Source organism: Serinus canaria, chromosome 1, assembly GCF_022539315.1.
Source record: "Serinus canaria isolate serCan28SL12 chromosome 1, serCan2020, whole genome shotgun sequence".
In the NCBI taxonomy this organism is placed as follows: Eukaryota; Metazoa; Chordata; class Aves; order Passeriformes; family Fringillidae; genus Serinus; species Serinus canaria.
The window spans coordinates 32,478,643-33,540,406 of NC_066313.1; the positions used below are offsets into that span (position 1 = coordinate 32,478,643).

At 39.5% G+C, this 1,061,764-nt stretch overlaps 8 protein-coding genes and 2 long non-coding RNA genes across 27 annotated transcripts; 6 read left to right on the top strand and 4 right to left on the bottom strand.

Moving 5' to 3' along the window:
• The first annotated feature begins 305,310 nt into the window (after positions 1-305,310).
• On the top strand, positions 305,311-791,994 carry DLG2 (discs large MAGUK scaffold protein 2). Of its 4 annotated transcripts, XM_030234136.2 has the most exons (22): positions 305,311-305,443; positions 403,897-403,950; positions 427,004-427,054; positions 470,308-470,432; positions 489,882-490,051; positions 516,278-516,414; positions 525,195-525,339; positions 528,566-528,707; positions 543,340-543,495; positions 566,733-566,801; positions 577,141-577,297; positions 595,482-595,584; positions 703,138-703,252; positions 741,210-741,386; positions 750,580-750,655; positions 765,846-765,945; positions 778,193-778,243; positions 779,024-779,125; positions 779,989-780,161; positions 780,853-780,962; positions 785,964-786,055; positions 786,797-791,992. In XM_030234136.2, the coding sequence occupies exons 1-22, from the start codon at positions 305,381-305,383 to the stop codon at positions 786,901-786,903; spliced, it is 2,475 nt and encodes an 824-aa protein (XP_030089996.1). In that variant the 5' UTR covers positions 305,311-305,380; the 3' UTR covers positions 786,904-791,992. The 4 variants fall into 4 exon arrangements, with proteins under 4 accessions (XP_030089996.1, XP_030090000.1, XP_030089998.1 ...); XM_030234138.2 differs by lacking the exon at positions 543,340-543,495 and having other exon boundaries at positions 305,314-305,443; positions 786,797-791,991; XM_030234140.2 differs by lacking the exons at positions 543,340-543,495; positions 566,733-566,801 and having other exon boundaries at positions 305,312-305,443; positions 786,797-791,991.
• ANKRD42 (ankyrin repeat domain 42) lies at positions 617,491-886,152 on the bottom strand. 9 transcript variants are annotated; one of them, XM_050978656.1, is made up of 15 exons: positions 886,081-886,152; positions 885,346-885,464; positions 884,464-884,606; positions 883,938-884,101; positions 882,296-882,403; positions 881,857-881,976; positions 881,116-881,251; positions 878,044-878,244; positions 877,589-877,714; positions 875,802-875,907; positions 875,002-875,177; positions 874,472-874,598; positions 871,738-871,882; positions 870,462-870,581; positions 617,495-617,902 (listed from the first exon to the last, which is right to left on the bottom strand). In XM_050978656.1, exons 3-15 carry the CDS (start codon positions 884,480-884,482, stop codon positions 617,729-617,731), a joined length of 1,722 nt encoding a protein of 573 aa, XP_050834613.1. In that variant the 5' UTR covers positions 884,483-884,606; positions 885,346-885,464; positions 886,081-886,152; the 3' UTR covers positions 617,495-617,728. The 9 variants fall into 9 exon arrangements, 8 of the variants coding, with proteins under 8 accessions (XP_050834620.1, XP_050834613.1, XP_050834609.1 ...); XM_050978652.1 differs by lacking the exon at positions 886,081-886,152 and having other exon boundaries at positions 885,346-885,786; XM_009085571.4 differs by lacking the exons at positions 617,495-617,902; positions 886,081-886,152 and adding an exon at positions 867,759-868,231 and having other exon boundaries at positions 885,346-885,771.
• CCDC90B (coiled-coil domain containing 90B) lies at positions 859,078-869,641 on the top strand. Of its 2 annotated transcripts, none has more exons than XM_009102729.4 (9): positions 859,078-859,205; positions 860,943-861,062; positions 863,676-863,779; positions 865,079-865,180; positions 865,793-865,834; positions 865,914-865,985; positions 866,067-866,120; positions 867,058-867,172; positions 868,307-869,641. In XM_009102729.4, exons 1-9 carry the CDS (start codon positions 859,112-859,114, stop codon positions 868,360-868,362), a joined length of 759 nt encoding a protein of 252 aa, XP_009100977.3. In that variant the 5' UTR covers positions 859,078-859,111; the 3' UTR covers positions 868,363-869,641. The 2 variants fall into 2 exon arrangements, with proteins under 2 accessions (XP_009100977.3, XP_030090208.1); XM_030234348.2 differs by lacking the exon at positions 859,078-859,205 and adding an exon at positions 859,224-859,388.
• A 1,324-nt stretch (positions 886,153-887,476) lies between the features above and the next one.
• Positions 887,477-908,659, bottom strand: PCF11 (PCF11 cleavage and polyadenylation factor subunit). 2 transcript variants are annotated; one of them, XM_050978606.1, is made up of 16 exons: positions 908,212-908,659; positions 903,361-903,486; positions 900,930-901,118; positions 900,349-900,540; positions 898,438-899,546; positions 897,993-898,182; positions 897,266-897,899; positions 895,702-897,179; positions 894,254-894,341; positions 893,408-893,527; positions 892,765-892,870; positions 891,430-891,613; positions 890,862-891,017; positions 889,745-889,837; positions 889,186-889,221; positions 887,477-888,617 (listed from the first exon to the last, which is right to left on the bottom strand). In XM_050978606.1, the coding sequence occupies exons 1-16, from the start codon at positions 908,398-908,400 to the stop codon at positions 888,408-888,410; spliced, it is 5,100 nt and encodes a 1,699-aa protein (XP_050834563.1). In that variant the 5' UTR covers positions 908,401-908,659; the 3' UTR covers positions 887,477-888,407. The 2 variants fall into 2 exon arrangements, with proteins under 2 accessions (XP_050834563.1, XP_018763939.2); XM_018908394.3 differs by having other exon boundaries at positions 892,765-892,873.
• Positions 908,660-917,476: 8,817 nt separating this feature from the next.
• Positions 917,477-932,279, top strand: LOC127060015 (uncharacterized). The gene is made up of 2 exons (XR_007778534.1): positions 917,477-923,217; positions 923,325-932,279. It is a non-coding gene; the product is annotated as an uncharacterized LOC127060015 (long non-coding RNA).
• Positions 928,335-936,370, bottom strand: LOC127060016 (uncharacterized). Its single transcript, XR_007778535.1, has 2 exons — positions 934,140-936,370; positions 928,335-932,238 (listed from the first exon to the last, which is right to left on the bottom strand). It is a non-coding gene; the product is annotated as an uncharacterized LOC127060016 (long non-coding RNA).
• A 586-nt stretch (positions 936,371-936,956) lies between these two features.
• RAB30 (RAB30, member RAS oncogene family) lies at positions 936,957-985,057 on the top strand. Of its 2 annotated transcripts, XM_018908396.3 has the most exons (5): positions 936,957-937,096; positions 968,148-968,248; positions 969,594-969,677; positions 974,441-974,624; positions 976,506-985,057. In XM_018908396.3, the coding sequence occupies exons 2-5, from the start codon at positions 968,156-968,158 to the stop codon at positions 976,754-976,756; spliced, it is 612 nt and encodes a 203-aa protein (XP_018763941.1). In that variant the 5' UTR covers positions 936,957-937,096; positions 968,148-968,155; the 3' UTR covers positions 976,757-985,057. The 2 variants fall into 2 exon arrangements, with proteins under 2 accessions (XP_018763941.1, XP_009100978.1); XM_009102730.4 differs by lacking the exon at positions 936,957-937,096 and having other exon boundaries at positions 968,105-968,248.
• A 4,124-nt stretch (positions 985,058-989,181) lies between these two features.
• Positions 989,182-998,063, bottom strand: DDIAS (DNA damage induced apoptosis suppressor). Of its 4 annotated transcripts, none has more exons than XM_050978619.1 (7): positions 997,988-998,063; positions 997,783-997,884; positions 997,049-997,133; positions 995,830-995,958; positions 994,921-995,082; positions 993,712-993,829; positions 989,182-991,916 (listed from the first exon to the last, which is right to left on the bottom strand). In XM_050978619.1, the coding sequence occupies exons 4-7, from the start codon at positions 995,940-995,942 to the stop codon at positions 989,424-989,426; spliced, it is 2,886 nt and encodes a 961-aa protein (XP_050834576.1). In that variant the 5' UTR covers positions 995,943-995,958; positions 997,049-997,133; positions 997,783-997,884; positions 997,988-998,063; the 3' UTR covers positions 989,182-989,423. The 4 variants fall into 4 exon arrangements, with proteins under 4 accessions (XP_050834576.1, XP_018763943.2, XP_009100979.2 ...); XM_018908398.3 differs by having other exon boundaries at positions 997,049-997,163; XM_009102731.4 differs by lacking the exon at positions 997,049-997,133.
• A 361-nt stretch (positions 998,064-998,424) lies between these two features.
• On the top strand, positions 998,425-1,028,182 carry PRCP (prolylcarboxypeptidase). The gene is made up of 9 exons (XM_009102733.4): positions 998,425-998,674; positions 1,014,288-1,014,428; positions 1,015,542-1,015,643; positions 1,015,976-1,016,157; positions 1,016,823-1,016,980; positions 1,017,583-1,017,755; positions 1,019,257-1,019,421; positions 1,020,549-1,020,736; positions 1,025,067-1,028,182. The coding sequence occupies exons 1-9, from the start codon at positions 998,549-998,551 to the stop codon at positions 1,025,269-1,025,271; spliced, it is 1,440 nt and encodes a 479-aa protein (XP_009100981.2). The 5' UTR covers positions 998,425-998,548; the 3' UTR covers positions 1,025,272-1,028,182.
• A 23,916-nt stretch (positions 1,028,183-1,052,098) lies between these two features.
• FAM181B (family with sequence similarity 181 member B) lies at positions 1,052,099-1,053,557 on the top strand. Its single transcript, XM_050978686.1, has one exon. It carries the CDS (start codon positions 1,052,106-1,052,108, stop codon positions 1,053,555-1,053,557), a length of 1,452 nt encoding a protein of 483 aa, XP_050834643.1. The 5' UTR covers positions 1,052,099-1,052,105.
• Positions 1,053,558-1,061,764: the final 8,207 nt, after the last annotated feature.

The following is a 1,061,764-nucleotide window of genomic DNA, read 5'->3' on the forward strand; positions in this document are numbered from 1 at the left end:
CATGGGGCAGTGTGCCCTGATTTATTTAGCACAGGAGAAGAAACTGTACAGGTAGAAAATTATTCTAAGGGGATGTGATACTTTTGCACAATAAGCTGTATTTTCCTTATGGAAAGTCAGGCTTACATGACTTTTCACAAGTTGAATGTTTCATTTTTAAAAATCTGTTGTGGGTAAAATAGGCTTGCTAGAGGTAGAAAAGTCTTCTTCCTTCTATCTTCAGGCTCAATGTTTCAAGAGAAAGAAAATACATCTGCAATTTCTTTTTATCTTCACAGTAGAAGATCACAGTGTTTTTATTATTTTTGTATATATGTATATAAGTAGAAAAGTGTTTATTAGGCAAAGCAATGGTGAAGGGATCTAGTAAGTGGGTTTGAATCCACTTGAATCACTGAAACCTTCAAAGGTCTATTTTTACTTCTGAAATGAAAATTTAAGGCAGGTTTGTATCTAGTACATTCAGCTAATTGAGGGAATATACTTTGTTCTTGAAATTCTACTATTTAGACCTGTTTTAAACCACTTGGTAACATATTTCATTGAAGCACCCCCTTAAAACACAATTAAAAAGATGATTGTTGTAAATGATGTCATATAAAACTGTCACAGGTTGGTTCAGGACAAAGAGTGAAGGGGATGAGTCATTCCTGCTCTAGGCTATGATGGAAATATGAAAAAATTAAATATGGAGATTGGGAGCAAAAAGACAGGACATTATAAAAAGCCTGACAAAATAGGTGAAGAAAGGGAATGGAAAGAGCAGGAAAAAGACTGGATAATAGAAAAGAAATGGTAGAATCAGGCTAGGGGGCAGGGAACAAGGCATTACTATAAATAGCTGATATCTCTTGGGAAGAAGTATCTGTCATCTTGTTATATCTCTACAAATTGACACTTCTATCGCAGTTGCTGTCACTGATGTTCTGCAAATGCTCCACTGCAAAAAATGTTGAAGACATACGGATGAAAATGTCGTTTTCTAAGTGCAAGTAAGGATACCAAGGTTCTACACCTAGCTGCTTACAGATCCCAAGTCTTAGCAATGCCCTGAACATTATAGCACAATATTTATTACTCTGGAGTTAATTTTGAAGCCTTGAAATATGAAAGTATTGTTTAGAATGAATCTTAACCTTAAGCACTCTCAAGGTCTCCCCCTTGTAAGACAGGGGATTTGGTTGTTTTATACTCCAATAATTCCCATGCTGAATTCCTCAAATAAAGTTTCAGTGTTATCCAGTGTACTGGAGAAGAAGGTATTGTTCTTCCTGAGAGAAATGTTGCAAGTGAGTACATGTCCTGGATGGAAAAAGTTGCTTGAATGGAAGCATGGATTTGGTAGTGATGTAATATCTGAGTATTTTACTGTGCAGCCTTGCTGTATTCTTCAGCCTTTTCAATGAAATGAAAAGGGTGAAGAATATCTTTATTAATAACTCTTCTATGGAATTCAGGTGGCAATGGGTTCTTTTTACATCACATTAGTAGATTAAATATGAAAAAATAAGGCAGTTCCAAAAGGAGTTTTGCTCCCCAGTGCAGCCTTACTTAAATGTAGTTAATATCTACTGCCAGAATTGGGGAGAAGCTGTATGTGCAGTTAGGTCAGAACTCTCATCAAAAAATTTCCATTTGTTACACAATTGCATATTAAAATGGTCTGAAAATTGTCTCCATATTAGGTTTATTAAAGTACTTCTGAATACAGAATGTTTTGGATCTGACCATTTGATCATGGAGCTTCATATTTCCAGTAAGGAAAGCAAATGAGACAATGAATTTCAGTGTGGGTATTTTGTGATTCAGATCATCAGCTCATTTCCGCAGACTGTTCTCAAGTCAAATATAGCCTTAAATTTTATTGCTCGGATTTTCAAGTGAGAGGTTTTTTGGTGTTTTTTTTTTTTTCTGGATCTGTATTTCTGTCATGTGTACACCTAAAAATATGCCAACCATCCCTTCCTCAATTATTTGCATGATTTCATGTAGTTCTGTTTCAAAATGAAATAGATGTATAAGCAATTGTTTTTTAATGCTGCTGCTTTCTGCAGGCTTTCAGAAACATAGGATTCTTATTAATTGTTATAAATGTGCTTAAGGTAAATAAAATCAATGGAGTAATATTGTATAGATAGTGCATATACATAACTTGTATCAGTTGCCATTATATTTTCTTAACTAGACATCTTTGAAGATATAAAACAAGAATTGACAGAATAACAACTATGAAGAGTGTTTTGAGGGACAAAATGGAAGAAAATGAACACTGTCATTTATTATCAGTGAGTTCAAAATGTCTATAAAATTAGAGAAAATAAACACTGTTGCAGGGTTATGCTGATCATTCTTTTGTTTACTTGAAGTGAGCCTAAATTTCATTAAATTTAAATTATCCTTTTGGATATCTTGAACTCTGTCTACAGTGTATTTCTGTAGTGCAGCACATTAGAGGGAGAACAGTTTGGACCATTTACATTAAGAAAAGATTGCCAGAGGGAATGAATCCAAATGGCACTAAAATAGTAAAGCTCGTAGGAAACTTAGTGTTACAGAAGACAAGTTATTTTGTATTCCAGGCTATGTACTGATCCTAAATGCTATCAAGAAGCTGGAAGTGAGAGGCTTTAAAAATGCAGCAAAAATACAGATTTAGTACTTAAATTAATTGGAAAAACATGGACATTGTGCTGTAACTTAATCTTTCCTTAACCTTCTGCATGACTTTTAACTCAAGAAGTAGACTGAATGCTGAAGTAGGTTGAAAATATGTTAGGAGCTTTAATTTTAACTGCTACTGAAATAGAATGTGCAGCTGCCCAGATATTTGCCACACCTCTCATTGTTGTCTGAGCACATGCCAGCACTACCTGGTCACACTGAGGAGGAAAGTGATGGCCAGTCTCAGAATCTAAAGCCACTTTCTTGCATATACCAATGCCTTGCCTTCCAAGCCACCACTGGCCAGTGCTCAACATGACATTTCCAGTGTGTCCCACATAGTGGTAAGCATCATTCTGGCCTTAGGTACTGAAGAACTAGCACTTTAAAAAGAGGATTGGATTTAGGATCCAACCTTGACCTCCAGCAGCAGTTCCTTGCTATAGGACCTCTCATTTTAGCTTGTGAAGACCAAGCTAATGTATTTCTGAAATACTCAGTCTGGTCTCTCCTGTAAGCCCCACACTTGAAAATCAAGCAAATCAAAAGGCTGTAGAGGAGACATAAAAATTATTTATCTGTTAATATTATAGGGAGCTGTATGGCAAGGAAGCACCTTGGTCCATTAATACAGTTCTTTGTGATGGCCCTCCTGCTTCCACATCAAAGTGCTCTAGTGGTTCTTTGATTACTTCTCTTCTTGCTATAGGCAGTTTTAATGTTAAACTTCAGTCTTAATGTGGATGAAGATAGGGGCATAGGAGCACAAAGGTTTAACCAGTTTTCCTATAGCAGTGTGTGTCTCAGATCACTGTGAGTCTGAAAATTTGTCCAAACCTCGTTTCTCTGAGAGCTGTTCAAGTAGCCTCATGTGCCCCTACTGAAACTTTTTGTGCCTAAATTAGTTCTGTTCTACTGGCACAATTAGGTCTGCCTCAGCTTGCTCATGTAGAAACTGGAGGAGATCTGCAAAAGCAGTATTGGGTACCTGGCAGCAATTTTTACTTTCAAAAGCTCTCAGTACTAACTTTAAATACATTTTATTGAATAAAGTCACAGCAACAAAAATCTGAGGCACTTTAAGGCAAATATATTCAGGCAAGTGCTGTTTCATAATAGCCTGTTGTGCGTCACTGAGGATTTTCGCCCAAACATTCCTTCTAAATGGACTGCAGGCATTATAGGATGGCACTCTGATACCGACCATTAATTCTAAAGATACTTTATTGTTACCTGGGCTAGTTACGCATCCTTGGCCTTAATATCTCTTCTTTTTTTCTGAGTCCAAAACCTTTTTATCATTTTTCAGGCATATTGACCTTCAATCATGCAGTAAGCATGCCAAATTTGTTCTTCTTGAGCTAACACAATGTGTCAGTCATGCAGATCTCTTTTCCTCATTCTTATTAGATCAGCTTGTTCTCTGAGATGAGATTTGATGTCCTACTGTTATTTTCAATGTTCTCACCTCTGTCCCAAAGTCTTTACCTGCAGTCACCCTTCCTGACTTTCAAAATAGACAGCAACCCTTCAGTTTGACATTTTAAAATCTCATCAGCCAAATCATGTCTGGAGAAAAGGAAACTAAGTACTTAGAAGGATATACTGGCATGATTGTTCTGTGATAAATGAAACAGCCATTCTCCATGCATTTTACATGGCATTATAACATATTCCAGAAAGGCAGTAGTTAGCCACATATTAAAACATTTAAAGATATCTTGGTGGAGTTGTAGTCAATATATGCTTTTTGCATGTAATTTAATTATTATAGACAGGGTGAAAGTTGTGTTCACCTGCAAAAATTAGGAAAGGATGTTGAAAGTTTGATGTATTTTCCACTGTTGTAAAGTATGATAAATTTTTGGTCTTTATGATATTGAAAATTCCCATTATTCTGGTATTGCTTAATCATTGTAATGTTAAGGAGGCTGTTGAGACCAAAGGTTTTATGCAGGTATTTTTGCTTCACTACCATAGTCTATCAATGTGTAACAGCATGTTAAAGTCTTCTACAAACCTAGAACAAATGCACTAAAAACATCATTTTGTTAAATCACCAAATCAGAGTGCTATTAAGTTTTCATAGCTGAAGTTTTTATAAAAGAGCAACACTCCAGTTTGGCTCTGTACAACAAATCCACTCAGGTCTGTATTCAGGCAGGGATGGGTGGCAGTCTGGGATATAACCCTTATATTTAATAGAGTGCTTGAGGGCATTGGCTAAGCAGGTCACTGGAGTCAGTGGCGGCTTGTAATTGCCTCTGAGAGCTTCTCCTTTAGAAACTGATCTCGAATGTCATCCCTGCCTCCTGGCTTCTGCTTACCAAGTGTGCAAGAAGCCACATTTCAGGGCCTTGAAAACAGGTCTCTTGGTCTTTGATGCCCCAACTGCATCTAAGTGAGCAACTTGAATGTGGCCATCAAAGATCACATCCCAGCCAGTCCAGCCCATCTTGCTCTTACACAGAAGTAAGAGAGTTACAGTCCTTCCCATGGGAAAATGTAACCCTCCCATGCCAAGTGAGGTGTGTTTTGTGGCACAGTGCAGGGAGGAGAGCTGAGCCATCCCTCTGGCTGAGGTACCTGTTGCTCAGTAGTAACTGGGAGCTGCTGAGACACTGCACAGGAATAGGATTTATTTAGAACCTGATTTCTAGGTTTACTTTGTGTACAATAACATTACAGCAACATAACAAGAGCCTTTAAAGTGGGTACTTATCAGCAGGGCAAATAGTGCTGCAAGGAAGGGTTAAGAGTGTAAATGCTGCATTTCCTTCCAGTGCCAGGAGTGTGAGAACAGTTTTATGATCCTTGTCACTAAACATGTAAGGATTGTGTACTCATTCCTCTATTTCCTTCTAATTTTGGAGCTGCTTTGGCTGTGCAAGTTAAATCTAAAATTTAAATTAAAATTGTCTGCTCTTGTATCCTAAAGAATCCCACATTATTTTGGATTCTTCCTAAAATAATTAAACTCAGAATATTTTTCAAAATACTGGAGTTTAGGCAAAACAAATTAGACTGCTAGACAATAAATATCTTAAGTACTCATTACTTTGGTTGCCAGCTTCAGCAGTTATTCTTGGGGCTTCACTGGGCTAAAGTTAGATATCTTTCACTGTGTCTGCAGCTCCTCAGGCCTTTACTTTCCCCATAGAACCATTACATGTTTGAAAACCCGTGGCAATAGGGGGAAAGAGCTGAAAAGAGGGGACAGAATACGACTTGTTCAATAACTGTGTAAGTGGCCTCAGCCAGCTGGTCTGAAAGAGCATTTTCATTTGTCCCTGTGAGGGTTCAAGTGGCCAATTCACTTTGTGCAAACTGGATGGTGTTAGAGGAAGTCAAAGAAAAAAGCATGGCTTTAAAAGTTTGTTCTCTGGTTCATGTTAAAAGGCTATTTTTGAATAAATAAATATTGAATTTTTTGTGTGAAATATAACTGAAAGTATTTTGTGCATTCTGCTTGCTTACTGCATTATGCTGTGTTACATAGGAAAACATGACATTTTGCTTCATACTTCATTGATTTGCATGATGCAGGAAGAAAATAGAATGAAAACATGGCCAAACTTGTCAGAGTCTAAATTTTGATAATTTTCAGATTTTCTGTAAGAAAAATACTTTCTTCTTAATTCAGATGAGGGACTATGATCTGATCCCCCTAAAATATATTTTTTTTTTTTGTTGTTGTTGTAATGTCATGTCACACAGTACAGAGGCAAGCTGAAATGTGCACTGTGGTTCACAGATCCTTTTCTGACTGATTCTTTTCTGTGCATTTGCATGGCTTGGTTTTGCATTGGTCTCTTTCTTTTTTTTTCCCCAAGCAAACACACTTTACTTGCTAACAGGATACCAGCTGCTGTTCTAATTTAGCACTCAGCCTGTGTCCCAGTTTCACATTTGTGATATGCTAATATAAACTTCACTGAGCTTCTCCAATGCACATACAGTGCAAAGAAATCTTGTTCCTTTTTACTGGGTTTCTTCTTGTTAGAGTCTTGCAACCTCATACTGCCATGAACAAATATCAGTGCTGGAGAGGGATTTCTACTGCATTTGAAAGCTAATTGACAGTGTTAATCTCTTGTTGTATATATTTCTCTTACAAATAACTATTTTGTTCTATTTTGAAGTGCTTCCTAGAGATGGGGAAAGCAACCTGTCATATTGATCTCTAATGTATGTGATTATATGAATATACTTCACTTTCCCTAATTAGCATCTTGGAGATCTGTTAGATTTCATGTGTAGTATTCAAAATGAATTATCCCTTATAGCTTGCAGACACAACAAAATCATTAAATTCAGTAGAAAGAATCACCAGTATCAATGATTTATCTTTTGCCCATCTTGTCAAATCATTCTTTTGTGATGCAAGTATATGTAGGCAGGTGGGAAAATATGCAACACACTTTCACTTAATGCCCTTTTGATATGCCTCCTACATCTATTCCCAACTTAAAAGCTGTGGCAAAGGATGAAAAAGCTTAAGAGCTCTGAAGTCTGGATGTAAATCTGGCTACAGATTCAGGTTCCCTCCCTTTATAAAAATAAATGCTGTGAATTGCCCTTGAAAAGAAATTTTATTTATAGATTTAAAAAACTGATTGCTAATGGCAGGAGTCAGGCAAGAATTCAGTAGTTAAGGAAGAAATAGATGAGGAAGGGACAAGCTGGGCTCCCAGAGGTCCATGTTCTGCAGTAGGAGGGCTGCAAAATGTCACAACTAGTGGTTGCATGATGGAAATGGGAGTAAGACAGGGGGAAAGGAGGACTGTGAAGTTCTACAGTGTGCACTTTAGTGTGACATTTGAGAATGGCCTTCACCTTGGGAACAAATGAGCAGATGTGTGATGGGTTGGCCCTGTGTCATCCTACTCCATCTTTCCTACCATGCCTGCAAAAAATGGTGCCAAGTGGCGCTTGTTCGTCTCTGACTGGCGTGCGTATGGAACAAGCTGGTGTGGTTTGCCTGCAACATCCCAACCTGCTTTAGTGGGTGGCTTAATACCAAACACAGGCATAAGGGATGTGGGAGGGCCTTTTGAAGAGCAGTTGTGAGCTGTGAACAGTGATTAAATAGAGGAGAACACTCGGCTTAGCTTCTGCTCTATTTTTTAAATTTTGTTTGTTAAACCATTGTAAGAAAACTGTGGTGGCAAAACTGGTAAAAAGTGGGAGTTGAGGAGAGGAGTCCAGGAAAAGCTTCCTAAAGGCCAAATCTGTCAATTATATTATTAACATGTCTTATGTACCCTTCATGAAAAATTGTCAGTTGTTTGGAACTAACAGATGCAATGAAAGGGATGTACAGTTGATGCTTCAGTGAGCCACCATTTTGAAGTATTGCAGCAGTCATGAAAATGTCATAACTTTGAAAGAAGTCTCTGAGACCAGAAGGAAAGTGTTAATTATGGGCTAAGATTATGAATGAAAGTTCAAAGAAATCTCTGAGTTCAGCTACTTGTACTTCACACCTTGATGCCCAGGGTGCAGAGAGGGGGATGATGCTAAGGTAACACATGCATGCCTAGATTAAATGCTGATCCTGAAATCAAATGGGACAAATGATTAAAGGCAAAGGAAGATTACAAAGATCTCCAGGACCAGCTGAGGTGTGGTCAAACTGAATAGACAGCAGAGCATCTGAGGAGGAGCAAAAGTTGAAGACCTCTGTATTTAATGCACATGTTTAAGTATGCTCCAGGATTTTATCTCCCTTTGTTTTGCTTTTTTTTAGTAGCATGGACATTTGTCTTTGAATTAGTGATCTAGAATCTTTTACTGTAAGTAGTGTAGGGAAGCAGACACTTTTTATGCCTACACATCATATTAAATATGTTCTAGAAATGCTCATTTCTTTTACCAACCATGAATGGAGCTGACAATGATCCACTCTCCCACTTAGGTGAGAGAAATCCAAACCCATGATCGTAGTACTACAATCAAGAAGTTAATTATTTGTTTTTTAAAGAAATGCTGCATTATTTTGTGCTGTTTTAATGTTTTAAGCAGTCATTAAGCAGAATTAAATCTGGCAGGCAGAGGGCACCCTGTCTTCTTGATGGCAACACTCAAATACATGTAGTCTGCATACAAACCTTTGGGGGGCCTAAACACAAGAAAGCAACATTATTTGTTCTAAAGATCAAGTTCTCACAATTATATTGCACCTTGTGACTGAGACATTAATTATCTCATCAACCACATTTGGAGTGGTAAGCCCAGGGAAATAGAGAGGACTTCTGACACCTGCCTCCTGTGAACATCAAGGACTGTTATTGTCAACAGTGAGAGAAAGAAAAGACACCCACTGTGCCAAATACTGTTACCTGTCCCTCTACCAAAGGGCAGCCTGCAAGGAGCAGGACCCATCTTGTCTTAGAAGTACAGGGTCAATTTATAATATGTGGCTTTTATTAAGAATAGTTTTGTCTAAATGCTACAGACATTGTAGGTCTGGCACCTACTGATTCACAGTTTGGTTTCTAATCCATGCCTGTTTGGCCTTTTCTGGAAATTTGTTCATAAATGTAAGAATGAATCCTGCATTACTGCATATACAAAGACATCACTTGGTGGGTTCAGCCACGGCTGTAAGTGGTCAGACTGGGTAGTTTGAATTTTCATAAGCTTTTGTAATGATCACTTCAGTGGACATCTCTCACAAGTTTGCTTTGTCAAGTTGTTGTCACTGAACAAAGTAACAAGCCATGACAAAGTTCTCTGAGCCTGAGATCTGATTGATGCTCAGTACACATGGGACTCTGCTTAGTTTCTCTTCAGCAAAGAGAATTTCACAATTATACTACAATATCTTAGACAGACAGACAGTGGATTAGAATACATTGCATACAAAAAGAACTTAAAGAAACCTCCACCTGGTGAAAAGACAGTCAAAATGACAAGAAAACAGCTGCAAGAAAATAGGAATTTCTTACACGGAGTAATTGAGTCATTCACAGGATGGAAATGTAATCACACTTTTAACATTTAACAAGAAGCTTAGAGATTGCAGAATTGACTTGTTTTCTAAGATTAAGAAAGTTAGTGATTTCTACTGTGTGACTTTAAAAGGAGTATTTTCACAAAACTTTTCTTTTTAATGGAAACTTCAGCAGATCCTTCAGCGAGAAGCACATGAGATTCTTAGAAACTGCTATTCAGCCAGGCCCATTCCCTTTGGAGTAGCATGATGGAATTTCTACACTTCAGACAGAGGAGAAATAAATGGGTTTGGGAAAGGCACACTAGAGATCATACAGTGCTTTATCTGTAGCTGCTGAAAACTTGCAGGGAAATGAAAAGGGTCTGGCTGAAATCTGACTCTGCAGACGCAGAAGTCTTGGTAAATAGGATGAAGTGGATCAAGCTGAAATAGAGTGCAGGGTTTCCAGTTCTTCTTCCTGCCAAGGGAGAGAGAGACTCTGGATCAGTGATTTGGCATTTGTTCATGTGCTTGGTTGAATCAAACTGCTTTGGGATTGATTTGCTTACAGTTTTAAACTTGGGTAGAACAAGTTGTTGGTGGCTTTGTGTGCCCATGTGTGTGTAGTTTTTGTGTATTTGGTTTTAAAATTTTTTTGGCTGCATTTGGAAAACAAAAGTATGTTACTTTCTATGGTTTCTTTCAAAGTCTTGACCAGACAAGACTCTGCAGCCAGGCCTTCCAGGGACATACCAGAGGTCATCTCTGGAAATGTAGGCCAGGACATTTCAACAGAAGGTTTAAAATATTTCTTTGCTTGTGCATTCCCTCTTCTTAAGACAAGTAACCTGATCTGGCATGTGACTCAACTCTCTGTAATACCTATCTGATCTTTACACCATCCACTTGATTTCACCTCAGACACATCATCTTGTTACTGTGGCAGAAAATACGACTTGTCATGATTTTTCACTGACCATTATGAGAACAAGAGCAGGGAGCTGGTCCTCATATGACAGCAGCCCCCTGTTATCTGTAGATAAACATGTGGTGAAAGGTTCTGTAGCCAATTTAATGGTGCTTAGTTTTTCCAGGTTTTCTGCTGAAATCAGGCTCTGAGTAGAGCCGTGACAAACTTTCTTTGGAAGAACCTCTTTAGAACCTAGACTGCAGCTGAGCATGAAAGATGCATACAACTAATTTTTTTTAGGGTCCACATACTCATTTAGAACCTAAATAGTTTGCATCTGGAGAACATTAATGAGTTGAGTCAAGACCAAGTGGTTTCAGAACTTAAATTCAAGCTCATTTTTTCCCAGGGAATCTGCTGATCTTGGAGACATTTATACCACTTGCTTTCTTAGGAACTTCATGCTGCCACCAACAATTATAGTATTTAATCCCACATTTATCTTGAAGTTACAGCCTGGTTTTTTTTTTTTTTTATGTTAAGGGGAGCAAAATAAACTGCACTATATCAAAGACATCTGTCAAGTTTAATGGAAATGCCCAGCCACTGCTTATTTACAGGTCCTCAGGTTATTGATTATTGTAAACAGGAAACATTTTAAAAAGTAAATGTGGGTGCACATTTTTCCATCATGGCAAAAAAAGAGAGTTGTGGCTGTCTGACATCCCTTTTCTGGCAGAAAACAGAGCAAGGTGGCTTGATGATTGTACTGTGACCAAATCCCTTGTACTGACCACTTTCAAACCTATATTTACACATGTTCCTGTAAAGGGAAGGGCTGTCTGACCCAATTGTGCTGAAGGCAAAACACAAGAGCAAGGAATTTATTTTTGTTTTGAAACATTTTCCACTATATATAATGCCTTCCTTATTTTGAAACATTTTCCACTATATATAGTGTCTTCTTTCTTTCATCAATATCAACTCAGTATGCTTCCCACCCCTCCCCTCACAGAAATGTTTTTTTTTTCCTTGGAAACTAGTTTTTATCTATAAAAGGTGGAAGACAGCACAGAAAAGTTTGTTATTTATAGACATTTTTCATTCATACTTAAATAGGTATTTCAGCTGTTTAACCTTGACATCCTGTAATTTCTGTTTTCACTTTAGCAGTTGAGTGCCTTCTAAGTGTCATGTGTTTTGTGCTGCTCTGTTGCATTCATCCCAATAACGGCCAGGATTGAATGGCTCCAGCATGTTTCTGAGAACGAGAAGATGTGAATGGAACCAGGGGCAGGGCTGGGGCAGGATAGATCGTAACACATTTTTTCTCCCCATCCCAGTAATCCCTGATGACTGATTAAGATGGGACTTTCAGGGCTTTAGCCGCTTCATTCACTGTGCATAGTCCAGAACACTTTTATTGCAGCTGGAAACAAGTACCTTTCAAATGGTATATGTTTCTAGGTTTTGGCAAAGAAAGATGAAATTACAAATGAATCATGAAAACATTTTACTGGATCAGTCATTCGCCTTTTCCGTAATTTTACTTCGCTTTTTGTTTTAAATAGCTTTTGTTCAAAGTACTAGGGCTGCTTGCTTAGTTATTCAGCACATTTGTGCTCTGAGTGGCTCTAATGATTTCTTGGCTTCAGACTGTCCTCAGGAAGCTATTCATAGCAAGTCACACATTAAGGGCAGTCCTCATCTTCAGTTAATTTGAATGTGAAAACAGATTCCAGATACTTTACCTCGAGTTTATTTATTTTAGTAGACGTTTAATGGTCTTCATTTGTATTTTATTATTATATTTCTCTTCATCAATTCACCCACTTTCTCATCAAGTTCAACCCTCTTAACACACACACATGCACACACCAACACATGCTCCCAAATGCAGTGTATTGCTAACACAAAATTCCTTTCTGAAGCATAGATCCTATGCTTCAGAAAGGAATTTTGAAAGAGTCTCTGATGTGATGTCAGAGACTGTTTCTCACATCAGACCTTCCCACTGCAGAAAACCAGATTCAATGAAGTAGGAGTTCAATGTCTCTTTTAAGCAGACATTATCAGTAATATTCCTGGCATAAGAAGATTGAGACTTCAAGACTCTGTGTCCTTATCTGAATAATTACCTAATGATAATCATAAATCTCCCTTGTTTCCCTGTTACCCATGTGTGTCTTAGAATTAGTCAACACAGATAGCAATTTATTATTCCCTTCTTCCCTCTGGCAGCCTCTGACATTCTAACACTTGATCCAGGAGCTGGTGGTGACTGCTTTGTCACTGCATTAGATCCCCAGTTAGGTCAATGGAGTTCCCAGTGTGCTGACACGTGGCAGACAACAGTCAGTTGGTGAGTAGGTGTGGGAAGAGTCACTAATTAAATGTAATGTGATCAGTCTGGAAGTTGGTATTAGAAATATAATCTTAAACTGAGTAATTTGGTGTTTGCCAAAATGTCTTCCATTGTTCAGAAGCTTTCTGCATCCCACTCCTCATGCCTAATTACTACATAAATTTCTATTTTTATGAAACATTGGAGAAATCACTTATTTGGAAAGAATTTTACCAATTATGTTGTTTCTCTGTGAGAGATACAGAAAAAAGACAGCTGTGATTCCTGAGACTTCTCAAGGGGTAATAGTCTTGAATTGTTGTTTTACATGAGCATTTTGTTATAAATTGTAGAACTAGGATGCAAAACAAGCCTTTATGTAAAAACATAGGAAAGATAAAGTCTACTAGAATGATGACAAAATGTTTTCTCCTATTTTTGCCAAGGAGTTTAATTATATTGTTCTCACTCCGTGGGAAATGTCATAATTTGTTAAGTGAGATGTCTGATGTGCAGTTTGCCTCGCCCTTTTATACACACAGTCCTTCCACAGCATCCTGAAGCTACAAAATCGAGGTTGAAAGACCTTCCACTTTCTGGTTGATCTCTCCATGGTTCATGGCTCCCTGTCATGTCTTAGTCTAACTTGGAGTCACAGATAAAAGTTTTCTTTAATTTCCAGGTGATTTAAAGACAATGGATATTAGGCTCTTTGGTTGCAAGGGCACTGTTAAAAATACATGGAAATATTTTCATTAAGAAAGAAATCCTTCTACAAGCCACTGGATTTCTTGAAAGACTCTGTGGTGAGGCTTGTTAATTTTATGTAGAGGATAAACTAAACAGGAAACTAATATTATAAAAACATATATTAAATAAAATTCTAGGTATTTAGTGTGTTTCTGTCCCGATTTTTTTTTCCCTCTAAATGTGCCTTTTGGCTTCATGCCTCATGCTGCACCCAAGGTGTACTATTATGGCATGATGCTGAACATCCTGTTGTGCCGTATGTTCCAGCAGATGTTCTTGGGACTTATTTTTGCACCATTTCAAATTAATTTTGGTAGACTCTTCAATTGCATACTTTTTAAATTCTTCTGCAATTGAAAATGCAAGACTCCTGTGATTTGACTGTATGTATATTTTATACACACATACTCATGATTACATATTAATACCCAATGTCTGTTTGATATTAATCCACAGTCATGTGATAAACAGCAGGACTGTAATTAGCGGTTAAGCCAAGATCTTGAAAGCAGCAGATAGAAAATATCCAGTATGGCACACTTTAGGCTTCAGGGGAAATTTGTTATAAGTGATCTTATTTAATCTGAACCCTTATCATCCCTTTTCATGGGTAATGCTAAAGTGAAATTCTTGGATAAATAGAGATAAATAACTATTTTTACAGGAATTTATCTTTTAAAAATTAAATCTCAAAGAAATTCTAGCCAAACTTAATTATCCCAGTATATGGATCCATATGGTGTTTTGATACAGATTTGGTTGATTTATTTACAGAAGTTTTAGGCATATATTTAATTTATTACTGCTCATTCTTTATTTATTTATTTTGTTTTTCTTGAAATAGAATGGAACTATTTCTTTATCATATCTCTCTTTGGAAAGATTTAAACATTTTTGGTTTATTAACCAAAATAAGAATTAATTATAAAAACCCTTTTGGTATAAATGAAAGATTTTCTATTTTAATAGACATATTTATGAATGTGATTCTTTAAATGGTCTTATTCAAAATTCATGGAAGAAGATCTGGAACTTTGGTAGGCTTGGAGCAGAGCTGAGAAAATAATGAACAAATCTAGGTGTGCTTAGTACTTACCTCTCCTGTAAATATTTTACTGGTTTATTACAAAGGAAACCTTAGTGAAATAAAATTAATCAAGGTCTTTTCTGAGTCTTTGTCCACAGTCACAATCTATGTGGAACAACAACTATTTCCTTGATGAAAAAAGGGCTCATTCAAATGGAGAATTCAGTTGGGCCAGCAAATGCCAGAGACTTTAAGCTGCAGAGAGGACTGGGAAGAGCAGGCAGAGAGATTAATCTGAATAGGATTTTGATTTTACACAGACAGTTTTGCTAGAGGCAGTTCCTCAGAAACAAAGTGTTAGGTTCCAGGAATAATGCAATGACTTAATATTCCTTATGCCCTTTATGATTCGATACATTCCTTGTTTGTCTTCTGGTTTTGAAGCCTTCCGGGCTGCCACATTTGTGTTTTCCAAATATTTGTGTATAACCTGGAAAGCTGGAAAATTGTTTTTATTTATTCAATAAGAGGGAAGATGAAATTCACATATAATCTGTCTCAGAGGTCTGGGGTTCTGGGAGAAAACACCTGATACCATGAGGAAATTACAAGACTTGTCAATATTGCTCAGGTGAATCATAAAGTTCAAGACTCAACAACTTTTGCTCTCAGTAAAACATGTGCCACTTCCACCTGAATGTACAGAAAGCTGGCAAAAGTCTTCACATTATTTATTTAAGAAAAGCAGCTACAGAGGCTAAATTTGGTCATCTCAAGTAAATTTTTACACTGGACCAAAAACCTTCCCAATTTGTTCTCTTAGCAAATATGGGAGGCCTGAGGCTGAAAAAGAAGCTCCCAGAAGTAATTCCTCTCTGGAAAGCTTCATTTGTCTCAGTCAGGGCTTGCTTTGGGTGCCAGTGTAGCTCAGTGATGAGTTTTGAAGGTTATTTCAGTGATCGCTTGCAAACACGATAAAACCATCACCATGTCTGGTGTGCTGTGTATTTCACTTTTTTTGGAGAGTGGAGGATAAAATTTCCCAGTCTTGTTTTTTTTTTTTTTTTTATTTGTCACAGACATTGAAAATCTTAAAAATTACTAAAAGTGATTAAAATAGCTTTCATACATGCTAATGATCCATCCAGTTTGTTGTGTAGTGTCTCAGGTCCTTTACTGGCAATGAAGCAAAGTCTCAATGTCCCACTGGGAAGCCAAGTTTCCCCCTCTGCCAGCTGTATTTTTGGTCTCCTTTCTGTAGGTGTTTGGTTAATGAAAACAAAACCATTGCAGATTGCAAACTACAAAATTAAGTTCTCAAATTGCTGACAACTTAAATGCTGTCACATGTTAATGTTATTGCATCACTGAAAGTCAGAGTTGTCCATACCCAAAAGACACATTAGATTGTTTGTGCTTTGCTACCCATCTGGTGAGCAGCTAATTATTTGGACCCCTTCCAACAGGGTCCAACAAGCACCTGGCAGAGGATGTGCATCTGTTTCGTTTTGCCATTGCAAAGGAGTGTTACAGACCCTTTTTGGTTATCGTTGTTTCATTATGGAATTACATCTGAATGGCAAGAGTGAACCAGGGCCAAAATCTTGAATGGCACAGTGGAGGTTGGTTATCTATTAAATCTAATATCCCCAGGCTCCCTCCATCAGCAGCAGAAAAATGCATGTTTCTGTAGGCAGCACTCCAATGTCTTGTTTCCCTGGGCTCAAGTTAATGTTTGTGAATATCTCCTCTATCAGTAGAATTATCTGAAGCACTATCTGTAAATATGTAGAGCCAAAAGTCTTACTAAATTTCAAGAAGACTTTGTTTTCTGGGTTTCATGCTAAGAGATGATCAGAGTATTTACAGTTTCAAGTCAATTATACATCTATCTTGTTCCAAATTTTGTGCTGAAAGAATAATTTTGCAGCCGTTAGTCCCCAAGTATTATTTTGAGTCTTAATAAGTTACACAAAATGACACATATTCCCCTGGCAGCCAAAACCAGCCCATGTGACGATTCTCTGCATCTTTTGAAATATTTTTCTGCATGTAGGAAGATGCAGACATATGTTGAATGCCTTCCATTTCATCCATGCAACTTCACATGCTTAGGTCCATCATCTGCAACTATATTGGCACAGAAGATGTACATTGTTTGGGCTGTATTTGGATGGTCCAGTTTTTTACAACTGACTATTTATGGCCTGATGAATTTAGCATCTGGGAACAGAGCATTGAAAAGGATAAACTATCCTGTCTAAGAGAGAACAGCTTGAATAATGCATGTCTCAGACACTGCTCATTCAGACTATGAACAGCTTCCTGATGCAATTTTATTTGTTTCATTGATATTTGTAAGGCAAGAGGGGTTTTGGTATTCATATGAATACTCATGTTTGCGTGTGGACGTTCTGTCAGCTACGGACAGTAGTATGCATAAGGTCAAGCTAAATAAAGACAGTCTTCTAGTCAAAGAAAAATCTACAAAATCTGTCCAAAATGCTCCAGAAATCTTGCAAGGCAATGGGGAAGAACACCCTGTGCCTTGTGCAAGCAGCTACATGCTGTGAATAGCAAGTGCCCAACGAGCAGTTAAATTGAGTATTGTGTGCACAGCCCAGAAGGTGAAATTTCTCTTTGTAAACTGAATGCAAAATGATTAACAAATGATTTAGTAAATAGCTTGTTCTATCACCATCACATGTAATAAAACTTCTTTCCTTTTTTTCTGAAGGGATGCAGCAGAAAAAGACATGTTTTAATTTTATTGCAAGGCACTAAAGCCTTTCTGCTGCAATTAATCCAGGAGGTATTCACAGGCTGATGGCCGGCTTGTGTCCATGCACTGGTGGAGAGGTCAGGAGCTGCCACCAAAGATGGACAGTTTGAACTCTATTTTCTATTGACCAGGGCAATAACAGCATCTGTCCCCTCTACCTAGACATTTATCTTACTAGATTCTGAGCTGAGTGACAGAGAATACAGTATTTTACAGAGTGGGGGGAATGTATGCCATCAGCATGGCATACAGCACATCTGTACTGCAGCTGTGCCAGGCTGGCTGGTGACACATCAAAGCTGAAAAGAAAACACAGGGCAGGTCTCATATGTGCCTGCTGTATGCCACTAATATTGCAACAGCTTCTCACATTTGGGTTCACCATTTCTGTTTGCATTAGTGGCATTTTCTGAGTGTCAAGTCTGCTCTCCCTGTCTCAGATGGTGCTGGTTTGCTGAACCCTCAAAACTGAGAACAGAATGAGGGCACAAATGTGTGAAGTGAATGTGCCCCTGTATGCATTATTTTTTTTCTTAAATTACATGAAGCTTGTCTTGCCTTTCTTACAAATGCTCTGTGCTGTGTGTACATCTGCACTGTGTATGCAGAGATCATCCAACTGTCCAGTCCACTAAAGTCCTGATGCCCTTTACCCAAAATATCTGCTGACACAGGGTGATCCAGATTTTCAAAAGCACATTTTCATCGTAGACATTGCATGGGCTTTTTTGCTATTCTGTCAGTCATAAACCTTAGTATAAACTTGGGTGACCAGTCTCCTGCTCTCTGATCTGTTCTGTTTTTATCCAAAAATCAATTAGTGTCTTTCACTTCTATAGTTAAAGCCAGGTTTATGTGAGTCCAGGTATTGGGGTCTTGAAGTCATTTGGAGCTGAAGTCAAAAGAATATCTAATCCTCTTGGATCAACCTAAGTTTCTTCCCATATGCTGCTGAGGGGGTGGAATTATAGTGAGTCATAAGGAAACGGAGGCTGATGGGAACTGAGGAGCAATTTGTTAAATCATCTCTCGGTTTCTCCTGATTATTTCTCTACATTCCCACTTCTTCCCATTGCAAAGCCAAGCAGGCAGCTTGCCCTGCTGGTGGGAAAAGGCTCACACATTGATGCATACTCTGAGCTCTGTGGGTGCCAGTGCCCCTGTGTAGGGCTGATGCCGGCTCCTGCTCTCTATTTCCATGCAAAGTCAAAAGAGTTTCTTTTTAACATTTGTTAAATTATTTTTCAGAGGTGTTGAAGAACTTGAAACCACTTCGAAATCTGAATTTTTAAGAAAAGGTCACAGCTCAATTTAAACATATTCATGACTATCCTTAGGAAGTTGCAGTCAATATCTAAACGTGATCTATCTCCAAGTACTTCTTGGGGAAGCTCTGTGTTTTTTTTTTTTTTTTCTTTAGGAAAAAACTGTAGAAATCTGGTTATTATTTCCCTTATCTCCTTTACTGCAAGATACTCTTTTACTCCTTTCTCCTCTTAGCCTCTTTTCACCTTCTTTGGGATAAAAGTGATAGTTCTCAGATATGGTTCAGAGTATTATCTAGTCCAATCTCCCCTTCACAGCAGCTGAGTATGAAAAGACAGCAGCACTTCAGTCCTTGGAAATGGTATCATTAGTACTGTCAGCAGGAGGAATCCTTTCAGATACGTTCACCATGAATTCAGTTTTATTCTTTCTCCCACATCTCTTTCTGTACCTCTCTGAGGGAGTGCAACCCATGTTATCTTTGTCTAAAATCATGATTTCTTTTTAAGCACACCAGCACACTGTTAGCAACATTGGAAGGAAATGACCCTAAAACTAAGGTTTTATTTCTAATTTATATTGCTGGTTTAGCTAGCAAAAGTCTGAACAGTTGTTTCCTTTTGGTACAATAGCCTGCTTCACAAGAGGGGACAAGTGTTCTGAGATGAACCAACTATCATTTTTATACAAGGTGTTAGATACAACAACAATACTTACAAATTAAAATGAGTAAATAACAAAGTTTTTCTAGTCCCTTTATACACATACTTTTGTGAACATCATGCAGCTACTTATTTTGTTGTCAGCAGGGCAACATTTTTAAAGTCCAGGGCAACATTTTTAAAGTCCAAACTTCTCATTCTCTAGGCGGAATATTTTTAACATCAATTCTATGTTAAAAAAATACAGCCAGTGAATTCAATGAAATGCTTTCAGTTTGATAACACATCTTTCTAGCTTCTTCTTTCTTGTGTGACTCATTATCATATCTAAAACTGGAGAATATAAGAAAGAAGACTAGAATATGGGGTAAATAATAAAAAATTCTCCCTGCCTATGTGAATGCAGGAATATCTGTGGCACTTGGCTAGAGTTGTGAGGACAGGTATACGCCTGAGGCATTTCTACTATAAAATACTAAAACCGAATATCAAACATATTTGCTGACAAATTGAGACTGACTTGATTTTCATTATGATTAAAAGGCCTTCCTGAAGCAATAAATATTTATCCAAATATAGCTAGTTCCTGGAAGACAGATCTGTATTTCTCCTTGTTGACTTTGGTCACTGAACTGAAGTCAAGTTAGGAGCGCAGATCCCTCAGATACGTGAGAGACACAACCTGTGGAAGTTCTTCCTCTTTCCACAGATTACCAGGACAGTAGAGCAGTCTCCCAGTTAAGGTGCTAAATAAAGGTGTGTTGAGTCCCAGCACTTACACTCGGAGACATTACAGTATGCCTTATGTAGGGATAAATACTCTTTTAAATAGGAGAAGCATGCTGGAAGAACAATTTGCCAACCAGGACTTATAAATTAAGTACTCAGAGCTGAAATAATGATGTAAGTCCTTATTAAGTGCCTGCTTTGCATGCTTCATGGGCCCTTTTAGCAACCATGTGAAAAAATTAGATGTTCTACTGGGAAACATGCTACTTAGACTCAGCCTTGAGACTCCAAATGCAATTTTCCATATATGTCTGTGCCTAATAAATTACGTACATAGATAGCAACTTGCTAATTTACATATTAATAAAAATTAGTTCTCTTCAGATTATGTACAATCTACTGTGTCTAGCTGTTCCTTTTCTTGTTTAGGGGTTATAAAGAATGTGTGTGAATGTATGTTCGAGAATGAGCTTCAACAGCTTCAGAATTACAGCAGCAGCAGAATTTGCACATCCTCACAGGGTGCTGCATAGGACAGAGTTCTATTTTTATGTAAGTAGCTTCCCACTTCTAAGGCACTGATGTTCATTCAAACCTCTGCCTTTTTCCATCTGCTGGAGCTTCCCAGATGATTTGTGGGTGGGATAAAGGCTTCCTGCATGAAGGATGCATTTTACAAGTTTTGTGGCCTTTTTTCTTGCCCCATGACTTTGTGTTGGTGAGACCCTTTGATTCCACTTGGATACAGGAAGATTGCAAGGCTAAGAGTCAAGGCCTAGCTATTCATAATTCTTCAGAATTCTGCACTGGACTTGTAAACATTTTTTAATATACTGTAGGAAATCCTAAATTTTCTACCTCCAAAAGACTTTTAGATCTGTTATTGTTTTACCTGCTCGATATACAAGAATTGCCTTTCAGTAGTTTAATTCCAGAGTTAATATCCTCAATTTGTTTGTGCAGACTGTATTTTAAAATGAGGAGGACATCATACAAAAACCTTCAGGTTTGTTTTCTCAGAGTTAGGTAAGCCAAGTGTCTAGTTTCAACAGCACTGCTGAAACAGTGTGGAAATGTTACTGATACCAGTGACCATGAATCAGTGCCTGGGAGCTGCTTGTTAGGCAGTAAGGTTGCTTGGATAGATGATTCCTGGCTGGAATGACCCACTCTGTGTTATGAAAGAGTTACCATGCCTGGACCTAGAAATTCAGTCTGGGAAACACTGTAATCATGTGGCTCTAGGCTGTTGAGATTTTTTCTTGGCCCGCAGCAGTTAAAATGCATCACAGTGGGTTTCAGTTCCAAAGGAACGCCTGGATTAATCTATTGTGTCCACAAGCATTGAGGACATTTACTAATTATAGGATTTCATGCACTGTATGTGCCTAAACTCCTCTTGTTGATGGAGACCTTGTCAGTCATGACCATGCTTTCCACCTCTGAAGAGGAAACCTAAGGCTTGACTCAGGTGCATAGCCATGACTGCTTGGTATAATCCAAAGTGCTCTACCCTTCTTGTGACCTGCACAGGGCTGGAATATCTCTTGTAAATCTTATCAGAGATCTGTGTGGCCCCTAAAAATTAAGTGACTTTAGGGCATCTCAAATGGCAGTAGACATCTGCTTGGGGGACAGTCAGAAACCCCATGGCTGGTCTTTTGAATTGCTCTTTGGTCTGTGACTGACCAGAACAGGGGCTTAAACGCTGAACTCACAGTTCCACAGGATGGCACATCACAATACCAATCCATGGAAAGCATGTTTTCGGGGATGGGGCATCTAACACTCTGGGCAACTTCTTTCACAAGCCTCATCATAAGAAATGTATTCTTTATAACTTTTCTAAAACTACTCTCTTTTAGTTTAAAATTATTACCTCTTGTCCTCTTGCAATAGGCCCCGTTAAAATGTTTGTCCCCATCTTTATTATAAGCCCCCATTAAGTATTAAAATGCCACTATTAAGTCTCACTTGAGCCATCTCTTCTCCAGACTGAACAATCCCAATTCTCTCACCATGTCTTCATAGGAGAGGTGCTCCAGCCCTCTTTCCATCTTCATGGCCTCCTCCCAATCCTAACAGGTCCATGTCTTTGCTGGATGCTGGATGCTGTAATCTAGGTGGGGTACCATGAGAGGGGAGTAGAGAGGGAGAATCCCCTCCCTTGACTTGCTGGTCACACTCTTTTTGATGCAGCCCAAAGTATAATTGGAGTTCTCCCATTTCTCTCTTTGTTTGCATTTCTTTTGTTCATTATCCAGCATTTGATAGGGAAACCATACCACCCAAAATTCAGGATTTTATTCACTTGGTCACAGCCTCAGGAGCCATGTCCTTTTGCCCTTCTAAAAGAAGGCTATTTTCTTCCATCTCTGATAACCCAGTTGCCAAGTGCAACTGTCTTATATTCCTATAAATAAGGGAAGTATTTGAAGGATTTTTCATTAATAAGTAAGATCTTCAGGAAGAGAAAAGCAGGGGTTGAATCTCCTCAGGTTAGCAAAGGAAGATGGGTACCCAGATCCTTTGAAAGATAAAAATAGAGATTTTCAATCTGTATCTTGCTTCAGGCATTACAAGTGCAGAGAAATGTCAAGACCATGTCAGAGAGGCCTTTCAAATAGACAGTCCTTTCAGGAAGAAAAGACCATTCTTCACTGTCATTAACTGGATACATTTTCCACCCTCAACTGGTTGCTTATCTCATTCACTCTATCACCAGATTGCAGGGAAGGGATGTCAATGTGGGTGTTAGGGCATGGCTGTATGCTTATGTGTATGCTGCTGTACATTTGTAAGCTGCTGGTGAATCAGTGTTTGGCTGTATTAGGACAGTGGCATGCCCAGAAGCTTTGTAAGTGGTTTCTAAAAAAGATTTGAAATGCTATTAAGCCCTCAGCCAGGAGTAAATTCCATATAATTTGTCTCATACCACAGCATGGGCTCCCCCTACCAGGAACTACTTCTGTATTGTCTCTCTTCCTGGTGCACTCCAGGTGCCACCCCAGAAGAAATATTACTCAGTGAATTTCACAGGGAGACTGTATCCCAATTACAACCTAATTTAAGATTAATGAAAGTAAGAAGTGCCCAGTGCCCAAATGGGAGAATAGAATCGCTTGGAAGAAAGCAAAATCATAGCTCATGCAGAACATTGACAGAACAGATTATCAGAGCCAGCCAGGAGGAGGTAAGGGAGAGAAGAAAGGTCTGGTGATCTGGCTGGGCACAGAGGGCTCTGAGCTAGCACTGACCTGAGCAGACAGTCCAGATGGTGCCAAGGTGCAGGTCAGTGCTGCACAGAGATAACCAGCTTGGCTCTGGAAGCTATTTCACATTTTTTTTGTGGCATCCTACCTGAGCCGCCTGTACGGGTCAAGGACTGAGCTCACTTCCTTGGATAATACCTTAGGTATGTTCACATTGCATTTCACAGGTCATAAAGGCAGAAGATTGAAATTGTACTGGATACATCTCCACTCACTCCTAATACATGAATTAGATGTAGCTGTGACCAAGAGCTGATTGCATTAAGTACCTCTCTGCCAGAGGAGGCTGTGGAGTGTCCCTCACTGGAAATACTCAAAATCCCATGCCATGTGCTCTAGGATGGCTCTACTTAAGCAGGAAGGTTGAACCAGATGACCCATTGTCATCCCTTCCAACCTGACCCATCCTGTGATTTCAAATGACAAGATTGTTTTGTTGTTGTTGCTGTTGTTGTTTTTTGGTTTGTTTTGGGTTTTTTTTTTGTATTTTGAGTAAAAAACTACTTCAGAATTTGGGATTTCACTTTAATGATCAATTTTGTTTCATGTAGATTTTGCAGAGTTCAGCTCTTGAATATCACTCTGATGGTAAAAAAATCATATGACATTGTCCATTCTTTTTAAGGGCCATATGGTAGTTTGTAGGAAGAGGGGAATGAATGTTAGGGGAAGTTAACTGAATAGTGGAGTTGTAATCACAGGAATCCTGTCAGCTGTAGTGTTATGACCTTTGATTAATCTTTGTAGGAGAAAAAAAATTTGTCCTAATGAGTTTGTTTATTAGCATTTGTAAAATTTTGTCGTTGCACCTAATTCTTAGAATGTTAATTGCTATCTGTGATTAATCCCTCTCATGCAGAAAAGTTTTCACCAGCAGCTATGTCTTTAGGATATTGTCTTGATTCACTTGTAATTTGAGTTGACAAGGACTCCAGCAGTATAAAAGGGAACAAAGAGCTTAGTTTCAGTGTCTAATTGAGTTGTGGCTTCTGTATGGCTGATGCAGGACTGACTAGATGTACTTTGATAGTAATATTAAATCTCACCACTCCCTGAGTGAGGATTGAAGTAATTAGCAGGGCTTAGTGCCAGAAGGCAATGCAATTCACCATGATCGAACCTAATTCAAGATTTATGGAGTGACAATTTCAGTTATTTCTGGATTTTCAGGCTAGTGATTTTTCTGCTTTGAGGGTATTCTGACAACCTTTTTATTTTTGTATATCTCTTCTTTTCAACATATGCAGTTTCTAGTGGGATTCCTAACTGAGACCTTTGAAAGTTTTTATATTGCAATGTGAGGAGGAACTCCAAAGTTCTAGGTATCTGTTCATTGAAATGGATGCTGTGATTTTCAGTTCTCTTCCATGATGGCAAGGAAAAGCAGACACAGCAACACCCATTCTTGGAAAGATATTTTTACTCCCTCATTATTCTCTATTATAGTGTATGATGTGTAATTTTTAACAGCAATTTAAAAGTACATCCCATGGCTGCCAGAGCAAGTAGGAGTGACTGGGCAGAGCCCCTTGGCTAAACTGCAGGTCAAAAAGATTTATGTGTACTGAGTTCTATCCTGGAGCTCATAGAGTGCTGACTCTGCCCTAACAGGAGGGTGGCACTGCTCAGTTCTTCTTACTGGCATCCACAACTCCTGCTCCAGGGGAACTCTGACACTTGTGTGTCAATCAAATGAAGATGTGAAATTTTGCAGTTTCCCACTAAAATATTTTTGCAAAGCATGCAATTCTGGAAATAACAAGAAAATTTGATCCAGGTACTTTGTTTTGTCATTTGTAATATAATTATAAAGATTAATATAAGGAAGGATTTGATATTTTTCCAAAGGTCAAAAGAAATTGAAATTATGCCTTTACACTTTTAAAAATCATACTGCTTGTTCATTTTCTTTGTTGAAAGCATGAAGGAGGTCAATACATTTGATAAAACATTTTTATTTTGCTGAAGCACCAAAAGAATAAGGATTTCATCCTGAAAAAGATAGAAAGCTTTGCTTAAATGTCTCTGTGGTCAGAGAAGGAAAATAAAGGCAGCATTTTACCCATTTATTTGGGAGGCTACTTTCCTAGCAGCCACAAATGATTTTCCTTCCACATACTCATACAGGTAACTACTCAGACATACAACTAAAAGTGACTGTTTGAAAATCAATGTGCATATCTTTCATGGATATTAAAGGAATTTCCATCACCCATGGATTTGGGATTGTTTGTATGATAATCTTCCCACCAGTCAAATGTGCACGTGCATTGCTGGGCAATTTTCAGATGTGAGACTGCAGCAGGTTTAGGCTTTGTACTAGTCCATGGAAAATATTCCTTTGGCTCACCTTTGAGAGCATGTCTTGAAGTAGAGTTATTTACTTAGAGTCCAATGTCTAAACTGTGAAAGATGCTTCAGGAAATCCTTTATGTGTAAAGTGCAAAAGCTTTTATTTATTTAACATGAGACAGTGTTAATAGCATTTAGCTCAGAGCAAGAAGGAAGTGGAAAAGCCTGCAGGGAATCCATTGAGTTGTGTACTGCTCTGCAAAGGAACGTCCCTGTCATCCCTCCTTAAAGAGTTTAAGTGTACATCCCATTGTTTGGTTGGCCAGCTAGGATTTTTGGTTAGGAACAGCTCATAGATAAGTGTGAGGCTCTGGCTTGGATTAGCTCACATAGAGCAGGTATAGTAGTATCTTCATGATAACTTGTCAGGACTATAGCAATTTGGATTAATTTTTTTTTGAAATGAAATGCATCTATTCTAAAAGGAAAAAATGATGCAAGTCCAAGATGAAGAGAAAAACCTATGGCATTAAGGTAGAAATTTCTTTTTAGTTGGTTCAAATCATACAGAGCAAGCTGTAAACACCAGTCTGCAGCACTCAGACTGATAATCCTCTTCACCAGTTATTTTGGGCATCTTCCCTCTTTCTGTTTCTCTTTCTTTGAATAGAAATTTCAGTTTTTCAAAATTCATACTACTAGAGAGCATGCCCTGCCTTCTCTTCCGCCTAAAGGCCTTTGATCTTCTCTCCCACCCAGCTGGCTGTAAATCTTGGTCCTAATGGTTCTATTTCTGAAAGGTGGTAAGTAATTACAGGGAGTTTGTACTTGATTATGGAGCCAGTGACCCAGATTCAGTTGACCTGACTTTTGCCTTCAATCTTAGGAACACTTATTCCACAATTATGAATCCTTCAAAAGCTAGTGCAAAGGGAAAACTGTTTCCAGAGAATGGTTAAGCCTATACCAACAGAACCAGTTGCCACCAAAGGAGCCTGTCTTTCTATTACCATAGAGAAAACCTGGACCTTGAATTTAAATGAGAGTGCTAACTTTTAGATATCAAAATGTAAATGAGTTCTCTACCAAACCAAGCTTTCCCGAGAGGGTTAAAACCTTTTAAAGCAGCAGAGAAAGGCATTGCAAGTAAATAGCATGTTAATTTAAGTTATGGCTGGAGATCAAGTTAGCTGATTTAATCATCATTCTGAGTGGTTGGTATGTATACTGAGCATAGTAATCTCTTAAATACCATTGTTACATGACTAGAGATGGGAATTTGGGAGCTGATTTATAGATGCCTCTAAATTGTCGAATTGCAAATTGTTGAAATTCACATAAGGAGTTAATAAGAGCTTGTAGAAGATTTGCCAACTAACATTTCCAACATATTGTACAGAACACTGCAGCATTTAAATCTTAGCTCTATGAGTCAAGAGCCTTCTGAGTGAGATGCAGCCCTCCTCAGCTGTTGCCTTCCCTGAGGCTAGGGGGGGAAGTAAAATTGAAGAATAATATGGCTGTATATAGGATCCACTACTAACTTTTCTCCAAATATTTCTTTAAAAGTATTTTTAAATTATTTTGTCTTCATTCTGTCATTTCCAGCCTGTGGCTTGCACAGACAATTGAAATCAATTTAAATACTACTCTTAAAAAATCTTACATTGAATTGTAGAATGCTAAATTATGAAGAAATATTTGATAATATATCTAATGAAAAAAATGATGTATTGTAGAATAGTTTTTTCATTAAATGGTTTTTACTTTTTTTTGGAAATGAAATCAGCTTTTTTTTTTAAAGAAGTCCAGACCTTAAATATTGTCTTGATTCTCTTTATTGTTAGTCAGAAAAAGAGACCACCTGCATATATGTCAGATGATTTTAGCAGTGTTGGCCCACTGCTAAGTCTTAAGAACATTCTTGGCTTACAATATGAGGCAGTTCTTCAATTCTTCTGTGCTCAAAGATGAAAAGAACAGAAGATCCTTAGTTATATGTATCTCATTCCTGCAGGTTTACATCCTTATGTAGAATTTCAGCATTTAGCTGGAATGTGCTTTTGTGCCTCTGTGTGTAAAATAAGATGGACAAACCCCACACTGTCTCAGCTCTGCTTCCTGCATTTCCCTGGCTCCAGCATCCCTATGACCAACCCCATGTATGAGAGGCATCATCTTGTGTTTGTGTTGGGTGGATGTAATTAGTGCACTGAACTGTGAAAGGCTGGGAGCTCATTTAAAATTAATTCTATCAAAACAGCATTTCACTGGAGTGAGGAGATGGATCATTGTATCTTGAAAAATCTTTAGCTGAAGAGAAAAAAACCATTTCTAGCTACATTCTTTACCTACACTCCAAAATGCTGCACCCTTCATTGACACAGACTGTTAACTTAAACAGAAAAACAAACTTTAAGGTTTTGTTCTTCGTTTCATAGAGACATTGGGCTGCATCATGAACACATTGAAATTAGTGCTAGAAGTCTCACTGTGAAGTATGCTTTGAAGAAGTAATAAATAGTCATGCTCATGGTAGATAAAAACATACCTATGTAATGAACCATCCCAAGAACTAATGGGATTTTAATAGTATTGATTTGATATACCAACTTTCTACTGTCCTCTTCATGGGATGTGTAATTTATTTTACAATATGTATATATCGGGCCCGGTGTTCAAATGAAATCAGGACCTGTAAAATCAGCATCAGCTTCCTCTTCAACCATATATCATACAGCAAGAGTTTCTGGGTTCTGCAGACTCTTGAAAACCTGGTCTTACTTGTGGGAGAATTTGGAAAAAAATCTGCTTGTAGAGGAGAAATACAAAAGGCTGAGTAATCTCCATTGAAGTCCATGAGATCTGCTCCTCTCCAGAGCAAGACACCCAGACCAGGGGTGGCAGAGCTCTAAGTGCACACTCATTCCATTCATGTGAACACTATAGCAGCAGCCCATTTCTGTATGTCTCAGTGTGGCAGCTGGGTGAACTACCTGAAATGTTTCAATATTCCTGGTGTCTCAGTGTTTTTACAGACAAGGGCGAAAGAGCCTTTATTTTTCTACTTTATCTGCAGGCAAAACCAGCAGGTGTATTTCAAAGGTGATCGATCTTTTTATCATGTTTTTTCCTGGTGTCTGTTTCTTCGACACCTCCTATCTCCTAAACGGATATGTGCTATCCATCACAGCCTTGCAGACATGGGTGAGCAGTTCCATTATTCATTTGCCTCAATTTTATATACTACTATGGAAATGAGTAAGGCTTTTGTTTTCAACCTGCCTAGTTCTTTAACAAAATGGAAACTGGGAAGAAAAGGAGAAATAAGAGAGATTACTTGTTGCTCTGGAAGTGTATGCACCCTGGGGGCAATGCCAACAGTCTGATCTTGCCAGATATTGGCTCCCTTCATCATGAGAAACACTGTTTCTCAACACTTTGATAGGGTCTGAAGGTATTAAGCAGTTTGCAGTATCAAACCTACAACTTCTACTTAGGTGCCTTTTTTTTTTTTTTTTTTTTTTTTTTTTTTTTTTTTTTCATTTCTCAAGTTTAATTTAAAAGCCTGGAAACTTATTTTGTAAGAGGAAAAACACAAGTTGAATGTAGGGCTAGATGTTTATTCTTTCCCTCTGCACCAACTTCTTTTTCTTGCTTCTGTCACATATTTCTGGCTGAGCTAAGGCTTTGTGCAAAGCTTTGCGCTCTTTCTATGCCTGCTGCTGGCATTTTCTGACCTTAGGTTCATGTGATTTTTCAGTGCAATAAGCAGTTCTCAGAAATATAATTTTGAAGGTATCAAATGGGCTCATCTGAAAGGGAGCCAGTGCAGCAGCCTGGGTACACTGTTTGACCTCAGTCAGGGACCAAAATCCAAATATGTAACAGGGAACAAACCAACCTTTTGGGTAGGTGCGCTTGATATTGATCACGTTTTGGGACCGTCTTCACTTTGCAGTCACTCTTTGCTTGGAACTTCTGAAATTCAATAGTGAAGTATTAAGTAAAAACTTGAATAGTGTAGAACAGAGTCTAATGTGCTTCAGCTCTTTCTCCTGCACCAGCTTTCTGACTAAAATTTGGGCTGTACTGTAGATTTTCTCTTCTTACTGAAGTCTCATAAGTTATATGAGGACTTGGCACTGTTAGCACTTAGCTTCTTCCTAAGGTTACTCCTAGAATCATGCATTTACTGCAAAGAGATTAAGACTAAATTATAATAGTGTTAAAGTAATAAGAGAAGCATTTTGCCCAGATGCTTTTGTTCACTCTGAGCTCTCCATCTGCAGATGTAATAAGGCCCCTTTGGAACTATCTTTCTGAAAAGTCAGTCAGATCCACTTTTAAGAGTGTTTTGTGATTCTTTGCAACTTTGGTTACTGACAAGAAGGAGTAGGAATTCTTCTCATTGCATTTGTAGTCACCAGTTTCATAAGTATTTTATTACATATCTATACGTTTTTCATATGCATTATTTTAGTTTGTACTATAGTAATTTATTTTGTATTTTGTGTTTAAGAGATTAATTTAAATTCTTTGAAGTCTCAGGCTTTTCAGGAAAGGTATCTTTGCATTTCTGCTGGTTTGCCATCATGCCAGCAGTACAATAAGATGATCTTTATTTACTTTCAGCCTTCAAAACAATCACCATTACTTTATAGTGTTGCCTTCCTTTTCTCAATTATTTCGAAAGTTTGGGTAGTGACATACAGTAACATGAGTGGGTTTCTTGCTTTGGTTTCTAAGAGAGATAAAATCTCTTTGAGAAACAAATTATAGTTGTTCATGTTCTCTAAGTCTATGATACCGTAGCATTCCTGGAGAGTGAGTATAACATTAACTGCTTTAGATTTTGCCAATAAACCTAATTTTGACTAAATCACCCATGTCATTCTGCATCTCTCTGGCATGCTTACAGTTTCATGTTCTGTACCAAGATGAAACTTATTTTTCTTAGAACTACAGTAAGCTACCGTACTGCCCTGCCAGTCACAGATAACTGATGGCCTCTCCTGCATTCTTTTAAAGAAAGTCCTTTGAATAAAACCTCACAGAACCAGATTCAACCACATCCCCTCTTAGCTTGCATTCCAGCTCTTCAAGTAGGTTCAGCACATTATTTAGAACATTTTATTTGTAACTGTACTTTACTTGTAACTGTATTAGTAACACTAAGAAATAGTTTACCTTCTAAACTTTATGCAGTGTTAAAAGAACTTTTATGAGTAACTACATTTTCATGATCCCTAGAATGACAGTTTTTAAATGTTAAGATCAAAGACATTTCTTCTGTGGGCAAAAGGCCAATGGCATTAGAAAATCTAGCTATTATCCAAGAGGAATAACACACTTCTAACTTTAAATTCATTTTGATCTGTATTTAATTGAGATTAACCCTATGTTTAGATCACTCTCAATGGCTGCCAAATTTTAACAGGGGCAAGAGTTACAGGACACACTGAATGGTCTGGAAGGAAGAAGAGGGTGGGAATGAGAGAAGATTACAGAACCCATCTGCCCTGTCATTTGACTGCTCAAATGAGCTGGGTTAGGTATGCAGTTATTTTTAGGGGCATGCCTTGCTTCCTTTGCTGCTGGGGTCTGCTCTACCTGCACAGCTGTCCTCACCACAGCCAGCATGGTGGGAACTGGTGACCATCAGCTGCTCCTCAACTGCTTCAGTGCAACTACTTGGTGCTTGTAGGTTGAACCTTGGTGTTGATACCATGCAGTGAGATGTATTTTTCCCAGCTTCAATAAAGCAGCTATCCTTGATCTGTTCACAGCCTTAGAGGGAATTCCCATCACATCCTGGGTCAGCAGTACTGATAATAGTCATTACAGGCTGGATTAAAGGCCAGTGTGTGCCCCCCTCTGTCCCTCTCACCTACCGTCACCCAAACCATAGATAAAATTCTAGGTTAGGGAGGGCCTCACATTGCCTCCACTCAGAAAGAGAGATTACAGAGAATCACACTTTCAGCCAAAAATATACTCTATTACAGTCAGCCCAGCCTGCCTGTGAAGATGCAGGGAAGGTGTGGTGGGGGAAACACACAGAAGCAGCTGAGATTGTCGGCTGTGTCTGAAAAGTAGTAATCAGAAAAGTCTGTAATCAGAGAGAGGCAGCACCCTCTGCTTGATTTGCTGCCAGAAATGACTGAAAACAGTCAAGCAACTCAGAATCACCAGTAGAACTTGCCCATGCACTCAGATCAAATAATCCTAGAAGGTGTCATTCCCAATCCCCTAAATCATCTTAAGCCATGGTAGAAAAGAACTGCTGCTTGGTGGCTGTTGTGCCAGAGGACTGACTCCCCCTTCATCCCTCTTACACCAGCCCTTGACTTGGCCCTGCTGTTGTGCAGCTGCACAGGCAATCAGCCTTGTGAACTGGGAGGAGAATTTGCTTTTTGGTTTTAGTTTTCCTTTCCAAACAGATCCATGCCCAGTCTCCCTGGCTGCTCAGGTTTGTGAAAGCACAGCAGGGTAGGTGGGTGCACCGGAAAGCTTAATTTGGTGTTGCTGAATGCAAACCCTTTTCTGAGTGAACCTGACCCATTAGCTAGAAAATAAATGATTCTGTGGCAGATTCTTTTGGGATCAGAGAGAATACTTAGTTTTTTTAAGTCAGAAGCCTTCTCTGAATATGCCAAGCTGTCCCACTCTTATGCATTATTGAAAAAACCTCTATGCTGCTTTTTAACACTAGTTTCTGTTTTATCCTTTCTCTGAGCTTCACATACATTTTTGAAATAACCCACAATCTGGTTGCCATTCACAGTTTGGTCTTCACTGTTGAGAAGTGATTTTCAATAATCACCCAGCATCAATGGATAACAGTGTGCTACAGATAGAGCAGATCAAATCTTTCCCTTCTCCTTCTGTGATTTTAAAAATAATTGGCATTCCTAGAGCAGCATTATAATCTGCAAAATGTATAATTTCTTGAAATAAACAGCCTCCTAGATAATGTCCAGCTTCCTGAATGATCTCACAAGAAAGTACAGTACTGTGGGAGAAAAGCTATATAAAAAAATAATCAAATGAGAGGTAAAACTGTTTATTTTATCATGGAAAACACTGGTAAAAGTCTGGGATGTTTACTTAGTTTAACGTTATCTGAGGTGTCTGTATTCAGGATGCCTGGTAACATGTCCTGTGAAGACAGGCTGAGAGAGTTGAATTTTATTCAGCCTGGAGAAGAAAAGGCTCCAGGGGGCACCTTCCAGCACCTAAAGAGACTACAAGAGGGCAGGAGATGAGCTTTTGGTAAGTAGTAGTAATGGGACGATGGGTAATGGTTTTGAATGACAGAGAACAGGTTTAGATTGGATATTGGGAAGAAATATTTTCTTGGGATGGTAAGACAATGGCACAGATTTCCTAGAGAAGCTGTAGGTGGCCCATTTCTGAAAGTGTTCAACACCAGGTTGAATTGGACTTTGAGCAACCTACTCTACTGGAAGGTGTCCCTACCTAAGGAAGGAGAGTGAAACTAGATGGTCTTTAAGGTCCCATCCAACCCCAGTCATTCTGTGATTCTGTGTTGTGCCTGTTTTCTCCAGCTGTATAAGCTAATGCAGACAAAAAGTATCTCAGTTGGAATGTAACCAGCTCAGAAATTCTTATCAATCAGCCATAGTATTTGTTAACTTGATTCTTCATTAGGTACAAACTCAAGTCTGGCTCTGGGGATCAGTTTCAGAAGCTCTGTGGAGATGGAGCATCTCACATTTAAGGAGGCAAGTAAAGAACTGCAGATGAAGCTCAGTTGACTCCCTGGAGTCCTTCCCTCACCATCCCCCAGAACTGGGTCAGCTGTCAGTCTCACAGACTCATCTGGTTTTAAATACTCCTTTTCTTCAACTGATTTGTAGTGCCTTTTCCCAGTATGGTGGTGTTTTGTCTGGTCAGGAGTCTTGATTAGTCTATGTAATTTATTGATGTAATTATGTCTTTTGACATCAGCTATAAGAAGTGCCACACATCCCATTTACATGCACTGCACACACAGACACACATGCACACATCACTGTAACTTCAGAATGCATTGAGGGAATGAGCAGTGCATAGTGGAATGAGGTACGGAGTACAGAGATTTTTGAGCTTTCTAGTGCAAACTGGCCATGCAGACAAGAGAGGTTTGACTCCCAGATCTAAGTAGCTGGGTGAAAAGTTCGTTAGAGGAGGCAGCACTGGCCCAGCCAGCACAGCTCTGTTCTGGAGATCTCTGCACTGACATAATTATATTACTTCTCATTCTGATTTATCTCAATGTTTGCTAGCTCAGCATCTCTGTACTGTCTGTTACAGATCTGCCCTCCCCATAATCTCCTGGAATTGTGGTTTTTTTTTTTTTGCAGTATCACTTGGGATTTTTTTTTTTTTAAAAGTGTCTGTGTTGCTGATAGTGCAGCACTTAACATAATGCCTTCCTTGGCTGGGAATCTCAAGTAAGCAGAATCTGAAAGTGGAGGGAGGCAGTAGAAAGATGCAGAAATCCTTCATCTCTTTTCCAAACTCAAAAAACAAAGGACAAAAAGACCACTGCATTACCATTCTGTAAGAGTGGTAGCAAAATGTTCTTCCTTCCATCCCCTGAAAAAGTCTGGAAATAAAGCATAATGTAGAAAGGAATTGAGCAGGACCGAGGGAAGAGGTGGAAATTCCCAGATTAGTGCATAATTACCCTCTGGGCTCTCCTGGCATATAGGGCATCTATGGCTTTCCCAGGTGAGCTTATCTGCAGCTTCCCCAGCTCCCTGCAGTAACCCAGTGAAGCAGAAAAATTCTTCCATAAGACTTTTATAGGTCACCTGGTGCTTGGACTGCTGCATCTGAGCAGCTGATGGAGAGAAGTAAACACAGGAAGATTCTGCAGGAAATAATGAAAGGAAATGGCCTGCACTTGAGACCTCATCACAATACATTTGCAGGAGGGATGGCTATTTGGGGGCAGGTATACCCTAAAATGATAGCATGTTAACCTCAAGCAGGAAACAGGGATAAATTTACATAAAATCCAAGGATGTGAAAAAGGACACAGACAAACAAAAATTATATCTGTTCCTAAAGGAGATGTAAAAATTAAAGGAAAAACTGTGCTGTGGAAGACAGCCCTAAGAGGCATAACACAGACTTTGTCATTAAAAGCACTGGAAAGCCAGTAATAATAATCATGTTAGATAAATAAGGTTTGTTACGATGTAACATAACAATCATCTGCTTTGGACTGAAATGGATTGAGTTCCATAGCTAAACTGAAAATTTTAATGTTGTTTCGGTACCCCCACTCACCTGCTGCTTGTATTTTCTGCCTTGGATATCTGCTGTAGGCCTGATGCTCATGAGTTTGCAGGATTGGAGCTGGATGGACCTTCCGGTAAAGGCAGCCCAGCTCTCTTCTGATTATGACTTAGTGGGATTTCAGAAATGACTAATGAGACAAAATACTGATCATGGACTAAATTCCAAAAGAAGCTATGTATCACTGGTTCTTCATAAAATGTACTCAGGCTGCAGAAGTACAAAACCTATCAATAATGAATGAATAGATTACAGTTCCATTATTTACTATAAAAATGTGCTCTGTAAGTATGCATAAAATTGCAATAAATAAAGGAAGCCTGGGGAAAGGCAATCCCCAAGCTAAAAGAAAAATAAAGGAGCTGGCAATAGAGAAGGAACTTCCCTGAATAGTTTTAACAAGAGACTGGACATCCCATTTTGTTGCACCCTGAGGAGATTGACCAAGTCACTTCTGTGAGACAGGGTAAGTAATTTGGTAGTCATTTTCCACTTCAGATCTGCAAAATTCTATTAAACCAGGGTAGAAATGGTTACCTTTAGGGCATATGATGATGGATGAAGTGCCTCCTGTGATGTATGCTCCTCCTTGATAAGACTTCTGGCAGGTGATTTCCTGGGGAGTTCACAATTGGCACATTAAAACAGATTAGTTATAAAGAATATACAAACAGTGTGGACAACTGCTTTTAGGAATAAGGTTACAGTTAAGCATTTATGTCGCTATTAGGTGGACATTACCCACAGGCAGCACAGCAGAAATGAGCATTCAAGGAGGTGGCGCAAAACTTGTGACTGAATTTGTAGTTAAAATAGCGAGATTTTAACCAAAAAAGCCTATATTCTCTGCTGGCAAACTGGCTGGTCAAGACTGGCATGGAAAGAAGAGAAAGACAGCTGGGGGGAGATAAATAAGAACAGAATTCCACAGGGCTTTGAAGGAGATGAATGTCATGAGTTAAGGAAGAAACTCGAGGGAACGAGTGGCATAATTAAAGCAATAAGAAAACCAAGTGATACTAGCAGATGCATTTCTCAGACCCAGAGGATAAAACATTGGGTCAGAGAAGAGGATGCTGCAGCAGTCAGGAGTTCATATAGAAATTTAACTAAAAATAGGTAAAGACAGTGAATTGCAGTAAGTGTAGAAAGTCAGTTAAAATTGAAAAGATCAATTACAAGATTTCTTTAAAATGATGGAATAATGTGTCCCAGAATTTTCACATTAAAATTATTTTTATGATTTTGTATTGCAGCACTATTCAGAAAAAAATAGTAATTCTGATTACCATTATTACACCTATCTACAGAGATTAAATAAGTTTAGGTGGACATGGAAGAAGAAATGCACTTAATGATATTTTCAGAGGCTAATGAAAATTGAGATATATTCAGGAGTAATTTCAGCAAATAAGGAGATTCAAATGGAGCTCTGATTAAATAATCTGAACTGAAACGATATACGGCTATTTTATTCCAAAGATGTGGAAAGATAGGGCTATTTGTTTTCCCATAAGAACTATGAGACTATTTTCCTAGTATTTAGCTTTAGAATTATAATAACACAAAAATGTGACTTCTAATGTACCAGCATAGCTTTTCCTTATGATCCTCAGAATTCTATTAGTTTGGTTCCAGCACAAGAGTAAGAGAAAAGCTGATGAGTTGATGGCATAATGCTCTATCTCTACCAGATTGGCATAGCTGTATTGCAGTGAGAAAATCACAGTCAGTGATTTATGAGGTTACAAGTCTTTTCAATTTTCACTGATTGCAAAAAAAAAGTAATAAAACATAAACCCCCCCCGAGAATGGCTTTAATTGTACAGTGTATTCCACACAGAGATGACAACATATGTCTACTCAGCAAGCAGCATCACTGTAAGTGTTCAGTTACCAACTTTGTTTCTTGTAGTGTTTTCCTTAGTCCCTTTTCATCAGTTACCATTATGCTTTTGGCATTTCTCTAACTATGGAACTAGTTTTATGGTAGTTACAGCTTCTGATTTCTTTGCCAGAAAGAAAATGCTGCATATCACTTAGGCTAAGGTGGATGAAGGAAAAAATGCATCTAGTATGAATTATATAAAGGCAATACTCATCTCAGTTACTTTGACTTCATCTTGTGTTCTTTCTAGCAGTATAAGTTACTTTGTTATTTACATCATAAATGAAGCATATTTGGTAATTTTTAACAAGGAGTACTTTGTTTTGTGACTTATTGTAACTTATTGGAAGGGTAATCTCTGGACAGAGCAGGAAGTGCAGAGTTCCAAATAACTTTAAGTTGTTATGTAAAAAATTATTAGCTGTGGAGTAAAGAAATTATGTTAAACTCAGAGGACAGTATTTTTGATTAGGTTGTGTAAATGAATTATAGAAGGGACAATGTAGGTGGGAAGAGAACAGCAGGAGTAGTAAATTAACAGGAGCAGAGAAAGGAGCAAGTGAGTGACAGATGGGTTGCTAGTCACCTGGAGCACTTTTCCAGATGATGTACTGTAGGGCTTGTCTGAGCTATAACTAAGCTAATAGCTTGTGCCTAATCACCAAGAGATGCAAGCAGGGGTCATCTGAGTTTTCTAGAATGGTGAACTTCTGTTTACTTCATACTCTAGGAAGGACTTGTTCTGTTTTGATGGATATGAAATAGAACAGGTTTGCTGCCGTTGGATCAAAAGAAAAGGGAAGAGGTCACTAACACAAAACATTCCCATTGCTACTTCATTATCTTTCTGTAGACTGTTATTAAGCCTCTGAATTTTATTTAGGAAAAAATGAATCAAAAATATTATTTAATGTGTTGACTGCTTTCTCTGATTCTCTGAGTTCATCCCTTCTTGTAGTTCCCATCTACATTTTCCCTACATTTGAAAAACTCATTAAATATAGTTATTCAGTCTCTTAACATTATACAGGAAGTAAAGATAAAAGGAAACTTGCCCCATTTGGAAGGGCTGTGCTCTTGGAAAGGAAGAAAATCAAGGTAACTTCTACTTGAAAATTCTTCTGTAAGAGCTTTAACTAATGTTTCTCCTGCACTTTCACCAAGACTGATTTTAAACTTGTGTTTGTATTTGGATTTGATTTAACTTACAAAGAGCTATGGAAGCATCATTACAATGAGATATTCCTTCACTCCTTACCTCTTTTCTTCTTTTTCCCTTCCATAAAGAAAAGAGGAGAATTAGGGTAGATATTGTTGCTTCACTTAGATTTGTTGATCTTTTGCTTAGAAAAGAAGAGGGGATTGAAGGATTTTATTCCCTCCTTACAGAAGAAGCTTAGACAAACATAAAAGAGCAAGGAACAATGGAAAATACATTTTTATTTTTCATCTTTTTGTATTTACATGGTTCAATAGCTGCTGAGATATCACAGAGATTATAACTGCATAGTTAGATCTTTTTTATGAACAGATAGGTAATTTTACAGTGTATTTCCTGCTAAGGGATGACCTTTTAAATTAAATACTCAGAAAGCTTATACCCCTAATTAATCCTCTTCTTTTTCGTAGCTTCTACAGCCCAGAAGATTTTTTGGGGGGTAGAAATACATGTAAGCACTGAAATTTTTCCACATTATTACTGGGAAATTTTTATTTTATTATTTTTTTTTTTTAAGTATGAGGTAAAATTTTCTGTAGCTAGGATCTTCTGGTGAATTTCTTACAGTCAAGCTGTCATTTTTATCTTGCTTTAATAAATTGTCAGGAAAGATTTGAAGAAGTTTTTTGAAAGTCTAGAAGTTTGGACTGTGCTTTACAAGAATAACACACTTTCATCAGCTTTTTTTTTTTTTTTTCCCATCATCCATCCCCTGGAAAACTACAAAAGATTAGCTAGAAAGCATTTGTGGTGCACAGAACTGTCATAACACCTCCCATGCTGGCTTTTGGATATGTCGCTTGCATTGTGTCACATCAGTTCTCTTTTTTTGTGTTCCTGGTATCATACCAAGTGCTGAAGTTAGATAAATGCCCAAAGCAATATTTCTGCAAAATGATCTGTACTTTGAGCTCTGTGTTTTGGATTGTTTGTAGCTCCCTCCAGTGTCGTTCATAAATGTGGAGGTCATCATCGTAGGTCTGAGCTGAAAGCAAACCTTTTCATTCCATTTATAGGAATCCCATCTGTACTCAGAACAGGAAAAATGTTTTCAGTTTGCAGCTCTAGCCATGGGTATAATTAGCCATCATGTGCTATGGACTGGAAATCTGGTACATTGCATTCAAGAGCTCTAATTATTTACTCGTATCTTCTCTACTTTATTAGTACTGGAAAAAGTGATTCTTCCAGATGCTCATGGTGGAATGTCCGTGTACAGTAAACAATAATATTAAGCCTAGCCTTGGCCTGGTCAATATCTTTAAATACTATGATCCTCACCTAATAATCTGAGAAGGTAGTAATGCCTTAGGATAATGACTGACCTAACTTATAAAGCAATTAGGAAATTTACTTTTTGATTACTTGACAAAGGAGACAGCCAGTTGGATTTCCTTATTACTTACAGAGAAATTGCTTATCTCTTTGAAACCACCCCTGCTGTGTAAGTAGCTGTCTTCTGAATACAGGTTAGACAAAATGACACGGAACAAAAGAATAATAAATCAGAACAATAAAATAACAACAGCTCATTTCTTAAACCCGAGTCAAAGAGTTCAGCTGTCATGGAAGGAGGTGAATGTGGAACATGAAGGACTGTTAAGGTCAAAGGGCTGAAGAATACATAAAAGAAACAGTTTATTTTTTAATGCTAAATAAACAATTTTAGCTGTTACGGAGAAAAAGCTTCTAATCTGCTCAGAATATCTTCTAATAAGGGGAACAAATCTGATGATAAAGAAAAAAATAGAAGCAAAGAAGATAGTTATGGCAGTAAAGGACAATTGGGAAAGACTAAAGAGCTGCTATAATTGCAGAGAAAGGAAAACATACCTCCTTTTTAGTCTAAGTTGAGAATATTGTGCAATAATTGTTTTTTCTTACTCACCTAAAGCTGTGTTAATGTTAGAAAACATGGTCACTTAGTGGAGCAGTTCTGATTGAAATCAGAATCCCACAACAGCATGTAACAGCCTTTCCCTGGATGTCATGGCAGCATTTGAAGGTTGTGTTCTGAGTTCCCCAGAACACAGGTTAAAGTAAGAGCATTATTGTGACGGACATTATTGTAGAAGGCCAGTCAGAGAAGACTGATTGAAGCTTAATTCAGAAAGAGTATGGAAAGTAGTACTTTATTTTACCTTAGGAAAAACAGATGAACTCTCCACTTGCCTGTTAGTGCTGGTTTTATTGGAGGAGGACTAGTGTCCTTGTGGTGGCTTTGTTATGTGGCACTGCTGCACAGGTCACCTTTCAGAAGGTCTCCTGGGGTATTTGGGGCTCAGGATTGGGTTCAGCTCAGAGCATATGCAAGCCCAACGGAGAATGAAGCTGTCTCCCTCTTCCAGACAGTTTTAAAACCATAAAATTGGTTCATCTTGCCCCCACCCTTCCAGGTAGAACTGCCAGCATAACTGCACCCACGTGACCTTGTCTATACTTCCAGTGGTGAATTTGTAGAACAAGTTTTGCCAATCGCTTTGGCTACCAGAATCTTTGCTGAGCACATTGGTCACAGCAGTGTTTTGAAGATACACTTTTTGAGACGTTTATTGTCCCAACAATTTGACTTTTTACCTGTCAGTGTGATTCTCTGTATCAAGGAACCTAGAGAAAAATAACTACTGTGGTGATGGGATTTGTGGGAGCATACAGCTGATGATTTTATACTCTTCCTCTGTTGTTTTTTATTCATTAGGGAGTACTTCCCAGAATAGCTCTAACTTTTGTCTCAAAGGATGAATTTCATGCAAATGCCTAGTCAGTATCCAAACCCTCACAGTAAATCAGAATATTTTCTTCAGTCTTTGAATCTTCATTGAGTCCACATGATTTATTTATCTGGGACTGCAAGGTTTCAGCTTCCTAAAGGATTTTCTGTTTTGTCTGTGGTCCATAAAAAGCTTCCACAGGTTCATTTAACACTGAGTAAAAGCATGTCTTTCAGGGGTTGGCAAGGCTTCAAAGAAAAGAACTTTTTGTTAATTGACAGCTTTGTTTCATCATTAAGCCATGCTTCAATGTCTATGTCAAAAACTTGCTGATGAGAAGGAGGGTCAATGGCGCAGAAGCAAGTAAGAAAAGCCTGTGGAAGCTCTGTATATTAAGCAATGAGTTCAGTAACCAAAGACAAACAGTAGGGAGTGTTGGCTAAATCAGATAGGATAAACTCTTTTGTCACCACTTCTGTAATGAACTAGTAGTTGTTGGTCTTTTTTTCTCTGACAAAAATCAGAATGGGATGAATTACCTGACATTGTTCTCCAGGTAAAGCAGCTCCTTCCCAGATGCTACTGGGAGCTGCTTTTTTTTCTGGTCTCTTTAGGAGGCTATGTAAGAAGTTTTCTGCTGCTTTTGTTGTCTGAATATCACATGCTCAAAGCCTTTTATGACTCCATGCATCAGAAATCTCTCAGATTACTACTAGCTAATTTCTACCTCCATCACAAGTCTCTGGGCATTCAGATGAGACCCATTCAGAATAAACTCCTCTGCAGAGTCCTGATTAATTTTTGATACAGCAAGTAGCCATAAACACTTGTAGAAAAGTATTTGCTTTCATCACTCTCACAGCTGATACACATCATCCAAGTTTCAGGGCATACTGGGAGGCCTTTACCAGCTCTAGCTCTGGTGCTGAACCGGGGAGGAAGTTCAGTGTGCTACATTGTGGGGTCATTCTTCCATGTAAAAATTTCTGAGTTTTTTAGAAGCTGATTCTGTGAAAAGATAGAGCAGAACTGTACCAGAGAGACTGGTATCGTGCATTTAGATAGAAGTGCCAAAATTATGCTGAGCAAACAAACTTGAGTTTGATAATTTATCATCTGACTCCTTAAACTTTGGAACTTGCAGCAACTGAAACAGGGCTACTTGCCTCTGCTAAATTTCTCTGTACAACTTGGCATTGCTGCAGAGGCTTGGCGCTGAGGCACTTCAGATCTGGTCTCAGTGGTAGATTGATGTGGAGAAGAATCTTAGAACTTTGTATCTGTTTAGTGTCAAAATCTAATACTTCTGAGTGGTTGTTTTTCATACACTTACTCCTGGGGATTTTTGGTTTTTAATGATTAAAGTTGCTCTGGTCAGGGTCAGAATCTTAATCTTGAACTTTCCACCTGTTTTTAAGTAAAATCCAAAGGCTCTAAACTGTGTCCTCTGTCTCTGACTTGTTACAGAAGAGACAGAAAATGCTGTAGTCCATCCAAGTGTCTGGAGTTGGTTTGTTTGGCCTGCATCCTTGTGTGACCCAGAATCTTCTCTAAATTTTCTCTTGCTGTTGCCGCACTGCTTTCTCTCTTTCTTTACATTTCTCTCTGTCTGCAGCACAAGTTCATAATATCCAATGTGATTCCTTTATGCATCTAGTAATCTTTTCTGCCTTTTTGTTCCTGTCAGAATGGCACTTTCCTGGATCCTTGTAGGTCACTAATTATACCCCAGATCGTCTTAATGCCAACACTATAGAAAGCAATGGTTTGCAGGGATTTTTCTAGAGAGGTGAGGATAAGTGGCTCTCAAGGGTCCCTAACAGCATGGAGAATAAGATGAGTTTCAAGACTTTGTTGTCATGGGGATGTGATTTAAAACTTAGTGTTCTTCACAAATAAATCCAGGAATTTCCTTACTCTTTCAAAGAAAGAGAGGGCTCGGTTTAATCACTGGTGTGAAGCTCTGTGATTCAAGCTGGGATCTTTGTGTGCTTTACCATACAACTGGGGACCAAGAGAAAATTCTGAGGGTGAATGTTTCCATGTGTGCTGGAGTATACATTCCTTTTTCACTGTGCACATGATTATAGCAGATGCTCAGAGGTTAGTATGGTAACAACAAATAATTTTCTGGCCCTGACCAAGCCTGCTGCAACATGGGTTGCATCCATGCAGCAAAGATCTCTCACCAGCCTGACACACAGAGACACCTGCAGTTATGTCCAGACAGCCAAAGCTGGAAGTAGTCTGCAATCCATACTAGCACCCAGATAATGCCCAGTCTGTGTCTGGGAGAATTCTGGCAGAACCAAGTGGGTCATTTAATATTTGATCAATAGACATGTACTACTATGGATATGAGCCCCATTTTAATTCCTGATACCAACATAGCCTGATTTAAATAGTTTAGATCTGGAAATTGTGAGCCATTTCCTATACAGACGTTCCCTGCACAAGTGTTCTTCCTATTTTCACAAATTTTACGTAACCCTATCTATCCCCCCAAGAGGAGATGTTACCATGTACCCATGCTGCAGAAACCACAGGTCTCATATCTGTGTGTACAGGTACTATCTGTGATCTACCAGTAGGGGTGTAAGTGGTTTGAAATCACTTTTTAAAAAAATTATTTTAGTACAAGTCAATTGTTGAATCTTTCAAACTTACCAAAGGAATATTGACCACTAATTCTCTGGAGTCCAATCTTTGTTGTTTTGTATATGTTTTTCCTTTCTGTGTAGCTATTTCCACCAGACTGATGGAGAATGAAGGATGGGAACAAGGTTTAAATGGGAAGGAGAGTCTCAAAGAGACATCCAAACTTGCATGTGGATTTATTCTCAGATCCAGACAAAGTTGTACTTCTCTGGATCATTTTTAACACATCATGGTTTAATCCCAGTGGACAGCTGAGCCCCACAGTGGCTTGGTCTTCTCTCCCAGTTGGATGAGGGAAAGAATCAGAAGGTAAAAGTGAGCAAACTCTTGGGTGGCAGTAGAGACAATTTAATAGGGAAAGCAAAAGGTGCTTTTCAAGCAAAACAGAACAAGGAATTTATTCACCACTTACTATAGGCAAGCAGGTGTTCAGCCACCTCCAGGAGAGAAGGGCCCCATCAGATGTGATGGTGACTGGGGAAGACAAACACTATCACTTTGAATATCTCCCACTTCCTTCTTCCTGGAGCTTCCATTGCTGAGCATGGTGCCATATGGTCTGAAATACCCCTGTGGTCAGTTGGGGTCAGGTGTCCCAACTGTGTCCCCTCCCAACTCCTTGTGCACCACCAGGCCCCTTGCTAGTAGGATGAGGGGAGGAGCAGAAAAGCCCTCAGCTCTGTGTGAGCCCTGCTCAACAGTAACAAACACATCCCTGTGTTATCAATGCTATTTCCAGCACAAATCCAAAACACAGCCCCATACAAACTTAGAAATTTATCTCTATGGCATCCAAAACCAGTTCAAGTATGTTGAATTTTTTTACCAGAGTAGCAAAACCCTAATAGAATGTAATAGCCTATGTCAATTTACCTTCAATTTGAATTTTTATTTTTCTTTAAAAAGTGAAATTAGGATCACATTTAATTTTTAAATGGATTACCTAAGATATTGAAAGAATCTTTTGTGCATTACAATAGTAACCATCTCAGAGTAATTTCCTAAACATGGAATCTAAGTGTTTTTCAAGCTGGAATCAATAAAGGTTTAAAAAGAAAATCCTTTCCTTCTCAGCAGAAGGGATTGTAATTTTCCCTGAAGAGCTCTTTCAGTCAGTTCTTTCAGAGATGAGCCCTGTTTGTTAGAGCACAGTGCTTATGACACCCAGGCTGTATATTCAATTCCCTCTATGGGCCATTCACTGAAGATTGTATTTGATGATCCTTCTGGGTCCCTTCCAACTCAGAACATGCTGTGATTCTGTGGAAATACAAAGTGGGTGTCCTGCTACCACCTTTAGTGGTTGTGTGGACTTCGCCTTACCGTACTTGGAGCTGTGTTGGGAGTCAAGGGGAGAGTCAGTGTTCAGAGTGACAGGTTTTCAATTTCTGGTAAGAAAATCAATGTTAGAGACTTTGTCAACCAGCCACTGATGTGGATGCAGAAGATAGTTTGCCTTTCATGTTCGGAATGTGAAGTGTGGCAGAAAGCTGGTTTTACTCAATAAGCAGTGGCTGGCATAAAAAACGGGATCTTCCTCCCAGAGGATAACTGTGACTTGTGCAGTGAAGGCTGTCTTGGCCAAATTTCCTGCTTCTGTAAAAGGCAGAAGTGTCACTGAAATTGATGGAACAGCTTCATTTCACATGAGTAAGCAGGTTCTCTCCTACACAGTATCTTCCTTCTTCTGGTTGCTGGGAATAGTCATTCTCCCTGTTTTGTAAAGGGACATAGCCTGGCTGACTGAGCTGGTTATTGTGTTGGCAGTGGAAAAGGGTAAAGGTCTTACATGGAATGTGTGCTTTTCAGGGAGTTGTCACCTACCGAAAGTAATGTGATGGCCATTAAATGCTTGATTTTGCAAATCTTTTGGGGCAGATGAATTCCTGTTTAAATGAGTGGATTGTGACAAACAATAATGAAATTTTTTATGTGCAGGCTTTCCTATCTAAAATCCTCTGGCACCTTCTGAAGCTGTCTTATACAAAATGCTATACAATATTATGCTCAACAAACACACTAAAAAATAACATCAGTAACATTTAAGTTTGGAAGACGGTAATGGAGAACTGAAACCTTAAATACTGAAATTAATGGAACTGCTGGTGGGTGGGACAGATATTTGGGTGTGAGATTGCTTTTCTTTCTGTGTTGGAAGTAGGCAGTCAGAATCAGTATATGTTGAAATCTGGAGGCTGAACAGTCAAGGATGGTGAATGAGAATTTTTCTGGGGGTGGCAGTGATGCAGTGGCATTCAGAGGAAATGTTACCATGGTATTCACAGACTGATGTGAACATATAGGAGATATAGAAGAAGAAAAGCTCTGAAACCAGTGCCAGGATATGGACAGGAAAAGCAGGAGGATGCTGAAATCTCTCATTATCTGAAAGTGGCATTCTGCCTTTGTATGTTAGCAGGTTTCTTTTCCTTCATGGCAGTTTTTGTGTAACCCAGTCTTTGACAGTGATGCTCAACCATTTGCGATCCATTTTAGTTATGTCTTCAATTAAAAATGTTGCTCAAAATTATGTCCTTTAATGTGAACTGCAATAGCAAACTTCTAGTCGTTACTATGAACTATTTAGTTCATTTCTCTAGGTCAGGAGACTCAGGTGCTGGATTGCATCAAGATTTAGTTGTAAGTTCACCCCAATGCAGTTCTGGATGATGAAGATGCAGTAGGATACTGCATCTTGCAGGATGATAATGACACTGTAGGATACACATCAGGATGTTGTAGGATACAACAAAGGGAATGCTGCAACCAGGATGGGCAAACAGTCACAGCACACAGGTTTGCATAGGAGGATGTGCAGAATGAGACATCCTACAGGCCAAATGGGGACACTTGAAGTCCACATAATGCAGCAACTGGGCACCATTCTGTGACCATTTGCACAGGTGAAGGCCACTTATCCCACCTGTCTCTCCGTGCAGAAGGATGGACTTTCCTCTGAGAGCAAAGGCTGCAGCTCCATCTGAGGGCTCTGCACCCTCCACCCCCTTGGTGGCTGATGCCTCCACCCAGATGGAGCTGCTGAAGAGACAGGATGCAGCAGAGGCCTTGACTGCAGGAAGCACCTGGATCTTTCTCCTGTGGCACAAACAGGCAGCAGACCTGATCAGGTGGAGGAGCTACTCCTGGACCACCCTTGAAAAGGTCAGGAACCATCTAAGAGTATTAAGAAAGATTACAGAGCACTGGGAGTGGTGGTAAAGGTCTCAAAAACACAACATAAAGCTCAGTATGCTTCATCAATGTGTGCTCACAGCCCATAAAGCCAGCTGTGCCCTGGGCTACATCAGAAGAAGTGTGACCAGCAGGTTGAGGGAGGTGATTCTCCCCCTCTTCTCAGATCTCATGAGTCCCCACCCGGAGTTTTCCACCCTGGAGCCCTGACATAAGGAAGATGTGGACCTGTTGGAGCAGGTCTTGAGGAGGCCATGAAGATGATCAGAGGGCCGGACTATGGCTTCTATGAAGACAGGCTGAGAAAGTTGGGTTTGTTCAGCCTGGAGAAGGAGAAACTCCAGGGAGATCTTAGAGCACCTCCATTGCCCAAAGGTGCCACAACAGAGGTGGAGAGGAACTTTTCAAAAGAGTGTATAGTGATAATCCTATACTGGATTAATGGATTTAAACTGAAAGACAGTAAGTTTAGATTAGATATAAGGAAGAAATTCTTTACTGTGAGAGTGGTGAGAAGAAACTGTGGATGCCCTATCCCTGGAAGTGCTCAAGGCCAGGCTGGATGGGGCTTTGAGCATCCTGGTCTAGTGGACGGAGTCCCTGTCCATGGTGGGGGATTTGAACTGCATGATCTTTAAAGTCCTTTCCCAACTAGTCCATTCTACAATTCTATTTTTTCTGTGAAATACCCAGCTGAAACCTTCTGTTCAAACTGCTTCTGTAGCAGTTGTAGGTGAAAAGGTGCTACATGCCTTGGTTGAATTTGTCTCCTATTAATTACTTACAACATCCCATGACAAGTACAGTATTTATTGCATATTGGTACCTGTTTATACAACACCTGATTCAAAGGGTTGTGTTCTGTTGTTGGGAGCTGTAGTTGCTGCAGGCATAAAAATACCCAGCACTATTGATTATAATGATCATATTAATGTTTCTGGAGTTCTTGGGGAAGAATAGGGAATATATTTTTCATCCCACTTGATATTCCCTTCTTAATTAAAACATTTATTAATGTCTAGGTTTGGGTGCTAACTTTTAATGAGCACACTGTAACTAAAAATCCCTCATAAATATGTAAAGCACGTTGGGTTACTCCAAATGTGTCTAGAAGTATAAAAATCATATTTTTTTAATGGCAGTACTAAAATATAATGTGCTTAAAAATCTGTTTATATGAAAAATATGCAGAAACTAATAAACCATCCAAAGCATTATGATTTCTGAAATTTAGGCCTGTCATCTATGAAGACACCAATTCCATGAAATTGTGATATGATGTCTACGTTATCACAAACTACAGGTGTATCACTCATTCTAATAAAATTATTGAAAATACATTAAAAATAAGAATAAAATATCCTGAAAAATATGCCAGTGCATGTATTTCCCATATATCAAACTTCTGTATTTCAATGTGAAAGTGTATTTTACCATAGTTGTAAGTAGGTCACTCTTTTTTTTTTTTTTTCCCCAGAATTCATAGAATTTGCATTTCATGTAGTGTCAGTAAGAGAATCATTCCTATCTGGAGGTTGTAATCAAGAGAAATCATTCCTGAGAGGTGTAAAAACATTTGAGATTTCATATTTATTAAACTGATGCATCTTTACATCTCTCGTTTTATTAACAACTTTACACAGGGATGGAGCATGTGAATTTCTGTGGTATTTTTAGTGACTGTAATGATCTTGGATAAAACCTGCCCTACAGTGCCATCATTGTTATATATAATTCATCTGATAATCCTTTATCTGGCAGTGAAAAAGAAAAAGCCTTTAAAAGATTGCATAAGCATTTCAACAACTTTCTAGCCTAAATATATGTAAAACTGCTGAATTACATAAAGTATTTAACTGATATATGAATTATAAGCTCTTTCCTCAAGACTGAGAAAAGCATGAATTTAGCTGGTAAATGCTGTATTCCCTTAGGGATTCAGGCATAGCCCCGTAAGAGTTGTATTTCAAGGCTGGACCATATATGAAAAAGAGGCAAAAGTGATTGCATGTTGAGTTAAAATATCTCAGTGATGATCTCTAGAAGAGTAATGTTATTTTGCTTAGTTAGAGCCATACAGGATATTTGTCCAACAGCCAAAATGACTTAGATGAATTAGGAAATCCCTCTCATTAGACAAACAAGCAAGAAATCCCCACCAATCCCCCTCTGCCAAAAAGCCCTAACAAGCCAAATAATACCCCAAACCTTAAAACCCTGGAGAGGTCACAGGGCAAAGAAGATGTCTGTGCCTTAGATAGCATAAAAATAGTACAAGCAGGTTAAATTTGGTCTTATGTGCTGGAACAACCTTGGAGAGAGTTTGTTGTAATGAGAGTGTCCTCTGCTGATCATTTGGGTTGGGTGGGAGATCCTTTGAAGATAAAAAACATTCATTAGGAGGAAGAAGCAGCTTGTGCATAAATTAAACCAATTTTCTGCTCTTGCCTTGTTAGTACTGAAGTCTCTAAGCACCTAATGGCCTTTCCCTTCTTGGACCCCAATACTGCATATACACGTACACACACACACACACACACATATATTTATAAAAAAAAATATATATATATAAATATGTAGAATTACAATGAAAAGGATTAGGCAATTTAATTAATTAATGTTATAAGTCTCTTTCAAGATGAAAAGAGCTCTGTAAGTGGCATGTATTATTAATTGATAATAATATTTGTTCAGAGATTGAAGTTGATATTGGTGACATCATTAGTGTGCATAAATGAACTTTTTTCTTAGTTTAAGATATATGTGAATTGGCTTTGCAAAATTTTTTGCAGTTTTGGTCTGCAAGTTCTTTAAAAGATTCAACTTTGACAGCTGGCAATGAGTAAATGAATATGTTATTAATGTAGCATAGGTGGTCAGAAGATACTAGGTATGAATATCATCATGGTTCTGGTTTAACTTAGGGGAACTGCATAATATTTCCAATATGTCAATATGGAAAGAAAATCATAGAAATTTAGGTGGAACAGCAGCACATCTCTAGCCATACTCAATTCAGGAACTTGGAGGGGGAAGGAAGTGGAATAGAAAATCCACTCCTCGGAGTGGTTAAAAGATGTCTCCGTTGTTTCCAGAGCTAAATGAAGAAACTTAGATGAAGTTTGTGGTCATCTTTATGAAAGAGTTCAGATTTGTTCCCAGGAAGGACTTTCATCTGGCATAAATACATGTTGCCTTGAATAATGAGCTTTGTGATTGCATCTTTTTTTCTTATCCATCATATAATTGAGTTTATGCATTGTAGTTTCTCCTGTGATCCACCTCCTTGGCATCAATTTGGAAAATTGCCAGGACTTTACAAATGCTAAGTGATATGTGATGCATTGACCAGCTCCATCTGGAGTATTTACTTTTTTTTTTTTTTTTTTTTCATTTACACATTTAAGATTGGTACACACGGATGTCTTCCATGTGTTCACATCCATTTCTGGAACTGTGATTTATGACTGTTGTGCACGCTTTATGGCCCTTGGATATTTTCAGGACATCAGTTGTTAATGGGCAGCCTGGGGATTTGGCAGCAACATAATATAGGAATTTCTCTTTCTATTTGAAAGCATGAAGTAATTTCCAAGAGGAAATGTAGCTATCCCTATCAACCACTGCCCACTAGTAAACCTAGGTAATGCAAATATGTAGGCTGTTTGGGTGGAACTGGAGGCATGATTAATTTTTTGCTGTGTTTGCATGTTACCAGTTTTGTTGACCTTTCAAAGGCTAAATGACCCATAAATGGGTTTACTGCTAGAAAATAACCACTTACCACCAAGGTGCAGTGGTGAGACAATTGCTTGTATGAAGGACAGGTGGGGAGGTGAGTATCCATGTCTTTAGAAGAAGGTAGATGTCATTGAGCAGTACCTGCTTTGACCTATAAGCATTTGACATATGCACTTACATACTGACACAAGTTCAGGTTTAATGGAGCTCTGAGCCATTGAGTTGAAGATGTTCCCATTTATTGCAGGGACAAGGCAGCCTTTAAAAATCCCTTCCACTACTCTGGAGTGACTGCATCAGTGAACAAAGGAAGGGTAGTCATTTATCTGGACTTTGGCACGGTCCCCCACAACATCCTTCTCTTAAACTGGAGAAAGATGGGTTTGATGAATGGACTGGCATATTGATAAGAAAGTGGTTGGGTGGTCACCTCCAGAGGTTAGTGGTTAATGGGTCAGAGTCCTGATGGACATCAGTGATAATGTCTCTCAGGGGTTCTTACTGACCAGTGTAATTTAATGCTTTTAATCTTGTTTCATGTTTCTTTCATTAATGACCTACATGAAAGAATTGAGAGCAGTCTCAGCAAATTTGCAGATGACACCAAGCTGAAGGGTGCTGTTGACACACCTGGTGGAGGAGATGCCATCCAGAAGGACCTGGACAAGCTTGTGAAGTGGGTCCATGGGAATTTCATGAGATGCAAGTTTCTGTATCTGGGCTGGGGCAACCCCTGGTATCAGTCCAGGGGATGAACAGATCAGACCAGGAAAGGAAGGACAGGAAAGGCTAAGAGAGTTGGGTTTATTCAGCCTGGAAAACACAAGGCTTTGCAGCCTTCTAGGAGCTGAAGGAAGCCTACAAGAAAGCTGGCAGAGGGACTTTTTACAAGAGCATGTATTGACCAGACAAGGGGCAATGGCTTCAAATTGAAAGCAGGTAAATTTAGACTACATGTTAGGAAAAAGTTCTTTACTGTGAGGGTGGTGAGGCACTGGAACAAGTTGCTGAGAAATGTTGTCAATCCTCTCAAGTACTTACGGCCAGATTAGAGAGAGCTCTGAGAAACCTGGTCTCGTAGAAGGTATCCCTGTCTCTGGAAGGGGGTTTGGAACTAGGTGACATTTAAGGGCCCTTCCAGCCCAAGCCATTCTGTGATTCTATGGTTCTGTGACATGCAGTAGCTGAGAGAGCCTTGCTGCAGCCTGGGATACAAGGGAACATGGATTTTAACATTCTGTCAACCAGTGAGACATCACTGTTTGATGTCCCACGTGATAGTCATGAGGGACATGATCAAAGATGTCTTCTACTCCCTCCTGGAGGTCTCAGGACTCTTTTCTTGTTTTTAAAAGTTGCTGGGTTTTTTCCTAATATATATACATAACACTCAAGTGTCAAAGGATCTGATTTTTCTCCTATGTGTATTAGCAGAGATTAATTTATGAATATTTTAGGTTGGAGAATTGTGTTCCCACCCATGGGTATGTGTTGCTTATGTTGAGGATAACTTAGTGATGTATTTTCAGGATAAAGATTTCAGTTTTGCTGTATGAGGTTTGGTTTTGTTCTTGCTGCTCTTTTGTTCCAGAAACTGGAAACAAAACTGGTACTGGTCTGGAATTTTTAAAAACATATTACAAATATTGTAGGTGAAAACGAGTGTAATTTATAAAACAGTGACCAGCAGGACTAAAGGAGGCCCCTTTGAACTCAGGATAAGAGCAAGAGGCACTACTGCCTCCCATTCCCACCCTCCCGTTCTGCTTCCTATGCGAACTCAATAGATATAGTTCATTACCACAGGTAGTTTAATCCACATTTATTTGCCTTATTCATCTCTAATTGCTTCCTGTCCCATCTTCTCTGCTCCTGTTCTCATTGAATATATTTGGTATTTTTCCTCTTCTTTACAGACTTACTCCTACCTTCTCTCCTGTGCTGTCTCACCCACCTTTCTTAAGAGATAAAAGGTTTTTTGAATTAATATAGCTTAACAGGCAGGAAAAGAAGTTAAAATGTGTAGATTGTAATGACACATTTTTATTCAGTGTTTTATTGTATATTCCAAAGAGCTAAAGTATCTTGGAAGGTCTGCAATGCCTATGAATATTCACTGGGCAAATAACCCCATGGATTCTGCCTATTTGCTTTTAACTTTCATGTTTGTTTTCCAGTTATACTAGCAAACATATTTGCTAGCAGGAATCCCTAAGAAATCCAGCAGGTTTTTGAAGGTTGTTAGGTTCCCCACTAGGGAGCTGATCTTAGGAGTTAGGCCTACTCTGCCTATAAAGAGAAAGTGATAGTCAGAATTAATCACTGTAGCTGAAAGGTGAAATTGTAGGGATCCAAAATAAATTGCTGCTGACTCTTCACAGGTTAAACAAATATTAGCAGAAAATAATTACTGCGTGACTGGTGTAGAACAAATAATTTGTAGAAGCAAGTAAGCAAAACTTGCCCAGTTTCAGTAAAAGAGATAATTAATCAAAGGTTATTTGCTACCAAATTGCTACCTATGCATGACAGATTTGAATTCACTGCTACCCTTTTGGTAAGAAACTCATGAAGACATGGCACTGCTTCAAAGAGGTTGTGTGTGCAATTGTAAGCCTTGGAAAAGTTGTAGAAGGACTTGAGATTCGTCAGAGATTCAAATCTAGTGTTCTTATCACTGATCTCTTCTTCCATCTACCATGTCAGACCAAGGAGCTGAGATGAATAATGATGTTAAAGTATTTGTCATATGTGACCTATTCTGTGCTTTTCTTCTGTCTCACTACAAAAACAATGGGAAAAACCTAGTTGTAGCAATGGTATTCTTTTGTGGACTAAATGGTGCCTAATCAATTTACAGGTATATTAATATTTATGGGATTGTGCACATGTGCACTGTAGCCTATTTAAACACTTGATTACACAGCAGAAACAGTTTGTCCAGTCTAATGCCCTTCTGTGCTGCATGTTGCCTTGGCTGGTTGGAGACCCCCAGGGAGAATGTCATCTCAGGAAGGAGGAAGCTCAGCCAATACTGAATTTACTTATTGCCACTTTCTGCCTCTGGTATGGGACATGTTAGGGCTGAAATGAGCTGCAGAGATCAGAACTATTCCATTTCAGTTTCTGAGAGAATCTTTTCTGACAGTGTGCTGGACAGCAGGGAGGCACAGTTCTGCATGTAGATTGCAGTCAAGGATATGTTTGCTGTAGGCTGATCTATCCTCTTGGGAAGTAAAAAGTTAACCTGTGGGCAGCACCATGCTGTTCTAACTAATTCCAGTATCTCAGCTATTTATTTAGAGCTGGAACAGATACCAATGCACTACTCTGCAGGCTGCAATATCAATGTATGCTGGAGTGTGAAGTCTGAGGATCATTTTGGCAGAAGCATAATTCACTTTCTAATATTTCTGTGAAATCAGGCTGCTGGGTCACAGCAAATGTGAAGGGATGTGTGAGACTGGGAGTAAGGCTGGATACTTCAAATGAGAAAATAGGGTTGCTGCTGTTTGCTCTGGGTCCTGCTCAGACCCTGAGTGTAATGAGGTGACTGGGAATCTGCTCCTCAGACCTGTGAGCCTCTGTCACATGAAGGAGTGGGAAACAGGGCAGCTGGGTCCTATGGAGCACGATGGCTGAAGAAGTGCTGCTTTTCTGGGAGCTGATTGTGGATCCATTTGCACATCTCCATACCATCAAGTGGTGAAGGGGCTTAACATGGGTGCTGCATGGTGGGTGTCTCACTGTGTTCTCTCTGGGCTTGTGGGAAGAGAATGGCAGTCCCATCAAACTGAAGTGTAAGCAAGTGTTAATTTCCCTTGATTCAGGGAATAAATACCTAGCTAAAAGAAGAGAGAAGAATGAATAGAGGAAGGTATGTTAAGGGTAGGGAAAAAACCAAAACACTGTGATATTTGTATCACTGCAGTGATTATGACATTGAACCACAGAAACTGATTTCTTTATATCTTCACCGTCTGAGGCAAGACTTGCCTTGCAGTTTTATTGTGGATAAATTCATATGTGGATTACCTTTCCCAAGCAGTTTTAGAACCACAGTAATCTTACAGCAGACTGGTGGATATTGCTTCCAAAAAGCATGTTATATTGGACACCTGGGTCAAACCTGTTCTTTTTATTGCTTAAGATCCCAAAACATAATTAGTACATATCTAGCTTAACGCTTGAGAGAAGTCAGTTGATTCTGTACACTGATCTGGTATTTAAATCAAAGCTACAATAATTGGAATTACTATCATATTAGCTTTTGAAATTGAAGTGATCACTTTTAATCTCCCTATTGCCATTTGCTGCCTCTTCCTAGCATGATGATTTTCTTTTCATATTTTATTTATTTATATTTCTTATGTTTTAATTAATTTATACAGCATTTATTCCACCTATACCTAGAAACTGTTGCTAGGTGTTTGGCTTCTTTTTTCTGTGAATGATCCAGCCTGGCGTCTGGGCACTGTCAGGAGAAGGTTTATGGCAAAAACCATCCAGGATGGAGTTTCTTTTGCATTGCAAGGTGCAGCCATTGTAGCTATATGTTCCCTTGCCTCACAGAGAACTGACAGAGTAGTTACACTGAACAGGACCCCAAGGCTGCTTGACAGAGGGATTGAAGTGCCTGGAATGATGCTGTACCCTGACCTCCTTTTTTTGAGCCGAGCCTTGTAAATCCTGACATATTGAGACACCATTGGCCATCTTATCATGGTAACCAATATGTTCTTGTAATATCCAGGACAATTCTACCTAGAGGCATAGATAAATTCAGCAAGTTGCAAAGATGGTGAAAAGGCAATTTTTTCCTTTCCTCCAACATTACAGTGAGCAGAATCTCAGAAAACTGGAGGTTTTTCAAGTTTCTTGAAAACAGTGAAGTTTACTGAGGGGCTCATTGAAGCCATGCACTTAGAGGTAACTGGAGTTCTTCGCACATGTAATATCACTAGTAACTAGCTCTCAGGCAATTCTATTGAGTACTTTGAAATAAGGATTGAAAATTTAAAATTCAGGGGTAGGTGTGCCACCCAATCAAATTCTTTTATGCCTTGCATTTATTCAATTTATTCAAATTTATTATTAGAGTGCATTCTCTAAGATACTCTGATTGATCATATTTCAAATCTACTGAAGTTTCCAAGTGTTTGTCACAAGCAATATGGAAGAGATTGCATTGCAGAAATCTGGTCTGAAATATACTGAAACATCTTTAGTTGGCATGAGCCTGACTAATACTGTTAAATGGCATTGAAAAACTACTGTGCATACATTAATTCCTGACAATGTGCACATTATCTTAAAAAGCTACCAGTTCCAGAAAAGAAGATTACATGAAAGATTATTCAGCACCAAGATGAACAATGATTCTTTTCCTGCTTTTGCCATGCAATAAAAAGATGGAAAAAGTCAACTAACATTGGGAAGATATGTATGTGTCCTGAATTAGTATAGGCCCCAGGTGGATGGTAGCATCTACATAATGAACAGATCCTAGATATTTAGTGGAATGTCTGGGGTGTTATTTTAATGAAGGGATTTGAGCATTTCTGGTTTCCAGGAGATAAGAGATGCCTATATCTGTTGAAGAAGACAAGCTTGAATTATCTTTTTGAAGGTTATTTTTTTAACCTAGCAGTTAATGGGGTTCCTGACCTGATGCCATGACTGTTTCAGCCTTTTCTGGTTCATGGAGAGCCTTTATTGTTGAGACTTTTGAAAAGAGAATGATAGGCCTAAAGTTCTCCCAAATAGCTTTCTTTGCATATGGTTAATTGTTGTGGTTAATGCTTAGGGTTTAATTTAGTGTTTAACATCCTTCTAGTCAAGCCTGGTGCAGTAGTGCCCATGACATTCCTCATGGCTTTCCACTCTTCTGTCAGGCAGCTGCTGAGCTCTGCCCTCGGACAGTTCATCACAGGGTTGGCTCTCAGGCTTTCCCACACAGAGATTCATTTATTTTCTGGTCTTTCCACTTGCTTTATCTATAAATCATGGCTATTTCTTCTCAAGGTTAGGCTGTTTTGGCCTCTGCACTGAATGTTGAGAGGTGACTGTGCTCTTGCATTACTGATGGAAAGGAGTTCCTTCATTCCTGCGCCCATTTTTGCAGCTATCTGGGAAGAAAGCAAGGGGATTGATCACATATTCAGGGAGTGTGTGCAGAGATGGGATGCAGTTTTGATTAACCTTTCCTGCACACATAAAGAGCCTTTTCCCTTCAGATTCATACACCAAGCAGATGGTTTGATATGTGAAGTCAATTGGTTTATTTTCTATAGAAGGGTTTTAATTTATTCAAATCTTGTTTAATTAAACAAGAAAACATTTTTTGGATTGCAATTTTTGGACTTAATAATACGGTTGTGTGTGACTTGTATCATAGCAGTAAATACTTCTTATCATGGTTCCCTCAGTTGCATTCATCCTCATTCCAGTGCTGAACTTGGACTCTCTCTTGGTTACATTTTTGATATCTGCTTGAGAGGAGAGACAATGATAAGTTCTGCCTACCATAACTAAATTTATTTTCTCTTGTGAGTAATGGGGAACCATTATAAAAAGTCTATCCACTCTGCATCATGCCATATAGCCCTTCTCTGGAAATCACAGTGAGTTATCCAAGTGGTCCCAAGTGAATGGTCCGAACACAAGGATCTCAGGTGAAAAATGGCATAATTTTTGGTGCTGCACCAGTAACTGTCATGCTAACAGTAGTGTACACTTCATCTAGATTTAATGCTTCTTAGAGATAATTAGAGGTCAAAGAAGGATTTAGTTTGGGTCTAAGTTGCTGTATCCCTGTAGATGAGCTTCAAGATGGTTGCAGCTTAGACATCATTACTAATTTATTAGAATACATGCTTTGAGTATGTGTCAAAGATGAAGATAATGTCTGGACTAAATTAGGAGAAATAATTTAATTTAGACATCCAAAGGCATTCACACTTCAGGAGAACCTGCAAAGCTGTTAGACTGGGTGATTCTGAGGCTTTAGATTTTAAGTGTAAGGTGATTTCCCAAATTAGTTGAGATTAGGTTGGCTTGATTTAACATTGCTTTTATTGTGGTTGTTTTCATAGCATCTGATAATCCTATAGTGTTAAAAAACTGAATCATGCTCATGAGCTAATCTTCATTTTTATGACACTGAGATGTTGTAGGTTAAACATCTTTATGTTTAACTGGTGTGTACCTATGGCAAAGCAGGGAGTTTAACCAAGACTTAAGAGCCGAGAGTTGTTGCCCAAACCAGTCACCTACTGGCCTGCAAAGAGCAGTAAGAAACTACTGCTCTACTACGTTTTTTCATATGCAGCTCTTCTTTTTCTTAGAATTAAAGTGTATTCCTTTACCAGTTTCTTTCTGTGTCCTATTTCTGCAGCTGGACCTTTTTGCATGTTACCTACATATCTCTGAATTATGTACCAGGCATAGAACTGTCAGAGGCTTCTTCAGAAAATTTGGCTGGAGGGGATAAACTCCCTTCTTCTCTCATGCCTTTCACTGGTTTTCTGTGGGGATTGTAGAGTAGCTGAAAATAATGTGGTAAAATGCTATATGTAAGATAATATAGTATAACAAGAAGTATGGCAATGAAAGGTTCTTCTTATAGGAAAGCTGAATACTCTGGAGGCTGTTCTGGTGCTGCATAGCTACCTTTAATGACTATGGCTCAGTGGAATGTAAAACCACATACCAGGAAAACATTAGCACAATAATTTACAGGTTATTTGGGCAGAGACATGAGTATGTTGATGATGTAATCTACTGGGAAGTCCAAAAAATATTCATAAATGGCATTTCATTGATTTTGGTATTTTACTAACAATATAGCAGTGCTGGAAGCTAGATTTTTTTTTTCCTAGAAATATGGGGTGCCAACCCAGAGATGTTTTCAATATGTTCTGAGAGGGTTGTGAAAAATATCAAGTTTCATTCTTAAAATCAAGCGTGCTGCTTGTGATAGTGGAAGGTACAAATATATGCATTCTCATAGGGCAAAATACTTTGGGAAATGCTCTGAGTGCTGGAGCACAAAGCTGCACACTGTGGGTGGTAGAACTCAAAGATTCAGTGAGCATGGAGGTGTGTTTGCTCAGATTAAGGAAATCAAATATTCCAAATCAATGTCTAGAAATTACTTGAAAATATTGCCCTCTCTTAGTTATCCTTGTCATTCAAAGTTTTGCAGACCAAAGTGTGTCCTTACTAAAAGGTAATATGCAGTTGCAAATCAGCAAAGATTGAGAATTCTAAAAAAAACCACTGACATTTTGAGAGTTATTACTGGGAATGATACTATAAATACAAGTTTGCAGATGGAAATTGAGGGGCAGGCCTATTTACCACCCCTAGTAAACTGAAAGAGAGATCCTGAGAGTCCAGGCTTTCAGTCTTGGCTCTGAGTGCTAGCAGTTTGCCTTCGACTGTAGAAGAATAACATTCTAATTTGCACTCTTTGCTGTGCAATAATGTAATAGTCAATAAACAGATCATTCTTGTAGCAGCAGAAGCCAGGAAATGGAAAGGAAATGGTGATCTCTTTTGGAATCCAATGTTTCCCAGGTCTATTTAAGCAAAAAAAAAAAAAGGTTTAATCTGTTCAAGATGTGTAGAGCAATATGTAGCAGAAGCTGCTTTATGCATGAAATTCTATTTTCATTCTTATATTACCAATTAGCATTGAGTTCTGTGTTAATTACCTAAAAAATTTTCAGAGATGATGGTAGATATAGGAGATCTGTGATAATAGGAACATGTTGCCATAGACACAACTGTTCAATATGACACTGGGACGCTGCTGCGTGAAGAAACCCACTGAAGCTGGATTTCACAATGCACTGAAATTATGCAGTTGTGAAAAAATAATTATAATCCTTCCACTGAAATACCATGATGTTGATTCTAAAATATTCAACAAGCTATTTCAGTGCAGAGGGCTGTCAAATGACAGAGAAAGCCAATGCATCAGAAGTACTGAGATATGTTTAAAAGGTTTTGTTCTTTCAGGTGGCCAACATTTTTGAGCATTGCACAGCTTCATTGTGGGTTTTAACAGCTTCACTTCTACCTTGGGAATTTCTGAATCTCTCAAAACCCACCTCATCAATTGGCATTCAATGCCACTGTTTATAGAACACATAGGGGAAGAAGCAGAGAACAATGCAAAGCAGAAGTATAAAATGACAGTTTTCTGTTTCAAGGGAGTAACAACTGTGGAGTTAAGAGTGTTTCCAGATTGTTCCAGTCTTGTGCTTTTATTGTGAATTAGAAGATACATCTGCATGTGGTCCAGAAGAACTTGGCTATCATCTAGCCCAACTTCCTGGCCAGGAATTCACTGAAATCAGCAGACTGCAATTGACTGCCCGTTTAGCATACTTTGTGGTTTGGTTTGTTTTTCCAGAGCATCATATACAGCAGCAGCAGCCATTAATTAGAACATTTCTGATGAGTATTTTAAGTGATATATTCTTGTTACAAAGGTAAACTTATGAATGCACATACACTCTGTGTCAACCATTATTATATAATTCTCATTACCTTATTGCATCACAGGTTTTGTGAAGGACCAGTCATCATCAAAGGTGGGGAGATGAGCTACATTCCTGTGCTGGTTTGGTGGAGGATGGAAAAAAGCCCTTCCTGTGGTGTATGTTTATTTTATTGGCTACACTTATTTCTTTCTCTTCAGACTTAGATTTTTCAAGAAACCGAGCTGCATCTCTCCACCTCACAAAGACTAACCCAATTACATTCTTCTCTTTTGTAGACATGAATCACCTCTCACAACAGATTATTCTCTCCTCCTTTCTTGGGAATATCTTCTTAAAGTCCAGTTTGACTTGTCTTACTGAGTCAGTAACAACTCTCAGTAGCCTTACTTTGGTTCTGATTGACAAGCACAAGCTGAAAGGTCTCTTGCCCATCTGCCCTTCCACTGAAGACCCACACAATATTTCTACCATCTGTATCATGACTCCCTGACTTTCTCAGCAATCCTTCACTCTTTTTATACTTTCCATCATTTTTGCAGTGTTTATAGGAGTAAACTTTATGTAGGGCTTTCCCAAATCAGGACATTTGTGTTAAAGTTACCCAATAACTGCAAATGTATATGAAGTTGTTCAGATGACAGTATTCTTGTGTTCAGGATGCTCTTTGACAATTGCATGAGTCTTTTACACTGCATTCAATGTTCCAGTCAGTGTGACTGAACAAGTATCGACAAATACTTCCTAAAGCATATTCCAATATGTGTGTGAACTCCAATTTGAGTGTGGTGATGAAAAGGGGACAGAAAAAGATACTTTCAGTCTGTAGAACAGCTATAATAGAACTGATAATCTGCCAAAAGAGCAGGGATCATTACCTCTTTATAACTGAGGTTTACACACAAACTTAGTTTTGTGGCATGTGCATTAAATGTATTTTAAACCTTAAAGAACATCAGTGAAATTCCTTGACGTTAATAAGAAAGTTGGTTTTAGTGTTGGCTTTAGTAGATGCAGATTTTCATTCAGCATATATAATACTTTTTATTTATTTTACAGATTTTATTTATTCTTTGTGTCAGATTCTCATATTTTATAGGACTGTAGATATTTATGACCCTATTGAAATGAAAAAGATTAATTTACAGGAGACTCTGGCTTTGTTTTCCTAAGAGATTTGATGATATTTTTAGTTAATGTGTGAAATGGGACATGCTTCTTTGGGTCAAGAGGGCTGCAATTTCTAAAACTATTTAAATGAAGTATTAAGAGAACAGAAAATGTTCCTCTTGGATAAATATGGCTCTAGTCAATTGTTATTCTGCTGTCAGCATGCATGTCTCATTCAGTCTTGTCCTCCATGCAAAAGAGATACTGACCCTATGTACTACACTGAGACTAATTTTGCATATAGAAGTATTAACAAAATGTTTATAGACAGCCCCATAGCCAGAAAGATTGGAAGAGATTTTTAGCTTTTATAAATAGTTACAGAGGAAGCAGTGCTAAAGTCAGCTTCCTTGTAAAATATCATCAGATTAGAGCAGTAATTTACATTTTAGAAGATATTTCACTGCAGACATTCTCTGAGTTTATCTAATCTCCACTGCATGTGACTCAAGGGAGTATTGAAGTGAGAAGAGGACATGCTTGGAAGAAATGTGCAAAGCATGGTATTTTAAAAGGAGACTTCTAACTACTTGGAAATAATAGAACTCCTTAAATAATATTGGGAAAAAAGAGTTCTTTAACTGCTGTGAAATAATAGAAGTACTTAGATACTAGCAGTGTAAAAAGTTTCTATTCAGATGTAAATTTGTTGAAAATATTTTGTGTCTCTTAAGGACAGTTAAAAATTTTGTCTTTGTGTGCCAAATTCTCCACAGCTGTAGCAACGAAAAAGAATAATTTCCAGAAAGAAATTACCACGCTTTGACCACAAAATTTGAAGGATTCCCTTGTACCTAGAAAAGCAAAACATGACAATAATTGTTCAGTCTATACTAGTGGAGCATCCTTACACCATCAAAATAAAAAAACCCACAAAACTTCTTTATCATGATGCCATTAATTACAGCCCCAAAAGAAATGGGGTCTAACTGCTGAGATTTCTCTTCTCAACAGCAGTTTTCAGGAGCACCATGTGGAATTCTCAATTCCCTCTGCAGCTTTCTTATAGGCCCTTTTTATGTACTGGATGACTTCAGTAAGGTCTTCCTAGGACTTTTTCTTCTCCTTGCTGAAGAACCATAATTCTCTCAGCTGTTATTTATAGGGGAGGTGCTCCAGCCCTCCAAATATCTTCATGGCCTCCTTTGGAAGCACTTCATCAGGTCCTCATCCTTCTAATGTTGGGCCCCAGAGCTGGATGCAGCACTCTGGATAGGGTCTCAGAAGAGCAGTGTAGATGGGGACAAAATCACATCCCTCAATCTGCTTGCTGGTCGTGCTTCTTCGGATGCAGCCCAGGATAAGGGTTGGTTTTCTGGGCTGTAAGTGCACATTGTGGCTCATGTTAATTTCTTTATCCACCAGTGTTCCCAAGTCCTTGTCTGCAGGGCTTCTCTCAATCCATTAATCCCTAATAGTGGTGATTGCCCTGACCTAGGTGTAGCATCTTGCACTTGGCCTTGTTGAGCTTCATGAGATTTCCATTGGACAATTCCTCAAACCTGTCAATGTTCCATTTTATGGCATCCCTTCCCTCTAGCATATCCATTGTACCAGTCAGGTTGATGTCATGTGCAGATTTTCATTGTCACACTGGTTAGGTCATTAATAAAGATACTGAGCTCTGCTGGTCCCAGCATGGGCTCCTGCAGAATACCACTTGGTAATGGTCTTGATTTAGACATTGGGCCATTGACTGCAACTGGACATCCAGCGGATTCCTTATCCATCAAATCATATCTCTCTAATTTAGAGACAAAGAAGTGTGTGGGACCCCGTCAAATACCTTGTTGAGGCCAAGATAAATTATATCAATTTCTCTTCCCTTGTCCAGCACGACAATCACTCCATCACTTCATTGTAGAAGGCCAACAGATAATTTAGGAGTTATTAATGCATTCTGAAGCTGTGTTGGCTGTCTGGAATCACCCTCCTGCCATTCATATGCCTTGACATAGCTCCCAAGAGAATCTCTTCCATCATCTTACCAAACACGGAGGTAAGGCTGACTGGCTGGTAGTTCCTATGGTCCTCCTTTTTATTCATTGTGAAAATTTGTGTGAAATTTCTCTTTTTCCAAGTCACTGGGTACTTTCACTGCTGTGACTTTTCAAATATGATGCAGAGTGGCCAATCAACTACACCTGCCAGATTTCTCAGGACCATGGGATTCATCTCGCTGACTCCCATGAACGTCTGTATGTCCAGCTGAAAATAATACAGCTGAAAATATTTTGACTTGATGGGTTAAAGAGGAGCTGAAGTAAGGAATTAAATAATTGGTAAAACTCTACAGGAAAAGTCCCAATCAGTCATGGGAAGGGTTTGTGCTGAGTTTATTTTTGCTGCTAATATGTTTTTAATGTATTTACAGTTTGGATAGTACCCGAAGAAAAAGTATCTAAGTTGCCCAGGTGTCTTTATATATTGGGAGTTACAGGTTCCAGAGGACAAACAGATGTAACATTCATCACCAGTTTACTGGTTTTCACAGAGATAGGTTGCTCAAAAAGGTTTTTTACTCCTTTGTGTTTATAATATATTGATTTTTAAAGAAAAAGTAGATTGTTAGATTTAGCACTTTATTAGAGTAATTAGATCTGTTCTAACCTATCTGTTCCTTAATGAGGCTAATAGTTTGCTTTTAACTCATAAGGCTTCTAGAAACATCTTGATTCATTATTTGAAATCAGTAAAATGTAGAAAATTACACTAATTGCCTTGTAAATAGTTTCCCTTATTAATTATCCTTTGCTTTCAAATGCTATGCAGGCTTGAAATTATTTTTCAAGAACCAGCTAAACGGAAACACATTTTTAAAACAAGGTGTTTAGCTCACTGATAGGATTTCTTGTTGAAGTTTGTTAATATATTAAGCTAAAAACTGTTATCAATGGAATGAATAGGAATAGTTTGATTATGGCAAATGAATATCCATCCATGTACTCTGTATTTTAAATTCCAACACTTGACTTGTTCAATAAAAATACTGTCTACATTTAAAAAGCCACTAAAAAAACCAAATAAAAAACCCCTACACATGTATTTTCATGAAAACTTGGCTTGTTGCCAGTGCTACAAAATTTTTTATCATATTTCCTAAAGTAACAATAGGTTCCCAATAAATAGTTTCCTCAACTAAAATCACAGTACAAAGAATAAAATACTAAGTGCATTGACACACACAGGTCTTTATCAAATACAGTTCAAAATCCAGTTGTTGCTATACAAGTTTACAGTGAGAGATTTCATTTTAATTATTTTTTTTCTTACAAAAAAGTCCACAGCAATTTCCTCAGTGAAATTGCTGGAGGTTTATTTTTAAGTACTGTAATAAATGCAATTGAACTTTGGAAGTTCATTCCTTCTTCATTCATGCTGTTACCATGGAAATGTGGATTTTATGCTTAAATGAATAAGCTAAGTTCATAAATTATAGTTCAAAAATTATAAAAGTAAAATGTTAATTCATAATTGGGGAGTGATGGCAATCGTGACAAGACAGGTATCATTTTCCCCAAGTTTCATTTTCCCCCAAGTTTTTTAAACAATCGTGGTAAATTATTTTTTTGTGCACAAAACAAGCATAGGCTTCTAATCGATTAAAGGCTTCTAATATTTTAAGCTTTCTGTCTTGTGTTGAGTTGGTGGTGTTTAGTCTGGAGAAAAGGAGGCTGAGAAGGGACTTTCTCTCTCTCTCCAACTAGATGAAATGCTGTTGTATGCTGGTGGGGTCTGTCTATTCATCCTGGTAACAAGTGACAGGACCTCAAGAAAAGGCCTCAAGCGATAGCATGGGAGTTTTAGCTTGGATAATAAGGAGAATTTCTTCACTGAAAGCAATTTCAAGCATTGGAACAGGTTGCCCAGGAAAGTGGTGGAATCGCCATCCCTCGAAGTGTACAAAATATGGTGGATGTGGCAGTCTAAGAACATGGGTTACTGGTGGACAAGGTGGTGGTGCTATATTGATGGTTGGACTTGATTATTTTAGAGGTCTTTTCCAACCTTAGCAATTCTATGATTCTGTGATTTCCAGGTTAAGAATAAAGGACCAACTGAAGCAAAGGTTGCATTCTGTTCATGAGAGACTTTGAGACTCTGAACCGTTTTCCAAGAACACTGTGTGTGGTTAATCTTCCTGCAGGAAGTAAAACAGCCTAGATAATCTCCTAAGGTTCCAAATTGCCATGGCCTTTAATATGACTGTGAATGGAAATGCCTTTTTGGAGGAGTTATCATGGGAACTCTGGTCAAGGAGAAAGGCAGGTTTTCTCTCACAGTCACAAAATGAAACACATCTTGTGGAGACACGTTAGTAATCAATTTAAATGAAATCCAGGAAACCCAACTGGGGATCTTCTGAGTCAAAAAGTCTTTGCAGCTTGGGTGTCTCAATTGAGGCCTTAAAGGGGTTATGTCTTCACAATCAGTTGTACAGGATGAGGTGTAAAATAAACTTGATCCATGGATTACAGGTACAGGATTGGAAAAATGAGGCTTTGAGAAACTCAAGATGAAGCTTAATCCAATTCTTTCTTTCTGAACCTCTGTTCCTTGTTTCTCATTATTTTGTTTTAGGGTCATCAGGAACAATGAGGAAACCTGTCCTGAAAAATTTACAGTCATAGAAAAGACTCACAGGATGAGGCCATTCTTCACTAATTTTTTATTTATCATTTGAAATTTATTTATTTATTCTTTAAATTTGCTTACTATAAATGGCTTTATGACTGAAATTGTGAAATCTAACTACAATGCCTGGTTTATGAAATATGTATAAATTTTAATATTGAGAAGGAATTATTTTATAAGTAAATTATATGTTTTTGTTCTATCTGTGATCAAAACCTTCCTCAATGCAACCACATAAGACAGAAAGAAATTATCTGGGACTTTCAGAGGAAAAGAATTAAATGCTCAAAAATCAGGCATATGTATTAAGAAGATTGTGCAGGAAAAAGGGAACAGAAAGTTTTCAGGGAAAACTGTGGCTTAAGTTAAATCAGCCCAGGGCAAGGTCTTTGGTGTGTACTGGTCTGGAAGTGAGGAAGAATTTCTGACACAGCAACTTATGCTTCAGAATGCCAGGATATCAGAGAGCTGTTTATAGTACTGGAGATGAGAGTTTGTAAATAATCTGTTCAGCCTTTTTCTTTCTCTTTGTGAAAACTTTAAGATATTCTGAGTTCAATCAGCTGCTGTAGTTCCTCTGTCTATTATGTTTTACTAGGCTTTGCTGCAGTGGACAGCCTAACAAAGACTTCTTTCCAGCTGGGGCTTTGTTCCACATTCTTCTTTCTGCAGTTGTTTCCAGACTGCCCCACAGGTTCAATCTACTGTTTCTAGTCAGTAATTTCCATCTGGAAACTCTAGGCCCTACAGCACCCTTGACCTGCAGTCCATATCAACAATTCCTTCAATATCCCACCCCTCAGTGTGGGTATCAGTGTAAGGAACTTGCAGATGTGGAAAATAACATTTTTATATGACAGTTTAAAGTCTTAGAAATGGGGGAAAGCGTAAAATAGTTTCAATTTAGAGCTCCTGTGTTGAAATCAGAATTGTTTAGGCAATGCAGGACTAGGGTGCTATATAGATTGTATCACTGGAGTGTGCAAGGACAGGAAGTGATGGAGCATGACTGTAGCCAGAGTGCCACAAGCCAGTTCCTCCTGTGAAAAGAGGGAGAATTACACCCCTGGCTACTCAGAGTCAGTGACGCAGATTGTCAGTGTTGATACTAATAAGCATTGCATGGCCTACAAATAGCCTTGCAAACCTCCACCATTATGCCCAATTTCCTGCAGCCATCCACTCTTCCCTCTTGTGGAGGACAGGAGTGTCATTTTTCCCCTCTGTCCACTCAGAAAACAATGCACCCTCTTTTTTAGACCTTTCCCCTTCTAATTTTCTCTTTATTTCATAGCTAATCTTTGCTTTCTTTGTGGTCATCACAAGGTGATCAAAAAATCTGTCTCATTGCATTTTTTAAGACTGATTTATAATATTTACCCACAAATGTGCTGCTCAAGTCAAGTGGGGCACACTTAAGTGGCATTGCACTGTCATAAAACAAATCCTTGAGAATGTTGGTTTCTTTACTGCAATTTTAGTCTATTTTTTTGTTGGTACACTCTTCTAAAGTACCACCCTTTCCATCATGCCTGGAAAAAACAAACAACCCCAACTTGAAAATGCTTAGGTGTCCGAGGATGAAAAATGTAATTCCACAATATAGTTCCAGTGTTACCCAAGAGAAATGGTGGATGCTCCATCCCTGGCACTGTTCATGGCTAGGTGAGATAGAGTTCTGGGCAACTTGGTCTAGTGGGTGGCATCCCTGCCCTGGCAGGGTGTTGGATCTAGATGATCTTTAAGATCATTGCAACTCAAGCCATTCTGTGATTCTGTGGTTCTCTCAGCTCTGTGCTAGTATAGTGCCATGGCACTGTGATGGTTCTGGAGCACAACTTCAGGACACAACAGCCACAGAGGATTCCTACTACTGGTACTACTACTATTACTGCTACTAGCTCCTGAGCCTTTCTTCTGGGCAGTGATGGATGCTGCAAAGGACTGTGCCCTCCTCGCTGCTCTGAAGCAGACTGGCCTCAGGCCCACCTGAGATCAAAGTCTTCCAAGGCAGCATGTTCCCTCTGCTCTCTTTGAACCTCTGCAGATAACCAGGGTTTCCTTCCAAGTGCTCCCTTCTGCCCTTCTGAAGGCACAGGAGCAAAGAGTAACAATGGAATTTCACAGCTGAAGATAGTGGCTCCAGTTTCTGTTATTTAAGAATATTCAGGTCACCAGTTGTGTGTCTTTTTAAAGAGGGTCTGTGGTATGGCTCCTTTGGACTACTGCCTCTCTACTGGTTTTGTTCTTAACCATCTTCTTTTTTTTTTTTTTTTAATGGAATAACTTCTTTCATCTCTAGGGTTTTTCCCTATTGTCACCTGTTTAAAAAGGCCCTGAGTGCTTCAAATATGCTGGTGGTTTTTGGCATGTCTGGATGACTCAGCCAGAGGTTTTTCCCTGCTCATTTTTAATGACTCTGTATCTTTAACTGTAAATATCACGGACATGTGATGCTTTTGAGCTGTTAAGTCATCATAAAATACTCTATGTCCGTGATGACAATGCTTTCTTTAGCAATTAGGCTGCTGTGATAAGAGATGTCTTGGAAGAGGTGAAAAAGCCCTGCAGGGATCTGCTTGTGTAGATTACCTGAAGTAGCCCCTGATAAATGTTTTGGGTTGGTCTGCTAGCAAAATAAAACTTTCATGGCTGCTGCACGGGTCTCAATTGTCTGGCAAATTGTCACGTGCCCCATAGTTACTACAGGAGGCAACTACCTTATGCATGAAGGTCTCTCTTTCCCCCAACAGTATTACAAGGGTCAGTCTATAATTTTCTGGGTAATTTTTCCTCCTAGATGCTCAGGAGTCACAGGAGAGTTTTCTGAGTGAAGACTTTGGGACTGCATTACTTCTTGTTTTCTAAAAAGAGTCTGACTTTTATGTCCCAGTAATCACTCAGAAATTGTGTCATTATGCAGCCTTGCTTTCTTTAGTGAGATGCTTCCCATGCTGGGTTTGTTTGCCTAAACCTCAAAACCATTAACTTCTTTAGGATTGAGAAGAAGAAAGTTTTTTTCAAAGACTTTGCTGACTGAAACCTTGTGCAATTCATTTGGCAGAAAGATATCTTGAATTTGATTTTCATGTGCAGCTACATGCTTGCCTGAGCCGTGTCTCACTTCTCAGGACTGTGCATCTTTTGATCTCTGCATTATAAATTGCATTTCTCTGTGGATCAGAATTCCCCAAGATCAATGATATTTTTTTTCAATTCCTGAGATACTTAATTTGTAGTGTACTGTACTGCAAAAATAAACCATGATTTCTTTAACTTTTTATTCATTAAGAATGACAAAAAACGTGTCAATTAATTCTCCTCTGCTTTTGCTGAGCACCACATTACTATGTTTTAGCTTATTTGATGGATATTGCTGTAGCCAATGTAAGTTTAGGGTACTCCAGCTTTTTGAACTATGACATCTAGACCTCAGTTCATTGCTAACAAAAATCTCAGAATTAGATTTAAAATCAGGGTTCATCTCTTTTGTTGTAGAAGTCATTGTTTGTGCCAAAGAAGGCTGTGATAACTAATTACTTAATTTGTATGACAGATGGAGCTGGGGATCAAATTAAGTAGCTGTCTTGGGCTACGTTACAGAGCAATATCTAGCTTTAAACACGACTGCCTTTTTTGTTCCTAAAAAAAGGCACAAACAATGACAAGCTAAAAATAGCTGTTCTCTTGGAGTTGACGACAGTTTCTGAGAGCTTGTCTTTAGGAAGATGTTGGAAAAAAACCTTGCTGTCTTTTCCCCTCCCCCTTATTCTTCTTTAAATGCACACCCTTCTGTTTAAGCTTGTTCACCCCATTGCACACAGAAAGATACCCACTGATTTGGTTAAGACTTCAGTGTTTCTGAAGATTTCCAAGGGGGTTTACATAAAACATTTAAAGAAATCTAAAAGTCACTGCAGATATTTCTATTAAGTTATGCTTATCCTACGCAAATTGCTCTGTGCTGATAGAGAAGGAGGTAGTAAAGCCTCTTTCACTCTTTGCCTCCCACAGTATCTGCTGCAGTGGGGAAAAAAAAAAAAGCCTCTCTTCTGGTTTTATTCCCGGAGATTACTTCATAATTCAGTACTGATAGCAGTGGTTTCCGGTGCTGTAAACAGAGTTGAGTTTTTGACTTTGTGCCTCTGTAGCCCAGTAAACAATCAGTTAATTCGCAGCATCCCAGCGGTTGACAGGAGTGAGAGAAGTGGTTTGATTTTATTTTTGTGCTTGTGAATTAAAGCTTTGCCTTCTGGCTAGGTTCTGAGCTCCCTCGTTCTGGAAGACATTGGAGCATTTTGAATTCAGAATATGTAGTTACAAATGTGAGGGCACAGACTTCTTCCAGGATTTCTCTGCTTTCATTTTAATTTTTCTTTGTGTTTCTAATCCGAAGCAAGCAAGAGAACAGTTCGAAAGCAATGTCCAGTGCCTGAGCTGGGAGCACAATGCAGTTCAGGATATTTAGAGCTAGTCCGCTGCATTTTTATTAAATGAGAGGGAAGGAGTAGGTGGGACTTTTTATTTAAAAATAGATTAGCACAGGGAGCTGAACTTGCATTTGAGGAAACGTTAATAAGCCAACCAGCCATTGTCCTTAATCAGAGACTGTATTTGTAAGTAGAACATGTTGAATCTGTCATGATTGATGACGTTGTCTTTGTTAAAAGGGATGCTGCATCTTTAACAAGAGCAGACAGAAGCAGTGCAGAATCTACAGTAAATTTGAGACTTGGGAGAGAAACCTTTCTTCATTTTTCTGTGTATAACATTTGTAAAATATTGAATAGGAGAACATCAAAGCCAGGGGGAAATATAAGTAACTCACTGCGTACGTTTTATTTCCTCACCTTTCCCCCCTGGCTGAGTTCCCCCTCCTTTTTCCCCCCTGAATTTAAAATGCTGGAAGGAAAAGCAACTGAGGTCCAAGTTTCAGATGCTGAATTCTCTGCTAATTGAAATTACTGGGCATATTTCTATATATAGTTGCTGAAGAGATATGTAGCTTTCACTCAGTGCCTTCAAGACATGTCTTTTTGTAGTCAGAAAAACAGAGATCAATGCATTTTCAAACTGACAGAGGGAACGGATGCTCCTTAGTAGCACATGCTCGGGATCGTGTGTGTACCGTTTGTGCAGAGCAGAGACGCTGAATACTGGTCCATATGCTCCTTGTTTACTGCAATGTTTTTTGCATGTTACTGTGCACTCCGGACTAATGTGAAGGTAAGAGGGGACGAGACAACAATTTGGCAGGAATGTACATGTAAAACCAGCTGCAGAAAATGTCTACCTTGTGTTGCTGAGTACTTTGGAATTGCTGGCTGAACAGGCATATTATTACAGGTGGTTGTGGAGGCTTTGTTTTATCGTTGTCTGTGTGGCTAAAGCATAGAAGCATGTTTGAATTTTGCAGTTTAGCGACCTTCAGTTTTTAACTGCTTGCAGCTCAGGGTCTGGGCTTTTATGGTCTGATAAACATGTTTTGCTACTGTCCAGGTAGGCCAGAGACAAGATGCCAAAGGCTGTTTGTACAAGGCTACATAGCTTTATACAGGATAAGAATTCCTATAGTCGGGTCCCCCAGACATCCTCCCAGGGATGCTGCTTGCATGCTTTCTTGTTGATTACTTGTCTGAAAGCCGGGAGTGTTGCTGCTGCTATCCGGGTTGGTTTTTGTGCCGATTTGTTTCTAACTTGAATCAAAATGCATAAAAACAAATTACAAGCAATGTCCTAAAAAATAAAGAAAGGATTATTACTGCAAAATGCTACAGGAAAATGCCAGTTGGCTGCATCGGTCTCACAGTAACTATTAAGCAGGATTTGTCACTAATGTCAACATTTGCTTGCTCTGTTAATTAGAGTCAGAACTTCAATATAAGTTGCTGGATATATTACCTTCTCTGCAAGTAGGACAATATTAGCAGACAGGTTCACTGGCAGTGAATCGAGCTCTCAGCCAAGCTGTGGGCCAGCTGTGGGAATCCAGTTGCATAATTTAAATGAATTACAGTCCTTAGCCAACATATTGGGGAGTCACTTCTGACATTCTGGCTTTTTCAAGTTTGAATAAGTGTATCTGTCTGGGAAGGATAGCACTGGCAAATGACAGATAATAATAGCTAGAACAGTTTTACCTGCAGAAGTACTTGCCAAGGATTTTTTGCTTTAAAACTGCTTTAAGCATGCCTCTGAATTAAAGTGAGTTTTCTGTATTTGCACTTGGTTTGATAATATTGAACTTCATATTTATTTGTTAGGTCAAAGTATTTGTTGTCATTTGATTAAAAAAGTATTTTGCATTAAAAGTTCACATTCTAAGAGCCTGCTCCTATGTTTTTGCTCAAAGTCTGTACTGTTGTTTTCTGTAATAAATTGCTAAGCTTTGACATTTTATTACTTTTTAATTAACTTTTGCAATTATGATCCACTTCTAAGGAGGAATTCTTTAAATCTGTGGATAACTAGCCAAAAAATACAAGCTGAAGCCTTTAATGCCATTCTGTCTTCCTAAATACATACATTATCCTCTCCTTATGCTTTCCTATAACGTTTTTGCAGCTTAGTAAATTTTATATGTTTTATGTTCCCTGTGATCTATGTAGTAAATTGTCAATATAGAAATGTTTTGAGACTAACCATTCTTTGTTGCTCATTTTTTTCCCTCAGCCTGCAGTACTGTACTGAAGATCTTCTGTAAAAGTGGGGTTGTTGCTGAGATATGATTTCTCAGTTTAAATAAGAATAGGTACAGGGGAAATTTCAATGACTATTTTTACTGTAACTTCCATGAGATAACCTTGTCAATAAGTGCCTCAGGAACTGTTAGAAGTCTCATGGGTTTAACTTCTGAAATGACTTTATTTCCATTCACAGACAGAAGAAAAAAGTGAGAGGTTTGTACCAGGACAAGTCTGACAATTGTTTGGACAAGATATTTTAATTTGTTGGAACTTCTTCAACTGTTGAGTATTTCTGAAACAATTGTTTACTATACAGGATCTGCTATTTACATGATGTTATTCTGAGGATGTTACCTCCAGATGTTTTACTTTCAGTAAACTCATCCACTTTCAATGTATACTTTGATCATCTACATTCCAAGCTCTCTGTTAGGCTGCAATACTGTAATAAAGCAGTACAAACTTTGCCAATCCCCCAGGAACCGCTCAAGTACTTATGCCTTCAGTTTTTTCCTGTTTTCTTTTTCTGACATTGAAGTTTGCTTAATAAATAGGAGTTCATTGAAAGGAGCCTGGTCATTGTACAGTATCTTATATAGTGTTTATGAAGAACTCTGTTGCTTTTAACTTGGTTGGCACTAACATAGCCCACAGCTCTATGGGTGGCCAAGATAAATAAAAAACATTATAAAACATCTGTTTTGCGTTTTACATTTTCCCCCTTTATGGGTGGAAAAATCCTAGTGGTGCTCAAATATTTTAGTCTTTAAGTCATAAGATAGAATAAAACTATAAGTACAGGCTGTAACAGGAAATAGATTTGCTTGGCCTGGAAAATGAAAAAGGAAAGCAATTGGGTCTGTTTCTGATGGCAGCTGTACATTATTGCTTTAGAGAAAGCAGATTTTTCAAGTTCAAGGTAGGACTCTCACTTCTTGATTGCCAGTCTGTAGGAGACTGCCCATGTGAACTAGGGTTACATGTGCAGACCTATCAAAAGAGAGGTCTACTCCATGCATTCTTAATCAAAGTCTATTTTTACAGCTGACTAAAGAACAGTACTGACTTTGAACATGTACCTGCCTATGAGGATGCTTATTTCTTCCTGCCTGAGCTCTGGGTAAAATAGGCAAAAAGATGTCTGAGAAGTTATGAGCAAAATATCTTTGTCTATCAGAGTTTCTCTGGACCTACATTTTGAATTATTAAAAAAAAAAAAGGAAAAATAACTATTGCTTACTGTTGTCTGTTTACCACATGCAGTGTTATTAGAATTCTACATTTTGGACCAATCCCTTCCTTGCTCTCTCATGTATGCACAATTTTGTACCTCAGTGGAAGAAACCAAAAATGAGCAGAGAAGTCAGGGAATTAAAATCTAAAAGTGGTTCCTCCCAAATCAGAAGTGTTCTTGTGGAAATGTGCAGTGTGCCTGAAAAAGTGAACTCTTGCTATACACAGTAGTTAAATATATTGTTGTATTTTCAGCATCAGTAAATCCTGGGCTAACTATGGCAGGGGGCTGCCTGGTGTCAAGTGTTTGTTGTTTTAATTGTGTCCGCTGTGTATTGAAAATACTTAATTCATATGCAAGAGATTTTTAGAGGTTGCCATTAAAATCTTTCTGTTCTTGGTTCAGGCAAGCATTTTAAATTCCCTCAGTATTAGCAATATTTCTTGTAAAACTATGGCTAACACTGCAAATATTTAGGCTCCATAGTCTTACCTAAGCTTTAAAAACTTTTATGGATTGTTTCTGGCTTTTCTTAAAAGTTTTGCCTTCCCCTGGCCTTGATGAACTCTCTGTGTAGTTCTGACAGATTTTTCTGTGAATCTGGGCTGTTATTTCTGGCTGCCAGTTTGAGGGTCTTACTGGAGGCACAGCTGGTGCTTCTGGGAATTTGGGTAGCAGAGCTGAAGTCTTCCATTTGTACTTTAGCACAGAACTGGATGTGAGTGTTGGGCTCTCTCACCTTGAAGCATCTTCTCAGCAGCAGTCAGCACTGGCTCTGGGGTCGTCAGAGCTTCATGTAAAGAATGTTGTGAATTCAGATCCAGGCTCTTTGAAGAGCCAAAGGCTTCCCAGGAGGTTCAGAGTTACTTCAGCAGGAGTTTAAGGCTGTCTTCATGTTAATGGGTATGCTTGGCACCTCACAAAACTGAGCTCCTGCCTGAGCACTGGGTTAACTAAGAGCTTTTTTTGGTTATGGCTGCTAACTTGGGCTACCTATGTTATCTAAAAGCATCTAGCTAAAAGATTTTGCCTGTGTCAAACAGTTATTGTGATGTGACTGAAATGTTGACCTATGCTTTGTCACTTTTTGAGGATCTCAGATGATGGAGAGGACCCATTGGGGTAGGAATGGAGCATGGGCCCATGGAGGGTGTTGGGAGCTGGAATCTTTTAATCACTTTACCTTTCTGTGTTCATCCTCTTTTTCCATCTTCATTGCAAAAATAGAAATAATTATTTTAACCTAGAAGCTTCTAATTGCAACCTAAGTTAAGAATTAACAGTAAAGGCAGAGGAATCATAATAGCAAGTAGCAAAATGTTTCACTGCCCAAAGCTATTAGACATCACAAATGACAACTGAACTTCTGACTTCTGTCTGCATTTTTACACACAACTGTAATTCCTCCTCTCTGCCCATCTGTATGAATGATATAATAACATAATTAAGTTGTACATATCCCATATATTACCACCTGTACCAAGAGTTGTTTTGGTCTTCCAAAGGAAAAGAGCTTATGGATCTTTCAGACTTGGGCCTGTATTGCCAAAATATGTCTTGAGGTGCTCTTAGGGTGTGCTTTGCAAAGGGTGGATGAAGTGAGAAAGAACTTCAAGCTCTCACAGACTTCCAAACATGATCCTTGGTTTCTTATGCATATATTCCTCCTTTAAGTGTTCAATCATGCACCATCATCTAGCACTTCTCGATGAAGTGAGGAACAGTTCAAAAGCCACAGGAATGGCTTTGATGTAGTGTTTTTAAAAGGAGCAAGCAGGAAAGATTGGTTTCTCACTTTTCCTAATGTAATTAAGAATTGACTCATGAGCAACTTTTATTTGAGTTTACTCCTTTTTGTCGTTCTCATTATGTCTGACAGTCTGACTTGCTTTCCTTGAAACTTCAGAGACAGAGCTACAAGTGGCAGGTCAAAGAACAGTTCCTCTGCTACCTTAGGACACCAAGGCAAAGTGGGTTATTACTAGAAATCAAACAAAACTGGTGTGGAATTTCCACCCTGAGAGGTTTGAGGATAAGGAGAAAGGTAATACTATATAGGCTGTGAATATCTAGTTGCATTTCTGTAATACATCTTTTCATCTGCTTATAAAATATTTGCCCAGGCTTTAAAATAAGCAAGACCTTGAACTTTCTAAGGGATTTGTGCAACACCTGTGGGATCTAGCCTCAAGAGCTGCAGCCAGCTGAGGTGTTTGTGCTGTTGTCATCCTTTTGCTTTATAAGGATGGAATTTTAGGGAAGTCATAACTCATTGCAAAAAAAGAATGCTTTAGTGATTTCTTGGACCAGCTTCTACAAAGGTATCTCAAAACTGACATTAACAACACAACATTTCTTTATTTTGGTATCTTGCAGTACTACTTGTGCTTATGATTCATAGAAAGGTAAATTTCTCATTTATGGCCCAGTTTTTGCAGTCACACCAGTGTCATTATTAGGAATTCCTCAGGAAATCTGTATCCAGTCTCATCCTGTTAGAACAAGAGTTCTGTCTTGAGTAAGAAGTACATTGTTTAAATCTTTCCACTTTTAAAATCAAACTTGGGAAGATTTGTAAGCATTTGTAATACCTAAGTATATACTTTACCACTCCTCTCAGCTTCAAGTACTGATTTACAGTACTTGACCATAACAAGTTATGAATGTAAGAGGTAATTAGACTAGATTAATAATGCAGCAGCACCTCTGGTTTTCTGGATACAATAAGACTGGGACTATATTTAACCCATAGACTAAAATAATATTCCCTTAGAGACAGTCAAAATGTGTGAATAGGTGCAGAGATGCTAAAATGACAAGCACAGTGTAAGGATTTAAATCCACTACTAAGAATTCTTTATGAACTCTAAGCAAATATGAATATTTTGCCATGGGGATAAGGGGCACTCATCTAAAGTTAGAAGAGTTAGTCACAAAAATAGTGGTTGGAAGGTATAAAGAAGCTAGGCACTGATTTCTTCATTCAGAAATTTCTGGATAGATAATAATACAGAGAAAAATATTTCAGTTCAATTTTGTGTCTCCCATTTTAAATGTGGACTCATTAGAGATTATCTAATGAGCTGTTCCTATCAGAGATATATAATTGGGCTTTTTGTTAGAGGAGAATTAGAAAAGATCTAGGACTGCAAAGGCATTTAAATTTACTGGGTTTTAAATATGTGCAAGGAGCTAGAATATAGTATCATGTCTATATGTGACAATTTTATGTTTACATAAAAATGATGAAGAGTTAAATCCTCTACTATTAAATCAGAGCTGATAGGCTTGCCCTATGTGCTTAAGATGCCAGTGTTTGTGTGATTTTTATGAGATTGCATAGAAATTAGAAGAGCAGTCCTGAATGCAGTGCTGCCTAAAAAATGCAGTGATTCCAGGCAAAAGCAAGGGCTTTTTTATTTCTTTGGGAAATGCTGTAGCTCCTACTACATAGGTGGGGAGAAGTGCAGGAGACCATTAATCAGTGGTGGATGGAGTTGACAAAAGCTTTTCACAATTAAAAGCTGCCCAGAGATCTATCCTGGTTTTCTTCTACCTACATTCACTTCCAACTTCACCTGTTTTCCCTGTCCCCTTTGTTGGTGCTAAGTTGGAATGAAGAAAGTGTCTGGTTGAGTGGCAGGTTCTTTTCTCCAGGATGGACTTCTCAGGTGTGTCCTCTCTTTGTGCTACTGCTACATTTTGGACATGCTGAGATGTTTTGGTGCCATGTTTTTGGTATGGGATGAATGCATGAAATGCTTGTATCCGTTCTCAGAAGGGGAAGCCTCTGTTCCTTTCCTTCTGTCATATCCTTACAGAGAGTTGGAAACACAGAAATTGTCTTTTGCAAGTTAAGATGCAAAAGAAGATTTTAAAAGGTGAACTGATTTTTTTTTTTCTCCTATGGACTCACACAAAAGAAATGAACTCTGGAACACATTCAGTGTAGACAGCCTGCATTGCACCTGTGGTCACATGTCAAAATAATGTGATAGCTACAGCTTAATGGCTAATACAAGAAGTTACAGAATGAAAAGATCCTATTATTAAAGGCATGGCCATCACTCTTTTCTCAGATGAGGAAGAAGTATCTAATTTTTGCCTTTGCTACTCCAGACACATCTAAGTGTTTGAAATAGTATAAATGCTCCTAATAACTGAGTAGCTTCCAGACTTTTTCTGGAAAGACAAGTAAACCAAAATCTAAATCCCATAAAGCAAAATTTTTCTTTTAGTCTCATGCTCACCAAAGAATCAAATTTCTCAAATTTCAAACAGGAATCTCTGCAGAGAAGTAGTTAGAAAGGCTTTCCTGCATTTGATAGCATAGAGGTTCATGGAAACTTTTGAAAAGGAAGATTAACTGGAGAAGAAATATTCAGAAAATCATTTTTATCTGAGTTGCAGGACAGATGAAGAGAAATATTGTGGACGTATCACACATATTTGCAGATATTTTTGACAGGATTTTCCGTCTGCTCAGATTTGTTTTCAAAACTTCAGTTTTCATTTGCAAACAAAATCAAGTGGCTGAGTTTTCAGGTTGGGCAGAACAATCACAGTTACTCTAGTTTGTCAGAGCAGACTGTGTAGCTAAATAGAAATAATTATTTCAGCTGTTGGAGGAAAGATCCTTCTCTTGACACTGGCCCTACCTATTGGAAAAACATTCTGTTTCTGTTGAATAATTTCTGATGATCAGAAACTCTCACACATTTACTAATGTACTATTACAGGGGTTAATTAGTCTTTTGGAGGCATGTGCCATATTTCTAATCTGAATTTATCTAGTCTCAGCTTCCAGCTTTTGGTGCCTTTCAGTTTTTTGCCTCTTAATCCTCTGGACTGAGGAGCCCACTGCAAAGGGGCTGTCAGTAGCTCTGGGCTACAGTAAAGACATCATCTAATCATCTCTTTGATTAAGTAAATACACTGAGCTCCTGGCATCTCTTACTGCAAGGCATGATTGTCAGGGCTCTCATCTGTCTCATGACCAGTCTTTGAGCTCTCCCTGGTTTCACAGAAGGAGTGCTGAGCTGTGCCTGCCACAGCTGCATGGAGCCTTGGAGCAGTTGCAGCCCTGTGCAGAAGTAATAAATGTCCCGGCTCCCACAGGAGTGACCGTGTTCATGTCCAGGGTTACACCAGCTCCTTTGGTGTAACACTGTGCAGCTGCAGTGTTCATGTCCTGCCCCACAGCCAGCAGGATTGTCATCTGCTTCCCACCACACCTCTCTGGAAAGTGCCCCTAAGGAAGAGTTGCTTTATTCCCAGAGTTAGGACTTTATTGCTGTCTTTGTTAAAAATTACATTGACATATATCAGTGACCTGTCTTCAGTACCATTTACCACAATGCCTCCTTTCTGTCATTGCTAAAATTGGGCAGTAGTAAGTGCCTGAATTTTCTCCCAGACTAGTCAGCGTTTGAAAAATATAGGGCCAGGATCAGTCCCTGAGGATCCCACCAAACACAGGTGATCAACTCTCCCATTTCTAGTTGCATGCTAAATTCTGTCAATTAGATACTTTTTAATCAATATATTAGGTTCCTTTTTAAAAAATAACAATAATAATAAAATCCCATTAATTGCTGGGATGATTTACAGAATCTAAGCCAGTAAAAATACCAGTATTTTTACCAGTGCCAGTCAAATTTATAATCCCATCTAAAATAGGTGTGATGATATTTACTTTGACAGTATCTGTTTTCCATTGATTTAGCATGGTGTGTATTTTTGTTCTTCAGAAATTAGTATCTGTTTTACCAGATGTTAAGTGCTTGCTAATTAGCCATGACTAGCACAGTAGAAATTCCTAGGAATGAATCTCCTAAAACCTTGTCCTTGCTAAAATTCCTTTTTAGAAACCTATCTTTAGTTAAATACTAAGAAAAAGTCAGAAAGTCTTGAAGGGTCAAACTTCTCACGAAACAGGGACAGCTCAGTTTAAATATAAGGGGAATACATTGTGAACAGAACAAAACTGGTATGGAAGAGATGGTTTCTTGTATTGCACCATCTCCAGTGACTGAAAAGCAGCAAATGTACTTCTGGCTCTTCAATGTCCTTTGGTCTCCCTTGTATCCTTAGATTATGATGGTATCAGCTAGCAACTGACTGACTGGACATTATATGAAACATTATTTTATTAAAAAGTAAATCATACTGCATAATTCTGGGAAGGGGAAATGTTGAGACTTTGAAAGATGATTTCATTTTTACTAGATGATCTGTGAAGTCAAGAACCTGAATTCTTGCTGAGAAGGTGTTGGGAGTGCTGATTAGCTCTTTCATACACTCTGTGCTATGTGCTCTGGAAATGTTATTAATTTCTTATGAAAACCTGCTTTTGTAGTGAATCACACTATACATTCATATATCTCTTGTAGTGCTTGGGCTGTTAAAAACAGTGACACAAAGGCCACATGCTTGTTTCTAGCCACATATGTAACCAAAAGATGAATATTAGGCATTTTGCCTCTAAAACAAGAAATCTATCTGAAGAGCTCAGGTGGCATCCAGCTCACTTAACTTCAGACATAACCGATGTAAACATCTATATCTAGTGATTTCAGGCTCCCTTTAGTGTCAGTAGAGAGGAATTGTCTCTTCTAAGGCATGATTCATATGACCTAGTTTAAATATCTACATGGGGATGAGATTAATTGCGTCCTGAAAGTGCCAGTTTCTCTCCATTTGCCAGAAAAAGCTTAGGTGACTAGCTGAGATGTAGGTCTCTCTCTTACAGACATTTCCATCTGTTAAAATTTATCCTGTCCTTCCAAGCAGGAAAGATGGGATTTTTAATGCTGGTCAGGCATCTTTTTCTCTCCTTTTCTTTTGCATGTAACAGAAGGAATACATAAAAATGTGGGGAGGAGGAACAAGCTGTTGCAAAGGGTCAGCCAAGATGCCCTGGAGACGAGGCAAGAGCAAGAGCTTGTGGGACTGTGAGATCATCCAATTTGTTTTCCATTGTTTTTGTCTTGGTTCTTGCTTCTAAATTACTTAATTAATATACAAAAAATAAGCAGTGAGCAATTGTATGGAGCTGTTTGCAGCATGTTTCTCTCTTGCCCAGCTGGTAGATTGGCCCATTACTTAAATGGTGCTCAATTGTATTTTATTTTAATTGCTTTAAAATTATGATACAACAAATTAAGGGCCTCATACTTAGGTCTGGTTCTTTTCTGAGCTCTGTGCAGCTTTCAGAGTGTAGGCAGGTGCTGCAAGGGCATAAAAAAAGAGAGAGCGAAAAAGAGAGAGAGAGAAAGAACTCACATTAAATTTTTTAGATTGAGGCACAGGGTCTTCATTTGAGCTTGGTCCCTATCAGACAATAAATCTGGATAAAAAAGAACAAGGAAGAATGGTTTTAAATTAAAACAGGAGAGATTTAGATCAGATGTTAGGAAGAAATTCCTCACTCTGAGGGTAGTGAGGCACTGGCAGAGGTTGTTCAGAGAAGCTGTGGATGCCCCATTATGGGAAGCATTCAAGAAAGTTTGGACAGGGCTTTGAGCAACCTGGTCTAGTGGAAGGTGTCCCTGTTCATGGCAGGGGTTTTGGAACCAGAAGCTCTGTAAGGATGTCTTCCAATCCAAGCTATTCTATGATTCTATGAGAAGCCAGTATGATTCTATGAGAATAGACCCACACAGTTGTCCAGCTGAACTGTTGACTGAATCATAAACCTCACAAAAGACTCAAAAGTATGGGGTCATCTCAGGGGTACACTTGGGTAGGGAGAAGACTGAACGAGAGACTAGAAGTGTAGGTGTGGCTCTGAAAAACATGCACTGCTGCCAAGGATTCACCAAAAACGTCAATAATAGTAACAGAGTCCCTAATGCTTCTTAGGGGGATATTTATTGAGTAACAAATAACAAATATTTATATAGTACATCCACAATAATTTTGCTATATCTCCATATAGTGCATGGTAAATTAGCAAGGAATTTAAGTTTCAGAGACTGTTTGAGGTAATCACCAATTTTTAAAAGTTAGAAGCTGGTTACCAGGGAATCTGTGAAGATCTAATTACTCTTAGCTGTCTGACCAAAACAGGTGACTTGATCCTGAGAATTTCCCAGGCGGATTTAAATCTTGATGTGATTTTCTAAAGAGGTCAAATTCCACAAAAGTTTGAATGGTTAAGTGGATATTTATTTCATTCTTTTTCACACCAAAAATGTAGTTCTTCTCAACCTAAAGACAAGCTTGGTTTAATTGTAACCTGTGACTTGTTGCTATGTAAGTGATTTTAACAGAATTAAGGTAAGGGAGAATATTTGCTGTCTTCTGTTTTCAAAGGCAGTTATATATTTGATATAGAAAAATGTTTTAAAGACTTCTTAACAGGCTAATAAATAATGAATGTACGGATTGTGTCACATCAGGATATAGTTTCACACAGGATAATGAAAAAAGGTTAAAAAAAAAAGCTTTTTTTTTTTTTTTTGCTTTTTTTTTTTTTATCCATAGTGTTTGGAATACATTGGCCCTAATGGAAAAGGAAAAAAAAATGAAATAAAAAAGAAAAGCTTTCTCCAATAATCAGTCAGGAAGAGAAGTCGTGGGGCTATCCCCAGGTGATCATTCACTTCTGAGTGTCTTCTCCAATGCGTAAGGTGCTCCTGAATACCTCTTCCAAAGTAATCTAATAGTGTTTTCAGGATCTTCTTAGTCTCCACCATTGGTTTTTCTTGCTGTTTTGCCAACAGAGCTTGCAGGAACAATCACAGCTGATAAGCTTGGCACATACATCTCACGAGGAAACAATCAATGGCTGTCTAAAAGATGAGTTTTACTCTTATCACCTGCTAAATTTAGTTGAATCCCTAGCACAGGATTTAAGTACTAACCAAAATTTAGGGACTAAGGAGGGGGACTAAGGGTGAGTGAAAGGAAGAGCAATTCAAATGGTGGAAAACGAGGGCTGGAGGTACTGCCACAGCAGCTGGGTAGGTGAGATGTGTCAATGGGAGCAGCTCTCTCCCAACAAGATTGCACACAAAGGACTTCAGAAGGAAAGCCCAGATTGTTACACAGATTAAGGCAATGTGCAACCAATAAAGAATGTGTTGGAGGAGAAGAAAAGAGAAAGTAATGTTTTTTCCAACTGAATGACCACACAGGCTGTTTAACCCTCAGTGGACCTTCGTCAGTGATCCTGCAACTGACTGAATAGAGTACCCTCTCAACCCCTCCCATTACCCCCAAGTGCCCAACAAAAGTATCTCTTCTCTCTCCTTACTAACTGCCAAGAGGAATGAATCACTACTGGGTTTTCCTAGTTTATTCTGGTCTTACTCATTTCAGTTTTATTATGCCTAAATTGCATCTGCCATGGTTCTGTCTCTTCACACACTTAGAATCTCTCCACTGCTGACATTTGATGCTGGTTTCTGGCTTTGCATCAAACTTTTCTCTGTATCACTTCTTTTCAACAGGGTTCTTGTGTCTCTGCAGTGGTATTTTCTCATTGAAATGCTGTCTGTTTCTCTTGCAGTGCACATCTTTTAGTGGATACCTTGAGACACAACTCAAAAAAATTGCTAGCCTCACTGTTTCAAATCTTCCAGAACTTTTTCCAGTTTTTACTTCCATTTCCTTTCTGTGCCTCTCAGAAGTTGGCTACTAGGCCCTCTGAGAATTTGCCTTTGCATAGTGATTTAAAGGCAATGCAATATCAGAATAATGCTATGTCAGTGATACATAAGCACATTTTGTTTAGAAGCAAAGGATAGCAGAAAGGCACAGAAAATTATTGACTCTGATTTTGGTCCTACATAAATTGCAGGGTGATTTCCCATGACTGTAGTAGTGTCCTCACTGTATCTGTCTCCATCCTTCCCTTCCAGTCTGGCTTAGGGATCACTATTCTCCTTGCTTATCATTCCAGAGAAATGTGTCACTGTCTTCTCTTTCTCTTTGCCTTTTGCAACTCAGTGCCAGCCCAAGTCTCTTTTACTGAAATACCTCATCATCTGGAAACCACTGCCCTGTGTTTTCATAGAATCTTCCCTATGTTCAGCATTTTTCTCCCCTCAAATAGCTGATCTACTTTGCTGTTCAACTCTTCTTGTTCATCAGGGAAGATATTATTTTGCCCTGTTTAATTCCTTCTTCCACAGAGAAAAAAAAAACCCAACTTTTTTCTCCTCCTTTCTTTACCAGATTATACCAATTCCTGTTTAGATTAAAAACAAATTAAAAGAAGTATTTTCCTCCCTTCTGTAATTACTTGTTAGATCTAAAATGTTATCAGCCTAGAGCAACAACAAACCTATTGCACCTCTCTCAAAATTATCAGCTTTTTGTTTATGTGAAGGTCACTAGTGAGCAGAGGCAAAAAGGCTTTCAGGATGAGAGATTTTAAAGATTGAGGATGTTTCCTTTAGGAAATGCATGATTTAAGAGGCTGTGGCATTAAACATTGTGAAGAAGATACATTTTCTGCCTGTCTCAAGATTTTCTTACACATTCCACCAAAGGGACATTTAGGGAAGGTGAAAGGCACCCTCCTAAGTCTGATAAAAGGACTGAAAGTATCACTGGAATCCAATTTCAAAACACCATGGATGCTGAGAGTTTGGAAGGGCTATAAAAAGAGAAAAAAAATTGAAAGGTGACAAATATGAAGTTTCAAAAGTATAAATTAGATAAGTTATTCTTTTGCTACAATTTCACACTCTGTTTTACTTTTCTCTGCCAGACTTAAGTCAGTGAGTGAGATGATTCCTGGTAGTTTTGTATTTCATGTATTAATAATAATTAGGAAGAAAAAAAACCCAACATTGTAAACACAGTGCTGAAATTTTATCCCTCAATAAAAGCCTTATGAATTGAAGGTTTGGACTCAAGGAACAGAATCTCTCTCATCTTCATTTCTTTGAGGGAATTTATAATCTCTGATATATTTGGGTGAAGTTTAACTTTCTGTTTCTCTTATTTAAATATCTGGCAGAGAGCTTCTAAGATTTATTTACCTACCATAACCAGAACTTGATGAAAACATGTTCCCAACCATTAGATTGGATATTGAGAAGAATTTCTTCACTGAATGCATGGTCAGGCATTTCAACAGGCTGCCCAGGGAACTGGTGGAGTCACTGTTCCTGGAAATGTTCAAGAAACATGTGGACATGATGCTTAGAGATATGATTTATTGGTGGACCTGGCTGTGCTGGGATGATGCTTGGACTTGACTATACTTGACATCTCTTCCAACCTTAATGATTCTATGATTCCAAGAAAAATATACTAACAGTAGGGGTACAAAAAAAAAAGTGAATTACCTAGAAGTGGTGGGGATAAATTACTTCAGAGCACAGGCAGGTCAAAGGTGCATCGAATATTCATTGGATGCCTCTGAAGAGCTAACTGCAAGTGCATTAAAATAAAGACATTAAAAGAAAGGCTTGTTTCTACCTGCAAAAGCAGAATTTGCCTTAGGAAAAAACAGTTCTTCTTGTGATTATTGGAACAGTTACAATCTGAGTGATGTTGAGAAATCATTTTATGTTTCCTTGTTGCTGACAGTCAGGTTTGGCTCAGGCTATTGTGCAGTACTTGTTCCTTTAGATGTTTTGAAGTGTTGTTAAATTGTGAGATAGCAGCAAGTATGGTCTGAAGGCAGTACATTGCACATGGCTTCAGTACACGTTTTCAGGCTTGGTCTTCTATTGGGAATTATTCTGGAAACATAAATGTAAGGCAGACAGAGAATCCTGCACTAGTCTCCTTTTCTCCATGTGGAATCTTTTTTTGCTGGGGTTTTAGGGAGCCATGCCTCTCTCACACACTCTGTGAGGAAGTAATAAATTAGGTTCAGAATTAATAGCTCAGTTTCAGTTACTTGAGTAGTTTTTTCATGCATTCTTCAAGGCTAGGGGACAGAGGTCTGGTTACTTTGTCCAGTACTGGTTTGACCACTGATTACAGTGGTCACACAGCATTTTAGAGTACAATAAGATAAATAAATTATGTGGAAAACATTAAAAGTCAACATCAAAACCTTCAAAATGTGGAGGAGAAATAAAGCCCCAAACCAGACAAACCTACTTTCTTTCATCATACAGTTCCATGTAATGACTTAAAATAAAAAACATGTACTTATAGTGCCTTCAAAACTTTCATGGTGGAAATAGTAAATTGAAAGCATTTAAACCATGAAAGTGCAAAAAAATAGCAGCAGGTTTGGGGATTAAATAGTTTGACATTCCCTGTAAAAAATAATACAAGTAAAAATTATCTTCTCACACTCCCCCAAATCTTCCAAAGGTTTGCCAAAATGTTGCATGTCAGTAGAAACTTCTAAAACTCTGTGACTGTGACACTGGTCATGCACACACTTCCATGCATTCTTCAGAAGGGGCTGAAATGTTGAACTGGGAGCCATAACACCACTGCTGATATTTCAACTCACTTGCTAATCTCTCACTAAGTCACTAAGGTTACTTTGACTTAATCTTCTATATTCAGAAAATGTCTCTCCAAAGAAGGAGAAGGAGGACTATTATGATCCTTGCAGTCGTCAAATTAATTGCCTTTGATGTTAACTAACATAAAGGGTGGTAGCTGTAATTCATATAACATTTCTATCAGCAGAGAAGAATGTTAGGACTAGTCAGGCAGTTTTGAGAATTAGAGAAAACAGAAATCCTTCACAGGGGACTTACATGTTTTTGTAGGTCTTACATTACCTTTCCTGGACTTTGTTCTGTCAGCAAGGTCTGTGTCCTTACATAGCCCAGCATCATTTATTACTTTTTTTCTTGTAGTGATCTACTCCCAGGACACTTTCTATCACCTTTTATCATCAAAAACACTGTTGAAATGGTAGCTAAACAAAAAAAATATGTTGTGTCAAAATGAAACCCAAGTGGTGAATACTGACAACAGCTGTGAGCCTTTTCAGTTGGAGACTTATTTGGAGGCAGAATCCACACAGATGGTTGAGATGGGCTATGAAAATGGATAATGTACTTGCTGCAAGAAATGGCAGCAGTGGAAAATGCTGAATGTTTGTCTGGAAGAAGAAGAAGAAACAACCTGGATGGAGTGCAAGGCCTCAAACTCTTATCATGAATGAACTATAAAAGATCAGCTCTAGAAAATGTTGATAGCTATTGTCTGTGGAGAGAGATAAAGATCTTTGTAACCCATTTGGTAGATTAACACCAGTAGAAATAGTGTTGGGTACCCCTAACAATAAGAGCTTAGTTTTTACTCAATGGGAAGAATGCCAATTGTTCCTCAAGTCTGAATCCTAGGTCATTATAATTTTATGAAGAAGTCTTCATGAAATTAAAATAAGCTCTTCACAGAGAATTCAAGATGCACTGTTCCTGTAGGTAAGGAAAGAAATGCTCTAAAAACATTAACAATAATTTGCAGTAGGATTAGATCATCTTTCCATGATTTCTTGGGGGAAATCTTTACCCTCTCTCTCTTTCATACCACATAAAAATGCTACAGATGCTACAGAGCCCTCAAGGCTATTTTTTCCCCCTTTAAGAAGTTGCTCTTGCAAAAAGCCTTTCTAGAAAAGTACTGTGTGGCCACTTCATCCCATCAAGTCTGTGGCCATTAATTACACCAGGCTCGTTCCAGCACTTGAGTAGCCTAGGACCAAGAAGACAGAAATGTGAATGTAATCTACTCTATTGCCTTGCTCCACTTGGATTTCAGTTTCTAGTCTATACTGCTATAAAATTGGCACAAGTTTTTATAATATGTAATTTGCAGTACTTTTCATTAATTCTGTTTCATACTATTTTGCTTGCTCTATTAGATAGAACAAATTACTGATTTAAGCCATAAGTATTACTGTAACATGCTTTCTTTTTTTTTTTCTAAAATTTGCATTGTAATTATTATATCATCGTCTATATACATATAGTGCTTCACATACTTATTTTACATGTGACGGTAATACAAACAGGACAAATGAACACAGCTACACGCTGTATTCAGAACTGCTGTCTTCTCAGCAGAGGGGATTTGTTAAAGTTCTTTCTCTTCCAAATGTGACTGATTTCATGGTTTATTCATGATAGTTATCCATGCAAACATGCCTAATTGTTATGGAGAGTGTGTGTAATTCCGCATTCCTAATCCAGAAAACAGGAGCAGTGAGGGTTTATAAACAAAGTTGACTCAGCGGGAATGATGACTTCTAACCCAAGCAAGCTGTTGCTTTGATACGTTCTGAATCACAGCTGCTCACTTCAGTGGTGCAAATCCATTTCCCACTGCTCCTTGCTCCCGTTAACCCGCTGAACCAACAGCGCTAAACGAGAGCACGGAGACATCTCTGCCCCGTTTTGCACATCATCAACAGAATTGTTTCCTGTGTTAAATTCCCACTGAAAATAAGGGTGGGACCTGGGTATTGCTGAGGCATAAATGGAAGGTTGTGGGATTTGCTCTGGTGTTGCACTGAAGACCTGAGGCAGCCAGCAGAGCATTTATTGATGAGGTTGAATCTCAGAGGCCTGAGCTAGGGACAGAAAGTGATTTTCTCCTCTGCAAATGAAGCACATCTGCTCTGGAGTCACTGAATAAATAATATGGTGATGCCACATGACAGCCTTTTTGCAGTCACTTCTCAGAATACTATTTTTGACCTTTTCAAGACCACAGCTTCTTCTCTCTTAAAAATAAAAATATCTCAATTATTCCTCCCTGTGTAAGTTTGTATTACATTTTGAAGCTTACTTTTAAAGGTTTACATCGTAATTCATACAAGATGTTTTAGCTAGATAAGTAAATTGATGGTGATAACCATCTATTACATGTAACAGGATTAGGAATGATTAATAATATTAGTAGCACAATTCACACACGATTTTTCTTGTGTACCTAGTATTTATGCCAGATTGAATCTTCCTTAGAATGAGTAATTATACTACACTTGTAAGGTAAGCAACATTTTAGTCTATTGTTTAAATTGGTAGCTGTAGGGTAGGCTGAAAGGCAACTCCATTCCACAAATTGCTGCTATGACCCAGACCTTGCAAAAGATATTAGGTTTGGTTTCCTTTCACAGTCCTTTCAAGCTCTGATTTTCTTTTTGAGAGACTGTAAGGAGGGAGGAAGAATATTTTTTGTCTGAACAGTGTCATCCAAAGAATACACAGAAGGGAATCTTTTACATGCAGTAGGGGTGTTTTAAGTAAGAGGTTTCCACCTGCATTGAAGTCCCTGTCTTAATGAATTTAGGACTACCAACTATAGCACGTAGAGTTGTCTGTATTTCTGTATTAAAGCCAGTTGAATCTGTAGCTTATTATCTTAACTCTCCAATGATCTTTTTCACCAAATTTCTTCCAGAATTGTTTTAAACATTAAACCTTCAGCAGTGCTAGAAATGGCAGCATTTTTTTCACTCAGCAGCTCAGTCTGACACTGGGAGTAAACGGATTGAAGAAAAAATATTCTTTTCACCCTATTCCTACCCTTGTATTTCATGCAGTCCTTGTATTTCACACAACCATGTCCTGGGCTGCATCCAAAGCAGCGTGGCCAGCAGGTCTGTGTTTCTTTGAGGCACCACCTGTAGTGCTGCCTCCAGCTCTGGAGCCCTGAGTATAAGAAGGATGTGAACATGTTAGAGTATGTCCAGAGGAGTCCACAAAGGTGGTCAGAGGGCTGGAGCTGCTCTCCTATGAAGACAGGCTGAGAAAGCTGGAGTTCTTCAGCTGGGAGAAGACAGTGGGGAGTTTTGAGTACCTTAAGGGGCTATGAGAGAGCTGGAAAGGGACTTCTGACAGGGACATGTAGTAAAAAGACAAAGGGGAAAGGCTTGAAACTGAAAGAGGGTAGGTTTGGATTAGACATTGGAAGAAATTCTTCAGTTTAAGAGCACAGGGGCACTGCAACAGGTTGCCCAGAGAAGTCGTGGCTGTCCCATCTCTGTAAGTGTTCAAGGCCAGGTTGGATGGAGCTCTGGGCAGCTTGGTCTGATGAGTGGCATCCCTACCCATGGAAGAGAGATTGGAACTAGAAAATCTTCAAGGTCCCTTCCAGACCAGAGAATAGATAACACTGGGTTTCTTTTTTAATTTGTACTTCTTTAAGGGGAGATTGAACTAATTATGTTTGTTATAAAGTCTCAGAGTAAAGAGATCTTTAAACCAAGACCTGCCACAAAAAGGTTCTCCCACTCTGCCTATGAGCATGAGAAGTTTGTGAACTCCCACAATTAAGGGAGTGAATGGGATTTTTTTAATGGGATTCAGGCATCACACTTCAGTGAAATGGTGTATGGGTGCCTGCAGCTGCTGTTTACTCCTTTTGTATTTGTTTGTGTATGTTCTTGTGAAAAGATGGAGCATCAGTTTACACTATGCACCATGTGGCAAAAAGGAAGCTCCTAAATGGTGTCTGAGAAAGAATTTTGTAAAACAGTATCCATGGGGAAGAAAAATTACAATGTATATTTTTTCTTCTGACTGTAATATTTTGCTGATACTACGGATAAAGTCCGAAATGTGCTTTGTTTATTAGGATCTGCTGATGAAAAAATATCCAGGTTCAGGTTTGTGCAAATGAATCTCTGGGTCTTTTGTAAGAAATAGATGTTTATCCCTGTGTTGTTTTGTTTTGCAAGTGATTAAACATATTAAATCCTGCGAAAGGGAACAGGAGATGCTACCTTTGTACAAAGATAACTTCTGTAAGGATAGCTAATGCTTCTTTGGGCACTTTGTCCTCCAAAATGAGATTGGAAACAGAGTAACTGGCAATTGAATTCACAGCTAAGGGTTAGTCTTTCCCCCTCATTTGTGTTGTCTCTGGATGTGAGATTTTAACACTCTGTAAATAGCTTTAGTTCCTGTTCTACTGCAAGTGTTGCTATTATTGCTAATATTCTAATCACTGTGTTACTAATATTGCTTTAATATTACACTTCAGTAGTTTTAAATACCCAAATTTCTGGAAAGAAAACCTAAACATATGCTCTAATAACCTTGATCTTTCAGCTAAGGTCATCCTAGCTTTAATGAAAATCAGCATTTTAGGTATCTTAAGTAATGTAGCTCCTAATAACGTGTCATTAATAAGATTTTAAGATTCCTCCTGTGTTAGGATACATGTGAATGCAAATAATGTACTTCAGCATCTTTAATTTGGTTTCAGAACCAGTTTTACAGAAATACACTAAAATGCAACCCTCAGAACACATGATTTATCGAGGAATACTTATCAAAGGAGTTCTTGTGAGTGGACCATGAATGGACACCAGGTGCCCACCAAGCCACTCTATCCTCCTCTTGTCAGCTGGCCAGGGGAGAGTGCATATGGTGGACAACTCTTCAGCTGGGATAAGGGCAGAGAGAGATCTCTCACCAATTACTGTCATGGGCAGTTTAATTTATTATTAAATTAGTTTAATTTATTACCAAAGGAAGCAGAGTAGGATAGTGGGAAATAAAATCAAAACCTAAAACACCTCCTTTCCACCTCTCCCTCCTTCCTGGGCTCAACTTCACTCCTGATTTCTCTGCCTCCTCTCACCCAGCAGGGCAAGGGGATGTGGTCAGTATATCACACATTGTCTCTGCTGCTCCTTCCTCCTCAGGGGAAAGACTCTTCACACTCTTTCCCACGTCCAGGGTCCCTCCCACAGGAGACAGTCCTCAACAAACTTCTCCAGTGTGGCTTCCCATGGGCTGCACTCCTTCATGTACTGCTCTAGTGTGGATCTCTGCCACAGGGTGCAGTCCTTCAGGAACAGACTGCTCCAGCTTGGGCTCATCTCTCCACAGGGACACAGGTCCTGCCAGGAGCCTTCTCCAGTGTGGGCTTCTCCAAAGTCACAGCCTCCTTTGGGCATCCACCTGCTTTGGCATGGGATCCTCCAGAGGCTACAGGTGGATCTCTGCACCCCCATGGTCCCCCATGAGCGGCAAGGGCACAGCTGCATAACTGTGGAGCTGCAGGGAATCTCAGCTCTGGTACCTGGAGCACCTCCTGCCCCTCCTTCTGCACTGACCTTTGGGTCTGCAGAGTGTTTGTCTTACATGTCCTCACTATTATTTCTGGCTGCAATTGTTTTTCCCTTTCTTAAAAGCATTATGCCAGAGGCTCTGGCACCATCGCTAATGGGTCCACCTTGGAGCTGGTTAGCACTGGCTCTGGTGGATGTGGGAGAAGCTTCTGACAGCTTCTCATAGAAGCCACCCCTGCAGTCTTCCACTGCAAAACTTTTGTCACACAAAGCCAATACAGCTCTTCAGTAGAAAAAGGTGTAAGATATTTGGACTCCATTGTGACTGATTTTTTTGTAGTGTGTGTGTAGGAGCTGCATGGGAGCTAAGCTGCTACCATAATTTCTTCTTGAGTGCAAGTATTACTTACATTCAGGACCTGTCATGGCTTTGGAGATGAGTCTCTTGATGTACTGAGAAAAAAAAAGAAATAAGCAACAAGCTACTAGATGAAAAGTGAAGGTGTAACCCTCTGAGGGTGTATATCATGGAGGGACAGTCCATTTGGTACCACTACCTGAGTGCCCAGCTGCACATAGAGTTGCACTGTTCTTGAAGCAGTTCTTATAAGGCTGCAGTTTTAATCCAAGTGTTTAAGGAAAATTAGTTTTGGTTTGCCTTCTTTGGGTCTGAGTAAAGCAGCCTGTGTAGTGGAGTTGGGAGAGACAGCATCCTACTTGTAAATTGAAGCTAGTGAATTTGTTTGATCTGGTTTTCATGTGTTGGTTTCTTTGGGTTGTTGATTTCTTTTTTCCAGAGAAAGTTATTCCAGAAATTAAATACAGTTTTTTCTATGTGATTTTCACATAACATTTGTGGGTCACAAGACTTGTTTTAGGGTGGTGTGCCTTCACCCCAGCTGGGAACCAAGCCCCAGACAGGTGCTTGCTCACTCCCCCACCAGCAGGATCAGAGAGAGAATTAAGGGAAAGTTAAAGGCAGGAAAGCTTATGGATTGGGATAACGAAATTATTAGGGAAAAGAAAAGAAGCTGCACACAGAAGCAAAGCCAAACAAGGAATTAATTCACCTTCCAATTGGCAGACAGGCGTTCTGCCACCTCCAGGAGAGCAGGGCCCCATCATGCATAACATTGACTTGGGAAGACAAAACATCCATTCCAAATGTCCCCCCTTCCTTCTTCTTCTTCCCACTTTATGTACTGAACATGATGTCTTATGGTTCCTTTGGTCACTTGGGGTCACCTGTCCTGGCTGTGTCTCCTCTCAGCCTCCCGTGAACACCCAATTTCCTCCCCAGTGTAGCAGCACAAAAAGCAGAAAAGGCCATGGCTCTGTGCAAGCCCTGCTAAGCAATAACAAAAACATCTCTGTATAATTAGCTCTGTGTTCAGCACAAATCCAAAACACAGCTCCATTCTAGCCACTACAAAAACAATTAATTTTACTCCAGCCTAAAACTAGCACAGAAGGAAAGGTAGACACTGGACTTTTGCCATCAGGTCTGCCCTCACACAAATAAATGAAAAAAACCATCATTATCAGAGATCATCTCCATGGTAAAAATAGCTGTTTGGTTTTCTTCTACAGACACAAGATCTGTTGAATGAAATGAAACAAAGCAAGTGAAATGATATCAGCCTTATTAATGACACCACCTAGATATGCTGGTCTTGTATACAGTTTTTTTAAGAAGTCTTTTGCTTTGCAAGTTTCTTTTGCATTATGAAAGTTGAATTCTGCTGCTGGGTTCACAGCAAGGATTTCAGAAAGCAGACAAGCCCAAAGGGTATTTCTTCCTCCTTGAAGTCACCAAGTGGGGATCCACAGCATGCTCCCACTCTTTAAACTGCATACAGACTGAAATTCTCCTTTCTTCCACTTACAGAGAAGCTGGTGCCACAGGATTAAACCTTCCCAGGGATTTTTCTCCAGAAATTCAAACAACTGCAGCCAAAACCTGGGGACAGCTTTTCTGCTGGTGTCTTGTTTCCCTTTGTACCTATCCCTGCAAGCAGTAGTCACAAAATGAGGAATAGTGCTCATGCAGGGAAAGTCTCCTTCCTTCCTTCCTTCCCCAGTAATGAGGGCTTGAGTCAAACCATTATTATTTTTTTTTAATCTTCAGAAGTGTGATTGTGGGTATTTTATTATTACCACTGCTGTCACAGTCAAAGGTCACAGATTAGACAATTGAACTATGTTTGTCCTGTCCTTGCTCATCTTGTCTAATCTTGGGCACACATGTTGCACAGAGCTCACAGTAAGGGCATCTGCAGTGACTCTGGATGTGGGATTTAACTTCAGAGAAGTCATTGATCTCTCTGCTTTGCAAGCAAATTTTCTGCAGCCTTGGGACACTGTCTCCCAGCAGATAACAAAGTAGTCATGGTCAGGAGAAAATGCAAGCTCTGATGTTACTGAGAACAGCAGGAATGTCTTCAACTGGCAGCACTGGGGTAAAAGGGTATATGAGCAGCCTACAGGAGATTAAAAAATTGTGGAAGATATTGGTGATTTTTCTGGAAGGCAGACATTACCTTCAATAAAAAGGTAAGGGGTGGGAGGTGAGAGAATTGCTCTGAACCTTAGATAGAGTAACTAGTGTGCATTCCCTCTCCAAACATGAAGCCACGAGCAAGGTGTCAGGAATATGTGCCTTTTCCCAGGAATATCTCTACTCCATGTCTTTAAGGAAAGCTGAAAAACTCACTAGAGAATTATTTTCCTTTTAAAAATGCAGAGGGTGGGAGAGGTGTACAACACACAAGTATCTCAATTTTTTCCCCTCATAATTTCTACAAAATAATCTGCTGTGTATCCTTCTGTGTCAGCACATGAACCATTATCTTTCAGCTAAAGAGGTTTTCTCTGCTTGACAGACAGAACAAAACATCTTGAACCAAGTGTCTGCTTACCTCAGGGGAAGGATTTGGGGGTTGTTGTTGTATGAACTGTGAATGTGTTACTGAGCAGCAGTATCTGGAAAGCCTTCAGCTGACTTACAGGGCATGTCTAAGCCTTGGAGAAGACAGAGGGGGATTTAGGTTGCTTTTCACACTAGGCTAGCCAGTTGGTCAAGCTTGTGTACCCACACCTATCAAACAGCAAAATTGAATTCCATTAATGGATTTGATTATTTAATTGATTTTTTTATTTAGAAAAGGTTAAGCAATCCTTTTGGTTAAGTAAACTGTGAAGAAGGTTTTGAAGTTTATGGAATTGCAATACAAAAGTTTGTATGGCAAATTACGACTGTGCATTGTCTAGTATGATAATATGTTAATAATGAGAGTCACAAGGCCTTGCACATTGAGTTAGAAATCAGCCTGTTGACAAAGTCACAATTTCATAGGACAGTTCTCTATTTGCAAATACATATTGTTTCCCTCTTCTGCTTTCCTGATCTTTTGTGCTGTCTCTTTTTCTCCTGGGCTCTAATCTTTTGCTGAGATTGTACTGCTTTTTATAAAAAAAGGCTGAAATTAATGGTTTTCATAAACATGGGACACAGACAGGTTGGAGTAATGTGAATTTACTTTTAGAGATAGGTTTCTTGACAGTCTGGAGATGACATAAGAGATGGTGGAATGCAATGTCTGTACCATAATATTGCTTAAGAGTACTGTTTAATGTGTTGGGAGCTTGGATGAGCAGCACAGAAACTACAGCATTACTGGAGGAGAAGCTGGGGAAGGGCATCACTGTTTAAGCCTTGTGCCCAACTTGTGTGAATGCCAGCAGAGACAATTTACTCAGAGGATTTGCTGTCCATCTGTCTCATTCCATAATGAGGAGATGCTGAAAATGAAACTCAGACGCAGAGATGGATTTTTTCTAAGTGGAATTTTGCCAGTTTGTTATCTTTTAGCTTTAAAATTATGGTGAAAAAGGCCCAGCTACCTTGCAAATCATTTGCACGTGTTCCTCAGTTTCCTGTCTCATCCAAAGACCAGGACAAGCGTGTCCATGCAGTTTTTCTGCCTGCACAGGTTTCATATTCCTCTTTTTCCCCTCCTCAGGGCTCTGCTAATCCTGGCTGCACAAGCACTTGCAGGAGTTGGCTCCTTTCAGTCTTAAGTGCTGGCCATTGATTGCAGACTGGACAACTTTTCAGTCCTGTCCCTGCAGTTTCTTAATTTAGTGTCAGGCCACCAAGGGGCTGCTGGTGAGTGAGAACATTAAACAGAACGCTGCTCATGAGACTCTGTGACAGCTTTGCCTGGAGAGATAAATAGCTTATCCCCAGGCCAATGAAACAGTCCCACCAGGGGCATTTGGGAGCTGGATTTCAGACTTCCAGCTCACGTTAGGTCTGGGGATGTGGTTAAATGGCCTTGTTATGATGTCAGGACTTCCCAAGGAAGGTCAGGCCCTGGATGTGTGTACATGTATTAAGTGTTGAGAAGTGCAAGGATGGAATTGGAGGAAACAGCTGTCAGTATTGCACCTGTGCCCTTAGACTCACTCTCAGCTATAAGCAAACAGAAAGACATTAATATTTTTATTTGGGCTTAAATTTATAGATGTGTGCCATTCTCTCTTTTTCCACTGGGAACAGACAGACAGTGAAAAAGATATACATGAAGATCTGGTTGCTTCCTCAACAATTGAGTACTAGTGCAGTGTGCTAGTTAGGTGAAATATGTGCTTTTTCTGACTAGAGTCAAATCACTTTGGCAAATATGAAGCTGCAGGAGCTAATTTTCTGCTGCACTTTACATTTCATAGGCGTTTCCCCAGCATTGAGTGGATGTTAAACCTTAATGCTGAAAGTAAAGCCTCTTGGTCTTCCCTCTCTTTTGGTATAAATAATTACACCTGATGTAAGGCAACAAAGAAGTAAAAGACTGCTGATTATGTTTTTAATCTAAGAATAATAGCCTGTTCAAGGCATGCTATGACTCATGTTCAATGAAAGTGATGCTGGTTACGTAGTAATTTGGAGCTAAATTTTATTTTATACCTGCACTTTAGAAAATGTGATAAAATTGCCAGTGATGAAGTGGAATCAAAAGGTACAATGAAAACCATATCAAAAGCTTTCATAATCTTCTGTTTCCCTTGGTTTTAGCTTGCTTCTTTAAAAAGAATAAGATGACAGACTGGGCTTGGTTTAGTGTTAAAGAACTTGCACACTCTCCCAGACCAGAGTACTGATGTCAGTCTTTCATTTGTTTCTCTAGCAGGACATAGATAATGTCTTCACAACAACCAATATAGATGCCACCTTCATAGGTTCTGTTTTGCTTTCCTATATATTTGCTTTCTTATATATATTTTCCTTGAGAGCATTTGTTCAAAAATTCTGTTTAAGGTTCTCACCTTTGTGTAAGGAAACTGCTGTCTTTGTTAAATGCAGTTGAGCCTGAAGTTCAGGGACACCCCAGGTATGGCTGTTGACTGTTTTCATTAAACCTGCCTTGTTTGTATCAGATTGTATCAGTCCTACATAGCAGAGCTTTCTGAGGGAGTGCTTAATAGCTGTTTTAATGACATATCAATCAATGTCGCACACTGCAGCTCTGAAGTTTATAACAGAGAAGTAGGTTATTCTTGTAGTCCATGATTTTAACCCTTAGGACTTCAGTTCAGATTGGTGTAATGTAGCTCTTTTCCACATTGCTACCTACTCATGTAACAGCTGGGTATCCCTTACTGCCAGTTCCAGCTGTATTTCCATAACCTGCATCTACACCTGCATCACATTTTAGCAGAACTGCTGGAAGAAAACCTATTGCAAGAGAGAGCAATGCTTCTCTATTCCATTTCCAGCCTAAACAGCTCTAGAATTTCATTTGCAGTTCAGATTCCTGAATGTTGACTGATATTTGGTGAGCTGATGTTTTTTGGGGTAAGTTTTTGTAAATACTCAGAGTGAAAAAAAACCCTCTTTGCATTCTCTCTTGCAGCGATCCTCTAATTCTGCCCTCTATTGACATATTCCTGCTTATTGTCTCCCAGTATAATCTCTTGATCAGGATACTGGTGTTCCTCTTGTTCAGTGTCTTTGTGATGTCTTCTTGATGTAAGTATTTGTACTCCAGTTGGCTGCTTCTTCATTCATCCTCATTTGCTGCTGTCTATAGGTTATCACTTTGTTCCAAACCATCCATACCTGCAATGTTTCACTGGGGAGGAGAGACATGACAGTGTTTTCATCTTGTATTCTACTTCTGTGGTCATAGCTTTGGAACTACTTGGTCGTTTCTGTGTTGTGTTCATACCTGACATTTGAGACTGTACGACCTTAAAAAAAAATATTGTTTATATCTGATGTTTTCTTCACTAGGAAGCAAACTACAAGTCTTGGCAGGGTTTGGGAATCTTTGAATCCAGAAGAGTGGTAGCTGTGAAAGTCAAAGGCCCAGCCTGTCTATCCAGTTGGGTCTTTGTTCTTTTGGTGTCAGAGAAGTCTAGTAGTAACAGTTTTGCTGCTTTCCTTAATTAATTACTTTAGATTTGTCATTTGAGACTAATTCTCTCTGAGATCTTTTGCATGAGTAGCCTTAAAGCCAAAGGACTGAAAATCTGGTTGTTTTAAGCTGCTGCTGATTTTTTGTTTTAGGCCAGACTCCTGTCTTTTAAAGCATACTTAGATGAAAGTCTTCTTACACTTACCTCTTTCTTATGCTTTTTACCTTTCACTACCTTTTTGCAGGAGTGGTAGCTATCAAGATTTCAGATTGCAACACCTGGTTCTGAGACCATTTCCAGTAGTTCTTTTCGGTCTCAATAACATTCATCATTAGCCAAATATTCATTTATATGTCAAACATTAAATGTATATATATTTATACACATTTATAAAAATACAAATATTAGAAATAAGTGTCAAATATTTAATTCATATTACAGCAATGAATACATCTTCTTAGAAATCCTAATTTTACATTTGAGATGTAGGATGTAGTGAAGATTAAAGGTCCATATTAATTTTCTGTGAACTTACTGATGCTGAAAATCAGTGCAATTTGTTGCTGATATTCACATACAACTGTGCACTACTCACATAATAGTACAGAAAATAGGGATGTAAGGAGACAATTAGAAGAGGTGTTCTGGATTCACTTTTTCTCTTGGTAAAGCCCTTGGAAGCTCATAAAAATTGCCTTGAGTTTAAATGTACCCAAAGGTTGACCCACTGGGGTGAATTACTCTCATTTCTTTGATAGATTAGTTCTTCACAGGTGAATTCAGTGGTGATATACCAGAGAAAGATGAGGAATGGCTGCTCAGCCACAAGGCCACTTGAGACCTAACAGTGTGTAGGGCAGGCTGCTTGCTTCTTGTCCTCTTCCTCCTAGTAAATGTGCTTTGAATTTGTCTAGACTGATTTCAGCATGCTCAAATGAACATGCCCGAGGTTTTGAAGGCATTTGTATTTGTGCATAGAAGTCCTACAGATTCAGTAAGATCCCAGTGTTGCCTGTGACTCTCTCATCTCATATAGAGAGGGGTTCACCCTTTCATTTATATCTTTCTCAGCCTACCCAGGTCTGCTTAGATCTCCCTTTGTATCTGAATTCATAAAGAGCGAGAGAACAGGCATAACTTCATGTCCCCTGTGCTGCTTGCAAATTTATGCCTCTCTGATAAGTTGCAGTTGTTAGGGAGAATGATCAGGGGATGGAGCAGAGACACTCCCTCCCACACCGAGAGAGGGACAAAGAAATCCTTTCTGCTATCTGATAAGAGAAAATAGAGGCACTACCGAATGAAATTAATTTAGTGAAATGATGAGGCTGCAGTAACGATATCCTGGCACTACTTTGCAGTTTATCCATCACAGTGCAACATCTCTGCATGATAACTGAGCAGCAGTGACATAAAATCAACAAATGCTGTTAGGTAGTAAAAGGATGTTTTAATGTAATTATGTAGAGATACCATCTCTGTCCATACAAATGGTTCATCTTCCAGCAGCTATGGCAAGCTTAAAAAATCAGGCAGTACATTTGAATTAGGAGAGATAAACAAAATCAATCAATGTATGTATTAGAGCTGTACATTTACTACAGATGGTAACTAGTTTTACTTCTAAACAGAAAACTGCACATGTAATAGTCTCAACATACTCAGCACCTATTGGCATCAGCTACAGTAAGTTGATTGCAGGAATTTGCAATGGATCTCAGTGGAGCAATGTAAATGAGTAATGTTGCCATTACAATATACATTCCTTTATAGATTTTAATTTCTACGTGAGTTCTCTTTGTTTCTGAGTGGAACTGTATTGACACAGTATTTTGTCCATGTAAAATCCACAGTATCTGCAATAACAATAGCCCAGTGGATTGCACTTCAAGTATGATTACAGACAACTCATTTCTCCAGACCAGTAGAACGTAAAAATTTACAAGTCAGAACTGTTGTGCCTTTTTCCCTTGAATTTGCTGTGCACTTTGTTACCATTTCTTGAAATATATCAGCAAATGTAAAACCGTTTCTATGACACCAAAAGAGTATTCTAGTGAAAATTTATGTGAAGAATAAAATTCAAGCACTGAACAGTGAAATGTAAAAAGTAACCAAGATGATGAATGTTCGTTCCAGCCTATACAATTCAAGTCTATTCAAGAAATGCTTAGGATGAACTCAGTCACTCTACCTCCACTTTCTTGTCCTGCTCTGAAGTCTGTGCTAAGCATCTACTTAGACCAGCACACAACTGTGCCTGTTAAACAAGTGTGGGTCCACGGTCACATCCATACATCTCCTGTAGCCCTGAGCTCATGTCCAGTTCCCCTCCCAGTTCTGGAGCTAAACCAGCTCTCCTCGCTGCTAGTTTGTTGACTGCTTTGGGAGTCAAAGTAGAGCATGAATAATTCTTACAAAGTTTGATGCTGAATGGTGAGTCCTTTCAAACCTCCAGGGATAAATAAAAGGATAAAGGAAATATCTGTTTCAAAGAGAGAGAATAGTAGCTTTAGCTTCCCTGAAGTCAGAACAAGCAACTACTTGAACCAAGAATAGAAGCCTGGGGTTCACGACTCCAATGCTGAGTCTAAATTATGCCTAAGTAATACGAGCTTGTGGGAGTCATTATTCACTTGCTTTTCTTTCTCTCCACTTTAGAACCCTAGAATATCTGAAAATAAAATAAAAATTATATTCAGAAGGATTATATATTAAATTGGAGTCGCATGACAATTAAAGAACCGCAAATAAGATTTTGTGTTGCAACAGTGTTTAATGAACTGTGAAAAATCAGGGAAGTATGGAGAGATAGCTGAAAGGCGATATAGTATTTTTGGGGGCGTAGTAGTAAAGAAAGTGCATAGGAAAGTGAATTTTATAAACCAATTAAGTGAAAACTATTGTTGAAGAAGTAATTTTTAGGAATAAAGACCTTGTGTTGGTCATCGTTGTCATGGTTGGTTCTATTTTGAAAACTTGGTCATGCCCAGCAGATCTGCCAGGATTGCCATGTGTGTTCCACCTTTATCTTGCAGGTGTTTCCTGCATTTTTTCCTAAATTTTCTTTGCTCTTGCTCATTTTGAATTTCAGTTATGTAAAGATGGTTGATTTTCTGTCTCAAGAAAAAGTAGACAGTCACTGGCTAGCTGCCTTTTCTTTATAATTTATGTGAATCTGAGTTTACATTGGGTGTAATCACTGATGAATATTCATGCAATCTAGTATCTTTGAGGAATTGTTATCCTGTTTAATCATGCTTTAAAGCTTGTGATCCTCTTTCCTGTTGATAATGCTTCTTACCATATTTCCTGTTGTGAAGAGACTGAGCCACTCAAAGATGCTGAGCTTAGGTGGTGATTTGGGACGTCGTGCAGAAGTGGGATGGGTTTTCATCTTTTTTGAGAGCTGAGGCCAGTAAGATGCTTGGCGTTGTCTCTGGGAAGCTGATAAGATAGTTATCAAATCAAATACTCCCTGATGTTGGGAAAGCAAAATAAGCAGTATATCATGTTTTTTCTCTGCTATTAGAGGACAAGTCTCATTTACTTTCAAGGTCACCTTCAGCAGCCACTTTGCTTGTCACTCAGGTCACTCCCTAAAGCAAGAGACCGGCCCTACTCCAGTTTCAAGAATGAATCTCTTGTGTAGGGGGAATTTAGCAAGCAGTACTGAAAGAGCTTGCACCAAATTGTGTCTGGCTTAGCTTCCTTGTGCTGAATACACAAAAGGACCTCTGTGCCCCTTCCCTCCAATTGCTAATGAAGCTGACTTCAGTCTCTGGTTGCACCTTCTGGGGGTTTCTATATCTCTGTATGCGTACAGTGGCACTAAGGCAGGCAAACCAGAGATGGAGTTTTCATTTTACAGACCTGAACATGATGTTGAAATACTTGTACTTTGGTATAGACTATCGATACTATGGTGACACTGCGCCTGTTGCACTTGTTAGGACAAAATATAGTATGTACTAATAAAGTAAATGTATTTTCTATTCTATTCTATTATTATATTCTATAATATTTTAGATAACCAGAAGCAAGCACATCACTCTAAGAATTTTCAGGATTTTTTTCATGTCTTCTGAATTAATATTTTTTTCTTGTTCTTATGGGGGTTCTGTAGCAATTGTGTTCTATGGGATTTTTTCTGTTAGCTTCCTAGAGGGCTCAGACCTGGAAAATGCTCTTATATGGACAATTAAAGATTGCTTGAAGACACTTGTTTTTTGTCTCCCCGGGAATATTGCAAACATAGGTACAGAAACACAGTTCTAACTTCACCTTAGCTGTTCTCTACAATTCAGTATCTTGAGGAAAAAATTCCTGATGCCACCTTGGTTGTATAGTGATGGTTGCCTTGTGCAGTCTTCATTCCTGCAGACTCACTGGTTACATGTCAGCACTTTTTCTGCAGATATATCATAACACTTGTTTTTTCTGCTATGAAATACACCATTCATGTGTACAGACATAACAATTCTCCTTCAATTTGTCCTTCCAAGAACAGCTGTGCACAGCTGTGTATTGCAGGAATATTTCTTAAAACTTAAAACTGCAGATCACTTTTAAATCAGTCAGTCTTTTTGTGTAGATGTTTAATCAATGACTGTTTGGAGAAAGATTAGTGCAGGCTCTCTACAGTGCCCAGACATGGTATTTTTCATGTCACAGGAATGCTATGAGGGTGGTGTGGGATTGCATGGCAGTGCTGCAGGGAGTGGAACAGGAGGGGGCAAGTACATCCAGCTCCAGCCTTCCTTCGGGTACATTACATTCTGTTGGTAAACGAAATAAGTTCTTCCACTTGTGCTTCTGTTATTTTGAGTTTTGATTAAAACTGGAGTTTCTAGTGTGCCATAAATACACTTTATATAATGATTCCCTTTCAGACTCCTTAAAGGAACTAGAGTAGTTTTTTCTCAGAAAAAATTTCCAACCCTCATGCTTTCCTAAATTAGTAAAAATAAGAAAATTTTAACATACTTTTTAAGCAGCAATACTTTTGAAGGTTAAGAAAATGTTATTTCCATCACAATTAACACTTACATGTATTCATCTGTTATCTCTATTTTTTTGGGGGATTATTTTTGCTTCATAGCTATCTGTTAAAGGAGTCTGGAAAGGTTGATGACAGTGATATATACAGCATGTTTAGAAGACTAATTTTTTTACCCCTATCCTTTACAAGCTTCTTTGACACTTCTGAACATATTAAGGCTAGATCCTAGCTCTTTGCCCAGGTTTTTCTATTCAGCCATTAAGCTCTTGACCAGATGCCTGAGTCCATCTGTCTTACAGTAATTTACGAGTCACAAAGACACCTCAGTTTTCAAATGAACTAGAGAAGTAGTAGTTTTAAATGTAAGAACATGCTTCTCTGGAGTAAAAGACTGGCATTCACCTCTACTGAAAGATGTTCTGGCTGTCTTTATGTAGTATGGGATGCTCATTACATAATTACTTATGTGTCCAAAGAATTGAGACTTGGGTACTGACCAGACAAGAAAAAAAGTTGCTGTCAGTTCTATTTCAAAATAATTTTGCTTGATAAAAAATCTATAGAATTGAAGATGCCAAATATTGATCTCTTCTCCTCCTGTATTTCCATCTGTGCCTTCTCCTATTGCATTTAATATTTTTTTAAGCAGATAAAGAATTTGGAACAAAATTTAGCTGAATGATTAGAGATTTTATTCTTTTTCCCCTCTGCAATAATTGCCTGAGAAAGCGAATAATTAGTTCAACTGATCACAAGACACAGAGCCTGCAGTTCCTGAGTCCCTGCTCTATTGTCAGACACTTGCCTTGGGAAGTCATTTAATTTCTCTGCTTACAGTACTTGCTAATTTCTCAGGAGTCTAACACAGCTAATGTTAGAAGAGGATGGGGAAGATCTATCCTGTTCTGCTTAAGAACCTACCCTGTGGCCAGATTCATTAGGTCCTTTTCAAGATCCTGGGTTTTATAGCCATTTCTTAGCCTCTCCATTTCTGGCTGCGATCTCCATTGATCAGACATTGGGGTTTTTCCTCTCTCAAGCTTAGGAAGCCCTATTTCTGCTTTTTGTTGTTGTGCTTTGACAGAGTTGTTCCATCTCAGTATCTAGGGAGACTGCACATAAGTTCTCTTTCTAACCTAGGATTTTCTTTTCCTTCCCCCTTACCCTGCTTTCCCCAGGAGTTTCTTCCTCCAATTCCCTCAAAGGCCTGGGATGCCTGGTCTCCACAGCTACCACTTATCTAGTCATTCCTGAGATGTCCTTCTTTCTTCCAGCTATTTCTCGTGTCTTTTTCCTCATTCCCATGAAATCAAGCATGTTCTTTCCTCCATTTCAATGACCCAGCATCCCTTCACACATGCTCATTGGTGTTATCGAAGGACTCATTTAACTTTACATTAACAGCTTTGGCCCAGTGACTGACAGGCAACATGACCATTGTTCTTCAATGCACTTGTGAAGCAATAGATGCATCAAAACATCACTGTGCTAAACATTATGCACCTAATTCCTTAACTAGGGCATCACAATTCACAGCATGTGCTGCTTTTCTAGTCCCAGGATATGGACTGGAGCCAGCTTCTTTTATTATTAATAACATCAATAGCTACAAACATTTTGAGTTTCCTCTGACTAAATATGTGCATAACTGAGTCTCATTTTTACAAAATCAAAGTAAGTTCCCTTCTCTTTTTGTTAAAAATGTATCTGTAGTCCTTTAAGTAGTAGGCTTCCTTTATCCTGTCATACAATGTCTTTCAAGCTAGTCTACCTTAGCTTTCATAATGTCCCATGAAATAAGGCAAAACCTGCAGTAACAGATCACAAAATACTGGTTTGTTCAACTCCCCTCTTTGCCTACACTTCTCACTTGCATTTTTCTTAGTTTTCTTTCTACATAGAAACTTATCCATTTTGTTGTCATGGATTTCCTGTCATGTCCTGTCCAGGTACTAAAGTTGTGATCTTCACTTTCTGTCCTTCTTATACATGCCAACTTGGGGGTGATGGATGCCTTCTTACCAGTGCAATCCTTTTCCTTCTTGTCCCCATGATGGGAGAGGTCTCCAGATTCTGTAGCTATGAGGGATGCAGTGGTTCTTCATGTGGAAGGGATCTACAGAGAAAGTTATGATTTAAGAGGAAAGGTGTCCTTGTCCATCCTTCCCAGTGCCACACCTTTCTTCACTTCACAAAGCCACATCTTTGTACCTGAGATTTCTCTGCATGCTGAGTCACCACGTCTCTTATTCAGTCATTCAGTCTCAAGCAAGTATAAAGTCCCAGCACCTTTGAGTCAGGCACATTGTAGGAACACTTTGCCACATCTGAACAAAGCTCTTGATAGAGGGTCTTTTACAGTTTCTGATGACTTTCTCACTAAAAACTGCCCCCTTGAGTAACTTTCTTTTCTTTGAAGAACTTTAATTTCCTTCCCTTCCCCTTCCCCTTCTTCTTCCCCTTCCCCTTCCCCTTTCCCGTTCCCTTTCTCACTTCAGCACATGCAAGGAATAAGCGGACATACAAAAAATAAGTGGCTTTGAAGAGCCACTGTGAAGCAAACTTTGCAAGAAAATGAGTGCCTTAGAGTAAATTAAGTCTGGAAGACAAATTTCTGACTCCTTTGTTCAGAGCTACAGAGAATACTTTGAATACAGGCCTTTTCCTGGCATGCTTAGTTCTTTTACCATTTTAACTTTTACAGAGAAGTAATAGTACTCAGACTAGCTGATTTTAAAATAAAGTTTTTGATTTTTCTCTCTTACAGAAGCTGTGATATCTTATGGATAAGATTGCCCCCATGTTATTAAAAATCTGCAGGGTAAAGTAATTCTCATGGTAAAACAAATAACCTTTGACTGCACTCTTGACTTCCCTGGCCTCTCACAAGTATAACAGAGCAAAAAGTAAATCTGCACAACATTAGATGTGTTTCATTTGCTGAAACATGCCTTTTTAGAGACTCTGTTAATGGCTGATTCTATGTTACAGAGAAATATGCATTCATTAATTGTTATCTAAAAGAAAAATCTGGACAATTAAATATATGCAGCCACTCATAAAAATCCTAGAAAGGCAAAATATTTGAAACACACATTTCTCTATCTTCTGTCAACATGGGCTCACAGACATAAAGATGGTCTACAGTAGGTCTGATCCTTCCTAGAAGCATCAGAATCTCTGTGTACACTTTAATGCCCAGTACATCCTTATCTGCTTCTGTCCAGAGACTCCCAAACACACTACTCTGATGGATGCAGCTGTTCAGCAGCAGTTGCCCACGATGTACCTGAAGGGTACTTATTTATTAGGATTTTTTACATCTGGTGGCAATTTTGTTTTGCAATAGACTTTGCAAGTAGGTGCCCAGTTGTGCATTTGCACGTGCAACTTCTGGTTTCTACCAGTGTGGTGTGGCCATGGGGGAAGAGTAAAAAGGAAGTAAATATTTAGTGTGGGTAAAAAGAATGGAATTCTCAGTAACTTCTTTCCAGAAAGGTTTCTCTGAATATTATCCCTTTTGTAAGTATTCCAGTAGCAGTTGAGTTTGAAAATAAATGAATTACTCCTTCAGAGAACAGAGGGGGCTTTTTAGGAGTATTCCAAGAGCCAGGGTAGATAATGTCCAGCAGAATGGCATGGCATGGCATGGCATGGCATGGCATGGCATGGCATGGCATGGCATGGCATGGCATGGCATGGCATAGAATAGAATAGAATAGAATAGAATAGAATAGAATAGAATAGAATAGAATAGAATAGAATAGAATAGAATAGAATAGAATAGAATAGAATAGAATATTTCTGTTGGAAGGGACCTACAATGACTATCTTGTCCAACTGCCTGACCAGTTCAGCACTGACCACATTGAGGGCATTGTTCAAGTTCCTTTCTTATACTTTCTAATGAGGCTTAGGGCATCGATCTTCTCTCTAGAAAGCCTGTTCCAGTGTATAATAATTCTCTCAGTAAAGAAATGCTTCCTTATGACTAGTCTGAAATTCCCCTGGTGCAGCTCTAAATTATTTCCACATTTTCTATCACTGGATCCCAGGGAGAAGAGGTCAGCACCTCTCTCTCCTCTTCCTCAGGGAACTGTAGGGAGCAATGAGACTTGTTCATATGCACTGGGGCAAGACTGGATGGAAAGGAAAATGTGTTCCAGTAAGTACGGTCTGACTTTGCTCTTCAAATGACTGACTTCTTTGTACGGTTTAGTTTTCTTTTACATTAGAAAACACAGCCTTTAAAAATGACATGTTCATTTATGCCAATTTTTAGGCAGAAGAGTACTGTCAGGAAGAGATTTTCACCTCTCAAACTAAATTCCGACATCTTTAACACTTCAAACCTCCTAGGTTTTTTCCTAGTTGAAGGAAGGATGAAGAAAACTCTGCATTGCTGCTATCACCCTGGCAATAATACAAGGCTTTTCTTAAATTGTCTGTGCAGATGGCTGTCAGATTTATTGGGTCACTTACTTGCTACCATATCATCAGTTCATGTGTCAGAACTCTTTGGGAAAGGAAAGGCATGCACTGTTAAAAGCTGTCATGGAAGTTGTTCAGCAATGACAGTTTATCTCATGCTCAGCTGCCTGCTGCTGCTGCAGACCCCTTTTTACCACACAGATCCTGGTACCCCTCGGGGGGCACAGCATGGCAGCCTGACTCGATGAGAGAGGTTTGGAAGTCATCGCTTCCATGGAATGACCCTCTGTCAGGAAGCAGGATCTGGAGCATTGCAGGTTTTCTGGAAAATCCCTGCATCTGCTGCCTGGTCACCCTGGAGGGGAAGGAGAGGAATAGAAAACAGATTAGCCTGTGTTATGAGACTCAATCCTTTTATTGATTGCCTTTAAGGGATGCTTTTCATGGCACAATTAGCCAGAACTTTGAACGTAAATCCTATTTTAGACATTTTTAAGCCTGAGTTAGCAGTAAAGCACACACTTACTGTCAGCATTCAGGCCAGATTACTGAAGCAGTCTCCAGCCCATCCTCTTCTGCTGATGCACCAAGTCCTCCTGTGACTGATGTGCTTCTCTAGAAATGCCTTCCCTCACAGTACAGAAAAGGATCTTGAACATACATAAGCCAGTGAAATGCTTTGGGTTTGCTGTGAAAATGCTACTTTTGGACTAATTAAGTGGTCAAGATACATGTTGTGTGTAACCCACTAAGTGCTTTGAACATGAAACTGGATTGTTGACCCTTAAGAATCCTCAGTGAGTGCCAAGACACAGCTCTGTAAGGAGAAGTAAAATGTTTCCATGAAGGGGAATGAGTAGGCTTGGAACCTCCCTCTGTGAGTAATGTGCCAAGAGTGGGAGAGGCTCCCAGGCACTCAGGCAGCTGGCACACAGGATCTGTGCTGCGTCCCCTGCTGCTGTATTCCAAGCTGTGACGGGAATTGGGGAGAAAGGCCACCTTAGGCTGGTTTGGGATGGACACAGAGTCCTACTTCGTGCCAAGTTTCTGGACAAAGCACTTAAATAGTTGCTATATAGTCACTTCTGATTGAAGCTCACAAAACATTAACTTATTAATATTTAATATTCATATGCAAATCACAGTTAGCCAATTAGTTTTCCCTGCAGCTTCAGCAGTTTCACCAGAGGCTTATGCTTAAGTACCTTAATTTGTCTTTCTGAGGAAGGTGAAAGTGTTAAAAGGAGCTTTAATTTGTAGTTTAGTTGTCTTTCCAGGTTTTGTAGCAATCTGTTAAAAGATGATTAGAATAAATGAGTTTATATTCCATTTATTTCCTGCAAAAAGCAGTTAAAATGTTGATATTGAAGCAAAGACAAAGCTTGCTAGTCTAAGTAGGTGGTCTCACTTTATTGACCTATTTACACACCTTCACCCCAAAAGACATTTTGCTCTTTCTGTGACTTTGAATTAGCTGCAGTCTATAATAACACATTGGATTATTGTATGTTTTTGCATCTCTAGAGGTAGAAGTTAGCCTCTTACTAGTAACTGCTGTTATTTTTTGCTTTAAATCTGAACTCAGGCTTTTCCTCATTTGTTGTTCAAGGTTATGATGACAATTTTCTCTCTCAGCTCTGGAGCAGATACAGTATATGATAGCACAGGATAAAGTGGATAGCAGAATGTTGCTGTATCAGACAAGGCAAAAAGTGTGATAATTTGAACCAGAAATTGGATAGATGATGTAAAATCTAACAACCCAAGAAAGTTGTGTGGTTTAATGTACTTCTCTCTGGTTGAAAGAGTTATTTGACTCACAGGACACTTAGCTCCTCTCAATTTGCTGATGATTTCTCAAATGTGTGACACAGAGGGAAAATTGGCAGCACTTGTTTTTCAATACTTCATTGCCATTAGTACCTCAGAGCTGGTCAGAGTGTGTGTGTAATATGGTTAAAGCACTGCTGAGAGCAGGGGAAGACCACTTATCTGTGCCAGCCAGACGCGTGGAGCTTACAGCTCTAATCGTCTTCCTGAGCTCGAACACTGCTTGGAGCACTTGGTGTTAAAGCTGCACCAGCACTTCCCACCTTTCTAATGACCCTCATCCACAGTAAGGTACCTCTGCTCTTACCATCATTTTCTTGCCACCTGAACTTCACTTTGCCTCTGCTGAGCACGTGTTGACTGATAACAGAACAGACTCATTTCAGAGTTACTATATCCACCTTCATTCATTTTTTAGTGCAGTAAATGCATTGGTTAAGCAGGGGGTGCTTTTATTTGTTGGGCTGTTTGTCTTTTAACCTCTTCAAAAACACAAGCAAAGCACTGCCAGGTAAGGTGCAGAGATTTCTCTGCAGATGCAGATGTATTGTCCTCATGTATCACTTCCAGCTGCTCAAAAAAGTGTAGTAAAATGTCTCACTGTGGACTGGATGTGTGTCCTCTCTTGTGAATAAAGGCAGCACAGCTTCTATGTATTGAGAATTCATACAGGGGACAGTACAGGGGAAAGTACTGTCACTGAAGTACTTGTTTCATAGGAGCTAAGTAAATTAATGTCACGACTGGAATAAAAATAATTCATTTTTACATGCTAACCCATTTCTTAGCAATTTTTGATACTTCAAGACATTATCAAGTTTCTAGTTTATGCTCTGTTATCAGCTATAACTTTCCCTCATCTTTAAGGCATGATGTTATTTTTCAGGATTATACTTGAACTCGCTCGACGTATTGTCTGTCCCAGTTCAATTCAACCTGACATCCCAAATGCAATGAGGTTAGTGGTTTCATTGTAGCCTCAAGTGCTCAGTAGTATGCTGCTGCACATATAATTCTGCTAAATTTGGACTGTAAGGGGGCCCTGGCACTGAGTTACTATGGAAACAGAATTCTTCTTTTCTTTAGAAAGAAATTCCCCCTAGGTTTAGTAGTGTGAAAAAATTCCCAATATTAGTGCCCTGCAATGGTTCCTTTCATTATCCTTTTGTGTCTACACTTTCTTAATGAGAGTTTAAAGATGACTTTTTTTTCATTTGTCCACTCAATATTTAATTTGGTCACTGAGTTTCCATGGTATTTTATCTGAAGGAAAAAACCAGTTTTCTTCTTCCCCCAAAGCTGTTTGGATAGCTCTGTGTATGAGTGCTAAGGATTCATGAAGGACTTGGCACAGTCGCAGTGCTGAGCAGAGCACAGGCAATGCTTCCTTCTCAGTACAATATGCAGGCATAGGAAGAATCTCTTTCTAGAATGTGATCTCATAAGGGCTGGAATGCCTCTGCTCATGACATCCATCATCTCACCCAGGTCTTAGAAGGAAAGATTTTAAAACAGAACCCTTGCAAGACAGGAAACTAGTGTTTCCATTCCTGGAAGTCTTCAAGGCCAGGTTGTATGGGGCCCTGAATAACCTGATCAAGTGAGTGACATCCCTGCCCATGGTAGGCAGTCTTTAAGTTGCCTTCCAACTCAAACCATTCTATGATTCTGGGATTCTGTGACTCGATAAATAGAGAACCGTGTCTTCTGTGAATTGGACGTACTTGGACAGGACTGTGCTTTTTCCTGAGACTATATTCACTAGAAATATTTTTGGGAGCAGGTTTATGAGAGACTGTGGGAAAGTCCCATAGCAAGAAAGCTGAGCTAAGCATCAGTGGAAGGCGCCATGGTACAGAGAGGTACAAGGAGGCAAAATGGTCTGTGTGTAGAGGAAGAATGCTAATGTCAAGAGCATGTAGCATGAGGGAGCAGCAGTGGGAAGGGAAGGCACCACGGGAGCAGGACTTGAGAAGAGAGGGGAATCAGTAGTCTTTTGAAGGAGAAGCTCTAAAACTTGATTTAATGTGAGGAATAGCAGTACTTGGAACTGTGATTATACTTGTAAAAGTGCAGTTCTTCATGGATAGACTCAACAGCTGAGAATTGCTCTTTCTTTGCTCTTTTAAAATTGTTACTCCTTTGAACATAACTTTATATTCTCATGGTCCTTATAAAGCTCACTAAATATGAAAATGGTTTTCAAAAGCTGTTTTGTTTAAGTCGTGAAAAAATGCTGAAGAGAAGTATTGAAACTCTTTTTATATACTCCAGCTAGTCTTCAACCACACCTTGTTACTCTTGTGTTGAACAGCCAGGTTTGTAACACTATACAAAGAAAAAGAAAGTGAGATAGTTTACACACTTACACCCTGTGAAGAATTTCTGCTCCTTCCAGTAAATATAATAGAAGTTTAGCATTCTTGTATAATACTCATGTAAGGGATATGTGGCACAGAACAACAGTACATCCTTGGAAGAATATCCGCATACACATTTTAAGGTTAATTTATTTAGATGATCTTCCTTTTACATATAATATGGGGCTGTAGATCTTATGGCTGGATGCTGTGTGCTGCTGAGGAGATTTGCATTGCCCAGAGGTGTCTGGAAGAGTGTTATCATTGCAGAACATCCTGGGGACAGACAGACAGTAAAGGCAGCTCTACTTGCAGCCAAGGAAGCTGTCTTGTTTGTAGCAGGTCTGTTACAAGGCACGAGAGAAGCACTGTATGTTAGAGTAAGGTCCCCTTCTTATGTTCCTACCCTAATGTAAAATACCAGTAATGAGAACCACAGTAAGTACTCCAGTCTTCTAATGCTTGTCCAAGGCTGAATTCCTGGGCACTACTGCACACACATGTTGTGTGTGTCATGGGAAAACAGCAGAGGATTGCAGCCTCATGCAGAGGATTTCAATTACTTAACCAAATCCCATGTCCAGCTGAGGCATCAGTCCTAACTTTTTTTGAGGACTCTGTTACTAGTTTCCCCAAGCAGAAATTGAGTGTCATTGCCTCTTCCAGATTTGGCAAAGAAATGTGTTGTGAAACTCAGCTATTCCATCCTGCCCCAGGACTTGTTGCACAGTTGAATGCAGGGAGAGACATTTGGAGAAGTTTTCAAAGGTGTAATTGGTACATAGGTTTTTAATTTTTCATTTACCAGTGCTAGTGAAAGACACCTTCTTGTGCTGTTGGGTTGCATAGGTTTGAACTGGTTTGAATAGCAGCAACAATGTCTAGGACTTTGCTGTCTTTCTGATTCCACCTGGAAAATAGTTTTAAACAATAGTTTAGAAGTTTAGAAGAATAGTTTAATAGTTTAGAAGAGAATAAACCTATCAAGTGATATGAAGGCAGCTACTGTTCCCTGGCAGTATTGCTGTCATTCCTTTTCTCTTAATGATCAAAGGCAGAGAACTCTGAATTAGGAAGGCTGCACAGTAACCCTGGAGAAAATGATAGATTTAAGAAATTTAATTGCTGTAAAAAATGAAGGTGGATGGTACACTACAGATAACAGTCTCTCTCTGTGGAAGGTCTTAGTTTCATTCTGAAAAAAGGTCAGAAGTATGTTACAGGTTCCTGTGTTACCAGTTTATCAAAAAATTGCAAAGCAATAAAAGCTTTTATAAACTGATATAATGTCTTGTGAATTTGCCATTCTAGACATGCTGTCTGAATCCTCCTAATCAAATTTTTATTAACCAGAAGTTAAAAAAACTACTGCAGACATAGATTTGGGGCGGGGGATGGGGTTTTGTTTTAGGCAATGACACTGCTATGGCTGTTTGAAATATCGTGTATACTAAATTGACTTTTGAAATGAATTTCAGGGATATTAACTTCCAATAAGTGCATAATTTAATTTTGATTCAAAAGAATATTGATGTCACCAGAAAGTACCTACCAGAAGTGTTATAGCACAATTCTTTTAAGCTGCATGAAGCTTAGCAAAGTGGTTAGAGGGAATCAGTTGGGTGCTCACACATTTCAACACTTTGTAATTTGCAAAACTTACAGAGACACTAGCATTAGTAGGAATCCAAGTACTTTTTCCACTATGACTGCTTTCTAATACATTTTTTGACAGTCCTTGATGTGTTGAAGAATTAGAACTTAGCCCTAATAGGTTTTGTGAAACAGAAATCCTTACCAAAGGGTGTAGATACATCATGAGCAAGAGCAGTGCATGATTAAGGTATATTGCCAGGCAGAATTCACTCAAAACCAGACTAAAATCTTCATTCAGGATCCATTTCTATTTCTCTCACTGAGAGACACAGAACTCTCTACTAAATGCTAGAAGACCATTGGTACTTCAGCAATATGCACTTCTATGTATGGCCAGTTGTTGAGCTGAGCAGATAAGCAAAAGTGATTGTCCCTATAAAAACAGTGTGAGTCACAGCACATGGAGCAGACAGTGACAACTAGAACAATTAGCCAGACTCCCTGGAAATCTCTAAGAACTTTTCTGACTGTCTTGAAGCCAAATAATTAGTAATTTGGTCACGGTTGCAGGAGGTCTGTGTGAAAAGAAAATGCTTTGGAACCCAATGCGCAATGATTGTTTGAATTAAATACAAAGCCCAGTCCAGTGCCTTCACCATATAATCAGTCTTCTTGTCTCTACTAAGTAGAGTTTACACATGTTTTCCATTTAACTGGCAGCAGTTCTTGTCACTTTGTAAATATCAAGATTTGGACTAGGCATCCTGAAATCAAGTGTTGTGTGCCTGCCTTCAGCATAGTGAAGAGATTGGTCATATGTCACATTATGGGCTTAATTCCCCACTGTATTGAGCCAGCTGTGCAAGCACATGTGGAAAAACTGGAAAGTGTTAGACTTTGTCAGAAACTGCCATGAGGAGATGTCAGAGTTCAGAGAAAGGTTCAAGCTCTTACTCTAAACCCTCATGACTTGCTGCTGCTTTATTCTTTAGCTAATTCAGTTCCGCACTGGAGTGGGCTGAGAAAAAGAAAACACACCTGTAGATTTCTTGGCTCTCACGCTCTTCCTCTCCCGTGATGCTTAAACCAAGTTGTCATCCAGGGCTTTGCTGCTCATATTGCCATAGCACCCAGGGAGCCTTACACAGGCATCAGAAGAGCACAGTACAAGCACGGATCAGAAGGCTGTCACAGTGCCAAAGACCTTACAATTGAGGTGAAAAGCCTGGGAAAACAAAGAGAGGCAAGTGGGTAGCGGGTAACAAAAGGAAGCAAGAAGCTGATGCTGGCTAGGCAGAGGAATCAGCACACAAGGAGATACTGGGAGGTTTGGTTGTTTTTTTTAAGATGTAGTGTGGAAAGAAATTTTTTTTTTTTGAGCATTTAGGAGGGAAAAAAAGATCTAGTTTGCAGATGTCAGGGAAACCTTCTCCCTAGCATTACATAGAGAATGAGAAAAGGTACAAAAGGATTATCTGGATGTTTAGCACTGGCTGTAGGGAGGGAGACACTCCCTCTGCTACTGAATTAGAGATAACGGCTGAGGACAGCATGTGGAGGGTGTTGACAGTGTTGACATGCCTCTCTTAGAAGTGGAAGCCCATGCTGGGAGTGTGCTGAGAAGGATAATAAAGTCCAGTTGATGAACTGGAAAAAGGATCTTATGACAGCATTTAGAATGGATTCAAACAGGCCAGGTTAGGATCTGTCATGGTCAAAGAGAAGATAGTATTTACAGAGATGGTGAAAAATCATCAGTATTGATAGCTAGCACAGACTTCACCTTGGAGACATTGCACAGGCAGAGTTTAGCAAGACAAAGGCAGGGAAGGAAAAGAGATTTAAGACAGAATGAAGTTTTTCTAAAGCACTCAAAAACCAGTAGCATATTCAAGAGCAGGATTTAGGAGTGCTGAATTCCAGCACAGAGCTCGGCTTGCTGGATCATCCATTGCTCAGGCAACAGCTTATTTTTGTAGCTTTGTGAACTTAGTGTGAACTTTGCATGTTTTTACAATACCATAATTTGCAGGGCTCCAGACTGAGAGCAGATGAGTCACATTGTTTAGGCAGAGAGGAATGTGCCACAGAGCCACTTCTGTAGCACAGAAAATCTCCTTTCCCTGAGGACGAAATCCTCTCTCCTCCTACAAAGCAGCTAGCACGTTTCAGAGCTCCACATCGACTGGCAAGTACATGGCTTATTTTGGCATTTAATTTCGGCATGACTGCTTAAAGATAATAAAAAACATTAAAGCTGTCAATATTTTTGAATGACAAAGACAGAACTGAAACCGTTACTCTCTTTTTCTCTTTCAAGTGACAAACATAATTAGTATTATGTGTCGGGTGTAACTTACTGCGCTGCAAGGAGAAACCTTTCCAGTTTGCTTTAGCCATATGCCCATGCAGACACAGTCTGTGTCTCTAAATGTGTCTTTGCAGCACCAGGAGGCCCTAATCCTCAAACAGGATTCTTACACACTCATTATTTTGAAGTGATATTTTGAAAAGTAATAGAAGAGGATGACAATTTCAAGAGCTGCTCTAAGCCTCAGTACAGCACAGGAATTCAAGCTGGTGCATTCCTTTCATCTTTTCACATTGCTTCTCTACAGTATTCTGCTTTTAAAGAGAAGCTGGAATTTTCCAAGGAATTCAGCTTTGAAAAATAGGTTTATCTTTGTGTGAGCAGGGGCAGGTTAGTCTCAAAAGCAGAGTTGGTGGTTCTGTGTGCAATTTCACTCCATTCTTTTCTGTCTGGTCAGCTTTTACCCTCCACATCACACACTGCCCACGCCTTCCCATCTTCCAACCATGCACAGTTTGAAGCACCAAGCAGAACAGATCTGTCATCGTCAGAAACCCAGTTGCTATGCTCAGCATCTTTCCAAAAGTTCTCATGCTGTTGTAAAGCATGTGAAACAGCTTCAGTGCTGCAAATTCCATTTCAGAAGGTGAAAAAAAGAAGCAGAATTTCCCATGTGGGGTAGAGGGGTATACTTTAAGTAGGGACACAGGTCAACGAGGAGCACTAAAAAATGGACTCAAATTAAATGCATCTACTAAAAGGCTTTCCACCCACCTCTGCACCATTTCAACAATTTCCATCATGAAACTCCAGGAAGAGATCAAGCCAAAGTATGATCAGTAGCCAGTATGCAGTTTGTACCACTTGGTTTTCAGGAGCAGTCCCTGTCTTGCTTTAACTTTTCACTATGGCCATTAACACAGCATCTGTATAATTATTAAGATAACTTCATCTTTTATGTTTGATTTCTTGCTCACAGTCCTCCAGTGAGATGAAGTATTCATTCTACTATTACAGTTAGAAATCTAATTTCCAAACTGAACGATTTATTGTCAGATAATGCCTTTTCCCCCCCAACTTTTACTTTCACTGCAAGTTTCCAATTTGAAACTCTTGTTTGAAGAGAGAATAAAACCATTGTATTCAGACTCTTTTATGAGGTCTTGCCAGCAGCATTAGTATTGCTCTATTCTCTAGAACTGTCTTACTGAGTGTTTTATAGGACTAGGATTGCTTTCTCAAGACTTTTTGTTGGAGGTTCATAGTCAGTCTATAATTGACTAATACCCCATTTCCCCTCCTCCTTCATTTTAATCAGTTCCTCAGGGACTTATAGAAGACATGCTTTTATTACTCCCCAAAGTCTTGTTTTCCTTTCAGAAAGATGATTCTTAAATTGTATTTTACAGTGAAAATTCAATCAAAAATCTGATTGCTATTTTCAAGTATAATATGAATGTTGAAAGCAGTATGTAGATCAGGTAGCATTGCTTTAACAACAATGTGATCTGTGAAGGACCAAAAAAGCCCTGGAAGGTTCACTGATTTATTAAGAAAAAAAAAATGTATAGAAAAAACTGCAAATCCCAATTAATTTTCTTGCTAGCATTGCTAGTTTATACTTTGCTGAACTATTATTAAGAAAGGAGGAACTTGTTGCCAAAGCCCTGGAATAAAGTAATTTAAACATCTTTTAGATATCTGCTGGGAATCACAATTGCGCTTTGCCTTCTCAGGAGTAGCACAAGCGCTGACTATCAGTGTGTTCCACAGATGGCTGGAATCACTTCTCAGGACATGTTTGCATTGCAGTGATCTCTCACTGTGACTTGTTGCTGTGCTGTTAGCAGTTCTATCCTCCTGCCAGCAAGGGTTCTGCTGATGAGGGTTTATGTAGGTTTGCATCTTTTGTGCGACACATCCCAGGGATGTAAAGAGCATCTGGATAACTCAGGAACAGGTTGAATGTTATTAATTCCCATGGGGAAATCTTAGAGGATTAAGTGCTGAGTAAACCTGGGAGGGCAGAAGTTCAGTGGAGTGATAGAACAGGAAAAATGGTTCTTCCTGCAGATAATAGCATTTGTGGACACAAATATGTAGGAAAAACACACACTTGACAAAATGTCTGTTTGCAATGAAAGCCAATTTTTGTCTATTTGCAATGTTCTTCTAGTTTCTCAAAAGCAATTTAATTTTTGGAGATTCATGAAAAGCAAGGGAGTGCACTCTGTATATCTATATATCTGCTTAGCAGCAAAGAATAAGGAGCAGCATGTAAGACTAAGAAGCAGGGGTCTATATGGGTGATGGGGTGGCCTCAAAGAGTTACAGTAAACGGATTTACCTCAGGCTGGCAACCAGTCACCAGTGGGGTTCCCAGGACTCAATTCTAAGGCCAGCACTCTTTAATGTTTCCATAAATTACCTAAATGTGGGAGTTGAATGTGCATTAATAAATTAGCCAGTGGCATGAAATTGGGAGAAGCTCTGGGCTACCTTGAAGGTAGAAAGGTCTTACAAAGAGACCTGGATACACCAGGGAACTGGGCAATTCCCAGCCATTTGAATTCAAGAGCAGCCCTGTAGAAAGACATCTGGGGGCTTGGGTTGGTGGCAAGTTGAACATGAATCAAGTATACCCCGGCAGCCAAAAGGACCAACTCTGGTCCTTTATACCCTGGGGGAATAAGGCACAGCATGGCCAGCTGGGCAAGGGAGGGGATTGTCCTGCTCTGCCCTGCACTGGGGCAGCCTCACTTCAAGTAATAGGATGTGAGGAAAAGGAATAAATCTGCATCAGGGTCCAGACTGGATAAGAGGAAAAGTTTCTTTACTCGGTGGTTGTTCAGTCAGTGGAACAGGCTTCCCAGTGATACCATACCTGGTCATACCATACCTGGCTCATGCTCTTAGTCACAGATTTACTTTTAGGTACTCCTGCAAGGGGCAGGACTTGATCCTGATCGGTCCCTTCCAAGTTGAGATATTTGATGAATTTCCATAAGGTAGGAGAGTGAATAAGCAAAATTACAGGTGCTAAATGTTTTGCTTTTCATCAGAAATGCTGTCAGTAAGAAACTCAGGATCACTTGGCAGTTGTGTTTGCCTGATGCTAATCATGATGTTCTCAAAAGATGAATGTATATACTATGGTTCCTTCTCTGTGCTATCATGTTGTCATGAAAACCCCACACATCAATGCGGAGATGGCCCTGACCTTGGTTTATAGCAGTAACCACCATCACCTTGTTCATGTTCCTGTAGTTCCTGATTTTATCCAGTTCTATAGGACAGAGAGGACCATGGGCTCTCCAGTGCGTGGGATATGGGGTTAGCTCAAGAATGCAGGATTTAGCAGGTGCTACCTGCTTGTTGTTTTGTCTTGACCAAGTTACCTGGCTTCTTGGTACTTGTCTTCCCCACCTAGGAAATGGAAATATCAGTAGCTCCCAATCTCACAAAGCATGGTGAGGATCAATATTTTCACACATTATGCTAGTGAGATCAAAATGGTTCTGTTTCATAGGTGTGAGCCCAGAGACAGCTTGGATTTGCTGTTACCACTGCAGAGCCAACAAGTCTGCCAAAGTTTTCTTCATAATTTACCATTTGGTAGTTAACCAGTACAGTTATGGTCTTCTATTGCTGAGTTGAAGTGATTTTCTAGCTTTAAGCTCAAGGAATTTGTGGTGAATTTTTTATATCCTGGTTTTGTTTTCAAAACAGATAGTAGGAGGAAAACAGTACTCTTTTCTTTGCCTTTAAACTGTTAAAGTCTAAGATGAAAATTGCTAAGAGATGTGGAAATTGGGATCCTCCAAAACCAGCCCCTGATTCAGATTACAGCTACATTTCAATATTACATTGCAACACTGTTCTAAAGTGCAGTACAAGATAGTGCCAAATACTAATTTACCAGTAGAACTAAAATGTAAAAAAAGGAATTTGCTGTTAATAATTTTATCTTTTTGAGGTAAAAGATTGTAGGTGGAAGAGAAGTCAGAGAATAAATGCCAGATTAACTGTAAACTAATATTTATTACAGTTCACTGACTATTTAGAATTATTTTGATTTTTCAGTGTTTCTCAAATCCAGTTGTTTCTTTAGATGAGAGAAAGCATTTAACCAAGGATATTGAACAAACTCTTTGCTTGATAAGATCAGGACACGTCTATATTTGAATTTTGAACATGGTTATGTGTGTTATAATTTGATTTTGTAAGCTGGATCTTATCTATTAAAATAAACACATTAATAAAATGTGGCAAGAAGGATATGAATATATGAATATAAAACCTTGACAGACATTTTTCTATTGCAAGCAGTTTATTTTTGGAGATCAAGTCTTCAAGAAGATTAAACAATGCTGAAGTGATAATTAAGCTAAAAACTAATAGGCACAGTCTTAAGAAGATGCTGATGCGATAGAGGAATAATAGCAATTCTGAAAAGTATCAACCAGACAGATTGCCCTTGGGCCTTGAGTGGATGTGCAGCATCACAGGGAGGCTGCTCTCCTCTTGGTGCTGATTTCCAGGTCTGAAGCATCCACTCCACACAGGTAATTCAAGGTGACCCCACCACACCTCTGTATGGGAAGGGGCAAGCAGAGGGCTCCTGGCTCCCTAGGATATTGACCTTCTCAGGTCGTGCTGCTGCAGGTCTGTGCAACCAGCACAGGCTTGTGAAGAAATTCTTGGTCTGGTCCCTGGAAAAGGTGGCTACAGGAAATGGAGGCCATGCCAAGGCGTTCTTCAGAGCCTATGCTTGTGCTGCAGGTACGCCTGGTCTTTGCACAACAGTTTTCTGCTCTTACTTGGAAGCACAATATTTTGTTGTGTTACTTGTGAAGCTTTACAGCAGCCTGTCCTCATGACTATCAGACAGTGCATAAGGAGCCCTTGGCAGTGACTTTGCTCTGTGGGAGACATCAGTGAATTTCTTTCCTCATTCGATCAGGGTCAGAGCAAGAGCTAGCCCTTGTCAGTTTTTTTTTTTCTTCCCTCAAGAAGTTCTTTATAAAAAACATCCAAAACAGCCTGAAAAATTCAGTGTAAATTCAAATATGTACCTACTGCTATTTTTCTCCTGCGGTTATTAAAAGCTAGTTGGGAAAACAGCAAAATGTCTTTTTTTCTATGATTGTGTTTACTTTGCCCATTAGGAGTTCTTATGTATTGTTGCTTTCACTGTACTTCATTTACAGTCCAGATCACAAGCAATCAAAATCATACATTTACCCTCAGAATCAAAAAAAGAGCCTTTTGAAACATTAGACTTTTAGATTATCCCATTTGCATGCTAGTTAAGGGTTGTTAGGATACTTTCATGTCACATTTTCAAGCTTTTCCCTTTAATCAGAAGCTCTAGAAAATATGTCTTTTGTTGGCTGAAAGACTAAATGCCTCCAAAAATCAGGCATTTCCAGGAGCTAGTTTTAATAAAAGCATCACATGTTACTAAAGCCATGTAACATTACAGGTATCAGAAACTGCTATGCAGAATTAGCTTGTTAGAGAGCTTGGGGTCATCACTGCAAAACTGAGCCAGTCCTGGCTCTGTGTTAGCAATTCAGAGCATGACAAACAGATCAGAAGAGCAGAGCAGCTAGTATGGAATTCCTTAAATTCACACAGTAAGTGTCTCAATGATTTTGCTCAGGAATAGGCTTTGGACCAAGTATCTCTACTATCTACATCATTTAAAGGCTGTGAGCCTAAGTGGATATGGGTGGATAAGGAGCAGAAAGGAAGGGAAGTGGGTAGTGACACATGCTAAAAAGGTCTGGGAAGTATGCACAGTCATGCAATTTTGAAAGAGATTTCAATCTGTGTGCTCAATGAATAAGTCAAAACACCTTCTCTGTGAGAATTCAGTAACTCAGGAGACAGTTGCCTTTCCCTGGAACTTGCTCACTGACTGCATGTGACAGATATAGGACTTTCCTGCAATAATTTATGAGTACCATATGTTGCCCTGGTTATTTTGGCAATTGCTTTTACAGTATAAATATATTGTATTGTCCAGGTACAAATGGGAAAACAAAAAGTTGAAATGGCTCACTCATACCCCTCCCGAGCAAGTAGGGGTCCTCAGGGGGCTTTTGGTTGGGTTTGGTGGGACTCTAGAGGTCCTCTAAAACCAAGATGTTTAGAAATAGTTGGTTCAGCAGACAAAGAGTAAGAAAGAAGTGATGTGGGATTTTAAGAGATTGTTTTCTGATGAAGGAAACTCCACCAGGCAAACAAAAGGAGTAGGCTTGGTAGCTGCCTGAGGAAGACAGCCTTGTCTAGGTCACCACTGTCAGAATGCATAACTGCTCAATGTACATATAATAAATCAAATCAGGATTGAAGTGGTGTATTGGTCTATTAATTGTTTTTAATTAACTGGCAAGTAGTAATTAATATATTTTTAAGGTCTCTCTCAGCAGAAAGCATTACTATACACTTAGAAACTCCTACAAATTTCTATACACCTTCCTACAGCAGTTTCTTTAAACATATACACACACACACCCCTGCTCACACTCACTCATAGTCACAGAAATGCACCCACACCAAGCAGCCACCTTCCTTCTCCCGGATCTCTGCCTTTTACACAGGCTGTTTATTGTCACCCACACACACCCCACTGTGGGTGATACATGGTGGTCTTACAGACAGCCAGGAAACTCAGTAAGAGAAATGTTTGTGTCAGCTCACAGAAAAATCTTTTTTTTGGTCTTTTTAAAGGCTTTTCATCCAGCTAAAAATGTATGTACATATATAAACTAGTATTATGAATTATTTTGTCATCATTTGCGATTATACATATTTATGTATATATATGTATGTATACACACACATACAAAGGAGTCTGGCAACTGTAAATTCCATTTGCTTCAAACTTCCGAAGGGAAAAACGTGACGTGAGATAAACCAGTTGGATCAGGAGAGGGAAATAAGCTGATATAGAAGTTACAGTTACAGTTTAAGAGGCCAAGACCTGAAGTGGGCATACTCGGAGATATGAAAAGGAGGACAGAGATATAAATAATCCTGCAACCACAGCATAATGAATCTTCCTAACATATAGCAGGATATAAAAGCCTCCTGCCATGAAGCTTGATGTATATGCACATACAGAATAGAATCATAGATTTGTTAAGGTTGGAAAGGACCTTTAAGATCATTGAGTCCAACCATTAATCCAGCTCTGCCAGGTCCACCACTAAGCCACGTTTCTAAGCACCATGTCTGCACATTTTATACCTTTTTTTTTGTGGAAACAGTGATCCCACAAAAGTCCGTTCAGCCCACAAAAGTCAAGGGAGGAGCAAAAGGCACAAACCTGGAATGTCAATAAGTTGTTGAATGCCATTTCATGGAGTCAAAAGTGGTGATAAGGCCACTCATCCCACACGCATCAGGTGTGTTGTGTGGATCTCCATAGCTCTTGAGACAGCATGATTTGTGAGGATTGGTAAAGTGGACACCGGTTGGCAAGGAAGATAATGTTACCAACTCTGCTGTCACTTGGCTACTACAGTACCTACAGAAAGGGGGAATGTTGTGTTCCAGTGGAAAATTCTGCAGTGCAAGTGTGTGAGTGCTCATTCCAGCTGTACTTCATTATAAAGTTTGCCTGATTATTGCAATCACTCTGAAGATCTCTTAAATGGCCGAGGTGACTCTATGATTTGCGATTTGTGGCTAAGAGGCAATTTTGAAGTTTCTAGAACAAACAGGAAGGAAATGATTCTTATTTTAGGAGTATGACTCAGCAGCAATGGATCAGCAAAACCAAAAGGCATTGATTTTTCTAGTCATCAGTGAAGGAAGAGGTGAAAGTTGTAATTTAGGCCCTTGTCTTTTTTCTCTTTCACAGATGTTTTTTCTTATGTTCATATGTTAGCATTGGTCAAAATAGCATCTAATATCAGTGTAAGTTATGCAGCAGGGAAGGAAGTGTCTAAATTTCAAAATGTGCAATAATTTGGTTGTACAACATTCTTTTCTTGTAAAAAGCTCTCACTTATTTTTCTAAATTTTTGATGACCTCATTGTCTTCAGCATCCCATGCTTTGTGGCCTTAATAATGTCAGGGTGATATAATGCCCAATTCTTTAGAATCAGCTTTCATTTTTGTTCTGTCTTGTGCCACCATTATATAGATAGTTTTCTTTTTGAAAGACTGCTTTCTCTGAACAATACCTAAGTATCTTTCATCCCAAAACTCAGAAAATAGACATCAGAAGATTGGAAAGGGATGCAAACCTGCATATCTCTGAGTATCAGCTGATCTCTGTCTTTTACATAGAGAAGATGAGAAAAAAAGCTTTCTCGTGGGCATCATTACCCATAAGCTGTCTCCAGCACCTTTTTTTCTTTTTTTAACTATCATAGAATCATAGAAAATCTTTGGCTGGAAGGAACCTTAATGATCATCTAAGTCCAACCCCTCTGCCACTGGCTGGGGACCTTCCACTAGACCAGGTTGCTCAGAGCCCCATCCATTTTGGCCATGAATGCTTCCAGGTATAAGACATCCACAATTTCTCTCCTCCTGTTCATTGCTGAAGACACACAGCAGAGAAATTAATAAAGATTAAAACAGTCTAGTAGTTTTCAAACAAAAATTATTTTCATAATATGGAATTTTTTTATTCCTAAGTTACTAATTAGTAAATCTAGGGAGAGTGTATATTAGTTAAAAGATCATTTTCAGTTATGGAACGTATATAGTATGACTGAACACATGTTCACTAATTGTACTAAACTGGGATTTTATTGAAGCCATGCTCAATGTTTAGGGCATGGTGATAAAACATTATGTTATTAAACTGGCAATAACTTATAGAGACAGTTTCCATAGCTGCAGTTTAGTTCCCAAATATTTTTTAAAGTTTTAAATTTTCTGTGGGTAATAGATCCTTAATTCTTGCCAGGATCTTGTGAAAGCCATCTTTGCAGTGCTGGCGTGTCTCAAATGTTTTCTTTCCTGAAGCTATTATTAGGTGGTTTGCATTTGTACATTGGATATTTAGGGAATGCGAGTACTGAGCTGGTCTTTAGTTTTTTTAATCATCCAGACTCTTCTTTAGTGATCAGTCTGAAAGCTATTGCATTATGTCATCCTGCAGCAAATGTTTAATGCTCTTTGTTGAAAACATGGGCCTGGTTTGAGAGACCACAATTATTAATTTATCTTTACTTCTAAAGGTAGCACTCGTGACTCTGTTTTACAACATGACCCATGATTTCTTCACTTTGGTCTTCCCTGATAAATAATCACTCTGCTGTTTTAACACTTAGTACACTGTGTTGTGGGAGGAGACATCTGTATTGCTCACAGCTGGGCTGGAAGCATGATCTGAAAGCATGCAACAAGGCTATCCCCAGATTTTCATTAGAGGAAAAATTAGTCAGGCAAGATCAGCAGAGTTCTATTTGTTGCTTTGTTTGGGCATTGCAAATATGTGAAATCTGTATTTGTACATGACACCGGTCCTATCATTTTCTGGAGAATTTAGGAAACATTTTTTTCCCAAGAGACAAAAAAGAAATTATTTTGAAGGCAATCACCTTGCAGCAGCCTTCCAGATCAGTTTCTGATGGCATTTGGATTTTCATCTAGTGAGAAGCCCAATGTCCCTTTTCCCAAGACTCACCTAGTTTGATTGCTTTGGAATCCGCATTCAGCAGTCACAGCCTGACTGGTTTAGCACTCAGAATGAGACTTGGCAACTCTTGCGCATTACCTCTTTCTGTCTGAAATCCATGCTAAGCTCATGATTAGCATGGCAAAGGCCATCTATGAAATTTTAAGTGCTAGTTGGCAGCAGGGTGACCAAAGCTTGGCTCGTGTTTCTTATCTTTGACACACAGAATAACCAAGTGATTACAGAAAAACAGTGTTATATTTAGGGAAGGATGGAGGGCTTATTTCTGTGTCTGAAGCTTCAAAATCATAACAGCAGGTCTTATCCCTGTGGAAGAGCAGTCTCAGAACAGATGGACTGTAGCAGTGGTCTGATCTATGTTGGACAGTAAAGGAAAATTATTTCAAAGATGCAAAGACAAGACTGACTAAAAAAGTGTTGGAGCTGTAAAGAAAAAATTACCACATCATTCACAAGAAAAATTTCAATTATTTAGATACTCTAACCAAGAAACTGTACTGATTCTATTCTGCCTACCTCCTTTTTGCACAGAAGTCCTAAAGAGAAAAAAGAATGATAAGAACAGCAGTTACAGTTCTACAGGAAAAGCTGGTTTTCCTCCAATGGGAATGTGAAAGAATCTAAGTTTCAGAGTAACTTAAAAATGCTTGAGTGCTTTATTATTCTCATCAGCATCAAAGCAATTCCTGTCCGGGGCGTCATTGTGGATGACAAGAAAATTATGTATATGATAAAATGTCCCCAAAAAGTCAGTGTTATGTGATGAACTTGTATTAAACCTGTCCTTGTTAGACACAGTCTTTCTAATAGATTTATTTCTTCCTTGCCTTTAATGTTTAAAAAAAAACCCAAAAACATCAAACCCAAACAGAGCAGTGTTAATGCACTTCAATGTTTTATATCTTACTGAAAGATGTAAGAAAGGGTGTGGGATTTGTATTATAGATTTCCTTGTGTATTCTCTATACTATGCCCAGCAGAAAGGTACAAATGGAAATATCTGCTCTTCATTAATGACACTAAGGGTATGACTGACATTTGAGGAATACTCCAAGCAGCAGCATGCAATTCACTCTCAGCCCTGACATCTATAGAGAGCTTTATTGATAACAAATCCCAATAGCTTTCACGTGGTATCCTTTTGGTTCCTGGGCCATTTCTTCTGAATATCCAGAAGAATGACACATTCTAGAGTCAGTATCATAACAAATCTGCAGGGAATGCTCTTAGTTTTACAGCTGCTGGAGTGGTTTGTCCACCTGCATCTCCAACTGATTAGTGTGAATTTGCACAAAAATGAACATGTTTATGAGAAGAATTCTTATGGACTCGAAGAAAGAGCTTTAAGAAGTGATCTTAAAAACATTAATACCTTCACTTTACTGGTTGTGAGTAACACAGGTTTCCTTTTAGCTACATTCCAGTGTTGAGTTTTGTCTATGCCTTAATTTGCAAGAGTTGTAAAATTTTCTACAACTATGAATAAGTTTATATTGTGTGGGATCTTAAGCTTCATCTCATTAAATCATTTTTCAATTTGACAAGTACTCAAGTCTTTTCTAATCCAATGGTCCAATTTGAGAAGAATTAGAGAAACCTATTTATTCAGAGAGTAGGTGATGCAATGCAACTTATTAAAAAATATTTTAGCAAATATTAGGCCTGAATGTAGCAGGCTAAATTTCACCAGGTCTTATGCTTTGATTTTCATGAATATACAACTACTACTGGGTACTTTCTGACATGGCTTAGATTTCCAAAATCCACCTTACTCAATGAATAGTTTTTACTTGAAGCACAAGGTAGTAATTTCACCTGGGTCATCAGTTATGAGAAACAATTTGACAGGACCTGTAATATTAGGTGATGTAACACAGAGTGTGATCATATCTCTGAATGTCTCAGACAATTGGATTTTCTGTCTTTTCTGCAAGCTTCTTGGCTCATGTGCCTTCGTGTCACCTCCAAAATTTAGGGAACAATAAATGTTTGCCTTCACTTCTCTAGTTTGGAAGTTAGTTAGTGGCTGCTACCAGTTGAGGGTAGCTTGTGCACCCCTGCCTAGGGGAAATATTTTAGAAGTTTCTTCATGAACTCATGAACATACCCCAGCCTGGAGGAATTGGGCTCCTGTTGACTTTTCACTCCACTGAGCCCTAGGAAGTTTTCTGTGGTGAATGCAAGCCTGTAACTCATAAACTAAGGAATCCTTCTTCCCACCACATTTTGGCCCAGTTTACTCCAAAGGATGCCTCTTATAGTTAAACTGAGTTGAGGCTGCTATGTCTCACATAAAACAACAAAATTTTGACTCAGTAGCTCAGAGGAGTGATCCATCCAATCCATGTCAGTTGCAGGCTGAGTCAGTCAGAAATAAAAACGTAATGGAGAAAATGCCACTTTATAGAGTTAGGATCAGCTTCCTGTACTCCTTCTCTACCTGCCCACCAGCTGATGGAACTGAAGCATCAAATGACAGAGGAATTGAACTGCAGCTTCTCCTTGTGAAGGACTCCATACCAGTCTTTTTACTGCTAACTGACCCCTGTATTCTTTCCTATCACCCCATATGGCTGTTTTTTCCACTATTAATCATTTTAATACTCAGCTATTGAAATTATCTGAAATTCAAGCTTATGTATCCCATGGATTTCTAAGTGCTGAAACCCCAATTTCCTGCTTAATTGTTGGTGCCTCTGGCATCCCCCAGAAAAGTTCCATAATTATCTTATGCATTTTTAATTAAAAAAAATCTGCACCATCTAGAAATATAAAATTTTTAAGACTAGTCACCTAAAACAAACTTAATTTAAATAAGACAGAGGTACTTTACTGCCTGTATTGTTTATATTTAATGAAAGAGAACACATTTCCTTAATATATCTGAAGCCAGCATGTTCTTCTGTCTCTTGCACTGGAGTGTTGCAGAATTTAGGTCAAGTATATCAAGCTGTAAACAGGGATTTGCAAATAATCACATGGAATAGCTTGCAAGAAATAGCCCATAGTAGTCACATTAATCAAATTAGCTATTCTTTGGCTCCCACTGCTGCAGTAGGTCCCAAGGTTCTCACATGCTGCGTGAAGGTGTAAGTAAAATGAGGCTCCTGATCCAAAAGTTTTAATGTTAACAATATGGCCAAAAACAGTGGATACATTGAGCAAGAGGTGAGAAATGGAAAGTTTTCCAAGGAAAATAAGCTGACTAGCAGAATTTTACTAGCTCGAATTATATATTCCCTGATATTAAAAGTCAGACCCATGCAGTGGGATTTATGTCCCAGTTGCAGGGGTGATGGGAATTGCATGCTGCTGGGGAGGTGGTCATTGATCAGCTCCCTCCTGCTGCTGGGTGTCTGTGTTTGACAAGAAGTGGGATGCCACAGTTGCCTGCAGCTGCAGAGCTCCTGGGCCAGAGCTGGCTTAAATCAGACATAGCAGAGGGAGGTCAGATCTGCCTGCCCTTGTCTGTGTAAACATATCCTCTGACAGAATAAAAATGCAAACCAGCCCATCTCTCGTGTCTGATCGCTGTAAGTGCCACTAAAAGCCTCTCAACATCATAGGCAAAACTAAACATTATCTCCTCCTGGCTTAAGGGTTGGAAGCTGGAATCTTGTCCTTCTGCCCTGGGGGAGTCCAGCAGGACTGAGATATGAGAGAAAAGAGCTACAAGTACTGGAGTTCCACGTTCCTGTTAGATAGACTAAGCAGCAGCCATAGATGATCCAAATACTCCACATCTTTGATTTCACAGCAGCAGTATTTGCCAGCCTAGCCATCTAGATCTTTGGCATGGTTAAAAGAAAAAAGCAGACTCATGGCTATTTTCCTGTCTCTTACCTCTCTGTTGTCCTTCACAGCTGCTTAGATGGTCTGTGGCTGGACCTGGTCAGGGTATATGAACAAGCCCACTTGGAAGAGTGTTTTTTCAAGGAAAAAAGAAACAAACAAACAAACAAACAAACAAACAAAACCAAAAAAACAAAAAGAAAAAAAGAAACTAGGCAGTTCAATAGCTGTATTTACAAACTTGCAACTATTTCCAACAAAGCCTATGGCATTTCTTAGGTTTAGAAAACAGATTGATTGTCTTTTGTTGTACAGTGGCTTCGACACTCCAGTAACTGGGAAAAAAAAACATCCATCTAAAAAAGCATCCATCTAAGGGGTAAACTGGATGCCATGCTAAAAGAATCTTCCATGTCAGATAGTGTAGTATGAGGAGATTTATTCCAGCAGAAAAGGTTATTCATTTAATCTGTGAGAACTAATAGGAAGGTCTCCTGTAATCCCCAACCCCCCTTAAAGGAAGGTGTTCTGATACAATCAGATTTTACAACTACTTTCTTTAACCTCTAGGTAAATAAAAAACGCAAAGTACTCCTCTTGGTTGGCTTCTGATGCCAGATTCTGTCCTGATTTTACAAATAATTGATGAAGTAGTTTTCAAGTGTATCAAAGAGAAAATGCTGACAGATGAACCACTGTGACAGGCACACTTTGAACAATGCAGATTGCAAATAGCAGAACCACAGTGCATGTGAGCTATACACAGAAGGTACTTGGTTATGTGATCTAATCATGAACAATGTAACAGAGATTTGCAGGAAAACTAAGGGTTTGATCAATAACAGCCTTTCTTTTTGCAAGAAATCCACCTCTAGAAGGGTGTCATGACTTTGTGTCTCCTTTTTAGCCAACAGGAGAAAGTAGGAAAATAATAAATTGGAAAATATCCAAATGTGAAGATATGCCCTAAGCAGATTTCTTATCACTGAAATAGAGATGTGCCAGTCATTTCTTAAAATCCATCATGAATATTAAAGCTACTATCAGTGTGATGTGACAGGAGCTCTGATAGGACTTGATGGGTAGCAATATAAAACATAAGATAGGTCATTATGGTTAAGGCGAGTGGTGGTGATCTTTAATGGAAGTGCAGAAATCACTGCTAGGGTTATAAAGCCAAACTAAATCCTCAGAAAGGACAGAAAGGACCCATCTCTCCTTTTGCTACTTTTGACCCTGTTTACCTCTCTTTTAGTTCTGCACTGTGTTTGGATTCACTGAAAATCTTTTTTCCAAACTCCAGCTCTTTTAGAAAATTATATCTGAGTCTAAAGAGACTCTGATTTAACATCTGTGTTAACACATGATGGCCTGCTGAAGTGTCTGGCAGGTCTTGCCGGTGGTCACACTTTATTATCTCCATGTACTTTCTAGGGCAACAGAGATTGTTTCAAAGCCAACCCAGCCTCACTTCATTTCCTAAGCAGTGGAGCGTGGACTCCCTCTAGCCTCTCTAATGTTTTTTGCAGTAGAAATGCATTGATTCAGCTGCTCTGAATTTTTATATCTTGCTTGGTTAATTTTCCAGCCTGCACCACGCTAACCCCTTTCTAGCTTTAGGCAGCCTCCTGTGAGAAGTGGGTTTCCAGGTCAAAACACAGCTCTTACTGGCAATCAAAATTGGAGGACTTTCTAGAAAAATGCCATCTTTTACAGCATTGTGCTTTTTTCGAGTTCCTCCCTCCAGGCCTGGATCTGGCCAACTAGAGAGCGCTCACTAACAGGATGGGCAGCCCAGCGATTCAGCCTTTGTGACTGCTGAAGGCATTACTCACAGCTGAGTATCTCTAAACAGCTGAGCCTTTTGGTTAGGAGAGATGTGCCACACTAGCTCAATTCTAAGCTCAATTAGCAGATAAAAATACCAGAATGGCTCCCACGGCTTCCTGGAGGGCAAAGGCTTTTGGCTTGGACAAAGTGCTGAGCAGAGTAAGACAGGAATTTTGTGTCTCTTGTCTCCCTGCCTAGGAATTCATTATCAGAAGGGGAAAAGCCATGCAGAGATGAATTCCATTCCAGCTCTTTCAGGGAGGAATTGTCCCCTAGGGGAAACAATGACACAGTTTGCCTCCCCAACACCCCCAAGACAATCCCGGTGCACTGGTGAGCACTGGGATAAGCTGTCACCTCTGCTTACCCAAGGATGGTGCTGGAGACAAGTGAAGCAGTGAGCTGTGAGCGGAGCACCAGGAGCATCTCTTAGTTACACCAGAACCTTGGCAACTCCCAGTGCCAGATTCAATCTAAAGCTCTTCAGCATTCACACTGCTGAGGTGCCGTGGGACGCCTCAAGAGGTACCCTGGGACAATGAGGAATCCTCCTGGCTTTGCTGTCATTTATGGACACTGCCTATTCACATTCAGTCTTGTATCAGATACACTCTGAGATAAATCAAAATTCAGTTTTTAAAGATGCTCTATGTCTGGGTGCTTCAGGATGAGCTGTCAGGGTATCCTGTTTCCATCCTCATGGATGTGTAGAGCGCCTCAACCCTTGGAGTAAACTGGAGAGAGTCACTCAGTGCTCAACACTTGTAACTAGGCCACTTATTTGGTTATTTAAATTTGAATTGAAGCATTTAATTCTTGGAACTCAGGCTCAAACATTTTGTCCAAAATGTCCAAACCCAGATGCTAACTGTGGGTTTAAAATACTTATTCAATTTTATTTTTTTTCCCAGAGCTTCAAATATGCAGGAGTTTGGCTTTTAAATTGTGGTGTGTACAAATTTAAAAATTCAGCCCTTGTCAGGTTGCTTATGCAACATCTGATGCCCATGTTGCCATGGTTTGTGGATGCTTTAGGTGAAGGCTGTGGCAACTAGTCACAAATGGTATTTGCATAGAGCTGTGCACAAGAATTGCATATTAAATTACATATCCAAGTGAACATAGCCTGGGTCTACCAGGAACTGAATATGCAAATTCTTGGACTGAATTGCCTTTATCCCAGGGTAAATTCCCAATTAGTTCATTAAAAATTTAACCATGCAGCACACTGGCTCCTGGTCCTACTGTTGGTAGTGGAGAGCAAATCTGAATGACAAATGCTCTGTGCAAAAACAAACAGAACTGTCAGGGTGATGTGGAGATGTTATAAACCAGCCTATATACATTACAAGGTGACACAAAAGAAAGTCACTGTTGGCATCTTTATTTTTGGCATTGTGCAGAAATCAGTGGTGTGGCAAAGAAACTACATGGTTCAGAAAGAGAAACAAGATATTCAATGAACATTGTATGGTGTTTCTAGGGCATCACTTCAGTTTCTTCTTTGTTTTCTTTGTTCTGTGCAAAACTCTGATGGGCGTAAACTGAATTAAGATATTCCAGTTCTGATTCTTCCTAAAGAATGGGTGCTTAAACATTGTCTCACTTGAATACCCTTGAATACCCTTTCCTGTATGTGCACATCAACTTTTTAAAAAGAATGTATCTCTTCCAGATTTAAACAATAGTGAAATAAATATACAGACTTTTAAAAAACCAAATTATGAATCAGTTGTGAAAAATGTCTTTTAAGTGGAAGTTAATAAATCATTGTCATTCTGAATTAGTAACTGCAGCTGAGAGGGGAAATTCTGGAAAACCTGCCCAAGGGCAAGTATTGAATGACTATACCATAGATAATTAGAACTCTAGCTTAAGATTCAAAGGACTCCATGGCAGCAATGCTTGAAAAATTCTGCTCTGTGTGTTTAGTACTGTTAAAATCACATAAGTTATTTCAAATATCATTGGTAGTCATTCTGCACAGTTATTTCCAAAACAGTGTAAAACATGGTGTAAAAGTTCACAATAGAAATGTTTTCCATTCTGTGAGTATGAGACGTGTGGCTCATTCCTGTGTTAGAAATTTGCCAGAAACACAATAATCTCTCAGAAACCTTTCTGTCTTTTCTAATAAAACCAGAATTAGCTCTCCAAGGCCCAAAAGCACGACATCACATATGGTGCTTTAAAGAATGGAAAGACATCTCCACGTGTCCTGTAGCTCTGATTGTGATACTGCAACACATCTCAAAGACACTGACTTATGGTGATTGTGTTCATCTTTGACCCAGGGGTGTGCAAACAGGGCTGCCTCTGTGTTGCCCTGTGTTTGCACAGAATTAACTGCTAACTAATGGGCTAATTGGGAGGAGAGAGTCCAGCTCAAGCTTTGGCATTGGGCATTGGTGAAAGTCCTTACCAGGAGCCCTGTGACCTGTTCTGGGCCCCACAATTCAAGAAGGATGTGAGTGTGTCCAGAGAAGGGCAACAAAGCTGGTGACAAGGCTAGAAGGCATGTCCTGTGAGAAGTGGCTGAGGAATTTGGAGAAAAGGGGCCTCAGGGATGACCTCACTACTCTCTACCAATTCCTGAGGAGGAGAAGAGGAGGGGGAGGTGCTGATCTCTCTTCCCTGTGGTATTCAGTGATAGAACATGTGGGAGTGAGTCAAGGCTGCAGTGGGAATGATTCAAGGCTGCAGTGGGGGGCTCACACTGGACTTAAGAAGCATTTCTTTACTGAGAAGGTGTTCAAGCACCAGAACAGTCTCCCTTGGGAGGTGGTGATTGCCCTAAGCCTTGTCAGTGCTTAAGAGGCATTTGGACATTGCCCTTAAGAGCTCACTTTAACTGATGGTCAGGCCTGAACTGGTCATGCAGTTGGACTGGATGATCCATGTATGTCCCTTCCAACAGAAATACCCTATTCTATTCTGACTATAGCAGAGTGAAAAGATGGAGATTCTTGCCCTGATGAGAGTAGAGGGGAGGTTCAAGCAAGCAGCTTAGGGTGTGTGTCTAGGTGGTTGTAGCCCTGACCTAGGATAAGCTGCAGCCAATAAGCCAGGTTCTTCAAGAGCAGCTGAGGCTCTCTCACCTCTCAGGTCAGGATCTGTGGCTGAGGGATAGAGCAAGCATTTCAGTAGCTTGAGGCAGCCACTACTGCAGCACTCTTTTCCTGAGTGCCAATAAAGACATCAGTTTTGATAAAAGAGGTATGGCTGGAAAGGTCTTCAATCCATTGCTGAAGGTTTTATGTAAAACAGCCTTCTCTGCTATTGATTCTCCATGCTAATAAATTGCGTATGCTGAAACAGCAAGCGTAAAAGAAAGTTGTGGTAGGACTGAATTAGGAAGAAATGAATGTTCAGAATTCACAGAGAATCAGCAGAAAAAATTTAGCCAACATTGAGTTATCTTTTAATTTCCTCCCTGTGTGATTGATAAAAAGAGCACATGGAAATTAATTTGCAAAATTTTATATTGCCATGTCATGTTTCTTACACTGTGTTGAAGACATTGACCTGTATTTTAAATCTATAGCAGACCTGGAATTGAAACAGAAACTAGAAATACTCTCTGAGAATGGGATTTTAGCACAAAGGTGGAATTTTAACTTGCAAAAATATTCCATGCAGAATTTTGCCAAACTTTGCTGGCAGGTTTTGGCTGAGAAGTCTCTTTGCAGTCTCTGCACTAAGTGGGGCGTTCACATGACTTCATAGTCCTAGTCCTATCAGTGCTCCTTGATATGTGGGAAGAGGGGCTTTGATATATGTGAGACCAAGCTTTAGACATTTATTTGAGCACTGTAGAATTTTGAAGTTAATTTAGTGATGAACATGCAAAATTTATGCATCTGGGCTCACATATAGACTATTTACTTTGATGGCTACTAGCTAAAAAAATGATAGCAGATGGACCTAAATCTGTGAAAGGAGATATTCTTTTGTTCCTCTTAAAATATTGGGAGATATTTTTGTAATAGATATGTATAAATTAACTGCATATAGGTTACTCCACTGACTTGTGATCTAGGTTGTCTGTTTCCAAGTACAGTTGAAGAATCTACATACAAAAGGATATTTCCTTATGCAAATTTAAATATTGTGACAGGTATTTTTCCTTTTCTATAAGTGAGGAAGTCTACGAGTGAGACAATGGGGTTACTTCTATTTCAGTCCAGTGTCTCTCCCTCTGCTTCATTTTACACCATCAGCTCTGGACAGATGCCATGGTCTGTGGGAAGAGCTGAATGCTTTATACACAGCAAAGAGCAGTGCACATGCTGAGAAACAATATTTACCAGCCTAGGTGGGGTGCAGCATTAATCTCTGTACAGTGCTGTGCTGAGCTTTGTAGAAATATTGTGTGTGTGTGTAACGGTAGGAGATCTGAATTGCACGTGGGGGTGTGCAGCAGAGGTGGGGATCAGCCTGCCATTGCAGTGATGCTGCTGCCAAAGGTGCAGAGCAAGAGCTGCTCTGCAGGAGTGAGTGGGAGGAGCAGGTGGGTGCAGCAGGCTGGCAACTATCAGACCACAGCTGCAACACTTGGTAATTACCAAACAGGTTGCAGACTGAAAAAAAAGCTGGTTTTCCTTTCATCTCCTTTTTGATTTTTTAATCACATTGAACTGAAAGTGAGCTTTAGCAAAGGCTTCTTAAAGGATTGTCTGCAAATAGCTGGAAGAACTTCCAGTTGCCCTTTAGGGCTTCTGATTGTTGCATAGACTAAAATATGCAAAATTAGTAAGTTAGAACTGTCATTGTTGCACAGAAAATACTCTGATCTAGTTTATTTCATTATCACAAGCTTATTAAAATGCCTATTAAAAATTAAGCCAAGGCTTCAGAGTTTTTCCTCTGTTGCATTAATTTCTTCCTTTTTCCAATCAGACTATAATTTTATTTCTAGTGTCTTCAGGCCTCTTTGTATTATATCTCTGACTATGAATATTTATAGCTGCTCCCAAAGATTAGTTTTATTTATGTGCCTTAAATGCCGCTTCCAGGTGTAATTAACAAAGGACTAAACTCAATACCCAGGCAGGTTTACTTCAACACCCTCCTCCCAAGGCCTGGCACACTGCCCCTCATCTTTCCATTATATATGAGCAGAAATTACTTATTTAGATTATCCACTGTAATTCTCACGTTGCAAGGTAAGTTGACATAAAAATCATGTGGGTTTACTAAGATCAGATGTTAGAGACACCTTCAGCCTAACTCTGAAATGACAGGGATACATGAAAACGTGGGTTTAGTCCCCTGGCAAAAAATAAATCTGTTCCATTATGGAAGTACTGAAACTGGACAACAGAAATACGCTGGAGAGAGCAAAACTGCAGGAGATCCTGTCCATACACCATGGCAGGTAAAGTGCTGGAAGCACAAAGAAATTGATAAGGGAGGATTGGAAGACGGAAAGTGAGAGAAGAGGACAGAAGTGAATGTAAACAATACTGGAAAAGTGCACAGCAGTGGTAATAAATTTGGAAAGGAGCAAAACAGCTCATAAAATCTCTCTGTCAACATCTTGCATCTACACTAAACTAGAATTTTCCACCCTTTAAAAAGGCCAATTGCTCTTGGCAGAGGCTGTACAGAAAAGCCCCAGACAGCTTATTCCAGCAGTGTGTCCCAGAAGTTTATTGAAGAGCAGCAATGGAGATCCTGTGACATGAGCCGGGGTGAGGCTCCTGTGTATACAGTGTCACACTGTGCATTTATGAAATGACAATCATGTCAGAGAGTTGGGTGTCTAAATCTGGTTTCCTACTTCCCTTAAGGCAGCACAAGTTATTATTTAACATTTTCTGTTCACTTTTTTTTTTTTTTTTTTCATTTTGAGTAATTTCCTCCCTGTCTTCTTCTGTTCTTCTTTGGACTTTTTTCACTGCATGGGAGCAAATGGGAAGTTCAGTGAAGAAAGGGAAACCTCTCACCTCTCATTTGTGTCTCTTCTGTAAGACCATAAAGTTTATGGCCTGACACCTACCCTGTGTTCTCTTTGAATCTTCCAGTGTCAGAGCTCTGCTCAGAGGAGATTCTCACAATTTTTAAGCTCACCTCTGAGGAGGATATTGAACATTAGCCCAACCTCTGCAGCTTGAATTCGATCTTAGAGGTCTTTTCAACCCTAACAATTCTATTATTGTAGCATTCTATTCTAATTTAGTATGATATTCTACAGGAGACCAGAGTCTGGAGCTCATCATTAGGGCAATGAGTTCATTGCCTGTGAAGATGTTAAACCCAAAACTCTTTCAGATGACAGAATTTTTTCTAGGTAAAAAACACAAAACCCTCTCAACCATTGGGAGTGGGAAATGAAGGAAAAAAACAGCACTAATATACCTAGCTGAAGTAGTTGGCCTAACTAGTAGCTGAAGGGTTGGACTAGATGATCTTTAAAAATATCCCTTCCAACCCAGGCCAATGTATGATTCTATGAGTAAGATTTCAAGTCTTTGGGTTTCATTTTTTTGCAAAATTAGTGCATGATGAATACTTACTAAATCTGCTCTGCATTTTTCTTTTCATACCAAAGTTAAGTGTCAAAAGCTTGAAGACTGTTCCAAATGCAGAAGGGAGGTGCCTTAGCAACTGCAGGTGGTCTTGAAGAAATCAGTGTCCTGCTGCTGACACATTTCTAGGAATATGATTATGTGGCAATAGCAGACCACTGTGGAATTATTCCTTCTTTATAAACCTTTGCAGTTTATTTTACCTGGTCCTTCATTCCATAGATTTTAATTGCTGTCCTTTCAATATTTGCTCTATTTTCCTAGAAGTAAAACTTGTTTGATCCTTACTACAGAAGTACAAAATATTGTGTTTCCCTCCCCTTTAATCTTCATTCATTTTGGAAACATCAGCAAATAAAAGAGAAATATTTCATATATTCAAATACCATTAGATAAGATTGGTGTATTGAAAAGAAACACAAGGAATATTTCAGTGATTGAAATGAAAACTTGGGTAATGACTTATTTAATACATTTTTCCAAGGCATTTAAATGGTCTTATTTCAATGTATTGAATGATTATTACCCACCCTGTTTCTTTTGTTCTAATTGAGAACACAATTTTTCATGCAGAACATTGTGAATAATTGACTTTTCAATTTTGCTGGCCAATGAAAACTAAGTAAATTAATAGCAGAATAAAATTGTTTATGTGAAGTGAAACATATCAAACCTATTTAGTGTTTTAGATTTTAGTTTGACAACTGAAATATATTATTTTCATCACAAAACCCAATAACCTTTATTATGCAGTCTCTTAAAAACAAATCTTTCCATTTTTCTGGATATCTTTATATTTTATTGGGGCAAAGCTTGACCTATAATTTAAACTCTCATCTATCTCTGTGTACAAGTGTGAGACACTAAAACCCAGCTGCAGGGTTTCTGGGAGTGACAGTCATGTTATCCACTGGGGTGTGCCACTGAGGTGTAACATTCCTTGGTAGCCATCCAAAGAAGTGTGACCAGCAGGTTGGGGGAGGTGAGACTTCCTCCACAGGACTGGAGCACCTCTGCTATGAAGACAGGCTGAGAGAGTTGAAATTGTTCAGCCTGGAGAAGGCAAGGCTCTGGGAGACCTTAGAGCACCTTTCAGTGCCTAAACAGGCTACACAAGAGCTGGAGAGGAACTTTTGTCAGGGACAGGGAGTGATTTGATATGGGGTAATGTCTTTAGGATGAAGAATAGCAGCTTTAGATTAGATAGTAGAAAGAAATTCTTACCTATGAGGGTGGTGAGGCACTGGGACAGGTTCCCCAGAGAAGTTGCTGCCCCATCCCTGCAAGTTCTCAAGGCAAGGCTGAATGGGATTTTGAGTGACCTGGTCTAGTGGAAGGTGCCCCTGCTGATGGCAGAGGGGTTTGGAATTAGATGATCTTTAAGGTCCCTTCCAACCCAAACCATTCTGTGATTCACTTCTTCAATAGTATATGGGGTGCACTGCTGTATTCAAGCTTTCCTACTCTTTTTCCATTTGGCAGAGTTACTGATGTTTTCCATAATTTTTTTGTTTGTTTGTTGTTTTTTTTTTTTTTTTTTTTTTTTGTGATGTTTTCTTGGTACAGCTAGGGGAGATGGAGATGAAAGGCAAAAGTAAAAAATAACCAACAATCCTAGAAATTGACAAGTCAGTGGGATTCGACCCTCTCATGCCTCTCTGCTGGCAAGGGAAATTAACTCACTCTGTTTCATGCTGTCAGCTTCCTTTCAGTTTCCAGGCTGCTGTGTCTAAAGTTCAATCTGCCATTTAGGCATGACCCTAGTGTTTTAAAATTGGTCTTGAGTTCCTAAGCTACTTCAGTGTATTTCAAAATTTTTCTAGAAGTCTAAAGACAACCTGGGGAGAAAAAGTGGATTGTGGTTATAACTAGTTGGGTTATACTCCACTGGGTAGTCACTGGATAATAGATGGAGCCAGTGTAAACAAATACATATAGTTTTTTGTTTGGTTATTTTTTAAATATTACTTAAAATTGTACATCCATTTGGTTAAAGAAGCTTATGTTTCCAGAGCTGTCTCAATTTGGCTGTTTATCTTCCCTTTTCAACTATATTCATTTCATGATTCACAGGCAGAAAATTTGTCGCTTCGGCCAAGTTATTAGTCATGTAAATGCTATTGGAGAGGCAAGAAATGTCAGCCCAAATTAGGAAACCTTTGAAAAACCATCCAAGAGTGTAACAGCTCACAGTCCAAAATTATTTAAATGAAGTTGCATTGGCAGTTACCTCAGTCACCAGTGCCTTTTTATTCACTAAACCTCCAGAATTCCTGTTTTGATGATGCTGTAAGGCTTCATTGCTCTTTTCATGTTTTGCACTCTCTATTGCTCGAGGCAGGTTGTTAGTGTCTGCTATGAGCTGCTTGTGGTGTTTGTATGGCTTTGGGAAATTCTGGTTGCTTTTGAAAATATTCTGAGGTTTGGTCCAGTCCTATTATTTTGGATTTGTCTCACTTCTGACTGTTTTGTTTGCGTGATGTTTTCTGGTTGAGTAGGTGTTTTTGGGTTTGATTTCTTTCCATGGAGATGGTCTATGGCACTTCTAAGTGTAAAAACTTTGTAAAACATCCTGTGTGATCATTACAAAATCCCCATGCACTTCCTTTCCTAAAGCAGTCTAGAGGTGTCTTTTGGCTGCTTGTACTTCATGGTACATCCAGTGTGGAAATGCAGGCCAGATGAAACTCCATTCCACCACATCTAATTGACCTTCTTTCCAAGGGTCACAACTTCCCTGGCAGTACCTCAAGGAAGCATACAAGAAAGATGGAGAGAGACTTTTTACAAGAGCATGTAGTGGCAGGACCAGGGGAAACAGATTCAAACTGAAGGAGAATAGATTTAGATTAGATATAAGGTAAAAATTCTTTACTGTGAGTGTGGTGAGGCACTGGAACAGATTGCCCGAGAAATTGTGGGCGCTTCATCTCTGGAAGTGTTCAAGGCCAGGTTGGAAGGGGCTCTGAGCAACCTGGTCTGGTGGATGGTGACAGTCCAGTGATTTCAAAGCTCTGCTGTCACAGACAACCATTTTGTGTAATCCATCAATTTCCATAAGCTTCTTGTCCTGGGAATTAGAACACCATCATTGCCAGCAGCTGCCGCTTTGATGATGTGTTTTTAATTCCATTATAAGAAAAATAGTTCTTAAGAATTCAGTTTAACTACAGTTCAAGGAAGAACAGTTAGACTCCTAAAACGGGTGTTGCAAACATTAGCCTTTTTTTTTGTTGTTGTTGTTTTTGCAAACTAAAAATATTTAAGGGCACATGATGAAGAGTTCCACAGCATAACTCAGGCTTTAAAACCTGCAAAATTGCACCAATGCCATCAATCTCAATAACACTGAATGGCTAAGTCATCATATGACACAAGAAAACTTCAGCTAATCCCTAAGAGATCAGTAATTAAAAATATAAAGTAAAAAATTTCTTTTTACATATGGCAGGGTGGACTCTCCCCCACTGTAGCTTTCTCAGTGCTCTTGAAGGGGTTCATGAGAGTCATCCACCCAGAGTCCCTAAGGAGACATGGATAAAAGACTGGAGTGATGACAAGGTTGAAGGCTGAGATGGAAATGGATGGAAAGCAGTTGTGGGTGGCCCAGCTGACTGACAGAGACTCTGAGACAGGAACAGGCAGGCAGGTAAAACTGCCATGGGGGAAGAGATGAGACTTAACAATTTTTGCTATCCCATGAAAAAAGTGTATGTGAAGATGAAATATTTTTTCCTCATTCAATGAGGGGATGAGCATCAAGAAAGAAATCTCAAAGAGCTGCAAAAGCAGCTGCTTCTTGCCCTACCAGACCTTTTGAGGACAGATTGCCAGAGAATAACTGACCATTAACTGATAAGGCCATTACCATATCTAGTATGGAGTTTACATCTTTTAGCATCTTTTAGAAAAATATCACCAAGTTTGGTTGCAAATCTAATCCTGAGAAAGCTTTTCAGCATACAATCTGTAACAGTAAGACCAGTTCTAGATAATATATTCAATAATATAAAGAATAACGGGGAAAAATCTGCTAAACCCTGTCAATTAAATCTCAGTTTAAATCTCTTTCTGTGCTTGCTTGTGAGTTAAAACTCCACAGGAAAAGGAAAGATTATAGACTATAAGAAGTGTTATTATTTGTCTGAAAATACTGTACTTGATTACAATACAATTTGTATTAGTGTGAGTCAAATCTTTCCAGCAGAGTTATTTCAGATAATGCTCATGTAACAAAAAGTAGTAGCAGGTTCCCTTGTCTGGCAAATATCTTTCAGAGAGAGATCAAGCATGTGGGAGGAGGTCTCAGTCAGGATGTATTTTCCATGTAGGTTTTTTATGACTATTGCATGGACTCTATGGTTGTACTTATTTTTGTTAATTATAAATTTCAGAAAAGCTTTGAATATGACCAACTCACAAATCCTACTTGAATTCAGTGAACAATTTTGAGCAAGAAATGCTTTATTAAGAATCAAGACTTTTTGTTTAAAGGCTGTCAATTTTATTGTGAGATGCTGGTTTTTATATTGAGAGAAAATGAATAACTGCTCCATATTTATTACCTCTACAAAATAAACCAAAGGAAATGAAATAAGAGACTTCTGGTAATTATTGTTTATAGTCCCTAGCCTAGCTATGATTCAAAGCTGAAAAGCTTAGAATCACAGAATCAAAAAATTGTTTGGGTTGGAAGGGACCTTTCAATATTTAAAGGGGGCTTACAAAAAAAGGTGATGGCAGGCTTTTGAACAGGAGATGTAGCAATAGGACAGGGGTGATGGTTTTAAACTAAAACAGGGTGATCAAGCATTGGAAACAGTTGTCCAGAGAGGAGGTGGTGGTTATCCAATCCCTGGAAACATTCCAGATCAGGCTGGACAGGGCTCTGAGCAACCTGATCTAGTTGAAGATGCCCTGCTTATGGCAGGAGAGTTGACCTGTAAGGAAGCCATGGCCTCACTTACCTGATGAGCAAATTCTTGCTTTTCTACCTTTGAACTGCATATTGCATTTTAATATATGTGTCTTGTGCAAATAGTGTCACGAGCTGAGCTGTTTAGCAGCTAATCTTTAGGTAGCTGCAAATAGAGAATGTCACAAAGGTGCACTCGAGCAGTCTGCCTGGAGAGGATTATTCGGTTGCTGCTGTCCACGTCTCTGCTGTGCTGTGGGAAAGCTCAGCAGTTGCCATCTAGTGGAGGATGAATTCAAAACACTGAACTTCCCAGCAGCTGCTGCTCCTTCTTGGCAACGGGAAAACTGGTGGTGTGGAGCAGCAAAAACCAAAATAGTGCTATTTTCAGTGAGCATATGGATTAGAAAATGAAACATGAACTGATCAGACTTCATCCATGAGTGGCATGGAGACCTAAGACATACTCCATTTTATCTTTTTTTATTTTCCCACTTTGACATTTCTATTATCTTCATACGTTGCAAGAGTTCAGCATTAAAAAAAAAAAAAAAAAAAACAAACAAAAAAACAGCTTTATTTAAGATCTGGTTTGGAAGCACTATAGCACAGTGGAAGTTAAGTCTGTTTAAATGCCAAAGTTTTATACTGCATTTTTCAATCGGTTCCTTTTCCCTGCTGTCCTGTCCCACTTCATCTCAGCAGGACAGCACCTGATCTGACACATCACTAGTAGTGCCAGCACTCACTCTAAGAACACAATTTCCAGTGAGCAAATGCCTGGTTCTCCCCTTTCAAGGACTTTGGCTTAATTTACAAAGAAAACAAACCCTGAGCTAATAGAGGACAAGATCCCCTCTGGGCTTGGCTGTTCCTCGATTTTCTCTCTGTGGACCACTGCCAGACAACCCTGTCTACACACTCCCTTCTGTCCAAAGTGGCCATGGATCTTTGGGAATTAGTGAACTTGCCTGGTACAGCAAGGGAATGGCACAGATCAGTTTCACTGACACATCCTGTTGTCTCTTGGGCTGCTTTCTGCCCTGGTGAACTTGTCCTCTGACTGTCCCCTCCTGTTCTTACTGAATGGAGAAGGAGAAAAGAAAATGGAAAAAAAATATAGTGGTAAAGGCAGAAATCAGCTGTGTTTTTCCCTGCCTGCAAGGACCAGTTTAATTAACTTCATTGCAGAGTTTTTTCCTGGTCTGGAGTGGCAGGTGAGTACCAGTTTGCAGGGAGCATTTCAGTGAGCATCAAACATCCTGAAGTCTGAAAAAGCCACCTGCTCCTGGCTGTTCCTTATTTTTGAGTATCTAGCTCAAAGCCCATGCTGGCTAACGTGTATCCTGAGACTGAGGCTTCACTTTCCTATCTGTAGTGCTGTTTAGACCTAGTCCTGTGCTCTCTTGGAGCCTCAACTTCATCCGGAGTCAGGAGGTGATGTGGAAGAAATAAGAAATAATAGTTATATGATCTCCTGCACCTGCTCCAGTTGCTTTTAGATCACAGATCTACTGAGAAGAAAGCCCAAATGACATTCCCTGTGGGGCTTTTCTATCACTAGGGTTTAAGGTGGGATTTGCCTTCATATTAGCTGTCTGTGTGGTAAGTGTCTAAATCTGTCCATAGTTAGTGGAGATACAGACAGAGAAGAAAAGGACATCTTAGAAGTTTACTTACACTTCTAACAGGTGCCCAAGTAATGGGGAGAAATTGCCCTCCAGAGGTGCCTCTGTCTCTGTTTTGGTTTTAGAGGAGCTGAGAGGAGCTGTAAGTAAAGCAGCAGCCCAAAGTTGTTCTTTGACTCAGAGCCCTAAGCTGTAGAAAAGCTGACAGCCATGCTGTGAGTCTCTGTTGATGTCCAAAGTGGTGAGGATGAGTATAAACTGCCTGCTGGGAATGGGACTTGGTCTGTACTATCTACTGAACCATGCCAAGGGACTCTCCAGGCCAGTTCATTGACATGGGGTGAAACCTTACTAGAAATGGTCATGGTGTAACTGTAAAGTATTCTATTACCCAGCAAAATTTGGCAGTACTGTTGAATTTGCTTATGTAGGTGTATCCAACATGACTTGCAGTAAAAGAAATTAAAATTTTGAAGAGCTCAATTCGAGGTTAATTGTATTATCAGTGATTGTCATATGTAGTATTGTCTGTCGGTAAGTAGGAATGTGACTCTGTTCATATAGATATAAAAATATTCAGCATACATCTGTGGAATCAAACTGGGATTGTTTTCTTGTATAATCATCAGCTGCAGAAGCTGTCCAGTGCAAAGATTTCTTTCAAGGACATACCTGTTTTCTCATTTCTTCCAGCAAGGTTTTACAAAAGAATTTTTTTTTCAGATTTTGCTGCTGCTGTACAAGGAGGAATATGATATAGTAGAGATGGTAGGGATCATGTCAGTAATCCCACAAAATAATGAATAATCCTCTGTCTCTGGTAGAAACAAACCTATCTCCAGCTGTCTCTCAGTAATTGTGGAAATTTATTAATTTGTTTCACACTTTTTCTAGGAGTGAATGTTACCTCATCACCATTCTAGGAAGAAATCCCTAACATTATTTTTTTTTCCTTTGTGTAAATGAAAAGTCCAGGCAAATATTCCTATGTCATTCCTAGATGCACAGAGTAGCTCAGAAGGTGGAATTGCCCTGTCCTTCAGTACTTCCAGTCTTGTGTCTTGTCTAAATAAAGCTTTGAAACCTCTTGATTCCTCTTCAGGAGTAATATCTTATAAAAGTGTCTAGTGGAATTGAATATCAGCTCAATTCTGCCTGATGTAAAGCATGATCATGGAACAAATGGATTGACAGATACATTGCAGATGGACCAACAAGAAGGGAAAGGGAATACTCAAGACTCACAAAGATCTAAGAGATAGAGCTCCTCTTGCAATAACTCTTTAGCCAAACTTCTACCATACTAAAGAAAGTTCAGTCTAAAAGGTTTGGGTTTTTTTAGAAGGACTACACCAAATCTGTGCAAATGTATTTCCCAGTGGGTGAGTTGGTTTGCTGTGCCATGTAATGGCACACAAATGGAATGGGCTCTTTTTCCATGTTGTTCATGTTCCCAGCATGCAGGGGCAGTTTCTGGCTCTGGAAAATATGGATGAGTTTCCTTGTTATAAGAAAAAATCGGGTTAAGACTGTTTACACATATTCTCCATTTGGCCTTAAGGAAAGCAGTCAAGTCAGTAAGTTTCTAGATTGCAGTTTAGAGACTGAAAATTTGTTAATGCTGCATTATGCTGTTTTTACCTTCACACTCCCAACTTGAGAGTACATTTTCTCATTTTCATTCTTTCTGTGAATACATGTGTATTACTGAAAAAACAGCTTTCAGTGAACAAAACTGAAATAAGATAAGCTTTTGGGTTTTTAACTGCATCTTCTGAGTACAGTACCACAAAAATTCAGCAAAAAATAGCAGATGCTATTTACTTCAAAAAAAACCATAAGGTTAATCCATAGTTAATCTTAAAAAAAAAAAAACAAAAACAGAGCACACTTTAAACATATCTGTGCATTTATGTTTCTCCCACTGGGCCAATTAGCATCTGCATCTGCCAAGCACTGATCACATCCTACAGAAAGAGAAAGATCTTCGCCTACAGAAAGAGAAAGATCTTCACCTTTTTCTGACTCTAGTGGAAGTTGAGGGCATGAGAACCCACTGTCAGCATCTGGCCCTCAGAGATTAATGGCTCTATGCAAAGAGTATTACTAAACAATATACAGCACAGAAGGCATTTTTGGAGCACTGCAAAAATAGAGTCCCTTTTTAAAACTCTCATTACTGTCATATAAAACAGATGGGAAAGATTTGAAAGTTTAAAATTTTAGTAAAAAAAAAGTCTTGTGCCAAATGCAACTTCTCAGAAAGTTTGTAATAAATTGACAGGAACTAGATTAAAAAAAAATAATGGCAAGCGCTGCAAAAGAGAAGATTGGGAATGGAAGGAGAACAAGAATAATGATCTAAGAAACAGCACACTCTGAAAGTGTCAGAAAAATGGAAAAAAAATGTTTTACTGCTGCTTTCATAGAAAATCAAAGGGAAAGATTATAACTTAAATGCAAATGCAAAATCAGGATCGGAAATGGGTAGACAAACATTTGCTATTTTACAGTTTTTCCACTAAAACACTGGAGTCACTGAGGTCTTACATGAAAAATTCCTGTCATTGTGTATTGACTTTATACACTGTTGTGGTCCAGGAAGTGAGAAAGTATTGAAAAGGTCATCCCTACATAAATTGTGTCATATGGAAATGTGGTTGTATGGTATTAAACTTTCAGTCTCCATCCGTTGTCTGTGCCCAGGGATAGTGATAAACAGGGACTCATTTTCAAATCTCTGTGCCCAGTAATGTGTGATACCGTATTAGTCCTTTAACATGAATACCTTAGGTACATATATTTTGTCAGTCACGTCAGCAGATAAACTAATGTTAATTACCTCGGCTCAGATAGCCTGGTTTTAAATTTTGAGTCTTTATTTCCCGTTTTAATTAATGGACTCTAGTTCTGAATTGAAAGAATTTTTTCTTCTTGACAGATCTTTTAAAAATGACAAGTCTATTTCTGTATTTAAGTACCAGTGCCTGGTACAGTGTCTGCTAATGCATCTTTCATTTTCCCAAGGACAGGTAATTTGGGCTTCAAAACTCATTTGTAATTAAAGCTTCTGATAACTTTTACCTGCGCAAGAAAACTGATAACACAGAAAAATTCACCCAAACTGTGTGAAAGGTTGAGTCCAGTCTTTCAGCTTGAGTGGCAGAGGAAAGAAAAGCCTTTGAACATTTTAAAGCCATTATAGCAAAGCAGCTGCTGTAGATGGTGGAAGATGCCAACCTGCTTCCCTGGAGCTGCTGCCCCTCTGGGGCCACACTTACTCTTTCCTTTGACCTTTTGAGCTGACAGGAACGGAAGCAAATGACAGCAGATGATACCAGAGTCAGCAGCAGTCAAGCCTGTTTGTCAAACATTCTTCTTTCCACAGCTCTTAACGCAGATTTAACGGGTTTACCAGAGCAGATGGAAAGAGGAGTGGAAGAGGAATAGATGAGAGAGCAGGGTAAGGGTCATCCCTCTCTGAGAAGAAAGGTTTGCGAGGGAGGAATGTAATGGTTATAAGTAGTACATTACTCAAGGAAGGTGAAAGCATAGCTTAAAAACATTCATCTTCTCAGTAAGTCTGTCCTGATTTTTTTTTTTTTCTGTCTACTCTCACTTATTACACATTTGGAATGTCTGGATGGGTTCTTAAACTTCCTATACAAAATTTAATGAGCAAAAATATTTCTAAAATGATTAAATTACCAAGACATATGAATGGAAGGGATATTGTACACTTTGGAAAAGCTTGTTGGTAAATATTGAGAAAGCAATTAAAGCTGCAAAAGCAAAGAACTCTCTCTAAAATCACATTTCTAAATACACAGATAGCTTTTGTTCAGGAAAACTCTCCTGCAAGAACCAGGGCAAGTGTTGGGGTTTCAACACATGTGTTAGAATGGAAGGAAATTCAGAGAGAATACTTCATGAATTCCCAGGTTATAAGCTGTACAACTTTTTTATTTCAGAGCTTGACAGATAGTTTTATAATTCTTTCAAACTTATTGATGGTTTGGCATTGTAATTATAGCAATCAGTGTTAGTAAGGACTTTATAAGGTCTAAATTATGTTAAGAATTTAGGAATTCTTAACATAATTAAGTCATGTTAAGAATTTATGAATTTCACGTTGCTTGTAGGCTATATTGGGACATTGCTGTATCTCAGGAAGGCCTCAGCAATCCTTGCAGTCATCTTTCAAGATTTGCCTTTCCAGCAGTGAGATCTGTGCTCCCTTTGGCTCCCTTTGTCTCATGTGTTTCAGCAGTGCTCTGGTTAAGGTTCCATTTAACATGGTAACACAGATGAGTGTGAGCTGCTACTGCCATGATATTAAATAAAGTTAGTGAGTTCACATTGTCTCTTAGAAGGCAAATTTACCCTTTGGGCTTTCCTTCTGAGGTGAAATCCAGCTCCGTCTGTATCTCCATTGGAACGCTGGCAAGGATTTAGCGTGTAACTAAAAGAGAGCAAGTGGGAATGAGAGGTTGAGTGCCTTTTATACAGGCATATAGTGACAGGACAAGGGGGATTAACTCAAGGTCCCTTCCAACCCAAACCATTCCATCATTCTATGAAAAAAGATCCATCTTTATGCAGTTATTTAATGTCAACGCACAGGATTGAGTGGAATATTAACAATTTCCATCCCTACAAAGGTATATGTTCTTTGAAAGCTGGTAAGAAGAGAATGCATAGAAATTAAGGTGTCCTTGGGCTGGGAATACCTATTGGAGCTGAGTGGCATTTTCAGCTGTGACACAGCAAGTGTCACCTCAGCAAGTGCCATGGAAACTGTGAAGGACTATGACCCCCAGTATTTAGCATCTTTCTGATACTGAGGAATTGACTTCTGAATTTGACTTGAAAACCTCATGTTCCTCATTTTTGTTCAAAATTCCAGATTTGAAACATAACCATGGACTCTTTGCTTGCCATTTACCCTTTTCATCAAGTATTGTCAATATTTCAGTGAAGGAGCTTAGGCACTGGAGTATTGGCACTTACTTCCCTGTAAGTGCAACTGGCAGTGGGGAGCCAGATTTATAGACTTCAAATTATCAATTTTTGCTATTCTTCTGTCAAATGCCTTTGTTATTCTGGTGTCAGAGGTGTCCTTGCCTCCTTTTTCATGTTTAGATTATATTTATTGAGAGGTTTCCAGTAACTTCTGTCTGCAAGATTGCTTTTATAACTTCTTTTGTCCAATTTCTCTGTTTTAATTTAGATGTTAACCTTTCTGATTCTCAAGTATCATTTTCCTCATGGCAATCTGTTTCTTTTCTCTTCCTTCTTTTTTTGGGGCATGCTGGCTTCTCCCATTATCTATTGCCTGTCCTTACACCAATGAATAGGCAGTGAAAATGCTGTCAGTGACACCTCCTGCTGCAGCAGTGAGCAGACAAGGCAGCCTCTGTGCTTCTGACACCTTGATTACCAGGGGACAACAGAAGCTCTCTGCCCACACCTGCACAGCAGGCACTGCTTCACTGTGACTCCCATGCAGCAAGTCCTGAACCAGTAACAGAATAGAAACTGATGGCATTGCTTTTTGCACAATCACCAACATTGTCTGGGAAAATATATTGTATTGTCTACCATAGCTAGTGGAGTTAGATTTCATTTTTTTCCCCTTCTTGATTTTCCTATATTTTGGGATGACTTGGCAATCAGATAGCAATTCCCCAGAAATTAGAATGGGCTGCAGAATTTGGCATTAGTGTTTTGTGGAAATTAGAAGGCATTGTTACATGCCTGTGTATAAATTCTAGCTGCACTATTTCTGTCTATACTACAGGAAATGATGGCCCCCACGGCTTTCAAATGTATTCAGTTTGCTTCCCAGGAACTCAAGTTACTGTCTTGTGAGGAGCAGCAAGTCTTATGAGGAGGACTGAGGTTCCTGGGGTTGTTATGCCTGGAGAAAAGGAGGCTCAGGAGACCTTCTCACTCTCTAAAACTCTCTGAAAGGAGGGTATAGCCAGGTGGGGATCACTCACTTCTCCAGACAGCAAGTGACAGGATAGGAGGAAATTACCTCAAGGTACACCAGGGGAGGTTTAGACTGGATATTAAGAAAAATTTCTCCCCTGAAAGAATGATCAGGCATTGGAACAGGCTCCCAGAGAGGTGGTAAAATCACCATGCCCAAAAGTCTTCAAAAGGAATGTGAATGTGACACTTGAGGACGTGGTTTAGCGGTGATCATGGTGGTGCTGGGTTAGTGGATGGATTTGATGATCTTAGAGGTCTTTTCCAACCTTAAGGATTCCATGATTCAACAAGGGATTTTTAATTGCCTTTGTGACTCAGAAATGGTTAATTACTCAGCCCAGTTTCCTTGGTAGCAATAGTAATGATCTGGCTTTATTTATACAAGCAGAATGTAATATCAGTGAATAATTATTTTTATTGCATTGTTTGTCAAAGATTAAAATAACTCCTGGCACATCTGGGAAAAGTGTTGAGTGTCCTCTAAGTCATACCTCAGAAAACATGGTAAAAAACATTTGCTTTCTGAAAACAAAGCAAGCCAAGGAGCCAATCCAAACTGACTGAATGGGAATGGGAATGGGAAGCAGTAAACCAGAAATGGTACAGACAGTATGGAATACAGGACAAGAAATAGGCAGAAGATATAAAACTATTTTTGTTAAGGGATGCTAAAGGCAGCTACACAATATCTATGGCTGCAATGAGAGGAAAAATGTGATTTGATGGAAGTGCTTTTTACATCCTGGGATCTGCAGCTACAAGGGAATATGCTAGTTTGGGTACACAGATGCATGCCTCAGAGATGGATTCAAATAACACTAGAAGCAGTTTTTCCTAAATGCTTTTCTGAGTGCAATACTGTAACTAGCCAATGTGATGTCACCCTTGGGTAAATACAAAGAATAAAATGGAAAGAAATGGAAATATGGTCCAAGATGTTATGGCACTAATAAGATACTTGCTAGAATTTTATCTAAGTCTCTATTTTAAGACAGATGTGGAAGCAGTGGGGAGCATGAAAAAGATGAAAAATTAATCCTTCCCAAAACAGGCTAAAGGATCTCAATCTATTTCATTTGCTGAATGGGTGGATTTGATTACAGGAGCTGTGTTCCTTCTTTAAGAGGAAATATGAAGGTTTTCTTCCAATTCACTGGAAAAGGTTTAAAATTACTCAGTGAGATGAAAGCACAAATCAGATAAGTTAGCACCACTTCACAGTGAGAGTAAACAGTAGAGAACCTTACCAATTCTTAAAATGAAATTAGATAACCTTCTTTAAGGATCTTCCTTAAATGATTTCTGGGAGACATCCTGAGCCCTGTGCTTGCAGGGGCCTGACTACCTCATTCTTTCTGACCTTGCTGTCAATGAAAAAATGAAAATGAAAATGTCTCATTTACTCTTTTAATGGGTTGTAGCCAGAACAGAGTAAGATCAGCATTGCTTTCAACAGGCTTTTAATGCTTCCTGGTCAATATGAAGGTAATAGTTCTCATGAATGTCTTAATAACTTGTCATCTATAGCTATAGATGTATAATAGCTAATATCTATTGCTATTATAGCATCAATTAAATGCTCATATATGTACATATGTGCATATACTTATAAAATATGCATGGATATATATATATGGATAGATATATGGGTATATATATGGATATATATAATACTGAAAGTGTCCCTGCCCAAGGCAGGGGCTTTGGAACTAGATGATCTTTCGGGTCCTTTCCAACCCAAACCATTCTATGATTCTGTGATTCTATGAATGGGATCAAGTCTCTTTTTGGTCTTTTTGCACATTGCAAAATTTATTGTGTGCCTCATGAAAATATGAAGTATTAGATTTAAAACTAAGAATCTGTGCTCCTGACATGGTGTGTAATTATGCTGCAGAAATGTATAATTATACATGTTATGCACTCCTGGAGAATAAATCTATCAATGGATAGTAAATAAAGGGATGTAAATATTGTATCTAATTCAAGAAAATATTAATTTGTGAGAACTGGGACATTGGTCCAAAACCAAAGATTATATATGTATTTTCTTTATTTTTTTTCCCTAAAATCCTTACTAAATATTCATTTGAATGAGAAGACTAGATGAGGTGTTTCTGTGATCCAGGTCAGTAGCCATTCTGTCTTTAAACTTCATATTTTAGGAGTATCTAGTTGATCACAAGGTTCAGGAAGGACTATTTTCCATCGTAACACAAGCTGAGTATGTATGCTCAGAAATTATTTCCCCCCCTTCCTTTAAAACACCAGTGTTGAATGCAGCTGGGGACAGCATGTCATATTGAGTAGGCCAATGCTTTGAGGGGGTATTGAGAATCCTCTGCTTTAAATTCTTGGCTGGTACATCTTAGTTTGCTAGTGAGGATTAAATATATCATGAGACTTAGGGACAGGGCTGAATTTTCCACAAGTCAGATTAGAAGGAACCTTGGGGGTTTTTTTTAGGCTTTATTATAGCTTGGACTATGGATAATTTCTTGCCTAATCAATTCCTTGTTATTGTTGAAGCCCAAGGTAACACCTTGTGCTTTTCTATCCCCTTCCTATGGCACTTAATAATTTAGTTTTCCATGGCCTGAAATTATGTAGTTTAGCTCAAATTACTGGGCTCAGTACAAGGTAAATGGAAGAAAATTAATGTCTTGTGCTACAGAGCTCAGTCTGAGGTGTCTAGTCATTCCTTCTGGTATTAAACATAAGACATTGCCTTAGCAAATTAATTTGGTCTGAAAAGTCAAAAGTGGAAGAAATTTCAGAAGGGTTGTGGAGAGTTTTCCTACAAAATTTAAAACTGAGTGTTAATTTTTGCTTTGTTTCTGTTTGTGACCAACTCAGTTTGAAATCAAGAGCTGTCTCTAATGTTTTCTGTATATTTTTCTTTAAATTCTTCCCTTTAGTTAAATGTATCTGAACCTGGAGATTCGGAATGTATAATTCAATATTAACAAAAATGTCTTTTGAATGTGTAGTTAATTTTAGGGATAATTTGGGGCCAACCCTGCTATCAATAATTGAATGAGAATTACCCATCTACACCTTGGACAGATAACTACTCTGTAGCGGGACCAGGATGAGTTTTCTCATTGCTGTCTTTCTTTGACATGACAGTATATATTTATGATTATTTAAGTTGTGAGGTCCTTGTATACCATAATATTAACTGTGCTGACTCTGCCTACCCAATAAAGACAACCTTGCCAGAGGGAATCCTTTGTTCCCAGGCTTGGCAATACATAGTGCCTGACTCCCCTAGAGCAGATATCTTCTGGAACTTGTCTATCTGCCCTGAGGACCTAGAACAATGGCACCTTTTAAAAATATTTTTTCAATACAAAATACCAGTGCTCATAGTCCTGCAGTCCCAGTTCCTTTTACAAGTGAGCCACAGAATCAGCAGAAAATGGGGTCTGTGTGAGATGTGCTCAGCATATGGAGATGTGCTCAGCTGGAGGACATGTCCTTCTGGCACAGTGCTGGGGACCTGGTTTAAGATTTCCCCAGCTGGAATTCCAAATTCAGCCCAAGTAGAACAAATGGGGTTTCTTCTCTTTTTTTCCAAAAAATACTGTGAGATATTTAGAACCTTGTAATATTCCAACCTGGGATCAGCAAGTGAGCAGAGGAATTAAGCCATAGGGAAGCAGCCAGTGTTGATTGTTTCCCTACTTGGGTGAAGGAGACAAGTAGCTGGGAAAGAAGCAGCATTCAAAGATAGTCAGGTCATGTTCTGGGGTTTGGTTTTTTTGGGTTTTTTTTTCCACGTAAGAAGCTAAATATAACATGAAAACTCAGTGATGGGCAGAAATTCTTGGGCCTCATAAGGAGGAGCAGCCATCTCATAGTTTGTGGATGTTGTCTTGATCCTGTGTCACAGTGGACCACAGTAAAATGCCTTCATCCCCCTTTGTTCCCACTCTCCATCAAGGAGGCAAGCACAGTTTGGGAAGTCAGCTCATTCTATATCCATTGCTTGGTTGTCAATTTGTATTAAAGTTCTTTGTATTAAAGAACTAGCTCCGAAATAAAGGGTAACTTGTTTTGGAAGGAGAAGGCTGGAGTTCAAGCACAAGTGTATTTTTTATTAGAAAATAACCATGGTTTTGCCTAACATTTAGCAAAAACAGTTCATTTCAGTCAATTTTAGAATTCATTAAAGCAAGATACACAGCACAATTTTAGTATAACAAATGAAAATCACAGTATCTGGTTTTGACATATATTATTTAAGGTAAAGGATAATAAGATTAGTTTTTTTAGTGTTGCCAAGATTTTAAGTTCAATCCCCAGTGTGCACACATAAGAGATATTCAATGGCTATAATAAAAATTAATTAAATTTAAGCATGGTATGATAGCTTGTTTTGTCCCAGTAAGGACACGTGGCCTGAAATGTATCTGAGGAAGGAACTCATACCTTTCTCAAGGGATTGGGAAACCAATATGGGATGTACGAGAATGCATGGCCTCCTATGGCAGTTGTATAAGAAAAAAACTCACACAGAGTAAATGTTTGGTGAATGAACTACTTATTCTGCGTCATTTTGGAAATGTTTGTTTGGACCCGGTAAATCACATCCTGAGGAAATGGCTTAAAAGACAATTGGGCAAGATTAAACTTGCAGTAGAATTTAATCAAATTGTGTGTAAAGATGAATTGTTTAAACCCCCTACATGGCTCTCTAATCTTGGCCATAGTGAAAGAGCTGTAAAAGCCCTGGTTTTGCCCATGTTCTATGTGTATGTGTGTGTCTGTTTCTGACAGGACCTTCATATAGCTTTGCCATCTCTTCCACTCCAGTGTCATCTTCACTCCTGGAATAATTGTTGGAGCTGGCTGGCTTTTTTTAAGTGGGAAGAATTAGATTGCACAAAGTCACAACTACTCTTCTGCTGTTTGAACCCAGCAGTAGAAAAATCTGGGGAGAGAAACAAATGTAAAATTTCTTATTCTTGCAGAGCATAAGCACTTACTTTTAAAAGTAAGCCACAGCATCAGCTGCCCTGCTGGTTCTGGGCTTCACCCCAGCAGTCCTGAGCCCCAGAAGCAGACAGCAAAGTCTGCAACTACTCTTTGTTTCACATCTATGCTACAGAACCCAGAAGATGCTGTGTTCCCTCTTTAAAGAGGGGTACAAAATTGGAGAAAGGGACTTAAAGCCTCTTTCAGTATGTCAGAGTGAACATTTATGAGTGTATAGGTGTGTAGAACAGCTCATAACCACTAACCTGTGTCAGTGGTTACTTTGGCAAGTAACCACTCTGTCTGAAACCAAAGATGAAACCAAGATGAGCTATTGGATGGAAGCACCTTGTCTCAGTAAGCTCATGCACCTCATGTCTAGCCAAGGTAACTTGGCTACCTGAAGGAATTAGTCTGAGAAGTTCAGGTTCTGTCCACAGCAGGATTGGAGGTATGAAATAAGTAGGTGGGCTTAGTGCAGCATCTAGTGGACAAGTGTCCACATCACAAAAAAACATCGTGTTTCTGGCTGATTACTGAAGGAAAAATCAGCAAAGGACCAAGGAACCACAGAGTAGAGCAAAATCTAATTTAGCTGAAAGAAGCATTGCTCTTCCTAATGAGGCACACTGGTTAATGAAAAGAACTCATCCTAATATCATCCATTTTATAAATGTGAAATACACAGATAGGGAACCTGAGGCAATGTAGATTGACTTAAGTCAAAGTGAATTAAATCACTGGTCAGAAACATGAATTTATTCAAAAGCATGAAATCTTAAGTTAAACTGTCTTTTTTTTTTTTTTTTTAATTTTGTATGCATTTCATTTCCTAAGGAATCTTTCACAATTACTGATCCAGTGACTTAATGTAATGCTGTGCAGACAGACACAGTTTTAAAAGAAAATTTGGTTTTCCTTATTCCTTCAGGGAAGGATGTACTGATACTCACACATCCATTGAATAAATTTGATCACTTATAAAACATTTTCTCTGTCTTAATTTTTTGATTTTAAAATTAGATTTGAATATCACTGGTGGCTAATTCAGTAGAAAGATGGTGAAATGAAAATCTGATGTGTTGGTGTGTAACAGAACAAAAAGGTAATCCATGGGATTTTTAAAACCACTAAACAGCCAAGCACTTCTCTTTAAATACTACCAGTGTAGCTGAACTGAAACAGACCTGAGAGCTAGTCTTGCTAGATATTTTTCAAAGTCTCATGTTTTTAGGCACTTTCAAAATTGGGTCATTTGTTCTTTAAATTTTCGTTACTGTAGCTCTCATATTCTCCTATCTGACTTCAGTTTGTAAGTTGCAAAAGGAGAACAGCATGTTGGCTAATTAATTTCTGATTCATTTTCTCAGATTTCAGTGGATTAATTCACAAGACAAAAATAGTCCTGTTGAATCTGATAATAAATAGAAAATCAAAGAAATGAAGGCAAATCTTATTTACACAACAAAAGCAGAAAGTACTGGCCTTTGGAAAACATATAAATATTGCATACAGTCTTTTGTAAAAAGTACAATACAGAGTAATTTGACATATTTATGAAGATCAAGCTGTTGTAAAAAAAAAGCAGCATTTGCTCAGTTTCAACTGTGCCATTATGCAGGAAGGTAGCACTCCTTAACTCGTTCAAATCTAGGAATTAATAACTGTTGCAATACACTTTCTTATATCTTTAATTGTTTGTAAAAATTGTAATAAGCCCAAGTTTAGCGTAAACTGTTGTGTGTCTGAATTTTAAATGTAATCATTTATTACATTTTAAATCTTAACAGATCTACGTTTAAAAAGTTATAGGGTTTACATTTTTAGTTTGAAAACATTGAACAGCCCTGCTGAGCACTGGGCTGTTATGGATCAGTGCCTCCTCTTCCTCATATCTTGTCCCTGGATGCAAAGTCTCTCCTCACCAAGGCCCCAAGCACACACCAAACATCATCACCAGCTTACATCAGGCATGGGCAAACCCACTTGCTGCAAGAAGGAATTTTATGGTGGAGGCTCTATAGATGTTGATTCCTGTTTTATTTCCCTCCTCCTCTCAGCTATGAGCACCAGTGAGTGGTGTTCACTGGTTCATTTGGCACCTCCGGGGAATAGGCTGCCCTCATGGGTGCTCAGCTCAGGTTGCCCCTCTTGTTCCCTGCCAACATGCTTTTGATTGTGTGGCATTTGTACCATTTCTCTTTTCTCATTTGTGCCTTTGTTGGTTTTGTCTTTTCATCCTTTCTCTCCCAGGAAGTTTTTCTGGTGCAGTAACAGTAGGACAGTTCGTTTATGGAAAGAGCATATGACTGTGGTTGCTTTCTATGATCCTCCTGATGTCTACAAATCTCATCCTGAATTACATTCTGTTTGTAATCCAGCTTCTTCTAGGTCATCCAAGATGTTGTTAAAATGCAGTGGTGTCCATACATCGGCATTTTATTACCTCAGGCAAGGCCTTGGTTGCCATAAACCTACAAGAAAATGAATAGTCATGTAAATGAGAAGTACCCATGGATATAATTTATTTCTACTAGAATAAGACTTTTGACATGCCTCCTCTTGTATCCAGGTTTCTGGACAGCTAGGTAAATAACAAACTAGCTGAATGACCAGACTTGGAGGGCACTGGTTGGTGAATCACTCTCTACCTTGAGGACAAGCATATCACAGAAATCTATTCTAGGATCTTTGCTCTTTATCAACTGGTCTTTAGCAGAGTCTGGGGATGAGGAGCACGTTCTCATCAGGTCAGCAAACACCACAACACAGGGAGAAGTTTAAATGCTTAAAGGCAGGGCTGCCTTCCACAGACCTGGATGGTCTGGAGAATAAGGCCAACTCAAACTTCATTAAATTCAACGTGTATAAACAGGAGCAGAGCCAGGCTATCCAGTGAAGTGATTACTTTCCTCTTCTCAAAGCCTGTTAAACCCCATGCACCTTCCAGTACAAAGCAGATGTTTATTAAATTCAAGCCAGTTTTGGAGATGCCCACTGAGATCAGAACTGGAGCACTTTCCCTTTGAGAAGGAACAAAGACCAAGCCTCATTCAGCCTTTAAAGGAATGGCTTCAAGAGCAAATAATCACTGACCTCAATGGCACATGGTGGAAGGATGAGGGGTAATTGTCCTAGATTGAAATGAGAGAGGTTCAGAATGGACATAAGGGGACATGGTTCATTCTGCAACAGCCCAACAGTGGGCCAGGTTTCCCAGAGGCACAGTGCAGTCTCCATTCTTGGAATCTTTCTGGACTTAACTGAAAACAATCCTGAGCAACCTCTTCTGCCTTCACAACTGATCCTGCTTTGAGGAGAAGTTTGGACCAAGGGCTGCCTGAGTTCCCTTCCAACATGAATTATCCTGAGATTCTGTGATCTACATTTTTCCTCATTAAATAATGCATGGCATAGAACATTCCTTGCTCCAAGTAAAAACATCCTAGTCTTCTGTCTTCCTTTCTGTACAAAAAAAGAAACATTCTTAGAACTGTCAGTTGAGAAATGTGTCTGCACTGAAAAATGGCAATATATTACTTTGTGCAAGATAGCTGAAAGAAATCTCTACAGAAATATCTAGGATCAGGAACGGTCAGTTCATAACTATGTTCCTCTGTCTCAAGATATTTTTTAGGTTTTTCATTAGAAGAGAGTAGTGGAAGTTAAAATCAACCCTCCTTTAGATGTTTATAATATAGCCTTCCTTAGAGGATGTTTCTAACCCACCTAATTGCAGAGAAATGCTTTAAAATATGATCCATGTGCATCCTGAGATCTCCATTAAGAGGGACTGATTATGGATGGAGTTTCCACTTCTGCTTAAACTCCTCTCTAGAGTCAAGTTTCAACTTGTTGATACCACTGCATCAAAACCTGCCCAAGAGCAGTTGGTGGGAGACTCCAGATGGGAGTTTCTGGCTGTGATACTCATAACGGATCAGCAGCCACAGTAATAGATATAATTCTCCCACAGCTCCTGAATCCTGTTCAGCTTCTCCTCTTTATGTTCCAGTGCCAAGATCTGACACAAGCTTCATGATATTCTGGCAGAGATGGGATGTGCCAGCAGAGAGGGAAGGGAAGACTGACTGGGACATGGAGGGGATAGGTACAGGTGGCAGGAAGGAATGGCTGACAGAGCCTCAGGATGTCAACCTACACTCACGTGACTGCACCGTAACCTTTAGTTACAGAAGTTTTGTAAATAGCTCTCTTAATTTAAAGACAGCTCAGGTTTACAGATAGAAAGACCTCCCAGATGGTCGTTATCCAAATATAGGACATGAAGTGGTGAGGAATCCTAGGGGCAACCAGTTTATCCTAGAAAAGTAATTTTTACCAGTAGCCAGAAATCTCACATGGATGTTAGAAGGAGGTTCAGCTGTGGTTTGCCATTCTGCCTTGGTGGTGAGGCATTTTTTCACCTTCTAACTCTTGTTAGTTATCCAGCATGAGCCCAGCTCAGCCTGACAACTCCAATTTATAGAATAGCACCCTTTAAAGTTAGACAGCACTTAATTTCAATCTGTATAGATACATGGAATTTTAACTCAAATATTACCCATTAAAACCAAGTGTATTCTGTGTTTGTCCCTGGTACATAGATGGAGAATTTGACTGTACAAGCATCGTTAAACTCTGAGGGGCTGCATAAATGCCTCTTCTTTTGATATTTATTCTCATGTGCTAAATTGTTTAAATCTGTTGTTGCACATAAAGATGCAGCGAGGCAAGAAAAACTGAAGCCATATATTGGTGTTATCAGTAGCAATATTTTTCAAAAAATACAAAAGCATATTTTTGTAAGGTACACAGGCAAGCATAAATTGCGTACTAATAGTTCAACAATTTCTTTATTACTTCTCTGCCACAATTATAAAATAACTTGAATATCAGACTGATGCCAGAAACAAGCACAATTGCAGGTAAACAGCTGTCCAAGTACTCTTCCAGGAAATTTATGTAACTTTAGCTCCTTCCTATGGCTGAAAATGCAATAGTCTGAAACAGACACCACTATTGCATATCCTTAAGAAAAAAGGTATAATTATTGGTTGTGGCTGTCAGTTTATCTTATTCAGAAAAGTCGTTTCCTATTAAAATAATAGAATTTTAGCAATTCTCGAATTCTGTTAATCATCCAGAGTAAAACAAGAATTTATATTCATGGCTGAATGAATTGCTTTCTTTAAACACTGTAATTTTTAATAATACCTGAAGATGAGTTACCTATATTTTAATTTATATATAGATAAATATATGTTTTTCACCTCTCCAGAACAATTTTCAATGGTCTGACTTTGATTACTAAGCCTTTGGGGGTGGCATTTTCATCTCATGCAGTATAGTACAAATTTAATTTGCAGCAATCACTAAATAAAGGACAGAAAATTGTGATTGAGGTTCTAACATTGGCTGGATGTACATGGACATTAACCTTTGAGAAATATAGGAAAATTCATATGTTAGGAAGTGGCAGAAATAAACTGAGGGAGGTATTTATGAGAGGATAAAGATCTTTAAAATTATAATACTGAAACAGAGGTAATAATAACAAAAGCTAAAGACCACAGACCTGCACATTCCTCTACATATTTAGGCTCATGGTCAAGTGACATCACATGTCTGCTGAGCATGTGATTGACTGTGTCTGTGCTTTCTTCCTGTGAAAAATGTGAGGCAATTTAATTTCGTTTCCAGTAAAAGAGGGGTTTGTCATAGATTAAGAGTAAACATATGGGAGCAATTTATTTGAGGAGAAATCAATTGCTAAATTAAGGTAGTTTGTCAATCAACCTGACCCTTGAGTGTTTTCAGGCTAAAACCAGTCACAACAGGGTACTCTGGCAAACTACCTTTGCTGAAGAGGGCACTTGGTGTTTGAATGTCCCAGAACAAGACAAGAGTAGTGTCAGAAAATCACAGAATCATAGAACAGGATAGAGTGGAAGGAACCTTTAAATTCCATCTAGTCCAACCCTTCTGCAATGTTCAGGGACATCTCTGACTACACCCACTTGTTCAGAGCCCTCTCCATCTTGATCTTTAATGTTCCCAGGGATGGGGCATCTACCATCTCTCTGAACAAACTGTGCCAGTTCTGCAACTCTCCTTGTAAAAATCTTAACATCTAACCTAAACTAGGCTCCTTCAGTTTAAAACCATTACTCTTAGTCCTATGGCATTTTGAGCAAAGGATTAGTGATAAACATCATTCTCTAATCCTGGAGATTCTGTTTGCCACCTCTCAGCTGCCTGGAAGGACTTGATTGCAATTCTTTCTTATGCATGAGGACCCATTGTGATAAAAATCCAGTGTCAGTGTCTCCATGTATATCTTTAGCTTCCCAGCTAATCCAAAGGGCCCCGTCCTCTGTACATGTTGCATAATGTAAATTCACTCTTTGACTGGCTTTTGGAGCCAAACAAACATTCTGGGGCATGTCCCCTGACATAAAAATTGCTAGAGAAGAAAGAGCACAGTGCACAGAGGAAACTACAGAGTTGTCCAGCACAGTCCCAGGATGTTTAGTATCCTCAGACACCCACAGAAGAAACACGGATTTCCAGTGTCATGGAAACCTGCGGAAGATCAGACAGCTACAGAAGCTGAACTGGATAGAGCCCCTGACCTCTTGGCCCTGGTAGAGTGGAAGCTGTGGGAGAGGTAAACTCGAGGCAAGAACAGAAGTGAAGACATCATGTCTGGTCACTCTAACTGCTCTGGAGAGAGAGAATGTAACAAGGACATTGCTAACGCAAAAGAATATAACAAGGACCATAAAACCAAAAAGATTGCGTTCCTAAGGGAAGAGGGGCAAAGGGGTCCTAGGGGAAAATTTTGCATGGAACTTAGAGAACCATAATATGAGTGAGTTGTGTAATAAACTGACTTTGCTAGTACAGCATGGTCCATGTCTCTCAATCCCTGCAGAAACCCAGGATCAAGTGCTATGGATGTGGCCTCTGTGAGTTGCAGAGGAAGAGCCCTGAAGAGGTTTCCTTATGAAGTGTGCTGAATTTCTTGGCCTGTGTTGGATGCAGTTGGACATGAATTTTGTGTAAGCATCTAGAGCATGTCTAGAAATCATAAACTTCATCACAATCTTTTTTCATTGTCCAGACACTGAGTCTCGCCTTGATTTTTAAGAATTTATCAGGATTCTTTAATTTCTTAAGAATTTATCAGGATTCTTTAATTTCTACCTAGACCCATTGTCTAGGCCAATACCTGGTAGCAAAAAATGATGACAATCATATCCATAATTCAGAAATATCTTAACAACCTTCTGGGTGACCACAAGTCCATCAGTTCTTTAGGTGATTTTTTTTTTCTCAATTTTAGAGTGTTTGATTTCCATCATTCCTTAAATGACTTTCATGGTTACCTATTCCATAACAATACATTAAATACAGGAAAAGAGGACATAAAATTTTCTCATTATTTCCATAAAGGAATAATTTACTTAACTGAAAAAAATGTAGTTGACACTCTAAGTAATGCTGTTCTTGAGAATCAACCCTAATCTCCACTATGAAGCGATAAATGAGTGCTAAAGGCTAAGCAGATTATGCTAGGAAAGTCTCCTTGAAAGTAATTTAACAGCTAATCATATGTTAAGGTCAAACATTTCCAGTTTCTCATGGCGGAAAAGCAGGCATCCTGCCTGATTTTCATATTCTGAAACAATTTTAAGAGTATATCCAGACTGGAAGGATTCTGCAAATGTCCCCTCAGAAATTACCCTTCTCTGACATTTTTCCTGATTTTGATTTTATCTCAATTTGATTTGGCCAGTATCTGCCCCAAGGACAACCGAGACCTCACATATTTGGGAAAAATAGGGTACATTGTTTTCTTTTTGCTTGGCTCACATAAAAGCCTGACTATGGTGCCTGTTCTGCCCCAAAACAGTTTTTGCAACATGGTTGAGGGGGAAAGAGCACGGAGCTCTGGAACACCTGTGGGCTATGTTCAGTCTCCAGTTCATCTTCATTTCTTCAGTCTCTTTAAGCTCTGTACTAAAGATCATCCTAACAACGCTTACTGCATTTTAATGTGAAGACAATCTAGGATAACTGTCCTGAAAATTTTAAGCAGCTCCATGAGGGAAGTCTACAGCCAGAGGAAGTGATTTGGGCAGTCATAGAGGCGTGGCTGGCACAACCTGTTTTCCATTTTAACTCACTTTTCCACAGTCTATAGTCATGCCTCAGGGGAATCATATTTCATAATGAGAAGCTGAACACTATAAAAGAGTGTGATTGCATCATGATCTGTCTTGAAACCTATATTTTTTCTTCTGGTGAATGAAAGTTCTTTCCTTCCAGAGTGGAAAGGAGCACATGATTGTAGGCAAAGATGATGACTCACAGCTGTAAAATCTCTCACATGCGTAACATTCATGAGCGTGAAGACCTGACTGCAGTCAGCATGTGGCTTCAGTTGTTGTAGGTGTGTAGAAGCCATCTGGGGCACTGATAGTGCTTTTTCCAAGGCAGCCCAGCGATGAGCACAGGCTGTAAAACCTGCTCAAGCATCAGTGCAAGGCTTTGGGTGCCAGCCCTTACTGGGTAATGGTTCCCATGTCTATATTGCTTGCTGTACTTTCTCTTAAGCCAGTTTATCTCCCCATTTTATTTTTATTTGTACTGTAATCCTGATTCTGACTGGTACAGATATATTTTCTAAGGTTTTTGTTAAAATATATATTTGAGAAGTACTTTGGTCTAAACATTACATAGGAATGAAAAGAGAAGAATGAATTACACAAGAATGAAAAGAGATCGTGACTTTGCAGAGCTGTGAAGTGGGGCAGGTCAACAACAGGGGAAAGGGAAAGAATGGGAGAAGGATAATACTTCGTTCCTTTTAACAGCAAATGATGAAATTATTCACCCATTTTCCAGATGAAGGAAGGAAATTGGCAGTTTTCACATTACAGGAAGCTTTTAAAATGACATATTTAATCAGTAAAGTGACCTTAGAAATCTGAAAAGTAAGAGAGGCATCCTCTGTCTTTGCTGAGGTGGAGGAAGGAGCTGGAAGAGCCTGCCAGGGTTAGTGAGGATCAAACAAGCCATTCCAGACAGCTGGGTTGTTGTGTAAAACCACATTAAACCACATGGACTTTCCTGTCACACCATGAGCTGGTCAAGGCAGCGATGCTTGCTTATGTATTAGTTTATTTATTCAATTTACAAGGCACTTTGGTCAGCACACTCCCTTAGGGCACATATAATAAAAACAGTACATCAATTAAATAGCAATGCTTGCAGCATTGACAGAGTGCCTAACGAAGGACTTTGAATTCCTTCAGGCCTGTCCCTTTGGGGAATACTCAGCTTGTAGTTCTCACACATCTGGAAGGTTTGGAGGAAAAAAACAGGCTGCCTGAATACATGGATGTACCTTGAAGTACAATTTGAAGGACAACAGGAGCTTCAGCTGTTGTCTTACTGCTGTAAGGGAAGAGAATTCTCCATTTTGGAGCCCTGCATGAGAGAAACCTGAGATTTTTAAAGCTATTTATGTACTACAATCACAAGTAGGCCCTAGTGGGTGTTCTTACTTGCCCTGTTTTTTAATTTTAATTTCAAACTTGTTCAGCCTACAAGGGAAAATCCCACGAGGTACCTGAATGCATCTATCTAACTAAAAATCTGGGCCTGGGTTGAGTACTGCTACAGCATCCAGAGCCTGGCAGAGGGGCAGCCCCTGAGGTATCTCTTATAGCTATTTGGTCAAGCACATTAAGACCTAAAGGTGTGATGTTTATTAAGGGTCTACAATAGAATAAAAATATGGCCTGAAGAGAATAAAGAGCAAACCTAACAAACCTCTTGTACATCTCAGTTAGTACCAGCTCCCAGCCATGTGGCATGTCCCACATGTCCCAGCTTCCTACCTGCTTTCCTCATTGTTTTCATTTTATAGAGTTAGAGTGGCCAGTGGCCATGGAAGGATAAACTCAGGACAGCTGTTCTGTTTTCCTAATGTCAGTTTTTGTAGGGTGGTGATGCATCCAGACAGGAGGTCCCATCTTGTCCTTCAGGTCATACAGACTAAGTGGTCCTGGACAAGGAAAGTTTTATTTTCCTTTTCAGACCCTGACTCTCTGCCAGCAGGTCCACAGGAATCCATGGGGAAGCCACAGCCTGTCTAGATGCATGAAAATAAGCAGACAGACAAAATCTGATTAAACCTGACTCTAGACTTTTCTTCTCAGATATCTTTAGTAATAAAACCCACCATTATCCTAAGGATTGGTGATTTGTTGTGCCTGCTTTGTAGCATTTCCAACTTGAAATACCCCTGGGGTTGGTTTTTAAAAGCAGATGTTCACTCTTATTTACAAGCAGAATACAGATGTTCCACACTGTCAGAGTCAGATGAACCTATAGATGCACCAACAAAATCAGGCCAAGACACTGTTGGTCCAGGCCCCCTAAAATCATGGGCTACTTCTGCAGCAGGTGACATTGGCTCAGCTTATTTTCTGCACCTGTAAATCTTGACAGGTGATGTTTATTTGCTGAAAGGTTGTTTGCAAGGATCAATTAGCTAATGCCTATATAGTGCTCTGCAGAGAGCCAGTGCAACCACTGCTGGGGCATAGCACTCCCCTTCCTTGCCAGGCTCAGTGGGAGCACTGTTGCTTTAAAAAGGGAGCTTGTCCAAGCTCTCCTCCTCCACTGGATCTAAGATGGATGCTCCTGCTGCAGCAGAGCCTGTGAGCAGACTTTGCCCAGCCTGCTTTTTTTGTTTTTCCTGGAAGCTTGCTCCAGACAAGTCAGCTGCACTGCAGACTGAGCAGAAGCAGGAGGGCAGCTCTCCCCAGGTAAGCTACCACTGCCCCAAAGCTGCTCATTCCCACACCTGGATGGGGCAGCACCAAGGATGCTGCCATCCTGAGAATTATGGTCTTCTCCGTCCGTCTGTCTGGCTGACTCACAACAGCTCTGAGCCAGGCAAGAGTCAAACAGCTCTGGTCCAGGGCTCTCTTGCACTCCTTTCCTGGGTGACTGGCAAGAATTTAGTTACGAGGAGGACAGGGAGGTTCCTGATCCGAAACCAAAACTGAGCTTGTGCCTGTTCCTTTGTGTTAGCATCACCTCCATGGAGGCGCTTCTGAATGTGCCTGCAGCAGCACCATGGTCTTGGGGCCATGCTGTGCCTGGCAGCAGCCCCTTCAACCTGTGCTGGATGAGGAGATGGTCTTGAGTCACCACACAGAGCTGGGGCTGGCTCAGGAGGGTTCTGCAGGCTCTCGTAGGCCTGCAGTCACTGGGAGCAGTTCGAGCTCTGTTGGCTCCTTTCCCTCAGAAACGCATTGATTTTCCACTAAGCTCCTCATCTCTGAGGCATTAAAAATGTCATCTCTAGAGGGCTGCGTACTGGGCCCTCCAATAACTTTCTTAAGTTTGCCTTTATTTCACCTTATTATTCCCATGGAGTCTTTGGAGGACACATTTCCTTTGTATAACATTATTTTAAGAAGATCTTTCCTTTCCCCTTCCCCAGGGTGGTAGAGCATTGGAGGTAGGAGGCATTCCCAACCAACACCAAGTTGGAGGTGTGCTTTTCCTTAATGTCTCCTATTTACAGAACTGTTCCCTTTGGCCAGCAGTGACAGACCTTGCTTGTACCCTCTAGCCGCAGGGACAGAGAGTGTTTGGGCAGTGCTGTCAGGTTGAAAAGTCCCTGCCCTCTCTTTAAAAGGCATTCTAGAAAGAGAAAGGCGCTGTAAAGGGACAGCGGTCAGTGTTGACTGGGAAGGATTGTTTTCACTAGCCTTGTGCTTCTCCCTGGATGTGCCCCAGCAAATAGGGTCAAGCCAGAACTGTGAGCATCCAGGGAGCTCTGTGACTGAGAGTGCCTGGTCCAGAAGCTGCCATGAATGAGATAATTGATAGGATTCCCAAGCAACCCAGAATTAGACTTGTTTCTCCTCCATCTGGTATTTTGTGAGCCATGTGGTTTACAGCTTGTATTCAAGGCCATGGCAATGGGCATCAGCCCATGAAGGTAGAGAGAAACTGCTCTTTGTACCACACACAATAAAAACACCCTTCCAGGTTTCTCTGGGTAACCTTTTCTTTTCTACTGAGAAGAACTGGTTAGGTTACAGAGAGACGCACAGGAACTGTTGAGAGAAGAAATTGTCTTTCAGAAATATTTTTCTTCAGCCAGGTGGCGCCTCTGTTTGGGTTGGAATCAAGGTCAGCTCTCTCTACACAAAGGCAATTGTGGGCATTGATGATTTGTCCTTGTTGACAGTGGTTGTTTCCCAAATGTGGGGTGGATATATTTAATAGAGGGATTTGCAGCCTCTGTTCCCCTAAATACACCTAAGAGAATCCTATGTGTCCACTGTGTCCAGAGGCAAGATCCATGGTCTGATCTTAGCATGATGAGGTTAGAAATGCTAGCAAACAGAGAGCCAAAGTAGATGATGTCATATAGATGTTTTTTCTACAATTTTGGTGGAAAACTTGATATGCAATTGTGGTCACAGCTAAATTCTATTTCTTATTTGTGAGTTTTTCTTGGGTTTGGGTTGTGGCTTTTTTTTTTTTTTTTTTTTTTTTAAGGAATGAGAATTTCATAGCTGAAAAACCATTAAATGCCAAAAGCTGTGAGGATAGTGGCATTTGCCAGAAATGAGAACAGAATTTCCTGTTACAAGAATCTGAAGGAAATCACTGACAATCTTCCTGACTGCTGAAAAAAATGCTTACTTTTGATGGCAACCGGCAAGTTGGATACATTTATATGTAGGAAAAAAAATTGTAAAAAACAAAATTTCGAAGTTCAAACACCTGGTAATCAGAACCTCCTCCTCTATGTGTCAAGAAGAATTTCTGAGTAAAATTTCAGAGAGGAACCCAAAGGGGCACATGTGGTGGCAGCCTGGGTTCAACTCTAGCACGAAATGTGTATCTGCTTCTCTCAGCCAGAGTGCCTGCACCCTTAGCCAGAGCAAATCGTGAACGCTATAATGAGGAGTAAATAATGTAAGGCTTTAAATGATAGGACTTAAATTTAGGCCTGGTCCACTTATTTTGTATTTATTTATTTATTTCTGACTGCAATTGTAGCTCAGTTGAATGATATTTTACCATCAGGATTACAGATATTCTTTCAAAATGCTAGTAATGTGGAAAATTCTCTTCTCCAAAGTGTCAAATAGCCTGACCCTCTCACGAATTCTGATGTATCATCGGTTTTATTTTTACTTCTGCTTTCATCAAGCACTTTTCCATTATGCTTATTATTTCTCTCTAAATAGTAGTACCATATGACACAAGAAATAGAGGCTGGGTTCCGGTGGTTCCTCTCTGAGGCTGCCAGCAGCAGTCTGAAAGTCTCACTCAGTACAAGAGATGGTCATAGAGGCACTGGTTTTCCACCAAAAGCCAGTTATGGGAACCACATTTGAAAATTAATCCAGGGCCTTACAAAATACTTCCAGGAAACAGTCAAGGTAATAGTAATGGGTTTTTACTTGTGGGTTTTTTTGGGGGTTATTAATTTGGTTTCAATTTTGTGGGGTTTTTTTGGTGATTTTTAAATTTAGATCATTAAAGGATTTCACACATGACTCTTAGAAGATAGATTCTTTATTTGCCATCAGCTGGGTATTGTCCCTTTCAACTTCCCATCTATGTGAGCCATTGATGATTGCCAACATTTTAATTCTGTGTGATCCAAAGGCAGTGAGGTCTAAGTAGTGCATGTGTCTCCTCAGAAATCAGTGAATACATTTCTTGAAAGTAGATTTCCCCTTTGAAACTTTTTGGTGATGCAACACTGTGCCCCAGCTAGTCTAAATCCCAGGAAGAATTTCTTCCAAGTGCTTTTTTATTGAAGTCCATACCCTGAGCATACCAGAAATTATCAGAAGACTGTCATATATAAAGCTTAACATAAATAAATGGCCTGAAAGCAATAACATGAAGTACAAATATTAAGTGTTGCATGTACTAAGTGAAATCCAATTGCATGAATACCAAATGTCAATTGATTAGCCAGGAATCAGGGAAAGGTGTAATGGTGTAGAAATGTATCCTAGAGTGAGTCTCAGGGAAAAATTAAAGGCTATTGCAAAGCTAATGTAAAAAACTTGACCATATTTAGAGAAATACTGTAAGCGAGAGGTGGGATGAATTATTCTGCAAGGCAGTGTCCCCATTTGGGTGCACACTTTGAGAAGGACAGGGAGATTTTAGAGGAAAACATCAAGGGCATTAGGGGTTTTATAGTGTCTGAGCTATGGTGAAGTTTGAAAGAATTAAGTAGAACAAGTTGGGATAATCAATGGTCATCTTCAAATATATAGAAGCTGTTTTTTTAAGAATGGCTGAGATCTATTAAGCTACAACTTTTCATAATGGAAAAGAGACCAGTTAGAGAGGATGCACAACTCGTTTATAAAGTCATGAGTGATGTGGAGAGGACGAATAGAAGTTAACTGTTCCTTGTTCCTTCCATTGCAACATTTTGAGAAAGCTTGTCAACATGTCAGGGCCAAGTTTCAGAATAAACAAAAAAGATAGAATTGGAAGGCCAGAAAAAACTTCTCATCAATGGATGTTATGTAAGTGGAATGAACTCAGGGGAGGCAGGGAAACAAATGGAGAATTCCTACCAGTTTCTATTCTTTCTTACTGAGGGAGTCCTTCTTGCACACAGGATGTGAGTGCAGAGCTGCTGACCACAAGGAGAGGTCTGTGGCCAAGCTGACACCTCCACTCAATGCATAAAGCAAAGATGTGTGCGGTGCAGTAACTTCAGTGCACATTGACAAGCAGAGCTAGCCAGTTTAGTGATAGCAATACAACACAAAATTCCCTAAACTAACCCTGATTTTGTCCCAGCAGACTGGGTAAATAGTGCAGCTCTTAGTCCTTGGTGAGTTCGAGCACATGGTTGCTAAACTGATCATTTCAAGCTCTTTTAGGTGCATGTGTATTACACTATTAAAATCTTGAAGGAATCAGTAGGCCTACATAGTGACATTAAAGTAAGGCATATATTTTCTAAATATTCTGTGTTCATGTTTCCACTCAGTGCCAGCAGGATCAGGCCTTTATTTCTCTTTAATTTGTCACAGAAAACCTTAAAAATGGTAATACAAGATATAAATAGGAATCTTCAGATAAGTGGAGCTGTTTTGTATCTGTTGAGGACTGTCAGCAATATGCTTGCTTTTTTCTTTCAAGCTGAAATTTAACTAGAGAGTTTTTTCTCCCCTATGTCATATTTTTGTTTAAAATTTATACCTGGCTGGAAAAGTTACTTAAAATTATATGCAGTTGCTGACTTTGTAAATGATTTAACAGATCAAAATTATTTTCATAAATAATTCAGACAGTTTTTCACTAGTTACAAATGTAGAACTATGCAAGGAATGTGGCTCTTTATAATGTATAAACACTTATGAACATGAGTACTTTCTGTAAGAGCATTCCCATTAACTTAAAAATCACTGTTATAGGATGGTGTACTTAGAGATATGGGTATTTAATTGGAAGGCATTAATTCCATCTTCAGGTAGGAGATGGAGTCATGTTTTCCAAGCTGCCTACCACATGTGAATTCTTGATGCATAGGTTTTTTCCAGAGCATCCAATCTATCCTCTACCTTTCTCTCTGCCTTCATGCTCTGATTGCAAGGTGCTTGAGGACAACTTTCTATCCCCATGTCCCTGTCATCTCTAGGTGAAGTGAACTAGCAGGGTCTGCTGTTGGCAGGAACCAACTCAAAACTCATCCTTGTCTCCATACAGTGATTTGTAAAAATGAGATCAGTGTCACAAGCCACTGTATGAGATGGGGCAGATGCTGCTTGTGGTAGTGGAATAGGTGGGTCCCTGCAGTCCCAATGACATCTTGCAAAAGTGGCAAATCTGTTTCTACACTGCTGTCCCTGGAGCTCTCTGTTCCATCTCCTCCTCATGGCAGGACCAGCCTAGACCTTATCAGCTCCTTGAGCCTTTGAACACACCAAAAAAAAAGTTGCCTTATCCCTGTTTCTAAAAGTGTGCCTTTCAGAAGTATTATCCCTTGGAATGAGTTCAAACACAGTTTTGCATGAGGTGTAGGCAAATCACAAATTAGCAGCTCTTGAGCAGATATTTGGTGACTGTGGGGTCTTTCCTGGGCAGACTTCAACGTGCTCACAGCCCAGAAGGCGGGACCATATCCTGGGCTGGAGCAAGGGAAATGTGGCCAGCAGGTTGAGGAAGGTGATTTTCCCCAGCTACTTCACTGTGTGAGACTCCCCCTGGAGTGCTACATCCAGCTCTGGGATTCCTAGTGAAGGAAAGGCATGGACCCGTTGGAGTAAGTGGAAAAGTGATCAGAGGGTTGGGATGTCTCTCCTATGAGGAAAGGCGGAGAGTCTGGATTGTTCAGTCTGGATGGGAGAAGGCTCTGTGCTGCTGCTTTTTGGTACTTAAAGAGGCCTGTATGAAATATGGGAACAGAAATCTTCTCAGGGTCTGTTGTGATAGAAGAAGGCTAATGGTTTGAGACTGAAGGACACTTTATTTAGACTAGATAAAAGGAATTTTTGTTTTCCAGTGAGGGTGGTGAAACACAGGCAAAGGTTGCCCAGAAAAGTGGTGGATGTCCCATCCTTGGAAACATCCTGAGCTAGGCTGGACAGGGCTTGGAGCAACTTGACCTAGTTGAAAACATCCCTGCTTGGTTGAAAGAGAGTTGAACTACATGTCCTTTAAAAGTTGCTTCCAACCCAAACCATTCTATGATTACTGTTCCAGAGGGAGATGGATTTTCAGGCAAACTAAGCCCAGGCTTCTGATACTCACCAATAGACAAAAATCAGCAAAATGAAGTGGATGTATATTTTTGTATACATCCCCAAAATGACCAGCTCACAGAAAGTGTAGACATAGCTGAGGTCCTTGAAGTGGAGCCTCTCCAAAGACAGAACAGTTGTAAAGGCTTTGGTTTAGACTGAAGTGTGAGACTGTTTTGTTTTTAAGGAACATGTGAGACAGTTGTGTGCAATCATTTCTATTTTAATGGGGGATCTTTCAAGTTTGTTTTATATTTACTTTCTCTGTTTCCCTTTGTATGTGCTGCCTGTGGTGCAACAAGCCTTTTTGCTTTTTCTTTTATCTGATTCATTGAGAAGACAACTTCTCTTTAATCACTGTCAGACACAGGTTTTGTTTTTAAGAGGCTTGATTAGTATTCAGGGACTTCAGAGAACAGCAAAGAAGATGGTTTTGAATTCTAACATAAGATTAGAAGCAAGTTAATAATCACATATCTTGGCCAAGGGTTTATAGATCATCATGAATTTTTCATATCTAATGGATGTTTTAAGGGTTAATGGAATTTTTAATGGTATAACAATGGAACAAAAAGTTGAGTAGTGAAATCAAGGAAGGGGAAATGCATAAATCTATACCATAGTAACCAAAACTTAAGCAGTCTTCTCAACAGGAACAGCAGAGAATTAAGACATCCTAGAATCAAGCATCATAAGATAGCCAAAGGTGAATATTTAAAAATTATTTGTAACTCTCCATGTTTCTCATATGATATGCCAGGTCCAAAGCTAAACATTACTATTTGAAATAGCTCCAGTACAGGAGGAAATATATACACATTAACCGGGGAAATACCATGCAAACATGATCATAATACTTCCTGAAATGCAACTCAGTTGCAAGTTAATTCATCCATTTTCACAAAACTGTGCACTATGAAAGGCAGACAGACATCTTTGGAAAACCTAGAGCTGAAATGTTGGCAGCGTCCAGAGGGCCTGGTAGAGCAGGAGAGGTCTTATCAGACTGGCTGTGAGCAAGTGGCTGGATCAATGCACTCAAGCCCAAAGAAGGCTGGAGGGCTCAAAAAAACTGATCTGTGGACGTTTCATAGAGTAACACCCACAATTTGTATTCTTCTGCATATTCTTTAGTACAAAAAGGTGGACACAGATTTTCCAAGAATCCTTGCTCCTGCAGTATGACTGTGATTTAAATGCCTTTCCTGGCAAGTGGCAATATACTTGTGTGTGTGATGAGTGCTGTTGGAAAAAAAAGAAAAGACCGAGAAGGATCTCTGAGCAAATGTTTTCTTATGGCATTTTTCTGTATGTGATTTTCACTTAATGGAAATGAATGTCTTGGCCAATTGTGACATGAGTTATTATTCAAATCTGTCATTGGAATAAATCTTCCTTTTCTGAGGTTTTCCCAAATGACTGTGTGTCAGGTAACTGTTTTTCACTTGAAAGCAACGATTAGCTCAAGTGTGAAGGGATGAATTTCGTGCCTTGCAAAATACTTGGGTGCTTGCTGTTTGGTGCATCTTAACACTGAAATGAAATCACAGGTGAAACCTGTTCTGGTTGAAAACCTGCAATAGTGGCAGGGGCTGGGGAAAAGAAATGGGAATTTTAATGAGCAGATATGTCCTCCCTTTTGAAAACATGAGCCAGCTGAATGCAGTAAGATCCAAATGGTCCAAGAGGCTAACTGGCTGATTCTTTCCATTCTTTGAAATTGGAATTTGGAATTAAATGCAGGTGATTTTAATTAGGCCATATGCATATTAATCAGAAATCACATTTGTGTGCTTGAGTTTGGTTTTCAATCAGGACATTGTGTTTAAAACATTGAGAAGTATAGATGTGATGCATCCTTCTCTTCGAAATGCTAATGATTGGTACAGATTAGGAATTACTGATCACTGAAATTGCTAAGATGGGTGGCTATTGGAAGGGCCAAAATAGTTTAATAGCACAGATTTCAGACATTTCATAGTAGTGTCTCCTAAGAATATTGCCATGCCACCCCCATCCCAAATTAATGCTTCAAAGGCCAGTGATGTAGAGTGCTCACACCTTAAGGTAGCACTGTGATTCATGTTTTAATGATAGTGGCTGCTGGCTGTAACTATGGAATGTATTGTCATGGAAACTACGCTTTTCTATATTTACACCAGTGCTGGTTATGCGAGAGACAGTGCTTGAAAGAAAAATCTGTATAATATATAGCTTAATAACCAGACAGGCAAGCTAGGAATAAACAGATCAAAGCTTCAGCAATGTTACAGCTGCTGTTTGTCACCACAGTGCTTTTCTAAACAGGCTCAGTCACTGTTGAGAGAAGTGATGCTGCTATGTCACTTTGGGCTCATGGGTCACACAAACTCAGGTTATTGAACAGCTGACTGAAGGGCATCCATGCAGCGAGCTCCCATGGCACATGGGCTCATGTCCAGGCTGGTCAGGAGAGAAGTGTGAGCTGAGTGAATTGAGGACAATGGTTTGTAAGAGCTTGTTATTTGAAAAAAAGAAATGGAACTGGGTTGTTGCTCTGACTGTGGAGCAGCTCTATCTGCCACTTCCATCTAGAAACTGCTGTAATTTTACTGAGCTGGGCTCTTGTGAGTGCTAAGTTCAAAAATAGAGAGTAAGAAACAATATTCAGAAAACATTGTTCCAAGCTGGAATTAAACTGCACACGAAAATTGGATGAAAATAAATTTATTGTATGGTGCAGCAGTAGGAGCAAAGACGAAGAAATTGGTTGTTTTATGGCCTTGAACTTTGCAAAGCAAGGGTAAATTATCCTCATGAAATTCTACTTAAAGTATGGATATATGCATACATGCAACACACACATGCATGTATCTATACTTATATAAGCACACTCTATAAAATCTTAGTTGAACAGGGTGCCAATGTTAGGGTCTGCAGTGTTAGGCAGCTTTATTTAAAAAATCCTGTGCTATTCATCCTCTTGTACTGCTTGATCTGGCTTCACACCGGGACCTCCATTTGCCATTTTCTCTGTTCTGTTGTATAACAAATTTCTGCTTCGGGTTTGTTACAGAAAACTGTTTCAGTTGTGACTTAAGAACTCACTTGCAATTTCCAGGGAGACAAGCTGCTCTCATTTCTTTAGAAAGAGTTTCTAATTTGATGGGCAGAGCTTAGTGAGTCACAGAAAAGCAGGGTCAGGGCACTGTGGAACAACTGCTTGGTTTACTCTGCTATCAGCTGTGAAATCATTAAGGACATCACTTTACTTCCCATATCATGGCCTTTTGTATTTGTGTCTGCCAGGACCAAACCTAAACCTGGAGGATATATTAATCCAACTTTTGATATAAATAATCCTCTTAAAAAGCACAGCTCGTGATTTGTTCATCCAAGTGCTTTATTATGTATTTTCAGCGGGTGTTGCTTTAACTGAAGGAGCAGTGACAGCTGTAACAGAATCCCAAACTTCTTGTTTAATTATTGCCTTTCTGGTTTATGGCAAGATGTTTGCAGGTTGCAGGATAGCAGTACTAGCTGGAGACAGTTACATTGCCTCCAAAGCAGAGTTTAAAGAGGCTTGACTTTTTAGCTTCATGCTGGTGCATTTTCCGTGTAACTTCATATCTTTATTCAGTGTCTCCTGCAATCCTTCAACCTGTCTATTTGTAAATTTGTGCCTGGAGAAAGCTCCCATGTGGCAAGCCAGGATTGGATAAATGTTGCTTGTATTTCTCTTATTACAAACTCCCAGCATCTGTGATTTTCAGCTCTGAGTACAGTTTGTTTCCTGCTGAGATTCATCTATTTGAGGAAAGCAAAGGTCATCGCTTCTCTGGAGTTGTGACTGATTTGATTCTTTTTCACGGGGAGTCGCTGGGAAGGGAATCCTTACTGGAATGCATATTGATAAAGACTGAGGATCCTGGCTTCTTAGATAAGTCATTTTTTTTCCTCTTCTCTCCACACTATGACTATGTATTGCAGCAACTCACTGGCTTTTTACCAAATCAGGAGCTGCAGTATTTTTCTTCCGATGGAATAATTTCAGCCCACTTCAGCTAGCATGACAATCTTATGTGATTGTTATGAGTAGGCGTTTACATCCTTTTACATGCTAATACTGCCACACCTGCTAGTCCCCCTCATTTCCATTTCTCTCTCTTTTTTTCCTTTTTTTCTTTTTTTTTTTTTCCCCGATGTAAAAACTAATTTCCCAGAGGAAGGGAAATCCTGAGATCCGTGATCGTTGTTGCATCGTTGATTCACCAACAAAGAAGGGGATGGCTGAATGGGACCCAGGTAGAGATTCAAGCAGGCTGCTTCTGACCAGCAAGAGGAAAGCTAGCTGTTGAGCAGCATATGTTGCAACTCCATGTGCTGTGTTAGCTACTTGTTTTCAGCCTTCAGTAGGCTGCCACTACTGCAGCACTAAAGGAATGTGCCCTATTGTTAAAAATCCTGACTGCTTTACACCAATGATTTGCCACTGCAAAGTTGCATGCACCAACAACACTTTATCGTTGATGTTTGGATGCAAGGTAGGATGTGGTTAATGTATTTAAATGCATGCTGTAACTCCTTTGAATATCTGTGCTGTTTAATTTCGTGTCTGACTAGAGATTTCAGTGCAAATTGCGATCCGTTGGCTATAAATTAGGGCTTACAGCCGGCATGCTTTAAACGTTAGAGAAAAAAAAAAATCAGAAGTGAAGCTTTCTTATTTCCCAGGGTTATACTAGCAGAGATTTACACGGGAGAATTACGGATTATGAAGCATTTGTTTTAGAGTTGATTGTATACTTAGCTAACAGTGCAAAGATTGCTAAAGCACTACTGTGCTATTTGCCTGGCTTTATTGATTTGGATGTGTGTACTGTTATTACAAAAACACAATCCAGCAAGACTGGATGTATTTTTTCCATTTATATTGCTGACATGGTTTTTAACCAGAAGAGCAATACTGAAGTATACAACCCTGCGCTTCTCTGTGCAGAAAGAAAGAATAAAGTAAGCTCCCGATCCCATTTTTAGGTCTAGAGGAATATCTTTAAGTAAATGTTTTCTTCTAGGGACTGGACAATCATTTAGTTTTCCATTTAAATTTAAATCATAAGGTGGCGCAGTTAGCCAGAGAAGTTTTTTCCTGGCTGTGTAATGCAACCCCATCCCAATTTTTTTAACAATAATGTTGGATTGGACTATATTTTTCCCCCCATGCATCCTGGCTTGTTGTTTGAGTATAACCAATGTTTGTTATTTTACTGAAATAATACAGAACTCATGGCATGTTTTTAAAACTTATTGTCTTTGGGGAAAAAGTTTGGTTCTTGGATCACTGGGTCAATCATAATGATTTTACGGGGGGGGGGGGGGGGGGGTTTGCCTATTTTGTCCCATTCCTTTTCCCGCTCTCCTTAAATACGGGATGATATTAAAACTGTTCCTCTGTGTCTAAATAGAGTAGGAAATGAACAATTATATTAAAAAAAATAGTGTCAGTAATTACTTAAAATCATTAACTTCAGACTTGAACTTTGCTAATCCTCAAAAATAGCTAAGCTGCAAAAATAAAATTTTAGTTATACAGTCCACAAACTAGGGAACAGAGTATGCTTTGTGAGTTCCTATGTGACAGAGTAGCCTAAATAAAATGGAAAGACTTTATGGACTAGGTTTTAGATGACTCAATGCTGCCTAAATGTATATCAGCTAGAAGTTAATGACAGCACATGTATTACTTTGTGAGATACCATAACTCAAACTTGGTTATAGTCAAATGCAAATTATTAATGTACATTCTGCTTTTCCTCTAACTATGGCCTACCTATATGTCTGGTTACTTGAGGTTTTCTTAAACTAAAGTTTCTTGTTTCTTCCCTTCTGTTTAAAATAGGTAAAAAATAAATATGTTTTATTAGTGAAAGGGTTATAATTTAATTGCTGTGTCATGATGCCACTAGTGATATAAATAGCATTGAGTTTGTCAGATCAGAAGCTTTTTTAAAATTGTTTTTTATAAGATTTTTTTTTTATTTTAACTTTCAAACCTTAAGTCCTCTTATTATCAAATGTTAAATTCTAATTCATAAAGGTGAATTTAGTCAGGTGAAATTAAATAGAAGCCACCCTTCTACAAAGGTAGGCCAGTGGCCTAGGGACTAGTATCCAATTTGTATTCCTGCCTGTAAGCATGATTTTCAAAGAATATTCTTTGATGCACTTAAGTTCTTTTAAGATTTTCAGATCGTGTTAGGAGGAAGCAAGAGAACAAAAATCATAAATTCCAAACTTTTTTTCCCTCCTCATCTTTCTTTAGTGCTTCAGGCTCATTACATTAGTCACAGTCAACGTTTTATCTTCTTGTGGTGGTGTATGAACTGCTTCTCAAATGAAATGTGGATGTGTGGGATAGTGATCTTTTTCAGTGAGGTGAGAAGGAGCACCAGTGAACTTATTTATCTTGGGCTGGTTCAACACATGTCCACCTAGTTCCCTTTGATACTGCCATCAAGCCTTCATGAGTTACACTGGTAAATGTACAGATATCACCTCATTCCAAAGAGCTTTTTCTCATTTTTGTTTGTTCTGCAGCCTGTGTATGAATTCATGACTTTTCGCTCTGGACACTTATATTTCCAGATTTATGGGTGCAGATCCATTGTTAACAGCCAAAAAAGTGTGAATAAGAAGTAAGACTGTTTCTTTTTAGATGGTTTAGTCATATGGCATGAAGTCATGGATCTAAGCATGCTCATAATATTATGACTTCTATTATCACGTGGTTCTTGAACTCAGGAAAGAGTGTAAAATCCTGAAATGACACTTTATATTCTGGGTGACAGAGAGGGAAATAGGTCCTCAGAATATAATATCTAGATAGTGGAATAGACAACAGAGGAATTCAAAGTACAGGCAAATATTTCCTAGTGCCAAAAAATAGACTCCTTTCAAAAGGACAGGGCAAGTTACAGTGTTGCTTACACTTTTGATTTGCAGTTTTTAATTTTGTTTCATACGGACTTTTTCCTATGGTCAGAGAAGTGAGTGAGAGAAATGCACCACCTCAGAACCATCACACCCATTTTATCTGTTCCCCATGCAATAGTTTTACTGTCTTCTCATTCCTAGCAGGTGGTGCCAGGGAGTTAGTGTGGTGGGGTAGGAAGAGGGTGCACATCTTACCACACCATGTGTTGCAAAGGTCAGTGGAGGAGCTCTCACTGTGCCTGTGGGAAACTTTTCTTGTCAGCTTGATCTCCTGGGTTTTGATAGTTGTCCTGGACCTTTTCTTTCAGTCATGTCCAGTTTTGTGATCCTTAACTTTGAAACTGCAAAGAATTCAGAAGAGTTTAATTTGAAAGACAGGTCAGTGTCTACCTGAATTGTCACAATAGCACTTTAACACATTTGAATACTTGTTCAGTTTCTAGTAGAGAAGTGCCCATGTTCCCATCTTCCCAGAGCTGAAGCAGAAACAGGATAAGCAGGTTGTACAACACAGCCCTCAGGTGCCAGGAGATGCTGTGTAGAATTGTCTTGTTCACAATCCTGCAGGGCTGGCACATGACTGCCTCTCCCCTGAGTCCATGAGAAGCTCCACAGCTACTGGACAGATTCATGTCCACAGATTGAAGGAAGGCTTGTGTGTGAGACAGGCCCATGTTTATTGATCTCCATTGAGAGGAGTGCACAGGCAGATAGCAGATTCACACTGAAGATGCTGAAACTTAAATGCATGCTAAAATGTCAGTATATGCTTACTCACTTTGCTGAGTTGTTTGTTCAGTATTGCAGAAGAGTTATCTCCTGCCTCTCAATATCCTGTTCATTTTGCTCTTATTAAGATTGCTGGGAAGGGATTTCAGGTTGACTGACATGTTTCTTAAATTATATTTTGATCACAGTTCTGATTCTCAGATGGAATTGTTATTCTGCTTTGCCTCTTTTACTTCTATATTTTGAAAATAGATATTGAGAAGATTCCATTGACTTTTCTGTTTGTTGACCTTGACCAGCTATTTTGATTAATCCTACTTTCCTTTTGATTTAGGTTTATTTTTATATCTGTCCTAGCATAATTTAATTTCTTCTTCAAGGGATAAGATATGCTTACCTCTCTTCCCTGTCTCCTTTCTTTCCTCCTAGCACATTTATTACAACTAGTCCTCCAGCAAAACAGCTGGTTTTCATGGGGCTTTTTGCTACTATTTCTCAGTTTTAGCTGAAATAGCCAAATAGTGACATATTCCACTAACCAAGGTGAGGATGCAAGTAAACCCACTTGTTTCTTCAACTGCCTAAACTTTTATGTTTTGAAAAATTTTTGTAATGCAGAAGATTTTATTAACAAGACAAACATTAAGTATTATTACTGAATATCTTGACATTCCTATTTATTGTTTTTATAATTATCAGACAGTTAGAAAACTAGTAGTTTTCTGTACTGGTATTATTAGTCTTTTTAAGGAACTCTTGTGTGCCACTTAGTTCCTAATTGAAAATATTCTCTGTTATCATAATTTAGATCTGGCTAGTATAAGGACCAGGAGTTTGAGATGACAGGATAGTACTTCTCCAACTAGGTATGATCCATAGTAGACCTGTTTCAGGCCTTGCATGCTTTAGTTTCTTGATGTACTCACAGAACTGGAGTGCAATGGATGCAACTAGATAGAACACTCACTCAAATTCCAAATGATTTTTTTGATAATCTCCCAGCCCTGCTCATGTAGCCTGATTTTTTTGCATTACAGAGTAGGTTTGGGGTGTGGAAACAGTATACCTTTTTGATGAAACTAAGCAGAAACACCCCCAATATTCTGCAAAATCTTACATGTATTCAGCTTATAAAAGAAGATTAACACTGTTTCAAAGGAAAACTTAAAACACAGGTGTGATGCTGTGATTGAGCCCTTCTTGTCAGCTCTTCATTCTGTGGATCCATTCATGCTGCTTGCTGATGTGTACCTAACCTCTGACTCCACTGACGTGTTTAATTTCTGGTTTTTTTGGGGGCCAGAACTGGAGAGATGTAAAAATACAATATATCCATGGTCATGCTGACTTCAGTGATCCATCTGTAGAGACTGGTATATTGTATAGGGTTCCAGAACGCTCTGCAAGAGTTTGCTGCCTATTCATGGGCAATCAGCAGAGTAAGTCAGCTGGAACATTGCTGCCACTTGCTATGCATAACACTGACAGTGGTGCTGAGAAGCCTTCTTCCACGAATAATTCTTGTGAGGCTACTGTGGTGTTTAAATAAAAGTGCTCAGCAATTGAAGGAGCTGCAGAAGAGATGCAGCATTGCCATTGGCAAGAGGCTCTGGGCATGATCACTTGAGTCACAGAGGATTTGTGCATTAGTGCACAATGCTCAAGGCAGGGAGAGTTTTCTTCTCTGGCACTGCATTTATGCAAGCTGGACACAGGGTGTAAGCCCAAGCAAATTTACCTGGCTGTATATTTTTCTGTCAGGCATTCACTAACCCCTTGCCCTTTACCACTTCTGGCTGAAGAAGTGATAGCTCTCCAGCATTCCCACCCATCATCAATGACTGTGGGGAAATAACAACTACACATTTTACTCAAAGACCACCAGTCCAAGATCTTCTGAGTAGCAAGTAGCAGTTTGAGACTGTCAGGAACTCCTCCCAGTATTAAAAATGTATAAAATGGATCCTACTCTTCAGGACTTTTTTGTTCTCCACCACTGAAGTGCACTGAGAGGAACACTGGTACCAGAGAAGACTGTGACTTTGTACATGATCCTGAGTTTCTGAACTTGAACTCAGCACGGGTGCTGCAGAAATCTGTGTTACAGGAAACACAGGATGGCAGAAGCCTAAGGAGAGGTAGGAGGCAGCAGCCAGAAAGTTCAGGCGGGGCAGGTGGAAAAAATGACGTGAGGCAAGATGATGCAGAGGTAGCAGCTTAGGGTTAGGATGAGAAGGCAGTGGTCTGGGCAAGGGTCCTGAGGAGGCAAGATGAAAGGGAAGCTGGTGAGGTCTGGCTAGATTGTAAATGGTAAAAAAATTGTTAATCTTCTGTGTGACTGAGGGCATGAGCCCAGAATTTCAGGAGTTACTGGATCACTGGTCAGGAATGCAAACAAGTGTTACCGTTTTCTCTTATTGGAGTGAGTTCACTTGCCAGCTGTTACCCACTGGCACTCGCCAACATCTTGGAGGGAAATGCTGAGGCATTTCTCAAAAAGTATCAAGATCAGCTGTTAAAAGTATTTGTGTTTGTATGAGAGTACTGTGTTTCTCTTTCTGCCACTCTCATGGCCACAAGCTCCCTGTACACTGTGACAGAAATGGGTGGCTGGTGGGAGATACCCTGATACCATGTAAATTAAGAAAACAATGAGGAAAGTGGCTTTTTAAAATTCAGGTGTCTTGTTTTGGTTTTTAAAAAGTTTTGTACACTGAAAGAGAGTTCTACTGAAGGTGAGATTCCCAATCCTGACATTGTTTTGAATCAGTGATTGTTTTTTTCACCACATTTTGCCAGAATGTCTTTTTAGCTGCCACCAGCAGCTGGATGCTGGGCTGGATGGCTCACAGTCATTGCTGTCATAGAAACATAGGATGGTTTCTGCTGGAGGGGATCTTAAAGTATCACCTAGTTCCAGCCCCATCTTGTTGTCATGCTTCTGTCATCACAAGAACATTCTCTGGTAGTGCAGCAGTGGAGTCTGATATTCACCTCTCCAAATTACTTATAATTCACCTGGAGCTAAAGGACACCACAAATGCCCTCTGGACTGTACCTTTGACCATTTAGTCATAGTGGGAAAAGGGTTTCTTTTTTCAGCTAGCAATAAAGAGGAGCTGATTGTTGTGGTTCTTAAGTATGGCAATAAAATTTACCTATGGAAAAAGGAGGGCAGAAGGAACATAGCTAAGGGTTACTGAACACATAGAAGAAGTTCAGAGTTTTCTCAGGCATTTAAATTTTTTAATGTATTTTTGCTTCAAATTATACATAATAATTACATAAAATGAGGTACTTTCAAATATAAATGACTTGGTGCTCTGCTACATGAGCTGCTTGATTTTGCAAACTAATTATTGACTAAGAGAGGGATATATATAGACATTCATCTTAGCTGTAAGAGATGTCATAGAAGAGAATGGTGATAAAGAAGTGTTATATAAATATATTTAAGTGATAATAGCAATAGAACTGAAAACTGTCACTGAACAGTTCTCCTGATCTTTGAAAAGTAGCTTTTATGTTTCCAGTGTAGGTGTCAGAAATATTCTCAATATTAAAATATATATATTTATTGCTTTTACTTTTCTGATTGTGCTTCCTTCAGCTTTAAGCATTTGCCATAGTATTAAAGAACATGAAGGACAGAATTTTTCAAGAAAGCCTAGCTGGGGGTTGTGCTGAATGTAATGGAAACCTCAATGAGAAGAAAGATTACTGATGGGAATTCCTCTGACTCCCTGTAGAAGTTAATGATCTGTAATCCCAGGAGAGATGGCACAGAATGATCTGATGAAGTATTGAGGCAGCTTGAGCTATTCTTTTGAGGCATTTGGCTCTTGAGTGTTCCGAGAAGCAAAAGGGAAGTAAAAATTGCGAAGTAAAAATCTTCACCCAACTTAAATGAGGAATGTCACCCATTAGCTACTCAAATCCCCACCAAGCCAGAAATGCAGGTTTTCTGGGAGACTGAATCTCAGTAAATAGGACAATTTTTCATTTATTCCTTAAACTGATATTTCACAAACCTTGATTCTGAGAATCCTGACAGATTGTTTTGGGGAGATTTCCTTTAGGACATGCTGACAGCTGTTCAGTGTAATTAAGATGAAATATGCTAAATATGAATGTTCAGAAAGTCGTAAGGTGCTGTCAGCACCAAAGTCCACACAGTGAATCACCTGGAGGCTCTGTAGATGTGTCTGATGTGGTAAAGAGCCTGTGCCAACACATAGTTACCTGAGAAGGAATGTAGGCACATCACTTACTTGCAGGATGCGAGCTCATCCCCTATGGAAACAGGCTTGTAACTTCAGGCCTTGGACCAGCTGCAAATATTTAGAATATACCTATATTTCTAAGTAAAGGAGGACTAATGATTATACTCAAATACTCAATCCCTGACTTTCCATATTGAAAAATTGTTATATATTTCCCTGGGCTGAATTTTGTGATGATCTCAAGCTCTTTCAAGACAATTTGTATATGTGGCTTGAAGGATTGTTCACTCCAGGAACTTCTTCCAAGATGGAGTATGGATGAGACTGCATCAGGGGAGATTAGTTGCAGCCTATAGGCAAACCTGTTTCCTCTATCTTCAAACACCTCCCACTCCTGCCCTCTGCCTTTTGGTGATATTTGAGAGCGTGAAGCACATCTTGTGTTCATTTATTAAAGATGCTACTTTAGTACAACATGGATGTGGGCCTCTCCCAACCACTTGGCCTGAGAACCAAGGGTCATGCTGAGAAACATTTAGCATAGTTCATCATGTAGCACAAGGGCTCAATCATGGTTCTACCACTCTGATCCTGAAAAATGTAACCACTTGGTCAGATTTAATGTAGCCATAACAGCTTGGTCAGGCTGGGTTCATCTGGACCTGCAACCACCACGCATGCGACAGTCCACCTGAAATGTCCCCAGGTGTGCTGGGCTAGAGGTCTGAGCCCAAAACTGTGAGAAACTTGTGCTGAATTCAGAGATCCTGTGGCCAGCACAGAAAGGTGCTCCACCCTCTAATCCTTCCCATCCTAGCTACTTAACCACTTAACCTTTACCAGCCACAAGTACTTCAAGTAGGAAGAGGAGTTTAAATTCAGAGAATTAAAAGGTTTCATAGATAAAAAAGGCATTTAAATGAGTAATGCACTCTTGCCTACCACATCATAAGGCTTATAACAATGCCCTGTGAACAGTATATTGTTAAACTGTGTTAGTCCTGGCCCTTACCCTGATTATCAGAGGTACTGTCAGCTGGCAGTGAGATGATTTGAACTTTGTACATGTCCCAGGGAAATCCCAGTCTGTGTAAAACATAGTTCCATAACAGGATAGTCACCTCCATAAAACATTGAGAAAATAGCCTGAGCCAGAGACGGTTCTGTGACCTTGATTTAGGACAGGGAATGGGAACTCCTTCTTTCTATTCCTGGCTCTCACATGGAATTCCTGTTGTGTCCTGGGGAAAATTGTGCCTTGCATCTCCTTCTAGAAAATCAAGTTGGTAATACCTGCCTCAGAGAAATATTGAGAACTAATAGTTATTGTGTGTAAATAGCACTGAAATGAAATGAACCATGTAAATACAATTGGTTTAAGGACCAACATAAAGCCATGGTTAGGTGAAGATGGGGAGGATATAAGTGAAAATGGAGTGATATTAGTGAAAATCAAAGTATCTCCCTTTTTTTTTTTTTTTGAGTCCCTCTTTCCACACTATTTCTTTCAGGTACACCTTGAAATATTTTTATTCATCCTTTACTTTAGGTTCTTCCTCCAGGTCTGAGGTTTCACATCCCCTCTTTTTCCCCATATCAGATTGTTGTAGATGATTTGCAAGTCCCTGCAGAGATGGATTTGAAAAGAAAGTGCTGACAGGCTCTTATCTCCACCCATCCAAGATAGTACTACAATAGTCTAATTTATTATGTAAAATTGCTAAAGGGAAGAAGTGTTTTCCAGAGTTCTGGCTGAGTTTTTATTTTGCAAAGATTATTTAAAAATAGTTGTAGGGTGATGATGCACGAGGAAGGAAGCTGAAAAGCAGATGAACGAACACCTGTTGCAAGGAGGCAAAATCAGTAACTGCATCATGCAACTCTTGTGAGTGTTTAGGAGTTGTGGTCAGGCTGATCGCTGGGAGGGACATTCAGCCCAGTTCAGAGGGCCATGCGGCTCTCAAACTGCACATTATATCCCAGGTTCTGCGGTCTACAATAAATTAAGCAAAATGCTGTAGAGCAAAATGCATGAAATTCAGGACACAACAATCTGCAGAGCTGTGAGGGAGGGTCTTTTTAGTGTTGCAGCAATGTTTTGTGCTGTACCTATAAAATATATTTTTCCTACTTGTTTCTTTCCCTTGTCTGTGTCAGTCTTTCTGCTCAGGTTCCTGGTCCTTAGCTTAAGATAATAAATTAGCTGTGTAGGAGCTAAGCACTTGATAGCATAAGAAAGCACAGGCCATTTTTGCACTGGCAAAATTAAGTGAGGATGAATATTCCATACACAGTAGTTTGGGATATAAAATAACCAGGACAATATGTTTTTGTAAGATAAAGTTTGGTGATACATTTTGAAACATGTATTCCTTCCCAGAACAATTAAGAAAACTCAAGGGAGGAGGTGAGAGCAGAGGAGGGAGAAGAAGTTGACCTAGAAAATGCACTTGCGGGTCTAATTTTGTGTGTATGTACGTATTACAGAGGAGACTGTTGCACCACCTCCTCAAAGCCCTGGTGTTTTGAACTCTTTACTATATGCATCAACCCCCACGTGAGTTCCAGACACGCAGGCCTTTAATTTTTCATCATTAAGGGTATGTCTTTTCAGTGTTTGAAGATCACAGCCCTGTAAAGGTGTTGGAAGTGAGGAGACAGAGAAAGGGAATAGAAACTATGAGAGAAACTTTCAGAGGATTGCAAGATCTGGTTATGAAGTGAGAGGTTTTGTATTGAAAGTGTTTTTGTTGCAGAGCCTTCAGGCTTGCTTCCTCGTGTCAGGTGCATCTGCAGGGACAAGGGAACAGCATCTTTGTCACAGAGCTGGGACTTGAACCTCAGGCTATTGCTCCTTGTGTTGGGGGCAGCTTCGTAAAACAGAGGTTTAATTTGCTGTCTATGATTGCCTAATCTGAGTGGATCTGACGTATAAATCTCTTACTGATACTAGATTGCACCACTTTTTGCATTAGCAACTACTACTTTCCTGTGCAATTGGAATAAAAACTTTGTGTGCTGAGCCAGAGAAATGAAGATGCCTCAAACTAATCCACGTTCTGCGTGCAAACACCAGCTGTTATGGACTGTTTTTATTCACTGGGAGGGACAGCATAGGGCTCCATGAGTTAATAAAGTTTCTGTTATTAGATGAGAATTAGTTGTCCTGTAGTCTGATGAGTTTTCTTCTACTGTCTTCAGTTATTCATAAAAGAAAGGAGTGCAGATAGGAATGGGTCATCTCACATCATAGGAACGCATCAAAGTAATCACAGAATCTTAGAAATGTTGATTGGAAAGAACCTCTATAAATGACCTCATCCCAGCTTCACTGAAAGCAGGAGAAATGAGATGTGATTTAGCATGCAGCCAGACACCTCTCTTTGCAGAAGAAATGGTTTGGGTTTTAAGTAATGCCAGGTGAAATATCACTGCAGCTAAAATATAAGGAAATATGGGAAGCATAAACCAGAGTTTAAAACTAGGGAAGGGAAGTTGACAGTTCTGAATGTTGCTCCCTGTTCTTCCATTGATCTAATAAACATGAGTAGGAAGTTGATTTGCCCTTTGCTGATTAAAGCTGGGAGTGTTGCCAGGGACCAGAATGGTAGGGGCTTCTGTGTCCTTTTATGCCTCCATTTATGAGTTCAGAAAGAGTTTGTGAGACTCTAAGGTCAAGATCCTTGTGATAATTAGGTACCAGCCCCCTTGGCTTTCGACAGGAATTGAGTACCTCCTAAGGATCTGCCCATGCAGAATTTAATTTTCTCCAGTGCTTCCTTTATTCAGCCTATCCCTTATTTCCTCCTTTGCTTTACTTCTCCAATATGCATATGTGCCTTCTCTGCTGTTCCTGGCTCTTACTTAAAATTCTCTGTTAAACCCCAGGTCAGTTTTTGTGGTTGGTTCGGGTAAGGAAGTTAGAAGGGCACTCCTGGAGAGACTCATAGACAGGAATAGGGATATGTGTCCATAACCTGTCATATATACTGACATACAAACAAGCAGGTCACTAAACTCTGCCCTTACCTAGTAGGTTAGTAATACTCCCACTCTTAATTCTGAAACTTTGGTGACTATAGGTGCCTTGGATGATGGTGGGTGGAGGGAAGAAGCAGAATGTCTGTTTAAGGCTGTAAACTGCATTTGAAAGTGTCAAAAATGTTTGTGATGCAGAGGCTATTTGCCTTATATAGAAAATTCATGTTGTCACGTCCCTGAAAGTTCTTATGCAAGATTAAGAAGTCAAACAGGTCTTTCACTGCTGCAGTAAATAATAACATGACTTGTCAAAACTCTAATAACTTAAATCTAGCTAATGTATTTTAAGCATTTCTTTATTAAGAAGGCTTTAACTCCTTGAATTAATTGCAACTAAATTTGAAATAAGGCAAGAAAAGGGACCAGATTCTGCTTTTATTTGCCTGCATAATTTATTCCTCAAGTTAGATGATGAGAAGCTGATGCAGAGACACAGACTGATATTGTGTTGTAGTGAAATACCTCCATGTTAGTAATTCCAGATTTGGCTAAACCATGTAAATGACTGATTTAAATACCAAGGCACAGCACTTAATAAGACTCTATTCCTTTGTGGAGTTAAGCTGTAGAAATTATGGTTAGGACATTTTATTGAGTTGCTTTTCTCAGACCTCAATCAGACTTGGTATCTAAAAAAATGTGGTAATTTTGTCTGAACATATTGTCTTTTGGAGTGGCACAAAGCCCTGTCTTCTCTTGCTTTTCCTATAATAAAATGACTCCACAAAGCATCAAATGAGTATTAAGTATAACACTACATGTGGCCCCCTGGTATCTGTTGGATTTTAGTTGGGTTTAGGGCACAAAATTTACCAAACAGATCTACTGCAGTCATGAATTAGGTAGCTCTTTTGAGTACAAGTCACAGCTTGCAAAACTGATAAATTAGAGTAAACACAGCATTTCATCAGTGTTCCTTAGCTATTACATTGTTATCTTCCGCATGTGAATGAAAGTTCTGATAATCTTCATTCATCAGCTGCAAAGCAAAATTCGTTTTCCTGTTGTGACTAATGTGGAAGGGTTTCTTTTCACTCAAAAAGACTGCCGTGTGCTGCAAAGAATAAGAAAATAATGAAGCTGTTGCAGGACAAAAGAGAAGGTGCTGAGAACTGGAAAGAGCTGAATGTTTTTTGAACTTGTAACTCTTCAAATTACATTTTCTCTGTGTGAACTCTTGAAAATGAAGTGAATGTCTCCCGTTTATAACAGTGTGGTTGAACCTATGGTGTGCATCTAGAATAATTCTATGTCTGACCCATGATTATATAATGATGCTTAAAGTTGCAGTGCCATTCCCAAAAGAAAAAGACTTTATATGTTCATATTTATGGTTTAACAGGTGAGATCCCAAAAGAAGAGCAAAACACTTTATTTTTTCAATGTGTTTTTGCTAATGCTAAAAATATGAGCTATAATTAAACGCTCTAAATATGAGCCGAGACGCCTGAGCTCGACAGCTTTTTGGTTTGAAACAACCACCCTCCAGGTGGTGGTGACCTTCTGGCAGTGTTTGCTATCAACTACAGCTGTTTTCATCCCTTCTTTGGCTGTAGATACCCCACTCTGCTTGCCTGCAGAGATTATACAAACAACCATTTAGCAGCTTGCTCTGAGTTACCACTTGACCCCTAAGGAGGGTACAGACTGCTTAGAGACACATTGCATTGCTGCTATTCCCTGCTCCAAAGTGCACTGTCGTGCTCAGCTGCTGTCTGCACAGGTCAGGTTCAGGTGCAATCCCACAATGGAAAACACACTTGAGAACAGATGCACTTTAGAAAACTGGCAAGTGGAAAAAGCTCGTAATTATTTTAAGGAGCTCTGTAACTATTGATATATCTTTTTTGTTCTAAATGTCTGCATTTAAGAAAATCCTTTGGAAGTGTATTGAGAACTTCTAGTCACTGGGCTTAGGGAAAAATTATATCAAGCTGTTTGATATTTGCCCTGGGAATGTCTCTGGAAATGGGAGTTGCCTCTGGAAATGCCAATCTCTGTCATATACATTGTGTGGGTCAAAATAAGGGAAGACCTGGGAGCTTGTCCCATGGATCTTCTTGACAATTCTTTCCTTCTTCTTGCCCCTTATATCAATGCAGATAAGCATTGAAGAGAGATCTCTGTTTAGGTTACCCAGCTATTTCAATCTACAAGTCCTGATCTTTTGAGACTTCAGGAACAAAGCCAAAACCCTTCAGGTACCAAGAGAGGCTTTGGCTTACCTAGAAACAAGATATCTGTACTGTTCTTCAAACTCTTCTGGACGCCTCATATGAGTAGTATAGAGTAGTGATTTGGAGGTCTTCAGCAGGCATGAAGGGAGAAATACAAAACTGGGGAAATATCTTTAATTTGGATTAACCTTCTCTTGGTTTCAGTTGAGATTTTTGTTGGATTCCAAAGTTTTCTACAAACTTCTCAATGAGAAGCATGAAGTCTGGGTTTTCTTCTTGGAATTTCTTTCCTGGAATGTTTTTCTTGTATGTATGAAAGACAAGCATGGATAACAGCAATGAAATTAGAAAATACCTGGAGTGGTCTTTGTGCGTGGGTGGTTTGTTTGGCTGCTTTGTTTTCCTGGCTTGAGGAACTGTAGATTTGTTCTTTTATCTTGGAACTGTACATTTCTTCTTTTATCTTGAAAAGAAAAATTCTAAAAACCAAAAACAGCTTCAATTTGTGCTCTGCTGTTCCACTTTCTAAAGATGCGGTGTTCTGTTTTCAAAATAAAAAGCTCCTTTTCTCTTGAAAATTTTTCAACACTGTAGTTGAAAATCCAGGAAATTCATAACATGGTCCTATCCTATCTTCATCCTATGATGGCATAGTAACCTATCTTCCTGTGCACCCACTTGATTTTTCAAGGGCTTCAATTGGATACTCCAAACCTGTAGTGCCATTGATTGTCATTCAGCCTCCTTCAAGTAAAACCATATTTGTTGTGATTGTATCCTTCAGGCTGACTGAGCTAAGCTAAGTGGTGTGTGGCTGTTTACTCTCATCTGTATAAAATGTTAACCCTTGACTCAAGGAGACAATAGAGCTCTGATTTCTTCTGTTCCTGGCCCTGCCACAGGCCTCTTCTGTGGCTTCAGTGCATGACCCATTACTAAATCTGTAGGCATATTGCAGTATTGCCTTACCTACTGCCACTACCTAGTCCTATTTTGGCAGCACAATTGATGCTTGCCGGTGATTCAGTTTTATGCTGATTTCACCAAAAGCTGCAGCAGTATTGCCATTGTGTGGGCACCCATGTGGGATTGTATTAAGCAAGTACTCTACTGCAGAAATATTCTTTCAGTCCAGTCAGTGACAAAGGCAGGAACAAAGCAAACAGAGGGCTGAAGGAGATACCTTTTCCCACCAAACTTCTCAGCTTGAGCATCTCCACTACTAAAAGTATTGCTGATTATCCCTTTAAGGGAAAAATCTTAATATACAAGATCTAATTACCTCTGTCTAAGCTGATACGCCTACAGCACCTTTTACATAACCCAAACAGTTGAGTTCCAATTATACAATTATAATTTAACATATATTCACTACTATTCCTTTAGGGAGGGGACTTATACTGAATATTTTAACTGAATTCCTTTCTCAATATGGACATATATATGGTAGGGTCTCAATTAATTATGGTGCCAAAAACTTGAATTGTTTTTAGTTCTTTAATGTTTTTACTTCTTTTGAAGTGGATGTTTTTAGTTCCTTTTTTCTTCAGTAAATGAGCTGGCTCTTCAGAAAGCCCATTTTCCATATCTTCAGCACTGACAGCAGTCTCTGTATGTGCATCTCAAACTCAGGCTTTGAAGCTCATGTTCTTGGGGTCAGCAGTGGCCCATGACTGCAATTAGATCAATAATGATGTCTCCATACTCATTGGGAGCATCCTCTGCTTTGCAAACAGCCTATGGCAAGGTCCAGGTCTCTCGAGAAAGCGATGTGTTCAAATGGGAAGGAAAGGCTGCTGCTTACTTAAATGGGATGTCTTGCTCTAAAGGTTGAGAGCACAAAAGGTTGACTGTCCCTTTACTGAAAAGGCAAAGGGCTCCAACAACCATTCTTCTGTTCTGATAACTTCATGCAACTTCTGTAAGAGAGAAAAGCCCTCGTCAGGATGACTTGATGAAGGCTGCTTGCTGCACTCTTTCAGTCGTTACTATCAATGAGGTTTGTAGGTCAGCTCTTCTGAAAACCCAGAGCCTAAGTTTAGACCGAGGAGGCTGAGTGTATTCCCATGCTCAGAGCTAACTCAAGTTTTCGGAACAGCCAGGGGAAGTTAGGACTTGACCTGAAAGAGCATAGGAGAAGAGATGAACCAAGAAACAGTGAGTTTGAGGGCAATCCTGGTGAGCAAGGCTGGGGATTGCTGGTGCTCCCCATGGTGGATTAAATATATGTGGGGTGATAACAACTGCTGGAGGGGAGGAATCAGGTCTCAGAAGTGTTCTGCTTCTTTCCACACCTCAGCATCAGTCTATGCCAGGGCTGGCACAGTCTGAAGTGCAATGGCAGAGCTTGTGCTGAGTTCATTGCTGCCATGGAGGTTACCTTACCAGCAGCTGGACCACCTGGTTTAACACTGATGCAGTGTTTTCTATACTACACTGTAGCCATTTCTGCAAAGTGACTCAAGTTTAAAATATCCCCTGCTTAGACAACCAACTTTTGGAAATGTTGAATAAAATTATCACATTGGGCTGTACCCATCAGATAAACAGAGTTCTCGCCCAAAGAAAATGTGAACATCAATAATTACAAGGCAAAACTGAACCATTACAACTCTGTACTTTTGTTATTTTGAATATACAAACCCAAAAAATCTGGAGGTCAAGTTCCCATGGCAACCTTAACTCTGCCGCCTGTATGCACCGTGTGTGTATGTTTGTGTAAAATAGGAGCGTGCATTATCCTGGTCAGAGTGTTTTAGGACTTGCTGGTGAGGAATATATTAATCAGACCACAGATATCATCTTAAAAGTGATTTAGTTTTGCTATTTCTCTAACCAATTGTTAAAACATGGAGGAGATTTTTAATTTCTGTCCAGTCTGATAAGTATTCCTGCTAAAACATAATGCCTGAACCTTGTCATAAATGTGATCTATCACTGTTCAACTTTAGCTGTGCTTGTGACAGACACCCTGCAGCCATGAATCTCAAGAGGGAGTAAGATAAAATTGGCATCCATTTTTTTTGAGCGAGTTCACTAGAATCAAACATTTGGTTACACATTGCACTCGATCTTAACACTTAACACTGCTGAGTTAATTTCACCCATAAAGATTTTTTCAAGGTTAGACGTTGTTTGCTGATTCATCAAGGATTATGGAGGGTGCAGGAGTCTGGTGACGTAGCAGAACTGTTCCCATGATGTCCTGACCTGGAGTAACTGCCAGGTGATACCTTACAATGTCACCTGAGGGAATTTTCAGGAGGCATTCCCATGAAGCACTCTCTTAGTCTCTTCATTTCCTTCTTTCGCCTCACCCTTGTGCAGTTTTTCCCAAATGTCCCCATCAGCCATCACTCTTGCAGAGCAAGGTGGCCCAATGATCAGGGGAGGGAGGTGTTAACTGCTGATGTGGGGAGAGACCAACAGCTGTAAGAATTTTTTTTTTTTTTTTTTTTTTTTTTTGCAGGCAGAGTGAATAGGGGGAAGTTTTTTGATTAAAAAACCCCACCACTTATTATATCCTTGTGAAACATGTCTGGATGGTGAAGGCATTAAAGGGTACTATTCATTTTTATGAATATCATGGGATTCTGTCAATGGGCATGTTCCTGGTAGTGAGCTTTACAAGTATTATGTAAAGTGCTTTTCAGAACTACACCCTATTATATTTTTTCCCCGTGCTTGCCTTTAGCTTTATTTTCAGTGACATAATTCTTCAGGGTGGTGGCTCAGAAAAAGGAATAATACTTTAAAGGAAGAACTGAAGGGTCATAACTTTTTCTATACAAATAAATACACAACCTTGCACCTACTGAATATGACCATATTCTTACTGAACTGCTGTGTCAAGTCAAAGGAGACATTAAACACACATAGCATAAGCATAATGTGTGTATAAATATATTCTGAGCAGACACACAGAATAATATAAAGACTTTCTGAAGTCCCCAAGATATAAACCAAAGGACAGAAATTAGCAGTCACTGTGTTGAAGAGCTGTGAGTATATAAAGCAGATGTAAGTATTAAATCACTAAGAATTCTAAATCTAAAGAGCAGAGAAATTTGAAGCAAGAAAAATTCTATCTTGTTGTCATTGGGGGTGTGGGATTAAATGTTAGAACAATTCAATTAGGAAATGTCTTCAGATGGTGAATTGCCTTTAAATATAGGAAAACTGGATGTACTGAAGTAGAGCAATTATTTCTGTGCTTTAAGTACACATTGTTTTCCTGTGAGTCATGAGGTCAAATAATATTTAGCCTCTGAAACTTAGCATCCTGCCAAAATTAAAAAGTGTAGAGATTTCCTGCCAACACAATTCTGAACTGGTATTTTTATTTCCTTGGATATAGCACAAAACCAAAAATGTATATTTATGCCCCTGAAGGCACTTGAAAATATAGCACAATTATAATCCTCAGATGTCTTTCATCATAGTTACTTTTCTTTTGTTTGTAGTTAAATTTTCTGTGTTTTTTTAAAAACAGGTTTGACATTAAACCTTACAATCAGGTGTGATATATTTGCAATAAGCCTAATGACAAACCTTTTTTAGATTAGTTGTCTCTTGATATAATCAGTGGATACCCTTGTGCTCATGTCAGTAAGACACAGTCTCTGGGTCGGCGAGGTGACATCAGGTTTCAGTGGTTATTCCCAGCTAGATGAAATCAGGCATAAAAAAGCCCTCTTGCAAATGCTGTCAGAACAAAGGGATTGCTGAACAGGATTCAGAGAAGGAACAAAAAATACATGGAGGAGGAGAGTGAAACACTTCAAAGCCTGCCTCACCAAGGCTAGAATTCTCCAGGAAGGTGGAGCATAACGAAAGTGACACCACTCTGGTTTTTCAAGCTGTGAATGCCAGTAAAATGCAGATCCTTTTCTAACAATTGCTGGGTTTAAATCCTCAACATCTTTGAGTTTTATTTGTCCCTGCCAAAAAGACTATAAAGCTGAAGCAAAGGATGTAGAGTGCTCTGTGCCCCATAAGCATGGAATGTGAAGAGTGACTTTAGTTGGAGATCCAAAAAGCTGAGGAAGCTGTGAGTGGTGTTCCTGGGGGTTGAGTCTCTGGTGAGAGATCCCGTTGGTTCCGTGCCCACGGAGACGCGGGTGTGCTCTGCTGTGCTGATCTTCAGCGTGCGCCGCAAACACGCGCTGACTCCGTCTTCTGTGTCATGGACACCCCGCCTTTGTTTTCTGCCAGTCATTCAGCTGGAGCTCTTCCAAGAGCACATCAAGCCTGCTCAGCTTTCCTGTGGCACAAAATAGTGGAGGAGGGATTGAGCGTGCCCAAGGCACATCCCAACACCGCTCTTGTGACTTGGAGAGTAAACAAAGCTCAGGAACATCACTAAGAATTCTGAAAGGAAAGATGTAAGAATTTGATAAACAAAGGGAAGAACCAAATTCAGACTCAGAGTAGTGGGTGGACAATTTTGTCCTAATTGAGATCCTTCACACTGTAGGGGAAAAGAGCTGTATACAGTATCGCAACTCTGAGTGCAGCAAAAAGCATGTGGAGTTTGAGAAGCATAGTTAACAGAAGCCAACCCACTGGGTGTCACTAAAGGAAAAATGTGAGAAGGAGGATGGATTATATCACTTTGCAAAAGTTGGCAAGAGCCACAATGTGTGCTGCTCAGATTAATCCTCACAGGAACAACGAGCAGCAGTTTATTTGGAGATAAATACACTATTGAACTGGAATTAAATGGGTCAGTTATGAAGTTGTGCCATCACACACACTACTACATTGCCAAAAATAGTTATTTTCACTGCTAGCCTTGAATACTGGATAGTAAATTTACTAGTGGTAGTAACAGAATTCAGTGCTGCACTTATTGCAGTTATAGAGGCCTGGACACATCAGTGTGTAAAAGCTGAACAGGGAGAGGGGTCTCTGAAGAGCAGAGTTTAGTTAGGAATCCTCACACTAAACAAGTGTTGAACTAGCTGGATGATCAGCGCATGGGAACCCACTTGTAATGGTACTAAGGAAAATTTATTTCTTTTACTAGTGGAAAATATGGGACATCCTTTACCTATATGACCCCTAAAAATGGAGGAAGCAGAGTGGAGGTTGGAAAAATATCCTCCAGGGATAACAAACCTGCCAAGACACAGAGATTTATCAGCATTTTATATGTCATCCCATACATCCCCCAGTATGTCTGTGGTTGATATGTCACCACACCTGTAGGAAACCCATGACTGTCTCCAGTGACAGCTGAGGGCCAGACAGCCTGCTTGTCTTTAATGTCCTCTGTCACTAAAATGGCATAAACACCATCACCTCAGCTGATGAGCATGGTTACAGTCTCCAGAGGCATCAGGAGACATGTGGAGGGCAGCCAGTCTCCCATTCACATGTTTCAGTAAATTATCCTTTTCCTAAGGACTATCAGAGCAAGGACAGTTAATAGCTTTGGTAAGAACAAAAAGAAGGGTAACATATTTCAGTCAAAATTTGTGCCAGATAAATTTTATGAGCTTGATAGATCAATAGATATTTTAGAAAAACATTACATTAATGCTTTTTCCACCCCTGGCATATTTTTTCTTATTATTATATTTTTTCTTATTACCTTATTATTTATCTTATTCTCTTATTTTCTTATTATTATTTGAGTTGTGCTGGACAACGAAAATCTTTCACCAGGGAGCACATCTGTGATATCTTCACAGGCAGTAGGACCAGAAAGGTTAGAAAGCTGTAACCTGATTCTCTCTGGAACAAAGAGGGCTTCTGGGTCAAGGCTGTACTAGTTCTGTTACGTGATATATTTGCTTTTTGGGAGTACTGGTTCTTAATCTCATGGATCCATGCTGACACCTGTGTCTCAATGCACATGGTTTGTTTGAGGGGAGAGCAAAAGAGGAACATCAACATTTTAGTCTTACTACAGAATTTGGAAAGCTGAGAGAATGAGAGGATCTTATATCATTTATTATCTGCATAATTGAAATGCTAAATTTCTTTCAATCCTCCTATTCTACTCTGTGAAGCCTGAAAAAGGCTATGGCAGTACAGGTGATAAGAACCAAACACTTGACTGTAGGAAAGAAGGCTTTAGATTGTGGGTGCAAATATCTCATGCCCCTATACCTGGGAAATCAATTTAAGCTAGTACTGACCACAAACTGATGCTTTTGGAAATCCTCACTTTTTCTCAAAGGAAACCTTTTCTGAAATTTCTGACTTACAAACTGCATATAAATCTGTAAGAGAGCTGCATGTTTGTAGATTAAATCATTCATGCAACTGACAATTCTTTAGAAAAAAAAATTGTCCTGAGCCTAAATTTGTTTCCTCATAACTGGAATTTAATAACTAGTCTGGTCTCGAAGGAGACATGCACAGAGGCTGCCAGAGCAGATACAAGGTAAGACACCAGAAAATTACTACATTTGGCAGTGGCACATATTTAACACTCATTACCAATTTTGGAAAAGGTATCGGGAGCAGATAGGAGTTGGACATTACAATAGTTTCCAAAATGTTACAGATAAAATATAATAAAATGAAGATCATTTAGAGTGAACAATCCATGAAAGAAGGTGCAAAACACATTGAACTTGCTTCAGAATCAGTGGTTGAAGCTCATGTATATGATCCATTTCTGTAATAGTAAAAATGGCTGAGTAATGGCTGAGAACAGACCATAGATACTGAGCATGTGTTTAAGTACTTTTCAATGAAGATTAGTTCTAATCATGTAGTCTCTTATCCCCATAATTCCCTGTGTCAATGGCTGGTCAAAACAATGTGCAAAACCCCTTCAGAAGGACCATTGCAAAATCAATCAGCGGTGGTGCCCCCTAGTCACCACTTTGAAATTCCAGTGTGCCTCCAGTGAAGTGGTTGTTGCTGGTAGCTCTGATTAAGAGAAACCTGTGAACATGTGTTTGCATTGCCAGCAACCATCTCTAAATCACTGGATACTTTCAAATGGGAAAAGAGGAGTACATCATTGATATTGTTTGAATTCCTAGCTACTTGTACTTCAAGTAATGCTATTGTGCACCTCTGGTAGGAGAAAGTGGCTGTGTCTGCACTGGGGAACAGAAGGTGCTTACTCATGCCTGCACTACATGAGTCTGGCTCCTAGAGCAGTTTTTTCCTGGAAGGAGCCAGCTGGAATTACACAGAACAGTGAGGACTACATGTAACATGTAACTTCTAACAGTGGGATGATGAGGGTCCAGGCTGAGGTTCCTCAGCCTACTTTTTTTGGGTGATTCAGCCATTTCCAGAAGTAGTAGTGCTACAGCATTGCAGCAGGTCCAACCAACTAGAACAGGGAGCAGCTTGAACAGGGAGCACACAAAACAACTGTATTTGCATCCATTTGACAGCTACAGTATTGTTTCAATTGAGATGTGTTGGACAGAAGCCATAGCTCTGGAAATCTCCAAACAACCTCTACTAAGGATACTTGTTAGAGTGACCAAAAGGAGGTTAGCTTACATGCGTGATGTTTTCTGACCATTAATATTTGGATTGGAATGAAAGGCATGCTTTGGGGACTGTTACTTTAATGGGTGGATTTCCCAGACAATAAAACTATTTCATTTCTAAGCCTCTCAGTAGGTATCAGACAAGGGATAAAAAAAGGTCTTAGAAGATCCCTGGGAAACAAGTAGTCCCTGAATGCCACATGAGCATCAGTGGACTGATTTAATTTTATCCATTTCATGAATGAAGTATAGTACTAGGATTAGAGAGAAGTGGTTTTGCAATAGTCATATCTTATGTTTTTCTACAGAAAGAATTAGTTGGAAAAAGAGATGGTTTCTGCAATGAAAGTATAGAAATCATGATTCTCTAGAGCAGCAGGGAAAAGTCGTAGGTTAGCAGCAGTACAAGTTTATACTTGGTAGCCCACATGAAGGCCTGACATCTTTCCTCTTTTCTAATATATTTTTTTCATTTTGTTCCTCACCTTTCTTTTCTATCATAATAATTCTTTCCCTCCAGTTCATCCAAGACAGTATCAAGCAGATACTGGAGTAGCTAATCAGAATCATCCTTGGTGCATCTAAGCAGGAACACACCTATATTATAGTGTAGGCCTGCTCTGAACTCCAGAGGTGTTCACTCCTTGAAACCAGTGATGCTCTTTTCCACAGTTCCTCACAAATCTTTTTTTGTTATAGAAGCAATTGGATTAACAGGAGACAGCAGCAGTGATTTTTTTCTGGGTTTGATCCCAATGTAGATTCCTATCCTCTGCCAGTTGCAGTCATTCTTTTGAACCCTTCTGTCTGTGCCTCTGCATCACTGAGTTTAAAAGTTCCAGTTTCATTCTGTGTCACAAGTATTTGTGTCAGTCAAGTATAATAATACATGGTAGCAAGTGTAGAAGCTTTAACCTAATCATAGCTGTCACTTAATAAGACCACTTTTTGATGGATTAGGAGATGAAGCAGAACTGGTTGAGGTACAAACAAAAAGGTTGCTGCCTGTTTTCCTGGACCTTTGGGACTTGACTTTTGCTTAAATCCAAGAGGGCATGAGACATGGAGGCAGTCAAAGCATGGCAACCCTATATGCAGTACGTCATCCTAGTGCCCACATCCAGGTCAAGAATTGGAAGGGGAGGTAATTTCTAGAATGTTTATTATGTAAAACATATGCACAAACTGTGGCACTGGGTACACTGGCATAATTATCCACCATGAGAATGGATACCCTGGTGCTGAATGTGATTAACCTGCAAGCAGAGCCAAGAACTATTCTTGTTTCAGAAAGCCGATGTTAAACCTGCCTGCCTGTGAAACTGTGCTCAGTGCTGCTGTAATTGCACTCATTGCTGGCATACATTGTTAATAAAAAGCATTTTTGCTGCTGTAGACAAGGGTAAAATGTAAAGATGTTGCAGTGAGCCAAAGCTTGAAAGCCCTCACTTAGCTTGTATGCTCAGGATTTAAACTGCTGGGGAAACTTTGTCTCTGGCTATTTATTAATACATACAACATGTTCTTGGAAACCACTCCGCATCTAACAGCAGTTAAACCCATCTGCTGCTCCTGAATTTTCATTTCATTCACAAGCCTGTTTTAAAAGTATTTTTGGACTTGTCTCCAATGTGCTATCAGCTGTTCATTATTCTGTTGTAAATTGATAAAAAGGATGACTCAAATTTTAAAAGAAAATTGTAGCCTCCTATATATTTTTGAGCTTTTCATTGAAACTTGCCTTCCTATCATTGTCTGACATAAATTAAATTTTTAGTTTAAAAGCAATTATTCACCATGGAAGTTCATCCCCTCGTGCTCAATTCTGTGGAATTCATCCATAGTAGTTACATCACTGGCATGAGGAACAGACTTGACCTTATCACCATGATCACAGATACTGTTTAGTATACTGAAGTTCCTGTGAGTGCAACAAATTTTCATGGCTTTATTTAGAAATACTATCACCATTTTCCTTGCACATCTCTTCTTCCTATGTTCCTATTTTGTTACTTTACTTTGCATAGCAATACTTCAATGCCCTCCACATATGCTTAGCAGGAACTATTTAGGCTTTCATGAAATCTCTTTTTGAAGACCTTTTTTAAACAGAAAAGTTGATTTTCCTCATTATTATTGGTGTGGTTGACTTTATTTATAATGCTGTGTGATGTTCTTGCTTGAAGGTAATATTTGTTGGACAGTGGGACTTACCAGTATTTAATAGGCACATTTTTTTTCCATGGCAATAAATTGATCCTTCCTAATCTACAGATTACCAAGGCTTTCAAGACTATAAGAGTATTTAAATCCTTCTAAAATTGGTGTACTTCAACACTGAAACTTGTTCAGCTCTAGGTCTCGTATAAAACTTCTACTAGGTTTTGGATTTTTTGATTTCCAGTAATTCATTACATTTAGGAAACCTGAAATATTTTTTTTAATTTTTAGTTAAAGAGCAGGAGATTTAGATTTTCTATGGAATAACCCCTCCAAATTTTGAACTATATATTTGCATTTAATAAGAGCTTGTGTGAATAACAATGTCTGTTAGAAAACACTTCCTTTAAGTAAAAAAAGACTTTTTGGGGTGATATTCAGCTTTCTAAGATAGATATATAGTCCTATTTTAGATGTCCTGTAAGATTTGAGGTGTGCATATGGCTGTCAGAAATGACAGAAGGAAACCCATTCTCTTTTGAAGAAGCAGCTGGAGACAAAACAACGTCATAATGCATCTGATGACATGAGACAGCTCTGTTTGGGAAACTCAGTCTCATCTTTAGGGTTGCTATATTTGTAGCTCACATTTTGATGCTTATGAAGAATTCTGTTTTAAATGCTACTTTACTTGCATTTGAGTAGAGTTTATTCAAAAGATATTTTAAATGAAGATGATTACATTTCTACAACCACTACATCCACTAGTGGCACAGTACTAGTGTAAAATCTTACCTTGGAAGCAAGTATGTATTTATTTTATTTTAACTTAGCACAGAGGACTATGCCTTTTGCTTTTAGCTGGTTTTAATCATCTGGTTCCAAATTAAAATTGCTGGAATTACTAGGGAATAAACCTCTCATAGAGCAAAAGCCTGTAGGTGGTTCCTGAAGGATGTGGAAAGGACTGGAGAGCTTCAGTGTTTCAGCACCCAAGTAGTTAAAGTTTTTTTTCATAAAAGTAAATTTGGAGTGATTTCCCCAGTTTTTCTCTTAGTTGAAAACAACTGATCACTATCCCTATGTAATATCCTGTTTTCAGTCTCCATTAGGTGACATTCATCTTCTGTAGATTTTCTTTGGCTTTTTCAGTGCTTATCTTAAAAAAAAAAGGCCCAAAATTGTACAGTTCTGCTGGTGTCCCATTGTCAATGATTACAGCACAGTAGTTACAACCCTTGTCCTTTCACACAGCAGTTCTTCATATCTTGAATGAAGGCCATTTTGCAGCAGCACTCTTGGCTCCTCCTTAGCTGAAGACCTCAACAGAAGTATTCTTTACTCTGTATTTTTGATTTTGATGTTTCCTCTGTCCAGGGACCTGCTTACTGCTTGGTGGGAATTTCTTCTCTCTGTGTTTAGGGTACTACACATTTCTTCTCAAGAGTCTCCAGAACCAAATCCATGCGCACAGAAGCTTGCTGTGGTCAAGGCGCATCAGCTCCAGAGCACTCCATGGAATGCCTTGTGGTTGTTCCTGGTGGACTTGGTGCTGTTAGGGAATGCACAGCTGCCCATTACACTGTAAAAGAAGTTACTCTAGATTTTTTTAATGTAAAAATTGTCTCTGTGTAAGCTCAACTTAAAATTCAGATGTACGTTCATCCCACTTCACTGAGGTAGGAATGCACCCTCCAGAGTGACTCAGGGAATTTAAGCCTGAAACCATTCTCAGTTTTTTCCCATGTCTCAAAGGACTCTCGTCCTAGCTAACACAGCTAAATGCCTGCAGACTGACAGCATCAATACAAGCCTCAATTCTAAAAAATACTTTTTGTATGACAGCATTAATCTTTTTAAGCAGAGCCAGAAGTTCCTTTTCCTTAGACCATATACGGAAAAGTGTGATGCTTTGGCTACCTTTATGAGTATCATTAGCCGTTCTTAAGAGCAACAGAGTTTTGAGACTTCCCTGAATGACTTGGCCTAGTGGCTTTAAACTTGCTGTGTTTTATGCTAGATGTTAAAATAGACTTAATCTTGCAGGTGAGAGTGAAAAAGTGTTACCTTTTATTAAAAAAAAAATGTAATGTGTTTATACGCAGAGGGGGTCTGCAAGAAGGCTGGAGAGGGACATTTTTACAAGTGTGTGTGGTGACAGAACAAGGGGGAATGGCTTCAAACTGTCAGAAGGCAGGTTTAGATATTAGAAATTCTTCACTGTGAGAGTGGTAAGGCACTGGCACAGGTTGCCCAGGGAAGGTGTGGATACCCCATTCCTGAAAGTGTTCAAGTCCAGGTTGGATGGGCCTTTGAGGAACCTGGTCTGGCGGAAGGTGTCCCTGCCCATGGCAGGGGGTGTTGGAGCTAGGTGATCTTTATTTCCTTTCATGACTAAACTGATGTATGACTTTTATTTTTCTTAAAAATTGTATTATTTATTAAATTAGAAACAAAAAGTCTCTCAAGTAACCTAGTAAAAGGTGAGGATCAGCATTACATAAGCACTGTAATGAATATGGCCTTCGTAAAAATTCTTTTCAGTCCCTTGTTTATTAAACATTGTGTAAAAATGCTGTTAGATGCATGGCTGCAGATATGGTAGCTTTGCTATCAACAAAAACTGAGATCCTTGCCTTATGTTTCTCCTTACTGGCAGGGCTCTTCCATATTGTTGTTGTTTGTTAAGAACTCGTGTTTTCTACAATGGCATTGACTCATGCCTATGTGGGAGACCGAATTCATTATAGATTTTTTGTCTCTCAAAAAAAATGGAAACCTGACATTCATTAAAAGCAAATATATAACCTCCTACTGTTAAACTTCGTAAATTCATAGTGATAATTAGAGTGGGTTTTAAAATTTAGAAGCAACAGGGTTATTTCTAATTTTAGCTAGAAAAAGGTGGACTGTCAAGAGAATGTTTATTTATTCCTTGTAGCCTTCTTGCTTCATTTGCTAATAGTTACTAGAGATTGGTAGATGTTGCATACTAAAAATCAACCTAAATACAGTAGTACAGTATTAATTCTTGTAAAATATATATAACTTGCTTGTTCTTCCTGTAGTGATAAGTAGCTAATCCAGAGATATTAATAATCAATAATATGCACTCACATTTTTAATACTATATAATATAATGCCTTTTTTTTTTTTTTTGTTATAAAGCCTCTGGGCAATTCAGCATGTATTAGCACCAATTTACAGCTTCAAGGGAATAAATGAGCCCACTCCCCCATAAAAACAACCTGGGAAGCGAACCCACACAACTGAACACCATATGCAAAGACAATGAAAAATCTGAGTTTGGAACATGTCCTGAGCAGATGTCTCTATGTACTTCCAGAAAGGCCAGGAGGAAGAAAATCCCACAGGTAGAGGCCTTCAGCTGGGACCTTTTCCTGAAATGGAATGGACTAATACACAGGTGAGAGTAGTGAAGTTGGCTGTGAGAAGTAAGTGAGGAAAGCAAATAGTTTCTGAATTGCTGCTTCATAGTTTTGCCAATCTTTCTCCACCAATGCTTCCCTGCACCCAAAAGGGCCCATTTCAAGTTAAAAAAAAAATACATATTTATGCAAATGTTTCAGTAATTTCCAAGATGCTGTGGCATGCAAGGAGCCTCAGCTACATACTGATCAAACTGAAAACATTGTGAGCTATTAGGAAAAAACAATGTGGCTTGAGTTGACTTTTGATGTTTGAAGAAGTCAATGATATTGCCGTGGTAGTCAATGGAGAGACCTGTCCTGATCACACTTCTTCTAACCTGGTTTGGATGGCTCCTTTAGATGGAGGGGGATTGTGCCCTGGAAACGATTTTGTCTCTCCATTGTCGAGACATCCTTATGGTCAATTAACTTAGGTGTAAATGTCTCGACTTTGGTATCTTAAAGGTGAAATTAAGGAAAATTTCACCTTTATCTTTTCAAAATTGCTTTTTATTGCCTGTTAGTCCGGCAGAGGCACAATCAGTCTCTGACCGGCAGGACCAAACCAAGATATAGGACAGGAAGACTAAGCATATTTATGGACCTGGAGAGCCTGATAGAAAAAGCATTGTTGAAGTTTGATTTGGTGTGGGGCTTTTTGTGGTTTGTTTTGGGGTTTTGTTTGTTTTTTAATCAAAGAACTTTCCCAGTAGAGGAGTTGTCATTGAAACCAGAAGTACAAAAACCCCTCCAAATCAAACAAAAGTACAAGTGATGCTATTGCACCAGAATAATAACCTCCATAAATTTCTGTTATCGAAATACTCCGTTTAGTTTATGTTGCATTTGTGTGCTCAGTTTTCAGTGTATGACCTTCTGCCATTATGTTAATAGGTGTATGAGACACTTGATATTCTGGCTGTTGGCCAGCTGGGTCCTTTGCAATCTCAGGAGAAAAAGAAGGCTGATTAAGATATGAAGATAATGCACACTAATGGGATATTTCTGGTAAAAGTAGTCTAAAGTGATATATCGTTGATGTCCAAATTGGTATCCTTTGTTATCCAGGGTTAACAAGACTCTGGGATAGATAGGACAGATGAGCATTCAGAGTGGTCTTGCACAGCTCTCTACCAGCTGGACATCAATTTATAATGGCTTAGGATGTCTAGGTAATTTTCCTTAATGTAAGGGACAAAATTATGTAATGATTAAGGTGGTAACCTAGGATGAATTCAGTGGCAAGTATAATGGACAAGAACTCTTACAGGATATATCAGGGCACTCAATTCTAGACACTCAATTTCTACCTCCTAGGATTTCGGGAAAAGTTTGTCAAAGCTTATTTCTTGGTTTATTTTGTATGTGAATTAACTTATTTGCACTGAGTTTTTGTAATGCCAAAACCAAGAAATGATGCCAGTCAATCACTATTTAATTAATTGTGTCATTTATTCATGCAAAGATGAACAAAAGCTCTGATACCTCTACAATACTGAGTGGCACACAGTAGGAGGGAAGTGCTGTTTGCTCCCTAGCAAGCCCATATGGTGGTAGGAGATCCAGTGTCCCTACTGTATAAACAGCACTGAATCTTTCAAAGCATGTTAAACAACATCTGCCAGTGATAAAATAAGTAAAGCAGAAGGCTCATTACTTGATAGCTTTCACCTATGAGCCTTAAAAAAGGAGGCTGGAAAGATTTGTTGGAGAATTTTCAAAATTCTGGAATGTGAGTGTCATGCTCTTATTTTCACCATTTTTTTTGAAAATAATGCTGCAGAACAGGCTAGTTTCATTTCAGCCCTGGAAAAAATATTGTAATGATTAAGGAGAGTTTAGCTAAAAAAGCAAGCCTAAGAGAAAATTAGTGGTAGGAAGAATTAATGACAGTCAACATAGTTTTAAAGAGAAGTAATTATGCTAGATAAACTTCATTTCAGAATGTGAATTTACTTGTTGAGTAGTCCTAGGTGTTATTTAGGCTTCTGTAAGGCATTTCATTTAATTTTCTATTTCATCTGGAATAAAATAGATAACAGTATACTTTACCAATAAGTATTCCTTGAGGATTGACTTCTCAATACATTAATCAAGGAGAAATGGCAAAAATTTTGAGGGATCGTAGAATCATAAAATAGAATCATAGAATGGCCTGGGTTGGAAGGAATCTTAGAGATGATCTAGTTCCAACCCCCTGGCCCTGGGCAGGGACACCTTCCACTAGACCAGGGTGCTCAGAGCTCCATCAGACCTGACCTTGAACAGTTCCAGGGATGAGGCATCCACAGCTTCTCTGGGCAACTTGTGCCAGTGACTCACCACCCTCACAGTAAAGAATTTCTTCCTAATACCCAATCTAAATCTGCTGTCTTTCAGTTTGAAGCCATTCCCCCTTGTGCTGTTATTGCATCCTCTTTTAAAGTCTCTCTCCACAGCCTTCCACAGTTTAGAATTTGGTGTGGACAACATATTTCAATATTTTCACAAATCCTTTGGAAAGCTGCATGAATTCTTGGATGTTAGAATTTGAAAATAATGCGAAGATTGAAACACTAGGAAAAAAGAGGACACAGCAATCAGATAATGCAATCCAGTTACAGTCTAGCCTGCAAACAGAGGTCATTCAAACAAAATTATCAAAGTTGTCTCTAGAAGAGAAGTATTACACAGCCAGAAGGAAGCAATGGCAGCCTTACACACACGCAGGGGCCCCTACAGCTGACAGATGTGATGCTAGGAATGTTCCAGAGGAAAGAACAGACAGTTCAGTGGAACTTGTATTTTTAACTTGAATGTAAAAAAACCTCACTAAAAATTAAGAGTAAGGTGGTGGTTTTATTATGTTAAGTGCAGTTATGTGCAGCAGTGAGATTGTGAAAGGAAATATTGCACCAGGTTTTGGCACCTGTAATTTATAAAGATAATAAATAAATATCAAAAGAGAGCAGAGAGACTAGAGTGGAGAAAAATTCTTCCAGAGAGAGACCTGACTTAAAGCCAGCGTATTCCTGTGGGATGACTGGGAATAAGAAGATTCTTCAAAGTAGCAGAGAAGAACAGAATGCGTACCAGGGTAAGAGTAAACCAAGGCTGGGCAGGTGTTTTTAAAAGTGAGAACATAGGACAAACCATTAAGGAAAGCAGTAATCTCAGTCCTGGTATGTTTCCAGGATTAGCTGCTTTCCTGAAATAGATGTGCATGCCTGTGTTTAAGACAAGCTGTTGATTTCAGCGTTACGTATGGCAGTACACTAGATCCCAATGATCCAGTGGTGATTTGTGCCTTCCACTCCACATCTTTGAGGTGCTGAGTCAGAGAAACTTCTACACAGGAAGGAGGGGTTAGATGGCATTGTGGAGGGAGATTAAACTCATAGAACTAACTCATTTTATCGCCTCCTTCCCCAGTCAGTAGTTCAAATGGAGAAAACGTAGAGCTGTATTCCTTGGCCTAATCAAAGCATTTATTTCTTTTTTACTTCCTTCCCACTTCCTTCCATTTTAATTCATTTTAAAATCTCAGTACACCCACCTCCTGGCCTATATGTATGGAGGATAAAGTTTGAAATCTTCTAGATCACGAACTTATGAATCAATTTTCCTTCAACAATTTTTAACCCAGAGTAGCAAAATTTTGACTAAACCAGCAAGGTTTGGTTGAGAGGGCTTGATGTTTTGCAGTGCTGTCTGCCATCTACATTTCAGTTATATTTTGTATAACTGCTTGAAGATTGGGTGGTCTTTAAAATGAAGTTCTAGACACACAATATGTTTTTTTCATCTCTTGAGTCATCTTGGGCAGTTTGCTTCATTCTCTTTCCCTTTGCTTTCCCACCTGTTAATGTGTAATAGCATTTTCCTTTTATAAAGGGCTTTGTGAAGCATTGTAGTGGCTGAAGAGTCATTAAACCTTTTCTTTCTATTTGACATAGACCTAATTCATTATTGTACTACCATTACCCATATTCTCAGAGCAGTGAATGATATGTTCTTATCTGACAATGCTCTAGAACAGTTGGAGGTAAAAAGAAACAGACACCCCAGCCTTCAAATCCATAGGTGCGCTTATCAACCCCTAGAGAAAGTATATTTAAAATGAGATTTGTTTTGTCCCCTCCTGCTACACCTACACCCATTATAGCATGTCTTTTCAAGCTTCCTTCTTTGACTTGCACCCAAAATAAATTATTTTCACTTATTCCCACCTTACTGACCTTATATCATTCCCTGGGAAAAAGTGACTCTCCTCTGTAGTTAGACAAGGATGGAAGGGTTCATTGTTCATTTGTGAAGCCTTCCAAAAAGCATTTTAATTGTTTTTGCTCAATTCATCAGCAAAGTCTGCCTTTGTCTTAATGTCTAAAAGAAATTCAGTGTCTCAATAATGATGGGTCTAAAACTCTGGCAAAATTGTGATGAGAGCTGTTGAAGAACAGGTGCATCTGTTGTCTCCTGTTTTACTCAAATTGGAAACTCTCTAAAGCTTGGCCACTCCTTTTTCTGGATTTTCTTAAAGACTTCAACAATGGAATTGCAGTCCTTAACACTGGCACTGAGATGTTATGGCTCTAGGTAACCGGCTAATCAGAAGTTGGCATTCTTTGCATAATCTTAATATTTCCCCAGGGAAGAGGGAACTGAGCTCCTGTACCCCTTATTGGAATTTGAAAATGCAGATGAGAACATAGATAGAGTTTTATTCTTAAAACTGAGTTCTGTTAAAATGGAATTTCTCTGATGTAGAAATCTACTTCCTTTGTACTCTACTGAGAGACATATTTATTAAATAGCTTAGCTATTTAACTTTTTCCACAGCTGACATTTTAGAAATGACACTTTGCTCTTGCCTGTATACCCCTATAGAATTATTTCTCTGTGAACATTTTTTGAGCTGAAAGTAGTGCATGGGCATCAGGAAGTCTTAATTTTGGCTGCAGTACATTTTCATTGTTTGGTATTACTCATGAGTAGTAGAAGAGATGGAGGTGCACTTTATAAATTTGTTTTCTCTTTGTTTATTGTGTCAGATGTTTTTCCCTCGTGTTTTCTCATGAACCTTGTTAGATACTGCTTAGTGTAGTTGCCCTTTCATTCTCACAAGTTGAGGAGAATTTGCTTCACCTTCCATTCAAGTAGATAACAGAACTTCAAAAGGCTTAATTGCATCTAAGATATTGCTCAATATTTCCACATGACCAAACATAAAGGTCAGCAACACTTGAGAGGCTTTATTGCAAAGATCTTTCTTCTGGCTTGAATTCTGCTGAAAATTGTCTTTTTTGTTAAGAAACAGGAATTTATTGATCTTAAAGAAGGACATTACCTGTGGACAATTCTTTAAAAGTGAGTGTCCTTAAATTTTTGTGTAGGTGGCTTATATTGACAGTAATCTTTGATATAGTATTAAAAAATTAGTAATTAATAATAGTAAATGGGTGAAATATGTGTAGTGACCCTGTAAACACATTTTACCTGAGTCATTTGTTTCTATATTCCACTCTTCCACATAGAGGAGTGTTCACTATAGCTTCAAAACTGAAGCTTAAGACTTTAAATAATCTTATATCTATCTCCTTTGCAGTCAGCATTTAAGGTAAACTGCTGGTTTTGATTGTCAATTAAGTACATCTCCCATGTTTTCCTGCAAAGGTCTAATATTAACATTCAGATTAGGTAAAAGAAAACTGAATATACAGGTAGTAATTCTGCTCTACAGAAGCAGAAAATTGCTGGTAACATCAGTATTCCATATTGCTTGCCTATATTATATGGGGTAAAGTGAATGCTGGAGCTTGAAGTAAGTTTTCAACCAAGTTATTCTTTTTTCACTTCTGTGATGTAATGCAGCAATTCATTGTTTAATTTACAGCAACAATGATTTGGGGTTTAATGTTATGGAGGCAGTGTAGAGTTAGGTCTGCTTTTAGTTGATGCTGTGACCTACATTGTTCCCCAAGGCAGCACAGACATTTTTCACAAAAGTCTCCCATTAATTATAATTGTACTCTGTGGTGCTGGGTCAATTGTCATTTCTATTATATAAACTTTAAAAAGTGGGGGGGTTGGGGGCTTTGGTTCAGGTTTTTTTAGCTCATATTTGGTAAAGCTTTGATCACTTGTCTATAGCTGTTTCCCAAAGTGATGGTGGCTTCAGTCTAACAGTCACTTCTGTACAAATCCCTGCAAATTCTGAGGGCTCCAAGGGGTACCTGCCTAGCTGTGCACTTGCTGAAAGCTCTTCCAGCCTTCTTGGAAAACGAAGCCAAAAGCGCTGAATTTTTGTGTCAGCCTAAATTCCCATAGCTTCCTTTGGAGCCTGTGTGTGGTCCTGACCATCCTCTAACCTCTGGAGTGAACCTTAACCTCACTGAATATGCTCCATATTTCCTTCAGGAGGTAGCCACATCCATAGAGACCATCATGGGGTTCCTATAACATCTGCCTCACAGAAACAGGGAAATATTTATTGGAATCTTGGGTGAAAGATGGTGTAAAGAAGTCAGCCATTTTAAAGGAGAGGAAATTTATTCTTATCTCTAGACAGTACAAGTTATAGTTAATTACAGCATTTCCTTTCTTTTGTTGATATGTCCATGTGGTCAGCTTGCAATATCAGACTCTTCACTTCCTTTTTGTTGTTGATTTTCCCTCTCATATTGTTCATCTATTTATATTACTTTTTTTAAAATGTAAATTTTCTCTGGATGGGGCTGAAGCCCACTTGCCTCCATCATAACTTCCTTACTTGAAACATTTGGGATTTTGTGATGTTGAGTTACATAAAGTTGCCGTTTACAGCTGCTGAAAACCAGGTTTTGTCAAGGTGGGGGTTGGCCTCTTCTTCTAGGCAAGTAGGGATAGGACAAGGGAAAATGTCCTCAAGTTGTTCCCAGGGGAGGTTCAGATGGATGTTAGAAAAAATTTCTTTACTGAAAGAGCGGATAAGCATTGGAACAGGATGCCCTGGGAAGTGGTGTTGTCACCATTCCTGGAAGAGTTCACAAAATGACCTGACATGAGAGTTTGCTAGATGGTTCAGTGGGCTGGATGGTATTCAGCTGAAGGTTGGACTTGATGATCTTGGAAGTCTTTTCCGACCTTAATGATTCTAAGATTGTATGATTCTAAAGTGAACTTCAGTGGAATGTCATGAGACCTGCAAGTGCTTCCCAACCCTGGAAAGAGTGACCCAGCCTCAGGATTTCTGAAGCTAAAGACTCAAAAATCAGGAATCTTTGTAATCTTGCAAGTTATTAGGCAGTCTTGAAATAATTTTATGAAGTCATCACTACACAGCAGTAAAGGGTGAAGAACCTCAGATTCTGAAAACTTCAGGAGCCTGAAGTCATACTATGAATTCACAGCCTTTTCAGATATTTTCAAAATTTTACATCTAAGGGTAATTTTCCTTAAGAAACATATTGGTTCTGGAGACATCATCCTGATTAAATGCACTAAAATACTATTATTTATTAAAGTTAGAACGTTGTGCTATCCCTGATCATTGGGAATGATCAATATAATTCTTTTAGCTCAGAGCATAAATTCAGAAATTAGTCATAATTCTACTTGTATCTTAAGATAAAATAGTTATTGCCATGGTATAATCTTTCTGAAAAGAGATGTCCTATCTTAAAATGTACTCCTAAAACCTTTACTTTGCCTTGGTGGCTGCTGACTCAGTCAGCTGTCCTAACTAATTTTTTTATGCATTCATTCTCCAATAAAGGGATCAAAATTATTTTTCTGCTCACTTCACAGTATAAATTTTCATTCAGAAAAGCACAAGGAAATTGTGAAATAACGACTATGTAAGCAGTCTATTAAATGTTATTAGAAATACGTGCTCTTTCTGTAGTGAACTCAAAGCCTCCTGATTGTTTATAAAAAATGTTTATAGGAAGTTTACAGCTACCAAGGGGATTTTTTTTTTTATGTTATTTGAAAAAGTATTTCACAGGGTAGAAGTGATCATCATAAAATGATATCTTTATAGTAAAGTTGTGTTTCAAGGACCCTCATATAAAAGAGTACTCTTTAATTTCTTTGTGCAATACAAACACAGAGCTTACTGTAATGTCGTGTTTGTCTGTAAGAAGAAAATGTTTGGTTAAAAATTTTATCTCAGTGTTGGAATCCAGTTAAAAGCACATTTTTATTCAGATCCTTTATTCAGAAAAGTACTGAAAAGATATATAGGAATCAGTAGGTAACCTGGAGGATTATAGAGAACAAAAAGAAGCAATTAAGAGTAAACTGATTAACTCACCTGGGAGTGAGGTTTTACCATGGGAGAATTTTTTCTATGTCTCTTGCACTCAACTCAATAAGCAGCACTTTTTCACTTGTTTACAAAACACATTGTTGCTGATTAAACTGCAAATGAAGGATGGCTGAGTTTAGTTTAATTCATAGTTAAAGCCTGCAGAAATTTCAGACATAAAGAGTCTGAATTCCATAAAGCCCAGACAATTAAGAGACCTTTCCATGTTCAGCTTCCAGTTATGAGACAAGCATACATTTTTGTTTAGTAGAGTTTGTTCCAACTCTACTAAACAACAAAAAAAATTGTTCTAATTGTAACAGAGTACCAAGAGAATGGATAAAATTATCCTTTTTCTATGATATGGTTTTCTACAGGGCACAGTACTTGTTGAGAGATAGAATATGCAGAGCTGCTTTACCACTTAAGCCTTCAGTGCTATTGGAGATTTTAACTATTATTGAATGAGTTGGCTTAGCTCTTTACACACACACACACATATATAATTGCAATGTATTCTGAGAAGAGTTATGTCTCACTTTGGCTGTAGGAATTTGAAAATTTAGGGGTTTTTCTGACAAATTACCCTTTTCACAGTTACATATTTAAACCTTGTAGTTGCAAGCAAAATGCAGCTCATACTTAATTTCTGCCCTATAATCCAAGGGTTTCTGTCTCTTCCAGTAACCCCTGAAAGCCTCTGCACTTTCAGAAATATGCAGTTTAACTCACAATACTAAGTTTCCAATAACGAGATTCTTACATTTTGCTTAGACGTGCTGTAAAGAGAATTGTGATTTTTCTTAGCTAAAATGGCCATTCAGTTTAAGCCCTAAACAACTTCTGGATTTAAATTTTTCAAAAAGTTCCTTTTAAAATTTTCTAAAATAATAACGACCCAAAGTTATTTGTAAAATAATATGGACTCTGAAACACCTGCTTCAACTTCACTTTGAAGTTCCACTTTGAGAATGAGTAGGACAATAGGACACACTTCCAGCTACCTTCCAACTCAGCTTGTAATCCTATGACTCTGTAATTCTGTGATTTAATTGGCATTTATTAGTGATTTATTAGTGATTTATTTTGAAAAGTGCAATTGTATACTAAGGACTAAACATTGTAGGCTCCAAAACTTGAAATCCTACCCTCTATTTCCTAGACAGACCTTGGTCACTCTTAATGTTTAGTTCAGCTTTTCCTTTCCTCTGTTTCATTTTGACTCCTACAGTGCCAGGCTACTTTTTCTGGTAACTTTGAAATAATTGAACATTTCACTTTGATTTTGCCTTCTCTTCCCCTGACCTTGACAAGTCCCTGTTGGCATAATCACACTACAAACATTTTATATCATACACTGATGTCAGTGATGGTACAGCTTTCAGATATTGTTCACAATGAAATATAGGAATTGGAGTAAACTTGAGTAACATAACTTTTCTGACATAACCTGCATTTATAATTCTTTTGTGAAATCTTAAAGCAAAACTGGTAAAAAAAGAAAAATTAAAAATCTATTTTTAAAACCATTAAAGAACTTTTCATTAACCAGTGTTAGCAAAGTGTACAAAAGCAACTCCTTTTTACTGAAGTATTTTTTCCCTGCTAGCTTTATATCTATTGTGAAAACTGGGAACTATTGTGTAAGGCAACAGTGTCATTTGAACACAGACTGAAAAGACACACCCTCTCCCAATCAGTTCCTTAACTGAGTAAAGGAGAAAGTAAAAATAGGTGAAGTAGGACAGAAGAGATACAAAAACATATTAAGAAAGCACAAACTACTCATAATTTTTAATAGAATCACAAAATCATATAATGGTTTGGGTTGGAAGAGACCTTAAAGATCACCTAATTCCAGCCTCTCTGCCATGGGACACCTTCCACATGACCAGTGTGCTGAAAGTCTCATTCAGCCTGCCCTTGAACACTTTTAAGGATGGTTTAATACCAACATCTCTTTTTAAATCAATTACTACTCTAAAGACAGATCATAAAGGAGCAGCTTTGCAGGATGTTTCACTGTCATAATTCGAGTGCCACTCCTGACAACCTGTTGGGAAACTGAACTAAGAAGGCCCAGTTTTAGTCTTCTTTTTGGGAAATATCTGAGCCTTTATAGCAGGCAGTAAAGAAGTCAGGGCTCACTTACAGAAGGGGTCCATAAGTACATACTCAAGGTAGCCAAAGGAAAATTTCACGTGATTGTAGCGTACCAGATGCTTTGGAACAAAAGGAATAAAACTTCTTCCCTGGTGATCCTAAAGTGTTTTTTAACACTGCTTTCACCTCTGCAAAAAACCTTCTGTGGAAAGAAAAGTTCTTCCCCTGTTGTGTTCCCACATTAGGCTAAGGGCTGGTGCATCAGCCTGGAAGTGTGTTAGCTAAACTTGTTCTAGATCCTCTTACTTCAGGCTATAACTAATTTTAAAATCTTTTATAGGTGAACTAACAGGGCTTTCACAAGGCCATTCCAAGCAGTAATGGGAAAAAAAGCTAGATCCATAATAAGTTTTTAAATAGGAGTCTCTGGTCTTTGTGTAATTTGGAGATGGTTGCAATCTGGTATCAGCAAGTAGAAATGCTTACAGAGTATAAACACTATGCCTATGGTTACAGAGTATAACCCCTCCCTACAACTTTTCAACGAACTAGGTGTCTTCATGAGCTCTAAGATTTTTTTTTTAATGTGTTGTGTTGAGGGTTTACTGTTTCCTGCCCTAGTTCCTAGTAATTCAGCAGTTTAAATTAAGTGATTGCTGAGCAAATTCCAAAGCTGCTCTATGAATGTCAGCACTTGCCTTCTTTAGCTGCTGGGAAAGAGGTAGCTTTTGAATGAATAGTTGATCTCAAAGGGGGAAACCTTAGTTGTCTTGGTTTATCCTCCTAATAGCACTGATGACTTTCCATTCCAGGTGTATTTGTTTGGAAAGATAACTTGGGATGAGAGAGCGTCAGGGGGTTTATAGGAGAAGAGATTGATTTAAAAAAAATACAGGAATGTGTGAAAAGGGTGTATAGCAAGGCACCATGTGTGGAAAAATGAGTCTGAGGAATGTGAAAAGATGTGGGAATGGAGGAAAAAAAGAAGGAAAATGTGTTCATAAATTGCCTATGGAAAAAGTGCTTGCTGAGTAAAGGATACACAATGTCTACTGGTTCCTTTCCTTTTGGTTTCTTATTTATGTGTTGACTGGGTTTCACAGAGATGCAACAATATTTGCAGCAAGACTAAGATTGAACCACATCATATTCCAGAGAGCAGCTTTTATTGGGAAAAGCTGGAGAGGTAGACTGAGGTTTTTTCTGTCTTGAAGCAGATGACACCAGCAAATTCACAGATTTGAAAAGTCAAGGATTATGCTGTCCAGTCAAGGAATAGTCTGTATTATTGTATTATCCATCAGGTATCTAAAGATGTGATTTTTTTTTGGCAACAGTATGTAAAAACTTACAATGTCTGTGCACCTGTGGTGGTACTTGAGATCCATGAAATCAGAAAAATTTAAAATTAAAAAGACAGCAAAAATAAAACTTATAGTTACATCAAGCTATTGTACATAAAAACATAGTGATGTCTCATTTATAGGGATTAGCTGGGTGGTATGATGCAAAGAGACCCCATAAGCTGCAGCAAGCAGACTTTTCTTCCTGGCTTAATGTTTATATTAGTAGGCAAACAGAAGTTCTCCATGCCCTAGAGTCTGTGGTGTCTGTTGTGTAACTTGTCCTTCCTACAGCTTCTTATGGTGTAATTCATTATTTGTTCATATTGTTTGATTTTTTTCAAGTAAGGAATTGCTCAAGCTAAAAAGTAAGCTTTGTGAGTGGGGGCTCAGCATGTTCATTCAAAGGGACTGTTTCTGAAAAATTAATACAGAAAACATTTTCATTGTTTCTGCTGTTCTGTGAATTTTCAGACCTTCTAGAGCAGATTGCTTCCTAACTATAAGTATGGCCAGGCATCTCATGTTCTGGTTAAATAACCCAAAGAATTCATTATTCAAGTCTGTAGTTCTTCAGTATCAGTGGACCGAAAAACTCAAAACTGATCTAATTCCAATTTCTAAAGGTACATGAGAACTCGTACCCTTGGCATCTTCTTTTTTTTTTTTCAGTATCTCTAGTTTTAGTGCACAGGCTGGGGCCATGTGAAATGCTTTCTAAATGCTACAAATAAAGATATTTTAACATTTCTAAGTTAATTCTAGGAGAGAATAGCATGATCTATCATGGAGCATTTTGTTGGTGAAACAAATATTTTAAAATAATATGCAGCTTTGGCATAGTGCTTTATATTTCAGCGCCCTGCAGGCATTTGGAGGCAGTTAAGAGGTGTCACATATATAAAAGGATTTATTGCATTTTATATTATTAATAGGCTGGAATATTGCATATTATAAATAAGCAATGTGTGTTTATAGCTGTATAATATATTCACAAACCAGCTGAATGATTCCCACATAATAGTTTGATGGACTGCTTCTTCTTGCTTTTTTTTTTTTACTTTTAAATTTTTGTATAACAGCTGAGATTATCCAGTTGCAAGTTAGGTGACAGTTCTTAGGAGTGGAGAGAAATATGTGTCCTCATAGGCTTTCAAAGCATTGCTCAGAGATCCTCTTAAATTAGACTGGCTCTTTCTGCTCATTTGTAGAGACTGGCTGTTCTAAAAGACAAATCAGTATATAACCTTATATTGGTAGAGGACTTGCTTAGTTCAGCTTAATTCCTCTGATGGGAGAGGACAAATTTGGGGTTTGCTCATCTGCTGTCTTTACTTGAGACAGTCACCTGAAATGAGAAGTAATGCAGAATAATCCAGAGGTTTTTAGTGATGAACTTTCTGAAAAAAACCCAAAAAACCAAACAAACAAACAAAAAAACCCCCACAACAACCCAAAAAACAAAAACAAAAAACAAACCAAACCAAAAGAAAAGTGTGTTTTACTGTATGTTAATAGTGACCTGAACTTCATCCAATTATCAATTTTGTTCACCTGACAAACTGGATGACTAAAGCATTGATCTTATTCAAACCTAGCTGCTATAAATCATCTAATCTGATGCCTGAAGCATTTGTCTTGAGCCTGCAATATATCCTTATTACAAGGTGTTTTCTAATGCACTTTGTTAACAGAGCTGAGAATCTGAAATCAAATGAGGAGCAGGATGGCAATGGAAATTATGGGAAAAGAGGTGACTATATGGATTATTAGAACTGCATGTCTTAGGTTAAACAAAGCTCAAGTGAAAGAGAAAATGGGTGGTTGCTTTCTTGAAAGATGCTGAGCTAAATGTAGCTGTTGACCAACAGTTCTAACCATAGTGAAACCCTTCCTCTTTCCAGGCTTTCTGTGAATCTTTGAGCACAGTGTGAGATTGTGTGTACACAAACCATCTGCTTCTGGTGGCTGAGTACCATAAATAGGCATGGTGCTGGATATTCCTAACATGCCAAGGCTCTCTAAGTCTAATAGCATAGCACAGCATGTCATTCAGAGGAAGGAGGTTCAGAAGTAACATGAGAAAAAAAAATGGGTTAACTTCACAGAAAATATGTGGATTTTCTATTTGTTTATCTCTGTGGTTTTGTATTTCTTAGATTATTTTTTCAGGAAGGGAATTTTGGATTATTTTCTTACCATAGTGAGAGACAAAGCTAAGAGGGGGTTAGCTTTTATGAAAACCTCTTTGCAGCAGTCACATTGAGAAGGCTGTGCCTCAATTCTCTTGCAACTCGTTGTGATGAAAAGCAGATTTTAAGGCTTTGGACAAATGGTGTCTCAGAGTCTTACAAGGGAAATAACTTTTAATCTAATATAATTTTATGAACTTTTGGCTTGAAATCCAGATTTTACCAGGTGACAAATGTCTTTTCAGATGCAGGAGTATCCCACAGATTAAAAGGAATATTTTTATGGGTCCTTAGGTACCTATTGTATGTGAAGGAAGTATAAATAGCTTTGTGGAGTAAGCACAAATTTTACAGTGTGCACTAAACTAGGTTCAGTGGAGTGCTGCTGAACACTGCAGCTTTGCTAGTTTAGCTGTAAACTGTTCACTTAAAATTAGTCACTGCTGTCATAAAGCTTAAGATTTTCATACATACTGCATAGGGAAAGATAAAGAACTTCCAATTGATGGCTTATTCTAGTCTTGTCATTTGTTTCCATCTTGTGTTAACATGCTGACATTGATTGTTCCAAAAAGTCAGTAAAGAGTCAGACTGCGCTGACTTCAGTATTTCCTTAGTCATTGCCACTCCTCTATTTCAGTACAAAATGCCTTATTAGTCCTTAGAAAGGATATTTTGTTTTTAAAAAGGGTATTCAGAAAATGCTAGTACATTAAATATCCTATTCTCATTGGTCTCCTGGAGGAAAATGTGTTCCAGAGCCAGAGATGATTGCCATGTCATGTACAGCAGCACAGCTTAGTTATGGGGTTGCACTGGAACTGAGCTAACACAGGCACTGCTCCTCCCTCACCACTAACCAGGACAAACTGGCTCTCCACAGCTTTTCCTTGCCCATTCCTGTATCCCATTCCACCATACAGCAGGATTCTTGAGTGATTTTAGCACTGCTGATGTTCAGCTCTGTAAAGAAAATGTGGATTTTGTGGATTTCACTCTGAAGAGGTGATCAAGCAAACCTGGGTGAAAGGGTATTGTGGAAGTGAAGAGGTTAAAAGAAATTAATGATAATTCTGGCATCAAATGATACACAGAAAAAGAATCAGAGTAAGCCTTTTGTAGCACTCCAAAGCATACTGATTTAGTGTCTGCTAATGAAAATTGCCCTAATAATTTGAAATGCATGCATATAAGGTGCACATATCCTATGCACTTAAATATTTTAACTAAATGGAACTTCTACTGGAAATTCTAATTAATGCCTTGCTTAAACATGTTACAGTTTCAACCAGATGCACTCTATTTAATCTGTTCTGCTGCTCTACTCATGGACAACATTTGATATTTTTTGTCTTCCTCATAAATTACACTTTAGATTTTGATGAAAATATCTTACCAGATGAAGTATGTTGTTCGCTATCTCCTTATTTTCTTAAGAGCAGGCTGTTTCTCATTTAACTGAACTTGGGTATTGCTGAATTTGGGTGGTTTCAAACACCATAATTAAATTAACAGCAAACACCGATTATGACAGACTTATGACCAAAACTTGTGATAAAATCCTATTAATCTCTTTTCTGCTTACTCAGACAATTGGTATCATTCTTCCGAAATACTGACACTTACAAGTTTGTTAGCTAAAGAAACACTTCATTTTTGCATTGCTTATAGCTGCACAGATGCCCAGCACACTGAGTGTTGTTTTATCTGTATATTTACATATTCATTTACTCTTTGACACCTCTGCATATATTATAAGAGGGAAGGGGAAAATGGTGTCCAAATTTGTCACAGAAGACACATGTTAATATGCATTAAAATGTTCAAAGAGAAATATTCATCTTAGCCTGTACACTGAGAAGATATCAAAGCAGCTCAGCAGTGTGTTATGAGCAGCTAATTTGAAACTTCTGCTCCCTGTTAGTGCCATTCTGTCTTAGAGTGAGATTTTGTTTAAATGCAAAATGTCACCCAGACTTTTTCTGTTTAGTCCTGCAAGGCTGCTCAAAATGCATAATTTGCAAGTGCTGTCTGTTCACAGTGAGAAAGTTCATAAAAATCACACACCAGCAATTCCCCAAGGAATAAATCAATTAAATATTTCTAATTTACTGCTGTTGGACATATTGGGTGAACTGATAAAGAGATGTGATTTAATATTCACCTTAGTGAGATTTCAAGATCAAACTAGTGGTACAGCTTTTCAGTCTAGTGGCTAAACCAAATTAAGTACTAAATCTAAAACTAGATGTGGTTCCCTGTTGGGAAAAAAGTTTTAACACTTTTCAGATCATTTTCATAAAGACAGAATTTTCTAACAGCAACTTTCATGCAGCCTTCAGTGTGTCTAGGCCACTGATGACCTCAGGATGCCTAACTGCATCCTCCTTTCTCCACTGCTGCCAAAAAAGCTGAGACTCCTATTTTAGCATGGCTCTGTCAGATAAGGTAATTATCAGCTGAGGTAATTAATAAACCCAAACTCTCTGAGATTTTAGTGTAGTTTATATATAAATGTTCCATGGGCCAGAAGAAATGAAAATGTTAAGGCTGATACCCTGGCAATATTTGTGGAATTGGGCAAGATTTCTTCTCCTAGGGTGTGACCTATTTTTTCAGTGGTTTCTGAAAGGATCTTCCACTGCTGTGAAACACTTTCAGGACATAGTAGTGAGAGGAACTTTCTAAATGCATTAGTCAGAGAGAAAGGATGTGATGCTGCCAGAAGAAAGTAGAATGTAACAAGTAACTGAAAATGGGGGGAATAGCAAGGAAATTAGAATCCAAGCTCAACAGGAAGTGCTCATTCTACTAGCTATCTTTATTATGTATCATTATAACTAGGAACATGTATTCGTTTAGATTCTTGTTTGCTTTTGCTGATGTCAAACATTATCCAGATGGTATAGTGCATTTTCTGTACTCACCTCCTTTTTATGTCACACATTTCCTGATCTGCATTTTTCAAAGATTTTTTTATTTTTTTTTTCCCTTAGAAAAGATGATATAATGTCCTTCTTAGCCCTGTTGCCATATTTTTCTCTCAACTGAAACCATTTCTTAGTTAATAAACCTAATTTGTCCCTTTTTCTTAAACAAGCTTTTTATCTTGGCTGCCTTCAGATTTAATGGTCTAAGTGCTTCAGAAGCAAATATTGCTTGTTAAAAATATTGCGAAGCCTTGGCATTATTTTCAGATCCTGCAACAGCAAGGATTGTATGCATAAACTATATATATAGTATATGTTTTACACATATGAACCAGGACATTTTTGATACTAGCTGTGAAAGCGCAAAATTATCTGCATGAAGCTTGAATGACTGATTTTTTGAGAATCAGTGGGAAAAACCCTCTTCTTAATGAGACCTAATAAGCTACAAAGGAAGAAACTAGATCATCCTTTATTAAGTGTGGCAGTCAGGCAGCACAGAGGAATCTGAGACTTGAGTCACAGAGTGGGTGCTGGTATCAGCCAGGGGAAGGGGTGGGTGTTGTGTTTTTCTGCTGAAATGACTTCTCTTTGGAAGCACAGACTGGAGAGCCGTGAACTCGGTGTTTGTTCTCAGTCACCTCTCTTTGCACACATTCCTTTTTAATATCCATGAGATAGACTAACTCTTTGTCCTAAATATTCAGGACGCCATTAGCCAGTCTTTTTAAAGAATGCACAATAGAAAAGAATTAGCATAGAAAGACATGCAAGTATGCAATCAATCTTATGCATTTTCCTCCCAGAGAACTTGTAGGTGCCCTATCCCTGGAAGTGTTCAAGGCCAGCTTGGGCAGGACTTTGAGTAACTTGGTCTAGTGTAACATGATTCTGCCCATGCTAGCGGAGTTGGAGCTAGCTGATCTTTAAAGTCCTTTCTGATCCAAGACATTCTATGAATAATTTTTGATGTCATTTTTATTAAAATGAACAATTTTAATGTTTGTGTGTAATTTAAATACCATCCTTTTTTTTTATCCTGGTTACCTCTTAGCACACCTCCCAGCAATATGACTGAGACCTCCTGCTATCTCTCTGAGTTACTGCATGCTAACAGGTGATGTCATCAGCACAAGAACTTAAAGAGTCATAAGTATATATAGAAAACTTTTCCAGGCCCTGAAAAGCATCTGACAGATATCTGAGGAAAGATCAATCAACTATTTGAACAGCGCATATAATTCATAACAAGAAGTAAAAATAAGTGAAACTGTCAGGAAAATCAACTGATGAAATTTAAATTTTAAATTAGTGTTACCCAGGACACTGGGATTAAAATATCTAACCTTTCAGAAAATGCTATTCTTTTTTTTTTAGCATGCTAGTGTACAGAATTATGATGCTGTCCTTAGCATCACATCACATATTAGTCTAGTATTGATGGAGGAGGGAGAGACTTCTACTTACTGAATTGTGATCTCCACCTGCTTCCTCTCCATGGCAGTTCTTGCTGATCTTCCTGATCTGACCATCTAACAAATCTTCTCAGATTCAGACTCAAGGGGTGTGCCTCTTATCACTGTTCCAAGTGCTCCTTTGTGTTTGTGTAGATGATCACATTACCAAACACTGCTCATATATCCATCCATATTCTTCGCAGCAGATTTCTGATGTTCTTTTCTTTATTCTTTGGCACATGCTGCTAAAGCTTCAGGTTGTCAGAGTCTGTTTAAATGATTTTAGAAAGAAACATGCTCACGTGTAAATTAAGGCACTTGGTGTCACTAGATCTTGTGGCAGAAGTGCAACTCAATACATGTGTATTTGCCTCATCTTTATTCTCCACCCATCAATCCATAGGAAGAAAGACTCAGGAGTTTAAGGCCAGGAGGAGCTGCTTGAAGAATCATTTGATTTAATCAGATTTCCTTAAGCCTTAACTTCCACTGGAATAAAGAACATTTGTATTTCAAAGGATTGTATCTCTTTGCAAAGCCTTCAGTCCTGAAAGGTATCAGGTAAAAGAGAAGCCATCAGTTCCTTGGGCAGTTGTTCTGCTTGTTCCTTTCCCCACCTTGCAAGTGTGAAGTTGTCCAGCAATAGTTGGCAGTTCTTGTTATGCTTCTTCTGTTACATAAAACACTGCACTCAATTTCTCAGTCAACAGATGGAAAGTTAAACATCTTATGCTTTTAAAGCTTTTACTGAAAGAAAATGTTTCCCTATAATTTGAATAATTTCTTTTTCTGGTCTTGATTTACGACGTCCTTTTAAAATGTAGACAATTTACTTTTATGTAGCGTCCCTGCATTATTTAGTTATCATTTAGTAAACAGATGTAATGTCCTTGCATAATTTAGTTATCGTTTAGTAAATAAAATTTCTTCTAAATTGCTAAAATAAATTGCTTGCTGAAATAAAATTGCTTCTGTGCTGCCCTTGGTGGATGGATCTATTGCTCTTAAAATTTATATCTGATGACATAATTTTTTTCCGAAACAAGCAGTGAATCACAGAATTGAATGGTTTGATTGGATGGGACATTTAGAAATAACCTACTTCCAATCCCCCTACAATGGGCAGGGACACTTTCCACAAAACAGGTTTGTTCAAAGCACCATCCAACCTCGCCATGAACACTTCCAAAGATGGGGTATCCGCAACTTCTCTGGGCAACATCTTTCACCACATATTTCTCACTATCCTGATCATATATTTTTTCTTCCTGATTTTCAACCTAAGCCTACTCTCTTTTAGTTTAAGCTCTTCCTCTTTATTGTGTCACTACAGGCCCTGCTAAAAAGTTTCTTTCCATCATTCTTAAAAGCCCTCTTTATGTAGTGAAAGGCTGCAAGAAGGTCTGCCTAGAGTTGTCTCCTATCAGAATTAATAACCCCAGCTCTCTCAGCTTGTCCTCCTAACAGAGGTGCTCCATCCCTCTGATCATCTTTGTGGCCTCCTCTGGACCCACTCCAGCAGGTCCACATCCTTTTTGTGTTGAAACCCCAGAGTGGGATGCAGCACTGCAGGTGGGGTCTCGCCAGAGCAGAGAAAGGAGAAGAATCCCCTCCATCACCCTGCTGCCCATGCTGTCTTGGATGCAGCCCAGGATAGGTTTGGCTTTCTGGGCTGCAAGAGCATCTGGTTTGTCATGGTTTCTGTGTTTCATACATGTGGTAGGAGTTTCTCTGCTCACCTGTCACAAACATTCCATTATTTCTGGAGTCCCTGTTTTCCAATACTCAACTCCTTTTTCTGTAGACTTATGTTCTTTAGTTCTAAATATGCAACTTATTTGTACTAAGAAAAAAATTAATAATAGTAATTTCAACTACTTTCTTAATTGAGCCTGTGTTTTCTTTAGGATCAGAGGTGAGAAATAGACACTTTTAAGGTGTTACTTATCTGAACTAGCATAGGCATCTAAAAGTGCCTATTTCTGTCCTTTGGCTAAAAAAACCCAAACAGGTGGCTTTTACAGTGAGCCAGATTTCTAATGATATTTTCAAATTTTATTTGTTCAGGGAATCCCATCCTTTTAGTGGGAACGGACATCTATAACTCAGCCATCAGTATTTCGGTTCTGTAGTTCAGGATGTGCTGCTATACAGATCTACATTAGAGACCTTTCCACTCAAGTCATGTTGTTCCACTGTTGACTAATTTTTTTTATTTATTGGTTTGTCAGTTCTTTTTGTGTTAAATCTATGCTTTAATGCTATTTAGTAGTGCTAACTTTCAAACTGCTTTATATGCAATAGCCTTTCAGAAGCCTGAATATTTTACATTTGACAGTTTTCTTTGTCAGCCAAAGTCATATGCTCAACAGATGATGCAAACAGGTTTAGGAAGACCTGCTTTCCATAAAATCTGGGGCAAACAGTTAGCAACAGTTTTCTTTAATTTCTGTTCAGCTGAGAATCTTCTTTTTCTATCAATGGGCTTTTTTCTAAAGTTCTGAAGAAGGACCAGATATAGCAATAGGCTTCTTATGATCCCTCACAGAGTTGCTGCGCAGCTTTTATATTCCACTATGACTTTCCTAAAGGTTCCTAATAACGCCTTATCTCAACGTCAGCTGCACCCATAATATGGTAGAACTAGAAGTCAATTAGAGTGTATTTTATTAGTTGCTTAATATAAGAATAGATAAGGAACTGTCAGTTGAGATGAGATGTGTGTCTAGACATGGACTTTTTTAGTGGTTATAACTATCTGTGTGAGTGTAATACTATTAATGTATGTTTAGAGGCCAAGTATTTTGCCATGTGAAAGGTAACACATGCTAGTTATCGTTCTACTTCTCTATTAAAAAAATTAACCAGTTCAGCTGTTCAGATGGGTTGTTTTGGACAGAAGATGTACAGAGTTTGTTTACTTGAAAAAGTGATGTTTGGGCAGAAAATGCATGTCTTAGTCTCTCTTACAGTAGAATATGTGAACTCTGTCAAGATTTGCAACTGCTCTTGTAACTCGTGTTCTTTCTCTGGGTTCTCTAAAAAAGGTTTTGAAGGCCTGGTGTATAAAAATATATTTTGGCCTTTTTCTCAGAACTGCCAGGGGCAACAAGGCGTCTTCACGTTTTCTGTTCTATAAGTCCAGGTGACATTGGAGTCAAAGCAGCAACTGGTAAAAACAGAATGAATTTGTACAGAACAAACATCTCTCCACTTGATTCATCCAGACTTTCAGATTTACTCCATTATGTTTTGTGTTCTGGAAACACCAAACCATAGTGATTCAATTGGTTTCCTCGGCTTGTGAGCAATACCCTTTTTATTTCATGACATCAGTCTTTATACTTCTGACATCCTCTTATAATCTCATGCTTATGACAAAACTGGTGTTCCTTATTTCCCAGCACAGGTAGATCCTGTTGCCCAAAATAACTGAGTTGGGTGCCAGGGAGAGGTTACTTAATATGTGAAATATTTTTAAATATTCTTCTGAAGTTGCAAAAGCCAAGATTTTATGGATAATTTAATTTTGAATTTATGAAGGAACATTGAGTTGGAAAGCTATTCAGACCTAAATTCAGCTTTACTTGATTTCTTTAAAAAATAAAGTGCTTTTTTAATCACTTATTATTCATGTTTTCTCTCAGTCTGTAAGATTTTAATGGCTTTTAAGGACTTTTTAAAGTCAATAACAATAATATGGTTATATTATGAATATATGGGAATTAATTTGCCTAAACGCCCACTTCTTAATCAGCATCTCAGATGCAGACCTTTGATTTTTATTCCTCTTTCAAGCACAGAGCTTATTTATCATTTCTGAGAGGTTGTGACTATAAATACTGGTAGTGCTTCTATTTTAAAGACAGACACATAGTATGCATCTACTTTCTTTCAATACTGAAATTTCCGCCTTGGTTTTTATTTTTTCTCATCACCATATGTGCCACAGAACTGCTGAAGTGGAAGGAACTTGTGAGGTCTTTGTACAACCTGTTCTTCAAAATAGGGTCAATACTGAAATCAGAGCAGAAGTCTACAGTCACATCCTGAAAACCTCCAAGAGTTGAGATCCCTCAACCTCACTGGACTCTGGTCTTAATTAACTTCATAGCTCTTAATCAACTCCATAGTAAATTATTTTCCCCCTTATGAGGTCCAGATGGAACCTCCCCCAAATCAGTGGATGACTTGTCTGTTCTCCCACGAAGCATCTGGGTAAAGAGTTTGGCTTTGTCCTCTTGGTTACCTCCTTGCAGGTGTTGAAAAGCAGCTCCTAAAAGTCCCCCCACTCATTCTCTGGCTATTGGGAGGTGTACGTCAGTTTCTCTTTGTGAAACATTTACTTTAATCTCATTTCATACTAATTTATATGAGCTTCACACATTTTTTCTTTTATGCTACACAATTCTGTAATTTCTACTACTTCTGATTTTATTAAGTCAAATAATTTTTTTGCTTGGAACCAACAATATTCTAAATGAGCCAAGATTTTCAGATCCAAGATTTTATTACTCATCCCTTAATAGAGCATCTAGTTATCATGCTCTGTTTTTCTAATCTTCATTTTGCCTTAACAGCTTAACAAATTTTGGCAGTAAGATGTTAATTATGCTTGCAATAATTGACCTCCACACCTATAAAGGGCAAGTAGGTTCATATATGTAAATTAAGACTTAAAAATGTGACAAAATGCCAGCAGCATTTGACATCAAGTATCCACCTTCTGTCTCTCTTCAGTGTGTTTTGAGCTAAAAAAGCAGCTGTTTGACTTGGGTGCATTTGATTTACAGCATTTCAAATAAAGTCTCTTTTCTTTTTTTTCTAAATTATAATGAATATATTAAAACACAAAACTCTGAGTTCCTTTTTACCCTGTTCCTTAATATTCTGCTATGAATCTGGACCCTTTTATTCCATAGCAATTTAATTTTTTTTCTGCTTTCCCCAGCTAATGGAAATAGATGATGATTTAAGATTTTTTTTCCTTTTAAAGGAGGATTTATATTCATCATGACTGCAGGAAAAGACAATGAAACAAAACATCAGTAAATGCTGTTTTCTTTTCATCACTGTTTTTGCCATTACTGACTTGTTACACTATTTTAGATGAGGATGTTTTTTCTAATTTAAATACATATTAAACAGAAATATCTATTTTACATATTATTTGGCTGCAACAACCTAGAGAAAATGGCTTATACTGGGCAATTAAAATGGCAGTAATTGTAAAAAAGGGATTCTGGGTATTAAGCGCCTTTCATTTCCACGTTATTTAGAATAATGAATGGAACAGATATGGCTAATGTCCTTCCCTGTGGCATGGGAAATACTGGCTTCTGGAGATATGGAAATTATTTTCCCACTGCAATGAGCTCCTCCTTCCCACATGGCAGAGCTCCAGGCATTGCACTGACAGCAGGCTGAGTGCATGGAAACTCTAGCTAAGAGCTTTGTGGCAGACAGAACTAAATGTCACCACCTCAGACATGGATTTGCCCAGTGTTGGGAAATCATGGAGAGTCCTGAGATGTTAGGACTGCCATCACCCTCTTCTTCTTCCTGCAGCTTGGGCTTTTCTAGAGACCATTCCCATATCACACAGTGCACTCATCTGGCCAATGCTTCTGGAGGTGCTCCATAAATGTCACATCACTAATGTCATGCCATGCTCAGTGTCCAGGGGTTCAGATGGCTTTTCCTTTTCTTCCACCACCTGGTGGACTGGGAAAATGAAGAGATAAACATAAAAAACCATTAAACCATCTGTAACAGGGACTGAGGCTGTGTCCTGTGCAGGTCTGGAAGTGGTCACCATTAAAATGTTGCCTGCACGAAGGAGGGCAGCCTTTGTAACCTGGAAAAGAGAGGTTTTGGCTGTAGTGCAGCAGATGTTGATTATTTGTACTGTTGGTCACCAATGAGATTTTGGTAGCTCAGCAAGGCTCTGGCTCCAGGGCAAAAGAGAACAGAGGACTCACCTTAGATTGCAACTCTGTGGTTATTGCATTCAGGCTCTTCTCTTGTTTTTTCCTGTCAGTAGTTTTATTTTCTACTTGCAGCTGCTGATATTTTCTGCTTGCAGCTTACTCTTTCCCAGGAGTCAGTGACTGCTGCCTGGCACGCCAGGATCTGTACTGCCCATCAGAACTGGTGTAGTACAAGTCCCCACCTATGTCTGAAAGACCCCAACATCTACAGGCAGCACTGAACAGCCTTTAGTGTAAAATGGGCACTGGCCAATAAATGATAAAAGCTTCTGTAGGTCATGAGAGCACTCTTCCTTCTATACCAGGTCATGGGTAGAAACCTGGATTCAGGACACCTGGAAGTTAAGGGAGGTGCTTCATCTGCTTTACAGATATAGGACTTGCCACTGTTTCTCTGAGGAGATCTTGGCTTCTCTGAAAAGCAATGGTGGAAGACATGCATGCTCATTAATCTGCTCTTGTGTTCAGAAATGGAGTTCACTGACTGTTATAACAATCTGTAAAACTCAATTCATAATAGCATCTCTTTCTGCAGGACTCTTTTTCTTGGGTTTACATTTTATATTAAGCCTAGCAGGATATAATTTATACAAATAATCTTTCATTGTTTCCTCATTTTGGCAGGACTGTTGAAAAATTTGAATACCAGTATTTCCAGTGACTCAGAAAAATGCCTGAAGTGAAGAGGCTTTCATTTTTTCCTCTGTAATTATTTTATCATAAAAGATTTTGGGTTTATGAATATTTTTCTGTGCTATGAAAGTATAATTCCCAGTGATACAGTTGTAGAAATGTATCTTTAAAGAAAAGAAGGGGTAATGTGTGAAAGTTGGAAACGTTTCCAGGTTTTAAATTCCACTGATTTTTTTTTTTCCCCTAGGCTGATGAATTGATTTTACAACATTTCCCTCTTTAAAAAAAGCCAAAAAAGTTATCAAGTATAGTTTTTCAGGCTAAAAGGGAAATATTAAAATTTTTCTTTTCTGAAAAATTCTATCATTGTATAAAAATTTAGGTTGAAATGGATCTCTGGAGGATGTCTGGTGCAATGCCCAGTCAAAGTAGAAACAACTTTGAATTCTGAAATTACATTTGTTCCAAGTTAGATGAGGTTGCCCAAAGCCTTGTCCAGCCCAGTGCTGAATATCTCCAAGGAGGGAGACTTCACAACCTCTCCAGGTGACCCACCCATTCCATTGCTTGACCACCCCTGTGATGCTTTTTGTCTGGTGAATTCTGTTTTCTCCAGGCTGTTCAAACTCCTCTCTCAGCCTCTCTATATTGTGTGCTCTGAGCCACTCATCATCTTTTTGGACCATCATTGAAGTTATTCCAGCATCTTTCTTGCGGGACACCCAGTACAGAAACACTGTGGCCAGATGAGTCTTATGGTTATCATGTGATGGAAATGGTCACAACATTGGTATAACATCTGCAGAAATTAGTGAGAATACCTCTGGGTACTGCTTTAGTTGGGAGGTGCTCAATTACATTAGTATTAGTATTATTATTAGTAATAATAACAAAAAATTACTTTTGTGTGTTGTAAGCCTCCGTTAGTTAAACCAATACAGGAAATCCTACATCTTTGGGAAACTTTTCAATACTTATCTGATGATAATAGAAAATGTTGATGTTGTTACACCTGAATGAAAAGTTACTTTTCTTTTATTGCCATGTAGATAATGATACAGATGCTTCATGTTGTTTCCAGACACAAAAAGTATTTCTGTTATATACAGGATTTTCTTATCTCAAGGAGTTACAGAGAGCAAGCCATACAGGGGGAGCAGGTGAGGCCACTTGGTCTGTTCAACCTGGGAAAGAGAAGACTGAGCAGAGACCTCATCAGGGTCTCCAAGTTCTTCATGAATAGAAGTGGAGGGGCCCACACCTATCTCTTCTCTTTGTTGATTCCTGACAGAACCCAAAAGAACTCTAGGAAGCTTAGTCAGGGGAGGATTAGGTTGGATATTAGAAAATGGTTCCTGACCCTTGGGTGGTTGGGCCCTGGAACACGCTTCTCAGGGCGATGGTCACAGCACCAACCTGGCAGGGTTCAAAAAGCACTTGGACAATGCTCTCAGGCATATGGTGTGACTCTTGGGGTGTCCTGTGCAGGGCAGGAGTTGGCTTTCAATGATCCCAGGTTATCTTTTCCAACTCAGGATATTGTATGATTCTATGAAATAATTTTTTAGGTTTTTTCCAAAAGTGAAGTTTTGAAAAAAAAAAAAAATCAATGTTATTCTAGTGTGTGTTTAGTCTAGTTTGTCTTGTGTAGACATAGGAAAAGATCATAAATGTCCTTGAACAACTATTTATGTAACATTCATACTACTATTTAATATCATATTGTCAGCAGTTCATTAATGCAATTAACTGAAAACAAGTGTGATCTACAAATTCTATTCTGAATTTCCCTTAAGGCATGACATCAAGTACAGATTTCAGAAACTAATATAATATGTTGGCATTTTTTTCAGTGTATTGACCATTGGGTGCTATTTTAGAGAAACTGGAGCTGAGTGTTAATTTATACCCTAAGGGGTCTGCAGAAAAAGCTGAGTTATTCCTGGTGGGAATCCTAGAGTTTTTGCTTTCTGCCTCTTGTAACTGTTTTAATATTAAGTTATCTCAAATAATCTCTCACTGTATGTGCTCAACCTGTAGAATTAGTGAAGCTGAATCAGCACTGCAACAAACAAGCTCTTTTAGAAAAGGAGAATCTTTGCTGCACTTTGTACTGAAATTACACTGTCAGCTCTATATAAATGCAATAAGCATTACTTGTAATTACAGAGTTAGGCTGCCTTTGGGCAAATGGTGATGGTAATGAGAGTTTTTGTTCTTTCAAGAATTTTGAAGACTTTGCAAGAGGCTGCCTTAGACAAAGATTTGTTCATACCTTTCTAGTTAAGCTTTATTTTCCTCTAGAAACATATTAGTGACTTTTTCATTGTTTTAATACTGGACTTAGTGTTCCTGTTAATGGCAAATGAGACTTAAAAATAGTTCAACTGAGAAACAAGACCTTGGGGCAAAGCTCTGAAACAATCATACTACGCAGCATTCCTCTAATCTCAACACAGCTTAGAAGAATAATAATAAAAGAAATAACACCTCCTGCCCTGATTAAAATTTGAAGTGTCAGAAGTTGCACCTTGGTATTTGCACTTCAGATACTCTCTCCTGAAATGCAGCTGATGATTCATTGCACCTCTTTTACAAGCTGCTAAATATAAGTAAAACCTAATTCCTTTATTTCTTCCCAACTTCTGCAAACTGTAGGTGAAAGACACAAGGAGTTGGTATTGACTTTTATCTGCATCATTATCAGAACTTTCTGTGAAGAGACTAGGAGATTCTTGTGGAAAGAGTGAAGAGAGGCCAAGGAAATTGCACTCACTTTGCTACCTAGCTATCACCTCCTTAAATAGTCATGTTCTAGAGCCTTCAACAATGTAGTGGTTTTGGCATATTTTCTTGCTTATGAAGATGACCAAGCTCTTCCCAGGTGTATCCTAAGGTGACCTAGGCAATGATTTTGCATCCTAATCAGGTATATGAATACCAGATATATTTACATGCAGTATCCCCTAAATCTCTATCACTCTGTATTATTTTAAGTCTTTGGGTGAACTCTCTGATAAATTGAGTGCAGCTGACTTTGCCTTAAATATCCCAGGAGCCCAGCTTCATCTCCAGCACAGCACTAGACACTTTGACAGGCAGAACATCCATCAAGAACACAGTGGATTGTGTCTCTTGACTTGGCTGCTGAGTCACCTCTCTGGATGCTGACACTGCGAGAGGACCTGGAGCGATATCTCTGTAGGGTCATTATGGCCACAGATGCATTAAACTGTAAAAGCTGGAGTGATCAGTAGTCAATCAGCAGGTAGCTCAATCACTAGAAGACTTCATAAATTGGCTGAATTGTTAAAGCAGCAATTTTCTTGACTGTAATTTTCAGGAATGACAGAGTCTGTTGGAAAGCACTTCAGAAAACTTGCATTAAGATAAATTATCCATTAAGAATAAGATAAACTCAGAAGTTTCTTTTCCCATATGCAAAAATTTCAGCTGCCCCAGCTGCTGCATCACCTTTTCTCAGTCATATAACTCTGTCCAACTTGCTTCTTCCATAACACAAGAATGTTTGATTTCTCAATATTTGCTGTTAGAAGCCTACTTTTTTATTGTATCTGGAATATAATATTTAATATTAAAAAAAATCCCACAAAAAAAAAAAAACCAAAACACCATCAACTTTCTCACACTTACCCCCTAGGGCAAACCTTCTGATGTGACTCCAGCTTGCTGAAAGGCATGCATGTATACAATTTCATAGAACTCCAGAGTATCCTGAGTTGGAATGGACCCATCAGGATCATCAAGTCCAAATCCTGGTCCTGCATGGAACAGCCCCAAGGTTCACACCATGTGCCTGAGAGCATTTTCTTAATGCTTCTTGAACTCTGTCAGGCTTGGTGGTGTTTAAAATATTTTGGCTTCTATTTCAATGAGAAGAGTTTTAAGGAAAATTTTTTCCAAAATTTTTCATAAAAAACCCTGGAAACAGCAATCTGGGTTTTTGCATTTGTTTGTTTGTTTGTTTGTGTTTTTTTCCCTGAAAATAACACATATTCTCTTTTAATCTCTTCCAACTTAAATTTGAGAACAGCTTTAAGAGGGATATTTATGAAAAATAGCATTCTGATCCACACAGACCTGTGATGGATGTAAGCAGGCTTTTGGAGGATTTTATTTAGAAATTAAAATAGCCAAACATTTCATTTACCTCAGGTAACTAAAGCCAGGATGTGGCACTATGCACCTTTACAAACTGACCATTGTGTGCAGATTTCTTTCCTATATGACATTGTTTGCCTTCCTCCAATGCTACTGAGGAAAGAGAACAGTGAGGTTTAGAGTCTTTCTAATGGCCTTGATTCAGTTCATGTACCATAGGTTTGCCATCCTTGAATATTTAAAAGATTTTTAAAGGTATTTAAATTCAATTTTGTAAAAGAAATTATTTTGCTTTGTTGTTCTGTGGTTGGTAGTTCAAAGATTAGAAAGAAAAGATTGTGGCTGTTCACATATGATTGTGGAAAAAAGTGTTTTGTTGTTTTTTTTTTTTAACGTTTCAGAATGGAGTATCATTCAGACCAGCTTGGTTTGAACCATGTTTATTTCAAAATTACTTTAGAATGCTCAACAGCATTGAACTCTGATAGTGACTGAATGGAAAAACACCAAGGAAAGAAAAAAGACCCTAAAGGATGAGTGACAGGCTATTTCAACAAAATCTCTAGGAAGAGAAAGTGGATATGTATGATGCCAAAATGACCTGGGGCAGTGACTGCTGTCCTGCTTTTAATTTAATTTAAGGTGCTTACTTAAGAATATTAAAATGATCCAAGAATAGGAAGAATCAACACGTTTTAATCTGAGAAGCAACCCAATATTTCTGAATCTTACCACACTTTTTGACTCATTAAATCTAAGTTCAATGACAGGATCTCATGCCTATTCAGATTCCTGTAAAGAATAACAATCTGCTAACTCTATCTGCTCTTCAGTGTTTTCAAGAAGCAAAGATCTGAAAGCTTCCAGTGCTCTGAAAAAATACTTTCTTTTTAACTTCTACATGTTTATATTTTGACATTTAGTTATAGAAATATTTCTAAGCAGAATCCTCACTTTTATGATTTTGAATTTTTTTTTTAAATTTGTACCTCAGTTTTCAATTGAAAAATGATTTTTAGTGGTCTCCATTTTCCTGTTGCACTCATTTTTGTGGAAAAAAACCCTGGTATTTCTTACATAAGGCTAATAAGATGCATTCTAGGACATTTTTTAGAGCACTTCTGTGAGTTTGGAGAAACTGAATGAGCAGCATAGAATGAGATATTGCTGACTATTTGTGACATCTCCCTATGGAATTAACAGGGAGAATACATTCAAGAGTGATACTGTCTTACTGGCCTTTGCAATTATTTTACCTTATGTTTTTGGAGATTGTGATCAGAGGTATACATAAACTCCAGTGAGTTATCATTGCATATACTTGCTCTTCATTGCAATTTGGGGTTTAAAACTATTGAAGGCCCAAACCCTTTAAGGCATAAAAGGGGAAAAAAACCCTAGGTGTAAAATCAACATATCCAAGCAGTTACACACTGTTTTTCAGTCTGAGGAAAGAAAATTGAATCGAGTTTACTGATGTTTAGGTACAGTAGGTCAGATGTGGAGAGATATTTTCTAGGACTTTAGCAAAGACAAGGACATATCAGAATTTTTGTTCAAGCTATAATGTGTCCTCTCCAACAGAACCAGCACCTCTTGGGTACCCAGCTATGATGTCAATAATTTGCCAGAAATGTGATGTTTGTCAGAAAAAAAGAGGTGCAAGACAAGAGAAGCAACTGCTGCAGTGATGTTCCAGAAAATGTGGCTGCAAGCAGTGGGAGGCAGATGGTGAAATGAATTTCAGCATCTGCAGAGGGGAGGGAAATAGAGTTCATTGCAGTGGAGCTACCCTGGGCTAGTATTGGTTAGCAGGACCAAAAATTACCATGCACTAATGAGCATAGTGTATCACTGGCTAATTCTGTCCTCATGTAGGGACAAAGCCTTAGGTCCCTGCCTGACCAAGCAAATACCTTTGTACTAAGCTACAGCTGAAATTCAGTCCTTGTTGGGTTCAACAGGGGGCTCCTGTAAACTCTAATCAGCTCAACCAGCCCCAGTGAGGGGCCCAGCAATAGCCTCAGAGAAACAGGCAGAGTTGCTCTGGATTTCCACAATGAAACTGACAGAATAATTGGTCTTTTTTGAAAGATCTTTGAAATATGAGGTACAGTGTGGTTTTGTCTGTAACAGCTTCCTTAAAATGTCATATACTTTTTCAGACATTTAATAACTTATTGGAAAGCATGGTATTTTTGATTTAATAGTCAATTTAATATAGAACATTTTAAGAAGGTGGATGGCATTGCAATCTCATTGGAGGTACTTCCCTTTAACCTGCTGCATTGTGAAAAGAAAAGCTAGACCACATACATTCTAAATATATTTTTAAAAAATCTCCTGCATAAAACATTTAAGGGACAGACTGTATTTGATCAAAGGTGAATAGAAAGAAGTGAGGAATATAATTTCAAAATGGAGCCTAAACCTGCCCAAGGCAATGTGCCATTCTCTGGTTCAGTTGTGAACCCCAACCAACAGAGCTAAGTTTTTCCTAGAACCCTTTCCATGTCTGCTGGTTTGGAAGCTGTCAGATCTGTGACCAATCTGCATGACCATGCACTGCATGACAAATTTTATATTGTCAAGAATGACAGTGACATCAGCCCTGTGCATGGGCAGCTGATGGGCACGAGGGTGCCAGGAGAGGTTACAAGCCAGGTGGTGGCAACTGTAGAGTAAGTCTGGGCTGGATGAGTGGAGGATGCCAGGAAAGCAGTCTGCTATCACCTGCTACTGCAAAGGGTTAGGGGTTAAGGTTAGTGATGACCCCCATATCAGCACAGTTCCTTGGCTGATTGTGACACAGCCTCACCACATATGCAAAGCAGGTAACCCAAGAACCATTGCACCTCAGACAGCAATTGTCCCCAGGCTCAAACAGTGCCCACAGCAGTCTATAACTATAAAATTAGGGAGTCCTAATGTCCATACTCCCATGCCCATACCAATTTAATTTCACAGAAAATTTATTTTCATCCCCATGATGACCAGGGGCTGGACCTGGGGCCCTGGTCTTGCAATGTGCAGCTTTGTGCCTGTATGTGTTAGGTGCACACACATATATATGACAGAACTTTCATGTTCCTCAGAAAATTAATAATCTCCTCCAAATTTTCTCGCCTACAACTTCTAGTAATGCTGCAGTTTCTTCAAGTTTTTTTCATCCCACGTAATGCTATTTTCATAGAATGCTGTGATGACTAGACATATAAAAAAGAATTCTAGACAAGCCATCTTTATCCTTTCAGACTTTGTATATACTTATTAAAACAATTCATGGCAGTCCATTCTTTCTAGGAAATCTGATCAGGACATAACTAATTCCAGTGTTAGCAATTGTATTAATTAGCAGTCTTATGTGTTCAGGCATGTTTCAGACTGGAAATTAGTTTGAGTTTTTTCACATGTGGCTTAGGAAAGACAGTTGATCTGTTCACTGAAATCTTTCTTCTTGTCTTCTTCTTTCTTCTTTCTTCTTTCTTCTTTCTTCTTTCTTCTTTCTTCTCTTATTCTTCTTGATTCTGCTTCTTTCTTCTTTCTTCTTCTTCTTATCTGTATCTTCTTCTTCGTCTTACTTGTATTCTTCATTCTGTCTTCTTCTTCACTTATTCTCTTCCTTCCGTCTTCTTCTTCCTTCTTCTTCGTTCCTTCTTATCCTTCCTTGTTCCTTCTTCTCTTCCTTCTTTCTTTCCTTCTTCTTCTTGCCTTCCTTTCTTCCTTCCTTCTTCTTCCTTCTTCTTCCTTCTTCCTTCTTCCTTCTTCCTTCTTCTCTTCCTTCTTCTCTTCCTTCTTCTTCTTCCTTCTTCCTTCTTCCTTCTTCCTTCTTCCTTCTTCCTCTTCCTTCGTCTTCTTGATTTACTGTTACCTCCTTTTTCCCCATGACCTTCTCCTTAGCTCTTTACAACAGTACAAACGAATACTAGTTTTCTATGAAATCTAAATAGTGTAACATATTTTTCCTGTTCAAAAAGAAAAATGGTAAAAACTGTGTAACAATTGAAAAAAAAGTTGCAAAGACTCCTTGCCATATGCTGCACAAAAATTTCAGTAAAATATCACACGTCTATATAGATTGATCATCAATATGATGGAAGATGCAGTTATTCTTTCTTATTTCAGAATGTTTACACCGGAGTTCTTTTTATAGTTAAATCATTATGTTCTATAAAAATTTTTTTTTTCAATGCCAAGTAAATGATGGCCTGGGCCTCACAGCTTTGGATAGATGCCTCTTTTTTTTATCTTTTTTCTCCCCATTTCTTTCATCTTTTGAAACCTCAACCATTTCATTTTTTAAAATCTAAAATTATGCCACTCATGTTAAAATTAAAAGCACTTTAACTTATGACTTTGCAATACTCAGTGGATAAAATATAGGGACAGAATCATACATTTTGTGTCAATCAAAGCTGTATGTTCACTCTTTTAGACTGGCAGCAGTGAAAGAGTTGAACAAAGTAAGGGTCCTGCCACTTCATGTCCCATTCAGAGCGCAAATTGCAGTAAACCTTTGCAATACTTAACTGCAATCACTGGAAGGCTGAGGTGTTGCAATAGCAAATCAACAACAGTGTTGGGCCTCTTTAAATTAATACTCATGACTCCTAAGAGTGACTACCCCCAAAAAACTGACTCATAGAGGATAAAGTTAGTACAGCTGAAATCAGAGTTTGATTCAGACTCCAGGGATCCCGTGGTGCCAGTACCATTTGGAACTGTCAGCCTGTCAGCATCCCTGTTAACAGTTTTGTACTGTTGAGATAAGCCATTGCCATGCTCCTGAAATTCATAACTGGTACAAATAGAGCACCACGGAATACTCTGAATTCTAAAGAGTAACTTGCTGGAAAGGGTTTTTGAAGAGCCATTCATGTAAGGATTACATACTGCATTCCTCAAAGAACACAGATAAAGAGAAATCTGGCGCACTTGATTTAAATTTATCTGAGTCAACAAAGTTCCACATTTTTCTCTAAATGTGTGTTTATTCCATTAACAGTAGAAAAAGCTTGAGGTCATTTTATCTGTCCAACGACTGCATCTTTTAATACATATATTGTCTGGAAAAGCTTTATCTTAATTTGTTTTCTGGTATTTTTGGTGAGGTAAAATAGAAATGTCTTTATCAGAGGATGCCTGGTTTTGCTTGGCTCATAAAGCCATTTATTTACCTAATATTTTCTAATCCAGCTCTGTTGTGATTCTAGAAGTAATCTGGTGGTGATATATCAAATTTTGGACTTTTTTTTGCGATCCAGAAACTTTATTCATGTCCTTAACTCTCTCTGTGTATATATTTCATTTAGGGTTAATTTAAGCAGTTTCTGGAGGTGGTACCTGCTTCCAAGAACAAAACTTAAATATTGGTCATATTTTCATTGTCCTCCAACTTTGACCAATTTTACTTTTTTTTTTCACCTTTGTTCTTTTCTATAATTGAAGAAGGGGTGACAGATCTACAGTTTCTGTTTGCACAGTGGAGAACTACCCTTCCAAGAGAAGAGTACAAAAAGCCTGTTAAATAGTTAAATCCTGACTGTAATTAAGTAATATAGAAGTATTATGTAAGTTAATGTGGATTTCCTCCATTGAAATAAAATTATCCTTAGGCTAGCAAATTGGTAGCCTAGATTTTTCTTTGTAGGGATTAAATTGCTCACAATGCTACAAGTAAACATTTTATTGTGCTGTGAAACTACATTCAGCTTTAGCTTTCATATCAATATTTAAAAAGAGACATAGGCAATAAGAGAAAACAGAGATGCACAGATGTAGTCATCTGTTGTAACATTTTTGGGGCAATATTTAGAATCTAGTAACTAGTTTGGACTTCCAGTCTTTGTTTTGTGTTTTTGTGGGGTTTTTTAAATTGTGCGTAGTCTATGAATTTATACATCAAAATGCAGTTTAGATTTTAGTCCTGGTGATACCTATTCTCATTATATTTTATGCATTACTTTTTCAGTAGCTGTGTATGCACTTCATTTAAAATTTAATCTACTTCAATGGAACCTTTCAGGCTTTTCAGTGAGCTTTATAGATCTGCAACAATGAGCGATTAAGAACAAATTTTATGTTTTGCATTCTAGCTCTTAAAATTCCTCTTTTTAAACATCTCCTGGTTTCAGCTGGTGTAGAATTTATTTTGTTCCTGGTGGCTGGAACAGGGCTGCGTTTTGGATTTAGGTTGAGACTAACATTGATAACACACTCATGCTTTTAGTTGTTGCTAAGTAGTGTTTACAGTAGGTCAAGGACTTATTAGTTTCTCCTGCCCTGCCAGTGAGAAGGCTGGGGAGGCACAAGGAGCTGGGAGGGGACACAGGCAGAACAGTCGACCCCAACTGACCCAAGGGATATTTCATAATATACAGTGACATTCTCAGTGTATAAACTGTGGGGTAAAGCTGGCTGGGGGACATCTGCTGGACACTGGCTGGACACTGGCTGGTGAGTGGTGAGCAATAGCATTGTGAATCACTTGTTTTGCATATTCAAATTTACTATTGTTAATACTCTTATTATTGTTATTATTTTTCTTTTTTCTCTGTCCTATGTAAGCTGTCTGTTTCAACCCACAAATTTACTCTCTTTTACTCTTCCTATTCTCTCACCTATTCCACTGGGGTGGGGGTGATCAAGCCATTCTGTGGGGCTTAGTTGCTGGCTGGGGTTAAACTACAAAAAAACATTTTGCTTTCGTCAGATTTCCATTGTAGCTTACTTGCCTCATATAACCTTGAAAGAAATTGAATACTGGTTGTCTAGAATTGTATTTTAAAATATGGTCTTCCTTGGATCAGGCTTTATAAAGAAATAATACTTTAAAGGATTTTATTTGTTTAGATACCCTAAACTTTTGCCCTGAGGCAATCATGTATTCTGTGTGAATGAAATGCTTTAGAATATTTTATTCACTGTGTAGGCTATGCATCCTGCCTTCTAAACAGAGAGGAATGTAGATACCTTCCACTGTAATTTATGTATTTTAGCATCTGCAATTTATGATGTGCTTGATTCGTTTTGTTGAGGTTTAAAATCATCATCATGTGTTCTATTTTAGACCTTTAATTGGCATGGTTTTTAAAATAGTGTTCAGTGCGTGTGTTGTTGCCTGTTGTGAAGGCAGAATTTTTTAGCAGTTTTCTCCTGTGGTGGAGACAGGATTTCAAGATCCCAGGACAGAGTGCTGCCTGTGGGACATGCACTGTGTCAGACCTGTTTCTCCATGAAGGAGTGGGACATGACAGCACCCAGGACAAACCTGAGCTGCTGAGGCAATGGAGAAGCATTTTGGAAGTTGCCAATAGGTATGGCCTCTTTGATAGTTTCAGGTTCCAGTATAGCATAATGATGTGATGAGAAGAGGCTTTTCATGCTACTTTCTCTTCTCTTTTACACTCTTTGCCTCTCACTTCTCATGCACAATCTGCCTGTTGTGCTCATGGTGTAGGGATAAGGTGCTGTAATCATCACTGTAACCTCAGTAAACCTTTATTTTTTCTGAGATTTATCATTGATAAACATTGCATTCCACCTGAAGTGTAACACATTTACTTTTTCTCTGTACATAGAGCTTAATTTACTGTTGGTTTGATTTGGGAAGGACTCAAAGGTGATCAGCAGAGCTCAAAAATTGTGTGCATCTGTCAGAAAGCAACTGTAGGCAAATGAGAATGAGAGGAATTTTACTAGCAAGAAATAATAGCCCAAGCTAAGGCAGATGGACACTTAATTTCATTTTACTGCCAGAGCATTGTGGCTCATAGGTACATAGTTTCACACAAATCTGAACAGAACCAAAACCCGACAGTCTGAATCAGGCTTAAAGGAAGACTTTGACCTTGGATAACTTTGGATATTCAAACTATTTTGTTACGTCTTTAGCTTTCATGGAAAGAATTGGTAGCTAGTTTATTTTTATTCAATTTTGATGAGGTCTTTTTGTAACTCTCTGCTTTATAAGGATCTGTCCATATTGGTTTCAATTTGCTAAAGGAGTGAAGTAGTATTCAAGAGACAGAAATGAGTGAGCCAGTAACTATTCATCCAGTGAGTATAGTAATGTCACATTTGCAGAAGTGAGATAGATTAGATCAGGCATTGCTGAAAAACCTTGAAAAGCTTCACAGCTGGTAGATTAATAGCCTATAGCCTAGTTAAGCTAATCAATTTAATAATCAGTTGAGAAATTACTTTTTTTTTGCTATAAGCCCATTAAGCCCATGAATTTTTAAATTCTAGTTGGCAACTAATCCTTATAAATTGATTTTATTTTATTTTTTTTTTTTTTTTTTTTTTTACTGGCCATAGTGCCTTTATAACCCAAATTATGCCAGAATCCAAGCTACATGGAGAGATAGAGTTCTGTTTGTGGTGCATGATGCTGGTGGCACGAGGGCACCTCCAAGGTGTCAGCAGGTTATCCAAAGAGCCAGAGCTTTCCCCCATCCCTCTAGCAGGCCATAAATCCTACATGTCATTGTGCTGCAAAGTCAAGAGGAATGGTTGGAGTTTGTCCTCCACAATGCACCCTCTGTGCTCTTCCATGAAACTGAAGAAGTCTCACGGATTCTTACACATTTTGCTGTCTTGTTTCCTATAGTAAAGAAATGCTAGCTTTGCAAAGTTCTGGCCAAAAAATATGCTGGCAATTCTTTTCTAGCTCATGTTATGGCCTTGCAGTGCAATTACTCTGATGTATTGATAAGCCTGAAAGAATTCACTTATTATTCAGATGTGTAAAAGCAAATTGTTGTGGTAACACATTGAGCTGTGCTCCTGAAGTGGCTGTGAAGATATAAATAGCCATGTTTTGCACTACCACAATGACCCTTTAGGATTAAATGTATGAGGATTTGTTGTAATACTTATTTAACACATGGGACTAATCCAGTCAACTTCCTTGGAACATTCTAACCCCAGTTCTGCACAAAGTGACCTCATCACATGAAGTCATAGAGGAATTAATAGAATTGTAGAATCATAGAATGGTTTGGGTTTGAAGGGACTTTTAGAGGACGTCTATTCCAACTCTCCTGTCCCTGATAAGCAGGGACATCTTCAACTAGATCAGGTTGCTCAGAGTCCCATCCAATGTGACCTTAAACATTTCCAGGGATGGAGCATCCACCACCTCTTTGGGCCAATATTTTACCACTCTTATCATAAAAAAATTCCTCCTTGTATCAAGTCTGAATCTACATTCCTCTAATTTCAAGCCATTACCCCTTGTCCTATTGCTACCAGCCTTACTAAAACATTTGTCCCCATTTCCTTATAAGCTCCTTTGGAAGGCTTCAGTAAGGCATCCCAGACCTTTCTTTCGCCATAGTGAACAGCCCCTGAACTCTCAGCCTGACTTCGTAGCAGAGGTGCTCCAGTTTGTTGAGCATCTTTCTGATTCACTCCAAGTGGTCCATGATCTTCTTATGTTAGGGCCCCAGATACAAAAGAAGTGTAAAACCAGAAAAATAATTTTCAAAAAATCACTTTTTCCATTTTTGGAATAATGTACGCAGAAATGATCTGTGTACTCTGTTGAAAAATCACAATATTTAATATGCAAAAAGTGCTGTAGCAAACAGTTCTGATTAAGTCTAAAAAGTTAAATGGAACTGAGTCTGAAATACACTGCTAGAATAACAAAATTTGTTCAAGTTATTTACCATGATAAGATTTAAATGCAGATTAGTAATATTAAGTCATATGTTTATTTAACTTGGAGACATCAGTACATTGCAACAATGTCATACTCACACTTGGCCATTTTCAGATTTGTATAAAAATGGATATTGCCTTACTTAGTAAAAGCAATCTCATATTTGATCTGATGGTCTCTTTTTAGGAAAGAGATGCATGAAAACCAGTTAAAGTAAAAATGCACTCACTTGATCACCATGGCTTACCATCACATAAAGGGAAGTGAGAGCATTCAGTAAAACACAGTTTGTCAAGTTTATTTTTTTTCCAAAGAGTTTTTTGTTGAAATGAAAGCAAAAACCCATCAAATTATTTTAGTTTCAGTTTTTTATCACCACCAACTCTTTTTAATACATTCTTGTAGTCTAGCGACAATGGTGAAAGATCTTGGAAGTCTTCCAGCTCTAGTCCAGTTATATCAGCCATAAGTTAGTCTTCTTTATAACCTCTGTAGTCTTCTTAATTCCACAGCAAATGGTCTTTATATACTCACCACACCTTAATGTTATGAGTCAGTGCTTCAACAGATCAAGTCTGTGTGGTGAACCTGAACAAATATAGTGGCTTCAAGGTATGACTTTCAAGGTCACAAATACATAACATGCAAAATATTTTTGCATTTTCAGTTACTGAATCAGTAGCAAATCTATCCTTGTCATTGTTATTGCCCTTCTATTTCCTCTTGGAGTCAGAAATGTTAATTTTTGATTCCCAGCCTTTGAAAATACGTGAAATAAACCCCACATATTCATAGAATAGGGTCAGTTTCTACACCTGATGCTGAACCTCAAAGCTAGTGGAAATCCTCGTTAGGATATCTAATGAGCACAAAAGTTTATAGATAAATCTGTAACCACCAGAAAATGCTTATAAAATGCTGGGTCATGACAAAAAAAAGCAAGCAACTTACACTGAAAGTATTTAATACATAAAGTATGAAGGTGTTTTTTTCTATTTTGATGGTTGTTTTTCCTCTTAAAATGCAAGTCCAGTCATGCTTTGCAAGGGAAGTGCCTAAAACTCAGGTAGATAGGAGATGCCTACATACTTTGAAAACTGCTACATGGGGATTTTGATTTTTCAGCTCTAGGAAACCTCCTGATAGATTTCCAAAGCAAACCCAGTCAATCACCAACGCTACAGGAATTCTAAAGAGAGTCTTCTCACCATAAATGGAAACAGATAATTAAAAATATATATTATACAATTATGTGTTTTAGGCATCATGTGCTGTATTATTTGCCCATTTAATAGATTCCTAGCCATTTCCCACTAAACAGAAAGTATTCAATGTGTGCATATTAATACATGCATGTCTGGAAAATAATAATCTTTGATACATTTAAATACTGGATCCATTAAAACCAGCTTTCACTGCTAAGAAGATAGAATACAAGACCTGAGAGATGTTTCTCATTGCTTTTACCAGGAAACACTTGATATAAGTTTTTAACAATGGACTATATCACAATATGCTGGGGAGAAATTCATCTTATAGTTGCAGGTTGTTATAAACTGGTGTCAAATTCACATACCAGCTTTAATTTCCTGTTGATTGCATATTGGTGCAAACAGTCTATCTCACAGGAAAAAGTTGGCGCTGCAAAAAAATGAGTGAGGAAATGCTGCATAAATAAACGCTGCTAGTATGTGCACCAGTATGGAATGCAACATTTCTGATGGATTTTTTGCCTTCTGAACTTTTCAAATGACATAAAAACTGGAGCTAGTAGAATTCTCTTCATTCTTGGGCACATAACTATTTGTTATAAAATTTTGTCTCTGGGAAGGGAAAAAAACCTCAAGTAATCTACATAATATACAAGCATGTGAATAGGAAAATCTGTGTTTCTGAGTATTAAATCTATGAATTCAAATTTCCCCTGTGCTACTCATGGTTTAGAACAACAGTACATGTGTGTATACACTGATAAAGGGTCTCTTGTGAATTACTCCTTAAAGTAATAACACAGGGGCCACAAAATGTGTCTGCAATGTTGCTTAAAATCACAAAATGAAGAAACATTTTTCTAAATACAGTAGATTTTGATGACACTACCTAGCCCCTGGAAAAGAAAGATTCTGTCACTAATCTATTTGCTGGAGTAATAGATTTGTCAAAAAATACAGAGCCATGGGAAATTCTTGACAATTTCCTCTCCATCCATATGAAATGCAGCATGTCACAAAAACACACTGCTGAGGCTCCCAGCATCTCATAACAACAGAAAGCACTGCCATAATTATCTCTGCAACATAATGTATTCTGATTAACTATGTACAACAATTATATAAAATAGGAGAGCTGTTAATGTGCTATCACTGAGATACAGAGCTCCTGTGAATAATTTATGTAGAATGAAGCAGGAAAGTGCCCTCTTTTAATTAAAGGTAAACTCTAGAACATTCTGAGAACTCCAAAGATTAAAAATTACCTCCTAGAATAGAAACATGGAATACTTTGTGTTGGAAGGGACCTTTAAAGGTCATATAGTCCTACTCCCTGCAATGAGCAGGAGCATTTTACACTACATGAGGTTGCTCAGAGTCCCATTCAAACCTGACCTTGAGTATTTCCTGGGGCGAGGCATCCACCACCTCTCTGAGCAACCTGATCCAGTGTTTGATTACTTTTTTCACCTAAATTTGGAATATAAATATAATTATAACTTCTCCTTAGTGGCTACTAGTGTGTGGTTCTTGCCTTACTTTCTTCAAAGAAAAGAATGTATGTGGCTTTTGATACAATGTGAATATATTTGTTTTGCTGGATTATGTCTCTTTACCAGGAAAGTACTACCTATAGGTTTGTTTGAAATCCTAGATTTTACAGGAATTAGTGGAATATCTTCCCAGCCTCCTTCATTCAAGAAAGCCATAGGGATTGAGTGCACTCAGCAAATTTGCAGGTGACACTAAGCTGAGTGGTGCTGTTGATACTCTTGAAGGATGGGATGACATCCAGAGGGACCAGGACAAGCTCTAGAAGTGGCCCATGGGAAACTCATGGGATTTGACAAGATCAGGTGCATTGAACCCTGGGTATCAGCCCAGGCTGGAGGATGAAGAGATCAGCCCAGCCCCATGTGAAGGGCTCGGGGTGCTGGTGGGTGAGAGGCAGGACATGACCCAGCCATGGGCATGCACAGCACAGAAAGCCAAACATGTCCTGGGCTGCATCCAAAGCAGCATGGGCAGCAGGGCCAGGGAGGGGATTCTGCCCCTCTGCTCCACTCACCTGGAATGCTGTGTCCAGCTCTGGGGTCCCTAGCACAGGAAGGACTTGGACCTGTTGGAGTAAGTCCAAAGGAGGGCCACCAAGTTCATTAGAGGGACAGAGCACCTCTCCTATGAGGAATGACCAAGAGAGTTGGGTTTGTTCAGCCTGGAAAAGAGAAGGCTTTGCATCCTTCCAGTACCTGAAGAAAGCCTGCAAAAAAGCTGGAGAGGGACTTTCTGCAAAAGCATGTAGTGACAGGACAAGGGGGAATGGATTCAAGCTAAGAGAGATTAGGTTTAGAGTACATATAAGAGGAAGTTCTTTGCTGTGCGGGTGGGAAGGCACTTGAATAGATTCCTAAGAGAGGTTATGGAGGCTCCATCCCTGCAGGTGTTTAAGGCTGGGCTGGATGGGGTTCTGAGCAACCTGGGCAGTCGGTAAGTGTTCCTGCCCATGGCAGGAGAGTTGGAGCTAGATGATCTTTGGAGTCCCTTCCAACTCAGACCAACTATGATTCTACAACTCTGTGATTGGAGAAATAATTTTCCTCATGTGAGGGACAAATCTGTTGTGCTAAGGGTTCATTGGCTTTCTTCTCCATCACCAATATCTTAGGAGTTTAAGATGTTTTCTCATTGTACTGGATCTGAATTAAGAAAGATTTCAGAGATAAAGGCCGAGTAGTTGAGGTGCTTGTCTGTACAGAGTGATGTTGTTTAGCTGGGACGTGTGCCCAGAGCTTTCACCAGCTGAATCCAGGTTGTACCCGGTAGGGGTTTTACAACACATTTCTGAAGATTAGTGCTGTTAGGGCACTGCCAGATGCATTTCTTAAGCATCACTACTGAAAAGGCAGAAAAAGGTACTTAAAGTATCTCTGTGCCACATTTTAGCCCTTCAGTGCAGCGAGTCCAGTAGCTCTGTTTCTTCTTTGCTTGCCATTTTTCTGGGTAAAAGTCTGAAGAAATGAAAGTCCTTCCACTGACGTGAGCAGATTTTAGGTCATTTCAAAAGTGCTTAGTTGTCTTTGATTTGAAAGAGGATCAGTTCACCTCCATCAGTGCATCATTATAAAAATGAGGTCTTGAGTTTAGTAATGATCATAGGCTGAGTTAAAATGATCAGATTTGCCAGAGTTTAGAAAACTAGAACAAGAACAAGTAGCTTAGGAGTGAGTAGCATTTTCTTGCAACTGGCAGTGCAAATACAAGTGTGTGTTTCTAAATATTGTATCTATGCTGAGCAGTATAAGTTTTGTTTTTCAAATACACTGTCTTAGATCTGTGTGACTATTCCCTTTTCTTTGAAAACACAATTTCTTTGAGATAAGAACATTTTATAAGAACATATTAATTTTAATTGCCTTTTCCCTTGGGGCATGATTAAATTCTTTTTTGTACTGTAGTTTCTTATTGTTATTTATTTAGTTTTCCTAAATATTTTTATATGCTACTGTATTTTCAGTTTAACAATTAGCATTCTAATGTTTCAATATTGTAAAACATGCTTCAAGATAATTTCTTTTCAACCTTGTTCTAGTGAAAAACTAATTTCCCTCATTCATTCTATTCTGAACTGCTGAGTGACATCTGGAGAATTTCTAACTAAGCAGTGAGAATTGTGTGTTAAATCTAAAGAAGAAATTTAAAAATTAAGAAAAAATGATAGGTTCAAGGATAAAAAGAAACTTCATCCTCTGAAAATTTTGAATTCACATTTTGAAGATGATGTAACAATAATAAAAAGGGACAATTATTTGTTTTTTAATTGTAAAAGACTTAAATTTATGAAGTGACACTATAGGCACATGACTAAAGCTAAGATTCCCACTTTCAGAAAACTGTTGGTTTCTTTGTTTTGGTTTGGTTTTTTGTTTGTTTGTTTGTTTTTGTTTTTACCAGCACCTGCCTTGCAGGTGAACACCACATAGGATGCTCTATGTTTATTTTTTCTCACAAAAGAGGCTGATACAACTGACCTCTAAAATGAAGTCCTTTTAGCTGGATTAGTGAAAAGACTACAGAAAACATTTTAAAATATTTGAATGTCTGTCTATTTCTCTCTTTAATTAATTAAATTTGAATTTATTAATAATAACCTGAATCCCTTAGCCATGCTTTGAGCTACAGCAAATTTCATAGGAGCTGACAGAACTGGGTTCACCCTGCAGTAACTGCTGGTCTGAGGCTCAGTGATTGGAGCTACAATAGTTCATAGGAATTTCATCAAATTCACAACCAAAGGCTATCATCTACTGTTGTCTCAGAATTGTATTTCTAAACATTACTGGTGTTACAGTGATTCAAAACCCATATTGTTACTGCATTTCAAGAAAGAAAATACCAGGTCTTGTTGAGGTTCTTCAAGTGGCCTTGAGAAGAGGCTGCTACTTTGCGGATTATAAAATGAAGTTATTGCCACATGTATTCCAGAATGGCTTTTACATCCAGTAAAATATAAAAAGGCTTGCTAGCAGTGTAATTCTTCTTTTACCTTGCAGAATTTTCTGTGAGAAACAAAGAATAAAAAAAATTGATTGTGTTCTTTACTTTGCAGGAAGTGTGTTAAAAAACTTTCACAGAGAGAAAAGCTTCCATTTTATTTATTTATTAAGTCATACTGGACTTCATTCCTATTTGCATTAAGACTGTTAAACCTGCCTTTGTCACCATAAAGGATTGCTAAGCTGGGTGAAAATGACACATTTCCCTCCAGTTAAAAAATTCCTTACACAGCTAGCAAGGTGTCTAACAGCCTCTGTGTAAATGTGAATCAGGATAAAGTTAATGCAAGTTTTGTTGTCACTGTTTTTCTTCCTCCTTCTTGAATCCACATGGATTTAAGAAGTTAAGAAGAACTTAATATGTATATATGTTTCCCATATATACTCATCTAAGATTTCTGCTAACATCCCAGTGGTGTGCTTGACTGCCAGATTGGTAGTGTTAGCTTCTCAGATCTTCAAACAGCTGGTAGATGTTTTCCAGTCACTTTGTGCTTGCAGGGGAGGGGCAAAACTTGTAGCCTGCAGGTGCAAGAACCTCACACCTAGGACAAAAGTAGCTGCTCAAAATGCTCAGGGAGATCCCTTGCTGCATGCACCACCTCCAAGGAGAACTTCCTTTTCCTCATACTCAGCATGTCTTAGCAATCCCATCTGACTGTGAAAAAGGCTCCTTAACCCTCCACACTTCTCTTTTTTTCCCATGTCCACAGGTCCTTATGGTTCTAAAATGTTGCAGCCCATAAGACATGAATCAATTTTTGTGGCCCACCTCTCGGCACACAAAACTCCTTTAAAATGAAGAAAATGATGTACAAAAAGTTATGCTGCCTATTTCTTTAAGTTTTCTTTTACCTGGTGATTTTTTTAATAATGAAGCTACAGTTTCTGTTGTCCATAGCAAAGTATTAGGTATCACCATGAAAAATATCTCATTGTGGACTTGAATTGTTTCTTTAGGCTTTAAATACAGTTTCTTAGAGACCTTTTCCTACAATTTTATTTTAAGTAAACTGCAACCCACCCATGTTCCCTTTGCTAGTAATGTCCTTGTTCTCATTCTAAATTACAGTGTAGTGCCCATGATTATATCCCCAGGAAAACTCCTGTCAAATGCAAGTGTAAATAGAACTTGAAGAAAAGGAGATGCATTGATTGGAACTTAAAACACCAGCTTCACTTTGTGTGCAGATGGTGATGGATTTTGCTTTTTAATATCCCCTTGCCAGTTCCCTGTTGGATAAACCACAAAGTTATGTAGTGGGTGGACTTAGGTTTGCAGGCAAAGATGCTCTTCTGTTGTATTTGCTGGTGTAGACAGACCTAAAATTGCAATAACTTTTCAGTGTAGCAGCTTCTTTTTGCTTTATTGATTTCTTTTACCTCTTTTTAAAGAGTCTGACTACATTCCTGATTTTAACCACTTGGTTCTGGATCCTGTGCATGGCATTAGGGTTTTGACTGCTAGAGGCCTTATTTCTCTCCTCCCATGAGCTGGAGTGGAGAATTTTCTGTGAATAAGCTTTAATGTATGATTTGGAGGCTTAGTTTCAAATCCTTGCATTGCTATAGATTTTATTTTATAATAAAAATTGCAGTAACTTGAAATGTAAAGCTAACCTAGTAGTGCCTGGGATATGGCTGTAGGCACTTAATGGTACTTGGTAGGGGCTGCAGTTTTGGACTTTTAATTTGCAGAGCATTAACAAGATTTTTCATTCTACACAGGATACTGGAAAATAGCTTGTTATCCAGAGATAATGAGGAGAACTGAAGGATGTTAGAGAACAATGAGGTCTCATAGTAGTCTTATTTTGTTTCCTCTAAAAGCTTTAGTTTTAGATGGAAGGGTTCAGTTTTTGTTTCGTATTTTGGAATTTGCTTAGCTTAAGGGATAAATAAAGTTAAAATATAGAAAACAAAATGATAAAATAAAGTTATGGGAAACAACTGCTCCAGGCATATTCCCATGTTTTCAAACACACTTGGTCTCATCAGTATGAGAATGTGAGGAGGAAAGTGTGGAAATACAGTTGCTTAATCCAGACTGACCCCTAAATAATACCAGTTTTTCCCATACTGGAAAACAAAAACAGAGGACCAACAATTATTGCACATTTATAGATATAATATCTCTTTAAAAAAGAATTTAATTTGGTGAGGCTGATTTTCCTGCCAAAGAATTTAGTTGCCATAAGAAGGATGTTTATCCTATTGCTGCTGTTGATACCTACAAATCTGTCAAGCCCATTCATATATCGGTGTACTGAAAAAATTCCCCTGCAACAGAAATGTGCACTGGGATTATAGGTGTGGATTTAAACCTGTCATGGATATAAAGTAAAAAAAAATAAATAGATCCTGTTTATGGTATTTTATTTAATTTAAAGAAATTTGGTTCCAAAATCATCATTTGTTGTTAATTCTCAGTGTCACTACCAGACTGATAAGGGAACTTGTCACTGTGAAGTGAAATATTTTTTTTTTATGAATCAAGTTAGTGCATTTAGTCATTATGATCCCACTCAGCTAATAGAAATCTTTTGAATAAACCACAGGTTCTCTGCTATAAGTTCTGTAATAACAGCATTTTTCTTCATTATAGAGCACACTTCAAATGTCTTTGTAAAACCATTTTTGCTATGGTAGTGTAGCCTTCCCTCTGCCTAAGAAATTATAAAGTATCAAGAAAGACAGAAATATTATATCTGACATTCCCAATGATTTTTAATTTCATTTTCTCTACGATTAATATAGTAATCCTCATTTAAAGCCTTTTCTGTGTTGTTTAACACTGATGTCCATACAGGTGTCAGTCTCAGAGCAGGCTGAGACTGAAAATTTTATTAATATTTTTCAATATTTTTCATATATATTTGTGTACATGCACACCCTAACAAGAGTTCTTTTCCCTATGTCAGAACCCTAGCATTCCTGTAAAGAGAGAGACTCTTACTCCTCTGGCTTTGGCAACATTATGCACAGTGGTGATGGAGCTCTCTGACCATGTGTGTTTCCATCAATGGTATTTTTCTGTATTATCTCCCCACCTCATACTTATGGCAAAAGCATTTTCAGTATTGCTAATTTAATTTTCTTTTGATCCTGTGTCAGCATAGATTGATGTCATATTTCAATCCTACAAGCCCTGTCTTTCTCTTGCTCTGCTATTATATTTATTGGTATTCCCAAGAGCTGCAAATTCCTCCATCTATCACCAAATCATGCATTGTTTATGAAGGATCATATAGAAGAGAAAGTACTTGAGTGTGATTTTTTTTTCTTTTTGAACTCTCTTTGGCCATTCATGTGTTTGTGAACTTCGTGGAATATTTTGCTGTCTGGTGATCTTCAACCCCAATTCTTCAGGTAGTCTGTACCACTGATGCAGAACTTAAAAATGTTCAAACCTCATTCCCTCTTTTATCTGGAGTATGGGAAAGGAGTCTCCCATCCCCCCTCCCTGTGTAGGTCTGCTTCTCCCTGGTGATTTTTGCATCTCTTAGAGACGTGTCAGGTGCTGCTGCAGGGCTGGAGCAGGGCTGAGAGCAGCATAACTCATCTGTGAGGATTCTTAAGAGGGCTGGGAGCACAGGAAACCTCCCTCCATTAGCAGTGATCATTCATTCAAACCATGCTGATGGCAAATGGGAACACTGGCTGGACACAGCACTGTCTGGGTTCTAACAAAGCCTAAGAAATTAAGAACATAATTTCCACAGGAGCAGAAAGTTCAGCCTTCGGTGGTTTCTGCATATCCGGAGGAAAAGATCTGCCATCAATATTCAGCTTGCCACTTCTGTTATTAGGTCTCAGCTAAAACAGCCATTTATAAGGGAGAGGGAATGGGATTCACTGCATATTTTATGTTACTGAAATTAATGGGCACTATGATGGCTTTGCAAAGCATCCCACACAAAGGAATGAGTGCAAACCCTTGGCTATTAAACCTGTGTATCTCACCTTAGACTTGTCAAATTTTGTGAAGCATATTTCACTGGAAGTGTTAAGGCAAAAGAGAAAGAGTGATTCTTAAGATTTTAATGTGTGCGCAGAATTTCTCCACTTAATGAGTTGCAGGTGGCTTAACTAATGTAGAAATAATTTAGCCTCTCTTGGAAGCTCTTTTTAAACCTGGAAATACAGGGGATGCATAAGATATCAGAGAGAGGTTCAATAAACCCTGCAGTAGGCAATTGCACTTTTATGAATTCCCTCAACCCCAAGGGAAATGTGAGTTTTAACATCATCTCTGAACTCCTTGTTTTTACTTTGTTTTGCTTTATTTACAATTTTCTTTGAGACTTAAATTTCAGATTAGGAATGTCTAAAGATAGAAACAAATTTAATTTCCTAGACTGTATGCCTAAATATTTGCCTGCTTTTTTTCAGCTATACTAAAGCTCTAATAAATTACATTGTTATCCCTTCTTGAACTGCAAGTCTAATGAATAGTAGTAGTCTCTCTTTTAAGCCTTCTTTTTCTATCATTTTAATATACAGTGGTCTAAAATAAGTCCTTTAAAGGGATTTTAGGTGAAAATATTTATAAATCAAGCCCTTTTTTGAGGGCAGGAAGTAAACAGAAAATCAAATTTATGTATGTGTGTATAATATGTATATGTATATATATATGTTGGCTGCTACTGTGATTTTACATAACTCTAAGATAGTTAAAAACTACCAGGTAAAGTCTTTTTCCTTTTGGAAATTATTCATATGAATATATCCACCTTCATTAACTGTCTTCAAAATATTTAAAATCATACTTGCAAGCAAATTAATGTATTTCAAATCTTCCTTTGAATTTTGTTTTGAATTATGTGTATCTTAATATTTTAAAAACTGGCACTTCAGTTAAAGTAAAGCAATTGAATGACATGTTGAATTCCCTTAGTTTGTTTTTTCAAGGAAATTCTTCATTTAATTCATTTTGAAATCAGCTTAATTGCCTTTTGAAATAGTAGTATTTAATGTGTGGAGCCCCTGTGGGTAGTGGTATAAATAAATGCAGATATTAGCATTTATTCCACTTGGGATATCTTTTGTTTTTTATCCTTTTCATGCTCTTTTGGGACTTTTTGGGACTTCATACACTTTCTTCCTGATAATAAATAATATATATTCCACATCCTACTAATGAGAACCAAATACTGATTTCTGATATATCCTAGGAAAAAGCAGCAAACAGATAAAAATGAACAAGTACATGACAGAAATGTCAGCTATAGAGTCACTTTGGGAATTCAGATTTTGAAGGAAATGGCTACCCTTTTTTTCTTTGGTATATATTAAAAAAATTCAAAGAAGAAACATGGCAATGGCACTTTCTGCAATTTCAGATTTATAGCATACAGAAAAGAGGCTCCATTTTTTGTGTAGAACTGCAAATATGTGCCATTTATAGTCTGTTTCAAGCCAATGCTTTTTATATAAAGGTACTACTGAAAATCTGAAGCATTCTGAAGCTGGAACAAGGAACAGAATGAGTCCAGAATACCTGAGTAGCCACTTATGCATATGAGGCTAGCTAGTCTGGCTTGGCAATGTATAGCTGAAGTGCAGGTGTTCAAATTGTTTTTTCAAGCAGGTCAACTCTGAGAGCATGCAGGGAGTTGTCAGAAGGGAGGCAAGGGTGTTGGGAAATGCAGACATCTGACTTCTTTCCAGGTGAGAGCCGAACACTTGCAAATGAGCTGCAGCGATGTGAGAAAATTAATGAGGTGGGAGGGATTAGAGAATTTCTGATTTTCATGTGATTAGCATAATAACTGAAACACTTGGAAATTTTGGTACAATGATAGAATAAGCTTCACTTGGAAAGCCTTGGCTCCAACAAAGTACTTCAGAAGTACTTGAGAATAGACTTTGTATTGCTAACATGATGTATTTCACAGATACTTCAAGTTTAAGACATAAATTTTTACTGAATTGCTTTGTAAATGCAGTACAATAGGAAACGAAGGAAACATTTTCACAGTGGTTCCATGATACTTACTAGTCAGAAAGCTCAAGAAGACAAAGTGTTAAGACCCAATACTCCTAGCTATTTCACTATTCTAATAGTGTTTTTTTAAAAAATGAGGACAATCAGTTTAAAGGTGAGATATCATCCTGCTTTTGTTCAGACAACTAATGTGCATCTTATAACTTTGGTTAATCACTTGTCAAAGAAAGGCTTCAAAACATTTTCTGCTGAAACATGTAAGCATTACTTTGGTAATTAAAAAAGCTAATAATGACATAATTTAACAAGCTAATAAAGCTGAAAAATATCTCTGAGAACATGGATTCATAGGGCCAAAATATTACTAGCAATTGGGATTTGCTTAGTTCTGTGTTCTGCTTTCAAACTACAGATGCAATCATAGAATGGTTCGTATTGAAAGGGATCATCGTGATTATTCATCATGTGAAACTTGTAAGGATGTTGAAGATTTTTTTAATATATTTTCATTTCCAAAAAAAAATTTCCAAAGTAATCATAGAATGGTGAAATCATGGAATGGTTGGGTTGGAAGGGACATCGAAGATCTTCTTCCAACCCCCCTGCCATGGGCAGAGACATCTTGCACTAGACCAGGGTACTCAGAGCCCCATCCAATAGAGCCTTGAGCACTTCCAAAGATGGGGCATCCACAGCTTCTCCGGGCAACTTGTGTGTCTCTAAACCTTCACAGTTCAGGATTTCTTCCCAGGATGTAATCTAAACGTCTAATCTAGTTGTATGTTCACAAATTGTGGCAATTCCCCCACAGGCAGTTTTCACTTCGGTTTAATCAGGTAGCACGTAGGACAAAGTCACTGCACCAAAACTTAAACACACACCTCCCAGGGGACAGCACGCATCCACTGTTGAGCTCAAAGTCTGACAGCCAGAGGAGCTTTTGAGTGAGGTTCACCAGTGTCAGTATCTCAGTTTCTGTGTAGTTAGTTTCAAGCTCTGTTCAGGGGCAGCCCACCGCTTCCGGAGCAGCAGCGATGAGATGAGTCACTCAAAATGGTACATTTTCCTCACTGTGGATAGGCATTCACACAATTGTGATTAATGTTGCCAGAATTTTGCTCATGCAGAGATGTTTTATAAATAGTAAAATGTGTTTTTCCCACTCTATACATGATAGTTTATGTGAATAATGTTTTATATATATCGCGCTGACTTTTAGATCTGTGATCCAACTGCAACAAAGGTCAACAACAAGTGAAAGTCATGCTTGCTTTCTCATTGTCAAGATAAAAATGAACTGTAGCTCTCAGTTTGGTTCCCAGGAAGCTTTTCTCTTCCTCAGCAGAAAATCACATCTCCAGACTCAACAAATTCTTTTCCTTGTTGGTATTATCAGCTGAGTAGCAGAGGATTGACAGAAAATGCAGAATAACTTGTCTTTTCTCATAGAGGTGGTTTATGTAGAGAAAATGATGCAATTTTTACAAGAAAACTTCAGTTTTGGGGAGTTTAGATTGTTACTTCATCAGAAAACAAACAGCGATATCGGTCTTTGGTGATCCATTTAGAACTTAGCCAAGCACTAAAAAAGATGGAAAATGAATAATTTCTTTAAATAGGCTATATTTCCAGATGGATGTTGCAGATTTGGCCCACTGCACATATAAAGTTCTGGAAAATATTTATTTATATAATCAATCAATCCATTTGTTGGATCAGGACTTAAAAAAACCCTCTCTGCCTAATAATAAAACTGCTGTGTCTAGACCAAGCTATTTGCTTGGGATTGTCTGAGCTTTGTTTTGGGTATAATTTTAAGATAATGTCTTTCATTTCAAAGTTAAGAATGCCTCATGATTGCCCTATGATCTGGGCTGAATCTAATTTTAACCGGGTTTTACTTTGTCCTGATTTTCTAATAATTAAGAACACAGAAAATGTACCATGACATGGTTATTTGACTGACAGTCATTTATCCAGCCTTTCTGAAAGCTAGCTGTTAGGACCAAAGGAATTTAGATGTTAGTTTCTTCATGTTATTTTATACAAAAAATTTACTTTTTTTCAGCTGAAAACATAAAGAAATTAAAAAGAAAGTTGTTACATTATCTAGACTCTTTCAAATAGGATTTTTTATTCAGCACAGAAGGGATTTCACCTTTTAATTAAGCTAGCAATATCACAAAGAGGGATGGCTTTGAACATTGATAAGGTCAGTCTGCCAGAAAGAAATTTTTTATTTACTGATGAGATAACATTACTAACTTCTAAAGTATTCAACCTCCTCCTTTGCCTTCCCCTGCTCTTTGCAACTGCAGACTCACCAGAAACAATCAAAGAAGGTGCAAAATACTATAGAATTCAGCACAAATGTAGACAGACACAATGTTGACAAGCAGTTGATACAAGTAGTTGTATCCAACAGAAAAGTCAGGTGGTAACTTTCAAAAGCAATGAAGTTTGAGGTTCTCCAGGTTAAGACATGTAGAATTTTGATTTTCATGGACTGGTAGTACATTTCCATCTAAATCATTGTGTGATGCCCAGAGAGTCTTCTGTGCCACATATTATAAATTTTTACTTTTATAGCATTTTTCATCTCTGAAGAACTTTTTAGACATCACTAACCCTGCCAACTACTCACCAAAGTGTGGCACAAAACAAGTGTCTGATCACTTTCTGCAACTACCTTAAAGGAGGTTGTAGTGCGGTGTGGGTCAGCCTCTTCTCCCAAGTAACAAGACTAGAGGAAATAGCCTCAAGTTGCTCCAGGAGAGGCTTAGATCAGATACTAGGAAAACAATTCTTCATGGAAAGGGTGATCACACACTGGAAAAGGCTACCAAGTGAAGTGGTGGAATTGCTATTCCTGGGGGTGTTCAAAGGCATCTGAATGTGACAGCTGGGGATGTGGTTTAGGGGTAGACTTGGCAGTGCTGGGTTAGTGGTTGGGCTTCATGATCATAGAGGTCTTTCACAGCCTTAGTGATTCTATGGCTGAGGCATGTCCTCTGGTCTGTGTTTGCAGACACTAAGAGCCCAGTTGGCTTCTTTAAAATATGAGTGCTCAAATCACTTAAAAATAAAAGGTATGCCTATTCTTTCAACATGACTGTGGAAGGGGATCCCTAAATAACAATAGCCCCAACGGAGAATCACTGTCTTCATCCATGAGGAAAAGTGCTGGTTGATTCCCACACTTAAGCTCTAACATGAAAAATGCTTCCATATCCAATTAAGACAAAGGCAAATTGTAGATGCCTAGGTCTAAAAGCAGTTCTACAAATAGGGGAAATCTGTGCATGTATCCCTTGCTTTCCTGCAATTTTGCTTTGCTACCTGGAGTTCTATTCTCCAAGACCCACTCACTGCCTTGGTTCAGGCTTAGCCTTATGAGACTAAGGAAACTAAGGAAAGCTGTGCTGGGAGGCTTGCTTGGCACTTCAGAAAATGCAGGTGTAATACCTCTGTTAGTTTATTTTAAATAGAATAAATAAAGGTGATGATAGAATGTTCCCTTTTAATTTCAGGTATAGTATGGCCCAAGGAGTGTTAAATTCATCAGAGGAAGTAAACCCAAGCAATTTTCCCATTCCATTGAGCTTAGTGTACCTGCAGGCTGTGCAGTTTAATGGGGTACTCTCTTCCTGCCTAGCCCCTGACCTGGTGGAGTTTTATCCTGATGTGTCACCATCAGATCATTGAGCTGAAGGAGCTTCCCCTGGAACCACAAACTCCCTAGATCAGGAACTAGGTTCCTGTGGAGAGATGAAATGTGGAAATACGGGTTTTTGCAATAGCCTCAGTAAAGCAAATATTCCCTTGTAAATGCAATATCTTGATGTTTCTCTGTGTTCTGTTTACAATGAAAGCCATTTTGCCTGCTTATGCACTAATCAGGGCTTATTAAAGTATCTGAAAATGTAGATTATTTTATCACAATTATGCTGTATTGAAAGGCTGTGGAAGGATTAAGATGTGAAAGCCTATGGCTGTTTTTTCAGTAAGTGCCCTGCTATTGAAATGTTTAACTCAACCCTTATAAGGTTCAAGCACATGCAAATGCACCTGACACAGATGTTTTTTGCTGGCCTATTGAACATCTAGTTAAAATGGACTAAATCCATCTTTCTGTTGGTAAAAATTCATAGCTTTTCAAAGAAGGAACTGATAAGAAGAATATTTGAGACTAGTAATAACTTGTTCAGCTCCAACATAAATTGCTTTGTAGAAAAAGAATTTTGTCTTCAGAGCTAATGGTCTAGGTTCATCAGGGTGAAAACAGTGAGATTGTCAAGTTTATGTACATAAAGCATTTTTTTTTTATTTAAGAAGATAGTTTTCCACAAATACTGAAAAATACTTATCTTTATACCTTCACAGTAGAAGAAGCAGGAATGCTATTAAAATTTATGAGGTATTTTTATGTGTGTATACTTTGTGTTCAAAGAACTGTTAAAGGATGGCAGGGTGATAAAGTTAACCACTCAGATTTAGGAAATGCAAGAATTGAGATGCTCTAAGCAATTTTATTGCAGGCTCTCTGTGGCCATACATTGTAATGTAATATTATAATATGCATCAACTCTATTACATTTTTAATTATATGGTTACTTTTGTTTTCATGGGCTTTCTGCTTCTTCCAGTACGTGGAGTGGTACTTCATATGGCATATTACATTCAACATATGTCTCCATGCATTATTTAATGCAAGCACTTCCAGCTGCTCCATTATTAATTTTTTCATTGGTTTTCCTGTTGCACTGAGGGGACCTTATCAATGTATGGAAGTACCTCAAGGGAGGGTGTGAGGAGGAGGGAGCCAGGCTCTGCTCATTAGTACTGAGCAGTGGGACAAGAGGCACAGGCAGAAATGAGGAAGATCTTCTTTAGTGTGCAGGTGACCGTGGGCACAGGATGCCATGGTATTTCTCCTGTACAAAGTCCAGCTCTCACTGATTGCAGCTGAAGCTGCTGATGCTCAGCACTTCTGCAAAAACTGGCCATCTGTGGCTTGCAGGGCATTTTAAAGTGAGGAATATCTCAATTCTACAGCTGTGGAAAGTTATGTTTTGCGAAAAGCCTTGCAAAGAGCAAGAGTTCTGTGGTAAAAGCCAGAATAAAAGCAGTTATCTACAATAGCATTCACCTGTCTTAGCCTGAGAGCATCCTTTTGCCTCATAGAGCCTTTCAGCAGAATCCCCCTGTTTCTATGAAAAATGATACTGGAATCCCACAGACACATAATTCCTGTGTGAAGCCAGGGGAGTAGGTTTCAGCTGCAACACACAAATGGCTTGCTGTGTCACGTGCTGCTGGACTAAATTAAAATATATATATATATCTTTGGTACAGAAAGCACAAAAGGGGCAAGCCACTAGTTCTGTGGTTTTTTTATTGTTTCTCTTTTATCCTTTGTTTCAGGCAGTGCTAATACATTATTTATTTATAACAGTCCATGATTACTTTGTACTCTTCTGATGTAAACCTCGGGTGTCAGTTTTCCAGGCTGCTTTCCCACCGCAGGCTTATTGGCAGGGAAACTGAGACATGGCAACTGATGGCATTTCCCGGCTCTGCCTCTCCAAATGCTCTGCTGTAACCTCAGCACAGTCCTCTCCCATGCCAGAAGCTTCTCTTTCAGGCAGGGAAGAGGTGGAAAAAGAGAATTTGTGAGGCTCAGTGCCTCTGTGCTGGGGATCAATGGGGATGTATATGTAGGGCTGCACGGGGAGCTGCAGGGGAAAAGGAAGGAGCTGCAGAGGCATGAAGGCTCCTAAAGCAATTGGGAGAACATGGACGTTCCAGAAAAATAAATGCTTTGAGTGGAATGATTGAAGACTATAAAAAGAAGTAAGCAAGTGATGTTACTGCAGGACAGAGGGAGAGAGAAGTGGCTACTGCCTGATGCTGATAAATGGTGCAGTTTCACCCACATCTTTCCTTTGCCCCCCTTAGATAAACAAGCAGAATTAGCTGGATTTTCTTTTTCTCTTGTTACTGATTTTTGTACTCTGCAGCCACGTTCACCATTTAATCCAAGCAAAGCCACCCTCTTAGGATGTCTTTTTGTATATTGGCACTTCAAGTTAAAAATCTATTTTAAATTATTGGATAGCAAGTAGCAGCCTCCAGAGGGCTAAACTGATGCTGTTAACAGGTCCAAAATGTGATGCAGCATATGGAGCTGAATACCTCATGGTACAGATTTGCATGCAGGCGGTTTTAATTAGGATTTAGAATTCCTGGAGGAATGCAGCATTCTGGGCTAGTCTCAATCTTGTCAATACATAGTGGTTTTGTTCATTCTAAAGCTCACTAAAACTGATAGATTCCTACTCGCTTGTAATTTTTTGATGCTTTTATGAACTGTTTGAACTTTTTTCCATCTGTCATCTTTATGTACAATCACTGCTTCTTTATGTATGTTTATTATAAAAGGTTGCTGTCTTTTTTTTTTTTTTAATAATTTTATATCAGGTCAGTTCAAAAGAAGAATCGTTTGACATTGCATCAATACTTATTTTTTCCCTGCAACATATCATAGTTCAAAGTGAGATTATGCTTTAACTCGATGGTTACTGTGCCATCTTGTGAGGAAATGGTGCAACTACCTCCAGCTGACAAAATGAAGAGGTACTTAGCTAATGCCCATCTCACTTCTTTTTCATCATGAAAAATAAAATCTTTTAAGGTTTAAAAAAAAAATATTATAAGAATACTGTAAAACATATTTGTTCCACTGCATTATACTTGCTTCTTTTATTTTCAAAAAGCATATACTCCCTGCTATGGGCAAAAACCTGGTGCTTTCAATAAACTGAGATAACAAATTAGAGGTTTTTTTTCCTCCTTCTTAAAAAAAAATAAATTAACTTCTGGTTGTACTAAATGGAAAATACATGCAAATTCTCAGTATTGAGCACTGATAATGTTCTTTCTGTGAGCTAATTTGGCTCTTTAGAGGAAACCTTTTGTCTTCTAAAATTCACTATGTGTTTCTCAGAGATAGCACACTGTAAATCACCCAAAGTACTGCTAGCTATTACACTGAGACAGAAAAAAACCTAAGTCCTGACTTTAGAAAGACTGCTTTGCCCTGGAACATTTGTGAGGAAAAAAACAGACCAAAACATTAAAAAGAAATTACAATGGCATCAGCAAACCTACAAACTTATGTTTAAGTAATTATAATTATCATTGCTATTAAAGTCAGTTTAAGTGCACTAGATTTTGGACTAAAAGAGCAGACTGGAAAAATCCCCTAAGTTCTACTACTGCATAATGAACTGATTCTCTCTGTGACCTTGGACAAGTTGCTGTGTTTCTGTGCCTAATTTTACCCACCTTTAGATGATGCACATCAACAGGATGTTATCAGTCTTGACTGCCACTTGTAAAGCTCTTGGGCTTCTTGGATGGAAGGTATTGCTGTGATATAGTGACAAGCTTGTTGGAAATCTACTTGATAAGCAAAAGAGCAAGTCATTCACAATAAGTATAATTATTCAATGATTTAAGCTTCCTAATCTACTTCCACAGTCTTGGCAAGCAGATTGTGATTTCTTCCATTTTATATAATGAGAAGAGTATTTTTTTCTCTTTTTACTCTATAGATTGATTGCAAATATTCAGAATTCAAGCTGTGTTGCTCATTTGCAATCAGTTGGATGAGTAATATTATTTCTGCTCATGATTGGATGAATGCCCAATGATTTGTGTGTACAAATTGTAAAGTTTGTTTTCCAAAGATGCTCATTGGTATGACATTGAAATTTGCTGCCTTTGGAGAGCAGTAACAGTAAAATGTAACACACTGAAGACCAACGAAAAAACTGAGCACCAAAGTAGGACAAGGTGACATTAATATTTTTTTGGTGGGATTTTGCTGATTCCTCATTAGTCTAAATGGACCAAGCCCATTATGTTTTGTTGTTGTTGTTGTTGACTGCTAATACTGAGAAAAAATCCCAGAATCCTAGAATGGTTTGAGTTGGAAGAAACCTTATAGATTACCTACTTCCAACTCTCCTGTCATGGGCAGGGACACCTTCCACTAGACCAGGTTGCTCAGAGCCCCATCCAACCTGGCCTTGAACACTTCCAGGGATGGAGCATCCAAAACCTCTCTCAGAAAATCCAGTGTGTTGAATCCTAGTCCTAATCTCATGCAGAAGGTTGGTGTTGCTTGCCCTGTTCAAAAGCAGCTCCCATGTCCAGGTTTCCAGCAGATGCCCAGCAATGGAGCTAACCTGCTTGGGAACTGCAAAGAAGCTCAGATGCTGGTTTGAGAGAAAAGTCAAGTGAGTGAGAATTAAGAGGAAGGTAGTACTGGGACGCAGTCCTTGCCTATTTCCAGATTGCAGTGGGACAACTGAATCTGTAAGAGGTCATTGTTTCATGTGGGAAATTTTCTGCAGAAATTCCTTTTCCTGTGGTCTCACTGTTAAATGGGTTATATGAGGAATCACAGCTCATAAGGAGCAGAAGTCTGGCCCCTCATTAGGAGGACTGTGAAACAGAAATTTTGATCAAGACATGAAATGCTGGTGTGTAACAGATAAAACTGGTAGTATTGCTATTGTTTCCCGAGATAAAACATAATATACTGGCCACTGGCTAGCACACTGGCTTTGAAGAGTGATTGGGAGAAGGATTCACTCCTGAATGGGTTATTATCTCATAGAATGTGGTGGTATTTTTTTTTCCATTATTAACATCTATAAGCTGTGTCTACTATGAAGGTTTGGCTGAGTGAAAAGCAGTGCTGCTTCTTTGCTTATGTGCCTCTTGACATTTCAGGGTGTTTTCTAGCAGGTCAGGAATCTCTGTAGATCAGGATTCACTGGCTGCTCATTTCATAGGGTGTTGTAGTGTCTGTGACCCCTCAGACACATTTAGCTACCTCGTTTTTCAGTCTCCTATTGCAAGCAGCAGGAATATGTGATGTATTGGAGTATGGCCCAGCCAAAGAGCTGTGTAGAGAACCAGGGACATGTGCTTTTGAATGGCTGCCCCAGCTGGGCCACATTCAGCAGCTTAGGTCAGTTTGACCTGATATAAATTGAAATGTTCTATTTGCATTTTCTGCAAACTGATGACAACAGCAAAAAAGAAAAAATAAACAACAAACTTTTGTAAAAATACCAGTTCTCTCTGGCCCAAAATTGGATGACAAATTCCAAGCTATCTGTCAATCTGTCAAAGGTAGGTCATAAGAACATTTGTATTTCCATACCAGTTCAGTCCTCTGGCTATTGTAACTTGAGAACTGCCTTCGTTGAAATTTAAGGTTTTTGACCAATGCCTCCTGCTGGCTTCATGTAGTCAAGTTCTGTCTAGCTGACACCTTTTTGGCAATCACAGCCTTGGAAATGCTCCTTTAGACAGTATGATGTGAGGAGCAGTGGTGCTGCAATAACCTCACACTGCAAAGAGAATAGAGAGAATAAAAAGGCATGTTCATATTAAAAATTCACAGCAGCTCACTCCACACCCCCATTATAGGTAATTACAGAGGATTTTAAATATCTGATGCTGGTTGGCAGCGTACAATACCCTGTCAGCAGCAGGCACTGATTTGTAATTTAATTATCATAAGACATCCACCTGTTCTTTTGTCAAATGAAGAGTAGCATTTCCGTGCAATCATGCTTTTCCCTCCAGAAATTTGAATTAGTCCTTAGAGAAAGGTTTCTAGGGAATGGGTTTTTTTCAAGGACATTTGCAGGACCCCATCAGAGCAGGATGATGGAGATGAATGGGGCATTTCTGCAGGAGTGTCTTAATTCTGGTTTGGTATTTTCAGCCTTACCACTGGCTTTTTGCTGTGTCAAGCTGTTTTGGTTCACAGCTGAAAGCATTTCAATGAAGAGATGCTGTAGGAGGAAAGATGTATGAAAATCAAGGAGTTTGGTGCTAAGAACATGAGGGGCAAACCCATACAAGGATTGACCCAGAAATGCTCTAGGCTCATATTTTGTGAAGAAGGAGAGGCTGGGCTTGGGATAGGAGGCAGACAAAGACAAACAGAAGAGTGGAAATCTGTTCTGTAAACTTTTCAGTTGATGGCACGTGAACATGGATATTACTGAAGTTATCATGGGAATATGCATTTATTGGATAAATAGATCAATGCAAATTATAAAGCAAGCCTATCACTGGAGATCCACACAAGTGTTCTCTTTGGGAGTACAGGGCTCAGAGTGAATCAGTTTCCTCTGGGCTTTGGCTCCCGTTTATGCAACAGCTACACTGCAGTGCGGTGATGGGGAAAGAAATTACTGATGGTCAAAGAGATGTTCTCTCTTTAGGGCCACATCACACTGTTTCTGGCAGTGTAAAACTGCAAAAATCGTCTGAAAAAAATAGCATGTATGTTACATATATATACACACACATTGTGTGTGAATGTATGTATATATAGTCATGTATGAATTATATAGAATCAAGTTAATCATATATAAAGAAAAATATAAACATAGAATAAATCATAGAATCATAAAATGGTTTGGGTTGGAAGGGACCTTAAAGATTCAACCCCCTGCAAGGGCAGGGATGGCAACCACTAAATGAGATTGCTTAGGGCCCCATCCAACCTAGGCTTGAACATCCCTTACAAGGACGGGGCATCTACAAACACTTTGTGGAGTTTCATCCTGTTCTAATGCTTCATCACACTGAGGAAGAATTTCTTCGTAATATGTAATCTGAACCTATTCCAGTTTAAAACCATTCCCCCTTATCCTGTCACTACATGCCTATATAAAAAAATCCCTCTCCCTCCATTATATAAGCATCTTTAAAGTACTGAAAGGTCTCACCCTGAAAGTTTCTCTTCTCTAGGCTAAACAACAAGGCTCTTTCAGCCTATCTTCATAGGAGAGGTGCTCCATCCTTCTGATCCTATTCATAACCCTCTTCTGGATCTGCTATAATAGGTACAGAGGAGGGAGTGTCTTTCTTGTGCTGAGGACCCCAGAGCTGGATGCAGTGCTCCAGGTGGGATGCAACAAGATCAGAGTACAGGGTGAGAATAATTTCTCTTGACCTGCTGGCCACTCCTCTTTTGATGCAGCCCAGGATGAGGCTAGCTTTCTAGGCTGGGCATTCACTGTTGGCTTATGTCCAGCTTACCATCCACAAGAACCTCCAAGTCCTATTTTGCAGTGCAGCTCTCAGTCTTTATTGTGGGAGGGACTCCACTCCTCCCACATCCACCCAGAAGATCAGGAAGTTGTAAGAAATGGGAATTGTATCTGCAAAATGTTGCCAGCAGGACCAGGGCACTGATTGTCCCCCTGCAGTCACCAATGGTGAGGCTACACTGCAAATCCTGTGTTCAGTTTTGGTCCCCTCACTGCAAGAAAGACACTAAGGTTCTGGAGTGTGTCCAGAGAAGGGCAATGGAGCTGGGGAAGGGTCTGGAGCACAAGTCTGATGAGGAGTGGCTGGGAAGGTGAGGGTGTTTCGCCTGGAGAAAAGGAGCCTCCGGGGGGACCTTATCACTCTCTACAACTGTCTAAAAGGAGGCTGCAGTGAGGTGGGGGTTGGTCTCTTTGCCAAATAACAGGTGATAGGATGAGAGGAAACAACCTCATGTTGTGCCAGGAGAGATTTAGATTAGACACTAGGAAAAATTTTGTCACTGAAAGGGCTGTCAAGCACTGCAACAGTCTGCCTGGGAAGGAGTTGACTCACCATCCCTGGAGGTATTTCAAAGTCGTGGATATGTGGCACTTGGGGACATAGTTTAGTGGTGGACTTGGCAGTGCTGGGTTGGATGGCTGGACTCACTGATCTTAAAGATCCTTTCCAATCTGAATGGTTCTATGTTCTATGATAGAGTTTCTTATGGCCTCTGTCATTGCTGTCTTGTCTTCTTAAGAAGTAGCCACTGGACATTTCCATTTTCCCCATTCCTGAGTTAATGAGATGACTCTGGTATTCTGCTCTTATTTCTCCCAATTATGTTTTAGCAAATGACTCACTTAAAAGAGGATGTCTCAGAGTAGTCGTCTTTTTAGAAGGAGTACTCACTCAATTAAAAAAATAATTGATTGCTTGTGGCTTAAATGATCTGTGTGCCAAGCCTTAAATGTGACATTGGCTGGGGTACTATCTATTAGACTGATGGCTTCTTGCCCAAGTAATATTTGGTTGGTGCCAGTCATTTCATATATTCATTAATTATATTATCTGAAAAGTGAATATGTGAAGGGCTGCAGGCATATCCCAGAAAAGAAGAGAATAAATCATGTCACATGTGTATTCTGAAAATAATTGGCAACTGCTGAAACATTTCCATACATAAGATTGAAGGCAGGAATACACTGGGGTGGTTTCCTTAGGAGGGCTGAGTAAATGAAGTAACACTCCATAGCTGAGTGGTCAACGTGAAGTGGACGAGCAGCAGAGAGGTCTGCTGCTTGGAGAGGTCTGCTCTGGGATGTTCTTGTACCTGGACTTCAGACTTATTTATCTTATATGGCCATACAAATAAATCTTAGGTTTTCATCCAATAGCCCCCTCCTCAGGACACGGCTGAGGGGATGGCACCTTTTTACAAAGCATTCTGGCTGGAGAACAGATCAGCAAATTTAATTTAATTTTAAGGGTTATATTCCTTGTTGTTACAAGCTTCATTTGGGATCTTGGACAAGCCTCTCATGGTGCCTCTCCATGGAGAAGAAGAGTGTAAGCATAGAACTTTACTGCAGGGGAATCTTCTGTGGGACTGTGCCTCTGTGCAAGTGTGTGTGTGCTCTGCAACATCAGAGTACACACTGCCAAGTGGAAAATAACTCAAGTATTTTGCAGAGAAGGGCTATAGAACTCTAATTCCTAACACACAGGGATGTGAAATGTGATCTGACACTACATCTTAGCTGTATCTCTTTTTCTTTCTTATCACAGTGTCATCTCAAATGTCTATTTGATGGTGAAAGTCTTGTGTATCAGTGACATATATCACAGCTCTCTCTTTGATACAATGGTAAAAAAGAATGACTCATTCTCTCCAGAACACACTAGGAAATCCGATGATTATTGTCTACTGTACCATATTTTTTTTGTTATTCCACAATTATATTAAAATATGTGAATTACCTCCTGAACGCTAATTTGTTCTTCCTTGATGTTTTCTTTCTCTAGAAATATCGTTATCAAGATGAGGATGCTCCACATGACCATACTTTGCCTCGTTTAACCCACGAAGTGAGAGGCCCAGAGCTTGTTCATGTGTCAGAGAAGAACTTGTCTCAAATAGAGAATGTCCATGGATACGTCTTACAGTCACACATTTCTCCTTTGAAGGTAGGATCCATGCAACTCATGCCTTTAATCCTCAAGTATGAGAAAACGCGTACCATGAAATGCCTCCGAAACTTATTTTGTTGTACAAACAGACAAGCTGCTTTCTGAAATCTATCATTGCAGATTGATTTTCCTGTGATGGGTTTTTAAGGCTCACTGTAGTGGAACAGGTGATAGTTTAGTTGACAGAGCATTGTGTAGAAATGTGAGCTTTCTGCTTTGAGTGAGGCTTTTGCTCGAGTAAAAATAATTCCTGGCAAATTAGCCTGGTTTTCTGTATATTGTGAAAGGAATAATGCAGGTTCTTAGCCTCAATATCACGGTGATTTTGAAATGGCAGACTTCCCTTCCAGATGATCCTTGTTCAGAAATTAAAAAAAAAAAATACTGTAAATGTAACTAGGTTTTTTCATCTCTCAGAAAGCTATATCTAATTCACAAGTTATGTCTGAAAAGGGAGCTCATTTGCCTCTATTCATATCCTTGCTGCTCAAGCACTTGCAGTTTTCTGTGGGTTTTGATGCAATTCAGAGTGCTGTAGAGATATCTTTCTGTTAACTAAGGCAACTATTTATAAAATATAGAGGCTTTAGCTGTACATGGGTCTGGTGTCCTCTGATATATCTTGCTGGGCAAAAATGTTTCTCTTCCTGGTGAACCCATATAATAACCAAAAAGGAATCCATTCCTGAAAATTTACATTAGTCCCTTAATAAGAATGCAGTGGTTGGAAAATATTCCTACAGCTTCTCTTGTGGAAGGAGCATAGATGCAGTGATTAGCATGATGGGTTTTCTGTTTTAGTTTCTACTAGGCCTGGGAAGGGGGGAAAAGAGAATTATATTCTTTACTAGAGGCAGTGATGTTCTGGGTAATAGTTTTATTCCAGCAATTATCTAAGCAGCAAACAAGGCAGATGGGCTTTGCTCCCTCTGGTGCTCAAAGCCTGTGAAATGGGCACTGCTTGCCTAGCACAGTGTTTACAGTGTGGTTGCAAGTGAAAGGAAGTGTTTATTAATAAAGATTGATGTGACTATAGCTGGTGTTCACTGAGCCTGTGTGGAATAGCCATGAGAATTGATCTTTGTCCTCTGCTCTTGTTGGCCCTGTGTTTAGTTTGTATGATGTTTGTCTTTTCAGGTTTTAGCAATTTTCTGGTTTACTTACCTAACTTTTTCTGCAGAAGCCAACAGTACCAAGCAGTGATAGATCATCCTGTGCTGAGTTATCACTTTAGTTACTTGGAAAGGATTATCTCCATGAGGCCTCTGCCTAGCATCAGGGAAAAATCACAGACCAAACAATTGCTGGCCTGGAAAGGAAACATCCCTGTTCCTCTAGGACTCCTTTAGTACTGTAATTACTGTGGTGTTTCTTGTCATGCAGGTCAAAACCAGATATTATTCTTCACGTTTGGAGACTTTCAAGTAAGGCTACATAATCCAAGCTGAGGGTGTAGCAATGATGTCAAAAAGCTTGTTGTGAAGTGAGGGTATACCCAGACATGCACAACTGCCTTGAAACAGCTCCCAGTCTAATTTGTTCTTGTAACAGGACAAAGTTGTTTTCTGCTTCTGTTTTCTGAAGTGATGGTAGAACAGGAGCTGTATAGTATTTCTTCTTGGAAATCAGTGTCTCCTGCAAGTTCTCCCCTCAGCATGAGAATTTTTGTCTTTGACTCTGTCCCTTTCCCTTCTTTCCTTCAGATTCACAGTGTCTTGTATCTGCCACCTAATAGTCTCATGCCTGCCATTTAATCTAAATTTAGCTGTTTGTGTCTTCAGATGGCTTTGAAGTTCCTGCTTCCTTTCCCCTGCTGTCTGTGTCCCATCTTTTAACCTTCAGTAGAGAATTAGCTCAGGAGGCTGGAAGAATTCTTCTGCTAGAGCTCATGGCATTGTGTTGCCCTTGTTATCTGAAACACCTGCTTTGGATTCACTTTTATTGTTGGCAGTTGACAGAAATGCCTGTTCAGAAGCTTTTGGTCACAGTGATTTCCACATAGTGGAGAAATAGCATTGTGGACACTCCAAAATCTAGTCAGAATCAGTTATTGTCTTGAATTTGAGACTTTTCAACCTACAGCCTGATATCATTAAGTATTCTGCCATCTTCTCAGCAGTATTGTGTGAACATGGCTGCACTGAATAATGGCAAAAACTGCCTCTCAACCCATAGCACACCTTCCTAGGAAAATGTAAAATACTGGATTCTTAAAGATTAACTGGAAAATAATGCCTGCAATTTAAATATTTCATTGACTCCTGTGAGAAGTGGAATTTTTCTCTGAGTAGAAGTAACAAGTACTGTGGTCCAAATACTGTTTGGTAATTTCTAAGGAGTGAGAAGACACCGGCAATTTCAGCAGGGTAACGCTGTCAGGAAACTCAACCAAGAACTTTTGACTTGTTCTGCCTCACTTTTATCGTTACAGGTCAGAGCATTTGGTGCAAAGGGAAAATATGTGTACATGAAAGTCATGAGTCTGCTTCTACCAAGTGCTGAGGAATGCATTTGGTGCAGTTTCTGGTGCTGGGGGTGTGACTGTTAGAGTGTGTGAATGGTCAGACTGGGAAGTTTCCTTTACACCAAGCCAGGGATCACATCATATCCTGTGTGCACATTGGCCTGGGTGAGTGGTCAGATGGACAGTCCTAATAGCTGCCTGGTTTGGTGGGGTTAAGTCACTGCCTGGCTGCATTTCACTGCCTGAATTTCTCCATAGGGACTGCAGCACCAGGCTCCACCTCTCCAGCAAGCCGTGAAGCAGTCTTTTGTGTTTAGTGGTGGCAGATGCCCTGATGACAGGATGGTTACCCAGCATTTGTTTTGAAATAGTATCATAAAAATAAAATGTTTAAGCATAAAAATAATCTAGGTAAGATGCTTTGGAAACGAAATGTTGTCCCAAGACCAAGCCACATGTCTATCCTAATCACATCACCTTTCCTAAGTGAACTTGTCTTTGGCAGAATAAGAGTTGCTTATTCCCATATATTTTTGTTCATTTGGAAAGAAATCTGCAAAGATCATGCAGTTATAAAACTTCCCTTTGGGATGGGTGATTATATCCCTCACAACTGACCAGTGCTCACAGCCATCTGTGGAAGCCATAGGTGTTACACCTTGTCTGTGCATGTTGACTGCTTGCTACCATCACCCTGCTCCCCAGTTCTCAGTGAACATCTCAGTTTGCATCCGTAAACCACCTTGTCAGTCTGAGAACAGGCTGGCATGATTATAGAGGAAGGTTGTGCAGATGGTTGGTAAGTTCAAGCAGAGAAATCAAGGGCCTGTCTATTCCCCTGTGTACATCTTCAGGTAAAATATTCCAGGGATTCTTGAAACATTTTCTGACACTCAAAATGGATGCATTCAGGCCATATTTTTATCAACACCCATGATTCAAAATGCCTGATATGGGCCATGTTTGCATAGAACAGATGCATATTAAATTTTGAAGCATACAAATTCTTCAAGAATTTGGCAGTAATCTTATATTTCAGATTGTGTGGCTTGATGTAGTCTAGAAACACCCTAGTGGAGCTCATTATTATTAGATCATTAGATCGGATATAAGGAAAAAATTCTTTACTGTGAGGGTGGTGAGGCACTGCCACAGGTTTCCCAGAGAAGCTGTGGATGCCCCATCCCTGGAAATATTCAAGGTCAGGCTGGATGGGGCTTTAAGCACCCTGGTCTAGTGGAAAGTGTCCCTGCCCATGGCAGGGGGGCTGGAACTAGATGGTCTTTAAGATGATCCCTCCCAACCTAACCCTTCTATGATTCTATGATTCCATTGTTCTTTGATCATTGATTACCTCTGGAAGTTGTTTTGGAAACCAAACCATAAAACTTATTTCCTTCAACACCCTTGCACTTGTTTCGTGTGCTGAATAATAAGAAATGTGGTCCTCATAGTGTCTGAAAATCTCTTTGAGACACACAGATACTGAATATGATAAATATTGTTTAGAAATGTGAATAGATTTTCTGAAATTGAAGGTAGGCATGTTTTTTCTTATCTTCCAAGTGCCTAAAATCTAGTATGCACTAGCCAGATAGCTTCCTTTCAGAAGATAATAATGAGCAAGAGCAGTTTTGCTGCAAACCAGACCTTCTTTTATTTTCCACGTCTTTTTCACTTCTTCACCTTATTGTATTTTGCATTAACTTTGCTTTTCTATTCTCCTGTAGCATTTCATGTGCAGTCAACTTAGTTCTGAAAAATGCTTAATTTTAGAAAGCTTCAAACTCCTGATAAAGGTTGATCTGCTTATTGGTGTGCAAAAGATAAAATTTTCAACAGCTTAAGCAACTTTGAATGTCAAACACTGAAGTTGTAAAGGAAGTTTTCAGTTATGTGGATGTATTAACATTTGGGAAAATGCTAGCATTGCAGAAGTTTTTTTAGAGTTGCCATATTAAGATAATAAATGTTCTTTTCAATTTATGGAAGTGATGGAATTGCCTTTTAATAATCTCTTAAAGGAAAAAGGCCTGTAGTGTAATGGAAAGTGAATTTAAAATAATTTTCTTGCACTTCTCCTTATTTGACACGAGATGGTGTAGTAAGCTCAGAATTCTTTGGTTGCATCTGTAAAGCTTCATGACATACTATTGAGAATTTTCTTAGATGCCTTAGAAAGTACTAATTCAGTAAAAAGTGCCTTGTGAATCCCTGGTGTTTTGGGAAATCTGAATTCAACACAACTGTACCTGAAAATCAGAGGCACAAGTTCTGTCTCTAAATTAAATATGTGCCTCTTCCCCTTCCTCCCAGGAACAGAGCTAATCAGTGTTCATTAAATGAATGATAACTCTGGCTCCTAAATGAACCTTTCTATTATTAGATGTTAGATTATTGTATTATTGTGATGTTAGATTTATTTTTGGTTTTCAGTATACTCCACTTTGTTAAGATAAGCTGAAAAGTAAAAATCTTTGTAAGGATCTCACATCTCCATGGTTGTCTGAACATTTTAAATGTCAGGCTATTCCAGCTATCTCCATTTCCTAATTTAATGCCAGATTCAACTATAAGCATCAGTGGAAATAGAGCAAAAACAAGGTAAATAACTATCCTAAGCTAAGTTACTATCAAACAAGAATGATCAGTAATGATCATCTTCAGTAGCCTCATTTTCTGGAAGGGGACACTCTGGCTATTATTCCTTTTATTTCTGCAGGATGGTGTCCTGCAGCTCATCTGGGTTGCTGACAGCTTGCAGAAAGTCAGGATTGATGGGATGACTTTCCAGTGGAGAGAGGAGAAAAACCATCTCCGCATGGAACAAATGGGCTCAGCAGTCTACAAAGTTAAGGTTATCCACGAATTGGCATTTGTACAAATTGCTTTACAGAAGGAGGGCTGCTTCTCCCAATGCCAGAGCACATAGATTTTTATTTTTTTTTCTAATGGCAGGAAGCCCTGTCTTACCCATTACTTGAGTCATAGAATCAAAGAATCATTTAGGCTGGAAAAGACCTCTGAGATCATCGAGTCCAGTCTCTGACAGATCACGACCTTCTCAACTAGACCATGGTGCTGTGTCACATCCAGTCATTTCTTGAACACCTCCAGGGGTGGTGACTCTACCACTTCCCTGGGACGTTCATTCCAATGTTTAACAACCCTTTCATGAAGAAATTCATCCTGATATCCAACCTGAATCTCCTGTGGCACAGGTTCAGTTGCTTGGGAGAAGAGGCCAACCAGCACCTGACTTTGGCCTCCTTTCAGGTGTAGTAGAGAGTGAGAAGGTCCTCCCTAAGCCTCCTTTTCTCCAGGATAAACACCCCCAGCTCCCTCAGCCACTCCTCATCAGCTTTGTGCTCCAAACCCTTCCCCAGCTCCCTTTCCCTTCTCTGGACACACTTCAGCCCCTCAATGTCCTTCTTGTAGTGAGGGGCTCTGAACACAGGATTTGCAGTGAGGCCTCACCATTGCCAAGTACAGGGGACAATCCCTGCCCTGCTCCTGCTGAACACACCAGTGCTGATCCAGCCCAGGATGCCATTGGCCTCCTTGGCCACCTGGGCACTGCTGGCTCACGTTCAGCTGCTGTCACCAGCAGCCTTTTCCACCAGGCAGCTTTCCAGCCATTCTTCCCCCAGCCTGTAGCCCTGCCTGGAACTGTTGTGCCCCAAGGGCAGGACCTTATAAAACTTCATGCTGTGGGTCTCAGCCCATCAATCCAGCCTGACCAGTTTTCCCTTCGTAGCCTTCCTACCCTCCAGCAAAGCAACACTCTCACCCGTATTGGTGTCATCTGCAAATTTACCCTTGGTACCCTTATCCAGACCATCAGTAAAGGTATTAAACAGGACTGGACCCCATACAGAGCCCTTCACACCACAAGTGACCAGAAGATTTTTCGAGACTCTCTGTATCTAGTGTGGGAAGGATGTTTTGTTTCTGCTCCAAGGCAGATGTCTCTCTTTCCCAATTCCTATCTCCTAGTGAGTGTGTAGTATCCCTTGAATCTCCATCATTCTTCTTTTTATCCTCCTTAGTGCAGGAAGGTCATTCCTGTGAAGGCTTCTGGAATCTGTCACTTGCCCTTTCCTGTCTGTAATGAAATTTTTCCCCACCTCTGAAGCTTTCCCTGTCCAGGTGTGAGTCAGACCTCACCACAGTGGTTGCTGTGCTTGTCCGACAAATTAACAAAGATGGGGAAAGAGGCTCTGAGGATGAGCCTGGATGATTAATGATTCTGTGGAAAATGTATTAGCCTGAGCTTCCTGGAAGCTGTCATAAAGAGTAATTTTTTGTGTCTAAAAATGTAAATTAGGCAAGAGCTATTTATTTCATGAATTAACATTGACTTCAATAAAAATTGAGTTCTGAAGACAATTTGGATAAATAAGGTCAAAATATTATATAGCTTTTCTTTTTTTTTTTCAGATACAACAGTCTCATTTCACAATTCAACAAACTTTAGGACTTTTTTTTTGATAGTGAATTTTGAATAAAGACCAAAGTCATGCACTGGTCACGGGTACTGTGAAAATAACAAAGTCCAAGACTCTCCTGGTGTTGCAGTGGGCCTTGTGACCTGTAAATAAACTTGAGATGTTGCTGCCCAGAGCTGGAAAACAGTATAAGGAAATTCACTCCACAGACCTGTGGAGCTGTTTTGAAATGTAGAATCACAGAATGGTTTGGGTTGAAAGGGACCTTACAGATGAACTAGTTCCAGCCCCCTGCCTTAAGCAGGGACACTTTCCACACCTTCCACTAGACCAGGTTTGAGCAATTGCAGGGAAGTCCTCTGCCCAGGCAATGTAAATAGCCCTAGCTTCCAGGGAACCAGGTTTGCACAGAGGAAGCTGGTGGCTACAACTTTCAGCATTACTGTGCCTGATAGTCCTGTGTAAATGTAGTTCCTGGTGTTTTGGGGGAATAATCTGTCTGTGGCAAGAAATCATGTTTATTTTTCCAGAGCTGCTGAGATCCCTTAATTCCTACTAGTGGGGAAGAACCCTATGATAGAGATGAAGTTCAAACAGGGAAAAAAAGATTAAAAAAAAGGCTGAATTTGCTTTAATTTCTGTGGCTGAGGTGTGACAAAGAGTTGAGGCAGTGTCACAGCGCAGGCTGTTCTTCCTGAGTGAAGATGCTGCTTTTCAGAGGCTCTTTAAAAGCTGTGGATGACTGAGAGGCTGAGGCTTTGTTACATGTCAGGAACAGCAGTCTGAAGTTTTCTCTTGCAGTTACAAAATTAATTGGGGTTATATAGAGGACATATTAATGTATGCATGAATATATTAACGAGCCATCTAAAATTTAATCTTGCATCCTTTTCTTTGCTTACACTGACTGCATTTCATAAGTATAGCTAATCTGCATGAAGCATTTTTTATCCCCAGGGTGGCTGAGCCCAGTAGCAATGATCTTATAAGAATACTTTTGATCACTGCCCCAGTAGCTTCCTAGCTTTTGTGTTTTCGAGTTGGTTTTGTTTTGTCCTTTCCGCCCCTCTCTCCTTTTCAGTATGCAGTGACTGGCAAAGCCCCATGCTGCAGTCAGTGGATTCCACTGAATATTCAGTAGGTTGCTTCATTAAGACACAACACTTGTTACATGTTTAATCATGTACTGCTTTTCTCTTATCTCCTACTGTAACAGCAGATAAGCATATATCATACATCTCTATCTGTAATCTATGTTTTTAATATAAAAATGCTGTCGGATTAGAAAGAGACAAAGGAAGCTCACAAATGTGCCTGTGCCTGTTCCTGCTCTTGAGGAAGTGGCAAAAGAAGCTCTGAATTTTGATTCTATTTCATTTTATTTCAAGGCAAAATAAGAAGCTTATAGATTAGCATTTTGAGTAATATTTTGTGTCTCATTTTCATGCGGGCAGGAATGTCTTTCATTTCTGAGTCCTTGTCTTTCTCTAAAGAAATTCCTAAAATGGTACAAAAATTGAATGTAATGGTGAAGAACAGTTATTAAAGAAGAACCTTTTTTTTTTGTTTTGTCATCACAGCTAAACCCATTGTTTTATGTGCTTGATGTTTTGCCTTGGCTTTCTGATTGATGGCTTTCCACGTGATTTATGTAGTTGCAGACAGTATCTTGTTATCTTTCTAGCTACTGACAGAATAAAAAAGAAACCAAATAAAATTGCTTCTGTCAGTGGGTGATTTAATTGGAGAAATCTCAGCAACTTAAAGTAAACCTCAGGCATTGCAATCCTTTATTTTTTGGCAAAAAAAAGGTTGTCCTCTGATGGACACAAGCAGAGCAAGTTCTGACAGTACCTACTAGTGCACTATATGTTGTTAGACTTGCCTGAAGAACGAAGACAGGAATTTTCAAAGGAATTTGAAAATATTTTCAGGCTATGGACCCTGTTTACTTTATATGGGCCTCCTAGGTATTGAAGGTCTTTTCAAATGTTAATCTGAATTGCTGTTTCAGGAGATTTTCTGTGTTCTTGATCTACTGGGTGCTTTATTCATTAGTATTATTTAGCTGATTTATATTTTATTCTTTTTGAATAGCAGGTTTCTTTTTAACAATGGTCTTGTTCCTGAGCCTCTTTTTTTGGTTTGGTTTTTTTTTTTTTTTTGAGGGGTGGGGGGGAGGCTGAACCCTGACATATTGCAGATATTCCTGACCATGTCTCTCACATATAATCAAGTAAATAAGAAATTCCAAGAATCCTTTTCTCTCACTGTCTTTCTCTAATGCTTTGTGTAGTACTAGTTATTCCTTGCCTCCCTGTAATTTTCTGAGTTGTTTTTCCCTTGATGTGTTGGCCTTGTGAAATACTCATAGAGTATAAAAAATACTGAGAGATGGACTGTTATATATAGAGGGTTTTGGGTTTTTCCCCCCCCCATCTAAACCACATGAAATATATGCAATAAATCCATGGAATAACTACTAGATGCTACGAACATAGGATTTGTATCTTCTGCCATTTCTTTTCTCCGAGTCTAGAAGTAGTAGAATATATGTAAAATATCTGTAATGATGTTTGCCACCTTTCCAAAGTGTTTTGTGACCTACTGCTGAAAAGTGCAATAAAGCATCTTGGTGTTATTAGTCAGACTGTAACAGGAGGGATTTTTCTCAGATATGTCAGACAGGTTTAACACCAGTTGTTTCCCTAAGCTCGGTAGCTGAAATGCCCTTCTGTCAGACTTCGGCTACTGCTGACACTTGGGAATGTATTCTACAATTTAAATAAAGCACCAAAGTTCCAGGATATTTTTTCACTGAGGAATATACTGATAATTCACTCACTCAGGAGAAGATACATGTGTTTATACATCTGATGATGTGACACATCAAAAATGTTCTGGCTTTTGTCAGTACCAGGTGTAAAAGAAAGCAGAAGTTTGCAGTTCCAGGAGCTCTGGATGGCTGCAGCCTTCAGGATGAAGAGAACAGAATTTCTTTAGTCAAACCTTATGAAAGAGTATTTTGGCAGCCTGACCAAGAAGTGCTTTAGCTATTTCCAAAAGTTTTAAATTCCTATTTCTCATGGCTCTCATTTAATTTTGCTGTAATGTAGTTTTGCAGACTATGGAGCTGTGAAAAAAACAGAATTTTGACATCTAAAAGAAAAATCTTGCTGAACTGGCTGTTACTTTCCAACTCTTTTCAAGAATCTAGTCTAAAACAGATTTTCTGAGATTGTTATTATGTGACATCTTCACAACCTTATTATTGTGTGACATCATCTCCCTGCCCATGGCATTATCAAGTTCCAGATAATGTTTAATGTCCATTCCAACCTGAACCATTCTGTGGTTCTGTGATTCTGTGGTCTTGGTATCAATGGCTAACTGAGACTTCTCAAAAGAGATCTCGCTCAAAAATATTTTTAAATGGGAAATGTCTTTTGCCATTTCGTTCCCTTCAATCCATTTCAGAAGATCATGTTACTTGCTTTTTAATAGTCTTTTAAAATTGCCAGTGAAGCTGATGCAATTGGGAATAATGTCAAAAAAATAGTCAGCAGTCTTGATGACTCAGGTGGCTTTTTTAAGATCTGCATTGTTTACTAACTTGATTTTTCACAGTGTTATCTTTTCTTTTGCATGACATTGTTTGTTTTTTCCATGGTTAATCGGTGTTCCTTTTCCCTGTTCTTTTTTCTGACTTACCTTCAGGATCCATTCCTGTATTTCTCCTTCTCTTAAATTTCTCTTATTTCCATTCCTACACATAGACATGGATCTTATTAATCCTTCAGGCCACCCATGAAGTACAAATTTGTACCAAATTTGTGAACATGTAACTATTGATGCCTTCCTGTAGATGACAACTGCACTCTTATTGATCATTTTGCTTCTTGGCTTCTTTAGAGAGCAGAAGCACAGCACTGCCTGTCTCCTCTTTGTTGCATATAGACTTAAAGAACAGATTTTCTTTTTTGTTTTGCTCCTGAAAGGTGGGTTCTCCTCCCCCTGAACAAAAGCAATGTGAAATACGGTTGAATATTATCAAGTGTAATGGATCTCAGTTACCCACTGAAATAGCAGCACTCTGGGCAGCTTTTATTCTATTAATACTTACAGAAACTATGAGCCAAAGAAACTGCAATCAATTTTTTATTCAACAAGCTCATGAACACCAAATGGCATCTATCTTCCAAATATGAACAGAATGAGACTTTTACATAGACAAAAGCTAGAAGTCAACTTTTTAGATTAAAGGGTTTTCTGCAGAAAATGACAACATTCTCAAAGTGTACCTAGCTGATTTTTTCAAAGCCTTCCTCCCACTACAGTTTTAATATACATCTTCCTGAAATGCTGCAGTGGATTTGATGACCCCATAGTAGTTGAAATTTTTGCTTCCCCCCATCCCCCCCCCCCCAAAAAAAAAAAAGATTATTAAACCTGATAATAGATTTAATAGAATTATTATAATTGATTACATGACATTGTAAAGGCTAAAAAGAGTAATGGTGTTTTTACAGCAAATAAACAAAGTCTTACTTTGAAGTCTGAGTCACAAATTGTGCCTTTGATCAAGTGGATGAGGAAATGCCAAGCAGGGAAGTAGAATTTCAGTGATGAGAGTATAAAGAGTTATATTAATTACTGGGAATTAGCCAAAATAGCAGTTAAAAACTTTACACTTTGGGAGTGTTAAAGTCTAGTTTCTGAAGACCATACCTGCAGATGGTTTTACATTGAAATCGCTGCTGTTTCCTCTTTAGGAATTATTGGGCAGTTTGTTTCTTACACTGGTTTGCAATAAATCTAGAGATTGAGCAGATCTGAACTGAATTAAAGATTTCAGCTGAAACTGGGTTATTTTCCCAACTGCTATCTTCATAATTTTATTTCCGTTTTGAAAAGGCATTATTTTTTTAGTATTCTGGAGATGTTATCTACTTAAGGCAAATGTGAATGGAAACAGTAAAGTGAAGCCAAGGGCATTTCTGTACTACCTGTACTTTACTAATACCTGTAACATCAGGGAATGTCTGAAATTTGACTTAGGGCAAAATACCTAAGACAGACTTCCATTTCTGAACATGCTGTTTCCCACTCTCTCCTAAAGATACTGGGCTTAGGGAATTTTAATCCTGTCTCTATTTTGGAGTTCAAAGTAGGCCACAAGGACTACTAAACAATTGTACCTCAAGACTTTTTTTTAAAAAATAAAGCTGAATCTGTCAAAAAAGGCAACAATCAACAGCGCAGATCATCACATTAGTATTTCTCACAGAATCCTAGACTATCCTGTGTTGGGAGGAACCCACAAGGATCATCAAGTCCAACTTCTGGCCCTGCACAGGACAACCCCTGGAATTACACCATGTACCTGAGAGCATTGTCCAAGCACATCTTGAACTCTGCAAAACTTGGTGCTGTAACCATTTCCTTTGGGGGGCTTTTCTAGTGCTGTTTCTAAACAGAGGAAAAGCAGTCTTGAGCAAAGTCATAGAGCACCAACACATCAGTCTATCATAGCTACTAGAGAGGTGGAGTGTTTGAATTACTTTGAAAAACATAGTTTACTTCTCCTATTCTCCTTCATCACTTTGTGTACTGGGAATTTTCACACCTATGCCTTTGGAGGACGCTGTGCCTTTGTTTAGGGGCTGTACCTTCCTCATTTGAAGACTCCAGCATCAAACTCTTCTTACAATGCAGCATACAAAGAAGCTGAAGCTGGATAGGTATTTCCTAATGTCTGAATATTAGAAAAAATTTGCCACTGAAAGGGTGGTGAAGGATTGGAGCAGGCTGCCTGGGGAAATGTTGGAATTGCCATCCTTGAAAGTATTTTAAAAAACCATGTAGATGTAGCTGTGGTACAAAGGGACTTGGTTTAGTGGTGGACCTGATGGTGTTAAAGTTAATGGTTGGATTTAATCTTAGAGATCTTTTCCAATCTCAATGGCTCTGTGTTTCCCTGAAAAGGTTTATCTTTCAGAGCAGAATGACTTAGAAACCCTCTGCACTCAACTGGATGACAGAGCCATCAGAAACAAACATCTGTGGCTTTCCACCTTTCATATACGGACTTTATCACCAACCTTTTTTTCTCATACTTTCTTTTCTCATCCTGCTGAAGCAGGATGACTCAGCAGCTGACTTCTATGCCAGGTCATTATCTCAAACCAAAGGGGATCTGAGCCAGCTTGGAGCCACACAAAATGCAGCAGGGTAGAGAAACAGGCTGAGGAAAATACAATTTGGGTTTTGTCCCATTGCTCTTTTTCTCTCGTTCTCACTGTCCCTGAATTTCTTTTCTTTTTTTCTTTCTTGCTTCCAGTACAAGGCTTTGTGAGAAAATGTATTTTACAAATAATATGAATGTGAGGAACTGTGAAAAAGGAGTCTGGCAGTCAGTGGCTGAAATACACATAGGCATGTGCAGCTGAGGAGAAAGAGGCACAAACTGTTAAAATATTTGAAAAGATTTCAGAGCCTACATTTTGCTACCTTGCAGTCTGATTTGACTTTGTGATTATTCAACTGCTCATACCCAGAAAACTGACATGTCTGCAATGTTGTTTAAAAATATTTCTTTTGACATATGCTAATACTAGGGTGAATATGGTAATATTGAGGGTAAATATTAAGGCTGAATACTAGAGAATCTGCTGTAAACCTGCATGCACAGAGATCATCTCACATTTACTGATTTTTAAGTCAGTTATAGCTATCTTAATACAGGTAATTCTGGCAATTGGAACCCAGGTTTTATTCCAGTTATTCAATTAAGCTGAAATTGCTTGTAATGTAGTACCATAATTGTAGGAGAGGCATCATTGCAAGATGGTAAGTAGGTGAGATACTAATTAAATTCTTCTGAACTTCAATAATTTAATATTCAAAGGAGCTGCTCATTGCATTGCCTCTGGGGACTACAGGGGAAGAAAACTGAACAAAAATAGCAGCCCCCAAATGATTTTTGCTGGACGACTCTGACTGAAATTTTGTGTTTGTTAGTATTGCTCCACCATTCTGGATACAAACACAGTGGGTCATATCTGTCTGTGGGTGAGCACTCTGCAGACTTCAGTTAGATCATGTGTGGGTGGATAAGTACAAAATTTTCCCAAACACTGTGAAACCCAGGGGTGACGGTGGTGTTTATATATAATCTTGAAAAGCTGGATTCTTTTATATTCAGGCTTTTGGGAAAAGTAGGTTTCAGCCTAATTTAGGCAGGAATACTTCTCCCTTTGATTTTCAAAGAACTGTAAGTCACAAACTCTTTTAAATTCCTTTTGAGAATCTCATCTGATAATAAAATGAGAGGTGTGGGAGAGGATGAAATTCATCCATTCTGTAGCATCATGCTGTAGCATATCTCAGATTGTCTTATCTTTGCTACATCAAGATTTTTGACCAGGTTAGCGCAGTCCTTCCAGCTCCTGAATACATCAAAGCAGATGTGCCACTGCCCTTCTCATTATAGCTCTTAGTAATGATCTAAGCTAGACTGGTCTGGATATTCCTCCCTAGATGCATATTTTTCCAAGCTTCTTAATTCAATCTGAATGATGATGATGATAATTTAGGTTATAGTATTACTCAGGGGCTCTGAGAGCAGCGCAGGGCCCCATTGTCCTAAGCATCGTATAGACAAGGAAAAGCTTTAATGTTGTGATACCACAGAGCTGCCCAGGCTAAAACCAATGCAAATGAGCAAAAATTAATAGGAATTCCTGCATATATTCAAATCTTAGCTAATAATCCATCTATTACAATTAAATTATATCTTCTTTTAAACTAGTGTATAATTCCTTTGCAATTTCTTTAGCTAGAGATGTTTCATACGTCAAGGCTGAATTATAGACCAGTGCTATCTTGTAACATTTATTGGCTTTTTCCTGTTTGCACTGCATGAATGCTTTGCACTTCACTGAGTGAGAAACACAGGGACAAGTGTACACATTTTGGGGAAAAAAACAAACAGCCTTGGTGTTAAAGAAAAATGGTTCTGAGAATAGAGTCAGTAAGAATCTGCCATGATTGCACAATGTAGAAATTAACCCACTCCAGCTAGCGTATCACCATTTGCTTACTGTGTTAATCTATTAATGTCCTTGATTTATTTCTACACATTTTTAACTGAGTTGATGAGCGTTACTATACTTTCAATTAGATGGGTTTTTAACTCAATTTTCATAATAATGGTTAATGTAAGTGAGTTTTCTTAATTATGGTAGGGCGAATGCCTTATTAAAAGGCTTGAGAATAATATAACAAGTTTTGGCACATCCCTGTGAGAACCTTTTGTTTTTAGGGACACCCATCTCCACTGTCTCCTCACAAGCCCTTTCTGTTGGTCTGCTGGGTGTGAGATTGAATACCTATGATGGGTAGACTGTCAAATCCAAATTCTCCATAATTTTATTGGAGTATTGTATTATTATTTGGTAATGGGTTTAGTACTCTAAAGCTCTATACCTTCTAAAAGTGCTGGTGGAGAGCATCTTGGTATACTATAATTCTGTTCTCTGGCAATGTCTTGGGAGCTGCAGTGGCATTTGAACCTGTGATAAGACCTAATCAAGAAGAAATAAGTTGACAATTTGATGTGCAAACACAAGAACCATCTGGGCAACATTTTATGGAAAGTCAAGAGGCTGATTTGTAAAAGGTCCTTATCCTCTGGAAATGCTTTCTTTTCTCCCAGAACTGCCTGTTTCTTCAACCTGGCAGGGTCTTTTCCAGCTCCCCTTTCCCTATAAGACATGTGGTCTGAATGACTGCTTTGACATCTCTGTGACCGTGGCGAGGAGATTCATTTGCTGAGGGCTACAGTGGCTACTCAAGGCAGCTTCATCTCCAGCAGTCTGGGGTAAGAATTATCACCTGAGGAGAAATGAAAAATATGGAGAAGACAGGAAATAATGGTTTTAACACTTGTAGTCCCATCCCAAACTTGGCCTTTCTATGTACTGCATCTACCCTGCAGCTCCCACTTCAGAGTCTTTTGGCAAACAAAGATGAAGAAAGTGATCAGGGCATTGGAAAAGGGAGTTTTGCATTGCTAACATTGCTCAAATACTAATTAGTGTAGGGGCAGTGCTAGATCCTGGGCATTCCTACTCCAGTGATTTTTTTTTTTTTCTGAACTGTTAAGGCCACGGAGTTGCAATCTACCACCCTCTTGTCCTCATTGTTTATGTTACGTCTGTGCCCACCATTCTTTTGCAGATTTGGGATAGTTGCAGGAGCAGTTCTAACCACTTTCTTCAGAGCTTCCAAAACAGAATATGTGCTTCAGTGACAAAACCTAATCCTAGGAGCAAAGAACTGTATCTGCTTGGTGCAGTCTGTTTTCCAGAGATATGGGTAAATAGGCAGTTGGTATAATTTTACTCAAGATTTTTACCAGCTTCTGGTGGTATTGTATATTTGCAAAAGAAAAAAGGTAGAAAAAAATGTTGCTCTCTTAAAAATAGTATTAATTAAGTAGAATTAGATGGCTGATGGGTAGTTAATGGAAATGTGCAGTGTCACAGCTGTTCCATTTAGAGAACTGGATGACAGGAAATATTTATCTGTCTTTTCAGAAACTCTAGGGATGATCTTGGGAATCACACTTCAGACAATCTGTGCCAGGTACTTTTAATGAGATAAACATAATGGGATTGTAACAAACAGGAATAGTTTCTCTAAAGGAGAAATTGATTTCTTTTAGCTTAATGGAATCTCTGAGAGTGTCAGTAAATTCATAGTAAGTGGAAAAGAGGCTCAAGTAATTTATTTGTACTTACTAAATAACTTTCAAAAAGTCCCATCCCTCTAACATGCCAAGGAAAGAAAATACTTCTGAAAATAAAATGCCAGGGAAAGTTAGAGTGCCAGTGATCACAACAGCTGAGAGAAAGGACTGAATCCCCTGCAGTATGGCAGAGGGCTTCTGGCTAAGGTTATCCCAAAACAGCCTGGACCAGGGAAAGTCTAAGCACATTTTGAAATCTTTCCTAGACAGTGCTGTAGAAGTATAAATGTGATTATTAGCTAGACAGACCCAGGGCAGTTTGCAGATGGCATACCATTGTTTTGGGCAGTGAAAAGAAGACAAAGCTGTATAACATTTCAGAGAAATTAAACAAAACTGGAAGAATAGGCAGATGATAAAATGCAGTTTTGTAAAACATACATATCTACAGTGGAGAGGGAAATATAAATGACTCAGAAATACTTAACTGATTGAATGGTCTAAGAATGACTTACAGCTTTGTAGTCAAATTTTTAAATGACTGACTTCACTAAGCAGAATTTTTACAAATGAATGGCAAAATTCAAGAGCTGAAATACTGAAAACATTTTCATGACATTAGAAGCTCTATTGCATAAAGCTTTTAGAAATTAAAAAGAAGAAAAGGAAACACAGATTGCAATGGGAAAAGAAAAATGTCTTATAAACAAAATACTCTGTTAGGCCATAATGATAATTTTTGCCTCCTTTGATTTTCTTCCCATTTTTTTCACTTTCAATCAGTTCTGAAAGAGGTCAGTAGCTGGAGAGAAAGTCCTATGACTTCCATAAAAAGAGGTAACGAAATTGAGAAAAAATACAGAATCAACTCATCTGGTATAAATATACCAGTGAATTAATACCGATTAAGTATTACAATTAAGAGATGGGGGAGTGAGAGAGAAGGAGCAAATATGAAATTTTGCTGCAGCATAAACTTCCTTTGGAACTAACACCTTACTGGCCATCAGAATTTAACAATACAGCTCAGAGCCATAGAAGGGGAGGTCTTGTATATTCTGCTGCTCATGGGTCTATTTCTTTCGAATCTGGGAATATTCATGAGCAAACATGAAAAATCAGGACCTTTTAGATAGAATATTAAAAAGCCAGAACATATGGATCATATGGCACTGTGCAGATGGATAGGAAATTATAAATTACTAAGGCTCTCAGTTAAGCTGTAGAGCACAATGCTTGCTGCTGCCCCATAGATCTCACCCTGCTCAAATGAGTCAGTGTTTAGTAGAACATAGTAACCTCTCATACATAACATTTCCAAGGCTGAACAGACTGGATGCTCCAGAAATCTGCTAGCTCAAGGGCAATTTCTGGAACCTCCAAAAGAGGACAAAAAAAAACCCAGCTGCAATGTTTGAAATTCCTTCCAAAGAGGTGAACTAACACTCTGAGTTATTACAAAATAATAAAGACTTTCTTTTATTTGTTTTATTTTTCATTCCTGGACTCAAAGATCTTATGGGAAGTGAAACAGTCAGAATAAGTAACACTATAAAAAGATTCCACTTCTATTTTATGGTATGCTTTTATACCAGAGATACTTGCTCGTTGGACATATAATCAAAATAAAGTGATATGGTGTGTATCACTTGAAACTTCACCTGTGAAATTTATGATGTATTTTTATCATGCTCTATTTTTATCACGCTCTTAACTTTAACATTTTTCTAATAAATGGATCATTGCATTTGGAGAAAGAATTGCATTTGGAACATTTCTGTTACCTTTCTGCATCATTGACTGATGAGATCAGGTATTGAGGGAAACAAAACATATTTTAGTGAAATTAGTCTGGTTTTCTACTAATTTCATTTACAAAAGCTGTTGATAATCTCTTTTTCTGGTTAGGTCTAAACTTCAAAACCCCAAGTAAATGAAGGACAAATTTTTGGGTGTCACCTTAGGGACTGCACAAATTAATGCACAACTTGACTTGCTCCTGAGTTACTGCTGTTTACCAAATTAAATGGTGAGGTTTTTCCTATTGGTTTAGTCTCAAGAAAGGCAACCAAGCAAAAAAAGCCTGCAAGATGATGATACCTTCTTTTGCTGCACATTTTGATGCCTGCTCTGGAAGGAGACTGATGAAATTAGTAAAGATTCAGTGATCTTTCTGAAATGTTTAAGGAAGTGTATAATGTTTAAATATGGGGAAGAACTGGTTTCTTTTTCTCAATACTTTTCAGTGAAAAAAAATCTAAAATCAGAGGTGCATATTTATTGTCAGAAACAGTAATTAAAACTAAGAATCTAAACATGGAGTGTTTAGCATGAGTACAGATGGTGATGTTTTGAATAGCAAATTTGCCACAAAAAGCTATTTCAGTTGTACCTTAAAAGTTTCAAATGGAAGTCAACAAATAATTTCATCTGACTGAAGAAGAAAAAAGATCAGAAATGACAGTGTTTTGTATTGACATTTTTAATGTACAATTTGTTTCAAAAAAGTAAAAAAAAAAAATTTAGTAGCTGCAAAATAATTTTGGATTCATTATTTTAAACTGGAATTCCAAAATGGAACAAAATATCCAAAAGTAAATGTAGGAAAAGAAGTAATGCTCCATCTTCCAGACAAAAACTTCGGTATTGCATTGAATGAAATATTTCAGGTCTAGCTGACCTGATTTCTGTCTTTGTTCTGTTATTGAGTGAATAATCCATTATTTGCACAGTTTATGGGGAATATGAGACAAAATATGCACAGACTTTCTCAGAGCATATGTTGAAGCCCTTTTAGTTTTGAATCTTTCTTTTGATTTATGAAGATAAAGAATAAAAGTTACCTTCACACTTAACTGCAGACAATTTCCGCACAGAGGGCTGTGAATTCTAGAACAGGAAATTCTTTCAGGGTCTGCAATGAATCATCTATGTCTGACTTGGGCAAAATATGAAGTTTTACCACATACATACTGCATTCCCATTGTGCTCTTGGCAGAATATGTTGGGTTATTTGATAAATGTTTATGAGAGACCAACTGCAAGAAAAAGGTGATACTCACTTTTCTTGTCGCTGTGTTTAAACTTGGGTTTGGAAATGTTCAGTGTTCCCCATATATGAGGATTTTAAGGGATAAGTCAGCATGTGTCCTTCCAGGACCATAGTCCAAGGGCTGAAGATAATATAGTTTGGAAGGGGGAGAGAAGTGCCATTTCTGTCTTTCTGCAAGTTCAGGGTGAGTGGAACAAGTCTCTTGCCTTCAATATCCACATAAATAATTATATATAATATATATAATTAACTACTTACTTGGGAGTGCAGTTGCATATCTGTCTATACATATAGCTTTAAATTTTTATGTCTCAAATTTTCAGTCTTTTAAGTTTTGCAGCTGAGGTGTGTGGTGTGCTGCCAGCCAGCTCTGAGGTCGGGGTGATGTGCATTCAGGCAGTGGGGAAGCTCTGTAAAAGTCCCTAATGGATATCACATATGGTGTGCTCCACTGTAGCTGGAATCCAAATCCTGGAATTAGTAACTCATGGTTCTGTGCTGCAGACGTAAAGGTTGCAGTCCAGCCCTCACTACCCCCACTCACCTCTCAGCAAATGAGGGAAAAAAGTGAGGTTTGATCAGCTCTAAAAGGCTTTCTCAGGTCCTGTCTTCTGTCAACAGTTCTACCTACAGCATTGTAGATATTAAGGCTTGCTATATTTAGAGTCAAAGGAAATGACAAAACTTCTATTTTTACAATTATAACATACTGTGTAGTTAATTAGAGAGGATGCAGATATGATTTTCTGACAAATACTTTATAAGATGTCATTCATAAACTATTTGCCTGAGTCATCTTTTATAGACTCTACCTTTCTGAATAGCTTGTTGGGTTGGTTTGTTTGTTTGTTTTTCAATCCCATATATATGATAATGGTTATCTTCTTGACTTTTTGAATTAATGGCAGTAAGGGAAAAATCGAGAATCAGACAGGCAAAATATAACTCTTGTCAAGTGTAAGCAAGTCATTTTAAAATATGGGGGAAAAATAAATAAGTTCAAATAACAAGTGATGAAAGCAGCAAACCCCAAAGCATTTAGTATTATACTTTGTTGTAACTGTGTGCATCCATGGCTGTCATGGGGCATATCTATATTTTGGCAGAAGTCCTGATTAAGTCAATGGGGATTTCAGCCTAAAAGCCATGTTATTGCTCATTACTTGGAATATTGTCAAAATTGCATAAACAGTGTTCCTTTTTAATTAGGCACCTGGTATGAAATAGAGTTTCAAAGGGAATTGTACTGATGTGTTTCAGATGAAAAAGCATTTATTGCACAGTAGTACGTTTTCTTTGGCTGCCTTTCATTTTGTATAGATAAGAGGCAAAAAAGGTTTAAAATTGGGTTGTCCTGATGGAAAAGCAATGGAGAATTACACTTAAGGGTCTTTTTTAAGATTTATTGTATATGAATGATTTGGAGAAAGTGTGAAGCACTTAGAAGTGTTTCAGCTGGGACTCCTTCAGCATTATTCTCAGATGTTATGTACATGACATTGCATATACCTTCTAATGTTTCCTAATTTTCAGATGAATGTGGCAATTTGATTCCCATCTTTCAGACAGAAATCCCTTCATCTGTTCAAAGCTTTCTATCTTTTCAAATTTCCTTAGAAAGGCTGAAAACCTGTTGACAGTTGTATTTATATATGTGTGAATCTGTGTGTATAGGCATTACATAATATGTTTGCAAAGTTAAAAATCTTTTTAAAAAAAAAAAATCATTAAATCATAGAATCATTTGGGTTGGATGAGATTTTTAAGATCAGCAAGTCCAACCATAAACCTAAGACTGGGGCTATATATGTTTCTTAGCTGCAGCCTTTTAAAATAATCAATTTTTCTCCTCATGACAATGCAGTAGGTGCTGCTTTTAACTAAAACAGTCAAGTTTCTTCAGAGAGATGTTTAAAAATGTATTTTAACACAGTGAATGGGTAACAAAGGTGAGGGGGTAACACAAGATGCAGAGTGGGGAGAAATATATTAAAAAATAAATTCACAGTAGATATAATAAAGAGAACTTGGAACAAATGAGGAATTTATTACAAACACTGGGGAGAGGATGAATAAATCGTTGTGAAAATGAGAGAAGAAATGAGGCAAACAAATGAGAAAACCAGATAGAATAAGAAAAAAAAAATTGTTGTAACAATTTCATGCTACTGGTTTTAGTTCAGTCCTTCTATACTCTTTCAATCAAAACCCTTGATCTTGATAGTTGAACTCACTGAATTTAAAGGTCTTTTTTCAATCTTAATGATTCTAAGATCTGGTACAGTTTTGATTTCAAGACCTAAATTGGAAAAAGTGTAACTTTTGAAAAACATCTTAAATAGTATGATGCAAAAAGGAAGTTGGTTGTAAACTTCCACCTGAAACACAGCCTCACAGTTTTCCTTTCATTTGGGATGTAATCTTTAATGGTATTTCATGCAGTAGAATCATGAGGTCATGGCTCATAAGTGAGTTACACTCATGTATGCCACTGTAGAATTAGAGCTTCTGGTTTCAGGTGGTAACAGGGAGGATCATGCCCTTATTTCCACAAAGAATATTAATTGATTATCAAATATCAAAAACGTTAAGGACCTGTCATATCCCTGAATGTTTTGTTCTGTTGTTGCCATCAAGAAATTACATGGATTCCAGGATGTGGTGAAAGACTGTGTAATTTGCTCTCTTTATCAGCTTTCAAGGAATATCCTTCTTCAATTGCAGACCTACAACCTTCTTATTCAACCAGCAGAGTCCCAAAGGTCTTGCATGGGCATTTATTTGCAACTTACACTGGTCCTTAGACTCCTTCATCTATGATGGATTTTTGTGGTGACTTTTTCATAGGCTTTAGTCCCTGTTTTATTTTTATGGATTGGGTATCCTAGGTTAAATTTATTGAGGAAATCAAAGTCAACAAGAGATGCTCTAGATTATATGAGCAAAATAGCGTGAAGAACAGTCACCATATTAGAAGTATCAGTTCAAGTAATATTAAACATATTGAATAACTAAATTGATTTGTTGTTGATCATCTTAGTGTACTATAACTACAGCTTTTCCAAGAAATTCACCAGTATTAACACTCTAACACAGTATGTTCAGAAGAGTTAATTGCTCACTGTAGAAGTGAATTAGATTAAACCAGAAGGAAAGTTCTCTCATAAATGCTTAGTTAGCTACATCTAGATGCATAAATTTATGAACATTTAATAGGACCATAAAACAGAATTTAAATTTCCTGGCTAACTACCGTTGGTGATTAAAATTAATATGCTATATATTAGCCAAGCACAACACTTGATATTAAGAATATTTTAGAAATAAATTTCAAAGTTAGTTGATCTCACCACATTCTTCTGTAGTAGCTAAGTCTAATTGCATCACTCTGCTGAAGGATAGGAAAATAGGAAATAGGAGCCTGGAACAAACATAGAGACCTTACGTGGCTGGTTAATGCTCATGCTGGGAACAGGATAAAGAACAGAGCTGCAAAAGGTTTCAGCCACGCCCTGGCAGGCTGTTGCATGCAGGGGGCCAGACAAATAGTGCACTGATTTGAAGGTAGCACCCTGCAGAAGTTATCCTCCACCACAATGATATTAGAATAACGACTGTAACTTTCGATTTGGGTAAATCCATTCTCTCCCTTTGAGAGCAGAGGGAGAGTTGAGCACATTAAAAAGCTCATTGATTAGATGTCTCTGAGACACATACAAACCTCAGCAAAAGATTGCTCTCTATTGGAACATCTGGGTTTAAAAATGGAATTTCTAATAGGAATGTTAATTATGAAAAGCATATTCACAATTCTAGTGTTGTGTGTTGTAAATTAAGTATTAAACTCAAACTTTTTTTTAGCCTTGTCTGTTTCCCCTGTGAAAGAGCTACTGATGCAGCATATCCAGATTAGGATTGATTAACAATTCTGTGAATTTTGCCTCGCAGCTATAATCATTGGTTGCCATAGCAACTTGGTAGATTAAATCATAAGCTAAAAATCCAGGGGGTTCAATTAAAAATTCTTGTTGAAATTCAAATTCTTTTGAGGGTGAAATGACCAATGATTCAATACACACTTGAGAAATCTCAGGGTTTTCTCTTTTCTCTTCAGTGTAATTTATTAGAAATTAAATATAGATCTAATATATTGTTTGAGAAATGTTTACCTATTCCTATTTATTATTTGTGCAGGTGAACTAGGAATAATGAAGTTTTGGGGATTTGTTGCATAGCAAAGCACAGGCTAAACTTTATCTTACTCAAAGAATAATCAGAGAATAATATTCTCCAGGCTATTTTTCTTGTAGTTGATACTGGGCAGAATTTATACTAGCAATGGTTCTATACATAATTTAAGAAGCAGGGAAAGAATTTAATTCTGCAATGTGCTCCTAAAGGACTTTGGTTTGTTGAATGCTGAAAATACACAATGTCCAGTTTATGGCTGCAGAGTAGGGCCAGAGTTCTCTGTTCTGCTCTTCCTGATCCAGTTTGGATGTTTTCTGTACTTCTTGAGTAAGCAGGGCCTTTTCACCTTCTTTTGATCATACTGATCTTTCTGCTACTGGTTTCTTATAACTGTGCTGTCTTTTGCCTCTTGTAGCTGTTTTTCTATCACCCTGATGACCCTGATGATTTGAGTAGATGCACTTTTCCCACAATGCTCTTGAGGGAAGTCTCATTTGGAAAGGATGAGAAAATTTCAGGTTTTCAGCTTGGAGAAGAAAAGTGTCCAGGGTGACCTTATTGGGGCCTTTAGGTACCTGAAGGGAGCCTACAAAAAAGCTAGAGAACCATCTTTCACACCGGCATAGAGGGATGGGACAAAGGCCTGTGACTTTAAACTGAAAGAAAGTAAGTTTAGATCAGCTATAAACACAAAATTCTTCATTGTGAGGGTGGGGAGGCACAGGCACAGGCTGCCCAGAGAAGTGTTGGACATCCCATCCCTGGCAGTGTTCAAGGCCAGGCTGGATGGGACTTTAGGCAACATGGTCTAGTGGAAGGTGTCCCTGATTATGTCAGCAGGGTTGCAACCAGACCTTAAAGATCTTTCCAACCTGAATCATTCTATGCTCTATGATTTATTGTCTGTAAATCTCCCAGAAAAGTCTTTGTCATCCAGGTATTCTGATATGGTGTCAAGAACATAAACACCAAACACCATGTTGATGCTAAATCCTTGCACAACTCTTGACTTTTGTTCTCCCCCTTGCACAAAAGGAGCTAGAAATTAACACATAACTGCTTTCTATCTTTGCTTGTCTTAATGAAAAATGTTCTTTTCTGCTTATCTTCCTTTGCTTTGTTCTGAGTCTCAGCAAGGACAGACTCTGTGTTCAGCCATTAAATATATTCCACCACACCCAAGGGTATTTAGAATCCATTTTAGGCAACGTTTTGTATTTTCTTACTTTCATCTTCCTTGAAGAGTTGCCACCTCTTTTTCCTCGGTCTATAGAGCTGATATTCTTTGTGGACAAAGAAACAAGGAAGAAGGTGCTTCTTTTGAACAAATTAATTAAGCAACATAAATAAACAGAAATATGTAGGGTAGGAGAAACATGAATGTTCCTGCAGTATTCCAGACACAGAGAGAAAACCAGTGTTGACCATTCAGTGTGGTAGCAGAAGAAGCCAACCCTTTTATTCTCTGTTTAAGTTCTTCTGTTACATTCTGGGTTTTGGTGCATATGCTACATGTTAGCAAATCTACAGGGAAGACACTCAGCAGCTATTCTGCAGTTCTATCTCAACTGTGCTGAATACTGGTGGATTTCACAGATAAAAATGATAGTAATCAGAGAAAGGAAAGTTGATATAAAATTTAATATATTGTATAGATAAGCGACCAATGCTTGACAGCTGAATATAAAGACAAATCTGAACTCCTTTAGGCCCTCTGTCAGCAAGAAATCTCTGCAGTTATATTTTATTCTACAAAATTATCCCTTGAAACCCTTTTAATAATTCCAGCAGTTATAACAAATTATGTTAAATTACAGAGTAGGCCTAAAGCATGATCCTAGAAGCCTCCAAATTCTGAATCTAGTTTAGAACATAAAAGTGTGGCAAACCAGGATAAAGCATAGGAATTAAAGCATAGTAAGATAAAAAAGAAGCTTGTGACTAAAAGATAGTTCTTTCACATGTGCTAAGTAATCCTCTCAATTAATTTTTTTCATGCTAAAACCTTTTTATATGTTTTGGCTGCGTGAGAGAAACTTTTTGATCATTTAAAGCTAATTAATGAGGTTCAGTAAAAATAAAAGTTCTGCTTCCTCTTTCTCTGGAAAGTACTTCCTGGCTTTTCAGTGTCAGTTTTATAATCAACATGTCCTTGCAATTTAAAAAACTCATTATTTTATTATTTTTCTTTTACCCTGGCTATTGTTGATGATGGGTTTTGCATTCCCAGAACAGGAATCTTGTGCAGAAATGTCCCCAACAGCTGCAATGTCCCCAACAGCTGCAATGAAACCTGGCTTTGCTAAGCTTTTCTGCTGGTGTTGGTGAGAAATCTGTTCTGTTGCTGTGTTATTTACAGAGCTGTTCTGCAGTTCTGCACCATTCTGAAATGACATTCTTTCGTTTTAAAATCTTCATTCTGGAATCACAAGTGTAAAACTCATGCTAGCTTCATCTATGGTCTACATTTCTTTCTTAATTTCAATTAGTAATTTAAAATTAATCAACTAGGACTAGTCCAGAGGGAAATTTTTGTGATGAATGAATGTGTCTCTCTTGGTTTATTTATCCTAAAATAAGAAAGGCTAAGGGGAAAAGGGGGAGGGGGTTTAGAAATAATTTTGTATATATTCCTGGACATTTAAACAAATTACTATGCGTTTATGCATTCTGTCTTTCTGATGTAATTAATACTATAAAGTTTTACCCTTCTTTAATTCTGTTGACCCATAAAGCATTTCAGTCTGCACACTTTCAAAGGCTCAGTAGGGATCAGCACTAGCATTGTCTTCTGATTTGATGAAACAAAGGCACAGAGTGGGGAAGGGAATGGCTCAGAGCTGCACAATTTCACGGCTGAGCCAGCAGATCAACCCAGTTTCCTAAGTCCCTTTCATGCCGTAGCAACTCTGTCCCATCACTAATAAGCAGTATTGTGCATAATAGATCTTTTTGTTCCAAACTAAACTGTTTGCAACACATCAGAGATGCTTTAATAGGACAGCAGGATTTCTGACATGATGGATGAGTGCTGAAGGAGCTGTACTACCAGATGTTGGTGGGAGCTCATCTGTCCTAGCAATAGGGATCACAAATTGTCAGAGAGCCTGGTTCAGAACTTTGGGTAGCTGGCAAGACAGATATTTTTGAAACACGTCTACAAAGGGGAGGGACCTTGAGCATCATTTAGTTCCAAGCCCCTGCCATGGGCAGGGACATCTTCCACAGGTTGGTCAGAGCTCCATCCAAGCTGGCCTTGACCTTGCAGGGACAGGGGATCTGCATCTTCTCTGGAAACAAATGTAGATCTCAAAAAGAAAAAAAAAATCAAAAGATTCCTTGTGTACTGACACCTGTAGGGGAGGCATGTGATGCACTGCAATATTAAATGTTTTCTGCTGTGCATGAGGATTTAAATGAGGGTTATTTTAGCAGATTGATGAAATACCCAGCTTTTCAGCTTCCCTAGAAAAGTAGCTGGGTGACGGTTATCCAAATTATAACAAAATACATGGTTAGCTGAGGTAGAATCAAGTAGTTTTTCATTTGTGTGCTATTCTGCCAACTCATAAAAAACCCTCTAAGCCAAGAAGCCATAATTTAAAAACTTGCACCGTAAGATCCATTGGCCAGGCCCTAGTGAGGAGATGTGCTGATGGAGAGAGATTGCTCTTTAAGACAGCTCTCAATGAGAAAGTGTTAGGAGGAGAATGGGTTTGAGTCATGCTGTGGACTTTAACAGATTGCTTTCCAACTGCCAAGCCCAAGCAGAGCACTTGCTGGCATGTAGCATGTACTGAAGATGGATATGTACCACGCTGCCTGGCAGGCAGACAAGCAAATAATTGTATCAGCAAGCCAGAAGCGTGATTTTGATCTCTAAAGCAGGGAGGTAAATGAGGAAATAATTTTAGTTTTTATCTAGGCTGACCTGAAAGATTAGTTCAGTAAATTTTCTCCATTCTTTATATCCAGTCTAGCTACAGGTTTTTAGATATAAATTAAAGACTCAGAAACTCTTTCATTGAGATTACTCTGTCAGAAAAATGTTTGGATTTAGAGGCTTGCTTTCAGTTCCCATCACAGAATTGGGATCAGATTGATATTTTTTTTCCTTTCAAATTTCTCTCTGATTTCTGCAGTAAATACAGAATTTTTATTGTGCATTAATATATAATAAATTCCTGTCTTTTGCATATTTGAGATCAAGTTTTCATCTAAGTACTAAGATCAGGGTGTGAGCTAATAAAGCACAGTGGCATCCAACTTAACTATTCTCTTGCCTTTATTTGAAAAATGTAAGGCATTAAAATAACATAAATCAATGCTAATAGCCTTCACTAAGATATCTTGAATATATCCTTTGAGGTAATATATAACATCATGAAGTCTTAACATAGCAGAAAAATTTAGTCTGAGGTCTTGATTCTGCATTAACTGTACATATTCAGAGTGCATGTGTGAAATGAGTGCTAATATTGGAAATATATTTGGTATTGGCATGTTTTACAATGCCTTCCTTGCAGCTTGCAAGAGAAAGCTCTGGGGGCATTATTCAGCTTAGCAGGGAAAAAAAAATAGTCTTATGAAATTTTAAAGTGATACATTTGGTGCTGGTAGAGTAGTCTGGCAGCGCATTAATCTTTACAAGGGTTATCTCTCCCTGGTGGAAAACATGTAATAAGGTGCCACTCTTTTAAATCTCCTCGAACTGTATGGACAGGAAGGATGGTGAATGTATAAACCACCAGGTTTCTGTACAACTTCAATTCCTAAGTATTGTGACTTAGGACAAACTTTAAATAAGGCTACCCTGGCTATTGTCAATTATCATCTTCAAATATGTGATTACACTTGCAGCCAGAGATTCTGGTGAAGAAATCAAATATACTTTCTGGAAAAAACCTGGAGGCAAGACTTGCTTAACAGTAAGTAGTCTTACTTAAAAGTAAGATTGTTAAGCAATAAGAGAGGTTTATGCTGATGGTCCTATGTAAGACAAGGATTCTTTTTTCAATTGCTTCTCTTAAGTCAGCTGATCATCTGTGACTGGGGAGCATCAGATGTTTTCAACTCGTTTTAGAAAAAAGAACTTTTGGAAGTAAGAGCCAAGCAAAATATACTAAGATGTCTTTAAATGCCACCAATATTAAATCAAATGTTCTGAGTGTTACTTTTAACTGTCATCATTACTTGCATAGAAGGGATATAATTACATTTCCTGACTGTTGACTCATGAAAAAATCACAAGAGAGCATTTTCTGCTCAGTAGTGTAGGATGCTTACAAATGTTGTTTCAAGGTGTGATTTACCTGGTTTTTGGACTAAAAGTGAGCTAGCTCTGTCCAAGCTTGACATCACAGGTCCAATGATAGTAGAAAAAAGTAAGCTGTTTTTGTTTACAAAAGCAAAAATGCGTTGATGTTTTTGTTATGGTTAGTCCAAGATCATGTGAGCAGTGACAAAAAACTTTCAGGAATCCCAGGAACTCTGCACTGGCAGGAGAGAGGGCTTGAAGTGATGCTTGCAGGTGCTGATGGATTTTTAGGGATGATGCATTCCACATCAGGTCCCAGTCTGGCAATTAGGAAGGGCGTTCTGCAGGGTGCAGCATCTGGAAGGAGTGGAACTGCTTTGAAGCAAAACACTATTTGATTATCCAGGGAGAAAAAACACCTGAAAGAGAATCTTGGTCTAGGAGTAAATTGTGCAATTTATCACAGATAATGGCTTTGCAAACATTTCTGAAAATTATTTTGCAGCTATAGCTTAAAATCTCCGTCTGTACTATATAAGGCTGAGATGTTTTGAATAGCTGTAAAGACACCCAGGCACAGACTAATTTGAGCCAAATAGGAGCTATTCTGGCTTCTCCTTTTGAAAACAAAACAACAGGAAAAAAAAGTAGCAGCTCTTTCATCATGGCAATTTTCCCAGTACCATCCATGAGTGTCAGCTCTGCCATGGTGCTTGAACAGCACTGCAGGAGGTACTGACCTTCCCAAATAATTATGATTTTTTACAGAAGGGAGTGATCCAGAATTCTGCCTGTGGCAAGGCCTGAATAACATGCTAGACTGGCATTGCTTGGTTTGGAAGTGGTGCCAAGCTGCTGGTCAAACAAACTTCTTTTCCTACATTGTGCTGGATCTATGTCTCTGTCTGTGTCTATGGGATTCAGCAGCTGATCAGGCATATTACTTTAAAAAAGTCTGTAATCAAAACATTTTAAAAAGTTAATATTTCTTTAGCAACTGTGTAAATTTTTTTTTTTTTTGTTTAATTTCTGGCTGGTTTAGGGTTTCTTCCCACATCTTCTGCTATATTCCTAGCATTTCCTTTTGAGAGACAAGAAAAATTCTCTATGCAGTCAAAAATAAAACGTACTATCAAAGCAAGGGAATGTCCCCTCATCTGTTCTTTCTGGATTATTTCTTTGTGTTATGGTGAAGAAATTTTGAAGATAGACTCTGTGTTTCCTGAGTCATAGGCATTAAACATTGTCTCATGAACTGAAAACCTCTGAGGTAGAATGAGACACTAAAAAGTCCCTGAAGAGTGACAGTTCTTTAATGAATTATGAATATGGTATTGACCTTTTTTTCTTTAACAACTTATTTGGTAGATGTTTTGTTCTACTTCAAAAAGTTGCATGAATTTTTACTTCACAAAATATTACTGCTTTAGTCTTACAGGGTGGAAGTACAGACAAAAGAATTTAGAAAAAACAACCAACCAGATAACCTTCTTCAGTGCTTGTGAGGGGTCTTTGCTTGAGTGAGTCAAAAAATAGAGGTAATGAGGTGTTGGGAGGAGAGGAATCCAATGAAGTTCAACAAGTGCAGAGCTGCTCTTGGGGAGGAACAACATCATGAAACAGCACAGATTATCTGCTGGAAAGCAGCTCTGCAGAGAAGGACCTGGGGACAACAATCTGCCCAGGAGCCAGCAGTGTGCCCCAGGGGTCAAGAAGGACAATGGTGTCCTGGGGTGCATTGGGATGAGCATTGCCAGCAGGTCACATGAGGTGATCCTTCCTCTCTACTCAGCTCTGGTGAGGCCACACCTGGAGTGTGTCCAGTGTCCAGTTCTGGGCTCCCCAGGACAAGGCAAGATGCAGCAGAGGGCTGTGGAGATGACAAGGGGACTGGAGTATCTCTCCTGTTAGAAAAAGCTGAGGGAGTTGGGCTTGTTTAGCCTGGAGAAGAAATGACTAAGAATTGATGTCATCAATACATATAAATATCTCAAGGGCAGGTGTCAAGAGGATGGGGCTGGGCTATTTTCAGTGGTGCCCAGCAACAGACATTAACTGAAATGCAGGAAGTTCCACCTGAATACAAACAAAAACTTTTTGGCTTTGATGGTGACAAAGCACTGGAAGAGGCTGCACAGAAAACTGTGCAGTTGGAGTTTCCTTCCCTAGAGATACTAAAAATCATTCTGGACATGGTCCTGCTCTAGGTGAGACTGTTTAGCAGGTGCATTGGAACTAGAGGTCCCTTCCAACCCCAACCATCCTGTGCTTCTGTGATTTATGGAAGCAGTTTGAAAGGAATGACACTGTGTCCAGTTTTTATCGAGCAGAAAGACATTATAAATGAAAAATGAACAAATACATAAGAAGAGAAATTAAAGAGGGACACTGACAGATTTAGATAGGATTTTTTACACGGAATTTAACAGAGAATTAATACACCTCAACTTATCTGAGTAGAAAGCTCCATATTGTATGCTACCCATGACCCTAAAGACAAAGGACTAAGGAAAAGGGAAACCACAGCAACTGAAGGTGGGTGACTGGGGACAGTTGTCCCTATTACAGCAGTGTCAGGAGCTGTCAGCTCAGGCTCATCAGCAGTTTGGTGTTGGGCATTAAAAATAGTAGAAAATAGTAACTATCTATAATATTAACTGAAGAGGTGGAGAAGAAAACAAAGTCACTGTAGCTTGAGACTGCGCTCAAGGCCAGGCTGGGAGGACCCTGGTTGAGTGGAAGATGTCCCTACCCATTGCAGGGGGTTGGAATGAGATGATCTGTAATGTCCCTTCCAAAACAAGCCATTCTATGACTCCAATTTTTTTTTTCACATTTTGGGTGCACAGAAAATGCTTTGGTTTTCAACATTAAGCCTTTTTGAGTGAATGCAAGATATAGATTTCCTAAAAAATATATTCAAATTGGAAAAACCAGTTTATGCATCATTCTCAAAGACTACAAAGCATTACTGCTGTGTCTAGAGTACAGAAACAACAGCCTCCAGAAAAGCGTGCCTCTTGGAAAGTTCAAATATTTTTGAGCTCTTCTAAAATGATTCAAATTATATTCCAGAGTGACACCTTGTCTAACACTTTATTCAGCAATGCCGTGCGAGAGGTCATGACATCCATCATGTGCAGTAACTTAGAAAATAAAGTGACTCACAACTGCACATCTCACACACCCCAGGCTTTGGCCTCTCTCTTTCCACTCCTATTGCCCTAGTTATCTTGCCAGACTGTAAATGTGTCTTGGAGACAGATTGCTGTTACATGTTGGCCTAGCTATTATACCCTAATTTTCTTCAAATCTTTTAGTCTGAGGGTGGGTGTATTCACTTCTGAATGTTGCCAAATACAGGCATTTGAAAAGTTGATAAAAGTTCTGGACTAGATATACATGAGGCTATTTACTTTATGCAAAATTTTAATCACTAAATCATTCACCTAAATAATCATAAATCCATAAATTGCCCAGACTTCTTGGATGGGCAAACCACTTACATTTCTGATTCCCAAAGCAAACTTGATATTTATTAATCAACCTGTCTGCCTCAATAATAAACTCCTATAGCTCTCAGCATGTGGCCTCATAAAAGGTTTTGTAAAAATACGCTCCTCCCTAAGAGGTTTGGACCAGCTGTTAGGCAAGCCAGCTGAGCAGCTCTGCTGAGTTCCAGTCTAATTAGAGTTGTGCACAAAACTGCATTTTTTCTTTTTAAACCTTATAGCTATAATGCTTCAGTTCACATTAAAAATAAGATCCATATTCTCTGTTTTCTCTCCAGAAATGTCCTGCCACATGAGAGAATTAAAATTTGGCTTTTAAAAAATAAAATATATACTATATATATCAATAAATTTATTTCCCAACATAGAAGTGGAAAATTATTCATTCATAAAAACCATGCCAGTGGTCATAGGAAAAATGATGTCATTCAAACAATTTAATACCATGGTTTATGCCCATGGCTCATCAAAGGATGAATTGCTGGTTCTTGCATAGCTTCTCCCCTATGTGCAGGATAAATTACATCAGAGTTAACTTCCAGAATCAATATTTATTCATAAATGAATTTGGACCATTTATGGTTGTTGATATTTACTTCCACTGACCTGTGGTACACTTCTAAAGTACTTTCATGTGTATTAACAAGCCTAATTAGCTGAAAGATATTACTTTTTGTAGTTTTCTGTAATATCTTAGTCTTCATGCTTTTTAAAGAAGTTAGGTTGGATGAATCAAATGTGCATGACTTTTGCAGTCTATAGTTTGACCTTCCTTTCCAACTGTGAGGTAGGTTATTTGTAGGTTATTTGCTGATGATGGCAATAGCTAGATATTGTTTTAAATGGCTAAACCTTTAGGTTCTATATTCAGTTCTGTTTGGAGCATGGAAAACTAGTCAGGGCCCTTGTCTGAAGTGAATATTTAATCTTTTTAAAATTCCTGTATAGTTTCAAAAACTCTGAAATACTCTTAAGCAGAAGAGCTCTACCATAGTGCAGAATAGGCTCCACTATAGGCAAAGGAAAACGTGTTTTTCATTTGGCAAAACTCCCATTTAAATCAGCGGAGAAGAGAATTTAAGTTAGGAATTATAGGATTTGGTGTGTTTGAAGTGAAACATCCTTCAGACTATCCTAAGTATAAATTTATCTATCCTATGTTCATATCTATCTATTTCTCTAAATTATTACTGGGAAAATTATGGGTCATAATATCAATCAATCAACTGCAAATTTTACAGAGGCTAAATCAACTTTAGGAATATACCTTATTTAAAATAAGTTATATAATATTGACAGGGTTTTAGAGTCAAATTTTACTTACAATACTGATTTTAAAGCCTGCCCAAGAAGAATATGTGAGTAAAACAGCTATTTAAAATTATATTCAATAAAATTTTAACACTGTATTGATTGCTCTAGACTAGAGCCTATCAATGTAGACAAAGCAGATGGACCAGATGTTTAAATGTAGCTCAGATTATATTATATCAGCTTTAACTGCCTCCCTCACACCATGCATAGAAAATCATTGGGGGAAATTGCCTTGCTTTCTGAAGGCCAGAACTCTGTAAGTAGTTTGTGAAACAGTATTTTTATCTTGAGCTTCCAAAAGGTGAATACCTTCTTGTAATTTTGGGCCAGTTTCACTCAAGTGACTTTGTTTACATATATTTCAAGCATTGATTGAAATTGACTTCTTTTTCTTTTTTTTCCTTTTCCAATCTCTGAATTTGCATTTGTAATGTAGCTTGTCTTGCCACTGTGCCATGTTCAGTGCTTGTGTAACTAAAAATGCAGCTCTCTCTCAGCAAAGCACATTGCACATTCCTAAATGTACAGCTGCAGAGGCTGAACCCTAGGCTGTGTGCCCTGTCCTAGAAACAGCTGAAATGGGGACTTCTAAAGGACTGCCTTGTATTCTGTATCTCTTTACATGATCAAAAAGGTGTGAGATTTACCATGTAATATATCCCTTGACATTTCTCCATGATATACTGCTTGGGATGTGCATTGAGCATGCAGAGGATGAGCATGCTCTTCCACACACATGGCCTGGTGAAATCCAATAGGTAGGAATAGCTTTGGATTGCTGTGCAGATGTTGTCCTGAAGCACACTGAGGTAATGCATTCATGTAGCACTCAATTTGTGTTGTCATGCTCTGCCCCGAGCTTTAACAAGGATCTACTGTTCACAATAGATGAGATAATCAAAAGGTGTTATCCTTTAGCTCTCTTCAGACTGAGACCATCTGAGACTGAAAGATTGTGCTGCCTGCTTATCTCATCTTTAAATCACATCAAATTGCCCAGACATTTGTTTAATGCATTTGCAATCTACCATCTTTTTGTTGTCTTCCTACAGCATTACTGTGGGCAGAGAACCTTCTCAGTAAGTACTTAGTACTTACACCATTATTTCTAAGGCACTAAAAAAGCATAAAGACCTATTTTGTACTTGAAAGGGTAGGCTTGAAAGTAGGAAGTAGACATGTCAGAGAGGGCACTTTAACAAAATACTGGCTTTGGCAGCCATATGTGCTTAACTGAGTGAAATGAGTGTGGGAGGGTTAAGCAGGTTAGTGCCAGGTAGGCAGGCAGCTGGGAGCACTCCCCTCAGCATGCATTGCACGGGGGGCTTGGTGTGATACAGATGTGCTCTGGATCAGAGCTGGTGCTCACAATCATGCAGACTGATTGCTGTCTCTAAGGACAAGACAGATAGGCTAGGACAGCCAGCAGTATCTGGGAGCCTGAGCCCATTAGGATAAGGCACTGCTCAGAAGTCTGTGCCCTTTTATGATTTTTTCCTTCACTGAACTTTTCAAGACTTTGAATGGCAAAGGGGAAGAAAGTGGAGAGAACAGATTGTTTCACTTAAGGTGAGAGCTCCTCTCCAATGCTTGGAATGGGATTTTGGCACATTGCTCATTATTCTTGTCTGGAAGCAGAAAGCATTTTAGAGCTTTTGGGTTCAGTTCAATGTAGATCTGCTTCCCCTAGAGCCACAGAAAAATAACTGGAGTCCTTGGAGTTACTTGTTCTGGTGCATCACTGTGTGCAGGGCAGAGATGTGTTGTGCAAGTCTGTGTATATTAAATCTTTTCTGCATTTAGCTGTGGGGAGTGGTGGAGAAACAGACCTTCAATCAGCTTTGGTTTTACTTCTGGGAGGTCTAGGCATGAAATATGGTGCTTTTTAGGATGCTTGAATAATGAGAAGCAGGGACTTCCTTGCTTTTGTGGTCCTTTGTCTCCTTATGATCTTTTCTGTAAGTTCACATGAGTTCATTCTAGCATCTTTGTGGTGTCTTCTGATGTGTGACGAGACAACCAATGTACACGGCTTGGCAAAATTCAATTTGCAGGAAGGTGTAGAAGAATCTTTGATCTTTGATTTGGCAGGTCTTTGAGGCTGCTAGATGTATGAATCAAATAAAAGTATTTTCAGTGAGTTGTGCAGAACAGAAATTTTAAAAATAACTGTTGACTGGGATCCCAAAGGAAAGTTAAATGTAAATGTAATTTAGACAGCAGTATTGACAGCCCTGGAGAAGGCTGAAATGTTCTGATTTTTGATGAAAATGAAAGATAAATATTTTGACATCTTCAAGGAACACTTTCTCAATTTTCTACTGGTTAGAGATCTCAAAAAGTTTCTGTTTTCTTGAAACACTCAGATTAAATTTAAAAACTTCAAAGTGTTTGGAACGATGCTATTTTTTATTCTTGTCCTATAAAACTATCACCAATGTTTTTATTTTTTTAAATTTACTCTAGTGCGTCTGTTGTCAAAGTTTATCTCACTAGCTGTATGCAGCCTCAATTCTTCCCCTGGTTTTTCCAGTGCCAAAATCCTCTGCAGTGAAAAATTTCCTTCTGCCACCATCTTTGTCCTATCAACTGGGCTTTGCACTCAAATGGAATTGATTTTTTTTCACATAGAATTAATTAATTAACTGAAGCAGGTTAGACTGGCCATTCTTTATTTTAGATTGTAGTGTTTGCTATATTTTTTTCTGCTTCTGAATATCTTGTAGGTTTAAGAAGAATAACTCCTTGTCCTTAACTTCCTATTTCCTTATAGTTCCTTTATCTTTTGATCAAAATGGATATAACCCAATCCTTTATGACATTGCTGAAATGGACCTTTTCATGACTCACATTGCAGTGAAGCATTTGTGTAATCAGGTTTGATGTGGACTCTCACAGACCTTTCAGCCGAATTCTGTATGATTCTGTATCAACCAGTGAGGGGGTAGATGATCTTTTTTCTACAATGTCTTCTCTCACAATAATTCACATTTGTTAAAATTTCTATCTTTACACTGTTCCAGTGTGGTAGAGTATTATTCTTTTCATTTTTAGAGTGAGCAGCTGGCTTGCAAAGAGTAAATAATCTCATGCAGAAGAATTTTAGCAGAACTAAGGGAGAAAACCTGGTTCTTGGTCTGCTGTGGTTTGGACTCTCCTCTCTTTGCTTTGCTTGGGCAACAGAAATGTGGTGAGTCAGTTCCAAAAACAAGAAGATGTCCTCCTTGTCTCTGACTCTAGGAAGCAAGAATTGCAGACAGTCCTGGATAAAGACTTGTTATCTATCCCTCATACTTAGTAGCAGAACATCTTATATTTGTAGGAATTAACTACATCCTTTTCCTTCATATTTCTTCTCTTTTTCATTTTGGCAGGAAAATATTGCTTTTTCAAACCTATGTCTAGCATCTAAAATGTTCAGCATTATTCTTAAAAACTTGCCTCTGAAGTGATTTAACTTCACAAGTTATTCTGTTGAACTTTGGGACCTTTTCCCAGGAGCTGTGAGGATCGCAGCCTAGAAAAGCTGAGGACAGGGATAAAGAGAAGAACTGAAATGAAAACTGGCAGAAGCCACTGTCTGTTGCATTTGTTGTCCACATGTGGGTTCCTCTCTAAGAAGCATTAAAAAGCCAGTCAGTAGGGGCTGGGTGGGAGGGGCTGCTCAGCTGGAACATGATCCAGTCAACAGCAGAATATGGCTGGGGATGATTCCAGCCAGGAGAGGGGAGCTGCTGCTTTGGCAGAGGCTGGGAGAGGGACTGAAGGCAACCCAGCCTGAGAGATGACAGGGAATGGTGTGCATGGACTCTGCTGCTGTTCAGGAATGTGCTGCTGAGTGGGCTCAACCCACACAGGTACACGTGTCTGCCTGCAGGGAGATGCTGGCATGAGATTACAGCTATCCTCTTAGATCTCATCACTTGTGATTCCTTAATGCTTCATACTTCAGTGCAACCTGGCTTCTTGTGCATGAGGCTTTTCTGGAGAGCTTGGGCAATGGCAAGGGCTAGCTACATTCACCTTGAACTTTTAAATAATGCTGGGTCAAAGCTGTCAGTGTGATTCTCTGGTTTGGTGCCTATAACTTGCAGTGTTTCTGTTTAAACTGACTTTTTAATTTTGCTCTTGGGGCTGATAAAGCGAAAGTGAGATTTAAGGATGCCTTTGAAAGGAAAGACAGCTTGTCATCAGCCAGGAAGGAAATAATGTTTAAGGTGGGATGATATATATTCCCATGCATGTTCCTGCAACTGTGTTTTTGGGGTTCTTTGGTGACTAGCAGTGAGATGAACAGCTCTTTATAGGCTGCCTGACTTGCTGTTCCTAAAAAGAAATCATGTGGAAATTATGCATGTCAGTGCCCAAGTGTAGGTGGCTGTATGGACATTTCCAGCCCTCCTGCTTCTCACTGGATCTGGACAGGAGAGCTCTCACAGGACTGAGTGAGAGTGCGATCACATCTTCCTGGCTTTGGCCATGGTAAGCCATGTGGCCACTCCCTGGGTCAGAGATTTTGAGCTCCAGTCAGTGTGCAGATTCTCCAATTTCCTGTGTTTTGGTTACCAGCTCATTTTGTGCCTTTATTCGTCCCCACCCAAAACAGAGATTGAGTCCACCATCACACAGGGTTATGTATAAATAACAAAAAAACAAATGTACTTACATGCTGCGGGGTGGGAGGCACACACACAGAGCTGCAATAGAAGTGCTTCCACACTGAATTCAGTTTTGCTGAGGATTATATTTGGCAAGTGCCTTGCAAGATGCACTGGTGACACACATAAGCAGTGCTTGCAGTCTGTGGTTCCTCCTTTTTTTCTCTCCCCAAGGATAAATTTTGTAGTTTATATTATTTCCCGTAGGAGTACTTGCCATGCAAATGTATAACTGTGCTACATACGCAGCGCTTTGATTTGATACAAGTCTGAGCAGCGTAATGGCACATCAGAGGGTTTGATACACCATTTTGATTGTGATTTCTTAACACAGCAGGAAGAAATTTAAAAGTTTCTATTAGAAAGGTGAGGCAGAAAGCAATTTGTGCTGAACCAGGGACTAATAGGCAATAAACTGGCATTTTTCAGATTTTTACTTATTTTTTTAAGGCTGCTAAGGGTTGTTGTATTACTTCTGTGACTCACTGGAGTTTCCTATGCACCAGCAGAAACTAGAGCTGAAAATCAATTTTTAAAATCAAAATTAAGTGCTGTAATTATGTTTTTCTCCATTCGAAGACTTAACAAATAGAAGAGGAAAAAGAACTGCCTAGATTTAAAACTTAGTCTGTTACGCCATTACGCTGTAAAGTGCTGGAATGCATTCCTGTGTACGGGGATGTGCTGAGTCTCAGTGTCTAGCACAGCACTTACTTTATTTCCATTTCCCATCCTTCCACAGTTAAACCTCTATTTCAAGCAATTTTGTAGCAGACCTCCTCATCCTCTCTTCTCTTGACCTGTTGCACCACAGGTAGAAGGTTGAGTGCCATCTACCCCACCAAATAATAGAAGAGCAGAATAATGGCAGTGATAATTGCATGGCAGAGTGCAGGCACAAAATATTTGGTGCCTCACACTTGAAAAATGTCCAGAGGAAAAAAAATGCTTCCATTTTATTTTTTTATTGCTCTGAAGTCTTGTGACATTGTGTATGAAATTCTTAATGCCCTCTGCTGGGAGACAGCTCTGCTATGCATCAGGAAAGGTGACAGAAGAGATGTCTGCATGCAGTACCTTCTGTTTTAAGAGGAAATTAGACCTGGGGCAAACTTGTAATGTCACATCTGGGTTTCTGAAAGCATGATTTCTAAAGAGAAATTATTTGGCTCAAGAAATATTAAAGGAGTAGAAAAATTTAAATTGGAAGAGAAGAGTATGAACCGCTGTCATCCCTAATATGCAGCACTTCACTTCCACTTTTTTTTTTTTCCCATTTTATCCCATCTCTTCCTTCATCTTGTGCTTCTTTTTTTTTTCCCCTGTTCCCTTCTGTGCAACATTTCTTTGTCAGGATAAGTGACTGTTCTAGAATCATTGCACTATATTCTTGCCATTTACTTAGATGTTCCAAGGAAGCATTTAGCTTTTAAGAAACTCAGATTTCATCTTTAACACTCAGGACCAAGAGCTAGAGTTTTAAAATTTTTATTGTAGAAAAAAAATTGTTATGAAACATCATAACTGGTAAAAAATAGCATAACTAGAAATTTACATACTCTGCAGTGGTGGGGCTGCACCTTGAATCCTGTGTTCAGTTTTGGGCCCCTCACTACAAGAAAGACACTGAGGGGCTGGAGCATGTCCAAAGAAGAGCAGTGAAGATGGGGAAGGGTCTGGAGCACAAGTCTGATGAGGAGTGGCTGAGGGAGCTGGGGGTGTTTATCCTGGAGAAAAGGGGGATCCGAGATTTATTCCTCTCTATAAATGCCTGAAGGGAGGCTGTGGTGAGGTGAAGGCTGGTCTCTTCACTCAGGTAACAAGTAACAGGATAAGAGAAAATTACCTCAAGTTTCATCAGGGGGGATTTAGTTAAATGCTGGGAAAAAAATTCCTCATAGAAAGCCTTGCCAAGCATCAGAACAGGCTGTCCAGGGAAGTGGTTGAGTCACTGTTCCTGAAGCATTTATAACGTGTAGATGTGGTGCTTATGGATATGGTTGGACTCGATAATCTTTCCAACCTCAGCCATTCCGTGATTCTATTCTGTGATAATCCTTCAATCTGTCACAGGCTGTGTTATGCCCTGGCCAAAAAAGAAGTCTTAATGTGTTCTGGTGGTGCTGACTCTTACTTTTGTGAGAGTGCCCATGGGTTTCCTATAAAAATATTCTTTGCTGCATTAGGAGGAAAAACATTGGTCCATTTCCCATTGTTTAGAGGGAAGAATGAAAAATCAGGTCTTTACTAAACCTTGGGTCTTCCATCTACTTAAAGAATAGTGAGATCTGAGTGCCTACAATTTATATCTTCTGGACTGAATAGCAGACATTTAGATTCCTGTCTGTCCTAGTATTCTGGTCATTAAAGAGTATGTCTTGGCATCCTGTAGCTGTGTAAGATAATTAGTTGTGCTGGGGATGGGAAATGGTTGCTTGTACAGTGAGCCAAATCAATATCTGTTGTTGCCTTGTGCTAATAAAAACAAAACTAGCTACCTTAGATTCTCAGCTGCAGCTCTGCTCCTGTACCCACAGCTGTGGAATGTTAACAAATAAACCTTGAAGTGCTTGTTTCATATCTTAAGTATTTCATTTTTAACTTGTTCCATCTCCTGCCCATTTCACTGGAAACAGTTCTGCAAACCCTGAATACTAATCTTTCCATCCATCCTCCCATTCTTACAAGGAAGGCATTATTTATGGCTGAACTGTATTTGTATTTCAAATGGCCCTGTCATCACGTTTTATGACTACTGTGTGTATATACTCAGATAGAGGTTGGAGAGAACCAGAATCCACAGCTAACATCTATCTTCACCACAGGTGTGTGAGGGGGAGGTTGACACCCCACGTGTGTGCAGTGAGAAGTTATCCCTTAACAAGGGAAAATTAATGCTCTGTCTAAAGCAAAGCCAGGCTTCTTCCCGAGTGCTGCTTAAGTAAAGCAGCACTGTTAAAATTGAAAAAGGAGGCAAACTGTCAGAAGTACTGGTGATACTCAGTGCACACAAACAGTTGGCAAGGTGTTTGAAACAACCATCTGTTTCAGTACCCAGCATCAAGTGCCTTTGCTTGCGATGTTGGGGAGCCATGTCATAAAAATAATACCATTCAACAGCCTAACAGCTCTGTGCTTACACCCATGTGCCCACTTGTGGTAAGACCATTTCTTCTCATAGAGCCAGAAGAATGACATTTAATGTATGGTTTGGGTGTGTTTTGGTTTTCCAAAAACCACCCGCTCATTTGCAGCGAGAAGCTCCTTGTAAAACCTGCTCTTAACTGATTATCTCCGGTCTGTGATAATATTGCTGCTCAATGGCATGCATCTCTCTGTCCTTGTAATGTAGCACTTCAGTGAGCAAGCTAAAGTATGTATTACTCCTGTGAGGAGACAGCAGCTGGGAGTTCCAATTCTTCTAAAGCAGCTCAGCTTGTAGCACTTCTGTAAAATGCAGCCTTCGTTATGGTTACAGTAAAATATTCATAATCATAAACTCCCTTGGTACCAGTACAGCCCTAATAAACCTGCTATTGGCAATGTATGGCAGACTGCTGCCTGATGGAGCTGTAAGGAAATGGCTTGCAGTCTGGCCACTGCTGTATTTGAGGGTTTGGATAGATCTGCAAATGCATGCAAACAGTTAAAGTGTATTTCTGATTAGAGTCAGGATTAGGTATTTGGCGAGATTTATTCTTCCCGATCTAACATTTTCAGTGGGTGGAGAAAATTACCTCCCTATTGCTTTGTCATTATTTCTTAAATGAACAATGTATTCTATTTTTTTTCCTTTAAGTGGGATGAATTGGGGCTTTTCATTAATCCCTAATTTTCCTGAATAAATAGTTCGGTAAAGCTGCTAATGTTGATGATAAAAGTCATAAAAAGGAAGTTTTATTGCTTGATGAGTATTTCCTTCGATTTTCTCAGCTTCTGAATATACATAAGACTATATAAGTAGTTGTTTGGGAGAATGTACCCTTTTTTGGTGTAGTGCAATGATTTCAAATTATGCTTATTCTCTTCATAAAAGCATGGGAGCAGAGTGGGAGAAGTGGGAGTGTTTATGCTTATACTATGTAAGATTTTTTTTTTCTGTTCCTTTAACATTTATAGTGTTGGTTAAGCTATGTAATGATGTTGCTTCTCCTTTTCTGCACTTTTTTTTTTCTGTCATTGTTTCCTTACAATGGTATTGCAGCTAGAAACAAGGTCTCTGACTTCTTCCTAAATATTTCAGGCCATCTTTCTTCCTTCTCTTGTCTACCCTTCTCTCTGTTTTTGGACAACGTCATCCCACAAATAAGGAGAATGGTGAGGGTCTGCTATATGGCATAATAAAGGTTTTCTCTCCTTGGAGAGTCCATCTCACTATCAGCCTAGATTTCTGAGAGCTAAAGTGGTGTTATGGAAAGACAGCTCTTCTATAGTAATCATATTCTAAATGAGACAGGAATTTACTCTATCTTGTGGTCTTAAACATTTCTGGCTGCCAGGATTAATTAAATATTTGAATTGGAAGTAGTTAGGAAGTATTCCCTTCCCAGAAATACCACCAGTTAACAAATATTTTGTCAGAAGGTTTTAGATGTCAAGCAAGAATCAATCATACACCTTGGAGTTACCTTGAAAAAAGCCCTCACTATCTAAGAATTTCAATTTAGTTAACCAACTTACCATTTTAAAATGTGTTGAGGAATTCTTTGAACTCCCTATAATCTTAACAGAACTGAGGAGTATGTGCCTTCAGGCTCAAAGCTTGAGCAGTGCCATCCAGTACTTTGGATGTTCTATCTAAGTTTTAAGTGGGAGTAGAATAGTTTCCCTTTTGATTTCATGTGCTCAGGTGAAAATAGTTTCAGCCATTCTCTGAAAATCCTGTGGCAGAAAAGGTGTTTTCTTGGCCCCAAGAGCCCTATACTAAATTGCTCTGCCTTTACTTCCTATGCCATGAATCAATTAATTTTGGATTGCTCTTTATCACGGAACAGCAGAGTAGAAATTGTTCCTGCATGTGTGCGTTCCAAATCCAATGCTGCAGGCAGGACAGCAGTGGTTCTCCTGATGTTGGTATCTCCACACTTGTAGGTGGGAGGGCATTGGGCAGGACTTGTCTTCTAAGTGCTATCAAATACAACATATAACTGTAAACCTTGCAATTTGCAGCCTTGATACTGCATCTGACTGGGAAGGACATCTGGTTTGTCATATGTCTGGGGAGAGAAGAGTGTGTTTCTGCTTATTGTTTAGCCATTATAACTGAAGAGAGATGCAGGGGTTAAAGCTGAAGTGTGTGACAAAAGGAAAATAGTGCATTGCTGTTTTGCTGCAAAAATAGATGTTCAAAGGCACTCCCCAGCTCCTAATGCAGAATAGCATGCAATTAAAGGAAGAGGGAAGAGCATGCTTAGGTAGGACAGAAGTTTGGAATTTGGAAAAAAATCTCTCAGGTTTCTGTTTTGTGAAGGCATTATCAAAGAAAAACAGAAGCCCTTGACTGAGTCTTAAATCCTTCAGCAGAGCATGTGTGACATCAGCAAGGGAACTGAGCAGCTCTGATGCCTGTCTGTTGTGAACTGAAACTAGATAGCAGAAATATCTCTGAATAGACCCCGGACCGCAAGAACAAAGTAAAATCAATTTTCCTTTCATATCTTAATTTTCCTGAAACACATGAAACACCTGTTCTTTCACCTTAACAGTTAATACACATTTCTATTTTTGGCACTTTTGTACCCCTTTGCTTTCCTGCAGTGCTGTGTATCTCATTTTCGAACTGCTGCTGCTTCTGTTGCATGCTGGCAAATCGAAGAGAACCAAGGAGTTAATTTTCAGAACAGGAGAAGAGGAGGTGAGCTGTCTGCTACAGTAGTTTACTGCAGCTTCCTTTCATACTGACACATATGTAGTTTGTGGTGACAGTGCTAAAGAACTGCAGACAGGCACTTAGCAGACTGGATGTGAGCTGGATACAAAGATGCCTCACCCTGGACTTCCTGCTGGCAGTATGTAAATACACCTGCAGACTGGCCACACTGGGTGGTTTGTTTTTTCTCAGAAGGCAGCATGAGAGGACTTGACAAAGCAACAGCATAGTTAAGACCTCAACCAGCATTAGATCTGTATCTCAGTTGTGGGGGAAGTTGTTTTGTTTTTTTTTCCTCCTGGTGTGTGTGTGCTGCATATTCAGACTGAAATCTTCATCACTACAATGTTTGCCTCTATCTGGTATGCCAAGAAGCTGGGACGCAGGTTTGTGCATAACGCCAGGAAAGCAAAAGCAGAGAAGGTACGTTCCTAGTGGGAATATAAAGCCTTATGTCTCCTGCAAGCTGCCTGCTGGCATCCTGTTGTGTGTCTGCTTAGCTTTTTAAAATACCATGAAAAACGACCTCTTGCTATTCCTGATTTCATGCGAGAAACCTTCAATATTTTGCATAATATTAAATACCAGGGAGAAGAACCTTTCAAAAGTCTTTATGTCCTCTTTTGATTGTTTTTCTTCCCAAGATAAACAGCTGTACTTCTGGTATGCCTGTGTTAAGGGAGCACTCCAGTGAACTTGTTGCTGTGCTGCATTATTTTTCCTTGTACCATATCAGGCTCTTAAACAGCCGCTGATTGTTTGCTGCCTGTATATTTTTTTTTCTAGTGTGGTACTAATGAGGATGGAATAACATGTTAAGCATTTATAATGTTTGAGATTTTTGTTTCATGGTACTTGTTGAAACTGTGCTGCAGCGTGGATCCCTTTTATTTAAAAAAGGTATAGGTATGTCAAAATGGTCAGGACTATATTTCAGTATTTTTCTCTCATAAAATTGGACTGTATTTAACTGGCTGCTTTCTGGAAGCCCTTGTAGGTAAGAGTCTTCTGCCCTCTTTCTCCCTGAGCAAAACTTAAGCAGTTTTAGAATTTGCAGTAATGATAATTAGGGGATATCAAGGCAATTGTGTTTTGTTTTAAGCATAGAAAATATTTAGTTAATGGACCTGCAATCCAATTTTTTCTACATTACCAGACAAACCATTTTCAAAATGGGACCAATTCCTCTTTCATAAACTCAGATTTTGATTGGGGTGAAAAAACTTCAATGTAATGTTATAAAGTTACCTCATTAGTCTAATAATGATGGCTTCCTGTTTTCCTTGTCTCTGATGTAGTCAAAGACTTTCTAAATGGGCTGCTTTATCGTGTCTTTAATATGTCTTATGCTATGTAACACAGCCACCAATCCACTATCGTTCCCTGAATTCCTTTGAAACTGGGAAAGTCTTTCACTTAGAGAAAATTATTAGCAAAAAGATATTATATTTGTGGTAGAGGGGAGGGTGGGGAGAGGTTTGCTTTTTCTGCAAAATATTCCCAATGGTAAAAAAGGTTCTGTGTGGAAATTTTGAAATTTGAATATGCAAGTCATTGGGAAGTTACTTAAATGGTAGGGATTTATATATTTCACATTATATACAGGAGGGGGAAATAGAAATATAGCAGAGAGCTATACATGGGACTGTCAAACTTTCTCTGCCATCAATCACATTTCCATAAAGAGAGCATCATATGAACTCTCCTGCTGTTTGCAGATTGCTCTGGGAGGAAAAAAAGTTGCAGCCTGGATCTTCCTTAGTCTTGAGGGGCTCCCTCCAGAGGCATACTTGCTCTCAGGTTCAGGCTTCCTCCAAGATGACAGAGGCAGGATGAGTGGACACATTCCACTCCTGACACAATGGGGCTCACTCGGCAGCTTTAAAAACAGATTTGGTGTGCACTGCTTAAAGCATATATGGTCATAGATTATTTCAATAACCTTGAAAAATTTCATAAAGCAATGCCAGAGTATTCACTGAGAAAATATTTTCTTCTCTGCAGTCTCGTAACACCAACTAAAAGAATGCTTTTTAAAATTAGTCTCTTTTCCTCTTTATTTTAAGTACTTTAACTATTTCTGCATAGATTTATTATATTGCTACTTGTTCATCCCTATAGCACTTTCAAAATAACCGACAACTTAGGTCCATGCTATTTAAGCTTTCAAGCTATGCCTAACAGTTTTTAGGAAAAAGCTTTTTCATATTACTCTTGCATGCTATTAGCATATTTGCATGGGAATTCTTTTTTTGCAAGAAGACAGTAAATATGCAATAAACACCTTGTAAAATGTTTACTTATTGACTTACACAAAACATAAAATTTCTTTCTTGGATGTTTATTCTGCAGTCAGGGCTCATTTATAATTTTTACATTTTTTTTCCCTGCAAATTAAACTCTAGCAAATGCAGAAAATCCCATTCCTAGCAGGATGCTATTTCAATAAGTGCCATTAATGATTGGAAGCTGATCAGCACTGACATCTTCAGTGCAGTGTCTCGGTTCCAGGAGAACACAGATAGAATGTTAAAATATATATCTATCAAAAAGTAAATTCAAAATACCATTTAAGTTCATGTCTTTCTTTGGTTTTGACTTTTTTTTTATAATGGTTGAATAATCAAATTATTAAGCAGTTTCACCTTTTCTTTTCTCCCCTTGAAGAATAATTAGCTTTTTTTCTCCATGTGCATGATCTGAATGATACATTGTTTTCTTAATGTGCTTTTGGAGGTAGTAACATACAGCAGTATTTTCTAATACCACATGTGTGCAAAAAGATATACTTGCAGAAAAGATCTGGATAGTAGAAATCAGAAGACTGAGGCTCCAAAACAGATTTTTCTGTTATGCTTTAGTTCTTTGCATAAGTACAAATCAGGAATTTTTTAAGGGCTGTTTCTAAGAAACAGAAATTTTGTATGAGCCTATTTGTTTTCACAGGACGAGGAAGAAAATGGGGGATGGTTACAACATGGGTTGCTGTGTGTGCACACACATATGCACAACCTGGCAGTGTAGCTCCATAAAATGCCAAAACTTTGGGCCTGGATTGTGCAGAGAGAGGACATGAACTTTGATCTGCCTTGGATCCCACTAGGATCTCCTCCCAGGTCCTCTTTAGGGGAGCAGAGTTTCCAAGGTGTGAAGAGTGCTGTGCTGGGGGTGCACACAAGGACAAGGGGAAGGCAGGTGCCCCTGCCCAGCTCAGGGAGGTTGGAACTAGGTGATCTTTAAGGTGCCTTAAAACCCAAGCCATTCCATGGTTCTGTGGTGACTAGGGCAGTCCTTGGTAGGGAGAGATAAGGTGGCATTGATGTGACAGCTTGGTGCTCCTGTGTGAGGGTGTTTGGTTGTGCCCATGTGGGTGAGATTGGCTCACAGTGGCTCCAGAGCTCTGCACCTTGTCCAAAGTTGGAGCTCCTGTCCCCATCCCTCCCATGTCACCATACCTTCCCACTCATCTCCCCATACCTGAATATGGCAGTCACTGCTCCAGGGGACCTGGCATGCAAATTGCCTCTGAGCGAGTGGGATCTGCGTGTTGTTGGTACTTTGCAACCTGCAGCATTGCAGCCAAGGACTGGGGGCTTGGAGGAGCTGGAGAACTGATCCCTTGGGGAAATGGCAAAGGATATCAGCAAGCAGCAGAGTTGGGAGACCAAAGGAAAGAGGGAACTCTGTGGTAGTTCCTGGGCTTGCTTTCTTATCTTCCTAACCAGTACCTGCTGTTGAGTGCAGCACTACTGCTCCTGCCCTGCCTTTTCAGTTCTTGCCCCCTCTCCAGCCTGGCATTTCCTTGGAGTCTGTGCTTAGACAAGTGGAAAGGCTCATTAACACCAAACTCTCATTAACACCCACATACAACTGAAGAGCACCAGGGTTCAAGGCCAGGCTGAATGGGGCTCTGAGCAACCTGGGCTAGTGGAAGGTGTCCCTGCCCATGGCAGGGGGGTTGGAATGAGATCACCTTTAAAGTCCTCTCCAACTCAAGTCACGCTAGGATTTTATGACTTCCTGGTAAATATTAGGCTTCTGTAAGCCAAACATAAATTCTCACAGTTAAAATTTCATCTGGAGAGTGATGAAGACATCTAGGAATAACAGGATGAATGGCAGCTGTAGGTGTCTTAAATGGTTCTTTCAAGTTGACTGGTGTGCACCAGTATTTTTATCTGAGTCATACTTTCAGGATATATTTTAAAAACTTATTTTAATTCTGAACTGAACCAAAATATTTTGAAAAACCTTTACATTTGGAAAGTTGTACTTTTTTTCATTTTTTTTTCCCTAACCAGTCCTGGCTAAAACTTCTTGTAAGTAAAATGGGATGCCTGTTAATTGCTCTTAATGTTCTCATTTTGCCATTTTTTGCCAAATCTTAAGCATGTTTCTTTACTTTTTTTTATTATTAGACTAAACCATAAACTCTTTCCAGTATGTACTGCACTTTTTATCTACAAATTCTATCTCCATCTGGTTGTCTTGGCTTGATAGCTGGTGTTACTCTTTCCTTCAAGTAGTGAGACATTTAGTGTACAGGGCTGCCACTAATGCTGCCTGAAAACAGTTGAACTCCTTTCAAGTCATCACTGGTCTTACCTTTTTTATTGCTTTGAGTTTGTCACATGAAAGGATTATTGTTATGAGAGTAAACATGATCACTTGAACCTTGGAACTAAAATAACTTGAGGCAAAGATTGATGTCTTGAATTTTTCTCATTAAACCACAATCAAGCAGAAATCAAGAGATGTTAACTGCATGTGGTTATGCTACAGAGATAAGTATTCTAAATGGTTGGAAGAAGTACAGAAAAGTAACTGAACAATTAATCATGTTGATCTGAGAGAATGAGCTGAAGTTCTGATAATGCTTCACTGTATTGGTAGAATTAGGGTTTCAAGGTTCAGTATCAAAAGTGGGAAAAGACTTGCCAAAGTTACCACAATTTAATTTTAAAAGGGGAAGTTCAGGACTGGTTTTCATGCTTGTTCAGAAGTGGAACACATTGCAACTGTGATACCCAAATTTTGAACATTGTAGAATCAGTTATGTGGGTGCCACTTAAATCTAAAGATAACAGTCAATTTAAAATGAGGTTTCTCCTTGTAGATTATTTTAGGGAGCAAAGCAACAGGGCCCATGTGAAGTGTTTAAATGAGTTGATCTTCACTATTCTGTACTGTTAGAATTCTTTTTCTAATTTTTAGAAATCAAATTTCTCATAAAGTATTTTCAGTTCTAAGAACTATGTCTTGTATTTGAAAATATTTAATTTTTACTCCATAGGGTTTAGTTCATCATTCCATTTTCACTCATTAATTAGTTGAGTGATTCAAGATAGAAGCAACTTAACTTTAAAAACAAATAGGTGTAAATGTAATGATAAAATAGAATGAAGTTTTTGGACTATCAGTGGTAAATAAAAATAAAGAGTACCCAAAAGTCACATTCACAACTAGGCAGTAAAATTTTAAATGAGTACTTTTGAAAGTATTGTAGTGCATACAGAAAGAAAAACAAACAGTTTTTCTTTCTGTGTGCTTAACTTTAGAGTTGTTTTGGTAAATCAAGTATCCTTGACTGTCAGCCTACAATTAAATATTTGCAAAAGACCCAAAAAATATGCTTTAAGAAGTTAAAACTGGGATGTGTAACAACAACAAGAAAAAGTCTATAAATGCATATTTTATAATTTTTTCAAATGTATTCTGGCAATAACAACAATTAAGTCTTCATATGAAGATGACACTTGAATTTAGATAGTTCTCATATCTGTATTTTAGCACGGCTAATTGCAGGGTGGGCATTTCTAGGATATGTATTTTTGTTTCATTTTTGCTTTGTTGACAAGTAGCTACCCATAATTTAATTTGAAAGAGATAAGAAATTAACTTGAAGCAGTAGTTATTCACCACAAAGAATAGAAACTGTGTCATTAAGAAACCATAAAACATATTCAGAGATAAACATATTTTTTCTTACATTATTTTTACATATATATATATATAATTCCAAAAAGGAGAAACTCTTTTTTCTTCACTGCATACCTTAGATTTCTTCAGGAGTCCTCTCTTTCAAACTGGAGCTTACCATTTACAGTCCACTGGGGTTGTGATGAAGTGATAAAACTTGCAGGTCTAGTTATTGCCTTGGCTAAAGGTGAAATGACTGCATCTCTAAGGGGCATCTCATGTAGCTGCCACAAGCTGTAAGGGCAATGAAGAGTTTTATTTGTGTTTGGGCAGTCAAGGGCCCTCGTGTTCCCGGTTCAATGGGATGACAAAAGTGTGTCACTTATTTGCAGAATTACCTGCTCGAACAGATGCCGGAGTTATCTCAGCCCCCTGGAGGAATCTTTTCAGATGGACTTTCTCAGTGCTCTATTTTACAGTTTTATGGAGAAATCTTTTCACACATAACTGTGTGAAGAAAAATATGCAAGCGTTCCTCTATCCAGAGCTCGCTGTCATTTGCTTTAGCACAGCTCAGTTGGAATTCTAAGACATTTTCTGATATTGTGATTTAATCCAGAAAAATATAGCTACTCAAGTCGGATTTTTTCCTTTTTTTTCTTTGCATTTTGTTATAATCCCATATCCACTAAGATTAATATATAACAGGAGGGATAAGCTGCCTAAGTAGGGATTTATTTTAACTCACTGCCACCTAACAGTCACTATACTAGTGATAATAAATGAATTTAGCTAACCTTGAAAAAATGCAGGAATTATGTTTTAAAATAAGATACTGATCAAAAGTCAACTACTGAAGTTAATCCCTTGAAATACTTAATTTCAAAGTAGTCTTTTTTTTTTTCTTTAAATGTATTTTATTTTTTTCTTCTGTGAGGGGTTTTGTTCTTGCACCTGGCCAGGCCCAGCACCTATCTGTAGCAATTAATGAGCAATAAGCAGCAGTCCTGGTTAAGTTAGTTGGTATTTTTTAATTTTTTTTTTTCTAACTAAAGATATACCTGTTAACCAGCTATGGGTGAGGTCTTTGTGAAGAATATCTTCTCTCCTTCTCTTCAGTCTAATCTAAGAGAGCTCTAGCCTTAGTTAGAGCTGGCTGCCATACATTGGTGATGCCTCTCCTTTCCCCCATGCATAATTCTGGCATGCACTGCTCTGTGCCTGTCAGGTACCACCCACAGATGTCTGTAGCATGGCACTGAAAACAGTTCTTTTCCCTTTGCCATTTTAGCCAGTGCTGTGATCATCTTAGAAACAGGTTAAGTAATTTTTTCCAGTTATTTTTCATCTCTTTTTGCTTCAAGACAAAACCGAGATGGACAGGAGCATTCAGAAAACGACAGCCACACCGATGGCTGCATTAATTGCTGCTCTGAGTGCTTAGCTGGGACTCAAATAGAATCAGATTTAATGAATAAGTGGGCTTATTATCATTGGTTACAAACTAACCTGTTTTTTCAAAGAAAAGTTTTTCTCATTTTCTATCTTCTGCTTTTATTCAATAAATAATTTATCATTTCCCCCTCCTTTTCTTTGTATAACTACTGCACTTATAGTTTGGTCTACATTGTATATCAAGTTCTGTTCAATCACAGTGTTTAGCATTTTAAATACATTTAACTCATAAGGCACTCATTATTTTCTTGGAATAGTTTTATTTCTTTGCACATATATACAGTATTCAAGTATATTATGGAAATGGCTTGTCTGATGTACAAGCATGATTCTTTTTTTTTTTCTGGTCATTACTTGCCTCTCTGTCCTTCATATGCAACTCAAAACAGTGCATAATGAATAGTTGTTTGATCTGTGTTCTGAACTGCATTTGGCATCACTTGCTGTGTTTGCAAATAGAGATCAGTTTGAAGCACTGACAAGAAACAATCTGTCCTTTGGCATTAGAGCCTCTGAAGGAAACTGAGATGAAAATTCTCATGCTGTTCCTAAGGTAAATTATCAAATTATTCTTTATGTGTTTTTAATATCCTATATGGGCCATTAGAGCTGGTACATATGTAACTTGCTCTCACTGGAAGGCAGCCTGCCAAAGTCATGTGTGTGTAAAAAGCTTTAGTAAAATTTAGAATTATTGCCATGTCATTCAATTCTCAAGACAGTTTATTTTAAATGAGGCACATTTTTTTGTGGTTAAAAAAATTCTCTGCCATACATTACTTAAAATATTGGTGCATATCAGGGAAAGCTCTGGTATAGCTCTAATATATGTTAACAGCTTCAGATGAGCAATTGGAAGGAATCAAGGGACTAGCTGGTACGTGCAGTCTGAGAGCTTTTATCACGAGGAAGGAGGCCCCAAAACCACGTGAAGCACTCACAGCATTTTCTGAAGTGCGAAGCTCCCTTTTCACAGCAGCTTACGGGTAAACAGCAGAACAAGGTTCTTCACATTTCCACCACTCCCACTACCCATCCTCTCTCCTTTCCCAGTCTGTTCAGAAATAAAATCCTTCAGACACAGATTGTATGTGCAGGTACACAGCTGGCACCACTCTTCGCTCTTCTGAGACAGCCCACATGGTACCAGCACCATGCTGAGTGCCTCATTGTGTTCTGTATTAACCACTGCAAGGCTGTGCCTTTCATGAAGATCAACACTGCAGTAACTTTGTCACTGTTAAACTGGGACTGGATTTGAAGAACAAACTTTGTGTGAAAACTTTGTTTCAATCCTAGACTGTGATTTTTTTTAATTAACTTCAGTCTGTCTTCCAGTAAGTGCTTCCATGTTTCACACAGCAATGTTTAAACTGAGCATGAATTGATGAATACCAGTGATATCACTCATCTTACTTCTAAAAAGTTTCCCTTAAAGTTACTTCGGGAAGCAAGGTCACATCATTAGGATTCTGCAGCATAATGAGAAGCATGCTACCAAGTATATACTTCTTTATTCCATTTAGAGGCTTGAAGAGCCACAACATGTTGTAATAGCTCTAGTTTTGTAATTCTATGAAATATTCTTTAGCCTTGAGACATAAGGAAGATGCAGAAGATGTGTCTTACTCCTACTCTAAACAGAACGTTCTTTTCCTCTTAGCTGGTGAATTATGTATACATGGCTGTGGTTTTCGTAGTTAAGTTTTTTAAAATTTTAGGTGAATTATTTTTGACAAGACTCTCATGTACTGTTATAAGGCAGCAAAAGGTCAGGATATTATGTATTGTTAATAAAAACAACTTGATGGTCAAGAAATATCGATTTGCTGTTTTAAAAGACATGTTCAAGATGAGGTGAAAGTGATCCTGTTGCTACCCTTTGTTTTCCAGACTATAATTATAGCCTGATAATTTCTTTGTTTGGTGTAATAATCTATTCAATAGACCCCCCCCCCAAAGTGGGACATAATGTTATTGTTCTTAATTTTCTCCAGCCTATCTGTCTTGTTTCTCCATTCTTTGTATCCATCACTGTACAGAAGGGTAAAAACCATCCCTTACCTTCCTCTTCTGAAAGCTGAGTTATATGAGTTAGAGAGACAATAAGGAGGAATAGATTAAAAAAAAAGGAGAGAAAAAAAGCCCCAGAACTCATTCTCCATATTGCTACACATTTAGCAAATTCTGAAACAATCAACTGCATATCTGTTTTGAAAGCTCACCTTAATTAGATTTGATGTGCATCAACATTTGTTGTTCAGGTTCAACACTGGGAAGGATATGTTCATCGTTAGATGTCTTTGCAAAAGCTCTGTGTGCTTTTTCCTAAACTGGAATTATAAGCAAGTTTTTGGGGTTTTTATATGAGTCTGAATGTATAAATGCAAATGGATTTAAAATATTGTACCTGGGATGTTTTGAAAATTGAATATGAAACAAAGAATTGACAGATATTCACAAGGAAGTTAAAATGCCATTACTCTAATTAGAGATGTTAGTAAGGAAATCATTGGAGCAAGACTATTACATTGCAAATGTAGTGCCTCAAAGTGCATTGCATTTTCAATTAATTTAATATGCCATTTAAAATATATTTCTGTTGAAACTACAGGAGAGACCAGACCTGACAGTAAACAGCAAATACATGATTCTTCACTTAACTGGTAAAGGCAAACCCCACAAAAAGGAGCAAGTTTCCTTCCTACCAATTGTTCTAAAATTTTACCATTATAGCCCACAATAAAGTTAGGACTATTACTGTTTAAAAGATTGTTTAATTTCAGCAGAACACCTTCAGCTTTGGTACCATTTCTAATTAAATATTTAGTCCTGTAGTAAATTAAGCATGTCATGATCTCTGCAAAGTGGTTCTCCGTTTACTGCTGCATAAATGTTTTACAAGGTGCTGTATTGTTTTGAGTAAATTAATAATGAAGATTTAGATTTTTACTGATTAATAATCTAATTCACTATTTAGGAGAAATCTAATTTAGGACTCGAAACAAAATTGAGGTAAACATCTTTGGCAGGGATCCCGATTCCCTGACAAAATCACCAAGTGATAAAAAAACAAATCAGGGTAAAAGAAATTAAGAGTTTGGAACTTCCAGAAGAAGTAGCATTTCCCTGTGAAATCTGAATATATTCCCTAAACTGCAGTGTACTTGGACTTGACTTTTCTTGTCATATCAGATCGTCAGTACAAATTCCACACAGCAAATTGCCAAATTTGTAAGATAAAGAAGTGAGAGTTTGGCATAAACAAAGAACAAACAAAAGTACTCGGATAATTAAAGTTTTGGTGGCGTTGCAAAAGTATTGTAGTATTCTCTGGAATATTGCTTCTATTTCTGAAGCCTGTAGAATAACAACAATTGATCTGTTAGGAAGTGTTCAAAAATTGAATGATCCAAATAAGGCATTGTGAGGTGGGATGGGAAAAATTCTTCACAGCAAGATTAGGGTCATGAATAGGTGTGCTGAAACAATTAGGTGTGAAAATATAGTAATGAGCAGGCTAGTGAAAACTGCATGTTCTAAAATTTGGTTGAAGTGGCTGAGGCTGATCAAATGTAATGTGAAAGAAAAGTACAATTTTCCTTGGGTACAGCAAGGAAAATCAACTCTCAGCAGCAGCTAACGGAGAGATGCCTCACCTCTTGCTCTTCCTTCTACAAGCTGAGGGAATAAAAGTGCAATTACAGGATCTGGGAGCCTCCTTGTGCACTGATGCTCTTTGGAGTGACCAGCTCTGGTTTTGCCATATGCAGCCATGTCTTCAACTCTTAAAGTTCTGACTTGAGACCCTGTAATTAGAGTCAACACTTCATAGATTCAACTGGTTGCCACCTGATGCTGAGATGAAGTTCTTTGCCAAAAACAGCTGACAGTAAGGGTGAAGTTGACAGTAAGGGTTAGTTTTTGTACCTAACATTTTTAATTTATGTATTTCCAGAACCTTTTCTGTCAGTAGTCTGCTTGTGTCAGTTGTCCTTTTCTGCTTCTAGGAAGTAGAAATTTAGTCAGAAGAACAGAACAGTTTACTGTCAGAAACACTGGGGTTTTATTTTGTATGTGTATAGAAAACGCTATGGATTTTGTTTTGGAGAATTCCCTTGGGTTCATCCTATAGTTTTTTTGGCCATTCTTCTATTATAAAGTAATTTAAAGTCAGAATTTGGTTCTTTCACAGATTTTCTGATTAGAATGACTTGAGTAGAAACACCATGGTTTATCAGGGATCAGTACCTGTCCTGCTGTGTTTCTTTGTACAAAGAGGTCATATTTGTTGAGTGGAGAGAAGATTATTTTAATTGACATAATTAACGTTTCTTGTGATTATCTTAGGCTCAGAAATGCATTTTGCTCTTTTCCAATTACAGCTTTTTCTCTGATAGAGCTATACATGCTGTGTGTAATAATGAAGGTAGTTTTGGAAGGACTTAATGTATATAATTGGAAACTAAGATGAGCAAGTCTTGTATCAGCAGGCGGGAAGGAGAGCTGGGCTGTATAATGGAAGTACAGTGTAATGGGATTACCTACAAATTTTAAACATTGCTTTCATTAAGGAAAATAATGAGCATATTTATTAAATACAGTCTCTGCTTGGGACAATATTTGTTATTATGAAAAAGCTTTTCTAATTAAGCTAGGGTCTAAAAATGTATTGAACACACTACATCAGTTTCTAGAAAATGCTTTTGTGCATAAAATTTTACTGAAATAGAAAGAGCTTTCACAGCAGAGGCAGTTAGCCAGATATTAGTATAGCTCACATCTAGCATTGACTGTAAATTTTTCTGTGTGCTTTCGATTTAGCCAAGGTCAAATAAAAGAAAAGTCATAGTCAAATATGCTTTAACATTTATCTTTTTATGAAAGCTTTTAATGAGTGTACTGTTTTTCATCGTTACATTTAGTGGAAATAAAAGCTACATTTTTTTAAGAGTATTTCCTTGCTTGAAACTACAGAAAAGTGATGTTTTAGGAATTATTGGATGGGTAACTATGACCCAAATTTTGCATGCCACCACATTAGAATTCTCGAAGGAGTCCTTCTTGTCTTTAAATATGCATCTGTGACAATCTCCATAATAGTAGAAAGTATTTTCATACCATTTAGAACATTATAAGTGTGGCTGCTATGTGGGTGCTTGGGACAAAATATTGTGGCCCCCCTGGATATTCTTTACTTTCTTTTCATTATCATTTCCAAGAATTTCTCTTTAGAAAAAGCCTTAAATTAAAGTTAACAAAAGCCTGTACTGGAAGGAGCTGCCTTCAACAAATGTTGCAAACCCTTCCGGGGTTTGAGGAGTTCTGCTGTGGTCATGCCTAGCAAATACTATTCTTTGGGCAATAAGATATTTCTTTATCTGAAGGATAGATATGGAATAGGATGTGTCTACACTGTGAATATGAATCTTAGATTTAAAATTTCTTCTATCATACTGTGCATATATAAAAATGCTGTTTCTGTTAATTTACAGAGAGAGAGTTGCCAAGGGCCATCAGAACACTAAAGAGTGAGGTGAAAAAGGCACCATTACCTCTGCCATTGCAGATGTCCTCTATCACCAGGTCCCCTACCCCATTGAGAAGTGGCTTTACATTTTCCCTGGTTGCAGTTGAACTGCCCATAGAAACCTCTCTTATCAGCTTTCGTGTCCCTTGTCAGATTAGGCTCCAAATGGACTTCAGCTTTCCTAACCACATCCCTGCATACTCAGTGTCTCCATATTCCCCCTGGGTCCTTTATCCCTACTTTCAACTCTTGCAGGCTCCTTTTTTTATAGCTGAGGTTTGTTGGGAGCTCCTTTTTCATTCAAGCAGGCCCCCTGCTATCTCACTTAACCTTCTCTTGTTGAGATTAGTTGATTCTTGAGCTTGGGAGACACAACCTCTGAAAAATAACCACCTCTCCTGGGCCCTTGTTCTATCCAGGGCTTTATTCCATGGTATTCTTCCAAGCAGATCTCAAGAAAAAAATAGTCATAGATTTGGCTTATGTGCAGTGCTCATTTTCAGGTCCAGTCTCCAGAATCTTTTGCCACACTGAGAACTGACAGAATGATGCCAACTCATCTATATCTGAACAAGTAGTTCTTGAGGGAATGTATAAAAATGGAAAATTTAATCTTGCATGCTAGGTAAAAGTGTCAATCTTTAATCACAGCTCTACCTGGTGCCTTCTCAGACGTAGATTATTTTTTTCTTCTTTTCATTACTGTAAAGAATGATTACATCTCATTCAAGGAAAAATCTTTTGGAAGTGGGAGGCGAAGAATTCAAGAAAAAAACCTCATATCATTGTGCAATATTCTCTTGTGTTCTCATAAGAGAAGTTACAGGACATCAAGAAATAATGACATATAAGATCTGGAATCCATGGTTTAGCAGTGACTCATTTTTAACTGTCCTATCTGCCTTTTTCAGGATTGTCTCTTTGCCAAGACCTCTCACAAAGAGACTTGCCTTCATATTTGTAACTTAAGAGCAATTTGCAAAATTTGGCAACAATACATTCCCTTCCCTTTTCCCATGTGGAGGGCTGTTTAATATTTTCCATTCCAGCTTTCAGCAAGTTCTCCATTACCTTGTACTTGCTAGTGACATTCCCATGCATATTTTAAAAGTTTCTTTTACTCCCCTGACACCTTCCTTCCTTTCATTATCCTCACATAAATTTGCCTGGCAAGACCACATGATAAGAGTTTCCTATTTTAATTGTTGAATGCAGATTCTGATATTGACAGCTGAATGAAGGAGTATTTTTCTCTGTTGAAGTGTTAAAGAAGAAAAATGCTATTTTGATTATGACAAAATTAATCATATTTTTTAATGCAGGTTAAAAGCAAGACAATGCAGTATTTTTGAAAAGAAATTATATTGTTGATTCTGGGTAGAAACAGAATTAATGAGGGCAATAGTTCACTAGTTATTTATCTTTTCTGCTTCAGTCATTTTACTGAAGGCCCAGCAACTTTTTATGAAATTCTGTGTCTTCAAATACAGACCATGGAGATGCATGGCTGAAGTTTGTTCACCTAGTTCATCCCTCCTTCTTTCCTTTCCTACTAATGAAACTGTTCATTCTGACAGTCCCTTGGCCCTAATTAAACACTACACCACCATCCCCACCAAAAAAAATCCCCAAAAAACACCACCACAGATTTTATAATATTTTTCAACCAATTATCCCAGTTTCTGGGATCAGATTATGACTTTACCAGGAATGTTCAAGACCACTTATTACAGCTGATTAAGTTGTCTCCCACTGGAAGATACTATTTCATGTAAAAGGTTGAATTGGATGGCTTCTGGCTTTGCAGTGAGGGCAACCCAGCCTTCCTGCAGGCTGGGTCTGAGGAGTTAGAATTGGTCATATGAAAGAAGATGAGATGTTTCCAGTACTCAGGGTGAGAAAATTCATTCACTGAAGAAACTTTTTTTTTTTCCTAAAAATCTCACATGTCAAAGGTGATGAAGAACTATGAGACACTGACAAGAGAGGAAAAATGAGAATGCAAAATCAGACTTGGTTGATTGCTTCTTTAGATGTGAAGTTTGGTTTTTTACCTTTTCCCTCCTCAGTATGAGAAAGCATTATGTTCAGGGGGATAATTTATGGCTGCCAGTTGGACAGATATTTTCCCCTTTTTTGGAAGCATCTTTAGACACTGCAAAGTGTGCTGCATGGTGAAGTGCTCTGTATACAGATAACATTTCTGGCTTCTGTGAGAGCTGAATTAAAAGGGATAAAGTGAAAGAACTTAGGAACAGGAAAACTGAGTTTAGCTTTGGAGTCATGCCAGCTAAATGCAATTAAATAGATTAGGAGCTAAGAAAAAGACATGAGAAGCTCACTATAGATGTCAGCTCAGAGAACAGGAAAGGGCAAAATATAACCAGGGGAGATGATACAGAAAAGACAGAGAAAGAGCAAGAACGTTGGAGCATGAGCAAACCACAGGCGTGACAAAGACAGGCAGTCACTAAGGGAAACTGGAAATCTATAAGGTAGGACAGAAAGGCATGGAAACATTTCTGAGAATAAAGACTCTGTGCAAATGGCCTTATACTTATGATGTAGGAGCTTGTTAGTAACCTGAGCAAAAATCAGATCAGCAAAATGGAACTCCCGACCTGGGAAGAGCCACGTTGGATGTGTCAGAGAGAAAAGTGAGATGCTGAGAATGCACAGCAGGATGCTGGATTTTGGAGCTGGCACGTTCAATTTTAAATAAATGACCTGTCCCTTCTTGTCTTAAATTGCTCTCTCAATTTCATTTTTTCAGGTTATGACATCAGTTATACCTTTTTAATTAGTCATTCATATTTTTTCTCCCAGATGTTTAAAATATGAAAAGAAAAACATTACAAGAAAAACTTGTAGTCCTAAGGAGAAAAAATGTACTTCAGTAAAATCATGAGTAATTTTCATGAGTTATGGATAACAAAATCACATGATTAAATAGTGCTTCATCATATTTGACAGAATCAGAAGCCCCAGTTAGTGAAAGATAATTTTCAATTTCAGTAGTTACATAACCTTGTGATTGTTCCCCTTTCCCATTGATTTTTTGAGTAGATTTAAGTGCTTTGGACTACTTTTGCTTATCATTTAATGGAACAAATGTATTGGACAGGCTCAGTGATCTTGTTATGAATCCAGAATATAAGCCTTGAGCTGAGCCTATGCCAAAAGATGAACCCAGTTTGCTGAAATGCTGGTGGGTCACTCTTCACTTAGGCTGGGCTATTAAAGGACAAAAAAGACCATTGCTAGTATATTCTCATGCTTCTGGCAATAGATTTTTGGCCTTCCTTGGGTACAAGAGGCTTCTAGCTTGAGGAGAGATCTTTGTTGGTCAGTTATTTTACAGCTAATTTGTCTCTAGCAATTGTGATCTTCAAAAGGCTGCTAAGGTTTGGACTTGACCATTTAACAGATTAGTGAAGTGCTCAATAAGCAAAGTTACAGTAATTGTAAATTGCCATGTGTTTCAACTAATTCGATATTCTGATCTGCAAGTATTTTCAACAAACCATGTTTCCATTCAAATATATCTTGGTGATTGTTTTGATTATGTTTTATTGATTTTTCTCTAATATTTCACAAGTAATTTGTTCAGGCTACTGCTCTGTCATTGGAAGCATCATCAAGGGCATCATACTGGAGTAACTGTGAGAATTTTTGTGATTCACAAAACCCATGTTTCATTTGGGCTTTAAACAAAACTATGTTTTTGAAAAAAATGTCTTTTGACAGATGGGATGACTCTGGACCCAGCTGTGTTGGGTAGCAGGATGCCATGCAAGTAGGTGAGCAGGGCACACTTATGAGGTCTCCACATGGAGTCCATTCAGGAGGACAAATGAGTAGGACCCAATCTGTTGTGCTGCTAACTTGAGCCTCCCAGCAGTACCTGTCTGCTGACAAGATTTCCTCTTCTGTGCACAACATAAAAAGTAAGAAAGTATTTCTAAAGGAAAACTTTTGACACTTAGGTAACATTAGAATATAGCCCATATCCTAAAAAGAAAAGTCTGCAGAATTTTTAAGTTGTGTTCCCTGATAAACCATGTTTCTGTGTTGTTATGCAGAATATATAGGATGTTGGCTGCCTATTGATATCTTCTTACAGAATGATTTAGTTTTTCAGTTTAAGAAAAGAATAGACTAGACTATTTCAGTTGGAAGGGACCTGCATAGATCATCAAGTCCAACTGCCTGACAAACTCAGGGCTGACCAAAGATAAAAATATTAAGGGTGTTGCCCCTTAAATACTGACAGGTTTGGGCCATTAACCACATCTCTAGGAAGCCTGTTCCAATATTTAAACACCCAGTAAAGAGCTGCTTCCTTATGTCCAGTCTGACCCCTTCCTGGTGCAGCTTTGTACCATTCCCACACTTGTTGTCACTGGATACCAGGGAGAAGAGATTTGCAATAATAATTGATCATCCCACTCAGTCATCCAATTCTGATCTTGTGGGACTGGGATGATAACGTTGTGAAATATTTTAATAACCTTAGCTGGTATTTTCAAAACTCGGTATCTTGAGTGGCTGCTTTGTAGGGTATTATTCTGAAGTGCTGAAGTATTGACTTTTCAGAAAGAAAGATCCTTTGATGTCTAAGATACTTTGAATTACAAAAAAATGAAAGCCAAACGATTTAATCCCTATTGCAGCAGATGAGGTTAAGTCAGACTGAGGAGCTGTACTCTGATGTGAAAAGAAAATGGAATAAGGGGTTATAACTTCCTTTCTTGGGGGGTAGGGTGGTTCTAGTGAAAATCAGCAATATAAACATTGGATAATCCTATTCTAGTCATGCTTTGGGGAAATAGGAACTTTTATGCATCTTACTTTCCTATAGTTGTCATGTGTCTTCCACCAGGATGCAAATGAAGTTTTCACTGAACTAGAGATTTACTGAGCTGTCCCAAGCTTCCTGTGTTTTTGCCTTACCAGTGTGCCTAGATTATTTCTGCATTTTTTTAGTTTTGTTTGTTTATTCTTTGTTCCTAAAGCCACCATTCGTATTAGAAACAGTAGAAGTTTGAGGTTTGCAGATAATGGAAGGAACTTTAGTCTTGAAATACACTAAAACAGGGTAAGATGAATATGGCTGTCTTCCTGTGATTAATCAAGATTCAGTAAAGAGTACTTGGCATGAAGTTGTTTTCTATAATTGCTAATAAGTGGAACACTAAGTAATAAATATGTAGATTAATGATCTTATACAATTAAATTGTGAGAAAATCCTAAGTTTGTTTAATTGATAGTATAATACTTCTAATGTGTTAAATATAGTTACCATTAGATGGTGACTTTATTGTGCAGGTAGATTTTTCATCTATTACTGTGAGGAGATAAAAATAAATCTATGACATGGATCATCCATCACTCATCATTTTAGTTGCATTGTCACCATTTAAAATTTCTCTCTGCAGAGAAGATAATAGCCAATTAGTAATTTGGGATGGCTTCTGTCCTGAACAATCAAAATTTTACATAAAGGTTTAAGACTTTTTTTTTTTAATATGGATTTTCTCATCTCCTAGATAACAAAAACTGAAATAAAAGGAACTCAGCATGATCTTAATTAACAATCCAAACCTAAAGTTTTTTGGTAGTCTATTATTATTTAATAGATAAATATTGTAGTGCACATTGCCAGCAAGCAAACTCATGCTTAAAAAGAATACATCTCTATATATAAAAATCTCATTCAGGTTCTTTTTTCATTCAAGGTTATTAAAAATTCTATTTCCTTGTGGAGTTTTCATAAAAAACCTAAACAACCCCCTGAAACACTTAGTATGAGCCTTACCCTACTTATTGAGTTTAGCAAATGGACTTCAATTAATTTAATCCAGAAAATAGCTGTCAACATGCAATTCATATGTGCTGATAGATAGGAAATGTCAAATCCATACATGTGCTTAAAGACTTAACCTCTTGTCTGTTGTTGCAGTGAGGGAGAAAAAGACATTAAGGCTATTTGGCAATATTAGTTGTATTAAATTACTCTATACATAGGCATCCCTCTATCACATGTATAATAAAAAAATAGCAATACACCCATTTCTTCCTGTGTGTGGCTTTGGCACAGAACACAAGAAGTTCCAAATTTGTATTTGTAAATTTGACGTGCACTGAGGAAGCCATTGGTGATACAGGACATCTTTGGATTTTTCCAACTTCCTATCCAGGCTCTCCTCTTCCATTTCCTCTTCCACTCCTGAGATGCCATCTAGGCTGCCAGCTCTTCCTAGCTAGAGGCTGTCTTTTTGTGTGAACCTTTTGTATTATGGGTCCTCATGATCTGGTGGATAACTCTGCACCTGCACCTCTGAGCGATTACAGATGGAATATGTATTAGCATAAAAACCTTCATGTCATAAATAGACATGTTTTATTTATCTAGTTAGATTTAATTATTTGGTCACAGGAAAAATCTGTTGCCTGCCTGCACACTGCTTTGGTAGGATCTGCATAGTTTCATTTTCAGCCATGGACAGCAGCCTAAGGGAGGAGCCCAGTTGCACTGCTCCAGTCGGTGAAGGGGATTACACTCAGGTGTGATTCACATTTACATATGTGAAATTGCTCCCTGGAAATGCTTTATTCACCAGATGGGGAGGCAAAGTTGACAGGGCTCCTAACACAGGCAATTAAATGAGCTGAAATCTATCCAGGTCCTACTCCTGCACACATCTACTCCTCTGTCACCTCTTTTCTCTTCCTCCCTCACCAAGATGACACTGCTGTATGGAACACTGTGCTCCTCTGCAGAATCTGGCATAATCCTGCTGAGCAACCTTCCACCTTTCATGAAGGTTTCCTTTCTGAAGCCTTGTATAAAAAAAAAGCATGTGATACTTCTAAGCACTTGTATGCCTTGTCCTAGCATGCATGTGGTAGTGAGTGTTCATGGTGAATAATGGAAACAGTCCTGCTCCTGCCGACTGGATTTCCTGGGGGACAAACCTTTGTCTGTAGTTGCCTCACTATCATTTCCTAAGATGAAGAAGGAAAAGTTAGAAATATGGTTGGCAGAAAGGGAAAGTGCCACTAGAAAACATGCTAACACTGAAGTGTAAATGGGCATCCTGAATATGATACTGCATTTCTTCTGGTACCCAGAGTTTAGGAATTCAGAGGATAATGTATTTCAGATTGAATAAGGCCATAAACCTCAGCCATGACAGTCAGTGCTTCTTCAGCAGTTCAAAAATAGGAATAATAATTAGTAGTGAGCTAGACATCTGGGTTTAATGCAGAATTTTTCTTTCTTATTCTACATCTTAGTAAGTTTTATATGACTAGACTACTGATTTTAATTGTTTCAGTCAGAATTTGGCTGCTCACTCACAGGTGTGATATACCTTAATCATTTGTAGGCAGGCACATGCCTGTTTAAGACTCATTTCCTGTGTAGATAATTTACTGCAGTTCCTTGGAGACATTATATGAATATCACAAAAGCCAGCACCAACAGCAAGCCTGCAAATAAAAAAACAAGTGATTAATATTAATTCCTATATTCCACTTTTGTCAAAGCTTTTAGATTTTTTTTTTTTGTCCTGGAAGAAGATAAAATAGGACTACAAATTCTGCCTATGTGAGAGGTTACTAGCTTTTAACTTTCATAATACAAATGGTATATTGACAGGGTTTCTTTCCCTCTTGTTTTACTCAACAGTTTTTCTTTGAGAAAAAAAAAGATATTGCATAGTCACTACAGATAATTGATAGCTATTATAGTTTTTAAACAATATATTTATAATACAAAACAATATATATATAATACATGTAGTCAACAAAACTATGTTCTTAACCTTGTTTTTGGATAAAACTAATCATGTCCCAAGACCCTCTCATTCTCCATCTCCTTCAGTGTATTTTGTTTCCTTTCTTCTTATCTGGAAATGTCATCAGCATGTGATTAAGATGAAAAAGGGTGATGTACACTTGGTACTTGACAATAAAGGAGGTTTAGTTCTGTAGAAGCATTGCAAGAGCTAATTAGAACAAAGAAGCTGACCTTTACTAAAAATAGCACCTTTAAATATTCCAGGGAGAAGTCAGGTTATACTTCATGACCATCTGGAAGACTTCCTGAGCAGTACAAATGCAGTATCAAAATAAGGTTTTATTTCCATTATGATTTTTAAAAGAAAGAAATAAAATCTCAACAAGGCTAATACATAGATTTCAGCTTGTCAATAGCTTATCTTGTCATTTAAGTATAAATTTGGCCAGTGCTAGATTTTTGTTTGTTATGGGTATGTTTCTTCATAAATATTTATGACTGTTATCAGCTAGTGTTTTTTTAATAGGTAATTCAGTAGTTTGGAATTCCCTTTTCTTTTTATAAAATCATAAAATATCCACTAATCTGGTTTTCTATCGATTTATGATTGCGTTTAGCTCGTGTTAGTGTGCCTGGAAAGTGTTTTACCCTTTTGACTTCTCCTAGTTCTTGAAGTTGTAGATGCCCCATTCCTGGAAGTGTTCAAGGCCAGGTTGGAAAGGGCTTTGAGCAGCCTGGGCTAATGGAAGTTGCTCCTGCCCATGGCAGAGGCCCTGGAATTAGATGACCTTTTAAGTCCATTCCAACACAAACCCATTGTATGATTCTGTATTTAAATGTGATTTTCCAGGAGATTTTCACTAAGGGCATTTTTCAGATACACTCCTGTTTCTTTTAGTAATTAATTTGAAGGAAAAAAAATAGGCATGTAAGGAATTGAATTTATTTTATGTGCATTAAGTCACTTTTGACTTTTGAGTTGAAAAATTTTGTCCTCAGTACAGACCATTTTACCAACAGTTCCTTGGTGAGCTGAATAAAACCTGCTCCTTTTTGGGTGCTATTGTAGCAATTACTGACTTGCTTGATATATCTGCAGATACTGCTTTTCTTATTAATCTTTGTTAAAAAGGTCAAGTAGTTTTGTAGCATGGTCACAGAGTACTTTTCATATAGAAGACTTCCATAAGGTATCTGATGCAGAGCACTTCAAATGGAAATTTAAATTAATTGTTTTAAAACAGGTATAAATTTTAATACCCTGCGTTCATTAATTGAAAGTAATGCTTTTATGCAGACAGAGTTTAAGTCAATATTGGATCCTGAATTCTTAAGTGCTCAGTTGTACAGAGAGCTGTACTATTGTAAAGCAAAATCCTTAATTCTCTTTCAGTTGTGAATTAGTCCCGCTGCAAGCCAGGTTCTTATTTCAAGATCTCTGTAGTAGTAATAGCTGACAAGAGAGCTCAGAGTACACGTTGTAGACTTTAGGATCACAAAGGCTTTTCTGAGAATAATGTGGGCACAGAGAATGGAGATTAGACTTTGAGCATAAGACTGATCTTGTTCATTGTTAAAACAAACTTTTTATGCATGGTAATCGAGTAAATATGGAAATGGAAAAGGGAGGATGAATGCTGGATAAAAGGAAGTATAATTTTTACCTTTATTTTCCCCTAAAGTATAAACATACTAAATTATTCAGACTATAATAAGGGGATTTAGCATATGGAATTATATCTTTAAATCTGTCCATAATATAGTTGTGTGGAAAATATAAAAGCTAAAAGAAAAAACCCATTTAAAACCCAGCACACTAAATAATCTGGAATATTTGTTACTCCATGGATTGTTGTAGTTTACACTTTTTGGTTGTTTTTCTTCCCACAGTTAGAGGGGAAAGAAAAAAAAAAGCACTGAGGACATTTTTACGAAGTACTTGCTTTATGGCCTACAGACAAACAGCTTAATTTTGTTCACAGTAGAGTTACTCATGGCAACCTGTGCTTTCCAGACTATTCTTATATTCAGGCTAATGAACATGCACTGAAGCTGTCCAGGTAATGAAATGTCACTGTTGACTGCGAGATTCTGTAGCCTCTACTGGCCTGTTGCCAGAGTTTTTTGCTCCAACCATGGAGCCTGAAATGAAACTTTGGCTATTACTGGAAATTTCGTGTTGTAGTGACATAATGCAGGACTGTGTGCCTCCCTCCTTACCCAGAGGAAAATCACTGCCACGTTTGCCAACTGCTGCCTTGTGAAATCAGTTTGGAGCACTGCAGTTTCATATCACTCGAGAAGTTTCATTGTAATATGGCTGCATTTTAGCCTTTCCTTATTTTCACTTTCCTGTAAGAATGTCATGCAGAAGAGAGGTTGTGGTTCACAATTTGTCAGTGCAGTCCTCGGTTTCTAACGCGTCTTTTAAGTGTGACCCTGCTTACAGGTGATGAATTGTTGGCCACAGAATGTAATGATGGAATCAATGTCCTACAAATAGGCAACACCAACTGAAAGTAGTTGGTGAGTGGATTGTTTATTTTGGTTTTGCTACTGGAACAGAACTTAAGAAGAAAAAAATATGTCCAAGAGATTACTGTCATTATTGAGGGAATATAACTTTCTGATGGTGCACCACCTGAATGAGCATAATTCCTGTGTCCGCTAAGTGTATTTTCCTTGATTTATCTTGGTGCCTGGTCTCAAAAGAACTCCCCAGATCACTGCAGTTTCGTTCTCTGAGCACAGCTACATCTGTTGGGATTGGATATATTTACTATCATGTCCAACCCATGCTGCAGAACCAGGGACAGTGATGCTTGAGTGGGTACAACATAACATTTCTGTGGTGCTGAAGTTTCCCTTTCTGACCAGTCTTATCTCTTCTTTGTCAGAATGGGGAAGACTTAGAGTCTTAGTTATGGTTTAGTGCTTGTTTGTGAAAGGTGGGGAAGATGTGAGAGCAGCAAATTCTGGGTTTTTTTTCCACTCTACTGAACTTTACTAAATACTTTATGCTTAGAAATGTTTAATAGCTTACATAGTTCTCTTTGCATTAAGTAGCCTGGGTTCTGAGAGAGAAATACCATCACTTGAGATTTACACTGTAGTTTTAACAGTATTTACCATCTCCAGATCAGTGGGAAGGGATTAAATTTCCTAATAACCTTGTGAACAAAGCTCCTCTCTGGCTGAGGTCTGCCTTGCTGCATTTGTCTTTTTGAGCCACAAGCCTATTTCTCCACCTTGCCTTTGTACTCTATTCTTGTTTGGATCTAAGGAATTGTATTAAGTGCTACTAAAATAAATTTATTAAAGGGACATTCTCCTGCACTAATGGTTAGAGTTAACTTTCACTGCTCCCTGAAGGGGAAAGCGTGGCAGTAATTGAGGCATTCCCCTTGCTGTTTTGTGAACCTTGTGGTGGTGTATGAAAGATGTCTTGAATTATTCAGTGTTCCTTGTTATGTTTCTCCTTGGTTTCTCTCTGTAGTTGATGTCATTTGTTAAGGTGAGATGTTTTTTACGGTGTGAATAGAGTCTGGATTTGTGAAAAAACATCTTCTTTTTTAATTTTTGTCATGTCTAAGAGGTAGCATTTAGCTGTTGACATTTTCTGTTTATCCACCTTTTAGGATATGAAATGTTTGGAAAACTTTAGAAAAGAATATTGTTTTGTTAAACTTCCAACACTGGTGGAAAAAAAGAAAACTTGCACAACATTGCAATACTGCTGATGCTTGCAGTCCTTAGGGTAATTTAATGCTGAGATCACAGAGAATGCTTAACAGGATAAGCATTCCCATTCTGTTTTATTTTAAATGACCTCTCCCAAAGGTGCACCTATTTCTGAAAATCCTCTCCTTTACATTGCACACTTCAACACACATCCATAAAGACAACCTTTCATGAGAGCGAAATGCACATATACAAACATGGAGTTTTTATTTAGAATTCTTTTTCTGGAGTAACTAGGTTTTTCTTAGTTTGGTTAAGCTTAAATTACTCTTAATAGAAAAAAAGGAAAAAAAAAAAAAGATGGAAGAAGGAAGGAAAAAGAATTTTTGTTAGTTATTTAATCCTTCAACTGTCTACAAGGAGCAGCACCAATGGCCCCAGCCCAGATGTGCTGTCTGTAGGAGAAGCTGTAAGAACAACCCATTCTGGCATGAGAGCATTTAATTATATAAACATCATGAAAAAGTCTGTCATTTCTATGACTATGATCTAGTTAGGCCTTTATTAGTCTTTCAGCTTTGATTTACCACCTCACGGGGTAATAAATTATCTTTTTTTAACTTAAATAGCTGTCTAGTGTTGAGATCAGAGATCACAGTGAAAATGTTCTTTTCTATTATGGTCTGGCAGTACCAACCTCACCAAAGTGAACAGTAATATGGCCTCACATTGAAACTCACCATCAGAGAATGCAGAATTACTTTTGAAAGTATTTTTTGCCATGCTTATTGCTGATCTCTTTGCAGTGAGATTAAATGTGTTTTCCTGATTTATCAAGGAAGGAAGACGTGATCCTATGCTTATAGACTTTAGGGTAAAGGACAATGAAGGAACACTTTTTTTTATCTTTCAAAAATGTAGAAAACATCCCTCTGTACACTGAGACATTTTTCTCTTCTATATAGTTTTCTGAGCACCTGAATAACAAGGCACATGCATTAGGCAGGCTAATACATTGGAATATCTGGCAGAGAAAGCCAAATTTTACCCTCAGACAATCCCAAATAAAACCTGAGAAAACAAGAAATCATGCAGTTCTGTTTCCCAGATGAGGGAAAAAAACCCCACTTTTGCCTCTTGGTAGACAAAAAGTATTTCCAGCAGTATAATTGAGAATGTTCATCAATTTGTGCAAGGTTGTTATAATTGAAAGTCTTAATTCTTTCTTTGCAAGGTCACCTTGGTCCCTAACAGAGAATTGCATGAAAGCCAAGAGACTGAAACACTATTCCCAGATTCTACCACTGACCTGCTTTTGCAAATTATCTCACATCTCTTACTTTCCTTTTTCATATTTGTGGGGAAGTTTTTACTGTACACTCCCTCAAAGGCAGGGCTATCTTGTTCTATTGCACTATCCCTAGGCTTGGCTTGAACTTAGGAGAAGATTAAGATGTGTGTAGAGCTGTTTGCATTTTATCTTAATGGTTAATGGAAAAACTGCAAAACAGCAAAAACAAAATCCATCAATTTGGGTAAAAATCTCAGCTATCTTTCAAAGATAAATTCAACTAAATGGTGTAAAGTAAATTTTCTGTTTCAGCTTTAACATTTTCTAATAGCTGACATTGGCAATTTGATTTTCTTATTTTTAAGCTAAAATAGCACTTTTTAAACATTGTACATCTTGTTATTAGAGGCTTCATTGCATTTTTAGTGAACTTTCTATCTAGTTCAGGGCTCCATCTAGAGTGATGATTTAGCTTTATTGATGTGGTAATAAAATGAAGTTGACATGGAGAGCTGTAGGTGTGTCACATTTACTGACACTGATGTAAATTGCTTAACTAATGCCCAATAATGTGCAAGGTTGAGAGTGTCCCTTCAGACCTGGGGAGCTTACCAGAACAAATTCTAAATCAAACCCTTTTCCTTCTGGCATGGTTAAACAATTCACAATAAAAGAAAGGTGCAAAAATTGAAAGCTTGAAGAAATTCTTTGAAATTTTTGTACAGTCAAGCAGAAAAAGAATAGAGCTTTCAGGGCAAAAGCTAATAGAAAACCCAAAACATACATCCATATTTTTCAACCTAAGAAAATAAAAGTTGAAGCTACCCTTCAATGATGCAAATGAAGTGCTGAACAAAAATGCAGCTGTTTCATTGTGTAAGTGTCTCCACAGCTCTGACTATCATACTAATAAGATTTTAATCTGCAATGCTCATAAAGAGGTAAAGGACAAGTCATTTATTGAAACTCATTCCATGTGCGATGGCTGCGTGGAGCTCGTTCAGTAATTCACAAGCTCTCTCATACATTCTGCTTTTTTTATTTACCAGGGAACTATCAGGACTGCTTTTCCTTTTGGCAGTAGGGTAACAGCTTCTGGTACCTGCCTCACACTGGCATTTGAGATGTTTATCCTAGAGGAAAGATGTGTCCCAAAATGTTCCAGTGTTGTAACTGCAGCTAAATTTGTCCAGGAAGCTTTACAGGAGCAAGGTGCTACTGAAAAACAAAAAACCTGTGCTGTAAATTACAGGCTATTTCTATGGAAGTAGAAAACAGTTTCCAAATATTTCTGTCTCAAAGTCTTGAGGCTGCAGAAAGAATACTACAATATAATGTATATACTTTATAATGGAAATAGAAGAAAATAATTTTAAATAAATTATTACTTCCTTAAACTTTTACATTTTTTCTTTTTTGGAAGGACAGTGTTCCTAACTAAAATAAACTTTAAAATGAAATATGTTCAATAATCTCCTATCACAGGACTATAAGATTTTAGAGCAAGTATGTTTGATTACAGATATTTCTTTCTTCTAATCATCCTGCATGTGTAAGAACAGCTTGAAATCAGAACTTGGTTTCTGATTATTATTTGCAGTTTCTCCTGAAGCACTTTGGTTTGAAGACACCATTGTGATAATTAGCACCCACTGCATTAAGTAACTGCAGTGACTGCAGACCTGTAGCACTTTCCATTTCACTCTTACAGCTGTGGGAAATAGAGGATTCCTCTTCATCCACCTGGATTTGTAGTTGTTGGACTTGATGATCTTTTTGGGTCCCTTCCAAAGCAGGATATTCTGTGGTTCTTGTGAAGATACTCAGAAACATTTGTGTATGATTATCTGCACATAGGCAGCTCAATACAGAAAATCAGCAAAAAGCTTGCAACTTTAATAATGTTGCCATTTTAAGCACAATCTCTGGTAAAAGATGAAGCAAGGAAGGCAGAAGATGTGGCATGTGAACGCTTAGAGATGACATTTCAGTTCAAATTAGAATTTCTGTGTAAGATTGCTTTCTTAGGAGACTGATGTACTTAGTAAATCAAAGGAACTTTTGAAGAGTAATTTGACACGAAGAGCAATGTGTTCATATTTGGATTTCACAAAGCACCAAAATGTCACTTATCAGAATGGTGTTGATTATGTTTAACAGCTGCTTATCCAGATGACAAAGAGAGTTGTGGGAAAGTATTCCAAAGTTGAAATCTGGCCTCTTTAGTACCTTTTTAGACATTTTAAACCACGACAAAAAATAAAAGGTTGTCAAAAAATAAAATTTCAAAAAAGCACTTGAATTGTGTATAATTTATGAGTTGATGACTAAAGTTTAATTTAATATAAATTATACTGAATTTTGACATTCATGAGGACTATAAAAAATTTCTAGAAACTAATAGAATGCACTTGAAATAATAATGTAATTAATATCTTGTGGGGATGAGGCTATTAATCATGTTATAGAGGTAAAATGTGTACATTTGAAACCCTACCTTCTCTACTGAAGTATTAATGTAGATTTTTTTGTGATGTATTCAGGGTGTGATGCACCCCCCATTTGGCTACTGACAATGCAAGAATAATTTCCATTTGCTTTCTAGAGAACTATAAGGGTGACTCAAGGTTTGAGTAGCCTTCACAGTGCCATATCTACTAAGAATTTCCATTCCATTACCATGGCAATAAATAAATTCTGATGTGAAATAAAAATTAGTAAGTATATCAGCCAGGAGGCAGTTTATAGAGCATGTACATTTGGGAAGGAGGGGAAAAAAGAACAGAACTATTTTCTCTCCCTGAAGTATGAAAAATACAGCCATTATAAAAAGCACAGTCTTAATTTTAGGCTGCTCATATACTGTTCTTTACCATTGAGAAAGACCACTCATTTTTTATACTCTTTGAATACTTAATATTGGGTTTTATAAAAAGCATCTGCAGGATAAACTCTATAAAACATAGCATCCATGGCACACTCTGTAACTTAGTAGATACAATTCTTGAGCTAAGTTATTATCAGACTAAAGATTTATTCATCCTGTGCATTTTAAATGCTGGAGGAATCTGCTAATGTGCAAGGTGGCCCAGAATTAAAAAGTCATTTAATCAGCACGTTAATTGTTCTGTTGGTGCTTTTTTCCCCCCCTTCCATTACCAAAAAATCTCTGACAGAGAATAATGGAGACTCTATAATTATGAATTAAACCAAAAAAATGCTGTAGTCACATATCCAGGTAATGATCTTGCCTAGAGTTTATCAAAAATTTATGTGTAAAGGGAAGGGTAATTGGAAGATATGAATATCTTTTAGGAATAATTAAGTTATTATCATATCTTCTCTTAAAGGTGTAGATAGAGTCTGTAAGAAGGATGTTCATGCTGGCAGGGTCAAAAGGGAAAAATTGCATATAAATTGTAGCAGCATTAAATAAAGAGAGGTTTCAAAGTAGGGGAAAGGAGGGAAAAGAATTCAGTTTTCCTCATGGCTGTGATCACTGAAGAGATGTAATGGTGGGTAACGGCATGAAAGTCTATGTGTGGAATATGCAGAAGCTCTGAAAGGATATTTAAAAGGAATCAACATTGTAATTATGTAGTTGACTTTGAAAAATATTGTCTTTAATGCTCTGGACAGAGAAGAGTCTGGCAAGTGAAGACAGGTATTTTTGTCTGTGCTCTGAGTACAGGAGAGAGATGGACAAATTCAAAGTGTAGTGCTGTCAAAGTGCACTGATGTCCACCCATGTTACATGAGGCTCTTCTGCCTGATTTTTTTTGTGTCCATTCTTTCTTGGCAAAGTAGGGAAAGATAATGTTGGTTACTCCCAGAATTTTTATTAATATTTGAATTAGTTAAAAGAATTGCCATGCTGTGTCTGCCTATGGGGTGCAACTTGTTCAATGTCCCCCCAGGCAGGTGGGAATTTACCAGAACTGAGAACACTTAAGTGATAGTATTGGCCCAGCCTCCAGCATTTCAGCTAAGAGAATTACTTTGAAAACAACTCTTTTATTCATTGTTTATTTGACTTTATTTTGCTTTTGACTCTTTCTTTTGCAGATTTAAATACTGCCATCTGCCTATTAATATTTCCTAGAATGATGCAAAGATCATCTCTTTTTATTCAGCTCTCCAATGGCATTTTTAATTTTGTGCCTCTCTCTGTTTTTCCTGTCCCTTCATCCTCTTTATTGATTACTTTTCTTCTAAATTAGGCAGACATTACCATACTTACCCTAGCTGGGTTTTATTTGCATTTCTTTGATCTTCAAGCTTTCTTGAAGAACTGGTAGAAACTGGTTCCCAGTTACTGTTGAAAGGTGAAGTTATTACTTTGCTCATTATACTCAAGAGGAGTTTCTTTTATCTATCCCTTCCCCCCCCTCCTTTTTTTCTTTTTTCTTTCTTTTCCTTCCTTATTTTAATTTCACAAGGCATTTGAAATTTCTGGTGACATTAACCTTCATAAATGTGATTTCTGTCACTAATATTTTAGTGTATTCTAATTTTAAAGGGACTCAGAAGCTCACCAAGGAATATGTCGGGGTTTTTTTTTTTCCTCATTGCAAAAGCTTCTGGGCAAATTAACGAGTTTAACACATTTATGCAGCCATGAAGCAGATATAAACTGCTTAAGGGGGTCTCAGAACATAATTGGCACAATCTGGGGGTTTAGGCATCAGTCTCTCATGCACTTTAGGTACCTCTGAGATTCTTCGAGATCTGCATGAAGTGACAGATATGACACAGGAACTTTAGAAATCTGACCTTTTCTGGAGTGGCAGCTCTCAGCTTGGCAGGATACCCTGGGGCATCTAAACTCTTGCTAGTCTCATATACAGAACCAGCTGAATTCCACCCCAGATCTTTTGTTTCATGTTCTTGACATGCTGTAACACTTTGATGTGCAGTGTTTGCAGTGTCTTGCACCAAAACGTAGATTTTGGGAAATACTCTTGTGCTTTAGAGCTGGGGTTATCTGAAAAAGTGCTGTTTGCTTTAAGTGTTTTGTGGGTATTTTTGGTTTTTTTTTTTTGTTTGGTTTTTTTTTGTTGTTGTTGTTGTTGTTCTTGGGGTTTTTTTTTGGTAGTGGACTCTTCTCAGGTGTATGCATGAATACATTATCTCAACCATTGCCAGGGAAGAGACAGAATACTACAGGGTTTTGTTTTGTTTGTTTTTTTAAGCCCTTAAGAATGATTTTTTTTCCCAAATTCCTGTTGTCTATAGAGTTAGGCATAATGAGCTTCAGTATTTAATGGCTTTCCAGTTAAGTAAGAAATTAAATAATGACTCCTGAGTTGGAAAATGAGGAAGATTTTAATATCTGCATTGCTTTTAATAAACTGCCTTAAGTCTGTGTTGCTAAATGTCTCATTGGAAGAATGGAGAGAAAAAAACTCTCTTTAGTTGCTCTTTTTTAAGAAAGTGCATGCATAGGTTATTTTTTTAGAGAAGAAAATAAGTTCCTAGTAAGTAGAAAATAAAGAAAATAGGATAGGAATAATAAAAAAAGGGTCACTTTAACCTTCCCCCTGATTCAAGACAAGATCAGCAGTTGGACAGCAATTAGGTGATAGATGTCTTTCTAATACACTCTGGAAATTCAACATTTTACTGTGGCCATCTAGGCAATCTACTCCAGCACACCTTGTATTTATGAAAGTTTTCTTTCCAAATGTTTATTGGAATTAAACACTTCATGGCTATTAACAAATTTGTAGTTCCTTCTTATTTCAGACAACCTTTCCTTTAAAGACTAGTAGTCCTCTTTATAACTCTTTACCTCACTCAACTGAATAAATCCATTCTTCCCCCATAAATTCCATTTTTAAGACTTCTTCTCTCTTGTCTCTCTGACTCTTAGTCACTTCACAGTTTTCTTGCAGTTTTCAACTGAAAATCTACTTTGCAGCTGAAGTATTTCAAGCTGTAATTTCCTACTTGCAAATACCTTCCCTTCCTTTTTTTTTTTTTTTTGTTCTTATATTTTCCCCAACTACCAGCCCTCAAAAAGAATCTCACTGAATGTTTTGTAAATGCCAACAGAAAGGTCATGAGAAGACTTGTTTACATTGCACTTGGGGATATTATTGGGAAAGAAAAAAAGAAATAGGCAACACCTTCAAAGTCTGATTCTGATTGATATAATGCTCTGATGATGTCATCCACAACCTTCTTTTGTGCTTTACACTGAAAACATAATTTCTTTTGCTAAAGCTGGAGAAATCATAGAATTTTCTCAATTATACAGTATTGAACAACTAGCATGTGAATGTAGTGCTGAAACTCAGCAGAAAATTATTTTAGAGGGTTTTAAAAAAATGTTATACAAGTGTTTAATGTAATGAAGGCAATAAAACACTTTAATCAAGACTAGTGCTGTGCAAATCATGACAAAAATTAGCTGAGCAACAAAATTCATTTTCCTTTGGACTGTTTTACTTCCTTTCAGATAATAATGACAAAGTCAGTTTGTGCTACTTGACAGTCATTATTTCTCTTTATCTGCCTAGATTCAAGAGAGGGCTTCCAGCTGAAAAAGATGCATTGCTTTAGGTGATAAGTAGAATCTTTCTATGTTGCTTGCAGTTTAATTTTACTAATTTGATGAGAGAGTGTTTTTGGTGCTGCTCTGGAGCAAATGACACTCATACTTGACAATCCCACATAAGGTGTGTATCCTCCCAACCCCTCCTGCCCATGCCTCTCTTGAAACACCATATCAAAACCCCGACATACCTTGCATTATGAAATTCTAATAATGCATTAATAAATGCACTAAAAAGGAAAAATGTTTCCTTTTAGGTGCTTCAGTCATGTAGATTAAATATTTCCTATTGGTACTGCTGAATTAATTCCCTTTGTGGTCTTTTACTTCTAATAGAAGAAAATAGGTAAAACAAAGGGCAGGATTTCATTCCTGATAGATTTCATGGGATCACAGAATCACAGAATGGTTTGGGTTGGAAGGGACCTTAAGGATCATCTTGTTCCCTGGCCCTGGATGTAGGCAGGGAAACCTTCCACCTGACCAGGTTGGTCACAGCTCTTTCCAACCTGGCCTTGAACACTTCCAGGGATGAGGCACCTACAGCTTCTGTGGGCACCCTGTGCCAGTGCCTCACCACCGTCACAGTAAAGAATTTCCTCCTATCTAAACTAAACCTGCCCTCTGCCAGTGTAAAACCTCTTGTCCTGTCAGTCCACACCCCTGTAAAAAGTCCCTTTCCAACTTTCCTGGTGGTCTTGGAGAACCTTGAGGTCTGTTCCATCCCAAACCATTCTGTGATTTTATGAAGAACACCTCTAAATTAATGACAAATATCTCAACTTGACTTCTAGAATATTAAGGCAGAGGCTGCAGTTTCTACTCTCAGTGTTTTGCGGGAGGGAGAGGTCAGACAGATTCTTTGCAATTGCATCTTTGGTAGCTATAGTTTCTGCTTTAGGCATTATTTTCATATTATTGGTTTGGTTTGGAGAGATATGTGTGTCCTTGCATGGTATCAAGCTTGCATGATTGATTTAAAAAAAAAAAAAGAACCAGTTCAGTTCATCCAGCAGCACTCACTGCCCTCTGGCATTTAATTATGTAGCTCTGCTAACTATATGAGGGAAGCTTTTTATTTTTTCTTTTTTTTTCACATGCTTTTCATAAGGCTACTACATCTTTATTGGCTCCATTGAATATGTGTCAATGGAGCTGTTTTTCATGCTGCATGAGTGCGCTGATGCTGTGAATATGCTTTTGGCAACTCTAAAATAGAAAGCAGTAACATCAGTGCAATAGAAGACGACCGGTTCAGGACAGACAAGTGAGAGAGCAGCTACCACATAGCCTCATAGAACAGTTGTTGATAATGGATTAGAACCCTCTCTGAGGCTCTGAGATAGGGCAGATAAAAATGATAACCAGTTTTGTGTCATATGCATGACGTAAACTCAGTTTGAGGATGCACAATTAATAGCATTAAGTACCATAAAATACAGCAAAATTTATAATTTACAGTAAAGAATACTACTGTAAGCAGAAAACAAAAATGCTTTCCTGAGGCTTTGAAAAGAGGTATTTAAGGGAAACTTATTAAATCTACTATAGGGGTTTTTTTTATTTTAAAGTGAGAAAGCAGTTATCAGAAGGCTAGGGTTAAGAATGAACTATCTGCTGGTAAATAATGCAGCCTTGATGAACCACAGAGGAAGTGTACCTAGTGTAAAAGCAGCATCTCATGAGGTTTTGTGCCCACATTACCAAAAAAGGTGTTCCTTGGATGGGCATAAAGGGAAAACCCAACAGTCAAGCCAACTGAAGTGGCCATCTCTTCTTACTATTTTTAAGTGGAGACAAACTTTGGAAGAGCGTCTACTGAAGAAGCACAAAACTAGACTGAATTGTTTTCAGGTAACGTGTCAGTTGCAGAATACCTTGGCTGCTGTAAGTAATGTGATTAAACATGATTGGCAATTGCATATGGTTGTGTCTAAGAGATTAACATTAGATATGCCTGTCATATATCGTTCCTAATTGGCAATAATTTTTTGAAACTTGTTATGAATATGTTCTCAGAATTTTTGTTAATGCTCACCCGAGAATATGATGCTTTAACAGGCTAAGGCAGTTCTCACTGATACTTTCTGAAGTGTCAGAATGTATAATGTAGTAGGTTTTGCTGAAAATCAGGGGAGTCTTTGCAACATCTCAGATGAGAGCTTTGAAATAAGGGCTAATTCAATTTGGGTATCAGTGTGGCTATATGAATTCTGTAGTGAATATAATGACTGTAGTGAATATAATGACTAATGTAGTAGTATATGTCAAAGATTACCAAGAAAGTCTTATTTCCTTGGTATTTTGTTCTCTCTATTGGATATTTGATTAAAAGCAAATTGTAAATAAATTGTTTGCAATAAATACAGCAATTTTTAAAGAAGAACATTGATAGTCACTGTAAAGTCTGCAAGACTGTGCAAGGTTTCACCATGCTTCAACTTCATGGTTTGAAATCCCAAATTAAAAACTCTGTAAATAATAAATACCAGTTTGGAAATGGTAAAACTACAAGAGAAATAATATCTCAATATGACTTGGTAAGAATTTGGTTAAGGTCAAAGTCTTCTGCTGACTTCAGTGCAAGCAGAATTGCAATAATCTCTGGAATATATCTGACTAATAGTGTTAGAGATCAATATAATATATTGTGTACAATGCTATTTATTTCTGTTTTCAGGGTATTTGTGTAGCAAACTTAGTTTCTGCTAAGATTTTACTACTCTGATTAAACAAATTTATTCTCATCAATGCTGTTACTCGTAGATGGACATTTATAATTAATGCAAATAAAGACTTACTGTTTTAAGTTAACCTTCAAGCAGAAATCCTTTTAAGCTTCAGAAGACAAAACTGAACTGTATAAAAGAGCATGAAGCATTTTTTAATGAGGACTAGATTATATTATGGTTGTGGTAGGAGTACTTGAGCGATAATGGGAAATGGGTCATAACAATCATTCACAATTCCATTCTTTTCAGAAGTTTCTTTTTTAAATGCACTGAAGGCTGTAAGAGAGGATTATTTTAAAGGATTCTTGTACTGTTCATTTTCATAGTAATCATTTATGGAATTAACTGCTTTGTACTCATTTTCTTGCACCTCTCTACGAAAATAAAATCCCAAAGGGAAAAAAAAAAAGAACATCTTTTAAAATGTACTTTCATGTTTTCAAGAACTGAAACATAATTCTTTTTAAATGTTCTGTAGCACACATGACTTTGATTAAATAAATATGTAAATTTTTAATCTTTCCAACTTTAAATGTGGTAGTGGAAGGAAAAATTTCTAAAGGAAGCAACTTTTTGTAAATCTAAAATATAGAGATTTCATATATTACATGCTTAACATAGTAAAGTCTACAGACTCTTGAATACAAATAGATTTGCCATTACAATATAAACAAGGCAATGGTTATGATTTATTTTCATGATGCAGTATGAATGAAGTGATTTGCAAAACCTGTGTAGCAGCTTGGTATTGGTTTTGAGTGTAGGTGACTGATTCTTGGGGAGGGGGAAGAGCAAAATACATTTGTTCATATATTGCCACATTTGAGTTTGGGGTGGAGAGTCAAGAATGATATTAATAGGTGATCATAAAGTACAGATTGATCTAGGAAAGAAGCTCTGGGTGATAAATTGCAAAACGATCTTGAAATACTGTAACATAAAAAAGGCTGATGAAATTCATAATGAGCAATTGTAGATCTGTGCATGTGATGGTGGAAACTTGAGAATGAACATTTTATTATTGTGAATTCTGAAAAGCCAGGACAGAAATCTTCATTATGGTCATTCCCAAATGTATTAAACTCAGCTAAGAAGAAACAAAAAGGAAAAAAAAAAAAAAGTCCAAACAAACAAACCACAAAAATCCAAACCTCAACCCCCTTCTTCTATCCTAGAAATTATTAGAAAAAGTGGAGAAGCACAGAGCACAGAAAAGGACTGACATGACCAGAAATTAAGAGAACAGATGCAGAAGTTCAAGCAGAAGTTACTCTTTCAATGAGACAACCTTTGCAGGAAATAACACCTGGGACTTATGAAATAGCTCAAATGGTTTCTGTCAAATCTCACTAATCTCAGTTCAGCCTGGAAACAGCCTTAGTATCATGGAATCACAGAATGGGTTTGGTTGGAAGGGACCTTAAAAATCATCTAATTCCAACCTCCCTGCCATGGGAAGGGACACCTTCCCCTAGACCAGATTGCTCAAAGCCCTGTCCAACATGGCCTGCTATCATATGGACAGTCAAATGAGATTCATTTGACTCATATTAATTGTGCTCCAGAATGGTTTGAAGCCCTTCTCACCTTCCTCTCTATGCCTTTATTGCTGTGCATGTTCAATAGCTGATGCTTGAAGTTCTTTGAAGTCTGAAAATCTTACAAGTCCTTCATTGACGAAATTAGCTCTCTGCTGAACCTTTTACTGGAGAACCAGTTTCCTCCTTCACAGGTGCTATCATGATAGCAGCAATTTGGAGTTAAAGTTCACATGTGCTGTGTACACATCATATTTTGTCTTCACTTTTCCAGTCTTTAACTTGCCTGAAGACTCTCTATTCCCCATGGAGAGTTTCACGTATTTTGTGTCAACTTAACTGTCTGCCACAAATATTTTGCAGGCTGTAATTTTAAGAGAGAGGGGGAATTAAGTATTTTCCTTTGCATGCAGGTTGCAGGCAGCTTGCTGTGCTACCAGTTGTGTCTTTGCTGTTTTCATGCTGCTACATGGGAGTTATGCTTGAATGCAGTCAAGTGTAGTAGGTACTTTCTTCTAGCTCCTGCAGTTTGCTGCACACTAGTGTCCCTTATAATGGAATTGAACAGGATAAAAAATGTATTCAATTTCTTAATGCAATTTTACTCTAATTAGATTGGGAAGGAAAACAACTATCTATAATTGTTATACTGCATAAATCTTTCATGGCCAAAACAAATCCTTGAGCAAAAAAATACAGTCTTCCTTCCCCTTCTTCCTGAGTCTTCCCCTGCTGTCACTGTCGTTATCTTGCCTTCTGGTGTTGTTTTTTGAAGTGCCAAAGTAGTGAGTTTCAAAGGCAAAGAACAAGAGACAATAAAAGAATCTTTCTTTTGTTTCACACATATAAAGCAGTTGTCCTCTGCAGTCTGCAATTCCCTTAATAACTGGTCCTAATTTACTGTATTGAGACGATTAGTCATATAGATATTTCTGGATTACTTTTATACTAAATGAATATAAGTCAGTGTTACAATGGACCTGTGTTAACACCATTAAGAAGAAAGTGAGACATTACATAATTGTGAAAAGTATGCACTGATTTTCTGAATACATTTGTTCCCATACCACTTGATCATGTACAAGATGCTGGTGGACTTCAAGAATTGACTCTTGAAAACCCTGTCCTTTCAGGCTGCAGATGTTCCACTGAAGAGATCAAAAGGGATAGAGCTGGAGAACAGCATGAATCTCTTCTCTAGCATATGACTGCAGCCTTGACTTGTATAAAACAAATTTAGCTTATAAGATTATTAGGTTTAATAAAATCCAAACCAGAGAAATATTCTGAAACTGGAAAGAAAACATGATATAAACTTACACAAGCTTAGGAATATCAATAACCAGTAGATGGGACTACTGTGAATTGAATTGGAAACCATCTTTTAGAATCCTGTCACTGTGGTAGATAAGCACCACATAAAATGTAGCTTTAATATTAAAAACCTAGAAACACTGCAGCTCAAAGAGGTTTTATTAAGGAAGCTGGAGTATTGCTTTGCTAGCTCACTTGAAAGTAGTTTATAGTTACTTTTCATAATTATACTGTTAGCATTAAAAGTAAAATTAGCCTGTAAAATACTCAGCAGAGACTTTCTTTATCTAATAGTCAGTGTCTATTAATCCAAAAGAATGTCTTGCTGGACATTCTGGTCTTGTGTGAACTGTGGCAGAAGAGAAGCTGGTATTTACTTTAAAGTTTCTCATATCTGTCTTCTTCAGGACACAGCTTTCAGTGTCTGAAACTGGAACAAATATGATACCAAACTGCTGTATGATGCCAGAAAGTGTGTTTAATGAAGCCAAAGGAGTTCCTGCTAAGGAGAGCACAAATGATCACAGAGATGTACTAAAGTAGAAAGCAGTCACTGTCCTGCTTCCCACTACCCCACCCCTGCTGGATAACAGATGCTTCTTTCCTTCCAATGCAGAATAAAACTTGAGAGCAAAGCCTGAAAACTTTGATGGAATACAATTAATAAATATCAGCAGTATTTGGGGATGAGGTCATGGGAATGAACATGGAATGGACATGAGTGTCTTTGCTCCTGTAAAGCTTCCATGGAGTTGTTCTTTTCTTTTGCCATATTTCAAATTGTTTCCATGGAGAAAGAAATGGGCTCATGAGACATCAATTTTGGTGTACATAAATGGTGCTGTAGGGATGCTGCAGATGTGTAAGATTCCTAAATATTGTCTTGGTCATGAATGCATTTTATAAAAGAATTTCAGGGATTGGAAGCAATTCATTGGCTATATTCACTGGAATTTGCATGTTGTATTAGAGTTTTGCACATTGAGATAGTTTTACAAAACTGCTTTGTTTGCTGTATTTGTGAAATATGATATAATATATTAGAATAGATGAACCAAAATAGGCCTGTGAGCACACTGCAGTGGGTTTTTATGCAAAAGCAGCATATTTCACTGCCATGGTACGTGTATACTTTCTGGAGGTGGGATTAATGCCCTTGAATTATATTTTTTTCCTGAAACTTCAATAGTTGCAACAATTAAATTCAGATTTTGAACTCAAGAAGTGGAAATTGTTTGTTGTTAAGAAGACAAAACTAATAAAGCTGTAGTAACTCATCCTTCTGGTTTCTAACACAAGCTTTTGTTTTTACTGTGAGAACCAGGGCACAAACCATGTGCCATCTCGTGGCTTCTGTAGTCACTGCAGTTGGTTTGACAGAAAAGTGTTGGCTGAAATATTTTTTGTGCCCTTTCTTTTCAACTTGCACGCAAACCCTGGTTGAGAGAAGAAGTGGGAAATGGGATTCTTTTTAGAGAGAAAATAAAATTGTAGGCCACTGAAAGTGTATTGAGGTGAAGCACAGAAATTTGAGGATTTTTTTTCCTCTCTTAGCCCCATTTTCCCACCAGCTTATGTCATCCTTGAAGCAATTTGCCAGAATTGTTCATCACTCATCTAAATGTAAAGCTCTTGGCAATCGTGGAGTCAGCTCCTGCTTTTGCATTCTACTTGCATTTTGTGATTAAAACAACACTGGCTATTGTGTCTTTTAGACAGAAGCTTTTAGCAGTGTATAAACAGAAGGTCACAACTTAACTGGGCCCGTTGTTTCACTTAACTGGTTTCAATACAGCCAATCACATTTTTTATTCAAAAAATATAAGAACAATCACGTTTTACCTGGATTATGAAGAAAGGCAACATAGTAACACCCTTCCCCCCAAAAAAACCAGAAAAAAAACACAAAAAGACAACCCCACAACAAAAACAAACAAACAAAAAAATTATTTTGAGGCTCTATGTCATATTTTTAAGAACATTTTTGTCCTCCTTGTGACTAATTTTGTGGCATATAATAGCAGTTTACCTGTGCAAAACTTCAAAGTATAATCCTTCACAGAGGATTAAAATGTTTTTCAACAGAAACATGGAATTATAGCCAATAAGTCTCTGGAGCAGTGGAGCCCAGGCAGCAGCAAATATGGAAAGTAAGATGGTTTTTTTTGTGATCAAGGATTAAGTGACAGATCAATTCATGTGTTAAAAAACACAGCAGACCACTTTTGGCAGAGGACCTGCTGTTTCCAGGAGAGGGGGGGAGAGGAGAGGGCTCCCTTTGCTGTGATGCCATCTGCAGCAGGAGTACTGCAGAGAGCACAGGCAGAAGTAACAGTGCAGAAAGCAAAGCAGGATGGTGGATGGATGGATGGATGGATGGATGGATGGATGGATGGATGGATGGATGGATGGATGGATGGATGGATGGATGGATGGATGGATGGATGGATGGATGGATGGATGGATGGATGGATGGATGGATGGATGGATGGATGGATGGATGGATGGATGGATGGATGGAAGGAAGGAAGGCATGTGCAAGCTTTTGCTTGGCAGGTTTATGATGGAATTGTGGCAGGTTATGGAGATTTCATACTTCCAGGACTCCATGCAGCAAGTTTATAGTCTTATTGCTTGAAATCATAGAATCATACAAATATAATGGAAATATATATGCACACAAAATGCTGAATGAGAACTGCAGATCTATATATATCCATGCTTCTGACAATGATCCTGTTATGTCAGATCAAAAGTTTAAAATAGGAGGATAAATAAATGTTTTCTCTCTATCTACACAAATACTTTTCAGAACTCTGAACTCTGTCTCCTTGTGTGAGCACTGGCCAACTCTGAGTGCAGCTGAATCTATCTTGATTTCAGCCAGAATTTGCACTGAAATTCCTTGACTCCATCTGATTATTTGACACCTTTGCCTGACTTGTTCAGCTAAATTTCTTTTGCATGTGCTTTGAATCAGATATCACTTCATTACTGCTAAACAAGAAGGTTGTGATCCTTTACATATTGATCTTTAAAAAACAGCAGCATGGTTTGGCCTCTATGAGCAAATGCAATTTCCCTTTAAGCTCTGCATTGAATTGAAACAAAGAATTTGCAACACACGCTTCAGTGTGATACTTAATATTTGTAAAAGTGTTCTGCTCCAGTGACCATAATTTCAGCTTTGAAATTTTAAAAGGAAGTCATACAACTACTGGGCAACAGAAAGGCAAATTGCTTTTGCAAAAGCTCAAAAGTACAAAATGAAAAATATTGTATAAAATTAATTGATGAAAAATTGGAAAGTATTCAAGATGCAGTTCAGGAGTTTGTAGTCCAGATCAGCCCTCAGAAACTGGAAAGCAAGAAAAAGGACAAATACCTTTGTATGTACAAATATTGAAGGAAGAAAAAAAAACCCTAAAATGAAAAGCAGCAAGCTACTGATATGTAGACATGAATGTATAAAAATTTTTAAGCTCATATATTGGTATTTAATCTTCATGGCATATATATGAAATCAAGTAGATTTTAGACCCTTCCTCAGAAGGACTCCAGTCCACACTCCTGCTCAAAGATGAGTCAATTTTGATTTCATGAGCAGTTGTTGTGGACTTTGTCCAACCAGGTCTTGGAAATCTCCGAGGACTGAGACTACACAGCCTCTCAGGACATCTTGTTCCAATGGTTGCATTCCTGTAGTTGCTGACAGGATGACAGCTGTGTGATTTTAATTCAGATTTTTTTCTCCTTACAAATTTGATTCTCCAGTTTTGTCCAATTGGCCACAGTTGAGCCCAGAAAAGAAAAAACAACTTCTGTGAGATTTATATTGAAAAAATATCTTTAAAAAGGCATCATTTTTCTGCCATTTTACATATCCCATTTATTTTATTGAGTTTATCTTTAGGCCACTTATTGTCATTATTATCCTTTATAATTTATTTAGCTTTATTTTTTTCTTTATTGTTAATAACAGAGGATTGATTTCACCCTTCCTTGCCCCAACTTACTGTGCTTTATTTAATATAATTACTATGTGCCTTTTTTTTCTGAAGATACAATGTAAATGCAAGTCATATTTAGTTCTTTTGCACACTTTCCCTTTTTTATTTTTTCAACTACATGCTGTCAGCAGTTAACATCCAAAAACCTTCATTCTTGGCTCAAATCTTGCAGGCTGTGAAGGAACAAGTAATGAATATTCTAAATTTTAGAAAACCTGTTGAAGCCAAGTGAGGAAATGTAGGAAACAAATCACCAATTACCCAGTTTATTACTGAGAAAACATTTAAGAATGTGATCAGATCTCTAAAATTCTTAAATATGTTTTGAAAATATTTCTCTTACTGTAGGAAGTTTAGCAGTGTAACAGGCAATTATAATTCAAGACCGAGTTACTTTGTTGAAAACTACAAGTTGATCTTGCTTAACTTTTAATCTTTTTTTTTCTTTTAGAGTGTGTGATTCTTGTAGTGCTCTTTAGTCTGTACAGTGACCTTTTCAAGTATGCAATCACTTGCAAATTTATTTAAATAATAAATCTGTTTTGGTCCTGGCTGATTGGCTGTACAATCACTGAACATTAACAAAGGGCACACAAGCTGGCATATGCAGGTAGTTTTAGGTAAAATTAGATAGATAAAATTGTTGTATTTTCAATGTTATGGAAAAAAATACTGTGTATTCATTGAAACTGTTTCAGGAGGCTGATAGACTAGTATGAACCTTAAATATTCACATATTTTGTTGACCCTTAGAAGCAACACTAAAGGATTCTTCAGAAGAGAGAGAGAGAGAAAAAAAAAAGGGACTCATTATAGTCACTTCTAAAATAAATATATAGAAAAGATACTGTTATTTACAAAAACCATCTAGGAAAGTGTCAGGTTTATACTTTCAATCATGTAAAACTGCTCTTAATTATTAATTATATTTGATCAGTCCTTTTGCAAAATTTATTCAGATTTGTTGTATCCATTATTTTGAGCACTGCTTCAAGGCTGTCTTTTTAAATGTATTGGATCAGAAAAAGTTCATAAGGAATTTAAGACTTGCTATATTAGCATTAAAAATAATCAAAGTTGTATTTAAATATGGTTAATTTAAATGTAAATGCATTTAGTGTAAATTGAAATATTAATAATCTGCTGTAATTCATTGACTGGGATCAAAAGAATTTAAAAATTACTTTTGAATCAGGTGTTAACTATTTAACAGTTAGAAAAAAACCCACTTAATTTGAAAAGTCTTGTCTTCAAAGCATTCTTAAATGTCTTTTGTGTAAAAAAGCTTGCTTGATATCATGGAGAAACCTAATTTGTGTTCTACAAGTGCAGTTGATGAAATTTTCCAATTTGATTTTGTAGCTCTTGACTCTGTATTGACAAGTAATTCTCAGAATTCTAAAAACAAAAAAGGAAAAAAAAACCCCAACAACATGGAACTGGTAAAAAACATCCACAGAACTGATAATACCTGCTACTTTTATAATGGCTTGCTTCTACCTGTTCAAAATTCTGTATCACTTGTAGGGGGGACAGCATTCCATTGAGCTGTTTCTCTCCCCTCCTCTCTCTCCTGCTACTGGAGATCCTGGTGCTGGGGATCCTTGCCAACACTGGCACAAGGAATCTGGCTGGAAGCAGGGCTGCTGGAGGCACCAGTGTCCTGGAGTACATTATCACACACTCAGCACCCCTGGGGGCTGCAGGTGTGCAGGCGGGGGCACTGCCTGTAGTATATTACTGCACCTTGGGAAGGTTCTTGCTGTGGCAAGGGCTCTGCTCTGAGAGAGACTGAATTTGACTGCAGCTACGTCTTGGCCTCATTAATGGTGTCTTGAAGAACTGGGAAAGAGCCCAAAGCAGCTCCTGCAGAGCGCTTGGCTCCGCACAAGAACACCATCATGCCACCTTCCCTGTGCCCTTCTGCAGCCTGCCCTTGGCAGTGGGGCTTAACCTGGATGCTCAAAGGCACTCAGGGCAGAATGACACAGGCAGGCAGTGCCAGGCAATTATTGTGCTTCAGATTTCAGCAGTAAGTCCTTTTAATGATGCCTGAGCTATGTAGAAAATCTCAAAGGCACAACACAGACTTTCATCTCTTGTTTTGTTCTATATTTGTTGAAGTTCAGCTCTTAACACCTACTACTGCAGAGACTTCTCCAGTACAGACTCACTAAATGAAATGGCTCTTTGTTTGGAAACCCATATGCCCTGAATTACTGTTTTCATTTGGTACTAACAGCAAAATAAATTGAAATCTGATGTTGTCAGTAAGAATATTCAGTAGAGGGGAAGGTTATCCACAGTCCAGGTGTACCAGTTACAATAGCATGGGCTCATCTGTTTCTCTTAGAGTTGCTTTGTTACCCTTCTGCTCACGGAGTTCCACCTAGGAGTGGGTGGGGAGGAGACCAGGAGTTTATGGATCAGGATTAAAGGGACGACAGGGACAGGTGGCATCATAGTGGGGGTCTGCTACAGGTCACCCAAACAGGAATACAAAGCAGATGAGTGTCTCTACAGACAGTGGATCAATCTCAGATTCACAGGTCCTGGTTCTCATGGGGAACCTTGATATCTGTTGGAGGGACAACATATCAAGGGTATTTGATAATGTGTAATTAATGGTAACCTTCACAAAAAATTTTTTTCAAGGCTGAAAAAGAAGTAATGCATTTTGCATTTAATCCATGTTTATTTATTTGCTGTCTTCGTGTTTATGTACTTTATCTCATTACTTTTAATTCTAACAAGAATAAAATAAATGAAAGTCTGTGCTTATTTGGTCAATACTGTCATTAAGATACTTTGGACTGTCACAGGTCAGGGATGAGAAGTAAAGTCCAAGGTCCATTAAATTGTGAAAACTGGTTTCTTTAATGAAGTAAAAAATTTAATTAACATGAATTTGCTAGATCTACTCATACACTGGTGGCTTGTTTCTCCTTAACAGCATCATTCAAGCTGTACTTGAAAGTGTCTTGGCTAGCATATCTTATTTTTAATATGTTTGCCAACTCTCAGGTGGATGCTGAAGCATTTTGAAACAGAGCTGCTAACATTTTCATTAGAGAATCTCTTGGTGAAGGTCTGAAAATGTATTTCTTGGTACCTGAAATACCTAAATGAGAGCAAGAAGAATGAGGAGGCTTGGAAGTGTCTTTCTCTTGTGACAGAAATACTTATAATAGTAAAAAAAAATAGTAAAATGTCACAATGTCTCAGCCAGGGGAACAGAAGTATAATGAGAAGCTTGAATGCTAGAGGCTGACACAAACAGATGTGGTGAATGAAGAAGGGAAGGGTGAAGGTACAAGACAGCAGAACCAGTTGGAGCAGCTGCCATGAGGACAAAGAAACCTGTACCTCATGCAGCCCTGTCTGGGAATCTGAGTCAAGTGGATGTAGAAAAGAGTCAACATTTCTTTCTGTTATACTGATGCTATAACCAGAAAAAAAAAAAAAAAGTTTAAGTGTATTTCAAGGAAAAAGTCTGGTTGAGATAAGTTACAGACTTAGTAAAACCAAAGTTACTTAACTGGAGAAAGTAATTATAATTATTACATCATAGCCACCAGATCTGAATTTGATATTGTCATGGTTTAACCCCAGTCAGCAGCTCAGTCCCACTGAGTCAGGACAGCTACTCACTCACTCCCCTCACTGGGATCTGGGATAGAACTGGAGAGATCAAATGAGAAAACCCGTGGGTTGAAATAATGACAGTTTAGCTGGTAAATCAAACGCTGCTTGTGCAAGCAAAAAATCCCAAAGAATTCATGCACCACTTCCTATGGTCCAGATAAAACCAGCAAAGGTGGGCAGAACTGATAACTGATGGCTTGTTTCTGTCAGTACAAACATTTCTCAGTGTGGAACTTCCACAAATTTTAAATGTTAAACTAATTTTTTTCATGTTTTGGGTCTGCCTGAAGCTAGCTGATCTAACCATTTTTTATCCATAATAATTTAGTAATTTATGGATAATATTTTTGTATTCCTGACATTCCAGCACTTCTAGAAGAGCCAGCTTATTTTCTTTAATGGTGGTGCTTTTGAAAATGCTAACAAGTTTGGCTGAGTTACAATCCTGAATTCACAAAGGCTCTCCATATATTTGCTAGAGATAATAATTAAGTCTTCAAAGAGCTATTTTTTCTTGCACATCCTGAACGTTCTTACTGCTCCCACTGCTAACCAAAGTGCATGGGTATTATTTTCCCAGGGATTAAGCATGATTAGCTTCAAGATGAAGTTAACCTTTTGCCATAACAAGTCACTCCATCCTTGGATGTGTATGTTTATTGGAACTGAAAGCACAGAGTCTTTCTGTTCTGAGAAACAGACTGTATGAGTTTGGGAACAGCTCTGTGTTAACACAGCCACATTTTGAGTCTGAGTAGCTTTGAAACTGGGCATTAGTGGTTATATGAACCCATCTGTCTTGATGGGTTCTGTGTAAGACAGGATAAGGAGAGTGCAGCTGGGAACCAGGAGGGGACAGTGGAAACATAATGACTCAGATAACAAACTCTAGGGCAAATTAGAGCTCAGGGAAATAAGAAAAGACCAATGAACAACCAAACAAAAAACCCAAACTGAAAATGTAAACTCACTTTCACACTAATTTTGGATGTTTGATTTATTCATGCTTGATAATTCAGGATTTTCTCTTGTAAAGCAGGTGAAGTGTATGAGTAAATTTGTGCTGACATCACATGCATTTTTTGGTGGTTTTTTTGATCTTTTTGCAAATTAGACCCAAAGCTTTCAACTTAATAGTGGGAAAACTAGGCATATGCAATGACCACAGGTGATAATGTTATTTTAAATGGCTTCCCTAGTGAAACCTAGAAACACTTTGGCACAAGGGCTGGTTGAAGCCAGCAGTCCCAGGGATAAGTAAGTTATTTCATCCATAAGATCTTGATTGCCTATACATACTGTTGTGCTGCAGATGAGAGAGGAGTCTTGAAAACAGTTTCATTTAGATAGCACCAATAAAATTCCAAAGGAAAAGAGAAAAAAATTGTATTCTTTGCTGTCCCTAAGATACCACAAATTATATATTTTCTTCAGACTTCTTTTCTTTGCCCAATTAAACAGTAGGTACATATGATGTTCCATATGGGTAAGTGACTTTAACAATCATTCTGGAAAACTTAATCAAGTGACAAATACAACATCTGTTTACATATCTCCATTAAAGATAACTAACATTCTTTTCAAAGTTCCCCTCAGGGTCTGGGAAGATAATTGTGGTTCATTACTTGAGGAATTGGGGATTATTCTTTTTGTAGTTAACACCAATAACTTCAGAATTGCAAAATCTAGTAAAATATGGAAATTATCACAATCAGAATGATTTAGAACCAGATGGGATCTGCCTCTAGAAGTAGAAATGTGACTGTAATAAAAATGGGAATACTAAGAACCAGATTCTGAACTGCTTTTGACTATTTAAATATGGTATTTATTTGCATATGGGGAGGAAGCTCTAATTCTCTGTATCTTCTGATCAGTCATACCCAGTGCAGTGCATACATGCTAAGGTATAGATCAGTCCATTGTTCAGTGTCCAGCCCAGTTCTGTTCTGGTCATTGTGTCACTCAGCCATTCCTGAGACAAGGCTAAAGTCAGAGTAAATAGGGACCTTTCTTCAGTGAACAACTTTTGCTTTTTATAAATTGACTAAGTAGGCTGTAATGTACCACCAAGTTTCTAGACCTAAACTATGAGATGTATTTAATTACTTCTCTAGATTGAAGCTTAATTGGGCCTGAATTGTTGCCTTTTAAATGCTATGATATATTTACATTTTACAGACGGATTGACAGCTTTTGTGAGGACAAAAATGTAATTGAAAATAATTGCCATGTTGGCAGTGCTGGCTGGCTGGTGAGTGTGGTGAGCATTTCTCTTACAGGTCAATTCAATTAATATACCACAGTCCCAGAAAAAAAACATGATTTACTCATCTTTTTGCTGTGTTTGAGCCCATTGGTTTATGCTGAGCCCTCTAGGTCACTAGGAAGCAATATTCTCTCTCTAGCCCTTTTTGTGATGACTGAACTGGCAGTTAGTGTCCTACTATCAAAATTATTTCATGTATCCTGATATCCACCAATCCCAAAGTGCTCCAGACTTGTAGGTTTAGTTTTTTACAATCTTCCAGATGTTTGACAGTCAAGGCAAAGAGATTTGAACATTGCTAATAAGATTTATAAAGTAATACTTTAGGCTTCACTGGCAGCCAGTTCCCTCACTGGATGAATACCCTAATCAGTCATCCAAATCCTATACAGCCATTCCTTACTTCCATGCTGGACCCACACCGAGAGCAGAGCTCTGCCAAGAAGCTTTTCAAGGGGTTGCATGGGGGTGAATGCTGTTCATGAATTGGCTGCAGAGATGGAACAGGTGGTCCTGGTGAGCACCAAGTTGACCATGAACCTGCCCTTGCAGCAGAAGAGGCCAAGAGTCGCCTAGGCTGCACGGAGCTGAGCCAGGAGGTTGAGGGAGGTGATACTTTCCCTCTGGTTAGTACTGGTTCCTCTCCACCCCAACTAATCTGTGATTCTGTGCCCATGAAACCATCCTTGTTGTCTTTGGGTGGTTGACAGGAGTAAATAGAAAAGCATGGCAGCTCAACTGGAGCTGTTTTGTTTGATTGGTAACTAGGGAGGCTACCAGAAAATGTATTTTGACTGCCCTTAACTACTTATTAATGTCAGCAGATATTGCTGAATGGTTTTTAATCTAGAAAAGGTTCTGGAGGTGGCTCAGTTCATCTCACAGGGAGTGGTTAAAAAAAAGCAGACAGTAACACATCCCATAGGTTGGTTACCTGTCCATGTAGACACAAAGAAAACAAAGATGTGCGCCCGACCATTTCCTCTTTATACGGCGAGGAAGAGTCAGGTTGGTCACTTCAGTTTGGAGATGAAATTCAAAGTAAATGTCATGAAATTCTTTGATGTTACATGTTTTACCTAAAGAAGTATAGTAGATCCCAGATGTTGTCTTGTGGCATTAACAAAAAGGTCTATAATGATGAATCAACATGATGATTACTGGGGTTTTTTCCTTTTTTTTCTTTTTTTCTGTCAAACCCAAAATGTATCTTGCAGTATTTATCTGCCTGTGTTTTGATACTCATAAAAAGGAAGAACATGAAACAACTTTCAGTCTACCTTTTAGCAAAGTGATTAGGATAGGACTCAGATTCTGGAAGGTGTGTATTTGAGAATGGAGGAATCAATGTCATGTTTTCAGCTTTAGTTTAGAAGTGACAAGGACCACCAAGTCTTGGTTCTATACATTTATTTACTCAGTTTTCAGATTTATATTTGTAGTCTGAGAGCTCTGGTATTCATCAGCTCTCTTCCATGACACATTTAAGTTAGGGTCGCAGGTAATTCCATCCTTAATGAATTGTTATCAGCCAAAATGAATCTCCATCGGGTCCAGGGAATAAATACCTGATTGCTGGGCTATTGCTATCATTACTAACCAAGCTAAAATCAGCTAAGATGAACTTAGGAAAGACATCCTGCACTCACTGTCAGGCTTTTCTTACTAATGGTAAGATTACTTTTTTTTTTGGCTGTTCTGTATTCACTTCTCTTGGAGGACAGGAATCTCAGGACAGAGGGTCTCATCAGCGTTGGCCGGGATTGTCTGGTTTTGATGGCCAAATTGGTCAGGATACTGGACCAAGATATTCTGAGGGTTGGAAAAGCTTGTTTTTAGGTCAAGATCTTGTGAATCTGTTAAGTCACTTCCAGAGTAAGCTCACTACTGTCTGTTAAGAGTCCATGGGCGTTGTACCTTGGGTGAGTGTCCCAGTACATGGGCTGCTGTGGAAAATGACATCCTACTTCCAGTAGTTTTGTAAACATAGCTTTCATTTTGCTTTCCTTTTTTGAACAGGTAAATCAAATACAATCTGAGTCATGGTGTGTATTTTGTGTTAGCTGAAGCAGAAGACAGCCTATTTCAGTAAGGGCAAAATATTAACTTCTAATATTGATTTAGTATGAACCTTTTTTTTTAATTGGGCATGTAGATTGCTTTTGGATGGGAAATATATATATATATATATATTGGCAAAACACTGATGATGGATCTTTACAAAAGATTTCTGTCCAAAGAAAAGTGAATCTCAAATGTCTTAGAAGAGAAAAATAATGAAGATAACTGAAGGTCATAGAAGACATTCAATAGAGAAGTTATTTGCATGGCTTTATGTGCATGATTGGTGTTTGAATTTTGCTGCCAAAATTCCAGCTGTAACATAATTATTTTATGCCTGTAAAGGTTTTGTAAATTATTTTGCTGTGATGAGATAAAAATCTCTGGATATTTTCTAAGACTACCCAGGTTACTTTCAGCTTGGAACACAAAGTTTGTAAGTCGCAGGAATGCATGTGTTTCCACAAATATCACAGATCGCACAGGAGCGGCACTGAGGAACACATCCAGTGCAGGGAGCTTGGTGTGCAGCTCCTGATGGAGCTGCAGGTTGAGCTCTGGGGATGGGGCCCCAGCTAAGGGACTGTAAGTAGCTGAGCCTTCACATAGCAAAGGGCACCTGTGGCCCATCCAGGTGACTGGACACAGCAGGAGCCAATGACTCCAGATTTTCTGGCATTCAGACTGTGAGGGGTTAAAGCCCAGGGGTTAGTTTGTTTGGGGTTCTTCCTCAAAGCCACCAGCTCAGGCTGTTATTTTGTTGTTTATTGCATCACGATTGAATTGTTTAAGGATCTGGATACCCGAGGCACTGCCATGGGAAACCTGGGAACCTGTAAGGAAACCTTGTGTAGGTGTAGGGGTGTGTTTCTGTGAAGGTTTCAGCTCAGGTTGAGTAAGTGTTACTGAGTCACTCTTATATGGTTGGACAGGGAAGTTTCCTTTACAGTAGGTCCTCCAGCAACTCTGTTGGTGCCTTTGATTCCCTGATGTCTTAAATCTGTGAGCCATGATCACGACTTGGCAGAGCATATCTGCAGTGGAGCTGGAGACAATATCTTACAGGGCAGTCCTGGGCCTGAGACTCACGGCCTCAGACTGGGTTGAAACAGGGTCTGAGGGTGAGGGTAGCATGTGGGGAGGTGGACAGGGACAATCAGCCTCACAGTGCCCTCAGAGTCTGACACTCCTGCTGGTTTCATAGTGTTGGTTTTAGGTGCATTGTCCTGCAAACAACTCTGCAAGCAATAAAGGCTTTAGAAAACTTGCAATTAAACCCTCAACTCTGTCAAACAAATACTTTGTCTACAAACTTCAAACACCTAATCCCATTTTAATCTACTAACAGCTGCCAAAAGCTGTTGATAGCAAATGTATTATTTCTTCCCTGAAAGAGAACGGGCTATTAGTACTTAATGCAATTTGGCAGTCTCTTTTGCCATGTTGGATGTCCTAGGATAATGAGTATGAGGCTGATTTATTTTGGATTTCTTATTTTTTTTTTATAATTTCTTTAGTTTTCTCACATTCTGTTTGTTGGCAGATACATAATGTGAATTTTCCAGACTGAAATATGTGGTCTTCACCTGCCAAGGTCTGCTGTTAGTATTATTTTTAAAACAGTTGGGAGGAAACAATCAGGTAAACAAGACTGAGCTCACTCTAGTTAATTTTGGAAATTTGAAACAATTGTCCCTTCAACCAAGCAATTAGCTTCATTTACATTAAAATAATTTACTCATGTGATTTATACTTGCTGGGTGTTTAAAGCAGTGACACCAAAGACTGACTGACCAGTCAAATATCAAAAGATGTGCTAGGGACACTTGTTGAGCAAAGGAAGCATTTGTGCTTTTAATAAGCTGGAAAACTTGTTCTGGATCATATTCATGGTATTTTTTTTCCTCCAACATCTGATCACATTTTCATTTCTGCAGCTTGTGTTAATTTGCCCTTGCCTTTTGCTCTGAAGTTTAGCTTCTCTGCAACCATCCATTTAAGAAGATGGTCAGCTGAATTTGCCCCTTAGCACCTTTTCTGGCTCAAATGACGTCACATGCTCCAGTCCATTGACCCTCTTCACTTGACTCCAGTATGTTCATCTCTCTTTCTGCCCAAAAGACACAGTACTTTAGCAATATTTTCATAATATTCAGCAAAGTTAACAGCTACTTTCCTTGATGTCCTTCCTGTACTCCTACTAATACAGACCACGGTATGGTTTACCTTATTTGCTGTAAGCACATACTGCTGATCCTGTTCAGCTTGTCCATCGGGCCCTCAGCTTCTCTTCTGCATGCCTGCTTCCAGCCAGTCAGTCCCCAACCAGTTCTGTTGCATGGGAGTATTCCTCCCAAGGTGCCAGACTTCACATTTCCTTCCTTGAAATTCATGAAGATTCTTCAGGTGTACTTCTCCAATTAGTCAAGATTCCTATGAATGACAGAGATGCTGATCAGTAGATCAACAGCAGCTCCCTCCAATTTTGAAGAGTGAACTTTTTGTTTTGATTTGTTCTGTAACCATCCCACAGACTGAAATTAAGAAGCCCATCTTTTAGTTCCCCAGATCCTCCTCTTACCCTTCTTGAAGATGGATACAGTATTTGTATTTTTCAGTTATCAAGACTTCTCCTGACACCACAGCCTTCCAACAACAAGAGAGGCCTCCCGACAGTGTTGGCAAGTTTTATAAGCACTTTGGAATGCCTCCTATACAACTCCATGGAATTTTGTGCGTCTGATTTACCTAAGGGGTCTCTAACTTCATATTCTTGCATTGTGGGTAGCACTGCCCGCCCTGGACTCTGCTGGTCATTGAAGGGTCTAGGGAGACTGGAGAGCCTTGCCTATAGACATGGAGAAAGCAAAGTCACTTCACAACAAAGGCCTTTCCATGCCTTTCTCACTATATCCCCACATTTCTCTTTGTCTTCCTTGTGTTGCTGGTGTACCCATAGAAAGCTTTTTATTTACTCTTCATGTCCAGCTCCAGTTTTGATTTCAGCAGCACTCCAGTAACTCTCTTTCTAGAGAATAGCTTTTACTGTAAGTAGCACTGTATGCTAAGTTTCACTATTCCAAAATATTTTCTGAGAAGCACTAGTTCTTATTACTATTATTAGAAGTAATAGTTCTTATTTCTTCCTAAATTTTCATCAAACTCTTTCTCTAAAACTTTCTGTATCGCCTTTACAAGTCACTACATTCGTTAGCTGAAAGTGATCTGGAGCACAGTTGTTGATAAATGCTCTTTTTTTTTTCCTGTTGTAATTTTTTGCAATCATTATATCTATTTTAGAAACAGTTATTTTGGCATAAAAGCAATTCACTAATCAGTCATTAGTCATAAGGGAACAAAATTATGTCTGATTGAAATAGTAGATGAACATGTCATCATGAACTAGTTAAAAATATACTTTCACATTCCAGTGAAATTTTATTTTAAATAAAGACCCATGCACTGTGTTTGGCGATACTGGTACAAAAATTCAGGAAAAGGGCTGTCCGTTCTTCTAGAGGTATCTTCCAATGGCAATGTTTATTTCTCCTGGTACCATCCAGTCCATGTTTATTTCTTTATTTTAATCTCCTGAACTATATTTATGTATATATTATAGAAGAATTATAACCATAGCTTCCAACAAGGCTGCCAATTTAAGTTTTGTTTTAGCTACAGTGACCAAGTTCCGTGAATTAACAATGCACTTCAGAGGAACATTTCTTTTTTACTCGAGTAATTGCTTATAATATTATTTCCGTTTTGTTCTTTAAGACAACTAACATTGTTCGGTTTATGGAATTCAAGTAACATGTTCAGATAAATGATTTATGTACATAAAATTAAATCCTTTGTATAAATGAAGATATTGGTGCATCATACTTTTAAGAAACAGTACAGAGAAAGAAAGCTGTGGATTTTTGCTGTAATATACATGGGAATGATGTGATCTAATGTTACTGAAAGCTAACTGGACCCAAGGTCTAACACATATGAAAAGGGGGTAAAAAAATTCTATAGCATAGTATTGTATCAATGCCATATTCTTAACTGAATAGTAAAGAAATTGAGTTTTAAGGTGCAATGTGTGATGTTAAAATAACCCAAATTGCACAAAGGTTCTCCTAAATTAATCCTGACATACTCCATTAATGAAATTAATATAGTTTGCCAGGAATGGTCTTGCAATAAGCCTCCAAGTGCGTGGACTGTTTTTCATAAACTTGTATTATCAATATTCCAGGAATTATTAATTTTGTTTGGTTTTGTTTTGTTTTTTTCATGGTGTTCTGGTCAGTAATCTGTCACTAACAGCTTGCTATCACACAAACCTGCAAAGGTCTAATCCTCTTTAGACTGGATAAAGTTGGAAGAAAAAAAAGAGGAATGTTTATGGGATGGAGCTGACCTATGAGACACTAGTTATCAGACTGAATAAACAGACTAACAAACCCTAGGAACCTTTCATTTGAAATTAATGATTACTGAGAGGGATAAAGAATGATCTGAAGTAAAATAAGGGAATAAAAATAAATGGATGAAAGCACGGAGATGGAAGTAGAAAGTAAGTCAGGCAAATAGCTCTTGCTCTGAGAATAATCTGACTGAAGAGCAGCTTTGTTTAGCTAAATGCTGGAATTTGTTTTAATAAATGATGCAAAGCAAAACAAAGCCTTGCAATATGCATTTTCAGTACTTGACTATTCAACTGTTCTTTGATTTGCCCTTACATCTCCTTTAGGAATGGAGACTATAGTTCTATGAAACCAACCTTATCTTCTACCTTATATCTTATAACCTTGTCTCTAAACTGGAGAGCTGTGGGTTTGACAGAGGAACCACTCGCTGAATGAGGAGTTGATTGTCAGGTCACACTCAGAGCTGTGGTCAATGGCTCATTGTCCAAGTGGAGGGCAGTGATGAGAGCTGTCCTCAGGGGTCAGTCTACCAGCATTATCCCTGTTGGTGACATGGCCAGAGGATTCAAGTGCACCCTCAGCCAAGTTTATTGACGACTCCAAGCTGTGTGGCGTGGTAGTCATGCTGGAGAGAAGGGCTGCCAGAAGGATCTTGACAAGATTGAGAGGTGGGTCTGTAAATTCTTAAAGTTCACCAAGGCCAAGTGAAAGGTCCTGCACATGGGTTGTAACAATCCCAAGTATCAATATAGGCTGGGAGATGAACTGGGACTGAGACTAGTCTTGGGGAGAAATATTAGGGGAAGATGGTGGATGAGAAGTTCAACATGTCTCAGCAATGTGGACTCACAGCCCAGAAAGCCACCATGTCCTGGGCTGCATCCAAAGCAGCGTGGGCAATAGGGCAAGGGAGGGGATTGTCTCTCCCCCAACTCTGCTCTAGTTAGATCCCACCTGGAGTAGTGTCCCCAACACAAGAAATCATGGACATTTTGGAACAAGACCAGAGGACAGCTGCTGAGTTAGTCAGAGGGCTGGAGCACCTGTGCTATGAATGCAGGCTGTGAGAGTTAGTGCTATTCATACTGGAAAAGAGAAGGCTTCAGGGAGACCTTACAGTAGCTTTCCAGGACCTAAAGGGGTGCAAGAAGGATGGACAGGGACTTCCCACAAGGGTATGTAGTGATAGAGCAAGAGGGAATGAAGGAGGGCAGATTTTGATTAGATACGGGGAAGAAATTCTTTACTGTGAGGAACTGGGGCAGGTTGCGTGGAGAACTTGTGGATGATGTGTGGTGAGAGTGTTAAAAGCCAGGTTGGATGGGGCTTTGAGTAAAGTCTCGTGGAAGGTGTCTCTGACTATGGCAAAGGACTTAAAACTAGATGATTTTTAAGGTCCCTTTCAATTCTAATCATTCGATAATTCTATGAATCTGTAAGTTGTCAAGATTTCAATTTCAGGTTGCTCATTTCTTCTGGCCTTTTTTCTTCCAATCATGTTTGCCATCCCAAATAAGAAAAGCAAAGCATCTGAGATTTTCTACCAAAAAGGAGAAAGAGGCCAGATTTATTTGCATTACCTAAATGTAATTTGCCACTTGACAATAAATAATAACCTTTTCCTTCAGAAGCTAATGTGCTTTCTTTGTGGTCCTGTTATGTAGAACAGTTTTCCTCATACAGCAAGTAGTTCCAGGAGAATTCATGTGTTTTGTAACTAAGGGTTTCTTTCCTGTATTTTTATGTTTAAAAAGAAAACAAACATCCTCACAATTAGATCTTCTCTTCCTAAAACTAAGTAGCTATGAATAGCAGGCCATGTTTACATCCATTTATACAGAGAAACTGCTTTTTCTCTTAGCCATTAGCTTGCTTTCCTTTATTTGTGCAGTGCTAGCCTGAGAATGGTGGCTGGTTTGATCTACTGATCAAGAGAGACACTAGAATTCTACCTTGTCCATCTTGCATTAAGCTCAAAAACCTCTTCAAAGCAGAGAGCAGTGGGTCCAGCCTTTGAGGTCACTTGGTGTAGATAAAACATAAAGTTATTGAGGCTCCAAATGATGCTAACAGCTTGGTTTTACTCTTCCAAGTAATGAAGACAGTTTACATCAACTGTGTGTATGGGTAAAGCTATTTTCATTATAGAGCCATCAGTGATTTGTCTTGCTTCCAAATCACCCTTTCTTGTTTCAGGGACTGTCCCTGTCATTTGAATACACAGCACATTGACCTGAATGTAATTCCTTTACAAAAACATGCTAGCATATTTCTATTTGGGAAGTACTTTTAGACAATATTTGCAACTGAAATGAAATCTCAAGAGTGGTCATGTATGGACTGTAGAGAAACAAGACTGATTTTTGCTTTTAATATTGAAATTAATAATTTCTTTTAATATTGAATCACTTATGTTCCATCAAATTGTCTTGCTTTTGTTCTGAAGTTCATATTAGTCTAAGTTTTTTCTTTCCAAAGGCTGAAGAGGGAGCTTAGTAACTTGAATTCTTGATAGCATATGCTCTGAACATTGTCCTTTTTTTGGCTCTGATGTGTGCTCACATCTTTTTGCCTTCTATTCTTCTGCAGGGGAAGCTTAGAACTGGCCCATAACAAGACAGTGACAGAACTGTGTCAGACTTTTCAGAGATATATTAAGAACATAACACAAATAACTTCATAGGGAAGAAACAATTTGTCATTGTTTGCTCATAAATTAAAATTTTTTAAAAATAAATCTAATAGGAAGTAATCAGTTAGAAAGAGGATATTGTCATAGGCACTACACCTAAAAAAGACTGTCTGAGCCAGCTAATTGGCAGTTTTATTGTCCACATGGAATAAAAATTCTAGCTTGGTTATATTGTCCTCGTCCTTTATACAGTTCACACTGTGCATGTAACTGTAATAAGGCTCCTGATTAACTCATTCTATGGATCTATGCTGGCTATTCATGGTATCCTTTTCTGCTTACTTTGCTATCTGAATGGAGACCTGGCATAGTTGAATTTCTTTTTCTAAATCAAAACCCCCCTGCTGTAAATAGGTGCATCCCCGGCCCCCTTGCTATTGTGGCAATATGAGGAGGAGAAAAGGCCTTGGCTCAGTGTAAGCCCTGCTCAGCAATAACAAAAATGTCTCTAAATTATCAACCCTGTGTTCAGCACAAATCCAGAACACAGCCCCATACCAGCCACTCTGAAGAAAATTACGTCTACTCCAGCTGAATCCAGCCCAACACCTCTACCTGAAAATAGCAGGTCCAGTAGGGGAAGTTCCTGTATTGGCATGGAAATGCTCTTGTATTTCACGCCACTGAAATTTTATGACTCTTTGGTTCACTTGGATGTGAAATTGGTAAACCTGCTGCACTGTTCTCCACCAGCTTTGACATGATTGACTGTGACTTAATATTCCCAGCTGAGGGTTGTTTTCTTCTCTTGATATAGTCCCCTTCCAAATGCTTGTCATTTTTCTTTTTCATTGGATCTTGATTTCTAAATGATTGTCCTTATGGTAAGCCTAGGACATGCAGCTAACACTGAAAATTTATATGTTTGTGTTTGTAGCTCCTTGAGCTTTTCTAGCCTCTGATAAAAATGAAAAGAACATGCCCTTGATCATGCACACAGATACGTTGAGCAGGCAGCTCTGTCTCAGTGTTGTGCTGGTATTTTTCTCCAAAACCTCTAAAATTCAGACTCATCCTGTTGTAAAGAATATGGGGATCATACTTTTTTTTTTTTTAAGTAAACAAATTATTACTCTTTAAAATCATTGATTGATTTGCGATGACATTTTCCTTAATGGTGAATTTTTAAAAGAGCTGAGTTCTATTATATTTTTCTTCCTTTACTGTTTTAGTTTTGGTGTTGTATTCCTGCATGTTTCTTGCCTTGAACACCAAGAAGAAGGGAGGAGTAGATAGACCTGAAATAGAAGCTGAGTTGTTTTATTTCGGCTGTGTCTTTCCCCACCTCTTACATTTTGGTTTTATGAAATGAAGCTTTGCATTTTGTTTTTTTTCATTTTTTTTCATATGAATAGTTATAAGAATAAAATTACTTTTCCAAGATTTCCTGGGTACGCTATGATAACAATGAGTTATGCCAGATAAATTGGCTCCTGGCCTGATTTTGGAGTAGTCATAACCATTCCTTCTAGCCCTTGTCACCACTGAGAACATTATTTCTATACAAGATTGCATCTCAGTAACCAAAGGAAAAAACTTGCAAAGAAATTGCCTTTGACTTATTTCAGTAGTTTTGCTATTGCGTTAGTAATTGTTAATGTTTTTTTTTCCTTCAAGAAATGTATTTGTAGAAATTTAGGATCTCTAATATGTTGGTCCAGTCCATGTTTAATACTCTTCTTTTATTCTATATTTTTTTATGGTTGCATAACATTGCATTCTTGGTTGGAGGGGAAAATCTGTTTCTACATCTAAATCATCTTTGCCCATGATTCTAGCTTCTCTTTCAGAACTCTATTAATAATTTTTGTTACCCATATGCACTTTTCCTTTTCCATATGCACATTTTTGCCTGAAGCAAACTATTCTCAGCATTTATTTTTGGTGTATGTCCAACATTGCTGTAATCCAGTTACAGTTATTTGTGCTGGTACAATATCAGCTAAACTATTTGCTCCATTTTGTCATGCCTACTTAATATTTTAAAAAGAAAATTAGTGAGATTTTTCCACAACAGTACTGGGTCAAACACAGTTCACATCCTGTCTTGTACAATATTCAGTTTTGTGTGGTGCACCAGTTGCTACCAAGTTAGGATGACAGTTGGGCATGTGGATTTGAGCCACGTGTTAATCCAAGTTCATCCAGAGGTGCGTGCCATCCTCTCTAATACAATGGTTCAATTACAGTGGATGAAGTTGCATTATCTTTTGAATCCACATTACCATGTTGTCTGGCAATTAGCTGCACATATGCATCCTATATTCAAGTGTTTCTGTCTCACACAGGCAGTGACAACCTTTAAAAAAACTTGTGTTGCCAGTAAAATAATTTATTTGTAGGAATTCTTTTCTTCACTAATTTTTGAAGTGTGAAATACCCTGAACCTGCCCAACACTTCTAGGCTATGTTCAGTGGTGTCAGATTCTTTTGGAAGAAAACCCTTTTTCATATTCTGATAAGAGGCTATTTCAAATCTACTGTTTTAACATGAACGTTGCAGTCAAAAGGATGCCATTATAGTCCTTCATTGTTCTGGCTGGGGTGCACTAGAGTTGCTAAAAATTCACCTACTGCTTTAAAATATAGAGCAAGGGAGGTGGGTGATAGACATTTCAGTGCTCTGGTGCAGTTGACTTTGTGTGTCAGTGGTTTGCAGACTATGTCTGGTCATGGAATGTGTAGATTCTTTACACTCCCCAATCCTATCGTAGTCATTGCTTGCATTGATTTTTATATACATTGTCTATTATTTTGAGTAGCTTTTTAAAATTTGTTTGGGTTTTTTGGTTACTTGTGCAATTATCCAGATTCCTCCAAATACCTTGGAAATATCTATTAATGTTTCTTTGCTTCTTTTTTCTTTTCTTTTCTTTTTTTTTTAAGATTTTTACTGGCATTTGAGAAAGGTGGAAGAGCATTGGGATAGTCTGGGGTGAATTAGGTGGCTTGCTATGTGACCAAAAGGCTGATGGTTTTAAGGTGATGGACACTGCTGATATAGGTCTACAAAGATGGAAATAAAAACTGAATTTGTCTTTATTAGTGTTTTTAATTATATATATATATATGATAGATAAAGAAGTATGTTACAGTTTTATGAATATGATTTATAGCATCACATAATGCCAATATATCTACTTCTTTAATTGAGGTATTGCTGCTGGAAGTGATGCAGTAATGACTTGAATTACCTTCTGGTAGACAAGTTTTTAGGTGCTCAGGGTTGAATTTCCCTTGAGCACTAGAGGAGAGCAGCTTTCTGGATAGCTCACACACCTTCACTTCTTATGCTTGAGTAAAACTGCAAAAGATGGATTCAGGCTTATGTAACTTTACATTTACTTTACACGTAGCAATGTTTTTCTTGTAGACTCCCTTAGCTCAGGTTTTTAAGGGCTGGTTTCCATATCTATGCTTGCAATTCAGAAGTGCATTTAATATTTCTTTTTCAAACATGAAGTGACCTGAATTCTATGCCAAGCTCTGTGTGTTCTTGCAGTTGGCTTTTTGTTATGTGAGAGTATATGGTGCACAATTTTGGCTGTTTAGTGGAGTTCCAAATAAACCTTGCATTATCACATCAGTTTAATACAACTGGGACAAGCACCTTGAATGGAAATACAGCTAAAACTAATGTGAGTTTCACATGCAGCAATTTGAACTGCAGTGTTGTCAAAATATTTTCTCCACTGTTAAAGCATTGCCGTAGATTTTTTTCTTTATTCAAGAATTACTGCCAGAGTTTATTGTTATGCATTTTAGCAATGTCTAAGTTTTGAGGAATTTTAGGTTAGCTGTGTAGGAGGAATTAAATAACTGAATCAACTTTTTTTGCATCAACACATTTGTAAATTCATTTATCTCACTTGAAAGCATATTTGCAGATAGGCATAGTTGTTTTTGTCTTTGAATTCCTTAAAAGTAGATTTTTTTTTTTAGACTTTGTAATACTAAAACTATATATATTACTAATTCTTTTTAATTTCTGTGTGTTGAACACCACAGAAATCCTAGTTGAACACCAACAGACCCAAAAGTATTGCTACACATTCCTGTATTTGTTTTTAGAAATCAATTTGTTCTTTCCTATGGTTAAACGTACCTGAAATATGCTTAAGTTTAAAGAAAATCTAAAAAAAAAAAAGTATACACATTTACAAGTCCATCATTCAATGAGTGTCTTACAGGTTTAAGGACTGAGGTACCTGAGACTGGAGAACACCCCTAAAAATCTCAAGGTGCTTGGAATAATCAGACCAGATTGATTCACTTTACACATCTACAAAGAAGAAATAAAAGAAAATAATCTCAAAGAAAGAATTCGGGATAATTTAAGGACAAATGATGGTATTAGGAAGAAAAACCCAAGAGGGGTTTTACAGAAAACTCTGTACAGAAGTTTATTGGCGAGCACCAAAGAATTTTTAAGGGGTGAAAAACAGAAGAGAAAATGATACATCAGTCAGAAATTTGAGGTACTGACACACACACAAGAAATTATATTCACATTAAATATATAAGATGCTGGAGAGTTGGTAATTTGTGGCATAGATCTTTTTGGCTTTACTTTAAAATTCAGCCTCTTGCTCTCTCCGCTGTGTTTGTGCACATTAGCCCGTGCACATTAGCACACACCGTCGTTCATGCTGTGGTTTAGCATTTAGGGCAGATAACATTCTTCCCGGACTTGTCATTTGCATCTTCTGATGCAATTTTGTTGACAAGGTCCTTTCAGGCATGCAGGGAAAACAACGCTCCCGCGTCTTTTTGGATCATTGGTAAAGGAATATCTTTTCCAGTACTTTGTCTAGATGCTATTTCCACAAGAAAGCACTTTGCCTGTAAAGCCTGTACATATAAATGTGCTTCAGCAGGGTGCCTGTGACTCGTGTCAGGGTCAGCTAGAAAATGACTAAACCTTCCTGAAAATCGCAAGAGTAGTTTTTGTTGGTTGTTGGCTTTTTTTTTTTTTTTCCCCTCATCCCTTCCCGTGGTTTGTCATCCAGAAAGGGATGCAGGCGTGCGTCCCAGCCACGCAGAGCATTGATTGCTTCTGCCTGCAGCGGGGATGCTGTCAAGTGGCTGCGCGAGTGGAGTCCGGCTTTGACACGGGGCTGCTGAGCAGCGGCCCCCGCCGCCGCCATGCCCGGCCGCTAGCCCGCGCTGCCCGCCCGCTCGCCCGCTCTGCCCCCGGGCTGGCCGGGCCCGCCGCGCCTCGCCCCCGCCGCCGGTAGCACGTCCATGCCCGGCGGGCAGGGCGAGCCATGCACGGGCACCTTCCCAGGCAGCACAGCTGCGGCGGCAGGGTTGCCGAGGGCTCGGACAGGGGCAGGAATGTGCCCCCCGCCGGCAGGGATGCCCGCTGCGCCTGCCGCTGGCACCAGCACCCGCCCGGCCTCCCGCATGGCTCGCAGGCGCTGCCCTCCTGGGGACCCGCGGGTGGCGGCCAGGGCAGGGGCAAGTTGGTGCCTCTGTGGGACGCGGGGCGGAAGAGTCCCCCCAAATCCCCAGCCCAGCCCCAGGGCAGCCCGGGGCAGTGGTGGTCAGAGTGCGGCTGTGCCCACGGCTGGGCCCCCCCGGTGCAGGTGAGCTGATTCTTCACTCTGCAAGCGACTTAGAGGATGCTCCAGGGAGAGAAAGTGAGGGTGAGGTTTGGTGGTGTCGACAAGTTTTTGTGATGTGTCCCGATGTGTGTTTAGTGGTTTATTCTGGAAATGTTATATGCAAGGGCAAGCTGTGTCGGGGGGTCATATCTGTGTTTGGGTATTGCTTTTCTGGTGCCTGTGAAGATTGTGGGCTGTTCTTGGAAAGGTTTTCTTGTGAAAATGTTTTGGTTTGTGCCTCCAGGTTCTGCAGGCTTCATATTCCATTGTGGTGTATAGAAGTGATGTGTTTATCTCCCATGTGTAATGGATTTTGTGAGCTTCTGTAAACTGTTTTCAAATATCGCATGGAGTTAAAATAATATTTTAAGAGACAACATGGGTGGGGGGGATGTTAGATTTACTGTTAAGAGAAAGTGTGACCTCTTTCTCCTCTTTGGAACTTCAAATGTAGTTGAAATATTTAATAAATATGAAATAGCTCTTTAGTTTTCACAAGTCTATTGATTTTTATTTAAATGCAGGGCCGTGCATTTTCAAATATAAACCAAGCAGGGTCTGTAATGTGTACAGTTACCTGCAAGCAACTAGACTGAAACCCAGCACTGTGAAATAGGAATCTCAGTGACACTCATAGGATAGTTAATACTAAAAAGCATTAAAATTACCTCCACTCATTCATGTTTTCATTTCTCACTTTGAAAACTTTCAGCTTATTCAAAAATGCTATCATGGCAACATAGAATGCTTTTGCCAACATTTCGCAGTAGAAAAAGGCAGAATGTATTGCTGAAAGAAGTTTTTGAAATATATCTCTACTGACTGATAAAGTGTACACTAGAGTTTACCTAGCCTCAGCCCACACTGAACATGGGCACCCTCTCTAGAGATTACATCAATTCTTTCATGGAAATGGTTTTGATATATTTTCACTCTACAGAAAAGCAATAAGGCAAAGGATTGTCAGATAGCGTAGCTGTATTTTATCTTGTCTTATGGTCTGAAAAAGTGATGTTCTGTTGACTGAAAGTGATTGTTGTATAAAAAAGCTTCCTTTTTTTTCTCTCAAATCTAGTATCAAGTGGGAAAACTACGCTTTCTGTTATATTTTTGAGTGACCAAAATAGTGCATGTGACTATAAAACACTTTCTATATTTTCTTTCATAAACAAGGCATATACAGTTGTTTATGTTGGAATAAAGGCAATGTTAAAATAATATACAAAGCATCTAATTAGAATTTTTTCTCAAATTTGAATTATAAGAAGTTCTAAATATTTTCTTAGGCTCTTTCTGATTTGGAAAAAGCTTGAAGGAAAAATACCTTCAATGAAAGAGCTCCTTGGTTTTCAAAGGTACAGAATTTGAAAAGAGAAAATGTAGGAGCATTATTTTTAAAAAGCCCAAAAAGGCCCTTTTAAGATGTATTGTAAAGTTCTTTCAGTAGTTTTAATACCTTTATGATCACATCCTCATGTGTTTGGGTAATGTGGAATTATTCAGGTTTATGTACTTCCTATATTTAATACAGAACTTTGTTTTGGAAACTTGCTTTACTGTACGTTCTGAATGCCAACTACCTTTTCTATTTACGAAGGTGCCTTTCTTGGGTTGTGTCTGTAATGAATTTATCACTGTGACTGGGGGTGGGATGATGTACTTGGGCAAATACTTGGTGGTTTCAGTGTCATAGAGTTGAGAGATAGTTTGTTTCAAATAATATCTCCTTTTCCCTGTGCAAAGTAAGCATTGTGTAAGGTATGGGCAGGAAGGGAGGAGTGTGTGTACATGTATTGCTGTATGTGCATGCACCTAGAAAATCATCAATGATACTGCATAGAAACAATATGAGAGAACATTATAGGGCTGCCCTTACTACTTCTCCCTAGTCTGGGCATACAAGTGGAAGTCAGTGATGTTTTTTGAGGGCTATGTTGATGGGGAAATCTTTCTTTCTTGCTAAAATAAAGAGATGTAGTGGAACAGTAAAATTTGCTGGCCTAAGGAAGAAAAGAATTGGAGAATTTATTTTAAATTTCCCTCTAATGTGTACATGTGAGAATAAATAAGACATTGATAGCTTCCAAGGTGGATTGTTTTATTACATAATGTTCTGATCAGGTTTTTCTTCTGCTTGACTTCTTTTAGGAGAGACTAATTTGTTCAGACATAGGAAGGGCATAACACCTTGTGAAACTGCTTCTTGATAGTACTGTTGTACCAAACTGAATTCCCAGGTCCTTCATTCCTGGAGTGTGTACTTGACAGCTGTTACTAATGTGCACTTTGGCATTCTGATCCTGACAGAAGTGTTGATTTTATTGAGAAGTACACGACTCCATTCTCTTTGCCAGTTTCTTCTTCTTTAGTATGCCAAAGCAAAGAGTGTCACTCTGGTATTATTGATATTACAAGTGTCTTAAAAATTCTGCTTTGCTGGCTTGCATGTTTGTGTTTGCTTGTAATGTCATATTGACTTGTGGGTACAAGAACTCTCTCCATGTATTCAAATAGAAATTAACTTGGAATGAAAAAAAAAACAAAAAAAAAAAAAAAACCAAAAAAAAAAAAAAAAAAAAAAACCCACAAAAAAAAAAAAAAAAACAACTCAAACCCCCCCCCCACAAAATCCAAAAATGGCCCAAACCAAAAATCCCAAATTTTGAAAGTGAGTTGAAATCATGTTTAGATGGACATTTGATTCCATGACCTAATTTGGCTTTTAACTTCCATTCCTTTTTGACAAACACATTTACAGTTCTGTTTCTTTATTTAAAAGAAAAAAGGATGAGGGGAAAGTGAAAAGAAAAGTTAATAGGCAAGTTTTAAATGTCCCTGTTGATTGGAAATCTCTTTTGTCTCTGCAGTGAACTGGGCATCTCTATCACCATTAGTATATGGAATTATATTATTTATGTGATTGACTCAGTGATTTCATACTTCAGGTCACTGGTATGCTGTGAGAGATCAGAGAAAAATCTGAGAGTGGAAGAGGGCCTTGCAGAGGCAAGGAGGTGACCTGGTGTTTTCCTTGGGTCGTTATGCCCTTGGATTTCGTTAGTAACATTGGATGGACTTTCCCTGTAGCCATCTCTAGATTGCTGGCACATGCAATGTAGCAATTACTTAGATTAGAAATATATGTTTAGCTGAAGGTGTGCAATGAATGCATTCTTTGTGCAGAGGGATAGGAGTCTGTAGACCCTGATTGTAGATTGAAGAGGAAATTGAAGAGTTTGTGGTGCTGTTCTTGTTTTAGGAAGTCCAAAGTATGATTTTTAGTTTGTGTGGTCTGTATGAAGAAGGTCCTCCTCTAAACAATTTCCCAATAAGAGCTTTTGGATTCCATGAGCTCAAGATTATCCTTCTGAGGGGGAAGGAAGGTGTAGAAGTAGATTCCCATCTTTGGCTGTTTCCTAGTTCAGAAGACAATATTGGAGTCCACTGAAATTTAGATAACTGTTTGCTAAAAAACTTTCAGCCTTTCTACTTTGATATGTTCACAAAGAAAATCATCTCATAGCAGACAGTATCCTAAAAAAGTGCATACATGTGCTTTGTTTTGAAAACTTCCATAAAAGTGTAAATGTTCATCTATTTTTGAAAAGTTTGCTGTTGATATCAGCTTTGATGACTTTTTTGGTTAATTGGGTTTTTTTTACAATCAATATCAGAAAAGGTTTTTTGTAGTCAGTTTCTTTTAGAAGAAACTCTTTTCTTCTTTTAGAAAGAAGTTCTTTAGAAATAAATAGTTACATTTTGTTACCTGGTAGAGCTTGTGAGCTAAACCTAGGCTATAGATGTGGCATGACATTAAAAGTGCATGTGAGCAGCCAAATTCTGAGGGATCCTCTGAGAATAGTCTTTTGTGTTTGAAGGTCTTTGGGGCTAGTGCTGAAATTCCAGTATTTCATTTGAGAGCTCTTTGCATGGTGGCATGAATTGAGAGCTTGCTTTAAGGCATTCTGCCTCAGTACTAATGCAGAAGGTCTACTCTGAGAGAGACTGGCTCTTCCAGCCATATGAAGAAATTATTTACCATGGGTTGTGTTTTTGAAAGCTTGGATCACTCAGTTCGCAGATTCCCCCACGCAAGTGGCCATTCTTTTGGCAAGCCCCTCCCAGCTATAAAGTTACATCAAGCTATTTCAGTTAGCTAAGGGAGAGCTTCTCACTCTTAATCTAGTGTGTTCAAGTGCCAGAAAAATAGCAGTTAAACTGCAAATAAAGGGCAATAATTGGCTTTTACGCTTTTTTTTTTTCTTTTTAATAATTAAGGAAGTTGAGAGTTAGATGGTATATAACTCGAGCTCAAGCTTTGGTAGGAGTAGCAGGGCAATTTTTCATAAGGAAAAATTCCATTTTCCATCTTCCATTCTCAGGGTGGTGTGCTCTTATCAGCAGATTTAGATGACAGCTCTTCATTCAGCATCTTGCCTTGGTTTGATCTTCATGCTGCATTCATAGAAGTGAGGTCATTGAAACATTGTCAGCAAGATGTGCAGCCGCTATGTAAGAGATGTAGAAAAGCAGAAATACACAAGCTGTTATATTCTTTTGAAGATGAGTGATATTGTTCTAACAATTCCTGTATCCAGTCCCTCTCACTGACAGAGGGCTTTGAGAAGTCTCCACCATTCTAGGGGGCATTCAGATCTGATTCTCTCCCAGGACAGCTGCTTTAAAAATATTTTATTTTTGCATTCATTTTTAACCTATTTCCTCCAGCAAAACCAGGAAATCTTTGTTACTGCTGAATTCATAGCAGTTATGTTTGGCATAAAAAGGAGATCAAAGCTTAGCCCTGTTGAGGCCAGCAATTTCCTTAGTGATGTATGGAACACTCCTGGTTAGAAGTAACATGAAATGAGGCATAAGAGCCTTCCCAGGGAAGTGGTGTTTAAAAGACTCCTAGATGTGTTGGGTAGGGATGTGGTCTAGTGGTGGGCTTGGCAGTACTAGGTTAATGGTTAAACTCAGTGATCTTAGAGTTCTGTTCCAACCTCAGTAATTCTGTGATACAGTAATTGTTTGGAAATGTGTTTCCTTAGCTTAGTGGTTGTTCATGTGACTCCAGTTTGAATGGTATGCAGTAGAAAGGCCAGAAACTCCAGAAACGAAAAATGCTGGGGCCACAGTAGGACTTTCCCTTTAAACATTAAAGTTCCTGTTTGGGTGGTTTTGTTTTGAGTTTTTAGGGTATTTTGGTTGTGGTTTGTTTTGTTGTTTTTTTGTTGGGTTTTTTTGGTTTTTTTTTTTGGGGGGTGGTGTTTGTTTTTTTTTTTTTCATTTTCTTCTGGGACTTTTGGGGGTTTTTTTTTGGGGGGGTGGGATTTTTTTGGTTTGTTTGTTTCTGTTTTTTTCAAGGAAAGGAAAGAGAAAACACCAGTGTTATTTACGAGGCTTTGTGGTCTTCAGGTTCAGGAAGTTGGGGGGGTGTCAGTCATCCCAGATTTTCCACCACCTCACAGGAGGTAATTCAGCAATCCCTGCCTTGATTGATAATGCAGTATTGCTTTGCAAAGGCCACTGCAAAGGCAGACTTCTCAAAGTAAAAGAAAAGTGGATACTCATTCATTTGTTAAATAATATTCTGTCTCCTTCTATTAATGTGTCAGGTCTTTATCAGTGTTAATATTTTTGATAGCACATAATAAGTATTAACAAAGAAATTTAAGAAATTGGCAGAAATGGTTATATATGTCATGACAGTATTTGTGTGCAGGATGTTCCATATATTTTCCTTTAAATATGGAAGTGGATACACTATGTACAGTACTTACCAATAATAGTAATGATTTACAGTTTAATTACACATTATTTGGCTCCTGCTGATTGTTCAGTCATAAGTATCTTAATGCCTCATTTGCATTTGTTGCACCATGTTTAGAATTGCATTTATTTAAAACAGTATTTCAAAGTTTCTCCTCCTAAGTGCCCCAAAAAGCCAAGAACATTTTTTCCCCTTGATGTGTAATTTGGCTGCTGGGAATTTCAGAGGGGGATGAAAGGGGTCATAGAAAGGGAATTGTAGGGTTTGGACAGGGTTTGTAGCATTGACAATTGGCCAAAACTGCACAAGTGTTCTGATAGTTCTTCTGCTAGTCATAATTTTGTCTAATACTTGCCATGTCTATTCATCCATGGATAAACTTTTCATCATATTTGAGAACAGAGCGACATTTCTCTAGAAACCCAAACTGCTAGACCCCAAAGGTATTCAAAACCTTTTCTTTTTCCTGTGCTTTTTCTGTATTTTGCCATGCCATGTAATCCACTCCTAGGACTATCCAGACATTCGACCTAAGTAGATCCTTGCTACCACAGGAACGTAGAACACAGGAAAGTCTTTAATCTTTCCTACACTACTCTGATAGCACAGGCCACATAATAGGATTTTAGTCTTCCTGTCTCTTAGACTGGTTCATGAGGTTGCTGGGACTCTTTGGTGGCATGTCAATAGGATTGATGGACTGGATGCTCTCTGGACTAAAAGGAAAAAAAGCACCCTGAAATGATTGCCTTATGGTTTGCATGAAATGATTAAGAATAAGGTTTGATAACCCTAGTTGGGCTTTGTGTCTAATGTTCCACTACATTTAAATTGTGAATTGCCTTTACAGCAACTCAGCAAGGTGGCTTTGGTCTGATCCAAACAAAAGAAGTGAAGGGTGATGCATGGCAATTTATAGCAGGACACTGAGCAATGGCTCAGACTGAGACAGAATTGGTCTCAGCTGTTTTGGTGTGACTTGAAGACACAACCCTTTTGGAAATATCAGACTTCTCCACCAAAAAAAGACCCAAACAAAACCCCTAAAAAACTAAAGGGAGTTTCTGGTTATAGTAGTGACAAGATTTACAGAGTTTGCCAATTTAGCTGTCTTTCCCCATCTCTGCATGTGACTTTTGGATGAAGGATAATAAAAATAAAGCCAAGAAAATGTCAAGAAATGAATATGGACTCAATTACTTTGCTTTTAAGATCCATGTTTGCTTTGAAATAAGCCTTAGATTATTACGAGAGAGTTTATAAATTAAATAGCATACACTTATTTATCTTTTTGTATGAGCAGTTCTCATAAATTACTACAGTTAATCAGAAGAATTGTCTCAATAGTCATCTAATTTCAAAATCTTCTATCATTCTGAGAGTTAGAAATACAGGGAGGGATCAAAAAAGGAGTTCATTATGTATTGAAAACAGAGGTCCTAAACCAAATATCAGAAAAACAAACAAAATAATCATTTGTGTAAATTCCAGTTCTGGTATAAGCTTTCTTTTAAGTCACAGGAGCCAGCTATGAATACAGTACAAAATCCAGTTTAGCAAAATACCAGCTGGTTTTGATTTGGATATTATTGTACTTTAAATACAGATTTTTGCTTTTCTGATTAAGTATTTGTCCAAGTAGAAGCAGGTTACTTCAGCAGCTGAAATTGTTCATATAATTGGTCAAACAGAAGATAAGACAAATGATTTTCATTATGCATTTCAAATGAAAGCACAATGGACTAGTGTCTCAGGATATCTGTATCTGCCCTCCCAGAGCAGCTACTCTGCAGCCAGGTATGAAATCAGTTAAAGTGAGGCTTTTAACATTCCTTGTTCTCCTTTTAGATGCTTTGTTTACATTTGTTTTGCTTTTAAATTCCAATAAACACTTGTTCTACACTGAGCTGCCATTTCTTGCATTCTTGATCACAAGAATAGGAATTACTAATTATCCATGTGCTGGTTTGCCCAGGTTTTAAGTTGTGACTGTCACTCACCTGAGAGCTGATCACATTGATTGAAAATGTAAGGTCTGAGCTCTGTTTTTACTTTTCTTCATTCTGCAGAGCCTACTTTGGGGGAAAAAATAAAAGAGGTGTTTGAGAGACCTATTTCATAGCCCAGTTGATGTCCACTAGCACAGCTTCTAGTGCCAGCACAAGGCTGAGAGCAGCAGCATGTGACAAGGGTCATGTCCCAGCACAGCTGCCTCTTCCAGCCAGAGGTAGTCACACTAATGTGAAATTTGGTCCATGCAGTTTGGTTTTGACAACACAGCAGTGCTCAGGGACCTCCCTGTGCTAAGCTTCTATCAGAAACTTCTATCAAGCTCATTTCTGCCTCCAAGGATTCAGAAATAATGATGTTTCACCTAAGAAATGGAAAGTTTTGGAGATGACTTGTTCCCTTTCCCTTTCTGTTTTCACTTTCCGCTCAGCAGACACATCTGGGTTCTATCAAAATCTGTCTTTCTTGCAGTCATGAGTACAGAAGTCACTCTGTGAGAGCGCAATTGGGCACTGAGGATCAAACAGCCAAATGACATTTTGAAAGAAAAAGACCCACAAATTTTTATCTAGATGTTCACTATGAAGTTAGTAGAAAAAGCAGAACCCTGGTTTCATCTTCAGTCTGGGGCTGATGCTGCCACATTTGCTGCTGTGTTTTTGAATGATCTCTATACCAGCAGCTCAGGCAAAAATTGAGAGGCAGGTGCTGCACAGAACAGGCTTAAGAATCACACCCACATGCCTGAGAGCATTGTCCAAATGCTCCTTGAATTGTGTCAGGCTGGTGCTGTGACCGCTTCCCTGGGGAACCTGTTCCAGTGCCCAAGCACCCTCTGGGGTGATGAACCTTTTCCTACTGTCCAACCTAAACCTCCCATGGCACTCCCATGCAGCTCCCTTGGCTACTGTCATCAGAGAGAATTGATCAGTGCCTGCCCCTCCTCTCCCCCTCATAAGGATGCTGTAGACCACAATGAGGTCTCCCCTCAGGCTTCTCTGGTCCAGGCTGAACAGACCAAGTGACCTCAGCTGCTCCTCATGTGGCTTCCCCTCAAGACACTTCACCGTCCTCGTGGGCCTCTTTTGGACACTCTCTAACAGCTTCTTTGGATGCAGCCCAGGGTCTTTCTAGCCTGCAAATGCCCATTGCCAGTCACATTTAACCTTTCATCCACCAGTTCCCCCAAGTCCTGGTCTGCAGGGCTGCTTTTAATACATTTCATCCCCTGGACTGTGTTGATGTCATTGGTTGCCTTGACCCAGGTATGGGACCTCAAAACTTGGCCTTGTTGAATCTCATGAGGTTCCTGTGGTCCCACTGGGTGTTTCAGAAAAACCTAGCCTATAGAATTTACAACAACTTTGAAAAAAATTATAGGTTGCTATAATAATTATTTTAATTTTTAATAATTAATATTATAATATTTAATGATATTAGGGAGGTGAAACTCTATGGAAATATGAAGTGGAGCAATACCAGTTTGTTGTGGGTTGATTTGACTGCACCATAGTTTTTCTGAAATGTACCACATGAAGATCTACTACACATATTAAGCAGAGTCATGATACACCGCAGTTGCCTCTGGGGCAGTTTCTAGCTTCCTCAGCCTCTTCAAGTATAAAAGTAGAAGCAATCTGATCACTTGTGCAGGTATAAATCTGCTAAAATATTATCTTTTTTTTCTTTAAGTTGTCATGGCAGTGTTCTCAGTGGATCTTCTCTTTTAGCTGAGATGCATTTAAGTCTATATCGTCAGCGCAAAACTGGAATTCACACATTACTTTTTTAATAATTTGTGCTGAAAATTGAGGTTATCACTCCTAGTTATTTTGGTTTTAAGCACTGGTTGCTGTCTATCAGCTAAGCTAATTTGTGTACCAAGAAATGTCATGTTAATCATATGGAGAATACAGAAAGAAATGAATCAGCTCTTAGTAGTAGTTGAAAGTGCAGAATTGCAGAAATATTTTGCTGAATGGACGAAACCTAAAAAGCTCCTCAGATTCGTAAATCTTCAGTCCTTGTATCCTCTGATGGTAGCCCTATTCATATCTAACCAAAAGGCTTTCTTTTGCTCATTTTATATAATGCCCTTTCAAAATGCATCTTGGTACTGCATTTACTATCTGAAATTCAGTATTTGTTTTCCTTCTCACCTTTGCTCCTTTCTGTCTTCTTTTTGAAGAGTCTCATTTCTTCTACATTTCTTTTTCCATAACTCATCTGTATTTTCACATTTTTGAATGGTTGCCAAAGCAGTAGTGGAATTACTGGGTTTACCTGTATGCTCTTTGTCTGATTTCCAGATGGAAGTCTTTTTTCTTGTGGTTCACTTGCCAGGATTTGTCCTCAGGTGATAATAACTTTAATGTACTTTCTGCCAGTTTCTATTTCATCATGTTACCTCTTGCACTTGAGGGTTCAGCAAATCTGACAAACCAGCAAAATGCAAAAGGTAACAGAATTGCCACAGTAAAAACATTTGCTAGCGTGGGGATGAGGGGTAAAGGAGCTCGGTCTTGGTGTTATTAATAATAAAAGCAATATTAAAACTGCAGGGATGCAGGAAATTCTTTTTGCAGACTGAAGTATTAGTTTGTGTTCAGCAGCCAACCAGGGGCAGGAGAGGTGATGAAAGCAAAATTGATCCTGTTTGTTTTCTCCAGATGTCATTGCTGCCTGATGTCTTGACATTTCTTTAAGCTCCTGAGAAGGAACAGCTATGTGATTCTTCTGTTTTCTGATAGATTTGTGAGTTAGGTCATGGTTCATTTCATTTCACACTGGGAAGGCTGAGGTAGGAAAGTTAACAAATGTTTTTTTGGATTGTACATAGAGCAGAGGAAGAGTTTAATTTTCAACCCCTTTGTCATAGCTTAGTCCTAAGGCAACAGCTAGACTGAACCTACCTGCACAATTTGTTGAACGGCTCTAAGTTTTAACCCATCTGTGTGAAAGGGTATCTGAAATCTGTTCTCCTTGGACCTTTAAGGGTCCTTGCTGCTTGTGGCCACCCCTGAGGTGCAGCATCAAGCTCAGTGTCCTTTGTGGGGACTCAGTGACGTCCTGGGTCCATAAGTGTGGGTATGTTGCTAAGATTTCCACCCTTTTGAGGTTAGTGGTTCTTCTTGTTACTGTAGATGGATGCAGTGGGTTCTTTGTTGAAGTGGGGCAGTTTGCATCAGTCTGCTCTGCGTATGAGAATTTTTAGCTAAAGGCAGGGCTATGCTCTTGGAGCGAGGCACATACTGACTTGGAGATACAAAGCACTTAACCAGCACTACTTCAAGCTTTTCCATCAATAGATTATGTTCCTTTCAGCAGTTTGAGCTGACCTTATTGCTGGGATGTTGTACTGGGCTGGTCAACACAGTTTAAGCAGTTTTTGTACTACTGAATTGGTAAACTTGGAGTTAGAGGAGAAAATACTGAAAATATAAGAGCAAAGCAATGGCAGAAAAAGTCATGAAGTGTAGCTGGAATTTCTTTTACAGATTTTTTTTTCAAATACAGAAGTTCACTAAGAAGCCACTGAAGTGGGCCACAGTTCAGCAGAGTGCTTAACACTGTTCCCATGTAACTGACACAGGCTGTGTTGGTGGCACTTGGTATTACTGGCTATATTCTGAGTGCTGAAGTTAACCCAAAACTTAAGTACCCTTCTCAACTGCAAAGCAGTAGTCTAACCTGCAATTGTTCCTTTTTAAAAATTCATGCTATTGTTTTTTCCATTTCTATATAAAACTAAAGAAAAATAAGAAGAATCCTTTAAAAACCAACTGATATGTAAATTGACAGGATTAAAAAAAATAAAGTTTTCAGGATTGAATACATCAAATGCACAGAAAATTCTACTTCTTCATTTGTTTGTAACTTCAAACTTATCTTGAAATTACAATGGGGTTTCAACAAGAAGGGCAGTCTAGGGGGGAAGAAAATAACATTTTTGTAGAGATCTTGCACTCAGATTCAAACCAACAAAAAAGTGTTAAAGGCACGAAAGAAAAAATTTAATTGCTGCAATGACTGGTTTTTGACTATTGAAGCACTAGTGGGAAAAGTTAGTGCAGCAGAGCATCAGTTGATCTTAAAGTAATACAAAGCAGTAATACTGCCTGTGATTATTAGATGCAAAAGTTCAGACATTGTGATGCAGGAGTTTTGGGCTGGAATTCAGCAATCACTACTCTATCCTTACTTCCCTTGAAAATTCAATAAGAATAACTAGCAAAGCCCTCCAGACTTAAACAGCCCACATAATTCTGAAACCATAAATAAATAAACCAGTATGAAAAATTGAATGGCTATATTGTTCTTATTCTTCTAATGTGAAGTATTTCTCTTGTAAACCACACAGTTATCTCTGTCATTTGTTCTTAATGGGTTAGAGGTTTGTAAACAACCGATTGGCAAAACTCCAGCTAGGCTTTATAGAAGCTATTATCTAAGATTTATTTTAAAAATTAAACATTTCAATGTTCATAGGAAGGCAGTAATCCAGTTGGAACAGTTTAAAAAGGTGAGGTACAGTTAAACAATTTCTGACATTCTCTAGTGGAGACATTGTGGGCTATTCCCAGCTGATCTGTTATATTAACTTATAAAAGTAATTTTACTGGTTAAATTATTTACCATTCACTTGATTGACAGTAGTACTTGTTTTCATAGAAATAAATACTTGTTATAAAGAGTCAATCTTACAGCATTACACATATAAGGCATAAACTAACATGGAATGTTTTTTTTCCTATAAAATATAAGAAAGAAACTTATATTTGGGAGAGTTGTGTCTTTATGTATAAGCTGTTTGAGCTTTTATGGGATGTAGTTGCATCAGCTTTTGTCATACTTTGATCTTTATTCAATATGAGTTCTTTATTGAAGTTTTGTCATCACTGTCTTGACCTGAGATATTACATGTCTGTAGTGGTTTTTCAGAGATAGTGGAAAAGCTTTAGGTATTCCATAAGATCATTTTTAAAAAACATGATGGAAAATCTTCTGAAAGGTTCTTTAATTGGAGGACTGGTAGATCAAGTTTTGGTTTCCCCAGCTGGCAGCCCCCACAAAACCACTCTCTCACTCTCCCTGCAGCAGGGAGAAAGTTGGAAAAGCAGGAGAGAGAAAGTGCATGTACTGAAATAAAATGAGAGAAATCTCACCAGTTTCTGTCACAAGCAAAACAGTCCCTCTGAGGGAGCAGCTGCTCAGCATGGGGCTGTGCATTGGCTGTGGTCTCTTTGTGGGTATGCCTCCTTTGCCATGCAGTACCATTACTGCTCTGGTCCTGTCGTTCCCTCATTCTCTTCTCCTCTGTGTTTTCTCTCCTTTATTAAAGATGATTTCACAGAGGCTTGGCTGAAGGACTCAGCCGTGTCTGTCATGGTCCATTTGGATCACTCATATTTACAGGACAAGGTACTCTGTAAATTAAACTTTTTTCTATGAGCTCAGTAGGTAATGCAACAAACAAGTTCCAGCTATTTTCACAATAAATGATCCCTCTCATGTCCTGGAAGATAATGGGTTAAACATTAGCTCTTCAGATTGATGAAGAATTGGTGAGTTATTTATGCTTTCACTTTCAAGTCTTCCACGTTTCTGAGAAGCAAATAATACTGATCACATGGATCTAGGGAGACCTCATAGAACCTTTCATTATCTAAAGGGGCTACAAGAGGTCTGGAGGGAGACTTTTTACAAGGGTGTGTTGTGACAGGACAAGGGGGATTTAGTTTAAACTGAAAAGGAAGCAGGTTTGAACTAGATATGTGGAAGAAATCCTTCACTAAGAGAGTGGCAAGGCACTGGCAAAGGTTGTCCAGAAAAGGTATGGATGCCTCATCCCTGGCAATGTTCAAGGCCTGGTTGGATGGGGCTTTGAGCAACCTGGTCCAGTGGAAGGTGTCCCTGCCCATGGCAGGGGTGTTGGAACTTGATGATCTTTTATGTTCCTTCCAACCTAAAGCATTCTATAAATTGATTCTATAAGTTGATGGAAACAACTGTTCTGGGTGAAACCAAAGGCCAGTGCAAGCCCTTATACCAAATAATGTACAGAATGTTGTGGAAGGAGTTTAAAGGGAAAGGAAAAGTTACCCACTCCTAGGTATGTACCATTCACATCTTTTATAATTGCTGCTAAATAAACACGTTCATTTTGTCAAATAAGATATTTTTTGAAATATGCTTTACAGGGATATTGCATTTTAGTTAACAGTGAAGTATTTTTATAGCATTTACATTAGTGTAGAATTTTTTCATTAAACAGTGCAGAATTTTCTCATTAAACAGTGCAATTTTAAGTGAAAAAGTAGAGGGAAGAAGCAGCACTCTGTCTTCCTTTCCTCACCTCCTCTCTTCAAAGCTACATGGGTTTTGTTGCAAAATCTTCTTTGGGTCTTTTCAGAAATTAGTTTTCTTTGGGAAAAGGTACAGTTTTTGCATTAGGCTGCATACAATTTTTTTCTTTGAAAATTTTATATCAATTTTTAAAAATGATCTGCTCATCAAAAATGTATTTATAATGCATTGTGAAAGATTTTTGAAATACTTTGTTCTAAACTAGGCAAACCTGTAGGGTTTTTTAATGCTGCTTTTTTGTTTTGTTTTGTTATTTTTTTAAATCAGTTTTATTTTCTAAAGTTTGCTTGGTTTGTCAAGTATTTTTGTCCTTATGACATTGTTTTTCAATTTGACTGTGAATATTTGGAGCCCCCAAATGACACAGGAGACAAACCAAAAAAGTTTAATACGCAGTAAATTCCGTAGTGTTTAAGGCCACTTGTTTCCTTGTCTCTTGTACAAGGAGTTTTCACTGTCTCTCTTCTCACCTCTCTTGCCTCTCAACAAATAATTATATCCTGCTTCTTTTTGGACGCCCATTTTTATGAGATGGTAAGGAATTGGAGAATATAAAAGCTGTTATTTCCATAGCAGTTCTGACATTCAGATTTGCTTTAGAGCTTTTTTGGCAAAGGTTGCCATCTTGTTCCAGAAAATACCTGGTAATTTCAGTCTTTGTGTGACTTTTCTGAGCAGACAGCCTACAAATATTCTATACCATCCTCCTTAAAAGACAATTGTAATTGAAAGCTTGACTTTAATGCAATCTTCAAGAGTTGTGTGTTCTGAATTTTACAATTGGGTAACACAGTCATGTCTGGCCTCTGAAGGATCACAGAATATTCCTGAGTTGGAAGGCACCCACAAGCACCAGAGAGTCCAGCTCCTGGCCTTGCACATGACCGTCCCCAAGAGTCACCTGTGTGCCTGAGAGCATTGTCCAAACACTTTGTGAGCTCTGTCAGACTTGGTGTCATGACTACTTCCCTGGGGAGCCTGTTCAGTGCCCAACCACCCTCTGGGTGAAGGTTTTCCTTATCTGTAATCTGAAACTCCACTGGCACAACTTCAGGCCATTCCCTTGGGTCCTGTCGCTGCTCCTTTCATTTCTACAGTACCATCCATAAGTGGGCAGGGAATATAAACCTGAACAGGTAAAGAGAGCTCTCAGCTGTACTTTGGAAATAGAGACTGGAATTTTAACTTTTTGGAGAGATAAGAAATCATCCATCAGCTATCCTGTGGTTATTTGGGTAGTTTTCTAAGATTTTTAGTCAAATTTAAAAAATTGTTGTAGGTTGACTCTTACAGTTTGTCACCAAAAGTCCTTGCAAAACTTGTTCTCATGCCACTTCTGTACTCAGTTCCTTTCAAAATTTTCTTCTTTTTGTGAAAATATTTTGGCTGTGACATTAAGGGGGTCTGATATTTAGGTGCTTGCTGCATTAGAATCTCTGTACAGAGAGGCCTCCTGTGTTCCACTGAGGTAAACCAGGTGTGAGCAGTTTAGTCTGAAGCAACACAACAGGAACACTTTGATTTTTCACACACATATTTTCACTTCTGAACAGTGGCACAGAATCTAGTTAGCAGTTGTGCTGTTGTGCCACAGCTGTCTCGGCTCTAATCTTGCCCTCCTATTCTTCCAATGAGGTTTTTTGATTAACTTTTTATTCTTAGGACAGCAATTTGTACCAAGGATCTAATTAGAACTTTATGTAACACAGGCAAAGCCCTCCTTTTGCAAGCCTGTCTCACCTCAGTCCTGCTAATCTTGCAGCTTTCAGTATGGAGCATTCTGAAATATCTGATATTTCAAGCTATCTCCTCTGGTTGAAAACAATTTCAGCTATTGAGAGTCGGGAACAGGGTTCATTTGATTCTCTTGTCCCGGTAAGGAAAACTGTAACATATCTCTAAAATAAGGCATGTTTTTAAATTTCAGTTCTGAGGGTTAGGCTTCTTTTGGGGGGGAAATGAATGAAACTGAACTCTGATGAACTGAAGAACGCAGACCTAAGACCATAGCTCTTCTGTGTTTCTTTCTGATGAAAAGATAAGTAATAAAGAATTGTCTTTTAAAAAAGCTGGTCATTTTTCTGGGGAGAAAATGCATAGTTCTATATACCTGGAATTTAAATATATTGCCAGTATTTCTATTTTAACATTTCTTTAATGATCAAGGAAAAAAACCTGTATTACATATAATTTTTACTTCCTGACAAAACACGTAATTGAGATCTGGCTTTAAAATGGTGATAAATATGAGTTGAACATATGGGTATTAATGCTTAGCACCAGATAGCACACAGTAATGTTGCATATTGTGTATAAAATAAGTAAGTGATTTATTCCATGTTTACATCAATATATGTTGCTACTTCTAATTCCAAGTATTTTGAAGAAGCTATTTATTTCTATTGATGTCATGTGAACTGGAAATATTTTAATAGCAGATGGCTTTTGGTGACCGGGTTTGGTAAGCCGTGCAGAATGTGCTGGACGGGAAAGAAGACAGAGTATCTTTCTTTCTTCTATGTATCTTCATCTCATGTGAAATATAAATTTAATAGGGTGTTTTAAAATTAAAATATGCTAATATTTTGCAGAAGAGACACACATCTGAACTGTTAAGTATGTGATCAACAACCTGAAGAATTACTCAGTTCTAGCTGTGTCAGATCAGTATTGAGCTAATAAGTGAGCAAAAGGGTCTTCAGTAACAGATGGGCTGACAGCAAAAAAATGCTTGAACCCCTGTTTGTATGAGGGTAGAGCACTTATAAATGAAGAAGACATTTCAAAATGTGTCACAAAGCATATAGCATGTGAAGGATGGGCTGACTTTAACTTTGGAGTCTCTTGCTTTCTCCTTGTTACGGCTGCCCTAAAAAACCTTGTGCCTCCCACAGATTCTGTGTTCTTCTTGCTGTAATATTTTCTATGTCATTTTTCTCCCATTCCTCTGAAGCACACGATGTTCCCATTTCTTGTCCTCCCAGCCAAACATTTATTTAGTATCAGGGTCAGGTCTGCAGTGGGGTTTTTATATGTTAGTGCTCAGAATTGGTGCACCTGCCTGTGAAGTTGCTTAGTTTTCGGAAAGGACCATCACATTAGGTGTTAGTTTTTCCCAGACATCCCATGGCGAAAGTCAGGATTTACAACAGGCTGAGAATGGTAAATGTGATATTTCTGGCAGGCATCATAATTTACTGGAGGAGGGGGATGTGTTTCATTTGGAGGGTGGGATTGGTGCCTAAAAGGTAGGGTAGGAGGAGACTGGATCTGTCCAAATGGTTCGGGGGGAAGGCTGTCTCAGGTCTGAATGCCAGTTTCTTGGGATAGATGTTAAATTATTTTCAAGGCTGAAATGCTGTTGTACAGGCTCAAGAGAAATTTGAATTCCTGAAGCTAAATATTTTTAGGACTGTGCTCTTTGTATTCTGCCTCTCTCCTGCCTTAAGCAGACAGCTCTGTTTGTGTTACTAAATGCTATGCTTAGTCCTTTTCCAGGTGTTCTCTCCTAGTGCCTGATGTATAGCACATAACTTTTGGTTTCCTTTGCCAGGAAATGTTTTCTTTATCCCTTCTGACAGTAATCAAAGCTTATTTCTGAAATCTCTCTCCTGGAGTTTTTCCATTTAAAAAAAGAGAACCAAACTACCATCATATCAGAGACAGATATCCAGGAGATGTTTCATATTGTTACTGTTTTTGCTGTTATTACTAGAGGAAGAGGCTGCCTTGACGCTCTGAACTGTTTAACGTTCCAGTGTTTTGGGGGGTGCTGTTGAGTGCATGAAGGGTGGTTGTGACGTTTGAAGTTCCCCTAATTGCTTTGCAAACCCATCTTCTCAGTCTTGACTCAGATCAGCTCTGACAGTTTTTAGGTTTTGTGTCGTTGATTGTTACATGTATTGCTCAATACAGTGAAAGATGAATGTTGTCTTTGTGTACAAGGAAAGTCATTCCATTTTGTGGGAGAGGTGGCTTTTAATATATACATTCACGCAGTAAATTCAGAGAGTGCAGAACTTTCGTAGTCATTTTCAGGTCACTACTAATAATGGATACAAAGAGCAGCATCCTAAATATTTGTGTTTTACAAAGCAGAAATTGTGTCTTGAAATCAGTAACTAAAAGATATCCTATAACCCAGGAATGATCACATTTCAAAGTGCTGCCTTGTATTACCTTTTGTGCCTGCGTCATGAGAAAAAGGGCCATGTTACTTGCCGCTAGATAAGTCATTGCTCCCACCTATTTTAATTCAGTTTAAGACTATTTTTTTACTCAGTGTTTCTACATCCAGTCCTAGCCAAAACAACGCTGTTAAGAAATGACAGAATGCTTAAATGTAAAGATGGGGAAAGACCTCATAGGTCGCATCGCCCATCTGTCAGAATGTGTGTTCTGCCTACAGTAGTCATTTCAGTGCTAACCTCAGTTTGTACAAAGGAGTTTTAGGCAACAAAGCTTCAACCTCTCTGCTAGGGAGTCTGTACTATTGATTGTTGAATTTGCCACATAGTTGTAGCTGAGGATAAAATCTACTTGGCCGCCCTTGGCATGAAACTGAAAAATATTCCCACTGTAAAAATTGCGAAATATTGATTGAAAAACAGGCAAGTATAATTTTCCTGATATTAAGTGTTTTTCACAGATAACATCAAAGAATTATTAAAATATATTTCTATATTTCTTCCCTTTGCTTTCAGTCCATTTTGTGAAGTTTGTTTTTTAGTCCTATTTGTACCCATAATAGGACCAAAATGGGTCCTATCCACCTATTTGCACCCACAATCTATTTTTTTCAAGTTCACAAGGATGCTTTTCCCTTTATTATTTCTCAGGAGAATCACCTTCTTTTTTTCCAGGCCTATAATTTTAAGTGAGGTGTATTTTTAAGGTTCTGTGCAACTTCTTTGAAAGTATGTTGGTTGTGTTGTACTCTCCAGTCATTTCCACTGTGGTTCAGACATACAATGGCCCTTGGCATTTTGTTTACTTAAGCAGTGACATATCATGGAGCTCCTTTTGTGGCACTGTTACTTCTACTCAAGTTCAGTTCCTTTACATTGTTTCCCTATTCTCCAAACCTATGGTGACATGTTGCATTGATTTTCTGTTTGGAAACTTTTTGCTTAATGCTATTTCTAAGAATTGAGAGGTCAACAGCAATGCATTTTAATAGAGTATGTGAGAAGTAGATGTAGCTTTCTTTCTCCAGGGAAAATGTTTCTTTGTAGAGGATCTATAAGGTTATAAATATATGTGTTTAATCCATTGTTAATTTTTGTGTTTCTGTTTTTACATGACAGCTTTCCTTGTGGCCACAGTACTGCTTCTTCTACTTTCTCTTTGTTCAGAGATATTGTGGCCTTGCAGTACTTGGAAGGGTCTAAGTGAAAGGTGGGGACAGACTTCTTAACAGGACCTGCTGTGACAGGATAAGGGCTAATGGTGTAAAGCTGAAAGATGATTGATTTAGATTAGATATAAGGAAGAGATGTTTCACAGTGATGGTGGTAAAATACTAGCACAGATGCTCAGAGTTGGTGAATGCCCTACCCTGAAAACATTCAAGGTCAGGTTGGATGGGGCTCTGAATAACTTGATCTAGTTGAAGATGACCCTACTTATCACAGGGTCCTTGGACTAGGTGAGCTTCAAAGGTTCTTTCCAACTCAAGCCATTCCATGATTTTATGATTTGGTGTTCCTCCTACTTGGCTACATTCATCTTATGGAGGGGCAGTTTTCTTAGCTTGGGCCTATTGTCATACAAACAGCCCCAAGTCAAGTGCTCCCCTCGGAGCCCAGCTCGAGTGAGTTCATGTCTGCACTGTGTACTCAGCATTTTCTTTCATAACTAAAGGCTGCTCTTTTGCCTTCTTCTGCTGGTCCAGTCTCACCTCCAAGAACTGATTTGTAGGTTTTTCAGAAAATAGAGTGACTAAATAAAAGGTGCTGAACCTTTTATTTAGTCGCTTTCTGTAGAACAGAAAGTATCTGTTCTACAGTGAAATTTCAGAATAATTGGTGTTTTGAAGGCAAAGCAGATTTGACTTAGGGAATTTAACTTTCTTGCCAGTTTACATAAACATTTCGTTATTGTGTTGGATATTGAGAAACAAAGATGACAAACTCACACTTTGGGAAATCACCTCATCTTGAGGTTCATCTTCACTCCAGCCACCTCCCCTCCTCAAGCCATCACTTCAGGGCCCACTCAGTGCCTTTGGGGGACGAGGGACTTGGGATCCCTCACACATGGGGTTGGAGCTGGGGTCAGGACATGCTTGTTTCTCTTTGCTGCTCCTTTTTCCACACCCTTTCCTTCCTTATTACTTGTTTCTCCTGCCCCAGTGGTGGGTCTGGTGTGACACTGGCTGGAACCATCTCTGCCCAGCATAGGGCAGCCCTGGCTTCTCCTCACAGGAGCTTCCCTTGCAGTCCATGGCTCCCTTGCTGTTTCCATTGGGTGGGGAGCAGAAGGCAGGCAGAAAAGACACAAGATTCGTGCTTCACTAGGATGTATTCCTTAAGTCAGATGCTTGAATGTAGCAGAGTGAGGAATAGCAAGGTGTAAAGTCTAGAAATTGGACTGATTTTTCTTATCTGTGCAAAATTTTTAAACTATGAGGGAAATTGGTCCTAAAAACAAGAAGTAAATGTCATTTACATATTTCCACTCTCTGTCCTACATCAAGATTGCATCATTCAACAGGGAATATCCTCTTCAATCAGTCACAACCTGATGGCATTAAAAAGGTTCACAAGGAGAGCCCTGGCCAACACTGGCAGCTGGTGATGCTCCTGCTGGGTGCTACAACCTGTAAAATTATGGAAAATCTGGCAGTTCTGGCATGTGCTGTCCTGCAAGCCACCCACAGAGCACTCAGGTTCTCAGGCCGAAGGACATCAGGAAGAAAACTGAGATTTAAAAACAGTTGGTGAGCCCTGTAGTAAAGTACCAAATAGTTGTAATTTATGTAGCAGAGCATCTCCATTGAGAAATGCATTTTATGCCACGTGAAGCTAAACCATGTAAAAGAGCTGATTCCCCCTGAGCCCTGGATTGCTGCACTTCACACATGGATGTTTATCTGTTAAACTGATGTAGTGTGAGTGCAGTGGTCCTGCAGTGATTTAGGGTTTGAAAGAAGCTGTCGGGCAAGCTATATATATTTGATATATTTGGAATTATTTTGTTAATTTTATTCATCACTTAGAGATTCTGGGACATAAAGGGGCACTCTGGGACATCAATTAAAACTTTTCCAGAGGACGTTAGGGTAGAAGTTTGCTTCCACTGACATAAAAATCAAAACATTCTTTGTTCCAGCACAGACCAACTTGAATTTGCAGTTTATTGCAGATACTCAAAATCAAGTTTGTTTCTTTAAGTTCTTCCTGTATCCTTAAATGTATATACATTAAGTGAAAGCCTTTGGCAAAATAGCTTTGCCTCTATACATACTTAGCCAGAATCAGTGAGTTAATTTGATGCATTATATGGACTACAGTAAATGCCAGCTCTCCTCATGCTCACTTCAGTGCTAAAACAAGTTTTTTGGTGATTTTGTTATTTGTGCTATTAGAACCTTTCAGAAACTCTAAAACTTTTCTATTTCTTGTTCTTTTGTCTCTGTGGAGAGTTTTGTCTCTGACACCAGTAAGCCTTGATGACTTCTGCCCTTGATAAGCAGAGATGAGCATTCTATGGCACTGATGCCTTTCTTGATGGGCTCCTGTTTACAGTGCTGAATGAAACAGATTAACCTGAAAGCAGGTGTTTCATTCTTTAAGATTCATCTTCTGATAAACCTCTCAAACAGTTACTGAATTTTGTTAAAGTAATTCCCCTGTTTCACATTTAGTTTTTCATTCTCTTTTTTTTTTTTTTTGTTCTCTTCATCTGCATTATAATTTTTAGTCCATTTGTTTCTGTGTTTTTGAGGAGGGTTTTTATAACTCCATGCAGAAATGTTACACTCAAATTTCAGGTATTTCATTATAAAAAAAGGTAACAGAATAAGACAGTGGATAACTTCTTTGTAAGCTTAGTGTACCATGATGTTAAAAATAAAGAGCCATACAGTGGGTAAGGCAGCCTTGACTTTTGAAAGAAAAGAGGAAAAGCCAAATATGAGAAGATACCATAATTAGGTTGCAAGTGCAGTCCAGATCCATTGTTTGTATTGGGATCACACATGTGTTTGTTTTTCCTCTGGCCCTGCTCAGCCTTTGGAGAAAGTGTTGCAGTGTTTGTAGATGTGGCACTCAGGGACGTGGTTTAGTGGTGGGCTTGGCAGTGAGGGTTAGCATTTGGACTCTGTGACCTTAGAACTCTTTTCCAACATAAATGATTCTAGGATTCCATGAAAGAAATAGCTGCAATTTGGTTTTAATTTTATTTTTCTCCCTCTGGAGAGAGTTCACCGAGGCTGGGGAAAAAAAAAATAAAGCATACAGTTAGTCAAAGAGGATGCCTAAAATCTGGATGCATACTTTTCTTCTGGTCTGAGTCTGTGTGCATTCATGTGTATTAGCACAGAATCACCAAATATCCCGAGTTGGAAAGAAGCCACAAGGATCATCTAGAACAACTCCTGGGCCTGCACAGGACATCCCCAAGAGTCACACCGTGTGCCTGAGAGCATTGTCCAAATGCTTATTGAACTCTGCCAGGCTTGGTGCTGTGACCGCTTCCCTGGGGAGCCTCTTCCAGTGGCCAGAGAGCTTTGCCATTGATATTTCTATGTCCTTCATTAGATCTTATACTGGGAAAAAAAAAAGTTACATTAATCATTGCTATTTCAACCTGCTAACAGGTAAGATCATTACAGGGGAAACTTCAGCAACTGTCAAGTATTGCTTTCTTCTCAATCCCTCTGATAGCCTCCGAATCCACACAGAAATGTTTAATATTCCTTGTGTATGAGTTTTGTGGGGTTTCTTTAAATAATGCAAATTAATACAGTTTTAAATAGGAAATTATTCCTACAGATTAAGTAAAAACAATGTAAAACTCCAAGTCTGCAAATAAGGCCACCTCCTTTGAAGAGTGCAATTTACATTTAAACTAAAAGGCTTTATATGAGGTTGCATTATATACAAAATGAGTGGTCTTGAGGATTTCTTGAGGCATTTTTCTTCTTTCATGGCAGCTGCAATCTGCAAGCAAAGCTGCTTTTGACTTCTGTTTTATGTCTCAGGGCAGAGGTAGGATTGTTTGCTGCCAAGTCATTCTTTAGATGTTCAAAGAGGTTCTCTATCTTTTACATTTTCTGATTAATAGAAATGAAATGACTTTTTATCTTTTAGTCTTTCAGTTTGTAATTCAGTGGTAAATATGACAAAAGGTGCTGTGTGTTCTGTGATCTTGAGGCCTCAAAGCATGCCAGAGAATTACTGTTTTGACATCTAAATTGTCATTTAATCTTTCCTGCCATTGTGTGTAAATGTAAATCTATTTCTTGCAATTGTGAAACTCCTGAAAACAGGAACTTTAACTAATTCAGTGTCACTTTCTTAAGGCCTTATGCAGTCTTACACTGTGTATCTGAGAAATGCAGTATGCCCTATTCATGTACACATATAGGGACTGCTCTACTTTGCATTATTAAGACACAAAGAGCTAACACTTTGAAGTAATACAAAACTGAAAATGTATATTTTGGAGAGTGTTTCAGAGTTTAGGGCTGACTGCCTGGAAAGATGAGCCTTTGACTCTGATATATAGTTCAGAGTTTATTGTCTGCACAAAATGGCAATAAGCCACAGACAACTCAACCTACTTTTAAAATGGTAATACATATGCTCTTGTATTACTCTGAATTTTACCACCCCCTTATTTTGAGTTTAATTAAATGTAGTAATGTAGGTAATGATGGTGATTCCTTAACAAGAAAAGCAGTAGAGAGTTCTAACAGCCTCAGGTTGCATAAGAGGAAGTTGAGATTGGATATTTAAAAAAAAGTCTTCACTGAAAGGGTGGTCAAGCCTTGGAACTGGCTGCCCAGGAAAGCAGTGGAATCACTGCTGTACCTGGAAATATTCAAAATCCAGTTAGGTGGGGTGCTTAGGGACATGGTTTAGGGGTGGACCTGGCAGTGCCGGATTATTGGTTGGACTTGATCCTAGAGGTCATCACCAACCTTATTGATTGTATGAAATGAAAGTTGCAGCTAGGAATAGGCATAGGTGGGCAATTTCAAAATGGTGGCATACTTGGTTGTGTCTTCTTGTTAAGAAGTAATGTGCTGTGCTTATGATTTATAAAGTAGTGACCACATAACTATGTTTGTGACTTTGTGGTCTGGTGTTGAATATAGTCCTGCACAGTAGGAACAGTTAAAACAAGGACTTATGAATGCTGGAGAATGCAACCCAGTATGATATGGATAGTCTCTTAAAACTGTGAGTAATATGATTAGAACCAGTCAACCAGGATAATGCTTACATTCATGGTAGAGAGAAAGTTCACCTTATCTGAGAGGTATGAGTCATGTCATACACTTGTAGAGAATTTGGCAGCCAAGTAATTGTTCATGAACCAGACCATGTGCCTTTTTGTTCTCTTTCTACTGGCTTCAAGTGCTTTTACTCTGTCTTGCTTCTAAGTTGTGCTTTTGGCAGAATAGCAAGCAGAACAATCTTGTGTATATTTGTGGAAGCAAAGTGTTTTATGCTCAAGTTCTTTAAGAAGAAGAATAAAAAAATCTTCCTTTTTTTTTTTTTGTTTTTTTTTTCCCCAGAGCTTTTCAAGTTTTGTCTCAGCTATGCCAGTCTTTCATTGCAGCTGTCAGTGTGATGCTTTTTTTCAAAGCACAGAGATGGCTCAGCTGAAAGCAGAGCTTCCAGTCAAGGGTAGGAGGAAGGTTCATGCAGGGAGCAGGAGCTGTAAGTTTGACTGCACTGTACATTGTCAGCTTAGTATAATACTTAGTTTATAGGGGTTGGGATGGAGAGGGAAGTGAGTGAGGAATGGGGAAAACAGGATTACTCTATTCACGGCACTCAGTAATAGTCACACTTCTGTCAATTGGTTTGGTTTTATTTTGCATTTGGGAAAAGCTGGTAAAGTGTAATTCACTTGGTAAACTGTGATTCAGTGTCTTGGTCAAGACGGCAGAGAAGGTCAAAGTGCAGAGTTAGGAATAAAGTAATTATCTTCCAGGAAGCTATTTCTTCTCAACCAGTCTGAAGCCTAGATAAAGACTCTAGATCTGTGTGAGTATACAGATTGAGAGAAAAGAGGCAGTGCTATTTCAAAGGCACTATAGGCAGAGGCTCTCCAGAGATTCTAGACGTGTTTTTGCATGCCCTTGTTAATTTATGCACAGTTGGGAGCACTGTTAATGAGTCCTGGTTCATAGATTCGTCAAGGTTCTCCATTAGAAGTACAGACATACCTGAGTATCTTTTTTGAGAATTTGGTGAGCCAGTGTGACATGTTTTCAAGTCATGTTTTCCATAGATGTGGACACATCATTCTGGAAAGTAAAATCTTTGACTCCTTGTTGATACTGACTTATCCCTTCAGACATTTCACTGTGGTTACCAGGACCATTTTGATTCTGCTGTGTACTCCATGGCTAGCACTATATTTAGGGCTCTCTCCAGTGATTGCAAACTGTCTTCTCAGCTTTGCATGATTGAAGTCTCCTACTTTAAAGCATTAGCTACAAACAGGGCCAAGCTAATGAAATAATCTCCATTTCCTGGACTTTAATGCAATTTTGCAGCTCAGGAGGTTAGTGTTCTTTGAATTACCATATATCAGAGAGATGGGAGCAAAATGTTTCTATTAAATCATATTTCTTATTAAAAAATCTAACAGAACAAATACCTGTCCCCCCCACCCCAAGAAAAAAATCCCAAAATGTTACAAGTTGTAACAAGAAGCAGTGTCCCATGCACACACATAATCACATGCCCTGATATGAACAGGAGGAGCAGAGAAGGCGAATGCACTGATGATATTACTTTTGAGTGCTTATAGTCATTATATGCATCTGAAACTATTGCACTGTGAATTTTTTCATGCCCATCTGTCTGAACAGGATAAATGCCCCAGCTGCAGAAAATCATCACTTTGATAGTTGAGTATAGTCTTTCCAATCAGTAAAGAATACAGTGAGCACAGTGTTGAAATGAACCCTGAGCGATACCCTGGTCTGAAAACTAATTCTTTACAGGCTCTGTGGCAGGGCCAGTTGGGAAAGGATTGTATCATTCAAAGGAGCAGCTTTCAGTGCTCAGACTTTTCCTGTGGAAGGGGTGATGGACCAAGTGATAACCCAGGGGTCGGGATTAGGTAGGAAGCTAACAAATGGAAGCATCGTGGTGAGCTAACAAATGGAAGCACCATGGTCTGGGCTTACAGAACATTTTGTCCAGGCTCACAAAGGACAGAGGGGGGTGATTAAAAAGAGGGAGGTCAGTTTAGAAATGTTTACAAATGTGTGGATTTTACCTTGTCAACCTAACATCTTTCTGTGATGAGAAATCTGCTAGCTCTGTGGATGAGGGAAGATCAGTTGATGTCATTTGCCTGGATTTTAGCAAGGTTTTCGCACAATTTCTATTTCATAGCCAAATGAGAGAGAAACTAAATGGATGGGTTTACTAGAAGATGAGTGGGACGCTGGCTAGACCAGCAGACCCAAAGAGCAGTGGTCAGCAGTTCAAAGTCTGGTTACTGACAGTAAGTTCCTGTGTGCTCACACAGAGTTGATAGAGGTGCTAATGCTGTTTATCTTCATTAATAACCAGAATGATTATTAGAGAGCATTGTCTGCAAGGTTTGAGATAACACCAGACTGGGAAGAGCAGATCATACACTGAACTCTTCCCTGCTCTTCAGAGGAATATAGGCGAAGGAGAAATGTGCTGAGAGGAACCTCACAAAGTTCAATGAAAACATGCAGGAGTTCCCCATGACAGAATAAAAAATGGAGCAGTCCCAGACAGGCACAGTCTGGCTAAGCTGCAGCTTTGTTGAGAGGACAACAAGTTGCACATGAGTCAGCCATTGCAGCAGTGAGGGGGAATGGCAAACTGGGCTGCACTTCCAGCCTGGGCAGCAGGGTGACGGTCATCTCATCCCCTTGTCACACTGCGCCAGGAGTACTCTGTCCAGTCCTAAGTGTTCCCACATTTGTTTCTGATTTCTTTAGCTTTACTTCTGGAAAATCTGATATAGATAAAAAGCTTTTTTCTTTAATAGGTTAAAGAGATTTGGGTGAATGCTTTGGAGAATGGCTTCTGAAAGAGTTCCGTTATTTTAGTAGATACTGGTTTTTAAATCATCACTGGACAGATGCTTTAGATGCTTTTATTCTGAAAACTGAATTTCTTTTTTTTTTTTTTTTTGTATTTGGTTGTAGACCAACACAGTAGGTAAAAAGAAAAAGGAGATAAAATCAATACTGTTAAAAATTGCCAAGCTTATTCTTCCTAGCAAAGATATCACTTTTTAAGTGTATTGAGCTAAATATTAGTGTAAGTAAAAACTGCTATTCTAAAAAGGAAATAATTTGTTTTACCTCCAATGGTAATGCAACTGTAAGCATATTCCATATGCCTAAAGCTAAAAATATTATAGTCATATGGGCTTCTTTTACCTGTCATTTCAGTGTGTCCAGTGTTTTGGGACATAATTACAATAACAGGGTATGGGTGTATAATATCTTTTCAGATACTATGCATTTTAATATCAGATAATACCTTACTGTGACACTAGTCCATGCCATGAAATACAGACACGCCAAATTGTAAGCAATTTTAATTCACAGTTACACAGTTACACAGTATAGAAGTTATGGCATTAATCAGCAGTTGCTTTTGTCCAGTAACATAACATTTCTTTGAACACAGAATTATCCTGGAATGACTGCACAAAAACTGGGGGAAAAAAAACCAATCCAAACTGTTATTCTCACGTTATTTGAATTATTGCACTAATGTCACATTCCTAATTTGGGTTGGTAGCAACCAGAGGTTTGGAATCCCACAGTAAATATTTGACAGGAATAGGATCAGTGTTTTCAGCAGTGCTGTGTTCATGCCTGCCATGCACAAAGAGAGCCTGCAGTCTGTACGAGTTTAAAGTGCAGTCATTCAGTGACAGATACACAGTGCAGATGAATAGAGCTAGAGAGCTACTGTGCTCAGCATTAGTATTTTCATCAGCCCAGTACAGTGACTGAGGAGTCTTTGCTGCCCAAGTAGGCATGAGAAAGGATGCCTTCCATCACTCTTTGTACTACATGGACTACATGTAGGTCATTCTGAGTCCTTGATTCATTACCAATCCCATCTCAGCAGTCCTGCCTCAGTTTGACGTTTTACTGACGGTGCTTGCCTCTGGCTCACACGTTCTCACAACTTGCTGGTTTTCTCCAGAGTCTGAGCCAAGTTAATGCAGCTGGGTCATATCAGAGCTTGGCATTGGGTCAGTAACACTGAATGCCAGAATGGAAAGAGCAAGAGGTTCAGGCGGTTGGAAGCTAGCCTGGATATGGGCTTCATCAAGAAATTAAAGATCAGGTTGGGCAGCTTTGCAGATGCTCACGTCTTTTTAAATTGTTCTGTATTTCAATCTGAACCTCATCTGAGTGTAAATGAGCCATGCCAATTACATACCTTTGACATAAATGTCACCATATATGTGGTTATACAGTACTGCTAAGTAGTGTAAGCATTAAATGTTTCTCCTCTGTAAAGATCAGTTCATCATCTTGCTTCAAACACAAAAGGTAGATTTGTCAGGTAGGGAAGCTGAAACCCTCAACCTCAATGTCCCCTAATTGTAATTTGGATACATCAGGTTTCTTACAGTTCTGCTAAAAAATGCTCAACTGGATAATATGGGTTCAGGATGTGGTCCAGAACCTGGAGGAACTAAAAAGAAAGGCCACAGTGAGCTGTAGCTTGGAGGCTGAGAGTCTATTTCCTTCATCCACGAGCAGTACCCACAGTTATATACTGTTGTATGATCTTAATTCAGTGGGAAAATGGGCTTTTAGACTTTTAACTTAATGTATAAGTATGGGTATTTCTATGTTAATGAATTTCAGGTCTTTAAATTTATTTTCTCTTTTTTTTTTCCCACTTCAGGCAAGCCCTGCCCCTATAATTGTCAACACAGACACTTTGGACACAATCCCTTATGTAAGTATTAAAAGTTTTTTTATGAATATGTAGAATTGGTTTATTTTCACACAGAAATTCTGCTTGGTATTGCATAGAAGTTTTCTTATAAACAAATATTGCGATTAATAATTTCTTTTATAGTTACACAGTGAATTATTTTCTGGGAAAAGAAACTGGGAATGGCGATGGCACTCATGTGAATCATAGCATATTATATACACCCAATTTGTAGTTTATGTTTACTAAAAGTAGTCTTTCTTTGAAAAAAAGAAAAGTAATTTCCTTAAGGCTGTCATCCTTACCGGCAACATGAATGTTTGTTTTTAGAGCCATGCACACCCTGCTAATGTAATAGAAAAATTCCTGGATGCACAGTGTATCTTAAAGTGGTACAATATCACTTCATTTGTCTCTCTATCCTTGTTTTGTGGATGGAAATTGCTCATGATAAATAGCAGCTCAAACTAACTGACTTAATATTTTCCTATTAATGTCTCTTCTTTTTTATGACTTCTAGGAAACAGATCATCCTAAAATAAATGCATGTTTTTATTAGATTTTTAAAAATCTGTTTTTTCTACAAACATTTGATATTATTGTTGTTTAGACTGTAAAATCAGCTATAGTTGAAGATAAAGGACATAGAAAAACACAAAGCAAGCGCATCACAAAGAGAGTAAGAGGCTTAAATGATTGGAGGAAAGAAAAGCAAGTAGCACAAAGGTAGCCAGCCAGTATCTAATCTTTCTTTCTGCATCATCTTAGTTCTCTTTTTGAAGCTCCTAATTAATGTCTCTCATCTGTCGTGTTTTGTCCACATCTGTTTCTTACGATACCAATGCATAAGCCTAATTATTTATCTACCTACACCAATCATGTTGCTGGGTTCTGTCTTTAAGAAGGCTGTTGATGAGGAAGTTTAATAGGGGTTGTCCTGGCTGGTTTGTTGCTGACAATTCATAAAACTTAGAAATTATGGTGCATAGCACAGGTAAAAATCACAGCCAAGAGCAATTTAGAAGAATGGCAGTGCTCTAAAGCAGAAGAGAATTAAGTCCCTTGATGGGAATATGAACTATTGGGAAGGGTGAAAAAGTTAAATAGAATTTCTCTGTTCATTTGCATGCAGCTTTTTTAAAAGGCTTCCTATAATTTCTGTCTCAGTTTTCCATCCTAACATCAAAACCATCTGCTGTGGTCTCACTTTCAATAGGTCTGTCTGGCTTTTCTCCTGTATTTTGATGAGACATTTTATACTTACTGTTCTCTAGTCTTCCAGAAGGGACACTGTGAGCCCCAGTTCTCATTTTCAGCACTGGACCTGTGCCCAGGATCATCTGCAGCTACGGTGTTAGAATTCCTAAGTACAGATGCAATTACACTAGTGACAAGATGCTCAATCAATATGATTTATTCCCTTAACACATCCTATCAATACTTACACACTTTTATGCCACTTTTTTTGTACTAGAGTTCCTTTCTCTTAAATAATAAAGAACAAATGACCAAAGACATTCAAGAGAAATGTTGACAGTAGGCTGAGAAGTGCCTGTGGGCTGTTTCAGTCTCCAACATAAGATGTGAACTGGATAAACAAACAGAAGGTGCTTGCTGTAGAAATAGACAACTCTGAATTAGTCACCTGGGAAGAGTTATTTCTCTTAGATATGGGACACAGCAGCGCCACCACAGAGGGACTTATTTAACACTAGACACTAAGAAGCACTTCACCTTGACCTGTCTGCTGAGCCTAGGCCACCATAGTGCCCCACAGAACTTGGGGGTCTCTGCTTTACAAATAGACATTTCCTTCTGCTCATGATTTGTATGTTTGAACATTCTCTAAAATGAGAGACAAAAACAAGCCATGAACAAATGACCTCTTCCTCCAAGCTAATATTTGAGGGAATGGGCTGGGAGACCTGTGTTTTTTGTCTTGCTCTCAGGAGTAATGCAGTTAAATTTAGTTTGGTTTCATTTTATATTTCCTCTGCAAGGGAGATGCTGTAGGCTAGGTCCACGTTTGCTTCTGTGTGCATCCCCTCCTGGTCCAGGGATCCTTCCCAATGCATATTTAGTGACAGCATGTAGTGGATTGACTCTGGCCAATAGCCAAACACCTTCTCACTCCTCTCTGCTGTGGGTCAGGTAGATAATAGGAGATATAAAAGCAGAAGATAATGAGTTAAATAGGGAAAGCAAATGTTGCATGTGCAGGTAAAGCAAAATAAGAAATCCATTCACTGCTTCCCAGCAGTGGGCAGATGTTTAGCAAGGAAAGCAAGGCTTCATCAGCTGTAGCAGTTATTTGGGAAGACAAATACCATGATCATGAATGTTCTCCCTTGCTCCTCCTTTCCCTGCAGAACACCATGTGATATGGACTATTCCTTTGGTCTTGTGGGGTCATCTCTCCTGGCTAGGTCCCCTCCAAACCCTGTATCTGCCCTCAACCAACTTGCTACTGGGTCAGGAAGGGTAAATTTGAAAGGAGAAAAAGCTTTGATGCTGTCCAAGCTCTTTTCAGCAATGACCAAAATGCTGGTCTGTTATCAACATTCAGCCACAAATTGAATTATTGCTCCACATAGGCTACTATGGAGAATAAACCCCATTCCAGTAAAACCCCATAGAGCCTACAGTATTGTGTGGGGCCTGTAATCCAGCCTATAACATCATTATATTATAGATGGAGGGTGTTATAACCTCATAATACAGGGAGTTAGGGGAGTTTTGCCTCTCTTTCAAATATTTGGAAATAGAGAGACAAATCTTCCAAACTGGATGAGTTAAGTGTGTGATAGTGCAGCCATCATCATATAATTTATTTTACAGGAAATGTAATTTAGTGGATATGCCCTAAAATATTTTTTTCTCGATGAGGTCACTTCAGAGAGATAACAAAAAGCTAGATTTAATTATGATCTTGAAACTTGAGCATGTGTCAAACAGCTGCATTTTCAGCATTGTTAGGACTTCCAGACATGCATGGGGGAAGACTCTAAGTGCCTGAGAATGTCTTTGGAGAATGTTTAAGTATCCTTAGAGTTAACTAGCTAGGTATTTGCACTTCTGAAAGGCACTACTGATTTTTAGCTGCCATAAAATAAGCTTCTAACACTCTGAGAAAAAAGGTACTTTATGGATCTGAGAATCCAAGTTGAATGATTGTATTTTCTGTCCAAAGCTAAAAGGAGCCTTGGTGTAAGATGCTGATCCTCTCTTGGAACTGTGGAGTGCTTAAAACACCCCGAAGTGCTGTTCCTTGGGGCTATAGTGACCTTAGATTCCTGCTATTCATTCCTGTTTTTCAGCTCTCATTGCTAAAGTACACTTGGAGTCCAGGAAGACTGGATGGGGAGAACAAGAATTTTTCAGATCCTACTCATTGGGTCATGGTTCTAATGTTTACATTCTCTTTTTTTCATACTCTGTCTTTCTCTAGTCTTAGATGGTTGTCCTTGAATTCTTTTGATTGAGTTTGCCTTCCACAAATCTGAGCACCGTTTCTAAATCAACTTTGTGAGTAGAATTAAAAGGCAGGGGAATACATAAGCAAGTGATATGTCTCAAGAAAATTTTTGACATGTTAGTTTTTGATATCTGACTGTTGGGATTTTCTAAGATACTTTTCATGAAAACTAGTTAATGCTGTCCACTCACATGTTTGCACCAAAAAAAAAAAAAAAGCGGCTTTAAAAAATAAAATAAATTTTTATTTTATTTTTTTAAAATAATGGTAATTTTCAGTGCATTTACCATAACAAAATTAACTTACCAATTTTATACCATATAGAAATTATTTCCAAATTTAGGCACTGGAATAAGCACGGATTTTCAAATTTTGGTGAATCAAAATGGTATTTTTTTCTGTAATTACTAGCCACAACTGATAACCTGACAGATCCCTAAATAAGGTCAGGCTATTTTTAGTGTTGTTACATGCTGGATGGAGATTCATCATCATTTCATTGGACTGTTGGCACCAGCTGAGTCATTGTTTAGTTTTACAGGATGTACCCTCAATGCATTTCCAATTCATTAATGGTTCGGCTCATCCTCTCTGCCGTCTTCCTCCAAAAATTCCTGAGTGTTTTTTGGGAGATAACTCTCACAGCAATGGTCAGCATTGACAAAGCATGACAATCTTCACATATCATCTTTGCACTGCTCCACCTGACAGAAATTTCCTTTGGTATACAACTAGTAAACTAACTGATTTGTCTAACTAACCCTCTTATGATTTAAAATCACCTTATTAAACATTTTGCAACTGTTGGCATTCTTCAAACCTTTTAACTCAATAGTTTGGGGAAAAAAATGATCCTTTGTGGGACTGGTTTTCATCAGTATGCTTTTTTTAGATGAGACAAAAGAAAAAGCCTTATTCTATTATTCTGTTATAATTTGGGCCTGCAGAAAATAACAGAAGAAACAGTTATTTAAGTTTGTTTCTAGGTTCAGTGGTTTGAAAACTTTGTCTCACCAAGCTTTGGACGTGGGAATAAATTTGATAGGAAGATTTGATGGCACAAAAAGAATTATTCTGTGACATTTTAAACACAATTAAACATTTGTGGGAGTTTGTTTGTTCTCTATTCTTTTGCTGTAAATTTTAGATCTCTTGGTATAATGAGAAGCATTAATTTAATAACACATGAATCATCTCATTTTCTCTGTTGCACAGAATAGGACTTATTTTTTTTTTTTCATTTCCAAAAAGCTGCATAGTCGAGTTAAAAGTAGCTATAAGGCTGTCTTTGCTGCATCACTTACAGAAATTGAAGGGAGCCTTTTTATTTATCTTATGATGGAATTTTATTTTTTTTTCATCTTAACAAAAAAATTAAGGGAAGTTCACTTAATTGTGAACTGTGGGTACTGTGGTTGTTCTGTTCATCTCCCATCTTGTCACAGCAATAAGATCTAAGGAATATGTGCTTTATTGTCCTTTCAGTCACAGTGAATTCTTCATATTTCTTCAGTTTCACATTGTTCTTTCAAATTGTCATTTTTTATGTTATTACTATTTTGAGTTATTGTTATTTTATTATTGGTTGGATTTGGTAACTATGCCACCTATGATGAATTCTGTGAAGCTACATGTAAGAGATGTCCTGAAGAATTAATTTTCAAACTATGTTGGTTATGTTTTCATGAGCTGTAGTCAAATCTTTGTATTATTTTACCCTTGTCTGAGTGTGGCCACAGAGAGGGCTGTGCAGCTGTTTTTGTGCATCCCAGTTTAGAGACACTTTGAGCTCAGCCTCTCCTGGAGCAGGGCAGTGTGGGGGCCAGGATGATGCCAAAATGGGGAATTCTGGAAAACTTTCAGCTTTCCTCTCTGCTGTTCACCTATTGTACCTACATTTAGCACATTAGAAGGAGGCACATAAAAGCTTAAACAGAGACTGAAAAGAAAAATCAATTCTTCCTGTTCCGATGTTGTGGATGGAATCAGGCAGTTTACTCTCAAGTGAGAAGAAACTATATTTTATTGATATAAGAAAGTTCTGTGGTAAATGCAGCAGTGGTGTAATAAGAATGAATGGCCAGGTATGCTTGAGCATTTACTGGGAAGCGAACAGTCAGAATTTTGGGGGGATCTTCCTGTTGAGCCATGTGGTTCAGAAAGGTCCCCATTCTGTCCCAAACTTCCTTTCAGAGGGGAGTTTAGGTACGTCTGGATCCAGACTGTCTCAGCCTTGGCCAGTGGTTGATGTCTAAAAGATTAAATATTTGCAATCACTGAATCAATTAGGTTGGAAAAGGCCTCTGAGATCATCAAGTCCAACCTTTGATCAAACCACAATGTCAACTAGACCATGGCACTAAGTGTCGCATCCAGTCTTTTCCTAAGCACCTCCAGGGACAGTGACTCAACCACCTCCCTGGGCAGCCCAGTCCAATGTTTAATCATCCTTTCTGAAAGGTTGCCAAGTTTCAGTGTGCTTATTTCCAATTCACTTACCAACCATCTGATGTAATAAGGAATCTCATAACCTTGAGAGGCATTCCAACTCAAGGGAAAATCCTGATGTGCAGCCCACTGCCATGCAGGAGAGCTCACCAGGCCCTGGGCTGTCTACCCTTCATGGAGTAATATGATAGAGTCATTGTCATATTTGAATACTGGCTACAGGTCCTAGTTTCTTCCAAATTTGCCTTGAGTTGGATAGTGACCAGCATTCTGGTTAGCTGAGTGTGTTGGCCAAGTGTTGTTCTTGGCTATCATGTTGTTATCTATCTCCCCCCAAGTCCAGCTGGGGCCAGATTGTGCCTTCAGGACCAGATACATCCATGACTGACCACCACTTAGGGTTGTTACTTGAGCAGGAATTATAATGGAATATAAAAGACAGGTTGGAGTTAGGAGCACATTGCCATGCCTGACTGTAAAGAGAATGAGGAAACTGAATTTCTGAGCACAGTCAGTGTTCAGTCAGGCTTATTATTGGATAATAAGAATGTAGGTGCGTTATAGACCTAGAAAAGTAAATTGGAGGGGGTAGATCGCCTTATATATTTTTAAAATAAAGCAAGTTTTTACATAATGAACGTTAAATGTCATATATGACTGAGCTGGTTTTGGCAAGGGTAGAGTTAACTTTCTTCGCAGTGGCTGTTTTGGATTTGTGCTGAACACAGGGTTGCTAATATAGGGGTAATTGTGTTATTGCTGAGCAGGGCTTGCACAGAGCCAAGGCCTTTTCTGCTCTTTGTGCTGCCACACTGGTGAGAGGGTGGGGGTGGATGGGAGGCTGGGAGGAGGCATAGCCAGGACAGGTGAGCACAACTGACCAAAGGGATATTCCAGGCAGTGTGACATCATGCTCAGTGTATACAGTGGGGAGAGGAAGGAGAAAGGGAGGGACATTCAGAGTAATGGCATGTGTCTTCCCAAGCTCTCCTAGAGATGGCTGAACACCTGCCTGCCCATGGGAAGCAGTGAATTAACTCCTTGTTTTGCATTTCTTGTTTATGTGGCTTTTGCTTTCCCTATCAAACTGTCTTTATGTCAGCCCATGAGTGTTTTTACGTTTGACCATTCCAGTTCTCTCCCGGTCCTGCTGGTAGGGGAATGAACAGTTGTGTGGGTCTTGGCTGCTGGCTGGGATTAAACCACAACAATGACTATGGATGATTAGCAAATTTTTAAGGACAGTGGTAATGGAAGACTAAAAAGAAATTTTGGTCCAAAAGGATAGGATCTGTATTTTTACAAAAGTAGGAAACTCATGGAGTTTGGGTTTTTTAATTAATATTATATTGGAATATATTAAAATACCATCATGTAGGTTTGGGGTTTTTTTCCATTGACTTCCCAGAATAAATTTGTTGCTTCTTTCCTAATTAGTTTGATCATAGTCTTGAAAGTCAGATTACACACCTTATTATCTCTAATGACTTACATTTTTCCAGATTCTTAAACCTGCAGTTTTGTTTATTATTCATACTAATCTTTCAGCCTGTCAGTAATGTGCATTGCAATGGAAAAGCAAAAGCTGGTAGAATTCTGTGCTAGTCTTTTAAAGCTGCATTGGCTTTGCTTGTCTGTTTTGGCTCTTGAATTGTATCCCAGAAAAATTTTTTGCCCTGGCAAACACTGCTGTATTCTGCATGTCATTGTTTCTGCAGTGGGATAGGACATTTTTCTTTTATAACAACAGTATTGACAGGCTTGATTTAAATAATGTTTATAAAACATTTTGTGATCATTAGTAGAAACGGTTCTACAGAACACTAAACTAATGAACTAATACAAAACAGCTCCCCTTAAACATGCAAAAATAGAAAAGTTTTCATCCTGCTGTCTGATGACCTTAATGGATTTTAGTGTGACAGCATAAAAAAATTAGCTACTTCTGTTGGAAGCCCAAAGCAAAAGTACAGAATGGACCTTATGATTTACTTTGCCTCTATTTCTTACCCACTCTTTTTTTACCTGAAAATAAATTTATTTCAAACATTTTTTTTTTAAATATACTGTTTTAAAAAGAAACATCTTTTACAAGAAGGGCCAGACTGATTCTGAAACAAAAATGTAAATTTTTTATGTGTCTTTCTTTAAAATTATGAAGGCATTTTTAATATTTAGGCCTTCTCAAAGACTTAATTTTTAATTAAGGTAAAAGCTTTACTTTCAAGTAAAATAACTTCATGATTTTAGGGGATTTCTTTTATTTTCTGTAGGAATGAACACTACATTGCCTATTTGATTGCTGTGTATCGTAATACATAAAAATCAAAAAGCCTTTGTTGTGTCTGGATGTAGGTAGAATTACCAACATCCTGTCAATCCAACAAGTAAATGCATCTCTTGGTCACGTATCTAATTATTCCACTTCTATTCTCTGAAATTATAATACTGTCCATTTTCAATTGCCTATGAATAATGCTGGACTTTAGATTCAATCAAGGAGCTCTGTCTATGCATGTTTGAAATGTTGCTATTAGCAGACTGAAAGAGAAAAACTTATTGAACTGTAGAGATCATGTCCTGCACTCATTTGTGTCCCTTGCCTTCAGGTGGACAAAGCATAGAGAGTGTGTAATGCTTCATGCTTTTTGGATTTGGAGTGCAAGTACTTCAGCATTTCACTCCAGGTCATGGGTGTGCATTTATCAGTCTTAGTTCTAACACTATCAAGTTTGCAAAGCAGACTTTTGGACAAAAAACTACAGTTGCCAATAGGTTTTTGGATACCCACTATCGAGTCTTTTGGGTGACAGTGTAATAAACTCCTTTAAAGAGGTACAGTGCTTTGCTTTTGCAAAGTCTGTTCTTGCTGGGCCACTCTTATCTTTGTTGCCTCTGCTGGAGGAAGCCAGCTAGGCATGTCTGGTATTTTTATTTTTCTACCACTGTCTAGTATTTTCATCACTTTGAGAAAAATCATATATACTATAAACATATGAGGGTGTGTGGGTGTTCACATACCCCTCCTCTACAGCCCTCTATTAATTTTTAATTTGTCTGTTACGTTGGCACATGCTGCAGAATGCAGTGTGTGCCTGTTAAAGTTTTTTGAAGCACTTGGAGATCTGAGACAGCCTTAAATTACATGGACCGACCTGACCTAAATCACAAGTCATTTGAATTTGGTTTTGTCGTTCTCTGCCTAGCCTTGAATTAGTTTTTCCCTTTGTATAAGTCTATATATTATGCTACCACAGCTAACCTTACTGGATATTGCAGCAGTAGGCTAAAGTCAGTTGGGTTGGAAGGTTTGCAAGGATTCAGTAGCTAACATAACTAAATATGCTTTTATAGTAAAATTCATGGTCTTAAACAATCAAGCCCATTGTCTTTTTCATAAAATACTTGATTAAAAAAAAAGTATATATATATATATGTGTGTGTATATATGTATATATGTATGTATAAAATTAAGACCCATGGCAGGGAGATTGGAACTGGATGATCTTTAAAGTTGCTTCCAACACAAACCATTCTGTGATTCTAAGAAGCTGATAAAGCTCTTCAAGTACACAAGGCTTTTATTCCATAGCAATAATTTTACTTTGACTTATTTGGTCATGCAGTTAAAGTCCTGAAGAGATTTGGGAAACAGCATAAAGACTGCAAGTGAATAATTACTTACTTATAGATTTTTTTTTTTTTTTATTCAAGACAGTGGGGCTTGTATTGGTCAGTATTTACTGTATTAGAAAGGTGAAGAACTTAACTGAAAGCCATTGTAAAAAAAATGAAAGAAGAGCTAGCACAGATGTCATCATCTTAATGATTTTAATTATACAAAAGGAAGAAAGCTTTGCTTTTTCATAAGACTTCCTTTTGGAGGATTTCAGATTAATTGCTGTCAGAGACAGATGTGTTCCTTTGACCTTGGATAATCTAAGTAAAGAGAAAGTGACTGCTCGGTATTGAAGAGAAAGCTTGTTTTGATGAAAAGTAGAAAAGAAAACTTGCTTTCATGTCTTATTGTACATATTATGTTTTGATTACAATGGTTTTTCACTTATTTAGGATGAAGCATGTCTGAAATTTATTTTACAGGAACTCTTCTTTGTAATTTTAACAATATTTTCTTTTTTAATGCGTAGAACTGTTTAATATTTTGCTTTGCAAACTACCTGTTAAAGTTCAACCAAGTCAAGGCTCTTATCCTGGCAGCACACAATGCAACATCAGTTATAACAATGGATAGAAAATACACCCTTAACTTGTGATCTTTTAGGTATTTTCTTAATATTATTCACTGTGTTTTTCATAGCAGCACTTTTCCTGTTATTTATGGTAACTTTCTAAAAATTTTAGAATAGCTAGAGTGTGTTCTTACTCGTTGCCTATAACAATAGAAAAAAATCTCAAAGGAACACCATTCTCTTTTAACAAAATTGCAAAGTTAGCCATTTAAATGCTCTTATTTTCTGCCATTGTTAACCAGGTATTCGCTGATCCGTGCTATAAAACTAACACAACTTCAACACAGCTTCAGCAAATATTCTGAAGTCCCTACTGTTGCAAATTGTGAGTGTAGACATTTTGGGAATATGAGTTATTGCTAATCCACATTTTACACAATAAAACCTCACGCTACTTTTAATGCAGTGATCTGGTGACTCAGACTTGGTAGTAAATTACATTTTTAATCAGTGTTTAGATGATCTAGCATAGAGGAGGAAACCCAAATATGCCACAGATAATATCTGTTTTCCTGATCTTAGATATTGCAGCCCTCATAATTTTGTATAGAAGATTGGCTTAGTTTGAAGGTAATAGAAAATAAAGATTCCTACATAAGATAAATTTCCACTTTTTGAGGATATTAATAAAGAGAAATAAAAACTGAAATGCATTTCTTTTGTATCTTGCATTAACATATTCGATCAGTTGTCGAGTAATTTGTGTCTGTAAATTTTTCTGCATAGAGATGACAAGAGTTTAAAATTCTGGATTTGTTTCAGTCGTTAATTATTTGTGCTGAGTATGTTATGTTTTATGTTTGCTAGGCTGAAACATTTTACTGAATATTGGCAATATTACCAATTTAGTATTGGCAAACATTTTACTGAATGTTGTTCTTTGCTCAGCTTAAGTGAGCATTAATGTGGTCATAAAAAAAGTAATCTTGTCTGATGTCCAAATTCAGGACTTAGGCTTTGCAAAGGTGATGGAAATGTGAGCATGGCACACTGTGAGTTTATCTCGATACTGAGATATACTAATTTTTCAAATAATTTGCATAGTGCAAGGTTGATTAATCCACCATAGTCTATCTCTTTAGTAGAAGCGGATATGTGGTATCTTGGTAGTGTTCTCTCTTATTCTAAAAATACTAAAAGTCCTCAACTGTCCATATGACCTCTTGGTCTTTCCCTAGAGGAGAAGTATAATTTGCAGCTGGTGCTTTTAATACTGTTTAATTTCTTTTTAGAAGCACTGTGTACTAGTTTAGAGTTGGTTTGTAAACTAAGTCAGAGAAGTGTTCTTTCATTCCCCAAGAATTTGAATTTCATGCAGAAGGATACAAATATGAAATTGAAATTATTGAAAGATATTCATCTTTCTTTCAAAATAAAAACCAATCTCCAGGAGCCATCCTCATGTCTTAGGAAGACTGATCTTATCAATAAGGCAGATTGATTAGAACTGGGCATCCTTGTTTCAATCATGTCTCAATGAACTTTGTCTCTAAATGCAGATCTACTGAAAGAAAATAAATTATACTTGACTTTCTCCCCAGTTCTTTAATTCCACATCTTTTTGATTTTTGGCAATAGCTAAATTCAAGTTTGTTTATATTTTATAGAAATTACCCTGCTTTGCTAAAGTTAAAGCTTTAATATTATCCAATGCCCACTATTGGTTACACTTTCAGCACAGTTTCTTGTTTCCAGATATTTTTCTAGCCATTTTTCTTTCCCTGCTGTTTCTTGGTGAAGAATGATTCAAGAAGATTGTAAGAATAGCTTTTCCTGTCACATCCATCTTTCTGCTTGGGTGAAAAGATGAGATACATAGCAATGAGTATGAGTCTGCAAAGAATTTTTTTCTCGGTTTAGCATCGCATCGAGTCGCAGTCCATATAACAAAAAATTTTGTGTTTGCAATATGTGTGCAAGAAATTGTTGCAATGTGTTACAGGGTTGCTAAATTTGCTAGCCTGATGGAAGCAAGGCTGTTGGGACTCCATGCCATGGTGCTGAACCGGCAGCAAGGTCGGCGCTGTATTCCCAGCAAGCACACAGACAAACAGAAGGCATTTGGGTAGGCACAGGTCTGAGCAGAGCAGCACAGCAGTCGGTGCTCACACAAACAAAAGTGGCCTCCTTGGGTGTATGCATGTATTCATGAGTGTGGTGTGAAAACTGCCAGGAGCTGGATTTGGACACTCAGTCAGTTCAGGAGTGCTGACTCCAGATCCTTGCTCTTCCAGATGCTGGCACTTGATTCTGCAACCCCTGTCCAGCTGCTGGTACAGACTCCTTTGCACAAACCAATGCACACACACCTCATGTGGGACTCTGATTCCTCCTATAATGGAGCTGAGACACCTGGTCCATGCAGTAGCTGGCACTGGATCCTTGCCCTTACTCCTGAACAGTGAAACACACTCACTCTGAAATAGGTCTCAGTCAATCCCTGAATCCTAAAGTTTCTTGAGCAGTTGCCTTTGATCCCTTACCCTTTCAGTAGCCAACTTCTTCCCTTTTCTTATTTCCAGTTACGTGTACACACTCCAGCTGTCTGACTGCTTCACCTCTTCCCCAGCTAGCCCAGCTTGGTGTTTGCAGGCAATCACCCACTGCTTGTGGGCACCTTCATGCACTCCAGCCTGCTGGCACCACAGACACAGAACCCCTTACCCAAGAAAATAGGTAAAAATGAAGTTTAATAGAAGACATGACAGAAGATATTCTGCAGGCACAGGGCTCAGACAGGGAAATGAACTGACCAGCTTTGTCTACATGTGACTGGCCCCCTTTATCTTCTTACCCCTCTGTTTTCTTGTACTTCTTCCTCTCTACTTCTAAACCACATCTATTCTTCCCTTCTCCACACCTTTTATTCCTCACCTAAACATCTCCTAAGTCTTGTTGCAATGCCAAGATGCTTGTTCCCTGCATCCTGCCAGTGTCCCAGCCCCACAGACAGTGATGTGCTCCTCAGGCTGCAAGGTGTCCCCCAGCTGACCCACAGTTCTGGGTGTCACCCTGAGCCAGGGACTGAGGCTTTCCTGGGAGAGGAAAGGTCTCTGCTAGGGTATCTCCACCTGCCCTTGTTCCTCTCTGCTCATGGGTGTGTGTCTGCAGCTTTGATGGGCTGATGGCTCCTGTGAGGATCCCAGGATGAAGAAGAAATAAATTTAATCCTGAAAAATAACTTTTCTGTGGAGGAGACATGCTGGAGCATGTACAGTGTAGTAATGGCAAGTAAAATGTCTGGTTAGTGGCCTTGTGCAGATTGGAGCATTTGATGTCCAGGAGAAGATTTGTACACAAATTTAAGTGTGATTGTTAATGGCCACTAACTTCACTGAGTATCGTTGAAATAAGAACTGGAATACTTTCCTCATCTCTGCTGCCAAATACTTTAGCTTTGATGTGGAAATTACAGGTTTCATTATGTCAGGAAACCTATGAGGAATGAAATAAAGATACTTCATATAACTGGTAAAATATGCTCTACTTCTGGAAAGAGATGATGAAATACTTGACATTTTAAAGTAGTATTGCATGACATTAAACATTTTCAGAGTACTTCTGTATTGCAGTTGTGCATTTTAGTGTAGTAAAAATATTCTTAGAGTACCATATTTCTTGTACCATAGGTCTTTTCATCACTGCTTATTTATATCAAGAGAGCACTGCGACCTTTTTGTGTTGTTTTAAAGAGGATTATGTGTCAGCATTTTTCTCAAGCTTTCTTTTGGCTTCCCTCAATTCTTTAGTAAAGCTTCTCTCATCTCTGCTGTTATACATTAATAGGTAATCTTGAAAATAACTTTTCTTTTTTTTTAGAATACTGAGGCAATGCATAGAAATTACTTTCAGACTTACTTTCAAGATTTCAGTATTGTGTCAGAAATTACATTGCTTGAAGGTGGATGAAAGTGATTTTTTTCCTCTCTCCTTAGATTTAAGTTGCAAGAATTTTTGTGAAAAACTCAAATTCCCTCGAACTGATGGAAACCAATTTTTCCTACTAAGAAGGCTTGAGAAGTACTTGGTGTAGTTTGCTGAGTATTGCTTAGCCTTAAATTGGGACTGGTGATGATCAGTTAGGCTGCATTAGCTTCTTTTCAGGGCTCACATGGTTAATCCCTGTGACCAGCAGTTACATCAGTTTTCTTTCCTTGAGCTTGGGAGGAGGAGCAGAAAAACACAGATTTTGTCTCAGGCATTCAAAATGTCTTCTTTTTTTTTTTTTTTTTTTTTTCTTTTTTTCCCTGCAGGAAATTAATTGGGTATGAGGGAGCTGTTCTGCTGTGCTTTTAGTAGTAGAGTGCAGAGGACTGTGTCTCCCTTCCCTTACATACACTAAAGAGCCTTCCAAGATTTTAAGAGAAATAGCAAATCCGTCTGCTGCTGTAAAACTACTTGTAAAGCAACTGAGTCATGCATAAAAAGCCTGTCCTGTGGAATCCTTATTGGTTTATAAACACGTGTGTACTTTATGAGCGTGAATATTCCTTATTACTCATTTTTACTATTAGTGCAGGCATTTTCTTCACTCTTTCAGGGCTGCTTCCTCCTGCAGGTGTAAGTACATCCACAGATGAATAACTGCAACTTCAGTTACACAAGTACAAGCCCAGTGACACCAGGGGGATTGCACCAGGGCTACTGACAGTAGAGTTGAGCCTTCAGTGCTTGTGCTAGAGTTAACACATAAGAACAAAAGAACCCAAAGGAATTCATTGATTGTGATTTTTTTTTAATGAGCAATGGGGTGAGAGAGCAGTGAAAGGAATATTAACTCTCAAAGCTAAACAAAGGTACTCGTATACAATTTTAGGCACGAATATATGAGTCAGAGTATGTTCCTGTTGAGCAAATTGTAAGAGATTAGATTATGTTGGTTGTTTATGTATTTATTGAGGAAATGTGCTATGCCTATTATGCCCATTACATATATTTCATTATATAATGGCTGTATAAACATGTCATGGATACCAAAGAATGAAGTTAATTAGCACTGTTCTTTCCTTGCCTAAAATTTTGCCAGTTAGTATGCTATTGATTTTTTCCCTAAAACTGAGAAACATTGTATTACTCATGTTTGAATCAAACTTAACCCACATGTAATAATTTCTGCCTTTTAAACACTTAGTTACCAACCTTTAAAATCAAATTCTGCAAATTGGAGTATTAAACATTTTTTAAAATTACCTTTTAAGTCCAAATTTACAAGTACTTTATAATCTTTGTTGATGAAATAAGGTCAATCAAGCAACAGCTATTTTCCATTTGTATGTGCAGTGTTCGTGGAATGATAGATTACACTAGAAAAATAATTTCTAGAAATATCTGAACTGTTCAAATTTTGTGAAAGGTTTGATGGATTTTCTTCTAAATGTGAAATAGAGCAGAGATAGAACAACCTAACAAACTGAGTGTTTATGATAACTCAAATATAACCGTGTCAGCAATGGCAGAAGCACAGAAGAAAATAAGAGGCAAAGTGATTGTGAGCTTCTGACACTGCATAGTAAATGACCTGGATTGTACAAGAAAGAATGTGATTTTGTGGGAAGGAATTGCTGCATCCTATTCTCTGGAACTTACTGTTTCAAATTTCTGCACTGATATATGTTCTAAGTTTAAGATACAAAAAATTAAGAATTTTCATAGAATCAGAACTGTTTGGAAGGGACCTTAAAGATCACCTAGTTCCAAACGACCTGCCTTTTTTTTAAGAAATAGGTTTTTTTAGGATGTGAATCCTGGAAGTCTATAGATTCCCCCATGTAGTCAGTGGGCAAGCAGGTTCTCAACAATTCCATATAAAGACTAAGACACATGGCATAAATCACCCCCCTTGATTCTTCTCTCCAGTACCTGTAAAAAAACCCCAAAACCTAGATCACTTCTTAACTTGGATAGCCACCCTTTAGATAGGTAATATGATGGTATATGAATTTCTTTAAGCTTAGGAGAGAAGGTTCTAAGTGCACTTTTATTCTTTTGTCGGTACTAATTTTATATAAGTTGGAAGTGCAGCCTAAAGAGAATTCACATCCATTTACTGTGAACCCCACTTGAAATCACGATCTCTGCTTTCATCTGCTCCTGCATTAGGCTTATAAATCTAGGAAGTTTCTGTTGAGTCTGCATTAGCTATATCAAGTGCTTACACTTAAAATAATGCTTCCATCAAAATATGGACAAAACAAAAAGGAGGTGAAAGAAAAATTGGTGGCTCATTGTAAACCTCATAAAATAATTATACCTTGGAGAAGGGCATCCAAAAAATTCCTTTTCATACTGTAGAAAGTGTCAGCTCTATGGTGACAAAACAGCTAAAAAGAAGTAAATCTGAATTATTGTTGTATAGCAAAAAAGACTATGAGGAGTGAGGACAGGGAGTAGGGGAAACCAGAAAAGAATCCCTTATTTTGACAAGGTCTTGAAACCATGGTAAAGCAGGTGAGGCATCGGTGGAAAGAATCAAGGAACATGGAGAGTGTGAATGGCTTAATAGGAGTCATGGGAGAAGATTACATTTCAAGTTTAGTTGGAAAAGAAGAAAATGTAGAAAACTAATCATGAATAATGCTTTGGATGAAGTGGGATTAGGTAAAGTAAGTTTAAATTTATATGTATGTGTGTGTGCATCTGTGTGTGAGAGGAAAACAGAACAAATTTGGAAGGTAAGAAGAAAGGAGTAAAAAACTGAAAGGAATGAAAATCAGAAAGCAGTGGAGGGGCTGACTTGAGGCATGAGAAGTTGTGATTACAGCTGGGGGATTGTGATTCAAAGTAGACAAGAAAAAATGACTGCTCTGAACAAGATATGAGAAATGGGTAGGGTAAAATAAAATTGCAATTTGGGAATCAACCGAAGAGTGACAATAGTTACTTGCTAGATGGGTATTTTCTCCAAGGTAATGAAAACAAGAAAAGCCAGTGTAACAGTGAGGGAGGCAGAAAAAGGAAAGGATGGACATTGTGACAGTTATTGGAGAAGAGGCTGAATAAAAATTAAGTCCTGAAGGATGTACGTGACGTCTAAAAAGGAAAGAATGAGTGAATATAGTACCCTTTGAGCAGGGTACAAGTTAATCATGACTACAGATCTTTGCAGGTGTTGAACAAGAGCTGGATTTGGCTCCTTGGAGCTCTGCTAATTATGTGTTGAGGGTAATATCTTCCCTAAAGGATGTAAAGTGACTGGTGAGTGCTCCCTAGGCATCTGTGGAAGGATCCACAAAGATCTATTCCTGATAAACTATAAATTTATTTGAAAACCTTATGGTTTTTTACTCTTCATTCTTCACACCAGAACAGTCATATTACAACAAGAAATTTTTAGGTTATGGTAAATTTTTGATTCAAAAATTTAACATGTTTGCATGGGTAAAAAGGAAATGGGCTTAGTTATGCACTATAATTTAAAATGGATGCGTAACATCTCACACAAATAGTCTATAAAATGCACTCACGCACTTAGATAAAGACTAGCATGAAAAACTTTCTGGCAGCCTTTTTAGGACAGCTTGAAAATGCAAACTCATCACATTTGAAATCAAAGAAATCAGGAGAGGGTTTTCTGTATGTTTATATGCAGGAAGAAAGGAAACTTCTAATGATTTTGGAAAGCAATATCAAAAGAATGTCAGCAGCTTTCCTTTGACAACTAATAAGAAAATAACCCAAATCTTACGTTGTCAAAGGGCTAAATAAAGATCACTCTTTAGCTTTTGTGACAAAACAGAAATCGTGAAAGGCTATTTAATACTGTCTAGATACCCAAATGGGTTTGCTGTTTCTGAAATGTAAAATAACATGTTCTAGTGGAAGATGTCCCTTCCTCTGGCAGGGGGTTTGAAAATAGATATCTTTAAGGTCCCTTCCAATCCAAACCATTCTATGATTCTCTGAGTCTGTGACCATCCTAATTATACAGCCAACAGGAAATTTCTGAAGGACAAAGATATCCTGAACTTACTTGTACAATAAGAATTTGACAATCTTGTATTCTGCTGAGGTTTGGGTGATGAGACAGCTGGTGAAACCATGTAGCCAAAGGAACAATTTTTGCATGTTGAATGAAAATCGGTGTTAGGGTAGTTATCTTCCTGTGCATATGAAAGCAGAAGTAGAAGCAGTAGTCTTCTTTCTTTCAGTTTTCTGAAAAACAATACCCAATTAAATATGATTGAAATGAGTTTTGCTTGAAATAAAAGTCTGCAGATGTAATTTTTAGGCAAAACAATCTCTTCTTGAAAATAAGACTTAGCATAACAAATGGCTCTGATGGCAGTTTTTATTAGAAAGAATAGATCCAGGGGTTTTGAAATCTTGCAGTTGAATAAACTGTATGTTTTGATTAGATTGTTGCCACCATCATAATACAGTTCTTACCACTAAAATTCATGTCATTAAATATATATCTTATTGAGTGGATGCAGTTGTAGTAGGTTAGAAGTATAGCAAGAAAGAATTCTGCAGTGTTTACTTTTCAAGTGTAAACAAGTCCATCAAATCAAATAATTGCAAAAGTAAAATAATAAGAGTATCAAATTACAGTTGTTATTATGAAAAAAAAAATCTTAAAAATATTAATGAAGTGGCAGAATATGTGTCAGAAAATGAAAAACCCAACAGAATGCTTGTCTCAAGGATTTTAGGAATTTAGCATAATCTGTAGAGCTGATTTTTCAGTAAGGGACTACTTCAGCTGCTTATGTCACCCTTAAACTGCGTTAAAGAAACTTCCTGAAAAGTCACATAAAGGAACAAACAAATCTGAGTTTGTCAGGTCCTTACTTTGGCATTCTGTATGCTGGGCTTCAGATTTTTCACAAAATTGTGTATAAAAACCTCTCTTCCTGTTTCTTATTTCTCACTCTCCTGAAAGTAAGTGTCACTGAAGATGAGTAGTGCTTCCTTCTTAGGGAGGTAAGTGAACTCTAATAGCAGAGAAGTTTGCCAGGAAATCTCTCTTGAATGGTGGAGTCTAGACAGTTACCCTAATGTGTCTCTCTTTCTTAAAGACATTTTCTTGTCAAATGTTTTGGAGAGTCCTCTGGAATAACAGGTGCTGCTGTAAATGAAAGGCAGCTGTTACCTTGCCTTTGTCAGGAGTTCTTTTAAACATCAGTGCTTAATTAACTTTTGGTAACTTATTCAAGAAGGGCTGTGCATTCATTTCACTCTGGATCATGAACATATGTAAGGTCAGGAGGCTGAGAGCTTTGTGGCATTGCAAGAAGGCCATGCAGCAGAGGTCCTCAAAATTATCTAAAGATTTTATGGGCATCTGCTCCCATGTAGCACTTTTTCACTTTGTCCTGGTCAATAGTGTCTTTTTTCTTCTGCTGGAAATGCAAGTTCCTGGATGAGACATGTGTTGATTCCAGCTCCTGTGTCCTGGAGAAGGGATGCAGTTGGTTGTGTCCTCCCATGGACTACATCCTGTCTACCCCTTACCCACTGCTGCTGCAGTCTGTGGCCCCTTGCTGACACAGGTGCTCTTGAGCATCTTCCTCAGAACTGTGCACATCAGTGTCCCAAATCAGAGACAGAAGCCAAGAGCAGTGTTTCTTGGCTTTTGGAGAAGGGGAAAGATTGAGTTGTTCCTTGTGGATATCCTTATAAGTTGGGCTTGTGGCAGTAGTTGCTGGATATCATGCCAGGCATGTGCTGCCAGGTACAGGTGCAGACAAGCCTGAGGAAGCAATTGGAAAAGCTGCTAAACCAGAGATCCGGCCTTTCAGTGGTGTGTAATTATAAAAGATATACGGCATCCCTTAAGCAGAATGTTACCAGTCTATAGTCAGGAGAAATGCAGAGAAAACAGATTCAAGGCAAGTGCTCCCCTAACTTCACACATCATTTTTTTACTCTCTTACTATACAGAGAAAGGAAATGTCCGGGCACAATTCACCTCACCTACCTGAGAATTTTAGCGGAGGATGAAATTAATTAAGACCTTCACGTGCCTGTTTTTACTCACTTAAGTATAGATGACTACCTCGCATTTCAGCATTAAAAATGTAAATTTTACTTGAGATTAAAGATCTCTGTCATAACAAGCTTGCACTGCAAAAAGCTGAGAAAGACTTTTTCCCAAACAACTGGAAAATGCTGATAGTTTCTTTGATTGTGGAGAAGAGAAAACTGAATGAAAATGTTTGTAATTTTTCATAGTTATCTAAAATCATGGAGGTTGTAGTACATTTTGCTTTCTGTTCTTGCTGCAATCTGATATAAAATCAGGAGTAGAAAAGTCATGCAAAGAGGGACACAAGAGTAGGTTTCCACTACTTGTAAGAAATGGAAGTTGCAGGTTCAGACAGCTTGCTGGTGCTTTGACAGGCCAGAGACTGTCAAGTTGAAATGTACAAAAACAGAGGGTATGTCCATATGCCTCTAAATGAGAGCACCAATAGGCCAGTTCAGTGCTGGAGCCATGATTCTCTTTCTGCTTAACTGTTGGCTCACTCCTTGGCCATTTGCTTCCAGCAGGCTCCAGACAGAAACAGCCCTAAGCACTGAGACTTGGCTGAAAACTGACTATAATTTAGCAGTGTAGGTGCAGCCAGAGAGTCTAAATGTGGAGTTAAATGGTGTTAGCAATGAGTGGTACTGCATAAAGCAACATTCCACCTGCCTCAGGTGGGTACAGTATCTTATTGGATTCTTTAAGAAATAATTGCATTGGTTTGCTGAGCAACCAGCAAAACAAAAAGGGCAGTGAAAGGTATATGCAGACACGTATGTTTAAATAATAAAAGGAACTGGATCACGATCAGCTTTTTAATTCATATCACCCCTGCTGCTATGGAGCCTGATAATGGATCTCTGCTGCAATTAATTTTGATTTGAATTGAAGGCATTTTCAGAATCGCCACTGTGGATGACAATAGAAACCCCTCATGTGGTCATAAGCAAGATATCGTTTGTGTGCAAATACAAATTGAGTATTCAGCTTGTGTTTTCTCCTTTCATCTTTCTACAGAGGTTGCTCACTTCTCATATCCCTCTTTTTCCCATTTTGCTGCACTAATGAGTTTTTAATGCAAAGGAAAAGCGATTATAAGCAGTGAAGCAAAGACAGCTTTATAGAGCAAGACTGAGGAATTGAAGGCATAGATCAGAGCTATCCACCAACCTGAGATGAAAGAGAAGCTCATGAAAACAGAGACATATAGATAGCTTTGATTTCATTATCATTAGACAAGAAAGGACAAAAAATGGAATAGCTATAAAGATCTTCATATGTAGTAAGTTGCCTAGATTAATAAGAGTCTATGCAGAAAGCATTAAAGTGATAACATTGGTCAGGAAGACATCCTGTACTAAAATTTTTTTTGTTCATCCCTGGTGTAAGTGTAATGTGATGTGATTACCCAATCTTAATAAACAAAAAAACCCAAATATTATGTACGTATTAAATATTATATTCATTGATGCTCTGTTTTCCTACAATTGCTAAGCATGAGTTGTTTGTTTGGACTTTTCTCTCTCTTTCCTTTTCAACACAGATTCTGGAGATTGTATTTCTGTTACTAATTTCATGGTTTATCACATCTTGAATTGTAAACAAATTAAATAGTTGGTGGATTTTAGAGGAAGCTTTTGTTTGGCAGATACATGTACCTTGTTAAAATAGTCACAAGGGAAGTACCTAATTACATTTGAAAGGTGCTTGACGAGATAAAGAATGATTTATATACAGTGTTTTATGATTGCAGTTAGGAATCTAATACAGAAAATTAGCAGTTGGGAGTGGGGAGGAGTGATAAATGTTCATGTTTTTAGAAATAACAAATTTGTTCCTCCAAGATGAAGTCAATCCCAATCCTTTCTTTCAGTTTAGGTCTTTTTTTTCATTAAGTATAAATTAAGACACTAAAGCAAAGCTATTTTCCATGGCATATCCCATCATTACAGAAACTAAAATAGCATGATTAATAAATTTTTCTTAATATATATTTTTTAAAGCAATACTTTCTGGCCAAGCCAAAAATTGCTGGCTAGTTTTATGGAAGTGATGCTTTGAAATTCTTCTGAGATTTTGATGATAGATATATTTTCATTGCTCTGCAGTTTACCTGCAATACAGTGAGCCTTTGTAGCTCTCTCCCATGCTCTACTCTACCCATTTAAGAAAGGAGAAAAGGAAGAAAGGGATGTTAAGTGAGTTGCCTGGAGGGACAAAAGTAATCCATGTCAGACTGGAACAAGGTTTTGGAATACTGCTTAAATCAGTGTCATCTCTTTAGTTGATAGATTTCTTGTCCAGCACAATCTATTTTGGTGCTCTACATTTTGTAGCTTAATTTATTTTGACACCGGGACTCAGCATAGGAATTACATTAACATTCTGTGCCTTTTTGCCATTCAGCTGTCTCTTGCAAAGGTTCTCTGTCATGTTCTTGCCCTAGGTTAATATAGTAAACAAGCTGTATTTCAGTGTATGTAGCAGTGAATAATTTTAGATAAGTACTGTGAATTTCCTGTCTGGTTTTGTATTTCAATGTAAATTGGAGCTGCTAAGACAACGCATAAATAATTTTTCTTCAATTGTGAGAATATTAGAAGCAGGTCTTCTATTTTGACTTGAAACTATTACCTTGGAAACTATTTAAACATTGGCACAAAGTCCACAAAGATGTTTTAAAAAATATCAGTCTTATTATGTTGGTGATTTTATACACCCATTACATTCTGAACTTCTACTATTTTTGGTTTATAGGCTTGACTGTGTATCCCCAAGACATAGGGGAGTTAAATATTCACTACTTTAGAACTCCTCAGCTCTATGGTGAAAAATATGTTTCAGTGAACCAATGATACTGGAACAGCTGTACAGTATGCCTGTGAAGTTACCTTCCATGTGATTTTAAGAATTTTCTGATTTTTTTTTCTTTAGGTCAATGGAACAGAAATTGAATATGAATTTGAAGAAATTACTTTGGAGAGGGTATGTACAATTTATTCTTTCTTATGGGAAAAATTTAATCTGAAATAAAAATAATGTGATTAATTATGAAATTAAAATTGGTTAAGAATAAGTTTGTTTACATTTTGAATAAAGGTGTGTTCACTGTTTATTCTAAACTGTAAAAATGTAAGCGATAACAACAGGTAAGACTTTCATGCTATTAACAAGTTTATGATTTAGCTACTTGTGTTCAAAATAAGTTTCTTTCCCATAACTATCGTCAGTGCTTAGTTGGGTGTGTCAGTGCTTAGTTGGGTGTTTGGTTATCGTGAAGACCCTCTATGACTTAGTAACTCCCTTTGTCAACTGGAATTGTAGAATGTTTTCTCTTTAAAAATCTTTGGTTTCTAGTCACATGATAGTGGATGTGTAGTAGACCATGTCTGTGCTTAAAAGATGTGCTGACTCAAAAGCTGAATTACCTGAGCCGTAATTAGGGCTTGCAGTGAAGGCTTTGTTGGTAATGTAGCACCAAAGCAAAGCTCTATGTGCTGTACCGTGTCTCCCTGGATTTGGTGTTTTTCCCTTGCCTTTTGGTTATGTAGCTGTTGTCTTACAGTGCTGACTTTGTCCGACACAGATCGAGGCCATATGGGCCATGTAGGGTGTGAGGAAGAAAGCCAAAGCTTTGTAATATGTCATAATGCTTACAAAGGTTTCTAACAGATGCAAGAATGTCATTGCTGAATTCCTTTAGTGTTCTACCAACATATTGGGAATATGAATTTTTTTCATCTTGAAGCACAGTTCATCTTCTTTCTACATAAAATGATTGAATGGAAGGCCAGATTTATCAAGATATGATTGATGCCATGTGAACAAAAGCCTGTAAGGTGGCAAATTACCACTAAATTAGATACTTAAATGATATAATTCGCTGCACTTTTTCTGCATATTATATTTTTAATTGTCCAGGATAATGAATTCCATAATCATTAAACTTAAGGGGCTACAAGTTTATGTTCTCATTGATTTGCTCTCTCAGGCAAATTATGAAAGAGCAATGTATCTTTTTATCATAGCCATCTTCATAACAGATTACATATAAGGTTATAGGCACTTTTCCTCTACTGCCTCCCAACTTATTGGCTCATCACTAGTTATTCATTGGACTAGAGTTTCCAAAGGTCACTGAACAGAAAACAGAACACATGCCTCCTGGGTGATATTTAGAAAAGCACTTTATTTTTAACAGATGCGTAAGTTATCAGTGTACATACTGCAGAAGGGATGTGATTTGCATCTCCTGTACCTGTCAGATGCAGATAATTGGTTATTCATAGTGCAGTGTAATATCAGCTGAAGGCTGAACAACAATAGCAAAAAAGAGATACAGATCTTAATGGACAATGTTTCAGTTGTTTTCTTGATGATGCTGGATCTGTGGCTTCTGATTACTACTGCTTGAAATGTTCTGTCACACATATCAGTGTTTTGTCTCAGAGGCAGGGTACTGTGTCTGCTGGTTTTTGTGTGAGATATAAAACACAAGTGATTGCCTTTAAATAGCTGTCATTTATGTCAGACTAAAAGCGTTTTCAGAAAAGAAGACATTCTCCATGTTGATTACCCATTTTCTTCCACAAAACTGCTTTTAGAAATTAGAGGGAAATCATCTCTCTATTTAATGGCAAAGCTGCAAAATATATTAAGATTTCTGCTTTTGAGAGAGAAAAATGTATTTTGTTCATATCAAACAGCTGGTAATAAACTTTACATTTTGGTCCAGTTATTCAAGTCACAGAATTCTGCATTGCCAAAACCATTCTTCATTTAATTTATCCTCATTTTTAAATGGTCAGTATAATTAAAAAATTTTAAGATGTGAAAATAGTGTATTAAGGAAAAAGCACTCTTAGTTGCCTTTTGTTAAATAATAGAATGAAAGGGGAGGTGGTAAGGGATTCGTTCAGAGCACTTCCCAGTCTCTATATACATTGTTAATTTAATTATTAGGAGATCACCTTCATCCATAGGTGACATGGATTTGTAGAACCTATTCCTGAGGAGAGTTACTGGTATTGGTATGAACCTTGCCCTGGGGTGAAGAGGTGTCCCCATCTCTTGGGGTAAAATAAGACTACTGTGTGCATGTTGGCAGAAAGTGTCCAGTGTGGAGCTGGAGAGCAAAAATGCCAAGAGCAAGCTGTGCTAATGGTCTGGTGGGAAGGACAGTGCAGGGCTTGCTGAGCATCCCGAGCTGCCCAAGACCATGCTGGTGCACCAGGAAGTTGACTACAAAGTTACAGGGGGCTTTTGAAGAAAGCTTTTTTAAAAAAAAAAAATCTCTCTTTGAAATACTGTTATTCAGTTGTTTCTATTTAAAATGTTGTGCCCTAGTTTGCAGTTGAAAAATACTTGGGGATTTGAGATTAAAAGACTTCAGTGAGAATTGACATAGACAACTAATTTGAGACAGATCCACCTTAAATCTGTGATCAGTGGTGCTTCCAGGAGTTAAAAGAAGTTGTTAGTACACCCCTGTCAGCCCTCTCTTTAGTGGCTGCTCTTATCCTTTTACTCTTCAGTTGTGCCAGCCACTTAGCAGGTACCTTCACCAGTTTGAGCTCGCTGTTAAATCATTTAGAGCTCTCATAAGAACACACTTGAATAACAGAGTTAAGAGAAATCAAACAAATTCTCTTATGGGGGGGAAAAAAAGAATTTAAATTCCGTGACATACTTCACAGAATGTGTGAGATTCTCTGCAAACTTACCAGCATAAAATACAGATATGGGTGTAGACTAATACTTTGTGATTCATAAAAAAACTACAATGCCCAAGTGCATACTCAGACAAAGTTCTTAAAAATAAAGTATTACCTTGCTCTAGCTTGAATATTAAATACACTTTAGAAAGGAAACTCTATATAAAATAATTAATATTAGTGCAGTGATGTTAATTTTCCATTACTGAAGGACTTGAAAAAAACACACCCAGCACTCTCAAGAGGCTTATTTGCATTTGTAAATAAGTGGTCAGTGTAAGGGACTATCAGATAGTCTCTGGTACAAAGCATAAGCAACTTTCCTTAGCTGGAAGAAAGTTTTAATTGATTGACTCCTTGGTACAAGTGCTATGCTTGGACACAGATACTGAAGAGAGGATTTTAGTAGAGGTTGGAATATCAGGCAAAATGAATCCTTACCCTGAAGAAAAGTTAAGAAAGACAGTGGGTCACTTAATGATTCATATTGGATTCATGCTGAGTTCAACATCTGAGTTCAGATCTCAGAACCTTTTTGCTCATCTAACCTTGCCTGCTTTCTAGATGTTGGACAAAAAGAGGACTTTTATGGTTAATAGAGCTGTTTTCAATAGACTCTTTTCACATTCGGTATGTATTTTCATTTTGTATCTGTATTAAAGAATGCTATTAGTTTTTGTGAAATAGACTATTTGGAAAAATCTATTTCTATCAACACTGGAATTAAAGACATCTAGTTCCAAGTGCATTTGCATACTGAGATTGACTGACTAAGGTCAGTCAGTCTGAAAAGGTTGAGCTCTGACTGAGAATTTTGCCATGGCTGAGACATGCATGAAGGATCTCTATTTCTTTTTCTTTTATACTGCTGTGAATTTTCTGGCCTATTGTAACAATGCAGGTTACACTCAGAATGTGCCTGTTTTTAATTAACCATATAGTTTTACAGAGTTTTTAGGAACCTGTTGTTTTGTTTCCTCCTCACTTTTTTAGATTTCATTGCAATTGCCTACTGTCTCACTCCAGCTGAGGGAGTGAGACAGGTATGAATGCTCATTTAGCATAATTATTTCCTTAGAAAACCTGGTTTAATATATTCATAGAATCACATGAGTAAAAAAGGGTAAATTCTCAATGATGATTTATCATCTTAGACTGTGTTGTGTTAACTCTGATAAGTTTAATTCTGTACCCACCACAGGCTCTGCTCATTGGAGAAACTAAGAAATCTACTCTGTCTCTTCTTTTCTTTGACTTGAGAGTTCAATGACATCCAGCACCACCATGAGGAAATTTAATTTTTCTACTTGGAGATTATCATTCTCTAAAAGTTTGGGGTTCTGCATTTCAACAAATTGAAGGACTTATTCAAATCTTAACTAGAAAGGCTAGAACTAGTCATAGGTGACCTTAGATTAGCTCAGCTGGTTAGAATGTGGTTCAAAAAATGCCAACACCAAAAGTTGTGTGTTTCATCCCTGTATGGGCCAGTCACCCAAGAAATGGACTCAATAATACTTGTGGGTCCCTTCCAGCTCAGAATATTGTGTGAAATTATAGCTTAAAGGCTAAAATTTAAAAATCCAGAGGAAGCAGTGGAAAAACAAATCTTGGTGTATTTCAGAAAATAATTTATTACAGGCTTCAGCTCTTAATTGCTTTGATACTTGTAAACCTAAGAAATAATCACTACTGTGTTATTAGTCATTCTTTTTTCATCACTAATTTCCTAGATGAACGTGTAGGAGTTTTCAAAGATACGAACAGCTGGAACACTGAAGAACAGATAGTATTGAATGACACGAGTATTTTAATTTGACTTGATGTTTATTTTTTATTACCCATCTATATATCTTGTTTTTGTAGAGATCACAACATTATAGAACAGTTTGGGTTGGAAGGGAGCTTGAAAGGCCATCTGGTCTGAGCACCCTGCAATAAGCAGAGACAGCTTCTCCTAGATCAGGCTACTCAGAGCCCTGTCCAACAGTCTCTTGAATGTTTCTAGGGATAAGGCATCCACAGTTCTTCTGGCAACCTCCTCTAATATTTCATAACCCTCAGTGTAAAAAATGGCTTCTTTAGATGTAGGCTAAATCTACCTTTGTTTAGTTTAAACCCCTACATCTACAGGCCTTGTTAAAAAGAAGTCTATCCACATCTTTCTTACAAGCCCCCTCTAGGTACTGAAAGGCTGCATTAAGATCTCCATGGAGCATTCTGTTATCCAGGCTGAACAACTCCAATTTCCTTAGCCTGTTTTCACAGGAGAGGTGCTCCAGCCCTCTGATCACCTTTATGGTCTCCTCTGCGTTCAACAAATTCACATCCTTCTTATGTGGGGGTCCCAGAGCTGGATGCAGCACTCCAGGTGGGGTCCCACCAGAGCAGAGTAGAGGGGCAGAATCCCCTCCCTTGATCTATTGGCCATGCTGCTTTGATTGCAGTCCAGGATACACTCAGGATATGTTCAGCTTCTCGCAATTTGCTTCTCTGTCTGGGAAAAAAGGTTTTCACTATTAGTCAGTAGTGAATCCTCTTTCTGCCTTTTTTTAAGGTCTTAGACAGCAGTTCATGCACCAATATGCTTTGATCTCTCACTACTGAGGCTGTAGGACACCACAGTGCTAGGAAAGTCCTCCTTTAATTGTTTCAGAAATAACAGAGTGGAAGGGAGTGGTCAAGAAATGGCCACTAGGAAAAGGTATTTTAAAAGTTTAAGAATCTATGATGTAGATGCTTTTTTAGAGTCCACAGTGCAAAAATCAATATCCAGCCATCAACAGCCCCAGTGGAGTAGTCTGGCATCTTCCAACAGAAGAAAGTAAATCTTTTAAAGCAAGCGTCCCTCAGGTACCTGATGAGCTCCACCAAACTCAGAGTTGCTCTCTGTTTATTTTTGCAGAACTGTAAATGATTTCTTTACACTTGAAAGCATTTTCTGTGCCCTTAGTACATTTCTTCCTTGATAGGCTTTGTCTGCTTGCTTCCTAGGTGGTAGTTACTCTTGCAGCCTGAGATAAGTTATAATTCATAGACAGAATCCTTCTTATTGACTAGTTTATGCCAGATTGATAGTAGAATGGTGACCTAGAGATGTTTATTGCCAGAAAGTTCAACCACAGGATTCTTTTTTCCTGGAAGTGGCTTAGAGGAAGAGGCAGAAATGTTTCTTTATACCACTGAGTTATCAGCAGAGAATGAAAATCCCATCTTTTTCACAGTTGCTCAAACAATTTGAAATACTGACCCTTTGTGTATCCATAAGCGAAATAAGAAATTAAGAAAGATCCTTGAAAATACATGTGTAGTGCTTGCAATCCCCATGCAGGAGATTCTGTTGTGCATTATAATTCCAATCACATCTTAGTTTAGAGTTGAGACTGATGGTTGGTTGTGTTAGTGACTGTAGTTCACCTTCAGGGAGGTTTGTAAGTACTGGAGAGGCCAGGCTCTGGCCTCTGAATGCCATGGCTGAAGCAAGGTCTTTGTTCTCCTTTGATCTCTTGTGTCTTACCAGATGTTGCCTTGATGTGAGGCTGTGCTGGAGTGATCAATGAAAGAAACTAAAGGGGTCTGGTGTGAAGTCCTGCTAATGGGACACTGAAATACCAGATCAACATTTTCCAAAAAAACTGCAGAGTTTAGTTGCTTTTGTTCAATGACCTAAATTAAGATTCTTTGGAATAGTCTGGTCTCTTTTATTTTTTTTTCACCTCAGAGCAGCCCTAATTTGGTACCTAAAATATAACTAATCACTGGAAAACTTGTTAGAGAGTCATTCTGCTGGAACTATTCCTGGTTGCAAAGGTGTACTACATGTGTTGTGGGGAACTGTTCCACCAGTGCGTGGTAGAGGTACAAAACGTGCCAGTCCAGAGTGTGCACGGAGAAGCAGGAGAGCTGGGGAGAGGGTGGGCCCTACCTTTGGAGAAGCAGAGGCTCCTGCCTCGTGTTCTCAGCTGTCATCCTCCACATTCAGTGTCTGGGACAGGAAATCAATAAGCCCACATAACTGTCTTACTGAAGACTATTGAAAGTGAAGACTAAGAAAAGTGAAGGAACAGCTGTCAGATATTATACCCCTCTTAAAAGTGGGAATAAACTATTTTTATTTATTTTTATTGCTGTTAGCAATTATATGGCTAAGGATGATGAAGTAGAGCTGCTGCAGCACTGATAGTATCCTGAAAACAGTGACAGGACTAGGAGGACTGGTCTTATCTCCACATAGTGATAGCTGGACTGCTTCAGAATACATGCTGCCAGAAGAATTTGAGATATCCAGGGAAAATGCTAAGAAAGCCAGTGGCTTTCCCTTGAACCTTTGTTTAGAAGGAAGATTTTCCCAGTATTTCACCATTGCTACAGCTGTGCAGAGGGTACATCCTTTTCCAGCTGTGTAGTGGCAGCGCTTCACATCCCAATAGGCACGACAGGAAATCTTCAAAGCCGTGAAAAGGGAGACAAAGGAGAGGGAAAGGCTGTAAGTGAATAAGGGAAAAAAGCCCTGCTATACTATGCTTAGAAAAAGAAGCTGAAATAAAACTAAAGATTTAGCTCTCTCTGGGTGCCTATCAAAGAAATTGTTGTTTTCTTATTATTTTATTAGAATTCTGCTTTTAAATCTAAATGTCTGAAAATTACTTCATGGATGCTCACTTGGATGAATCAGAATGGTGTATTTCTTTGGATGTATCACTGAAATGCCATTTAAACTCCTCTAAGGGCATTTTTTCAGTGAAGGATGTCTGCACCCATGCACGTGTGTTGACTTTTTATTTCAAAGTGAAAAAATACACATCTTGGATTTACACCTGATTACTCAAGCTTTCCAAGGCAAAGAATAACTGTATTACTATGGATTAATTAGGCTTTTAGTCATTAGTATATGTAATTTTGAATGTTTATGTATTCATTGATTCATACAGTAATTTCTGAGTATTTCTTTTGAGGGATTCACAGTTTCTTTCAATGAGTCCTCAGGTCCAGGGAAGATTAGGAGACTTCTTTTGTTAAGTGAAAAACTTTAAATAACCAAATATTTTATTACAAAGGCTCATGATGACTTTTTTTTTTTCAAAATCATTTGAAGCATTAAAGAATGCTCAACCAGACAAAGAAAACTGGATATTGTTTGTCTTTTTTTTTTTTTTTTTTTTTTTTTTAATTGAATAAGAGTCACTTGACACTCTGAGCTGTTTTGTTCCCAGAGGAGTAAATTTCATTCTGAATCACAAGCCTGAAGTTACTTAAAGTCTCTGCATTGAAAACTCGCAGGGAACTTGTTCAGGGAGAGCATGTCAGTAGAAAATACAGACACTAAAAAGAAGACACTAATACAATACTAGAAAGTGTTCTCAAAGTGACAGCAACAAAATAAATCAACTCTAGGCAAAAGATACATATATTCTATATCAAAACTGAAGAAAAGTTGAAAAATTAATCATCATTTATTTAAGAGTTCAAAACCTACCTTTGTGAGTGTAGGAAAAAAAAGGATTCATGTTTATCTCTACTTGAATCTTATGCCTTTAACTGTGCCAAGATCACCAAGACCTTGAGTTACCCATTATTTGAGAAGTTACTTCATGCAAATCATAGCTTCCTTGAGGCAATATTCTGCTGCTGATTCTTTTAAATTATTATTATTTTTATTATTATGTTGACATTTTATTTTTCAGGTAATATCACCCATTTATTGCTTTTCTCTCATTTCCCAACTCACTCACTCTCAATATATAAGTTTCAGGGAGTAATTCTTCTGCTTTTTTTTGTATTATTTACAACTTTCCATGAAAATTGCCTTTACTTCAGATGAACCTATTTAAGATGTGGCCTTTCAGTCTATTTGTTGTCTGTAGCTGAAGTCCAAGCTTTATCTCCCTTCTGTTTGGTGTTTGGAAAGTGAGCATCTAATGGAGGCAGTTCATGAAGCTGCTTGACAGTGATGTCAAATCTGTCGAATTCTGCAGTTTCTGCAAGGAATCCTTTGGTGTGCAGTAGATAATATTGGTCTAAGGGAAAAAACTTTGTACCATGAAATAGGGCTCCCTTTGGTGCGGTATCCTAGTCCTCCATTCTGATGGAGAAGAGCAAATTTCTCCCCTCCAGCTTAATTTTGGCCAGAACTAATTTTGCAGGAGCTTAAACGAGATGTAAGGGTGTTCTCAGCAGTTGGATTGTGTCCCAATTTTCAGGAAGTGCTAACAAATAGGTGTTATGCTTCACACAGCTTGACTTTTCCAAACTGGCATAAACTGGCATTTTAGAACAGGCTGCCCAGGGAAATGGTGGAGTCCCCATCCCTGAAAATGTTTGTGTGGTACTTCAAAGTATACTTCAGAGGGAATGGTGGTATTCAGTCAGAAGTTGGACTTGCTGATCTTGGAGGTCTTGTGCAACATTGATGACTCTACAATTCTGTGAAAAAGCCTGCTAAGAGAAATCAATCCAAGTGTACCATCCAAGGAAACTTGAAGTGTCTCACTCTGTGGTACACCATGTTTATCAGTGCTAATCACCAATAGGCAGAGCTGCCATGGTAACTTCCAAATAAACATTCCAGTTCTGAATAGAAGCTTCTGGAGCACTAGTGGATGGTACACCTAAAAACTCAGTTATATGTGTGTCTGAAATGCTGTCTTTTTCCAAGAAAGTCTGTTGTAGGAAATGTAGGGTAGGAAAGCCTGTTGCAGAAAGTCTATGTATGAATCTTTTGGCAGAAAGACTGGGAAAGCAGTGCAGAAAAAAAAAAAAAAAAAAAGAGCTACAAAGCATTGGTTTGACTCAGTCTTCACTTAGTTTTGCAACTGTCATTGGCAAATAGTGTGTAGATTTAAAATATGTACATTTAAGTAAATGGGGAAAATAAACCTCAATTTACCAGTAGAAAATGACTCATTCTGGAGATGATAATAATCACTTTGCAACAAAGATGGTCATTTTCGAGGCAGGCCTTTAAAAAGACATCTTTGATGTACTGGATTCATCTCTGAGGGAAAGTAATGTTTTTCATTGCAGAAAATTGCTTTTCATTTCTCTTATAATTTAGAATCAGCTGTAATGCATAAATTAAGCTGCACAACCTTGAGGAATCAGTATGCCATTTTGGTAGGGAGAGGTATTGCAAAGATGTAGAGGAATAAACAGAAAAAAATTGCTGGAATACCCAGACTGAATTCCACAACTGTCGGTGCTGGGTACCTTAACACGTTTTTCCAATAAAAATTTTTTTGGATGTAGCATTACAATTATTTTCTGTTCATATGCATTTGTGTTTGTAGCAATCACAAGGTCATTTGTCTTGTAATTATAACTACCACTTATAGCTTATCTTTGGCTCTCTGAAGGGAAGAAAAGCTTTTCCTTGTCTTAAGAGGGCTAAGAATTTATCTGACGTACTTTTTTGCAAACCAGTTTTGCAGGAGCAATGGCCCGCTTTGTAGCATGTGAAAGTTCTTGGAAATTATTTGTATAGACTGTTTCATCTCAATTGTTTCCCTGTGTTTAAAACTGAAACTAGATGTCAGATGGATCAGGGAATTCCAGGTATGTGAAGCAATAAGTAGATGAAAAGCAATTGCATGCTGCTTATGCATGTTTTATATTGCAAGATATTGCTTTATCCTAAGAATTTGACCTAGCTAGTGAGATGCAAGTATGGCTGGAAAGTCACCTTATGCAACTTAAAATGATATATGAATTCTGACTGAATTCTATGAATAATTTATTTTTTGAGTGCTTTTTAATTTTGCAGAGTTCATGTTGTTCCACATTTCCTGCACCTCACCTGCAAAGGAGAAAAGAGCCCCTGGTAGCAATGTAATACAAAGATTGACATTAACAGAGACGACATAGTATAGGGAAAAAAAAAAATAAATAAAAAAAAATCAACCTCTGCCCCTTTACCCCCCTCCCCCCAGAAAAAAAAAAGAAACAACACTGAAATAAATTATGGAATTATGGGTTTGTAACTTTAATTTTTGCTAAGGTTGAATAGTGTTTTAAAGTGAAAATGTTTCTCTTAACTAAGGAGGACGGTCAGTGTACTTTGTGTTTCCATTGTATTTCATGATGGGGAAACTTGCAGCTCAGAACAGGCCAACTGTAAAAATAGCATGAAAACACACATCTGTTAGGCTCTGTAGTCTGGTAGGCTCCTTCTTGAAGTCCACTTTGAAAAGTCCACGGTACCTTATTCTATTGGTATCAAGCACCTTAATAGTACTAAAAAAATTATGAAAGTTTACAAAATATGGGAAAGAAGATAGCATTTTTATACTCTTCTAATGTCTCTTGAATTTTTAAAATGGCTAAAATATGTGCACTTCCTACTTGTCCATTCAATATTTATTTAGGAATTATAATAAATATTTGACAAATAGATATTTTTATTCAATTTCCAAAGTAGAAATAAGACTACATCACACAGTGAGTTATTTTTACTTCTTTTTGGTCAATAAACATATAATTAAAGTACCGAATATTGAAATCTTAATTGGGTTTTTAAAGAAGGAAAAATGCTGTACCTATGCATTAAATGAATATGCATAGAGATTTCATATTAAGCATTGTCATGGGAAATCTAGAGATCTGTTGTTATAATTCAAGTGGGAGGAAGGCCTTTCTGGAAGGAAGCTTAGAAAATGAATATGGCTTTTTTTGGTGTACTCGTTATTATGTGGCTTAGGGGGAAATTATTGAGTTTAGATTGTGTGTGTGTGTGTGTGTGTGTGTGTGCAGACCTACAGTACAACAGAAAATGTGACTGTTACATTGAGATAAAGTAATAAAGGCCATTAAAAATCAATGTGTCCCCTGGTTTTCCAGCTCCCAACAATGCCATTACTCATCTCTCCCAGCAGCAGAGAAATATCCATCAAAACAGGCTTAGAAAAACCATGATCTTCTTGAAACTTCAGCACTATTTTAACTAGGTGGAAGGAAATCAGAGAAATTCAGATACTGCAAGGACCCAGTCTAACGTAACTGAGTGTGAGTAAACCCCAGAACTATCTTTAATTATGAGAATGAGCTAGGCCTTGAATTTCCAACCTGATTTATAAAGGAGTTAGTTGAACAGCATCTGCATCTGTTGTGCTGAGTTTTCAAGAGGTATTTGAGTGCTGAAAAAGCCCTGGTGATGTTTAAAAGGTAAATGGATAGAGTGATTGATCACAGTGTCTGTGTAGGTTAGAGGAAAAGACTGCTAGGCTGTTCTGGGTAAAACACAGGTATTTTACACTGGCTGAGTCTGAAGTCATGCGTTAAGAAAGAAAATGCAGCCTGTGTATGAAACCAAGGACTCTCAAAAGCAATGAAACTGAAAAGAAGTCTTGGGCCTTCTAGGCTGGTCATCAGCCAAGTGCAAAATTTTTAGTCCAGTGCTGTAGCCAAAGGTCTGGTGAAGACCTAGAGTGCATAATTGGAAGCTGTAGAATCAAATGGGTTTTGGAAGATAACAGGAATTGGCACCTGATGTGTAAAACTTTTGTAATTTTTAATTCTACCTGAAAAAAAATTACTTTTGTAATTTTTAATTCTACCTGAAAAAGATACTGATAACTGAAGTGTCTTTAGGACAGACCTTGTGGGTTATTGTGACCTTGGAAAACACACTTAATGAGAGGTGCAGGTACCTTCATAAATTTGTTTTCTTGGGGGAGGAAATTAAGAGGTGACTTGGTCAGAGAAAACATACATTTAAATGGGAAATGACCTTTGAGAGAATGTTCTTCATCCTATCTGGAAGGCAATAACAGGAGCTGATGGTTTGAAGTTGAATTTAGACCTGTTCAGTCTGGACACAAAAATGTTAATAGGTCAGCAATGGCAAGGGAGCAGGACTAGAGGAAAGTTTTAGGAAAGGCAGCTGATAGGAAAAGGAAAAAAAAAGAGAGCATAATAAAAGTACTAAGAAGGAGATAACATTAATGAATTCAGAAAGGCTTGTCAAACACTAACTGATCTGACAAAGGGCAAAACAGACATTTTGGGAAGGACAGGGCACAGCAGGATGTCAGTGGTGAAGATCAGGTTCAGCCGTGTCGGTGTATATATGTGACAGAGATTGTGGCCTATTTTTAAGGCATACTAAATGCTCTAAAATTTTAGAAGGCATACTAAATGCTCTAAAACAACATACCAGCCTTTGCTGCCATCCTTCTTTTACGACAAGGACAAGACATTAAGTAAGGAAGGCATTAAAGCTACAGTTTCTGTTTGAAAAATGGAGTTCTCAGGGAGTGCAAGGAGACAGATGTGTGCTCAATTTCTGTAAGGGTGGAAACTGCAAGCGTGTCCTGGCTTTCATCTCCTTTTTGCAGTAATTGCTCTTCATAAGAAAGAGACATTGTGGAATTCAGTGACATTTTTCTCCAGAGAGGATTTAAGTAGGTCCTATAGCCTATATTAGGCAGGAGTTCAAGGTAAATGATCCAGTTGTGTCCTCTGTCTTCGATTAACTTTTAGGTATTGATTATGTACTTGGGCATAATTAGTAAGGTGTTTTTTTTTTCCAAAACTGTATTTGTAAATTAAATCTATTTATCTCCTTGTTCTGAGGAACACAGTGTTTCAGGTGCTATAGCATAAGCACTGCTGTTGAATGTTATCATTTTAATGGGGGCCAGAGTCAGTCGATGCCAACCCCACAAGTTCTTAATGTTTACCAGATGATAGATCAGAATGCTATCAGTGGAAAGCATTCTTCCATAAATGGAGGCTGAACTGTGTGTGGCTGAAGAGATTTTAATAGGTTAATTGAAACTTTCAGGAAAAACTGTCTTTAGTTTGTTCAGGTCTGCTCAGAATTTAGTGGAGGAGAGATAAAGTATAACCATAATGTATTTATCAAAAGTACATGTTCACTGAAAAAAAAAAATGCCAAGAAAAAGTGGTTGAAATAGCACACACTTGAAATAAACAAAACTTTAAATGAGAAATAAGCATTAGACAAAAGCAGCCTACATGAAGAGGAAATAAAAACAGTGACAGCTGTTATGGGACATAAATGAATGCTTTGGAATTTGGGAGATTTTCATTCTGTTCTATTATTCTGCTATGCTTAACAAACATTTTGCTTTTATTGTATTATCTCAGGTAAATCTACTCTCTAGATACCATGACTAACTACCAAAGGAGATTTATAGATACAAAAGCTCTTGGTACACTTATAAACAGAGTTTATCTATGAAAAATACAAAAGTCAAATTGAATAATGAAGCACTACAGTGAGCATAACCACATTAACTATTTCTGAAGAGAAATGTGCAATACACTGACAGTACTATGATGCTAAATTTGGTCAACATATTCCAGTACACCACAGAGTTAATTATAGTTTGAGGTTCATTGAAAAGCAACATATTTGAAGTAAAACCATGTCTGAAGTATCAAAAAAAATGCCTAGTTGTCAGGTGTGCAATGAAAAACAAAGTCATTAAAAAGTTGATAGGAAAAAAATGCAAAAAAAGCTCCAAATCAGGTTGGGTTTAGTGCAGAGGAATTTTAGATTGCATATAGATCTACAGGAGAGAAAGGGTTCAGTGAGAAACTGCATAGCAAACCATAATTTTTAAAAGTTGAAAATGGACTTAGAACTGTAAGCATGATTTCCAAAATAATAATTTTATCAAAATAGCAGTGGGCCCAAATCCTTTCTCCATCTTGAAATTTTAAAAATATTTTCTTATTTAGGATAACAGAAAATACCCTTGAAAATAACACCAAGAAGCAAATGCTTCTATTTCCAGTGATGGTTTTTATTTTGTTCTGGTTTTACCTTTATTTTATTGATTCCCTAGCCTTCAGAGTTCTTGAAAATTGGTGATAATTGCTGTCTTCCCTTTGAAAAACATAAGTTTCTTGATGATGTTACAGTGTAAAAATTAACTATATAATTAACTTCAAAAATAAGTAAAAATAATGTTATGCCTTCATGAAGATACCTGGTAAAGTGATTATCAGAATTAGTGAGTGTTGATTTTTTTCCATCACTTTTGAAAGAAAAAGAAACAAAGTAAAAGAAACAAATGGTTCACAGGATAATGTAATCAAGAATTCACTTCTCTGCATTCAGGAGAAAGGGAGTTGTCACCCTTTTAAGTCATTATTTGTGTCTCAGATTCATACAGGGACTCAGATGGCCTAAACACCCACATAGATAAAACTCTAAGAGAGTACCTGATGATTTAGGCACTATGGGGTCTGTGTGCATGTCCAAATGTGCTGCAAACGAGGCTGGGCATCTTCATTCCACTCTTGTGCTTTCCTGGAAGTGCTGCTGCTCATAGATCACCATCACTTATCTTTCAGCTGGCACCCCTTGTGAGCAGGATGTCCCTGAGGTTGGAATGGGCTTAAGAAGTTTAATTGCCCAGAGGTTCTCTGAACTTGCTCATTTATAGGGAGGGGGAATGGACATGTGGTAGTTGTTACTGTCTCACCATTCAAGCAGAGATATGGGTGATGAAGATCTCCTTAATCTGGGGAGGAGCTAGGAACACAGCTTCCATTTCTTAAGAAAGCACTTTAGTCCTCAGGTAGCTTGCATCCATAGGATACTGAGATACTTGACTGTTCCTTCCAAAGGAGCAAGTGGAAAGAAAAGCTACTTTGGAGTCAGAATTCCTGATTTTGAGTATCAGGAAGGAAATAGATTAGAGGGAATTGTTTCTGTACCCCAAGGGTATGAATTTTTCCCGAGAAGACTGGCAATTTTTAAAAGGACTACGGGGATATTTTTGATTTTAAAAAGTTTTGGCCTGAAATCTACATACAACACTAGGTGTGAACTCAGTGAGTGGGTCCAAAACTGGATCTCAGGCCCCATTCTATTTCAGCTGAAATGGATTATCTCCTTTTAAAGTGCTGGGTCTTTTTCATATTCCAAATATTTGCTAAAATTGTTATTGAGAGCGCTATTTTTTACTGACTACTAGTCTGATATTGGGAAAGGAATGTGGCTTTGTTTTCATTTTGAAAAAAGGGAATCCTCATTTGCTTTATTGCTAGGATACAGAAGTATTTTCTGGACAGCCCAAAATTTTAACAGGTGGGTTTGTCTTCCTTCTTGACATATCTAAAACCAGAACACATTTGGGAGACAGTTAATTAAACAGTTAATATTAATTTCAGAGTTTCTGCCACTATCCAAGCACTTTTGGGAAATTATGTGAGTTTGTTGCATTGATCAGAACAACTGTTTCAAACCTCTCCTGCAACAGCAAGTCCTTTTAAAAGGGCACTGCAGTGCATTTCAGGGATTTGAAGGTCACAGTGTTTGCATCACAAGGAATGGTGCATGCTTCAAAGCAAAAGTGCTGCAAGGAAGGCATATATGAGTTCTCTCTGGATTTAAGAAAGGGCGGCTTATCCCCATTACGCAACATTTGGAATATCTAACATTTATATTGTGGAAAACCCAGTCATTAAACATGTATAATTGAATTACTTGATGGCAAGAATGGTGTCAACATCAATTTGAAGACACTACTGCAGAAAATGGGAACTGATTTTATAAGTTTTTCTTGTGGATGTTGAGTCCCCATCTTTATGCTGCAAGGTAGAGTCTGCATTCCATGGAAGCAAGTTTGAAGGCATTAGACGCAGAGAATACTGAATGAAAAAGTAAGTCAATCCTAAATAATTCTGTTGTAGCAGTAGATTGTTTGAGAAAACAGTTTGTTCTGGAGATATTGAGAAAGAAGGCATTAACCCAATGAATAATTTAAAGCAGTATGCAAACTTAAATGGGTGGAGGAACTATTCTTTCTAATGATTTTGTTCTAGTGTCATAAGGCAAAGACAAGTGCCTTTATCTTCCCTTCCCTGTTTTCTGTTTTCATTTATTTTCTCTCCTTTCTTTCATCTTTGTAATACACCAATTAAATAGTAAAGCACTTAGCAATAAAGGTTCCTTGAAACAGGCCTAGTGAGACAACAGTATCGTGTAGCATGAAATTAGAAGTAGCACTGCTCTTAAACCTGAAAACTGACAAAAATTCATTTCATCATTCTTTGTTGTTCTTTATATGCTAACCAAAACCAGTGTCCTCTCACATTTGGAGGAGAGAAGAATGTGTTGCAGTTTAATCCATCTTATAGAGTGCTGTGTAGCTATACAGCAGTCAAAAAGAAAGCAAGCTGTTATATGAAAATATTATGGAAATGAGCTGGAGAAATGGCAGCATCCTGTACTTTTTGAAACTTAGAGGGGTAGTGAAGAAGAGAATGCTATTGTAGCTGCTGAATAATAAAATGCAAAGAAAGAAAAAGGGCACCATCTAGAAATTCCAAAGGAATGGGTAGAGAATAGAAGTCAGAGCATCAGAGAAAACAAATGGCACATTCATCTTGCTTTAGGCTCACACCCATAAACTGATCTAAACCTTACAAAGTCAATAGGAGGCTCTTTGCAGTCATGAATGGATTTTGGATCTGGCCTTGACAAAGAGGGTGATATAGGCTCATTGCCTTACTTAGTCTGCTGATAGATGTAGTTTCATAAACACAAACAAGTCAAAAAGAGTTTTACAATTTTTCTGCCAAATATGTACAGAGTGAAGAGCTCACAGAAACCACGACAGGCAGAGGCTTTTTTCTGTCTTGATTTTGTGTTTCAATCAATATCATTACTTGTGTATTTTTCATGTCTCTACACATATATTTTGTAAATAATAAATTTAATAATTTTGTACACAGACAATGGGAAAAATGGCCCATGGGTTATTTAGCTTTTATGCACTCAGCCTGTTTCTATGTATTATTGATTTTTAAAATACAGACTAATGTTAGTATAGAAATTATTTTGCCATCTGTATCACCCTGACTTTGCTGATTGCTATCCCCTTATTTTCACTGAATTTGGTGATGTTGTTTCAATTTCAGTACTTCTGCTTACTGAGAGAAAGGGATTGTACAGGAGACGTGACTTCTGTACTTGGAGGTCATGTGGTGCTAATAACAGAATATGCCTGGATTGAAGTGGCAATATTTTTCTTTACTGGATTGTAACTGAAACAGAAAGAATTGCTAATATTTTATATCTCATTAATAAAGACCTTAGAGAAGATCTGAATTTAGCAAAGAATTTAGGACCAAGTCCTTTCAAATCAATTGTTTAAAATAAAATGGTTTTGTTGAGTTTCTCTATGTATGAGAAGGGGAGAGTTCTTGGAAACCATTGGAACAAATCAGTCAGTTAAGTTATGGCAGGAAACACAGGAAAACAAGAAAATGTCAAAAGGCTTTGGATGAGTTTTGTGACTGTAGGAAAATAAAAAAGAGCTCTAAAGATCCTTAAGTGGAGGATAAGATACTTCTAAAAGAATACTAAGAGTAAAAAAATGCTAAGAGACTGGTTGGTGTCAAAACATATATCTGAATGGTCAGTATTTAACAGAAAAGTGAGACTTAGCAGAACTCAAGCGGAAAAAGATCTTTCTTAAAAAGAAAATGGAAATCTAAATAGAAGAAGAACGGGGATTAAATTTTGGAGGACTATATAGTGATAAAAGATAATGATTAATTTTGTGCCATCTACAAACTAGTATTTTGAATCCATATTTCTTAAGGACTCTAACTTTGAGTATGAATGAAGGACAACGTAGCAAATTATTTTAAAATAGAATATATGAGCAAGGAAAAGTTCAAGAGCCTGAAATTAATTTAAGATGTGGAGGAAAGGTGATTTCCTTTTTAGAATTTTAAATAAACCCAATGAAGTTTTTAATACATTCATCAAGGCACTGGTCACACATTTGAAGCAGAATATAGAAAATGGTGTAATGGGAAAGGAGAAAATATATTGTAACCTATAGTAGCAGCTAAATAGCATGCTAAACTTAGAACAGCTTTGAATGTTCTTTCACATTCAGGTCATGGAAATAAATAGAAAGTTGTATAAAATTCAACACAATTTAGCAAAGCTGGATTGTACTGGAGTAATTTGATAGGGTTTTTTTTTAACTGACTCCCTAATAAAAGAAAATCTATTCTCCCTTTCTTTACTTAAACATAGTAAGCATTGTGCTGTATACCATGGGGATTAGTAAAAAAGCTCTGGAATAGATAGTAGCTAGAATAGATAGTATGGGAGATGACAGGGGTTGCTCTGAAGAGGTAACTGTCAGGTTGGACAATTATTAATGAGTCCTTCTTGATGGTTCCCGAGATGCCCCGTTTGGTAATGATCTTAGCACAAATCATTTCTACTTGACGTACTCTGTGTCAGTGAAATTACCTGATGTCACAGCATTGGGAAAAGTTTTCAGTAGGGGGAGGATGTAAGTGTTCTAAAGAGATCAGTGGGTAATCTCAAGCATTGATGTAAAAGAAAGGTAATTAAATTTAATCATGCCAAGTGGTGTGTTAAGTACCGATAACTAAGAACAAGAACTTCTGCCGTGTAACTACAGCTCATTAGCTGACAGAGGTAGAAAAGGTTTTCATGAAGCAGTTTTGTATAAGTAAATTAATCTTAAGTAGTTGTAAAAAAGACAAACTGAAAAAGATGTGCAGTCCTACCAATATCAAAGGAGGTGTTTTCCGTACATAAAAAGAGATATTAAAATTATTTGCCAAAGTATCATTAGATGTATTGGAATGCTGCTTTTGTGTCTGCTTTCCTGTGTTTAAAAAAAACTGATTTAAATGAAGATAGGTTTAGGCAATGGCAACTAGAATACTGTAGGTAATAGGCTGGCATCTGGAAAGACTCTAAAACTTGTCCCTTTAAGCCTAGAAAAGCAAAGAGATTATTATAATTTGTAAATACATTAAAAAGTTGAGGGTAAAAACCAGAGATGAACAATAATTAAAAAGATTAAAGGAAATTGTTGATAGAATAACAAATAAGTCTGAATTGATCCTCTATAAATTTCAGCTGAAAATTTAATAAAGTAACTAACTGTTAAAGCCATTAAGCTTTCCCTCCAAACACTGACTTTATGGTACAGTCTTCCAGTAAGAATAATTTCTGAAATTAATTACTTTTTACAGTTGTCTGCAGCAGCCATAGGGTTCAACTCAGAAAACCAGGACCTCTTCCTGTGATTCTGAGGAATGGGTTCACAGACAACACTGTAGGATTCCTGCTTTTAAAAACCTATCTAGACAGATAAATAGGGCAGATCAAATCCTCATTTGCATGCAGAATGCATCCTGTAGTAAACTGGTGCTCCAGGGCTAGACTCTGATTTTGAAGCTACACCTGCTTCAGGTGCGTTAAAGCATCCTCTACATCCCTCCTGGGGCGATGTAAGAACCACAGATGTGCTCTCTTGTCAGCTGAGCAGGTGGTTGGATTATGCATCAATAACTTCAGCTGCCCTTACCCATGCACCACAACTAAACAACGGGGCAATACAATTTGCCTCTGGTGTTACAGCAAGGAGAGAAGCAAGCCTGTGGTACATGAGGACTCAGTCTGAGGGTTGAGGTTAACACACCCCCACCAGCTCAGGACTGTGCTGAAAGGCAGCGTGGGTGTACCAAACCCAAGCTGGACGTGCTTCCTGAAGTTATATTATGCTGTTCTCAGCACCTGGAAAGTGTTGTCTCCTTCTGTGTTGGTGAAGTGCTAGGATAATCAAGTGCTGCTTCGTGACTAGCATTCCTAGGGTTGGCATAATGCACCTGATAAATGAGTAAATTGTTGTTCATCCAGTGATGGATTTGTTTATATAAAGCTGACGAGATTTCATGGAACTACTGGTGACTAGTTTTGCAGTATTTACCTATCATTTCACTACCGTTTTTTACATTAGAAAAGATATGACAGCTCTGTTCCTACTAGTGTTCTCCTTGGCATGCAGGTACTAGATCTGGGCTTTTCAGTTCATGCTGTTTTTCTAAATAGCTATTATTGGACTTGAGAAAAGGGATATTTGTCCCTGAGCTATCTTTATTAAGTAATGAAAACAGATGTCCCTTGACAAGTACAGAGAAGGAGATCTAAAGGACATACATGATGCTTCATTCAAAGTCTTTCATACTGGACAAAAACATGATTTATTTTGCTTCCTACTTTTCACTTAAGTAGTTTTAGCTATGTTCAAAGATTCCACTTACTTTCAGTCCAGTCCTTACCTGAAATGAGTGCAAGGGATCAAATTCATCTTTGCCATTTATCACTCCTCTCTTCTGAAAAGGCAAACAGGAGACCATTATTTTGAATTGTGCTTCAGCAACTATATATTTGTTATTTTTAAGGCATATTTCACACCTCTCACCTGTGCATTTTGTGTCAATGATTTGTTCTTGACATGTTTTTAACAGAGATGAAGTTTTTATCCCTCTGCTGTTTTCTTTCTTGTCTGTTAAGTCCAAAACAAAATTATTCTTCCATTGATTGTCTCGCTCATCATCACCATCCCCATTGCTGAAAATAAAGGAAATCTGAATTTTATTAAAGTACTTGAAAATGCACGAAATTTCAGTAAGAACTAGGATAGTTTTCCTTAGTTCTCATTCTCTTTGGTTCATTTAAAAATTCTACTTCATGTGAGTAGAATGTCTTTAATTTAATTTATAATTCACTGCTTAGTACATAAATGGTCAATCTTCTTTGGTTGTTTACACTTTTTTTTTTTTTCTTAAGCAGAAAAGTGATCACATTTCAGAAATCAGATGTTGCAAAATGGCAAATTTGGAGCTCCTTAGCTTGAACAGATCCTTGCAGCTCAGTACATGGTATGAAGTAACACAGTTTTAACACACAGTTCAGTGCAGCATGTGACTGTGGGGCACAGAAGTGTCAGAGCCCAGGGTCACTGTGCTCCAGGTGAGATTGGAGAAGATAGTGGGGAGGACAGGGAGAAGAGTAAAATTTCAAATCTGCTGATTTATGCATGGCAAATATTTAATTCCAAGTCTTTTCCTGAAAACTTATCGTACCCATTAGGAAAAGATCTTTGTGAAGAAATGTCTTAAACCTTGGTGTTAAGTGTTAATAAGAATGTGTTGATTATCCTGGAAGTCACTGATAGCTCTTTTCACCACTTCTACCAAAACAGGGTTGCATCACTGTGCTCTACATCATTGTGTATTTGTTTGGCATCACTTGCTGAATAGCACATCCCATTGCTTCCCCGTATTCACCCCTCTGTTTCTTTCTGCCTCTGGTATTCCATGCATCTTCTGACACTGATTGTAAGGATTGTAAGATTATAAGAATTACACAGATTGTAAATATGTTTGGGATCTGTGCTTGTGTAGAACTCAACAGAAAGAACCTAACTTGTGCTACAGTATGTGTGAAAGCTCTCCAGTAGGTATAGTTATATCCCAGCTCCATGACCCTTTCCCTTTCCTCCCCCAAATTACCCCTTTCCCCTAATGATCTTACAAAATAAAGTCACACATACAGATGGACATCATGGAAGGTGACAGCAACCTAGCATTGAACACTTCCAGAGGGTTGGGTATCCACAACTTCTCTGGGCTCAACTTCTCCCTTGCCTCACCATCTTCTCAGAAAGAATCCCTTCTTAGTATCTCAGTTAAAGCTGCCTCCTTTCAGTTTAAAGCTATTCCTCCTTGTCCCATGACTACATGCCCTTGTCAAAAGTCCCTCTCCAGCTGTCTGGTAGGGCTTTTTAGGTACTAGAAGATGCTGTAAGGACTCTGCGGAGCCTTCTGTTCTCCAGCCTGAACAACCCCAACTCCTTGCCTGTGTCTCAGTCGGAGAGGTGCTCAAACCCTCCGATCGTCTTTGTAGCCTCCTCTGGACTTACTTCAGCAGGTCCATATCTCTCCAGTGCCAGAGCTGGATGCAGCATTCCAGGTGGGGTCTCACCAGCACAGGGCAGAGAGACAGAGTCCCCTCCCTCACCCTGCTGGCCACGCTGCTTTGGATGCAGCTCAGGACAGGGGTGGCTTTGTGAGCTGCAGTTGCAGATTGCTGGGCCATGCTGAGCCTCTCGTGAGCCAACAGCCCCCCAAGTCCTTCTCCCCAGGGCTGCTCTCAACACCACCTCCTCCCAGCCTGCATGTTTGCTTGGGATTTTCCCAATCCACATGCAGGACCTGGAATTTGGTCTTCTATTGAACTATTGACCTTTGTGAGATTCACACAGGCTCACCTCTAAAGCCTGTCCAGGTCCCTCTGGATGGCATCCCTTCCCTCCAGTGTGTCAGCTGCACCACAGAGCTTGGTGTGGTTGGCAAACTTTCTGAAGGTGCACTGGATCTTACTGTTGTCACCAAAAAACCAATGTTGAACAGCACATTGCTGATCCCATTAGCACCCCCTGAGCATATCCATATTGTTTATTACTCTTACTACTTGTAATTAATGATAAAACCTCTAATTAAAACAGTAAACAATGTAGGTGCAGCAACAAAATTTGGAACACTGAAACAGAAAAGACAATAACAAAACTCCCCATACAAATCAGTTTTACCTGAGGGCTGTAGCACTGTTCATGGACATACAATGCTAAGCTCTCTCTTAATTAGAACCAGTTCATGAGAAGAATGAAGTCAATAAGTAATGAAAGAAAGCCTTTCAGTTGCCAATTAGCAACTTCTGATCGTGCATATTTTATGAACTTCTGAAAACATGGGTAAACATGCAGCAGCAAGTGTATTAAATTATATTAAATTAATGATGGCTTCAGGGGCAGATGAGTTTGGCTGGCATTTAATCATATGTTTATTTTGTTATATAAATATATTGCAAGTCATTTTTACACAGACAAGTTTTTATAGGTTCGATAATGTGCGTTCTCTCATTTGCCAACTGTTTTCCTGAGTTACACCACTCTTTCTCTTGAGTAATGCTTCAAATGAAAAGAAGCTTCTGATTTAAGAAGTTGAGAAAGACAAGACCATATCTTTCTGTGCACTTATACGAGAGATCTGCAAGGTGCTTTTGTAAAAAAGGGCTCTCCAAGGGGACATTTTCAGAAAACTTTATCTGTGATACCTCCTACGAAATATATTACATTAATTCTATTTCTGCTGATTTGACCTGCAAGCAACCTGCTTAGATAGCAGCATTTCCCCATCACCATGAATTTTAAATTTCATTAGTTGTAATTTTTGCTGAATCTTATCAGGGCGTTTTTTCCAATACTAGTTGTAGTCTAATGCCATCCTAGTGCATTTAGAAAATATGTATTCTTTATATTAGTCTCTGCCTATTTTCTTATTTTCTCATCAGCTGTAGACATCATAGCTTAAAAAAGTTCCTATTTCAACCAGCAGTAAGAATACCATGCAGTTCTTTCTTTGTACTTCATTTGCTTCCTAAGAATTGCTGAACTTGGTAGAGAGATTTTTTTTTTTTGCTTTTCTTCCCATACCTAGGTATCAAACAGCAAGCAATTACTGCTTTCTCTCTCCCTTTTTCTTACACTGTCCTTCTCTCTCCAGTTTACTGCATGTGATTTAAATGCTGATATTGAGTTCCTCCTTTGGTGAAAGACATGGAAATAAAGGTAGTATTCAGGATTGCTTCAGTTTCTCTTTGGCAATATGCCCCTGCTGCCTAAGGATCAGCTTGAATAAGGGAAGATAGTGTGGTTCCTAGAGGAGGATATTTCTTGCCTTGTCTCTTGTTATACCAAATTGCCACTTTTTAATGACTACCATGTTATAAATGTTAATGGTCATACCAACACCCATGAAGCCTCAACACAAAGTGGCTACTCTGAAGCTTGTGTTTTTCTCCCAAAAAACCCCACCATGAACCCTTCTAGCTCTGAGAATTCCATTGTTCATTCTTTTCTCTCAGCTTCTTGCCCTCTCATCAAGACATGCTCTCCTCCTCACCTTCTGTACACTCTCACCTTCTTACTTCATTTATTCAGTTTCCCAAAAGCCTCTTAAAAGTTCACTTCTGTCTCCCTGTGTACCTGTGGGTTCATAAATATCCTCTTTGTCCCTCTTTACCTCATCTAATCAGTTCAGCCTCGTGCAGCATCTGATATTCAACATCTGACCTATCTGGGAGAAAAAATTCCCTTTTCAGGAAAGAATAAGAATTATCTCTTGGAAAATTGTATGGATACAGTTTTAAATGTATGTTTGTATAAGGCAATCTAACCAGAAGATATCCAAAGCAAAAAGACTTACAGATATCTTCACTGAATATTTGTTAAACCCAAGACTCTAAAATTTAACTTCTTTTCTTAGATTCAAGTTTACTTTGCAGCATCTGAAGTGCTGATTAACTAGACCAAATGTTAGGTTCCCTTAGATTTCTGTTAGATTTAATTACATAGGGAGCACAGTTTCTTACATTATTTTGACACTACAAGAAAGCCTGAATATATTAAAGTCAATATCAGACAAAATAAGAAACCCAAAATAGTGTAATTACAGGACTTGTAGAAAGCAGAGAAACAGAAATATGGTAATGAAATGCTGAAAAATGTTCAAGAAAGCAGAAAAGTGGTTTTGTTTTGTTTTTTAAGAAAATGTTATGAAGAAATAAAGAATCATGAGGTCATTGAATTGAAATAGGGATAGAACAGAGCTTAAGCAAAGAGCAAGACTGAATGGAGTCGAGAACTGTTGCAAGGAGATATGGAACTAATTCATTTACTTTTTAGACTGCCTTGGACTTTCTTATAGTCACTACGAGTTTTCTAAACCTTAAGAGGAAAATCATCATTTCTTTTTCTTGAGTGATTTGGTCAAAAGAGTGCTTTGTTCCTCCAAAAGAGGATGAGATTTAACTGTAGGGTAACTGCAGCAATGCTAATGTAAAAAGAACACCATGAAACAGACATGAATATGTTTTAGTAGGTATCACTTGAAGGACAAAGTGCAAAACTAAAACCTGAAGTCCTAAATTACTTCTACAAGTAGTCAGCTAAGATTTCTATAAAACCTCAGATAGTGAAGTAGAGCTGAAGGAATTTAAAGTGAAATAGAATTTTAGCTCCTAAATAAAAATAAAGAATCATCCTCTACAGGAAAAAAAGAGAGAAAGACTAGAAAATCATTCTAGAATGAAGTATTCTGAGAATAGATGTACTAAGAGCAAGCTCAGATAAACTAATCTTCTGAATTTTGGTGTTAGAACTATTATGCAGGATTACTTGATTGATTACTTTGCTATAAAGGAAAATTGAAAATAGCTACAGGCATGATATGGAAGAATGGACTGATTAAGTCAACACATTAGTCTTTCTAATCACTGGGAGAGTAAAAATTTTCTGAAGCCTGTTCAAGGAAAAGTAAAAAGAGGTACAGATTAACTGTATACTACCAATACTTTACCAATACCGTACTAACTAATCTTGAATTGCCTGCTGAGAGAGTAGGTAGGATACCTGCTCTATGATATGGTCAGTGTAGGAGCCTGATCCAGAATCTTTCTACCTATGGAAAATCAATAGTTATTCTTGACAGAAGAAGTACATGTGGAAGTATGTAAGTACAGGATTCATTCCTAAAGATGGAATTCCTTTAAGCAGTTTCCCTGGAACATTTAGACACGTCTGTGGAAGGTGCTCCATCTCTGAAAGCACTGGGCTGCTGCTCATTGAAGTACCATATTCCCTGGCCTCATTTTCCCTAGGAAACACAGTCTGTTATTGATTAGGTATTGTCATGGCTTGTAAATGGCTTCTCTAAGAAACTGGCTTCTTGAATCTCTGTTGGGCAAGGGACAGGTTTTCTGGAATATAACATTAATGTGGAACCAGTACATCTCATTAGTTTTAATTAATTTCTTAACTGTTGTCTATTTCTTGTCCACTTTAAAAAGAACTGAATTTATTTTTTTTTTATACTTGGCAAAGCTGGAAAAGAGGGCTGTTCTTTTTATCTATTTGTAATGACTGAACTTCATATGAAATCTGGAGGAAATCTTATATGTCCACTGGGGTGTAATTTTTTGAGATAAAAAGGGTTTTATTCATTTTTCCATTTGCTCATATTCTTCCCTTTCAATTTTATTCACTCAACAAAAAATAATGCCCCTTTCAGTACAGTACCTTGTTTGGAAAAGTTTAGAGTGCAATTAAATGAAAGCCAGTGATCCTTTTTATATTATTCTATAAGTTGACACAGTAAATTTAAGTTTGAAACTTTTATGAAATATAGTTATGGGATTGTTGAACAACAGATGGTGGATAAACTCTCTACACTTTGAAATTTGGTATTCATAGCACTTGTTCTGTCTGAGCTGTGGGTTCACTCTCTGTGGATGACTCATGCAAAAATATGCATTCACAGATAATGCAGAACAAACTTAAGTTTAGATCTGAATTTTTTGTGCTTTCCTGACTGTGTATATAAATGTTCCTAATGAAGCAGTCTGACTTGCTGCTCTGTGTATGCCATGCTACTTCGTTGAAAGGAAGATATTTTTTTTAATTGTCATAATTTTAATCTGTGTGCTGGTATTTTAAAAAAAATCCTATTAATTAAGAATAATTGTGTGAAGCTAGGGTGACAGTGAGAAGATATTAATTTTTCCTTGTAAGTCAGTAAATTTAAAAAGGCATTCCTCAGTGAACTAAGTGGTTAGTCACATGATTGCTCCGTTTCACCAAAATGCTCTTTATTCACTATTGTAAAATTTGTCTGCGAAATAAATTTTAAAAAATAATTTTAAACAACCATTGCAGAAATACTTGAATTTAAATGAAGCTAAGCTTTTTAAGCATCTTGTCTCAAACTGTGTATTGAGCACTTTGGGAGAACAGAGGGTGGATGGTGATGCCAGACATACAACATGTTCTGTTCTCTCAGTGGTGTTAGCACATGTGATGGTGGTGTAGGCTCAAAGATGGGGCATTTTTAAAATCGGGCTTTTTAGAAAGGGTGAAGTCAAATATTTTTTACTTAAGGGCCCAAGCATTCTATTTGTCTGGTGAAATATTAATTTCCATGTAAAATGATATCTCTAAAATCTCAGTATCGTGTTGCAGCTTTTGGCACAGATCTAAAAGTTGCGTGAGGCACAGGTTGGATCCTTGTCTTCTAGAGTCACATGCAACACTTTTAATTTGGTTTCCAAAGCTTCAGAAATTTCTCTGATATTATTCCAAATCCTCATACTGTTTTTTCATTTGCTATTTTAATAGCATATCTTGAATTCTACAAAAATTTCCTTGAAACCACTTGTTGCATTGGTTGTAATGCATATTCTGGCATGCTATTATTTTAGTAAATTAATTCAGTATTGAGTAACTACACTTCTGTCTCACTGAACTGAAGTATTAATTTGAATTAGAATTTACTCTCTCTGTTTAGCTACATAATTATAAAACATTTTCTTTTTGCCGTTTCTATATTTCTGTGGATTAAAAGTGTTAAATCATTACATGCATTGAAATCAATTATCCCCTTTGTACTGATGCATATAATTGTAATAATTCAGAATAGCTGAGGGCCATGATGTTTCTGAATCTTGAACAGGGGAAGAGGACAGGCTAATACTTGCCCATCATTGCGTGCCATTGTCCTCTTGTGCAAACTATGTTGTAGGAGAGAAAGTTTAAAACCTTAAAAATCTATGGAAGTGACTGCAGGGAATTATGGAAATGAATGGTGGAGGGAAATATCTAGGGGAGATTCATATGGATCAAGAGTCTGTAAATTTTTACAGCTGTATTGGTGAATGTCCCTCCTAAATTTAAAAGGAATAAAGAAAAAAGTGTCAAGATATGTTTTACTTACAGATACACACACTCCGTATATCCAAACATCTAAAAAAAATATCTTTGCCAGATATAAAGCATTTTCTATTATTTAATTGAAATCTTGAGTATACCCAGTGTGCACTGCAACATTTCAGGTATTGTTATAACAGTCACACAGCTTTATAGAGAAAGCTGAGGCAGGCATTAAAATGGATTGCTGCATATAGAATTGCCATCCCCTCTTTCCTGTTCATGCATCCCACCACATCTAATTACCAAGAAAACAAATAAACTTTTAAAGTTTTTCCCTCTTAAGATCAGCCTTTAACAGCTATTTCATTTGGCAGTTGAAAAGCTGTTTGTTAACTCACTGATTGTTGCTTTTATTCAGAATCTAACCCCTTCTGATGGTGCCAGCTTTGGCATAAAACAAGCATATGCATAACTTGGAGATTTTGGTCATGTCTTAAATTACCACTGTGACAGTACCTCCCACAGGCTTCCTCTTTCAAGTGTACTGTTCAGTGGTGAGATTCTTTTGATTACATGGATCCCACGAGTTTCTCAATAAAAAAAGTCCATCTTTAACTTCTGCATGGATTTTTTTTGTTGTTGTTGGATGACCCTTTGGAGACAATGAAAAGCCTTAATAGATACTAAAAAATAATATGACATAATGCTTAAATTTTTCTTTGATGGATTTCTACCCTTCATATATATTTGTTAAGAAGTAGCTTACATTGCAATGACAATGTGTAATTTATTTTCTAGCTGTAGAATTTTAATGACAAATCTTATTTCAGATGGAAAATTCAGTCCCCCCCCTTTGCTTTTTAAGGAGATTGCCATTATTAGTCGTAGATTTGTACAAGTATTCTTAGGCATGTAAAATAGAATCCTGACACTGAACCGAGGTTTTGGATTTTACAAAGTGTAATGACAATGTGCTGTGGAAAAGGCATATGCATTAATGTATGTTTAATTTTAGATTACATTCATGCATATCATGGGAATGAGGAGATGCTTAATGTTTGAAATTACCCTGCTTGTGCTTTGAATAGGATTTTAAACAAACTTAAAACCAAAATAAAATAAATATTTCATATGTGTTAATGAAAATAATACAGATTCCTGGTGTTAATATTTTGGGACAATACCTACTATCTCTGTAGTGAATTTCCAGGAGGAATCGTGAGAAAAACAAGCCAAGGTACTGGAAATGGTTTCTCCTAATTGTTTCCACCTTTGGCTGTACATAACAGATAGCAGGGTGAGAGCTGAACACAGAACATTCATCACTAACTTTTTTGAGGTATCTTCTTTTTTTACCTTTACTTCATTCTGGCAGAAATTTTCTGTTTCACATGTTTTCTTGGGGGAAATATGTCAACTGAAAGGAAGAGCATTCACAATCATAAGAATACTTATCCAGGGTGTGGGAAAATGGGATTGACATGCCTCCTCTGCCTGATCTGTACCAAGGAGTTGTCCATGATGAATGCCTACTTTTACTCAGGTGTGTCTTTCTCCTGTTGGACCTGTTCCACTTTGAATATACAATTATATATTCATTAGATCAGAGATAGTGTGCCTAGTGATTAGGGCACTTCTTTGAAATGTAAACCCCAGTGGTGCCTGTTCAGAGCAGTTGTTTGGTTCAGGTTTTGCAGCACAGATGAGTTCCTCATCACCGACCTGCTGGTTATTCTGATCTCATTCTCTCTTTCTTGCTTCTTAAAACCTTTTCTTACGTCAATTTTCGCTCTCATTTTAGAGCACAAATTGCATGCCAGGACTAAGAAACTATTAAATGAAGGTTGATTGCAACTCATAAATGTATGTGAAACATTTTGACTTGTGCCAATTTGCATGTTGATGAATTGCAATGCAGAAGTGTCTCTTGCTATACAGTATAGAGAGAGGGTATGTGGCATGCTTGCCCTAATTGAAAATGTTCTACTGAACATGTTTCAAAAGACAGGTAAAAAGGATTATACCTATTTTGTACAAAAACCCCATAATCATCCAAAAGAAGATAAGATTCTTTCCTTATTCTTGCAGCTCCATATATTCTGCTGATGTTAAAAATCAGGATTTTCGGGGTTTTATTCCTTAGGGTTTTAGTATGCTGGTAACATTCAGTGCCGTGCCTCAAAACCCAGTACAATTGCCTAGCTCTGAAGGGGATATGAGAATTTTCTCTCCTGTAGGAGGAGGACATGGGAATTAACAAGTCTTGAAGTAGCAATAGTTAATATGCTTGTTCATGAGTAAAACAAAGAGGGAAAGCTTCACTGCACTGCTAGGGGTACTTAGAAATGCTGAGTTAGTAATAATTTTCTTTTGAGCTGAAATCGCTTTCTTCTCTAGATTTTTCCAGTGTTGTTGAAAAGTTAGCATGAGAGGCTATAGTATCAGGAACATACTGCTTATTTTCTGTGACTATTTTATGAGTAAAATGTCAAACCTATTCATATTGCTGAAGTATACTCAGAGTCACATAGTTCTTTTCATTTCCTGAAGGGTTATTATTTTCTAGGTTTTAGTTTGCATTGTTAGTTTACTGTCTGGGTGATATGTGGAATACGTTCCAGGAACACACTAGAAGCTGGGCTTTCATGTTTGTTTCATGCTGCCAATAATAGGAACCTCAGCTTTATTTCTGATAGTTGTTACTCCTAAAATGAACCAACAAAATGGGTCTTTAGCAACAAAAACAATACAACTAGAACTAAGGGAACCAGATCTCAAGTGTTAGGAACGAAGATAAAAGACTGGATTTTCAAAAAGTGCTTACCTGTAGCCTGTCTTTTTCTTTTGAAATAAGTGGCATTTTTATCAGATATCAACGGGAATAGGTTTATTCTTTTGAAAATTCTGCTCACCAGACTTGTTACTGTTCTTAGATATGCTTATCTGGGAGTGAGCCACATCTGTGTCTGACCCAGAGGCATCTCTGACTGTGATGGAGAGTCTTTCCATGGAGAGTCTGAGATGGAGTGAAAATGTCTTTGTTGACTTTTACCTTTCTTCTTTAAATGTGTGCATTGGTAATTTCTAGTCTAACCTCCCTTCTTCTGGTAGGAAACTTGGCTGAGGCTCTGTCTCTTTCCCAGCCTGCATTCCTACCACTTCCAAAAAGGAAAAAGTGGCATCTGTACAGCTGGAGGGGAAAGGACTTTCTTTTTTTCCATGAATCACAGGACCATTATTCTCTGCTAGTGAATCACTGACAGATACCTTTAAAATAATGTTACTAAACTTGGCAATTGCTATTACCTTATCCTAGATATTTTTAATATGACTCAATATGATTCATTACCACGACACTTTTAAGTAGTAGGACATGGGAACTTTAAAATTCCTTTGAATTCCCAGCAACAACAACAAAAATCTGATGTTGTATGTTATTAGACTGCTTTGGAGTATGGTAGTCTAGATCAGTTGCACAGCATTGTTGGTACTGGTTTATGTATGTACTTAGTGCATTGAGAACATGACCAAATATTTGACAAATGTTGATGTAGGTAAAGGAACAGAGAATCTTATGTCAAATGATTTTGAAAAAGAAAGGAAAGTGTTGCCTAAGGAATGTTTTACCCAACTTTGGCAAACCTGGTAAAAGATTCCTCTCCACTTCTTTCCCCCAAACGGACAGTTGTAGCATTGATTTGTCTAATGTAAAAAATTGTGCATTTCTCATTTGACAAAATTGGTTTGTTCAGTTCCAAAGAACTGTGTGAAAGTTATACAAGGTGCAGTTTCAGCCATGAGTTTCATCTGACATTACCAGGGATCATGTCAAAAAAATCTCTGCACCTAAGAATGTACAGTTATAAATCTTGAAAAATGAATTTCTGTGGAGACATATATATACACACAAAACATTTCAGTATCGTGTTATTGTTAAGACAAAACTAAGAAGGTCTTTAGTTTTTAGTGACTGACTATTCCTAGGCTGGCAGCAGATTTTGAAACATATTTTGTATTTTTGACACCTGTGTTTTGTAGAAGCAGAGAATAATTATGTTTGGAAGGATTCTGTGGAGGTTGTCTTGTCCAAGCTCTTTCTCAGGAACAGACAGCTTTGAAGCTGCTTTAGATTGCTCAAGGTCACAGTAAGGTTTACTAAGAATAAGAAAGAAAAGGGCACTACAACAAAATAGGCCACCACAAAAATATTAACATTTTATTTAGATGTATGACTTTGGAAATGAATTAATTGCATTTTATTTATCCTTCTTTATATTTCCTCTCAATAAAATCTATACTTGAGCGTCATGGGAAATGCCTGAAAGAGAATTCTTGAGTGTTCTTCAACATATGCATGTGTTCAAAAGCTTTCTTTAATTTATATTAAAAGAGAAGGTAATGCTAAGCTCTTCATGCTTAGCCACTGGAGGAGTGCAGTGTTGGAAAGGTAAGTGGTGCAACAGCAAAAATACTCAGTTATTTGCCTATAGAGTTTGTGCTTGAACTTCTAAGCCCTAGGGGCCTTTTAGTTCATTAATAGTTTACCTTTTTATTCTGGATTACATGCCCTGAAGATCATAATTTTGAAAAAGGCAGCAAATGAGTAGTTTTACTCATGCATTTGCTTTGATGCAAGATTAAATGAGTTGGAAAGAAAATATTATCAAAATTATACAATGGATGTAAACATTTCAGAGTTTTAACCTTAATGATTAAGAATATATCTATTCCAGTAAAGCAATATAGCCCAAGAAATTGCTGAAATACGTTAAGAAGATGCTAAACAAAAACAACCAATCAAACTGCAAGAACAACTAAATACGCTCATTTCACATCTGTGAATATGACAGTCAAATGGAAAAGAACAACAGCTTAGAGAGTAGCTTAGAACTTGAGTTTATTCCAGCATTTGTGATACTTCAGGGGTCTCAAATTCCCTTAAGTGCTTTGCACAGCAATGCTGTAGTGATTGTGCAATCTGTCAAAATAAACCCATTTAGGCATGCAGCAGTTTTTCAACACAAAGACTTAGAGCTACAAACTGGTTTAACCAAGGAGTTTCCACATAATCTCAAGACATCCACTGGGGCTTTCATAGTGCTGAATTGATGCAGAAGGGGATGAGAGGTGTCATCATTAGAGAGGAAGTGAAGTCAGCAGTAGGAGTTTTCTTCTTTCCTTTTAATTGCCACCACTATGTGCTGAAACCCTGTTGGTTTCCATGGCTTCAATAAAATCAGGTTTCTGTTCCCTAAGTCCTTGTACAAGATGTGACTGTCTACTTCTGTCATAGAGTTACATTTAAACAATTATTTCCCCAGTCCTAATTTCCTCAGTTTTTGCAGATAATTGCATTGTGAAAGTTTCAGTGATGATCCTGTCAAAGTTTTATAAGCAGCTTGCTACTTGAAAAAAGCTTTGCTGTTCTTTCAAATCTTTTTAGTGTTTTACTCTATCTTCCATTCTTTCTTACTCTCCTTATGACAATTTGCTGTTATCACTTAGTGAGTGCTTTCCTTTCCTTGGTCTGACTATTTCACTTTCTATTGTGTAGCCCTGGGAACTCAGAAAGCTCTTGGGTCTGGCTAATGAGAAGTCTACAGCTAGCCTGTCATGGTAGCCCGGAGTGACACCACATGAAAAAAAAAAAGATGGACATATATATTTCTGTCCTTTTTTTTCTCCTCAAGTGAAGTGAAACTTTTCACTCCCCAGGAGCAGCATTTCCCTGCTCCACTTTTGTGATGAAAAATTTTGAATATTTTGTTTTCTCTCATACTGCTTTCCACATACTCATCAGACTGCTTTTGGTGACATTTGTTTGCTATGACTGAAGCCAACATAAAGAGGACATATGTTGCCCCACTTCTCTGTCTGCGATAGAACAGGCAAGGTCATTTGGTTCCATAATGCTAGAAAAGACAATTCTAACAGATATCACTGAAGTAGGACAAGAAATACATTGAAGAAAAAACCTAAGCATACATGTCTGTCACAGCTCAGAGGCTGTTAATCAGAGCTTAATAGAGATAAAATAGTGAAAACACAACCTGGAAAGAATTCACATCTATTTTTTTGCTTCAATCTGTGCAGAAACAGAGGACACACTATCACTTTTTCATGAGTTGCTTCACTTTGGAAGTGGTTTCTTTCCTTGCTGAATTATGCTGTTTTACAGTATTCTAGATTTCATGTGTATTATGAAAAATAAAATTCCTTGGATAATTTTTTGAAATACTTATTTTTTGAGTACTAGACTTGGTCTGTGCAGCATTGAGAGAACAATATCACTCTACAGCTATCAAGTGAGAGTAAGCATACGAAGCAGTTGTAGTCAAGTGTATTGTGGTTTTGCAATAAATGTGCTGAACCTGATAAGGGGCTTGAAAACAAATGGCATCGTGAGAGATGAAAATCTGTACCATATGGAACATGATATAACTGTGGAGTCTCAAAGCACTGACTCTAGGGAGTGTGCCAGTGTATGTGGGAGAAGTGAGAATTTCATGAATTATGTTACTCTTGAATAGATTTGAAAGTAAAAAAGAGTTCAACAGTACTCTGGTAAATATGCAGATGTTCTTGTTCTCTGAATGAGACATAAATGCAGCTTTGATGTTTAGGCTTTTGAAACTGGGGCTTTGGACAAAACACTGGAGAGAAGAAGTACAATACAGTACAGCATGTGCAAATACCTGAAAACATTGGTGGAATGATTGAAGTGAAAAGACAGAACTAGATGTGTCAGGATTAGTGTTATAGAGTGGGAGACAGCAAAAAAATCAGGCATTGGGTGGCAGAAAATACTTTGGTTATTTAGCGTGTATTGCTCTTTCTTCAGAACGTAGAAACCAATGCTAGTATAATTGCCAGATTGTGAAAGAATTGCAGAGCAGAATCCTGTCTTAAAGATCATAGTGCCTTGAGTAGGTGGGTTTAACAAACATTTTCTGTCAAAATCCTGAATTGGATGAAAGCACATTGCATATTATAAAATCACCTATTTGCTTCAGTAGGATGAAGCATTAATGTTGTCTAGGTTTGAAAAGAAAGGTGTCTGCTAAGGAAGGCAGGAGCCTCCCCTGAACTGGAAACTGTAAACCCCCTCCCTCCTAATTGTTTTAAATTTGAAGTTAAGGGGGGCTCTCAGGCAAAGATATGGGAGCAGGAATAACAGTTTTTTATTAGGAAAGAAAATAAAAAATAAACAATACAGTAATACAAAACAATACTGACAGAGTCAGAATGCCACCTGACCCCCTGCTGGTCAGGGTGTTGGTAGCAGTCTAATGGGAGTGGTGGCTGCAGTCTTCTTGGAGTGGTAGGTGTGGTTCTGTTGAAGCAGTGATCTTGTAGAAGGGTGACATTTTCTTCTGAAGATCCTAGTGGAAAAGGCAGCTCTGTTCTTTTGGGAATCTACTAGAAAGGCTGTTCTGGTGTCTTAAAGTCTCAGATTATATCTAGTTAGGATGCTTGCCTTTTCTTTCTGGACAGAGCATCTCACAATGTGATGCTGTAACTTTTATCAGCTATGCAGTGACACTCCATAGCCCTCTAACACAGATGTCTCCTTGGAGGGAGGACTGGTTTGTGGAAGAGATAAAGAAAACTGGCCAATTAACACAAGATAACTGCCACACCTCTTACAGATGGTAAAGAGAATACACACATTGCCTTGCAATCCAGGACAAATGTGTTAAGCTGTTTTTGCAATGTGGCAGTGTGCTGGGCATTGTTGAGTGACAGGTAACACCCCCACTATATATGTGAGGTTAATCTAAGCATTAGTGAAAAGTAGAAAAAATACCCCAAAACCTGTATAGGGTCACTGTCAGGTGAATAAAGGAGAGCTGTATTTTTTTAGGTAAGAAGTGAGTGGAGAAAAATCTTCCTGAACAAAGTCTGCAGAAATACTCAGATCTTTACTGCAATCTCACACCATCATCCTTTTTTGGCTTGGTATATCTAGAGGTATTTCCTCCTTATAAGCATCTTAGGTGCTGAAAAAGGTAACCTCATCTGCTTTAATACAGAGAAAAAGAGAAAGTCTTTCACAGACTGTTTCAGAGCAGCAGCAAATCCTGGTCCATATCTAATCCTCCCATGCCAATTATGGATGGAGTTGTCAATCTTTTGTCTCCTTTCTAGACTATGTTACTTGATTCACTCTGCTTGCCCACAGCATGTTTTATTTTTGTCTCCTACCTCTTTCCAAAAAAACTAATTCCACACAATTTTCTAAGTTTCTCAGTCTCATTCTCAGCTTTCACTTTCTCATGCTGTCAAGTACTTCTTGGAGAAACCTGGTCTTGTAGAACAAGAGTGAATGTTATTTTTTGGAAGGAGCTTCAGGGTTTTGTTGGGTTTTTTGTTTTGTTTTGTTTTGTTTTGGTTGTTATTTTGTCTCATGGGAGAAGGTGTTGTCTTTTTCATCTGAAACGGAAGTATCCTGAGACAAGAACCCAAAGCCACAGATGGTAACAACCTTAGCAAAGATTCAGATATTGGTGTTTTATAAAACAGCTTTTGTTATTTAAAACTACTCTGTGAGAGGTTAATTTTGGACATAATAAAAAATTGCTAAGTAGTTCAGGCTAACTCTTTTGAATATCTGCAGAAAACAAGTATTGGTTTCATATTTTACTTTTTAAAAGAAAGCAATGACTTCACTTAAGCAGAAATGTGAAAGTTAAAAATGAGTACAAAATGATTTTAAAAACTTCCTAAAATGTATAAAAGCAAGTTTCAAATAAAAATGTCTCACAGTATGTTTCCTATTGCAAAGGGGTGTTTTTCCACTACCTGAAACAAACTCAGTAGTTTATGAATTAACATTTCTTGCAGCAACATTTACTTAAAGGAGCATGCTACATTAGAAGACTTGAAAAGCAAAACCAAATAAATATATATTTTTTTTTAAATAAAAGAGCATAATTTGTAAACCAACCCTATATCAGAAAAGTATGCCTTACAGATTGAGAAAGGACCCTGACTGTAGTAGCCAAAGGTGAAAAATTTAGCATTTTCATGCATGTATGTGAAATAAGAAATTCTAACGAATGCCAAGCCTACGCTGCCTTCACAGGATGTGGCTTATCTTTAAGTATTTTGAAATTTTGCATAAACAAGATAAAACCAACATTCCTTAGGCTCAGGAAATGTTAGGATTTTCTGAACCTACAGATCATGAGTGCTCTTGAAAAGCTGAAGCATAATTCCCATTATAAAATGCAGTGCACAACTTTTTTTAAGGAGCACCAGTAACAAAGTTGATAGGGTCTTCAACAATTGTAACAATGGAAGACAATTTTAAAAAATAGACAATAAAAAAAATTATCTTTAGGAATCTAGGAATGAGTGAGCTATTATTCTGTGAGCATTCTCTTGACTAAACTTGCTCTGACCAAACCTGCAAGTTTAGGCAGCAACTCATACTTTAAAGTCATCTGTAAAAGAAAAGTATTCCAGAAATTTGGCTGTGAACACCAGAGTAGAGGTAGGAAGTGTATAGGAAAAAAAACCCTTAAACCAGTGGGAGGAAAAAACCCAAAATTAAACACCAAAATTAAAAGATTATTTAAGTAATAGAGTCTTTGGGATTATGTGTTGTCACCTGAAACAGCTTTCAACCTCTAGAAAACAGTTTGGGAAATACAATTACTCCCTCTGTCTTAGACTTTTCACTGACTGAGGGAATCTGAAACACACTTCCTGATATGCTGTGGTGTCAGGGTGAGATTGCAGCAAAAGTTAAGTGAATTCTGTGATGTTCAACTTTTTTTTTTTTTTCCTACTTGAATGCTGGAGATTTTCAGAATCATGTCAGTTCAGAAGATTTTGAGAAATTATTTTAGGTGCACTGAAGTAATTAACTCACTCAAAAAGCATCTGTATGAGTTCTGCTGTCACCTCATTGATTAGAATTTAAAAGAAATTAAAATGGAGAACAATTTCTGTGTGATTGTGGTAAGCCTGTTTAATATGGTAAAATAGAAATCACTTATGTTGTAGAATACAATCCCTTTTTCAGAGAAGTACTCAGTCTGCTCTTGATATGCATTTCTGATAGTCTTTCTCCTTCTGGATTTACATTCTTCCATGATTTTGTTAAAGATTGAGTGACTTTACATCATTCTTAGTCAAACTTTCTTGAGCAGAAAAAAAGAGACAAATGAGACACAATAAGGACAAAATAATTTGTAGAATTATAGTGAAGGCTATCATCCATGCTGAACTGCAATATCATGGGAAAATAACTTCAATGGCTCTTGGTGTCAGCTAAACTCTGTTCCAACAGAAGAATGTGGAGCACTTCTGTCAACTACTGACAAAATCAAAAGGCTGCAGCCTTAGGAAGTTGCAGCCTGATATATGGCTGCTCATAGAGGTGTGTAATGGGAGAACACAAGATGGAAGGCTAAGCAAGAAGAAGGATAGGTCTCAAGGCCTTCTGGCTACCCAAAACCAGCACCTGCCAGGGGTTCTTATTTATTTTTGTGATCCTTATTTGTAAGTATAACAGTCTTGAGGGAAGAGATTCAAACTGGCCACAACTTACACGTTTTATTTTCTTTCCCTGGCATGTGAATAATCTGTCATCTTATTCTGTCCCCAAGTGTTGTGTTTTGGTGCTGGGAGAAGGTGTAACACCGTCATCTGCAGTCAGGCTGCGTGGCTGTCAGAGGTTGTCTGCTACCCCAGGGCCAGAAGAAATACATCAGGCCTCTTCTCTGCCCAGGCTGAGCTATAAAGAATTCAGATGGTCCTTGTGGCATGCAAAGCTCGATTTGAGAAAGTCATAAAGGAGGCAGGCAGGTGTAATAAACCTCAAGACAAAGTGCTGACCTTCCCTTCACAGGAGAGCAGGAAGGCGGCCTCAGGGGCTGGGCTGCGAGAAATTGTTTTGATGTGGTAGTTTGACCTAATTTTCTGTGTTTGAAAAGTAAAGCTGAGCCAAGAGACAAATTTGAGCTTGGTGGTAAATCCCTGAGAAGCATGAGATATCCAGCATGAATAGGAGGAAACCCGGGCAATATTTTGTTTAAACCAAACTGGGCATGTTGTGGTATGCTAAGCCTTTTTTCAGTCTGTGTGCATGCATGGAGCCTTGCAACAAAAGGTGAGGAAGGTAGTAAGAAAAAAAACTAACAATTAAAAAGTACATTCATCCATCTATTGCTGTGCAATTTTATGCAAATCTTCCTCGTATAGTCAGTAACTAATTATATGGGCTTTTTATAGTAGTAGAAATTGAGAGCTTGGACAAAGAGATGGAAAGGTATAGGTCCAGAGATAATTTAGCTAATAAGAATTGAACACAAAATATTTTGGATATGAACCCTTATACAGAATCATAGAATTATGTGTGCATGTACATATATATATATATATATATATACACATGCTAATAATGATATTTGAGCAATACCATTAAAAGTTTATAGGTCTGGGGCTTGTTCTTCACAGGTTGTTGAAGTGTTGGGAAGTTGAAACTTCAGGTTGTTGAAGTGTTGGAATTTTTGCGTAGATTTCTTCTTCTGAAGGATCTTGAAATAAAAGAGGCAAGCATATTAAGGCCTAAATATGAATCTCAATTAAGAAGTATCAGTGGAGTAGCCCAAAAGAGGAAGACTTTTTCTCCTCTCTATCAGCTGCTATTAGTTCTCATTAAGTATTTATCTGCATTGTCACCAGGCCTCTGAGCTCATTTTTAACTTGCTTTGTAAGCATCCAGGGGATGTAAGGCTTGGAGTAGAAGGAGTACAGTGAATTAACTTGACAGATATTTATGGGGAACCACTCCCAAACATGAATCAGCATGAGAGAAAGCATGAATGTTCCGCCTTGGAAAATGCTGTGGCTAAGTGATGGTTCAGTTGTTGTTTTGGGCTGCAGGATGGCATTTTCATTGGTTCACATGAAATGGGAGGGAGACAGATACGCCAAGAAAAGCTGTGAAGATAATTACCACACACTTTTTTTTTTTTTTTTTTTTTTTTTCTGGAATGGGGACAAAGGAGGTGCAAAAACTAAAGGGTGGGGGAACCAAGCCTTGTGGAAATGTTCAGGAAGCTTTGTAGTTGTAAACAGTATTTACTGGAACTTGGAATTACAGCTTGACAAGGGCAGTGAGATTTTAGTACAGCAACAATATGCTGGAGAACCTGCATGAATGCAGAGCATGGAGAGAAGCACGAGGAGAGATCTGCATGTCAGTATTGCTGGCCAGAACTGAAATACAGTCTCTTTTAACCAGAATGTTCCTACTGCATTATTTTTCAAACCAAGGCTCTGAAAAAGCCATGAGTGATTGTAGCTATACTTTTAGCCTTGTTGGCTTTGATCTGAGGCACAAAAAAGATTTTTCTATGTAGGCAAGGCAGACCCTTCCTAAACCATAGTGGGAGAGAAAGAAGTGTAATTGCTGTTAACTTTTGTGGCGAGTTTCTGGTGCAGTAAAGCCTTGCAGGGATGTACCTATTTGTCAAGGCAGCTCGTGCCTGACAGCTTGTAGATCCTGTTGATCAAGTCAAGGACTGCAGCCAGAATAACTGCTTGAACTTTTCTGGATACAGAAGTGCCAGTGAGGAGTGCTACCCTGTGCTTTTAAAAGGTTGCTCCTAAGGGGCAGAATCAGAACAGTCTTGCAGTATAACAGATGCACATTTATGGATAAATGTCAAGAATAGCAGTGATTCTCCTGAGAAGTGTGCAGCAGGGTTACCACATCACTGCTTACAGCCAGCATTGATGTAGCATTTTTTAGCTCTAAAATGTTAATGGGAAAAGATACAGTAGATGGAAAAGAGCGGAGAAATTATTTCCTCCTAAAATATCAAATGCATTTTATCTGTTGAATTGTAACAACTAAGCACACCCTGCATAACAGGCAAGCTTTGATAGTTTTTTAAAGCTCTTCAGATACAATTTTGAAAACTGTGGTGTAGCTGTTTGTGTCTTGTGCTAATATTTATGCCCAGAATTGTCCTTGTTACTCTCCTCTTTGCCTTTTTCTATCAAAACCATGTTTTGGAGATTTGAAAATCTACCTCTTCTCAGAAACACAGATTACTGCATATTTTTAAAATCTCTTTGAAATTAATAATAAATAATAAACAGTTTTATTTATAGAGGTTTGTTGGGGTTTTTTGATTGCAAATCAAGTATTTCTAAAAATTTCTAGAAATTTGCCCTTTGTTTTACTAATGTTCAGGGATTTTGTTGCAGGTTTCCTGAAGTATGTATAAGTAATATTTTCTTCTTTCGTGCTTGACTGTTAGCTTAATTATTAATATGACATATAGAAAGGATTTCAGGAAAACACTCCTAAAGTATTTAGAGTGTCCATGTTACTGTAAAATGTGCTGTATAATTAGTTATGTGTTAAAATATTGGGAGAACAGCCTGAATCTGAGATGATCCTAATGATGAAAGGGAGATTATATCAAAGATTTATAATGCTGGCCTGGAGGTGTTTGCTAACTACAGAAAATATATACAGAGTGTTTCAGTACTTTAATGATTTCCACATTACAGCTGGCTTAGAAGCACTGCAATATGTGCAGTCCTAAACCCATTTCCTGGGATTATAAATTAGTTCACAATTATATGCTGATAGCAGAGCTGCACATTGCGTGTTTGTCTCTTGAGTAATGAGAACTGCATCTCTTGTGAATGCAGAATACTGACAACAGCATTCAGAATCTGACATGCTGCAGGCAGGCAACATGTAGGCTTTCACACACAAAATGCATCACGTTGAGTCCATTGAAATACAGCTGGAAAAATGCAGAAGTGACATTTGCTTTAAATTATTTAGAAAAAAATTTATGGAGCTGCCATTTTTATTAATAACTTTCCTCACTAGAACAGAACTAGATACATGATCACAAGCAGCAGTAAAAGAAACAAATTCCCAATAGTCTGAGAAAGTAATGAAAGAAAAGTATTTTAATGCCCTAGATATACTTCATTTGCAGTAGATATTCTGCAATATGTGTGTAGTTATACCACTGTGATAAGTCTAAATACCTAACTGAAAATACTTTTGGCTGAGGGCCCTTAAAGAAGCACATATTGCATTGAATTTTACATTTGACATTCCCTATGCATCACGGGTTCTTAAACCTGCATCTACCTTTCTACAAATAAGAAAGGATCCCTTGGGAAAAAAGTTAATTCACACAGGAAAAAAACCAAAAACATGTACTTAAGGTTGGCTTATACAGAAAAGAGTTACTAATATATCCTTCCAAAAAAGGATTAGAATCGTGGTTTTGAAATGTGTGTGAAAAACAGTGACCTAATTTGCAAGAGCGTGTGTGTGTGTGTACATATCTATTTATCTTTCATGATATTCTCACAAACAGTACAAACAATAAGTGAGATTATTGAGTAGAGTTTTATAATTTCTTTCAAAAATTTTTTCCTAGCAGATCAGTAGGATGAAAGAAGTACTCTTGTTTTGTGGAATTTTTTTGTTTGTTTTTGAAGCATGTCAGTCTTCAACAGAAACTAGGATAATAAATACTTCAGAGTTAGATGGTTTTCACTGTTTCTGTTTATAAATGACAGTCATTTTGAAAGCCTTTTTTCAAAGCTCTGAAATGTTTTTAGCCTCTAGCTCTCATTGACTTGGATGAATTATTATTGGAGTTCAGATGCTAATTTATGTGACTGCTTTTGAAAACAAATTTAGGTCAAATCCTGTTTCTGTAGGAGTATCCATTAACTCTGTCATTAGCTCCAGGAAATCTTTCTGTTCACAGCCTCTGTTCTTTAACTGACAATTAATTTTTTCAGACTGAGTCACCTGGATTCAAGTATGGAGTTGCCAAATAGTGTGCTTTCTTTAGGAAGCAAGGTTCCTTTTCCATGCAATGCAAATGAATTCTGTAGAAATCTAGCATCTGAGTGGTGGATTTACTTTTTATTATTTTTCCAGGGAAATTCTGGCCTGGGGTTCAGTATTGCTGGAGGAACAGATAACCCACACATTGGGGATGATCCTGGGATATTCATTACTAAGATTATACCAGGAGGAGCTGCAGCAGAGGATGGAAGACTCAGGTAAAACCAAACTTATTACATGTGCTTGGAAACAAAATGTGTAATTATTATAATTGTTCTCTGGGAGCCACATGCCAAGTGGATCTTTCATGGGGTCAGGGGAAGCAAATGACATGACCAGAGTCTCCTTTCTGCTAAGACAGCTGATTGAAGGAGCTTAGAGCAACTGAATAAGGGGAGTTAAACCCTGTATTATAGAGAACATTGGATGGTGCCACCTCCTTCTTTGTAGCAGGTGTTTACTTCAGTGCAAAAGGTGAGATGGGGGCAGCTGGAGGAAACCTGAATGCAAGTCTTCTCTGCCTGGCCTTTGTGTGTTCATGGCTCAGGAACTACACACTGGTCTTATACATTAAGCTATCAAGACTTCCCAAACTACAAAGCCATTTCTAAATAATCATAGCTATTTGTAGATGCTTCCTGTTATTTGGCTGCAGTGCTGAGATGTGTTTACTGCTGTTTCCAAACATTATTTTGTTCCATTAGGATGGGACAGCTCTGCTGTGTGTTCTGAGTCATCTCCAGAGTGGTCTGTTGCTTTAGAGCCTGAAACAAACATACAGATCCCTTGATGGGGTTCTCAAATACATGGCAGCATCTTCCCTCAACAAGGGGAACCATGGAAGTGCTTGTCCTTGTCTTTCCTTATGGACCAAATGCAGAAAGGCTTCCATCTATCAAAGAAGCTGCCACCTTACTGTTGGTTGTGCAGCCTGCTAATGCTCCAAAAAAGCCAATTTAACTGGAAAAACTTGGGATAAAATTTTGATGCTTTCATGGTCCCAGCACTGAAATCAGCTCTGAGAGTCTTTGCCAAAAACAGATGGTCTAAAATTCATAAAAAGTACCAGATGGTAACAACATTTTTCCTGAAGCCTTTTTCTTTAATTCAAAGCTAAAAGTAAGGGGAATTGGCCAGTTTAACAAGCAAGTTTGAGATATTTCTTATACTACAGTAATAATTTGATTTTGGAAACGATTTTTTTTTTTTTTTTTACTATGATAGTGATGAGGAGTCATGGTGGTTGGCAGTGCCTGAAGAATTTAGATTTAACTAAGATTGCAGGTAAAAAGAATGGGACTAATATCATGTAACTTTATGACTAAAATGCAGCTATCTACTCCTAAGCTAGTCTCAAGAAAAACCCAAGCATTTCTAGGTTGTGATTCATTTCATCCTAAAGTCAATGCCTAAAATAGAAGAATAAAAGAGCCTATATTTTCATTAGTGACTCAAGTGAAATGGAGTTTCTTTGCCTAGTCCAGCTGCATTGATCTGTACTGTAATTGTCTGCATTGGGCCAGGTGAGCTTCATGGAAAGCACAGCATGAAGACACAGCAGTGTTTGGAAATCAAGCTGTAGAAATGGACATGATGAACAACATAAAAGGGGGTCTTACACCTGAAACTGCCTTTCTACTAAAAAAATAATTCTTTGCAAAAAAAACCAGAATCTTTTTAGTAGAATTTTTAATTACATATGAAAACTATTTTAATTTAAGCTATTAAGAAGACAGAAGCAATTGCATTATTCTGCTGTCTTTTTAAAAAATCAAATATTTCATAACTCATCTCTGTATTAAATAACTACTGTAGATTTAACTTATGATTATTTCTGTGTTGCAAACATCTTGGAAAGACCTTCTAAACCCACAAAAAGTAGCATACTAAGGCAATTCATTAATCATTTTTAAGATTAGACGTGACAAACTTTGTGTTTTGTAATTACAGTTTAGCAGTACAAGTATAATCATCTTATTGCTAAGACTTACATAATGTTTTAAACATATATTTGGTATGGGCATTCTTCCTACTCTCAGATTTTAGAAAGATTCCTCCTTTCCTTGTTTTATCTGGCAAATGGGTTTCACTTTGCTGCAAAGTCACAATTCTGTCACTTTTTAGGAACGCCTGAAAATGTAGTTATCAGTGGTCATTCCTGATATGCCACTGAAGGGCCATATCCTGGGGCAGTCTTCACTGACTTACACCATAAGTAATTTTTCATAACAGAGAGTTTATCAGCTAGAGCCACTCTATAGGAACAAAAGCTTAACAACATGCAAAAACACCTACTAAGGGTAGTGATAACATAGGTTTCTTAGCAAAAGCCCAATTTTTAATTAGCTGAGAATGGGAGATTGGTGTTTATTGACTAAAAAATATATGTACTTTTTGTCTACTTTTCTTTCACACTCTGCCTGCAGATAATCTACATTATATAGCAGTGTGGGCTGTCTGAACTGGCTTCTATATCTGCTGACTGGTTTTAATCATAAAAGGCTGTAAAATCACTTCCACTGCATTTTACATGATGTCCCTTTGATCTAACTTAGCTGAGTGAAGTTGTTCAAACAGCAAGACTATGAAAGCAACCTGTAAGAAATTGACTTCGTGCTCCAGAACCTTGGTAATATTTTACAGGAATGCCTGGGTTGACAGGGGAGGAGTAGATCAGCTGAAGTTTCACCTAAGTCCAACAAAAGCAAATGCAGCCTACTGTACCTGAGAAGCCATAACTCTTCAGTGGTAGATGTATAAGTACATAAATATCAGGTATAAACACCTGATGGGAGGGAGTGAAGATAAAGAAGCCAGACTTCTATCAGTAGTGTCCAGTGACAAGGCAAGAAGCAATTGATGACAAGCACATGAAATTTCATCTTATCATCAGGAAACTTTATTTTTTCTGTGATAAGGGTTACTGGACACAGGTAACTCAGAGAAGTTGTGGGGTGTCTGTCCTTGGAGATATTTAAAACCTGACTAAACATGTTCCTGGACAACCTGAAGCAAGTAAACTTGCTTCAGTGGAGAGGGTTTGACAATGGGCTCTCAAGAGGTGCTTTCCAACCTAAGTGACACTGTGATTCTTAAATTTGGCCTCAGCCAGCAGTGTGCTCTGGCAGCACCAAAGACCAGCATCGAGGTGAGTGAGCAGAGATGCACAAAGAAAGGACTGGAAGCAACAGTCACATGTTGCAGTAAGGAAAATTCCAGTTGTGTCTGAGGACAAAAAAAGATCTCTTTAATGTAACTGGTGATTCCATGAGATTATGGAATCTTTTTTCTCCAAGAGGTTCATCTGGATAAATTCCTAAGCTAGATGATTGAACTTTGAAATTGGTCCTGCTTTGAGCAGGAGATTGGACTAAATGACCTCCAAAGGTCCCTTCCAACCTGAATTGTTCTCTGAATCTGCAGATTACTCTTGTGAATAAAACCTGAGTTTGAGACTGAAACAAAGGTGATTAAATTCCTGGGGTTTTCCTTTAGTGGAGGAAAACCTTTTATTCCTTTTCTTGACTGTAGGTGCAATGCATAGTACAGGTTTGCATCACTTCATGACCCATATCTCTGCTTAAAAAACAGCAATAATTATCAGCCACTTTAGACCTCATTCATCTTCATAAAAAATTCCCTTTTTTGAGAGACTTCTTGAACTTTCAAAAATCAGAGATGCACAGAATCACAGGACATCTCAAGTTGGAAGGGACACATAAGGATAATTGAGTCCAACTCCCTGCTTACTTCGGGACTTCTACTGAAACAAACCGTGTAAGTGTCCAGATGCTCCTTGAGCTCTGTCAAGTGTGGTGCCACAACCATTTCACTAGGAAGCCTCTTCCAGGGATGGACCACACTCTGAGCGGAAAATCTTTTCCTCATGTCTAGTCTGACATTCCCCAGAGCAGCTTCATTCCTTTTCCTCATGTCCTGTTGCTGGTCACCAGGCAGGGGTGATCAGCACCCTCTCCAGTGCCCTCCTCAAGGAAGTACTAGTGGATATTTTTACGTACTACTCTCCCTAAAATTCCCTGGCCTGTAGAACTAGTGTAAGAACCATCAGATTGCACAACTCAGCTTTTAGAAGACATTTGGGTCAGTGCACTGTCGCCTCCTCTTGCAAAATAAAGTTGTAGATATGGCATAAGTTTATATGTAGTAAATAATATAAATTATATCATTTGATGGAATTTTAAGAATAATTTTATAATTTAATTATTTAGATAAATGGGATTATAATAACCTTGGAACTAAATGGAGATTTTTTTTTTCTCTGAATGCTTCATGCCATGTTTCTCTGAAGATAGGAGTTTCCAGTCAGGGATAGACAGAGAATATAAACCCCTGAAAGTAGCAGTTATTCCCACTGAGTTGAAGGAGAATTTCTATCAACATGTTGATCTTTTAAGACTTCTGATGCATGAAAACTTCTTCTTCTCTCTCATTAATGTTGGTTGTCCATGGGCAAACATCTACTTTTTAATAAAGAAGCTCTGAATTTGGACTTTTCTTCTCTGGAAGAGAATTCCAGTATTTATGGCTCAGTGCCTTTTTTTTTTTTTTGTTTTATTTACATTTGTGTCAGAGGAAAAAAAAAACAGTGTTTCATTTGCCTACATAAAGCAAAGAACTTCAATATAATATTCAGTAGTTACTTTTGGCTTATCAATCATAACAGAACCTCTGGCTTCTAAAAGGCAACACATATAAAACATTCCTCATTCTGTGAGAGTAAGAGTGATCAGCTTATGGAACTAGAAGTGCAGTTCAGTGGCAGAACTTTACTGGGGGAAGAAAACTACTAAAAGAATGATGCAAAGCTTTCAATTATGATCAAGTTTAAAAGAGCACAGATTCACAAAATATTAATACACTTTTAGCAATCATCAATCAAAACTATTTTGAGTCAAGAATCACTCTTGCTGATTAAAGTTTTTTGCAGTCTAAATTTGATTTTATGGTAGAGATAGCTTTCTCAAAAAGCTTTCTTGCTCTGCAGGAATGAGAGGGTCAGATGAGTTCCTTATGTATTGCTATCAAAAAGACACTTTTCCTTATTGAAAAGACAAGTTTGTAGGATCTAAAAAAGTAAATAAAACAATCTTGCATTGAACAAAAATCCAAATCTTACATTTTATACCAATCACTTGGTCACAGGAATCTTACTGAACCTGTGATAATAAAGTCAGTTATTGCATATGTGATGGAAAATGAATGAGTTAATTCACAGGACTGTGAGATAGATTTGGATGGTCTTGAGCTTGACTTTCAAGGGTTAATGTTGTACTAGAGGTTATTTTTGTATTTAGGCCTGAGCTGTACTCGAGAGGATAGAGGGTTGATACGAGGGCTGAGTCCAAGGGAAGAAGTTGGCTGTGCCTGGGAGGATGCACATTGCCCTGGTTAGCTGCCCAGACCTGTGGCTGTTTCCTTCATTCTTTCTTCTAGGAAACTGATTTCCAGTCTCTCCCCATTTGTTAATCTATCAATTGTTTTTCCTTAAGAGCATGGACATTTGTAAGGAGAACTTCAACAGGTTGAGAAAATCCGACCAATTGAGAGTTACCATTGGCAAATTAATCAGAAACAGCACTGTAGCCCCAGCTAGCTGAATATCATAGGTTAAAATGTTCTAAGGCTGTGCATTGATATTCTTTCATTAGTCAATGTATCTTTCCTTTTCTTTAATTACTAACTGCTAGGAGATTTTGTGTTGTGAAACCGCAGCATTTTTCAGGCATGCTGTGTTGCTCTGCCATCACCCTGCCAGTTTTCCTCATTGGATTTCCCTCCCGCCCTCAGCTCTCAGAGTGATTTGGTGTGAGGAAAGGAATGCTATAAACGTGCTAATGGCAGGAGACAAGAAGCAAAATAACTTTCCTTTGGTCATCCAGTAAATCAGGGAGAAAGCTTGGAATAGAATAGTGATTCCTTCTCTCATGTTTTTGTGCCTTAAAGGCTTCAGTTAAATGTCTACCAGCAAAGGCTCTAAACAAATTAGATTGGTATTCTTGTCAGTTGTCAACTAACCTGCTGTGAAGTGTCAAAGTTTATAAATTTAGGTAGCTATATGGAGCCAGAGAGGAACTCTGAAGACCTTTTCTCATGGATATTTGTGGGGGGAAAATAAAAAAGATTGTGTTCTGATCAAAATTTTAAAATAAGTCTGTGTTTCACTAAAGTGAAACAGAGAGGAAAAATTGTGATTTCATGCTATTAATTCAAAGCTTGAAAACTGGAATTGAAAAACACTCAAGCCCAGATCTTTCCAGCAGCAGGCACACAGTTGTTGCCCATTGATGTCCATTTGTAGCTCTAGATTGCTTGCTAAAAACTGAATTTAGAATGATGCTATGAGGCCTTTTCAGATTAACATGAAGAGCCCTTCCCAGGAGAGATCGTGTTCTTTACAAGCATGTCATGTGCCTCCAATACAGCTGGGGAACTGGCTTTATTCCACCATCCTTATATATCAGAACAGAAGTGTGTCTGCTTTGTGATTAGCTGCCTAAGTCCCTGTTAACTTCTGATCTTGTACTAAGCCTATCAGTACCAGGTCTGTGCGCCTTGCAATGGCACACGGCTTGTTCAGGATGTTGTTATAATTACGGTGCTGCCACAAAACACTGATTCATATCTGCACTGTTTACAGGCCTCTGACAATGCTATTAGTTCAGTACATAATTTAGCAGTAAGTTAATAAAGAGGCATTCACCCTATTAGGCAAAACATGTTTGCTTTGCAGACAGTCATAAATTAGATCATGAAATATTGACTGTTCACTCTGTCCTGGTTTGTGTTAGGAAATTTGATCTTATTAACTCTGTTTGTCTGTGTAGCTGTATCTTTTTTGAGCGACCATGGAATTGAAAAAAAAAAAATAATTACCACAGGCAATCTACATGAAAAAGGCAGGTCACAAAATCCAAATCTGATTTTCATACGTTATTTTCAAAGTTCAACATGTCTTACCGTGGCTCACATTTTAAGTTAGCAACTTATATGTCTTATCATCAATCGAATATTGGACCGTGTAATTTTGTTCTCTGCACCACTTCATTTTTGTTGGCTGAATCCTTCTTTCTCTCTTTTTCCTATGTGAATTTTGCATTCTTTGTTCAGTATTGCAGATCTCCGGTGTGTCTCTGAATTGGTTTGTACTGTATTTTTTATCGTTATTTATATTATGCTTTTCCTATTTTGAAAATAAGGTGGTAGGCTGTAAAAATTCTTTTATGAGATACAAGGAAAGTAAAACCATGTTTTAACAGCTGAATTGTCAGGCAAAGAGAATAGAAATTTATGAGTAATAAAAGGTACCTGTCTGGATTGTGGTATTTGAAACTGGTGAATTTTAGGAACCTCTTTATAGACATTGGTGATGGACATTTTTATAGAAGTTTTCTTTTGTAACACAAAGCATCAGTACCTTCCCCTGTACATTTCTGAGCTATTTTTCCACTGCTTGTGACTAACACTTAAGGAAATTAACATGGTACTAGTACTTTAGCTTATGTAATGCCCATTGCACTACAAATTCCATGCCGTGGTACTGAACTGGTTAACAGGTCCCTCTCCAAAGAGTTCCTTCATTACCCATCCTGCCTGAATTACAGTCGTCCCAGAGTGCTGCAGTAGCAGAGCAGCATCATGCAGCCAAATCCAAGTGATTATTTCATCAACATGTTTGCACTAATACTGTAGTTACAAGTTTAAATAGCTCAGTCACAATTCATCTGGAAGAAGCTTTCTGTGGTTGCATACCTTAGAAATCATCAGCTTTCTGTAACTCTAATATTAGTCAAGGAAAAAATATTTCACATCTCTTCCTGTACTCAACAGGTGTAGCACTTTAGGGTGATATTGAATTTTTCATTTCTTTCAATGTCCATGAAACCTGAAAATAATATTTTATATGAAAATATAAAGTGACTTGAGTGACCATTAAAAAAAAAAAAGTTCCTTTTAGGCAGCAAAGATCTGATTTTAAATCTTATAAGAAAAAGCTTGGTCAGCCTTTTGTTTCTGACAGCCAAAACCACAAGTACATGGTGAGACAGTTCATACTCTGTCAAAACCCCTGGCTGTGGTTTGCATAAAGAATTTGGACTTTCAGACTTTAGCCAAGCCATACTTTCTGACAGTACATCATTGTTGTTACATTCCTTACTCCACTTTTACTGCAGCTGTTGGAGCAGGGGTTCCCCAGAATATGGGAGTTTCAGTGTCAAACTTGCAAGATGTAGGAAAACTTTGTTTCAATGTGCTGCTCATGTCGTGCCAGCCTGTGTGCTACTCAAAACCACAGCAACACAAACAACAAGTTTGGTGTTTTCTCTGTGGAGCACCTTTTTGCAGCCCACTCCGAGTTGCAGCTATGTTGTATGCAACCTAATGGTACTGATGCTCTGAAGCTGGTGGAGGTTCTTACTGAACTTGAACAACGTGTTTTCTCCTCCTCCATTCATTTGAAGGCTGCACCTATGTTGGGAATAGCTATTCCAATCACACCTAAGTAGGAGGGAGGGTTTTCTGCTTGTCGGTGCAAGCACAGTGCTGCTTGTTTTGTGCCCAACTTGCTGGGCCTGATCTTTGGTAACACTTTTCTTCTTTTGTGCTCAAGTTTCCCCATTTGTAAAATGGATACAGTGATCATTATCTTTGCCTCACGGGGGTTGTTGTGAAGCTAAAATGAGTTCATATTTGCAAAGCCCTTTGAGAGCCCCAGATGAAAAGTACTTGTAAAAATCCCTGAACCTGGGATTGCCTCCTGGGTTATCTGTTGTAACTGGTTTTCCTGCACAAACCTGAACGCGCTGCAGACTCTGCTGGTGTCAGCTGGCAGGATTTTAACTTGGATTGAGGAACAGCTGAGCAGTTCAGTGCCTTCAGCAGGCAAAGCACACCTTGGTCCCAGGTCGGCACCTCAGCTGTCCCCTGGCTGGACACGCCACAGCCTGGCCCTGAGCGCTGCCATTTCCTGGGCTCTGGGCCCCCTGGCACTGGGGACGGCCGGACTGGGGGCTCCGAGGGTAAGTCAGGGCTGCAGAGCCGCAGCTGTCCCTGCCCTCCACCACACCTACAGCGCCTGGCCTGCGGCACTTCCAGTACCTGCCAAGCAGCCCTGCAGCTGGGAGGAGTTTGGCTGCTTCCTGATGCCCTCATTCATCCTAGGCTTTACAGAGATTTGTTTTCTTTCCCTTTCCTTTATCCCAACACCTTCCTCTCACAACACCCCACAGCTACCTACACCTCCTTTTGCTTATCCTTCACCTCTCCACTGTTCCAGTCCGGCCTCAGTTGTTGACGGGCAGACATGACTCCTTGTCCTGTGAGCAGCAATTTTCCTTCTGGCCACCATTAGAGGCTGCCAGAGCCGCCCAGATCGAGCCGAGCCAGCAGCAGGGGCTGGATGTACTGGGAGTTCCAGCGCTCGGTTGCGAGTAGGAGTAGTTTCCGAAGGCAAGCATCGTTCATGGCAGTGGCAGGAGACGAGACGCAGAGATACTGAGGATAACTTGGGAGTTAGAGAACGGACAGAGGAATGGAAAAATGTGGTAAGAGCAAAGGATATCAAAACTGAGGATTGAGCTGGATGAGAAATATAGAGGGAGAAGAAATGCAGGGTGGGGGAATATTTTGGGAGAGGGGAATAGAAAAAGTAAACATTAGTTCCTATAGCTCTTGCAAGACATTAATAAAGAAAATTTGATACGAGTTTGAGCGCTTTTAAGAGAATGCTTATGGAGCCCCTACCAGTCCCTGCCTCCTGCCCACCCTTTGCATGCCCCCTCCCCTTCCTGCATTGTCCTGCCCATGCTTCCCTGTCTGTTTCCTCAGCCATCCCCTGGCTGCCATGAACTCGCCATGGAGCACAGACATTTAAACACAGCTGTGGGCTGGCTGGGGCTGATGGCTGGGCAGTGTCTGCAGGCGTTACCTGGTGGAGCTGCTGGCCTCAGTCTCCTTGTGCCTGTGTCTGTCCTGCACTGCTGAAAATCTTTTGCTTTTAGTAAAGTTGTGCTTCGTTTCCAGTAAGTTGAGGTGGGAATCAGATCTGCAAAGTGCAAAAATTTCTTCTATGTTTGGACAATTATTTTGAATTGTCTTTTATACTTGTGTGTCTGGTTCATTTCCAACCCAGCAGCTTTACCTGGATGTATGTTTGTGTATTGGAGTCCCAAACTCTGTTTGAAGAGGATGCTAATTATGCAGAGGACATTTTAAAATGAATAATGTGGGAAGTGTAAGATCATAAACTCTCTGCAAAATTACCACAGGTGTGGCTTACCTAGCAAGAGAGTTAATTTGCCTTGAGTTATTCTGGCCAAGCAATAACTGAGAGCTTGATGGCACAGAAAATAATTTCATTATAAACGATTTAGAACATCTGTACCTCCAAACTCATTATGCAATGACAGGGTATCATTCTGCTTTCAGGATGTGTGTGATAAAGGAAAATAAATGATGAAAGAAGAGGTCCTCCTGCTGTAGATGTACTTAAACTTGAGTTTTATTCTAGAAGTTTATGCTGGAGTCTGTGTGCAAATTGAATGGGTGTCAGGTGCTCCTCCCCTCAAGCCCATATAGCTACACCCTGTGAGATGAGCTACCATTAGTTAATAACAACTCCCCATGTTCAAAGTGTGCGTTAGGAGATGCAGCTCTTCTGGGAGGCATCAGACTGAGTGGGCTTTTGCTTCTCTCCTTGTGCTGCATGGGGCTTGTATGTGAAACGTTTTTAACCTCTCGGATTTTTAACAGCACTTATTTTTAGTTTTGTTGGCTCAGCCATCAAGTAGATATATGAGAAATTTTATCTGCACGGGTTGTTTTTTTGGGTTTTTTTTCCCATGGCAAGGATTTAAGGGATTACATTTGGAGCTGATTTAGAATATACTGACATTTTTAGCACCTGAATATTATTGCCCATCTTGCATTCTGCCTATATGAGTAGATTTGAAATAATATTAAGTCAATATTGTACCAAATTTCAAAATTAATATTGATTTAGAAATCAATAGTGGGACACTTTAATTATAATCATTTTCAGAAGAAATACTATTATTTGAAGCTGAAGTCTCTTAAATTATATGAATGCTCATTGCATGGTATTAGTTTTGACATTTTGGTAAGAAATTCATTCCTACAGCTAAAAGTTGCCTTGAATCTCTTTACCAAGGGATTTTTTTTTTTAAATCAATAATTTAAAATACAAATACTTTGTGCATTTGGCAGCAGTACATTTTTGAAAGTTTTCAGTGCATGTGTCAACATATTTAAATTGCACTGTTTCTTTATTTGGCTTGTAGTAATTTAAATAACCTATTTCTTAAGTGTCCGTTGCCCTTGTGATCATTTCTCAATAGAGTGTTGAGCTGCATCTCCACATAAATTTTGGTATCTTCAAATTCCAGGTCTAAGAAGACTTAAGAGTATTATACTGAAGCTGAGCAAACATTTTTTGGTACAAAATTAGGTCCAAGTTGCTTTTAAGTGCCAAAGGAAAAGAGCAAATCAGGGCTGCCTTCATTCAAAAAAGTAGTGGCAAAAATCACCTTTGGGGGAACCTGCATTCACTGTCCTCTCTTTGGGGAATGTGAGGCTCCAGCTTCCAGAGGACTAGTGAGACCAGTAAATTGGAGGGGCTGTGAAATCAATGTGGTTTTTTGGTTTTATTCTCTCAAGGTTCTTTCATTTTTTTAAAGACAAGTAAAGGTTACTTGGGCCAGAGCAACCTTGCAGTGAGTGTGGTGTTTTGCAGGCCAGGTAGAGGCTGTGGACCAGGGTCTCCTCTTTACGGATGCCCTGAGGACTGCTCAGCAGCAATCTTACACATGGACCTGCATACAGTGCTGTGGTTGTTGGAGTTCATCACATAGAATCATTGAATGGTTTGGATTGGAAGGTCCAAAAATCCTCTAGTTCCAACCCCCCCTGCCATGGACAGGGACACCTTCACTAGACCAGGTTGCTCAGAGCTCCATCCAACCTGGCCTTGAACACTTCCAGCGGTGGGGCATCCTCAGCTTCTCTGGGCAACCTGCACCTCACTATCCTTAGAGTAAAAAGGTGTTTCCAAAGGGTCTTCTCAATATCTAATCTACCCTCTTTCTGTTTAAAGTCATTACCCCCTGGCCTGTTGCTATGTGCTCTTCTGAATTTCTGTAACGTATGTAAAGATTTCATCAAGTCAAAGCAGCAGGCAGAATTTCTGCCATCTTGCTATTGAGGATGCTTCCCAGTTGAGGAGCTGATTCGGAATTTAGGAGTGGGATACTAAGACTGCAATCTAAACACAGCATTACATTATACACAGTGCAACAGTTTCAGTGATGGAAACAGGCAATGAAAGTGTTTGTCTGAGATGACATTGGGGACAGCAGATTGTTCTTTTGATTTTTGTTTCTCTGCCTAATCCTTCTGTTTATTCAATTTTGTTTTCATTCAGAGCTTATTAGATTTAATTTTTATATTTTTTTGCTTAACTGCCATTTTTGTCAAGAAAAAACGGATGATAGAAAAAATTGACCTTAACTTTCCATTTTATTTCAGAGTTCAGTTGTAAATCTGTAGGTGTTACAGCCGAGAGGCATTCAGATATATAGAAAGATGAGTAGTGCTGTTTCCATCTCTGAAATTAAATCAGTGTTGCCAGTAGTTCAGCTGTATGCCTTTGGCGTGAAAAGCTTGTCTAGCAAGGCCCTTTAGGATGAAAAATCAGGTGTCACATGTAGGAGATTACGATGACCACAGAACCTATGTTTGCTCTCCTAACAAAAAGATTTTGGGACATTAAATGAAACCAATAAACAGCAGGTTGAAATAACCACAAGGAGAATTTTTAACTGGTAGCAGAGCTGTGAGATCAATTGCTATAAAACACTGGAAATGTTGAGTTTTCATGAGTTTTGAAAGAGGTTAAATTAGTGTAAAAGAAATTATCCAAGGATATTAATTGGAAAAAAGAAAAAAAGTATTTTTTGCCCACGAAAGTCCAGCAGCTGAAAATGTATTCTGGGTAAAAAATTGTGATATTATTTTTCCTTTACCATCTGCCAAAGGTCACGGTTAGAAAGAAACCCCAGACTAGATGGAGCCCTGGTCTGGTTTATCACTTGATGTAGCTTTTATCTTCTAGATGAGCGAACACCTTATTCCACACATTTTAGCTCCGAGCTTCCCTATAGTGGAATCATTCTGGCCATAAGGGCAGCACTGTTTCCATTAGGCCAAGAAGTGGATCTCTGTGTGAGCCACTGGGTGTCTGGTAGGGATGTGGTCAGAAGGTTCAGCAGGGCAGATCCAGTGCAGGTCTTGCCTTGCTACCTCAGTGTGTGCCTGCAGCAATCCTGCTCGCAGGGGCCAAGGTTTTAGTACAGGGTTTAGTACTAAGGTTTGTGACTGCTCTCTTTTCTATTTCTGTTCCTGTTGGGAGCCACTAATGGTCCCCTCTTGAAATCAATCACTGCATGTCAGGATGTGCAGGAGCTCAAGGTAGTGCTAAATGAGCTCAGCATTGAAGAGCTGCATTAATATTGCCGTTTACCTGTGGTAATTGGCTGTAGACATATGGAAGATATTGATCTGGCTGGATTTCTACTCTAGATCTACTCTGTCAGTGTCTGTGCTGGCTTGGATGTCTCTGGAATTTCACTGTGCCAATTTTGATGTAATATGATGCATATTTGAGGTCAGATTTCAGATATTAGCTTGGGGAATATTTTCAGCCAAGAGGTGTGTGTGTATATATATATATATTTATATACATATATATACACACACACATTCCCAAAACCAGGCACCCTGATAAAGGCATTCCAAAGACATTTCACCTAAAAAGACAAAAGGATCTCTCTAGAGTGGCAGAAGGGGTTAACTGAAAGAGAGCCCCAGCTTTGTCCAGGAAGTTCTCAGAAGCAGAGTGGAGTGCAGAAAGGATCCAGAGTCCTTTAAACAATAAATAAACTGCTTTTTAGCCAATTTTCTGTCTGGAGTGTAGTCTTACAGCTGAGTTTAAGGCCTTTAAGAAAAAAATGAGAGAGATTTAAAAAAAGGAAATGCTGATGCATCCTCTATTGAAACTGTGTGAATAGGAACATATTCAAGCTTCTAAATATATTTTCTTCTAAGAGTCTAAAGGCTGCAGGGACTTTTTACTCCTAATTATATAGTGCAGTATGCCGTCTGTTTCTGACTTACAACTTCAAAAATAGAACTCAGAGTCATAAATGAAACACAAAGAGAGGGATAAAGAGACACCGTCTATGATAAGGAAATGCTCTGCTAATATTTTTACTGATGTTGTAGCCAGGCACTTGGGTTTTAAATTCAGTGACTGTTATGCAAGCCCTTTAATACACAGGCATTTCATTAAGAGGCTTTTTAAGAAGAAATCTGTGAGTAACTAAAGCACTAGCAAAGGACAAGCAGTGTAAATGTCTTGTGACAGTTCTGTGGCTGTGCTGGTTGTGTCTCAGGTCTCAGCCAGGTCATGTCTCTAACAGGGTATGGAAACACAGTCATTTCAAGCTATAACATATTCTGAAACTCAGAAGTATTTCCTAAAATCTGAGTTATTCCCTGACAGTTCCAGCTTCAGTCTCTGTTCTGGAAGTGAAATAAATCTCACAGTCATCTGGTAGGACACCTGCAGATCATGGTGGTTAAACCTATACCCTCCCTGGATGTGATCTGAAATTCTTGACTGCATTATAGCAGGCACTTTTACCTCCAAATCCATCACTAGACTCCTGGTATACAAAGGGGATATTTCATTTCTCATGCAAACTTTTGGAGGGCAAGAAGTAGGACTTAGTGCTAGCCTGTCCCTGGATATGGGAATTGGAAAAGTGACTGGGACTGCCCTGATCTAGAGGGAGTGAGCTGGATCTGCACAGGCAAGCTTTTGCTGATGCTCTTCTATGTCTTTTACCTTCTGCATTTAGGCACTAAGAGATCACTTTCATTTGAAAGGGTAAATGTCTATTTTCTACGTCCAAAATACTGAAGAAATTCAAAGGAGTAACTGTGGGGATAACCAACACAATTTCAGGTCCCCCTCCAAAACCTTACTGGGTTTGTAGGCTGTGGGCTGAACGCAGGTAGTGTGCTATAGGACAGACTGGCTTTCCATTATATTGTAGTAAAATCTGCACACGTACTTAAATGAGACAAATTTATGAGGGTGTTTTTCTTTTTGTAAAGATTGTAAAGAGGAGACAGAGGAAGCAGGATGCAGGTGAAGTTTTAATCCTACATTTGTAGACTATGAAAGAATTACCTGGTGGAGGTTGCATGCAAAGAGCTGGGATGGCACCAGGCCAGCATCGTTAGGGAAAAGCTTATATTTTATTGAATTTGTTTCAGTGCAATAGATTAATGCCATTGATTCAGAGGCTTGAATGATGATGTTTTTCTCTCAGAAATGAAACGTTGTGGGTTTAGTCCTTATTTAATTTCCTCAGAACTAAAGATGATTCTGTTCTTGTTAGAAGCATAGGTTAGATTCAATACTTCAAATATTGCCTTTATGTTAAATACAGTTAGGTTTACCGTTTTATTGCACCAATATTTCCACATATTTTAAATCAAAATCAATCCTAGGATTTCAAATTATGATTAAGTTTGGTTCTAATTCTGCTGTGTCATTTGTAAGTTAAAAATCCCTCCCCCCCATCATAAATTTTAAGAGGTAGTATTTTCAGTAGTACCCATGAGATATTTGGAATTTCATTATAAATCACAAAAGTGTCAAATTTTGAGTTAAGGTTGGCTGTTACCTTCATCAGACATTTTCATAAGCACTAGTTCCCCTCCAGCTTCAAAGACAGACAGGAAATTGATAAATATTATCTCTTTATTTTTGAACTAGACATAGAAGTAGTTTTATGCTACTTTACAATGTCAGGAAGGGTCTAAGAGTATACATGGATTTGCTACAGAAATTGGATCATGTCTCTAAGGATCATTATACATAGGGAAACTATGCCCTAAGGTGCATGCATGTCATTGGCATTTAGTGTTAGCTCTGTATTCTGTGATTTTAAAGACAGATGTGAAGACTGCTTTAGTAAATGTGATATCCTTTATTCTGAGATCTTACTGGAAATTTAAAAAAAATTATTCCTCTTGGAAGGAATGAGCCAGTATCAATATGTACATTTTTTACCCCATATTCTGTAAATTCTAGTTATTATGGAATAGGAAGGGTGTGTATTGAACTAAAAAAAAAAAAAAAAAAAAGCAAAGTATGGGAGAATCATTCTTCTCTAGCTAATGGACTAGACATACTCTCTTAAGCTCAGATAAACTAATTACAATTATTTGCTGATGAAATAATCCTTTCATCTTGCAACCTAGAATCTTGTGTTCTTGCTTCAGGTGCTGTGCTCTTGTGAGTTCTGGAAGAAAAAAAAATCAACAGTTTTGTAGGGAAACTTAGGCTAAAAGGGTTAGACAATGGAGCAAAGGATAGAGAGAAAGTTTAGTGTTTCTTTGTCTTACCTCTGTAGCCTGTCTGGTATCTCCATGCTGATATATAGAGGTGTATGTCTACCTGATATATTGCATAGTTTTTCACTCATTCTCCCATTATAACTATTTTTTACCTTGATTTCCATGCTCTGACTAAAGAATAAAGAAATTCCATCTCAATTTGAGTTTTTCTGAGGAGGCAGCTAAAAACAAAATCAGTTGGCTTTGGTTAGAAATCATCAATGAATGCTGGCCATTCTGCAGTGTAAAGCCTGGTAACTCTACTTTTGAAAAGCAGCATTGTCCCACTAATACAACTTAGCTGCAGGTGTCTGGATGATAAGACCTGTGGATTACTCCAGGATTTAGTACCATGATGTTGATCCACGGAGTACAGATTATTCCCTAGTTCTACAGTCTATAGTTAGCTCCAGTTAGCTTTGTTGTGGAGCTTCAAGTGGGTTAATGTGTGTTGGCAGGACCATTTGGTCTTCTGGGGCTCTTAGCTGCCACACCAGGCTGCTTTGGGTTTCCCTGCAGGGCACCATATTGCACAGAACAAGGGAACAGAATGATCATTACCAGTTGTCACCTACTATATGTCCAGTCAGTGCCTAAGGACTGTACTCGTCTTCTTTACTTACAAGTTGACTGAGGCATTTATCAGCTTCAAGGATGTCTGCAGTTTCTTGAAAACATAAAAAATCAAACTCAGATGAATATATAAATTTAAACCCTTAAAATTAGGAGTTTTTTCCTTAATACAAGCCCTTATCTGCTTTGAAGATAGCAAAAATTGGTAATCCTCTGAGACCCTGACCTTCCCTCTTAACAAAGTATCTCTGATATTTCTTTTATCAGTTGTAGCTGTTTTACATGATTGTTGCATGTGTTCTATATTTAACTATCCAGGGTCCTTCATATTAAATTTATACTACAAAAGTTTTGTAGAATATGTTCATTATGTTAAAGAACTCAGATGAGCCAGTGTGCCATATGAAGAGCTGCCAAACTCATTTTAATTTGTTACCTATGTGGGGGATTCTACAGACATTAATCAAATTAGGTGTATGCATAATATTTAAAAGCAGGCCTGAGGAGAGCTACTTGGAGATACTGATGGATGAGGAGCTCAATATGACCTGGCAATGTGCACTGGCAGCCCAAAAAGCTGAGTTGTATGAGGTCCCTCTAACCCAAACCTTGCTCTGATTATATGATAATACAAGTGCTGTTGTGTGTGTTGGTGAAACTACTAGGATCTCTTTTATTGGACTTGTGTTATCTTGGATTATCAGGCAGATCTTCTCCTGGGCACAGGTCTGTCACCATCTGAAACCAACTGACAGGTATAGGGCATACCCAGCAATAAATGAGAAAATAAATCACAAAAATAAAATTTTGCCATAGACTTGGCAGGTGAACGTAAAGCCAGGAAAATGCCCTGGAGAGCTCCTTGCAAGGGCAGAGTAGTTTTGTCCCTAAGGGATAAGACCATGCACTTAACAATCTGAAAGAATTTTCTTAAACTGGGTTTACTGACTTTTTTGCTATTATGCTTTTAGCATGTGCATATATATTCTTGAATATTGTATTTATTTATTAAAAAATGAAAAATTAGCCTCCTTATGAGGGAGACAAAAGCCTACAGGTGTAGAAAGGCATAGAATCATGCTAGCATAGTTTGGTTTGGGTTGGAAGGGACTGTAAAGATCCTTTAGTTCCATCATTCCCAGCTCTGGGCAGTGACACTTTCCATTAGACCAGGTTTCTTAAAGCCCCTCCCAACCATGCAAACTTCTGGCATTAGAGTAAACCACCAAACCCAACCTTTGAATGATATCTAGAAACTTTGTGATACAGTATTTCTTCTCAGAAGTGAAGCATGAGCTTTGTGTCCTTTCCAAGTTTGACCAATTTCAATTAACTGTGTTCTTTTTGTCATTTTTATTTGAGTTTGTTTGAAACAAAAGCAGCAGCACAAGAACATGACAAAAACCATCCTAAATTCTTAAGAGTTCTTATAAACTTAGGTAAAGTTTCATTCTCCCTCCATGTGCTAAGACTCCTAATCAATATCCAGATCAAGTGTTCTTTTGTTGTAAAGAGTCACATTGGATAGCTGATTTTTATGTATGGAAACATAGCAGAAATGGGAATATTTTTAGCAACCCACATTTACTTCACTGATTGTCCTTTCAGACATGCAGAAGAACACATTCCTTTACAATATGCCTTTTTCTTCTGTACCCAAAATACTTAGAGGCATCTCACAACAAATGTACTGCACAAGAGCAGTAGAGTCTCAATTAATCTAGTTCTTTTCACTTGTCCTCATTTGCAAAGAAAGGATGGCACAGTAGTTAAGTCATTAGCCTGCTGCTTTGGAGATAGATTTGACTGCTTCTAAGTTGTAGATTTCCTTTCCAACTAGGACAAATCTGTCAGATAAGCAGAATGCAGCTCCATCTAACCAGGTCACTGAGGGTAGTTATATGTCCATCCTCAGATACTTTAGTAAATGCTCAAAGATTATGTGGGAATTTTAGTAGTATTCTAATAAAAAAGAAAATGCCATTACCATACAGCAGATCTTGTAGCCTACAGTCAGTGTTGAAAACAAAAAAATTTAATTTGAGTAAATTATTTAGCATCAGACACTCTCTTTTAAATTGTCTGCTTTTTGTAGGAAAACATTTTTACTATGACAGCTTTTGTATCACACTATGAGATTTCCATTAGACCAACTGTAGTTGTCCTTACTATGGTCCATAGTAATAGCATGAGTGTTTTAAAGCAATTATATTGTTTAATCAAAACTGTTTTAATGAAGTCTGTAAAGACAAATTATTACTTATTTCTATCACTGTAGTGCATGTAACCTCAGTTTCTGAAGGAGGATGGTAGGTGTGAGTGATAGGATGGACTCCACTTTGAATCAGATATGGCTTTTGGAAGGACTGAGTGATCTGTCTCATTGCTTGTGAAGCATATTGCATTAAGTCTGTCTTCTGGCTGACATGGACTTGATGATCGTTATGGGTCCCTTCCAGCTCATCATATTCTGCGATTCTGAGATTCCCAGTGAAGTCATCCTCATTTTACACAACTGCTGACAAAACTTTGTTTGGTCCAGAGTACCAGCTGAAGCATTCAGTCCCTGTGGTTCTTTGCTTTTCTTGTAGGGTCAACGACTGCATCTTGCGCGTGAACGAGGTGGACGTGTCGGAAGTGTCGCACAGCAAAGCCGTGGAGGCCCTGAAGGAGGCTGGCTCCATCGTGCGATTGTACGTCCGGCGGAGGAGACCTATCCTGGAGACCGTCGTAGAGATCAAGTTGTTCAAAGGACCGAAAGGTAGATGAGCAAATTAAAAAGGCGTCCATTTTAAACTTGGTCTTTAACCTCTCTTGTAGCTTAAATGGCATCTGGCCTTGTTGATTTGCTGGCTGGTTGACGTGTCAAATATGGAAATGTAGTTCATTTAGGCGGGTAGAACTTGAATTCATGGTTGCGTCTCTTCCTGAAACGTAAAGGAGTTCAAGGAGTTGTGGTTTGCTTCATTCGATGTTTACTCTCTCATTACCTTCTAAATACACACGGAGATACTATGTGGCAGCACATATACTACCTCTAAAGTTCCTCTACTCAGACCTTTGACTTTGATTAAAGGTGCTGTTGAATGTGGAGTTTCTGAATCCTTCTTCATTTCAGAAGGTTTTTTGATTATCCAGCTTGCCCTCTCTACTGTCATTGTTTTTTTCTAGTTATCTTTGGAACATGAGGAATATCAACTTACCCAGATGCATAGAAGAATTTTTATTTTATTCTTCAACAAAATTATGTGCAAATCTAGCACAAAAAACCTTCACTAGTCTAAATGAGCTTTAATGCTTCCAGCAGAACCTTCTGGTTACCAAGCAAAAAGCCAAATTCCTTTCTAGAAGCATTTTTCTTCATAGCTAATTTCTGGACAAAGAAAATGCATATTTTCATGGTACATGTGAATAGAATGAGTATCAGTTAATTATTTTGATCCATAATAGCTATTTCATAAGCAGGTCTTTGATATATATATATTTTTTTTATTATGTTTATTTTTATTTTTATTTTTATTTTTATTTGCATGTATCTTAATATATGCAGTGCACATGAGATTACTCTCCCTATTTTATCTGTAGTGAATAATCTGCAGCTTTTTCAGTGTTCTCCCTTACATGTTCCCTCATGTGAATATTAAAATATCCATCTCCATAGGGTTTTTTAATAGGAGTACTGGAGTATATTTAATATATTGAGACATATTGTTGAGCTTGACCTCTAATACTCAACAAAGAGAGTGCAACGCTGAAAACAGTGCACTCTTTGACACTGCAGTGTATTCATTATGCTCTGTTCTTGGAGAAGAGTAAGGGATATTTAAACAGGCATCTGATGGTAAATCCCTGAAAGTCTGGATTCTTGTGGTCAGTTACGATGCTGGATTGTTTTTCTAATAGAAAAACATGCATGTGAATTCAGAGTAGAAATGCAGGCAGTGTTTTTAAAGATTTGGAGTTAAACTGAGTGTGTGATGTGATAGTCATTTTGAGAGACCCAGGGCTAAAGAAACTAAAATTAACTTGTCCTTTCTGGTTGTGATGAAGCAGTAAAAATTATTCACCATGACCAAATGTTTGCTACATTGTAAAAATGGACAAGAGAGGCAGTCATTATCTAATAATGGGTTTGTATCGTGTTTGTTTTGAGTGTATGCCTGAAACTATTACTTTTTGCAATTGTTTTCATAAAACAGAATGGATATCAAAAAAGTGCCTTTTAGGGCAAGCTAAAGAACTTTTGCCGCTTACTGCTGAAAATATGATTTTGTGTCTATAGTCTTATATGAAGTTTACTACAGATAAGTGCTATAAATAATAAATTTTATTGTTAAGTTGAATTTATTTTTTTATATTTTCATTTTTATAGAAAAATAGAAAAAGTTAGCTGGAAACTTAGATAAAAAATAAGTTGATGGGCTACTTTTCTGCAAAAGCCAGGGGTTTTACCTTCATAATTCAGGCAGTAAGGAAACCTGCTCTGTTAGGCTTTCTGTATTCTACAGACAAAAAAGCAAATGAAGAAAATAAATAATTTATAGTTGGGATGAAAACCTTACCAATACTATTTTTAATATCTAGAGCATTTTTCGTTTGATTTTTTTTTACTTCAGTGAAGAAAAAATCTATTGAAAAGCATCAAACTCTTATCAGAAGTTGAGAATAAAACCCATGACTCTTGGCTGTAGTCACTCCTGTGATGCTTATGTCCTCATATTTCAGGTGATTTATCTGTGAACTGGTCTTTCACAACATTACTATGCAACATAAGAACCACTTAATATTCATATAAACAGTATTTCTTACTTCTCAGAGTGAAATGGGGATGTTTGGTGTCCAGAGCAGGATCTGAAAACTATCATGGTCGCTTCCACACCATTCCTTCTTTCCTACTCACAAAATTAGTAAAGAAAGTAAATCTGTTTTTTAGACAAGAAGGTTGTTTCATACCAAAACTGGAATAGCAAATATCTTTTCAATTATTTTCCTGACTGCCTCTGTCAGTATACAACCCAGCATTTACTGAGTTCATTCCTTACTGCCCTGAGAATTCACCACATGAAAGCAGGTCTTGGCATCCCTAATACCCGGGGAACTCAGATCCTTAACTTGCCTGTCTGTGTATAGTAGATTATATCTTTCAGCACTTGAAGTTGGTACAGAAAGAAAATTTGCAAGGCTTTATATATAGACATCCTTTTAATTTCATCTGAGATATTCAGGATGAGGGCTTTTACAGGTTATTAGTCCATAGAGGTTAGTTGGGTTTTTTAATGGGCATTAATTTTTGTAGCTAGCAACCACCATATAGAAGAGATTGATTAATTGGGTGAATCTATTTTAAGCATCACATATTGAATAAGCATTGTCTGGAGATGGCTTTGAGTGTGTGACAGGGGGAAGGACATGGTCTTGTGCTGCCAGGAGGTCCCTTCTGAATTCAGATTCCCATGCAGTTGTTCCTGTTGCTTTACAGAAAGGCTCTCCTAGTGTCATGTGTGCTAAACCTGTAACCCTTTAGTTTTATTTTTGGGGGGCAGAAGAGGTAAACAAAGACACAAATGAGTTGTGTAATAGGAAAATTGAGGGTTCAAAGAGAGCTTCAGCTGTGTAGGCATTTAAAGCTGATCATCACTTTGACACACCTGATTGCAAACACTGGCAGATAGCCACAGTCTATGTCTTGAAGGTAATTGCTTACTCTCATCCTTGCAGGCTCTTCCTCCCTTTCATGTGCTTGTGAGATTGTCTTTTGTGTACCTCTTGCATGTCTCTTCAGGCAGGCATACAATTCACAGTATGGCTTTGCAAAGGATTGAGTGGCCAACAGGAGATGTTTTGTTTCAGTCACTCCCAGGGCACTGCAGATTTCAGCAGCCAGCATCTCTACAGCGGCTGACAGCTGTAAGAGAGGAAAGATATACTTGCAGCTTTCTTATTTAAATCACTGGGATTTAGACAGTACTAAAAATCCTGTCATTAAGTAATATGCTTTTCTTGCTCTGTATTGAAACAAGACTGGCAGTAATGAGAATGGATTGCACACGCTGCAGTGTTTGCTCCTGGGGAGCAAAATGCAGGCATTCAAAACAAAGCAGTTTAATGGTGCTGTCTGCTTTGTAATATAACTTGTGCAGTAGCTTCTTGTAAGACCCTGCAAAGAACTGTGTATGGGCAGTGAATTGTGGATTTCAGTCACTGTTCAGTGACTCAGTCCCATTTCGTTGCATTTGACTGAAGGATTTTAAACCAAAGTAGTTCCATTGACCTCAAGATTTTCATGCTGTCCCATCACACTCCAAATATACTTTTACTAAATCCAGAAGCATTGAGTAGTATGATGATGCACAATTAGTATGCTGATGCACAAGTGGTAGAAATTAAACTTGATTCATTTAATTTTATTTTTAAATGATCAGCAGAAAAATGTATTGCTACCACTGTAGAAAATTTCTGGCAGAGAGAAACTTGGGTAAACACAGAGGTCATGTAAAATATTACCTACCTTCTTGCCTACCTAGCTGATAGTTTAAGCTCTGATAAAATGTTCCAGAAGGGGGGGGGGGGGGGAAAGGGCAGAAAATAAGGATTCTTGTAACTACGGCACTGTCGGATCAGATAATAAACTTTTGACCTCACTTCTGTAGGAAATGTGGTGTCTTAAAAGATATCAGAACTACAGAAATGAAGTTCAGGGTATGTGAAGCAGAACAGCTGAGTAGTAGGAAACTTCAGAGGAAAAATGTCAGACTGAAAAACACCCAAAAAAGGAACAACATAAAGGACAGTTAATTTTGCTATCTGGATATTCTGGTGGCTTGAGTATAAAGTCATAGAGAAACAGGATTACTTTCCCCCTTCATGATAATAGTGCCTATCATTGCAGTGTTTGAGCTGTGTCAGGATCTTGCCACAATGACTGGAGCTGCCCTTCTGTTCGCAGCATTTTAGATGAGAAGGCTCTGGGCGCACCAGCAGTTCTCTCAGTTTTTGGTTTCTAAAAGCATACTTTTTGCCCATTCCTGATGAATTCAGCCAGTGACACATTCTTATGAGGTCCACCTCACACAGCTTTGGGCACTAAAACATGTTTAGGGACATTTAATTCTTTACTCTTTCTGCTCTGAGAATTAAGGCCGTATCAAAACTTTTAATCCATTTGCAGTGTGATTATATTTTGGGGCTTCAGATTAAAAATTAATGCATCTCTTAAGCACTGTTCAGCCCCATTCTTTATCTCCCTCTGGATGGCTATTCTTCTTATCTTAAATTTATTAATCAGCAAAGACTAAGCTCCTAAACCAGACATCTAATAAAATATGCAAAAATAAGATAGGATGAATATAAAGGGCATAATGCACATTTATTTTTGAGAGTTATGTATGTCTGTCTAAATGTTAGACTGCGTCATTGGGCATAACCAGTTCCAGAGTTCCCATTTTGTTGTGTTCTGTGCTGAGCTGAAGGAACTCTGTGGCACATGGTAGAGTTTTTTTTCCTGTAACTATTTGGTTTATTCTTGATGTCACTGAATACAGTAAATGGACAGTGATGAAGCTTTCTTACTATACGAGGAAAAAAATCAGTATGGTTTAATTTGTGTATTTTTTAACTCACTGCTAAGCTATGAGATTTTCTTGAGAAGATGCAGAAGTTTTTCACCATCGTTATAAGGTATGATTTCACTGTAGATTTATCTTTGTTACTGAAATGTTCTCTAGTCCATTACTGTCTGTAGTTTCCTAGAGGTTCATGCTTCTTTTTTCAAGAGAGTAGATGTATTTTAATTTGGATTGATGGCTTTATTGGAAATGTCTTGTGTGTTCTGTTGCATGGATAGTATCCCAGCTTGCAGTGACAACTGAAATAGTCACAAAAGTATGCTTCAATGATGAGTGTTTCAAAATGTCTGCTAAAAAAAAAAAAAGTGTTCAATTCAGAATATCAGAATAGAGGGTTCATTAAAAAAAAAAAAAAAGTGCTGCTTTCATTAAGGAATGGAGGAAACTTACAACTTTTATCTAGCAAAGCAAAGTCAAAAGTTACTTTTTTATCTCAGGTAATAGCTGCAGCACTTAAAATGAAAGAAAGGGCTTTTTGCAAACAAAGAACCCCAATTATTTATTTCCCAATTTCAGAGAACAGTGAGAGCTTTCAGATCTTGCTGTTTGATAACTGACTGCAAGTGCTTGCTTCAGACTGATGATGGTACAAATTTTTTTTATTATTCTTTTTTTATTACGGCTATCACTTCTACTACTTTAATGATCTATTTTCTCTAATTTAAGAGAAAATTTAATATGCCATAGCAAACTGTAGCATGAGGGAATAGGGGGTTTTATGGCAAGTTAGGCAGATATTTTCTTAATTTAAAAAAAATGTTTTGTAAGGACCAAAGTGTTTTTAACAAAATGATTTTTTCACATTTTGAACAGAACCTTTTCTTACAGTCTTTGAAGAATTTCAGTCTTATGATCCTATCAGCTATGAATTTACTTTGATTTTCAATGTTCTCTTCCTTCTGTGCTCTGTAAATCCTTATCTAAAACATAGCAAAATGGAGCAACTTAAAGACAGAACCATATAAAAATGAGGAAGCACACAAACTTTCTGGAGTTTGGGTTTAACAAACTATTTTGGTTCTCAACTCTAATTTAAGTGCTTCACTTCATATTACTGTAACCTGAAGTATCACTTATTTCAGGTACAAATAGAAAATTACCACAAAATACCCTTTATTGTGAAAAGTCTTTGCTTGAAGGAACTCATATTTCCTCCAATTAGCAGAAGGTGCTCCATCAAACACTAATACATATTTTTCCAGTTTTAAGATAGTAGCTCAAACCATCATTTATGAGTTAACATCACTAAAAAACTTGGCTTCCCTGCAGGCTAGGATTGTCTAATGTAAGAATATGTGAGTATCTGATAGTTTATCACATGAAAATTGTATTCTCTTGAAAATCATAAAATTAGAAAGCACCATGATAAAAGTGCTATAAAAGCCTCTGCTGTTTTCCAACCATATTTTGACACATTTGTGTTTCCAGTGCCTCATGTGATAAAAATGGTAGGTTTTATCTGCACCTTTATATTTCCCAGACTGAAGATCCTGTTCTTTAATTTAAGTGATGATAAATGCATACAGCTGCTATTATCATATTCTTCTTTATGGTATTAATAAAATACCAAATGTATTATCCACCTTTGGTCAGTAAAACTTGTCATCTCATTTGTGTAAGTTACCATATATGAAGCTTTTCTTCAAAAATCCCACATTGATTCTGTGAAGTGATTCCTTCCATTCCTGAGGAAAAGTATTCCTTGTATACAATTTCACAAAGTAATAGTTATTATTCGAATAGCATTTCGATTCTATTTTCTCAGGATTTTTCTTTTTTATCTTTAGTGGAGAAAGAAGGTAAATCTGTTATGTTTTTGTTTAAAATGCAGTTTAATGGCAGGAAGTGGTGGAATCAGCTTGTCCTCACATCAGACCTAATTTAACCATATTTGGAGATTTGTAGTCAGTCATTAAACAAATTATTTTCCAAATCAAAAAGGGTAGTTTCAAAAGGAATTCAAAATCCCTCCTTCCGGCTGGTCGTCTCCCTTAAACCTGAAGCTCTCCTCCGAGCTGTAGGATATTACTTGCTTGAAGTCTTTTATATTAGCATGATAACTATGATTTTCCCCTTTTCTATTTAACTGTCTTTTTCCATCAGCAGTAAAGAAGCAAACAACATGTTTGGGAAGACTGTGCAGCAATATTATATTTATGTATTTTATCTGTTTTTCCCTTGAAACCATTAAGCTCTTAAGAACTCTCCGAGCATGTCCGAAGAATCCTGTGTTCATATGCAAAATGAACATTTAATCTCATAGTGGAGTTTAAAATTTTCCAGAAATCATTCACAAAGAGTAAGGTTTCCACTGATATGAACATTGCTTTTTTGTAGCTCCATCATGCTAACTATTTCTGAAGTGGTGCCGTAGCAATTTTAAAGTGCAGTGCTGTATTTTAATAGCCAATTGAGATGGCTATAAAAATTCAGCACTGTGCATTAAGATCATTACTAAATTGCTTCAGCAATACTTACTGATGAGGCAGCTTCAGCAGAACACATTTCATCTTAATGAACTGTGGCTGCAATAGAGCAAAAAGAAGCAGCTCGGGGAAAGATAGATGTGCAGGTAGGCTTGAATGCCAACAAGCTGGAGATTTTGTTTCAAGAAAAATAAGGTTTGGTTGGTTGCTTTTTCAGTGGAGAAAGAAAATAAGTCCATCATCTTTTTCATTACAATTGCAGTTAAATGGCAGAAGATGGTGCTGTGAAATTGTGTCACATCAGACCAAATTCAACCATCTTTGGAGCTAAGCAGAGCACTGACATTTCAATTGGCAGAATTTTCTGTGTTTGTCCTTTCTGTATTAGGTAGGAATTTTGTATTATTATCCAGTTGCCAAGATTGCATCAGCTCTGAGTAGAGACATCAAAGGGTATGGTGTTCCAGAGTGACCTTTTTTTTTTTATCATTCTGTCATGAGAAGTTGGCCTTTTTGCTGTAGTCAAAGGTACTTCTGAGGCTTTGGCTGCAAATCAAGAGCAGTTAGCATGACTTACGGGATTCCCCTGATACTGTCGTTGTCACCTTCACAGCTTTAACTCTATAAACTTTTTTTCTGAAAATTTGAGAGAAGGAAGATGTAGGGCTTGGGTTTGGGGTTTTTTTTTGTTTTATTTTTTTATTGCTTCCTTTAGAGACAGGTCTTATTAATTTCTGTGCTCAGCTGTTGGATAAGTGATGAAGATGGATGCATCTGCAGCTTTTGTTCAAATGGCATCATTCTGGGTGACAGTAAAGCCGACCATTTAAAAATTCTGTACTAGATTTATCCCGTCCTTGTGGAAATGCTTCAAAGGAACTTGCTTTCTAAATGGATTTCCCAGTTACATAATGATCTCCAGCACGCTGCTGAAAAGTTTCTTGGAACATCTTTTGTCTCAGGCTTGTGTGAAAAACTGTGATGTGTGTGCTTTGGGATTCTACTTGACACTTTGTCCTTTTACTCTCTGCAATTTTTGAAAATCCCAAAGACTAAGTGCCTTTTTTGGTTTTGTTGGGTTTTGGTGGGTTTTTTTTGTCAATGCCGAGTGTGAGGAAAATTTCTCATGGATCTTGGCCAGCTTCTGTTTCAGTTCCAAAGTTTTCTCCTGACTAGATGTAGTACAGTAAGTCTCATAATTTTGTCATTACAGCATGCCTTTCTACTCCTTTTTTTCCTCTAGGTTGTAAATTTCTGGGTCAGAAAGTAGTTTCATCATTTCCCTCCCCATTCTAGAGTGCTGTGTAAGAGTTAAAAGGGGAGCTAGAGAAGATCCCTTTCATTATGTTTGCCACTGCTATTTTCATCAGGAGAACAGGAGGTGCAGCAGACGGTGTAGCGAGTTTTAATTGTCTCATCAGTGTTTCCAGATACACGAGAGATCAAAAGATGGGGAAGGACAGTGTGGCATCATTTGCTAAACTACTGTGCCAAGTGTGGAAAAAAACCTTTCTGTAGACAGAAGGCCAACATCATTTTTCCTGTTTCTTTGTAGAGTAATGAGGATTTCCTAGGGAGTGGGCAGTTTTCCTCTACCTTTCTGATCCTTGTTTTAAATTCTTCAGGTAAATTTTAGAGAATGATTATTATGCTTGATCTTTCATCACTTGATTAACAATTTTTCTAGAGTTATATGACAGCTATTGCTGGAACCTGATTGACATCCTGATGCAACAGAAGATGGGGATTAGCTTGCTGTGTTGAATGTGTTTATTGACACAATGTATTTAATTTCACCAGGGTAGTCTGAAAATCCTTATGTTTCCTTCTTTGGAGACCTTCATCCTTTTCTGAATATAAAGCCTAATGTGAAAATTAGTCACATGAAACTACAGAACAGTATTTTCATCCTTTATTGTTCAGTTAATTATCTATGTAGCAAGATCTGTCTAATTACTAGTTTTTAGATGTCCAGATCTTTTTCAAGACATCTGCTGTCTGGAAAACAACACACATCAGCAAAATATTGCATTGCCATGAAGAGCACCTTTGAAGGAATAAATAGTATTTAATTAAATTTTTATAGCATGAGGAGCTGTAGCTCTTCATTTTTGTCTCTTCATTTTTCTTGTCTTTTTGCCCTGTAATTGTAAGCATGGGCAGACAGTATTCTAAGTCTTCTGAGAAAGGCATTACAGATTCTAATAATGGTGGAGAGACAAAGCTGACTGCAGTTTTAGAGACTCAAGTGATGTGGTAAATAAAATATCACAATGCAGTCTATTTAAAAAATATTTTAGATTTTCAGTGTTATTCTTTTGTTTGCACTGGTTGGAAAAAAAAGGAAATAGTTACATTAAGGCATCTCTGAACATCTGAAGGGAATAGCTGTCTTAGAAGTCAAACACCAAAGTGATTAATTGCAATAGTTATTCATCTGGCTATTTCCAGTCCTTTCTGGACTACCCTAGTCCTTTCTGCAGGTCTGTCATCTTCATTTTGCTTTCAGTATTCCAAATTCTAGATGAAATTTCAGTTATTTTTCATTAAAACAAAATATATAGTACATTAGTCAAACAGAAATTTCCCTATAGTATTTTATCTTTGACTTGCCATTTATTACTTTAGAGCATTTGTCCAACAGCTTTGAAGAACTGCTTTTCCTTCATAAGTTAGGGGTATAAATCACAGCTATTTTTTGGGGTTCAAGTGGAAGCCCCTTTGCTGTTTGCCGTGGAACACACTGTCCATGCAGAAGATCATTCTTTGCAACTGGGCTGTTTTAAGATACCAGGCCAGGAAGTCCAGGCTCTGGGACTCCAGTGCAAAAATGTTCTGTTTCTGCCTGTATCACATCAGTGATGTGTACAAAGGGCAGCTGAATTTTACATGCAGTGAAGGTTCCTCTGTTGCAGACATGGTGAGATTCTTACACAAAGTAGAGCCTTGCTGTGTCAAACTCTTGTGCTCCCTGACAAGTAGGGAGCAGCTGCTCTTCAATTCTTCTTTTGAGTTGGCAGTAAAGTCATTGATTCATGACAGTATCACTTCTTCTTCTTACCTTGCAGATACTCATTTAAGATTTTTTTTCATTCAGAAATTCTGCTACTTGGTCCAATTGCAAGTTTTTCTCATTAAGCTTGGTAGGTTAAAAAAATTACTGTGACCTCTTCCTGTGCAGATTTTGGCTGTTATTGAATGAGAAAGGCAAGGAGATAGCTTAATGGTTATATCTTTAGTGGCTAATTTTGGAGCAAATGCAACTCTGAAAGCTTGAAAAAGCAAATTATATCTGTGGAGGAAATCTCTGTGAAACCATAAACACTAGGGAGTATATCCAAAATATTCCAAGAGTACAGAGTTGTGTGTTCATTACCTGGGATGTTGGCTTCTGAATTTTGAGTAGTAGCTTATATGAACAAATAACAACTGGCTCTTGAATTCTTTAGGAAAAAAAATTGTCCTATCATTATTCGTTTATAGGAAGAAACAGTTGCAAAGCAAGATCTTTGAGCTGCATGACATGTAAGAAAGGGTATAATGACACAAAAAACTCTTTAGGATATGATAAAAGATACATTGCATAAGCTAAAAGAACAATAGCCCCAAGATATGCTTGACATGTTTATTTTGGAAAGTGGTATTTGCAAATAAGGATACGATATACTTTTCTTTCTCAAAACTGTGTTTTGGTTTTTGTTTGTTGTGTTTCTTATGCAAAAAAAATTTGTAGGTTGTCTTATGAAATTAATCCAAAGGCACATTATTCACTCCAACAGAGAGAGCTGAAATAAGGAAACAAAATTACAGCAAATAATTTAGTAAAATTGTTTATTGTGTATCATTTACATTTTATATACTGTAATTGAAAATAAACTCAGTGTAAATGGTAGGCTAGGGGCAAATCTTATCCACAGTCTCTAGGTCAGGTGTGTATAATTTCTAATTTCAAATTATTATCAAATGTCATAGCCAAAATTTCTTAAAGTTATTTTTAAATTACATTTTCAAATACTACAATAACCCTCTCTGTAATGCAGGATTGTAATTTTAGAGATGTACTTGGCTGTTACATAGAAGTGTTGTGATTGTAGGTGCTTTGAAGACAAGATGTGAAAAGTGCTAACCTTTCTGCTGGTTTTCACAGAAAGGTCATCTCTTATAGGGTTGCTATCATGATCAAAATCAGCAACAAAGGGACAAGATCTCAGCCTCAAATAAAGAGGCAATAGGTCTGGCAACACTCAGAGAAGCTAGATGCTCACACACTCACAAGTCCTGATGGTCTTGATGACAGACCAATTGAATTTATGTGATGAAACCTGAGTGCTGACAATGGTCAGGCTTGAACACCAATGGAGAGAAGGCAAAGGGAAAAACTGGAAAGACGAAGCAGAAAATGCATCCTTATTGAACAAGAGAAGCCAAGGGACTGTGAATACTCAGTGTATTTTTGGAATCTCAGAAGAATATTTGAAAAAGTAGGAAATCTCTTTATAAGCATCTGGAAGAAGATTGAAGAGTAATGATAACTAGAAGAGGCCATACTTCTCTTCTGCAGCATTCCCTCTTATTTTTCAGATGACTCCATGTGCTGGGAGGGTTCAACACTGAAAGTTGTCTGAGAAAGCAAAGATGTAATTGGGCAGGGTCAACTGCAAGGTGCTTTCAGTAGAGATAACCACACATCTGCTAAATAGTGCTAACATAAAATGGTAGGAAAATAATGTGGAAAAGTAGCCAGAACTTTGTAAGCTGTAACATCTTGTCTCTAACACATCTTGCTGCGATGAAGCATTTAAATCATATATTTGGTTTTATAAATTGAGGTATGGTTTACAAAGACATAGGAGCATTACTTTCATCTTTTACAGGTAAAGCTTTGAGCTCTGTACTTGAAGAAGGGTGTATGCCAGTTGGAGAGACTCCAGGGGAAAGCTGTAAAAATGATCAGAGATTTAGAAAGCCTGTCCTACAATGAATAAATGAGTGATGTGAAGCCATTTATCTGAAATACAAAAGACTGAGTGGGAGGTGGGGGGCACTTTATCAGCACCTGATAGCAATCTTGCCTTGCAGCGCAGCTTTGAAGAGTGAGTTTGTTCTCTGTGCTCCCTAGCGAGGGTGTGAAACAAAATTTAATAGATAAATAATAAACAAGATTTGTACTAGATTCAGAAGAAGTGAGGAGTGTGATTGTGAGAGAGGACATGAGGTCTGTGGCATGGGAAATACCTGGGTATGCCAGACAGCCATTCATTAGACACAGTGCAGCTGTAGTTGCTTCTACCTCAGGTTGAGAAGAATAATGATTTATTGAGTTTCTTCCTGTCCCAAGATTCATAACAAAATTTTCTCATTTCATTATACTTTGAAGACAAAGAGCAGTCATAGGGCTATTTAAGTTCTCCATCTGCAGAAATGAAGAGGCTGTCTTCCAGACAAAAAAACCACATCCTTTGCCTGTCCTCAAAAATAACTTTATATTTTTCATTTCCATCTTTTTTTGCTTTAGGAAGGATAAAACATTTTAGAAAAAACTTCCATGCATGGGAAAATATTAATGAATATTAGAACAGATAATCTGGTATCTTAACCTGCATTTCTCTGTCTTTTCAAATTTTCTGTTGCTCAAGCCAGGATCATGCTTTGGGAACAATTTGATCTGGTGGGTGGCTGGTTCGTCACCAAAGGGTGTTTTCACAGCATGTTTCAGTATTTGGAGGCTGGTAAAAACTCTGTTGTTTTGGACTGTGCCAAGTCTTTTAATGCTATGTCCTGACTTCATGTAAACAGTTTTGTCCAGCTCCAATCAGAGCTGAGTTTCTTTACACCTAAAATCAGTCTTGTAGACTTTGGGTGAGTCTCACTGGTATGAATCTTTTCATCCAAATAGCTGCCTAAATTTTCCAAATGGGATCCAAAAATGGCCTGTGAATAAATCAAGATATTAGTGCATTCATTCTTTGCCCTAGGGTTTCATTTTTTATTGGAAATGCTGCTCATATAGTTCCCAGAGACTGACCTCCACCCTGGCTCTGGCATTGCAGGAAAGTTCAGTGTTTATTATTAGTTGAAATAGCTGATAGAAAGGCCACGTTAATGTTCTTCCTAGCTAGAACCCCTCAAGGGACTCACAGCAGGGTCTTGTGTTATGCTATATCTCATTAAGAGGGAAACTCTCACAGAAAATCTGTAGTGTTTTCTCAGGCTTGAACAACCATATTTTTTATGTGTTTCTCTGCATTTCAATTCTCCTAAGCACAGGTTCCTAGAAAATCTTAAATGGTCTGGGACTAGTCTGAAAAAAAAAAAAATCTGTAATTCTGTTTCAAACGTGAGTTCACATTCTCCTTCTAGTTAGGTATGCTAGAATGCAATTCCCTTTGCAAATATTTGACATAATTTCTGAGAAGTCATAGAATCATACAATGATTAAAGAATATTTTGGGTTGGAAGGGAGCTCTAAAGGTCATCTACACCCAGCCTTCTTGCAATGATCAAGGACATCTTCAGCTAGACGGGCTTTCTCAGATCTCCATCAAACACACCCCCATCCTTGATGGGGCATCATCCAGGGGTGGGGCATCCATCCACAGCTTCTCTGGGCAACCTGTGCCTCACCACCCTTACAGTAAAGAGTTTCTTCTCAATATCCAATCCAAATCTACCCTCTTTCAGTTTAAAGCCATTACCCCCTGGCCTGTCACTAGAGGTCCTGTCCTCATCTTTCTCAGAAAGGCACAAGTGTCTGACTTATTTTACTCTGTGGGAGTATAGGGTACTTCTCACTGGCAAATAAAACATTTTTGCTTCACTTTGCTTCCTAGAGTGCTACAAGACAGCATCATCAGCAAACTGAACTTGGGGACCAAACTGCAGTTTCATAGAGACAAAAAGAATCAAAGTGAGGTGCAATGACTCATGAATCCATTTTCAGAGTGCCTTTGCCTTATTACTTCTGTTCAATAAGCACCATCTATTTTCCTTCTCTGTATCATTTATATACCTGTTCAGCTTTTAATATCATGGCTCCATAAATTGCCTTGCTTAAAAAAGCAAAATTACATGCACATTTGAGCCTTGATTTCTCTCTGTGTTTTTAAGAAGGAAGGAACTGAATGGATGACAGATTGATTGTTTACAGGTTGATTGCAAATAGATAAGAGGCTGCAAGATGAACTTTAAATTCATTTTGTATATTCAAGCTTCAACATAATTGACAGAGAGATTTTCAGTAAAGTATTTCTGCTCAGCTTTGCAACAGGGATGAGAAGAGAAATGTTAAATTTCCCTTATGAGATGGAGGACAAATAAAAGAAACTGATGAGTCTGTCCCTGACATGTATGGTTTTTAAACAGATCCCAGAATGACAGACTGCTCCTTCTGTCTCCATTTTATTGGTGACAAATTATTAAATATTTGTCTCAAAGAGCCATTCAACTTAGCAGAGAACCAGCTATACTCATTTAAAGATATATCACTTAATGTTGTACAAAGTAAATAGCATTTCTCCCTGAATTGGAATAATTTTCTCCTGTGTCAAGTCTGTAGATTTCAAAAATGAATCTATATCAGAAAAAACAAAGAGGCAGGAAAAGCACAGATTTACGTAGTACAAAGACTTAAGAAATTTAATGTCTCATCAAAAAGTGAAAACTACTTTAAGGCAGATCTTGATGTGCTCATCTACAGGAACATGATTTTCATTTGCATTATTAGGAGATTAAATACCTTGTTCTACTGTCAGTAATTACAGTAATTTGTGCAGAAAATGGCATAGGTACTATTTGTTAATGATTGGCAAACTGTGATCGACTGTCAGCATAAATTTGGTTCCTACACCTGAAACAGCTGGTGTATTCTGTGCATGGAAAGTGAACCATGTTTCAGGATTTGAACCCCAGTTAATATAGAATGTGAAAACAATAGGGGTCTTCTCATTGCAGTTTCTCCAAGTGTCTGGAACTGCCTGTCTCCTGGCACTGCAGAGGAGCCATGTCCTGTTACTTTTCCCTTTTCCCAAACATTATGTGTCCAAATTTGTGTACCATCAGGAATTAAATAAGGTCAAGTGAACTTAAAGAGCATGGACAGTGGGTGTAAAGAGTAAAAAAAAAGCCTCCAATATTTTGTTGAATTGTCTGTGGAAGAGAGGAGACAGCCAGGGAAAGGGGACTTTACACCAGTGAGATCAGCATCTGCCATGCTGATCCCATTTCCAGATACTTGTCTTCAAAATGAAAACCTTCAAGAGCTGGTTGATTATTGGTTACATATTAATGGAAAATGGCATTTTTAACAGAAGATGCCGTTAAAATAAATGTGGCTATAAGGGTGTATTTGTGGTAATGAGGCTAATTGCCTTAAAATTTTGGAAAAAAAAATGGGACAGTAGAAATAATTTGATTTCCCCCTTCTTTCAACCTGTGTGCATTAACTATACTCTAGATTAGACATTCTCACAGTGCATGCAAAGGTGGTTAAATACAACATTCTCAGGCCTTGTGCTTCTCTTGAAAGGGTGGATAAAGGTTTCATATTTGATTCTCTAGTCAGGAAAAGAGATTCATAATACCAGTGCATCTTTCAGAAGGAAAAATTGCAGAAATATTGAATAAGCATTATTATTACTACACTTTTCTTCCACTATAGATCTGGCTTAGCTCTCAAGAGTCCTACAAACCTTTGATTGTTAACTTCTCTTTCTCTCTCCTAAGCTTAGGAGAGCTAGTTTTATTTTTCCCATTCTTCCCAGTAGGACTTGTGCTGTAAAGTTACATTTTTATTGACTCTTTTTCAGGTGCATTAGTAGCCTAAACAGCCATTTCTGTCCTTCTCTCTTTAGCTACTTGCTCCTATCCCTGCATCTTTCCTTCTTCCCACATCCTTCAACTTGAGTTTGCAGGGCAGCAGTGGTGACCTTGCAGTGCTCTCCACAGGAGCCACAGATCTATAATGAGGGACCAGGTACAAAAGTGTGGTGCCAGGCAAGGGGACATGTGAACCCAACACTGTCCTCATCTGCCAGCTCCTACTGCTGGCCTCTCTGTGGGTGATGGTCAACATGCACCTGGTCTGGGATTCAGGTTAAATTGGCTTGCTTTTCATGCCGTTTTCAATTTGCCATTTGCTGGGACATGTTCAAAGGCAGGCAGTGGGAAAGAAGGCAGGGAGCACAGCAGAGTTGTCTCTTTCAGCATTAGTGAGTTGTTAGGTCAGCATATGACAATTTTAAAAATGCACAGTGCAACCTTTCACCTGGCTTTTTTGCTGCTTACTAGAACAATTGGCTGCTTAAAATAATGGAATTATTTGGGCTGGAGGGACCCTAGAAATCATTGCATTCCCTCCTACTTGTCATGGCCAGCAACTCCTTCCCCCAGACCAGGTTGCTGAAAGCCCAACCTGTCTTTGAACGTTTTCCTGGGATGTCATCTTCTGCTGTAGTTGATTTTTTTGCCCAAGTGAATGAAAGAGAGGGGGTGAGGATGGGAGTAAAAAACCCAAAACAAAACCAAAAACCTCTTGCCAAGAAGAAATGGCAATGTAATATAGAATAGAAAGTATGAGAAAAAAATGTGTCACCTTTAGCAGTCCCTTCATATCACATTCAGCCATACGGGTCACTTATGCTGTGTTTAACTCTATTTTTAACTCTATTCCCTGCAAGATAGAAATGATCCTGTCACCAGGCAGCCAGCCAGATGATGTCTACCCTGATCAAAAATTCTGGTTTTCAGTGCCTCTGGATCTGAGGATTATTTGTCCTTATGGATGCACCAAAAGTATACAAAAATCTTCCTGCATGCACAGGAAGTGACCATTCATTCAGTTCAGTTGTAGGCGTATGGAGATGGGAGAAGAAAAAGGCATGTAAAAATTTCAGATATAAGCAGCTAATCCTGTTCCTAAGTGGCAGAACTTGGGTTTTTCTGTTTCAAAACACTAATCTTCGCTTTTTAAAAAACCTAATTTGACTGGTCTTAACATGAAATGTTTAGACTTGGTGTATCATGTGTTTATTTCCAAAAGAATCAAACCCCTAGCCATAATTCTTGGAGTGTCAGTATATGTCAAAAATGAAGTAACTTTCTTTTTCTTGCACTTACTCTGGTAAAATTTTGACAGTGTGGTTTAATGTGATTTTCAGTGAACTAGAATCTTCATTAATGCTTTGAAAGTCAGATTATTGTGAATAATTAGGAAAGTTCCCTGATCTTTTCAAGTTCAATTCTAAAGTATTCTTAAGAATTACTGTTATTCAGTTAGGCCACTTCTCGTTGTCTGTCCTTTCTGGGAATTTTATTCCTAATTAATTTGAATAAATGTAAAAAATATAGAATAAGCACAAGTTCAAATGAGGCTCTAAGTGTATTTTCCTAACTTGCTGCTTCCTTTCTTTTCTGCTACATCTGGGGAGAATGTATCTTTAGGGATAAATATATGCAAGCAAAAAATAATGGAAAAACATAAAACTGCAAAACAATAGAAAAGAAGGGATTGTTTTCATTTGCTTGTTAGAGAGCTTTTTTACAAATTCCTACAAATAGCAGTGTAATTTAACACGATGTGTTTTCAAGACTTTATGAAATATTATAGAAAGATTAGCTTTACCATTATGGTAATATAAACCAATGCTTTATCTACTCTACCTACACATTATTGTTTTTAAACATGCACTCACTGCCTTGGAGCTTTATTAACATTTGCATCATAATCTCAATTTCCCATCATTTCCTTTCTGGCTGGAAGTGTAAAGGATTTCTTTTAAGCCAAGGACTGGAAGGCTGTCTCCTGAGAGCAGATTTCCTTCTTTCCTTCCTTCTTTCTTTCCTTCTTTCCTTCTTTCCTTCTTTCCTTCTTTCCTTCTTTCCTTCTTTCCTTCTTTCCTTCTTTCCTTCTTTCCTTCTTTCCTTCTTTCCTTCTTTCCTTCTTTCCTTCTTTCCTTCTTTCCTTCTTTCCTTCCGCCACTTCCGCCACTTCCGCCCGCCACTTCCTTCCTTCCGCCACTTCTTTCCTTCCGCCACTTCCTTCCTTCCTTCCGCCACTTCCTTCCCTCCCTCCCTCCCTCCCTTCCGCCACTTCCTTCCTTTCTTTCTTTCTTTCTCTCTTTCCTTCTTTCTTTCTTTCTCTCTCTCTTTCTTTCTTTCTTTCTTAACCTAATAAATTTGGCTGTAATGTTTGATTTTGATGCCCTAAAAATGAAAATATAGTTGGAAAATTGTTGAAGTTTTTTATATTTGCTAATGAGGCTACAGCTGAGTAATTCAGCAAGAAAAGCCCTGAAGTATCCAAATTATTTTTTTCCATGTTCTTGACTCTTTTGCGTTTCTGATTTTTGTGGGTGTCAGATGACGGTGATGAACCCTGTGTCCAAAGAGAAGATGTAATACTTTGCATTCCCCTGCCCCCAGCAGAAGAGCAAGCTCAGAAAATGCTGTGGTGGGAAGGGATTCTCCAGGACATCTCAGCAGGAAGGTGTTTTAGAACAGATGTAAGGAACTGCAGTTAGCAGCATGGTAGCCAAATTTTAAAAATTACATATGATGAAAACCTGCTTAAATATTCTCAATCAAAGGTATGGAAATCAGCCTGCCATCCCTCCATCACCAGATCCAGCTACCACCACAGTCTCACCTCTGAGTTTTAGCTGGCTGCCATTTTTCCAAGCCTTCAGTTCTTCAGAGGACTCTGTGGTAGTATGAATGTTCACATGCAGCAGTGTCTTGAAGCCCTTTTAATCTCAGTGAGATCAATCTCTCTGTTTTCATCAAGAATCAGGGACGCTCCTCTGCACATTCTTGAACTAGGCTGTGCAGCACGTTTGTGTTACTATAATGTTTTAAATGTCAATGATCTTTGGGGTTTTTTTTATTTAGTCAAGAATAGTTAAAATTAGAACTAACTATACTATTGTAGTTTATTTTGAAAATTTCAACTCGCAGAGCTAAAAATTCATGCAGACAAAGGCAAATAAGATGATAAATTTTACTTTTTAATTTTTTGGTAAAACCTCAACCTCAAAATCTGTTCCCATACAGAAAAGTATCAGTGATTATTTGCAAGGAAAGAACTCTCCTTGCCAGCTGTATGATCCCAGCTGCCATCTAGCCATAGCCTCTTTGTGAGCACACTGACCACACTCGGTAGGAGTGCTGTGTGTGCTGCTCAGTTTGATCCTCAGCAGAGGCTGTACTGAAATCTGGCATCCCTGTTGCTTCAGTGGCATGGAGAGGGGATGCACTGGGAGCCAGAGTATAGGGATTAATGAAAATAGTAACTATAAAAATGGCTGTGGGCAGGAACAAAGGAAATGTGTAAAAACAGTTGGATAAATACCTGAAGGCACAAATATATAATTCCACACAGTGTAAGGTGCTTTTGGACAATGTTCTTCTTACCTAGTGGCACTGTACATCATTTTTATTCTATCTGACATCAACTGGGAAATAACCTGAAACACTAGATAAGGAAGATGCTTGAAGTTTTTAACCCAAGGCCATTAGAAAGAAACACCAAATTACAACATGCTGTGTTAGATGTGTAGGGACTTGGGTCTTCTTCGTGGTCTAGGCTATTATCCAGTTTTTAGTTACAAAAAGAGCCCTCTGAAGGGATCTGGGAGCAGGATCTGAAACATGAATTAACAATGGCAATGAAATTAGACAGCTTTTAAATATATTATGAATATTAATAAAAGTTTTATGAATCATGCTGTATTTTAGATTCACTTTTTCATCCACAGAACAAAATGTAGTCAAATTTTATTCGCATAGGTCCTTCTGGCATAAGATGTCACATGCATCAGGCATAAGAATTGCTATAAGAACTCACTCAAATAAATTGATATTTGACTCTACTGCTAAAACATGAAGGAGATGAGATAAAGTGACTTCCTATACTTGGGATTAATAGTTTCTCAAGAACTGATTCATAGGATGACAAAGAAAGACAGAACTCTGTAGAGGAAGATTGGTCTTTCTTTCTAACATTCTATAATTACTGTGACACAAACTTTAATTTTTATCTTGTGATGTATTTTATTTTTGTATGGACTAAATAAAAATGGACTCTGCTGTCAATAATGAACAATATCCATAAGTCACAGCTGTAACAAGCATAATAATTGTCCACAGTTGTGAGGTGTTATTGTAAATATGTGCTGTATGTGTCCTCCAGGAAAGCTGAAACTGGCAACAGGAGGCTTGAGCAGAGGGCATGGGGAGACATTCCCTGGTACTCCTTTGTTTATAATTAATATTTTTATAGTTTGTTTACTCATATAAACTGGACGTAACAGCGGTACCTGTCAAAACAAGTCAATCATTATATCAGTCAAAGCATGTTATTACCCATGTTCCTTTCCTCCCCGCAAGTGGAATTTGATTAATTAGAAACCTGGATTGGGCATCATTGTTCCAGGTTTGACAATTTTAACAAGCTACATCTTTTGTAGATGTGTTGTAGAAGAGGCTGGCCCTTGGAAAGGCAGGAGCTGCCCCAGCTTGGGCTGCTCATTGCCATGACCAGTTACTTGCAGGAGCCTGGTTGATGTGTCATGTGCCACAGAGCAGGCAGGCTTGCAGTGTCAGGGAAGGGCCTCAGTGGGGCAGCTTGCTGGGGGTCCTTCTGGTGGTACTTTCTGCTTTGCTGCATGAAACAGTTTCTTAAAATCTAAATGCACACAGTGCTCTGGAGCAAATCAGTTTGTTTCACACCTTTAGAAAATAAATGTGGCAAAAAGCAATGGGAGAATATGTAGGGAGGGGTAGTGACATGTATTTATGAAATCTCTGAATAAGTTAACCATTTATGATCTTCCTTTCAGGTATTTCATTCACTCTCTGTTTCATCCACATCCCCCAGGGTGCATGTGCTGAGGTGGTCTGGCTCACCTGTGTGTGACACAAATGACACAAGGCATCAAACCCTTACCACATCTCTTGGCATTTTCTTGATTGGCAACCATAAACTGACAGATTTTTGGATAAATTATTTGTACCCTCTAGGAGTCTACTGTTGTTATGGGTGGTCCTTTATATTGAATACTTTTCATCAGTCTCAAAGCCACAAGGTGGCTTCTCATCTTCTGGGTGTTTTTTTCATTTAATAAAAACACATTTTTATTGCTATGATCTGCTCCTCTGTTAGGCTTACAGGCAAGAGAATGGCAGATGTCACATGCTGCAGTTTTGCTGCCAGCATCCCACTGTAATGGCACAGGGTCTTCTGCTGGCAAGACACCTGTTCAAAGGTCTTACAGAGTTCAGACATTCGGTCCAGGCTTGACAGAAATGACTCATTTTGATTTTTATTGCTTGGAATTCTCTGTAATGTCAGTATACATGATTTCTCTAACCTTTGGTCTTTCTTCTAGTATTTACATTCCTATTCCCATTCACATTTCATTTGTTCATATGATAATATTTCTGTGGAAAGTCCTATGCCTGTTGTGGTTTCACTGAGTCTATGCTCACAGGTCAGTTATGAGGTAAGGTGTACTGTGGTATAGCTAGGAATTAGGAATTGCCTGCTTTATGTCTCTACAGCACACTGTTTTGATTAACTACCTGAAAATCAAGAACTTCTTAACTATATTTTAAGGTTATGTCTTACATGCAGCTTTCTTTGGGTTCCCCTTATTAGAAGCTGTGAAGCTCATGTTGGATTTGTGTTTTCAAATCCTCGCTCTGTTTGCTGATTTAAAATAAGCTACTCTGGGTTCTCTGTGTAAGATAGTAGAAAAATGCAACATCCATTTTTGGCATTCTGACTGACTTTTTTTAACTTCACTTCTCATTGTAAAGCTGACATTACATAGCTGCAGTTGATCTTTTAGGCTCCCTCTCTGGTTACTGCAAAGTGCTATGCCTGCAGTGTAATTAACCTACTGTGTCTTTAACAAAGGTTTCATTATTTTTGATTATTATTATTTATTTTTATTAGTCCAACTTGCTGGGCTAATTATATGGGGAGCCTCCAAGCCTACTTTTGCTAGAAAAAATAGAACATATTGTTTTACTAATATAGTGATATATTTAAAACATGCATTTGGTATGGAAAATAGTGCAAAATAGATGTACATAGCCAAATATTTTAACATGTTCTTGCTAATAATCCCAGGGAAAGATATTACTAAATATCTTTGAGTTAGTAATAATAGCATTTTCTTCTGCAGTTTCCAGTTTTGATGGAATAGCTTTTGTCCCTATCTCTTTTCCTCTTTCTGATACCAGAAACGTCTGCTGTTTCATGGGATTATTGCACATAATTATTCGCAGAATCAGTGATCACCATTTGTGGAGCCCAAAGGCAGATGAATTTTAAAACCATAAATCCAGTGGAAATGGAAGGAAATGAGGTTTGACTCAACTTTCCTAGTTTACACATTGAGTCAATCTTATAAGGGCCTATCCTCTTCAGTGGTTTTGAACAAAGCTGAGTTTGACTTGGATGTGCACCAGTATTAATTCCAGTTCTCACTTTTATCCCTCTTGAAGTAGTCTCTTCTTCACTGAACCACAGAAACATGGAATGGTTTGGGTTGGAAGGGATCTTAAAGTTCCAAACCTGCTACTAATTAGCATTAGATCAGGTTCCTCCAGGCCCCATTCAGCCTGGCTTTGAACATTTCCAGAGATGGGGCATCCACAACTTTTCAGGGCAGCCTGTGCCAGTGCCTCACCACCATCATCATCGAACAATTCTTCCTCAAGTCCATTCTGAATTTATCCTCCATCTGATTCCTGCTGTGAGGAATTGAGCACTCTCTCCAAGATCAGCTGTTTCTGTGAAGCAGATTGCACATCAGACAAAGAGGACGTGATCAACTCCTGCTCTGCATTCTGATAGAAATATTTTCATAACCATAAGGATCAAGAAGAAATAGGTTCTGCAATCAAATATGCTGCTTTATGAAAAATACCATTTAGAAAACATACCTTGTTCCATTGTTTGAATGATTCTCTGCTTGTAAAACAGAGAGGGAATCTGATACAACTCTAACCTGATGTAGTGAGTGATGAAAGATGCACACCAGGGTTGAGCAAATCTTTCCAAAGTGTTCAAACAGAAACCTTCAGTCTAAATGAACTCAGATTGTGAACTTTCAAAGCACTGATCTTCCCACTCACCTCTTCCCACATCCAGACCCCAGCCTTTCAGAAACCAAAAGTATGATTCACCTCATCTCTTTCAGGTGTCTTGTTGAGATGAGATGAATCATACTTTAAAAGCTCTTAATGAACTTTCATTTATCGTACAGGTAGTGTAAATGATAACCATAGTTGTCTGATGTCATTTGGCCATATGAATCCTACCCAAAAGTTTTTGTGTAGTATGCTTTCCATGTGCCCTAGCAATTAGTAGAAATCATTTAAATGAAATTAAATGAGGCATTGTTCCATTCCCTGTTCCTTCCAAGAAGAAATCTTCTAAAGAAGGCAAGTGTGATTAAGCAATGAAATTAAATCATTATTGATTGACATGGAAAATTTTTCTCTTCCTCACTTTTCTTTCCTACCCACTCTTCTTTTGCTCCCTTCAGTATTACCTCATATTGTTCTGCTCTTCTAAACCTTTCTGTAATCACTGCTGATTATTTGGATGCCCAAAGTCAGACCTTGCTTACAAATGCAATGTAGCTCCCACATTGTGTCACATCTAAATTTTATGTAGACTGTAGCAGAAAAAGTTACTCCTCCCATTATTTTAAACTTCACTTTTGTAATGGGAGCAGCCTGTGTTGGTGCTCTTTTGTTTTACAGTTTCATACATCCATTGTGCAGCCGTGCAAACAGCAAGCCAAGCCTCCCACTCAGCACTGCAGAAAATGCAGATGATTGTCTTGGCTGCTACTTGCTTGTGTTGCAGCAGGACCAGGCTGAATTAGGAGCCACTTGTGCAAGGTGCAGACCAGCTGTGTGTGCAGAAATGACCTTGCCCTTTACACAGTGTCAATAAAGGGGAGAGGGGGGGATGGAAGTGCGCCACAACCTCTTCTTCCCACGGTCATGCCCTGGGTGAGCAGTGGGGCTGCACAAAGCCCTCTGGCTGAGATCTAGCCCACTCATTTGCTCCCACCAGCATTCTGGAATATTCTCAGATCTTTACTGGTAGAAACCTATACAGATGGGGTTTAGATCAAATTGATTATAATTATGTTACCAAGAAATATTATTCAATCATTGTTCCTTGTCCATAACTAGTATTTTAAAAAAAATCAATTCTTAATGTTTCTTTAGAATTTAGAATTCTTAATGTGTCTTCTTTTCTCTTCTTTGTTAGCAGTCCCAGGAAAAAGTCCTTCCCTGTTGAAAAAATCGTAATCTTTTTATCCCTGTACTGACAGTAGCACATAAATAAGAGTGATTGCCAGCTTTAGCTGGAAATTCAATAAAGCTTTCTTTTAATTACCCTATACTTCTGAATTAACTTCATGTGTATTGTTAATAGTCAATTAATTAAGTGCTGTTTCAATTGGAGATATAAATTCAAAGGTTTCTTTTTGTAATTTACTGGTGTGGCACATTCCATTAAGTAGTCCATTATAGTACCTGACCTCACATCTTTTTGAAGCTAAAGTAATGATCAAATGAAAATTATGTGGTAAAAAAATTATATTTAATTCACTCCCCTTATCTCTGTACTCATACAGCTGCTAAAAATGTTGTGTGCATTAAATACACATTGTCCCTTAATTTTTATTGCCCAAGCAGTGTCCCTTTTGAGTTTGTGATGAAATGCCAGATTTCAGGCAACTCACTTTTTACCACGGCATTTTACTGCTCAGGCTACAGCAATTATGAACATGTTTCTTTTAGGAATGAGTGAACAGCACAGATTTCATAGATGAAACCAGTGATTACTTTCTAAATAGATATAACTGTTTTTCTGTACAGCTAAAAGAGAAATCCCTAGCTGGAGCAATAATCTGAGCAGGGTATTGTCAGAAACAGTTTCTCTGTTCAGATGGAGCATTAGCTACATAATCTCTGAAAAATTAGCTGTATGAAGTTAATTTTCATGGAAATCAAGCACAGTAATTTCTGTCTTTTCTTTGATTGAGAGATAAAAATGTTCCTAAAAATTAAAGCAATGGTTTGCTTGTATGTGCAATGTGTCAGAGGGTAAGAAATATAGGAAAAGGGAAAAGATCTTTTTTTCTGCCCCCAACATCTCTTTATTTTGCCTTCCTTTAATCATACTGTATTACTCTGTTGTCTTATTGTATTGCCTTACTTTAATCATACTGTATTATTTAATCATAATGTATTATTGACATTATTACAAAGTTTGGGTCTTTGAGTGTTTATCTAGGAATTTCACAGATCACTGAATAGAAGTTATACATTTACAAAGGACTGTTGCTTTCTTTATGTGTCCATAGCCACAGATTTTTCTCCTATGGAAAAAACCCACACTTTAAATCAAACATCTACACTTTTCTCTTTTATTTTCACTGATCCTTCACTGTGGTACTACATGAACTTGCAAAACCTGTGCTAGACCTCTCCAAGTATTTTCTTAAACTGTGTGGACAATCAGAACACCTTTCATTTTGTTCTGATAGATGGTGATGTATTTTATAGCAATATTTAACAAAATAAACTCCAAGTTGCAGTGTTTTAATGCTGATCATGGAAAGCTGAGCCATAACTTTTTCACGGAGGCTGCACTGGACCCCAGTGAAGAGGGTGTATAGAATCACCACTGGTTCAATTATTTTTGTCCTTGCTTTTCTGTAATTGTAAATGGCAAAGAATTTTCTTGCTTTACTTCTGTCCCTGACCTTTCAGGGAAAGTGAAAGATTATGTTATTTGTACTCTGTAAAAAAAAATACTCAAAGTTTACATTGTATTTGCTACTTTTCCACTTCTCTTTAGTGCTATATGTTGTATTGCTAATCTTTTGTTTGCAATATCTTTTCCAGGTCTAGGATTCAGTATTGCAGGAGGGGTGGGAAACCAACACATCCCTGGGGACAACAGCATTTATGTCACTAAGATTATTGATGGGGGAGCTGCACAAAAAGATGGGAGATTGCAGGTTGGAGACAGACTTCTTATGGTAAGTATGACAAATTTTAATCCCATTTCTTTAGCTGAAAATTATTTCATACAAGGACTTTCATTCACCATACATCTTTCTGGAGGTAAACAAAACAACTGCTATAATAATTATATTTCCATCATCTTCATTTCCCCCATTTTTAAAATATTTTTCTGATATTGAAGTAAAAAAACCCATTCCTCTGGAAAACTAACATTTCATGAAGGCAGTGTATTATATTACTTTGACAAACCTTTTACAGAGAGAATAAATGTCTTATGCACATAAGCAACAAGTCAAAATGGACCATAAAACTTAAAAGATTTTAGACAAAGTGTTTGTTAAGGTAGTGCTGATTCCACTGTTTATTGTACACAAATTGAAAGCTGTCAAAACATGCCAGTAAATGACTCCCATGTAACAACTGTCAGTGGACTACTACTTGCATTTACCTATTGGAATGCTTTACATATATGTTCCATATAAATGTTAAAAAACACCCCAAATATTTTCCAAATTTTCCCTCCTGTTGGTTCATTGTTTCTTATCAATAATGCTTTCCCACTCACAGGGTTTGGTTAATTCAACACTGAGGGGGAAATCCTGACCTTGGTGAATCAGCACAAGTTAATCTATGTCAAGTTGTATTCATGTCAATGTATTTGCATAGATCTCAGCAGGTAGAGAAATATTTTTTTAATAAGTGCAATGGAAAAAAAAAAAACAAACTAGTACTGCATTAGCCCTGTTTTGTGATGTGATATTTGAGCAGTAAAAAACTGCCTCGACCTTTTTTGCTGCCTGTGAAGCTGGGCCTAATTGAGGTTTTCTTTATTTGGCTAGGACATTGTGTTCCAGTCACATATGAAGTTGGGCATTAATTTTATGACAGAGTACTAAACAGAACTGGAAAGGCACTTGGTTGCTGGGTTGGTGACTCTTTGTCTTTTTTAATTAACCCAAATGGGTAGATAAAACAGCTTAAGGATCAACTGTTGTTAGCAAAATCAGAGCAAAATGAAACTAGAACTAAAAATTTCTTTGGCATTTTGTCTTTGCATAATCTCATCAGAGTGAAATTCAAGTCACTGTTGGATGATGAAGTTTTGGCTTATTTTGGTGCAGAAATGTATATTTTTATTTGCCAGATTTGCACTTTAGTTATTTTGCAACTTGTTGCAAATCTGCTTCTGTTCACCTGTTTTTGTTGCTTTTTACCCTGATGAGAATTCCTTGCAGTTTTTGTGTTATCTGCAATTTTTTTGTTACTTTACTCTTTAATTTTTTTCCAATTCACAGGAGGTAGTAAATATATAAAAGGAAATCAAATAGATGCAAACCCCCCACATTCACCCTCTCCAGTGTAATTTCATTAGAATTAATTTAAATAGAAATATTTTCTATTCCCAGTGCATAAATTCATTCTTTTCAGATTTTTACAGGAGTAGTCTATTAAGCATCTCAGCCTTCAACCTGTGATTCACTGCAGTCAGATATAGATGTTTCTTCATGGTGACAATTTTATACTTCTGAAAATGAGCAGAGGTCATTTGCATTACGTTTGATGTCTTTGTTCTTCTGTCTTTTCAGTCTGGACTGTTTCTTTACTAAGTGTTGTCTTCTTTTAGCACTGCACATAAAATCAGAAAAAAAAAAAATCATTCCAAGTATTGCTCTCCTCTAGTTTGTACTTCCAGACCAAGCTTTTCACTGTTGCATAAGAAAATAATAGTCAGCTTACTCTTTGTATACTGTAATCATCACATCTTTGGAGATTCGTTTACAAGATCAAAACTGTTTCTAAAATTCATGCAGATTGCAGCCATGTTTCTTGATTCTCTCCAACTAGACAACCTCATTTGTTTCTAACTTCTGTACCTTCAGTATTTTTCGATCCTAATTTGTGAACTATCTGTCAGTTCATGGCATTAACTTCATGTTCCTTTATGAATAGTGAGAGAAAAAATTAATTACTTTCTTTTGGCAGTGTTTCAAAAGAGTATTACATTTGTCTTCTATATGGTCCTACTTCTGCTTCACTGATTTCTTGATTATATGTTTGAACAGTTCCTCTTTTTTGTTTTTTCCTTCTCAGTCATGCATCCTTTCTTGATCTTTGGTTTTTTCCATCATTCTCTACAGAATTTAAAAGAATTTGTCATCCTTCTGGAATTCTCAGCAGCTGCTGGGGAGCTTTTTTAATTTTCATATCTGTGTTGTGATAATTTTGTGTGAAATGCTTTCAGATCCCAAAGAAAGTGCAAATCAAATTAATATAAATTTAAGAGGTGATGAAAGTGTAGAAGCAAAATAAAAACTAATATTGAAATGTAAGACAAGAATGGGCCACCTGAGCATTTTGCAGCTTGATGACCCTACTGTTATCAAATGCAGATTGCCTGCAGTGTGTTAAGCATTTCTGAAGATGTAAATAATACATTGTGATTATTGTGAAATCTGTACAAGGGCATGTTATGCAGTTATGTGTTTGTGGCACTAAGCCTGCACTTAAGACTTACTAACCTGAGCACTTGCACAGGATAATGCTCCATTGTACAGTAATCCTGAGGTGCCTGTTTGGAAAAGTACTGCTGAAAGCATGAGTGTTTAAACCAAAAGCTGAATGGTTTTTCTAGGTATATATGAAAGGAAAAGACCAAAGCTCTTCTCTGAAGACTTACAGCTAGGAAAAAAACTACTCCCTCCCTGTGTTCTGGTGGTCATGCCCCCTTCTGCTGGTGGTAATGCCAGCAGTGAGAATCCCACTGCAGTGGGTGTCTCAGCTTCTGTCTGCAGTGGAAAGGAGCAAAAGTAAAACAAATACAGAGCATCACAGACCACTATGGTAATTCAGGGACAGCTATAGGGCCAGACAAGGTTGCTCAGGGATTTATCCAGTTGCATCTCAAAAATCTCCAAGGACAGAGGTTGCAGAGCCTTTCTAGGAAACTTGTTCCACAGCTCAGCTGTCCTCCCAAGGAAAAGAGTTCTCCTGATTACCTGTTTGGCCCTCTCTTGTTCCAACATCTGCCTGCTGACACTCATCCTGTTACCACATGCGACTCTGAAAAGCTTAGCTTTGCCTTGATGATCTTCCTGTAAGCACTGGGGCTCTGTTAATAGTTGTCTTCAGAGGAACCCCTTCTCCAGGCTGAAAGTGCCAAGATCCCTCATTTTCTCCTTAGCAGGTCAGTGCTCCATCCCCAACCATCTCAGTAGCATAGCTCTCAACTTGCCTCCTTTTGTTATCTTTCCTGTAGTGCAGAACCAAAAGTGAACAGAGTTTCCAGGTTCAGGCTAATGAGGGTGAACTATTGGGCAGTAATCCTTTCCTCATTCTCCAGCCACTGCTCCTGCTCATCCCACCCAGGATGCTGTTGACCTCTATGCTGCCAGGACACACAGCTGCCTCATGCCCAGCTTGCCATCCATCAGGAGCCCCAAGCACTTTTCCATAGCCAGGCTGTCAGTGCTCAGCCTGTGCTATAGATGGGAGTTAGCCTGTGCCAGAAGCAGGATTTACTGTTTCTTCCTGCTGAACATCATAAAGTCTTCTTTAGGCCCTTCCTCCAGTCTATGATAGCCCTGCCTTCGAGTATGTCACAATGAAATGAAGTGTCACCTCCAAACATGATGCACATCTCACCTCTTCAAGGTCACTGCTAATGGTGATAAAAAAAAAAGCTGAAAAACAGTTTAAGTTATTGCAGCTCAGATAATAATTACCTTTTTTTTATCTCATACCATCATCTTACTTTGGACAAGTTTGTTATCTATGGAATGAATAAATGAGAAATCAGTATAAAACTGGTAGTAGTTTTTTCCTAGTACATAACAACACTAATAGCTAGAAGCAAGGCATTTTTCAGGGAAAATGCTAAAACCATTAGGGTTCAAAGGAAAATGTAAGTTATTATTAATCTTTTATAACTATTAGCTTTTCTAAAATACATCTCATATGCCAAAATACCTTTACAAGTTTGGGCCATATCCTCTTGCTTCTTGGTCCATGTAATCACAGGGATCAGTGATTGTATATAACAAGAGATATAATTTGATTCTGTTTTCTTGATGAAAACAGGTCAAAGAAACAGGAATCACTTTCCTTTGCAGAAATTTATGCTTCCTTTCTGAAAAAAAGTGTTATTTTCTGGTAATGTCATAGGACTGCAGTGGGGTTGTGACTGTGCAATTGTTGATGTGTTCCTTATAGGGTCCCCTACCAGTGTCTGTTTCTTTCAGACTGTGTATTGAATGCAGGATGTATTAGAGTGCATAAAATCAGAGCATGTAATTCAAGATGTATCTAGATTAGCATTTGGTTCTGATCAGAGTTGTTTTTTAAAAGTGATTTTGGCTGTCTTTTTGGGATCATATTTCAGAAAACAGCCAAGCACTTGTGCAACTAACTCACAAGTCCATGGGATTATAAGTATTTAGTTAATGCAAACAGATTTATGTCCTTTATAAATCATTCCTCTTGAGCCCTGGAAAGCATTCCACTTTGTGCAGCCTTTTAAGTGAGTGAGTTTTGAAGAAGGCCATCAGTATTCTAGATTGACAGCTGGCAGGTTGCAGGTGTTTACTGGTAAATGTCCACCCAGGAGAATCCACTGTCTGAGTGAAAAGTTGAATATTACAGAAAAGCAAACATTAACACTGGTAACGTAAAGATCACCCCTTTGTCTCATTCACTTAGTGAATCAAATCTTTCTTAGCCTAAATCAATAGAGGAAATGAACAAATCCCCTTTAAAAAAGGAAAATTAAATAAGACAGACTTACTCCTCTGGAGCTCTTATTCTCATATCGGCTTATATTGTTCTGAAATTGAAATTATTCTGTAGAGCACTTGTACAGTCATTTTGGGGATTCTAAGCTTTTCTAGCTGCTTTTTGGGGCTTTTGATTTTCAGTATGAATCTTCCAAATAAAACATTCTTGCTTAGATTTATACTTCATTGTCCTGATTATGCTATTTAGGAAAAAAAACCACCCCAGTCTTTTTATATCTCTTTGGCATAATTTCTTATTGATTTCCCCCATCACTCAAATAGCTTCTTTGATTGGACTCTTATCTTTAATTTCCTTCTCTGTTGCTATTTTATTTCTTTCCCTTATTCATTTCTCATGTTACTAGTATGTCATATATCCCACACTTACTATTTAAAGAAAAAGCTTTCCTATTTTTTTTCTTCAGATGCTATTTGCATTTTTAACTTTTCACTGCATATAACTTTTCCTACTAGAAAAGCCCCATTTATTCCATGCATTTTTTCTTTCTGACTTCTATCCTTTGGCTCCTGTCACAGCATTTTTTGTCTCAAATATACGATTTTGTGACTAAACTGACCATTCAGTTAAATATCTTTTTTAGCATTTGCCTTAAGTGGGTTTTTTTCCCCCTTAATTAATTGCTACTTAAATTGGCTTCTTAGATCCAGAAAGTTGGCATGAAGTACCATTCTACCCACTCAGAATTAAGTCAGCCATTCTGCACAAAAATTCAGCCTCTCAGAGGATTGCATGCTAGATACACTTTGATTTCCTACTTTGTGTGCATCTTCTACTCTTTATCTTCTTTACGTCTAACTCAACCCTTTTTTTGCAAGCCATATGCAAAAATACACAAAGTTATCTCTACAGGAGGAAGTAAAGCTTTGCTATAAGGAATTACTGGGCCAAACCACCAAGAAATCCAGATTTAGTACTTGCAATATTGTCAAGATAGGCATCTTTAAGGGAGAAATAGCTTCAGTAATTGTCTTTCTTGACATAAATTCCAACATAAAGGTCAACTACTACATCATATTTCCTGTTATTATCATCTCTGTATGATGTTTTAAGAAAAGATGTCCAGAGATTCTCTTATCTCAGATACATACTACAGTTATCTTGCAATAATATCTAGGGGTCTGAACAATAGAATTCTTCTAAGTATTCAAGTTTTTTGTGTAGCAGAACACATGCAGCTGTCTTTATTTGTGATTAGTGTTTTATGGTCAAAACGTAGAAAATATCTTGATAGATGCACACAGGATTATTAACAGGAATTGTAGATGCAAAGCAAAAACTGCCTTCTGAAGGAAGTCTGGAAGTGCAGGTCTAAGCTGATGTTGGCAAATGACTAAGGAAGGTGATCTCATCTCCTTCTCAAAGAGCTCCTACTTAAAAGAGACCTTATGACACCACTGAGGATCTTAATTTTTGTGAAGGAATCAACAAGTCTGTTTGTTTCTTTTATCTTGTTTACTGAGAACTGAGCGGTCCAGGACAAAATAATTTTACATAAACTTCGCCATGAACTCTAGGATCTTTATGTCTATAAAAATAAACATAATGCTGAACTGCATAGACATTAAATCTCAGTTTAGAATTGCTTGAACTCCTTAAGTCCTAACTTCTAAATTTCAGTAATTTGTACAGTGTTGGTAAAACACCTGTCCCATAATGTTATTGTCAGAGAGAAAACACAGGGCCTGCCATATCAAATATGTTTTCTATGTGTAATATTTACTTTCTATTTCTAAAATGGCTTTTTGTCTTCTTTACTGCACAACTGTGACATCCAAGTATCTTGTGATCGATTTTTATCAGCTAAATTTACAGAAACAAACCCCAACAAAAACCAAAATCCAAAACCTTTGGAAAAGAAGTTGCATCAAGTCAATTTGTGTCATAATTGTTTTTATTCACTTCTAAAAAGACCAAAAAGTCAAAATCCAGACAGTTCTAAGATATTTCATTTGGTGTCTTTTTTTGACCGAGGATGTTTTTTTACAGCAGCTGTATAGTGGTTGAGGTTATGTGAGATTTTCTCTACTTGAAAAAAACTTAGGATGAAACACAAGAAATACAGTGTACAGACAGCGTGGGAAGGAGAAGAGGTAAAGGATAGCCTTGTGGTCATCTTTCTAAAATCTGTGAATATGAAGTGTTTGGCAGTTTGGAAATGCATAAACAAGAAAGGCATCATTTCAGTCACTTCTTCCTGCCAGCCTAATAATTTAAGGCATTTATTTATTAAAGGTATATGTATATTGCTCTTCATGAAGAAAGATATAGAAATTTATAGAAGTTAGGAATAAGATTTTTATTTAAATAGAAGATCTGCCAAAATACAGCATACCCTGTCAGCAGCTCCCTTCTGAGTGTTAGGCTCTATCACTGCCCTTCGTGTCAAATTATCATAATATACCTGCCATTGTCTCTTTTGATTGCCCTTAAAATCACGCCTGAGAATTATTCAGGGAAAAAAGTTTGGACAGAATCCTTACACTCAGCAATACTGTCCAATAGAAATTATTTTTTTCTTGGTGTTGATGGAATCATTTGAATATGAAGAGTCCTTCAGTGATTCACAATAGCTGAGTTTCTTTCCAGTTGCCAAACCCTTTGGCCATTGCTTATTGTCACAGTCAGGTTTCTGATAATTTATTGATACTAAATTCCCTGGAAATAATATCCTTTTTTCTGCAATTTCCTGTTATATTATAGTATAGCGAGGAGGGAATTCTGCTTTCATCTTGCATAATGTTTAAAAGGAATCCTTGCAGTAACTGTGGAACTTGGAGGATGGCAATTTAGATGACAGTAAAATGTTTCATATACAACATTCACTGTGAAATGTAGGTCAGTGGAACAGGCTCCCCAGGGAAGTGGTCACAGCACCAAGCCTGCCAGAATTCAAGGAGAGGCTGGACAATGCTTTTAGTCACATGGTTCAGTTTCAGGCAGTACTCTGAGGAGCAGGGAGTTGACCTCAAGGATCCTTAGGGGTCCCTCCCAACTCAAGGTGTTCTGTGATTCTGTTATTTCTCTTGTCTCATGCCACATGCCTGGAACCTGGACCTACACCCTTTAGTTTTTTCTCCTCTATTCAATAATTTCTCCATTCAGGGGGTTTATCCATTTTGTGGCAGGGAATATTCAGGGTTCTGTTTATAGGAAGACAACCTTTTGTTCACATTCTGTGAATAGGGTGGATTTATATGTGAACACATTTTACATGCCTCTACAATAAACCACTTCACATACTTTTCTTTTGATTTTCTTTCTGTGGGAGTAAAGCATAAATAGGCAAAGCTTTCTGCCACCATTTCCTTTCTAACTTTATCTGTAGTCTACTGCTTCTATCCTTGCTTAAGAGTTTTTCTCTTCTAAAAAAAGCACAGAGCTAGAACAACATTCTCTCACTTTTTCTATGTCTTTTTCCTGTGCTTCCAGAAAACTGACAAACTTTCACAATGAAAAATATCTTTTCCCCATCCTGAACTGCCCTTTTTAGATTCCTGCACCTCATAGGTATTCTATATGCCATTTTTTACCTCTCCATATTTCAAAGGTCAGTGTCGTATCAGTGATGGAAAGATTTGGGTGTGTTGGGTATTTCTGAGGTCCCAATTATGGAGGCTGAGAGATGAATTATGAAGTTTAATTTGTTAGGTCCAAATAATGTAGACAGTTTCTGTAGCTGATGGGGTGCTATTAATTTATTATTAAATACAGTTTTATATTGGTGATTATACCAGTAGCAGAACAACACAAAGAACTTTTTTTATTGTCAAAACCAAGTGCCTTCCTGACCCATTTTGATTCTGTGTATCAATATTGCTACATTAGTCTTTGACCATTCATGTGCTCAGAAAACTGTATTTTCTACCCTGCAGCAGAATGCCTTCTATAATCTTTAGTGCTCTTCATTTACAGCAACATTCCAAACATTTTGAAAACTGCAAGGATGTATCATTTTTGTGTCTATTTCTGCATTTCAACTCACCTTTCTGATTTCTCCTCTCAGGTAAATAATTACAGTTTAGAAGAAGTTACCCATGAAGAGGCAGTAGCAATACTGAAGAACACATCAGATGTAGTGTATCTGAAAGTTGGAAAGCCCACCACCATTTACATGACAGATCCATATGGCCCACCAGATATTACTCACTGTAAGTCACTTCTGCAACTTATTTTTCAAGAGAGATTTCAGTTTGTCAGATGACTGTATTTTTTCATAGCTTGTTCAAAGTACCCCATTAAAGTTTATGAAAGAGCTTGGAAGGCTGAAAAAAATGAAATGTTTATTGCCACCTAAGAATGCTGCGCTCAAGAAATATTGCAAATAATTTAACTCTGCTCAAGTATTTTTGCAGCAAAAGTAGCAGTGCAGAAGATATGTGGCTATGCTGGTTCCAATTAGCCATTGTTCAAGTGATCAGAGTGAACTGTAACTCTTGTGAAGATTACAGCAATAAGTACATGCAAATGCATTTTGTAATATGATTCGATTTGTAGCCTGGAGTCCTCTGTCCACTGAAAAATTGGAACAAGCAGCAAACCATCTTGTACAAACTTAGTAGAAGCCTGAGGCAAATATTTCTCATATTTGAATAAAATATTTTACTGGAATGTAAAAATCACTGCTCTACTTACAAAACTTTACCTATTTTCATTGGCTATCCAGTTTGTGAAGTCACAGAATGGTTTGGGCTGAAAGGGGACTTAAAGACCATCTAGTTAAAGTCCCCCTGCCATGGGCAGGGGAACTTTCCAGTAGACCAGGTTGCTCAGAGCCCCATCCAGCCTGGCCTTGAGCACTTCCAGGGATGGCATATCCATGGCTTCTGTGTTCCAGTGCTTTATTACTCCCATAGTGAAGAATTCATAAATCGTTGCTCCACTTTGCTTTATTCTCAGTCTATCCATTAACTTTATATGTGTTCATCAGGATTTATTTATTTTTCCCAGAGGACCAAGGCCTTATTTGTTTTTGTGTTCAATGCATATTCTGTTGTAAGAAAATTTGTTTAAATAATGTGGTAAAACTCAGTGAAGTATCTCATAGGAAGGGAAGATGTCCTCATTTAAAAACCTACTGATTTCAATCAGCCTGTCATATCCATGCACTCAAAAGCATCTAGGCTCATGTCCAGGGCTCAGGTAGAAAGATGTGCATCCAGGTGCACCCCCAGGACTCCCTGAGGTGACCATGTACAAGGGTTGGTGGCTGGATGTGGAATCCTTATCATATATATTTTTTTTTTTAATTATTTTTTTTTTTTAATGTTGACAACCTCCTTGCTGGACTGCTTTTTGGACCCTTAAGGAGATGACAGCAAATCTTCTGTCTCTGCCATCTGTCCTTACTATGCATGTCTTTAGGATTTACTCAGATCTCTGCTGGCTCCCTGTGTGAGTGTCCTAGGTTCCAAACTAGTCTTTGTCTCCCACCACCATCTCTAAATGGCTTGAATATTTGTTTTAGTTTGGATGTAGGCTTTTCTGGCAAGTTGCACATAATTATGTTGAGTATTGATGACTTATTGATGAATCTAGCTTTATCAATACATGCCATTCCTATACTCCCTCCTGCCACTCCTCCTGGTGTCCATACTTGGGCATTTCCATTCCCTTGACATTCAAAGCAATCTTAACATTTCAACTGCACTCTTTATACCACTGGTGCCCATTAGTCTAAACAGTTCATTACTGAAAACTTCCCTTTCTTCATTAGTTGTTCATGAAAGACTGTCTGCCTTGGGTTCAGCTACCAGCAGGGACCAGCTGCACCATCTAGCAACTGGATGGAAATAGAATTTTTGGCAAGAGCTTCAGCAGTCGATCCATACCCATGTTGATTTCCTGCTAATAATTCTGTGGGCACTTAAGGCAAACTAAAAGTGGGGAGATTTACTGAGGGCAGTAAATGCTAAGGATTTAAATTTTCTGCACTTTAGCAGTGTTGCTTTTGTGGACTGACAAAGTTGAGGGAAAAGCTAAATATCCCAAATCCTCCTTATTCAGTCTGAAATGAAAAACAGAAGGGAAGTTTTTGTAACATGCATGTCAGTGGTATGCTCAGCCATGCTGAGGATGCCTATTTAGTTAACAAATGTTACAACAGATGGCAATCATGTTGTTCAGTAGCAGCCTGGTCTGGGTCTTAGCAAAGGCCAGGAAAAAAAAATGCTAAATATCCCTATCCAGTCTTGAGCTTTATACTTTCAAAATAATAATTTTGCAGTTCTAAAACAGTGTGGTTTATTATGTCAGATTATAGATCAACAGCATATGAGAAGACAGAAACAATTCCAGGGGGAAAGTAAAGGTTGAAAAGATTTGCAGTAGCCCTTCCCAAGCTGTTGGTGCATACAGATTCATTTATCCTCAGGGAACCTTTCATTACACCTACATGTTCAGAGTATTTCAGAATGCATAATGGCCTTTCCCTGTAGAGAGATTTTCCTTTGAAGCATTCTGTATCTCAGCATCTGAAAAAAAGACTGAAACTAATACTAGAAAGTTTAGCTGTCTTCCTCTCATGAGAAAATTATTCACAGCTCGTTGCAGAAGCATGTAACACTGCTTTTTCTATTTATCCTTTCTTTTTATAATTAAATTAACTAGAGATAGACTACAACTGGATCTCTCCAGTCATAAATGTCCCAGATAACTTCAGAATAGCAAAAAGCACACAAACAACAAACCCTGCAAACCCAATATATAAACAGACAACACAGTAATGTAACTTTCATCATTAATCATTAATATGTAAGATAATTGCATATTTCTAGTTTAAGTATAGAGATTTACCATGGTCTAAATACAACCTATGTTGAAATTTCAATTATACTGGGGATTTGGGCACCTGTAGTAGATCCCAGCTTTGAGTGTATACATAATTCTTGCCACACATAAAATTCCTGCTCTTATCCTGCATTGAGTTCTTACTATGTTACTCCCATTACTGCACACTGGAGCCAAAAGGAGTGCTTTTAATCTCATTCTTTCCTAATTGCATTTCCTTCTGCTAGTCCTAAGTGAAGAAAATGTTTCCTGTCTCTCAAACAGGAGACCTATTCAGACTCCCTCTTCAGGAACTAAAGATCCTCTAAAGACTGAATCCCTGCAAATAAGCCAGCATTATTATTATTGTTATTTTTGTTATTATTATGGTTGCTGTTGTTGCTGCTGTTGTTGTTATTTTCAGTAAAACTTCCAGCTGTTCATTCTTTGTTGTTACATTTTTAGATCTCTCAAGCCAGGATTGTTTGTTTTGATCTCATTTACAGCACTGAACCATGTTCTTGGTATTTAAATTAAAAAAGTTACATTATTTTGCCGTCTAATGAAACATGGAAGTTGCTGACTAGAAATGTTCATTTTTACCATCAGCTTATTCTCCACCAATGGAAAATCATATACTCTCTTCTGGGAACAATGGCACTTTAGAGTACAAGGCATCCCTGGCCCCTATCTCCCCAGGAAGATACTCACCCATTCCAAAGCACATGCTTGTGGAGGACGACTACACCAGGTCAGAGACTTCTCTGTATTTGTTGCCTTTCATGCAATTGTAAAGGACAAAATTTAAGCATTCAGTGCATCTCAAATAGAATACAGCATGCTGTAGATTTCTATTCAGACTTTTTTTTTTAAAATAATCCCCAAAGAATTGTGACTACTGTATGAATGTACAGTAGCAGAATTGTATCTGTGTAGTTAATTTCAAGGTAGAAGAGACACAGAGGAAAATGCTGGGAGGGTTCTTTTATGCCTTGTTTTAGGGGAACACTGAATGTCACTGATGAGACAGTGTGTATTTATCTTTTTGTTTGAAGAGCACTACCATTCACCTGGAAGACAGAAGTTGTTCAGTTTGGAAAATGAGCCCTCATTATAATGTCTAATGCCACAGAAAATGGGATTTTTTTTTTTTTTTTGTGCTAGGAGGGGGCTGTTCTGATCCTCTAACGTGACTTGCTGTGTTTTACAAGTCAAAGAATCTCATCCACTTACATATTCATCAGCTTCATAACCTACTAATTTGCATTTCATTTTTCTTGTTGCATGTGATTACTATCTTAAGCAGTTTAACTTGTTGGATCAGACAGATTCAGAGTAACTAAGTCATGATACAGTGTTCAATCAGGACATAAGTGTGTGGAAACCACACCTTTCTTCCCTGTCTTGGTTAAAAGAGTTTCTCTTTTGTTTTGATTGAGAATTCAAAGCTGAAATTGATTTCCTTCAACTTACCAGACATTCAATTAGGATTTTCTCCGAATGGCTCCAAGAAGTTACATTTTTAATTAATAGTTAAACATTGATTTCATTAAATCTGCTCCAATGTTTTTACCTGATCTAATAATGATCTCATAATTTCTCAAATACTTATGAATTTGAGAAATACAATAGGAGAATACCAATATTGGAAGATACCAAAATTGGGAGAATACTAATATTGAAATATCCGAGTTGCAATGATGAAGGCTTTTTCAATAAACTTGTAGGGCTGAATGGTCTTATTCTATAAAGAGATGTCAGCACTGCTGTTGCTGAGAAAGAGTTAGAAAAGTTTAAAAAAAACAGCAAAAAAATGCAGGCTTAAAAGTAAATAATAGCTAAGGACGTCACAAAGTCACAGAAAGGGAAGGGATTATTTCTAAAAAGGGAGATAAGCAGTCCTGGCAATGAAAAAACCATTTAAACAGTTAGAATGTTTGTAAAGTGACAAAGTATTGTTAGTCCTGTTTCTTTGTGGTCATGTAGTTTTAGCTTTCTAGTTACTTCTGGGGAAAAAAAATAAGAAAGAAAAAGAAATAGTCATAAAAGGATAAGCAGCGACACTTTTAGCCCAATAGTTTTGCAGATATCCAATAGAAAGCCTATAAAGAACCATTCAGGATATGCATTCAAATTAATTAGGATGTCCTTTTGAATTTTTTGGGGGAGAAGAAAGATGCATTCCCATGCTATTTTTAGACTGTTTTTAAGGAAGTTAGTTGCGCTGGTTTGGCTCCTGGGAGAAAAATTAAATGCTGGCAGTCTGTTTCTTGTCTGAGGTATTCACACCAGTGCCCATTTTGCATTATTGTAAGGGGGAAAAAAATGAATGCCCAGAGCAGCTCTGTATATTCTGTGAAATACTCCACTCCTGTGTTCTTTTTCCTGTCTGGATTTCCACATTAACGTGTTGGCTTATGAAAGTCTGATATGCAAAATCATCTTGTGGCATTGGCATTATGGACAGGAGCTGCTGACTCTACGAGCATGACCTTTTGTGACAGTGTGTGGCACTGGCAGAAATAAGGGTGTCAAGTGACAGGAGCAGGCTCTGAATACCACAGCACAAATCAGATGGAAATCTCATCTTTCTGAGCAAGTGTTAACCCTGACCTATTGAAAAGGAGGAGGCTATTGTGAGCTTCATTTTATTAGTGACAATAGTCAATATGGTACATCAGGAAACAAAAGCACAAAGAGAAAATGAACATAGTCATAAAGACAAATAACCCTTCTTGCCATTACATTTCCTTGCTGGACATGCACATACATCTGAGACACCCAAGCAAGAGCCGAAGACCAGTTTTCTTCTCTAACTACAATGACTAAGAAGCTCTGACCTTAAAAGCCAAATCATTTAACCCTTGAATGCTGCTGAGTTGTTGTGTTTTTTCAATGTCCATTCATCTAATTATTGCCTATTGATTCAAGTGGGACTGCTGAAATGCAGCAGTTAATTCTCACAGTCATTTTCACAGCTACAAACTCAGAATAGTGAATGCACTCTTTCTGTTCAAAGCCATAGGATTTGCTGATGAGTCTGCCATTAAAATAAAAAGATATTTGTGAAGTCTTTGTTGCAGACCAATTCAGAAAATCTTTTGGGAATTCAATTATCATATTGATAACTTTAGTAAAACCTACAGGCACCTTGATTGCAGCATTTACAATTAGGTTTTCTCACATAATGTTTTATAATTAAGATGTTTGTCAGCTACTGCAGTGCTATCCATTCAAACTACCAGGTTCTTGTTGTAATAGGTTTACAGGGCTAATTTACATTGTGCTCTCATGGGGAAATTTATTACCCATGCAGTCTTGCAACACTTTTGGCAGATTTTCATTTGTGCCAGCTAAAAATATTTGGAACCCTAACTTCTCCGCTAAAAAGGGCTTTTGCAATTTTGGAATTCTCTGTACAAGTGATTTGAGGGAGGCAGATGACAAGTATTCCTTTAACTTACTTCTGAAAATGAATCTATCAGTAAGCTTAAATGAGTGAACATTCAACTTAATTTGCCCACTTCCTCCTGCTGGTTTTTTTTTTTTTGTTTTTTTTGGGTTTTTTTTGTTGGTTTGTTTTTTTGGTGGGTTTTTTTTTTTTTTTTTTTGTTCATTCCAATTCATAGATTTGGGGTTTTCTATTTACCTAAATACATCTATTTTGCCTTACAAAAATAAGTGTTTCAATTCATAAAAATTTGTATTTTTTGGTCTGATATTGAATCTGTGCCTGAAAAAATTCAGTTCAATCTATATAAGAAATAAACTAATCGGAGCACAAGGGATAGAAAAGTAACAAAGCATCTTCAGCCATAAATTTTAATGAAGCTGAATGTTGTCTCTTAATTGCTGAATTTTTTTTTAAGTTGTGAGTATTTTTGGTACAAAATACTATCAGTGATGGGCATATTTTACTTCTGGATTTATTTTAAATTCATTTAGAATGGGAACTTTGGCTTCCTGTATTTTTTGTAGCAATTATCACCTTTACAAGTTCGGGTTAGTAGAATATGGGATCAAAAGCGGTTGAAAACTGTATGTCTAATAATTTTATCAGTACACATGCCAGGTAAGACACTGCTTGTTGTAGTTTATTGTAAGATTAAATTGTTGTGCAGGCAGTGCAGGGGAATCATTGATTGTGTTCCTGACCGGTCCCTGATACTGCTAGAGGGGAGAAACAGGATTTCTGGCAAAGGTGGTGATTAATAACAGCTGGGATCAGAGTGACCATGAGATGGCTTAGTTCTTGATTCAAAGGAAGTCTGGAAAGACAGTCAGCAAGTTATGACTGTCAAGATTTCAGAAGAGCAGACTAAAGCCTTTTTGGAGAGTTGCTTAGCAAAATCTCTAGGGAGGCTGCCACAGAAACACGGGGCCCATGAAAGATGGATGGTTTCTAAATAAAACTTAGTGAGAACTCAGGAAGGAGCCATCCTGTTGAGCAGAAAGGAGGGGACTCAGCAGAAGGCCTTCATGGCTGAGCAAAGAGCTTTCTGATGACCTAAAATGCAAAATACAGACAAGCATTACTTGACTGCTTGACTGCTGACAAAATTAGAAAGCTGATTGATTTGAGGTAATACTTACCCTCAAGGGTCATAAAGGAAAACAGAAGTGATTCTGCAGATGTTTGCTGCTTTAAAAAATGAAGGTAAAGTTGAGGAAGGAAAAAGGCGATGAATAGAAGAGGAGTTGATTTAGTGAAAGATAATATAGGAAAAGCTGAAGTACTCAACAATGTTTGCCAGGCATTTAAGGGCCCAGAAGGTAATTGGAATAGTCATCAGAGATTGACTAAAAGCAGTTTATGTGCTTGTCCAGACTGGTTGACTTTCCTGATGAAATTTCTAACTGCTTGGATCAGGGGAGAGGAGTGGCTGCTCTCCACGAAGCAGTTCCACGGCACAGGTGCTGCCTTGAGCAGGAATGCCTCTTTGCTGAGGGAAAACACAGCTGACTCCAAAGTCATACCTGACCCATGTCATAACTCCCAGTAATGTGCATCTGGGATCTGCTGTGCAGCACATGGTAATTCCTTTTCTCCACTAGCTGTCACGGGGAGTGGCTGCAAAGGTATTTCTCACACCTCTTCCGTGGGCAGGAAAAGCTGTAACACAGGGAGCACCCTTTAAAACTCTTCCAACAGCCTCTCATCCAAACATGAGGAAGTGTTGGATGAACATGTACAGCTAATCAGAAAAGAAGTATGGTTTGTAATGGTTTGGAGACCTTGTGGATAGCCTGGATTGTGGGTTTCTCCTGGGCTGTGTGCTGTAACCTAGCTAGTTACGCTTCTCCCAGCATGGCTATGCTCATTTGCATGCAATAGTATTGGTAAGGCTTTTGACCCAGTCACCTACAGCATGCTTTGAAAGCTGAGGAAGAATGGACTAAAAGATGGTCCTGAGTTGGGAACTGACTTCACCAGTAGGCTCAAAGGGTGGTGATCATCCCTTGGCATGTGTCAAGTGGTCAGCGATGAGCAGAGGAGCTCAGGATACCTAAGGCGTCAGTGGATATCTTCATCAATGACCTAGATCATGACACACAGTGCACCCTCAGCAAATTTCAAGAGGATAAGAAATTAAGAGGGAGTGGTTAACGTGACAAGTGGCAGAGGTGTATTCTAAAGGGCCCTTGATATACTTGAGGACTTGGCCAGCAGAAACCTCGTAAAGTTCAGTAAGAAGTCTGCATCTCAGGCGGAAGAGCTGCACACACTTGTGCAGGCCGTGAGCATCTGAATTGCAGCTTCACTAAAAATGACCTGGATGTTACTGCAGACACCAAGCTGAACATGGACCCAGAAGTGCACTCTCACTACTAGCCAGGTAATCAGCACACCAGGCTATCTTTGGAGGAGCATGGCCAGCAGAAAAATATGTTCTTTTCTAAAAGCCTTTGTCCAGTTCCCATTCTTTGACTTTAGGAGGGTTGTGGAGAGGGTCCAACTTATTCTGAGATCCCTAAATCACGTGGAGGGTGGAGAGGGGTTGAGGGCACTGGGGCTTGTTTAGTGTTGTGAAGAGGAGATTAAGGGGCAATCTAAGAGCACCCTAAAAGCACTCAGTAGCAGAGATGATGAAACCAGACTTTCCTGAGTAGAGAAGCACCAGTGGCAACAGGCATTGGATTTGGATGTTCTGATTTCAATTTCAGAAGAAATTAAAACATGAGATGGATAGAATAGTGCTGGAATAGTACCTGCTGTGAAGGGCTCTGAAATATCCACCATTTGAGATTTTTAAGCACTGGCTAGGCAAAATCTAGTGCTGTCAGTAGTCCTGATTCAAACACAAGATTGGATCAGATGACCTATGGAGACGCATTCCAACCAAATTTTATGTGGTAGTAGTAGGGGAAAAAAGATTTTTTGTTTTTGTCATTTTGTGGAACATATGTTACTAACACAGCAGAGAGATGTTACAATTTTCTCTTTAGCATATTTTTGCCTTCCTATGTTCAGAAATATTAAAATTATAGCCTAATTAAAGCCTAAAAATCTTGTGGATTTAAGATGCTAATTTCTTCTGTCTTTAATGAACAAGAACAGGAAAAGTTCCATAAAAATAAAGTACTACCATCTTGAGTTTTTACTTCTTTTTTAGCTTCAGATAATGGTAACATCAAACTCCCGTGCTTCAGCTGATAAAAAATTCACTTTAACATTTAGCTCTGACTAGATATTAAAGATTCATGGATGAAAAAGTTATCTGTTTTGCTGTGTAAAGCATGTTTGATTTTTTTACATGCATTTTTGCAAAATAGCATTTTCTGGATGGGGAAGAGGTGCTGAGAATTGGATGGGAGAGAAAAGAACCATTAAGTTGAAGACTAAGGGGATGCATTTTCCCTGTATTGAAAGTAGTAGCGTTCATCAACTATTTCTTGTTTGCTTACCTAAACCTGCTAGTTGAATTGACAATGTTTTATGGAAACACTTTTAAGTTTCTGTTGACGCACAGATTTGCCCTTCTCGTTTTAAACCATCACAACAAATATTATGGTTTAACTTATAGGAGCACATGTAATTGTGAGCTCACAACAATCATCCACCATGCCTACCCCAAACTCAGCATATTACCTCTACCCTAAAGAGACTAAACTATATGTAGTAGTATAGGAAGACTGATAGTGCCTTTTATTTATTCCTCTTCTTAAATAACTTGTAAATTTAGCAGATTAGATGTTCAAGTTAATATTTTCATGCTTAGCTGTTGCCTGGGGCTGGATTTTTTATCTAGGGATAGCAAAGATTTTATGATTGTTTTTCTTTAAAATTTAGTGTAAAATACTAAATCAGCTTGTTGCTAAAGTCATTTTAATTAACCACCATTATTATTAAATTAAATTGCATTTCTTTAAACCATGCTGGTATGATGATTTAAAGGATAGAGGGAAAAAAATTACATGCCTTAGTTTATGTTCTATGCTATTCTATGTTAGAAATTGCTGTGCTATTGCATTTTAAATACCGTAATATTCCATGCATATGTTCAGAGTGTTAATTTATAGGAGCTGATGAAACAGAATCCAGAGAGTATTTCTAATGCATTTATGAAAAGCTATGCAAAAGTCAACAAATGCAAGTCTTTGGGAAAACCTCAGTTCATTTATCCTCCAAAACCTATATGATATGGGTTTTTTTCAGTAGAGCTCTTTCAGATTCTGTACTCACACTGCAGTATATCAAAGCTTCTCACAGTTTTGTCATGCTCACTAGATTATTTTTAAAAGCCTGCATAACTGAGCACAGCATTAAATGGCTAAAGCTAGTTTCCTCCCTACTTATTTCTGCCATCCCTTTCTGACACAGGAACATGGTCAGGAGGGATTCTGTTCTGTGCCCTCACTGGCCAGTCCTGTCACATTTTGATATTGAAGAGACTGGAGGAATGGAGGGAGTGTGTTTAGCAAGGGGTAAGCATGCAAATGAGGGAAAGCTTGTCACTGGTATGTGAGAATGGAAATCACAGAAAGAGAAGACTGGTATTTAATCAGGTAAGAAGACTTGGATTTGGAAAGGGAATTCAGGACAAGGCAGAACATAACAGAAAAATAGGTGAAGAGGCATAAAGAAGCAGTGGAGAAGGGATTTCAGGCTACTGAACCAGCAAATCCCTCGGAGGGTGACACGTGAGGTTCGGGATAGTCAATACTTGCACAAGTACACTGGCCAAGGAACAGATACAGAGCAGGTAGGAAAAGTTGCTGATAAGATGCGTTGGCCATCTCCCTCTAGAAAAGTGGAGAAGCACCCAAGGTTTCTGGGGTGTGCATGATGTGGGTGTGATCCCACCAAGAGGTCTGTCATGTTAGTTCATTTTCCGTCTGTCCGTCTGGAGGATACCAGCCTGCTGCTATGGTTACTCACTGTCTCTCACAAGGAGGGTTCTCATCTCTAATTGTTAAGTTGGGGACATATTGAATCCAATGTGGTATCCCAGAATAGATTTTCTTCTTGGTTTGGTCTTTGATCAATCTAAGAAATTATGTTTTTTAAAACCAAAGTTAATTAAATTGAGACTATTCAAGTTACACATTAAATGTTCAGTTTAAAGGGGAAGAAAAGAGTTTATCTACATAACCTTAAATTGCATCCTTAGTGAAATGCATTCCTTAGACTGAAACTTGAAGTTGCTAACTTGCAAATCGACTATTCTATATTTTTTTGTAATTAATACACAAATTTAATCTTAAACTAATTGATAAACTTTACAGATGCATAATTGTCTGCCTAGAGTAAGATTTCATTTTGTTATCCTAATTTATTTTAAGTATAATAAATCTTGACTTGAGAGAATAATTTATGTTTAAAGTAAAAATTTAGTCATTATCAAGTCCCAGATAATCTCTTATTCCTGAGTTATCCTTGCATATTTAAATATGCCTGTTTGAGATCCCCAAGTAATAGGATTTGACTATTTCTAATACAATCACTGGCAGCCACTTAGTACTTAACACTTACAGAAAACTCATCAAATTTTGGAGTATGCTTTAGTGCTCGTATGGAGATTTTTGAAATGAGATAGCAGAATTGGTAATGATAGCACACACAGAAATGGTAAGTAGCCTTCCATACTGCACAGAGGAAAGGATAACCTGAAGTACATATGAAATATGACATGGACATGGACCCTTCGTGCAGCTCTTGCCACTTGAGAAAGACCCCTTGTGGTGACTGTGGTTAGTCCTGTGACATTGTCAGCTCGGTACTCAGGAGCAATCAAGAATCCAATTAAGAATGAAAATAGGATCTGATAGGAAAGGACAAGAGTGCAAAATATAATGGTTTTCTCTGTGATTTTGTGGTGCATTCAAGTCTTGAGTCCTACATGGAGGCAACTGAAAAAAATCCCTCAGAAGAGGGTGAGCATGGTTTCCAGGGAAAGATAAATAACAATTCCAGTATAGGAAAAAGGTGTCAGAGAGAGGCAGAACAGGGATCTGCAAAAGTACCCATGGCACAGAGAAGGCAACAGGCAAGGACTAATATCACTTACTTACAACTCAGATACTGGGAGTTTACAATGCATTGCTAAATTTAAAATATGGCAAATAGAAGGTTATTTAAATGTTACTCTAGGTTATGAATGTGTAACCAAGTAACAGGCTTAGAGTACACAAAGGTAGAGTTTTTTGTGTATGTCGTGATCAGTTTGTGGGTCTCAGTGCCACAGGGAGTTGTGAAGCCTAATATAAAAATGTTCAAATATGAATGAGAATTATTGCTGATTCATGGTGGACCAGCCTATTGCCTACAGTCTTCTAGGATTTAATTTCTGCTCTGTGTGGTCCTCACTGATTTTCAGCAGCTGAGCAGGTAAAGGCCATTCTTTGCTGGTCCCTGTTTCCTAAACAGTCACTGCAGGGCTCTTGGGCCTTTGGTCAGCCAGTCTCTCCATTCCTGTGTGAAACAGCCTTCTTTTCCATTACTGCAACAGAAAATCATTACTGATTTTTTTTTTTTTCAAATTAAGCAGTCATTTAATTTCTTCATTCCTTATGGTTAAGAAGAATAAGTGTAGAATTGGGTGTAGAATATTAGAAGTTCTAAATTCTGCATATGCATTCTTGTAGGCCATTTTGTTTGAAAACTCCATTAAAATGTTAAAATAGTACTGCTAAGAGGAACAAGGCAATCCTTAATCTTCATGACTGTGCTAAAAAGCACTTGTTTTGTAGTTAAAGAAACCTTTAAGGCATATGAAGACAGCAGTTAATAACTGAAAAGTGGAGAAATTATTCATTTTAGGATTTCCAGAAAGAACTAACATACTTCAGGTACTTCAGACATTTTCCTCCAGCTCTTCATAGTCCTCCTCTTTCATTTAGTTGAAATAAACATGTCAGATGAGTGATTTGGTCTCATTTAAATTGCCAGGGCATGACCTATGAAATAAAATCAACTATAAGTTCTAATTACCCCACTGAACAGTAAGGTATGTGGTTCTTCTAGAAGGTTATATGACCAAGTAGCTCAGTCAGAGGACATATATATATAAAAACCACGGGCTGTTAAAAATAGGAGATTTTGTTTGTATTAAATTGCCATTGATTTTTGGTTAAATAGTGAAATACTTCTTAAAAAGTTCTTTGTCTACTTCACAGCAACATTTTATTAGCAAAACTAATGTGTTAAATGTCTTTATGGAACTTGGATACAATAAAAAATCACTCTTCAAAAAACAAAACAAAACAAAAAAAAAAAAAAAAAAAAAAAAAGTTGTAAACGTTTAGCATTGGGAGATTTATTTTCTCTCATATTGTTTCCTGGCTGTAGCTTTTCATACTTAATATGCTGTGAGAGCTGAGCTGGTTTCTTTCCATATCATAAAAGGTTTTGAAATGTTTTAAAACCTGAAACTGTTAACATTTAATGTGCTGTGTGTTGGTAGTTGTTCCCTACCAAACAAGATTCCGCAATTAAAAAAAAAAAATTAATTTTAAATTGAGGACCCTGCATGGTGCTGAGGAGAGAATGGTTTATAAAAATGCCATTTTTCCTGAAACAACAAAACAATGATGATCTAATCAAGGAATAATAAGGACTGCAAACAACAAGGAATAGTCTCTTTACACAATCTCTTATGAAATAAATAAAACCAGTGTTAGATCAATTTTCTACCTCCCACTGTTCCTGTTATCTTTTCCACCAATGAGTTCTACCTTTCTCTAAGAATTGTGCCTCACTGCGGTTACATCTGTTCTGAACAGCAATTCCAGCTTTCAGGCTTTTTATTGTTTATTTTCTTGCTGGAAGAGTGACTCACTCTGTCCTGTGAGTTGAACTCTCTGCTGGGGCATGTTCCAGCCACACCATGCTGCTACTTATATTTACTACTTACGTGTTCTGTTGCCTCCCTTTACTATTGTGTGCTTTATTCTCAGACTAATGTAGCTGTCACTGTCCATCCAGACCTCATACTTACTGCTCTTCTTTGTCAGAAAGCTTTGTTTCTAGCTCACTGATAAGACAGAGAACTGTGATGCCTGTTTGTCACTAAATAAGCACTGTAACTTCCTAGTCAGATTCACTCCCCTTCTGCCTTTAGGGGAGTGAATCTGACTAGGAAGTTACAGCAGTAGTTATTTTTCAGAGTAGATCCACATTACATAATTACTCTTTAAAAGAGATATTGCAATTATCAAAGTTGTGTACATTAATATTCACACATTTGGCATTCTAAGGAGATATTTTATGCATCTGTATTGACAAAAATGAAGATAATGCATAAAAGAAATTCAATAATATAGTTGTTTGTTCTTCCTCAAAAAAAATTCAAAAACTGCTTAGTCTTTATTTTTAAATTAAACGTGTGAAGCTATACTTGCTGTATCTGAAAGAGATGCAATTGCACATAAACTGCAGTGAATTAGTCCTTAAATAATATATATCCAGCCTTTACACTCTTCTTAAAGCATGCTAAATAGCTTGCTACATGTTTTCAAATTCATTTGAAGAATTAGTGCATCATAAAGTAAGGCCTCAATGTTTATGTTCAGTTTGGCTCTTAATTATTTTTGCAAGAAAAGTTGAGGTGACCTTGGCTGTATTTTTTCGTAATGGCACATTAAAAACTCTTTCTAAATAGCATTCTCATTATCCCATGCTTTGAGAGAGGACAATCTGTCTCTGTCATAGCACTGGAGAAGATGTGCAAGACAGGATTTATCAGGTGGGCTGATCCCTTTGGAAAGAAGTTCTTTCTTCTGTCTGTGAGGAGAAATATAAATGGCATGAGAAAATGCTGCATTAGAACAATTATTTAATAAAGCTGGGTGGTCTTCATAATCTTCTCTTTTATAATAGGGTATTGTTTTCTTCTAGTAGGTGGCTACTATTGTAGTTAAGTACAAGTTTAGAGAAGGTGAAGAATGAGGAGGATATTAGAAGACAGGCTGTTGCAGCAAGTATCTCATATTACTTTTTGTGATTAATTGCTTACATGGAACACAGTTTTTATGAGCAGGACACTGATCTGCCCCATATCATTTTAGTCATTCCTATATTTGATATTTTTTATCCCAACTTTCAAACACTTTTACACTGCTTAATTAATATTTACTACACCACGTTGAGAGAGAAAATAAGATTATACTTGTCCTGGACACTGGATGTTATGTACTGCTTTTCTTTTTTTCCAAATTCTTGCTTTTCTGTGCCAATAAAGCATGCAGTCAGAGCCCAGCTATGCAGCTGGTAGTTGTTAGGCTATGCATCTGAACAGGATAGAGGCTTCTGAAGGACCAGTGCAGTCCATACTCTCAAGACCTTGAAGAAGTGACATCTCAAGGGAAGCAGGTGTCTGTGGTGATCTCAGACTGTTTGATAGGCCTTATACAAAGTGCACTCCTAACTAGAATCATCTGATATCCTAAATCTTCTTCTAACCAAAGACTACAAGTTTTAAAAGGATAAGAGGTATAAATTCCTTTTCTTAACCTTAAGACCTCTCTCTGCAGCTCAAATACAGAGGGTATGATGTTAACTAGGTCACAATATCACTTATATAATGTCAGTGAGTACAGGACTTTATACTCAGACTTGTTCCAGTTTCCTGTTATCTTACCACCCAGGAAGACTGAATGGAGTGAAAAATGTTTCAAAAATGTTTTAAAACCCATTATTTGCTAAATGTTTTAAAATTTGCTGGCCCTCATAAGACAATTTGTTAGGGCTCTGTGTTTATACTTGAAAGACTAACTTGGTGTCAGTATCTGGGTAGATGTTGAATGTTTAACTTCATTTTGCTTTTGGAGGCAGCTTGTAACTCTCAATTAACAAAGAAATTCCTCGTATCTACCCATGTCTGTGGCATGATTTGTGTCTCAGCATGAGGTTGGATGGTCACTGACTGATGACTCAGTGTAGTTTGAGCATTCACAATATATCCAAAGGGTAGCAACACTGTCATCTACAACACAGAGAAGACAATTAACTTGAATATAGGACACTAACAAATTTTTTGTGGTCTGGTTGGTGGTTCAAGCCATGGAGGAATCTACAGTTTTAATTCATCTTCCTGCACTGGGGCAGTATTTCTTCAATTTTCTTAGTAGGTATCATTTATATTTGATATTTGTACTTGTTCTTTCATATATTGCCTAAAAACAAAAGTAGTTTCTAAGGGAATAAAAGGCAGTATTGGACCACAGTGAAATAGAATAGGTTTTATCTGTTTGGTTTTTTTTTTATTGAAAGCAACAATTGGTTTTGTAAATAAATTATTAAATCCATCCCTCTAAAACAAATGAAATATACTGATAGAAAATGGTTCCTACCTTAAATATTTTTAAAGGGATTTTACTAAGTGCTTGACACACAATGCTTTATAACCAAATGAGTGACAGCTTTGCTATTTTGCTATTTGGTAATCTTAAATTGCCAGTTTTTTAACTGTAAAGTTTTCCCTGGGAAATTCAGGCACAGAGAGTTCTCAAATCATGTGGCAGATTGCTATGAATAATGTTATTAACATTGAGTAAGACCAATTTTTAAGTAAAGCAGCTACTCCTTTTCCCCCAAAGGACAAACCCAGAAGCTAACAAAGGAAATTAGATTCTCTGTATCTGCCAGCACGTCCACGACTGTAATAAATTCTGGTACCTGTGAAAGTCACAGCAAAACCCACACCCATGCGAGGCATAGTGCAGCCAGAAGAACAAAAAAAGTTCATTAACTTCTTGGCCTCTTGATATTTTCAGGCTTCTGAAATAAGATTTCCATCTGGCTAATATTGTATGACAGTGATGAAAGGCACTGGCATACCCTGGATCTTCTGGCAGGAGCATGGAAATGATAACAATTGACCCTTGGCACTCTTTAGAGCAGAAATGTCAGGAAACAATGAGTCAAGCTTCACAGTGCCAGCAGGCCCCAAGGTGTGTCCTGGGGCCAAGGCAGGGAAGTTCCAAGGTGGGAGATGCACCTTACAGGGTGGATGTAGTGTGGGTTTGTTGTGCAAACTGCTCGCTTGGTGTCCTGCGCATCCCTGGCTGGCTGGTACTAAAGGCTGCATTCCCTTCTCCCCTCTCCAGGCAGCTCCTGGCGGGGCTGTGGTAAGTATTGCCTCTCCCACGCAGGTGGCTCGTGGCAGCAGGAGAGAAATTTTAGTTTTAAACTCGTGCTCTTTGTGTCTAACCTCACAGGCTGCTGTTTGCAACTTGGAGCAGCCCTGCAAGTGCGATTGCAGTCGCCTTGGCAATGAGGGTAGCTGTTTCAGATGCGGACTGCATAATCAGGTTTTGAAGGCTGAATCTGGAAAGAGGGCGAGGAACTCTTGAAACGCAACGAATTGCCTGCCAATGAGATGAATTGCTCACTCAGTTTGTTGCCATCAGTTTTATTTTAGGACATGGGTCGATTTGACAACAGCTCTGCTTGCAGAGTCCCAGCTCACTGGGACAGGAGTATGTTGTGTTAACACGTAATATGTGCTTCATCTATATCACAAATTAATGGGTAAAAAATCGTTCTTTTTCATGTAACAAACTTATTTTCTCCTATGCTATACTCAAAATTAAGATCACAGAAAGCTGTGTAGATGTTAGATTAAAAAAAAAGTAGAAATATTATTGGGGAAAATGCCTCACTTTCTCAACTTCAGAAATAAGATATTCCCTTTCAGTAGCACACTTCCCATAGAGTAGTTTTATGGTCCACTTGTATTGTGTATTATTTGTAGCTACTTGAATGCCACACTAGTGTTATCAAACGCTAACAATTCCTTTAACAGCACACTTGTTGCAAAAGCCCCACTGAAAAGCTCTTGACAGATTTGCTATGCATGCTTTTAAAATGATTGCTGTGTTTTCTCTATATTCTCAGCAACTAATATGCACCTGATCTTTTACTCTTGTCTCTGTATCACCAGGCCTCCTGAACCTGTTTACAGCACTGTGAACAAACTGTGTGATAAACCACCTTCTCCTAGGCACTATTCCCCTGTCGAGTGTGACAAAAGCTTCCTTCTTTCAGCTCCCTACCCCCACTACCACGTAGGCCTGCTCCCTGACTCTGAGATCACCAGGTACTGCATGCGCTTCTTCCTCACCTCCTTTGTTAAAGTGCATGAACATCACTGGATTTATCTCATACTTTGCATCTTCACCACAGATCTTTTTCTACAGCTTGTGCTTATTTTTAACCATGCTTTCACATCTCACCACTGGGAGATACATGCTACCTTGGTATATAATTTTGATCATCCAAAATCCAGTGATGAACACAGGCAATGTTTTGATCCATTGGAATGGTGCTCTAAAATAGGTTACATAATATGTACCACATTTTGCAACTGAATTCAGTGTTTGTTTCTCTTTGAGAATGGAAAGTGACCAAGACTTCACTGAAAGCTGTAGTAATTTGTTTTGATTCAGTCACTTTATTCCTTTGTTGTGCATACTTAGTTCACTGAGCATCTTTGGGTTTATAGGACAGCTGCCTAAGCCATTCAGAAGAAATAGAGCAAAAAATAATCACCTCTCTCACCAAATCATGGTTAAGAATGCATTTAAAATTCAGCATTCCCTAGGCTAGCTGTGCTCTGAGAGGATGGTTAAGAAAGCCAAAAATTATGAACATTTCCGTGACTGAAATAATGGAAGATCTTTCTATAAAACATTGTCAGTGAATGCCTCCTGATAAATATTTAATGAAGGAAAGCAGACTATCCAAAACCTTACACTAATATAACCCAGCTATTTTTCTATAGACTACAAGGATAGTAGTAAACCATTTGCAAACATTATTTGGGAGACAGAGGAAGAGTTAGGCACAATTTTTCTGGAGTGCTACTACCTTTGCTAGGAAAAATTCTATCATGACTTATATTCTAGAACAAAAGAAAAATGATTATGTTTGGAGCTTTGATCATAGACCTTTTCTACAGAAAACATTTTTCAAAGCAAAGTATAACATGGGAAGAGCAGAAGTGTGTAAGTGGAAAGTAAAATGGTAAATTAATGTAAGATACACTAACAGGAAAGAAGCCCCAGGGATTAGGAAGACAGCTGTGAAAGGCGTTGCAGTGCTATGAAATAGAAGGCTCTATTAAAAAAGCAAGAAGACAAATACTAGCAAAGAATGTTACAGATTTGGCAAAACCATGCAGAAGATGTCACTTTATTAGAATGAAAACTGTGTAGTTTCTAGAATTTGTAAAAAGATGCTCAATCAAGGTGGTCCAAGTGATTAGTCAAGCTGTTCAGCCAAGTGCAATTTTGAGTGAAACAAGTTTGAGTGATAATTACAGTGATTTATAAAGGTGTAAATATCTACACAAGGGTACCAGGCACTAGAGCTACCCAGAATATTTTAATTTCGCTGCTAATGTCGTCTTAAATTTCATAAGTGGGCAAAAAGTTGTAAAATTACTCTGGTTATTTAGGTAAAGTATAAATTTGAGTAATTTATCTGTGCATGGCAGTTCTTCTGAGGTTTTAGAATGAGAAAATGGAAGAGTTCATTATAGAAAGACTCTTTCAATGGTCCCCTTAGAAAGGGAGGTTCCAACTTGAACTACAGAGTTGAGTGATTGGGTTCTAGTGGATGTTGGGGCCATGGAGTTGAGTGCCTTGCTAACCACAGAGAGACATAGTTCATTGCTGAATGCTTGATCTCTCCAGACATGACTACTATGGAGAGAGGTTGGGGGAAAAGATTATGTTAAGATTATTGACTTCTGAGTATGTGGTTGCTTTCTGCAACTGCATACTTAGAAGTCAATAATCAGTAGAGCTCTGGAGGGCTCATAAGACTAGGCCATTTTGGCACCTGAATGTATAATTCTGTACATTCTTTTGCTTTATGATTGATTGATTGAATACTTGGTCATCAGATATTTGATAGCCTGACATCAGGACTTGGAAAGCTGTGTATTATTCTACTGAGTGTGAGTTAACAATTCTCTTTAAGAGCAAGGTTTTGTTTATCTACATTCTACTTTGATACAATTTTGAGGTCTAGTCCTTGTATATTTAATGAGTTTGTTTAAATCAACAGTCCAACAAAAACTGCAAAAAGAACATTAAATATGAGAGAAGACACAACTCATGGTTAAATGCTCTGTGCTATACTCTGCTACATGCTGTTGCAGAGGCAACTGATTACTATAATTTGTAGTTCCTTCACACTGTGAAAAACATTCAGATGGAAAATATGACAGTTTTCCATGTTCTCAGTACTGTCATCTTTTCCACAGGACTCTGAATAGTTGAGTGTGGAGGAAGACATTTGAAATAATATTTCAGCAAATGCCTTTGGTAAGGAAAGTGACAGCTTTACAGAGAATCATGATTCAATTTCCAAATGGACTCAGTATTCACAGTTGGAGAACAGATTTTAGAAAAGTACTGATCTCATTTTTACCCTAATGCAAGTGGCTGTTCTTCCAAGAGCATTTCATGTACACAGCCCTAAATTTCCCAAAGGCAATGTGATTCAGGACTGTATTGTGTGGAAAATTTTGAAGAATTAATCTAGTAAAGGGCCCTGGTTTAAATTCACAGCTGTGATACCACCATCTCTGTGGGAAGTTACACTAAAAAAAAATCTTCAAGATACTGACCAAGTATTTTGAAAGGTCCCCCTCTACTCACCTGAATTCCTCAAAGCTCTTTTCCTTCACATGAAACACTTCAATGAGCTCCAGTCGAAAATAAAAATGTACCTCGCTTTCTTCTTACAAACTTCCTAGAAAGAGCTCTGCATCAGCATTTGTGAGCCTCAAATTTGGGGAGGAAATGACAGGGACTGCTTACTTAGTAATGACAGTTATTGTTGTATCTCAGTGCTCCAATGTTGGGAATCTGCTGTAGATCTGCAGGAAATTCAGTTTGACAAATGACTCTTCCAGAGGAAGAGGAACATGATGCCATATTCTCCCAACTGAAATGTTTTTAAGCCAGCCAAAGCCTTTCAAATTGCTGCTCCAGATAATTTGTCAGCTGCTCCTCAGATGATTGTTTTGTCAAGGCTCATTAACTTAATAGGCAGAGAATTCATAGGGCAAAGCTTTATTTGTCTATAATAAATTCAAGTTTATAACCCTGGCTTTTATGGTGGCCTGTCAACTCCTGGGAGATTTGGAGGTCTAGAACAATGTACTTGCATTTTAGGATAAGTGTAATTAGTTTTTTGATTGAGATATCAGTTCATATGAACTGATATTAAGAGAGCCATGTCAATGTGCAACAGCTGAAAATCTGTACCATTGAAGGCAGGAGTAGAGAGAGAATTTTGGAGTAGAGTTTTCCTTTGAGAGCCCCATGTGGGAATGGATGTGGAGTACTCATGTTCTGGCCCCTGTCATTACTGACTATTATGTCTACAAAGAGAAGATTATTGGCAGTGAAAGGAAGTCACAGCTCATGGATGTAACCATCTTTCTACAAACATGAGATTTTATTTCGACACTGTGTGGAAAAAAGTGTTCCCGGGCTTTGCACTGAGAACTTCATTGCATTGCCCTCTACAAAGACACACTTTAAAAATGCTTTGGTTTTTCCCAGAATTCACTTCCTTGTTTTCACCAAAATCTTTCTGGCCCTCTAGTTGCCAGTATACTTTTTGGTAAAGGGCTGCCCTGAAAGTTTTGGCTTTTTTTTACTCTTTGTTTTTACTCTAGAGGTATTCCCTTTTTTAATAAGTCTCTGATCATGTGATTGCTTTTTTTTTTTTTTTTTTTTTTTTTTTTTTTTTTTTTTGAGTACAGGGAAGGAACTAATGGTTGGGTTTCATTTCAAGGTATTTGATGAATCAGATTAATGACAGCATTTTTTAGAAACACCTCTACTTTCTTTGAGATGGGGATTAGTGTGAGAAGATAACATTGACGTGAGGATCTAGGGCAGAGTCTGGAAGAAAACTGTGCCTTTGCATCAGTATTCAAGGGTAACTGAGCATTGTGGAACTCTTAAAAGCCACAGGAATAAAAGTGTGCTGAAATGGATGCAAGCATATGGGTCAGGAGACTGCAATGTCCAAAACCTCGGTGTGTGATGCTGCTCCCAGTGTGTGGCACAGAAGGGTCACCGCACTCCTGTGGTCTCTGCAGCCCGCCTGGTGCCTGTCTGCCCTAAGCACTGCTGCCTGTGGTCCCCCCACGTAGTTTTAGGGATCCCTGGGATCCCTCCACAGGCCATAAAGGCCACTGAGGAGCTGCTGATTGCCGTTCACAGACCCTGGGAGGAAGTTAAGGTAGCTACACTCAGAGGTGTGAATAGTGAGGCTCTCTGGTAGTCACTCTCTCATTATTAATATCTGCACAGCCTTTTCCTTCCCTGGAACCTTCTGGGAGCGAGCTTATTGTCAGAGTGATGCATCTAACTGCACTTGTGTGTGGCTGCCTTCCAGGGAGGCTCTTGTCATCTTTATTGAAATTCACACTATACAGGAGCACTCATCGTCCCCTGTTCAATCCCATGTGTTTAATATGGGAATTATATCTCCCAAAACACATCTTGCCATATTTTGTGCTTTTGAATTGCCTGGCAACCTGAGAAAGGAGCCTATCAAACAACTAGCAAAATAGCAATGGTATTAGGAAATTGAGTCTTTAATTTGGCCCACATAAACACAACCACCTTTCTTGAATTTAAAAATGGCTTCTAAAAAATAATTCTACTGTTTAGTTCTCTTTGTTTGCCTGGTTTTTTGTTTGTTTGTTTGGTGGGGTTTTTTTGGTAGCAATTTCAAATACTAATTACAAAATGGGAAAACAGTGTGTTTAGGTCAAATAGATGTAAATACTCAAATATTTAAAACAAGAATCAGAGCAGATTTGTGCTTCTTATTTTAACACCTTCAGATCAGCTTCTGGACTAATCTGCATTTTACACAGATTCAGCCACAGACAGCAAGCTTATGTATAATGAAGCACTACTATTAAAAAACATTGCTTAAAGACAGTGGAGGGGAATAAGTGCACAGTTCTTTCTGTGGATTTTTGAGCATAAAAATAGGCAATAGCGAGGTTCAACTTATTCAGTGTCAATGAAATTATAGTCACAAAAAACCTCCCATCTTTTGAAAATATAAGATACCTGGTTAAAATAATCCTTAGTGAAGTAGCTCCCTAGAATCTTAAGGTGGCATTTTAATAAAGTGAATACTGTGGGTTTTAGTTTTGAGAAATTATTTTTAAGGCATACTTATACACAAATTTAGGCATTCAGAGGCGCAGAGCACATACCAGTCCCTAAGCAATTTCAGATTAAACTGGTCATCACAAGGCTGGCTTGGGTGCTGATGTTCATACTGATGGGAATTGAAGCATCTTGTTGTTGATTTCAATGAGAATCAGCTATGTGAGTGCTGTAGCCTTCACTCCTTGAACAGCATCTTTAGCAATTCAAGTGCTTCTTTAACTCCTAGACCTCTCTAAAAATAAGCCTGGAGACCTTGACTCACTGGCAGGAGCACACATCAGAGTGAGTGGCAGGATGCATCCCTGATGAATACAACCACATGCACGTTATTTTTGACAGGGTTGTGCTGCTTCTGAAAACACCTTCAGATCTGCAATATTTTATAGTTATAAGGAAAAACACAATCAGCATAAACTGTGCTGATTAACTGTCTGCAACTTAAATGCAGTGTTCAATGTAGATTGTCCCAGCTTGTGAATCAGCCTCCTGAGGCCTTTAAATTATTTAAGGATCTTTTGGAAATGATAGAAGTTAATTGTGGATTTTCTTTATCACTTTCAATTAACAAATTAGAAAGTCTAAACGGGAACAGTTTCCTATCATTTCTGTTTAATCCTGACTGAAGTGTTCTCTTCAAGTAAATGATCCAGTCATATAACTGTTAGGGTTAATGAAAGAAAAATGATGCTGCCTTTCAATCTCAGCTCTCATGCTATTTTGTGTGAGTGAATCTCTGACCCTAATAAGCCCCAACATTCTCATAAATTCAAGTGCTTTCATTTTTTTCATGAGGAGTCTTCTATTTTGGACGCTATTAATTAAAATTGCTAGGAAGATGCAACTTTCGAAAACTCAGAGAGATGCTTGCAGGAGAATCTTAACCTGTGAAGGCATAAAACCTCTACAGTTCAAGTGTTTAATTATGTAAAGTTGCAGAAGCCTTTTGGGTTTAGATGCAGTGCTTCAGGTTAGAGCTGCTGGGCTTTATTTGCAGTTGTGCTGCTGACTAATTTTCTTCAGTTGAGCAAGTCACTTAATTCTATTTGCTTTGCTTTGTCAGTAAAATAATCCTCTCAGTTATATTAAGAATAATAACTACTATCATTAAACAGACTAGAATAAAAATTTTAATAGAGAAACATTAAGGTATTTGTTCTGCTCTGTCATTTGGGAAATGTTTTGTATTTTTTTAATATGGTTTGATTTTCAGAGATAATGTGCATTCTTGTGCTACAGATCTCCTTTTGTTCACAGTCTGCACCCATGAAAATTAAACTGTATATTCTTAGCTCATAAAATGGACAGAAATATTAGTTCAGTTCAGTTAAGTAGCAGTATTTTCCTTACTATGTCTTTACAGAGAAAAAAAGACAGTTCTCAGTAAGAAAACATCTTTAAATCACTAATATTAAAATCTTCCTGCTGTTTTGATTACAAGCAGAGCTACAAAGAGACATCTGTGAACAAAGGAAAGATGTCTCCTTCCTTTCCATGCCTGTCAGCAAGTTCTGAGTCTCAGTCTCTAAGTCACAGAAAATGCTCCCAAAATATCAAAAGTCAGTCTCTATGTGTTTTTTTTCTGGATTAATGGTGAAGACTGGAGCCAGGAGACTAGACAAGTATCAGGCTATTTTTAATGGTTTTGTGCCTAAGGATTTTGGCCAGAGCATTCAGTCACCAGCACAGGGAGCTTGTGGCAGAGCATGACCCTCCAAATTGAAGTTGTGCCTGATGTCTCAGCCTCAGAGGCTGCCTTTCACCACTAAAGGCTGGCTACAGCACTTGCTGCCTAATCACAAGGCATGAAAATATCCCATGAAAACCCAGCCAGTTCCTAACCCAGTTCACACAACAACTTTCTTCTTTGAAATGGTCACTTCTGTGAGATATCTTATTGTTTTCAATGCACATCAGCAGCCTCTCAAACATCTTCTGCTCTCTGAAAATCACCTTGAAACAGTCCTTCCAAAATGACAGAGTACTAAAACTCCAAATACAATGTTCAAATTCTTCTGAGTGTGGGGAGAAATTTAAACCCATATATTGGTTCCCTTTCTGATTCAAGTATATTCAGAATAAATGACCAAAATTTATCAGAAAGTGTCACTCTGCTAAGGAGTGCTGCAGTAACAAGCTACTGGAGCCATTCACTATTTCAAACTTTGTCCACAGTGACAATTATTACCTGACAACTGTCTAAAGGCCACTGTGAGAAATAGGTTTGGAGATTTCAGTTTCATTCCTGTGGACAAGTTTCCACATCATAAAAATCATCACTCCATCTGTCACAGTAATTGCTAGAGTCTTGGCTCATCAGAAAAACCAAGAATAAATTTAACCTGGAGAACAAATTACTTTTTTACCCCATGAGAGAGTTCTTTGAGTTTAGAAATTAAATATTACTGTGGAGGCAGGTAGATAAAGCTATGCTGTGGCTCCCTGTGCTGTGTCTATTGGGAGAAGAATAGTTTCCAGAGTTGTAACTGCACAGAAAAGAGCAGGAAAGCTTTCTGGTCAGAGCAAAGAGCTGGAAACAGAAATTTGCCTGTGCCACTGACCTTGGAAAATGAAAACTATTTCAATTTTGTCCAATTGTAAAATGGGTGGCAAGTGTCTATAGACACCCCCAGCAGCCCTTGGGGTTAAAAGATGTTTCCAGCAGGTAGAGATATGCAATAATTTCTTTACTGCATAGAAAAAGAGTGATCATTAGTATCAAACAGAGTGAAAGAAGACATGGCGGAAAGCGGGGGAGACCTCTCATTACAGCAGTGTAGTTAGTCAGGGAAATGTGAGAGAATTATAACAGTAAAAATGAGCCTTCCCCCAGCCCTGCACTAGTCTTGGGTTGCACTACAGTTATCCCTGTGGAATAATGTAGTGCTGCCTCAGGCACCCTGATTGTTTTGTTTGTACTTACCACCATTTATTTTTGTTGAAATAAGCTCTATATGTAGATATTTTCACATATGTCCAGTTCTGTTCATTTTGTCAAGTCAAATAAGGTCTGACTTTACCCCAGGATATGTCTATAAAAATGCTTGTGCAGAAATCAGGAGGAAGCAGTCTCTGAGTCTGCGCTAGGCCAATAATACTGCAAGCCTACTGGAGGACAGTGTTTTGGGAGGCTTTTGCAAAATTGAATGAGTTGTTTAAATTGGATCCTCCTCTCTAGTTGGTGATTTCACTTTACATCTTTAGTCCAGAAAGTATATAATGCTAATTAATGGAATAGCCAGAAACAGACAAATACTGACTTTAGGAAAACTCTAGATGTGATGGGATACACATCCTGAGTCTATGCTAAAATTTCTACATGATTTTGTTTTCCATTTTTTCCCCACTGTCACAACATACAAGTACCTTCATGTGTCTATAAGGATACTAAATCTTTCCAATTATAAAGGGAAAATTGATTTTAGTAACCAAAGGTTGAAACACAGAGGTCACATTTTCTGCCATTTCTTTGTTTGTAAAGGCCATGCAACCATCGTTAAGAGAAATGTGCTGAAACCTGTTGTTTATTTCTCACATTGCTACAGAAATAGTTATTGATCAGTACTCTTCACATTAGCTGTCTCAAAAAAGCATTTGTTGCTCTTTGAAAATATTGGTTATATAACTGGAACTGTCTACAGAGACTACAGAGTGATACAAGTAATGAAAACCATAGCACTCAAAACTTTAGGGTGTTGAAATTTTGTTGACATTTTAGCTGGACTGAAAGTCTCAGCATAACTTTGGGGAGTTGTTACAAGTTGTTCCCTGATTCAGTCTGACAACACAAATACTACAGAGGAGTTTATCAAAATGGGGAAAACAGCAGAGAAGAAAACAAAAAACTTTGGAAACATAAACTCCCCTTTACCTATATAGTACATTTATGTACATGTGCTGTAGTTAGGAAGTTGTTTTTAAATGCCATCTGAATAAATATCATCCTTATTTTAGGTTAAACTTTCATTTTGGTATGGAGAGGATTGCTGAACTTCTTTTCCTATTGATTTAAATCCATTTTGATGGAAATAAATCTACATATGTGAGAGAATTGACTGTCATAAAATAAAAGGCTTTCAGACAATCTCATAACTTAGTCCAACTGAATTTCAGTAAGGCACAGATTTGAAAATACCTAAATTACATTTTAAAAGTGAAATTTGAACCAGTGTAATACAGGCCAAAGATCTATAGGCAAGAATCTCCATTTAAATTCCATGATTTAGCATGCACTTGCTTTGCCAACCATGACAAATTTGCTTGGTATCTCAGTTTGGTTATTGAATTTTCCTTCTCTTCACCTTTCAAACAGAAAGGAGCCTGAGCATATGCTTGCTAAAGCCCTTTACCTCCCCCCTGTAACTTCCTAATTAAAGCTATTTCACTCCAGTTCATTCATCTCAGTATTTTCTCACTTTCCTGTTTGGTGTGAGAAGCAGTAACTCAGTCCTTCACAAAGAATATTTTCAAGCTATCACTGGGGGGTTTGGGTGGTTAGAGGTGCTATGCTTTTGACCATCAAAATTATCTTGTGATGACTTGAAAATTATTTTGGTTTTTTGTGGTTTTTTTTTTTAATTTTGTGGTCTTCTAATGATATAACCTAAAGTGAGATCTAAATATGACTTCAAATCTTAAAAATTACTGTTGTAGATTCCATTTCAGCTCAGAATATGCATTCAGAGTTCAAAGGATAATTTATGTTATCCCAGCACAGTAGGATTGTGCCTATTTCCAGTTAGTTTCTCTTCCAACTCCATAGCTTCTTTGACAAATTTGCACAGTAATATTTTCGTGTTATTTCAATATTCTGAAAGTGTGTGTGTGCAGGAAATGACAAAGTTGTGCTATGCAGAAAGACAGAAATATTTAAGGACAGTGGTTCATTACTGGGGCTGTTCAGACACCTACTGTGCAGCTCTGAGGTTGTAGAACTCACCTACCACTACTGTCTCTATACCTGCATCCAAAATTTTGCCCAGATGTTATTTTAGAAAACCAACACAAGAAATGAAAGCTATTCTGAATTTACTGATTATCAATATCTCCAAAAGAGGGGTCCCTTTCTTACTACAGACTGTGGAGGATCTTGAGACCTGAACAAAAATCCTTTGGGACTTGAAAATACTGAAACCTTGTTTTGAAACTGAAAAGAGGAGAGGGGAGATTTAGAGTTGAAATTTTTGACAGTGTAAGTTACACATTTACTGTACTTGAACATAGTTTCTAAAGTGTATCAATTTGAGAAGTAGTAAGGAGTGGCAGGGGGCAGGGAACAGAGGAAATGGGAAGGAGAAAGATGGATGCTTATTTATTACACACAAGCCTAGGGGAAGTGCAAAATCCTGAGCTTGACTTTAGGTAGGAAACACTGAAAAGGCCAGGAAAGAAACTGCCCTTGATAAATCGTGTGCACACATGCAGAGATATTCAGTGCCAATTTGCAATAGTAGGACACATTGACATAGGAGTTCATCATAAGCCGTAGTGATTATAAGCTGCTGTATCAATATGAAGTCACTGGGAAGAGGTTTTCTTTCTGTTCTGCCTAGAAAGAAAAGAAAAAAAAGTGCATTAGGTATGCAGAAAGAGTTACAAGCTCTAACCATCTCTGAATTTTGTAAAGGTCTTGTTATGCAACTGACCTTTCTGGGTTGAACCTAAATTTAGCCAAGTTGTCATTGTAAATTTGTATGTAGAATTTGTTAATGTTTTGGGATTTAAAAGAATTAATTCTTTAAAAGGTTTTTATTTCATTTTTAAAGAACAGCACCAGAAGCAACTACTTGATCTGATTTTTTAAATGATGGTTATAGTGCATAAAACTACTACTGTTACTGCAGAAAAAGCAAGGTCAGTGAAAGTGACAAGATATTAAATTACATTTTTTAGCTGAGAAAGGGAAGAGGAACTTTTAGTTCGACTTTCAGAATTAAAATTTCAATATTGTTAAGGAAATACAGTAAGAGAAACTTTACAGTCCCCAGGGAGATGCAAAGACAATGTCTTTTTCCAGAATATTTCCATACTCCATGCAGAAAATGCATAGTTTCACAGATAATTGGAGTTGTTTGCTTTATCTTTTGAGGATCATCATAATTCTTGCTTTCATTATGTTGAAATCACTACACTTCTGAAGTGGGAAGAAGGGAAAAGAATACAAGTCTGGTGGCTGAGTTCTGGATAGCAATGACTGTGTCTGCAATCAGTCTTTCCTAAACAGCAGAGCCAAGCCATCATAACATGGAAAGAAACCACGTTAGGATGTGCACCTGAGCTGCACTGAAGCCCCCATGGGTGGAGTACACGGCAGGGAAGCCAAATACCACTTGCTACTACTCCCTGGTAGTGCAGTGCCCTGTGCAGCCCAACGCAGCACCAAGGTCCCGAGCTGGCTCCAGCCCAGGAGGGTTAGCTGATGAAGCAGAATAACCTGCTGCCCATGAATGCCCACACTGATTAACAGCTGACTTGGGCACAGTCAGCAATGTGTAGACAGTTCAGCTACTGATCTGATGAAGGCTGCCTAAACTATAATCAGGACTCTGAGCCTATCCGAGGTACAGTGACTAAGAGTTGCAGGTAGGAGGACTTGTGTAGTATCTGTGGTAAGAGCATGGCTGTGTTGGAAGCAGAAGTCATACAGGTTTGGTTAGGATACAAACTCACCTAATGCTGTCATTGCACCATGCAGAAGAGAATTCAATTTTGACATTTCAGAGTCAGCAGTATGTGTGAAGGTTGTTCATTTTTCCAATTAAAATTTTACAATCATTTCATTTATTACCCTTCAGTCAAAGTGTATAAAAATTCTTGTCTTACAAAGACGTCTGAAGTAGGAGATGAATTCATGAGTGTCTTTGAAATCATAGGTGCTGGTATGTCCACAGGATTTAGAAAGAGAAATATGTAGAGAGAGGAACTTTACTCAAGATGGAAATTTGAGTGCATTTTTCCTAATGGATTTTGCCTAGTTTTCCAGATACTGCTTGTAATCATCACTCAACAATAGCATTCACATTGGTATGCCATGGATTACAAGAATAGGTCTTTCAGCTAGGGTGCTCAGATTCTTCTTTGGAACAAAATATCAAAGATTCAAACCTTTCTGACAATGATAACAATGCAGTGAATCATGTTCAACTGATTATTTTTCCTTACTTTCCCTTTTTTTTTTTTTTTTCTTGTACAATACCATAGTGATTTGAAGACTAGAGTTTTATGTTTTGGAAGACTAGAGTTTTATGTTTTGACAAAAGTGGGATTAGGCAGCAGGTATCTGCAAAGGAAGATTATTACAATACCAAAACCAAATTATATCTCAGCAAACACAGGAGAATTACATGACTTTGTTTGAGTTAAACCAAGAATAACATGGCAACACAATTCTGTAAGCAGTTTTCACCTCGAGGCAGAGTGCCACACCACATGACATCATTTTTTGTAGCATCACAACAACTGTTTCTCAAAAAGCCTTCATCTATTTAAATGTACTACTGTGTATCCTTTTTAAAGAATAGCTTCACATGGCAAGTGATTGGAATACTAAAATCAAGCAGCATGGACTGTTGTTTGTCAATAAACTTTAAACACAATGCTGCTATATAAAGTTGTGGTTCTGAGTAATCACTAATGTAATAAGAAGGGGAATTTTTATAAAACTAAAGTAAATATGCTCTTCACTAAAATAGAATGTGCTGTGATATTTTCACACTGTGTTTCTTTAATTTCTTTCATGTTTAAATTTTCCAGTTCTACTATTCTTGCATTACCATTTTAAAACTAAAGAAATCATTTTAATTAGTTTCAAAATTAACAGAAATGCAACATTGATGCAGCTTGGAAAATTGTAAGATTTCTTCAGCTTGCACACAGCTTTAATCTTGTCTACCTTAATATTATTCCAATCACGGTGAGAGTCTGGACATGTCATGTATCTTTGTTTTCTTAGAGACAAGGAGATGGCAAATGGAGAAACTAAATAGCTTTACCAAGGTCCTAACAGAAATCCTCTGTGAGGCTAGGAAGTTTCAGACTCACTTGCCAAAAGGAACAACAAACAAAGAGTACAAATCAAGAGTATCTTGTGCAACTTCAAATGTTGGTAGTGTACATATGAATGTAAATCAGTGTAATTCTCGAAAAGCTGACAGATCTTCATTTGAGTTCTAAAATCAATCAGTGGAAAAAGGTGAAAGCTACCATTTGACTTGGGGATGTTGATTCATAGACTGATTAATCAATACCCAGGATTTTGTTAGTATTGTAAAGACCCTTTATGTTTCTAACAAGAAAAGCAAAATGAATTAAAAGAGGTCCTAATACATTCACTTTAAATTATATTAGCATTTCATCACTTAATGTTTAGACTGGTCTCTATGTAGAGAATAAGATGAAGTGTGATGTGAGAAAAATTCCATTGCATTTTCTTTTTTAAAATGCTGGAAGTTTTACCTCTATTTTCAATTGGAGATGTGCATATCATAAAATTTACTATAAGAAGCAGGTCTGGGTTGCCATTGCTGAAATACATAAATTGAAATAATTACTCTTTTCCAGAACTAACTGACACATTCTGTTTCCACATTTATAGTTGGGACTGATGGAAAGCAATCTCTGGTTTGTAAATAAAGGGATTTTGCAGCTACATTGTTATGATAGGTTTAATTACAAGATACAAGCTCAGATGCTTCAAAGGTGTAGAATGTATCCAGGCCTGTCTTTGACCCAGAAGAATAAAACAGGAATGAAACCGTTCCACTTAACTTGGGTACAAAAGTTCTTATTTTTGTATCCAGAAGTCTTGGGTAACAGAACCTTCACTGGGTTTCTTGGTATTTACCAAACTGTATTTGGAGAATTCCACTGGTTAAAAAACATGATTATTTGAACAGGTATTTTCTGTAATAGTAGACTTCCCTGGTATGTTGGAAGAGAGGTGTAACTTGGAATAAAGTAGTGTATCAAAGGAATTCTGAACGCAAGAACCTATTGTCGTGGAATTTCCTGCCAGTCTTGTGAATCCAAGATTTCAAAATATGGATGACCATCCAATGCATGGGCTTATCGTCCATAAATTTTTTTCTATCATCTAAGTAATCCATATTCCATATGCAAAGTGTTCATTGATTTCAGGTACTCAGAGGTTTTCAGCAGAACTGCTTTCTCTTCAGAAATAACACATGGAGAGCTGAAGCACAATGCTGCAATGATAGCTCAGTTCATGTGCACAGGATAAATATGGACACAAGATAGTCATGTTCCAAAATAGTTTCCTCATGGATATTTCTTTTTACTGTGCTAGTAAACAGTAGAATTCTGATTTAGTGCTAGTTAAGGTTAGATGACTTGCTGGTGTAAATCCAACTGTGACCATTTGTATTGATTGATTCGTGTTTCCTCGTGCATCCCTGTCTGTTATTCAGATGTTTTCTCTTAAGCAGCAGTATTTTAAATTTCAATTGACCCAGTGCAACTGGTTATGGCCAAAACATGCAAACCAAAGTACAATAGTACATGCAGAGGGAAATAATTAGTTGGTAGCAGCAAAAGAGAGACTTACTTCTAGATGAAATTCTTTGTTTAAGAAATGAAACATGAACGTAGAAGAAACATGGCAGTGTCTTTATACTAAAGTAACCTTGAAATAACCCAAGAGCCTTGGGTTTGCTGGCTCACTGATGAGAAGATTATAATTATAAGAAATGATGCCTAACCTATAAGAAATACTTGTAAAGTTTAGCAGAGGAAACTTAGGCTTTTGTTCAGGACTTAGACTATTTTATTTAGTGATGTTAAATTAGTCACCAGAAGGATCACAAATTGACTGTGTGTCAGCTCAGTCACATATACGTGCTTCCTAATTTTGGAAACCTTTTTAAACCACTTGCCAATGTTTTACTCAAATGATTTATCTATTAAGTTTTTAACTAAACAATTCACCTTAATGACTACCACAGGCGTAGAATCAAATTCCTCATAAATTCCTTTCACAATTCTCTCCTAATTAGCTAAATATCTCTTCAAAGATTGAATTTAATAACCATCTTTAAATAAATGGAGGTTTATATGTCAGTTTATGAATATATGGATTGACATAATGGAACATATAAATAAATAATATAGCATCATTCATCTAATCCAGTCTGGGGCCTATAATCAAAGCCAGGCAAAATTAATTACTAATGTGGTTAGGTAATATTACAGTCATCTTCTCTGGGAGATGCTTATGCCTCACACTTCCACTGGGAGTAACTGCAGAATGAGAAAAATTAATACAGTTTTAATTTATTTTCATGTCTAGTTTTAGTGTATACTTCATTGTTAGACCCCATGGTAGAAGACACTCAATGTTTATCATGAAATGCAAAGTCTGACTTCTGTTGATTAAAAAGATTCAAAAATCATGCTTGGTATAGATTCGATTAGAAGCAGAAGAACTTAAACTGTTGAATCGCTTCACTATTCACCTTTCATTTTGACAATACAGCCTTTATACTTCTGTATTGTCAAATTGTCATTCCCTGCTGTTTGTCCTTATCCTGTTGGAATGTTGTTTATGTGCATTGTGTTATTTCTGCATTTGCTTTATTCTCTTTGTGTATTTTTGTAGGATTGTTGGGTTTGTGCTTGCTATAGCTGCTCATGCACACTTGCATGCTGGGCTGCTTTGAATGAGAGAGGAAGTGAGGCTAAATAGCTGCTTATGTAGAATTGCATTCTCACCTCTGCTCTGCTAAAAAAAAATATATATTCAGCCCATATTCCTAGCTTGAACAGAGATGATGTATATCCAGATAGAAGGGATAACATTATCAGAAGGTATCACACAGGTGCAGTAAACACAGTATCAGGAGTAACTGCAGTATGGAATGTACTTTTCTGAGAAATCTTAAATTAATATTTTTTCTGCTGTGATGGCCCTATTTGTTCTAATGAGCCACTTCTGTGGAAGCTGAATATACTCCTTCTCTGTAATTCAGTGCAATGTAGACAAGAAGGTTATTAAACACAGAGAAAATGAGCTTGGTCTTATACAATATTAAACTTAAATTTCTATAGGATTTTTTAATTATTCCAATACAATGATACAGAATCACAGAGCATATAGAAATACTAATGGCATGGTATGGTTTCCCATCAGACAGTATTTCATTGCTCTTTTAAATCACTTTATTTCCATATACTTTATCTTAAATTAGTAAAATTTAGTGTAATAACTCCAGCATAAGAAGAATTTTATGTTCTTGTTTTTCTTTGGATGGAGAGGGATAGAAACTTTACAAATTAGTTTAATGGGTTGATATTATTTTAAGTCTGTCATTAGGCTTATTTATCTGTGATTTCCCTACCCTATAAAAAACAAGCAGATTTAGTACAAAAGTCTTGTGGTTTTCAACTGTCATCTTAAGTGCAAAAAAGGTTAATTTTTGTCAACAACAAAATTGCTCTGACAGGGCATTATGCTCCCTCTTTTCGGATCCTGGATTGGAATTAGAAGTCTCTGATTCCTGAAGGGAGCTCTCAATGGTCTTTTAAGTGGACTTCTTAACTTTAGATGAACTTCTGCAGCCTGTGGTGGAAAAGTACATGAAAATGTGAGGTTTTCCAGACTTTTCAAGTATCTGCTTAACCATTTGTTTTCTGGTACTCTTATTGAGTACATATCTCCCACAAAATTTTATGTTGATAAAAATGGATATCCTTCAGTTCTATTGACAGTAATAAAACAAGTCATCTAAAAATACTGGCCTTAACACTTTGAGATTCAAGGCTTGCTGCCTGTTAGCATTGTTAGTAATAATTTACTAGTTTACAGTATTTCAGAATTTATGATGTATTCACAGACTATAGAATAGATGAGCTTTTCCTTTAGACAATAGAAGCAGTTTTCTTACTGGAAAAATTTCTATTTTCCTCTTCCACCCTCCCCCCACAATGCAGCTGTTCAATACATAATGTGCCATTTGGTATTTTTGGATCACAAATCTTATATGATTCTTCCTAATATGTCTATATGAATTTTCCTAAATCTGCTGAGATATCTCTCGATTTCTGTCAAAGTTTTGCCAAAGTTCCTTAAATGTGTACCCATTTTTCAAGTCCTTCCTAATGCCTTTTGTCATTTGCCTAAACTGCAAAGGAAGTTTGGTGCACATACTTTAGTTGTTACTTGCCTGGAGGTCTAATAAGGTTTGAGTACAAGAATGTGTTTCATTATGGAAGCAATGCACAGCTCTAGAAATCCATCAGAAATGGGGCTTATGGTGAGTGCTGGGTGTTGTAGCTGCCACAGAGCAGCTACTGATGGAAACTGTGCTACATACTCCCTGTGAAATAATATATGTATGTGTGTATTCTTTCTTTCTAGGGAGAGATCAATCACTGTCACAGGTGATCAATCACCAATCAGTGAAAGTAATTCAATTAAATCAGAGTAGGGTAGTGAGAAATAAAACCAAACCTTAAAACACCTTCCCCCAACCTTTCTCTTCCTTCTGGACTCAGCTTCACTCCTGATTGCTGTACCTGCTTTCCCAGAGCAGTACAGGGTGACAGTGAGGTGGGGGGTTGTGATGAGTTCACTGCCACTTGTGTCTGCAGCTTTGAAAGCCCTTGTGCAGGAGTGACAGTAACAGGAAATGAGGTACAACATTTGAGTGAGTGGCAGAAATCATTAGTGATGTGGAAGTGCATAAGCATCATGCCAAAGAGTAGGAAGGAGGGTGACAGCTGCCTTCTCCATGAGGAACTGCAAACCCAGCAGTTCCTGTACTGGGTGTGGTACCAGGTACATCGAGCTGCAGGTCATTGGGAGGCCGTGCGGAGCGCCTTGGGAAGTTTCCTGCAGATTCTGAACAAATGTTCCCTGTTTAAATTCATGGAAATAGCACCATGTCCTTTCCACAGCTGTAATTAGAGACAAAATCAGGTGTTATGGTCATGGATCATTTCCATCCAATACTGCTTAGGTAACTGAGAGTGTTGCATTTTTGTTCTTCCTTATTATTCTTCCTTATACCATTATCCCTTTTTTCTCCTAGACAAATCTATGTTTTTCACTTCTAAGTATTTTGCCATACAAACATCTGTCCTCAGCTGGTATAATTTTCAAACTAACTTCATCAGGGAGTACTTCAGCTCCCAGAAGGAGCTTTATAATTCCTCGTAATCATTACAGTATCATAAATAATAATGATAGCAATAATAACAACATTATTATTATAACTGAGGCTGATAAGAAGACTTAGGCTTACTTTCTTTTAACAGTAATAGAATGTTTTGAAATTCTGTGGAGATTTAGGCACCCCATTTCTTAAAACCCAAAGGTTTCTCCAAAATATGAAGATATGAGCAAGGAACACAATACTGAGGATTGGATTAGGTTTTTTTAATGGTTTTCATTCACTATCCCTAATTTACTCAATGCTGAGGAGTTCTTCACAATCCTTTAAGTCTGTGTTTGCTCTACACATGGAACTCTTTTAAAAATATGTCCTCTCCACTCTACTCCTTTGAACAGCATTGCTAATTACTTTCAGTTCCCCCCACATCATTCTAAACCAGTTCTGCTGTTTTAAATACTCTTAAATACTCTTATATCTCAAACTGAAAGAACAAACCCTTCAAAAAGTAAGATTTTTATATTTTAAAGGTAATCATTATCTCCTGCAATTACCTCAGCCAGAAGGAAGTAGATTTGAAGTCAGTGGATGTTTCACCACTTTGAAGATCAGGTACCTGACTTGGGCACACCACTAGCAAAGGTGGATAATTAGCTCTGTTCCAGAAGCTGAAGCATTGCTCTGAGTCACAGCTCCACCTTGCTTTCTTCCTTATTGCTGAATGTTGCTAGTTTAGGGCTGCAGTAACTCAAATACTTCAAGTCACAGAATGTGGCTAACCACTTATTTGTGAACACTGTTTGGGGAAGGGAGGCAGGCAGGGAGGGAGGAATGAGTTTGCAACCTTTTTTACTTTAGTTGTGCAAGTGAAATAACCTCAAAGAACCTGAACAGAGATGTAGTATGGGCTTATTCTACATATTTGTAGGCAGAGTGACAGCCTAATCCTTCATTTTGTTCCTTTTCTGTTTTCCAATGAGTAGCTATTTAGCCTAGCAATGGTATTTGTACAATAGATGTACAGATGCCATTTTAAAAATTGAGTTATGCTGCTAAAATCCTCACTGCATGTGCCTGTGCATGAAAACAGCACTACATCTCATGTCTGCCTTTGTTACCTGAGGGTGATCTGAACATAGCAGGGTTGAATGTCCCATTCCCTGAAGTTTCCTATTTGCCTCAGATGGGAGGCTGGTTAGTTTGACACTTCTAATATGGGTCAGTAGCTGTCAGTACTGGATATTATCAAACCGTTTGTAGCTGAGATTAAATTAATGCCAAAAAAAAGCAATCTCTGGTCTTCTAATTAATCCCACAGGAGTGCAAAAACTCATTTAAGTTAGGAGTTTAGCTGTTGGCAGCATCAGGAAAAGCTGGTTTCACTTCACTGAGCTGAATTAAAACTCCACATTAATGGAATTAAAGCGTGTTGCCTTCCTAAACTCTTACATCCATCAAATCAAAGGCTTAGAAGCTTTATAAACAACTGCAGTGCTACTTTCAATCCTTGACATAAGAAACAACATGCTGAGAATACATCATAAAAACAAACAGTCTTAGCATTCCCTTCACTGGCCTCCAGTGGAATTTTTTAATATTGCATTTATCACTTTTTTTTTTTTTTTTTAGTATTGTGAATGACAAAGAATAACTCAGAGCTCTAGTTTTGGGTTTGGTTTTGTTGTTTGTTTTGGATTTATTTTTTTCCTGCAGAGAACAGATTGATAGACAAATGGAGTTTGTATATTTTTCTTCTGTGTGGCAGTTTCAGAATTGGGAGCTGAAGAATGGCTGCTCCAAAGCCAGTGTTCAGAGAGGTCTCTACCCAGCCTGTGCCATGGCTGCTTCACTGCATCTTTATGAGGAGCTGCAGGTCAATTGATTTAGGAAGCAAATAACCTCAATGCTGTCAGTTTTGACTTGTCAAAATAAAGATACATGAAAACAAAAGAGTTCCTAAATCAGGGCTCTAGCAAATGGAGGACAGCTGTTCTTTGCTGAGAGAGGTTGAGGGTTGAGAGAGGAAAGCTAATGACTTCTCTAGTGCTCTCTTTGCAAAGACAGTGTGTCTTGGTTTTATCTAAACAAAAGAGAAGAGGAAATATTTTGGATTGTAACAACCTTATTTCTTCTACTGTCAATGCAGTAGGCAGGCTTTGGGATGAACTGATTTGAGCATCATGCAGTCTGATCCCTTAATGGTGGTTTGTCCATATTTTTGCTTTACAGAAGTTGAAAACACAATAAATATTTCCTTAATGTGTTTGTTCCATCCCAGATAGGTGTTTCACTGGTGCATTGTTCATCACTGAAAGTGTCATTTGGGAAGGGAAGGTGGTGGTTCATCTGACCCCTGTGGGGAAAGAAGGGTTTAGGATGCTGCCTCCACTTCCAGCATCACCCACACAAGCAAAAGTGCCTTCAGAGCTTTCTTGACCTAGAACAGAATTAAAGCTAAGCAGACTGGCTACTCACTTTTTTGTTTCTATAATACTTACTGATATGATTATTTGCATAATAAACATTTTAAAAAATAGTTGAACACCAGGCTGCTCTATTTTTATTACCTAATGAAGCCATGAAATGGTTCACCTTGCCTGAGAAATAAGTTTAAAACAAAAAGCAATTTAAACCCATGAAGAAGAGAGGTTGGATTCTTTGCTCCCAGTTTTGCGCCTTATTATTAATTTACAATCTCATTCTTTGTTCCTTCACTCTTATGAATTGTCTTACAAGAGCAATATATCCCCCTTGTCTCAATGAACTAAAATAAAACGGATTTAAGTTAAAATTGGTCTTTTACAGGATGTAAAATTCTTTTCTTCAGGGAAAATCTGTCTTGTGTGGCTATAGTACTGGGCTGTATATTGAAATAATTTTACTTTATATTATTAAAACTAGTAGGAGCTTCATTCTGTATAATTTTAGAGAAATGGTAGCATTTTTTTTAAGCCTAAATGTCAAACTCTGAATATTTTGATCTATCAGTTTAAAACTGCACTGCTTACTTATCTCAATAGGGATATGTTTAGGCATTCATCACAGAAAGTGTTGGTAGCAGAAACCTTTATTTCTTCTGGGCTGCAAAAGACATGACAACTGCACAAGTGTATTAAACATGTGATGAAATCAGCTTCTTTCTGCTGGTTCCATCAGTTTGATAGAATTCACCAGCAGGTTTTCTTTTCAGTTAGTCAGTTAGGAATCAAATCAGACTATTATTCTGTCTCCAATAGCAACTTGTGTCAAGCAATGATTAAATTGCATTTTAGACTTTAAGGTGTCATTATATTCACAATGATGCCTTAGAAGGCACAAGCTCCTATCGAGCATCAAACTTGATTTCTATAATTATGTTAAAGAAAATGAGTTTTCATATCACCAGTTCTGAACTATTTTCATGAAAGAAGGTGAGGGCTCTTTTGAATACTGTGTCATAAATCCCTAGGAATGGAAAAGATTTCTAATGGGTGGAATATTGCAGAGAAATGAGCCCCTCACTTGGCAGTAGTGGGCTGTAAAGTTCCTTGTACATGCAAACTTCATGTGAAATTTTAACCAATATTCATATAGTATTCTGCAGTGTTTGTCCCACTCAGCTGTTCTGCTCATACCATGATCCCCCAAACTTATGACTCCCAAGTAAATTTGCTATAAAACAGTTTAGAAGCTCTGCAGCTCATCTTAGAAGGGGAATATACTTTTCCACAAACCTGAAACCTTCTCAGTAGGGATGAATACTTTACCAACATAAAACAAGAGCACACTTGTCACAACAGAAGATGCCAGGAAGAAGCAGGACTTTTGTTTGTCCAGTGACAGACATCACAACTCCATGGACTACACAAAAAAAGGGGGCATCTTTTCTGTCAGGCAGTATTGACTATGCTACAGGATGAAATTCATGTAAAATAGATGTGTTGCTCACTAATGCCAAATGAAGTGCTTTTATAGAAAATAAGATGTGTTGCTTCTGAACAAGCAGCTTGAGATATATGCAAAGCTTGAAAGCAAGACAAAGTCTTCAGTTATTAGAATCAGTGACATAAAACTGACATAAAGATTTATTTTTATTGTGTACTTTGCATTATTAATACTGGGCCTGTAGTCATTTAAACTAATCAGAAAATATACCCAGATGCTTCTGCTTTTTAATATCTTATTTAAACAGGATGTCTTGGATAAGGAGTACAATTTATTATCACAAAACTGCCTTTGACTGATGTTTTGTTTTATCCATTTGTATTTACAATACTATTCTGCCACAGTAAAATACTGAAATTAGCACATACTATGTATTTTTAACAGAATTATTGTTATTCAGGTTTCTTAGTCACATCAGTATAACATATGAGAAACCGTTAGACCTCAAAAATCAAAATCAATCAGAAAGGTTTTTTTCAGGAAGTCTGTTTTGCTGTAAAACAATGTCGTGTTTTTTCCCAAACGTTGTGTCCTAGATTAATAAAAATCCATGTGGAAAGACTCAAGCTACTTAAAATCTGATAGATCTAGTGTTGAAGTCACATCAAGGTGCAATTCCAAGGAATGCATAACTTCTTTTACTGAGAAGCACAGGGAATTAGAATGATTACATTATCATTTACTGTTTTACCTTTCGCTCTGAAATTGAATTTGCATTGAATGTTTAGTATATGTAGTGGAATAATTAGCATTTAATTTAATTTAAATTACTAAACTCTGTGTGTGAATCTATATGTATTTAAAAAATGAGTAGGAAAGCTAAGGGGGAGTTATTATCTTCATTTTCTGCTCTCAATGAGAAATGAAAGCTGAATTTAAACAAGAGAGATTGTACAATTAAGCCCTTTTTGAACAGATGAGCACCACTGAAGTCAAAATGCTTTAGACACGTGTAAAACAATCTGATTGTTGTATCTATTTTGGCATTAGCTAAACTGCTAGAGACAATAAGAGCAAGAACAACTTCTATTTCTTTAACAAATGCTTTTCTTTATTCTTCCTTGGCCGTCCAGTCATTCCCAGCACAGCACTGCAACGCGTCCCCCCACAGTGAGCTTGCAGCGGACCATTTCTGTGGAAGGGTAAGATGATTCTCTCTTGAAGCTGCTGTAGAGGTGTCAGGTACCACTGAACTACCCACACACACACAGAGCTCTTCATTGGATGAGGGTTTGCACACCATGGTGTTTCAGTCTGTGAGATGAAGCAGTGAAGTTTCAAATTAGTGCTGATCCTTGCTTGGTATTCACACTGGAAGGTTTGGTTTTCATGGAGATGAGAGTATCTGCCATGGAGATGTATTGGGTACATTCCTTCAATTCATCTCACTTGACTAGTGTTAATATTTACTTGTGTTAGCTGTAAAATCTTCCTGCTTATCATGGAAAAGCCCAGGGAAGTCTTAGTCTGTTTCCTTAAGGTATGCATGAGTTCTTTTTGACAAATCAGTGTTTAAAACTAAGGATGAAGAAAATTGAAATATTAGCCCTATGCTGGTGAATATCTGTGTATATGAGTGTGTTAACTGTAGAACACAGCTCTGGGTGCACAGCTGCCTCAATTTTAACTAAGAGTGGTGTAAAATGCAAACAATTCACAACTACTAATATTTTTGCATCTTTACAGTATTAGAAAGGCTGATACTTAACACAGGAACACAGATTTTGTTTGCACTGACTTGCATAGTCTAAAAAAATGTCAATTCTTTTTTATTCACTCCCATAGAAATGTGGAACTCTGTAGGCTCTATGGGTAATAACCTATCATTGGCTGCTCTCAGTTCATATTTCAGAGCTTTTCTTTCTTGTGATAAAAGTGAGACTATAAAGTTTCCACAGAGGAAAGATGTCATCTTGTTGTCTTTTAGTTTCTGTTACAAGTTATTGTGGTGCAGTCAGAAAGTAAATTGGTCACTGTGTAAAATAATCCTGTCCTAAGTGAAGTCTGAAATGGTTTTCTCAAAAGTCCAAATTTTTAATTTCTTATCTACATCTATGATTGTAAAATATGATTATTTAAAATATGTATAACAGCTATGGTAATTATTCATTGATAATTAGATTGAATAATGGAATTATGCAGGAAAAGTGCATGGCTCAAGGGCTATCATTTGGAAGATAGTTCTATAAATAAAGCCTTAATTGTCATCCAGCCCTTGTGCTCAAAACAGAACCAATTTTAAGGTAGATCAGGTTGCTCAGGGTCTTGTCCAGTGAAGCTGTGACTGTCAAAAACCTGGAGATTTCTCAAGTCCTGGACTAGCAGTCTCAGTGCTTAAACACCCTCCTTTTAGATTTCTTTTCTTTATCTCTCTAATCCAAAGAGAGAGTTATAATAAATTCCCCTGACTCTTCTTCAAATCATCTCATGAACAAATTGATGTTTGAAATAAAACAGCTTCAAGAACAATTTGAGTGGTAAAAAAGGAGGGGGAGAAAAAAATAATTTGCTCAGTTGAGATTTAAGGAAGGAAATTCTATTATGATTTCTTTGGCTTGGTCTACTGGACCAATTCAGGAATCATCCTGTAGCTTTAAACTCCTACTTAAATCTGGAAATCAATCTTTCTGAATGCATTTTTAGATAAATTGCAGAATCTGTACTGGCCACACGGACAACTTGCATGTACTGTGTGTGAATCATTACAGGAGAGAAAATCTGCAATTGGTGCCACAGGTCTCCTGTTGCTCAGGGGGTAGAAGAACATCAGCTTGTAATTATTACCAATCAACTTACACTGCATCATATTTCACTTCACTTAGGAACGTGGGGCTGTTAGCCTATTCCACTGCTGAGCAGAAATGAGTAATCAGCTCAGCCCTAAATATTTCATTATGTTAAAGCTCAATTTATTCTAATGTATTTGTGGAGTCCATGCTGCTGTGTTTACAGCTAATAGAATTTGAGGTCAAAACAAAGTTATTTTTCTCTTTTAGGAACTGTGTTCCTATCAGTAGAATCCTGTATTTAGGAGAATCCCTAGATTGGTTTTGAGATGCACTTTTTAAACAGCTGCTTTACCTGCAAGGCATCCCTGGCACACGCTGACATTTGTACCCTGCATGCTGGCTCTCTCTGACTGACTGTGGATATAATTATTGGGTCCTAGGAATGAAAAATTAAATCTGAGAGGGTTAAAGAAATACAGAGGGAATTGCATTTGCTGTCTTTTAGTCCTTAATACCCTGTTAAAATATGTGATAATAGAGCTGTCCAGAATAGATTTTTAAAGAATTTTAATAGCTTTTTTTCAACGAGGTGATAGATGAACACATAAAACCATTTAATTTTTTATTAGAGAGGGCTTTTTGTGCACTTCATGTCCAGCAACAAAATGAATGACCAGGTGGGAAAAATAAAGACATCTATAAAGATTTTTTCCCAATATATTCAAGCCATATATTCTTCACAGTGTAATAACTGTACAAGAGATGTACAGATTTTTTCTGTGTATAAAGGCCTGAACTTCAGAGGTGTTGGAGGTTTTCATTAGCAACTTCCCTAATGTTTTATTTTCATGGTTTAAAAACCAAGAAAACTCTAATGTTTGAATTTGAAAATATTATTATTTTGAGGTTTTTGATGTGATTTTAATGAACAATCTTAGCTGTGACTATCCAAAACAGGAGGAATATTGGTTGAAAACAGACCTTGTTTTTTTTGAAATCCTGCCATACTAGCACACAAAGCTTTAATGTTAGTGATGTTTGACAGCTATTCTCTCTGCTTTTGGCATCCCCACTAAATTGAATTTTGTATGCTACCAGCCAGCTCTTAGAAACCGGGATTTCAACTTATTTGATCGAGTCTTTTTGACTTAGCTATGTGTCTGAGCATCTGAAATATACCTAAAAATATTTATACATAAATAAACAGCATTTGAACCATGAATAAGGATAAGAATTTTTATTCTGAATAGGACAGATATTACAGAATGGTTTTAGTTTCAGAAGGGTCATCTATAAAGTAATTTGAGATGCTTGCTACTAGCGGCCTGTGTATTGATATTTCCCAAAATGGCTTAGAGGCACTGCTATTTTTAGGTATTCTCTGAGCATTTGAATACTTCCTGTCTCCTGGTAATGCAATTCTGTTGCCTCTCACCAGCTCCCTCTCACCTACATCTTTTACAAACTGTAAAGCTGGAGCATTCATGGTGTATAGAGCTATTGAATGCTGCAAGTAAAAGTTCTTACAACAGTGGTTTCTATGTGGAACCAATAGTTTCTAAAAGCAAGATGCAAAGCAAACATTTCTAGTATGGAGTTGTCTGTGCTAGGTGTAGCAGGTGGTACAGAGATACAGTTTTCAGGATTTATTTTGAATATTAGCATGTAAATAATATATCTCCTGGAACAGGGAAGAGAGGTAAGTGATTATGTGAGACAAAGGATAAATGAACAAGCAGACAGGAATAATCATATCCCTTATAGAGCTAAAGAGTATATTAGCTGTCCTGCATTATCTCTCTAAAAATCAATGAGATTTCTCAAACCCAGGAGGCAGACTATTGTGCATTTGAAGTAAATGTCAGGTGTTGTGGTAAAAATGCAGTCCAGTTCTTCAAATCAAAAAGATTATTCCTGTATGCCAATTCCATCTGTCTATCTGCAAGCAGAAAACTTGTCCTGGTGTGCAGGCTTTAATTTCTCTACAAAAGATAAAATGAAAAATTGCTAGAGTCCAGAGGTCTTCCTACAGAACAAAATCTGTTGCAGAATATAACCCAGTGCAATCACACATGCATCAGCCAGGTTGAAGCCTGGCCCCCAATAGGTTCCCTTGTATTAAGTATACATAAAAGTTAGTGGCAATTTAGGCATGATGTTTGCAGAATAAATGCATTAAAATTGTAGCCATTTCTAAAATTAAAATAAACCATTGTTTTTACATGTTCAGTGAACAAGAAATTCAAGGAATCCACAGTCAAATCAACAAAATACTTTTTCAAGCAGATAGGGTAACTTTAGTTATCGTAAATATCACAGGCAAAGTGATATTTTACTATGTAATCTGATAAATTTACATCTTATTAAAGGCTGAGTGCTTAGTTGTTAGTGTACCAATATTTGGTCAAATGAAATAACTAACCAATTAGAAGGCCAAAACATTGTTTCAGTTTATGCAGGCAAAGCTACCTCTCTGGACTGTGATGGTCAATGTGAAAGTAGTAGATAAAAGGAAGACTTCCTTATTTTTGTTATTTTCAATAACAATTGAAAGTAGGATAGCACTAATTAAAGTCACTCTCAGGATCAGGTGTAACACTGGTGTGTGCAGGTGCCGCGAGGTGATGAAGGACTGGGAACTGAGAAAGGAAGGTCCGTAGCTCCCTACCACTGCCTGGTCCTGGTGCTTTGGTCTCTGCAATAAGGCACATGAGAGGGAGGGCCAGAGAGGAAAAGCAAAGGGTGGAGCCATTTGACATCATAATAGAAAGATTGCCAAGCCTAAGGGGGAATAACAAGGGGAAAAGTAAAAGCCAAGGTGCAGTGGAAGTGGTATTACAATAAAACAGTAGATGAGAGCAGTACAGACAGATTTTTCATTTGTGTGAAACAAGAGTAGTAGAAGTAGGAAAGAAAATCTATATAAAGAAAGCTTGGTTCAGCCAAAACTCAAATCCTTTTAAAAACGTGGTTTTGAATATTTCAGGCCTTCAGCCACTTGGAATTCCACATCATCTCTTGTTTGAGTAATCAGATTTTAAACCATCACACACAACACTGGCACATATTCTGTCCCTCCAATCCTCTTGTGTTCAATGCTGTGAAGAATGAACAATCAATCTGAACCACCTTTTTTTTAGGTTCTTCCAGTATGAATGTCCTTCGGTTGCCAGAAATAAATACACAGGTATTCATCAGAATTTTTTGAAGCAAGAGAGGAAAACTGGAATTACTGTTGTGAAAAGGAAATGGCTTTGGTTAGCCAAATTAATCTAATGTAACTCAGTGCTCACACTGGGGTTTGTTAGAAGCCAAACATATTTATACTGCTTAGGAGAAGGACCTTGCTGCCTTAGATTTGGTGTTGGTTCTTTCAGAGAATCACAGAATGGCTTGGGTTGGAAGGGACTTTAAAGATCATCTGGTTCAAACCCCACCCCATCCTCCACTAGGCCAGGGTGCTCAAATGCTCATTCAACCTGGCCTTGAGCACTTGCAGGAGCTGGGTATCCACAGCTTCTCTGGGCAACCTGTGCCAGTGCCTCACCAGTAGATACATTCCTCTTAGGATTTGATCTAAATCCACCCTGTTTCAGTTTAAAGCCATTTCCTGTTGTCCTATCCCCTGCGTGCTCTTCTCCTTGATTTACTAATGTGACTTTACTCAAATAATACAACTTCTTACAACTCCAACTTCACCTCCTGCTGTTTGCTCATTCAAGTAGCTAAGATGGGTTTTCTTGCACTGTGAGAGTACAAAGGTTGTGGGCCCTGACTTGTATATTGGTGCTACCCTAATGCAAACAATTAGATAAATATTCATCTGGGCTTTCTGTGATCTGTGTTACTATAACACCAGAGCAACAAAGACTTTATGTATGCTTTCAACATCCTTTGGGAAGAAAATGGCAGCTTGGGGGGAGGAGGAAAGGCAAAAAACCAACAACAACAACAAAAAGAAAAAAAATTTAAAAAGCCATAACAACAAAAAAACTGCAGCCAAATCAAGATCAAAGCCATATTTCTAAGCCTCTGCAGATTTGAGACACCTCATTGATTGTATAAAACTGAAGAAATCCCGAGGGTCTGATGTTTGAAAGCACCCAGTGCTGCTTAATATTTCTGTAGGTATTTCAAAAAGCACAGAAGGTGTCAGCACTCCAATTTTATAGATGGTGCAAAAGAAACAGAAAGGCAGAGCTGTGTCAATTCAGATGAATACTAAAACCGACTCTTTTCCTTAATGTTGCCATCAGCACAAAAAAATCAATTCTATAATGGATTTTCTTTCAGTTAATTATTATAAGAATTACTTGTTTTCAGATAGCACTTCCTCATCATTTATCAGTCCAGTTTTAATCTCTTAAATTAGATCTATAATTACTATGGATTCCAGTCTGTAGAAGAATGATAGTAATAGTCACATTTTTTCTCTTGTCGTTTTCTCTTTGTTAACAGTAAACTGATGAGACCAAATATACAGTACAGATGTAGTAAATAAAAAGCACTTGCTGTTTTCAAGGTAATGATCAAATGAAACATGCATAAACCAAAAAGCCTGCTAAGGAGAGAAATGCTGCACTTTGATTTACTTTTGGTCACTGCATTTTTATGACAGAAGACATTTTCTCAAGTGTTGACATTTAGTTACTGCTTATTGTTTTCAAATATTAATTAAGTAATCCTTTGCTCTTACATCAGGCCTGCAGTTTATAATGTGATTTACAGAATCTGATCTGATGCATTCCCCAAAGCAAGTAACCAAGTCCATCCAAATTGATTCTGCCATTGATTTCTTAGCCTGTAAATTTGTGTGGATTGCAGCACTTTATTTGCTCCTTTACTTCTGGATCTATTAATGTAAATCTTCCTTTCTACTTTCCCTACCCTTTTATTTCCTTCCCTGATCTCCTTTACAGAGGCACTGCCTCCCTTTATTCTGATTTCTGTCTTCATTCCTCTTTTCTTTCCTTTTTTTCCCTTCTCTTTTTTCCCCCTACCTTCTGCTGCCTTCTGTCAGTCCAGGAATGTTTACATCTCACACTCCTTTCTAATTTCTGCTTGATTTCCCCTGCTGCTCTGCTCTGTTTATATGTGGTATAGAGCTGCAGGAGGGTATAAAACATGAACACACCAAATTAAAGTGCAAGTACGCTTTGTTAGCACCTACAAAGTTACCTTCAACTGTATTTATCACAGAAAAAATTGTAAATGGGATAAATAGTTAAAGCTGGAGGCTGAAACATGAATTTCAGAAACACTGGATGTCAGACTGCTCCTTTTTCCAGGGTAGCTATAGAGTGCCATCTATTGTATCCAAATAAAACATCTTCACAGAACAAGCTGAGTTGGAAGGGACCCGCAAGAATCACTAAGTCCAACTCCTGGCCCTGCAGAGGACATCCCCAAGAGTCACACCATGTGCCTGAGATCATTGTCCAAATTCTCCTTGAGCTCTGTCAGGCTTGGTGCTGTGTCCACTTCCCTGGGGAGCCTGTTCAGTGCCCAACTACCTCCTTCTTAAAATAAGTTCTGCCTTCGTTGCTGTTTTCTGCAGACAACTAGACATTTTGAGTGCATTAAGTATAAGCAAGCATCATTCCCATCTGAGTTACTTTTCTTTCAGTTCTCAACTCTCCCATCATGTCATCTTTAAGTGTTTGATTCTATTATCTCCTTTACAGCATTTCTCTGCATTTTGTCTTGAGTTCTCTCATGTGTAGTGGAACATAACGATTTTTCACAGAGGCAAAGGAATTTTTCCTAGTGTTGGTTCCCACATATTCCTGAAAAATTGGAACAGCTGTTCTTAGACCTCCTTAAATATCATATTAAGGGTTGACTGTAACTTTTATACTAGGTGATAAAATATGTAACATCCTCACCTTCAGCTTAGACATTTCAGTGAGTGTTAATAAAGCATTGGCAGGTAACTAATTGCTGCATCACTCTTACAAGATCACTTGGGCAGTGGCTGGTGTTGTGGTTGGTTTCCTTAATAAATATTTGTCCTGCTTCAACTTCATAAATTTTATATCAACTTTTTTACCATCATTTGCCCTTTTTTTTGTTGTCATTCTAAATACAGTATGCAAATGTGAACAATTACATATTTTTAAAACATATTTATTATATTAAGGTGAATGGGCATATACATTCTACTTCCTATAGCTTTTGTAGTGCAGTAAGGGCTAAAGGTTATTTTTATAATGACAACAGTGCTTAGGTGTTCTTGAGTCCACATTTCAGATTCTGCAGGGTGCTCAGATATGAAAGAAATACAAAGGCATGTTAAGGATGGTCAGCCTCTATTCAGCCAAATCTGAGTCATGATCAAAATGATCTGATTAGGTAAAAGAGCAGGGGCAGAAACCCATTGCATTCTAATCACAGCTTCTGACATTTTCCCCTTATTGTCTGAACTTCCTCAGAACATAATCATCCAAGAGCAGAATGTGAATTTTGCTGTCAAAAGGCCAAAATTATAAAACAGCACTGGCAGCACTTTAGGCATAAATCTGCTGACTTGATCAGAGACAGGGATTAATAACTGGGCCAACATTTTGTTGAGCTGCACAGCTTACTATTCAGTAGATACCCAGTTGTATTGACCTAGTTTTGTCCATGGCCCTGGCTTTCAAATAATTTGATCCAAGCTGCCTGTCATATGGGAAAATACTCTTTTTTATTTTGAGCAAGATCTCTTCTGATTTCTCACCAGCAGAGCATGCAAATACATTGGTTTGACTTTGCTGCCTCTTTTTCCTCAATATTCTGGTAAATAATAAATGGCAGCTGCTCAACTCTTGCAAAGTCTTTCTGATGAGTAGGGCTTGAAGATGACAAGTGTCACCGTATCATTTTGGGGATGAGGAAACTGAAGCTGGGAGAACAAATGAGTTGCCAAGAACACTCAGCAGTGCATGGGCTAAGCAGAGAAGAGAAACCATGCTTTCAGTTCACTGTCCTAGTTCTGCTCCAACCCCCAGGCCACACTTCTAATTAAAAACCTGTTTAGACTTCTTAGATTCTGGATCACATTATGTCTACTCTGCACATATTTAACAAGGTGTTAAAGGAGTTGCTACAAGGCAAATCAACAGCAGTGATGCAAAAAGAAAAAAAAAACCCTCTACCTTCTTTTTCTGATTCTTAAAAATACTTCAAAAATATACACATTCAATACAATATATCTTTTGCTCACAGCTGTATTTTTAACTGTTTTCTGACTTTACAACATTAAAAAAGTCGAGTGATGAAGGACCATACGGAGTAGGGCTAATACTTTGCTTTAGTCTTCTCTTTCAAATATATAAAACTTCCATTTCAGAAAGCTGAGATGTTACTTTAACATAATAATCAAGTTGGGGATACCATTTGAATATTAGCACTAGGCAAAGATAACAACTGCCTGTGATTTCAGAAGTATCATGTCAAGATAAAGTCTCCATGTATCCATAAAATTAAACTTGTATCAAATAAGGCATCGCTCAGTTTAATCACTTCTTTTCCTTTTTTTCTCTGTTCTTTAAAAACAGAAGGGAAATTAAAGATCCATTTGGGTGATGCAGAACTGTGCTATAATATGGAGGAAATATTGAATCTTTTATACAAGAAGCATTCTGTAGAATTGTGTGTTTTTGTTGCTGGCAACTTTTTTTTATAAACTTAAAGAATGAGTAGAGCATCTTATTTCTCTGGGAGGAATCACAGACGCCTATATGTATGTGTTTGGGAGACTTGCAGGGCTGAGCTTAAAATTTATACATCATAATTGAACAGCATTTACACTTTTTCTAAAAATTAAATTTAAGTGGGATTTGAAATGGGGTAAGTACCAATAAACATGGAGTGTGTGTGTGTGTGTGTGTGTGTGTATATGTGGTTGTGTGTGCTTGTGTATCCACGGGAGAGCCAGCTCTGAGGCCTTGTATGTAGAGACTGGAGACAAGAATATTTGGGACCCTTTGGCAAGGATGCTACTTTGGTTGCTTAGGAAAGTTACCTATTTCTGGAAATAAGTATTTCCATCAGTAAATTGCATGTTATGTTTACATCCTCTGGGTCATATTTTCAATTTACAGATGAAAAGAGCTGTGTGAGATATACCTGTTATTATTTTTTGATTTCTATCCAATTAAGAGTTTTAAAGAGCGTGGCAAAAGCAGGTACCCCTTGGGCTGGTTCAGTGATAAAGCTGCAATGTGACTTAACAAATGCAAGATCCTGATAGTGTCAAACCAAAGTTTTTAATGAGATTCTGCTGGATTAGCTTGATCATGTAAATGTTATTTGCTCCAAATCTGTCACGATCACAACTGCCATTGCTTTGCTTGGATTTGTAAGTTTTTTCTTTGTTCATTTTTTGCAAAAGCAAGACTAGAATTTTAAATAAAAAGGTACTATATAAAGATTGGATATCTGTATGTATAGTATTGCTTTAAATTAGATTATTAAATATACTCAGTGTTTTGTTTTTCCTTTTAATAAATTTGTCACTTAACCTAGTGAGGATGACTCAAATGGGATGAAATTAATAGAGATGTTTGAATTCAGCCATGAGGGAAAAAAATAATGCTGGTTGATTCCTGCTTAATCTGTTCACCAGTTAACAGCTTTGTCACCTGTTACATGGTTTCTTTAGGCAATAGCAGGCCGATGTCTCTTAGGAAAAACTTAGGATGCTTAAGATGCTGTGAAAAATGCATGTGCAGTAAGAGTGCCTAAACATCATGATTTTGTTTCTGTACAGAGAGCCTCGAAAAATCATCCTGCACAAGGGCTCCACAGGACTTGGTTTCAACATTGTGGGAGGTGAAGACGGGGAAGGCATTTTCGTGTCTTTCATCCTGGCAGGTGGGCCAGCGGATCTCAGCGGAGAACTGCAGCGAGGAGATCAAATCTTGTCTGTAAGTGTTCTGTTGGGCTGTCCTGACCAGCTTCTCCATCCTGTTCTGTGTCTATACTGCAAGGGGCACACAAAGAAGTTTTTCTCATTTCCATGTTGTGAAATCTGAGCTGCAAACAGTTTATTCCTGAATATTTTGAGTTTTTTGGCCTTTGGGTTTTAGAGCATTTGTTATTGCTGTTACTTGCATTTAGCTGGGAATGAGACTTTTCTCTACTTAATGCCACCTACACGACAGTGACACTCCAGGAAGGACCTAAGAACATTGCAGACCTAACCATCCCATATTTTGGCCCATCATCCAGTTCCATTTTTCCCAAAACACACACCCAAGTCCAAGGATATTTCTCAATTTCACCTTTTCTTGGAGGAGAAGCAGCAGTAGGATGAAATCATCTATGCTCAGGCTGCCATCTAGTGTGCACTCAAGTGCTTAGCAAATACCTCGCTACAACAAGGAGGTTAATTAGGTTGTGTTCATTATCTCTCTGCTCTGATGAATTCGATGATCCCTCTGAAATTCTTTTCAAATTTTAGTGGATGAAATGCTTTTTAGCCTGAGGTTATATTTTAAAAACTTAGATTCAAAAACATCTTTTTAATTTTTAATTCATGTAAATATTGATATCACACATTTTAAAACCAGAACATTTGCGTTTTAGGCTCTGTCAAGTAATCAAACATCTGACTGAAATAATCTGAATATAAAGAAATTTGAATAACAATGAAAGCCTTGAAAATGGAGTTAAATATCCATCGACATTATTCGCATTCCTTACAGGAGGAAAAAAAAAAGAAACAATCCCAAATTGATTCAGATGTGACTGTTTCATGTGGAGCCCAATAGCCTTAAGGCAAAGAGCTGAAATGCAGAAATTATTTTTCCCAAAGAAATGATGGATGCACTAGGCTGTGGTATCACACTGCTTCCCACTGGTGTGCCTTCTTTCCCTGTGAATCCTGCATCTCTGGCTGTAATTTAGTTAGAGCTGAGGATGGAAGATGGCTTCAGCCTGGATGGTTTGTAATGTGTTTATGCAACACTTTCCTGGTCAATGTTTAAATTCATAAGAAAGCTGGATATGGTTTTCCTACGTTGCTGAGGGTTGTCTTGGCCTATTCTATGAAAAGTGAATTTACCTTACAGCTGTCAATATTTTGTAAAAAGTTGTAAAGAGGTGACTGGGGATGTTTTGCAATATTTAGAAAATCTGGTCAAGTTATCACCAAAGGGAGGCAATAACCTGACATTGTGAGGATCACAACAGTGTGCTTTATCTAGACTGTTCCTTAAAAGTGCTGTAAGAAAAAACCAGCAAGAGCAAGTAAAGGGTGTTTGGGTGCTGTTGGGAGTCCACACAGGCAGGCAGGCAGAACAACCACATGACTACATCTGAAAAGCAAAGAGTAAATTTAATTGATTACCTGGCTAACCAGAGGATCCCAAAGCCACACCTGGGCAGAAACACAGGAGTGGGAATGTGGGAACCATCAGGCTCAGCCCACCCTGAGGGGTGGCAGGGCTGTTCTTTGCACCCACTGATTGAGGGCCCACGCACATGGAGCTTCCCACCATGCTGTGATCTCTGTGCTTTTTATGATCTCTGAGCTCTGATCCTCTCTCTCCCAAAGCAGGGAGCTCAGGCATGTCCCTGAGAGTGCCTCCAAGTCCCTCAGACTCCTACGCTGTGTCTAGACAGAAATTCTACTTCTCAAAACAGACAGAGGATAGACAGCAGTGGGCATAATCTAAGGGCTATATTCCCACACTGATATTCTCCAGGCCTCAGCATTCCCACCTGCAAGGTCTCTTGGAATCTCGCATCCTCCTCTGCGCTGCTTTTAACCCTTTCCTCCCAACAATGCCTTAAAGAGCTGTCCAAGTAGAAAGTTTCTAGGGAATGGCAAGAAAATCCAAATGGATTCTTATAAAGTTATCCTTATGAAGAGATAAGGAAGTAAAAGGCCTGTGTCAAGAAGAACACAGACAAGGAAGGTTTCTTCAGGACACTTACATAATTTATTTTTCTTTGGTTAGATGCAGCAAAATAGGGCTGACTAACAGAGACTAATGAGATCAAAGCCTTTCACAGTACATTGTATTCAAAAATGCAGAAGTTCAAATACAAATTTAAAGGTCCATTCTCTTTTCTTTTTAAGCAAGATATATTTACAACTGTATGCTACTGCCATGGTAAAATTTTTAACTCCAATTTTTCTGTTTTGTAGTGACATTTTCCATAAGGTCTAATTAACATTACTAGTGTTGCGTCAGCACTTACTTGTCATGCAAGAGTTGTTTATTTGTTCATTGAGCAGAGAGGGATGGAAATTATTACTAAATTAGACTGCATACATATCCCCAGGCAATCACCCAGTCAGGCCCTTGTTATTTATTTAGTCACAAATAACTATTATGGATCCATTTTGCCATACTCAGAAAAAACCAATTTCATGCACAGAGCTCATTAATCTTGTACCATTGTCTAGTAAAGGGTCCCAGACACCTTAGTTTATAAGGACTGCAGAAAAAATGTCTGTTTCTCTATGTTTGTTCCTTCGTTTTTCATCCTTTAGAAACACATATTTCCCTACAGAAATACTTTTCCCATTTGTTTCTCAAAACATGACAAATCTGATTAACAAGAACAAATAGTCCCCTCAAAGCTGCTATTTCTAATCAGATGAAGCTTGCCTAAATTTCTTACAGACAGGAAGCATAGTAAGTGATTTAGAGATTTGAATTTATTTTTTTTAATATTAGTATTGCGGAATTAGAATGAAGCTACAAGAGTTCTTCTATTGTGATTTTTACTGCCTTTACAATGTGGTGTAAAGGCAGTAAAAATCTGCTTTTTGGCCAATCCCTCTAATATTTATTATGTTTCAGAATGCTGCTCCTTTCATTGTTGTCCCTGCCCATTGTAGGGGAGTTGGACTTGGTGACCTTTAAAGGTGACCATTTCCAACCCAGACAGTTCTATGATTTAATTTAATCAATTTAGCTTTGGGACCATAGGCAGAGTGCTTCATTTCCCTAAGCCTCAGTCTCCCAGGTGGACAGTGAGGATCACAGACTCTCCAAATTCATGCCTGGGCTGTGAATATGGCAATGTTGACTGTTTGAGAGCTGTGTGTTCTCACCTTTGGGAATATACCTACAAAAATACCTAAAATAGATTGCAAATCCACCAGTGAGAGCCAGCAAGGCTTTCCCTTTACAGGCATTGCCTTGGGGAGTCAGAGAGTCAGCCGATAAGGCTTGGACAAATCCCACAATCTCCAGCCCTACAGCCCTCCAGGAGCACTGGGAAGGACGGTGCTGCAGCCTTGGCCCCATAGACGAGTGAAATTTGAATTTATTTTTCCCAAATGCCACCAGGTGGCGGCCCAGGATCAGTAATGGCAGCGTTCTGCCTTCGGCTAAAACTTCAGAAAAAGAGGGGATAACCGGTTTTTCCTGGTTTTAGTTAATTGGAAAATGCTTGAAAAATATCTCAGAAAGAGGCTGATATTCCCAGTGCTCCTGTGCAGAGAAAACAAATGAATCCTATCTGAACCTTGAAGGTCAACTGAAAAATCATGGAAAATCTTCTGTGTTGGACAGTAAAACATTTCAAATAGCCCAAAAATGAATTTTTGTGTTCTGCTCATGAGAAGACTGGGGTTCCTCCCTTATAATGCTTTCTTAAAATTCTGGTTTCTTCTGGCTATAATTCATTATATTCCTTAGAGTCACCACTCAAATAATTTTTTTTCTCATTTCTGAATGTCTTTAAAATGAAGTAACACACACATCACCAATGTAAGTTCATCACTGTACTAGAATATATTCTCCCCTGTAGTATTTTACTCAAACTGAGTATATTGTAACTATGATCAAGTAGCTTTTTGAATTCTAATAGACATTAATGCTTGATTTACTACGTGTGCACACTCAGATTAATTTTCATCTTAGATACTTAATAGGCCAAAGGAAACAGTTCAGAATATCCATGGAAAAATAATTTCTATTGTAGCACAGCAGAAATGAGGTGCCAGTGTGTTAAATGATTTGTTTAAAATAATTTTAGAAGGCTGGGCCAGGTTTAGAGGCTGCTTGAATTCAGATCTAACCCCAAGTTCTCCAGCTGTTAGAAGAATGCAGTCTTCAATAAAAATAAAATGTAATGTTCCTTGAGGCCATTCTTGCAGTTTTAAGTTCCACTCCCAATGCTAAGGGATATTTTTCCTATTAAAGCAGCAATGGGAAACCAGGCTTGGTTAGTCAAAACCACCTGTATTAGAACAATTTTTTTCCATGAGTCATGTGCATAAAATGGCCACCCATAGTGCATATACCCTGACAGAAAGCAGTCCTATAATTTTTGGAAATATGTACATAGTGGATACATTGCAATTTTTAGGGGAAAGTCCTGGGGAGGCAGGAGAAGCAGTACAGTTCTTTTGAAAGAAAAATTGCCACATCGTTTTTTGCATTACAATTTCCAAAAAAAAAAAAATCTTGATAAAACAGAAGTCTTTCTTTTTGGTGACCAGCCTGAATGCTTCAAAGCATTTTCAGTGCCAAGTGGGCAACTCTTTCCATAGGAACAGGACCTAAAACAGACAGAATTAGTTACACATGCAAGTTCAGCAGCAAAACTCATATTTACAGTTTCACAGAAATAGTTAGTGCCTATTGCTCCTTGAATTCCTAGGATTGCATTTCTTTTCAAACAGTTTCATCATTTTCTGTAAGGCTGCATCGAGTTGTGTACAAATGGGAGGAATACAGTGAATTAATAGGCATAAGGAGTCAACAGCAAGTATTTGCATTTGAGTCTTAACTTTAGAATTTACTGAATTTTATGTCTTTGTGCAAGGTTAAACCTCAGATTAAGGTACTTAAAACAGATATTACATGTTTCTGGGGGTCTGGTTGCCATTATTGTCAAAGGAAGTGAAGAGGACATTGAGCTGGCCAACTGTGGGCTGTATAGAGCAAGCTGAATTTCTCCCTAAGCTATAGTACCTGTATTGACTTTAAAACTTAAGCACCACATGCATTCATATCTATATTTAGGTGTCTTAAACTGCATCTCACATTTCATGTCACTTTGCCCCTTTGATATATGTTTGCTTTTTCAGCTATTGTGCTTCCTGAGTCACAAATAAAAGTAACATAAAATCATGAACCATAAAGGCAGTATCAGTTTTATTCCATTCTCCTGTAGAAATGCTTTGTGTTCACAATGGCTGGATGCAGCGTGACTTGGAGCCTGAAAGTAGAATCAAGGGGAAAAGCAGACTGCTTGCTCTGGAGCAAGATGACTGCTCCCAGGCAATGCATCCACAGGTTACTTTAAGGGAATAAAACTTTTTCTGAAGGGTGGTTACTCCACAGCAGCAGGAAAGAGTGGAAAAAGAAGAGGCTGCACTGCAAAGAGACACGTAGTACTCTCGTAATACTTCCATTTCCCCTCTCATCTAACCTGAATCAGGTGAATGAAGTTAACCAAAGCATTCTGTGTGATTTTTCTGTTGATCTGGTGTAGTAGTATCAGGATGTACTCTTATATGGGGAAAGACACTATCATTTTTCCCATGCTGCTTTCTGAGAATTAAATAACTATGGGTTGGGCAGGAGCTGGTGGAGAGACTCTGTGGGGTTTTATGTCACTATATAAACCTAGTTTGCAACACCAGTATTTGAGCATCTCACTGCAGTATTGCCTCTGGTGCTTTATAGAAGGTTCTTCCTTGCAGAGGGGTCTTATATTAATCAGATTTTGTCTTGTGTCTGTGCATCATCCTGCTGTTGTTTCTTTGTGAGACATTTGCTATTCTTTATGAACAGTTTAAACATTTCTTTGTACTTGGTTCCTCCCACGTAACCCCTACCCACCTTCTCACTCACACCTGTAGCCAAAAATACAATATGCTTTTGAAAAAACAGAGCCTTCTTCAATTTCTGCTCAAAAAATGTCCATATAGAGCAGGATAGGATGTAAGAACCCTGTGCTTACTTACAACAAATATTTATGCTCTATATTTGCTGCAGTTATATTTGACCTTCAGACTGACTTCCCTTCCTTTGGTACAGAGAAGCTTTCAGCTTTCTAATTTAAAATGATTATTTTGTTCCTGGTAAAAGCAGTAAAACTGCTCAGGGCAAATAGTGCATTTTGTTACCTAGTTACAAAACTAAGATAAATGGCAAATACCATTTGGTTTTCCTTCTTGGATTTTCTTTTCTCCAAAACACAGCTGTCTCAGAAAATGTTTGAAACGTCTCTATAGGGCCTGGTATCTTTTCTTCTTGGATCACCAGTTTGTCCCTTTTGTGTAATAGTGTCAGGACTGTAACAGATATTCCCTTTGCCCTACAGGAATTGTTTGCAGAGGCACTGACCATATCCTTAGGATGCTTTCTTCCCTGTGGTGGTGTGAGTGCTGCATGACTGTCCTCAGGCAAGGGACAGTCTATCAGTTTCTGTGGCCTTTAGCTGCAATTGTCTATAGACTTCTGTAATGCTTTTAACATGAATCCTACTTAGTCAGTATGTTAACTGTGTAAACCTGCTTTGTAGCAATGCATAGAGCACTGCTTGGTGTATAATCAGAGCATTGATTCATATATAGTATATAATCAGAGGAGTGATTTAAAGGGGTAAATCAGTGCACCTGACTGAACTCTTTTGAAGTAGAATTTGTTTGAAAATCGAGCAAGAATGTGTTGCTAAATGTATCCAAAGGATCAATACTTGATTGTAGGTGATGTAGGTGACAGATCTGTGAAAAGAAAACCTCTGGAGAGGAGAGGAGCTGAGAGCACAGGTATTGTCATATGTTGATGGGATGATACCCATCTAGAAGGATGACACCAACTAGAAGGACAAGTAGATTAAGCTCCTTAGAAATATTTAGTGGATTAATCTAAATCCAGGCTTTGCTTGTGTAGGGAAGCACAGAGTTAGCTAAAGAGTGGGCCCTTCAGGCCCCTTCTGTAGCTAACAGAAAGGTGTAGCCATAACTCACCTTGCCCTAAAGCAGACATTTTACATGGGTCAGATGACCATTTTCCTGTAAAAATTTCCATTTCTTTTCACCTATTAGATAGAATTTAGCATAACTTCCCTTTACTGAAATAAATCCCATCCAAACTGGCCAAACATTCATGAATCTGTTTTTGGTGGAGAATATACAAAAATAAGTGTAAGTCAGATAATTCTAGGTTTTATTCTCAGCAGTAAGGAAGAATAGAAAAAAATGGAATGAAACAGATTAATCCACTAAATATTTCTAAGGAGAAAAACAACTGGCCTTTGAGTAGCCATACTGTGTAGAGGCAATTTTTATGATTTTGTGCCAAAAGGGAACGAGGAAGTAACATGAACTTCAAGACTAGTTTGCTGTGCAGTCACAGTTGTGGAACTCAAGTAATCAACATTGAAAAAGTGAAAGTTGAATAAATCACTGTGGTGATAACAGCCCAAATCTTAAAAATTTATACATGTTAGGTAAAATCCAGGGGGAAATTCTGAAGGGCAAACTATAAAATGAGCTGTACTTTCAAGAATTAGAAAAGGCATCAAGAAAATGTTATGTTTGATATAAATAGAAAGCCAAGCAAGAAATTATATTCCCAAAGATATAGGAATAAGATTGTTTAAAATTGAGAGTTCAAACCTTTAGTGATTTTTGGTTGTTTTGTCTTTAAAGAGAAATAAGATTGTTTAAAATTGAGAGTTCAAACCTTTAGTGATTTTTGGTTGTTTTGTCTTTAAAAAGAGTTGGATCCACAATTATCCAATTAGGGCTGTTATGAAGAAACAGAAAAATCCTTGAGGTGGAATTCAGCAAAATCAACTTAGAACTTAGACGAGTTAGATGTTGTAAACAGATGAAGTTGATTCTCATATACTTCAGGAACTATTCAATGCAGGCCATTCATAATTTTATTCAAGAACTGAAGGAATATTTGGGAGTATAGGTTGCCCAATTTTCAGGAAAAACTTCTTGGAGAATCAGGTAATCTATTTGCAGATACTTAGAAAACAGCAGAAGGAGGAGTACTAATCCTGATGAATTTTTCAAGAATAAATTGCAAAATATAATTTTCCTCCTGAAAGAGCATTAGTCACAGAGAAGAAGTCATAAATTTCATTTTACTGCAAACTTGCAGGCCCTTTAATCGGCCTATCAACATCTTCATAGAGTAGCATGTCATAAGCCTGCAAAAAAAAAAAAAAAAACCATAGAGAAAAGCAGAAAAAAGCAAAGATGTTGTCATGGAGAGATCTAATGGAAAGATCCAGGGCAAAACAGCTGTTTAATATAAGTTCAGATATTGCTGACAACACTGGGAATTCTGGGATTTGGGGATGAGGGTTTATGTCTATATGGGATCATCTGGGTGCACAGTACTCTGCCTTTTCCAGATAAACTCAGTTTCACCCCTCACAATGCATGCAGACATATGTTCAGTACTCACTGTCATCATGATGAGCCAAAAACATTTCACAAAACTGAGACACCCGTGCAATTTCCCTGTACAAGAAGAGAGATTTAAAGGTACAGAAGGCAACTGGGAGCCTGGTGAAGAGAAGCTGGGTGCAAAGACTGGAACAAAGTCTCTTTTCCCATGAGACTGTGAAGTTTAGAACTCATGGGAAAAAAACCCTAGCATCCTCTTTGATAGTAAAAATTCATTTTAATTTAGTATGGATTGCATACATGCTAACACTTCCATCTGGAAATAGTCAATCTTGGGGAATGAGCTGGTAGCAAACTGTTTTTCAGTGTTGTTAGTAAATATATCTAGTCTGATGGCTGGAAGTAGAACTTAGACGTACCCAGACTCAAAATATGAGGCATTTATTTTGTAATCACAGCAAGTGATTGTATTGCCAGAGAAGCTCATAGACTTGCCACTTTGGGACTTCAAAATAAAACAGATTACTTTCAAAAATACAACCTTAATAGAGATTCCAGGGGAAAAAAAATACCAACAGCATATTCAGGAATGCTGCATATACTGCTGCATAATTTCATCTCATTAATTTAGGAATTTGTCTTCCAGCTGGATTTCTCTCTCCTCACCACAACTCCTCACCCACATCTTTCTGCAATCTGTAATGTACAGTGGAATTGTCTTGATGCAGTAACTGTTTCCTAACTTAACTCTCACATTTCAAGCCCATGATCAGAAGCTAATAAATTATAACAATTCTCTTGAATGAGGTATATCTTTTTTTCCCCCAAGGGTGTTAGCTATCAGACCCGTCAGTTCTGTGTCATACACAGCTAGTAAATTGGCCTAGACTAGAGGCTCTATATTTCTGTTGTGATTAAATCATCAGTTGCCTCTAAAGTCTTCATTTTACTATTGCCTTGGTGAGTAAAAATGATCTCATGCCAGACTGCTTGCTCTTCAGCTCCTTGTAGTTTAAGGAGGAGTGCACATTCAGTTCAAACATTCTGACTTGGCAAATTTTGGTGTAACACTGTCAAGCAGAATTATATCACATCTGATACACTGAAGATTTGTAATGAGCTTTTCACCCCTCAGTGTTGCTGCACTGCCAGGCTAACAGTGAAAAAGTGAAAGCCAAGCTGCTGCTGCTGGACACAATGGCTAAAATCCCTGAACTTTATTCATACAGAGCTCTGCCCCAGGCTGGACTTTTGCCTTGTGCTCAAACTAACTAGGCTCCAGGAATCATTCTGCTCGTCAGTTTTGAGTGATTAAAAAAATTATCACATGACACAAGCTGCAAGGTAATAGAAATTGGCCATCCATTAAATAGGGTATTGAAGGATATCTGCAATAGTTTGTGCAAGGAGTTTTCTGAGATCTTTTTGAAAAAGCAAGTAGGCCACCAGAATGGGAACAAAAGGAAAATCACTAAAGAATACAAGAGCTATTTCCTTTCCACTGGTTGTAAAAAATGTGGTTTATATGAAAGTATGGAACTTTGTTTATTAAAAGTGTCTGTGTCATAATCTTCATCTGTAGGACCACAAATATATTATGAATGCTGTGATTCAGGGAGTTTTAATGTGAAATGTGAGCACTGAACATTTACTCACATCATTCCAGTAAGACAGTCTACCCTTCAGCCATTGACACGTTGCCTCGTGGTCTCTGGGTTGAGTTCAGCGTGGAGTTGCCATGGCACAAGCCAATGGCCATCTCACCTCTCACAGCCTCAGAGCCATACTCTGGATGTGGAAGTATGAAAACACCTATCAAGCAGAGCTCAAGGCAAGGATTTCAATTTTTGAATTAATCTCTAACTCAGTGCTCAGGGTCACTTCTGTCTCTAGGCAGCCTCTAAAATTGTTTTGCCTTTTTATTTGAGTTCCTGAGTACCTATTTCTTGTTGGCTTCAGCTGAAATTAAGTTCTTATCATCTTTGAGGTATAAGGAACTTGTTAAAATGGAAACCTTTACCTCATTTCAGAAGCAAGAGAGTTTCAATCATTATTTCTGCTTATACTATCCTTTGAAATTCAAATGTGAAGCAAAACCCCTGTGGCATTATAAGTAAAACTGAACAACGCTGGCTTAGTTGTATCCATTCACTTATGCTTGCAAATGTGAGAGTTAATTTAGGAAACAGTTACTGAATAAGGAAAAATCACTGAGTCCATATACATCTAAAAGAATTGCCTTTTAGATGTATATGGACACCAAGGTATATGGAATAAATGCTACTAAAAGGGGCATGTCTAAATGACCCAGGATGAGAGCAGGAGACAAGAAAATACAAATGCTGAAAACAGAATTAGAGAGAAAGAGGGGTGTTTCAGAAAGGCAGGAAAGTGAATGGAAGCAACAGTCGTGTGTGAATAAAAGCTGTAGGAGGGAGGAGGGACAGTTTGATATTTTACCAATTCAGAGTAGAAAGAGAGCATGAACTGCAAAGGAGAAGGAATGTGTGAATGCTTGGAAAGATGACACTGTAGAGAGATCGATGAAATTAGGTGGTGGCAGGAATATAAGGGGTTTTGAGCCACCACACAGAAGGAAAAAAATTAAAAAGTAGCAACTAGATTTGAATTTAAGAGCTAATTATGAGCTCTCCATTTTAACAATAATGAATACTCTTACTAACAACTGTATTTGATGCATGTTTCATGCATAAAATGGATGAAAAACATTATTTATATTTATTTTTAAATTAGCTGATAGACACTGGCTTGTGTTATTAGCTAGTATAGTACTCCAACAGGTATTTTTCACAGGTAATACCAGTTGGCACAATATGCAAAAAGTACATCTTGACTTCACCATTTAGTAATATGAAAGAATTCCTTTGATCACCTTGCAGTTGCTGAATCACCTCCAGTTCAGGTTGGTACTTGAACAAGCTGGTGGCTATTTAGAGATCTGAATAAAAGAGTTGTCATGTCCATTAAGGCTCCAGTAAGTCCATGCGTCCTTCTCATAAGGTGTCATTTACTTCTTAAACTAGTTTTATTCATTTTAAACTAGTTTTGAGGAATTCTGATGGAATTGAGGGGAAATGGCTCTTAAGATGTCATTCTGTGAAATTATTTCAGTCTCAAAGTTTGCAAATCTGCCATCATTCATAAAAGCTACTCTCGCATGGGAAGCAGATCTTGCATCGGAATTTCTGTGCAGTTTGGATTAAAATATAAGTCTGGGTTCTGGGCTTAACAGGTGCTGTTTTGAATGATTCATATGAGTCAAAAATCCTACTGGTTTTTATGAGTCAAAAATCCTATTGGTTCCTACTGTAAAAGGCAGAGTGTGCAAAACACCTCTTCAAGAGCATAATTTTTTTTTCTGCTCCAAATATGCTTGGATATCCCTTTCTTTTGGCTTAGCTGCCTCTCTAAAGTTCCTGGCAGAAAAAGGCATGATACAGCTCATACCCCCACAGTGGTTCTTGTTTTCCAGAGAGAGAAGAATTTGCCTCTAGAATGTCCAGCTCCTCGGAGCATAAAGAGCAGCTTACCAGAGGCAAAAATTGTAACTCTAAGGTAGCCAGACAAGGAAAATTTAAAAGGTCACTGAAATTGCTGGCCCATAAAAACAGAGAAGGAGGGTGCTGGACGTGGAGAAGAGCAGATGGAACACGATCCTATGCTTTCAGCAGAGTTTGGGATGAAAAAACCACTGTGCTTCTCTGTGCAGCTCTAACTAAATAGTAGAAAGTGGAGGCTCAGAAGAGATCATAATTAAGAAAGTGAGAGAAAAGCAATAAATCTAGCCTGAAAATATATCTGAAGCTGGAGAGTGAAGACTTCTTTCTTTCTTTCTTTCTTTCTTTCTTTCTTTTCTTCTTTCTTCTTCTTTCTTTCTTTCTTTCTTTCTTTCTTTCTATTCTTTCTTTCTTTCTTTCTTCTTCTTTCTTTCTTTCTTTCTTTCTTTCTTATTTCTTTCTTTCTTCTTTCTTTCTTTCTTTCTTTCTTCTTTCTTTCTTTCTTTCTTTCTTTCTTTCTTTCTTTCTTTCTTTCTTTCTTCTTTCTTCTTTCTTTCTCTTTCTTCTTTCTTTCTTTCTTTCTTTCTTTCTTTCGTTCTTTCTTTCTTTCTTCTTTCTTCCTTCCGCCACTTCCTTCCTTCCGCCACTTCCTTCCTTCTTCGCCACTTCCTTCCTTCCGCCACTTCCTTCCTTCCTTCCGCCACTTCCTTCCGCCACTTCCTTCCGCCACTTCCTTCCGCCACTTCCTTCCTTCCGCCACTTCCTTCCGCCACTTCCGCCACTTCTGCCCTCCCTCCCTCCCTTCCTCTCCTTTCCCTTCCCTTCAGTAACAAGGCAAAGACTGTCCCACACCAGTGCCACCCCCCAGCCATGTCCCAGTGCCCATGGTGCTGAGCCCACTTTGCTTCCCCAACTCTTCCCGCAGAGCCTTGGCCTCAGGCTGGATGTGCCACCTTCTTTGCCTTGCAAAAAGCTGTGAGAAGCTGTACTTTGGCAGCATGTCCTGGTTTCTTACAATTGTGCTTTTTGGTGGATTGTGTTGGTTGCCAAGAGATTGGGGGCCATTGTGTAGAGTGGTTGTTCCACCTGCTTGTGAGGAAGGTTTTCCTCAGACACGTTAATGGCAGATCATCCCTAATGGATTTTTTCCACTGTTCCTTGTTTTACATTCCCAGTGACTAAACAGGACTGCTGGAGAGCATGGCCCAGCTTTCCTCTCATCCCTTGATATGTGCTTGACAATACTTTAGTTGATGTGCAGAATTGAGGCAGAAAGTAGGGGATTTTGTATCTTCTCTTAATGCAAACAATGGGAATTCTGGCTGTAAACAGTTGTCATTATTCAGATTTCTGTTTGCTTTTTTCAGGCACCAAAAGCTCTTATATTATAATTTCAACAAATAGAAGAATTTAGGCAGAATTTGAAAACCCTGCTCTATTGTTTGTTTTGTGGTAAAAGAATGCCTTTCCTTTCACCTTTTAATTTAGTGTATAAAAGCATGTACTATGTCAGTGACAACTTAAAGAAGTAATGGAAAGAAACCCTTTATGTTTTCTCCCCAGGGAAATATGTTTTTCCTTTCTTTTCCAATCCAACAAGGTATTTGGTTCCAAGTATTCATTTAACTACAGTATGAACACAAAATAAGGTGGCCTAAAGAAAGAAATGGCAAAATAAATCAGATTATTCTGCTAGCTTCTGTTTGAATAACCTACATAAAAGTCATGTTCAGTTTCTAGAAGCCAACCAACCTGCAACAGGTCTGTTCAGAATACAATCAAATTTCTACTGATATGGGCCACTCAAATATTTTAGAGGGAATATAACTCTTCCAATTTTAGAAGTGCTCAGTCTATGCCAAAAGTAAATCTGATCTTTCATTTCAATTATGATTCAGTATTAAATGAAGAAGATCATGCTTTAGAGTCAACAAAAGCAAAGGCCCAGTAATTACTGTGAGCTATTGTTGCATCTTTCTCTACATCTCAATTTAGTTTTGACTCTAGAGTTTTCAACTCTAATCTTCTATTGCAGCACTCCTCTTTGTTTGTAAGCTTTGGAACTGCTTTTTGCCAGTTCAAAACACAGAAGAGACAGACTTCAGTAGAAGCTGCAGGCTCTTCATATTTCCATTATGTCAAATTCATTTTAGAGTTAAGCATCAGAAATTGTGCAGTCAAGTTCATTCTGGGCCAGGACATCAGGGCTGTGCAGTCAAGCTCTGAACAGCTACTTTGCTTATTGTATAATACATTCTAAAGGAAGGAAGCCCATTTATTATAGAGAAAAAATAAAAACTCCAACAACCAAAACACCTTTGATATTTATTAAACTTTCCTGTGCACATTAGCACCTTTTTTCTGTTTTTTTTTTAATTTTGTTTTACTGATTATTCTTCACATAAATTATGGCAAATTAATTAAAAGCAGTAGTTTTAATCAGATTTAACAATTTGCAATGAGGTCATATCAGGGAAAAATTTTACTGCACAAATTATTATGAGACATTAAATTAGGATTGCTTTGGAGGAAGAGGCAAGACAGAGTATTACTTATTTTATTCTCTCTGAATTCTTGTTCATTTTGGTCTGATGGTAAAAACTTGATTAAAATATATAAACTAATGGTGCCTTTCATAAAGATTTAATGTTGCTATGTGAATATGCTGGCTTTCAGCTAGAAGGTTTGGGAGCTGATTATATTTGCTTTTAAATAGAGGGAAATCATACCCCGAAATCAAGTTAGCATCTACTATTCTTTTTCTTCACAAAGTCAGACTAGATTATAACTAATTTCTAAATTTAATACCTGTTATCCTCCAGTGACATTCTGTCACTGTTGGTGAATAAAATAACATGCAAACAGAACTCTCCCTATTTAGCAATGGGTATGTGATTTTTTTTTTCTGCAGGTGTGTGATTCCAAGAGGGAGATCACTGTTTTGGCAGCCTGATGTGGTCAGGTCATTTCCCTGTTCAACATTGCTTAATCTGGTTTGCCTAACTTGATTATGATCTAGATAAAAATTGCAGAGGATAGAATTTATGTGTTATTTTCTCTCTGACATTTCTTTTCCTTGCACTTTCGATTTCAGCCACTCAGGCCTCTTAAGTCTTTCTCAAGTGTCTATCCCCAGCTATATCCTAATGTAAAAGTGAAATTAATTTCAGGAAAATTCATTCACTGCAATGTTTTGTGTTTGTACCTTAGGCAGTCATTTCTTCTAGACCAAGGGTACAAAGGGCAAAAAGAAGTCAGCTGCCATTTCAGCTGAAATATTCATTTCAGCTGGCTTTTTGTTTTTCTGTGAAGAAGTGAAAAATATTTGTATAACAACTTCAGTGCAATTCCTGTCCTATATTCACTCTCTTTGTGGGTTATTAGGATTGTCCTTATTAGTTCACACAGACATAGAAGTATTGTTTCTCAGAGGAGAAGGAAAATAAGCATGTGATTTCCTTAATCTGTCATACATTCTCTCCTTTCATTTATGGAGAGATTATTGGGATTTTTTAATAACGTTTAAATCTTCTGTACTATTAACAGAACTTCACAGATCACTACAATGTTTTCCTGTATTGCTTAAGAAAGTCTTGTGTTCTCTCATAGTCTCTGAACTCAAGCCTGAACAAAATTAATTATTTTTTTCTTGGGACATTCTAATGCTGTCCAGGTGACATAATCCATATTCATCTCCCCAGCTCAGGAACTTGGGAATTTGGAAGTGTTCCTTTAAGCTTTTCTTCAGATCATCCTATGTGGTTTTGGGGGGCTCTCTATCAAGAATTCAGTTATGAAAGAGAAAATCACACAGATAAAAACAAAGGTGTCTCTTAAAGGGAAGGTGACTTGGCTTCAGAGTTGTCTTCTTCAGACAAAATCAAGGCTGATGTTTCCTTTATGCCATGATATAGGCACTGTTCTTAAATTCAGGAATTCTGCTCAGACTTCATAAAACTCAGTTTTGTGCTGAGTTATGCAGTAATTGTAGTGCTGGTACATCTGTGCTCAATGCAATACAGCATCAAGTGTGATAACACCATGACTGAGGAAAGGTAGGGAACAGCAGCTCTTTTTATGCAGCAGTACCCTAATTTGTGCTCCTTACAGGAAGCTGGTATTGTCAACAGGTGTTGCAAAGTCCTAGTTGACATCATCTTCCTCTTTAGGTATTTTCACTGTTCTAGGTTAAAATATGGTAGATTTTTATGGCACTGAAAGTTCTGCTTCTCTCCTTTTATTCTTTTAGAATGCACTTAATTATTGCTCTCTAGGGTCGTATATTCCTAGACTGAATTTCAGTGAGTGTTTCCCAGAGGTTTCAGTGCACAACTTTAATGAAAGTTTTGAACCTTTGGCTCATATTTTTGCAAGCTTCTACCAGCCATTATAGCATCCCATGGAGATGGGACAACTGAGGACTCCTGTATTAAATTATGAAGTTTCTCATGTTATATTTGCCCCATGCACATAATTTCTGTGTACAGTCATCAGTTCTACAGCATCATGCAGTCTTCTGGATCAGAAGCTGTGGTATCTCCTGGGCTTTATAGAAAAGCTATCACAAATTAGTTTTGCTAATAATAATAATCTAAATGTTTGCATACTAGTAAGGACTAAATTTTGTCATGTAACTAAGGAAGAAATTCTTTATGATGCTGGTGGTGATACACTGGCACAGATTACCCAGAGAGGTGGTGGGAGCTCCATCCCTGGAAGCATTCAGGGTCAGGATGGAAAGGACTCTGAGCCACATGGTCTAGTTGAAGATGTCCCTGTTCATTGCAGAAGCATTTTAAAGTTCCCTTCCAACCCAAACTATTCTATGACTCTGTGATGCCATGGTAAATAATAATTGTGTTCTCAAAACAGCATAATTGCTAAAATTTCATCAAAGACAGCAAGTTAAGATGGTCCAGTTTCTAAATGTTATTGAGCCAAATAAATATATTCATAATAGGCTCAAGAGCTGTTACTTAAAAAGTTCTATGGAATCAAATTTATTTTTGTAATCCTTAAAAAGCTGTTAAAATCTAAATTTTAAAAACCTTTTTTTTTAATATGTGCTTAGCCATCTTGCAGTGGTACTTGGTAAACATAAACACAAATATTTACTATAGCTGAGGATTTGGGTCTAGTTTTGGCGTATTGCTTCATTCCTCTCCCTGCCCTTTATTTCCTTTATTTTCTTTTCCTCAATAATCAGAATTGGATTTCTGTCCTGCTGAGGTTGTTACATATCAAAAGTTTCCTGGTATTCTAAAATATTATAAAGTGGAAACCTTTATATGTCTTTCCTCTCACTTCTTACTGTAGAAGTGAGAGGAAAGACAGATAAATACATAAGATAAAGAGATACATAAATGCAAACATAAATAATAAATAAAAGAAATCTCACATACTTCAGTACAGCCAGACAGTAATGCTCCCCCTGGAAAGCAGGATTCAAGTTACTGGATCAGTTAATAAATCTGTTAATTCTGTCTCTTCCTTAGGATGCTGCTGACAGAACATGTGTCACAAAAAGAAATCCAAAGAGTTCTGAAACTGCCCCTGAGTTTTAGGGGTAGATTTCCTACTTTGTTCTACTCTGTTCCTCTTCCATTTCTTGTGCAGCCAAAAATGGTTGAGAAAAATAAACCATATGGAAAGCTGTGTGGATGTTGGACAACCAGATCTGAGGAAGCTGTGTCTGATAGCAACTCCATTGCTGCCGTGTGCAAGATACAGGATATAGTCAGAGGGGTTGCATGAGCAGAAAGCAGTAAAAGGGGTTTTTGCTCTAAAAGTTCTGCAGCCAGCAGCTTTTGTTAGACACGCTCTATGTATCTCTGGGTTTCCTGATGCTACTGACTGGGCCTGCAGAGTCTGACTGGAAGAGCAGCTTCTTTGCTTGCAGTATTCTTCAGTGACCTTCAAGCATCGCTGAAGATTTATCTTTTGAACTTAATATACTAAGTGATATTGCTTGATGAAGAGATAACCAGAAATGTAAACTCATTAGAGCAGGAAACACCCAAAAATAGTGGTCAGAGAATCTGCACGGATAAGCACAGTCAAACTATGGGGTGAGTGGTACTTGTGTGTGTCCTCTTGGCCAGTCATAGGAAGTTTCCTCTCAGCCTTTTTGATTTTATACTTTGCTTCTGACCTTTGCATCCATCAGATCTTTAGGAGAGAACCCCACTTCTGTCTCCCTGTCTAATGCCAAGCTGCTCACAGCTGTTGTTGTCTTGGTTCCCTGCGCAGGTGAACGGCATTGATCTCCGCGGTGCTACCCACGAGCAGGCTGCGGCTGCGCTCAAAGGAGCGGGGCAGACGGTAACCATCATAGCACAATACCAGCCAGAGGGTAAGTGACATAACCACCTGGAAGGCTCATGGCAAAAGAGGAGTGCTCTGGAGCCACTCATTTTACAGGGTGAGGCTGCTGTAGGTAGCGAGTTTCCCAGCTATCATCAGCAGTCATCTGGAATGAAAATCAAAGTGACAATTCTGTCCCAAGGAAATGGCTGGATTTTTGTCACAGAGCACTCTTTAAGTGTGCATCTAATAACAACACGGTAATCAACACTTAGTTATTCATTTTATTTTCATTAGTGCTCGTTTTCTGTTCTTTTCCAGTCTCTTCCTGGAAATAGGTAGTGCAAAAGATAGGTCAAGAGAGACCAGAAATGCCAGGAGGATCTGACATTGCTTCAAACAGTCAGATTAGAATTAGACAAGGATAAATGCTTCCTGCAGAATGCGCAGAGCTTCCCGTTATTACTTTTGGATGACAGCATCCTTGTACCTTCAGGGCAATTAGGCCTGGATAACAACTACTTATTAGAGAAAATGACAGCTTTCTAAATAAAAGCATCAGCAGGAAACTCAGCAAAATGCAAGACGTTTAAGGTGGGATGCATCTCATTCAAATTTTGCTGTCTAATATTTAGCTTTCTAGAAGTTAAGCTAGTTTCAGAGGGCAGAAGTAGGCACTGATTGATTTGGAGTCCAGAATTAAAGGGCAAGACTCCTTGTTGTCCATGATCAGTGACCCAAATGACTATCTGAGGTTCTCAAGGAATTTGTGAGGAATATTAACTTCTGATTGGAACTCAAGGTGGTTTTTCTCTTCAGTAGTTATTACTTTAAAGTCTTTGCCAGATTAATTCAGCAAGTACAAGTGTCTGTGAGGATTTGCTCGCATTGTATCATTTTTCAGGAAGCAGTTCTAGCTCAATTCACAAGTTGATTCTGCCTGATTGTGCCCTGCCTAGGAGATATGCAAGTCTCAAAGGTGACACAACAACTCTAATAACATGCTCAGTCAGTCAGTTTTTTTTAGGGAAGATGAATTAGTACTTCCAGAATTTATCCAATATGATACTTTCTTTAATTTCTTTGGATACTGATGATTGCTTTCAAGGAGAAAAAGAGCTTCTATTTTAATCAAATGTACAGTTGTGCTTCAGATCTGGAATCAAGCATCCATTTATTAGTTTATCTGTGCTTGAGTCACCAAACAGAATAAATTGGGCCATAGTAAGAAATGGGCAGATGAGGGCAAATGGAATTGAAAGTATCTATCTTCGTTTAAATAAATGGAAGATATTAATATAAAAGTGCATGAGTAATAATCAGCATTATTTCAAAGAAGTATTGAAAAGCAATTCCATTACAGATGGAGATCTGCACTGGGCTCTGAATGAAACCATGTTCCTGTTAGTTCCAGCAATCTTGTTTGCTGTCTGGTGATTTTACACTGCAATTATCACCATGGTGTCTGGGTACTTGTAGCAATCACTGGCATGTCACAGTTGTTCCATGCCAGTGTTAATACATAAAAAAATACATTGCCTGATAGCTTTTTCCCATTAGGATTGAACTTCTAGTTGACATATTTTACTCTACATTTTAGCAGCTCAGTCCTATTTCAAATTCCGTTTTGGTGAACATAAGATTCAAATGATACTGTTGAAATCCATCAGGTATTATACTGGATACTTATTCCACATATTCTATTTATTCTGTGTCATTGCTCCATTCACCAAAGCCCCTGTTGAGGGCAGACTAGTCCCAGCTGCATCACTTCTAGTCAGTGAAGCAAAGCCAGTTTTCTGTTTAGCCAAATAGTTCAAACCACACCACTGAGAGTGAAGCTTGTGAGGAACAGGACCCAAAAGTTTGTTGTTCTATAGTAAATGATTAAATCTTTAAAGGTAGTGAGGGTTGTTGTCTATAGCTGTCCAGCATGTGATATGTTACAGCTGAAATATTTAATTTTAATCTGAGATTCTAGTTAATGAAAACTGCATATGTCAAATGTGAAATGAGAGATTTGTTTCCTGAGAATTCCCTCACAGTAAAGAAAGATGAAAAAACTTTTAAAGAGTTACATAACCTTCACAAAAGGTTATATAAAGATTTATAGGCTACACAGAAAGATAAACACACTCTATATGAGATGAAACACTTATTTTATTCTAAAGTTATTGCAGAACTCTTTTTTGTCCTTTATTTGAAATGTATACCTGATTTCTTATTTACTACATCTTATCTTGTTCCATATATTGGAATACAGTCATAAAATAGTCTTTAAACTGTACAGCTGTCCTTCCCTCAGGGGCTTCTCACTTTTAAATGCTTCCAAATCTAATAAAGTACATAAGCTAGGTTGGCTGGTAGCTTCTTCCATTTTCACACTAGAAGTTCTGAGTTGTTACTACAGCTTCAGGTTTTTCTGGGGAGATCCAAGAATAGTCACTACAAATGTTAATCAGTACATTTTTTTAATGTCTTCAGTTATTAAGCCATTAGATGTCGTTGCAAAACAAAAAGCCAACATTCAATGAACCCTTTAGCTATTGATATTTCAGGTATTGAATGATGGTGATGTAAGTACCAGTCAATATTGTAACCAAGCTGATGATTAGCAATTAAAATTGTGTGTAGAAAAAGCTTATTTTATGCAGTGAAGGAAAGCTTCCAGTATGATTATTGGTATTTTCTCAAAAAATAAATAATGTGCTATGCTGTGGGAAGAAAATAATGTAAATATTATAGAAACAGCTTTCAAAGTTTAAATGCCCCTTTCCTTGTTTCAAACAGAATCCCATTCAAAGCCTCATACAAAATTCCTTTTCATTTATGTGTAGAGACTTGGCAAAAAATCTCATAACAATGGTAACTCCTACAAAAACAAAAACAAAACCAAAAAAACCCTAATGCTTGCCATCAATTTGAATAGCTTTTCCCATCAATATTGTGGTGCTTTTTTTGTCATCCTGTTTGGAATGCACAAATGCAGAGATGAGCTCAGACAAAACAGAATAGCATCACAACATTTTTTTGAATGCTGTCAGATCTGTGGTTGGTGATGGTGCTCAGCTGAACCACACTGCTCATCGCTCAGATGGAAGTGGTCTGGGTGAAAATGCTGTAAAAGAGCACAGATACTGTGAATAAAGGGAGAACAGAAGAGACAAACTGATTTCATGCAAAGTTGTTTAATGGAAATAAAAGGGATAGTATAAATGGAGAAGCAATTCCTCAGTTTTGATCTTCAGTGCTTTTCCCCATTTACACTCACCACCTTTATTTCCCTCTTCTCTGTGAGAAACAGAAGAGGCAAAGCATTATGAAAGTCCAAACAGTAATCTAAATTCTGTGAGCAAAATTAAGGATAGATTATTAAGAGCAAGAGGAAATCAAATTCAGAAATTGAAAAAATCAGAGCTCAGCACTAAAAGTACATATTTAGGAACAGCAGCCATAACTCTGGGCTTTTTTAGTGCTTCCTTACTTCTATTTAAAAAACTGAAAACAACCCGTGCACTGTATGTTATGTACACGTGTATTGTGTCAATGGAGGAGAATGAATGTTAAGCATCATGATCTCTTATTAATCATTGTGGATGTAGTTTATATGGAGGTTTGCTGATGTATTCAGTCTACACAAACTAGTCCCCACAGGCTTCAAAAAGGTAACCTTTCATATTCTTGTGAAACTCACATCTTCTGCATGTGGTTGATATGAGGTTAAAGATAATTTAGGGACCAAAAGCTACTTAGAACAAAATTAGAAGACAAACCAATCACTTATATTTAGCTTTGTACTCCAATTTCTTAATAATCAGAAGCATTTTGACTTTCCTTAACAGCTTGACAACTCTCAGATCACTTTTAAAATATTGCACAGATTTGAAGTAAATGCAAAATAAAAACCTGAGCCTGGAAAATAATCTTAGGATGGATGCATCCCTACTAAACAACGAAGTGGAAATTAAAATGGAATATATACCACACAGAAACACATTTTATACTTCCAGGTTTTTCTTCAGGACACACTTTGCTGTTTAACAGCAAAAGTTGCAAGTACAGCGCAGTCTGGAAGGAATTAAGAAAAGAAAACAACATTTTTTTCATTTAAGCTACAATATATTTTTAAAGAAAAGCAAACTTTGGTTGAAATAGTGACAATTTGTCCAGAAACAGCTTGGAAGTGGGGACAAACAGAGTTCTAGTCTCCTAATAAAGCTGATAAAAAGCTTTTTTGCACATTTTAGTCTCAAAAGCTCATGTTCCTTTCCCCCACAGCAGTGTGAAAAGGTGAAGTGTAGCCTTAAGATTTTTGAAAAATATTCTGTGTCAGTGGTCTGCAAGCTGAGCTGTGCTGCATTGCAGTACCTCTGCAGCTATTGCCTCACAACAGTCCCTGGAAAAGTGTTAAACCAATTGGAAGTTTTGTGTGCTTTCAATCTTTCAAGCGAGCCAATTAACCAGCTGCCTTAACAGCTTGATTAGAGCAGCTGGCACTGCAGAGGTTAAAAAGTTATTACAGTGAAAGAATTTGTGCTCTACCTCTTTGTGAGTGAGCTGCTGCTTGGTGCCTGTTGTGAGGTGAGTAGCTGAGCTTTGGATACAGAAAGAGTGTGAGAGGGAGAGGCACTGTGAGAGGCAGTGCCTGTCTCTGCAGGCAGTAGCTAAAGGAATTTTTGAAGAACTGCACCTAAGCAATGCCTGGAAGTACTGATAACTAAATTTACTTTTTTATTCTTTTGCTCCTAATTCTGGGAGGCTCCATAGTGCCTTAGAATAGAACCAACTTTTATGAGCAGCCCCAGATGTTATGAAAAAGTACCCCTTGTCTTACACATTTGCCTGAGCTGCAGATGCTGAGATTCACTTTCTTGAAAATATCAGATGAAAAATCCAGGAGTAACTTCTGAAGGTCTGTGAAATGATGGATATTTTTTAGCACTTACCCTTTTTTATTCCTTGCTCCTTCCTCAAGAGTACTAACACTTGTCTCCTCTTTTGGTACAACAGTCACATAGATTCCTGATGCAGACATTTAACCTTTCCAGCTGCTGGGGGAATTAGGTAGATAAAAAATACGAAAGAAAAAGAAAATAATTGTACTTATTCATCTTTGCCATGTTACTTCTATACTTTGAAATGTGACTAGCCATATTATAGCTCCCTTTCCCCAGCTGTTAAGAAGGAATGTAGCTTAATTACTTGGATAAAGTTGCATTGCAGCAGTTGGCTTTCATCTGGAAGCCACGGTATGCCAATTGCCAAAGAATGCAAGATATTAGAGTTACATTTCATGCATGTGCATTAAAGAGCAGAATATAATCTTGGAATGGCCAAGCTGGATCTGACCAAAGCACATTTGCTGAGGATCCAGTTTCCAAAAGTGGCCAGCAGCTTAGAGAGAGGAGAAAGACCAGGAGAAGCACGCAGTGATACTTGCCCTGAGTACTGTCCTACCCACCAGGGGGGTAGAAAATCCTCTCCTTGGCCTCAGGCAGAAAACCCCACCACTATAAAATTGAATAAAAGTGAAAAAAAAGTTTAGAGGTATGTTTTATAGATTGTCCTGCTGAAGTTCAGTGAGTGAATTTTGTTGAGAAATTTGGTCCATTTTTTTTTTTTAAGTGAGAAAAATTGAGAAAGAATGAAAAATATAAATGACAAAACTCAACATTATGATAGTATATTTTCCCCCTTGTATTTGAGCCTTTTTTTCTACTTGACACCTCAAAAAGAAGCATTGTTCCAGAACTAAAGAATTTTTTATTTCAAATCCCAATTCATTGATAATAGTTGGTAGTGCACCAGAGTTCTCCTATGCAAAAGACTCCTTCAAATAGCAATATTAAAGGCTGCTTTCTTTCCCTCCTCTTTTTTACAGTGGCATCTCCAACTCTACTGTTTCCTTCCTTACCCATAGGGGTTTTTTTACTGTGTTGAAGAACAGTAAATTGTTTTCTCTGGCTGATGAAATGGCAGGCCCATGCCTCCCTTACTTGCCCATGAAGTGCCCATTGAAAAGAGGTCAGCCAGATCATGGAATAATTTCAATTGGAAGGGACCTTTAAAGGCCAGCTAGCTCCACACTTGATCAGGGATATCTTCAGCTACATCAGCTGCTCAGAGCCCCATCCAATCTGGCCTTGAATGTTTCTGGGCATGGCAATGACAGATGATGCTGTCAAAACTGTTTCTCCCTTCTTGTAGTTTTAACATGTTTTGCTTCAACAAAAGTTCCCAAGTTCACTAAGCAAGACATTGCCTCTTTGCTGCAGAGATTTCTGTGTTAGTGGAGATGTTTAACAGGGTTGTGTGGCTGCAATACACAACTTCTTCTAGCGCACCAAATGGTATTTGTTGTGTTCAAAACTAATCCCTATGTGCTCCTGGCTATTTCAGCAGTTAATGTACAGGGTTAAATGTTGAGATTGGTATTTTCTGCCTTTCTTGTGGTCTAATAAATACAATTTTGTTACCCTTTAGAAAATGCATAAGTGCCAATATAGTACCCACTTGTCTGGCCATGCAAGACCTTTGCCTTAGGTTTAGCTTTAGTGCCTCTATTTGCTGCATATTATTTAGAATATACTGGTTTTGTTTTTACATTGTTGAAGAAAAGCCTTTACGTTTCTGATTTTGTTGCAAGTTTCACAATATCTTTACTTCAAGTAAAAAACCCCTAAAGCTTATCTAAAATGGAAAGGATGGTTAAAAAAAATCTCCCTGATAAACTTTCAAATTGTATTCTCATCTCACAGCATTTCATTTCTGTTTGCCTGAGCTGTCCTCACCACAGCTTCCACTTTACTGCAGATTAACTCTAGTCCCTGAGTGACTGTGCCTGTGTTCATGGACATTGCCCCAGCCCTGACAGATATTTCTGGGGCTCATCAGATGCCACAGCTGGAGCACCAGGGATTACAAATGTTCTTGTAAAGTCAAGCCTTAGTAGGCTGCCCATAGGACACAAAAGGTTACATTTTAATTCCTCTGTTAAATTTGAAGATCACTTTCCTAGCAGAGTTACATAGTGAAACCTGTACAACATTAAATATTTTATAAAAAGAATTTTTTTTGGTCTTTTCTAAAATAGTCAGCACTCACTATGCATCTATGCATGAAACAAGTTATGGATATATTTTCTTAATGTTTTTCTGCAGATTCACTTGTGTTTAATGTAGTCATCCTTGTCTGCTAGAGTGTTTTTGCTGTTTCCTTACAGACTCCTGAGCTTTCTCAATTCCCATTTTCATGAATGTTTCATTGTAAGTACTTAGTTTTTCATTCAGCCATGTTTCTATCAACTGGCTTCAAATTTCCTTGAAATAGTACATTCTTCATTGAAGAATATACAGTTGTCAATGTTGTGCAGGGAAAGTATGATTTCCTTTTAAAACCCATCTTTTGTTCTTTTCATTTTAAATGTGAAAACAAGTGATGTGGTTGGGAGTTTTTTTCCTGTAGTCCTTGAAGCTTCATTAGTAGTGCAGGTCTTGCTCATTTTTTTGTTGTTCATACACAGCCTTCTGTGCTTAGTCAAATTTGTGTACACATGGAAAGAGTGCATCTGCTAATTCCTCATGCTGGAGAATATGAATTACTTTCCTTTGACAATTTATTAATTTAAATTCAGTATTTTCCACTTTTTACTGTTTTCTAAAGGTTTATTAATAAGTTTGGTCGGGAATACAAATAAAGAGTTGGGGTTTTTTTGCAACAGGACTAACGTTTGCAGCTGCTCTTTGAACTGGTAAATACAGCCTACAGATTGTTCCAAATTTTCTTCCCTGTCTTAGAGCTCACTGAGACTCTGGTTTTGCCCTTAACTGATAGCTTTTTTAGAAAACAAGGTCTTCTTTCAATGGCAAAGACATGTGTGGGTATGTCCAGGCCTTTCAGAAGGGAGTATGCCATTGAGTGAGCAGAGGGGGACCCAAGGATAATTCCCTAAAGAACCAGAATAAGGTTGACATTATTTCTGAACCCATACCAGTGTTTCTTTTCTTAAGCTCTTTCTTCTTTCAATTTTTATTGTGATTTTCGTCTGGAAAAATGCATTTCATGCTAAAGATGTTTTCTCTTTACTTTCAATTTTTACTTTTTGGGTGATAAGTCTTGCCAACATTTTTTCTATTTAAATTCTTTCACAGCAGCATCCTTTCATATATCATATAACCCTGAGAAGCTCAATTTATTGATATCTGTTTATTTTTAAATGTGTTCTCTTTGCCTTCTCATTGATGTTTGTACTTTGCAAAGACATGGTTTGTTTCTTTGCTGTTCTGCTTCTTATTTTCTTTCAGTGACAGATGTTTTTTCCTTCCTTTCTTACAGTTAATATAAGTCTGTCCTATCCTATTGCCACTGCCTTTCGTAGTCTTCCTGGTAACTAACAAGCTTCAGCTTTAGAGGTTGTTTTATAACTCATAGCTGGCCTGGGTGAATGGGCTTTTAAAGATGCTGAAGGCTCTTCACTGAAGTATTCTTATATCCAAACAGTTTAAGACATTTTAGTATATTAGAATTCAAAAACTCACTAGAAACCTGTTTTTCTTCTGCCTTCGGGTGAATTACTTTGTGTCGAGACATGACTGAAAATACAAAGTACTTCATTAACTGGCTGACATTCCACAATGTAGTCAATATTAGCAATGTTCATGTGCTTAAAAGAATAATATATAGCTTCTGTACAATCCTTGTGTGTTCAGCTTATGTCCCTAGAAAATATGAATACTAAAATTTAACTTTCCCTTGCAGTAATTTATGTAAAAATACTGAGCAAGTAAAATGTTTCAGTTTGAAATTAAAAGTATATTCTCCTGGTGTTTCCTGCAGACCTTCTCTTGAATCTGTTGAAAAGAAAAGAAATAAGTAGTTTTTCTTTTGAATCTATCCTGTGAGTTCAGAGTGCATTTGTGTCAGCATTTAGTTAGAAACAGACAAATTGAGGAGAGAGTTTCTGGTGTTACTTTTTTTGTTTGCGAAACACCAGGAAGGGAGAAAGTGGTAAGGCACTGGCATGGAGATTTTATGGATGCCCCATCCCTGGAAGTGTTCGTGGCCAGGTTACATGAGGCTTGGAACATCCTGGTCTTTTGGAAATGTGTCCCTGCTCATGGCAAGGGGGTTGGAACAGGGTGATCTTTAAGGTCCCTTCCTACCAAAACCATTCTGTGATTCTGTGACTGATTCTATGATACACAAGGATGAACATTTCCCAAAGGATGCAGAGATTATCACCTGCTTCTGAAGATCTCATGCTGAGGAAAGATAGCAAGTCTGATAGAAAGGGATAGGCATTATGCTGGCATTGATAAATACCACAGGAGACAACAGCATATCAGGGATTTTCTTGGCCCAGTGCTGTGGCTGCTGTCAGCACAAAATTCTCACTGAGTGTTAGGGACAGTCTTTCATGATTTGTATTTTTAAAGTATTTAGTTCTTGACACATACAGGGATTTGCTTTTAATTATAATACAGAGCCAGGCAAAAGCAAACAAAAAAAAAAAAAAGAGTAATGCTTTCTTAAAAAGAGGCCATTGGCTAAGTTGCTTGCCTGAGGTCTCTCAGTTAAGATGTAATCTCTCTCAGGTCATTCAGCCTTTGTTGATGAGGTGAGTCTTGTCTCACCAGCTGTAGAGGGAATATCAATGACTAACTGAAGCTGGATGGACAAAGCTAAAGCAAGATGAATAGGCCTCTTCTCGTGTCCCTGCAAAGCAGCTGCTGGAAAGTGCTGTGCAGACATCAAACTGCTTTCCCCAGCTCAACAGGTGAACCACTAATGAAGCCAGAAAAAAACTTGTTGAGGTCTCTGTTTTTGGTTTATTGCTAGCCAAGAGTTTCTCTCAGGAGTAATTCCTGAGGTGAGTTAGTGAAGTCATTATTTTGTTGTAGGGAGAGAAAAATGGGGAAAATCACAGATGACTTGAAGTTGTGATTCCAGTGGAAAAATGAAAAAATTTAAGAGTTTCAAGGCCAGATAGGAAATTGCAAGAGAACAAATTCTAGATAATTGGTTGGTTAATTTGAATTTATTCCCTATGGGCAAGAATGACAGCAGAGTGTGAGAAATGAAACATAAAGTGTGCACTTTTATACAGAGAGGGACAAAGAGATAAGAGGGAAGATCTATTTAGACCTGCTCCTATTTGCTGCACTTGCATGCACGGCATTTTTAAGGATTTCATTTACAGCAGTGAATAGTTATTCATGCTGTGCTTCATGTGCCTTCCTGGCTCTGATCTCTGCCTCCTGAGACTAGTAATACGTGGGATCTTTAGAAAGTAAAAATATTGATTTGAGGTACATTCAATGTTTAGGTGACCGTGGCATTATTAAGAACAGGAATTCTGTTGAGTAGACTTCTATGCACACGGACACACAGACATAAACACTCATGCAGCCTTTGGAATCTGGAACCTGGGATCCACAGGGCCAGATTTTAAGAGCTATCTTAAAGGGTAAAGGGTATATCTGCAAGAGATCTCATCACAGCTATCATGTTCTGCACATTCTTAGATGGTAGGTGCTTGTGAAGGGTAAGTAATAAGGTTAACAGCTTCACATCATACACTAAGCTGTGCCTGGGATAAAACTGTTTTTCAGCAAGTCAACGCAATGCCTCTGAAAATCTTTGCTACTGAGCTACTTCAACAATTCATTCCCCCTATTTCCATTATCTTGATCTACGTCACTCTTTCTTACATTACTTACCTTTTCATGACTGTTAAGATGGCAGCTGACAAGAGAAATAAGAATCAGCTTTAGACTTCATTGTCAATCTCAGTACTTCATTATAGACTCAATGAAAATACTTAATTAACTGCAGAGTCACTGAAATAATGCCATGTGTCATGTCAGCTTCAAAAAAAACTCTTTTTTCAATATTAACTTTGAGTAGGAAAACCTTTGCTCAACAGGAAAATACCCTGAAGATACATATAATCTTTGATTTTACCCTCTCTCACCTATGTGGGTTACTGTATAATGGCTGAATTAGAAATTTAAGTGAATGCTGAAGTAAATAGAATTTTTTAAATTAAGTTTTAACTACAGCTGAGTGTGAAGACATGTTTAAAGATACAACTTCTTTATCTACAAAGTTAAAATTTCCATATATTTTAACCTGAGAATCCATCTTCTTATAGAAGCTCTAGTATCTTGAACAGAAAGTAACTTTATTCCCTGGTTTCAGGGTGGAAGATGGTTTCAACAATATTATAGTTAATGTTTTCAAAGCCATGCATTTAAATTACGCTCTGAAATAGAAATATCCTGATATGAATTATGTGACTGATCATTTCTCATAAAATTCAGTTAAATTATATTTTGTAGCCTAAACATGGACATAGAAGTCTGACACAAGTCACCTTTCAGAAAAATTTGTTTTCAGACATCTTGAAGGACTTTCTTGTGGCATTATAATTCCCTTTGCAGTTTTCAAGGGAAATATGTGAGACTAACCCAAGCAATAATTACTTTCAGCACTTATAACAGTTATTTTTAGCACTTCATTTATTAAGCACATTTGCTTTTAAATGGTTTACATTCTTATGGTTAAGAATTATGCAGAAAATTCAGGTTTTGAAAACTTTGAACAAAATTTCTGAATACCGAGTTCAATTGTTGCTTCAGTGCTGTTTGGTGCCTGAACGCACAAAGAAATTTGTATCACACACATTACGAGTCAGGTTACTTTAGTTTCACTTGAATGCATATGCCTCCTAGATAGGAATTTTTCATTTTCTTGGAGACTTAGATTAGTAGGGATTTTGCTGGCTCACAGAGACAGACATTTGGCAACAGGGAGTGAGTGTGAAATGAGGACGGGGAGAGAGTTGGAAAACCCTCATACATTGGTGTTCTGTCATTTTATTTGTGAAGTGAGTGCTAGAAGTTTTTTGTACAGTTGGGCACTTTGGTGGCAATTGTAAGAGGGTTTTTTTATGTGTGTGTGTCCATGCTTTTCAGTGTTTCTCTTTTAAACCTCCCATTGTGTTACATATGTGTAGGTGTGCATTTGTGCAAAATTCTGTGTGGTGATCCTCACCTCCTTTACCATTCAAGCAGCCTCTGATGTAAGTTATCAAAGCAATGTCTGGATCAGAATGATTTCCCTACATGTCTTGGAGGGTAATGCACAGGCAGTCCAGCTTGTTTCCCAAGAGTAATATACCTGCATTATTTTTCTTCTCTTCAATTGTATGCCCTACATCTCTGAAAAATAATCTGAAATTTACATCTATCTTAGAAATTCATTCTTTTCATAAAGGAAGGCTACTCAGTGTAAGGTAAGTGTCTTCTTAATGATGGGTTGCTAGTTGCTTTTTAAACTGAAAAAAGGTTTAGATTAGATGATAGGGAAAAAATCAGTACTCATTGGGTGGTAAGACAGTGGCACAGGTTGACCAGAGAAGCTCTAGGTGCTTCATCCCTGGAAGCATTCAAGGCCAGGTTTGATGGGGCTTTGAGCAGCCTGGTCTAATGAAATGTGTCCCTGCCCATGGCAGGAGGGTTGGAACCAGAAGATTTTTAAGGTCCCTTCCAACCCAAGATGTTCTATGATTCTAATCTTTCCCGGTATTGATCACCAGGAAACAGTTCATGTTATCATTCTTGATTGAATTCAAAAGTTCAAAAGCAAGGTGTACTGAACAGGCCCACAGGGACATCAGAGGTTCTGACAGGCAGTGGGTACTGACTCCATCCTTGAATTTGCACAGTTCTCTTCTTATTGTTCAGTTAAACCGCTCAGCCATCCTTAAGGATCAGACAAGCAAGACAGTAATTATGTTTTGAGAGTAAAGAGAGAGCAATGTAAGAGGTAAGTCTTGGTTATGGGTTAGAAACTGTAAGTTTCAATGTTAGGAGTCAACCTACATTGAAACAATGAATTCTGAAATTAATGTCATTATTCAAAAACTTTATGCATTTAGGATTGTCATAAAACAACCCAAGAGGAGGATAAATATCTGCAGCATGATGGAAATAACTGCTGCAAAGGAAAATGCTGACTATTTTGAGTACAGTAACTGCCATATTCTGTCTTGTCTCTGCATTCCCCATAAATATTATATTTCAGATAAAAATGCATCCATTATGTCTGGCAAGTGACCATGTAAGGTGAGTTTAATGTACTGGGAATGAGGCATTGTTGGTTCCAGAATAAAGGAACTCAATTCAGCATTTGAGTAGGGGCAGGCCTCGCTGGATCTGAGCCTTCACCTCCAAGATATTTTCAAGAAAGTGGTTACCTGTTTTCTGCTTGAATCCTTTTATAATGGAAATTCAAGTTATTTTACTAAATAGACTTTTTCACAAGGCCATTTGGTTCACAAAGAAATTTTCATCTGTCCAATGGAACAGAATGCTTCAAAACCATAGAAATTCAGAAAAAGTCCAAGTTATTTCGATTTGAAAGTGCTTTTGTATTATGTGTTACAAAGTTGGGATATCTCAAATTGACACTTTCTGCTTCTTGAACTGGGGTCACTTTTCTTAGCATATCATGTAAACAGGAGCCCATAAGATGCTTCATTTCTTGGCCTTTGGAGTGGAGTAGAAGTGTAGGAGCACAGCAGAGCTATTTGCCAAATGCCAATACTGTCAGTTGACTGTCAGAAATATAATCATTTTAGAAGTTAGGGAGAGAAGTCAATTCTGGTAAACATGCCCTTCTGAAAAAGGGATGCAGATTAGCCCCATCAGGAAACAAGTTCAGTTTATGCTTTGTAAGTTGCATTGCATTTCTAGATATGTTTCTGTCTGAGATTTTTCTGTGATCTTTCAAAATAAGTCTGTAGGTGCCATAGAGAGGCATGGGAAAATCTGAGGGTGCTGAGAAAGTAAGCAAAGATAAATAAACATAGAGATAAATATTTCATATTTGCTCCCTTCCACCCAGATTCAGGTGACTTAAAGCCAATGTGCCTGCTAGTGTGTATAATACTAATACTATGTATTATAGTACATTTTAAAATTTTATAAGTATACTGTAGATGGTATAAAATATATATAGATGTAAAAAATATGATTATGTGTAATATTCTCTCTTTGGAAAGGCCAATACACTCAGTAGAAAAGGCTTGGCATGGGAAGGCTTTAGGCTGTCCAAATCTGGGTCCAAACACAGTAACCAAATGGTTGATGTTTCTCTTTTGTGTCAATAATTGTCCAGGTGTGATTCTGTGCTGTCTGTTGAGTCTTATGGCAAGAGATGGAAAGAAAACATCTACAGAAAAGTCAGTATTTACCACTGGTGTTACTGCTCTGCCTCTTACAGTAGAGTTTTAACTTCTGTGGAGAAATTGGAGGGTATTGCATTGTCACATGGGTAGATTCCCATTCTTGTATTTAGGAGAGATTTTGCCTTTGAAATCTCTCAGTGTATTTATTGCCAAGGATGGCTGAACAAGAGCACAACATGTTTCTCAGCTTCTTTTACCACTTCCAAGGGATGTTGTATGTTGTCTACTTTAGCATTTCTAGATCTGGAAAACAACGAGGTGAGAGCTGTTGTCACTGAGACCTTAACAGCATCCATTGAGTCACAAGTGGTTCAGTTCACAAAGTTGTCCTAGTAATTTTTTTTTAAGAAAACATTACGACTAATGGAATTGAAAACAATGACTGCTGATTGCTGTTTGCACTTGTACTGCATTCTCTCCTAAGTCTCTTTACATTGTTTCTAAGTTTGAAAACTGAGTCATATTTAAATTGCCTACATCAGGATAGTAAATAAAATGGCAATTACTGAGCAATCTCATTTCCAACACATGTAAGTGATTTATGGCTGCAGTAGACAATGTATTAAAATCCTGCATGTGAAATTAAAAACATAACGGCTGGAAAACTATGTATGAGCTCAAAGGAAGGTACAAAATACTTTCCAAATAATCCAAATAATCCAAATAATTAATGGACACCAGCAAGAAAATTGTAGGTAGTGGTAAAAAAAGAAAATAGTACTTAGATTGTTTGATAGTTTCATATTCAAGCTCTCTACAGGAAAGAATGCAGTGTTCAATTTTCTATTCCTCTTTCCAGAGAAAATGGGAGCATAACCAGTTTTTAATTTGGCCACAGTGAACCACTAGCACAAACAACAAATTTTCCACTGGGCAGTGGAAACTAAGGGATTTAGAGCATGGAGCAGGCAGTGTGATGGGACTGCAGGGGGAAAGCACTGCAGAGGGCAAGGGCTGCAAAACCCCTTTGCCTGTTTTATTTGTTTCAGAGCCTTGGAAAGCCATGCAGGCAACTGCCTCCAGCTTCGCAGAAGGGATCAGTGTCCCACAGCTGTTGGTTGAAGGGACAAGCCTGGCTCCCTGAGGCTCTCCCTTCCTTCTCCCTTCCAGCTCTGTCCCTTCTCTCTTTCCCCGTCTTTTTCATCGCAGAAGTGGCCTGGGCTTTTATCATTGGGCAGAAAAGTTCACTTTTTCCTTTACTTCGGAGGAATCTGGAACTTTGTGTGTAAGACATGAGTCTGCACTTTTCCAATATGATTGTCATGAAGGAGAGTTCTGTGAGAGGTTTTTTCCAGGTCCAAGGAGGTGCTTTCACATCTTTTCCTTGTTTCCCCACAGATTTTCACTCTCAGTTCATGGTCTGTTGTGACAATGACAGCAGAAGAGGGCCTCTTGACCTCGCGATTAAAGCATAAGATTGACAACCAGGCATCGTGGGTTCTGCTTAACTCTACCACTTGCATTTGCATTGCTTGTCAAGGTTGTGGGTTGGGTTTTTTTTACCTTTTTCCTTTAGGTTATTCTACTGTTATGGTATTGCAGATCACTTTGGTCCTTTATATGGCATTGTTTGTAAAACAAGGTGTGATGTAGCAAGGAGTAATGGAGCATGATTATAATTGTGAAGTTTGATGAGAAGCCTGTTCAGCACTTCCCATTCACCAAAGAATCCCTGCTGAGTTCACTGGGTCTGGAAGCCAAGGGGTCTTTTAGTGAGTAATGTGCAAAAACAGGCTCTTTGACTTAATCCTTGTGGCTTAATCATAAAATACATTTTGTGACTTCAGTGGAAGCTGTGCATGTCCAATGATTGTTGTATCAGTCCATTTTCATTTGTAAAGTACTCGGAGATCTGCTGGGCAGCCAGGCTTTTATTTGATCTTTAGTATGCACTACATGAGTGAGCTGATTTTTAGCTTGTCTTTGAGCATAAATAATGGTTGTGAGCACCATGGTTGGCAATATATTTTGGTGACAAGAGTCCTGCATTAATTAAGTGCAAAAATAATTCATGATTTTAAGTGGTTTCCTCATGCTCATGCATTCAGTTAATTGTGTGCAATTTTTAAAAACCCTCTATAACTTCAGATGATACAGAACCCCTACATCTTTTTATTTCGTGTGACCTGGGGTCCTAGGTCCATTACCTTACATGATAGTATAGTCTGTATTTTTTCCAAGCAGAGAATTAAAAAAGTCTGGAAACACAATTAATTGTTCCATGCAGAGATAACTTTAATGACAAAAGCTGAGATTTCATTTAATGTCTAAATCAAGACAGCTGTGTATTATTAAAAGTGACATAACTTAGTTTATAAACAGTTTTTAAGAATAAGTAAACAGAATTATAAAACAGTTTTCTTAATAGATCTCTTCAATTATTTAATACTTAAAGCCAGATTTTTTGAGTGCCTTCTTCAACAGAGGTTGCCATATGATATTTGCATTCAAAGAATTACACAAGGAATGTTCCTCTTTAAAAAACTGAGTATTTTCAATAGCTCTGATGCCAAAGGCATGCTGCCTCTCATAGTGGCCATCATGTTTCACTGTTCTGAGGCAGCTGTTTTTGCACTTCCAATTTTTAAACTCCCTTGTTTTTCTTTTCACTATAACCAGATCTGTAAACTTCTGGGGTTTGTAAATCTTTCTTGGGGCTAAATATATATCCCTGTAATGTATTTTATCTTAAATTATTGATATGTATGTTCAATTGTAACTTTATCTTAATGCAGTTTTTGTCTGGGAATTATTATGCAATGCTATTTAAGAAGTCCTCAATTGCTTTTGTGTAAGAAATTTAGATATTAAATAGTAAGATAAATTTCTAGAGTATTCATTGTATTCTTACTGACTGGGGAGATTTCCTTCTTCATGTCTGTGAAAAAGGCTGCTGGGACTTGTGAAGTTCTCATTTATGGGACAGTATTTCATCAAATTTAGGATTAATTTTTTGTATTGCTACAGTCCCTGGAAGGCCCACTTAACAGCTGGCAGTAAGGCGTTGTAAAAACACAACAATTCTGGGTGTCTCTGATGGCTGACAAAAAGTACTAAATAGGCAAAGATAGCCCAGTATCCCAAGGGAGCAGTCAGGTGATTTTGTCCAACTATGTCAGGTTTCCCTGCACGTAGGACAGGTAAAGTCAGGGACTTGAACAGTGAAAACAGGGTGTGGATATTCCAAATTGATTTTGTAAGCATTAGGGATTTCCTGAAAGAAAGTGTGAGATCAGTTCAGATACCCAGGGTCACGGGCCAGATAGGGGTAGGGAGGTCCTCCAGATAGTGCATGAAGTGTCCAGGGGACTGTCCAAGGCTCTGTTTATGGTTGGTGCTGGGGTAGAGGTCTGGTGCAGTGGGGAGCTTGGGCTGGCCACACTGCTGCTGCTCTTATGCCATGGTCCGGGGAGACGTGGCTGCTTTGAGGGCATAGGGCAGCAGAGGACTTTACACCTCCAGGAATGCCATAAGGTGACAAATGTGACCAAATGCTACACGGGGAAAGAGTCTACAGAAGATACCATCAAGTAAACTCCAAGTCCATGACAGTCTTTGGCAGAGCCCGTGGGCACTCAAGAAGTGTTACGTGACCAAGTGGGAGACGTGTGGACGCATACGCACATGCGTGTAATTCTTTCCTAGCTATGATACCCTTTCACTGGCTTTTTCCTATAGACAAATGGATCCTATTTCTTCTTACTCTGTAAAAACATTGGCTCTTTCAAATCAAAGATTTTCATTGCAACATATAAACACCTTACAGTCAAGGCTCAGTGTTGTGGTTTGACATAGCTTGGTTTTTAGTTTTGATTTTTGGTAATAACAGTGAAAAGATTGAATTTTCAACAAGTCAACAAATGTAAACATGAGTTAAATTACCCTGATACCATCCCATTCCAGTGTCATTGCTGGCATTAAGTCCAGCTTTGCATCTCCTCATTGTACAGAGCTGACTTACAGATTTACATGTTTGGACACGTGCCATGAGACTACGAGGATTTCTTGATGGTGCTCTCCTGATCAGTGGCTAGTCGTGTGTTTGGTTACAGGAAAGTTCTTTAAAGGACTAACATAAACTTGCAATAAATACATAAATAGAGAGTATATATACATAGTATGCAATTATTGTTTAGGCTTTTAGTAAGTAAAATTAAACCTAGGTTCTCCCATTAGATAATCTAAAATTATTTATAGTATATTAAATGCATTCACTCTTAAGTCTCTCTAGATTGTGAATCTTTAATGCACAACAATCAATACAAAGTTTTTTTTATTTTTTATTTAGGCTGGTCATTTTACATCAGCCTACAGCATTAGCAATCAGTAGGAGCCAGATAAGAAAATACAAAGCTAGTACTTCCCATATCTCAAATTATTTATACAAAAGCTATGTAGAAAATTGCTTTATCTATTATTTGTAATATATTTCAATTAATTTGTCCAAATAAAATGCAGCTTCTAATAATAGGATGGTGATGAAAAGCAAATGAAAAAATACAATGTGTTCATGAATATGAGAAAAAGAAAAATACAAGAAAGAGATGAAAATATTATTTTATGTAGGTTTTGTTTAAAAATAATGGAGCCAATTATTTTTTTCTGAATCTTTCAGTTTCACCAACAGACTCATCTTCCTAGAGGATATTCTTTGTTATAGTATTGCTACCAAAAATGTTTTTATCTTAAACATGTTTCAGATTAAAGCCTTTTATATACTTCCCTTAAAATTTTAATCTGACTAGTCAAGATATTTACCTGTGATAAAACTCAGATAGAAAGAAATTTTTGGTGACTTGAAAGAAGTGGATTTTGATCCTTAGCAAAAGAAAAACTTTTTCTACAGGTCGTTTTGAAGTCAGCATTAATTGAGACAAAACAGAGACAAAGCAAGAAAACGTGTATGTCATTTTGTCGGGTATTATATTTAACATTAAATTAATATCTTTTTAACTATTTTTGCAGATCTACAAAAGAGTGCTTTTGGGTCTAATTAATCTGTCTCCTCTGGAAGGATTTATAAATGGAGCGTCTTTTGTTAGCTGCAGATCTGTGTGTCACTATGTCAACAGCTGCTTCTGGACCACTACCAAAACTACATTTCTTAAGCCAAGCTTCTGCCCACTGATGGCCAGAGGGATTTCCTGGAGAGGAGCAGCCATTATTTATAGTTAAGGGCTCAGGCTACAAGCCCATGTGCCAACAAGCTCTCAGCTCTTTGCAAGGTCAGGTTCTCCATGACCAGGGGCAGGAGCTGCAGTGCTTGGTTGCCATCACACCTGGATTGTCTCACTGCAGTTGTGACAAGAAAGCATTTTCCTGTTACATTGCAGTAAGCCACAACTGTCAATTTGAGAGTGAGGCCTCTAATAAAACATCAGGTCATTATTTGCCTTATGCAATAAAAACACAATAGATTCTGGGTTGGACAAAAGACCTTGGCAAACAAACGTTGGCCTTAGTTTAGGCATTAGCTCAAAAAACATCACTCTGCTATTTGGTATTTTAAACGTAGTCAAACCATTGCCAGAAAATATTCCCTGGACCAATATCTAGGATATATGTAGAACCTTCTCCTATAGACATGAACTTGCCCCTTAGACATCTTAGTGGCAGAAATTGGACTCTTCAGTTCAGTTTGTATGACTCTGGTTATAATATTTTCCTAATAACAAAATAATAACTTATTATAATTAAATTCATATATTTATATTTAAAATTACTAAATCATTCCAATTCTAAACTAACTGTTTTTTTCAATCAATATTTACCTTAGGGGAAAAACAAACAAACAAAAATCCACAAGAGGGAAAAAAAAAAAACAAGCTTGGATACAAACCAGCCTTCTATGGTTATATTTATCTCACATTCATTTCGTTTTGTCTCTGTATTCTGTATGTTCCACCTTGGCACAAATTTGTGTTTTCTGAGTTTCTGTTCAATTACTGACCTATTGTTCTTTTAAAACACTTTCTTCATTGAGTGCATTGCATTTAAGAAGAAAGCACAAAATCATGACCTAAAAAATAATTTGATTCTAAAGAACACTTTCATCTTTTTCAAACCATGGTGCTTTACAAAATTCAATTAACATCCTAGTGTGATTCCTTTTAGCCAAAAGTAAGCAAAGAGTACAAAGTAATAATTTTATTTATTGACCAAAAGCTGCCTAATTCACTGGCTCTTTCTCCTGCTTGTACCAGCACTTGCTAATGTTTGGGTTATGGACACTACAGTGGATTTTTACTTGATTTTAAGTAAATATTTTGTGCAGCTTTGGTTCCATAATTTTATTAAACAATTTCCTTGACACAGCATACTCAGATTGATATTCTATATATAAACTCTATCAGTATTAGCTTGTTGATTACTTTAAAAAGGAATTTATTGCTGCTTATCAAGTTGAGATCAATATAATATCACATTTTGTAAGAACTTTTCAGATAAATGCTATGTGGCTGTTCTTGTCTTAATTTTCTTCCTCTTCCCTCTTCAGTTTTCAGTTCCATCTCTTTTGGATTGTGTTCTGATATTTTACTGATATGTAAAAGAATGGATTTACAGGATAGTGCTTATTGTATTGAGTTAAGCCTATCTGCTTTATTTAAATCTGGAGGAATAAATCATCTGAGTTCTTTAATGAGCCTTTTATAAATAATATGTCTTTTCTCTGCTCATCCTTGAGGTAAAGCTGCTTTTTTTCCAATATCTTTGAATTAGGCTTGATTTGTCTCTGTTTAATTGAGAGTAGAATCAAAGAAAATGGCAGAAATGCCAAGAATTTGACAGTATGAACTGCAGTGGCTTTTAGAAATCTTGCCTTAGGTATAACTGCACCCTGGGTATTCAAATCTTAGGTTCAACAGTAAATTCGTTTTCTTGTTCTGTGACCTACACTGCTGCAACTTGTTTATCTTACTTCAGGCTCTATTTTACACTTCCTATCATCACATCTAAAATGCTCTATTTTATTCTTCTTGTGTTGGGTCTCAATTGTTTAAACACATCAATGAATACCTGACCAAAATGTTTATGCAACATGATTTCTCCATGCATAATTTTATTTCTTGATTTCAAGTCAAGACCTCTCTTCAATCTTATAGTCTAATCAAGAACTGTTTTCTCTCTAGCAATCCTCTGCCTATGTAAATAAGCAATTTTGCTTCATGCTCTTCGATATCGCCCTTGATGTTTTGCTTTTTTTTATTGTCTCTATTCCTATGTCTAACTCATTCAACTCCTTCATTACTCTAATTTTATTTGTTTTCCCTATAGTCTTCTAAGAGGGTTATGTTTTCCTTTTTTTATTATTACTTTTAATGAGACAGTAGAAACTGATTTATAACTTTTCCATGAATTAGGTTTTATTAGAAGATGTCAATTGTGCAGAATTGCTTTTTGCAAACTCTATATGACAACTGAAAATTAGGAAAATTGCTTTTACATGGGGGAGTCAGAGTTTAGAGCTCCCACTTCCTTTATTTTCATACTATCTCTCTCTACTAGGAGTAGTCAGTTCCTGCAGACCGTTCAATTCAAGTGCCTTCAGGAGTTTCAAGATCAAGCCTGACGCTGGAAAAGCATTTCTTTTTCTTCTGTAGTATCATTTTAGTTTCAATTTGAGAGAATTTTGCCTCCAAAATTCAAATCTTGTCTGAAGATGTGTGTTTCTGGCTCTGCAAACCTCACCATCCTGGCACTGTATCCAGCTGTAACGTGGATAGATCAGAGCTCAGTGGCTCATTCTCCCTCCAGCGCATTGAGTGTGCGTTGTGCTGGGTGTTAATGTTCTGGCAAAGGTGTGGTTGTTTCTATCCCCTATTTTCTCCATATCTCAGGGGATATATCTGTAGTCTCTGTGCCTCAGTCCCCACTTGCCCACAGACTTATCTCACCTCTCTTCTGCTCTGTTCTCTCTGCCTCCTATTCAAAACCCTCTGCTTCAGCTTCTCTTTGTTTTTCCTGATTTAGCACCGTCCTTCTTTATACGTCTGTGATTTAACGTTCCTAAACTTCTGTCCCCTGCCATGTCTGTTGTTTCTTTTGTTAGGATGTAACCCAATAGACCACATGTGTTTCCAAAGGGCTTCCTAATGACAGGCAACCCTAATTTCTTCTGAACACATCAACATGGGAGTCAGTCATTCAGAACACTGCTTCTGTGGCAGAAGGATGGACAAGCTGAACTATTTATTCCAGCTCTCATCTGTTTGTGCCCAAGGTCTGTTGCCCCAGCAGGTGACTGGCTTTTCTTCATGATATGAGGAAAATCATTAGTTTTGTTTCTGAACCTACAAACTCAAAGGTCTACTTAAAACTAATTTAATTCAAGCTAAATTTGAACTTTACAGGTGATGTAGCTGATCCTCAACATCTCCTCTATGTGGAGCTTGCTCCTTTTCTGGTATAACCTCTCCAGTGTTCACCAAGTTTCCCAAGTGCTTTGTCTGCACAAGACTATAGCTGTTTAATGGTGTGGCTTAAACAATGTGTGTGTATCAAAGAATGGTGTCATGCATTGAACCAAATACCAAAATTTTTCTTAGAGCTGTATAAACAAATGATGTAGAGCCATTCACAGCCCCTGAGATCTCACACCTGTAGTTACCCTGCCTGTGGTGGAGGAAGGATGAGCAAAGCCAGGGCAACAGGAGCATCGTGGGATGGCTTTGGTGAGTCATAGATTGTTGCACCTGCTATGATTTTAAAAAAATAATACATGTTAAAATAAGCAGTATTTTATTATAAAGATTACTTTAGTTGAAATTGCATAGCACCTGTGTGTGCCTCATGTTCACATTGTACAATCCACATGGCATGTGCTTGGGGAAAGATTTACTCAGCAGGTGCAAACAGTGCAAAGTGATCCCTGTGAAAAGATATCATTGTCCTCATCCCTCTTCCAGAATTTTTCTGGTCTTAACTTTGTAGCTGAGGCTCAGCTGGAATCTTAATGATTGGCATCTGTCACTTGTGTTGACACAACATGTCTCACAAGTGTTATTAGTCATTGTTTTCCCAGCATGGACTTTCTTCTGCTGTAGACCAGAAGTCTGGCTTAGACTCAGAAACGCTGTGCTGCTGATTTTTGGCTTTTACAGCACAGAGAACATATGTGATAACAAGTAAAAGAAAGTAGCAAGTTAACAAGGATTCATATCAATTTTCATAGCAGTTTTTAATGACTGTGTCCCCTGCTTCATGTAGATCCTGTTCAGCTCGCTCTCTTTTCTGTGGCTGCTGCTCTGTAGTGCAGCAGTGCATCTCATTTTTGCAGCCCCAACTGTTGTTTATTTCAATCTTCTGAGACTCTCACAAATGCAGGAATTGCTTTAGAGAGGGGATATATGGTTTGTTTCTCTTTCTGGGATGAATTAGTTTATTCTCAAAAACAGTCAAGACTTCATTTCTGCTCAACTACCTAAACCCTCTAAACTTTCTTGTGCTTTCTCAAAACTCACAGATTTTTTTTTTTTTTGCTATGTGTTAGCACTGGGTGGGTCATACTCTCCCAACAAGGCACAATATCTACAGCTCAGAAATCAGATCCATTTTCTGAGAACTGCATGGTGAAAGCATTTATCTTTTCAGCTGTGGTGGGACAGAGGGACCAGAGATTCCAATCCTCCAGCCACCCCACTGGCCTTGAGGGTCACCAGGATCATGGTACCACTCTGAAAAGGATCAATTCACCCCTTTACTTACCTAAGATCAGGTTTTCAAGTGTTATCCAGCCTCAAGAAGCAGGCACAGCAGTTACACCCAGAAATGTGATCAGTGGCATCACTCTCAAAATAACTATTTGGGGAAATAATCCATTCTCGGGGGGTTGTGCTGTCTGACTCACAAATGTATTTGTCAGGCTGTTCTATTGAGATGTGTTTGTTTATCAGAAAGGAACAGGGAAATTGGTATGAGTAGGGAGGAGCGGGGTTTATTCTGCACTGTCGAGTTTTATCCACTGCAAGTTTGGGGTGTGTTTTTACCAATCCTGAGCATTACCACTGAGATTCTGCTTTTAGAAACCTGCCTGTGCTTTATGCAGTCAGCCTGCCATTCAGGTAATGTGTGCCATGGGAGTGCTGGGGGAACCCAGCAGAGGGAGATTGCCCCCCAGCTAGGGAGCAGCTGGGCAGCCCAAGCCCAAAGGACAGCTCACCTGCTGGGAACAGTGGGTGCACCGCAGCAGCAGGGTGCAACAGCAGGATGGCAGCCAGAGAATTGTCAAGGCAAAGGAGCCCTAAGGTGGCAATTTGGTTTCACTGACTCACCTGTCTCAGTGACACTGCAGTGAGGATGTGAGGTTGGTGGGCTGGAGGTGGGCCTGTAAACTCTACTGTCAGGATGATAATGAAACTTTAACTAAGTCAGCAGAAGCAATTTAGGTGAAAAAGGATTAGATAGAGCTCATTACTGACTCCCCTAGGAGTCCAGCTCCTGATCCAGCTCTCTCCTCTGGAAACTTACAGAGCCTTATGAACAGTGATAACTGGAAAACAGTGCAAGATGTTGTTGTCAGGAACTTTGGTTTTTTCCCCCATGGACACACAAAAGATTTCTATTGCAGCTTTGCACTTGGGCTGGCAGTAACTGTTCATACTGAGCTCTCTTCTGGCATGAGAAAAATCTGAATAAATTGGTTGGGCACTTCACAGAAAACATTTCTAACTAGTCTAAAGTCAATGTCAGGCAATATTAGAGTGTGTTAGAACTAGAAACCAGGAATTACAGAGGAGAAAGTGGTATGGCTTGAACATATAACTGCCTTGATATGGGTCGTTTTAACTTTTTTAACCCTGCTCTTAATACCTGTCCATACAGAGTAGAAAAGCCCAGCAATAAGTATTGAAGAGCACTTAGTTCCAACATGGGAGTTTAATACTCTTTATGTGGAAGGAAAATAGCCATAAAATATTTGAACAGCATTTTCTTGTGGTTAGTGGATTTAGTTCATAGTATAGATGGTTTTTAACAGGAAGGGTAAAATGAAAAATAATGCAAAGAGAAACATAAAAGAATATTAAGAAGGTTGCACAAGGTCATGGTTGGCAGATGTTATGACATGTGTCATAGCATTTGTTCATGCTTCTTTATTTAGTTAAATGGAATAAAGACTCTTCCTGACAGTAAAGGGCCCCAGGGTGCTGATATCCTGTAGCAGTCATGACAAGGAGCCAGAAAATTTGGGACAAGTGTGGAAGAGGTTTTTGGGGAAGAGTTCTGCAATTTTCTTTGCTGTTTTTAAAATATATGAATCAATGTAGGGAGTAGGAAAAGACCACCTTAATACAGGCAGGGTTTGGTCCTGTATGTTTCATTTCAGGAGCGGGACATGTATCCATTTCCCTCCACTTCTGCTGCAGCTGTGTGTGGGATCTGTAGGTTTGTCATCCTGCTCTTTCTTCATTGTGGGACAGACACATAAAAGAGAGAACCAGCACAGGGACTTTTAATGCAGAAGCTCAGGCCATATTGCTTCTCTTTTGTAGTATCTTGTTTGTTGCCTGGTTGGTTCTTTGCTGACACATTTATTGTACCTGGAACTTGCACGTGCCCCTTGCAAGGCAACATGTCCCTTGTGTGCTTGTAAGGTAAGTTTTTGGGTGTGAGATATAGAGGCAGTAAGACAGTGGAGAAAATTGCCTATGAATTATGTTTATCAGAGTCCAGAATGTGAGAAAGTTGAAAGAGAATACTAACACTGGACAACTATGGTTGTTTTTTCATAGTTATTCCATTTCCATAAAGAAGAAACTATAATGATTCAGCAGTGATTTTCTGTACACAAGAAATATTTTCATTCATTTGAGACCCTAAACAGCTGAATAACACTTTCACTAAGCTTCATGGAGGTATTTTTACCAGTATTATTGGAGGTTTCCATTGGATTTAATGATGTGTGATTTTGCTAATTGTTCAAAATGCTCACAAGACATATCTCTTCAAGACATAATCTTAGTAAGAATAAATTATTTTTATCTCAGTACCTAGATCATTCATTTTTTTTCATGTTACTTTTCCAGTCCATGTGAATTCAGAAAATTATCTGGGTAATGGAGGCATTTGATGATACTCTGATCAGAGGTTCAAAAAATGTCCTCATTTTCTTCTGTATCAATGTATCTTTCTTTGTCTTTCTTGATGTGCCAAATGAACTGAAGAAATTAAAATTATTAAACACATGACATCAGAAATGGACCTGCATTAATCATCAACCATCAATAATTCAAAGTTACTGTCCTGACATAAAATAAATAGAGTCAGAAATTATCTTACCATATTGCAGTTTACAGTAGAAAGTATTTGCCATATTGATTTTTAAACTGCTTGAAAAAAATCAAGCTTTCAACAGAGCATGAACTGTTCTTTGTCTATAAGATGTAATTTCCTGTGCTGTATTTTCCTAATTTATTTTTATTTGTTTTGAGGCACTCTGACTTTATTGATTTGTGATTGACATCTCTGACTTCAGTTGTTTTTGCTCAGTATTTCAGTGCTCTCTATCAAATCTGACTGGAAATGATGCTATAATCATCTATATGCCATGTTAGAAAAGGGAGATTCATCATAAATTGAGAAAAAAGCAACTGAAACTTCATGACAAATATATTAAGATCCAATATTTTTTCAGGAATGTAATGCACAGTTATGACTGAAGATTGTGACTCCCAGAGACCAAACAAAAAGCATTTTCATTTCTTTCCAGAGCATAGTTACTATAGATGAGCAGAGCATGTGTGAGAGGTGCTATTTTGATGAGTATTTTAAAGAAGGTGGGAGAGGGGGTGTTGGGGCGTGTTGAATTAACTAAATAATTGTTTCAGGATTAAACAAGTACTCCAGAATTATGCAACCCATCTAGAGCAGCAATACACCATGTTGCCTCTGTAGAAAGAGTAAAGACGTCAGCTCAAATGAATTCATTTGCAGAAAAGTAAATGGAGATTGATCCTGGAAGTGTGACAGAATAAATTTAACAACAGAAGGGAAACAAAAATCTGAAAAATGAGACTAAAGCTGGTTAAAAACCAAAATTATGCTTATAAAAATAAATCTAAGCAACCTAGAAAAGCTTCTGGAGATGTTAATCACAATTTGTTTAGAAGCAGGGAGGAGCACTGCCATGGTACTGTTTTTTTCCCATAACATCTAAAACAAAAATCAATAGTGGAATGTTTATTTTTCCTTATTCATTTTCCATATGTGAAAGAAAGAAATTAAGATCCCAGCAGAATCAATAAGAAACAGAAGAATGGTGAAAGGTTATACACTTCAAAACTAAGGAAATTTTATCCTTACAACTCTAAGAAATTAAACCATTTAGGGGTTTTGTTTTAAAATCAGAAATAAATGTCTTGGAAAGACAGATAAATTTATCCATGTCCCAGCCAAATCTTGGATATGTACGAAATCAACAGCTTATATATGCAGGTAGGGAAAAGGATGAAGTCCCTGGACATGGGAGGTAGAAGAAAGTAAGCAGTGAGGTATTTTAGGTTATACAATACTCATCCCAAAAATCAAAAAATTTGGTGCATTAGTGAAAATATTTTGCACAAATGTAGGGAAGCATTCAAATTGGTACAGGATCAAACAGTCGGGGAATTCTTAAAAACAGGAAGAATTCTATTTGCAAGAAGGGTAATATGGAATGAATGGCTGTCATTCCACAAACAATATGAAGGAAAAAGTGGCTTAATCATTTTCTCTAGACATTTATTTGGTTCATTTTCAAATGTGGCAGAGTGAGGGGGGAAAGGTGTAATTTGTATCTCAGCTACACACAAAACAGCAACAGGAGTTGTCATCTCAGATGAGACCTGTGTTCTCCTGTTTTGAGTACCAGTTTGGTATGCAGAATGAATCTTGTGACAGTAATTCCTTACAGCCAGTTGATAGTTCACTAAGTTAATTATTTATGATAACCAATTATGAAGCTAACTACTGTTTTTGTCAACAGCTCATTTAGTAATTGTGGATATTTATCTTCTTCCACTCAGTTCACAGCCTGGTTAGAGATTGTTAGGAAGGAAGGGTCTTGGACACTGAATGTGGAAAGGCTTTGGGGCTTTCTTTCAGGAATATTGTAATAACACCAAAGGTATAAGAGCAGCAAAGAAAATAATTTTCTGTCCAGGCTAATTTAAAGGTAGTAGGTAAAACATCCTTATAAAAGAAGCTGTAGTTAATCTTCAGCATGAGAAAGGAATGCTTTAGTGTTCTTAATTTATGCATTTCTCAGGACATACAGGAGTATCACTGTAACAGGAAAGACCAAAGTTCTCCCTAAACTAATATCCTGGTTTTGGTAGCTATCAGTGACATGTATAAAGTGGAAAAGCAGAGCAATTTCTCTAGTTTTAAACAAGGTTTTCTAGAGCAGGTCTAATTGACATAATTGAAATAGATTTGGTTTTGTTCTGCTGATTCTGTTCTACCTATTATTGAGATATTTTATTAATCCTCCTTAAGTCTCATGTTGAAAAAAAACCCCTTTGGTTGTATAATGAGCAAAACAGAAGATTAAATGTACACGGTGTGCTATGACTGTAGCCTGTCTAGGTGACTAAAGGTCCTTTTTCATCCCATTCCCCACAGCTACCTCTATCCAGTTATTTTTCTATTCTCCTCTAGTAAGCTCAATATTGCTTTGTCAGTTTGGTTTTTTTTAATGATCATACAACACATAAAGCTGTCCAGTCATCTTTCTTACTATAGCATAGCATAAATTAGCATAACATATAACATAACTTCATGTCTCTCATAATACAAATGTATGGTTTAGTTAATGCCAATAATGCATTAAATGGTCTGACTCTGACTAATTCCATTTATAGCATTGTATTATGTCAGTTACTCACTTCTGTCACTCTTTAGAGTAGGTACTCTGTAAATAGCAGAATTGTTCCTGGGATTCACTTGCAGCGTAGCAGCTGTGCCTCCAGCTTTTCACCATGCCAAATTTTGATGGAATAGGATCTGTACGTTCTGAAACTTAAATTAATGGACTGACTGTACTTAAACCTCCTTTCTTTTAATGATTTTCTTTGTTACCGAGGTTGCTGGAGCGCACTCACAGAAGCAGACAGTAATATCTCTGCAGTGTTGAGCAGCTCGGGGGCTGTCTCAGTTCCACCCCGTGTTTCATCTGGCAGGTGCCTGCAGCTTCTTGTGCCATCTGCATTCTCAGGCTGCTCAAAACCAAAGTGAATATATTCTGCTCATCTCTTTCACTTCAAAAAGAAAACATGATTTCAGAGAGGCATCATGATGGTAAAGCAGGTTGGAGTTTCTCATTCTTTACTGCCCCCAGACACTACTATCCTTTCCTCTCTCCACATGCACCAGAGTTTATTACCCCATCAATTACTGATTCATCAGAATAAGGATCAGATCACAGTTCAAAAAGAAAAAAAAAAGGGGGGGGGAGTGGGAGGGGGAGGGTTTATGTAACCCAAAAAAATTCACAAAATTAGTTTAGCGCAAAAGCAGTTGAGTCAGCATCACTGAAGGTGCAATAACATGTGAGAGGGAGAAGGGGAAGGCAGAAAACTCCTGTGCTGCTGTAAGGAAACTTGGAGGTGGAATTGTACTCTGAAACATTGCCAGGGGAATGAGTTTTGAGAGCCAGGACGGTTGTGCTGTCTTTTTAAAAGTTTGAAACATTCTCCTGAGATGCTGTGGTGCATTGTCAGGAACTGGAAAAGCTCAGCACCTTGGAAAAGAGAAAGTGCATCCCATGTAGCTCATCCTCCTACCACAGAAACTAGATCATGAAGTGTTTATTTGCTGTGGCACAGGGTATCCATCTAGTTTCCTTTAGAAATTTTACTATATGAAGGGTCTCACAAAATCATTTGCCCTATCTTTTCTTCATGTTGTTTAGGCAAGTTTTGTCCCCTCTCTTTGTCTGTTTTCAAATCAGGCTGCAATGACCATTGTTATGACCATGCTTGGATGTCACATATGCAGGCTACACTATGTATGTATATATCTATATATATATACACATCTCTAGTTTTTCTGCAGAAAGACTAGAAGCCTTCTAATTCCCTCTCATTGCTCATGTTGCCCATCTCCAACGCCATACCATCTTTGTGCCCCACGTGGGACTGTATCTCTCATGTGTCCTGCCAGAGCAGAGCTGGAAGTTCAATATTGCTCTTCAATATACTGTTCACCAAAACTGGTGCTGAGTTTAAAGCACTGAAAGTCTGTAGTACTTGTACCAAGGAAATTAGTTCAATTGCTTTGTCTTTGATTATATGTGCTTCTATCCTTGTGCTCATAGCTGTAGCTGGTGGCAGAAAAAAACCTCTTTCTCTGTCGTGAATCCAAAGGTAGGGAATATGAATTCCAAGCTGTTCAGCAGTTGCTCAGCTGATCATGCATTGACGCCTTCATCCAGGTTGCAGGCATGGTGGTAAATCACAGCTCACCCTGGTTAGTTTTGATAACAGCCATCTTTCCTGGGAAATTATGAATATGTTTGCAAGAGTTGAAAGAGCTCCATTGTGGGAAGTCATTCAAAATGTTAGGGTGTTTGGAATGCTTTGTGTTATTTATTTAGATTTTTAAAAATATTAAAAGAAAAAGAAACAAAGGCAGTTTAAACCTTTCCATCCCACTTTTACAGGCTCTTTAGTCCTTTGACCTAAACATGGCATGATCCAAAATAAGCTGACAGTCAGTTCCATGGCCATCTTCTAATGGGTGTACTGAGGTTTCTAGGTCTAAGTAAGCAGGCATACATTGTCACCAAGACATACTCAGTACAGTTTGGAATCACCAAACTCAGCCTTAAGAAAGTGAAGTGGAAAGCTCATGTTTAGCCATACAGTAAGGCAGAAAATCAGGCAAGAATAAAGGCGGTGTCAGTATGAAGACAGGACAATGTCCTCCCTGACACCCTGCTTAAGCTTGGCTTTTCAAAGTGAAATAAAGTGGCAAACAATAGAGTTCTTGCAGGAAAATATCATGCAATAAATGTGAAAAAAGGCAACCTAGAAAACAAAATTTGCAGGAGTCAGACTTCTGTCTTCATGTGCACCTACCACTGATGGAGACAAAGCCTGATGGAGGGAGACAGAACTGACCAATTTGGGCTTCCGTTACCCAAATCAAGAAATGCATTCCCTGACTGGGGATTCCTTTTCTGAAAATGCCTGTCCTCCAGCCTTTACAAATAAATACCAAAGAGAATTAAATGTCATAATTAATTATGTTTCTCCTCAACAATTTTCCATGGATAGTATATCCCATATGTAGATGTTGTTTCCTTCCACATGGCAGGAAAAACCTGTCTTGGCTGCAGTGAACCGAGATGTTTAACTAAAACATCAGCTGAAGCAGGAGACTCCAGCTGGTTGGAAGTTGACTTCTATGCTCCAGCAAGTTATAGTACAGCCAAAATTTGTGCATGTCCATGGAAGCAAACAGGAATTAAAGGGAACTAATTCCCTGGCTTGTTTGTATTCACTATGAGCCATACAAAAATTTGAATCCAAGGGCCACATTTTGGATGGGATTCATTGGCAACAGTTGAGTCAGATGGCAGAAAGTACCAAATTTACTCTTTTAATGAGGTATTTCTGAAAGTCAGGGAAGTTTCTTCTTCCACCTGGTACCTTCATTTCAGAATATTCCTTTGGCTGAAATTTGTCTTTTCAAACCACCTTTTCATGAGTATTTGCTGTTCATGTATATTTTCATGAGGGAATGACTACCAAGAAATACCTTTCCTTCTTCAGAGAAAGCAAAACTTCTTGGAAGAGGTTGAGTTGAGGGAAAGTTGAGTGGAAAGCAAGGACAGATTCTTCAGGATTTTCTGTGATGTTCGGAAATCATCTCTATTCACATGAAAAAAAAGCATGGTATTTAATTTCTCCAATTTCCTCTAATTTGATGCTACATCCCTAATGTACCAACAATTCTTAACAGAATGCTTTAGTGGAAATTAAACAGAATTGGACTAGCTATTCATAAAATAATTTTTAATACAGCAGCAAAATAGAAATATTTTTACATTCCACAATAAATAAAAAATAAATTAGATTGTATTATAACCACCAATTAATGGGCTTTATCTGTTTGTCTTATTGTGCCATATAACAACTGTGAAAATGCATGCAGCAATTAGCAACCCAGTACATTTCTGTTCAAAAAAAAAATATTTTACAGGCATAATAACATTTCTTTTTCAAGAAAGAATATTCTTTCTTCCTCTATGGCAAGAAGAAGGATTGTAGCCTGCACAAATGGAACTGAATAGAAACCAGATTATACATTACTGGGATCTAAATCATTTAATCTTTCCCCTTTTTCCTCTTCCTTTCCTTAGTCATACTGTGCTTCTCCTGCCTGAGTAAAGGTTATTCATTGGATAAATACTAGTTTTTCATTCTGAAAAGCTTTTTAGTGTTTATACACTACTGCATTCTTTTTTCCTGGTGAAGTAATGTTTCATATAAAGAGAATATTCTGAAAGGAAAATATTTTAACTTTAGCCATTTATGGGTGCTGTTAAGTTGACATCTTTGTTTGGTCCTGATTGTGGTTCTAAAGGATGAAGAAAATGTACTACTTTTGTTCCTTTTGTTAATTTTCCAGTCATAATTAACCGGCTATTAGCAGGATAAGCTGGGTGCTCAGATGTCAAAAATTTAAGATAACAACTATATAATAGGTCTAAAAAAATATTAAATCATTAAAGGTAAGTGATTTTTGTTTCAATATAGAAAATCTCAATGTTATAAAGCCACAGTATTTCCAATAATGACAGTTGTACAGAAACAGTAGGTATTGTTATTACCATTAAGGGTTTGTAAATAGCGAATTCTTCTAAAGATAGTGCTGAATTTGCATAGTTGGATTTAACATTTATTTTGTCAATACCATATGTGGATTCATTTCAAAAATGATACTAAAATGAAAGATTGGGGGTAATAATCTCCTAGAAGTATCGATTATTGCCCTCGTATTCCTTGGGATAAAGTTATACCAGTTATCTTCAGTATAAAAATTGATAAACAGATCATTACCATAAGTCCTCATGAGCCTATGTTCTATAGGAAAAAATCCTTTTATAGAGGCATATTTCTAAAAATGTTTATAAAATGTCTAAAAATTATTTTTTTCAAGGCAAGAATAAAAGATCTTGTTATTTACTTCACTGAGTGCTGCATCAGATCTTAAATCTGGTCCCATTTTCTTTAGTCAACTGAATGTGTCTCCAACAGCAGTGGAAAAATTGGAGCTACACTTGTTCAAAAATCATTTCCATCTCTGCAAGCATCACCTTTTGTTGCATATTATAGACCTCCAATCTTTGTTGGTAAATCTCAGCCAGCTGAGGTTCCTGCCCTGGTAAATTTTGTGGTAAAGGATCAGGCACCATGGGCATTCCGGCACCTCACAGACCTACAGGCAGTTTATGGCCAGCCAGGCTTGGCTTTTTGGTTCTTAGCCACTGACTGGGCTTGTGGAGGCACCCACAGAGATTTCCCAGGCTCAGTCATAAGAGACACCTCTCAAAAGAGTGCACTGCAAAATTCAGGCTTAAGCTGGCTGTTTTGAAGACAATGCAGTCTAATAAATTGAGTAATTCCATTATCTTTCTTTTCCATAAATATGTAATAACCTCTTTTGGGAAGCATTACTATTCTCCTCCTGTGAGAGGTGGGACACCCACAAGCCCTGTGAGCAGTGATATATTTGCACACTGTTGCTCATGAGCCATTTCTAAAAAAGGCAAAATTAGAATGCAATTAAGGGTAGATTTTTTTAACAATTATTATTTTAACTGGTTCATTTAATCGTCCTGGTAAGAGAGGCAGGGAGACAGAAAGTTGGAAATGCTGCTGGAGGGATCATGGTATGGGCACAAGACTACATAAACAGCTAAAGTAGCTGTTGAGATTTCTTTATTGTAATGAAAGTTATGACCATTTCCAGTGTATTTCCTCAAAATCTTAAAATAAATATAAATATTTATAAATATGAATATTTTATAAATAAAATCTTAAAACATTTTATTACTTCATTTAATGTAAAAACTTGGATTACAGATACAGCACAGCTGTCTGCCCATGGTATCAATCCAGTCCTATAAATCCAGTCCTTATCCATCATTTCATAATCTCTTGCATAGGTGACTAGGGGAAAAAGGAAAAAAAACCCAAATGTTTTTTAAAAAAGGAGTCTGATGGCTCTCAGCTTTGGGAAGTTTCTTGTAAATCATTCATTATTGCTACAGGCCTGAGAGGAGGGAGAGCAGTTTAGATATTTTTGTTGTGTTTTCCTTTGAAATGTGATGAATAGATCACAATCCAAAACATTATTCCAATCTCCGTTTCAGCGACCGTAAAAAACTTTCACTGATATTTATCACATTTCAATGTTTCTGTGAAGCCTAAAATTCATAAATATTAAAATAGAATCTTATCACTTCAATACATTCATTTTTCAACAAATATAGCTGCTGGTTATCACTCAAATAATTCATTAAGATTCAAAAATAGCTGCATAGTAAAGAGAGATGGCATTTATTCAGTATGATATGAAATATAAAAATATCCAGCTATCTCCCCTTTGGAATATTGCACTCCCTTAATTTATGCAGAGAATCTTCAGTGTATTTGTTCCTTTGGGAAGAACTTGGTAGTCATGTACTTTGTACTTAGATTGGATATCACAAAAACTTTCTTCACGTAAAGGGTGGTCAAGCATTGCTACAGGCTGCCCAGGGAAGCAGTAAAGTCCCTGAAAGTGTTAAAAAACTGGATACATGCCATGCTTTGGGACATGATATAGTGGTGGACCTGATAGTGCTGGGTTGATGGTTGGGTGCAGTGATCTTACAGGTCTTTTCCAATCTACATGATTCTGTGATTCATTGACACTTTGCAATTTGCTTTAGAAAAGAGCCACATTAGCTGGAAAATGCAGCTCACTCCCACTTCATCTTATTAAAACCTGCGTTGGGGCCAGGTTAATTTCTTGTTTTGAAGAACGCTGTGCACATCGAGTTGTCCCACCTGTACATACATTTCCTCACTGTGCAACTACTCCCACTGTTGCCTCCACAGCCTAGTTAGGAACCAGCAAAAGGATGCAGCAGCTCAGTGCCAGGCTGATGCTCCAGGGCCTGCTTTAAAGTCTTCATTTAGTCATCCAGTTCCTGTATTGCCCTCATATGCGGCTGTTAAAAGAGGAGTGCTGAGCTTTAGTGAGAAAGCACCTTTTTTTAAGTTTATATGTCAGCACGCTGCACCTCTTGCTCTTCTCCCTCCTACCTTCCTTGCTCTTGTTCATCCCTCCCCTCCCTTGCTGCACACAGTAGCCAGGGTGCCTCTCTTTGTAAGGCTGTGTGACACCATCAGGGCTCACTAAAGCTCTGGGGTAGTCCGTGTGTGTGAGTCAACACGCAGCGTGCCATCCCAGCAAAGGCTGCCAGGGTGCTCAGGACAGTCTTTATCTAACACTTGTCATTAGAGGAGTGATCCAAAATTTCCTTTCTCAAGAAAGTCTCATACATTTTTTCCTGCAGCATTAATTAAAATTTTTAAGCTGTGTCTTCCTTTCTCACAGGAGTCATGACTTTGGATTCTGCAGTCCTGTGCATTTCTGAACAATTAGGATATTAGGAGAGATTTTTTCACTAGAAAGGTGGTCAAGCATTGGAACAGGCTGCCCAGGGAAAAGGTGGAATCACTGTCCCTGGAAATATTCAAAAATTGGGTAAATGGAGTGCTTAGAGAAGTGGTTTAGTGGTGGAACTGGCAGTGCTGGGTTAATGGACTCAATGACCTTGGAGGACTTTTCCAACCTTAACGATTCTGGGAAAATTCTAACAATTTATAAACACAATGATAGTGGTTTGAGATATTCACAGTGAATTTCTTTGATTTCTTTGTTGCCTACCCTTTCTCTCACTCATGCTGGTAGGATTAAGTGAGTGCATTCAAAAGTTGAGTCAGAGGTACTACATGACTTTGTCCTTTCAGAGAGTAAAGCTCTATAGGAATGCCAGTATTCCTTTGGGTTTTTCCATATTATGAATTTCTTTCTTCAGTATTGTTTTTCACATTCTGTTATAACTCAGCCTCAGTACCCTCTTCTCTACAATAATGTGTTTCCATTTCTCTCATCTTAAAAAATATTGACACTGCCATATGGGAAAATGTTTGCTGTGCTGGTATTTAACTGCTCTCTGTTAGATGGCATAATCAGTAGTCTTAAAAATAAGAGTTCTTATTTCTTCCTGGCTCTACCAGATTTATTGTATGACCTTCAATTAGGTCCAGATCCTATTCATATGGGTAAAAAAGGCAGCTTTCATGCTCATGCTGGAAAAAGGGCATTAGAGCATGTGTGTCACAGACACGTCAAATGGAACAACAATATTCCTTGGCTTTGGAGATGCTACTCTCAGACATTACATTCTCAGGTTGTGTGGTTGGGACAATATGGAGTACCCACAAGCTCAAGTTGTTTTTTAATCAATGGCTAAGATTACTTGACAATGGAACTGACTTTCAGCAGATGGCAAATATTGTAGTATTTGGTCAAGCTATGACCTCAGGCAAGGTAATATATTTTTAGGTAACAAAAGAAAAATATAGATTATGTTGTCTCGCAGCTACATAAAACTTGTTAGGTCAACTTAACTTTGAAATACCATGTTGTTTAAAAGATCCCTAATGTTTTCATGGAAAGTATTTAAGATTTGATCTACATAAAATGAAAATCATTTAGTAACAAATTAGAGAAAGTGCTAGATGCAATAACAAACCTACAGACCTCTGCACCTCCAGTTAGAAGTGGTGACAGTCAGAACTTCTCCATCATTTTTATACTTTATTAATAACTGAGATAATATTTAAGTTACATGATGAGGATTTATGTCTGTTGGTAAGGGTTTATTGAGCAGGAGTTTCTTTTAATATGTTTTATATCAGATTGCCTATTTGTTAATTTTCATGTTTAGCTGAATGTATTTGAAGAGTAAATGAGAAGCCTAAACCAGAGTATGTTAGAGGTTCTGTTCTGAAGGAAAAATAAATTGTTGTATTTGGGGCTACTAGAACCTGTTCTATCACCTTTACAGTAATAAGTAATGTTAATGTAACTTCAGTTTTTCTTTCTTTCTTTTTTCAATTAACTTGTACTACACCTGCCAGAAAAAGTGAACCACAGTGAGGAAGGTCAACTATTATTATTTGGTGTGAAAAGCAGTTGTTTTTAAAAGGGAAAATAAGGAAGGATTTCTTTTGGTTTTGTTTTTTTTCTCTCTTGCTTTTCTCTGCACAGTAGGGAAATATCAAGTGAAGGCAGAAGGAGATTGACTTATCATCAGATATTAGGGACTCGGTTTTCTGTGCTTTGTGCAAGTAAAGTTTACCCAGAGGTGTTTTTTCTACTATAAATTTTAGGCTGCAGATTAAATCTGTACATTGTTCCCATGGAACAACAGGCAAGTCTGAAAGGACATAAAGAACATGAAGTAAAAGGTGAGTCAGTAAGGAGGAACCTTAATAGTGAATTTTGAAGAAGGGCAGTAAGACTTTATGTGAATTAATGTCTTGATGTATTAGTAACCAAATACTTTTGTGAAATGAGCAATGTGAGCAGTAATGGGATGCTTTTTCCTGTTTCATGCTGACCATAACAACTTGGTTTTTTTCAGTTTTCCCAGGCATTGAATTCCAATTAAATACATTTCTGGTTTCTAATTCTGCTTGCAGTAAGCAGGGAAAATATTGATCAATATTACAAATGGTGAATTTTATTCCATTGTTTTCACTGTTTTTATCATAATCATCTTCAATGGATCTGGGCCTAATGCTAAAAAATTAGATAGGAGTTAAACCACTAAATGAAAAGCTACTTTAAAAAACCCAAAGCAATGACACAGGTAGAAAAAATGCTTAGAATTAGGCACTAGGCACTTGCCCTGCCGGTAGCAATCCTCTTGATTATTTCCTCTGTATAATTTCTTGTTCCATCAAACACTAAAAATAAACAATGGAAGAAACCAAAATGCAAATATAGTGAGATGACAAGTACATCTACTTCAGATATTGCTGTAAAATATTTTTCCATACCAAGCTCTGTTCATATTTCCTAAATGATATAGAATAATCAAGAATGGGACTGAAATCTCTCGCTGTAAGGGATCTAGTTTCAAACTTTGCTGTCAGGAGGTAACATGGATGGAGATGACTGCTGATAGCATCTCTCAGAAGCATTGGATTTAACCCCAGCAGCATGGCTTTGAAAGATGGGCAAATCCAACTTCTTTGTACTCTCTTAGGCTTAATCTTTACAGATGAAATCTTCAGCTGCATGGAGGATGATATGAAAGACAAACTTTGAAGAAGGTACACTTCTTTGGAAAATGCAAAATGTCAGCATATTCCTAAAATTAATACAGACTAGATAGTCAGGCAAGGGGCTGGTGGGGTAATATGTTTTACATAATTTTACCCATCTCTAGACATTTAGGATAGCTCTATAGGAACCCTGTGAAGAAGAAAGCAGTGTTCTGCTGTCCCACAACAACTCTGTTGTACTCCTAAAGTTTGCTGTAAAGCCTGCTTCTGTTCCCTGTGTTGGGAAGAGATGGGACAATGTCTGCACTGGCATGAAGTGATGTTTTATATTGACTTACTCCACAAGAGATAGAGTATGACTCACTCCATCTTGTCAGTCTCAAGGAATGCCAGCAGCCCTTAAAAGTCACAGAATCACATAATCACAAAATGGTTTGGGTTGAAGGGATTTAAGGATGATCCTGTTCAACCACTTCCTGCCATGGGCAGGAACAGCTTCCATTAGACCAGGCTTCTCAAAGCCCCATCCAACCTGGCCTTGAGCACTTCCAGGGATGGGACAACCTGTGCTTGTGCCTCACCATTCTTATAGTAAGGAATTTCTTCCTGATATGTAATCTAAATCTCTCATCTTTTAGTTTAAAGCTGTTCCCCATTGTCCTATCACTACTGTTTGTATAAAAATCCCTTTCCTTCTTTTTTCATAGGTCCCCTTCAAGTACTGGAAAGCTGCAGGGAGGTCTCCCTGAAGCCTTCTCTTTTTCAGGCTGAACAACCCAAGCTGTCTCAGCCTGTGTTTGTAGGAGAGGTGCTCCAGCTCTCTGAGCATCTTCAGTGCCTCCTCTGGACCCACACCAGCTGGTCCTCTTTTCCTATGTTGCAGAGCCCCGAGCTGGACACAGCACCCTACACAGGGTCTCACCAGAGCTGAGGGGCAGAACCTATCCTTTGTCCTGCTGGTAGAGGAAAAAGGACTTAGTGGAATGCCGAAGTGATTGTCCGTGGATAATTAAGACCAAGAGTAGTATTTCTTAGTGGTGTTGGGAAGAGGCCTCCACAGTCACTTTTTCTTCTTTTTCTTTTTTTTTTTCTTTTTTTTTTTATTCCACCCCAATATCAGAACTAATGGTGGAGATGTAATGCTGATTTGGGAGATCCTTTGTTGATGTCCATAACCTACCACATGTATGCTTACAAATGTGTGAAAGTCTACAAATAGCAGAAGGACTGAGGCAGCAGAGCTTGAAGACCTATGAAATGTTGTGTGCTCACTTTCCAGTTCCATCTCCTGAACCAAAGGAAATAACATCATAATATTGAATTCAGTGGCATTTAACTGCTGTAAAGCAATCATACTTAAGATCCCCAGGAAATCCTGGTAAGGGTAATAGGTCCAGAAATTATTTTTGCGGGACCTACCTATATCCCAAGAAGGAAATATGAGCTATGTTTGGGGAAAAAAATTACTTACTTTTAGGTCTTCTGGGTTTAGCAGATTCCTTTTTAGCAGTGCAGACTAAGTGTAATGCAATTGATTTGAGAATGCATTAGACTTCTGAAGGTGAGGTTGTGTCAGAGGACAGAGACTCAGAACCAAGGACAAACAGCGGTAAATTTGGAAAGCCTGTCACCTTATATCATGGGTCTATTTTCCCATTGTTTGCATGACTTCCAAATTATTATCAATGTCAAATTCGATTTTTCCAATGCCGTGAGTTGGTCTTTGTAGGCTCACAAATGGCTGTCAGTTAGCACAAATTAATCCATATAGAATGAAATGGAAGGTGATGAGTTTGAAATTTAAGTTGTCTGTATAATTCACTGTTCTGGGAGGTGGGCACTGGGAGTTGTATACTGTACTTCCTTTATATACTCCAGGACATTAACAGTAATGGACAGCAAATATACCAATATACCAAAGCCCTGCAGGGTGAAAATTCAGACCACATCTTTCAAAATAATTTCATGCTTTGTTGTGCCCCTTTCTATTTACTTATTAACCACAGTTAAAACACTAGCAAATACCCCTAAATGCAAAATATGGTTTAAATAACCCCCAAGAATATTTGCACTTCTGTTTCTGGGTGGTATTAGTACCTGTCCATGCTGTCAGTGTGTCTAGGAACTATTGGAGGACTTATGGGTATCTGAAAGTGGAGGAAAAAGTGGAAGGCTTTGTGGTGAAAGATCCTGCAAGCATCTGCAGAGAACATAGGGATCTGAGCACTGAGGATCCAGCATATCCCAGTGGTCATCATTAGCAGGAGTGCAATCTGGTGTATGGAGAGAGACAAATTCAGTTTGTGCTTGTGAACAAGCCATGAAGCTCATCATGAAATGGCTAAAAATGTACAATGATTTTATAGGGATTGGCACTTTGATGTGATCAGAGAATAAAGTGCTGAAGCTTGGAGATGAATTCAAATACTGTGAAACTCAGGAGAGATTTGGGAGAGACAGCAACTGTGTTCCCTTTGGGATGTCTCTGTCACTCTGATGAAGCAGTTACATGAAGGAGGAACTCTGATTCAGCTCAGTAGTTCTGTTCAAGTTACTTAATGCTAAACTAAGCTGCTGTTTTGATGTAGTTGCTCGTGACTCACTGATAATATAAAAGTTTTATATGCAGAAATGCTCTTAGTCTAAGGGTATCTGGCACCTGGGATAAATGATTTCAGAATTTGTTGGCAAATATAGGTCTCTGTTTTTTAATGCATAGCTGGGTTCTATTAGTGACTCTTTAATATTTGGGCTAAAGAAAAAGGAATAGTCTAAATGGAGAATTAGTCATCATTAAACAATTCAGAAATAAGAATTTTTAAAAAGGTTTCAATGTGATCTTACACTGAATAACAAGTAACTAAGCTTTTTCACAGAGGCTTTTGTTCAGTAGTCATTATTATTATTGTTAACCACTTTGCTCTAATAACTTTGAAACTATATTAAGAACTAGAATAGATAAGGTGAGATATTTAGATAATTATTACACTTGGGAAATACTATTGTTCTAGGGTGGAATCCAGGTTAGGGCATGTTGTCATTGTGTCTGTAAAGCAGTAATGTTTTTGTGTGCTTGTATACCCTGCTACATGCATAGGGAGTACGTTTCTTCCCACTTTATTTAGGTGTCAGTAGGAAACACCAGGAGTCAACAGGTGAGGTGAAGCACTCCATTTGCTCAGGGCCCTGTGCAGCTGAAGTGAGTGTAGATGACCTTCTGGCCAGCTGGGGAAGTGTTCCAGGAGTTTCAGTGTTTATATGGCTGGGCTACTTTGGTCCCAGATGGTAAAATGACATCAGCTTTGACCTGAGACTTCCTCTGTTTAGGTTTTATGTGAATTTTCAAGGCTGAATCCTAATTCCCATGGGTAGCACCAATCTGTTATTACTCTTTCATGGTGTATTTTAACAGATGATGGTGGAAAGGGTCTTCATGGCATTTTTAAATTGAAATCCTAGTCTCTGATGTGTTATCATTTAAATATACTGAGATATTTACCTGTGGAATAGATGACATTTGAATAGCTCACAGAAGAAGCAGCCTGCCTTCATGGTACTAATAAGTAGGAAATGGCCACAGTTCCTGATGTGTTCAATTATTTCTGCACCATCTTCTCAAATATATGAGCAAAATTTCAGCTTGCACTCAGAAGAGAGCAACTCCAAGCCTCTCTAAACTGACAAAGCTGTGTGAGTAACACTAGCAGAAGTGAAATTTGGGACTTGTGATTTCAGTTTTGTTTCTTTAGACCACAGCTTTCAGGGAAATGAAGGGTTTGAGGAAAACTGCTTGGTAACTGACAGCTCCCAGAGGATGCATTATATCTTTCCCACATACTTCTGTCTGATATCACTTGACAGCATCAACACTGTTGATCGGTGTAAAAAGGGGATTCCTATATGCAACCCAGGCATGGGAGTTGTCACTGATTCAGGTCTGTAAAAAGAGACCTGCAAGAAGTGTCCTTTCCCCACAGACATCTGCTGGGGATGGTGCTGGGTCTCCCTTTATTTTTTTCACAGAAGTACTGAGAAAATGAGCACATTTTCCCTGTATAGATGATTATTGTGTCACTATGGAATTATTCTGATGACGCAGTTGTAGTTTAACAAATTGAAAACACATTTTCTCTCTCTATAAACTCATATAAAAAGGAGAGCAATTTGCTCATTATCCACACATTAGGTGTGGTGTGATCACATGAATCTCTTTTCTTTTTTTAATCCTTTATGAATTCAAGTTTGTGTTTTTGCTTCATACCTCTCAAACGTATTTGACTCAATTGTCTGAAATCATTAGTTGCAAAATTAAAAGCAAACAGAGTTACCAGCAGTACAGATGACTTCTGGTGCTGTTTGTTGTCTCATTAAGCCTTGGAAATCTTTATTTTAATATATTAACATCTGTTTTGATATTCTCCAAAGATCAGTCTTGGGTATTTCTTTTTACTTAGAGTGACTGTGGCGATAAAGGTTCCAATCTTCTTAAATTGTACAATGCATAGAAGAAATTAGAGAAATAGTCCAAATAACAGTAGGTCTCAAAAGAAAATAAAAGGTTTTTTTCTGGTGATAGGTGAACGGTCATTTTGTTAACAATTTTCTTCCTGAAATCCCTTTACAATTATTCAAGGCTGCCCCTTCTGTTGAAATATCATCAAATCTTTGATTACTAATGGACTGCTTTTGAAAGGTGTGGAGCCCAGCCTCCATAAAGCACAGATTAAACAAAGAATGATTCTGCTGCATTATGCCATCAGTTGTTTTTTCTGTTTAGCAATAATTGAACAGCTCTAAACCTCAGAATCACAAAACAGGTCATGCTGGAAGGGACATCATCTGATGCACTTCTGTGGCTAAAGTCAGGTCAAGACTTGAGTATTTTCAGCAAGGCTGATTACACCACATCTCAGGATGATCTCTTCCGATGTTTAATTGCTCTCATGGTGATAAATTTTTTCTCTTACATCCAGATGGAATCTACCCCAGAGGAAGTCTTGTTCCTTGCCTCTTGTCCCATCACAGCTCATCTCTTGAAGGGAGCACCTCCATCTTCTCTGTAACAAACTTTTGAGCATTGGAAATCAGTAACTAGGCGCCCCCAAGCCATCTTTTCTCTAGGCTGAACAAAGCCAATTCCTTCAACATTTCTTTATCAGGTCTTCAGGCTCTAATCATTTTCATGGCTCTCATTTATAGACTCTGTTTATTTCCTTTGTACCTCTGTTGGTCTGGAGATGGGTTAAATCTGGACACGATATTCCAGGTGTGGTTCAACAATGCAGAGGAGGAGTGGCATAATTCATCCTAATGCAAATAATTTCAGCAGAAGCAGGTGTTTCAGAAAACTAATGCTAGAAGCTGGTTTCTTGCTAAAATTTGTTGACATCAATGCTTTTCCTTTGCTTTTAAATAGACATATGGCTGAAACTAAAATATTTATGTATGTGTCTGGATTTCATTAATTTTAGATTCAGAGTAATTGATAGTGCCATTTAGATCGATTCCTCCTGACATTTATCACTTGCTTCCACCAGTGTTCTTTGACCAACAGCTTTGTCTCTACTTACATTTCAGATGTTGATGTAGCATCGGTGTCATCCATTTTTTTAAAGAAAGGATTGTTTGATACAAGACCTTTGGACTTGACTGCATCTGTTCACTGATTACAATGTGATGTTTCAGAGAACTTGATTTGCATTTTTGCACAACCTTTCATTCAGGAGTCTTCAGGCATTTATCCTAGAGAAAAGGAGGCAGAGAGGAGACCTTATCATTCTCTGCAACTACCTGAAGGAAGTTGTAGTGAGGACCACATCACTCTCTTCTCCCAGGTAACAAGTAACAAGAGGAGAGAAAATGGCCTCAAGCTGGGGAGGTTTGGTTTTGAAATTGGTGCTTAATTCAAAGGTACACACCCTTTGTAAAAGCACTCATGTCAGGGCCAGATTTCAAATGTCAGGATGTGTAATAATACAGCTACCAGTATCTTAACTTAGCAGAGGTCCTCAGAAATGTTTTCATCTAAATTTGGGTGCTGAGATGTGAAATATGGGCTATGTACCACCTCGAGAAAATGGTCAGTATAGGCGTGACTGTTATCACATTTAATAATCCACAGTGAAAAACTACTCTTTCCTCTTTAGAACATATAAAGCTATCTGAAAGTACTTGAAAGTACAGTCATACTTCCAAATGATTGCTATGCTGCATGGGCTCCATTTCATGAGAGCTGCTTTCACCATCATGCTGCTTTCATTTGTGGACTCTGAGGAGGGAAGAAAATTAGATGCTTTTAAGTAAATATCATATAGAGAAAACAAGCCACCATAAAAATAGATATTCAGAGATATTCACAGCAAAATTTTCTTTCAGAAAGACTGTGCTCTGACCAGGTACAGCGTGGTTTCACCCTTTATGCTGAGAACCACAAATGTATACACAGCACTTGAAATTTTGTACATCCATTGATCTTTGCATTTGGATAAGCCTTTAAATTATGTATCTCATTTGATTAGTACAACAACCTTGGATGAACTCAGATAATTTTCTTCAAATAAAAGATGTTGTTCTGTATTGCTTCTATAGCTGCATTATCACAAATTTCTACTGGTAAACAATTTAGTAGGAAAAAAATGGCTTGCTTTTCCTCTCTTCATGAAATGTTTGCAGTCAGATGACAGTGTTTATGAATTTGTTTGTACTTGATATGGTTCAGTGAACAGATTTTGTGATCACTGTGTAGCTTTGTATTTGCCAACTAATGAGAAGAGGTGTTCAGGCAATTTTATTAAATTAATGGTTTGATTTTGATGACAGGTCAGCTGTATATCCTATGCATTGTTGCTTTTTCCTCACCAAGCTCATTATGTAACTGACTTAATCTTTGTTTAGCTTGTGTCCATCTCCAGAAGCAGCAAATGGCTTCTCAGAAGGCCAGCAAGATTCAGGTCTGCCACCCCACAGAGAAGGATATGGTACAGAGGAACATCCAAGGTGCCAAAACAGTGAATTTGGAAAAGAGTGGGGATAAGAATGGGACCAGGATAAAAACAGTGGGAAAAAAAAAAAAACCCTGAAAATTTGCATTTGTTGCAATTTTTGCAACAAATTGCATTTGTTGCTGGTAAGGGACATAAATAGTGCCTGTGTGAAGGAGAAGGAGGACCACAAGTATTACTCCTTACAGCTGACTTTCCTGTGCTCCAGGTCTTGATCCTTCTCTTTCTCAGCACCAAGTAAAGTGAGATCCATAATTATCAAGTCTGATCTGTGGTGGGGGATGAGGCAGATGATGAGGCAAAAAACCTGCCACTGTGGCAAAAGTGAACCTCAAGAACCGGAACAGTGGGAACTCATCTGTCCATGTGAATTATTAAACACTTGGCACTAGAGGCAAGATTTGTTGGCTGGTAGACACTCCTTGTTCTAGGACCCACTAACCTTTTACTGAAGCTCCCAGTGAGGACTGAATAAATAAAGGCAGAAATGGCATGTGGAAGCATGTTTGTCATGGCAGCAGATGGGAAGCACTCTGAGATGACTTACTGTGCATAAATATAGTGTTGGTTTCCTACTGCTACAAGTCAGTGAATGACATCTCCCTTCCCGCTTTCAGCTCAGTTGTCCTTACTTCTTCACAGACATGACTCTCGTGGAAGTCCTGTTTCCTAAGAGTAGTCAAGGAAAGTATTAATTCCTGTGGGAATTCAGAATGGTTCAAGATCTACCCTGAGCAAAGAGGGCACTGTGTTGCCTCACAGGTTGTGGCCTGATGGAATCCATCCGTAGGGCTCTGGACCAAGCCCCTGCTGCAAGATGATGTAAAGGGCTGATGCCCTGTCAGTCTAGGCTGCCAATTTGGTTGTTTTCAGAAAATTTGACTGATTGTGTGTTCATATGGCACCCTCTGCGCCTCTGAGTCCTGACTTGATGCCAGATCAAATATCCTCTCTCACAGCAGGCATAAAGCCAGCAGCTGCACATACAGCAGCAGAAGGTCTAGCGCAAGCACTAGGTGGTTGGTTGGGAAGGTAATTGTTTACTCTCTCTTGCACCATAAAAAAAATGCACTTGCTGGTGACAGAGGGGGCACCATGCAATTGTGAGCTCCCTAGCTTTTTTTTTCCCCACCTTGGATTTAGTTTTCATCACACCTACCAGGTGTATTAGATCACTGAAGCAAATTTGTAGGGGGCTGTACATCTGTTCCCGTTAAATGTTACTCAAAATACCAGTGCTACAAAGCATCCTCTGAGCTCCTTTTCTCAGGTGCTTACATTTAGTAGCCTGTAGTCGTGCCACTGTCAGCTAATGGAAGTCAGAGATTTAGATACCAAATAACTGTGCTGGGCGTGTTTGATCATAGATTTCTCTCTTTCCTTGCCTCTCAAGTTTTATGGGATTGCCTCAGGCACAGCAGGTCCAGCCAGTGGGGGTTAACTGAAGGAAGGATTGCCTGTGGATCAGATCATAATCTTTTGGTAGCAGCTCCCAGGCTGAAGAGTTGAGCTGGCAAAGCTGCAGCTGTAAGCAAACTGTGAGCAGTGCAGTCTAGGAGACAGCAAAAATGCCAAGAAGAGTCCCTGTTCTAAAGAAGGCATGCTCTTTGGGAAAAGGATTTTCTGCTCTTTGACCAGCTCTGCTTCTCACCTGGTTTTATCTACATTTCTTTTTTAACTCTGTCTTTGATTTACACCAAAGAAGCAGAATTATGCCTAAAGGACACATTCGTTTGTCTACTTCCCACTATGAAACCAGGTTTGCACTTTCCACTGTGCTGTTATGCACTTAGTTGCACTGTGAAATGCAGTACTTTGGGTTTGTTTGAAATCACGAAATAACTCTCATCAATGGCTCTTTTTGCTTTGCCTCAGTCACAGAATGTGTGTGGTGTAAAACTTGCACTGCCCACATTGTCCAAAATTTTGCTATGCACAGATGCTCAGTAAATTGCATACCTCCATCTGTGGCAATATAATTAGCTGGAAGAAGGTTTGAATTTGGATTTAGTGTATTGTATTCTGATTCAGTTTGAAACTGCTTTCATTCCTTTGAATTATGGGGGTAGGGGCTCTGCCATTGTAGTCTGCCTTAAAGTTGGAATATTTCTCAGTTTAAGCTGGAAAAGAAATCCTATTTAAAGTAGCAAGAAGGGCAGCGTTCAGACCTTTGAAGCATCCAGTAAATTTTCAATGGCTTAGTGCATGTGTAATAGCTGTAACCTATTCACATGGAATAAGGATTTGAAATGGAAAAAAGTTCAGTAAATATCTGGTAAATATATTTCTCAAAAGTAAATGGGCATTTTCTACAATAACCATAGTGCTTAAATATTCACTTAACAATTTTTGACTGAGCATTACAAAGACTTCTAAAAACTGAGCAATGAAATTTTATAAGAAGCTTTCAGAACTGGTATTTTATCAAGACAGAGGACAGAAGGACTGTGATTTGCACAAATTTAACAAAAGCAATAGGAAGAAAATTCAGGCATCCTGTTCCACAACCTTATTTTAGCCACTCAAATAACATTTATACAAGGAAACATAAGTAAATGCACTTTTCAAGAAAAATCTTCAGAAGATTATAGTTGCTTATTAGGTTATGGCACACATTGCTGTGTGCCATGATAAAGAACCATTTTTCTAAACATAGTAATCTTGACATTTTTACTCATCATTTTTCTTGTTCTAATTCCTTAAACAAATAGGTACTCAATTTTTAAAAATCCTGTAAATTCATGCCACTGCTGGAACCATACTGAAAGCACTATCAAAACTGGTACTTGAGTGTTGCAGAAGTACACTTTGCTCTCACAGCAGCCAGCAAATTCTAATATCTCCATCAAAAGAGCATGCACTGCGTTTGTCATCCAGGAAAACATTCAGGTCAGATCGTGTTCTTTATGAGGTTGCTCACACTTGGTGTTGCATTTTCCCTGCAGAAGTGTACAGTCAATCTTTCTCAACAGAACCAGGGGGTAAGAAATCAGCTCAGTGAACTCACTCCTGCTGAAGTATTGCTTTTGAAGAATCAGAATAATTACATTGGAAGGTAGCCTTGTCCAAAACCCTTAACTTCTAAATTACATGAGGCTGCTTAGGGCCTTGTCCAGGTGGTCTCAGAGACCTCCAAGGGTGGCAATTGCAGGAGCCATTCCATTTTTTGACTGCACTAACTACATTGTTCCTTGTGTTTACCTAGAATTTTCCTTGCTGCAGCTTGTGCCCATTGATTCTTGTCTCCTGTCATTGATTACCTCCAAGAGTTTGACTCTGACTTCTCTGTGCCCACTTAGTAGGTGGCTGAAGAAAGCAGTGAGACCTCTCCTCCAGATCGAGCTAACCCAGCTCCCTCGGCCTCTCCTTGCACAGCAAGTTCTCTTTCTCTCAGCCAAATGCTTTGCAGTTTATTGATGTCCTTCTGCATTGGACAGAATTCCAGTGTAGCCTCCTGAAATGACATAGCAGGGATTAATCTTTCTTCTTACCTTCTTGTAATGCTTTTAATAGTGCAGCCCAGTATGTAGTTCTACCTCGCTGGAAAGGCTCAGATTTCAGCTGTAACAGCACCATTTATTTGTCTTTTTTTTGCTTTCCATTACCAGGAGCCTCCAAGTTTTAATTGATTGATGAAATAGGGGTGATGGCAGTGAGATTGCCATTTTTCTAGCAGGTAAGGCAGAGTGCTGTTTTTCAGGTGCTTTTAAGTACCATTTTGCAGTAAGGTTACTGATCAGCTTGTAACACAGAGTGGAAATTTCCCATTTTGAACATTTAGGTGCTTGGCAAGGTATGCAGAGCTTTTCTCTTGATATATAGTACTACTGAGTTTCAAGCTGCATTTTGATGCCTGTTTGCTAGAAACTGGGCAAATGCACTTTTTGGTATGAATGTCCCAGCTGGTATTTTTAAGGGTACGCCATTAAACCCAAATCAGTATTCTAACTTGATACCACAAATTCTGTCATCTTAATTATTCATCTGTTTTTGAATGCATCAACTCATTATTCTACCATGTGAACACATTGGATGTTTTGCTTGGTGTTGGATTCTAGCATCTGTGTTGGATTATGTTACTTTTCCTAACAAAATCCATTTGGACCAAGATACACCACATTTGTGAAATACGTAAGCTCATGGTTTTTCAGAAGGATTGGTAAATGGTTACATTCAGCAATTTCTCATCACTGTTTCAAGTTTGAAAAACTATGTCTTTCTCTCATGCCCAGGAAGGCTACAGACATTATATTTCATGAAATTCCCAAGCTACTGAAGTTACAATCTTCAGAGGTAGCAGGGTGACTTAATCTGACATCATCTCAACCTCAGTTCCGTGGAAGATTTGCTCATCATTTTGGAGCTGTTTGTGGTAAATCATATTAAAAAATATAGTCTTGCCCATTATCTCAGTTTGGATGCTCCTGTAGATTTAGGAATATCCATAAACTAGAAGAGAGTTCCTCACTATCGTGTGGGGAAAAAAAAAAGTTAGAATGTAATTACAGACCAGTTGAGTTGCATTTACTTTTATGTTTAGATAGTGGAGGTTCTGTTCTACCAAGTGTGGGGTGGAGAAGTCTTCCATGTAGAAGTTTCTGCTCTTTAGTTCCCAGGGATGAAATGTGGAAGGGTAGAAGCAAATTTAACCACTCAGGTAGCACTTGATCCAAATGTATTCAGAAACCTGCATGAATACACTTGATTTAGCCATAGGGTTTGCTACCAACTGCTCTCCTGAGTTCCCTGGGATTTTTCAGGTAAGCTAGCCCAGCCTGCACTAAAGCACATGCTGCCTCTGCTAGTGGTGCATGAACACATTGCACAAGGATCTGTGGGTGACACACATCTCTGCCCTACAGACAGATCTTGAAGGAGTGTGGGCTCAGATGTGGAGCTCGGGGCATAGCTTATGAACTCTGTCTCCCTGGAAGAAGTGATAATTGGACTGGACAGCTTTGGACTGAGGGCTTAATTTGTCTTTAGTTTCTTCCCTTTTCATACCACAAGTAGGACATCAGAGAAGGTAAATTATGACAGGTCAGTCCAGGTTTAGAATGCTCTGACTGTGAATTGCTACAAATGAGAAAGTACTATCAGTCCGAGAAAAATACTCCTCCATCTTCCCAGCTGCTCTTTCCATGAGAGAGTGATGGGCAGAAGGAAGATTGACATCCTTCATACTAAAGGGGAAAAAAGCAGAAGTGCAAAAGAATCTAATGGCCTTTAAAAAAAATAAAAACATTACCTTAGTTCACTATCTCTGAGAGAGGGCTTAATGCCATGCTGTTTGGGGCATCTGTGGCTGCTGGAACATGGATAATGAAGTTACCTATGTGTATAAATTACTACTTCATGTATCTTGCTCTGGCTGAATTTGAGACAGAATCTTTCTGAATACAAAGCAGTGCAGGATGACTTCCATTACCAGGGGCTGATCTGCTTTCTTGGAGTGCTGAGAACATCCACTTCCTGAGTGCAAGAAGGGTGTCAAAATTGCTCAGCCTTTTGCAGAGTTGTGCCTTTAAACTCTGTACCTCTAACAGATTAACAAGCAAAATAGTAGAAAAACTGAGTGGGGAGTTGCCATGGTGATCATAACATTTGATAACTGCAAATAACACTGCTCCATACAGCAACCATGAACCAGAATACAAAGATGGCATTTCTTGTGACCAAAAGTCCAAATTCTTAGAAGCATTGACTCATTCACTGTCAGTATATTGATAGTTAATTCAATTTGAAGTTTATCTTTAGTATGACTTCACACTCAAAACATGTTTCCTGTTTTGTAGTCTCCTAATGAAATGTCAGGGGCTGTAAAGAGAGAAAACTGAATTCAGAAAGCTGTGTGGAGATGGTAACAAAGCAGATATCTGTCAGCACATGTTTTCCTCACTGCTGTGTGGCTATAGCTACTGGATTCCTCTTGTACAGCTTGGAAAGGACAAAGGATACAGAAATGGGTTCTTTGCCTAAGCCAGCCTGCCATGGAAAGTCACAGAGAATCAGGGCAAGAAGCAATGCATCTGTCTCTTCCTTTTACACCCTGTCTTCTAGATTTGTCTGGCTAGAATTGAGAAGCAGAGAACTAAGAAAAGGCAGAGTCACCTCTCTACAACAGAACAGATTTAAGCTTTTTGGTCTGTTACTATAGAGGGGCTGTTCAGTCACCTTTAAAATAATGTTCTTCTAAATATGTAGCTAGTGCCTCTCCTAAATCTGTAGCTACAATTTTGTGAGACACCAGACTTTGACTAACTGGAAACAAAATTTGTTTGCTCTCACATTAGCAGCCATTCTGTTCCTGATTACTAATTTAAAGTTTCCTGTTGATTCTGCTCTTTAAGTTACTCTAGTAATAAGCAGAGAGACTCAGAGCTACCTCCTCAGAGAATGGAGTGACTAATCAAAGCATCAGTTAAAGACAACATGATGTTGCATAGGCACCTTGGGAAAAGAGAAGATTTTGCAAACTCATTGAATCCTATTTTAGATAAAATTCCTGTAGTCCATTATTATAACATAAAATTGATATCTTTATGATTATCAGCAGATTTTGACAGCCTAACTTCACTTTAGGCTTGGTCAGGCTTTTTTTCACCGAGACATCAGTGGCTGTTTTCTAAGACACAGGGATGTCAAGTGCCCTTGTGGGAGAAAGTGTTCCATTTGCTATCATCTAGCATGGCCATCAAGCAGAGCTTAATGGGACTGACACAGGATTGGATCGACAGGCTGGACTATCGCCAGCCTTTTTTTCTTTTTTTTTTGCCCCCATTCATTCCAAGCATAGAGATTGTAATTGCAGACTGACTCTTTGAAAGACACTGAGTCATCACTGTCTATTGCACTGCTAAATCTTATTTTTGTATCACTAGCAAGTACTTTTGAAGTATCCCTGCTATTGGTTCTGTGCTCTTAGTCTCGGTGAGTCTGGGTTTTGTTTGTTTACTGCAATTAGGCGATGACTGTGAGTTGTGATAAAGCCTAGGGGAAAAGGGGATAGAAATACTTATTTCTGGCAAATCAGAAAGTGCACGTTGTTCTTTATGTTAGCATATGACTCAGTCGAGAAGGTAAAAGTTTCTGATTCAAGATTTGAATCAGACCATCATTTTCCATTTCCAGAAATGCATCTGTTGCATTGCAGCATCTGCCTAAACTAGTTTACAATGATAGTAAAGGTAGGTGTGAAGGTTTAGCAAACTAAAGTTGTCCTTTGACTCACTTGTATAAAAAATACATTATCTGTAACTTTAAGAAAATGAGAAAATAGTAGAAACTTAAATGCGAATATAACTGATTGAATTTCTTCTTTCTTTGAATGTTTTCTTTTGTTTAAAATTTAGTTAGCCCTTGTATAAAGGTTAAGCAGGCATACTTGTATGTGATATGAGGAAAGGGATCATTTTAGGATGTGTTTTGAGATTCAAGGTTGTTGAGTCTCATGTGAAATTGGGGAATCTGTCTCAGTTGGTCATTATGGGAGAGCAACTGTGGCAAAGCTCTGTGTGCCTCTTTGTGGGAAAGGGAAAAGTAGCAATACTAAGTTCTAAAGAAAGAACATGAGCAGGAACAAAATAAGAAAGGCAGTAACCTAAATATTAAGTTATGATGTAGCAAAACACATAGAGGGGAGCAAAGGTGGAAGGGGAAAAGCATATGGGGGATGCAGCTCTTCTCCAAGAGACACAGAGATCAGAGACACAGACCTTGAAGCTTTCTATATATCTCTGCCAGACATAAAATCCCCCAGGGCACCAGTGCTTTCCTCTCCTGCAAGTGACCTGAACTCTTTGCTTAAAAACTCCTTCCCACAAGCTGCTAGGAAGCAAACAGCCAGGAGCAGGCACAGGCCAGCTGGGGGCTGGTCCTGCATGGCAGGTGGAGGCTGTAATCCACTGTTAGGAACTCTGTCATCGATTTCTGACTTCCTGTTTGTGTTCATCAGTGACAGTGATTTCCCTCTTTCATTTCTCTCCACTAAGTTTGCCTAGAGCCTGGTACCTATCAGCAAAACCTTAAATGAATCAGAGTTATAAGATGTTCTATCTTAACAGGGAAGTACATCAATGAGAGAGAAACAGCAGACAATGGAAGTCCTCCCCCCACACTCTACACTGTGCCAGTATATGGCACTGCAAAGCATCCTTCATTGTTCACCTACGTTCATATTTTGTCATTTCATGAAATTAATCCTTTCATGACTGCTAATTACTGTGTTTCTCATTAATTTCCTTTCTTGGAGGAAAACCAGCCCTCAGAAACACAATGATTGTTTTCAAATTTGCAAAATTGTTACTCATTGCAGAAACAGGATTGCCTTTTCCATAGAAACTCTCCTAATCTGTGCTAGTTACTAGATCTTTCTGGGAGATAAATTTTCTTTTGCATGCCGTTGAGAGCAAAAAACTGGGAAATGAAGCTAATGAGAAGTCACTAATAATGACAACTGAAGATCAAAATATTGGAAAATCATAATAAAGAAGATAATTCCCAATTAAAACATATCAGGATTTAAAGGATTTTTAAAATGAGATTATCCTAACTAACTAAAACAGATTCTTTTGGTGAAAGTGTACTGCTTTCAACATAAATACTTCCAGAAGTTTCCCTGTTACATGAATAATTACTAACAGTGACAGGAAGAAAGGAACTCAACGGATAATATCAATCTCACCTAACTTTAGCCATATAAAGTATAGGTAAATCAGTTATCTGATTTTCTCTTGTGAACAACAGAGAGATAGCATCTACTTAATGCATTTGTACTGATTCTGAAGCACATCCAAGGTTTATTCAAGGAATTTTCCTGATGATGCCAGAGCAACTGCTTTAGGGCAGAGGGATACCATTTGGAAGCAGTCCAAGGAGAAAATTCAGAAGAAAATGAAATCTTTTTAAAAAAAATAAAATAAAAAAATAAATAATGTGTTGTTTTCAGGGGCTGATCTCCTCTAGCTTGTCTTATAAGAGTGGAGGAGCAGCACTGGTGTGCTTTGGGGTGTGGGAGCACACCAGGACAGAGGGCAAGGTCACACTGGCTGCAATGGCAACCCCAAAACACCCAAATAGCAGCAAGCTGCAATACAAAATCTGTGCAGGAGGACCAGCAGAGCACTGTAAGCAGGCAAATAATCCTTGCAGTTAGCAGCAGGAATAGATACCTAAGTGCAGCAGGACTATGAGTAGCTGGTTCACATCTGGCTGGTCTGGAGCGCTTCAGAGCAAGTAGGGGTCTGTCTGCAAGCAGTCAGAGAGGCTGGTGAGATATACCTGAAATTGTTTGTCCCTCTGCTTGCAGAGGTTTTGATTTGTGCACATATGCTCTAGGAAGATCTTAGGATTCACAATGTTTTGTCTGTTTTGCACTTAAATTTTCTCCCTGTTTTCTCCATGGCTTTAATGAAAAATAGGTCCAAATACTAAATTCATCTTTCCTCTTCCCAGTGACTTGGCAAACAGCACTCTCAGAGTAGAAAAGTCTGCATTTTCAATAGTCAGCACCATAGGAAAGCCATTGCTATGATTTTTTCTGAGGAAATGCAGCTTTGATTGTGGCTCTTTACAGTTTCCAAGTTAGAAGGTCATGAAATCACACCGTGGTGATAGACGATATTAGGAGTGTAATTATCTTTGCATGCTCAAGCCATGCCAGGAACACTCATGATGCTTTATGAACCTGTGAAGTAGTTGCTGGCTGAACCCATAATCAGCATCCATGTAGAAGGGCAGTGACTACAAATGTTGGTTCAGGGAAGCACAGCAACTGCTAGATTGTCATTTTCTTTTTTTTAGTTTAATTTGACTTGAATCAAAGCATCTGTTTAGACAAAACATTTCTTAAGAAGCAGAAATCCTAACTGGATGAATTAAGAGATTGGAAAAGGTCAGCATGCTTTATCATCTGTCCAGTCAGATACAACTTTGGTATGTGAAAGGATATTAAAACTCCTGACTTATACATGAGCTCTCCAATGGTATGAGCTCATTCTGACTGAAATCAGAAGAGCCTGAGGTGTGGGTGGTGAGGCACTGGAGCAACTTGCCCAGTGAAGTTGTGGATGTGTTCAAGGCCAGGCTGGATGTGGCTCTGAGCAACCTGGTCTAGTGGAAGGTGTCCCTGCCCATGGCAGGCAGATGGGAATGGAAAAATGATCTTTGTCCTTTCCAGCACAGTCTGTGATTCTGTGATGATCTTGTGATTTTCCCTTGACCAGGAGCATTCTGATGTTCTGTTTTGATGATGGGCTGCTGTATTGAGGGTCTAAATCTATTGCTGTGCTAAACTTCCCCTAGAGAAACTTTTGGCTACTTCAGTGGCAGTGCTGGAGCATCAAGAGTTTTGCATGGGACTGCTCTCCTAGAGATATACCAGTGCTTGCTTACAGGAGATAAGGAGGGAAATGTGACTTGTGGCTTTTTTTTTTTTTTTATATTAATGCAGGTGCTGAGTTGCAGTAGGGACACAGTTCCAGTTATACCACACAGTAGTCTCAGTTAATACTTGAGTTTTGTTACAGAATCCTCCTGCTGTTGATTCTAACTCTGAGTGGCTTTCTTCTGCCTAAGATCTCTGGGGTCTCATCTGTAACTTGTATTTTCCAGTGGAGAATGGATTCTGATGAGAGACCTGTGGAGTACACTGATGTGTACTGTATTAACTTAGATGTTAAAAATTCTGCTGCAGGCAGAATTGTGCTTTGTAAGAAGTGGCAAAGCATCATCCCTACCCATGGGATTTATGATAATAACATTAATCATAATGAATTACATTGGTATCTGTGTGGCAGTCATGACTTTTTTCAACAGCCATTTTTTCTGCCCTACAGGGGTTGTTTCTTTTTCATGCAGGTCAATGAGCTTTTTGCTGTGATCAAAGCAAACATGCAAATGTAAATTCTTTGTATAAAGGTACAGGGGGAAAAAAATCAAGCATTAGGATGGATGGGTAGTCAGTAACAGATAAAGGTACTGTTTAAGAGGCACCCTAAGGCAGTTTATTCTGACTGGTTTGTTTCAGGTAAATGTTTGGGAGACACTTTTATAATGAAGAGGCTTTTTGGAATAAAGGCCTCTAACCTAGTCCTTTCTAGTTTTAGCTCTTTTTTAGAAACATCAGCTAATAATATTAATTCAAAAAAACTATGGGAATTACAGTTTACTAAGACTGAGTTACTTCATTATTGTTTTAAATACTATCCCAGGTTTAAGAAAGGAAGTGCTAACAATAGTTTTAAAAGAAAGATTAATGAGGTGAAAAAACATCTCCGTGTGAGGCACCAATAAACTGACAAAATTTTGGTGCTGAGATCCAGTTCCTGACCTTACAAAACACAGGAATTATTCAGAAAATCTTATGTCACTGTAGGAAACTGAAAGGATTGTTTGAAGTGTAGAAACTCCGCTTGTTCCTCACTGTGACCTTTTGCCTTGCTGATGTTCCTAGCTGCGGCTCCCTCATTTTGCTTTGTATCATTTCCTGTGGGCTTTGGGTGTCTTTTCAATGTAGTTGATTTCTGGAAACTGAAGAGCAGATGGTTAGTGTTTGTAAATTGCCAAAGCCCCGTGACTTTAAATAGATAGTTGCTTTGAAAATTTGAGCAGCTAACAGAACTATTTAAGGGCTGTGTTATTCTTTTATTTGGTCCTCCCTTACTGTCCTGTATAAAATGAAAATTGAATCACCTTTTTGGACTTCTTAAACGGTAGAGAATCTTTTTATTTGCATCTCACATAGTTTAATGATAATGCACAGTTTAAGATATTATTCAGATTCTTCACTTTAAACATAGATTTAAATACATAAGCATTTTATAGCTTTACAAATACATCAATATATTTGATATTATTGACAGATTCAAGTTTTGTGATTCAGCAACACATATTCTACAGTGAACATAAAATTATAGTAAAAATAGACAGTATAACTTAAAGGTTTTATTTTGCATTTATTTATCAGATTGTGATCTAAAACTTTTGCCTGAGAAATAAATAAGAAATATCAGATTTAGCTTGTAGATTGCAGTTTTTAAAAAGGACTCATATTTGAAATTAATTCATAAAATCTGATTCAATCTTGACAGTTTTATTGGTATATCCATTGCTGCCAAAGGAAAAAAAAAAAGATCGAATTTATATTTTGCAGTGCATTTTATAGTCATTGTTCTGGCATTTCCTTTATAATTGAAGGAATAAATCAAAACCATGTAACCCACCCTTACATTATTGCAAATATATCAACCAATATTCTGTCTGGATGTTTTCTTTGCTGCAAGCAAAGAATAAAGGATTATTTCTGCATGCCCATTAATCTCACAGAGGAATGAGCTGGGAACTCCATCTCGCCAGTGCTCCATCCCTGAGCACCAGGTGGACATCTCAGTCCCCTGCAGGTCTTGAAGTTCTGAGTGTGTGTTTCACCCTCTCTGCCCTGTCCATTGTGCTTCATCTTTATCCCAGGATTGTTTGCCTTTCCCTTTAATCCTCACCTGATTCCTCCTTGTCCCTTCTCTGCCCATTAATCAACTCTCTGCACAAAAGATACCAAGACAGGTGATGCTTTTTTCTGCCTGTTATGCTCTCCCCACAACCTGTGCTTTATTCATTTGTTTATGTCTAAGGAGGGAGCAGCTCTTGTCTAGGTGTGCAATTCACAGCACAGCAGGTCTCCACGTTTGGGCAGCCTGGAGCTATTCACTGCAGTAACAAGGTGATTGATGATAACAAGGTTTTAGAGGTGGCTTTTTCTTTGTTATTGCAACTGAGAGGGCAACACACTTCATCTTTCAGATCATAAAGGGCTAGAGACCAAGGGAATATATCCCTGGTTCAACATGCTCCAGCTCTCTATACTGCTCATTGTGTGGACTAAGAGACTTAATTCCAGAAACTACCTTATTTATAAATGGTTTCTGGATTGATACTTTAATTGTTGTTGCAAGAAAAATAAAACAGTATTATCTGTCTGGTGGTGTTTTTTGGGTTTTTTTTTATTTTGGCTTGTGTTTTAAAGTCTACATGTCATCTTATTTTGGAGCCAGGTGCAGAAAATTGATGTTATTCTACTTTTTTCTTGCTACTTTGTTAGCAGGATATGCTGAAAGCTGACTATACTTTTGTTTTGTTTGGTTCTGACACAATTGCCTCTTTCCCTTTCAATTAGTCACTGGATTATGTGCCTTTTCTGCTATGTTTTTTTGAATTTAAGCACCTTATTAACCTGGCTAATATCTTACAGTCCCAATGGCTTTTCATCTGCAGCAGTATTCAGTGTTTCCCCCTTTCATTAAATGCTCCTCTCCCCCCAGCACTTCACTTCTACTCATTTCAGCTGTGTGGTTCCTATGGAAACACACTTTCCATACACACTTTGAGTTGTGCTTCAGCATTAAAAAAAAAAAAAAAAAAAGACAACTATTGTATCAGCCTCTCCTCTAGAGAATGAAGGCTCAGACATCTCCAGCCCCCACCTGGATATGGTACTGCCTGACTCACTCTGGGTCAGGACCAAACCTGTTTGTTTGGGAGGAATGTGGATGTTCTTAATGTGTAAATGTGTTTTGCCATAAGAATCTGGGTTTCTCTGCATTTGAGATATTTAACAGGCATGCTCTTTCTGGAAAGCAAAGTAGGCTGGTGGGATTCATTCTTAATCTTCAAAACTAGTTGTGAAAGGATACTGCAGAAAATATCATCTTCCAGAGGCCACCAGGCACTCACAGAGTCTCAGGGTTGTGGTTCAGTCTGTCTGGGCTTCCATCAAGTCAGATGGCCATTGCTACTCCACCTGCAGGTGCAAACTGTACTCAGCAAATAAAAATCATCTCTCTCAGTCAGCTCTCACAATCCATCAACAAGTCTATCACAAACAAAATCAAGATGTTCCCATTTGCAGCTTTTGGATGGTAATGACACAGCCTGTTACAAACCCATCAGATGCTTAGTGCTGGGCTGCTTCAAGAGTGTTTGAACACGTTGCTCTCCAATGTGATGTTTTGCTTAGAGTGAAACAATCTTTAAATATTTGCACAATATTTGATGATGTCCACTCAGCTGAACATGAGAAGACAGGATGAAATACATCACATTATTCATGTAAATTTCCACACTTGAATCTATTTGGAAAAATATGGTTTTCAAAACCCAATAATTCTTTTCCAAAGACCAGGGGCTGCTGCTTGTTGTCACGTCTTTGTATTGTCCCAGCAATCCTATATTACATAAAAAGTCTGCTACATTGCTTTTTAGAAGTGCAGAACCTACAGGTCATTTCTGCACAAACCAGTTACATTTTAGGTACAAGATGTGATTAGAGACATTTGCAGAAAGGCAGAAGACAGAGTGCAAGGGAAACAATAATGATCAGTAAGATGGACTGTAGCCTAATAATACCACTTCAGTTTTGTTTGTCTCATGGAAAAGCTGATCAAAACAAAGATCTAGGAAAATTAATTTTGGATAGAATTCAGTAAAATAAGATTTCATCTGCCAATGACAGAGAAAAAGAAACAGCAGTAATTGAAATGTGATATGGAAGCTTGGGCACAAGATTTAGTTGAGTGGAATAGAATTTACTCTGCTTAGCATTAATAATCCTACCTAGGCCTGGAAAAATAATTTTAACTGTTTATAGTTAGTAGACTTTGGCTAAATTTTTCAAACACTTCTGAGAGACCACAACATCCATAGGGAAATGCTTTCCATTTCTAGAAATGACTGCAGGTTTTAGCAGTAAGTATGTCTTTAGCTTTGAGTAAAAATACATATGGCTTCTAAAGACCAGATTACAAAGATTTCTTCTCAGGTAATTAAAGCAATGTTCAAGAATCTACCAAATAGGTCTATTGAGTAACAACTATTAATTTCAGGTTAGATGTCTACCTAAAAGCTTTTATAAACCTTACTGGTTCCTTGCATCTCTAGACTCTAAATACTTTTAAGCTTAAGGAGTAGAGAGAATTCATGATATTTTAAAAATTTACTCCTAATGTGTTATGCCAGACTTGTCTCAGATTGTGGCTGGACTGTAGAGCTGCTAGACTGTTTTACAAAGCTAGATTCATAATTTCTTTTCTTTTCTTATGTTATCAAGCAGCTGCAGTCCCCTCCCTGTAGTTCCCATCAAAAGCTCATTTTGTCATTTTGTGGTAGTGTACTGACTTTCTAGAGAATTAAAAACAAAAAAGAGAAAATGCTCATCATTTAAAGTGTTGTCTACATGGTGTGTTTAGGCAGATGAGAAGTTGCCCTGCCTGTATTGTGAATTGACTTGTGTCTTTCATCTGTCTGATCTATTCTATCAAAAATGCTATTGTGGCAGCAGCAATTCTGAAAACATTTTTCCCTAAGCTGTAGGAGAACTGATGCTGTTCAGACTATGCCATCAATCACTTGGTCCAGAAGACCAAGCATTTATCAGACAATAGTTGTAGGAAGAATTCTCTCAGAATCCTATTTAGAAAAAAATTTTCTCATACTTATGTGTGCTGGTTAAGGTTGAATATGATTGTTCATATGATTGTCTGTATAAAAGGTATAGAGAATAATGAGATCATAGAATGATTAGGATTAGAAGGGACCTTGTAGATCATCTAGTTCCATCCCACTACCATGGAGAGGGACACCTTCCACTAGACCAGAGTGCTCAGAGCCCCATCCAGCCTGACCTTGAGCACAGAGCTTATCTCCTTTTCCAGAGACATGGATTGTATAACAAGATGTATCCAATCAGCAGGCAAAGTAGAAAGCTTCTGAAATAGAGCTATTGATTTTATATAGCCTTAAAGTGGTGATTTTTTTGTCACCACTTTTCTGCATTAATTACTGTAGCAAACATATGCCAGCAATGGTTCTTCTCACCTTACCTTTGGAAGGAAAACAGTGTGGGCAGGGAAGTGTTTCACTTGGATTTTTAAAGTTATCTGTACATGCATATTACTACATACTCATATTATTTAAAGGAAGATGAGAAATGATGTTTATAAGCAAATCTGGTGAGGTGTGTGATTACCTCAGTTCTGTTGGGAGTTCGTTCCTTAGCCATTGGCTGACCTAGCAAAATGGGGTTCAGCTTTTGTGTGCATGGTCTGAGTTTTACCGGTGTATTTCCAGCCACAGTAACTTTCATATTTGCAACTATTGTTTATTGATTTTAAACATTTGCTGGTCCAGGAGCTGCAGATGGTTCGTACTTACGCAAATCAGAAATGAACGTGAGTGATTTGAGCTCTTACATCTCTGGGCTGGTCGTAATCTTTCCAGACTACTACACTTCAGAGGCATAGTGAGCTTTTTTGGAGAGACGTTTGACTGGTGATTATTTAAAGACTTCAACAAGCAATACTTGGCATCCTGTGATTCCCCAGAAATTAGTGGTGGTTACTGTGATCAGTAAATGAGAAGTGGAGGTCGTTACCATTTGTACAACTTCCAGAACTGACTATAAACACTTAGCAGCATGGAGCTTGATTTTCAAAATGTGGAGGTGTGCAGTGAGGAAAAATTTCATCTCTTTTCTTCAGGATTATCAAGCTTGTAAAGAGTGAAAACCTGGAGCTATTTCCACATGTAACTATAACCATAAGGTAATTTTTACATGAGACACATACTGTGGTTTAGAGATTGCATATTTTGTGTTTACTCAGTTTAGTAAAAATTCTTCCCACGCAAAAAAAAAAAAAAAAAAATTAAAAAAAATAATTGGATGCTACTTGTGTACTTGTATCTTATTTTTCTGAGAGTTTCTGGATCTGTGTTTAAATTAGTATAGGGTTAGGTTACAGCAATCAAAACATGTTTTTTGTAATCACAAGCTCAAGCAGAGGCTGGGCAGAGAACAGATTGAGGGTTCTTTTGATGAGAAGGACTTGTTGATTGATGAGAAGCTCAACATGACCTGGCAATGTGCACTCACAGCCCAGAGACCCAGCCTCATCCTGGGCTGCATCCAAAACAGTATGGGCAGAAGGGCAAGGCAGGGAATTCTGTCCCTCTGCTCTGCTCTCATGAGACCCCTCCCAGAGTGCTGCAACCAGCTCTGGGTTCCCCAGCACAGGAAAGCCATGGTCCTGTTGAAGCATGTCCAGAGGAGGCCATGGAGAAGAACACATGGTGGGAGATCCTCTTCTATGAAGAGAGGCCGAGGGAGCTGTGGTTGTTCAGCCTGGAGAAGAGGTGTTTTCAGGGAGACAACAAAGCAGCTTTCTAGTACCTAAAGGGGCTACAAGAAAGTGGAGAGCAACTTTTTATAAGGGCATGTAGTGATAGGAAAAGGGATAATGACTCAAAAAGAATGAGGGCAGGTTCAGATTGGATATTAGGAAGAAAATCTTTACTGTGAGGGTGGTGAGGCATTGGCACAGGTTGCCCAGAGAAGCTGTGGATGTCCTGTCCCTGGAAGTGTTCAAGGCCAGGTTGGATGGGGCCCTGGAACTAGATGAAATCTAAGGTCCCTTCTAACCCAAACCATTCTGTGATTAATTTCCTCCATTTTCTTTCCTTCTTTCTTCTTTATTTTGGGGTGTTAGTGGCTTGTCAGATTAACAAGGGAAAGAAAACAGGTGAAGGAGTGTCCTTTCTTATTAGCAGGAAATGTGATATTTGGTCTTCTGAGCTGCTACATCTTCCTAGGTGATCAAAATCTGAATGAAGAGCAAAAGGTTAAAGAGCAAAATTAAAACCTAACACTCTTTTTAAAACATGATGAATTTAGGTTTGTTGTAGTGCAGAGGAGCAAGTCTCTGAAATTACATCAGTGAGATTCAGGGCCTCTTTCAAAAGGTTCAATGTCAAACTCTTGATATCATAATTAAATGCCGTGGAAATAATTGTCTCTAGGTGAAAATCTTGACCTAAACAGAAGGAAAAATACACATAAATACTTCGTTGAAGCACAAAGAAAGAAAAATGGTGTGATTAAGCTGGCTCCTTTAGGGTCCTGTAATATTGATGGCAGGGGAATAGAGTTTTCCAAAAGCATCCAATAACCTGATGTTAACAGAAGGAGAGTTAGGCCCATAGGGATTCTTCATGAACTGTCCATGAATTACATGGAAACAGAGAGTGATTCAGGTTGGAAGGGACCTCTGAAGACCATCTATTCCAACCCTCTGTTCAAAGGATGGCCACCTGATCTAGGCTACATAGTTAGCCTTCCTCATTCAAGTTCTTCGTATCTCCAAGGGTGGGGATCCACAGCCTCTTTGGGTAACATGTTCCAGTATTTCATCATGCTCATGGTGATTTTTTTTGCTCCTGGGTTTAGTCAGGATTTGCTCTTGCTGGAATTTATGAGTTTTGCCTCTCATCTTTCTTTGTGCTCCTCTAAGAATGATCTCTCTGAACTTTCTCTAGACCTTGTCATTAGGTAACTACAGACAACAACAAGATCCCCTTTTGAGTTTGACTTGTCAGGCTGAACAAACCCAAGTGTCTCAGCCTGTCCTTCTGCACGAATGCCTACAACAGGGTTATTCAAAGTAAGCTACAAATATTAAGGCAGATATCCTGCTGTGCCAAGTATCCAACTCTCTCTCCGAGGAGTGGGACAGCTCTGCCAGCCCACTTCAATGCTGCAGCCCTGTGGAGCTCTGATGTGAATTACTGCCGACGATAGATGACAGAAGAGATGTGCATTGCTTGGTTACGGGGGAACATCTTTGTTCCATCTGACTGCTTCTTTTATTGCAAACCTTACTGTAGCATGGAACAAACCAGATTTCTGCTGTCTGCTCTTCTCTTCCTTAAAGTTTCATTAATTAGTTCATAAAGCATCTACGGATCTCAGATGCATTTAATTTCACGATGCTTTGGAGGATTAAGGATTAAGCTATACTTGTTTTGGTACAGAGGTGAAAAGAGGAGTAGGAATGATGCAAGAAACAGGACAGGAACTTGTGCTTGGGAAAGATGAAGAGCTCACCCAGAGCACCATTATGCTGGGAAGCACCTGGGTGCTTTATTTTACGTCCATGTATTTCAGAGGTTCTCATATGCATTCATATTTTGTGCTTTTCTGTATAAAACTGCTTATAATTTAGTTTCATTAAATGTAAGGGATTTTTAAGCATATTTTAGGAGAGAGTCTTTTTTAATCAAAATGCTGCTTTTGAGACACTAACAGTATTTAAATGTGAAAAAAATCCACAAACAAATAAAACCAATATTTTATTTACTTCTGTAATGTCAGAATAGAGCTGCACCAATTATATTTCCACAGACATAAAAATCTAGAGGAGGAATAGGTCACAACGCTTTTCAAATCATAAAATGTGATTATAGAATCCTACAATGGTTTGGGTTAAAAGGGACCTTAAAGATTCAGCCATTCATGTGCTAATTTATTCCAGTGGTTATTCATTTTAATAGATATTAAAGTATGTGCATTATTTCCCATGTGGATTTTTCTGTCTTTCAATTCCTAATCTCTTCTTTTCATGCCTTCCTAAATGAAGGTCATTAAGTACCTAATATTGTGTCCCATGAAAAAGGCCCCACATTGCAACTTCCCTATTTTCTCTTTGCCAACCTAAAAGTCTTTATAACAATTTTTTCCAGTCCTCAGCTGTCTTTCTTAGGGGCTGTTTTGGCTTTTGCCCCAGTGTTCCACCATTATTTTTGGACAGCAGACTTTCTTTCAGTGTTTTCATACCATTTTCCCCATTACCCAAAACCACATTTTTAGTCTGCATTTTACTCCTTTTGCTGTTCAGTCTAAGCACACCAAAGCCACATGAATTGCCCAGCCATTTTTTACTGCAAAGTCACTCTTTTCATGCATCAACAGAAATGGCTTTATTTATATAGATATAGGTATATATTCAGACAAATTTCATTCCACGAGGTCTAACTTAGTAAATTAACCACATCATAAAACAGGGCTTATGTCCTCTTATTTATGTTACCTTTTCTAACAGTCTTTGTTCTAGCCTACATTAAGTCCTTAAGAGGCTTAGCTTTCAAAGGCATTGATGAAAATGCTGGAAAATATTTGGGGTTTGACTTATCCTTGTGAAGCCCCACTGAAAATATCTTCAGTCACAAATTATTTTGTGCTTTTAAATAGCATTTTAAAATGCAAACCATTTTCTTCTTACTTTATATGGGCTTTACTAATACAGTAATGTACATAAGCTGTTCATTTGGAAACTCAGAGAACACTTTTACACCTAAAGAGTATTTTTAATTGGTCTTCTTTTTACAGTCAGGACTGAGGCTGTTTTTGAGAGGGCATATTTTCAAAAAAATCATGTCAATGGTATTACATTTCCAGCCCTTTCCTTTTTTAAAAATTACTTTTTATTGCACTGATATTCGACTGACTACTTGGTGCTTACCCAGGCATATTTTCTGTCCATCTGGATCACAATTCTTTCAGCCTGTTGGAGTTTCTCCGATGTTCAAGGTGCACAAAAGAAGGAAAATTTATAAAACAGATGTATCCTCATCTGTCACTTCAAGGGCTCTTAGACATTGATTCATCGTGTCTCTTTATATATAATCTTCTATTTCCAGTAAATAATGTTTAGTTTCTACTTTGTTTTTAGTGTGCACTCTACTAATTACAGATGGGTATCTCATCCCTTCCATGTAAGAAAAGTGAATCAGCCTATTTATTTCCAAAAGCTGAGTAGAAGTATTTTGTGAATTGTTCCCTATGTTCCCGCAACACTATTAAGAATTTTCTTTTCTTCACCCAGTGATGTATCTACACCATTGCTCAGAGCTTTTTTCCCCTTGGAATCAGAAAGAATTTTTCATTGAATCACAGAATCACTAATGATTTTGCAAGAGACCTCTAAGATCATCAAATCCAACTTTTAACCCAGCTCTGCCATGTTCATCACTAAAACATATCCACAAGTGCTATATCCACACACTTTTTAAACACTTTCCAGGAAGTGTTCCTTTGAGTCTGTCTTGCCCTTTCTGGAGCTGCATCTTTCACATTGAACTTTAGGGTCTGCAGTAGCAGAGCCAGTTGGAGGATCCATGTGTTATGTGAAGGCTTGGCCAACTTTTCAGCCATATGCATAAGAACTGTAGGTGCAAACAATGGGCTCCAACTCTGTGATTGTGATCTCAGTGTTAACAGAGAGTCCCTGGTGAAATTTGTTTGCATCGTGGCATCAAAAGTGCCATTTTGGTGGCATTTTTTCATATTCTGTTCTGTTTTCTTCCTCTGGAGGCAAGTTCTGCTTCAGTTTTCGCTTCAATGGCTATATGGGGAAAAAACCTCTAAAAACCAGCAAATCGTATGTAAAGGCAAAGGCAAAATTATTTCCTCAGCTGAACCCACAAAGCCTTCGCAACAGACTCCTGATTCTCTGTCTTGAGTTATCTGAGTGGCAAATTCTGCCCGAAGGCTGGCATGAAAAAATGTGTAGCTAGCAAAAAATTGGTTTTATTTTTCATCTGAAAGTAAAAGGTAACTGAATTTTCACCAGAACTTCCAGGGAATGCAATAGTAATTATATTTTAAGCACTCTCTCAACATTTACCTGGATGTCTAGGATGCTGATCAGTGATACCAAATAATGGCACCAACTGAGGAGTTCATTGTGGAGATGGTGCCCTATGTTAGGGGCATGCAGCCCAGGATGGGGTGTCAGTGTGTAAACAGAAACAGAATTCAGTCAATGCTGACTAACAGAGAGAAGCTAAATAGCTGTCTGGGCCCTCTCTCTTTGGGACAGTGTCCCAGGGCTTAGCTTAGCCCTTAGCTAAGCTAAGCCTGATGTGTGTGATTACTTAATCCACAGGTGTAAAGTGTGTGTTGCAATTAATGTCCTTAAAGGGAATATGCTTATGGAAGTGCTAAAATGTGCTTTAGATTTTCAAGAGGACTAAGAGGTTGATGACTGTCCTATTTTGGGTGTAGAGAGAGGACAATTTTGAAAAAGCAAATGTCACCTTGATTCAGATTGAAAATTAGAGCTTTCTGAAAAGAAGATCATAGAGAATCAGTTGGTTCTGATTCAATTCTGACATTTTTAAGAGGCCTAAAATTAGTGCTGGATGTGGCAGACAATATTTGGGGGTTTACTTAGTTGTTCACTGTTATCTTAAGTTCCTTAAAAGGACTGGGCCAGATGGTGTCCCTGGGGTGAGATGGAGGGAGCTCCTGCAGGGTCTGGGGAAGAGAAGGTGCTAAAAGCTAGAAGAAGCTTCAAGGTCTGAGAGGTGAAAGGATCACAAGAAGATGAAGGGAACCTGCAGCTCATTTCCAGGCTGTAAGACTTTGAGAGGACAGGACAGAGAGAATAGGAGTGCTGATGTGGGGTCTGCTGCTCCTTAGAGAGTCCCTGAGTTAAAAGCAGCAATGGCTGGAAGTGTGGAGCCTCTCATCCCATGGAGCCATGATCTGCCAGAAGTAAATTGTGTGTAATCCCTTCATAATCTCTCTCTGCTTTAAAATAATCACTTTGGTGTAATATATGCTAGTAAACAATGTTTGGCAATATTCCCAAACAGGAATATTTTTGCCCTTGTTGTTAAATTGTTAGCAGGTTCCCTGGCACATTTTGTCCCAGCACTACGTGATTGGGAAGCCAGCTCAGGTAGAAGACCAGCCCCAGGAGCCAGGTTAAACTTTGGGACATAGGACAGTTAGGCAGGCCAGACATGAGGCACTCCAAGCTGCCTCAGGTCATGGGAATCATCTTGGAAACATCTAATTATAAATGTGGCCTTTGAGGTCTCTCTAATTAAAAATGTCAGGTTTCTAATAAAACCTCCATTTTCCGGGTCCAGGAATCTTTCACATCCAACTCCACAGCTCTAGCCAGCCCAGGGTCCTGTGTCACTGGGGTTATGCCATCCCTGGCAGTGTCAGCACTTGTGAAAGCAGAGCTGATTGAGGGGAGACAAAGGATGCCCCTGTTTCATTGGAACGTCAAGAATTGCAAAATGTGAACGGGGGCTATAAAGGTTTTATTTAAAAGTACCTTGTTCCCCAGCAATCTGAATGTCAGAGCACCAGGACAAATGCTGGCTTTGAGATCTCCAGGCAGCTCAGTGCTGCTGTGTGCTGAGTTACTTGTTGGCACCATCCAGTCTTTCCAGCTCCTGCACTGACAGCCTGCCAGGAACTTGAGGGTCTCCCCAATTTGCCTATTTGTTGTTGATTGAATGCCACACAATGCACCAATTTTCATGACTCTACATAGATTTTTTTTTTTAATTAATGCATATTTTTTGCGGTTTTTAATATATGCTATCAATCAGTTTCATGAGCTGTGGGGACATAAAACCAGCTGAATGAAGTCAAGGGAACAAATGGCACTTTTTAACCTAAAATCCACCTTTCTTCCCAGTGCCAATGTGCTTTTGAGAACAGTTGTTAGGAAATGAGCTGCATTCTCTAATTGTTCTCGTGCTTCTGTGTAGAACAGACCTGCCATGAATAACCCCTATGGGTGCTCATGCAGGCACAATCCATTTTGCTTCTGGAAATTACTTTCTCCACTTCCAGAGCACTTTATCAGCAGAACTGTTTGTGGTGCCTTTCCTGAGGCACAGCAGCCCTTGCTGGGCTAGAGAAGAACGGAAGCAGCAAAACAACCAGATAACCCCCATGTTTCCTGTAACAGGAGTTCATTTTTAGTAATGATGGCAAAGGAGACCAAAAAGTCAGAGAGGGAGCTAGAAAACTTGCATTGAGAGATTGTTTGTTGATTCTCTTTCTTTCTGATGTATATGCAATTGAGGTTGATTTGTGTTTGCCAAGATAGTTAGGATTTGTGTAGATACCTGGACTAAAATAGCTGAGGAACCATGCTGAATCTTCGTCATCCCATTCTAAAGCCCCAAATCTGGGATAATCTATTTTGGTTGTTTTTTTGTTTTTTTTTTTCCCCTCTCTTTCAGTAGCATTTGTATGCTAAGTCAGAGAAATCAAGACAAAATAAGCAAAAAACAAATGATGAAAGATCAACTGTGGGACTTTATTTGTCACATGTACTCCATTATAAAAATATTTATTGATTTTAGGTAGGATACTTGTCATGTAATAGGAGAAACTGTTCGCTGATGGTGCTGCGTCTGGGCATTCTGAACAGACACTGTTTCCATGTGGCAGAGGGGAAAGAAAAAACAGAGAAATTAGCACCTGCTCCACTTATTTGTCCTTCATGCTAAGAGTAGAGGGGAAAGGTTTTGGTGGGGCAACTTTTGAAAGGGTACATTTTGTTAGGACGTTATGATTTTGCCGAAGTGTCGGGATAGTCCAGGTGAGTTTCTGGATGCTGGCATCTCTGTTCTCCTGGTTGATACCTAAAATCTTCAGGCAACACTATTGCAAGGGTTTGGTCTTTTTACATTAGGCAACATGATGAGCTCCCTCCCAGGCTGTTGGAACAACTGCAAGCATAATAATTGCCTCTTTTCTCCCCTCATGTGTTAGCATGAGTTTGCAGAGGTGAAGTACCTCTTTGCAGGATTAGCTCTATGAGCCTTTCCTCAGCTTCCATCTGGATTTGCCAAGTGGACTGTAAAATTATTCTAATCCCAATAATGCTCATTACAGGACATGCCTTCACACAGCAGGTTGCCTTTCAAGTGTAATTAAAGAGTCCTCAGATGTGGAAAATTATGTGGGAAATAATTTGAAACTTTATTTAGATTTCAGAAGTCATAACATTTATCACAAAGATAAAATAAGTCAATAGTTTAAATTAATGTGGACATTCCCAGTAAGACTACTTCAAAAAAAAAAAAAAAAAAAAAAAGAATAGCTTTTCAAAACTGTATTTTCTCAGCTGTCAATTTCTGTCCTTGGTGATTATATACCATATAATGGCATTTTGCTTCCTGAGTACAATATTAAGGACTAATCTGAGTTTTGAAATGGCTTGTTCCTCTGTCATTTCTCTTTATAGCATATACTCTTAAATTTTAATGCACTGAATATAAGCTGTGTCTTTTTTTATAATTACTATTACATGAGAAGAAGGATTTTGGTTTGGTTTGAAAGATTAAAAATAATTTCTGGCTACAACATCCAATCTAATGCCAGTTGGTGTTTCATGCCCACATGAAGCTGTTAAAGTGATTCACCAGGTGTAAAAGGGAAGGTAAAGAAAATCAATCATTTGAAGGGAGCCCTGTGTTAAATTAATGCATATTAGGATCCCAAATGGATTTAATTCTTCCAGAAAAAAAGAAAAAATAATTAAAGAAAAAAAAGGAAAAAAAAAGAAAAAAAGAGCCCTGCGTTTCTGGTAGTTTTATTCAAAGAAAGACCTTGAAGCAACCCTATGAATATTAACATGTTAAATTTTAACATACATTGATTTATTATATTTAATTGATTTTTCCCTAATTTTCTAGAAGTCTTCTTAAGTCAAGAATTATGTAGTTTAAAACCAGACATTTGAAAATTAACTGCAAACCAAGCAGGTTTATAAACTCCATTCTTCATCCTATATAATATGGGTATAGAAATATGTTACAGGTGTAATTATGATATGACTTTCAAATTTAGGTCTCTTAGGATTCTGAAAAGCCAAACACATACTTCAGCAATTGTACAAGAAACATGCATATATAATTGAACAATTCACCTAGGCTTGTATTCATTTGCATTTAATTTCCATCAAATGTCTGGGTAAACTTATTGTTATTAATATTTTTATAATCAATATATTTCATAGTAATATTTGCACGAGAAATGTAGTACTAATATTTACACCTCACCAGCCAAGAAAAGGAGAAATATTATATGGTTATGCAAAATTCATACTGTAAATACTGTCAATGTAATGTTCATAAATCATATGAAGGTAGAGGGTATCTGCTTACTCCCATGTGATAATTAATTTGTGAAAACAGCAAAAAAATCATAAAAAACCATTTAAAATAACAGAGAAGAAACTATATATTCATTACAAATTATTTGCCCTGCTTTGCTTGTTGATTATAATCAGAAAGACTTTACCTACTTGTCTCTTCTTTTTATTAGGATATGGGTAGTGTAGTCAAAATATACACATAGGATTTGCATTTTTCATCCTCCTAAAATTCTCTGTTAATTCCGCGGGAAAGAGTAGCCCAATGGGATGCTTACTGTGAAGTAAAGGAAATAAATCCACTGGTAGAAAGCAAAAGGATTTTTTCCCCATCGTAAATTTCTGTGTGAGCTAACTAATTTTTGCATGCCCAGAACTCTGATGATGCTTTCAGGGCCATGGTTTTCATTACGCTCTAGCACAATGCCAGGATATCCGCAGGGTCGCGCATTGCCAGGACACATCCCATCTATGAAGACATGAAGCTGACTGCAGTATCCACAGGGAGTCATCATCCAAACTGCCCTATCCTTTTATGGTGTTCTGTACACAAGGTTTTCTTTGTAAGGGTCATATCCTCTCCTTCAAAAGTGGCCCATTCTCATCACCTTAATGCATTTTTATACCTTGTTGTTGAAGTCCTTGTACGCTACGGGCACAAAGCAGTATGGATTATCTGCTTTCAATATCTTCACCTCAGGATCATTTTGTTCTTATTGTTCTCATTCAAGTATGATTATTCTGGCCCCAAATCACATTTTAGCAATGTATTCTCTGAGAAGTGGAGCTGCAAAAGTTCCTTTAATTTCTATCCCTGCTCAGCGGCAGTACTTTTATATTGTTTCCTTGTACATCCCTCAGACTGACATATATTTCTGTCTGTTATGCAATATTAACATTGAGACAGTCAATATGTTTATTTTTTTCTAGTTGTGGGTAAAAGGAGAAAAAAAAAGACTGGAAAAAAATCACTGCTTGGACTCTCCAACTCTTTCAGAACTGTTTGCTTTGAAGGTGCTTAGGTGGCCTGCAGGATATATGTTTATATAAATCATTATTTTTAGTGTATATTCACAGTACCTGCATGGAGCAGTACTGAGCTGAGAAACTGAGTCACAGAAGCAGCATCCATTCCAGGACACAAAAAATTCTTACAACAACTGTCCCAAGTTCCCAGTTACTGCCATTTGCTCCTGCTTTCCTTTTCCAGGGTGCTCTGCTAAAATAGCAGTTGAGATGCAAGCACAAGAGAGAGAAAGCCATCAACTGCCCACTACTGCTTTTAGCTTTTATTTTGGCCTTTATTTTCCATATGCTATGTTTACAGTTCTGGTGTTATCTAGCAGAAAGTTGGGCAGAGCACAGGAGTAGACACCTATAAATTCAAGTGCTGAAAACTGCACATTCTCAGTTTTAACACATACCACCTCTCTATTCAGTTGTTCAGCATTCCCAGATAAATCCCATTTTGTCATTTACGAAACCTTAACAGAATGATCTTGTTGGATCTACATAGCATGAGTTATTTCTGTAGGGTTTCAGTCAGAGATTCTGATACTGTTGTGATAATAAGTATTTATATTTCAACTCCTTTAATTCTTCAGTTCCTCAGTTAAAGGTCTTAGAGCACTTTCCCACTCCTAATTAATCCTCAAGCTATAAGTAGTTCAAGAACAGAGCATCTAATCAGTGTCCTGGTTCTTGGGTCCCTTCAGACAGAATCCTCACCAAAGGGTGGCTTGTCCTTAAGTGCCCAGCTGAGCTCAGACTGTCGAAGTTAGTTACCAGGTGTAAATGTGCTGGGATGGCAGACACTTCCCTGCTCATGGTTACTGCTGACCTGTAGATGAAGTGTCATTGCTATTCCCAGCTTCAGAATGCCCAGACACTGTGGGAATACACTGAGCATGACAACCCCCTCAAATAAAGTTTGCCAGAGCCATCACCCTAGCTGCCGAAAAGGGTGTCTGGTGAGTGCTGAATTAATTGCCCTGGCATCAGAGCCAAGACAGTGAATCTGCAGTTTCAGCAGTCTTGTGAACCATGAAAGGCTACGGATGATTCCTGCAGAGCTGAAAGAGGGTATTCTATATCCTAAAAAAGAGTTCCCTTCTTTACAGAGCAATACTTGCTCTGATGCTGCTGTCATTCCATGTATAATTTCTTGCTGGGAGGTACTTTCTTGGCACATTCACAAGTAATGGCAAAAAACTGCAGACGTAAATTTGCAAGAATGCTGGCACAGAACTAGCTTGAGTATCACCTGCTGTCCTGCTTTGGCTTGTCTGAATCCTAAAGTGCTGTGCATGTTCAGGTTCCAGGAACAGCATAACCGTGGAGTTCAGTATGAGTAGGTTAAATTCACTCGTGGTGTCATCCGAGCTAGTTCATTTGGAGCTTGTATCTCTACACTGCTCTGCCATCTGCATTGTAGTTAGTCATCCAGGCTTCAGATTTTCTTTCCTGAAAGAAAACTGTAGGAGGGGAAAACTTAATCTGAGAGTGTGTGCGTGCGTACTGATTTCTGTGCTAGCTCTTTGTCACAATCAGTGCAGAAGGCATCCTAAGGCGATGCCGCTTATTTTTTCCAATCCATCACAAATGCAGGCCTGAATTTCCCTGTTTTCTCGTGAAGACTGTTTCGTGTTTTTGTTTCCCTTTCCATGGACAGCCCCTTGCAGTACTGTCACAGGACTCTCCAACAAAGCAGCTCTGCTTTCTCCACCACGCACACCCTGCCTCTTGTGCTGTGCTCTCTGCAGCTACCAGGAAAGGGTGCAGCCAGGTGGGGCTCAGTCTCTTCTGCCATGTAACAAGTCATAGGACAAGAGGGAATGGCCTCAAGTTGCAGCAGGGGGAGTTAGATTACATATTAGGAAAAATTTTTTTGTTAAATGTGGTCAGGCGTTGGAACAGGTTGCTCAAGGAAATGGTGGAATTACTGTCCCTGGAAGTGTTCAAAACACATGTAGGTGTGCTGCTTGGGGGTATGGTTTGATGGTGGACTCAGCAGTGTTGGGTTAGTTGTTCAACTCGATGATCTTTAAGGCCTTCTCCATCTGTATTCTGTGTTTTTTACTGTAACGTCTGTAGAGCTGTTGCTTTCTCCATGTGTCAGTTCTTGCTGTAGGTAATGTGAAGGACTATGCCAAGCTGACAGATTTTCATCACCATCCTCAGAGGAGTCAAGTGTATCATTCCTGTGCTGTACTTCTTCCCAAATCAGCCACCTACTCCTCCCACCACAGAGTGCACGCAGAGTTAAACTGCGAATCCAGGGAGGATCTTCATGGCTCCACCATTCTTTGCCATCCAAAGCTGTTAACTCATTTGCTTCCTGCATTAGGCTTACAAGGAATTGCCTGTGGGACCTTCTGTTTGTGTAAAAGATGTGTAAAAGATGCTTGTCTGGTTTGCTACTACATTTAACTTTTAGCTAGTAGAAAGTGTATCTTTATTTATTTCCCAGCTCATAGAGCTATTAAGTCCTTTATGACTTGTTTGGGATTTGAATATCAAGCTTCAGAAAAATTTAACTCATGTAAAAGGGAATAGCAAAAGCAAACACAAGGTTCCATGGAAAACAAAAGTCGAGAAAAGAAAACAACAAAAAAAAATGCAAACTGGTTCTGGATTCTGAACCATCTCCTCCAAGTTTCTCAGTTCTTTTAACCAGCTGGACTAACCTAAGCCATACAGAAAATAAACATTTTTATGAAATATCAGGCTGTTCCTGTGATATCTGCTGATTTATTAATGGGTTGCCATATTATTCCAGGTTCACAGGGCGCTATAAAAGGCTTTTCAAATCAAATCAAATCAAATCCAGACAGCCTCTCCAGAGGCTCTAGGGAAAGTGCCATCTGCTCTTCCTCCCTTTTAGCTGCTCTTCTTTATTACTGATAGGATCATTCATATTCTCAAGACTGTGAAGCCACCATTAGGAGGGATCAGCCTTCCTAACTAGCAAATCAAGTTCTTGTCATTGCCCTTGATCAACTTAAATTGCTCTCTTGGGCATCTGTTCATTCAGACCTAGCTGAATATCCTTTTAAATTCTCTTTTTTCTGTATTTTTTCAAAACAGTCCTCATTCAGAAAGAGGACTTGAGCTTTCATTCTACACTTGTAGCAAAAGAGATGTCACTTGAGGAAGGAAAGTATTGTAATACAGAAAAATATTATTATAGCAATAGCACTTGTACAGTCCTTTGCATCTTCAAAGCCCTGTGCCAGCTAATTTCTTAATTAACCTAAGTATACACTTTTATTCATTTGTACTTATGAGGATTAATCTTAGGAACTGAAACGATTTAAAAACTGTTCTTACATGAAATTTCATGTGTGCAACATTGAAAGAAAATTAATTTCCCTATTTCCTTGGCCTGGCAACTAAATTAATTTACATTGTCACTGTCGTTTATTTTGCAGAGTGGGATGTATGTAAGTTATGGCAGTGGAATCTGTCTGACTCAGTGTGTACTATTTTACCATCTATTTATAAAAGGATACATTCTCATTGGATTCAGACCACAGACAATGGAGTAGTTAGTGAAACTTGTAAATCCTCTGGAATTAAAAGTTTGATAGATTTCTGTATTCACAAGGAATGATGATTCTATTTCACCTACTACCCTTTGGAAGGTATAGGCAGGGAAACTCCCTGTAACTAGGGATTGCCTTTATCAAGTGTAAGAAAAGACCTCTGCAATTGAGCTCAGCTGACTTTGATTAGAAGAAAGGTAGATCTCAGAATTAACTAAACTCACAGAGATTTCATGGTTACGCTTAGCCGGATTAGGGAGGGAGAGCTAAATTAGTGCCTTTGCTGGGAGGAAGGTGGGAAGTGACTTGCAGCCCTTGATACTCTTTGTCCTGTACGGGGGCCAGGATAAGCTGGGCTGTTGTGAAGTGATGCAGTCTGAGGCAGAGCAGTGGGTTGAGCCTGCCGTGAAAGAAAAAACACCTGTAAGAAACAAAGTGTTTTTACACCCCCGGATCTTTGGAAAGCTTAGGCTTCTTGTTATTACTGCTCTTCTGGATGATATTATCTGATAAATGCCCAGTCCTTTTTAAAATCCTGCTGGGCTCTTTGCTTTAGAGATACTCTCTGACAGTGCCATCAAAAGGCTATCAGATGAAAGAGTGTAAATCCAGGGTAAAAATGCATCTAGTGTAAGCCTGACAAAAAAAAATCAGTAAAGAAATTGAAGATTGCTAAATGCAGGACACTGAATAAGTACCTCTTTAGTTTTCAGGATGGCATTTTAGGCCACGTTGCAAAGATTACTACCCAGAGTACTTGTCATCCATACTATCTGGTTTGGCCTGGGAATTATCTCTGTTGGTGCACATTTTTTCTCCTGAAACTCCAAATCCACACTGAGGAGATCCTGGAGATCTAGTTTTGCTTCATGAACGTGCAAGTGAACAGTACTAGCTAATTTGTGATATTGATAGTATCTACCTGTAATTATTTTTAATTTGAAGTTACCTTTGCTTCTTCTGCTCTTGTTATTCCAGCTGAATGCCCTGATTTTTCCCCAGTGATCTGTGTGCTCACTTTAGACAGCAAATGAGATATCCACAATATGTATGTAGTCAATATAGTCCATGTGATTATGGAAGAAAGAAGTAATGTTTTGGTAGCAAATGGGAACACTATTGTCTTCTGGGTTTTTTGGTTTTTTTTTCGTTTTTAGTTCAGTTCTATTTTGCATCTTGAAGCGAAGAACATCAGAGTCAATACCAAATGTGTTTGTTACAAATGCCTTAAAAATACACACTCTATATATATATGTAGGTATACAGAAATCTGGCAGCCATATGGGATTTTCACACACCTGTCAGTGGAGTGAATATGTTTGAATGTGAAATCTCACATTCTGCACTAGAATGTAATAACAGAGCCCCAGGGACATGGGGCTCCTGGGCATATGCTCGTGTGTTGAGCGTATCAAATCACCTCGAAGGTAGGGCTTTTACAGAACACCACCTTGTTCACATTCTTGGCTGTTATGGCAGTATCAGCTGTATTACCCATGGAAAGGTAACGTGGAAGCCAGGAAAGCTAATTAAAAATTGCAAGTGTGGAACAGGGTAGCAATTTCTCTTGGAATGGTGGATCTTATGTAATGCCGCAGACTCTGGTTTATGTATGCCACCTACACACAGCTATGAAATATTGCTGTGGCTTACATTAGTGAGATATTGGTCACTTTTACAAACATTGTCTTCAGTAACTGGGAGCTGAATTTTAGCATGAGTGTTGCGTTGGTCAAGGACATCCAACCATGCGTTGCTTGTGTCTTATTCATGTGGCAGCAAATTGTTATAAGGCAGTGTCATGTTTACAAAGATCCTTGGGAAGCCTCTTAGAGTCTGAATGGCTAAGGCAAAACAAAAAGGAAAATAGGGCATTCTGGCACATATGGTTTGAAACTGTCTCCTACAAAAAATAGGTCAGAAAACCCTAATTAGTGCACAGGACAACAAACTGTTGTAATCAGGCCATTTTAGGGAACCTCCATGATGTGCACGTGAAATATGTAAGCCCCTGAGAATAGAATTTGGCTCTAAATGCCAAATCCAGTAGCACAGAATTTTTTCTTTTCTTTTCTTTTTTTTCTTTCTTTTTTTTTTTTTTTTTTTTTTTTTTTCTGCTCCATAATGAGCCAGGGTTTATCATTTGGAATATTTTCTGCCCATATTGGATTATTCTTGGTCAGCATCACTGGAGAATCCAGATATTGGATCTCAGTTGTCTTTGCTTCTGAGAAAGACAGAGACATCAAAACCATTGCTCTGATTAAATCCTGATATATCTCCCCTACATTCTGCCACCCAACTCTAGAGAGCTTTTCCTTCATACACTCTTCTGTAGTAAGAGCCAGCAGCACATGCAGAAACACTGCTCATGCCTCTGGCCTGGAGTGATTTTTTTCTCAGATAGTAAAGGTGCTGAACACAAAGAGACAAATGAGGAATGGGGTGGAACAAGCAGCTGAGAACAGGAGGAAGGGGATATATCTATATATATATATATCCATATAGGACTAGCTTTTGCTATGCATGAAATGCAACACCCTGTTCCCACATTGTGACGCACATCAGTCAGTCCAGATGGTGAGAAGGGTTGGGTTTCTGCCTGGGGCTGCCGGCACAGGCTTCATTTGCATTCCTCAGCCCAGTTGTTCGTGGAAAAGCATCCAGGCAATGCACAACCGCTCACACAACTGTGCTCACCTTCCCAAGAACAGCTTCTTCCTGGCTCCAAAAACTGGGGGAGTTTTACAGGCATGGGAAATGAAATGGATCAAGAGGTCAGGTTCAAAATGGAACCCTATGAGAATCATCACTAGTGATGTAGAAATAAAGAATCCTCTTGAATAAAGTGTTCATTCCCACTCTATCCTTGAACAAATATCCTTGAGTTTGTGTAAAACACATACAAAATTCCTGGAGCTCAACTCTGAAAGAGCAACTTTGGCTCCCTCATAAAAAAATTGCCATACAAATGCCTTTCCAGTGGCTGATCCCTGGCTGTGTATTACCATAACCAGCTTTGCTTGTTAGGGACTAATTCTGAGTGTTAATTTGTGGTATGTGCAACAATTGTGATTTTTATTGCTGTAATTAATCCCATTTGAAAATGTTTAGTTTAATTGATTGGATTAACGGTAATGAGGTGTTTGGTTCTGTTATTTTTGTATCTATATATTGACTTTAAAAGCTATGCAAGCTTATGGGGAAAAGAAAGTAGTAGAGAAGTGAAGAGCATTATAAATAGATCCTTATAATTTAGAGGATGATCTTAAAACATTTCAGCATTTTTAGGAGGATTTTAAAATGGGCACAGAATTTCACCTAACAAGTATATTGCTTTTAACAGTCATTCTGCCTGTAGTAATGCTTTTAGGTTATCCATGCTGATGTCCCTGGAATTTGCCTGAATAATTTCCATTCATGATAGTAGGAGTAATGATCCTTGTGTTAGTTGCTAAATGAGAACTGTGTCTTTAAGAAGGGAAGATTTTTATGAAGATTTAGGAAAAAAAATCGTGAAAATTGTTACCTAGAGGACACTGAAGGTACATTTACTACTGCATTAAGAAATGTTTAAGAGCAGAATTTGTGTTGGTAGGTGGTTTCTTCTCTGAGTTTTGCCTCTCCCCGAAGTGCAGTTGCTCATTCCACCTTAACAAGGTGCAGTGATTGACAGGTAGAGATGTTGCACAGAGCAGAAGGTGGGAGTGTGCTCTATTGGTTTGTGCTTGTACATCCTGAGCACCAATTACTGTCACTGCTGCCAGCACTGATGTGTTTATCAGGATGAGTTATAGCAGAATATATGTACACAGGCAGTGTGTATGCTGGATGACCACCCCCTGTGATGTAAAATATGAGAGTCTGGGAGCTACCGTTTTATAATTCATCAGGTTCAGCAGCTGAATGTTGTTGGTTGGCTTAGTTATAAAGGCAAGTGTGAACCGAACAGCAGACAGGAGCATCTTGCACTGAGAGTCCTGCAAAGCTGCATTTGGTGACTGGGCTCCGCTTTTGTTCAAGTGAATTCAGTCCTCGGTGAGTGATGGGGGTTCTGTCGAGCTATAGCTGTTATTATATAAGCTGGGGAAACCTGCCTGCTAGTTTAATGTGTATTTTGCTGCTGGAAGTCCTTGTCTGTGGTTGTTTTTAGATTTTGCAATATTTTCAGTTGTGTACGCTACTGGCACAAAATGAGATGAAAAGAAAAATGCAATGATGAATTATTCACCATCGTGCTGCGAGGATCTCTTTCCTAGCTAAAGTTACTTTCCTTTAGTGAGCGTGTTGGGGGTTCAAAGAAGCTACAAACCAGCAAATCTACCTGTCATTAAATTGCTTTTATTAGCACTTAAAGAGAGTGATGGCTGTGGCTTTTGTAACAAGAGACAGGAAAAAAATAAGCAAATATCAGGAACATTTACAAATTCTTTGCTTTTTGTACATGTGGCTTTTCAGATGCAGCATTAATTCTTTTATGTGCTGCGAGGGGCTGCAGAGAATTTGAGTTGTAGAGCTTTTTAATTAGATACTCAGTAAATCGGTCGCTGCTTTCTGGTTTTGTGGTAATATGCTTAGTATCACATTAAAATGAATGATTCCCCATCTTGCATAACAACAGTGCTGAAATATGTGTAAGATGAAAGGCAAAGGGAGACTTTGAGACAAACTGAAGGAACATGCTATAGCACAACTATGCAGAGAAAGGTATATTTCCTGTAGAGTCTGCATGACTTTTTGAATTTCACCAGCTTCAGATTCTTTCCTCTAATTATCACTTGCTTCTTTTTGACCTCTGTATCTTTTCGAGTAAGCTCCGTTAATATGTCGACATTATCTTGCCAGTAACCTTTAAAGATCAGTAAGCCTGCAAATTTTTTTTGTAGTTGTTTTAATCAGAAAGGAATTGAAAAGCAGAATTTATGGAACTGAAATATTAAGATTGCCATATAATACCTATATGTCTCCCCAGGAGAGGGAAGTGGTCACGGGTAACAATTTTATTTTTTCTTTTATTAGCAGCAGTATTATAGTCATTGCTTTTGTCTCATTGCACCCAATTTGGGGTTGTTTTTTCATTCTCTGTGGGTTGGAGAATCAAGTTTATTGAATATAAATATCAAGAGAGCTTGGCAGAGCAGCACCTGTTGTCTTATTGCTGTATTATTAATACACGGAGGGAGACGCTCTCTTGCAGAGACCTCTCACCTGGTATCACTCCAAATTCTTTACTCTGTAGTGATTTGGACTTGTATAATGACTTCTCACTTAGAAATAATTTGTTCAATGAGTTATATGTGAAGCACAAAAGCTGCAGTACTGATCCTGGTTTAATTAATACGGTATCTCATTTTAGTATCAATTTTTATTTAAAGAGTAAGGCTATTGGCTAAGTGGCCTTTCCCACTGACTTCCTTTGCTTAACAGATTTGCACTTACTCTTTGTAAATCTTAAATTTGAAAAGAGCAGAATTTTTTGTGACAATTATTTCCTGGCAGCCTAACAGACTAGAGCCTATTTCTAGGAAAGAGTGTATACCTTTGTCAGCATTACTTTATTTAAGAGTGTTGCATCTTCTTAAGCATTCAGATCTATTTTCAGTGACCCCTGTGCCAGCAAATGGGTTTCTTGAAGTGTGAGCTTCTGGCTTTGCAAGTTCTCCTCCTTTCAGAAATCTGTGATACTGCATCCATCTGTCTAGGCATTTATATTGCATGCATCACAATGGTGTAATCTCAGCAATATGAACATTAACCATGTAAATGTATGTACTGTAACTTAGGAAGTATAAATTAGGACAGGAAAAGCAACCCTAAAAGGAGAAAGTTATGATATGGGCATATGGGCTCTTGTGGGAACCAGAGATCCAGACTCACTATTTGTTATTACACAATAAATAAAGCTGACAACTAGTTCAGTCTCCAGGCAGTGGTATGGAGGCTTGGGCACAGATGAGACCAGCTTTTCAAAGTTCACTCCAAATAAGACCAAGGAAAATAGCCAGAGGATGTGGCAACAATCCCATTTTATCCCGGATGCATGCCTACTGCTTCTTTGTGGTCATATCCCAGGAGGGATGCGGAAGGAAAAACAACAGAGACTAAGAACTGTATTTCACATCATCTCGATCTGGAGGACACAAATGTTTTATCTGGGTATTAGTTTGGTGCTGTGATCCATGCCTCCCACCTGGCAGTAAGCAACAGCAGTGCTCTCCATGGAGTGCTGTGTCTTAAATGCCGTTAGGGCTGGTCCAGGAAACAGCCATCCCTGTTGTTAGTGCTACATCCTCCTGGAAACACTCTGCACCACAGCTCCAAAAGTGTGTTGGCTTCCTGACATTTCTGGATAGAGGTAATATTTTAGGATTGATGCATAGCACACTTGAGTAGCAGAAATCTGCTCTTCAAGAGAAATCTTGCTCTGTTATTGCATTTTGGTTGCAGATGAAGCCAACCCACATCTTTTGTATAAAATATAGATGCCCAGGAAAAATATCTTAGATAAAACTGCTGAGCTCAGGAATTGATCTTTGTATCTTTTTCCTTTACTCTGAAACATCTCCTGTTTACCAGCCTTCAGGTTTACTGTGAAGTCCCATGGCAGCTTGTGGTCAGCATTTTTGACAAAATGAATTATTGGATAAGCCAGCATTGGTTTTTGGACAGTTGTTTTTTGGTTTGCTGTAAATACAGCTAATGTCTGACTGTGTAGTTGTGTGACTGTGCTCTCTGTGTAAAAAGTGATTGGAGATGGCAGCTGGGGTGTGTAAACTCACAAGTTTGTATGCCTGATACACTTCTGTTTTGCTCTTTCAAGCACACAGTACACAAAACATGCTTTCAAACAGAGCAAGGCATTTATAATATTGAGTCTTGAGCACAGAAACATCTAATGCATAAAATTAAAAGCTGTTAGCTATATATTAACTCTCTTACTTTTTATTGAAGAGACTGATAAAGTGACACTGTGCTATTTTTAAGAATTCTCAGGTTTGAATTCAGTATTCAAGGCGGGCATGAAACAAAGCTGTACAGACACTGGCAATCATAATGATGGGCTTTCAGGGAGAGGGCCTTCACTGGAAAAATGGGTGAAATGATAGGTTAGCCATGTAGTATCCTCAGTGTTGGGAACAGCCAATACAACTTTTTGGAAGGGAAGGAGATAGAACATAGTAAAGGATGACAGTGCGTCAGTGGAAAGCAGTAGAGGTTTTTGTATATCCAGAAAATCAGGGAGAGAAATTCCATTTTAAAAGACTATCAAACACTCAGTGTATTACAGGAATAAATTTGGCAGCTGGAGCAGAGAGAGAGCTTGTTCATAAACACAGCATGCCCTTTGATGTTGGTGTGCTCTTTGTGCTGTGAGGGAAATACATGTAAAGGTCTAATCCTGCAGAAGACATTTTGGTTAGGTTTTATATGATTTTACGAGCAGGAGGGGATAGTCAAGTAGTTAAATCCGTGAAACGCTCACTTGTAAGCAAAATGCATCTCACAAATGCTAAGTTCCGTTTGTTTGTGGATTCAAGTGCTTGGTTTGTTTGGTGGCTCCTGGTGTCTTGACATCTAGATGCATTATGCTATTATTTTTAAAAAGAGGGAAAAAAATGAACTATTAACATAAGTATTCTTTGCTGGGGAAAAAATAAAATAAAAATAAAAATTAAAAAATAAAATAAAATAAAATAAAATAAAATAAAATAAAATAAAATAAAATAAAATAAAATAAAATAAAATAAAATAAAATAAAATAAAATAAAATAAAATAAAATAAAATAAAATAAAATAAAATAACCTTCTTTGCTGCCAGATGGACAAACAGATCTCTCAGTCCTTGAAACGTCCCAGGTGAAAAGGGTGTGTTCCAGGGTAGTAGAAATGATTTTGGAGAATTCAGCAGGATAAATCAGTAGGAGCCAGATGACAGTGAAATAGACTAATTGTCTCTTTTCAAATGGCATTCAGTGTAGTCTAGATGATGAAAACCATTAAAAATGTTCATCAAGATTCCTTTCCAAGGTCATGTCAGCTTTCTGTGGAGTTTTTCCATGTTTTCAGGGGGCATGCATGGTCAGAAGGGTGCTGGTTCCTTGCGCTATCTCCCCACTACAATGGAGAAGCTGCCCATAAACAGAGGTGTAGGATTTGACACACATTCGGGGTCATCTCTGGTATAGTCCCTATAGCTTTGAGTCCTGCAGGCAGGACTTGGATATATATCCCAAGAAAGCTGCGCTGGAAGTCCCTCTGCATTCCTCTAGGTGAACACTTTTCATCTTTTTACACCATGACCGTGTGTAAAAGAAAAGAAATCTGGCGAGACCCTCTTATGAGAGTGGCCCCAGATGAAAGTTGCTGCTAGGATCTCATCAGATTGCAGGCTAAAAGCACTGAGAAATACCTGCAGCTTCTCTGGTCCTCAGTTCTTTGTCCTGCCTGGAATAATTGAAGGGGGAGAATATTTATCATCCCACATGCAGTTAGCCAACAGGACTGATGCTCCTCTGCTACAGATTCATTTGTTGTCTGAACAGTAGTGGTGTACTCTCTTCTGTCCTGTGCAAAGTTCTAATTAGTGGTTGGCAGCCTAAAGCTTAATAATAATAATATACAAATTTTATTTTGTACTACAGGGAAATGCTTATGGCATCAACAACTTTCCACTTGGGAATTCCCAATGTGCTCACTCAGAAGTTAGCCTGATAAAACTGCAGATAGAGTCCTCATTCCCAAAATACTTTCATAGTGTTAGCAGAAATCTCCTATTATTTTAGCCAGGCAGGAGAGTAATCTGGATTGACAAGAGTTTTTTAAATCCTGAGAGTTAATGTCATCTTTACATCACACTGGTCAGTGTGTTGTGTTTGAAGAACCTGCAGAGTGGCAGAGTGAGACATGGGCTGTCCCTTCTAATCCATTCCTGTTCTCCTGAGGAGATGTGTCCCGTTCCGGAGACAGCACAAGCCCACCGCTCTGCAAGCATGATTTGCAATACTGTTTGTGCTAGATTCTTAGGAAAAGAATTAGTGCAGTGGCATTTGAGCTGAGCAAATGCTAATTTAAGAACCCGCTATTATCCCTTTTGTGTGTTGTGGTAATAACCTTTAACATTATAAAATAATAAAGAACTGATTTAACTGTGTTGTGTGCAGCCACATGCTGGAACTGAACGAATGAGCGAGCCAGGCAGGCTAATCTATGCACTTTGTTGTGGGGAGTTTTTGTTTGGGGTTTTTCTTTTTCCTTCTATTGCTAATTATTTCTGTCTTTTAAGGAAATTGTACTCTCAGAAGCATTTCTTGCTGTGTTCAGTACTGTGTTTCCCAAGTAGGAAAAAATATCCCCAGCAGCTAGTAATACTAGTAGTATCTGAGTAATTAAATATTACTCACAAAAGAAAATCTCTACTTTCTTTCAAAAAATCTACTTACAAGTTTTAAGAAGGTTTAAACATAAATACAGTATTACAGTGCTTTTTCATGTAAATAGTATTTTTTTTCTGTATTTAGTTACAGTACTGTTAATCTCAGTTTGTTTGTAGGAGTAGTTCTTTGACCCTCACTATCAAAATATTCCTTCTGAAAGGAATCTATTATTGCAGATAAAAATCATTATCTGCTCTCAGTGTTCCATGGACTATCCTTGCCCTTCTCAGGTAGGTGTTTCTGGTAGACATTCCATAGAAAAATGACAGTGCCCACTGGCTGCTGCTGGCTTTGGGTTGGGCTGTAGTCCAGAAATGTAAAATAAAATTATTAGGTGAATTATTAGGTGAAACTCGGCTGTTACCTGTGGTGGTCTGTAGTTATTCTCTTTGAGGTACAACCACAAGTGTTAGATACTTCACTGAAATGTACCCAACCAACACAGAAACAAGTTTGAGAGGAGGGTAAAATAAGACTCCTCCATTCAAAACAGGTTTTATAGGTGTGGAATTAATTTCATTTCACATTTCTTTGCAATTTGTTAGTTAAAAAACATAAAATTTTCTGTAGATATTCTAAAATGTTCTTATTCAAATAAAAGAAGGTGTTCTGTAATACTGAATGCAGTTTAAACGTTTGCTGTTCATGTTTGGTTTCTTCTACTTCTGTTCAAATTTTATCATCTTTGAATTATAATGGTAGCCTGATCTAGTTGTACAAGGTACCTGAAACAGCTTTATAGAGAAACTTGGATATTTTTATGGCAGGGATTACATGTTGGCCTTTTAAGGTAATGTGGTGCAATTTTGCACTCAAATCTCTTTATTTGGTTTTCACTCTTTCATGGCTTGCTGCTGGCACCTGACCCCTAAAATGAAAACACCTGTATTCAGCTTTCTCCTGTCTTTTCAGAGATGCAAATAAATTCTGCTTTGTTTTCAATTAATTCATTTTGGTGCGTAGGTATTGAATGTAGGGATCTGAAGCAGGGAAAGTGCAATTGCTAGAAGACAGCAAGCAGGAAGGGCTACAACTTTTTATGCAAATTTCTAGTAGAATTACTGTGAAGTGCATCTGTAAATTTTAGTTCAGGTTTATATACCAGTTGGGCTTTTGCCCTACACTATTCATAAGACTTGAAATTCAACATTTTCCTCAATTGTTTGAGATGCCTAATATAAAATATGGACTGAAATTTTCTGTTTCCATTTATTTTTGGTATGCTTGTTTAATAGAAGAAGAAACAAGCTGATTCTATAGAAGTTGTCTGTAGACCTGTCAACTAAATCTTAAAATATGTTTGCTCAAGAATTATTAGTTTGTATTTATCATAGGAGGTGTTTTTAAGATTTGAAACATGAGAAGAAAAATTACAAATACTTGTCTATTTTAAATTAATCAGTTATCTGGTATGAATCATGCAAAAATAACACTTTTATCTTCTTTGTTTTACTCCTTATACCTTTCCCCAGTGTTAGGTTACCATACCTGAGATCCTGGATTTTGCTGAATTTTGGTATAGTTATTTTTAAAGTATACATGAAGGTAAAATATAAGTGACATTTTATGTCAGTATGAGCTTCAGAATACCAAAAATATGGTATTTATTTTTTCAGGCTTGTATCCCTAAACATAAATATGTGTTGAAGACATAGATAAATATGGGGGGGAGGGGGGGGGAATCAAAAAACAAAGACATAAGTAGACAGAGCTGAAAATTTTCAGTTGTCCAAAACTGTCATTTGAGGGAGGGAGAAAAGAAAGGCAGGAGGAATTAATGTTAGAATATTTGTGCTGGAAAATGGTATCCCTAGTGGCAAATTGCATTTTGATTAAAAAGTTGATTTTTCAGTGAAGAAACATATTTAATCTACTAGTTTTCCCAGAAAAAAAATATATACTTCAGTTTATGCAAGTGAATAACTTGAATGCAAATATTGAAGTCAGTCACTGAATTTGGTAAGGGAAACTCCAAAGATGGAAACCTCCAGAGCCTGATTGGGATCTTTCTTACACCATTTGCATATAACCTCAAAGTAACTCAAAGACCAGCATGAGAACACAGAGGTAGTTAAAGTGTGTATTCACCTTGGGTTAACATCTGTGAGACCTGACTCGGCCTTTCATCTTCTGGTGGATATGTCTCCTGCTGACTGTGACTCAAACTATCTGTAGGTCTTTCAGACAAAGTTGTAGTTAAATTAATCTGCTCAGCCTGAAGGTCAAGCATGATTTTAATTTAGCCACTGTTCTGTCCTTTGATTTACTTGCACCGCATCTGTAATTGTGACCGACAGCCTTGAGGTGGATTCCGTAGATATGTGGAGTTTGTACTGAAGTCTGTGAAACACATCAGGATTCCTTTGGATAATTGTAAATTAAGTCAACGTGTGATTTGTAAGATCCATCCTCTTTCAGATGACTTACATAAACTGCCATATAAAAATAAATTTAATATATCATCTTGGCACATCTGTTTGGTTGTGAGCTCCTTCTCAGAGACACATTTCAGACATTATGACTAACTCCCTGAATTCTTGTTTCAACCTAATTTTTTTGTGAGAGTGGTTAATGCAAGAAGCAAAGACCACTTGCATGCTGTCAAACTGTATTTGAGTGTATGAGATACGTGACATCTGCCACTGAAAATTATGCCTCAGGGAATTCCCTAAACGTTATTTCTGAAATGCGAAATGCAGCCACCTCTGCTGATGAAAGGGTAGGAAGATGAATGCCAAACATGGCAATATTCTGCATTAGGGGAAAACCAAATCAAAACAATACCCATTTTGTATGATGACCAAATATTTTTGTGGGGTGTGTGTGAATAAATATGGTTTTAAGCACTCACCTAAAAGTTCTACAAGCTGCACACATTTGAGTGTATTTAATTCACAAAAATATAGTACTTAGTTGATTGTCCCTAGGATTTGTATTTGGACTCCACCAACTCCAGGTATTTCAAATATAGATTCTTAGTCATCATCTGTGGTGCTAAATGCCGGCAATTATAAGTACTGGTTGACTCATTTCTATACTCCATGAGTTTCATGGCTGTTATAAAACTTTGAAAATGCTGACAGACCTGTAGCCATCGTGGGCACTGCCTGTATCAGGGTTTGATATTAAATGTAGCCAGATATTAAACCTTTATATTGCTGTACCCAGTTGTTCAATAGCACTGTCACCAGGAAGAATAATGCCAGCCAGGGGACATTAATACAGCTAAGTGTAATACTTTATTTATTCTAGTAATCCTTGCATTCTAAAGGGCTGAAGCTGTTAACCATACATTATCCTGCCCGTGGGTTTTACCAGCTCTGTGTTTCTAAGTAGAAGAGGAGAAGGTGCTTTGCTTATGTGTTACATTTGCATAGGCACAGAGAATTGGAGCTGTTGTTCCACAGACCCACAGAATAGTAAAGGCTGGAAGGTAACTGGATAATCTGTTCCAACAGCAGTCACTCTAGTAGGGTCAACAAGGGCAGGTTGCTCAGGGTCATGTAGAATCAAGTTTTTAATATCTCTGCAACTCTGGAAAACCTGCTCCTCTATCCAATCATCCTTAGAATAAAAAAGGGTTTAAACAGAATTGTCTGTATTTCAGTTTGTGCACAGTGCTTCTTGTCCTACTGCTGGGAAGCACTGAGAACCATCTTCTTTACATCCCTCCATCAGGAATGTAAACTGGCTAAAATCCTTTATGTACGGCACTCCTGTCCTCACCTAACCAAACCATTCTCTAGTGTTTGAGACCTCCAATATGCCTTATATGTGGCAAGGAGGAGCCAGACTTCTCAAAAGACATGTGAATCCTTCTCAGAATTCTGTGACTACTCCCAGGCTCTTCCAAGATTTGAGGTCCTGGACCTTATGAAATATCATTCTTTGTGTTCAGAATTTAAATTAGACACCACTACTTTCATCCAATACCTTTTCCCTTTTGTTCAGACCTGCCAAATCCTTGCTTAGAAGTTAAGTTCACTTTGAAATTCTGGCGGGTCATGAGAATTCTGGGTTTGACTGCTATTCATCCTTCTATATAGATGGTAATTATTTCTGAATCTGCCTGCCGGAAATTAAACAGAATCTCATGCAAACAAAAGAAACCTTTTCTTAATTGGGAGACTTGCCTACATGGCAAAGAGTGAAAACAAAAGTGTGCTTGCATAATCTTGTAGCTGGCTTCAGCATTGGGTTGACTGATTAAAGAGAAATCCTCTCTGAATGGGGTATGGCCTATATAAAAGAAGTTAAAACCTCAAATTTGCTTGCATTTGTCAGCGTCCTCTTTAGCAGCCTTTCTACTCCAGAGATTTCCCTTCTTTCTTTTCAGTGTAAGTTGTTCTCATTAAGTTTTGTGATTACAAACAAGGCTTAGCAGTATTAAATGACTAGATATTTTTATGGCCAAATGGGATTACTTTGATAATTGGCTCTGATCTGTTGCAGAACTTGTTCTCCTGTACGTGCTGCAGTGAGTCTTGTAACATGACAGAAGTACCATCCAAATGACATTTACCACATCCTTTGATCCTGGGCCTCTTCAGAAGTTTGGTTTCTTTTCAGCTGTAAGCCATTTATCACATCCCTTCCAGAACTTTTTATTTCTTTTGACATTGTCCATGGTGTGACTCCAAAACTGTGTCATGAAATTGTGATGAAGAATGACAAGGCTTAAAATAGGGACATCACCACAGCATTCCATGTGGCCATTTCTTTCTCAGGCCCTCAGTCTCAGCCTTCACATAGCCAGGCCAGTTTGTGCTCTTAGGTCAGCCCTCTTTACTCAGAGTAAGTATTTGTGGCAGATCGAGCTTAAAAGAGGTTGACAGAAACCTCCAGCTCTGAAATTACAGACTGATGGTAGGTATGGTGGCATCCACCAGCAATTATGCCATTTTGGATCCATAGTCCTTGAAGTTGTGTCATGGTTTAACCCCAGCTGCAAATTAGTCCAATACAACTGCTCACTCACTTCCCCTATTCCTTCTTCTTCCCCCAGCTTTACCTGCTGAGCATGATGTGAGGTAGCCTGGGATATTCCTTAGGTCAGGTGGGTCGCAGCTGTGTCCCCTCCTGACTCCTTGTGCACCCCCAGCCTGCTTTTCACCTGATGGAGTCAGGTGAAAAGCAGCAAAGGACTTGACTCTGAGCAAGCCCTGCTCAGTTGTAATGAAAAAATTCCTCTATTATCAATGCTGTCCCCAAACAGAATTCAAACCAGCCACCATGAAGAAAATTACCTCTCCCCCTGATAAAACAAGCACAGCTTGCAATGACAGATCCATGTGATACAGGGTGTCTGGCCTGGGATAAGTAGACCAGTCAAGCAATCAGAGCAGTCAAAACCAAATAAAAACTAAATAGCTTCTTTTCTCTTGTTGTGGCCACATACTGTCTTACAGAACAGAAAGGACCAGTGCCAATACTTTCAGTTTGCATCTACAGGTTTGAGGAGATGCAGAATTCAGAATTATCTGGGACAGGACTTTCCTGTGCCCTGAAGTGAAGAAAATATTGCTGTCCATATTTGTCCACACTAATATGTAATGTATTAAGCTTCCTCACCACTGTTTTGATAAGGCTGTACCACTGACAGCAGAACACTTCAAATTAACCCTTTGAAATTTGAAAGTTCAGATGTTGCCCTGATGGTCCTTCCATTTATTTCTTTGGAAATAGAAAACACCAACTTGGGCTTGGTGCTGTTTATGTAGTTAGGGATCCTGTGACGATGCATTGAAGTACATCCTCAAGAGAAAGGGAGACTGAGTTCCTTGTGGAACAGTAAATAAAACTCAGAGATAGTCCCAGAAAGCAGATATATAACAAAAAGCCAGTGTTACTGTGCCTGCAATCTGACCTAGGGAAAAAACATCCTCCTTCACCCAAAAAATGGTATTTCATTTCACCCTGAGCAGTACAACCCACCTTGCCCTCATTCTTACAATGTCTGTTCACAGTAGCAGGATACAAAATTTTTTATAAGTAAATGTTTATCAAAATTAATCAGAAATGTAGAAGTTATGGAATCTGAAATTAGTTATGATAACCATATCCCCAAAAGTGTTCTCTGTAGCTCTGAGAAGAGGATGCTTTGGTATTTGGAAATCCTGAAGTGGTGAATTCATCAGAAAGTCAGGATTAGCCTGTAACAACAAAACCACCACTCTCTATGGCAGGGATACTTCAGCGGCTTTGAAAGCTTTACTTGATTAAAATATATTCAGTAAAGTCTTTTCTGTAATGACTGAAAGGTGCCACAGAATGCTCATAAAACCTTGAATAATCTGTGTATGTTTTCAACTGGCATTATTTTGAATGTAAGAAGAACTGTGCATTTTTGTAGCAGCTTGACAGGCTGGGGGCTACTGCATGCACAATACTTCTGTGCCTGTGCTCTGATTTATTTGGAGCAGGGCATGTTTATGGCAGTGCTTCTCTTAACTAGCCAGGAGCATAATCCTGCCAAGTTCTGTTGTCAGTCTGATGGTAAAAATAATGTCAATAGTAATCAGTCACTGCCCAATTTCATCCTTCCAGCCTTCTTTTCTCCCAAGGGTAGCCACGGTCAGGTGATGCACATTGCCAGTTTTGCTCCAGTCTTACAGGAAAGGGATTTTCCCTCATCACTCTCCTTTAGCAGCATGTGGCCATAGCCCACCCTGCTCTTTAATCTCCTAAAGAAAATACTATTTTTTTTTTTTAAGTAAGAAAAGTCTACCTTACAAGCAGCCAACTGTTTGGATAAATGTCATGCTTAGCCTGACATTTCTTGCTGCTAGTCCCTGGATAGCCCAGTGAGCAGGGACTGCAGCCCAGAGGGTAATGGGGAAAGACATGTAAAGGTCGTTGTGATTATAGTCAAGGAGATACTTTAAAGCAGAATGTGAATATAAAACCTTGTAGAGGCTGGCATGCAAATTAAAATGTAAATAAGGTTGACAAGCTTTCCAGCAAGACATCAAACTGCCAAAGGGCAAATCTGTCTTCTTCAGGCCTTTTCTGCCCTTCCTGAGCACGCTACAGCTGTTTCCTCAGCCAGCAACAATAGTAACCTCTAGGGGAAGGAGGAATGGGAAAGTCATAGTGATTCTTAGCAGCTGCCACATTTGAAATGGTTTCTCTTCAGAGTATTTCATAATCCTTTTTTCAGGTTACTTGCCTTAGAAATTTAGGTTACGCAAGCACTAGAAATGAATAAACAAAGATGTGTATATACATGAACTAGCTTTGACGGCAGTCAGAGCTATGAAATTCTTACAAGCTTCATGAAAACAGGGTAATTGTGAGAGGCTATTCCACTTTGTTGGCATTAGATAGCAAAGAAATGGAGAAAGATGAGGGGAGAAAAGAGAAATAGAGTCTCTGATATAGGTCCATCACTGGATTGTATTTAAACTGTAGCAGAAAGTAGAAAAGGCTGAAGGGGTGAGAGAGGCTTTTGAAGATGAAGCAGCTGAGATAGATGCACAAGATAAGAAGTCTTACAGTTCTCAGAATAGATTCACCTTCAGCATCCTGGTATCAGAAAGAGATGTAAGTTCTTATCGTTATTATTTTTATTATTATTGCTTTGGGAATTCTGTTTTAATTCAGTTTTGTTTTGTTTTGTTTTTTTTTTAACTAGAGTTTTAATTCTTTCTGTTTTAGCATCTGGCAGAAATTCGCATGTGTATATTTGAAAACAGATGTGCATTTAACCAGCACTTCCCTCAGCATCCGTTCTCCACTCTTTGAAGGGTGCTGCCCTCGTTTGCCTTCAGAGCAGCCACTTGGCATGTCCTGCACAGCAATGCCAGCTGCATGGCAGACCTCTCCAAAGCTGATTTTTGTTCCCCTTTGTCAGTGCATGATACTTGCTCCCTGTTGGGATGCTTTTAGAGGCCTCCTGTGCCAGCCATCTCCAAACAGGAGTGGCTTGCTGCAGTCATAGTGTCTGCAAATGTCTCATTACAATCAATTTTAATGTTTCAGTTCCAGTGAGAGCTAATAACACATGAAAGTCAAACAAGGCTCATAATTTCAAAGACACATATTTTTTTGTAATGAACAGAACTATAATGGCCCATTGAAAGTTGACTATAAAAGATTTTAGAGCTGTATTTGCAGTTCATCAGGACTTCTTCTTATGTGTCTTCCAAGCTTGAAATTGCAAGACAATCTCAGTTTTCTGTTTACCTTTAAGAAAATAACACTTTATTTTTGTCCTTTGCAATTTTACACATTTACAATTCCTTTTTTAATAGTATTAAAAAATTGAATTATATAAGCCAATGTTATTTACTTAGCTTCTAGAGAGCTTGGCATCACATTGTAGAGAAAAAAGAGGTGGTTTCACTGCCCTGTATTCACTTTATTGTTTTCTCTCCCAGCTCAGCTTGTCCTCACTTGGTTTTCAGCTAAGTGACCTTGTGAAAAGGAAAATTAAAATAGCAAAATGTACCTAAAACCATCATGGGCCACTCTCCAGATGGATATCTAATGTAAGAATGGACACAAATTGGAACAAACAAGCTCAATGTCTGACAGAAGTTAGGGAAACAAATTTAAAAAACAAACAAACAAACAAAAATATTAATATATAAAAAGGATAATTAAATTTATATGGTTCTTAAACAGTTCATGATCCTGCCAGATCTGCAGGGGGTAGGACACTGAGGGCTTAGGGAAACAAACAAAAGAGAAGTGATGCTGAAGAGAAGGAAGAGAAAGCAGACTTTAAAAACTATTTTGCAGGTAATTTATGAGGAATGGTGGAGAGGTGAGGCAGAAGACTGAAGGGAAAGAAATGTGGAGATTAACCCCTCTGGCAGGCAAAGCATAAGAACTGATGGGGTGGGGGGGGTGGGGAGACACACAACCATGAATTCATTTAATTACCCTTAAATGAAGTTCTATGACATTGTATACTAAGGCTCCAACAGAAAGGGTCAAAAGAGGGAACATCTGGGCTTTGATTTGTTCTGCTGAGCAGACAGGACAGAAAGGCTCAAAACCCTGCTGTTGCTGGCAAGGGCAAGGAGATTCCGTCCGCCAGGCTCCTCTGAATTCAGGGGTAAAGAAGGTTTTCTGGAAGATGGTGGCCCTGAATGGAGCTGTGGGTAAACCTCTTCTTGGGGTTCCTAGGAGAAAAACCCCACAGGCTGACCTAGGCCTTTATGATTTGCCCTGTCATCTGCCCACCTCAAGGTAGTGGGCGAGGCCAGAAAACAAGAAGGGATCCAGGAATGTGCTGAGATTGTGGGGCTTTCCAGTGTTGCCCTCCTGTTATTGTGGTAGCACATGTCTGCAGGAGGATGATCAAAGACAGCAGCTTTGAGGTGGAGGAGTGATGGTTCCAGGTGCTCAGAACAACCACTCATATGGGACTGCATCCCTTTGAAGGAAGGCGAGGTGCAAAAGTTCATTTGACACCAACACCAACTGCAGAAAAGAGAACAAGGAAGCCCTAATTAGCCACTCCTAGCATAGCCAGTCACTGGCCAGAGAGTGCAACAATAGTCTACAAGCTACAAGACAGTTTGGTTCAAGCTGTGAGGCTTAATTTTCTCGATTGCACGGACAGGTGATGACAGTGTTTCTCCAGCCTAAAGCTAACAGGGAACAGAAATTGTCTGTCCAGTGCAAGATGTTTTATTTTAGTGGAAGAATAAAAAGCAACAAGCACAAAAACAAGTTATCTTCTCTCTTCTGTCCCTTAACACTGAACTTATCTCTGATTTGGCTTGACTTCAGCTGTGTTCTCTCTCAGTCCTCCAGGTAGTTGTTCCTTATTATTTTCCCATCTTGCCCAGGACTAAGTTGAGAAGAATTCAAGTCCATCTTAATTATCCTACAGTCTCTTGGACTTAAGGTTTTGTGCACAAAAGAATTGTATCTTCTTTCTTGTGAGCAAGCAGCAATATGCTTTGCCCTGGAAGTCAAACGAGATGGAAAGGTAACTCATCCTGGAGAGCAGTCTGCTCTCAGACCAGCCAGTCCCTTGACCATGCCCAAATCTTTTATCCTGTTAATTTATATGTCAAGAGCTAGTACATCACTTATCCACTTAGGAGTGAGTCTCACAATACATTTATCCCAAGAAGACTGAAAATTATCACAAGAACTTTATCACAAGTGAAAGCTAAGATGAGTTTATGTGACACTCTTGAAGCTTTGGTGCCTTGTGCAAGTCAACAGGAAAATACTGTTATTTCACAAATTACCACTGCAGCCAGATTGGTTTGAGTGTCACTGATCTTGTGTAAATTAGCACAAATTAATTTTCACATTAACCTGCTTAAAGCCATGAACACTGCAGTAGGTACTAGGGGATTCAGTTAATTACAATAATAGTACTTTTGTGCTAATTACAGGGACACACCAAAAAGGTTTCTGTAGCAATACTAACCCATTTTATAGCATGTAGGCCACAGGCAGTAATTAGCTTCACCTGTCCCAATTCATACACAGTAATTTTCTTTAAGGTCTCATTTCTGACACTTGCAGACTTTTTCAAAAGGTTTACCTTTGCAAAACCATCCCTGCTTGCCTGTTCAGCTGCATTTCTCTTTTTCATTACTTTCTGTAATTTTACTGTAGTGTTAGTCTTTAAATATTTCAGTTTGCTATATTGTGTGCTTGTATTCATTGTGAATTAGAATGAACAGTCTCAAAAAGCACAAAAAAAGCTTAACATGAGACATTAGGGAAATAATGCAGCTGCAGAAAGGAGAGTGAACCATGAAAATAGACTGGTGTGGTTGATGTATCTCCATCTCTGAAGATCTTTAATAACAAATTAACAAACATCTGTAAAAAGATCTAATTGTGAGTTAGGGCCCCCCCAAAGACTTTCTGCTCACTCACTGGCAAACTTTTCATCCCTGCTGCTTCTGAGAAATCAGGCCCGTGCTCCAGTTGAAAGTTTCTGGTGCCTGGTGTCCATGTAAGAGTCCTGTTTGTCCTTGGAAAATGCTGGGCAGTGCAATTTGATACAGCCCTTTAGCATTGCAGTCTAAGCAAAATCCTCTCAATTTGCTTCAGAAGGTGCACTCGATTGTCCCAACACAGATAACACTTAGGAACTTGATCACAAATCCCAGACCATAATACACTCCCTGATCTCGCCTGATTCTCTCATTTGATCAGAGTACTACTCTTTCTTGGTAGAGAGTGTATAGGAAACTTAAATCATTCATCATTGTCAAAAAAATTCCTGAAGTGTTTCTAGGTTTTGATCATTCCTGTCCAAACTGTCTCCAAAAGCTGTATGGATGTGACATTTTTTAGTGCTAAAAGCTGTTTAATCACAAACATCATAAGCATCATCATCTTGGATCATCTTGATCCTCTGCTTTTCCCTACCTGGATCATCCTAAATAGTTACAAGCAGTGTAGCAGAAAGTCAGAGAGCTTTGGAGAAACCAGCTTGAGATGGATAGATGGATAGATGGATAGATGGATAGATAGATGATAGATAGATAGATAGATAGATAGATAGATAGATAGATAGATAGATAGATAGATAGATAGATAGATAGATGATAGATAGATGATAGATAGATAGATAGATAGATAGATAGATAGATGATAGATAGATATGCATTAAACTGACTTTCTGTAAGGAAACTGCTGATAAACAAATAACATAAGGATAACAAAGTATTTACTTACTCCAGAGAACAAGCAGCTGGTCCTTGGGAAAAGCTGTAAGAGGTTTCCATCCTTATTCTGAGATGTTTGTCAGAATCATGAAAGAATATAAGAAGCCTGGATATCAGGTGGGAAGTTTTCAGCACTTCCATTTTCTATTGATCTCTCAGCCTTGTCTGTAACATGGCTCACCAGCACAGCAGGGAGACAGCAGAGATCTGCTTCCTGAAGGACTGACATTTTTCCTCTGACATTTTCTTTGTTAACTAAGATTGGCTTGTTTATTTGGCAGAACGGAAATGGGTGGGTGAAGTTGTGTTTTCTCTCTAAATCTGCCATGAGAATGGATGTACAGCGGAAAAGAGCAATTTGCACAGAGGAACTGTGCTGGGGTAAAAGCCAATTAAGTCAGCTTCAGCCATGTTCAGCCAGAAGAATGAATCTACCTATTTGAGAAGTGGGTGCTCTCAGTGGCCTTTCAACAGCTGTGAAATGCCAAAATGGAACTTATTGTAGGAAAGTATTTGAACAGTTTGTGCAAAGTATTTTAGGGTTGGTTTTTCTGTAAAAGCTGGACTGGGACTTGATAAAGGAAAATTTTCCGGCTGTTTTATGCCATAATGGTGGGGTTTGGTGGTTCTGTGAAGGATGAGATCAATGATATCAGCAGTAATTGCAAGGCATTTGCTGGTATTAAAGTGCTTTTTTCAGACATTAGTCCAATTTTGCATGATCTGATGCCCAAGTTAAACAACATTTCTGAGTATCCAGGCCATAGCTATACCCTCCATTTCTAATTAGAGGACTAATGCACAGCATACTGCAAAGGACTCAAAATATTCCCTGTAATAAGCTAAGAGGGATGCAGGAAGCATGACTTACACTGAGGTAATATATGTATTTGTCTTGTTTAAGTTCATTCAAGCTTGTAATGTGCTGAACCATTCCCTATTACCTGTTTGGATGAGAAACAGTAATTCCCCTTTAATCAGGAAGCTCTAGCACACTAATATGATTCTGCAGCTGCTCTCAATATTGCCTCTTAGAAAAGATCAATACACAAGTGGGAATGTTTTTATCCCTTTTCTTTTTTCTTTAGGTTATTTGGGATTGTTTTAAAGCTTTAGGTTTTTTTATGGTAAAAACAGATCATTTTGTTTCTGGTCTTTGCTGAATCCTTCTTTTTAATTCAATAGAGTGGTCCAGTCACCCTTAGGAGATGGCTGATGATTTCCTTGACTGGAAAAGCAGCACAGCTGAGTGTCAGAAAGTGGCAGTTACAGGGGGAGGTAGTTTTTTACCTGGTAGATATTGAATTAAAAGAGTGAATCATTTATTAATGGCATTTCCAATGTTAGGAAATTGTATTAATCATAAATGCAAAACAGTTCAGCCTAAAGTATATCCATGTTTATTTTCATAACATTTTTGCTAAGATTCTGTTTCTGTTACTGATGGTCCTTCTAATATCTGTATTTTTGGTAGTCTGTAAATCCTGTTCTGTGAATAATTACCTTTGGCACTATTGGTATTCTTGCTACTGTTTAATTTTCTGCTTTGGCTTATGATGATTGTAATTTATTTGTGGGTGGGGTTTTTTTACTGTAAGCTACAACTTCCATGCTGATTTATGGAATTAATAAAATCACATTAACTTCCAGATCACTCTATCTTCAGTAAGAAACTTTTTTCCCCTGAAGTCTCTTCTTGGAACCTCATTTTTATCTCTTCCCACTTTGAGTATATCAGAATTTCATGGAGTATAAGTACAAAACTAGCGTAGAATGTCTTAGCTGTGGAAGTTTTGTGTAAGTTTTCATAGTTCACTTGGAAATTTTGAGCCCTGATTAAGGAATGTCTCCTTGTTTTCATTTTTGTCTGAACATCGGGCAGGTCAGACTGATCTACATTTTCAGTTTTATTTCAAAAAGTTTCACTGATAATTCCTAGATGGATCCTGTGCCTCCTTAGTTGCATTAAGATGCTGTTGTTTCTGGAAATGATGAAGTAGGGTTGCACCCTTTTTCTCTTTTCCCAGCATGGTGTAGTACAAGGTGGCATCTCCTGCATACAACAGTGTTGGGGCAGGTGACATCTGCACCAGTGTGCTCCCAGCTCTGTATCCATGTATTTGTGTCAGAGTGCTTTCCATTCTGATCAGTCACACTCAGCCAGGTTAGTGTAAGTAGAGTACACAGGCTAACCCCATCCATTTTTATTGAAAGGGGTTTGGGAACACTCACATGAACCCTGTAGCTGACAAGTGAGACACTCAGGAGGAAATTTATAAACAGCTGAAGGCAGGTAGGAATAATTTGCCATCATTGACAAGTCTGGAAAAGAGGAGGATGTACCCAGCCTAGTTAGAGGCTTAGCTGAGACTATCAAGCTGCCTTCTCAGTATTGCCAGGCCTAGGAAACTCCACAATTGGTCAGCTCTGTGTTGTTTCTTCATGCCAGCTCATGTCTTAAGCAAGCTAAGCTTAAGACATCAGTGTAATATGCTTGGTTGCCAAGAAATGAAACTACACTTGTTTAAAAGCAGAAGCAAGAAAAAAACAATGAAGCAAAAATAATAAGTAGCAAATGCCCCAGGGGAATGATTTTGGATGGGGAGTTGAGGAAATTGAATAAATGTCTGAAAATATGGTCTTCCACCACTAGCCTGAAGTGACAAAATAGCTAAATTAATTAGCTTAGCTATTAATAGCAAGTAGATTTTGCTCCTTTGCAACATCTCACTTAAATATATGTTGAAGAAAGAGGATTCCAAGGCAGGGAAGTGCTTTTTTTAATTTTTTTTTTTTCTTCACCATGACAGAGTCGCTTTGTACCTAAACCACCGAAGATACCTTGAAATGTGTCTGCACTGTACAAAACAGTAATTCCTACAGAGCTATCAAGGTTAATGAGACATAAGCTGCTCTGCTGGGCGAGCATGGCTGTGCAAGTTGGATGCCAGGGCTGAGGAGATGTGTCCAACTTTTCCAGGATTTCACACTGGGCTGCCATGTGAAATTCTGCAAGCACATGCCTTGCTCCTTCCTGGACATGTGTACCCACGTTATCCAAAATGTTCACTCAGTTTGGGCCTCAGGGAACTTGAAAAAGTGCCACAGATAGTCCTATTTAGTTCAGGGTACATCAGTCAAAATAACAGGAGGTGAATTTTTGAGAATGCAGTAAAATCCAGTGCAGGATAAAGCTTCTCAAAGTCTTGTGAGGGATTCTTTTCAAAAGGTGTTGAATTGCTTGGAGTTTTCTTCCCTGGTTAGAAGAAGTTGCAGAAGTTTCCGTCTGAGGAGGTCCAAGATGACACTTCCTGAACCAAGGATAGGCTTTAAGGGAGCAGGTAGAATAACATCTCAGTAGGATACATAGTCCTTCTTGCTCACAAATAGCTTAATTTTAGTACATCTCTTTCATTAGGAGGAAGAATGTTCTTTGAATCTAAAACTTGTAGAGACCTCTTTGGCTTGGAATTGTATTCCCTGTGACTAGAAGCAGAACATGTTATTAGCAACCTGAAGGTATCATGGACAGAAGATATATTTTATGGGGTATTTCTATTTACAAGATGAAATCTGATGGTGAAACACATGGAGAAAGAGTTCTATTCAGTAATAAAACAAAAGAAAATTAATTCAGTGGTGATATTAAGGCAATGCATCCAGCTGCAGATCAAATCTATAGGGTGAACTTTTAATTAGATGACAGGCTGAAATCTAAATACCTGAGTATTGGTAAAGGAAGACAACTAAACAATATCAAAGAATAAAGACATTAATAGCCCTACTGTGCTGAAGTTTTAAAGGGAAAAGCAATCACTAAAATCAGTAAAAATGCCTGTTTCATTAATTTTCAAAGGTTCCTGAAAAAGGATATGGAAAATATTTCAATAAAAAAAGGGTAGATATAGTCAAAGTAATAAAATCTAATAAAATGTTAGTTTGACTTCTCTTCCCCAGTATTAAAATCTGTGTTTTTCATTTCCTTTGAGAGAACTCAAGGGGCCTATATGACTGATAAGAAATAGCAGCATCGCTTGTTCTGTTGCGCAGTGCGCCATGAATGGAGCAAGGCTTCTCGAGCAGCACTTTCTCCAGTCAATAAGGCCAGTGCTGCATCAAAATTGTGTGCAGTTTTTTTCCTATTGAGTCATGAATTTAGCTGATAGTAGATATAACGGATTTTTTTTTACTTATTAAAAGCATAGCATTGACAATAAAATATAAAATCCAAAGCCAGCCTTGTACAGAGCTGTGTCCCTGGCAGTGGCCAACATCAGACATGGCAGAGGCAGATAAAAGAACCAAAGTTGCAATGAACTGTACTGCTTGCTGGTTTGTTTTTCTTACAAAATTACCACAATGTTTTTTCACCATCATTAACCTGCTGTGTGAATGCTTGCAACATCAGGCTGCTATAGAATTTAACCCCTAATCATCTAAAAAGGGTACTTTCAGCCAAAAAAATGGCTCAAATATTTTTTTAAAAATCCAAAGAGAAGACATAAAATACTAGCATTATCAGTTCATGACTTTTGCACACACTTTCACTTTCCATGTATTACAGTATTTTCAAAGGCTTCCAGGGCTGTGGGATGCTGGGCCCTTGGCAGGCAAAGACACCGTGTTAATCTAGCAGCCACGTCTCTGCCATAGCTGTCATTGTATGAGGAGAGCTACTCCTTCTGACCCACCCAGCTTCACACTGGAAATCTGTGGAAAAGCAGAACCAGACCCAGTACTTGGAAGTCTTGATGCTCATCTTCCTCTCACCTCCAAGTATAAAACCAGTGGTGACTGGGCAACACTGTGGGCAAAGGGCAGAAATGGAAGAACACTCACTCTAGGAAAAAATCTGTTCTATTTTAAATCTTACACTATTAAGCCAGGACACTTACTAAGAGGAGGCAAGGGAAAAAATATATAAGTAGCATAAATAATAGTATCATAATCATGGTGTTATGCACATTGCTGTCTCAGATGTCCAAGGCAATAAGTCTATGACACCTTACAGTTTGTGTTCTCATAAACAGAACAGAATTGGCCCGAATCCACTGAAATTATGTCCAATTGATATTGATAGAGAAGCTAGTCTCTGGCAGCTGTTCCTTTAGTGTCCTTTCTAGAGCTATGCAAGATACCTTTTTAGAGGTCTCTAATTAATGCCTTCTTGGTTTGCTTGTGTTTTGTGGTTTGGTGAGTTTTTTTAAACCATGTAGTCTGTTGAAATCGGACAATTCAAGTTTTACCTTCCATTTTTGAATTTCTACTTTTTAGTAAACCTCCTATCATGTAGAAGCAAACAGTGATTATCTTGACTTACACAGAAAAGCAAACTCTGCTACCTGCTGGCAAAAGAATTGCTATCTCTCCAAAGGGGCCAGCACTAAAAGTGTTCAAGGGATAAAGACATGGGCTGGGCAGCTGAGCTGTTATTTTCACTATTGTATGATATATCAGCATTTCAGTTTCTTAACTACGCTTTACTTGTAGGATGATGGGTTTTTGTTATCATGTTCTCTAAATTCAGTCAATACTACAATCTTTGATATAAACATAAAAGTAAAAAATAACGGCGGTGTAGCTTTGTAAAATTCTGCGACTTTTTCTCATAGAAAAGTTGCAGAATATTTATTTATTTAACATAGCTAGTCTTTATTTTATGACCAAAAAGTAGTGTCAAGCCATCAGATATAATATCTCCATCTTTGCTATTTTTATATTCAGAAATTAATTGATTTTCATGTTTACTTTCTTGAATTCCTTCTTTGTCTCCCAAAAGCATCTAAGACTTCCAGGAGCTGTTTTGTGTTCTCAAGTATTTTTTGTATCCTCAGTCTTTTAGGGTGTTTATGAAGTCATTTTAATTTTTTTTAAACTAGAATTTTGATGTACTGCTTATATAAATAGAAGTTCTTGCTCCATGTATATGAAAAGATATCACAGCAAAACTCATCCCAAACTGTCTTTATTGTCTTTGTATCCATCACAAATCTCACAAACTCATCGGAAAGACTCATGATAGGTGGAGAGACTTATGTGTTAAGGAAACAGACTCACAAAAGTTCACATACCAAATCTGAGCATGGGCCACCAAAGAGAGTCAACAGGAAGCTCAAAAGGGAGGGGTGTCTGTGTCTTAAAACAATTCCTTCCCACCATGTAAGACCCCACTTGCACAGTGGGTAGATGAGTTGGCAGAATTTTAGGTATGTAAATCACTTCAGCAGTAAAAACTTTGGGATCTGCATCATCTGAGATACCAAAGTGGATTAGTCAAGATTTTTGTAGACTAGTCAGGTTTTTGATCTTTGCCAGCTAAACATGAAGTATATCACTCTTTGGATTTGAGGTTTTAGATGTTTTTTTAACAGGGCTGGCCGTTTGCCTCACTTTGATTTCTCAGTATGTGAGCTAAGGAGAAGCTTCAAGGTGTTTGAAATTTACTCCCAAAGTTCTATCCACGCCTTGCAACATGTCCAAGTGCTTTGGAAAGGAAAGGATTGCTCCAATATTTGAAGATTAGAATATATATGAGTCCCAGATATAGCACTTGGCAGGGTGTTGGAATGGAAGAGATGGAAGGGAAATCACCAGCTCCCTGCCCATTTATTTGCCTGTATGAAGCTGGCAAACATTAGTTATTCAAACTGGTGTCTTTATTTGATAAATGTGCTGGTTTGGCCTTGGCTGGCTTGGGGGCACTTCACATTGTAGCCATTCAAGCTGGCTCTGTCTCCTCACTGACCAGAGAGCTGAGTGGAGCCAGCATTAGAAAACAGACTTGGCCAAATGGGGATTTGCCTGTGGCAGCACTGCCAGAGCCCTGGAAGTTGGTCTTGCTCTCGCTGTAGCTGGCCATTCCTTACAGCAGCAATCTCCTCTCACATTCAGTGCCACCAGATCCACATCTCCAGGAGCAAGGAGTCCTATCAGTGTCTTTGGGACAGCCAAATTCAGGTCTGCCTACACTGCCACTGTATGAGCCCTGGGCCAGCTGTAAACTGGCATATGAACAAACTCTTCCCTCCACCCATTTCTCCTGGTTTTTACAGCAACGGTCCAAGAGCCACAGGCCAGCACAAAGCATTGTACCATCAGTTCTGACCCCAGAAATAATACAGCTTACAGTCTGCTCACCCATTGCCTTTCTAGCCTAATGTGTTGCCTTGTCAGTTTCTTAAGCTACCAGAGTTGTTAAATCATTACTACATTAGGCAGCAGGTAGGAACTTTGCAGATGGATTGTTATCAGTCAGATTTGGGAAGTTTTGCTAATGAAGGATTCCAGGAGCAACATGTTCTTTGTTCTCCATTTCTTCAAAGAGCATGAAGGTAGTGAATGGGTTTTGACTGTGTGTTTTGTTAGTATGTCACAACCTCAGTGTCCTTTTAATTGTGTAGGAACCTTGAAAAGTGTGTTATTTAGATTCAGTGCTGAATTTGAAGGAAGCATGTAGTGCTTTTCTGGACTTTAGCACTGTCCTTTTTCACACCTAACAAATGAAAAGCTATTAGGAGACAGCTCTCCTGGAATGACCCAATGTAGAAAGTGTTAAGAAAAAAGGACTCTTCCCCAGTAGGCAGAACTATCACAGCAGTTCTGATGGCAGAGCATCATCACTGTTTCTTTTTCTGTTCACATTTCAAATGCATCTGTCACTGTAGTATCTAGGAATCAGTAGGAGAGCTAGGAGGACTGAGAATAAATAAACTGATCTGAGCTGAGTTAAAGACTGCCTGTATTGGTGGTCATGCAATTCTTGGCCCAGGCATTTGCCAGGAAGAAGGGACAGGTGTACATGTCAGTATATTTTACTAAAAAATATGTGAAGAAGGTACAGTAGGAAAATATAGCCCCATAATATTTTTTTCACATTATCTATGTATTTAAATCCATAGCTAAAAACATCTCAAGAAAAAAAGTAACAGAATATCATTAGTACTTCAGTAATTTTTGGTATCAAGCAGGGAGGAGGACCTTGAACCTTGAGTTTCCATCACACTTATTAGACAGTTTTTAATATGTCTTGAGGTTTCAAGAGGTCTCCCAGAGAGAGATTCTTGAACTCAGAATAAGTTTAGAGACAGTTAAAATTGGTTTAATTACAAGTGTGCTGTAAAGTCAGAACACAAGCAATATCATCACCTGACCAAGCTGTAATCATTTGAGTATCTGATATTCAAGTTAGCTGGATGCTGTGCTAGAGAAAATCAGAATTTCAATCCTCTCTTCTCACTCTCCAGATTGGTGTCTAAATCTGGGAGTTACTCCCACACCTTACATACAGAGTCAGCCTGGGATGGGCATGCTTATTAAAGGGAAAGTTGCTCTGCTGTAGATCATTCATATCCTTGGTACTGCCCAGATGTAAAACATTAAAGAAGCTGAATTACACTATATGTCTTCTTCAGTGTATCCACCATAAATGAAAGAGAGCTGGTAAGAAGCCTTAGAATTGTAATATTCTATTTGTGTAGTACTGATACGGTATGAGGAAGAGAAATGCAAGTCTTGGTCCTTAAGATCCTGTTTCCTATTTGCCACAAAGAAATGTTAGATTGGTTTTAAGGAAATACAAGCTAAACAAAGCTTTGCTCAAAAGATGATTATTTACTAAATAAATTCTAGAGCAGGAGATCAGAACAAATATGACTCACATAAAGCAAAGTTAAATCCTACATTGGGATAAACAATTCAAAACTAAACTCCACTCCAAAAAAACAACATGAGTTTGTAGGAGCCTTAGTTCCACTGAGAATTTGTGCTTTTAAATCTTTCAGAATTTTAAAGATGTACTCTGAGTGAAAGAAATGAGCAAGAAACGAGCTAGAGAATAAATCTAAAATACAGTCTGCATGTAGGAGTTTCTCTTCTCCTGACACACAGAGTTTCAGTTGCAGTCGGTGAAGTCATAGGTATGTGGGAAGACTGAAGAGTCTTATACCACAGCAGTGGTTCCCAACTGATGAGCAAAGTAGCCACTGGCACTTCACAGACTGAGTAGGTAATGCCAAGGAAGCTCAGTGGAAAGGGAGGCAAAATGTGTCAAGAGAGAAGGAGGGGAAAAAGCCCAAACACAAAACCCCAAATCAAACCATTCTGCTAAAGCACTTGAAGGTGGCTAGTGCCTATGCAAAATGTGGGATCTTGGAAAGGTCAGGTGTTATTATCCAATGCAAATGTAGAGTGCACAGAATGATATGAATTAGTTGCTGCAAAGCATCTAGACATTCTGGGAACTGAGCCAGTAGGAACAGCAAATGATCAAACAAAAATAATGCTGAGTTCTAGGAGAAAAATGTGAATGTTGCTGTCTTACGGCATTTTCACGTAGCTCAGACAGCAACAAACAAGATGCAGAGCAATGGGTTATAAATGCACTCTAAAGATTTATTTGCTTAAGCTGTAAGGTGGTGGAATCTGGTGGAATGTACCTCCATCCTTTGAGGCAGGAAACCTTGTGTGCTGGTTCCAGTTCTGCTTTAGCCCTGCTGTGGGGAATGGACCCTTCTTTTGAAGGCATCAGTGAAATAAAACATTGAGGTGCAGAGAACATCATCTTCTCTCTGCTGGCATCAGTCTGCAATATCTTACTCTTTAAAGTGTCACTGACTCACTGAAATGTATTTTGTACACCCCCTCAGCTTAGTCTTATAGCTCACATCAGTAGATTTCCTGGGTTTAGGTTGAATTATGGCTCTCTGGGCTGCTGGAGGTTCTCATCTTCAAGGAATTAGAGCTTGTCTCCAAAACCTCAACCTTTCTTCTTGCAAGCCAAAACTCAGCCCACTGAGTCACACGATGAGCAAGGGGAGCACGGCAGCTGGAGGGACCACTGATGAGGCTGTGTCCTGTCAGAGAGGAGTCTCACCAAATGATACAGCTCCCTCTGATCCCATGTTGCTGGCCAGCAGGTCACAACATTTTGCAGAGGCACCAGTAGAACTGTGGAGGTGAATGAGGTGGGGGGAGCAGTTCTGTGCCATTGTTATGCAGCTTAGGTTTGGTGTTTCTGGGGTCACCCACCCTAAGAGCGAGATAATGGTTCCACCTATTTAAAAGAAACAGAGCCCAAGCCTCAGTGAGTAGTGTAAAAAAAGTGACTGATTGCTCATACAGTGATTTTTCCAGCTGCTTTGGGGATAATTGGACATAGAAATATCTCCTTCATTTTGATAGGATTTTACAATAATTACTTCACTCGTTAATAACTTCAGTCCCACTGACTCTACGAAGGTGTCACGTTGTTTGGAAGGAGGAAAGGTACAGTGGAAAACTGCTTTCAACATCGTTTCCACAGACTGGAAGATATTTGTTAACACACTTTAAACCTCCTTTCCTTTCCTGGAGCTGAAGGACCATGGGTCTGGGTATATGATTCCTCACCTAGGCAGTGTTGAAATGTTCAGGTACCACAATAAAAAGGGCATATATTTACCTAAGATAATACATCAATTCAAGGTTCTATTAGACCTCCATTTTCAAGACATGCCTGACACTCATTAATTTAATGTTAATTTGCATTTAGCAGCCTTAATGATTATATAGGTCAAGTAAACTAAAATATCTTTGTTCTCTTGGGTTTTTTTATCTCCTTAGAATACGCTCGATTTGAGGCAAAAATCCATGACCTGCGTGAGCAGATGATGAATCACAGCATGAGTTCTGGGTCTGGCTCCCTGAGGACTAATCAGAAGAGGTCACTGTATGTCAGGTAAGCAGGAAGAGCCTTCTCCTGGGAATATGTCAGCCGCTACCTTCCCTGTGTCTGACGTGTGTTGTTGTTTTGGCACTGTGGGAAAGAAGTCTGAGGAAGTGCCTTGAAATTAACTGAGAAATGCATCCATCTTTTAAGCACAGCATCATTAATGAGAAAATTGGATAAAAGCCCTATTTGCCCTATTTGGCCATTTCAAGTAATGTGCAAAGAGCATTACACTTTTATAGTGATTTGGGTTTATGAGATGAACATTTCTTAGCTCTGTCAATATCTGAGATGGATGCTGTGGAGTAATGACAGAATGTGTTTCTGTGTGAGGTCTTGCCCAGACATGGAAGGAGTGTTCTCAGGAAGAGCAGCTTATTGCCAAAACCTTTTCCTTACAAAACACAAACTCTTATATGCTACTCTAAATGCATGGCAATCTGCTACTATCCCCTCACATACATTTACCCTTCTTTCAGTCTATGCTGGAAAGAATTTTCCATCTATGTAGCAAGATCAAATGTGGAGATGAGGTGGTGAACAAGCTGCTATCCATAGCTTAAATGGGGTGGGGAATAACAAAGGAATTACCTTTGTCACTTATTGGGAGCAGTGGTTGTAGTTTCACCTTGACTGTACCAGTCTTTTGCCAGTCTGTTGCCCAATTGCCCCAGCAAAATTCTTGCTGTCACTCTCCCCTTTTGGGACTCATGGAGACTGTGGCAATCTGTCAAGTATTTTAATAATCCTAATAATTATGCTTCTCTAGGCTTTCATTTTCATTCTCCCCTTTGTCCCCTCTATCCTCCCCATGCTCAGCATATAATTTGAAATTCCTGACAGTCATGAACTAGAGGGAAGCAATTTGTCAGCCTCTAGGCAGTGATAATTATTCACAGGGGAGCTAATTCAGGTGATAACATTGCAGAGATCCAATTAAGGCTAAATTCTACATTTTGTCATTATGCTCTCAGCGTGAAGGAGTAAGGTAGCAGAGAAGGAAGGGAAAACTTTAATGTTAGCATGAAGGATCTTGTTCTAATGGGCAACAACCACATGAAGCACTAATTGGTACTGGTGTCAGAAAGAGCAATGACTGAAGGGAGATGGATCACTCTTACCAGTGATGTGGCTTTTGGGCAAGGTCAGATTAGCAGTATTGAAGTTTTTAAGGCATCTCTAACTTTCTCTGACCTGAAGCAGATTTTTTCCAGACCAGAGTGATTTTGTTGTCAAGAGCTTTGGTCAGCTCCCTGAATTTGCATTTTATGAAAAGCTACAATTGTGTGTTTAAGGATGGATAGATCCAAGCTTCCTTTCTTGAGAAAAGCCAGGAACCCAAAATGTAGGAAGTAATGGTGTGAGAAGCCCAAGCCAGCAACTGCAGGTTAATTGAGGTGTCCACATAAAGGGCTAACACCAGGGTCCTGAACACCTTACTGCAGTTTGAGCAGCAACAAAGCTTGATCCCCCCATGTGAGCATTGGCCTGGGAAGCTCTGCTGAGAACTGAGGCTTATTAACTTGCACTCTGAGCCAAGCTGAGATATCTGTTCTGCATCTAGACTAGCCTAGCTCTTCTGTACAGTATTGCTCCATGTGCAGCACTGATGAGCCCAGTTTTCTGCTAGTTCATGAATTCCAGCTGTGATCTGTCTCACTAAGCTGCCATGCCCTGGTGCTTCACTGCAGGAGCCTTTGATGTCTTAGCTGCTTATCTAAATGGCACTTCCCAAACCACAAATGCAAAACCTGTTCTTTTATTCACAGTCATTCCAACAAATGCCCAAACCTCTGAAGCAGAAAGCCACAAAAGCCTCGGTCACTTTTGTCAGTGTTTACTGTTTTCTCTCAAACCCACACAACTGGCTGTGCCCATGTCTGAGCAGCCTGCTGGAGAGGCTCTGTATCTCACATATTACCATAATGTGTTTGTGGTGCAGTAGCACCTGCAGCCTGTGCCTGTCACTGTCACTTCAATTCACATGCACTAATTACAAAGGTAGTTTGTGTCTATGTTAGGCACTCAGGAAAAATAAATGTGGGCTCAGAAATGTTTTTAGAGATGAAAATTTTCTCATTATGGATACTCTTTAGAGGCAGGGCCCATGTAAAAAGCTAGAATCTAGCATTTGGTTTCTATTCTTACAATTGAGGACATTTCTCTTTCAATGGATTATTTTAGTCAGCATGTGCAAGAGAGCTAGAGGCAAATGACCATATGTTGTTGTAAATCTCTAGCTGTAATGCCAAGTTTATGATTCAAGTTTGCTGTTTTCCTTTCTTTGGGATGTAGTGATTTTGCTGTCCTTCACTGAGTATGGCAAGCATGGTTATTCTTTAACCAGAAAGCTTAATTGAAGCAAAACACTATATTCTAGGTAACACAAGGAAATAAATTAAGATCCAGGTAGGTTGTAATAGTTGAAAATAAGTGTCATTACCTGCTCATAAAAAAGCCAACAAAAGAGAGTGAGAAAAAGTAAAGCTACAGTTATGGCAGTGGATGTGGAGTTTATTGGATGCAGGGATTTCTTCTTTACCTTACAGTCTGTGATTTCCCCATCCAGCCCCTACTATAGAAGCATAGCACTGAGATGTGTGAAAGAAGCTATATTCAGTTAAGTGGGACAAAATGTAATATAGAGTTAAAGGGCTGAGTGTAGGTGGCTAAAAGCAATTAAAAGTCTCACTTAAGGAGTGTAAACAACACAGGAAGGAAATCAAGAATTACGTGTTCAGAGAAATTGCGTAGCTCTTTGCCATGATCTCTTATCTCTGCATAGTCTGGTGTTTCAGATTTGCATTAATTTTTTCTTTCTTTTTTTCTCTCTGTCTCTCTGACACCTCCTGGATTATTTCCCATTAATTTCCTGGATTCTTTTCTTCAGTGCTGCCTGTTGCTTTTTTATTGCAGACCCTGTAGCTCTGTTTGAGATGTTGTCAGAGTCCACAACACTAAAGGCAAAATAGGAGTCTCCAGGGGAGGATGGAGCAGTAGGAAATACTTCTAGTCCTTTTGGGAGCTCACAACTTCTTTCTCACTAGATCTGTTGAGGAAAAAAAATACAGAAAGAAATGCAGAAAGTGGGACAATAGATAGGAAACATAGAAAATGTTATTATTCGTGCTTTATGTGGTGGGGAAAGTGAAAGAATTTAAATTGAATTAACTAACTGCAATGATAGGCTAAAAAAAAGTCTGCTATTATCTTTTTTTATGTCATTGGAATTCAATCATCAGCTCATGATCAACCAGGAGAATAAACAAACCCATCACCAGCTAAACATCGTGCTATATACATGCATAGCAGGGTCTTATGCAAATTCATGTCTTTTTTTTTGTCTTTTTAGCTCAAGGTTTTAAAATCTGTTCTTTTAAGATTATATATTTCTTTGTCTTGAAATAAATACATGCTTTGCTTTGTCTTTCTAGGTCCATATCAGTAGTCAAATTTCTAGGTTATATGTGGTTACTGTTGCTACTCCTAGGAAATGCCAGATCATGTTATTTAACTCACAGGCTGTGGAACATGACAGCCTTTTGAAGAGTTAAGCATCAGAGAAGTACAGCTCTTTAAAAAGTTTGGTGAATTGGAGTCACTGAAACTTTAACTTCCAAACTTTGGAGGAAACAGAGCTTAAACAGTTTTCCTGTTGTTTTACTAGATTATTCGTGAGCTTAAACTACTTGTGTTAGATTTCTGAGGAGAAGAGTAGATGCTTCATTAATTGCCACTGCACATGCAAAGAAGAGGTTTTCAGGAATTACCTGGCACCCAAAGCTGTCGTCTTAGCGTCTGCTTTTGGTTTACAGATGAAAAGTAGTGAGATACACTTAGCATAAACAGTCACCATTTAAGCTTTATTCAAACCAGACAACTTCTGAAATAATGTTTATATTTAAAAATTCCAGTTGTCTAAAGGCACAAACAGGCACCATGGAGGTGTATCACTGCAGAAATTACTCTAAAGCTTCACACCCCCCCCAACCCTTTCACTGCCATTTCTCTGTTTAAAGTCTGTTGAGTTCTGTCAGTGACCAAACCTGATTTCATCAGTACAAAGTGAGTGGTACAATTGGCTGTAAAGGTGGGGATGGAAATCAGGGCTGGGACAGGACTGGATCCAGCTGCAATGTCAGAAGTGGTTCTGCAGCTGCCTCTCCACTGTGCATGGAAAAGCACTGCAGTGGGAAGTGAGCCCAAGGCTCTTCCCAGTAAGATGAAGATGCTTACGATTGACCTTTTTATTTCCAGTCCATGTTGCACTATTTATAAAAAATGTGCATGGTGCAAAGAGGTGCCTCTTAGTCCACTACATTTTTGTCTTCTTCTAACTGGAATTATTGCTAAGCATTTCATAGCTGTGATAGATATGGGCCATACAAACATGTAGTATTATGTGTCAAAAATATGTGTGTTCAGGTTCATTTCTTAATTGAGCCATGAGGAAGAATCTGGAGATTTACCATCACAACTTAGCTCAGCAAAAGGGAAGTCAAAGCTGAGGTACTTTGGGTGGTTTACTCGCATTGTCAGCACAATGGATTCTCCATTAGGTATTAGACACCTTTACACAAATTTCCTGAATTTAGAGATTAGCATGTTGCCATATCATAGAATCACTGATGGTTTGGGTTAGAAGACACTTGAAAGATCATCTGGTTTCAAACCCCTGCCATGGGCAGGGACATCTTCCACTAGTGAGACTTTGACTTTCAACAGATCAGAGAAATTCTCACTTTTGAAGTTTTCAGAGCTACAGTTGAAATTCATTTGAGGCAGTTTGTGAAGACTGAGTCTGATATCCAGGGCTTGTTCCATGCAGTGTCTGTTACAACCACCTTCAGTCTCTCTGTCTTCTTTGAGGCAGTGAACCCCCTCAGGCAAGTGAACATCAGGTCAGGGCTGCATGGGCAGAATTCTCCTGTGAACCTGCACAGCTGGCTGCAATGCAGTCTGAAATCCGCCTGAAAAATGCAATTCTTGGAGGCATCGTGGTACTGAAACCTGAACACATGTTAGATCAGACTGGGTGATGTGTGGCTCTAGTATGTAGGTCTGGAAGCAGAAATGTAATGAAGAGGTAATTGCACTGGTGTTTTCAGAAGGAGGTACTGAGGAAACCAGAGAGAGGTATGAAATGGCCATGATTAAATACCCGTTACAAGGAGGAGAGAGAATACTTTTTTGCAAGATATTTATGTATGTGTGTATATATATATGTATATATATATATATATATATATATAAAATCCAAATAGATATTTTAGTGTTAATTACATGCTATATCTACATACACATTGCAAAAATCTTCACTTAAAAATCTTCACTTAAGCAAATTGCCTAGTATCTCTCTTGAGTCAGTGGAGTGCACTTGGCACTTTCAGAGTACAATTCATGTCATCCAGAAGTCGACATCTAAAATTGCTCAGGCGAATCATGCCCTAAAAATGTCTCTTTCTCACAGTTGAGTGGAAAGAGCCTCTGGTGATTAGCTGAGATGTAAACATCAATATTAGAGACACTTCATGTTGTGTGACCTGAATCCCATGCACACTCAAAATCTTTCTCTCTCGCTCTCTCACAAACACACGTGTGTGTTCATATGCATATCTGTGAGCTGTAACATCATTCTGACTGTTGTCTGAGCATTCTTCTGCAACATAGGTTGGAAACACCAACAGTCTTGTTTAATTAGGCTGGGTTTTTTTCCCATATTCTTATTCCCCAGGATTCCTTCTGAATTCGTTTGTCACTTTAGTTAGCACTATTGAGGATGCACATACACTCAGTACATGGTCATCAAGCTGGATGAGTTTATGACTCCAGCATCTGGGAGCATCCAAACTGCGGTTTCTTTGAGGTTCTGCAGCACTGAAAGTCACTGAAATACAGATTTCTGGTGAGAAAATTTGAGTGAGCTTGGCACCTAGACATTATTTTTTTGTTTTAATGAGGAAATAGCTTACATAGCGATGCCTATACTTTAATGGCATTATAGAACTATTAGAATTCCCTTTACTGAACAGTAAGTGGAGGAAAATGGAATTTTTGTACAATTTTTTCACTTACCTCAGATTCCTGGGCAATTGAATGGTCCCAATTGTAGCACAGAATGAAAACATGCATTCAGAAAATGTGTCATAAATGGCATAATGCAGATAAGTTTGGGAATGGCCTGATAGGTACACACAAAAACTAAATTTATGACATGGCTTATTGGACTTGAAGTTCCTTTTCACACTGGAATTGTTAGAATGTCACTCATTTCACATGTCCTGGGTAAGTAAGAGTTTTTGAATATTCAATTGCTACTTTTTAATGGTTCTTTCCCTGACAATAAGAATCTTTTGTACATCCTCCTGGCACAAATATTCTCCCTGGCTTCAGTGAGAGCTGCTCAGATTCAGAACCAAGGAAACAGTGTAAATCTTTATTTTTCAAAGCAAGGAGGGTCACTGTGCATGCTTTAAAGACCTTTGCTCTAGGGAGACCTTCAAGAGCTGAAGCGTATCACTGAGGAACTGTTCACCCAGGTCTTCATTAATTATCAGAAACACTGAGAAATTGAGGAGGATAAGGGAGATGCTGGAATACAAGAATCACCTAATACAGTGGGAAGTAAATCCAGTAGTTTTTATTTATTGCATTGAATTTCATGTTTAGAGCAGAAGCATCTGGCTTGCACAACATGTGATTATCTGTAAAATGAAAAAGGAAGATGAAACAACTCTTGTCTTTGGCAAAGCAAATCTAATATCTTCTTGCAAAACTCAACCTGTTTAAATGCATAAAGGCATTTGCAAAAATTACCATGTTCATCGTTCTGCTGCTAAGAGCAGAGCAAATGAAAAATTAAAAATTTCAACTGAAAATTGAAGAACAGAGAATATCTGGAGAGAAACTGTTTTGTCGGGATTTTTTTTTTAAGTGACCTCTCACTGTCAGTGGGAACTGTGAGAATTTCACACTTCTTTATATTATTTCTGTGAAATTTTCACAGGTCCTTAACTGAAGTGTCCTAAGACTCATAATGCTGGTGCCACTCTCAGCTGAAAGATGCATGTGAGGATTATTAATCTTGGACTACTCTCAATTCAAAAGCCTTCAGATTTGTAGTTTCATGGCAGTCTGGTGCTAAAAAACTACCCTAAAATGTAATGCTGTACATACAGCAATATTGTCTCACGGATACCCTAGGACTGTGAAAATTTATATATTTGATACATAGTGAGTTGAAACTATTAGCCACCTCATAAGCTATTACAGTTTTTCCTAGCAGTTACTGCATTTCTTACTCATCTGCTCCTTTTTGCAATGTTGATACTAATGAATAGTTAAGGGAAAATGATGTTTGTTTGCAATTCTTCATAACATTTCACAAAGACTAAGCAGTTAATGGAGAGTGAAAACTGAACATGTAAACACATCAGTCAAACATTCTCATCTCTGCATCTGACATCAGCTCTTTCCTTCACATCTTCATGTTTATCATATCTGCTGCTCTTGGGTACCGGGTGTGGAATGAGTTCAGCCCATCCCTCTGAGAGATGCATCATTAGCTGCAGCATGAACCAAGAGCCCAGCAGCCTTTTATCAATGGGTGTTTCTCCAGATGGGTCAAAAAAGGGGCAAAAAGTAGATTTATTTCCATGTGGTTGTTGCTTTGCAAATCGTTGACTGCTTTGTGTTCAAAATTACGAGCTGTTGTACGCAGTACTGAGCACTTGGAAGGACTGAGCCCTCTGTGAAACAAGCACAGCCTCCAGGAGTCTGAGATAACACATCCTGCCTAAAGTTTAGAACAGAAAACAGAATATAAAGCAGCTTGCAGACTATCAAAGCCATTCTTGCTTAAGTCATCTTTGTATTTTCAGTAAAACTTGTTGTATTTTAAATAATTGGGTGAGGCAGGGAATCATGTCCTCAGTGCAGCATTATTAATGCCTGGTGTGAAACAGCTTTTCTATTAGCAACTTCAGTAGGCATAAGTAGTACACAGTTGTGGCCATTTTCCATATTGTTCTCTTTCATAAGTTATTAAAATAATGGCCCAGAACAGGCAATGTGCTTGACAGGATGTCTGCTCTACAGAAGCAGCACACCTTTTCCTTTTCTTAGGAGATGCCTTAATAGCTTTTCATTGCACATATATCGTGCTTTTCCCTTCCCTAGAGGGACTGCCTGCTTTCTGCTTCGGAGAGTAGAAAGTGTCAGCTAGAATAATATCCAAGCCAGAAGATGATGAGGTTGAAGATCTTGGTCCCATGTGGGAATAAGATTTGTTTGAAATTTTTATAACCAAGATAGACACAGTTTCAGCCTCATTTCTAAGCAGAAACTCTGAACATGATCCATCAGTGAAGGGGAGGGGGACGTGAAAGTGAAGATAAACTGTCTGTGGCTTAAAATGGCTGAAAGTGAATCAGCAAAACATGCATTTAAGCTGTGTCTGTTCCCTGTGAAATAGCAGTCTTATCCAACAAATAGTTGCTTATGATGTTTCCATGTCAACAGCTATAATAGGACACCGACAGTTTGTGCAGCTCTCCACTGGAAAAGTACAAGACAGTAGCTTAGACCATGAACGTAGAGACATCAGCCTATTGAAATAAAAGCTTGTGTAAATGCAGTCAAAGTTGGAAATCTAAATATGTGCATTTGTACACAGCACAGTGGCCAATGTGAGAGAAAGGAGATGCTTGGCCCTATTGAAGAGATTTCTACCTGAAATCCTATACAGAAAAGTCATAAAGCCACTACAGAGTAGGCTCTCCAAATCAGCTGTGTTCAAACAAAGGTGAGAACAGAAACAGGACATAACACTGCTGAAAAGGGTAGTGGGAATTTGCATTCAAAGTTCCTTCCAATAAAGACAAATGAGGAGGATCTTTAGTTTCACTGCAAGGAGGTCCATCTCTGAGGAGGGAGCCCAGCCAAGTTAAATGGTGAGGCTAAGTGGGACCAGTAGTCTTTGCTGACCCTTTTACTTCTCATTAGAAATAGAAATTACTGTAATAATGCTATGGTGAGCCTGGAAGGATCTGGGAAATTGCCTACCTGAATTGGGCCTCCTAAGGAACTCCTCAGGAACTCAGTTTAGTCATTCTCTGCCACTCCCCTCTCATAACAGAACAAAAAGCACTAATCAGGTCCTCCCAGCCTTAAACCCTGGTTTAGATGCAGCTAATTTACTATTTCTGCTGTGAGTGGTGCCTGTGTGGTGCTGGTCAATACTTGAAGCTGCTGTCCAAGGTGAGCCAGCCCCAGCAGGTCTTGCACTGCTTACCCTGTGTCTGTCCCTCTTGTATAGCAGTCCTGACAAGTAGGATTTGATCTTCTCTGAATGTGCCTCATGTTCACAACAAATGGAGTAAAAAATTATCTCAGAGATTACCATATCCCTCTGTGTGTCTGTATATGTGTGTGTGTGTGTGTGTGTGTGTACATCTGCATTCTGCCATGTCTCCAGCTCCATCTCTCTTGTGAAGACTCTGATTATGTATGGCTCAGTCTTCTCTTAAAACTCCTTACTCTGATTGCTTTATCTACTAATGTCACAAGTAAACAGAGACTGTCAGAGTTATCTGGTGAAGAGTTTTCCAGATGTTCCTTGCCAAATAGGAATTATAACAATTAAACATTCACCCACTTTCCATAGATTCTACTTTGTATACTTTTTAATTGACCATGAAGGCAACCACATTCCTTCACCCAATATATTGGGCTGATGCAATTCTCAAAACACCTGCTTAGCCCAGCATATCTACTTCTATACAAAGCCCTGCTTACAGAAAAGGCAGGAAAAAGAAAGCTTACAGAAAAAGACACTTTTCTATTTCTACTCCTACATCTTCATTCTAGCTGTTTAAAAGGGTCCTGGCATAGAGGGCAGCAGCTGAAAGCTTTGGGAAAAAATTAGGGCAGAAATAGTTACTTACCAATGTAGAAGGCTTTGGGGTTTTTATAACCTTATATTTCTAACCACTTAGAGTTTAATTATGTCAGGTTGGAATAGTTTTCACCTTAGTGTGCTGCTAATAGTACCTGTCCTTCTCATTTCCAGACAGTATCAATATTTATTTCACTCTGGGAGCTGCAAAGGTCTGTAATCTTTTTCTCTTAAAAAGCACTATCTCTGCAGAGAGGCTTTTTCCCCTTGATGTTCTTGAGACATTTTAGAGTCCAGGTAGAGGCTGCAGATACCCACTGTAGTAATTACTCCTTTCTGCAGAGACTGTAAGGCAATTTGGAAAGAAAAGGATCATAGGTGATCAATGACAAAATGAAAGCATAGCCTAATGGCCATCAAGCAGTATTTTGCCACTCTCTTACAGATGATTCAGGATGCAAAGCTGTATTTCAGTCCTTTCTGCTGTTCCCATCTTTAGCCAACCAGCCAGACTTTGGCTGTCATGTTCCATTTTCCTGAGAATACTTCAGAAGCTACTCTTGTAAAAGTACAGCTTAGATTTGAAAAATATCTATGGTTTCTTCATAGTTTTATGGACAAGGAAACAGGTATCTTTGTGAACCCATTTTGTAAACAGATTGGACAGTATCAAAACCATTTTCAGAAGCACTGCAGGAAACAAGGTAGAAGCAGTGTTTCTAACAGGGTTTGCAGATTCCAAATGCAATTGCCCTTTCAGTGTAAGCACTGAAAGTTATTTTTCCTTTTCTTTACTGGCTTGCAGAGCATTGCCACATCCATGGAGAGCTATTGGGACAAGAAGGCTCTGCTACAGGGAGAAGCTGTGTCCCCAGAGATGTCCTGGACAGTAGATTTGCTCTCAGGGTTATTCTGCCCAGTGTTTCTTCCAGACATGACATTACAGACACATTTTTATGACATCCACTTGTTACTAATTTAATAGCAAATTTATCCCATTCTGTTGTTTATGGCACTGGTGTCTGGTCCTGATTTCATACCTGATCATCTTTACAGAGAAGAGGATGAGCTACAGGAACATTATCAAGGTCAGAACTAAGTTCCTAAAGCCTCTACTAGAGTTATGAGTTACAGCATGACTCCAGTGCATGGTGCTTCTTCAGATCTGATGTACACAGGTTTCAGTCTGCTTAAGTTAACCTAACTAGACTGCAATTAGGGTCATAAGTCTTTTTTCTGGTTTTAAGCCAGAATCATGAGATGTTCCAGGAGTAAAAATCAGAATTCCTCTTTCATCATTGATATTTACATGTGGATCCATCTTGAAAGCCTTGTGAACTTCAGCAGATCTTTCAGCAAAACTGAACTGGACATAAATTTTCATTGTAAGTCTTTGACAATCTCTTCATCTATTTATACTTTAATAATTAATTAGATCATCAATAAGAGAAGAAAAATGTTAATTAATAGCAGTGGACCATGGGATACTTCCTATCAATTTCTGTGTTGGGCTTACTGTCTGGCCAAATCTAGTGGTTACTGCTAGAAGAGGATGGCTCAATTTGCAGTCCACATCTCACATCTCCTCCTGCAGGTGCAATAACCACTGATTATTAACTCCCATGCAAAACAGATATGAAACCTAGCAGCTGAGTGAGTTTCACTGGTTTAGTGGTAAATAACTATTCTTTCCTGTAACTCTGACCTCATTCATCAAATGCCTGATAATTTCTTTCAATATCTGAATGATAAGCTGTCTTTTCACACAGGCCAAGAAGGATGACCTTTTATTATAGCTACTGTTTTAATGATATCATCTTTTAATTGATGATTTCAGGATTGTTGTTTACTTTAATTTTTATTTTTTGCTCGATGCGAAAATTCAGAATGTGTTTAAACAGAACATGATTGGAAATACAGGGTTTTCTTTTAAATGTCCTCAGTGATCAATTTATCTGCCTTTGTCTGTCTGCAGGCACCAGCAGCAGATAGTCATTCATTTAGAAATACTTACCTGTAGGTTTCCTTCAAGAATATCAAAAGCAATTGAAAAATTTGGATAAAATTCAACAGATAATTTTTACTTTAATAAGGAATGCGACACTTTGGCTGCAAGAAGTCTGGAGAAAAATAATTGTAAAAGAAACAATCAACAGAGAGGATGTTTTTGTCTTTGAAAGTATGAAAGAATAGGCAAATTGACTGAATTAATAACTTGAAAATTATCTAGTGTAATGCAAGGATCATGGCTGAATTTAGCCTGTAGAAAATTGGGTTATTTTCCTCTCAACAGAGTATGAAAGTCCTGTATGGTAGATGGATTTTCAACTACTTTAGTTTTAATTTCTCTGTATTGCCATCTTAAAGGCTTTAGGCTTGGACAGACATAAGAATATATTCCCTTCTAATGTGGTCAGTGTACAGAAGGATTAAAGTTTCTTTTCCCTAAACTTCTTACTTGCTATAATTTCCTTTCTTCAGTGCAGAAGCTCCTAATTTACATTGAGATGAGGAAAGGAAAATCCCTACTTTGTTAGTTGGCATTTGAGTTTTTAGGAAAGGACACTTCAATTATACTCAGATTTCAGTGCTGCTTTTTTAGGAAATTTTATAAAATGTTAAGCTGCTGCTGTTGTACTTTTGGTGTTCCATCTATGGAAGTGCACTACCTACCCCAGCATGTTACACAAAATTTGCATTCATTTTTCTACTTGCCTTGAGATCTAAATATACTGCAGAGAAACTGGGGACATCAATTTGAAAGGGAATTTTGTTGTCTTTTAAAAGAGTAGATAGATAAGTGTATGACATATGGGAAATTCTCTAATTTATTGAACATTCTATAATAATTATGTCTTTTACAAAATCAGTAAACCCCACCTGCATTCAATATAACTACTGGTAACAGGCAGTGAACCGAGGAGCCACAAACTGCTCTAGCTCAGACAAAAATCTTAGTGCTAGCAAGAATTTTTCTCCAATTTACTGCTTAGAAGATCTCTGCCTGTAAAAAGCACACAAAGAATTTTCCATCCTATCTGAGTTTTTTCTCCAGGAAGATAAGTGGTATCATTCTGGAACTGAGCAGCTCGGATTCTGCCTTGATTTAGGACTAAAGATGTACAACTGTATGGTTAGAGAGATACTGGGTGCTGCTGGAGCACCACCATGAGCTCTTTCTTCATTGTAGGACACCCAATTGCAGTTATTGGAGATAAACAGATTTTTGAATAAGTCATAACAGACTATTTAAGTCACGAAACTCTAAAGAATTTGACATCAAATTTCATCTGAAATTTCTGAATTCAATGTGTGAAAAGAAGTTGGGTTTTCTTTTATTGCAGCCCAAATGGAAGTTTTTCTAATGGGATCAGAAGAGTACGTCTAATTCTTCAGTTTCAGGGCAATATGACCGAGGATCTGGTTGTACTTATGATGTGTCATAAACAAAAAAACCCCAAAAACTCCAAGAAAAGGATGATCCAGTCTCTCTGACTTCATACTTATTATTAAGATACTGGAACAAAAATTCATGAGGAAGATCTCATTGAAAACACATGACTATATCAATTCCTTTGAAAGCATGACATGTACCTGGCCTTCCATCCATTTCTGCTTAGAGACAGAACAAAAGAAATAAATCTGGTGTTTTCAGTGCTGTTACTTCTCTGCAGAGCTGTGGCTTTCTAAGTCAAGGACTTAGTCTTTTCAGTCAGCAGAAAGGGAAAATTTCTTTTAATTGTGTCTTTATTACATACTAAAAAGACTACATCCACATGAGAGGTTCAGGAAAACAAAACTTGTGCTCTCTTAGAGTATGGATAGGAAGTAGACCTGCTTATGTTTAGGTCAAATACTTTAGTAAGATTCTCTCTGAGTGATCTTTATACCAGCAGCTTTGCAACATTCAAAACATTCACTCAGAGTGAAACACTGGATATGTTTTCCATGTTGTGCTTTACCACTGGTAATAGGACTACGTGGGGTAAAGAAAATTTTTAAAAATCAGCTGTGCAGACTGTTCTTGGAAGAATGAAGTAGCAACAGAAGCCAGTGTAATTTAATCTGGAAAAGTGCTTGTATGAAAATATAAATACTTTTTAAATAATCACGGTAGGCTGAGTCTTAAAGATTCTGTATTTGTGAATTATTTTTTCTTAATGTGTGTACAGAATAATCTAAAAATCACCAATTACAAGAATAACTTTATTCAAGATGATTAGCTGACTTTAGAATTTATTTTCTGATATTTCAGCATTTTTTACTGATAAAAGTAGTCATCTACCAGCAAAGCTAAAGTTTCCTCTGCCAGTATTTTCTCTGACATAGGCTTCCCTAATGGATGATTAAAGGGAAGTTTGCTTTGGTAGAATAAAAAATTAGATGTTTATGGTTTTGGGTTGCTGAGCAATCATGCTCTGTAGGAGGGGGCTGTTCTTTACACTTCCTGACAGCCTATCAAATTATATCATGCTTTTTTGGAGGGAGAGCACTTACAGTTTAACTCCATTAAGCTTCATTTCCAGTTTAAAATTACAGTAATCAGATAGAATCATAGCATGGTTTGGGTTGAAAGGGACCTTAAAGACCATCTAGTTCCAATGTCCCTGCCATGGGCAGGGACACCTCTCACTAGGCCAGGGTGCTTCAAGCATTGTCTTTCCCACAACTAACCCTTACATGCTTGGGCAATGTTTGTAAATTCCTCCTGTGTAGCTGTCCCTGTATCCACCCCTGTGTGCTGCATTTTTGCAAACAACACGGTGTGTCAGTGATCAAGCATCACACTGCAGCATCTGCCCAGCAGATCAGATTTTTTTAGAAGTCCAACTTGCATCTTTCCTTTACTCCTGTCTTATCTGTTCTCTCTACACTGAATCACAGAATCAGTAAGGTTGGAAAAGACCTCTAAGATCATTCTGTCCAACCATTAAACCAGCACTGCCAGGTTCACCACTAAACCATGTCCCTGAGCACCACACCTACGCACTTGTTAAACTGTTCTAGGAACAGTGATTCCACCATTTCCCTCTTCTGCAAGATAGTTTCCATCGTGCCTTTTTGATGCTCTAATTGGTTAACATACATGAAATATACATGTAAGCTGAAATTATTAACATCCTCTGTTCTGTTCTTGCTCTGTTCATCTCTTTAACATTGTGTGTGGATGGTTCCAGGTCTCCACATGCATCTCCACAGTATACTGTAGGTACCTTGGGCTAATTTCCATTAGTCCTTTGATGGACTACAGGCAACTTGCTGGTTAATCCATTATCTAAGAGCTCATCAGTCACACTTTTCAACTCTATTACTTCAGTGGCACAACTACAGTGGTTACATTTCCCATCTTTCAACCCTTCACAGCCATGCTTTTGTGTCTGACTGCAACTCAGAGTGAAGGGTACTGGATTTTGGCTGTCTAGGACACAGGCTGAAATTCCAAACCTAGAGGATGTTTGTTGTGATTGTACTCACAGACATCTATTATTTGGGAGGGGGTGAGTGAGAAGCAAATTAGTGAGTTGCCACTGCTCAGTACTTGTTCCCTAGAGGAGAATTTTGAAATAATAGTCCATCCCTTGATATATATTTCCACTCTTGCAGTCCACTTGTGTATTTCAAATTAATTTTTCTAGATTAATTTGCATTCAGTCCTTTCTGCATTTCAGAGAGAATGGGGTTACACTTCCCTAAAACATTATTCAGGTTGTTGCATCAATATGCAAATAAATTTAAATTTTAAAAAATGCACCTTTATCAATGATGGATTTTACTGTTACAAGAATTCTGCCAAGTTGAATAACATCACAACTCATTTTGATATAACAAGAGCATCACAATAAGTTTTCATCCATTCTGTAATCTGGCCACTTTTTCAAATTTCATAAGACATCAGTTAAAGCATAATTAAACCATCATGAATGTCTTCTGCTTCTGGTCTCACTTCTCCAACAATTCACCGCTCATAATTAATTAAGTGAGATGAGGAAACAGATTAATTTTAACTACTTAAAAACATACTTTCTACAGCTAATACAATATGTAAATAATGCTGTTTCTTCCAGATTCATCTTAACTAGAAATTAAATGCTTAAAATGCAGTGAGGCATGGTAGTGTGATAGTCCCCATGTTTTAATGTTCTGATTTTTTCAGGCTCTCCCAGACCTTTTTAGTGATAAATCTTGTCAGTGCTGTCACATCACTCCTACCTTATTTTAAATCCTCATCCCTGTCCTTATGCTCTGTGGGCAGGAGATAATCTCATTTTATTCAGTAATCTCATTTTATTTGTAAACCTCTAGGTTTTGTTTTGTAAAACTCAGGGATGAGCTCCTCCTCTTAATGACAGGGAGCAAAATAAGTGAGCTTTGAGATAATCCCATTTGGTGACAGTCTGTGAAAGAGGGTAATGCATTTTTTTAGGACTTCCCCAGTATTTGGTTTATTGTGTTATTCGTGCAGCAAATACTGTTCTTTACCTCTTTTTTATCTCTTAAGGGAAAGAGTCGGAGACTTCTTTCCATGACACCATTTTTAAGTGAAGTATTGATTTATTTTCATTGATCTCACTGCTTAGTATTTAGGGAATTGATGTTGCATTCAGCACCATAGCACACTCTTGCTCTCCCTCAAGTCAATACAGAACAGGTCAAACCTTGAACCACCACTTTCCATTCTGAATAGTTTTCAGTGTCACTCAAGGAGAGTTCACCAAGCAGAGAATTTGGCAGTATATATAAAAACATTGTTGCTGATTGATGGGGGGAGAAACTTGGGACTGACTTTGCTAAAATGCTAAAAGTTTTTTGCAAGGTGGCTGTAGGAAGAAGCAACCATCAGGGTGAGGATGCAGAGGCAGGGAGCAGAATTACCTGTACTCAGATATTACCTGTAGAACTGATAGAAGTGCACTCAAATTCCAAGCCATTTTACAAGCTACAAGAGCCCAGCATCTCATAATGGTCCACAGAGAGTGATCCAAGGCACGTACCTTAGTTACATAAATTCTGTGTACAGTAAATGGAAGTGTTGAGTAAGGAATTCAGTTTTGCTGTGCTAAGCAGGGACGTTGGCCAAATGCATTCCTAATGGAGCTCCCCAACAGAGCACAGCAACACCTTGGGGATGGGCTGAGTTCAAACATCCTGCCCTAGATTTAGTTTATGTAAAAAACTAAATGCTGGAATATATCTGAATTCTCACTCTTGCTGAAAGCCTGGCTGTAGTCTCTGTATTAGGTACCAACTCTTCAGGAATTCGAGACCAAAGTTCCACAAATGAGGATAGGCACTTTATTGAGCAGCAGTGTTGTTTAAAATGTAAGAGGGGGAAATGGTGGTGATGATAATGTTCCTCACATTTAGCAAAAAGAGCATTTCCCTTTTCCCTTTATTATTGTTGTTTCAGTCAAAGCCAGCCCAGAATAACTGATGGCAGTCAGGACAGTTCAATCACCACTGCATTCCTCAGACTCCAGCCTAGGGGTCACCACCAAATTCTTTCTCCCAGACTTTAACCATCCTGATCCCTCAGTCACTCTGCTTTTTTAAGGGAAGATGTGGAAAATATCCTTTCCAAAAATGGCTACCTGGTGGTTAAGACACCTTATGGAGATGAGAGAGTTCTAGATTTGTATGCCCTCAATGTGCTAAGAAAACTGCATATATATCTCCCACTGCCTCAGTCAATTGTGTAGCAAAACACTGAATTTCTCATGTTCAAATGTCTAACCACTAGACTACTAGAAAAAGCTAAATATCATGTCTGTGTTGAATGGGAATGATCTCTCCTGTTGAGGTCTTTCTGCATTCACCTTTGTACATGTTAGGTGTGGGTAAAGTACAGTAAGATTTAAATATAGGGTTAAATGCAGTCTGGATGTTTCCCTGCCTCAATGTGAATCCCATTAAATGTTTAAGTGAGAGAAAGAGACATCCAGCTTCTCATGAATTTGTGAGAATAAATGTAGTCTAAAATACCTGGTCCACTGAAGGGAGTAGAAATGCTGAATTTTGCAATAGGGCTGTGGTGCTTAAAATCCATCATGTTAATTTTAGGCATAAAAATGATCAGTCTGAATCTGACTTTCAGCTTTGAGTAACCTATCAGTGTCCAGTAACTTTTATTATAGACTGTATTCAATGCTTTTGCCTTACTGTGCTTCAAGTGACTATGATGACTATGAAAGAGGTGAGATTAGATATGGTCCTAATTTTCAGGATCATCTGAAGCTTTCTGAACAGCAACCATCAAGTCCAAAGCAATTGCAATCCCAGTCATAGCTATAGCTAAAATAAATCACATGCCAGGCTGGAATTTCACATTGCTGGAACTGGCATTTTCTTTTTAAGAAGCCCTTAAACTAGGAGGCCATTTTAAAGATACTATCAATGATTAGCAAAGAAAGTATCATAGTTAATTTGTGAGCCACATTCATGTGAATGAGTTCACTTCACTCCAAAAGGGGATTTCCACCTGCTGCATTATGATATGTTAGATATGGCTTTTCCTCACCAACAAAATGATCTTGTTAGTAAAAATATGTTTCTGTGACACAATTCTTTGGGTATGACTGTGGAAGCCAGATAACCTTGCACACCACTTTGTACCCAGAGCCTTGACTGCTCACACTGCACTGCTTGCTTACTCCCAACCCCTCCATTGGAGCAAACTACCTGGTTTCCTTAGAGACTAAATCCCTTTTGACTGGATCTCTTTGTATGACACAATCTCACAGACTTTTACTCTAGGAGATGCCTCTACACCCTCATCCCACTTGTTTAGGACATTAGCAACACTGTTCTGCTGTCATGCTGTACAGCATGGTTTGGGAGGCTACCGCCTCCTGCATCCACTACTTCAGCCACTTCTCAGAAGAGGAACACCACAGCATTTAACTGATCATTCCTCGGGGCCAAAGGGTGTGATGGGCTCAAAACCCAGTGCTAAGCTGTATGGGTGGGATGTGCAAGAGGGCACTGACCCTGGACACTGAGGTTGCAAACTGATTGTCAATACTGAGCCCTCTCCGGTGCAGATATGTGCCAATGCAGTCTAGCAATAAAGCATCTGCACCCTTTCATAATTAGCTTATTTTTACAAAGTGTCCTGATTCAAGATCTTCAAGACAACTGTCTTGGTCTAGAGGAAATTTGGTAGACAGCGAAACCATACATGTGTTATGTTGATTCAGAAACGTCAGGGTAATTTTACAGAGATGTCAAGAGTTACAAGAGCTGCTTTTTTTTCCCTCCAATATAATTATTTCACATATGTCCAACACATTCTGTTCAATCTCTGTCTTGTGAGGATCAGTTTTGTGACATTTATAGTAAAGATGTACTGTTGTTTCTAATTTTGCTTCTCTTTAAAATTCTGCAGACATTGCAAAAGATCCAGCAGCTGTTGCTTTAAAATGCAGATAAGTAGGACACTATGCCACTCACGGGCGCCATCATTACAGACCCATGTCACTGTTTTCTGTCAGCTAGAAGTTAATTACTTCATTTTTCACCCTGTCAATCATTTCTAGAGAGACAAGAACAAAGATATCTTCAGGGCATATATGGCTTTTTTTTCTCCAAGTCATTTTTTTCCATGAACATTATGATGATGTTTCTCTTATTTAGTTTATAATGAAGTGTAAGCAGAGGAAAATATTCCTTAGAACATTTCTTTAGATGTTGTTGCTGCAGCATTTATTAACATCCAATTATAATGCTTTCTTTTCTCTAGAAAAGAATCTTTTTTCATAAGGTTTGAAAAACAGTTTTTAGGAAATTTCTCTTCTGCTCATATCTTTACCCAAAGGCAAAGGGACCTAGTTTTGTACTGTGAGAATTTCTCTAAAAATTAGCAATACTTGGATTAACTGCAAAAAGAAATAAGGTACAGTATGAGTACATTAGATGTATTTAATAATTTGGTTAAAATCCTAATATTGCTGTGGTGGGTTAGAAAGATGTGCATACATCCACAATCTTATAAACTGACCCATATTTATGCAGGTTGTTTTAATTATTATAGGCTCTAAGTCTTGTGCCAGTAAAATTCTGTAACAAACAAGCAAAATTTAGTTTTGCATTGAAACACTGAATTAGCCCATAACATTTGTGTTTTTGGAAGTAGTCAGTGTTCTTAAATCTGGGACGTGTTTTCAATCCTTTCATTCAGTGTAACCACAGAAGAGTTTGGGTTGGAAGGGGCCTCTAAAGGTCATCCAGTTCAGCCGCCCTGCAATGAGCAGGGACATCTTCAGCTAGATGAGGTAGCTAATCCTGAAACACTACTTGATAGTGGAAATCCAAAAGATTACTCAAAATAATATTCAATACAATTATTTCAACTGCTTTGAAATTCTTAGTAACTGTGCCAAGACTTTCAGATAAAAATTAAACACCCCATCCCTTTAAACCTAAACATCAGAGGAAAGAAAAAGGGAAGGACGTATTATGAAAGAAGTGTTTTGCTAATAACATAAAAATAGTTGTATCTACCTCTCAATTAGTATTTCTCATATCTCTAAGCTTTCTCTGAAGGACCAGCTAGGTGAAGAAACAGATATATTGACGATGACTTGCACAGCCTGAAGAAAATTACCGTCCCTAGGAGTGGATCGCAGCTGCCTATGGGCAGCTGTATCCCATTTGTACAGATGGGGTTTCAGCTTCAATTCCTTAGCTGGATTCAACAAATAAGGCAGGATAGAAACATAAAAATTGTCTTTCATGCAGGTTGTCACAAGCCAAAAAACAACTGATTTGAGGTCTACAGCCCAAACAGAAGCCCTGGTGCTGTAGGGTGAATGTGTGAAAGCAAACATGACCACCACACTCAGGTGGACCAAAGGTCCTTCCCAACTATTGTTCTGCTTCAAATAGCATCTGATAGCAGATCATCTGCAACTATTAAAATAGCTCTTGGTGGACTTTTTCTCCTCCTTAAAAGATGTTTTTAGACCTATTTAAGTTTTCAGAGTCCGCAACACCTACTTGTGAATTTCATACTGTATATCATCTGTTAGTGGCTAAATTACACTTTCTTCCATTTCTTGGGAACAAGTGTTCCATATTCCTTCTTTCTTGACACTTGTAATTTCATTAATTTTATTATTCTTTTTTCTTGTTCATCCCTTTTAAAGCTGAGGAGGCTTAGTCTGTGTAGTCTGTTTCTGTGAGAAAATTGCCCTTATTGGCCTTTTTGTCCCTTTTTTGCCTTTTCCAGGTCTTCTTTGGGATGAAAGGATCAGGATTGTCTGTAGAGGTATATGGGTGTCTGTATCATGGCATAATAACAATTATATAACAATTTGTTTAAATGGCATGCACAAATTTGCCTTTTTCACTAATGCCAAGCATTGAATTCATGTCTTCCTAGAAAAATAATAAAGTCTCCAGCACTTCTTCTGACGGTAGTATTTGCTTACCCAGTGTAAATCAGTATGTAGATTGACTGAGGACTGGTACTCCCCATGCTTCCCTTTGCATTCATTCACATTGAATTCCACAGAATCATGGAATAGTTTGGGTTGGAAGGGAACTTAAAGGTCATCTAGTTCCAACACCCCTGACATGGATAAGGAGACCTTCCTACACCAGCTTACTCAATGCCACACACAACCAGTAGTGTTTTTTCCAGTTAAAACCATCCCCCCTTGCCCTATTGCAACAGGCCCTGCTAAACAGTCTGTCCCCACCTTTCTTATAAGCCCCTTTCAAGTATTGAAAGGCCACAATGACAACTCCCTGAAGCCTTCTCTTCTCCAGGCTGGACAGCCACAGCCTGTGCTCACAGGAGGGGTACCCCAGTCCTCTCACCATCTTCATGGCCTCCTCTGGATTCACTCCTCTTTGTTCTTCTCGTGCTGAGGGGCCCAGAGCTGGGTTTTATCATCCATTCTTTTGCAAATCTTCTGACTCAATTTTTGGTTTTTCTACCCTTGATACTGCAATTACCTCATTTTTCATCACCTTTTCTAGATTACTTACAGGATTTAGTCTCTTGTGAAAAATCTTTATTAACCCTTTTTGCATCCTTTAAACACTTATTAATCCTTCACTCACAGACCACTGGTTTGTTTTTTTCTACACATTTCATGACATTTTGGTGAGGAAGTCTGTTGTAAGTTTTCTGGAAATTCACATGATATTTATGGTCAGTGAGTTTATTGTTCCTAAGTAGATCTACCTGTTTCTCAAGTCAGATTTCATTTATTTGTTGTCTCTCTTTAAAAAACAGGCTCAGTATTTTCCATTTCCATGTTGGAGTCATTCGTCTCATCCTGGTAATTTATTACTATTCATTTTATTGATTTGTTATTAAACTTTTGCTACTGACACATCAAGTGCAGATGATTCCATTGATTTGACAGGTCTGAAAGGCTCTTCTGTGGGTTCATCCTTAAGCACATTCTGCAGCTGATTGTAAATAATTCATTTAACTTTATTGGTATGGCCTTTTCTTTCCTCAGCTCTCTTATTACACCCCAATGCCCTGTGTAATTGGTATTTAGTTTCTGAATGCTGCACAGACCTTACTGTAGTTATCCTCAGGATCCTCCCTCATGGCAAGGAAATGCCATCTATCCTTATTTTGTAAAGACAGAGGCTAGGCCCCAGAGAGACAGACACTTAGTAAAGGATGCTGACTAATGAAACACTCAGGTTTGCAGCTCCTCAAAAATATCTCCAGCTTTGAGCACAGAACTCCCAAGGAGAAAGGTACTGAAAGGTACCAGCTTGAAGGCAGGACATGAATTTGGTGCTGGGGCTGGATTCGTGGCAGCAGACACACTGAGTGTTGGGATACCTACAGCAGCCAGGTAAAAAAGCTGAGGAGTGATGTGTGTGATGCTCTGACTGCTGCTGGTCTCTGTGATTCAGAGCTGGAAGGCACTCCTTGCTGCCAGCCTTTTTTTCATGCCCACCTCCTGCTCCAGCACTCCTTCAGGGTGATCATACAAGAGCTGCCAACAAGCATTTGAGGAGGTAGAAGAGCTTTCCAAAGATACTGACAATGATGTTGTAAGGCCAGGAAAATGATGTTGTAAGGCCAGGACATTTCTGTGGCTTGCTTTGCACCTTGGTTGTGACAGGATTGGTGGTGGCACATCCTCTCCTCAGTGTCCCTGCAGAGCATGGCAATGCAGGGCCAGGCGTGCCCCAGTGACTGCTGCTCTCTGGATGGGGAGTGGACCCACCCTGGGGCTTGGGCTCACACTGGAGGCTGGCTGAAAGCACAGACATCCCCACTGCAGCAGGCAGGAGATCCCTCAGCCTTGAGTAAAAGGGAGAAACAATACAAACTTTAAAACAAAGCAAGGAAATGAAAAAATATCAACCCGCCTCCCTAAAGACCAGTGCTGCAATGGAACTGGTAATTAGTGGCAGTAAATTATTGATACAGCTGTGCGAGATACAAAGATTTTCAAAAGCAGTCCTGCTACTGAGCAGATTTTTTAAAAATTTTCCCTCAGAGGCAGTTGCATGCTGCAATGAGGCTTTGCTTAATAAAGGCCTTCCTGATCAAGAAGATTGTGTCTCAAATATCTGCCCTTTGAAAGAATAGAGGCTCTTGCCATTAGTTCAGAAAAGGGATTTTAATATACAGAGTTTTGAGATCATAAGATGTGTTTCAAAAAAGACTGGATATGGCCCTCAGTGCCATGGTTTAGCTGAGGTGTTAGGGCATGGGTTGGACTTGATGACCTTGAAGGTCTCTTCCAACCCAGTCATTCTATGAATTCTGTGTCACTTTGAATATAAATCAAGTTCCATACAGTCAATTTTTAAGGTGTTTTAAAATTCTTTTTTATTTCATCACATTGTACCTCGTACTGACTTGCTTGTTTATATTTTTTTTAAAAATGAAAGTCATTTATTGCAATACAAAATGAATCTCCTTAGTCTTTCCACTAGCTTGGTTCCCTTTACAGAGCTTACTGACAGAACTGTAGGGGTACATAGTAGCTGTGGAAAAGAAACATTTCAGACTTTCCTGGAGAAACAGATATTATATATAGATATAATATATAACAGATATTATAACAGCTGAATATTTGACAGGAAATACTAGGTTAATGAGACAGAGACAGGAGGAAAACAATTTAAAATACAGGATTTGCCCTGCTAGTTGGATGATGTGTTAAGCAAAAAACGGAAGCTGTAAGGATCCTGTAAGGCCAGAGTGGTGAATGGTAGAACTGGACACAGGGAAAATGTTTGGACATTTATGTGTTTAAATTATTTAAAGAATACACACTTGAGAACCAAGTGCTTTGGTCAATTTATAGAGCTAAGGCAGATTCATTTCAAAGGTGGTTTGAAACTCCTATTTCCACTATTTCTATTTAGTGCAACCCAGCACTTTATGTGCTATAACAGCTTTCATGTTGGTGAGGTGATATTAATTAGTCATTAATCTTCACACCCAGCCCTTGATAGAGGGACACAAGGGTCAAAATTTATTTGACATAGCATTGACACATGCATGGAAACTCCTCAGCTCCACAGTAATTGTCCCTCCATGACTTATCTGAGTTTCCCCAGCTCCCTGGGAAGTCTGGCAGTCTGTGGGTTGTCTGGGCAGCATTCTTGGTGCTGGGAATCACTCTCCCCAACTGACTGATGGGTGAGAGTCATCACCTACATGCAGGGAAAGCTGTCAGCAAACTGAAGAGATCAACCCAATTCTCCTTAAGCCCCATTTTCATAATTTGTCACCCACAGATATTCCTGGTGTTTGATTTATTTTTCTAACTGGATTGCTTGATTTGTTGGTTTTTTTTAACATTGAACATTTTCCATATCCTTTTCCCTGTCAGCACTAATGCAAGTCATGCAGACAATTTCAGTTTCTCACCTTCTGTACCTATTCTCCTCTATAAAAGTAACATCAATTTTCTCTTGCAAGTGCCCTGGTTCAGAAGAAAGGTGATCTATCTGAGTGTCCTTCCTGTGCCAAGTGTCCTTTCTGTGGTGCTGGTTAACAGCAGATGTTTAGGCAACTTACAGGGAACAGGGCACATATGGTCTGATCCTCTCCCTGCTGTTCACCACAACCTCCTCCAAAGACAGCGACCTCGCTCAGGCCCTAAATAAATCACACACTAAATTGCATTGCTGTTTCCATGTTAGAAGTGAAAAAGGGAAGTGAAAAGGAAGTTCCTACAGCTTGTAAATGAGGCTACAAAATACTAAAAATTATAAGAATTGGTCCAGGCAAAAAAACTTGTTGATGAATATTTCAGTCTTGTACCCAAAGAAAAACATCTCTTCAGTCACAGACATTTGTTTGTTCACTTTCTTGCTTGTTTGTTTTTCCACAACTCCCTGGCATGTCAGGATAATAATAATAATAATAATAAAAGAACTTCTTTTTGGTCCCTATTCTGTCATTCTGTAAGATTCAATTCATTTTAATGGCATGGGTTTTGTATAAGCAAATGCTAAATGACAGTGTAATTTATACTTCATGCTTTTCTGACAAAATGTGTAGCTTCAATTGATGCTTCTATTGAAATCAAAAACATTTCACTCTTTGTGTTCAATTTGCCCATCACAGCCATCAATATGGCCACTTTACCACATGTTCTGAGCACTTCACAATACCCTCTGTGTGTATTCTTATTTCACCATTAAGAAACTGGACACCGAATCAGAGATCTATATCAGCCCATTTTTCTGATCTCATGTAAATGCTTAGAATTATTCCTTTCCCATATGTACTTAGCTCTCTCCATTACTCTCCAGGGAGTTTCGATTTCTCTAATATCTGCATTGCACCTATTTTTTCTTCCCAAAATATGAACAAAAGAAAGCCCTCTCTACTGTAATTCCATGTCTATACCAGGGGTGCCTACACTGCCCAAGGATGGCTCAGCCACTGAGCACACTGGAGTTCCCAAACCACCTTCAAGTGATTGTAGATTTTTTGCAGTGTTGGTGCATGATTCTGAAGATCACCTGAAATTGTACACAGCTTGAGCATCTCTGTACCATCCTCAGTCACCTTCATCAAGGCACTTTTAAGCAAAGTGAAGTATTTTTCTCTACTACAGAAAATGCTGTCAGACACCAAAGTATAATTTTATGCAGAAGATATATTGAAAATTCTTGATATTCCCAAAAGTGATAAATATGGTCTAAACTCCTATGTCTGAACATGTTTTATACTTCAGTCCTTCTGTAGATATGATCATAAGTAATTTACTTTGAAGGAGATCATTCTGATGTTTCAAGTCCAACCCCCCTCTCAAAACATGGTCAGCTTCAAAATTCCTTCAAGTTGCTCAGGACCTTGTCCAGGTGAGTTGCTAGTATCTCCCAAAATTTCAGAACCTCTGCACTTCCTGCACCAAGGCTCACCATCCTTGAGATTCTGTCCTCTCCCACATGCTCAGAGCAGCTCCACGAGGGAGGAACTGGTCCCCAAATAATGCAAATATGAACGTGGTCCAATGCAGTCCCTTATTCCTACTGGATTTGTTTTATCAAGGATGGTTTTTTTAGATAAGTTCTTGTTGTGTTTTCTCTATTGGGAGTGTGAGATTTGCTCCTGCCTCTTCAGTGGAAACAAGACTTGACCTCATGTATCTTCCTTGTTAGGGACAAGGTTTGTTGTTCTTTTGGAGGTTTTTCTTCCACTGAAGTGGAATGGAATGAAAGATAATATTTGTGTTGGAAAGGACCTGAAAGGATCATCTGTTCCAAAAGCCTAACCAGTTCAGGGCTGAGCACAAATTAAAGTGTGTTGTAGAGGGCATTGAACAAATATTTCTTAAACACTGACATTGACCAGCTCTCAAGGAAACCTCATCAAATACCTCAGCAGAGCCAGCAAGCAAAACAATATGAGGAAATTTTTGGATCAGCTCGTGGTGAACACAACACACAAAGACATGCTTATAAATTCATCTCTTCTACAACTTTCCCATCTACAAAACCTTTTTGTAGGGGGCACTATTCAATGTCTTTAAAATAGAGAGGAAAGATGCCAGCATAATTTATAAGCCAGTGAAGAAGTTACTGTTCATTTCTAGCTCTCAGAGACATAAACTGGGATTTTTTTACCATTTTTGCCTCAGTCTTGTGTTTCCTGCACACACATATCTAACATTACCTGGCTTGTTACATTCCTTTGACTCAGGCTTAAGAAGTGGTAGTGGTTTATGATGTTCCAAACTGAGTTTTACATCCTGAAATGTGCAGTTAATTTCCTTAAAACAAATTCATAGAAATTATTTACCTAGCAGGTAGTATTAGAAAAGCAACTGCACCTGTGAATGATTTTCTAGTACATAGAGTGTGTCATGGCACAGTTAGGTCTAAGGACATGTAATTTGTTTGAAATTGGTCAGATTACTCAAGTGGCAAACAAAATTTGGCTTAGGAGCCTAACTCAAAAGATGGCAAGCTGAACTGAAGCTTTTAGACATAGCTTTTAATGTATATTTCCCATGTACAATTAATTGCTGAGTGGAAGTAAGGGTTTGTGGTTGTTCTTTTTTTTTCCTGTAGGATAAAGGAATGTCTTAAAATCCCAGTAAATTTAAGCCAGCATAGATAGAAATTTGTAATGGCAGGGGGAGGGAAAAGAACATTCTGGTTTTCCTGGAAGATTTGTTTTTAGGCTTTTTATTGCCACAAGATTCAAGTGAAATGAAGATAATAAAAGGAGAGGTCCCAGTTTGGTTGCTTAAGTCAGGTATTAAATACAGAATGAGGAGTATCATTGTAGACAACACCATCAAAACTCCGAGCTTCATTCATGGCAGCAGGAACTTATCCTGGTTCCTGGTTTCTCCTGGTTCCTAGCACCATCCAGGAGCAAGCAACCAAAGCACTTCTGTTACTGCACCAGACCTTCATCTTGCCAGCCTCAGGGCAGCTTAAGGCAAATTCTGTCAGTCTTAAAGCTGCTTAGGGTATGTTTTCAAAGTGTCTTTGCAAATCAAAGTCTAATCTTCACTGAAAGTCTACAAAACCCTGTCTCAGATGTGCTTAATTTACCTTTAAAAATGGGATGCAGGAACTTCTGATGTTACCTTTATTCCTGCTTTTGAGCACATGTGAGCCTGGGCTCCCAGAGAGGAGGGTGTGGATAATGCAGTGGAGGGAATGAGGAATTGCAAGGAGCTCAGTGCAGTGTGCAGGGAGTTGTGGGAAAACAAACCTTATTTATTGTTTCACAGAAGGCAGGAATTTTAGTGTCATCCTCTTGCAGCTTTCTTTCAAAAATATTAAAATAGATATTGCTGCTGTTAAATGTTTTGGGTCATGGTGGTCAATCAGCACTTTTAGAGTCAAAGTACATTTCTAAAGAAAATTGACAACCAGACACACAGTGAGACCAACCAATCTAATCATTAAGAAGTAACAGTCACATTGTTTTGACACTGATGAGGTGACACCGAAGACCATTATTTTAATTTTTAAATTTATTTGTTTGTTTCTGCTTTTGAATATTCTGGCATCTTATTTTCAAGCCTTTTTTCTGTGAAGAGCATACACTAGTGAAAACTGGTGTTGAATTATTCATTTGACTCAAGAAGTTGGAGATTTATAGAAACTATCATCTACTAGAAAACATTCTACCCAGTCACAGAATAAAACTTCACAGGATAAATCTCTTTGTGGTAAGTGCTGACAGATAGGAGTTCAAGGAATCCACAGCACTGGGTGACCAAATAGAACTGGTTGACAAAATAGAACCTCTCATAGCTGCTGCTCTCCCAGGCAAACTTTCTCTGTTCCTTCTTTTACAGTTTAGACAATTTCAGTGAGTTCACCTCAGGCCTGTGGCATTGATTTTTCTAGAGTTCCACCTTAAAAATCTGACATCTTTAAAGATTTCATGTTTGGCCTCATGAAGCAGGGGTTATGTAGAGACATCTGACCTTTGTACCATAAAAATTCATCTTTAGATTTCAGCTCCATTTGGACTTTTGCAAAATTACTCTTCTTCAAAAGTCATCTTTTAAATGAGACAAAGTTAAACCCAGAAATTAATTGCATTGCTTCCAATTGAAGTCTATGCTAAAAGCCAAAGAAAAGGATTCATTCTATAGGCAGCTTCCTCCTGCTGACTGAGTAAACTCTTAATGAGTTCCTCAAGTTTTGACCGAGACACAAAAGGTTTTCATGATTTCTCAAACAGTTGCATTCAGCAGAGTTTATGGATTTAGTACATTTCTCCACATTAAGCAGGATAATTAATTTCCATCATTAATTTCCATCCATTAATTTTCAGTGGTTTTCTACAGTATAGCTCCTGTTTGAATGGGGCTTCTCATTATCTCACCAGAACTACTCAGTCAACACAATAACAATGGAAATCCAAATTGTGACTCTTTCACTGTCAAAGGACAGCATTCAAGGCCAAGCAGAAACCATTAGTGAGAAAGAGCTGTTGCAAACAAATATCTTGACTTTTCTTTCCATAATGCCCTCTCTCCTCAGAGCAGCCAATGTTCTATCTCATTAATACTTTCTCTGAGTTTTGCTTGTCTACACTTTCTCACAGCTAGAGAACAATCTTTTTCCAATAGCAGTTTCTAAAGGCTGGAGTGTATGAATGGATTTATTATGATATTAACAAATTATTATGATACATAATGATTCATTATGTTATGATCACCTCCATGATAGGAAAGTCTGTAGAGTTCCTCACCTCTTACCACAGAAGTAAGTCAGAATATTCAGAGTGACAAGGCTCCAATGTTTACTTCTCAGGAGAAAACAAAAAAGATTATCCATTTTGCTGACAAAATTGTTTGAATTGTGGCTGGTGGGATGTTTTCTAGTAGTGGAAGCATTGTGCTTAGTCCATCTCTTACAAGTCTTTCTGTCATCATTATGTTCAAATTGTACAAATCATAAATGTGGATCATTTTTTCATAGGAAGACTTTGTCTTACTTAAGTTCTGCAGATGTCTAATATCCTTCTCAAAAAAAAAAAAAAAAGCATATCATATATCAGGCTGGTAGTAATAATTATGTTACCAGGGGGGTTCTTTTTGTGTGCTGGAAATTTCCTTTTGATTATAAACCAGTGGAAGCACAATGAATTCTGTGGGCAGCCTGGGCACGATGGAATTTTAAAAGCTGCCAACTGACTCGGGTCATGATTAGGTCTAAGAGAAAGCAATTGCAAGCTACAGGGTATCTGAGAAAACAACCTAAAAATCCAATTACCCAAAGCAGATCTTCTAGTTCTCTTGCAATAGTTAGACCAATTACTGCTGCAGACCAATTACTAAAAAATATTTTAATCCAGTGCTTTTTTGCAGTGTATTCTCTAGGTAGGAAGACACATTTGGGTGCAGGGAGATATGGGGGTAGGTACAGGCTGTGCTAACAGAGTCAGAATTTTCCCTTTCAGTTTCATTGTCTTTAAAAGAAACACCTAATTTTATTTTATGTTTTATTTTATTTTATTTTACTTTATTTTTTCCTGGGGAAAAAAAAAACCCTAAATTAATATTCTCAGACAGAAAATAAGTTGCTATGAGAGAGAATGACTTTTTGGCTCCTGTGTCAATCCATGCAACCCACAGGTTGCAATTTCAGGTGAATTACCCAGTAGTTTAGAGTATCCCTGATTTGACATCCAGTCACATTTCCTTTCAGGATATGGATAATCTTAAATGTCACAACACAAAAATCTGTGTTGAGAAACTGCACTTGATGGCTCAGAGAGAAACCAGAGATGCAGTCAAGCAGCAGCTTCACTTAGTCTGTATGGGCAGGAAAAAAATCAAACCAAATAACAAAATAGATTTAATATCATTTTGGTGCATAATGCACAGGCCAGGTCAAGGTCAGTCAAAAATTATCTCATTTCTTTAGAAGAAACAGCTAAGTACATAGCTGGCATGAGTTTTGAATTAGCTGCAAAATCTGCATCTCATGCACAATTTTGTGGGTTTATTGTGAAATTTCAGTCACAAACTCAGGGGTGCTGAAGAAGCCTTCCAGAATCAACTACAGATCTCCTCTGGAGTTCATCAAAATAGCGCAAGGCTAAATTTAATCTGTTCAGACCCAAGGTGATCTCCCTGTTTTAAAGCAAACCTCAAAGCTGAGGTTCTGGACTACATTGAGTCCAGTGCAGATGTATTTAAAAGCTTCTGTTTACCACAGATGAAACTGGCTGCCAGATTTTCCTAGTCAGTAAATTATGGTAAGGTAAGCATATGCTCACGGCTTGGTTTCAGATGTTTGCAAGCAGAAGGGGGAATTCTATTTGGGTCTTTTATGCCCTGTAAAATGCCAAAGAAACAAAAAAGTGTGTTCCTTGAACTGAATTCCCCTTGTGCTGGCACAAGAGAAAGCATGAAGGAATTTCACTTTCTCAAGCCACCTTACAAATGCTGCTGGGAGGGGTTAAAGCCAGGCAAACCTGGCAGTAATATTATTTCTGTCCATGTCTACAACTGAAGGACTGAAGTGTCAGTCCTTGCTCACTGTGAGATGTTTTGCCTCTAAAAAAGTACGTTGTATCCTGTTGCGTAGCAAGACCATGAAGGTGCAACATGTTGGTTTGATCCTTCTGAAAATGTTGACTTCCATTTTACTGTACAAATTTTGCAGAACCCATTTCCTGCACAGAATACGAGCACTTGCTAAAAACTAAAAAAAAGCCCGTTGGCAACATAGAGATCGGCTCATAAGAGCTGACATTAAGCATCAGCTTGGATCCCCCAAATGAGCAGAATACTCCCCAAGGACAAATGGCAGCCCTCTTTCCTGATAAACATCATAAAGAAAATATATGCCTCTTCTTTGTGAATTTTTTCTGGAACCAACTACTGCTGTCTCCAATCCTCTTTTTCATTGAGATCCATGACATAACTCTCTGCCAAATTCCCACTAGGAGGAAAAGAATGAGGAATTACTTGGACTGAATGGAGAAATTGCTGAATGAAGTAAAGTAATATGATAGCAAATGGAAAAGGCTTGGATGCAAATATGCAATGGGATTTGCTGCAGTGGAGGTGCCTTAGGAGCAGCAACACTAACACCCTGAACTGCACATTGACTGGGAGCATGCCCCATGGCTCTGAGCCTAAACCTAACCTCTTACTAATTTAAAGGCATTTCTCCTTGTCCTGTTACTACATGCCCCTTAAAAAGTCCCTCTCCAGCTTACTTGTAGTCTCTAAGGTGGTGGAAGATCATAATAGTCTCCTTGGAGCCTTCTCCAGGCTGAGCAACCACAATTCTCTCAGCCTGTGTTCATAGCAGAGGTGTCCCAGATCTCTGATTATCTTTGTGTTCTCCTCTGGACTCACTCCAGCAGGTCTACATCCTTCTGCTGGTGGTCCACAGCTGGACACAGCACTCCTGTCCGCTTTATGTGCATCCAAACTGTTGCTGGTAATGAGCCCTGATCAGTGCTAACTTCCAAAGGGAACCTGGCAACCGTGTTGTACTGCTGCGCTGTCATGACTGATTTTGGTAACCCAGACTGCCAGTACTGTCCCTCCCAGCCTGACAAGGTGGATAGGGGAAAAAAAAAGAAGAAAGAAAAAAACAAAATAAAGGCAGGGGGAGGGGAATGAAAGTAAAAAAGTAAAAGAAAAATAAGGCAAAGAAATGGAAAAAGCAGGAATCGTGGTATATATGAGTGACGGGTCGAACATTCAGACATATTTTGTTAAAACTATATTGTTGAAGTATACTCCTAATAAAAGCTGTTCTTCCCAACAGTCCCCCCTTCCACCCTCTCAGCAGAGGTGACAATGTGTGATAGAATCATCTTTTGCACAGGGGCTATTGCAGCAGCCTCCAGTCTCAGCAAGCTGCATCTCAGAGCTTCCCAAACCTCCCAAGGAGGGAGAGACCTTTTTGTATGCTCTACACATAGGATTTACCACTTCAGCGTCTCCAGATGGAAACAGAGCTGGGAGGAGAAGCTGAAAGTCTTTATTGGTTAGCCAGTATGTGAAAATTTAACCCATTTAATAGCATCTTAATTGCCCTGCAATGGCTGCTTGGATCAGAGAGCCGCTGTGCTCTCTGTTGTAGCTATAGCAATGAATTACATTAGCGTTTCTTTCATCTTCTTCTAATTTTTTTCTTCAAGCTGAGCCTGCAAGTGGGTGGAAATGCATTTATTACTGAGTGCAGAAAAGACAGCTATGAAGCTTGGGGTCTGATTCTGACTATGATGCTGAGTTAGTGTCTAAAACCAGGCAAATGATTAAACCTCTCTGCACTGGATTTCCCCATCTGTAAAAAAAGAATAGGACAGGGGGTAGGATAGATGTGGTGAATGAGGAGAATAGCATATATCTCCCTTAGGATGATGCTATAAAATCTGATGTCTGAGAATCCCTTTTCAGAGAAGAGAGAAATATCCTTTAGTGGTGCATATGCAGATATGCTGGCAGATCACAGGAGAGTTAAGACTATTTACAGCAGCTGAAAATCTCTCCTGCTAAATGTTGTTGTCGTTTCATAATCAAGTGAATAGCAAAGAGCAGTCTGTAAATTTATGTGCAAACTCCCATCTGTGCCAGAAGAAGAAGAAGAAAGTAATTTCAAAGATGCAAATAAAGCTGCCACGCAGCACCTAAACTGTGTGAAGTTACTGGCCATTGATAGAGAAGTGGAAGTTTTTGGGGTTTTGCACTGAACATATAGAAGCGTTCAGTAAAATATATTCCTGTGTTGTAAATGCAGATATAGCCCTTGCTTTGTCAGGAAGATTGTGAAGACTACGAGCAGTGGTGTTTACAGCATTAGCTGAGGAAGCTAAGAAGTTTCTCTGTAAAATTCTCCCTTGCTAAGGGCTTAGCAAGATCACTTAGTCTTTCTGTACCCTATTTTTTCACATTACAAATGCTGGTGACAACATAATATCGTGGATGTCAATAGGTTGTAATATATGGGATTGCACTAGGAATTTATTTTCTGGTTTTTTATGGCTAATATATTTTCTTTGTCACACATTTATTCCTCTAGCTGCGAGAATAGGTGTCATTGGGAATAGAAATTTACTGCACAAGGCAGCTTAGCTTTTGAAAATGTCTCAAATAATGAAGTATTTATGCTAAGTGGAAGAAAAAAAGATACCCCAGTTTTGATGGCCTTCCTGCCATGTAGACACCTCAATGCATGTTAGGCAGTACATTGGTGAAGTCAGTATTTTAATTTCAAATAATTTTTGAGCAATGAATTTCAATGCTGTTGTGAAATGTTTGTCGCATGTTTTACGGTGATGTGGCTGTCTAAAAATGATTAAGAAGCACCCAAGCACAAAAATAAAACCTGTCAGGTTCTGTCCAAATTGCTGCTGGGATTAGTCTAGTGTAATGATCACTTCTGAAGTCTGGAATAATATCAGGGAAGCAAGCCCTGATATTATTATTAGCCTTCCCATATTCTTAAATATTTGTGATAGCCAGCTTCTTCTAAATTTTTGCACCTCCTGCTTCACTTCTCAGGACTTTATTTTCTATAAGCATGAGGCTTTCCCCAAGCCTTTAATGGCAGTACTTGGCATTTGAATTACACTTTTCACTTTCAAGATATTAAACAGTTTTCCTTAAACTAAGGCAAGAACTGAGAACTGAGAAAAAAATAACTTAAGTATTAATGGAACTTTGGTGCATATACCTTATGCTTTTGATAATCACACCAATTCCTGCTGCTGTTTTTCTAATAAGGGAACTAAGCTGACCAAATCATGATTTCACCACATCTGTTAAACTGGTTAGTAGCAAGCTCTGTTCCCTATTCCAGTACTTTATCCACCTCTCACAGTAGTCACTGGGTTTAGTGTATTTGTAACTTCAACATGCACTCTCTATCCTGTGTAACCCAGGGTCCTGTTTGTGAAATGCCCTGTCCAGAAGATGCTGAACAGGAGTTTTCTGATGCTGATGTGATCACTACATCGGTGGCAGCTCTAAAGTGGAAGTTAAATAATTCAAACTGATTTCCTTCCTTATAAAATATTGACTACCCCAATTCAAAAGTAGACCAAGTCAGCTGACATAAATGTCATTAAAATGTTGTAAGGTTATTGAGATTATTATTCTTTAATACTGCAGTAAAAGACACTAAAAATTATTTACAGCTCAGTGCTGTCAAGAACTGCCCAAGCAACCCATGAATAAGCAGCCTCAGCCAGATGAAAGCATTGGTCATATTAGCAAGTTCAGAAAGCTCACTGGCTGTGCTGAGCAGTCCCTCCACTATCTGCAATATTGTGCTTGTGTTTTGGGGAGAGACCTCTAATTCATTCCAGAGAGAGAGAGAGGCACTGTGACATGTCTTCTTGGTTTAGACCCTCTGGATGATTTGAATAACCCTGTTTCTATTAAACATCTCATTTTGGAAGAGTACTTGTCTGATCCTGAACGTGATGATCCTTCTCTAGCTGCAATGATGGTGCTCATCTCTCAGAGAGGGCTGTTAGGTGCTCTGTGAAAGGGTGGGTTTCTTGTTGGACTGTGTTGCTTATATTTTCCTCTCAACTCATAAAATACAGCAAAGGTGCTACTATTTTTTAACTTTTCTTCTGATAGTCTCCCTGGCATGGATATTCTCCCTCACCTATCTAAAGTGTCTAACATACCCCTTAGTGTGTTATCCTGGTGAAGAAGCTTGCACAAATCAGCTAGACTTTGCTGAGAGCTCACCTTGACTCTGATGAAAGTTTCAGTGCTTGCAGATGGTATCCTGTAAGACTTGGATGTCGTTGTCTAAAAACATGAAAGGGCAAAGAAAAAAAAGTGTCTTTTTCTGTCTCTTCTGCCCAGTTCCTTTACCAAACAAGAGGTCTGGCTGCATTCATTTTGTGTCACTTCAGTAGACACTCAACAGATGCAGAGGTGTTATTTTTATATACATCTTCAAAACCAAGCACAAACAGAACTGTGTGGTGTTCATCAGGTAGAAAATTAGAAATGACATGTCAGTATCTTAAAGGGACCAGATTTTGTAATCCAAACTGCCCTCTTAGCTTGAGGTGGTGGGGATGAGTGTGCCCAGGTCTCTCTTTAGCCCAAAGTAGTCAACAATGCCTGAAGTAAAGATCTCCACCTACTTTATAGCTGGGCCAACAGCCAACCAGCAAAAGTATGTTTTACAGAGCCAGAAATGTTATCAAAGGTGTAAGCTCAAATACAGCTGTTACCAAGACCTGGCTCTTAATTTGAAATGTTTCGGAAAGATCACTGAAGTCAGCTCTCTTGTAATTTTCATTTGCTAATGGAGTAATCAACATCTGTAGAGCATCAGCCACAAAATCTTTCATTCAGTGAAAAGTGTGCTCAAAAAGTCTCTTCTCTGAGATCCGTAATCTCATTTTAATTAGCAATTCACATGATTACTCCAATCAAAGCAAGTCAGTGGCAAACGTTGCCATCTGCATTCATCGTTAACATCAGCCAGCTCGAGGACAGACTCATTTTAAGTCAATATGTGGGCTCTGAGGTGCAAATGTCTGTTCAAGGACAAAGAATATTGTCCTGCTTTCTACTCCTCAACTTTTGAAAGACAACCTTCATCTTAGAACTTGTTGAATAGGGAGCATTTCCCTTTTGGCATCAGGGAATGTTTTGCATCAGGGATATGAGAGTCTTGCTTGTTCCCTATAACAGAAGATATTGTCCCGTGTTTTGACTGACTTAATTATGCCTGGAATAGGGATTGTAGGATGTCTGCTCAGTAACCAGCATGGCCAACTGTCTGGTTAGGGGGATTTGAGCTATTGAACAGATTCCACAGTAAGGTGCACAATTAATCAGTGAATTTTTAAGAATGTTCAGTAAGGTGGTAAAACTCTGACCAATGCCTACAGGATCATGTGTTGTGTGCCTGTTTGTATATGCACTGCCATCTTCCAGGGGTCTAGTGTCATCTCTTGGTTAAGAAGAGGTGTCTAATGACACTTCACTGCTTCTGAATTTATGAGTTTTTTCATCAGATGTCCTCAAAGGAGGCTGTACTTGAGATGCACCAGATGACCTAGTACCAGTAAGAGTACTTTATGAGTGTAAATATTTAATAAGATATAGTCAGGTTTCAAAAATAACTTTTCCACTGCTAAGCCATTAAATTTTTCCGAAGGGTACTTGTATTCCAAGAACATTTACCAAAAAAGGAACAAGCATAAGTAAGCTTATGGATTATGTAAAATTCAGCAGTCTTCATCCTCAAAGGGAATTATCTGGGCATTTCTGAAGATGTTATTACATGACTTTAAACTCTTTAAAAGAACACATATTTCAAGTAGCATTTTTCCTCCTCCTGAACCAGATTTGCCATGCACAGTTGGTGCATATGAGAGCTTTAAATTATTTTGGTTGCATAGTCACAATTTTGATAACTTATTTCAAATTTCTCTGCCTTATGAGAAGTAGCTTTGAGTGGTTTATAGCTACCCCTAAAACTGCTACAATCATTCTTTGTGCTTACACTAGAATGCACAGTAATTAATTACATCAAATCCTTCTGAAAAAAGTGTTTACCAGTGGAAAGATTGCCATGGCTTTCTTTCTGACAATGAAAGAGAAGGAATTATTAGAAACTTCTTGGGATTTAACTGATGTAGCATTTCTGCAGCCAGGATTATGGTCATATTATTTTCCCTATATGAAATAAACATCAGTTCTTGACAGGTATGATCTTTAAACAATATTTTACATGGGAAAAATATTCCCAAGTATTTTTACATGTAAGAAACCAAGATCTGGATTTTTAGCTAGGTAACTCTAGGTGACCTGCACTTGCTGGGATTCATGTGCAGGGTCTTACTCTCAGAAAGAGGGAATACATCTACCCTGATGTAGGTGCCAGCCATAGGACTGGAAGGCATAGGCTGAAAGTTTGTATCAGATTTTACCATTCACTTTCTCTTACAGGAAAAAAAAAAAAAAAAAAACAAAAAGAAAAGGCTTCTGTAAAGACTAACTCCACAGTGGAAAGAGTTTTCCTCTGAGTAGGACCTTTCTCCTTGGAAAAGGTTACCTGTGACACAAGATATGATTAATTGCTCACAAGTAAATGTACCCAGACTGATATAATCACCTGCCTTCATATCTTTATTTGCTTTCACAGAGCCATGTTTGACTATGACAAGAGCAAAGACAGTGGCCTCCCAAGCCAAGGACTGAGTTTCAAGTATGGAGACATCCTTCACGTCATCAACGCCTCAGATGATGAATGGTGGCAGGCGAGGAGGGTCACTCTGGAGGGGGACAGTGAGGAGATGGGAGTTATACCCAGCAAGAGGAGGTGAGTGCTGCCTCCTCCTTCTTACCTCCTTGGCCATTATATCAAAATATTTCCTTTTTTTTTTGGTAAAGATGGGTTGCATCAATCTACTGAAAAACTGGGGGCAGTGAATCTTGAAATCTCACAGGTATTTCAAGAGTTGGAAGATACAGCTTTTGCTGTGAGAATTAAAGCATTCAGACTGTTTATAACTGTACTGAAAAGAAACTCAAAAGGTGACTCAATTACTAGTAACATCATAAAGAAAGGGGAAAAGAAGGAGAGATTGCTGTCTACTAAAGAGCTTCAGCAAAAAAAAATGGAATTACCAGAACCTGAGTCTGGGAATTCACTCTGAATTTGAAGTGGAGCACATGTTTTAATGTCAGGGTGATTAGCCATTGCATCAAACTGCTGAAGGATGTAATGAATGGCTTGACATTTTCAAATCAAGACTGTATGTCTTTCTTTTGAGAGGGTAATAGCATTAAACTTCTCAGCCTGTGTGATGTAAAATATGGTGCTAAATTATACAATGGTCATCTTTGGCTTCAAAATCTGTTAATTTAATATCTGCCTGCCTGGAAACTGATGGATAACCAATAGCACAGTAAATTTTTCATATAATATAAATGAAGGCACTTTCATCTGCTCTCCAAGCTAAATCTCAATCTTTTGTGTCTGTGATGGATTTGTGGTGACTGTCGGAGAGAGAACAGATATCTGAATCTCCCTCATTCTTTGTACTGTTTATTCTGCCTAGATGCTTTTGTGAAATTGGCCACAAGTCTCTGATAGTATCAGAACTAGCACACAAAGCAGTATTACCTCCTGGCTCTGTTGATAGTTGCTATAAAAAGGTCAAAAACTGAAAGGGTAGGAGGAAAATTAAATCCATCAAAACATATTACATTTCTCTTTTGCAGCAATGCCGTCATACTGAGTATAAACTTTCTAGTCCTAGCTATTTCAGCTTTAGCACCAGTGTAAAAATGATCATGACCATTTTTTTATAGAGGGGAAATGGGATGCTTGGTGCCCCCTTGAGCATCTGCTGCTGTTTCAAGAGAATTGGCCAAGGTACTAATAGAGCTCATGGTACTCATTGTTCTAAATCATGTAAAAGTAAACTAAAAGGCCATCAAATACCTTGTTGACATGAGCCCTGAAAAAACATTAATTTCTCTAATGATCATGTTTGAATAGCATCCACACCTGGTTTTTCAGCAAAGAGCCATTTTGGTGTTGGGTAATAGACAGAAATAAAAGGTTAGGTTATAAGTTTCAAGATGGAAAATGTGCCCATTAACCAGACTTAGTCTCTAGATATTGAAAAAGGAATACTTGCCTGCTATTCATTGCTACAGTAAATACTGCTGTAATTACATGATTGCATTGTAGATGGGAAGAGAGAAGAGTTTATTTAATGCTATGGTAAGGAAGTGCACAGAGCTCACTCCTGTGTGGTGCCTACTATGAAAAGGTGCAAAAAGCTGTCATGCATATTAAAACAACTACAGAGGAAAAAAAGACAAAGGTAATTAAGATGTGGAATTGTATATCCTGTAAAGTAGAAAGGTGGTGTGTGCCTAATGCATATTGGGTTACCCACACAGTGGTGTTTTCAAGGACAACAGACAGAGGTTCTCTAGTCAAGGTCAGACATATAAGAGAGCCTAGGAATAAGATGTGGCTTAGGAAACACTGGGAGAAAACAGAATTAAAAAAAAAAAAAAAAAAAAAAAAAGTACTATATGAAAATAGGTTGGTTAAAACCTAAAAACAAGAGTCTTGAATTTTAAAAAAGATTCAGGTACAGTTACCATGCTCTCCACTTGTTATCCTTATTCTTTACTAGTGAAGCTGAGTGGTCTGGAAAAATCAATGGCATCCGATTTTCTGTCTGCATGAATGTAATGATACACCTGAGCTGGAGTGGGAGGAGGTAGCTGTTATTTCATAAAAGGCTTCAGTTGTACAATATTTTTTTCCAATGCACTGAAAAGTGAGGACTGTTTCCTTTCTGTGGGTTCTGGATGATTCCTCAGTGCCCGAGACTGATGTGCTCTTGCCAGCACCTTCTGCGGTCATTTACTCCACCCAAGGGCAGGATGAGCAATCAGCGCGCACAGGGCTGAGTTACAGAGAGTAAAGCTAATCACACTCACCAGATTGTGCTACTTCAGAGTTCAATTTCCTCTGCAGGTGTGGGTTATTGACTGTGAGAGGATTAATCTAAAACAGAGTACTCCTGGAATTAATTTGACTAAATATAGGCAGCTACAGCATGGAAAGCCTCATTTAAGCTGTTGGCTCCAGCATGCCATGTCTCTTATAGTCTATATGGGATTATTTCTATAAGCAATGCTTTGTATATAATAAAGCATATGTTATATCTAGTAGTAAAATACTGTGATAAAAAGAAAGGAAAGAAGGAAAATAAGAAAATCTGTAGGTGTTGGTTTGCCTTGTCCTGCAAGCTAAATTTGCCATAATGTAGTAAATTGAAGAAATTTATATTTGTCTTGTATTTTTCAATCCCCAATTCATTTCTGTTCCTTTTTTTTTTAGTGTCTTGGGGGCTTCAGGGGGTTATGCTTGGAAGGGTTTTCTTTTGTGTTTAGATTCCTTTTTCTGCTTGTGGTACTGTAACTTTATTTTTTGCACTTTTGGTCAGTGAGAGGCTATACAGATCCAGGTTGAGTCTTTTAGCTGTCTGCTTTTCTTCTGTCCTACTTCCCTTGACTTCTGTCCAGCAACTACTAAGATACAATTCCTGCATTTCCCATAAGTGAAATATTTCCCATAAATGAAATCGTTATGAAATAGCTCTGAAAATCAGTGACAACTTCAATTATATATATATATATATGTATGTATACAAATATATATCTATCTATATGTGTGTACAAATATACATGTATATAAACAGACATATTTCTTCTTTAAAAAGCTGTGTAATGGTAATTGCTTTCCATGTGTTTAGGCCTTTTACTTTTTTACAGGAGAGCCCATCATACAATGACATTTTAGCATGAGCTAATGAGAGAAATTGGGAATGATTAATCAAGCCTCCTTACTCTTTTTCTCCTCTATGACTTATGTGCTATACCAGCAAAAAAAATCATAATTTAGAATTATAGGGGAGCTGCCACTCATTAGTCTCTCCAGGTTTTTGTATACATTACCTCTTAGTGATTTGATAGAGTTTGAAACCTTTTTTGTCATCAGATTTCAGTGCTTCTGCCAACATGTGGATTTGTTGCCTTATTAATGGTTAAATTGACAAGTCAGGCTTTAAGAGAGTTCTGGAGGGCAGCACTGCAGCTGGAGGGGTGTTACTGAAAGAAGCAGCACAAAGAAGTGAGGGTGGCCCCAAGTTTCTCCACTGATAAGTGCAAGGACCAAGTCTCATGGAGCAGTGAGCCAATGACCTCTGTGCAGATTAAAGAAAATTGAATTCTAAGGATCCTGCGGTTCTTAAATATAATTGCAACCATTTCTACACCTGAAAACAACATTTTGTTCATTTGTCAGTGTGTATTTATTGTCTGACTAGAGCTGTTGTTCTCCACCACAGGACTGTGTAGCTAGTTGGGTAGAAACCAAATGCAGTGATACACAGTTGGTGTGGTATTATATCATCTTGGTGTTGGGAAGCACAGGACTTCAGCATGAGAGGCTTCAAACAACTTCACTTGTGGTTTAACCATCACCAAATAGTGATTATATAGTATTAATTAATCAATAATTCAGGTCAAATTTCTTTTGGTTCCACATCTGCCCAAAAGATTTATCCAAACTATGTTTAAGGTGACAGCACAGTTATATCAGGTAGGGTCTCCAAGGTGAGGGGACATAACCACCAGCCCTGCACCAATGTCTCAGGCAGCCTGCAGTATTGCCTGGGCACTGTGGCTACGTGTGTGAAGTGCTCCTTTATCATCAAAAAATTGCTATTTATACAAGAATGACCAACAGAATTAGATTTACACTGCATTTTTTTTTATATTTGGATAGATAGATAGATAGATGGATAGATAGATAGATAGATAGATAGATAGATAGATAGATTTAGATTAGAGTTTCCACATAATCTGTGCTTTTGATCATGAGAATTTTTATTTGCATCATTGCCCTTATTATCCACTAAAAAAAAATCAGCTTCCTATAAAAGAGCAGCAGCAAGCTGAGCAGCCCATGTCCAAGATTCCCTCCCTATGGAAACACTCACATTAGTTAAAGGGAATTTAAAAAATGCATTAAACCAATATGCATATATAAGAGTGTCTTTCATTCCTAGACAGATGCACTAATTCAATAGTAAATAGATTTTAATTTGCTGCAGCATTGATTTTACACCTCCAGTTCTTATCACTTTTTCCTTGCTGAGTCTCTGCACAGGGACAAGCTCCTACATTCCAAACCCTAAACAACAGCAACTTCCCACCTCATGAATGTCAAGCCTCAGTATTTTCTGTGGTGTGTGTACATCTGCCTGACTCGAGTCCGTGGGTCTGGAATGCAGCCTGAGATGTCACACAGATTGCCCCAGAATGGCTGAGCATAAATTCTCACCACTTTTACTGCTGCTCCCTCTGCAGCCAGCGAGGATTTGGCCTTAAAACACTGAAATAATTACACTAATCTTTCTGTTGTCCTTCAGATGTGCAGTCACAAAACTGCTCTCAGACTGGACATCATGGTAAGATACCCATTTTCAGGTAGTTTAAGTACCTCTAACTCCAAATGTTATGCAACTTGCATCTCTGCTATTAGCAGCTGTAATAAGACCAGCCTGATACTTGTGTTCTCAAATAGATAACATTCTCCCCACAAGTACATGGAGCCATGCTCTCTTTCCAAAGTGGGGGGAAAAGTACATACAACTCAATGTTTCACAAACTTTTAAGGACAAGGAACAAGAAGTTTTCCCAGCACAGAAGTCCCTGTGGGTGAAAAGCCAACTTAAATTTGTTGTTCTGCTCAGCTTGGCAGAAGGGCATGTTTATCCACTCAAATGATTTTTTATTTTAATGGTTTCCTATAAATCATCTACCTTTCTAAATACCGCTTAACATTTTAATCCTTAGATGATAAAACTTCTTAATATCAGCTAAGCTTTGTCTAAAATAATTTGTCTGTCTATACTCATAATAATCTAATTGGAAAATAATCTAATTGGAAAATTTAATATGGAATGAAATTTGTGTGTATGTGTAAGTATAAGCTTCTTCCTGGGCTCTTGTAATGTTTTACAAAGTGAAACTTCTGTGCTGAAGGAAAACTGCTGTTAGCTTTTAAACAGAATAAGGTTGTGCTACAACTTTATGAGAAATCACTTCCTAATGTCATTAGGTCTCCACTTCATAAATATTGACCAGGTGCTGAGCTGTTTTCTATAAGCAAGCCACTGCAGATGGGGAGCTGATCCAGAGCACGTTCTCTCCTTCTGAAAAATGCATGTTTGGTGCAAAAATGCCACTTCAGGAACGCTCCAAAATAATTTTGAGCATGGGAATCTCTTGGTAAGCTCAGATCTCACATCTTGCAGAGGATGGAAGCAATAAAAAGCTATCAACTGAGACCACATATTTGAATTATAAATAGTGCATGCATATTTTCACTTTTCTTTCACTTGATAGGCAGGCAAAACAAATGCAGTGCAGGTGACCTGGAAATGGTGTAGCAAGACAAGAGACATAGCAAGGTTTTGCAAGTATCCATTTTACATTGCTTTCTGGTATTTCCTAACTCTCCTCTCCACAGTACTCATGCTGGATTTGGAAACAACTTTCATCTTGCAAAACACCTCAGTGCCAAATACGTGCACATAAGGCTACTGTTACCATTTTATTTCATTCTAGAAACAAGTTTGCAATTTTCATCTGTGTTCTACCTCAGTGATGAATGCTGATATTGAAGATTAAAGCATTTCTCACTTGATATTCTACCTCACCACAGTGAAGACTGATTAGTGCTTTTAGGAGGGCACTGACAAAACTCCCAATGGTCCAGCAGTGTGTGATCACAGTTCATGTCTTGTTGAGTTACACTTGGTTTTTTCTTGTTTGCAGCACTTAGGAAGAACTGAAGGTTTCATTTTGAAAAATCCCACAAGCCCTTTTTCAACAGTCATGTGTGCCCAGAAACACAAAAGCAGACAGACATTGCAGTGTAGTGAGTGTTGCATCCCACTAATAAGTTCCTCAGAAGAGAAAGAACAGTATCCTGTTCTTCTATTTGAAGAACTCAAATCTTGAACTTACTAGCGAAGGAACACGGAAGGTTGAAGTATATTTCTAATGTACTGCTCCACTTCTCTAGCTTTACATGACAAGAAGAGAGTGAGTCCTGACTATTTCTGAAATAAAAAGGGCCAAGAGGTACTACCACCAGAAATGTTTTTAAGAGAAAGTGAGTACATAGAGTATACTCCAAGTGTCCCAGATCTCAGATATCTTGGGCAATTTCCCTGTACACAGCAGTGTTTCTGTACACAGCTATACTTGGAGAGTGGGTGGGAAAATGGAGGGGAACTCCCCATAAATTGTGCTACAGCGATACTGTCTCCACATAGAAGTCAGAGCTTTTCAGCTCCAGTCACGTTTCAATGTTGGATGTAGGTTTCTTTGAACATTTCTTGAAACTTCTTTGAGTTTCAGTGACTCCCTCAGTGGGACTGAGCCATTAAGTTGTTTTGGAAATCATAGCCATGCTTTCCTTATCCCTTAGATGTTACTCTATAGGCAAATACATAATTAGAAAGGGTCATGGCAGCAATGTGTACATCAGGCAAGGCAGAGTTGCAAGTCTGGGCCCTGCAGATCTGGGAAACAGGAGTCCTCCCCTTCACTTCATGCTTTTGCACAACTCCCCAGCATCCTGCTTTGTCCAGCAGTGGTCATAGAAAACTGGTTACTGTGTTAAGTGAAACATTTATTTCTTACAAGCAGTTTCTTCAGGGGATGGATCAAAATGTTCAAATGATGGTCAGCTGCTGTCAGATAAACCAATGTAAGGAATCTACACCCATCTGCTGTTTAGACATTCACAGTGTCAGCTGCTGCAAATAACTCTTTGGACCTAAACTCCTTTTTTCTTGGGAAAAAAAAAAAAAAAAAAGACAGTCAGGTTTATTTTTCCTTAAATATAAAAACCACAAACCTGCAAAAAAGTGGTAAAAGCATTTGAATTACTGTTCCTTTAACAAGTGCCTTTTCTAAGAGCTAGATCAACAAATCTAAAAGAACACAGATTCAAAACTTTGTGTCTTCCCCAGTTTAGTTCCCTTTTTAGCTCTGTCTATGGACAAAATGTTCCAGTAGCTCAGATGAGAAATTCTAAAACATCTTAGTTCACTGAAGTCCTGCACCCTGACCATTTCAACAAAGACTGAATCTTTAGAAAACCAAAGCTAAATTCCAGGAGTTCTCCAGAGCATGTAAAACTAAAGCTTTTCAGAAATTTAGGTTCATTCCTTCAGGAAAAAGAGAGGTAAATTCCTAACACCAGAGCAACCCACTGCCACAATGGAAATTCCAGACCAAAGACATAAAGGCAATAGAGCACCTGAGCTGAAGAACTTAAAGACTGTGTTATAAATTGGGGAAACCCATTTACTTTGTCCTTGCCTTTTTCTAACAGCTGACCCATTTTACTGACAGTTCAGGCAGCAACAGTAATGTAGTCAGCCTGAGACACAGAACATTTCAGCTTGTAATTTTACATTTCAGCTAAATTATAAGTAACCGAGAACAGTTTTATTGTGGAAGGTGTCACGCAAATTGTAATGGGAGGCAACATTGTGTGCCACCCTTAATACAGTGCCAGATGATGAAATGTTTGGAACATTCAGGAGTCATGCTGAGCATATATGAACACTGTTGTTATGTTTGCCTGAAGGACTAATGGCACTTAATGACATTATTTAAATACATCTCAGAGCAGTGCAGAACGTTTCTGCAGTTCCTCATCTGTCTGCTATGCCTCTAGAAAGCAGCGATGCTCCACGACTGCTAAAGCAATTATGACAAACTTCATAAATAAGATTCACTCTTCAGGATTAATTTCCAAATTTTTTTATGCAGTGAATAAGAAATTAAGTTAAAAAGCAGATGTTTTAGGAAGTTAGGCAGGGCTGGAATGAGTTTAAATGTTAACACAGATTAATAAGTAGAATATTGTGTTCATTTGTGCTAATTATTTCCTCAGAAGGCATCCATCCTATTTAGGCAATTACACAGCCTCGATCCTATTTAGGCAATTACACAGCCTTGAGTCTTCATTTCTTACCAGTACTACCAAGGGACTTCATCTGCTAGCTCAAGTTTGAGACTGTTCATGTGTTTTTAATAACATAGATTTAGTTTGAAAGATGCACTTGAGCTGTTTCCATGTGAATATTCCACACTCACAGAGAAATGCATTTAATCTAAATTTAAACTGTAGCTATAGTAACCAACACTCACTGTGTTTCAGGAGGGCATGTATAAGCCTACTCAGACAGAAGGAAACATGTTGTGCTAATTATCATTCTATCAAAACTCTGGAGTTTGTATTTTGGAAAATAATTATCAGAAATTATGAATTCCTATTACCCAGGCTTAGAAAGCAAGAGCTTTGCAGGCATGTATTCTAATGTCTCTTACAAGCTAGCTTTGCTGAATTCAATGGAGATCTCCTAGAGCAATCCCCAGCCGTAACAAATAGGGTTAGTGTTTCACTTTCAGGTAGATGAACAGATTTTTTACTTGAGCCAGTCAATGATAGATTCTGTAGATGATTTTGCAAAGGTGGGTAACATCACTTTTACAGTGATGTCCATATTAATCAAGGTAAGTTAGGACATGTCCTTGTTTCATTCCTCTGACCATAGAACTTTAAAAGTTGCCTGATTTTTGAACAGCTTAAATAGGAGAGAGTAAATCTGTCCCCAGCATGATTTTCCCAGACTCCCATGTCTGTGGAGAGGCAGTGCTATTCTGCTGGTGTAGGGCAGCCAAGACTCCTCAGACCCAGTCCTGCATTTGCCAGAAAACTGCTGCCTGGCCGAGGAAGTGACCTCTCCTTTTCAATGTATGAAATTCACGTTAAATGTTTCCTTTAGGTACAGTAAGCTGCCAATGGTCTTGGGAGAGCAGGGTCAAATATTTCATACAAAATGCTGCTAAAATCAACGTGTGTTTCTTTGTTTGTGTTTTCTTTTCCCCAGAGTTGAAAGAAAGGAGCGTGCACGTTTGAAGACGGTGAAATTCAACGCGAAACCCGGTGTAATTGATGCAAAAGGGGTATGTATATACTGAAACCTTTGGAAATTGCACTTTACAATTGTTTTATCCAGAGTAAAAAAAAAATTAGCAACAAAAGGAATATTTAGGTTGTTACAGCCAAAACCTGCAGTATAGTGAAATGTAGATCTGAGATTAGTATGATATAATCTTTGAAATAATTAAATATTCTTTTTATAATAATACTGAATGACAGTGCCTCCTAAGGGGAAGATACTAAGAAAACAAAGAGCATTCTGTGATAGCTGTGATTTTAGTCAAATGATGGATAGAGAAGAAAAGACTTTCAAAATGAATGCAGATGGATAGTTTAATGAAATAGGACTAGAAGTGTAAATTCCCTGGCTTCAAAAGCTGTTAAATCACAAACCAAAGGTTGTAAGTTAGGGAATTCTGGATATTAAAAATTAGGTTTTGGGTCTTCTGCTTTGACAGTTGTGACAGACATTGAACACAGGTGTGTTTCACACCAGACCCCATGGCCAAACAACACAAAACATGCAAGTTCCATTCCAGCAGCGCTGCCTGGACAGAACAGGGCTCCTGCTGCTGCCACTTCACAGACTTGCTTTATTGTGCCCAGGTCAGCAGTTCTCCTTAGCCTGATGCCTGCTATCCTGTCTGGTGCCATCTGGCTGGCAAGTATCACAGCAGGAGAAATGCCCACAGCCCTGGCTGTTGAGGTATATTTTTCTGCTGAAGTGTAGCTTGCAGTTGTAGCACTAGTGAATACTTGACATTTGCAGGGATTTAATTTTGAAACCCGTCCAGTTGGCATGTTTGGAATTTACAACTGAGGGCTTCTGTGAGCAGACTAGGAGACAGAGATTCAGCAGCCACGAGGGAAAAGTCCTGCTTGGCTGCAGAAAACAGAGCAGGGCCAAAACTGTGTGGTGAGTGAACACGACCATAGGTAGGTGCTAGCAAGGGAAATAACCAAGTGGTTCAGCAGGTCCCTTCCAGACCTGCTGTTCCTGTGATCTTCTGCCTAGTTTGAAATTATCATTCTTAATCTCTTCTTCCTTCACTTTCCTTCCATAATGGTAATACTAATAATTCCCTTGTTCTGTCTTTTCAGACAAACTAGCAGGGTAAGAAATTCCTCTTCCACTGGACACAGAGTTCCTAGCACAGGGGTTCCTAAGTCTCTTCATGCCAGCAAAATAGTATTTCACACTTGAAAATACTTCCCTGTTACTGCTCTACAGAACAATTCCTGAATTCCATGCAAATGCAAAATTATTGCTTGAATATGGACTGAAATATTGTTGAGTATTGACTGAAACAAGTTTTCCAGACTTATGAGGTACATGGAACTGTACAATACTTGCACTAGCAGATAACTCAGTAAAAAATACATAAAAATAAAATGCACTAAGAAAAGACTGATTCATCTCATACATTTCTTTAGAAGACAGAATTTCATTTTTTAGTTTGAAATGACCACTCTCTGCAACCCTATGTATTTATGTTACCACTTACTTTGAGAGATAATAAGTTTTATATTGCCAATGAAATCACTTCTTAAATGTCTATTTCCCATATATAAACAAAGCTGCAGGGGAATAATTCATTCATATAACTAATGATCCCTTTTCAAGTGATTCTGTCAAGAATTTAATTACTCTTGATTCCCCAAATTGTTTATCCATTTTTGTCATCAGTGCAACATTAATCTTCCAGCCACTCAACCTCAGTGTTTGATTCAGTGTTTAGGAAATTGTGTAATTACAAGGCAAGACCACTGTAGCCTTTTGGGACCAAACCTTCCACAAGAAATGAGATATTCAAGTACACACATATGTATGGGGATTGAAGGTGTCACTATTTCCATTTGGTCTTTCAGTGCCCAAAAAGAAGTGTTGTAAAATGTCCAAGAGTCCACACTTAACATTTTTACTTCTTTTTTTTTTTTTCAAATTTGGAAGAAATTTATCCCAGGTAAACAGGGCTGCAGAAGGCCTAGGAAAATGATTTTGTTTCAAAATCAAGTTGAACTTTCAATAGGAATGAGCTGATGTGGGTCTGTGGCTTCTTTGGCTCATACATTCATGACTGTGTGGGCAAGTGTAAATGTCTTAGTTTACTCTAAAGATGAAACTGAGAGAAATCTTTCCATGGAATATTTCGAAATTTGGCCAGGAGATGCGAACGGAAGCATTTAAAAAATAATTTTTAAAAAAACCCACAAACAAAAAAAACCCTTAACTGAATACAGAGAATCCTTGGGGATTTTGAACAGCCAAAGGTGCACCTTACTTCTATTTTACCTGAATCATCTCACTAGCCCTTCCATTGTTTAAGAGCTAATAACCCACAGCAAATTCTCTTTTCCTGAGAGAATACCAAAATTTCTTTGAGATAACCATGATTTTGAAGTAGAAACTGCCTAGTTATTCTATGGGTTTATAAAGTCTTATGCATTTTCATCTCTTTATGCCTCATTTTTAATCCTATATCTGGAGATTAGATGCAAAGAAAGTTACAGATGGGGTGTCAGTTGTAGTTGATCAGCTCCTTGTGTCTCACTAAAAAAGGTGTTTAAGAATGCTCAGCAATACAGTTGACAAACCTGTTTGTAGGAAGAGCTAAAGGATAATCTTTCCAAAGGCCCAAAGTTCCTCTTTTTCAGGCCAAACTTGTATGTTACTTCATCTATAAAATTAAATCAAAACTTCTTAAAAATGTGATTTAGAATATTTATATTACTTTAGATTTGTTTCACTGGACTCCTCCAATATATGCCTTGTGAAATTAAAGTCTACAAAATCAGGATGGACAGAGAAACAGGGAATGTGAATCAAAATTAGGGAGCTCTAGGGAAACCTTCTGATCTCAAGTTTAAATAAGGCCATGGATAGTACCTTTGCATACAATGCATAATTAAATTCCCATGCTCATTATTACAGGATATTGCATAAAAAATAAGTATGTTGAAAAAGAATTAGGTAGGTTAGTAAGTAGCAAAACTAAAGACAACTTTAAAACTTTTGTCATGTAACTCAGAATATATTAATTGTTGATTTCAGGAAGAGATATTATAAAAAGGAAAGGATCGTATTACTTCTACTTTTCCATTTAAACATCTGTTATTGGACAGTGCCAAAAAGCTACTTGGCTAACTGGATCTGTAGCTTAACCCAATAGGGCTACTTTTCTTTCATGCTCTGTTTATTCTGACCCAGAGAAATTTATTTGTTCATGCTCAGGGACATCACCGGGATCCAGGCCCCGATAACGCTTTTAAAGACATCAGATCAGTTAGAGATGGTAACATCTATGCAGTAAGGAAAAGAATACAAAACCAGTTATGAACAGTTTCATTTCATCAAGCAAAGAATATGCTTCTATTTCATTGACCAAGTTCAGCCTCTGTCTTCATTCTTATAATTGTTGTCATGAACTTCAGCATTTTTTCCAATTGTCGCTGAAGGTGGCTGGTGCATCAAATCCACCACTTCACTGCTTTGGTTCCCTACAGCCACTCTCTGCTGCAGCAAAGGACAGAGTTTCCAGGACACTGGAAATGTTAAAAAAAATTATAAATGAAGAGAAGATAACACAGTTATGATTTCCTAAGCATTTGCTTTCTCAGTCTTTGGGGCTCACTGGTCTATGGATAATCAATGGAAAATGGAGCAGCTCAAAGGTTTATGCCTGATATTTTTGCTGGAGGAAGCCAAAGAAGTTATGTAAGCACAAGCTTCATTAAAAAGTATGTTTTATGCTATGTTGAACTCAAGATCAAATCTCAAGTATCTTCTGATGCTCACCTTTGCACCAAAAGGAGCAGAGCATGTGAGTAGCTGTGAACAGGGTTATGTATCTACCAAAACAGCATCACGAGTTCTTGGTAACTCTCCCTACCACAGGCTTCAGACTGAACAAAAACAGCCTTTCCTTGTCTAATCTAAAAGCCACAGTTGTTGAGGGCTTTTCGGATTTTTTAGTGAATCAAACAGAGTGTCAAGTGACAGAAATATTGCAGGGGGAAAAGAGATTAGCTAGTAATCTGCTTTTTTCTCAACTGTTGTAATTACAACAGGTCTTTCAGGAGACAAAAATAGCAGCTTTTGCTCTTCTCCCTGTCAAATCACATACACTTCCTTGACTGTCCCTTGAAAATATTCCACAGTTGAAATCACAGCTCTTGGAAAGACTTTTAGCAGCACCTCAGTTTTACTAATATTTATGGGTGTTGCCTATTTCCAGAGATGTCTTGAAATATCAGCAAAAATGTAGATAGAACTTAACTTTGTACAGAGAACTGGGTTTTTTATACCACATGTCTTTTCATTTCACACCTTATCTGGCCAGTGACTCCAGAATATTTTCTTATGTACAAATGCTCTATTTCATTTCCCAATGAAATGAAAGTGGTATCTCCCACAATTTCCATTTTTAATGTGTGTGTCAGAGTGTGGGGAGATATTCAGCCTGTGTTTACTGGGAAGCATTCCCAGATGGGTACCTGCCCTGGGGAGGATGTTCAGCAGGGTGCTGAGCAGGATAAGGTGCATGCCAAGAAAAGGGACTGCCCTATTCTTTCAAAACCCCTTCCAGCTCTGCTGCTCATCAGCAGTGCAGGTCCTGGGCTGTGACCCACACCACACCACTCCATCACCACCCATTAGGGTCTTTTTCTATCGACTTAGCTTGTCATCCACAGTTCTTTTCAGATTCCAGTCAGATCAGCTACATCACACTCAGCCACCTCTTCAGTTGCCTCTGAATGAGTTTATTGCAACAGTCAGAAGTTTGATAGCATTTAATAATATTTCTTATGTGCAGATTCTGTTTACAGATCCCACAGATACCTGAAATGTAAAGTCATCTTCTTGTTTTATTGTCACTTTAGCAACATTGCACTAAGGCAGGAAAGGAGAAAGTGAAACCTGACTGAGATAGCAAATTTGGTATTGTGGTGTAAACAAAACCCTCTGCATATTTAATGTACCTCTGCTCCAAGTGTCAAAATCCAGTGACCAACAGAACTTGATACAGAGACACCTTTTGACAGTTTAAAGTATTTAAGGGGGGCAGGGGAGAAAGCCAAACAAATAAACCCACACATTTCAAAACCATTTATGCTCTAAAAAAAATCATCATATTTTCAGCCCTAGTCATCCATTCAGAGCAAAACTGGTCTTTGGGAACCTCAGGTGGTCACCTCTGCCCTGAGGGTTTCTTCAGTAACTTCCTCCTATATTCCAGATCTGTTTAATCTCTGCTTAAAGACCTGCCACAACAGATAGTTCATATTCTTCCCAAACAGCCCACTTCAGTGCCTCACTCTCCTCATTCTTAGAAAGGGCTGGACTGCTACAGTTTAACCCTGTTTTTATTTCTTCTTCTATGAGTGTCTATGGAAATTGGATTATTTGTCTTTGTCACAAAGCAGAAGCTGCAGTCACACCTGCCCTGCTCTCACATACAGCATCCGTGCTAGTGGTTTACAGGGTCAGATCTGGGTGTATTAATGCAGAGAAAAAGGCAATTATCTCAATTTAATCCCTGACTGAAAAAAAGCATAACAGTATATTAGGCTGTCTGTACCCTCTCTCTGCACAATGAAGACTTTTTTCTAACATCAGTTCTTTACTAGGCTTCAGTTTTCTAAGTATAAAGATTCACCTTTAGGGAGAAGCAGTTCTGTAGTCCATAATCTGAAAGTTTTCCACATATGCAGTGGATTTTGGCCCACTTTTTCTTTGCACTTCTTTTCTAAAGATATTAGACACAATTAACATTTCCTAAAGTGATTGGTATTGGGACAAACATAAAAGTAGAGGAAAAACCACAATCTGAGTACCTTCAAAAAGCTGCTGATCTGGAGAGCTCATTATCACTCAGTCTGTTGTGTACAAGGTCATCATTCCTGAGAGGCAAAGGGCATTCCTCATTCCAGGCTACAGCTTCCTCACAAGGGGAAGCAGAGGGCAGGCACTGATCTCTTCTCTCTGTTGTGACCAGTGACAGAACTTAAGTGAATGGTCTGAAGTTGAGTCGGGAATGTTTAAGTTGGATATTGGGGAAAGGTCTTTGACCCAGAATGGGCTGGGCACTGGAACAGCTCCCCAGGGAAGTGCTCACAGCCCCAAGCCTGACAGAGTTCAAGAAGTGTTTGGACAATGCTCTCAGGCCCATGGTGTGACTCTTGGGGATGGTTCTGTGCAGGGCCAGGAGCTGGACTCTATGATCCTTGTGGGTCCCTTCCAACTCGGGATATTTTATGATTCCATGTTTTTTTCTCTGTTGGATTTAAATTCTGTCAAAAGCTTTAAAATCTCCAAAATGGTTAAACATTGGGTGTCATGGAAGAATCAGATCTCAGCATTGTTCTTGTTTGTGGAACAGCTTGTTTCTGGGAGGAGATGACTTCTTCTCACATAGGAGTGTGCTGGTTTTAACACCAGCAGGAAATTAAGCTCCAAATAAGCCATTCCACTGGATGACTGCCAGTAAAGGGTAGCCAGCTTTTCCTGCTGAATCCACACAACCCAGGGATCATGTGTGTGGTATGGAACAACGACTTGGTCACACACTCACAGTGTCCACCTCCCTCTCTGTAGCCAGGACAAGGAGGAAAATCTGAATCTCATTTGTCCAACTGCCCTTGCTCTTTCATGAGTTTTCACATCCTCCACAGCTCTGTCTTCACACTTCATGATGGAGCTCTTGCCAGGCAGTGGATGCTGGTTGCACTTTTGCACTTTTGCCTGCAATACTGGGCTGCCCTGACCATTCCCCTAGAGCTAAACACTTTTTGCTCAGAGTTTCTCCAAGGTGCATTAGAAATAGTGCTGCCATCAGCATCTGCTTCACTCATGTGCTGGAGTAATCAAATGAAATCCAAATGATAAAACAGCACATAGCCAGAAATATTTAACTGTAGGGATTCTTGTTGTGCCAGGTTATCTTGAGGCACCCCCCAAAGACATGCAGTAATTTAAAAATAATGTATGTTGGGTCCAGGTACAGTCAAAAATAAAGGAAAACAAGTGAGTCTTCAGTTTTATGTCATTGTAGCAGTGTTGGCTCTGGCAGGGAACTGGTATGCCTTAAAGAATCTTGGTTTTAAGAAGGTGAATCAGTTCTAGAAATTGTGAAGAAATGACTGTCAAGTCAAATCTGAGGCTTTTACCCAGCTGAAGTGAAGAAATACATTTCTGTAGCTTTCTTTGAAAAATCCAGTAGAGTATTTGAAAAAATTTCTTTCCAATTGTAAGAAAATATTAAAGTTAAAAATTTTTGTGTCTGTTTTCTGTATTTCAGTTTGTTGAGAAGTTCAAATTCTAAATACCAGCCAGCAACTTGTAAGCAAAGTGGATTAGAGTAGAAAATTTGAGAAATAAAGGACTTGTCATTGAATTTATCAAGATGATTAAAAATAGTTCTGCCTATTGGGATCTTGTCACTCAAAGAAAATACTAAAAGGGTCATTTTTTTAGTTAATGAGCAATATAAGCACACATATTTTATAGATTTTACCGTTTTTTCTGTAATTTTTCTGTAATTCTGATAACTGTGTGGAGTTTTATTTATAGGATAATATTGTTTCTTAGGTGGTCATAATATTAGGGACTATAGTAGCTGTACTTCCTAACCCACAAGAAGTTTGTGCCATCCCTGCTTAGGTAAGAGAAATTTTTAGGAAAGTCGCTGACAAAAAGATATGTAGTGCAATGCTTAAATCAGTCACAGATTAAATACAACACAGTGAAAATTTGCTAGCACAGGTAAAATACCAAAGTTTACAGCTGAGAGTTAATTGTTTTTCTCCTAAGCCGTTCCAGCAGAAATTTGTGCTGAGCTGAACTTCATGCATGGTCTATTTTTATAACTTACTGTCTAATATACGGAATAAATAGTAGGAAGTTTTATGTATGTCTAGATAATGCCATAGTTACTTGGGTTTTCTTCTGAAAAATTGGTTGAAAAGAAAAATTTGTAGTATTGGCAGTAGACATTGTGAAAGAATTAGAAAGTGAACAACATTTTCTTCTAGTAAGATATCACACAAAGATCCAGAAGTGTGGAGTTTAGCATCAACACTCATCCGGAAGAGACATGCTCTTTATTTCACATCTTCATTTCTGACTCAAAATTAAAAGCAACTCAGTGATTGCCTCAGTGACTCAGAGACCCTGTTTGGAAGGTTATAGGGACACAGGAACTGCCACAGTTCATCTAACCATCCAACTTGATATCCTGCTTGTGAGACTGGTCCTGTGAGATGCATTACTGCAAGATGTGGGAGCTTCACCTCCTAAACAACCTCAAACCAGTCTCTTAGAAACTGACTTTGGGTTTGTTTGCCCATGCCTTTATTTATTATAAATTTAACTGCAAGGCCTAAATAAATCAATGTATTCAATTAAAACCAAGATCCTGGTATGATTTGTTTGCTGAGCCAGACCCTTGCCATAACTCAGCCTGCTCTACCAGTCATTCTTGCTTTAACTCAAAAGGGAAGTTCAGAAGATTATCTTGTCCAACTCTCTTTCCATAAGCACAGTTTGAAGGCATGGAGGTATTGTAAATCTTTCTCCACTACTCCATAAGAAAGTAAGAGTAATAAAGGTGTTAATGAAACTTATTTTGTGCAATGGTCCATTTAATGCAGTAGTTTGCACTTGCACAAGTGATTGCATGAATGTTTTCACAAAAAAAAAAATCATTATAAATGAGCAAGTCGGTGGTTTTTTAATAACACAGAAAACCAACAACTTCTGCAGATTTATTTATTATTGAAATTTAGTCTAAAGGCTGCATACAGACCAAAATCCTCAATTTCATTTTAAAACCTAAAGAAGCACCAGCAATCAACTGGGATTCAATGTTCTAAAAAAGATTCAAGAAAATACCTTATGATGACTTAGAAACAACGTTCAAGTGGATAAAGGTCCTACAGTGCGCTGTAGGAAAACCTGTGGGTCTGGGTGATCAGACAGTCCCAAATCTTTGCCAGGTGCACACTGTGCTACCTTTGATCCCTGGGGCTCTTCTGACATCGTTGTTGCACCAAGAGTGCTGGGTCAGGTTTACACACACAAAGGGTTATCAGCGGGATCGCAGCTGATCACATACATCAGCTCTAACTGGGAAAGTTCCCTGTCAGGAAAAAATATTGACCAGCATAGAGGAACATTTAGGACAAAATCAAAAACACTTTCTGATTCCAGTTGGAGACTTGAGGAAGGAAAGGAAGACCTTCACACTTCCCATTTGGCTGCAGTGAGCTTGGCTAGGTCAAAGCCCACGCTGGACCACAGCACAACTCTGAGATGCTGTGTTTGTGAGCATCTCCTCACAGAAACACAGATGTTAGAGCTGGGAGAGGATTGTTGTTTAGCTCTTTTCCCTTCACCACCCCCTTCTCTCCAAGCACTGCAGTGTTATTCCCCACAGTACTTAAGATTAGCAGATTTGTTTTAAATGTGAAAAAATTATCTAAGCTTTTCCACTTCCCTTGGGGTGGATTATTCTACATCCAAATTGATTTCACTGTCAAGGAGCTTTGCCCTTTCTTATTTTCATGCTATCAATTCCAGTGCTGCTGTTTGAACAATTCCTTCCCACTTGTATCATGGTGTACAACCTGCAGATAAGTGTAAATTACTTTGGCTGTCACTTAAGCAAGATTTTATGTTGGTGTTTCATCTTGCTAACATTGATATCACCACGCAAATTAGCATAGAAAAATGCTCCCTTCATATCTTGCACCAAGTTAAATACAGGTTTGCAAAATTGGAAATACTGATTTTACATGTTTTCTTCAAAGTCTATTAGTATTTCTTCTCCCCCGGTAGTTTATATTGGCTATAACTGTTGTTTTTCAGGAATTAAAATTGAGTTGCTGGCAGACAGCAAGCAATAATTCAGTCTTACAATTTTTTACTTATGAATACTAAGCCACCCTACCCTGGTTTGGAGAAGCTAGACAGCATGGAGTTTTTAATCAGGCTTTTACTTTTTCATTTTGGATTGCCAACACCCAACTCTCCCTACAACTTCATGGGCAAACTAAGCAAGCAGACTTATTTTCATCTAAGCTTCTTCTCACCCAGTTGGTTCTCACTCATCAAAACAGATCATGGTACAAAAATTCAATAAGGAATGACTGTAGACCAGGCTTGAAGCATCTAAGAAAACTAAAGGCTGAACTTAACAGAGTAGGGATGTCCTTCCCCTAAAGGACATCTCATAAAAAGTCATAGAGAAGTTGGCTAGTGCTGTTTGCAGGGTGTAACTGTGTGTGCAGACTGAGAATGGAAGATTGACATCTCAGAGAATATACTCTGTGATCCCTGGACAGCCAGGCCTACAGTTGCCACTGACAGCTTCTCAGCTTATCTTGTGCATCTCTGCAGGGACACCAAGAGGTGCTTTCTGTGTGTGTGAGCCCAGGCCATGGCCAAGTTTGGGGTTACATCAGGAAAGCAAGAATGGTTCAATTCTAGAGCATTGGCAATCCTCTAGACTTGGTCAGGTCATTTAACCTGAGATTTCAAATTCATGGCTCAGGATAGCCCGGAGAAAAAGCCCATTATAAAACCAGTGAGGTGATAAATATGCTTCCAAGGAGAAATAACACTGAGTATATGTTACAGTCCAAAAATTTTCCTTCTGGTGTCAGTGCAAATTTTTGGTATGATGGGAGAGATTTAGAATACATACTATAGATATCTATAAAATTAAAGATTTAAATATAGGGATTTAACAGTGTTTGAGTGCCCAATCTGTTATTAAAGTCAGTGTTCAAATGAGTAAATGAATCTCCGTTATATAAAAAGTGTCAGTTAAATATAGAGAAAAGTATTGCAGGGACATAATGTTGATAATAAATTTTGTATATTTTTGTAGAAGGGTTAGTACATGAGGGATTTTCATTTAGTTTAGGCTAAAATCAGGTGTTGAATAAGAAGAATAAGAAAATCACATTGCAGATAAGAAGCAGTAAAATTCATTTCTCATATATACTGCTAGACCAATCTGAGAACAAAACTGACATACATTATCACAGAATATAAAAACTAGGTTAAAGCATAGCTCAAACCTGCCTAAAATTAGATGGTATGTGAAATCCATCTACACCCTGTAAAAAAGAATTTCACAGCCAGTGCCCTGGAACAGCTTTCTCTCAGGTGGTCCCTGTGCACTGGTTCCCCACTCATGACTGAGGATTAGCATTTGTTGAATGAAATGCCAAAAGAAATCAGTCCTGAAGAAGTTGGGAGTTTATTGGGGCTTTGAGAAAATAGATTTGTTAGACCACTATAAAAATTTTTTTCCCCAGCATATTTAGGATCTTCTGCAAAGCCTAAAGAGGACAACCTGTGTCAAGATCAAATCTGCACTAAATAGTAGGGGTTGAGTCAGCTACACTATGAAAAAAAATGTGGGAAGAAGCTCAAAGTAAACAACAATATAGTTGCCTATTACAGTATGGTAAAACTATCAAATTACTGAGTTTTGTGATGTTTACCACTATGATGAAAAATTTTAAATTGGATTGTTTATTTAATGTTACATTAAATTTCCTTTAAAAAACACTTCCCTCTTAGCTGATGAGTAACATATTCATGGCTGCTGAGCCTAGGGAAAAACATTTAGAATACAAAACTGATGTTGACACAAGTACCCAAGTGGGTTCTTGAGAAGCAGAAACACACAGCGGTTTAATGTCTGTCACAACCAGGGAAGGTTGGAATGTGTAACCCAGGCTTACATAACCAGGGATATCTGGGGATACATGGTCAAGCAACAGTGCACCATGCACATCACAATTATTTTTCTTGGCTTCTTCAAAACACAGTCTATGCTTAAGTAGTATCAAACAAGGATTCAGGGCATGAGGGAACTCTTTCCTCCACTTTTTTTTTCTGAGAAAATACTCTTTTCCATTGCAGATCAAGTGCTGTGAATGATGTCACTGTTCTGTTGTCAAACAACTTGAAAATTTCATTTGCCTTTTAGTCTTAGGCACTTGTCTGTTTAAAGTGCCTCCTACTGTGGTTGCCTAGGTTAGTGGTGATCTGTGTGATGGCAGGGACATATACAAGTAATCTCTTGAACAGGTTTTTCACTGCAACTGAAATGCCTGAGTTATTTGCCATTACAGGTTTTTACATTATTATGGCACAAAACCTGCAACTTACAAGGAATCCATTTTCAGTCAGTTTTTCACTGACTTTCAGAAACTCTGCCCGCATAAATGCTGTTAAATCAGGCTAAGCTTGTTATCACAATTGCAATTCCAGTTGCATGAAACTTTTGTATCAGGTGGAGAGATGGAGGCAAAGACCTCAGTCTTATTTATCCTACATCTATTTCACAGCTTCCCAGAAGCATATGTAGCCTATGGCTCCAGAGTATTTGACAGGCTCAAAAGTTTCTATTGTATTGAAATAAAATTTCTCAAATATACATCTGAGTTTTGGAGTTTAACCTAGCCACAGATCCTCATACACGTAATCCTTTCTTAAAAAAGAAACACACACAGTGTTGGTTTCTACTCTTCCACCAAGGGAGCAAAATCTGGAATTAACATGGTGTGTACCATAGAAAATATGGTTTTATTCTGGGTGAGTCTCCCTCTTCTTTGCCAAGCCCCTTCTCTCTATTCATTAGAGATATAAATCATGATATCTGTAAGAAGCCTTTTTGGGGTTGTCAGCAGAATTTCATATCCTTAAGGTGGAGACCATCAGCCTGACTTTAATACCATTTATATTGCATACAAAAAGGCTCTTGTCTTTGATTCCTTGTGAAGAAACATGTACTTAATTCAAGAAAACAAACACTTGTTAAGCTCATTCAGTTAATGCCAAGGACTAATTATTTCTATCAGTTTGCAGAGTCAGACCCACTTTAATGTTTTATAATGTTTTACAGTCTCTTTGTTATTTAAAATATAAACCCTCTGATTACACCATGCTAGTGTATATGGTCATTAACATGAATATACACATTGATTAATCTATAGAAATATTATCACATGCATAGACATATTTGGTTTTGGATATTAATATAACTCAATCAGCCTTATTTTAGGAAGAAAGCTTTTTACTGGTGTAAATACAGTGATCGTCACACACAATAGTCATCTGCTGTGAACTGCCAGATTTTGATCATCCAAACTGAAGTGGAACAATGTAATTTAAAAAGCAACCCAGTACTTGAAAAGCAAAAGGAGAAAAAGTTTTTTTAACAGTATAAAATATCTGTCTAATTTGGTGTATACTGTTAGATCATGCATAAGTGGGAAAATAATATATGCTTTTCTGGTGAAAATGTACTTTCTGAAGTTTTTGCTCTAGACTGTTGGAGAAAAAATTGAAACAATATATAAGTGTTATTTCTCATATATTTTCTGTGAAACACAACATATTTATTTATTATTTTGATAACATTCTCTTGAATTCCAAAGTGCTGTAATGAAGTGATTGTAATTTTAAAACCCCCTTGCTTTTTGAGGTGTTATTGTTTGTATATATATTTTTTCCTTTTTAAAGTGTGTAGTGCCAATTGCATTACTATGTCAAATTCAGATAAATCATGATAAACAACATTTTCACAAACAGAAATGTTAACATGCTACATTCCTTTCTTTGGAAAAGTAAAAGAAATTATCACAGAAAACACATTTTAATTTAATTATGTCCATTAGGTCATTAAAGTGATGTAATGAGCATATCAGTCCTCCTTTCATCCATAGATTACTTTAATCCTTCATGTGCTTATTTTTTTTTCCCTCTGGCTTTCTTTCATACTTGCTTTGTTTTGAATTTGCATGCTGTCTGGATTATTTGTGCATGACCTCCACTTTAATTTCACGTTGAATGTTTACATACTCTGAGATTTTCATGGATCATTTATTCTACATGTGCATTTTTTTCTTTGTTTTCAGTTACTAAACTTTAAATATGCTTGAAATGTAAAAGTGGTATGAAACTTTCGTGACATGAGTATGCAACTATTTCAACAGATTTTCAGTATCCATCTTTCAGAAACACATATTTTAACCACATTTTATTTCATGATTTCAAAATGTAAGTAATTGTATTCTAAGATTCAAAATATATTCCATTGCAGAACTGGAGCCAAATAATGGTTATATTCAATTTGAGTAATGACAAGCACATGAGATTGGTCCTTTAAATTATTTAAGGTCTCGGCTTTCTTGGAGGTCATCACTTGGAAAGTCCTGTGTATATGTTCAGTATAAGAGACATTAGAGGTCATTGTCTGACTGACAGCACAGATCACTTCAGACACACAGTCTGTAGCTCTGTGTGCCCTCAAGAGCACCAGCTTCTTTCAATTGACTCTATAGGGACCCTATTTCCTTATTTACTATCTGAAATAAGTGTCCCAAGTAGGCATATCCTGTTTTTACACAGGATAGTCCTGTAAGTCCTTGCAACTGTTTATGAAGTCAAAGGTTTTATCATGTGAGAAATACCAATTTCTTCTGTACTAGTTTCTGATTTGAAGAATTACAGCAAAATATGTTGATCGACATGCAATGAAATCCTGCTTATCAACAGAATTCCATTTCTAAATCTCTTAGAACTAAAAGTATATCCAGAGAAACCTAATGCACAAATATACATCTATAAAATAAAATAAGAGTTGAGGGTCTTTTCATTATGCCCGAAAGAAGCATTAAAACACAAGTAAGAAGTTGTCAATAAAGAGGCCAAATAAGACATTATGAAATCAACAGCACCTACCAGTAAAGAAATTTTAATATTAATTAACACAGGGCTGAATTCACACACTATAAGCAAATCAAAGGCTTCTGCTTTCCACATTACAGCCTATTCTTTTCAGACAGCTAATTAATTCTGTGCACAGTCTGCTGTGATTAAAGATGGATGCCTTGATCTCAAAGCATGCTGAACCATCTGTAGCCCTTCATCCAAACAAGCCAAACACTACAGTTTCCAAGTAAGGAGCTGCACATTGTGACTTCATACCTCTGGAGTCAAATTGATCCAGTCTTCAGGAGCTTTGCTTCAAATTTCAGACCTAACCACACCTCTGATTCTTTGCAGCCACTTATTTTGTGCTGATTTGAGTCACTACAGTTCTCTCCACTTTTACAAACTAGTTGTTTTGTCAGCATGAGTGTGACAACAATTAGACGTCCCTGTTTTTGCCCCATGCCTTTTCTCCTTCACAGTCATTCAATGACAAGCGTAAAAAGAACTTCATCTTTTCACGAAAATTCCCATTCTACAAGAGCAAGGAGCAGAGTGAGCAGGAAACAAGTGATCCAGAACGTAAGTAACCTCTCGGAGACGATGTCACATGCAGCAGCACTACAAATGGGTGACACGCATGATGCCAGTATCCCACACATCTAGGCAAATATCTGTCATAGGCAGGCAGGAGAGGTATTACTACTGTGACCAATGTATGACTGCAGTTTGGATCCAGCTTCTCCTTCCATCTCTGGAAATACTATTTTCAGAAGAATAAAGCAGTGACCTTAACTTTTGGAAGCAGAAATACGGCTCCTCAAAGTTGTTGTGACACCTGTCAGAAATCCAAAATTGTCTCTCAGAAATATTCCCAGATCTGAATTGGCTCAAAATAAGGCAAACATGATTTCTTTCACATACTAAACTAATTATTTTTTAAAATATCTATTCTAATCTTTTTTTTGCCTTTGACTTTCACCAAGTTGATTTCCATGGGCAGCTTCACTGGAAGTTTAACAATTAAGGGAAGCAACCATGTTAACAGCTTAAAGAACTAAACTGGTTCTTGGAACCTGTACCACCACAAGCATTTATTGCTTGCTTAAATTATATGGGGAACCAGCATTATTAAAAATATTTGCTAGTTCCAAGCCTAAATGTTCACTTTTTTTTCATTAATAATTCTATCCTAAATTTATCCAGTGAGGATAGTTTCTGGAACTTTATTTATCTGGTTGTTCCTTCTTCCTCACAGCTCCAAAAGGCACATTTCACAGTCACTGCCACTTTCTTTGGCTGAATTTCCATAGAATGTGGGTCTAAATTCATTTCAGAAAGAAAAGGCAGGGATCCAGATTGCTCAATCAACATGGTCAGTCATGGTAGTATCCATTTCAACTCCACTGACTTCTTCCTTCCTCTTCTGCGGCTGTTCTTCCTTTCTCATTGCTCTCTCTGGGGACTTCCGTGCAGGACATCCCCGGATTAGGTGACGACGGTTATGGAACAAAGACTCTGAGTAAGTTCCCAGGAATGGTCACTGTAAACCCTTTTTTGTTTTGTTTTGTTTTGGCTTCTGTTTCTTCTCTGAGGACCCTCCACTCCTAGCATGCACAAGATAGAGTTTTATTTGTTACCCAGCTGTGAATGCATTACAAATGTTTCAATCGTTCTGTTCTGCATGAAAATATTAAATAACATACAGTGTATCAAGCAGACACTTTCACTTCTTTTGTAATAACACCTTTTGTTTCTGACAGTATATTATTGTTCCCATCATGGCAGTTCTGTAGAGTAGCATACCTAGAACGTGTTTTGCTGCCTAAGACTGTTCTTTTCAGCAACAACCCCTCCCTCTCCATCTAAAGGGAAAATTAAACATTTTAACATGATCACATCCTGAGGAGATCAATAGAAAATTAGTTCATGCTATTGCTTCTGCATTTTCAGCTTTTTGCATGGGAGTGTTTGTTACTTTGCTGCTTTTTTAGATTAGTATTTGTTATTACTGGAAGAAGTCATTTGCAGGCTAGAGAAGATCATGCATTTTCCAAAGATAATTTTGGACCAGTTTTCACCATCAGCAACCTATTCTCTGTCACACAACCTTAATCAATTTTTTTTCTGATGCAGCAATCCTGTCTCAAGACTTGGCATTGCAGAGTGTATAATGTGTCACATAATTGCTCAGAAACAATTTTTCTTCCTCAAAATGTGAACCAGAAAAACTGTATAGAATGAAATATTTGCTGCTGACGTCTACTTCTATAGCTATATTAAATTCTGTATCCAGAGCTAAATAATGGAAACAAAATGCCACTTGCATGCATTTGGCTACTTGTTCCTCAGTTGTTTTTCCTTTTCTTAAGCACCAAATAATTGGAGCAAAATGTGTGTTAATGCTGCATCGCCTGCTGATTTGTGTGTGCTTTTTAATTGCAGGAATGCACATCCATGCACACAGTTTTGGAGATTATTCTGTTTCTGACTGAATTGTTGAAGGAACATTTTAATGGTTTAACTTAATGCCATGCAGTGGCTCACAATTTAAAGATGAAAGCTTTATCTCTTGTACCAGGAAGAACAAGACTGGTTTTGTCAGTGATAGACAGCAAATGTCACTGCCACCTGAATTTTAACAATTCTGTGATCATTTAAGTGTCATAGCAGCTCATTAGCAACAAATGCAGATCCTTCCCTGCTAGAGAAAAGTAAAATACTTCAGATCTGATAACCTTCCTGAATATGTGCCCTTACAAAGAGAATCGTCCATAACATCCAACCATTTGAAAGTTACCTGAATTCTGCAAATTGATATGGAACAAAGTAGCCCTGAGGTGCTGTATAGGCTGTAATGCCTGTAGTAATATTGCACCTAGTTTTAAATTACTGGTAAACCTCTAGACATTCCCACCAATCCAAATTTTGTTAGTTTTCAACTCAGGCATGCTTTGTAATGACAGTTCTTACTATAAAGGATATTTGTTATTTTAAAATAAAGTTGTTCAGGGTCCTGTATAGCACATCATTTTGAGATACTCCTTGTTAACTTGCTACACAATGTCTGAAAGACATTGTGCTGTTTTCTTCAAAATATGAGTTGAATTTTTAAAAGCTTCTTCCTGAGCCCAAGATCAAGGTTTCCCATTGCTGTTTTTATCAGATATCATCCCTTCTCATTTTTGCTGCTCCAGTAGCCCCATCATTCCCAAGCTATGAACCCTAAGCCAGTAAATTGGTACATGGACAAAAGGCAGCAGCCTACAGAGATCTTTGGCACTGTTCCTGTCTTTCTCATTAACCCAGGGTGCTCCCAGATGTACAGCCATTATGTCATTAGCTTCTAAATGTCTGGACCAGCTGAAAAGTTTCAACTGCCAAATGATTTTTCAGGTACAAAGTAATCAGCATTTCTACCAGAAAAAACACAGTTTAATGTGGTCCTGCAGAGCTCCTGGAGAGCATATAGCGTGATCTTACTGCCCATAACTAGTCTTCTGACTACAGTTTTGGAATTATTTTCAATAATATAGTAATAGAAACAGTATACCTGACTTGAAAAACCACAAGATTGACCCATCATGTTAGTTCTTACATTCCTGTCCACCCATCCAGACTGGTCTGCTAAAGGTTTTCAAACTCCAGCTCAAATGCTGAGGCTAGACAATTTCTGGAAAAAGACTTCTTCCTTTTGTTTTTTCCTTAGTTTTTTCATTGGTTTTGTCTTCTTTATTTTTTCCCCCTTTTGGACAGGATAGATTAGATACAGTTACAATATTTCATACCAAAATAACTGTCATGTTAATCACAATCCTTTGGGATAGTGCACAGTGATTTACGACAGACACAGGCTAGAAGTTTAGCAGAAATAGTTTCAATGCATTAATGATGCACATCACTGACAGTGCAGAATATGAGAAGACACTTGGATTTCAATAAATTGCTCAAGACATCAAGTGAGATCCAAGTTGATCATAATATACATTGAAATGAAGTTATCAGAGATGTCATTTACTGTCTGTCACAAAAAGACGTGGTTTTGCCATGGCACATATCAGTAGCTAATACATACAGTGTCTTTCTGAAATGCCACAAGAGAGAAGGCTTTCATTTTGTCTCTGCAAAATATCTAAAAATATTTTCAGGTGATGTCACTGCACAGCTTTTATTTCTGCTCTGCATAACTACCTTTGCATGACTGTGGCAGTTCTTTTAAGTTTCTGCAGCTCTGTGGTGCTTGGTTATGTTCTTTAATTTGCTGTACTGTTCTTGCAGAACATGTTTCTTCTAATGCCAGCGATAGTGAAAGTAGCTACAGTAAGTTACTGCTTTCATTAGAGTCCTTTTATTTTGCATTGCTTGTTTTGTTTCTTTTTTTTTGTTTCTCTCCTTGCTACTCTTTTGTTAATGTTAAAAAGATCACTGGAGCAAATGGCTTGGAATTCAAATTTATGACTATGTCTTGAGTACAAAGCTATAAAAGAAAACTGGCAAACTTTATAAGAGAAGGGAGAAAGGTTGTTACTTATGATGTATTAGGGACATAAAACTAAACCTGGCTTTGGGTAGCCTATGCAAGTCAGGATTATTTCATTTAGCGACAAAAGTTTATTTCAGTGGGGGTGGGGGGAAGTTTCTTGATGATCTTTTAAAAGTTACTGCACAGCCATAGTCAAATCTGTAAGAGGCATCCTTTCTACAAGGTCACAATTTTTCCTTGCATTTCTGCATGCCTGTATGGATGGTTAAGAAACAGTAGCAGAATTTTTATTGAGCCCTTAGTTTTGACAGTACAGATTTCCTAATGCATACTGCAGTCTTAAAAAAAGGTAAGACAGACCTTCACTGCTTAGGCACTTCCACTGAATGTCTGATACTGATACCATGTTGGTGGGGGTCCCCACCCTGCAATCTGATTTGCTGGGATTTACTGACTCCATATGATCATATAACCAAGAGGCAGATTGTATATTCTGGGTAACTCTTATTAATGCCCATAAATTTAATAAATATCAGTGGTTTTTTTGGATGTTCTGAAAAACAGAAAAACAACAAGGCATTAAATAAATTGCTAGAAATGTAATAAAAGATAACTAAAATGACAGAGTGCTTCCTAGATCACCCAGTTGTTTCATTTATTCAAGCCATTTGCTTAACAAATCAAGTTTTCCACCAGTCACTCAGCACTTGTGCTAAGCACCCACATACATTCAGGTAATCAGTGATATCATACCTGATGTTTACTAGTCCTGATAAAACACAGCAGTTGAGCTCTATTGATAAACACTGGTTTGTTTCAGAAAACAGCTAACCTTATCCTATTCAGAAATGGTAAATTAGTTTGTATTCTCTTGTATTGAAAAGGTTTCCTCGGAAAGCAATTGCCAGACTCACAAGAAAATGGTAGGCACTCTTGAATTGCCAAGATCCAGTTCTGAACTGTTTTATTTTTAATGTGCCCTCTACTTGGGAGGAAAGGCAGACTTTATTTTTGATTAAATTTATATTGAGATATTAGATGCTCTTTCTCCCGACTGACTTTACAATCAGAAATGAATCAAAGGGTTAAATTTTCAAAAGTTTGCACAAGTCAAATCTCATCCAGACCTGTATATTTCAGGGAGAGCTCAGGGTAAAAGCCCAGAGGAGAATGTAGATTGATGAAGTGTCCCAAACAGCAGCCTTTAATAGGAGTGCCCAGTTGCAGCCAAATATTTGGGGCATGTCCACAAAAGCCTGTTACCAAATTTGATCATCAGACCGGCCAGGTAGACAGTACTTCATTGGCTGTGTAATGGCTTAAAATAAAGTGTGTTTTTTGAGGTGCAAGAAAGGTAATAGAAACAATTTGGGAAAGTTAGCTGGAACATAGACACTTGGAATAAAAAGTAGTGCTGGAGCAACAGCTGCCAGGGATTTCTTCTCTGCCCACAGGATAGCTATGCCATTAAGAAGTAGAGGAAGCCCATCTTAGGTTATGCCAAATGAGGGAGGCTTTAAAATACAGACCTGGTGCCCAAAGGGCCTGATTTCATTTGCTAAGGTTTCACTGGTGTGTGCTAACATGATATTTGAAGGCATGACCTTGACAAATTAGCAGCTGTGATTCCCACATGGAAATGATTGTTTCAGATGCCCATGGTGGCATCCAAAGTCTAACCTGACTCTGTTCAATTTCCACCTGGCCATTGTACATCAGCATATCTCCTGTGGAGAATTAAAGTTCTCCCCAGTCCAGATGATTGGTCTTTGCATCTTCTGGCAAAGAGATCTGAGATCTGGTGTGTTGACAGTACATCCCATTGCACAGGTCATCACAGCAAATCTCCCCTAGAAAAATTATGCATCAGGAACCAAGGAAAATCAGATGAGAGTGAGAGGCAGGGGGTCAGAGAGTGAAATTAACAAATCGTGAGGGACAGAGATAAAAGAAATTAGGCCTGTCAAAGGAAGTTCTCTTTTCACTACAGTTCTCACTTTGTGGGACTGTTGAGAAAGGCTGCTACACTGTAAAAGCTTATCAACACCTCTGATGTGGAAAGAATAATTACCAGACATATTCCTCGAAATTTTCCTAAAGTATTCCTCACTGCCTCCTGATTTAGTTATTCCTAAGGAATGGGAAAAAAAAAAAAAAAAAGAGTGCCCAAGGCAAGATTCCTGGCAGAAGAAGTCAGCATGCAGTTACCATTTCTGCTATTCTTGTTTGCCTCTGGGTAGCTGGGAATGGAGCTCAGCATCAGCCACTGCCACAGAATCAAGTTTGTATTAACTCCATTTGGGCCCAGCCATGTTGCAGAGTCGTTTCTCAGTGTGATGTAGTGTCACTATGAGGAGAGTCTGTGTGCTCAAGGTGAGGCACTGCAAGTTATTTTGCAAGGACACCATGTCTCTTGGCGTGGAAACTCATCTAGCCCTCAAACTGTGCACTGGTGACATGCAGAAGAGAAAAAAAGTAAAGCAGGAAAATTAATGGGGAGCAAATAGAAAACCACTGGAGGAATCAAGGGGTATGCATGGGGTTGTGACCCTGTCCCTGTGCCTCCTTTGTCTTCTGTTTCCCCAGAAAATTAGCAGGAAGAAAAGGGTTGCCTGCTTTCTGAGCTGTGACAAGCTGGGGCAGAGTGGCTGGCTGAAAAGCTGCCTGGTGGAAAAGGCCCTGGTGGTGTTGGTCAGCAGCAGCTGAACATGAGCCAGCAGTGCCCAGGTGGCCAAGGAGGCCAATGGCACCCTGGCCTGGATCAGCACTGGTGTGGCCAGCAGGAGCAGGGCAGTGACCGTCCCCTGTCCTGGGCACTGGTGAGGCCACAGCTCCAATCCTGTGCTCAGTTCTGGGCCCCTCACTGCAACAGAAAACACTGAGGTGCTGGAGCTTGTCCAGAGTAGGGAAATGGAGCTGGGGAAGGGTCTGGAGCAGAAGTCTGATGAGGAGCAGATGAAAAGAGATTGTAGTGAGGTGAACTTAGTCTCTTTTCTCAAGTGACAAGCAACAAGAAGAAAGGGCCTTGAGTTGCACCAGGGAAGATTTAGATTAGTTAACAAACAGAATTTCTCCACTGAAAATATTATCAGGCATTGGAGCAGGCTGTCCATGGATATGGTTAATTCATCATTCCTAGAGGGATTTAAATGACATGCTCAGGGACATGGTTTAGTGTGACTTAGCAGAGTAGGACTTGTTTTTTCCAACCTAAATTATTCTATGCATCTATGATTCTATGAAATCATCAATTCACACCTTGGCCAAAACAAAGAAAACAGGTGTGGGCAAGAAATGACTGGCAAATGCAGGATGTTCTCCTCCAGACCTTCTTATATATTCCTGTAAAAACAGAGTTGGAGTTGGAGTCTAGAGTGAGGTGTTCTGCATTTTTTCTAGTGGGTCTCTGGCAATTGTTTATAACATATTTCTCTAACTTTTGCTCCTCATGATGACCATTTAGTGAAAAGTAGCTAGTGTCAAAACCTATACTACTTGATCATTCCTAGAACCATTCCAAACCAGCAATATTGAAGGATTCTGAGAAATGTCCAGGCTGTGACCTGGACAGTGAGGAACAGGGGTGGGTCACAGATCAATTGGGCTTTTTCTAGGAGATATTCTGATGTGTTCATTATATTTTTGAAAAATGCATTTCTTAAAAATTTGAGTATTTAGCTGAAGTACTGCTTGTATCTCCAGGGTTAAAAACCAGAAGCCAGATATTTTTTTACTTCAAAAATATAATTGAAAGTCCTCCAATGTGGTCTGAAGAGAAAATTCTTTGACCACTTCTAAGCAACAAGAAGTTGCAAAAAGTAAACCAGATTTCTTCTGCCTGTGCTATTAACACTTGGTTTGTTATAAAAAATGGGGCTGGAGCCCAGAGTGGGATGTTCTTTCTCCCAGCAGATAAACTTCAGCTCCATTAATTTCAGGGCAAACCACAGATAAATTTGAGAGTAGAATGTAACACTGTATAAATAATTGTATTTTGGGTCCAGGAAAAAATGCTGGCTTGATCTTGAAGGGGATGAGTTGCTACACAGCTGCTGCTGAATCACACAGCCATGCTCTTATGAAGTCTATGTTTGTTTATTTGTTCCTGTCCTCAGCAGTAAAGCCAAGTTTGCAGAATTTTCTGGTCTAGCAGAAAATTGTTCTTTTTGTGATAAGGACACATACAGTCAATTTTTACTTATCCCTGGACCAGTTAATCAAACCATGATTCAAAGTTTATTTTGAGCTCTGTAACTTAAAATGTTCTGATTTCTTTTTCAAATCAAGCTTGTAAGGACAGATTTTTTACCATGGACTCATCAGTTTTTATTTTGTGAGACATGATTTTCATAATGGGCATGAATTTCAAGTCTCTCTCCTGCATATGTGTTGTAACACTCTTACACATAGTTCAGTAAAGGTTTTTACAGCTGTCATCAAAATTACACACACATCATTGCATCTGTTTAGTCTAATTGCATAACTGGTTGTGATTGCACCACTTACCTAGAGAGGCAATACATAACTAAAAGTTAAAAATAAGGAAAAGTGGTAGGAAAAAAACTTTTACCTTCTGTCAGCAAATCAGCAAGTCACTCTTCTAATGAGATTTGAAGATTCATAACAAGGGTAAAGGAGTCTTGATTATACAATAGGTTATTGATTAATAAGGACACTTGCATTGGCTCCCAGAATTACTGTATTATTCAGGTATACTCAAACTGGCACAAGTATTGAAGTCTCATTTTATACCCACACAGCTGTATTGATCTTTGCCCATAGACAACTTCTGAGCCTTAGGTTCATGCTCAGACTACTGATGATCATTTTACATATTGGATTCCCAGCCTTTCATAGCTATCAATAAATTTCCAGAAATCATATGTTCACATAAATAGGGCCCCAGCAAAAGGATTTTGAAGCAAGTAGAGGCTTGGATATTGTCCAGTGTGGCCCGTGCAAAAGAAAAAACTAAGAAATTGATTTCACCAAGATCTTGCAAATACAACTCAGGTAATTCATACATTATCCCAGAAACTAAATTAATGGTGGCAGTAAAATAAGCCTTCTTTGATGTTAAATCCATCTGAGCAACAAAATTCAGACAACAGCTTGAAAATTAAATTATTTGTCTCATCTACAAGAATTTCACATGTGTGAAATGGTAACCACCACCAGTAGTCCAACCATTTTAATGAACCCAAAAATTCTCTTTGATTTTTAAAATCATAACTTCTAGCTGTCGTCATAAGTACTACCCTTTTTTTTTATTCATCTACTTAGATGTCTTTTCAGATTTTTTTTCCTTCACAGGCATTAACAGGTTGCCAAAATTGATTTCCACTGCCTAGGTTGCTGGATTAGGGAGGGTGTTTACATGGAGGCTGCCCCATGGCAGGTCACAGCAGCTCTCCTAGCCTACTACCCACACAATGGGTGCAGGTACACCAGACCTGTGGAAGCCCTGGATGCTCTGGCAAGGCAGTAGGAAATGGGGCCTTGTTATGGGTTACATGAAAAATACCTGAAAAATGCCTGATATCTACCAGGTCTGCAATGAAACTGGGTTTGAGACTTTCACAGGCTCTCTGCCATCAAATCAAAAAGGAAAAACAGAGGCATCACACTAAGTCCACTTCAGAGCTACCCATCTGAAACCCCATAAAATCCCTTTAAATGATTAAATTAGGACTCCTTATGAAATTTATCTGGCAGCACAAGACTTCACTGCCCAGTTTATAGAGGTTATGAGTTATAACAAACTCCAGGTTATTCTTCTATTCCCAAGCATGAGAAAACACCAACAGGCAAATCCAGAGCAAAGGGAAGTAGGGAGTGGTCCAGAGAAAGTGAAAGTTCTCCAATAATTTTACCCATAAGTGTATTACATTTAGGAATTTGTTTTCCATTCCCTTATTTATTTTCTTCTCTTTTTGACTTGATGAAATTTTACTGAAGAACAGGGGAACATACCAAAATCCTACAGAAAGGTCTTTTTCTTTTTTTCTCTTTTTGTTTTATCTGTTAAATGTCACAAAGATTTTCCAGATCAATACAGCTAACCTGGGCTAATTAAGCTGTTAATGTGGGTGTTAAATGAGGCTTAGGCAAACGATAAGAGCCTGTGTCCTGATGGATTTCACACTGTGCCTTACAACTCAAAGCCATCACAAGGTTATAGCAACCTGATTATTGATTGACTCTAGAGCTCTTCATTATACTTAATACTTTATGGACTACTTGCAGTACTGACTGAGTGGAGATCATTAAAGAGTACCATCTGCTATAGGTAACATGCAAAACAGCCTCTGAGGACCTACAGAATTTTGTCTGGACAGTACATGGCAAGACTTTATTCACTTAGAAATTTAAGCTTCCTTAGTCCTTTTTCCAGAAAAGAAAACTAGTGGAAATGATGCAGATTTTCCCCAGTCACAATCCCATGTTGAGTCTGGAACTGAGGGCTGAAGATCCTTACCTCAGGAAGATGTCTGTCTTTAAGTTTTTGTATATCACAGTCAGCCTCAAAGTTTCTCCATACTTTCTGCAACACTTTCCAATGGCTTAAACTTCAGCACAATTTTAGTGGGCTGGAGAATTTTTCTTTGCCTTTAATCTGTGCACAGATTCACAAGACATCTGTAAAACAGACTCATTTTTCTCCCTAGCCCATACCCTACAGAGAGTGTGGATGCACCAAAAGCTTTAGCCTGGGATCGTGTCTGCCAGAGACTGGACAAAAAAGAAAGTAAAATCTGTGCTGGCTTATCAGTGTTGGTTAAAAATCTGTGCCAATGCCAAGTATTAGTCCACAGAAAGATAAAAAAAACCAAACAAAAAAAAAAAAACACCAATACTTTCAGAATTATTGTCTATTTGCCTCCAATTGCTATTGACACTGCCACTCCCATGAGATTCTGCTGTTTCACTGCATATGTCTGCATCTGGCTTTGCTGTTTAAATGCTGTTAGGGGACATGGAGACAAATTCACGCTTCTGACTTTTTCTCTCCTCACAAAGTAGACATGGAATATAAGTCAGATGACTCATAAGTCTTAGAATAAGCACTTGCTTGTTTGTTGGCAGCCATTGGCTCCAAAAGGTGTCTAGGGACTAGCTTGACATAAGCACTCAAGCCCCAGGCTTCTGAAATTAGTAAAATGAAACTCCTACTGTGGATCTGTTTGCAATTGAAACAAATATTAAATTTAGGATGGTATTTATACAAACAGACTCCCCTCCAATAGCTTGGTATGTGATGGCTTTGTTGCCCACCCTAAGGAGTTAGTCCTGTAAGTTCCACTCATCTGTGGATCTTCTCAGAGACTAACCCTGAACTGAACAAATATAAAGTCATCATTTTAAAATTTTCAAATTTGTATTTAGAACCTGCCAGAGCTTTCATGTGGTAGCAAGTATGTGATAGTGACCCAGAAAGAGAAATGAGCATAAATTATTCATGCTGTAGGTGAAGAATCCTTCTCCCTCTCCTATTTCAGTCCCTTGGATGGGAGAACAGTGATGCATCAGGACTGCACACCTGCACCCAAGTCATGGTCCATATAGTGCCACTTGTTTCTCATGGCAAATTTCTCTGCTTTAGTCCCCTAAATATCACCATGAGGAAACAGCACTGTCCTAAAAGGGCATAGGGAGGAAAAATTATTCAATAATACAATACGATGCTGTGAGACCTTTGCTGAAGAAATTGAAAACCTGCCTAGACATGATCCTGTACAACCTGTTCTAGGTGCTTTAGCAGGGGGGGATTGGACTAGATGATCTCCAGAAGCTGAAAGTCCCTTTTAGCCCCAACCATTCTGTGAGTCTGTGATTTGTGTTCAGGGAAAGGATAAGGATCAGAAAATAACTCATAGCTAGATGTTGGGCTGTGAATGCAATAGAATATGGAAGCTATGGGCTGAAGGATGATCAACCAAAATATATATCTATTCTGTACATAAAAATTGTTCTGTCTAGGTAGCCTATTGATTTACTCTGCAGCAATATGTTAGGGCCTTAATAATAGGAAAAGCATTGCATCTTAAATTGCTGCACTATCCTTATAAACAGCCTTCTATCAAATGACAAATAAAGCTATGTTGCCCATCAATAAAAAAGTCCGACTTCAGTAAACAGAATTGAAACACATGGAAGGGGAGGGTGGGGAAGAAAAAAATGTGTCCATACCTGGAAGTTATAATGGACTTGGAATGGTTCAGGTGAGAGGTTTATCAAGATAGACGTGTTGAACCTGGTCTGTCTCTATGTGAAGCATTTTATCAAACTTAAGTACCTGACATGTTACTCATCAGCTTCAATCTCTTCTCTTTCTTCTCTCATCAGGAGGCCAAGAGGACTGCATCCTTTCTTATGAACCTGTCACAAGACAGGAAAGTAAGTTTCATCTTCTTTTCTATCACTCTTCCTTATCTTTTTAATTTCAGAGTTTGGGGGCCAGCAGAGTGGTAAGCCTTGCTCTGCCAGTCCCATATTCACTGTGGCTTCCTTTTCTTGGACACTCAGTCTATTTTCATATGAAAAAAAACCCTGATGTTATGGTACTCCTTGGAAGCCACCGCTTCTTAACATTCCCAGGACTCTTCTCCCCATTTCATTCTCATGGACTTCACTAGTACAGAAAATTAATCAGTCTACAAAATACTGATGTAGATTTTCTAGATTTACTGCAATATTGTCACATGAAAAGCCTTTTATTATTTTGCTTCTCATGTGATACGTGCAAAATTTCACATGAGAAGGGCCACTGTCCAGGGTAGACAAACACATGGAAAGGCGACATAAAATGGGAGCACATCCATCTGGTTTAATGGAGGATGCACTTATATAACTTGAGGTGAAAAAAAGGCTACAAGAGCCTTTCCACACCTCATGGAAGAGTCCATCTGCAAGAATTTGGGAGTGGCCTTGTTGAGTGACAGCAAATATATCTAATGCTTCTACACAGTCATTTAACTTGTGCATGGACTGTCACAGAGCGCTGCAGTGGTACTCATTCCATTCCCCTTTTTCATGTCAAGAACTAAAATATTCATCAATAAAATGTGCACCTAAATTTCCAATTCATACATAAAGACAACTCTGGTTAGTGATATTTAGGTGCATTTATTTATTATTGTGGTAAGACCATCAAAATGTGATCCTTTGATTTTTCAGTTAATTACACCAGGCCGGTTATTATTCTGGGTCCTATGAAAGATCGGATCAACGATGATTTGATATCTGAATTCCCTGATAAGTTTGGGTCATGTGTACCACGTAAGTATGATTCTACTCCTAGTTCTGCAGCTGAGTGAATGGTGCCCCTTGGTGCCACGTGTTGAGTAAATTTCTTCGAAAGCAGCATCTGTGCACTACGCACAGTTGTGTTTCTCAAAAGTCATTTTTTCATCAGACAGAAAAGGCGAAAAGAACTAATAAAATTTAAACCAATTCTTTAAAGGTTGTGAACATCTGGGAAAAAAATTCTGAAAAGTTTGAAATCTAGTAAAATGTAAAATTTCAACTTAATTGCACAGCATCCACCAATAAATATGCACAATAATCTGTGATTTGTGTGAGATATGAACTGCTGAATCAGAAAGCAATGTTAGACCCTGAATTAAACAGAGTATTTATATCTTGGACAATTAGAGCTTGCTGTTTATTTGAGGGCCTAATTGCAGTTGTACTTCATTTTAAACGGTTGTCTCTGGCAATACACTAACTCAAAACTACTAGAGATGAGAACAGAATTGGGCTTATAAATAAGGTTAAATTGAGTTAATGAGTTCACAATTCATTTTATCACAGTAGTAACATTAAATTTAAAATATGAAATGCATTTTATATTTGAGGTTTGTGTGTGATTCTGCTGAAAAAAGTGGAATTCTGGTAAACCCTGGTTTTATTTTAGCCTGTATTGATTGGAGGTAAACATCAGAAGGCATTACTACAAAAAGACAGCTTTATTGGCATGCCTACATTAAAAACAATATGTAGTAGCCAGAAATCTGCTCTCAGATGTGAAGTGCCCTCACTTAGAGCAGATCCAGCATTGCCCACTGAGCAAACCATAGCTGCATTTTTTGCTCTAAATGTTTTTGCAGACTTCTTCATCCTCTGTCTTTTGTTTTGTGCAGATACCACACGGCCAAAGCGTGACTATGAAGTGGATGGGAGAGATTATCATTTTGTCATTTCAAGAGAACAAATGGAAAAAGATATCCAAGAGCACAAATTTATAGAAGCTGGGCAGTACAATGATAATTTGTATGGAACTAGTGTCCAGTCTGTGAGATTTGTGGCAGAAAGGGTAAGTTGACAGTAGTTTTATTGCTGGTGCAACATGAGCCGCTTTGTTTCCACATTGTGTCTCAGACATGATTCTCTGCCAAAAATAGAAAAATTGATGCAAACCAACATCCTAATATTTATAGGCTTTATAATGACTCCACAAGTGGAGTGAATGACATCATCCTTGGCACTGTCTGTACTTAGATGCAATGCCATAGATTCAGGGTTCTAACAAAATGCCTCAATTATTCCTCAAAACAGCCTCTACTCTTCCCTCTGCAAGAGTAAACTAAATCACTTTCACAGAGGCAAAAGAGCAAACCACAGAAAGATTAAATTATTTGCCTCAGGTGACACAGGGAGGCTTTGACATAAACAAGAACTGAATTAATCACTTAGGATGTAGACATCCTATTGCTTTTATGTACTGATTTTCCTCATCTCAAGAAAATCCTCCTGCCCCTGCAAATTTCATCCCAGTAAAAAATAAATCCCAAGTTTGTTCCCATATCACCAGTGCATGTTTATACTGGCACCAAAGCAAAGGAAAGAACGCAGCGTAGTGGAGCGCGTACCCCGGGCTACCCCCTCCCTGGTGTGCCAGTAATGGCCCCATTCCAGGGCACTCCGTCACAGATTTGCTTCCTATCTTTTGGCTGATCTGCAGGAAAGTCTGAAAAAACAAACACATGCTCATCTGTTTCCAACAGGGCAAGCACTGTATACTTGATGTGTCAGGAAATGCTATCAAACGACTACAAGTTGCACAACTCTATCCCATTGCTATCTTCATTAAGCCCAAATCATGGGAGCCTCTGATGTGAGTATAAACTTCTTCAAGCATTTTATTCATTTCAGGTGGCACCACACAGGTCTTGAGTCTACCTTTGGCTTGTTCTCTAAAATTATCAATAATGAGATGAAGCAGGAAGAGTGCTCTCAGAACCTGTCATCCACTGTATCCTGGTATCTCAAGGAACAAGCCATAGTTTTGAACCTTTAAGACTGGCACATGTGGGATTATGTGCTGGACCACAAAGGACTTCCTGCCAGTGCTTGGTGTACTTGCTCCAACCTGTGCAGCGACTTCACCAGGGACTCTACTCGCACAGCTTGGCTTGTCCCTTGCATCCTTAGGTGCTCTTGGGGTTTACAGCTTGGCCAAGGGCACAAACCAGGGGTTAAACCTGTGTCAGACTTGAGGTGTGTTCCTCTTCACCAGCCCTTCATTTACCTGCAGGTCTGTAAGAGGATAGGCAAGGAGCCATGGGACTGGAGATGGGCAAACCTAAAACTTACAAGAAGGAAAGAGAAGGCACCAGCTCTGTGCTGCCAAGGCTGTCCAAGGTGGCATATACTTTGGGGAATAAGATTAAAACTCAATGTAAGATCAGTAAGATGAAATTCCACACAGACAAAGGAGAGACAACGAAAGGCATGAGTACAAGCAGGGAGTAATTTAGCTATAGCACTGCAGAAAAGCATCTGGCAGTTGGGGTAGATTACGGGAATGGATGGGTAATGTGGTTGCAAAACAAGGAATTTGCCTTTGTGGGCTGTATTCATATCAGTGTTGTGTAAGGACACAATGGACTGCTATTTTGTTTTACTGGGGCCTCAGCAGGAGTGCTGGCCTGATTCTGGGTTCCATCCTGCTGCTGGAGGAGGAGCAGGAATTATCAAGTGTCACAAAAAGAAGGCTGAGGAGGAAATATGGAATTGATATTCATTCTGAGTTAAAACTCAGGATAAAATATATGGTTATCAAGTTGTTTTTCATGTACACATAAAATTATGCAAGAGCTACCAGCTTAATTTGCTGTGATAGGGGTGAAATTTTGAACTCTGTGCCAATTCTGTGCTTTTACTGATGACATGGATAAGGGGATTGAGTCTTTCATTAGTAAATTTGCAGACTACACTAAGCTGGGAGCATCTGTTGATCTGTTGGAAGGTAGGAGGGCTCTCCAGAGAGACCTGGAATGGTTGCATGGATGGGCAGAGCCCAATAGGATGAAGTTTAATAAATCCAAGTGCTGAGTCCTGCATTTTGGCCACAATAACCCCCTGAACCTTACAGGCTGGGGATGGTGTGGCTGGACAGTGCCCAGGCAGAAAGGGACCTGGGGGAGCTGACAGCCAGCTGAACATGAGCCAGCAGTGCCCTGGTGACCAAGAAGACCAAGGGCATCCTGGCCCTTCTCAGGAACAGTGTGGCCAGCAGGAGCAGGGAGGTCATCCTTCCCCTGTACATGGCACTGGTGAGGCCACACCTGGAGTGCTGTGTCCAGTTCTGGCCCCTCAGTTTGGGAAGGGCATTGAGACACTCGAGCACATCCAGAGGAGGCAAGGAGGCTGGAGAGGGGCTTGGAACACAAGCCCTGTGAGGAATGACTGAGGGAGCTGGGGGTGTTTAGCCTGCAGAAAAGGAGACTCAGGGTGACCTTATCACTCTCTACAACGCCCTGAAAGATGGCTGCAGCCAGGTGGGGATTGGTCTCTTTCTCCAGGCAGCAGCTGACAGAACCAGAGGACACAGCCTCAAACTGTGCCAAAGGAAATATAACTTGGAGATTAGGAAAAATTTTTTACAGAAAGAGTGATCAAGTACTGGAACTGTCTGACTGGGGAGGTGGTGGTGTCACAAACCCTGGATGTGTTTAAAAAATGACTGGATGTGGCACTCGGTGCCATGGTTTAGTTGAGGTGTTAGGGCATGAGTTGGACTCGATGATCTTGAAGGTCTCTTCCAAACCAGTGATTCCGTGATTCTGTGACCCCCTCCCTCCACCACTGCTCTGCAAATGCCAGGTAGTGCCATAGGTTTGTTTGACAGCTAAAACGTTGGCATTCCTCCTTCTGTGACAGATGCATGTCTGGTGAAGGTAACAGTGTACCTGCAGCCACTGGTCACAGATCTACAGAATTCCAACACGACCCATCCCTGGAATATGCATTCTTCTTGACCCTGCCTTTGGCAATGTGCTTATTGTATGTCCAGCCACATTACAAGGAATGATGCACAATATCTGGTACTTGCACAGCACCATCCTGACTTCCTGATTTTTCTTCCAGCCTACATTTCAATAATATTCTGATTTTGTTGCTGTACAGAAGGGGAAGGGTAGTCTGATAGTCTGCCTTGTGCACTGATTATTTTAACAGAGATCTTAACATACAGTTTTCCCATTCATAAAACATTTCCATTATTTGTTTAATGCTGGCATTGCCTCTGGAGTGATTAAAAAAAAATTAAATAAAAGTGGCCCTTACTCTGAAAAATACATCAGACAGAACCAGAAAAGTGGCAATAATATAAAGGCTCTGTTGATTTGATGTTAGAACAGCAAATCCTTGAATAGACTGAATGGTGTTATAAAGATGCAAAACATTATGACAATCATTCTGTTATTGAACCAAAGCAATGCTAATATTTCACTTAGGACAATAAAACAAATGGGCTGTTCAAGAAATGCCTGGACTTGGCACTCAGTGCTGTGATCTAGTTAACAAGATCATGATCAGTCAAAGGTTAGACTTGATGATCTTGCAGGTCTTTTTCAACTTAATGATTCAGTGATTCAGTCTTTTTCAGGTATGTAAGTACTGCAACACAAAAAATGATATGCTTATCTGTCATAACTATTACTCCTGTTTATACAAATGAGTTGAAAGCTACTTCAAAAGCAAAGTCAAAACACAAGTGAAAAAAAATTTCTAATCACAAGATACAGAGAAACAAAGACAAAAGTTTTATCTTTCATCAAAATTAGCACATAAAGTTGTAGTCTCTCATTTATCCATATGCTCATTTGCAGCCATCTGAAGGGGAGGTAAGAAGAGTTAAAGGAGCATAAATACAGTTTGCACCTGCACGTGAAAGAACACGTGGCCACTGCTGTAAACATCACCCCTCCCTCCCTCCATTCCTCTCTTCCCACTCCTACATGACTCCACCTGGTTTACTCCCTGAGGCAAGCTTTTTCCTACCCTCCAATCATCCTCTCTCTCTAGAGGAATGAGAGATGGGTGGTGGACAGTGGTGAGATCATGGGAATGAGAACTGGAAGTAAGAAGGAACCTGCCTGAGTGAGCTCTTCACTGGGAGAGGAGGAAAATCCTGGAAAATATGCACTATATTTTGAATTCACCAGCTGTGCAGGTCCCCAGCTAAGAAATAAAAAATAGAAGGGACTGCAATATGACAGCACTTTAATTTTATCATATAAAATGGACATCATGGTCCTTCCCCTTCTCCATCCTCTCTTCTAAGAGCACAGAATGGGCAGAGTCAGGAATACAACTAGCATGGTTTTATACCCCAGGCAAATCTACAACCTGAAAGTGTAATGCAAATTTCTACCTGTTTCAAAGTACTTCCTATTTTAAACACTTCTTTATATTTATATTATCTTTTCTGCTGTTCAAAGATCTGTTCAAAGATCTTGAGGAAGACTTCTCAAAAATTTACCAGAAACAGATCTGAAAGGAAGAGGATGTTGTCAGCATTACAATATTGGTTAAGTGTCCATAAGATGAAAATGTTAAGTTTGCCTAAGAAATCGCAGTGGTATGTCCCACTAGAAGACAGAGTTTTAGGCAGTCACCTAAAGCAGGGGTAGCTGATGTGAAGTCCACCTGATTAGATAGCAATCTTTCCAATAAATAGAAATAGTATTATTATAAATTTAGCAGAAAAACACATGGATTATATTAAACCTTTTTATATAATCTACAAATAATTGACATAAAATTTAAAATAAATCTCTCTTAGCCTTCTATAAACCTGCTTTCTCCATGGCATTAGTACTTGCCCAGAGATTTTTCTAAACACTGTTCCCAGCTATATAGTTACTTATATAGATAGGTAGGCAGGGTTTTTTTCTGGAAACTCCTTTTTGCATCCTGGATGTCTCCCAGGATGTTTTTCAGAAGTCAAGTAGGTGTTAGCTGTAGCAAGTTCATACTGTTGTGCACTTCATAGAGCTTTTTCTTCACTATCATGTCCATAATTTCCTACATGCATTATCCATGGCATACTGTATACAGTCCATTACCACATAATCATATGATTCAGTGCAAGGCATAAAATCAGATTTATGCTCTGGGAAAAAAAATGAATCTGGGAAAAAATGCTAGAACAAGCAAACTCTATTTATTATTGATAATTTGGACATCTATAGGCATATGAGTATAAGGCAGTGAATGAGCATGTAATACCTGAGTATGCAAGACAATTCATTTCTTAAAGTTATTAAATAGTGTTTCTGTTGAAACATAAATGCTCCATCAAATAACAAAACTCTGAAGAAACCAGAATGTTACCTTCTATCTTTGTTTTTATATTTATTAGCAGCCAATAAGCAGTCAGTACAACCTTATCCATCTGAGACCACCAGCTGAGTCTGGGAGACACAGAGATTCCTGAGTCTGGGAGACACAGCACTCCAAGGAGCTTCAGGCAGGAGTGCTGTGTGCTCAGACTATGGGACATCCTGGATTCCAGACCTGTCTATGAGCTCCTGATGTCTCAAGTCTATCTCAGTTAGCAGCTGCCAAATTCAGGCCTTGTATTTTGTTTTGTAGAGTAGTGAACCCAAGATAAAAATTTGGTGAAGAAAAGTGAAATGGGAAATAGTCTGAAGAAGTAGTTTTGTACTACATAAGAATGAAATTAAATTGAAAATATTGAAGCTGTCCAGAATTTTACCATTTCATTCCTTTACCAATCTCAATCCATTTGTGATTCAACTGAACATGCCTTTTGAAAACTATTCTAGCAAGAATCTAAACTTTTTGTTTACTTCCTCCATGTTTCTAGGGAAATGAATAAACGTCTCACAGAGGAGCAAGCAAAGAAAACCTATGATCGAGCAATTAAATTAGAACAAGAATTTGGAGAATATTTCACAGGTATGTTTTTATGAATACCATTTTTTCCCCCAAGATATAGTCTTTTATTGCAAAACTGCTGGATCAACCCTGTCTTTGAGCTAGAGTATCTATCAGTACAGTGTGCCCAGAGCAAGGACTTCTGGCTTGAGAGTATTGTTTCCTTGAAATTCAAGAGCAGTTGAGGCACTTGACTCCTCAAAGGTTTGATGTCCTGAAGGAGTATTTTATGTGGAGGGAAATTAAGGAACAACCACAGTGTTTTGTGTTACAGTTACTTTACCTTCTGTCAGCTTGGGCCTGATCTTGTTAACCTCAGCAGCCAAGAGTTTTATATTATTATATTATTTTATAATATAACCAAATATTATATATATTATTTTATATTATAACCAGATCATAAAAGTTGCAAATCTGCTGCTGCCCACTGTTGAAGTAGGTTCTAAATTGAATGAAGTGTATGGCTTGACCTCCAGCAGTGGAAGGATCTCTTGTGCTGCCCTCCCCAGGACAGAAGTGCTAGTTCTCTGAACTAACCTGGCTCAGTCTTCTTAGTATGAGCAGAGGGATGGGTCTCTGCCACAGGCAGGTGCCATTGATTTGAAGTTAGTTGTCATCTGCAGAGGTATGACTTTTCCATAAACATCTCAGTATGCCAGTATTCCTTCTCATTATGTATCTATGAGTGTGCTGAAGATCTGCTGACACTGGATGTCGTATGTATCAATTAAAAGAAATATTGATATGTTTTCTCTACTGCAGCTATTGTCCAAGGAGATAGCTTAGAAGATATATATAATCAATGCAAACTTGTAATTGAAGAACAATCTGGGCCTTTCATCTGGATTCCTTCAAAGGAAAAATTATAAATTAGCCACTGCACCTCTGATTCCGACGGGAGAATATTTAGAAGAAAACTATAATATACTATTTGGAGGCTTTCCTGTTTTTGTTGCATTTATGTTCTTTGCAGTCAATGTGAATTTTGATGAATGTACAACACAAAGTGTTTGAAGCCATGAAGGACACTGATGGGTCAAAGGGTAGGAACAAAAAGACTTCTACCATATAAAGAAAATCTGTTGTGTGCTCAGAGCACGAGTTGTAGGTATGAACTTTTGACGTGGAGACCCTTTGTCAAGGGGAGCTAAGCCACCTCCTGTGCCCACGCGGACATTTTGATCAATTTCAATGGCTGAGCTCAGTGTGTTGATTGCTTTAGAGAAGTTCCCAGCTCTTGAACCTCACAGAGGGCTTGATCCTGCAAGGCGCTCAGCACTTGACCCCAATTCCTACACATGAGTAGCCCGTTGACTTGGAGTCACTTGTGACCCTTCCCTATGCCGTTCAGTCCCACCAGTTCCAGTAGGACTATTCACGAGCTCGAAGCTAGGCACAGGCTTAAGCATTTTTGCTAGATCAGGGCCACACGCACCTTGCAAAATCAAGCTCAGAGTATTTGGTCCACTTCCTACTGAGGTCACTGCTGGGACACTCTGTGACCTGACTGGGAGGTGGGTCCTGTTCCAAGCTTGTCATTGCACATTTGTAGTTGGTACACCTCGACTTTGGTAACTATGCACATCTTTTGATTTCTGAAACCAAGTCAAGCTTTTTTTTTCCCCCTTTGGAAGCACTATTGCATCAGGAACTACCAACAATATGGTTTATTTTAATGGTGTTTAGGGGTGGGAGAGGATGGAAGCATTTCGCACCACACACATGTGCACTCAAACACATTCCCATGCAGACAGACACATGTATGAGGATTCACAGCACCTATGTTAACAAGGAGGGATACAACTGGGAAAAGCTTTAAAATTTTTGATTGTCTATTTTATCATTTATATTGATAGAAGGCACTTAAAGATGGAATAATTTATAAAAATAAAAATATATTGATGTATAGAAACTAATTTCTATAGGTAAAATGTTTTTGTGAAGATATTTTGTAAAGATTAATTAATTGAAAGATTAAATATTTACACCCTTGTGCGACTGTCAAATGTAAAGAGGACCATCAAGTTGCATTATACCTCTTCCATAACAGATTCTCTGTTATTAATGACAAGCAAGAAAATTCCTTAAATAGTAATTGTCATCTTTTTTTTCTTTCAATTTAATCCTCTCCCTTGCCTCTGTTGAATCATGATGAACTCCTGTGGAAAGATCTCTTGAACTCACTGCCCTGTAGGAATTTTCTGAACACAAAAGGATAATGCATCTTTGAGAGGGACAACTATTCAGAAGCAAAATGTCAATGCTTAAACGCAGCTAATAATTTCTCTCTTAGGAAGGAGGCACCCTTAATCCCCAAATGTTTTATGAATCTTCCTGTTTCCCTCAGGGAAATAACAAGAGCATTTGATCTTTCCTCTCTTTGCAGGCAGGTCACCAACTAACTTGTATCTTCATTCATTTCACAGTCAACAAGGGTCTTAAAAGCAAAAACTGAGGCAATAGACATTTGTGAGGGATTTGGGGAAAGTCTGTGGAATTGCAGTCTGGGGTGTACAGAAGGGGAGAAGGAGGTATTTTTTTTCTCATTTCACATTGCCCTTCTTCTGTATAGTGATGCCATTCCTCACTGACTTACAAGGGGACAACTGCAACAGATGCTATGACAGTAAAACTGAATTGCCTTTGCTGCTGCTGGACCATGTTCTCGATAAAACCACACTCCTGCCTCTGCTGCACTGCAGGAGTGCAACGCTTATAGCTGGTGGCTACAGCAGCCCTAATGCTTACGGATGTCTTAAGGGCAAATGCTAAATAGACTCCTCTGGCCCTTGTCTGTCTGAAGCTTACACTTCTACCCCCTGTCCAGCTGACAGGGCTACCCAGCACCTTCCGCGGACAGCGCGACGAGCTGGATGTTTGCAAAAGCCACCAGCAGTGACAGGGTTAAAAACACGGGCATTTTACGGGCTCTTGAGCGGGCCTCTCACGCTTACTGCCCAACTATGGTAACTCTGAGAAGTTCACACTTCTTTAACTATTTTTCCTGCCTGGTCAGCGCAGCTTTATAAACAAGGGTTTCAGTTAAGTGTCCAGAAGAGCTTTGTAACCAGAAGGGCTATAAACTTTTTTTTTTAATATTAATTAATGAATGCTTTGATTTTGGATAATTCTGCAGAAGTCCACAGAGTGACCCCAGATCTTTGGAAGCCATGGATTTTTCCATGCTAGCAAAATACTATTGCCCCAGGTTGGGAAATAGCCCACCAGACCTGAAAAACCAAGTATCCTAAAGCAGGAACTTCATTCTAATTTTCAGCTCTGTTTTTAAGCAATCAATCACATCTGCTTCTTTGTTTCTTAGTTCAGCATGCAGCCTTTTATGGTACTATCCTACTAGTAACTGTTTTGCTTTGTCATGTGCTGTGCTTTACAGTGAACAGTAACACTACGGCTGAGTACAATCAATTTTTCCATCAGTCCTTGGTTACTGTAGTAACATTATTTATTTTTCCCTGTCTGTTGTTTGTGCTTCCATTTTAGAGTTGACATTGCACTTCTTCTTTTTTTTTTTTTTAAATAAAACATATATTTAAAAACAAATTGTCAAGAGAATCAGTGAGAGGTCTTATTTCCCTTAGGACTTGTACTCTCATTTGTTTTGTGTGTTGATGTTTTGCGTTCCATGTCGCAGCATCCTAAGAGCTGCAGTCCATTTTTGCATTGCAGCTGTTCAGATCATACTGGGTGGTAGTGGGAGGAGGAAGAAAAGCATAAGACTCATGCAAAATTACATCTGGTGAAAAAGAAATCCAAACTCACAACCCACAGCAATTGGCTCCTCACTCCATATTGGTGCTAACACAGCTTAGCATAATCAGATTCCTTTTCTGTCCGTGTTAAAGACTTGGGAGCGTCTAACCATGAGACCAATGCAAATGCTGGACCCTTTAGGAAAAGTGCCAGATCACACCCCTGGTGCTATATCTCATGTTCTGGCACAGTGTGTAGCACCATAGGGTCTAAGCAGACTCAAAATTATCACAGCTTTTTGTCCACCCATGAATGATCACAATGACATCTTGCTAGCTTTGTGCAGATGTGCAATATTACAACTTAATTATTTTTCCTTGCCACAAACAAAAAAACTAAAAAATCTTCCATGCACTGACTCGTTGAGAGCTTGCTAACAGGACTCAGTGGAATGGCACTTCTTCACTGGTCTTACAGTCTGACCATCGACCAGTGGAAGAGCCTCTTTTTTGCTTAATCACCCTTCCTACAGAGGTACCCTGTCCATGCTAGCGCTTTGTAATTTCTTTGGTAGTAAAGGCTGTTTCTAGATCAATATTCTGTGATGTAATTGTGTTTGTAGCTAGCATGGTTTGATGCTCCGGTGTGGATAGGGTCCTAAGAACCACTCGGTGAAAGTCAAGGATAAGAAATCTCTCCATTGCACTGAAATTACAAATCTTCTTCCTGGAGAGCAGTGTGGTACCTGAGCTAATAACCACTACGAGCCAGCAAAAGTGTCCTAGGTACACAACATCCACCTTCCTATTTACATTAGTTTTCTATGGAGAAATTGTTGGCATTACACTTTCACTGTTACTCGCTCATCAGACCCAGTCAAATTGTATTTTTGTTTTGGTTTACTTATATTTTAGTTTTTGTTTTTCAAATTGTATCCCTGAGCAGATAATTCAGTGAGTAAAAACACATGAGGATATTTGTAGGAAAAACTGTGTTGAGGAAAAAGTATCAACCTCCTTTTTCAGATGCAGATTTAAAGCCATAATATCTGCCATGTTCACAGAAAGTGGTCTTTTATCCTTCACAGCTTTTAATCTCAGTCTTTTCCCTCTTGAACATCTTGCCTGTCATGTTATGCATGTGGTTCACTGTGCAACTGCATTCAAGCCCCTTCCTTGGTGGAATAAATCTTTTTCTTTCCCATTAAAAATCAGACATTATGTCAATTGGTTCAGGAATAAGGATGAGGCTATTATGCTAAAAAAAGAAAATTTCCATTCTAGGACACAAATCAGCATCAAAGCTAACAACAGATAATATCTAAATTCTATCCAGCATACAGCTAGCCTAGATCCTCAGCTGGTGAAAATCACAGTCACTCCTCTGATTTCAATGGAGTCCATCCCATTTGTACCTCCTCATCACACTGATTTTTTTGCATCTCTGTAAAACACCAAGGCCACCTGATCAAACAGCGGCTCAGCACTTTCCATCATTATTTACTGCTTATTTTACTGTAACACCCAGAGGGCCAAGTCATGGACCGAGACCCTTTTGAGGCCAGTGCTGTGAAATTGCTAACAAAAAGACCCCAAGGGCCAAATGGATTTGCAGAAGGCTTCAGCTGCACTGACATCTCACCAAGAGCTATAGGAACTACCACTTCATTGGCCCTTTTTGAGACTCAGCCTTTAAGGTGAAAAGCACGAGAGGCGGTCCATCATCTCTCACACCACATTAGCAGCTTACACCTTCTGGCCCTACAGCACAGGCAACTTGCCCTGATGTTAAACAGCATCTCTGGGCTTGGGAGCTAGCATCCTGGGCAAGATCTTTGGTGCGGGGGGAAAAAGCATAAAAAAAAGGAAAAAAACGGCAACACTGTTGGCTCTTAGTGGGATAGCCTTTTAATTTTTGGATTTGTGCTCCTAAATTTGAATTGGCCAGTTTGAATTTCTGAGTGCAGCAGCCTGTATGCACCAAGCTGCTCCCTCCAGCACAATGTCTGGCGTGCGTCTCTTTAGCAGGGTGTTTCTCAGTCCAGCTGTAGTGTGGGGTACTCAGAATCTGAACTGGAGTTTACAAAACACCCTGTTCAGCTTACACTCCTGTTATGTGTAAATAATCTGCGCATCCATTCCATTTGTGTAAAGAATAAAGCACACACAATTATAAAAATTAAGCTGTATATTTCATACTAGCTGTGTCCTTGCTTATTTATTCCAGTCCAAGTTCTCAGCTGTGGTTCAGTTGTAAATGCTTGATAGAGTGTTTATAAATATGTCATGAATTTTATTATAAAATATTAATATTAAAGCATTTTTACACTTTATAGCAAATTGCTTCTTCACAAGGCATAATTTGTCTTTTTTCCTTGGAGCAGAATAGTAAAAAAGAAATATGCTTTTATTTTGTCTTGAGATATTATCACATCTATCACACGAGACTCACACAAGTCTGGAATTAGGAGGATGGTTTCAAAAATAACTAAGAATAAGACACCTTTTTCCTTCTTGCCCTTTTTATTTCCTTTTTACTTCACATCACCTAGAAGATTCATTCTGGTGAAGTGCAGCCACTTTCTCCCTACCACAGTTCTGCTGTGAATTCAGTATCATCAGCATCTTGATGAATAATTAACAGAATATTTTTTATAATTAAATAATCATTCCATGTTTATGACATTGCTGCACAGCCATGGGGAAAAGGACTGTAATAATTACATTATAGCTGCTTCTAAGCAGCTTATTGGAGCATAAACTCACCTGTGCTATGGGATCCCAACAGCTCAAGAACCTTGGGGTTTGGCCATTCCAGGAATATCTTTGCAGATGGTTTGTGGGCTCCAGGGAGACCGTATGAACATTGTCAGTCCCCAGAAGAGGCAGTAACAGTATGGGGACACTGCTTTTGACATGGACAGTACTATCTGCAGTCTGCAGAGGACCACAGAGCCTCCATATGGCTCTGGGAGCCACAACTGAGACTACAGAGAAAAATCTCTGTCCACGGGTTTTTACATGTGCGATCACAGGGATGGTTAATCACCTAAACATTCATTGTGATGTTTTAGCTTTCTCCAGCAGATTCAAAAGAGGGAGAGAATCCAAACAATTGGCACTGAGCGGGATCTCTTATTAAAGTACTTTCTTCTTCATCCTCTCTCTAGGTCAATCTGAGCCAATTCCCCAGACTATATTCTGCAGAAACAAGAGAAACTTAGAAAACAATCTTTATAAAAGTGGATGGGAGACAGAAAGTACTTAAAATTGTAGGAAGCTAGACATGCTGTGATGATCAATTCAGGCAGTGGTGGCAAACTTTGCCAGCCTTTTGCCTTGGCCAGGCATAGAGTATGTCCCTAATGGTCACATTTTCTCATTTGTCCCACTGCCTTTTAATGGTTCCTTGACACAGACAGCCAAGTATCTGGACTCAGTTGTCCATTCACAACCTGTGGTTTGAAAGACACTATCTCCCAGTTTGGAAAATTATTTGGGACCAAAGCTACAAGGTAGGTGAGCAGAACTTCTGCTGTACAGATACCTCCATCTTAAGTCACTTCACCATGATTTTCAGAAGAATTTAGGTGTCTCTCTAGCATAAGCAAGTTGTTCATTTCACTATAATCAGAGCACTTTGTAGCTGGCACAATGCAAGGCAATGACACCTAAAGCACCTGTGGGAAAGCAGGAAAATGGTGATACAGTTCCTAAATATCTGGGCACAGAGCAGATTCTCTTCCCCGTGAGCAATCCATACCAAAACCTTTATTATCAAAAATTCCATCCCTGAAAGTGTTCAAGGCCAGATTGGATGGGGCTCTGAACAACCTGGTCTAGTGGAAGGAGTCCCTGCCTATGGCAGTGGGATTGGAACTGGATGATCTTAAAGTCCCTTCCATTCCAAACCATTCCATGATTCTATTGGACAACTGAGGAAGACCTACCAGAGTAGCCCTGCCAGAGCAGGACTCACCAAAAGCACCATTACAAAGCCCATCATTGCAAGGAAGGTGATACCACGGCTGCAGAGCATGGACTGCTTGGGTTGGCTGGCTGGGCATGTCACCAGTAAAAGAGCTGAACTAGTCTGCAGAGCAGTGTGGAAAGCTGTGGACAAAAGCACAGCTCCCCTGCTCAGTGGAGGAGGGCAGTTCTGGACAGCACCCACTGATGCTGGCTCTTACGGATGGAGATGGATCCTGCCTGACCCAATGGAGAGCTGATGGTGCCAAATATCCCAGGGAGGGGAGCGTGGTGCTCAGAAGAAATAAGTCCTTTTAGTCAGTGAAAAAATGTAATTCCTTGCTGCAGAAGCTCATTAACTACTGTCAACTACTCATTAGTGCTTGATCTAAGCAGAACCAGGTGGTGGCAACCAGGGAAAATTAATTAGGTCTAACATATTATAACAGTGATAGGGTTGTTACAGCGTCAGTAGAAGGCCAATACACAGCTGGCCCCTACACCATAACCAAACGATTAACTAGTGTCTCAGGGCAAGCAAATAGCCTGAGGGCTTCCTCTGGAATGTATGGACAAAGAGCTTTCACTGCAGCCTCTTCTGGCTTCCCTTCCAAGAGGGACTCACTAACACTGGCAAAGGCTTTGCCTTGCAGTAAAATAAAGGAATGAAATAGGGCATCAGCTATAAATGGCAATTTGAAGATGTCTGTAAGCTGCAAATCTCTGGGATGGGCTTTAAATATGTAAGAGAAGTACAAAATGCTGGGAATCTGGAGTAAAAGCCATCCCTAACAGCTCATATGAAGTTCCAGTCTGAAGCAGAAGCTCATCAGTGGCACCACCAAACCCTGTTTGACCTCTGCCTGACTTACCTGCTCCAGAAGACTGTTCTGAGCAAAACTCATGCTGGACCCCAAGGAAACATTTTCTTTAAGATGTTCTGGCTTCTTTCTTTATCCCAAGAAAGGATGTTGCCACTGTGCCATCTGCAGTTAAAGCCTATCAGGGGCTGTTCATTACCTTCAAATCAAAGCATAGGGCAAAATTGTACCAGTCATCAGCATATTTAAGTACTGCAAGGGTCAAACCTATGTCAAACACCCATTTATTTCTCTATTTTTTAACAAACAGTGTTTTGAACACTGCCAGCCTGATGACTCACAGAACAAGTCTGAAGGATCTGAGGGCAAATGCTTCTCTTACACTCCTGTCATCTGAAATAAAGGTTTTGGACAGGAGCTGTAGGATGCAGGAGTCACCAAAGCACCATCTTTCCTCCCCTGATGGTGTATTTATTGGCTGTACTCTGCTTGCCTGGATGTGATTTGCTGGGAGTCAGTTGCTCATTAATGGCAATATATCTCCAGTAAAATATTAGGCAAATATTTTCTAAGCTATTAACTCCTCATCTGCATATAATCCTTCTTTAACAGCACTGGCCTTCGCTGTAGGTAAGTATGCTCATCAGCTTACAATGAAATCTCACAGGCAGCATATCCAGAGCCTCTTTTCTCAACAGACACCACAGCATCCTATTTTAGAGATACCAAATGAGAAGGAAAACACTATTCTGAGACTGTGTCTGCTAAACAGGGAAAAGCCCTGCTGATCCCCAACTCCAAGGGGATTAGCAGAAGGCCATTTCCAATTAAATGAGCTTAGATGTTTGCCTGAGCATAGTCCATGGGGTAACTGGATTTGGGGAACAGGTAGAGTCAGTAGATGTGAGCAAACGGATCGTGCCTTACTCAGCTGGCTGGATTTGGGGTGAAAAAGGGGTGGTCATTTAGACAGCTATAGAAGGTATGTAAGTGAGGCCATGGGCCCAAGACAGAGCTAATGGAGAGGCATGGGAGTGGGAAGGTCTCACATTGTTTAGTGCCTGCTTCACTCCATTAATCAGCAGAGTTACAGATGGAGATGAACAAGTCTCTGAGCATAAAGTTACACAGGACAAATACCAATTTCAATGCATTAGAGAACCTGGAGTAAAACACTAGGGACCAGGAAAGCAATAATTCATAGTCCTGTAGAAGAAGCCAGTTGTTAATTGAGCCTTTGCTCATGGAGACAAATCCCCAGTGGTCACAAATTCCTGCCATAAATACAAGAGCAAGAATTGAGGCGCCACAGAACAATTGAGTGCCTGAGAGAGACCCACACAGCCAAGGCATCATCTCACTGCCCACAAATGCATTCTGAAGGGCCCCTCCACACGTGTCCCAACCCATCACCTTAAGCCAGCTCCACAGACTCTGCAGAGTAGCTGCAGACTTGTTCTTCCCCATGCACACAGAAACACACGGGCTCAGACAGAGCATCCAGGGACACAAATCTCTGACCTGAGCACTCTGAGTGCCTCAGCATCAGAGGAGCTGCTGTGGCAAGCACTGAGACAGCAGTGCTGTTATGTCTCTCCCTGGACTGCAAGCACTGCATTCCCACCTTCAAATCCCTGTGCAGAGCCCAGAAACTCTGCAGTATTGGGTCTCTCATGCTATCACTTAAGATGTTAAACTTTTACAGGGCTGCTCTTCAAGGCCCCTCACATGGGTACTTGGTCAGTAGCATCCATCACAGTCCAGCCTAGGGCAAGGAATGCATACAGTGGATTTTCTATATAGCTGCCTTGAGATTCAGTGAGATGAAGCTAGAGTCCCCCTGAATTGCCCAGCCTGGCTGGAAAGCTTTAATGCAGAAAGGGGAGCATACAAACATCCCATTTCATGGAGGGTTTGCCACCTTGGCTGGAGCAATGTTGTTGAAGTGCTGGAGGTACAGGTTGTTAGGAATTCATTCTCTTTAGAGCAGCTAGAGATAAGTCTTCCCAAATTTTCCATAGAAAAATAGCCCAAACATTTATACTGTCCTTCAAGGACACTTTCTACCTATCTGTTATATCATCTTGAAGGTCTCTTCCAACCTAGTGATTCTGTGACTAGGGAATTATTCTCCATATGTGGTGTGCCGATGGGGCTGGGAAGTAATAAGGCCACCTCACATTAACACACTATCTGCAAGGACCATGTAGGAAAGAAATACTTTAAACTACAGCACCTTTATTGTTATTTTTTAGCCAATGGTGCAAGAAGTCCAGGCAGGGAATAGAAAAAAGTCCCTTATAGGTTATATATCCAAATTCCAGACAATGGTATGGAAATGGGAGGAAAAAAAGTAGAGAAAAAAAGCCAACACATCTTGCCTGATTTTGGCCTATCCTAACATTCTTGAGCTGGAAGGTTGAAAGTTCTTTGAAAATAATTCAGGCTCCATTTCACATGAACAAAGCTTTACAGGCACTGCATTAACAGATTAAATTACAGTCAGACTGGAATTTGGCCAGGACAGTGTGCTAAGTACATCTACTCTGTCTAACTCTGTCAAGAGACCTCCTTTGTTCACTCCTTGGCACCTCATGCTGTTTCCATAGGTTTGCAGTTACAGTGGCATGGTGGGTCTTGCTACATGCAAGTTGTCCTGATCACTCAGGATGAGAGCAGGAGGGGAAAAGTAGTACAAAAAGTCAAAGGGTTGGGGTAGGGCTATGAAAAGGTGACTTGACAACAGCATCAAGGCTTCAGTGAGACTTATCCTAAATCCACACCTTTCCCATAACTTACAGAATTGGATCTTTACTGACTACTGACACTGCTGGTCCTGGGACATGTGTAAGAACTAAATTACACAGAATTAAATAGGAGGAGAATGATAATAACAACAGCAGGGATAACAAGAAAAATAAAGGTTTTCTACTCAGTTTGAAATTTCATGGGTTTGGCTGCATGCCAAAAAGAGATGGCTAGTTGAATGTACTTGAACTTTCCATGAAGAAATAATGCCCCCAAAATGTCAGTACAAAAATATCATGTATTTTGACATTCAGGACTCAGAACAGATCATTTCAGACTGACAGACCACAGCAAACCTATTCTAGCTGCTGGTTACTTTTTTAATATAAAAACAGCTTAAAAATATCTGTCTTTTGGTCCAGCTAAGATATTCTGAGATAAACCATTGTCTAAAGAGAAAAAAAATAACTATTCCAGACAGTATGACCGGCTTTGCCCAGACCCCTGAGATCCTTCCACAGTGGAGATGAATTTTATTATGTGATATGGGCACTCACTTGACAGAGAGAGATTTGTGAGCCATTAGTAAGGGACCATATCATACACTTAAACAGATCAATTCCCATCCAACAGTGACAGAAGGAGATAAATTAAAAATGTGTTATGTAGCAGGGACTACAGACTTTGACCACTACAATCAAATAATGTTTATTAGACAAGTGAGCTGGAACCAGGTATATCTGAGAAATACTAAACACCCTAAAATCAAACACCTACAGAAGGTTTTTTCTACTAATTGTATATTTTCAAAGAATCTATATTTATACCAGAAAAACAGTAAATCCCACTGAACTCGAAATTAAGATAGTTCAGGTAAAAATATTTGGATATGTTTCAAGTTGCAGGAAAACAGAGTTAAGGTGACAAAACAGAGGGACTCATAGAAAAGAGCCATTCATGGTGATGGGCCGTGTGAGACATGCAGAATGAATTATGAGACAGAAAGAGCAGTCAGATTAAGGGGAGACAAACAGTAAAACAAAATCTGTAAAATAAGACTGGAATTTAATTTGTTAGAAACCAGCAGTCAAAAGAGGAAGGAGTAAGAGTAGAGATTGAGGCTGCCTAGAAATGGGTCTGTTTGAAGAACAGCCCCTAGGCAAAGGCAACCAGAAGCTTGATGGGCTGAGAGGACTGGCACTCTTCCCCTACATTATGCTATGAATGCAATCACTGCCTTCAAAACCTCCAGAGGACACCACACCTGACTGCCCTGCTGTCTAGTAAACAGCACAAAAATTGTTTCAGAGTTATGAATCTTCACTTGCCCATTTTTTTCTGCTCAGGAATCCAACAGACCTTCCCACAGGCCTAATTCAACAGGCAGTATGCCTAATATCTTGCTAGATACCACAGTCTGACCCACTTGAAGATACTTACAGCAGCCAGATCTCATAGTTTTGCTTCTGCCTCTTCCCAGCTAAGCCTCTGGCCTCTTACTAATCCTCCTATTTAACGTTCACTATTTGCTTATTCAGCCCAAAGCTAAAATTTCTTCCAAAATGGTTAAAGGAGCTGTGCAACAGATGCCAAAATATTCATCCCTACCACTTCAATCATTGACAATGACCATAGCACGAAGCATTAATCACAGATAGCTAAATCAAGGGTTTGTTTTTTGGTTTTGTTTTTTTTTTTTTTTGTCAAAGCAAGCACCACAGGCCCAGTCTCTGCCCTGTCCCATGGCACAAACCACAGAGCAGTGGTGACTCTGTGAAGGACTCTGGCCCAGCAACTCATCTCAAGAGTCTTTAATACAAATGCCTTTTGTTGGGAAAGGAAACTCAAAGTACACTCCCTCACCCATCATTGCCTCTGAATTTAGCAGTAAATGTCCTTACACATGAGAGATGTTTCTCCCTGTTCAGCAAAGATTGCCCTTGGGATTTCCCCTCTCTGACTTAAAAACCCATAACTTAAAAACTACACTGCAAAATGGTTCACATTTGCATAACAGCACTAACACAAGCAAAATTGCCTTCCCACACCAAATCCAGGCATGCTCTCTTGGCTGTTTTTCCTTACTCTTGTATTACAGTTATAATAAACAGTAAAAAATAATTGAGAAGACACCTTAAAAATCTAATTCCAAATTTTTCATCTGAGGTCATCCAAGGAGTAATACCAAGAGGAAATACCATAAATTTTGACATCATAATTTTCCAGACATAAAGACTGGTAAAAGAATGTAAAAGACAATGTTATAGTGATATGGTAAGTCAAGTCCTGCAGACCATGAGGTGGTGAGAGATGCTGATGGGATTTCAGAAGCTTGAAAAAATTCTCATAAAATGTCAGCAAGATGTTTTGAAAAAGAAGAAATTGAAGATGACAGGCATAAAAATCATAAAAATAAATAGCTGTTGAAGTATAAGGTGCCATTTTTCATCAGAGATCAAGTGAAGCTTAGTCTGCATGTGTTTTTCTTACACCAATACACTTTTAGTGCTTCTCAGTTGGTTTGCAAGTGTAATAGTAAGCTTTTGTTGTTTTCTGCCAAAAATTGCCTAGCAAGCTGCCTTTTCAGCTTGGGAATGCAGCAAAAAACTGTTGTTTACCTATCACACATTTTTAAGATGTGGAATTTTTCAACTGATAATAAAAAGTGTCAATCATATTTTTAGCTGAGGAAACATGGTCCCAGCTGCATTCAGGTTATGTCTTTTGTCAGTTACTGTCCCCATCGGTGACATATTAGTGCCAGAGCTGCAGGCATATTTCAAGTTTATTTAAGTTCACCAGTGAAACTTAAGACTAAAAATGGTTGAAATTCTAGTTGCAGGCTAGCAATTCAGGAAATCAAATTTTTATTTCTAATTAAATTACTCATTAGTTTAAAGGCAATGCTACTACAAAAAACCCAAATGCCCCAGTTTGAAATGTGATGTCCCAACCCAGTGGGCAGAAGAAAAAGACCTTTAGAGCCATTCATCATAGACTATATCCTGGCTGGACAATTCAAGGTGATTCTGTTGATGTTTCTCTCTTGCTTGCTCTTAAAAACATCCAGTCCTAATAAAAAGTCACAAAACACTGGTCAGGTGATGCTGTCACCAGAAAACAAGAGACAGAAGCCTGAAACTCTTCCAGGGATTTATTTGCACTATACACTGGCAGTGCTGTGTAGTCCAGAAGAATCAATAAACTCAGTGAACAGGAGTCTGCTGGAGCCCCTGGCAGCAATGAGAGGTGACATGGTTCAGACTTTATCCAGGAGTGTGACAGCTGCTCTATGCAGACATACACACTCCCCTGATGAACCAGAATATTCTCAGAGGGGTTTTGCAGATACCTGCCAGGCAGCCACATGAGCCAGTTTGACTCCATGGTTCTGAATTATGTGCAGCTGGGCTTGGGACTTCCAGACACTGCTGCAACCACTCAGCTATGAGCGAAGGGCTAATAGCTACATGGGTGAGTACACAGGTGAATTAACAATCTGCTACCCCTCATTACAGTTTGATTCTATTAACAACAAAACAGGTTATTCCTAAAAAATAGCTGTGATCTGTGTCTCCTCCAAACATCTGCCCAGCAGTGAAGATCACCAGACTCCTGGGGCTGTCCTTCTTTTGGCAGCAGTGTCAGCTTAAGCTGTTGCCTCTCTCAGCCCCTTCTTTTTCTGCCTAGAAACTGCCATTTCGTGTCATTTTGACATGAAAAGACTCTCTAGAGTGGTTCACACCATGAGAAGAAGCTGAGGTAGACTTTATATGGTCTTCAGACAACTACAAGTGGCAAGGAGATCTATCTTTAGATTTAGATATCCCAGTGAATCTGAGCATCCAACATTTATGACTCATTTCCTTCTCTGCAACCCAGACACCCAAACTCACTTTTCTGCAGAAACAAAACATCTGCCCAGAACTTTCTGGATCTCACCAAAAGCACTTCATCTGCTGTTGTGCTCCAAAAATTATGAAGACTTATTAAACTACTCCTAGATGCCCATCTGTTCTTGAACCCCAGGAAAATCAGTTCATCTACAGATGACTAACAAAAGATCCTCTTTGGGGCTGAGTTAGGAATTGAGTCCCATCTGCTGTACCTGATCTTGCAGTTGGCCAGAAAAGACATCCTTCTGTCTGAGATTTAAGGATGAAGGAAGTTGACCTGACTTCTCATAAATATTCTTTTCCCTCCATTTCCTTCGGAGATTAGAGACACTGACTAAGTCTGTGTTTTCTGGCCTTTGCAAGATTTAAAAGAGAAGTGAAAACTCCACCATCTACAAGTTTTTATATTTATAGGCCACAACACTATGGGAGAAGAGGAGGCATCTTGTCAGAATGAGGAAAAGACATTATACCTATGTAAATCAACAGCAATCATGAAACACCTGATACAAAGAAATTTACTGATGTTTTTGCATGAAATTTCAATATTCCTTCTAACTTCACCAATCTTATTGAATGACATCATACTTGCCAAGGCTGCCTGCTTTTAAAATCTCTAAAAACCTAATACCTAGTACCTCCACAGGGAGAAAGATTATTTGAAATTAAAGAATGGGTCACAGTATGCATCTATAGCCTGATCCTGAAAGACATTTCATGCAGCTTTTGCACTGATTCAAGTGCTCCTGTAACTTTAGTCCTTTACATTTATGCAAGCCAAAAGACATCCCTGGTCACTTGTTTTCCTAGGACCACTGGGGCTTTTCATGCAACAGGATATCTGTTACTGGGTGTTTTTACAAGATCAAGACCACAATCAGTAACTTCATTTCTCAGTGGTCTCAACAGCTTCTGGCATATCAAGGACTAGTTGACTTTGCAATCAAGCTACTGTTTCAACCCATCTCTGCAGCAAAGACATAATTGTGTAATGCAGGAAATGCATCAGGTAGCACCTTGGTAGGGATGACTCAAAATGCAATGCGCAGGCATTTAGGAAAATAAACAGGACTACAGAAGCACTTTATGGATCTTGATGAGTGCCACTGACTTCAAAATTGTCTTCACTTCATAAAGAAATTCACATACAAATTTTCTCAGCCCTTGCAATTGCTGTTTCTTAATTCACAAAGGCCCTGGCCATGGAAAATTCATAGGAATCTTCTCATTCATCTTTTTAAAAGTAGATGAATGGTAGGTCTATCTGCAGATAGACCATCCAGTGACCAAACCACATTTAATATTAAATCCACAGAAGTATCTAAGGGGAAGGAGTAGGTGAGCACTGGTCTGTCCTGCTCAACCCTGGCTATGCAGTCATCTGTCATCACTGGTTCACCACAAAACTAACAAGCAGCCTGAGGACGGAAAAGATTCAGTATTGGTGACCCTAACCCATGACTGTACCCAAGAATGTGTTAGGGTAGGATTTTATCATCGTGCTGCTGACCAGTACGGTCAGAAACAGGGACTTCTTAGGTTTATAAAGCTAATTTTAAAATGGATTAACACAATGCTTCCTGTATTCAGAAGCATTCAGGTTGTCGCTTTTGTTTGTTTGTTTCACCCAGCACCCAGAGGATGATGTATCTCTTCTTGGGTGTTTTGGGAACCACTTCTCGTCTCTTGCCTCTGGACATCAATGAACTGATGTTGTTTCCAGCATGGAGTTCTCTTGCTATTGAAAAAGCCTGACCTGCCTGCCTCCTCCCTGTGCTGCTGAAGGCTTAGAGGAGCTAAACCTTCTATCTCCTTAGGCAGATGATAAATTGAAACTCAGAATGCCTTGATTCCGTTCTGGCTTCTTTCCATGTCTCAGGTTCCTCACTGATATGTTATATAGACAAAAGCAAATCCAAAATTATTTCAGGCCTTATTCAGAAGGAAGCCTGAGCTTCAAATTCACAGTTGAGATTATGTTGAGTAAGGACAGACAATGATTTCTTGCCCTTCCCTTGCCCTGTGTGCCAGACCACGTGCCCCCATGCAACACCCTTGAATGAATACAAACCCAAGTTTCATTTGGTCTCAGTACTGCTCAGGTTTTTATCCAGCACAGAGCAGATGGTTTCAAAACTGGCTGTCAAAAGCTTATTTTTTGTCCTTCCATGGAGTCATTAACTTACAAAACTAACTCCCACAAAAAAATAGTCTAAATCTTCATAAACACTGAGCACGTTCTATTTAGTATTTATTGGCCACACCAACTCAACTGCAACAGATTTGAAATATAATTAACTCTCACCAGATGTAACAATTTTGTTTTCATCTCATCATCATCCAAAAAGATAAGAGAATTTTGTCCTTGAAATATTCTGTTCTTGAAATACCAACAAATGAGCAAAAGTATATGCAAGCTTATTCTATCAGTGATAACTCTCCTGATCAGTATGAGTAGAAGGGGTCACCTCGGCAAATGTGTGGGGTGATTTTAGAAAGTAAAAACCTGATTTGAATGGCCAAATGGTTGTTGCATTTGAAGATGAATCATTAAACTTGTTAACACTCACAGTGAGCAGTGAATTTGCAGAGATACAGACACTGAGCAAACACACAGTCCATATACTTTGGGATGCAGAGCAGAACAAAACCAAATGAGATCTTGGGGGAAATTCTCAAGAGCTGAGTCAGCTGGACATTTCCTGCAGCTTTCTCTCAAAAAACTTTTTTTTCCCAAGGAAAATACACAAGGGGGAAAAATATAAAAGAAAGGAGGGTGTAATATTGCCCTGCTGTGATTTTTTCTTTATTTGCAAAAGTCCTTATGGAAAAGTTCATGAGAGCCATGCGCATTGAGACTGACAGATGATTCAGATCTCTTACTCTACTTGAGTAGTAGTTGGGTGCTCATGCAAATTGCACACTTTGGCTCTCATGTTCTTTTTCATTTCCTGCATTGCATTAAGGGAAGCCAAGAGTACATTATGTATGCAAGTGCAATGGCTTCCAGCCTTGGAAGAGCAATGGATATTGCTGTTCCTGTTGGCTGGTGACCACAGTGAGCAACTCAGAGGTTTCTGCAGCCTCCCAGCATCTTCTTCCAGGGTGCCCTTGAGGGTCCATGACTGGGTGGCCAAGGCCTTTTCTGCACTCAGTTTTCACAGCATGTTGGAGACCACCCATAAAGCTACTCATTTATCCAGGTTTGGAAACAAACATACTGGAGAAGCATATCCAGTATGCACAGTGTGCTGCAGGCTGCAGCACTGGAATGATGGGACGCGGACAAGGAAGCAATGGTAAGGAAGAGGGACAGACCCCCTCCAAAAAAGCTATCTTCCCATCATGAGGAATCAATTTCATTTCCATTGTCCAAAACACTGGAGAGACCCAAGTGAGTGGAGAAGGAGGAGCTACTTGGTCATACCTAGGCTCCACTTGTGCTGGCCTAGGGCAAGAAGTGCCACAGTCTCTCTGAGTATAAGATGGACACTTTAAAGTCCTTTCCAACCGAAACATTTTGGTGATGAGGATGATGATGATACCTTGAACCCAGACACCCCTTGAACCAGTCAGGGATGATAAGGCAATGAGAATAACTTCTTGCTATCCCAGAAGCCATTTACAACCATGCCAGAAGGACTGAATTTATAACCCACAATATCCTGAGATGGCAGTAACATCTGCCATCAGTAACATGGCTGATCTGTTACTACTGCTGAGCACCTTTGTTCTTTCTCGGGTACTGATGTGAATCTTGCAGGACTATTGCTCGTGTACATGGGTACAATCAGCAGCAATCAATGCTTGCCAGAAGTATCTGATGGGAAGGTTACAGGTATTTTCCAATATTAATCTCCTATGTGCTGTAGTGCTTCTATTGATTGCTACCTCATTAGCAGAAGGCAAGCCATGAGATGAGCAAAGACTTATAACTAGGAAATGGGGGTTTGTGTAAGCTGGGTAATCTATCTGTAATTCTGCTGTGCATCCCAGAGACACTGATCCTTTACAGAAATACTTTCAGTATTTGTAGCTCTCATTTCAACATCTAGTTTATCACGCATGCGAAAGCTCAAAATGCTTAAGTAAGGCAATGTGACATTTTTGTTTTAAAATGTGATTTCTGTAATTTCATACCATGCTTACTGACTTTTAAAACCTTTCAAACACAGATAAAATTTGTGCATTTAATTCCATGTCACTGATTTTATTTTTGAAACAAATCATGACTTGCCTATCTTCCCCTGGGTCTTGCTCTTCACCACTACCTACCTGTGTGTGGCCATCAGCCTGGTTGTGTTTTGTTTCCAAGACGAAGTTTTAGGGGGCTTTAGGGCACTTGGTAACATGGTTTATTTCCTCCACCTCCTCCCTCTAAAACGATGACAGCAATTCTGACTTTCCTCATCTCTTTCATTTTCTTACATAAGTGCACAAGCACTGTGAAACAGAGATAGACCTTTGGCACGTGTGTTTGTAGCTCCAAGCAGATGCGACCCTGATTTCTACTGGGGCCAGGATACAGCACTGTTACAGAAATTATAATGTTGCAGCACTGCCTGTGGGGGTGTTATCTCTCACTGAGAGGGAAAAGGCTTATGAAAACTGGCTGAATTATTGTTGCTTTCTTTGCATGTTGCAGCACTGCCTCTATGCTTCGTATAAATGCAGTGGCAAAGGAACATACCCAAGCAGAAGTAACTGGTAAATTAAGCTGACTTGTTAACTTCAGTTCTGCATCTATGCTTATCTCCTCAACATTTGTCATTCCTAAAGGCTTTTTAGGGCACCTGCTCCTCTCAAAGCAATTCCCACCAGTCCATCTCTGATTAAACCCCTGCTGCTGCGCTCCTGTGAAGCAAGGAAATTGGTGATAGCAGGGGAGCAACAAGAGAAAATTTCAGTTGTATAGTGAGTTTCTTTGAGTTGATTCAATTTCCAGGGTAGTATTATAGATCAATTGCTTGATTTATTTAAAAAGTGGATTGTGTAAAGTAGTGGAAAATGTATCAGAAAAGAATTCTGTTCCTGAAGGACAGACTAAGGAAACGATGAAGCTTGCTGGAACTCTGACTCTTTCTGTTCATTTTCTTATCTTCTTATCTAAGTAGAGCACTATTGCTACACTTCTTCAGATGAAGACCAAGAATGAAGAATGCATAAGAAGCAGTGAAATCTTTTTTTACTCTAACAATAAAAGCTTCCTAGTGGGCAACCTGGAAAAAGGGAGACTTTCTGAGAGTGACATGAGCAATAATAAGATTGTATCTGCTGGCCTCATCCAGCACATTAACCTAGTTCTGATTTCCCTGGCTGCCATGGAGTTGTTCCTGATTTAATTCCAGCATAACTAAAATGGCTCAGGAATAACTGTGATGTATCTTGAATACTTCTTTTACCTGCTCAGAATCCATGTGCCATTTTTTTTATATAATTGCTCATAACTGGCAATATACATAAAAACAGTGAGGGTAGTGCAAACCGGACTCTATCTGAAACAAAAATATTTGTATTTTTACACATTATTTTTGTCTGGTGATACAAATTAAGTCATCTTTTCAGTCTGATAGCCTGTTCTACATGAGCAGGGAGAACAAAGGTTTCCAAGCAGGCTAATGCTGTGCAAAATGACCTGCACTGCTCCTCAGCTGAAGACCAATGAGGTCACTTGGGTGATTTTGCAGGTATGGTGACAGCCCCATTTAAACAGCAGCTCCAGAGAAGCACAAGGGCCAAGCAAGATCCTTGTTCCCTGATGTATCCTACAGTGCCTCTCTGGGAGGAAGGGGCTGGTTGGATCACAGAATCATCGGATAGTTTGGTTTGGAAGAGACCCTTAAAGGCCATCTATTCCAGTCCTCCTACCGTGGGCAGGGATCTTCAACCAGACCAGGTTGCTCAGAGCCCCATGCAACCTGGCCCTGAATGCTTCCAGTGATGGATTATCCACAGCTTCGCTGAGTAACCTGTGGCAATGTCTCACCGCATTTATCATAAACAATTTATCTTATATCTAAATTGAATTTACCCTCTTTTAGTTCAAAACCATTGTCCCATGTCCTATACTACAGGCCCTACCAAACAGTCTGTCCCCATCTTCCGTTTAAGCCCTGTTTAGGTACTGCAAGGTGCTAAAAGTCCTTCTCAGAGCCTCCTACTCTCCATGCTGAACATCCTCAGACCTCTCAGCCTTTCCTCAAACAAGAGATGCTCCATCCCTCTGATCACTTCTGTGGCCCTGCTCTGGACCCACTCCAACAGATCCATGTCTTTCCCACACTGAGGAAAAGAGACTTCATTCACCTAACTAAAGCTTAACTCAGCTCGGGCACATTGCTTAGGCACACATTCAGCTGCAAACACACATTAGGGCTTGCAGTAGTGCAACCAAAGAACTTGCAACTGGTGCCAAGGAAGGCTGGAGTGAAGGAGACGCCTAATCCAAAGCAAACCCTACTTCCATTTAGGAACCAGAGAAGAGAGAGGTTAAAAGGGGCAGACCATAAGTTTTCACTTCTTCTGAAATGAAATCCTGTAAATTAGTTTGTCCTCTTACAGTCGTAGAGCATGGCAAAGATTCTACCCAAGCAGCTCTGCAGTGCTTCTCACGTGTGGGTGGTAAAGGAAGTTCCTGCTCCTATCACAAGCTCAGAATGACAACTACAGTTCTCAACCTTCAGTTTGTGTACAAGAAGTGAAGAGTATGTGACGATAAGCAGAATTGCCTGTCAACCCCTTGTACGAGGACATTTCCTTAAATAGGATTTCTTTTCGGAAATAAAAGGTTCCTCAGAAAGCAGAACACTTTTCTTTGAAGACACTTTTGAAAAACACTAAAGCTGTAAGGAAAAATGCCTTGAGGGCAGAAAATTCCAATATTTTTTGATTCAGCAAGCCGAAGTAATTCTATTCTTACAGATCTTACTGCTATCCCCAACTACCTAATATAAAATTGTGGGGAAGATGAAGACAGGCTCTTCCAGGAGATGCACAATGATATATAAAAAGGCAATGAACACAAGTTGCATCACAAAAATCTCCAATTAGATATGTGAATTTTTTTAGCACAAGGGTGGTGAAACAGTGTAACTGGGACACAAATAAGACTGAATTTGACAAAACTACCTGCTCCTCAGGAACTCTTTCTGAGTAGGAGGTCAAATCATATGGTGTCCAGAGCTCCCCTCCCACCTAAATTATTCCATGACCCTGTGAGCCTTAAAGTCACATACATTAAACTTATGGGCTCAATTTATACTTTTTCTTACAGGAATGTAACATGAGGTTCAGTTTCTTGTTTTGCAACTCAAAATTTGAATTTTTTAGCTACCTTTTGCAAGGAACTGAGGAAGCACGTACTTAATCTCTATTGGAGCACTAAGAATTATTTATATGCATCATAACAGCACTGTTCTATTCTGTTTTGCTGTGTAAAGTCTGGAGAAAATAATTTCCACCCTGAATTACTCCTATTTTAAGCAAAGAAAGATAACAAGGAAGAGCCCAAGTAAATTCTCTGTAATATTCAGTGGGCAAATGGGGCTACAATCTCAATGTACAATATCTGTGAGACAAAAATTGGTCCTCTCTGCTTGGCAGCAGACAAGGATGTCCATCACCCAGTGCACCTCAAGGAGCCAACACATCTGCCTCTTGTGACTTTTATAGTCTCAGGTTGCCCAGAACAAGGCCATCAGCTTTAGAGTGAGACTTCAGTAAGACTAGTTCCTAGGCAGTGGGCAAGAGGATCAGACAAGAGATGGACCTTGATCCTCATCCATTGTACTGCTTTTATTTTTTGGGCATCCAAGTGAGGACTGGGAACACTGAATGGTTTCCAGACTGTCTACATTGGTTTCTAAGATTTAGGTGGTGCTTATTGCCTAAATCCAAGAGCACTTCTTAAATTAGTGGCTGCCTGGAGCCCTTTTGACTCGTACAGCACATAAAAATCTAATGGCACCCTGGTGTTAATGCAGTACTCATTAAGCACCTGAAGACACCTAACCAGCTAAGTGGGAACCTCCCACCAGAAATCTGCAGCTTCTCAGAGAAAGAAGTAAGCACCTGAAGTCCTTCATCCATTTGGAACATCCAAAGGACTCTTGGTGCACTTGAGCTGCTTTGGTCAAAGGAGGTCACCTCTCCCAGAGCAGCTGAAGGACAGCTGAACTTCCAACAAATCAAAAACATGCTGAAGTAAATGAGTCCTTTTATAAACACAAATGCACTTGTTCATTATCAATCACCATGCTAAATTAAGAGAATGAGAAGAAGATTTGTACCTATTAACTATGAAAATTATTTATGCAAACACTTCTTTGCTTTATTGTCTTGTTATGAAAAATTCAGCTAAATAAGGAGAAATCTGTTGCTGGCAGCTTAGCTTCCTTCAGAAGTGCTTACAATGGGTCAGGGTATTCCCCAGTGTCTGTTCCAGCAAGAACATAGTTTTGCAGGTGTGTGAAATTATATAACTTAGAGGTACTAAGTCAGGCAACTGTGGTAAAATTTTACTATAAAATATTTCTGATTAATAAATAAATCACATTGATTAAAAATTATCTAATAGAAGACTTTTAATATCACTTTGGAAATTTAGGACTGGACTGAGCAACAAAATCATGATTCTGACATCCTATCACTACGCCATATGAAAAGAGCAAAAAACATTGCCTTTGGTTTTCCAGGGAACAGAGCAGGTTCAGAATATTGTTACATGCTACTCTCCTTGACTACAGAGAAAACCCTGCTTCTTATCAGCTTCTGGCAAAGAGAAGATTCAATTTATAATGGTCAGGAATCAGTTCTGGGAAATGCTCCAGTCCTATGTTATGCTTGCTTCCACAAAGAGATTTTTGAGAGGACTGGGGAACTTTCTGACCAGTAATGTTTAATATGTGGTAGGATAAAGACAGTCAAAGCTCTTCCTCCAGGCTATTTGTCTTGGAATCAGGAAAAGAATTCTTCCCGCTCATCACTGCACATTAAGGATGTTTTCCACTATTTAGAAGCATAATTTACTGGTAGGTTTGATGAACTAGTAAAGGATTCAAATGTATTCTCCCATTCATCAGCATATACTGCTCTTAAATGGTGCAAGAATTTTTCTGTACTGGTAAGTAAGAAAAATTAAGAAGACAATGCAACCTTACCAGGGAAGACATCTCTGGTGTCACCTCCTAAGGGACAGGCCCTCATTTTGCCCTGATAATGCTAAAATTTAACTTATCTCTTGTAAACAGAGATTGCAGAGATGCTTTCTGGCAGCACAGAGCAAAGCATTGCCATCCCCTGTGTCACTCAGAAGCAAAAAACAGTCTGACTGGCAGCAAAGGAAGTTTCCTTTGTCTACTAATGAAACCTTCTGCCATGACATTTGCAGTAAGTTGCTGCATTATGAAAGCAAAAATTACTTTCTACTCATGGTTAACAAAATAGCACACCTCATACTTTGCTTTACAAACTGCCAGTTACATGATTCATGAAGAATCATTGTATATTGCACTGTCTTTCCATTCTGTATAAAACAGACTTTCATTCAGTGCTTCTCTCCAGATTCCACATGTTGTGACTGTGTCTGCCATCAGATCACAGGATCACAGAATCATTAAGGTTGGAAAAGACCCCTGAGATCACCAAGTCCAACCTTTGGCCAATCACCACCACCTTATCAACTATACCATGGCACTAAATGCCACATTCAGTGATTTCTTCAACACCTTCAGGGATGGTGACACTACCCCTTCCTTAGACAGTCCACTCCAATGTAACAACTGGTTCCATGAAAAAATTTCTGATGATATCCAGCATATCCAGCAGATATTCCCCTCTACTACGTAATTACCTATAAGCTCTCTGTTCTTCTATGTCCTAAAATTCACTTACAATTTGAACAAAATTTGAAATTCAGTGTCTCAGCGACTTGTGCAACAGAGTTAGAAACTGTCCTTAACCTCCTCTGGGAACATGAAGATTTCCACACACACTATTAGCACACTTCTGCTTCTGAGTAATCTGAGTTGCACAAGACTTTGAGCTGAACCTAGCTTCTAAAGGAGGTTGGGGCAGAAGTTTAAATGCTCAGGTGGGGGAGGGGGGGAGGTGACTTTTAAATCAACTTCTTAGAGCAAAATTTAGGATTCCTCATTAACAGAAAGCCACAGAATGTCACAAAAGTGCTAAACCATGGGAAATGTAATAAAAATGCTCTGGTAGGGCAATATCTATAGTGAGATCCACACAGGCTCTGAATCACATCATTAGTATGGTAACACTGTTTGCAGGTTCCACACATGGTAACTCTTCTTCTCAGGAGAGCAGTAGGGAATTGCTGTCAAAATATTTTTCATTAAGAAAAAAATCAGTTTCTGTGTAATCTAAGTTTTTGGTGAGATTTTCTTTCCTCACTGGGACCACTAATGTTGAACAAGTTTTAAAATCTGTTACTGCCTGAGCTGCTGCAGTATCTCTTAAAAGACAGTGCAGCTGATTTACCCTGTGGGCTCGATTAACACATTCATAATTCAGCAATGCCTCAGCTCATGCTGGAGCACAATAGCACATCCCAGGACATGGATCTAACAGAATCAAAACCCTGTACAACCACCTTTTCTCCCCTGGAAAGTCTCCATCTGTTGAAAACTGGTGAAAGCAAATGTTAAATAATAAAATATTGATATCAATAACAAAATTTCAAATAAAAAATATTAAATTATTTGCATTTCAAATTCATAATGAAGTAAATTGAATAAAACCTTGAAAACAAAGCTGGGATTTCCTGAGGGGCCAAACCAAACAAAAGCAAGTCAAAATGCTACAAATATTCAAACACAACTCATAAACAAACTATTTCACTGCAGCAGGCTGTGGCAGGTAAGTGTATGTTATGGGCAGGTGTACATTTTTCACAAAAAAATTACTGCACCAAAGGATGAGATGCCATGGGTGAGTGGAAAATTACAAAGATAATGTGGTAGAGGGGAGACTGAGGCAGCCACTTCCTTTTTCAATATCCAAACTATGATCAAAGACTTTTCCTTGGAAGGTGATGAAATGAAATTGAGTGAATCTGAAGGAAGGGAGAAAGTTGGCAGATTGGCAACAAATCAAGACTGGGCAATAACCACAAATGGTCACAGGAGATAATGGCACAGACAGTGAGATTTATTCCCATTTAAGCAAATGTTTGATGCATTGTCTCTGCCTCTGACAGATCCAAGGGTGTTGTCTTCGTACATTTTGGTAAAACTTTTGTCACTAACCATCTCAAAAAATATTAATGAGTTGGCAATAAGTGCATCTTTGCAACTTCTCTCATGAACCATCACAACAATATATTGGTCATATTTATTTTTACAAACTTTATTGGCTTGAGCCACAGAACAAACCACAGCAAATACTTCTGAGAAAACAGTGAATATTTCTGCTTTCATTCCACAAGGGAGTTTCTAGGGCTGAGAGCAGGACAAACAATGTTTTCCAGCTACAGTGGTTGTAAGGATATTTGATCAGGCTCTGGGCTGGTTTTAGACAGCAGAAGTCAGGTAGGATGAATCTCACTCCATGGAAAGAGCAGTGCTTTAACCACAACCCTGAGGATATGCAAAAAGTTTTCTCTCTTGGGATGAAATACAAATATGTGAGGAAGTTTGGGCACTAGCAGCTAAGGCATGGGTTTTTCACATGTCTAAAGTGTTTAAAAACAAAATTGTCCTTTTTTTCTTGAATTGTACAAACAACTGCGTGTCTGAAAGTTCCTGTATCAAATTAATCCATGCTCACTCGTTGCTCATATAAAAATGCTGCACATCTCTGAGAGTAACTGTTCTGAGATCTGAAGTGAATTGACTCTTCCTTATTGGTACCTGAGGAGGCCCAGCAGGCTTAGGCCCTTTTGGAAAGGCATTCTCCACACTGAGAAATATGGCACAGAATTTGGCAGACAGGCATCAAAGCACTCTGCCTCCACTGTGGTATCATCCTTCTCTTGCCATCATTGATATGAAGAGGCTGAAAGGCCTCAGCAGGGAACAGTTTTGTCACTGGGCTGAGCATCACATAAAAGATGCCCAGTAAAAGTAAGGAAAGAAGAGTGAGATTTGTGGCATCTGTCTTAAAGAGAAGGACTTAGCTGGACACTCACCCACCTCCATTTAGGTGGCTCTACTTTTGTAGTTTCTCACAGACATTCGTCTAGAGTCATGTGAGAGTCTATTATGGTACCTCACCTGCTGGCTTCCATATGCTCTGTGTCATATTTTCCAATTCCATGCAGATGTCTCAGACACCCTAGAGTCCCTCAGAGACCAGCAGTATCTACAGGTGGGCAACTGAACTGAGACCTTTAAATTCCCTGACAATCAATGAACAGTGATTCCATACAGCCAATGGCTCCTGAAGAGTGATTCAGATGGCCAGATACCAAGTATCTGCTTTGAGATGATTCCTGGAGGAATCCACTGACTGTGTTAGGATCCACTCACTGTGTTAACCAGGGCCAGGGTTCAATTCTTCAGGATGCCCTCTGTTACTTCATACACCCCAGGGTGTCTGAGGCATGCAGTAATGTGATGCAGCATTTACACATTTTTGGAACAGCAGCTGGAGACCAGGTGGGAACCAGTGGGACATCTCAAATAGTACTGCACACCTATGGATGAGCTGCTGTGCTGAGCTTTTATCACAGAATCATAGAACACTTCAAGTTGAAAGGGATCTTAAAAGGTTGTTTAGTTCGAATCTCCCCTGCCATGGGGATCACCTTCCACAAGACCAGGTTGCTCAAAATCCTTTAAAGGCTTTTTAACCTGGCCCTTAACACTTTCAAGGAAGAAACAGACACTTCTCTGGGAAATTTGTTCCAGGGCCTCTTCACGCTAATAGTATGTTTCTTTCTAATATCTATTCTAGCCTCTTTCAATTTGAAGTCATTACCCTATCACTACATGTTCTTGTGAAAAGTCCCTCTCCAGCCTTCTTGTAGCCCCACTTTAGGTACTTGAAAGCTGCTCTAAAGTTGTCCTGGGAGCCTTCTCTTCTACAGGCTGAACAACCTCAGCCCTCTCAGCCTGTCTTCACAGAAGAGTTGCTCCAACCCTCTCATCATCTTTGGACCCTTCTCTGCACACACTCCAACAGGTCCATGTCCTTACATTGTGGATCCCGGAGCTGCACACAGTAACCATTCACCCTGAATGCTTAGAGACTGAGTCCTCCTGAAGACTCAGAAGAGCCTTAGGCTGGAGCTGTACCCCACCCAAAGGGCCTTACTCAGTTTCCAGCAATCAGCATTTTGTGCCATTTGAGACAATCTCTGCACCCCGGCCTCCAGCTGCCACTCTTGAAGGACATTTGCCTCCAGCCAGCCCCATGTCATGCCTGCCAACCCCATGCAGATGTCTCGGCTCCCTAGAGCATCTCACTTTACACTAACAGCCCCCGTCTGGTTAGCAGAGTCAAGGAAATATCAGTAATATGGTTGCCTGTAGTAACTAAGATAATGATCTAAGATTTCCTTTATAACCAGGAGGAAAATTAGTGTTTGGGATATATTTCAGGTGGCCTATTTTAGGGATTTATTTTAGAATGAGATATACTACATCCAGGGGAGACGATTTCTCTCCATTCTTAATAAACAGAAGGAGGCCAGCTCAGAAGTACAAGGAGGCAGCTGAATCCCAGCCCTCAGGAGTGACCCAGACCACAAAGGGAGATCCAACATGAATTCAAATCCACCACAGAGACACAGAAGTTAGCAAGGCTTGATGGACCTCAGTCAAGCAGCACAACTGGGCAGGGCATCAGCTAAGAAGCAAGTTCAGGTTAAAGTCACAGTGCAAGAGGTTTAAGATGATGGGTTTTAACATCTATTTGTGATGAAGTAAGAAAACAATCACATCTATGCCCACTTCAGCAAGCAGCCAGCTGAGGCACAGCCATTGTGTGCCTGAGCCCAGATCTGCAGTTCTGCTTTAACCCACCACTGCTGTTTTTCTGCTAATATTGCTAAGCTTCTCCAAGAGGTGCCATGGTAACAAGCACCTTGGAACCGCTTCCCAGATTATACAGCATGTTATGCAAAGCGGCCTCGCAGGTTTTCTGCTTTTAATATTCAAAGGATTACCTTTGAGGTAGCCCATATATTTTCAAATCCCTAAATCCCTTGACACCTGGACACTTTGTATGTAGCCCTAAACATAGCACAGTTTTGCTCCCAGATTTCAGAAAATAATTTAAAAGTAGAGCAAGCACAAACAGCACAAGGCACTTCCATCTGACAGAGAGGTTGCAAGATGCAAAAAAATGAAGACAACAGGAAGGAAAATATGCCATACCTACCCAAGAGAAAGGGTCTGGCTAAAGTAAGGCATCAAGTCAGCACAGGAAAATTGGTCTTGTGGTTTCATAAGAGGATAAAGAATGCTGTTTCTAGCTACACTTGTCACTCGCCAGACTCATGTTTCATTCACATAGGATTAAAGCTTTGTGCCACACATTCAAAGGGACTAATCCCCACCTCCCCATCATACCCCTTCCTCCTTTTGTACCCTTATTGTGCTGCTTGTCACTACTCACATCCACGGAGCTGTGTGCAGGAGATGGGCACTAAACTGGTCCCATCACGGTAAATTTCCTCAAAACCCTTGGGCCACAAAATGCCTGAGTCAAGGAGGAAGGATGGAGCAGGCAGTGCTTCTCAGTTCTCCTCACTGCAGGGCAGGACATCCCACCTCACCACCTCAGCTACACTCACAGTTCATCCTCTGCAGCCCCGCCCTGGGCTGGGATGCTCCCGAGGGCAGCAGGGAGTACTGGAGCAGAGCCCACGCCTGCCAGCCTGTTCCTGCCCACCTGGTGTTACTCCCTCTATGTGAGTCCCAACAAATTAGACAAAACCTCCCTCAGGAGGCTATTAGAAAAGCCCTGATTTATGCAGGCCTAGCAAACAGACATTTGAATACCATGGTAATTAGCATTGTGAGAGAAGGAAAAAACCCCAAAAACAATAGTTTTTCTTCTTTTTTATCTGATTGGTGAATTCTCTAGGGAATGTGGTTTTTTGCATATGGATATACCATATGGACAGGCAAGGACAGAGGCATGGTCTTTCTGAAATCCCTCATGCTCACCTGAATTATAAGCAGTATGGAAATTCAGAAAAATTTCAGCCAGTCTCACTTCCACCTTTATTAAGAGTCACAAACACAGCTCTTGAGTGACAGGCAGATTTTCTGCACCAAATGCATTCAGTTGCCCAGATCTGCAAGAGCAAACACTCTAAGAATCAATACTCTAATTTGTTCAGCCTTTTATCACTGCCTTTTCCCTCATCCCTGATAATTACGTTATCCTCACCTCCGGCTCATTGCCTCTTCTTCCCATTATCACTTCATCTACCCATCCTTCTACATCAACAGCTTGGAATCACTTCCCAGTTCTTGTCTATCCTCCACACCTCTGCCACTTAAATCCCTCCCAAGGAAGCAGCTTGGCCATCTTCTACCTAGAAAACTTAAGCTGTTTTCACCCAAACTCCAACAGCTGGTATCCACAAGCTTTCTCCACTGCCTTACTTTGCTCCAGGACTGTTTTTTCCTCTCCTAAGTGTTCTCATAGAGAGAGTAAAAGCTGCTTCTGTGGCCTGATTTTGCCTCTGCATGGAGCCTCTTTCCTTCCCCTTTCAGTAAGGGACAATGGGCTCTTTATGTGTTTGGACTGTGTTTGGTGGGCACAGAGAGCAGATTACAACAGTGTTACTTGTAAACCACCAGCACAGAATCTTGTCCATCTAGAGAAAATACATTTCCAGTGTATCCATGCAAAGACCCTGGATTCTAGAAGATGAAAACCTACAGTTTGGACCTGGATATGTGACAAGGGCTAGCTGAAGAGGCTCTCCAGGGAAGTGGTCATAGCACTAAGCCTGCCAGTCCAAGGAGTTCAGTGCTCTCAGGCACATGGTGTGCTTCTTGGGGTTGTCCTGTGCAGGCCCAGGAGCTGCACTTTGATGATCCTTGTGGGTCCTTTCCAACTCGAGATATTCTACAATTCTGTGAACACACCTTACCTTGCTGCAATGCTTTTGCTGTTCCCACAACTGAGGGGACACATCTTTGGGAGACAAATGAAGAACCCATTCCTGACTGCGACTGACAAACACTAAATTCTCAGGCCAAGTAGCACATGAAATAGTCAACTGATAAATAATCAAAGAAAAGATGTGATTTTTCATTAACATCAAAAGACAAAAACTTTTGCAACAGTGTTAAAATAGTAAACCTAAAAGCAGATCATTGGAAGCTCTCAGGTGTCCTGGTGGTCATGGGCATGCCCAGCACCAGATTTCTACAATTTTTATAAGTTTAACAAATTAGCATATCTAATAAATATTGTTCAATTAGAATAGTAGTTGGTTATGTAATTTTCCCTGGGTTCTGCCCCACTGGAGTTGTTCCAGGGGCTTCTTTGCCCCATTTCTTGTTGCATCTCCTCAGATTTTGGTTGGAAAGCAAAATGTCCTTGTCTGGCTTCTCTTCTTGAAAAGAAGACTAAGCAGTATTTCAGGAATGTGTTAGAAGTTTAGCTTATTATTCTAAAATCTAAGAGAAATGATAGAAAAAATGCCAGGAACTATATAACTATGTAATAGTCGTCTACAGAGACACAAATATATGAAAAATATATAAAAAAGCAAAAATCTTAAAGGAATCAAACGGGTGTGATTTTTTTAATCCTTAAGAAAAACTGCTTTGGAAAAGAAGAATGAGCAGGTGAATTTCACCAGATGGGACTGCGAGATCTGAAAAAGGAAAATGAAGATGGAGATGAACAAGATGTTTTTATGATGACAATATCCTCACTCTTTTTATCTGGGACCTACACGTCTCAGCCATTGTCCCACCTCTTAATCTCCCCAAGCAACTCTAAATCATGATCCTTATTCTAGACCAAGCCTAGAAACTGCCCACAGCTGATGAACTGTCTTGCAGCTGCTGGCCTCTTCTCCCTGCCATAGAGTAATGCAACAATAATTGTTAAATAGAGTCATAGAAACATAGAATTATTGAGCGTGGAAAAGACACTGGGATCATCCAATCCAACCACTAACACAGCTCTGACAGGCCCACCAATAAACCATGTTCCTAAGCACCGCATTTTTTGAATAAAGACCAAGACATCTTGCAGAATAGACAGATTGGATCCAAATGTTTCGGGTTTTTTTTCAAGAGATTGTGATTTCTTCATGCCCATTTTCTACATGTAAGTATTCTTACAAGGCATGAATTCAATGTTCAATTTTCACAGCATTGATAAGTAGTTTCTCAAATCACATATTATGCACAGTCCATGCACAAATTATTCTGGTAAAAGCAAAGGGATTATATGAAACATGTAAAAGACTGAGTAAACAAGTAGCTCCTAGTTTAAAATCTGAACCTCTCTTTGGCTTTAGTGCAAACATTGCCCCTCGAGTGTGTGTCCAATTGAATCATTTACCTCTCTGAGGAAGTGGTTTTTTACAGTGAAATGGTCCTCAGAAGCACAAAACAAGACAGTGATTTAGAGATGCATACCTGTGTATCTCTCTGGCCACCGCCTATGCACATTTACTCGTTGGTGATAGAATCAGAGCAGTTCCCAAGGTCTTGCCCAGATGTGTTTTTCTGTTAGAAGAGGCCAATCAGGAAGCAATTTTGGAGGCTCTATCTCCTGCTGCCACTCCAAAAACAGCTTGCTTAGAGCAACTCTTCTGAAAATACTATTCTTTAGGTTTATCTCCCCCAAGAGAAGTGCAATGGTTTACATTAAAGCCATTTAAAAACAATTTAGTGTTCTAATTTTTTGCTAAGCAGTAGGCTATATCGTTTTAATTGGAGTTAGTAAAAATTTTACTGAAATCAGTGTGAGCTGTTCTACTGTACAAAAAGCTCATTCCTATTAAAAACATGCCTTTATTAGGTTTATGGCTGTTTCTTATATAAATCAGACCCCAGAGTCTCTAAAGGGCTTTAAGATGCACAGAGGAAATATGGTGCTTATCTTTATTTCTACTTTTTACTGCACTAAGCTATTCAAAAACACATTGACCTATCTTACATAGTGCTATTTATTCAGTTTTTGGGCATCTCTCAATGCACCTGGGAAGCAAAGAACAATTTTCTTCCCAACTCACCTACAAGAAAGTATGCTGGAGAACAGCCCTAAGTTCTAACCATACATGAGCTGGATCCTGAGTTCAGCTCACCAGGCACTAATCCATGAAGTGCTCTTCTGCTTTTACCCTGTAACACTCTGTTCCTATAATGCACCTGGCTTAGGCCTAAAGATGACACAAAGTCTCTGACAAAACCATACATCCAGAATACCCATACATCCCATCTCCCCTCTGAGACTGAGGACAGACCAGAGCATCTCCTACTTCCACCATCCATCAGGGTTTTCTTCCAAAGCAAAGAGAGATGGCATCCCTGGGTCTTGGCCTGACTTTCAGTTTGAAGACCACCCAAGGACCCTGAAACAGGGGAGTGCTCTTGGGCACTGGCAGCTTAAATACAACTTAGAACCACTTGCAAAAAACCACTATTTTTTGCCAACAGCTTCCTGCCATTTTGTTCAATGTGCTTCATTAAGTCAGATGCATTAAGTCAGTGGTTGATGTTTCAAGAGGCCTAAGTGCTAACACAGTCTGAGCTGCAGGAAGTTCCTCCTGCGGCTGCCAGAGAGGTTATGTGAAAAATCATCACAGCAGAAATGCATTGAGTGCAGCAGAGAGCAGGAAAGACAAATAGGTACTTGAAGAAGAGAGGAAACTCTTAAAACCAGATTTTAAACTGCACACCATGGCTTTTGCTCTCCTTTCTTAGGCAAAACTCAAAACCAGCTCTAGTGCTGGTGTTTCAGGAAGCCTGGAAAAGAGACTTGGTGGTATAAGCACTCAGCAATCTGGCCTCCTTTCCTTTTGCTAGGACTGGAGATCTTCCCAAAGAAAATCATACTTGATTTTTTTGTGAAGAAAGAAAGGAGGTATGACCCACTTAATTTTATAAATCTCCAAAACCACACGTATTATTTATATATGCATTGTATGTTAAGGAGACTTCTTGCTGGCAGAAAAAGCCCTGTAATAATGTGAAGCACTAAAATTCTCATCTGGAGATGCAGTCAGGAGAGAAAATAAGAGGGGGAATCTGTAGGCAGATTTCTGACAAAAACTGCTGGTTATAACCAGGCGAGGCTAGGAGACGAGTGCCAGTATTCCTGCAAGTTTTTTCAAACTTGGTGCCCGCAGTATGGGTTCCAAATCCATCATTTGGCACCTCTTTGGAAGTGCAGAGTGCCCTGGCCACTCTCCTCAGGATGTGCAGGGATGCAGCATGTTGACCCTGCAGGGTCTGTGTTGGAAACCTCAACAGCCCTGCACATCTCTCTGCTGCTGTCTAATACAGATGTGTTTTGTTTGGAAATGGGGGCAGATGGCATGAATTCATTTATTTCTACTGCACAAGCACAAAACAAAAACTAAAACAGGAGGTGCAAGAAGAGGCTGTACTCTGCATCCTGATCCCAATATCCTCAAAAGTACAGCTCAGACCTGCAGGATGCTACCAGATGGAGACTGGTAATTTTAAAGTAAAAAAAAAAAATACAAATACCATTTTGCAAGGTGGGGGCTGTATACTTAAGTTTGCATTTGGCAGAGCAACAGACCTTATCTGTCTGAAATACACCACTTAGAGTGGCACTCCACAAAAATAAGCCTTTGCTTCTACCGCCCCCACTGCCCACTCTTTCACTGGAGCTCAGAGCTTGCTTAGGGTTTTGGGTGGTGGAGCCAGCCCCCTCCTGTAGCACCCAGAAGAGAAGAGCAATTTTTCTGCCAGAAAGAGGAAATTCAAGGAGGCTGACAGGAACACAGGTGCAGAAGTGAGCTTCCATCATTTTATGCAGAAGACTGAAGATCAGTCAATCACTGGTGGGTGAGACAACACTTTTAAGACAAATTTTAAAGTAAATGCCCTGGCCCTGTGCAGGACTTATAACTGCGAGCCACAGTCTTGCCCAGCTAACCCACTGTTTTTCTTGTTGTCATGTTGTCCCACCCCAATGCTGACCAAGCCTGGAACTATTCAACCACTCATAAAATCTTCATCCATCTAAAATAGAAGGCAAAGCTCTCCTCTTACCAGCTCTTCCTGACTGAGTTTTCACAGTGGATTATATCTAAACTCTAAACCCCACAAGAACCAAACAAGGTTGTACTGTCAATCTTACACATTGTGCTCAGTGTGACAGTCATGTGGCTGGCTCTATCTGAGAGGCTGTACTGCAGTTTTCACTGTATTCAGCATTAATCTAGACCTCTGACTGCACCTGGAGATAACAGGCACAACAAAGGGTGTTGCCTGCATGTATGCCCACAACCAGCTTCTGCAGCTTTCTGAGAAGAGAAATTGCTGCCTTCAAATGGGAAATTGCCTAAGATCTGACCTTGAGTCTCTGGCAGTATGATTGTACAGGGTTATATTATGATCTGAAGTGTAAAGATGCCCAATTCAATGATTTTTCATCTTAGGTGAGAAATGCTGAGGTGCCTTCATTCATACATGATGCTTCATAGTAAGAGAGAGAGGGGGGTTGATATGGCAACAGTGAAAAGCTCTTCTCTATCAGAGACTCCACAGAGCTCACTTCCTTCCTCCCCTACATCAGGAACCTTCCACAAGGTAATAAGGGCATTACACCAATGCTGTGGAAGAGATACTTTGAGCTGCATGGCTTTCAGGGAGCATGCAGAAACCCAACTGCCTGAAGAGAGGAGGTTTGCAAAGCTGGGATTTGCAGAGATAATCTGCCCAATAACACCAAGGTTGTGGGTTCAACCCTTGCATGGGCCATTCACTTAAGAGCTGGACTTCATGATCCTTGTGGGATCATAGTCTGTGATTCTGTGATTTATGGAGCACCTCAGAGAATGAGATGGAAAAGATGTTATCAGCCCGAAACAAAAGCAATCCCACTATGGGATGTCTCACTTTCTTCATTGGGTTCCCCCCCTTTCATCTTGTACCTGAGCACCCCAGCAGATCCCTATTGTGTGCATGGGTCTTCTCCAAAGCCCTCTGGGCAGGTAATGGGGTCCTACCAAAAAGAGGTGATTTTGTTGAACAAGATAACAAAGAACATTCCTATTTACAATGTGTGTAGGAGAAATGTTATGATCCCTCACATGGAAGAGCAAAGGGTTCATTCAGATTTTTCTTTTCTCAAAGTATGACGTTGTTCTTGTATGTGGTTACCAGGGAGAACATTAGCTGCTAAGCTGTGAGTTTATGAGACTGTGAGATGATAATGAAGCTGTACTGATTTCAGCACTTCAAAATGCATTTCCTATTGCTGCTCTTGATTATGGCTGGTGCTTTCTCATGGATGTCTTCACCAAATGCTACACTTTTAGACATCTCATGTCAAAAATTCTTATTTTCTTCCTATATGTTTGTTCCTTCCATCATATTTCTGTGCTCTAAAGGAATCTTACACATTTTAAAAGTAGTAAATAATCTCAAAAAGGAGTAGCTGTCTCTTCCATATCCATCTCCAGGCTTTAACTCTGACCTGCTTGCCCTTGCCTCCACTGCACATATTCACCCTTATTTTCCTCCTCAGCTGGGAGAAAAACCTCTTTTTATTGCCATCAGTCTCACTCTCCATGCAGGACAGAAGAGCTATGTGTGTCTGTATTTTCTGTGTTCATCTAAGTGCAGTCAAGGAGCACTCTGTCTTTTAGGTACAGACTCAGACAGTAAACTGACTCCTTCAGTTAATGGCTTAAAGCTCACAGCAGAGGAGATGCTACAAAGTGATAGTGGCGCTCTGGAAAATGCTAAGATAAACTCTGAAATGTTAAGCCTTGTGTTTTACCTGCGTAAGTAGTGTAATTGCTAGCTGAAATGATTGTTTAGTAATTAAAATAATTATTGTATGATCATAAGAAGAACAATGAGAAACTGTATGTTCCTAGTCTAAGGTGGCCACGCTTGGCTGAAATCTCTGTATACTATAGAACAATGTAAGTTTAATAATTAACATGAAAGTTATATAACGATAGAATATAAAAGCATATCCATCCTGAACCTATGTCGGAGTCAGATTTGGGTTTGTACCCCTGACACCCAGATCTCTTCAATAAAATCACCTGCATATAATCATTTCTCGTGATTATGTGTTCCTGAACGCTAGCAAAAGCACCTCCCTCTATACTGAAATCAGAATCTATCTGTACTAGAACAAACTTTTTTTATGAGTCAAAAGAACTTTTTTTTGCTATCTTTTGAAAACTTGATGTACTTTGCTGCCATTTTTGTCTGGTTGTATTATCTTATTGTAATTCTTGAAGCATGTGCCTGACTAAGTCTAGGAGTCTGCTTTTTGGCTCTGCATGAAAACAAATATAGACATGGACAGTTCTAAAGTAGTGTTTCTGTGTTAATGCTTTCACCTAGCCATTTTTCACCCCAGAGGAAAATATTTCTAAGCAAAGAGTATTACAGCATGAGACACAAGCTGTGATCTCTGGAATGAAATGTTACATTTTATTAACCTCAAATATAAAGCCTCTCTGTTCTGGCAAAAAAATTGTATTGTCCTAACCAAGACTGGTTTTTTTTTTCAATAATTATTATCAGAGAAGCAGTAGCTGCAGAAGGTGAAATAAAAGTAAAAGCCTACTGGTGTTAACAAATTGTAAATTAGATGCTGTGAGCACCTGCCCACTGCTATAAATTGTTTGCATTTGAGAGAGTCTGAATCTTCTTATTCTGTGCAAAAGGATAATGAGACTTGATGTTATAGTCTCATTAAAGAGGAAGATCTAATAGAAAATTGCATGTAACTGGAGATGAATGTCATGGCAATAGCCATGAGGTGAGAACCTGGAATGTGCTGTCAGGTGGTTATGGATCACCTTCATTCTTCTATAAGAAAAGGCCATATGGTTTGCAGACATGAGCCTGCAATAGGATGAAATGAAGCTCTTCCACCCAATGGAGGGTGGTGGCTGAACAGCAAATTGTTCATCCAGAAGGTAGTAGAGAGCACAAGAACTCCACCACATGTGGGGGGCAGGCCTGGGGACAGGAACCAGCATGCCAAGGATCAAAGAATCATTGAATCACAAAATGGTTTGGGTTAGAAATTATCTTTAAGTTCAACTAGTTACAATCCTCCTGCCATGGGCAGGGACACCTTGCACTAGACCAGGTTGCTCAGAGCCCCATCCAACCCAGCCTTGAACAATTCTAGGGATGTCGTCTCTGGGCAACTTGTGCCACTGGCCCATTGCCCTTCCAGTCAAGAATTTCTTCCTAATCTCAAATCTAATGTCTTTAAACTCTCTCAGTTTAAGACCATTATTCCTTATCCTATCACTACATGTCCTAGTGGAAAGTCCCTCTCCAGCTCTCTTGTAGCACATTTGGGTACTGGAAAGTGCTCCAGGTTTCTCTGAAGCCCTCTCATCCCCAAGCTGAACAGCATCAGCTCTCTTAGCCTGTCTTCATAGTAGAGGTGTTCCAGCCCTCTGATCATCATTATGGCCCTGCTCTGGACTTACTCCAACTCATGGCAAGTCTATGGTCTATGCCTTTGCTGTTCTGAGGGTTCCAGAGGTGGATGCAGTGCTCCAGGTGGGGTCTCATGAGAGCAGAGCAGCTGAATCCCCCCCTCATCCTGCTGCCCACGCTGCTTAAGATGCAGCCCAGCTGGCTTTATGGACTGCAAGTGCACATTGCCAGGACACATGCACTTGCATCATTTAAAATCCCCAAGTCTTTCACATCCTGCTGAATGGCCAGACAGGGAGTGATGAGAACAGGCAAAGTGCAGTGCTAACAAAGGTCAGTGCCTTCATCAGCCAATGTGTGTACTGCTGGGTTATTACTTCGCCATATTTCCAATTTCACTTGAAGGTACATCAGAGCAACTTCACTTGAAGGTACATCAAAACAACTGCAGTTGCTTTGCCTAGTACCTTGGAGTAGTCAAAAAATAAAATAAAATAAAATGCCAACAAATATTCAGTTGGAAAAAAAAATCAGAGAAAAATATAGAAGTTCCTTTACATTCCTCACTTGAAACACTCTACTCTTGTCCAGTTCTGCTATTGCAAAGAATGCAGTGGAAAGCACAGCAATTGAGGGACAAGCAATGCAAATATTTAATGGCACAAAGGAAGAGCTGAGAAGACAGGGAATGCTGGGTTAGGGAGAAGACAGTGTGTATACAATATGATGTAGTTGAAATGATGACTCAGACCACAGCAGGTAAATTTATCTCCAAAGTGTCATAAACCAGAGCAAGGGAATATCTGATGACATTTGTGGAGCACATCTGAGGAAGGGGCTGTTAGTGGCACAAAACAAAATTAGTTAAAGCTAAAAATCCCAAGAGAAACAGCTCATCAGGATTTTGTATATGCTATCAGCCACAATACTCACACTTATATCAAATTATGAATAGGCTAGAAGTTTAAAATATAAATTATTTCAATAGAATTAAAAGTTATAATAAGTAATAAAATAAAAAGAGGAGATTAAAAAATCTTACCAATCAGGGTACAAGTGTCTCTCAGGATGAAAAGATCAGGTGGAAATCAAGGTCTTGAACACTTTCATGTTTTCTAATAATAAATTTTAGTGATAAACTTAAGAACTTTTCTTCCAGAAGAAAGTAATTACAATGTGCAGGGCTAGTACTATCCAAATAGACCATCAAACCTGGCTGTGGAAGACAATGCTGTGTAGTCAGCTGTGGTGCCATTTGATATGAGGCTATTGAAAAAGCAGCTGTTGGTATATCAAAGTGCAAGCAGCAACACTCACCAAAGCAAAAGCAACCAAGATATTGATGTCTAAGGAGCTTGCTTCTCGTGACTCAGCCATAGGCTGATGGATGGCTCTCAGCCCCTTAAAAAAATATAAAGTTAAAAGTAAGTGGTTGTTTCAATCCCTCTAAAAGTATTTTCTTACATAAAAGCAGGTTTGTGCTAATGGAATTTATTTCACATTTGCAATGGCCTGAGAATACATATTTTCTGCATCTTATCAGATGAGCAAAATCTTGGCAAGCCAGTCACCCAGTGCTTTGTGACTGTTCGGGCACACTGTGCAGATCCAGACCTGGCTCTGGGTTTTGGGCATCACAAAGTCCTTTGAAGGCTCACTTTACTTTTTGACACTACTTCCAACTCAGAATCAAGCAGAACTCAATTCTGATTTCCACTAACACTCCTCTCTTACTGCCTTTGGACATGTTCAGATCCAGGTCTGTTTGGGAGAAAACGTAAGGAAGACTTTATCTAGAGCTGCTTATCAGAGGAACTGGCAGCAAGACTGGCAGGATCCTTCTAATGTCACTAGGCTTTGACAAGCTGGCAGGAAGCAAGCATAGCTGCGATCAAATGACAGAACACAGAAGCTCCTTTTTTCTTTTAATTGCTGAATTTCATTTTGGGTGCCTGAAAGGTAGCCAAAATAGAGTTTCCCTCTGAAGTGCACCGCTTCACTGGCCCCTGCAGCTCTGTGCCAGCAGAGGCTGCCAGAGGCAGAAAAGTCCCATCCTACCAGCCTTGGGTCTTGTGCCTCAGGGCTTCCAGGAATACAGGGTGCATGAATGTTTGGAGGTCAACTACCTTGGCCATAAACCCCAAACCCGGTCTTTCTGAGACAGGGCAAGCAAAGGGTAAGAAAAACTACCCTGGTTTGTCCTTAAATAAATGACATCTGCCATTTGGCATCAGTTGCAAAATGCAACAGATTTATGAGTTACATACATTTCTCTATTTCTTCAAAGTTAGTCACTGGCTGTGCAAAAAGGTAGTTCAGAATTCATTATTTTTTCAAAGAACACTTATAATTGGATTGTTCCAAGTATTAATTACTCACTAAAAGCTTCCCTCCCTTGCATGAGAGTACATTTTTCTTTTGCTCACTGCCAATAAATAAGTCTCAGAAAAATATATGAATCTTAGAGGGAGTGAAGGAAAACGTAAAAGAAGCTCTAGCCAGCTAGTTTGGATCCAGACTTGAAACAGCCTGAAATACAAGCATGTTTAAATTCAGGATTTTGTGCTCAGCCACTATAGGCAGTATTGCTTTATTTTAAAGAGAATAGAAGCAATCTGAACTAGAAAAAAAACCTTCTTGAAAACTCTTTTTAAAATGACCCTTGGGGAAGAGTGAACTCATGCTGTGCAATTTGCAAGTGCATTTGGAGCAATTCACTGATAAAACAGCATGATGAAAGGTGGCAGGGAGTGATTGACTTCACACTAGCCTGCAAGGGCAGCAGCAGCTCAGGTAACTATAAACATATGAATTTAGGAAAGCAAATACATTAAATACAATTGTCTCTACAATTAATTTGTAGAGACACCATTGTTTCTCCAGTTGCACATGGACACACATAGCTGAGAAATGCTGGAAACAAAGAGTCAGGAGGAAAGAACTAGCCCAGGGACTGTCCCAAAAATCTTGCCCAAGCCATCTTGCCCCAGGCAAGGTCAGAGCAGTCAAAGGGATCACAAGAGACCAACCAAAAAAAAAAGGCTGGTGCATGTGGCTTCACATATTCCAGCTCACTTTGTCACTACCATGGGTGGGCTCCAGCCACTCAGCAGCACAGCTTCACACAGGGACAGGTGACACTGGTTACAAATGGTATCAAAAATGGCACATGGTTTATTGATCACTCATCTCTGTAAGAAACTGGTGGAGTCCACGCGTGGAAGATTTCCGTAAGCAGAGCCAAGGCTACTTCGGACAGGGAGGGAGTGCTGCTGCTCTCTGGCTGCCGCAGCTGGGATAACACCAAAACAGGGGGAGACCAGCTCGCGACGCTCACTTAAAACCAGAAAGCCACTTATCTAAATACAAATCTCATTGGGGACTGACTCCACCTATTTGGAGATTTGTTTAGCTGTACACCACTTGCCAGGTGAGTTCCTTGAAGTGTTAATCATTCCATAATCTGCAGAGACGTCCGAGCACATTGACTCAGATCTAAAAAGCTGGGACACAGGATGGTCATTTTGCACAGATGGAAGCTGAGGCTACAACTTGTCTGCTATTGTATAAGAGGACCCAGATTTGATGCGTTTAACTTTGATGCCTTGCTTGCAAGGTCACTGTTTCTTCTGACTCAGTGAATTTCTGGGCCCAATTGATTTTTCTAAAGTGCAGCCTTGCACTAAATGGGTTGGTTTGATTTTGTTTATTTGAGACTTCTTTTCCTATTTTGGGAGTTGCATAAATTCAAGCTGTATCCTGGTGAGATTTAAAACCCCACATGCTATGCAGAATGAGATATTTGGTTTCCCTCTCAATGCCTTCTTGAGACAATCCTAGGTCATTTTTTAACTCAGAGTCATTGCAATTCTAAGCAGAGTCTGCCCCTGACTGCTCATTCATGTCCCCAAGACACCACTTCATTTGTGGCAACACACCAAGCATGGGCTGTTATGGGAAAGCCAGCTAGTGAACTGAACTTCCACCACTGAAGTTTTGTGGTTCCACAAATATCCCCCAGTATGATGCAGGGGTAAGGCTGAGGGAAGAAGTTCTTCCAGCTTGCACGGCAGCTCAGAAATCTGTAGTAGCAATACACCCTGAGGGGTCAAAAGTCAGTATTCCTGCAAAGCATGAAAATATCACACACTGTACTTTCTATGCCACCCCTAATTGTAACACTACCATCCCATCAAGCAGTTGGACACCAATGAATTTAAATTGTTAATCCTCCAAGGAATATGCTGCTGAGTTACCACTTTATGAAGCCCAAAGTGTTTGTCAAATTTCAGTCTTGACAGAGAAATTATCAAATTTCAATTCCTTGGAGCTTCAGGCCAGCATAGGAGGTATAAGGGCAACAGACAGCCCTGTGCATCAAGTAGAGCTCTGCAGTATGCCACAGACATGGGAAAAAAGTCCCCCACGTCCAAAAGATTAAGGAAGTTCTTTGCAGACAGTCCCAAAATTGTCATACAACTTAGATGAACCTTTCTACTTGACTCATTTCCAGAATTAGAAAGCAAGAATCTGATTCCACCCTGGAGGATTTGTTCAAAAGACAAAGAATGTCAAAATCAAACTGATTTACTGGATAAGAGATTAATGGGCAAAGACCACAGATAACAGATAGAGGAGTTCATTGATCAGACAAGGGGAAAGAATACACTGCTGAAGGAATCCTTTCTTGTGCTGAGGACAGGAAGAAAGACAGACCTTAGAGCTATTATTCTTTCCTTTAAGTACAAGTAATTCAGCATCAAGATACGTGAGCAGGGTATTTTTTTAGCCATGGGCCTCTCCAGAGAACTGAAAGCAGTTGTTAGGAGATGACTTTCAGGTTCCTCCTTGAGTTTATCTAATACAACAGAAGATAGAACAAATAGAGCCATGTAAATTTAAGCAGGGGAGTAGCTATATATAGCACCTTATAGCCCTTCCTGTGCATCAGCAATTTTTCTCTTACAAATTCCTACTTTCAAACTCTTCCCATGACTATTTAGTATTTTTACAACCTATGGCTTTGCATTTTTGTGTGTTTGGATTCCCCTTTATGTATATATACAAGTTTATATGCATAAAGAAATTCTGTGACAGAATAGTACCAAAGGCATCATATTTCTGGAAACAGCTTCCAAACACACATATGAATGAAAATGTGATTACAGGAGTAGTCAGCCTGGATATAGGAAGAATATATCATGCTTTGCAAATCTGACAGCCTTATTTGATGAAATTACTATCTTGGTGGATGGGGTAAAGAAGTTGACACTGTTTAATCTTGACTCATCTTTAACTCTTGACTTTAGTTAGATTTCCAATAACTGCCTTCATGACATCTTCATAGGCAAACCAGTGAAGTGCAAGCTGAATAAATGAGCAGTGAGGGGAGCTGAAAATTGGCTGAAGTGGGCTCAGGTGGTTCTGACAAGCACCACAAAGCCCCTCTGGAGAGCAGGCACTAGTGGTGTACCCCAGGGATGGACACTGGGGTGATGCTGTTTAATATGCTCATCAGTGACCTGGATGATGGGACAAGCTGCACCCTGAGCAAATTGCATATAAAGTGGGAGGGGCTGCTGCTAACACCAGCAGTTGCATTGCCATTTATAAAGGGATCTTAAAAGGCTGGGAAAATGGCACAACAGAAACATCATAAAATTTAAAAAAAAAAGAAACAAAATCCTGTCCCTGGAGTGGGATGGTCCCAGGCACCAGTACATCTTGTGGGCCACCTTTCTGGAAAGCACAACAGCCTTGAAAGGTGACTAAATATTATGCCCATAGTAAAGCTAGAAAAGCTGAAGCAGAGCAAGGACAGCAAGAAGGGACCCAGAGACTCCAAAACAGGAGTATTGCTTTAATATATAGGCCATTTCCCTCCATTCACTGGATAGCAAACAGAATTCTATGAGAAGGACTACTTAAAAATTCGAAAACTGACTTGTAGGAATGAGAGGGTGACATGACCTGAATTTCTGCTGAATCTATTGGTCTCTCAATGAGCCTTAATTCAGTATTGCCTCTCTTGCCAATCATTAGACTTTTGCTATCGATTCTGTTCTGACCAGGCCACTTTAATTACGAAATAAATCTTTTCTTCTTTCCTTTCCTGCCGACAAAGACTGGGATATATCAGAAAGGGTATTTCACAAGGACATGAAAAGCATTCAGATTAATGATTTTATTTCTGTTAATGAGAATAACTGCCTTGGAACTGGATCAGGGTAATATGCAAGATATATCTGAAAGCATTTGGGTTTGCTTGTTATGATATTGAGTTTCTTAGGGGATTGCAATTATAGCTTAGATTAGAGAAACATTAACAGAGCTGAAACTGCCCAGATGGCTAATTTCTTTTTGATATAACAATTGATATTTCTTGAACTATCAGTAATCCAGTTGTAACTCACATGTTGCTAATCTCAGAGTGAGCTGAAGCAAATCTTTGAGGAGTTTGCTGGAAGTCTTTCTTAAACATGAAAAATAAGCACAGAGAACTTTCCAAAAGATAAAATATACACAAATTCAAACACTTGACTTTTACTTGTGGAGGGACCGATATAATAAAGCAATTTTGAAAATTTCCCAGAAGCCAGTGTATGTGCTGGTGTAAACCCAAAATTCATGGGGTGTCTTTTATTTGCTGCGCATTTGAGAAAACAGCATGACCAAGAGGCAGAATACTAACATTCACAGATGGTTTAACAATTTTCCTGTTGTGGTTCTCTGAGCTTTGTTTGTTATGATTCGGCACACTTTCCTATTTTCATTGCAATCTGAGTTCCAAGAGAATCCACATTCCTCTATGAAAAAGCACAATGCTTATGCACTGGAGCCAGGGGCAATGCTAGGTTAGCACTTCCCTTCACATTTTTGCCAGAATATGGAACTTACTGGCTTGTATAACTCTTTCCCCTGAAGCCCTTGCAGTCTAATGCTGCACTGAATCACAGAGGGCTTGGCAGGCACAAAAGGGCTCAGCCTTCAGACCACAGGACTCAAGAGGTCCTTCAAGCCATGAGTGAAGCAGATATTTAAGAATGGAGGTGATGGAAGAGCAGTATCTATCCAAGAAAGTCAGAAGTTCTCCCTCTACAAAGGAAGACCTCTGACCAAGTCAGACCTGGCTGCTAAGGATTACAGATGGAGGCACTGGTTTACTATGGATCTTCAGATCACCCAACATTTCATTTCCTGGTCTGATTAGGATTTTTATGATCATAAAATGTTGTAGCTGTTTGCAGTGTAAGAATTAGTATGAACATGTCACTTCATTAAATGTTATTGTATTCTCATGTCTTTCCATTTGGGATGCAACTGAAGTGAAAAGTCCTTAAGAGTCCTTTAGTGACCTACCCTTGCTGGTTTGCAGATAAATACAACGAGAAAATTCATGCAACTCTTTCTCAATAATGTTATATGGCCAATTAATTTTGAAAGCAGCTACTAACAGAGCTTGCCTATAAGCTAGATATTAGTTGTAGGGGAATAAATAGTGACACTTTTTTTTTTTTTCAATTAACCCAAGAGCAGCACGGCAATTAGGATATCAGTATTTGCTATTGTATTGTGCATCCTCTGATGTCTGAATTACTCAGATGTTTTTCAGTTTGGATGTCTGCAAAAGATCTCTAAGCACTCACTGCTCTAGAAAATAAACAGGACATTAGTTTGGAAGGAAAAAATTGATTTCATTCAAAGTCCCATGTCTGTTCTCTTGTGTTGTGAGGCTGTTCTTTCAGTTTTCAAATCTATAGCTCACTCATGGACATTATTTTCTACTGGCATTTCTGAGTAAGAAGAATTTTTTAGTATAAAAGGGTTATTACAGTAAGAGAAGGAAAGTATATCAATTAACATTACTTTCAATAGATCCAAAAATGAGAGTGCTGGTAAGAAAGCTACTGAGAAATTTAACCAATCCTCAATACTATTGCCACCAGTATCACTGCCAAAGAACTTGCTTATTTAGGGGCATGTCTGTTCAGAAGAAATAAAAAGAGCCAAACTCTGATCTTGAATACCCAGATTTGTATTGACATAATTCTTCTAATTCTATTCTTGTTACCCCTTACTTAGTGTATACCAGCACCAAACAAATAATGAAGAGATGTCATCTGCCATGTCTTATACTGTCCTGTGAATACTTCTGAATCACAGAGAAGAAGGTGGAGAAAATATGTCTATTGATGGCATTTAGCCTCAATTGCAAGCACTACAATGAATACAGTAGATATTATAGGGAATGCATGGTGGAGAGGTTAATTGTAAGCCATTATAGCCATTAGTATAGTCATATTATGCAACTTTTGTGCTCAAAATGTTTTAAACTTTTTTGCCTCCCTTGGTGAAAAGTTCATGACCACAATTTCAGACCACATAACTTAAAAAAAAAAAAAAAAAAAGAAACCTAGCAGTAAATCTCAGTTCCAAAGGTCTTGCTGAGCATTGCCAGAACAGATCTTAATCTAGCCTTAAACATCCATAGGATCAATATCTGTATCTGAAATACTCCCCACTGGCTCTCTTTCTACTCTACAGGGGGAAATATTCACTTGCAAGTTGTGACATATCTGGCATATTTTCAGTATCTATTTTGGCATGAGCTGAAGTGTCCATTACACTCCCATTGATTACTAAAGCAGATGAGATCATATGTGTAGGTGTTTCCATTTGGTCAGATGAGACTCACCTTTTAAAAGTATTTTTGAACAGGGAGTGTGGGGAAATAAAGGTATCAAACTTGTTTGAATCTAAGCTCTGAGTAACTCATTAGCATAGGGATCAATCTAAGTTGTCCTTCACCAGGGGGTATCCATCAAAACACTTCTCTCTGTACAAATACAAGAAGTTTTAAGCAGTCTGTTCCTGCAACACACCATTCAATTTCTCCAGGCATACATATCTCACTTCTCACCTCTAAAATACAGCTGGCAAAATGCTAATAGGAGATGCAAGGGAGGTTTGCTTCCTCCTCCACAATTCCACTCAGGAATGGTCCAAGAATAGTCAAGGCCATGGAATTACAAATTCTAAAAAGTTCAGATATGTAACTAAGTGGATAAGAGTCAGTGATGGGCATATTAATTCAGGTACTTTCCATGCATATGGAAACACTCTCTCAGGATTTTGATGGTCACCAGATAAACCTATTGAGTAGCCTCAAACATCCAGCCCAACCACCTCTCCCATTGACCTGGAAATAATGGATGTAGGAAAAAGTCCTGCATCAGTGACAACATAAGGTTTAACATCTTGTGTTTCTACTCCACTAGGAAAATGAGATTTCACCTCTCGAACAAGGAACTGATTGAATCTTTCTAAAATTTTGCCATTAAGAAGAGGGGCATTGTAGATGGAATTCTATTTTAGGTCTTTTTTCATGGGTTTCTATAATGTGTTAGTTATAAATTATCACTCCCTGAAGGGCTTGCACAGCTTGACTAAGAGCAATTAAAGGTAATTGCACCACCAGCAAAAAAAATCTTACAACTATTAGAAATTTTCTGTAGGCATTCTCTGTTCCAATATATGGCACAGCATGGCACGTTCAGAGTAATCCCAGAGTTTCATCTCTTCTTCCTAGTCTCCAGCTAAGAGTTATAGATGAGAAAGGACAAGAGAAAACTCACCCCAGGTTTGGCACAGGACCACCAACCTACAGCCTGGCCCCTGCAGTGCTGTTGAAGAGCATACAGCAGATCCAAAGAATGGTAAGCTCAAGACACGCAGAGCACTCCCATTCTTGCTAACAATGTTCACCTCTTGCTCGGAATGGTGCTCCCTTATCTTAACCAGGTACCTATGTTTTATTCAGATAAGATTTAAGGTAAAAGAAGGCATCTTATTCTATTACTCAAAAGATAAATATAGAATAAAATTGTGGTAATTGGAAGAGTTATACAGGAAAAATCCTGCATGACCTACATGGAAGGTTCTTACATGTTTTGCTTTTGCTGTCATTTTGATCTCCCTTATCCTGGGGTACTGTGGAGGTAGACACCAAGATTTCCAACTGCTTGTCTTGGCAGAGGTCTGGTACTTCCAATAATTTTTCCTTTCTAAAATGTCCTAACTATTGTTTTTTCTCAGAAAATACAACATAGGAATAAGTATTATGGGATATTAGTTCTTTACTTCACCTAAAGTTTTTGGTTCAGGTTTTTTTTTTTTTTTTTTTTGCATTTCAAGGAATAGATCTGTATATACCTACTTGAGGTAGAAATAAAATGCTTCTGTTCAATCCCAGTTCCTACCTTCATCTCCCTGTAGAGCATAATTAACCCAAGGGTGGGAGGGAAGATTGAGAATAATATGAAGCTGATTCACTTTCTACACTCACTAGCAAAAATAGAGATTATTACTGCATGCATCAGTGGAATTGAAGAAGAAATTAGTCTGAGATCACTTGTAAACAGATGCAGTCAGACATGACTGTTGCATGAATGGGAATGCATAAATTAAGCTTTGCCAAAGGTTACTAGTAATTTATAGTTTTGGCTTTTAGGAAGCTCCAAGCACAATGCTACTTACTTGCATTGTTTATTGAACAAGTATATTCACCAGGGAAGTCACAGCATCTAAATGCTACCTTGTCTCTCGAGAATATCTTGCTTGATGAACAAGTCTGTGGTGTCATAGGCCAAACACTGCCTTTGAAGTTGGAAAACATCAGTTGATTGATGCTTGTCTGAAGAGCTGTCACAGTGAACACGGAAGAAAGACTGATTGTCATAACACACCTAATACTGAAAATTGATGTATCTCTTTTTCAGTTTACTGGTTTGGAAATGATGAAAATTACTTGATGACAAAGCATTAAAATAGTGATTTTTTTTTCCCAACATGTGTGGGGAAATAACTAATGACTTTAATTTAAAGAACACTATTAATAAGAACTAAAAGAGGTACAAAATAAATATATTTGGATCCCTTTGACCCCCAGCAGTCAATGGAAAATTCCACAATTCTGCCCTGTGTGGGGTGTTGATCAAGTGAGTACATCAAATTATTCCTTGGCTATGAAGCCATACCAGGAGCTGGACAGAAGACCTAGCTAGTGGAAGCAGTAATTTCAATTGAAAAGATGGCATTCTTCCCTCACACCTACAAACCCTCAGCTTTGGGCTGAGGAGGTCTTGCTGCCTTCTTAAAGACAGGGAGAAACAAATTGTCGTCATGTGTTAACGCCATCAAGTCATCATGATCAGCACTCCTCACCTTTGAGAAGTTACACTGATTGCATTTCAGCAAGATGTGAAGCCTGTCTCTGAGCATCCCCTCTGATCTCTATTTCCTCTCTTCAGACACCTCCTCCCTGTCCCTCATTTGCCATATTCTCAACTTGATGGTCTTCAAGCCATTAGTTGGCTGCCTCATTATTTGCTTTGACTTCACTTAGTTATGAACTCTCATAGAGTAGAGTTTGCACTGAACTCTCTCCATCCTTATTTTCTGACTCCTGTAACACCAAATTTAAATACTTTCTCCTTATCTGTAGTCACATCTTGGGATAAATTAGTTCTCTACTGCAGTGATCTCATCTCTTATCTGGAACAGGGGGTTTGCATTTCACGTACAGCTGAAAAGACCCATGAGTGAAGCCACTCAATTTGCAGCTATCTGGTGCAGGGTAAGATGAAGGAGAGTATCAGCAAGCCATTGTGGGGCAGCACAGGAAAAGCATGAGGGAGATATGCTGGGAAAGCAGATACCATTGTTAAAGTAAATAAAGCTCCTTCAGACAAGTGAGAGGAAGGAGACATGGCAGTAGGCCAGCTGTGTGGAAGTCCCTCATCTATGCAGCCAAATTAAACCCTGTAAGAAAGGTTTCCTAGAGCATGAAGTTTTGCCTAAAGAGACTGCACATCCATCATCTCCCAGCATTTCTGCAGCATTCACCAGCACTGGCCAGAGGTTACAGACCAGGAACTTTCACTGCTCCTGTCGCAGCTGCTGCCACATTACAGAACACATCAGCAGCAAATGGAAGACAAAAATGATGTGCTGCTTTATGTAAAGTTTTGATGCCTTTTGCTAGATGAGGGCATGCCTTTGATGTGCTCATCTCCTCTGTCTTCTTTAACAACAGAAGAAACATGCTGCTGGAAACACTGTCATAAATCTTACTGCAGTTGTTGAGGAATGAGAGCTGATGTCATGTTGAGCTGAATTTTTACAGCCACATAAACAACAGCAGGAAAACTTATCTCACGGCAATGAGTTGAATTCATCCCTGACAAACATAGTGGCAAACTCAATTACTTAATGAGTTTTTAAGGTATTTAGATAAAGACAGATGGAGAGACACAATTTATACTACACTCAGTAGCACTGAGCTGGGTTCTTGAGAACCCTATTTGACATGAGTCTACATATGTAGGCTGATGGAGAGACTACATCTGTGAGAGAGCTACAACACCAAGTCTCAGGGCTTCTGTAAGGCCTTTGACAACATCCTTCCTCTATAAATTGGAGGGATGTGGATTTGATGGGAGGACTGTTTGGTGGGTGAGGGTAATGGTCAACATCTCAGAGTCCCAATGAACATCAGTGATGAGTGGCATCCCTCAAGGGCCTGTACTGGGACTGTCTTCAATATCCTCATCATTGACATTAACAGTGGCTTCGAGTGTACCCTTAGCAAGTCTGCAGACAACAGCAAGCTGAGTGGGGAGGCTGACCTGCCTGAGGGATGAGATATCATCCAGAAGGAGCTAGAAAAGCTCAAGACATGGAACCATGGGATCCTCATGAGGTTCAACACAGCAAATTGCAAGGTCTGGCATTCACTGGGCTGTCCTGAAATCAGCAGGCTGTGAAGTACACTGAAGCACAGTCTGGCTACCAGCACTCATGACATCAGGTGCCCTGTGGCTGGTACAGTGATTAATGGGAATTAGGAGCAGGAGAAGTGACAGCTACATGATGTTATCTGCAAGAGAGCTGGGAAAGCAGACACAGTGCATGGCATGGCTCTGCAACCCCAATCTTTGCACTTGGACCTTCTTTCTCATTTACCACTGCTTTGCTTTCCCAGCAGCTACCCAAAAGCATGGATAACCACAGACACTGGACAAGAGACAGCTGATTCAGTTCATGTCCTATGTGATACAAGTTTCTGGTTCTGTCATTCTGAGTCTGCTCTGCAGCAGGAAGCTCAGGTAAACCATACACAAAGACCCCAGAAATAAAATTTGAGGTTTCCATGCTGTCCTGGGCTTTGGCACTCTTAATAAATTGGCAAGCCTACAACCCAGGTATTGTTGACTGACTTGCACCATGTATGGACAAGGAGTGTGTGGGAGGGAAATGGGCAGAAATGGAGGCAGGGAGGCTATGAAGAGTTCAAGGGAAAACAAGTGCCTCTACTCCACCTGCAATGGCATCAATCTGATATCAGCAAAGTTGCTTAGACAGGAGGCACATCCTGCCCTCTAAAAATAATTGAAATGCTGTCTCATCTTCCCTACTTTATTATTTAAAAAGACAAAAATGTTCATTTCTTCCACCCTGGAGGTGTCCACAAATCTTCCCTCAGCTGGTTTCTCAGTGCACAAAAGGATGCAAAATAACAGCTCAGAGAGCAGCTAGGAGGAACTTCTTTCTCAATGGTTTTTGACTGTTCCAAAAATAGCAGCCACAAGCTGTGTATTCTCCCAGGAGGCATTTCTACCAGCACACCACTCACTGCTCACTGCAGTAATACAGGGCAGCTTGGGAGTCTTAAAGTACATTTTCTAAAATAAAGTTTTTCCTGCAGTTTCCCCAGCACACCTTGGTGCTCACAAGGCATGGGTGCAAGGTCAGCTCCCATTGCCAGCAACCTCCACTTCTTCCTCCTGTGCAAGAGGCAGGAAGGGCACAGCCCTGACACCCTCTCTGGGAGACTTTGTCTCTCATTGGCCTCTTTCCTTTAACTGCACATACGAAAAGCTGATTTTAAGCCTGAGCAAGAAGTCTCAGCCATCTGAAGGGAAAGTAACAGAAAATGTGAAATCAGGGGGCTATTTAACTATAGCCTTTTGATAGTCAATTTCGATCACAGATGACACATCCAGACTGACATGGATATTTCCCACTGTAGTTAAGATTCAGAGGATTCTGCCATAACCTTTAAATTAAATGCAGTTTTTTATACTGGAACACAATTATCCTATTAAATGCATCCAATGAAAGAACAAACCAACCACATGCCATATACATCTGTTTAAACTCATCCATCAGTCACATCCAGGAGGCACAATAAGCTCTTTGCCGACTAATTAGGGACCAAATATCATTCTGGAATTACTCATCTATGGATTTTAAATACCGAATAAACTCTGAGAAAATGGTTAATAACCAGCACCACTGGTTAAAACCAGTAAAGTCCACTAAAAAATCATTCCCTATTAATTTTTTTGCTCAACATTATTATAGCATGAGGGACAAGTAGTCAGAAAATGGAAATAATTAGTAGAGGAGCTTTACTATAAAATATTTTTTTACCTGAAACCCATTTTGGAATTTCTTAGCCATGGGTCTATCCAAGGAGCAGACCTTGCTAAGTAAACTCTGTGAGAACTTTGATTTTTATGACATTCTAATGTGACTTTAAAGCTCATTAAAGCAGCTCCTTTTGTGCTGCCAGCAACAAAAGCCTTGATGTTAAGTGTCCCCTGGAGTCCACAGTTCAGATAAGTGCTGTTGTTTTTCACTAAGCTCAGACTCTCAAGCTATCAGCTGACAGAATAAAACAGAAGCTTGCACCCAGCAGCAACCTGGAAGACAGATTTCAGGATAAGGTACTTGAAGCAAAGACATGGTCCTTTTTGAGCAAAAATGCTTTTGAAATTAAGCAGCACTGCACGCTGCCCACAGTGTAACAGAGAATATGTGCTGGCCATTTCTTAAAATCACTTCTTCCCTCTTTCATTTACCAAGAATTCAGGAGAGAAATAGGTAGTTATAGCTGCTTGTTTATTTGCAGTTCAGGGAGGATGACTGCATGTTTAAAAAGCATTATTAAATTTGAAATATAATTCCTCTTTTTAAAAAGCCCAAGTCTTGGAGTCTCTGTACTTGATCAATGACTCCACATCAAATCTGTCCAATTTGTAAGTAAAATCGATTTGGTCTCATTCCTAACTGACAGCATATTCAGCAGAGGATTGGGAAGTCAAGTTGGTTGGGTTTTATTGACTTGCAAAGCATCCACTTGTAAAAACAGTTTTGTGATACAAAAGTTAAAATAGATTGCAATGCATTCTTCTGTAGTATATGAGTTTTCCACAGATATTAACAGAATTAAACTTCAGGAGCTGCTTTACTGATTTAAAATATGTCAGTATAGGTAGGCAGTTCAGTTGAGTCAGCAAGGGTGTGAGTTAGGGTTTTTCTATCTATAACTGCACTAAAATGAATAATTGCAAATTTAATTGTTGTATAGACTATTGTGCAAATAACAATTTTGCATTTTAGTTAAAACATTGTGAATGCCTGAAAAATAAATTCAGCCAACATTCAAGGAGATAATTTTCACAGGTCAAGCTGTAAATCTTTACAGCTCTCACTCTCAGTGAAAATTAGATATCTGCACTGATTTATGCTGTAATTCTGTAAAATATGTCATCGTGCCCTTACTATTAGAACTGGCAGCCAGTAGCACTCTTAACCTTTGTAGGTGCAAAGAACTGCTTGAGTCAGCAAGAGCCTTTAATGGGAGCGACAAGAGCTTTCATTGCACATGCTGCAAAATGGAAAAGGTGCCCTTACTCCAAAAGTGGGAGTTATTTTTGCTTTCACCTCAGGCAAACTGAGATGAAAACACCCCTGTGACATGCAGACAACTTGGCAACCCTGGCAGGGTTACTTAGTTTTGTGTGAGCTCTGGTGTGGTCCCAGAGTCAGGACAATTCTGCTCATCTTTAGGTCTTCTACATAGGGGAAACCACGCCAGCTGTGGGCAATGCAATGACACCAACTGCACATGTTGGCACAGCTCTAGGCTTGCTTTTGACCATGGCCAGCTGGCCATGTTCTAAGAGATGTTCTCATGCAGTTTCTTGATCATTTCATAGAAGATAAATTGCTTTGGATTTCACCTTAGAAAGAGAGAACACAGGAGACAACACAGTCCTCATATTTAGAAGGTACCCAGCTAAGGCCTGGCCACTGGTGTAGAACATCCTTTTAACAGCATTTCCCCTAAAAAGTAAATGTCCCTCTTCAGGAAATTAATAGCTGGAGAAAGCTGTGATGATTTATGGGCTGTGCACAGCAGTGAGAAGATATTTTAGTTTGAAGAATAGTTTTGGAGCATCCATTCCCATCCATCATACCAGACTCCCTTAAGATTCTATAAGTCACTCTAAAGACCATAATGCTGTGGGATCCTGGACATCTGACTGACTCCAGTCCATACAAACATGTGTCAAAACAACCCTCATATCCTCTGAATGCATACTATGCTACCAGGCAACCCCCAGGAGCTGGATTTGGGAGCTCCCTCTCACCAGAGCCACCCCAAGAAAAATCCTTTGAATAACACATAGTCTTTAACAGGCATCTGGAGCACAGTGTAATAGTAGGGATATTTTCCCTTCTCAGGATTGCTCTTGACAACCCTCAAAATGTTCAGAGGAGACCAAGCCATACCTTTTTCCATCAACTATTGGACAGTAAACCTGTTCTTGCTCTCTGGTTCACCCTTCAGAGTTATGGTTCTAGAGGCATTTAAATGTCTCCCAAGCAAAGAACACCCCAGTTAAATTTTATAAATGCAAATACCCATGTTTCTGCAGTCTGCAATATTGCACAGTAACTATCCCCACTATAAAGCCAAAGCAAGAAACAGCTTACAACCAGCCTTAGCACTGGCTTACCCAGGAATTATCTTACAACTCCCAACAGGACAGCTCTTATTATAGCTGAATTGCAGAGAGGCAGCTCACCTGGTCCATTTGGATTGCAAAGTTCCCCACCTGCACAGAATTTTGCATATTTCCCCCTCTCATTACAGTGGCACCTATTTTTACTCAAACCAGACACAAAAAATTAAGCAAAGAAGGACACAGACCCCTGAGAGACCTGATCAGATCAGCACATACTCTTACAGAGTATCTAACAGGCCAAAAGCCTACTCACAAAGTACAGGTATAAGTGCTTAAAACACAGCCAGAAAGAGACACCTATCAGTGTGTCCCAACATATGCCACAGCCAAAAGAGCCACCACACACAGAGTACCACCATACAATTTCAGAAAGCTTCAAGACATAGAGAGTAACACCATACCTCATCAGAAGGCTTCAGGCACCTCCTCATACATCAGAACACTGCAAACATCTGCCCTTCTCGTTCTTTAGCCCAGCCTTTTATACCCTTATTGTTCATGCACTGCACCTGTGCGCCCTCTGTTCCCAATGCTGCTCACCTGCTCTGCACAGCTGTGGCCATTGGGGATGAGGCTCAGTGCACTCCCTGTCTCGTTACCCCAATGCTGCTCACCTGCTCTGCACAGCTGTGGCCATTGGGGATGAGGCTCAGTGCATTCCCTGTCTCGTTACCCCAATGCTGCTCACCTGCTCTGCACAGCTGTGGCCATTGGGGATGAGGCTCAGTGCACTCCCTGTCTCGTTACCCCAATGCTGCTCACCTGCCCTGCACAGCTGTGGCCCATTGGGGATGAGGCTCAGTGCACTCCCTGTCTCATTACCCCAATGCTGCTCACCTGCCCTGCACAGCTGTGGCCATTGGGGATGAGGCTCAGTGCACTCCCTGTCTCGTTACCCCAATGCTGCTCACCTGCCCTGCACAGCTGTGGCCATTGGGGATGAGGCTCAGTGCATTCCCTGTCTCGTTACCCCAATGCTGCTCACCTGCCCTGCACAGCTGTGGCCATTGGGGATGAGGCTCAGCTGCAGCCCCACTCCCAATTACCACACACTGTGCCTACATCAGTGTATCACATTTTATATAGCAGCCTCGTGGTATTGTACTGGGTAAAAGATTCCAAAATGCCTGACTTCATGAGGCTGTGAAAACCATTCTCTTATGAGGTCTGTTTTTGAATCCCTTTGGCTGACCTGAATACAGACCTACTACAAGCTCATTAACCCTCTACCTATGCTAAAACCAATCACTATCTCCTCTATAAAAAGACTTGTTCTTTTCCTACTACTGATTGGGGGGAGGAGGGGAATACATCACAAGCACAAAACTTCAGCAGAACAGAAATAAATGTAAGACCTTGAACATAAGGGCAGAATGAAAAAACATATATTTTTCTTAATTGAATAATAGGGCCATTAGCATTAAAACAGCATTACTGTAGATATTAATACATTAAAATATCTCTGTAATAAATCACAAGAGTATTTTAGATAAAATGTGCTCACAGCCAGTAAATCTTAGAACTACTTGCTCTTGTGACTGGTGCTATGGATTGTAAAAAAGTGTGAATGTAAGTGTATTAATAGCTATTGCAATACACTAAGCAGAGAACAGACTGCACCATACAATAGAGTATGTAACTATTGCCTGCAATCTGCAAGCTTATATGGAAAATGTATAGTTCAGTGATAAAAACATTCTTTTTAAAAGCTTATAAAGAACATAAGAAACTTGATTTTTGGTTTTTCTTTTAAATCACTAATTCCTAATCCTGCCCCTTGAAGAATGAGCTTGGAGCCCTGCCAAGTGGCTACTCATGCACTGGTGTGGGAAGGAGGGAGGGAGCATGGAGGAGGGGGAGTTGCCAGAGGCCTGGGAGGGCATGGCTGACAAGAGAAGGACTAGAAGGCAGTGGGCTTGGCTTCTGTGGAAGGGGTGGAATGCTGAGTTCTTTCTGTCACTATAGCATGTCCACAAAATGCCTGCTTCAAGCACTTCACCTTTCTTGTGCACTGGGTAGGCTTAAGCGCCATAGGCCTGGGTTGGGGAATGTGCTGCTCTCTCTCACTCAATCAAAAAGAAAAAAAAAGAAGATGCACCAGGGAAGAAGGTTTGGATTGGATATTAGGAAAAATTTCTTAATTTCTTAGTTCAGGCATTGGTAACGGCTGATCAGAGAAAGTTGTGGCATCACTGTCCCTGCAAAAAAGTTATTGGTTGGACTTTACTATCTTAGATGTCTTTTCCAAACATAATGATTTTGGTTGTTGTTGCTGGACTTTTTTTTAATCCTTTTTTTTCCCCATCCAATCTTCCTCCACCCCAGTTTCAAACTGAGTTTACAACATCAACCATTTAGTGAGGCAAATTTGTTTCAGGTCTCTAAACTTTACCAAGAGTCAAGGAACAATTTGAATAGAAATACAATGGTTATTTACAAAATAAATGCACTATCTGCCATTATGCCTAGCTCTGTATTTGTATAGGTATTTCAATTATGCAGCAATTATAATTTGAATCTCTTGTGTGTACATATCAACTCATCAATTTAGTGGTCTTTAGCACTGATGCTTCCAGTTTATGAGTAATATACACATTTGCAAGGGAATAGTTAGAGCCACAATTAAAAGTTATGGATGGTAGATGAACCATAGTTACTCTTGCATTGGAATTCCCTGCATAAACTGTATCAGCAACATCTGCAAGTAGAGAAATATATTATACATGTATAGGAGTATATCCTTTTCTTCTTTATTTGCATTTAATCTGCATTCCTAAGACTGACTTACATCACACTCATAGCTTCATAAGGTGGAGGGGAAGAAAACTAGTTTCTATATTGAATGATAACACATTATTTTACATTCTTCCCTGCAAGGAGGAAGAAACATTCCTGTCAATGCTTACAAAGGCTGCTGAGCTGCTCCTGCTGAAAACCACTGGGTGAGCTAATGAGGAAATCAGCTGATCTAAAGAATTGCTCCTTGAAAGCCCTTGATGCAATCAGTACATAAGCTTAAGCTGTGCTTCCCCCTGCATCATCCAGCTGTGCTGATGACCACAAGTTGCACCTACAGTCAATAAGCAGAAAGTATGAGTGTGTTGTCACTTCAACTCCACAGGCTCAAAGGAGGTAGAGGGAGCCTACAGGCTCAATCTTCACCTTCATTCTGAGGTCGTACCATGAAAATGGTATAAATTTATTTTTTGTAATCCTACAATTGTGGACCAGACAAGCACACCGTTAGTTTACCGAAGGCTGAAAATGCCTATAAATCACAGCACCCAGTAGCTCCAAAGAAGCTAAACCTTTGGAGGGAGTGCAGGGATGCAGGGAGCACAACTGTGCACAGTAGCCAGGCTGTTGTGCTGGGATGTGAGGATAGTCTGGCTGTCCTTTCTGAGCCAGACACACTGCTCCTGTGCTCAAGTCTTCTGAGCAGATTAATTCTATGTTAAAACGTATGGTTTACTATTTCCAGCTCTATTCAGAAATAATTCTAAGCCACCAAATTTACCTGAGCCTGCCTGTCCCTTTTGAATTCTAAGAATTTTCATTTGGTTATTTATCTTGATAAAAGTAGGTCTGAGCTCATCAGAATAGGGAAGAGCTCTTGTTTGGTAACAGTTTGTTCCAATGGAAAGAAGTAGATCTTCTGTTCAAGAAGCATGGTATTTTCTCCTCTCATATGTAGTAACACCTGCATTGAAACTCTTTGTGAATGGATATTACTGCTTCTTACCAAGTCTGCACTCATTTGTCATAGAGTGATGGCATTGAAAAAAAGATGCAACCCGTTCTCTCCTGCAAATTGCCGGTCTTTCCCATTTTAGGAGCAGAAAACTGTAATGCCATAATTCATCTCATCAACTGTGACTGAGTTCCATTCGTTCTAGACACCACCCATTTCACAGCCAGTTTGGAGCAACAGCTGCCTGAGTTCAGACATCCCAAGAATGAGATTATTAGTAGGCACCAGGATATCTTTACAGAAGAGCAATTCCATGCTTTTGTTAGGCTGTTAAAATTAGCTAGACTTAAGGATTTTGAAGTCAGAACTCCCTGCCCTTATTTGGTTGACCAGATCAATGTAATTCTGTATCAAAGAGCACCAGGAACATCAATCTCATCACACCGGTTTACATTCAATGAAAGCTTTTTTTAAATTTTGCATCCTTTTTTTCCTGTCCATAGATTCATTTTTGCTTTCTTACTGAAGTGGAGGTTACTGATCAGTTTTCACCTGAATTACACTTGTTTAGTAAATGCCTCTTGATTTTGTCCCCAAAAGAAACTGCTTTGCAGGTCAAGGAACAAAAGGGAGAAGCAGAAACACCTCTATTTCTTTATCCGCCTTCTTTTTCCACCACACTGGGAACAAAATCAAAATGAAGGACTGCTGCTCTGAGGCACCTAGACAGGCTGGAAGAAGGCAACAACAGGAACGTCTTGAGATTCAACAAAGTCCTGCCTGTTGGAAGGAAGAGCCCTTGTCAACCACACGGGCAGAGAACTGGCAGACGCCTCCACTGCAGTCACCTGGCTCATGGTGGGGGTTCATGCAGCACCACACATGCTGAAGGTGCAGCACAGCACAAGTCATAGATCTCCACACCCAGGAGAGCCCCCCCATCACATCATCTCACTTTAAACACACGGGCAGAACCTGACAACCCTGGGACAGACTTGCTCTTCATGACTACGCACATCACAAGGAAAGCACCAGGATGTCAGTGCTCATTCATCTTTTATGGGCCTGTCTCCTCTGTGCTGCTGCTTCCACTTTCATGGAAATGTTCTTCTTTGTCGTTTGAGGTGGAAGGATTGTTTAGCAGTCCCTGCTCTGATGTACAGAAACCTGTCCCTGTGCAGCTTGTAGCTCCACTACAGACTTTGCTGAGTTCATGCAAAGTGGCATGAAATGTTTTGATCAGACAGTTTGTCACAAATTCAGATGCTCTCAGCAACTAAAAGTGTCAAATCCTGTTTCCACCTTTTTTTAATGGAACTTTTTTAATGGAACAAAGTTTCTTAGCCCCTTCCTAAACGTATTTCCTCAACCGTTTAAAAAAAAAATTAACTATTCCAATTGATATGAAAGCTATTTGGTTTTACTGTTAGGTTGTTGTTTATCTTTTTGCTCTCGATCAAACCCAAATAAATTAATTTTAGTGATTTTTCACTTAGGCCATGAATACAGAAAAACAGCTGTTTCCACAGTTCTGCCCCTTGGGACAATGAGAACAGTTTCCTTCTATACCAGTAATTGACCACCAAATTTTAACACTCCAGTTAACTCCCACCAGAGTTAAATGAAAATTGATTTTTCTCTCACTCCACTGCCTTGCCATGTTACCTTCCTGGATTTGCTTGGCAACATAAAGAAGCCACTCAAATCTATTTGCTATCGGTGACTTAGGAAATTGTTTTAGGATGCAACGCCTGCAGTTCTCCAATTCAAGCCAGTTACCTACCTGGACTTTTTATCTGCCAACTCATAATTGCTTTTTGGTTGATATAAATTCAAATAACATTAGGTCTGCTTGTCAAGCAGACAGGGCTCTGCTGATGTACTCTTAGAGACCAGAAGGTACCAGGAACTCCTTGGCTAGGAAATACTTCCAAATTTTTTTCAGACAAATTCACAGGAAAATTGAAGTTTTTAACCAGTTTTGCCCATGTTACATCTACTTTCAAATCTAATATCTATGCCTAACACAGGAGCAGAGGAAGAAATGTTTGACTCTACAAGAGTAGCAGGAAGTTCATCACATCCTTTTGAATCGCTCACTGTCTCCCAAATCTGCCTCCTTACTGCTGCTGATCCCAATCAGAACTGACTTGTCTGTGCGGCTGATGTGCCCAAGAACAAGGCAGTGGCCATCATGTCCAGCCTCACAAACACATTCCTAGAAACAACAATGTCCACATGCTTGTCCTAATGTCCCCAGTGTGAAAAGGCTTCCTGAAGAAGGCAGATGATAATTTCAGCCTACAAAAGGAGAGGCCCTTCATTTCCTCACAAAAAGAGAGAAAAACTAGAGAAGAAGGAAGATATAATGTTTTTTACTCTGTGCTCCTTTGCAGTTTCAAGGAAACAAAAAAGTCATGGTTTTGAGCTAATAAAAATTGTAGTAGCTTCAATTCACACACCTGACATTGAATAAAGTGATTCTTGGCCCCTGGTGAATAAAATCCCACTTATTCAAAACGGAACTAGGATCTCTGGTTAATATACTGGCACAGGTTTTAAGAACTGAGCCTTACTGACCACCTCAGCCCATGCTCTCCTCGAATCCAAATTGCTTCAATATGAAATTCACTCTCAGTTACCAGTCTTAAGCACATCCTGGAAAAAAACCAAAAAGCTTAGCATGGTCTACTTATGCATGAAGGCCCCTGGTTATCCTTCCTCATCATTTAGGTGTCCCAGGTTTTATGTGAGATGCAGGCTGCCAAGCTATCCACATGCAAAGCAGACAGTACGGTGAGTGAGTAAGTGAGGATGTACCCTGTATTTTATCTTGCTCTCCAGGCATTTCTGAGGACAAAAGGCCTAGTCTTTATCTCCTCTATGGATAAAGTTGGCAGACAGGAAGAAAATATCCCATGTACTGCCAACTAGGTACTATTCTGATTTAGGACTCACAATCCTAGACCCAGATTAACCTTTTCCTAAGTATTTTGTCAGCTATAGGAACTTCTGTAATGGAAATTCATTCCTTTCTCTCAGGAATATGAGAACAGCCAGTTTTAAAGTCTTTTAAGACTTTTTTTTTTTCAGCTGAATCATCCACACCCATCATCCTTTTCTGGTTTTCTAGGAAGCAACACACAAATAACTAAAGGTATTCCAAAGGCATTTAAAATAAGTAAAAAGGATTTGCTTATGTTGAAAGCAGGTTTACAGAATAGCCTGAAATACTCAGGAGTCTAGGACCTCTTCCTTTGCAAATGTGAGTGATTCACGTGAACATTTGGAGTTCATGTTAATCACTGAAGCCAAAAGAGAGTCCAACCTCTCTTTCAACTCATGATCATTTTTTTAAGAGTCAACAACAGGAGAGGCCCACCTCTTCTCTGGGGGAGGGGGGATGATTTATAAGAGTAGACTTGCAGAAGTTTTTGTTCTTTTTAATTGTTTTCTTCATGCTAAATTACACAAACCTGCAAAGAAGATAGAAATCATTAAAACTCTGAGATGGAGAAGGGGCATGAGATTAAATCCCTTCTCTTATCAAATTTCTGCACTGTATATTTCCTAAGTGATTCAGTGTCAGGTGATAAGCTTTACTTGTCAGGTGGAGTCTCATCATCAGGAAATTTATTATGGAAGCTTCATTTTCCATTCCTTAGCTTAATCCTATTACTCTTTAATTTAATCCTATTACAACCAGGATTGTTGCTGCTAGCCATGTCCACATATCAGCACTGAGATGAAGAGTTACTTTAGAATGTGGAAACTCAAATAATTTTATTACTCTCAGAGCAGCACAATTTCTAGGTTGGGTCTGTTCCAGGGAGTGATTCATCTCATGCATGGAGAGATTGGCACACTAATGCTAGTTTACCTCTGCCTGTTAATTGGTGTTCATCAATTAGGACTGTTTAAGTAATTTTTCTGACCCTACAGGAGGGACCGGACCTGGCACAGAACATCTACAATCATTGCAAAATAAAGCAAAATTGCTTCTTTGCACTCCTTTTGAACATTTCAGAAATTCCCTAAGGGCTTGCTTTAGCTCTGAGGCATGATCTTGGGTTAATAGTTTTGATTAAGGCAAAGGAAGAAAAGGAAAGAGAAATCAGAACAGAAATAACATCTCAGATCAAAAAAATCCTTTCCAGAGCTTTATTTCACTGTTCTGTGTAATTCCCAGTTGCTACCGAAACAGAGATTGCCTGCTTTTCCATAGCAAGGCTTAAACACATACATTGTGCATATAGACATAGACAGATTAATATATATTACACACAGGCTATTAAACCTGAAAATCCAAGCATATGCAAGTACCAAATGCCAAATTTAAGGTTACCCTGCTCATGCTGTGCATGTGTTATGAGTCAGTTCCAAACAACAAGATCACATGGTATTTTCCTAAAGATCTTTGATCATTCAGTGCTTAGGTCTGTACCTCCGTGGTTCACAGAGTGTAGGTTAACCCCTCCGCTTGCTGAACTGTAATGAACTTGTAGATTCTTCTAAATTCCTTATTATAAAATCTGAAGGTGAAAGCAAAGGATTTGACCCAAGTAAATGCCCTGCCAAAATTCCTATGTTGTTTCAAGGTGTGGGAATACCAGAGCTGCCTGCTCAGAAAGATCTGAACCATTCTGCCTTAAGTTTTCAAATTCAGCCATGAACAGATTTTCCAACTTGGAATACTTCAGCCCAAATGACTAAACTGTAGTAAGGAAAAAGATGTTATACCACGAAGTGACTAAACTCTGGCACAGGACCCAGAATGCCTCTGTGCTACTCTCATCTTTGCCACAGAGCAACTACAGAGCTCTGGGCAGAGTTGTGCCCTTGTTTCCTCAGCTGTTCTCTCTGCGAATGGTACAAGCAGGCAGCATTTCCATTCCACTCCTGACAATAGACCTCATCTATTTCACAGAGCCATGCCAAAAACTCTGGTTTTATGCAAAGGAGTCTGAACTCCACCTCAAGCCTGCCCCAAATCAGTTTTCTCTTGGCATTCCCTTATACAGTTTTTTTCACTTTTGATCTTGAGCATTACACTCCCTCTCGTACACTAGAACTGATGATCTACAAAACATTTATTCAGAAGTAATCCTCTTGGCACATCAAACCTGACAGTTTATCATTAAACCACAAAATTATTTCAGTAGAAAGAGACCTTTAAAGATCACCTAGTCCAAATCTTCTGCCATGGGCAGGGACACCTTTCATTAGACCAGGTTGCTCTAAGCTCCATCCAGCCTCAGCTCCATTATTTCCGATGATGAACACCTTGAACATCTTATTTAAGTCTTAATTAGATTTGTCTACTGGGGTAGAAGAGATTTCAGTTTTGCACATTACCTGCAGATACTGAGAATAATTTAATTTTGGGGAAAAGAGTGTCTGAAACTCTGACCATGAACTGGTAGCTGAGAGGTTGTTTCTTCATGGTTGGATGTGTTCCTCATGTCTTTGGCCATACATAGGTGGTGTTGGTAGGAATTTGTTGTGCACCTTTCTCACAATAGCTTCTTCATGTATCCTGTCAATTGAAACAGCAGTTACTAGGTGCTTCATAGCTTCAAGCTCTTCCACAACTCCAAAACCTGTATTTTTTTTCATTTTAGAAGGAGATGAAATTGCAAACCAGAAAGGGCAGATGACTGTACATTTGAATTTCTAATACCTAAACTTCCATTTGGCCTGGACAGGGAAGATGAAAGAGCCAAAACCTGGTTACTAAAAATAATTATAACTCTCTCCTATAAATCTTATCCTTTGTTAGGGCAAATCTATTGCCCTTAGTGTGAGAAACAGCATAACAACCTCATCAAGGAAATGAATTCTATATCTGTTACCTAAAGTCAGTAAAACTGTTGAAAAGGAGCATTATAGCCTTAAACTGGATTGATTGCTGAGAAATCAGCATAACACTGGAGTGAGGCATTTCTGCTCCTTTAGTAGAATAAAATCCAAATCTTTAGCATTTGTTTATTCATCCCCATTTACAATCCCTGTAGCAAACCAAGCTGGAGGTCAGCAGTGCAGAAAGCCTTTGTTCACCTGGTTTGTGAACTTGTGGCCAGGAATGAAAGAACTTTTATTCATTCAAGGTAACAGAGGGGACAAATTTCTTGTCGGGGAAAACAATTAGAACTTGAATGACATCAGCAGAGATTTGATTTCAACTGAATTTCAACTAGCATAAAGCATTTTGGAGGTTAGTGCCAAATGAGTCTGACAGTGTTGCAGTAAACCACTCCTAATTTATAGCCATGCTAATGGGAACTGAATTTACCTAAATGTGTATGTGTGTTTTGTAAACTCAGAAACTCTGCCATTTCAGCTATCTACTGAGCAAAAGTGCCTCCTGGGGACTGAAGGTCAGGCGTGGGCCCTCTCACTCTGGCAGTTTAGACACTTCCTGTTTAATTAAGTTTTGGGTGAGATGACAGAGCTCCTCAGTGCAAACTGCAGTACCTGGAACAGGGGAGAAAAATGGCCTCATCTGACTCCCTTATGCAACGGCCCATATGACTCTGCCTTCATTTCTGATGGTCTGTGGCATTTAGCAGTTGGCTGTAGCATGTCTAACCATTACAGAATTGCTGAGAAGACAAATGTCCTTACAGGCAAATGCAGTTAACAGCACAATGGGTTGCAGGGCAGATGGATGAAATGAGCATCTAGAAATGAGCAGCTGCTACAGTGACACATCTCCCTTGACACAACCTCGCCAAGCCAGGATGCTGGTACCCTCTGCGTGTGAGGGAGCCCTAAGTAGAGATGTTGCCATGTCTCTACTTGTCTTGAAGCAAGCAGTGTACCTTTCTGAAGCTCATCTCTTAAATTTTTTAAAATCACAGCTGGATTTACATTAACCTGCAAAGAAATATATTTGATCTGTTTCCTGGCTCATAAACACTTGATCACTTTGTGGAAAGCTCTTAGTTCTTGTATAACCTATTCAAGCAAGAAGATCTCTGAAAACAATGGTCTGCAAGCTGTTCCCATGATACAGAGCACTGGGGTTGAGTGGGTGCTGTTCGTGCTTACGTGGCAATGCATCAATGTCTGTGTCGTCTCAAAACACTAAAATGCCACTGTGCAATCTTAGTCAAAGCATTTTGGACTCCATCAGAATTTCTGAACAACATCAGGGAATGTGAAAAACTCTCCCTGGGAGCTGTCAGCCATTTCCATGATAACTTGTAAATAAGATCACAGTGACTCTTATGAACTTGTTTATGAAGTTATGCCAGTTTCTCCAGTACAACTTTGTCCTTCAGGATCTTCATTAGACAAGTGTACTGGGCCTGGCTGGGATGGAGTTACATTTTTTTCCCTAACAGCCTGTGTGGAGTGATGCTTTGAAGCTATGGCTGAAATGGTGTTGGTAACACAAGAGTGTTTTGGCTATTGCTGCACAGAGCTTACAAAACATCTGTGGTTTTCTCTCTTTCCTCCTCTACCCACCTCACCCAGCAAGTTGGCTGGGGGTTGGCAAAGGGTTGAAAGGGGACCCAGCCAGGACAGTTGATTCTAGCTGACAAAAGGGATATTCCATGACCTATGACATCATGCTTAGTAGTAAAAGCTCAGAGGAAGGAGGAGAAGGAGGAAGGAGTTAAGAAGAAATTCTTCACTGTGAGGCTGGTGAAGCACTGGAACAGGTTGCCTCATCCCTGGAAGTGTTCAAGGCCAGGCTCAATGGGGCTCTGAGCAACCTGCTCTAGTGGAAGGTGTCCCTGCCCATGGCAGGAGTTTGGAACTGGATGGTCTTTAAGGTCCCTCCCAATGCAAGCCAGTCTTTGATTCTGTGATTCTGTGAAGCTATGTTTGTGGTTATGGCATTTGTTTTCTCAACTAAAGCTGAGGTCCTCCTTGCCAAGAAGTAGCAAAACATTTGCCTGCCAGTGGGAAGTAGTAATAAATTCCTTTTTTCTCCCCTGCTTTGCCTGTGCATGCAGCTTTTGCTCTCCCCATTAAACTATCACTAGCTCAAACCACAAATCTCCTCAACTTCTTTCTGTTTTCTCCCCATCCCATGAGGGAGGGGAGTCAGCGAGCAGCTGGGTAGGTGTCTGTTAGCCAGGGTCAACCCACAACAGTCTGTTCCAAGCACAGCATGGAGCCTGACACAAAGGTTTCCAGTTGAGCATTTTATCAGCAGTTTGAGTTGTCAGCTGGCAGGTCCTGTGCTGGTCATGCAGCTTGTGTTCTTTACTGTATATTACAGTCTGAGGCCATTTCTGCAGTTTCCTGTGGTGCTTATTGCTTTACTTCACTGCGCCTGAACACCTTTGGAAAAAGGCAATGGCCGTGTGCCAGGGCTGGCATATGGCCCTGGCATTGATGTTCCTCTAATGCTGTGTGAACTTCCTTGTGGGAGGCATTAGGGATTAGGGATTACACCTCCCTCTGCTCCCCTGGGATGGATCCTCTGCTCCTCCGGGGTGGATGTGTCCAGCTTTTTTTGCATGGGCTCCCAAGTTCCCTATACGTGATCATGCATGCTGTTTGATTATGTTCTCAAGCATTGTTGGATTGCTGTTGGGACTGCAGAACCTGGCTTGGTCCTGGCACAAGAGTAAACAAAACAAAGATAAAGCATTGTTGGTGAGGTGACGAAGAAATGTGCACCAAGATGGCCAGTTGGTGCTGGCAAGGTTTGTGGGAGGATTTGGGAAGGTGCCTAGAGCCAATGCCTAGAGCAGTTATCATCACCTTCAATAGCCTGAGATTTTACATTTGAACAGGCACATAAACCTGTTGAACTGGCTCACTACTTGAAGGAAGGTGCCTTGCCTAACCCAATGAGACCCAATGAATTTTGGCAATGTTTTTCAGCTTGGCCTGTGCCTATTGAGCCTCAGCCCAGCACTATCAGAGGAGGCAGGACGAAGGAGTGACAAAGAGACCAAGGAGGCGGAAATCACTCAGGCCATAAACCCCAAGTTTTAAAGGAGCTGCAAGATCTGTGGAAAAATTACAGCCACAAGCCAGGTGAGCAGATTGCTGCCTGGTTGCTCCAATGTCAGGATACTGGGGTCTGCTGTCAGGAGTCAGCCAGCAAGCCAGGCATCTGGGATCCCTAAGGAGACATAGCAGGATTGAAAAAGGGAAGCCTTTGGACAGAATTCCTGTTGACAATGAAAGTCAGTTACTCCCTCAAGGGTGACTTGGTATGATGCATGGGCAAGTGAACCACCACTGTAAAAGGCATCCAGTGCTTGAGGGAAGTAGAGGTGGTGGGACTGCACCCAGTCCATGTGCAGAAGGTGCACATAACTCACCGTTGCTGCATGCCAACACCGCAGGGCTGATGCACTGGATAGACCCTGAACCACTAACTGCAGAGTGACTGTTCCAATGGCTCCTAGGATTCAAAGAGAACTTCCCCTCCTCCCCCTGACCAAAGGTCTAGGTCTCAGCTGCCAGAGATGCCCCACAGAGTTGTCTCTGTCCTGTCAGAGACAACTGTCCTGTCCATGCCATGCCAGCCTGTAGTTCCTCCTGCTCAATCAGGAGGATGAAAAAGTGGAACAATGTGCCCACCTCAAATCTAGAAGCCCACATGCATGGACTGCAAAGAAAACCACTGCTACAAAGCACCCATCCAAGAATGCAGGTTTGATGGCCTGGTGTCGGAACTCAGGACATCCCTCTGGGTGTCCAGATTTGCCGGGACCCCTGCCAGGGGGCTCAGAGACCCTGGCACACAGCCCAGAACACCTGTGGGTTTGATTATGACCCGTGGAGCAAATTACCAGCTTTGTATGAAGACCTGAAAGCCACAGCAGTTTAAGAAGTGTAATAATAAAATTATCACTGGGTGAAAAAGTAGATTTTTGGGGATTTTAGAATAGGGGTTTTGGGGGCAAGATGGAGGGATTTGGGCATGTCCAGCCTTTCTTCTTCTTCTCTACCTCCATCTTCTGCTGTGATGTTGGCACTTTTAGACTGGTTTAGAGTAGAAACTCACTGTCTAACATAGGTGATAGGTATTGGAAAGTAATTGTAAACATGTTATACGTAGATTTTAGTGTGAAGAGATAACACCACCCCGGGGGCAGGCAGAGTGCCTGGAACTGTCCTGCTGGACAGACCTCGGCAGGGCAGGAGCAAAATTTTATAGATAAGATCCAATAAACAACTCTGAGACCGAGAACTGAAGAACTCCAACTCATTCCTCGAACGCGTAGGCCAAAACAGAGACTTTTCACATGTCTCGGGGCTGCAATAAACTGCAACCTTCCAAGAGCCTGGCATGTGATCCACAGAAGCAGAAGGCAGTTGGACAGTGCTGCACAATGTACCCTAACATCATCAGATTAGAAGGGAGCAGAATCCATCTGGATTTCTGGAGTGACCTAGACTGTGAATGTCAGGGTCAGTTATCCATAGCTTAGTGAGCCCATGAAACATCACAATATCTAGGGAAAGATGCAATATGTGGGTGGGCTTATGCTTGAGGGGTGCCCCTGACCACCAAAGTATCACACAGGTGGTAGATGGAAGTTCTGTGAAGGGCAGGGAGAGGGAAATTCAGAAAGATGGGCAAGAGGAGCATCAGGCAACAAGCACCAAAGTCTTTTTACCCTACCTAATTTCCACACTAGAATTGTATTGACTTTGTCTGCATGCAGGATCTACATACAGAGATTTCACAATGGTGAGATGCTGATGCAGGGCTTGGGCTTCTCAGTAGTACAAGGTTACAAAGAACAAGCAGTAGCCTCTGCTGATAGAAGTCAGCATGGTTCCATCGACTGCAGCCACCTCACTGACTTAGACAAGCCTTAATCAAATACATCTGCAATCACTCTCCTATTATTCCTTCCCACTGGGGCCCCAGTGTTATTCAAGACACCGACAAGGATGAAAATCAACATCATGTCAACCACAGCTTCAAAGTCTGTCTGTCCACAGCCCACACTCCATCTAAATTTAATTTAGTAAGATTTATCTGAGCCTGATGTATGTAAATTAATCATGCTGAGCACTGACCTATCCTACCCCAGGCTCCCATGCCCCACCCTGCATGTTTATTTGGAAGGTAATCTAATTTGCTGCAAGTGTGCTTATCTAGATGGAAAGCAAACTGTGATAGGTATCTTAGGAGGAAGAAAGCTTTCCCGGATGCATGCCTCAGTGAATTCTTTTGTATGGGAAATACAGAATCTATTGTACTGTTGTTGTTGATCTGCACTGGCTCCCTGCTCTTTGTCTCCGTATGTTTGTGAAGCACAGTTAAGCTCCTAAGCTCCAGTCAGCTCAAAACTGGGTAGGATGCACCAGCCCTTCTCTCTGGGTTTCCCATAAAGAGCTTAAGCAGCTCTGGAGAGCTGCTGGATAACAACCTCCTATCTGCCAGGTACCTTTAGCAAATGAGAGTGAAATCCTGAGAGCTGTTTTCTAGCATGATGCTGAAGCACAAGAGCTCACTGAGTAGCCAGAGATGGCAAAGCCTGGATTTGTAATGCAGAAGAGAGTCAGAGCACAACACACTGACCTGAGTAAGAGACACTGTGGAGCTCTCATGTTCCTAAATATATACAATACCAGGCAGTGCTGAAACAATTAGAGGACAAAATTATCATCAACAGCATCTTCTAGATGCAAGCTGTCCCACTCCAGGCTGTTGAATCTCACTCACCTTTGCCTCCCAAGCTGTATCTTACACTTTGGCTTTGTCTCACCAGTGTGGTTAGAGAGGGATCAGAGCCAGTTCTGCTTCCCAGCATTACTCGCCTCTTACCCCCTGAGGTGAAACAGAACAGAGCTGGGAGGGGGGTGTGCTCATGGATGCTGAGAAAGGATGATAGATGGATCATCCCAACACCAGGCAGAGGATGTGTCTTGTTATTTCCCCTCTTTGCAACCATCTCACTGGTTCCAACACTTTTCTCTAGGTGGTCCACATCCACTTGTCTTTCCTGTTTTGATCTGTTTCAGAGGAAAACCTTCCACCCTACAGCATCCTTGCAGAGTATGGCAGCACAGAAGTAATCCCTGCTGCAAACTCTCACCCAGACAAATGGACTGATAATATCGAGATATGTGAGTTGTGTGCGTGCAAAAGCTGTAGAATAGCCATCTGAGAGCTCAGGAATGGCTGTCCTGCACTGAATATGTACAGATGAGAGCAGAAAGGGGAACTGATCAGAACAGAGAGTCCCGTCGCCAGCCGATCCGGCTGTAGGCTGCTGCCCTCCTACGGCAAACCGGGACAGCAGTCCTGATGCCCGGAGCAGCTCTCTGGGTTGCTGAAACCTACCGAGTTCAGCTGCTGGTTCCGGCTGACAGAAATCACAGCTTCCAAACACCCTGTTTGTCGTCCTGCTGTTTGTCTGAAGCAGAAAATCAGCACCCTGGGGCACTCAGCCTTTCTGCGACGCCAGGGAAGCTTTTGTGGATGGAAAGAACTGTGTGCTGCTCAAGGAGCATTTGCCATCCTGAGCCTGCGTGTGACACTGTTAGCGCTTAACAAAAACATCCCTGCAGAGAAGGCGCCGATCTGCGGCTCTTCTCCCTCAGTGACAGCTCTTTGTTGCTATTGTTGGGGTTTGTTTCTAATGTCCGTATCTCGGCAACACAGGAGCTGTTGATCCGTGGGCCCATGAGAACCTCATGAAGTTCACCAAGTGCAGGGGGCTGCATCTGCTGGGGCAATCCCACATGTGAGCATAGACTGGAAGAACTTACTGAGAGCAGCTCTGAGGAGAATGACTTGGGGGCTCTCATGTATAAAAAGCTGAACACAAGCAGGCAGGGTGTGCTCACAGCCCAGAAAGCCAATTGTGTCCTGAGCTACAACAAAAGCAGCGTGGGCAGCAGGGCGAGGGAAGGGGTTCTGCCATTCTGTTCTGCTGTGGTGAGACCCAGCCTGGACTGCTCTGTCCAGTCTTGGCACCTCAAGACAAGAATAAGGATGTGGAGCTGTTGGACCAAGTCCAGGGGAGGCCACAAAGATGATCAAAGGGCTGGAGCACCTCTCCTACTGAGAGAGTGGGGCACGTTCAGGTAGGAAGAGGCTTAAAGGGAAACCTCACTGCGGCCTTCCAGGACCTTGAGGGGGCTTGTGAAAAGACAGAGACTTTTTAAACGAGCCAGCGGTGACAGGACATGGGGCAACGGTTTTAAACTAAAAGAGGACAGGTTTAGATTAGATATTAAGAAGAAATTCTTTACCGTGAGGGGGACCTGTCACTGGCACAGGTTGCCCAGAAAAGGAAGTTATCTCTAAGGTATTAAGATACAAGTTATCATCTCCCTATACTGCCCAGTTATATTCCTGGTGAACCTAGAAATTAATTCATCATGAAAATTACACTTGTATGTATTTCTAAAAAAAAAAAAAAAAAATGTAGCTTTATGTTCACACAAGCCACCGAGATTTGGATTAGATATAAAGAAGAAATTCTTTAGTGTGAGGGTGGTGAGGGACTGGCACAGGTTGCCCAGAGAAACTGTGGATGCCCAATACCTGGAAGTGTTCAAGGCCAGGGATAGGGCTTTGAGGAAGCTGATCCAGTGGAAGTTGTCTCTGCCCACGGCAGAGGTTTAGAACTAGATGATCTTCAAGCTCGTTTCCCTGGCGTCACAGAGCGGAGCAGCCCTCGCGGTGCGGCACCTGCTCAGGACGGACATGGCGGCCAGAGCCCTCCACTCCTCCCATCCGCACGGGGGCGCTGCGCCGCCGCCTCCGGCCGGGCTTTTCCGTGAGGCCGCGGACTACAATACCCAGCATGCTCCGCGGGGACCGACCGGAAGCGGCAGTGAGCGGGCGGAAGCGGAGGGCGCCATGAGGGGCGTCGGGAGCAGCGGTGCCATCCGCGCCTTGGCCGGGCCGCTCCTGCTCCCGATGCCGGCCCGGCTGCCCCCGGCTCCTCGCAGAGGTGAGAGGCGCCGCAGCGCCGTGCTGTGGCCCCTCGGGGTGGGTGGCTGCCGGTGTCGGGTGAGCTCGGGCCGTGTCTGTGAGCGGCGCTGGCCGGACTCGGTGTGGGAGCGGCCGCGGGGCCCGTCCCTGAGGCGCTGTGTGAGGGAGCGCTGAGCGCCTTCCCTCGGGGCTGGAACAAGGGGTGAGTTCCTCGGGCGGGAGGAGCCGTGTACGCGGGTGTCAGGTGGTGTTCGGGCCGGGAGGAGGTACCGGGGATGCCAGAGGTGTCTCGGGTACGGGTCTGTGGAGTGGTTTTCGCATCTCTGGGCGGGGAGACGAACATCCAGTCGAGACTGCAGGAGTGGAGCAGCGGGGCCAGCAACCAGAAGTGTAATATCAGCTTTCTTGAGACAGTGTCTGTGCAATGTAGCTGTTCAACCCAATGAAAAAATCCACCTATGCGTTTAGAAGACGAGATGTGCGTTTAAAAGCTGAGACAGCTCCATAAAAACGAGGTTTTTCAGTTGGTTTTCATTATTTGCATGTACCATTTGGTGCATCTTAACTCTAATATTGTCATTAATAATACAATGCTGTGGCTGGTTTAGTTATAGTCAGGTTTTTATAGTATTTGTAAGATAGCACATAACTTGATTTATCTAGTAGCAGCACAAAATTATAAATTCCCTGTTGTTTAAATGTTATAAAGCTTTTGAGTTAAGATCTGGATAAGACAGAATTTGGTTAAGGCAGAGAGCCAGCAGTGCATATAGTTTCGAATAAACAGATTAAGAAGTAACAGGGCTCCTTAGATAACAAAGAATTAATCAGAGCAGAATCTGTAATATGTGAAACCAGACAAACATAAAGTGACATATGCTTGAAATAAAAGTAGGAGAAGCAGTGAAACCTGCTTGTGGGAGGGCACATCATAAATAGAGTGGATCTTTAACTAATACCTGAGGTTAACTACTACCTCTTTAGAGATTAGGTATAATCTCTGAGGTATTAGATACAAACATCATATCCCTTTACTGTCCAGTTACTTTCCTGGTGAACCAAGAAATTAATTCATCATTGTAATTAGACTTGTATATATATTTTTTAAAAACTGTAGCTTTATGTTCACACGAGCCACTGAAAATGAGCTATTTGGATTAGATATAAAGAAGAAATTCTTTACTGTGAGGGTGGTGAGGCACTGGCACAGGCTGCCCAGAGAAGCTGTGGATGCCCCATCCCTGGCAGTGTTTGAGGCCAGGTTGGATGGGGCTTTGACCAGCTTGGTCTGGTGGAAGCTGTCCCTGCTTGGGTTGGAACTCATTGATCTTTAAGGTGCCTTCCAAACCAAACCATTCTGTGGTAAAATAAAAAGCTGTTGGAATTAAGGCTCAGCTATTTAAATAAAACACCAATGAATGCTTAACTGCATAAAGTCCTTCAGTGTTTTACAAGTATGAAAATTATTTAAGTGATGTTTCCCAAATATTATAAAACAGTTGGCTGTGGGGGTTATTTGTGCTGTATCAGGATGCTTCTCTGTTGCACAGCTACATGAACACACTTCAGATAGATCTGTGAGTCCTGTTTAGTGTAAATTCCTTGTGGAAAAGTGTTGATGATTTCTGGTGTGTGCTGCAACCCAGCTTATTGTTGCAACATCCATGTAGCTTTTCTGTGATGAAAGAAATTAAAATAAGTGTATAGCATGATATGCCAGTCAAGGTAAGATTAAGACTTGTTTGGTTATTTCCAGGTTTTGCTGCCACATTTGTTAAGAAGTCATATGATGTCAGAAGAATTGATATCACTCCCCTGGAGCAGAGGAAGGTGACTTTTGATACCCATGCATTAGTGCAGGAGCTGGAAGCCCATGGTAAGTGATATCAGATAAATAATTCAAAGGAAAACTTTGAATATTAAGTAGTGTAACTTTGAGTGCTGTCAGTTTCCCCAGAGTGCCTGTATGAGGTGGTGTAAAATGTTTTGGCAGCCTCTTGAGCAGGCTGGTGAAGGAGAGGCATCTGATGGTGTGCTGTACAAGCAACTGGGACATTAGATTTACCTCATTTGTAGCTGTAGGCAGGTTTATGTGGTGTCTTCCAGCCGAGGAACACGACACAGGTAGTAAATGTAAAGTAACACTTACAGACTTCTATAACAAAAATGAAGCTTTTCAAGAAATTTCTTCTACTAGCCTGCTAAGAATAATTGAAAGGTTTTTTCCTAATGAGAAATGTTTTCAGCAGCATGGTGCTGTGATACATTCTCAATGCCCACTCTTCTGTTGTGAGTGAGACTGGCTGAAGTCAGATAAAGGGTCCATCCAGCCCTGGCGTAACACTCCAGGCAGAGAAGTGTTTCAGCAGGGCAGATGTATGTCACACATCCCCTTGTACTTTCCAAGTTTCCAGTTTGTCACCCTGGACATATTTTAAATGAGTTGAGAGTTTTAGTAACCTTCAGTGGAAATCTTTTCACAAGTTTATGCAGTCCCTGAGCCACTATAAACTGATTACTATCCAGAGCATCCTTCCTCATGGAACTTCAGACATCTGCATGTTCTGTTTATGCAGAATCTGGCATTTGTGAGGTGAATTTGATGCCCACTCAGCTCTTCGGTGGGAAGGAGTGAACGTTTAATCTCTTATGTCACTCATGATTATGCAAACTTCTGTCATATTGCCTCATCATTTTCCAAAGAGAAGAATCCCAGCTTGTTGCATTTTTCCTGAAGCAATAGATTTTCCATATTTTTGATTATTCACAATGCCCTTCTGTTAATATTTTCTGCTTCTGTCACATTCCATTCCGTTTCATGTTTTCAGGGAACAGTGCTGGCATTACTTGACAACTGAATGTCCTATGGATTTGCATAGTAAAGTAATGTGTCTGTTGTGTTCTCTGTTCCTTTTCCTAGTGATTCAAAGGGTTTATGGATTTGCATAGTAAAGTAATGTTGTGTATCTTGTGTTCTCTGTTCCTTTTCCTAGTGATTCAAAGGGTTTAGTTTGCTTTATTCATTCCTGCTGAGCTTTCAGCTGATGTCTTCATCAGACTAGCAACTATCTTTTAAAATCCCAAGTGACAGTAGAAATTTTGTACAGTCAGAGGTTAGGATTGTTTCCACTATTTGGGTCCAATCATAATAATATGTGTTAGTAGTTAAAAGACTTGCAGTAGTCTGCTAACTATGGGGGGTTTTTTTCATGCTTGGCAGACTTGGCAGTCTGTATCTCCCTACATCTCTCTAGAACTGTTTTTAAAAACTGGCACTGTTATTTTCCAGTCCATGGGAAACGACAGTAGGCTGTGAAATGTGACTTGTCCCAGGAACTGATTCAGCTATTTCTTGTTCAAGTTCCTTTAGAACTTGTGGGGTGAAGTCTGTCTGGTGCCAGTTGTTATTCAGTTTAATTTGTTCTGTAAGTTCTACAAATGCTTCTACCACAGTGACAGGTCTGTATAGGTAAAGCCACAAAAGTAAGAGAGCCATTTTAGTTTTTTCCAAGCTTTAGACAGTTTTCAGACTTCAGTCTCTTGCTTATATATATTTTTCCTCATTTTCTAAACTTTCAAAAAATAAGTCATTTCTTGCTGTGGAGGAAGAGCAACATAAGAAATTGGCAAGAGCTTAAGTAACCCTGAAAATTCAGAGAAACTGAAGCAATACTGTCACACTTTGTAGTGGAAGGAAGCTGTCATAAAGCTTTTAGGCCTGTAAACCAGTGGTGCACCTCGACAGTACCGGTATTTTAGAAGCCTCTGAAAGTATTTTTCAGTGTTAATTTAGCCCACTTTATAAAATGTGGTAGTTGAAACACAGCATCAGTCAGATTGCTGGAAATAAATCTCTAGGGCAAAAGCTCTCAGCATTTGACCAGATCCAACTAAAACGAGAGCAATTTTTCTTCCCTATTATTCACCACACATCATCTGTAACACTTCAAATTTACATTAAGCTAAAGTACACAAAGTGTACTTTTTATCGTCAGAAAGCAAAAATCCCAGTTTGAGTTCATTCTGCAGGCAATGGATGCAGCAGTTTAAAAATCAGTTTTGCATGTGTTCCTATCTCTACAGGACAGTTCCAATATATGCAGAATTACTTGTTATTATTCTATTGAGTGCATGCTTTGTAACTGAAGGTAAGTTTGGTTTTAACAGAATTTGTGAAAGTTAATTATGAAGTAAAGTTTTGCTAAATTATTTTTATGATGCATGAATGGCTGGATCTTGTATGAAGAAATTTGGTCTTTCTTTCAGCTGCGTGTCTAGACTTTCAGTATATTAAAAGGTGCTGTGGTTCAGATTTTTGCAGCATTGCTTTTTCTAGCTGAAGTCGCAGTGCCTGGCTCCTGGCTGTCAGTTCCCAGTCATTGTGTGAATTCCCATGTGCCACTGGTTAGGTCTGACACTTGAGCATCTCTTGCTCCTTATCCAGATGTTTAATACCACCTTACCTTGTCATCCTTCAATTGTCCCGTAGGCTTTGGGAAGGAACAGGCACAGACCATCGTGTCGGCGTTGATAACCCTGTCCAATGTCAGCTTAGACACTGTCTACAAGGACATGGTTACACAGGCCCAGCAGGTAAAAAATCATCTGTGCTGTGTAGCTATAAAAGCTTGTGTGTGCATCTTGCAGCTCTCTCTAGTACTATAAACACCTCACTGTGCCAGGATTTCCTAATTTTCACTGGGATTTTAACAGAAGGTTATAGGCCCTGACCAGCTCCTACTGAAGTATGACTACTTAGTTGAACACAATGAAGATTTACAATTCCTGGGAAAACTTTGGTTGCATTTACACTGAAGAGATAATATGCCTCTTACCATCTTAAAATATTCATTATCAATACTGACTACACTATAAAAACCAATGTTTCTGCCTAATGCAATTCCATGCAAATTCTGCTTAGGGTGCTTTGTATGTAATAGGATTTCCAAAAAGAAAGGTTTTCATTTTGGTGAAAGAAAATCACAGAGACAGAAGTTCTTGGTTTTTTTCTGAGATTCAGAAGGGGAAAAAAAGTTAGACAATTTTTATTACAAGTAAATGCCAGTAAGACAAAAATCTGTTAGAAGAAAGGCTCAGCAGTTCAAATAAAACAGCATTGAATGCTTAATTACATTAAGTAATTGAAGAAGAATAGCACATAATTTCAGCTTGCAGAGCCTTCTGGAGCAATGATCAAAACTATCACTGTGCATCAGAGAATCCCACAGCAATGTGTCTTTTTCCATGCTAAATAGTAGAGTAACTTCCATATCCTGGGTGAAGGAGTATTGCTTTCAGCATTTTAAAATTCTGAGCTTCTTCCTTTATTTTCTGGTTTGGGTTTTTTCCTGTGTTTATATGTAGTGGTTGAATTCTGAACTTGTTAGTTCAAGCCCCAGGAAGGCTTTTCTCAGTGCTTTTTAGCAGTGTTTCACTTCTGTCCATCAGATTTTGAAGCTGGCAGTAAGATACTCATTAAGTCTTTGGCTTTCAATGAGTTTGTTGGGAAGGAATGGAAGTGCTTAGTAAGAGCTGCGTTCAGATCAACAATTAATGCTTCTGAGGGTACTGAATGTTGAAAGTGGAAGAGACTGCAGGAGTCACCTGTAGTTTCAGGTCTGTTTTATTTCATCGCTACTTGGACTAACACCTCTGGCCTTTTTGCTTAAGTTCAGACTTGGTGAATTAAAGCAACAGAGAAAGCACAAAACTCTTGAGTCTTTCAAACAAATTGCTGGTATTAAATTGTCTGTTTCTGTCACATTCTTGTTAGAGAGACTCCCTACTTTTGGGCTTTGCAGTAGCTAATTTCGTTGTTTCAGACCTAAGCATTTTTTCTTTACTTGTCAGAAAGAGTGCACCTTAATCAATGGCATGCTTTATTTTTCAAAGGAAATAACTTTACAGCAGATAATGGCACATTTGGACTCCATTCGAAAAGATATGGTCATCCTGGAGAAAAGTGAATTTGCAAACTTGAGAGCAGAGAATGAGGTACTAATATATATTTTCATTGAGCATTTTAATTTCAGTATTTGTTGTGTTTTACCTGATGTTTTGTGGAACAAAATGTAAAAGTAATTCTGGATGCTCTCATCAGAATTGAAGAGTCTGTATGTTATATAAAAATATATTTCACTTGCTATGACCTGCTCAGATCTTCTGTAAAGGGTTCTAAGATGTGTACATTGTTTTCAGCTTCTGTAATTTTATTTAAGGGTAACGGCTAGTTTCTGGCCATTAACCTTATAGTGCAGGTAGAGGAGTCAGCCATTCCTTTGCAACAATTTAATTAATTTGGTGATTGAGACGCATTTTGCTTTTACTTCGTGGTATTTTGGTATTTCTCTGCTGTCTTTAGACTCAGGATAACAAGATCATCATTGATACAAAATAAATCCTTTATTTTGAACAAAATTCCCAGCAGATTATATATGCCTGTACATCCAAACACATTAGTTAGGATATTTAATCAAGAACAAATTGCTCCATTGGGAGGAAAAATGGGGAAAGAATAATTGCATGGATGCAGTGATAACACATCACTGATTCATTTGGTTAAGTTTCCTGAATTTTTAAAAAATTTTTTTTCTCCTCTGCCCTTAGAAAATGAAAATTGAATTGGATCAAGTTAAACAGCAGCTAATGGTAAGTAAACAGCAAGTACCTACACACTCCCATTAGGGAGAATAAGTAGCTATTTTCATAATCTTAATTTGTTTTAAAGACTGAAACCGGCAAAATCCGAGCTGACAGCAAGCTAGACATAAACCTGGAGAGGAGCAGGGTGACAGATATGGTGAGTTGGTCTGTGGGATGACCTTATTAGCTTTGTGTTGTGTTTCTGTTACTAGAGCTGTGATTTGTCTTTTATCCACAGTTTACAGATCAGGAGAGGAAACTGATGGAAGCAACAACAGAGTTTCATAAAAAAGTAAGTATTGAACAAAGTAGGATATAGTTATGCATTGCATAGTTATTAATAACATAACATAGTAATTATGTTCTGTAAACCCCAAACTTTGGTGAAAACTAATACGTTTGTGGGTATGGTGAAGCAAAAGGCCAGGCTCTGTCACTCAGGGCTGTTGCAGGTGTTTCTTGCCTGTGGGATTCACACTAAACTCCAGTCAGCAGAGGGAGGCATTCCATCCTTGTCCCTTGCTTCCCAAATGCTGTTGCAGGCTGGCACAGCTGGGATGTGAGCTACCATGCTTCCTTTTTCCCAGTGTTAACTGATGAGCTGTATCACAGGGATGATGCAGGTGCCTACAGCCAAGCAATTCAAGAGCTGGAAGTCCTGAACCTGTTGGAGGACACCAGAGTTTGTGGGGCTGAAGAGGGACCATGTCCCAACTTGAGCATATCTTCCATTTTTGCGATATGCCTTGTGAATGCTTAAACCTTTGTTTTTCAAAAATGCAGGAATACTATTCTGTGTGCTGTAGAGTATCTCCTTCAGGAGGCACTGGCACATCAGAGACAAAAGTCTGTCATGAGGGTGGCAAGACAGTGGCACAGGTTGCCCATTCATGGCAGTATTCAAGGCCAGACTGGAAGGGGCTCTGAGCAACCTGGTCTAATGGAAGGTGTCCCTGCTCATGGCAGGGGGGTTGGAACAAGATGCTCTTTAAGGTCCCTTCTAACCCAAGCCAGTCTGTGATGCTATGATTGTTGAAGTTTTCTCTTTTACTGTCTCTATCCCTTCAGCAATCTTTCTAGATTGTATGAAGCAAGTTTCTCTAATGTCTCCTAGCAGTGATAGGTTGGAAATTTTCTTGTTTCTGGTATCATGGTATTTTAGTTCAGCTTTGGAAAGCTGAAAGGGCTAGAGATCATTGTCAAATATATGCTGTCTTTTAATATTTCAGGATGCAAATACCAACAGCATTATCTCGGAAATCAGTAATAAAATTGACACTGAAATAGCTTCCTTAAAAACACTTATGGAATCAAATAAACTTGATACCATTCGCTATTTGGCAGGTATGTGACAGGCAAGGAGGTGAGTACTGGTACTGGGTTGTGGCTGTATAAAATTCTGTTTAGGAGTAAATGCTAAATGAGGTCAGCTGTAGCAGCAGACAACTAGGATTGGATGGAGGAGATCTCTTTCTCCCTCCAGCTGGAAGAAATGTGACAGAGAAGACAGAAGAGCTGGGAGCATGCCACAGTGGGACTAGGATGGTGCCCAGAACTGGGATTAGGACAAATATAGACATGGTTAAAAAAAAATTAAGAGCCTAAATACTTTACTGAGTTTGACAGTACCTCTGCTTGCTGCAGCAGCCATTGATGTGATGGAGTTGCTACAGAAGTTTTGCTGAAGGTTTGCTGTCATTCAGGACTGGTCTGAGTGACCAGTTCTGCCTCCCACTGAGTCTTCACAAACACACACTTTCTGTGTGGCAGGACTTGAACTTTTCCCCTACCAAGCAGAACAAATTTCTCCTTGTTCAAAAACATAATTTGAGATTACTCTTCTCTAATATGTAGATAACCAGTGAAGTTTTTATTGTGTAGGAGCTGGATAAAAAGAGAGTAATGCATTATATTTGGAAGTGAGAATAAGTTCCAAGGCAAATGTAATTAGCTTTATTCTAACACTAATTGAAACAGCAGCATAACAAATCCAAAAGACAACTCATCAGGTTTCAGGAGTGCTGCCATGTTTGACAGCTCATTTTCAAATTCATTGTCATTTTGGTTCCATGGGAAATCTGGGATATGTAACGTGAGCTCTCGTGCAGCCAGCTCTCCTGTAGTGCAGTTTCCAGTAGCTTGGGTGACAGTAGTACAAGCCCCTGTAGCCTGTGGTGCTCTGAGGTATCCGGCATAGTTGTTGGGATGTGTCCCTGGAAATGTGGCTCCTTAGGCTGCTGCATTGGGCCTCCCATCTCAGCACTGCTGCTGTGCCAGGGTATAGCTTCTGAGACCAGCCATTGGCTTCTGGAATTGTTCTGTCACACCTGCAGCAATCTGGGAGGTTTAGGAGGCTCTGCTCTAGAGTTGTTAATTCTTCCATCTGTTTGCAGCTAATTTCTTCTATGGATAAAGTGGAACAATAGCATTCAGCTATTTATCTCCATTCTTTGTGTTTTGTTGGTTTTTTTTTAACAGCTTCGGTGTTCACTTGCCTAGCAATAGCACTGGGGTTTTACAGGTTCTGGAAATAGATCTTCATGGAATGACTGCACTGCATACAGACAGAAAAGGCCACCCAGGCAACACCACTTCAATAATAACCTTGGCACCTTTTGGTTTTGATATTCTAACTGTATAATAAATATATTTTCTGAATATATAACACTAAAGATCAAAATAACTGGGGGGAAGTTGCCAGATAGTAATAGTTCATTGCCTCCTATTCAATACTGTATTTATTTCAAAGTATTTCTTATGCTATACCAGAAAGCTTCCTAATATCTTTCAGAATTGATTTTTTTTTTCCTTTCTGGAAAATTCTCACTCTCAGCTCCTTTAAAAATGGAAATATTAAGCATTTTATATACTCTAGAAATGGGAATTCAATTCCCAAATTAGAGTTCCCAGTATAGGGATGCTTATATCAGACTTCAACCTACCTAATCTGATTCAAGTAAATTAATCTTGAACATAGGTTCAGGATTTTGCTTCCAGTCTGTTCCTCATTTTTTTGATGAATTGAAGCTTGGCCCTTTGGTTTTTTAATCTACATATGTAAAAACACACTCCAGAGACTTTACTAAAGAACCTTTTTTTTTCCCTTAAAAACTGATTTATATTAATTCAAAATCTCATGTACAAACTGTCTCTATAGATTTTTGTTAGTATCTCCTGCAATTTCTGTAAACACAGAGGTCCAAAGAATGAGGAAACTTCTCTGTCTTTGCCTTCTCAAGGGGAAATGCCTCCAGTCCCAGCAGCTGTGTTCAGCCCTGGGGCAGATAAGTGCTCTTAACTTCCCCCCTCAAGTAGTGCAGAGTATTTCCAAGAAACCTGCACATGTTTTCTGGGCATAGTATCTGGCTTTTAATATGGAAACACTCAGAATCTCAGTGGTGCCAGGGTGGTGGTGGTGATCCTCCTCCAGGCGTTTGTAGTCCCGTGGGACACACTGACCGTCATGACCACTCTGCCTTCTGCAAGGACTTGACAGCTCCTGTTGCAGAGTTACAACACAAGTGGATGCCTTCCAAAAGTGAAGCAGTTCCATCTTGTTGAGTACAAATGCATATGCTTGGTTTGATTCTTTTAATATAATAATATTTTTTTTAAGTCTTTCTGGATTAACTTTAAAGTAAGAATAGGCCTTTTATGGGCTAAGGACTATTTTAGTACTGAGTACTGGCAATTTTTTTTATTGCTGTTTTATTCTGTTTACAGTTGAACTTGCTGGTATTCTGCTAATTCTTATATTCTCTGCATTAAATTATTTATCATCTTCATTCAAGAAAATAAAATTAATTTCTTATATTTGCTGTCTGGCATTCTGAGAATTTCTGCATGAAAGTTTAGCACCAGTGATGATGCAGGAAATAGCTCATCTGGTGCAGCTTGTCAGCACCATCATTTCACACGCCCTGAGCCAGGCTCTTGATGCAAGGCTGTTAAGTCAGCATGCCTCTCCTTCATGGTGCACACAAAAGCATGGATTTTTATTTTTCAATATCCTTGAAAGTCTCAGAGATTAAGTTTTCTTTGGTACTAAGGAGAGGACTGACACATTAAAATAATTATCTTCTAAGTCTCAAAATGAGGGTTCCAGAGGTAAAATAATTTCACAGTAGCACACAGCTGACAGAAAAGCTTTTATATGTGTATTCAATTAATGTTTTTTAGGTATGGAGGAGAGGTCAGGGTTGCCATTTCTAACCACAAACTACCCCATTACTTAGTAAACCCTTCAGCCCTGAGTTAGACTCAGAGAAAACTGCTGCAGGTCAGCTGGAACCTCACAAAGGAGTCCGCTTCCTGCCTTCTTAAGGAATTACTAAAGATGGAAATCAAGGGGCCTGGCACCTTGCTGCAGCTGAGAAGTAGTTCTCCCATCTACTATTCAGCTTCCACACTGAATATGCTAGGAGGTATTGTGCACTTTTTCCATCCTAAGTACAAAATAGACCAGTGAATGGAGATACTTTCCTCAGAATTATGAGGGCCTGTGACTTCCCTGTTTGGTAGGCCGGAGAACCAGAGAACTAAAAACAGTTCAGTGAAAGGTAGAGACCCACAGCTCGTCTATAGAGCTGGGCTGTGCAAACACTTTGCCTTATCTAGAGTATTGCTTTTGTACCTGCAGTCTGCTACCCCTCCTTTGAGGTTCATTCTTCAGTGTAGTTGCACTCTTCCTTGGCTGCAGGCTGACTGCTTCTTTATTTTCATCTTTGCAAGACTTGGCCATTGTCTCAGCTTCCTGAAACAAAGAATACTGCAGCCATTAAACAGGAACCACTGAAAGGATGTGAAAATCTACATCTGTGACTCACCACAGAATACTGTGTTCAGATTGAATCTGAGGGCAGAGCACAGTCCTGGGGCATGGGGTGGCAGCACAACAGTGTGAGAAGCTCTCTTGGCTGTAGCAGTCACTCAGACAGAAAGGCTGCTTGGTTAGAAGGGGAAAATTACCAAAAATCCACAACTGCCTAATGACAGAGGAAAATGTTTGCCAGCCTGACAATCACAAGGCTGAGAAGCAGAAACATCCTTGAAAAAGTGCAGCTGGCCTCTCTGAAATACAGCTGTGGCACCTTCAGTGCCTGAGATTCTACCAAGAAGCACAAAAACAAAGTTCTGCAGAGGCAATTGACTGAAAAGATGGAAAATAGTCCAGGAAATAAAAAATACTCTGGAAGAATAGAAGCACCATCATCTATTGCCTGTACAGCTGAAAAGTAAAAAATTAGAAACAACATCTACTGGCTGCTTGCAGTGTTGGTGTCCTCTTCCCTCTTATGTCTCTATCATATAAAAAGAACCTAATTTTTAATTCAAAATAGAGCCTCTGTCTGAGAACTCCTAGTGCTGCACGTACTGTTCCTTTCCCAAACAGACTGAATTCTCTCCATGAATTTTCTATGAGATCTTGGGCTCTCATTCAGTATGCCTGACTGACTCCAGACACTGTGACATGGATCAAGTCCCCGTTATTGAATTTGTCCCCCTCTGGGGACCCATGGTAGCAATCTCTACAGCCGTGCAGGCTGGGCAGCCCTTTAGGTGGCAACAACACCTCTCCTGAAGCACCATTCGAGTCTCAGGCACCAGGTCACAGCCAAGGGGAGTCACTGGATATGCAGTATGGAAGTACTGGGGATAAGCCTATTCCTTGGGTGAACATTAAGATGAAGAATAGCAGTGCTTCCCTGCCAGGATACAGAAAGAAACTGATACCCTTTCACAGCAGAGACACTGTCAAGGCCAGACAAGGCTCCTGCTCACTGCAGTGCCCCGAGCTGAAAGCTGTAGCACATTTTCTCTAGACGGTGCCCTCTAATAGAGGGAACAAACAACAGAAGCAACAGGCAGGGGCCTCTGTGCCACGCCCGGGGAGCTGGTGTGGCACTCACCGCGGAGGCAGCGGGGGTGGTGCAGGTTTTCCCCCGGCCCTCTCGGAGCTGGTTTATCTCAGCACGGTAATCATCCAGCTGGCTCTCCAGCTTCTCCCGCCTGACTCGCTCATACTCCAGCTGGGCCTCCAGCTCCTTCACAGCCCTGCCAAAAGCAAAGGAGACAAGCAGAGCATGAAGTACATCCAGACCTGCCCCGGCTGCTCCACGTGGCACGGTGCCTTTGCCAGGGAACGGGTCAGTCACGCAGAAAACAGCGCAGCACGCCTCACGCCAGCTGTGCTCAGGCTGCGGACCCTTGGTGACAGCGCTGAGCAGCAACTTTCCTTCCTCGGCTGCCAGCGGTGCTCAGCGCGGTGGGACCACGAGATGGAGCCGTCTGCCCGCACACCGAGCCCGGGCCGCGCTGCCTGTGACCCGGCCAAGCTCCAGCTGCGGGGGAGGGAGAAGTGCCCAAGCAGCCACGAAGTTATTACGAAACAGAGAAAAAGCACAAAGCCGGCAGCATTCTGGAAAGGTCAGGGGCAGCCTTCTCATTCACATCTGGTGCTTCTACACCCTTCCTATTGATTGGCTTAGGCACGGATGAGGAATACTCAAGATGACAGTTTGCATGACTGGTTTATACACAGTTACACAAGATCTCACTGGTCACACCCTCAAGGGCTCCTAAATTATTTGAGATTCCTGGAACTGTTTAGCTAACACATAATTCACACATAAACTGAATCTCTGGAGTTGAGCTGGCTCTCTCATATATCAGGATGAATTATCCCAGCTACAAGGATGGAAGATCAGTAAAAGGAAATGGGAGATGTCTGCCCTATGCATTCAAACAGCACAGGAGGAAAGCTCTCAGCAAGACCTACCATGTTTCCCTGTTTCCCAGAGTGAGGAATTCCTGACTCAGGCCCTTTGAGCTACCAGTGAGCCTTACTGCAAGAATGGCCTGTGCTCAGGGCACAGCTGACTTCTTCCATGCTTCCAATTAAAGAGGCATGGCTTCCAAACTGTGTGGCACACCCATGGTGACAATTTCCTGGAACGAACCGTGGTTAAAGCACTGTGAAGTGATTCAACCAGGCCTCTTACAGCCAAAAAACCTGGACTAAAGCAGAAATCTTCAAAATCTGCTACAGTGGCCTTCCCAAGGGGCAACTCCTGTTTTTCATCTAGCAAAATGGTGTTGTCATTAAGTATTTTATCAATAATGAGGTTTTCTGACCTATGATACAAGCACCTTGGGATTTATCTACAGACAGGTACCCTGAGAAGTGTAGGCAGGTATTCTGAGAAGCCCCATTTCTTTTCAAAAGAATAGTTTGAAGCTAGGGATGCTTCCTAGCTTTCACAGGTGGGAGAAACCCTTCAGAGAACCTCATAATTTTTCTAGTTTAGCTACACATGCTACAAAAAGCAACACCCCTTAAAGAGCCCCAGCAGAGCCTTCTAATAGACATCGTTAGTTTTTGAGCAGCTGCTCTATCCAAAATGAACTTTCCTGTCTGTCATTAGTCAACAGTGACTTTTCCATCATTAAAACCAGATTGCTCTGACCTTTCCACATGGGCATCAACACCTAAGCTGGTCACCATCCTCTAAACCCAGGAGAGACACTTCTAGAAGTGATCAATCTCATCCCGAGGTACTTGTTTAATTATGCCCTGAAAGTGCCTACACCTCTCCCAGAAGTTGAAAAAGGAGCTCATGATAACTAACTCGGCCAGAGGTGTCTGTTACCTATTGTATACATATCAAGTTAAGCAAGATGGACTTTCAGCATAAGCTGAGTCAAAGAGTGACCTGGAACCAGAAGAAATCCTGACCTCAGTTTCCTGGCTCAGATATGGCTCTAAAACAAAGTACTTAATTGCAATCGGTGACACCTACTATCTGCTCCAGATCAACTGCTAAGTCTGCCATCTTCTTGATGGCATGTAAGCCCCCCAGACAGTGACCAAATAAAGACAGTGGTGTGGGTTGGCCCAAACACATGATGAAGGTGGTTATCTACAGAGACTGAGACAAAGGGTAGCCAAATCTTTGACAGGCAGAGGTGAAGACAGACCTGTCTTTGGAGGCCGCAGTATTGTTAAGTCTCTAAATCTTTGATAGACTTTTCTTTGAAATGTAAAGAGTCTGTCCATGAAATCACCTGACCAACCTAACAGAACCATTTGATTTAATGGAGACATTGAGGATTAGATCTTATGAACAATGCTTCACAGGTTTGCTGATAGTTTTTTTTCCTGTGATCTGGATACAAGCTAATCCTTCCTTGAGCACAGAAACATGTTGCCAATGAACAGAAATGTTAGCAGGTCACTGAATAATCTCTGCTGTATATGCACTTCCATCCCAGCCATGCTAGGACTATTGCCTATTTTCAGATTTCCTGAAGAGCATACATGTCTTTGGCATCCTCAGAGGAAACGAAGAGCCAGAAGCTATCAGACCTACTGCACACACCTGCAGAAAAACCTGAAGACTGAACAGATGATTTCGCACAAGAATCATGGACCTATCAAGCACTTCTGTTGTGGTGCTGATCCTGGTGGTAGATGTTTAGAAATGGCCACACCAATTGCTGCAGTTCATTTCTTTTGGCATGGTTGAAGTTGGTAAGTGGAAAAGACAGAATGGCCAAATGCAAATGTGAGTGTAAATCAGCTTTAAAGGAGGATGTAAAATGGGCCCCACAGAGTTAAACATTAGTAGGGCAGAATGACCTTACTTCTCAACTTTCCTTTCTTCTTTTCTCATCTTCTTCTCCTCTTCAGTTACTCCCCCCAGCTGTCTGTAGTTGCTGTAGGCAATTTCTAGAAGTCTCTGAAGTTCTTTAATCTTGTGATAGGCCCTTACTGTAAGACAGAGTTCTCCAGGTAGGTAAAATGCAAGAAGACAGTCATGCTGAAATTCAATAGTCTAGAAAATAGTCTCACAAACATAAGAGCAGAAATCACACTGCTCAGCAAACACTGAGCTACACCTGACACCCACACAGCAAACAGATGTCAAAAACAAATAGCAATCCAACACTGTTGCACCAACATGGATTAAAGTGGTGTAACAATTATGATCTGATTGCCTTCTGCTTGCTTTCTTATATTCCACAATTTGTTTCAATGCTCAGCATTACAGATATCCTGTCAACCATCTCATAACAAAAAGATCAGAGCAGTTGGCTGGGACTGCCCTAGTTAGAACTATAATGTCTTGGTAACAACTTTTACAAACAGGGAGTGATGGAGATAGAGTGCTTACCGCGTGCATTCCTTTTCTCTGCTTCATCCAGGGCTAAATCTTCTTTGCTATCTGTACTCCCTTCTACACCATGTGTTTCAAAAAACTTGATGTTGTTTGCATCTAGTTCTTCATCACTAGAGTTACTGTTTCCAGTTCTTGGTGTTAACAGTTCCACAGCTGCCAGATGGCCAAATCTGCACAGACAACAGTTAAAATCTGGAAAAACACATGTGGTGGAAACTCTCAAACTGCCCGTGTTCCCATTTATCAGAGGGGTTTCAGAACTAAAGGAAGACTGTACACACACTTCAACTATCTGTGCACGTTTTGTAGTATTCTTATGCCATGAGCTCTGCCTCAATGGAATCTTATGGCAATGGCTCCTACATCAGAGGCATCTCTTTCCTTTACAGGGTTTCTTAATTGAATCTTATCAGAATCTGCATTATTTTTATTAATGTAAAAATCAGCTGGCCTCTGCTACTTCTCATTTACTTTGTACAGCAAACTGTGAGCATATGGGCTCAAAACTGTCCTCTGGCAAATGAGCCAGTTTTCCTCTTTTGTGTCTGATCTCACTAAAAAGAAAATTAAATTAAGTGAATAAAGTTACAAAAGCTATAGCTACAATAGCTTTTATAGTTACAATATTATAGCTACAATACAGCCTTGCTTATCACTCAGAGCTGGAACTCAAGGGCTTGATCTGTTCTTTCTCCATCACTGAAAATCAGGATTAATTCCAACAAAGCTGACATAATATTGATACACAAATAGTAAGTAAATAAGTGTCAGAGCTACAGGACATGTACTGCTACCTCTTGGCTACATCCTTTGGAGTCTCTCCAGCATCATTTGTAATGTCACAGTCAGCTCCCATTTCAACCAACCACTGTAAGCAATGGATATGCCCCTGTTCAGCAGCTAAGGGAAGGAAGGCATACACAAGTCAATTATATACAACTGAAGTGTTTCAAACCTAAAATGTCCTCCTCTTGCCATTTTTTGGCAAGTCAGATATTGGGTTCACTAAGACACCACAAAGGAGATACTATTTCAAGAGGAACCTCTGTGTCAAGATGCTGACAATCACTTGGGTACACAGAGTTTTGGGGCAGAGCATGCAGTGTGGTTGGTGACTCTCTCTAGTTCTGGAAATGTACTGTCAGCTCTTGATGAACACAAGCTAAACTAACTTGCCCAGTCTCATGTATGAAGCACAAGACACACAAATAACTGCTGCCCTAGTAAGAAAGGCCTGCATGTCAGTTTGGCAGCCAAGCACTGTCACCTCTCCCTGGCTTTGGGCTCCCAGGGGTCAGACTCAGCTGGCTGCCCCACCCTGTGGTGTGTGCTGCTGTCTCAGGAGAGAGAAGCAGGGCTTTATGTTGGAGCTAAATGTACAGCATTTCTTGGGACAGACACTCAAGGCAGCACCTCTCAGCAGCATCCTAACACAACCCTACTCATATGATGTGCCATGGCCACTCCTCCCACCACATGGCACCAGGAACAATGTCTCATCTATGGAAGATGGTATTTGGCAAGAGTAGATGAAACTGTACAGTGATTTTCTCAAGGAATAATAAATCCATTTCTTGACAGCACTTCCTGTTGGATATGTTTTATATTTGTTTTCTTATTGAGATAAGGAAATGAAGTTACAAAATCAGCATGGAAATACTGGGGATGAAACAACTGTAGGTCAGCATCATTCCAAGAAAAGAAAGTGGGATTTTAAAATCATTACATCCAGTTATTTTAATAATAACTTCAATTATGGGGTTTTTTTTAAATTCTACTGTATATCTAGTCAAAAAGAAATGTAGGAAATGTGTTAAAAGCATATTAAAAATGCTTCACTCTTTCTTTTGTCTTTTGTTTCTTCTTTCAGACAGTACTATGAAACCCCAAAAACAAAGAACCATTTTTTCTGTAATGCCAGCAGTCCACTACAAGCCAAAGTGTCAACCAGAAGTTTACCTTTCTTCACAGCATCCTACCAAATTACTTTGTTGTGTTTTTTACAATACATCCCCACAGTACTGATGTGTTCAGTAGATAAAGGCCAGGCCACAGTACAGATCATTCTTATACTTAGCCAGCCAAATGTTTCTAAAAGCCACATCTTGACTGAGTTAAAAAAAAAAAAAACCACCAAAACTATTAAGTAATATTAAATTAAGTGAAAATTAAAAACACTTATATTTAGAATACAGCCTTGCTTATCACTCAAAGCTGGAATTCATGTGCTTGATCTATTCTTTCTCCATCACTGAAAATCAAGATTAATTCCAACAAACCTGCCATGATATCGATATACAAATAGTAAATAAATGTCAGAGCTACTTAGTTTTCATTTTAGATGCTGATTTCTCTTCATTGTAAGCTCTATTTCCTTGACTTAAGCTTTGTTATATTGTTTTTAAAGTGACCCATGCACACATACATTACAAAATACAGGGTTTGGGGTTGCCTTTCCAAGCCCTCAAGAAATGAGATGCTGTTTTTCATTAAGTTTATCTGATAAGCAGCCATTTGAAAAACAAAGTAAATGAATCAGCAACAAAGAGTAAAAGCTGAAACACAGATCATATTTACTGACCTTTGTGCAGGAGAGTGGATCCCTTATCGTCCCGCTCATTAATGTTGATTACTCCACTTCTCACTAGTCCTCTAACCACTACCAAGTCCCCATTAAAAGCAGCATCATGAGCTGGGAAAGCTAAAACTGAAAATGAAAGGCACATGTTTCCAAGCAGATGCCAGCAGTTCTACTGAACATGCTGGTATTTGTCTCAGAGCTCATCTCCCTCATAGCAAATTATGTATGGACACTTCAGAAGTAGCAAGGATAATGCTCCTTAATCAGCTGAAATGCAGCTGTGTAACCAGCAGTGCTCACCAGACACTTGACTAAACATGTCTTCGTTATGGCTACAGGCATCTCATACAGTTAAGAGATTAATTTCACAGACCTGAAATAACAAGTACACCTTTGTGTACCTCTTCAGAATTACACATAATGCCTTTTTTAAGTGTATCTTGATCCATACTCACCTTCCTGTGTCTCTGGATGTTCCTCCTCTTTTTCCACACCATCAATGTATTGCAGAATATTATCTTTGTAGAACCGTTCAGCCAAGTCCCTTGGAGTCTCTCCGTGGTCATTCCTGGCTTTCAGAGTGTGTGTAACACTGGCCAATTTCCTGAGCAAGAACTTAAAGCAATGCAAGTGTCCTTCCACTGCTGCCAGATGTGCTACAGCACAAATGAAACAAAGGGTGCTAGAGCTGAGCCCTGCTGCCCACTGAGAAAGCAATGCTCCCACCACTGGTTAGAGCTGGCTCATCTACCAGCACATGAGCCATCAACACTGCACAAGGGGAAGAGCAGCATCAGCGGAACTGTGGATGTTCAGCTCCCACCCAGGACAGCTCCCACCCAGGTTCAACTCTAGGCAAAGGAGGCAAAGCTGTCAAGGGTGGGATCTGCAAAGATGATTTCATGGTGGAGCTGACTGCAGGAGACAAAACAGACTTCCAACACAGCACCAAGGCCTAGCTCAGAGAGTGCACTGTTAGGGCCTCACTTCCCCAGGAATACGAATCTCACTGACCCTGCTGTCCCAGGGATATTCCTCACAGGGGGACAGCAAGCAGTGTCCTTGATTAGGAGCTAAGGCCATTTCTGCTTTAGGCTCTACTGTGCCACCACAAAAAAGTGCAACACACCCTTGGTTACCTCACCCATAAAATGAGGACAGTGATAGGTGCTTTGCTGGACAAAACATTTGAGGGTACATTCCTCACCTGACCTTTAGGCTATGCAGAGGTTTACTTATTTAATATTACCACAGTGCTGGGCCTACAAGAAAGTAAGAGGTACCAAACACATGCTGACTCGTTTGAAATAAGTAATATCCTCTAATCCCATTAATGAGAAGAACTTGCCAAATAAATGCTTATTATGATCTATCCCTCCATGAAAATGCTCTGTAACAGCTGGCTGACGTTCTAGAGGCAAAAGGATTGGTTTGTCTCTAAGTAAGAATCCCACTATCTTCATAAGCAACTAACAATGTACACAGGACCCAAAAAACCCACGTCAATTCATTTTTGGCACACACAAGTTCTCTATAGCAAACCAAACCATCCACAGCTTTCCAGAGCATAACTACTCTAAAAGGTTATGGACAATGGTTTTACAGCAAGACGACAATACCTCTGTACAGATGATAGTTTAAAATCTGAGCTTCACTGAAATAAGGGCAGTTTTTGCCATTGCCTGAATTTTAGTCAGTGAGTTAGGTTCTCAGGGAAAAAGCAAAAGAAGGGTACCATGCTCAAGGTAAGTCAGCTAGTGAAAAACTGACTCGACCTTATGAATCCATATTCAGATACCTAAAATCTGTTGGTATCCCAACTTCTCTGTGTTTCATCTTGTCTTTTATAAAATCAGACTAACAATATACACTCTTCTCAAAGCCACAAGTCAAAAAAATGTGTCTGTGAAAAATATTTAGAATAGGTTTGACTAGTGAGCAATAAAAGAAGCACAGATATGACCAAAAAATGAATACAGAGAGAAAGCAAATTTAAATGTTCAGTTAATAAGCAGAGTCCATTCTGTACATTGAATGAGCCACAGAAATTTTTTTTCTTCCAAAATATTAGCAAGGAAATTAGCAAGGATAGTTAGACCCCTGTAACATACATATACAAAAGATGCAGCCAGCTTCTAAGTTTCAGGTGCCTGGCACTGCAGCCTCAAAAAGTTTCTTCCAGTATTCTCTTAGGAAAAATTATTACACAGTTCAGCTACTTTTGAAGCTGAAGTGTGTACAGATAATTTAAATTCACTTCTGTTACACAAGCAGACAACAAGCTGGTTTGTACAGTACTTCTACTAATCTGTTACAAGCCTTGTTCAAAAATATCCTCTTTCCTTTGGAAGATAACAGGATCAAATGAAACAGATCAAAGGTTGGAAGATCAGGCTTCCGTAGATGTCAAAGTACAACAAAAGCAGTTTTCTACTAACCATTTTATACAGAGCATTTAAGTAGAACTGTGCTGGCGTCTGCTTTCTCTCCACAGAAATCTGTTATGAGGGAAGTGTTCCCAAATGCAAATAAAGCTGCCTTCCATGCTGCCCCCAGGGTGCCTCATATCATGACCCCTTATTGCTAATGCACCAGATCTCCTGCTGGGACGCAGGAGCCTCACATCCTTTAACAAGACCCAGGTTTGCAAAACACAGCCTGGCTATCTGTTTCCTAAGTAAGTAGTCCTTAGTAGAGGGTAAAAGATTTTAAGAAGGGATTTATAAAGATAACTCTGTACAAGTTATAAAGAAAAACTTATGCTCTTTGGAACAAATAATGTGACAAACCATAAGAAGGAAAATGCTAAAATGAAAAGGATGCAAAGAGAATTCAAGACAGGAACAATACCATTGAGCTTACAGAGGATATTGAGACAGTGGTATGTTAGGGAGAGGGATATTGGAGAAAATGCAAAAAGCGAGGAACAATCACTGGCAAATTTTTATGCTGAAGTGAATACACTGATAGTTATGAAAAGAAATTACAGATAATCCAGAAAAAGCAGTATTCCAGAAATGAAGATGAAGAAATCACAGGAAAATGAAAACAACTGTTTTACAAAATCAGTTGAGACACAGTGGGATACAAAAAAAAAAAAAAAAAAAACCTGCATGCAAACACACCAGAACCTCATCACACTGGCACCAAGTCAAAAAGTAGCACGTAGCAGCTGAAACTGCCTCCCCCTCCACCTATCCCTCTGTGACCTCCACTGGCATACAAGCTCCATCACACACACAGGAGATGCTGCTCACCTGCTCCCAGTCAGGCTCAGCCTGCTGCACATCCCAGCATTTGAGAGCTCTCATCCTTGCTAGCAGCAACAGGAAGTGAATGGGATACTATCACCAACAGTAACACTTTGGATTTTATAAATCCTCCCATCAATAGAAAAATGGGCCATCTATGCGGATTGCATGGAATCAAATAGCAAATGTTGGTGCTGTGCATTAGTTATAATTTGCTCAATCATCACATTTCACAACAACTGTAAACCAAAAAACACATGATTTATCCTGATATACCTGGAAGGTTTCCATTGTTGTCCACATCATCTACACATGCTCCCCATCGAACAAGAAGCTGCAAACACCCCAAGCGACCGTGAAAAGCAGCATAATGAACAGGTTTCCAGTCATTCCTGTCTGAAACATTTACATCCTAAAATGAAAGCAGCAGGTTAGTTCATTCACTTCTGAATCCTAAGACACAAGACAAATTTTATATATGGGAATCCGCTGTTCATTGTGTTAAATTATTTAAATCAAACCAAATAACGTTTTTCAAAGTTCATGCATTATATGCAGTTCTAGTTTCAAGACAGGTACTTTTCACAGGTTCTTGCTTTTACTTAATACACATAGTAAAAGTGCATTTTTAGACATGTTTTTATCATATAATGACCTGCATTGGTCATTATTCCTTAAATATGCATCTGGACTAATTTTCCTTTTTTCTAAGTTTACGTCTCCTTTACTATAGATTTTTAGAACTGCAAAAAATTACCATCACCCCAGTATCTGATGCTCATTTAATGACATCTTCAGTGGAAGGTGATTTACTCACATTATCGATTCTCTCTACATTTTTGATCATGCCCCTAAATGTATCTCACAATCTAAAAAACCGTAAATTTACCCACGGAATAAACTTCTCCACAGAAATTAATCTACAGCCCTAAATCTCGGTTTAAGCGAGGAAGAGTTTTGCTTGGGAGAAGCTGCCGGGCTCTGGCAGTGCAGCAGGACTGCCGGCAGGAGTCTCACCGCCCCAGTGCGCAGCAGGGTCTGCAGGGTGTACGAGTGCCCGTGGGCTGCAGCCAGGTGCGAGGCCGTGCACCCGCGCTCATCCCGAGCTGCTGCGTCCGCTCCGTTCAGTAACAGGGCCTGAAAGAAATGCAAAGCACACGTTCATTTCACAAGCTGAAAAAGCAAACATTTCCTAGAAGGATGGTGTGTGATGACCAGCAGGATAACTCTGGGCTGACCTCAGGGGTCTGGTATTGCACAAAACAGATCTGTTTGCACAGACAGCGCAAATGAGTGCTCTGCTTTGAAAATTACTAGCTTAATTGGACATGTCAAGACATCAAATGAGCTACTCATAGCTCCCTGAGGGGCTCCCTCAGCTGATCTTCATAATGAATGTGTGCAGTGTTAAGGTCTGCCCTAGTAACTTTTGCTTGAGAGTGAGTATTTGCAGTACCTGCATGCAGGCATCCTGCCCTCGGATGGCCGCCAGGTGAACCGCTGTCCAGCCTCTCGCAGTCACACGTGCGGTGTCAGCTCCATGCCAGAGCAGCCACTGAAGGCACTGCTCAACAAAACCAAAGGACTTCTTATTTAACTATTCCCATCGTGTCTCTGAGTGAGGCACGTTTCAACTAGAATCTATCCATCAAAGTTACATTTCAAAACAGTGCTGGAATACTTCCTTATGGACATAGGAGACCTCAGAACATGCCTTAAACAGGTATTTGTGCATTAGGAAGTTATGGGTAAGTTATACTTTTCTGGGTTTCACCCAAGGGTACAAAATGTGCAAAAAACCTACTAATTCAGATCCTAGCATCAATGTTACAGCATGACTTTATCATTTTACTCTTCCAGATTTAAAATATAATCTGTGAGAGTATTCTTATGGCATGAGGTAAAAGCATTGGAAAAAACAATGCAAACATGCTCACATGAATTCCATCTAAAATTACTGGCAGGAAAAAGATCACATACTAAATTTAAAGCCTCGTTTAATTTATTAGGCTTCTTAGGCATATGTAATCCCATATCTCTTCTCATCCTTCCATGCCCTAGTTTTGTTTTATTCATCTTCTTCCAGCAGACATCATTGCTTGCAATGGAAAGCTTTATGAACTATTCAAAGACAGCTAGAGGAACAGTTAGAACTTTTTATTATATAGTATGATTTATTATCTTCTTTCAGGCCATCTTACAGCTTCTTCTACTATTTCTGCCAAGGAGCTTAGTGACAAACAGATGACAGATAATTCAATAAAATCTAACAGACTGATTGCAAAGTAAGAAAGTCAAATGAAAAATGGCAGAATTTAGAGAAGCAGAAAGGGAAGGTAAGCAATCTGTTTTTGGGGCTGACATTAGCATTTTCTTGACAGTATCTCTAGATTCAGAAGCAGCTCTGTACTTAGCAATTCCTGAGTCTAGCAAGAACTTCACGTTTTTTCTTTTGGGACATGAATGGCCTTGCTGCTTCAAGTTTAGACTGCCATGAACAATGAACAAGGAGGCTGCAAGAAGAAGGAGAATGTTGTGCTGAACACAGCAGTTCAGTCCTTCTGAAGTTTAAAATATTGATACAACCACTTGCTGATTTCTCTACCATTATTCAGCATTTTCATTTATTAAAATAAAATGCATTAGGACTACTTCTATGGAGAATGAGGTATGGGACACTGCTAAGCAGAATGAGTATATTCTCATGTCACTTCTCACATGTTTCAGTCACCTTTAGAACATTTTACACATCATACAGGATTTTCTAGGTGTCTCAAGAGAAGGAGAAAAGGCAATAGAAACAAAAGAAGGTCATGAGTCTGAATGGGGGGGCCATAAGGCACATTTTGCTCAGAGTAAGAAATACAATGATTTTGCAAAATATGGCAAAGTTGATTAAGTAAATTGCCTGGGTCTCCAGAAAGAAAAAAATAAAATGAAAAAATCCTGTACTCCTGCCCTTGGTGAATAATAAAAAAAGCAGGCAGAGATTATTGACTGAATCTGATCAAAGCAATGTTGGGTTCAGCCTCTCCTAAAGAAGGAAATATGGAATTATAAAAGTCCAGCTATGCCTATACACTAAGGTAATGTTTTACCTCCAGACTTCCCGAGTGGGCAGCACACTGCAAGGGTGTGAATTTGTGAACTACATCCACCTCATTAATACTGGTTCCACTTTTTATCATCGATGCAAGCTGTTCTACATCCCCAGCTTTCACTGCTTCATGCACACTAGTGTAATTCTGCTTCTTCTTGACAACTAGTGAGGAGTAATGAAAGGTTATTAGTCCACTGCTTAAATCAGCAACATTTAAGAGATAGAGAATGTGTGATGAATCAAAAAAATATCAGATTTGACATTCATGGCACAAAATCAAACTCTAAATGTAGAAGCAGTACCAGGCCATGGTATCAAATGACCTGTGTTCTCCCTTTAGGCCTTTCCACTGATTAACTACATGACTGGAAACAATGAGAATTACATATCCAAAACCCTTGGAACATCTTGACACCTTGATAAAACTTGTAAACAGAAATATGAGATGTAAGTAGATCTAATGGCCAAGGGGGCTAATTTCAGATAGCCAAACATGAAAGGAACCTAAACCAATTAGTATTCACCTTCTGCAGTAGTCATCATTCCAGTACCAAAATGCACCAACACTCTGATTACATTTCACACTGCTGGAAATCCTGAAGAATTGGGCTAGTCAAGAAAGCATAAAACTGAAGGTCTCATGGTATTAGAGCCTCACCTCCTCTGCCTGTGGAGAAGAAATGGTAGTAGCAGTCAACACTGTTACACAATTGAAGGAAAAAAAATATTTTAAAATATAAAAGAGATATTGCATGGACGTGTTTGGCATATTTGTAAAAAAGCACTAGATATAATTAAAGGCATCCTCTGCAGTTTACCAGTGCCTATTTTCATGTAATCTGTAGTGTGATGATAGAGCTCGGGCAGATTTGGGGTTGCTACAGAGAGGAGGGGGGGAGTGAAGCACCAGCACTCCAGCCTGACAGTAACACACCCTGTGTGCTGTAAGACACCGATGGATCCTGTGTCTCAGCCTACCTCCACCTCCCCAGCTCGGCAGGCTGCATCACTGCCCTGCACAAAGCCTAGAAAACTTCAAAACCAAGACTCCATCCTGCAAAACACTGTACAAACAAACAGCAGCAGCAGCACAGAAACACAGAACAATTCTAGTGGGAAGGGGCCTCCAGAGGTCATCTAGTTGATGTTTTGAGGATTAAGTTGTTCAGGTTATTTTGAAGAACAGTTTCACCACGACATAATTTTCCCCCAAGGAAGACATTGCTCATTATACCAAGTGAGGGTTACAGACTTCAGCCGAATTACGCAACATCACAGGCAGGCCTGGCTGATTACGCAGCTCGGCAAAGTTCTAATGTGTTTAACACAATGTTTCGGGACAGCAGGTTCAAGGCAACTTTCCCCCCCCCCCTTAACCCAGAGGAAAAGCAAACAACAAGGCGCACCAGCAGAAAGAATTTTGTCTCTCCTCTCCCTCTGGATGCCTACTACTGCATGGAGACGAGTGCCAAGGGTGGGTGGCTGCGCTGGCTTCTGGGCACAAGACAAAGGCTGCTGCCTGGGACTGAAGCTCAGAAAAAAAGCTATTAACATCAATTCTGTAAGAAGACACATTCATTTTCAAAGCAAAGGGCAGGCTCCGTAATTCTAGTGCAATATTTTTTTACCAAAAACTGTTATCAAACACTCGTTCAATGTTCTGAGAGAAAAGTTTGCAGAAAGAATTCAGTAAGCACTTTGAGATGGGTACCTGCCCAAAATCCAACTAAAGAGATTAAGTGAAGAAGTATACAGGTGGGAATAAGGAAAGGCACAATTTAGGTGTTGCGATGTTTCCGTAACAAACCCAATCCCCCGGAGCTCGGCTTTGGCAGCAGCCCAAGAGCGGCGGGAGCCGCCGGCCCGACCCGACCCGACCCGGTCCGCTGGGGCGGAGGCGGAGCTGCCAGGCCCGGGGCAGGGGGAGGGCCCGGCCGGCCGGCGCCAAACACCGCCTTTCCCCGCGCTTTTGGCAGATGCGGAGCCTCCTCAGTGTTGTGTGTGCATCCCGGCGGAGCTCCGTGCCACAGACCCGGGGGTTCGGGAGAGCCCGTCCCGTCCCGCCCCGCGCCACAGGGCCGCCCGCGGCGAGGGGACGGGGGAAGGAGCAGGCGGAGGAGGGGCGGGCGGAGCGGTCTCACCGGCCGGAGCGGGGCACAGCCGCCCCTCACAGCACAGGGGGCTGGCAGCTCGCTGCCGTCGCCTGGAGCGGCTCCCTCCCACTGCTGCTGCTGCTCTGCTCCCCGCCCCGGCGTTGCCACGGGCCCCGGGCTCGCCCTTCCCGCGGAGGAAAATGGCGGGCGGGGCGGGAGAGGCGCGGGCCGGCCCTGCCGCACGGGCTGCACTGCAGCTGCTCGGGCCGTCCTGCAGCCGGCACGGTGATCCCCACGAGAATTGTAACAAGTACCAGTTCTCACCTCGGAACCCCCCAGTAATGCTCTGAACAAGAGGTACTGAACCAACTCGTGCTCCGGATGATCGGACTCCGGTCACGTTGTGGGAGCCTTTAACCCTCATTTCTTTTCCTGCAGTGATGCGATCCTGCTCCTCAGTTCCTTAGTCCAAACCAGCTGGTACCCTGGGGGTAAGCCGGGTTCCTTTGATGGGGTGGGGAAAAAAGGACGTTGTATTTTCAGATTCCTGCTTCCAGGCAGAATGAACCCTTCCCAGTCAGATTTACAGGTGTGCAGTGATAATTACCTGGACCAAGTGAGCTTAATGAACCATTTAGGGTTTAATTATCCTTGTCATTAAAGAGCTGTCATAAAGCCTATTTCTGCAACTTATAGGTCTCATTTTTGTTCCATCTCCAGCAGACAAGAGTAATTTGTTCCCTTTTCTGAACAGCCTTCTACATATTTAAAGACATGAGATCTCTGCTCAGTCTCCTCTGAACTTCAGTTGGTGTGATTTAGAAGTTCAAGGTATTCCAGGACACAAAGCATCATATTTGGGCCAGGGGGCCAGGCTACATCCCTGCTCCAGGAAGAGGTTGCAATAACTAACACAGGAGTACCCCCCCACACACAGCCAGCAGCCACACATACCACTGCATGGACTGACACCACCCTGATCCATTGTGTTTTTGTTCCTCTGGATTGTCTCTAATTAAAGAGCATTTTAAAGTCTCATACCTAGAACAGGGCAAGCTCACTAGAACTACATCTAAAACAACTATCTTGAACTACAGCTCCAACCTTAATAGAAGAATCAAAGTATTATTCACACCTTAAAAACTTTGTGAAGCCGGGGTGTTAACATGGAAAGAAGTTTTTGCAGCCAACATCTCCAGCACTGCTGATTATTTCCACTTGCACACTAAGGGGGAATTCTGACTCCTAAGTATAACCTGCTAGGACTGTGACATTGCTTTCTGAGTTTTAGTGCTTCTGTTTTGCTCCCAGCAAGTTAAAAATACACACTGCAACTAGCAGAGTGAATAAAACATCAAATGCATACTGAAACACACAACTTTATTTCAATTCCCACAAACGTACCAGCCACACAGACCCATCACTGAAAGGAAGAGACTCACACTCAAATATATGCTTAGTTTTATTTATAACATTTAAGAAATATTAACATCTCAGGATATCTGGTTTACCATCTAAGTCCAGTCATAAGCAACAAAAAAGAAAATGTTAACTATGTTTCAAATGAGCATTCTTACATTCATTCCCCCCTGTAACGTAAAGAAAATTCAGCTTAATTCAATTTGAGTTTGACTAATGGAAAAAAAAAATCATTAAAAACATCTTAACTACCAGGCATCCTGGTTTGTTAATTTTTTTTGTTGGCACTTGTGTTCACCACAATCAAGCACTCTGGTTGGTTTGTTAAATTTTCCCCTTCTACCCAGAACTGTCTTTTTGTGAGTTTTTCTGTGGATTTTTTTATTATTTTGCTGTTGTAATTGTTTTTTTAAACATCTGGATATGTAAGTTTGTTCAAATAACTTTAAAAAGACTAGTAATGAAGGCCTGTCTGAGAAGCTCCTTCCCTTGATAACCCACCTATGGGATAACTGAAGGAAGAGACTTGCTTTAATTATTCTGAATCTTATTAAGCAAAAATTTGTTTTAATTAAGTTTAAACTGAAAAAAGTACAGAAACACTGTATTTATTTGATGGTGTGCATAAACATTACACTCCATACATAGCAAAAATATCTTTTATTTATAATTTACATTTCAACAAGTGAAAATTTTACATTTTTACATATACCATTAAATTTTCACGCATCTACAGAACTTTCACACAATCACACCTGAAACTGTGCAGGCAATAAGAAATTCCAAATACAAAAATGTATTTATTAACCAAACAGTAGTTGAGGCCCTGCCTCAATTGGACATTTTATTCATATAAAAAGTATTCGCCTTCCAGAATTAACACAGCAGCTCCTCTGTAAAAAACAAACAAACAAACAAAAAAAAAAAAAAAAAAAAGAAATCATACCGCAGTTTATTTAAACAGACTCCTCAGGTTCTGTTTTGATTTCTGTAGATGCAGGTGTGCTCTCTTCTGCACAGGCAGGAGGGGTGTCTTCAGGTTCTTCTTTGATTTTAGGTGAGTCACAGGACTCTTCTGTTTCTTGTTTAACAATGTCCAACATTATATTTAGTGGATTTTCTGAAGGAGTCTTGCTGGGAGACGGTGTGCAATCAAATGATGATGTCTACAAAGTGAAAGTCAATGTAGCATTAGCATACTAAAATAACCATTTTTAGCGTCTTATTCTTTTTGCCTTTTTTCAAAATGCAAATATGTTGATGGTCAGGCACTCAAAATCCAAACTTCTACTTTGTCAAACTTTTAAGAAAACAAATTCATTTTTTAATAGCATTACTTTTTTTTCCAATTCCTTAGAAAAGTATCACCAAGCAGTGATGAAATGCTTAACACATTAACATGAACTGTTTTAACTCCCAAAGCATTAAAAATGTCACACACACACCAATACCCACCTACTCCATTGTTACAAATTCCTAAGATAACACATTACTCCACAAGAAATCCATCAAACCATGGCTATGCTTTATGACACACAAGCTGTCATGGTACTCACAACCAGAAATGCATCTCAGTTAATTCTGTATTATAAACTTGCCATGCCCAAGGCCTCCAAGTCTTAGGCAAGAGAAATGAGCAGCACATTCTGAACACATCTGCTCCCTGCAAAGCGAAGAGATGAAGCAAACAAACTGAAAGCAAAATGCTTCCAAAAATATGAAGGATTCACTTACATTCTGGTAATCTTCATAACAAGATGGATGGTAAATCTGAAAAAAAAATTGTTATACATTTAAATATGTAAAAATAAATTATAGCAGGATCACTGATAACGAACTGAACAGTGTCTACTACACATTATCACATAATTCATCTAGAGAAACTCTGGTCTGAGCAGGCTAAGTATGGTATCAACTATACCTGTGACAAGACTTTGTGATGTTTTTTTAGGAAATGTTATCATACAGAAGCCTGGTGAGTGCTGGGAATTATCTGTGCACAGCTGCATGCAGGAAGAACTGTGCCCATACCTACACCCATACACAGAGACATCTATTTTTCTTTGAGCACTGCAGTGTAAGGGAGAGCTAGTGAGCCCATAGCAATGACACCAAAATTTCAGACACTTCCAAAGGCAGAGATATTTATGTATTTGGAAGCCAGAAAAACTACAATAAGAATCCTTCAAGAGAAAGAGAGCACTTGCCACCTTCTCCTGTTTTTTTTTTTTTTCTGTAATTCTTCAGGGGTTTTATTATAAATTAGCATCACCTGTAAATAAGGTCAGATTACCTTTTCATCTACCCTGATAGCATTCTTCAAGTGCCACTCTTCCTCTTCTTCATCCCAATACTGTTCAAATTGTTCTTGGCAAATTTCACAGCTCTGAAAAGTTATTGGAATAACAGAGATAAATCATGTTATTGCAATTTGCTGAACACATGAAATTCGAGAACCTAGCAGGAGTCAAATAAGGTTCTTTTAAATTAAGTATATTAAGCCTAGAACATGATCTTTCCTCCACACTTTAAAAATTACTTTAATAATTAGTAAACCTTAATTAAAAATTGAGTATGGTTTGCAGAGAGAGAAAGGATCACCCTCTGGCCCTGAATACTCTTTGTCACTTGAGAAAGGTAAGCTTTACCCTTTAGCTAGTTAGTCTGCAAAGTATTTTGTAACAGTGTAATGCTGTCTTACTGTCATGTAAGACAAGCCATTACAGTGATTTAACTAGTTTTATTTCTGGCAATATCTTAATTCTTCCCCCTTAACCTGCCACTTCAAGTCAAACAAGGCAGAAGTTTTTTACTACTTTTGTGAAAAATTATCAACCCAGAGAATAAAGCACAAAAGGTGCTTTTTAAAATTAAAAAAAAGCCTTTCTGTTTCATAGCTAGTTTCTTAGAGACTTGGCACATAAAACTAAATTGTAATTCTAACATTTGTATTTGATTATGACACCAATTCATCTACCAAAATACAGCTCTACTGGTTACTTTGAAGTTGTGGTATTTCTTTTTTCTAACGCCTATCTGCTACCATAAAAGAAATTTTTGTGTTTGAAAGCACCAAAATCTCAGTAAATCCTGTAGTTATCTGAATGACAACCAACCATCAAAGGACAAATCACTTATGCTATTTTCTCTACATAAACGTTTAGCAAATTAACACACTTTGCCCATTTCAATTTTGCTAAAACCCCACAATGCCAATGACTGTACATTTTTTTTTACTACAGGTTTCTACTACTCCTGCCCCTGGGAAGCAACCACTACATACACAAATACACAACCTATGGAGGGGGTACACAAAGGCCCAACTACAAAGTCTACACTTACTAACAAGAGTACACTACTACAAGCCTTTGAAAGACTAGATTCTTGCTATCTGGCAAGCTGAAGCTTACCTCCACTGCTCCAGCTGGTCCAGCCGGGACACTCTGAAACTCCTTCTCTTTGGCAGCTTCCTGTGTCTTCAACACAACCTCTTCATGAGCTTTTTCAAAGAACTGGCTTTTAGCACGCTCCTCTAGATCTGCTATTTCTTCAAATTCAATCCAGTCCTAAGGAAAGTGTTCATTCTCACTCAGACATCCCGAAGTATCATATTTAATAAATGCTACTTTGTTAAAACTGAAATATTTCCCACATGCAGCATCAGCACAATGTACTCTTTCTCACAATGCAACACTTCAAAAACTCTTTTACCAAAAAAAATCTCTATCCTTCAAATTCCATTCACAGTGGAATGAAAACAGTGCAGTAAGCAGCTTTAAACTGTTTATTGTTCATCACACAATTGCCTTTTGTATTCTGGCAGGCATTTGCGGACTACTTGAAGTATCTAAGACATCACTGTTTATCACAACCAACTCCTGTGATGATGCAAATTTCAGCTGCAATCCTAGAGCACATGCAGGAGTAAAACACAAAGTCCAGCCTGTAATTTACCCACACAAATACTGCACTACTTACTGTTAAACTGTAGTACCATCTCCTGTGTGTAATTTTTCTGCTAACATCTTTTTCCGTCCGGTTCTGGCGATAGTGCCAATCTAAATGATCTGCATAAACATCTGTCTGTGAAGTAGTGAATCTCATTCCACAGGAGTAACACTGAATTCCAGTGTACAGACGATTTATAACACTATCATAACGCCTACAAAAAGAGAAAAATCTTAGCACTTCTTTAAAAAGAGACAGTAAGAAGTTTCTCAGTAAATTGCTTCACCTGCCTACAGTAATAGGGAAAAAGCATGGATCTGCTCCAAGTTAAAAGTACACAACACGACTACATTTCACCCTGATTTTCACAGCACAATCAACCTAAACATTCAAAAAACAAAGGGCTCTTATTAATGATTCATGAGAAACATGCTAGTGTTGTATCTCATTCCTACTAGCTTTTCTCACCTAATAATGCACAAATAGCAATGCCTTCATTTGGCCCAGCTTTACAAGCTACTACCAAATGGTATAATTAAAATCACAGAATGGTTTGGGTTGGAATGGATCTTAGGAGACCATCTAGTTCCAACCCCCCTGCCATGGGCAGGGACACCTTCCACCAAGTTGCTCAGGGCCCCATCCAATCTGACCTAAACACTTCCAGGACTGGGACATACACAGCTCCTCTGGGCAATCTATTCCAGCACCTCATCATCTACTCAAGAATTTCTTCCCACTATCTACAGCAAATCTGTTCTTCAGCCTGAGGCCATTTGTCCTTGTCCTATCACTACATGGCCTTGTGAAAAGCCCCTCTCCACCTTTTCTTACAGTCCCCTTTAGGTACTGGAAGGCTATAGTAAGGCCTCCCTGGAGTCATTTCCTCTCCAGACTAAACCACTCCAACCCTCAGCCTATCTCACAGCAGAGGTGCTCCAGCCCTCTCATCATCTTTATGGCCTCCTCTGGAGTCCCTCCCAACAGGTCCATGTCCCCTTGTGTTGGGGCCCCAGAGAAGCACTGCAGGTGGGGTCTCACCAGAGCAGAGGGTGAGAATCACCTCCCTTGACCTCCTTGTCACACAGCTTTTGATGCAGCCCAGGCCTGGCTTCACTGCCTATCACAACCTTAGTGCTGAAGTAACAACGCACATCTTTGTGTAAAGCTAAGCTTTCCCACGTTAAATTTCTGTCTTATTCTTTTCTCAGTTTCAACAAGGCTGACATCAAACAATGCAGGTTTAACCTCCTCAGAAGCACAAAGTGACAGATAATCTTTTAAATGCTTTAAAGTGTCTTGGATGAACTATCTAGCTACTGCCATGTTGTTATTCCTACTGTAAGGCCATGCTACTATACGCACTGTCTAAGTTCTTCGACGATGAAGTTAGTGAGGTCTGGAACATTCTGATCTTCATTCTGATCATCATCTTCTTCTTCAGCATTCGGCTGGGCTGATGTTTCGTTCGCTTCTAGAAACCATGAAGATATTATTTTATCAAAATTTCCGTACATCATCAGAAAGAAATTATGTGCTCCTAAAAGGTTTTTTTTTTTTTCAAACATTATTAATACAATCTGACTATGGTCAAACACAAGTGTGTAAGAGCTAAATCAGTTATATTCTGACACCATTTTAAAAAAGCATGAAAGAAAATAAGCCAGAATTACAATTGAGGAAAACAATATTTCACCTCAGTGTTTGGCATTAAACTTCAGTCTTCATAGATACAGAAATATTTCCGAAGATGAAAAGACTCTGACTATTATCAAGAACAAGTTACAAAAGCACAGCACCACAGACAAAACTGACTGCTCTAGATAGCTGAAATGTAAATTAAACAAGATCCTAAGAATTTACTCAATCACACACACTGAATTCCTTCCCAAAAATAGAATTCAGTTTAAAAAAAAACTATATAGGAGTTCACAGAAGTGTGTATACTCAAGATTTACACTTGAGCTGTGGATAAACTTGGTAGTTAGAACATAGTAAATCTACATACGTGCTGAAGTGGAATCAGTTTTAGACAATTTGAGGATCCCTGTTTTCAGCAGTTTAGCAAACAATTCATTCACATCAACCTGTCCAAGGTGGTTATCAGGATATGAATGGGAAAGGGCTCCTGGGGAAGAACACAGACATTCAAGGTGGCAAAAGGTTAGCATCAGAAATCGACTTCACTTTTATCTGTATATTTCACAACACAACTTTCTTGTTGCCTCCCATTTCTTTCATTTTTGTTACAAATTATTTACCAACTCTCTACTTTATCTCCTGTTTGGCTAAATTCTTCCCTTGAAACAGGGAATCTTTGTAACAAGATTTTCCCTTCCTTCATAATGTATTCTAGAGTGCTATCTAAGCTGGCTGCCCCTACACAGATCTCTACTGGATGGTGGCTCTTGAAATGCAGTATTATCCTGGATTCATACGTAGATATTTCCCCACACTCAATTTACTTCATCACCTAGTTTAACCTTTTATGATGTTATTGAAGTTTTTCACTACTAACCACTCATACACTGGAAATGTTTGCACACCCCAGCACAGCAAGCTAGACCTACAGACTGATGCCTTGCAGAAAAACAGATCAAAACCATTTTTTTGGGTTTTTTTCAGCACAACTTTATACCCAAACCACATGGTTAATGAAAAGCCTCCAGAGTTTGAGAAAAGGTCCTTAAAAGATGAAGGTGCTACAGACACCACATCTACAGCACCTTCAGTGAGGAGGCTTCCCTTAATCCACACAGGCCCAGTAAACCAGGACATGAAACAAATGTCATTTTTGTGGCTACCAGCGGATTAACAATCCAAAAGAAATAAAAGGAATTTTGTTGTTACACACCTGCAGGGTTCTGGACAAAACCTCCAGGATTTGGCAAATATTGCTGACCTTGGCCATAAGGTCCTGCTTGAGCAGACATGAGAGAAACCTGTGAAAGTAAACATTTATGTAGTCTTTGTATAATAATGTGACTATAAACTTACTTTTCACATTTTATTATTAACTTGTAGATGTTTCTCAATCATTTCACATATATTGAACTCCTTCCAGGAATGAACCATGTCAGTTAGGTATTGAAAAGACCACAAATAACTATATGATCTTCCCCCCATTCTAATTTTCCACTGGGAAAATTCAGACCACATCCTTGTTTTGCTTAAAACAAACAAACAAAACCCTACCAGAACACCTTTAAAACCTTTCCTTCTACTTAAGAGTCACATTTTCCAAACACAGTACTTCCTTTTAAATTGCTCATGTTCACCAAAACAGAGCTCCTCAAGAAATTCGAGGAACCGGTAAATGTCTATCAATAAATGCCACAATTAATTCTTATGAGGAACTGAACCAGCATTTAGTACAGACACATATCTTGAAAACAAGACTTTTCAGCACATCAGCTACAGTAAGCTGTAGGTAGAAAAATAAGTCTTTGTAACACATTTGTAATAAAAATGTTTGGAGCTTTTTCCCCCAGCTGGCTGCTTTCTGGATTTACACGCTGTTAAAGATTTTATCCCATTAGAGGTCTGCAGGACACATTACCTGCTTTTGTACATCAGTTAACTCTTCACATTCACTTTTTAACCCCCAGAATTAAAAATGCTTTTTAAAAATCTCTAATCTACTGCAAGAAAATACATCAGTTTCACCACTGTAAAGTAACATTTACTCCTTTTGAAGAAAGCATTTCCAAGAGACAACAGCAAAGACAACTGAACTGACAAAGCAAGATGGTGCCAAGAGAATTTTAAAAGACAACAGTGCAGCTGAGCAAAAAAGTTCAGCAATGGCCCTACTTCCTCCATTTCCCCAAGTTATGGGTATCTCTCTAAAACTGGCTTGTAACAGTACTAACAGCTGCAAAAAGACAATTATTATTGTGGTCCAGTCTAACTTCACACCTCTTATAAAAACTCATCATGTATCATGTAATCACATTATCTTTTATGCTTTATATCGAATTCACTTTTGTTGAAATTTAATGAGAATATCAAAGGCTTCCAATTACCTGGTTTTGTTCTAATGTTGAAAATTATTTCAAAGACATATTCTGAACTATGAAGTGATTGTAAAGATCCAGTATTTTATCTAATACTTAAAAAAAGATTCTTGAAACACAGCAATGCATGTACTTCTTAAATTATCTAGTGACTTTTTTAGTTTTAAAGTGACTCTCAGCCTGTCAACTCTTTAGAAAAATATTCCATTTTTACAGGAAGAATTCCTGCTAATTCTCTAACAGAAACACTTCTGCAAGCAAAGTATTTGATGCAATCAGCTCTTACCTGATTACCTCCCATTGGCATATTACTGAAATTTCCATATTGAGGACCATGGAGACCTTTTTCTTCGAAGTAATGTCCAGCTGCTCTCAGTGAGAAGTTCTGTGCTCCTGGGCCAGCTGGCCCATTGAAATTTGGTCCGGGTGAACCATCAAATATATCAGGTCTCTGGAACTGCATTCCATGAGCTGGTCCATTGTAGCCCTGGCCAGGATGTTCAACAAACGGACCTCCTTGTCCATATGGTGACATTTCTAGTCTTGAGGCAGGATGGTTGGCTACATTTTCAAAACGTGCACCCTGAAGGCCAAGGGGCAAGTCGAACCTAGAGGCTGGCTGGTGAGGTCCATCAAATCTTTGAGGTATGGCTGTTTCAAATCTTGCTTGTGCCTGCTGGCCAGGTGCCAACCTCGGACCAGGCTGTCCATGAATTCCATCAAATCTCTGCAGCAGAGACAGCTGTCCAGGCTGACCATCAAATCCAGCTCCATGACAGCCATCAAATCTTGGACCAGCCCGACCAAGAGGACCATCAAATCTAAGTCCACCAGCTCCCTGGTGTACTGGTCCATCAATCAACCTAGGACCTAGACCCGGCTGACCACGTGGTCCGTCCAGTCTCAGCCCACCACCTGAAGGTCCATGTGGCCCCTCAAACCTGAGCCCACCACTTGATGGCCCATGTGGCCCCATGGGCTGACCATGTGGCCCCTCAAATCTGAGGCCACCTCCAAGTTGTCCATGGGGCCCCAATGGCTGTAAATGTGGCCCCTCAAACCTGAGGCTACCCCCTGGTTGACCATGAGGCCCCAAGGGCTGACCATGGGGTCCCTCAAACCTGAGACCACCCCCTGGTTGACCCCGAGGCCCCATAGGTTGACCATGAGGTCCCTCAAACCTGAGACCACCTGAAGGCTGACCATGAGGACCCTCAAACCTGAGACCAACTCCAGGACCTTCAAATCTAGCACCACCTACAGGCTGCCCTGCAGGTCCCTCAAACCGCAAAGGCCCAAGAGGTCCCTCAAACCGCAGTGGGCCTCCTCCACCAACCTGGCCCGGGGGTCCCTCAAATCTCAGGGACCCCGCCAGCTGCCCTGGTGGCCCATCAAATCTTAAGGCTCCAGCTCCCCCTGCTCCTGGCAGTGGTCCATCAAACTGAGATGCACCTGTGCCCACCAAAGGCCCCTCAAATCTCATAGCAGCCTGTCCAGCTGGCCCATCAATTCTGGAACTTGAACCAGCAGCAGGACCATCAACAAAAGGACTGCCTTGTCCATCTACCCCAACCCTTGCAGCAGTCGGTCTAGGCGAGCCATCGAACAGAGGTCTGTCTTCCATCAGGGCACTTATTCTCTGCTTTGCTTCAATACCTCCAAATCTTGATCCTGGACTTTCTGGAAACGGTGCTTTCTCTGGATCTTCATACCTAGCTCTTTTGAAACGTTCAGTGAATGGTGACCTTGGTTCGTCTCGAACACCTAAAAAAACCGGAACAAATCACATAGCCACTTGCTAATACGTTGTCAGTTTCTTAAGAGATATAAAATAAAGTAAAATCACATACCAGCTTGCCCAAGAAGCTGTCTTTCTTCGCGATTATCAAACCTACAGAGTGCATCTCCATCTGTTTTCTGGAACTCTGCTGTGCTTTTCCCCTGTTGTCTGAGAGCATCTCTAAATTCATCCGACTCTCCCCAGCTGTCATAAGGATCAGAACCTCTTGCTCCTTTAGTAGCACGCTGCTCTTCAAGTCTTCGTCGACTCTCAAGCGGTGACAGGTTTTCAGCAAATGGTCTTGTAGTGCCACTTACAGGAGAGTGTCTCCTTGATCTTTCTGCAAATGGTTCTTTTCTGTCAAACTGTACTCCCCGCTTGGCTTTTGCCTGCTCACATTCTATTCCAGAAAGCAATGCATCAGGTATATGATAATCCAAAATATCATCAGGATCCAACAGATCAAGCCTTGACAATGAATGCTGAACTTGTGTCCTTTTTAGTTTAGCTTTATGTTCATAATATGTTAATTCTGCATCCGACAGAAGAGGTTTCTTTTTCAAACCACATTTTTCCTCTGTAGGGCTATCCCAGACATTACATCTGTGCTTTCCTTCCTGATACTGGAACAGCTGTCGGATCTGATGAGCTACCATGAGAAACTCATCTTGTGTTATTTCACCAGATGTTAAGCGGTCATTAGCCTGTAATATAAAGTTAAAATTTAGACTTCCAAAAAGACAAGAAGAAACCCCACACCTGTGACATTTCTATGAAGACAGATTTATTAGTATTACCTTCTTAAGTAATTCTCTTTTACTTGCAGATGTCAATTCTTTGGGAATCTGTAAATTGGCATCCACACTTAACCGGTGCTGCTGCTTTGGTGCTCGGGGTGATAGAATTCCTTTACCAGCAGGCCAGTTTTCACGATGTCTTTGGTGAGGGGATTTAACAAGTGCTTGGTGTTCATCATTCTGTTGTGAGCTGAAAACAAGAAGATACATAAAATATAGATTATTCATTGTTCAGGATGTAATGGTTCCTACTAGAACTGATCATGGTAAAACATTGCTATCACCTTAGAATCTAAGTATGCATCACCTCTTTCACTAGTAGAAACAAATTAAACCTATCAATTTTAACAATCTGAACACTGCCTCTCAAAGTCAACTATACTGAAGCCAACAGGAAAATTTCCACTGACTTCACACACAAGTTGTTTAAGAGATAGTAACTTACTTTTTACTTTCTTCCCAACCAGATTTCCACCTCTTGCCTGATTTGGATCCCTGCCAGTTTTCTGCATTCTCCTTTGGATCTGGAGAAGCCTTTGCAGAATGCTGGGTGGCTGTCTCTTGGGGTCTTTCCTCTTGGGCTTTTTTCACTCTCCTTGGATCACGCACCTCTTGTTTAACATTTCTCTTACTAGAATTTCTTTCATCTCTTGCTGCTTGTGTGCCTTCTTCAACATGAGATTGCTTAGGGCCTATCTGACGTATCTTTCCAATTTTAGGAGTTGATGAAGTAGGAGATAAACTCCGAAGTCTTCTTTTAGGTGATCTCCTCTCTCGTCTTTTTGGAGAGTGTGTAGACGGTGATCTTGCCTTAGGAGAGCGTGATCGTGACCGTTTTCTACTACTTGATCTTCCCTGCTTCCCACCCTGTTTTTCTGACTCCTCCGTAGTTGTGTCTTGTTTCTGAACAGCACCATTAATCACTTTATTTCTGCTCCCTACTGGTCTATGTTCACAAGCCTTATGCTCCTCTTTTTCCTTCTTCTCTGTACTTCTCCTCTTTTCTTTGACCTCATCTTCCTTCCCTTCTGACTTATCCTGAAGATGTCTTTTCAGTCTTGGATCCCGCTTACTGATGTCAGAAACCTTAGCACTTTCACATTCCTGGTTTTTGCTGTCTTTACTATCAGGCAGCTTATTTTTCAAAGGGGATGGGGATTTAGATTTTGCTTTGGACTGTTCAAGTTCTTTCTTCTGTGTTTTTTCACTTGCTTTTGATTTTTCTGACTTTGTTGAGTTCTGTTTTTCAGCCTGTGCTGTTTTGTTTCCCTTGGTCTCAGACTGACTGGTCACACTTGGTGAAAATTCTTTCCTGTGAGATTGATCTTTAGTATGAGAAGAATGTTGACCCATTCTATTAAGCCGAGGATCCCTGTTCACTATTTTGATATCATGAAGTGGAGGACTTGGAGATGGTTTGTTTTTTTCAGATTGCACAGCAGTTTGATGAGGTGGTTTAACTGTCATATGAGGTGTGGGAGACATGTGTTGCTTGGAAGGTGCTGGAACTGAAGCTATACTAGATGATCCCTGCTGAACACTAAGAGATACAGCCTGAAATTGGAAAAAAATCCAGCATTAATTTGTATGCCACAACTCCTACCAAGAGACACTAATATTCTGTCTCAAAACCAAAACTGTAATAGCCATGTGTCTTGAAAGTTACGAGCCTCAGCCATTTAAGTGAAAGTGACCCACTAACTGGTAATCATAAGCACTAAAGTAATGCAGTACCATTACAAATCAAATTCAAACACAGTGCAAGATCAATATATAACGTAAATGCTGCAAAATACGTAAATTTGGCACACGTTCCAATTACAGCGCTAGCTTTCCTCTATTTTCCTCATGCTCTAGGCAACTCAGCTGCCAAGTATCCTATTTTCACACTTCAGTTCAAAGATGTTTTATTTTGTATTGTCAACTACCAACACAGCAAGACTTCCAACTACTGCTAGCCAAGAAACTGACTTTGCTCACAAAAGATCAGGCTCCCTTGTTCCTTAGGAACAAACATATTTGAAATAGCCCAGCTCACTGTCAGTTGCAAGAGGCGAAGGATGGAAGATCACAGTCAGGTATCATTCTGAAGAGAGATTAAAACCAAACCACAAGAATTCCACTTTTTTTTTTTGTTTGTTTGTTTTGTTTTTACATTTCAGTGTAATACTTAAGGTTTCACAATAACAAAAACTGTTCAGGAACCCCAAATCACCTTGCATTGCTGTGGTAGTCCTAAAACAGCTACACTTGCCTAACATGAGCGAAAACAAATGTACTGTACTTACCAGTACAGTCAAATACTCTCCAAAAGAGAGACCCCAACTATGAAAGTTTTATCAACTATCCTACTCACCAACTGTGCTTTAGTCTGTTCCAGCTCCAGCTCTAGTTTTTTTTGCTGAAGTTCTAGCAACTGTTTTTGCTTTGCAAGCAATTGCTGCCTTATCAGTTGCTCCTGTGTCAAATTCTTTTGTATTTCAGGAACAGCTGGAGGAGTAGAGGCACCAGAAGTGACAGCAGAGGTAGGTGCATTAGATTCCTCTGGCTAAAAACAAAATAAAGAAAAGTTACATTTAAAATCCTAATAAAATCAACTAAATCCATCTCCTTTCAGTGTTATTATGATCTAGTACTGGGACTTAGTTCATACAGCAATTATAAACTGCAATTTTTTTGCCCCACTATGATTTGCCTGCTTTGACAGGTGTAGGGAATTTAATATAAATTTCTCAATGTTCCAAAACCTAGAATTCAATTAGTAAATAAAAAAAAAAAACCAAACCCTTCAAATATTCTGAATTTATAAATTTCTCTTACCTGTTTACAAAGGTCAGATAATTCATTCTTAATATTCTAAATTGTCAAAAAGCAGCACACAAACAATGAAAACCACATGTATTACCATCTGTTCTTCCAGAAGGCAGAAAAACTTACCGATTTATTTAAAAACTTAGGATTCACATGGATGCTAGAAGTATTCACATTTGGGGGCAGAGGTTTAATTGGCCAGGCAGGATCTAATGAGTTGACTCTGACATCAAGTGCATATAGTTTCTTCAAAGGAAAAATATCATCCCATGTGGAGCGTAATTTAAATAAACTTTTCCTAGTATTTTCATCCACCTAAAACAATAAAACAATTCTATGGCTTGTTAAGTTAATATAGAACAATTTCTTAAACTTTTCTGTAGAACTTAAGATTTCATTCATTTCCTATTTCTATCTTGCCATTTCAACATACTGAACTTGGTACACGAAATTTATAAGCAGTACAGACAACATATCTCTATCAATGGGATCAGTAACAGAAGCTCAAATGTGCAATTGTTGTTTCAAGGCCATTTGAAGATTTTATTGTGTATTACCATGCTCTGAGAATTTTCTTTCAACTTTTCCATTAGCAAAATTCTCATTTTACTGGCCCAACTTCTGTGGAAAAAAATACAGTAACAAAAGTATTGAAAAGGCAACCGCCTCTGAGACAATACATCATTCAAATATTTGTGCCAGAGTATAACAATGACAAACAAATCAAGAAAAAACAAACTGAATGGAAAAAAAAGGTGTTTTGCTCAGCTGTTTAGTCACTGAAGGATTTTTTCCAACAAATGCAATAAAATGAGTATTAGCTAAAATGAAGTCAATTACTATTTCAGTTCAGCGGCAGAATTAGACCCATCTATATGTGAGTCACAGATCAAACGCACTTGTAGGACCAGAGGCCATTTTATCTCTTTACAAACAATTGGATTATCTCATGGCAGCTAAATTAGAAATTTACAGTAAAGCAAAATTTAGTTAATCTCATAACGTAAATGGCTCAATTAAACAATAAATGAAAAACATTAAAGGACAAAATACATGCAGCTGACAAATTTCAAAATCCCAATTCAATCATTATGCATTGCCCATATAGATGATTTTTGCTGCCATTTTCAGATGTTACACCTAGACATAGAATATTCTGGAAAATTTGGAGGTTCTTTTTGGGTAAAAGCAGGAGCTTCAATAAAAGTAATTCATACTTAGTAACTGGGGGATGATGCCTCTATACAATTTTCCATAAGAGGCTTCACTGAAGCTCACAGCAAAAAAGTGCAGGAATGACTAAGCAAACAGTTCTGATTTCAAGTGTCTAGAGATACCTTAGTGACCATTTACTGATAAAACCCAAATCTGTAACAATGCCTCTGCTGGAATTCTACTCACATCTTTTAACCAACTAAGCTATTAGAAATGACTGCCTCTTTACACATCTAACTAGTGCACATAAATAGTTCTAGTTAGCTTACTGGCAAGTTAACATATAAAACTCTGAAGATGAGTTATTATCCAGAGCTTGATCCAGCTGCAACTTTAAATGCAACTCAGTAGAAGAGCATTCACAATTTAACACCAAAAAACCGAGTAAATCTACCTCCATCTGCTCTACATACAAGAGTTTAAGTTTTCCACAGACACAATCACAATCTATTCCTTACTTCAGCATACACTTTACATCTGAAAACCATATTTAAAAGCATACTGGGATTTCAGATACTACTAATATATAATGATAAATACGCAAAAGCTTCATTCATCTCATTCTTATGGAACACCACTTTCTTCTAACATACAGGAAACAACGGAAGTTAACCCTTCTTCTCTGATCCAACTTAAAACATTCAAGTCCAGCCTTTCAAAACCTAGACTTTGATATGCTTTTCTCACTGAGGAGTATGCACTAGGCTTCAAGATTTAGAGCCAGAATTAAAAAGGCAGCAGCTTTCAATGTTGAATGAAAATAAAACTTATTTATAATACAGTCACACATTTTAAGGTCCTCCTCTCACACAGCTGCAGCACTTTTTTCAGCTGACAGACCACCAAGAGAGAACCAGGTGTCAGTGCTACTCCCTCTTGAGTTTAAGCACTCATTCTGCACAATGTAAATTATGTAAATCAAACAAATCTAACTACAGGAGAGTGAGGCTTTGAGAAATCCACAAGAAAACAATTCTCAGTCTATTCTTGGCATAAGGACAATTAACTATCTTAAACCAAAGATTCATAATTAATTGGTCTATACATTATAAAAAGTCCATCCAGCTAAACCATCAACAGTCAAAATCCTGTTAGTAAAATTTTGCCTGGACAGGAAAGCTACTGATGCTTACATACCAAATTAAGTAATACTTTACATCTTTCAGCTAACATGCTTGATAGCAGAAGGAATAATCTTTTACAGTATAGATACTGAGATTTATAAAAACCAATCAATTTGTATAGTTCACCACACAAGAAAACCCAAACCTGAAATCACGTACTTATTTTACCAGGAACAAATTTTGCTTAGAATACAGTACTTTTCTAAAAGTGTATATACCTTTTCAAATACACAAATAAATGTTGCAACTAGGTTTTTAGTAAATGCTGTGAGATACTCTCTTCCCACATTCTTGACAATGGAATCCATTAGGTACATAACGGGCAGCTTCTCTGATGCGGGAGCCTGGAGTAATAAGAAGAAACTGAGAAGTTTAGTACAACAAAAACATACTTTAACCTTTTCAAATAAAGGGATTACCAATCCCAGAAATACAGACCTCTCTTTTTGGTTGCCACTATAAATACCAAGGGAGTTTGTTTGGGACTTTTGTTTATAGAAAAACTTAATATGAAAAATGGACACTCAGTTCAAAGTATAATGCAGGGGGTCTACCACAAAAAAAAAAAAAAAAAAAAAAAAAAAAAAAAAAAAAAAAAAAAAACCACCTTAAATTAATTTGTTTGTGTATCACAGCTTTGGAAAAAGGGGGGAAAAAAAAGAGGAAAAAAGAAGCCCATGAGACAGAATTGCCACTAGTGTACCGAGTGTAACCTTTCCCTTGAGGAAGCAAATTAGCAGGAAACCATTGTCAGCACTTCAAGGAACTCCTAAAAATTGTTTATAATTCAAAATTCCTGGATGGATTTTTCTGGATTTCACAGAACACAAATTAGACTTCTGGCAAACAGCCCAAGTCAGTGAACTTCTGTAGCTGTAAATTATATGTTGATTATCACAGTTTTTCGTAAATTACATGCAGAAAAGGTTGTAATTATTTCACTGTAATCCAACTGGATATAGCAGAGAGTCCCACTCTCTCTTGGCACTTGCAGATGGCGATGGTTCTGATTTCCAAAATGCATGCAAAACCAGTCAGAATAGAGTTCAAAATCCAGTCAAAACTCAACCATCTGGTCAACTGGGTAAACGCACAGACAAGCTCAGGAACTGCAACCACCATTTTCATAGAAGGTTGTCTTCAAACTCTGGACACAATTTTGCTACAGGAGTCTTGGGGGCTTTTTTGTTTGGTTTTGGTTGGGGCTTTTTTAAATCCTTCTTTAAAACTCACACCAAGTTTGAGCGATAAAAGTGTGGTGACCACTACAGCAACTTCCTATTTACAGAAAGCAGTACTGGACCAATAAAAGTGATTTTAATGCCTGCCAGTGGTTTTCATAAAGCAGAAGGCACAGGAAATGTCCAAAAAAACATCAGCAAGTACACAGACATGTTGAAGAGGACATGAAAGACAACACAAGCAGTGTGTGTTGACCATGAACCCCTGGGAAGAGCATCCACTTGTAATACTTTAAGTTCCATTTACCATCTGGGTAAGCTCTGGATAAAAGCAAAACAACTTCACTCACTGCTCATTTTAAACAGAATAGGCTACTAGATTAATTAACGACACCTTTCATGGCAGGCAGGCCCATTATCCAGACACACGTGTGTGAAGTGCTACTGCTTCACCATTTTAAATTCAATTCCTTCCCCTTTGAGGTGGTTCACAGAAGGGCACTCACTCAACAGCATTTTTACATTGGCAGTCGGGCTTCCTCACCCTTAGAAGTCTACTACCATGACCTGAAACTTATTATTGAAGAGGGCAGAACTCCTTGTTAGTTGGGGCAGGAGAGTGGGGGGGTGGGTGCCACTGCCTTCAAATAAACTGGAAAAAAGTAGAAACAGGCAGGTGATGCATTTTGTGCAGGAAAAGACAAAAACCAGGCTACATAAGCCAAAACTAATTGCAGCACATTAGAAGCCAATTTCACGCTGTGACATAATACTGAATTGTAAACAACCTAATGTGCAAGTGTTAGAAAAAAGCATCACTTAAGTCTCAGACAAAGACCGTGGATCTGCAGCTATTTAAAATGCCTGTGGAATATGGGCTTCTTCTTTGAAGCAGTCTGCACAATGGCACATTAAAAACACTCCAGTTCTGAGTGCCTTCTTTTATAACAAAATGACAGGGCACCACTTCTGACTTTTAGTCAGTGTGTTAGAGATACAAAGAGCTGTCCCAGAAGTACCTATGACCAAGAGCTACTCCCCAAGTTGAATTCTTCCATTTCACCAATGCAGGAAAGTAGTTCACTACACTCAGCTAAGCTTGAAGTTTGAGATGCTGGGGAAGCATTAGTAGCAAAAGCATGGAAAGAAGTTTAACTGTCCCTTTCATCATGCATCAGACTGTTACAGCAATCACACACGGAAACACCATCATCTAGGTAAGGAAGCCGACTTCCACCTATGGAGCGCAATTAGCAGCTCAGCAGCGTACCCTGCTTCAAACATAAGCTATTCAGGTGTCGCATTTTAAAAATCATGACTTAAATACGGTTGGAATATCTAAGTCTTCTCTTCTGGAGGTGTTTATTATGTCAAGGTATCTAGCACGTATTTCAATAACCACAAAAGGGAATCCCACACCGGAATGCATTTTGTTTCCTGGAGGCCTCTGCAGCACCCCCAAGCAAGACAGATGCCCACACGACACTAACCAAAAGGCAGGGAGGCGCCGCATAACCACCAGAACGCAGAAGAACACTAACTCTGAGCTCAGCATAATATTAAACTCTTTACAAAACTCCCACTGTTCCTTCAAATAACGTAGGAAAGATATTGTTGGAAATGTGTGGCTCTTTTTTATTAGTTTCCTAAAAGGTTTCAAGTTTAAAGTAATATCTGGCAATTCAACCCCAGGTCACAAACTTGTGAAAAAATTTGTTTTTAAAAAAAAAAAAAAAAAGGCAACTTTGTACACAAAATGGGTCTTGGAAACAAATTCTGCACTATACAATGGTAAATAAAAAGACAAATACATATTTTACACTTTTTATTTACAAACTTTATAATACCAGTCACACATTTCAGAACCATTTATTAAATTGTAAAGCAGACCACTCAAGTTTTACACTAAACAAGCTGTCTCCAGGCAACACTTTTTAAAAGTGGCTTAGTAAAGGAGATCACTTTCCCAGAAACAACTAAAAACTTGCCTTGATTAAACTACAGTCATAAACAGTAACTAGGCAAAACTAACCATTGATACAGGTTTTAAGACATCCTTTAAAAACCCCCACACTTCAGGGCAGGTTCTAAATCACCCAGAAATGAAAAAAAAATTGACAGCATTGTTATTTCATCACAAATCATTTTTTACACATCCACTGCCCTTTAGGAGATATAATGGTGAGAGCTATTAGATTATGAGGTCACCTCCCCAAGGAATGGCAAAACTCAGCCACTGGCAGCATTTAAAACTAGACTGGAAGAGGTCTGTGGCACACTAAAAAGACATCCTGCATTGATAGAAAGATAAGATTAAGTATCTTAAAAGATGTTTCCCACCCCCACCATTAGGTAGTACAATTCTCACCATTATAAACCACGATTAAAGCCAAAGAAAAAAAAGCCTTTTAACACCTGAAATCAGAGGGAGCAAGGGAAACAACGGGGGAGGGGTGGCTGGCACGAATACGGGGGGGTGGGAGATTGAAAGAAGAACCCTTTTCTTTCTAAAACGCTCACTAAAAAGGTGCTGCAAACCCCCATGCATGTACAGTGGCTGACTGATGTCAGCAACTGCCTGGGCTGGGCTCAGAGGGAGCCTCCTCTTTCCCTTTTTATATCATGTGCCTTTCAGACGCCATGTTAGGATCCTACAGGCTGCTGCAGTTTCTACAGTCAGGGAGAATTTCTTCTACCACATCCTCAACTAATAAACTTCTCTAGCAAAATAAATTAAATACGCACACAACGCTAGTGCTACTCGGGGCACAGATCACCTGAAATCCAAACTGATTATCCCAAGCCCACAGAATTTTCTCTACCGAAGCAGAGCAAAACAACCCCCATCACCACCACACACACTTCTCTAACCGAAAGAGATGGTCACCTTTCACCCACAAAGTTTTTTACGATATAAGGGAGCCTCCACCCCTCAATCTCTCAAAGGGACCGCACTGGGGAAATAGCTTTAACTTACACTTAATGGTCACTATACTTAGCCCTTCAGTGGCGGACAATTTGCGTTCTAGAAACTTAACCTTATTTTCCTTTTAGACCACCCCCCAAGAGAAACCCAACTCTATACGGCATCTCCCCACTCCGGACCTCTCTAATGATTGCAGTAGAAATGGCCTAAATTAAAGGGTTAAGTCACCAGATTCGGACACCGAATCCTGGCTGCACGTCGGGGGAAAACCCCGCTCCAAGGGCGAGGAAGTGCAGCTGCCCAGTCACTGCCGGGCCGCCATGTTGTGCCTGCTATTTACGCGGGGCTCCGAGCGCGAGCCACGCTGCCCTCCTCCCTCAGCTCTTCCTGGGGCCCGTCCCAAACCCTTCCCTACTCCCAACAGGGTGGTGTGGGGGCTGCTCCCCTCCCTCGAGTCCCCTGCTCCCTATGCCATGGGGGAGTAGAAGCAGCAGCAGCAGCACCCTTAAGCTTCGCGACGGAAGGAGGAGCCCCCGCCCGCCGCCTCGCCCCGTTGCTCCCTGATCCCAGCTGAGACACGCTTCCCTCCTCCGCCTGTTTCCCGCACGGCGACCCCCGACCTCCTACACCCCCGTCCTCCCCCAACTCCATCCAAACCCTGCTTTCTCTGCTTGCCCCCTCACTATCAACACCCCCCCCTCCCGCCCGGCACTAGTTCCTAGGCCCCCTCGTAGGCCAGCCCAGCCATACCCACCCGCCCGAGCCTCTCCCCCTCTCTCTAGCCCCATTTCCCGACCCTCGGGCCCTCTCGCCCCCCGGCCCTGTTGTGTCCTCCTGAACCGCCTCCGCCGCTCGGCTCCCCCCGCGCCTGTCCTGCAGGCCCCTAGGCCGCCCTAGCCCGCTGCCCCGGCCGGTCCCCCCAACAGTATAGGTAGGAGTAGTAGTCGGTGGAATATAAAAACCTTGGCGATTTGCGCCTCGATCAGGGAGACGATGTCCTTGGCGAAGGGCACGTTCTCCTCGGCCAGGATGGTCAGCATGTTGATGTGCGGCTTGCTGTTGAACGTCAGGTCCTCCAGCGACGACTGGTAGTCGCGGCACGCGTCCTCCCGGGCCTCGCTGCTGCCAGCGCTGCTCTCCGGGGCCGACATGCTGCTCCGACCAGGACCCGACCCACCGACCGACAGCCCCCTCCCCGCGATCCCCCGCCGCCGCCGCCGAGCGATGCCGATGCCGCCCCCCCGCCGCTGCCGCTGGGCTCCTCTACCGCATCCTCCACGCTGAGGCTCCCGCTGGCTGCGCTGCCGGTGCCGCCGCTCCTCGGGCCGCCGCCGGCTCAGTCTCCGCGCTCACAAAATGGCGGCGGCGGGCACGGCTCGCGAACCGCTTCCCGCAGCCGTTGCGTCATGTGAAATTGTGCTCAGGAGAAGGGCCGGCGCCTTGGAGAGGCCCTTTTGTTCGCCGGACGCGTTCTGATTGGCTGGCGCCCCGCCTGCGCGGCTTCCCATTGGCTCGCTCTTCACCACAGCGGCCTCCGATTGGCTGGCACCGCCCTTCCTCACCGCTGACAGGCTCCTGCGCCCAAGTCCCGCTCTCGCACGGGCGTCCCGACTCGCCATTGGCCACGTCTCCCGTCCCGTCCCGCCCCGCTGCTTCCTCCCGCCTTCCCGCGCTGCCCCGAGCGCTGATTGGTGATCGGCGCAGCCCCGCCCTCCGCCGCCCCGCCCCGCCCGCCGTTGGCTCAGCCCCCACACGGGAGCGGCGGTAGCGGCCTCTCCCAGGGCTCTGGGTTTGTCCTGCCGCATGGGAAGCGCTTGGGCGAGGAGCAGTGCCCATAGATAACACCACAAGAAGTTCCACCTCCGCACGAGGAAGAAGTTTTTTTTACGTTGAGGGTGGCAGGCTGCCCTGGGAGGTTTGTGGAATCTCCCTCTCTGGAGACATTCCAAACGCACCTGGACGCGTTCCTGTGTCACCTACTCCAAATGGCCCAGCCTGGGTGAGGGGATTGGAATAGGCGGTCTCCAGAGTTCCCTTCCAACCCTGACAATCCCGTAATTCTGTGGCTCGTTCGCCTCGGCAAGCGGCGCTGCCCCCCGTGTTTCTCTGATGCCTCCCTCGCACCCGTGTTCCCAGGTCTGCACAGAGCCAGGAGCCTCAGGAGAGAGCGGGGAGTAGGGGCAGCGAGAGCGAAGTAAAAAAACTTGCCTTTCCTGGGTCATTAGATTTGCCCAAAGGTACCTCTTGGAAGTGAAGTTGCTTGCAAAGCATTTTCAGGTGTAGCCATTCCTTCCCCCCACACTTCCTTGGTAACTGGAGAATTGTCAGCATGTGAAACCAGGCAAGGGGTGAATGCTCCATTAAAATACACTGCAAGAAACACATCATGTGGGATCATGTTTAAAGTGCAAAGTGTGTATATATTTATAGGTACAGACATAAATATATTCTGCAGATACAGTAGAAAGATAGTAAAAAGATAAGCCTTGTACATTCCTGGTACAAGAACTGCAGCTTGTTGTTTTATATGGCTAAAATATTTAGTTTGTTTGTTCATGTTTGTATGCCCTTTATGAAAACCAGAGAAGGCGGGAACAGGAAATGCAACGGCATCTCCTATTTGTCTGTTGAATTGCATGTTCGTGTTTGTTCCTGGAAGCCTTAAAACGCTGTACTTTGAACACACCACTTTGCCTTCACAGTGTGTTACCAGAAGATAAGAAAATAAAACTGAAGTTTCCGTCCCTGGCTGACCAAAGCTGGGATCACAAGACCTTTTCTCAGAGTAAATATTAGCCAGCTGTTTGAAGACACACTGTCTATGAAGAATATTAATTATGTACCAGGAATCAAGCCATAATCATACCCAGTTTATTTGGTAAAACCAGAACATGCTGTTCTGCTGCTGCGGGAAAAATGTGGGGGTGGGGATATCTAGCTCCTCTTCCAAAGCCGGTGTTTGTAAATTAGAATGCTCGTCCCTTTTATCTACAGAAGCAAAACCAATAATAGAAACAAATCAGCCTTGATGAGGGTACCGTGTGGTCCAAGGCCACCCTCAAAACCAGGTTTGCTGTTCATTAATGAGGAAAGGACTGAGCCTGATGTGAGGCGAAGCAGCTTGCTGCCTCCAGAGCACAGAGCCTTCCTGAGAACGAGTACAGCCAACGTGCCTGAGCAGATCTCATGTTTTAGTGTAATATTAGTTTGCCTTTTATAATGACAGAGTTTGCCTTTACCAGTCTTCACGTGAAGCCAGTGGCACCTCACCAGGTTGGTGGTGAGAAGAGCCCGTGAGACCCCCGTGTACCGATGGATCGTGGGGACACTCTGTGCTCTAAGCAATTTCTGAAACAGCTCATTAAGAGTGGCACAGGAATGCCCATTGAGTCTATCCTCAGGCTCTTTAATGAAAAGTTGATCATTATTATGGAATTATTTATTATTTGTGTTATTTGTATTGTTAATGACAGGAATTGTGTTGTACTAGCAGTGTGTGCAGAGGGTGGGTTTCTCTATGCCTACAGAAGCACCTTCATACATGTGTTCTTGAACCTTGTATTGAAAGCAGAGCTTTGCTGAAAGCATCACCTAGAAATGCCTCTGGTGCAGCTGTCTTCCACTGCTTCTTATCACAGTTGACATAGCTGTCAGATAAAGTTTGGATATTTGGGTCATTTGAGGGCTTTTTATAGATGCAGCTATGGGTTTTGCTGGCATAAAACCTGCTAAAAAGCCTCTAAACTAGATCCACGTATAGCACACGTGACTTGAGAATCACCAGCAATTGGTGATTAAGGAAGTTTTGCTGGATAGCCGTGAAATTATTGTACTATACAAAAAACCATATCAGGGTAAAACACCTTCCAAGAACTTATTACATTCCAAAACATTGATAGTTGAGAATAGTCATGCTTGTGTTTATTGTGTTTATGCTATGAGATAAATTTTCTTAGGAAGTTTTACAAAATTCCTTTAAAGTGTTTTATAGCTATACAAGGATTGGGGGGGGGGTTGGGGGACAAAGGATTTCTAGGCACCCAGAAATGTTCTTGCTGCTTTTCATTCTAGAAAAGTGAAAAAAAAAAACCTATTTGAAAATGCATCCTTTTTGACATGTCTGGAAGAAGAAAACAGACACTGGAGAAACAAACACAGTGTCGATTTTTAAATATTGGTTTAATGAGATGCGAATTACCCCTCCCATATGTGAGCTGAAGTCCTTTGTTCTCCAGCCAAGATTCTCTTAAGGAAGTAGGCCGTGTTTCCCTTGTTTCTTGGTGGTCTTCCCAGAGGCTGGGAGTGCAAAACTTTGCACTCTCCTCAAGCTTCAAGAGCAGCTCTGCTGTCATCAGCTTCGCACTCTCCAGCAGCTGATTTCTGGAGCAGCCTTGACTAGAAAGTTCGCTGTTGTAGCTGGAAGACGTAGTAAACCCTCCTAGGGAGAGGATCCAATTTAAATTGCTTTAATAATTATCTCATGTTTATACCAGAACTGCAAAGGGTGTTTTGCTGTTGAAACCACACCTGTGGTTTTTGCTGGCAAAGCTGTATTGATTGGTGAGCGTTGTTACATCCTGCTATGGCTAAATCAGCAAAACTTTTAAATATAAACCAAATCCCTGTCATCTGCCAGCCTGATTACTCCTTGTCCAGGTTACATAGGTGTCAGGCAGCCTCCCTCACTTTTATTCACCTTTAGAGTTGTACCTTGGTGACCTCTGTCTGAATAACCACAAGCTTTTTCTAGCTGGATTATCTCCTGTTTAGAGCTAAGCACCTGGGTTATTCTGAATGCAGAGAGCCTAGTTTTGTTCATAAGGTCAAAATGTAGAAAATGCTGGAATTACACATCTGTGGAAGCACGAAAGATTGCAGTTTACTTTTCTGGTGAGTACAGCTGAGCTGGAGATGCATGCTGAAGGAACCACCTACTAACATTTCTTTACTTTCAAAATTCTGGGTACTGTAGCTTTTCTAATATGTTAGCTTCAGGAAGTCTATATTTAGTAAAAGATCATTTGCTGGGTTGACAATTAGGAAAAAATCAAATACAGACAATAGTGAAAAATACGTTTAGTATGTCTAGACAAATGTACCAACCTGTATTGCCTTTCAAAGCTCTGCAAGATAGTCCTGGCAGCTCGTAATCTCTGTAAGATTTTCAATGTGATGGGTTCATCTTTGCAGGAAGGCAGACAGACCTCAAACAGCAATAAGCCAAGATCAAAGACTAAGGATAGAGAGGAAAGAAACTCTTGAATCTATGTATTCCTGTCTTTGTCAATCTATGCTAAATACCATGGCAATTAGAATATCTCTGAAATATTTTGGACAGTATTATCAAACTCAGTATTTGGTATGTGGGCATAGCCCCCAAAGATGTGACAGTAAGTCTTGTGAAGCACATCCTTATTTGCACTAACTTTAACTGTGTGGGCTACCACTAAAAGCCTGAGCACAGCACCTTTGTTCCTTGTGTTCCTGGTGCTAAAGACTGGCTGCTTACCCAGGAAGGTTTCTGTAATCTTTGGAAACCCCATGTTGACACTAGCTAGATTGTTACTAGTACCCAAGTTGACATGCCACCAGCTCACCTTCTGAAATGACATCTTCGTGGGTCTTGAGAGATTGGAGGACTCAAACCGCAGATATATTTTACTCTGGCACATCTGTGTCATCTTCAGCTACCCTGAGAGATATTTATTACCGTTCTGTGTTAGCTGGGTGACATTTTGCTGGGCAAGGTTCTGGGTTGCTACAGAAACTGTCTCTGCAGATCCATTCAATCAAGCAGGGCTCTAGTGACAAGACTCGTGCTTTCAGCTAGAACATAAATAATTCACATGTTTGCTGGCCAGCTCTCCATGCCTTCCATACACACAGGCTGGGAGCGCCAAGGAAAAGAAAGCAGCTGCAATTAGCTGGAACTAATATCTAGAGATTTAAAGGCATGTTTACTAAAGTAGACTATATTTTAGAAACATTTTGCTTTAGAGACTATTTTTTTTTTTTTTGAGAAGGGCAACTCCAGCATGCCTCTTTGTCAACTGTTTTTTGGAAAGATAATGAGCTGGTTTAATTAAACCTGCTCCTATCACATGGCATCACACTCCCCCCATCTATCCCTCCCCTGCCAGAGAGGCAGCTGGCTTTCTCACAGATAGAGCACGAAGTCACGTAACACCATGGAATGGACATGGAAAGGATTCCCTGGTGTTTCAGACCTGCCTGGCTCTCTCTGCCACGAGCAGCCATTGGCACAGACAGCACTGGGTACCCATAGCAGTGTTAAGGCTCTGTTCATGCAGGGCACTGCAAATGCTCATTACAACTTGGCATTAAGCTGGAGAACTGAAATGCTGTTTCTACACACAAATTCAAGAGAACTCCTTCTGTACAAGTTGTAAACCCTTGTCACTCTGACTTCTTCCATCTATGCAAACTATCTGTCCAGTATTTAATCCATCCTCAGCCACACTTGTGCTGTACAGTTCTGAGAGTTCAACTCTTCCTCCTTCTACAACAACATCCCCTTTTACAAGTATTTTCAATGAATGTCAACAAAGACAGGATAGATGTTAAGGAGTATGGGATAAATATCACTAAATATTGGATAGATGGAGTCTACAGCAGTGTTTGGATGAGCCAAAGTCTTGTCCATCTTTAGCAAGAGGATTCACCCAAGAATTTTGTGAGTAAATTCCGCGTAGTTAAGCAATATTTTGGTTGTTTTAGTGTTTAATGTGGCTGCAGCTAGCCCAGCCTCTGCTCAAGTCATGGACTATCTTTTTTTTTTTTTTTGTGTGTGTTACAGTGTGGTCTGATATAAAGTCCTTTAACACTTAAGTGTGTGCTGGTTTTGGCAGGAGTAGAGTTGATTTTTCTCACAGTGGCTGCTAAGGGGCTGTGCTTTGGATTTGTGCTGGAAACAGTGCTAGTAACACAGGGTTGGTTTTGTTATCCCTTAGTGGTGGTTACAAAGATCCAAGGCCTTTTCTGCTCCTCACCCCACCCCACCAACAAGGGGGCTGGGCCTGCACGGGGGTGGGACACAGGCAGGACAGCTGACCACAACTGACCTAAAGGACATTCCAGGCCATGACGTGACATGCTCAGCATATGGAGCTGGGAGAAGAAGGAAGGAAGTGGGGATATTGGGAGTGATGACATTTGTCTTCCCAAGTCACCACTACCTATGATGGAGCCCTGCTTTCTTGGGGATGGCTGAACACCTGCCTGCCCATGGGGACTGGGGGATGAATTCCTAGTTTTGCTTTGCTTGTATGTGCTTTTACTTCACCCGTTAAACTGTCTGTATCCCCCCAAAAAAGATTTCTCACTTCTACCCTTGTGATTCCCTCCCCCATCTCACTGGTGCAGGAGCCTGAGTGAGGGGCTGCACAGGGCTTAGTTGCCATTTGAGGTCAAACCACAACAATGTCACATGTCTTTGGTGGTCACCTGCATCTGCTGGAGGCTGTAGGTGTCAGATCATTGTGCTGGGAGCTGCCACATGAATTACAGTCCCTCCTGCCTCCCCTGTTCTTCTCATCACAGCTGTTTCTGGCTGTGAGATATTCTGGGGAGAGTTTGAGGCTTCTGGGCATTGCACCAGCTTAATAAATATTTGAAGTTGATATGGGAGAATGCATCTGATTTTCCTAGGTCCCTTTTTAGAAATATTCCTAGTCTGCCAACTCCGTGGAATAAGGAGACTGGAAAGCTATAGACTTCTGGTTGTGATTTCAACTCCAAACAGCAACAGCACACAGATCCACATGAGAGAAAAGACCTAATCCAGTCATATTCATGCAACTGGTATTTCTGCCAGAGACAACAGTTGCAAAGTATGGCAGGTAATGGAAGGTGTGTTGTGTTTCTTTTTTACTTCAGAGATCCTGTTGGGAAGAGCAGCTGCTCATCAGCTCCTACTCAGCATGTGTGTGTGATTGTTCATGCCTTAGTGTCCGAATTTGTCCTGGTCCCTATTAAGCTGCAATCCTGAAAAAGTTGCTCTGGTTGTCAGCTTGGTTTTGAAATTGAATTCCATCCTTCATTATAACTGTGGCCTTCCCAGTTTTGCACCATGGGAAAACTTCAGACCTGTATTTTTTATTCCATCATCTGCATTGTTAGTGAAACATTGAAACAACTTGGCTAAAGCTGTGTAGCCACCTTTCTGTGCTGAAATTATATGAAACCAAATTTGTACTGGGTGTGTACGGGTTTCAGTTAGTTTGTTTATGACATGCACGATGACAAAAATCTCACTGAAGTCCACATATCTGATGATATCTACAACTTTTTGCTTTTTTATGAGTCTTGTTAATCTATCATAGAAAGAAATATGATTTCAATTTCTAGATATAATTTATACCCGATGAACCCATGGTAGCTGCTACTCCTCTTCTAGTTATTTTCCAAATTCTTATAAGTAACTGTTTGTCTACTCCAAATTGAAGGAACTGAAAGTGGCTGGCCTTAATTTGCTAGTTCCAAAGACCAAAGCCATCAGATCCTACTTCTTATTGATGGCATTGAAGTTACTCACCTTACAGTAACCCACTAGAAATGCTGGAATTGATTTATATAATGAATTTACAGCCTGCACCACTGCATGCTCACAGTGAGTGAGGACTTGACTAACAGAGGAGCAAATGATCTTTGCACTAACACTGTGCAAGTCAATTGGGAATAAAAAAGACAGTGTAAACATCAAGCACTGAAGAGAAAGAGCTATTCCCTTATGTCTTTATGGAAGCAGACCTGAGATGAATGCCTGCAGGTGCACATCACTCTGCTCTGACAGTGAATCACTGATAAATATGTTCTGAGAACAGTTACACAACCAGTTTTGCATCCCCTTAGAAGTTGTAGCTGCTTTGCTTATGGGACTGTTATGTGAGGCAAAAGCCCTGCTCAAGTGGACATTTTCAGTGCTTATTTTCCTCTCCAGTCTGTTTACCCATGCAAGGTTTGCTATTGGTTTGAAAATATTTTTTTCATCTAAATCAATGTTGTCAATTACTAATGTCTTTGTTATCTCTTGTAAAAAAAAAATTGAAATGTTGGCAAAGATTTGCAAGACATTTTTAAAAATGTGTATTTGTGGGGTTTTTGTTTGGTTGGTGTTTTCTAATTAAAAGCAAAGCTCACATTTCTCTTTTAACAAAAGAACCCTGTCCATCAGAAGATGCTCAGTTTTGCAGTGAGGTGCAAAGTAGTTTTCACAAAATCAATAGATAAGGTAGGTGGTGTCTTTCTTTTTAGCTCTTCGTTTAGATTAGAAGGAAGCACCCTCTAATTGAATTGAATTTTATACTGCTCCCCGGGGCATTCTTCTGGGAAGAACTGTTGATTCTAGGCTAAAAAACTCCCATTTGCCTGAAGGTATCCATTTTTGGGGTTCAGCTCACACTACTAGCCCAACAATAGCTTTGTATAGCGGTGAAAAATCTTTTTGTATGTATTGTATTGCAGAAAGTTTCCAGCATTTCTCTTGAGAAGAGCAAATGTGGTCTCGGAATGGTGCTTTAACTCTTACTTAACACAGCTGTGGTTCCAGCAACATTAATACCCACGAGTAGGAGTAGGACACATTAACAGCCAGGAGCAGGGTGTAATGTTCCAGGAACATTAACACCCATTGAGTAGGAGACAAAGCCGGCAGCCTCCCTCTCTTTTCCCACTCCCATGCCTGATGGCTTGTAACGTTATGCATCTCCCTACTAACACATCTCTTCCCTCTCTAATTTTCAGCCCGGACAAGAAAACCCATGCATGGAACAGAAACCAAATTATTCTTGCAGTACCCCCAAGCTCGTGTGTTCATTAAAATATAATTGTTGCCAGCTCAACTGCAGAAACACTTCCTAGAACCTTTTCTCTCCTTCTCCAGGACAGACCCTGAAAAATACCAAACCACAGGGGCTGGACTCACTAGCGGGATAACCACATAGAGGGTGGGGAGACTGCAGCGTTATCAGCACATTATCTCTTGTTATCCAGAAAAGGCTCTTCCCTGATTCTTCAAACAGGATTTTCCTGTTACTGTGTGTGGGCTGGGAGGTTTAACGACATTCTGACTCTTCCTTTTCTAGACCTGCAATTGTCTTCCAGAAATCTTTATGGAAACCTTTATGCAATGAGGCATAAACCTGCTCGGGAGAGTGCTCAGTGCTCGACAAACCCAATCCTTCTAGCTGTCATCGTCACAATAGAGCCAAGCGAGCAGCCAGCCCCCTCAACCCTTTACACTAAGGAACAGTTTTTGACTTAAGCCTATTTTGTATCTTGTAAGAAGATTAAAAGAATTAAAGAGAAACCTGTTCAGTCCATTTAATATTAAGCATATGACACATAGCTTCATCTTGTACAGGGTCAGAATAAACAGAAGGACATAATGATTATACATATTTCATGCTGCTCTTGAGCAACTGAAACTTCTAAGCTGGAATACCCTGCCTGAATCCATCTCCAGAAGATCCCCAGAGCTTTGTAGTTGCATACAGATACCAGCAGCCACAGTTCTTGGAAAACTATCCTGAGTGAGCAGAGTAATCACTTCAGTATACTGAAAAGGAAAGCTCCCTTGGCTGTGCTGCAAAGGTTTTGAGGAAGTGAAAAGTGGTTGGCCGTGGGTGGGATGGGGCTGAAGTCACAGCATCCCTGCAGACCCTGCCTAAGAGGTTCCACACAAATCAGTACTTCTCTCATCAAAGGTGTGAGTAGACTCTGCTCATCAATCACATCAGTGCAATGGTGGCACATTGGTGTGGGGGACATGGAGAGGACAAAAATTTTTGCCTTGAAGGAGGGACCCTGCAGCAGAGCTGTGCCTGCCAGCCCATTCCCCAGGACTGCAAGACAAAAGTGATATGAGCATGGTGACTTCTTGCCATACTGGCCATGCCTAAAGCCCTTGCCTGTCCCTCAGTAAATGCCAAACTAAGTGCAGCCATTTTGAGGACTCTGTACAGTAAAACAAGTCACTGGCTGACCTAGATGGAATAATTACAGAAGTACTTACAATGTACTTCTTCACAACCACCATAAAAGTCCTGGCTAATTCCCAACTGCTTTTACAATCTGTTTGCCTGAGTTGTTAGCAGGATAAAAGCTCCAACTACAGTTTATTTGCATGGTATAGGAACATACATCTGCCTAATATCTCTATTTGTTTACAGCACTGTGTTTCTTCAAAATGTACATACAGTAAATATTGTCAATCATAAACAATCCATAATGAACTAACAAACTGTTGTCTTTGTACTGGGAGTAGCTGGTATATTGGTATATACCATGAGAATCAGCATTTGGAGATGTGCCAGGTGAGATAGAATTGGGATGGGTTTCTGGCCTTGTCACAGCCAGTTATTGCTTTGAGCTGGGTTTATATGTGACAATACCGTGCTTGGGTATCTGGGCATATTTTTAAACATATATAGACAATGGTAAAAGTTATGTGTTTCTGTCTGGAGACACAGTCTAGCCCCAAAATAAAACCATCCAACAATAATCCATACATGTATTTGCCCCACATTTTATATTATTTAGGCTGCAATTTCAGTTAAGTCAATAAATTTGCAGATTTGAATTATCGAGTAGCGACTAAATACAGCAAATGAGTAGAATATATACATACTGACAAGCTAGTGATTTACAGCAGAACTCATTAGCAAGCAGACACCTTACTAGGTTGCTCAGATAAAATCTAAGGTTTTCTCTATCTCAGTTTTCTTCCTGATAGCAGAAATTCTGGCTTCTCCTTTTGCCCTTTCCCCCTTGCTACTTCCATCAGGAATAAGGAAGTGTAAAGGTACCTATATGCTTTGCTCACACTATGTGAAACACTGCAAAGCATACACACCAGCGCATAAATAGGTAGAGGAGCTGCAAATATGCTTTGTTCAAGCTCTGCATCTGTTATAAATGGCCCCATGGTACAAAGTGAGCAAAGGCACAAGCATTTAAAAGGGCAAAACTCAGACTCATTGATACAGGCCAACAGGGTAGCTCTGCTGAGGTGCTTTATGAGTCCTTCTCTTTTGCCTTGCCCTTTTATTGCTCTTTACCTCTGTACTCACCTTTTGTACGTGCAAATGCTCAGAAGAACAACTTGATGCTTCCAGGCCAAAGTTTAGCAATGAGTTTACATTCAAATCTTTATGTTTGGCAATTGGCTGTTGTCATGTACACATGCAAATCTACCAAGTGCAAATCCACTAAGCATGGGGCGGAGGAACAGCATCTCTTGCAATGAACTAAGGAATTCACATTATAATCCTGCAAGACACCTTAAAGCAGGCACCTCCGCCTTTTGGAGGTAATAAACATTTATAATTATATTAGCACTCTGGTGGAGTCAGCAGGTCTTTGAGATCTCTACCTGAAAGATGAAACATACATCCCAAAACACAAAGCTCTTAACTTCAGAGTTAAACATAAAGGAATAGTTTTTGGAATATGTTTTGTTAAACATAAAGGAATAGTTTTTACAAAACCCCAACAACAACAACAGAGAACTCTTCAAGTTAGGCAGAACAGAAACAGAAGTTTTCTAAATTAACCCCTTGTTAGTTTAGGTTCTTCCAAACACTTTTCTCTGTCCATCCTGTCCTAAAAGTGGATCACTCAACTAATCATGCTTAACAGCACCAGAGAAAAGCATCTTGTTCCCTTTCCAAGGTTCCAACCACAGCTGCAGCAATGAAGACAGAGGCAGCATCTTCCCTGGTGCCAAAACAACAGCCTGTATGTTTTGTTACACACCAGGTTCCAGGGAACACAATAGTCAGTGAACAGAAAGAGAGCAGGTACCCCCTGCAAGCTGCAGAAGGAGGCCCAAGGCTTTGCCCTGCATCAGTTGGGTTAGATGCCCTGTAACTGCCTGCTTTGTCCTGTTCCAAACCAGCTGTGTCCAGGTAGGAGCTCATTAGAGGCAAAGATATCTGTCAGTTTTGTGTCTTGTGTTGACTTATGTGGTTTAAATGAAGGCATGTTAGTGCATGCACAGTGCACATGCATGTTTATACTCTATAAACACCTACATTGTCAGTATTGCAAGATAGCAATCTCTTGTGGTCACTTGATTGGGGATGTAGAGCCTGTGTAAAGGAAAGCATGTAGGCAGTCACTGTGGAGATAGGTGCAAGAGGCTGGTGATTTCACCCCAGAGCTGTATGCCCTCAGACTGTGACCCAGCTTGTGAGCTGATGAGGTAAACACATTTCACATCCCATGTATGCATGAATTTGACAAAGCACATTTACCTACTTTACTTAAAATTTCAGCAGAATGATGACAAACAAAGCAATTATCTATATTTTAGATTATTTAGGTTGTGTTTTCAGTGAAGTCAATAAATTAGTGGATCTGAATTGTCCAGTCACCATAACCAGGATAACCAGGTCACAAAATAAAAAAAGTAAGGTTTTTTAAGCTTATCTAAGAATATAATGAAGGTCTAGTTTTCTTTTAACCAGAAAAACTCAGCTACTATTTAGCTAATATTTTATTGACACAATTAACAAGTCCCTGGAGGACCCTGTCATTACTGGCCATAGGTGTTTGTGGAATATTAAGGGTATATTTTGGTCTTTGGCCAGTTAAATGATCCAAGCAGACAACAACTGTACCTGAGGTCAGTTCAAGAAGTGTACTTATACAAATGCTTGCAACACATCCTTAAATCTCCCTGCTTTTACATGTTAGCAGTTTCACATTGGTTTTGCCATCTCTATGCAGTTACTCTGTATTTTGAAGATTTAACATGCAGACAGATGATGGCTGAATCATCTCCAACAGCAGTTTTCCCCTAACACTGGCTTTTTCTCTGAGAACATACCAGTGGCAGTGTTTTCCTTTTCAGCACCTGTAAGAGAAACAGTTCGCCCTCCTCCTCTCTGGCCATGACTTAATGACACAATAAATCCAACATTAGGGCTCTTGGCATTGGACCAGATATACCATAACCTGCTACCCAAGGATCCAGCTTTCACTCACACTGTCAGTTAAAATTGCTCTAAAATTTTGCTGATTTCTTACTGAAACACTTAATGTGATTAAAACTACTGCTCTCTCTGTGCCATTGTCACTTCATGTCAGATTAGATATCAGCTACCAACTGTTAAAAACTCATATCAACTCCATACCAGACATACTTAATTCAATGCCAACGTGGTCATGTGCCCACACTGAACTGGAACCAAACCTATATGCTTGGAGATCCATCACTGCACACATCCAGTAAAAATGATGGAAAGAGCCTCACACATGCACTGCACATACTAAAATTAAGACATGCCTTCACTGAGAAAAAGTTAAAACATGAATGGTTCAAGCAGCTGTTTAATTTCTTAGGATATCTCTCCTTAAAGTTACTCTGGGATTTTATCAAATTTGGTGTTCCTACATAAGGGTGCAAGGCAGTGTGTAAGGATCATGGTTGAGAAAACAGCCCTGGCTCCTGGTTCAAACTGCAAATGCAGGACCTCCATCACTATCAATTTTGTTTTACAAAAGTAATTAATTTTTTTAAAAGTACAGCATGTCCTTACATTCCTTCTTTTCTTGTCAATCACTGTCATGCTCTCAGCATTTTTAAAGCACTCCAGATTCTTACTGTGGATGAACAGAACAAGTTATAAGAGCTCACAGTTCAACTTGTTAGCTTTTGGCCTAAAAAACACAAGGCTGTTTGGCATTTTGTAAGAGGACATTCCACTCATAGCTAAACAGTTTTCTTGTACAAGTTGTCAAGAGGATTTTAAAAAGCTTTGCATGTTCTTCATGTGTGAGTAAATATTGAGGCTTGGGACTATATGGTGTGCTGTTGGTTTTGGTTATAGTGTTTCAGGGAAGGGTGAGGAGAAGAATGGAGAAAGAAGTGGCATAATTTCTGTTTTAAGTTTGTTCTTTAACTCCTGGCTGCTTGTGTTTACTTACATTTCTAAAAGATAAAACTGCTCTGGGCACTGCCTCACATTTTCCGCTGCTTGAAGTTTGATCTTTCAGTATTAAAATATGGCAGTTTGCAACCACCCAAGTTTTGCACTGTTGATTTCTCCCAGCAGATTGACATGTCTGCCCCACATCACCCATGATCAGGCAGCAGGGTGATATTTTTCTGTAGTGTTGTACCAATATGTACTTCTTTCCTTTGTCATAGAAGCAGCAGCATGCCAGTAGAAAAACAGACCCTGTAATTACTGTGAAGACTTCTAATCCTTAGAGTTTCAGTTTGCTTTAATGCTTGCCTTAGCTCAGCTCAATAGAATGGCTGGAGTTGCAATAGCATGTGCAAGGTTGTTCTTTAGTAAATCTCTTTCCCTTTGCTTCTCACAAGATGAAGCACCCCATAGCATTGCTGCAAGGCAGAGACAAGATACATGCAGGAAAGAGTAGAGCTTGTTTTGCTGATAGGAAACTGCTTTTTGAAGGAGAAGCAGACCCTCCTCTGAGCATGCGTTCTCTTCAAACATGTCACAACTTCTCTGTTTCTAAAGTCCGTCCTGTCAATTCCTTCCTTGTTGATTTTGGCAGAGAGTTCAGACAAATCAATTAACTGGTGACAAATCTCTGCTCTAAAAAAGTAAGATCCCACTGGAAAAACCAAGAATAGCCATAAGAAATGTTTCACAAGAAAATGCCTCGTGTTGCATTTAATTTATCAAAGGCTTTGCAAAATTCTGTGCCTTGATGAAGCAACTGTCAGTTGTGAATTTCTAAAGGCATTGCATTTCAAACCTGGAAAACTGTTGGCTCTTTTACCCCACCCATGTAATTTGGTTTGTTCCACTTTCTCTCCTCCTTCTTTGTAGGATAACAGCTAAAATGAGCTGCTTCTAGGAAGGCACAGTGGCTTTAAACTGGCACATACATTATACTTGAGTTCACACTGGGTCCAGCAGTGGGCAGGATCAATAAGTGACTGTCCTAGGTTGCAATGCACGATGTAACTACAAGTATGTATTCTGTTACCAGCTGTTAAAAGCAGGTGGGGCAGTTATTTTCTGTTAATGGGCCAGCTGTTAAAACCAGGTGGTTTAACCTTTTCCCACTGGATTCACAGAGGAAGACCAGACCTGTCTGCACCTCCACTGGACCTTCAGAGGAGAACTGCACCCTTCTGCAGGATTACTGCGTCAAGAGAACCACATTTGTCACTCCAAGGAGGACTGCAGCCACCATTCAATCAGACTGCTACCAACACCCTAACCAACAGGGTATCAGTAGTCAGTACTTTTTTTTTTTTACTACTGCATTTTTATTTTAATTTTCCTAGTAAATAACTGTTATTCCTATTCCCATATCTTTGCCTGAGAGCCCCTTAATTTCAAAATTTTAATAATTCGGAGGGAGGGGGTTTACATTTTCCATTTCAAGGGAGGCTCCTGCCTTCCTTGGCAGACACCTGTCTTTTCAAGCCAAGACAGTGACTTATGACACTGTCCTAGAGATGAACAGGAATGTTTCTCTGGCAGAAACAAATTAACAACAACATCACCCTGCAATCTCCAACTATTTGGCAGCACACCCAGCAGTCTGCACAGCCACTGGAAATGCAGCTCTTCAGCCAAGACGTTATGTCAAAGTTAAACTAACCTTAACCACTCAAAGTTAGGGCCATCCAGCCTGCTCTACCCAAGCCTTTGCTATATTCTGTAGAGAAAGGATAAAAACACCTAACGAAATACCTCACTAAAGATTTTGTGTTATGTTTTCAGGCACCTAATCTATTTCATCCTTGAAGGGTCAGATGTCATATTGCTGAGATTTCATTGGCATTAGGGCCTCTCTCCAAAAGGCAGTGAAATACAATCTTGTGGAGCATTACAGTATGTACTTTCCATCTGAATCCAGAACTCTGTGGACCCCTGGACTCATTACACTGTGGGAGGACAGGTACATACAGTAGGTACATACAGTAAATACAAGTAATTAATCCCCCAAATAAAAAATTCTAACTTAAACCTAACTATACACAGGTAATTTTTCAGTATGTTATTATAATTCAAATCAGCAGTGATGTGGATCAAACCTTTTCCCTAGGAAAGAGCAGTAATTAATCAAAAACTGGTAAAACTGGGACCAGTTCAAGTGAAAACAGTTGTCCAGTATCATCAATCCAAATCCCAGGGGAGAGGTCGCAAACAACAAAGAGCTTGTACAGGGAAGGCTCAAGGGTTAGAGATGACTCAATATTTCACAGCATTATTGCAAACAGGAAGAGGCTATTTCATAAGTCATGGGTCATTTCCATAACTTGAAAGCCCATCTGTATACAAACAGGTCATTACAGCAAGGAATCACACACAGGATTTTCCATCTTAACCTCAAGCAGAGTACAAGTGCTGTGCACGCTTACATCCTGCAGAAAGCTCTGATTAGTCTGGTGTAGACTGGAAACTTCCAGAAGAACCACAGTGTATGCTGGTGTCATGAACACACCCTTGTGTCTGCAATAATCTTCTCTTATCCTCCTGACCCTTTTCCTCTAATCCCTTAATCATTGTTGTGGCATGTGTCTATATTTACATACATCAAACGCTTCTTGCACTATGGACATGGTTTTGGAAACAGGCTCAAAAGGCTTGATACCTGCCAATCAGGCAGGAAGAAGGAAGTGAATCCTATTCACATTGGGTATTGTCTGTCTTCTGTGGAAGAGAAAGCCGGAGGTCATCTGCTGTTTGTAGCCTTTTTGAAGATGCCTCTTCAATTTTTTCCTTGAGTTGGTCCCTAAGTTGCTCTATTTCTACACACAGAGAGGAATTTTACCTACTCTAGTAAATACTAAGGCTGCATCTGTGCTATACTTCTGCAATTGTTCAAAACTGCTGGTACTCAGGTGTTTGGGTTTTTTAATTGAAGATCTTTAGACAGGAATTCCACTTTGAAAATTCATGCACACATGGTCCCATGTGGAATTCCACTGATTTCAGAGAAGTTAATGACTGTCTACTAATTACATGAACTGTTACACTTTATTCCCTTAGATGTGAAATCAGATCTATAAAATCTACTCAGTGTGTGCAGGCCTTCAAAGATGAAGCAGAGTATTATCTGACGTTAGCAGCAGCAGGCACAGTGGCTGAGCTGTATCTCAGCTAGATGTGGAGGTCAGATATCTCACCCTGAGCTAGTCTAACCTCTGCTTCCTCTGTGGTCAATGAACAAACATCTCAAGAGACACATTCGTCTCCCTGCAACACAGACACGAGAACTGAGCCCATTCCTACATAAACTACTCACATAATTAGCCATTTAGTCATTAACTGTCGCACATAGTGAGACTCCATGTGAGAATAATTATACACGCACAAGAGCTGTTTGGGCTCAGTTTCCTGCTGGCCTGTGTTCTCTACACTGAAATCTTGAATTAGGGTAAGAGGTGCTGAAATCAATCTTGGGATGTGTGCAGTGCTCTCCACAGAGTGTAAGGAAAGCACAAGCACACACTGGGTTCTGTTAGGTGTCTGAAGTTCAGTGAAATTACTTCCTTTCAATATTAGTGTCTTATGTTTCAATCCCTAATAAATGCTAGAGAACTGACAACTTATGCAATTATTTATTTCAAATACCTTGATCCTGGGCAGAAGTAGTTCCCATTCAAAACCAATATTTCAAACCTGTCTTCCTAAACTTAACTATATTTGGTTATTCTCACCTAGAAGAACAATGCCAGAGGAGAACAAAACAAAAACAAATTAGCGGAGGAAAGCTGAAACAAAAACCTTTGCTAGATACTTCTTTCTTGTAATTACTAACTAAAAAAGATGAAGTATTAGGCACCAAAGGAAGCACTGAGGCCATCATGCTCACTATTCACACTGGAGAGTGTTTAAACATTACAGCAATACATGAACGGTCTTAGAGCCACCCTCTGCTGGTGGACACCCACCGGTACAGGGGGCCAGCAGCTAAGGCAGCTACAGCGGCCGCGTCACTTTTAGAGCCAGCAGAGATCAACGCCCCTGACGTGCATTTTGCAGCACCACGTAGCATTCAGCTACCCTAAAGACTTGAGCAGTGTAACCCGAAGGGATCTGGGAGGGACCGAGCCAGGCCCCCCTCTGTGCCCGTTTGCCTTACAGGGTGCCCTGGGTTCTGCAAGGGGAAGCTGCTATTCCCTTTCTTCCCTTACAGCTGCATCCAGCCCGGGTTTCACCTTACAGCCGTGTCCCTAGGAGTTTGCCAGGAGAGATGAACAGGATTTATGATTGCACAAACCGTGCTCTCTTTGCTGCTGTGCAGGCAAAAGAGGTGGGCTAGGAAACCACAAACCCTGCCTGAACAAACCCTCTACCAACTTGCACAACCACCTGCATGATTTAATTTAAATTAAAATACAAATATAATGTTTCTGTTTTGAAAATTAGGCCTTCTTTTATGACTTCTACTGTTTTCTAAAAAAATAACACAAAGCTGCCTTGAATTTTGGACTCAGAAATGTGAACATACCTGCTGATGTCAAAACCAGGCTATATGCAAATGGATGAATAGTTAAAACTGTATCAAGGAGCTCTTTATGTATGGATGGCTTCCAATATAATCTTTACTGAAGAGAGAGCAGTAGTTGACTATGATTATGAATGCACTACAAATTAGGGGAACCATACAGAGGTACTTCTAGGTCTTTGATTCTCCTTGCTAAAATATGTCAGCAAGTTTTCCAAGGGAGAATAGCTTTCACACAAAATACTGTAGAGATAACGTGTATGAAGGCCTGGGTTTGCTCAGCCTGCTGACAGGTTTTTGCACTATTGTATTTTAGCTGTGACAGGTTGGTCCCCAGCAATACCATGGGTCTGCATCTTCCTGGGCATCTGCAAAACACCACTTCTGTATTAGAGGTATTTGAAGCAACTGGCTACAGAGATCTGGTTTTCCTCAGGCATCATCAGTTTAGGAAATAGAATGCACAACTTTAAACTTTTAAAATGCAAAGGTTAAATATATGAAACTTGGCACATGAAGAGCAGTGTTTGTCTACTTTTAAAGTGTTATTACATCTCTTTCCCTATCCAGATTCAAAGAGGGCTCCTTCCCCCAAACTTACTTTTTTCTTTATAATGATGGGATGCTATAGGTGGAATTTTGCAGCCACCAGAATCACCATCTCCCCACAGCTAAAATTTATTACTATAGGGAATTATCCTAGGGTTTCTCACACACTTAACACTGAGTGCATTGTACTCCTGATGGGTGACAAGGAAATTGTAGAAAAGGAAAGTAAAAAAAAAGGAGTTTGGAAAACCTGTGTGTTGGCAGACATGTTAGCTAGAAGCAAAATGGTGATGAAAACCAAATGCCATTTGTGGATGGTGGACATAAGCAAAATAATGCCTTGTTTTTCCTGCTAAGTCACTGACTGCTGAGCAGTAAATTCAGGAAAGACTGGGACAGCCATTCCCTTACACCCATGGAGGTGAACATTACCTGGAGGTTGCACACATAAAGCACTGCCAGAGCCCAGGAAAGTTCAGAACACAGGTTTCCTTTGGGAGAAATGATGGTAAATCAACAGTCACTCATACCAGACAGAATGAGTGAGGCAGACATATTTCCAAAAGCAAGATCTTGGCTGATGTGATTTGTACCTAGACTGAACTTCAGGTAACAGAGAACTGAATATAGCAAAAGGCTGGGATGCCTGAGGTACCATCAAACCCGTGTGGATGAGGCTGCAGTGTCACTCACAATGAATGGCAGCAACACCACCCACCCCAGAGAGCAACATCACTGAAGTGTTGACAGAAACTTGTGAGACCCCTCACATCCTTGCTTTCATGGCCAAGCATGTCACATGCCTCAGTACTCATGACAAGGTTAATCAATCCTCTCAAGGTTAAGTGTTTAAAAGACAGTTGTGAACAGTTTTAACAAAACAATTCATGCCAACTGTATTTGCTGTGGACCAGACATTTCTGTTCTATTTGTTCTCAAGAAGGAAAAGCTTCTCCATCCTACAAGTTTGTCAACATAAAGCTCCTCTCCTTTTCCATGATTCTCCCAACTTACTAATTTGAATTTTAGTAAGTGTTGGATTATAAATAATATATAAAACAATGTATACAAATGTATTCAAATACATACATTTTATATACATATAGATTTCCAGATATGTACTTAGAAACAATTTACACAATAAAAATACTTATGAATTATTGTATAAATATTTATAATGAAAAACATTCATTTATTCTCTTTGGACCTACTAAAATTAACTCCATTTCATCACCCCCTTGTTTCCAGGAGGTAGCATGGGAATGCAGATCCTCCAGTCACAATCAACCCTAGAGATGAGAGCTTTCAGTGGGCAAGAATTTTCAGGAGGGCAAATGCACCTCACTGCTGTGAATTAGTGAAGTGTGACTGCCTGTCATCCCTGGTGACACACAGCACCCACCTGGCTGCCAGCTCATGTGAGGATTGCACGTGCCTCTACTTCATGTTTGTTTCTCCAGAAAGGTCAACAGCATCAAGTCTAACTCTTGGGGGATGTAATTACTCTCTTAGCTAACATCCACTGAGGCAGACCATGTACAGTGAAGCCACTGCAGGTCTCTCTGAAACAGCTGTTATCTCATTGTCCTTGTCAGAGGGCAACATTCACCATTATCAGAACGGGGAAAGGAAATCATAATTGCATAGTAAGAGCTCATAGCAGAGCAGCCTTCGGTGGAATCAGGAGCATTGCAAAAATGACAATAAGGATTAGCTTTTTACCTATCATAAAAAGCAACATTTTAGTACCCAATTCTCTCCTTTGCTGATCTGCTCTGCCACTGAATATATAATTGTATTTGGCTATGTGTGCAGGGGTAGTTAATATACAACTCCCTATATGTAAGAATTAGTTCCATCAAAGGAAAATATATTGGTAGTCTCAGTAATAAAAAAATCCCCAAACTTAGGAGAAAAGTGTTCCACATCTTACTCCAGCTGTTTGCACAAGGACTTGTCTGGAGTACATTGAACAATCTCTAGTGCTGCTTACAGACAGCAGGGTGGCTTGAGCTGCCTGGTCAGGCTACCCACAGCAAAACCACAAAAAGGCTGGGTCATGACACCTAACACAGAAAAACATGGTTAACAAAAGCACCCATGTGCACAAGGGACACTCGCTTCTCCTCCCCCACAAAATGAACAGCATCCTTAGATGCATAATTTAATGAGTCAAGAGACTTCAGCAACAAGGTAACAACTCTGGACTTTGGCACGGACCCAGCCACCTGGTTTTTCTGCCATGTTGAAAACGCTCTAAATCAGTTCACAAACCTAATTCAAGAAAGCCACAGAACTACAAACCTCCAGACATCTGCAATGACCCACAGAAAAGCATACCCAGGGCAGGGAGTGTGTGTTAACACCCTGATTAAGACACTGATAGCTCCGTATGCTGCTCCAGGTAGTTGCATTAGCGTGAAAGGGAATGGCATACTGCAGCATGGGAAGGTAAGGGCAGAAGGTAACACCAAACTTCTCCAACTACCAATGCCACCGCTGCCTCTGCTTCATGCAACTGCATTTTTCAAGAGCTCAAAAGCAGGGAATTCAAGTAATTACACCACCTGGGAATGCAAGCCCAAAGTGGCTCTACTAGAAACAAAACAATGCTGATACACATGAAACCAGAACCTGAGGATTAAGACTACATTGAGTAAGGTTGCTCAAGCGATCAACTACACATCTCTAAGCTATCTTTCCTGTATTGTGGCACATCAGACCTGTTAAGACATGAAGAACATATCCTTCTCACCTTGTGAGGTGTTGTGCATGCAGAACAAGGCTCAGAAATCATTCTGGGTCCTGCAACTCAGCAGGTATAGTGAGCAATGCTAGCGTGACCAACTTTAAATCTCTGCAAGAGCAGTGTAACATTTTATTTTTCATAAAGTTGTGCATCAGGAAACCAAGGGCTGCAAGAGTAACCACTAAATTCATGAGGAAGCAGGTTTGTGTAACTTATGTGGACTGCAGCCAACACATGTAGGTTAGCTCCTCACTAGCAATCCACTAAATTACATCCTTAAGACACCACATGTAAATAACTTGACAGAATGGAGCAAGTGAAACCATGTGAGTGGAAACTTGGCTAGGAACCTGAGATACTTACTGTCACTGCCAGTTTTCCAGGAAGAGACATTTGCAAATAAACAGTAAAAAAAACCCTACCCAAAAATGGAAGAGTAAACCAGTGGTAACAAACAGAATTACTAGAAGTTTGGGTAAAGAGTCCAGGGCAAGGAAGAGAGCAAACCCAGGGAACTGTAGCACAGGCAACACAATCAAATGATGCTGTCCTAGGAGCTGCATGCTTTTTCTCAGTGCAGCATTACTTACCCAAAAGGAAATGGTTTCTGTGCACTGAGGAATGCTCTGACTACAGTACTGTTCTTTAGATACTCACTGCCCAAGCTTGTATTTTAAACTGAATCATATAGGAAGCAACATGTAATTTTGCACCATTGCACTCAAATAGCTGAAGAACCCAAAGACACTTGCACGCATGATCAGGGATTCCATCAATTTACGTGCGGGACTTGCTTTGAAAATTAATAATGGTGCATCACTTCACATAAACATAGTTGCTAAAATTAAATGTTAACCTCTGGTTATGGCTTTCACTCTCCCTTCATCCACCACTCTTCCCCTACAACCTCGCAAAAGAAAGGGCCAAAGAACAGTGCTGGACACTTGCCATAACCAAAGGCTCATATTGCCCTTGACAAAGGAGGTAATTTCCCAAAAAGCATTCTTTCAATGAAGATATTCTTAGTGAGCTTTTCATTTCAGAATTTATCTGGCCCTTAAAAAGCCTGTGTTCTCTCCCCTCCCACCTCCTTTTCTTTTTTTTTTTTTTTTTGATGTTGAAAGGCCTAAAAGCTAGTACCATGCATGCTTCAATGTTTGTCAGCTCATGGACTGCTCTCCTGGCACAGACAAGCCCATCAGCTAAACAGTATCAGTTACCAACTCTGGTTTACCACACCACAACAAAAATAGATCTTCACCACATTAGTGGCAACTGAGTCAGGTGCACACCAACCATAACCTCTGGGATACCTCTACCTGCTTTATGCAATATAGGATTTTATCAAGCTTTGTGCTGAAGAGGGCAGTGCATACAGAAAGTACATCTAAACATGCACTCCAAGTGTTTCTTGTTCCACATGGAAGTGCTCAGAGCACCCACTGTACATATTATAGCCAGAACAGTGGCAGCCAAAAGATTTATGCTCAGCCCCGAGTCCATCTGAGCCATATTTGTGTGCTATTACCCAGCAATCCAGGGGTGAGGAAGGCTTATCTTCAGTGCACAGCTACAATCAGCCAGCTGGCTCTGCAGCAGTTAGGGGGACCAAGAAAAGCTACTGTTAGAGGAACTAAGAGTGTTTGACAAAAACTGAAGTTGTTTGGGTGGTTCTGAACTGGGTAGTGGCATATATCCTTTTAAGAGAAATGCAGTCAGCCTACAGCCTCGTGGTCTTTAGTGGTCATGTCAGGTTATCAGTGTAGCTAACAGCTGCAGAACGTTTGATTCTCCTTGTGTTTAGCAAGTTCTCCCAACTGCTAGTGTGCCTTCCAAAGGGAGATTCCCACAACTGGAGTCTTGGAGCCTCCTATCTTTCAGCTACTTGGAGTTTCTCAGAGTCCTGACTAGAACTTTTAAATTCTGCATATTGTGATTATCTTCCCCAGTATCTAAAATAAAATCAATTTCCTGTTTCAGTATTAGGTGAGCTCTCTTTTCAAATGAGTTTGCTTAAATGAACTGAGTGAGTTCGAAGCTGTGGAAGCAACAACTTTTCTCTCTACTGAGTTCTTTCAGATACCAGATCTTTAAGAACACAGGGCCTTGCAGCAGCCTGCACACCCTTTCCTGCTGTGTAACTGCTATTGAACTGCTGCCATGTTTCAGCTGAAGAACATGTCCATCCTATTTTGGCTCGACTGCTCTTGGAGCACTCTTCTTTTTGCTGAAAGACAAAAAAAAAAAAAAAAAAAAAAAAAAGGAAAACACTTTATAAAGTAATTAGTTATTAGAATAATTACCAGAGTTGCTTTACACTCGTTTGGCTATGCACAAATACTAGGCTCTTCCAGATATTGGTTTAACAGTTGACTCCCCACAATTTCCTTTAGAACACTTTTAAAAAGGACAGAAGCCTTGCACTCTTTTTTGTTTTTCCAAGCTCACAATGTATTCTTGGCATTAAGATACTTGGAAACAGTAACACGATATACAAGTACCTACCTGTTCTTCCCAGCTGAACTCATCCTCTTACCTTTCCCCTTGCAGCTCCAGAAACTTTTTGGCAAACAGCTCCATAGGAAACAAAATAAACCAACCTTATCATAGCCTCTTCATCCGCTATCATCTGAGCAGTAACTTTAATTTGAAAGAGTTTACATTCTTCCCCCACAGGCTTTGATATAAGCAGTTGGTCAGTGACACTTCCACTCCTTCCCCGAAAGGGACTTACAGATAGGATAATTAAGAAGAGAGGATCTTAAAACAAAATTTATGTGCCAAGATGAACATAGATGGTATCACTCTTAGAAACCATATTCCACTTTGTTTCAGTGTACATGTAAATCTTTTCATCCAGTTAATTTGTATACCAGGGATGACATAATGCCTGACCATCACTCCCAAGAACCCCAACAGTTCTCTGTGCTGCACTGATGTGGATGTGACAGTGACAGTAGACCTAGACCACCACACACCTCCAAAATTATGACATGATGTATTAGAACACTTCATCTTGAAATCTGTGTTTCTTAAGCAGCCTGGCTTTGTATACTACTCAGTGAGTACTCAATTTAAGCATCCAAAGGCTTCGTTTGTTTAAGAGCACACTTGTCAGAATGAGCATTGAGACACAAAGACAGGTTTCTACATATGAACTTGGATTAAACTTAGACTGAGCATTTTCTTCTTTGAGCAAAGTCATCACACATTCCTCCTTAACTTCCTCATTGCTCCTTCAGGATCTTCCAACTAATTCTCGAGGTCAGGAAACAGCGTGGTTGCTTACCAGAGTTCACAGTGCCCCAAATCACTTCAGTAACAAAGACAACCCATAGGTTTTGCAGTGCAGGATGTCAGCATAGTAAAGTATACACAAACCTCTCTGCTGCATAGGCTGAGGACCACACAGACATTGGAGCAGGTTTTCATTAACAATGTTAAAGCAGAGCATACTGATGTTTGGGAAATGACACAGGTGAGTTTTTAGTTCAACTGTCACCTTCCATCTTTTCATATGGGATGCAGCCACAGCACCTACTTCTGAAATAGGACTGTAAGCTTCTTACAGACACTGCAATTAAGGCCTGTTGGGTCAGGATACACTTGGACATTGGCACTTTCAGATGAACATATTATCAAAGTCTGAGACATGTAACACAGTTTTATCATTAACATCTCTGACAAGCTGTGACCAACAAGTAAGATCCATACACTGGCAAGTGTCAAATCCTCCAAACCAGACCAAAGTGAACAACACACACAGAGAAAACTTGTTTTACTTCTGTTCATTTGGGTAGTTTCTGAAGTAATTTCCTTTTTCCTACCTTAGCTGACACATCAGAGGCACCTACATCTACAGATAAAGAAATAAGATATAAATAACAAAATACAATTATCTGTAAAGAGGGGTGCATAGCATCTTCTTCAGAGCAGCAGCACTGACTGCAGGGGGATATGGAAGGAGTGAAGGGAACCACTGCAGGTAAAACCAATTGTTTCTAAACCAGTTTAACAAAACATCCTGTCATTCAGGCAGCAGACCCTCCTGGATGAGAATTTCTCATGCACTTTTTCTGACAGTTATAGAAAAGATAACCATTCCACTGCAGTATTTATCATCCTTACCAGGTATCAACTGCAGAGATAAAAGCATAGGCCTAAAGTCTACAGTGGACAACAGCTGTGACAGAAGTCATCAAAGCGCCAGTGCCCTTAATTTCACCCACAGCTCACCTAATCAAAAGATATCTGCATAGAGGAGAAACAGAATAAGGAAAGAAATAAAAAGGGCTGTACTTGTAATTCAGAATTCTCCAGATATATAGAACTATTGATGCTACAAATTTTATTAAAAGAGCATTACACCCCCGCCATTCCTTTTCTTCAGTGAGGAGTATGATAAAACAGGAGAACCTGCCAGTGAGGAGAAGCACACTTAGAAGACTGGACCTTTTGCAGGATGGCATGCAACTGGTTCAGCCTCTTTAACTAGAGGGAGCTGCACCTAAAGTGATAAAAGCATAGCATACATTGCTGTAGGACCAGCAAATCTTGAAAGGCCGCAATGTTCAGGTGAAGTATCTGCACCACAGAACATCTCACAACATCCTTCCTCCAGCACTTGTGTATCCTTTGGCAAACACACCACCTGTGTAGTTATTGGGCAGCAATACCCTGAGCAAATGCCTTGTACTTACCTCCAGGAGGAGCCAAAGGATGAAATAAACCCTTGTGACTCCATTTTACCTGAGCTGTACCACTACTGGACTTTAGCCAAGACTTCAAGCAAGCCTGCAAAACTCTTCAGGACTCTTTCCAATTAAGTATCCTCTTGGCATAATGAAGTGCTTTATTTCACAGGAATCAGCTGTAACTAGAAATGGTATTATTTCACAAGCCATGCAACACTTCGACCATCTTCCCGCTTTCATACCCAGTTTCAGGGAACTCCAGTCCCATTAAGGCTCACAAAGCTTTGATTACTCTCTCATATGGTGAACACATATTTCCCATTCCCCAGCACAAAAGAGTAGCACAAGCAGGGACAATGCTCACTACAAGGAAGTCTAAAAGCACTTCTCAAAATTCCAGCCTACCCCTTGCATGTCAGCCAGATGGCTGAAACCAAGCACCTAGTCAGCTGGCTAAGCCATGCCAATGTGAGACAGCAAGCACAGACAAAACAGTGGGGAAACAAGTCAGCTTGGCTGCTCCCATACAATGCTGAGATGTTTTACACCATCTCATCTGCCCTCTCAGCTTTTTCAAACTTGATTTACGTGTCTATGGACATTGAATTATACATTTGGGTTGGAAGTGACCTCAAAGACCATCTGGTTGTAACCCTCTCCTGCCATGGGCAGAGGCAGAGGGACACCTTCCAGTAGATCAGGCTGCCCAATATCCCATCCAGCCTGGCCTTGAACATTTCCAAGGATGGGGCATCCACAGCTTCTCCAGGCAACTTGTGATGGTGCCTCACCACCCTCACAGTAAAGAATTTTTGCCTTTAATCTAAACCTACCCTCTTCCAGACATACTAAGGACTTTAAAAGGAAGCAAAGCTCCTCCTGCTGGTCACACCAAGCCGTATGTCTCTGACAACCAGACACCATTAGTGCAATTATCAGGCATCGGACAGAGCCAGAACCCTTAAAAACCCCCTCAAACCAGGGAAGCGCAGGCTGTCACCTGCCGTGTGACAAGGGCACGTTCCAACCTGCTCCCTGCGGGCAGCCGCCCGACCAAGGCCAGCCCTGCTCTTAACCCACAGTCCGTACTTGGGTCCAAGGGCCAAGCACCGTGGCCGGTACAGGGGCCCCTCTCCCCGGAAGGCGCGGGGGTCACAGCCCCAAAAGCCACCGTGCCCGCCGCGGCTCCTGCGCCACAGAGCGGCCTCCCCGTTCGCGACAGCACCGCCCGCCCGCCCCGGCAGCCGTGACCGGCCACCGCTTCACCGCCACGCTGCCGCTCCTGCCACGCACCCCCCGCAGCCCTGAGGGCCCCTCCAGGCCCCAGGACAGACTCCCACCCCACGGCCACGCTCCCACCACAGAGAGGCGCTGCCTCAGCCAGAGCCCGCAGACACCGAGTGACAATCAGCCGTGTCCTTCAGGGCACCCCTCTCCTCCCCGCCGCGCCCCTCCGGCTATTCCTCAGCCTCCCCGTTCTTTGTCATCCGCTCGCACGAGCTCTTCCTTTCCCCTTAAACCAAGACAGGACTCCCCCCCTTCCCCCTTTTCCGACATCTTAACCCGGCTCCCCGACCGCTCCTCCAGAGCTAAGCGTCCCACGCCATCAACATGGCGGCGGCCACCGCCTCCTTCCCTACCCCGCTTCCCAACGCGACAGCGCGGCGCGAGATCTGCCGGGAAATGGAGTCCACTCCCCGCACACTGCTGCGCCATGGCTGTGTAAAAAACTACAAACTCCAGAAGACCCCGCTGCCAAGGGGCGTCAGCCAATGGCGAGGCGGCGGCGCGGGCAGTGGCCCCGCCCCGGCGGGCGAGAGGGGTGATGTCATTGCCCAGCGGGGGCCGCGGGGGCGCGCCGCGCGCCGCCGCTCATTGTGCTCGGCCGCTGCCGCGTCCGCTGCCGGGGCCGGCGGGGGGGCCGCGCTCCCGCTGCTGCGCTGCCTGCGGCGGGCGGCCCTGCACGCATCCCCGCACACGGCTGCCTTGCGCCGAGCCCCGCAGCTCCTGTCCCGGGTGTCTTGGCCCCAGGGTGGCTCGACAGCGTTCCGGAGAGCTGCGCTGCGCTGCTCTGCTCTGCACGGGCGGTGGGGACTGAACACGCATCCCTGAGCGGGACTGCCTCTTGCGCCCTAGCCCGCTGCACGCATCCCGGGGAGCTGCCCTGCGCCGGGAGGGTGGCCAGCACCCATCCCAGTGGAAGTGGGCTGCCTCGCACTCATCTGCGGGTTCCGCACCTCGCCCGGCGTGCGGGGGCTGCAGCGCCCAGCCCCGCTGTGCCCAGCGTGCGGCGGCGGCCCGGGGCTGCTGCTTCTTCCCATCGCCGCTGACCGGCTCCTGGCTCCCGCCTCGTTTTATGGTTGTGGAGAGGGAGGACAAATCCCAAACCAGGTGAGTTCTGCCCTCCTCTTCTCTTTTTGCCTGCTTTTCCTTGTCCTGTTACGTCCTCCCTCCCAGGCCCCCATCTCCCGATGCCCTTTCCCGCACTGTGTGCTCCTCAGCGGGGAGCAGCGCTGCCGGGCGGGACTGCGCTGTCGTTCCCTGGTCCTGCTGAAAAAGGAGGGGCGGAGGGACGGGGAAGGGGGGGGAAGAAAAACCCGCTACATGGTGTCATCCCGCGGAGGTGAGTCCCTCTCGCTGCTCTTCGGGCCCGGGGCTGCGCGTCCCACAGCCCCCGGGAAACTCCCGCAACTCCGGGATGCTCCGGGCGCCCCGGCGCTGCGCGGTCCCGAGCCGGCGGGGACCCCTGTCTCGTTTGTCTCCCTCGCTGGGTAAAAGTGGAAAGTAGGATGGATTTGGAATCGGTGTCGTTAATCGCTACGGAGCCTGAGAGAGTCGGGCTCCTGTGGACAAAATAAATACAAGGTGTGCTTTAGGGTGGTTTTTTTGGGGGGGTTGGTGTGCTGTCGTGCGGCTTCGTTGCTTTGATACCGCTATTCCTCCCCCCTTTCAGGGAAACGGGGGAGATTTGAATCCAACTGGCTCTCAGTCCTGGCTGTGTACAGTTGGTCCAGGTTTCTTTTCCAAGTCACATAATGAGTTAGTATCTTAAAAATTCTTGGCTGGACAGTTTGTTGTTTTATTTCAACTTCCAAACTACTGTTCTGATCTTTTTCAGTTTTTTCGTAAATACAAAAAGTGTCTCTCTTTTAAACTTTGTAGAAACTTCGTGGTCCAGCAGAGCTTCATTTTAGTGTGGCTTTTATTTGTTTCCCTGTTTCTTGCTGTTTGTGAGGTGCAATTTGGATCTTTACTTGAATAGTGCTAAGATATTAGTACAATGTAAGATTTTTTTTCTTTTGTTCTTTTGCTTTTATGTGACATCAGAAGGTTTTATGCCCTTCTATAACTAAATTACTTCTGCAATTGCTAGTGGACCCCAGGCACCTCATTTTGTGTTGGTGCGATGAAATGTGTGCACACAGAGGGGTCCTGCTCGCTTCTAGTCTGTCAGTATCTTTCAGTGCCTTTTAAAGTTAATCTTCACCCAAGCCCCACTTGGAGGCTGTTCTGAGAGCAGCAGGAGAGTGTGCAGCTGAGCTGATATTTTAAATTTTTTTCCTCCCCTCTGCTGCATATTTGCTTCTGCGCTTCTCTTGTGTAACTGGCACTGTGTGTCCTCTGGCAGGGCTCTCCCTGGAATTGCAGTGCTGGGGAGAGGGTGACATGAGTGCAGCGGGGACAATGAAACTCCCTGTTTGGTTTGCTCAAAGTGTTTGTAAACACCCAGGCAGTGTTGGGGTGTCCCTATGCAAGGGATGGTGCTTTACAGCTTCCCCTCTTCCAGTGGGATAAACACACTGCATCCACACCTCCTTGCCTTTATTTTAACTGTGTTTTTTTCTTCCTTCCTCTTTACTACTGACTCAAAGGGGAAGAACAACAGTGCATGCAGGCGTTGCCTTTGCTTGGTCTTTTTTTAACATTTTTGTTTCCTGGAATAGCGTTTTCCTCTTTATTTTACAAGGGAGGGAACAGATAATATCATAGAGTGTTTCCCATCTTGGCTGTAAAAGGAGAAGTTTTATAGCAGTGATTTTGTTAGCTTGGGATAGAAGACACTGGATATGAAATGATAATTTGAAAGTGTAGCCTGGGAATTGTTCTGGGACATACTGATGTAGAAGTTGGTGAGAACAAGCAAAGAATCCATGGCCAGGGATTTTTGCATTTAAATAATACAATTTTTGTGTTGCACATATTTTTAAATTCTGTTTTCATATTTCTATATGTATATATCTTGAACAAAACAAGCGTAAATATCAATACATATTTGTATGTTTTTCAAAATTTATTACATTTGTGACAAGGCATGCTAGCATTTTCAAGATAGATTATACTATATCAGGAGGTGGATTAAAAATGTACACTCAGAAATATACACTCTTATATTAATCAGCTTAAATTTTGCCTTTCAGAAACTGAAATACAGACAAATAGAAAGGGACAAAAAGCTGAAAATCAATCAATGATTGCTGTGAAAAAACCCAGATGAGCTAGGGGATCCTTCCTCTTGTCCCACAAAGATCTAAATGCAGTGTGTGTGTTTACTCTGAATCAAGAATTCTCCAAAATGCCAGATGCTGGAAGCAAAGAAAATATCCCAGGAAGGCAGCACTAAACAATTCCTCAGGTCTTTTACTTCCCCCCCCCCTCCATTTCTTACTCAGGTCCAGTTTCTGAAGAGAAATTTAGGATTAGGTGTTCTCATGGTCATACTCTCCAGAGTTTTCTTGTATTTTTGTCCTGTTCCTCATGAGATTGAGTATGATGCCAATTATTGGCTTCTTAGTGAAGCCAGAAATCACATCCTTGCAAATGGGCTTTATGAGCATCATCTGTGTGCTCTGGACTGTGTTAAATTGCCTGTCCCAGGAGTGTTGCTGCCCTGGGATGCTTGGATGTCACCCAGCCTCGGGTACAGGGGAACCCAGACTGGTGAGATGAGGGGAACTGGGAGGAGTCAGAGCTGGGCCAGCCTTGCTGACTCTTCAGCTTAACTTTCCCCTTTGCTCCAGAGACGAGCTATGAGAGGACAGGGATTTCTATAGCCTGGATCTGGAACCTGGTGAGACAGCTGAAGTTCCTGAACCGGAGGTGGATGGCTGGAGGTGGCTCTTTGGGGAGGAACTGCGGTGTCGCTTCCCAAACAAGCAAGGGAAGAAAGGTGTCTGCAGGCAAACAACCCCCATTTGTCACTCTGCTGGGAAAGCACTTTTCTCTGTTGGCTGCTCTGTGCTGTGTGCTCCCCATCTTCCCAGACCCAGCTGCAGGTGGTAGGTGTTGCTCACAGCCTGAGCTGAGTGTGGTGGCTCTCTAATGCAAGCTGTAGAGAGCACGTGGTTTCAGCTCTGGAGCTGCCCTGGTTTGGGTCCTTGCTGGGACAGCCAAGCTGGCATCCTTCAACTGGCAAATTGAGACACTTACGGTGAGTTTTGTGGTGTGTCCCAGAGAGGTGTATTTGCACATGGGCTTTTTGTGGGAGGCATAGGTTTGTTGGCATTTTCTCATTTTTACTTGTCAAACTAAGCCAAACAAGGAATCACAACAGCTGGTATCTAGATAGATTCCATTTCTCATTTTAAGGCTTATTGCCTTTTTTTAAGGACAGGACCAGCAGTTTGAGTGCAAGCCTTGCTCTCTGTGAGTACAGAAGGAGGAGTGGGGAGTGTGCTAGGTGCTAGTTTGTGCATATACAAATATGCACATATTTGTCAAATAACCACCCAGGCAGTGAGAAAATTAGAGAGATTCATTGCAACACTGTGGCTGGCATGGCAGGAGTGCTGAAAGTAGCACAAGATGGGCCTACCTTGCAGTGATGAAACTCTTTAGATACTGATGCTCACACGGATGTTAGCAAAACTTTGGAACAGGAGATTTAGGAGACAGTAAAGTAATTTCCTATTTTAAAGATGGGTTTCTGACACCAAAAACATCAGCCCAGTTGGAGAGGTCTTGGGGCAGTTGGAGAGGTCTTGAGGCAGAGATGCTCAGCAACAGCTCTACCTTGGCTGGAGGGCAGATGAGATGACCTGAGGCTGTGTTTTGATTGACTTCCTAGTTTCCACAATTTCATTTTACAGCAAGTCATTTAGCTTCCCATTCCCTCCCAGTGCTTCTGTCAATAACTAACTAAATTCTCATTTTATTTTTAATGGCTCTCTTTCAGTGGGAAAGAGGTGGTCTGTCATGTTTGTCATATAATCCTGGTTAGCCTGTGCATAAATCATGAATTTGAAATGGGGGGAGGGAAGAGGTTTAGTCAAGTATTCCTCAGGTGATAATATGTTGAAATAATTAGGGCAGATCAAGGATAGAACTTGTCCCTTAAAATCATTGTCAGCTTTTAAACAGTCAAGACCACACTGAAGTCTGTTGCTGTTGCAGTAGTTTCATAACTAATCTGTGCTATTAAACATTGGCCCTGCATAAGGTATTAGTGAGATTTGTGTTGTAATGCCATTTGATTTCACCTTGCATAGATAAAAATAATTAGAGAGCTTTGTTGCTTTGAGCTGAGCAGAGATATTTAGGTTGTGAACAGCTTGAGATTCACTTGCTATTTGTCATCTCACCTCTGCTGGAGTTACTGCTTTCAATACACTGCAGAGGTGCACTGCTCCCTAATATACTTAAGGCAAAATTTAAACCTACTTAAAACCTATTTAACCTAGCTATTGGTTTCCTGAGATAATTAGGGAATACTTGTACAAACAGAGGAGCAAACCTTCAGTAAGGTCTCACGGAAATCTGCTGCTGTCCTTTTAAATATCACAGGATACCCTGTTTATTTTCTTTCCTTTTAGCAGAAATACTGTCTTTTGAGTACTGCTGAACTAAAAAGTTAACTTAACCTTAAAGTATCTGAATAGTGTTTTCTTTTAGACCTTGAAAAGAGTAATGAGAAAAGGAAAGAGAGAAGAGGAAAGGAAGGAGAGGCTCTGCTGGCATGAAAAAAGATGAGTTTGTGCATGGTTTCTTAAAAGACTGCATCCTGCAGGCTGAATTTAAATGGGAGGGGAAAAAAAGGTGTTAGAGATGCCAAAGTACAGAAGTCAAGCAGTGCTTGGGTTACTCTGTCCTGCTAAAGATGCCCTCCATAGAGAGAGGGACTTCATGCAGGGCCCCAGCAGCCCAACCCTCTGCTGCACTGTGCTGCTTCTCCTCTGCAGTGAAGGTTCCAAAAACTCAACTCTGCTTTTTTTTGATTAAGCAAAAACTCAGTTTCTCAAAGGGCAGCATGTGTGCATTTAAAGTGGGAGTATTTCTTGATATAAATCCAGGCTGTTGTTTGTAAAAGAGAATTGTCATGGAACTACCATCCCGTAGGCTGGTGCTGAGCCCTGGTGCCAATTTTTTTGAAACAGTGCAGAAAATGAATCTGACTTTGTATGAGAGTCTTGCATCCCCCACAGGAACAATTATTTGCATGTGCTTTCCTGAGTGTTTTAAACCAAAATCCTTTTAGCCAAAAAAAAAAAAAAAAAAAAAAAAAAAAAAAAAATTAAAAAAGGAGAAAAGGAGCTTTTATTGCTTTGGCAGGAGGGATTAGCCCATTACCTGGCTCTGGAAGGATGGGACCCCTCTCCAGAGTAATCAAGCAGTTAGAATAGAATACTTTCAGTTGGAAGGAGCCTACAAGCATCATCTAGTGCAGCTGCCTGAACAATTCAGGGCTGACCATAAATGTGTTAAGGGCGTTGTCCAAATGTCTCTTGAACACTGGCAGGTTGGGTATCAACCCTAGGAAGCCTGTTGCATTGTTTCACCATGCTCTTGGTAAAGAAATGCTTCCTTGTGTCCAGTCTGAACTTTCTCTGGTGCAATTTTGAACCATTCCTATGCATCTTATCACTGGATATGAGGGAGAAGAGATGAGCCCCTCTCTCTCCACGTCCGTTCTTCAGGAAGCTTCAGGGAGCAATGAGGTCACCTCTTTTCTCCAAACCAGAGAAGCCCAAAGCCTTCAGTGCTCTCCATAGTTCTCTTCCAGCCCTGACAAAGCTGTGTGGGGCTGTACAGGATGTTTCACTGCTTAGTGGGATGTTGCTGAAGAGACAGCACCAGTTCCAGGGGAATTGCTCATGTCCTTGTTCCCACCTGCTTTCTCCCTTGTTTTCCATTTGCCTGAGCCTCTTGCTCCTGTGCAGCCACCCCAGCTGCACCTTCAGGAGCTTGGATACTCCCAGACTACAAATAAATCTGAGGAGTAGGTATAAATGGAGACTTTAACTGAAGAAGATGCAATGCCTATGGGAAACAGATTATTAGAGGTGCTGAGTAGAAGAATTTGTGTCTGGTGAGTAGATCATCCTACATGAGACACGAAAGTTAAGGCACAGGAACTTTTCAAACCCTCCTCTCTTTTCAGTGGTCATTCTCTTGCTCCAAATAGTCATTTATCCATAAATATGAGCCTGATGAGAGATCCAGAAAAATCTGTGCTCCAGAAAAGTCCCAGATCCATGCTTGGGACATAGGCCATTGGTTGAGATGTGAATGCCAGCATTCAGATTTACAACCAGTCAAAGAAAACTTAAAGGAGTGCCAGGATTAGAAAAGAGATTTTGGGCTTGCTATGTTGCAAAAAAAGTGTTCAGTAATGAAAAGCGGACTTGAAAAATAATCATTAGCACTTCTCTGTGATTTAAATTTCATTGCCTGAACTCAGAGAAATGGAAAACAGATCAGTCAAGGCTTTTCATCTAACAAGTTTTTAAAGAAAGCCAGATTTGTGTCTAATTAGTGAGAATTTCTTCATGGTGTTTCTAGGGCCTAAAGAGTGGTGTTTTCATGACAGTTGGGGCTGCATGGGAATATTTACTGAAAATAACATCCTTACTTAAAAACATGGTAAGACAACCTTGTATAACCTGAATTGACATCAAGAAATCCACTACACCATCTCCATATTGTGTGGTCTTATTTTCCTGTTGCTTTCTGATGGTAGTTGGGAGTTGCAAATTCCTTCTTCTCTAACACTGGAGGTTGAAACTTTATTATAATACCTCTTGAACTTGATTAACTGAGAGAGAGGGCAACTGCCACTTGAAAAAATAATTGTTTTTCTGTTGTTCTTGCTTTACAGCTATTAACACAAATACCTGAAAAGTAAATGTAGGCTTGAAAAAGCTTTCCTGGCTCATTTGGTATCCCTGCTAGTCCTCTGGAGATGTCAGATCATTCCATCCTGAGACTAGTAATCTTTAGAGGTGAGAGTCAGGTGGCCTGAAATTGCTGTGGGGGTGTCAGTTCATTTTTGCATATTGAGAAGAAGGTTAAGAGAAATAATATTAGACTTTTTATTCTTGCATCCCCCCCTGAAGTTCATGGTGCAACATGTCCTGTGGAGAAAAGGTCTAAATTCAGATAAACCTGTGGTAATGAGTTTATTTAAACCCCAGCCAAGACTAGAGAAATTTTAGCTGTTATGAAAACATAAGGGCAGGTTTGGGATTTCTGTGTTTCTGTGGACTACTGAGGACATGAGGGTAGTCAGCATCTGGTTCACTGGAGATGTAGCAGCAAGTTCAACCTGTGTGATGATGGCTTTGGGCTCTGCTGCTCTTCTCTGTAATCCCCTTTTCTGTGGCATAATTACAGAATTACAGTGCTTTTACTCTAAAGGGGATGTTTTGACACAGTTTGCAGCTAATTCCATATATTCTGTCTAAAATACACCCAAGTGCAGTGACTATCTGCATCATTGCAATTACTCCAGCCTTGTTGGCAGTAGCTGTCTTCTGTCTGTAGCCAACAGAAGATTGTGGTGCCCTCTTAATTTCTCATATATAATAATCTTTACTGTAAATATTTGCTCTTGAGAGTGTTAAGTACTTATGAGGGGATTTTTGAACAATGTTGGGTCTATTGAAACAAACAAACATGTGAAGACTGTCAGAGTTAGCAGCAGCTTGAAACTGTAGGAGCAGAGTCGGTGCCTGATTTCTCTATTGCATTTGTCCTTGTTCTGAACAATTTGTTCCTTCTAAAAAGGGAAATGTGCCCATTCCCTTGAAGTCAGCAGTATTCACATTTCTAAAATGTGGTAATAGCATTTTGCTTGTATTGGTGTGTGTGTGCACACCTAGAAAACCCCCAGATAAACACAGGTTTCTGTTAACTCTTTAATTTCATCAGGCAAACAGGAGTCTAAAGTTGAGCTCTTGACTCCAGGCTGAAGGATTTCTTCTCGACCTATTTAGGAGAAGAAAGCTTGAGCACAGGACCTGGATGGAAACTGCTTTGTGGGATCTGTAGGAGTGAAGTCTCGTCTTGTGTGGTGACCTGTGGTTGGCATGCCTGAACACCTTGTGCAGGGATGTGGTGTATGGTCAGTGCAGAAACAATCAGTGTCTTTTAGCAGTTGTTAGTTCCGAATTCTGCCCCTTTGCCTATCACCCAAAACTGGAAAATAAACTTAAATATATCCATATTGTGATTCTGAGATACTTCTCAGTATTTCTATTATGTTTGTACTTGACTTTTGCAGCTGTAGAGTGTTTCCCTCTACTAGGAAATCTTATTTTCCTTTTCTTTTAAGTGGCAGTACTGTTGTCATAGTTCTGCAGGAAAGCTGTGTCTTGGTGCACTTATCTATGCAGGTCACTTGTCCCTATGTGTCACTAGGAAGCTCTGACAAAAATGTCTTCAAAAGCATGGCTTGTGAGAAGTGTCTGCTGGGTCACATCCCTGTGCTGGAGATGCTGGAGGTTGCCTTGTCCTGTGCCATTATATGTGGTTATTATGGACCATTCCTGAATTTTCTACTGCAATGGGGAACTTGTAAAGCTCCTTCTCAAGCTGCTGCCTGGCCTTTGTGTGTGCTTCCATCATGAGTAACTTCACCCTGCTCATTGTGAGCATCCAGTCTTTTGTCAAGGGCCGTCACATTTATATCAGTGTTGTCTCTGGATTGGGAGACTGCTTGGATAAGTCTGTCTTAACCTTGCATTAATTTTAACTTTTTGGGATAGCATCCTCAGGCTTATTCTGCAGCCATGTGGATTGTTAGCTAGTATTTAATAATAATAAATAAAGGCACTTTTAAAACAAATCCCCCCTAATTAAGAATTTGCAACTGAAGAAATTCAAAATAAATTGAGTATTGATTTGCACAATGAAATAACCAAGGAAAACATTCATTGTGGGCTGAAGCTAATTCTGTTAGAATAAACGAGGCTGATTGTGAAATAAATATTAAATAAAGTATCTCATTAAGTTCCACAGTTTTGCAAAAGCTGTCGCCACAGGGAGGAAGAACCTGGCGTGAATGATTGTTTGTTTACTGCAGCTGTCAGTCACTGTGGGGGAGAGCGTGGTGCATCAGTTTCTGGAGTAGCCACTAGTAACCAGGTCATCCTGCTTAAATGTCAGGCTTCTTGCTGGAAAATGTGTGAAACTACATAAAAATTCTTTCCATCTTCTTAGCACATCTCTCACAATATTTCTCGTTTTGCTTCATGACATCAGTTCTTGGAGATACAGAGGAAGATTTTAAAAATATCTCCTGGGCAATGCTGGGTGATGCTTAGCTAATGAATTTATTGATGTCTGCCTGGTACTCCGGAGGGTTGATCCATTTCTCGTTCTTCCTCTGATGCAGTTTTTGAGTCATTAATCTCTTTATGGCTGCTCCTGTATTTTGTGTATAGACTGAGTTTTATTATCCATTATAAGGTCTTTGGGATAGAACTTCTGTCTGTTAGTCCCCACTTTCTACAGTGAAAAATGTGCAGTTTTCTACAGTCTGTAGGTGTTGCTGTAGTGGAAGTGACCAGTGCTGTGACTTGGGTGGGAATAGCCATTAGCAGTTGTGGGGAAACACTAATGCTTACTTTCATTGCAAATCAATTTATATAATTCACAGTTTCCTCTAGAAATTACTTGTACTTTGAAGGCAAGACAATTGAATTCTGCATCTCTCTAGTGTTTATAGGCAAGATCCTTCTAAACTTTGTTTCTTGGTTGCCTCCATGCATAAATTGATATAACCTCAGAGGGCTGCCCTGAATATTCATCAGTGATTTATTGTGTGCCACTGAAGAAAAGTGTTACCAGCAATGCTAATGAAGTTTATTACTCAGCCCCTCTGCTGCACATTTATTGGTATTTCAAAGATCTGCAGTCTCCACAGTGAGCTCTAGCAAATTCTTGACTGGACTTAGCCTGTAGATGACACTAATAACTTTGATTTATGTGGGGCTTTCCCTTTGGAAGAGCTCCAAAGAATTTTATAAACTGCAATGCAAGCCATAGTGTAAATATTGCCTTAGCAGCCACCAGCTATCAGGGAAGTGCTGTGTGATGGATATTGCAGTGCAGCTGGATGTGAGGGCATAGCAAGGAAAAAAAGGAGTTCTGCAAGTGTTGGAGGTGACATAAAGAGAGAAGTAAGAAAACAAGCAGCGACTACCTGAATTCTGACTTTTATATTTGACGTGATTGATTCTTATAGATCGAGTGACGCTCACATGAAAGGTGGCTTTTTTGTCACAGCCTCATGATGCTGTGGTCCTGGTTCAGTTGAAGGTGAGCAGAACAAGCCCTCCTAGCACCCAGGGTTTTCTTTTCATGCAGAGCATGTATATTTCTGCATGTCTTAATTCAAATAGTGGGGTTGCAGCAGTGTGTTTTCAGTGGTTCCTCAGGCTGGTATGGTTGGCTCTGTGGTGTCCTTCTCTTGCAGAGGCAAAAGGCACAGAGCTTGCCCTGTATATGATCCAAAAGGCTTGAACACATACCCTCTTTACTATTAAGCTGATGTCCCATTAACTCTAAATCCTTTTAGAAAGTGTAAATAACTTGGCAAAGATGTTGGCTTAGACTTTATTGCATTAGTTGGGTTTGTTCTCTGAGTGGTATAGCCTTGGCTTTTCCCCCTGAATCATAGGCGCCCAACTCGCATTGTCTAAACAACATTGTTATTATAGGTCCCAGACACCATCATTGGAGAGAGATAGAGTCAGAAGTGGGTCATTTTGCTTAATTCCTTGAAGGTGGGTGAGATAAAACAGTGCCACCGTGGATGATATCATCTGCCAGACCAGTTAGTGTTCTAATGGAACTAGGCACAGGGCTCAAGGTGTCAGATCACTTATTAATAAAGGAGTGGTCCAGCTCTTCTGTCCCATGCAGGAGCATCTCTTTTAGAAAGGTTTTGAGCACTTTCAGCTCTGGTAGCTGAGTGCTGCAGCTTCAAGAGCTCAGAAGCAGTAGATGGAGGTCCAGAAACCAGATAGTACAAATGAGTAGCTAGGACTGGAAGCTGTGTTTGGAGCAGGAGAAGAAATGTATGGCTGCTAAGTGTGCTCTTGTTCAGTGTCCTGAACAACCAACCAGCTGTAGCCAAACAAAAAATGGCAAGAGCAGAGGTGACAGTGTGGCTGCTAATTTTGGGCTCATCCTAGCCACCTGGGGATTAAAAGAATTGTAGCAATGATATTGTTCTTTATAATTTTGCCAAAACAGTCTTTCCTTCAGGAAATTCCTGCTGGCCAGGCTAGATGATTGTAAAAGCTTCTTTTTCTTAGAAAATAGGCTAAAGTGTGTATAATGCTTTGAGGAGCAGGGAGCTTGTTGAATTCAGATGCTTGTTTGGCAGTGCTCATCTGAAGATTGCCTGGCATGGAGTAGAGGTTGCACTGTATCATGTTTAGGCTTGGTGTGGGCAAACGAGAATTTCTTTTGGAGCACCTGATGGAGACCTCAGTGGTCAATAGAGCAGAGTTTGTGGCTTGGCTTTCTGCCTGGCTATAGGCTTACAGCCATCTTTACAGCAAAAACAAAACACAAAGTGTAATTATAGCCTGGTGGATGAATTTATATTTTTGGTATATTCTGTTGCTGCGACTATTTTAATGCCTCTGTGTCCAGAATTCTGGTATTTCTAAGTGTTTAGTTCTGTATTTTTCTAGGCCATACCATTAAATATGTATATGTTGATAACAGTCAATGAGTTCACTAATGTTAAATTCAGTGCATTTTTCAGTTTTAGGATCCCATTCATCCATATTGCTGTAATCGATTCCTCCTGGAAATGCTGTGGTAATTAGAGGAGAGAATGATTTGCAAGCAGTGCTGTGACTTGTGTAACCAACCTGTCTTGTTTTGAGCCTTTCATTACCTTAGCTTATGACTATAATTGTGTACCATCTCAAGGAGGAGTGTGAACTTTTCATTTGCATATTAATGGCACTTTGTCTGGGAAGGTGCTGCAGGGATTCAAGCAGTGCTATGCAGAAAAAGTAAGGTGCCCAGTAAGCAAACAATTTTGATGGTTAGTGGTTCAGACACTGGTAATAATAAGGGTCTTTTTTCTTCTGATACAGCAAATGCATCTTTCAAATGGGCAAGACAATTGGTATGGTTTAGAAAGAGAATTGTTTCAGGGAACTCCTTCCTGTAATCAGCATCTGTCTCCTCTTAGGAAAGAAGATAGTGCTTATAACTTGTGTGCCCTTTTGAAAGGGAGAATGCATTAATTGAGTCTTTATATGTGTTGTGATACACAGAGATACCTTGGGAAAATCTGTGCTGAAACTCAGTGGCTTTCTCACGTGTGAGATGTGAAGCTTGTTTGGCATTTGAGGGCTTTGTCCAAGGCTCTGACATTTTACTCTCCAACTTGTAGTTTTAAAAAGGAACATCTGTGATTTTATCCTAAGCCTGAAGTGGGTCCCAGTGCCTCAGTGTGGGATTGAGGTTGTTTGTCCTCTTGCAAAGAACAGGCTCATAAAGGCTATTTTGGTTGTTCCTGGGAAAGTAGACTCTCCATCACACTTCTGCTTTTGCGTGGGAAGGGCTCCCTCTGAAGGCACAGAAATCCCTGTAAATATCCAAAATGCATCTTGTGTCACATTTCAAGTCCTCCATAATTCCCTACTCTCCTGCTGTTTGCAAGAAACCCAAACCACATGCTTTCCTCTCACCATCACCTCTCAGCCTGATGGATCCAAGAGGAATTGCCGTTTGCTGTAGGTCAGACCTGGAGAAAAATGGGTAACCTGGGCATAACAGCTTAACGTTTCCATTTAGGAACAGTTGGATGAGCCTCAAGAGAGGAGACCTGCTGCTTTAAGTTGAGAGTGACCACTCAAGTGAGATTCCTTCTGTCTCCAGCCACTGTATGTTCCTGCAGCATCCCGGGGTCCATCATTGCATCCACAGTAGCTGTCAATGGCAAAATACAGTTTCCACCTGTCAGAGCTCAGTGTTTTCTGGTGGGTGACTGCAGGTTGTGATCACTAAGAGATAGGGAGAGGCCAGATAACAGCAGTATTTTTGTGCAGGGGAAAGCTCAGTGAGTGTTTTCAAGGAGACCTGACCAGCTGAGAGGGAGAGCACGGTTCACAGGGCTGCTTTTGCTTTAAGGATAATTAGTGGGATGTAGGCTAGGCTGTAAAATGAATGTGAAAAGTAATAACAAGGGGTTGGAGCTATAGAAAGAAGAAAAACTGGAAACCCTGAAGATACAAATAGGGCAAATAGTTTTTTAACAGGATCTTTTTTTTCGTGTGTGTGGAGATGCCAGTGATCCAAGATGAGATGTATCGAGGCTGGGGAGATACAATTGCAATGACTGAGATACTGAGATGTGAGAGGATGCTGGGTTGGATTCATCCTGAAGGGACTAGGGACTTCTCTCTCTCTTGTTTAAGGGAAGCTGGGTGGTGTCTGTTTTAAGCTGGAAACCTGAAATCTTCTTGGGTAAGTATCAGCTACTTGAGGGCTGCTTCAGCCAGTTCAGTTGCTGCACACAGAATGTTAAGTCAGGATAGGCAGTATTTCTGTTTGAGTCTGGGGACAGGGGCTCTAGTGTTTGGGAGATAATTTGGACACTTGCAGAGCAATGGGATGTGGCCTGTCTGCCTGGAGAAATGGTGAAGACCCCAGGAAAGGCTGGGCCATCATGGATGGCCTGTCTTCCAGCACCTAGGAGTGAGTGGGAAGAAAAGGCAGAAGAAAGTATTATCTTCTCTATTGTGGTAGCTATAGCTTTTATACAAAACTTAGTTAAAAGGGAAAATTTCCTGAATATGGTATAAAAATAATTCCCCTAGAAAAACACCAGCCCTATTACAACTTCCTTGACAGACAAAGACAAAAATGCACGTAGAGAGCATGATGCCAGGGCAGAGGAAGGTGGGTATTGAGGCTGCAGAATGAAAAGATACTCATCAGTGATAGTAAAGAAAAGCAAAGCAAAGTTGTGGACATCAGCAGGGAAAGAGGCTGAAGAGGTGAAATAGTTCAACAAAGATAACATGAGGCATAGGTCTGGTTTACATGGGGTTATTTCTGAGTTTCTCTTTTTGAACAAGTTACCTGATCTGTTACTTTTTCCCCATTTTGCCTCTGTTTACAAAGTGTTTGAAGATGGACAATAGTTCTTAGAAAGTAATTTTTCTATAGTATAGAATATAGTCAGGCTATCAGCCCCAAATTTAAGTTTTATCATGATACAGGCTTGAAGTTACTGTTAATGATGAGGAAAGGGGAATATTTACATACTGTTTACAACCAACTTGCTCTCCTTTAAAATTTAAAGGATGTACAAGGGGGTAGGTGTGAGGTTGAAAGTGTGCTCACAATAGTTGAATGTTGAGTGAGTGAAGCTTTTGACTTCTTACTCCAACATTTTTAAAATGCCACAGGCTACTTTCAATGTGATAGACCAAAAAAAAAAAAAAAAAGAGATATATATCTCTCTTTGAGAGAATATTCTCTTCAACTCACCCATTGTTGGAGCCCATACAACCTTCTGTGCAATCTGGTATAAAGAAAGCTCTTGTCATGCACATGGAGGTACCAACAATGAGAAAATAAAACAGAAGAAGAGTCCAACAAGTGTGTAAAGCAGAGATACCATCCATATAAGGTCTGCACCACTTCTCTGGTGCTCTTACATAACCCAGCTAATGTTTGACTTCGTTTTGTGTTCATTGTTGGCTGTTGTAATGAATGAAGTAATAATTTACTTCTATTCTGTGTTACATATATGTGCTTATCATTACCAGGCTCTAGATCTGTCCATGAGTGTTGAGGGTGAAGGGAATGATATTTGTAACCATGCTGAGACTTTATTTTGCTGGCTTTGGGGCAGAAGTGAGTGGACACAGACCTGCTCCAAAAAACATACACTGACTGCTTAAGTGTAATAAATATACAAAAGAAAAAACAAAAAAAACCCAAGCACAGTGCTTTCTGTGTGACCCCCATTATTTGCAACTCTTGTGTTGTACCTGGGAACTCTGGCTTGGTGCTTGTCCCATTTTGTGGGAAGGGAGAGAAGAGGTTATCAGTTGTCAAGAAAAGAGACCCAAATGAGTTTCAGGGTGTGCTAGGAACTGCTGGCTGTAGCTTTGAGCAGTATGTGAGGCTCCTGCTGAGTAGCATCAGGGCTGTGAACCAAAGCCTGGGGTTAGCAAGCCCACAATGAAAACTTGTATCTCTCCACTGGAGGTGAAGTTCTTCACTCCAAATGCTACATAGACTTTTTTTTGGATGTGGAACACTTGGCTTTGCCCCAAGCCCACCTTTTTGCTATGCCAAAACCATACTCAGCCCTGTCCCCTTGCATTGTGCCACAAATGGGACACTTGACCTTTAATGCCTAATATTCCCTGATTGTTGTGGGCCATTAGGTGCTTTTGGCAGTGAACCAAAAGCCTATTTGTGACTTACAGAGGCGTGTTCTGTTACAGGTGGATGTGTTAGCTGGGGCTGTAGTGGCTGTTCAGGCTGGCACTGGAACCTGATTTATGCTCAGGGTTTGGATTCAGATTCCCAGATCCAGCACACAGCCTTGCCAATGTATGCACCTCCTTTGCCATTTTAAAAACAAGAGGGTGTTCTAACTTTTGGCAGAGATAACCTCATGGCTTTTATCTCTGTAGGTAGCTGGCAGGTGTCACTCCAGAGTTAGGGATAGTTTTTTGCCATTTGTTTTTCCCATCTTCTCCTCTGGGCAGTGTTTTTCCTGCCCCTTTTTGCTGTGCTGGGCAGGGATGCTCCTCTCTGCAGTGTGGCTGGCTGGGCTCATGCCTTGGTGCTCCAGCAGTATCTGCCTAGACATCCTTAGCCCAGATTCATCCCCTGTTCTTCCTGTTTCCCCTGTCTTTTCAACCTATAGATCTTATTTCTTCCTTTTATAATCATAACCTAAAATTGCCTCATGGTTTCTTTAAAAACACCTTTTTTTTTTCCTTTTTAAACCTAGATTTTTACAGCTGTAACACGTTTCCGTTCACCATCATCTGTAGCAATTGAGAGTACTGCCAGCTAAGCGAATATCCCAGTCCAGATGAGGCCAGTTTTACAAGCCTTGTTACCCTGCCTGGATTCTTTACCTCCACAGCAACTTCTCTTCTGCTTTTTGTCATACATGTGTCCAGTAGTTCAAGTTGCCTCAATTTCAGTTCTTTTGCACATGATAATTGCAGAGACACTGAGGAGCTTCAGCTACAAGGGACCAGCAGCACATGTGAAGAGGGAGGGTTTTTTCCCCTTTGGAGTGAAGCTAAATAGATTGGAGGAGAGGGTAGTTTGAAAAGGTGGTTCAAAGCTGGAATTCTTAAGTTCTTGCTGGAGTTAGCTGACTGCAATAAAATTGTGCAAGTCACTGTAATCCCTCTGATTTCAGAGAGAAAACCAGTGACTTTTTATAAATCTGCTTTTAAAATTAAGACTTAAGATAATATTGTTGTTCAAGTTCCTTGCACAGAGCTTTGCAGGGTGGGTGGATTTGGGCTTGCAGTGCCGTTTCAGGGCAGTGCTGATGACTGCTGCCTTGGAAAGAATAAAGTCTGAAGTGCTAAATAGCACCTGTACTGCAAGCAGTCAGCGAAATATCTTCTTTTATTCTGACTTGGGGTTTTGGTCTTCACCTCTTTTACCTGCTAAGAGGATAAATATGCACCAAAATAGGAAAACAAAAACCCTCTTCTGTTCTCTGGATATCCAATTTCAGTCACATGTAGTATAGGAATACATACAGAAGGAAAAAAATATGGAGCTTCTACAGAAGTCTTGTCTTTGCTTTACACAGGCTCAGTTAGACACGAAATCTCTTTAGAACTCATGACAATTTGCTGTGCAAGAGGAGCTGTTGTTGGTGCATTGCTTTATACTTGGTGGGAGCATGCTGTGCTGGAGGGCAGCAAGGGTGTGCTTGTGTTTGAGGGGATAAATGGCAAACTGAAACACAATGTGAGAGAATTCTTTATTTCCCTACATAAAAATGCCTTATGTTGAGTTCTGAATTACAAGCAGTATTTTTGGGTAGACTGCCCATTTTGTTAAAGAACAAATGGTGCTAGTCTAAATAGTTTTGTGCAAAATTGGGAAAATGCAAGGGATGAACAAATGTGAAACGTGTTTTACCCCCATAGGCACAGTGTGTCTGCCTCATACCATCTCAGTTGTCAAGCTCCATCCTAAAGGAAAATGTTTAAGTAAATATGCATTTGAGAAGCTGAAAATGCAGTCTTTTTTTGTGACTGAAACACTTTTCATCCTGTATTGTGTGTCAAGATCTTGAACACCTGAGTGTAACTAGCTGTAGCCTTGAGACTACTACTAGGTCTCCTAGTCAGAATGGAAAATATTTGCTCTGTCACATCCTTTCAACCTAAGGCTGCAGAACTGTATTCTGTCCAAAAGTGGCAGCCTGTTCTTCTGTAATACCCAATGAGAACGACTCTTGCTTGGATTTGGTTTTCACAGTTTCCCTTTTTCTTTTACAGCATGCCTTTGAATTCCCCTTTGGCCCATGCTCTCTCCCTTGCCCATTCCTTCCCACAACCAGGTACATGCACAGCAATCCAGAAACTCTGCACCCTGAGCTGAGCGTGCTGGGTGTGCTGGCCAGCAACCCTTGCAGGGAGGGAATGCCCCAGGACCAGTGTGATGGCGGGTAGCCTGGCTGGAATCCTCCATGGAGCAGTCATGTTTTCTGTGTAGTTGGCTTATTGGATGGCTGAAAGAGCAGAGTTCTTCTCGGCTTGTGATTGCATTCCTGGTACCTTCAGTAGCCTGAATGTTCCCTCTCCTTGGTGGGTGAGGGTTAATGCCTGAGCCTTGCCATACAATTCATATTGCAGCTGAAGTTGCTGTGGGAATCTCATGTTTATCTCGTGGGTGATATAAAGTGACCTCGCTTGGTACTTGCTACCTGGAAATGAAGGTGGGTGTCTCACCCGCAGTCCTGCGGGCACAGCCTGGCCACGGAGGAAGAGCAACGACAACTTGCCTTCCTTCTGCCTCATATCCAAAAGATAAAGGATCCAAATTAGTTATCCATGTGTTACCTCATTATCTTTAGCTAATGTGTATGGGCATCCCTGATGCTGGATGAGGTTTGTGCAGGAGCATGGTTTTGCTGTTGCGATGGAGGTTCTGCAGTGCAAACTCGCTGAGGCTGGAGATTTTGGGAGGATGTGGGTCTCAGTGTACATCCATGGCCACGGTTGGAGTGCAGTGGTGCAGTTTGGTACACAGCTGCTTTTTCAGGAAGACAAGGGAAAGAGTTTGTGGCTTTCCTTAGAGAAGGGGCTGCTTTCTAGCCAGCTGCCCATCTGTGGTGGTGCAACTTCTGTTCCCCCCAAGCAATCACAGTGGATGGGGGTGTTGGAAAAAACCTAACCCGCAGAGGATCACTGCTTGCTACACTGTACAATAAACATTATTCCTTAGGGGCCCCTTGTTCCTTCTAGGCAAGAGTATTGCACTGGAGTCTAGGAGTAGAGAGCAATTTGCAGGAGAGGAAGGGCTGGAGATAAACCAATGAACTAATAAACCTGCTAATGAAACGAGTGATGTAAATCTACTGTGGCGATATCCTCAACTTCCCAGATTTTGAGCATGCAGCCAAAGACAAAAGACAGTGTGACTGGAAGGAACAGGCTCTCTGGGGGCCTGCTTTTGAAGTTACAGACAAATTATTTCCCTATATTTAGAAAATCTACTGTAATGAAAGATGCGTGGTGCTGGTCATGCAGGCAGGGTGCAAGATGCTTTGGATTGCCTGGGTGGGAGCAAACACTGGGGTGTCTTCGCTGCTGTTACCTGTCTGGCAGATCAAAACTCACACCAGCATCCATGGTTTTGGCTTGCTTTGAGAACATGGGAAAACACACCCCTTGTTGGACATGTGGCAAGAAATGGCACGGTGATGCTGAGTGTGGGAGCAGAGGAGGGGGCTCACACTGCTGCCAGCTTCTCCTGGCCATGCTGTGCTGGCACCCTCCCCTGGGGGCTGGTGGCTGAGCCCTCATGGAGTTGAGACCTCCTTTCCAGCTAGTTCAGGCTCCTTTTGGCAGGCAAGAAGTCACCACATCCAGGAGCACGTGATTTTCATTGCCCGCGCCTGAATGTCTGCTGGGGCTGAATTGCCTGGATCCCCAAGAGGTGCTCAGTAAGAAACAGCAAACATTGTCCCTGGGAAGGAGCAGTTGTTTATATATTGTGTGCAGTGAGTTCATGAGTGATTATTAGGAAAACATTGCTTTCCAATCATAAAAAAGGGCATTTTTGTTGTTTCCTTTCCTCTAAAACAGGCAAGTTGGAGAGTCAGGGATTTTCATTTGCCATGACAACCGATGAAACTGCCAAGCCATGTGATATCTTTATCCTTCCTATGATTAAATCTTTTTTTAAAACAATTTTTAAGGCCATGTTGCTAACAGTTGGGAAACATCAGGTGTTGTTTGCTTTTCTCATTTAGATTAGTCAGGATTTAATTTGCATGTTTTTATTTAAGAGCTGTGGAGAGCTGGGAGGTATTGATATTTCCATGATTTGTGGTAAGGATGGTATCTTAGTTCAGAACTGCTGTATTGTACTGAAGTTTTCCCCCCTCTGTTCCTCTCCCTTTTTGAGACAGGACCACTCACCACTGTTTCCCACAGGACAAAAATTATCGTGGGACCCATCAGTGCTGCTGAGCAGTGATGAGGTTCAGAGCCTTGGAGATGTTGGTTTACACAGGATACAAGTGGCTTAGAGACTTTATAAGCTAATAAATCTTTTCCTGTTCTTATGCCAGGACAAGGTTTTGCAAAGACAGAAAGCGTGAGGGATGTGACTCTTGATGCTTGGTCCATGTGAGAGCTTTCCTTGGCTCTAGGTCTGAGCACCACGCATTAACCGAGAGCCTGGTGGTGCTGTTGCTGTCAGCAAAGCTGAGTGCCAGCATTTATCCTCTCTTTTAAAAATTGCTGTCTTCTATTTAGGAATTTCCTCAGGATGCCAAATATAGATTCAGCACAAGAAAAAAGCCCCACAAGCTCAAAGCTCAACCCCAAAAGCTGCTCTGTTGCTAAGGAATAAAAATAGATGGTCACAAACAGGGCGCTGACGTGCCAAGTTGTGTCCCCATGACCGTGCAGCTGCATGTGCCAAGGTCCCTGTCCCAGTGGCAGCACTGCCCAGGCTGCACACCTCACGTTGGCATCAGTGTCTACAAAGGACTGGCTGCTGCTTGCTTTAAGTAAGTAAGAGGAAGTAACTTTCTATTTCCTAATCTTAGTCCCAAAGAGGTAAAAACTTCAGAGGACTGCTGCCAGGAAATAGTAGTAGCAGTAGTACAGGAAGAAATACATATATTTCTGTGTGCTAATAATTACAATACAGCAATGTCTGTGCTGGAGGAGTCCTGAGAGATGGGAAGATATTTTTGAACAAAAGCACCATTCCTTGGGAGAGCCTGGGCTGTCCCAGAGTTGTTGGTCATCGATAACATCAGAAGGGTGAATATTGGTGCTGCAGGAGCTGCGGCTGTGCCTTCACCTTCTCTCCAAATGCAAATCTTCCTCTGCAGATCTCTGTAGTAATTTATTAACCCATGTGGCTGGAGGTGGGCAGTAGCTGAGCTGGGTGTTGAGGTGTGCAGAGGTGGGGACGTGATTTATCTGGGCTGGAGAGCGGCTGTGGCCAGTGCCGTCTTTCAGTGTGTGTGTGCGTGCCCATGCAATGCTTGGTTTTGTGGGGCCCTGCCTGCTTAGCCCTCAAAACAATAAATCTCAACGACCCTGGAACACCGTTTTTAAAATCATGTTTTTAGATTTTGTACTTCTAAGTGAGATGTTTGACTAAAGTCCCTGCAGTAGCAGGAGGCCTGGAGCAGAAAGCTTCTGCTAAAGAGCTGCCTTTTTGTGTTTAAGAATTTGTTTTAGTGCCAAATTTACCCTATGTAGTTTCTTGAATTGCAGCTGGTCCAAAGCTGAGATGAGGCTTTAACAGCAGATAGCTGCCCTAGAAGACTAACTGAACATTTGCAGTGGTTTAGGGTAAATAAAAAGTGCTGTAATCACCTGAAACTATAAGGGGAGCTGAAAATAGGCTGTGTGTTAGTGTGTGAGCTAAAATGTAACCAAAACATGAATGTTGTTCCTTACCTTCTAAAGAGACCTGTGATATCATTATAAAAATCTTACTTGGGAGCTATCATATGATGTTACTGTTATTGAGATACTCAAGATAGTAAACATTCTTATTTACAAAATTAAATTCTGTAACCCAGGCTATAAAGTCTAATTCTGCTGTCCCACCCTCAGGGTTTTTTTTCCATTCTGGATTGGGTCCCTCCTGCAGCTGTCTGGAGCAGGCAGGGTTGGAAGCCTTCCCTTTGGAAACATCTTCTTAAGCCAGCCCTGAAGCTACACCCAAGTATCTATTGTTTCTACTTTCTTCCCTCTCTGAACAATTTGTTTTTGTGAAACATCTGCTGCTCTGGCAGAGACTCACAGTTAAAGCTGTACCGCAGTGTTTCTTTGCAGAAATGCAAAGAATATTCCCTGCCAGATCAGTCACTTGCCAGACAGGATGGTTCATCCCAGCTGAGAGGTTTCCATCAGATGAGACCATTTTTAGAGGGGAGACCTTCTTAGAGGGTAGTGTGTTTCCATTAGGAAGCTGAAGCATTGTGTGCATGGGCGTGGTACAGGTAAAATATGTTTCCCATCTGGAAATAAGAGGTGGTAAACTGAGACCACTGGGGCAATAATCAGCCTAGGAATAGGTCAGAGCTTATCACCCCAGACTTGACCTTAGTGGCAGACAGGGCCCCTGGTTTGGGATTCCAAGATCATCTTTGGAGGCAAAAGCCTGTAACACTCAAGTGTATTTTATTGCTCCTATCCTATTATTTCATGTTCAAAAATGCTGTCGTTTCTAGATAAGAAATCTTCCCTTAAAAGGTGTAACAGAGGCAGAAATCCTTCTGAAATGCAAACCTGCTGTGGCAAAGTGCTGCCTGTCCTATTGTGGTGGCCCAGGTGTGATGCACAGCTCACATGTGGCTCACATATGATGTTGCATGTGTGCTCATGAAGGGGTAGCCTCCAGCTGAAACACAGGGTCACTTCTTTATTTCCTCGTGTTAGTTGAAAAATAACCATAACAAAGAACTCTTTTATCTTAACAATCCACCTCTGGAGTAGTAGGTTGCCCTTGAAAGTTTTTGCCTGGGAGTGACAGCCACCTTCTTGAGGCATCAGGAAGAAGCTGCCCCGGTGCCCAAATGCAAATGACTGATTGAAGATGGGTGCTTGAACTTGGCAAATTAATGCCCTGGTGAATTTGGGTTTGTTCCTGGATGAAGTTCCTCTAAGCAATTGTCTTGGGGAGGCTTCTTCATAGCACATTGCACTGTAACAAAATGTGGGAGAGGAGCTGGTTAGGGATTGAGCTAGTGAAATGTAATTGTAGAATCCTGGAGCAGCTTGGGTTGGAAGGGACCTTAAAGATCACCTGGTTCCATCTCCCCTCTTATGGGCAGGGAACCTTCCTCTAGATCAGATTGCTCAGAGTCTCATTCAACTTGGCCTCAAACACTTCCAGGGATGATTTTCACAGATCCCTTCCAACCCAAACTATTGTATGGCTCTATGATTTTTATCTTTCTTCTCTTTCTCTTCCTCTGCTGCTGGTATTTCAAATTTATTACTATTACAATATTTAAATCACATATTTATAATAGATATAAAATATATATTATATATTCAAATACATATTACTTTATATATTGAAATGTATTATATTCTATATTAGTACTTCAGATATATTTGTCCTAAGCCAAAAGCATTTTTTTCTGCTTGCTACACTGTTGATTTGGCACAGCCTGGCCTTCACCAGTGGCATGGCAGAGGAGCATCATGCACAGGACTGCATGGAGCCCAGAGCCCAAGCTGTGAGGTACCAAGCACTGCCCAGACCTCAGACACCTGAAAGTGCAATTAGCTGAGGTTTAATTACTTATTACTTATAATAGGTTTGATGGAGAAGTGATATAAATCCCCGTAAATCACAAGCTTACTTAAGCAGAAGTGAAGAGATGGAAATAATGGCTTATTTTTTCAATTAGAAAGCATTCTTGCTAAACAAAACCTTATTGGATTTTTTATTTTGTTTATACCACAGACTCTGACACAATGAAAACAAGATGGTCAACAGCAGTAAGACATGTCACTGCAGTTAAAACTCAAGAAAATATTCTTGGATAGTCTGGTTATGAAAGTGTGTCTAAGGCACATATTCATATTTCACAATACATTTATGATTATGTCACTGCTAAATGGCATAGTTACACTTGTGCTAATTCTGCACTTGCAACCCCATTTGAGTCATGATGTTCCTGTAAATGCTTTCTTGAAATTCTTTGGCTATGATAGCTTTTCTTGTATATTCTCAAAAATGATGGTGTCAAGGTGTCTAATCTCCCAAGTTTTTAGCAGAACCTTTTCACCCAGTTTCAGAACTTTTCCGTGTATGATCATGATGCCACTCAAACCCCTGCCAGCCCAGCAGACTAATGCATCAGGAGACTTCTTGGCTTTTTATGTGTTTGACATGCACAAGCCTTTATTCTAAACCAAGGATTTGTTTTTCCACTGGCTTTGCCTCCTTGTGAGCTGGGCAGCCTGCACTTCACTGCTGGGAGTTGCACTGTCCCCAGAAGCCTCATGGGGACACCTGGGGTTCAGCCTGATCCTGCGCCTGGCTTCTAAAGACGCAAAATCTCACATAAGTTACTGATGGGTTTCCCCATTTTAGTGGCTCAGGTCTTGGTGTGGGAGCTGCAGTTCACCCAGAGAGCTGGACTCAGTAAGCTTTCCTGGCTTTTCCATGCAAGATATGTTTCACTTACCTCGTGGCTGTAGTTCAAAAAATAATTTTGTTGGTTTTTTTCTTTTTTCTCCCCTTTGGGAAGAAGCTGTTGTTTTTGAGTGGATGAAACAGCATTTTTGACTGGATTTCTGGCAATGGAGTTTTTTCCACACTTGGAAGTCAGCCTGTCTGCTGTGCTGGCTGTAAATGCTTCAACACACAAAAACATGCTGCTGCAGAGTGTACAGCTTGGTGGTCGAGGGATGTGCTAAAATGTAGCCAAGACCAAAGGAGTGTTGCTTTGAGCATGCAATATTGTCCCCATCCCCAGGCATGTCTTCAAAGATGTTTATAAAAGCAAGTGTTAAAATTGCACCAACTTTTTGCAATGAAAACTAAGATTCTGACAGTAAATGGAGTGTCAGATGTTCTCATGCTTCTGAAGATGGTATATGTCCTGGGGGTGCTGGTATGAGGTCTGGTCAGACACCATTGAGGCATTGTGGCTGTGCATGTCAGCAGGACTTTCTTTAATCCTAAAAAAATTAATTTTCTATTTATCATTTTGTAACTACTACTATCATTTTGTACCTCATTATTCCTACATAACACAGAAGTCTGATGGGTTTATCTGTGCAAGGAGAATTATTATTGTTAACAGTTCAATCCTCAGATGTGTGTGATGGAATATACCTTGCTGTCTGCATGTGATATTTAGCACTTCCACGGCCATTCCTAACACTGACATGCACCAATGGGTCAGACAACTTTCTCTCCAGGAGGTGAGGAAGTTAGATGAGGACACTGCACCAGGCAAGCTGTGAGTTGCCTGATGTTTCACCAAGGGTCTTTGGTGGCACTGAAATCCCCCAGGAGGCGTCCAACCCAAACACATCTTTCTACCATCCAGCCAAAAGGATTAATGATGTGTGTTAATGCAAAGTCCCCCAGAAGACTTCACTTGGGAGTGGAAAGCCTGGACACAAAACCTTTTCATCGTCAGGGGATGCCTGGAATGTGTGAAAATCCAAAGATTGTTCCTGAGTGTGAGATCTGTGCCCTCCAGTGTGAAGCCAAGCAGGCAGATGGAGAGGGCAGTCTGCAGGCTCTGATGTCCAGCCACGGGCTGGGGTAAGGCTGGGGTGGCTTGTGTTAAGTGGGAGCACCACAGCTGAGCATCCTGTTCTCTGGAGCTCTGGCTCCAGGCTCTTCTTTGGGATGGTATTGGTGCTGGATTTACCTGCTTATTCTGTGGGGAAGCAGCTGTAATTGCTGGTCAGTGTGTTCCTCTGTAGTACCTACACAAGCTCCTGGAGGCCAACTCATGTGGTGAGCCATGACCTGAGCAAAGTAGTTCAGTGAGCTGCAAATTTTCCATGGTGGCAAAAGGGGTAAGGGGAAGTTCTTTGTGCTCTGTATGGTCATTGATTCAAAACCCCTCAGATTCAGCTTTCCTTTTATTTATAGAAATATATCTGTGGCATCAAACATACATCTGATACATGACCACTTGCACCTACTCAGCTTGCTTGGTTGGTGTAGGAGAAACACCCTGAGTGAGGCATTGAGGAGCATGAACCTCTCCATATAGTGTAGGGCTGAGGTTTTCATAATCTGGATATTTTTAGATGTGTCTAGACTTTTGAATGATCAGCAGCTCATCAGCCAGTGTTTCTGGGTCTGCTGTGCATGGGGAAGCCCCATGCCTCCCTGCAGAATGTGCACAGTTGCTTGATACCTCCTGGAAGTGTTGGATGGATTTATTGAGTGCTGTTGGGACCTTCTCCCTTCCTTGAAAGAGGTGTGTTTAGGATTGCCAGGGCACAGGCAACTGGATTTAACTGCGATGGTAAGTGTGGTGGGAGGAGTTGAGAAATGTCAAGCTCTGCAATCCCAAGTGCCTACGATAAATCTTTCTCCCTTGATTTTGGAAAAGATATTCCTGGAGTTTCAATGTTGCACCATGCCAAGAGCGTGCATCCCATGCACTTGTGGTTTTGCCACCATCAGCACAGAGGCATGTGTGATCCAGACTTTCTTGGGAATTAAGTCCCTCTTAATTTTTCTAATGTGGATGGAAGTGAAATCAAACCCTGTGGGGATGAGGAGTGAGGAAGGTGGGCAGGGAAGCAGGGGGAAATGCAGCCTGCTCATTTGCAGAGGGACATGAGCTGGGCTCCTGCTTGCTGAGTGCAGGAGCCTGCTTGGGTTGGCAGGTGCTTTGGGAAGGAAAATATTTTATCCTGAGTTACGTAATGCAGCAGCATGTCCAGACCTGAATTCCCTGCAATTTTCTGGCCTGCAAGGAATAATTTTCTGCTTGAAATATTAGCCTTAGCTTTGAATTTTGTTGCTCATATGGCATATGCAATCAGTGTAATATCTGTATACATAACTGCTGCTGTTTGAACTTGAGATGTTTAGGTAAATTTATTTTTGTTTATAGCTGTTGGGTGATGAGAACAGAAAATACTTGTTTATTAAGAACTGTATAAATACATCAAAACCTTCCCTGGGCTACTGCTTAGATCCAGCAGGTGAAAAAGGCTGCAGATCCTGCTCTGTGCCTAATTGCAGCACTAGGCTGGGATGGGGTTTTGAGGTAGGATAGAGCTGAGGTGCAAATTATCAGCGTTCCTGTCTTGATATAATTTTGGTCTTAATCTTTAATTAAATTAAATCCTTTGCAGCTGTAGATAGTCTGTTTTTTGTTCTGTTTTGTTTCTCATGCAGCTCCTTACTGGGTAGAAAACTGGCTGGATGGCTGAGCCCAGAGAGGGGTGGTGAACGCAGTTACATCCAGCTGGTGCCAAGCGGTGTTCCCAGGGGCTCAGTTTTGGGGACACTCCTGTTTAATGTCTTTATCAATGATCTGGAGAGGGGATCAAGGGCACCCTCAGTGGGGTGGCTGGTGGCAGTCAGGTGGATCACATCAAGTGGAGTGGGAATGTTCATCTGCTGGATGCCAGGGTGGCTCTGCAGAGGGATCTTTTCAGGCTGGATCTGAACCTCTGCATGAGGTAAAAGTTGGGTCCTGCACTTGGATCACAGCAGCCCAGGCAGCATTGCAGGCTGGGGGCAGAGTGGCTGGGAAGCTTCCTGGTGGAAAAGTCAACAGCAGCTGAACATCAGCATGGGAAAAGCAGCCCACTTCCCTTTTCAGGTGTCTCCCTGGGAGCAGGAACTTGTTTGTACAAGGTTGGGTGAGGGAAGGAGAGATGAAAGTCCCTGGTCCCTGGGCTTTTGCTTTGTGTGGATCTCACCAGTCTTTTGGTTGAATTGGAATTAGTAAGTGAAGAATATCAAGAGTATTTATTGCACTGTCTTGCCCAAACAGAGAAACACTGAGGTTCTGGAGGATGTCCTGAGAAGGGCAATAGAACTGATGAGGGGTCTGGAGCACAAGTCTGATGAGGAGTGGCTGAGGGAGCTGGGCTTGTTTAGCCTGGAGAAAAGGAGACTCAGGGGCATCTTGTCATTCTACAATTGCCTGAAAGGAGGCTGTAGTGGAGTAGGGGTCAGTCTCCTCTCTCATGTGAAAAGCAATAGGATGAGAGGAAGCATCAGGTTGCATCAGGGGAGAATTAGGTTGGGATGAGGAAAAATTTCTTCACTAAAAGGGTGATGAAGCACTGGAACAGGCTGCCAGGGGAAGTGGTGGAGTCACCATCCCTGGAAGTGTTAGAAAAACATGGAGATGTGTCAGTTAGGGAAATGCTTTAGTGGTGGACTTGGCAGTGTTGAACTCGATGATCTTAGAGGTCTTTTCCAACCTTGGTGATTCTATGAATCTGTGAAACCTAAGTCTTAAAACAAGTCCTGCTGTCCTTCAGCTGCATTCCCACTGATGGATCACCTCTCCAGGTAGAATCAAAGCCTTACTTCAATTTATCCTTCCTGGCTTCTTGTTCTGTCCAGAGGGGCCATGTGTGGGGTCTCATGATGGAGTGAAGCAGAGCAGTGACACAAATGAAATAAAACCCCACAAAACTGATCCTGTGTGAGGCTGGCAGGAACAGCCCATGGAGGCTGGTTGGGATGCCAGCTGCATAAACTGCCTTGAGGAAAAACAGCTGTGAAACCAAATTTTCTGCCCTGCTGCCAGCCTTGGACTCTACTCCTGCTTCATCTCATGACAGGACATGTCTCTGTGTTTGTGATTTAAATGAGTGTGGTGAGGGGTGGCTGAGGCATGGACTGGCATCCCATCTCCTGCCCTCATTGCAGGGTCTTGTCTCCTTCAGAGGGTGGGACAGGCAGCTGCATCCTGAACACTTGAAACCACTGCAGGGATGTGAGGCAGAGCCTTGTACCTACAAACACAAGAAAAGAGAGGGGAAGAAAAAACCCCAACCCACACCAAAAATCTAAGAAAACAAAAACAAATAGAGAAGTTGAGCTCTGCATTTGTTTTGGGTTTTTTTTAAAGCATATAATGCAATGTGCTGTACTGCTGAGATGCACATTCCTCAGCTGAGGGAAGTGGGGTAGAGGGTGAGACACATCTTCTCTGGGGAGAGGGGAGGGTGTTGTGAGCCTGAGTCAGCAGCAAAGGTCACTTGGCGTGCAGGAGGAGAGGATTTCATAACGTGGCCAGTGCAGGTTTGTGTGCCCAGCCCTGGCAGCGTGTGCACTGGGATGGAGGGACACCAGCTGGGCTGACAGGGTGACATGGGCAGCTCACCCACCCACTCTGCCTCACAAAACACTGCTCACTCTTCCTTGCTGCTTCCTTTGCTTTCTCCCTTCCCATGCCCTGATTTCTTCTATCTCTTCAGTTCTGGCATTTAATCTCATCATTGCATGCTTTGTTTTATGGTCTTGGCTCGTCTTTCAGTTCCCGTTTGGGGTCATTATCACATGTGATTAGTCCTAGAGCCTAATGAAGGGGATCAGACATAACTCGAGGGTATGTCTGAGCCATTTAGCACTTCTGACCTCAAAGATCTGCAGAGAAAGTTTATTTTTAAGCTTCCTAAGAAGATAAATTTGAATTTTGGATTGTTTAGGGTGCAAGTAATGGAACTGCAATCTCTCTGGGTGGAGCATGCCCTCTGGGGTCTGAAGGATCCCAGGAGTAATTATGCAGTGCTGCGTGAGTATCATTAGTCCTGAAATAGACTTTTGGTGGATGATCACGTTTTTCTACATGGCAGGAGCTAGTGTGAAACCTTGAAACCTTATGTTAACATTTGGTCTTCATTTAAGAGCACTGTCAATGTGTGTTTCATACTGCTTTTGTTATCCAGTCCCACTCTGGGAAAGCCAGTCACGAAGATATGGAATAATTGTAACAAAGTAAAAGCCCCAGAAAATAAAAAAAGGGCATTTTTTGGGGCTGTTTTTTAAGGTCCCACTTCTTCACTCTACTGAGAGAGCAAGGATCTGCAAGGACTTGTGTGTTGGAGCTAGGTGAAGTCAGAGCATCCTCAGGACACCTCCAGCTGCTGCTGTTTGGTGGCACTGTGTCCCTGACCCGGGTGAAGTGACATGTCTGTGCAGTGACTCAGCTGTGTTCCTACCAACCATCTGCTGATGTGATGCAGCTCATTAGTCACTAATTGGGGTGGTTACCCTTTTTTTAGGCTGTTGGAAAGGCCAAGGGCCACATAGACATGAAGCAGCTGAGTCAGTCTTCTACCTCTTTTGCCCTCAGGTCCAGCAGACTCTTGGTGGTGGTTGCAGAGCTGTTTCAATGTTCTCTGCCAGACAGAAACAGACTGTCCCAGCTTCATCTTGTGCTCTCTGTAAGCCTATCACAGCTGTTTGGTGAGACTAGAGTCTGTAGCTGGAGCCTTCTGGTGTGTGCCACAATGAGCCCTCCAAAGGAAGGACCTTTGGAGGCAGTGGGAGACAGTGCCCTGACTTTGGGCTGACCATGAGAAGCTGGTTTCTCCCAGCCTGCATTTCCTTCCTTCATCAGCTCTGTAAAAATCCTCTAAGCAATCTGGGGATTTACTGAGGATAGCACTTTTAGAACACATTTTTCCCCCCATTCCCCACCCACCTGCCCCATACTCCTGCTACACTTACCATCCTTGACTCCATCACCTCATTCTCTATCTAATCTATAGGTGCTGGTGTGTTAGATACTCGTGTTTTGGCTTTGCCTTGCATGGTATCTGAACTGATGGTGTGTAAATCTGTCCTTTTTCTGATATCTTGAGGGCAGGTCTTTGCTGTGTGTAGTATCTAGATCCTCCTGGACATAGCTGGATTTGGACACTGTCCTTTGCTTTCTTGTCTCTGGGTTTTTCTTTCTGCCTAGAATCTCCACCTGAATCTCTTCTGGCTGTTGTTGCTTTCCTGGGAGGTTACAGACCCCTTTTCTGGGCAGTGTTGGCAGCACCCTTAGGAGCACTGGAGACGGAGGTGTGGATGCTCATCCCTCATGGCTTGCTCAGCTGCAGCAAATGCATTTGTCAGCAGCTCAGCTCTGCATTTGTCTCTTTGGTCCTTCCCATGCTGTGACTGGCATAGGAAGCCACGTGGATCTTCCCCCATGCGGGCACCCCTGCCCATCTCCTGTGACATTGCTGAAATATCAGTCTCTGCATCCTGCCAGGGAGCTTGGATTTGGGGCATGGAGTGTGCTGGAAAATTCCTCAGCTATTCTCTGTTCACTTCCCATTGGAGCTATCTGAAGATTCCTCACAAAACTAAAGACAATTATCAGAGTAGTAATATTCCTATAGAATCTATTATTTCTTTTCTTCTAAAAACCTCTCGTACTTCAGCTAAACTGTTACCCCACTTTTCACTACACTTTTAGAACATGAACTCTTTCTGTTTTTAAGGCAAGCAATGCTGCTTTTGTTTTAAAATTAAGTACCCTACCTGTTCTGCCCTCATGTGTGCCCAAGCCCTGCTCTGTGTGCACCCAGTGTGCTCCTGGAATTGCTCGTGGTGGGATTTGGGATGTTTCCCTCACAGGATTCAGTTACATGATCCCCTCAGACAATGTGATAAAGTCCATGCTGTCCTTTGGAGCCGATGTAGTTAAAAGCAAAACAAACATTTGGGAACATCTAGGAATCAGTGTCTCAGGTTTGTGGGGCACTGCTTGGAAAGCTGAAATCAGCATCCCTAACTTGTGGGCAGCCAGGTGAGATGGTGTAGGAACAGAATGGGGCCAAGGTTTCACAGCAGCTGACTTTGACTACGTGGATGCCCCGGCTCAGAGTGAAAAGTGTTCTCCCTTATCGAGGATCCACGTTGTGTGCCAAGAGACCTTTGTTCTGAATATTTGGAGTAATAAAGTTCAGCTGGGATAAAAGGGCATGTCCCCACTGGCTTGGTTCACACAGTGTTGTGCTCTCTGTCCCTCTTGCAGCTGCGTAAATGAGTATGGAAGATTATGATTTCCTCTTCAAAATTGTTTTAATCGGCAACGCCGGGGTGGGGAAGACTTGCTTAGTCCGTCGCTTCACTCAGGTAAGGCTGGCTGCCTCTTGGATTCTGGAATGTTGGGATGGGGACAGCACTGGCATGGGAGCATGGAGCCTGCAGCTCTGCACTGAGGGCTCTGCCAGCATCACAACTCCAAAGCATTTTGTTGCTTGCACCTTGGTGCATGCATCACATACCGTGGCATACTGGCACAAGGAGAGCATCTGTATGTAATGCTGCACCTGGCCCTGTTCTGGAGTTTGTGTGGGAGAAACCTCATTCCTCTCTGAGGGTGGAAAGTCCCCTCTAAAAACCACCAGGACAACTCCTCCTGTTTTGGTGGTGTTCTGGACCAGTTATAAGACCAACAGGTCTCCTGGTCTCCTCCCCAACATCTGATGCACAAAGTGCACCCTGTTATTTGTCATTAGTAAAGAAATAGTCTGGGTCCTGAGCTGTCAGCCCAGTGTCCTTTTTTGTGGCAGAATGGCCTCTCTCATCCAGGACAAGGGAAGACTTTGCATGATGCATCATAAAGCACAAGTTGTGGGGTTTTGGACTCTCCTCTAGGAATTGTCAGCAATTTTACCCTTCACTGTTAATTTTAGTTATGAAGTTGTAGTGATTTTTAGATGCTCTCCAAAAACATGTGGCAGCCAGTGGCAGTAAAGCTAGTCATACCCGAAATGTTTACAGCAAAAATCTTTGGCAACTTCTGCTGCTTTTTCTTTGGCAGCACAGCTGCTGTAGGGGATGGATGTGCCCCAAAATCAACTTGACTCAGTAGACCAGAAATCAAAAAGCTCTCATTTGGTATGGTGCTGCAGTCAAATACCACCAGCATTGTGCTGCCCCTTGCCATTGCTGTGGCACTGGTGATGGCTGGTGCTGTGCTTCCCTCCTGAAATGCTGTGCAGAGATGTGAGCCCATTGTTGAGAGCTGCCAGAAATGCCTATTGGTGCCACAGGGTGTCCTGGAGGGAGAAGGGAGTGCATGAGGTTGCAAATGCATCTCATCCCACACAGATGTTCACACATCTTTCAATGCCTTGGGAAGTAGGGTGGAAGGTCCTCACACTTCCCCTGCTTCTTCCAACTGTGCAGAAGGGCTTTCCTCCTCTCTTTTTCCTCCTTTTCTTTTCCTGTGCTCCTACTTCTGAAGTTGATGACTTGTTGCATAATTAGGGATGTATAAAACAGGGAAAACACAATTTGAATTTATGGTAACCTTCTTGCTGGGGAAATGTCACACTCTAAATGTGATGGAAGTGAGTGTCATGGGAAGGGGACATTGGATGAATAGTTTTGAAGATAGAAAAGGGTGAGGATTAGCAGCCAGTGAGACTTTTGTTCTTGAAATAAGTTTAATCAAACTCTTGTTTTCTTCCAGGGGCTTTTCCCACCAGGGCAAGGAGCCACGATTGGGGTTGACTTTATGATTAAAACTGTGGAGATAAACGGTGAAAAAGTAAAGGTAGGAGCCTGCTGATTTAAAATATAAATTCATGTGGCAGTGCCATAGCTGAGGTTTCTTGCTGCAGCCCTTCCTCTGCTGGAAGACTCTCAAGGAAGGTCAGGGCAGTCTGGCATGGCTTGGGCAATGCAGGGTGTAACAATCTGTGTGCGCCTCTCCACCATTGCTATCAGGATTGTAAAACTGAACCTGCTGGAGGGGGGAAAATGGAGCAGGGAGACCTTGCAAAACTGCTGTCCTTGCTTAGGGGACAGTGAGGTCATGTCTGGCTTGAGGAAGCCCAAAGAAGCATTTCAGGGCAGCCTCTGCTCACTGTGTTTCTGGTAACCAGAATTTTGTTGCATTCCCACTGGGATGTGCTCGAGGAAGGTCTCCTGTGAGCTCCCAAGATGGCCACTGGGGGGAACAGACATCTGGACTTGTGTGGTTCTGCACAACAAAGGCTCATCTTCCACTCTGCTAAGTTACAGATTTGGGAGAAGCAGAGCTCATCACAGTACTTGTGTTTCAGCAAACAAAGGGCAAAGTTCTCCCTAATTTTAACTCTTTCACCCTCTAAAATAGCATGGAAGCCACTTTTGGGAAACTGTCCTTGTCCTGAGCTGACTCCCAAACTGAGCCTGAGCATCACTTGGCAGAGAGCTACTTTGCCTGGGCCAAAACACACAAAGCATGAGATTGGTCTCCAATCTTATGCTTTAATGGGGTCCATGGTTGGGTTCCAGAGTCCAGAAATGTTGGCTGCTACCACTTTGTTCATTAGTAGAGGTTTCACTTGAGCTGCTGTGGTATCTGAGATGAGAAAAAAGTAAGTTATTTGAGCCTCTAATATCAAGGTGTCCATGGTCCCTGAGCTGCTCCTGGATTTACTCTGCCTGCAGGAAATTCAAGGGCATCAAAGTGAAACCAGCAGGTTTTTTTCTTGCTGTCTTTATCAAGCCAAAGAGTGGCACCAGTGTGACAGTGGCTGGGTGTGACACTGAGACCTGTTCTTAAGCTTCTCTAAGTGATAGGATGGAAACAGTGGACTTGGGCAGATTTTCAGCCCTGGGCTTTTTTAACCTGTGCCACAGCACCACAGAGGGGTTTAAGAAGAAAATGGGGTGTTATGTCACTAAGTTTAGGACGTGTTTTGAGAGCTGTGGTCATGTCAGCAAGCTGTGACAGCTGCTTGAGGAGCTCAAAAACTTATGGGAAGTGGTGGTGCTTCACCAGGAGACCTTCCCACCTGAGCTGGTGAAGGACAAGGGATAGAAAATCCTTCACCTGATAAAGACCAAGGTTATACCAACATGTGGCTGTGCAAATGGGCCAGAGCAGCAGCAGGGAAGCAGAGAGGATCAGGTGTAGCCCAGGTGGTGCTGGTGCTCAGCTTGTTGGTTGTGATGCTCATTAGCAGGGCTGGCCAGGACATGAATGCTGCTTGTCCCAAGCTTCTCAGACAGCAGAGATGTTTCTCTCAGCCAAAAGCAGCTCCAGTGAAGCAACTCAGAGGCTCTGAGCTGGTAAATGGTGTGATCACTGTACTGGAGGTGGAATTTGTTCTGGCTTGTAGGCATAGTTTAAATGCATGGCCTCAAGACTGTCCTGGTCATCAGAGGGAGAAAAGCAGTCCTGGGGGACATGAATCCCATCCACTTCAGATACCTCTCCTTTTCAAGCATCTGGTTCTCTGTCAAATTCTGCTGGAGCTTTAGAACATCCCTTGTATATGAGCTCTGGGGTTTGTACTGGTGAACTTACCCTCAGGACTTGTTTGTGTTTGAAGTGTTGCTCCTGTCATGTAATCCTGATTTAAGATTAATTTGGACTGAAGGTGCAAAGTTCTTAAGAGAATACTGGAAGCAGTTGTGCCAGTATGAGCTGTCTCAGGGGCAAGGATGGTTCAGGGGAGCTCTACAAGCTAAATGAGAAGTTTCTGCTCCCCTGCAAATGTCTGGTGAATGCATAAGTGTCCTCTCTGAATCGCCTTGGGGCAGGATTGTGTGTCACAGAGCCTTGGCAAGTGCCAGCTGGTGTATCCACTGTATTGACATGGCCAATACTGGGTTCTGAGCTCCCTCTCCTGCCCCCACCAGTGCAGTAAGTTGGAATTGCTGGAGCTCAGTTTCAGTGACCAAGCCTTGGTGGGAGCTTTGTATGATATATTTGGGCACTGGAATGAGCCCTCTGGCATCTGGAAGGCAAACAGATTTCTTTCAGTGGTCTTGTAGCTGAAACTTTTTGAGTAAGCAGTGCTGGTGAGAATAAACATTTAATGAGAGGGGAAAGCAGAATGAGTCAGAGAACAGAGCTGCTCTGGCTGTTGGCCATTTAGCAGTGTCCAAGCCATGACTCTCTTGCCTCTGTGCTGGGCAGCCTCCCCTGCATGTCTGCTGGGATCCAGAATGAGGGAGCAGAGCTGTTTACCAAAAGAGTTTTGAGACTTGAAAATAAATTATGGATTTCTGGGGAAAAATACTTTCTAGCTTTCAAAACAGCATTATAAAGTCTTTGGAGAGGGACTAGCTAGTATGAAAGCTGTGTGCAAGCTTTTCCAGATACGAGCAGCTACCAAAGCTCCCTGCCCAATGAGCTGGGAGAGCACTGTGCAGTTGTGGGGGGATTTTGATCTGCCTGGCTTCTTGAATAAACTCCAAAAATATGTGCAGCACTTGTAGCAAAAGGGCCCACAAATTGAAGCAAAGCAGATAGCACTTACCATGCTGGTCAAAGCTAAGCATCCTCAGTGCTGTGAGCTGAGGGCTGTGCTCAGAAGGCTTGGTGGAAAGCTAAATGTGTGTGCAAGTGTTGGGAGGGCAGGAAGTATCAGCTAACACCAAGAAAATAAACATCTAGGTTTTCTGCAGGCTGAGTCAGACATTGTCCTTTGGTTATTCTGGGGGGGAAAAAAAATTGTATGAATAAAATAGTTGCTGTGAAATATTTTGACAGAAATGATCAGTGAGGGAAAGTGTGAGATGTGCATTTTGGGTGCAGGAAAAGTTTATCAGTGGCTGTAAGACTTGAGGGCACTTCCCTGCCTTCTGCACCCAGCTCACAGGTAGACTCATGTCTGTTCTCCCCAGATCCCACAATCTCTTCTGCTTTCAGTGTTCATTGGATTAAAACAGTGGAAGAACATATTCACATCAAGTTTTTTATCAATTTAGAGATCTTCTCAATAAATGCAGGATATATATATAAACTGGAGTTAGCCAGTAGACAGTGATTAAATGTTTTTCCTGGGAAGCAGCTGAATAACAATAGAATTATCCGTATCTTTCCATCTGCCAGAGTTTGGAGGCTGGTTTGTTTTAGCAAGAACTCATTCATTATCTGGTTTTCATGTGCAAGTAACTTCACTTATGGTTTTGTGTGTGTTACTTTACAGATACCAGGTTCAGCCAATTAGGTACAACTATGCCAAGAGATCAAAGCACAAAGGTGCCCAGGAGCTGTGAGCCAGCCACAATTACTTTGTCTGCAAAAAAAAAAGTGTTGGATTTTTGGTTTGGTTTTTTTTTTGGTTTTTTTTTGGGTTTTTTTTTTTTTCCAAAATTATACCCCACATCTAAAAGCTGCTACTGGGAGCTCTCATTTCAAACTAACATATTTATGATGAGTGGCTGGCATAGCTCAGCTTTGGAACTAGGCAAGAATAAGGTTTTCTCTGTACAGACTGCTGAATATTTGGAAAAAATCTCAAATACTTTACCTTTTTCTTCCCAAAGTACACAGGATTTTGGCTGGAAATCATCCTTCCACAAATTTAATTCCAGGGAGAGGTGCTTTAAAAAAATAAAAGCTGAAGCAGAGAAATACTCTTTTATCTTGAAATTATGTTAATCATGGATGTTTTTCTTAGACTTCCTTTTTGAAGAATTGAGGTTTTGATGACCCACTAAAAACTATCAGATGGTCAAAATATGAAACCAGTATAAGAGTAATTTCTGTTGGGAAATGTAGGTTGTCTTTGTGGATCCTGAGGGTTTGGGAAACATTCATGAGTTCTTTGATGGTGGTGAGACACAGGAACAGGCTGTCCAGAGAAGCTGTGGATGCCCCATCCCTGGAAGTGTTCAAGGCCAGGCTGAATAGGGCTTTGAACAACCTGGTCTGCTGGAAAGGTCCCTGCCCATGGCAGAGGGGTTGGAGCTAGGTGGTCCCTTCCAACTCAAGCCATTTTGGGATTCTGTGATGTAGCCAATTCTACATGTTGGGAAGGCAAACAGTGAGCAGCTGGATGAGATGGCTGAAGTTGTAGAGAGGAAATGTGTTCCAAACTTTAGATAAGCCTTCAGCTGAGCTCCTGTGCTTTTCACCCATCACTGCATTGTCTCTGGATAACTGCAACCCACTCCATGAGCTAGAGGAGAGGCATTCTTATTCCTTCTTGGGAATCGAAGCTGCTGTTGTTAAACTTCAGGGGTGGGAGAAGTTGCTTTCTCCCTGTAGCCCCTCCAGGCTGGCAGCTCTGCCCGCTGCAGAGGGAGATGCTAGAGGTTGCATGGAAGCTGACAGACTTGCAGCTTCCAGGGCTGTCGGCCGCAGTGCCAGCTGACTTTGTGCCTTGCATTTCAATCCACAAGTGCAGGAGCAGAAACAAACAACGCTGGGGGAGGGGAAGCAGAAGGGAGAGGAGCAAAGTGCTTTCCCAGCACTGGTTTTACCCTGAAGGGGATTTTTTAGGTTGAAATGGTGCCGCTATCAAATAAAAAAAAAATTAAATAACTTTTTTTTATTTCCTTTCCTTTTTCCACCCATCCTTGCTGTGGCCAAAGCTGCAGATCTGGGACACGGCGGGCCAGGAGCGGTTCCGGTCCATCACGCAGAGCTACTACCGCAGCGCCAACGCGCTGATCCTGACCTATGACATCACCTGCGAGGAGTCCTTCCGCTGCCTGCCCGAGTGGCTGCGCGAGATCGAGCAGTACGCCAGCAACAAGGTCATCACCGTGCTCGTGGGTAAGCCTTGTGGCCCAGGGGCTGTGCCTGCCTGCAGCCTGTGCTCCCACCTTGCCTTCTGCAAACAGCCCCAGGATGCTCCAAGGGGTGTTCAGGGTACCACCAAAGGGTGGTCCTGGCTGGGGTCTAAGGCTGTTGTGTGCGGGGAGGGATGCTTCCCACCATGAGGGACTGAAGTGTAGGTGGTGCAGCTACACCGAGCTAAGGGTGGAGCAGTTCCCCTTGTGACTCCAAGCCCAGATCTCCACAAATAAGTGAGGACCTACTTGAGCTGGTGATGCTACACTCCATAGGTGTGGGACAAACCAGCCCTGTCTCAAGCAGCCAGGATCTGGGAACCGCATCAGGACATGGTGGGGCAGTGCTGGAAAACTGGATGTTCTTACATGGGTTTTAGGGAGTCTAAAAATAAACAAGGGAATGTTATAATAATCTGTAGAGCTTCAACTCAAGGCAAAACAGACCTCAGGCCATCTGTCTGCTACAAGCAAGGGGAAGGTTATTTTGCCTACCAGTGCTTTTCCATGCTCTGCTTTCGGCATCTGATAGCTAGGACTTGACTTTTAAAGGTCCACGAATATATAAAGAACAGTGGAAAAATAACTTGGGGAAAGTGAAGAAGTTTCATGCTGCAGTGTCACCTTTAATAGTTTGCTATTAAAATGAAAAAATCTAGGTCATTGTAAGAGGTGTCTAAAAGTGTATTTTAAAGGGAAAAAAATAATCTTTTGAGTTTACCATGCCCTAGTGCTGCTTCAAGTGAGCTAAGGGGTTTACACAGCTTCCATACAAGAAACTCATCTTCCATGAGTATGGCCTGGGTACAAATTGTGCAGAAAAAATTAATAAATGACTTAAAAAATGTACATTTTTTTTTCAGTGAACATTTAGTTAATTGATAGAATCTACACCACAGCATATAAATCATATTTTAGTCATAACACACCCTTTGAAGATGGTGACACCCATAAATCACTTGTGTTGAGTAATAATCTGTTTAGGAGGGTAACTTCAGTGCAGGTAGTGGGTCCAAGTCTCTGCTTTATTGGGAAAGGAGATCTCAGAGGAAAAGGCAATGAGAGGAGACTTGCTGGTGGAAACACCACCTCTTCCTCCTATGAGCTCTCACAAAATTGCTGGTAGGAGTTCCAGGAGGGGTTTCCTCCTGACCCTGCTGCGTCTGTGAGCAGAGCAGCCTGTTATTGCAGGACCTGGTGTGTTACCAACGTTGTAAGATTGATTTACAGCAGAAACAGCATATTTGAGGTTAAGTGGCCTGCAATAGTGTGTCATCATATCAGATGCTGGCTTGAGGCTTTAATCAGCTCTCTGTCAGACAGATTTCTCTGAACCAAAGGGTTGGTTTCTCCCCCCACCTCACTCTGCAAGTGCCCTGCAAGTCCATGCCTCTTCCAGCCTCCACAGCCAAGTCCTATACTGGAATATTGAAATAGGGAGCCTTCCTTCCATGCCAGGCTTTTTAAAAAGCTTGTAACAACATGATGAATATCACATTCATTCTCGTATGCTATAATTGACATTTTAAGTGCTCCTCAGAGCCAGCACAGGAGAATTTTCAATAGATGTTAGCATGGAAATCCTTTAATGTGGGTTGATAGCAGCAAACAGATGCACTGGTGCTAAATTAAAGCATACTGGCATGGATGTTTACAGGGCATATTTCATTACATGAGCTGATATTAAATGGACTTGGTTGTTTCAGGGAACCTACTATTTGGGGGGGAGAGCAAGCACTAGGAGTTACATATCCAAACCACTGTCCATACATATATCAAACCAAACTCTTATTTATCCTTTATAGACCTCAGTTTCTCTCGGTTTTGAAATTAACTCCTTTTCTAAAATATTTTATCAATGCAGGTAATAAGATTGATTTAGCTGATAAGAGGGAAGTCTCCCAGCAAAGAGCTGCAGAGTTTTCTGAAGCCCAGGACATGTACTATCTGGAAACATCAGCAAAAGAATCGGATAATGTGGAGAAACTCTTCCTGGACTTGGCCTGCCGGTTGATCAGCGAGGCCCGACAGAACACCCTTGTGAACAATGTCTCATCCCCCTTACCAGGAGAGGGGAAAAGTATCAGCTACTTGACTTGCTGTAATTTTAATTAAAGAGCTGGCATGTGATTGCCCCTTCTGCCATGGGCCAAGTGGATTTTTTTTTTTTTCTCTGCTGGGATTTATCTACTTGAAGAAGTTCCTGCCAATCAGACCCATCTGGCTTGCTCAGAGTCAGGTTACAGTCCTGGAAGCATGGCAGGCTGATGGTTCCAGCTGCATGGCAATGTAGCAGAATACAACAGGGTTTAAATTTCATTTTTCTTGCAGTCTGTGGAGCAGGTCAGAAAAGGAAGAGTTGCACAATTGCTTCATGTAATGCAGAACATGAGCTGCTTTGTTTCCTTCTGTGCGAGTGTAGACCAGCCTTTCTTGAAGATACTGCAGAGATCAAAATCTCTGTTACAGAACAATGTGTTTGATCCTTTTTAAAGTAAAACAAAGTAAGAAGAAATGCAACAATGAACACTGACTTTGGACTACCCTGGCAATCTTCTGGGCTGTCAGCGAGCAAGCTCATAGGATGTGTACATAAGGTCTGCCCCTGCGCCTTCATGGAGGACTCTGGTGTTTGAAATAGTGTTATGTCTCTCATCTACAGGCACTTTCATGAACGTGGAATAAACAAAAAAGTTACATATAGCAGCATTTACAAGATTGAAGAAGACCTGGATACGGCTCAGTCGCTCCCTTTGGTGCTAGCAGTTCAGCAAATATTCCATAGGCCAAATGTAGGCTTACCACATTACTGTCTTCTGAATGTGTAACTTGGACTGGTTAGGAAAAAAACACTAATAAGCACTGTTCATAAAAATAATAAAAAAAAAATCTCATTACCTCTTTTTCTAGGCCTGAACATAGTGGGAAAGGACTGTGTGCTTCTTTGATATCCAACAAAGGATGAAGACTTTCCAGAAATAAAAATAAATAAATAAATTAACCATTCCTCCTCTAATTAGTCATGTCCTGATGTAAAAAGTTAGCCTTGGGAAAGATGATGGTGGACTTGGCAGAAGTGCCCCAGATGTGACCAAAGTCTTGTGGGTGCATGGATGGTGTACAAGGGTTCCAAGGAAGCACGGTCAGAGCTGTCAGTCTGCGATGGTGCAGCTGGAGAACAAAGCCTGTAGAAAGAGATCTTGTTGGAAGGCAGGAGTACAAATTTGTAGAGGGTTTGTTTGATGGTCAGTGGAGGTAGCAATGGGTTGCTACCATTGGTAGTGGTGTCCTTCCATGCTGCTCCATCCAGCTCTCACCTTGTGGAACTGCTCTCAGAGGTGCTCTTGAAGGTCTCTTCTTGGTGTCCAGTCTCTCTGCTAGGGTAGCTTTTAGGTTCAGGGCTGTAGAGTCATTTTATTTACCTGATGCTTTGCACCCTTAATCCCAAACTCTGGTACATGTAACTGTTTAGGCAACTTCTTCCTACAGAAGCTCTGAAGTGGAAGCACCTTGGAGTTTGTAGTGTTACTCCACCTCTAGTGCCATACAATGCATTGCAATTTTACACCTTGGCATGGAAGCAAAATCAGGAGATAGTGAATGCGCACATAAGCAATTATATTTAGGAGTTTGAGTTCAGTTTAGCTAATCTGGATAAATCTCTCCTGGTGATTACATGGCTGTGATATGCTGCAATTTAGAGTTAATCAATTTAATATTATTTGGCTTTTACTGAAGATTATAACAGAGCTTTTGTATTGACATAAAAAGCTGCCAGTAAGTACTTATTGAAAAAAAAATAGCAATTAAAAAAAGGGGCATTTTGAAATGCTTTTTTTTTTTTTTTTTGTTTCCTGGAAAGATTTTTTTTTGGGCTATATCATGTTGTGCCTTTGATATGTAACAGGAAGTTAACTCTGTGTCAAAGAGAGGCGGGATTGGTTTGTCATATGGCCATTTTTAATATTTCCTTGCTATTTTTAGGTCATTTTTATGACTAGTGGTAAAAGGAAGATGTAGAAGTTGTGGTATGAAGCTTGTTTGTCATTTAGGTAACATTTAGCAAAGAGCCTCTGTAAGTGTGAGATGCTGGGGGACACGTCATCTGCTGCTCTGCTCTGGTCCATTTCAGCCTCTGCTCATGTTGTAATCCGGAGGATTTGGAAATGTGTGGGACTTGGTGGCTTCTGCTGTACTGGACCATGTGATCTGTGCTGAAGAGCAGTATCTTTTTTTCTTGAACATTCCCCAAATCACCAAATGCAGCTTCATTTGTGCTTGTGAAGAGCACCCAACTCCAAGAGAGCTGATTCTGCACAGCTCTCAGGTAGTTCTTTAGAGCTGGGCTCACGGTGTTCCATGGCAGGTAAAACTCAAGTTAAAAAGTCAATACCATGTGCTTTTAATTTGTAGTAGGTCTTAGTCCCTGAAGCTGGACCTGTCAGCATATAATTGATAACAAATTAGGGCAGGGCTCTTTGATCAGCTTAATTGAGGAGGAAGGAGAGTGCCCAGTAAAACACCCGTGGATAACTCAGCCTGGTTTCCAAAAAGATCAAAGCGGGGCAGGTACTCTTCATCCCTGCTGGGTAGCACTATAAATGCATTTTAAAGTGCTCCTTGCATCACTTCTAGAGCTGGAACATGTCTGAACAAACTGAGCTGGTCAAATAGCAGAAACTGCTAACTTAATTTTTTTGTATATTTGTGATTTCTAGAAGCCTAAATCTTCTCCCAGAGCTTTCCTAATCTGTAGGTGACTATTCTGGGGATTAGCTGCCTACTAGTAACCTCAAAGCACTGGTTCTTTTTATTGCTAGTGAATCTTTGTGTAAGGACTCCATCTCCAGACAGTGATGTGCTTTTGTGATGGGGTGGAGTGCTGGGGTTGGGCTGATGTTCAAGTAAATGACCTGACTTCTCCAGTCAAATTTGAACTGATTCCTTTCAGTGTTTATTCTGTGTAGACTTAAAAAGTTGAAAGGAAACAATGGTGGTATGTGCAACGCTTTTTATGTGGTCATAAACCAAAGTTTAGTTTGAGACTCACCTCTCTCTCTCTCTCTGCTGTTTGCAGACACCTCTTGTTGAAGAAGTGGTGTTTTATTGTAGTAACTCCTTTCCTGGAGTTACTTTTGTACACCTCTGAATATCTCTGTAGTGCATACAGCCAAACTTTCCTTGTAGCACTGGGGGTTTATCTTCTCTTCTACAGTCTGAGCCACTGCTGAAGGCTTCCCAACTGGAAAAGGAACTTTATCAACCACAGAGTCTTGAAAAATAAAAAGTCCCAAATATGTGATAATCAGCTCTCCAACTAAACACCTTGCTAGATTTTTTTAGAGAACTGTCAGTAAAAGCTTTGTGATGCTTGCTGGATAAAGTATCTAAAACCCATGCAGAATTGAAATCATGGGGCCAAATTTGACTGGGGATGTTCTCTACTATCAGAAGAGCCAAGCTTTTAGTGTGGTTGCTGGGTTTGAATGTGTTTTGAGGGTGATATATTCACAGCCATGGAGTAATATTATTTCTGGCTGAATGTTCATTTTTGTAGTAGTCCTGTAATGAGACCCTTTGTGTCATTTTTAGCACAATGATTATGTCCAAGCAGAAGCCAATACTGGGTGATCAACAGCTGTTTGCCTTATCTAGCAAGCCTGTTAGCAGAGATTAATAGAAGCATCTCTGAAAACTGGATGGTCTGAACTCTAATTTCCAGTGGGAGCCACTGATTCGGTCAGGCTGATCTTGAGTAAACCACCAAACGTTCAGTGCTTCAGATCACTGGGTGTGAAGTACTTGCTATGAAGTTTTGCATTGGGTGTTGACACAGAGTTTTCTGAGACAAGCCATGGCTCCCTTCTGTCCATGTTTGCATTCCCCCATGAAAATGCTAGAGGACAAAAAACCCAAATTAAAAAAAAAAAACTTTTCAGATCAAAGAAATAAGATGGAAAAAGTGAAATTATGAGCTCTGTAAAGAAAGGGGATGCTGGGTGCATCTTCCTACCTCGAACCCTGAAGTCTTTGACCTCCAGGTAAGAGCGTGCAGTCAGAGACATGTTTGTGCTGAATGCTAAATGGCTCTATGATCATTATTTATTGAAAACCACACATGACAAATTTTCAGGCAAGATTCTTTGTTCTTTGCTGTAGAACACATGAAACAGCCCCTAAAATCTGTCAGCCTGCTGGTGCTGTTAGTGTGTTTTTGGAGATGGCTGTGTTGGTAACAGTTGGCTCCTGCTAGTCTAGGTTGAGCAGTTAATGGCTATCGAATTCCTTCAGCATCAGGAATGCCAGAAGCAGACTGGGGCTGACACAGGAGACAGTGATTTGAAAAGAGGGAAAGTCGAAATTAGTGATGCAGAAGCAGTGTGGGTGCACACACGAGGGCCAACAGGCTTTCCAGAGCTTTTGCTGACAAGGGATGCAATTAGTTAGAGCCAGATCCACTGGGTTTTGCCTTGTTTGTTATCCCGAAGGACTGCTGTTTGTTCAGCTGCTTTTCCACTTGTCTTCTCTTTTCAGTGTGAAGGACTGTCTGTAAATCAGTCTGAAATGTTGAGCTGGCATGATTCCTGCAGTCAGAGACCAAATTCAGTTGGAAAATAGGTGAAATTCTCCAGCTATTGAAACAGGCAAAGCAAACGTGTAGTATACACTGCCCTTTGGGAACCTGTGGTGCCATTGGGGTCAGATATGGCTGGAGACACTGTCACAGAAACCCTCTCCTGGCTGTGGGGCAGAAATGAATGCTACAGCCATTCTGCAATGGAAGGATGACTCTGTAGTAGGAAATGCAAGTAAAGAGATGGCTCCATGTGCTCAGGATTTTCTCCATCCCACCCTCTTTTAAAATTGCATCTATAATTCGATTTTGATTGCTCTGGGCTTTCATAAAGGTTTCCTTTGAAATTTAGTCTGAAATTCTGCATTATTTTACTTTTAATGTCAAAGCACAAAATATCCTTATGTGATTGGCTCCTATCAACTCTACTAACAAAGTCCTTTTTTGAGTTAATTCAGTTAGAAAAAGGTGTTTTGAGAGGACATTGTGTGAATTCCCAGTGAGCAAGTATGGAAGCTCTCCATCCTTTTCTGTATGCCTCTGTACATAAGGGCTCACCAGAAAACCCTCTGGAGCCAAAGGAAATACTCCTCCATTCTAGTAGTGAAAACCCTGTTAAATCAACATCTTTTCTTCCTCTTTTTACAAACTTTGTCATCTCAACAAATTTTGGGTTGACATCACCCTTTTTCCTTGCATCTGTTCTGTCCTCTTGTTGCTGTGGGTAATAACTGTTGTAGCTGCTGTTCAAGGATCATCATTTGGAAGGACAGTCTTGTCTTATGATGGTGAATGGTGGTGAAACAATAGCTTCATTTCTTATAAGCATGCAGTGCATCCTAAGCAGAGCACCCTCAACTGGAACTTGATGTCTTTGAAATGCCATCATCCACTTGAGCTGTAGCTAAATGTACTATAAATGTTACTGACCTCACATCTGCCTCAGTTTAGGATTTGTCTTGGCTGGGAAAGCAGACAGCAGGGTAATCATGCTGACCATGATGCAGGGCTCCCAAAGCAGCAGCTGCCTTGCTCTGACTTACCCTTCTAATCACCACCTCACTCATCTGGCCCAGAGTTGCCTTTGCTGTACTGAACCATATCCAGCTGGCATAGATCACCAGCTGTTGTCACTCACAGACTCCATCACAACCTTTCCCCTCATGTGAGCGAGCTGTAACTTAAACCAGAAGTAGGAAGTATGCCATGTGAGTTACAGGTGTGTGTTTCTTTCCCAGTGGGAGCCACATATCTAGAAAAAAAGCCTCATCTCTAATGCTTGCTCCTTCAAATACTGTTAGTGAGATAACTGGGGAAAGATAACTCAGAGCAGAAAATGAGGTGGCAATGAGTGTAATTCAGGCTGTAAATGTTGTCAGTGAAAAATTAGATTGGTTTTGAGAGCACAGCCAGGTTCAACAGCTCAACTTCTCTGTCTGGATGAACAGGGGCTGGGTTTACAGGACTCAGAGATTGTCTCTGTTTTCACGTTAATAATTTGCAATTAGGATTTGGTGGATGTGACTACATTTTTTTAACAGGTTATCCTTTTCCAGAAGATAACTTTACCTCTGGTTTGTGCTACAATATTATTCAAAAACAGATGCCAGCTTTACATTTACACCTTTGCTTTTCCCACTTATGATTATCTTAGGATGACATTCTCAAGGACACGCACACTCATGAGTACACAGTGGTGGTGTCCCTGGTGAGCGTTTTCTGAATGCCTGGTCCTCAGGCAAAAAAAGACATGGCCAAAACCTGTGTCAGTCATGGTTTTAGCTGTGCACAGTTCCCTGGGGCAGAGGGGATGTTGAAAGTATTCCTATGCTTTCATGGGCAGCAGTCAAGGGCTCTGGAGTGTCTGGTGTCACACGAATGCAAAGCTCGGCACTTCTCAAAGCTTGATTCCTCTAGCATCCCTCATCAATGAATCTGCTCTTCTCTAATTACTGCTCATGCCTCAAGCACTGTGAGGGATGATCTGATTGCATGAAACACTAGATCTGACTCCTGCTTTACTTAGAAAGAAGAGCAGCAGAGACTCATTTTCTGTGCCACCTCGAGCTTCTTACTATGGACATTAAAGTTAATAATTCAATAAGTCCCTTCCAGCCAGGACACCCTGTAAGGAATACTTCCCTTCTTACAGGACCAATAAAAGAGATTCAGACATTCAGAATTCATGGGAGTTTGGTGCAAATGAGTTGCTCTCTAGTGAGTAGGTGGGTGCTGCTCTCCATCCAGTGAGACTTGGGGTGGTGTGGAGGAGGAGCTCTCACTGGGGAGGGGGGTGCTGGGAATGTCTCTGAAGGCTGAGGTTGTGTCATTGCCACTGTGCTTTAGTAAATGCACAGTCCTGCAGTGTCCCAGCAGCTGAGTCTTTACAGGAGGGCAGGCAGAGGAGAGGGAATGCCAGTTTTACATTTTAATAGAGGGGCAATAAAATAGTTGGTCTGCAGTGGGGAGAGCTGCAATGATTTCAGGCACTGGCATTGCCTCAGCTCTTACAGACTGTTGGGAAGAAAGGGTTAACACTCACCCCCACACACAGCCAGCATGGAAGAGGGAAAAACTAACTTCTGAAGCCAACATTTTAGTAGAGAAAAGGCCCTCTAATGAGAGTATGGAGCAAGCCCAGTGCTTGTTACTATGCTGATTGGGAGTGACAAGTATATCTCTGGATATTAGGGAAGTAGTTTAAAATATGCCATAGTTTTTAGCATAATAAGATGCACTGCAGATATGTCACATCCATTTTATTCTCCACAGCTGTTTACAAAAGGGAAAAAAACCCCAAAACCCTGAGATTGGAGCAGCTGTAGTCACTCAGCTGTCAATATGGGACAAGGCTCTTTCTGCTCTTTTATTTCCACTTCACTCTGTTCTGCTGCTCATATTTGGCTGTTCTGTGAATTTGCAGATCATGAGATTTTTTTTCAAACTGCTTTTGATCTATACAGAAAGACTCACCCCGTTCTCATTTGAATTCATTAATACTTTGAGTAGGCATTTTAATTTTATGTTTACTGGCTTGTTTCCCTTTGTAATGTTATCTAACTGACAAGTTTGTCATGCTCTGCATTACCTTTAGACTTTTGAATCTAAAACATTTCCTCTTTCCTGAAAGCTATGATAATTTTCAGAGATGCTACAAAGGCATCTTCATTTCCTCAGGAGAAAACCTGAATTACCCTCAGCTTTGATTACTATCAAATCAACATTGAAACATGTAATTTCTTTTACAGCATGAACAAAGTGTATTTTACACCATCAACTGTAGTTTGAACTGTAGTTTCAAAATCTGCTTAAGCACTAACAGCAGCATTTTGTTTGTGATTTCCATGCCAGGGAAGTCACAGCATTAAAGGAATTTTCTGTAGGAGCTGTTCCCACAAAGGTCTGCTGTCTTTTCACTAACAATTGTGAATTTAGCACAATGTACAGAATTTTAGCAAGAACCCTCATTCCTAAACATTTGGCCAGAAGGATGAGGAGAGGATGTGGTTTTTGTTGATCAAGCACAACCATTTCAGTGGAGAAAATGCACTACAGCTGGTCAGACAATTGGTCTCGTTGGTGGGGTAGTGCTGCCTTTGGGGAGGGTATAGGAGTTAGCAAATCACCAAACTGTGAATCATTCACTGTCAGAAGCATTTGGCTTGTCTCTTCTTTAAGTTCTTGTGGTCAAGTGTGGTCCAGTGGGCTTGAGAAAGGAATATGTTTTGGATGACCAGGATGATGAATGTATGATGCTTCACATTTATTTGTAATGTCCTTTTTATACTTAGAAATTGCTTACATGTCTATCTGTATGTAAATAAATGTTTAATCCTTTCCACTTGGTGTCTAAAGTGTTGGATTTGTTTGGTTTTTGATTTGGACTGAAAAGCAAAGTTGCCTTAAATCCAAAGCATTGAATTGACATTAGAGCAGCAAATGGATGGCTACTGAGGATTTTCTGCTTGGGCTGAGCATACCGAGGCTCTTGCAGCACTGAGACCTCACAAGAAGAGCAGATGTAGAGCTGCTGCCCATAGGAGCAAGGTCCCTTTGCAACAGAAAAAAAAAAAAACCCTCAAAGTAGGAGAAATTATAGAGATTTGAAATGCCAAAGAAATGCCAGCATCAGGCACTAGAGGGTGGCCTTTGACTGAGGCACCATCCACCCACTGACCTTGCAAACCTGTGGTAGATTAAACTCTTGTTCATGCACAATGGTGGATTTGTGAAGGATAAATGCCAGATGATGGTTGGATGCTTTGGTTGTCTTTTATTCTTTGACCTAGTCATTTTTTTGGTTTTTAATGCCATTCCTTCTGTTCAGCCTTCAACTTGCTGTTTTCATCCTCATTGAACTCCCCTTGAGTTCCCCAGTGACCTGCCTTCCTCAAGACCTAAAATCCTTTTGGACAAGATCTCCCATTTTAAGCCTTTTGTCTTTTGGTAAATACATTTCAGTTTATGCTCTGACTTCTTCTGGGGATCAGGTTTCCTCCCCTGTGCTCTGCCCCACATCAAAGATGACTCCAGCTGACACACTGAGAAATGAGCTGTGAAGCTTGAAGACACCATGTGTCTTTTATTGCTTCTTCCGCTGACCTTGAAGCTCCTTCCTTGGTAAATGTCTGACATGAGGGCTGGACCATCTGCTCTTCCTTCCCCAGGAAGCTGGCAATTTGAGTCTGTGAGAGAGCAGAGAGGTATTTGGATAGGGAGAAGTGCCTGTATGCTTCTAGGTAGGTATGAGGGGAAGCAAACATCCTTCAGATGCTCAGACCTCTTGGGAAGTGAATATTTACTGAAGAGAGGAGGGCTGGCGTGTGCTGCTTTTGGGAGCGAAGGCTGGAAAAAACTCTTCCTGGGGAAAGGTAAGGGGTATGTGAAGAGTGGCAGCTCTTCCTTCCAAGGAGCATGTAACCAGTGGGATGTGCAACCTTCTTCTTGTTCAGCAAGGGTACAGCCTGTGCCAGGCTTTGCTGAGGGTGAAAGGAATGGGAGCACACCAAGGCTCCCTGCAAAAAGGGAACAAGCTGCCCAGGGGAACACATGCAAGGCTGACTGACTACAGGAGTGAAAGCAAGAGAGCTTTTTGTTCCTCTCTTCTGTCCTCTCATGGTCAAAGTCTCCCTCCCGAGCATGTGGGGAGCTCTGCCCAAAAGATGTCATCTTGCTGACAGGGGCCTGTCACACAACAATGCTTTTTGTTCTCACTCTTGCACAAAGCACAGGAGATCTGAGTGCCCTGCTTTAATTTCAATGGTATGGCACAGACATTCCTGCCTAATTTAAAATCTAGTCTTGATTTATGGATTTCTATGCATAGGGAATCAATCACAAACCCAGTGTGCATTTTCAGGAGTTTTATTACCCTCAGAATTAAACATGCTGAGCTTTAGTCTTTTCGTACAAGCTTATAATTATAATCACATCAGCCTGCACCAAAGCTATCACTTACCCTAGTATGTGAATGAATTGTCTGCTGAAAAAAAAATCACTCATGCTGGACCAAACATTTCATGTCAAGATGCTGTCAGGTATTTCATGTAGAAGCTCTAGCAGCATTTCATAGCCAGCTGCATCAAGTCTCTGGTGTCTCACTTGGGTCAGCTCTAACTCCTGGTGATAGAGTGCATATCTGTCCAGTTCATCACAAGGGAGTGCTTAAAGAGCCAGTGAAAACTGCAGTACCCCATTATATGCTGTAGCGGAAAAAACTGGTTTCAAGTGTTATGATGCCTTAAAACCTTTCCTGTATTGCCTTCCCTAAGCTCAGTGATTTGGGTATGAGTAATGCTGTCTTTCACTTCAATTCTTCTACATAAGCTATACACGCAGATTTATAATTCCAGACAGGCAACATTTCTTACTTCTTTTCCACCTGCCCCAAGGGTTCATCCTGTTGGATTTTATTTGCAATACATAAAATCTTTTCAATAGGCACAGCACTTGGTAAATGCAGGCATGAGTCCAGGCCTTTTCACTTGGCCTCATCCTGGAGCCCTGCCCTACCCCGACTAAAGCAGCCCTGGTGTGGTTTTGGTGCGCTGATTTGCTGGGCTAAAGCTCAGCTGGACAACTCAGCAGCAGCTTGCAAAGCCTTTACAACTTCTGCTCTTACCTGCCATCCCTCTGGCTGTGCCAGGAGGCCTTGCCTGGGGAGCTGTGTCCCTTACAGCAGAGCCCTGCCATGCTCTGCAACAGGTTCTGCTGTCATTGCCACCGCAACTCTACTCACAGGTTACCTTGGTCAGAACCACAGAAGGGTTTGGGTTGGAAGGGACTTCAAAGATCTTGTTCCAATCCCTCTGCCATGGGCAGGGACACCTTCCACTAGACCAGGTTGCTCAGAGCCACAGCCAACCTGGCCTTGAACACTTCCAGGGATGGGGCATCCACAGCTTCTCTGGGCAACCTGTGCCAGTGCCTCACCACCCTCACGGAGAATTCCTTCTGCGTATTTAACCTAAATTTCCCCTGTTAAAAAACATCATCAGCTTATCAATTAAACATTGTTAAAAATTGTGATGTCTAATTCTGCTCTTTCTCTGTCTCTCTGCTATAACAAGATGTTCCTTTTTCTTCTGTTTATGTCTAGGGCTCAGGGACTGCAGAGCTCTAGGCTTGGACCTGTCAGAAGAAATCTTGTGCCTCTTTCCACTGCCATCTGCTGTTGCAGGATCCTTAAATACCAGAGGAGCTTTTGTGGTGTGCTTGAGTATCTTGCTGGGGACAGCAAGAAGAGATAAGGTCTTTCAGTGATCTCCAGAGCTGTGCTCCATGTCCTTTCAATGCCAGGCAAGTCTTTGAACCTGTGCCTAGATTTCAACTGTTAATAAGGAAAAAAACAACCAAACAAACCAATGCTGACTTGAAAAAGCTTCTCTGTAGAAAGAATTTACCTGTGCAGACCTGCTGCATAACCATGTGTAACTTTTTCTTGGGTCAGCCTACTGGAATGCCTGCAGCCTCAGCACATCTGCAACCTTGGCAGGAGAGGCTGTACCCTGCTCAGCCACGAGAAGCTTGTTTAATTCCAAATACCCTTCTCCCTCCCATCTCTCAAAGGGAAAAGCATTTGATTAGGAGGTGCAGAAGTTAAACTAGAAACAGAAACTGAAAATGTTTACCTGTACTTCTGTGATGGTGATCTATGCTAAAAATCATGGATAAGGAACAAGGTAGTGAGAGTAAATGCCCTTATTCCTGAAAAACTCTTCTGAACAAAGAGGGAGGCTTAAGTAGATGCTGTAGAAATTATGAGGCCTCAAACATAGGAAGATAAAAACATCTACCTTGCAGTTGAGAAGGAACCAAGTAACCCCTCCCTGTCACCAGTCACAACGTAAATGGTTCATATTCATTTTATACCTCAAAAGAAAAGGTCACAGCAAGTACTTTTAGGTCTGTTTCTGGTTCTACAAGTGTGGTGCATCCCCTTCAACCCCTTGGGCCACTGCAGGACCTTAACTCACTCGCTCACAACAAAATGTCAGCATTGCCAGGCTGCTCAGATCCTGTGACACCAGATTCCTACATCCTTCTGCAGGACCTGACCTACAAGTTTACAAGCAGCAAATCCACGACTTCCCTGTTCAATGATCCTAAAGGTAGCTGGTTTGGATTTGGGCTACAGAAGATCTTAAACCAAGGAGAGGGAAGACACTGTCAGGAACCTGCCACTAGCAGTCTTTAACTTGTAAAGGCCTGTAGGAAAAGTGGGAGCTGGTACTAAGCTCTCAGGATGGCCCCCTCTACCCAACTCAAGGCTGTCACAGGATCCCAATGGGCTCAGATCCAAGGCACCATCAAATCTTTGATGAAAACTTGGCCCGTCTCCTGAGAGTCATCAGGCAAAAATGTGGAGTGGACATGGATTCTAGTGCTGCTCTTGTGATGAAAAGACAGCAGTGAACATTAAAGCACTTCACTTGCTTGTACTTTATGAAGTGAGATTCAATACTCACACATTTACAAAAGTGTTTATTGCACAGCCTTATTAATTTTCAAGAGAATATAGTAACTACAAATTCTAATTTCCCTCATCTCTGTGGTACAAAGGTCTGAAAAGAAACCAAACTCCTCTTTGCAAGACATACGCTGACAGGTGTATAAACAATTTAACTTTTAAATAGCTCTTTTCTTCCACCAGATCATTCCCTAAAGTTAAAAAATATTAAAAGAACACAGCATAGAAAGGTATCTTTCTTAGTATTTTGGCTTCTTGGAAAAAGGGGTCCGTGCTTGGAAGAACAGCTCAGGGGACCAGAGAGTTGGCTTTTCCAACACAACCCCTGAATAATTTCCACCTGAGAGGTGATTCTCACCTTCTGAAGGGGAACAAGTTTTCAGGACAGGTTCATGTAAAACCAAGGTCTTGGTGACACTTGCAGATGAAGGAGTCGTTAGAATCCTGGCTCTATCCCCAGGGCTTATTCTCTCATTTTGGATGAGATTTTCATCATCTTCACTGCTCTTTCTGCTTTCAGAAATAGGGTTCCTGCCAGTGTGCCCACGGGTGGATTGCAAGTCAGCAGCCCAGCTAACTGCTTTTAAATTTAAAGATGCAGTTGGTTTCAGCCCTTTGTTTGAAGATGGAGGGATCCATTCCTCCAAGCTGACAGGCAGTTGGCTGTTCAGGAACTTCAGGGAAGCAGAGCTACCACTTTCTTTGTCTTTCCTGTTCCTTGGTCTCTCACGTTTCACTAACTTGCCGGTAAGCTGCTGCAGCAGAGTGTTCTGAAAGGAAGACCTGGATCGCTTACCTTTGGAATGGATTTTAGTGGGATTTTTAGGGGTGAAGAGGTTGATAAAAGAGCTTCTTTCCCCAACAGGCCATAGTTTCTGCAGAGGTTTTGTCATAGGAGTTGACTGTGAATAAGGAACGAAGTCCTGAGCACAAACTGAACTGCATTCTGAATCCCAAAAGGAGTAAGTTACAGGTGTACTGTGCTTGCTAAAAGCATGAGGGGACCTGGGTAGGGATGAGCTCAGTTTTGAACTGTTACAAGGAACACCTCCAGGAGAAAGCACTGATTCAGCTGTGACTTTCTCTGTCAAAGTATCTTCCTGTACTGAAGAACTACATGATTTATTTAAGAATTCCACAGGTTTTGCTACACCTCTTACACTTGCATCAAAGAGATCAGCAGAAGCATTGTAGCTGCCTTCAGGGAAGGTGTTGTTCCACTGCAGCTCTTTCCTACTAATACTTTTGAAGGTATTATCTGACAGTTCTCTCAATGGTTTAAATTCTCTTATATATATACTTTTTTCATTGTTGGGAGTCGGTGGATCAGAGACCTGGGCCCCTGTGAGTGTAAGATCCGTTTTTTGGCTCGATGTAGAATAGTTTTCTTTATTTTCACAAGGAGCTAAACAGCTTTCACATGCAAAATGCACACAGGTGGCTGTCTTGCTCTTTTTTGAACAGGAGGTTTCTCCATGCAGCCTAATAAAAGACCAAGAGGAATTTGCAGGGTCATTATTTGCTTCTTTGGACCGCACAGATCTGCTCTGAGAAACAGAAGGCTCTGGTGTAACTGGCAAGGATGCTCCACCTTCCTTGAGGGTTGAAGATAAATCACTAGGGGAAGACTCAAATTGTGACACATCACCCGGAGGGTTTGCATTTGACTGAAGACAAGCAAACACTGTGGTCTCCCAACTATCGTTCCCTGCTGGTGGCAAGAGCCTCCCTGAGACACTGGCTGCAGGAAAATCACCTACAGCTTGCCTGGAATACGATTTGTTAAGATTTACACTCAACTTGCTGCTCTCAAGATGGACAAGTTTGCCTGCATCAAGGCTGGGTGATGTTACAACACTCCTGCCATCCTCTATTCTGGCTAACAATTCATTTAGGCTCTCTGAGAATGGGAGCTCTTCCCAAAACATGAAGTCCATCTGAGACACTCCAGCTACATTTACGTGATTAGGAGCTGAGGTATCTCTCTTGCAAACAAGGGATTTGTGGGATTTTTCTCCATAAGAATAATTTCTACGATTAGTTTTTGGGTAATTGTTTTTTACCTCAGATTCCAAGGGATGTTGTAACAACTTGGAACTGTTTCCATATGAACATTTGGTGTTTGAAGAGGAAACTCTCTCCAATTTATCAGTTGCAGAGATACTGTCAGTCCAACTAAGCTGTGAACTCAATTCATTATCCTTCTCTTTATCCCCTTCCTTCACAGAAGAGATCAGAAACTGTGAGTCCCAAAGAGTTTGATTGTTGAGGCTTACACTGCCCAATTCTGCAGAGACAGGCTTCTCCTCTTGTTCATGCTGTTCACTCACCAGCTTTCTCACTTCCAGAGTGGGAAAGTCTTCCGCTGTTACCCAAGCAACAGATGAAGTCAGACTTAAGGATTGCTGCCAGCACCCTAAAAAACTTTCCCTGCCACTAGACTGAACAGAACAGGAGCTCCTGCTCAGGCTAGACAAGCTGCTGAGCTCACTGAGAGGTTCATCTATGGGAGCTGATGACGCATCAGGTAAATATGAGCTGTTCTTGCAGCTCCTGAATTTTGCCGACTGCAGGAGATGATCTAAGTAGCTGATAACAGTGAAGCCAGTAACAGCAGCATTTGGTGGGAAGATCTGGCACGCCACAAGGTTTTTCGTACTTCTATTAATTCTGGAACACTTCTGCAAGATGCTGCTGGCAGCAGAATGCCCTCCATCTTCCCTTGCATAAACCTGGGTGAGGGGAAAGAAAACAAAAAAAACAATCAACTTAGAGAAAAAAATATTAACACACGTCTTTTAAGTCAAGCATAAATTTAGATCTCCCTTTTTGTCAGGATCTGCAGGGGAGAGAATACAAAACAGTCTGTCACACAAGGCCCTCCCTGGGAAATAAACCCTGGCAAGGGCTGTAAAGGGCATCTCAGTGAGAGGTTCTTTGCTTGTGGCAATTACAGAGTTTTGGAGCTCGAAAAACAACCAAGAACTCTGAGAAAGGACTTCACAGAAAATTTCTTCCTCCCTTTAAGGCACTGAATGCTTCCGGGCCTCCTCTAGTGCAGTTCAGTGTGAATGGCTGGCAGCCTAAGGCCAGTGCTTTGCTTTTATGCAGGAGGCACTGGGCAGCACTTGAAACAAAGCACTCTGGTACCAGACACTTGACTTGGCAGCTGAGCTGCCAAAGCCAGCGTGGTACTTTCTGTGCACTACATCCGTGAAAGGGAAATAAGCTACGATCTTTATCTGCTCAGATGGTTATAGAGAGCAGTGTTTCAAAGGACCTTCAACTGCAATTCTTTGTGAAACCTGCTTCTCTCTACACTGAAATTACAGGTGAAAAATGACATTAAACAGAGAGGGAATTAGCTCATATTTTAAGAAGTGGATAAACCCTTTCTCATCTACCCTTCAAGGTCTGGCATAGCCAGAGAGGCCAAAAAGCAGATATAGTCATCTATATCTCTTCCCTGAGTCTGTGCACGGTTTAAGGGTGAAGGCTGTTAGCCAAGGACAACACCCTCCTAGGTAAGTCTTTAAAAATATTTTTTGCTGATTCTGAGAATTATCTGGTACATATACACAGCTGAACACAACTACATAGAAATGTCTACAGCCATGGGCTGAACAGTCTTTGAATGTGTGTTCAGCTCTTGTGTGTGCAGGAGCAGCCATAGGGCTGGTGATATCTAGGATTAGTTATATTTGTCAAGGCATCAGGCCCAGAGACCCAGTCAAGGGTTCCAGGTAAGTAAAGTTAATCCAGTAAGACCTCCAACTTCCATTACTTAAGATGCTGTCCACCAGGAAAAATCTCAGTTCAGATACAACCTGTGGGAGAGGCAAAACACCTGCCAGGTAGGATTTAGTTCACAGATTTCATAATATGAATGACTCACATAAGCAACACTTGAAGAGAACCTTGAAGACTGTTTTTATAGAAATATTGCTAAGAACTAATATTTCAAAATGTGTTAAAACACTTAAAAGAGCCACCAATGCAGATGCTGAATAGCTGTACTTTAACAACATTTTGAAAATGCTCTGAAATCCAGAAATATTAAAATGCTACAAGGAGGAGTGCTTCTCCTTACATTTTAGACTGGAAAAGAGAATACACAGCATGGGAAAGGTAGGGCAGTGATTGGAAAGAGAGTCTGTTTCTTGCTCCAACCATACATGGTTTTTTTACAGGCTCCAAGCTGTTACTGGTTTGCACAGGAGCTGGCATTGCTCAGGCTCTCCAAAATGCACCCTGACAAGCTGTTAAGCTGACTACTGCCATTCAAGATGATTTTTGGATGTGACTCATTAAAAAAAAAAAAAAAACAACAAAAAAAACCAAAAAAAACACCCCAAAAAATAAAACCACAACAAACCACAGGAGTCTAGGGGAAAAGAAGCAGAATACTTCTCATGTCCTAGCCTTACATTTTCTCAAAAAGTTGTACATGAAGCTTTGATAAATTAGTCTATACCCCTAACTAGCTACAGAAACTCACTAAAAGGCCATAATGTGGATTAAATTTACCTTTACTCCAAATATAAACCTTTTTCCAATGAAACAGGTTTCCACTGCTTGAACTAACGCTCTTGCAGCTGACTCTGTGTTTATTTCTCCTGACAGCTGATTGAAGTCTTGAATATACCTAGAATAAAAACACACAGAAGTTTTGGACCAACAGAGGAAGAAGACTTACATGGCATTTTAGCTGTAGTATAGTGCTAATGAGGACACATGTTAAGGAAAAGATTTTGTGCTAGCTTCAACTAAACTCAGAATGAAAACAGGAAAACCATGAACCTATAAATTAAATTCTTTAGTTCACCTAACTTGTTAGTGAGATAAAGTAAACAAAACAACCGCTCTGAACAAGTTCAATACACACACAACTTTCAGGTGCTCCCCACGAGGCTGTGATTTTTCTGCCAACACAGTGACTGTACAACACTGGTCAAGATGCTGCTATTCCTCACACATCCTTCCTGCCCAGCCTTTACAGCACGGCAGTATCCATGTAAAACATGGAAATAACTGCTTTTCACAGCTGACAGCAGTACAGCAGTGTAGCGTAAAATGCCTGTCACGAGCATGTTATTAATGCTGCCAATATGCCATTACAAACAATTCATCTTTGAGCCTTGATAACACAAGGCATTGGGAAAATCACAGACTAGAGAAAGAAGCAGGGAATCTATCTGAATATCCCATCCTGGCAGTTTCACATTTCAAAAAATCTGAAGTCCATGATGTGGGTGGTCAGGCTCTGAGGACTAACAGACTTTCTTAGAAATCCCTTCTTTCTTCAGGAAAATTTGGTAATACTGCCAAATAGTCACAAGGTGCATTCAAACCCTTAAAAAAGAAAAGCCAGAGGCTCTATCTGAAAAAGCCAACTTACTTAAACAAAGGAAATTCAATCATCTCAAAAAAAGGAGAAAGGACACAAGGAAGAAGCCAAACCAACTGAGCAGTGAGGCTCACTTAACAGGCAGTAGCAACCTTCAATAGACAAGTGGAGGGTTTCTTTTACTACTTAGAAGTAATCCATCTCAAAACATCAAGACTTCAGGAAGAAACAAACTTCCACACTTTCTCAAGGTGATGGGTACCAAGGAAATGCTGGAAGGGAACGCTAGCAGTTACTTCCCACTCATCTTCCCACCATCTAGGCTCATTGCAGTTTTTTTAGGCTGAATAAATAGGAGCAGCTATATGGTCAGACAAGCTATTCCTTACCTCTGCAGATTCTCTGCGGTGACCCCAAAGAATGGATCTAAGCAACTTCCAAAAACAGTGATGTCAAACAAATCATTAGTGTCAGCAATCTTTAGGGACAACCTATATCTGTAGCTCGCATCTTTAGCTTCACCTGTGCAGCCACATTTTAGACAGTTGAACCTGACAAAAGACAGTAAAAGGATAAAAAAGACTGAATGTATGAACATCTGTTAATCACTGCTGAGGTAAGAATTTATCTGCAGCTGTAAATATTACTACTATAATGCATCAAAGATTCCATTAAAAACTTAAGATTTTTTTCTTTACTCCTTGAGGCATTAATCTTACCAAAGGCTCAGAACAAGATGTGTGTATTATGACAGAATGCCTCTGGTTTCTTTCACTGATTTATTAAATGCTAGCCTGTTGTGAAATTTAAGGGACAGTGGGTTTTCAGAGACTGTTGGGGTGCAATTTTGAATTTCCTGCACTCAATTTTCTCACATTTCGTTCTGGCTTGGGATTTTTCCTCCTGCAGCTTGAGTATAAATACCTAGATTTAAAAAATAATCAGGAAACAGAAGTGTTATTTTGTACTTCAGCATTTGAAACAATAGACATCCTTGTTTTACAAAGTCAGCTCCTTCTATTTAGTGCTGGCATTCATTGATTTACTCTTCTTCTGCGTGTCAGAGATTTCACCCACCACTGCAATTAAAAAAGAAAGCTCATCCTTTTCTGGACATGCACTCAGTGAAGAGTCATGCAGGACTACCAGGTGCACTGCACACGTAGAATGAGATGAAAAAAAATAAAGTCAGGATTTGATCTGGAGGGGCTGGATTTTCACCACTTTGTTTAGCATTCAGCTAACAGAGATCCCCAAGTTAATGGAAATCAGTACATGATCCCCAAAACAGGACATACCTCCTGGAATCCAGTATCAGCCTAGAAAAGCAGTTTTGACAGGCAGGATAGATGAAGCAGGAATTCTGGATGGAAATCACAGAGGCAGCCAAGAGTCCCTGCACACTACTCATTTGCTCACAGCATCACCTGAAACGAGTAAGTTGAAATGGTTAGAAGAGTTCTCATGAGATGTCAATATTAACTGCTTTCAGTTGGGTTATTTTAACTTTTTGAACAGCAGCCTTCAGGAAATTATGATCTCTCTTTGAAAACAGAAATTCTATGAATTAACTCTTAAAAATTAATAATAATAAAAAAAAGATTGAGTTACACAATATGAAGGAACTGTTGATGGCATTTGCACACCATTGCACACAGATCATGCAAATCCTCACTTGTATTTATGGATCTTTATCAGAATTATCCCTGGGCACAGCACTGCAGTAAATAGCTTTCTAATTCTTTTCCTCACTTTAGAGTGAAGTCACAAGATAGGGTTAAAAAGTGAAATGATTCTGCACTTGTAACTCTACAAATGTTTCAACACCAATGACTTGGAGAGGTTACTCAGAAAACCCTGAAAAAGGCTCACAATAGCAGCTGTATTTGCTCCTATATCATTCTCTTTGAGCTAAAAGGGCAGCTCCTGGTCAACTGAGGCTGCACAGATTTGACAAATAAATAATGAACTAAACAATTAAATAAATAGGAATTAATTTATTTTTATTCAGTATTGCTTTCCTGCATATTTATTTCGGCTTTATTACACTATACTGCACAAAACATCAACTTTTAAGAAACTTCCAGTATTTTAGACAGACAAAATTTATTTTTCTCAGCAGATCTTAAAAAAATGTAGACAACAATCACAGAATCCTGGAATGGTTTGGGTTGGATGGGACTTACACATGCCCTAGTTCCAGCCCCAATGCCATGGGCAGGGACACCTTCCACTAGGCCAAGTCACTTGGAGCCTCATCCAACACCTCAAATCACAGAGCTCCAACTTAAATGGCCAAAATGTTCTCTACAGCTCAATCAAACAACTCCTTAAAAGTCTGTATGTGCAAAAGCTCTTTTATCACAGCCGTAGCTAAATATAAATCTCTCTTTGATATAAACTGCAGAACAGGAAGGGAATTCCACATCTTCATCCCAAAACTCTCTCTGAGAGGCAAAAGACCAAAGAGATAGAGGAGACTCAAGTATGGCTTTTGCAGGTTAAAATAAATCCCACCTTCTGTAATCAACAATGATGTTTTGTTCATGTTTTGCCACCAGAAAGTTAAACTTAAAGGCTACTCCTTTGCCCTTTGGAACATCTGGAAAATGGAGGTAGGGAAATGGAAAAGCTGTAATAGGAGGCCAAACACAATAAGAAAAAAATAATCTCTTCAGCACATACATATTAACAAAAACTAATTTTACTCAATATATGGAATAGTGAATGCCTTCAACTCTTACCAAAAGGGAACTATTTTGTTTTAGTAACAAAGATTTTGTTTTAGTACAAGATAACATTAAAAAGTACATGGAAAATACATCGATATATAGAAAAGGAGAAGTAAAGTTAAGTCTCATTTTTTTATTGCTCAAAATGGTGGGCTTGGAGAAACTAGTAGGTCCTTCATTCCCACCTGTTTTCAACGGAGAACTCCAGAAACGAAGATTACATAGTTCTTGTTACGTGCACTTTTACGGGACATTAAAAAACACACAACAAACCCAAAAATCCCACAAAAGCACACCCCAGAAAACAGAGAACACTGCAAGTATCAAACTGAAATACGGGAGATAAAGCACAGCGTGAAAGCGCTCACACAGGTTCCGCCAAGAGCAGACTCGAGATCTCCAGCTCTATATCGCTTTGGAAGAAATACAGCACTCACTACCTGCACGCAGACTGAAAGAGGTCGGCAGGAATAAATCTGTTTTACTCGAACTTTTTGTAACAAACCAAACAACCCAAACCTCAGCGCCCGGCCGGGGAATCACAGAGCCCGGCTGCCCTCGCTGCACGGCTCCAGCGCGGTCCCTGGTGCCCTCTGGTGATCCCGCTGCTTCGCTCTCTCCCTAAGGAAAACCAAAAGCACGGCTCGGTAACACATCTCGCTCCCGTTTGCACCCCTGAGCCTCCCCGAGGCCGACAGCGAGGGGCCGGTCCGGTTCGACTCACCCAGGCGCGGGCTGCGCTCGGAGCCGAGCCGGGCCGGGCCGGGCCGGGCCAGGCAGCCCCGGGGCCTGAGGCAGAGCGGAAGGGCGGAAGTGCAGCTGCTGAGCGCCGCCACGGGGGCGGGATGACGCGTCGCTCAGCCAATCGTAACGCACTCCGAGGGGAGAGCGGCCCTTCTCGCCCAATCACAAAGCGAGAACGTCGGCCGCGCCCCTGCAAGGCGCGGAGAGGCGAGACGGGTGGATCACGTGCTTCAGGACAGCCAATCGCTGCCTCCCCGCGGGAGGCCGCGCGGCCGAAACACCTATGGAAGCCGCCCCGACCAACCGCGAAGGCGTGCGCGAGCTAACAGCCGACCAGCACCCAATCGGAAGGCGCCGCTGGCTAGGGCCCGCCCCTGCACGTGTAGGTTGGCCCCGCCCCCAGGGCCCCGCCGCTCCCCGCGGGGCCGCGCGGGGCAGCCCCGGGCGGGAGGGCCGGGCCCGTATAAAGCGGCGGGGCCGTGCTCGCTCCTGCTTCTCCTGTAGCCGCTCCTGATACTTGCTGCCCCTGCTGCCCGCGGCGATGCTGCGGCTCCTCCTGCTCCTGCCGCTCCTCGGTGCGGTCGGCGCCCTGCCCGCCCTGTTCCGCCGCCCCCGGAGCACCTCGCTGCCTGCCGGGCCGTACGTGAGGCGCTACCTGAGCCAGCAGGTGGGAGCCGGCTGCGGGGGAGGGAGTTTCCTTGGGGAGCGAGGGCTCTTTCCTCTGCCATTAGCCTCACTCGAGCCGCGGACGGGACACGGCTGTTCGCTTCAGGCTTTTAAAAAAGCACTGAGTGCCGGTTCTCTCTGGTACAAGGCTGTAAGCCGTGAGTGTTCCGGTTGAGTGCAGGTATTTAAAGTGCCGGGGGTCTGCTCTCTTTTGTCCCGTGTTCCCGCACACAGCGAGGGGCTGCGCTCCGCGGCTGCACGCAGATCGTACTTGCGAACAGCAATTGCATGGGGAGTTTTGTTTGTTTGTCTGTTTGTTTAATCACAGAATGGTTTGGGTTGGGAGGACTGTAAGGGTCCCTCTAATTCCACCTTCCTCCCAGCCGTGGGCAGGGATGCTTTTCCCTGGATGGTGATATCCGTTTAGATTTAACCTTTTTTTTTTTTTTTCTTTTATACGTTCTCTGTATTCTTCGCTCATGTATTTGTAGCTTTGTAGCCTCTTGTATTAGTGGCTAGTTATCCCGGTAATTTTCCATGGCCTTTACCTAGGCAAAAAGACAAAACAAATTCCAAAGCTCCCAACCCCCGGGGACACAAGGCCCCTCTCCTATCTTGGTTCTTTTTGGGAACCAAGGTTGAGGACAGCTCTTCATACATTTCATGGTCAAAGTACAGCTAGTGCCAAAGTGGGGACTCCAGAGAAGGGGCTTGACCTGGGGGTGAAATTGTATCACCACTTGTCCTCCTAACTGGTGCTTTTTATCAATTATGCTGATTTCTGAAAACCTATAAAAATATACTCTCCCCTTTGGGGGTGGGCTTTTTTGGACATCTTTCCATAACTGCCTCTGAAAACCTTCAATAAAGATCCACTTTTATGTTACCTCCTTAGTAAAATTATCTCGAGTTTCATTTCCAAGTTAAAAAAAAAGGCAAAACTGGAACATGGAATAGATATCTGTTACTAACTTGAGCTTTGTCATCCTCTCTCCTCCAGTAGTTTGTTGGTGAAATCCATGGCTTGTGGATAGAACAGAGGGCTCTGCAATGTGTTTAAGTGTTGGTGTGGTTTTGTTGAATCAGACTTAAAACCCACCTTGCTAACAGGTTTTCATAAGAACAGTCAGCAGTTCCTTGGGTGTGTCGAGCAGTGTCTGCAGCGTCCCCTGTTCTGTACCTGGGTTTCCTGGGGGAGGCAGTGGTTCTTTTTGCTGGGAGGCATAGTAAGGGAGGAGGATGTTTTCCTAGTCCTAGTACTCTCTTGGTTTGTTCAGAATCAGGCTTGTAGCATGCATTTGAATTTCATGCCCTGGTCTGCACAGGGAGTGGTGCAAAGGAGAAGGTAATAATAAGAATAGAATAATTTAGGTTGAATAGAATTATAGAATAGAATCATTTAGGTTGGAAAAGACCTTTTAGATCATCCATTAACCCACTACTGCCAAATGCACCACTCAGCAATGTCCCCAAGTTCCATGTCTACATGTCTTTTAAAAATCTCCAGGGTTGTTGATTCAACCACTTCTCTGGGAAGCCTGTTATCAATGCTTGATAACTGTGTCAGTGAAAAAAAAAAAATCTTATCTAAAAGTCTTTTGCTGCAACTTATGGCTGGGCATCTTGGATGATATGTGGATTGAGTATCTCCTCTTTCAGCTTTGTACAAGGTGAAGTTATGGTGGAGTGAGCAGAATGGGAGGATTACACTCATTAAGAGAGTAGATGTAAAGAAAACAAATAACCTTTGTAAGATTATACTAAATAGGTATGGAATAATTTTAGGGTCAAGGTCCCTGTCAGTCGAGGTGGAAGATAGATTTGGAAATATTTTAGTGAGAAATCCATCCACTGAGATTACAGTCTTCTGCAGATAGTGTTAATGGTTTGGGAATGCTCCTGTACCAGGGATCTCCCTGCATAAATCCTGGAATTCCCATGTCTTGACAACATCTCTGCCTCATGGTCACTCAGGTAATGATTTGAGATTTGTGTCCTGCATTAACTCCTCTAGCAGCCCTGGAGCTTGTATTGGGAGCATACTGCAGATAGCTTCTGCAGTGTGTGGCCAGCACTGGCCGGGATATCACTCCTGCAGCAGTGTAATTTACCCTAATTGTTGTGGCACACTGGTTGTTGCACATTGCTATCATAGTATCAGTGATACTAATTCTGTACTGTGAGCTGAGCCACCCTTTGTCACCATCTGTTACACTCCTGTCCTCACCTCCTCCCCGGGCCGTGGTGTCACCTGGCTGTTCTCCTCAGCTCTGGCACTGACAGCCCGGGTGCCATCCAGCTGCCAGCAGAGCAGCAGAACTGCAGCGTGGTTGAGACCTGTGCATTTTGGGACATAGATAGGTATTCAGAGATGGGAGGGAAGAGTCACAGTAACAACCTATTGTAAATATTGATGCCACACCTTGTTCACCCTTCTGTCTCTTCCTCTCATGCCTCAAGCACAATCACGTTAGCTGAGAGTGGCTGCTGCAGGAAGAAGGGAGCCCATTCACGGGCCTGGAAATCCTTGCTTTCCTTGTCCAAAGATTTACTAATATTGTTGAACAGAGTGGGAGAGGTGTGATCATCAAAAATTTGAATTCTGCTGCATGGCACTTGAAAGATACAGGGGTAGCACGAGAGGCCTAATCACACGGAGAACACAGGACACACTATCAGTAACACAGTGTGTAGAACTGATAGCATTCAGCCCTGATGAAGCATGCACTCAGTGCTGTTGTCTGGGAATTTGTAATTGCATCATTATTTTGTAGTGCAACATAAAAGCTACGATTAACATGTTAAATAAGGTGCAGTGATACTTTGCCACCTCTCAGGATTGTTGAAGTTTAATTACTTACATTATATTTCTTATGCCATGAATTATCTGCTTGTGTTCCTTGCTGCCAAGTCTTTTTTCTTAGTTAAGATTCCTGTTTTGATACTTGTTTCTCTCTTTGGTGATTTTCATCACAAGTTGAAATAATTTATCTAAAAGCATTCTATATAAAAAATACTTCATAATATGGCAAAATATTATGCTGTCACAAAGGAAATAGTTTTATACCTATTAATATTAAAAATATCTTTAAATAGAGTCTTTAAATACTTAATACTTCTACAGAAGAAAACTTTGAGAGTGTAAGTAGATTCCTTACATGATTTGTTGCTTAAAAAGTTACTTCTTGATAACTGTGAATAACTTATTGGAACCTCTGGGCATGACAGTCTATAGACAGGTAATGTTGAGTGTCTAGTGTCAGCTTTTACTGTGAATCAGTGACATTGAAATCTGTTTTCATAAAAATGGGGAAATAACAGGGTCAGAGTTAAGCTCAATGCTCATTGCATTAAACTTCCTCCTGTTTACCACTTTAAGTGTCAGACATCTGTGATGATGGGGCTAAAGTCTAGAATATTGAGAAATCAGTCAAGCAGTATCTGTGTCAGTGTGACTAGCACCTTAGCTTGTTTGCTGACCTGTGCATGTATTTAGTAACTTTGATTATTTTGTCTTGGAGATTTTTTTTTTTCTTTTCGTCTCCCTTCAAAAGTAACTGATGTCTTTCAGCCCTCTACTTATGTATGGTTGAAATACAAAGTTTTTACCCTAGTAAAAAGGTACCTCGTGCAGACCTAGAAGAGGAGATTGCCCTTGAAGGAGAAACTCTGCCATCAGCCACATATTTAACAAATTTTGTGTATTTATGGGATGATTATCTCCTTTATAGCTTTTCTGATGTATTAATGTGACTTTTGTAGGCAAGTCTGTGGTAATTTGTTTGCCTGCTAAGCAGTTGGTTGTGATTTGTGTGTTAAATTAATCCATCTAAAATGGGACTTTACAGAGAGAATGATGTGTAGAATGCATAGGGCAATATCAGGATCACCACTGTTGTGATGGCTTCTTTGTAAGCAGCTGGGTCTGTGACCACAGTTCAAATCCATTGGAATGACTTGGTGAGGCATCCAAGATCCATCTAGTTCTCTTTACCCAAGCAGAAATAACCTTACAGCATACTGAGGAGAGGCTGGAGTCAGTCAGTTCTGACCCTTGGGGAGCCTTGTCTTGTACCTTTGTGTCTCTGTCTTTGGCACACATACCAGTGTTACAAAAACAACAGCCTGAGGACTTGTGGTGCTGAGAGCATGATGCCTTAAAATTGCTGATATTTGAAGGCTTCTCGGTGATAAACTCATTTTAGAAAGGAGAATGGACATGGTGTCTCTTCACTCAATTTGATAATTGATGGCTGTGTGAGACTGTGCTGAGGAACCCTTCTCCTCAATCACAGTTTTGTCTAAGAACCAATGTAACAAGTACAAATTAATTTTTGTTTAACAACTTACTGAGCCTAGTCCTTCAGTCAGATTCTTTTGAACTAATACATGTCAGTTGTGTCACCCCTTCCAAAAGAAGCATTCTGATTACATTTCATAACTTCCTAGGTTTCACACCTATGTCAGTATCTCGTCATAAATTCACATGCAAGTCTTTGTGCTCTGAAATGCACCCACACTTCATATTGTGTGTACATAAAAGGAAGATGTGTTGAAGCTTCAAAGTGATGAAGTTTAAAAAGTAATGCAATTTGATCCTTTCTGGCTTTATCAGGGGTCTTCAATACCCTATTTTTTATTACAGACTGAAATTCTGAAGTATAGAAAATAGAAGCCCTGATTGAAAATGTGAACATTGGAATGAATATAAGTGTTTTTTTAAACCTAATGAAGTAGTTTTTAATCATAGGTCTATAACTTGCTTAGGAAGACATTGAGACGGGTTGAGGTTAACATCTTATTGTGACTCAGGTTGGTGTCTCAGAATAGTAACAGATGTCAGGAATGGTTAAGATGAGTTTGTTTTTCATGCCTGGCACCATAATACAATAGAACTTTTGGCTTCTGGTAAAGGAAAAAACAAAGTGCTTTTTACAGAGCCCCTTGGTACCAATTAAAAGTTATGCCGGTGTTTAGAGAAGAAGTAATGCTGATGTTTGTCTCTGAGGTGAATTACTTGGAATATGTGTTTTACTCATCAAGTAGTACAGGAGTACTTGGCAGCTCTTACTCTGTGATTTCATAGCATAATTTAAAATGGGAACTGTAAGCTATAAACCAGGAACAATAGCTCTTACTCAGTGAACAGGAAGACGGGGAAGTACTTGTTAAAGCTTGTCAGTGAAATTTTATTTTTATGCACTACTTATCTGTGGGGTCACAATGCAGACATCAGCTTCTCAAATTAATCAGGAAACAATTTCCTCACAACTTGCAGCCTCTTCCTTCAAGTGAGCAGTTAATACTAGTGACTCAAAAAACATCAATGATCACTACTCCCTCACTGAAAACGAGCATATCTCACTAGCTTTAATCATTAAAAGCTGTAATAGGCCACTGAGAGATTTCTGATAGACTGTCTAGATTAAAGAAAGTCTAAAGAACAAAACAGTAAGCAGAACTGCCTTGTGGCTGAAGTAGCAAGCCTTCCCAAGCCAGAGGTGCTTGAGAACTCCTGTTACCTCCATTAAATTTGGCTTGTACCATGAGATTCTACAAGTTGAAGCAGAGTCTTAGAGGTGGGGGGTTTTTTGGGGGGATTTTTTGGGGTGTTTTTTGTTTTTTGGTTGTGTTTTTTTTTTTTTTTTTTTTTTTTGTGGGGAGATTTGGAGAAAAGTGAAGTTCAAAATGAAATTTTATGCTAATGAGTTCTGTATCTATTTCTTCATCTGACTTTGAGACGATCAAGACCAGCCATCAGCATAAGAAGTTGAAGATCATGCAGATAATTTGTAGCATTTTGCCAAGTTGGTGAGAGACCAGAAGTCAAACTTGATTATTTAATTTTAAGCTTTCAGAAACCAAATGCCTTAATTTATTTCATACGCCTTGTAATATTTGGACTTTATATCTAAAGCTGTGAGGCTTATAAGAAATTTAGTGGGGGTAAACGAGGCTGTACTGGGCCATCTTACTAATATTCACAAAATGGTTAATTTCTTTGTTTTCCAGGTAAGTCAATTCAGAGAATTAAACATACACAGAAGAATGGGGATTGCATTTCTTTTAAGCACAGTCTGGAGATTCCCTTTGCCTGTGGTGTAATGGGATAATTTTTTTATTTTAAGTTTCTAGTTGCTGTCTCATATGCTTTTGTTCAGCTCTAGCATGCATGTAGTATGTTCTGATATTTGGTGCTGTTATAGTGCTGCTGTCAGGTGTGCTGTGCATGGTTGTTGTTTTAGTAGGGCTCTAAACACACACAAAGAACAAAACTTCTGATCTTTGTGGGCTGTTGCTTCTACCTTTGAATTGATGTAACAGCTTTTTCCATTATTCACATCTGCAGCCAAGACACAGAGCTTCTGTACAAGTTCACCCTTGTGTCAGGCTTGAAGCCAAAGTGGTTATGTGAAGATTAGCTGGAAAAGGTGCTTGTAGAGTGAAATTTGAAGTGTGTCTCTCTCCTGCAGAGGAGATGGCTCACTGAAAAGCCTGCCTGCATGGGATACCATGGAGCCATGATACTGTGTGATGTCCTTTCCTTCTGATTACCAGTATGGACACACTTGGTGTTTCAGGGAGTTGCAGAAGATATTTCCCTGAATGCTGCTGGTTTCCCCATCATCCTGTCTACCAACATCTTGCAGCCCTGCAAGCAGAAGTTGTTCTTTGGTGTTGCAAGTTTGCCAAAGTAGCAGTTGCTACGTGGTATTTTTGCTATTGCATCAGGGCTGTAGAAGTAATTGCTGCTTTCCTGCTTTGTTTTGTGAAATTTTCTTTCCTTCCACCTCAATGCTGATCAGAATTGGTGGCTACTAAATGCATGATCCACAGTGGCACGTGTAAAACACTTAGCCTTTTAATGCTGATAAATGGCCATCCCTGCACTGAGCTCTTGTCATTTAGTCTGTGCTCTGCCTAATTAGAAGATTATCTGGATAGATGGCAGGACAGTTTTCCTGTTTGCTGTCATTGTTCATCTCTACTTCCTTGGATCCTCTTTCATAGGATTAGCAATAGAAAATATAATACAAATAACAGTGGTTGAACTATGTATGGGAGAATGGTAAAGCAAATTTATTTGTAGTTGTGAAAACCTGGGAAATAAAACAGTTGTTACCTGGATTAAACCTTTTAAAAATGTTTAGCAAAGTAGACTGTTCTAGACCTTTTTGAGGGTAGGGGTAGAGCTGGTTTAAATACTGAATTTGACTAATAAAAATATTATCTTGGATCTGAAATGCTTTTATTCTCTGTGTCTTTATACAAAAAAAGAAAAATTGAGGAAGTCTTTCAAATGAGAGCTGTGTTCATCAGAGAGGATGAAACTTTGCAAATTCTCTAGCTTAAACAATTAGTCCTACACAGAACTTTAGGTCACTCATAAAAAAACCTGGAATGCTTTTATGCTGCTTAATCTCTGACATATTGATGTTTCACATCCAATTTTTTCCTCTCCTCTGAAGTTAATCCTCTGAATGTGATGGATTTGTAATTCAATCTGGAAGACACATGGAAAATATTAGTGGCCTTTGCCTGTTAGGGGTCTGAGGGGCCTTGCACAAGGGTAACTTTGTTCTTGCTGGTGTATTGCATCTTTGTGCTTTTTTCAGCCTTGAGAAATCATACCTTGTGGAGTAGGGCTCTGAGCTGGTTGTTCCCCATGCCTTGCCCCATCCCTTCTCCTGTGGAAGAATTTCACCATGAAAATAGTACCTTGAATGGAAGTATCATTGATGTGAACATTTGGGGTGTTTACTGCCATAGTTGCAGAGTTAAGTAGATGGTGGAGTCTGAGCAGCACAAGCCTTGTCATTGCTCTGAAAAGAACCAGGTGGCAGAGGAGTGGAGACTGGTTAAGGAGTGACAGCAGTAAAGCTGATTGAAGAGATTCCTGCCTTGGTCACTCATTCTCCCCCTTCTGCTGCAGATTTGTGGCTCTCAAGTCTGGAGCAGAAAATGTTGAGAGTGCCTGTGGTACTTCTCCTTCCAAATGGAGGAGTTTTAACAGAGAATAGCATTTTCACTGTCTGCTGGAGGATTTTAAAGCCTAAATGTGTTTAAGGACTTCATATTTACATGGTAAGCAGAATCTGGAGGTTGAATTGCAGCACTAAACTATTAATGGTTTGTGGAAGTTGAAATCAATTTGTTTGTGTTCTCATTAGCTGGTTGGGCTTCCGACATAAAAATAACCTTTCATCATGTACTGTTTGTTTCTAACAAGGGTTGACCTGAGTACCCTGGTGCTTTCCTACAGCATATCCTGTAGCTGTTTAAATTTTCTTTGGTTTTTTCAAGTGCCTGTCCAAACTGTGTGACTCAGGGCAGGGGTAGAGTTCCTGTCTGAAATTTTCCTTGTTCGTGTCTTTTAATCACTGAAGAGATAAATCAATGCTAAAAATCAGACTTCCTTAAACAGCACTGCAAGAGCAGGTGCTATGATTTCTGCATCATAAAAGAAGCTTCAGAAAGATACATGAAATGTAGAATCATAACCACATTTAGGCTGAAAAAATGTTTAAGATCATCAAGTCCATTTGTAATGTAACACTGCCAGGTTTATCACTAACCTATGTGCATTATCAAGGAAAAGGATTCACAAGGAATGAAGGATAGATTTTTCCTATTGCAAGAATCCTAATCCTGAATTTGCTTTGGGAGGTGTGTTTGGCTGGAAGTTCATTATAGTCAAGAAAAACTTTGTAACAGTTGCCCTAAACTATCTCAATAATTGAATAGAAATTGAAAACTAGAAATAGTCAAAAAGCATGTCTATTGTTATCCATATGGTTTGGTAAATTTGATGGATTAACAAATCAAATTAAATCTGGTGAGCAAAACCTCTGAATTATGGAGCTTGTGGAAAAGTACAATGACAGAGACAGTCTTGGCTTGGATGAGCATACTCTTTGCTGGGTGGAAAACTGGCTGGATGGCTAAGCCCAGAGAGTGGTGGTGAGTGGGGTTAAATCCAGCTGCTGGTCTTCTGGAGGGCAGGAAGGCCTAGCAGAGAGATCTGGACAGGCTGAATCCATTGTTTGAAGCCAGTTGTATAGGGTTCCACAAGGCAAAGTGCTCAGTCCTGCCCTTGGGTCACAGCAACTTCAGGCAGTTCTACCGGCTGGGGGAAGAATGGCTGGAAAGCTGCCCAGGGTAAAAGGATCTGGCACTGCTGGTTGACAGCAGCTGAACATGAGCCAGCAGTGCCCAGGTGACCAAGAAGGCCAATGGCATCCTGGGCTGGATCAGCACTGGTGTGGCCAGCAGGAGCAGGGCAGTGACCATCCCCCTGTACTCAGCACTGCTGAGGCCACAGCTCCAATCCTGTGCTCAGTTCTGAGCCCCTCACTGCAAGAAGGACATTGAGGGGCTGGAACATGTCCAGAGAAGGGCAATGGAGCTGGGGAAGGGTCTGGAGCACAAAACTCATGAGGGCTGGCTGAGGGAGCTGGGGTGTTTAGCCTGGCGAGAGGGAGGCTGAGGAAAGACTTCAATGTTCTCTACAATTTTGTGAAAGGAGATTGTAGGGAGATGGGTTTCTGTCTCTTAAGTAACATGCTGTAGAATGAGAAGAAATTGCCTCAAGTTACAACAGGGGAGGTTTAGGTTGGATAGGAGGAAATCTTCACTGAAAGGCTTGTCAGGCACTGCAACAAGATGTCCAGGGAAGTGGTGGAATTGCCATCTGTGGATGTGTTCAAAAGTGTGGCATTTTGGGGTGGGCTTGTCAGTGCTGGGTTAATGGTTGGACTCAGTCTTAAAGGTATTGTTTTAAGAACAGGTTAGAATAACAGAACAGCCTAAGCAGTTCTGTTATTCTAACCTATGATCCTATCTCTCTTAAATTTCTGGTGTTATTTACATTGAAGACTTTCCAGTCAGTAGGTTACACAGCCTGATGCAAAAAGGTGCAGTTTTCGTCTCCCTGCTCTTCCACAGAGCACTAAATGATTATGCATTTCAACAGAGGGGTGCAGATCTTCAATCTCTGCTGTTCCTTGCACAACCATCAGCCTTGAAAGCAAGGAAACACCTCATTTCTTGCATTTAAAATTAAAAATATGAAACAAAGCTAAGCTTGATTTTTCTTGTCTTTTTCCCCCTCCCTTTCCTGCACTGGGCAGGGACAAACAGAGAATCTTAGCAGGTACTGGTGGGATGAAACTTCAGTCCTGGCAGGCTCAACAAAATGTGACCCCCCACCCCCTCCTCCTTTGTGATACAGACATGGCAAGAAAGTCCCTGCCCTCAAGAACTTCAAATTTGAATGGAGGAAGCAATGGTTATAAGAGGAAACAAAACTAATAGGGCCATCTGACTGAACTGGAGCCCCCACAGCCCAACCAGGAGTAAAAGCAGGAATAGAAACACATCAGTGAAATCCCAAGGAGGCTAAGGTCTACACTGCTGTTCACACAGGAGGATATCCTCAGGCTATCCTGTATCTTCCTGTCCTCAGGAAATAATTCAGACAGGATGAGCCCTCAAAACAGCTCCATGGATATGCAGAGAGTAACCACAACTTAAAATCCCCCGGCTTCTCACCCATAAAATAACTGGCTTGATTTCACATGGAATATCCAATTGGGGAAAACAAAGCTATCACATAGAGGATTGAAATTCAAGGCATCACAGAAAGCCTTTCAGACACTCGCAGTCTTGCCAGAAACCCAAAACCATAAAACCATCAGGTGCTGATTTACCAGCTCAAATGGTATTAAATGCTTTTGTTTAAAAGCTGCCCTGTGAATTATAGCCTTTTTTTGGTAAAGGCTTGGCTGTACTGCCCTGTCTCTGTAGTCACTGATGACTTTAAGGTGCTGCTGAGAAGGAAGTGGGTTTTAGCCCACATGTCCTGTTTTGTCTTTGTACTCTACTCATTGCCTGAGTTCCTGAATACTTCCAGAAGTACATTAAGCAGACTAACATCTGTACAATAACTAACATCTGTTGAGCCTTTTTTGTCTCCTCCCCAGGGGAGATGTGTATCAGAGTGGCTTGTTTTATTTTAAATGGACTTTTAAAATAGCAAAAAAAGCACATTACAAAAACCACCTTGAGAGAAGTAATCTTTGAGAGGTTAACAAAAGCACATGGTACATGTGCACTTATAAGATAAAGACACAGAAAGGTGCTGTGTAGTTCAAAGGTGCTTTATAGTTCAAGCAGAAGGCATCAGGGTGGGGTTTGGCCATTCCTGCCAGTGTGAGTTTGTTCAGTAAACCGGTCTGGGGAAGGTGCCTCACCCTGAGTTGATCAGCTCACTTCTCTGTAGAAAGTTTCTCTGAGCTGAAGGATTAAAGCTGCTGACTTAAGCCTTCAGTCTGATGCTCTCATCATCCTCATGGGCTCAATGCCTTGTGCTGCCCACTGACATTTGTCCTCAGCTCAGGGAGTGCAGTTTTCTGCAGCTCTGCCTTGGGTAGTGCCTACAGTCTTGCATCAGAGCTGCCTACCTCACAAGCCATCTGCTGTAGATTTGCTTTTATTTTCCCCAAATGCTTTGTGAGTCTTTGGACTCAAAGATATGCAGGAAAGTACAAGGCTTTCTTAATTGAGCAATGTTCACAAAGGTTTTTGTATGTGGAACTGAAATTTAAGTGTTCGCTTTCCCATCCTGCCTGCCTCAGCTGACAAGAATTTCTCTTAAAAACTTACTCATAACTTATGAGTTTCAGTGCTGCTTTTTCTAATTTTACGCTTCCTCTTATTAGTATCAGAATGACTGTTCTTGTGTCAGTAGATCATAGTTTCGTCTATAAAACATTTCTGTTGCATCACTGATGATGATGATGATTGTGTTGTTATTTTTTATCAGACTTGCCACATAGTCCTGTTTACAGAGGTTTAGAACTTTGGGCTGAGTAACTGGTTTGCATTAATTCTAGAGCTATGCCATCGTCTCTTCAAACCTTCCCCAGAAAGCAGGGCCAATTTAAAAATTGGTTAAGATTGCTCAGGACCTTGTGCTTACTGCTGACATTCTGGACACGGTTGTAATTTTGAAAATTTTAATTGGAAAAACCACATATCTGCTGGTATACCATTACCATTGTTTTAACCAGCAGTTAAGGTATTTTAAATGTGTACGAAACAGATTTTTTTTTTTTCCTTTTTGCTGTTGTGGTCTGTTTGTAAAAGTCATTGCTTTTATCTTACTTCATTTGTGTAAGAGTGGGGAAAAAACCTTTCTGGTTCAACTTTTTAATGACATCTGCTTAAAGAAAAAAAGCCGGTTAATTTGTGTACTACAGTAGGCATCACACAGTTGCTGGGGTTCATGACCTGTTTGCATGCCTGTTCCATAAAGAATGGTGAGATAAAACAATTGTTTGAGACCCAGCAGCCCCTGTGCACAGCCCTGCACACTCGGGCTGCACACTTTGGCTACACAACAGCTCCATCTGCTGTTCCTCAAATGCAGCTTTCCCTGCGTGTCCAAATCTTTCACCTCACAATTTTACATTGATTCTTGGGCTTCTTCCCTCTGGCTTGACAAATTTTAACACAGTTTTTGCTCTTGTGAGAAGATACTCCTTGGGATACCACGACACTGTGTTTTGATGTTCAGGATTTAGAATTTCTTTGAATTTCTTGGCAATAGCCAGCATTTTTGACACTTTCTTCTCTGACTGCCTTACAAACATTAGGTTTTGTTTTGTTTTGAATTTTTTTTTTTTTTACTCATGTTGTATGTCTAACCCTTGCAAAGACAAGCTAGTACAAGGTATGAAGCCCCCTCATCTAGAACTGAAGGAGTTTTTTCTCTTCAGCTGAGTAATAGCTACTTTGATTTTTTTTTTTCCTGGAGAAGTCTGGATTTGTGTTGATTCTGCCTGGGATCTTACATATGTCCACGGTTGGATGTGCGGTGAGTGTGATGAACAGAGGCAATCTAGCTGTTGGGGGAGTATCAAATTTCTACAGACTGAGGGAGGAATAGGAAAGAATAACATGGCTGATGGCAGCAAGGGAGTGTACAGCATGTCAGAGTCAAGACAGAGGATCATTACTCTTTGATCAGCATGGTTACTAAAACCACCAAAAGAGAACTTAAATTCCTGTATTTTTCTCCCTCTTGGTTTTGAAAGACAGGCTCATTAGAGCATTGTAATTTTGCGGTTTGTTTTGGGGAAGTAGATTTGCAGATCACATCAGAGGAAAACTCCAGTAAATCTCTAAAGAAAACTAGCCACAATTTGGGAAAAGATGTGCATGTTGGAGTATTACTCTCCTAATTTTCTAGCTCCTGAAATAGTAAGATGGGCTTTAGAATCTGTTCTGTACAATACCCCACTGAATAAGCTCAGCCTGGTATCAAAAATTTTCTCTCTGGTTTTTGTTGTTTTTTTTTTTTTTTTTTTTTTTTTTTTTTTTTTGCTTGGGGGGTTTTTTGGGTGGGTTTTTTTTTTTTTTTTTTTTTTTTTTTTTTTTTTTTGTTGGTTGGTTTTTTTTTGTTTGTTTGGTTTTTGGTTTTGCTTTGTTTTTCCCTCTGCACTCTTTTTTGTCTGTTGCATGTAAAGTTGCCTGCACTGGTATATATCTTTGTAGTTAGGAAAATTGAATATTTTTTGGGGTGCAGTCCTCTAGCTGGCACTCTGGCTTTGGGCAGGAAGGATGCAGAATCAAATTCTAAATCTAAATATTTTATTTTAGATGATTCCATAAATGGCAAGCAGGACACATGGGCCTGTTTTTCCTATTTCTGGCAAATAGCCTAACAAGCAATTTTAAATAGAAAAATAATTTCTTCTATTTAGAAACAGACATGGAACAAAAGATGTGTTAGTTGTACTTTCTAACAGCGTTGGACTTTTTCAAACTATACTGTAGTTACTTTTTAGTTGTGCCTTAACTGATTGTTCTCTTTAATTGTCCCAAGGTCTTATGACCAGAGACTTTTTCAGTTGCTGACCTTGTTCTGCCTTTCTGCATTTAATTACTCTTAGCAGGTAAAACTAAAATTAATAACTGTGCAGGTGAGTTGTCAGTGTGAAACAAACCCATTGTGTGCTGTCAGTATAGCATCACCATGTACTTATGAGTAAGGAGCAAGTGGTCTCCTTGAGGAAAACTGTGAGAATACATAAAATAGCTTTATTTGGGTCTGGAAGCAGTCACTGAAGTTACTTATTGAAAGCAAAGATTTTGTCTCTTGTCTGCCCACACCATGCACAGACCTCCATCTGTTCCTGCTGTTGTAGCAGTGAGCTGCAGCACACACATCCTCCGCCTTGAGTCCAAGAGTGAGTAACCTCTGAGGGAGTTCAGAAAAGACATTTTGCAGCAGAATGTACATCTGAAATAAGTTTCTGTGCTCTCTTTGACCCAAAGCAAATAAAAGTACCTGGTGTGGAGTAGCTGGATCCTGCAGGTCAAGCATTAGGCTTTTCTGAGCTGCCTAAAGAATCCATCTAGGGGATGTGTTACTGTGATAACAGCAAGTGCTTGGGTTTGGGTGCCATCTGCTGCTCTTCAACTTTAACTTGCAGATGTTCCCAAAACAGGGAATGTGAAAGTTTGTTTCCTGTAGCAGCTGAGAGGTGTGGCAGAGTTTGGCTGTGGAGGCAGAGGGATGGGTGAGCAGAGATCCTCAAGCCAGCAGATGTCAGGCTGTTACCACCAGCGGGAACTATGACAGGAAAAGGTGAATTGATGCGCTGATCAAAGTCAAAATTGGGAAGCTACAGCTCATCTTCAGCTGATGAATAAAAAGAGTAAAGAATTGTGAATACATGGTAATTAAGTAGGATAGGTCTTCTGGAATAATTCTGTGGTTTGCTTTGATTTTATTTTTTTTTATATTTCATAGTAAAAGCCTGTATGGGTATTCCAGAATAAGATTATGCCTATCCAGGGAGTTACATGTAAAAGCAATTTACTTGTAAAAGCACAACTTTCCAGTGTGGATGAATTCTAGGGGAAGGGTTGAAGTGGGTAGTGAATACAAAGCAGTGTGAGTAAAAGCTGAAAAAATGACCTTAGAAATTGAATTTCTAATGAGAGAATAAGTCTTAATACTGTGGGGTTTGGATAAAGGGGTATGATGTATATAGGCTGGCAGTATTTGTAGAGCAGTGGTAAACAATAAAAACCCACTTTCTAACAAGAATCTGTTTAAATTTAATTCTTATGCCAGAATGAGAGAAACAGGAAGTGGGATTTTTGTTGGTTTTAGTTTTGGAGCTCTATTTTGTATAGTTTGCTGGGTTTTTTTAATAACTAGGCTAGTAAGGTTTTCGTGAGACTCAAAACATCCTGCTGTGGTGACTCTTTTTACTTATTGATACAGTTTTATTGCATGAGGTACTTTGTGACCTCTCAGCAGATTTGTCCAATTTGCTAAATTTATTTAGAATATCTGTTAAGCAGGATGCTATAAAAGGGGCATGGATTTTTTTTCTTAATGCCTGAAGATAACATTTCTCCTTCAGTATATACACTTGTAATTTTGACTATTTTTTCTCACAAAGAAGAAACAATTTGATGAATTAGGAATATAAATTAATGACATATTTGTTTATCTGTTAAGTAACTGTCAGCACTCCCAGTGTGCTCCAGGATCAGTTCTAGCTTTCTGACCATGTTGCTGATGCTTGTTCTTACAGATTGATCACTTTGGATTTGATGAAAATCGTACATTCCAGCAGAGGTACCTGGTAGCAGATCAGTTCTGGAAGAAGGACAATGGACCAATACTGTTTTATACAGGCAATGAAGGAGACATCGAGTGGTTCTGCAACAACACGGTAGGTGGGAAACAGTGGGATTACAGTCCTGCCTGCCAGTCATGGCATCCTGAAAAAGTGAGGAGGAGCAAGAAGACAGTCACAGAAGGTCGTTGAAGGATAAGTTTGTAATGATTGCTGTGATTGTTATAGGAGGAAGAGGAAGCTGAACAAAAGCACAGAAAAAGTTTAAGGGGGTGCAGGGTCCTATTTGAAGCCCAAAAAATAAAGAGATACACTTTTATTAAATTCCTGGAGCAGTGAAGAAAATTTCTAGAAGAAACACCGTTGTTACCCTGAGCTAACAGTTCAGAATTTTGGACCAAATTAATCTTATCCTAGTACTTTAGATTCCCCAAGTAAAATGGAAGGTTTTCATGTTTGGATTTTTGTTTCTCTATTAAGAAAAATATGAAGGGAACTGGAAATCAGAGCCAGATAATTCTTGTTCTCTACAGTACCTGTGGAAGTTTTTATATCCCTGACTGATACAAATGCAGAATGGAGCGTGTGGGTTTTTTCAGCCATTTCAATACAAAATCCAGTAATATGACAGGAGGTGGCATGTGCTGATCTCAAAGCCACCAAGAACTGCTTGCATGCTTTGTGCTGCCAGCTGATGATCTCTGTCTGCTTCTTCTCATAGCTGGTGGTAACAAACTCTTATCAACAAGTAATAACAAATTGTACTTATTTATTAGTTGAAAATAACTGTATTCCAATGCTCTAGACTACTGGTTATTGCCAAACAAATTTTGGGTTTTCTGTAATGTAGTCCTAGGTCAAATGCATGCTTTTCTCCTGTAGCATGTATTTCCTGTGTGTTAAGCTTGTGCCATAGGAGTTCTGATTCTGTTAATTTTCCTTTATGTAGTCACAAAACAAGGACACTTAATATTTCACAGCATTGAACTATACATACTGTCTTTGTGTATATCAGCTTCCCTGGGCTGATACCTGTTTTTTGTGTTTTCTTGCTTAAAGGATACCTTAAAACCAAATTGCACTCTGTCTTTCTAGTGGCATTTTGATAGTGATATCTTTCCAATAAAAAAATTAGAATACATTAGACTGAAACTAGAGACTTAAACAAGTTAAATCAATTATTTTCAGTGTCTGTTTTCCTCCAACCAGGGCTTTATGTGGGACGTGGCTGAAGAACTTAATGCCATGTTGGTATTTGCTGAACATAGATATTATGGAGAATCTTTGCCCTTTGGGAATGAATCTTTCAGTGTAAGTGTCATATTTTGTCTTCATAATAAAGGTATTCCCTACAAACATAGTTCTGCATATTTTAATTCTTGCCAGGGCATTGAGTGTTAACTTGAGTAATATATAACTCTTTTGTAACTATCAATTCTAGAGTAAAAAATAAAACCAAACTAGAAGGTTCTTTTTCATGCTTCAAGGGACACCTGCAAAGAATATTTAATTTGTTCTCAGGCACAGATATAGACTTGTGGTTTTAGCTGTACCCCTGATTTTAGCTGTAGCTGCTGTGGGGAATAGAAAGGCTTTTGCTGGAAATCACTTGTGCTGTCCATAACCTGCCTTCTTTCTCTCAGGATTCCAAACATCTCAATTACCTGACATCAGAACAAGCTCTGGCAGACTTTGCAGTACTTGTTGAGTACTTAAAGACAACTATTGCAGGAGCCAAGCACAGTCCAGTCATAGCTATTGGAGGATCTTATGGAGGAATGCTTGCAGCCTGGTTTAGGATGAAGTATCCCCATGTGGTGGTTGGGTGAGTGTGCTCCTCCTGCTTGAACAGAGCAGGCATTTGCTACTGCTGTGCTATAAATATTACTGCTCTGGGAGAAGTACCATATTTCAAGCTGGCTTGAATTTTTCAGTACTGGGAGAAGGATTCAAGTTACTTAGAATTTGGGAAGAGGTGCTGTTTGCCTAACAAAGACAACAGTCGGTCAGCAGGTACTGGATGGTGTATATTAGAGTTATCTGTTAGATTTGTGAAAACAACACTGACTTGGCACCTAATTTTTTAGGGTCTCCAGACATTAGGCAGGTCTTTAATCTCTTCAATACCCTAGTTACCCTCGTGGAAACAAGCTAGGGAGTGTATTTTCATGGACTGGACTTCTCTTCATTTGAGTTCACACAATGCCTAGTGAGAAAGACCTAACTGATAGATGAGAATGAAAAACAATAAAGTAATCAAGTCTGAATTTCTACCTTTTCTTTGCTGATATTGTTGTACCAGTGCCCAAGACTCATATCCTGCAGCAGCCTTTTGCATACCTACCTGTGGAATAATTTTGCAGCATTATGGTTGGTTCACCTAGAGCCCAGTGTCCAAGCTGAATTATAAATGCTGCCTAGATAGTGGCTACTGGAAGGGTATGGAAGTCCATTTTACAGGGGTTCAGGATCTTTTTTGTCCCTTTGCAGAGCTCTGGCTGCCTCTGCCCCAATCTGGCAGTTTGGTGATCTGGTTCCATGTGGCACATTTTTCAGCATTGTGACCAATGATTTCAAAAAGAGTGGCAAGGGCTGCTCAGAGAGCATCCGGAATTCCTGGAATGCTATTAACCACCTTTCCTCTACAGGTAAGACCTCACCAGTGCTTTTTCAAAGGATAGTAAAGATCAGGAGTGTGTTGTGACTTTCACCTGTGTATATATTGGGTTTTTTGAAACTCTGCTGCTAGTATTGAAAACTTCAATCTGGCACTACTTTTAAATGCCTGTTTTGTTGTGCCACAAACTTCTTTCAGGCCTGGTGGGATGCAGAATCCAGGTCCAAACACTCCAAAGGTCAGATAAGCACAGACTTAAAAACAGAACCTCAAGGCTAATATTCCTTCTGATAAAATAGGTCAGATAGTTATTACTATAAAAAAAGTACTTTGCCAACTGAGGCATTCAGGAAAAGAAAACAACTGCAGTCGCTATGAACTCAATGACAGGGATTCAGTTGGACTCGAGGATCTTTTCTAACCTAAGTGATTTTGTGGTTATACAACTACCTGAAAAGAGGTTACAGTGAGGTGCTGACTAAAATTTCATCTGCTGTGCTTGTATGTGTGTGGAATAATTTCACTAAATTAGTTAGGCTAAGCAAAAATGTTTTTTTAGTAGCAGCACAACTGATGTATGTGTTAATAGTACAATACATTAAATAATGTTTTATTCATTTATTTTTATTACAGATGCAGGTTTGCAGTGGCTTTCCAACACATTTCATTTGTGCAGCCCCTTAAAAACTCCTCAGGATGCTGCTGTATTGAAAAATTGGCTGAGTGAAACATGGGTAAACTTGGCTATGGTGGATTATCCCTATAAAGCTGACTTCTTGCAGCCTCTGCCAGCTTGGCCTATACAGGTAATTTAGAATCAATATCTTGTAGAATTGATTATTTGGTTTAATTAATTCTTTTGTCCTCTACTAGCTTCCACCTTTTCCTTTGTTTTCTCGGCTCCAAAGAAGCAATGTGCTGAGAAAAGACAACCGAGATACCTTGTGCATATCTTGGTTTGTTGCCTAACTGTCCCTTGTAAGTCTAACAGGTTATATCAACAGCCCAGGAGAAAAAAAGTGCCAGGGGTGACTGAGAAACCTCAGCTGCCCTGCAGAGCTGTTCTTGAGTAGCACAAATGCTGCACAAAAAGCACATGCAATTAGAGTTTCTGAAGTGAGACTTAGCTGACAGAGCTTGCAACTGAACAAGTTCTGAGCCCGTGTCCTTTTGGATGTGGGAAAACTAGTGAGAGAGAAAATGCGTATCTCCACAAATATGTTCCTTGGAGGGTCCCTTCTCAGAGCAGAACCTCTTTTTACACTTGCAAGGCTTTGCTTGTGCAGTTCTGTTTCTCCTTGGAGTGTTCTTATTCTTTTAAGACTCTGGCTGAATTTCCCTGCAGGACTTTGGGTTACAGTGTAAGGCAGGTAAGTATTTTAGACAGTAGTTAATTATAAAGCAAAATCTTTCCCAGAGCTGCCTGATGGAGGAGAAAGGGAAATTAATCTGTCCTATGTGGCTGTCTGCAAAGAGCAGGATAAACACCTTGAAAATTATTTTTGCTTGTAAACCTAACCCAGAAAAGGCCACTGCCCATCTGGACAATACTAATGTATGAAATCTGATTTATATAAGCTGTTAAGTTACTTTATTTTCTGAAACAGTGGCTCTGTTAGGACCCCGAGGGCAAGAAGACTTGATGATCTTGGAGGTCTTTTCCAATGTTAATGAGTAGCTGTATATATATATAAAAATATGTATGTGTGTATGTGTATACATACACATACACAGATTAAACAACATATATATATATATATATGTTGTTTAATCTGTGTATGTGTATATATATATATATATATATACACATACACACATACATATTTGTTTAATCTGTTCTCTCTTGTGAGCTACCTACTTCAAACTGCAGGGAACCCCAGTCAATACCTGGAGCTTCTCTGTTAGATATCTGTATGTGCTGTCTTTAATTACAGAGGTACTAAATACTATTTATTAAATATAATTTATTTTAAAGTATGGAAAATGGATTGAAAAATTTAGTGAGTGAAACATTAGGGTGGAACTGTTGGATTTTGAAAAAAATTTTAATCAGGAAGTAAAAAGTTTCCTGATACATAAATGATTCCTACATATATGTGTAGTGCATGCTACTATGAGGTTCCTCATAGTAGCATGCACTACACATATATGATACTGCATTTTGTCATAATCAGGGTATATAACTTCATAGACACTTTCTGGAAGTGGTCTGATTGTACTTGGAAAAGAAATGAATATCCTACCAGGTGTCATGTATTAATATTTAATTCCCGTAGATTGAGACGACTTCTTCTCTCTTCATTGCAGGAAGTCTGCAAGTTCTTGAAGGATCCCAGTCTTTCTGACAAATTGTTGCTGCAGAATGTTTTCCAGGCAGTGAATTTATATTACAATTATACAGGAGAGTCCTCATGCTTAGATGTGTCGCAGACTGCAACAAAGAGTCTGGGTGAAATGGGTTGGTACTACCAGGTATGCTCATTAATCTTTATAAACTGCAAGTCAGTGGTGGTTTTTTAATCTACAGCTGATGAGAATTGTCATTTAGCTGTCAAATATATTGTGCCAGAAGTATTGATGTGTACTGATGACAAACAGGACAAACAAACCAAGTGTGATTGTAGTGGGGAAGGCAAGGCAGAAATTCCCAGGAGGTTTAGATTGTATCTTCATTATCTAGCTACTTCCTGAGTTTCAGCTGTTCGCATAGACTGGAAAATAATGTACAGCAGACAGTTATAAGTTGTAGGGCAGTGAGTTGGATGAGGTCTAACAAGGCCAAGTGGTGGGTCCTGCACTTGAGTCACAACAACCCCAGGCAGGGCTAAAGGCTGAGAGCAGAGTGACTGTAAAGCTGCCTGGTGGAAAAGGCCTTGGGGGTGCTGGTCAGCAGCAGCTGAACATGAGCCAGAGTGTGCCGAGAAGGCCAGTGGCATCAGCACTGGTGTGGCCAGCAGGAGCAGGGCAGTGACCATCCCCCTGTACTGGGCACTGGTGAGGCCTCACCTCAAATCCTGTGTTCAGTTCAGGGCCCCTCACTACAAGAAGGACATTGAGGGGCTGGAGCATGTCCACAGAAGGGCAACGGAGCTGGGGGTCTGGAGCACAAGCCTGATGAGGAGTGGCTGAGGGAACTGAGATGTTTGGCCTGGAGAAAAGGAGGAGGCTGAAGAAAGACTTTAATGTTCTCTACAACTTTTTGAATGGAGATTGTAGGTAGGTGGGTTTCTGTCTCTTAGGTAACAAGCAATAGAATGAGAAGAAATGGACTCAGGCTGTACCAGGGCAGATGTAGGTTGAATATTAGGAAAAATGTCAAGCACTGAAACAGGCTACAAAGGGAAATGGTGGAGTCACCATCCTGGATTTTTTTAAAAGATACTATGCACTTAGGTACATGGTTTAGAGGTGGACTTTGCACTTTTTGGTTTATGGTTGAACTCAGTCTTACAAGGTCTTTTGCAACCTAAATGATTCTGTAGTAGTTAGGTAGTAATTACTGATCCAATGCTCTTTGAGCCTGCCTTTTTAAATACTGCAGTAACAGCTATTGGATGTTCTTCTCAGAATATACTTTATTGACCTGCTCTTTCTTTCAGGCTTGCACTGAGATGGTGATGCCCTTGTGCACAGATGGTGTCCATGACATGTTTGAGCCTCAGAAGTGGGACTTTGATGCACTTTCAGAAGAGTGTTACAGGATGTGGGGAGTGAGGCCTCGCCTCTCTTGGATTCTTTCTATGTATGGAGGAAAAAACATCAGTTCACACAGCAACATCATCTTCAGGTAAGCCCTTTTTCAACTGTAGAGTCCTCCACCAGTTGGAGTTTCCAGTGTAGAGAATCTGCTCCAAATAGCAAAGGGATAATAGCAAAGGGATCTGTCTCCAGCACTCCAGCCGAATAAATGATGGGCATGCTTTGTGTTGCTATTGGGAGTAAAATGGTCAGTCTGTAGTGGCCAAAGAAGCCAACTGTTCTATTGCTGCCTGTGTGACTCTAAAAGAAGCATCTGAGCTGGGATTCTGCCAAACATCTTCTTTCCATGTGGATTCCTTCTTACCTTGTGGCCAAATTCCAGGTTTCCCATGCTGGTGAATTCCTGTTTTTATGAACCCAAAGCCCTGTTGCTTTACACACAAAAGGAAAGTCTAAATGAATTCTAGCTATAACTCAGAATCATCATCACCAAAATTACTGCTCTGAGTGATAGCCTTGTGAAGGGGCTGGCACGGCATTCCTTTTTCCCTTTAATACAGAAAAGAGAGGGAAGTAACTTTGGGAGTTTTTCTATTACTGCCAACAGCTTTTTCTTTTAGTGACATTTAGGCAAGTTTCAACAAACTTGTGTAAGATCCAGATACAAAGATGTCTCTATTTTTGTAAGGAATACTGGTAATACAACAAAAGTTTGTCTGAAACATCTTTGTATGTGGACAAAAAGTGAAAGAAATGTTTCAGTCTAGCACAAAAAACTAGTCCATGCTGCTTGCTCTCTATTCAGCCTTCACTTCCCTGACTTTTAGCATTAAACTCTGCTGTCTTTAAAAGAAGGTTCATGTGGTTTTTACTTATGCTGTGAGGTGATCCAGGTGAATACTGTCTATCCATTTTACGTGGGTGGGAGGTATTCCACAAACCCATTGAGACCTCAGGAGTCCTGACTTGCTGTACCCATTGCCCACTGTGGGAAGCTCCTGGATATGTATTCCTCTGTGCTCTGGATAAAATTTTGCAAGGCCTTTTCATAATGCACCTTGCCACTTCTACAAAGCAAGCTCAGAATCAGTTTTTTGAATGTGGTAGACAGGTATGCATTTTAAAAGTAGAAAGTTCTCACTTGCATTGGGGATTATTTTCTGGATCGCAGCTGTTAGTGTCGGTCTGTTTGGCTGCAAAGGCCTTTTGCTTTCCTCTTGTTTGCCTCTTGCTGTTTCTGTCCCAGCAGGATATCTACTCTGGAGGGAGAAATCCCACCCTTTTTTGGAAAACTTTTTAATAAAAAAAATTTGTTGGTTTCACTTAGTTTCTGCGGAGTGTTGCTTATTTCCAAGGCTGCACTGCTCTGTACTGTAGAAATCTGCTTTGTAAGCGATAGACAAACAAACAAACCTAAATAAGGGTTTAAGAATTTATGCCAGCTGAAGGAGCTGGAAATGAGAAAAGCCTGAAAGCAACCAAATGAATGTTAAAGTAGTGCTGTACACACAAAGCTTTTGGATCTCAAGCTGGGATGTTTCTCTTCAAACAAATACATTGTCAACACTGTACATTTTATATAAGAGCCTTTTATCCTCAAACACTGCAGAGTGCTTTACAAAAAACATCCCAGTGTTTACCAGGGGATGTGGCTCCCTGTGGGGTGAAAAGGACTGTGTTTCAAGTGACAGGCAACTTGCACAACAGTGTAGAGCAGGAAGGGAAAAGTACTCCATCTAAAGAGAGCCACTGTAGGGTGGATTTATCCAGACGCAGTGGGATTTGGCCAGGGTGCTCAAACTGGTGCTGCTGCTTCTCCCTCTGTAGGCAGTACATCACTCTGCATAGTCACACTGTTGTTTGCACTGTGTGGGATTAATGCAGGGAATTCCATTGCCAGTCTGGTACCTTCCTGGAGTAATGTAGTGTGCAAGTGGTCACTTAAGCTGTGGGCAGGTGGTACTTGGCTCTTCTAGGCAGTACACCTTTATTAAAACTAGTCTGAGGAAATTGGGGGTTTCAGAACACTGTTTCCCCTTTCCTTTCCAGCAATTTCCCCTCCTCTTATGGGAACATGCTGTGTACTTGTTGTGGAAGTGTTGCACAGTGGTGGGAAGTGACATTTTAACAGTGTTCCTACGTGTGGTGGCAGAGAGCTTGTAGCAGTTGTGGTGTCTCATCATCAGTGTACTGTGGTATTCAGAATCAGCCCAGGTTATATCAGACAGTATGAAATTTGGTGTGCACAGTCTAAAAATGGGGGTTTTCAATCTCAGTGAATCACACCTAAGTTGTAGGCTTCTAAGTCATGGCACCCACATATCCAGTCCTGCACTAGCACAGGAGAGGCAGAAAGTGAAGGCTCAGTTTTAAGAGATTCTGATGCTCTGTGCAGAAGGGAGAATTGTTAGCACTGAAGGAAGGAATGGAGGCAGAGAAGAGAAGACAGAACAATGTGTTGCTGAAGAGAAAAGGTTAGAGAAAAAAGGTTACAGGAAACATGACAATTGTGGAGGGTGGTCATGTTAAAAAAGGATGCACAGACAGTGCTGCTACAATTGTGTAAAACTTCTGGGCAGGACAGGAGGGCTGAAGAAAATACAGGAAAGGGAACTCTGTGCTGTGGGATAAGCAGAACCCTATGGATGCTGTCAAGGAAGTATATGAATTGAAAACAGGACTAGCATGCTGATTTTTGCATTAGTTTTTTTTCTGAAGTCCTGCTTGCTTGGCCACTGCTAGCAAGAAATGGCTGACTTACTCTTTCTCTTCTTTTGCTTCTTTGGTTTATACTGGGAAATTCCTGTCCTGTGACATGGGCAACTGAGTACTTAAATGCTTGATTAGTTTTAACACATAAATAATTGAATCCAGTTGGAATGATCTTAATCTGCAAAAACTATAAAGATTTATGATTTTGTGGTGAGCCCTCCATCCCCCCTCCCTTCAAGTTTCACTTCTCAAACTGCATCAGTGCCTCTGGTGCCATCCTTTGGAAGGAGATGCAGAGGATGTAGCCAGAAGCTCACAGAAAAGCCTGTGGCATGCTTAGCTTCCACATGACTGGGACCAAAAGATCCAAGTTCATGTGCATCATGGGTCTCTCAGCAACTCATTCCCCTGTTGCCAAGGTGCTCTGCTGATTCAGGTGACCTTTTAAATCCAATGCCTTTGGCTTATTGGGCAGCTCTCAATGCTTTTTGTATTGCAGATACAAAATGTTTCTCTTATCCTAAGTCATATTTGGAATCACTGAAAGTAAGGAACTACAGAGACTCAAGTTACTTAGTTCTTTTGGTTTTTTTTCAGTGGTGAAAAAAGTAAAATAGTAGTTTAGACTCCAGGTTTTTACTTCTGGTTATTTCTAAAAAAGCTTTTTAAAAAATTCATTATTTTACTGTTACTTTCTGTTGCTACCATTGTGGTATTTTTCTAGCTGCATATCTCTGTGTCAAGGATATTTTAATTCCTTACCTTCCTCTAGAAATTTACCTTCTCATACTTCAGCCCATCTCTGACATTTCCTTTTGTGGGCAGGTCCGGTGTTTTAAGTGAAAAACCAATCCAGTTTTGTGTAGTTCCACAAGTATATGGATGTTGCTTTCTTTGTGCAGAAAGATGGGCCATGTGTGGGAAGGTCATTGCAGTAAAGGAAAATAAGATGTAGTAGGGGTTATTGGGTCAAGTGCAAAGCTAGGAATGAGAGATGGAAAGCTCTCTCCCAGCTGAGCCATTAGCCTGCTCCATGGACTATTATTTGGAGCCGTATCTATATTGTAAGGAATTTTTAAAATTGATCTAGGATGAGGGAGGAGGGGGAGTAAATGGTATTAAGTTGTCCTGTCACAGAGGAAGATTCAGTTTAGACAGTTTTTTAAGGGATATAATCTTCATTTTCATATGGTTGTTATTAAAGTCAGCGCACTAACAAACTGTCCAAGCATTTCTTTGCAAAACCAGGTTGGCACTCAGCTGAAACAGCAAAAGGTAGAACTTCCTAAAAAATTCAGCTCTGAAAGGTCCAGTGAGTAATTTGTTTATGGCAGACTCTGAAGAAGGAAAATGAAGTGCTTTGGTTTGGGAGTTTGGGCATATTTTGGTAGAGGGAAACCTGAGACTTTAATGACAATTCCAGGTGGCAGCAGATTTCTCTTCAGAGACTTTTGCACTTTTATAGATTATTATCTGAATTAGTAGATAATTAATGAGAAGTGTAGCCTTGCTTAAGCTGCTGATAACTCCTTACCTCTGTCAAAAAGTTGCTTCTTAGCAGAGGGGTGGGCACAAGACATTAAGACAGGGCTGAGCTCCGTTTCTGTTGCTGCACATGCAAAGCTAGTAGAAATGTTGATGTGAGCTGCAGCCTTGCTGCTGACTGCTGTGCTCATGTACCCTAATGAAATAGTCTTTCCTTACAGCAATGGTGGCCTGGATCCATGGTCTGCAGGTGGGGTGACCCAGAACATCAGCAGTTCCCTCGTGGCAGTTGTGATTCCCGATGGAGCCCATCACCTGGACCTACGCAGCCGCAACCCTTTGGACCCCAAGTCTGTGCAGCAAGCTCGAGCCATGGAGATCTGCCTCATGAAGGAGTGGATTGAAAAGGCCAGGCACAGCCACTGAAGTGGTACTGCAACAACTGGGGTCATTACACCTCTCTTGGCTTTGCTGGGAGTAGGGCCATTGTTACGGTCATTGGAGCATTTCCTTCCTCACCTGCACCACAGTGGTCACCATGGCTCGTGTCCATGAGAGAGGCAGGCAGCAGATGGATGGAGAACATGCTCAGATGATAAACTCCAGTCAAAATGCATGGATTGAGCTGCCTGCTCTGGTTTGCTTTCCTCTTCTGCTCTTCTGAAATGCTGTACTTTACTGCACAGTAGTGGGTTCCTGTTCTAGGCTTGTTGCTCTTCTCATCACTTGGCTGAGTGATTCTTCCAGCTGCTGGTGTATCCAACAGTGGATTACATGGGAGTGCTGTTGGTGGTGAAACTCTTGCTGCCTCCAGTGTGATTGAATTTCAGACATCCTCTGCTGGTGGAGATAATGAGGGAGCAGAAATCACATCTTACTGTGATGTTTGGTGGAGATGTAGGGAGGGCCTGGGGAAAGATGCTGTGCTGTTTGTAAGGAAACTAAACCCTTACCCAGCCCTTACCAGCTCTTACTCTTTGGAATCAGTGTTGGAAAAGAAAGAAATATGCAACTTTTTTCATACCTAGTTTTCCAGCAGCTTATTAATCAGTGGATTTTTGTATTCTGTGCTGTACTGAATGGTCAGAGCTGGGCCCAGACTCACTCTGCTGATAACTGGCTGAGCATGCAGAATCTGCATCAAGATTTTACTACTTCTTTTGCTATGAGTCCTTATTCTCAGATATCTTCACTGTCTGTGCTGATGGTTACCAAAGAAAACTGAGTATATTTTGTGTGTGTATGTGTGTGTACCCCTCAAAAATACTTAGCATTTTAAAATCAGGGAGCTTTTGAATCTATTCTCTTGAAGAGCAAATGTGACACTTGTGCTGGCTACATTTTATGAAGTGACAAATAATTGGGGCTGTGCCTTGTGTGGGTTCTTCCCTCCCCTCCTTTCTGTGTATTGTTCAAATTCTGCATGATCTGTTTGCTGATGGCTCTTCAATAAAAGCCTTTTAAAAAAATTTGTTTGCTGGACAAACTATTGAAAACACAGAATGCAGCTATTCCCTTGGATCAGCCTAAAGTCTGATGCTGAGCTCACCAAGCCAGGTGCACTGGGCTTTCTGTAAGGCTTCCAAACCAGACAAACTGCCCTGATTCATGAGACAGCATATCTGACATTAATAAATGGCTGGGGCAGTCCCCTTGTTTTCCAGCTTTGGCTTCATTCATACTGCAGCCCTTCTTCAGAAAGGATTCTTTGCTGTTTAAAGGACAACTCCATTTTAGAATGACTCAGGCAAGTCCTCATGTCCCCAGACTCTTAAAATTCCATCTCTCTTAAAAGGTTTTCTCAGCTTTGATGATATGCCTGACAGTTGACTATATTCCTAAGATTCCAGGTGGCCTTTTCTGTTTCCAGTCTCCTCATGTCCTCTGGGAACAGAGAGAGCCCAACACTGAATTTTTATCTTTTCAAACACTCCTGTGTTTCTTCTTTCCAATAGATTGTCTTTTTCCTCATCTTGTGTTAAACATGGCATTTATGTTCAGACTCTGCAGTGTGAACATTCCTGTGCTTTTGAGCAAGGTAATTTAGACACTCCAGAGAACAAGGCCAGGGCTAAAGGATGAGCTGTGTAGGATTTGCCTGAAAGCTGTTGACTGAAAGCTGTTGGTATTCCCTTTGTCCAATAGTTCCAGTTTTTGCTGTAAATATACTCCAGACTCTCACTCATGGGCTTTAGAACAACATATCCTTGATTCTTTTGAAACAAAATGTATTGGTTTTTAATCAATTATGTTACAGCAAAGTTTTTAGAAATACTGTTGTATCTTCTCACACAAAAATTGATGTGTGGTAATGTCCTGGTTTACTGTGGGGTGAGGAATGAAACCTGTAACACTTAGTGTAAATTTGGGGATCAGAAATCGTAGCAAACAAAATCCCAAGTCAGTTAGTCCCCACTAATTAGGGGGGCTCTAATTAATTAGGCTCCCACTAATCCACTGATTGCTCAGGGTGCTACTCCAAGTGAAAATTTTGGAATAAGCATTTCCATGTTGTATGGATAAAGATGTGAACAGCCCAAATGAACAGCTACTGTATATTGTTAGTCAGCTTGTGTCTCCTCTCTCTCCCCTGCTAGTGAACTTACTGTCTCAGGAAACAGCTGCTGCTTTGTTGTATGAAAAACACTTTTTAGTTTCAAGCTGCATAAGAAATTTAAAATTTCATTCTTCTTTCTCTTTGCACTCCTTTCATATGCAAAAAGAATTACCTTCAACAACATTTAGGACAACTTGCAATTTTTCAGTTTTAAGTTTTGTGAAATGACACTTAAAAATTTTTTTTCAGAGGGGTTTTGTTTGTGTTTTTTGTTTGTTTTGGGGGAGTGTTAATACTCTTTAATGTTCCGTACAGTTTCTGCCTGTGAGACTGATTCAAGTGCACTTTGGATCAGGTTCTTAGTGGTTTTTATGATATTTTAAATTGATTTTACCTTTTTTCCCATCAAGCTGAGTAGGTCTTATTTATCTCAAACATTCAGACTTCATCTTAAAATCCATGTACACATCTCTGAATGCTACCAAGGGACTGCCTTGTGGTTTGGCTACCTTTTCTAAATGTTAGCTCTACTGTGCGTTTCATACAGGTGAGAACGAGTCGGGCCATAACAAATGGCTGATGTATCTTTCCAGACATATGATGATGGGCCATACTTCATCTCAGGCTTATGTAAGTCCTTGGCTTGTGTCAGAAATTACTGGAATTTAGGATTGTATGTTTCTTACTGGGAAAAAATGCAGAAGGAAAAAGAGTTAATGTTTTCCCCAAAGCTTAGTGGTGAGCCTGCAGTTTGTATCAATAAAAATGCATTAAAATAATGATGAGTTTCTGAAACTGGATTTTGTTTTGCAGGGACATCAATTTTTATGCTTTGGCAGATTCCAGGTTGTGCAAGTGACATTGTCTGGTTTGTACTTGACTCTTGAGCCCTTGAGGAGTGGGGGGAGAGCTGGTTCCAGGAATCCTCGAGTCACACACATGGCAGTCAGGATGACAGATGGTGAGTCTGCGCCCCTTTGGGAGTTTCTCACTTCAGAGCTTTGGCTGTGGTGAGGAGCAGGTGTATGAGCTGGTGGTTCTCTGTAGGTGACCACACTGAATGCAGTCAAGCTGCCTATAATGGGAAAAGTCCATTTTCCTTTTGAAAGCTTTCCCAGGCAAACACGCACTTCCCACATGTCCATACTGAGGAAGGTTGTGAGGACAGATCTGTAATCTCCCCTGACCTGGCAAGGGGAGGTTTTAACCAAACAGTTAACAGGGCAGAGCTAAGGCTGCAGACTCTGGGGAAGGAGCTAAATAGGTTCTGCAACTCCTTTTATTTGTAGGATAATTTTAATTTTGAAGATGATCAAATATTTCATTATCAAAAGCGAGTATAGATAGGAAACTCCCTCCTGGAGCATGGATTCCAAATCACAGGAAAAGTGAGAATTTTTGTCTCCCATGCTGTCTGCCCACCAAGGATGTTGCAAAAAATGTCATTATGCTTTAAATAAAGGGATTTCTTTTTCTACCTCTGCTCTTAAAAGGGGTATTTAGCTGTTGTGAATTGAATCTCTAAGGAATAATGAGTAACCTAAAGAGCTTTATGTAGGTTAAAGACAGCACAGAGACTCGTGTATATTTATTTCCTTGCAGGACTAGTGGTGGAATCATTGTGCCTTTCTTGCAGTCAGGAGGACACTATGAAACCACTAAACATGGGATAAAAAAATACAGGGGATTGTGTACTCCAAGCCTCCATTTTTAGCTCTCCCCTGTTGATTCTGAGCATCATTGTTACGCTGTAACTGGCATCTTACTGCGTGTTTCTACTGTAGCCTCTAGATTTTTTTTTTTTTTTAAATAATCTAAATCTCTCTGTGTTTTTAAACCAAAGCCTTGGTCTTACAAAGATGACTGCAAATCTGTCTTTTTTTAAGACTGTCCATGTCAAAAAACCTGAAATGGTTTGTTTTGGCCGTGCAGGTTAGCAGAAAATGTGCAGTGAAGCCGTGGCAAAAAATATGAACTGAAGATATCTGCAGTAAATTAACAGTGCTTAAGTGCTTTTTAATTTCTCTTCTCTTGTTAAAAAAATCCAAATTTATCATCTAAAGATGCTGGGCATTGGAGCTTCCACTGGTCCGAGTAGACTCGTGCTCCTGTATTGTTTGCATTCCTTGATTTCCCAGTACAGCCTCCAGCAGGAACATAAGCCTTTCTTGTTTTCACCCCCCCCAGCCCAACTTTATTTTACCAGTAAATCTGAGACCATTTCATCCACATGCCTTAAGGCAGTGTCCATCCCTGTACAGTTTCCATACAAACCCAATGAAAAATTGCTTTACAGCAGAGTTAGATTGCTGGCAGATGACTGCATTCCTACCCCGAACCCTGCTGAGGTGGGGACCTGCTCTGTCCTTGCTGCACCCCCTTGGTGATCCCAGGGGTGATGCAGAGACAGCAATGCCCTCAGCAGCCACACCAGGGAGGAGGGAGGATGTGCTCCTTCAGCACGGAGCACCTCACAGCAGTGCTCTGCAAGGCAAGAATCAGCTCAGCCTCAGCTGTGGCTGCTCTTGCAGTTGGGTTTTGGGTGCTGGCTATTCAGCAGAGGAAAATCAGCGGTGGGGGTGCTGTGGGTGTGACCCGTGGGATCTCCATGTGTAACAGTGCTCTCTCCCGAGTCCTCAGTGCTGTACCCAAGTGTTTCCTGTGGGTGGGGGCAGCTCTCAGGGGCTTTTCCCTCCGCTGGTGATTTGAAAAACCTTTTGGTTCCATCCCCCAGTTTAGAAAGTAGGGGCAGTGAAAACACTGAGGCCAGGAATAGCAAATCCCTTCCGTTTGTCTTGTTGTTTTCTAATGTATGCGACCTCTCTGGGTGGTTTAAGCGGTTTAGGTACTTTCTATAAAAGGGATCTTTTAATGACAAAACTAATGTGATTATCTTACCAAGTGTGAGAGGCGTATTCAAGGTTTAAAGAAAATCTGTTAGAATAGCTGAATGTATCTGCTTAATCCTTTCTCTAATGTGGGTGGACAATGCTCTGGGAAGCAATTGGTCTTTCTTTCTTAGAGTAAATGCCTGGTCTCCAGAGGTAGGAACTTGTTTGCAGCTTTTTATACCCTTACGCTTCACCTTCTAGAGAATACAAAGGCACAGGAGAGAGGCAGAGAGCTTTGAGAGGCCAAGTTTTACCTCAAATAGCTGGGGGTGTAACCAATACAGGGCCAATTCCGGCAGGAGGCTGAGCACTCTCTGCTCCCTTTGACTGCCACCTGAATAGAGGGTCCTCCTTTTTTGCCCTCCTGCAAAACCACACTCCCTGCAACATGGAATACAAGAATGCACTCTCCTTTCTGAGCGTGTGGTGAAGTTGTCTGCAGTTCCTTGGATGATAAGACCCTGTGTGGTTTTGTGCTTTGAGTGAGCAGCATGCATATCAGGGCTTTAGACCCTAAGTTTTCCATATGAACCCCTTGGAAAGGTTTGCACCTTCTGACAAGTTTTCGCAGGGTGGTGCCTGAGCAGGGGAGGGTGGGATGCAGCCATAGCTGGACCTTGTCTGGAACCAGCCTGGTGGTGTTCATCTTCTCTGCTGTTCATAGGCCTGTGCTTGTGATTCTTTGGTTTCCCTGTGTCCATCTAAAGGCACAGGTTTTAGACACATAAGGAAATCTTGTTGGGAACAGTTAGCAAGATAGATAGAACCCCCCCATGTTGCTGAAGCATTTAACAAAGCAAGTGGCTCTGGGACTCTTTAGCAATTGGATTTGGCTTTACAGCAGAAAAAAGTGTTACATTTTCTAATTTGTTTTCTGAGCATCCTCAAACCAGCACATCAGGAGGAAAAGAATATTGAGCTATTGCCTTTCCCAGCTGGAATGAAACACAGTCTCCTCTCACCACCCAGTAGAGCAACGCAGGAAAAGGAGGTACCTCAACATCAGTGTGTCTTCCTCATGAAGACAGACACTCAACTGTACTCCTATATCTCATCTACCTGCCTTGACTGTGGACTTGCTGCTGGGTTCTCTGTTGTGGAGAGAGAGACAGTGTTCAAGAACTTAGTGCACCACATAAAAACCAGTCCCAGATTGTATCAAACTGAATATTCTGAAGGAGGGAAAAGCATTCTGCACCACTGCAATGAGTCCTTCCTTCCCAAAGGAATGGGATTTTGTGTTTGGTCTCACTGAATGCCATGAAGTTCTTGTCTCCTTCTTCCAGCACATGTATGAATGGCCACCCTTCCTTAAGTTCTTCCCTCTGACTTGATGTCATCTGCAAGGCTAAGACATTCCAAAGAACTTGAAATCTGAGAACAGCATAACTTCTTCATTGTCTTTCTTGTAGAAGATATGCTTGGACTAGTTTTGAAAACACTTTTTCTCTAAAACTTTGGCAGCACTGAAAGGCTGACCACCTTCCTGCTGTCTGCATCCCTACAGCAATCCTGTCATGGATTCTCAGCTGAGATCTAACCAGCTGCCAGGACAAGGGAGGAAAAGCTTTGGCTGCTCTGAGCTTTAGAAGTGATGGTCAGTTGTTCAGTCCTCACAGCCTTTGTGCTGCAATGAAAACAGGGCCCAGTAATTTCTGAGAGGGACTGTGAGACAGGTTTGACAGTTAATCACTGTCCATGCAACTGGGACGAGGAAGAGGAGCAGTCTGGGCTGCCTCCATACAAGGGCAAGGGATTTCTTTTGGAGAGTGATTCACAGGGTCAAACAAGTCTGAGAGGGCTGTGTATGGGATCACCAGTGTTTCACCACAGGTGTTATATAGCTATCTCATAAGTGGGAAATTTGAACCAGAATAAGATCAGTCAGGTCTAGACTGTTTTTCTTCAGAAGGAATTATAAACATTTTAATGTGCATCTCTGTCCAAATCTTGAGCGGTGCTCCAGGGCTGCTCAGCATTCCCTGGGAAGCTGTCCTGTACATCTGGGCACATGCTGAGGAGTCATCAGGAGTGATGGCAGGCACTGCTCAGGGTGTCACTATTTCCTGGACTGGCTTCCCAGAGCTCTGCTTCCACGCCTGCATACCTGCATCAGTCTGATACAAAACAACCCCACGTTTTGCAGTGTCTGATGTCTCTTGGTGCTCCTCCAAGCTTCTCACGGATCCACCAGCTGTGCTCAACTCCTTGGCTGAGGCAGGCTCTGGTGATGTGAGCCCCATTCCTTTGGTCTAAGGGGAGGACAGCGTTCTCCCCTCCACGGGACACGTATCCATGTGTGAGCGCACAGATGAGGCCAGTGCTTGCTAGGAAAACGAGACTAATAAATGTCGGGGCAGCAGGAGGTGAGTGCAATCAACTGTGAGAGCCTGAGTTATAGCGGTAACCTGCTGAATTCCTGGGTCACAAAGTAATTTACAGAACAACCCCAATGTCATTCAATAATTACTCCTCCAGGCTGGGCCCCAGGGGGCACAGCCTCCTGCCGCGGGTGTTATTAATACCATCAACGAGCAGCAGGATGTTGGTGTGAAGAAAAGAGTCACAACACAAGCGTGTGAACCTAAGGAACAAATGGAAAATGGTATTAGCAGGATATTGGACCAGACTCTAGAAACTGATCTGTCTTGTCCTAGCAAGTCATTCAGCAAAATATGAATGTGTCTCCTGTGGCAGTGGCTGATGGCAGTTTGCAGCAGGCGGGGAGGGAGATCGGTGTGTCCGTGCTGCTCATTTCTATCGCCCGGCCCCTGCGATAGTCCCCATGGAGACTGAACAGGAGCAGGGGGGGAGGTGGTTTCCAAGCACCCCAGAATAATTTAAATTAATATCCAGTGAACAATGTAAACCTTCCCTTTGACGTGGCGTGGGAATAGGCAGTCACAGCACTCGGACTGGGTCAGCCGAAAGGGAAGGTAATGCTACAGCCCGGGATTTGATCAGCAGAATAGCCAGGGGCTCGACCTCTGCTACCTCAGTTCCTCCTGTCCTTTCCTACCCCCCATCCTCCAGAACATTGAGAAATGGCAGCAAAAATACCTTTTGGTGAATGGAGAATGTCTGGATAGAAAGAATGTATAGAAAACCTGCCAGTAGGTGTAGAGGGCAGTGCTTTCTGCAATGTGTGTGGACCCTGGCATGTGGGTGCCAGGAGATGAAGGGCCAACAGGGTGGCATTGGCAGAGCTGCGCTTTTAAATCATTTCACAACACAGCTTTGGGTTTTCTGAACTTTTCTGTCCCACTCGAAGTTCTGTGTGCTCTAAAGGTGACTGCAAATGCACAATAAGGAATTATGTGGGCAAAGGCTGAAGGGAACCAAGGCTGAAGTAACCCGAGTTGTTTCTCAGCTGGGAAATGACAGCAGAGGGCTACTTGCTACTTTGCTTTGATCTGATGCACATGGCAAATAAACAGAGCCCTCCTGGTTCTGATCCTTTCTCATGCAGAAGAGCACACAGTTTATTTAAACATGAGGGCAAGTGATTCTCCAGGGCTTTTAGAGCATCAGAGCTGTTCCTGGCCATTATGTCAGGGATAAAATAGCAGACACTGGCCTAAAGCAGAAAATCCTTAGCCCCAGGGCTGTTCCTGTAGCACAGTGATGGAGCTGGGCTGTTACCTCACACCCTACCTGATGTGGTGGATCCATGTCCTTGCTTGATCCACCCACCACGTGTGTGAGGAATAGGCCACCCCCACTGACCAGAAGTGACCTGAGGTGCTCTGCTCTGCACAGAGCCCTCCTGGAGCACCTCTGGCCACAGGGTCAGGGTGTTACAGGAGCAGTAGCATCAGCACTTGTGGTAGGAGATGAACTCAGTGGTCCTTTCTGCCACTTAAAAGTGCAAAATGAGTAAATCTCCACAAAATTTTATGGCAAACAGAAAGAGGCCATGCAGAGCTGCCCAGTGGCAGGCAGTACCCTGGGCAAGTTCATCCTCCACTGGGCAGGCCTGGCATGTGTGGAGTGAACATGGCCAATTCACTGCTTTTTCATAGGCTGGGTAGAATTCAGATGTCTGTGTAACTAAATCAGAATTAAGCAGAGGTCCAGCAGCTGATAAATGGTCATCTGCTAAGGAGAAGTGCCCAGGAACCTGCAAATCCACCAGGCTTGGAGACAATCCCAGCAGGCAGGCATTTTATGACTTGGGCAATGCAGGGAGGGACAGCCCTTTAACTGTGGGGATGCCTCATTCCTAGAAATGTTCAAGGTCGTGTTGGATGGGGCTTTGAGCCATCTAGAGGAAGATACCCCTATCCATAGCAAGGGGAATGAACTAGATGGTCTTTAAATGTCCCTTCCAACCCAACTAATTTGATGTAAGGAAATGTGGTGATGGGATTTCTGGCTGGGAACCAGGGGGAAGTAGGATAAATGAGTGTGTCCTACAGCCATGGTGAACAGTCACAGCCTGAGGTTTAAGAAGCAGCTCAGCCATACAAATTGTTCCACTGGCCACAAATGACTTCTTTCTGTGATCTTTTTCAATATTGGAATATTTCAATAGTGATCAGCACTCTTTTTCAGTTCTCAGTTCTGCTTTGCTTTTGTGCTGCCAGTGCCTATCAGGCAGACAGGAGGTCTACAGAGCACTGCAGGCATTGATGACAGGTGCTATGGGGGCATTCTGACATTAGTTTTATACTCTGGGCCCTTCCTTTTGTTCACAGTTTAGCAATACATTGCTGGTGACCTCCCCCCATCTAACCTCTCTCCTTGACTTTTCCTACACAGCACTGCCAGAAGTGACTGCAGTTTTGTGCTTGTGCTGCTTCTCTCGATGAGATCCAGGAAAAAGGGGTGAGAGATATGTTATTGTGATGTTATCACTGTTGTTGCCTAAGAACAGGATTACCAGAATTATTCTATTTCCTCTATTTCCCCTTTTGTGCTCATGCACGGATGTTGCTACTGATATTCCCTGAATTCCCCTGAAAAATAAAGAGTGTTTTATCCATATTCCCCAAGTGCCCAATACAAATGCAAATCAGCTCTGAGCCATTGGTTTGTTGTTTGTTTTGTTTTTTGGTTTTTTTTCCTCTGTCTGGCCAGCATTGCTTGGCAGGCCTTTTCTCACTTGTTTCTTTTCCTGCCTTTCCTTTAGCTGGTGTGTCCGAAGCAAGGTCCCCAGGAGGGTCAGAGACCTGCTTCATTCCCACACCTCTGCCCTCCTCTTCCTCCTCATCCTCCTGTTGCCCAACTTGTGTCTTTATTAACCTTTTGTGCAGAAAGGTCTGAAGGGCTAAAAATAAACCAGAACTCACTCATATTCCCTAAAATAATAGTCGGGTGGGCCACACTGGTTCCAGATGAGAACAGCTGAGCCATTATGTTCCTGCTCTGTTGCTGCTCATCTCTTGGACAAAATTGAGTAGGAAATCAACTCTGGGGACCAAAGAGCAGAGGGAGGAAGGTCTCTGAACTTTCCCATTGTTTTAAATAAGTCAGGATTTTTAGGTAATAAACTACCTAAACGAGTGACTCCTATATCCCACAAGTAGGAGTTGAAAAAGAGGGATTTAAACTAGCGAGGCTGGTGAGAGTAACCAGAGCTCTAAACCCCTCGGGCCAAAGCAAGTGCCTACTCACTTAGAAAATTCATGCACAATTTTTTAAAAAGGCCAAATAGTAGACTAGGCTGCCAGGTTAAAGCCATGCCTGCCCTTTCTTCTTCTGCAGCTGGCAGATTTCATTATGTGCCCAGATTTCGGTCTGATGCTGACTCTCTGTGTCCTCAGCATCTCTTGCCTATTTTAAAAGAAATTGCTTTTAATTGTATTTAAAGCTACAGCTGAACATATTTACAGGTTATGTTTGATATGTACAGGATTACTACAGGAGAAGTTAAAAATGGGATACCAGCATCAAAATTCAGCTCTAACAATCCAGCCAAAGGCAGCCTGCAGGTGCTGTGATCCTGAGCTGAGCATCACTGCTGGGGCAGCCATGGACTTGGTCAGGATTCTCATCTTCCTCCCATGGGTTTCAGGTCAACCAAGCACTTAAATACACACTGACTAGTGGTGCATGAGCAGCTCCTTCCCTACCAAAATCTTCCTGCAATGGGCCTAGCATTTGGAACACCCTTAAACCCCAGCAAAGGGCTGGTGAAGGCTGAGTGAGGCTGAGGGATGTGGCTTCCTTCCCTGCTTGGGTCCACAAAAGAGGCTCAAGATCTCACAGATCTGCTGAGCCTGTGGTTTCATGTTGTGGTGTTGGGACCCATGGAGACCAGGAGCTATCTGCTGGGAGTGAATGAATTTGTGTGGGAAACATGTGGGAACCAATATGACCCCCTGCATCCCTTCACTGCCATTTCCCATTTCCCAGGTGCTGACACCAGGCAGTTTGTTCTGCCCTCAATGCTGCAGCTGAGCTTGTTCTTAAAAAAAAAAAAACCTCAAAGGGAAAAAAATAATTTGTGTGGGTTTCCTTCTTCTCTTTTCATCTTCTTTCCTGCTGCTATTCATTTAGCATGAAATAACCCTCCAAATCAATCCGGAAGAGATAATTTGCAACTGTTTTCCCATTGCTAATTGCTGGTTTGAAATCCCATTCAAATCGCCCTGAATACACAGTCCAGTGTTCCTAAGCTAAGTGCCTACCAGGTATTTTTCTCGACTTCCTTGCAAAAAACCCCACAAACAACCAGTCCTGGATCACTGGTTGGATTTAATGGGACAATAGCATCTCCATAGTACATCTTGTTTCCGAAGCAGAGCAGTGTTTTGGCAGGCACCGACCTCTGCTGAGTTTCACAGGCCTGGCGGCATGTTTTGGTACTGGCAGAGCCAGAAATGAAGCAGTTAATTGCCCTACTGGGAAGGAGGAAATTTCTTGTAAAAATCCAGAATCTGGTTGAACAATGTGGCCTTTTATTTTTCAGCCTTGGAATCAAGCCTGGCTGCCCTTGTAAACAAAGAAAGGAAAGAATCACTGAACCAACCCAACACATAAAAACTAACCACGTCTGTCTTTGAAGTTCCCTTTATGTTGTTTGGAAAACTTGGGATTATAGAGATTTTTTTCTTTCTTTTCTTTTTTTTTTTCTTTTTTTCTTTTCCTTCCTTTTTTTTTTTTTTTTTTTTTCCTTAGAAAAAGAGGGATGGAAGTTAAGGGAAACTTTTTCTTAAACAGAGCAGAAGTCATTAATTAAATATCCCATTCATCCCCGAGGCACCAGCTCATCAATCAGATTTCTTATTAGCATTCTGATGACCTGCCTGACCCCCTGTCTCTGCATCTCTGCACTGTCTGCATGACGACACCGAGCAGCAGACCACACACCGAACGGAGCAGGAGGAGGAGGAGGATTATTCGACACTTTTCCTTGCTCCAGGGCGGGGCACCGGGCTGGGAAGAGGAACGATGATGGACGTTGTTGTTTTGGGTTGAGGAGAGTCAGTAAGTGGCTCTGGAGAAACAGCCCTGAGAGCTTGGGAGGGTGACTCAGGAGGTGTCTGCTGCTTCGGAGCTGGCACCCATGGCTTGGTGCTCTCACGGGGTTGTATCAGTTATCACAGGGTATCTCTGCTCCCACTGTGGTCACAGGGAGCTTAAATCCAGCAGGAAGAACAGGATTTTAGCACACTGACTGCTGTGCTCTTACTCTCATGTAACTCCTGTCAGGAAATGATTGGGTCCTGAAAATGTGCTGGTGGCTTTGGGCTCCATAAGTAGGCTGTGTCCTCAGGGTGGGTATGGGTCCCACACTAGCAGTCCTCCAGCCTATCTCCTTCCAAGTTATCCTAATTACAAGCTCTTACCTGATTAAATCTCTACACAACTGCTGTTGGGCAAGGTTTTGTGTCAAAATAAAAAGAGGACAGTGACAGCAGCAAGCTGGGAGGTGGGCACATCTTGAGAGAAAATGCAACTGCAGCAGCCCCTTGCTTGGAATGGGAATTTACAGGTGCACACTCGTGCTGAGAGCATGCAGCCAAGGGTTGAAGGAGTGTTGGTTCAGATCAGGTGTAAGAAAGAAGTTCTTTGCAATGAGGTATAGAGACACAGCTTGCCCAGAGAGGAGGTGGATGCCCCATCCTTGGAAACATTTGAGGCCAGTTTGGATGGGGCTCTGACCAGCCTGATCTAGCTGAAGGAGCTCCTGCTCATTGCAGGGTGGTTGGGCCAGATGGCCTTAATGGTGTCTTCCAACCCAAAGGATTCCATGATTCTGGAATTCCATGATAGCCCTGACCAGGGAAGGCCGTGGCCAGTGGAGGAAGGCAGCAGTGGCAGTGTGAATGATGTGCCCATGTGCCTGCCACAAGAATAGAACCAGGAATATGGCACTACTCTTAGGGCAAATTGTCACCAAGAGTTGGCTGAGATTGCTAAATGAGATTCATTCTGCCAAGTGTTCTTAAAATAAAATATTTCAACTCTTTTAGCAGGGGTTGCTGTTTCCCTATTTTTTCATTCTTTTCTATTTTTCTTTTTTTTCAAAGGCAAAAGTACAGTGATGTGTGTGGTGGATAGACTGGAAACTGGGAAAAAGGGAAAGGAAAACTGGGAAATGTGAATAAAATTCCAAAGTTTCTCAAGTATAGGTGGCTTGAACCTGACCAAGTGTCACATGCTCTCCTTAAAGTCTCACAAGCCTGGAGAGTTACCACCACAGATCATCTTTGACCTTAGGCAATATTCCCTGAGTTGTGCTAAAATTTGGTAGGGATTGGACCCCTTTAGGAGTCTAAGCCTCAAGATTTAGCCTAACAAGAAAAGTCCCTCTGGGCAGCAAATTGCATCTTCTCTCCAGCCAAAACTCCAGTGTATGAAACATCCTTGTCTTTGGGGCTCATCCTCAAGGCAGAGGGTTGCTGTGACAATAAAGGGAACACGCAGGTCCTTCCTGGAGATGCAAAGATGTACATCAGTCTTTGCTGATGGAGGAGGAAATGGAGAGGATGGAAGTGAAAGTGGGAAGCAGTTTCACCTGTCAGGTTAAACACCAAAGCAGCACTGGGAGCCAATACCTGAACCCAGGGCTTCACAACCCATGCAGGAGCCTTTGGCACAAAGCTGCAGGAACTCTTCAGCTTTCTGTCCTAATGGGTCCTCAATTACTGTGTGAGGGGTGCAAGTCAGCTTCTTCTGCACTGTGTTCTGAAATAAACATTTTGTTGAGGTTTAACTCCAGCCAGCAGCTCAGCCCCACACAGCCATGCAGTCATTCCCTCCACCCCCACAGCAGCACAGGGAAGAGAATGGGAAGAGCAGAAGTGAGAAATAATGACAGTTCACTAGGTGAAGAAAAAGCTGCACACACAAGCAGAGCAAAATAAGGACTTCGTTCCCCACTTCCTATGGGCAGGCAAGTATTCATCCATCCCCAGAGGAAAGCAAGTAATGGTGACTTGGAAATGTTTTCTTAAGCATCAGTCTGAACATGCCAGGCAGCCTCTGTGGCCCCAAGTGCCCAACTTTGACTAATACTATAGAGGTATAGCCATCCCCTCCTTGGCAAGCAACTGTGGACCAGGACCAGCAGGATCAGCTGGGGCAAGGGTAAGGGCAAGTCAGATATCAGACTATCAGGCAAAGTAGCTGGAAACTGCTTCCCTGGGCTACCAACACAGATGTATCTTCCATGCTCTCAGAAAGGGATCTGTGTATCCCAGACACTTTTAAAAAGGCCATATTTTTTTTCTTGGTGATGGGAAGAGTGCTTGGACAGGCAGCTCTTAATGATGGTGCCTTACCCAGGGCATCCTCCCAAATACTTCTGGTCTCAGAGCCCTAAAGACTGATACCCCATTGGGTTATTGCTGGACCTCTCTACACAGCCCTTCCTGTCATGGAGAAAATCATGGATGGTGGGCATCATTGTGAGGCTTGTCTCCACCACTCCATCAAGCTGGTTATTGGTGTGTATTCTGCAGCTGGGAAACACAGAAAGGAATTAAACCCATCACTTCCTGAAATGTTAGGAGGGTAGTTTAGATATTGACAATAAAGTCTAGTTTTCATGGCCCTTGTTAGCCTAAGCAGCGCTTGATCTAATTCCTCCCTGAAGTATCAGGTGGGGAGAGACTTCTGTGTGGAAGATCAGAGAATGCACAGAATTGTGAGGAAGAAGGCTCAAACCCCCTCCAGTCTCTCTCTGGTGCAGCAGACAAGGAGGTGAATTCAGCTGGGTACCAGTTTGGTGGCAGCTGTTGTGGTGCTGGACCATCTCACACAGTAGTCAGGTATTGTTTGCAAAGATGGCATAAATTAAATTCCATGGAAAAAAATTAAACTGCATCTCTGGTGTCAGCAGCTCCTCTTATCATTTTGTAGCCTGCTCCCATTCCCTGGCAGATAATTGCCATGACTAACATTTATCTAACAGAGCAAATTTTGCCACCAAAATCTGTTTTCTGACCTTAACTGACTATTCACAAACATGACAGCTCCCCCCACAGCAGCATAAATGCTAACAGAGCTCTCCTAGAAAATATATCAGTTTTGTGGGCACTACAAAATCAGAATAAGATGTAATGAATGCCAGAGAGCTGGATGGAGGGGCTGAGTGCCTGTTATTTCTCTGTCTTAGAGGTGGTTTCCTTCATCTGATTTGTTTATTCTGCTGTTGTCTGCTGTATCTTCAGACACAGGGAGACTTTGTGCAGTTAGATGGCCACGCTGGAGAATGAGCTGCCTGCCATACTCTTCATGCCAACTTGACTTCTGGGCTTCCTCCCTCTGTGATTTTCTGTATTTCCAGGAGGTCTGTAAGGTCAGTAAAGCTGGTACAAGGGTTTGGCAATGCAGTGAAGGGCTCCAGGTGCCCAATCAGGGCTCAGGTGAACCTGATTGAAAAAGCACAGGTTTATGTTTCAGCAGCAATTTGGGCTGTTCACCATGGGGCTGTGTGTGATGCTGGCTACAGACAGTGGTGGGAGTTGAGGTTGAGACAGGGATAAAGGAAGGACCACAACAGATGTGCACAGGTCTGCCTGTGGCTCATTAGCAGATTTCTAATCTAACAAGATTCTGCTGCCCTGACCAATTCCCTCTGAAAGGGACCCAAGTTTCCATAGATCTCCTCTCAAGTCATGTGCATTACAAACCCCCAGTCTGTCCTCTGGGATGCAGACTGGGCAGGATCTCAAGGAGCCATTGCTGCACAGATTTGGGAACACTTCATCCACAATGATTTTTTGAGCACCTGATAGTTAAGTTGTTTTTCTCAAGAATGAAATTCTTCAAGTGAATCTGCCCACCCTTCCAAAATTCTGTTACCAGTCCTTCTTCCCTCTTTCTCCTTCTGATTCTTCCTCCATGAAGCCCATACCATTCCATGAACCAAAATCATGCTTCTAAAGGAAAACCACCTTAAACAGTGCATATAGGCCATGAGTTAACTCTGCAGTGGTCCACACCTAGTGGTCCCCACCTGAAGATCAGAGATGAAGGCTCCAGACTGCAGAGACTGCTCAAAGATGGTATCTTGCACAAAAAAATATCACCAGATGTACTCAAAACAGGTACACATAACTTCCTCTGGGCAAAATTGAGAGCAGAGTTTTTGTATTTCTATATCTCCAGATCTGGCTCCTTGTGAGGGTGACAGGCTCAGAACTGGCTTGAGTCATTGGCAAAAGTGTCCACCCTGTCTGTCTCAGGCTGTAGTCTGAATCCCTCAGGGTTTTCCAGTGGATTCTATTCTTCCCTCTCATCCCTCAGGGTTTTCCAGTGGACTCTATTCTTCCTCCTTGTGATGCCACTAGAAGACTGAATTTTGTCGATATTGGTGAGTCTCCCCATCCAAGCTGAGTGACAGCCCCATATTCCCTTTCAGATCCTTCTTAAAAGTCCCTTTCATAGGCCCACAAGAAATAATTAAAAGTTGTTTGGAAGATAATGCCTTTCCTCACTTTCATTTTCCTGAGCATCCAGTCATAGGAACAAGGCTTACTACATCTAGCAGCTATTTGTTGTAGTGTCTGTACATTCTTGGCGTGAGGCTAATTATGGATATTTTGATGTATTAGTAGACTTTCTAAACCTAAACATAGGAGTAGGAGGGATTAGATGACTTGGAGATTTTGGAGAGAGGTGCTCTCTGTTTTTTCCCTTTCCAGCTTTGTTCCCAATCCAGTTTAAACCTGCAATGGAAAAAAGTAGTTAATGGATGGGAGTGTCCCCCTCAAAAAGGAGCATGGTAACCTCTGGATTTCTAAAAACTGTTTTCAGGACATATTGGGCAACTGCCTGCACTGATTTGACACTTGTAGCTCAAATGGATGTTGGGACAAGTCCGGCAGTTCTCCAGATCTGGTTGAGATTAGTTTGATTAAGTTGATACTGGGGCCCTTTTCATGGTCAGCAGGAAAACAAGGTCAGCAGCATCACTGAAATAGGGCAGGGAAGTTACTCTGGAGCTGCCTGTTTCTCCCCATGAATAAGAGATTAGGGGTGAGATCACGTAGGGTCCTCTTTGACAGCCACAGTCAATGGCTTCTGAGTATTTCTTGTTTGGCAATCTGGTGGGCAGGGTCTCATGGTGCTCATTGATGTCCTTGCTGAGCTGGATGAGGGCTGTGGCGATGGCTGTGCCCATTCAGGCTGGCACAGCCGGGCTCCTCTTGTGGCTCCACATGGAGGGGACGATGACAAACCCTTGCACAGCTCACCTGAGGGAGGGCAGGTGTCCTAGGGTGATGTTAGGATTTTTCTATCCCCATTTGTGTGTTCTGTTTATACTGGATATTATGTCCTGTGCCTTCCAGACTGGCTCTGAAGAGGGAAAGTTTTGTTTTGGCTTCTTATCAGCCACTCCCCCGTAGCTGGCGGGACACACAGATGGGACTGTACATAGTACTGCTCTTGCTTTTTGCCCTGCTTTTCGCTTCGCTCTCGCTCTTGCTTCTGCTCTGCTTCTGCTTGCTCTTGCTTTTTGCTTCTGCTCACTAGTTAGTTTAGCTAAGCAGTCCAAATTTTCCCTGGACTGTTCCTCCTTTCCTTTTTGGATCTACCTGAACCTGCTCCGGACTGGAATTTGGGAAACACCGAGACAGAGTTTGCACCTTGTGGCTGCAGCAGCTGCCCCAGTGCCAGAGGGACTGATACCAGAGCAACCACCCCAGGAGAGACTTTCTGAATTTGTCATCTTTGTCAGAGAGGTGAAAGAGTGGTGTCATCCAGTATTGTTCATTGTGTGTGCTGGGGGGTGCAGTGCCTGTTAAATAAACAGGTTCTTCCCACTTCTCTCCAAGGAATTCTTCCTGAACATGTTGGGGGGAGGGGCCGTGTGGGTTTGCTTTCTGGAGGAGCTCCCTTTTGGAGGTTTTCTCCCAAATTTGCCCTAAACCAGGACAGTGGGAAGCAAAGAAACCGTGCATCCTCCATCTGGGAACCCCTGAGAGAGCAGGAGGGAAGACGAGAGCATCAACACACGAAAGGGGCAAGGCTTGAGTCTGGTGATGGAGGCCCAGCCATGGAGGATGGTGCTGCCAGGCCCCACCTGGCAGGGACCCCACAGCCCCATCCCTCTGTCGCTCCGGACACACCGAGCAGGAGCAGCACGTTCCCACCGCCGGGCGCGCCGGGCGCGATATGACAGCGTGCCAAAGGATCTTTGGGAGCTGAAGGGGGGGAATACCCTGGCATAGAATTTAAAATGTGCTCTAACCTTTTCTGCAAACTGAAAGCAAGAAAAATGCTCATAAAACTAGTCTTTGTGCACAGAAAGAAGTCCGTTTTTATACTGTTGCTAAGTTCCTTATTGTTTTCTGGCTGTTTTTTGTGTTTCTGTGGCAGCCTTTTCTGTGGGCCTCTTTCAGTGACTTAGCTATATTGGCCTGCAGATAATTAGATCAGTGCTATCATTTTCACTGTCCTTTTTCCTCTGGAGCAATTTGCATGATAATGGCAGTTTGTGCGACTCTCTCCCTCCGTCTCCCTCTCTCTTTTAACCAGACACCATTTCTAAACATGAAATAATTCAGGGAACAATCTGTGAGCGGCTCTGTTAAGAAAAGACTGGAACATCTGGTTAAGAAAACATTTCTGGTAACCAAGAATCCAATATTTATGTCAGCTGTAGCTTTAAAAAAGAGGCCTTTTCTTAACAGCATTTTTCGTCTATATTTTAGTCTATATACAGTATTGGCTGTATGCAAAGCTCCTAACCCCAGTATACTCCCACTCTGGGTATATATGTCTTTAGTATATGTCTATCTAGACAATTTTTAGGCAAATAAAATATTAGAGTCTAAACTCTTAATGAAACCTACGACAGGTACCATTTAAAAGGCAGCTGTGCCCCACAAACTGGTTCTGGCCCCTCTTGCAGTGAGCAAAGCCTTTTGTCCCACAAGAGATGCCCAAATCTAAGGAGGAGAGCAAACCCACTGAAACCCAGAGCTTGGCCTGGCGGACTGACACTGGTGTTGTGTGATTTAGGGCCTGGGGCTTCCCATGGGAGAACATGTTGTGGCCACATATCGTGGGCCAAGGAAGCTCTTTGTGCAGGAGCAAAATCTCCTGCCGTGCCCAGGTCCTGCAGACCAGTGGCCATCTCAGCCTCCAGGCTGTGCTGCACCACTGAGATCATTATCTTTGCTGTAAGAAAAGGAGTCCTGGGACCAGTTCCTGCTCCTGATGAGATTAAACTCCCTGCAGACATTCCTCAGCAAGGAAGAAAAATAAATAGTGAAAAAAAAAAGGAGTTAATAAAATTGATCCTGGTATCTGAAGACTGTGAAATTAATTTGGGATTTGGATTTCCCTGTGGCAGCTCAGACAAGGAACATCAGCTGTCCTGCACCTGCTAATTTTTCACATGGATCTTCATGTCACCCTGGCAAAAATGTATTCCTGGTCAGGCTTCAGATCTTGGAGGGCTCCTCAGAGCAGCTCAGTGCTGCAGTGGATGGGTGGCAAGGCTAGGAATAGAAAATCATATTTGCCTGTTGAGTTAAAGATGATTTGAAATTTCCTAATAGGCATATTTTGATAGGCAAAACTGGACAGAGTTTTGATAGATTTCTAAGTCAAAAGTAAAACAATTAAAATTCCCACAGTTATTTTTCTTTTCATCAGAAAAAGATTTTTGTAAAGAAATTGTGTTTAACCAGTTTTCATTTATGTGAGTTAATTAACTAATTATTTTTATTTAAATACTGGAACATGTTGCTGAACAGTATTTTTACAGATGAACTTGCACTGCAAATCTCATAACAATTGTAACACACCAGAAAAAGCTCCCCTGCGGGTAAATATCTGTAAGGATTGGGCTCTCTTCTTGTCTGCCATGGGGTCACACAGAACCACAGAATGGTTTGGGTTGGAAGGGACCTTAAAAGTCTAATTCCAAACCCCTACCATGGGGAGGGACACCTTCCACTGGACCAGAGCCTCATACAACCTGGCTTAGAACACTGCCAGGGTTGGGTCATCCACAGCCTCTCTGGACAATCTATTCCAGAGCCTCACCACCCTTTACCCACAGTAAAGAATTTCTTTCCTACATCTAACCTAAACCTATTTTCTTTCAGTCTAAAGCCATTCCCTCTTGTCTTGTCACTCCAGGCACTTGTGAAAAGCCCTTCTCTGTCTCTCTTGTAGCTCTTTAGGTACTGGAGGGTGCTTGAAGATTTCCCCAGAGCCTTCTCCTCTCCAGGCTGATCCATCAGCTGAGCTGCACCACGCTTGTCTGAGAGGCACAAAGGAGTAGGAAAAGTTATGATAACACTGCTGTGGTCAGAAGTACCTGAAAATCACCTTCAGGTCAGAGAGAAGTCACCCCCAAGTCAGCCTGGCTGAAGCATCATTTGAGAGCTGCCCAGAGTGGCAGAGAGTGCTGATCCCAGGGCACGGGAGAGCTGGAAGGACAAGCAGAGTTCAGCTCACAGCTACATGGAGCAAAGATGCCACAAATCAAATGAAGATTTAGACATGGGGTTTCCTGGCTCAGGAAAATTGATAATTCACAAACAGAGGGCAGGAACAGGGAGGGGCTTACCAGAGGCATGAGAATTGCTGATGCCCAGCAATTGTGAACATTAGATCCATCGAGCAGAGTTATTCATCACCTAACGAAATTCAATGGAAATGGCTTCACTGGGAATGGGACCAGGTCCTTACTTCACAGCATAAATCCTGGCAGAGAAGGCTCCTTTCTGAAACAGTGCTGCCAAGAAGTGTGTGGCCAGGATCACAGCCCAGAGGGCACCTGGCCCTCCCGTGCTCCCCCCTGTGCTGGGGATGGTGCATGGCCACACCTCCGAGGGACACCCAACACCTGCGGGATCAGTGGCCATTCCGAGGTACACAAAGTTTCTTTTGCAGCGTTTTTAAATCCGCACTCTGCATCAGATAAGGTTTGAGGAGCTCCTGTCCTCCCCAAAGCCACACAGCCCCTCCTCAAGGCCATGTAGCACCTCCTCAAAGCCTGTCAGGGACCAGGAGATCAAACAAGCTGGTTCCTGCCATGCAAAAAAACCCAAAACATTACAGGGAAGATAGACTGCAGCAAACAAGACAGTGCTTGACATTTCTTGCTGTCTGATAGCATTCCACATTACTTCCAAGCAGCAAGCTGCAATACTAGACAAATAAAGGAAGGAATTCAATCCTACCCCCTGCACATTTACCTTCAGAAATGTCCCTGAGTGAAGATAAAACCCTGAAAATGTAAAGGGATACACAAGAATTGAGGACAAAAAAAAAATTCTCAATAGTATGAAAACTGGTTTATTTTCTAATTAATTTTACGTATTTGTAAATGTTTCCTCAAAGGATATTTCTACCAGTAGCCAAGTGCCAGATTAGGAGCAGGACCTTATGAAAAACAAAATTACAATTTCAAGCCCCAAGTCTCTTTCCTGAAGATGCCAGTGGTGTTTCTTGCACAGCTCTTGCAGTGGTGAGTCACCAGCAGAAGAGGTGGCTTATCAACTTATTAAATGCACTATTTTTTTGACAGACAAGTTCATGATTTTGCAATTCTTGTGGGATTTTGATCTACTCCAGGTAATTAATAATCAAACTTTAAATAATTATAGACAATTTAGGTGGAAGACTGACCTATTTCAGCTATTTCAGCATTCTTCCTGAATGCTCCATGTTTTCAGAGTATGAAAAAATATTAAGCCCACCGAAGGTAGCTTCAGTGAAGAGCTCAAAGCCTGCTGCCCTCACCTTATATATCATACACAAGATTTGAACAAAATTCACAGCAGTATGAAGAAGATGAGGGTTTCTTCAATCAGGAAGTTTACATAAGGAAAAAAATAGCTACAATGTGAAATGTAAAAGCAACACTAAGTTTTTTAAGCTGGTCCTGAGGTTTCTTTGGATGAACTGCCCCAGGAATTAGATTTGGATGGTCCCTTCCCCATTGCATGCTTGTTCTGATCTACTTGTCCTTATGCTTCCAGTCTATCTTCACACAGATAGATTCTCTTCACAATATTTCATAGATAAAGTACAGAACACAGGTGAGGAACAGGATTTAAAACTGTCCAGATGAAGGAGAGTGAGATGGCTGTGATGGAAGAGCTGAGTCACTGCTCCAGGTTTACACTGGAGTAACCCCACTGAAATAAGGAATTTCACTCCTCCAAAACCAAGAGCTGGGTCAGGCTCAGATGAACGATGGATTTTGCATTCATTCAGAAGGTTAAATGGAGTCTCCCATGTGTGCCTGGTTTTCAGCTGAGTCCTGCACACCTCACAAGGGCAAAACAACCACTGCAGTACGAGCAACATGATGACAGACCTGGGCACTGAAGGACTGGACTGCACAGCACCGCAGAATTTCAGAAAGTACTGGCAAACTGGAAATAAAGTGTCTCCCTCATGAGTTTATGAACTTACTTCCAGTGGAAACTCTACCTATATAAAGCTGATGGGATGAGGGATCTACATACAAATATTAAATTCTCGTTAAGCTGACTAAATTTGGCTTGAGTGGAATATGCCTTTCATCTCCCCTGATTTTATTGAGGATTTTATTGCAATTCTTTCTTTATTAGCGGGAAAACAAATCGGTGTGTTTTAAAATTGTTCCCACTGTTGTGAGTATAAACTTCCTGAAGATTTTAGCCTGTTTGCAAGAGATTGAGTAAAATAAAGATTTTTTTTTTTTAGGTCAACATTTTCTTCTGGCAGACTGAGCCTGAAGTGCACTTTATTTCCCTTTAATTTAACAGCTCCAGCAGCTTTTCCAGTTAAATCGACTGTTCATTATTGAGCCCATTTATGAAGGGCTGTGCAGTGCAGTTTAATGAATCCCTGGCACAAAGCTCCCTTTCAGTGTAGGGAAAGAATAGCAGCCTATTTAGGTCCTGTAGGGCTGTATGTCAAAGGCTGCCTATAATACTTGTCAGGGAAGGGCAGAAATTCCCACTGATATAAGAATGTGCAAGAAATCAACTTTCACAACCAACTCGCCGATTAAGACGCGATCAGGAAATGAGTCTGTAGGTTGGGAGCGGTGACACCTGTTTGGGCAGCCAGATTTTCCCAGAACTCGATAACCATATGGGCCATACAACCAGGAAGGGGGGGAAAGAAAAAAAGAGCCCTCCCTCCCCTGTGGCAGAGATTTTCTTACTTTCACGCTGCCTCCCTGATGCCACGATGAAAGGAAAATGGGTGCTGTGAATTGTGAGAGCTGGGCCCAGCGCTGGATTTGCTCTGCCTTCCCTGGGAGAAGGTTTTGCTAGTGATCATAAAATCATGGAACGGTTCGGGTTGGAAGGGACTGCAAAGATCACCTGGTTCCAAACTCCCTGCAGCGAGTGGGGACATCTTCAACAAGACCAGCTTCCTCAAAGCCTCATCCAGCCTGGCCTTGAACACTTCCAGGGATGTGGAATCAACCACCTCTTTGGGCAACTTGTGCCAGTGTTTCACAACTCTCACCATAAGACATTTCTTCCTTATATCAGCCTGAATCCATTTCCTTTTAGTGATGAGGCACAGGGTGAGATGTTTCCTTCAGGCTGAATCCTGGTGGGATCCTGCCCCGGCATGGCAGAGGATTTCCCTGGGACACTTGGACACTGAGGTGGGTGGCCCCATGAGCTTCAGGAGGGCAGACAGAGCTTCTGCAACTGCCTCCAGTGAGCAGCTGCTCCACTGTAACAAAGCCCTTGGCTGTGCAAGGCTTCCTTGCTTGTGGAAACTGCTCTCCTGTCTGTCCAGCCTGGTCTGCTGGGATAACAAGTTGTTCTTCTTGTGATGGGCTCAATCGTGGGGCCATGAGCTCGGTCTATGGCCAGAGCAAAGCATTAGTGACCAGGGCATGCTCCTACTCCCTTTGATTCTCAGAGTGACTCTGCCCTGGTATTCTAAAAAAGCCAAGCTTGATGCCAAGGGCATTGCTCTCAGAAGCCTTGGTTCAACTCCCAGAGGTGGTTGAGATGCTGCTCCCTGTAACAAGCAAGAAAATGAACAAAACCAGATAAATTTCCTATGCAAAAGTGGGCAAAAAATAGCAGTGTAACCCCCAGAACCCATTACTAAGCACTGAGTGCTCTCCTGTGGGATGAAAATTTGGGGTGGTGGAAGCAATTCTGCAGCCATTTCACTCACCCCAGTCTGTAAGGGGTAAAGTGCAGGCAAAAGGACACCTGGTCCAAAATTTTGCTTGGGAGTGGGGCTATTTTGTGGGTCTAAACCCAGGATTTCCTGGACATTAGACCCTGCTAGTGAGCTGAGGTTGATAGCTGGGCCTGAGAGTCAACACGAGTGGACTGAGCGTCAGCATCCTGAAAGAGCACAGGCAGAAGACAAGCAGTCTCATACAGCTGCTAGAAAAGAGATGTTTTTCAGAAATAACCAAACTGCTATTTCCTTGAAAAAAATCAAGTTTCTTTACAAGTTGTTGACATCATGTGGCTTAGCAAATTTCCCTCCAGGCATTGCCCAACTCGGGGTAATCAGCTCTGCCTGAGAGAACACAGAGAATAAGCATGTTTAATGCAATTATGAAGGCTTTCTAAATCTCCAGATCTGGTTGAGAATATGTAAATTCAGCTGCTTAGCACAACTGAATGCAAACTTTCCTTTGCATGCCTGACAATTGTTTTAATACTCTCCAAGTTTAGGAGGTAATAAAGTCTCCCGCTAAACCGTAGCTGAGCTCTCAAAGCTGTTTAATTGAATGAATTCAGCCTTACAGAAGAGAAGCTGGGGCTTTCAGCTCTTTTTTATCTGAGCCACCGGATATTTATCCACTCTGCATATAATGCCACCCAGACTCATTAACAAACCCTTTAGACAAGCTAGGGAATATTGCTGCTACGATGCTGAGGCGGATGCTAATTTGAGCACAACTTCATTGCTGCTCTGTTTGAATAATTTCGTGTTGCTCACATAAGAAACAGTCCCAGACTGTGTGCACATCCCGTGAAGGACAGTGACCCCCACTTTCTAGACCCATGTGCAGCTCAAAGTGGCCTCACAGGGGATGTAAAACTATCTCGTGGAGCACACAGGGGATGTATATGTTGCTCTTTACATTTTCCCATCAATAAGGGAGCTTGGAGCAGGCTGCAAAGCTTGACAGGGCTTGACAGGGCCTGAGGGTAACAGCTTGGATCGTTAATCCCTGTCAGTTGTATTCCAGCTAAGTCGTTTAAATCCACCTTCTATGTAGACATACTCATTCTGACATGGAGAGATACAGAAACTTCCCATAGCCCTCTGCCTACCAGGGTTCTTTTGCTTCAATTACACACTTAGAGCAAGTCCCGAAATAACAGAGACTCTGGGAGCCTCCAGCTGAGCAAGTTTTGCAAAGGAGACTCGGTCCAGATGGGCCAGCACCAGAACCCAGGCTGTGCCTGGGACTGTGAGGTTCTGCCTGCTGCTGCTGGGACCCTGCTGAGATGCTGGTGAGAGATCAAGAAAATCAGCAATCTTGTTTTGTAGAGGATATTGAGCCTTCTTTTCCTCTCACGAAATATGTGCTTTCTCCTCTTTGCAACACTTGCTTTGCATTCAACAAGTGTTTCAAACCACAGTGAGGTGAATTTGGCTGGTTTTTCCATTTTACCAGTAATTACAGTCCAAGGAGCCTGTCTCACTTTCCTTCTGCAGTTTTGCTTTCTGCTTTTTCCTTCCACTACAAATCTGCTGCATTTCCAATTAGCTGATGCAGACCATGAAAACTCACTTTGCTTAATTCCAAATTGGACATGGATCTTCATTCAGTTTTGGACATATAAAAGCACTGAACATAAATCTGGAGCTGGGTTGTTCTGCATCAATCTAAGAGTTTTCTGAAGGTAAATTGAAATACCTTTTCCCCATAAAAAAAGACAAGATAGTTCCCTCAGAGGTTGTTAACAGCACTTTAAGTGGCCACTTCACTAACTTTTTTGCCTTTTATACAGAAAATTTATATTGCTGCTTCACTAAGTCCACACAATGTCACAGGCAAGGCGATATAGTGGAGGGTGTCTGTGCTCACTGTAGGGAAGTTGAACTAGATGATCTTAAAAGTCCCTACCAATGAAAACCATTACATAATTCTGTGACTTTAACTCCCTGCACCCCAGCCATTTGAAATCTCCACTGGATCACAGCTCTGAATTTTCTTAGGACTTGACTAGACAGAGAATACACCATGCAATGTGCATATCAATGAGCTTGGAAGAAAGCTTCCTTTACAAATCAATTTAAGTGTGTGTATCCTGGCGGCTGTCAGAGCGAGAGCATGTCCCCGAGCCCTCGCACCCAGAGCCGTGCGAGCGCCGGGCCTGACCCCAGACGGAGGAACATGTTTTCTGCCAGCTGAGCAGCTGCAGGAGTGGGGGGACAAGGCTGATGGGGTCTGAAGGATGCTGCGCACCTGCTCTGGGGTGCCTGCGTGTGTCTGGTCAGGTGATGCGTGTCCACCTGTCCCAGGATGTGTGTGTGTGTGTGTGTGTGTGTGTATACACCTGTCCCGCGGGCTCCGTATCAGTCCCAGGGCGGGTGTGTGTCCAAGTCCCGGGGGTGATGCTCGTCCCGCCCCGCCGCTGCCGGTGTTCCCGCCCGGGGCGGTGGGTTGGTGGGTGCAGCTGGCCCGGCCCCCGGGCTCCCGGCAGGGAGGCGGGGAGGGTCGGGGCCGGCCCCGCTCTGATCCCTCCTCCTCCTTCCCCGCCCGCCGCCTTTTCCCCGCGGCCGCCGCCGCCGCCCGCCGGGCGCATCCCAGCGGAGTCTGTCGGAACTCGGGGCGGCGGCGTTCGCCGCCGGCCATGGCCGTGCCCGCCGCGCTGCTCAGCCCCCACCACCTCCTCTCCTTCTGCTTCCCCGCCGCCGGCGGGCTCCTGGGCTATGCCGACCTGGAGAAGGGCTACGAGGGCGGCGGCGGCGACGCGGGGGACTTTAGAGAAGCCACCCGGGACCTGCTGAGCTTCATCGACTCGGCTTCCAGCAACATCAAGCTGGCGCTGGACCGGCCGGTGAAGTCCCGGCGGAAGGTGAACCATAGGAAGTACCTGCAGAAGCAGATCAAGCGCTGCACCGGCATCATCGCCGCCGCCGCCCCGCCGCCCGCCGCCTGCCCGCCCGCCGCCTGCCCCGCCCGGCCCCCGCCGCGCCGGGAGCCCGCGCAGGCGGCGGGCAGCAGCCTCCAGAGCAAGAGCCTGGCCGCCCTCTTCGGCTCCCTGCAGCGGGGCCGGGGCGCGGCGGGCGGCGCCGAGGCCAAGGCGGGCGGCGGCGGCGCGGGCGGCGGGGAGAGGGCGGCGGGCGGCCCGCGGAAGGTGCCGCTGCGGGACCGCAACCTGCCGCCCTCCTTCTTCACGGAGCCCGCGCTGCCCGGCCCCGCCGCCCGCGGGCCGCCCGCCAAGGAGCCGGAGAAGGGCGGAGGGGGCGGCGGCGCGGAGGCCACCGAGTTCTTCGAGCTGCTGTGCCCCGAGTACGGCGCGCTGCTGCCCGAGCACGCCGCCCCGACCGACGCCTTCGGCGGCCGCCTGCCCGCCGAGCTGGGGCTGGAGCACGGGCTGTACGAGCTGCCGCTGCCCGCCGGGCCGCACCCGCTGCTGGGCGGGCTGCTGTACCCCGAGCCGCCCTGGAGCCCGGCCGCGCCCTGCAGCCCGCCCAGGAAGGCGCCGGCCGAGCCGCTGCGCCCCATCTACCCCGGCGGCGCCGAGCCCGTGCCCGCCGGCGGCGGAGGCGGCAGCGAGGAGCCCGGCGGGCACCTGCCCGCGGGGTTCGCCCCCTTCTTCCCCGAGTGCCCGCTGCCCCCGCCGCAGCCGCCCTACGACTACGGCGGCGGGTACCACCGCGGGGGCTACCCCGGGCTGTAGGGCGGCCGGGGCTCGGGGTCCGCCGGGACGGCGCGGCGGGGAGCGGAGCCCGAAGCCCCCGCGGGGGCGGGCGGACCCTGGGGCTCCGCACACTCCGCTGCATGTGAGAGCCCCGCAGCCGAAACCGAGGCCACGGCCCCCGCAGGATTCACCCTTGTGCACTGCCAGTCTCCTCCTCCTGCGGTTTGGGCGACGCTGCAAATAAAATGTGAAACTTTGGGTTTCTTCAGGTCTTTTTGTAGCGGCCGGTGCCCCCCTTTCATCCTCCTTCCTTAGGAGCCAGGGCTTGGCTGGCTGTAGGCAGACGCGTTGCTGTACCTGTAGGCGACGTGGGGACAGGGGCTGAGCTCCTCAGAGGCCGTGGGGACCGCTCGTCAATGATTTCAGTCTAAATTTAAAGCTCGTGTCAACACTTGAGGTGCGTTTAACATTTTTCCCAGGCTCACGTTTGTCACAAGTGCTGGCAAGTGTTCAGCTGAGGACACAAAGGCAAGAAAGTGAAGCAAAATTAAAAATGCTGCTACCAAAATTCAGTGTCCTGAAATTTTAACAGCGTCTTGCAGGATCTTGCAAAACGGCAATTTACAGCGATTCGTAAGTTAATTGATGGTGTAAGTTCGGGACAAAAATGTACTGTAGCCACTGCGGCCATGTGATTCCTACAGACTGTTGGATTTCTTCCAGGAATGTGTCAAAGCTCAGAAAGCGATGCGGCTCCGTCTCATTGTGTACAGGAGATTATTTGATAATCATTTAAGTTATGTAAAAGAGTCTATGATAGGTCCTATAAAAATAAAGCTACACAATAGATCCGAGATGTGTGGTTGTTACTGCTGTTGAGACGCGGCGTTCAGGGGGCTTTCACCGTGCCTCCATCCTCTGTAATGGTTTCTTGGCAGGAGTTAAGACAGGCAGCGGGTTTTGTCTTTTCTAAATCTTTTGAAATGGTGTATTTTATCCACAGCGACCCGTGCTTGTTTGGCCTTCATTTGTTCCGTTTGTTTCTGTAACTCAGTAGAAAGAAAGGAGCGATAAAACGCTACAAAGTCAAGGGATGAAAATTGTTACAGTTATGAAAACAGATCAAAATACTCGGAGGTTTCCTATTGAGATGCAAGTTTTCAAAGGCAATCCCGCAGTCTGGCTCCCTGCCAGCCCCAAGTGGATTGTTTGTTTTTTAAACGGGATCCACATAGGGATCAGCCTGGGATTTTACCCTCGGTGGTGGTGATAAATCCTTGTGCCTTCTGTGTTTTAAAAGACAGTGTGGAAGGTAAAGCAATTTTTTTTTCATTCTTCTACCCAGATTTAACTTTTCAGAGGTTTGGGGTCAGCATGCTGGGAAATGTGGAGAGGTGAAGCAAAATCTTTTGGAGATAAACTGAGATAATTTGTTTAGGCAAATGCTTTAATTTTACTTTTATAAGCAAGAGCTGTAACTGCTGCCTCCTCTTTCCTCCCCACAAGCTGCCCAAGGTGTCCACAAGCTGTATGGAAAGGAACCACCATGGATGAACATGCACAACACTCCAGTGTTTGATAGCTGGTTGCTGTTGAGGAAATGCACTTTTCAAGAACAATTTTTCAGCATTTTATTTCGCTCAGCTTCTCGAGAGCGTGTATGAGGATCAATGGGCAGCCTGTCCAACCAAGGTAGCTACAAATTAGGTTAATCCTGCCCTGCTGCTGGTTTTGATGATGGGACAATGTTCTGCTCTGTAAGCTCTGTCCTGCCTTCTTCACTTTGGCAAACCTCCCAGCTTGCATTAATGAGTTGCACACTGCCAGCTCCCAGCAGAGCTGGCATCTAACTGTGTCTGAGACTACCTGGGCAAAACCAGCTGGGGGGTTGTTTCAGGTGGAGATGTGTTGCATTGTTTTTTTGTTTGTTTAGCTCCTACTTCAAGCATGTGAGCTTGCAGCATGTCTTGACAGCTGCTCAGAATTATTTCAGCTGAATGATGCTGTGCTAATAATCTCGGTGCCCATTTTACTCCCCTGAGCTGTGCAGCTAAGATTTGCAAATGATGGGGGAGCTGATAATGCAGTGGTCCCAGGTAAGGAACAAACCCACCTGTTTTAGGATTTATTTATCTCATAAGCTCAATGGGCAAACGTGTATTAACTAGGGATCTAATCCTGAAGAATTTATAGCCTATCCTGTCAGCTGTCTCACAGGTGTCAGTGAGATTTTGCTCAGAAAAAGTAAAAAAGAGGTTTTCAGGCATTGGTTCTGGGATAGACATTGCAAACCTGACTAGTCTGATTGCCCATGGACCTCACCTTCTTATTCCAACTAGCCCTGCAGGGCCACAAATCTGAGCAGCTGGTGGGTTTTGCTCATTTGGTGTTCTGCTGCCTGGTGACCTGTGGTGCTCAGAAGCTGAGCATCCATCAGCCTTCTTGGGTTAGACCTTGTCTAAAACCTGTGGGAGAAGCAGCTCTGTGAGTGCCAGCAGAGCTGGGCTGATCCAAGGCGGGAATGGCAGCCCATTCTCAGTGCTTCCAGCTTGGGAGGGCTCTTTGTGGGCTTGCAAGTACTTTGGGTCAGGCTCTGGCAATCAGGCTGACTGAGCAGCAGCTGCACAAGTCTCTTCAGCTTAGTCTCCAACCTGCTGTAGTTCCTTAATGGGGATGTTCAGATTATAGGAGCATGCACTGAAAGAAAAAAAAGAAGTCTAGAAATCAGTGTCTTTGAAGTATGGCTGCATTGCTGCCAGAGGATGTATTTGTATCTGAGGAGTACCAGGCAAGGGAAGTCTGATGAGCCTGGGAAGGAGCTAAGAACAGCTTTTCCCAAACAGACTAAACAAAAACTGCTGTGTAACTCCTGAGGAGCACTGGAGCCCCTCTCCAGGCTGTGGAGGCAGTGAGGGCACCTGAAGAACCCAGGGGTTGCCATCTAGTGAGGCTGCATCTCTGATCTCCTTTGTGCATGTGTGGGCTCTTTTTGCTGGGTTGTTTCCCCCAGCTTGAATAGTGCAGGCACTGAAAACATCACCTAACAGTCTCACTCAGAAACACCCTTGGGAAATTGTTTTCTACTCTGCAACACTAAAGATCATAATCTTAAGCATCTGCAAGAATAAAAGCTTTTGTAATTGAGCAAGATATTTTGGGTTTTTTGATGCACTTTTGTAAGGAGTCTGTTCCTAAGGACTAAAGCTGATTCTTTTAAGCTTTTCTGTCTTAAAAGAAGTGTCTCCCTTTGAAAGGAAACGGGTTCTGTTTGGTTGGATCGAGGTCAGACTACCAAACTATTTCATTTTACAAAGCCTGCCCTGAGTTCCTCAGATACACTAAACTCCATTTTATTGCTGGTGTATTTTACACATATTGCCTGATATTACTGGACATTTTGATGGAAAAGCATACACGTGTTAATAATTTTTTATATATAGTCAAAGATGATAAAGGGGGATGACAAGAACCCTTGCTTCTCATTTTAAATGAGGGAATCTTAGCTTTTCCTTAATGGTGATTTACTGACAAGTAAGTAAGGGTTCACCATGAATAATTACTACTGTGTCTCAGTTATCTTGTGACTTAAATAGTCTGAGTCTATTCCAAAGCCACTTTCAGAGAGCAGAGAGATTCCTTTTTTTAAAGTGTTTTGAAACAGGCTCATTAACTATTTCATGGCCTGAGCTTGGGAATGCCCTAGTACAGCCCTGCCATTGATGATGAGTCATCTTTGTTGAGCTTACATAGTTGATCAAAGTGTTAGTGAAAAAGATACAGAAGTTTATTCTAAACTCTTTTTGTTTTCTGACTTTCTAAACAAACTGCTTTTGGCAACAGTGCAAAAACTGAAGGTCATCCTGCACTTATTGGCAAGAGGAGGAAAAAGGTGGTGGAGCAATTCTGTAGAGATGTGCAAGAAATTCAGACGAGACTGTGAGAGTTCAAGCCTACAAGTCTGAAGGCTTGTAGCCTGACTATACGGAGTGAGAGCTGGAAATGCTTTTAGGATGGCTTTGTGTCAGCCAAAGAGGCTGGTGAACATGTCCTTAAAATCCAGTGGTGTTTGTAACACATCTACAAAACCAGCCAAAAATAGTGTGTGATGATGAGCGCTCTCTCCCCAGTTCTCTGTGGGTCAATACTGGCAGGAGATTGCTGAAAGACAATGCTATGAATGATGAAGGTGTTCTATAATGTATTTTTCAATACCTCACTGTAACCCTGATTATCCCCTCCCTTGCTGGCAAAGAACTACATCACCAGCCTGCAGGTTTTTAGACTTTTATGCTTTTTGGAGCCCTTCATATGAAGTGTAAATGTGCTGACAAAAGCCTTATCTTTAGGGTTGTTATGATTGTAGTCCACAGACCTACGCTTGTCCAGAGGTCACAGACTTGATGTCACTGCATTGCTGTCAGTGGAATATATTTTTAATTACTTGAATTGGCCAGTGTGGGATTTGAGGAATAGGTAGCATTTCCCAAATGATCTTTCATCTTTCCTTCTCTGAAATGGGGGAAATCCCATCTTATTTATACAATCTGTGTCACCCTCCCAGAGGCAGCTGAAACTGCACGATTTACCCTGCGCTCCCTCCAGGTATCCCCAACAATGTTGGGCATATGAGAAAACGTGGACTGGTCTGCAATGAAGGAGGGAGGAGAGGATTCAGGATCTGTAGTAAGGGGCTGTACTGTGCCTGTTGTGCATGTTCTGTGTGCTAGGATGTCTCCTGGTGGGCATTTTAGACTGCTTCAGCCTTAGCAGCTAATTGTAATTCATTCTGTGGGCTCTGCTGCATAAATTCTGGCAATTCCTGCTGTGCCAGATGAAGAGGTGACTGTCTCCATTTCCTGCCCTGTCTCTTTGCTGTAGGTGCCATCCCTTAGCTACCTGCTGAGGAGAACTCTACCTGTGCCTCTGTTGCTACAGCCTGTGATCAGTGCCCAAGTGCATCCTCCAGGAGGGTTTGGAATGGTGGGGGCAGTTTGGCTTAGGCCAGGAATGGCTGGAGCTCAGCTCAGCCATTTCAGCCACAGCTAAGTGAAGCAAATCTCCTGTCAGACTGAGAGTGAGTTAAACCTAAAACACCGCGTGACAAATCACTTTACTGGTGCCTGTAGTTGGGGAATACAGACTGCTCTCTCTTGGAGAAGCTGGCCATAATCGTTACTGATTTTATTTTTCTTTGGCTTCATGAAATATAGAGGCCCACAGTTTCAACCCTTTTTACCTCCACTGTGGTGAAAGCTCAGTGAAGGATTTTTTATTTGATGTTGCCACAATACTCTTCAATCAGAGGAATCCTGCCTGAGAAGCTGCTGGACCAAGGATGGTGTCACAGGAGAAGTGGTGGCCCATTGCAGAATGTGAAACAGGCTTTTCTGTACCACAGGGTAAAGGAGACATTTATAGGGACTAATCCCCATGACTCATTTCAGTGATGTAGCAGACATGACCCTCTTTGTCTCCCAAACCTCATAGTGTCAGGTGTGCTCAGGACTCTGCTCTGGGTTCAGGTGGACACAACACTCCAGGGTGGCACTGAGAGCTGTCCTGGACCCTCCCTTAGCATTCCTATTCCTATTTCCTTCTCTTCCCACCTCTCTTGGATGTGTTCAGCTCCCAAGCTCACCAGAATGTTTCTTTGGATATTGAGGCTGAGCACCCTGAAAGGCGATGGAGGTTCATATTCAGTCTGTGAGATCTCTGGACATCTCAGTGACTTTCCAGACCAATCTGCTGGAGTTACAGCTTAAATAACATTTAATGCTCGGACTGCTGACTGTATGAATGCAGCCCTAGGTGACTGTGAGTTGAGCTGGACTCTGGCAGATCTTGTTTCAATAATACCAGCAATGTTACAGTCCTGTGATCAAATCCCCATCCCATGCCAGCAGTCTCTTCCTTGCCAGTGGTTTGTCAGCTAGATTTGTTAGGTCTGGAGTAAACAGCCCTGTTATTCTCAAGATACAGAAAGCAGAGATCAGAGGGGTAAAACTGGGTATGAAGTTTAAATGAGGAGAAATTCCATCCTTCTACCACCATTTTTCATCTGTGGGTAACTAATCATTTTTTTTTTTGCATAGAAACACCACACAGTAGAGCTGGGCTTCAAATAACAGCTATAATTGCTTCTGTGCACTCCAATAATTGCATATAAATCAATTACCACCATTTTAGGTATTTGAACAGCTCGCTCCATGAAGAAAAACCTTTCTTTCCTCTTTAATAGCCAGACCTTTAGCTTCTTTGTTTATTCACATATCTGGGACAAATGATTCAAGCTCAGTCATTAATTAGTGATTTTATCAAGATTTTCCTTTTAGGATGGAAAGGTCATCACACCCTTGAAGTGCCAGCAGAACAAATGTCTCCCATTTGCACATGAAGTCAGGGCTTGTAAGGAAAAAAACCTCAGAACACGACTTAAAGGATAGAGGCATAATTTGGGGTGGCTACTTGTAAAAATATGCCTGATGTTCCTAATAGAAATGTGATGGCCAGACATCCTGACTTTTTTCCTAAAGTCTGTGATTAATTATTAAAGAATTAATATTCTTTTTATGGCTTAGATGACCCTAAACACCTAGAGCCAGCTGACAGAACACCAGGCAGAGGGGCTGAAGTAAAAAGTCAGGCCAGAGGAGGATGGCCATGACTTCAATATAATTTATTTTTATTGTATTGTCCAGAGCCCCTTGGGTTGTTAGAGCCACACATTGGTTCCTGGATGTTCCTGGAGAAAAGCCAGTGCTACAGCCTGTGGCAACTCCAAACAATGTGCTGTCTTGGCCAATAGAAGAGCCCTGCCAGGGGAAGAACAAGATACTTTACTACAGGATAAAAGCTACCTGGCTAATCCAGACCAAGTGGAATTATAAATAAGATGAAATGCTGTTAAGAGGAGATACATGAGTGATGACGCGAAGAGAAGTGAAGGTTTTTCCTGACAGAGGTAATTCAGGTATCAGGAAATTGCTAGGCTATCATGTTTGGATGAAACAAAAATAGTTTCTAAGCTTGAAATAGGTATTAAATAGGTATTAAATTAATTGCTAAATTATTGTGTATATTGATATATTTTTCTTGTGTTTATGCTAGTTATATCACTGGTTTCAAATTACCTCGTTTTTCAAAGGAAGGAAAAAAGAGCAATATAAGAATAGAGACTTTTCCTGGTGCTGAGAGAAAAAATAGGAATAGAGAAATCCAAAATGAGCTGCTAGAAATATCCTTGCTTTAAATTAGAAAACAAAACACAGCAGCTAAAAGTCCCACACTATTCAACCTGAGTTTTTCCTACACCAATTTAGTCTCTTTTACTAGCTGATGTTCCTTGTAGGGCAGGCGCCCAGCAACTCCAACTCCAGTAAGTATTCCCTCTGCAGGAGACTTTTCTTGTAAAAGACTGAACAAGAAAAGAATATTCACTGCCACTTCTTAAATACCTGTAAAATGTGAGGTAGCGCCGACAGGACCTTCTCTCCTGGAGAAAAGCTGCACATAGAGGTCCTCTGCAGCCCTCCAGTGGTTCCCTTTGAATCCTGCACGCTGGGAACACAGGGCAGGGCAGGCATAGCCTTGCTCCCTTAAAAGGCTCCTACCCAACTTGCTGTGCTCCCTCGAGCCCACCTTCCCTTCATCCCCACCTTCCCTTCATCCCCACCAGCATAGGGAGTGTGTGCTGGAAGAGTTGCCAGCAATCCCTGAGTTCTTTCCCAGTTATGCTCAGGAGCACCCATTCTGCTGGGATAATATTTGGTGAGGCATGACAATGTCACAAGGCTGGAGGAGACCTCCCTGGAACTCTGTGACACAGAGAGACTCCCAGGGGTGCCTTGGCTGGTGGCAGTGCTTCCTTAACCGTGTCCATCAGGAGCTGTGATGCCTGTGTGTGGTTTTGGGGGTGTCCTGCTCTCTGGCTTGGCCATCCCCTATGTGTCCCTTCACTCTTGTTTTCTTGAAGGGCCACCTGAAGGGAGGAGGGGAGAGGTTCTGTTCTCCCCACAGGGTTGTGGGAGGTTTTGGGGCTTGTTTCCATGGGGTGTGGCACATGACAGTGTTAGGCTGTGTGACCCATGCACCGGTTTGGGTTGGTTGAGATTCCCCAACATCAGGGAGCTCAGAAGCAGAAAACAGTAGTGCTTCCCAAGTGTGCAACTCTCCCAAGGCAATACACACACTTCCTAATACATCCAGAGAGCCACAGGCAAAGCATGGCTCTCATGTGAGAGGGATGG

Coding starts and splice junctions, on each gene's coding strand:
- DLG2 (XM_030234136.2), top strand. CDS start 305,381: ATGGTGTGCATGGACTCTGCTGCTGTTCAGGAATGTGCTGCTGAGTGG. Junction 595,585..703,137: donor AGCACAATACCAGCCAGAGG/GTAAGTGACATA, acceptor TTATCTCCTTAG/AATACGCTCGATTTGAGGCA. Junction 741,387..750,579: donor GTTATACCCAGCAAGAGGAG/GTGAGTGCTGCC, acceptor TCTTTTCCCCAG/AGTTGAAAGAAAGGAGCGTG.
- CCDC90B (XM_009102729.4), top strand. CDS start 859,112: ATGAGGGGCGTCGGGAGCAGCGGTGCCATCCGCGCCTTGGCCGGGCCG. Junction 865,181..865,792: donor ACTTGAGAGCAGAGAATGAG/GTACTAATATAT, acceptor CTCTGCCCTTAG/AAAATGAAAATTGAATTGGA. Junction 865,986..866,066: donor GGAGCAGGGTGACAGATATG/GTGAGTTGGTCT, acceptor TTTTATCCACAG/TTTACAGATCAGGAGAGGAA.
- PRCP (XM_009102733.4), top strand. CDS start 998,549: ATGCTGCGGCTCCTCCTGCTCCTGCCGCTCCTCGGTGCGGTCGGCGCC. Junction 1,019,422..1,020,548: donor AAATGGGTTGGTACTACCAG/GTATGCTCATTA, acceptor TCTTTCTTTCAG/GCTTGCACTGAGATGGTGAT. Junction 1,020,737..1,025,066: donor CACAGCAACATCATCTTCAG/GTAAGCCCTTTT, acceptor CTTTCCTTACAG/CAATGGTGGCCTGGATCCAT.
- PCF11 (XM_018908394.3), bottom strand. CDS start 908,400: ATGTCGGCCCCGGAGAGCAGCGCTGGCAGCAGCGAGGCCCGGGAGGAC. Junction 889,838..890,861: donor GACCAGCTGGAGCAGTGGAG/GTAAGCTTCAGC, acceptor ATAACTTTTCAG/AGCTGTGAAATTTGCCAAGA. Junction 888,618..889,185: donor GTTATGAAGATTACCAGAAT/GTAAGTGAATCC, acceptor TTCACTTTGTAG/ACATCATCATTTGATTGCAC.
- FAM181B (XM_050978686.1), top strand. CDS start 1,052,106: ATGCTGCGCACCTGCTCTGGGGTGCCTGCGTGTGTCTGGTCAGGTGAT.
- DDIAS (XM_009102731.4), bottom strand. CDS start 995,942: ATGAGTAGTGTGCAGGGACTCTTGGCTGCCTCTGTGATTTCCATCCAG. Junction 993,830..994,920: donor ACCGCAGAGAATCTGCAGAG/GTAAGGAATAGC, acceptor TTTTTATTCTAG/GTATATTCAAGACTTCAATC. Junction 991,917..993,711: donor GGTTTATATTTGGAGTAAAG/GTAAATTTAATC, acceptor CCCCTCACCCAG/GTTTATGCAAGGGAAGATGG.
- RAB30 (XM_018908396.3), top strand. CDS start 968,156: ATGAGTATGGAAGATTATGATTTCCTCTTCAAAATTGTTTTAATCGGC. Junction 968,249..969,593: donor TAGTCCGTCGCTTCACTCAG/GTAAGGCTGGCT, acceptor GTTTTCTTCCAG/GGGCTTTTCCCACCAGGGCA. Junction 974,625..976,505: donor GGTCATCACCGTGCTCGTGG/GTAAGCCTTGTG, acceptor TTATCAATGCAG/GTAATAAGATTGATTTAGCT.
- ANKRD42 (XM_050978656.1), bottom strand. Junction 882,404..883,937: donor CCCACTCGGGAAGTCTGGAG/GTAAAACATTAC, acceptor TTTGTTGAGCAG/TGCCTTCAGTGGCTGCTCTG. Junction 881,252..881,856: donor CCCTGCTGCGCACTGGGGCG/GTGAGACTCCTG, acceptor CTTTCATTTTAG/GATGTAAATGTTTCAGACAG.